The sequence below is a fragment of the Loxodonta africana genome, chromosome 22 (assembly GCF_030014295.1).
Source record: "Loxodonta africana isolate mLoxAfr1 chromosome 22, mLoxAfr1.hap2, whole genome shotgun sequence".
In the NCBI taxonomy this organism is placed as follows: Eukaryota; Metazoa; Chordata; class Mammalia; order Proboscidea; family Elephantidae; genus Loxodonta; species Loxodonta africana.
The window spans coordinates 40,324,064-41,477,496 of record NC_087363.1 but is presented as its reverse complement, the minus strand read 5'-3'; the positions used below and the strand labels follow the sequence as shown (position 1 = coordinate 41,477,496).

At 43.9% G+C, this 1,153,433-nt stretch overlaps 5 protein-coding genes, 1 non-coding gene and 1 pseudogene across 25 annotated transcripts; 6 read left to right on the top strand and 1 right to left on the bottom strand.

The window, feature by feature from the left end:
- Positions 1-89,372: 89,372 nt before the first annotated feature.
- Positions 89,373-267,286, top strand: SLC6A11 (solute carrier family 6 member 11). The gene is made up of 14 exons (XM_003409756.4): positions 89,373-89,622; positions 92,743-92,877; positions 93,004-93,144; positions 98,603-98,693; positions 121,133-121,265; positions 167,217-167,351; positions 226,045-226,148; positions 233,949-234,073; positions 246,576-246,688; positions 258,967-259,104; positions 263,059-263,161; positions 263,946-264,046; positions 264,925-265,095; positions 267,134-267,286. The coding sequence occupies exons 1-14, from the start codon at positions 89,373-89,375 to the stop codon at positions 267,284-267,286; spliced, it is 1,893 nt and encodes a 630-aa protein (XP_003409804.4).
- Positions 267,287-366,087: 98,801 nt separating this feature from the next.
- SLC6A1 (solute carrier family 6 member 1) lies at positions 366,088-384,338 on the top strand. The gene is made up of 14 exons (XM_003409755.4): positions 366,088-366,325; positions 367,259-367,390; positions 368,268-368,368; positions 369,595-369,704; positions 371,574-371,706; positions 375,184-375,318; positions 375,570-375,673; positions 375,945-376,069; positions 377,385-377,497; positions 377,878-378,009; positions 379,480-379,582; positions 381,071-381,171; positions 381,940-382,107; positions 384,222-384,338. Exons 1-14 carry the CDS (start codon positions 366,088-366,090, stop codon positions 384,324-384,326), a joined length of 1,800 nt encoding a protein of 599 aa, XP_003409803.1. The 3' UTR covers positions 384,327-384,338.
- Positions 384,339-558,831: 174,493 nt separating this feature from the next.
- On the top strand, positions 558,832-558,902 carry TRNAG-UCC (transfer RNA glycine (anticodon UCC)). Its single transcript has one exon. It is a non-coding gene; the product is annotated as a tRNA-Gly (tRNA).
- A 35,766-nt stretch (positions 558,903-594,668) lies between these two features.
- On the top strand, positions 594,669-594,769 carry LOC111750631 (U6 spliceosomal RNA; annotated as a pseudogene).
- Positions 594,770-604,293: 9,524 nt separating this feature from the next.
- Positions 604,294-631,042, top strand: HRH1 (histamine receptor H1). The gene is made up of 2 exons (XM_003409973.4): positions 604,294-604,566; positions 627,856-631,042. The coding sequence occupies exon 2, from the start codon at positions 627,891-627,893 to the stop codon at positions 629,346-629,348; it is 1,458 nt and encodes a 485-aa protein (XP_003410021.1). The 5' UTR covers positions 604,294-604,566; positions 627,856-627,890; the 3' UTR covers positions 629,349-631,042.
- Positions 631,043-638,178: 7,136 nt separating this feature from the next.
- ATG7 (autophagy related 7) lies at positions 638,179-938,168 on the top strand. Of its 19 annotated transcripts, none has more exons than XM_023547910.2 (20): positions 638,179-638,247; positions 667,337-667,509; positions 668,005-668,059; positions 677,509-677,626; positions 680,231-680,308; positions 686,268-686,384; positions 687,755-687,904; positions 700,225-700,325; positions 701,864-701,985; positions 707,795-707,885; positions 709,180-709,324; positions 712,605-712,763; positions 719,837-720,031; positions 721,489-721,692; positions 723,930-724,045; positions 730,205-730,280; positions 752,658-752,738; positions 784,172-784,294; positions 841,559-841,663; positions 843,785-853,738. In XM_023547910.2, exons 2-20 carry the CDS (start codon positions 667,350-667,352, stop codon positions 843,803-843,805), a joined length of 2,217 nt encoding a protein of 738 aa, XP_023403678.1. In that variant the 5' UTR covers positions 638,179-638,247; positions 667,337-667,349; the 3' UTR covers positions 843,806-853,738. The 19 variants fall into 19 exon arrangements, 18 of the variants coding, with proteins under 18 accessions (XP_023403678.1, XP_023403682.1, XP_023403676.1 ...); XM_064274883.1 differs by lacking the exons at positions 841,559-841,663; positions 843,785-853,738 and adding exons at positions 657,563-657,686; positions 828,111-836,203 and having other exon boundaries at positions 638,228-638,247; XR_002785715.2 differs by lacking the exons at positions 841,559-841,663; positions 843,785-853,738 and adding an exon at positions 781,261-781,472 and having other exon boundaries at positions 784,172-784,266.
- Positions 938,169-938,621: 453 nt separating this feature from the next.
- VGLL4 (vestigial like family member 4) lies at positions 938,622-1,102,237 on the bottom strand. Of its 2 annotated transcripts, XM_064274887.1 has the most exons (6): positions 1,101,939-1,102,237; positions 1,082,761-1,082,837; positions 979,340-979,529; positions 945,796-946,018; positions 939,588-939,711; positions 938,622-938,992 (listed from the first exon to the last, which is right to left on the bottom strand). In XM_064274887.1, the coding sequence occupies exons 2-6, from the start codon at positions 1,082,822-1,082,824 to the stop codon at positions 938,721-938,723; spliced, it is 873 nt and encodes a 290-aa protein (XP_064130957.1). In that variant the 5' UTR covers positions 1,082,825-1,082,837; positions 1,101,939-1,102,237; the 3' UTR covers positions 938,622-938,720. The 2 variants fall into 2 exon arrangements, with proteins under 2 accessions (XP_064130957.1, XP_003409801.1); XM_003409753.4 differs by lacking the exons at positions 1,082,761-1,082,837; positions 1,101,939-1,102,237 and adding an exon at positions 1,019,809-1,020,329.
- Positions 1,102,238-1,153,433: the final 51,196 nt, after the last annotated feature.

The window sequence follows — 1,153,433 nt, the reverse complement described above, 5'->3', positions numbered from 1 at the left end:
ATACACAGAAGGGGTTCAACTCTAAGAACAAGTCTGCAATTAGTTCAGAGTCAGAGAAGCTGGGTCACCCATGCTCCCACCCCAGGACCCACCCCCAAGGCTGCCCTCCTTGCTCTTGAGGCACCCCAGCCCCCCAGCTTGGGGAGCTCCTCCAAGCAGCTCCCTCTGGCTCGGCAGGGCTGTCCAAACATCCCTTGCCTCTCCTTGTCAGTGGCTGTCAAAGCAAATTTGTGGCAGCAGTGTTCATCCACGCTCCAGGAAGTCAGTGAGGCTGGCGCTTCAGGGCATGGCCAGATTTAGAGGAGCTCAGTATCCCTGGATGACATCAGGGACTCACTCCTGGACCGCCCCAGTAGAATATGGGACTTAGTGGGTTTCCAGGGAAATAAAGGAAAAAAGGAGAAATCCACTCCAATGCCACTACCTTGATTGCTCTGGGACTTCTAAAGGGTCCTGAATAGGGTAAGAGCTGAGATAACTCAGTTCTAAAGCTTAGTGCTATTATTAAGTTGCTGTGCGTGGAAGAGGAAGTCTTTCCGGGCCTTGGTCTCTTCATCTGTAAAATGAAGATACTTACACCTGCCGTGACTAACGGGTCAAAAATGAGGCACAGCTGTGAGCGGGCTCTTCAAGGAGCACAGAGTAATAGGCCAGGGATGACAAACGCATGCCCTCCTTGGTGTCATCTCCATGTGGTTGTGAATCACTACGTTGAGAAGGATTCCGAAGTTGAGGCCAAGGCAAGTCAGAAAGAGTTCTGTGACTTCTTAGATATGTCTGCCATGGCACAAGCTCAGAGGGTGCCTCATCCTATGCTCTATATTGCCATTCATGTTGTAAATGGTTCTAAGCTATCATTATTGTCATTTCTTCCTCTTGAACCCAAAGCCAAAGCCATGCTGAGAAGGGGCTAACATGCAAGGTCTCTCTATTCAGGAGACTTTTGATGCTAATCTCACATGCCCTTATCTTTCTTCCTTCTTCCCTCCTTCTTCTTCCTTTTTGTTCCTTTCCTTTCTTCTCCTTCTGGGTATCATGACCAGGTGAAGCACACTCAGGCCATATTTCAGGGTCAGGATCAACAATATCAAACCCTGAAGAGCAGAAGCAATTGGAAGCCAAGGTCAAGTTACCAGCAAAAGTCAGATGCGTTAAGGGCGGGATGTAGAGCAATGCACAGAGAGCAGAGGAAGCTGTAGCAGGGGAGATGGGACCCTTTCTCTGAGCCAAGGTCAGGAACACCAAAGGTCATGGTCCAGAGGGACCAGGAGAGCATGAAGAAACTTGGTAATGGTGAGCAAGCCATTCACTAACAGTGATTGTGTGAGCACATGGAAAGAGCAAAAGGTTCAGGTGTCAGCTCAGAGCTCCAACCCAACTCTGCCATTTGCCAGCTGAGGGGCTCAGGTGAGTTTCTTCCTCTCTGAGCCTCAGTTTCCTTATCTGTAAAATGGAGATCACAACCCTACCTCATGGAGTTGTTCTGAAGATTAAATGACACCATGGCCATGGCAACCCAGGGGTGCCTACCATCCTCTGGATCCAAGTTAACACTTGCAGGCCTGGCCCACGGGCTCATACCAGGAGACCCAGGGCCAAATAAATGAAAGATAAGAAAGTGTTTGTTTGGGTCAATAATCATTGACTGTTTATCTTGTTCCTGTTCTCACGATATTCCAGATCCCATGTTTTCCTGGGATTTAGACCCATCTCTGCTCAGGGGCTTCAGGCCTCGTCCAGTATCAGCTTGCGGGGGTGGTGGAAAGGAGTAAACTCATGGCTCCTCTTTGCAATTTTTCTAGAACTTCAGAGCACTGGAAAGGGAGTGACCATAGTATTTACTCATCCCTTGGGGTCTCAGTCTTTTCCAGGACCTCAGAGCCCATTTAGGGGTCACTGACGTCACTAGGCTGCAAATGCCCCTTCCAGGGCACGTGCTTTTGAAAACTGTCTGTAGGGGAAGGGGAGGAAGAGTGGCCGGAGTGTGGCTGTCAGACTCAGGACCCTGCATTCATGTCCAGCTGGGTCACTTCCTGGCTTGGAGAGCTCTGACACCTCTCTGGGCCTCAGTTTCCTCTTCTGTAGGCTCCCACTCAGCAGGGTGGCTGTAGGACTAATAAGGTAATGGAGAGGGCAGTGGTGATTCAGTGGTAGTATTCTCGCCTTTCATGTGGAAGACCCGGGTTCAAATTCCAGCCAATGCACCTCGTGTGCAGCCACCACTTGTCTGTCAGTGGAGGCTTGTGTGTTGCTATGATGCTGAACAGGTTTCAGCAGAGCTTCCAGACTGAGATAGACTAGGAAGAAAGGCCTGGCTAGCTACTTCCAAAAATCAGCCAATAAAAAACCTATGGATCACAATGGTCCAATCTGCCACTAATCATGAGGATGGCACAGGACTGGGCAGCATTTGTTCTGTTGTGCATGGGGTCGCCGTGAGTCAAGGGCTGACTCAACACCAGCTAATAACAATGATATGAAAGGGTTCTGTAAACTGCAAAGTATTGGATATACATTATCTCACTTCCCCCCCTCCAAATTCACACCTCGAAGTAATCCCGGGGGGATCTACTGTGGTAGAGCAGTGCTAGAGGTACATGGCCCTGCTATTTTCGTCACATCACATGGCTATCCCACCTCCACTGTGGCCTCATTTTCGTCAACATCCTCCCTTCATTCCAGTTAAAAGAATCTTTTGGTTACACTTCACATACTTTCAGGCCTCAGGGCCTTTGCTGGAGCTAGTCCTTCTACCTGGAATGTCCGTTCCCTCCCCGTTTCACAAACTCCATTGCATCCTTCAAAACCCAACACCAATGACAATCCCTCTGCCTGATAGACCCTGTCCTAGGCAGCATGAGTGTCTCCCTCACTGGGCTCCCACAGGCTCCCATTTAAACTTGCCGTATTAGAGCTGCCATCGCCCCCTCCAGGCTTTGAGTGGCTGCAGAAAAGAAACTGAGTTGTCTTGATGGATGCATTACACAGCCCAGCACACAGAAGGTGCTTACCTAGTGTATGGACTTGTACCTACTGCTTTGGCCTCACTCACCCAAGACTGGCATGTCTCTGGCTTCCAGGACTCAAGATAGATCCACCCTGGACTGTTTTCCAGCCCTGAGTCTCTCTGTGGCTGGGCTCCCCCATGCTCACTGGACAGCCATGGAGCAAAGCTGGACGAGGCCACCTCCACTCCTGATCAGTGGTGTGGCTGTGTGTTGGGTGCATGGTGACAGAAGGCAGTGGTCACGGAGGAGCCAACCAGGAGCTCCCAGGGCGCTAGTCACCATGGAGACGGGCCCCGTGGGCCAGCCAGGCCCAGGCTGGCCAGTGAATGAATAAATGTGGCCCATTTTTCAGCTTTTGTGTGGAGCCTCCCTGGGGCTTCCTGCTGTCAGCCCCAGCTGTGGGGAAGCGGAATTTGCCTGATATCGAGGGGCCACCGCCTGGCAGGGCCGAGTGAGCCGGCTGCCCCACGCCAAGATTCATGCCCGGCTAACAAGCCCCACTTTGTTCCTGTGGGAAAGTCCAGCCTCTCAGGAAAGAGCCCTCTCTCCAGCCGGCCCCTGGTCTGGGGCCTCTTGAGCCAAATAAAACCTCCCTCCGCTGGCAACGATTCACAGGCCCCAATGCCCACCTCTGCACCCAGCGAGGACAGATTTGCTCCGGGAGGTAGAACTATGGAGCATCCCTTATCCTTCTCATCCAGGGGTCTGGGGTGCCAGTGGTTTGGCAAAATGTCTCCCCCACCCGCCTTCACCTCACTCCTGCCCTGGTCTCTGCTTTCAAAGTGGGGGCTATCTGAGGGGCAGGTGGGCCTGGGCTGGAAGAGGCACGATGTGGGCAAGAACTCACTAGGGGCACGTGAGGGGCTCAGTGTGGTCGCCTAACCCACCTGTCACCTGGAGTCCAGGCCCAGTGGATTTCCAGAACTTCCATGAGGCCCCGAGGTGCTGCGGGTGGAGTTCGGTTGCACCACAGTTCAGCCAACTGGTGGACGTCATCATGTCACCTCTCTGAACCTCCCTTTATCAACCATAAGATAAGGATCTGAGCCTTGCTGCCTCATAGGATGGCTCTGTGATCATTAACCTTGATAACAATAAGGCGTAACTTTACTTAGCATACTGGTCTTCTGCTGGAGTTCTTAGACGGTACAAATGGTTAAGGCACTTGGCTGCTAACCGAAAGGTTGGCAGTTCAAGTCCACCCAGAGGTGCCTTGGAAGAAGGGCCTGGTGATCTACTTCCAGAAAAGCAGACATTGAGAACCTTATGAAGCACAGTTCTATGCTGACACATGTGGGGTCGCCTGGAGTCAGAGTCAACTCCACACAACGGTGAAGTCTTGTATCAGGCTCCTTGCAAAGGGCATCCTGTGGGTCAGCTTACTGAATGAGTTCTCACGATGAGAGTCCACAAGCTCAAGTTCATGACATCCACAGGGAATAGTCAGGTGACAGCCTGGGGATAGGACAGCAGGAAGCTGTGGGGATTCAGGGATCACTGCCCCCCATAGGTACCCAACGACTGGTTGTTCTTGTGTGGGCAAGCGAATCCAGCCTTGTGAGATCTTCTGATTTTTTTTTTTTTTAAAGAGAGTTGAAAATCTGGATTTTGATGTAAAATTTCCCAATTAGTAAAAATGTAAAATTAAGCACTATATGATTTACAGATAAAGTAAATTGGTCAGGAAAAGCATGGGTGATAAACACAAAATTCAGCGTGGTGCTTACCTCTTGGGGTAGCAGGGAAGGGTGGAGGAGAGGTACAGGGGGACTCAGCAATCTTGGTGTGGCTCTGTTGCTTAAAGTAGGAGACAGATGGATGTTTACTACACTATTCTTTATGCCTTATCTGTTCATTACGCATTTGCTTTTGAATGTATGATATAAACTCTATAATAAATTAATTTGAAACCATCTGAGGACCAGACAAAACACACTTGAGGGCTACATCTAGTCCCCAGGTCACCTGTTTGTGACACCTGCCCTATGGCTTAGGTAACACTGCCCCCATTTCACCCTATCCCTGCTGGGACATCTGGGAGACAGTGTAGCACATGTATTTCAGTTATCCTGCCCAATGGAGGAGGGAGCTGGGGAATTTATACCCAACTCCCATCAGTCACTGGTTGAAGGCTGCTCCCGGAAGTGTTAATTCTCCAGTATTTTTCTGGCCTGCTGTGTGTGAGCGCAGAGTAGCTTTGGAGCCACCAAGAGTGCTCAGGGAAAGGGATGCAGGGATAGCAGGTAGAAGTTGACAGGTGTACACTGACGGGGTCGGAGCAGGGGACTAGAACAGGTCACTGAAGTGTCTGCTACAGCAATGGAGCCAGATTTGAAACTCAGGTGGCTGGGCTTCCTGCCCTTGGCTGTCAGAATCACCCTCTGAGAGCACAGCTCCTAGGATGCCACTCATCTGCTCAAATTCACTCACCTGAGTAGCTTCCTGCCCCAAACCTACTGAACGAGAATCTCTGGGGTGGGGCCAGACAGCTGTGTTTTCAAAACGGGACCCAGATAATCCTGATACATGCTGAATTTCAAGAACCAGTGTTCAAGAAGATAAAGCCCAGGCTCCTAGCCTGCCATTCAAAGTTGCTACTGCACTCAGCTCCCAACCTTCCCTTGCCTGTCCCTGTCCCTGCAGCCACAGCCCCCTTAACCTGCTTGACTGTCTATCTGAGAAGTAGACAGCCCAGGAAAGGCAAGACTTGCAGAAAAGTTCATGCACAGCTATTTCAGACTCGTGGGATTTAAGAAACTGCCCAAATTGAGGGTTTGCAAAATTGCTCCGCTTATCTCTTCTTGGCCTTTAGGTTGCTTTTTATAAACTGAGATGAAGGAGATGTTTCTCTCTTCTATCAAGAGGCATAAAGGAAACCAATTCCATTGCATAACCCAAAACATAGGCCTTAATTTTCTATTTCCTCTGCAGCGGCCCCAGGAAAGCTGTTAATCTTTAAACCTGTGCTGATAGTCCCCATCTTGAAGTTAAAGGAATCTACGGGTTCATGCTCTTTCCCTGGGGTTTATCCGACTTCACTCCATGAAACAGGTGGTCAGCGTAAGCCCGGAGATCATTAGGGGGCCCTTTAAGATAAGAAAAGTTCTTGCACTCGGTTGTACAAGTATTTATTGAGCGTCTACTTGTGTCAGACACCGCACTGCATTCTGGGAAGGCAGAGCTGACTAAGCCCCAGCCTCTGCTGGGAGAAGCCCAGGGTCGTTGTGGAGATAGATGGACAAGCTGACACCTTCCTTCCCACGGTACCCTGTATCCGAGTCACAGAGTGATGCTGTAGCTACACACATGCCTCACTCCAGCCCAGGGTGGGTCAAGATCAAACTCAATGGGAAATGCCGCTTCGGCAGGTTCTCTACTTGCTCAGTCTTTCAAACTCATTTCTGAAGACTACTGCTGAGAGGATTCTGAACAGATTTGTAGTTGGCACAAAATCCTCCAGAGATTCACCCTTTTGTTTTTTCAATGATTTTTCAGTTTTTCTAAATGCACCAGAGAATACCCCAGTTAGGAGCTAAGATATCACTGACACCAGATGTTGTTGTTGTCAGGTGCCGTTGAGCCAGCCCTCCACACAAGGCGACCCCACACACAGTGGGATGAAACGCTCCCTGGTCCTGCGCCATCTCCATCATTGGTTTTAAATCAGACTGTTATGATCCATAGGATTTTCACCGGCTGACTTTCAGAAGCAGATTGCTAGGTCTTTCCTCCTAGTCCGTCTTAGTCTGGAAGCTTTGCTGAAACCTGTTGTAACACACAAGCCCCCAGTGACAGATGGGTGGTGCCTACGTATGAGGTGCACTGGCCAGGAATCAAACCTGGGGCTCCTGCATGGAAGACCAGAATCCTACCCCTGAACCCCCATTGCCCTCTAACACCAAATACTCAAATACTTTTCAGCAGGAAGGTCCATGCAGTAGCAGGGGTCAGAGAAAATGCTGGTCAAACCAGGGAGGCATAGCTTTATTTAACATCGGAAGGGATGACTACCTCACCACTGCTGAGAGGAGGACGAAGACTGGGGAATGAGATTAAAGAGGTAGGAGAGTGTCCCTAAAAGCGGGTTCTGTGGAATGCTAGTGCCTAGATGCCCTATAGGAAAAGGGTCCGGGATCAAATAAGTCAGAGAACACTGGACATTGTTGCAGGGGTCCCAACAGGATGTGACAGAGAGACACAACTGATGTTGTCAGTGGGTCTAACAGTCCTTAAAGGCAAAGGCTACAGAAACCAGCCTGTCTGTTTGGGATGCAGATACAAGGCAGGAGATGGTGCAGAATTAGCCCATGGAGCTCAGGCCTCCAGCAGCTCCCAAGTTCCCCACAGGGATACCAGGTGGTCAGTGCTACCACCTGCATGGTGTGTGCCTTCGGCCAGCATTAAGACCTTGAATTCTACTGTCTTCTGCTTGTTACACTCCTCTGGCCTCTCCCAACTCTTTCAGACATTCAGCTCAGCAGATGCAAGAAATTGCTACAGAACAACCCCAGCCCATTCTTCCAGGTGTTGATGGCTGGACCGAGTCTATGGAAGGCCAGCTTCCTAGGTTTCTCACCCTCTAGAAGTGGTTTGTAAGCTTCAACACTCATTGGAATCACCAGGGAAGCTATAAAAAATGCCCATACTGAGTCTCACCTCCAGAGAGGCTAAGTAATTGATTTGGGGTGTGGTTTGGGCATTAAGAGTGTTTTAAAAGCTCCCCAGGGAATTCCAATGCACAGCCAAAGTTAAGAATGCTGCCCTAGTAGGACGAGGCAGTATGCCCAATTGATTATCCCTTTTTTCTTTTATTTTTTTGTTTTTTTTTATTGAACTTTAGATGAAGCTTTACAGAACAAACTAGTTTCTCATCAAACAGTACACACATTGTTGTATGACACTGGTTAATAATCCCATGACATGTCAGCACTCTCCCTTCTCAACCCCGGGTTCCCTATTGCCAGCTTTCCTCTTCCCTCCTACCTTCCAGTCCCCGCCCCAGGGCTGGTGCACCCCTTTAGTTTTGTTTTGTTCCATGGGCCTGTTCAATCTTTGGCTGAAGGGTGAACCTCAGGAGTGACCTCATTACTGAGCTGAAAGGGTATCCGGGGGCCATACTCTCAGGGTTTCTCTAGTCTCTGTCAGGCCTTTCTTTTTGAGTTAGAGTTTTGTTCTACATTTTTCTCCAGCTCTGTCCAGGACTCTCTATTGCTATCCCTATCAGAACCGTCAGTGGTGGTAGCCAGGCACCATCTAGTTGTACTGGACTCAGTCTGGTGGAGGCTGTGGTAGATGTGGTCCATTAGTCCTTTGGACTAATCTTTCCCTTGTGGATTATCTCTTTGTGATTACAGATAACGCACAATGTGTTAAAGGCTCAGAGAATTCCTGCAGTAAAAACCCCTGTTTAACCCATATTCCCCAAACTTATTTAACCATGGAACCCTTTTGTCTCCCAACACCTATTGACATTGGAGAAAATAACATCCTGTGGGACACACTATAGGACATGCTGGGGATAGAACAGACACTGAACAAAGGGTGTAAGGATAAAGAGTTCGCAGACAATCCATTCTACAAGGTGAAGGGGCCCATGGGGTTGGGGAGTGAAAATAGAGGGCCCATGGAGGCAGAAGGTCATTCTGATCTTTATCTATGGTGAAAGATTGTATTATTGATCTAATAACCACCTTATTGGTGATTCAGTGGTAGAATTTCCGCCTTCTATGTAGGAGACTTGGGTTCATTTCCCATCCAACACGCCTTGTACACAGCTCCCACCTGTCTGTCAGTGGAGGCTTGTGTGTTGCTATGATGTTGAACAGGTTTCAGCAGAGCTTCTAGACTGAGAGAGGCAAGGGAGAAAGGACTGGTGATTTACTTCTGAAAATTAGCCAATGAAAGCTCTATGGATCACATAAGTCAAGGGCTAATTCCAAGGCAGCCAACAACAACAATACGCACCTCTGGCTTGTCCAGGTGACTTACTCTGACCAATGAAATGTGAGAGGAAATGAAGTGTGCCTCTTCTGAGCAGAAGCTTTAAGAGCAATTGCCTGGTGTCATTGAGTCCTCTTGGTTTCCTTTTATCATAAGACAACAACAAGATCCCAGATAGGAGCTGCTCCATCAGCCTAAGTCCTTGTGTGAAGGACACATGGAACAAAGCCACAGCCCATCCATATGGACAAGTAACTTGAGTGAGATATAAATCTTTGTGATTGTAAACCACTGATATTTTCAAGTTACTTGTTACCGTAGCACAACTTAGCTTAAGCTGGCTGACGCACCCACAAAAACAGCGCTGGTAACATGCTTGGTCTTGCCATAAAGTGCTAAAACCTTCTGTACTATTTAAATTTTTCCTCTTGAGCATGTATTTTATTTAAAGAGGGAGAAAACTTGTTTAAAAATGTTTCAAGTTTTAGCCTCACATTGACCCTTGTAGATGAAATTGCTTCTGCTAGGACAGGCAGGGCCAACTGGAAGTTCTCAGTGCATTCTTTACTCAAGTAAGGCAGCAAAATGCTGTTCCTGGCTGGAGGAGATGCCTAACCTTTAACAAATATCCTTTCAGAACTTGGATGTGCAGAGGAAATGCTTTGGGGGACATGACTTTAAAACCAGAGAATGCTATTTTTGGTCTCTGCCCAACACACACAGGCTCTGGGTCACCCACCTGGAGGGGAAATAGCTCAGTCAAAATGTCGAGGCAATAACTTCCACAAGACCTGTCAGTTTCCTGCTCAGGAGACAATTAGGCAGCAGAGAGTAATGTATATGCAGTGTTAGAAGGCCTGTCCAAGAACAGCATGGAGTTCATCCTTCTGCTGGGTCACTAAAGTCTGCTGGAGTCCCTAGGTTTGAGCCCCTGTTGAAAAACATCTGCCTCAATCACCTAACATGGTGCCTGTAATTCTGCCATTAAAGCTTTATTCCTTGCAGTCCTGCTGGTCTCCCACAATGCTCTATGATGAAGCTTAGCAAAGTGGAATCTGTGAGCCTACTGACTTGTTAATAGGAATGTGTGATTGGCATCAGGCTTGAAGATCTAAATGGCAGTGTTCTTAGATGGAAATGAGCGAGAGGAGTCACCAGGAGCTGTCACTTCTGGAACCAGGCACAGTGAGGCCAAGACAAGAAGAATCCTGGTACCACAGGCCTGGGCAAGGGTCAGCCATGAGCATGGCTGGTGTTCAGCTGGTACGCACTGGTACAGCTAAACCTGTGGTTAGAATACTGAAATAATTCCCTTTTGGTGGTAAATAGCTGTTGTCATTCAAGATTAAAGCTCTAATGGCAGAATTCCAGGCACAGTCTTGGGTGATAGGATTGCCCTAGCCATGTTTCACAGGACCACTCCCCCTCCCCCTAGCCTCCCCATCACCCAGCAAACAAAGAGAATGGAGCCACCTGGTCAACATATACCTTAAAAGTGATCTGATTGCCAGCTGAGAGCAAAGCCCTGTAGGAACTGAACTTGGGTGGTGATTTACCAAAACCTGAAAAGGAAGTACGGAGGGAGATGGAGGCCAAATGGAGCCAGACACAAAGTTCTCCAGCCTCCTGTGTGCAGAGGGGCTGAAGGGGAAGTAGGCAGCACTTGGCCACTATTGAGAACTGGGGCAGAGTGAGTCCCTCAAATGCTTGTACTCAGTGGGCTTCCATCAAGACCAGAGCTCCCAAAGTACTCAGGGTGAAATGTCTGGGTGAGAGATGGGGAGCCTTCTAAAACCTACAAAGTATCCAGAATATATAATGAACTCCTACCAATCAATAAGAAGACAAAAAGCCCAGTAGACAACTGGGTAAAAGAGTTGAACAGGCACTTCACAAAGAGGATGTCCACATAGCCAATTAAAAAAAAAAAAAACCTGTTGCCTTTGATTCCAATTCATAATGACCCTATAAGGACAGATTAGAACTGCACCCATAGGGTTTCCAAGGAGTGGCTGGTAGATTTGAACTGCTGACCTTTGTGGTTTACAGCCAAACTCTTAACCACTGCACCACCAGGGCTCCAAAAACCCATTGCCATCAAGTTGACTCAACTCATAGTGACCCCATAGGAGAGAGTAGAACCACCCCACAAGGTTTCCAAGGAGCAGCTGGAGGATTCAAAATGCCAACCTTTTGATTAGCAGCCAAGCTAATAGCCACTGCCACCACCAGGGCTCCACGATCAATAAGTATATGTTAAGAGGCTCAACCTCATTACCGATCAGGGAAACACAAATTAAAACCACAATGTGATATTACTATACACCCACCAATATGGCTAAAATGCCAGACAGATAATACAAGTACTACAAGAACGGGAAGCACCTGAAGCTTGCATATGCTGGGAGTGTGTAGGTGGACTTCATCTAAATAGCGTTGAAGGAAAGAAGCCAGCCACGAAGCACTACGCACTGTAGGATTCTGTTCGTAGGAAGTTAAGACAACAGGCTGGTAGAACTCAGTACGTGGCTCTATCAGCCTGCTGGGTTACTGAGGGTGCGGAGGCTAGAGGTTAATGGGAAGGGCACAATGAGGGCTTCGGGGTGCTGGTACTAAAAGTTTCTAGAAGTGCTAGCTTCATGCATTTAGTTAGTGAAATCCATCAAGCTACCCACATACGACGTGTCTTTTTTTCTGTGTCTGTTACATGTCAGTAAAAGTCAGGGGAGAAAACCCTCAAGAAGGTATTCTGTGTTTATTCGCCCCCTTTTCACACATGTCCGAGGGCAGAAAAAGAGAGAATTATTGTCCCTAAAAAACATTTACCTGACTACATTTCCACCCTTTTCCATCAACACTGAAAGAACAATCATGGCTGCTAGCATCCTCCTCTCAAAAGAGAAATGTACTCGGTATGCAGAATCTCCCTCTGTGGACAGGCGAGCGGGCTTGTGAAGTGTCTGTGTGTTCCCTGTCGGGCTCACATTTAGTCGTCATTTATCCAGCACCTACAGGGTGCTGGGAACTCTCACCTACGGCACCTCATGCAACGATCCCAACAAATTGTGCAGTAGAGACGATGACCCACATCCTACAGACCAGGAGGCCAAGACTCCGAGAGGTGCGTGATACTTACAAAGCTGTCCAGCTGTGTGCCGGAACCGGGAGGTGAGCCCTTGGGCTTCCAGCTCCAAGTTCATCAGGTCACAACTGCCTGTTCACATTGGACAGGAGAGGAAATTCGGAAGCAAACCCCATCTTTCATTGCTGGTAAATCATTTCCCGTGCAGACATTTATTTCTGCATAATCCACACAAACACACACGCAGCCTCCTCCCAAGCGGTGGCATCCAGACCTGGGACCTGTGCCCAGGGTTGTTGTTGGGGGTCGTGAGGAAAAGCAGGGCTGTGGCTAGGACCATGCAGCCTTTCCTCTCATGCCGCGAGGGGGTGGCTGTGGCTTTTTCCTCTAGAACAGCCCAGACCTCCCTACGCAGAGGCCTGACACAGTCTTCCAAACCACCATTTGGAAGCCTAGTCTCTATATGAGCTGAAGAGTGGGCCTTCTGTCCCACCTGGAGAAAGTGAGGAAGGGCTTTCTGAGGTGAGCACTCCAGCAGTGAGTTCTGTGTGTGGGGTGGGGAGGCAGAGCCAGTAGGGTTGTTGCCAGCTCCAGCCACCAGGAGGCCTGGTAGCGGGGCTAAAACCCACAAAACCCAGTGCCGTCAAGTCAATTCCGACTCATAGCAACCCTATAGGACAGTGTAGAACTGCCCCATAGAGTTTCCAAGGAGTGCCTGGTGGATTTGAACTGCTGACCCTTTGGTTAGCAGCTGTAGCACTTAACCACTACGCCACCAGGGTTTCCGGTAGTGGGGCTAGGTGCTCCAAATTCAAGTTGGTACAGCCTTTCCATGGCTGCTTCTTACCTCCTCCAGGCACCTAGGCTCCTCTTCTCTCCTCCAGTCCTCAGATCTCACCACCCTTATGTGTGACCTTGGCCAAGATTCCATCTTCCTTTAAGCCTCAATCTCCTTGTCTGGAAAATAGGAAACTTGGGCTACTGTATATATGTTTCATAGTCCCTTTCAGCTTTCACATTTGGGAGTTCCTCAGATCTCATCAAAAACACAAGAGCCCAGGCCTCATCCCTGCAGATTCAAGATGGGGACCAGGCTCAGGTTGGGGCTGGGGTTTCTGTACGTTTTAACATGATCCCTGAGCAACACTCTGATGAATATGAAAGTTGACCCTCTATCCCAATGGGTCCCAAACATGGCTGAATCAGAGCTCCCAAACTGTACATGCTGGAAATTAGTATGTTTTTAAACACCTCCCTGGGGATGCCAATGAGCAGAAGTGAGAAACACGGGCCTCTAGTTAAGACAGTTTCTGCTGGCCCAAAAAACTAGTTGCCATTGAGTCAACCCTGTGTGTCAGAGGAGAACCGTGCTCTGTAGGGTTTTCAATGGCTGATTTTTCAGAAGTAGATTGCCAGGCCTTTCTTCCAAGGTACTTCTGCGTAAACTTGAATCACCAATCTTTCAGTTAGCAGGTGAGTGCATTAACTGTTTACGCCACTTAGGGACTCATGAGGACCCACATCTACTTACCTAATTATGCCTGTTTTTTTTTTTTTCTTTATGCACAAGGTGGAATTAATGGCTTCATTTAGCCTTGGGCAGGCAGGCGGAGACATAGTAGGTCTCTAGAGCAGTGTGGCGGAGAGCCCGATGCTGGATCCCCACCAGGGAGAGTTCTGGGCTCAGTATCTCCTGGTTGAGGCTGGCCCAGCCCCACCTCATAAATCACTGACCAGGAAGTCCAGGGCAGGCGTCCTGCTTCGATATATACTACACATTAGATGCTTCGCTGGTGTCCCACAAGTGAGCTTTGTGAGGCGAGGGTCAGGGAAGAGTGGTGGGCAATTAACATAAATCAGGCTTGGGGCCAGCTCATCCCCCCCAACTTCCCACCCCACAAGCCCCTACACACAGGGGCCTAAAACATGGCTTTTTGTTTTTTTTGGAGGGGGGGAGCTTTTGGCTCTGGGTTTGAGGGTGCACAAAAGGCCCTCAAAAAAGAGACGGAAATCTATTACCCGCCTGGCCAGAAATAGCCCAGTGGAGGCTGGGCTGAAGCCAATGGCTGAGCAGCCATCCGAGGGGCTGGGAGGCCTCTGTGGGGCAGGGCTGTGAGGGGACGCTTTCACCTCAGGCGATCTTGGGACAGTGGCTGTAGCTTCAGCCTCTCCAACAGCAAGGAGTCCAATTGAGGAATGGCTCAGGGGTGTCTCCCTTACCCTCTGGGAAGCAGTGACCAGTTTGCCTCAGGCTGTGCTTCACAAGGGCGCCATTCAAGGCCCATGTGAGGCAGAAAGCCTTCCTAGCCCTGGGCCCTGAGGCCTGCACCCACCAGAGAGGGTGCCCTTGTTCATTCATCTGACCAGAGGCGGTTCTTCCACATGCAGACACCAGCTCCATGGAGATTTCAGGGGGCCCTTCAAACTTACCCTCAGGCTGCTTTGCCCTGCCTAGGTTTCTGGCCTGATTCCCCACCCCAACGGAAAGTTGAAGAAAGAATGGGGCTATGGATGGCGGCCGAGGAGGGGCCAGCAGTACAGCGAGGAACCGGGAGAGGAGGTAGGAGTGTGTGGTAAAATGAGTTCCCTTATGGGGCCTTTTATCTTTGTTCTTTGGAAAAACAGCTTGAGAGATTATCTCCCCAGACCAGGAGAAGTTACCTTTGCCCTAGTTTTCTACCCCAGAGGGTTTGTTACTTTTATACAGGCTGACTGACATTTCCTGGGTAAACTGTAAACAACTCTATAGCTTGATAGTTTTTGTCTGGCCCTGGGCTGTAGCCTGCCCTGTAGTTGGTCTATTTTAGGCAGGGATTGGTATAGACTATGCAAATAAGGTGACTATGGCCCACCAAGGGGATTGGTCAGTTTGTTGCCCTGCTAGGAGGGCCATGTCTTGAAATTGACAAGGATTTTGCTTATATATGCAAGCAGCTCCACAGAGGTTTAAAGAAGGAAGAAAGAAGAGGAGAAAAGGTAAGAAAGGCAAGAAGAGACAAGTAGAGAGAGAGAAGGCAAGGAAACTCCTAAAAGAGTTGTAACATGGGTCAAGGGCTGTGACACTAAGGACAGTGAGAGGCCTAGAAGGGGGCCTGTGACAGAGTCGGTGGTGATGGCAGTAACCTGCTGTTAGGAATGGAGCTAAGACAGAGCCAAACAAAGCTGCGACACTGGCAATGAGCTGGATCAGCTGGCAGTGGAGAGGACAGTGGCAGAGAGGTCAAAGGCAGAGAGGCCCGCATGGCTGAGGAGGGTGTGCACAGCCATGAGGAGGCCTGTCCTGAGGAAGCCAAGAGAAAGCCTATTCTAAGGGGCTAAAAGGAGGCCTGCATGGCTGAGAGGTGGTGTGCATGGCCAAGAGGCCTGTCCTGAGGGGGCCGTGAGGCCTGCATAGCTGAGAGGTGGTGTGCACGGCAGAGAGAAGGGCCTGTTTGCTGGCATGGCCACGAGGAGCTGAGAGAGCTGTCCTGTACTGAAGAAGGGAGGGATGTGCTCTCCACTCCAGGGGAGCCTTCCAGACTTTGCCTACAGGCTTCTTGATCCTGATCCCGAGTTGTACCCTGTTACTTCCTTAATAAACCACTTAATGTGAGTATGGTCTGTGAGTTCTGTACGGCCATTGCAATAAACTATCAAACCCAGAAGAGAAGTAGAAAGTGCTGCGGGAGGGATGGCTGGTGTCAGAATTGGTAAAAAGGTTGGAGTGTGGAAGAATATCTGACCTCCATCTCATAGGAATCAGCCTTGGGCTGATTTTGATTCTCTCTCCTCCTCCTGAAGCTAGAAGACTCCAGGGGCTACTACTTGAACATTACAGCGTGAGATGAACCTTGAGCACCAGGGAACCTAGCAGTGGAGGGTCAGGTGATGCTGTGAGGAGACCTGCCAAGATGTGCATTGCTCAGCCTGATGAACAGTGGTGCCCACTGATGGGCACTTACTCTATGCCAGGCACTGTGCTAAATGCTGTCTGTGCTTGGGAGAAAGTTTAGCTTAATGGTAAGAATATAGATTCTAGAGTCAAATCTAACACTTCCTAGCAGTATGACCTTGGGCAAGTTATTCCATCTACGTTTGGGTTTCCATAGCTAGAAAATGTGGGTGACGTGGTTGCTTAAATGAGATGGTGTATGTAAAGAACAATGCCTGGCATACAGTAAGTCCTTATTACATGTAATTGTTTATTATCTCTCTAGGTCTTTACAACATGGAGGTGCAATTATGTATTGGTTAGGGTAATGCCATGAGGGCAGTGATGGTTCAGTGGTAGAATTCTTGCCTTCCATGCAGGAGATACAGGTTTGATTCCCAGCCAATGCATTTCATGTGCAGCCATCACCCACCTGTCGGTGGAGGCTTGTGTGTTGCTATGATGATGAACAGGTTTCAACACAGTTTCTAGACTAAGAGAGACAAGGGAGAAAGGACTGGCAATCTACTTCCAAAAATCAGCCAATGAAAACCCTATGGATCACAATGGTCTGATCCCCAACCAGTCATGGGGGTGGTGCAGGATCAGGCAGCATTTCACTGTGCTGTGCATGGGTTGCCATGAGTCAGGGTCGACTCGAGAGCAGCTGACAACAACAAGGGTAATGCTAGATGTGTAACAAATAATCCCTCAAAGTTCAGCAGCTTAACAGATACTTTTGCTCATGTAGGCCAATGCTGGTGTTCTGGTTGTCAGGCAGTTTTCCTCCACATGGTGATTCAGGGATCCAGGCTTAGAACTCTAGAGTTCTCTGCTTCCAGGAGGAAGTTGAAAGAGATGGTGAAGAAGAGGTGTCTGCTTCTTAACCACACTGACCCAAAAGTGACCCTTACTTCCACTCACATTCCACTGGTGAGAACCAGAACATGACCCCCTAAGTGCAAGTAGTGCTGAGAAATGAAGTCCCTAGCTGGGCGGCCACTGTCCAACTTCAACTTTGTAGTATGGAAAAGTAGCCTTCTCTGCTACATGTTACTGAAGGATTGTTGTTGTCGTTAGCTAGTTTCATATTGGCCCTAACTCATGGTGACCCCATGCATAAGGGAACAAAATGCCTGGTCCTGCACCATCTTCATGATTGGTTGCAGATTGAACCTGGTGATCACAGGGTTTTCATTGGCTGATTTTCAAAAGTAGATTGCCAGGCCTTTCTCCCTAGTCTGTCTTAGTCTGGAAGCTCTGTTGAAGCCTGTTTATCATCAAAGCAACACACAAGCCTTCATTGACAGACAGGTGGTGGCTATGCATGTGGTGTACTGTCTGGAAATCTAACGTGAGTCTCCCCTGTGGGAGAAGAAAGTCCTATCACTGAACCACAAATGCCCCCACTATTGAAGGACAAAGAGTCTAAATTACAGGAAGGATAACTCACTCAAGGTGGAACAGCTTGCAGATGTAGTTCTGAGATTTGAACATATCCGTCTGCCTCCTAAACTTGACATCTTTGCACTGAGCTATATTGCCTCTGCCTGGGGCATTTTATCTTCTCCTGTCTGAGGTCAGATCCTTCAACTGAAAACATCCTAGAACATGACGGAGGGGAAGGAGTGAGGATCTGACTCTAAAATTGCAGCTGCAGGAGCCATATCATCCAAGCCAATTCAAGGATCGTAGTTGATGCTAAAAATGGTTTCCATTGGGACAAATGGAACAGAATGGAGAGAACCCAGGTAAGGGTCAATATTTAAGGCTCCAATGGGCAAGAGACCAGCTAGGAGTCAGACCCCAGTTCTGAAGATAGCCTGGGATGCAATAAGTTAGGAAGAAAGTGTAGGGAGAGAGGAAGTCTCAAGCCCTCAGGGCTGAACCAGCATGCAGCTGAAAGGCAGTGATGTCTTCTTAGGGGGACTTGTTCTTGAGCTGGGTGGCAGCCAGGAGATTCTCGGAATGATGTGTGAAGGCGTCTTGGTTTGGATCTCCCATAAACAGACTTGAGATATGGATTCAAGCATAAGTAATTTATGTAGAAGGTGATCCTAGAAAATGCCAGTAGGGTAGAAGAGGGGACATGAGGCAGGAAGGCAAGGAGCCAAAAGAGGTGTGTTATCTAGCAAGTTGCCACTATGGGCAACAGGAGTTTAATCCTGCTGGAGAACTCTGAAAGACAATGTAGAGCGTGCCTCAAAGTTATCAAAACAGGGTTTTGTTTTTTTTTAATCCACGCACTCCCAGTAGTTAACACACTTCTGCATGTAGGGGGTATGGGTGGGAATCAACAGCATCTGCTCACAGGGTATCATCCTGGGTCTCAGAATCACATGGAGGCCCTGGGTGTTGGCACCAAGGCTGCTGATGTATTTCCTGGGATTGACTTAGAAATTGGGGTGAATCTGTGGTTCACGGGCAGGCAGCAAGGGGCCAAGTGTGATACTACGATACGGGAGGGGAGGATGAAGGGTGATAGCAGTCATGCAGGGGATCCCTGTGGAGCCCCAGCCACTGACCCCAGGGGCTTATCACCAGCAGAATACACCCACTCTCCCTCTTCCTTTCCTCTCTGCCCTTTCCACCCAGGTCTACATCCAGACTGCCACCCAGGCATCTACCAATCCATGGGGAGCAAAGGAGGAAGCCAAGAGCAAGCAGAAATTCACTGTGTAGCACAATCAGGGCAATAGACCTGGTACCCATGTGAGCCAGGGGACCGGTGGACAGCTCCCTCTGAAGAGAGCATGACCCCTATGCTGCCAACCCTGGCCCTAGGGAGAAAGCCCTTGAAATCTCACCTCTGACATCTTTTCTCTCCCACTTCAAAAGGTTCCCGTGAAGACGTCAGCCAGAGTGACTGCTTAATTAAATGCATTTAAAGGTAATTAAGTGTAATTTCCCTGCTGAAAATACAAAGGCAGCTGGGGCTGGTGGAAACAGCAGTACTTTCCAGCCAACTTTTAGGGTCCCCGATTTAAGGCCGAAGAGGGATGGAGAGTTTGGGGGAGTGGGAAGGAAAGCCAGGCACAGGTTCATGACCTTGTTCTACCAGAACAGCACAAGGACACCCAGAAGGTACCTAATAAGTGTGAGGTGGGTGTCCTGCAGACAGGAAGTACCCGGTGGTATCAAAATTGAAGATCCTTCTGTGTATCTCCTGCCTATCTATAGAGGGCCCAGAAGTAAAGGATGCCCCCATGGGGGCTGGTGTTCAGCTTGAAGAGAGCCTGAGTGACAAGCATGGTAAATAGACTGGGCTTTGGATTGGACATGGCTGGAACTGAGCCTCTAGTTCATCACTCACAGGCTATCTGACCTTGAGAAACAGGCTCTACCAACTGAACTTCAGTTTCCTATCTGTGCAGTGAGAACTATGACAGCAGCACCTACCTTTTAGGGGTGTTGGAAGGATTAAATAAGAGAAACTATACAAAGCACCTGACACATTGTAGGCACCCAATGACCATTTATTAAAAAAGAGAAGCTATTGGGTGTAATAAAATCAAAAGTAACTTGTGGAGTACCTACTATGTGTGGACACTGCCAAATGCTCTATGGGCACTTGCTCGTTTACTCCTCTCCAGAAGAAAGCTGGGATAGGAAGAAGTGGATATTGGAGGAACTAATACAGCTGTATGGAGGGTGGTCAGCAGAGGACAGTGGGCATGCCACATTTGGGTTTGGTTGCAGCAGGCATCCATGTCACAGGGAGTACAATTTCATGGATGGGCCAGGAGAATCTACATTGTGGTGATGCTTGAAGCCCAGCAGGCAGTGAACATGGCTTAATTGGGATGCCAAATCTGTGGCCTAAGTGTTACTACTCTGCAGCCTGAGTCTCTGGCAGACATCACTAATCCATCACAGACTGTTCCCCCTGGATGTCTCCAAATCCTTCTCAAGGCAGGTTCTACCAATCAATGAGAGTTGTTCAATGAAGTTAAATCAGCTTACCCCCTTTGCACTTCTGGATGAATACATCAGGGAAAGGTGGGCGTAAGAAACAGTCCTTTAGCTGATGTGAGGGGCACTACTCTCAGGACCCCTAGCATTAGATGAAGTGCAACCTCTGTGTGCCAGTGGGAACAGGACTCCTAATGCCCTCCTTTTCTCATGACATACCCAAACAGACAAACAAAAAACCCCAGTTGCCATCGAGTCGACTTCGACTCATGGCAACCCCATGTGAGCCAGGGTAGAACTGTGCTCCACAGGGTTTTCAATGGCTGATTTTTTGGAAGTAGTTTCCAGGCCTTTCTTCCAAGGGACTTCTGGGTGGACTTGACCCTTCAGCCTTCTGATTGGCCACCACATGTGCTAACTGCACCACACACCCCTCCAGATCAGGACTGACTCAGGAAGGGAGTGGGACTGACTGCTTGGTGCAAGAACTCTGGTACTGCAGATCAGTAAGGCTGGGGCAACTGAGGTCACTACCAGCCTCAGCTTCCCCATCTGGAAAGTGCAGGGGAAGGTAAACTCTCCCAATAGACTCCACTTGCCTAAAATCAAGCAGGCCAATCCTGCTGCAGGGATGTTTCCAGAGAAGATTCTTGTGTCAAGGAGCACAGACTTTAGTTTGGCCCAAGAAGCTTCCTCAGGGAAGAATTGAGAGTTCAGAGCCGCAGGTGGAAACCCCCAGAAGTCTGACAGAAGCCGAGTACCATCAGGGATATGGTAGCATTTCTCAGAGCCTCTCATGGTACCCAGTTTCCTCCAAGTGTGAATCGTTCATTTTTTGTTTTCCAGATTCCATCACTCAATTAACCAGCCAGCAGGTGCCACCTCCTGCACGCAGCCTTTTGCACAACGCAGGAAGAGCTAGCAACTTTTGTCCTCCAAGAATTGCCACTCCTGCTGTCTTAGTTTTTCAGTGCTGCTGTAATAGAAATACCACAAGTGAGTGGCTTTAATGAACAGAAATTTATTTTCTCAAAGTTCAGGAGGCTACAAGTCAGAATTCAGGGCATGGCTCTAGGGGAAAGTTCTTCCTTGCCTATTTCAGCTGCTAGACCCATTGCTATCAAGTTGATTCCAACTCATAGTGATTCTATAGGAGAGAGCAGAACTGCCCCATAGGGTTTCCAAGGAGTGACTGAGGGATTTGAACTGCAGGCCTTTTGGTTAGCAGCTGAGCTCTTAGCCACTGTGCCACCAGGGCTAGTAGCTGGCAATGCGTGGAGCTCCTGGGCTTGTAGATTTATGTACCTCCTTCATCGTCAGATAGCGTGTTTTCTCCTGTGTCTGCTTTCTTGGCTCTGTGTCTGTGCTGCTCCTCATAACTCACAGTGATGAGGTTTAGGACACACCCTACACTGAAATAGCCTCGTTGACATAACAAAGAAAACCCCCTATTCCCAGATGGGATTACGTCTATAGGTATAGGGGTTAGAATCTCAACACGTATTGTGGTGGACACATTTCAGTCTATAACACCTGCTGTTTTATGTTGTTTCATCCAGGACACCACCCTCCCTACCAGTTTCTGCCCCTCTTCCCTTCTTTTCCATGTGTCTTTGGTATTTCTTTGCCTCCATTCACCTGAGCTGTTTCAGCTCAGGCTTGTACAGTGGTAACTAACATTATCCTGTGCTTTGGTTTGTATGTTCTTTGAATGACCACATGTGTATTGATGTCTCCGTTCAGTGAGGCAGACTGTGTGTGCACACAGATGTTAAGAGGAAAGAGAGAGACGGGGCTAAGATGGCAGAATAGTCAGATGCTTCCTGTGGTCTCTCTTACAACAAAGACCTGGAAAAACAAGTGAATCAATTATATATGACAATCTAGGAGCCCTGAATATCAAAGACAAAGTTCAGGAGTCAGACCGAGTGGTACGGGAAGGAAGAGACAGTTCAGAAGCACCAAAGAAGTGCCAGACTTGAGCTAGCCAGCACCCTGTAGACTGGAACAGCTGGTGCATGCAGGCCAAGGCAAGCAGTAGCACTCGGAACCATTTCACTACTTTGGGAGAGATCAGGCGATGGAGAGTCAGAACAAGCCTCCAGAGCCAGGGGGAAGTGGTGCTACATCTTTGAAAGTTAAGTGCAAGCATCTAACCTACCGTACAGGGTCAAAATAGACCCTCCTCCTCTGGGACTTTCCTAGGGGAGAAGTTTCATAGCAGAGAAGTGCCTGTTTCCCCTCACCCAGCCCTCTCCCTGCTCTGCTCCGATACCAGTCTGGCAGTATTCAGCAGCTGCCACAGCCCCTAAGCCAGATATAGGAGCTATCGCACGGAAATAGAAGCTATCACATCCAAGCCAGTCTCACAGCTTTAGGAAAAAAGAAACCCGCCAACTCCCCTAAGCCGGCTACTTAGAACTAACCATGCCCAAAAGGGTCTCATGGCTTTAAAAAATTGCTATGCCCCTAAGCCAAGAACTCAGGGCAGGCACTGCCCCTTTGCCTAGGCACAGGCTTAAGGGATCCACGGACTTTGAATACCCTTCACTCCTGCCTAGACTTGTGTGGGCCAATTCAAAAGCATAGGCCCTCATTAGTTATATATACCTGAAACCTATTTTCAATTGCAGCAGCCAAGGGGGAGTGGCAGATTTGTGACATTTGACACTACCTGCCCATTAAGCAGGGTCCTCACCCATCCACCTCAGGGGCCTGAGGACTGACAATTTCACCCATTCCAGCTAGCCACCCAAGACAGGGGTCCAAAAATAAGTAATGCCTGCCAGTCCTTATAACCAACTTCACTGGGTACCCAAAGTCTGGCTACAAAACCCACCCACCTACATGCTCTAGTATATAGGACATACCTTCCATGTAAACATTTGGGGCAGCCATCAGCCCCCTACCTTGCTCAGCACACAGCCCCTTATAGCAGCCAGATACCTGTGCCTGCTCTAGTCACCCCTATGTAGCCCTGCCCATCTAGGACTGTAAGTGAGAGTCTGTACCATACACTTGGTAACTGATGACCTGGACACCTGACCTGAACCCACACAAGAAAAGAAAATGGACTCCTGGGCTCACACACCAACTAGCAGCTCTAACTACCAGGTGACAGGACATGAGAGCTTCAAAGATGCCAATAACCAAAGTAGCTCACATGCCCAGCCTTTTTGGGCATATCAAAACAAAACAAAAAGCTAGGACACAGTAAGCAAACATACAATAAATAAATATAATAACTTATTGATGGCTCAGAGAAAACAGTCAATATCAAATCACATAAAGAAATAGATCCAGATGGCTCAAGCAAGTGACCAAAACAAAGAACCAGGAAACCTTCCAGAGGAAGGTAACGTCTTGGAATTACTGGAGGTAGAAGTTAAAAGATTAATGCACAGAGCTGTTCAAGAGATCAGCAAGGAGATCAGGCAAAACTTAGACCGATCCAAGGAACACACAGACAAAGCAATAGAGGAATTCAGGAAAGCAATACAAGATCAGTACAACAAATTTGACAGGTGGCTAGAATCCATAGGGAGACAGCAAATAGAAATCCAAAAGATTAGCAGTAAAACTTCAGAATTAGACAACTCAATAGGTCATAGGAATGGAATTGAGGCAATGGAAGTCAGAATTAGTGAGATTGAACATAAAGCATTTGACACCAACTTATTTGAGGAAAAATCAGATAAAACAAGTTTAAAAAATGAAAAAACCCTAAGAATTACATGGGACACTATCAAGAGGAGTAACCTATGAGTGATTGGAGTACCAGAACAAGAAGGGATAACAAAAAATATGAGAGAATTGTTGAAGATTTACTGGCACAAAACTTCCCTGATATCATGAAAGACAAGAATTATACACCCAGCAAAACTGTATCTCAAATATGAAGGTAAAATTAGGGCATTTCCAGATAAACAGAAGTTAAGGGAATTTTTAAAAACAAAACTGAAATTACAAGAAATATTAAAGAGAGAATTCTGGCTAGAGAGCCAACAACATCAGATAACAACCCAAGACTAGAATATAGGACAGAACAATCAGATATCTATCCAGATAGGGAAGTCACAAAAATAAGTCAAAGCTAAAAGACTGAAAACAGGGAAATAGACGTCAATATGTAAGTGATGACAACATTAAAACAAAAAAGAGGAACTAAATGGTATAGTCATAGAACTTTCATGTGGAGAGGAAGTTAAGGCAATATCAAGGAATAAAAGACTAGTTTAAATTTAGGAAAAAAAAGGGTAAGTTATAAGGTAACCAAAAAAACCAAAAAGGAAACAAAAAAATCTACCCATCAAAATAAAAAGAAGAAAAACATAAAGACTCAGCAAATGCAAAATCAACAACAATGAAAAAGATGAAAAGAAAATACATAAAGAAAAACAACTTAGCATAGAAAATTAGCTGGAACAAAGAAACTGTCAACCCCACACATACACACACACACAAAATCAAAATGACAGCAGTAAACTCATAAAAAAAAAAAAAAGTTTTTTTTTTAACCTATCATTAATTACACTGAATGTAAATGGACTAAATCCACCAATAAAGAGAGAGTGGCCAAAGGATTAAAAAAAAAAAATAACCACGATCTGTCTATATGCTGCCTACAAGAGACACACCTTAGACTCAAAGACACAAACAAACTAAAACTTGAAGTATGGAAAAAATATATATCAAGCAAACAACAACCAAAAAAGAGCAGGAGTGGCAATATTAATCTCCGACAAAATATACTTTAAAACAATATTCACCACAAAGGATAAGGAAGGACACTATATAATGATTAAAGGGTCAATACACCAGGAGGACATAACTATGATAAATATATATGAATCCAACAACAGTGCTCCAAAATATATAAAACAAACTCTAACAGCACTGAAAAGAGAAGTAGCTCCACAATAAAAAGTGGGAGACTTCAACACACTGCTTTTGGTGAAGGACAGAACAGCTAGAAAGAAACTCGATAAAGACGTGGAAGATTTAAATGCCACAATCAGTCACCTTGACCTCATATACATATATGGAACACTCCACCCAATAGCAGCCAAGTGTACTTTCTTTTCCAAATGAAACATTCTCCAGAATAGAACACATATTAGGCCACAAAGCAAGCCTTAACAGAATCCAAAACATCGAAATATTACAAAGCATCTTTTCTGACTATAAAGCCAGAAAGGTAGAAATCAATAACAGAAAAAGCAAGGAAAAAAAAAATCACATACATGGAAACTGAATAACACCTTGCTCAAAAACTACTGGGTTACAGAAGAAATCAAGGACAGAATAAAGAAATTAATAGAATCAAATGAGAATGAAAACCCATCTTAACAGAACTTTTGGGGCACAGGAAAAGCAGCACTCATAGGTCGATTTATAGCAGTAAATACACACCTCCTAAAGAAGAAATGGCCAAAATCAAAACATTAATCCTACAACTTGAACAAATCAAAAGAGAGCAGCAAAAGAAGTCCTCGGGCACCAGAAGAAAGGAAATAGTAAAGATTCCAAAAACCAAACCCATTGCTGTCAAGTCAATTCCTACTCATAGCGACCCTATAGGACAGAGTAGAACTGCACCATATTGTTTCCAAGGAGCACCTGTTGTATTTGAACTGGCAACCTTTTGGTTAGCAGCCATAGCATTTAGCCACTACGTCACCAGGGTTTAGAGCACAAGTAAATGAAATAGAGAATAGAAAAACTGTTGAGTCAAAAAGACCAGCAGCTGGTTCTTTGAAAAGATCAACAAAATCAATAAACCATTGGCCAAGCTGACAAAAGAAAAACAGGAGAGGAAGTAAATAACCCAAATAAGAAATGAGATGGGAGATATCAAAACAGAACCAACTGAAACTGAAATATTACGAAAAATTGTATTCCAACAAATTTGAAAACTTAGAGGAAATGGACAAATTTCTAGAAACACACTATCTACCTAAACTAACACAAACAGAGGTAGAAAAACTAAATAAACCTATAACAAAAGAAGAGATTGAAGAGGTAATTAAAAAAAAAAAAACCTCCCAACAACAACAAAAAAGCCCTGGCCCTGATGGCTTCACTGGAGAATTCTGCCAAACTTTAGAGAAGAGTTAACACCACTACTACTAGAGGTATTTCAGAGCATAGAAAAGAATGGAATACTCCCAAGCTCATTCTATGAAGTCAGCATAACCCTGATACCAAAACCAGGTAGAGACACCACAAAAAGAAAATTACAGACCAATATCTCTCATGAACGTAGACACAAAAATCCTCAACAAAATTCTAGCCAATAAATTCAACAACATATCAAAAAAATAATCCATCATGACCAAGTGGGATTCATACCAGGTATTCAGGGATGGTTGACATCAGAAAAACAATCAGTGTAATCCATCACATAAATAAAACAAGAGATAAGAACCACATGAACTTATCAATTGATGCAGAAGACTTCCGACAAAGTCCGATGCACTTTCGTGATAAAAGCTCTCAGCAAAACAGGAATAGAAGGGAAATTCCTCAACATAACAAAGGGCATTTATACAAAGCCAAGAGCCAATAGCATCCTAAATAGAGGGAGTCTGAAAGCATTCCCCTTGAGAACGGAAACCAGACAAGGATGCCCTTTATCACCACTCTTATTCGATATTGTGCTGGAGGTCCTACCCAGAGCAATAAAGCAAGATAAAGAAATAAAGGACATCCAAATTGGTAAGGAAGAAGTAAAACTATCCCTCGTATCAGATAATATGAGCTTATATGCAGAAAACCCAAAAGATTCCACAAGAAAACTACTGGAACTAATAAAAGATTCCAGCAAGTATCAAGATACAAGATAAACATACAAAATCAGTTGGATTCCTCTACATCAACAAAAAGAACTTCAAAAAAGAAACCACCAAATCAATACCATTTATAATAGCCCCCAAGAAGATAAAATATTTAGGAATAAACCTAACCAGAGACATAAAAGATCTATACAAGGAAAACTACAAGACGCTACTGCAAGAGATCTACATAAGTGGAAAAATTACCATGCTCAGGCTCAACATTGTGAAAAAGTCTATTCTACCCAAAGCGATCTACAGATAGAATGCAATCCACATCTAAATGCCAACGACAGTTTTAAAAAAGATAGAGAAACAAATCACCAACTTCATATGGAAAGGGAAGAGGCCTTGGATAAGTAAAGCATTACTGAAGAAGAAGAAAAGAGTGGGACGCCTCACACTACCTGATTTTAGAACCTATTATACTGCCATGGTGGTCAAAACATCCCGGTACTTGTACGACAACGGATACATAGACCAATGGAACAGAATTGAGAACTCAGACGTAAATTCACCTACCTATGAGCAGTTAATATTTGGCAAAAGCCCAAAGTTCTTTAAATGGGGAAAAGACGATCTCTTTAACAAATGGTACTGGCATAACTGGATATCCATCTGCAAAAAAATGAAACAAGACCCGTACCTCATACCATGTACAAAAACTAACTCAAATGGATCAAAGACCTAAATATAGGATTTAGAATGATTAAGATCATGGAAGAAAAAATAGGGACAATGCTAGGAGCCCTAATACATGGTGGCATAAACAGAATACGAACCATAACAAGCAATGCATAAACACCAGAAGAGAAACTAGATAACTGGGAGCTCCTAAAATCAAACATTTACGGCCATCAAAAGACTTCACCAAAAGAGTAAAAACAGAACCCACAGACCATATCTGATATCTCTAAAATATATAAGATACTGCAATACCTCAACAACAAAAAGACAAATAACCCAATTAAAAAATGGGCAAACTTTATGAATAGACACCTCACCAAAGAAGACATTTAGGTGGCTAACAGGTACATGAGGAAATGCTCACGTTCATTAACCATTACCAAACCAAAAACCCATTGCTGTCAGTTCTAATTCGTATTAGAGAAATGCAAATCAAAACTACAATGAGACACCATCTCACCCCAACAAAGCTGGCACTAATCCAAAAAACACAGAACAATAAATGTTGGAGAGGTTGTGGAGAGATTAGAATACTTACACACTGCTGGAGGGAGTGTAAAATGGTAGAACCACTTTGGAAATCAATTTGGTGCTTTCTTAAAAAGCTAGAAACAGAAGTTCCACACGATCCGGCAACCCCACTCCTTGGAATGTACCGTAGAGAAATTAGAGCCATCACATGAATAGACATATGCACACCCATGTTCGTTGCAGCACTGTTCATGACAGCAAAAAGGTGGAAACAACCTAGGTGCCCCTTAACAGATGAATGGATAAATAAATTATGGTACATACACACAATGGAATACTGCGCAATGAATCCGTAAAGCATCTCATGACATGGACGAATCTGGAGGGCATTATGCTGAGTGAAATTAGTTAGTTGCAAAAGGACAAATATTGTATGAGACCACTATTAAAAGAACTCAAGAAAAGGTTTAAACACAGAAGAAAACATTCTTTGACGATTACGAGGGTGGGGAGGGAGCGAGAGGAGTATGCGCTAACCAGATAGTAGACAAGAATCTTCTTAGGTGAAGGGAAGGACAACACACAATACAGGGGAAATCAGCACAACTGGACCAAAGCAAAAGCTAAGAAGTTTCCTGAACACAACCAAACATTTTGAAGGACAAAGTAGCTGGGACTGGGGCCTGGGGACCATGGTTCGGGGGGACACCTAGGTCAATTGACATAACAAAGTTTATTAAGAAAATGTTCTGCAACTCACTTTGGTGAGTGGCATCTGGGGTCTTAAAAGCTAGCAAGTGGTCATCTGAGATGCATCAATTGGTCCCAACCCATTTGGAGCAAAGGAAAATGAAGAATACCAAAGATGCAGGAAAATATTAGCCCAAGAGACAAAAGGTCCACATAAACCAGAGACTCCATCAGCCTGAGACCAGAAGAACTAGATGATGCCTGGCTACCACCAGTGACCTCTTTGACAGGGAACACAACAGAGAGTCCCTGACAGAGCAGGAGAAAAGTGCAGAGCAGAACTCAAATTCTAGCAAAAAGACCAGACTTAACGGTCCGACCGAGATTGAAGGAACCCCTGAAGCCCTGGCCCCTGGATGCTCTGTTAACCCAGAACTAAAACCATTTCCAAAGCCCACTCTTTAGACAAACATTAGACTGGACTATAAAACATAAAATAATACTCATAAAGGCTGTGCTTCTTCGTTCAATCAGAAACATGAGACCAAACAGGCAGCTTCTGTCTGGAGGCAGGAGGATGAGAACGCAGAAAGGGGCAGGAACTGGCTGGATTGACACAATAAACCCGAGGTGGAAAGGAGGAGTAGATTGTCACATCATAGGGGTTTCAACTAATGTCACATAACAATATGTGTATAAATTTTTGTATGAGAAATTAACTTGAGCTGTAAACTTCCACCTAAAGCACAATTTTAAAAAAGGAACGAATTGTGCAGATCAAATGTCAAAGCCATTATTGAGGTTTTTTCAGTAGCAAGTCTTTGTGCTTGATGACTATAAGGCTGTTTTTCAATGCCTCTGGCTTCTCATTTCCCACTGATGCTTTGCCCCCTTCCACCTGCCCAGGCTGACTTCCGCCTCGTATTGCCACTTGGAGGAAGATGAAGGATGGGGAGCACTGGAAGCCAGGAATCAGATCTAGGAGTTGTGAGCAAGTGTCTCCATGGTTGGAGGCAGAGGAGTCAGAAGAGATGTGGCATGGAGTCAGCAGGGTGCAGCCAGAGCAGATTGGTGGGGAGGAGACAGAGGTCAAGATCAAGGAACCAGGTGTATTTAGCTGAGGATGGAAGGGAATAGAGACAGTTCACGAGTTGCTAAGGCAAACCTGAGTAGGTGTTTGGACAAAGAAACTGCAAGTCTTGGGGAGTGGCGGACGCTGAAAACCAATTCCTCAGGCCCAGAGTCCTCACCCTGGAGGCTCACTCCATAAAGCCCAACGGCACCAGGCAAGTGGAGCGGGGGTTTCTGAGAGCAGCACCCGGCAGTTCCATCCACGTGACAGTCTCTTAGCACCTTGGATAGTTTATCATTTTTCTATTTGTGTACACCTTGTCTTGCGAACTAGGCCGTAAGGCTGGGGACAGGGTGCAGGGTCCCTGTCTTCTTTTTTAATGTACAAAAATGTAGATAGAGCTTATATCATGATATTAGAAAACAGTTTTATTTACACATAAAAAAGTGAGGAACATTCTTTACAAACCTAGGTGTCTTTCCCTGATTTTTAATGCAAAACTTAATAAATACTTCATGAAAAAAGGCAGTAAAACAGAATTTTCCAAGCAAAATAATACATGAACTTCAATTTAGCTTATCACCAGCTTTCAATGTGATGGCTGCTGAGGTTTGCCCTAAAGAACTAGCAGATAGTTTTCAGTGGTTTTGATATGGCAACATTTGTGCCATTGTTTGAATCTAATCAGTTTTTATTTCTGCTTTGTTTTGTTTTGGTGACAAAACCCTGACTTGTAAAAGCACTAAATAGCAAATGGAATCAAAGCTCCCTAGCACATTTTGCCAGATGAGGGTAGGCTTGATTGAGAAACAGTTGAATTCGTTTTAAATGCATTTCTTTGTCCCCGTCTTCTTTTTAATCCCTCTGGGAGCTAAGCACAGAAAAAGGAGGGTGGAAATCACAGTGACTCTAGGGTTGCCTGGGCTTGAGTTTGACCCCCAGCTCTTCTGTGACTTTGGTCAAGTTACCTGACCTGACTGTACTAATAAGGTCCACCGCAAAGGGCTGGTATGAGAATTAAATGGCATTATATACAAAGCACTGCGTACACGGGCTGGCACGTAGTCACTGTTCCTTGTCCATTCTTCTTCCTTATCAATCAGTGTATGTTTGCTGACTGCTGTTTAAAAACGAATTATTCATTTATTTGAAAATATCAGGACAAAGGGATCAGGAAGGTCCTCATCCTTTAAGCAGCTTCCCTTCTTTTAGGGCGGAAAGCAGATTCATGAAGCAGGAAATGAGAGTGGCACCAGTAGGTGCAGCAGCGTGATTAAGAGATGCCATCACTTACTAGAGGCGATGGTGGTTCGGTGGCAGAATTTTCGCCTTCCATGAGGGAGACCCAGGTTTGATTCCCAGCCAGTGCCCCTCATCCGCAGCCACCACCCATCTGTCAGTGGAGGCCTCAGTGTTGCTATGATGCCGAACAGGGTTCAGTGGAGCTTCCAGACTAAGCCAGACTAGGAAGAAAGGCCTGGTGATCTATTTCTGAAAATCAGCCAATGAAAACTCTGTGGATCACAACAGTCTGCTCTGCAACCAATCACGGGATGGCTCAGGACTGGGCAGGGTTTCATTCCACTGTACCTGGGGTACCATGAGTTGGGAGCCTGCTCAAAGGCAGCAAACAACCACCACAATCACTTAATAATTTGTATTATCGCTTCGCCTTCCAATCCTGCTAACTACACCACTGTGTGGGGTTTCATGCCCTCCTGCAAGCTGTCCTGTTCAGTTTCCTGAGACTGATGACAGTTTACAAACGCCAGCCATGGGTGCCGTCCTAGCCTGGCCCATGGCATCTACCCCTGCCCTACCCTGTAGAATCTGCTAGGCAGCCAAGATTCCCTCCCACAAAACTCAGAGCAACCTCTGCTTTCACTCCCCTCGGCCACACTGTGGCTCCCCTGACTCCCAAATCCAGTGACTTCCCAAAGAACAGCAGGCACCATCTCACCAAAATGAACGGGAAGAGTAAGGAAAAGGCTCCTGTATGAAGCTTTCCATGGGTTACAGCCTGGCACTGGTCTAATTGGACGACCTGCTCCAGGTCTTGGATCTTGGGAGGGGAAGGAACAAAAAGCAGCCTCTGCCTACACTCCCCGTATCTGGGGCAGGGAATTTCTAGTGGATCCCCAAGTACTCCTGCCTTGCCTATGAGCACCAGTGGGTGTGGGTGCAGCAGAGGGAACACAAGGTTCAGGGTCATAAGGCCAGAAGGGGACTCCAGCTCTGCCACTTCCAGGAAATTACTGGTGCTCTGTCAGGGCCCCACATCTTCAGAATAGGGGCTGTAGGTTGCTATGGAGCCAGATGAAGACTGTGGTATTTGGACATGAAGGACCAGTCCTTACCTGACCTCCATTCCTGATGCCAGCAGAGGTAGTCAGCACATGAGCGAGTTTTCCTATCGCACAGATGGGGTCATCTCACTCCCTGATGCAGCCTTCGTGACATGAGGCCCGGCAGGCTTGGGCTGAGTCTTCCCCTCTTTGCTTTGGCTCCAGCAGTCACTTCGGCCTGGAATGCCCTTTCCCTTATTCCATCTTGCACATTCCTGCCAGTCCCCCACCCTGTCCTTTTCCCCTGGTCCAGTGGAGGCAGGCTGCATGGGACACAGGCTTTGGAAGCCAACCTCATGGCAAACCGCAGTTCCATCACTTATCAACTGGGTGGCCTTGCCACATTACCAAAAAATACCATGGATTATTGTTATTATATTTTAGATAATAAAATCCCATTTTCAGGGTATGTCTGGGGTTAATTCAGACTCATATCAAAGTTCTTCTCTCTCCCTCACCCACCTCTACACTCAGTGGAATGAGGACCTTGGGATGCTTGGCAAATCTTTGTCACCAAAGATGAATTCCATGGTATTCCCTAACATGTGGGTGACAGGTCCCAACTGCTACCCTGTGACTGAAATAAGGGGCCACATAACCAGTGTAAAGGGTCTGAGGCCCTCTTCCGTCTCCTGAAATGTCCTTACGTAGGGGCTCCCTTGCAGGCCCTCCAATGTGACCACTCATCACGCTCTTTCTGGGTGACCCACCCGAGCTCCTGGCCCACCTCCTCCCCTGAAGTCCAGTGACACCCAGCCCTGTATTCCCCAGCCTGCTTCTCCCACAAACTCAAGCCCACATGTCCAAGAGCTGGCTGGACAGCTCCACCTAGATGTGCCCCAGGCAATGCACACGTGACATAATCAGAACTAGAGCGGTCGTGTTCCCTTCTCACCAATCTGGGGTTTCTCCTGGGACTCCCTGCCAAGGAATGGACCATCTGCCATACACACAAGCCAGAACTTGCTCACCACCCAAAGCTATTCCTTCTCTCTCACCATGTCCTACCAAACCAACTCCATTTACCAAGTGGCTCTTTTATCCACGTTGCCTCTCCATCCCCATCCCTCCTTGACATCCCTTGCAGAGACAACTGCAACAGCTTCTTCCCTCATCTCCCTTCCCCTCCATCAACATCTTCCTCCTAACTGACATCAGGTGCACTTTCTAAAACATAAATACCTGATTCAGCCATTCTCCTGCTGACACAAGTTCAAGGTGACAAGATGATCAGCTCCATGAGAGTAGGGACCTCGATTGCCATCTTTATGAGGCATGGTCCTGGCATGGTCCTGGGAAGAGCTGGATGGCTCGCATACCAGGCTGGGAGTTGAGGAGAGTTTGGTAAAAGGACTGCTTAGAAAAGTATGGGCAGAGTTCAAGGAGACCAATAAAGATGCTGCAGTACCTGAGAACAGTAACAGGGGGAGACACTGCCAGCTAAAAAAAAAAGTGGGTTAAATTGTATCCCCCAAATATGTTGAAGTCCTAAATACCAGTGAATGTGACGTTATGTGGAAATAGGGCTTTTGCAGATGTAATCAAGTTAAGATGAGGTCACACTGGATTCGGGTGGGCCCTCATCCAACATGACTGGTGCCCTTACATTAGAGCTCTGGTGATGCAGTGGTTAAGAGCTTGGCTGCTAACCAAAAGGTCAGCAGTTTGAATCTACCAGCCACTCCTTGGAAACCGTATGTGGCAGTTCTACTCTGTCCTATAGGGTCACTCTGAGTCAGAACCATTTTGACAGCACCTTACAACAACAACCAGTAGCCAGAGGGCGCGAAGACCCATGGACACATCTCTCCAGGATAGCCTCCTGGGCCAATGCAGTGGTGAGAACCCAGGGCCAATCTCTAAGTCATGCAGCCCCCCAATTTCAAGATGAATAGATGTTAATAGTGGTGACACGACAGCAGAAACACCTTTCCCCTGTGGTCTGGCTGCCTCAGTTAGGCGCCTTTCATATTTGTGCTGCCTTGGAATGTCATTCTCCACCGTATCTGGTGCCACCTTGGACTTGGACTTGGACCTGGGGCAAATTCCCCCCTCACTTCTGCTGAGAAGAGTGGCCAGTGGATCTGACAGAGCAAATGCAAAGCCCTAGCACACCACTGTATCCTGGAACATGTTGTTTTTGTTGTTGTGTGCCGTCAAGTCAATTCCGACTCACAGCGACACTATAAGACAGAGTAGGACTGCCCCACAGGGTTTCCTAGGCTGAAATCTTCACAGGAGCAGATTTCCAGGTCTTTCCTCCTGCAGAGCCACTGGGTGGGTTTGAACCTCTGACCTTTTGGTTAGCATCTGTGCACCTCACCACTGTACCACCAGGGCTCTCTCCTGGCACACAGTGACCACTTAGTACTACCAGTTGCTACTGAGTCAGTTCTGACTCATGGCAACCCCACGTGTGTCAGTGTAGAACTGTGCTCCATAGGGTTTTCAGTGGCTGATTTTTTTGAAGCAAATTGCCAGACCTTTCTCCTGAGGCACCTCTGGGTGGACTCAAACCTCTAACTTTTCAGTCAGCAGTCAAGTGAATTAACTGTTGTACTACCAGTGATCACTTAGACGACTGAATAAACTAATAAATAATTAAATGTGTCCCAATGCACTTGGGGGTGGAGGCCAGACTTCTTGCTCTGGTATGTGGAGTGCTTCAGGAATCTGACCTATCTTAGTCTCCTAGGGCCACTGTAACAAATACCACAATATGGGTGGCTTTAAGGGAAAGAAAAAAATTATGTTCTCATGGTTCTGAAGGCTAGAAGTCTGAATCAGGGTATCAGTCGTGTCAATTTCTTCTGAGGGTTTTGAGAGAGGGAGTGTTCCACGCGTCCCTGCTGTTTTCTGGTGGCTGCCAGAAATCCTTGACGTTCTTTTGCTGCTTGTAGATGCATCTGTCTCCGTCATCACATGGCGCCTTCCCACTGTGTGTGACTCTGTTTTCCTGTCCTTCTCTTTTAGAAGACACAGCTCAGAAGGGATTAGGATCAGGACCCATCTTACTCTGGTTTGACTTTGCTAATTTAACTGATAACATTTGCAAAGAAAATTCTATTTCTTAAACAAGGTCATACTCACTGGTGCAGGGGTTAGGATGTCAACATATCTTTTTGGGGACACAATTCAATCCATAATATGACCTAAACCTCCTTTCCCCACACTCTATGCCTGAGTTCCTGCTAGAACACTGCCCCTTATCCAAGGACATTGAAAACGCTGCCCCTCCTGGAAGCGTCCCCTCACTCCCCTGGAAAGGCAGTCACTCTGCTCCTACAGACTGATTTATTCTTTGCCTTTATTAGATTATGTAGCACTTTCTGTTCAAATTTCTGTACATGTTTCTGCTCTACCACCCCCTCCCCAGTATGAGCGTGATCATATTTTTTTCTCTATATCCCCAGCATCTGGTCCACATTTTTTGTTGTTGTTAAGTGCCATTGAGTTGATCCCAACTCATAAGGACCCCTACGTACAACACAATGAAACACTAGCTGGTCCTGCACCATCCTCACAATCATTGCTATGTTTGAGCCCATTGCTGCAGCTACTGTATCAGTCCATCTCATTGAGCATCTTCTTCTTTTTTGCTGACCTACTACTTTTTTTTTTTTACTACTTTACCAAGCATGTTGTCCTTCTTCAGGGGCTGATCCCTCCTGATAACATCCAAACTATGTGAGATGAAGTCTCACCATATCCTCACTTCTAAGCAGCATTCTGGCTGTACTTCTTCCAATGCAGATTTGTTCATTCCTCTGGTAGTCCATGGTATATTCACTGTTCTTTGCCAACACCATAATTCAAATGCATCGATTCTTCTTTGGTCTCGCTTATTCATTGTCCAGCTTTCACATGCATACAAGGTGATAGAAGATACCATAGCTTGGTTCAGGCACACCTTAGTCCTCAAAATGGCATCTTTGCTTTTGAACACTTTAAAGAGGTCTTTTGCAGCTTCGTTTGATTTCCTGACTGCTGCTTCCATGGGCGTTGATTGTGGATCCAAGTAAAATGAAATCCTTGATAACTTCAATCTTTTCTCCATTTATCATGAAATGATTTATTGGTCCAGTTGTGAGGACTTTTGTTTTCTTTACATTGAGGTGTAATCCATACTGAAGGGTGTGTCTTTGATCTTCATCAGGAAGTGCTTCAAGTCCCCTTCACTTTCAGTAAGCAAGGTTGTGTCATCTGCATAATGCAGGTTGTTAATGAGCCTTCTTCCAATCCTGATGCTGCATTCTTCATATAGTCCAGCTTCTTGGATTATTTGCTCAGCATACAGACTGAATAAGTATGATGCTCAATAAAACATGGAGTAGTAAATAAAAATTACAGGATAGAATTGCCAGCTAGGATCGTTCGTAATGCTCACACTGGAGGCAATGCAAGTTCTTCTACTCATTGCCAAAGAGAATTAAGGTTTTTACCTTTTGACTTTTGAAAACCAATGTGATATCTTACAGATTTGAGATCCAAAGCTGGTTTAATTTTTTATGCATAATAAAAGCCCCAAGGTCAAAGACTCAAAGGTGCTTCAATTCAGAATGAAGCAAAACCAAAGACAACGAAGCTGGCACTGAGGGAACAGTTTCCCCAACCACAGGGGACTGTGCCAGATTGCAGTTCCTGCTTAGATTCTCAAGCATCATGAACTAACGGAACTGAAAGCCACTGTTGGGAAGTAAAGTTTACAGTCCACTTACCGATGGAGAGGCAGTTTGTGGACATGGGCTATGAAACTTGTTTTCATTTTGATTTTTTTTTTAATTCAATTTCTATGCAAATAGGAGTGGATGTGTTCAAGAGTGTCAAGTTTGGGATTTGTTTGAGAGTCAAGCTGCATGACTAATATTTGGGGGGCTGGAAGGTGTCCAAGAACACTTAAAGAATTCCAGTATTACAAAGGAAACCACATATGTTGTGATTAGAGCATTCACTCTCCCCAGGAAATAAATGAGCTGCCTTGGAAGAGGAGTCCAATGGCTTCGAAGCAATTCTGTTCCCAAGTTCTATAATCATATAAGAAGACCCTTTGTTCAAACTTTGGTTAAAAACCCTCCATGTATTCAAATGTTTGAAAAAATGGGGTTTTAAATATTCAAAGGAAGAAAAAATGCAAAATTTTTGGCCTGAAACAGCTTGTGGGAATACTTTTTAAAAAAGGGAGAGGAACCTTACAGTTTTAATAATAGTTTTAACAAGTAATTTGTTGTTGCATTCTATATATGTTGACAGTGATAGCGACCCTGAACTTGAAAAGTGAGAGGAAGAGAGAAGGTAAGAAATTCGTTGCCTGGGACCTCTCTCCAGGTTAAAAAGGGAGAGACTCATGAAGAAATGTGGCATGAGGAAATTGGATATATAATTCCACATTTTAAGAAATCTTTTTGGATTATAGCATATAAGAATTCAGCTTTGCCCTTAGGTAGAAAGAGAAGTTCTTTTATTTGAGTGGGGAAGAGAGGGAGAGACAAAGCAGGACAGGTAATACAGGGAGTTAGCATAGGAAGCTCTCATGTTGAAATAGTTTGAAGAGGGTAATTGTCACATTCTATCTGATAAGAGCAAGTGAATGTTTAAAGGTCTTTAAAATAACCAATTTGAAGCCCCTACATAGAGAAGCAAGAACCTGAGCTGGGGACCCGAGAGTCCCAGAAAGCTACTGTTTCTTCCTAATGTCACACCAAGGACCAATCTCAAATGACGTAATGTGAGAAACCGGTTGAAGTTTAATATGGGGAAGGATGCAACTTGGATCTAGGTACTTGTAATTCCCCCATCGTATTCTAAATCTGATAGTACTTACATAATATTTCTACCACCCATCTGTCAGTTTGTCATACTGTGGTGGCTTGCATGTTGCTGCGATGCTGGAAGCTGTGCCACTAGTATTTCAAATACCAGCAGGGTCTCCTGGTCAACAGGTTTCAGCAGAGCTTCCAGACTATGTTGGACTAGGAAGAAAGGCCTGGTGATCTGCATCTGAAAATCAGTCAATGAAAATCCTGTGTACCACGGAGTATTGTCTGATACAGTGCTGGAAGATGAGCCCCTGGGTTGGGAGGCACTCAAAATACACAACGGCCACAACAACAGACTTGAGTATACCAATCAGCAATCATGAAGATGGTGTAGAACTGGGCAACATTTTGTTCTGTTGTACATGGGGTCACCATGAGTGGGAGCTGACTTGATGACTAACAACACAGCACACAATACTTGCTGTTGTTTTGATAAAGAGTAAGACCTTCCTAAAGGAAAAAAAAAAGATATGTATGTATGTATGTCTAAGATTGTACCTTAGTTACACACACTGGATCAAGGGTCCCAAATTTTTACTAATCACTGCCTCCCCTAGCGGCCACTTCCATAACTGCAGTCCTGTGATATCGTGTGCCTCCTTGGCGAGGGCACTCAGGAGCATTTATTATCGATGAGTTTGGTTTTACAATAATTCCTGGTTCCTTGTTTATCTCAGGGTGCCACTGCCAAGGGGGCATGAGTACCAAATGCTCCGAGGGTTCGAATGGGTGGGCCCGTGGCATCTTTATCCCATGCCTGGGATTCCATTTTGAAGTGGAGTTTCTCACCCTGGAAAGACATTTGCTTTTACTTTCTTTTTTTTTTTTTTATTTCCAAGGCAGCAGAAATTTCTTTTCTGATTTTTTGTTGCACAGGCTACATACTAACATGCCCCTTCTCTGTCCCAAAGGAAGAGCCACATCCATTAGTGTTAGAAAAACCCAGTTGCTGTCGAGTTTTCTCCAACTCATGACGACCCCATGTGTGTCGGGGTATAACTGTGCTCCATAGGTTTTCCCATGGCTGCTTTTCAGAAGCAGATCACCAGGCCTTTCTTCCTAGGTGCCTCTGAGTGAACTGCCAACCTTTCAGTTAGCAGCCAAACACTTAATCATTTGCGCCACCCAGGGACACTGTACCTTAGTGTAAGTCTCCCTAATGGCTTCATCCTTCAGTTCTCCCTTCCCAGCTCAGGAAGGCTAGCTGTCACTGGCAGGTTTCTGACTTGATATCTATTGATCTGAATCTTTGTTCATTCTCATTCCTGCGCAAAGTACTCCCGGCTTGCATTTCTGTTGCTGTTTTAGTCTAGTATCCTGGCAACCACCTCCAAGGTTTTTACTCTCTGACAAGAAAAGCAGCAGGGAGGGAGGAGTGACAGAATTGCTTCTCAAAGATGAAGGGGAAAGAGGGGCTGGTATGAAGGAGGGCAAGGTGGAGAAGAGGAAAGGAGAGAGGAGGAAAGAGAAGGTGGGAATGATGAGAAGGGAGAGAAGATAGGGACAGAAAAGGCAGAAGGATGAACAGGGTGTAAAACGGGGAGAGAATAGGATAAGGAGGGCAGTGAGGGCTGTGAGCATCAGGCTAGATGTCACCAACAGGCCACCATACCTCAGTAGTGCCACAAGATGAGTAAGCAGGTAAAAATTAATGCCCTAACTGCCCCATTCCAGCCAGAGATGATTCACCAGGTGACCCTGGGAATCCAGGAGAGGCCCTACTCCCTAAGATGGGAGGTTCAGGTGAGGGCTGGAGTAGCCTCAGTTTGGAGGTGACTCTAGCTCAGGGGCTTATGGCCCCGCCTAGCCTAGCTCTCACCCAGTTTCTGATCCTGACCTTACTGCTACACACCCTACACTCAGATTCTTGAGGAGTCTTCTGGTATTGGATTCATGAACTATTTTCCCTGGTCTCAGTTTCCGAGAAGCTCTTGGCCTGAGTATTCTGGGTGATTGAAGGAAATAGTTTCCAGGGAGGTAGCAAGACTGTCTTCAGTATCCAAAAAGATCTCAACCTCTGGCTACACTGGGCCTGGTAATCCAAATATGTATGGGAAAAAGAACTTGGTTTGACCTTCGTCTCTGGTTTCCTGAAAATAACCCTTGAAATCTGCCAACAATGGAGGTGCCTGTATTATGTAAAACAGTCAGGCAACAATTACCTCAAAGACTACACCTGGCAAACAAGGGAGGGGTGCATGATATAATCAATCATGCATATTCATTGACTCAATTGATCACACATATGCAATGAGGCACCAGTCATGACTATTATAAAGGACCCTGGACCTTGGAGCTTAGGGATTGATGATGCATGTGGGAGGACCATATGTCCCTGGGGACATGAAGCTCCACGCAGAGATTCCTCCTGGACCTCACCCTTTTGGAGTTTGTATTCTTTCTCAGTTGAATTAAAGATAACCCTTTTCTAGGAGTCGGTGAGCTACTGCAACAAATTATTGGACCTAAGGGAGTAATGGGGCCAACTGCTCTGAAGTGGTGGAAGTCGTGTGGACTCCCTAGCTTGTGGCTGGCACCTACTGACCCAGTCCCACGTGAGAGAAAGGGCTGTGTTGAACAGCTGGGGTCTGGTCTGACCAGGCAAGGGAAGCTGATACCACAAATTGGTATCAGTAGAAGTGGGATCCAATGCAACAATTCCTGACTCAGGGAAGTGTGGCGTTTTGGAGAATAGAGGATACATTGACTAGGGCTTCTAGATGGTTACTTTGGTCTTTGATTTCTGGATGGTTGCTTTGATTGATGTTATCCGTAAATGAAAGGAAGCTGCTTTCTTTAAGCAATAAATGGCTTTCATTATTCCTAACACTGTTTAATTGTCTTGTGTATGTGGCTCAATCAGACCAGATGGATGTAGCACCCGTGGAAGGGTTACTGCTACTGGTTGGGGTCTTTGTTCTAACAGTCTTGTGGCTGCTTGGGATCTTAAGACTGCCTTTGAGGTAACATGCATGTGCAACAACACAATGTGCATCATGGCTTTCCCTGGATGTTAGGAGACTCTTAGCAACCGATATTTTCACTCCACTTTACCATGTAAAAAAAAAAAACAAAAAAAAAAAACCATTGCCGTCAAGTCAATTTCAACTCATAGTGACCCTATAGGACAGAGTAGAGCTGCCCCCTAAGATTTCCAAGGAGCAGCTGGTGGATTCAAACTGCTGATCTTTTGGTTAGCAGCCAAACGCTTAACTACGGTGCCACGGGGCCTCCAGTGTATGAGATAGGCTTAGCTAAAGAGTGCCTCAGGCATTCTAAAATATATCCCTACACCACTGAACACCAACAACAGTATTTAATATATATATATATATTTTAGTATTTAAGCATGCTCTTAATGACAAGTAAAATGTTGTCATGTACTCCCATCTTTTTTTTCTCAAGAGTGTTGACATGGCTTTTCTGGCCTTGCCCATTGGCCATAGTGGATGTGTTGATAAGCTAAAACAAATACTCCTTGGTTCAGGTGACTTTACATGGAGCTGACGTTCATGCTGAAGTGCTGAAAGAATTTTTATTCCATCAATCCTTGAAACACTCAACTTGCCAAAACAGAAATAAGAAGAAATAGCACAGCTGAATAGTCCTATATATTCGTTTTTTAAAAAGGCAAAAAACTCTTCCTATGCATTAAAAGAACATCAATCTTACATCCTCTTGTACATAAAATAAGGAGGGAATCTTTCGCATCTTTTATTGTAAGACCCACATAACTCTGATACCACAACTTGACAAGGATATTATAAGAAAAGAATATTATGAGCCAATATTGCTCATGAATACAGATGCAAAAATCTATATAAAATATTACTAAATTGAATACAGTGATAGGTTTTAAAAAAGTCTATATATCATGACTGAATGAGGTTTATTTGAAAAAAATCAGGGCAGTCTAACATTCAAATATCAATGCATACATTTCACCACATTAACAGAAAAATCATATCTCAATGATTTAGAAAAAATTCATAAAGTCAACACTTATTCATGATAAAAAAAAATCTCTCAGCATTAAGAAAACTTTTTTTTAAACAGATAATGAGTATGTATGATATAGCCACAGAATATCGTAGTTAATAGTAAAATATTGTGCTCTATTCCCCTGTGGTTGGGAACAAAACAAGAATGTCCACTATCTTGTTCCCGAACTGAGGGACAAAGAAAACATTAGAAGTAACAAGTGAAGTTGTCAAGGCCATTACATACAGCATCAATATAAACTTAAAAGATTTAAATAATTTATGTTTTTGAATCATGATGGAATTAAATTAGAAATCAATAACAAAGATATCTGGAAAACCTCTAAATATTAGGAAAGCAAACAGTTCTAATTAATCTATGGGCCAAAGAAGAAATTATTATTGAAGTTATGAGATATTTTTAACTGAATGAACATAAAATCACAACATTAAAATTTGAGGCATGCTGCTAAAACAGTGCTTAGAGGAAAAATTATAGTAATACATGCTTACATTAGAAAGAAGAAAAGTCCAAACTCAGCAATCTAGGTTTCTAACTTAGGAAGCAGAATAAGAACAGCAAATTAAACCTCAAATAAACAGAAAAAAATCAGGATGAAATAAGTCAATGAAATAGAAAACAGAAAAAAACTGCCTTTTTAATTAGATTTATTAATCTAATTGATAAACCTCTTGCCAAACTAATCAGGAAAAAAGAGAAAACACAAATTACTAATATCAAGAAAAAGACAGGGAAAATCACTGCAGATCCTACACACAGAAAAAGTTTAATATGGAATATTATGCACATTTGAATGTCAATAGATTCAACAACTTAGATGAAATGGATAAATTTCTTGAAAAACACAATTTACCAAAATTCACTCAAGAATAGCTATATATTCTAAATAGTTCTATGTCTAGTAAAGAACTTGAAGTTATAGTTAAAATCCTTCTCACAAAGGAAGCTCCAGGCCCAGATGGTTTCACTGGTGAATTCTATGAAGCATCTAAGAAAGAAATAATACGAGTTCTACACAAACTCTTACAGAGAATTTAAGATGAACGTCTTAGTCGTCTAGTGCTGTCATAACAGAAATACCTCAAGTGGATGGCTTTAACAAAGAGCAATTTATTTTCTCACAGTCTAGTAGGTTACAAGTCCAAATCCAGGGCATCAGCTCCAGGGGAAGGCTTTCTCTCTCTGTTGGCTCTAGAAGAAGGTCCTTGTTCTCAATCTTCCCATGGTCAAGGAGCTTCTAAGGTGCAGGGACCCTGGGCTCAAAGGACACACTCTGCTCCTGGTGTTGCTTTCTCAGTGGTATGAGGTCCCCAACTCTCTACTTGCTTCCCTTTCCTTTTATCTCTTAAGAGATAAAAGGTGGTGCAGGCCACACCCCAGGGAAACTCCCTTTACACTGGATCAGGGGGATGATCTGAGAAAGAGTGGTGTTACAATCCCACACTAATCCTTTTAACATAAAATTACAATCACAAAATGGAAGACAACCATACAATACTGGGAATCATGGCCTAACCAAGTCGACACATATTTTTTGGGGGATACGATTCAATCCATGACAACAGAATACTTTCTAACAAATTATATGAAGAAAACATGAACCTGATAGCAAAACCAGACATCACAAGGAAAATAACAACAACTACTATTACAAGCCAATGTCCTTCATAAACATTATATATATATAATGTAATATATGGAGCCCTGGTAGTGCAATGGTTAAGAGCTCAGCTGCTTACCAAATGATTGGCAGTTTGAATCCACCAGCTTCTTCTTGAAACCCTATGGGGCAGTTCTACTCTGCCCTATAGGGTTGCTATGAGTCAGAATCAACTCCATGGCAACAGGTTTTTGTTTGTTTTATAACATATATATTATATTTCATATAATATGACATTTTAGTAAGTTGTAACTACAATACATAAAACGATCATAGCCAAGTGGAGTTTATTCCAGGAATGCAAACTTGGTTTTGCATTTGAAAATCAATGTAATTCACCATACTTACAGACTAAAAAAAAAGAGAAAAAACACACAATCATCTCAATAGATTAAAAAAAAAAAAAAAAGCATTTGACAGAATCCAACAACTTTTCATGACAGAAACTCTAAGCAAACTAGGATAGAAGGGAACTTTCTTGGTCTGATAAAGGTAATCTATAAACACCTATAGCTAACATCATCATACTGAATGGTGAAAAACTGAATACTTTTCCCCTAGGGTCAGGAAACAGGCAAGGATGTCTAGTCTCACCACTTCTAGCCAACATTATACTGAAAGTTCTAGCCAGTATGATAAATCAAGAAAAAGAAATGAGGCATACAGTTTGTAAAGGAAGGAGTACAACTGTCTTTATTTACAGACAACATTATCATCTTTATAGAAAATACTAAGGAATCTACCAAAACAAAACAAAAAAAAATAAATTAATAGTATTTGTACACACCTGGAAGAAACAATCAGAAACTGGATTTAAAAAAGATATTAACAATATCATCAAAATATTAAATACTCGGGGATAGGTTTGGGGAAAAAAAGATACACAAGACCTATGCATCAAAAATTAAAAAACATTGCACTCAGAAATTAGAGAAGACCTAAATAGGTGGAGAAATATACAATGTTCATGAGCTGGAAAACTCCCATTGTTAAGATGCCAATTTTCCCCAAATTGATCTATAAATTCAATCAATCCCAATCAAAATCTTAGCAGACTTTTTTTGTAGACATTGATAGATTGATTATAAAATTTGTACGGAAATGCAAAGAACTTGGAATATCCAAAATAATTTTGAAAAAGAAGAACAAAGTTGAAGAATTTAGTCTATCTCATTTCAGACTTGTTATAAAGTGACTCTAATCAAGGCAATGTAGTATTAGCATAAATATACAACATATAGACCATTGGAACAGAATTAAAAGTCCATAAATAGACCAACATACATATGGCCAATTGATTTTCAACAAAGGTATCAAGGAAATTCAATGGGAAAATGATAATATTTTTCAAAAATGATCCTGGAACAATTGAATATTCAAAAACAAAAAATAAGTTCAGACCTTTATTGTATCACACCATATAAAAAAGTAACTCAAAATGGATCATAGATCTAAATGTAAGATCTACAACTATAAACCTCTACAAGAAACAATAGGAACAAGTCTTAGTGGTCCTAGGTTTGGCAAAGATTTCTTAAATCGGACACAAAAAGCACAAGCTATACAAGAAAAAAATAGATTAACTGGACTCCTTCAAAACGAAATGCCTTTGCTCCTCAACAGGTACTGCTAGAAAAACGAAAAGGTATACATACCACAGACTGGGAGAAAACATTTGCAAAACATATATCCAACCAAGGACTTGTATTGGGAATATATAAAGAATTCTTACAACTCAATGATAAGACAAACAATCCAATAAAAATGGACAAAATATTTGAGCTGATACTTCACCAAAGAAGATAAACTGATGGCAAGTAAGGCCATGAAAAGATGCTCAACATCATGAGTCATTAGGAAAACGCAATTTAAAACCACAATGACATACTATTCCACAGACACTAGAATGGCTACAATTAAAGACGGATCACCCCAAGTGTTAGTGATGATGCAGAGCAGTTGGAATTTGTATACCCTACAAAAAAAAAAAAAATTTTTTTTTTTTTTTTTTTTACTGATGGAGATCTAAAATGGCACAGTCACTTTGGAAAACGGATGACAATTTACCCAAAACGAGAAAAGTTAAAAATTAAATAAATAACGTCTACAGAAAGACTTGTATGTGAATGCTCATAGCTGCTTTATTTGTAATAGCACAAAACTGGAAACAGTTCAAATATACATCAACTGATGGATGGATGAAGGAGCCGCATTATTCCCATGAAATCAATGTTCAGAAACAAAAAAAGCACAAACCATTGACAGATGCAAAAACATGGCTAAATCTCAATATAATTATTGCAGTGAGAACGCAGATCCTTCCCCAATTCATATACTATGAATTCTATTTACATAAAAATATAAGAATTATTATTTATATGATATTATATGAATTCCATTTATATAAAAATCTATGAAATGAAAACTAACCTACAGTGACAGAAAGCACATCAGTGGTTGCCTAGGGACAGGTTGGGGTAGAAAGGTATGGATTACAAAAGGTTATAAGGAAATTTTCAGGGGTGATAGCTTCACTCTATTGATTGTGCTGGTAGTTTCTTGGGCTGTATGCATGTAAAAGCTTATCAGCTGTACATTTTAAATGTGTACAGTTTACTTTGTCTCAATTATACTTCAATAAAGCTGTAAAAATCAATTATATTCAATTGTGTATTTATATACTAGCAACAAGCAATAGAAAAATTAAAAAAATAAAATACCACCTACCAAACAAAACACCCAGTGCCATCTAGTCCAAAAATATTAAATACCTAAGAATAAATCTAACAAAAGATGTTTAAGACTTCTACATTAAAAATTGCAATACATGATTAAGACAAAAAATAAGAAGGACCTGAATAAATGGAGTGATAGATATTCCATTTCTGTGATAACCAAAAACAAAAAAACAAACCCATGGCCATCAATTCTAACTCATAGCAACCCTATAGGACAGGAGAACTGCCCCATAGGGCTTCCAGGGAGCGGCTGGTGGTTTTGAACTGCCGATCTCTTGGTTAGCACCTGAGATCTTGACTCAATATTGTCAATATGTCAGTTCTCCCCCAAGTGATCTATGCATTCAGTGAAACCCCAATCAAAACCCCAATGAGTTTTTTTTTTAATTTAAAAATTATTTCAAAAATGTATACGGAACTGCAAAAGATCTAGAATAGTCAAGGCAATCTTGAAGAATAAAGCAAAGTTGTTGTTGTTGTTGTTAGGTGCCATTGAGTTGGTTCCGACTCATAGCGACCCTACGCACAACAAAATGAAACACTGCCCAGTCCTGCGCCATCCTTACAATCGTTGTTACGCTTGAGCTCATTGTTGCAGCCATTGTGTCAATCCACCTTGTTGAGGGTCTTCCTCTTTTCCGCTGACCCTGTACTCTGCCAAGCATGATGTCCTTCTCCAGGGACTCATCCCTCCTGACAACATGTCCAAAGTATGTAAGACGCAGTCTCGCCATCCTTGCCTCTAAGGAGCCTTCTGGTTGTACTTCTTCTAAGACAGGTTTGTTCATTCTTTTGGCAGTCCATGGTATATTCAATATCCTTCGCCAACATCACAATTCAAAGGCGTCAACTCTTCTTCAGTCTTCCTTATTCATTGTCCAGCTTTCACATGCATATGATGCGATCGAAAATACCATGGCTTGGGTTAGGCGCACCTTAGTCTTCAAGGTGACATCTTTGCTCTTCAACACTTTGAAGAGGTCCTTCGCAGCAGATTTACCCAATGCAATGCATCTTTTGATTTCTTGACTGTTGCTTCCATGGCTATTGATTGTGGATCCAAGTAAAATGAAATCCTGAACAACTTCAATCTTTTCTCCGTTTATCATGATGTTGCTCATTGGTCCAGTTGTGAGGATTTTTATTTTCTTTATGTAGAGGTGTAATCCATACTGAAGGCTGTGGTCTTTGATCTTCATTAGTAAATGCTTCAAGTCCTCTTCACTTTCAGCAAGCAAGGCTGTGTCATCTGCATAATGCAGGTTGCTAATGAGTCTTCCTCCAATCTTGATGCCCCATTCTTCTTCATATAGTCCAGCTTCTCGTATTATTTGTTCAGCATACAGATTAAATAGGTATGGTGAAAGAACAACACCCTGATGCAAAGTTAGAGGACAGAAATAAACCCACATATCTATGGTCAATTGATTTTTGACAAGGGTGTTAAGTCCATTTGATGGGGAAAGAAGAGTCTGTTTGATAAATGGTGCTGGGAAAACTAGATTTCCACATGGAGAAAAATGAAACAGGATCCATGCCTCACACCACACACAAAAACAAATTCAAAGTCGATTAAGGACCTAAATGTGAAAATTAAATCCATAAAATTCTTAGAAGAACAAGTGGGGGCGATGCTATCAGGCCTAACTTCCAACAATGGATTATCTAATATAATAACAAAAGAACAAACAGCAAAAGACAAAACCAATAAATGAGACCTCATAAAAATTAAACACTTTTATTTATGAAAAGACTTTACCAAAAAAAGTGAAAAGACAAGCTACCAACTGGGAGAACATCTTCGGAAACCATATGTATGACAATAATCTAATAACCAGAATATATATAAAATTTTGACAACTTAACAACAAAAAGATAAATAACCCAATCATAACATGGGCAAAGGACTTGAATAGACATTTCACCAGTGAGGACATTCAAATGGCCACCAAACACATGAAAAGATGGTCAGCATCATTAGTCATCAGAGAGATGCAAATCAAAACCACAATGAGATACAATTTCATACCCACTAGGACGGCTAAGACTAAAAAAAGAAAATAACAAATGTTGGCAAGGATGTGGGGAAATTGGAACCCTTATCCATTGCTGATGGGAATGCAAAATGGTACAGCTGTTGTGAAAAGCAATGTAGTGGTTCCCCAAAAAACTAAAAATAGAACTACTATATGATCCAGCAATTCCACTCCTAGGTATATAACCAAAAGACTTGAAAGCAGAGACTCAAAGAGATGTGTACACCAGTGTTCATTGCAGCACTATTCACGACAGCCGAAAGATGGGAACAATCTAAATGCCCATCAGCTGAAGAATGGATAAAGAAAAGGTGGTACATACATACAATGAAATACTACTCAGCCAGTAGGAGAAATGAAGTCTCGATACATGCTACAGTATGGCTGGAGCTTGAAGACGTTATGCTAAGTGAAATAAGTCAATCACAAAAGGACAAATAGAGTATAGCCTCACTTTTACAAGAGACAAGAAAAGGCAAACATCGTATAGAGATCAATGTTTATTAGCGGTTACCAGGGATGGGAGGGAGGGGGAAAAGGAGGGTTAACAACAATGGAAAAATCACATTAAGAGGTTGCACAGACAATTATTATAATTGCTGTCAACAAGTTTACATTTGTAAAAAGTTAAACTGGCAAAAGTTGTGTGATAGATATATGTACAACAACAACAAAAAAGAGTAAAAGAAAAAATGCTCAGAATCCTCCAGCAGCTTCCGATCATATCCAGAATAAAATTTCAGCTCCTTAGGGGCTCTGGCAGCCCATGGGATCCAGCCCTGCCCTGACCACCTCCCTGACCTCATCCATGTCCTCTTTCCCAGGGCCTCACTGAACTCTAGCCACACTGTCCTCAGCATCTGCAGTTTGCTCTGCCTGGGCCACTCTGCCTCCATATTTTCCCATGCTCACTCCCCCACACTACTCTGTCTCTGCTCACCCATAACCTTCCTAAACATGCCTTTCCTGCCACTCCATCCCTGTCTCTCTACCGCCTTCCCCTAGTCACAACCTGGCTTCATATCCTGCACCTTTACTCGTTTATTTCTCTCTCAGGCCTAAACTGTCTTCTTGACTGTCATCTCTCAGTGGTCCAGGGAAGCCACTCAACCTATATTTACCAAGTGAGTCTCCAGGTCCTTGTTCTGCTAGGAATCTCATAACTCCAACCAAAGGTAATTCCTACCTGCTGAAGATCTCACTATGAAATCAGAACCAATTATATGTCTCCAGAATAAGCATAAAGCACTCAGCAGTTATGCTAGAGGGGAGCATTGAAACAATTGCCCCGGTAGCCTGATGCTCCAGCACTGGTGTGCACCACTGTGTAAAAGCAGAGGCTGCCACTTCAGGAAAAGGCATCCTCCTTTATGATTCGCTTCTTCAGATACAACAAAGTTGGTGGGGCAGGGGAGACACAGTTGGAGGACTTACGTTACCAAATTTCAAGCCTTAGTAAAAAACTACAGGAGTTGAGGCAGTGTGATGTTGGCACAAGGACAGACAATAGATCGATGGAACAAAATAGTAAGTCCAGAAAAGATTCAGACATATATGATTATACAATATTATTGCAATTCGGTGGAAAAAAGATGATCTTTTCAAAAAATGCTGCCAGAGCAATTCACTATCCATATAGAAAAAGATAATAATTTTGCCCCAGCTCATATCATAAACAAAAATACATTCCAGAGGCGGAGCGAAGATGGCGGAATAGACAGACGCTGCCAGCGAGCCCTCTTTACAACAAAGACCCAAGAAAACAAGTGAAACAAGTATATTTGTGACAAGCTGGGGGGCCTGAGCATCAAAGGCAAGCTTAGACAACGAACTGAGGGGAAGCGGGAGGAAGAGGCCATTCAGAAGTGGAGGCGAGTTACTGGACCTGAGTCGCGGGGAGCCCTCAGGCACCATTCCCGGAGCAGTGGGGGTGGCGGGCTGGTCCTAGTGTTCGGCCGCAGTTTCCTCAGGGAGAAGCAGCCAGCCACACAGCGCACTCACACCTTCGGAACATGAGGAGAACGGTGTGCTCTCGGCAAAAGCTAAGTACTTGTGAATATTTTACTGCGCACCCACCCCCCACCCCCCACTCCGAAGCCGGCTTCAGCAGCTGAATCCTTGGGCCTGAGATAGACCCTGGTGAGTACCTAGAGCCATCCTCCCGGCCTTGGAGAAGGAAAAAATTTGCAACTAGGGGGAAAAGATAATTTGCTAGCTCCATTAACTGGGGGAGCTCAGGACAGAAGCGGCTCCTGTCCAGGCATAAACCATCCATGGACCTTGAGCACCTTTCCCTTCTGCATGGACCTGTGTGGGTCTATTTCGGGAGAATAGGCCCTTGTTGGCAAACGCCAACCATTTCAGCTGTGCAGTGGAGAGGTGGGTGTTTGACGTTTGACATTGCTTTGCCTATTAAACAAGGTCTTCACCTACCCACATCAGGGAGCTAAGGATTGGTAGCTCCACTCAGGTCACCCAGCCACCCGCGACAGGGGTCCAAAGATAACTGGTACCTCCCAGTCCTTACAACCAAAAACTTTGGGTGCCCATGGTCCCTCTGCAGAACCCACCCACCAGCATGCTCTAGGGAACAGAGATGCATTTTCCTCAGAGACATGTGGGGGTCAGTTCTCAGCCCCCTACCTTGTTCAGAGCGTGACCCCCTGCTGCAATCAGATACTGGTATATATGCCAATCACCCCCGCCCCTCTAAGACTGTAGGACAGAGCCTGTACCACACACTTGATGATCAGCTACCTGGAAACCTGAGCTGAATTCATACAAGAAAACTGAATGGACTCCTAGACTGATATACCTGATAACAGCTCTAGCCAGCTGGGGACAGGACACCAGAGCTCCAAAGGCAAAAATAATCAAGCTAGCTCACTCAAGCAACCCATAGGGGTATACGAAAACAAAACAAAGCAAGCAGGTACGACACAGTAAGCAAGCATAAACTAATACAATAACTTCTAGATGGCTCAGAGACAACAGTCAATCTCAAGTCACATAAAGAAACAGACCATGATCACCTCAACAGGCTCTCGAAACAAAGAATCCAGGGATCTTCTAGATGAAAGTGCATTCCTGGAATTACCAGATGCAGAATACAAATGTTTAATATACAGAACCCTTCAAGACATCAGGAAGGAAATGAGGCAATATGCAGAACAAGCCAAGGAACACACAGATAAAGCAACTGAAGAAATTAGAAAGATTATTCAGGAACATAATGAAAAGTTTAATAAGCTGGAAAAATCCATAGACAGCAATCAGAAATTCAGAAGATTAACAATAAAATTACAGAATTAGGCAACTCAATAGAAAGTCAGAGGAGCAGAATTGAGCAAGTAGAAGCTAGAATTTCTGAACTCGAAGATAAATCACTTGGCACTAATATATTTGAAGAAAAGTCAGATAAAAGAATTTTAAAAAATGAAGAAACCTTAAGAATCATGTGGGACCATATGAAGAGAAATAACCTACGAGTGATTGGAGTGCCAGAACAGGGAGGACTAACAGAAAATACAGAGAAAATTGTTGAAGATTTGTTGGCAGAAAACTTCCCTGATATTCTGAAAGATGAGAAGATATCTATCCAAGAAGCTCATTGAACTCCACATAAGGTAGATCTTAAAAGAAAGTCACCAAGACATATTATAATCAAACTTGCCAAAACCAAAAATAAAGAGAGAATTATAAGAGCAGTGAGGGATAAATGAAAAGTCACCTACAAAGGACAGCCAATAAGAATAAGCTCGGACTACTTGGCAGAAACCATGCAGGCAAGAAGGCAATGGGATGACATATTTAAAAAATTGAAGGAAAAAAATTGCCTCCCAAGAATCATATATCCAGCAAAGCTGTCACTTAAATATGAAGGTGAAATTCAGACATTTCCAGATAAACACAAGTTTAGGGAATTTGTAAAAACCAAACCAAAACTACAAGAAATACTAAAGGGAGTTCTTTGGTTAGAAAATCAATAATATCAGGTATCAACTCAAGACTAAAGCACTGGGCAGAGCAAACAGAAGTCAACCCAAACAGGGAAATCCAAAAAACAAAGCAAGATTATATATATAAAAAAAAAAAGCCCAAAACAGGGTAACAGCAATGTTATTATACAAAAGAAGACAACATTAAAATAATGAAGAGGAACTAAGAAATGTAATCATTCACCTTCCATATGGAGAGGAAGATACGGCAATATGAAGAAATAAGATAGTTTTAAATTTAGAAAAATAGGGGTAAATAATAAGGTAACCACAAAGGAGACTAACTATCCTCCTCATCAAAACAAAATACAAGGGAAAAACACACACTCAGCAGAAACAAAATCAACAACAATAAATATGAGGAAAGGACACTATATAAAGAAAATCTACTCAGCACATAAAATCAAGTGGGAAAAAGAAACTGTCAACGCATAAAAAAAGACATCAAAATGATAGCACTAAATTCGTACCTATCCATAATTACCCTGAATGTAAATGGACCAAATGCACCAATAAAGAGATAGAGAGTGGCAGAATGGATTAAAAAACAAGATCCATTTATATGCCTCCTACAAGAGACACACTGTAGACTTAGAGACACAAACAAACTAAAACTCAAAGCACGGAAAAAATATATCAAGTAAACAACAATCAAAAAAGAGCAGGAATGGCAATATTAATTTCTGAAAAAGTAGACATTAAAGTTAAATCCATCAGAAAGGATAAGGAAGGACAGTATATAATGATTAAAGGGACAATACACCAAGAAGATATAACCATATTAAATATTTATGCACCCAATGACAGGGCTGCAAGATACATAAAACAAACTCTATCAGCATTGAAAAGTGAGATAGACAGCTCCACAATAATAGTAGGAGACTTCAACACACCACTTTCGGTGAAGGACAGGACATCCAGAAAGAAGCTCAATAAAGACATGGAAGATCTAAATGCCACAATCAACCAACTTGACCTCGTAGACATATACAGAACACTCCACCCAACAGCAACCAACTGTACTTCCTTTTCTAGTGCACATGGAACGTTCTCTAGAAGAGACCACATATTAGGTCATAAAGGAAGCCTTAGCAGAATCCAAAACGTTGAAATATTACAAAGCATCTTCTCTGACCATAAGGCCATAAAAGTGGAAATCAATAACAGGAAAAGCAGGGAAAAGAAATCAAACCCTTGGAAACTGAACAATACCCTGCTCAAAAAAGACTGGGTTATAGAAGACATTAAGGATGGAATAAAGAAATTCAGAGAATCCAATGAGAATGAAAACACTTCCTATGAGAACCTTTGGGACACAGCAAAAGCAGTGCTCAGAGGCCAATTTATATCAATAAATGCACACATCCAAAAAGATGAAAGGGGCAAAATCAAAGAATTATCCCTACAACTTGAACAAATAGAAAGAGAGCAACAAAAGAAACCCACAGGCACCAGAAGAAAACAAAAAATAAAAATTAGAGCTGAACTAAATGAAATAGAAAACAGAAAAATAATTGAAAGAATTAACAAGACCAAAAGCTGATCTTTTAAAAAAAATCAACAAAATTGATAAACCACTGGCCAAACTGACAAAAGAAAAACAGGAGAGGAAGCAAATAACCTGAATAAGAAATAAGAGGGACGATATTACAACAGACCCAACTGAAATTAAAAGAATCATATCAGATTACTATGAAAAACTATACTCAAACAAATTTGAAAACCTAGAAGAAATGGATGAATTCCTAGAAACACGCTACCTACCTAAACTAACACAAACAGAGGTAGAACAACTAAATAGACCCATAACAAAAGAAGAGATTGAAAAGGTAATCAAAAAACTCCCAACAAAAAAAGCCCTGGTCTGGACTGCTTCACTGCAGAGTTCTATCAAACTTTCAGGGAAGAGTTAACACCACTACTACTAAAGGTATTTCAGAGCATAAAAAAGGATAGAATACTACCAAACTCATCCTATGAAGCCACCATATCCCTGATACCAAAACCAGGTAAAGATACCACAAGAAAAGAAAATTATAGACCTATATCCCTCATGAAGGTAGATGCAAAAATCCTCAACAAAATTCTAGCCAATAGAATTCAACAACATATCAAAAAAATAATTCACCAGGACCAAGTGGGATTCATACCAGGTATGCAGGGATGGTTCAATATTAGAAAAACAATTAATGTAATCCACCACATAAATGAAACAAAAGACGAGAATCACATGATTTTATCAACTGATGCAGAAAAGGCATTTGACAAAGTTCAGCACTCATTCATGATAAAAACTCTCAGCAAAATAGGAATAGAAGGAAAATTCCTCAACATAATAAAAGGCATTTATACAAAGCCAACAGCCAACATCACCCTAAATGGAGAGAGCCTGAAAACATTCCCACTGAGATCGGGAACCAGACAAGGATGCCCTTTATCACCACTCTTATTCAACAGTGTGGTGGAGGTCCTAGCCAGAGCAATTAGGCTAGATAAAGAAATAAAGGGCATCCAGATTGGCAAGGAAGAAGTCAAAGTATCTCTATTTGCAGATGACATGATTATATACACAGAAAACCCTAAGGAATCCTCCAGAAAACTACTCAGACTAATAGAAGAGTTCAGCAGAGTATTGGGATACAAGACAAACATACAAAAATCAGTTGGATTCCTCTACACCAACAAAAAGAACATTGAACAGGAAATCAGTAAATCAATGCCATTTACAGTAGCCCCCAAGAAGATAAAATACTTAGGAATAAATCTTACCAGAGATGTAAAAGACTTATACAAAGAAACTACAATACACTTCTGCAAGAAGCCAAAAGGAGACTTACATAAGTGGAAGAACATACCTTGCTCGTGGATAGGAAGACTTAACATTATAAAAATGTCTATTCTACCAAAAGCGATCTATATATTTAATGCAATTCTGATCCAAATCCCAACAACATTCTTTAATGAGATGGAGAAACAAATCACCACTTCATATGGAAGGGAAAGAGGCCCTGGATAAATAAGGCATTACTGAAAAAGAAGAACATAGTGGGAGGCCTTACTTTACCTGATTTTAGAACCTATTTTTTATACTGCCACAGTAGTCAAAACAGCCTGGTACTGGTACAATAACAGATACATGGACCAATGGAACAGAATTGAGAATCCAGACGTAAATCCATCCCCATATGAGCAGTTGATATTTGACAAAGGCCCCAAAATAGTTAAATGGGGGAAAAGACAGTCTTTTTAACAAATGGTGCTGGCATAACTGGATATCCATTTGCAAAAAAGTGAAACAAGACCCATACCTCACTCCATGCACAAAAACTAACTCAAAATGGATGAAAGACCTAAATATAAAATCTAAAATGATAAAGATCATGGAAGAAAAAATAGGGACAATGTTAGGAGCCCTAATACATGGCATAAACAGTATACAAATCATTATAAGGAATATAGAAGAAAAACTAGATAACTGGGAGCTCCTAAAAATCAAACACCTATGCTCATCCAAAGACTTCACCAAAAGAGTAAAAAGACTACCTACAGACTGGGAAAAAGTTTTTAGCTATGACATTTCTGACCAGCGCCTGATCTCTAAAATCTACATGATACTGCAAAAACTAGACTGCAAAAAGACAAATAACCCAATTAAAAAATGGGCAGAAGACATGAATAGACACTTCACTAAAGAAGACATTCAGGTAGCTAACAGATACATGAGGAAATGCTCGCAATCATTAGCCATTAGAGAAATGCAGATCAAAACTACAATGAGATTTCATCTCACTCCAACAAGGCTGTGCTGGCATTAATGCAAAACAGTCAAAAGAATAAATGTTGGAGAGCCTGTGGAGAGATTGGAACATTTCTACACTGCTGGTGGGAATGTAAAATGGTACAACCACTTTGGAAATCGACTTGGTGCTTCCTTAAAAAGCTAGAAATAGAACTACCATAAGATCCAGCAATCCCACTCCTTGGAATATATCCTAGAGAAATAAGAGCCTTTACACGAACAGATATATGCACACCCATGTTTATTGCAGCACTGTTTACAATAGCACAAAGATGGAAGCAACCAAGGTGCCCATCAATGGATGAATGGATAAATTACGGTAGACCCACACAATGGAATACTATACATCGATAAAGAACAGTGAGGAATCTGTGAAACATTTCATAACTTGGAGGAACCTGGAAGGCATTATGCTGAGTGAAATTCGTCAGTTGCAAAAGGACAAATATTGTATAAGACCACTATTATAAGAACTTGAGAAATAGTTTAAACTGAGAAGAACACATTCTTTTGTGGTTATGAAGCAGGGAGGGAGGGAGGGTGATAGGGGGCATTCACTAATTAGATAGCAGATAAGAACTACTTTAGGTGAAGGGAAAGACAGCACACAATACAGGGGAGGTCAGCACAATTGGACTAAATCAAAAGCAAAAAAAGCTTCCTGAATAAACTGAATGCTTTGAAGGCCAGTGTAGCAGGGGCAGGGGTCTGGGGACCATGGTTTCAGGGGACATCTAAGTCAATTGGCATAATAAAATCTATTAAGAAAACATTCTGCATCCCACTTTGAAGAGTGGCGTCTGGGGTCTTAAACGCTAGCAAGCAGCCATCTAAGAGGCATTAATCGGTCTCAATTCACCTGGATCAAAGGAGAATGAAGAACACCAAGGACACAAGATGACTACGAGCCGAAGAGACAGAAAGAGACACATAAACCAGAGACTACATCATCCGATGACTGACCTGACAGGGAACACAACAGAGAACCCCTAAGGGAGCAGGGGATGCAGTGGGATACAGACCCCAAATTCTCATAAGACCAGACTTAATGGTCTGACTGAGACTGGAAGGACCCCTGTGGTCATGGTGCCCAGACCTTCTGTTGGCCCAGGACAGGAACCATTCCCAAAGCCAACTCTTCAGACATGGATTGGACTGGACAATGTGTTGGAGAGGGATGCTGGTGAGGAGTGAGCTTCTTGGATCAGGTGGACACTTGAGACTATGTTGGCATCTCCTGCCTGGAGGGGAGATGAGAGGGTGGAGGGTTTAGAAGCCAGCGAAATGGACACGAAAAGAGAGAGTGGAGGGAGAGAGCAGGCTGTCTCATTAGGGGGAGAGTAATTGGGAGTGTGTAGCAAGGTGTATACGGGTTTTTGTGTGAGAGACTGACTTGATTTGTAAACTTTCACTTAAAGCACAATAAAAATTATTTAAAAAATACATTACAGATGGTTCATAGATTTAAATGTGAAAGGTAAAACAATAAAACGAAGAAAACATAGGAAAATATACCTAAGCTCTGTTGGTGTTAGCTGTCGTTGAGTCGACTGCTGACTCAGGCTGACCTTTTGTGTACAGAGTACAACTGCTCCATAGGGCTTTCTTGGGTGTAAACTTTAATAAAGCAGATAGCCAAGACTTTCTTCCGCAGAACTGCTGGATGGGTTTGAACTGCCAACCTTTAGGTTAGCAGCCAGTTGGAAACTGCTTGTACCACCCAATCTCTTACATATGCCCTAGAGTATAAAAAGGATTCTTAAACTGAGAACACGAGAATAAAACTGAAAGGAAAAAACGGATATACTGGATTACATTAAAATTAATTAAGATATTGAAAAGGAAAGTTACATAGTGGGAAAAGACCTCTGCAATACATATATCTGACAAGATTCATATCCAGAATTTAAGAAAAATTTCTACATAAAGTAAATTAAGAAAGCAAACAACCCAATGGAAAAATGGGCAAACAATCTGAATAAGCATTTCACAAAGAATATCTAAATGGTCAATGGACATATGAAAAGGTGCTTGACATCATTACTCATCAGAAAAATGTAAAAATGTAAATTAAAATACCATTATTTTACAAAAATGTAAACTAAAATACCATTATACACCCATCGGAGTGGCTAAAGTTAAAAGGGAGACAATACCAAGTGTGGACAAGGATGTGGCACAAGTGGAATCCTCATACATTGCTAGAAGTATTAATTTGTAAACCATTTTAGAAAACTCTCTGGCAGGATCTACTAAACTGAATATACATATACATTATGATCCAGCATTTTTACTTCTTAGGTATATACCCAACAGGAATGTGTACACATGTTCACCAAAAGGTGATACAAAAATTTTCGTAATAGCACTATTCCTAATAGCCCACACTGGAAACAACTCAAATGTTCCATCAAGTGTAGACTAGATCAATAACTTGCAGTATAGTCTTACCACAGGAACAAACAAACTACAACTAAATGGACGAAGCTCACTCAGGAAATGTTGTAAAACAGCCAGATGAAAAAGACGACATACTGTAGTATTTCATATATATAAAGCTCAAAAACAGAGACAGGTAATTTATAATGTTAGAAGTCAGGATAGCAGCTACTCTTTAGGAATGATAGTGCCTGAGAGAAGGCATGAAGTGGTTTCTAGGTGCTGGCCCTGATCAGTTACTTGAGCAGGTTGTGGCTATAAAGGTGAGTTCACCCTGTGAAAATTCACCGAGCTGTACAATTGTGATTTGTACACTTCTGCTATGTATTAGGAGCCCTGGTTGCGCAGTGGTTAAGCACTTATCTGCTAACAAAAAGGTCAGCAGTTCGAATCCACCAGCCACTCCTTGGAAACCATGTGGGACGGTTCTACTCTGTCCTACAGGGTTGTTATGAATTGGAATTGCCTCAACAGCAATGGGTTCATTTGGTTTTGATTATATGTTAATTTCAAAAAAAAGAATGATTGGGTTGCTGTGGAAAGTTTATAATGGAAACCAACAGGGTTCTGGAAAGAGAATTTGGTTGTGTGGTCAGTAAGGGAGTGCTCCTGGGAGAAAGGGTTATGTAGCTGAGAGCTGGAGGACCAGAAGGAGCCTGCTTTGAGAAGGCAGGAGGAACAGCGTGGGCAAAGTTTTGAGGCTTGAGTGAGCATGAGATGTCGAGGTGACAGGTGCAGTCATATGATGGAGCTGGTTTATATCAGCCCCCAGTTCTGTGCATCTCTTGCCAGCTCCGTGTTCAGCCATGTCACATTGGTGCTTGAAATATAATACGGAAAATCAGAGCATTATATAAATCAGGACTTTTTTTTTTTTTCCTGAAAAACCACTGGTTGGAGGGTGATGGGTTTAGCATAACAAACCTGACTTTGGTTGGCATTTAACTGTCTTTAAAGTTCAATCACTCTAACATCCTATCTCCTCAAATTGGGTCTCAGCTTTCTTCTCTCTCCACTAGAAAAAATAAGAGCTTCTTTGTAAGCAACCAGAAAGAAACACTGGTTTTTGCTTGTTTGCTACTCACCCTTAGCTGTTCATTATTTATTTTTTAGGATAGAGCAGAAATTGGCGAACTATGGCCCATGGGCCAAATCTGGCCTGCAGCCTGTTTTTGTATTTAAAATTTTATTTGTTTGCATATTGTCTATGGCTGCTTTTACACTACAACAGCAGAGTTGAATAGTTGCAACAGAGACCGTATGGGGTGTGAAGCCTAAAATATTTACTATCTGGCCCCTTACAGAAAAAATTTGCTAGCTCCTGGTACAAAAGTTATCCAATTCCATTTATCCTTGTGGCTTCTATTTTGCCCATCAATGTCAAATATCTGATACACCATGCCTGCTAGTGCATTCCGTTCTATAGGTACACCTCCCCAGTTCCTCACTCACGAAAGTTTTAACGATTGGGCTGTCTCTGCTCAACCAGCCATCAGTGATGGGACCTTCTTGCCAGGCAGGCAGTGAGTGACCTAGCTCCAAAAGCCCATCCTATCACCTGCTTCCTCAGATCACTCCCAGAGACAACCGCTGGAGGTCGAGGTCTCCAGCAGTAGATGCTGAGATGGAGTCTGGGGTACAAGATGTTTGTTAGAATCAATACTTGTAAGGGGAAGAAGGAGAAAGTAGGATCAGGCAGAGAGAGAAGTCAAAAGATGGTGAAAACCTGATGAAGCATTAGCCGAGTTGGCAGGGAGCTCTGGAATGAGTACTGGCCATCAGAGATTTCCTGTACCAGTCAAAACCACTGGACTTTTATACCCTGCCTTATTTACTCACTAGATGCGGGCTGTCCTGGGAAGGGCACGGCCTTGGCCAGGGGGCTCTCTACAGCTGAAAACAGGCCCTAAAAGAGCTGAAAGCTGGAGTTGGCTTGCTGGTTGTACTCCTCATGGCTGGGCAGCAAGTCCTCCCTTGAAGGAGTACCTGATGGCGCACACAGTGTCAAAATCATCCCGTCACCCATACATCTACCATAATCCCACCACCCATACATCTACTATAATCGCACCACCCATGCTGCCCTTGATGTCCTAACTCTTTTCCCTTCTTTTATTTTATTTCTTCTTCCCACTCTCTGGAACATTGCCCCTAGAAAATAAATCACAGTAATGAAAGGGGAGAGAACTTGTATTTCTTGGGAGGTTACGATGTGCCAGTTGCTTTTCATTATGGCTACATTAAGGTAACCCTACGGTGCTCCATCTTGCAGATGAAGAAACTGAGGCTCAGCAAGGTGAGCTGAATTGCCCAGGGTCACACAGGTAGGAAGTGGCAGGGCTGATCTTGAGATACAGTCTGCCTGGCTTTAAATCCCGTGTTTTGGATCAACTCTGGCATGAAAGCATGAGTTTCTCATGGACCCACTCCCCATTGAGACTAGTGAAAATTATTAGGAAAAAAAAAACAACATATATTCAAACTCTCTGGAAATGGCTCTAAGGTCATACAACAAATGAAGAAACATCTGTTTAAGAAAATCTACACAAATTTCATAAGAAAAGCAAAGATCTGTGACATTTGAACCAAGACTGCTCCTTCTCACTCCTGCCCCAACTCAGCAAGATGGAAACTCCACTCCAGACTGGTACAGCCAAGAATACAGGGTTTTTCTACCCCCAGCTCCAAGTCGGAGGACTTTCTTCCTAGAATAAGAAGGACACGAGCATTTTTCATCCCACCCTCAACTACCTCTTGTTCAGGCTAAGTTCCAGGTGAGTGCAGCCAAGAGGTGAGAGCTCTCTTCTTCCACCCAGCCCCTACTCATGGAGTGGAGTCTTTACCTTGGGTACAGTAAGGCTACTACCCTTCCCCCTACTGAGTGCTCAGCTCCCAAAGCAAGAGCATTACTCAGAGAGAAGTATGTCATTGTCCCACCTTCAGCTCTAGAGGTTTTGCCTGAGTGTGTGTTTGGGGTTGGGGTGGAGGAGGGGGGAAGCTGGCCGCAAAACAGATAGTTCCTAACCTCTTCCCAAAGGAGCTGACTTCATTTGCAACAGAGCATGGAGATATTTTTTAGAGACCAATACCTAACAGCTCTCTCAAAAACAGCAGAAGTTGTGGTAAACAGCAATTGGAAGGACTGGTAGATTAAACAAAGATAGGTTATAGGCTGTCTCATTTGCAGGAGAAAGCCCAAAACCCACTGCCATTAATTCAATTCCGACTGACTCATAGCAACCTTATAGCGCAGAGTAGAGCTGCTGCATAGGGTTTCCAAGGAGCACCTGGGGGATTTGAACGGCCAACCATCTGGTCAGCAGCCATAGCTCTTAACCACTATGACACAAGGGTTTCCATTTGCAGGAGAGAAGCAGGGAAAGAGACAGCTACGAAGAACCTACCTGGGGTCAGAATAAAGGTCAAACACTGACCTCAGGAATTCTTCTTTCAAAGGACACTGACTTTGATTGGATTTGTCTGTAGAGTATTTTGTGCCCCAGGACATTGTTGAAAACAATAGAACAGTTAGCTGGAAATTAGAGGAGTTTAATAGCTAGGTATGGTTAAGGAGTGAGAGGAACCGAACCTGACAAGACCACTAGCATCTCTGGGTGTATGGATATACTCAAACTGCACCTCCCAGAAGAGTAACGTCAGGGGCTTCCCACTGCAGGGGGCTGGGGAAACAGACGGCACTAAAATAATCCAGGCAGTCAGTATCTTTCGAAAATGAAGGTAAAATAAAGGTAGTCCCACATAAAAACAGAAAATTTGTTACTAGCAGACCCACTTTTTCTTAACCCTTTTGTGCCCAGCAATACCTATAGCAACCACAAACTTTTTCAGCCTCTGGAGTTTGTTGCTGTACCATGGACAGTGCATGCTGCCACAAGGCAGGGGCCTTTACGACTGTTTGAAACTGAAGAAATGGGCATGTGTGGCAAATTACTGTTTTTACAAGGTATTGTACAAGGTGTCTGAATTTTTGGTAGAAAAATAAAAATTTTGAAAATTTTTATTCGTTACACACTTTTGGTTTGGGATATACCAATAGGTCCCGGTGGGGACTCTGGGGGTATAATTCGTAGCACTGCATATGTGCCACTGAACACTTAGGTTTGTGGGAGGGAGCAAGAAAAAAAAATCCATCCTACTTGCCAAAAATCCGGACACACTCAATGATTCAATGTACCACATTGGTCAAATATACTGCAAAAGACCTCTTTAAAGTGTTAAAAAGCAAAGATGTCACTTTGAGGACTGTGGTGCACCTGATCCAAGCCATGGGTATTCTCCATTGCCTCACGTGCATGCAAAAGCCAGACAATGAATAAGGAAGACTGAAGAAGAACTGATGCCTTTGAATTATGGTGTTGGTGAAGAATATTGAATATACCATGGACTGCCAGAGAAACAAACAAATCTGTTTTGGAAGAAGTACAGCCAGAATGCTCCTTAGAAATGAGGATGGCAAGACTTTGTCTCACATACTTTGGACATGTTACCAGGAGGGACCAATCCCTGGAGAAGGACATCATGCTTGGTAAAGCAGAGGGTCAGTGAAAAAGAGGAAGACCCTCAAGGAGATAAGGAGATGAATTGACACAGAGCCTTCAACAATGGACTCAAACATAGTAACACTTGTGAGGATGGTGCAGCACTGGGCAGTGTTTCATTCTGTTGTACACAGGGTTGCTATCAGTTGGAACCAGCTAGACGGCACCTAATAACACTAAAAACCTTTTACCAAAAATTCAGACACATTCAGTATTCGGCATGCTTCCATTAATGAAAACTCATGGTATCAAAAAAAAAAAAGGAAAATAATTGGGTCACCAAAAGGTTAAAGAAAATCCTTAAGGCTGAAAATGACCACCGATGGTAATTCTAATGCACATGCGTGTGCATACACACATACACACACACACACAAAAACAGCGCACCAGTAAAGATAGTTACGTAATCAGGAAAGACAACATAAATGTATAATCTTATCTTTTCTTCTCTTAACTGATTTAAAAACAGTTGTATGAAACAATATGTATATAATGTATTGTTGGGCCTATAACATTCAGAAATGTAATATATTTGCCAGTTACAGCACAAAGCAGTCGTGTGAGAGCAAAGCTACATGGGGCTAAGGAAATGACTCCAGATGGTAACTCAAAGCCACAAGAACAAATGAAGAGAACCAGAAGTTATAAATAAGAAGGTTACTATAACAAAAGCCATAAAAATGTACTAGCTCTATTGTCTTTTCTCAGTTTCTTTAAAAGACATAAATTATAAAAACATAATAATTATAATAATGAGTTGTTGGGTTTGCATTATTAATAGATGTGATATGTATAGCAATAATAACACAAACTGAAGAATGGAGAGAATAGAGCTATATAGGAGTAATGCTTATATACCTCACTGGAATTAATACAGGTGAGAAAACTGTGGTTGGCCCACAGGGATTAAGTTCCTTGCCCAAGGTCAGGGAGTTAATTTGGATGTGGAAGATTTTAGCCTTGAATTCAGGTCTTCTGATCTCCTGCGCATGCCTCATCTCTGCTCTGGGCTGCCTCAGTCAGTGATGAAAACAGGGAAAGGCAGTTTCCTAGGTCAACACTTGGGTAAGATTTCCCTCACTCTGAAGGCACTGGGCCAGGACTAACTCCCAAGTGCCCCTGAGTCAGCATTAGGGCCTTTGTAAGGCCCAGGCCTGCCTCTGCAGGTCTACCTGCTCCAGAGCTTCCTGGTCAAGCTTGGAGAGCCACTTCTCAGAACTCACATAGGAAGGTATCAAACTCGGCCCCTCCTTGGCTGAGCAGGGTGTCTCAGCCTTGATCCCATCCATGTTTTGGAGTCTGCTACCTCTCCCCATGCACGACTTAGATATACTTATTCACTGAACATAGTCATTAATCACCTGCTATGAGCCATGAAGTGATCCACTACTAGCCAGAAGGTTGGTGGTTCAAACCCAGCCAGAGGCACCTTGGAAGACAGGCCTGTGACCAAAAGGTCACAGCGTTGAAAACCCTATGGAGCAGTTCCACTCTGCACACGTGGGGTCACCATGAGTTGGAATCAAGTCGATAGCAACTAACAACTATATATATATGTGTGAATATATGTATGTATACACACACATATACTGAATATATAAACTTCAGTGTATATATAAGATGCATTATAAATCTGGAGTTGATATATATATGGTAAGCTTGAAAGTTACCACTAAAAGCAAAATTAAAAAATATAGTGAAAAAAATTAAAGAAATGTAAAGGCTTCATTAGAAAATATTTACTTAATGCAAGAGAAAGCAGTAAAGCAGGAGTAGAGGAAAAAAAAATAACACGGACACACAGAAAACAAAAGGGCAGATATAAACCCAACTATATCAATTTTTTTAATGCTAAATGTGAATGGATTAAACAAACCAATCAAAAGGCAAAGACTGTCACAGTAGAGAAAAAAAAAGAATGAACTATATGCTGTCTACAGGAGACATATTTTAGATTCAAAGATATAAATCAATTTAAAATAAAAGGATGGAAAAGATATATCATGTAAACAGCAACCACAGAAAAGTTGGAGTGGCTATACTAATATCAGACAAAATAGACTTTAAAACAAAAAATGTTACTAGAAATAAAAAGGGACATTTTATACTGACAAAAGGGTCAATCCATCAGGAAGTTATAACAATTATAAACATATATGCACTTAATAAGAGAGCCTCAAAATACATAAAGCAAAAACTGACAGAAATGCCTAGAGAAATAGACAATTCAACAATGATAGTTGGAGACTTCTCTAACTCACTTCCAATTAAAGATCATACAACTAGGTAGAAGATCAACAAGGAAATAGAAGACTTAAACAACACTATAAGCCAACTGGAGACCCAGTGGCACAGTGGTTAAGAGCTATGGCTGCTAACCAAAAGATGGGCAGTTCGGATCCACCAGCCACTCCTTGGAAACCCTATGGGCAGTTCTACTCTGTCCTATAAGGTCGCTATTAGTCAGAATCAACCTGATGGCAGTGGGGTTTTATAAACCAACTAGGCCTAACAGACATCTATAGGATCACCCAACAACAGAGAATGCACTCTTAATGCACATGGAACATTCTCCAGGATAGACCATTTTTCTAGGCCATTAAAACAAACCTCAATAAATTTAAAAGGATTGAAATAATATGAAGGATGTTCTCCAGCCACAGTGGAATGAAATTAGAAATCACTCTCTGAAAAAAATGTGGGAAACTCACATATATGTGGAAATTGAACAACGTGCTCTTAAATAACCCATGATTCAAAAAAGAAATTAAAAGGTAAAATAGCAAATACTGCAAGATGAATGAAAATGAAGACACAGCGTACCAAAACTTATTGGATGCAGCTAAAGCAGTGCTTAGAGGGAAATTTATAGGTGTAAATTCCTATATTAAGAAAGAAAAAAAGATCTCAGATCAGTCACCTAAACTTCCATCTTAAAACACTGCAAAAAGAAGAGCAAGCTAAAGCTAAAGCAAGCAGAAAGAAGCAAATAATGATGATTAAAGCAGAAACTAATGAAATAGAGAAATGATATAGAAAATCAGCAAAGTAGTTTCTGTTTTACCTTTTGATTTTTTTTTTCCACCCGTTTGTTATTTAGGAGTATGTTGTTTAATTTCCACATATATGCTTTCTCCATTGTATCCACCATCTCCTGTAAAACAATTACTGTATATTATAATATTGTGTTAATCAAAGACAAATAATGGGCCATCTTATCTTCTGACTAGCTTGAGCTAGCCAGTGTGTCTGTCACACGTACGTAGGTGGATAATTACGTGCTCATTGTGTATCAGGCACTGTGCAAAGATCTCAACGTGGCACCTAAAGTAGGTGCTATTATCATCCCCATTTTGCATTTGGAAAAACTGAGGCTTAGGAAAGGTTAAATGACTTGTTGGAAGCACACAGCCAACAGCCACACACGATTTAATTGTTGCACAAGACTCCCTCCTGTGTTAGTTTTCTTGTATCTTCCTAATATAGGGAACTGTATACTTTTAAGCCTTTTGAAATACTTAAGATAGCCTAAGGAATCCTATCTTTGACTTCACGGACCACCAGGGACCCAGGCACACAGGAAAGGAACCACTTGCTTATAGTAATGACAGGGCCCGGAAATGGTGGGGCTGGAGTGATGTCAGAGTATGCGGAGGTGCCCAGGGATAACACCCAAATGGTTTTGCCCGCTATTTTTTGTCTGTTGCTTTTCCCAGAAGGTCCTGCATTACAAAAGATAGCATTTATTTCCTTTTCTGCCTTTCTTTTTTATTTTTCGGTAATATGATGATGGTAAACAGCATGGGCTTGGGAATAAGGCAGGTAAGCATTCAAACCTGGGTTCTGCTTCTTATTAGCTGTGTGACCTTCATTAAGTAACTTTACCTCCCTGAGCCTTCATTTCTCCATCTGTCATGTCTGGCTTCCACTATCCCTAACACCTGGCATTGTTGTAGGGGATTCTGGTAAAACTAAACACAGAGCATGGCATGAGTAGTGTTCAACAAATGGTAGGTGCTCTGATCACTATGGGGTGCTCCTCTCTGGCCACTCAAGTAAATGCTTCCTGTTTCCAGCCCAAGATCACCCTCTCAGTACAGAAGCCCTGCTTCCATTCACATTCAAGCTCTTTCCCTCTTTCCCTCCTCGAATGCCAGCAAATACTCACCTCCTTGACTTCTGGCCAAGTATGGGTTCCTCCTATCACCTCTAAATAACTACATCTTGAAGAGGGGGAAAAAGTTGGTCTTTGGAGCCAGGTGGGTTTAGATTTCATCTGAGTCACTTGTTAGCTGTGTGATGCTCAGCAAATTTCTTAACCTCTCTGGGCTCATAATTCCTTATTTGCATAATACGGATAATAATCACACCCACTTCAGGGCATCATGGTGAGTGGTCAGATGGACAGTGGATGTGACAGCTCCTAGCATACTGACTGGCATACTGGAGGTACTCAATAAGCATCTATTCTTTCTGCTCTTTCCACCTGTTCCAAGCAATGCTTTCACCAGAGAACACTAAGAGCTCCTATTGTGGCCCAGACCTTTCTACAAACTTGGTAGCAGGTTCGTACAGTTGTTAAAAAAGACCAAAATCAACAATTACTTGCTTCTCATTAACAATAATAAATAATAATGATACTAATAACAACTAACTGCTTTGAGTGTTAAAGCAGTCCTGGATCATGCACCCATGATGCTTACGGTAGTGGGGAAGGTGGAGATCAATCTGTAAACCACAAGCTCTGAGAATGAGACGTGCATGTGACAGCTTATTTAATTCTCACAAGGACCCTATGAACTGGATACTATTATTATATTATACCCATATTTTAGATGAAGAAACCCAGACTCTGAGAAGTTACAATTTTTCCCCAGGGTCCCAGCTAGTAAGAGGGAGAATGAGAATTTGACCCAGGCCCTTCTTTCTATGCTCTAGTTGTAAAACAAACGTTGTTAGTTGCTGTCGAGTTGATTCTGACTTATGGTGACCCCACGTGTGCAGAGTAGCACTGCTCCATAGGGTTTTCAAAACTGTGACCTTTTGGAAGCAGATTGCCAGGCCTGTCTTCTGAGGTGCCTCTGAGTGGGTTCGAACCACCAACCTTTCGGATAGTAGTCAAACACTTAACCAATGGCATCACCCAGGGGCTAACCAAATGTAACCAAAAATGAAACCCACTGCTGTCGGGTTGGATAGAGTCCCTCTTAGGCAGAAGCTGACCATTCAACATTCTCAAATGGAGTCAGCTTTAGCTTCAAAGACTGTTGTTTGAAGTATATTTGAGACAGAGGGAGAGAGGACATACCTCCAAAGAAGCCAGAGCTATGATGCCTTGTTTTGAAGAGCTGAATCTGCCATGATCATAAGTTAGAGGTAAAGGAGGCTAAGACGCCATGTGGCCTAACCCCTCCATTTCACAGAGGAGTAAAATGAGGCTCAGAGAAGGACCTTGTGTTCAAGGTTACAAAGAAATCATTGGTCACTGGTCTCTCCCCATGTCTCTAAGTCAATCCCAGGAAAGATTCAGATTGATTCTTTTGGGTCGTGTGGTCATCCTTGCACCAATCACTGTGAGTAGGTGGTAGCTCTAGCCAATTGGGAGTGGGGAGGGCAAGGCAGACACCATGATTGCCAGTCCCACCAAAGCCAATCAAATACTTTCCTGAGACCATTGCAGGACTGGCTCCTTCTCAGACCTTGGGCACAACTGTCACTTCTAGAGAGAGGCCTTCTTCAACAACTCTATCAAAAGTAGACCCCTCCCCTCACCCTGTTTTCCTTATTTCATTTTCTCTATAACAATATTTCTGTCTTTCTGTCTTTCTCTTTCCTCACTATAATGTTGCTTTCTTTCTCTTTCCTCACTATAATATAAATAAGCTCCTGGAAGAGGGACCTCACCTGATTTCTTTACCACTGTATCCCCGGTGTCTAAACCAGGCCTGGCATATAAAGATGCTCAATAAACAGTTTTTAATAAACAAATGAGTGGGGGAGGAGCTTTCCAAAGGATCTGGAAGCAGAGAAAAGGGGATGCATGCTGGATAAACATACCATAAAACTCACAGCGGCCTCCTTCCACAAAGTTCTTAGCAATTCATTTGTTGAAAAGTCAATAATGCAACTACGTTTTCTATTAAAGAAAAAAAAAAAAGCCAGTGGAAGTTCTGGGATCTTTGATTTCTCATCTACCTCCCTGAATAGACCTTTTGATGGCAGATATAGGGACCTACTCCTCTCTGCAAGCTTAGCCCTTACCAAAGAGTCTAGCACCAAGTAGGTGCTCAGATAAGGGTTTTGGATGAATAAAGCCAGCCCTAATAACTTGATCTGGGTTGCTGAAACTTGAATGTGTCTATGACTCACCTGGAGATCTTGTTAAAATGCAGACTGTGATTCAGCAAGTCTGGTTGGGGCCAGAGAGTCTGCACTGCTAACCAGCTCCCAGGTGATGCTGATGCTACTGGTCCAGGGACCACACTCTGAGTAACAAATCTCAGTCTATTGACAAGGAATCTGTGGACATCTCACTATGCAAAGAGGTGAAATCAAGAGCCAACAAGGGATTTCCAGAATAAAAGATGGTAGAAGGATCAGGAGACATGGACTATAGTCTATGTCTATGAGCTGTCTATGAGCTGGTGACCTTGATCTAGTTTCTGCATCCCTTTGAGCCTCAGTCTCAGCTGTCTCATCAGGATTCCCTTACCTGCCCTGCCCTCTTCACACACAGTGTCTGAGCTACCACTGTGAGGTCCAGGGGCTAAAAGGGAAGGCAGTCTAAGGCTGAATCAGACCCACTGCTGTCCCAAATAAGCCCTAAGACCATAAAAGGGTGAGACCTTACATTACTATGCCTTGCAAGGATGAAAGGAACAGTTAAGACATACTGCAGAAAAGACTCAAGTCATCAAGATTCCTGAATCAGCATTTTGATTCTCAAAATTTGTATTTAAATCTGTGTTATAAATTCTCTGCATCCACGTTCTGGTTGATTTAATTCTCTAAGGGTAGCTCTCTCCAATTGCTAGGCCCTCTCCTTAATCTTCTGATCTCTGAAACTTATCCTACCCTCTTCTTGAAACACACACACACACACACTCACTCACACACACTCACGCACACACTCACACACACAATAAAAGACCCTTTTATGCCTTTTTCCATGACTCACAAATCATAATAAAATAATAATATTTATTAAGCACCAACTCTGCGTCAGATGTTTTGATAAGACTCTTATATAGGTTATATCAACATCTCGAAATGTGATAAATGTATTAATGATAGCGTGTGGTACACAGACAAGTATCGTTATTTTAATATGTATATTATGTATGGGTTACCTTCCTTTTGTGGTAAATGATACTGGCTTTCCACTTGGGGTAGCATTGTAAAGCCTCCTTTAAAATAAATATAAGTAAATTAAGTCAATATAAAGAAGAAAAAAAAAACACATTGAAACCACGAGACACTACTTCATGTCAACTAAAACGGCTATAAAAAAACAAATTAACAGATAAAAAGTACTGATGAGGATGTGGGGAAATGGAAACCTTCATCTACTGTTGGTGGGAATGTAAAATGGTACCGTTGCTTTGGAAAAAATCTGACAGTTCCACAAAAGGTTAAACACAGAGTTACTATATGGCCTACCAATTAGGGTCTACCAATTCTACTCATACGTATATATCCAAAGGAATTGAAAACGTGTCCACACAAAAACTTGGATATAAATATTCATAGCAGCATTATTCGTAACAGTTAAAACACACCTATCAACTGACAAACAGGTCAATAAAATGTGGCATATCCATACAATAGAATATTATCCTGCCATAAAAAGAAATGCATTATTGATATATGGTACAACATGGAAGATTTGTAACATTCGTAAGAAGCATAACCTTGAAAACTTTATGTTAAGTCAAAGAAGTCAGATACAAAAGGCCACATATTAAGTGGTTCAATTTATACAAAATGTACATACTAGGACCCCACCTGTCTGTCAGTTTGTCGCACTGTGGGGACTTGCGTGTTGCTGTGATGCTGGAAGCTATGCCACCAGTATTCAGATACCAGTAGGGTCATCCATTGAGGACAGGTTTCAGCTGAGCTTCCAGACTAAGACAGACTAGGAACAAGGACCCAGCAGTCTACTTCTGAAAAGCATTAGCCAGTGAAAACCTTATGAATAGCAGCGGAATATTGTCTGATATAGTGCTGGAAGATGAGCCCCCCAGGTTGGAAGGCACTCAAAAGATGACTGGGGAAGAGCTACCTCCTCAAAGTAGAGTTGACCTTAATGACATGGATGGAGTAAAGCTTTCGGGACCTTCATTTGCTGATGTGGTGTGACTCAAAATGAGAAGAAAGAGCTGCAAACATCCATTAATAATTGGAACCTGGAATGTACGAAGCATGAATCTAGGAAAATTGGAAATCATCAAAAATGAAATGGAACGCATAAACATCGATATCCTAGGCATTAGTGAGCTGAAATGGACTGGTATTGGCCATTTTGAATCGGACAATCATACATTCTACTATGCTGGGAATGACAACTTGGAGGGAACGGTGTTGCATTCATCGTCAAAAAGAACGTTTCAAGATCTATCCTGAAGTACAATGCTGTCAGTGATAGGATAATATCCATACGCCTACAAGGAAGACCAGTTAATATGACTATTATTCAAATTCACGCACCAACCACTAGGGCCAAAGATGAAGAAATAGATTTTTATCAGCTGCTGCAGTCTGAAATTGATTGAACATGCAATCAAGATGCATTGATAATTACTGGGGATTGGAATGCAAAAGTTGGAAACAAAGAAGAAGGATAAGTAGTTGGAAAATATGGCCTTGGTGATAGAAACAATGCCGGAGATCGAATGATAGAATTTTGTAAGACCAACAACTTCTTCACTGCAAATACCTTCTTTCACCGACATAAATGGTAACTGTACACATGGACCTTGCCAGATGGAACACACAAAAATCAGATTGACTCCGTCTGGGGAAAGAGACGATGGAAAAGCTCAATATCACCAGTCAGAACAAGGCCAGGGGCTGACTGTGGAACAGACCATTAATTGCTCAATGCAAGTTCAAGCTGAAACTGAAGAAAATCAGAGCAAGTCCACGAGAGCCAAAATATGACCTTGAGTATAACCCACCTGAATTTAGAGACCATCTGAAGAATAGATTTGATGCATTGAACACTAGTGACCGAAGACCAGACGAGTTGTGGAATGACATCATCCATGAAGAAAGCAAGAGGTCACTGAAGAAAAGACAGGAAAGAAAGACCAAGACGGATGTCAGATGAGACTCTGAAACTTGCTCTTGAGCATCGAGCAGCTAAAGCAAAAGGAAGAATTGATAAAGTAAAAGAACTGAACGGAAGATTTCTAAGGGCGTCTCAAGAAGACAAAGTATTATAATGACATGTGCAAAGAGCTGGAGATGGAAAACCAAAAGGGAAGAACACTCTCGGTGTTTCTCAAGCTGAAAGAACTGAAGAAAAAATTCAAGCTTCGAGTTGCAATAGTGAAGGATTCCATGGGGAAAATATTAAACGATGCAGGAAGCATCAAAAGAAGATGGAAGGAATACACAGAGTCATTATACCAAAAAGAATTAGCTGATGTTCAGCCATTTCAAGAGGTGGCATGTGATCAGGAACCAATGGTACTGAAAGAAGAAATCCAAACTGTTCTGAAGGCATTGGCGAAAAACAAGGCTCCAAGAATTGGTGGAATGTCAACTGAGATGTTTCAACAAACAGATGCAACTCTGGAGGTCCTCACTCATCTATGCCAAGAAATATGGAAGAGAGCTTCCTGGCCAACTGACTGGAAGAGATCCATATTTATGCCTATTCCCAAGAAAGGTGATCCAACTGAATGTGGAAATTATAGAACAATATCATTAATATCACACTCAAGCAAAACTCTGCTGAAGATCATTCAAAAACGGCTGCAGCAGTATATCGACAGGGAACTCCCAGAAATTCAGGCCAGTTTCAGAAGAGGACGTGGAACCAGGGATGTCATTGCTGATGTCAGATGGATCCTGGCTGAAAGCAGAGAATACCAGAAGGATGTTTACCTTTGTTTTATTGACTATGCAAAGGCATTCGACTGTGTGGATCATAACAAGCTATGGGTAACATTGCAAAGAATGGGAATTCCAGACCAATTAATTGTAGTCCTGAGGAACCTTTACACAGATCAAGAGGCCGTTGTTTGGACAGAACAAGGGGATACTGATTGTTTTAAAGTCTGGAAAGGTGTGTGTCAGGATTGTATTCTTTCACCATACCTATTTAATCTGTATGCTGAGCAAATAATACAAGAAGCTGGACTATATGAAGAAGAATGGGGCATCAGGATTGGAGGAAGACTCATTAACAACCTGTGTTATGCAGATGACACAATCTTGCTTGCTGAAAGCGAAGAGGACTTGAAGTACTTACTATCGAAGATAAAGACCACAACCTTCAATGGATTGCACCTCAACATAAAGAAAACAAAAATCCTCACAGCTGGATGGATGAGCAACATCATGATAAACGGAGAAAAGATTGAAGTTGTCCAGGATTTCATTTTACTTGGATCCACAATCAATAGCCATGGAAGCAGCAGTCAAGAAATCAAATGACACATTGCATTGGGTAAATCTGCTGCAAAGGACCTCTTCAACATGTTGAAGAGCAAAGATGTCACCCTGAAGACTGAGGTGCTCCTAACCCAAGCCATGGTATTTTCAATCTCATCATATGCATGTGAAAGCTGGACTATGAATAAGGAAGACCGAAGAAGAGTTGACGCCTTTGAATTGTGGTGTTGGCAAAGAATATTGAATATACTATGAACTGCCAAAAGAACGAACAAATCTGTCTTAGAAGAGGTGCAGCCAGAATGCTCCTTAGAGGCAAGGATGGCGAGATTGGGTCTTACATACTTTGGACATGTTGTCAGGAGGGCTCAGTCCCTGGAGAAGGACATCATGCTTGGCAGAGTACAGGGTCAGCGGAAAAGAGGAAGACCCTCAACGAGGTGGATTGACACAGTGGCTGCAACAATGAGCTCAAGCATAACAACTATTGTAAGGATGGCTCGGGACCGGGCAGTGTTTCGTTCTATTGTGCATGGGGTCGCTATGAGTCGGAACTGACTCGACGGCACCTGACAACAACAACATAATAGGAAAACCTATAGAGACAGAAGATAGATTAGTAGTCGCCTAGGGATGGGAGGGCATTTGGGGGAATATAGGGAGAGACTGCTGAAGGGTATGAGACTGCTAAAGGGTATAGGGTTTCTTTTGGGGATAACAAAATTGAGGCATTCAAAAATTGATTGTCATGATGGCTGAACAACTTGGTGAATATACTAAAACCACTGAATTTTACATTTTGAATGGAAGAATTGTATGGTATGTGAATTATATCTTAATTAAGCTATTATAAATATATATAAAATACTAAATAATACTACAGGTAGCACATGAATATGGAAAAACATTAAAGTGATAGATATGGAGAATAAAAGTTTCAGAAATAATGGATTAGATCATATGATCCTGTTAGTAACACTACGAGGTGAATATTATTCTTTTCCTTATACAGGAAACTGGGCTCATCCTAGGACTTAGAATTTTAAGCAGATTTTTGCTGACTCCAAAACCACTGACCTTACCTGACATCTATACAGCCTCCTAAGCCCTGTCCCAGAATTCAGACCCCAGCCATACTTTTTCTGATGACGCCTCTTCCTTAGTAGTGGTCTCTCTGAGACTGGGGCCCGACTGACACCAATGAACATCACATACTGCTTTGAGTTGAGCTGGAAGCCAAGACGGAGATACCAGTGCTAGTTTCCAGGCAGTGGGAAAAACTGAGCACCAGAAAGTTTTCACAGATACTCGGATACCACTGAGATTCCTGGGGAGAGATCTATGGCCTATATGACCAGCTGTCCACCAAATATCCATCCCTTCCATATGTAGAGCTATTGTTGGAAATAGCTATCCAGCCAGGGACTACATTTCCCAGATGTCCCTGCACCTGGGTGTGGCCTCAGTGGTAGCCAGCCTTCAATATGTTCTCCAATGACCATCTCCTCCTGTTATTCATACAACTGTGTAGTCTCCTCCTACTCAGAATAGGGCCGACCTGTATAACCATAAGATATTGCAGATATGATGGTGTATGATTCCCAAGGCTAGGTCATACAAGAAACTGCAGCTTCCACCTAGCTCTCTTGGACTCCTTACTGTGGGGAAAATCAACTGCCATGTTTTAAGGACACTCTATCAGCCCTATGGTGAAGAACTGAGGCCTCTTGACAACAACCATCTAAGTGAATCATCTTAGAAGCAGGTCTTCTAGTCCCAGTCAAGTGTTTGAAGGAATACAGTCCTGTCCAATATCTTGACTGTAGAACTTGTGAGACACCCTGGGTCAGAATCACTCAGCTAATCTGCTCATTAGTTCCTGACCCACAGATACTATAAGGTAATATATTTTTACTATTTTAAGGCATTAAGTTTTGGGATAGTTTTTTATGTAGCATTAGATAACTAATACACCCTGTGACGTCCTTACCAATGGAATATGAGCTGAAAAGATGTATGCCACTTCCAGGCACATGAGGTTAAGATATGGGTGTACCTTCTCTCCTTTCTCTTCCTCTTTCCATAGAGATCTTTGGAGTCTTATGCTGAAGATAGTAGAGCCACATGATGGGCGGATCCTGGATCCCTGCATCACTGCATGGAAGGCTGCCTGCCAAATGTCTGTGCTGGGCTTTGTATAAGTACAAACAAACCTCAAATGTTTCAAGGCACTGAGATTCAGAGTTGATCTGTTACAGCAGCCAGTGTTATCTTAATTAATAGAAGGCCTCATGATTGGGGCTTGGGAAGCCAAATGACACAATAAGGCTGATGCCAGATTGGACAATGGAGACAGCTTTGGACTCAGGAGACCCAAGTTCAAGCCCCAACAACGCCACTTACAAGCTATGTGGGCTAGCCAAACTTGTAGCCTTGGTTTCCTCAGACGTAAATTGGAGGTAAGTATAACACAAACCACACTATTTATGGTATAGACTGAATAAGGGAATCTTTAAGAAAGAGTTGAGAAAGATCTTGCCATTGGCCAAGGAAGAGAACAGATGGGCAGTTAGGAGTGGGCACAGCACATCATAACTCACAACTTGGTGTGAAGCCAATGACCCAGAGGGGGTGCCTTAATCTCTAAGTCATGGCTGAATACCCAGACTTGGGCAAGAAAATGTCTGACTTAGATTTGGCAAAATCTTTGACTTAAGACCTAAAAATAGCCTCTCAGAATTTACTTGGTTGGCTTCTGGATATTCAGATTGGGTTTGCAATATGGACCAATTTTTATTTCCATGAGAGTATGGCCCTCCTCTCATTTTATCTTGACTGGACAGAACTGGTCTAGAAAACCTGGGACCCTTAATGCTGCTTGGGGTTGGGAGGGGCTATGACAACCACAAGGGTGCCCACAACAGGTCGAAAGTGCAAATGGTTCAGGGTCCAGGCAGAGAACACAATTGTGTAAAGAGGCTGGTGTCACAACTGCACGTACCATGGAAAATTGATTGTGTCTACAGGATCATTTCAGCTCATGGAGCTCTGGATCATCATCTGTCTTATGCTGGGTTCTCTAAGGAAGCAAAACCAGTAAACCATATAAATGTATATACAGAGGGATTTATGTCAAAGAAATGGCTTACACAGTTCTAGAGGCTGGAACATCCAAGTCTGTAGGTCAGGGCAGAGGCTTCTCCTGATTCATGTAGCTGCAGGGGCTGGTGAATCCAAGATTGGCAGGTCAGAGAGCAGGGCTCTTGCTCACAGGCTTCAAAGATCAATGAATCCCAAAATTGGCAGGCTAGAGCACAGGTAAGCTGCTAGCTCAAGTCCCAAGAACTGGAGGTCAGACAAACAGGAGCAAGCTGCAGGATCCAGCATAAGCAAAGAGCCCCTGAGCCTTGGCAGCATGTGCACTTATATTCGATGCAGGACACATGCCTAAGGAAACTCCCTTTCAACTGATTGGTTATTCACAACAGATCCCATCATGGAGGTGATCACATATCAAATCTCAACCTAGAAATGATCACAACATTATACAACTGCCAAAGCACTGAGAATCATGGCCTAGCCAGGTTGACACACAGTCTTAACCATCATATCATTCCTGAACAAAGTCTCAAATCTGGATTGATTACCCTCTACTCCCTAGCCCACCGCCTGTCTGTCAGTTTATTGTACTGTGGTGGCTTATATGTTGTTGCGATGCTGGACTGTATGGCTCCAGTATTTCAAATACCAGCAGGGTCACACATGGGGGAGAGGTTTCAGCAGAGCTTTCACACTAAGACAGACTAGGGAGAAAGGCCTGGTGATCCACTTCTAAAAATTAGGCAATGAAACCTATGGTTCACAACAGAACATTGCCTGACTCACTTGCTTTGGACACGTCATCAGGAGGGATGGGTCACTGGGGGAGGAGATTATATTTGGTGAAGTAGAGGGCCAGCGAGGGTGTAGGAGACACGTGGTGAGATGGATTGGCACAATAACTGCAGTGGTAGGCTCAAACATGCTAGTGATTGTGAGGATGATGCAGGACCATACAATGTTTTGTTTTGTTGTATGAAAAGTCACTTTGAGTCAGAGCTGACTCGATTATACTAACAACTGCCCTAGAGTTTCTAGACCAGTGCTATCTAATCAGAATATAAGTCACATAAGAAATTAAAAATTTCATAGTAGCCACATTAAAAATGTATAAAGAAAAAGATAAAATTAATTTTAATAATATATTTTACTTAACCTAATATATCAAAAGAAGTGTCATTTCAACACATAATCAAATAAAAAAATATTGATGAGATAGTTTATTTTTTTTTACTTAGTTTTCACAATCTCAATTAGGACCAGATCATTTGTGCCATTATATATAAAAAAATATATATATTATATATTTTATATAATGGCACAGATGGTTAAGTGCTTGACTACTAGTCAAAAGGTTGGCAGTTCAAACCCACCCAGAGGTACCTTGGAAGATAGGCCTGGTGACCTGCTTATAAAACGTCACATCCTTGAAAATCCTGTGGAGCAGTTCTACTCTGCACACATGGGGTCACCATGAGTTGGAATCCACTAGACAGCAAGAAATAATAACAATGACATCGAAAAAGTTTAAGAGCCACACGGGGCTGGTGGTTACCATATTGGACAGTACAGTTCTAGACAATTGACTTTTCCCAAGCCCACTAGGCATTTTCACACCTCCGTGCCTCTACAAACTGTTCCCTCCACCGGCAAAACCCTTCTCTCCTTCCCCATCTGAACTTGTGCTCATTCTTTGAGGGCTTAGAGCAAATATCATCTCCTTTCTGAAGTCTTATGCAACCCTCCCCCAGAAGCAGGGTGCTCAGGACCTTGTACCCAACTCTATTCAAGCATCTACCGTATTGAATTATTATCTTTTATGTCACCAAAAGGCCAAGACCATTTCTGAGCCATTTTTACTGCTTAGCACATTGCCTGGAGTACAGTATCTATCTTGGGCTAGGTTTTCTAGAGAAGCAAAATCAGTGAAGTGTATATTTATATGAATATGTAGAAAGATTTATCTCAAAGAAATGGCTCACATGGTTATAGAGGCTGGCAAGTCCCAAATCTATGGGTCAAGGGTCAGCCTGGAGGCTTCTGCAATGTCTTAGGCTGGGTTCTGCAAGATCAGCGGGTCAGATGGCAGACTGTTGGCCCATGGGGCTGCAGAAACTGATGAATCCCAGAATTGGCAGGTCAGGCAGTAGGCAGCTGGCTCAAGTCCCAACAACGGGAGATCAGATGATGACAAGCTAGATGTAGGGTCCAGAGCAAGCTTTGCCAGAACATCCATATATATATTAGATGCAGGCCACACCCCCGAGGAAACTCCTTTTTTAACTTATTGGATGGTCATATCAGATCATAAAATGGAAGGTCATTACATCATTACGTAACTGCCAAACCACTGAGAATCATGGCCTAGCCAAGTTGACACATAACCTTAACCATCACAGTATCTCAGTAGATTCTGACTCATAGCAACCCTATAGGACAGAGTAGAACTGCCCCATAGGGTTGCCAAGGCTGTAATCCTTACGGAAGCAGACAGCCACATCTTTCTCCCACAGAGTGGCTATTGGGATTGAACTGCCGACATTATGGTTAGCAGCCCAGCACTTAACCACTACACCACGTGGGCTTCTTGAACACAGCATCAGTTGCCAACAAATCAATTCCAACTCATGGCGACTCCATGTGCATCTGAGTAGAACTGTGTTCCATGGGGTTTTTCAATGACTGAGTTTTTGGAAATAGATCACCAGGCCTATCCTGGAGGCACCTCTGAGTGGATTCAAATCACCAACGTTTTGGTTAGCAGCCAAACACATTAACTGTTTGTGCCACCTGGGAATTCGTGGTATAGAGCAGATCCTCCATAACAGTTGTTGATTTTAGGGACAATTGTGGGGTGTTAAGTAACTGGAAAAATCTCTTTAAAAGTTCCTCACTGTTATTATTATTTTTTGGTAGTTGGGTACAATAAAGAAAGCGGTGGAAAATATTGTTGGAATGTTATTGTTACCATAGAAACTCTGAAAAGGACCAGATAACTATGATTTGGGACAGTATGTATCTGTAACAATCATCCAGTCTTTAGTACATGATCCTCTGTAAGAAACATTTGAGCAACCTGGCTATACAGCTACAAGGAACTATAGAAAGGGGGCCAAAGAGACCATATAATCATCAAGGACTACACAATTAATTTGAGGTGGGTGGCGTGGCCCACTGCCAGCTAGGTAACCTCTAAAAGAGGCCCCTGGAGTAGGGCGTGTACAGCCTGTGCGACCAGATGCAGTGGTACTGGAAGCTTTCTCTACAGGTAAATGCAAAAGGCTGTGACATGCTGTTGGCTGTAGACACCTGAGCCGGGATATCTGGAGATGAGACATAATACAGGGAAACACAGAACGTAAGGAACCATGTGTGTTCACACACACAGATGCTGTCCAATTCCAGAAGGACAGCAGCTCCAAGTCCAAGTGTAAAATCAATGTTTTGGGACAGGGAAATCATTCTCCTATAGAGACAAAGCCCAGATGCGGACTTCTGTTTCCGGGTGGCATCCAGGACACAATGATTAAGTTTTGAGCTAATGTTCTTCACCGTTTGCCTCTAGATGAGGAAGAAGATACAAACTTTCTCCTTTGTCCCCTCCTTTTTCCATCTAGTTCAAACACGAAAAGACAAAGTTCATGTGGGTAAAACCACTGGCTAGAGGTGATTGAAGTCAGGTCCAGCAGGCTGTAGAGTGTAAGTTAGAGAACGGGGTTTGGATTCTGGCTCCACTGTATAATTTTGGACTAGTTGTTCAATTTCTTTGAGCTTCGGTCTCTTTATCTGTAGAATAAAGATATTACCATCCCTGTCCCATAGTGTTGTCATGCAGCATAACAGAAATAAGGTACGTGAGGGTCTGAGCGTGGCCTGTGATAAGTCTATGAGTCAGCTTTTGTTGTGTGTTGTTATTATTAGTTACGGTTGGGTTGGTGCTGACTCATGGCCATGTCATGTATAACAGAACAAAACATTGCCTAGTCCTGTGCCATCTTCACAATCGTTGGTATGTTCAAGTCCGTTGCTGTGACCACTATGTCTTCTGAGTGCCTTCCAGCCTAGAAGGCTCATCTTCCAGCACTATATTGAACAATATTCTGTCATGCTCCATAGGGTTTTCACTGGTTAATTTTCAGAAGTGGATCGTCAGACCTTTCTTCCTAGTCTTAGTCTAGAAGCTCTACTGAAACCTCTCCACTATGGGTGACCCTTTTGGTACTTGAAATGCCATGGCATAGCTTCTAGCATGATAGTAATGCACAAGCCACCACAGTATGACAAATTGACAAATGGGTGGTTGTTTGCTCTGTAACAACCTTAGAACCTTAGAGGCATATAAAAACAATCATTTATTCATCACTCCTGTGTCTGTGAGTTGGCTGGGGCGTCTCTGCTCCATTGTCTCTTCTGGGGCATGGGCTGGAGAGGAGGCAGCCACATGGAGTTTGTTCTTCTCATGGTAATGTCAACAGATAAGAGGGTAAGCCCAACTCTGCAAGCACATTTCAAACCTATGCTTGGTCACAGTGAATCACACGGCCAACCCAAGGTCCAGGGGTGGAGAAGTACACTTTGCCCACCGCGGGGCCACAGCAAGAGTAAGGACATACAGGGGTGGAGAAGTACACTTCCCCCACTGCGGGGCCACAGCAAGAGTAAGGACATACAGGGGTGGAGAAGTACACTTCCCCCACCGCGGGGCCACAGCAAGAGTAAGGACATATAAGATGATGACCAGGGAGTAAAGACCTGGGACTGGTAACTCAGTTTCCTACAGTCAACAAATAGAATCATGGTCTATTTGTATTCACTCATCCAAACATTTCAGCAGAAAATGAGGCAGTTCTTACAGTATTTCGTTCTTTTAAAAGAAGGTTGTCCAAGGCATTGTGGCAGAGGACAAGCCTATGGAGGCAAAATTTAGGGGACGTTCCAAGCAGTAAGTGGAGGGAGGTTCTACCAAGAGAGGCTGACCATCCTTCCATCTCGATTCTGGGTCTAATGGTGAAGATCTTGCTCTGAACCAGTACTGAGGACACTAAAAGATGACATGTTTCTACAGCCACCTGGCCACGGCATTTCCTAAGTTTGGTGTGTAAAGATTATAGAATGATGGTACATCCTGGGTTGTGCAGTCATCAATGAGCCCCGAGAATTTAGAGGGTGGAGAAATCATTTTAGAATTTACAAAGAAGGTGAGCATTAAAATGGGTTTGCGGGAACAAGTTGTATCTAAGGAGCAAAGGGAAGTATTTAAGAAGGGAAGGGATATGAACAAAAGTGTATAAGCCTTGTCAATGGCTCAAAACAACAGACATTTATCATTATAGCTCATAAGTCATGAGGCTGAAGTTTGGCAGATCTGGGCTGGGTTGGGTTGATCTGAGCTGGACTGGGCTCGGCTTGGCTGATCTGGGCTGGGTGTGCTCATGCCTCTGGGGGTCTACAGGAACCTCTGTTTTAGTCTGGAGGCACTTTAGCTAGGGCAGTTCTACTTTGTATGTATCTTGGTTTCCTCCTGGGACCAATGGGCTAACCAGGGAGTATCTTCGTCATAGTGATGGCAAAAGCACAAGAAGGCAAGCAGAAACACTTAGGGTCTCTGGAGGCTAGGAACTGGCATATCATCATTTCTGCCTCATTCTGGTGGCCACGGAAAGTCACATGGCTGAACTCGGGTGCTAGCAGAGCCTTGCAAAGTAACCTGTCAAGTGGTGTGCATATAGGGGAAGGGGAAGATATCGGAACCTTTAATGCAAATCTGCTAGAAAAAGTATGGTGATAGTAATGAGCCAAGGTTTTTGCAGAGAAATGCAGACTGAGAGACTCCCATGATTGGGAAATCCCATCTCTAAGTCCCCTCTCCTGCTGGTTTTGGTTTCCCCGTGTATGAGAGTCCAGCCTCCATATCTACATCTCTAGTGCTTTTTTTTTTTTTTTAGTGCTTAGGAGCTCACTCCTTCCTGGGGCAGATTGTTCTGTCATTAAACAACCTGTAGAAAATTGTCTCTAGTACCTAACTCCTTTTGCTCCCACTCTTTTATCCTGGTTCTGCCATGTAGGTTTTGGGTTCTGCATCCATTTACTATTGGCTGGCCCACTGGCTTTGGTTTATCATTCCCAAAGGGAGTACAGAGTTACCATCACCCCCTTGATGGGATACTAACCCAGGGGACGTACTTGACATCTTCACGCTGCATATCCAATCCTAGGTCAAATTCCATAGATATTACCAGCCCCACTACCCCGCCAGTTGATTAGCACACCTTGACAGAAGAGTGGAGGAGGCAGCTGTCAATCAAGTCATCACAGATATGAGTGCACCCTGAGAGATTGTGGTATGTGGTATATTACCTCCTAAATAACATGCGACCCATCTTCCTCTCTCCTGGTCTACTGCCACCTCTCTAGTCTAAGCTGCCATCATCTCTTGCCTAGACCACTGCAGTAGCCTCTTCACTGCTTCCTCTTACTACTACGACCACCTTCCTGAACCCCTAAAATCCATGTTTCACAGTGTGGCCAGAGTAGTCTTTAAAATTGCTCACGTACCCATTGTTAAAAATACTTCACCTGTGGGTACACCCTCTGTACTCCAGCCTTGACAACTATCTTTCAGTACCCTCTGACCCCCTCTTCATCTAGTTCATTGCTCTCCTCCCCTCAGGTTCCAGATCATCTGTACCTTCCTTGGGGAGCCCTCCCTGATCTGTGTGACAAGGTGAATTCCTCAGTTATATGCTCTCCCAGCACCACAGACCTCTCCTATGCAGCACATACCACAATCTCTCAGGGTCCACTCATATCTGTGATGACTTGATTGACAGCTGCCTCCTCCACTCTTCTGTCATGGTGTGCTAATCAACTGGCTGGGTAGTGGGGCTGGTTTGCGGCGTGTACAGATTTCTGTGGTATAAATATAATCACCACGGCAGATTTCAAGCTCCCACAAAATCCCTGAAAATGTAACAACCAGCCGTCACTGGCTGGTGTAAGCTGGCTCCAGCATGCCAGCAGGGCAGGCCCAGTATCTGGTTTTCTCTCTAAAAAAAAAAGGATTTTTTTTTTCTCTCTAGTGCCCGGTAAAGTGCCTGGCAAATAACCAAAGAGCCCTAAATAGGTGTTGAATGAATGAATGAGCAATGCTAAAATTTGAATGAGCCTTTAGGATAGGCTTCCTGTTTTCAGAAGATAAAAGCCTTTGAATTCTTGCCCCTAGAAAGGAATAGGGGAGTCATAACATTTCTGTTCTCTGGAGATTGTTTATGTATTTATTTAACAAACACGTCTATATGCCAGGCACAAATCCAAGTGCTTTCCAAATACCAACCTACTTAATACTCATAGCAATTAAAAGGTAGATACTTCTTATTTTGTTGTTATTGTTAGTTGCAGTCAAGTTGGTTCTGACTCATGGTGACCTTACATAGAAAAGAACAAAACTTTGCCCAGTCCTGTGCTATCTCCATGATCATTGTATATTTGAGTTCATTTTTGTGGCTCTAGCGTCAGTCTATCTCACTGAGGGTTTCCCTCATTTTCACTGGCCCTCTACTTTACCAAACATGATATCCTTTTCTAGCGATTGATCTTTCTTGATGACATGTCCAAAGTAAGCAAGTCGAAGTCTCACCATCCTCACTTCTAAGGAATATTTCGTTGTATTTCTTCTAAGACTGATTTGTTTGTTCTTCTGGCAGTCCACGGTATAGTCAATATTCTTTACCAACATCGCATTTGAAATGTATCCATTTCTCTTCTGCCTTCTTTTTCATTATGCAACTTTTGCATGCGTACGAGGGGGCTGAAAAGACCATGGCTTGGGTCAGGCACACCTTATCCTCAAAATGACATCTTTTCTTTTTAAAACTTTAAAGAAGTTTTTTTGCAGCACATTTGCCTGATGCAATACATCGTTTCACTTCTTGACGTCTGTTCCCACGGACATTGGTTGTTGACCCAAGTATAATGAACTCATTGACAGTTTCAATTACTTCTCCATTTATCATGATGTTGTTTATCAGTCCACTTGACCCATTTTATAGATCAGGAAACTGAGGCTCAGAAATGGAATGAGGTAATTGGCCTAAGGACACCCAAGTAGCAGATGGGCTTTGAATGCAGGCAGTGTGACTGCAGGGTCCATGTTCTTCCCCACTTTGCCATGCAGCATCAGGATCAGCTCTGGAAATGAGATATGGACCATATTCTCATCTCTGCTCCAAGCTGAGTGCGTACAGGTCAGGGCACAGATGATACACTAGATGGAGACAGGGTGTGTGCTCTTTGGGTAATTGTTCCTCCAGTGTACCATAAGGAAGTGGAGAAGGTCCAGAGGTGAGGTCCTGAAATGCTGGAGAGGTATGGGCTCTTCAGGATAAAGACAGAATAAAAAGACAAAGGCCTTTCAGGAACTATAAAATAACCAAGGGGATGGACTCTATTTATGTATTTACTAAATTCCAATGGGAGGAAATGGACCTGGCGAAATTTCATAAAGGGAAGCATTTAAACTTGAGAGGTGAGCTCGGGGTATTAGTATTTGAACAATGTTCTTCTCTGCATGGGGTCTCATTTCACCTTGAAGACCACCCTGGGAGATGAGGATAATGGTGCTCATTTTAAAGCAATGAGGACATGAACGCTTAGCGAGGGTGAGTGATGTACCTCAGGCCGTAGAAGTGCCACGTGCAGAGATGATGGCCGGCCCCTGCCCTCATGCCAGTTCTGTATTACTTCACAAGCAGGTCTCTGAGAATCATAACTGCTCAGAGGAAGTCAATTCCTGGAGCTAATTATGCTGAGCAGCTGTACGAAGTGAAAATGTAATTAGATCTAAAGGTTTACACGGATTCTGGGGTGACAGCGTAATGTTGTAACAGTGAAGGAAGAAAATGGGAGGCTGAGGAATTCTTCTCTTACCTTTTGATGTAGCTGCTCATTTAGCAAATTGATTCCTGTGTGCACGTGCCTACCAGGCACAGGGCTGGCCAAGGTCAAGATGAATTCCTCCCTTTATTGCTTATGTTAGATGCAGCAGTGTGGATCACCTGAAATGAAAACACTCACATGGACTTTCAGTGTGTGTGGGGAGCGGGGGATGGCATTAATTTAGAAAAGACTGGGATATTCAGAATGTGGGAGCATTTGGGATGTCAGGGTCAGCAATTTGATTTTATCTTGTAGGCAAAGAAGGGCCAATGAAGGCTCTTATGTAAGGGAACGACACCACCATCATCATCATCATCATCATCATCATCATCTCGATAAAAGTAACAGCTGCCGTTACAGAGCAGCTACTGCATGCCAGACACTGTGCTAAACATTCTCTCAGCTACATTGAACCCTCACCCCCCTCCCTGAGGTCAATGTTAATTTCTCCTCATCTGACAGATGAGGAGGCTGAGGCAAATAGGTAACATGGCCCAGTAGGGGCACAGCCCAGGTCTGAACCCACATTTGTCTGAACTCAGTTTACTCTTAACCTTAACACTCGCGGGGTCTTTATTTTCTAATATATCCTGGGCAGCATGTGGGGACTGAGCTTTGGGAGCCATCAGCATTTAGTTGGTGGCTACAGACATAAGAAAGATCAAATTTAAAGGAGAACAGAGAAACAGGGAGGAAAATAGCAGCTAAGGCAGGAAGTGCCCAGGAAACCAGGGAAGTGGGAACCTTAAGAAGAAAAGGAGAGAATAACAGTGCAGAATTACCTGCAGAACGGAGGTGGAAAACGAACTGTACCTACTCACTGCTGTCGAGTCGATTCTGACTCATAGTGACCCTATAGGACAGAGTAGGGCTGCCCCATCGAGGTTCCAAGGCTGTAATCTTCTTTTTTTTTAAATAATTTTTATTGTGCTTTAAGTGAAAGTTTACAAATCAAGTCAGTCTCTCACATATAAACTTATATACACCTTACTACATACTCCCACTTACTCTCCTCCGAATGAGTCAGCCCGCTCCCTCCCTCCAGTCTCTCCTTTTGTGACCGTTTTGCCAGTTTCTAACCCCCTCTACTCTCCCATCTCCCCTCCAGACAGGAGATGCCAACACAGTCTCAAGTGTCCACCCAATACAAGTAGCTCACTCTTTATCAGCATCTCTCTCCAACCCATTGTCCAGTCCAATCCATGTCTGATGAGTTGGCTTCGGGAATGGTTCCTGTCCTGGGCCAACAGAAGGTTTGTGGACCATGACCACCAGGGTCCTTCTAGTCTCAGTCAGACCATTAAGTCTGGTCTTTTTTGAGAATGTGGGGTCTGCATCCCACTGTTCTCCTGCTCCCTCAGGGGCTCTCTGTTGTGTTCCTTGTCAGGGCAGTTATCGGTTGTGACCGGGCACCATCTAGTTCTTCTGGTCTCAGGATGATGTAGTCTCTAGTTCCTGTAACCCTTTCCGTCTCTTGGGCTCATAATTACCTTGTGACCTTGGTATTCTTCATTCTCCTTTGATCCAGGTGGGTTGAGACTCATGGATGAATCTTAGCTGGCCACTTACTAGCGTTTAAGACCCCAGATGCCACACTTCAAAGTGGGATCCAAGGCTGTAATCTTTACAGAAGCAGATTGCCACATCTTTCTCCCGTGGAACAGCTGGTAGGTTCAAATTGCAGACCTTTTGGTCAGCGGCTGAGTGCTTTAACCACTGCACCACCAGGGCTCCTAAAGAAACCATAGAATCTGCCAAATTCAGAGGGCTTCCGGGCCTTCACAAGCAGCAGTGGAGCACCGTGGAGCAGTGGGAGTGGGTGCCAGATTGCTGCAGGCTGAGCACTGAGTGGGAGGTGAAGACAGAGCCTGCAGCATGTAAACTTACTCTTTCAAGAAATATGATAGTGAGGGGGAGGAAAGAGGCCTAGAGGAGGGGAAGATAGCAGGGAGGGTTGTCTAGGGGGACGGCGGTGGGGAGAGGCTTGAGCTATTGTGAGTGGAAGGGAGGGAGAAGCTGAGGGTGCTTGTTTGAAGGCTACAAGATGGGGAGGCTCTCCCTGACAGAACCCTAGAGGGACCTCAAGGGATGGTTGGGGAGCACAGTGGGCCTGCACTACCGAGGGCTCACGTGCTGACTTTTCCAGGGCTGTGAAATGACCCAGGTGGCACAGTGGTTAAGGGCTTGGCTGCTAATCAAAAGGCCGGTGGTTCAAACCCACTAGCTGTGTAAAGATTCACAGCCTTGGGAACCCTGTGGGGCTGTTCTACTCTGTCCTTTAGGGTCACTAAGAGTTGGAATCAACTTGAAGGCAATGGGTTTTTGTTTTTGGGTGAAATGATTGAGATCCAATTATCTCCATGGCTCCTTGCACCTCTAATATTCTTTCTTTTCTCCTTCCTCTTTCCACAAATGTTTACTGAGCACCTACTATGTACAGGCCTTGTGCTAGGCTCTGTGGCTACTGCAATGAATAAGACAATGTATATCATTCTTACATTTGAGTGGAAAGACATTAAAAAAGAAGGCATACAAATACATAAGTGTGTGTGTCCACACAACCTATGGTAATACTATAACCACTAATGTTCATTGAGCCCTCCAATGTACTGAGTACTTCATAAGCATTTTCTCATTAACCAAAAACCAGACCAGTTACCGTCAAGTCAGCTGTGACTCACGGCGACCCAATGTGTATCACTGTAGAATGGTGCTCCTAGAGTTTTCAGTGGCTGATTTTCCAGCAGTAGGTCACCAGGCCTTTCTTCCAAGGTGCCGATGGGTAGATGCAAACTGCCTTCCTAAAGCACATGTGAGAAAGGGACTATTGTGGTCCCTTTTACAGATCAGAAAACTGAGGCACAGAGAGTTGGGGTAACTGCACCAAAGTCACCCTGCTGATACAGGTGAAGCAAAAGATTCAATGTTACCTGCCTCCAAGCACAAGCTCTTAAGATCACACTGTCCTGACTCACTGTGTTTAGAGCTCTGGATAGAGGAGGATCAAGACCTGCAGGAGCTCCCTCCCCTAGGGCTACCCACAGGCCCTGGGTACTGGGAAGAAACCTACCCAGTAACCCGGTGTTATTTACTGCCTTTTTCTTCAAAGCATGGTCCATGTACTATCAACACTGGCAACAACACCTGGGAGCTTGTTAGAACTGCGGAATCTCCAGGCCTACTGGATCAGGATCTGCGTTTTAACAGATCCCCAGGTGATTCATGTGCACATTAAAGTTGGAGAAGAGTGGTCTAAAGCTCACTTCTCTTATTACAGATGGGAAGCTGAGGCCCAAGAGGGTTGCGGATTAGAGAGTGGTGGAACTTCAGGGCTTGGTGTCTGGAGTCTAAATCTAGGTGTCTGGATTCCGTCTAGGTCTAAATGTGAATGGGCGCGTCGTCTCTTAAGGGGCCAGCGGGTAGACCTGCAGGAGGAATCTGCTCAGAGGTGGTGCTCGGCGCGCGCAAGGTGCTCGGCGCGCGCAAGGTGTTCGGCCGCTCGCGGACTCCCGGGGCCGAGCCCGGCTGGGGCGGCGTGGGCGCCCTCAGGCCCGGGGACGCCGAGCCGTGTCCCTGTCCCCGTCCCCTCGCTGGCCCGGCCCGGCCCCTCAGCTCCACCCCCTGCGTCCCCCTCCCGCCCGCTTGCGCCTCCTGAAAAGCCAGCCCGCCCGGGGCGGCGGCGCAGAGCCGGCCCGGCGCACGAGGCAGCCACCGCGGCCATGACTGCGGAGAAGGCGCTGCCCCTGGGCAATGGGAACGCTGCCGAGGAGCTGCGGGAGCCCGAGGCGCCAGGCGGTGGCGGCGGGAGCGCGGCGCCCGCGCGCGACTCGCGCGACAAGCGCGACAAGGCGGTCCACGAGCGCGGCCACTGGAACAACAAGGTGGAATTCGTGCTGAGCGTGGCCGGGGAGATCATCGGGCTGGGCAACGTGTGGCGCTTCCCCTACCTGTGCTACAAAAACGGAGGAGGTGAGGCGGCACGCTGCAGGGGGGAGAGTGGGGGCGGGGAGCGAGGGGGTGAGCGCGAGACCCGCTCGGTGCCTGCGTGAAGCGGCACCCTCACGGAGAACCTGGGTCCCACACCACTTGGCGCGTGAACTCACCCCTCGGTATGGCTTACCTGTCCGGCGCACGCACCGCTTCGCACCTGAGTGTGCCACCTGCCTTCGCTCAGGGACTTGCCTGCCAGGTGCATTCTGTCCCCAGCATGAGGTGCAGACAGAGGATGGAGAGGCAGGACTCCTTGCTTTGGTTCTTCTTAATCCCTTTGAGCCCCCGTTCCCTAAGTGGAAACCGGCCTGAGGGGGACACTCTGACAATTATCGGAGTAGGCCCGGGTTTTGAGCGCTTACTGAAAAATGCCAGGCACCAAGCTAAGCTTCTCCTGTATCATCTCATTTAATCCTTACAGTCACCTTCATCAGCTGGGCAGTGGTATGCCCGTTTTGCAGACGCAGTAAGTGACAAAGGTGAACTTCTTATACCAAAGGCCATGAACTGGACCACAGGGAGAACTTTTAGTGCTTGCAGCATTGCTGTTTGCTTTCCTGCTGGGTCCTTCAGTTGCTGGTCATGCCCTTCCTAGGAATAATATTTTGGATCTCTCTAGGGAAAGAATTGGCACCAAGCAGTTTCTTGTACTGGTCTCAGAGTCACCCGCAATAAATAGCAGAAACACTGATTTAATGTTTACCTAGAAGCAGCAGCGAAGGGAGGGTGATGGGAGAGCTCCTTTCTAGTGACAACATCTCAAAGTCAGTTTGGAGGAAAATGTAAGAGCAGGGAACCCGCAAATCTAGCTCAGAGGAGGAGCCCCCAACCTGTCATATTAGCAGGTTGGTCCCAGGCCCATGGCAGGGGCTCTTGTCAAACCCATTTCAGTGGCATAGTTCCTTGAAGAGAAAGTCTTGAGTCTGTATATATTCTACCCTCTCTCTTTGTGTTAGCCCCCCTCCCCCAAGCAAATCCCAAGCCTCAGAGAAGGTTGCTCAGAAGTTGGCTAGCAGAGACTTCCGGTGTGAGTGGCTGCCGGGAGAACGAGAAGGGTACTTCTTGGCCCAGGCCCTTTCTTTGGAGACATTCATCCCATGGACACTGGCTGCTCCAAGCCTGCTCTGCGCCAGTAATGAAGTGGCCACCGGTGTTGGTGGCTTGGCCGAGGAGAGAGGGAGTGGACTCGGAGACCCCAAACATCCCCTGAGCTGTGATTCCCGCCATCTTTGTGGGTTCAACCTTCATAAGCTATGATATCCACTTCGAATCCTGTGGAAAACCTTTAGGGTAACCCTAGACAAAAATTGTTTTAACATCTTTTTTTTTAATAAAGGAAATTGTTATGCCAAAACAAAAAAGATTCCCAAAAGGCAGAAAACAGGGTGTGTTGGGTTAATTACAAAATTCTACCACAGATTTTTTTTTTTTTTTAAAAAGGTTGTAGTGAGTAAAGTTTAAAAATGAGTCATTTTTATTTTTACTCTACGTTTTCAAGCGCCTTCACTGGGTACACAGATATCTTGGTGTGATTGAGTTTCTCAAGGATTGCTAAATTTGAGAATACGCAGGCCAAAAAATAAACCAAAAAAACTTCCAGGAAGTATCGTCTGTTAGGTTCTAGAAGATTCACAGGTGAATTTCAATGTATTAAGGAATGTGCTGCAGCTTCTTTTAATCACTAAAGTTTAGATTCAGTAAACAAACTCCCCTATCCCCTTTTCACATACTGTTTGTCTTCTAATATAGTTGGGGTATTTGCTTATCAACTGTTTGTCTTTGAAAAAATATCTACACAGCTCTCCTCATAGATTCTGACGATAGTTTAAATTGTTTCTTTCCCAGTGTGAAACCTTAAAATAGTCTCTTGCCCAGAAAAGCTACAAAACTACCCAGAAGTAGCTAAGCCCCTTTCAAAACCTGAATGCAATGGCCCTGTTATCAAGATTGATCAAAATTGTGGCTATTAATCCTTGTGGCTAAAGGGACTTCATTTAGCAAAAAGCAATTTCAGTTAAAGCCTTCATTTGGGAGATCGGGTGGTGGGAATAGTATGTGTTTCTATGCTTTGAGATTAGCCAGGAGAGAGGGAGGATTTGGAGTGATCGCCTTCTGGTTATAATAGCTCATGTTCACCTTAGTTATTTAATTTGTTTCACAGAAGGCCCTGGACAATGGCATTGGGTTTCAAGATAGGAGCACTAAAGCTTAGGGTGGTCTTTTCTCACATATTGTTGCTGCTAATGCCTCACTATGCACCTCCATACTTGGTCCTTGCGTCCTTGCGTGCAAGGGCCCTTAACTCCTCGAGTGCTGATCACTGCTCATTGCATAGTGGCCTGAGAATGCTTTTCTTTAAGATTATTTGCAGGCCACTTCCAAAGTGAAGAAGATGACATCGTGCTAGAATTCATGACGGGGTCCCCCTCAGCGGGCCCCCTTGAGGTTACTTTAGAATGAAAAAGAAGCCTGTAGCATTCAAGGAGGAAATGGATGTGACCTGTGCTGGAAGTGAAATGCATAAGTTAAAGAACTGAGCAGATAAGACCTGTTGGCACGGTCATCTTAGCTATGTGACGATTCAGTGATAAGTGGTGCGGGTATTAAGTATGAAAGCCCCATTTGACAGAAGAGGAGGTTGAGGTTTGGACAGGTAAGATGGACTTTCTTGAGGTAGCAGATGGCAGAGAGCACAAATTCAGGTGCATGTTTTCTGACTCTGGTCTTCATGGTGGGCACTTGACCTCAAGCTCAGAGAACATTGTATCTTACCTGGAGTAAGAAAAACAGACAAGCAAACGGAACAACCAGCTGCCCGTCAAGTTGACTTCAACTCATGGCGACCCCATGTGTGTCAGAATAGAACTGTGCTCCATAGGGTTTTCAATGGCTGATTTTTTGGGGAGCAGATTACCAGGCCTTTCTTCCAGGCATCTCTGGGTGGACTTGAACCTCCAACCTTTCAGTTAGCAGCAGACTGGTTAACTGTTCGTACCACCCAGGCTTGCCTGTAGTAGGCGCTTATTAAAGATTTGTTGTACTGAACGTGCCATGATGGGGGCAACTTTAACCTCTTTCCCTTACTTTGCATACCTGCAGGGGCATTTCTGATTCCTTACGTGGTGTTTTTTATTTGCTGTGGAATACCTGTGTTTTTCCTGGAAACGGCTCTGGGGCAGTTTACAAGCGAAGGTGGCATTACGTGTTGGAGGAAAGTTTGCCCTTTATTTGAAGGTAAGTGTTGAGTTCATCAGAAAATAAACTTAAGCTCAGGAAATGTCAAGCAATTAAGAGAAGCTGAAGGCTGTTTGGAGAAGGTGGAGAAGGACTCAAATTGCTCCCTCTGCTTTGTCGATTCAGGCATCGGTTACGCAACGCAGGTGATTGAGGCCCATCTAAACGTGTACTACATCATCATCCTTGCGTGGGCCATCTTCTACCTGAGCAACTGCTTCACCACTGAGCTCCCCTGGGCCACCTGTGGGCACGAGTGGAACACAGGTATGGCCCCCAGGGAGGGTCTCTCTACTGGTCCTTGTCCTCAAGACCAGCCCTGGCCTCCAGCTACTGGGGTAACCTCACTGAACTGGGGGTCAGTTCTGCACCTGGTCCAGGTATATTCTGTGAGTTGTGGTCCTGAAGCCTAAGCCGAGCATTTGGCCCAGGGATTGGCATGGTTAGAAGAATGGCTGTTTCTTCTCTTTGCCAACCACCGAGGCTGAGTCACAGGGCAGAGTGAGGGGGGAGGGGGCGATGAGGAAGAAGCACTAGATGAGGAGTCAGGGCCAGGGCTCCAATTCCAGCTCTGCCATTTCGACTAGTCACTTCTCTCTGAGTGTCAGATTTTCCAATGCACAATGAAGGGATTAGTTTAGATTAAGGGCTGTAGACAGGGGGCCTATAGGCTGGATTAGGCCTCATACCAGTGAATGACAAATTTTAAAAATGTATATAGTTGCCAAATTTTAAAAATCAGAAGACTTCACATGAAAATCTAGGCTTCCAGCTTCCTGTGAAAAATTAGAAAATCTGGCAGCACCAGACCCACACCGCTGCTTGGCAGCAATAGGCCGAGGCTGAGAAGCATCTATTGACTTTGGATGGGGCATATGTCCTGTTGGCCTCAGTCCCCACCCAGCCCACCTTGCTTATTTACTTTATCTGCCCAACCCAGGTGGACATTTGAGTACACCTCTGTACTAGACAGTTTTTTAGATTACTTTTGATTCTGATACACTCTTCGTTGTTCTACTTGTCATGCTATCCAGATTGTCTTATCATCAGGGACAGCTAATACCTGCCTAACCCCATTCCCATTCCATAATGGCCGTGCTTACAGCAGACATTACTAATTGATGGTAGCAGACATTACTAATAGATTGTCTGCTGATCCTAAACTAGCTCCTTTGGAGTATAGTCTTGGCTTCAGAGTCCTTCTCAGCAGTATTCCAGGAACTGCTGCCTTTGACTAGAACAGGTACACATGCTGTAGCCTATTTATCATGCTTGTTATAGCCTGTCGTTAGGTCATGCCTGGAAGTGGCCTGTCAACCCAAGGACCAAGATGCAGTAAGGCTGGGTAGGTAGGATGTTGGTCTCCAGAAGAAGTAGCAGGCATTGGACTTAGAAAGTGCTGCAGTCTAGCGTCTAGCCCTGCACAACTTTGCCCTGTTCACCACCTGCCGCATTTTGTGGCTGTCTCTCTCTATTAGTTGTCATTAGTTGGCTCTGACTCTTGGGGACCCCGTGTACAACAGAACAAAACACAGCCCAGTCCTGTGTCATTTTCACCATCTTTGCTATGCTCGAGTCCAGTGTTGTAGCCACTGTGCATTTTGAGTGCCGTCCAACCTAGAGGGCTCATCTCCTAGCACTGTATAGGACAATATTCTGTGACTCATAAGCAAATTTTCAGAAATAAGTTACCAGGCCTTTCTTCCTACTCTGTCTTAGTATGGAAACTCTACTGAAACCTGTCCACAATGGGTGACCCAGGTGGTATTTGAAATACTGGGGGCATAGCTTTCAGCATCACAACAACACACAAGTCGCCACATTATGACTAACTGACAGATGGGTGGTGGGTCTCTCTTTACGGGCCTGATTCTTAACCTCTCTTTGTTCAGGGACCTTGTGGAAATGTATGTCAAACTAAAATTGAAGGACATATTCTTGGAGGCCTGTGAGTCCTCTTTGGTAATTTAATTTTGTGTATTTACTTTGAGGATACTCTAAAAATATGTGTCTGTTGGATCAACTGCACAAGCACCTTATAACTGAGGACAGTTGGGGGTTTCAGTGCTTGACTTTGAACTTGTTTACAATTTCAGCTTGTGTTAGTGGCAAATAGGATATTGATAGCTGAGGAAAAAACAGCGGGGAGATTTAATTCAGAAATGGTGCATTGTTACTAACTGAAGACTGTTTGAGAACATAGCAAACTATAGGAATGAAGGTTTTACAGAAGTGTAACCACAGAAAAGTGGTGATAGAATTGAGTCTCAAATAACCTGTGGAAAAATTCACTTGCCATTGAATTGATTCTGACTCATGGCGACCCTGTGTGTGTCAGAGTAGAACTGTGCACAGGGTTTTCAGTGGCTGATTTTTTGGGACGTAGATCTCCTGGCCTGTCTTTCGAGGTACCTCTGGGTGGAATCCAACCAGTTAGCAGCCGTGTGCTTTAACTATACCACGCAGGAAAAAACAGGCAAGCCGAGCTCAACAGACCCTGCCTCCTACCTGTCAGTTCCATTTTTCTGTTGGGAAAGCAGTTTAACTTCACAAAACAACATTATCTTAGATGTCCAGTTTGTTTGTGTTGGTCTTGTAGTTAGTTTGTATTTAATTTGCAGATTTACTTCAAGTTTTATAGTTATATGAATACCATAATCATAAAGATTTTATCAGTCATTTTTCAGTTGTCCATACTTAGAAATTATTTTAATAAAAATAACTTGTCAACTTTGGGTATCTGAGAATTTTTTTTTTTTTTTTACAATTTTTATTGTGCTTTTTTTTTTAAGTGCAAGTTTACAAATCAAGTCAGTCTCTCACACAAAAACCCATATACACCTTGCTACACACTCCCAATTACTCTCCCCCTAATGAGACAGCCTGCTCTCTCCCTCCACTCTCTCTTTTCATGTTCATTTCGCTGGCTTTTAACCCCCTCTACCCTCTCATCTCCCCTCCAGGCAGGAGATGCCAACATAGTCTCAAGTGTCCACCTGATCCAAGAAGCTCACTCCTCACCAGCATCCCTCTCCATCCCATTGTCCAGTCCAATCCATGTCTGTTGAGTTGGCTTCGGAAATGGTTCCTGTCCAGGGCCAACAGAAGGTCTGAGAGCCATGATCACCGGGGTCCTTCTAGTCTCAGTCAGACCATTAAGTCTGGTCTTATGAGAATTTAGGGTCTGCATCCCACTGCTCTCTTGCTCCCTCAGGGGTTCTCTGTTGCGTTTCCCGTCAGGGCAGTCATCGGTTGTAGCGGGGCACCATGTAGTTCTTCTGGTCTCAGGATGATGTAGTCTCTGGTTCATGTGGCCCTTTCTGTGTCTTGGGCTCGTAATCACGTTGTATCCTTGGTGTTCTTCATTTTCCTTTGATCTAGGTAGGTTGAGACCAATTGGTGCATCTTAGATGGCTGCTTGCTAGCGTTTAAGACCCCAGACACCACTGTTCAAAGTGGGATGCAGAATGTTTTCTTAATAGATTTTATTATGCCAATTGACTTAGATGTCCCCTGAAAACATGGTCCCCAGACCCCTGCCCCTGCTACGCTGGCCTTCGAAGCATTCAGTTTATTCAGGAAACTGCTTTTGGTTTAGTCCAATTGTGCTGACCTCCTTGGGCCCCTGTATTGTGTGCTGTCTTTCCCTTCACCTAAAGTAGTTCTTATCTACTATCTAATTAGTAAATGCCCCTCTCCCACCCTCCCTCCCTCCCCCATCTCATAACCACAAAAGAATGTTTTCTTCTCAGTTTAAACTGTTTCTCAAGTGCTTATAATAGTGGTCTTATACAATATTTGTCCTTCTGCAACTGACTAATTTCACTCAGCATAACGCCTTCCAGGTTGAGAAGTTTTTTACTCTGGGGGAAAAATTTGAGAAACACTATCTTAGAGAACCTGATAGAAGCTAGGGCTCTGAACTCAGAAGAAGGAACAAGGGCGTGCCCACGTGATTTGCATGTAATTTCAAGGTTTCCAGACTTCTCTCAGGACTGTCTCTGAGCCCCATAGATCACTTGCTCAGAATAGGTTTACCGCCAGTCAAGATGAGAGGGGAGGAGACAGCAGTGGGGGGACTTCTCCCCAGTGGACTCCAGACCCCTTTCTTCCACTTGTTTGAAATCCTTTTCCCCATCTCTAAAGGCATGTGGGAAACCCTGGCGGTGTAGTGGTTAAGTGCTATGGCTGCTAACCAAAAGGTCAGCAGTTCAAATCTACCAGGTGCTCCTTGGAAACTCCATGGGGCAGTTCTACTCCAACCTATAGGGTCACTATGAGTTGGAATCAACTCAACGGTAACGGGAAAGGCATGTGAGTCCTGGTGGTGCTGTGGTTAAGCACTCAGTGGCCAACAGAGAAGTCGGTAGTTAGAACCCACTAGCTGCTCCACTGGAGAAAGTTGTGGCAGTCTGCTTCCATAAAGATTACAGGCTTAGAAACCCTATGGGGCAGTTCTGCTCTGTCACACGGGTGTCACTTGTGAGTCTTGATCAACTGGACAGCACCTAACAACAAACACAAAGGCGTGTGAGTACTTGCAAAGTGTGAAACACTCTGTATAGGAGGTGGTTCCTGCCCCTAGGGCCTGTAGCTCCAGTCTGCGGAGTTCACACATGTGAGAAGAGAGAAGTGTGGAGAGGGGCTGAGCACTGACTAGTACAGCCCCTGGGCTGGGCTCAGGGAGGCCCCTGAATGGACACGGGAGGCCCTGCCCTCAGGAAGCTCCTAAACCAGTGACCGAGGCAGATCAGTAAGCAGAGGGGTACCGTAAAGACGCCTGGGTGCTGGGTCCCATAGCAGCAGGCGGGACCAGTACGGTGTGGGTGGGAGCAAGAAGCAATAACTGTGGTGGAGGAGATGGGGCCCTGGCTTGTCTTTATTCCCGATTCTTTGCCTAACTGGCTAGATGACTTTAGAGAGGAGGGAGAGGGTGTGGGTGGCGGTCCCTTGACTATTTCTGAACCTCAGATTCCTCCTCTTCAGAATAAAGGAGTTGGAGAAGGTGATTCCTTAGACGGCCTTTCAATGATAACTTAATATTCAGGGGAGGGAGATCAGAGAGGGCTTCCTGGAGCAGGGGTTAATGGGCTGATTTGGGCTGAAACTCTTAGATGTTTTCGTTTGAGATTCAAATCTGCCTGGTCATCAGATTTTATGAAGGTGTTCAATAAATCCTTTCTGATGGATTGAATTGAGCAAGGGAATAATGAAGAAACCAGGGATCCTTTATTTATACGGGCTCAGGTCATCTCGTTCATTCACCATGTCCTTTCTACATGAAGGGAAGAAACTGAGCCTCTATTGCATTGCTGTCCCAGGGCACATCATAACCGTTAGTGCCCCACCACCCCTGGGGACATTGAGCAGGACAGGTAAATAGAAAGTGGAAAGGAAGTGGAAAAAGAAATGGGGTTCATTTGGGAACAAGGAGGGAGGAGAGAGTTTGATAGGGCATATTGGGTGGGAGTGAGAGAGAGAAGGTGTCCTGCCCCCCAAAACCTTTCCTCCTGTTTGAAATCAGACTAAGCCTCTCTCTTGAACTGTCTTCTCTCTTCAGCTGTGGGTGGATGATTGATTTTCCCCACGGTGTCCTTTGAGGCATGTTTACTTGGAGCGGCTAGGTAAAGAGGCCTGGTTGCAGCATCAGCCCTGAATGTTTTCCAAGATTTAGCCCTGGCAAGGTTAATATTTTCTTGTCTTTCTTGTCTTGTTTCCACTGTAGAGCACTGTGTGGAGTTCCAGAAACTGAATGTGAGCAACTACAGCCATGTGTCTCTGCAGAATGCCACCTCCCCAGTCATGGAGTTCTGGGAGTAAGTGCAAAAGAGCTTATCTCCCTTTGGCCTGCAGGGGTTCTGTCTTGGTTCTGCTTGGGAGGTGTCCCAGGCCCCAGGAGAATGCCCGAACCTTCCTCCAGCCTGCCCGCCCTGGCTCCTGTGGGAATCTGACTGCCTCAGAGCTAGAGGGGTGTTTAGAGGTTTCCCCAAAGGGTAGCTGAGAGAAATGCATTCTTGTTCTCTGATGACATGTCAGCATGCCTCTTTGCTTATTAGGGTGAGAGGTGCTGGGTAAAATGATGGACATCTAAAAAAGTTCCCTTTTCAACAAAAGAGAGGGTATAGCATGTTTGCAATAAGCTAAGTTGAATGAGTATATTTAGAAGTCACAAGTCTCCGAGTGGGACAGGTTAGCTTTGTTTTTGTAGCTGAAGTGTTGTCAGTGGAAAGAAAGTAGATCAACTTGATGGCTCCGGAAGCAGAGGCTGGTCAATGGGTGTTGCTTTTGAGTTGGCTTCTGACTCATGGTGACCCCATGCACAGCGAAACAAAAGGCTGCCCAGTCCTGTGCCATCCCCATGATCAGTTGTGGATCAGACCATTGTGATCCACAGGGTTTTCACTGACTGATTTTTGGAAGTGGATCACCAGGCCTTTCTTCCTGGTCTGTCTTAGTCTGGAAGCGCCACTGAAACCTGTTCAGCATCATAGCAACATGCAAGTCTCTACTGATGGACGGGTGGGTGGCGGCTGTGCGTGAGGTGCATTGGCTGGGCTTTGACTCTGGGTCTCCCCATATGGAAGGGGAGAATTCTGCTGAGTCAGTGATGCTTTACAGAGATAGTTGTACGTGGGGTCGTAATGAGATGGAATCAACTGGATGACAACGAATTTGGTTTTGGTAGTAGAGGTAGGAGAGTCTCTTACCCCAGGTACTGAGGAGCAGATTCCTCTAGGAGTCAGGGTCTGGACTAAGTGCTTTCTGAGGCTTTTCAGTCTGAAATAGGCCAACTTAACTGACAAAGCCTCCCCTACCTGATCCTAGTTATTAGTAGTGGGGAGGGCAGTGATGGTGTGACTGATTTTTATTCTTTTCCCAGATAGTCTTCCTCTCCTTTGCTCTCTAGAGGTCATGGTGCTTGATTTACCTTTATCATTCTTATGGCACATCTTTCTACTTGTTCTGTGTATGTACGTGCTCCAGATAGTTACCTAGGTCTTGTATGTTTTTAAATTTTATATTAGTGGTATCCATTGCTTACATTTTTTGCAACTTTGTTTTTCTGCTCAGTTTTGGCATTGAGATGTAACTATATTAACACATGTAGTTTTGGTTCATCATACATTTTTTTCTTGCTGTGTAGTATTTCTTTGTATGAATAGACCACATTGTATTTATCCATTCTCCTCTTGAGAGGCATTTAGATTGTCTCTTATTTTCCACTAGTAATAAGCATATTGAGCAAATATCTTGTTTGTGCTTCCCTGTGTGCATGAACGAGGGCTTCTGGGCTATACATAAGAGTAGAATTGCTGAGTCATAAAGTACATGCATGCATATTGAACTTACAGTTCGATTTGAGGAAAATTGACCTTTTTTTACTATTGAACCTCTCTGTCCATGAACATGGTATAGCTTTTCATATTTAGGTCTTTTTAAATATCTTATAGAATAGTGCTACTTGAATGTGCATTAGTATCACATTGTTAGAAATACAAATTCTCAGGCCCTACCCCAGACTTACTGAGCCATAATCTCAAACACAGCACCCATCAGCTGTGTGCTAGAGAGGAGCTTTCTGTGTGGGTAGAAGGGGTCACAGTGGGCTTTTGTGGCCTTCATCAACCCCACTGGACTGTAGTTTTATGGGGAATTGTCACAGAAACCTGTTTTTGACTTGAACATTTGAGGGTCTGCAAAACATGACCTCTGATTTCTCGGAGAACCTACCCTGAAACCCCAGGCTGGATAAGTTCTCTTTGTAACTTCTTGTTGTGTTTCACCATTCTTTTCTTTTGTAACATATATGGAAAATCTTAATTATTTGTGTAATGTATTCATTGTATTTCCCAACTGGCAATCATGAAGCAGCACCCTGCTTGGTCTTTACTCACTGCTGCTCGGTATATGGAAGGCCCTCAATCAATATTTATAGAGTGGATAGATGGACTTAAGGAAGAAGTGACATATTTTCTAGAAAATACTGTATGAGAAGAATCCAAGTGGACTCTGGCAAGAATCTGCGCTGCCATGAAGCTCCTCATCCAACAGCATTGATTGCTCCCTGGATCTAATTGCAAAATCCACATCACCTGCTCATTTGGACCCCAAGTGACAGGAGGCACAGCTTGTCTATATTCTCGTATGTTGCTGGATCTTTTTGCTGGCTACTAGGTCATTCAAGAAGAAAGTCTGGCAGAATGAAGCCACGGTTCTAGTTTTCTATCCAGATTACATCTGTATCATTTGTGCAGAGGTGAGTTCTACATCCTGAATGAGCTCAAATAACTGGTGCATTTCTCACCTCTGCATAAGATGTGATTGTCAGAGAGCTCTGCTTCATCATTTCCCCAGTGGTGAGTTTGGAACAGAGAGGCTGTGGGAGATGTTCATAGCATCCTATGAAAATCTGCAGGACCATGTAAGTTTGGGAAGGGCTGGAAGCTATGTCCTTCAGTGAGGACATTCATTTACCTTTGATTAACCCAAATTCCCAAACTCCTTTTCCTGTGGAATCATTTGGAATCTCCCCATGATCCCTGCCCCCTGAATGCTGACATTCCACTAACCAGTCTGGGAAACACTTTGCTGGAATGAAGTTCTTCCTTAAATTCAGCCGTAAGTTGACTTCTGGGCCTTTGGATAGAACATACCTAATTATTTTCCACGTGGCAGGTCTTCAAGTATTGGAGGATCAGGTTTCTTTGAAAATGTTTTTTTTTTCCAGTTCTTGTTTCCTTGTGACTTGGTTCACTGATGTCCTATCTCGGTTCACGTCTTCAGTGTGCTCCTGTTGTCTTTTCTCACCGACTCCAACTCTGGGGACCTTGTTCAGAGCCACGTTGCTCCATCCAAGTAGACTGCCTCAATGGTTCATTCATTCAACAAATATTTGAGTCCCAGGTGCACGTAAGCCAGGCATTGTGCAGCCTTTTGGGGAGGCAGAAGTGTGAGACATAGCTCTAGTCTAGAAGCGGATGTGAAATATACTCACAAATTCCCATAAAAGTGGTTATGACTTCACTTTGGCCATGGGGAGCTGGCCCAACCCACCTCCCCATCTTGAGGGTTCATTCCCCTTTTCAGAGTATGATTAGAAGTACTGGTTTAGCCAGTGAGAAAAGCTTAAGCTGTGGATCAGTCCTGGATTCTACCTCTAGCTGGGGACCCCCCAGAGCCTGTGGGGCAGGGGTAGCTTGTCTTTTTGACATCAGATTTTAGAATTAGGCACCTTGGTTTCCCTGTAGTACCCCATTATGCGTCTGGAAGCTGCCCATTTATCTAAATATGTTTGCAGTTCTAACTTTGGAGTTTGTCTCCTCTGGTGAGATTGAGTGATGTTAAGTGTGTAACCATTGTTGTGGCATGAGATGTGGCTTTTGCAAACCCCATTAGCCCAGGGTTTTGCAAGCAAGACCATGAGCACTCTATATACCATCTAAATAGCTTTTGCACTGTGTCCTTTGAACAAACATTTGTTGAAACATACCATGTGCCAGGCCCTGAGCTACGCTCTAAGGATATTCAGTTCCATATTTTTTTCAGATGGATGCAGCCTTGTCATTCTGGTTTATCTTCATTGGTGAAGTTCTTTTCAACACCTGGACACTTTAATTGATTTTCTTTGGACACAAAATTTGAAATCAGAGGAGATGGGGCAAGAACCCTGGTTCTTGCTGTGGGACTGGGCATATCGCTACTTCCCCTCAGACCTCATCTTCCCCTCTGTCCACTGTCACCCAGCCTTCTTTCTGTCCTCCGGATGGACTAAGCTTATCCTGGTCTCAGGCTCTGTGCTCTTGCTGTTCCCTTTGCCAGGAAGATTCTTTATCAGATCCTTGAATGTCTTCTCATTGAGTCTTACTTCAGATGTCATTTGTGAAGCCCTCCCTGACCATCCCAGCTGAATCACCCCCATCACTCTTTACCCCATTGCTTTTTTGTTATTGTCTATATAGTACATATCCCTATCTGAAATCCTTAAATCATTATTTATTCTCTCTCTCCTTCCACTAAATTTAAGCCCCACACTGGCAAGCACTTTTTCTGCTTTATTCACTGTTGTTTTGCCAGCGCATTCTCGGTGTTCAGTAAAAACTTGAGATGAATGAATGACTGAATGCCTTTTAACCCGTTGAAGTTCAGTGTCCTCATCTGTCAGTTGGAAATGATGGTAGTACCCACTTACAAGGCTGAGATGAGGATTAAACAAAAAATCCTCGTGTGCCAAACCCACCACATTGTAGGCTCTTAGGGAAGATTCAAATGTATAAGTAGAATGTTCAAGACTGGTTCTCCTACCTGTTCCCTGCCCCACCAATTCCTCTGGTTGCTGTGCAGGTTAAATGAGATAGTGCATCCTAAACTCTTTGATGGGTTATGGTTGGGGGGCATGAGTTAGGTCCTGTTACTTGAGGCATGGTGTCCCGGTCAGCCCTTCTCTCTGCAGGGACAGATTTGTGGCTGAGCCTAAGTTGCTGAGGCCTGCACAGAGTTGGCCTTTTTGTCTGAAGTACCCTCTGTGGCTCCAACTCCAGGATCAGAATTCTCCCAAACCCTTTGCCTAAGTCAAGACTGACCACTGTTGTCACCACCTAATTCTACTAGTTTGAATTCCCCTCATCCTCCTCAGTATGTCACCTGTACATGGCTACAGCGCAGACTTAAGCTGGCAAGTTCTGGAACCCGGTTTAAGTCGTTGCTTCCTTTAGCTGCCAGGTGCACCCTGGGCAACTTACAGAGCCCTTCGGAGCCTTGGTTTAACCCCTCTGAAGATGGGATGGCTAGCACCCAACTCTTAGGGTTGTGGGAAGCATCATGTGATATGAGGCCTGAAGAGCACTTAGCACAAATCATTTTTGTTAAAGTTGTTGTTGCCATCGAGGCGATTCCGACTCGTGGGGGCTCCGTGTGTGGGGAGTAGAACTGCTCCATGGGGTTTTCAAGGCTGTGACCTTTTGGAAACAGGCCTTTCTTTCGAGGCCCCTCTGGGTGGGTTCGAATCGCCAATCTTTGGGCTAGTACTTCAGCGCTTAACCGTTTGCACCACGCAGGGACTCCTTGTTAACTTTATCTCATTTGATTTTTAAAACAGCCCTGTGAGATGAGCAGAAGAAAAATTTCTGTTTTGCCGTTAATAAAACATAATCTTAGAGAAGCCGAGGGATTGCCCAGCCGTATACCCAGAGCTCAAACCCAGGCCTTTGGCTCCTGCCACCTCCTGGCAACCTCTGATTTCTTCTGAAGCCCTGCTCTGGGGAAACCGTACTTCCCCCCACCCCCAGTTTCCCTAGAAACTGCTGCTGAGCTGAGGGGCCCACCAGTCAGAGAGAGATAGGCTCATTCCTGCTCTCTCCTCCCTACGAGTGAAGAGCTTGGAGCCCCCAGTTCCAGCTACTGAGAACAGGGAGAAGGCCCTGTTGAGGACAGTTCACGTTTCTGCCACCCCGCGACTCAGGTGGATGGAACATGTCTGGTGGGCCTTTAGAACTCTCCAGAGCAAGGTGTTGCTGCCCTTTGTCGTCTAATTGTTTAATATTTAGCTGATTGAAAAAACAGTGGATATTGTGTGTACAGTGAAGATGGTATATATATGTGTACATACGTTTATATATACACACACATATGTATGCACATATACGTATACCTGTTGCTGTTAAGTCGATTCTAATGCATAGCGACCCTATTGGACAGGGTAGAACTTCCGCATAGGGTTTCCAAGGAGCAGCTGATAGATCCGAACGGCCAACCTTGTGGTTAGCAGCCAAACACTTAACCACTGTGCCACCAGGGCCCCGTGTGTGTGGGTGTGTGTGTGTGTATTTACGTACACACACCTACTCACGCCTCCTCACTTAAGTGAGCCCTGGTAGCACAGTGATTAAAGCACTCGGCTTCTAACCGAAAGGTCAGTGGTTCAAACCCACCAGTTGCTCCCTGGGAGAAAGATGTGGCAGTCTGCTTCCATAAAGATTTACAGCCTTGGAAACCCGATGAGGCAGTCCTACCCTGTCCTATAGGGTTGCTATGATTCGGCCTCGACGCAACAGCAGTGGGTTTGGTTTTTGGTTTTTACTCCTTGTTTATCGACTACCTTGTTATCCGACATTTACGACAACTTTCCAAAAATTCTCAGGCAGTACCTCCAGACCCCACGTGGGACAGCAGCTGACCTGGGGTGCCCTCTGTGGAACACTCTAATGGTATACCGGAGGCCCTGGCAGTGACAACCGAGTCACAAGAGGGACAGAGGCCACATGGCCACAGGACGCCTTCTCCTGTTCATCTTCAATGTCTAGGTCTGGCCACAGAGGGTTTGGGGTGATGGATGGATGATACGAGATCATGGGTGGGCAGTGCGTGGCCAGGTGAGGGCCTGAAGGTGCCAAGGAGGTCAGTAGGGGGAGGAGGGAAGGAGGCCATGTAGGGCTGTGGTGAACAGAGGATGAGCAAGGCCCCTGCCCAGGGCAGGCAGTGGGAGGCGGTGGGTGGTGAGCAAGGGAGGAGGGACACCAGCGCCCATGTTAGGGCTCAGCCTCCTTGTATAACACCGATTTCACATAATGACCTGATCTTTGGAATCTTAGCATGTTGATAAGTGAGGAGTGGGTGTATATATATATACACATATGATTAAATATGTGTAAATATGTTTTCCCCCAACCTGCCTCCCTAGAGATAACTGCTATCAATTAGGTCTCTTCCTGCCAGTGTTTTCCTGTATATTAGCATCCTTTTTACTTTTCTGTTTGTCCTGTCTGTTGAAGAATAGACGTTCCCAGGTTCAGAAATGTGGACATTCAGTTTGCCTTGCGTGTCAGCTCCCTTTTATGAAGAGTGGGTTTCCCAGTGGACCTTTGATTTCCTTATTGCAAAAGTAATCTGTGTTTATTGTAGAAAATACAGGAAGTATGTTTAAGTAAAAAAAGAAAAATTGACGCACATTCAGATTTCATTTTCCAAGCTGTTCAAGTAGGGAGGGGTTATTTACCAAAGCCTACTTTCCCAGCTCTGGCTCATAACCATCCCTAAAGGATGAACCAGGCCTTCCATCCCTAAAGTAGCCTGAAGTGCTTCTCTACTGCCAATGAGATTGAAGAGATGGAGGCCCGAAGGCAAGAACCCAAGGCCCCTGTCTGCCTTAAGTCATCAATACAAGGACTCCCCTTGCCCAGAGTCCCTGCCCTAGAAGGACCAGTCAACGTGTCTGATAATATGCAATCTGAACATTATGCTGAAAGCAAGGGCTGAGGGTAGAAGTACTGCTTGTGTACACACATCCTGAAGTGCTGTTTAAAGGTATTGTGGTGTGGTGTGGGGATGTAAACACCTGGGCTTTGGGGCCAGAGAGCAGGAATTTGAATCCCATCTCTTCTGCTTATTAGCTTTGGGCTCATTGCTTAAGTCCCTCTGCATCTCATTTTCCTTGTCTGTAAAATGGGAATAATAATCATAGTATTAGCAGCAGTAGTAATAGTATTGGCGGTAGTAGTAATAGTAGTAGCAGCAGTTGCGCTTAGTAAGTACCAAATAGCTATGACCTAATATTACTCATTCCTGGTTTTTAGAGTAAAAATATTTGTATATAACACCAGCCGCAAGAGTATTTGTATATTAACGTTAATGGGAAGCAGTGATATTTACTGAACTGGAACTGTTTTGTCTGAGGTTCCTTTTCCATCATGCTGGGTACAGAAGGGGAAGAGAGGGCACACATAATTACTAAGCACCTACTGTGTGCCTTGGCCTTGAGTGTGGCCCTCTGAGCATGTTACCTCATTTAACCCACCCACCTGGGGATAAAGGATGTGGTAGGCATCATCCAGGTCCTTGTCTCACAGTGAGGGGTCTGAGGCAACGAGAGGGGAAGGGACCTGCCCAAGCGCCTCTCATGTCCAGTGCGAGTGAGCTGTGTGGCGCCTGGCCTCTGTGGTCTCTACCTGTGGTCTGCCTGCATCTGAAATGTTGTCAGCTCCTGTTTTATTGTAGTGGCAGAACAGTACTAGTACTTGCTTTCTCTCTGTGGCCCTGTGGACCTAGGCTCTTGAAGGAAGAATTTTTCAGCAGATGGGGGAGGCATAATGGATTGGGGAAGGAAGAAGGAAGGAAGGAAAGAAAAAGAAGCTCAATGAGGAATAGCTTAAGAGAAGGATCCGCTACCCAGGGAAGAAATGCCAGTGGTAGAATTCTTGCCTTCCGTGCGAAGGACCAAGGTTCAATTCCCAGCCAGTACATCTTACACACAGCCAACACTCGTCTGTCAGTGGAGGCTTGCATGTTGCTGCGATGCTGAACAGGTTTCAGCAGAGCTTCTAGACTAAGATAGATTAGGAGGAAAGGCCTGGCGATCTACTTCTGAAAATCACAACCATCTGACCCACAGCTGATCACGGGATGGCACCGAACCAGACAGCATTTCATTTCGTTGTAGGTGGGGTCACCATGAGTCAGGGGCTGACTCGACATCAGCTAACAGCAGCAACAAAACGTCTTGCCTGGGTTTCAAGAGTTTTTTTTTTTTTAGGAAATGACTTCAGCCTTGTTTTTTGAAGACTACCTTGGTTTCCAGTTGAGCCAAGTGTTGAGTGTGAGACTGGCTCCAACTCTGACTGATAAGATGATAGGATGGGAGTTGGTGCTGGGCACCAGGGTAGATCTTATGGTCCTGCAGCTGGTGTACTCAGTGTTCACGAATCACTTTAATTCAGGAGCAGAATAACTCACTGGTGGCTGGTACCAAATTTTAGCATACCACCTTGATTCTAGATTGTTTTTAATAAAACCAAAAGAAAGTACCTAAGATCGCCAGACTTAAATACACACACCCCCCTGACCTCTGCTTCCTGCTCCTCCCAATGAGGTAGGGCAGAAGGAAGATAATCCAGAACTAGGTGAAAACTTGACCCTTCCACTCAGTAGCTGGGGACCTTGGGCAAGTAGTTCTGAACCTCATTTTCCTTGTTGGTAAAACAGATATAACGATTCCACCCTTTAAGGCACCCATAAAAAACCAAACCAAACCCATTGCTGTTAAGTTGATTCTGACTCTGAAGAACAGAGTAGAACTACCCCATAGGGTTTCTAAGGCTGTAGCCTTTACGGAAGCCGAATGCCACGTCTTTTTCCTGTGGGGCAGCTGGTGAGTTTTAACCACAGACCTTGGAGTTAGCAGCCAAATTCTTAACCACTGCATCTCCAGGGCTCCCTTTAAGGCACCAAAAAAACTCAAACTCATTGCCATTGAGTCGATTCTGACTCATAGCAACCCTGTAGGATACAGTAGAACTGCCCCATAGGGTTTCCAAGGAGTGGCTGGTGGATTTGAACTACCGACCTTTTTGGTTTGCAGCCATAGCTTGCCTTAGCTCAGTAGGAATTAAATGAGCTGTGGTAGATGTGAAGTTGTGAAGTGGTCACTCTTCGTTTTCAATCCCCACCCTGTCCCTGCCTCCTCACAGTTGTTTTGTTAGTGCTGAGGTGAGAGAGCTGACATTCAAAGAACAGAAGTCTCTAACCTGAGGTCCTCTGGTGGGATACTACTGAGCAGGAAACAGACCCCCACCCCCACTTTGGCCCCCCTGCTTACCAGGGCTTTGTGATCACGTGCCTGCCCTTCCTGATTACTGTTCTTGGCGAACAGTGACTCTTTGCCGGCATTAAGGCAGGACCTCTCAGGAGGGACCAAGAGGGGCAAAGGTGGTCAGACTTTGCCAGTCACCCATTAGTACAGAGTTGCGTGGCCATGGAAACAAAGGGGTGGGGGTGGGGAAGGCTTGAGCAGCACTTTGGGGGCTGTCCTGAGTCCTGGGTGAGGGGGAGAAAGGAGCAGGAATCTGGGACCTTAGGACCTTGAGACCCCAGTCATGGGCCTGTGAGGCCCTTTCTGCTGAGGGTGGATGGGCTGCATTGTTGACCTATGGGTGGGTTCCCGACAGCTGGTGGCTCTCAGCCTTCCTCTTGTCCACTTTGCTGCCTGACCTGGAGGCCCTCTGTTTGCTGCTCCCTATGAGAGTGATGATTTGGGGCCTTTCCCTGTATTCTTGATGCTCAGAACACTCCCTACTGCTAGACTTATTCTCCCTTTTTCACCCCCTACTGCTTTCCTGGGTCTTGCCCCACAGCCATGGAGGAACAGAACAAGCCTTGAACGAGGGTTCAGGAGACTTGGGTTCAAGTCCAGGCTCTGCTACTTAGCAGTTTTGTGATCTGGGCAAGATAAATATCTTTTTGGAGCCTCAGCTTTCTCTGAACAACGGGTGTAAAACAAGGTGTAACAGACCTCAGAGTGCTGGACGCCCTATTCCGAAGTGCCCGTGCTGTGCAGTGTTAGTAAGCATTGCTGAGGAAATGCTTAGTTGTGGCACTTCCTTCTTAACGTCGTCACAGCTTTATTGAGGTATAATTTACATACCATGAAGTTCACCCTCTTAAAGTGTATAATCCAGTGGTTTTTAATAAATGTATTGAAAGTGTGAGCGTCACGGTTAGAATCTACCAGGCACTCCTTGGAAGCTCCATGGGGCAGCTCTACTCTGTCTTATAGGGTCGCTATGAGTCGGAGTCGACTCAGTGACAATGGGTTTGGTTTTTTGGCTAGTGGGTGTGAGGTCCTATCTTATTGTGGTTTTGATTTGTATTTTGATGGGAGGGGCATTTCTAAATGAATTTGGGGAACACTGGCTTAAACAAAGCTGTGCCAGTATCTTTATTGCAGGACTTTTCAGAGCCTTTAATATGCTAATGAGCACTGAGAATCTTTAAGGAAGGCTACAGTGGGCATCATTGTCTCAGATGAGGTCCCAGTGTGATCTGGGTACGCAGGGTATCTTGAAGGATCACTGCTCTTTGGGAAATATTAGCCTAGGGCAAAATCATCAAACTACTGGCCAAATCTGACCTACTGCCTGTTTTGGTAAATAAAGTTTTATTGGAAGTCAGCCACACTTAAACTCACTTATGAATTGTCTATGCATAGTAGTAGAGTAGTTGGAACAGACACCACATGCCCTGCAAAGCCTGAGATATTTACTGTCTGGCCGCTTACAGAAAAAATTTGTTGACCCCTGGCATAGGGCAGTGCCAGGTGCACAGGAGATACTCCCTGAATGTTTATTGAAGGACAGAAGGAGGGACCAGTCCAAGAGGATACTGGGAAAGGTCTTGGAGGATGCTGGGGAGGACCTCAGAGTAGACTGGGAAGATTAAATGAGCTTCTACCCGGGGCATGCTTGGCCCTAGTAAGCTCACAGGAAATGCAAACTGTTCCTGTTCCGGACATAATAATGCCCCTGAAGTAGTTATGTTGCCATGAACAAACAGGAACAGTTTTTTTTTTTTTTTAGAGAGTAAGTTCCCTGAGGGCAGAACTTGCCGCCTTTACTCATCACTGTAGCTCTAGTCCTTAGCGGACTGTGCAGCACGCAGTTGGTGCTTGTAAATAACTGTTGCAGGAATGAGCGATGCAGAGATCTAAATTTCCTGCTGAGGAGGGTCCTTGCTCTGTATCCCCTTTGCTGTGGACTCTGTTGGAGCACGCCCTGGTCACAGGGAGCGCTGGGGGCCTGCACTGCTTTCTCCCCAGAGAAAGGAAAGGAGAATCCCAAATCCACTGCTGCTCCCCTAGAGGGGGCAAGGAAGGCTCATTTGTTTTGGTGATGGGAGCTTTTTCTGTTTGTTGCTTTGGGAGACCAGAAAGGAGGAATGAGCAAGGCTATTTATAGAGCAGCCCCTCAGAGCCAGCTTTGGGGTGATCTTTTCGTCCCTGGCAGTGGTCTACTCTGTGGCAGGTTTAGTGGTAGCCACCAGGCAAAGAAAGGTGATCTGTTTGTGGGCTCCGTGCAGGACATTACAATGAGGCCTCCCCAGCCAGGCTGGGAGCTCTTCCCACGTGGCCTCTCCCAGGCTCCCTGCCAGAGCGAGGGGCTGCCACTGATTCCCTCTGGCTCTGTTCTCTCAGGTTCAGACCACCCTCGCGCTTGGAAGCTGGGGCGTTGGAAAGAGAAGCTTCAGGTGTGAGGTGTTTCCTCCTCTCTGGACTCAGACCTTCTGGGTGTGTAAGAAGCCAAGAGGGAGCGATGGTGATGGTGGAATTTCAGGCGGGAAGGGAGTGGCCATAAGGAGGACATACCCTCCCTCAGGGTCGATTCCCTGGCCAGGCAGCATGGTGTGTCGGCATTAGAAGAACCTGGTGTCAAATTGTAGTATGGGCAAGTTGGACAAGTTGCTTAATTTCTCTGGACCTCAGTTTCCCTGTCTGTAAAACGGACATAATAATGCCCCTGAAGTAGTTATGTTGCCATGAGGACTGAATGAAGTGAGGTGGACAGCTGGTCAGATGGCACCAGCTCTTTTGGTTCCCTCCTCCCAGTGGCTCTTAACAAGGATATACCAATTGCCTTGGAGTTGATTCTGACTCATGGTGACTTCTTGTGTGTCTGAGTAAAACTGTACTCCATAGGGTTTTCAATGGCTGATTTTTCAGAAATAGATTGCCAGGCCTTTCTTCTGAGGTGCCCCTGGTTGGACTCGAACCTCCAACCTCCTGGTTAGCAGCCCAGTGCGTTTACCATTTGCAATACCCAGGGACTCCAATAAGGATATGGTTTGCTTTTAAGCTCACCCTTTTTTTTCTCCAATTCTTTCCCCCTCGTGCTCATAGAAATGGTGTTTCCATGCCTGGCTCAAACTAATGCCTCCTCCTGTGAAGTCTTTCCCTGCCCCAATCACAAGGACCTTATCTCCCTTTCTCCCTCTCTCATCCCCCATTCCCCCCTGGACCCAAAACCTCTCCCTCCCTACTGGCTCTTTCCCATTAACTGTCTAATTCGTGTCAACCTTAAAACAAAACAAATATAAGTAAAACAGCTCTCTGTACCCTATGGTCCCTTTACTTACCGTGTCTCTCTAACCCGTTACAGCCAAACTTCCCCAAACAGCCCTCTCGTTTAGGGTCTCACTTCCCACCCGCTCCCAATCCCTGCCGTCCAGGGAGGTCTAACCACCTGGTGGCTCTCCCTATGCTCACCTCCCTCCTGATCCCCAAATCCAGCAGCACCCCCCCTGCCCCCCACCAGGCTGCTCTATAGCATTTGGCACATTGGCTGCTGTCTCTCCTGGGCCTCCTTTCCCCTGCCTTTGGGGATACCATCTCTCCAGTTGCTCCTCTGCTGTTCTGCTCAGCCCTTCTTACCTCCTTCAAGGGCTCCTCCCTTCCTCCCCTTGTCCCTTCGACAAGGGTTCCAGGGCTCCATTGCAGGCTCTCTCTCTCCCTGCACTCCTAAGGCAGCTGTGTGCTCTCCCAGGGCCCCCGATGGTCTAGGGTTCAGGTCTGAACTACCTTTCTGCATCTCCTTTCTGATCTTTGCATCTAGACATCCAGTTGCCCCTGGGCATTGTAGCTCCCTGGGTCCCCCAAGCACCTCAAAATCAGCTTGTCTAAAAGAATGGTTCTCCACTTCCTCACCCCCAGCCCATTTGCCAGTTTACTCCTGCTCAGCTGATACCCCCACCTCCCTTGGTCCAGGGGCCCAGGGCATGAACCTTGGTGTCAGCCTAGCCCTCTCTGCACCCTCTGCCACATCCAGGCAGTCCCCTTTGTCTCTGCTGTTCCCAAATCCATCCTTAGTCAGGCCCTGCCCAGGGATTGATTGCTCAGAATAAAGCAAAAGGTCTGCACTGGGCTTGCTGCCAACCCCCCCACCCCCATCCCTGCTTCCCACTGCAGCCGAAACATACATACATCTGACACCGTCTCGTCCTGTTTGACTTCTCTGGCTTCCATCACCTGCAGGATGAAGCCCCAGCTCCTCAGCAGGGATCACGCCCCCACTGCTCCCCACCTCCTGTGCCCTGGCCTGACACACCATGCTCTTCCCAAACCTCCCTGAGATGTCTCTCCAGCCTCCTGGCTTTTGCCCTTGGTGGCCCTTCTGCCCCAAATGCCCCTCTTTGCTAGCTCTCCTTTTACCTTTCAGGACTCCCTGGCCCTGATCCCCAGGGAGGTCCTCAGCTATGCCTAGGTGCTTCCATGGCCCCCAGGCTGGTCTCTGTTGTGCCCTTCTCCACATTCTGCTCTGCTGTTCCGTTGTCTGCCTCCCCCATTAGCCCATGAGCTCTTTAAGGGCCTCCAGACTTAGCACAGTGCCTGAAACCTTGAAGACACTTTAATCGGTATTACTTGAATAAATTAATAAATGGACTCATGCTATAGACTACTTTTACCTGGTGTGCAAAAATGTGTAATATAGCTTTGGGGTGTGCATTTACCATAGCTTTAATTTTTAAGGAAGAAAGAAAGGAGGTGATTTCAGTGTTATGGGGGAATCTAGGAGCTAGCACTGAGGATAAATCTATAGGCTCTGGAGCCAGGACCCCTGGGTTCAAAGTCAAGCTCTGCTACTTGCTCATGGAATGACTCCGTGACTCAATTTTCCCATCTTAAATGGCGATACTAATTGTTAGATGAGTTAATGCTTGTAAAGCGTTATCCCCATTTTATAGATGAGGAAGCCTCAGGTGATAGATCTCCCCCAAGGTCAGCTGGTAAGTAGCAGAGCTGGGATTTGAGCCCAGCCAGTCTGTGAATGGGCCTAGGTCTGGAGAGGCAGGAGTACTATACCTCCAAGGTCTGAGATTTCAGCCTCTGGATAGAAATCTCCAGAAATATTCTACTCTTAGAGCCTGAAAAAGGTACATCGGGAAGAATCCACTTTAATGTCTGGCACATACCAGACCAAACCAATTGTCCATGATTCGACTCGTGGAGACCCCACCAGGGTCAGAGTGGACCTCATGTCTGTCGATGCTCTATAGGGTTTTCAGGGGATGATTTTTTGGAAGTAGATCACCAGGCCTTTCTTCCAAGGCACCTCTGGGTAGACTTGAACTGCCAACCTTTTGGTTAGCAGCTGAATACCTAACCATTGTGCCACCCAGGAGCACCACTCGGCACACAGTGGGTACACGGTAAATATGACTTGAGTAAATTAATCCCCCTGAAGAGCCCTGTCTGGTCTTCACCATTTCCTCCTCCCTGAACGGTGTCCAGAGGCCTGTTCATGGGACCTTTTTTTGCCAGGTTGTTGGCACAAACTCTTTCTTATTCAGGCCTCTCTTCTGTCCTGTTGCTTCGTGGGGGAGGGTCATTAAGAAAGCTTTTTCCCAGGAGGAGCTGTGCCTTCTCCAAGTCTCCGGAGTTGAGTGCCCCAGCCCCCATGCTCTCAAAGGCTGCCCTTGTGGGTTTCAAAACAACTCCACGGCATTGCGGGCTGAGAACCTGGCCCCCTGAGCCCCTTTCTTTAGAAACCCAATGTCTGTTCCTAGTTAAAGTCCGCGTTGGTGAAACCTAAAGAAAATAGTTTAAGGATGTTTCCAAATAGTGTCTGGTGAAACAGAAGAGCAGTTCATCCTCCGTAGCTTTTAGTAATCTGCTTCCCTTTCTGGGAATGAGATTGTTCAATTAAGCGAGAGGGTGCCGAAGCAGCCTGCATGACTCGAAAGTTTGCAGCTTCCAAAATGTGGGAGAGAGGGGAGCCTGAACCGGCATGCTCCTGGCAGGGCTGTTCCCTGCTTTCTCTTTCTATGCCCACGTAGTTTTCAGTTTTCAGATGCCCAGTTCAGAAAACAACAGCATCAACAAGAAGACGTGTGTGTGTGTGCGTGCACCCCTGCTAGCTAGAGGCCACATGTTAAAAAAAACAAAACCAAACCTGTTGTAGTTGAGTAGATTCGGACTCATGGCACCCCCATGTGTTATAAAGTAGGACTGCTCCATAGGATTTTCAATGGCTGTGGTCCGTACAAAAGCAGGTTGCCAGGCATTTCTTCCACAGCATCACTGAGTGGGTTTAACCTGCTGACCTTTCAGTTAGTAGACAAGTGCAAACTGTCCGTGCCACCTAGGGACCTCAGCACCCTCCTGTAAGTACCTCTTTAGTGACAAATCCCCGGTGAGAGACTGGAGGGGGCTGCTACAGGGTGCAACCAGGTGGTTTCCTGGTGTGCTGGCAGTGGCCCAGTTTCCTTCCTGCTCTGGGTTGTCCTTTCTCATGCACCTGTTGATGGGTTCTCTGTGGCCTAGCCCTCTGGGACACACCACCCTATAGCTTGCTTTTGTAAGGCTCCCTATGATGCCTCCTCTGTTTACCTTTTCTGCCATTCTCTTCATGTCCCTGGCTTCTAGCTTACTGTTGCCTGAATATACCACATTGTCTTCTGGGCCTTTGCCCATGTTCTCTTCCCTCAGCCTAAAACACTCTAATCCCTTCTTCTCCTGCCTAAACTCTATTCATCCTTCAAAATTCAGCTAAGGCATCACTTCTTCCAGGGAGCTTTCCTCAGCCCCCTGCAGCAGTCAGGATAGGTTGGGTTATGCTGCAGCAACAAATGCTCCAAAGTGCTCTTTGGGTGACATTTGTAAGTTGGAAGTATACGCAGGCTACAAGGCACTTAATCTGGGTGCGTCAGTATCAGTGAAAAAAAAAATTACTCCGAAATTCCATGCAGAATTTTTTCTGTACATCTCAAAGGATCCATGACCTTCCCCTCAAACTCCCTCAAAAGAAAGAAAAAGAGAGTTTAAGAAAAAATACAAGTGGAGTTTGTAGGTCATTCGGTCATTACCAGGAAACTACTCCTTGAGTGCTCAAGCCTCACTGTGCATATGAAGTCCCCAGGGAACATGACAAAATGCAGATCCCTGGGCCCATTCTGCAAAGAGTGGATATAGGATGGGGTGCAGAAATTTTTGTATTTTTGGCAAGCACCCAGGGACCATGCTCTGGGATATAATACTCTGTTATAATAATGTTGTTGTTGTTGTTAGGTGCCATCCAGTCGAATCCGACTCATAGCGACCCCATGCACAACAGAACGAAACACTGCCCGGTCCTGAGCCATCCTCACAATCATTGTTATACTTGAGCTCATTGTTGCTGCCACTGTGTCAATCCACCTCGTTGAGGGTCTTCCTCTTTTCTGCTGACCCTGTACTTTGCCAAGCATGATGTCCTTCTCCAGGATTGATTCCTCCTGACAACATGTCCAAAGTATGTAAGATGCAGTCTCGCCATCCTTGCCTCTAAGGAGCATTCTGGCCGCACTTCTTCCAAGACAGATTTGTTCGTTCTTTTGGCAGTCCGTGGTATATTCAATATTCTTCGCCAACACCACAATTCAAAGGCATCAACTCTTCTTCGGTCTTCTGTATTCATTGTCCAGCTTTCACATGCATATGATGCAATTGAAAATACCATGGCTTGGGTCAGGCACACCTTAGTCTTCAAGGTGACATCTTTGCTCTTCAACACTTTGAAGAGGTCCTTTGCAGCAGATTTACCCAATGCAATGTGTCATTTGATTTCTTGACTGCTGCTTCCATGGCTGTTGATTGTGGATCCAAGTAAAGTGAAATCCTGGACAACTTCAATCTTTTCTCTGTTTATCATAATGTTGCTCATTGGTCCAGTTGTGAGGATTTTTGTTTTCTTTACGTAGAGGTGTAATCCATACTGAAGGCTGTGGTCTTTGATCTTCATTAGTAAGTGCTTCAAGTCCTCTTCACTTTCAGCAAGCAAGGTTGTGTCACCTGCATAACTCAGGTTGTTAATGAGTCTTCCTCCAATCCTGGTGCCCCTTTCTTCTTCATATAGTCGAGCTTCTCATATTATTTGTTCAGCGTACAGGTTAAATAGGTATGGTGAAAGAATACAACCCTGACGCACACATTTCCTGACTTTAAACCAATCAGTATCCCCTTGTTCTCTCCGAACAACTGCCTCTTGATCTATGTAAAGGTTCCTCATGAGCACAATTAAGTGTTCTGGAACTCCTGTTCTTCACAGTGTTATCCATCGTTTGTTATGATCCACACAGTTGAATGCCTTTGCATAGTCGGTAAAACACAGGTAAACATCCTTCTGGTATTCTCTGCTTTCAGCCAGGATCCATCTGACATCCGCAATGATATCCCTGGTTCCACATCCTCTTCTGAAATTGGCCTGAATTTCTGGGAGTTCCCTGTCGATATACTGCTGCAGCCGTTTTTGAATGATCTTCAGCAGAGTTTTGCTTGAGTGTGATATTAATGATATTGTTCTATAATTTCCACATTCGGTTGGATCACCTTTCTTGGGAATAGGCATAAATATGAATCTCTTCCAGTCAGTTGTCCAGGAAGCTGTCTTCCATATTTCTTGGCATAGACGAGTGAGCACCTCCAGAGTTGCATCTGTTTGTTGAAACATCTCAGTTGATATTCCATCAATTCCTGAAGCCTTGTTTTTCACCAATGCCTTCAGACAGCTTGGACTTCTTCCTTCAGTACCATCGGTTCCTGATCATATGCCACCTCTTGAAATGGCTGAACTCTTTTTGGTACAATGACTCTGTGTATTTCTTCCATCTTCTTTTGATGCTTCCTGCATCGTTTAATATTTTCCCCATGGAATCCTTCACTATTGCAACTTGAGGCTTGAATTTTTTCTTCAGTTCTTTCAACTTGAGAAACGCTGAGCGTGTTCTTCCCTTTTGGTTTTCCATCTCCAGCTCTTTGCACATGTCACTATAATACTTTACTTTGTCTTCTCAAGAGGCCTTTTGAAATCTTCAGTTTTTTTACTTCATGAATTCTTCCTTTTGCTTTAGCTGCTCGATGCTCAAGAGCAAGTTTCAGAGTCTCCTCTGACATCCGTCTTGGTCTTTTCTTTCTTTCCTGGCTTTGCAGTGACCTCTTGCTTTTTTCATGGATGATGTCCTTGATGTCATTCCACAACTCGTCTGGTCTTTGGTCACTAGTGTTCAATGCATCAAATCTATTCTTGAAATGGTCTCTAAATTCAGGTGGGGTTATACTCAGGGTCATATTTTGGCTCTCGTGGACTTGCTCTGATTTTCTTCAGTTTCAGCTTGAACTTGCATGTGAACAATTGATGGTCTGTTCCACAGTCGGCCCCTGGCCTTGTTCTGACTGGTGATATTGAGCTTTTCCATCGTCTCTTTCCACAGATGTAGTCAATTTGATTTCTGTGTGTTCCATCTGGCGAGGTCCATGTGTATAGTCGCCGCTCATGTTGGTGAAAGAAGGTATTTGCAATGAAGAAGTTGTTGGTCTTGCAAAATTCTATCATTCGATCTCCGGCATTGTTTCTATCACCAAGGCCATATTTTCCAACTACTTATCCTTCTTCTTTATTTCCAACTTTCACATTCCAATTGGCAGTAATTATCAATGCATCTTGTTTGCATGTTCAGTCAATTTCAGACTGCAGCAGCTGATAGAAATCTTCTATTTCTTCATCTTTGGCCCTAGTGGTTGGTGCATAAATTTGAATAATAGTCATATTAACGGGTCTCCCTTATAGGCATATGGATATTATCGTATCAGTGACAGCGTTGTACTTCAGAATAGATCTTGAAATGTTCTTTTTGATGATGAATGCAACACCATTCCTCTTTGAGTTGTCATTCCCAGCATAGTACACTATATGATTGTCCGATTCAAAATGACCAGTGCTAGTCCGTTTCAGCTCACTAATGCCTAGGATATCGATGTTTATGCATTCCATTTCATGTTTGATGATTTCCAATTTTCCTAGATTCATACTTCATACATTCCAGGTTCCGATTATTAATGGATGTTTGCAGCTGTTTCTTCACATTTTGAGTCGTGCCACATCAGCAAATGAAGGTCCCGAAAGCTTTACTCCATTCACGTCATTAAGGTCGACTCTACTTTGAGGAGGCAGCTCTTCCCCAGCCGTCTTTTGAGTGCCTTCCAACCTGGGGGACTCATCTTCCAGCACTATATCAGACAGTGTTCTGCTGCTATTCATAAGGTTTTCACTGGCTAATGCTTTTCAGAAGTAGACTGCCGGGTCCTTGTTCCTAGTCTGTCTTAGTCTGGAAGCTCAGCTGAAACCTGTCCTCCATGGGTGACCCTGCTGGTATCTGAATACCGGTGGCATAGCTTCCAGTATCATAGCAACACAAAAGCCCCCGTAGTACGACAAACTGACAGACACGTGGGGAGTATAATAATAATTCTGTTATAATAATAGATTCTCTTAAAGGTCTCAGTTATTGAGTCTTAAAGGTGGATTTTAAAGGGAATTCCTGGGTGGTACAAATGATTAACATGTTTGGCTGCTAACTGAAAGGTTGGAGGTTTGAGTCCACCCAGAGGTGCCTTGGAAGAAAGGCCTGGCAATCTACTCCCGAGAAATCAGTCATTGAAAACCCTGTGGAGCGCAGTTCTGCTCTGGCACATACGGGGTCACTGTGAGTCAGAATTGACTCAATGGCAACTGTAGTTTTGGAGTAGTTTTAAAACCAATTAAAGCCAGAGATTGCTAAGCTATAAGAAACAAAGTAGTGGTTGTTATCACAGCTGGGTAACTCCCTTCTTTCTTTCTCAAATAACTTGGACTTACTTTTGAGCAGTTTATCCTAATGGAGGGCAAGAACCATATCGTTCTTACTTTTATATCCTCAGTACCTAATACAGTGACTGGCACATAGTAGGTGCTCAATGCATGTTTGTTTGGTTGGATGTTCCCACTTCTTCTGGCTGGCGGTCTGAGAGTTGGTTTCCTTTTGAGGAAATCTGTAGCTGCACACAGCCCAATTTTGTTTGGGGGCCTGCCTGATTTCCCCAGTGGGGGCTGGGACTGGAGGGAGCCTGCAGACCAGTGCTAATTGGTGTCATTGAGTAATTAATGCAGAATCAGGCCCGGAGCGGATTCCCAGGGAGACAGACACTGAGGGAGGCTTTCATGCTTGGTGGGATGGGAGCTGCTTCCTCAAAGGACATTCCCAGGGCACTGAGGCGACTGGCATGGTTTGGTTGGGGGTGGCTTGGCAGTCTGAATGGGGTTCGTGGAGCAAGTTTGGAGGGGGTTTGTGTTGGTGCCATGGTTCTGCACAATATGGAGCGTGGCGAGTTTGACTTTAAAGAAATACAAACCACAGGCTTGAGCTCTGGGAGCCAGGCATGTGTTGACTCTGAAGAATGGATGAGTTCACAGAGAGGGCTGTGGCTGAAAGCATTGGCTTAGTGACCCAGGGGTCCTCTTTCTCTGTGGCCTGGCCCTCTGGGACACCCTTGCCCCTTAGCAAGCTATTGAAGGCTCTCTATGATGCCTCCTCTGTTTACCTTTTCTGCCTTTCTCTACTTATCCTTGGCCTCCAGCTCGCCGTTCCCTGAATATACCTGTTGACTTCCGGGCCTTTGCCCAGGTTCTTCCCTCAACCTAAAACACCCTTTACTCCCTTCTTCTCCTGCCTAAACTCTATTCATCCCTCAAAATCTGGCTAAGGATCCAGGGAGTTTTCCCCAACCCCTTGTAGTAGTCAGGATAGGCTGGGTTATGCTGCAGTAACAAATGCCCTAAAAAGCTCGGTAGCTTAAAGCAACCAAGTTTATTTCTTGCTGGCACTTGCTCTCTGACATGGGGGTGGGGACAGGAGGGCTTATGTAGTCACTCAGGAGCTCAGTCTTCTAGAGGTTTTCTCTTGACACAAGCTTCTGCAATGGCACAAAACAAAACAAAACAGAAAAACAGTTGCTATGGAGTCAATTTTGACTCCTGGCGACCTGTGTGTGTCAGAGTAGAACTGTGCTCCGTAGAGTTTTTAATAGCTGATTTTTTGGAAGTAGATCTCCGGGCCTTTCTAACAAGGTACCTCTGGGTAGACTCAAACCGCCAACCTTTCGGTTAGTAGTCGAGCGCCTAACCATTTGTACCACCCGGGACTCTGCAATGTCAAAGGTAGGGAAGGGAGACCATGGTGAACCATGCCTCCTGGCTCTTCTAGCATCTGTCTGAGTGGTACATGTTCCATCGGCCAAATCAAGTCGTATGGCCACACCTGAGTTCAGCAGGGCAGGAAGGAACGTGGGCCATTTATTAACAGTATTACGGACTCCCAGGCACCGTCGAGGTAGAAGGTTCCTTCTTGGTCTTCCCAAAGCCCCCTGTGCTTCCTCCATTGCAGCCCTTACCACACTGAACTGTAAATCACCTGTTACCTTGTCCGTCTTTCTCCCAGAGAGGGAATTCCAGGAGGGTAGGGGCTGCTTTTTTTTAGGGGCTGCGCCTTGTTCTTCTCTGAGGCCCTTTCACCCAGCCCAGGGTTTGCTCAGGGAAGCCATTAGGCGAATGGTGGGAGGTGGGTGAAGGAGGGAGTGGGCTCCATCTCAGCACTTCTGCTGGGGGTGGGCTGTCTCAGCCCCGGTAACTCTTCACCCTCCTTCTTGCAGGCGCCGGGTCCTGGCCATCTCAGACGGGATTGAGCACATCGGGAACCTCCGCTGGGAACTGGCCTTGTGTCTCCTGGCAGCCTGGACCATCTGCTACTTCTGTATCTGGAAGGGGACCAAGTCTACGGGAAAGGTAAGAGAGAGGTCTTCGAGCAACTAACTGGGCAGAGGAGGGCACGAGTTGTCCTTGGACAAACTCACAGATGGCAGGACAGTTCATGTAATGATAGCCAGCTCTTAGGTCGGGATATAGAAGGAGCACTGGACTGGGAGTCCCCTCAAAAGCCCACAGTTTTAATCTGAGCTCTACCATTTATTTGCTGCACACCTAGGGCTATTCATTCCTACCTTCGGCCTTAGTTACCTAGTGCTCTTGTAACTCAAACACCTCAATCGGTGACTTTAAAGAACAGAAATGAATTTTCTTGGAGTCCTGGAGGCTAGAAATCCAAGTTAGGGTCTTGGCCGTGTCAATTCTTTTCTTGTCAGTAGCCCTAAATGTTCCTTGGTTCCTTGGCTTGTAGACAGCCCTCACATGGTGTCTGTCTTTGCTCATGTCTGTGTGACTATTCTAGTCTTTTTATAGCTCAGAGATAATTAGGTTTAGGATCTGCCTTGCTCAGGTATGACCTCATTAACAAAAGAAAAGGGAAACCCTATTTCTGAGCAGGATCACATGCACAGGTGGAAGGGCCAGGAATTCAACAAGTATTTTGAAGGACTCTGGTAGCATATTGCGTAAGAGCTGTGGTCAGCAGTTCGAATCCAGCAGGTGCACCTTGGAAACTCTATGGGGCAGTTCCACTGTGTCCTACAGGGGCGCTATGAGTCAGACGCTGTGAGAGTCAACACCAATGGGTTTGATTTGGTTTTTTGAAGGACACAGTTCAGTTCATAACACCTTTGGAGCCTCAGTTTCCTCATCTGTGAAAAAGCCCACCTTGCCGTGTCTTAGTGAGTTGAGAGTCTCACGAGGTAAGGTAGGCTAGAGAACCTTGAAAACCTGGGAGTGCTAAACTCCTGTGATGATTCTTCCATTGTTAAGACCCAGCTCCAGGAGTGTGTTAGGGCAGGTGGTGCCGGTTCTTCCACTGATAGGCGCCATGGTCTCAGGGATGCATCTGTCAGTCACCTGAGGTCTGTGGAGGGATGCGTGGCCCTGCTGTGCCATGTAGACCTTGGGGCCCCCAGAGTCACCATGGCAAAAACCAAACCCAAACCTGTTGCTGTTGAGTCGATCCAACTCATGGTGACCCACTGTGTGCAGAATAAAACTGTGCTCCGTAGGGTTTTCAATGGCTGTGATCTTTCAGAAGTAGGCCTTTCTTCAGAGGCACCTCTGGGTATATTTGAACTGCCAGCCTTTCAGTTAGCAGCCTGACGTGTTAACCATTTGTACCATTCAGAGATTTATTGTAAGCTGCTGTGGGCCAAACCCAGTCCACACTTTTTTTTTTTTTTTAATTGCCAACATTTAAAAATCAAGAGATTTTGTGTGGGGAAAAAAAGCTGATTTCTGGCATCCTTGGAAAAATTGGAAGGTTTGGTGACACTGGGCTTGCATACCCACACAGCAGCATTCGGCCGGGCTAAGCTAACTAGCAGCCATGTCCTTAGAGAGGAGTACTCTGGCTGACCACAGTCTTCACCACTCCCTGTTGTCCCTGATCCTGTGGCTGGGCATCAATGCCATGAGCTCCCTGTTGTACTTGTGTTTCTTACTGAAAAGAGGGAGTGAAGTATTTCTTATACCTGGGTCCCCTGACCCTGTCGTCATTGCCTGCCTGGTTCTATTCTAAGCTCTTGCCTGGGGCAGGGGCTGGAGAAAAAGCTTCCAAAGAAACAAGAACTTAGTAGCTCTGGGCCATTTTACAAAAAGAGAGTCCCCTCAGCCCCCGAAGGGGTAGGTGGGATGAAGAGGAGACTGCTAGAATTGTTTGAGGTGGATGGGCCTGCAGGAGGGAAGTTGAAATAAAGCCGAGATCAGCAAGCACCCTACTAGGGGTAATAAGGAAGCGGAGCACATACTCACTAAAACCAAATTATAAAGGTGCCTGGGGGCCCATGGAAAGGAGAACAGAGATTTTCATGGCCCTGCAGCCAAGATGATTTTGCTGGTCTTTGCTTTGACAATAGGATTTTCCTAACTTCCTAAATATAAAATTGTGCATTATTGCTATACTTCTTTAGATGGCATGCACGCTGTTCTCTGCCCACAGCCTTGCTGCCTCTTCTGGCTAAAAAGGAGGCGAAGGAGTGGAGGGGTTCAGGGCCAGGGTCTGGAATCAGGGCTCGAATGCCAGGCCTGTCACTCACTAGCTGTAACCTTGGGCATATCACTTAACTTCTTGGACCATCGGTTTCCTCTTCGGTAAAAGGAAGATTGGTAATTGAGCTCGCCTCATGGGCAGGTTGTTATGATTAAATGCAGGGATGCGTGGTGAGTGCTCAACAGGCACTAGTGACTCATAGTAAATTGCTCAGAAATGGTAATTTTTTTTAAAAAAAACCTTGTTATAAAAATAAAATTCATTCATTCAGAAAGTAGTTTCTGAGTATCTAGTATACATTTACATTATACAGTAGTTAGTAGTTATCTAGAGATGAATAAAACAGCCTCTCCTCTATCCAGATAGTGTTTGTGAAAGTGCTTTGTGAACCACAAAGAGAAGGGAGGAGGTATTGTGGTTATTGAGGGCACTGGTGATGCAGTGCTAGAATTCTCACCTCCCATGCTGGAAACTCCAGTTCGATTCCCGGCCAGTGTACCTCGTGCAGAGCCACTACCCATTTGTCAGTAGAGGCTTGCTTGTTGTTATGATGCTGAACAGATTTCAGTGGAGCTTCCTGACTAAGACTAGGAAGAAAGGCCTGGCGATATACTTCAGAAAATCAGCCAGTGAAAACTCTGGTTTTTAACAGTCTGATCCCCAACTGATCATGCGGGTGGTTCAGGACTAGGCACCGTTTCATTCCCTTGTGCATGGGGTCACCATGAGTCAGGGGCTGACTTGACAGCTGCTAATAGCAATAACATCATCATAGTTATTATTATTATTACTACTACCACTATAAACACCTTCTTGAAAGTTGATCGGGTGTGGCTGGGTGGCAGTTGTGTGTGGTCATGGGGAGGAGGGCTCTTGGATAAGGTTTTGGTGGATGGACAGGGCATGTGTAGGTTGTCCACACTCGGACCTGGCTTCAGGCTCTAGGGCCCATGGGCCATGGCAGATTTTGATTCCACTCAGACCTCAGGAGGAATCTCAGCGGAGGGATCAAGCCGGTGTGTTAGAGAATCCTAGTTCAGGAACTGGTTTCAAGCGAGGGCAGACAGGCTAGATTCTTGGAAATTTCAGAAGAGGATCATGGGGAAGGCAGGAGGCTAATGTTTCTCAACAGCTTTCTGCTCGCTGACACTTTGCAAGGAATTTTTCACATATATTAGCACACCTGATCCCCACAATTCGAGGTGTTATTGTCCCTATTTTATAGATGGAGAATCAGGCTAGAAGAGGTTGAGTACCCTAGCCAAAGTTACATAGCATCTTTGTACTTAAATCTGTGTCTAGCTGACCCCAAAGCTGCTCCCCACCGCGCTTCTCCTTGGACTCTTGGTTAAAATGTAGAACATTGTGGTGTTTTGAGTGATAGCCTTTCACATACCCACCCTGAGCCCACTTCTCATTTCTAGCAGAAGTGGTAGTAATAGCAGTAGCGATACTAATTATGGATAGTAATTGCTCATGTTGATTGCTTCACACACGTATTCCATCCAGCCCTTGAGACAACCCCATGACATCCATTTCACAGGTGAGAAAGCTGAGGCTAGAAGAGATTAAGTGTCTTGCTTAAGGACTCTGGTAGGAAGTGGGAAACTATGACTGCATAGCCCATGCACTGAACAGGTGTGCTGTTGTGCCTGTCACCTGTGACATGGCAGCAGCGATCAGTCCCTTACGGGGAGGTTATGAACAGATAGTTACACGGGATAGCTCAGCACATAACAGTTGCTCCGTGAGTGTTGGTTGCAGCTGGATGTAAATGCTGCTATTAAGTTGTTAGGTGCCGTCGAGTCAGTTCTGACTCATAGCGACCCTATGCGCTACAGAATGAAACACTGTCCGGTCCTGAGCCATCCTTAAAATTGTTGTTATGCTTGAGCTCATTGTTAAAGCCATTGTGTCATCCACCTCGTTGAGGGTCTTCCTCTTTTCTGCTGACCCTGTACTTTGCCAAGCATGATGTCCTTCTCCAGGGACTGATCCATCCTGACAACATGTCCAAAGTATGTAAGACACAGTCTCACCATCTTTGCTTCTAAGGAGCATTCTGGCCGCACCTCTTCCAAGACAGATTGGTTCGTTCTTTTGTCAGTCCACGGTATATTCAATATTCTTCACCAACACCACAATTCAAAGACATCAATTTTTCTTCAGTGTTCCTTATTCATTGTCCAGCTTTCACATGCATGTGATACGATTGAAAATCCCATGGCTTGGGTCAGGCGCACCTTAGTCTTCAGGGTGACATCTTTGCTCTTCAACACTTTGAAGAGGTCCTTTGCAGCAGATTTGCCCAGTGCAATGTGTCTTTTGACTTCTTGACTGCTGCTTCCATGGTGGTTGATTGTGGATCCAAGTAAAATGAAATCCTTGGCAACTGCAATCTTTTCTCCGTTTATCATGATGTTGCTCATTGGTCCAGTTGCGAGGATTTTTGTTTCCTTTGTTTTGTGGTGCAATCCATACTGAATGCTGTGGTCTTTGATCTTCATTTCTAAGTGCTTCAAGTCCTTTTCACTTTCAGCAAGCAAGGTTGTGTCACCTGCATAACACAGGTTGTTAATAAGTCTTCTTTCAATCCTGATGCCCCGTTCTTCTTCATATAGTCCAGCTTCTCGTATTATTTGCTCAGCATACGGATTGAATTAGGTATGGTGAAAGGTTACAACCCTGAATCACACCTTTCCTGACTTTAAACCAATCAGTATCCCCTTGTTCTGTCTGAGCAGCTGCCTCTTGATCTATGTAGAGGTTCCTCATGAGCACAATTAAGTGTTCTGGAATTCCCATTCTTTGCAATGTTATCCATAATTTGTTATGAGCCACACAGTCGAATGCCTTTGCATAGTCAATAAAACACAGGTAAACATCCTTCTGGTATTCTCTGCTTCCAGCCAGGATCCATCTGACATTAGCAATGATATCCCTGGTTCCACATCCTCTTCTGAAACTGGCCTGAATTTCTGGGAGTTCCCTGTCAATATACCGCTGCAGCTGTTTTTGAATGATCTTCACCAAAATTTTGCTTGTGTGTGACAGTAATGATCACCTTTCTTTGGAATGGGCACAAGCATGGATCTCTTCCAGTCAGTTGTCCAGGAAGCTGTCTTCCATATTTCTTGGCATAGATGAGTGAGCACCTGAGGCGCTGCATCCGTTTGTTGAAAAATCTCAATTGATACTCTGTCAATTCCTGGAGCCTTGCTTTTCCCCAATGCCTTCAGAGCAACTTAAAATTCTTCCTTCAGTACCATTGGTTCCTGGTCATATGCTACCTCTTAAAATGGTTGAACCTCCACTAATTCTTTTTGGTATAATGACTCTGTGTCCTTCCATCTTTTGATGCTTCCTGCATCATTTAATATTTTCCCCATAGAATCCTTCACTATCACAACTTGAGGCTTGAATTTTTAATTCAGTTCTTTCAGCTTGAGAAACGCCGAGCATATTCTTCCCTTTTGGTTTTCCATCTCCAGGTCTTTGCACATGTCATTATAATACTTTACTTTGTCTTCTCGAGACGCCCTTTGAAATCTTCTATTCAGTTCTTTTACTTCGTGAATTCTTCCTTTTGCTTTAGCTGCTTGACGTTAGAGAGCAGGTTTCAGAGTCTTCTCTGACATCCATCTTGGTCTATTCTTCTTTCCTGTCTTTTCAGTGATTTCTTGCTTTCTTCATGGATGATGTCCCTTGATGTCATTCCAGAACTCGTCTGGTCTTCAGTCACTAGTGTTCAATGTGTCAAATCTATTCTTCAGATGGTCTCTTTATTCAGGTTTGATATACTCAAGGTTATATTTTGGCTCTCGTGGACTTGCTTTCATTTTCTTCAGTTTCAGCTTGAACTTGCATATGAGCGATGATGGTCTGTCCCACAGTTGGCCCCTGGCCTTGTTCTGACTGGTGATATTGAGCTTTTCCATCATCTCTTTCCACAGATGTAGTCAATTTGATTTCTGTGTGTGTCTTCTGGCGAGGTCCATGTGTATAGTTGCCGTTGATGCTGGTGAAAGAAAGTATTCGCAATGGAGAAGTTAGTCTTGCAAAATTCTATCATTAGATCTCCAGCTTGTTTCTGTCACCAAGGCCATATTTTCCAACTACTTATCCTTCTTCTTTGTTTCCAACTTTCGCATTCCATTCATCAGTAATTTTCAATGCATCCTGATTGCATGTTCGATCAATTTCAGACTGCAGCAGCTGATAAAAATCTTCAATTTCTTCATCTTTGGCCTTAGTGGTTGGTGTGTAAATTTGAATAATAATCGTATTAACTGGTCTTCCTTGTAGGCGTATGGATATTATCCTATCACTGACAGCATTGTGTTTCAGGATAGATCTTGAAATGCTCTTTTTGACGGTGAATGCAATAACATTCCTCTTCAAGTTGTCATTATCAGTTGTAGTTAAGGGCAACTCTGTAATTGGATGAGCCAATTAAGCATTTCCACAACACTGGGTTTCATAGGCTCTCCCATGTGTCCTATGACCAAGACCAGCAAGTATTCATGAGGTGTATTTGCCAGACTGTGAGAATCCTTACAAACCATCAGGTTTACCCCTACTCTTGTTTTATGGATGTAGAGGCTCTGAGAGGGGAAGGGACTTGTCTGAGGTCACACAGTAAGAGGGTCAGACCAGGGACTAGCACCTGGCATCTCAGCTCTGAAGCTGTTGATAAGTGTTGGGGTTTTGTGGGCTCTATTGGGCAGCTTAGGGAGACCAGGAGTCCCCATGTTGTTGGGTAGATTCTTCAGAGGGAGTACCTGGGGCTTTTGTTATTTATTATTCACTTTACCTAGGTGATGAGCCCAGTGTCCCAAGGTTTTTGGAGATTGTGTACCAAAGCAGCTAAATAAAAGCACTGGGTCATCTATGACTTCATGAGTAGGCCGATGTCACCCTGCCTCCCTGCCTGTGTGACTCTGGCCAGAGCCATTTTCATGAGTCTGTTTGCAAAAGGAGGAACCCATCTTCCCAGCCAGGACTGGCTGTCATTTCCTCTTCCTCCTTACTGAAGTCTCAGCCCCTTTCCCATACTGAGACCTCAGCAGAAGTCTATTTAGAATAAATGTTAGTTAACTGGAGAACAAGCTCCCAGCCCCTCCAATCTCCAGGATAAAAACTATAGCCCCAACTTTAGTTTAACGCATCGAACATTTCCCATGCATAGGGAGGTAAACCCTGCAGGCCTCACCTTTAGGCAGGTGGTTCTCTAAGTGGGATCTGGGATAAGTTGACAAATCAGTAGATAGGACGCTGTGACAGTAGTCTAGGTGATGTCCCAGCAGCACCCTCCATAGGCTCCATTGGGCAGGTGCATGGGTCCTTGCAGCAACCTCCGCACATGTTCTTCAGCCCCACCCTCTCTGAAGTCCCAGTGGCCAGCATTCGAGATCTTTTCTGGGTCAAAGTGAGCAACCTGTACCCTCAGCAGAAGCCATTCTGACCTGGAGGGTGACTCACTAGGTCACAGCCATCCTACATAACACAGTGCCTGCCACCTAACTGCTGCCTAATAAGTATTGGTGGCATGAATGAAATCCATTGGTACTTAGACTCCCTGCAGAGTTCTGGGGATACAGCGGCGAGGACGACGGACTGTCCATGTTGCTGCAGAGCAGGCAGCCTGCTGGGAGTGGGGTGCAGACAGAGGCACGTTGTAATTCAGTGTACTAGTGCTAGCATTTGACAATAGAACAGTTGAGATGCTAGAAACTTACGGGTTCTACTGCCTGACGATTGGCTCAGAATGTTAACCTATAGACTGTCAGCTGGGTGTCATCTTGATTTCTTATCCGAATGGTATTTTACAAATAAGGAATTTGAGGTCCAGAGAGGTTGCAAGAGTTGCCCAAGGCCACCTGCTTGGAAGGAGCAGAGCTAGGGTGAACACCCACATCTGTCTGCCTTCCCTAAGCCTGGTCCTCCTCTATTCCAGTACCTTCCTCTTGGAGTTAGCGTGCAGATTAACATGAGCAGTTTCATTGTAGTTCTGCGCACATAGTAGGTGCTCAGGGAAAAGTTTATTTCTCTGACCCAATAAAATAACTGAAATTTTAGTTCTATGTAGTTCTTCTTCCTTTATCTAGATGCTATTGGAAATTCTGGAAGTCCAGAGTAGAACTGCCCCGTAGAGTTTCCAAGGAGCGTCTGGTGGATTCGAATTGCCAGCCTTCTGGGTAGCAGACGTAGCTCTTACTACACCACCAGGGCTTCCTCGTATGGATTAAAAAAGTAAATAAGAACCTTTTCTCAATTGTATTTTAAGTTCTGAGAAAATGCAGGGCTCTGAAACGCTGGCTTTCTCCTGGAAGAAACTTTGAGGCTGTTTGTAACATGCCATCTTCTGCATGGTGAATAACTTCACTCTGGATAATTGAAACATAGACAATTGAAGTCAAGCGGCCAGATGTGGAGACATCTTTGTGATGCTCCTGTGGCCTTGTCTCACTCATCCAAATCCATCTTGCCCATCCTGCCACCAGCTACTTATTCCAGTCTCATAGGACTGAAGCTGCTAACTCATTTTTTTTCCTGATACATCATCCCATTTAATCTTTTTTTAAAATTTTAATGTAGCAAAATATATCTTTAAAAAAAAAACTACCATTTTAACCATTTTAAATGTACAATTCAGTGGCATTAATGTCACTCACCAGGTTGTGCTACAATCACCACCATCCGTTTCCAAACGTTTTTCATCACCCCAAACAGACACTCAGCACTCCTTAAATAGTAACTCCCCATTTCTCCTTTCTCCCAGCACCTAGTAACCACTGATAAACTTTGAACTCTATGTATTTGCCTGTTCTAGATATTTCATATAAGTGGGATCATACAATACTTGCCCTCTTGTGCCCAACTTCTTTTACACTCAGCATAATATTTTCAAGGTTCATCAAGTTGTAGGATGTATCAAAACTTCATTTCTCTTTATGGCTAAATAATATTCCATTGTGTGTATACTTCAGAAAAAAAAAGTTAACATTGAATTGACTCTGACTCATGGTGACCCCATGTGAACTGTGCCTCATAGGATTTTCAATGGCTGATTTTTAAAAAAATAGATTGCTAGGCCTTTCTTCCAAGGCGCCTCTGGATGGACTTGAACCTCCGACCTTTTGATTAGCAACTGAGCCAGTTAACTCTTTGCACTACCCAGGCACTCCTATTATGTTTATATGTTGTTGTTGTTGTTGTTAGGTGCCATCAAGTTGGTTCCAACTCATAGAGACCCTATGTACAACAGACGGAAACGTTGCAGCCTTACAATCATTGCTCTGTTTGAGCCCATTGTTGCAGCCACTGTGTCAGTCCATCTCATTGAGGGTCTTCCTCTTTTTCGCTGACCCTCTGCTTACCAAGCCTGATGTCCTTCTCCAGGATTTGGCCCCTCCTGATAGCACGTCCAAAGTACCTGAGATGAAGTCTTGCCATCCTCACTTCTAAGGAGCATTTTGGCTGTACTTCTTCCAAGACGGATTTGTTTGTCCTGGCAGGCCATGGTATAGTCAGTATTCATTGCCAACACCATAATTCAAATGCATCAGTTTTTCTGTGGTCTTCGTTGTTATTGTCCATCTTTTGTATGCATTATGTGCATATACCACGTTTTATTCATCCATTCATCTGTTGAGGAACTCCTGGGTTGTTTCCACATCTTGATGACTTTCCCCTTCACCCTTCCATCCAATTATTGGCCAAGTTTACTTTTGTAGTCACCCTGGAAAACATCCTGTCCTCTTCATTTTCATTGTCTGTCCATTCATCCGCAGATGCAACAAGTTTTGAGCTTTCAGTAGTAACCCCTGAAATTCTGAATATTACTTTTAGAACTTCTCATTTATACAGACGTACCGCTGATACACAGGAAATGCTTTGTTTTATGAGAAACAATAATTTCAAATAAATTCAAGGTACTCTGGTTTTATTCTGTTGGTCATACTTAGCGTGCGTGGCAAAGTTATGGTTTTGTGATATTATCTGAGTACCTGCTATGCATATTTGTTGAAGACCGAAAAAACTGATGGTTACCGTGTGTAGTTTTGCCAGGTCTCAGTCTAATCCAGGGATTGCTCACCGTGGCCTGCAGGCCAAACCTGGCCCTCTGCCTGCTTTTGCAAATAAAGTTTATTGGAACACAGCCACATCCATCTGCTGACATATTGTCTATGATTGCTTCTGTGCTACTGCGATGGCAGAGCTGAGTAGTCCCATTAGAGAACGTATGGCCTGCAAAGCCTGAAGTAGTCACTCTCTGGCCCTTAACCAAGAAAGCTGGCAGACTTCTTTAATCTATTAAACTAATTTATGTAAACTATTTTCCGTTTCCTTATGAGGCAGTTTCTACTCTGTCCAAAGGGTCGCTCTGAGTCGGAATCAACTCCACAGCAGTGGTTTTTTGGAAACGATGGTGGTGTAGTGGTTAAGTGCTATGGCTGCTAACTAAAAGGTCAGCGGTTCGAATCCACCAGGGACTCCTTGGAAACTCTATGGGGCATTTCTGCTCTGTCCTATAGGGTTGCTATGAGTCAGAATCGACACGACAGCAATGGGTTCCCCCCCCATTTAATAAGAAACTCTAACATATAAACTGCTGTCTCCCAAAGCAAAGATCATTTCCAACACTGAAAAGCTACAGTGATGTTTTGAGGTGGAGAGCTTTTCTGAAGGACTCTTAAAATCTCATCCCAGCCTTTCCAGCTCCATTTCCTAAATGTGATCTCTCGTGTATCTAAATGCTTGCTTGCTGTGGGTATTGCTCATTTACCCACTTGTTCTTTTATTCATCTGGAAAGTATTGTGCACCTACTATGCGGGTGGTACAAATAGTTAATGTGCTCACCTGCTAACCAAAAGGTTGGTGGTTCGAGTCTACCCAAAGCCTTCTTGGAAAAAAGGCCTGGTGATCTGCTACAGTCCTACCCTGACACACATGCCACAGAGGGGAGAATGGGGGTTGTGAGAGAGAAGAAGGAGATGGGGGGCCTCCTTGGGTCAGGAAAGGTCTCATGGAGTAGGCAAGTCTCCATCTGCCCCTAGGAGGATGAGAAGGGCTTGACCAGGTGGGCAGCGCTCAGGAAGCTCTGAAGTGGGAAGGACTTGGGGAATTTGAGAGGTGAAGCTGTGGTCAGTGGTTGGGTGAGATGGTGACCCCAGACGAGGTAGGGGCATGAGCAGAGGCCAGCCTCGTAGGTGGTGGTGAAGGGCTGGTGGTTTATTCCAAGTGTGATGGAGAACACTGAATGTTCTTGGGGAGGGTAGCCTGGTCTGATTTTCATCTTTACGAGCCTGCTCTAGCTGCTTTGTTGAGAATGGATTGGTGAGGAGCAGAGAGGCTTGTGGGGAGACCTGTTTGTAGATGACCAAGGTGGTGGCGGCAACAAAATGGAGAGAAGTGGTCGTATTTGAGACACCTTTTTTTTTTTTTTTTTTATGGGGCATCGTTGTTCTCCAGAGTGACCTTGAACCCTGGTCTGATGCTGTATAGGATTTTGAGAACTGCTGTCCTGTGACTTTTTTTTTTTTTTAACTGTGGTAAATATACACCTACTTCTCACTTACTGCCATGGTTAGTTTCCAGAGATCAGGTCATTATACGAAATAGGCGTTATGTGAAAATGGAGGATTTTTTTTCCTGTTTTCAGACTATCCATTTGTTTGATTTTTTTTTTTTTTTTAGAAAATATGATCATAGAAATAATAACAGCTAAGGTGATGTGCTCCTCACTGTGAGGAATCCAGTTATGGATTATTCCTCTGCGGAGAAGGAGGCTTGGAGGAGACAAAGCTGGGTAAAGCTGGGTTGTGTGACTGGAGGGCCCATGGCTTAACCACTTCCCCTTCTTCCTGTGCTGGGTCAGAGCATCCCTTGAGGAGCTGCCTCCAGGGCTGCACTCCCACCTCTGCAAGCCCTGCATTCAGGATTCCAAAGCCTGCTGTGCCCTCTGGGCCTGGTGAGTCACTGAGGCTTGGGGCTTCCTGAGAGGGTGCTGGTACCCTGGCTGTGCACCCAGCCCTACGGAGGCAGGCGAGGCAGAGGTTTCAGGCCAGTTTGGCTCACTTTGGAATGTCATTAAACTCACACGCGTTTCTCCCGAACACCCTTTCTGATGCCACTTTCTTTCCTCCCTTCCTACCCCACAGCAGTTTTGGACTGTAAGGCCTTAGGCCCCATAGGGACTGGGAACCCAGAACAGGTGCCCGCTGGCTATGTGCATCCTGCGCATCTGCCTGGAGACCATGGCCACAGAGGAGGCCAGCCCTATGTAGTGCCTCTGCTGGCAAGAGGGAGAGGAGGGTGTGGGGCAGCATAGCCCAGCTTCCTGGAGGCTATCTGGAGACCCTCCTCAAGGGAGGGGACACGGCCACACCCGCTGCCTCGTTAATGCGCAAAATAGCTGGATAGCACTTTTTTACTGTTGATGTAAATGTGAAATGTCAGATAAACGAGATAGTTGGTAAGTGAGGAGTAGGCATTTATGAAACAAAACATTTGCCATTTCAACAGTCTTTACATATACAACTCAATGACATTAATTACACTCATCGTGTTGTTCAGCCATCACCCTTATCCGTTCCCAGATTTTCCCATCGCCCTAAACAGAAGCTCCGTGTCCCCTAAGCAGTGAGCCTTTCTTTCCCCCTCCCTCCCACCTGCCCCTGGTAACCCCTAATCAACTTTGGGTCTCAATACCTTTCATTTGACAGTTCTAGATACTTCATATAATAGGGTCATGCAGTATTTGTCCTTTTACATCCGACTGACTTCATGCAGCATGATGTTTCAAGGCTCATCTGTGTTGTAGCATGTATCAGGACTTCATTCTCTTTATGGCTGAATAATATGCCATTTTACGTGTGAACCATATTTTATTCATTCATTCATTTATGGACATTTAGTCCTTTGGCTTTTGAACGGAGGTGGCTTGGCCCAGCCTCTGGCTTGCACATTCCGCCACTGCAGACAGCCATCCCCCCTATGCCCACCAGATAGCCACAGTGCCCCCTCATGTCGCCCCACACCCCCATCCCCAGCTGGCCCCCGCTCTTTGCGCTGTCCCCTGCCCAGGCCCTCCTTCTGTCCCTTGCTTGGTGGATGATTTATGGATTTTTCCCCCTTGTTTCCTGGTCTCCAGGAGCAGTGGTTGAGAAGGGGAGGGCTCTGCAAAAAACAATTTTGGTCCCTTCCCCGCCCCTTCCTATTGCCACTTTAAAGGAAGCTACAGGATTAGCTGGGATTTTAAGAAGAATCATGCCTTTTCACTGCTTTGGGGCTCTGTTTTTATTCTTTTCAGAACTCCAGGACCCCAAGGCAGGAAAAGCACACACACACACACTCACACAGAAACAGCTGCAAATAGCCTTGAATTGATTTTTCTTTTCTTTTCCTCTCTTCATTCAACAACAAGTTGAGGAATTGGAGGTGGCACCAGGACTCTTAAACAGACCATCTTGTCTGGGTGAGCATGGTAGTCAAGCAGACACTTACAGGGTGGTTTTTTCCATCTGGGCACCGTTCCAAGGGCCCTGTATTAACGCATTCAGTCCTTACCACAACCTTATGGGGAAGGTATGAGGATTATCCCCATTGCACACATGAGGAGACAAAGGCACACAGAGCCTAAGCCACGTGCCCAGGTTCAGGGGGTGACGGGGTGAGGCTTAGCCATCTGTAAGGGTTGGGAAGGAATGGGCTGGGGGCCTCGTGGCTGACAGGTGGGTGGGCTGTGTGTTCACAGGTGAGGGGCTCCTGCTTCATCCAGACTGAAAGGGGTTGCCAGAGGCTCCTCCCTCGCATCTGCGCCTTCCCCCCCCTTCTGCACTGCCACCAAGGCGGGCTGGCGCTGCCAGCGAGGAGCACTGTCAGGAGCCCCACACAGAAAATTTATTCTTCAGCAGCACTCTCTAAAGTGGCTAATGGATTCAATGAGGCAGAAAGGAGGAATGAAGGGGGCTGGGGAAAAGAAAAGGGAGAGATGTGTGAAAGAGGAGAGAATGGGCCCAGGAAAGGGAACTGGGCAGCGCTGCCCTTGGCCTGAAGTATCCTTTGTTGCAGCCTGAAGCAAGTGGAGAATGGGCCGTGGTGGCCACCCTCCCAGCAGGCCGGGCTGATGTCTGCATTCAGAGAGGAAACTAGAGCGTTCATGAGATGCATGCAGAGCACTGGGAGCCGAGCTGTGGCGGGGACGGGCCCAGAGCCCAAGGACACCAGAAGCCACTGCTGAGGGGCCTTTGTGCAGGCATTGGGAGTGCCTTTCACACCACTGTGGCTCGGAGGGAGCGGGAGATTGTAACGTTAAGTCAAAAGAGTTTAGCATCTTGATTCAGCCCTTTCTTTGGCCTTGAATGACAGGGTTTCACCTTTAGTGGGAACCCTGGCAGCTGAGGGAGGTTGGAAAGAGGGGAGCTTTGGGACTCAGTAATACTGTCTTTATTAAAGCACAAAGGCCCCCCAAAGTCCGAGTGATTGCTGGGAGGGAGGGGTTTGGAGGCCCCAGCTGGCTCCTGAAAAGGGGCAGAGATGAGCCCCGGGGTGAGATGGGTGATGTTAAGTCCCCTGGGCATGCCCTGGGTCCCTGGTGTTGCGTGGAACCCACCTCCCGTGTGGAGGACTCTCTCCGGAAACAGGAACTCCCCTGTCCGTATTGCAGGCATGCGTGGAGTCATCAACGGGGCTTTGCTCTCAAAGTGAGGTATTTATTTTGTGCCTACTGAATACTAGCCCTGCACTAGGCACTATACAGAGGTGGGGGTGTTAAAAGAGGTTTTAGCTGTACATCCTGCCCTCAGGAGTTGGGGAAAGAAGGCATTTGGAGTCAGAGTCCTGCCCTGCTGCTTGCCAATGGTGATTCAGTATAAGCCTGCATGTCCTTCTTGAGCTGCCTGACTAGTCCAGTCATTTTGCCTCTCTGGGCCTTAGTCTCCTCTTCTGACAAAGGAAGTGGTCCACATGACAGATGCAGTGGCTGGTGGGGTGCTGCGCGGGGTCACTAGTGAGAGAATGAGCCAAGGCTGGGCATGACAAAATCTGTGTGCGCCTGGGGAGCACTGTAGGAGGGCAGAGGGGGTCAGCATGTGCCAGGAGGCTCCGGGCAGGGTCACACAGGAGTCAGTTCTGCACCAGTGTGGTGGAGAGTGATGAGCAAAGGTCCAAAGGTGTGCTAGTGGGCGATGAGAGATGGTGTGAGCCTGGGAAGTTCACAGAGCACAAAGCTAGGCTGCAGGCCGGTGTGTGGCAGAGACTCCTGCTTGCCGTTGGCTTGGAGGCGATTTGGCACCTCACTCCAAACTGGAATTAGCAATTGATGAAGAGCCGCTCTCTTCCTCCAGAGTGCCTGCTAGGGTCACCCTTTCTCTATTGCCACCTGTATGAGTCAGCGTTCAGCCAGAGAAGCAGAACTGGTAGGAGATGTTTAACGAGACTGATTGCAAAGAATTGGCCTTTCCGATTGTGGGGTCTGGTTAAGCCAAGTCTGAAATCCACAGGGCAGGTTGTCAGCAAGGGCAGGCTAGAGCACCCAGGCACAAGCTGAAGCTGTGCAGTCCACGGGCAGAATGTTTCCTTCTTCAGCTCTGCTCTTGAGGCCTTCCAGCTGATTGGATCAGGCCCACCTGATTATCTAAAGATAATCTCCTTTGTCTCAAGACAGCTGATTATGAACATTAATCACACCTACAAAATACCTGCACTGCAATACGGAGGTTCATGTTTGACTGAGTGCCTGGTGAGTAGCCCAGCCACGCTGACGTGCCACAGCCTCCGCAGTGTCCTCATCCAGGTCTGCCCAGCCCACATCTGATTGCAGCACCAGCTGGCTGCTGGCCTCACGCCCTTCCCAGGCCCTGTTTTGCCTGCCCCTGCCGGACCTCCATGTCCTTGAGTACAAGAGCCATCCTTATGGATAGCTCTCATTGTGCAATGGTTCCCCTCAGCACCCTATAGGAGCTCCCTATGGCCGAGGGCATCTAGTCTGGTTTTTAAAAACTGCCCAGACAATATGGTAACAGCAGCTCCTTCAAAGTGAAAGAAAAGTCTTCCCAGATCTCACCATTATAAATGCTTCTCGAAGATTGTTTACATGTTGCTGTCAAATCGGTATACATGTACGGCCATACTTTGTACCTCATTTAATTATAAACCAAAAAAAAAAAACCATTGCTGTTGAGTTGATTCTGGCTCATGGCAACCCCAGGTGTTAAAGGGTAGAACTGCGCCATAGGATTTTCTTGGCTGTGATCTTTATGGAGGCAGATCACCTGGCCTTTCTCCTGTGGTGCCGCTGGGTGGGTTTGAACTACCAACCTTTAGGTTAGTAGTTGAGTGTAAACCCTTTGCGCCACCCAGGGTCCATCACTGAATGATAACATGATGTAATTTAATTTTTTCCTTTTGCATTTAACACTGTACCATAAGAGTTCCCCACCCCACCCCCAGTTTTGCCAAATGACGATTTTTAAAGCTCATTGAGTAAATAAGTATAGCATAACATAATAAACTGTTCTATGACTTTTGGACTCTTAGGGTATCTGTAATTTCTCCACATCATTGAAAATGCTAAAGTAAATATTCTATTCATATGCTTTTCCTTCCCTATGGGAGAGTCTTTTGTTTTGAAGGTCAGAAGGTGTGAATCTTCTCCCAAATTGCCTGTCTTACCTGCTGAGAAAATCGTTGTCCCACTCCCCTCCCCCACCAATACTGGGCCCCTCACTGTTTCTGAATCTCCCTTCCGGCTCTGTCTGTCTGGCCTCCCCACATTTCTTTTTCTTCTTCGATGCTGCTCATGGCTGAATGCTTAGCTCGATCCTGTCTTGGTGGGTGGCATGGCTTATACTCCACTACTAACCTAAAGGTTGGCAATTCGAACCCACCCAGCAGCACTGCAGAAGAAAGGCCTGGCAATATGCTTCTGTAAAGATTACAGCTAAGAAAGCCCTGTGGAGCAGTTCTACTCTATATATAACATGTGGGTCACCACAAGTCAAAATCAACTTGATGGTAATGGGTAGGGTTGGATGGAGGAGGCTTAAGTCTCCCTCACCCAAAACAGTCCTTCCCGGGAACCTGCCTCCCTTACCGCCAGCCCTCCCGCTCTTCATCCTCACCCGAAGACTGCAGCAGTTTACCTTCCTTGCTGCCCCGTCACCTACGGAGATCCCCCTGCCAGGTGCTGTGATCTCACCTCTGGCCGACCCCTCCTGGCCTCTGTGCTGCCTCAGACACAGAAACCACCTGTCCCTTGTGGGGTCCTGCCTCCTGCTTCCTTGCGCTTCCACTGGAGCTTTCACAGCCTTGCTTCCCTTGTCTCTTTGGCAGTCCTGCCACAGCCTTCTGGGGGTTCCTTGGCTGTTCCCTCCTCATCGATGGCCCACAGGCACCTTGGGGACATCTTAAAGGGGAGCCGGCTCTCCCCCATGCAAAGCCTCTGGGCCCCTATGGATGGCCCACCATGGACACTGAGTCCTCCCACCCCACACCTTCTGTACTCTTCTGCTCCGTGAGGTGCTAAATCCAGGTGACTCCACCCCCTGAATATTTGTGTTTCTCTGATCTATCCTCTCCTCCCCCTTCCTGCTACTCAGTCCTGCTTCCACCCAGCTCTCGGATGCCACAGAAGCTCTCGGATTCCACAGAAGCTATCTTCACTGCCTTCACCCCACCTCTCCACCCCAAAATTCACCCTGCCCCAGAGGCGAGCTTCCTAGGGTGCAGGTCTATGTAAACTTCTCAGTGCCTGTTGAACCAGGCTGGGATCAGAGCTCACGTTCACAGAGGTTTGGCTAGGCTCAGACCCCAGTGCTAAGCACTTTGCAGCACCATCTCCTTTAAGCTCCACAGGAGTCTTCTGGGGGCCATCCCCACCTTTTCTAAGGCACAGAGAGGTTCTGTATCTATTCAAGCTCCCACAGCCAGCAAGCGATAGTGTCAGAATTCAAACCCAGACCTGTCTGATCCCAGAGCCCTTGCTTTAATATCACTACTTAGCCTGGTATGCCAGGCCCTTCTCAACTTGAATCCAGTCATCCTGTCACCTTTATTGTAGACTTAATATGTTTATAATTTTACTGTGTGTTTATATACCTGTCTGTCCCACTAGAAAATAATCTTCTGAAAAGCAGAGTATATTTTGTCTTCTTTGTTTCCGCAGTGCTAAGCACTTTGTGCTTAAATAAAAACTGATGGATAGGTGGGTGGATGGGTGAGTGGATGGGGGTGGTGAATGGGTTGGTGGGTGAACGAGCGGGTGGATAGATAAGTGAATGGGTACGTAAATGAGTAGGTAGGTGGATGGCTGGGTGAATGAATGGGTGCATGGATGGGCAGGTGGAAGAGAGGATGAGTTAGCGGGTGGGTTCATGCGTGAATGGGCATAGGAATAGCTAGTGGATGGATGGACGGATGAGTCAACTAATCGACAAATCTCGTCCTCTCACTTCAGAGGTTGCGATTTTCTTGAGAACACACAACTGACAGTTAAGTGAATAAAATACCCCCATTGATAATCATGAACGATATAAGAAGTGGTATCAACCAGTCCCCTTTTGCAGATGTGAAAAGCTGAGGCCCTGGAATTTACGTCACATGCTGAGGTCCGTTGCTAGTGGCAGAACTCTGATTTAAATCCAAGTATTATGGCTTTGATCTGGGGCAGTATTCTGCCTCTAGGATACTGTAGGCCTCGTTGCCCCATCTCTTGCTTCTGCATCCATTGGTTTTTCTGCCACGCCCTGCTGTCTTTTGCTCCTCCAGGAAGCCTTCCCTGATGTCTCTTGGCTTTTCCTGGCAGCAGCATCTAACCTGTGTCCTGGTTTTGCCTCTCACAGTCTCATGACTGCCAGGCTTGTGGGCCCAGGGAGATTGTTTTACCCTGTGAAACAAATATTTATAAAGCATGTGCTCTGCCCCATGCCCTATGCCCTATGCCCTATGCCAAGGACTGCAAATATAAACTCTAAACAAGTTTACAGGCAAGTAAACAGGCAGTTACAGAATATCCCTGTGGTAGGGATAAACATGGGGCACCTGGCTTTGTTTCCGGAGGTGGAGAAAGGCCTGTGGGAAGCTGTGGCATCTAAGCTGGTAGGTGAAGTAGGGTGGGTTGTTAATTACCTGGAGGCAGGAGAGCAGGTGACTCCATGGAGAAGGAGCAGTGTGTAGGATATTCAAATGCTAACTTGCTTACTCCTTCCCTCCCTCTGGCCTTCCTTCTGCCTTTAACATGTTGATTAAGCATCCATTCTCTGTCAGGGACTCAGAGAGCCTGTATTTCTTTGTTCTGGGGTAAGCCACATAGTAGGTGCCATGAGTGGTCACTTGTTGATTGACTCAGTCAACATATGCGTGAGGCCTGCCATCTGCCAGGTACCTGTGTGATTGATTGGGGTGAAAATGCCATAGCATTTCCTGGCAGCCACCCAAACAGCCCGTCTCTGCCTCCCCCTACAGGGGCTAAGGAAACAGCAGAGGAAAAACCTGTCTTGGGGGTGAGGAGCAAACTGAGAAGCAGGGTCAATGGAAACTGTGTGATCTCGGGTGTGCAGCATCAGGTGTGAGACCCTTATCTGAAGACCAATAACAAATGGAGGTTGGTTGTTGATGGAAGGCAAGCAGGGAGAGGAGAGGGAGGGAAAGAAGGGGGACTGCAGAGTCGTGCAGACCCAGGTTCAAAGCTCAGAATTCCCCTGAGCTAAGTACCTGGGCTTGGTACTCTACCTTCACTATTTAATCAGTGAGGACTAGCAAACCCATTTACAAATGAAGATACTGAGGCTCAGAGAGGTAAGTGCCATGCACAGCATTACACAGCTAGAGGAGGAGTCAGGATTTGAACCCAGATCTGCCCCAAACTAGTGTTCTTCCCACTGGCCCATACCCAGCCCTCAGTGAATGTTGGCTTCCTCCCTCACCTGGTGGACATTCACTGATCAAGCAGGCTGAGTGCTTACTGTGTGCCAGCCACCACTGGTGGGTGATAAGGAAGTGGACAGGCAGGTGAGCCTCTGGTGCCAGGTGGCCCTGGGATTGGACCTAGCTCTGCCCCTAGTATGACTTCAGGCAGGTGCCTTTGCCTCTGAGCTGTTTCCTCACCTTCTGTGGGGACAGTGGTAGCCCACCTCACTGGGTTTGCTGTAGGGTTTATGTGGGATAATGACAGTTGCATGGTGAACACGCAGATAGCATCACTACTATACTGTTTATTTTATTGATTTTTATAAAGCCATTCTCTGACTTAAAGGAGTTCTCAGTCTAGTGGGGATGTAAGAGTTGATTCACACACCTGGTGATAATTAACAGAATTTTGTAGCATATGCTATTTGCCAAATAATGGTACAGCCAGTGCCGCTATAGGTGGCTATGGAGTTTGGATAAGGAAGTTACTGTGGCCTGAGGTAGTCAGGGAATGCTTCCTGGAAGAGATGGGGTTTGAGCTTCACTTTGAAGGACAGCCAAGTGGAGAGACTGGAGCTGGGGCTTCTAGTTAGTAGAGACAGAGAGAGGATAGGGAGAGTGAAGGATGGCTGTGGAGGTTGGGAAGTGGTAAGTCGGGCAGATTTCAGGGTTGGGGAAGCATGAGTGCCAGACTAAGGTCCTGTGGGCAGTGGGGAGCCACTGAAGGTTCTCGAGCAGGAGTGTTTTTTGCGAAAGTGGAGGTGGCACAGACCGACCTCACACTGTGGTATGTGCTGCTGTTGTATCTGTCTTCCTTCTTGTTTGAAAACCTCCCATGCGTGCAGAACTAGAACCCCTGTGAGGACACGAGAGCCAACGATAATTCCGTCTGTAGAGCTGGACAAGGTCTCTCTCTGAACCACAGTTATGTCACAGTTGTGATTGATCTAGCACGTTGATAATAGTAGTATCCACACCTGGGAAGCAAGTGCTTCCTCTCTTCAGCCCTGCTGCCGGGGCCTCACAGACCCCCAGTGCTTCTCAAGCTGCCCGCAGAGCCAACACCCCCAGTTTATGATAGGGATTTTGTAACACCACCTTTACCACCCTCAAGTGGAAGTCACAAATAACCTACCTGCACAGAAAAAGCTCAAGCAAATCTATATAATGGCCTAGCTAGAACATACAAGAAAAGCAGGAAGAAAGCAATTTATAGTAAAATGATATGCACTGCAATATGTAAATACTCAGGCACACCGGAAGCATAATGACGTAGTCAGGTGTTGGCATCAACTTGTAATGAAAATATTTGGATGTACAGGAAGAGAATGTCCCATTGACTATGGCCAATACTTGTCTTCTATTTTACTTCTTGAAATAAGAGCTAAGCACACATATTATCATAGAATCGTTGTGAGTTCAACAACTACAAACAGACTGATACAAGGTTGTGTTGCGTCGGTGACTTAAATCCCACAGGTGGTGTTGTCGTTTGTGACACGATTTTCTGAAATGATGAACAACGCTTAGTAAAGTACCGAACAAAAGAGTATAGTCTTTCCTCAATTTATATCGTAATTGTATATCTGGAAAATTCAACTTATATTAAAATGATGTAAAAAATACTCTGAGGTTTTATGTAAAACAGAGTTAGATCCTAGGTTTAAAAATTATCAAGAGCCCCCTGCCTCGTGCCTCCACCCCCACCTGAATGCCTGGTCCAACATTTAGAAATTGTGAGAAGCAGGACAGTTTGCGTTGTGTGGGACTGTTTTCTGTGCTGCAGGGTTTCCAGCCTTCCTGTCCCTTGGTGGTTAAATGCCATACCCCAATACGGGCTTGCGGCAACCCAGAATGCTCCCATGTCCCCAGATCATCCCTTAGAGGACAGGACTGCCTTTGTTCCAGCCACCAACTTACTGTGATCTCATCTATTCTTCACAACAGTCCTTTGAAGTGCCTATTTTTAGTCCCACTTTACAGGTGAGCACACTGAGGCTTAGCGAGGTGCTGTATGTAACCCGTTGGAGTCCGCAGAGCTGCGATTGCAACCCATTCTGTTTTCCTGCCCCATCATAACGTTTAATATTGTATTTGCATTTTATGGAGCCTTCATATGGATTCAACAAGCATTTTTTAAAGCACCTCCTGGGTTCCAGGCACAGTGGTAGCTCTGGAGATGTGGAGACAAATATCTAAGACTTGGTCCCTGCGCAGCGTGTGTGATGGTCCTGAGAGAGAGAGAAGGTGGCTCAGTAAAGGACTTGAAACAAGTTGAGGGGGGCTAGAGCAGAGAATCCTCAAGACAGGCTGGACTGGTAGGCAGGGACCAGCTTATGAAGAGGTTGTAGGCAAACCAACTGACAAGTTGAGAGCAATGGAGGGGCGCTGAAGGGCTTAAAGCAGTGGGGTAATATAATTGGACTTTTCTTTATGTAAGGCTACTCTGACTTCAGTGTGAGGAATAAATTGGAGGAAGCCAGGGCTTGAACCCAGTTCTGCTAGAAGTTCTACTAGAAGTTCTGGCAAGAGATGATGGAGAGAAGTAGACAGTGAGAGAAATCGGCAGGAGTTTTTTAATCAGTCCCGGATGATGGCATATAGAGAGTGAAGGAGACAAGAAGTCAAAGCTGAACTAGGTCCCTGCTTGGGTGCCTGCTGCTTGGGAGAGCTGTTGGGTAAGACAGGGAAATACTGTCGAAGGAAGAGGTTTGGCTGGAGTTAGGGGGGATAATGAGTTTCTTTTGGAGACCCGGTAAGTTTGAGGTGCCTGTGAGACTTCATTGGAAATGTTGATATCTAAACGAAAAATGAAACCTGTTGTTGCTGAGGCGGTTCTGACTCATAGCGACCCTATAGGACAGAGTAGAACTGCCCCATAGTTTCCAGGGAGGGGCTGGTGGATTCGAACTGCGTGTGATACGCTGCGTTTCATCTGATCTAAGTCACACCATTGTTTTATGTGCCAGAAGATATGTAAAACCCAACCCAGCCCAGTACAGTTGTTGATTCCGACTCATAGCAACTCTATAGGACAGAGTAGAGCTGCCTTGTAGGGTTTCCAAAGCTGTAATCTTTATAGAAGCAAACTGTTACTTTCCCCCACAGCTTGAACCACAGACCTTTCAGTTAACAGCCGAGCTCTTAGCCACTGCACCACCAGGGCTCGTTGGAAGAAGGTACATAATACTTCCAATTAAGAAGGACATTTACCACAGGTAGAACCCCTTCCAATTAAACTACCACACATGGCCCTAATGCTATTCCTGTGTAACTCACGAAGTAGTCACACCAGACTCTTGTTTGCTTTGAAGTTTCTCTATCCAAAAGGAATACAAATTCCCATGTCTTCCAGCTGTATTGCTTGGGAGGGTAAACAATCTATTTGCATGCATTGCAGTAACACTGTGATACAACACCTACCTGTGGGCATCTTTTCTTAGATCCATAAAGTGCTTCATTGTGTTCTGTAGGAGAATATAGAATTGTGGTCATTTCTGTAACAATTTATATTTGCCTTGCGGTACCAAATTTTGTAGTCCCTAGGTAGTACAGTTAATGTGTCTGGCTGCTAACTGAAAGGTTGGAGGCTTGAGTTCACCCAGAGGTGCCTTGGAAGAAAGACCTGGTGCTCTACTTCCAAAAAATCAGCCATTGGAAACCCTGTGGAGCACACTTGTGCTCTGACACACGTGGAGTCACCGTGAGTTTGAATCAACTCAACGGCAACATGGTTTTTGTTCTTTTTACCAAATTTTACCTTATCAAATTTGCTGTTTCTGTGTCTTTCAGCTGAAACTTAGTGCCATCTTTTAAAAGGCATTTTAAACATCAAATAAGAATTCATTTAAATTAATGTAATTTAAAACATTTTAACAACAAAACCCATAATTCACCTAAAGTGATAATGCGATGATGATAACAGCTGTAACCCAGGTCGCTTGTGCTGTGGCAGAGATAACCACACTGCATCTATCACCTAGGGGTCAATGGTGATAAGACACATCCTGATTTCAGAAACAACAGTGGGAAGAAGTCTAAAAGCATGCCTCTTGGAACTGATGGAATTGAGGCTCTGGGAACAGATGGGATACCCAGGGAGAGATTGTAAGAGAGAAGGGTGGGGGAGTAAAGATGGAACTTGGGGAACACCAACAATTAAGGGGATAAGAGGAAGAGGAATCTGTAAATGGAACTAAGGAGTTCTCAGAAAAAGGAGAAAAGCCAGGGAGCGATGAGGAGACCATGGGAAGAGAGAATTTCAAGGAATGTGTGGTTGTAAGAGAAGGGTTTTGTTGTTAGGTGCCGTAAAGTCAGTCCCATGCACAGCATGCCCGGTCCTGTACCGCTGCCATGGTCCTTTGAGGATTGTACTGTTGTGATCCATAGGGTTTTCATCAGCTGATTTTCAGAAGTAGATCACGAGGCTTTTCTTCCTAGTCTGCTTTAGTCTGAAAGTTCCCCTGAAACCTGTCCACCAGGGGTGACCCTGTTGGTATTGAAATATTAGAGGCATGGCTTCCAGAAGCCTCCACTGAAAGATGGGTGGTAGCTGTGCTTGAGGTGCATTGCGTGGGAATCTAGAACTGTCTATTGGAAGTGGCCACCCTTGATAAGAGTCGCTTCCTTGGAGTGAAGGGCCTTGAGGGCAGTGGAGCATGACTGCATTTCTCTTTTCAAAGGTTTATCATGAAGAGGAGAAGTGGTAACCAAAACCAAAGATGACACAGTGAGGTGGTTGCTTGGGTGGCACCATTATCTAAGAAGGAGACACAGAAGGAGGAAGATATTTGGGAGCAAAGTTAGTGGTTTTGAGCATGTGGAGTTTCAGTCTTTGTAAGAAACCTGAGTGACTATAATATACATACACTCACGCATTGCTGTCGAGTCAATTCCGACTCATAGTGACCCTATAGGACAGGGTAGAATTGCTCCGTAGTGTTTCCAAGGCTGTAATCTTTATAGAAACAGACTGCCACATCTTTCTCCTGCAGAAGTGGCTGGTGGGTTCGAACCATCAGCCTTTCAGTTAGCAACCAAGTGCTTAACCACTGCACCACCAGGGCTCCTTGAATATATACATGGGGGAGTTGAAAACACAGGTCTTAAACTCAAAGATACTGTGATAGAAAGTGAAGATCATCAGCACATAGATGGCTCCTAAATCCACAGGAGGAAGGACAGAAACCCAGGGGCTTGTGGAGAGAGAGAAGAGAAGTAGGATGAGAGCTGGGAAACAGATTAATAACCTGCAGAGAGCAAGCACAACACTGAGAGCTAGAGGGCAGGGGTTGCTCCTGATTTATCTTTTTATTTTAAATAATATTTTATTGTGTTTTAGGTGAAAGTTTACACAGTAAAGTCAGTTCCCACTTAACAATTTTTATACAAGCTGTTTCATGCCAGTGGTTACAGTTTTTACAATGTGTCCTCATTCTCATTTCTATTCTGTTTGTTCAGTTTCCCTTGATGTAGTTCCCTTCTCCTCCTCGCCCTCCCATCTTTGCTTTTGGGTAAATGTTGACCGTTTGATCTCGTGTAGTTAATTACTTAAGGAAGCACATTACTCATAGGTGATATTGTTTGCTTTATAAGCTAATCTCTTATTTGGCTGAAAGGTGACCGATGTAAATAGCTTCAAATCCAAGTTCAAAGGGTATCTTAGGGAGATGGTCTCGGGGATTTCCCTAGTCTCTATTGTTCCAATAGGTCTGGCTTTCTTTAGGAATTAGAATTTTGTTCTACATTTTTCTCCCATTCTATCCAAGACCTTCTATTATGTCCCTGGTCAGAACAATCAGTAGTGGTAGCTGGGTACCGTCTAGTTCTTCTGGTGTCAGGTTAGAGGAGGGTGTGGTTTGTGTGGGCTGTTATTCCAGTGGACTGGTTTCTTCTTTGAGCCTTTGATTTTCTTCATTCTCTTTTGCTTCATATGAGTAGAGACTAATAGTTATATCTTAGATGGCCCCTCCCAAGCTTTTAAGACCTCAGATGCTACTCACCAATCTAGGATGTGAAACATTATCTTTGTGAACTATGTTATGCCACTTGTCCCCCGAGACTATGGTCATAAGCCTTCTCACCCAGTATACCAATCCCGGGAGTTGTTTGTATACATTTAGGAATCCTATGTAACTGTGCCCCCTATATGGTTTGTTATATATGTGGATATATATGTAGCACACACAAATGTGTATACATATGACATAGTGGTTAAGAGCTGGGTTGCTAAGCAAAAGGTCAGCAGTTCAAATCTACCAGCCACACCTTGGAAACCCTATGGGGCAGTCCTACTCTGTCCTGTAGGGTCACTATGAGTCGGAATTGACTCGATGGCAATGGGTATGGCTTTGACAGATACACCTATACATGCATGTACATTTACTCCTGTATGCCATTCTATGCACATACATGCATCTGTATCTGCCCACGTAGCCACACCCATGAAATGGACTGGATTAGCCATTTTGAATCAATCATGTGGTGTTCTATCCTGGGAATGACAAATTGAAGAGGAATGGTATCATGTTCATCATCATATTGAATGATGCAGAAAGTATCAAAAGCAGATGGAAGAAATACACAGAGTCACTGTACCAAAAAGAATTGGCTGACATTCAACCATTTCAGGTGGTAGCACATAATCAAGAGCCAATGGTACTGAAAGAAGAAGTCCAGGTTGCACTGAAGGCATTGGCAAAAAAACAAGCCTCCAGGAATTGATGGAATACCAGTTAAGATGTTTCAACAAATGGACGCAGCTCTGGAGGTGCACACTAATCTATGCCAAGAAATCTGGAAGACTGGTACCTTGCCAACCAACTGGAAGAAATCCATTTTGTACCCATTCCAAAGAAAGGTCATCCAACCAAATGCAGAAATTATTGAACAATATCATTAATAATCACACACAAGTAAAATTTTATTGAAGATCGTTCAAAATCGCTTGGAGCAGTACATCGACAGGGAACTGCCAAAAATTCAAGCTGGATTCAGAAGAGGGTGTGGAACAAGGAATATCACTGCTGATGTCAGATGGGTCTTGGATAAAAGCAGAGACTATCAGAAAGATGTTTATCTTTATTTTATTGACTATGCAAAGGCATTTGACTGTGTGCATCATAACAAATTATGGATAACATGGAGAAGAATGGGAATTTCAGAACACTTAATTGTGCTCATGAGGAACCTGTACTTAGACCAAGAGGCAATTGTTTGAACAGAACAAGGTGTGGTTTAAAGTCAGGAGAGGTGTGTGTCAGGGTTGTATCCTTTACCGTATTTATTCAGTTGTGTGCTGAGCAAATATTCTGAGACACTGGACTATATGAAGAAGAACGGGGCATCAGGACTGGAGGAAGACTCACTGACCACCTGTGATATACAGATGATACAACCTTGCTTACTGAAAGTGAAGAGGACTTGAAACACTTACTGTGAAGATCACAGACCACGGTCTTCAGCGTGGATTACACTTCAACATAAAGAAAACAAAAATTCTCACAACTGGATCAATAAGCAACATCATGATAAACGGAGAAAAGATTGAAGTTGTAAAGGATTTCCTTTTACTTGGATCCACAATCAGTGCCCATGGAAGCAGCAGTCAAGAAATCAAATGATGCATTGCATTGGGCAAATTTGCTGCAAAAGACCTCTTTAAAGTGTTAGAGCAAAGATGTCACATTGAGGGTTAAGGTGTGCCTGACCCAAGCCATGATATTTTCAGTCACCTCACATGCATGAGAATGCTGGACAATGAATAAAGAAGACCAAAGAAGAATTGATGCCTTCGAATTATGGTATTGAAAAAGAATATTGAATATACCATGGAGTGCCAGAAGAATGAACAAATCTGTCTCTAAAGAAATATAGCCAGAGTGCTCCTTGGAAGGATGGTGAGACTTCATTTCACATACTTTGGACATATTATCAGTAGGGATCAGTCCCTGGAGAGGGACCTCATGCTTGGTAAAGTAGAGTCAGTGAAAAAGAGTAAAACCCTCGACGAGGTGGATTGACACAGTGGCTACAACAATGGGCTCAAGATAACGATTGTGGGGACAGCACAGGAGTGGGCAGTGTTTCGTTCCATTGTACATAGGGTTGCTATGAGTCGGAACCAACTCGATGGCACCTAACAACAACTGCACATATATTTTTGGTTGTTTTTATTGTAGTTGCAAAATTATGTGTTACAGCATTTACCTAAATTGTCATCTTACTCATGTACTTCTTAGTGTCTTTATTTACCTTGATCACGTTGTACTGATGTCATTCATATTTGGCCTTGTCTTTCCTGTCACCAAAAGTAACAAGCGTCTGCTATCTAGAAAGCGATTTCCCCTCCCACTCCTTCCCATCCCTGGTAACCATCAAAGACCTTTGCTTTCTATGTGTACATCTGTTCTGGATTTTTTATGTTAGTGGGACCATACAATACTTGTCTTTTTGTGATTGACTTATTTCAGTCAGGATAATGTCTTTCAGATTCATCCATGTTAAAATATATTTCGCAGACATTATTTTGTGTAGTTGTATAGTATTCCATGGTATGTATGTACCACAGTGTGTTTATCCATTCATCCATTGATGGGCACTTAAGTTGTTTCCATCTTTTTGCTATTGTGAATAATGCATCAATGAACATAGGTGTGCATATGTCTATTTGTGTTATTGCTTTTATATATCTAGGATATATACTTGTGAGTGAGATTGTTGCATCATAAGGTATTTCTATTTCTAGCCTTTTGAGGAAGTTCCATACTCTTTTCCACAGTGGTTGTATCATTGTACAGTCCCATCAGCGCTGTGTAAGAGTTCCAATCCCTGCACAACCTCATCAACATTTGCTTTCTCTTTTTTTTGATCATTGCAGTTCTTACAAGGATGAGATGGTATCTGACTGTAGTTTTGACTTGCATCTCTCTAATTGTTAATGATGGCCTAATTGTTAATGATAACGAGCATCTCTTCATGTACTTGTTGGCCACCAGAATGTCCTCCGGTGAAGTGTTTGTTCGTGTCCTTTGCCCATTTTTTGACTGGATTGTTTTTGTTGTTGAAGTTTTCTATATGTTTTAGAAATTAGACCCTTATCGAGATATGTTGTTGCCAAAGATTTTTTCCTAGTCTGTAGGTTCTGTTTTTACTCTCTTGCTAAAGTCTTTTGATGAGCATAGGTATTGACGTTTTAGGAAGTCCCAGTTATATAATTTATCTTCTGTCATTTGTGGATTTTTAGTGTTGTTTCATAGGTTATTTATGTCAAAAACTAGGTCCCCTCATTTTGACCTAGTGTTACCTTCCAGGAACTTTATAGTTTTAGCTTTAGCTTTGAGGTCTTTGATCCGTTTTGAATTAGGTTTTGTGCATGGTGTGAGATATGGATCTCTGCATATGGATACCTAGTTTTGCCAGCACCCTTTGTTAAAGAGGCTCTTTCTTCCCTGTTGAATGGACTTTGATCCTTTGTCTAAGATCAGCTGCCCATAGATAGATGAATTTACTTCTGGGTTCTCAATTCTATTCCTCGGTCTATGTGCCTGTCACTGAACCAGTACCAGGATGTTTTGATTACCATGGCTGTATAGTGTGCTTTGAGATCAGGAAGTGTGAGTCTTCCTGCTTTATTCTTCTTCGATATTGCTTTAGCTACTCAGGGTCTGTTTCCTTTCCACATAAAGTTAGAGACTAGTTTTTCCATTTCATTAAAGAATGTTGGGATTTGGATTGGGGTTGCATTCTATCTATAGATTGCTTTTGGTAGTATTGAGATTTTCACAATGTTATGTCTTCCAATCCATGAGCATCAAATGTTTTTCCATTTATGTAGATGTCTTTTAGTTTCTTGCAGTAGTGTTTTGTAGTTTTCCTTGTATAACTCTTTTACATCTCCAGTTAGGTTTAGTCCTAGGTATTTTATTCTTTTGGGGGCTATTGTAAATGGTATTGTTTTCTTGATTTTCTTTTCAGAATCCTCCTTGTTAGTGTACAGGAACCCAACTGATTTTTGTGTGTTGATCTTGTACCCTGCCACTTTACTGGATCCTTCTATTAGTTCAGTATCTTTCATGTGGAATTTCTGGGATCTTCTATGTATAGGATCTGCAAATAAGGATAGCTTTACTTCTTCCTTTCCTGTTTGGGGTCTCTTTATTTCCCTTTCTTGCCTTGCTGCTCTATAGGACTTCCAGCACAATATTGAATAAGAGTGGTGATAAAGCTCCTGATTTATCTTTATCCCCTGTACCTACAAGAGCACCTGGCACATGTTGTCATTAGCTGCCATTGGCCCCTGACTCATGGTGACCCCATGTACATGGGAACAGAATACTGCCCATGATCAGTTGTAGATTGGACCATTGTGACCTGTAAGGTTTTCAGTGGCTGATTTTGAGAAGTAGGTTGCCAGGCCTTCCTTCCTAGTCCATTTTAGTCTGGAAGCGCCACTGAAACCTGTTGAGCATCATAGGAACACACAAGCCATCGCTGACAGGTGGTTACTGTGCATGAAGTGCGTTGGCTGGGAATTGAACCCGGGTCTCCTGCATGGAAACTGAGAATTCTACCACTAAACTGCCAGTGCCTCATACCTGGCATGTAATAGATGCTAATCTAAGTCGGTTGATTGAATGGTTGATTCATTGGTTAAGTGAGTAAACAAACCTGTGAAGGAAACTAAAAAATCAAAGAGAAAGGTTGCAAAAAACCAGAAGAGCCTAATATGGAGACAGACAAAGAAAGACAGTGTTTAAAGCTGCAGAGATGAGGAGAAGGACAAGAACTAAGAAGTCACGAGGTCTGGCTATTAAGCGGGCCCGGTGTCCTGGTGATGCAGTGTTTAAAACATTTGATTGCTAACTGAAAGGTCAGATGTTCAAACCTACCAGCCACTCTGCAGGAGAAAGACGTGGCAGTCTGCTTCTGTAAAGATTTACAGCCTTGGAAATCTTATGGTGCAGTTCTATTCTGTCCTACAGGGTCACTGTGGGTCAGAATTGACTCGACGGCAGTAAGTTTTTTGGTTTGGTGTTCTCTGGGATAGCTGCTCAGTAGAGGCGAGGGAGGCACAAGCCAGATTGCCATCAACTGAGGCAAGAGCATTTAGGAAATGAAGCTGTGTTGGAAGGAACATGTTGTGACCAGCACAGGTGACCTGGGAGGGCTTGTGTTGTTCAGGACTCCTGAGGAAGGGCTCAGGAGAGTCCTAAGTCCTTGGCTGAGGCAGGGATGGAGCAGAGAAAAAGACGTAATGCTTATGGGATCCAGGCAGCACCTTGCTTTCTGGCTGCAGATGCAGTCCCTAAGTATCATGCTTTCTCTGCGCCCACACCACCCCAAGCTTGTTGAAGAGAGTAAGAGAAGAGGGGTGATGCTTCTCATCCAGCAGATTTCCCCCACCCGTAAACCCTCGCTTGCGGAATGTGTGCTTTAATGGTGGCCCTGGTTGCCATGGTGACACCAGCCTTCTAGTCCAAGAGAGATGGCTGGGGTTTAAATCATTATTAGCTGAGGTAGCAAGTGTGTGTTCCAGGCAGTAAATGATAGCTCCTAATACCAGTTTGTGTTCAGCTGGGCACTGCATGGGTTATTTATGTTACTTGGGCTTGTTTTTGTATGTTTTTTCATTTTGATGGTCTTTATGGTGGAGCAGTGTAAAAATCAACAGCGTTGACTCTCTAGCTAATTTTAATTCACCATGAAATAGGCTTAAACACTAGACTGGCCACACCCCCATCCCGTGATGTTTTAAATTTCCTGTGGACAAGGATTTGAATTGGGACTCAGCCATCTTAATGACAGTGGTTGCAGTTTAAGTATCTTACCACCCTAGGGGCCTGGCTTCCCTGCCCCCATGTGCTGCTTGTTTCTTTCCCTGGAGGTGACTTTTCCCAGACTAGAGTGCTCTGCCTGCTCCATGTCCTGAGCCCACTTTTTTTAAGGAATTTATTCGCATAGCACATTCTAAGATCAGGACTTTTTGGAACAACAGAAGACCCCCATTCCCCCTTTAAAGCCCTGCTTCAAGAATACCCCTCTGGCAACCCAAGCTGCTTGTTCCTTCCTCGTGTCTCTCTGCATGTCTGTAAACTTCCCCTGCTGCCTCCAATGAATGATCCATTCTGTTCCCATGTCTGTCTCTTTGCTCCTTGAGGGCAGACACCTGGCACATTCATCATCCTGCTTCAGAACCCAGCACAGGGCCTGACACACAGCAGGCTCAGGAAATAGCTGGTGAATTGAATTCAACAGAAAGTTTTTTATTCTGAGATGGAGAGGTTTAAGTGGAAACACGGGCCATTTACAATGAAGGCCTTTTACAGACACATGGGATTATTATCTTGTTTTGTTTCATTCATTTTTTTTTCTTTTTTTATTGTACTTTAGATGAAGGTTTACAGAGCAAATTAGTTTCTCATTAAACAATTCACATATCATTTTGTGACATTGGCTGCCAACCTTATGACATGTCAACACTCTCCCCTTCTTGACCTTGGGTTCCCCATTTCCATTTGTCCAGCTTTCCTATCCCCTCCTTCCCTCTTGTCTTGCCCCTGGGCTAGTGTGCCCATTTAGTTTCATTTTGTTTTGTGTGTCTGTTTAATCTTTGGCTGAAGGGTGAACCTCAGGAGTGACTTAGGTACTGAGTTAAAAGGGTATCCAGGGGCCATGCTGTTCTGTTCATTCTTACTGAGTTATTGAGGTCTGAATTTATTCATTCATCAACTATTTAGGTGTAGAACTTTGTGAGAAGTGTTCAGAGCCTCTAAAGACGAATTATATCCTTACCCTTGAGTAGATTACAACCTGCAAGGCAAGGCAGATGTATAAAAAGGAAGCTATATTATGAGGTTGGTTTTTGGTTTGGTATATTATGAGGTAGAATAAAATAAGCACTAATTCAAAGGGGGAAGGGGAGCTACTGTTGACTAAGGGTCAATGTGCCTGTCACTGTTCCTGGTACAGTGTAGAAACTGGCTCATCTAATTCTGACAATTACCATGAGAGGTGGGAGTTCTTACCTACATTTCATAGATTAAGAACCTGAGGCTCAATAAGATTGAGTTAATCCATTACATTCTCATCCCCACTTTATAGAAGAGAATATTGAGACCTAGAAAGACAATAACTTGCCTAAGGTCAGTCACATAGGTAGGAAGTGCCAGAGGCTGGATTTGCACCTTGTTTTTCTGATGTCAGGTCAGTCCTTGTATCTGGGTGCCATATTGCTGCAGTGTGTGCTAGGCCTATAAAAGGAGAGTTTCATTCTGCCTGTATGGCTTAGTGCTGACTCCAGGAAGACACAGTCATTGAGGTGGTCTTGAAGGTTGTCAAGATTTCAATAAGAAGAGAAGGGTAAAGGATATCCCAGTTAAGGGAATGATAAAAGCAAAGGCTTGCAGGCAGGAAAGTGCAGGGTTTGCTCAAGAATCGTAAAAGGAATTGTGTGAGAACAGGTTGGATCAGAAAGGAACTAGAATTACCCACAGGGCAGAGCAGTGGTTAAGAGTACAGACTTTAGAGGCACATGGACCAGAGCTTAAATCCTGCCTTGGTTTGGCTGTGTAACTATGAGCAAAATACTCAGCTTCTGCTTGCTTTAGTTTCTCTACCTCAGTGAAATGGGAATGACAATGGTTTCTATCTTACAGAATTGGATTTTGTAAGAACGTGTAAAGCAGACAGTAAGCATTCATCTCACTCTTAATAGGTGTCTCTGGATCTCCCATTTCTCCTGAACCGTGCACTGTTCCCTCTGAAGCACTCTGCTTTAAACCAGTATGTCCCTGTTCCCCAATTACAATCTTGGGGTTGGAAAGAGCCATGGGTGTAAACAGTCTTCATGGTTCCAACCATCAGCAAGAAGAAAGAGTAACACCATCCTCTGGCCTCTCAAGATGTTTGGTTTCCTGCCCCTAAACACATCCCTGATGGTCCAGTCCTTCTCTTGTGACCTATCAGGGCAGGGGAGTGGAATCTTGGGGTTAGTATCTGAGAAGTCTCTGCAGGTTTCCCTCCATAAGCTGGCTCTAAGACTCCAGCAATCACGTGCCTCTCAATGGGGGTCCCCAAACTACTTCCTTGCCTAGTTCCTGGTGCCTCACAAAGGTTGGTGATCCTCACTGTCCTTGGCTTCTCTGGAATTCCTGGCTTCCACGTTTTACCAGGCAAGCCTCATCTCTCCATGTATGTGTCTGTGATGGCACAGTCAAGTCCCTTTCTTTCCTTTAGCCCAGCTTTCAAGTCCCTTCTCTCCTTTTAAATTGAAATTTGGTCTTACCTGGTTTCCTTCTGGCATAATTGCTTCCATGCCATTTAAGCACTGTCAGCACCTGAGCTCCTTAGCTGCCACAGTTGCTGGTTGGAGTTGGGCTTCAGAGAGGATACTCATCCATAACAGCCACTTTGGCTTATTTTTCATGACCTCTACTCTTCTTTGAAGAGTTTGGTTGCTCTAGCTCTTCAGCGTGGCTGAGTAAGCTTCCCTCTGTCTTGGTGTTTGTATTCTCTTGCAGTCCTATTTGCTCAGCTTTCCCTAGCCAGTTGCTAGGAATGATCTCCTCTTAACACCAGCCTTTTGCTGTCCTCACATGATCAACCACCCCCACCCATCAGTGAGAAGACTCCTCTGAGGGTGTTAGAGAGCCACTCACCTGACCCCACTTTTAGCTGAAACTGGGCTGACTCCAGCCTCTTTGCCTGGAGTCTTGAGCCCCAGATAGTTCGTTCTCTGCCAGCCAGGGCCTCTCGCTTACTGGGTTGAAGAAGCATGGCTTGTTGATGCAATGATGGCAAGTCAAAGGCAATCACAATTTTTCCAATTATTGAGCAATTTCTTTTTGTCAGGTGCTTTGCATTGTGATCTTATAACTAATCCTCACATCAACCTTTGAAACAGGCATTATCTCCGTTTCCCAGATGAGGGAGACAGAGACTCAGGAAGGCCTTAGAGACCTTCTAACACACTCATGGACCTTTTTCCATGGTGATAGGGTCCACCCCAAATCAGGCTCATTCTAAACTGTGTCATGGAAAGTTAAAACTGGTTTACCAAGAAATGATGGTATCTTTGGCCAGTCTGTTATAACTGACTAGACCTTTCTGGAGACTTCTAACTGTATTCTTTGTCATTCCTGGTTGGCTCCAGGTGTAGAAGGATGATTGCTCTCAAGGGTCTACCTTCAGATCCTCAGGTCATCCTGTAAGTCTTCTCTTCATGTTTGAGTAGAAGAGAACAATGTGGTCCATCTAGTCCAGTGGCTTCATTTAATTAAGAAGGAGACCTGCCTTCGGAACATGACATACCCAAGATTACAGAGACAATTGGTGGTTGTGTATTTAGGTTATATGTCTGACTCCTTATTAATGGAGATCTCAAAAAGCAGTAGCTTAAACAAGATGGTTTATTTCTCTCTCACATAACAGTCTAGGACAAGCTGCCTAGCTTCAGAGACTCAGATTTCTGTTGCTCCACCTTTCCTAGTGTATTGCCCTCATTTACATTATCTAAGATGGTTTGTAAACCAGTGATACTGAAGGAAGAAGTCCAAGCTGCACTGAAGGCATTGATGAAAAACAAGGCTCCAGGAATTGACGGAATACAAATTGAGATGTTTCAACAAATGGATACAACACTGGAAGCACTCGCTTGTCCCTGCCAAGTAATTTAAAGACTGGCCAACTGACTGGAAGAGATCCATATTTGTGCCCATTCCAAAGAAAGGTGATCCAACAAAATGCAGAGATTATCGACCAGTATCATTAATATCTCATGCAAGTAAAATTATGCTGAAGAGAATTCAAAAGTGGTTGCAGGAGTACATCAACAGGGAACTGCCAGAAATCCAAGCCAGATTCAGAAGAGGACATGGAACAAGGGCTATCATTGCTGATGTCAGATGGATCTTGGCTAAAAGCGGAGAATACCAGAAAGATGTTTACCTGTGTTTTATTCACTATGCAAAGGCATTCAACTGTGTGGCTCATAACAAATTATGGATAACATGGCAAAGAATGGGAATTCCAGAACACTTAATTGTGCTCATGAGGAACCTGTACATACACCAAGAGGCAGTCATTCAAACAGAACAAGGGGCTACTACATGGTTTAAAGTCAGGAAAGGTGTGCATCATGGTTGTATCCTTTCACCACACTTAATCTGTATGCTGAGCAAATAATCCAAGAAGCTGGACTATATGAAGAAGAATGTGGCATCAAGATTGGAGGAAGACTCATTAATGACCCGCGATATGTAGATGACAAAACGTTGCTTGCTGAAAGCAAAGAGGACTCGAAGCACTTACTGATGAAGATCAAAGACTACAGCCTTCAGTATGGATTACACCTCAACATAAAGAAACAAACATCCTCACAACTGGACCAAAAAGCAACATCATGATAAATGGAGAAAAGCTTGACATTATCAAGGATTTCATTTTACTTGGATCCACAATCAACCCCCGTGGAAACAATAGTCAGGAAATCAAACGATGTATTGCATTGGACAAATCTGCCGCAAAAGACCTCTTTAGAGTGTTAAAAATTAAAGATGTCATCTTGAGGACTAAGGTGCTCCTGACCCAAGCCATGATATCTTCAATCTGCTCATATGCATGTGAAAGCTGGACAATGAATAAGGAAGACCGAAGAAGAATTGATACCTTCGAATTATGGTGTTGGCAAAGAATATATTGAATACACCATGGACTGCCAGAAGAACAAACAAGCCTGTCTTGGAAGAAATAACAGCCAGAGTGCTCCTTAGAAGCATGGATGGCGAGACTTCATCTCACATGCTTTGGACATGTTATCAGGAGGGACTGGTCCCTGGTGGAGGACATCATGCTTGGTAAAGTAGGGGGCCAGCAAAAGAGGAAGACCCCCAGTGAGATGGATTGACACAGTGGCTGTAATTATGGGCTCAACCATAGCAATGATTGTGAGGATGACGCAGGACCAGGCAGTGTTTCATTCTATTGTATATAGGGTTGCTAGAGTCGGAGCAAACTCAATGCCACCTAACAACACCACCAAGATGGCTACCTTGTCTTCATTCCAACCAGTGGAAAGGTCAAGGAGGGAAAGATAAGATACACCTCTTCCTTTTAAGGTTGTGACCTGGGAGTTGTATATGTCACCTTTGTTTATATCCTATTGGCCATATCACATGGCTAATCCTAGCTGCAAGGGAGGTTGGTAAATGTTGTCTTTATCTAGACAGTCATAGGCCCAGCTGAAAATTAGGGATCTGAATACTGCAGAATAGGAGAAAGCAGATATTGGGCTATGCCGCTTTGGCAGAATGGTACTGGAACCTGGTCCTGTGTTCAGTCCCTGCTGTGCTGTCTCTGAGCTCTCATCCTGTCCCTTAATAGCTTCTCCTTCTTCCGCCTCACCCAACTCAGGTATCATGTCCTGAAACCTGGACCCCAAAGTGGTTTCATGCATGGGCTGACTTTGATAGCTGATGACAAACAACTTGTCACTGTACAAAAATTATATCCCCATGAAAGTGTCACAGCATTGTTAAAATCACATTATCTCCTTGAAGAAATAACCACTATCTTTGTATGAAATAATGTCTCCATAGATTTAGAATTCGGTTACTTAAGTTTTCTGTTAGAATGGTCTATGAACAATACTTCTAATGCAGGTAAAAACTGGGAAAGGCAAAAATGTGTCCATGGTGACCTCCCTTCTTCAGGTTTGCTATCTCCTAGAATCTTGTTCCCAATAATAAATATCTTAGTGGAGATTATTTGGTGACTCCTATAGTGTTCTTTCCTAAATTCAGGTAGTAGTCTTAAAAACCAAAAGAAAAAAATGTTTAGAATAAAATCAAAAGAATAATTCTCTAATGCTTGGATGTTCAGTACCATGTTTTTCAACCATATGGAATGGGCAGATGTACCCCAGACACAGAGGCAAGACTGGCTGGAAAGGGAGGTGGGGGAGGGGCTGGGTAACACCTTGTTTTCTGAGCTGGGGCAGTGGGTGATGCTGAGTTGCTGCCAGAAGTCAGGTAAGCTGAACCCTTTGGGTTAAGGACAGCCAGAGGAGAAGACAGGAGTTGAAGACAGGAAGGCAGTGCCTGGGCAGGTTTGAGGGAGAGAGCCAGGGCAGCCTGTGAGGTGGAGAAAGCAGACTGCTGATCACTTACTGCCTCTGTGCCCTAGCGCAAGTCACTTCCCTCTCTATCCTCGGGGTTTTTTTTTTGGCTGCAAAGTGGGGATGCAACCTATTTAAATGATATGAAATGCAGTTATAGGTACTATATAAAAAACCTCTGACATTGGCATACAACCCAGTAACCAAACTCATTGCCAATGCATCGATTCTGACTTATAGCAACTCTATAGGACAGAGTAGAACTGCCCCATAGAGTTTCCAAGGAGCAGCTGGTAGATTTGAACTGCTGACCTTTTGGTTAGTAGCTGAGCTTTTAACCATCATGCTACCAGGGCTCCCTCTGTCACGGAGCAGGACAACAGCTAAAAAAATATTTTTTTTTTCCCTTAGGAAGCTCTGGGTAGCTGGCTCACAGAAGCCATATCAGGACCCTGGATAGCTCCAGGGAGGCCTGGTGTTCTGAAAGCGGTTGTGGCAGACAAGGGACTAACTTTTCTCCTAGAAAACACAGGGAGAGCTGGGAGGGATCCCAGAGATCATTCATCTGGTATTTCCCCCAAATGTGGGAAGTGTTCTGCGTATGGTCTGCAGGATTTTAGCAATACATGAACCGAGATTAAAAAACCAGTTGCTGTCACGTCGACTTTGACTCATGGTGGCCCCATGTATGTCAGAGTAGAACTGTGCTCTGTAGAGTTTTCGATGGCTGATTTTTGGAAGTAGACCACCCACCGGGCCGTTTTTCTGAGGTGCCTCTAGGTGGACTCGAACTTACAACCTTTTGGTTAACAGTCAAGCGTGTTAACCATTTGCATCACTCAGGGACTCCTAAACCCAGATTAAATAACATCAAATCGCATGATGGAAAAATCACTCCCTTTTCAAGTTTCTTAGGGAGGAAGGTTCGGTGAGGTGCTGGTTTGTATTTGAACACCCCTCTGACACTTTCTCCTCTTGCTTTTGAGCAAAGAGAGACCACCGCTCAGGCTCAGAGCCTTTGGCAAGCATTTTGTCACATTTCATTTCCATCGTGTCTGTATTTTTGCAGTTTCTTTCTATTTGTGGTGAGAGATAATAGTTTTTTACTTATGTGGGTACTTCAGAGTTTTCTCATTAAATATATGTATTTAAGATAACAGAAAATTGATTTTTAGAAAATATCAAGTAAATAAAACAAAGGTGATACATGTGTATGGAAAAAAAAAATCAGGAAACTGGCAGAAGAATGAAGTGTGGATTAATCTAACTCCGCCTCTTTGCAGATGGTAAAATGCCAGCCCAGAGAGGGGATGGAACCTGCCCAAGTTGCCCAGCACATTGAGTCTTCTGCCCTGCCACCCGGGGTTCTTGCCCCAGCAACACCCTGCTTTCTGAAATACCTTTTGAATAAGGCTTAGCTTTCCAATTAACCCTGTTATTTTGAAAGAGTAGGGGGTGGTGGCCTTCTGCATTTCTGTGGCATTCTCAATGACCAGACAATCTCCCTGCTATGAAATAATGACTGCCCTGGAAGTAAGGGGAAAAACATCCTACAATTCCAGTATTGGTATGCAAATGACCAATTAGAGTCAATTAAAACAGGATACAGTATAATTACCAGCAATTGTGCTAACCTTTCTATTCAGAAGGACTTGACCTGCTGAAAGGAAATGAAACAATAGGAGAAAGTCTTTCTTAACCAAGGGTTGTGTTTTGGGCAGATGCCTCCTTTCTCTGCGCCTGGAGGTCTGACAAATGAGACCCTCCTCCCCGGCCCCACCTCTCAGGGTCTGGGCCTCATTGGAGCAGGCAGGAACAGCTAGGCTTGATGGTACCTTGTGGGAGACTTTATTGTGCCCATCACCAAACCCTGCATAATTTAGCATAATGCTGAGCCCTGCTACCACCTCTGGCCTCTTCCAGACAAATTCTAGGGCCTCAGATGTCTGAACTTTGGGGATACAATTTTGCCAGGAAGTACTGTGCCCCTGAACTTCCGTTAGCTCTATGTATCTGACCTGGCCTGTCTTTTAAAATCAGATCACTTGGGATTTCCTGATTTATAATCACACCTCTTAAACTTTTATTCGATTTTCCAAGTTCCCTCTGATATTGACCCAGTTTTTCATGTGAATAATGCACAGAGTGGTAGTCTAAAGACCTGCTGTCCAGCCTCAGAATTCCAGAGCTTAGCCTGGTTATTGGTTTCTTCATCCAACAAATATTTAGCGGGCATTTCTTTGGAGTCCCTGGGGTGGTGTGAACGGTTAACACATTCAGCTGCCAACTGAGGGGTTAGCAGTTTGAGTCCACTCAGAGGCACCTCAAAAGAAATGCCTGGCGGACTGCTTCTGAAAAATCAGCCATTGAAAACCCTGTAGAGCACAGTTCTACTCTGACACATGTGGGGTCGCCATGAGTCAGGGCTGGCTTGGTGGCCACTGGTACTGGTCTTATGAACCATATACTGTTCTGGGCACCATGGATGCAGCAGGGGAAATAAAGGACAAAAACCCCTTCGCTCTGGAACTTAACTTTTAGAAATCTTGAACTTACAAGGCAATAAGACAGCAGATGGAGATAGTTGTTGGTGCTGGGATGATGCGGGAATGACCAGGGTAATGAATATGAGGTGGAACCTGGGAGGACCTAGCAGTTCATTCCCTCAACAATATCTGGGCAGACAGTGTGGCTTATAGGGGAAAAGGAAAGTCCTGCGGCAAGATAATTTAAACTGACACTCTGAGCTTCAGCTTCCTAATCCATAAATTGGGAAGAACAACGATTTCTCAACTGGGAATGCAGGATCCCTGCCTTTGAGGAGCCTTTGACCTTGTGGGGACTCACACACACACACAGGACTAATGCTGATACAATGGGATGCCACAGAGGTGGCTGCCTTGGGCAGACTCTAGGAAAATCTACTCATAAGCTGGGCCTCATAGAATGTCAAGTTCCCTTAGGTGGTGGAGGAGCTAGGAATGGACACTATAGACAGAGGGAGGCATAAGAAAAGGCAAGGAGGCCTGAAGGAGCCTGGAATGGCCCATAAGAACCTGGTGCAGAGCAGAGCGGTTGGAGGAACGTAGACCAGTCAGGATCCCACAGCAAGTGGGGACAGAGGCAGGGTTGAACCTAGGGCTATCTGAGTCCAAAGTCCAACCTGTTTCACTAGATCCCAAACCTTAAATGGGAGTCTGGGGAAGTTAGAGCAGCAGGAATAGGACATGCCAGATTCATAACTTTGAAACATACCACAGTGTGGACAGTATGGCTGTCACCGTGACTGAGAATAAAGGCAATGTAGGGCCATGGTGGTGGGTGGGGATGAAGGGGACAGTAGTTGGAGACATGTTGGCAAGGCCTGGTCACTGATGGAATGAGGGGAAGTGAAGACAGAGGTGAGGCTATAACTAGCTTGAGCCCCTGGATGACAACCTGGAGGCTCCTCGATGTCCCAGGGAACAACTTTCTGTGCCTGGCCCCATATCCTTGGCTACTTCCCTGACTTCCCTGCCTGACTTAGCCTCGTCCACTCCTACTTGTCCTTGGAGACCCTGCTTAAATCCTACCTCCACAGCCAGGAGGAAGCGGAATCCCTCCTCAAAGACTCTGAGAGCACTTTTCCAACTTGTCTTTATAGCCTCTTTTTCCAGCTTCACCCCATATGCGGGTGTCATGACTCCAGGAGTCTCATTTATTCATGCGCACATTCAACAACCCTTTCCTCAAGGGCAAGGCCTGGGCCTTACCATTCTGGTCAGGAGGGCTAAGAGCCTGTAGGAGATGCTGAGAATTCATAAATGGAAGATGGACTAGATCAAGGGTGGCAAATCGGTGGGTTTCATCCCAACGGATTCTAGAGGCTGCCTGGAATGCTGTGTCAAGGGTTCTGAGTGCTGTATGCAGGCTCAGCTGCAGAGGGTGCTGTGATGATCTAGTGATGTCTGGCATGAAAACCGGAGAGGTGAATTGCAGCATGCTTGTCATATATGTACAATCACTTGGTGACAAGATCTGCAGACATCTTCTCAGTTTCTACAGTCTACCACTGTTCTCAGGACAAATCAAAGATGACGTCCAAGTGTCTGGCCTGGCCAAGGGTGGAAACAGATCCGAAGTGGCTTTAAGGAGAGCTGGGACAAGCAAGTGACAGATACAGGCAGTCCTCAGCCTTCTTATTTTCAACATTCATTCCACCCCCGACGTTTGTGCATCACGTAACAATGCCTCTGAGTCACCTTTTGTACCCTGACTCAAGGCTCTCAGACGTCAGCCTATGAATGAATTTTTCTGACTGCTTGCCAGCCAGCAGTTTCATCTTGGCAGCCTCCCTCATCTGCCCTGTGGTCTTTGGGTGATTCATTTGAATATTTTATTTCCCTGATGGTTTTATAAAGGGAGTGTAAACATGAAGGTGTGTATGCCAGTGGACGGAGTATTGTTCTTCTTAATATAATAGAGAAGCAGAGCATCAATTTAGGTTGAAAATAACTATTGGCTGTTTAATAAATCATTCCACTCTAGTAGTTGAAGAACAGTCTGCTCTATATGATGCCTGGGGCATGCCACTGTTGAATTTGGCCAGAGACCCCTTAATGATATTCCAGTGACCCAGTCCACTCAATACAGACCATGCAGAGCATAACCAGCAGGTTCAGTGACATCATGGTGGTCCTGTTGATGAAAGGACAAAGTTCCAAGATTTTCACTTGTTCTTATGCGTTACGTGGTAATGTTCTTCTTCTTAAATGTTGTGGACTTCGGTGGTTACGATGGCGAAGCCCCAGAGATATCATTACTGTGGAACAGGTTAGGTCCTAGACATTCTGGGTAATTAAACTTCTGCCCTACAATTGAGACAAAAGCAGAAGTCTTTAAAAGAAAGCAATAGATCCTTAGCCTCAACCCAACTTTTAATAGACTTAAGCCTGGGAAAGGAATCAAGCATTTCTGTGAAACACTGAAAGGTCTGTCATAGAAGACATGTGCAAAGCTGGAGTATCATAGCACTTTTAGCTCTCTGGGTAGGAACCATCAACCATTATTGATTGTTGCCTTCTTCATTGATTATTATCTATCTGATTTGTGTTCACCTTTTCTGGATTACATCGTACGTGCCAGTAAGGAATTGTTTGTATGGTTACATGAAGTGTTGATTGAACTGATGGGTGATTTGGAAAAAGGAATGCTGAAAATGGTGGGGGCAGGGGTGGCAAGTGGGCTGAGGATAGTGCCTATCCCTGTATATTGGAGGTCTTGTTGGCAGGACCGATCACCACCACCCCTGCTGGCTTGTATTCCCTAGTTTTGGGGACTGGATTTGAATCCCTATTCTGTCACTTACTAAATGACTTAACTTCTCTGAGAGTTTCACCTTTAAAATGGGGAAAATATGCCAAGTTTGCACTGCTATCTTAAGGGTTAAGTACATAGCCTGACGATTGACTACACGACCTTAAAGTCAGATGGACCTAGTTATGAATCCCACATCCACCACCATTCATTTGCTGGATGACCCTGGGTCTGTCACTTGATCCCTCTGACTTTCAAGGTTCTCCTGTGTAAATAGGGGGAAATCCTGCCTCTTCAAAGAATGAATGTCTAGTTTGTAGAAGTGCTGAACAAATGAGCCTACTATTACTTCAACCTGTAAAGTGCTTATTATTACAACATATTATTACACTATTATAGTGTTGTTGTGTTAGGTGCCTCAAGTCAGTTCCAACTCATAGTGACCCTATGTACAACAGAACAAAACACTGCCTGGTCCTGCACCATCCTCACAGTTGTTGCCATGTTTGAACCCATTGTTGCAGCTACTGTGTCAGTCCATCTCATTGTGTGTCCTCCTCTTTTTCGCTGACCTCTACTTTACCAAGCATAATGTTCTTCTCCAGGGACTGGTCCCTCCTGATAACATGAAAGTGTATGAGATGAAGTCTCTCCATCCTTGCTTCCAAGGAGCACTCTTGCTGTACTTCTTCCAAGGCAGATTTTTTCATTCTTCTGGCAGTCCATGGTATATTCAACATTCTTTGCTAACACCATAATTCAGAGGCACCAATTTTTCTTCGGTCTTCCTTATTCATTGTCCAGCTTTCACATATGACAAACTGACAGACGAGTGGTGGGTTACAACATTACAACATGTAAAATGTTGTTATTGTGACATGTTATTACAGCATGTAAAGTAGGAATTTTGTTTGTCTTCTTCTTCCTCCCATCCCATTTTCCAGGTCCAGAACTCCTATTCATCCTTTAAGGCCCAACACCTGGGTCACCTCCTTTGGGACGTCTTCCTTGACTTCCCCTATAGTTAGCTGCTCCCTTCTCTGTGCTCTCTCCATTCTTTATGCTTATAAACAGTACTCTTTCTACCTGTTTGCAAATTCTTTTCTACCATATGAGGAGCCTCTTGAAGCAGAAATTCCCATTCTGTGATTCATTCGCTAGCTAAGCACTTGGTACATAGATATGGTCTGGGTGTTTGACTTGGTGAGTGAGTAGGTGGATGAATGAGTAAATGAATAAATGAATGAACAGGTGAAGTGAGTAAAGGACTGAGCACTGGTAAAACAAAAAAACAAAAAAACAAAAAACCCTGGGTTGAAAAGAAGGGAGGGCCTAGATGGAATGAGAGGAATTAAGATAGCAGGTGTTAGAGCAGGTCCTTAATCTGGGGAGCCTGAATGTCTGAAGCCTCAGAAAGCTTGTACACAAATCTGCATCTGTGCCCATCTGGGGGTGGGAGAGAGTCAAAGCGGTCATCAGAGTCTCAAAAAGGTCTGTGGCCCCCACATGGTGACAAATTGCTGGTCTGAAGAGATGGAACAGGCAGACTCCACAAAGAGGAGAGAATCGAGTGATAGGAGCAGAGGACGTGACAGTAGAAACAAATCAGAAGTGGGGGGGGGGGACACTGAGTCCTCCATAGACCTTAAGGAGAGGGTGTGGCCCACGCCACGTTGCAGCCCCAGGACAGGAACCCCGGAGTCTGAGAGGCAGTGCCACCTCCTTCTAAACTGCTCTCGTGCAAGGAAGCTCAGGGAAGGTTTTTGTTCTTTTACTGGCCCCATTCTTGCACAGAATCCCTGGGCAGAAAGGACCCTCTCAGGTTCATTGTGTCTAATCATTTACCTCCAAGCAGACCAACCTGAAATGCTTCCAGACAAATGTTGACTCTTCCATGTCCCAGATGGTTTACCTTTCTTTTCCTTCCCTTTCCTCTCCTCTCCTCTTCTCTTCCTTTCCCAACCCCACGCCCATCCCCACCCCCATCCCCATCCTTACCCCCATGCCCACCCCCATTCTGTCCTATCCTTGGCTATGAAAACTTGATTTTCCTTAAGAGCAGTGTCTTTTGAAAATGTGGGTCATGGCCCACTGGTGAATTATGAAATAGATGTAGTGGGTCTGACCAGCTTTGAAAGAAAATGAAATTACATGCAATAGAAAACATTCCTTCATGGAAGAGTGCCTATTATTTTGTGAAATGTCTGTTTCAGTTACATGTGCACTAACGTATGTAACATGTATTTCTTTCTGTGGGTTGTAGTCACAAATGTTTGCAAATTATTGATCCCAAGCACCGTGCTGGGCACGTAGTAGGCACTCAGTCATTGCCTGTTGAAGAACCAGCACTGGAGAGGAAAGTGAGGCGATGCGAAACAGGAGCACAGGCTGTTGGGGATGCAGAGCTTGTACCTTGGCCCCCCAGTGAGTTACTGGTACGCTGCACTGCCTACCACTGTCACCCCTCCTTGATTCCTTCCTGTCTGTCCCTGACAGGTTGTCTATGTCACCGCGACGTTCCCCTACGTCATGCTTCTGATCCTCCTGATCCGAGGGGTAACGTTGCCTGGAGCCTCCGAAGGCATCAAGTTCTACCTGTACCCTGACCTCTCCAGACTCTCTGACCCACAGGTAAGAGCTGCTTATTTTGGGGACCAAGGTCATCAGCCACCCCTGGGAATCCTCCTGCATGGCCATGCTGTTGGTCATGGAGGGTCACAGCTTGGCCGTCAGGAGCCTGTGGACCCCTTCTCAGAATCATAATTTTAAGTGCATAAAATAAAATTCATAGGAAATCAAATATGTTGAAATACAGTTACTAAAACATTAAAGAGGGCCAATTTGTGGCATGGTAATATGTGTGCTTCTTCATTAGTACATTGAATAATAAGATTCATTAGCAGGCCCAATAACTACCATGACTTCAGAGCAGTAATGAGCATAGATGATATTTTAAGATATTGATAACATGATTTGAAAATATCTGGGGTTCTTATGTATGGTTTATAGAACTGACTGTGGTTTACTGCCTACCTTCATAATTTAAGGAAATGCTGAATTTCGGTTGGAGGTTAGAGAAAATACATTTCTTTTTTTGCCAACCAAGATCACAGATCCCTGAAATGATGCAACTCAGTGAGAAAGCTGGGTCTTTGCTGGCAATTGCTTTCCTTGGTAGGGATGTTGTTGTTAGGTGCTATCTAGTCAGTTCCGACTCATAGAGACCCTATGTACAACAGAACAAAACACTGCCCAGCCCTGTGCCATCGTCACAATCAATGTTATGCTTGAGTCCATTGTTGCAGCCACTGTGTCAATCCATCTCCTTGACGGTCTTCCTTTTTTTCAGTGACACTCTACTTTACCAAGCATGATGTCCTTCTCCAGGGATTGGTCCCTTCTGATAACATGTCTAAACTATGTTATATGAAGTTTCACCATCCTCGTTTCCAAGAAGCATTCTGACTGTACTTCTTCCAAGACAGATTTGTTTGTTTTTCTGGCAGCCCATGGCATATTTCAATATTCTTTGTCAATACCATAATTCAAAGGTATCAATTCTTCGGTCTTCCTTATTCATTGTCCAGCTTTTGCATGTATATGAGGTGACTGAAAATACCATGGCTTGGGTCAAGTGTACCTTAGCCCTCAAAGTGACATCTTTGCTTTCTAACACTTTAGAGAGGTCTTTTGCAGCAGATTTGCCCAATGCAATATGTCGTTTGATTTCTTGACTGCTGCTTCCACGGGTGGTGATTGTGGATCCAAGTAAAATGGTAGGGCTAGCTCATGGAAAAAATATAATTGGAGTAAACTGGCTAACCTGTGAGTTGTCTTTGGTGAGGCAGTGGTTTTTCTGAATACTGAGTAGTAATTATTTAGGCCTGAACTCCCCTAAGTGGGTATGTGGTGGGAGTGACTAGGAGTATGTTAAACAAGAGGGTGAAACCAGGGCATGTTACTAGTCCTCTGGTTCTCAACTTTGGCTACTTGCTAAATCTCCTGGGGAGCTTTTAAAAATCCCAATGCCAGGACCACATCCCACACTAATTAAAATACTGACCCAGGCATCAGTATTTGTTAAAGAACTCCAGGTAGTTCCAGTGTGTAAAGTATCTTACTGAAAGATATGTGGGGGGAGGAGGAGACACATTTTTTAAAAAAATTTTATTGTGCTTTAAGTGAAAGTTTACAAATCAAGTCAGTCTCTCATACAAAACCTTATATACACCTTGCCATATACTCCTGGAAACCCTGGTGGCATAGTGGTTTAGTGCTACGGCTGCTAACCAAGAGTTCAGCAGTTCAAATCCGCCAGACGCTTTTTGGAAACTCTTTGGGGCAGTTCTACTGTGTTCTATAGAGTCGGTATGAGTTGGAATCGACTCGACAGAGTGGGTTTTTTATATACTCCTAGTCTCCCACCAATGAGACAGCACACTCCTGCTCTCCACCCTGTATTTCTATGTCCATTCAGCCAGCTTCCATCCCCCTCGGCCTTAACATCTCCCCTCCAGACAGAAGCTGCCCACATAGTCTCATGTGTCTACTTGATCCAAGAAGCTCACTCCTCACCAGTATCATTTTCTGTCCTATAGTCCAATCCTTGTCTGAAGAGTTGGCTTTGGAATGGTTCCTGTCTTGGGCTAACAGAAGGTCTGGGGACCATGACCTCTGGGGTACTTCTAGTCTCTGTCAGACCATTAAGCCTGGTCTTTTTACAAGAATTCGAGGTCTGCATCCCACTGCTCTCCTGCTCCCTCAGGGGTTCTCTGTTGTGTTCCCTGTCAGGGCAGTCATCAGTTGTAGCAGGGCACCATCTAGTTCCTCTGGTCTCAGGCTGATATAGTCTCTGATTTATGTGCCCCATTCTAAAACTTGGGCTCATAATTACCTTGTGTCTCTGGTGTTCTTCATTCTCCTTTGCTCCAGGTGGGTTGAGACCAATTGATGCATCTTAGATGGCTGCTTGCTTGGGTTTAAGACCCCAGACGCCACTCTCCAAAATGGGATGTAGAATGTTTTCTTAATAGATTTTATTATGCCAGTTGACCTTGATGTCCCCTGAAACCATGGTCCCCAAACCCCTGCCCTTGCTATGCTGGCCTTCGAAGCGTTCGGTTTATTCAGGAAACTTCTTTGCTTTTGGTTTAGTCCAGTTGTGCTGACCTCTCTTGTATTGGGCACACATTTTCTTATTAAAGCAAATGCAGAGATAAACAAAATGTGGTATATGCATATAATGGAACTTTATTCAGCTGTAAAGAAAAATGAAGTTCTGATACATGAAAGCATTATGCTGAGTGAGATTAAATCAGTCACAAAAGGACAAATACTGTATGATCCCCCTTACATGAAATATCTAGAAGAGGCAAATGCACATAGACCAGAGTTTACTAGCAGTCACCAGGGACTGGGAGAAGTGGAGTGGGGAGTTATTGCTTAAGGGATACTGAGTATCCATTTGGGGTGGTGAAAACATTTTTGAAATGAATAGTGCCAGTGGCTGTGCACCATGGTGAATGTAATTAATGTCTCTGAATTGTGCGCGTTAAAATAGCATTTTTTTAACCTGAAAAAGAAAACCAAACTCGTTGCCGTCGAGTCGATTCCAACTCATAGCAACCCTATAGGACAGAGTAGAACTGCCCCATAGGGCTTCCAAGGAGCAGCTGGTGGATTTGAACTGCTGACCTTTTGGTTAGCAGCTTGAGCTCTTAACCACTGCACCACCAGGGCCCTGAGACTCAATGGCAATGGGTTTTTGTTTTTTTTTTAATTTTTTTTTGATTAGCAAAAGGATCAGGTGCTAATTAGGAAAACACATTGCTGTTGAGTCAGTTCTGACTCATGGCGACCCCATGTGTTATAAAATAGCAATTTTTTGTTACATGTATTTTACCATGATAAAATTAAATATATATATATCTTAGGTAGATCATGCAGGAGTATGTGGAATCTGCATAAAGTTTTCAACAAAACATGAGGCTTGTAAGAAATTTCACATCTGTGGCCTGTGGTGTCCAGCCGCCCTGTTAGGAGACTTGGATGGGAGTGTTCGTAGAGTGCTGGCCAGTGCACCGTAGATGTGCCTCCTTACGGTGAATTAAAGGAGCCAGTGGGGTGGCGACACCTGCTCATTTCGTCTCTGTGTGCTGTGCCGTGAGAGGCCTGCCTATTTGACCGCTGGACTCAGGACACCACCACGTACCTGGTGATAGCATCCTGAAATGCAGGCAGAACCCCTAGGAAGAAGGAAATTAGCTCCTGACTGCTGGCCTTGCCAATATCAACCTCCAATGGCAAACGCTCAGCTGAAGAAGCAGGTTTGGAAAATGTCTTTCCACAGTCACTGGTCTGTATTTTTTTAGGTCCAGACATTCTTCCTTGATCTGGGGCAGAGTTCCTATTCTCTCCGCTGCTCAAGGGCTTCTTTTTTCCCTGTCCTGGAGGTCGTTGGTCAAGAGGTTCTGAGTACCACCCAGAGGTGTGCAAGCCTAGCTGATCGACAGAATCCCTTGGCACTTATTAAAAATGCAGATTCTAGGCCCACCTGGTGAATTCAGATTCAGTGGGTCAAAGAGGGCCCCAGGGTATCTTTGTTGTTAAGAAGCTTCAGAGGCGATTCTGATGATAGAAGGGTTTGGGAAAACCCAGTTGGCACCAACGATCCTAGAGCCCTGCACATGCACACATGTGCATGTACACACACAGACACATGCCCACACACATGCGCACACATACACACACACACAGAGACATACACACACACACCCCAAGCACAAAGGTGAGACCCAGGCAGTTCACCATTGAACTGTGCCCCAATCATCCCAGTTTCCCACCACCTCCTTCCTTTTAGCACCTTGGCTACCAGGCCAATGCTTATCAGCAAAGTTTTTCTGAGGAAGGGCCACTTGGAGTAGTAAAAAGTACAGTGAGCTGGGTGTTGGGATGTCGGTTTTCTTCTGGTTTTGCGACTGATCCCGAGTGACCTTGGACGAGCTTTTTCTCTCTAGCCCCTTCTGGGCCTCAGTAGAATTCAGTCAGTGGTTTTCTAAGTGTACTCAGAGAGCCCTGTGTTTTCCGAGAGCACAGGGCCAAATCTAGCCCTCCCCCTGTCTTTGTAAATAAAGTTTTATTGGAACACAGTCACACACTTATTTGTTTACATGTTATCTATCTCTGCTTTATTTCTACAAGGGGACAGTTGAGTAACTGAGACAAAAATCATTTGATTCGCTGTGTTGGGGTCCCAAGATCACCCACACATTCAGTGATTCTCTAGAAGGACTCACAGGACTCAGAAGCAGCTATACTTATGGCTGTGATTGATTACAGCGATCAGCAAGGGAAAAGACATCAGGTGGAGTCTGGAGGAATCCGAGCACAGGCTTCTCAGCTCTCTGCTTCCGGCCAGGAGGGGTATACAGAATGTGTTCCTCCCTCCAGCATCCGCATGCAGCAACACTGTGCAGTGTTTTTGCCGAGGGAGGCCCACTTAAGACCCGGACTGCCAGGTTTTCACCAGGGGCTTGCCATGCTGGTGTTCTCTGCCTGCTGATCCTTTGCAGTTCTCCAAATTCCAGACTCTCAGGTGTCCACCATGAATCACACAGCCTGTACAAACAGTCTGGGCTGGCTGGTATAGTGCCGAGGGATTTAGTGTCCCTGGCGTAGCAAACAACCTTACCACTTAGGACCGTAGGGAACATTTTAAAAACCAAGTTCCCAGAGACCAGCCAAGGGTCATGCCTGCAAGCAGCCCTGCTACGTCAGCTCTTTTCTGCCCACCTGCAAAATGGAAAATACTTACTATTTGGCCCTTTATAGAAAACATTTGCTGACCCTTCCCTGGAGCCCCCTGAGGGTCAAGTGGCCGGTGGGCTGGGCTCTGGGCCCCACCTGACCACCCCCCACTCACATTTCTCTCCATCTCTACCACCACCAGCCTAGGAAGGCCACCACAATCTCCCACTCGGACAATGACCCGAAAACCAAACCAAACCCATTGCTGTTGGGTCAATTCTGACTCATAGTGACCATATGGGACAGGGGAACTGCCCCATAGAGCTTCCAAGGAGCACCTGGTTCAAACTGCTGACCTTTTGGTTAGCAGCCATAGCTCTTAACCACTATGCCACCAGGGTTTCCAGCACAATGACCAAAAAAGAAACCAAACCCACTGCCATCGAGTTGATTCAGACTCATAGCAATGACAGTAGCCTCCTAATTGGCCTTCCAAAAATGGCTCCTAGTCCCCACTCCCCACTGTTTTCCATCCAGCAGCAATCAGAGTGATCTTTTCAAAATGTAAATCTGACTTGCATCTCTTTGCTTAAATCCCTTCTGGGGTTCCCAGTGGTCTTTGGAATAAGATCTAAGCAGCGAGGCCTCCAGGTCCTCCGCGAGCTGCCTCCTTGCTACATCCCTAACAACTCTACCCCTCTTTCAGTTCATTCCAGGTATTGGCCTCCTTTCTAGGCCTCACATATACACGCTTCCATTCTGCCTCAGGGCCTTTGCACATGCTATTTCTCTGCTGGGAACACTCCCTCCTTTTCCCTGAGATTCTCCTTCCCCAACTTGCCTTTAGGACTCAGTTAAAATATTGCTTCCTCAAACAAGTCTTTCCTGACTGCCAGTGCACTCGCCCACCCCCCCCAAAAAAAAAATTTTTTTTAAGCCCAGTACTTATTTTCCAAAGTACTTTTTGTATTTACAACAAAACATTTATATAACTATATGTATATATTATATGTATGATTTATGTGGTCAGTGTCCATTCATTGGTTCAGTTTACTCTGTATTGGAGATTATTATAGGTGTTGGAATGCAGCAGTGAACAAAACAGTGATCCCTGCCCCCTGCAGCTTGTATTCCAGTTGTAGGAAGAAGGCAATAAACAAAATTCATGAAGTAAAATATATAATCCACTAGATGGTAACAAGTACCATAGAGACAAAGTACAGCAGTGGGGAGGAGTCCTAGGGGAGAGGACTATGGTTTTCAACAGGGTGGCTGGGTAGAAGGCAACTGGGAGCAAGGTCCATATCTGCCTTGCCCACCATTGTATCCCCATCATATTCTCTGCCTAGTTCAGAGCCTGGTACATAGGAGGTACTCGATGAATGATTATTGAATAAATGTAAGAGCCAGCGCTATTTTGATTTTTGAAGAAAAGGTTCTGTTGTTTTAACGAAAAGTCTAAAAACCTCCGTATCACCAGATATGTGAGGTGTAACGTTTTTTGATTCTCTATCAATATTGACTTGAGTGGCAGAATGGTTACAAGCTCGGCTACTAAGCAAGAGATTGGAGGTTCAAGTCTATCCCAGAGGCACCTAGGAGAAAGGGCTGGTGTTCCGCTTCTGAAAAACCAGCCATTGAAATCCCTGGGGAGCACAGTTCTACTCTGACATACATTGGGTCACCATCAGCAGGAGTCAACTCAACAGCAACTGATTTGGGTTTCTTTATCAGTGATGGTCAGGAAGTATATGTGTGTGTGTGTGTGTGTGTGTTGCCAAAAAGCAACAGTGACAGCTGATTGGCTGAGGCACAGCTAAGGATAGAGTTGCTGATGGTGGGAAGGTATAGCTAAGCCATTATTGACTGTCTTAGTCATCTAGTGCTGCTATACAGAAATACCACAAGGGGATGGCTTTAACAAAGAGAAGTTTATTCTCTCACAGTCTAGGAGGCTAGAAGTCTGAATTTAGGGTGCTGGTTCCAGGGGAAGGCTTTTTCTCTCCGTTGGGTCTGGGGGAAGGTCCTTGTCATCAATCTTCCCCAGTGAAGGAGCTTCTCAGTGCCAGGACCCCAGGTCCAAACGACTTGCTATTCTCCTGCCTTTTGTTTTTTGGTGGTATGAGGTCCCCATGTTTCTCTGCTCACATCTCTTTTATATCTCAAAAGAGATTGACTTGAGATGTAACCTAATCTTATAGACTGAGTCCAGCCTCATGAACATAACTGCCACTAACCCTGCCTCATTAACATCATAGAGATAGGATTTACAACACATGGGAAAATCATATCAGGTGACAAAATGGTAGACAGTCACACAATACTGGGAATCGTGGCCTAGCCAAGTTGACAGGTGTTTTGGGGGGGCACAGTTCAATCCATGACAGTGACCCTAACAAGGAAAGGAAAACCAAACTCCACATCAGGTGATGTTCCCTGGAAGCTGGGTGCGTTGCATCGAGGGCCACAAGATGGCTGGAAAAGGAGGCAGAGCACCCCCCGAACCTAACTCTCAATCTGTTCAGGGGCTGGGAAGGCAGGCAGCTGGGTGTACAGTCCCGTTGAGTCTACATAGGAGTCGTGATGGGTTCCTCAAAGCTTTGGAGGCTGGTACATCACCCAAGGTTTGTCTTAGGTGTGCCAAAGGAAGGTAGCCTGGAGAGTTTATCAGTCTAAGTGTGTAACTGTGCCATCCAGGCCATCACTGATAGAGATGTGCCCCAGGTAGCCCGTCCACTTAACAAATGGAGATACCCAGGTCAGAGAAGCTAAGCGACTTGCCTGTGACTACACAGCAGCTGAGCAGCTCAGTTATGACATAGAGCCCAGGCTTCTTGGGTTTTGAATGGGAGGATTCCTGAAGGAAGGAAGGCAAGATCTTAAGGAAACAACAAATCCACACCACCCAGTTCCAATTATTCCAATTTAAGAGTACTGTAGCCCATGAAGCAAGAGAGCATTGGGTTAGATTCCTGACTGGTTCTTGGCTCTCCTGCTACTGGCCATGTGGCCTTCAGCGAGGCTGCAGACCTCTCTGGGGCTGAGACTTCTCTTCCACAGAATGAAGATTGCAGGTTGTACTTGCCTGGCTCACTAGGTGGTTGTCAAGGTCAAGTATGATGACCCCGGAAGTGGAGGAACTTCTTTTTCTTTTATAGTTATTTATTTTAATGTGCATAGGACAAAAAAAAAAAAAGCTAGGACATTAACTACATCAAACCCATGATTTCATAGTTGTTATTGATAGAAGGAGGCATGTATATATGTATGTAGGCGTGTATGTATGTGAGTCCTTGGGTGATACAAACAGTTAAGGCACTCAGCTGCTAATCAGAAGGTTGGAAGTTTGAGTCCACCCAGAGATGCCTTGGAAGAAAGTCAGAGTGATCTACTTCAGAAAAACCTGCCATTGAGAACCCTATGGAGCAGCTCTACTCTGTTACACATGGGGTCACCATGAGTTGGAATCAACTTGACAGCGGCTGGTTTGGTTTATGTATATATGTGTATGATAAGATATATATGTATTTAAAAACTGATTATTATAATATCAATATTAATTTAAAGGCAAATTTTAAATAAATATTAGAACAAACGTAGGCATGGCAAAAATAGCACAGGTGGAAGATGTCGCCCAGGGCTAGACAAACGTCCTGTGAGAGTGTTAGAACTTTTGGTAGCTGTGCAGTCCTCCCTGGAGACAACTGAGGCGTGGCACTCCCGGTGAGAGAAGGTACGCCAGAGAGCTACAGACTGGAAATATTTTATCAGGTGTCAGTAAAAGTCTCCATCTTCAGCAGGTAATATGATGGTTGCACAAGTTGATGAACACAATGTCCCTGAACGTGAAGAATGTTCATGTGGCAGGTGTTTTGTTACATATATCTTCACCACTTGGAAACAAGGCTCCATCTTGTCTCTCTTGGTAGTGTTGTCACTTCTCCTCGTCTGGGTTTCCCTCTGTACAAAAAGACGGAGGTGGAGTTGGGCGAGATCCAAGGTGCTTATCCTTCCTTAAGGACAGTTGAGAATGGCCTAGCAGTTTGTGATGGTGATGGTCTAAGTGCCAAAGCCTACGAGAGACTGGTAGTTTGTGTAAATGGGGGTGGATCTCAAGGAACAGCACTCTTGCCATCGCTTTCCCTCTCTTGCCTTCTCAGGGGGCAGCTTGCGCAGGGCAGTCAGGGAGAGAGGGCATATAGCTGTGCACCAGGCATTAGAGAGAACCCAGAGCTCTGTGTCTCTTCTGCAGCCCCGAGGGCGAGCTCTGCCCCAGTGCTCCAGGAACAACTTTGGGCATTGCATGTTGTCATTGCAGCTTTACTCCTCTGTGCACAGGTTTCTTGTTTCATTAAGTCTGGGACCTGGGGCTGGCGGTGCAGTACTTGTCTGGGTCAGCAGTGGAGGAGAGTCCCCAGGGTGCCTCCTGCCCCTCAGACGCTCTTCCTCCCACATCCCAGCAGAGTGACGATGAGCCTGATGCAGCCCCGCAGTCTTTTCAATCCCAAAATCACCATTAATTCCAGACCTGGGGCCCCAGTTCCCTTCTCTAAGGCTTACAAGGGGCTCAGACATGCCTATTTGCTGTGCCTTTTACGTTTCTAAAGGGACCCACTGGGTGCCAGCTGGTGCACAGCTCTGGGCCCCAGCTCCTGGGGTCTTTACAAGGGAAAACTCCTCTTCAGACCCTTGCTCAGCTTGTATGTCAGGGATTCTGCATCAAAGCTGAGGAAGTTCTGAAGCTGGGTCACAGCAGGCACATTCACAGTGGTTCCGCCTCCTGTCCCACAGCCAGTGAGGCCCAGAACTCCAAAAAAGTGTAAAGAGAGCTCAGACCTGGGGGCCTGGGAGCTGGGAGGCAAAGCAGGTCATTTCCATGTTCTCTTGGGGCCTTGGCACCATTTCACTTGCCTCACCTGTAAAATGGAAATAATACCTTCTTCACAGGTAGCTGTGAGGTTGAGAGAGCCACGAAGACCGCCTTAAAGGTCTAAAGGGTTGTGCCCCCTACTCCTGGGTTCTCAGAGAGGTCTTTCACCTTATTTAAAATTGCACCCCCCCTTCTCCCTCAGCACATTCTGCCCATCTTCCTGCCTTTGTTTTTCTCTGTGGCACTTAATCAACATCGCAAACATTATTCATTTTATATCACCATTCTCTACCCACTAGGATATATGCTTTATAAGGGCAAAGAATTTGTTTCCTTCAATTATGTCACCAGCCCCTGGAACAGTGCCTGGCACACAGTAGGTGCTCAGTAAATACTTGTTGAATGAGTGGATGAATGAATGAGTGTGAATGAAGTGTGCTTTCTAGTGGAATCTGTATTATTTTGCATCAAGGTGATGTTACATATGTTTAAGGAAGGGTTTTGGTGTCCTGAAATCTGGTGTTAAGAGAAGTGAATTTGAATCACTGTTACATCATTGGCCTGCTGGGTGACCATTGGCCTGTCCCTTTACCTCTCTGGGCTGTGTTCTTAGCTGTCAGTTGTGAGAATATCTACCACAGAGGGTGGCTGTGAGGCAAGTGTGGTCATGTATGTAAAAAGCACTTCCAGTGCTCATGGTTGGTGCCCAGCACAGGGCCTGCATGTGGGACTCCAGAAACACGAGAAGGGCTTCTTTTGCCTCCCATCTCCCTGGCTCAGGGCAGGAGGAGTCCAGGCCCCACAGCCCGAGGGGGTGGCTCTGAACTTGGAACCAAGTGCCTTTATTGCAAATCCAGTAAATTAAGTTTCTCGTCAAAAACTTGAAGCGACACAGCAGCCCGCCTCCTTTGTGCCCCTGCAATTTGCATTCCGTGGTCTGTTATAACTTTCTAAACATCTATTTGTCTTCACTGTCAGCTCTCTGTTCTCTCTGAAGTGTGAAGTGCTTCCACTCCATTTTTCCCCCTCAAATTTTTATTTTCTGCCTTTTCAGTCTTTGGGGAACTTTGGGGCTCATGAAGGAAATCACATTTTCCCTGCCCCAGATTCCTGCCACTCTCGCTCTTCATTGTGTTTCAAGTGTGTGTTTTCAGGGCAAGAACAGAAACGCCTGTCACAGATCCAAATCTTGGGGTCTGCTTTCCCAGGGCACGAACAAGTTCCCCAGGCCAGCCTCCTCTGTAGAGGGAAATGGAGCTTGAGGCTAAGGTGTCCTATCCTGGGGGTGAGGAGTGGAAGGATGCTCAAACACTGAGACCGCCTCGGAATGACAAATCTCCACCTCTGCACCTCACAGGAGGAAGATAAATCAGGTTTAAAAGACGCTGGGCACCTGCCGACCCTGGAATTGTGACCATGGAATTGCTGCCACCTGGTGACAGTGTACTCTGACTCCAGGCAAGGACCCAAGGAAAAATAAGCCTCTTGGCTACTGAACTTTGAAACTAAAACATAAATATTGCCAACATTGACCTAGAGACACTGGATAGCTTTGTGAAAAGGTTGCAGAAATGACCTCACTGACTTGAGGGCCACTATCTAGGACTGAATTCCCCCAAAAGGCTTCTTTTGGAGATACTGTACTTGGAGTTGAGATCACTGTTCCACCAGCATTTGCTTGTTGTCCACTTGGTACCAGGCCGAGGATGTAATATCAGATCACACAGGGTTCCTGTCTTTAAAGAGATGACAGTCTCTTGGGAAAGACACAGAATTAAGTCAAGAATAACAGTAGAGAGGGGCGAAGGGCTGTGTGAAGCTGGAGTTCCCTGACACAAGTGTGCTCCTTCCAGTCGGTGAGTTAATCACACAGGAGTTAAGAGTCCCATCGCTGATACACACTTAAAGAAAGGTAGCGACTGTGTCTTCTTCCCTCCGCTCCTTGAGATTCCTTAAGAATTGCCTGTCTTTTGGAATCAGAATCCCTTTTACTATATCAGATTCTGTGTGTCACTGGGGTGCCTCATTGAATTATTTCAGGCACAGGTTTCTACAAGGTGAAGCTTTGTGATTGGTAATTCTCAGCTGTTTTATCGGCACCTTATTAATTTGCAGTCCTGGTGACCCTTGAAGAGCTACTTGGGTCCCCATGATAGCAATGATACCAGAAACCAAACCTGTTGCCATTGACTTGATTCCAACTCATGACGACATCGTGTGTTACCGAGTAACGCTGCTCCAGAGTGTGTTCTTGGCTGTAATCTTTGTGGAAGCAGATCGCCAGGCCTTTCTTCCATAGCACCACTGGGTGAATTCAAATCACCAACCTTTGGACTAGTAGTCGCGTGTAAACCATTTGCACCACCCAGTAGTGATGCTAGTTATTGTCTACTGAGGGATGACTGTATGCCAGGTACTCTGCATTATGCATTTATTCGTTAATTTGTCTAGTTTACTCAATAAATAGTTATTGAAATGATTATGTTCTAGACTTGTGGGCTAAGTGCTGTAAAAATACGTTAAATTCTCAGGCTATAAGATAACACCTCACCCAGTGCTGTTGAATCAACTCCGACTCATAGCGACCCTATAGGACAGAGTAGATCTGCCCCATAGCGTTTCCAAGGAGCACCTGGCGGATTCAAACTGCTGACCCTTTGGTTAGCAGCCATAGCACTTAACCACTACGCCACCAGGGTTTCCAGGCTATAAGATAGGTTCTGTCTTATAGGTCATGAGAATCTTTAAAAACCTGTATCTTAAAGGTTTTACAGATGAGGGAACTCAAAGAAGTCAAAGTACTTACACAGCTGGCACTTCAACCCAGGTGAGCCTGACTCAGCCATGCAAAGGAAGCAGTTGAAATCATCTGTTGTATCTGATTTTCCTAGCCTCTATCTGTCTCTCTGCAGCCCTGGGCTGGCGATCCTGGCTCTTCTGCTGGAGTCTTTGAACGTCCCAGACCTACGTCCTTTGACGACTACTTTGCAGGCATCCTAAAATCTCAGCATTGAAGGATGGGCTTTAGTCCCCACCCAGTGTGGAAACCCCCTCTATAATAACCTGGTCAGCCTCTAATTGGCCTCTCTTGTGACAGGGAGGCCGCTTACCTGCACGTTGGGGGCAACTCTGTACTCACATGGTTCAAGGGTTGAGAGATTGAATTCATTCAGTCCTTCATTCGTTTCTTCTTTCTTGACTTAATTGACTCTAATTTGTCAGTGCCCCACTTTGAGAGTATCCACCAGGGTAGAAGATGCTAATTTAAGTGCAGCTTAAACAACTAATCAGCCTCCTCTGGACAAAAAAGCCTCCAAGGTGGGCTCCGAGCTTCTGCTTGCTCATCACTACTCCCCTCCTCACACAGCAGACTGAGGGAGCTTTTAAAAATGGATCCTGGATCATGCAACTTCCTAGCATTGTTCTTTGAATGTATTTTCCTTTAATTTTTAAAATATATTTATGATAGCTGCTTTAAAGCCTTTGTGAAATCCAGTGTCGGGGCCATTTCAAGTTTGGTTTCTTTTGACAGTTTTTTGCTTTTGTTTTTCAAACAATGAATCATATTTTCCTGTTTCTTTGCATGTGTGGTGGTTTTTGATTGAATACTGGATATCGTGGGTAATATGTTGTAGACTCTCCAGATTCTGTTATCTTCCTCTGAAGAATGTTGACTTTTATCCTTAATAGGTAGTTCATTACTGGCTGATCAGTTTAAACTTGTGTAGGCTTGGTTTTATGTTTTCTTAGTGTGGGTTTTGGAAAATACAAAGCTGATTAGCAAGCCCATCTAACTTGATAGGACTCAGCTTCCAAACTCTATCTCCCCATAGATCTTGTCAGAGCTTGGTTTTAGGATTTATTAGGATGAGCCTAGAGTAGCTCTTACCCTAAAACAGTGGTCTCAATTGGGGGCACTTCTGTCCACCAGGAGATATTCGTCAACGTCTGGAAACACTTTTGGTTGTTACTACTGGTATCTGGTAGGTAGAGGTTGGGAATGCTGCTGAACATCCTGCAGTGCATAGGAAAGCCCCCACAATCAAAAATGCCATAGTGGAGAAAGCCTGCCCTAGGACCAAGTCTTTCTATTCTTACTAGGACCAAGTCTTTCTGTTGTCTCAGCTAGTTGCCAAGAGTGCCAACTCAGTATTAACCAGATTTCTCCACTCTGGCAGGGCAGTAGCTCTGATAGCCCCAGCACTGCTCTTCACCTCTCAGTGTCTGACTTCCAGTATCTCTATCCCACTCTCGGTTATGCCTTGGGAGGTCTGCATTTACAGCCCATCCCTCAGCCACAGCCTTTCAGGGAACCCACATGTGGACTTTTAGGACCCACTGTCTGTACAATTTCCTCTCTCTGATGCCCTACCCTGTAGATTCCAGCTATTTAAGCTGTCCCAAACTCTGACACTGCTTTCTGGGTCAGTGAGACATCTACACTGTGCTTGGACTCTAGCTCTCTGCACTGGCATCAGGAAATTGTCCCCAGGCAGAGGACTGGATGATCATGGAGCTCATATTTGGGGTTTTCCTTTCAGGGATCACAGTCTTGCCCTGCCTATTATCCATTGCCTGAAAACAGTTGCCTTCTGTATTTATCGCTTTGATAGTTGCTTATAGCAGGAGGGCTAATCTGATAGCAGCTACTCCGTCATCACCAGAAGCTGGACACCCCTGTTTAAAGCCCCCATGGGCTTCCACCTTGCACTAGGATTAAAATCCAGCCTGCTCACCATAGCTGAGGCCAAGGAGCTGTCTGCCTCCCACACAACCTTGGGCATCCCAGGCTCATTTCCGGCCATGGGGCCCTGACTTGCTGTCCCTGTCTGAGTCGCTGACCCCCCATATCTTTCCATGGCTGGCTCCCTCTAATCCTTCAGGTCTTGGCTTCAAAGTCAGCTCATCTCTGACCAGCTGGGCTAAAACATCTCCCACTGAATCCTATGACTTTATCAAAGCTCCTGTTTTATTTTTAATCATAGGGCTGATCACTGTCTAAAGTAGTCACATGTGTTTGTTGATGCTCACTATCAGCCTCCCCCAGTTAGAAATGCAAGCTCCATGTGAGCAAAGAACTTGTTTATCTTGTCTACTGCAGATTCTGTAGCACCTAGCACAGAGCCTGGCACATATTAGGCCCCCAGCCAATACTGGTTGGATGGATGATGCATGGATGGATAGATGGATAATATGTGTGTGTGTGTGTATATATATGTATATATATATGTGTATATATATGGAGCCCTGGTGGCACAGTGGTTAAGAACTTGGCTGTTAACCAAAAGGTCAGCAGTTTGAATCCACCAGCCACTCCTTGGAAATCCTATAGGGCAGTTCTGCTCTGTCCTATACGGTCTCTATGAGTTGGAATCAACTCAATGGCAGTGGGTTATATTTACGTATATATATATATATTTTATATATATATACTATACATACATAAATGTATGTATAATATGTGTATGTATATGTGTAAATGTATATACATATAAATAAAAAAAACCAAACCTGTTGCCATCGAGTTGATTCTGACTCATAGCGAACCTATAGGACAGAGTAGAACTGCCCCATAGTTTCCAAGGAGCATCTGGTGGATTCAAACTGCTGACCTTTTGATTAGCAGCCATAGCCTTTAACCACTGTGCCACCAGGGTTTCCACATATACGTATGTTTGTGTGTGTGTATGGATAGATGAAGTACATACCATAATGGTGGTTTAGATAAAGGACTCAAACAGAGAAGATCAAACTTATTTCCAGTTGCATGTACTGGGGAAAACCGTAGCCATTGATTTGATCCTTGAAGGATAGGGAAAAGGAGGTCTATTTGGAGATAAGCAAAGATCAGAGGTGCGAATGTCTTAAATGTGTAATTCAGCTTGGCTGCAGGTCAGATTTTGTGGCCGGACATCATAAGAAATAAGGCTAAGAACATAGACGGCAGCTCCTTCATGGGGAACCATAGGTGTCAAGCCAGAGAGTTTAGAGTTCTTCCAGGGGTCACTAGGAAGCTGTTGAATGTTTCGAGCAAGAGATTGATTGGCATGAAAGGAGCTGGAATTTCAGAAGATTACATGTGGGGTTGTCATGAGTCAGAATCGACAAAAACAACTCAGACAAGAGAGGTGCAGCAAAGAATATGAGTTGAAGAGTCAAACCAACCTGCATTTGAATGTTTGGTCTTCATTCCCCCTCTGTGTGACCTTGGACAGATGACTCGCCCTCTCTAAGCCTCAGTTTCCCCTCTTGTAAGCTTCTAGAGCTCAGGGCCTATGTGTTATACTCATGCAGATGTGGTAAGGCTAGATGAGACAGAATGTGTAAACTTCAGATGCATGAGGGAGCGAGAAAATACAGTGAGTTTGGAGGTGAAGCGAAAAGAAGTGGAGGTTACATTTCAAATGATCTTGACTTGAGGGGAATAGCAAGGATGGCCTGTCTGGCAAGAGTGGAGGAGTCTTTTCAGTGTAGGAGGGGATATGAGAAGAAGCCCACTAGCTGGGAAGCTGCAAGTTTAGGGGCAGCTGTGGTTGGAGAGGACACATGTAATGTAAATCCAGCTAGCGCCATTTGGGAAGTTTGTCTAGCTTTTTCCAGAAGCCCAACAGAGAACAGAGACAATGGGGCTCATTTCAAAGAGATGTCAGCAAACATTCAAGATGCACTCACTGTGTGCCTGGGCCAGCCAGGCAGTGGGAGTTCCAGGGAAGAATCCGGAGGTGTTTTTACAGGCTTACTATAGGGTCACTATGAGTTGGAATCGACTCGATGGCACTGGGTTCTAGGAGAGGGGAGAGAGGTGCGACCTTGAGCATTGCAGGAGGGACTGGTGAGAGCCATGAGACAGGTGACCATGCAGTACTAGCATGAGAAACGGCCATGTGCCTGTCTCCAGGGACCCAGACAGGCTGTGGGGTTAGAATCCCAGTCTTACATGTGTTCTTCCAGTACCCATTGATTAGCTACTGCTAGGTCTGTGCTTCTTAAATAAATCAGGGGAAATGTACTAAGTCCATTCTCGCTAGACATGAGCTAGGTGTGGTGGGAATGGAGTGGAGGGATGGACTTTGATCCCCTTTCTCAAGTTGTACATAAAATTGTGCACATTAAGTTTGTTTTTCTTAAGAAAGAGTCCACCACCTCTGACAATTAGGAAGCCCTGTTCTTGGGTGTTGAACCAAGGCAGTACAGTGTGACGGTCCCGTGAGACTGCTGGGACTTGAATCATGGCTTATCTACTTAATAACTGTGTAGTCTTGGGCAGAGTACTTAGCCTCTCTGTGCCTTGGTTTCCTCATCTGTAAAAATGTTGTTTTTACAGTATAAAGGATAAAATGAGGTAAGGCTCATGATGTGTTTAACATCATATTCGGCACACAGTAAATGCTCAATAAATGTTAACTATTAACTGGTTTAGAAGATGAATATGTCTTTAATTTTATTATCTTGACAAAAACTTTAGGCATTTTTGTAGTACTGTCTGCAGCATGAATGTATTTAACCCATAGGGTCACTATGAGTTGGAATTGACTCGATGGCAATGGATTTTTTGTTGTTGTTGTTCTCCCAGGGTGTACTTTTAAAAGTCTATAGAAAACAGGTGTGGCAAAAGGCGAAGATGCAAATATTAATGTAAGCTCTTATTATGTTAGCTATCATTGTGCGTGTAGACAGAGTTAACTGACACTTCAAGACAATTGTCTAAGACTTTACTATTCCAAATATGGTCCCCAGACAAGCAGCATCAGCCTAATTTGAGAGCTTGTCAGAAATACAGACTGAGGTTCCATCAGAATCTGCATTTTAACAACCTCCCCTGTGGTTTGAGTGCTAATGAAAGTTTCACGAGCTCTGGTCTAAGAGAGCATTCAAGGCAGGCTAAGATTTGTCAGACAAGTCAGTAAGTGTTGTGGTCACAGGAGGTAGAGGTTCTGGGACTGAGTAATCCAAGCAAGAAAGATTTCCTAAGGGCTGGGACCCCCTGTCTGCCTTTGCTTACACTCCAAAGTGAGGAGAGGTGGAGGTTCATTACAGGGCTTCCTGCAAAGGGACCCATCTCTTATGGGATCATTTAGGAATTGAACGGATCCCTTCAGGGGTTTGGCCATCCTCTAGGATTATGCTATCCAATACAGTAGCCACAAGCCATAGCTAATATTTAAATTTGTTGTTGTTAGGTGCTGTCAGGTTGTTTCCAACTCATAGTTACTCTGAGAACAGAAAACACTGCCTAGTCCTGCGCAGTGCCCTCAATCCTTGCTATGTGTGAGCCTATTGTTGCGGCCACTGTGTTAATCCATCTCTTTAAGGGTCTTCATCTTTTTTGCTGACCCTCTACTTTACCAAGCATGATGTCTTTCTCCAAGGACTGGTCCCTCCTGATAACAAGTCCAAAGTATGTGAAGCCTTGCCGTGCCCTCACTTCTAAGGCACATTCTGGCAGTACTTCTTCTAGGACAGATTTTTCATTCTTCTGGCAGCCCATGGTATAGTCAATATTCTTTGCCAACACCATAATTCAAAGGCATGAGTTCTTCTTTGGTCTTCCTTTTTCATTGTCTACCTTTCACATGCATATGACGGTATTGAAAATACCGTGACTTAGATCAGGCCCACCTTAGTCCTCAAAGAGACATCTTTGCTTTTTAACACATTAAAGGTCTTTTGCAGCAAATTTGCCCAATGCAATGTGTCTTTTGATTTCTTGACTGCTGCTTCCATGGGCATTGATTGTGGATTCAAGTAAAATGAAATCCTTGACAACTTCAAACTTTTCTCTGTTTATCATGATGTTGCTTATATTGGTCCAGTTGTCAGGATTTCTGTTTTCTTTAGGTTGAGGTGTAATCCATACTGAAGGCTGTAAATGCTTCAAGTCCTCTCCACTTTCACCAAGCAGGGTTGTGTCATCTGCATAATGCAGGTTTTTAATGAGCCTTCCTCTAGTCCTGATGTTGCGTCCTTCTTCATATAGCCCAGTTTCTCCAATTATTTGCTCAACGTACAGATTGAATAAGTGTGGTGAAAGGATACAACCCTGACGCACACCTTTCCTGATTTTAGACCTCCCCTTATCCCCTTGTTCTGTTCGAACAACTGCCTCTTGTACTATACAGGTTCCACATGATCACAATTAAGTGTTTTGGAGTTCACATTCTTTGCAATGTTATCCATAATTTGTTATGAGACAGTCAAATGCCTTTGCATAATCTATAAAACACAGGTAAACATCTTTCTGGTATTCTCTGCTTTCAGCCAAGATCGCTCTGACATCAGCAATGATATTGGTCATTCTGCATCCTCTTCTGAAACCAGTTTGAACTTCTAACAGTTCCCTGTCCATGTACTGCTGCAAACATTTTTTTAATTACCTTCAGCATAATTTTACATGCATGTGATAATAATGATATTGTTTGAAAATTTCCACATTCTGTTGGATCACCTTTTTTGGGAATGGGCAGAAATATGGATCTCTTCCAGTTGGTTGGCCAGGTGGCTGTCTTTCAAATTTCTTGTCATAGATGACTGAGAGCCTCCAGTGTTGCATCTGTTTGTTGAAACATCTCAATTGCTATTCCCGCAATTCTTGGAGCTTTGTTTTTCACCGATGCCTTCAGTGCAGTCTGGACTTATTCTTCAATACCATCAGCTCTTGATCATATGAAATGGTTGAATGTTGACCAATTCTTTTTGGTACAGTGACTCTGTGCGTTCCCTCCATCTTCTTTTGGTGCCCATGGAATCCTTCAGTATTGCAACTGGAAGACTGACTTTTTTCTTCAATTCTTTTAACTTGAGAAATGGCGAGTGTGTTCTTCCTTTTTGGTTTTCTAACTCCAGGTCTTTGTACATTTCGTTATAATACTTTATTTTTTCTTCTCAAGTCACCCTTTGAAATCTTCTGTTCAGCTCTTTTACTTCATCATTTCTTAGCTGCTTTATGTTCAAAAGTTTCAGAGTCTCTGCTAACATCCATTTTGTATTTTCTTTCTTTCCTGTCTTTTTAATACATCTTTTGCTTTCTTCATGTATGATGTGCTGCCATCCCACAACTCATCTAGTCTCTAGTCATTAGTGTTTAGTGTGTCAAATCGGTAATTTAGATTGTCTCTAAAATTAGATGGGATAAACTCAAGGTCATATTTGGCTCTCATGGGCTTGTTTTAATTTTCTTCAGCTTCAACTTGAACTTGCCTATGAGTAATTGATGGTCTGTTCCTCAGTTGGCCCCTGGCCCTGTTCTGACTGATGATTTTGAACTTCTCCATCATCTCTTTGCACAGATATAGTTGATTTGATTTCTGTGTATTCCATCTGGTGAGGTCTATGTGTTTGGTCACCATTTATGTTATTGAAAAAATGTATTTCCAGTAAATAGGTCTTTAGTCTCGAAAACTTCTATCACACTATCTCCAGCGTTATCTCTTATCACCAAGGCAAGATTTTCTGACTACTAATCCTTCTTTGTTTCTAACTTTCGAATTCCAATCACCAGTAATTATCAATGCATTTTGATTGCAGGTTTGATTGATTTCAGACTGCAGAAGTTGGTAAAAATCTTCAATTTCTTCATTTTTGGCGTTAGTGGTTAGTGTGTAAATTTGAACAATAGTTGTATCAACTGGTCTTCTTGTAGGGATATGGATATTCTACCACTGACACCGTTGTACTTCAAGACAGATCCTGAAATTTTTTTTTTTTTTGACAATGAATACAACGCCACCACAAAAAAAAAAAAAAAACCCATTGCCATCGAGTTGAATCTGACTCATAGCGACCCTATAGGAGAGAATAGAACTGCCCCATAGAGTTTCAAGGAGTGCCTGGTGGATTTGAACTGACAGCCTCTTGGTTAGCAGCCATAGCTCTTAACTGCTACGCCACCAGGGTTTCTGAATGCAATGCCATTCCGCTTTCAGTTTGTCATTCCCGACATAGTAGACTACATGATTGTTCAATTCAAAATGGCCAGTGCCAGTCCATTTCAGCTCACTAATGCCTAGAATATCAATCTTCAGGTGTCCCATTTCATTTTTAACAACTTTCAGTTTTCCTTGATTCAAACTTGGTACATTCCGTGTTCTAGTTACTAATGGATATGTGCAGCTGTTTCTTCTCATTTTTAATTGTGCCACATCAGTAAATGAAGATCCCAAAAGCTTTACTCATTAAGGTCAACTCTATTTTGAGGAGGCAGTTCTTATTTTAAGTGCCTTCCAACCTGAGGGGCTCAGCCGACCCTGCTGGTATTTGAAATAATGTTGGCATAGCTCCCAGCAACACAGCACCATGCAAACCACCACAGTATGACAAACTGACAGACAAGTGGTGGTATTTAAACTAATTGAAAGCAAATAAAATAAAAAACTTGGTTACACAGCTGCATTAACCAAATCTCAGGTGCTCTATAGTTTCATGTGGCTAGTGGAAACAATATTGGACAGCACAGATATAGAACGTTTCTATTATTACAGAAAACTTTATTGGGCATGCTGCTCTAGAGATAAAAAGGCCCAGGAAGCAGGAGAGTCTGTGGCAACTGAAGCTCAAATTGCACTGTGTGCTTGGAAACGGAGCAGTGACCTTAGAACTGACTGCCGAAGGCATGCTGTCAGTCATTGTAGATTTCCATCCTCTACTGCTCAGGGAGCTGGTAATTTCCGACAGAGTTCAAAGAATACCCATTAAAGCGTCAGGACTGTAACTATAGCCACAATAGTCTGGGCAGAAAGGTCTACCGTTTGAAGGGATGGAGAAGGCTGTGATAGCTGCACACGCAGTAGAACTAGCTTGGGATGAAACGATCTTTTCCTGAGTACCTTGGAAAGATTAAGATGTGGGTACTCAGTCAGTCAGCATGGCTGTTAACTAGCTTTGTCCTCCTCCTGAGCAAGAGAATTCTACTGGACACTAATTTCCCTACAGATTCCACCACCTCCCATCCTCAGTGTCGTTGATATCAATGACTTTTTTGTTGTTGTTGTTAGGTGTCATTGAGTTGGTTCTGACTCATAGCGACCCTATGTACAACTGAAGGATACACTGCCCAGTCCTGTGTCATCCTTGCAATCGCTGCTATGCTTGAATCCATCATTGCAGCCACTGTGTCAATCCATCTCATTGAAGGTCTTCTTGTCTTTCTCTAACCCTCTGCTTTACCAACCACTTTTAATACTGCCTTATTACCTTTTTTAAAGCACATATTGGATTTTCCAACATGTTTTAGTGATTTATTTGCATCCTATTGTTTCCACTCCTTTCCACTATGTTAAATTTCCTTCTTGTTGAAGTACTTCCTTTAGTAATTCTTTCACCAAGGACTTATGGGAGGAACTAAGCTCTCTTACCCTATGTATGTATGAAGAAAATTAAAACACGTCCATGAGCACCAAAGTACAACCTTGAGTGTATCATACCTGAATTTAGAGACCATCTCAATAATAGATTTGACACATTGAACACTAATAACAGAAGACCAAACAAGTTGTGGGATGACATCAGGCATCATACGTAAAGAAAGCAAAAGGTCATTAAAGAGACAGGAAAGAAAGAAATGAGCAAAATGGATGTCAGAAGAGACGCTGAAACTTGCTCATGAACGTAAAGCAGCTAAAGCCCATGGAAGAAATGATGAAGTAAAAGAACTGAACAGAAGATTTCAAAGAGCAGCTTGAGAAGACAAAGTATTTTAATGAAATGTGTAAAGACCCGGAGTTAGAAAACCGAAAGGGAAGAACATACTTGGCATTTCCCAAGCTGAAAGAACTGAAGAAAAAATTCAAGCCTCCAGTTGCAATATTGAAAGAGTCTATGGGCAAAATTCATAAACAGTTAATTGCTGAGCAAATAATTTGAGAAGATGGACTATATGAAGAAGAATGGGGTATCAGGATTGGAGGAAGACTCATTAACAACCTGAGTTATGCAGATGACACAACCTTGCTTGCTGAAAGTGAAAAGGACTTGAAGCGCTTACTAATGAAGATCAAATACCGTAGCCTTAAGTAAGGATTGCACCTCAATATAAAGAAAACAAAAATCCTCACAACTGGACCAATGAGCAACATCATGATAAATGGAGAAAAGATTGAAGCTTTCAAGGATTTCATTTTACTTGGATCCACAATCAATAGCCGTGGAAGCAGCAGTCAAGAAATCAAATGATGCATTGCGTTGGGTAAATCTGCCGCAAAGGACCTCTTTAAAGTGTTGAAGAGCAGATGTCAGCTTGAAGGCTAAGGTGCGCCTGACCCAAGCCATGGTATTTTCAATCGCATCATGTGCATGTGAAAGCTGGACAATGAATAAGGAAGACCGAAGAAGAATTGACACCTTTGAATTGTGGTGTTGGCGAAGAATATTGAATATACCATGGACTGCCAAAAGAACGAACAAATCTGTCTTGGAAGAAGTACAACCAGAATGCTCCTTAGAAGCAAGGATGGTGAGACTGTGTCTTACATACTTCGGATATGTTGTCAGGAGGGATCAGTCCCTGGGGAAGGACATCATGCTTGGCAAAGTACAGAGTCAATGGAAAAGAGGAAGACTCTCAACAAGGTGGATTGACACAGTGGCAGCAACAATGAGCTCAAGCATAACAATGATTGTAAGGATGGTGCAGGACTGGGCAGTGTTTTGTTCTGTTTTGTGCATAGGGTTGCTTATGAGTCGGAACCAACTCAATGGCACCTAACAGCAACAACAATCGGCGAAATTCTGAGCGACGCAGGAAGCAGTAAAAGAATATGGAAGGAATACACAGAGCCACTGTACCAAACAGAATTGGTTGACATTCAACCATTTCAGGAGGTAGCATATGATCAAGAGCCGATGCTATTGAAGAAGTCCAAGCTGCACAGAAGGCATTGTTGAAAAACAAGGCTCCAAGAATTGGCAGTATACCAATTGAGATGTTTCAACAAATGGATGTAACACTGGAGACGCTCACTCATCTATGCCAAGAGATTTGGAGACAGCTGCCTGGCCAACTTACTGGAACAGATCCATATTTGTACTCATTCCAAAGAAAGGTAATCCAACGGAATGCAGAAATTATCAAACAATTTTAATATCACATGCAAGTAAAATTTTGCTGAAGATAATCTAAAAATGGTTGCAGCAGTACATCGATGAGGAACTGCCAGAAATTCAAACTGGATTCAGAAGAGGACGTGAAACGAGGGATATCATTGCTGATGTCAGATGGATCTTGGCTGAAAGCAGAGAATACCAGAAAGATGTTTACTTGTGTTTTATTGACTCTGAAAACACATTTGACTGTGTGGATCATAACAAATTATGGATTGTGAAGAATGGGAATTTTAGAACACTTAATGGCAGTCATGCGGCACTTGTACGTAGACCAAGAGGGAGTTGTTTGATCATAGCAAGGGGACACTGCATGGTTTAAAGTCAGGAAGGGTGTGCATCAGGGTTGTATCCTTTCACCGTACTTATTCAATCTGTATGTTGAGCCAACAATCCAAGAAGCTGGACTATGTGAAGAAGAACTTGGCATCAGGATTGGAGAAAGACTCATTAACAACCTGCAATATGCTGATGACACAACCTTGCATGCTGAAAGTGAAGAGGATTTGAAGCACTTACTGTTGAGTATCAAAGACTTCAGCCTTCAGTATGGATCACACCTCAACATAAAACAAAAATCCTCACAACTGGACCAATGAGCAACATCATGATAAACTGAGAAAAGATTGAAGTTGTCAAGTATTTCGTTCTACTTAGACCCACAATTAATGCCCATGGAAACAGTAGTCAAACAATCAAAGGACATATTGCATTGGGCAAATCTGCCACAAAAGACCTCTTTAATGTGTTAAAAGGCAAAGATGTCACTTTGAGGACTAAGGTGCACCTGAGCCAGGCCATGATATTTTTAATCACCTCATATGCATCTGAAAGCTGGACAATGAATAAGGAAGACTGAAGAATGGATGCCTTTGAGTTAGTGATGTTGGCAAAGAATATTGAATATACCATGGACTGCCAGAAGAATGAAAAATCTGTCTTGGGAAAAGTACACCCAGAATGCTCCTTAGAAGTGAGGATGGTGAGACTTTGTCTCATGTACTTTGGACATGTTATCAGGAGGGACCAGTCCCTGGAGGAGAACATCATGCTTGGTAAAGTAGAGGATCTGCGAAAAAGTGGAAGACCCCCGAGGAGATGGATTGACACAGTGACTGTAACAATGGGCTCAAACACAGCAACGATAGTGAGGATGGCGCAAAACCGATCAGCGTTTTGTTCTGTTGTGCGTAGGGTCTTGATGAGTCGGAACCGACTCGATGGCACCTAACAACAACGTGTTGAAAAGATGTTTATTTCACTATCACCGTTGAATGGTAGTTCAGCTGGATATGGGATTCTAGGATGGTAAGTTTTAAGTTACATTTTAAACTTGGGTGCCTAGATTGCAGGAGCAATGTGTAGTCATACTCATACCTGACACTTCCATGTAGAGTCCTGGGCTACGGGGTAGAGTTTTCTAGTATCTCATTCACTCTAGGAAAATTCCTTTCTGGCTCCTCGCTTTTTTCAGTAAACCCACTCAGCCTCTGGCCATGCCTGGGTCCTGTAATCTTAACTCTGTCCTTGGGAAGGAGTTATAAAACCCTAACCTGTCATGCTTCTGTCTGTTTGAATATCCCCATAGTTGCTGGGTCTACTCCTCCTCATCTTTCAGCTTTGATTTTTCCCATTTCTGGCACCTGGGAGATTTTTGTATCTTCTTTGCCAGCCAGGCTATGAATTTAAAAATACTTATTATATTGCATAATCATGTGTTTTCTGAATTGCCACAAACATATTTTTTAGCCTTGGGCCTTTGCATCTCTTCATCTGCTAGGCTTGACCATGCAACACTGAATGTTCAAGTAGCAAGTTGACTAGCGATACGCTGTAGACATTCATGCTTAATTCATAGCTCAACTTTTTTCATAAACTCATATGTTTGTGGTGGTGATTTCATATTCTATAAATGTCATGGTTCTGTTTACTGATAGTAACATTGCTTCTAGTAGTGTACAGAATAAAATTATGTTCATCAAGGTATTCAGCAAAGAGCTCCATGAAACCCATTTACTTGTGCTTTTAACAAGTTTGAGAGCCAAAACCTAGGTCTACCTTTTTCTCTGTGGGTGAGTAGATGAGTTCCAGAGAGAGGACATGGCACACCCAAGGCCACACAGTCAGCAGGAACTGAGATTAGAACACAGAACCCCCAGTTGCCACACCTGTCATCTTACTACCTCTTTGAGCCTGTTTCCTCAACTGTGAAATAAAGAGGTTAGACCAGATGTGGAATCAGATTCTGACTGTCTAGTTTTGTGACCTCAAGGAGGTCACTTAGCCTCTCTGGGCTTTGCATTGTAACACGACTTCTCTCCTCCTCAAATGGCTGTTGAGAGTATCAAACAGGCTGATGCGTGTGGAAGAGCTTTGAGAACTGCATGGGCTACAGAGGAATGTTCATAGTCTGGTTATTAAGATGCTGTGATTGGCTCTCCAGCTTCTCAGTGGTGAGGAAGAAGTGTGCTTTGCAAAGGCAGCGCGCTCTGAGGATTTCTGATCCAGCGCAGCTTTGTGAGAGAGCAAGGGTTTCTTCTGTTTGTGTGCAGCAAGACAAGGAAGCTTTGAAGCATCTTAGTTTGCTGAGATTGTGACATTTGATGTTCTTCGCTGTTAAGAGTCACTGATGTGTGAATCACATGTTCCATTTCTCTCACTTCTCCTATGTAAGTCAAGCACTGAAAGGCCCTCCAGGGCAAGTACTGAGTCCTGCAGAATGTTAGCGAAGGGGTCAAACACAGCTCATCTTCTTGATTATAGCACTGGAGACGTTCCAAAAGTTAGAGTGGGGTGGGTGCAGTTAGCCCCCAATGTTATACATGCCTTGATCTTTGCAGTCCACCCCCCACCTCAAGGGGCAGTGAGGCATGGTGGGAAACTCCCAAGCTCAGAATCAGGGAACCCAGTTCCATCGCTAACCTTGAACAACTCATTTTCCCTCCTGGTGCCAAAGTTCCCTTACCCATAAACTGGGGATTTTGAATAAAATCCGTGGTTTTCAATCTTCCATCAACAATAATCCTTTATTTTTCTTCTCTACCTTATGAGCCCCGCATGGACTACTTCATGCTGATAGACATTCCTAACAGCAATTGTGTATACTGATTATTAAAATATGGCAAGTCCCAGGAATCATTATTCCTTAAATGTCCTTTGGGGGGATGAGGCTCAAAGAGATGAAATGACTTGTCTGTGGTTGTGCATATGTTTTTATGTTATAAATCATCTGAAAGAGGGATTCCACCAGTCCCCAAGGTTATGCATGTTAGTGTGTTAAGATTTCTCAAGCCTGTGTGAGTTGGATGGGGGAAATGTCAGATGAATGTTATCTGAGGAAATGTGTAGTTAACATCCTTGGTAGAATAATCCAAACTACAACTTGATCACCACCTAAAAGAACCCTTCCAGAATGCGGACAACATCTTATGTATCTCTGCCTCTTCCATGGTGGATTGCACACTGCCTGTCACATGGTCGGTGCTCATTAAATGCTTCTTGTAGAACGTCGTCATCATCACAGAGCTGTGCTTCTGCCCAGGATGTTGGGTGCCATGATAATTGTTATATCTCGTACTAGTTTCCTACAGCTGCTGTAACCAAGTGCCACAAACTGGGTGGCTTTAAACAACAGAAATTTATTGTCTCATGGTTTTGGAGCCTGAATCCGGGGCATTGGCAGGGCCATGTTCTTTCCGAAGGCTTTAGGGGAAGATCATTTCTTGTCTCTTCCAGCCTCTGGCAGCCCTAGGTGTTCCTTGGCTTGCAGCTGCAGCATAGCTCCATCCTAACATGGCAGTCTTCCCTGTGTGTGTCTGTGTCTCTTCTCTTTTATAAGGACATCACTCATACTGGATTAGGACCCACCCTACTCCGGTATGACCTCATGCTTACTTAACTGATAACCTCTTCAAGGACACTATTTCCAAATGAGGTCACGTTCACAGACACCAGGGGTTTGGACTTCAGCTTATCTCTTTGGGAGACACAATTCAATTCATACCTCAAGAACAAGTGACAGAGCTAGAAGAGACACAAAGTTGGGAAGGAAGAAAGGATTCCCTAATAAAGACAGATTGAGGAAAATAAATAAACACAGGCTTTCTTTAGTGAACGAACGCTTCAGAGACAGGACATAAAATTAATCCCTAAAATTGTGCCAGGTGTGTTGGGGGAATGCACATTAGTACATACTGGTACATGGCTCCCCTTCTCCCTTGAACCCCAAAAGATTGGCCCACCTCATCCGGAGGGGAGTTGTGGCTGAAAACGAGGTTTAAGGACTGCACAGATACATCCATGTATCACAGAACCATGATGAATGATCAAGGGAATTCAGAAGTGTTCTTAATCTTTGAGGTGATATCAAGGAGGACAGACAACTCCCTTGAGACAGCTGAATCCAAGAAAACTCTTAGGTGTTCTTGTCAGGGACTGAACACCCGGTTTGGCTCCTGACTTTCCACTTCTGCAGGCAGGGATTTCCTCCTGCCTTAGTTTCCCGGGTCTGCCACAGCAAAGTACATGGACTGGGTGACATAAGGACAGAAATGTATTGTCTCACAGATCTGGAGGCTGGGAGTCAAAATCAAGATGTCAACCATGTTGATTCCTCCTGAGGGCTCTGAGGGACAGTCTGTTCCATACCTCTCTCCCACCTTCTGGTGACGGCCAATGATTCTTGGTGTTCTTTGGCTTATAGGTGGATCACTCAGTCTCTGCCTTTGTCTTTACGTGGCCACCTTTTCTCTGTCAGCCTCTACGTCTCTTTTCTTTTTTAACGACACCAGTCATATTGGACTAGGGCCCACCCTACTCCAGTATGACTTTGTTTACTAATATCTTCAAAGACCTATTTCCAAACAAGGTCACTTTCACAGGTAACAGAGGTTAAGACTTCAATGTATCTTTTTAGGGGACACAATTCATCCATAACACCCCCATTGATGTGATAATGTGTTATTGGTCACAAAGTCCGTGTCTTCACACTCACACATCCATGGAAGGTGTTTTCCTCCCATTTTTGCAGACACAACTGTTCTTCCCTCCAGTAAGACCCCCAGTTCCCATTGCTGGGATGGAAGCTTCCCCCTGGTTGCCTGGTCTGGTTCTGCCTGCACAGCACTCACTCACATACCCACACACCTAGAGTCTACAACCAATATTTTGTTATGTCTGCTTCATCACAGGTCTTCCCATCCTTCTTTTTATCTCTGTTGATAGATTTGACAGTAAGTTGAAGACGTCAGTACATATCACCCCTCAACCTTTCAACATTCATGTCTTAATTTTCCTCAGTGGTCATTCTTGATTTTGTTGCTCAAGCTGGTGCCTGGGGAAATGGCAAAGGGAGGTGTGAGGAATGAGGGCAACCCCTCACTGTGGCTTTGCCCCCAAGCTGAAGCCACTGTGTCCTGGAGCCTCATCTGGGGAAATGCTGCTTCGTGTGGCTGGAGGGAGTACGGTTACATCCTATCACGTCTCCCTTTATCCTCCCATGAGGCAGGCCATCTCTCTTGCTTTCTTGCCCTCTGATACCTTGCCAGGGTCAGTCAAACTGCCCAGAACTTGCAAGTGGAGGATGGCTGCCATCCCGCTCATTCACTCACTCCGTCGTCGCTGAGTTGCTTCTCACCTCTACCCTGGGCACTCAGGGCTTGCTGCCTCGTTAGTCAGAATCCCAAGGTTCAGGTGTCGTTCAAACCTGTCGCTACTTCCATTCCGATGAGCAGAGGAGAAACTGTGTGGAGCAGGTGGCTCTGTGACCTTGGAGGTTTGCAAGGATTCCAAGAGGTGGAAAGAGAACAGTATGTGGGTGGAGGCAGGCAGGTCACCTAATGTCAAGCAACAAAATTGCTTTAGACATTGGGCTGGTGAGGAGCAGAGAAAAAGACAACACAGAAGAGCTTGTGAAGGGAAGCCTGTGGCAGGCTGGTCCCCTCGGGGCTTTCTCCTCCCGGTTGTGATGGCAGCAGCCTAATGCGTCAGACAGATTTGGGTTTGTCTTCCCTTTACCAGCCAGGTGGTGAAGGGCCATTTCTGTAGCCTCTCTGGGTCTCAGTTTGCTCATCTGTAAAGTGGAGATAGTAATGGTACCTGCCTCATAATGTTGTTGTGAGGATTAAATGAGATAAACACTCAGCCTTGTAAGCACCCAATAAAGGTAAACTATTATTAAGAGGGCGTCCCTGGGTGGTGCAAATTATTAATGTGCTTGGCTGCTAACCAAGAGGTAGGAGGTTTGAGTCTACCCGGAGGTGCTTGGGAAGAAAGGCCTGGTGATCTACTTCCAAAAAAAATCAGCCATTGACAACCCAGTGGAGCACAATTCTCCCCTGACACACACGGGGTTGCCGTGAGTCAGAGTCTACTCGGAGGCAGCTGGTGGAGGTGGGTGGGTTTTTGAGAGAGTACAGTCAGTGGGGATCCCAGGGACTGGTGTTTGCTTCCGAGATGATATGAGAGAATCCACCTACCTTCTTGTTTTAGGAGCAAAGGGTCTTTGCAGCCCCGGGTGATACTCATATGGACAGCTTGTGTGGCTTCTCAGGTCCATGTTGGGATGGTGGGTGTCCCCTCCATTCTCACTACTTCAGATGCCACCCAGAGGAGCATGACTTCAGGGAGACCCAAGCCCTTGATAGAGAACCTCAGAGCCTGGCTCCTCGGGATTCGTCTGTGGGGCCCGGGAGGTGAGGTTCTGACCCTGTGAATGAAGCCAGCTGTCATGGCATTCCCAAGCCAGGAGCGTGTGACGCAGCCTCACACCAGGGTGGTGAGCAGGCAATCCTGGCTCCTTCCCAGGTCTGAAATACTAACTTCTCTTCAGCCTCCCCATCTGGGACACTGTTACTCAGCCCCTAGATACACCGCAGCTGCTTTCTCGGGTCCGTAGTAACAACCTCATAACAAAAAGTCCTACAGGTGAGTGGCCTTAAAGAACAGGAATTTATTTTCTCACAGTTCTGGAGGCTAGAAGTTCAAATCAGGGTCTCAGCTGTGTCAGTTCCTTCTGTGGGCTTCTCCTAGTTTGTGGTATCCACCAGCAATCCTTGGTATTTCTCTGCTTGTAGACGATCTGTGGTATGACTGTCTCCTGTGTGTGTCTGTGTCTGTTCTGCTCTTTTGTGTATATGTGTGCTTCAACAGAACCACTTTATGGGGAAGGCACTTTGAAAATTGATGTTTGGAACTGTTCCCATTACCATGTGATCTTTCCTTTTTTTTTTTGAATTGTTATAAAAATATAAGATTTACTCAGAGGGGATTAGGTTTAGGACCCACACTACTCTGGTATGCCCTCATAAACATAACCAAAAAAGCCCCCTTTTCCAAACAAGGACACATTTACAGGTACCTGAAAAAAAAAAAAAAAAAACCAAACCTGTTGCTGTCGAGTCGATTCTGACTCATAGTGACCCTATAGGACAGAGTAGAACTGCCCCATGGAGTTTCTGAGGAACGGCTGGTGGATTCGAACCACCAACCTTTTGGTTAGCAGCCGTAGCACTTAACCACTACACCGCCAGGGTTTCCTTTACAGGTACGGGGATTAAAACAAAAACCAAACCAATTGCCATGGACTTGATTACGACTCATAGTGACTCTATAGGACAGAGGAGAACAGCCCTATAGGGTTCCCAAGGGGCAGCTAGTGGATTCGAACTGCCGAACTTTTGGTTAGCAGCCAAGCTCTTAACCACTGCAGCACCAGGTCACATTTACAGGTACAGGGGTTTAGACTTCCGTGTTTCTTTTTTGGGGACACAATTCAACCTGTAACACCCCTTTCAGGCCACTCCTCCCCTCAGACTGGACAGAGCTCCTCCTGCCTTCCAGGTGCCAGGCTACATGTGTTACCTGCATCATTTCATATCATCTTTAAGCAACACGGCAGCTTGGAGCTTTTATTATCCCCATTGTTGCCACAAAGAAACTGAGGCCCAAAGAACTGACCTCCCCAAGGTCACCTGCAGAGCAGAACTCAGCCAGATCCATCTGCTTCTGTGCAGCCCAGGGAAGGAGCTTGTCTAGTGCCCTGGCCCCCTGTACACGTGCTAGATTGCAAGCTCCTGGGGCAGCGAATGCAGTCATAATTATCTCTGCTCCATGCCTGGCAGATAGAGGGTGCTTGGAAAATGTTGTTGAGGGGAACACACTCACTGACCATTAGCTTTCTTTGCAGCAGAAAACCTCAGGGAACTTCTGGCCTAACCTCCAATGCAATGCAGGGATTTCAACTGCATTCCCAACTCTGCTTGATGAGGAAGAGCTTCCTCTCTGCTGCGCACTGCAGCCCTGGGATGAGCAACAGGGAGCTCATCCCAGGGCTGCAGTGTGCAGCAGAGAGGAAGCTCTTCCTGTTTACTGAAGTCTACCTCCCTATAACTGTTCCTACCCCCAACCCACTTTGGATGCCCCTCTGGAAGCTCCTCAGATCAGGAATGTGAGAGCTTATCCCTTTCATTCTCAGAATTCTATTTCACACAGAATTGAATGGAATCTTCCTGGACCCTGGTTGCTGCTACCACGGTCATTTTCCTACTCGGGAACTCAGAGCGGCTTCCTCTCAAAGATATGGTAACTAACAAACTACGAGCTCTGCGAGTTCCACAGGACTCAAGAAGGTCCAGCCCTGCCCATCTCTGTCCTCTGCTAAGCAGCATGCGTGTTGGGAAGTGTCAGACAGATCTTTCCTTTCCCTGTTGTTAGGCCTTTCCTTACACTCTTTGCTCCACTGGCATATCCTTCCACTTCCTTCCAACCTGTCAGGCCTAGGACAAGCACCAAAAATCCTCTGAAAGGTTTATCTCCATGATTGTTTTATAAAGACGCACAATCCCTGTGTTTGTCTTGGTTTGTCCCTAGTGCAAGGCAGGCACTTAAACTCTGCGCTGGAACAGTGTCTTCTTGGGGTTTCAAGACTGTGCAACACCTCAAGGAAAATGAGCCTTGACTGACCCCGAAACCTAAAGGTCCTGGCTGTAAAAGCCCAGGATGTCGGAGCTGGAAGGTCATCTCTCTCGGGTTCAGCTTGCATACTTCTTTCACCGTAGCTGCATCGAGGGAACTGCTGTGATTGATTAGCAGTGTCTTCCAGGGGCAGGAACGGGGGTGGGAGGTACGTGCCATGTATTTTCTATCTCCATCGCAATTCAGTTTCCTTATTTGGCAGACTGGAAAACTGAGGCCAGGAGAACAGAAAGGATTTATCCAAGAATGCACAATAACTTGAGGGGCAGCATGGAATCAGATCCAGGTGTCCTGACCCCTCCATCCAGAACCCTCTACCCTTGGCCTTGTAGCTGGGATTCTGAGCCTTGAATGTTCCCTTTCTAGTTACTGGAGACTCTACAGAGCTGTGGGCAATCATTCATTCAACACTTATTTTTTTTATTGTACGTTAGATGAAGGTTTACAGAGCAAATTAGTTTCTCATTAAACAATACGTATATTGTTTTATGATATTGGTTGCCAACCCTATGACATATCAACACTCTTCCCTTCTCGATCTTGGGGGGTTCCCCATTACCAGCTTTCCTATCCCTCCTGCGTTCTCTTCCTTGCCCCTAGGCTGCTGTGCTCATTTAGCCTTGTTTTGTTTTACGGACCTAACCCTTGGCTGAAGGGTAAACCCTCAGGAGGGACTTCTGTACTGAGTTAAAAGAGTGTTCAGGGGCCATACTTTCGGGGTTTTTCTAGTCTCTGTCAGACCAGTAAGTCTGGTCTTTTTATGTGAGTTTGAATTTTATTCTACATTTTTCTCCAGCTCTGTCCTGTCAGAGCAGTTGGTGGTGGTAGCCAGGCACCATCTAGTTGTGCTGGACCCAGTCTGGTGGAGGCTGGTCCGTTAGTAATGGTAGTTGTGGTCCATTAGTCCTTTGGACTAATCTTTCCATTGTGTCTTCAGTTTTCTTCATTCTCCCTTGTGCCAGATGGGGATGAGACCAGCGGAGTATCTTAGATGGCCGCTCACAAGTTTTAAGATTTCAGATGCTACTCACCAAAGTAGGATGTAGAGCATTTGCTTTAGAAACTATGTTATGCCCGTTGAGCTAGATGTCTCCAAAGACCATGGTCCCCAGCCTTCAGCCCAGTAGTAATTCAGTCCCTCAGGGAGTTTGGATGTGTCTATGCAGCTTCCATGCCCTTGCCTTGGTCAGGTTGCACTGACTTCCCCAGCCTTGCCAACACATGTTTTTTGAGTGCTAATCGTGTGCCAGGCAATGAAGGGATTCAGCAGTAGGGAAAAAAAAAAAAAAGATTAAAATCCTTGCATCTTGGCACTTCCATTCTCACTGGGGGAGACAGACAATGAACAGTTAATATAATAATATAATAATTAAATGTATTATTTTCTCTGCCCATGGATAGACACAGAGTTGGCTTCCTTGTCAACCATGGCTGTGTTCTTCATTTTCCTCCCAAGAGAATTCTTTCTGGACTGAAGTGTACGCTGCCGCTTGGTGCTTCCAGGGTGTAGCACATCCCACATGCCATTTCTCTTCCTGGCTCTCTGCCTTTGAGCCGCTTCCATGGTTATTAGAGGAGAGAACATGGTGAAGGGGGAAGATGACAAGGCTTCACCTCGGCTGTTGCTTGGCTGACACAGGAGAATGCACCCATTCTGGGTTTGGTCTGGGAGCTGCAGTCTGGCTTGGCCCGAAGGCCTGGCCTTGTGCTCCCCGGAGAGGGAATTTGAGTTCTTCAGGCCCCCCGACCTCACCATGCCCAGGTCCCTAGGCCTCAAGGCTTCTCAGCCAGGGCGAGTCCCACTGGCCTTGGGGTCCTTAGATACACCTAGGAGCATATTTTTGGTTGCCACGATGACTGGGGCACCTGTAGTATTTAGAGAGCTGGGGCTATAGAGGCAAACCATCCTACAGTGAGCAGGACGGTCCTGCAGAGTGAGGTGTCCTGTCCAAAATGCTGCCCCCTTGACAAGCACTGTCAGGGAAAGACCTTGGCCTAAAATTGAGCCCCTGAGACTGTGTGAGTGGAGTCAGTAGACGGTACAAATGGTTAACTTGATCCCCTGAAAACCAGAAGGTTGGAAGTTCCAATCTACCCAGAGGTGCCTCAGAAGACAGACCTGGTGGTCTGTTTCCAGAAGATCAGAGACATTGAAAACCATAGGGAGGACGTTCTACTCTGACACACATGGAGGGGCTACGAGCCAGAGTTGACTCAAAGGCAGCTGGTTTACCGGGAGGCTGTGTGGATGGTCCTAGGAACACAGAGGGCTGAGGATGTGCAATCTGTGGGCCTTGCTTTAGCTTTTCATTGCTCTGAGTCTCCTCCACTTAGTTCTTGGGTAAAAACCAAAAACCAACCCAATTATTGTTGAGTCAATTCTTACTCATAGCGACCCTATAGGACAGATTATAACTGCCCCATAGAGTTTCCAAGGAGCACATGGTGGATTCGAACTTATGACCTGTTATGGTTAGGAGCTGTAACTCTTAACCACCATGCCACCAGCGTTTCCAGCTCTTGGGTAAAGCGGGGTGAAATCATCTCCTGTGATGGACTGAGGGGTAGGCGTGCAAAACGCCCAGGGTTCTCCCGTGTGAGGCACAGGGTCATTGCTGTCTGCCTGGTGCCAGTCCCGCCCGTCTACTCTCACTGCTCTCTGTGAAGGATGCACAGCTGTCCAGCCTCCTGGGCAAAGGCCCAGCCACAGTGACCCCCACCCCCGACTCCACACACAGGGGCCACCAGAGTCAGCCACACACCCAAACTACCCCCCCAACTATGCCCTGCAGTGTAACCCTTCAGCCCAGTGACACTTTACTGGCAGGGCCCCTGGCCTGCTCCGGGTGGGAGCCCAAGTTAGCCCCAGGGGCAGGCTGCCAGGGAAGGGCTTAGTGCCAGAGCGAGAGGCTGCAGGACCGACCCCTTTCCAGTTGGGCTTCCAGGCCAAGAGCCTCAGCACCTTCCCACCACTGTTCCTGCCTGCCCAGCACATTAGCATTTAAATATACCCAAAGTGGACTCCACCAACCTCCACCCCCCGCCCCCCCGCCCCCCCAACCTTGAATCCACTGGGGAGGGAGGGAGCGTTTGAATCCTTCTCCTGGACTTGCCTGCCTTCATAATGGCCATACTGTGTTCACCCGCTTCTGTATGTGGCATTAGCCAAAGTAGCAGTGAGGGCGCCTAGCAACCCAGAGAGGCTGAGAAAGAGGTGGGAAGGAAGTGATTCTCATGTAATTATTCACTTCAACAAAAGCTGTTGTCAGGTACACACTGGAAGCACAGCTGTTTTATTATTCTTCTAACCTACTTTTAATCTTTTGAGAATCTTTACCGATCTAAAAGGCGAAAAGAAAGAGCTTAATTCAACCATTTTCTGCCAGGCCATATAAGTTATGTTTTTGCCTCCAACAAAGTTTCAATTCACAAAAGTTGTGTTGTGTGTGGGTTTGTGTGTGTGTGTGTGTGGTGGTCCGTTTGAAAAGCAAATGTTAAAGAAGGAAAAGGCGGTGGGTCGTGAACCCCAGGAAGGGCACTGAGCCCTGTCCTGCAACTTGGATGGAAAAGCCAAGGCTGCATGTGCTGTTGGGCCTGGCGGGTTTCATGCATCTCCTTGGCTAGGCATTGGGAGGGCAAGGAGCCTGGGAGCAATGAGATGTTGGCAGTTTCTCCCCATTGCTGTTGTGCCCAGGCTCACCACCCAAAGGGACAGGTGTGGCTCCTTTAATGATGGACAGCTGCAGTGCTTGGAGCGCTTCAGAAATCTGATTTCTTCACCTAGAGGGGAAAGGGATTGGGGCCTTGGAAAGGACGTGGGTAGTTGTTTCTAGTTGAGAAGTGTTAGCCACCAAAATCAGATGAACATTATAGCAGGTATTCTGAGAGCAGTGGTGGCTCAGTGGCAGAGTTCTCACCTTCCATGTGGAAGACCTGGGTTTCTTCCCTGGCCAGTGTACCTCATGCGAAGCCACCACCTGCCTGTCAGTGGAAGCTTGCGTATTGCCATGATGCTGAACAGGTTTCAGCAGAGCTTCCAGACTAAAACAGACTAGGAAGAAAGGTCTGGCAATCTACTGCTGAAAATCAGAATGAAAACCCTATGGATCACAACGGTCTGATCAGAAACCGATCATAGGTATGGCTCAAGACCAGGTAGTGTTTTTTCCATTGTGCATGGGGTCACTATGAGTTGAGGGTGAACTCTACGGCAGCTAACAACAACTAGTTCCTCAGCTTTATGATCACCGTGTCCTTCTTTCACTGACACGGAGACTGAGACTCTGAGAGGTAGTGTAGTAACTTGCCAAGGGTTGCACGGTAGGTACATGGAAGAGCCAGGCGCCAATCCGGGTCTGTCTCCAAAGCTCGTGCTCTTTGCATTTAGCCCTGTACCAGGCACCTGAACAAAGTCATCTCATTTAATTTAATCCCTTTTCCCAGTGCTGAGGGCAATCCAGCTTCTGGATTTACAGGTTCAAAGTGACTCCTTAGACACGGTCAACATGTTCATCTTCTGTAACGCTAAGTCGATGAGTAACTTCACCTCTCTGAATGTTAGTTTTTTTCATCTTTAAAAAGGGAATAATAATAGCTACCTTAATAGTCCACCACTTGTCTGTCAGTTTGTCGTACAGTTGCTGTGATACTGGAAGCTATGCCACCAGTATTTCAAATGCTAGCAGAGTTACTCATGGTGGACAGGTTTCAGCAGTTTCCAGACTTAAGACAAACTGGGAAGAAGAATTTGGCTATCTACTGACAAAATCGGCCAGTGAAAACCTTATGAATATCAGGGGAACACTGGCTGATACGGTGGCGGAAGATGAGACCCTCAGGTTGGAAGGCAGTCAAAATATGACTGGGGGAGAGCTGCCTTCTCAAAGTAAAGTCGACCTTAACGGTGTAGATGCAGTAAAGCTTTTGGGACCTTGATTTGCCAAAGCAACACAACTCAAAATGAGAAGAAACAGCTGCAAACATTCATTCCTTGGAAAAGGACACCATGCTTGGTAAAGTAAAGGGTCAGCAAAAAAGAGGAAGACCCTCAATGAAATGAATCAACACAGCAGCTGCAACCGTGGGCTCAAACATAGCAACAATGGCGAGGACGACACAGGGACTGGGCAGTGTTTCGTTCTGTTGTACGTAGGGCCACCGTGAGTCGGAACCAACTCAACGGCACTTAACAACAACATCTTAACAGTGAGGGTGACTGATTTTAATACTTGCACAGTGCTCAGAACAGTCCCTGGTACGTCCAAACCAAAAGAACCAACAAACCCTTTGCCGTTGAGTCGATTCCGACTCCTAGCAACCGTATAGGACAGAGTAGAACTGCCCCATACAGTTTCCAAGGAGCAGCTGGTGGATTCACACTGCCAACCTTTTGGTTAGCTGCCGTCACGCTTAACCACTATGTCACCAGGGTTTCCCCGTGGTATGTAGTGGGCACTAATAAACGTTAGCTGGGATTATTGTGACTAGTAGTATCACCATCACCATACACCTGCTCTTACTAGTGCTTTGGGGGCAGGAGGCGTTAGTGCTATGCTCGTCAGTGGCCTCAAAGCTCAGCATCCTGGCTGCAAACACCAGGAACCACAGGTTGTGTGGATGTGATCCAGGTTTGCCGGCTGGTGCCAAGCAGGCCGACGCCCTTTTGCTCTGACTGGTGGCTCCCTAGACCCGCAAGCACGTTTCTAGTGGAGCATCTTTCTGTAGCCTGTGCTTCCTGAGCTGCTGGAGACAATCACACTTTCCACTCCGGTCCCTTTCAGCTCACCGGGGCAGCAGTGGCACTTGTCCCACAGGGGGCTCTGGCCATGCTGCCCCCTGCCTTCATCTCTTACACCCTTCTCCCCTGACTCGTTCCTGTCTGCTGGAAGCTGTGCCCTAGTTCATCTGTCTGTGGTTATCGTCTGTCTCTCCTTCTAGAATGTAAGCTTCTTGAGGGCAGAAACTGTGTTTGGCGATTGCTCTGTACTCAGCCCCTGGAGGGTGCATGGCACATAGTAGCCACTCAATGCCCAGGTCTGCCCCAGGGGCAGGCTGCCCAGGAAAGGGCTTGGCACCGGAGCCAGAGGCTGTGGGACACATTTCCAGTTGGACTCCCAGGCCAAGAACCTCAGCCCCTTTCCATGCTTCCCTTGTCTGTTGTGAGGATAAAAGGAAAGAGGCTTTTTTTTTTTTTTCCCTCCAGATTCCTTAACACTGGAATATCCTGGGGAGGAGTTTGCTGTCAGCACCAGTTGCGGTCGAGTCAATCCCGACTCATGGTGACCTCATAAGTTGTAGAGTGGAACTGTGCTCCATAGGGTTTTCTTGACTATAATCTTTACGGAAACAGATCGCTAGGCCTTTCTTCCCAGGTGCCTCTGGGTGGGTCCAAACCACCAACCTTTCAGTTAGTACTGGAGCACTTAACCATTTGCATCACTCCAGGAATTTACTAAGCACCTACTGCTTATGAGTGCCCATGGCTGGAGTTCTGAGTACTTCCTTGATGCTCTCCGAGAGCTAGGACCAGGCCCAATGTTTGTTTCACACATTGTCTTATTCCACCCTTTGTGTGTGAGAGAAAAGAGAGAGACACGAGCTGCATATGGATGATGGTCCACTTCCCAGTCTCTGCGGTTGAGTAAGTCACTTCTCTCCAAGAGGTAGAGAAAAGTCCAGAAGCTTTCTCCCCACAACATCTAAGAGATTAGACATGCTACTTGTAAGTCAAGGTGGCAATGTGGGGAAAGGGCAAGCTTGTTTCCTCCCACACCTATTTTTAACCTGGGAAAAATGATGCCCACCTCAGGGCAGGTGAAGGTCACCGGACATAAGAAGGTACCTTGTAAACTGTAAAGTGCTGCCCTGTGGGCTGGGGCAGCATATACCAAGCATTTATGACAGGTAGCTTTCGAATGTGGTTAGGGAATAATTTCTCCTTGTCCATTCATCCATCCTTCCTCCTCTAGTAAATATCATTGAGGGCATACTCCTTACAGCCCTGTGCGGGGCTCTGAGGGGCTAGTTGGGAAGATGGGTTGTACCCTGGTCTGTGGCTTTCTGTACCTACCATGCACCATGGCTCATTGGAACCAGTTGACCAAAGGAGGTGAGGTTGTCCGAGCTAGAGGGCAGGACCACCTCTCTTTTGCAGCGGCTCCACTCCTCTGTTCCCATGCAAATGTGACCTCCAAATCTCTGAATATGGACCGCCCATGGCTGTGGTCCCAGAACGCCCCCCATTCATTGCTCAGAACATGGGGTGTGATCCATTTCTCAGCTACTGACCCAGCTTCCTTGGGGTTTGTTTTGTTGAGACTGTTTTCCCTTCAGATTGTGTTGGGAAATAGGAAGCCCTTTCTCCACTGAGTTGCTCCTTTGTAGCATCCTGGGAGATGTGGTCACTGGGGCTCTGTTGCCTGGTCTTCCTTTCATTGAGGTGGGATGGTCTTTGCTTGCTTTGACTTGACAGCCCCAGAGCTGTTCAAATCCCAGCTATGACTCCAGGCCTTCTCAGAGACCAAGAGGCCCCAACTTGTCTCCGTAAAATGTGGAGCCAGAAAACCTTGGGTTTGAACCTGACTCTCCCTACTGGCTATTTGACCTTTTATGTATTCATTTCCTCTTCTATAAAAATGGAGATAACAATACTTACCTATTGGGATGTATCTACCACCCATCTGTCAGTTTGTCGTACTGTGGTAGCTTACATGTTGCTGTGATGCTGGAAGCTATGCCGCCAATATTTCGAATATCAACAGGGTCATTACGGTGGACAGGTTTCAGCAGAGCTTCCAGAATAAGACAGACTAGAAGCAAAGGCTTGGCAATCTATTTCTAAAAATCAGCCCATGAAAACCTTGTAGATCACAACAGAACATTGTTCAACTCGCTTGCTTTGGACGCATCATTAGGAGGGATCAATCACTAGAGGAGGACATCATGTTTGGTGAAGTAGAGGGCCAACAAGTATGTGGGAGACCCTCAGTGAGATGGATTGGCACAATAGCCACAGCAGTGGGCTCGAACATGCCAGCAGTTGTGAGAATGACGCGGAATTGGGTAATGTTTCATTATGTTGCACATAAAGTCTCTATGAGTCAAAGCCAACTCAGCATCAGCTTTGTATGTAATGGGATGTATACGCAAATTTTGAGATTGTGTACATGAAAGTATCTAGCACACTGTAGGTTCTCAACAAATGTTAACTCAGTTTCCTACTTAAACCAAAACCAAACCAAAGCTGTTGTCATTGACTCGATTCTGACTCATAACGACCCTATAGGACAGAGTAGAACTGCCCCATAGGGTTTCCAAGGAGCAGCCGGTGGATTTGAACAGCCAACCTTTTGTTTAGCAGCTGAGCTCTTAACCACTGTGCTACCAGGGCTCCCTCCACTTCTTAAGGCATCACCATGTTGGTGGAAGGGTTCGTGAATGTTCTATTAATCTGCTTTATTAGATTCTTTTTTCCCCTTTTATCAAATTGTGCCAATGGCCATCATGGTTTTGTCTGATCTCTGGGTATTTGTGGAATTCCATGTTGAAGAAAAAGTTGCCTTAGGTGAGATAGATTTGGAATGACTGTGGCAGAGATAATGCTATGGGTTCTTTCTCTTTATTCCCTCTCTTCCTGGGTAGATAGAAAGACTACATTTCCTAACCTCCCTTGCATTTAGGTTGGGGCCATGCTACCTGGTTCTGGTCACTAATATGTGCTCAGAAGTGATATAAATGACTCCCAGCACTGACCCTTATGAACATCTCTAGCAGACATCCAATTTTCAGTTTCTCTGCCTCAGAGGCTGTGGAAGCCTGTGTTGAGATGTAGAAGGCCCTGTATCACTAGATCATTGGATTGAAGACAGCCTCCACCATCCGCTTTGGGCTTTGTGTGGATGAGAAATAAACTTTGGTTGTGCTAAGTCACTGAAATTTCAGCGTTTTTTAAAATATAGCACAACCCCTCCCCCCCCTCAAAAAACAAATTGCTGCCAAGTCATTTGCAACTCATGGTGACCCAATGTTTGTCAGAATAGAACTGTGCTCCATAGAGTTTCCAATGGCTGATTTTTTTTGGAAGCAGATCTCCAGGCCTTTCTTCCAAATCACCTCTGGGTGGACTTGCACTTCCAACCTATTGGTTAGTAAATGAGTGCTTAACTGTTTTATCTTAACAAATACAGAAGCTCACTTACGAGTTGACTAGTACCTTCCCAGACCGAGGAGCAAAGCTGGAACGTGGGACCCTGTTACATTTTCTCAACCACACACATACATTTATTGTGCCAATCTTTTGAGAAGTCTAATGATGCAAATTCCATGTGAAGCCATGTGCTACTTCTCATGAGACCTTTGTGAGAAATCTAATCCTGACAGCGCTCATGCTCTGTCATGTCCAGTGAGCATGTGTTTTGGCAGAAAAGTTGATGTCAACGTGGGTTTTCTAAATGTGAGAAATGTGGAAATCTAGTGGAGAAAGTTTGGGATCTGCAGTCAGGGAGATGTTAAGTTACTGCCGAAGTCCTGGTGACTTTCAAATCTGTGTTTCCAGCCCCAAACCAGTTACAGTGGCGTCCACTCCAATTCATGGCAACCCCACGTGTGTCAGAGTAGAACTGTACTCCATAGGGTTTTCAGAAGTAGATTGCCAGGCCTTTCTTCTGAGGTCCCTCTGGATGGACTTGAATCTGCAGTCTTTCATTTAATAGCCAAGCACATTAACTGTTTGCACCACCCAGGGACTCTGTCTCCAGCCCAGACTTCTATATATAGCCCTAGGCTTTCCACTGTCTCCTGAATACCTCACTTGGAGGTTTCAAAATTCCTCTGTCCAGAACTATACCTACTCACCTTCCCCACTTAAAACTTTTACCCTCCCTTTAAAATACAAACAAATCTGCCCCACCCTCTAGTGTTACACCCCATCCACCAATTCTTTTAGTCAGAAATCTGGGTATTCTTCTCTGACCGCCAGTCAAGACTAATCTTGTTTAATCTGTCCTCTAAATATTTCTTGATAACAAAGGAGACATGATGGCAAGAAGAAAAAATATATATATTTTTTAATTTCTCAGAATCTTCTCCACCAAAACAGACAGGGAAACTAAGATAGCAAAACAAAAAAACTATGGACAACACCTTCAGTGTAATTAGATGAATCCATGAACCCCAAAATATAACAAGTGGGGCCAAACACCAACAGAAACAACACATGCATACTATCAGCTCTGTGGGATGAGGTGAAGATGAAGAGAAAGGCAAAGGGAATACTGGAGGTTAAGAGCCAGGGAACCCAGGAACCTCTAACATGTACTCAACCCCAGACAGAGAGGACTCTCCTTGGAAGTGGAAGCTTGATGGATATATCTGAGAATGTCATCCAAAACTGGGAGGGTGCTGTGCAGACTCCCAGTCATAGGTAGGGCAGGAAGGCTGCAGGAAGTCTGGCCAGGGCCCGGGGCCCCATGAACACTAGGAGCTATACAGCCAAAGCTTCATTTCAGAGAGAGCCCAATTGAGGAGAAGCTACTGGAAGTAGAATCCAAATTGAGCAGGATAGAGACACTAGAGGAAAAGAAAAGTTTTGAGTAAGAGTGGGCTAATGGAGTAGAAAACGATGATTTCAGAAAGTACTGTCTGCATGTCCATAGTTTTGGTAATAATAGAAGAGGAGCCCCAGAATCATGAAGCCAAAAAATCTATTCTTTAGTAAACCACCCCATTCTTCTGCACGAGAACTCCCTCCTAAGAGTACAGGAAAGTCCATCTCACTTACACATGAGCAGTGGAAAAGGGTTGTGGTCAAATCCTATACAAACTTACTAGGAGAAAAAGAATTATGAGCAGAATATTCTTTCTTTAGGTAATGAATTTATGCCATAAAGACAAACCCACAAAATGGATGTAAACTAAAACAACATTTTAAAGCAAACTAAATGAGATTAAGAAAAAAATAGATAACTCTAAAACAACAGCATAATTGATATTGTTAGATAAAAGATATGAAGAGAAATGGCAGAGCTCTGGATAGAATTCAATATTCCAGGAAAAATAACTAAGAAGAAGGAATAAAAAATGAATACATGCCATGGGTGATATCATAAGGTAAATAGAGGATACAAAGGAGGAAAATGAAAAATAAAATCAAACAAAAATGGAGAAAGATTTTTCAAAGAATTCAGGAAAAATGATAGTCGTGGAAGACAGACAAAGAAGATCCAACCTACATACGACTCACAAAAGAAGAAAACCAAAGCAATGAAAGAGAACAATACTAAAAACAATATTTCAGGAATTTTTTTCTAAAATAAAAGAGAAAACTTGAACTTGCATTTTGAAGAAGCAGGTTATGCACTGGCAGAATCAACCCAGAATAGTCAATATAAAGATATATTCTAATAAAACAATTGGACTTTAAGGAAGAAAGATTTAAAAAAAAAAAAAACCTGTTGGGCATCTAGGCAAAAACAGTAAGTGCCTTTTAATGGAAAACAAATTAGGTTGTCACCAGACTTTTCTACAGAAGTACTTTGTGCTAGAAGACAAGTGAGCAATATTTTCAAGACACTCAGGGAAAGGAAAGGAAAGGCTAGAATTTTATATCTAACCAAACTGACTTTCAAGTATGAAAGGCATAGAGAAACTATTGTGAACATGTGAAGAATCCAGGATATATTCTTTCCCATGAGTCTTTCCAGAGGAAGTTACTAGAGAGCAAGCTATAGAAAACCAAATTGACTGGAGAGGCATTAACATAAGGACTTGGGCATGAGCATTATACGTATATTCACCTGCAGAATTAACACTAAATAATGGCTATGAGGGAGATAGTATGACATGGAATAGTTGTATGTTCTGATAGTGTAATGAATATATAAGTATTAAAAATTGTGAGAGAGAGAGTCAAGGCCAAGATGGCAGAGTAGTCAGTTGCTTCCTGTGATCCCTCTTACAACAAAGACCTGAGAAAACAAGTGAATAGATTATATATGACAATCTAGGAGCCCTGAACATCAATGACAAAGTTGAAGAGTCAGACTGAGTGGCAGGGGGAGGGAGAGACAGTTCAGAAGCACTGAGGATTTGCCAGACCTGACCTGGCCAGCCCCCTGGAGGCTAGATTGGCTGCTGCACAAGGGCTGAGGCAAGTGGTAACACTCAGGATGCATTTTCCACACCTGGAGAAACTGAGCAGCAGAGAGTGCACAAGCCTCCAGAACCAGGCAGAAGCGGTGCTATACCTGCAAAAGTTAAGTACAAGCCTCTAACCTACCACGCAGGATCACAAAAACCTTCTGCCTCTGGGATGTACCTCTCTTTCATTCACCCACCCCCTCCCTGTTCTGATCCGGTCCCAGTCCAGTTTCAGCGATTGCCACGACCCCTGGGCCAGAAGTGGAAACCATCGAGCGACCAGAGCCATTCTCCCAGCTTTTGGAGAGGGAACAAATTAACAAACAAATTACAAACAGGAAGAATAATCTGCCAGCTCCCCTAAGCTGGGAACTCAGGGCAGGCAGAGCCCCTTTGTCTAGGCACAGGCAGAAGGGGTCCATGGACTTGGCATGCCTTTCACCCCTGCATAGACCTGTGTGGACCCATTTCAACAGCATAGGCCCTCATTAGCGTAGTACAGCAGGGTATATACCTGAAGCCTATTTTCAACTGCAACAGATAAGGAAGTAGCAGATTTGTGACATTTAACACCACCCTGCCCATTAAGTAGGGTCCTCACCTACCCACATCAGGAGCTAAGGACTAGTGGCTCCATCTACCCACCCACAACAGTGGTCTGAGAATAAGTGGTGCCTCCCAGTCCTTACAGCCAACAGTATTGGCTGCCCAAAGTCCAGCTGCAAAACCCACCCACCTATACACTCTAGGGAACAAGGACACACCTTCTACCTACGCACTCAGGCAGCTGTCAGCTCCATACTTTGCTAAGCATATAACCCCCTACTGCAGCCAGATAAACTGTGCCTGCTGCAGGTACCCCTACATAGTCCTGTGTGTCTAGGACTATAGGTGAGTGCCTGCACCACACACTTGGTGATTGACAAAATGGACACCTGAGCTGAATCCACAGAAGATAAGTAAATGGACTCCTGGGCTCACATACCTAGTAACAGCTCTAACTGCCTGGTGACAGGATGTGGGAGCTTCAAAGACACAGTAAACAAAGTAGCCCACACAACCAGCCTATTTGGGCATATCAAAACTGAACAAGAAGCTAGGACACAGTAAGCAAACATAAAATAAATATAATAATTTATTGATGGCTCAGAGACAATAAAAAGATATGAAAACTGAACAAGAAGCTAGGACACAGTAAGCAAACATAAAATAAATAAATATAATAATTTATTGATGGCTCAGAGACAATAGTCAATATCAAATCACATAAAGGGGCAGACTGTGATGGCTTCATCAAACGATCAAAACAAAGATCCGGGAAACCTCACAGAGGAAGAAAATCCCTTGGAATTATCGAAGGTAGAATTCAAAAGATTAATATACAGAGATCAGGAAGGAGATAAGGCAAAATGCAGACCAAGCCAAGGAATACACATAGTCAAAGCAATAAAGGAACTTAAGAAGGTTATACAAAAGAAAAATGATAAATTTAGCAGGCTGTAATTTTTTTTTTTTTAAGAATCCATAGACAGAAAATAGAAATCCAAAAGATTAACAATAAAATTTCAGAATTAGACAACTCAATAGAAAGTCATAGGAGCAGAACTGAGGCAATGGAAATCAGAATTAGTGAGATTGAAGATAAAGCACTTGACACCAACTTATTTGAGGAAAAAATCAGGTAAAAGAATTAAAAAAAATGAAGAAACCTTAAAAATGGTGTGAGACTCTATCAAGAGGAATAACCTACAAGTGATTGGGGTACCAGAACTGAGGGAATAACCGAAAATACAGACAGAATTCTTGAAGATTTGTTGGCAGAAAACTTCCCTGATAATCGTGAAAGATAAGAAGATATATATCCAAGAAGCTCATCGAGCCTCACACAGGGTAGATTGCAAAAGAAAGTCACCAAGACATATTATAATCAAACTTGCCAAAACCAAAGATAGAGAATTTTAAGAGTGGCTTTTTTTTTTTTTTTTTAGGGATAAACGAAAAGTCATCTGCAAAGGAGAGTCAATAAGACTAAGCTCTGACTACTCAGCAGAAACCATTCAGGCAAGAAGGCAATGGGATGACACATATATAAAGTCTTGAAGGAGAAAAATTGCCAGCCAAGAATTATATATCCAGCAAAACTGTCTCTCAAATATGATGGCAAAATTAGGGCATTTCCAGATAAACAGAAGTTAAGGGAATTTTTAAAAACTAAACCAAAATTACAAGAAATACTAAAGGAGTCCTCCAGTTAGAGAATCAATAATACCAGATAACAACCCAAGACTAGAACACAGGACAGAACAACCAGATATCAACCCAAATAGGGAAGCCACAAAAATAAACCTAAAACAATGAAAAGAGAGAAACAGGGACATCAATATGTAAAAGATGACGTTAAAATCAAAAGGGAACTAAATAACGTAGTCATAGATCTTTCATATGGAGAAGAATTCAAGTCGATATCAAGAAATAAAAGATGGATTTAAACTTAGAAAAAAAGAGGTAAATTTTAAGGTAACCTCAAAGGAAACTAACAATCCTACACATCAAAATAAAAAAGAATAAAAACATAAAGACTCAGCAAATACAAAATCAATGACTATGAAAAGTGAATACATAAAGAAAAACGACTAAATACAGAAAATTAAGTGGAACAAAGAAACTGTTGACAACACACACACACACAAATACATCAAAATGACAGCAGTAAACTCATACTGATCAATAATTATGCTGAATGTAAATGGACCAAATGCACCAGTAAAGAGAGAGTGGCAGAATGGATAAAAAACAGGATCCATCTATATGCTGCCTATAAGAGACAGACTCAAAAACACAAATTAAAACTCAAAGGGTGGAAAAAATATGTCAAGCAAACAACAATCAAAAAAGAACAGGAGTGGCAATATTAATCTCTGACAAAATAGACTTCAAAGCAAAATCCACCACAAAGGATGAGGAAGGATACTATATGACGATTAAAAGGTTAATACACCAGGAGGATATAACCATCATAAATACTCACAAACAAACTCCAAAGTACATAAAACAAACTCTAACAGAGATGAAAAGAAAAATAGACGTCTCCACAATAATAGTAGAGGACTTCAACATACCACTTCTGGTGAAGGACAGAACATCCAGAAAGAAGCTCAATAAAGACATGGAAGATCTAAATGACACACTCAACCAACTTGATCTCATAGACACGTATACAGAACACTCCACGCAACGGCAGCCAAGTATACTTTCTTTTCTAACACACATGGAACATTCTCCAGAATAAACCACATATTACGCCACAAAGCAAGTCTTAACACAATCTGAAAACATCAAAATATTACAAAGCATCTTTTTTGACCATAAAGCCATGAAAGTAGAAATCAATAACAGAAAAAACAAGAGAAAAATAATCAAATACATGGAAACTGAACAATGCCTTGCTCAAAAACTACTGGGTATAGAAGAAATCAAGGATGGAATAAAGAAATTCAAAGAATCAAATGAGAATGAAAACACATCCTACCAGAACTTTTGGGACACAGCAAGAGCAGTACTCAGAGGTCAATTTATAGCAATTAATGCATACATCCAGAAGAAGAAAGGGCCAAACTCAAAACATTAACGCTACAGCTTGAACAAGTAGTAGCAAAAGAAGACCTCGGGTACCAGAAGAAAGGAAATAATAAAAATAAGGGCAGAAATAAATGAAATAGAGAATAGAAAAACAATTGACCAAAAGTTGCTTCTTTGAAAACATCAACAAAATCAATAAACCATTGGCTAAACTAAAAACTACAAAAAATTGTACTTCAACAAATTTGAAAACCTAGAGGAAATGGACAAATTTCTAGAAACACATTACCTACTTAAACTAACACAAACAGAGGTAGAAAAACTAAGTAAACCTATAACAAAAGAAGAGATTGAAGAGGTAATTAAAAAAACCCCAACAACAACAACAACAACAAAAACACCCTGGCCCTGATGGCGTCACTGGAGAATTCTACCAAACTGTCAGAGAAGAGTTAACACCACTATTACTAAAGGTATTTCATAGCATAGAAAAGGATGGAATACTCTGAACTCATTCAATGAAGCCAGCATGAGCTTGATATCAAAACCAAGTAAGAACACCACAAAAAAAGAAAATTACAGACCAATATCCCTCATGAACGTAGATGCAAAAATCCTTAACAAAATTTTAACCACTGTATTCAACAACATATCAAAAAAAAAAAAAAAAAATTCACTGTGACCAGGTAGGATTCATAGCAGGTATGCAGGGATGGTTCAACATTAGAAAAACGATCAATGTAATCCCTCACATAAAATAAAGCAAAAGATAAGAACCACATGATCTTATCAGTTGTTGAAGAAAAGGCATTTGACAAACTCTAACACTCATTCATGATAAAAACTCTCAGCAAAATAGGAACGGAAGGGAAATTTCTCAACATCATAAAGGGCATTTATACAAAGCCAACATCATCCTAAATGGAGAGAGTCTAAAAGCATTCCCCTTGAGAACAGGAACCAGACAAGGATGCCCTTTATCTCCACTCTTATTCAACATGTGCTGGAGGTCCTAGCAAGAGCAATAAGGCAAGAAAAAGAAGTAAAGAACATCCAAATTGGTAAGGAAGAAGTAAAAGTATCCCTATTTGCAGATGATATGGTATTATACACAGAAAACCCAAAAGAATCTACAAGAAAACTACCGGAACTAACAGAAGATCTCAGCAAAGTATCAGGACACAAGATAAACATACAAAAATCAGTTGGATTCCTCTACACCAACAAAAAGAACTTGAAGAGAAATCACCAAATCAATACCATTTATAATAGCTCCCAAGAAGATAAAATACTTAGAAGTAAATCTAACCAGTGACGTAAAAGACCTATATAAATAAAACTACAAGACGCTACTGCAAGAAACCAAAAAAGCCATAAATAAGTGGAAAAACATACCTTGCTCATGGATAGGATGCAACATTGTGAAAATGTCAGTTCTACCCAAAGCGATCTACAGATACAATGCAATCCCAATCCAAATTCCAAAGACATTTTTTAATGAGATGGAGAAACAAATCACCAACTTCATATGGAAAGGGAAGAGGCCCTGGATAAGTAAAGCATTACTGAAGAAGACCAAAGTGGGAGGCCTCGCACTACCTGATTTTAGAACATATTATACCACCACAGTAGTCAAAATAGCCTGGTACTGGTACAACAACAGATACATAGACCAATGGAATAGAATTGAAAATCCAGATGTAAATTCATCAACCTATGAGCAGCTGATATTTGACAAAGGCCCAAAGTCTGTTAATTGGGGAAAAGACAGTCCGTTTAACAAATGGCACTGGCATAATGGGATATCCATCTGCAAAAAAATGAAACAAGACCCATACCTCACACCATGTACAAAAACTAACTCAAAATGGATCAAAGATCTAAATATAAAATCTAAAACGATAAAGATCATGGAAGGAAAAACAGGGACAATGCTAGGAACCCTAATACATGGCATAAACAGAATACAAAACATTACTAACAGTCCAGAAATACCAGAAGAGAAACTAGACAACTGGGAGCTCTTAAAAATCAAAGACTTATGCTCATCCAGAGACTTCACCAAAAGAGTAAAAACACAACCTACGGACTGGGAAAATTTTTTTCACTATGACAAATCCAATCAGCATCTAATCTGTAAAACCTCAACAACAAAAAGACAACCCATTTAAAAAATGGGCAAAGGCTATGAACAGACACCTCACCAAAGAAGACATTCAGGTGGCTAACAGATACATGAGGAAATGCTCTGGATCATCAGCCATTAGAGAAATGCAAATCAAAACTACAATGAGATACCATCTCACCCCAACAAGGCTGGCATTAACCCAAAAAACACAAAATAATTAAATATTGGAGAGGTTGTAGAGACGCTGGAATACTTATACACTGCTGATGGGAATGTAAAATGGTACAACCACTCTGGTAATCAATGTGGCGCTTCCTTAGAAAGCTAGAAATAGAACTACCTTAACGATCCCCCAATCCAATTCCTTGGAATATATCCTAGAGAAATAAGAGCCTTTGTACAAATAGATATATGCCCAGCCATGTTCATTGCAGCACTGTTTACAACAGCAAAAAGATGGAGATAACCAAAGTGCCTATCAACAGATGAATGGATAAAGAAATTATGGTATATTCACACAGCGGGATACTATGCAATGATAAAGAACAAGGATGAATCTGTGAAACATAACGTGGAGGAATCTGGAAGGCATTATGCTGGGTGAAATCAGCCAGTCACAAAAGGACAAATATTGTATGAGACCACTATTATCAGAACTCAAGAAAACATTCTTTAATGGTTACAAGGGTGGGGAAGGCAGGAGAGAGGAACTCACTAACTAGACAGTAGACAAGAGTTATCTTAGGTGAAGGGAAGGACAACACACAAAACGGGAAGTCAGCACAACTGGACTAAATCAAAAGCTAAGAAGTTTCCTGAATACAACCAAACACTTCGAGGGACAGAGGAGCAGGGGCCAGGGCCTGGGACCATGGTTTCAGGGCACATCTAGGTCAACTGACAAAAAAAGTTTATTAAAACGTTCTGCGTCCCACTTTGGTGAGTGGCATTTGGGGTCTTAAAAGCTTGCGAGTGGCCATCTAAGATGCGTCAATTGGTCCCAACCCACCGGGAGCAAAGGAGAATGAAGAACACCAAAGACACAAGGAAAATATTAGCTCAAGAGACAAAAGGGCCACATAAACCAGAGACGTCATCAGCCTGAGACCAGAAGAACTAGATGGTACCTGGCTGCCACCAGTGACCACCCTGACAGGGAACACAGCAGAGTCCCTGGTAGAGCAGGAGAAGAGTGGGATTTAGAACTCAAATTCACGTAAAAAGACCAGACTTAATGGTCTGACTGAGAATGGAAGAATCCTCAAGGACATGCCCCCTGGACTCTCTGCTATCTCAGAACTACAACCATTCCTGAAGCCAGCTCTTCAGACAAAGATTAGACTGGACTGTAAAACTTAAAATAATACTCGTGAAGGGTGTGCTTCTTAATTCAGGGAGATACAGGAGACTAAATAGGCAGCTCCTATCCGGAGGCAGGATGAGAAGGCAGGAAGGGACGGAACTGATTGAATGGACACGGGAAACCTGGGGTGGAAAAGGGGGAGTGTGCTGTCACATTATAGGGGGCACAATTAGTGTCACAAAACAATATGTATATAAATTTTTCTATAAGAAATTAACTTGAACTATAAAATTTCACCTAAAGCACAATTAAAAAAAAAATTGGAAAAGAATGGAGAGTGTGTATGGAAAGTAGGATATGCTCACAGATTACCTTACAAATATTAACTGGGATCAAATGGATATTTCTTCATATCAGTCACTGGAGGAGGGGGAGGGAGGATAAATAGAGGCTACTGGCTAATTTTAATATTCCTTGCAGTACCTAACAACCTTGTTGTTGTTATTAGGTACCATCGAGTCAGTTCCAACTCATAGCGACTCTGTGCAACAGAACGGAACACTGCCCGGTCCTACACCATCCTCACAACCGTTGGTATGCTTGGTCCCATGGTTGCAGCCACTGTGTCAGTCTATCTCATTGAGGGTCTTTTTTTCACTAACTCTCTACTTTACCAAGCATGATGTCCTTCTCCAGGGACTGGTCCCTTCTGATAACATGTCCAAAGTATGTGAGACAAAGTCTCACTATCCTGGCTTCTAAGGAGCATTTTGACTGTATTTCTTCCAAGCCATATTTGTTCGTTTTGGCAGCCCATGGTATATTCAGTATTCTTCACCAACACCATAAACTCAAAGGCATCAATTCTTTGGTCTTCCTTATTAATTGTGAAGCTTTCATATGCATATGATGCGATTGAAAACACCATGGCTTGGGTCAGGTGCCCCCTGGTTTTCAAAGTGACACCTTTGCTTTTGAACACTTTAAAGAGCTCTTTCACAGCAGATTTGCCCAGTGCAATACACCCTTTGATTTCTTGACTGCTGCTTCCTTGAGCATTGATTGTGGATCCAAGTAAAAAGAAACCCTTGATAAGTTCAGTCTTTTCTCCATTTATCATGATGGTGCTTATTGGCCCAGTTGTGAGGATTTTCGTTTTCTTTACGTTTAGGTATAATCCATATCGAAGGCTGTGTCCTTTGAGCTTCATCAGTAAGTGCTTCAAGTCCTCTTCACTTTCAGCATGCAAGGTTATCTGTATATTGTACTTCGCTAATGAGTCTTCCTTCAATCCTGATGCCACACTCTTCTTCATATAAACCAGGTTCTTGAATTATTTGCTCAGCATACAGATTGAATAAGTATGGTGAAAGGATACAATCCTGACATATACATTTTTTTACTTTAAACCATGCAGTATCCCTTTGTTCTCTTTGAACAACTGCCTTTTGGCCTATGTCCAGGTTCCTCATAAGCACAATTAAGTGTTCTGGAATTCCCATTATTCTCAATGTTATCCATAATTTGTTATGATCCATGCAGCTGAGTGCCTTTGCACAGGCAATAAAACAATAGAAAACCAATAGACGGTATCAAAAGGGAGGGAGGGCTAAGAGTTTTATAGAAAGCTGTTAGTTTAATGGTAACCATTAGAATAAAAATAGCAGCTTTTTCCCACAGAGGTAGGGGAGCGAGAGGACAAGTCATTTATGAACACATCCTGCTCTCACATGCACACCCAGGCCAATGTGTCCTCTCTCATCTCTTCTCCAATCTTTAAAGGTGTGCTCTCTCTAGACAGCCTTATTTGATTGCCCTAGTCCATGTTAAACTCACCCCCTCATCTGCCACTCCTAGGTACTGGGAACCTGGTGTTGTGGCTGTTTAACCTTATCTCACCTGAGGACAGAAATGGAGTTCTATATATAATTGTACAGTACCACTTTCAGAGTCTGGCACAGGGTCCTGCATACAGAAGATAATAAATACTGGTTCACCAGTAATTCAGGATTGATTGAAGGATTTGGACTTACACTCTCTGGGTTCTTCTAAGAGCCTCATGTTGCTTATTAGTCTGAATTCTGCAGTTTGATATGACAGCAATCTGATTCAAATTGACTTAAGGAAACAAGAAATTTATAGCCTTCCGTAATAGAAATGTTCCATGTTAGGACTGACTCAAGGAATGGCTGGATCCAGGGTATTACCAATATCAGTCTTCCTTTGCCTCTAAACTCAGCTTCCCTCTGTTTTTGCCTTCTTTTGGGGACAAGTTCTTCCTTCGTAGACAACGATAGCCCTAGCAGTTACAAGCTTAATGTCCCCTGCAGAAAAGAGGGCTTCCCATTTCCAGTTACTCCGGCAAAAGTCACGGGATTGAGTTTCACTGATGTGGCTTGCTCATCCCTGAACCAAGCACTGTGGCCATAGGGGAGAAATTATTTGATTGACGAGGCCTGGGTCATGTTACCACCCCTGGAGTCAACTCTGGGTGGGGAAGAGGTAATTTCCCAAAGGAAAAATCAGGGTGCTCTTACCTGAAAAAGAGGTGGATGTTGGGCAGGCAAAATTAGCAGCTGTCCATTTTTAGAGCTGATGTCCTTAATGTGAAAAATACAAGAAAAATGACCTACACATGAAAAATCATTGGTGTAGGGGGCACAACTTTTGGGGCATGTGGTTTGCAAGGTCTGCTTGGTGTTTTTCTCAGGCACAGAGCATTTATTTACCATGAGGGAACCATTCTGCCAAAAGGTGGTGCCCGGTCGCAGAGGGCAAGCCAACTCAAGTCTGAGAGCTGCTCACACTCTGGCTTTTGCGCTCAGCTAGAGGGCAGGGAAAGGTCTGGAAGGAGGGACACTCAGTACAGCTGGAGAAATTTGCATAGGTGTTTAAAAAGTATGGTAGCCTCAAGGGTTAATGCTAGATCAAGCCCTGATCCTCTCAGTGGGTTTCTCCAGGGATCTGGCGTCCTGAGTCCTGGGTGAGTGGCTGTACTGTTTTTTGCTGCTTCATATTTTTTACATGCCTGGGTGGTGCAAATGGTTAACATGCTTGGCTGCTAACCAAAAAGCTGGAGATTCAAGTCCACCCAGAAGTGATCTACTTCTGAAAAATAAGCCATTGAAAACACTGGGGAGCACGATTCTATTCTCAAACACATGGGGTCGCCATGAATCAGAATCAACTCGACAGCAACTGTTTTATTATTATTGTTGTTTACTGGCCCTACTGAGTAGAAAAAATAATTCACTGAGGTAGCAAATGGGGAAACTGAGGCAGAACAGGAGGAGTTAAAAATGCATTCATTTCAATATGGGTGGGGAGTGTGTTTCTTAGCTCAAATAGATACATGAGACTATGTGGGCAGCTTCTGTCCAAAGGCGAGATAAGAGGGTAGAGGGGGACAGAAGCTGGCTGAACAGACATGGGAAGTACAGAGTGGAGAGGAGGAGTGTGCTGTCACATTGCAGGGAGAGCATCTAGGGTCAGATAACAATGTGTGTATAAGTTTTTGTATGAGAAACTGACTTGAACTGTAAACTTTGACTGAAAGCACAATAAAAAAAAAAAATTCATTTTTCCCCTGAATCTTTAATACTTTTTTTGCATCGAACTCTCCCTGTCAACATTTAAACTTAAGTTTCTAACATTAAAAAAAAAGACAAACAAAAAAAATCATCCCTAAATTTTATTTGTTAACAGTTAGTGCACTTGGCTGCTAACCAAAAGTTTGGAGGTTTGAGTCCACCCAGAGGCACCTCGAAAGAAAGGCCTGGTGATCTACTTCTGAAAAATCAGCCCTTGAAAACCCTATGGAACGCAGTTCTACTCTGACACACTGGGGTCACCATGAGTTGGAGTCAACTCCACAGCAGCTGGTTTTACTGGTACCGCCATATTGCCCACCTCCCCTTCATGGCAGAATTTCTTGGAAGAGTTTTGTTTTTTCTTTTCCTATTTCTTCCTACTCATATCTCAACTCACTCCAATCTGCTGCTGCCACCCCATTCTACCTCCCCAAATCATGAACAGGCTCCCCCTAAGTTCATCATTTAGCTCCAAGTCACTAAATCCAATGACCCTGTGTTAGAGATGGAAAAAAAATATATATATTCCTTTACTTTGGTTCAGAGGTGACATTATGACCTCCAATTTTAATAAGATTTGCTGAGTGATTTAAGCAACTTAAGCAGTTCCAGGGTAGAATGACCTATATATGGTATAACCAAATCCCCAACAAAACACACACACACACACACACACACACACACAAATCAAATCCCCAAGAGAGAGGAAATTGAGATATCTTGTCTGGAAAGGGAGAGTTCTAGAATCTTGGGGGCACTACTGGTTTCTTCAAATCTCTAAAGTGCTGCCATATGGAAGAGAGAGATGTGTTTTGGGTGGCCCCCCAGCTAGGACCCAAAGAAGGGAGAGTTCCTCTTATTTGAAGAAATTTGCTAATGATCGGAGCTCTCTAAAGGAGAAGAGGGCTGCCCCAGGAGATAGTGAGCTCCCTATCGCTAGCAGTAGTCAAGCAGAGACTGTTCTGTCTGGAGTATTCAGAGAGTCTTGCGTTGAGTCGGAGGTGACACCAGAGACCTTCTGAGGCTGATTCCAAATGTGAAACCACGTGATCAGTTACGAATACATCTCTAGAGGGGATTCTACAGGCACCTGCTTCTACCGTTTTCCAGCTGTGCAGTCTTGTACAAGATAGCTCTCTGTGCCTCAGCTTCCTCATCTATAAACCAGAAAACCAAACCTGTTCCCATCAAGTCTGTGCTGACTCATAGCAACCCTATGTGTTACAGAGTAGAACTGCTCCATAAAGTTTTCTTGGCTGTAATCTTTACAGAAGCAGACCATCGGGCCTTTGTTTCACAGCGCCACTGGGTAGATTTGAACCACCAACCTTTAGGTTAGTTAAAAAAAAAAAGGTTAGCAGTCGAGCGCAAATCATCTGTGCAACCCAGGACATTCACCTGTAAAAGGGGAATGGTATTTGTGCCTATCTCATAGGGTTGCTGTGATAATGCAGGTGCAACAATGCATTACGAGGGCTCCGCACAGGGAGCAGGGCACATAGTAAGTGCTCAATAAATGCTTGTTATATTGGAAACCCTGGTGGCGTAGTGGTTAAGTGCAGTGACTGCTAACCAAGAGGTCAGCAGTTCGAATCCGCCAGGTGCTCCTTGGAAACTCAATTGGGCAGTTCTACTCTGTCCTACAGGGTCACTGAGTCGGAATCGACTCAATGGCAATGGATTTGGTTTTTTGTTTTTGTTTTTGGTATTATTTGTATTTAGTGCAAAGTCCTGATTTCCAAACATGTCTCATCACCTACTTTTGAATTTTAGTTGTGGTTTTCCTTGGTGGACACCAGCATCAACTTCTAGGAACTGGGCTCAAAGAGAGCATCGGGATGATGTTGGGGGAAACCACAGTTATTCTCACTGTGGGTGTCATGCTGTCTACGGCAGTTTCTGTTGGAGGGACACCTGGAGACTCAGAAAATAGTTCCTGTAGTATCACATGTTGTTGTTGTGGGCCATCAGATCAAGTTCGACTCATAACGACCCTATAGACAAAGTAGAACTGCCCCATAGAGTTTCCAAGGCTGTACTCTTTATGGAAGCAGACTACCAGATCTTTGTCCTGCAGGGTAGCTGGTGGATTTGAACCACCAACCTCTCGGTTAGCAGCCAATTGCTTAACCACTGTGACACCGAAATGAAAGTGACAAAGATTTGGTGGGCGTCCCTTCTTTTCCCACCCCTCTGATGCTTAGGTCAGCTATGCAAAGGCGTCCCCCTGAATAGAATCCTGTGACAGTTTTCTCATGGAAGTCTTGTTGTTGTTAGGTACTGTGGAGTCATAGGACAGAGCAGAACTGCTCCATAGGGTTTCCAAGGAGCGGCTGGTGGGTTTGAACTGCCGACCTTTTGGTTAGCAGCCAAGCTCTTAACCACTACGCCACTAGGGCTCCGTGGAAGTCTTAATCACCAGGAAAAGAAATCACTAGCTTTGGCTTTTGTTGAATGTGACTTTTGAGCAGGCACGGACTCCCAGGTGCTTACACTTGTTATTTCATATTAACAATTCTGAGAGGTAAGTTCATTCTCCAGTTCACGAATAAGAGAATTAGGCCTCAGAGAGGTTAAATAACTTTTACAAGGTCACACAGCTGGTTAATGGTGAAGCCAGAGTCCTAAACATTCCAAATTCTTGCTCTTCAGTGCACTATTGACCATAACCTCTGGCAAAATCCTGAAATTAATTAAAGACACTTATATTTAATTAAATGGCTCCCAAGGATAGAACTCCTTTAAAAAATGTATTCCTGAGGTTAGGACTTCTAGATTGTCACTTTGTGAAGAGTTTTTGAAGGGCAGGGTGTGGGTGGGGGATTTGGGGGAACTGGGGCCACCCCACCCACCCTCAACACACAGCTGATTTCTCTTCATGCCCACGTCTTTGTGCCTTTCTGCAGGTGTGGGTAGATGCAGGAACGCAGATCTTTTTCTCCTATGCCATCTGCCTGGGCTGTCTGACTGCTCTGGGAAGTTATAACAATTATAACAACAACTGCTACAGGTGAGCATCTCCCCAACCCTGCCTGCTCTACACCAAACCCCACGAGCCCGCCCTGCTGCCAGGCTCATTCACAAAACCATATGCCTGTCTTTCTGGGTCAGGAGCAGAAAAACAGGCTCTTTGTTGGCCTCTCCCTGCCCAGGGTCAAAAAAAGTGGGCCACAGAGGAGCTAGAAAAAGGACAAAAGTAACAGAGTGCTCTCCAGGTTGCAAAGCCAGTCCACACCTGTAATCTCATTTTAGCTTCAGTCCACCCTATAATGCAAAGATATATCTTCAATTCATTTAAGGGATGAGAAAACAGGAGCCCAGGGCAGGTAAGGGACTTGCTGAAGGTCACACAGCTAAGGCAAAGCCAGGGCTGGAACCCAGGTCTCCTGACACCAAGGGCCTTGTTCTTCTGCCCTCTGTCTGGAAAGGTGCTCCCTGCCACTGGTCACTTGACTCTAGGATCCTCCCCTGTCCCACCCTGGAGTGTCCAGTGCTCTGCCTTGCCCCTCGTCCTGACTGGCCTCTCTCCCTGACCTCTCGCAGCTAACCATACCCAGAGCTGGGGTGCAACTGAGGCTGTCTGACCTTTGGCTGCCTGGCTTCTCATCCCTGCCATCTACCTTCTGCAGTGAGGCTGCGACCACGGAGGGCAAGGTACACAGCCACTCAGCAGAGCCTGGCGGAAGTGAGCCTTGCACCCTAGTCTCCCTGAGACACTGGTCTGTTGGCTGAGGTCTCTCACTCCTGAGCTCAGTGGCTGTGCACAGCAGGGAATCTTTCATGGATGGATAGACTGCTCATCCCTCCTTTGAGCCCACGAGCTTCTTATTCAGGAATAAGATTATGGAACAGAGACACCATCCCTGATTGCAGATTAGTTGAGAAAGGAAGGGCTTTTCAACAAATGCTTCTGAGATAGAGTAAGAATTTGCGGAAATTAACAAAGTTAGATTCTCATAAAAAGCAAAAACCAAACCTGTTGCCGTTGAGTTGATCCTGACTCACGGCGACCTCATGTATTGTAGAGCAGAACTGACCTCCATAGGGTTTTTTCTTGGCTGCGATCTTTACAGAAGCAGACTGCTGTGCCTTTCTTCTGAGGAATCACTAGATGGGTTCGAACTGCCAATCTTTCGGTTAGTAAATGAGCGTAAACCGTTTGTACCACACCAGGACCTTAGATTCTCATACCTTGTTCTGTATGTTCCCCCTAATAAGTGTCAGATTGATTAAAGAGTTAAATATTTTTAAAAAATAAAACCATCTTAAAACTAGGAATAAAGTATTCACTTCTGAATGGAAAGAATGTAGAAAACATCAAAATAAAGAAATCACAAAGGAAGAAAGTGACAGATTGGCTCACATGAAAATCTAGAACTTACAAAATTTCTAGAAAGAGACACAGAAAGCTATTAAAAATAGCCACTTCTCGAGAGTGGGACAGAGAAGTAAAATGTGGAGAGATGAGCTTTCCCGTCTTCTGTCCTCCTCTACGGTATAAGTGAGTGCTTATTTTGCTTTATTCTGAGCATATGTTGGTTTTATAATGAAAAATAAAGTTATCAAATATCAGCTACATATTTTTCTGTATCATATCTTCCAAATGAAATATGAAAATTATCTGCACAGGTAAAGTCATACTAGCAACACGCAGGTGTCCCTGGGTGGTGTAAACAGTTAGGTGCTCAACTACTAATCGACAGGTTGGCAGTTCGAACCCACCCAGAGGCACCTTGGAAGAAAGGTCCTGGCACTCTGTTTCTGAAAGGTCACGGCAATTGAAAAACCTAAGGAACAGTTCTACTCTGGAACACATGGGGTCGCCACGAGTTGAAATCGACTCCACAGCAACGGGTTTGGTTTTTGGTTTAGCAACATGCAGTATGATACTCAAAGGGTTTGTATCTACGGCTGGTAAAGAATGCAGACAGATCAACGCACCAGTAGAAAAATGAACAGCACGCTCTTAAGAGAGTGAGAGTTCTTCCCAGCTAGCCAATTGGCCGTGGTCTGAGCGCTAACCCTATCTGACGTGGGTGAGGGTGCCATGAGAGAATCATTTCACACTCTGCTGGTGGGACAGTCGTTTGGAACAAGCTTTGGGGTTACTGTGTGGCTCAAATGGGACTGTGTATCTGAAAGAACTTTTATAAATGATGAAGTTTTCCCACATTAGACAATTATATTAGAGATAGGAATATTGAGGCACGTGGAGGTCACGTAGCTTGTCCCCAGTTCCTGAGCGAGTAAGTGGCAGAGTCTAGACTCTGACTGAAGTCTCTAAAGCTCCAGCCAAGGGCTCCTGCTGAAAGCTGCCTAGTGATCACTGTATTAACTCATCTGTTGAGTCATCAGCGTTTATTGTGTGTCCGCTGAGTGCATGACACGGGGGTTGATGCCACAGGAGGTACAAGAATTGCATAGCTCCAGGCTATACAGTTTGTAACTTGGGGAAACTGAGGCAGAGGGGAAGTTAAAGTGGGCAGGAAGTTAAAGAAAATCTATTGCAGAATCCATAGGTGCCATTAGGTAACCAGTTCTGTTGTCCCAGGAGATCTTTGGGCAGAGAGGTGAATAGGGGGTGGCTGGGCAAAGGGTTGCTGGAAGGGCCGAAGATGAGACCAGGTTACCCATAAGTATAATCCTTTGTACCTTCAGGATTTCACAGGTGGAGCTTGGGCTGGGGGATGAGAGTTAAAGCGCTTTGTCAGTCCCAATGCAAAAGGATCCCCCGGACAGGAGGAGAAAGGCGCCCTGGATGGGAGAACAGCGCAAGCAGGGACTTGGGGTCTGGACTAAGCGAGGCCCACTTGGGACGTTGGAGAGGCATGCTGTCTGTGCTCAGTCCTCAGCAGCACGTTTGAAGTGTGCATTCAGCGCGCATCCCTCTGTGCCGGGCACTGTGCCAGGCACTGTAGAAATGACTTTGTCACTGTTCACGCCCTCTAGTGAGGCTGTCAGCTCTGTGAGGACAGGGGCTGCATTTTCTTGTATACCACTGTATCCCTGGTGCCTAGCAGAGTGCTGGCTTGTGTGTATGGAAGTAAAGGAAGGACCCACACCGTTATATAAAGGAGGAAACTGAGGCTGGTGGAGGCTAAGTCATGTACCCACATTCACATTGCTAGTGATGGAACGTGGCTTTGAACCAAGTCTTTCTGGCTCCTGCATCCCTATCCCACACATCCAGGGATGGCCACTGCTTTCCCAACTACTGGAGTCAGACTGTCTACTTGCCAAGCTGTGGTCTTTGTTACAAGGGCAGCTTTCTTCCCTACTGAGCCCATGGGTGATACATGTTGGCCGTCTTGGATCCCTTCTGCTTCCCCATCCAATGGGCAGAATGTTTTTCCCTTCCATCAGCAGAAGCAAATCCAATCCCCTAGATGACATTGCAGAATAAGAAGGCTCATTTTCTTCCCTTTCCAAATTGTTCTGCAAGTGGGTCTTCCCAACTCAAGCGGAGTAAATTAGTACCCTCTCTTCTGACAGCATAATAGCTTCTAGAGGTCTTAAGAGCCCAGCTCAGCTCCTGCTGACTTCAAAGTGCTGGTTACATAAGGCTTTCACCTAGACGGTGGGGGTGGGAAGCAGAGGGCTGGAGTGAAGTAAACCAGACCGGGAAAATCCTGACTTGAGAACACATACTACTGAGCACTGTCTACTTGAAGGTTTGGGTGTTGCAGGGGGTGAGGCGTCCCTGGTCTGTTCTAGGCTAGAAGGGACCTCAGAGCCCCTCTAGAGCATCTCTGTCCCTCTGTCCAGTGGTGTGAGGAGATCCTTTGTGAGCCTCCAAGGGGAAGATGGGGATGTTATAAGAGGGACATTTGGTTCTCAACACCCTCATGGGTTTGGAAGTCTCTGTTCTTAGTATCATTTTGGTTTAGCTCCTAGAAAGAGCAGAGCCTTTGGTGTATGAGACAACTGGATTCATGTCATGACCCCACCTTGAGTGTGTGACTTCCCTCACTGAGCCACAGGATTAAATCAGTGTACCAATAATAACAACAACAACAACAGCAACAGGGTCTAACACATTGCAGGTAATTAAAAAACAGTACAGGGGAATTCCAAACTGTAGAAGATATGGAAAAAATGCTTTCCTCAACCAGTACCACGCATTTCCCACTGTTTCATAAGTCAAGGCAATTTCGCCTCAGGAAACAGAGGAGGTAAGTCAGGCCAGCAGATAAAGTCCTTGGGTCCTCAGCCCAGCAAATGTTCACAGTCCACAATTCTTTAAAGGGATCTCTATCAGTCAGCTAAGGAGCCCTGGTGGTACAGTGGTTAAGCACTTGGCTGCTAATTGAAAGATTGGTGGTTCAAACCTACCAGCTGCCCCATAGGAGAAAGATGTGGTAGTCTGCTTCTATAAAAATTTATAGCCTTGGAAACTCTATGGGGCAGGGGTTCTCTGTCTTATGGGATTGCTATAGTTAGTGTTGACTTGACAGCAAGGGGTTCAGTTTTTGGTGTATCAGTCAGCTACTGCCACAATTATGCTGTGTAACAAATGTCCCCCAAACTCAATGGTTTACCACAAAAAACTGCTTTCTGCAGTGTAATGAATTACTTAATATGGCCTTTCTAGCCATGGTCTTGTAACTCCTACCCAAGTGATGGGGCAGGACTGTGTGATAGGGTAATTGTGGCCCAACAAAAGAATTGGTCAGTTTTGCCATCCCACTGGGTTTGAAATGAGTTGATGGCGTAGTGGTTAAGTGCTATGACTGTTAACGTAAAGGTTGGCAGTTCGAATCTACCAGGTGCTCCTTGGAAACCCCTGTGGGGCAGTTCTACTCTGTCCTGTAGGGTCACTATGAATCAGAATTGACTCGACAGTAATGAGTTTTCGGTTTAGAGGTGGGAGAGAGAAGATACTGCCACCACCAAGGAAGAACAGCCAGGAGCTAACATGTCCTCTGGACCCAGGATCCCTGCACTGAGAAGCTCCTAGATCCAAGAGACAGAGAGCTCGAGAAGCAGCAGCAGAGACCCAGCAGCAGGAGACTGCACGGTGGGCTTCGTAGCCCATGGAGAGAGAAAGCTGAGTGCCTTTGGACAGAGACTTAGGGCCAGGGAGAGGTGTGCCTGACAGCACAGCTTGGAATAGGCTATCCTGATGGAAGAACTGTATACTTGAGTGTTCCTGAACCTGAGTTGTAACCTGTTATTTCCCTAATAATCCCCATAATCATGAGTATTGTCTGTGAGTTCTGTAGGGCCGTTGCAATGAATTATCGAACCCAGCAGAAAAGTAGAGAGTGCCATGGGAGGGACGACTGGTGTTAGAACTGGTAAAGATGGCGGAGAACGGAGGCAAGTCTGATCTCCGCTTCATGGAAATCAGCCTCGGGCTGTTGGTCTTGATTCTCCTTTCCCCTTGTGAAGTTAGAGGAGGTTGGACGCTGCCTCCATGTCATTTTTTACATTTTCATTGCTCACAAGTCTGCTGGTTGGCTGGAGACACTTTGGGCTAGGGGGCCTGGCTCCGGGGTCCAGGGCAGGATTTATTCTGCTCTACATGTTTTCATCCTGGAGTCTAGGCTGGAGGGACAGCAGCTCCCAGGGACAGGTTCTTGTCATGGCAAATCACGAAAGCGATAAGGGACAAGTTCAATCACGCACGCAAACACGTCTCAAGCCTCTGTTTCCACCTCATCTGCTAACATCCCATTGACCAAAGCAAGTCCCATAGCTAAATCCAAAGTCACTGGGGCAGGGTAATGGGCGGAGGTACTTCATCCACCCCAAGAAGGTAGGGGGAGTGACTACCCCCTGAAAAACAATCTGTCACAAGGCCCAAGAGACCCTCTTATCTAAGCGCCCCATTTTATACATGGTGAGGCCAAGCCCAAGGGGAGATCATACAGGGAGAATTCGAACCCAAGAATCCTGACCCCAGCCTAATGCTCTCTCCACTATGCCTTTGATTCCTAGGGTCATTGTAGGGCAACAGTGTGTTCCAGTCACCAAAAACATAAGTGCAACCTTTGGTTGCATTACAAAGAGTACGGTGTCAGGATAAAGGAGGTGAGAGTCCTGGTCTATTCTAAAGTATAGCACTTAGTCCTGGTTGTGACATCTGAAGCGAGGCCTTGACAAACGAGTGTATTACAGATCATGAGCAGGATGGAGAATTAGTAAGGGAACTGGGGCATTTAATAGAGAGAAAAAAAAACGGGGATATAGGGCCACTATCTTCAATCTCCCAATGCCAAAGGCTTTGGAGGATAGAACTAAGACCTATTGCAGAAGGCAGATTTGGGTTGAGTACAAGGTAAGGAGGTTCTTAGCAGTCTAAGCGGTTCAAGCTGTCCAACCAGGAGAAAGCACCAAGAATGAGGCGTACCTTCTTTTCTCTAGGTTCCAGATTAAGTCAGACTAGGAAGAAAGGCCTGGTAATCTACTTCCAAAAATCAGCCAGTGAAAACCCTGTGGATCACAGCAGTCTAATCAGTAAGCCCTCATGGATATGGCACAAGATTGGGCAATGTTTTGTTCCGTTGTCCCTGGGCAAGGGTGACTGGACAACAGCTAACGACAACAAACAGGTACCCTATCTTAACTCCTAAGTCCATGTTCTGCAGTGGCTGAGACCTAAGAGGCTGACTTTATGACTTGGCGGCTTGAGTTTGCGTTGCATGTAGGAGGAAGGGCCAGGACTGAGGGTGCCATCATCATCTTGATAGAGTCCCCTCATCTGTCATCTGGTTTCTCCTTGGTCTGGACCCGTTTCCTTCATGGCTCTATGCTGGTGAACCCTTCCTAAGAGCCAGTGACAGTCACTATACTGATAAATCCCTCCATGAGGGGGTCAGGCCCTTGATGGGCCTTGTTCCCATGCAGAGGAGAGCAGCCAGGTCTGCGAGAGGCTATTCCAGTGAAATAGCTGGGCCAGGTGGGTACCGCCATAAAGCCTGACTTCCCCAAGGCTGCTGGGAGCTCCAGGTATGTCTTAGTTTCCTCATGATGTCATAACAAAAAATACCACAAGTGGTTGACTTTAAATAACAGGAATTTTTTTCTCACAGTTTTGGAGGTTAGAAGTCCAAATCAGGGCATCAGCTCCAGGAGAGGGTCCTTTGTTGCTGGTAGCCCTGTACATTCCTTGGCATCCCTTGGGTTGTAGAGGGATCTTCACATGGTGTCTGTCTTCGCCTGTGTGTGTCTGTGTCTATTCTGGCCCTTTTATAACTCCAAAGTGATTAGATTTAGGACCCACCCTATTCTAGTGTGATCTTGTTAATGTAACAAAAGAAACCCTGTATTTCCCAATAAGATCATATATACAGGTACAGGGAAGACCACTCAACATAATGTGGGGGGAACACCATTCAATCCATAGCACGGTGATACCCACAGGCACCCCCCCCCCCCCCCCAGTTGAGAAGCCACCATTTCTTACACAGAGGCTTCTCCTGCCCTTCTTTGCTCTGATCTCCCGGGATTACAATCCTGTCTTACTTTCCCTGGTTTTCTCTCCTACCAGGGATTTAGGGGACTGTTGGTTTGTCTCTGTATTCTCGCCTAGTTCTGCATTTTTCCACTCCAGCTTCCCTTCCTTCCCACCCCCATTCTATGCTTTTGATCTGTGACCTTCTTATCTTCTGGAATTGCAGGAGAATCTGCGACTGTGGGCCAGCCACCTGGCCTCACTCAACCTCAAGCCTCGTTAGGAAGCTAGGGCTGTCCATATCCACACGCTCTGCCCACCCCACAGGGCAGCTGGGATGCCCGGGTTGGGTGTGTGAGCCGCACACTGCTCTGCCCTGCTCTGACCTGGGGCCCTTTCGCTGCTAACCCACAGGGACTGCGTCATGCTCTGTTGCCTGAACAGCGGTACCAGCTTCGTGGCCGGGTTTGCCATCTTTTCAGTCCTGGGCTTCATGGCGTACGAACAGGGGGTCCCCATTGCTGAGGTTGCGGAGTCAGGTAAGTTTGCCAAGGATGGGGACATGAAAGGCCAGGGAAGGTTGTGGGGGAGGCCTTGAGGATGATTATAATGAAAATAAGACCCCCTCAACTTCTGGGTTTATGTCTCAGAAAGTAGCCCCACCATCCATTCACAAACCAGGACCCTGGGAATTACCTGGGAGGGAAACCTTGATATCGCCCGTCTTGGTCATCTAGTGCTGTTATAACAGAAATACCCACAAGTGGACGGCTTTAACAAAGAGAAATTTATTCTTTCACAGTCTAGTAGGCTACAAGTTCAAATTCAGGGCGCTAGCTCCAGGGGAAGGCTTTCTCTGTCTGTCAGTTCTGGAGAAAGGTCTTTGTCATCAATCTTCCCCTGGTTGAGGAGTTTCTCAGTGCAGGCACCCAGGTCCAAGGAACGCGCTTTGCACTTTCTTGGTGATGTAAGGTCCCCATGTCTCTCTGCTCGCTTCTCTCTTTTAGATCTCAGAAGAGATTGGCTTAAGACACAATCTAATCTTGTAGATCTCATCAACATAACTGCAGCTAATCTATCCCATTAATATCATAGTGATAGAATTTACAACATGAAGGAAAATCACATCAGATGACAAAATGGTGGGCAGTCCCACAATATTGGGAATCGTGGCTTTGCCACGTTGATACACATATTTTGGGGGGACACAGATCAATCTATGATACCTCACCATTCCTGAATCTAAGGCATCCCCAACTTCCATAGATTCAGTCTCCCTGTGATCACACCACTTCCCTCCAGCTCCTCTGTCTCCCCCAGTCCAGAGCACCATCGCTTCCCTGGTGACTGTAGGAACCTTGCACTTGCCTCTCTGCACGGCCCCTGAAGCCTGCATTATCCACCTTCTGCAGCCTCACCAGCCGCCTCACCCACCTTGTTCCCCTACACTCACTCAGTGCTCTGCTTTCACTTCTCGGATATAACATACTCCCTCCCACCACAGGGCCTTTGCATATGCTGTTCACTCTGCTTGGAGAGTCTCTCCCTCTCCCTGGCCTGGAGTCACCATGCATGTGGCAACCTTAAATGCAGACTGACGTGTGTTTGTATCAAACACATCAAAGGTGTGGTTATCATTGCTGAGGTAACTGTGCAAAATAGTGAATAACTCTTACCTTGCTTTACATGTACTTGAATTCTGGGAAAGTTCAGAATATATTAAAAAGTTAAAAAAAAGAAAATATTTTTACACATTTAAAAAAAAAAAAAAAAAACATTAAGCAGAGTTATATTCTAAACCAAAAAAACAAAAAAACCAAACCCAGTGCCGTCGAGTCGATTCCGACTCATAGCGACCGTACAGACAGAGTAGAACTGCCCCTTAGAGTTTCCACGGAGCACCTGGCGAATTCGAACTGCCGACCCTTTGATTAGCAGCTGTAGCACTTAACCACTACGCCGCCAGGGTTTCTGAGTTATATTCTAGGCTCAGATAATTATAAATACCATTTTTATATAAATATATAAATTTTTAACCTACGAAAATGTCTGGTGGAACAGTTTGTCAAGAGAAATAGGAGGAGGCAACCCTCCCGTCTCCACTTACTCAGTGCTAGTGGTGTCTCCCATTCATTGTGACAACCTCAAACACCCCTGGGGCTACACTGCCCCCAGTGAGAATCCTGATCTGGGGTGTGACTGTTAGCCCAGCATTCACAGCGAGGGCGGCACCTCTCTCACAACTGAACTGGCCTGGGCAGTAGGTATGGACATTGAAGCATGAAAATGGCTACCAAGCTCCGCTCTGTCCATACCAGGGTCCGCCTTCCTCATGACTGTGTACAATCAGAGGTAGAGATAGAAACACTAGCAACAGGAAACTTTAGTACACCATTCTCAGTGCAAAGCAGAACACATGGATAAAAATGAGTAAGAAGATAGATGATCTAAACAACATAACCAGTGGGATAGATCTTATGAGTATGTATAGATATTCTTATAACAGAGAATAAGCATTCTTCTCAGCTATCTACAGCATGTTCATACACACACAGTGACATATTAAGTGACAAAGCATCACCAAGACTATCGCCTGAGATACCTTTTTAACCTGGAAGTGAAGCCACTCCCAGAGGTCACCTTTCAGCCAAATAATAAATTATCTCATAAAATAAACAATAACATCTGTGAGGCATGTGCTCCTTTAAACAATCAACTATACGAATGGTCAACATTTACACAAAAGCAAAGATGAGAAGACAATGAGAGGCAGGGAAGCTGGATGGATGGAAACGGGGCAGGCAGAATGGAAGTGGTGAGAGCTGCCACATTACAGGGATTGTAGACCAATGTCACAAATCAAATTGTATATGAATTGTTGAATGAGAATCTAATTTGCTGTGTAAACTTTCACCTAAAATGCAAAAAAAAAAAAAAAATCAGTTATTTCCACAGAATAGAAATATTACAGACAGTACTCTTGGATCACAACGCAATAAAACTAGAAATTTCTAGTAAAACAAAAAATAGGTCATTCCACCTGGAGACAAAGAGTGGGGAAAAAACTCAGCTAAAAGTAGAAATACAAACTGAAATTATAGACTTTGATAAAAATAATGAAAATTGAAAACACTACATATCAGGATCTATGGAATGTTTTTGAAGCTGTGAGTTGAGAAAAACTCACTGCGCTAAACACTTCTATCAGTATAAATGAAATAATGAACATAAATTTCTAACTCAAAAAACTAGGAAAACAACAACATAAAGCAACAGAAAGCACAAGGAAGAAAAAAGATAATGGCAGAAATAAACGAGGCAGAGAATGGAGGTAGAGCACTTGATTGTGCTCAAGCAGAGCCTGTACAATATCGTTAATGTCACACATAAGTAAAATTTTGCTGAAGATCATTCAAAAGTGGTTGCAGCAGTATATCGACCAGGAACTTCCAGAAATTCAAGCCGGATTCAGAAGAGGACGTGGAACGACGGATATCATTGCTGATGTCAGTCAGATGGATCTTAGCTGATAGCAGAGAATATCAGAAAGATGTTTATCTGGGTTTTATTGACTGTGCAAAGGCATTCAACTGTGTGGATCACAACAAATTGGAATAATATTGCGAAGAATGGGAATTCGAAAACACTTGTGCTCATGTGGAACCTGTCCATAGACCAAGAAGCAGTCGTTCAGTCAGAACAAGGGGATACTGCACGGTTTAAAGTCAGAAAAGGTATGTGTCATGGTTGTATCCTTTCACCTTACTTACTCAGTCTGTATGATGAGCAAATAATCTGAGAAGCTGAACACATATGAAGGAGAACACAGCATTAGGATTGGAGGAAGGCTCATTAACAATATGCGAATGGTACAACCTTGCTTGCAATATGCGGATGATACAACCTTGATTGCTGAAAGCATAGAGGACTTGAAACACAATGAAGATGAAGACTACAGCCTTCAGTATGGATTACACCTCAACATAAAACAAAAATCCTCACAACTGGACCAATAAGCAACAGCATGATAAAGGCAGAAAAGATTGAATTTGTCAAGGATTTCATTTTACTTGGGTTCAAATCAACACCCATGGAAGCAGCAGTTCAGAGATTAAATGACTGCAAAAGTCCTCTTTAAAATGTTAAAAAGCAAAGATGTCACTTTGTGGACTAAGGTGCGCCTGACCCAAGGCATGGTGTTTTCAGTCGCCTCATATGCATGTGAAAGCTGGACAATGAATAAGAAAGACAGAAGAAGAATTGATGTTTCTGAATTAGGGTGTTGGCGAAGAATATTGAATATACCATGGACTGCCAGAAGAATCAACAAATCTGTCTTGGAAAAAGTACAACTGGATTGTTCCTTAGAAGCAAGAATGACAAGATTTCGTCTCATGTACTTTGGACATGTTATCAGAAGGGACCAGACCCTGGAGAAGGACATTATGCTTGGTAAAGTAGAGAGTCAGGGAAAAAGATGAAGACCCTCAACAAGATGCATTGACACAGTGGCTACAACAATGGGCTCAAACATAGCAATGATTGTGAGAACGACGCAGGACCAGGCAGTGTTTTGTTCTGTTGTACACAGGGCTGCTATGAACAGAATCAACTCTACTGCACTTAACAAAAACAACAGAGAATAGAGAAACAGTGAATCTAATTAATATATCAAAATCTTGGGATTTCTAAGTTAAAATAGATAAGCAGCTAGATAACCTAACGGAGAAAAAAAGGATGTCCGGAATGACCAAATCCATAGAGACAGAAAGCAGATTAGTGGTTGCCAGGGAATTGGGAGGGGCACAGAATGGGGAGAAATTACTTAATGGGCGTGGGGCAATGCAAAAATTTTGAAAATAGAGAGAGGTGGTGGTTGCACAACAGTGTGAACGCACTAAATACCACTGAGTTATATACTTTAAAATCATGTGTTATGTGAATTTCAACTCAAAAGGGCAAAAACTCACAATAAGAAATGACAAAGTACAATGGCCAAAAGGTGAAAACAGCCCAGTTGTCCATCAGTGGATGAATGGATAAACTAAAGTGTGGTCTCTCCATACAATATGGTTGAATATTATTCAACTATAAAAAGGAATGAAGTACAGTTGGCCCTCCATATCCACAGGTTCCTAATTTGCAGATTCAATCAACCTCAGATTGAAAACTTAAAAAAAAGAAAAGAAAGTTCCAAAAAGCAAAATTTGAATTTGCCATGCGTTGAGCACTGCGCTGAATCCACATGAATAAAATGATGTGTGGGCGTACCCTGCTGTAGCCTCCCACCATTTCACAGACCTTCAGTCTCTTTCAGCGCTTGTTTGAGCATTGTTTGCCTTGTGTCTTGTTCTTTCACTACTTATATTGTGGGCACCCTTTGTTTCTGTGAAAAAAGAAAAAATGGCTCCAAAAAAACAATGGGGTGGTCAAAGCAGTCCCTCAAAGGCTAAGTGTGAGGAGGTTGAGGAGAGCGAGAGGAAGGACTTTTAGGCTAGTAAGGGATGGTTGACCAGCCACATATAACACTCAAGAATCTCAAGACTTTCAAGATCACTGGAGAATTGGCATTAGCTGATGCCCAGGCAGCGTCAGCATTCCCAGAAGAGTTCAAGAAACTCATAGAAGAGAAAGGCTACCTTCCAGAGCAAGTCTTCAATTGTGATGAAGCAACTATCCACATGGCATTCACATTGTATTACGTATTATAAGTCGCCTAGAGATGATTTAAGTATACAGGAGGATATGCATGGGTTATATACAAATACTACACCATTTTATATAAGGGACTTGAGAATCCGTGGATTTTGGTATTCGCAGGGGGACCTGGAACAGTCCGCCATGGTTACTGAGGGACGACTGTACTAATACAGGCTATGATATGGACGAACCTCAAAAACATACTGAGTGAAAGAAGCCAGACACACAAGGTCCCATATTGCATGATTCCATTTATAGAAATTATCCAGAATAGGTAAATCCATAAAGACAGCAGATTGGTGGTTGCCAGGAACTAAGGAGTGAGTAGTAGGTAGTGACTGCTTAACGGGTGTGGGGTTTCCTTTTAGGATGACGAACTGTTTTGAAACTAGGTAGAGGGGGTGGTTGTACAACATTGTGAATGTACTAAATGCCACCGAACTGTTCACTGTAAAATGGTTAATTTTATGTTATGTGAATTTCACCTCAACCCAAAAAAAGAAAGAGAAGAAATGACAAGGGGGAAATAACTATTGAAGCAAAAGAAACTTTTTAAAAATGCTAAGAGGCTGTTTTGCAGACCTTTATGCACATAAATTTAAAATGAATATTTTCCTAGGAAAATGCAGGTTACCAAAATTGACCACTGTTGATTTAGAAATAGAGAAAGTTATTGAAGAACTACTCCACAAAAAAAGCACCATGCCCAGATGACTTCACAGGGGAATTCTATCAAACTTTCAAAGACCAGAGAGGCTCAGTGCACGATTAATCATTCTAAAGCTTTGAAAAGGAATAAAAACCTCCTAACTCCTAACTTATGAAGCATGTATGACATTGATACCTAAATCAGTATCCAATAAAGACAATACAAAGAAAACTACAGACCAGTATCACTCATGAATAACAATACAAAAATACTGAATATTATCAGACAGACTCTAACACCACATTAAGAAGGTAACACACCATGATCAAGTGGGATTTATTTCAGGAAACAATGCAAGGTTGGTTCAATATTAAGAAATCTACTAATACTATATACTATATGAATAGATCTAAGGAAAAAGTCCTTATCTCCATAGGTGCTGAAAAAGCCTTTAACAAAATTCAACACCCATTCATGATTAAAAAGAAAACACTCAACAAAATAGAAATCAAGAGATATTTTTAACATGTTCTCACACACACACACACTGTAGTCTTAAAGCCAGTATTTTACTTAATGGGAAAATGCTAGAGGCATTCTCATGAGATTAGAAACAAGGTAAGGATGCCTGCTATCTCCACTACCATTCAATATTCTGCCGGAAGTATTAACCAATGGCAATTAGAAAAAAACCTAGAGGCATAAGAATGGATAAAGAAAAGTACACCTATCTCTATTTGCAAATCATATGATAGTATACCTGCAAAAACCCCAGAGATAGAAGGGTAAACCTACCCCAAACAATAAAAGAATTCAGTAAAGTAACAAGATATAAAATTAAGATACAAAAATCTATAGCCTTCATGTCCACAAATAGGAAACAGGGGGGATAATAGTAGTGAAAATCCCATTTTACAATAGCAACAGAGAAGATGAATTACTAAGGAATGAATTTAACAAGAAATTTGTAAAACCTATGTAAGCAAAATATTAAAACACTCTTGAAAGACACAAAAGTAGACTTGAACAAATAGAAACACGTCTCTGTTCTTATATAAAATAACGCAACATTGTAAAGATCATTCTTTCCAAGATTCTTCATGAATGCAATGCAATACCAATAAAAATAGATAGCTGCCATCAAGTCAGTTCCAACTCATAGCAGCCTTAGGTACGACAGAACAAAATGTCACCCAGTTCTGCATCATCCTCACACCTGCCAGTATGTTCAAGTCCATTGTTGGGGCTTTTGTGCCAGTCTGTCTCACCAAAGGTCTCCCTCCCCTTGTTGGTCCTCTGCTTCACCAAACATTATGTCTTCCCTCTAGCAATTGATTCCTCCTGATGACTTGTGCAATGCAGGCGAATCCGGCAGTGTGCTGCTGTGATCCGTAAGGTTTTCATTTTCTAATTTTCAGAAGTAGATTTCCAGGCTTTCCTAGTCTCTTTTTTTTTTTTTTAGTCTGGAAGCGCCACTGAAACCTGTCCACCACAGGTGACCCTGCTGGTATTTACAATACTGGTTGCATAGCTTCCAGCATCACAGAAACATACAAGCCACCACAGTACGACAAACTGACAGATGAGTGGTAGACTGATACAGATATACCAACTGGCTATTTTATGGAGCTAGGCAAATTCATACTGTAGTTTATATGGAAAAATAAGCATGCAAAAATAGCCAGGTAAACACTGAAAAATGAAAGCTACAGGGGAAAAACTAGCCTTACCAGACATTAAAATGTACTTTATATAAAAAGAGCCTTTATAATAAAACAGCGTGCATAAATAGCCAAATAAACCAGTGGAATCAAATAGAAAGTCCATAAATAGACCCATGTATATATGGAAATTTAGTATATGATAAAAGTGACATTTGAAATCATGTGGTGAAGATGGACTTTTTAAGAATCAGTGCTGGAATAACTGGGTAGCCACTTGGAAAGAGACAAAATTAGATTTTTACTTCCTATCATAAACAAGAATAAACTCCAAATGAATCGAGAATTAAGTATAAAAAGCTGAAACCATGTCAGTGCTAGAAGAAACCATGGATTAATTCCTCTTTACCTCGGTGTCAGAAATGGCATTCTAACTCTGATTCAAAACTATAAATATAAAAAAAATTGATAAATTCAACTCATAAAAATAAACTGCATGGCAAAAAAAAAAAAATTACCATAAACAAAGACTTCTAACAACCTGGAAGAAAATATTTGCCATACATACCACAGAGAACAGTCTAATATCCCTAATATATAAAGAACTCTTAAAAAACTGAGGGACACAGGACCAAAAACCCATTAGAAAAATGTAAAAAGATACTAACAATTTACAAAAGAAGGTATGAAAATGGCCCTCAGACATATAAAAGAATATTCAGACTCACTCATAACTAGAGAAATGGAAATAAAAACGACCCTGAGATACCATTTCTCACCTATCAGACTAGCAAACATTAAAAGTATAACACCACATTCCGTTGATAAGGCGGTCTCATACATTGCTGGTGGAAGGCAAACAGGTTACAAGGAGCTGGGGGAAATTTGGCTGTACCTAGCAAAACAACATATGCACTTATTTTTTGATCCAATAACCCCACTTCTAGGAATCTACCAGGACATACATCTCCAGCAATATTAAAAGGCTATTCATTGCAGCATTGTTTGCATTGGAAAATATTGGAAACAACCTAAATTCCCACACGTAGGAGAGCGGTTGAATAAACTGTGGTATATCTACCCAGTGGAATACCATGCAGCTATAAAAATAAACAATTTCGAGGATATGCTGTTAAATAAAAAAGCAAGTATTTATAGCATGTTATCCATCATGTGATAAAGAAGAAGATATAAGAAAATAATTCTGCTCATTTGTGCAAAAGAAATACAGAAAGGATATACTAAAAACTAAAACGATTAGTTATCTATAGGGTATGGTTGGAAAAGGGTTGGAAAGAAAGGAGGAATGGGAATGAATTAGTACGGATGAGAATAAAGTCACACTTTTTAAATTATCATTTTTTTTAGCTCTGACTTTTAGAACCGTGGTAATGTTTCATGTAACTAGTTGTTATTGAGTTGATTCATATTCATGGCAACCCCATGTGTGTCAGAGCACAGCTGTGCTCCACAGGGTTTTCAATGGCAGGTTTTTCAGGAGTAGATTGCCAGGCTTTTCTCCTGAGGCATCTCTGAGTAGACTCAAAATTCTGACTTTTCAGTTAGCAGCTGAGCATGTTAACTGCTTGCACCACTCAGAGACTCAGGTACTTCCTTCCCCCGAAGTAAATAATGATTATTTGTGGGTAGAACCCAAAATGGAGTACAAATAGTAACAACTGAACATAGCCGTAATACTGTATGGGGGTTCACATGCATATATTTCCTAGGTCTGTATGCTGAGAGGACCTAGAAGCAATGACTTCCCGGCAGTAATGAGCATACCTAGTGCCCAGATCTTGGTTTCTAAACACCATTCTCCAATAAAAGGAACACAACTCTGTGGAATAGCAGTTGATTTCGGTTCTGGAGCAGGACAAGATGAAACTAGAACATTTCATAGTGCCAGAATATAAGTGCTCAGAAAAAGGATGGAGACATGTCAAAAGGACATAGAAATCAACCTGAAGGAGCTCCCAAAGGCCAAAGCTGGAACAATATGAGCAGCAAAATATATAGTGTAGTATGGATCATAACCCATAGACTAAACTAAATACCCAGGAGTCACCATATTGATCTAAATAAATGATAACTTGTCCTTAAAGAAGAATGACAATTAACAAATGTAAAAGGAATGAGGAAAATACAAAATCACCACTAGGAAAACACTTCAGTAATAATTGTTGCAGGTAAGACCCACCAATGGATGCAAATATCAGTGAGCAAAAGTTTGAGGAGAAACAGGATATTTTCATAATCTCAAAGTATTACCCCCACACCCAAGGCATTTATCAGTTACAAAGGGGAAAACAGTAACTTTTTAGTGGAGAAATGCAGAAGACGCCAACTTCACCAAGTGATCAAGATCAACATCACCAGTAATAAGACATTGGCATGATGTACCCCTGATACAATGCACTGAGAAGGACACAACATCACTTTTGAGGTGTTCTTGCCAAAAATGCATAACCTCAGTCTAACCATGAGAAAACATCAGACAAACCCACACTGAGAGACATTCTGTAAAATAATGAACAGTACTCAAAAGTGTTAAGGTCATGAAAAACAAGAAAATACTGAAGAGTTGTCACAGATTGGAGGAGACTAAGGAGATACAACAACTAAACCTAAGACTGGATACTGGAACAGAAAAGAGACATTATGGAAAAAAACTGGTAAAATATGAGTAAGTTCTTTAATTAATACTATTGTATCAACGTTAAGCAGGAGCAAAACAAGGATGTGTGTTCTCGGTTTATATTCAGTATTGTGTTGGAGTTCCTAGAGATTGAAGTAAGACAAGAAAAAAAAAATAAAGATTGGAAAGGAAGAGTAAAAACTGTCTTTACTCATAGACAACATGCTTGACCACATAGAAGATCCTAAGAAACCTGCCCCCCCAAAAAAAAAAAAATCACAAAAATTAATAAGTGAATTTAGCTAGCAAGGTCGCAGGCTAAAAGGACAATAAACAAAAATCTGTTGTGTTTTTTATATACTAGCAATAAACAATTGGAAATTTTTTAACTTCTGCTCTTCAAAAGACAAAAAGTTGAAAAGACAAGCCACAGACTGGGAGAAAATATCTTTAATACTTTTCTGACAAAGAATTTATATCCCAAACATATAAAGAACTCTCACAACTCAATAAAAAGAACCCAATAAAAATGGGTAAAGTGCTCAAAACAAGTACTTCACAAAAGGAGATATATGAATGGCCAAAAAGCAATATGAAGATACTCAATGTCGTTAGTCATCAGGAAAATGCAAAGTAAAACCATACTGATTTAACACCTGACACCCACTGTAATGACTAAAATCAAAGACTGATAATATCAAGTGTTGGCGAGGATGTGGAGCCACTGGAAGTCTCAAACATTGCTGATAGGAATGTAAAATGGCACAGATACTTTGAAAATCAGTTTGACATTTCCCAGAGAATTAAACATACACTTGCCATATGACCTGGCGTTATGGATTGAATTGTGTCCCCCCAAAAATGTGTGTCAACTAGGCTAGTCAATGATTCTCAGTATTGTGTGATTGTCCACGATTGTCCACCATTTTGTGATCTGATGTGATTTCCCATGTGTTGTAAACTATACCTCTATGATGTTAATGAGGTGGAATTAGTGGCAGTTATTATATTTTTTATTATATTAATGAGTCAGGATTCAATCTACCAGATAAGATTGTGTCTTAAGCCAATCTCTTTTGAGATATAAAAGAGAGAAGTGAGCAGAGGGACATGGGGGATATGGGGACCTCATACCATTAAGAAGCAGTGCCAGTGCCAGGAGAAGAGTGCATACTTTGGACCTAGGGGTCCCTGCATGGAGAAGCTCCTAGACCAAGGGAAAATTAATGACAAGGACCTTTCTCCAGAGCCAACAAAGAGAAAGCCATTCCCTGGAGCTGGCACCCTGAGTTCAGACTTCTAGCCTACTAGACTGTGAGTGAATAAACTTTGTTAAAGCCATCCACTTGTGGTATTTCTGTTATACCCACTAAACCCACTGCTGTCGAGTCAATTCCGACTCATAGCAGCACTAAATAACTAAGACACCTGGCAATTTCATTCCTAGGAAGAATGGGCAAAGCTAACCCTAAAGTGCCGGCAGGGAATGGAGATGAATAGACTACAAAGGGGCACAGGGAGTGATGGAAATGTTCTATATCTTGATTGCAGCAGTGGTTACCTGGGTTTATACACTTTTCAAAAGTCATTCAACTATACACTTAAAAAAGATGCTTATTGGATGTCAAGTATACCTTTATAAACGTGTTTTTTCAAGTAAAAACCAAATCACAGCTAACATGTATTGAGCATTTACCTTTGAAGTGCTTTCCATATTCTGTATTATGTCACTGAGTTCTCACAACCACCATATGAGATAGGACTTTATCATCCCCATTTTTCAGCTGGGGAAACAGAGACACAGATCACAGTAAATAATGAAAGAACCAGAATATGAACCCAGGCCATCTGGCTAACAGAGCCCGTGCACTTAACCACTGTGCTACATCAGGTATCTTTAATATCAGATATCTTCCCTCTAATATTAATAAGGTTCATCTCCAGGACAGGCTAACCAAGCCATTTATTTGGAGCAGCTGAAATAAGTGAGTGTGGACCGGGGAAATGAGCAGAGAAACCCAAAGGGAGGGGCAGCCTGGGTGGCACAGCATTTCTGCAAGCCTGGACCTCTAACTACCTATACAGAATCATCGGCGGCCTGGCCCTTGCCTCAGTCTAGACTGTCTGAATCAGCTAGGACTGTTTAGCAGGTCTGTGTGCCAGACTGACCTGGGTTTGAATCCTGACCCTTCCAGACTCTATCCTCTTGCTTATCTTCCTATACATCATCATAGCACCAACTTTGTGGTGGGGCTGGGAGATTTACATGATGTAAGTGAGAATTAGGCACAGTGCTGGGCTCACAGGAAGCACTCAGTGAATGTTGGGTTCAAATAACAATTGGATAAGGGAGTGGACTCCATCCAGCACTTTTTTCTCTTCTTCCCCTCTAGGCCCCGGCCTGGCCTTTATCGCTTACCCCAAGGCTGTCACGATGATGCCGCTGTCCCCGCTGTGGGCCACGTTGTTCTTCATGATGCTTATCTTCTTGGGTCTGGATAGCCAGGTAAGGGATCAGAGGAAGAGAGGAGCACAAGGCCATGGGCAGGGAGGCCAGATGTTGCTCTTAGGAGCAGCTCCAGGTCTAGCTATCACCTCTTGGTCCTGGTAGTCAAGACCCTGCTTACTGTCCCCATGTGGTTTTCTTCCCAGCACAGCCTGCAGTCTAGTGGGTGCCCTCCAAAGTCACCCCTAAACATGGCTGCTCAAGTCCCTGCAAGTCTTCATATACCCTGTTTACCTCACCTGGAATTCTACCTCCCAACCCCTTTTTTTATTTAAAAAATTGCTAAATACTTCTGCTAGACACCCCAGCAGTACCACCTGGCAAAGTACAAGAAATCCTCAGAGTGTACTCTGGTTTATCATACTCAAGGGCCCCATCAGCATACTAGCCTCTGCCCTGACCAAACCACCCCATGCCCAGAGGCTTAGAAAAGCACCCCCTTCTTCCTTCCCTGTTCATACTGGGGCCCCCATGACTCAGTGCTCCCACCAGCCCCTGCTCCTCCAGTCCACCTGCCTGACCCTCTGTCCCCATCTTGACCTCTAGGCCCCTCTCTGACCCTCCTTCCCTTGCAGCCTGCCTCTCCAGTGAAGGATGTGTAATTTGAACTAGCAGTTTATCCACATGCACGTTTTCCCTTTATCTTCATGAGAAAGGATGTACTTGTGTCTCCTCGCACTTTAAATGGCTGCCTTGCTCCAGCCTGCCCTCCCAGCCCAGCTCCAGTCCTCTTCCTGTGGCTTCCACTTGCTCCTCAATCCCAGAAAACTGCAGTTTTCCCCTGCTGCACCATCCCAGCTGATTGCTCTCAGAGCCCAGAGAACTTCTCCAAGCCAAATCCGATAGATCCACTACCATACTGTGGGCTCTTGATGAGTCAGGCTTGTGTTAGACAGAAAAATTCTAGAAGCAAGAGTCGCAGTTTTAACAAGGCAGCAGCTTTACCTGCACTGCAGGTTATAGACTCAGTCTTCCCCAAGGCTGAACAGCAGGGGAATCACCCACCCCAGCCTCCTCTGTAGAGGGTAGAGCCCCAGCTAGCCTGATGAGATGCTGTCCCCACCCAGAACTTTGGACAAGTCACTTAACCCCTAAGCCCCATGGCTGGCATGTCTGCCAGCCCAGCCAAGTCCAATTTCTTCCCCTGAGTGAGTTTCTCAGAGAATGCTAAGCTGAGCTGCAGAGGCACTGGGTGTTTCTGCTGATAACCTTCACTCCGTTGTCGCATTAAAGGCCTCTAGAGGGATCAGCAGCTTGTGCGTGACTGCCCTGCCTTAGCAGAGGTGTGGGGGCCAGGGCCTCGGCTCTGTGAGTCTCTGGGCTGAGCCAGGACAGCATCTTCTGCCTGCTAGGTGGAGAGGGATCTAGGCTTCTGGCGGTTTGTTAGAGAGGGGAGGGGCCGCTGCGCCCACTTCCATGCGTGCTGCCCTTGCCAGCCTCCAACCTGGGTTGTGCTCTTTACAGCACCATCTCAGTTCATTGTTGCGTCATTATCCCCACTTTGCAGATGAAGAAACTGATGCTCAGAGACGCTAAATGACTTGCTTGGACATGCCCCCAGGTCTGCCTGCTTCTAAGTTCATACTCTCTGGTGTTTCTTCGGTTTTGATCCTGGATGACAGCCTCCCCTGAGCCCCATCTCCTTTCCTACCCTGAGACCCGGAGAAAGAATGTGCAAAGGCAACCCTATGTAGAGGCAGGGTAACCAGGAGGCTCAGAGCCTGGCTTTGGAATCAGACCTAGGTTTGCATCCCAGCTCCACCATTTACCAGCTTTGTAACTTTGGGCTATTCACCTCCCCTCTCTGTGCCTCAGTCCTTTTGTCTGCACATCGAGGAGGCAGAAGTGAATTGGAAAGGATTTGGAGCCAAAAAATGGTTCCAGGAAGGGCACCCCCCCCCCCGCACACGCACACATGCTGACAAGCAAAAGACTTGATTCCTCCTTCCTCCCTCCCTCCAGTGGCATCACAAGGATTGGTGTCACCCAGTGCAGAAACTCACAATGTAACCCCCAGGCTAATTACTGCAATATTATAGCTAAAACATCAGAAAGTTTGACAAAATTAGCAACTATAAAAACACCAACAGCAACAAAAACAACAGCATGTCTTAGAGTAAAACTCTCAGACTCTGTAAAAGTGAAACGAGATTTATCAAAAGCATAAGGAACATTCAGATGGGGAGATGTTAGCCCACACAAAGTGAGAACCAATGAATCCAAGGGCAGCTGCTTCCCAGGGATAGTTATAGTGTGGAATCAGGAATCTCCCAGCAAGATTCTGATTGATTGACCCTCTCTAGGCTTGCCTGGACTTGCCCAGACTTGCCTAGGCATAGCCACATTCTGGTGAAGATTGTTTTCTTGGACCCTCCCTAGGCTTGCTTGGACTTATCTGAGCATAACCTGGGCTTGCCTGGAATTGTTTAAGCATAGCCACCTTGTCTGTTCACCAAAATGTTGAAATTAGTACAAGGGTTATAACTTTAAAGCAGAAGCAGGAGTGCAAAACAAAATAGAATTGGGCCTGCTCCTAGGCCAGCCACCCTAAATATGCGAGGCACCTCTGTTCTGGAGCTTTTTTTCGTTTCCTCCTTTTTTTCAAGAATTTCTGAGGAAATTCTTTGATTACATTATCAAGCGCCATTTTGGGGAGGGTGCTTGGATTTATAGTTCCCAGTAGGAAAGCATTATTAGAATATGCTAGAAGAAAGATAACTATATTTTGTTGCAGTCTTTCGGAGGTTCTTATAGATGGCTGCTTACTGTAATAAGTCTTTAACACCCCAGATGCTATTATGAATAGCTGAGCACCATCTGCCATAGCTGGGGACTCTACTTCTGCAGTGTTAACCTTGGAGTGACATATAGAGTGGGCCACACTGAGGAATAACCTGGCCTTAAAGGGGGTTGTTATAAGGAGTGAGCTCAAGTCCATCTGAAAGATGAGTACTCTTAATGTACATAATTCTTTTCATAGGCATTAAATTGGTTCTTTGGGTAATAGCATTGGAAGTAATTTTGAGATAACATTTGATAGTTCCAACAAGAGTTACAATTACAGTGAGTATCATTAAACCAGCAAGTAAGACGGATTTAATCCATGATCCTACTTCTTTTGGAAACCAACTGAGTATGTCTAAGAAACGGGAGTCAAGTTGGGGAAGGATGTAGGCAGCCATCTGGCGAATATGTTTGACATTTTGTTCTAACTCCCCTGATGCATTTATCCAGGTACAACAATAGGTGTTAGCAATGGCATGTACCCCTCTTTTTTGGGCTAAAATAGGACAATTTTATTATTCAACACAACCTTAACTAGGGACCTTTGTTGGGCTTCAGTGTTAACAGCAATGTCACTTGCTAACTTTTCCATAGTACTAGGTAAGTTATAGGTAAAAAAAAAAAATTTTTTTTTTTTTTTTTTATAGTGTGTTCTAAATCAACCCTTCCATACTAGGGCAAAAAGTTTCAAAGAAAGGAATAGCCAAGCCCTGGATTTTCAGCTAAGGTATTGGTACTTATTCTTCCTTAAGCATTAGCTCTTTTGGTTCTTCTTCTTTCCAGTAATTTTAAGTCATGGGTCCAATGTAGACTATCATTGTAGGAATAAATTTCAAAGACACAACAGTCCAAGTAGAGGTGATGTTGTCCTTCTTCAGCTGGGACAGATGAATCCACATTTTGACTCCCTGCAGATTAGCAGCACATGGATTAGTAAGGAGGACCAAGTATAGTCCTTTCCACTGGGGCTCCAATGAATCCTTTAATTGCTGTCTCTTCCAATAATCATCTTCTCCTGGGGCAATGTTAAGCAGATCTTGGGATTCTAACTTCTGATCATCAAAGGCTTATTTAACCTGTGAAAAATATTCTTTCAAAGTAGAATTAAGTATGGAATCATTTAAAACACCTAGAATATGTTTAGTCAGAACTTTGACGTGCTTCTAATCCGTAGAATATTCTGTAGCCAACATAATGTTATTAGTTACTGAAATAACTGATTCTTTAATTTAAAAGATGGGGGGGGGAGGTTTCTTATATCTAAAAAAAAAAAAAATTAAACATCAGCAATATTCTCATATAAATTTTATTGTAATTCTCTTAGTTTACTTAGCCTTATGTAGTTAACTTTGGTTCCATGCCATTGTAGATCAACAGTAGTTTGAAAACTTTATCAGCTTCTACATATGAGCTCTGGAAATCTTGACTTGGTTTAGTGGTATCCGCATTCAAAATATAATAGTCCTTTTCATAAGTTCAACATAGTCCATTCTTTTTGTTGAAATATTTCAGGCATATTCAGCAAAGTAAAAACTTATCTGTGGACAACAAAACTTAATATGGCTATGATTAACTTATAATGTAATACTTCTTAAAAAGAGAAAGACCTGATGGGAGTTGATTACAAAAGCTAATACAGAGCCAAATACAGTTACTTCAGACAAAAATATCTCTAAACATTATGATTAACCTGATTTTCAAAGAGCTTCATATATAACACATAATAATCTTGAGGCATAATATCATATAGTCAGGATATACTGAGAATATACCAAGATTATCAAGGCTCTAAACATCTGAATAGTAATAAAAACTCCATGAGTAAATGATGTGAATTCTCCAGTTAAAACCATTGGCTTTGATGATGCTAAATTCAAAGAATCAAAGTTTTGACCAAGATAACAATTTAAAAATAATAAAATTATGACATAATACTATGCTCTTGTTGTCTAATAGTGGGCAAAAACATAAGAGGAAATATTAAAGCATAAGTTTTCAATCCAAAGAGAATCAGGTACTTCTCTTGATTTGATAACGTTTCATGTAATTTATAACATATTAAATCGACCTTTCTTAGCACTTTTCTCAGAAACAGACCCTTTGTGGCTTTCCACAAAGTTTCAGAGTTGTCAGTAGTTTATCATAGGTCACTGAGAAACAATACTTAGGTTATTTAACAAAAGATCTTAAAGGCAAAAAATAAAAATAAACGTAGTTTCTTTCAAGGCCGTACAGCTTGGTTTTCGGCTCAGGAATTTATTTTCATGAGATACCAAACCCTTGCTCTTTGAGACAGATTACACAAACAAGAGATTAACTTTTCAACCCAGTAGTTTAACAAATTTTGTTACTTTAACAGCAAGAAACCCAACTCTTTTCTATTTGACATTAAAGCCTTTAGAAATTCTCATAAATTAACCCATCAAACTTTCAGCCAGGCAGATAAAAACTTTGACTATATCAAATAAATTCTCTACTTATAAAAACTTTTCTTTGTTTCATATCTCTTATAGTACCCAGACCAAAACCCAGTGCCGTCGAGTTGATTCCAACTCATAGCAACCCTATAGGACAGAGTAGAACTGCCCCATAGAGTTAAGTGGCAATAATGAACATACTCATTAGCAGACCCAAATATACATATCCTTTCTCTGTGGCATAAAAAACAAAAGTACATAATCTTAAATTATAACAAATATTAGCTCAATTTAATACCAGTAAGTTATCTAAAGTTCTTAGAAATTATTTTAAGCCTATATATCATAAAATATAATTACTGTTGAAATAAAGTTCACTATTTCCCATAATCTAACTTTAGCCCTTTGAGTTTTTATCAACTGGTTTTGGAAATCATAGCCTCTGCTCAACCAACCAATTCATTGATATGGATATAACCTTAAGCTTCTAGCTAGGAGTGGAAACATCTCCCCAGGCCATTTCAGGTGTGTTTCATTGTGATTTCTATCTTTTGACTCCTGGTCAAAGACAAGGATTAGTCATCCCAATTAATTCACATATGTTTAAGTTGGCCTAGGTATTTTGAAAGACAAAAGATCACAACCTTTTAAATATCCAGTAAATATCAAAGCTTTTTAGGAATTTTGTAAATGAACCCATCAGTTCTTGACTAGTCATTTTTTCTTCTAGGCTTTTCTTATGCCTCCCTTTTCCCATTCTGAAACTACTAGTTTTACTTTAAGACAAAATGACCCCTTTTCCTTAAACACATTCCATGTAATGTTTAGCTTAAGCCACTTAGAAAGGTTTTGCTTTTAAGATTTTGCTTTTAAGGTTGACATAGTACAAAACATGAACCTTTGTCAGAACAAATTCACTTTCATTAATTCCTGGAAATATTTGGACTGTTAACTTTATATAAGCACTTACTTATCGTTAAACGGACCATAATAATTTTTTTTGAAAGAATATTATAATCTAGTTTTAATAATACCATCTGGAGGTAGGAAATCATATTTTCATAACCCTATCTCTGGCATGCTTTATAGGATCCTTTAGAGAAGAAATTTAGAATAATTTGTTTCTTTTTAAAGCCTTGCTATACCAATCAACATAAACAATGTATCCTTTTTCAGTACACTTTTCAAAAAGACCAATTTATATCAAAGTTTCTCAAAGTAACTACTAAATGTCCAAATCATAAGACAGATGGAAAAAGCAGCTTTTCTTGGAAGGGGAAAGAACTGAGATTTTAGACAACCCTATGAGAAACACCAACCATAGTCTTCAACTTGATAGAAGACCAAAACTCAAACATTACTGTCTAGACCAGAGGCAAACTCTCAGAACAAAACAAGGCAGAAAGCCTCATAAACTTACTGTCTGTGAGGCCAGCTCAAAGACTAGGCTTATACACTACCACATAACATAAACAATCCAGTTTCTTAAAATGTATACAGCAATTCTTTGGCAAGACTGACCCAATTCAATGGAAAAAAAAGTTTCTAGATAAAACTTATTAACTTGAAAGAGCCTCAGATGGAGGACTCTCAGACCCTCTGACAAAACCTGAGCACCAAACAAAAGTTTCTCAAAGAGGAAAGAAAAGAACACAAATGGGAACTCATTTTCCCAAAGTGATCATTGAAATTCCAAACTACTTTTAGCATATTCAGCTTACAGTATTTTTAAATATGCACCCCAAACCAGCATCCCAGTAAGGGGGAGGGGGTTCCTGGATTATTTATCAAAGATGTTAAGCTCTGAAGTTGAAGTGTTTGGTTTCGTTCTTTTTGAACTTAATTCACTCTGCTGGCTAGAGACCTAGTCTCTTGCTTTAGACCTTAAATATACCAGTTCCTACAATTGGAAAGTATTTTAAAGTAGCTACTTTTTTTTTTTTTCCTTTTGATGTTTTTTAATAGCCTTGATATACTAATTAAAATAGGTAGTAAATTTGTTTTTTATAAGTAACCCCCATAATTTTAGAAGTTTTAATACTCCAGAGTAGAGGCTTTTGTAAACGTGGGGTTTGGTGCTAAGAAGGTGACACCAAGGTCAACTAAAAATTTGCAGGGTTCCCCATTAATTTGGATAACAGTTTCTTGTGTATTTAAAGCCACCATTGGAAAAGCCTGTTTGTTCCTTGGAGCTTCCTCATTTGGCCTTAACAGAAGAACTGTTAAAGGATGAAGTGCCTGTTTTGTTTTAATTTTATGCAATCCTTCTTAAAGCATCCAAGTTTTTGGCAATAGAAATAAACTGATTAGTTTAGGTTTAGTCCTTGTATAAGCTAAATTTATTGTGGTTAAGAGGTTGCAACTGTTGTAATTGAAAAGCCATTAATTCATCTTATGAAGCCATCAGTTAGTTTTATTTGACTTGCCTTCCTAGTTCCAAATGCTGGGTCAATTGTAGGCCAGGTTGGTAATTTCAGTCATAAGTGCTGTTTCCAAGTCCAATCAATGGTATTTGACTAGGGCAGAGACTTCTAGATAGAACCAAACCAAAACCAAACCCAGTGCCATCGAGTTGATTCCAGCTCATAGCGACCCTGTAGGATAGAGTAGAACTGCCCCATAGAGTTTCCAAGGAGCGCCTGGTGGATTTGAACTACTGGCCCTTGGATTAGCAGCCATAGCACTTAACCACTACACCACCAGGGTTTCCTTCTAGATGGAAGCCATTCATAAACATTTCAGGAAGCAATAAACCAAAATGTTCTGAGAAAATTTTTGCTAGTCTATCCCAGTAATTAAAAATGCTTTCATCATTTTCTTGCTTACAATTTTGAACTTTAGCCCAATCAGTCTTTCAAGGGAAGGCCTTAGGAATGGCCTTAATGAGATCGTTGTACATTGTTGTAGCATTTATTAGGAGTTGGGTGGCAGAGGCAGTTGGCGTTAGGATTATAGACCATTGGAGATGGTCCCAGCCAGCTTCTTCCATCCACAAATAGGCCACCTCCAGGTCCTAATAGTGTGGTTATTAATTGGAACAAATCAGATAGCCGTGGCTGTTAAACTCTTAAATTCCTTAGTAAATTTATAGGGGTCTTCATGCAGGTTGGGGAAACCTTTTAAGATTGCGCAAAGCTCAACTTTGAACCAGAGAGTAAAGGTAATTTTAAAAGGCATTTCAGCAGGACTGTGATAAGGTAAGGTTGGATAAAGGGGAGTAACTATAGAAGTAGAAGATGTAGAGGAGTCAGAGACAGGAATGGAAGAAGCAGCCAAAGAAGTTATAGAGTTCTGATATTGCAGTTTCTTAATTTGTTTGGACCATTTAGAAACAGTGTCTTGTAAGGATGCAAATTTACTGTCCTGATGCCTTTTAGAGGCTTTTAAATACCAATTAAACTAGGTTTCCCACCATGGCTGTTTTACTCAGAAGATTTTACAGTCGTGTTTGCTTCACAGAAAAGTTAATTTACCTAAGTCAAATGAGCCCCACATTGGCCATTGATCCTCTAAATTTCCCTTAGTAAGTGTGTTACAACAATCAATGTACAAAACTGTACCGGGGCCTTGGATGTGGCATTCCCCCTCTTACTAAGGAATTTGTGTGTGCAAACAGTCTGAACAAACAATAATAGCCTAATGTGTCCTGGAAAAATAGAGTTTGGGCTGTTTTCAAATCCAAGTTCTAATAACATTCTGCCATAGCGTTCTGCTACTAGATGGCAGTCTCGAAGAACTCATCAAAGTGTTAGATAGCAAAGAGAAAGTAAGAGTAAGAACGGGAAGCTTAACAATAAATCTCAAAGAGCTATCTTCACAATTAGTGGAGGCTCAATTTGCAGCTTACCTCAAGCAGCTCCCAAGAATTCGTGCTGGCACTGGGCTCCAGGTCAGTTCCTCGGAATTTGCTGAAGATAAGATGCCTTCAGATCCTGCTGACTATACCAAGAAATGTCCTAGAGTAAGACCCTCAGACTGTTAAACTAAAACAAAGAGATTTATTGAAAGCATAAGGAATATTAGAATGGGGAGATGTTAGCTCACATAGAGTAAAAAAAGAACCAACAAATCCAGGGGGCGGCTGCTTCACAGGGATAGTTATAATACAGAGTCTGGAACCTCCCAGCAAGATTCTGATTGGTTGACCCCCGTGGGCTTGCCTGAACTTGTATAAGCATAGCCTGAACTTACCTGGACTTGTTTAAGCATAGCCACATTGTCTGTTTGGCAAACTGTTGAAAATAGTACCAGGGTTATAGTTTTAAAGCAGAAGCAGGGGTCCAAAACAAAATGGAGTTGGGCCTACTCCTAGATCAGCAACCCTAGATATGCCAGGCACCTCTGTTCTGGAGCTTTTATTCAAATGCATGCTTGTAGTGCATGCAGACAAAACTGCGTGATTCAAAGCTTCATTATAATTGGGTAATAATGACAGCTCTGACCAGAGCACATTAGAAGATTCAAAAAGGAAATTAGTATAGAGTTTTAGCCTTGTAAGTATATTGATACATGTAAGATGGGCTTACAAAAAAGATTTTTTGTTATAATAACTACAGGGATATTTTTATTAAAAATTAAATTTCTGCTGAAACACTGCACAAAAATTTTATAGGCAGTCATTTTTGTGTCACCCCCTCTGATTGTATCACCTGGTGAGGTCTGTACCCCCAACACCCCTCTCGTGATGCTACTGCTTCCCTCCCTCCTTTTCTCCCTCTCTTCCTTCCTTCTTTTCTTCCTCTTTTCCTTCCTCAAAGCAGTGCATCAGAGTGGTTAAACCCAGATTCTGGAACAATATTGCCTGGTTCAAATCCTGGCTCTGTCTCATAACACCTATGTGACCTCAAAATTATCTCCGTATGCTTCAGTGTCTTCGTTTATAAAATGGTGATAATAATAATACCCACCCCGTACAGATTAAAAACTAATATATGTGAACTGCTTAGAACAAGGCCCAGCACATGGCAAATGTGTGTTTGATGCTATTATTCGTTTATCAAACATTTTCTGAGCATCTCCTCTGTGCTAGGGCAAAGTTGCCATTGAGTTGACACTGGCTCATGGCAACTACATGTGTGTCAGAGTAGAACTGCTCCATAGGGCTTTCAGTGGCTGATTTTTCAGAAGTAGATTGCCAGGCCTTTCTTCCAAGGCACCTCTGGGTGGACTTGAACCTCCAACCTCTCAGTTAGCAGTCAAGCATTTAACTGTTTGTACCACACAGGGAGTTTGGCACTGGAAATAGATGAAAATGACAAGATCCCTGCCCTGATGGTCTCCCCTTCCTAGGAGACAGCTATAAACCAGCAAGGGTGCCACAGTAAGGGGGTGCTCAGGGCATTGAGGAGGGGATTGCTAAGCCTGAATGAGGGGCAAGGAGAAGCCATCAGGGAAAGTGTCATGAAGGAGATCTGCCCTATATGTTCTGTGCAGATCCAGAGGAGGGTGGCCCAGTATGCTGGGGTACAAGGACTGTGGAGTATTGCAGGTGTTTATAGGTGAGTAGGAGCTGAACTGGTAAATGTGCCCGGCCCTGTGCTAGCACAGAGGGATACAGATGTTTTGTGGCTTAGGCTCTACCATCTAAGCCTGCACAGTTTGGCAGGGCCCAAAGACTCTCACAGTGGAAACACAAGGGCTGGGTGTTGGCCTCCCCTCTCTCCCTGCTGATTGAGGGGTGCTTTCCTACCAGAAGGAAAGGGCAGGGAACCATCACAGTCTTGAAGAACAAGCAAATCAAAATCCTGTTCTGAGAACTTTGTCTTGCCTCAGTGGTAGGGGCTGGGTCTCATCTAAACCGTGGACTCCAGTGCAGGGCCCGGCACATAGGCAATGAGAGGCAAGTGTGGAAGAGAAGAGTACACCCACCCCTCACTTATCGACATGGTTAGGTTCCAAAGACCGGGTCATCATGCAAAAATCGGTGTTACACAAAAATGGAGGGTTTTTTTTCCCCCTGTTTTCAGACCATCCATTTGTCTGATTTTTTTTTATTTAGAAAATATGGTCATAGAATAATAAACACCTATGTGCTCATCACCGTGAAGAGTACAGCTATGGATTATTCCTCTGCAGAGAAGGAGGCTTGGAGGAGACAAAGCTGGATAAAGCGGGGCTGTATGACTGGAGGGCCCATGGCTTAACCTTCCTCCTGTGCAGGGCCGAGCTTCCTTTGTGGAACCGACACCAGGGCTCCACTCCCACCCCTGCAAGCCTTGCATTCAGAGCAGGCTCTGGACCTGGCAAGTCACTGAGGCCTGGGGCTTCCTGCAAGGGTGCTGGGAGCCTGGCCGCACACCCAACCCCACTGAGGCGAAGGCTTCAAGCCCAGTTCAGCTCACTTTGGAATGTCATTAAACTCACGAGCGTTTTCAAAACACTCTCTCCGATCCTCTGTCTTTCCGCCCCCACTTCCCACCCCACAGCAGTTTTGCACTGCAGGGCCTAGGGCTGCATTGAAGCTGGGAACCCAGAACAGGCACCCATTGGCTCGGTGCTGCCAATGCATCCACCCAGAGCTGGTGGTTATGGAGGAGGCTGGCCCGGCACAGCAGCTGGATCCCACACCCCTGCTGGCAGGAGGGAGTGGAGGCCACGAGGCGGCATGGCCCAGCTTCCTGGAGGCCGCCTGGAGACCGTCTTTGAAGGAAGGGAAGCTCCACAGCCAGCCCACTGTGCCCATCGCCTCATTAAAGCACAAAATAGTCGGATAGTAGATTTTTTACTATTGTCGTAAACGTGAGATAGTCGATAAATAAGGAGTAGGTGTACTACATTTGGAGTCAGGAAACCCCAGTTCAAGTCCTAACTCTGCCCCTTCCTTGCTGAGTGCCTTGGACAGATGACGTCCCCTCTCTGAGCCTCAGCATCCTCATCTGTTAAGTCAGCATCCCGGAGCTTGGTATGTACCGGGAGTGTTAGGATTCTTGGGCCCTCAGTCAGTGCGGATGAACGTGGGATGAGGGCAAGTCCCCTGAGAACGATCCAGAGTGTAGACCTGCTGCACATGCCCAGAGCCAGGGTCACTAGGAGCAGCCCTTTTCCTGAGTTTCACACCATCCTCTCTACCCCATCCAGTTTGTGTGCGTGGAAAGCCTGGTGACTGCCGTGGTGGACATGTACCCCAAGGTCTTCCGGAGGGGCTACCGGCGGGAGCTGCTCATCCTGGCTCTTTCGGTCATCTCCTACTTTCTGGGCCTCGTAATGTTAACAGAGGTGAGTGATACGGACCGTGTGGCTTTGAGTTAGGGTCTGACATCAAAGCCCAGCTCTGGGATTGGCTAGCTGTGTGACTCTGCACAGGTCTAAAAGTACCTTCTCTATCACTCAGTTTTCTCATCTTCTTAATGGCCTGTTTCAAGAATCGGATAAAAGCTCTCATTAAGCCCTTAGGTCTTACATGTGTGAATGCTCCACTGAAGGTGGCTGCTTTATTAGCAGAGGGGACCAGATCTCACCGGGAGCGATACTGGGTTTATCTGGCAATTGTGAGCACCAGGAGCTTCTGGATGACGGGGATAATGCCAGGTCCCAACCCCTAAATTAACCAGTTGCTGCCAAATTGATTCCGACTCATGGTGACCCCACATGTCAGAGTAGAACTGTGCTCCATAGGGTTTTCAATGGCTGATTTTTTCAGAAGCAGACTACCAAGGCTTTCTACGAGGTGCCTCTGGGTGGACTTAAACCTCCAGCCTTTTGCTTAGCACCCGAGCATGCTAACTGTTGGCACCAACCAGGGACTCCCACCCCTAAACTAGGTCCCTATTATTGGCCTAAACTTCACAGCAGCAGTTCTGGGGTGTCCCTGGGAATTGACATGCATGATGGTATTTGGCACCTTCAGGCGCTGTGTGCTCTATCTTCACCCCTCTGTGGATGTCTCTGCTGTGTCCGCAGGTGAGGAGGGGTTCACTATGACACCTAAATGAAGACTGTCGCATGAAGCCATACTGTTCTATCTTCCTTTAGGACATCCTGTCTAATAAGTGCTTTCTTAAACATCTTGGGAAGGTGAAATAAGGTGTTTTTTTCTTCATACTCACCAAAAAAAAAAAAAAAAGGCGCAAAAAACTGTTGCCTAGAGACAAGAAGAGGTTTTATAAGAAATGAGGGAACTCAGGATTGATAAAAACAACTGCCAGTTTCTAGGCTGCCCTAGAAAGCATTTGGGTGGATGCCACCTTGTTGAACCTACTGGTCCTCAGCTTCTCAGCTCAGATGTCCCTCCTGGAACCCTCCCCTGCTCTCCTCCCCCTGGTTGAGCACTACCTCCTTCTTGCATTCCCCTCACCCCAAGCATGTTGTTCAAAGCTCCGGTTAGCATCTCCCCCAACGTTGTAACGATCCTTCTGCCCGCCTACCTGCCCCACCTGACTGCGAGTCCTGTGAGAACAGGCCGGGCCCTGTCTGGCTCTGTGTTCTCGGTGCCTGCTCTGAGCCTGGCACAGGGCGGGCACTCAGTGCACGGTGGCTGATGTTGCCCCTGCTCCCGGTTGTTGTCACATTAATGAGGGCGATAATCAGCCTGTGAGCAAATGAATGGTACGGTGTCTCCCATTTCCACCTCATCTCTCCCCACGCATGGAAACCAGCGGTGCAGTGAGCAGGGCCTCATTAAGCGCTAATTAATTACGCAAAGTAGAGTCTTTTGTCACGTACAAATTGGGGAGTTAACCTGATGTGTTAGAGAGGCTCACGGGGGGAAGTTACAAGAGGGGCTGGCATTGGATAGATACCACCAGCTGGGAATAGGCAGGTGGGTGGAGGGCCCTCAGAGCCTGGATGCCCACTCTTCATCCAGGGCCTGGGGTCTGCACATAAATTAGTAGACATTTGGGCTCCACATGCCAGCCTTCCGCATCCACCAGGAATATCTGCACGATTACACCAGGGAGGTAAAATTGCCCGATGGACTGTGTCAGCCATGGCCTTCACAGTAATTGCTGGCAGGATCTTCTGCCTCATTTATGCACATTTAAAGCTCAGCTCTGGGGAAAAATAGGCCACAGATTTCTTTTTTTTCCATCGAGGCATGGGGTGGACAGTTAGAGTATGGGCTGCCTGGACTCAGTCCTCAGCCCTTTGACTTAGTACCTGGGTGACCTCGCCACTGTGTGCCTCAGTTTCCTTATATGAAACTTGGGGGTAACAATAGTGCCCCATGGTTGTAATCATATTGGAAAGGACCAACTGGCTCAAGACGTGGAGATCGGTCAGAGCCTCGTGCTTGGTGAGCGCTATGTAAGCGTCTCGTCTTCTTTTCTTTCTTCATGTATGATGTTCAGAGGAGTCACTTGGGAGCAATTTAGAGGGCGGCCGTGGGTCTTTAACTCAGTGTCCCAACCAACGAGCAGAAAGCCAAGCCCTGAGCTAGTCACAGAGGTGCCTCAGACCTGCTCTTTCCCTCACACACCTGAATATCCACAGTGGCTGTCACTGCTGGGAGACCCCAGACCAGCTGTGGCTCATAGATTTGTTTTGCTTGGCCCTCACAGTATTTGTTAAAATCATGAAGATGTTACTAACAGTTAAAGGTAGAAAGATTTCCCATGAAAACATGGATTTCTGGCGTCTCCTGGAAGTCTGCAGATCTGGCCATACCCGGGCCTGTATCCCCCAACAACCATTCACCAGAGTTGTGTGTCCAGGTGGGGCCACTGTGCTCTGTTAGCCACAGTCTCTACCACTCTGGTGCCACACACCTGGCCCACTTTTCTCATGTATATTAACTGCCTGCCCCTGTGGGTACTTAAGATGTTACCCCTGAGCTAGTTGAAGAGATGACTGAGAAAACAGGAGGTGTGTCTGTGTACGATAGGAGGAAGCTGCAGAGGCTGTAGAACAGGGTGTGGGGGTGTCCAACTGCAAGTAGATCCCTGTGGCCGCTGTGCTCTGGCCGGGCCTCTTAATTCCTGTCCTGGCATTCGGATCCCCCTCCCCAACATGATCCTCCCCCACCCCGTTTTTCATTTTTATTTCACCTGCTCTTGAGTATGCCCCCAAGCTCCCTCATTGTGTTATACAGATTTTCTTGGTAGATGCCAACTCTTTCCCCCTCTGTAGCCAGGCTTCTCTCCTCCAAGCCCCCAGACACCATCCCCCCTCCCCAGAGAAGCCTTCCCACATCACCTGGCCAGGTGAGCTCCCACCTCCTGGAGCTCCCACTGAACATGAACGTCACGGATCTGTGCATTATGCAGCTGGCCCCCAGTCACGCCTTTATCCCTCAAAGACTGACTGTACACCTACTGTGGGACAGACCCTGGGACACAGTCGGGGACAGTCAGAGTCCCACCTTCATGGAGCTCACACCACACAAAACTTAGGTTTGCTGTGCACCTTCCATGGGCCAGGCCCTAGGCTAAGGACTGGAGACAAAAAGGGGATTGCCGTTGGGGTGTTCCTCTGCAGAAGCTCAGAACAAACAGAACAGCTGACAAGAGAATGCTTTTTGTTTTGTTTTTCACTGAGTACATAAAATGTGCAAAGAATGAGACTAAGGGGTTAGGGAGGGTTTCTTGGAGGAGGTGGCATCTGCTCTGCACTTTGAAGGGACTTAACAAGTGAAAGGGAACAGTGTGTGCAAAGGGACAGAGGTGCAACTGTCCTGTGGTCTCCAGGAGGGAACATATTGAGTGTGGCCAGTAGGAAGCGGAGATGAGGCCAATGGGAGGGAGGAGGTGTGACGACCCTGGCTGGCAGGCTGGAGGGAGTCCAAGAGTAACTGTAAACTGGGGAGTAGCATGGTTGGCTCTGCATGTTCCGAGCTGGTGTGTGGAGGGACTGGAGAAGGCGAGGCTAGAGGCAGTCAGGAGGCTGTTAGAGCCACCCAGACACACACTGAGGCTGGCCAGCCTGGAGCCTGGTTATTTGTGCCGCCTCAGCACCAGCTCTCTGGCCCTTGGGTTGCTGGGGAGTGAGAGGCTGAGACAAGAGGAAACATTTGCACCCAGAGGATGGTGCATTAGGGGATGTGGGGATCCCCAGGTGTGAGGGAACAAGGTCCTGTCAGAGGAGGGAGAAGCAGTCTGCCCTGTGAAAACGGCTCCCTAAGAGCCTGGCAGATGATAGCCCACTGGGCTGAGTTGAGGGGCCCTTCCCGAGGCCTGCTGGGCTGACCCTGCTTTCCCATATGTCCGTCTGTTGTTCTGTCTGCCCGCCCCGCAGGGTGGCATGTATATCTTCCAGCTGTTCGACTCTTACGCTGCCAGTGGCATGTGTCTTCTCTTCGTGGCCATCTTCGAGTGCATCTGCATTGGCTGGGTGTACGGTGAGTAGGGCCGAACCTCCCACACCCTGCTGCAGGCCGGTGCCCAGGGTGCTGCAGACCTGGGTTGGAGGTGGGTTCTCAGGGCTGGTCTTTGTCCATGTCTACCGGCTCCCCCTCCTCCTCAGGGACTCCTTGGCCCCTTCCCACTTGTCAGGAGATGTTCCTGCTGTTATATCCCCCAGCCAGTGGAGGGAATCAGAGCAAATCCTGCTGTCCTGAGGCTCAGTTTCCCCATGTGTAAAATGGGCTAATCATCCCTGTATCTCCAAGTAGGAGGAGACAGTGTAGCAAAGTACCCAGCACTGCACCTGGTTCTCAGTCAACACCTGCCTTCTCTTCCTCCTGATCCTCAAGCCAGACGAGTGGGGGAGGGTTCCTTGGTGACAGAGTGTCGTTTGGAAACAGACCGTCCTGCAGACCACCCTGCCCCAGCCCTCGCCTTCATAACCTTGCCCCACCCCCAGGCAAGTCAGCGAGCCCCTGGCCCGGCCCCCCAAAGGGATCACCCTCTGCCTTTCTCCCAGAAACTTCTTCCTGTTTCCTGTGTTTAACTGCCTATTGCTCAGGAGAGTTCTTCCCATTATCAGACCAGAATCCCTCCTGCTGCAGTTCATTCTAAAGCCCCACCTACCTCACACACGTGAAGATGGAGAGCTTTTTAAGCTGCACATAAAGTCCCCACTGCAATTCCTCAGGCTCAGGCTGGGGAAAGCAAACTCTCCTGGCTTGTCATCTAAGCTTTGTAGAAAAATTCTCTGGGGTGTGTGTGTCTTGCTCTGGACAGGAAGCAACAAGTTCTATGATAACATCGAAGACATGATCGGCTACCGGCCATTGACCCTCATTAAATGGTGCTGGAAGGTCGTGACGCCTGGGATCTGTGCGGTAAGGCCCCTCCAGAACCCCCTCCAGCCCACCCACCGTCCACCCACTCTCCACTCCAGAGCCCTGGGAAGACCTGTGAGAGCCCCCAGCCTGCCAAGGCTGGAACGAGGGAATCCAGTGTCGCCAGGGTGGCCCCTCTCTGCATACAAGATCCCTGGCACCATGTGAAAACGGAGTCATGGGGACAGTCTCTGGGCTTGGCAAGGAGGGGCCTCATGTAGACCCCACTCCGGCCACTACTTTGCTGTGTGACCACAAATGAGTCCCTTCCCTTCTCAGGATCTCGGTTTCTGGACAGGTAGACTGGGGGGCTGAGATCCACCCCCATGGGGGCTGTGTGAGTACATGAGAGAGAACGTTGTGCTTTGTTGTTAACTGTGAAGGCAAGCTCACAGCTCGTGCTCTGCCCCTCAGACCAGACCACAGAGGGGCCTTTGTGAGCTAGTGTTTAAAAAACTCTCTTCACCTACTTCTTGGCACTGGGAGGATCTAAAAACATCTTCACAGACCGTTGTAGCTCTGAAAAGCAGCTTTGAAACCAGCCCCCAGAAGTAGCTAGGAGAAAAGAAAGATTCCTGCCTGGGCAGAGGCTGGGAGGAGGCAGCTTCTGGGGGTAAGCGGGAAGGGTCTTGCAGCCCGGAGAGGTCTGCAGGCCCCGAGTGTTTGTCCCAGGATCTGTGGGGTCTGGGAGCTGGAGTCCCATTTGCTGCATGTCTGACTCTGGTGGGACGGGGCTGCCAGGTGGTTCTTCCTCAAACTCACTGGGAGACCCGGGCAGGGCCTCCCTGTCCAACCAACCCCTCCCCTCCCCAGCACTGGCCTGGCCTGGGTAAGCAGGTGAAGGCCATCTCCTTGACCTCTCTCCCACCTGTCCCCAGGGCATCTTCATCTTCTTCCTGGTCAAGTACAAGCCACTAAAGTACAACAATATCTACACCTACCCAGCCTGGGGCTATGGCATCGGCTGGCTCATGGCCCTGTCTTCCATGCTCTGCATTCCGCTCTGGACCTTCATCAAGGTGTGGAAGACAGAGGGGACACTGTCCGAGGTGAGAAGGCCTGGCGGGGCAGGGGTGTGGCGGGAGGTGGGGATGAGAGGGCCTGGCTCTGTCTCCAGAGGGCTGGCGAGCCAGGGCAAGTCCCAGGGCCTCTCCAAGCCTCAGCTTCCTCGTCTGGACAATGGGCATGATGAAAATGCTCCCCTGCCTATTTCTCAGAAGTGGAGACAGGCTTCTCTCCCTGGTAGGTGGTCGTCATTACAGTTGTGTTGGAGGCAGCTGCTCTTGCTTCTGCCGGAAACCTCAGGTTGAGCCAGTTCCGATAAGCACATCCTCATTTTCCTCATCTGTAAATGGGAATAACAATAGTACCCAACTTATAAAGGTTGTGGTCAGGTTTCGTTAAGTTCATATATGGAAAGCACTTGGACCAGGACCTGGAGCCCAGAGAAGGACTAAGCATCAGCTCTTAGTTAAAGACGCCATGCCCAGGGCAAAGGGTGAGGGGGCAGGCATTTGAAGAACCCTACTCTGTGCCTGCTTTGGTGCCAGGCTCTCTTCATGGTGTCTCTCACCAGTTCTCAGAGCAACGCGGAGTGGCAGGCGCTATTTTCTGCGGTAACAGATGGGGGAAACTGAGGCTTAGAGGAATTCAGTTATTCGCCCAAGATCGTACAGCCAAAAATTAGCAGGCCAAATTTTTAGAAACAGATGTATCGAGGTATGTTTTATATATTGTAAAATTCACCCATTTCAGGTGTACAATTCAATGATTTTTAGGAACTTTGCTAAAAAAAGGCGTGCAGCCATACCCATAAATCCATTTTAGAATGTTTTTATCACTCAGATAAAATCCCTTATGCCCATTTACAGTTAACCCTGGTTCCCATCCCAGCAGCCACTAACCTGCTTTTGGCCTCTATAGATTTGCCTCTTCTGGATATTGCGTGTGCATGGAGTCATACACCCTGTTTTCCCTGTTAGCAGACTGCTCTTACCTAGAGCATACACTCTTTGCTCCTCTTTGCAACTGTCTGTGAATCAGGTGGCGTCAGCTTCTTATTTATTTAACAGAGTATTGTTGTGTGCCAGACACTGTTCCAAACAGCTTACAAATACTAAGTCATTTAACCCTCACAGCAGCCCGTTGAGATGGAGACTCTTATTGCCAATGTTACAGATGAGGAAACTGAAGCACAGAGAAGCAAAGCAACTTGCCCAAGGGCACACAGCCTCTAAACAGTGGAGGGGCCAGCTCCAGAGTCTGTGATCTTGTCCCCTGAGAGTACATAGGACGTCCAATGGCTTCCCCACTGCAGGCCTCATCTCTGGCCCTGGACCACACCTCAGGAGTCTTGGAGTTGACCCTTGTTACCCAGGCCAAGGCCAGAGGGAGACGGGGGCAGGGGTGTGCACAGAGGCCCAGGCAGTAGTACCAGCACGGAGTCTGCTTCACCCTGCCCATCTGCCCACTGAGGGGCCTGGGCCCCAGGAACAGCTGTGTGACCAGCCAGAAAGAGTGAGTCAAGGAGGATGGTCGCTTTCTCAAGCCTGCCCTAGCCCCTTGACCCCCACCTAAGCAAGTCATGCTCCAGCTCCTGCAAGGAATGTCAGTCAAGGGCAGTTGGTTAGTTCTTCTCGTCTGGGACCAAACATGCCCAGAGGGAGCCTTGACACCTTGGCCTCTGAAAAACCCTGCCCAAGCTTCCAGGTGGCTTTTTGGAGTTCAGAAATACCTGCAGTCCCCTGATGAATCATCCAGAGATTATCTGAGACATACAGGAGGGAGAGAGGAAGGAGAAGCTGCTTTCCATGGCTATCTCCATTTCCGTATCACCAGCGGGTACTTCCACATCCCATTGCCTGACTCGCTTCTCACATAATGCTGTGAGTAGGTACCACCATTGTGCCCATTTTCCAGGTGAAGAAACTGAGACCCAGGGGAGTCAATTCATTGTCAAAGAGTTGCAAGTGGCAGAGCTGGGGCCCAAACCTAAATCTGATGGCCCCACAGCCCATGGGGGTTCAGACCCCAGGGACCCTGCCAGCCCCTCTCATTCTGCTCTTCCCCTCCTCTCCACCCATCCAGAAACTCAGGAAGTTGACAATCCCCAGCGCTGATCTGAAAATGCGGGGCAAGCTTGGGGCAGGCCCACGGACGGTGACAGTTAATGACTGTGATGCCAAACTCAAGGGCGACGGGGCCATCGCAGCCATCACAGAGAAGGAGACACACTTCTGAGCACCCGCGGTCACCTTGGAGTCTTTCTCCATTCCCTTCCCGTGTGTATAAATGAATTCCCGAAACGTGTACTTCACCTAATGATAGGGGCTTGCTCGTTTTGCACAAGATTTATTAACAAGTTAATTTTAAGGTGGCCACTGTACACATTGGTTTAAAGTCATATCCTCCCTCACCCCAATTATCATGTAAGTAACCATTACAATGAGATAATATTGTACAGTGATTAGCAAGATGTTCTTGTCTTAGGGTGGTTTTAATCAATGTTTTCTAGGGGTTAGAAAGAAGTGTATAATATTGTAAAACTTTTATACTTGGGGCCGTGGGGAAGGTGGGTGGGAGTGTTGCCTGTCCTTCTCCTCTGTAAGCCTTGAGCTGACCGTCCCATGTCTGAGGTTTGTCCTTGATCATCTGTGGCCGCTCCTCCTCCGTGCCCCCTTTTCCAGGTCCAGCCTCTTGGCAAGGCGGTATGGCAGAGAAGAAAAAAATCCCTCCAGCCTCAGGATTCTTGGGCTGCAGCCCTCCAACCCCAAACCCACTCCTCCGTCTCACTAAGTGACCTTGGGTACTTCATTCCCTACCCTGGGCCTCAGTTTCCCCATCTGCCCAATGGGGAGGGCTGGGTCAGTCCTTTTCAAGGTCCTCCCTGGTCACCTCAGGATTTTCTTGGCTTACCTTGCTGGCTTGCACAACTGCCATTGATCTTGGATTCCTCTAAAAATTTGCAGGGGGTAATCCCGCCCTCCCCACTGGGCCTCCATTCTCACCTGCTTATGAAAGCCCCCGTGCATTTAAAATATATTTTCCCCACAACTCTATTTTATTTCATCTGGACCCGTCCATTCTTTGGAGTCCAACTGGGTCTGTGGCTCCTTTCTGGCCTTGGTCTGCTCCCACCCTCAACTGTCTCTCCACCCTGGGTGGGGCTGGCTGGAGGCGGGGGTTCTGGCTTGCTTCAGGAGCCCCAACCACAGGGGCTGGTTTTCTGGGTCAGGAAGCAGCCATCTATTCCCCGGGCAACTGTGTTTCTACTGCCGCTGCACCCGCCTGGACCTGTGTCTTAGGACCTCTGCCAGCCTCCCAGGGGAAGGAGTTACAAGGGGCCCTGTCCCCCAGCCACCTCTTTTCCCTGGTGCTGTCCCCTGGCTTCTCCCTCTTCCACCCCCCACTACATTTCCATTCCCTCCCCATCCCTCCTGTCATCTGTCCCAGGCAGAACCTTCCTGGGGGCTTCCTCCCTCCCCTTTGTTCCGAGCCTTCCTTCCTTATGCCTCCCCACCGCACCCTCTGTGCTTGCCTGGAGTCCCCGACAGGACAGAGGCTGCCCCCACCCACCCCCAGCTTCAGATGCCTCCAGCCCATCTCTTCTTCTCTCTTAATTGGATTTTATATCAAGCTCCTGCCTGGAACTCTGAGTTACTAGGGGGTGGGAAGGGGCAGTCTTCCTTCTTCTTTATGCTCCCAGTTTTATTTGGTGGGCACTTAAGCTTTCTTCTAGCTAAGACTTCAGTTTCCTGTTGGACTGAGAAAAAAGAATGCCTCACCCAAAACACTGAACTCCCAGCTTTTCTGCTCTGGCCAGCCCCATTTGAAGCCTGGGTTTGCTCAGAGGGATCAGTGCTCCTTGGAGCAGGTCAGGACACCAGAGGCCTGGGTCCAGGGGCCCTGTTGGGCTCATAGCCCAGAACCCCGCAGCGTCTTGGAGACGGGCACTGCCTTCCTCTCGCAGTCCAGCTTCTCCATTGAGCGCTCTTGTCCTGTGTACCCAGGAGGACAGACCCAGGTTGTGACCCATGGATGGGTCCATCCTTGCCTGCTTTCGTCCCAACAGGTCTTGGGGAGGGAGGCTTCCCATTGTTGCTGCTACGGGGTTTCTACCACCTACCCCTCACCAACAGGCAGACACCATGGTCTGTCATCACAGACACACTGGCGTCGTACACATGGCACTTAACACTTGACACACTTAACGCTACTCATTGGGCAGGGCGGAGGGAAGAGTTTGGTTCTGGGGGATTTTTTTGTAATTTCATAGTAGTATTTGGGTAACTTTGCGGGGTGGGATGGGGAATGTGGGTGCGGGGAAACATGTCGTAATGACTTTTTTGATATTCATTAGAAACAATACATCCTTTGAGATATTTACAGTATTATTAAAAAAACAAAAAAGGTTGTACTGTTTTGCATAATGAACGTTTTTATTTGGTATTCAAAGGGCACAAGGTTGTCTGCTTACTCATTTTTAAAAATTAAAGAAATGAACAAACTACCACATGGTTGTTCCTAGCAGAGAGAGACTGTTTTATTCTGGTGTTTTTGTTTTGTTTTATCACTTCCATGATATGTTCTTGCAAAACCATCTTGGTTCCCTTTTATGATGGTGCAGCCTCAACCCTGTATTCCAAAAGAGAAACACCCAGTGGATGAGGCGGGGACACTGCCTTTTCTTCATGGATTTGCCATTTATTGAATGTCTGCTATGTGCTAGGAGTCGCTGGGTGGTGCAGACCATTAAGTGCATGGCTACTAACTGAAAGGTTAGAGGTTTGAACCCACCCAGGGGCACCTCAGAAGGTGCGCCTGGCAGTCTACTTCTGAAAGATCACAGCCATGAAACCTTATGGAGCACAGTTCCACTCTTCACACATGGGGTTGCCATGAGTCAGAACCAACTGGATGGCAGCTGGGTTTTATTATTTACTGTGTGCTAGATGTTTTCCCAAAGCTTTCTTTTTAATCTCCTTAAAGTAGACATTATTACTTTCCCACTTTTTACAGATAGAGAAAATTGAGGCACAGGCAATTTGCCCACAGGACCAGGACAAGAACTCATGTGTGTCTGACCTCAAGCACCGTCCCTTAATCACTAGGCCTGACTATTTCTCATGCTGCAAGGCCCAAAGAAAGCAAGAGCCCCTCTGGAAGTAGCTGCCACAGAGCTGATGTACCTGTGCGAGTAGGCAGACCCTCATGGCTGTGGCAGGCAAGGAGGAGTGGAAAGAGATGAGGATTTGGAGTACACAGGCCGAGTTTAGACTCCAGAATCTCCCCTCACCAGCCCCAGTTTTCCCATCTCTGAAATGGGGATAATAGCTCTTGTTTTGCAGGGTGATCGTGAAGACTCTGTGAGCTCCTGAGTGAGAACGGGAGAGCTCTGTATTCACACTAGTTATTGTTATCCTGAATTCATTGCTCCCAGGCTCTAAGAGTATTTATGATATTGTTCAGAATTTTGACAAAATATCCAAATTCATGTCCAAGGTCCCCAAATGGCTGCACCAGGCCGTGAGAGTGTGTTTTGTTTTGTCAGCCTTTGGTACAGTGCAGACCGCGCAGTGTCTGCCCTCCTGTCTGGTCAGCTTGGATACACCAAACCTCAGACGGGAAGTTCCTCATATCGGGGTCCACCCGGCTTCTCATCCTCTCTGAAGGGATAACACTGGCTCACAGGAAAAGCATCCCATAAAGTCCCAAAGTTCCGGAATGCTCTGTATGAGCCACAGAGGGTCCCTGAGTACTTGATAACTGTATAGAGACACTGGATTGGTGGAGCAGCCCACACTCTGCTCTCAGAGCTTCCAGTCTAGCTGAAGGTCAGCCCCACCTCCACGAGAGACTACAGGATAGAAAGTGCCAGGGACAACGCGTTCTGAGAGGGCTAAGAGGAGGAATGAGAACTGTTCACTGAGTGAATGCCCACTGTGTTCCAGGGGTCATACCTGCATGGCCTCATCAGATCCTTACCATCTAAGAGGTTAAGCATGACCCCGTTTTGCAGATGAGGAAACCGAAGTTTAGAAAATAGTTTCCCAAAGAGGCTCCAGGATCTCCCCTTACCAGCCTCAGTTTTCTCATCTCTGAAATGGGGATAATAGATACTATTATCTATCATTAAATATACCTGGAAGTCACAGAAGCCGTGAGTCAAAGTGGCTTAACAAGAAAATGCATTTCACAGGCAAAACAAGAAGTTAGTGGATAGGGAGCACAAAAGAGAACCCCTGAGGGAGCAGGAGATCAGTGGGATGCAGACCCCAAATTCTCATAAAAAGACCAGACTTAATGGTCTGACTGAGACTAGAGGAATCCCGGCGGTCATGATCCCCAAACCTTCTGTTGGCCCAGGACAGGAACCATCCCCGAGGACAACTTATCATACATGGAAGGGACTGGAAAATGGGTAGGAGAGAGATGCTGATGAAGAGTGAGCTACTTGTATCAGGTGGACACTTGAGACTGTGTTGGCATCTCCTGTCTGGAGGGGAGATAGGACGGTAGAGAGGGTTAGAAACTGGCAAAATTGTCACAAAAGGAGAGACTGGAAGGGCTGACTCATTAGGGGGAGAGTAAGTGGGAGTATGGAGTAGGGTGTATATAAGCTTATATGTGACAGACTGACTTGATTTGTAAACGTTCACCTAAAGCTCAATAAAAATTATTAAAACAAACAAAAAAAAGAAGTCAGTGGAGGGGGAGGGCTCTCAGAGCTGATAGAAGGGACCCAGGCTTTCCAGGCCCTTCCTGTCTCTTTGCTCTGAGATTAGTCAATCAAATATACCTCCTGGTAAGCAGAGGCTTAAGTAGAGGCTCTGGGCCTGGATCAAAGTTTTGTTGTTGTTAGGTGCTATTGAGCCATTTCCAACTCAAAGAGGCCTTATATAAAACAACAAGGCATGACCGGGTCCTGCACCATCCTCACAATTGTTGCTATGTTTGAGCCCATTATTGCAGCCGTTGTGTCAATCCAGCTTGTTGAGGGTCTTCCTCTTTTTCACTGACCTTCTACCAACCATGATGTCCTTCTCCAGGGACTGGTCCCTCCTGATAACATGTTCAAAATATGTGAGACGAAGTCTCGCCATCCTCGCTCCTAAGGACCAAGGTTTGCCTAGGTCTAAATAGAGCCCAGGCACCAAGCCATTTAACCTAGGATGTGGGACTTGGGCTATACCTTGAGAGATGGGAAGGTTTAGCCCAACAGGAAAGGGCATCTGAGACTGGAACAGCCTGAGCAAAGGTAGAGGCAGAAACATATCTTTGAGGGAAGAGGGTGGAAATCCCTGGTCTACTTTCATTCTACCTCATGCAACTTCACCCACTGTGAAGCTGGGTGGGCCCTCCCCAACCTCCCTGGCAGAGCACGGGGTCCAGGTAACACCATGTGGTCAGGGCTGGCACCTGGTACAGACCCAGCACATAGTAGGTGCTCTATGGGGTAGGGGCATCAGCAATCAAGTGCCTAGCTTTCCCTGGAGGTGTGGGGAAGGAAATAAGTAGATGCTGAAGACCTACTCAGTGCTGGAAACCACACTGGGCTCTTTTAGACACGTTACCTTGGCACGGTGTTCACATTACCAATGAGGAAGTGGGCTCAGAGAGGTGGAGTCGGCTGCCAAGGTCACAGAGCTGCAGAGTGGTTGAGCTGTGAGGAGAGCCCAGGTGTCTCTGGCTCAGAGGCCTACGCTCTTTCCACAGACCACCTTTGTGAGCTACTGAGTGCTACCACGGCCATCAGCAATGGCAGGATCATTCAGGGCCATGGAGAAGCTGGAAGATGGTGGTGGAGGCCATTTGGTGAAGGCCTGAGGGTCTTCAGGGGCCTCTAAAAGCCTTTGGGTGACACAGGAACTTTGGAAGCCTCCATAGTTTCCTGGAAATGTAGCAGGCCATTGGGGTTCACTGAGATGGACCGGGGGATGTTTGGGGCCAGTGAGAGGTGCTAAGAATGAAAGGGACCAGTGAGGGCCCTGGAGAGCTGAGAGAAAACCTGGGGGAGGGTGGAGGTCCTAGTCCCTGGGTGGTGCGGATGGTTAATGCACTCACCTGCTAACCACCAGGTTGAAGGTTCGAGTCCACCCAAAAGCACCTCTGAAGAAAGCTCTATCTACTTCCAAAAATCAGTCATGGAAAGCCCTATGGAGCCCAGTTCTACTCTGACACACGTGGGGTCACCAGGAGTCAGAGTTGACTCAGTGGCAACTGGTTTAGGGATCCTGTAGAATGGTAAGGAGCCGTAAGGGAGTGATGGGGCCATTGGGGAGTTGTGGCGGGCACTGACATTTACTGGGGGGGGGGGGGGGCGGGTTACAGGGCCTTGGGAAAATGGAGATTTCTGGAAGCGCTTAAGGGCTACTGAAGGCTATTAAGAGTTTAAAAAAAAAATGTAAAAAATATCAGGGGGACTGGTCACTACTGGGGGGCCTGGGAGCCATTCAGAGTTCTATGAAATACTTGCTGACACCTTGTGGGCATTGAGCCTCTGAAGAGCGCTCTGCAGAAGGCAGCTTTGAGGAAAGTGAAGGAGGAGACATGAGCTTCGGAATACTCTTGGAGGAGGAGGCACAGGGATCGGAGTAGAAGGAAACATGAATGCAGAGGGCCAGCCGGTACTGCAAACCCAGAGCCAAGGACCCCATGACCTTGACCTCCCTAGGCTGGTGCAGCCCTGGCTGTCCCAGGCTGTCCCCCACCTTGATGTGTCAGACCCAGTTCTAATCAAAACTTGGCTTCTCTTCTTCTCCCAGGCTTTCTCCCTGCCACCTCTTTGAGTGTCTCCCCAAAGCCAACCATTCCTGGAATGAGAAGGCTCTTGTAGCCTAGTCTAAGCAGGAGTACGGGCATCACCAGAAATGGCCTGGGGAAAGCTCAGTGAACCCCTGGTCAGGTGATGAGGAAAACAGCCCAGTCAAGTGAAGGCAATTGTCCTTTGCTGAGCACTGCCATGCACCTGCAGAGGGCCAGACGTTGTCTATAAGCCTCAAAACCACCACTGCAACTGCTACTATCCCCATTTTACAGATGTGGAGACTGGTTCAGAGAGGTGGAGGAACTTGCTTGGTGTCACACAGGCTGAGCTGGAATTCAAAGCCAGGTCTGACCCCAGAGCCCTTGACTTTTCCTCCATACTGGGCAAATGCTGACTGGGCTTGGGTTCCTAGTAGGAAAGAATGAACCCTGTGCTCCCTCCCTTCCTCACCACCCTCCCATCCTGGGACTCAAGACAGGCAGGTAGCACATCTAGGCCCTGGTGGCAGCAAACTCGCCACCAGGTGGCACTGCTGCTAAACCCAAGCCCCTCAGTGTGGTCCTGGCTCCGGCCCTTGAGGTCAAAGCTGGAGCTGAGATTGGGATTTGAGACAGGGTTTGAGCTGTTCCAGGGTCCAGAGACCCCACTCTTGGTGACCAGATGAGGGCAAAGAGATCACCTTTAGCCAAAGGGTACAATTCATCCTTCTCACCCTACCCTAATCCAACCTGTTTGCAGCTTCAACAGCCAGACACACCACCAAGTTCAGTTCTCAAGTGCCCCCGTCAACTGGCTGTGTGACCTTGGGCAAGCAACTTCACCTCTTTGACTTCCATTTCCTCATCTGTAAAAATGAACTTAGTATGTCCCTTCTGTCAGGGACAGTGAGAGGGTTGAATGAGATGATGTGTGCCAACTGTCTGGCACAAAGGAAGAATGAGGTTCTCCTTGTCATTCTCAGGAAGATGGTCAAGAGGGCCCCAGCCACTATCAGGAGACCTAGGTCCTGGTTCTGAACTCACCATGTGCTTTGAACAAAGTCACTTTGCTTCCCCAGGCCTCAGTTTCCTCATCTGTAAAATGGGGCTAATGAGAGGAACCCTCCCTTTTGCTCATTAAATGAGATAGTGGCTATATTACGTATGTCTTTCAAAGTTCTCAATAAACTGGAAAGATGATGAATGAAGACATATTGAAGCTTTCAGACGAGTGTGGTTAGGTGAATATGTAAATGTAGGTAAGGTGTGAGAAGCCCAGGGTCGCCCCTCGGGGGCTGACCAGGCACATAGGACAGGCTGTGGGTTTGGCTGACCCTGTACCCAGTGATAACATCGGTCCCCTCAGCCAGGCCCTGTCTTAGTGCCTGCCTGGGCTGCTCCCACCCCAACCCTCAGCCTCTACCTTGCTCCATCTACCCTAGAGCCCTGCCCCTATCCAATTTGGGTATAAAAATACACGACTGTAAACAAAGAGTCTAGATGGAAAGGCCAAACACGAAATGGTGATGCCACCAGGACAATAAGGTTTGGGCTGGTTTTTATTTTCTCTGCACCATCTTTTTTTTTTTTTTTTTTTAACACAGGACATCTATTGCTTTTATAGTACAAAAAGATAAAATGAAATCAATAAAGTTATTTTTTAAAATCCTCTCCTTTTCATGAGAGCTTGGTTACAAACGAAAGCTCCAAAGGAGGGAGAAAAATGCTTATCTGGTTGTAGGAAACAGCCAGCGGGGCAGGGGAGGGGAGCTGAGAGGAGGAGGCGTTGCCACCTCAAATGTTCCCTCAGTCCTAGACTCCAGCCTCCCCTGGGGTGAGGGAGAAGCAAATTAAGCAAAAGCCCTCCTCTGGGCCACATGTTTCTCCACAAGGTTTATGGGTGTTCCAGCGGCTTTGAGCTTGTCACTTGCCACAGGGAGCTTAGCACAGCTGTTCCAGGACGAGAGAAGGAAGCAAACAAGCAAGGAAGCTGCCCTTCATGAGAGCTGACTGTGTGCTAAGTACTGCCACCCCAAGTGTGGGTTCTGGCATCTCACAGTCATGGGTTTGAATCTCATCAAACCCCCCTCCCCACATACACCCTTTGAGGGAGCCGCGCTATTATTTACGGAAGACGAATCTGCGGTATGGGATCGCCCCTCTGACTGCCTTCTGGGTGTCTCCTTTTGGATGTTCCATTGGGTATCTCAAACTCAGTTTTCCCAGCTGAATTCACCACCCCCAGCCCCACCCAGTGTGTCCCACCCGATCTCAGTAAATGACACCACCATCCAACCACTTAATTCATTCAGCAAATACTGAATTCCTGCCCTCATAGAGCTTACATTCTTGTGAGAGACAATGAACCTTTTAAAAGGCAGAAGACGATAAATGATCGAGCTCAAAATAAAGTGAGGAAGAGACACAGGGTAGGCCAGGGAACATGGGGGGAGGGGTGGATGGTTAGGGAAGGCCACAGGAGAAGGTGACATTTGAGCAAAGATCTCAAGGAGGCAAGGGAGGGAGCCTACAGATGTCCAGGAGAACAGCCTCCCCAGCAGAGGGAGCAGCATGTGCAAAGGCCCAGCAGCAGGAGCAGCAAGGAGACCAGGGGGGCTGAAGCAAAGTGAGGAAGAGGGAGCATGGGAGAAGGCGAGGGAGAGGTGGCAGGCAGATCACATAGGGATTCGTAGGTCAGCGCAGATGTGAGATGAGACCAGGGAGGGTTTTGAGCAGAAGAGTGACATGACCTGGTTTGTTTTAATAAGCAGAGGCAGGGAGACAGTGAGATCGCCTTTGTGATCTGAGCGAGAGGTGATGGGGGCTGGACCATGAGGGAGATGAGATTCTGGACAGATTTTGAAGGAGATTGACAGGATTTCCTGACAGAGGAAGTCAAGGACGACAGCAAAGCTCAGAGCCAGGTGGTCAGGTTAAAAAACCTCCTCATTCTCTGCCAGTGAGTCTCCTTGGTTCTTCCTCCCAAAACCTTTCCAATCCGCTCACTCCCCTCCATCCCCTCCATCCCCAGCCACTGCCCTGCCATCACCATTGTTGCCCACCTGGACCACCACACCTCCCTCTTCCAATGGATTGTCGCCCAGCACCTGTGAGAAAGCACTTCACACCTGTTAGTGCTCATGGGCAGGTGGACACCGAGCCAAAGCACTCTCTCCTCACCTACCACCCACTGACTGGGAACCCTCTTTCTGCCTGAGAGCCCTAAAAGGAAATCAGGAACAGGGCATGGGTACTAACAGACGGGGAAATGATGCTGGGCTACGAAAAACCCCACAATGTCCGCCACCCAACCACATCACCCGCCGGGGCCAGTTCCCTGATAATCACGCATCATTAGGGGGGTGAGGATGGCGGCCCCAGAGTTGCCAGCAAAGGTTCCCAGTGGTGGTGGCAGTGGCAGAGACTGGGCCTCTGAAGAAGCCTATAACTCAGTGATTTCAAGTGTTGGGTCTGACATCTCACAAATAGGGGTTTGAATCCCAGCTCTACCACTTGCACCATCCGGACTTGAGCAAGTCCCCTGACCTCTGAGCATCAACTTGCCTCATCTGCAAATTGGGACCAATAACCCTGGGTGGGCCTCAAGATTTTTGCAAGACTGGGAGCTCCCTGAAGGTGTTAGCTTATGTTCACCTCAGGCAAGGTCTCCTAGAGCCTGATGGTCCCCCATGAAAGGAACAGGCGCAAGCTTTGGAGTCAGACACTGGATTCTCACCCCAGCTCTGCCAGCCCCATCCCCTTCACTGAGCCTTCATCATCTCCTAATCCCCAGCAAGATGGAGCTGAGGTGTCCAACTTTCACAGAAGCAGCGGCTGCCCGTGCAGTAGCACACAGTAGGTGTTCAGTCAAGCCTTTGGGCTTCACCCTGGAGGCAGCTGGCCTCACTGCCTGAGCACCCCCTTTCTGTGGCCGGCAGCTGCAGGGCCCATGGGGTGTTTTTCTCTCCCAGCCCCAGTGGGCCCGCGGAGCTCGGCAGAGTCCCTGGGCGCGCGGACAAAGAGCTGCTGTTCCCGCGGATCTAAAATTGCCTCCCTCTGATTGCGGCTATACAAACCAGCGGCTGCTCGCTTCCCGCTCCAGTTGGGTCTATTTCAAGAACACGCTGATTAGCGCTGATTGCGCCTTGATTGTGGCGAGCGCATCGCCCAGCCCGCTCTCCAGGCGCCGCGGGAAGTACATTCTCCTGTCCCTTCCCCCACGACCACTTCACAGGGCCCCGCGGGCGCCCAGGGTCCACTGGAGGGGTCAGGTGGTGCAGCACCCTGGCTGGGGTCTTCAGCCTGCCTCGACCTCCCCGCGGGACGTTGGGCAGGTCACGTCCGCTCTTCCAGGCCCTTTCCTCAACTGCGAAATCCTGCTGGGCGTAGGGTCTGAACGAAATGGTACCCCTAGTGTTTAGGGGCATGTGGCTTAAATCGTGGACTTTCAGACACTGTGCTAGGTCAGGGCTGGGACGGCCGTTTTTGACCAGGGGAAATGGCTCTTGGAAACCCCCCGTGTCTGTCTGTCTGTCTGCCTGTCGCTCTAGAGCGCTCTCTCTCACCTCACACACACGCACATGCACGCATGCACAGGCGTCATCCCTCCTCTGTACTAGAGGCTGCCCTGGACGACGTAGGATTGAGCTTTAATAATCAGAAAAAAGTGTGAACTTGAGCAAGTGCGCACTATCACACGCAAACCCCACAACCACTTTTAGAAAAACCAAACCCGTTGCCATGGAGTTGATTCTGACTCATGGCGACCCCATATGTTACAGAGCAGAGCTACTCCATAGGCTTTTCTTGACCGTAATTCTTTAGGGAAACAGATCGCCAGGACTTTCTTCTGCAGCACCGCTGGGTGGATTAGAACTACCAACCTTTTGGTTACCACCCGAGCTCAAACCATTTGCACCACCCAGGGGCTCTACAACCACCTTTAGAGGTACACATTTGGTGCCCGCTTTGCAGATGAGGAAGCTGAGGCTAGCAGAGGTGATAGGACTTGCCCAGTGTCTCCCAGCTGCAGCATGGTGATGTCAGGATTTGAACCAGCATCAATGTGAGGCCAAGGCCTGTGCCTTCCTCCATCCCACAGCCAGCCCCAGGGAAACCACAAGTGGGGAAAGTGTATCACATCTACTGTTGGTTATTTCTACAATGTTGGTCCTGTGTGATCCTAGAAAAGGTTTTTCACCTCTCGTAGCCTCTGTAAAATGGGGGGTGGACTCAGGGTGCCCCAAACTCTTGATTATTGCCCATGGTGGATGGGCTGATTCTGGGAATAAACTGAAAGCATATTTTAAAACAGCAGAGTCTGGACCCCATCCTTAGAGATCTGGAATCAGTAGGCCTGGGATGGGCCTAGAAATCTGTACTTTAAAAGACTACCCAGGTGACCAGAGGGTCAGTAGATCTAGGGGGAGTGGGGGAGTCCCCACCCACCATCTTGTTGCCCAGGCCAGAAACCAGACATCAGTCCATCCTGCCCCCAGGCTCCCTTGCCCCACAACCATCCATCCACAAGAAGTATCTGAGACCCTTGCTCTCTCCAATGCCCCCCTCCTTTTCCCCACACTCTTCCTGCATCTTCATCTTCCTGCCCTCTTTCTCTCTTCAGCGTCTCCACTCCTTCCCCCCCTCTTCTCTCCCCTGCCAGTCCTCCTCTCATTTCTCTCCTTGCCCACCCCACTCCTGTGGGTGTCTTTCCTCTCCAAATGCCTGCTTCCTGCCAGCCCTCTTCCCCTTCCCATCTCTTTATACCCAGCCTACGTCTACCTTGTCTTCCCTCCCTCTCCCTCCTTCTTTCCTCTCACCTCTCCTGTCTTCTCTCTCCCCCTCTTCCTCCCTCCCTCTCTCCTCTCCGTCTCTATTTCCCTTCCTCTCTCTGCCCACCCCCCGCCCCACCTGTTTGCCAGACCAGGGCCTCTGTCCACCTCTCGCAGAGTCCCAGGGAGGTACTTACTGTCCTAAGTGCCAGGACCGGCCAGGATGTTTTGACAAATGGCCTGAGAAAATGATACTCTCTGTGGACAGGTCCAGGCAGGGGCTTCTGGCCTTGCCACTTAGGAGCAGCCCAAACTTGGCCTGCAGTCGTTTGCTTTTATCCATGTATTTCAAAGTCCGTAATACCACTGTTAGGATCCTGAAAAGGAGAAGAAATGAGAGGCACAAGCCCTCAAAAGCCCTTCCCTGAAATTCCAGAGCACAGCATCCAGGCCTCAGTGCAGGAAGGAGGTACAGAACAAAGGGTGGGGGGATGGGTCTCCTCATGTGCAGACTCAAGAGCACAGGGTTCAAACCCTGACTCTCTTACTTCCTGGCTGTGTGACCCTGGACAAGTCACCTGACCTCTCTGGGCCTCAGTTTTCCTATCTATAAAATGGGCATAAAGATAGTTCCTACCGTGCAAGATCATTGTGAAGCTTCAATGAGCTAATGCATACAAAGTGCTTAGCACCAGGCCTGACACACAGCAGATGCTTAGGAGCTTTAGAAAGGTGGTTAGGGACTGAACTTGGCCCCAGGCTTAACATCTGGGGTGCGGGGTAGGTATTTAGGCCAGTCTCTGAGTTTCTAGATGAGCCCTTGGGGGCACACAGGGCTCCTGGGTTAAGATTCCTGAAGCACCTCCACACCCATCACCTTGTGTAACCTTCCCAATGGCTTGGCCAGGTTGGGATGCTTTATCTCCTGTTATACATGAAGAAAGCCATGCTCAGGAAGGTGTGGTCACATTCTCCAAGTCTCAAAGCACACATCACAAGGCCAGAACTCAAACTCTGCCCTGAGCGACCCCCTCAAAACCACCTACCTCCATCCTCTAGTACTGGGCTGGCAGGTGGTCTCCAGGGCCCATGCCTGAGGTAGATGTGGGAGATGGGCAGGATGCTTGCCCAGATCTCAGAGTCCTACAGACCCTCCCAGCCTCCCACCCTATACTGCTAGGCAACAGATGCTTGTTGCTGAGGGACAAGCAGAGGGTGAGCAGAGGAAGACTGAAGCAGCTGGTTTTGTCCCTTACAAAGAGACCTGTAGAAACTGTACCCAGGCCAGGCAAAGTGAGGATCTGAACTTCTGAGATAAGCTAGGACTTGCCCAAGGTCACTAAAGATGTGGGTTAACACATCCTAGCACCCAAAATGTCAAAGTTGGCAGGACCCCTAGAAAATCAGCTAAGATGCAGCACATGCGCTACCACCTTCAATTCCTGAGCCCAAGGCAGACATTACTAATCAATGACCACACTTCTTCCCACTAAGCCCAGACTTCACCTCAGAATTCTCAACACAGTGGTCAGGCAGCCTCTAGCAATGGATCAGAGAAGGCAGGTGAGATCTATTTTCAATCTCTTATCTGCTCCAACCCTCTCATTCTATTGATTGGGAAACTGAGGCCCAGCAAGAAGTGGTAGAATGAAATGAGCATGGCGCCTGGAAACCTCAGGTCTTAGCTCTGTGATCACCTCTCTGAGCCTCAATTCCACATGTGTAAAATGGGTGTGATGATAGCAAGCCTTCCCTGTGAAAATTAAATGCAGGAGGTTGGTGCAAGCGCTCCTCAGGGTGCCACACACAGGTGTGACACTCAGGAAATTTTGACCCCTTCCTCTCTTTCTTGTTTGAGTCCCCCAGGGCTTGCCAGTAGCCAGGCTGAGGCCCAGGCATCCCCCACCCCAGCACACACCTTCCTCAGTTCCAGTTTACCAGCGGCTCCGTCCTTGGGAGCAGATGTTTGCCCAAAAAATGATTTTAACTGCTAAAAAATAAGGGAATGGGTCAGAATTGGGGCTCACTGGGTCCTTGGGGTAATAGGAGGAGGAAGGGAGAGGGGAGCACCAACCTGGGAGGGGGCAAGTGTTAGGCTACAGAGGGGGAGTGTTGCCTAGCAACCACTGGGGTCTGCCTGCGTCTCACTGGCTGCAGCAAGCTTTGGAGGCAGCAACCTTCTCTCCTCCTTGCCTTCTTCCCCTTTCTCTCCCATTACCCTGGCTCAGACCCCAACCCCCAACCCTGCTGCAAGGGGAGAAGCTAGCAAGGCTCCCCCTCCACACATACATACATACGTACACCCCTTAAATGAGCTCATCCAAACCCTTGCACAGGGAGAGTCAGTCACTGGCCCCAGAGCCGGACACTTACCACTGAGCCTCCCGGTCTCAGCTCTCGGAGCCCTGTGCAGGGTACACAGCATCGGTACACTAGCAGCCTGCACCCACCTAGCCCTCTGAGTTCCCCTCCCCAGGTGCCCACAGCATGGAAGGTCTGAGCCTCTTACATGGGCCGCTGCAACCTGCGGTCAGTCCAGTCTCCCCAGCAAGATGGGGCTCCCTGTATGCTGCCACAGAGCACAAAACTGTGCTGTTGGGTGCCCCTGAGTCAACTCTGACTCACAGTGACCCCATGTGGCAGAGTAGAACTGCCCTAGGCTATAATCTTTACAGGAGCAGATCGCCAGGTCTTTTCTCCCAAGGAGAAGTTGGACGGGTTTGAATCACCAACCTTTTATGTAGCAGCCGAGCACTTAACCGTTTGCACCACCAGGGTTCCTTGAGCAGGCAGTAGGCGCTTTTAGTAAGTACGCACAGCCATGTTCAGTGGGCATGTGCTGAATTCATGTCTGAACACATGAATGCATGGATTGAATGTATGCAGGGATGTGCACACAGCTCAGCACCTGCTGGAACCTTCCTCGTTCTCCCTTGAGGACAGTGGAGTCAACCAAGCACTGAGAGTCAGGAGCCTAGGTTTCTCCCTGGGCTCTGCCCCTACCTGGCTCACAAACTTGGCATGCCCCTCCCCCCCACCCCCACCCCCGGCCTCAGTTTTCTTATCTGTTGAATAAGGAGGTTACTACTGACGCTCAGGCTCTGTGGCTTAGAGCACCCCTGGGCCTGCCTCTCTGGACCTGCCTCTCTGGGTCAGCTGGATTACGAAGCAGTTGATGTGGTAAAGCGGGGAGAAAGTCTCCCCCACCCTAGTGGGCCCCTGCCTGGGACCATCCCTTGCAGGGCCAGCCCCCTTTGCCTGGTTCAGGAAGGAAATCATGACCCTGTTTGCCTCAATGGACTGACAGGTGAGTGTTAACGCAGGGTGTTGGGGGGCACTTACTGCACAGATTTTCTCAACAGGAAAGTGGGAGTTGAAATGAGAAGATCTGGGGGACGTGTGCTGGCACACACAGGCACAGACACGCACACGTGCACACACATGCACACACAGAGATGCACACACATGCAGACACACATGCAAGATGCATGTGCACACACAGATGCACACATGCAGAGATACACAACCACACACACACAAACACATCTACACACAGACACACTGATTTTCCCTGAGGAGCTGCTAGTCTCCCCTCCCCGAAATGTTTCCATTGTCTCCTTGATCTTCTCATCTCAGATATGATCATCCCCAACCCAGCCAAGGAACACAGGAGGTTTTTTGTTTTGTTTTGTGTGCTTTAGGTGAAAGTTTACAGAGCAAATTTGTTTCTCAGAATGCAGGAGGTTTTGATGTGGGGCAGGAACAACCAGGTCTGGGGAGTGGACAGGGGCAGGCAGCACAGGGTCCTGTGAATGCCTGGCAACTAAGAGGAAGGGGGGCAGCACAGGATGTCCCCAGTGGTCAGCTCACCCCATCTGCAGAGTCCAGATCTTGTTCAGGGGAGAAGGGTCTCCCCGGCCCCACTTTTGTTGGCCTCCCTCTCTGCCCGGCATTTCTGGGGCCAGGGTCAGCCATGCTGACTTTCACAGTTCCCAGTGTGGACGGAGGATGTCGTCACAGCCTTTTGGGGAATCTCACCACACCCCTGCTTCCCAGATCCCTCTTCATATTTTGTTAAAGTCATCGGCTGCTGTGATTATGTAAGTCCCTTTTATCTTCCCATTTGCAGACAATCCAGAAGAGGCAATGAGCCTTGAACCGGATAATGACCTGGCTTGAGATCATTTATTAGATAACATTTTATTGCACCCTTACTGTGTGCCAGCCACCAGTCTAGATGCATGTTTCTTGGCTCCTATACTAAGGAGCAAGAGAGTAAGTCAATTCATCAGTAAGTAAGTACAATCATTAGGGTGATGTGTGTTCCAGGATAATGCCTCCTAAGGCTGGGCTGGGCTGCGCCTGGAGACTGAGTAGCTGGGAAGGCCATTGTACCAGCAGAGACGCTCAGGGTGAGAAGAAGCCAGCCAGGCTGAGTTGTGGGAACAGCATTGCAGGCCAAGGAACAGCAGATGGGAATCTGAGGTGAGAAGCTGCATGGTGTGTCAGAAGTACAGAAAGGGAGTCCTCAGGGTGTTGATGGAGGGAATGATGAGAGGTTGGGCAGGGGCCGGGGCTCAGCAACGGATGTGATGTGGTGGGCCGGAAGCAGGGGCATGTGGGAGAAAATGAAATCGAGGATGAGTGCAATTTCTGGCTTGGACGATGAGATGCCATTTCCTGCGATTCATTGAGAGCCTCTTACATGCGAGACCTAGATGCCTCATCAAGCTGCTCCTGTTCCCAGGTAGGCTGGTGTGGGGAGCCCACAACTGCCCCAGCCCAAGGAGGGAGTCCGCTGGCCGGATGGGGCCTGGGCTGGCTGCTTGCAGGCCCAGCTGCAACAACATCCCCTCCTTGTTGCCTTCCCGTGATCCCAGCCTCCCCCACCATGCGGTCCCTGAGCAAAGATTCTCATCTGAGGGCTACCTGCTGGGATTTAACCTGGAGAGCTTCCAGAGGTCTGTGCTTAGAGAAAACATTCTCTCAAGTTCGGAGGATCTCTGCCATTTTGTTCCCTGGCCCCCTGGGCTGGAAATTCCACCCCGGCAAGGATAGACAGATGCCCGCCCTGGTCCCAGTTACTAGGTATCCCACTTATAGCTTCCCTTCCCTTTTTAGATCTGATTCCTCCTTAAAATGAGGTCCCCAATCTTACCAGAAATTTCTGGAAACTCCAGCTTGCCAGAATCCATCCCTGACTTACCAGTTTAGAATCTCCCAGAGAATTCCTTATTTTTAACAAGCTTCTCCATGCCCGGGAACCCCTACTCTGAAGTAGAGACCTGGCTGACATTGGTGTAGAACAGAGGGAAAGCTGGGGGTCTGGAATCAGAAAGCCCCAAGTTTAAATCCTAGCAGAACCACTGTGTGATCCTGGACAAGTCACTGAACCACTCTGAGCCTCCCTTCCTCATCCATACTGGAGAAATTGAATACTACTCCTAAACTCACATAGTCCCTCCATCCATTGCAAGGATTCTTTGTAAGGGATGTCAAGTTCCTGGTATATTAAAAAAAAAAAAGTTCCATCGAGTCAACACCAACGCATGGCAACTCCAAGTGTGCCAGCATAGCACTGTGCTCCATAGGGCTTTCAATGGCTGATTTTTCAGAAGTAGATCTCCAGCTCTTTCTTCCAAGGCACCTCTGGGTGGACTCAACCCTCCAACCTTTTGATTAGCAGCTGTGCACATTAACTGTTTGCATCACCTAAGTACACATGTCGTTGTGTGCCATGGAGTCAATTCCTACTCCTGGCCACCTGCTGCGTTACAGGGTAGAACTGCTCCATAGGTTTTGCCTGTACTCTTTATGAAAACAGATTGCCAGGACTTTTCTTCCGAGGAGCCACTGGATAAGTTCAAACTGCCAACCCTTCCATTACCAGCCAAGTGCAAACTACTTGCACCACCCACGGACGCATAAAAACCAAAACTAAACCCATTCCCGTTGAGTCACTTCTGACTCTCAACAACCCTATAGGACAGAGTAGAACTGCCCCACAGGGCTTCCACGATGGCAATCTTTACAGAAGCAGCCTGTCACATCTTTCTCCTGTGGAGCAGCTGGTGGGTTCAAACAGCCAACTTTTTGGTTAGCAGCCGAACACTTAACCATTGTGCAACCAGGGCTCCTTAAAAAAAAAAAAAATTCTTAGTGAGTGTTTAATCAATGCGTGTGTTTTCACAGCTGTCTTTGAGGTATGGCTTTCTTGTGGAGAGATTACATAGAAACCATTGGCTTGGAATGCCTCCCCAAATAATCCCCAGGCCTGCCCAGCTGACTCCTTGTTCCTTCTCAGACGGCCACGCTGGACTCTCTCAGACAGGTCTCCTTGCCGTGGAGGGTGGCAAACACGTGCTTTCCACAGCACAGGCAGAGAGAGAAGAATTGTCTGAGTTCCCTGGCTCCCCTGTGGGAGTGGGGGAGCCAAGCCCATGCCCCCAGTCCTGATGGGAAGGAGAAGAAAGGGCCTGAGGAAAGCTTAGAGAGAGGAAAACAAGCCCCAAAGTGGGTCAGCACTGCCCTGGACACTAACCCACTTCCACTCCCTGCCTGCCTGCAGGCCCGGCGGCCACAGGATGTCCTCTCGCATTCTCCTCCTTTCCTGCCTGGCTCCTTTTGACCCCGTTTTCTACCCCTCACCAGTGTAGGGGGAGGAGGTTGGAGCAACTCAAGCACAGACCACAGGGCTGCAGAGAGGGTCTTTGTGGTTCCTTCCCAGTGGTCTAGGAGGGTTTGTTCTCCTCATGCTTTGCCTTTATTGGGAGTAGAGATTACAGGAAGAGGGGGTTGTCAAAAAAATTTTTTTTTCAGAGGTGTCGAAGAACACAATTCTTACTCGGTTAGAAGTAGAAAAGAAATGAGTTTTATTGAGGAATAGAGCAACTGCAGTCGGGGAGCCTGAAGCAAAAATACTAAATGCTTCAAAGTACAGCCCTTGAGGAAAACTATTTATAGATGAAAATTTAAGGAAACAGTAACCACGAGGCACGTAACAGTTCATCTACAGATACTTTGGAGCCAGTCTGAGCGAGTATTTTGTGAGACTATTTCTGCCTATTTTTTGAGGACAAGGGCAGCTTGCATGAGAACATTCTTTCTGAAAACAGCCACAGTTTTGCGCCCCCCCCACCCCCCGCTCCCTCAAAGACAGAGCAGATTAACCCATTTCTGCAAGCTCAGCCTGAACACCTCTCATTTTAGGGGTCAGGCAACGGGGGAAAATCTTCCTTACCTTGGATCTGGCAATGGATTCTTAAATAAGACACCAAAAGCTAGAGTGGCAAAACTAAAAAAAAAAAAGATAAATTAGACTTCATCATAATTAAAAACTTCTGTGCATGAACCGACACTATTAAGAGAGTGAAAAGACAACATACAGAATGGGAGAAAATATTTGTCAATCGTATGTCTCATGTGTTGTTGTTAGGAGCTGTCCAGTCAATTCTGACTCATATCAACCCTATGAACCACAGAAAGAAACACCGCCGGGTCCTGCGCCATCCTCACAACCATTGCTATGTTTGAGCCCATTCTTGCGGCCACTGTGTCAATCCATCTCGTGGAGGGTCTTCCTCTTTTTCTCTGATTCTTTAATTTACCAAGCATGACGTCCTTTTCCAGGGACTGGTCCCTCTTGATAACATGCCCAAAGACCATGAGATGAAGTCTCACCATCCTTGCTTCTAAGGAGCATTACGGCTGTACTTCTTCCAAGACAGATTTGTTAGTTCTTCTAGCAGTCCATGACATATTTAATATTCTTTGCCAACACCATAATTCAAAGGCATCAGTTCTTCTTCGATCTTCCTTATTCATTGTCCAGCAGTTGTGTACATATGAGGTGACTGAAAATATAGGCATACCTGATTTTATTGCACTTTGTGTGTACTGCTTTTTTTTTTTTTTCACAAATTGAAGGTTTATGGCAACCCTGCATCAAGCAAGTCTATCAGCACCATTTTTCCAACAGTGTGTGCTCACTTCATGTTTCTGTGTCATGTTTTGGTAATTCTTGCAAGATTTCAAACTTTTTTATTGTCATTAAATCTGTTATGGTGATCTGTGATCAGTGATCTTTGACGTTACTATTACAATTGTTTCAGGGTGCCACAATAAGTGCCCATATAAGACGGCAAATTTAATCGATAAATGCTGCGTGTGTTCTGACTGCTCCACTGACTATCCATTCCCATCTCTCTCCATCTCTCAGCTTCCCTATTCCCTGAGACATGGCAATATTGAAATTAGGCCAATTAATAACCCTAAAATGATCTCTAAATGTTCAAGTGAAAGGAAGGGTCGAAAGCCTCTCATTTAGATGAAAATCTAGAAATGATTACGCTTAGTGAGGAAGGCATCTCAAAAACCGAGATAGGCCAAAAGCTAGGCTTCTTGCACCAAACAGTTAACCAAGTTGTGAATGCAAAGGAAAAGTTCTTGAAGAAAATGAAACATGTTACTCCAGTGAACACACGAATGATAAAGCAAAACAGCCTTATCGTTGATATGGAGAAACTTGTAGTGGTCTGGATAGAAGATCAAACCAGCCACAGCAGTTCCCTTAAGCCAAAGCCTAATCCAGAGCAAAGCCCTAACTCCCTTCAATTCTATGGAGGCTGAGAGAGGTAAGAAAGTTGCAGAAGAAAAGTTTGAAGCTAGCAGAGGTTAGTTCATAAGGTTTAAGGAAAGAAGTCATCTCCATAACATGAAAGTGCAAGGTGAAACAGGAGGTGCTGATGTAGAAGCGGCAGCAAATGAATCCAGGAGATCCAGCTAAGATAATTGATGAAGGTGGCTACAGTAAACGACAGGTTTGCAGCGTAGGTGCAAGAGTCTTATATTTGAAGAGGACGCCACCTAGAACTTTCATAGCTAGAGAGAAGTCAATACCTGGCTTCAAAGCTTCAAAGCACCGGCGGATTCTCTTGTTAGGGGATAATACAGCTGGTGACTTTAAATTGAAGCCAGTGCTCATTTACCATTCTGAAAATCCTAGGGCGCTTAAGAGTTATGCTAAATCTACTCTGACTGTGCTCTATACATGGAACAACAAAGCCTGGATGACAGCGCATCTGTTTACAACATAGTTTACTGAATATTTCAAGCCCACTGTTAAGACCTACTGCTCAGAAAAAGAGATTCTTTTAAAAATATTACTGCTCATTGACAATGCACCTGGTCACCCAAGAACTCTGATGGAAATGTACAAGAAGATTAATGTTGTTTTCATGCCCATCAGCCCAACATCCATTCTGCAGCCCATGGATCAAGGAGTAATTTTGACTTCCAAGTCTTATTATTTAAGAAATACAGTTTGTAGGTGCCATAGAGAGTGATTCCTCTGATGGATCTGGGCAAAGTAAATTGAAAACCTTCCAGAAAAGAGTCACCATTCTAGATGCCGTTAAGAACATCCGTGATTCATGGGAGGAGGTCAAAATATCAGCATTAACAGGAGTTTGGAAGAAGTTGATTCCAGCCCTCATGGTTGACTCTGAGCAGTTCAAGACTTCAGTGGAGGAAGTAACTGCAGATGTGGTGGAAATAGCAAGAGAACTAGAAGTAGAGCCTGAAAAAAAAATTGCTGCAATCTCATGATAAAACTTTAACGGATGAGGAATTGCTTCTTACGGATGAGCAAGGAAAGTGTTTTCTTGAGATGGAATCTACTCCTGGTGAAGATGCTGTGGAAATGACAACAAAGGATTTAGAATATCACATAAACTTAGTTGATAAAACAGTGGCAGGGTTTGAGAGGATTGACTCCAATTTTGAAGGAAGTTTCACTGTGGGTAAAACGCCATCAAACAACATCCCATGCTACAGAGAAATCTTTTGTGAAAGGAAGAGTCAATCAATGCAGCCAACTTCATTGTTGTCTTATTTTAAAAAATTGCCACAGACACTCCAGCTTTTAGCAACCACCACCCTGATCAGCCTGCAGTCATCAACATCGAGGCAAGACCCTCCACCAGCAAAAAGATTATGACTCATAGAAGGCTCAGCTCATGGTTAGCATTTTTTAACAGTAAAGTATTTTTTAATTAAGGTGTGTATGTCTTTTTTTTTTTTAGACATAATGCTATTGCACACTTATTAGACTACAGTATAGTGTAAACATAACTTTCATATGCACCGGGAAAATGGAAAATTTGTGCAACTTGCTTTATTGCGATTTTCGCTTTACGGCAGTGATCTGGAGCCAAACCCACAATATCTCTGAGGTATGCCTCTACCATGGCTTGGGTCAGGCACACCTTAGCCCTCAAAGTGACATCTTTGCTTTTTAACACTTTAAAGAGATCTTTTGCAGCAGATTTGCTCAATGCAATACGTCATTTGATTTCTTGACACTGCTGCTTCCATGGGCATTGATTGTGGATCCAAGTAAAATGAAATCCTTGACAGCTTCAATCTTTTCTCCATTTATCATGATGTTGCTTATTGGTTCTGTTGTGAGGATTTTTGTTTTCTTTATGTTGAGCTGTAATCCATACTGAAAGCTGTGGTCTTTGATCTTCATCGGTAAGTGCTTCAAGTCCTCTTCACTTTCAGCAAGTAAGGTTGTGTCATCTGCATATCGCAGGTTGTTAAGGAGTCTTCCTCCAATTCTGATGCCGTGTTCTTCTTCATATAATCCAGCTTCTCAGATTATTTGTTCTGCATACAGATTGAATAAGTATAGTGAAAGGATACAACCCTGTTGCACACCTTTCCTGATTTTAAACCATGCAGTATCCTCTTGTTCTCTTTGAACAATTGCCTTTTGGTCTATGTACAGTTTCCACATGAGCACAATTAATTTTCTGGAATTCTCATTCACAGCGTTGTCCATAATTTGTTGTGATCCACAAAGCCAAATGCCTTTTCATAGTCAATAAAACACAGATAAACGTCTTTCCGGTATACTCTGCTTTCAGCCACAATCCATCTGACATCAGCAATGATACCCCTTGTTCTACATCCTCTTGTGAATCTGGGTTGACTTTCTGGAAGTTCCCTGTTGATGTACTGCCGCAACCGTTTTTTGAATTATCTTCAGCAAAATTTTGCTTATGTGTAATATTAATGATGTTGTCTGATAATTTCTGCATTCTGTTGGATCACCTTTGTTTGGAATAGTCACAAATATGAATCTCCTCCAGTTGATTGGCCAGGTAACTGTCTTCCACATTTCTTGGCATAGATGAGTGAGGACCTCCAGAGTTGCATTCGTTTGTTGAAACATCTCAATTGTTATTCTGTTGATTCCTGGATCCTTGTTTTTCTCCAGTGCCTTCAGTGCAGCTTGGAGTTCTTCTTTCAATACCATCAATTCTTGATCATATGCTACCTCTTGAAATGGTTGAACACCGATGAATTTTTTTGGGGTAGTGACTCCGTGTATTCCTTCCATCTTCTTTTGATGCTTGCTTCCTGTGTCATTCAATATCTTGCCCATAGAATGCCTCAATATTGCAACTCGAGGCTTGAATTTTTTCTTAAGTTCTTTCAGCCTTAGAAATGCCAAGTGTGTTCTTCCCTTTTGGTTTTCTGACTCGAGGTTTTTGCACATTTCATTATAATGCTTTACTTCGTCTTCTCAAGCCACCCTTTGAAATCTTTTATTGTTTTTTTTGTTCGTTTATTTACTTCATCATTTCTTCTATTCGCTTTAGCTACTCTATGTTCTATTTTCTTTCCTGTCTTTTTAATTACCCTTTTCTTTCTTCATATATGATGTTCTTGATGTCATTCCACAACTCATCTGGTCTTCAGTCATTAGTGTTCAATGTGTCAAATCTATTCTTGAGATGGTCTCAAAATTCAGGTAGGATATACTCAAGGTAGTATTTTCGTTCTTGTGGACTTGCTCTAATTTTCTTCAGCTTCAACTTGAACTTGCGTATGAGCAATTGATGGTCTGTTCTGCAGTTGGCCTCTGGCTTTGCTCTGACAGATAATGTTGAATTTCTTCATCATATCTTTCCACAGATGTAGCTAATTTTATTCCTGTGTATTCCATTCAGCAAGGTCCACAAGTACAGTCACCATTTATGTTTTTGAAAAAAATGGTATTTTCAACGTATAAATTGTTGATCTTGCAAAACTCTATCATGTGATCTCCCATGTCATTTCTACCACCATAGCCATATTTTCCAACTACTGATCCTTCTTCTTTCTTTCCAACTTTTGCATTCCAATCACCAATAATTATCAATGCATCTTGATTGCATGTTTAATCAATTGCAGACTGCAGAACTTGGTAAAAATCTTCTATTTCTTCATCTTTGGCACTAGCGGTTGGTGCATAAATTTGAATAATAGCCATATTAACTGGTCTTCCTTTTAGACATATGGATATTATCCTATCACTGACAATGTTGTATTTCAGAATAAGATCTTGAACTGTTCTTTCTGATGATGAATGTGACACCGTTCTTCGATTTGTCATTGCCAGTATAGTAGACCATATGATTGTCTGATTTGAAATGGCCAATAGCAGTCCATTTCAGCTCACTAATACCTAGGATATTGATCTTTACCCACTCCATCTTTGGCGACTTTCAATTTCCCTAGATTCATACCTTTGTACATTCCATGTTCTGATTATTAATGGATATTTGCGGCTGTTTCTTCCCAGAGTCCCGTTAGCAAACAAAGGTCCTGAAAGCTTTACTCCATCCACATCATTGAGGCTGACTCTGCTTTGAGGATGCAGCTCTTCCCCAATCATATTTTGAGTGCCTTCCAACCTGAGGGGCTCATCTTCCAGCACTGTGCCAGCAATGTTCTACTGCTATTCATAAAGTTTTCCCTGGCCAATTTTTTTGTAAGTAGATTGCCAGGTCCTTCTTCCTAGTCTGTCTTAGTCTGGAAATTCCACTGAAACTTGTCCACCATGGGTGACCTGCTGGTATTTGAACTACTGGTGGCAGAGTTTCCAGTATCACAGCAACACGCAAGCCACCACAGTATGAAAAACTGACAGACGAGTGGTGGATATGTCTGATAAGAGACAAATATCCAGAATATATAAAGAACTCCTACAACTCAACAACAACAAAAAACCCCAATGAAAAAATGGGCAAAGTACTTGAGTAGACTTTTCTCCAAAGAAGATATACAAATGGCCAATAGCAGATGAAAAGTTGCTCAACATCATTAGTCACTAGGGAAATGCAAGTCAAAAGCACAATGAGATAGCCACTTGGCTATCATAAAAGAAAAAGTGTTGGCGAGGATGAGGGAAAAGTGAATTCCTTGTGCATTGCTAGTGGAATGTAAAATTATGCAGCTGCTATTGAAAACAGTCTGGCAGTTCCTCAGAAAGTTAAACACAGAGTTACCACGTGACCTAGCGGAACACTGTCTGATACAGTACCAGAAGATGAGCCCCCCAGGTTGGAAGGCACCCAAAAGATGGCTGGGAAGAGCAGCCTCCTCAAAGTAGAGTCAACCTTAATGACATGGATGGAGTAAAGCTTTCGGGACCTTCATTTGCCGATGTGGCATGACTCAAAATTAGAAGAAACAGCGGCAAACATCCATTCCACCGTCAACACCCATGGAAGCAGCAGTGACACAGTGGCTGCAGCAATGGGCTCAACCATCACAATGGTTGTGAGCATGGTGCAGGGCCAGGCAGTGTTTCATTCTGTGGCACATAGGGTCACTATGAGTCAAGCGACTCGACAGCCCCTAACAACAACAACAGTTTTTATATATCACTTTTGTAATCAGAAATAAAACCTCACGTATCAGTAAAATAATAATAAAAAACGATGATGATAATACAGGCTTTAGGGCAGGCAGATGTGGGTTCTAAACCCAACTCCCCCACTTCCAGGCTGTGTGGTCTTGTGCAATTGGCTTAATTTCTCCTGAGCCTCTGTTTCCTCACCCATAACATGGGTTGTTGCAAAGGTTAAATGAGATGATATCTATTTAAAAAAAAAAAAAACCTTTACTGAGGACCTACTCAGAGGAATTCTTCATAAACAGGAGCTGGGATGCTTATTCTGGTGTCACAGAGGCTAAGAGGCCAGGGTTTGGAGTCCACTAGACCTGGGCTTGAATTACTAGCTGCGTGATTTGGGGCACACGACTTAACTTCTCTCAGCCTTTGTTTCTTCATTTGTAAAATGGAGACTCACCTTCCAGGCCTGTCGTGAGAATCACAGGAAGTAACGTTTGTAACAGAGCCTCCTGCAGAGTGAACTCACAAACCAGTGATGGCTCTCAGCAATGGTAATGAGGAATATGTGCCGATTTACTCACTGAGCGTGGGAAGGCAGTGGTGGTTTAGTGGTAGAATTCTCCCCTTTCATGTGGGAGACCTAAGTTCAACTCCCAGACAACGCTCAACTCCTGACCAATGCACCGGAGGTGCAGCCACCACCTACCTGTCAGCGGAGGCTTACGTGTGGGATGACGCTGAACAGGTTTCAGTAGAGCTTCTAGATTAAGACAGATTGGAAAGAAAGGCCTGGTGATGGATTTCTGAAAATCAGCCAGTGAAAACCCTACGGATCACGACAGTCCAATCCATACCCCATCATGGGGATGCTGCAGCATAGGGCAGCATTTTGTTCAGTTGTGTGTGGGGTCACCAAGAGTCAGGCCAACTCAACGGCATGTGTTGGGGGTACAGGGGGTGTAGCGGCACTCCCGAAGGGGCTTGTTTACAAGTGAAGGGACTGTCCCTCACCCCACCTCCATGACCCCTCTGTAGGGAACACCTGGCTTAGTCCAATCCCTTTGTTCACCTGAGGGGGCTGAGGGACAGTGATGGCACCAAGTCACCTGGCCAGGGAATGCAGCCAGGTGTCCCAGTCAAGCTCGCTGCCCACCCCCTCGCCACATCTGCCCCTCATGAATGGGCTGAGAGGAGCCACTTGAGCTTCCAGGGAGCAGTGCATTCAAAAGCAATCAGTAAGTGCCATGGCGGTGAGCCTCCTCTGTCCTTCCACAGCTGCTGAGGTTTGAGCTGCTGAGGCCACTTGATGTGGGCAGCGATTTCTCCACAGCTGTTGGCTAGTGTCTCCAACATGTGAGTGCCTTTCCCCACCAGCTGTGGGGTATAGACCAGCAGAGGCCTGCAGAGTGCAGTCCCAGCAGAGGCTTGTGGGGCATCAAGGGTACACCACAGGCCGTGAGGGCCAGGGGAGCCCCGTTCTCCCCAGCACCCCAGTAAAGGAGTCACAGAGGTCTCTGCTCAGAAGCCCTCCCCAGGAAGTCACCTGAGCCAGCTGCTGCCAGTGTCCTGCTGAGCTAGGAATACTCCAATACTCCTAGGGGAAGGCAGGCCACTTGGAATTTGGGGTAGCCAAATGGTTTGCACTCAGCTATAAACGGAAAGGTTGGCAGTTCAGACCCACTCAGTGATGCCACAGAAGAGAGGCCTGGTGATCTGCTTCCGTAAAGATTACAACCAAGAAAACCTTAGGTAGCAGTTCTGCTCTTTAATACACGGGCTCGCCATGAGTTGAAATCAACTCAATGGCAATAGGCTTCGGTTTTTGGTTTGGAGAGTAATTAGAGGTTCAAACTCTGGATCCAGGTGTGTATCCAACCTTCACCACTTACTAGTTGAGCCTCAGTTTTCTTATCTGCAAAATGGAAATACCAATAATAGTAGTAATTACCTCACAGGGCTGTTAGGAGACTTAAAGGAGATCATGCATGTGAAGTGTCTGGAACAGAGCCTGGCACATAGCAAAGACACAGTAAGTGTTATTATTATTCAAAGTGATCAGTTCTGCCAGGGGCGGGGAGCCCATACAAGCTGAATTATCCAACAGTTACCTAAAGGAGGAGTCCCTGGGGGGTGCAAACAGCTAATACACCTGGCTGCTAGCCAAAAGGTTGGAGGTTTGAGTTCACCCACGGGCATCTTGGAAGAAAGACCCGGCAATCTTCTTCTGAAAAATTAGCCGTTAAAAACTCTATGGAGCACAGTTCTATTCTGACACACATGAGGTCACCATGAGTCAGGGTTGACTCAACAGCAGCTGGTTTCATTGTATTTATTTATTTATTTGGGTACCTAACTCTACCTAAACGGCAGAGACGTTTCTGGTGTGCAGGATGCACCTTACAGCTCTGGTCCCAGCTCACATCCCCAAGACTTCTCTGATTCCAGCCCCGCTGTCTGTACAAGCTCCTACTCACTTTGCACTGATGGGTCTTGCTCAAAGACATGCCGAGAGTCTTTGCCTGAATGCAGGGGTGCCACGGAGCTCCCTGGGACCACAGGCATGTGCAACTCAGAAATACTAGGGAGCTGACATCCCTGTCCCGAGTAACTCTCTCCAAAGGGCAGCTGGAGCTGATGATCCATCCTGGTAGGCCTGCTGTACGCTTCTCAGAAGGCCCTGGCTGATTCACGTCGGGTTGCCACAGCAGCAGCCTTGATTACACGCCCTTCTATTAGCTTTTCTTTCTTCCCTGTTTCGCTCCCCCTGCTCCCTCACTCCTGGAATCACCTCTCACCTGCCACCAAGTCCTCCACTTGGGCTCTGGTTGCAGGGAAACCTGACCCTAGCCTAAGAGCCTGGCTCCAGCCCTGGGTCTGCCATTAGCACACAGGGTGACCTTGCACAAGTTGATGTTCCTTTCTGGGTCTTGTTTCTTCATTTGCTCCAGGGGTGCACTGGCCATTTGTGACATGTGGCCTGTGACCGTGAATGGCACATGTATTGGAGGGAAGTCAGGATGTTTTTTGGGTGACCTCACCCTCCACTTGTTCCTCTCCTCCCTGCAAGACCCAGAGACTCTTGTTCTCCCAACAACAGTCCAAAAAGCCCTTCCTCATTTTCCAGAACCTTCTCCCACCACCTTCCTTCTGTATCTCCACCCAGGGTAGTGTGTGATGGTTCAGGAGCACAGGGCAAATGCCTGTGCGTACAGAGGTTCACACGTGCGTGTCCGTGCCCCATGTATGTGTGTTCAGGTCTTGAAGTCACATGAGCGCCACATGTGCAAGTGTACGTGTGGGCATGTGTGAGTCCACGTGGGCATGTACGTGCATGTGCACATATGTGTGCATACATCTTGCCCAGTTTCCGGACTGTGGCTTGGCGAGGCCTAGGAGCTGTCGTACGATCCAGCCATAGGTAGGTGTAGACAAAGGATTCAGGGTGCTCACAGCCTGAGTGGGGGACTCACAGGTCACCTGTCTGCATTGCAGACCTGCCGATAAGCTCAAGAGAACGGGTGGGGGCATGAGGAGGCAGAGATGCTCTCAGGGGAGTAGATGAAGAAGAAGGAAAGGAAGAAAAGAACTCACAATTATTGGCACCCGGCGTTTCACAGATGTCACCTCCTCCTTCTGCACAAGAGCTCTGGGGTGTAGGATTGTAAGCCCATTTTACAGATGGAGTAGTGGAGTGTGCCAAGGGAGGGAGCCTTATATAGACTCTGAAATTCAAATCCTGAATCCATCACTCACAAGCTTTGAGACAGTGCCTTGAAGTTTCTGAGCCTCTGTATCTTCATTTGCACAGTGAGGTGACTGATTCCTGCTTCTCAGGATTTTAGTGGGTGTCAGAAAAAATAAATGCGTGCAGAGTGCTTTAGCCCTGTCCCTGGTATAGAGAAAGTGGCTGTGAGTGAGGGTTATGATTATAACTAGGATGACCTGAGATGGAGGCCAGAGACCACGGGCCCAGGCTCCCACCTTCTGTTCAAGACCCCCTTCTCCTTTGTGACTGTTCCTTTGGTAGCATGGTCAGCCCCTTGCCCTCAGCTCCATAAACTGGAAGGCAGCATTCCTGGAGTCTGCACCCTTGCCCTCCCCCAAGTGCACCAGCCCCTTATAAGCAGAACATTCAGGAAGGCAGCTACAGGCACGTGAGCCCCCCTCCCAGCCCCTCAAAGACAGAAATAAAACGTGTAGCTGTCAGAAGTATTATGGAACTGTCAAAGGTATATGAAATCCCTCCTGTGAGTTATTAATAAGTCACGGGTCTAACTATTCAGTGGCAGCATAAAAATGACAAAAATGTTCATCAAGATAAAAAATAAAAACAAAGAAACGCTATGAGCTATGGGGATAGTTGACCATGAGTTTCCAGGGCCTGGGATCCCAGGGTTAAGAGAATGACTGGCTCAGGCACACAGTGCTTCAGAACTCTGGAGAGTGACATGGATGGGACAGAGGGGCCCACCAGCATTGGTGCTACATCTAGGTTCTTGGTCTACTGTCCCCACGGCCTCTCCAGTTTGGGAAGCAGCAGCCACAACTGTCTGGATCTTCACTCCATGCTTCCTGCTCTGACCACAATTGCCTTTGCCCAAGCTACGGTCAGAGTGGGCAACCCCACTGACTGTGGCCTTGCCTCTGTAGACTGTGCAAATCACTGTGGTCAATGTCCCCCTATCACCTCCTTTCCCTCCACTGCAAGAGGGGCTGGGGATGCAGGCAGATGATAATTGTCTTTCTCCAAGCAATTTGAGGTAACTAATCAGCACCATGATGCTGGCAGCTGTGACTGCTAATGGAGTTAGAATCTGTCAAACGGAAGGTAATAATTGTCTCCTTTCTTAAAAAAAAAAACTAGTTAATTAGCATAATCAGTGCATAAATGGGCCAATATTCCAAACCCAACGTGGGAGACGAATATGAATTATGATGTCTTCAGGGTCTCTAGCAGAGATATCAACACCAGCCAGGAGGTTGGGGTTACCAGTTCAGAGAGAAAAGGAGAAGGCAGGATGTATGTGTGTATATGGGGGTATATGGGGGTGTTACTCTGTGAGCACCCCCAGGAGGTGTCGTTTTATGTAAAATGCGCCTCTGCCTTCAAGGCAGCAATGTTCATCTTGGTAGGTTTCCAATCCATTCCTTTGATGTGTATTTACTGAACACCTGCTGGGAAGGCAGCCAGGATTCACTCTTGGCCAAAAAAAAAATTTTTTTTTCGAAGTTCACAGAGCATGCTCCCCATCCCTCAAGCCCTTCAACCTCCATTCCACTCCCAAAGAGTAGTCAGGCAGAACGAGAGCTCACTCTAAGATATAAAGGTCTAGGAAGAGCACGTGGGGGCTCTTGGAATTGAAAGAATGATCTTTCTCCTTTCTCAAATCTTGGCTGGCTGAGCCTGCCTGCTCTGTGCACCCTGCATGTAGGGAGGCTGGGAGAGGCATGAGATGATCATTGTTGCTGTTAGGTGCCATCGAGTCAATTCTGATGCATAGTGACCCCATGTGACAGAGTAGAACTGCCCCATAGGGTTTTCTAGGCTGTAATCTTTCTGGAAGCAAGATCACCAGGTCTTTCTCCTGCAGAACAGCTGGGTGGGTTCAAACTGCCAACCTTCTGGTTAGTAGATGAGCGCTTAACTGTTGTGCCACCAAGACTCCTTATGAGATGACCATTGCCAAGCAAACCCTTATAAAGCACTTGCTGTGTGCTGGGCATTGACCAACGTGATGCATGCATTCATTTAGTCCTCGTCACAACACTAGGAAGTAGGTATCATTATTATCCCCATTTTATAGAGGAAGAAACTGAGGCACAAAATGATTATAAATAACTTTCTCAAAGTCACCCTGTTAGTAAGTTCCAGAGCCAGGATTTGAGTGCACACAGCCTAACTATAGAGTTTGTATTCTTAAACCTCAGTATAATGTAGGTGAGCTATGTTTGATGAAGACAAGCATCCAGAATAAAGAATGGAGAGTAGGAGAGAAGCAATACATATTGAGTGCTTAGTGTATGAGCCCTGGTGGTGTGGTGGCTGAGAGCTATGGCTGCTAACCAAAAGGTCGGCTGTTTGAATCCGCCAGCTGTTCCCTGGAAATTCTACAGGGCAGTTCTACTCTGTCCTATGGGGTCGCTATGAGTCGGAACCAACTCAACAGCAATGGGTTTGGTTTTTTTGGTTTAGTATGCGGGAGCAACAGAGCTGGGTACTGAGGACATCATGGGAATAAAGACCTAGTCCCTGTAACCAAGGCATATGCAGGTTGAAGCTGGGAGTGATTCACACATACACAGTGCTGTACTTCATTGCTCTGAATTTGAATCCTGCTTCTCCACTTTTTTTTTTTTCTCCACTTACTACACAGGTGCCCTTGGGCAAGGGTCTGAGTTTGGGTTCCCCCAGAAGCTGGCCCAGAAACAAGGATTCAAGCTTAAATAATCTGTATGGGAGATGATCCAAGGAAACATTGATAGTGAAGTGAAAAATTTTATCAATTTTCTATTGCATAACAAATCACCCCAACACTTAGCAGCTTAGAATAGCAAACATTTATTATCTCACACAGGTTCTGAGGGTCAGGAATCTGGCAATGGCTTAGCTGGGTGGTCCTGGCTCAGAGTCTCTCATGAGGTTTCAGTAAAGCTGCCAGCCAGGGCTGCAGTCATTTGAAGGCTCCACACCCAAGCTCACTCACATGGTTGTTGGCAGAACTTGGTTCCGCATAGTGATGGCTGGGGGCCATCACTCAGCATGTGTTCCTCAGCATGTGGCCCTCTCTATGGGGCTGCTCAGGACATGGTAGCAGGCTTTTCTCAGAGTGAGTGATGGGGGAGACAGAAGAGAGAGAGAGAAGCCATGGTGTCTCTTATAACCTAATCTCAGAAGTGCCATCACAACTGTTTTGCCATATTCTGTTGGTCACACAGACCAGCCCTGACACGATGTGGGAGGGGGCTACAAGGGTGTGAACAGCAGAAGACAGGGATCATGGGCCTACCTTAGAGAATGGCTGTGACAGAAAGTGACATAGGAGGAAATAAAGGAAACCAGTGCAGGTCATGTTATCAAGCCAGGTCTCACTGTGGGCAACTAGAGCTTAATTACACAGGGAACTCAGAGACAGTATAGAACACGCCTCAAAATTATCCCCAGCCAACAAATGCTAGAAGTTTCTCCATCCAATCCTCAACCATCATAATGCTCCCATGGCCATTAACTAGCATTTTCAACTTGCCCTGTGCATTGGACAAAGACGTTTTTGAGGCCAGAAAAAACTTCAGGTAGAGTCAGAGTTGTTTGACATAAGCAGCCTTCAGCTTGTGGAGGTTAAACTCCAAGAGAATATTGATGGGGGGCGGGGGGGAGGGGAGGCACTAACATAATCAGTTACAGCAGGTGGTTTTCTCTCTTCTACTCTGTTTCCTGGTTTTTAAGTGAGGAGGATGATAGCACTTACGTGGTATACAGCGGTTGCACCTGGAATGTGGTAAGTTCCAATAAAGTAGGTGCTTAAAAAGTGACCACTTTTGTCTATGTAGTCAAGTGGTCATTCTGATGGAGGTTTCAAGGATGAAACGAGATGATGTTAACACTGCCCTTGGAAAAGCCCCATTTCCTGACTCCCATTCCTATGCCCTTCCCAGCTGAGCACACCACTTCTCATACTCCAGACAGTAGTGCTATGGCTCCCAGTGGAGTCCAGAGACAGGCTGGGATGCAGGCAGATTATTTCAAAAAAAGTTTCTGCCAACTTCAGCATCCATGAGACCTGCAATCTCAATGTGGTGTCAGCACTTTGGGAGAGCTCCCCAAATCTGGTTTCATCCCCTCCTTGTTAGCAATCCTTCCACTGCAGTTAGAGGTCTCGAGGCCCTCCTGTATGTCAGTAAAATGATTGGTCTAAGGCTGCACAGCTAGAATGGAGCAGAGCTATACTCAAAGGCCAGGTATAGCTGTGTGACCTTTCACAAGGTACCTTACCTGTCTGTGCCTCAGTTTCCTCACCTATAGCATGGAAACATGGCCAGCTTCACGGGCATGTGACTTGGTTTAATGCTTTGCTGTTGCCATCTTGGAAAACCTGGTGGCACAGTGGTTAAAAAGCTATGGCTGCTAACCAGCATGTCGGCAGTTTGAATCCACCAGTCATTCCTTGAAAACCCTATGGGGCAGTTCCACTCTGTCCTTTAGCGTTGCTATGAGCTGGAATCGGCTCAACAGCAATGGGTTTGGGTTTTTTGGTTGCCATCTTGAAATTCTTCATAATTTTTGAAGAAGGGGCCTGGACTTTTCATTTTGCACTGGGCCCTGCAAATCATGCAGCCAGTCCCGCATGGGCATGATAATAATGGTATCTTCCTCTACTGGACATGTTCTGTTTCCCCTCCAGGTTCACTCTTCAGCATTTTCTACCCTGCCCTTTGGCCCAGGAGTCTGGCATGTGAGGACTACACCCACAGGCTTCCTTGGCCTCTGAAATTCAGTTGGGTTCAACCAATGGGAGGTACTGGCAGGAGAGTAGGTGATCAAGTCCAAGGGCATGCTACCCATCCCTAAATGGGGTATGCATTCTTTTATTGAGGCCATAGTTCCTATCAAGCAGCCCTCTCCAAGAGGTATAGCCATGCTTGCCATGTTCTGATAATGTCTCCTTAAACCCACGCTTTCTGGCCTCAGGTGGTGGAGTGTAGTCTCTGGTTAGAGAGAGCTGTTTCTATGAGTTTCTGGATTTGTGAGTGAAACTTGGAGCTTAAATTGCTCCAAAGTCCTCTTGTTCCCAGCCTAAGGGTCTTGGGTTCCTCTCTGAATCTCATCTTAAGAATCTCTCCCTTTCCCTCTCTCTCCACTTCTTCATCCCAGCTCATCAGTAAGGAGAGGCAGACAGGCAGCCAGCTGGTCTGGGGTGGGGGCATCACTACCCTCAATTGCTTGGGTCTGAATCTTTACCCTCCTCTGGGAATCATGGGCCGTATATGAAAAGGCAGAGCCAGGACCTGGCTTCTCCCTCTTTTGGATGGGCATACAAATTCACAGCTCCACTTCTCCTTCCCAGGGGAAACTGGGAGATCTTTCAAGACCACAGGAGTGTAAAAGGACCTCAACAATGTGGCCTAGATGGTACCAGCACCACCAACCAAGGATGCAGACTGTGATCGCTGCTGTCTGCCCAGAGCAACACAAAGGACTTCAGAAGGCAGGCTGTGCTTCCTTCAGGGGCTCAAATCTACTAGGTCCCTAACCCATTGACCCCCAAATCCTGGAGCTATTGCAGCCCTCAGGGTGGCCACTGTGTCCCAGAGCCATAGTTGTCCTGTTCCCCATTGTATCCTTGTATCCCAGAACATGGGGTGAGGCTCCACAAACTTGTGATGAATGAATAGGTGAGTGAATGAGTGAGTGCACACAGAGTCAGTTAGTTAGGTCAAGAGCCACTTGAGCTCTTCCTGTACTTTAGACCCCATCTGTTTCACACAAAGCCCCTCTCCATGTACGATCTACAAGGATGCTGAGGAAGAATTCCCCACAAGCCGTTTTCCTCCCTGTGACCTTGTGATTTGGCCGAAGCCATGCTCCCCTGACCTGTGACAATTCTAGTTGGAGGACTAAAAACCCTCCACTACTTTCATTCACCCTCTCCCACCCATCCTAGGTCCTGACCAAGGGTTCCATGGTGGAGGGGTCGGAATTTCAAAGAAAAACTCCAAGGGCACTTTTAAGAAAATGACATACAGAACTGTTGGGATGGAGGAAGTTTGGGTGGGCTGGTAAAGAAGGGGTGGCAGGTGCCCTCCATGAAGGCCCCACTACTGGAATTCACCTGTCTTAGGTTTGTTCCTCAGAAACACAAGTATTTTTTTTGGTGGGAGCAGAAGTGCTGGTAGGGGAGTGGGGAAGGTGGAGAAGGGAAGGAAGTCAATCAAGGGTTCATTGCTGAGCAGGTTACCGTTGTGGGCAACTAGGGGCAATCCCTCTGGATACCTCTGGGGGCAGTGTAGAGCACCCTTCAGTGCTCTCCTACCCAAGGGGTCAAGAAGCTGACAGTCAGCCTCCAACTTCCCTCTCACAGGCTGTGGGCTGCCTCCAGGTGTGAGACATCCTGGCACGTCCACTCTGTCCTATGTGGTGGGAGAGCACTTGGGGGAGAGTTGTGGGGTGCTGCAGTAGTAACAGAAGTACTGAGGGGTGGATGGGGGCTGCCCACACCACCATCACCTGGCATGCCACAACTTGTCATCCAGTAACAATGGATGGAGCCTCCTGTGATGTGTGTACTGTTTACAGCTGTTTCCATGGGTCGGCAGTACCACCGCTGTTCTTAACAGGAATAATGGAGGCAGTGGTGCTTCAATGGTAGAATTCTCACCTTCCATGTGGTAGATCCACACCACAAGTGTAGCCACCACCCGTCTGTCAGTGGAGGCCGGCCTGTTGCTATGATGTTGAAACCTCAGCAAAACTTTCAAAATGAGATAGACTAGGAGGATAGGCCTGGAGATCTCCTTCTGAAAATCAGCCAGTGAAAATCCTATAGATCACCACAGTCCAATTCACAATTGATTATGGGGATGATGCAGGACCAGATGGCATTTTGTTCCTCGGGTATGTGGAGTCGACATGAGTCACAACAACAACATTGCTTTGCCACTTCCATCTCCTTTACTGCAGTCTTCACAACAGCTGTGAGGTTGTGATAACTGTTATCTGCATTTTACAGATGAGGAAACTGAAGCTTAGAGATTACATAACTTTCCCAAGGTCTCACAGCCAATACGTGAACAAAATAAATGAAAAGTCTTGCCCTGTCGTAGCTGAAATTCTAGGGGAAGAAGACAGGAAATAAACAAAGCAGATAAGTTAAAAACATATAGTGCTCTAGAAGGCAGTACATGCTATGCAGAAAAATAGGGAGGGGAGGGGATCGGTAATACTGGGGCAGGGGGGTGGTTACATAATTAAATAGAGTGATCACAGAAGGGTTCCCTGAGAAGACGGCATTTGAGCTAAGACGTGAAGGAGGTGAGACCAGGAGGGAACCATGTGGCTATTTGAGGGACCCGAGATCCTGGTAGAGGGAACAATAAAAACATAGCCCTGAAGCAAGAGCCCACCCAGGCTCTTGAACTGGAATAGCCAGGAGCATGGCTGAGACAGGGGTGGGTGGCTCCGAAGATGGAGAAGTCATGGGCCAGGGCATGCAGAGCCTTGAAGACCATTACAGGGCCTTTGATTTCTACTCTGAGTAAGCAGAAGAGGCATCTGGTCTGACCTACATTTTAACAGAATCACTCTGGCTACTGGACTTAAAAGAGAATAAATTAATGGGTGAATAAATGAATGTGTATTCTTAAACCACTTCACAGGAGGTTAGTCTTGACAACTGACCGTGATGGAGAGACAGGAGGCAGAAGAGGGTTGGGGAAACATGCACAATAGACAGAGTCTGGAATCTGGGACTGAAGTCGGGCCCAGCAGGCGGGAAGGCGATGGTCTTTGCTGTGTTTCCAGCTGTCCCTGCCGTCCCGTGTTCCCACCCACTAGCACAACCTTAGGGAGCCGATGTGATCACAGACATGAAAGCGAGCTCCACGCGGAGAAGATGATCAGCAGTCTTGTGACAACTGCTTTTCCTCAGAGTGAGGCTTTCATGAGGCCCCAGGCATCCTGGGAGCCCTGCGGGACACAGGCGGCCCCTCTTATCCTCTGCTGACCCCCCAAGGCTGTTGCCCCTGGGCAGCTGGCCAAAACATCACATTCTTACCCAACAAGAGAGAGCAAAGAGTTGCTGAAATAATCACATCCTGGGAAAGGCACCTGAGTGGAAGGAAAGGAGGAATGGAGCTGGGTGGGAAAGGAAGAGAAGGAAAGAGAAAGGAAGGGAAGGGAAGGGGGGAGGAAAAGGGATGGAAGACCCTGTTTAGACATCAGTCGTGGGCAAGACACATTGCCAAAGGCCTTCTATTCATTATTTCATTTCATCTACACGAGAGACCTATAAAGTAAGTCTTATCCCTATGCCCACTTTGCAGATGTGGAAAATGAGATGCAGAGAGGTTAAGTTACTATCCCAAAGACACACAGTGGGGAAGCAATGGAGCTGCGATTCTGTGTTCTAATGTAGGCTCTGCCTGCCTACAACAGTCTGCGTGGGGCATGTTCTGTGTCTGGTTCCTTGGCAGGGTCAGGACTGGAAGTGTGAGATTCCTAGAGCCCAGGCGGCAGGCCCAGGCAAGTGATGGAGCCTGAGAGAGGAAGGGTGCCAGGTGAAGGAACCCCCTAGAGCTCCCATCTGGTCCAGCCACCAGGCCTCCCAGACCCATGTACCCTGGTCTCCCCACTCAGCCACCACCTGTGCCCAGTTCTGGGCTGGGTCATGCTGGGGACTCCTGGAGGCTCAGACATCAGCCCTAACCTCATAGGGCTACCTGTTCAGAGGGCATACAACCAAAATCCAAGGCAGAAGTTTTCAACTACTCTCAAAGATCTCCTTTGATTTTCAATGGGGACTTGACTACTTCTATTTGTTCTCTGAGCATCCCTCTATAACAAGCTCTGTTCCTGACCTGGGCTACAGTGATGGACAAGACAAGGCCCTGGCCCTCAAGGAGGTCTCAGCCAGGTGAACAGGGGAGGCAGCTGTGTATACAAATAGATCCAGGGCAAGATTATAAATGCCTCTGAAGCAATCTTGTTGCCTGGGAAAGCTTTGCAACAGAGTGGATGTTTGGGCTGGGTTTTGAAGCATGATTAAGAGTTTGCTCAAACCAAGATGAGAAGCTTGGGCATTCTAGAAGGAGAAAAGAGCTTGAACAAACGTCTTGGGATATGAAAGGTCATGGTGTGGCCAGGGAGCTGCCAGGAGGCCAAGGTGGTAGGGGCAGCTAGAATATGTACCATGCCCTTACATGGCTTGCCGTTGCCTCCCAATGAAGTCCCAAAGTCTTAACACATCTTCTAAGGTCCTGCAGTGTCCAAACAAAAAAAAAAATCCAAACCTGTTGCCATCGAGTCGATTCTGATTCGTAACAATCCTATAGGACAGAGTACAACTGCCCATAGGGTTTTCAAGGAGCGGCTGGTAGAAACCCAGGTGAAATTGTGCACTACAGATTAGTAAGTAAACATAAGTAAGCCCATGCGTACCTTGCTTACTATAAGCCTGTGCGTACCTTGCTTACTGGTTAATCCACCATTGCCCTCCACCCTCTAATCTGGGCACCCCCTAAAAGCAGAGATCACTGCTGTATCCCCCACACCCAGAACAGTGCCTGGCACATAGTAGGCCATCAATAAATATATCTTGATTGAATGAATTAATGAATGAAATTTAAGGGAAGGCTTGGTAGCCCTAGCATGTTTAGAGAACAGAAACAAAATTAGAACCCGGGGTATATGTAGAATTAAAGACCGGAAACATAAACTGAGGCACTGGTAGGGGTCTTTAAAAGCCAGGCTAAGGGGCTTAGCTCTGTTCTTCTAGCTCCAAGAATGGCTGGAGCTGAGGACTCAGGGAATGGAGATGGTGCTTGGACCCTCTGCCTGGTTGATCACCCTCCACGCTCTTTCAGCTCTCTGGATCCACAGCTGAACCCTGAATGAATTACAACCCTGATAAACCTTGATTTTGTCACCCATAAAATGGGGATAAGAAATGTGTCCTGCTTCTCTTCATGAGTATTGTCATCAGGCTCAAAAGACATTAAAAAAAAAAAAAAGTTGTCGTCAAGTTAATTTTGACTTACAGCGACCCTATAGGACAGAGCAGAACGGCCCCTACAGGGTTTCCTAGGCTGTAAATCTTTACAGAAGCAGACTGCCACATCTTTCTTCTGCAGAGTGGCTGGTGATTTTTTTTTTTTTTTAATAATTTTTATTGTGCTTTAAGTGAATGTTTTCAAATCAAGTCAGTCTGTCACATATAAGCTTATATACACCTTACTCCATACTCCCACTTACTCTCCCCTAATGAGTCAGCCCGCTCCCTCCTTCCAGTCTCTCCTTTCGTGATGATTTTGCCAGTTGCTAACCCTCTCTACCCTCCTATCTCCCCTCCAGACTGACTGGTTATTTTGAACCGTTAACCTTTCGGTTAGCAGCCAAGCACTTAACCACTGTGCAACCAGGGTTCCTTCAAAAGAGATCAAGGGTGTGAAAATGCCTGTCCAACTGTTATGTTGGTTTGGGTTCCCCCAAGAAATGAACCCTGAGACAAGGGTTCAAGTGCAAGTAGTTTGTTGGGAGGTAATCCCAGGAAATACCAGCTTGGGAGTGAGAAGCGAGGCAGGGAAGGGAAGGAGCCAATACAGGTTGTGTGTTATCAAGCAAGTGACCCTTGTAGGCACCTGGAGTTTAATCCTGCTGGAGACCTATGGGAGGCAGTGTAGGGCACACACTTCAAAGTTATCCTGCCTGAGGTAGGAGGGAGGGAGCTGGGGTATTTATAGCCAACTCCCATTAGTCACTAGTTGAGGGCTTAGCTTAGTTAAAGCGTCTGGTTTGCATTCAGTTCATGTAAGGTGGTTATCTTGCAGTCCTTATTTCAGGAGTTAAGTATTTCTCAACTGGTTGTGTGGGTAGGAGAAGAGGCTCCAACAGCCAAAAAAGACCTTAGGCGAAGAAATGCAGGTGTTGACAGTGAAAATTGAGTTGGTATGCACCAAGGTGAGAAGCGCTATGGTGGGAACTTGCAGCATCTGCTCCACCTGAACATGCTGCCCAGATACAGAGCACCTCTCCTCTCCCAGGTGATTTGTCTCTTCCTTTCTCTTCTCCCCACACAGTCTCTAAACTCCCACTTACTGCTGGAACAATTCCGCTCAGCCCTCAATTTGCATTCCCCAAGTGGTAATAAGTCCAACATGTCTATTGAGATCCCACCCCCATTCTCCAAAATATATATATATATACAAGCATTCACCCAAGCAAAACAAGTCTCTTCCTAGGAGAAAAAATCAGCTCCTGAGATCATACGGTTTTCTGCACATTGTTACCCAAGAGATGAAAGCAGTTCTCATTTGGAGGACATGCACAGGTGAAGAGGCCACCCTTCTGGCTGGGGAGGCTGTGATTTTGGCATGATAGGAGAGTGAATTAGGGGGCAGGTAAAAGCGATGTATGAGAAAGAGAGAGAGGCCGGATCCAGTTTAAGGAGGCCGAGAGCCCAGGCTGAGCTGCAGATGTGCTCAGGGAGCCAGGGGGTCCTGTGGGAAGCTCGGTGGCTGGGACTCTGGATGGCACCGCCAGTGGCCACCCCAGATCGGCTCTGGGTGAGTACAGAGTTGGTGTTTAGAGCTGTCGGAGGTGATTAATTCATCAACAACACGGCACACTGGAAAGCTGGCTCTGACTCAATGGCTCATTAATACTCAGATCCTGATCAGCCTGCAGATGCTAATTAAAGCCTCTCCGAATAACTGGCGGCCTCTAAGAACTCCAGCATTAACCTCTAGCTCACTGTCCTCGGAAAAGCACACTCAGAGCCCCGGGAGATGAGCATGGGGGTAGGCTCTGGACCACCAGTAGACCTCCAGTGTGAGGACAGACCCACACTCAACAACTCTCGTGTGACAGAACCCAGTGGCACTTAGAGATGACCACCACGTTCAACCCTGCCATTTTGCAGATGGAGAAACTGAGGCTTGGGGAGGGGCAGGCACTTACCCAAGTTCCCTTAGGGGGAAAGTAGCAGAGCTTGGACTGGACCCCAGGCCTGAGCCCTCCCAACTCTGCCCCTCCGTCCCCCAGCCCCCAGCGCACATCTATGTGCCACTGTGCCAGGCAGTAGGAAGGACAGGAAGAGGAACAGAGCATGGCACAGGCTTCAAGCTGATTCCAGATAAATAGGGGAGCATCTCTGAGTGCCCTTCTGAGGGAAGCGAGCTAGAAGTGCAGGGCTGGGAAGATGACTTGTCCAAGGTCACACGACCACATGAAGACTCAGCCCCATTTCCCAACTCCCTCAGAACACTGCTCACTCAGCCAAGGCTGAGGTCTGCATCCTAGGATGACATAAAAGCCCCTCCTGAGGAAGTAATTCAACCCCAGCGCCATCACTAAACCACACATCTATGCCCCATGGAATCCTGTCCCCTCCCCTGTGCCCGTTCCTGATCTGATGTGGGACACACCGTGCATCAAACAGGCTGGAGTGGGATGGGGGATGGTGTGAGCCCAGTGGGAGTGTGTCAGTGTGAGGATGTGTGAAGTGTGTAAGCCAAGCATGAGTCTCTGGGGCTGTGTGTGAAGTGTGTGACCCCAGAGTGAGTCTGCGGGGAGTGTGAAAAGTGTGATCCCCAGTGTAAATCTGTGTATATGTGTGTGAAGTGTGTGACTCCATGTGAGTCTATGGGGGGTGTGAAGTGTGTGATCCCAGTGTGAGTGTATGAGGGTGTGAAGTGTATGATCCCAGTGTGAGTCTGTGGAGGGTGTGAAGTGTGTGATCACAGTGTGAGTCTAGGGGGGTTGTGAAGTGTGTGACCCCAGTGTGAATCTATGGAGGTGTAAAATGTATGATCCCAAGGTGAGCCTATGGGGGGTGTGAAGCGTATGATCCCAGTGTGAGTCTATGGGGCTTGTGAAGAGTGTGATTCCAGTGTGAGTCTTTGTGTGTGTGTGAAATCCGTGAGCCCAGTGTGAGTCTGTGGGTGTGTATGTGAAATGTGTGGGCTCAGTGTAAATCAGAGTATGGGTGTGACGTGTGTGAACCATGCAAGAGTGTGTGGGTTTCAGGGAGAATATTGTTTCAGTCAGCTAAGGCTGGGTGATGCCGCTGTAACAAATGGCCCCCCCAAATCTCAGTAGCTCACAGCAGCAGAGGTTTATTTCTCAGACCCACATGTTAATCCATGGGTCACCTGTGGCTCTGCTTCCTGTCACCTACACACTGGGACCAGCCAAAGGTAAATGGGCAGCCTCTCCCTGGAAGCTGCTGGTCACCCTGGCAGAGGGAAAAGAGAACACGGAGGAACCATGAGCTGTCTTGTACAGCCCTTGCCCGGAAGTGACAGGTAGCACTTCTGCTCCTAGCCCATTGGAAAGAGCTGGTCACATGACCGAGCTTGCCTTCAGCAGGATGGAAAATGGAATCCTCCCTTAGGGAAGGCCAGGATAAATGTGAAGGAAGATACAGCTTACGCCACTGTGATTCCACGAACTCAAGATGCCAATTCAAACAAGCATTTGTGTCTCAGAGTGAAAAAGCAGGTGGCTTCCTATGTGCATTTGTGTGAGAAAGTTCAAGTGCATGTATATCTACCTGTTGATGTGCATTGTCCTCTGGGTGTGCACAGATGTAGGCTGGTGTTTCTGGTGCAAGAATGTGTGTAAGAGGTGTGTACAGGAGTATGTGGATGAATGGACAAATACGAGAGTGTATGTACTGGGAAGAATGTGGGCCAGGGGAGTGTGGGCATGGGTGTGCATGTGTGTGCTTATATGTGTATGTATGTGCATTCGTGTGCATGTGTGTGCTTGTGTGTGCATGTTTGTATGTGCATGTGTGCTCATATATGCGTATGTGTGCTTGTGCATTGCGTGTGCACGCGCATGCCATAGCCACAGCATTGAGTCTGTCTGTATGTACCCTGAATGCCCCCACGCTCACACCCAAGCATACACTCCCTTCCACAGGGAAGTGGCTCTCGGAGGTGGGAGGTGAGATGCTCAATTTCCCAGCTGGCGATTTAGCAGCTTCATTTACCCCTCATTTGCTGGCCATCTGTCCCCTTCCGCTCAGTGACTGTCTCCACCTGATCTGCTCGCCAAGGCTGTAAAGGAATGGTGGCAGAATAGAAGGTGGGGATTCTGTCTTCAGCTACCACCTCTGGAGCTTGGAGCCCCTTCCCAGCCCCAGGACAGACCCTCTGGGAGCTTCCCTAAAGGATGGGAACCCAGTGAGGACAGACACAGCCCTGAGCTGTCCCCAAGGATAGGTCTTTCCCAGAGGGCACTTTGGGAGTCTCCAAAATGCCTTAGACTACCCCCAAGCTTCCAGCAACTCTCCCCTCCTCCCAAACAGCCCACCCCTAAAGAGATCTTCAATCAGGACAAACCAGTCCCCAGTCATCGTGGAGAGAGTCGCACCTGCTCTGGGTGCTTGTCCTGTGTCAGCCTCTGTCTAAGCACTTGACATGCGGGGTCTTGTTTTGTGCTCACACAAACTGAGAAGCAGGTGCTATTGCTCTCCCTGCTTGACAGATGAGCAAACTGAGACACAAGAGGTGGTCAGCTCACACAGACCATTTGTTACAAAACCAGTTGTGTACTAAGGTTTCCTGACTCCCTGTTCAGCCCTTTAATGGAGCCAGGATCGCCTCCTCCAAGAAGTTGGTCCTGACTGCAGCTTGGAGAGGCCAGGCCTGGGATTATAGGTGAAACAGCAGCCTTGGATGTAGACCGGGGGAGGGAGACCAGTGAGCCCAGGACAGCCTGTCTTCTTCTCTGATAATCACACTTCTTTAGGAGAAAGACCCTCCCCTCGCACAGACCCCCTCCCCTGGGCCCTGCCTTCTGATTCTAACACATCTTTGAATTGAATCTTCCAAGCACTGGGCTGATTTTGTCATGTTCCTCCTCAACCTCCACCCTGGTGTCCCATCTTCCTCAAAGTGAAGTTTGGCCTCCCTACCCCTCTATACGAGGCCCTGCAGGGGAGGATCCTGCCTACCTCTCTGGACTCATCACTCCACACTCCATTTCACTCTCACTTTGAGGGTTCAAACCTGTACCTCTGAGCCTTTGCATATACTGTTCCCTCTAGCAGGAGCCCCTTCCTTCTCCTTCACACTTTCCCTGGGTAATTCCTGACCATCCCTTGGGCCCCCACTAAGATGTGATTTCCTAGGGCAAGTCTTTCCTGACTCACAAGCCCACATCAGGAATCCCATCTCTGTGCTCGAACAGTCCCTACCCTACCCAGCATAGATCCTCTCACTCTGCAAAGGAACTGTGTCCCCCGACTGAGCTGGAAGCTGGGGGGCAATTGCTGCCCTAAGTGCAATTACTCATTTAACAAATATGTATTATTTATCTGCCCCCTTGCCCCAGGCCAGGCACTATTCTAGAGCCCAGCGATGTTGTTGTTAGGTGCCGTCCAGTCGGTTCCGACTCATACCGACTCACGCACAACAGAACGAAACACTGCCTGGTCCTGCGCCGTCCTCACAATGTTGCTATGTTGGAGCCCATTGTTGCAGCCACTGTGTCAGTTCATCAGGGTCTTCCCCTTTTTCGACAACCCTCTACTTTACCAAGTATGATATCCTTCTCCAGGGCCTGGCCCCTCCTGATAACATGTCCAAAATCACACCATTCTTGCTTTTCAAGAGCATTTTGGCTGTACTTCTTCCAAGAGAGATTTCTTTGTTCTGGTAGTCCCTGGTGTATTCAATATTCTTTGCCAACACCACAATTCCAAGGTGTCAATTCTTCTTTGGTCTTCCTTATTCATCCCCAGCTTTCGCATGCGTATGAGGCAATTGAAAATACCATGGCTTGGGTCAGGCATACCTTAGTCCTCAAAGTGACATCTTTACTTCTGAACACTTTAAAGAGGTCTATTGCAGCAGATTTGCCCACTATAATATGTCATTTGATTTCTTGACTGTTGCTTCCATGGGCATTGACTGTGGATCCAAGTAAAATGAAATCCTTGACAACTTCAATATTTCCTCCATTTACCATCATGTTGCTTATTGGTTCAGTTGTGAGGATTAATTTTTTCTTTATGTTGAGATGTAATCAGTACTGAAGGCTGTGTCTTTGATCTTCAACAGTAAGTGCTTCAAGTCCTCTTCGCTTTCAGCAAGCAAGGTGGTTTCATCTGCATGTCAAAGCTTGTTAATGAGTCTTCCTCCAATCCTGATGCCCATACTTCTTCCTATAGTCCAGCTGCTCAGATTATTTGCTTAGCACACAGATTGAATAAGTATGATGAAACAATACAAACCTGACAGACAACTTCCCTGACTTTAAACCATGAAGTACCCCTTGTTCCGTTTGAACAAGTGCCCCTCAGTCTATGTACAGGTTACTCATGAACACAGTTAAGTGTTCTGGAATTCCCATTTTTAGCAATGTTAACCATAATTTGTTATGGTCCACACAGTTAAATGCCTTTGCATAGTCAATAAAACACAAGTAAAAACAATTTTCTGGTATTCTCTGCTTTCAGCGAAGATCTGTCTGACGTCAGCAATGATATCCCTCTTTCATGTCCCCTTCTGAATCCAGCTTGAACTTCTGGTAGTTCCCCATCAGCACACTGCTACAACTGTTTTTTGAATGATCTTCAGCAAAATTTTACTTGTGTGTGATGTTAATGATATTATTCAATAATTTCCACACTCTGTTGGATTGCCTTTCTTTGGAATGGGCACAAATATAGATCCCTTTCAGTTGGTTGGCCAGGAAGCTGTCTTCCGAATTTCTTGAAATAGATGAGTGAGCACCCCAGTGTTGCATCTGTTCGTTGAAATATCTCAACTGGGATTCTTGTCAATTCCGGGAGCCTTGTTTTTCACCAATGCCTTCAATGCAGCTTGGACTTCTTCCTTCAGTACCATCAGTTCTTGATCATATGCTACCTCCTGAAATGGTTGAACATTAACCAATTCTTTTTGGTACAGTAATTCTGTGTATTCCTTCCATCTTCTTTTGATACTTCCTGTATCGTTCAATATTTTCCCCATAAAATTAGAATCCTTCAATATTGCAACTTGAATTTTTTCTTCAGTTCTTTTAACTTTAGAAATGCTGAGAGTGTTCTTCCCTTTTGGTTTTCTAACTCCAAGTCTTTGCATATTTCATTTTAATACTTCACTATGTCTTCTCAATTTGCCTTTTGAAATCTCCTGTTCAGCTCTTTTACTTCATTATTTCTTCTGTTTGCTTTAACTACTCGACATTCAAGACCCAGTTTCAGAGTCTCTCCTGACATCACTTTTGGTCTTTTCTTTCTTTCTTATCTTTTTAATGACCTTTTGCTTTCTTTATGTATGATGTCCTTCATGTCATTCTACAACTAGTCAGGTCTTTGGTCATTAGTGTTTAATGCATCAAATCTATTCTTGAGGTGGTCTATAAATTCAGGTAGGACACACTCAAGGTAGTATTTTGTCTCTCATGGACTTGCTCTGATTTTCTTCAGCTTCGACTTGAACTTGCATATGAGCAATTGATGGTCTGTTCTGTAGTTGGCCCCTGGCCTTGACCTGACTGATAGTATTGAGTTCTCCATTGTCTCTTTCCACAGACATAGTCGATAGGATTCCTGTGTTTTCCATCCAGTGAGGTCCACATGTATAGTCGTCATTGATGTTGTTGAAAAAATGTATTTGCAATGAAGAAGTCATTGATCTTGCAAAATTCTATCATTCCATCTCTGGCGTCATGTTTATCACCAAGGCCATATTTTCCAACTACCAATCAGTCTTTGTTTCCAACTTTCACATTCCAATCACCAATAATTATCAATGCATCTAGATTGCCTATTTGATCAACTTTAGATTGCAAAAGTTGGTAAAAATCTTCAATTTCCTCATCTTTGGCATTAGTGGTTCATGCATAAATTTGAATAATAGTCATATTGACTGGTCTTCATTGTAAGAGTATGGATATTATCCTATCATTGACAGCCTTGTACTTCAGCATAGATCTTGAAATGTCCTTTTTGACAATGAATGTGATGCCATGTGAGGGCAGTGATACAAGAAAATAAAAAATAAGGAGGAGATGGAGAATGACTAGGGTTGGGCAGCAGCTTAAGACGGGTGATCAGGGAAGTTTTCTAAGAGGTAGTGACAAGTATGCGGAGACTTGAGTGATGAGAAGGAATGAGCCATGCAAAGCTCTGAGAGTAGGGGATTTGTGGCTGTGGAAAGAGCAAGGGCAAAGGCCGTGAGGTAGGAACGGGCTTGGCATGTTGAGGCAGGCCTTTGTGGCTGGAGTCTAGAGAGCTGGAGGTGGTAAGGGGTCCCAAGAGATAGCAAAGGGTTTTGTGAACATTTTATGAGTTTGCTGATGCTTCAGTCGACCTTGTCCAAAGAACCTTTTCTGATTCTCCCAGCCCTCCTGCCTCTGAACTCCTCTAGCCCCTACTCCTGGTGACCTCACTCACCTCTCAGCACCGTTAAGATGGAGGAGTCTCCAGACCCTGCCATGTCTTCTTTAGAGGGTAGAAGAAACATTTCACAATTGGGCCTTCCTCTGGTCCAGAGCCAGGAGGGCATCAGTGGGATTTGGATGGGTTCCCACACAGGACCATTGTCCTCCGTGCCAACTCTAGCTCCATTAGCAAAATCCCTAGACTGGCTAGAATGTGAGACTCAGTTTTTCATGGATTCCAATTTCCTTGGCTCCCTGCAGCTCCCAAGGGCTTCACAGGGAAGCTGCAGAAAAGGGTTTTGTTTAGGCCTAGAAGAAGGAGAGGGCCAGCCATCAAATGAGTTGGACACTCCCAAAAGGACCCATGGACATTTGTGGGTGGTGTTTGAGGGCGGAAGATAGCATAAAGAGCTCTAGACTGAGAGTCCAGAAACTCAGATTCTGGTCCTTGTTCTGCTCAACTCAAGTAAAGCCTGCTCTGGGCCCCAGTTTCTACCTTAATAAGGCAAGAGAGATTGGCCTAGGTCAGGGGTTGACAATTTTTTTTTTTATATATATAATGTGCCGTATCATAAATATTTTTGCCTTTAAGGGCCATATGATCTCTGTCACAGCTACTCAGCTCTGCCACTGTAGTTGCACAAAAGTAGCCATAGACAATATATAAGCAAATGGGCATGGCTGTGTTCCAATAAAATTTTATTTATAAAAACAGGTGGTAGGCCAAATTTGTCCTGATGGTTTTAGTTTGTCAGACCCTCATAGAGGTGATTCTTCTGGCGTTTATCAGTCAGGACACTTTTGGCTGCCAGCAACAGAATCCCAATGCAAACTGGATTAAGCAAAACATTGTCTAGGGGAAGAGAGCTCATCAAGTCACATAAGAGAAGAGTCCCAGGGAGACTTTAGGCATGGCTGGATCCAGGGGCTCAGACAACATCATTAGTACTCATTAGGACTCAGTTTCCTTCTCACCAACCCTTGACTGCATTTGCCTCAATTTTAGCTTTGTTTTGTTTTTAGGCAGGAACTGCTCTTGTGGGGACAACATGGCTACCAGTTGCAAAAGCCCCAGGATTCATTCTGATTAAGCCTGTTTTCATCATGTGCCCCTCCCTGAACCAAACACTGTGGCAGGAGAGATTAATTCACCTCCATTGACCAGGTTTAGGTCATCTGCCCATCTTTAGAGCTGGAGTGAGTCCAGCTCCATCTAAACCACATGAGCGGGGAGAGGAAGAAGGTGGTTCCCCAAACGAAATTTTGGGTGCTGTTGCTCAATGAAAGGGCCATGAACAAGGCTGTGATTTGCATACAGCAGGCCTTCATGTGAATTACAACAGCATCCTCCTCTGATTGGCTATAACCCCACATTTTGGCTTGGTGAGTGGGGCGCAGACTGAGTTTCAGGACCATTTGCCCCCCAGGTCAGGCACCTAGTATGGTGAATGGCACCCCACAGTATATGGAGTCACCTTGGGAATCAAAACCAACAGATGGCCACGTGACTTCCCAGGTGGAGAGTCAGGGGCTTTCTGCACAGGGCTTGTGATCAGGGTTTCTCTACATGATGTCATCATTCCTCCTTGGATAACTGCAACCACCTTCCAGATGCCTCTCCATTTCCATCCCCTGTCCCTGTCCAGTCCATGTTGCTCAAAACACTAGGTTAATCTTCCCAACCCTCCAAGTCACTCCTTACTCAAGAATCTTTCTGGGCTTCTTGTTGCCATCAGGACAAGGTCCTCATGCCTCAATATGTTGCTCAAGGGTCTCCATGGTCTTGCCGTAGTTCTCCTTCTCGGCCTGGTCTCTTCCACTCCTTTATGCTGGACCAAGAGCCCAAGAACTTCTTGGCACCACCATTCAATGGCTGTGTGACCTTGAGCAAACCTGTGTCCCTCTCTGGATCCTCAGCCTCCACATCTGTAGATTGGGGATAACAATGGGTATGTCTTAAGAGACTTGAGTCACGTTTACCTGTAAAAAATTATACAAATATGAAGTATTATTATTGCACCTTGAGTTGCCCCAAGCCTCCCCAATGTGTAGGTTCAGATAGGGCCCTGGCAATAGTCATGATTCACATTTCATTAGCTCTTCCCTTGCATGGATCCTCCACCAACCTGGAAATCCATCTGGTTTTGTCTAGGAGGCCCCAGGAGACAACCCCCAGGTGCTCCCCAGCCTGCCCATCATCTGCAGTCACCTGTATATCACCACATTCTCTCTCTCCAGCTCTGACCTGAGCCATCCATGTTTGCAGCTACTTGAGGGGTTGGCCTCAGCATCCTCTGCTGATACTAGGACTCAGAGTGCTGTCCCCAAGTGTCCCTCAGGCTTCTAGACTGGTGCTGCTCAAGTGGGGAGAAGAAAGTGGCCATTCCCACTCTCTTGCACCTGTCACCTAGGCATCTGGGACACCTCTAGCACCTACCATATCACCTTCCTCTGGGGTGACTGAGAGAAGCAAGGTCACTGCCCTGAAGACCCAGGCCACGGGTCCCTGACCTGCAGACTCTAATGTTGTTGTTGGCTGCCATCAAGTCAGCCCCCAACTAATGGTGACCCCACGCACGAAGGAGCAAACCATTGTGATTCACAGGGTTTCCATTGGCTGATTTTTGACAGTTGATCACCAGGCCTTTCTTCCTAGTCCACCTTGGTCTGGAAGCTCTGCTGAAACCTGTTCGGCATCAGAGCAACACACAAGCCTCCCCTGACAAACAAGTGGTGGCTGCCATGAGGTGCATTGGCCAGGAATCAAACCTGGTTCCTCCACTTGGCAGTGGAGAATTCTACCACTGAATCACCACTGCCTGAAGCCTACCCCAATAGGTGCCTATGCACAAACACCGCCCGGTCCTGCACCATGCTCACAAACACTGCTATGTGTGAGATCACTGTTGCAGCCACTGTATCATTTCATCTCACTGAGGGTCTGCCTTTTTTTGCTGACCCTCTACTTTACCAAGCCTGATATTCTTCTCCAGGGACTGGTCCCTCCTGATAACACGTCCAAAGCACATGAGACGAAGTCTCACCATCTTTACTTCTAAGGAGCAGATTTGCTCATTTTTCTGGCAGTCTATGGTGTATTCAATATTCTTCGCCAACACCGTAATTCAAATATTTCAATTCTTCTTTGGTCTTTTTTATTCATTGTCCAGCTTTCATGTGTATATGAGGCAATGGCTTGGGTAAGGCACACTTTAGTCTTCAAAGTGACAACTCTGCTCTTTTATACTTTAAATAGGTCTTTTGCAGCAGATTTGCCCAATACAATACGTCATTTGATTTCTTGACTGCTTTTTCCATGGGCATTGATTGTGGATCCAAGTAAAATGAGATCCTTGACACCTTCAATCTTTTCTCCATTTATCATAATGTTGTTTATTGGTCCAGTTGTGAGGATTTTTGTTTTCCTTATGTTGAGGTGTAATCCATACTGAAGGCTGTAGTCTTTGACCTTCATCAGTAAGTGCTTCAAGTCCTCTGAGCTTTCACCAACCAAGGTCGTTTCATCTGCATATCGCAGGTGGTTAGTCTTCCTCCAATCTTGATGCCTTGTTCTTCACTTAGTCCAGTTTCTCAGATTATTTGTTCAGCATACACATTGAATAAGTATGGTGAAAGGATATAACCCTGATGCACACCTTTCCTGACTTTAAACCATGCAGTATCTTCTTGTTCTGTTTGAATGACTGCCTCTTGGTCTATATACAGCTTCATTATGAGCACAATTAAGTATTCTGGAATTCCCATTCTTTGCAATGTTACCCATAATTTGTTATGATCTGCACAGTTGAATGCTTTTGCATAGTCAGTGAAACAGGTAAACATCTTTCCGGTATTCTCTGCTTTCAGCCAAGATCCATCTGACATCAGCAATGATATCCCTCATTCCATGTCCTCTTCTAAATCCGGCTTGAACTTCGGGCAGGTCCCTCTCGATGTACTGCTGCAATCATTTTTGAATGATCTTCAGCAAAATTTTACTTGTGTGTGATATTAATGGTATTGTTGGATAATTTCTGCATCTTGTGGGATCACCTTTCTTTGGAATGGGCACAACTGTGGATCGCTTCCAGTCGGTTGACCAGGTAGCTGTCTTCCAAATTTCTTGGCATAGACAAGTGAGTGCTTCCAGTGTTGCATCTCTTTGTTGAAACATCTCAACTGGTATTCCATCAATTCCTGGGCCCCAATACACAGGTGGAATTCAGGGGTCTGTGAGCTTGGATGGGGGGAAAAATTACATTGTTGTTTTCATGTACCTGTAGCTGAAATTTAGGATTTCCGTCCGTTATGAATGAAGGTAACAAACCACATTGGTGTTAGCAGAACCTGTGACTCTGTTCCTCGTAGAAATTCCATTTTCATATCACTTTACAGTTGTTACAGAAATCTCTTAAATATATTTTACACTTATCACGGCTTTGATTTTACAGTAGTGGTTAAGTCCAATGCTAGATCTTGTTATTTAGTGCATTAATGAAGAGACAGATATAGCATTATGTCACTATTTTTATTTTTTTGATGCATTGGACTTTATTAAAATTAAAAGCTTTTTTTTCTGGAAAAGAGAACGAAAAAATAAGCCACCTACTTAGAGAAACTACTTGCAAACCACATCTCTGACAAAGTCTGTCTCCAGAATACATTTTAAAAACTCTCAAAGTTCAAAAAGAAAATGAAAGAAAACTTAATTTAAAAAAATGGGCAAAGATCCTAATAGATACTTCTAGAAGATATAAAGATGGCAAATAAGGAAAACGCAAATTAGGCAAGTGCAAATCAAAACTTTTAGGGAAATGCAAATTTAATCACAAGATACTACTATACACCCACCAGAATGACTAAAAAATTTTAAAGCAAAACTGGCAATACCAAGTGTTGGCAAGGATGGAAAGCGGCTGGAACCCTCATCCATTGCTGGTAGGAAGGAAAAATGAAAGAACTACCTTGGAAAATTGTTTGATAGCTTCTCACAAAAAACAAACATATATCTACAATATGACCCAGAAATCCCACTTCCAGGGACCCAACCAAGAGAAATGAAAACTCATGTTCACACAAAAACCTGTGTGTGAATGTTCATAGCAGCACTGCTCAGCATTAATCATCAAAAATCAGAAACAACCCAGTTGCCCAACTGGTGAATAGATAAACAGGCTGCCGCACATGTATGCCATGGAATACCACTCCACAATAAAAAAGGAGCTACATATTGATTCATGCAACGACATGGGTGAATTCTAAAATGCGTTCGCTAAGACCCAAAAGGCCACATATTGTACGATTACATCTACATAACGATCCGAAAAAGCAAAACCATATATAGACAGGAAGGCAGCCCTGGCGGCACTGTGGTTAAGAGCTTAGCTGTTAACCAGAAGTTCAGCAGTTTGAATCTAGCAGCTGCTTCTTGGAAATCCTGTGGGGCAGTTCTACTCAGTCCTATAGGGTCGCTATGAATCAGAATTGGACCTAACAGCAACGGGTTTGGATTTTGGTTTTTGGATAAAGAAGAACACAGATCAGCGGATGCTAGAGGCTGGAGGATGCATGGAGGTGTTACTTAAAAGGGGTGGTTGTTGTTCTTAGTTGCGGTTGAGTGGATTCCAACTCACAGTGACCCTGTGTGTGCAGAGTAGAACTGCCCCATAGGGTTTCAAGGCTGTGACCTTTCAGAAACAGATCTTCAGGCCTTTCTTCCAAGGTACCTCTGGGTGGGTTTGAGCCACCAACCTTTTGGCTCTTATAAAGGGGTAGCATAAGGAAATTTCGGGGGTGACAACTTGGATTTTTAAAAATATTTTGATGACTGTATTCCTTTGTCATCTTGTGCATTTAATTTTATGCTTGAGAAAGGGTCAGACATAACACCAGTGTGCCAAAGGGTCCATGGCACAAAAAAGTCTAGTTAGATGTTAGGATTCTCACTAGTCCAGTCTTTCCTGCCCCTTCTCCTCTCCTTTTCCACCTCCTCCTCTTCCAATCTCATGCAAAAAGAGGCTCACAGTTCATCATACGGTCCAATCTGCAACCAGTCATGGGATGGCCCAGGACCAGGGCAATATTTCGTTCCATTTTGTTTGGAATTACCATGAGTCAGAGGCCAACTCAACAGGAGCTAACAACATGTATGTCAAAATGCAAAGATCACCATGATGTTGCTGAGTGAGAAAAGCAGGCGGTAGAATGATAGCTAACATGTGACCCCATGTTTATAATATAAACACGCACAAAGGAAAAAGCACAATCATGTTTTCTAGAGGTAGATGTAGATGTGACAAATGAAAAGAAAGAAGGGCCTGCAGCAAACTGACAGTGATGGTTCCATCTGGGAAAGGAGGAGGTGAGAGCAAGGATTGAGTGCGATGAGCCAAACGAACTCCGGTCTTCAATACTGTAGTCGTTCACACGGAGTATGTGTGCCCGGAACATGTGTGTCATTCATAATATTTTTTAAAGAGATAAAAAGAAGAACCGAATAAGGAAAAGGGGAGAAGAAAGAAGAGAGGAAGAAGGTAAAAAAGGAAGTAAGACAGACAGGGTCAGGGAGAAAGTTGAAGAAGATGGGGCAGGATGGGTAGAAGGGTGCAGGAGGGTGCTAAAGCCCTCTCCTCCACCTGCCAATATCTCTTCAGCCCCATCAGCCTGGGACAGACAAGCCTAAATGTGAAGACTCTGCAGTTTTCTCTCCCAGGGAGACTTCAGTTCCCCTCCTGTCCCTGTCTCCCCAGCCCTGGCCTCCTGTTGAGCCCTTTATACCCTTATCAGAGAGAACCAGAAAGGACCACATTGCTGGCCCCAAGCCTGGCCTGCTGATTGCAAATTGTTTCTGAAGGAGCATTTTGGGATGGGCTTTCCCTCTCATGGGCCTATTCTAGGAATGTCAATAGCTTCCATTTGGGATAAAAATGCTGAATCCATTTTTTTCTCATAAATAATGACATTGTGATTAGTTGCCATTCTGACAGCAAAAAATGGGAGTGAAGACAGCACTTGCTGCCTCTGGATTTCCTAAGATAGATCTGTATGGAGGCCATCATCCCGTAGAGGCATCCACCCTGCCAGGGACGGAGGGCCATGACTCCTTCCACCTTACAATACCCCTCCCTGGTGGTCATTGCTGTGCCCATTTAACAGAGGAAGAAATTGAGGCCTGGTGATGTCACCCAGCAAGGGTGTTCTAGAAGAATTCAGGCACCTCTGACTCCAAGGCCAGGACTCTTGCCCCTGCACCCCAGCTTCCCAGTACTCCTGGAAAGCAGAAATTCCGGAAAATGGATAAGGTTGAGTAGTCTCAGAGTAATGCTCTATGGCACAGCCCAATCAGGCCCACACTTCCCCACTAGAATGGTGTTTCATCCATAACCCTGAAGCTTACCCTTTTTTAATACTATGAACAACCTCCCACTGCCATTACCTGCATCTCTGTGCCCGAAGGCTGCTCTGCCCAAGTGGTTGCTAGTCCAGAAGTGCCAAGAAATTAACCCTGAGGACCAGTTCTCAACCAAGAGGTAACAGGAGTAGGTGTATAAATACCCCAGCTCCCTCTCCCCTCCGGTGGGGTATCTCTGAGGGGCATGGCTACACTGTTCTCTAGAGTTTCCTGCTATGGAAGGAAGCTCTAGTTGTCCACACCATGCTAACTGGCTCAATCATGTACCCCACGTTGGCAGCCTTCCCTTCCCTATCTAACAACCCCTTGTATTTCCCAAACAAACCACTTGCACTCAAGGCCTCTTCCCAGGATCTGATCTGGGAAACCCAAGGAAAGACCTCCTCTCAACCCCTGACCCAGAGACATTCTGATAGGAGCTTCAGTCACCAGCAGCATGCCCTCTAAAAGGAAATTTCTAAGACCCAGATCGGACCACATTCTTCTCCAGGGCTCCCTAGGTAAAGTTCAAGCTCCTTAAGGTGGCATTTAGAGGTTTTGCCTACCCAGCAACCATTTCCCTGCTTTTGGTTCTCACCCGTTGCCCTAGAGTTGACTCTGATTCATGACACCCCCATGTGTGTCAGAGCAGAACTGTGCTCCATAGGGTTTTTGATAGCTGATTTTTTGGAAGTGGATCTCTAGGCTTTTCTTCCGGGTGCCTCTGGGTTGACTCGAACCTCCATGCTTTTGGTTAGGAGCTGAGCCCATTAAACGTTTGTATCACCCAGGGACTCCTGCTTCTGGTTACGACTCCTCAATCTTTCTTTGGGGAATTACTTCTCCCAAACTCAGTCCAAACAGGAGGCGGGATTGTATAGTGGTCAAGACTATGGTTAACAGTATGTGGGTTTGAATTCTGCTTGGGCAACCTAGGGCAAGTACTGACCTTCACTGGGTATCTCTTCTTTACGTGAATGGGGGATAAAGGATAAGAGGTACCACATAGATCATGTGTGGATTACCTGAGTCAATACCATGCCCAGGTGGAGTCCAGGGCCTAGCAGGAGGTTCAGGTGGGCTGATTCCACCCAGGCTCCACAGAGTTGGGGTGCACGTGTCTCAGGCTTGGCCAGCAAGAATATCAAATGCCTCTGTCCACAGCGAATGGTTCAGTATGGGCCTGCGGTCCAAGTTCGTCAAATGACAGTAACCCCAGGATATTCTGGGAATGCTGGGAATAAGAGAGTTTTTTCAGTGAAGAGGATAAGAATGTCTGTTGTCTGAAGCTGCTGGCAGCCATATTGTCAACACTTGGGGAGAATAAAGCCAACCACAAGGAGAACAGAACTCAGCAATGGAAAGAAAGAGGTGGGGAAAGAGGGAGACACACAGACAGACAGACAGATAGCCAAAGGCATACCATGGATCCAGCCACTCCCAACCAGATCTACCCTTGGCATTTTGTTTGTACAAGCTAATTCCCTTTGGTGTTTCAGGTGGTTTGAGCTCATATTCCGTCTCTGCAGCCACAGGAGCTTGGGAGCAAGACATGCTCAAGAACTGAATGGAAGGAGCAAGATAGCCCTTTGGGATTCTCAGGCCAGTGCCTTCTAAATTCCATCTTTGTTTTTGTTGTTAGGTGCCATCGAGTCAGTTCTTATACCAACCCTATGCACAACAGAATGAAACACTGCCCAGTCCTACGCCATCCTCACAATCTTTGCCATGTTTGAGACCACAGTTGCAACCACTGTGTCAATCTATCTAGTTGAGGGTCTTCCTCTATTTAGCTGACCCTCTTTTTTTTCCTACATTACCAAGCATGATGTCTTTCTCCAGGGACTGATTCCTCCTGATAACATGTCCAAAGCATAACCCTGATACCAAAACCAGGTAGAGACACCACAAAAAAAGAAAATTACAGACCAGTATCCCTCATGAACATAAACACAAAAATCCTCAACAAAATTCTAGCCAATAAAATTCAACGATGTATCAAAAAAAAAAAATAATTCACCATGACCAAGTGGGATTCATACCAGGTATGCAGGGATAATTTAACATTAGAAAAACAATCAATGTAACCCATCACACAAATAAAACAAAAGACAAGAACCACATGATCTTATCAGTGGACGGAGAAAAGGCATTTGACAAAGTCCAACACACATTCATGATAAAAACTCTCAGCAAAATAGGAATAGAAAGGAAATGCCTCAACATAATAAACGGCATTTATACAAAGGTAACGGCCAACATCATCTTAAATGGAGAGATTCGGAAAGCATTCCCCTTGAGACTGGGAACCAGAAAAGGATGCCCTTTATCACCACTCTTATTCAACATTGTGCTGGAGATCCTAACCAGAGCAATTAGGCTAGAAAAAGAAATAGAGGGCATCTGAATTGGTAAGGAAGAAGTAAAAGTATCTCTATTTGCAGATGATATGATTTTATACCCAGAAAACCCAAAAGAATCTACAAGAAAACTACTGGAACTAATAGAAGATCTCAGCAAAGTATCAGGATACAAGATAAACATACAAAAATCAGTCGGATTCCTCTACACCAACAAAGAGAACTTTGAAGAAGGAATCACCAAATCAATACCATTTACAATAGCCCCTAAGAAGATAAAATACTTAGGAATAAATCTAACCAGAGACGTAAAATACCTATACAAAGAAAACTACAAGACACTACTGCAAGAAACCAAAAGGGACCCACAAAAGTAGAAAAACATACTTTGCTGATGGATAGGAAGACTCAATATTGTGAAAATGTCTATTCTACCCAAAGTGATCTATAGATACAATGCAATCCTGATCCAAATCCCGATGGCATTTTTTAATGAGATGGACAAACAAATCACCAACTTCATATGGAAAGGGAAGAGGCCCTGGATAAGTAAAACATTATTGAAAAAGAAGAGCAAAGTGGGAAGCCTCACACTACCTGATCTGAGAACCTATTATACCCCCACAATAGTCAAAAGAGCCTGGTACTGGTACAACAACAGATACATTGACCAATGGAGCAGAATTGAGAATCCAGACATAAATTCATCCACCTATGAGCAGCTAATATTGGACAAAGACCCAAAGTCCGTTACTTGGGGAAAAGACAGTCACTTTAACAAATGATGCTGCCATAATTGGATATCCATCTGCAAAACAAAAAATGAAACAAGACCCATACCTCACACCATGCACAAAAGCTAACTCAAAATGGATCAAAGACCTAAATATAAAATCTAAAACAATAAAGATCACAGAGGAAAAAATAGGGACAATGCTAGGAGCCCTAATACGTGGCATAAACAGAATACAAAACATTACTAACTATGCACAAACACCAGAAGAAAAACTAGACAGCTGGGAGCTCCTAAAAATCAAACACTTATGCTCATCCAAAGACTTCACCAAAACAGTAAAGAGACAACCTACAGACTGCGAAAAAATTTTTGGCTATCACAAATCCAGTCAGCATCTAATCTCTAAAATCCACAAAATACTGCAAAACCTCAACAACAAAAAGACAAATAACCCAATTAAAAAAATGAGCACAGGATATGAACAGGCACTTCACCAAAGAAGACATTCAGGCAACTAACAGATACAGGAGGAAATGTTCACGATCATTAGCCGTTAGAGACACGCAAATCAAAATTACAATGAGATTCCATCTCACCCCAACAAAAAAATACAAAATGATAAATGTTGGAGAGGTTGTGGAGACACTGAAACACTTATACACTGCTGGTGGGAATGTAAAATGGTACAACCACTGTGGAAATTGATTTGGTGCTTCCTTAAAAAACTAGAAATAGAACTACCATAGGATCCAGCAATCCCACTTCTTGGAATACATCCTAGAGAAATAAGGGCCGTCACACGAATAGATATACGCACACCCATGCTCACTGCAGCACTGTTCGCAAGGGCAAAAGGATGGAAACGACCTAGACGCCCATCAACAGATGAATGGATAAACAAATTATACACACAATGGAATATTACGGAACAGTAAAGAACAATGATGAATCCGTGAAACACGTCACAAACACGGATGAATCTGGAAGGTGTTACGCTGAGTGATATTAGTTGCAAAACGACAAATACTGTATGACACTAATGTTAAAGAACTCAAGGAAAGATTTAAACACAGAAGCAAACATTCTTTGATGGTTACAAGTGTGGGGAGGGAGAGAGAGGGGTATTCACTAACTAGATAAAAAAATAGTAGACAAGAATTATCTTAGGTGAAGGGAAGGACAACACACAACACAGGGGAAGTCAGCACCACTGGACTAAACCAAAAGCTAAGAAGTTTCCTGAATAAAACTAAACACTTCAAGGGACAGAGTAAAAGGGGTGAGAGTCTGGGGACCATGGTTTCAGGGGACATCTAGGTCAATTGGCATAACAAAATTTATTAAGAAAATGTTCTGCATTCCACTTTGGTGAGTGGCATCTGAGGTCTTAAAAACTAGCAAGCAGCCATCTAAGATGCATCAATTGGTCCTAACCCACCTGGAGCAAAGGAGAATGAAGAACACCAAAGACACAAAGAAAATATTAGCCCAAGAGACAGAAAGGGCCACATAAACCAGAGACTCCACCAGCCTGAAACCAGAAGAACTAGATGGTGCATGGCTACCACCAATGACCGGGAACATAACAGAGAGTCCCTATGGAGCAGGAAGACAACTGTGGTGCAGAACTAAAATTCTAGTAAAAACACCATCTGACTGCGACTGGAGGGACCCCAGCAGATATGGCTCCCAGACTCTTTGTTAGCCGAGAACTGAAACCATTCCCAAAGCCAACTCTTAGACAAAGATTAGATTGGACTGTAAGACATAAAATGATACTGGAGAAGAGAGTGCTTCTTGGCTCAAGTAGATACATGAGACTACATGGGCAGCTTCTATCCGGAGGTGAGAGGAGGAGGCAGAAGGGGACAGGAGCTGGTTGAATGCACACAGGAAATCCAGGGTGGAAAGGAGGAGTGTGCTGTCACGTAATAGTGGGAGCAACTAGGGTCACATAACAATGTGTGTATAAATTTTTGTGTAAGAAACTAACTCAAACTGTAAACTTTCACTTAAAGCACAATAAAAAAAAGAAAGAAAAAAAGAACCTCGTCAAACGGTAAGGTAGAGCAGGGAGATTCCTCGTGAATGGTTAGGCCAGTTGCTATGGAGTCGACCCCTACTCATGGTGACCCCATGTGTGTCAGAGTAGAACGGTGTTCCATAGGGTTTTCAATGGCTAATTTTTTGGAAGTAGATTAATACGCCTTTCTTCTGAGGCACCTCAAGGTGAACTCAAACTTCCAACTTTTCAGTTAGCAGCTAAGCATGTTAACTATTTGCATCATCCAGGGACTTCTGAAAACAGTGTTATTATTGTTATTGTCTTCTGTCGTCAAGCCATCTCTGACCCATGATGACCCCGTGTGTTATAGAGTATCACTGCTCCTTAGGGTTTTCTTGGCAGTAACATTTATAGAAGAAGATCACCAGGTCTTTCTTTCTGTGTTGCCGCTGGGTGAGTTTGAACCGCCAACCTTTCGGTTACCATTTGTACCACCAATCAACCAACCCAACCTGTTGCCATGGAGTTGGTTCTAACTCATAGTGACCCTATAGGACAGAGTAGAACTGCCCCATAGGATTTCTAAGGAGTGGGTGGTGGATTTGAACTGCCGACCTTTAGGTTAGCAGCCTGAGCTCTTAACCACTGCGCCACCAGGGCAACAGTTTGAGCATTAACCATGCACCAGAGCATTACCTGGCCTTCTGCTAGCAACCTCAGGAAGTAATGCTTTTATATCCTCATTTTGTGGACGAGGAAACTAAGGCCCACTTGTGGGGTGGGGGTCACTTGTTCAAGCTCTGTCCACAGCCAGCACATTACCTACAATGTACGTGCTGTGGAGAAACATTTATCAGGCCATCTCCTCGGGACCGGCTTAGCCTCTGTGGCTTCTCTCGGCCTGTCTTTTGGGGGCTGTCTCTTTAGAAGAACCAGCCTTTTAAGGGAGGGCCTCGTGTTTGAGTATTGATCCCAGCACAGCATGACATGTGCAAATATTTGAACATTCGGCAACACCGTCGCCGCAGGGGACCTGCCCAGTGTGACTTCAAGACATGATAACAAAAGGATCTTATGTCCTATTAGCTCCCGCGAGGCTTATTGTGGTTTTTCAAGTGGTTACTGGCACTAACGTGGTGGCTCTTTCGCTAATGGCAGAATTTCTGGCACAGAGGGGGGTGTGGTTAAGGTAATAGCACCCTTTCTGAAAACAAAACACCAAGCCCTATTTGCCTACAGGGAACATTTTCTTAGGCCAAAGGGGGGTTTCTCAGTCCTGCCATACTTTTGGAGACCCTGGGCGATGGAATTCTTCAGGTGGCAGGAAAGTGCAACGGCCTTAATTTACACGTGAGGAAGCTGGCTCAAGGAAGGGAAGGGACTTGCCTGTGGTCTCATGGTGGGTTGGCGGCAGATCTGGGCATCCTGCCACCTGGACCACTGCTTTTCCTATGGCATCACACGTAGCCTGGGGAGAGGCTGGCTGGGTTGGCAAGAAAGCCCCAGGGGGGAGGATTAATACGCTTAATGGTTGAGAATCCTGGTTTTGGAGGGGGCCAGGCCTGAGTTGGTATCCCAGCTCTACTCCTCTTCCGCTGTGCGACCTGGGATCAGCGACACTTCCTGTCTGCACCTTTGTCCCCCACCTCCCCACCGCCCCCCCGCCGTGTCTCAGCGATTCACAGGCAGTAGGTGCTCAAAAAATGTAGCTAGTAGTTATCACTATCCTGGCTCTGCCACCAGCTTGCTAAGTGTCCTCAGGCAAGTCACGGCCTCTCTCTGGACCTCAGTTTACCTACTTCTAAAGTAAAAGAGTTAGACTTGGTTATTTCCAAGGACCATTTCCAGTCTGATGTCCTACAATAAATTACCACAAGACAAGGAAGGGAGAGGACTACAATAATAACAATATCAACAATAATAATTTCAACCAGTTATGGACTGCCCACTACGTGCTGGGAACTCTGCTAAGTTCCGGGCCCTAAGCGAGGCCCTCCTGACATCACACCTACAGTGCTACAACAGTCTCCTCGCTTACAATCTTCTCCTCTTCTATCCATCCTGCACACCGGCGAGTCTTGGCTTTCTTAAGACCTACCTTACTCTACTGCTCCAGAACATTCAATGGCTCCCCAGTACCCCCAGGTTCAAGTCCCAATTCCTTAATGTGGCGGATAAGCCTTCTTTGCTCAGGACCTGCCCCCTCTAATGGAAACTCACTGGCTGTGTTGTCTGTGTGTCTAGTCCTCCCCAGTGCCTCATACTCGCAGGTGCTCAGTAAACATTTGTTAAATGAATGAACACATGGATGAAATGTTTCTCTAAATTAGACTACTCAAACTTTCGCATTTGCAAAGCAGCCACAAGAGCTTTGCAAAAATCTAAGCACCGTGTCTATTTTTATTTACTTAAATATTTTCCTTTTTTAGATTAAATAAATGCATCTCAAAAGGAAATTTACATCACACTATAACTAGAAGACAGTATTACTTGGCAGAAATAGGTCTCGATTAAAATAGATACAAGGGCAAATGAACAATGCATTCAACCCTAACTAGATACTGTGGTCTACCAAGGCTGGAGGCCTGAGCCTGCCATCACTTGGTTAAAATGGGATTAGTAAATGCTTTGCAGAGGTGTTAAAGGCAAACTAGCACCAACCTGAGACTTGCCCGCTGCAAGAATCACAAGGCTGTTATGGGTAGAGGGATACAGAAGAGTTTTCTCAAAGTTATTCCTTGCCTCTGGAAATAATCTTGGCTAGCAGCAGTGGTTTGCAGCCCACATTTTGGGAACTTTGCCCTCTACAGCACCATGACTCTATCTCACCAGGTATGCATGTGAGTTCTCTGGAATACTTTAGCCAGGTTTTTTGGAAGGGCATGGAGACACTCCAGGCAGCCACCTTGATTTTACAATATAGTGTCTTTTATCTGAAGCCCCACTGCACGGGGGGATGCTCTCAGACCCCACCAGGATAAAGGTTTGATGTTTTAAGGGTGAAACCAAGTAGAATAACGAGCTCCCATCACCAGATATGTGTCCAGACAGATAAGTATTGTAGTACTGCAGAAGAGTATTGTGGAGATAACTCAAGCCACAGATGATCACCCTAGGAAACTGACCTAACAGCCAGAGTTTTCTTTCATATGTGAGTAAAACACATTTAAAAAGCCCACTGCTGAGCTGATACCGACTCATAGCTACCCTATAGGACACAGTAGGACTAGCCCATAGGGCTTCCAAGGCTGTAAGTTTTCACAGAAGCAGACTGCCACATTTTTTTCCTATGGGTTCCAATACCCAGACTTTTGGTTAGCAGCCAAGCACTTAACCAGGTCTCCTTTAAAACACATTTAGATCAATGGAAATAGAGCAGGATTGATATCTGATGATGAATGTAGGAAAACAGAGAGACAATTATGAGTGAGGTGATCCAGGAGACATGAAAGAAGAAAGGGGGATGGGAGTGGCTATTATTCCTTTATATAAATGAACTTATATAAGTTGAACATAAATGAAATCAAACTTGAATTAGTGGGGAAAAAAACTTACTAACTTTAATAAGTGGACCGCCTTCAGGCATGGCTGGATCCAGGGACTCAAACAATATTTATCAGGACTCAGTCCACTCACCATCCCTCAGTTTGGCCTTCCTCTATTTTGGCTTCATTTTCAGGTAGGATCTTCTAGAGAAGATCCTATGTGGCAAAGATGACTGCCAACATTAGAAACCCTGGTGGTAATAAAATTTACTGCTAACAGTAGTTTTATCGATGGGACCAGCATATGCTGCTTGTCCCCTCACTGAGGCCAGTGAAATGTAGTGCTCTGATTGGCTATGCCTGGGTCACATGTCTACCTCTGGAAGTAAGGAACCCCCCCCAACCATATGAATATGAGTGGAGGAGGGGAAAGAAGTTCCCCAAATGAAAATCAAGGTATAGTCACCTGAAGAAGGAGAAATGAATGCAAGGTAAGCAAAAATAGGCTCCCTTCTTGTTCCTCTCATACCTTTACTTGTTGTCATTTTCTCATATCTTCATCCAGACAGCTCCTATTCATTCTCTGAACCTCAGCACAAATGGCATTTCCTCTAGGCAACCTTCCTAGACCATCCCAAGCTGGGTTGGGATCCTCTGCTATGTGCGCCTCTGGCCACACTTGTTACTCTGGACTGTGTGACTGTCTGATGAAAGCCTGTCTATGCCTCCAGTCTGGGACTGCCTTGAGGTCTGTGGTCTGTCTTGTCCACCACTGGGTCCCCAGAGCCTAGGACAGTGCCGGGCATATAGAAGGAACTCAATAAATATTTATTTGAAAGGCTAATGGAGGTCATGAGCACATAGGATCTGGTAACCAGTGAGATGGAGGAGGGGGGAATGGGTAGGTCAGGAAGACACCAAGATTTCATGCTGGTGGGTGATAGTGCTGGGAAGGAGACAGAAGTTAGGGTGACCTCGAGGAGCACTGTACTGTGGGACCCCAGGATGGATGACCAGAGAGGGAGGGACAGGGAGGTGAAGGAGGGGGAGGGTGGGGGGTCAGTCAGCAAATGCCAGTGCTGCAGAGAGAGAGAGGAGTGAAGGCTTGGCTGGGGATGGAGAAAAGGAATCCTTTCTGTGAGTTCTTGGGGCACCCTGAGGGAAGAGCAGATGTGGACCCATTCCCAAGAGCCTTTGTGAAAGTGGGTGGGGGGGTGGGAGTTGGTGGGGGTAGGGGGAGTCCTCTGATGCTGGGTTGGGACTGGATAGGTGGGAAGCTTCTCTGCCGTGACCCCTTAAAGCTCTGGGGCTGGAAGGAGGTGTCTCTGGGGTTCTGCCACCATCCCTGGCCTAGAGGGCACAGCCTGGCTGTGTTTCACTCTTCAGTCACCTGTTTATCCATCTGTCCACCCACACAGATACACACTTATGTTTCCATGACCAGCCCCTGGGAGCAGACAGGGAGTCCTTCCCAACCCAACACCCGCACCCCCCCCCCCCCAGCAACCTGGGTAACTCCAGAGCAGAACCTTTGTTCCCAGGTGTAACAGGCAGGGGAGGCTGCCCCTGTAAGGGAAAGCAGAGAGGGGGCAGGATCCCACCACCTACCCACAGAGACAAGACCTGTTACCCAGGGAGAGAAAGTGGAGGGCTACAGAGACAGACACAAGGACAGACCCACAGAAGCAGCCCTCAAGGCTGGAAAGAAAAAAACCAAGAAGGAAATCCACGTGGAAAAAGACAGGGAGACAGAGACCAAGACAGGTGGGCAGACAGCCCAAGCCCACAGCCCAAGGCAGGGAAGAGGCCAACGGACTGCATGGGAAGGACTGCGAAAGGAAGGAGGAGGGGGAGAGAGCAGCAGCGCTGCAGGAAGAGGGGGGTTGGGAAAGGAAAGGAGGGGAGAAGGAGAGAGAGGGGATGAGGGATGGGGGAGAGTGGGAAGGGGGAATGCGAGACGGAGAGGGAAGAAGGGAGAAAGGGAGGCGAAGAAGGTGAGGGGGTGAGAGGGGGAGTGGAGGGGCCGCTGCTGAGGGGAAGTTGCACGTCGACAGCCTGGGATGGGGTGGGGGAGGGGCGGCGGCGGGCGGCGCGGGCGGGGGAGGCGGGGAGGCAGGGGGGTCGCGGACGGAGGGGTGGGGGCTGAGGGGCGGGGGGCGGGCGGCGCGGGCAGGCCCTCCCCTCGGGGCGGGCTCACGGCGCCGGCCCCGCCTTTCCCTCCCGCCCCCTCCCGCGCCTCCTCTCTCCTTCCCCCGCCCTTCTCCCTTCCCCGGGTCCCTCCGCCCGCCCTCGAAAGACCCAGCGAGCGGGAGGTTGCGGGAGAGCTTCGCCGCGCGAGGAGCCGCGGAGCCGGGAGCGCAGCGCAGCCCGAGCCCAGAGCGGCCCCGGCGCCAAAGCGCACAGCAACGGCCCAGCCGGCCCGCGCTGCGCCCACCTCGGGCAGTGCAGCCCGGGCCGCAGGTAGGAAGGGGTGGCCAGCGTCGGGGCGCGGGGCGCAGAGCCCGAGACGGTCCGGGCAGGACGGCGGGCGCCCCCAGCCAAGGGCCGGCGGGTGGGGGGGCGGACACCTGGAGATTCCCAGCCCGGCGCCTCGGCTCGCCTGGGGCCGCATGGAAGAGCCCGGGGCGCCGCTGCGACCGCCGACGTGCGCCCCAGCCATTCCCCTGGGAAGTGCGGGGGCTCGCGAGAGAGTCACGCAGATCAGGCTCTCCTGCTCTGTCCCCGTGGCCCCGAGACCCTCGAGCTGTTGCTGGGTTCAGTTGGCGCCGTCAGAGCGCTCCCATTTATTCCCCAGGGGTTGCCGGGGGACTGGGGAATGGATTATAGGAAGAGCGTTTTGGGTGCCGTGCGCCACTTCTGTGTCTCGGGTCAGCTGCGCCGAGATGGAGCTGTGCCCCTCGATTCTCCGAGAGCTATGGGGTGGGGCGACTTGGAGACGGGACTTGTTCCCGTCCTGGGCCAGCTCAAGCTCTCAAGAAATGCTGGCTAAAAACCGCAACATCGCTGGGGCTGAACGCCGCAGCTTGCGCCACGCTCCCACTTACCCCTTCTTTCTCGAGGGGTAGGGGGCTAGGGGGCCCCTAGAGGGCTCGAGGACCGCCCTCGCCCCTTGCCTGTCCTCCCCGCGTTTGCTCCCGGGGATGGGGAGGACACTGCCTGCCGCGGTTATCCCGGGGCAATGACCTTCGGGTCTTCGTGCGCGGTCCCCACGGGCGGCACCCACACATGCCCTGTTCTACGTTTGCCTGCATGTTTAGACGTCTCATTTGGACCGCGGCGCTTCCCACTGAGGCTCTAGCTAACCGGGTCCCAAATAGACACGACCCCGCAAAGAAAAAATTGGATTTTAAAAAGCTCAGCCTCATCCCCATGCTGAGCTCGGGGGCGGGGGGGGGGGACTGAATAAAATGGCTCCTGAGCTTTGTGAGCCCCCCAGAAATTAGAGACTGTGTCAGCAACATAGTGGGATTTGAGGTTGATATTCACTTTTCTGTGACGCACAGGTGGGTGTTTGATGAGAGAAGGGGTGCAGTGTTCTGGTTACTGCCTAGACTCTGTGAACTCAGGGGAAATTGTATTCATAAGAGAGTCTGAGAAGGCTACCCTAACTCCCAAATTCCAAGACAAAGGAGGTCAGTGAGAACTATAGGCATCTTGCTCTCCTCTCTCTCTCTCTCCTCTGGAGCACTCTCTCTGCAAAGGTTTGACCCAGTGCCTGCTCTTGTCCTGGTTGGAGCAGCCTCAGACCCTCACCAGGCAGAGCAGGGCAAAGAGAACTTGGAGGTTAAAGTCCCTGGGGTAGTGGGAGGGACCTTCTTCCACAACAGCAGGGGCAAAATGGCTGAGACTCACTCCAGCCTCAGAAATAAATTGTCAGGTGGCAAACAAAGAAAGCACTCTCCCCCCAGCCAAGCGCTAGCTCAGTGGCCAGTCCTTGGAGGACAAACGGTGAGTCCAGGGCAGCCGGGACACAGCCAGGCTTGTCTGGCAGAGCATCTGGAGAGTGAGGTGACCACTAAGAGCCACACGAGAGAGAGAGGGAAAAGAGGAGATCATAGGTTCTGATGTGGGACCCTCTATTCTAGCTGGTGAGAAGTGGGTTCCCAGAGAATTTGGGGCAAGGGTGGAATGGGGGTCTAGAGACCAAGGAGTAGGCAGCTTAGAGGACTGAGACAAGGAAAAATCAAGCCCGTCAAAGCTGAAAGATGCACAATTGCTCAGTCTCTCCTGTCCACCGGCATTTTTCGTGCCTGGCAACCCGAGAAGCAGAATGCTGAATTTGTTTACGCATTGTCCAGTACACAGCAGGCACTCAATAAATGTCTAGAGTAAAGCACACAAGGATGGAAGGTGATGGCAGCACTAGCATGGACCCACCTGCAATATCTACCTGTTTCATTGAACCAGGAGCTCGGCTGCTAACCAAAAGATCAACGGTTCGAATCCACCAGCCGCTCCTTGGAAACGCTATGGGGCGGTTTTACTCTGTCCTATAGGGTCGATGTGAATCGGAATCAACTCGAAGGCAGTGGGTTTGTTTGTTTGTTTTTATATAGGGTCTCTATGAATCAGAATCCGCTCAAGGAAAGGGGTTTGGTTTTTTGGTTTTCTGAGGCCTTGGCCAAGAATGAGCCCTAGATGAGAGCTCACTGTGAGCTGGGGCTCTGTCACTTTCTGACCAGGTGACCTTGAGTAAGTCCTCTTCCCTGTTTAAAGGAAGGAATAACTACTGGAAGTTTCCTATGTGCTAGACTTATATAGGATCTCATTTTATCCCTAGAACAACAGCATGCAGCAAGTACTTTTCTTATCCTTGTTTCAGAGGGGAAGAAACCATGGTATCAAAAGGTGAAGTGACTCACTCAAGGTCACACAGCTAGGAGGAGGCCGGGCAGGGATTTGAACGCTGCTCTTCTGGTCCCCAGGCCAACACTTTGCTCATTGCTGGATCTCTGGTCCTTAGTTTTCACATCTTGATGGTGCTGAGGACAGGATTTGATGGTTGACAGCTGAGGCCCATCGGGCCTGTCATCTGAGCATTGCTCCTCTACCCTTCTGGTGTATGCTAACAGCAACATTAAATAAAGCACAAATGCCAGGTGCTTCTTGCCATCATATGAAAACACCACTCCATTCCTTGGCTCAGCTATGAGCTTAGCAGCTGAGATAACAACATCCCAGGCTGCTCATGGATCACAGGCAGATGTCAGCCCCGCTAGAGACTCAGCTTTGCCCACCATCTCCCGCCACCTTCACCCTGTAGCCTGTTCCCTTTGTCCTTGGGAGCAGGTGGGAGCCCAGAGCCTGTCCCTGTCACCTGGCCCAAGGTGCACATAGCCTCCCCTTGGTTGTTGAAATAGTAGCCCTCTCCCCCAGCGCAGCCCCAATGCCAAATCCAGTTAAAGCCACTTAATCGCCTCACTTCCGAAATGGGAACAGAAATGTGAACGTCAGCTGGCCTGTCTCTGCCTGTGTGGGAACTGCCCCTTCAATTCATCCGTGCAAAGATGCTGAGCATTCTGCTCCAGAGAATGGTGGGCAGAGTGCAGCCCCTGCCGGGATGAAAACAACCTTGAATTGACTCCAATTGCAAACAGCAGCAGGGCCCCTCTGGCTGATGGGATTGCCGCTGTCCACACTCCCTGGCATGCCTCAGCACCACCAGCTACTCAGATTGGCCCGGCGCGGGGCATCCTTTGGGCCAGCATTGCCCCATTCTCTGAAGGTCACTGGAAGGTGGAGGAAAAGAGATGGGTACCAGAGAGGGGAAAGGCTGGCAGGCCAGATGTGAACCCCCAGAACAGGGCTTCCCGGGCACTGTGTCTGAGTCTTCTGAACATCTACCCTCTTCTCAGCTCCTTGCTCGCCTGGAGACCCACCCTACCATGGATGGGAACAGGGGGAGGAGGCAGTGGGAGGCGGAGGTAAGAGTTCCCTGGCAGAGGCAATAGGTGTGAAGGCAAGCTGTGATATTCCAATACAGATTTCAGATGCAGCCATAAACAGATAGAAAAAAAAAAAACTAAAACTTGTTCCAATGACAATAGTCTCAATAAGGAATAAAAAACCAAAAACCAAACCCACTGCTGTCGAGTGGATTCCAACTCATAGCGACCCTATAGGACAGAGTAGAACTGCCCCATAGAGTTTCCAAAGAGTGCCTGGTGGATTCAAACTGCCAACCTTTTGGTTAGCAGCTGTAGCTCTTAACCACTACACCACCAGGGTTTCCTAATAAGGAATGGAGAACAGTTGTTGCAAGCTGATGTGCAGGATAGCGTGCTGTGGGCTTTACTTAGATTATTGCATTTAATTTTTACAAAACCCTGGGAGGTACATACTCTCATTGTCCCCGACACAGGAGAAAACTGCAGAGGAGCAAGGTTAAGGCACTTGCTCCAGGATTGCTGGGCTTGTAAAGAGCACTTGAGTTCCAACTCATGCCTAACATGCTCAAACCCACTGCAATGCCTCTGGCCTTGCCCACTAGGGAATAACCACTCCCCTGTTTAACCGGCTTTTCGGTATACAAAGCACTTCGTTTTTAGTTCCATCAGTGGAGCTTGGCCACAGCTCTGGGAGGCAGGAGGGTATGATAGCTGTTGTTTGTAAGTGAGGCTCAGAGAGGTGAGTTTGTGTCCAGAGTCTCTCGCTGCTGAGCTGCAGAACTGGGATTCGAACTCAGGAGCCCAGCCTATTACAACATTCCTGTGACCTAGACTTTAACTTCATTTACAGCTGGTACCGATGTGCACACAGCCACCTTTTTCTACCTAACTCGAGGGTGTCCCCCGATTGGTCACCACCATCTTGCTGCTCAGGAAGCCACTGAAAGCGGCCTGCAGAAGCCATCAGCTCCATTTACTGTGATCTGACATGACATGAAAGAGGCGTCCGATTCGATGCGAGCTGCCTATAGCAAATGGCCTTCTATTTTTACATTTCTCACAAATTGAAAATTACAAGGAGGCCAGGTCTTGCAGAGTGATTGGCTGTGGCTCTCTGGAAGCTGGTAGTGCGCAACTAGGTAGAACGGGCCACATTAGGGTGCCAGGGGCCCTCTTGACTGCAAAAGGGGCCCTCAGATTCAGGGCTGGCTGGGATCCCAGCACACAGGCCAGATGGGGGTATTCAGGATTTGGTGTCTGCCTTGGACAGTGACCTGCAGCTCTGCCCACCTGTCGGCTGCCTGGTATACAAGATCAGTGTCTTACACCAGCTCTTGAGATAACTGAGCCCTGGCTAGAGGGACATTCAAGGTCAGAGATGCCCTGAAAGGCATTGACAGCAGGTTCCTCTCATGGCCTTATTGGCTGGTAAGGAGGTTCTGTGCAGGGAGAGGGCAGCAGCAACAAAGTGGTGAGAGCAAAGACATTTGGTATCAGTACTGTGGATTCTAGGACTTACACTGATAGCAGAGCTCCTGGTTATGAGAACAGCACTCTACAGTTTGCAAAAAAAAAAAAAAGCCCTTGCAGCTGCTTTTTTTAATCCTATATGAAGTGTTCAGGGAGAAAAAAACATGGTCCTTGATAACCTGGAGAAGAATCTTCTCCAAACAAAGAGCAGCATTTTTAAAAGCTAATTTTCTCCTAAAGTTCAAATCAGAATCACCTTGACTCAAAGGAAGCCCATTACATGCGCACCGATACAGAATTTTACAGTGTTCAAAGTGCTTTTTCAGTTGAAGCTTGCCAACAGCCCTGGAAGTTCAAGGTGAAGGTAATATTATTATTATTACCATTATTATCTCCATCTTTGGGATGGGGAAACTGAGGCACAGCAACCCCCCAAACACCATCACCTCTGACCTCTGGTTTCTCAGCTGATAGGAGTCACCTTCACTGAGCCCAGATCCTAATTCTTTAGGTAGCCCTGTGCAGAGGGGCCCAGAAGAGCCCAGCTCCAGCAGCCGCAGAAGACGGAGCAGTCAGGGTTTGCGGGGCAGTGTGGGAGGCAGGTTATGAGGTTTGGAGAAAAGGACCTCGGCACCTTGTCTGGTCTTACTGAGCTCTGATCAGAGGCTAACGAACAGCTCCTTGACTGTGCCCAGAGTTTGGAGTTTAAACCGTGATCATGTGGCCAGGGGGCCCCCAGTGGTGGCCAGACTTGGGGGAGAGGAAGGGACGATTTTTCTCAGACACACATGCACTTACTGGGGTGAATTATGGCCCCTGGAGATAGTCTATTAAGGTCTCGGAGCCTTGGTAGCCTGGAAGGGTGGGGGGAAGGCTTCTGCAGGAGCCCTGGTTGTTGAGGACCCTTGGGTGGAGCGGGCTGTGCGGTTCTGAGTTAGGCCCAGCCCAGAGGGTGGGAAAGGGGAGGAGACTCTTGTCACTGTCCCCCTTCCCCTCTGCCTTTGGACAACCACCCAGGGCTGAAGCTTCTGAAATGTCATGAGCTCTGCGAGCTTCTCTCAGGGTGCAGGGGGAGGCAGGGGGACCTGAGGGCTCTCCGTGTCCCCTGCCTGTATGGATGAGGAGAGGGCCTGGCCATTGAGTGTCAAGGGCCTCCTGGTACCAGACCCTGTCTGAAGCTTGTGGGCATGACTTCGTCCCACCTCAGGACAATACTGGGTGGTAGCTGCTGCTCCCCATCCGTTGGAGGGAGAAACTGAGGTTAGGGAGGTGGAGTCGCTCGCCTAAGGTTGCACAGCGGGGATTTGAACCCAGGTTTGCTGATGCCATCCCCCGACCCCCGCCTCTGAAAAGTCCCTGATTTGAGATCACGGTGAGAGGGAGTGGTGGGGACCTTGACTCTGTCATCTCCGACTGTGCCATGGAAAGGCTAAGACAAAGTGAAACAATACAAAACAAAAACAATGAAAGCCAGACGCTGCCAGCATCCCACAAGCTCTCTGAGCTCCGACCCCGCAGTCTAACCTCGCTGCTGCCTGAGCCAGCTGGAGTGCTTGGCAGGCTGAGCCCTGTGGCCCTCAAGTTGGATGTTTCCAAAACTTGAAATCAAGGACTCACCTATAATTTAAAAAAAAAAAGGGACTTGAGGGTGGGGAAGAATTAGTCTCCCTGAGGAGTATTCTGTAAAGATGAAATGTAAGTACACACGTATATTACATATACATTTTAAATGATCAATTGCTTTCGAGTCAGCTCCAACTCATAGCGACCCCATGTGTGTCAGAGGAGAGCTGTGCCTCATAGGGTTTTCAGTGGCTGATTTTTTGGAAGTAGATTGCCAGGTCTTTCTTCCAGGGCACCTCTTGAGTTGGTTTGAACTGCCAACCTTTTGGTTAGCAGCCAAGCACATTAACTGTTTGTACCACTCAGGGACACTACATTTTAAATACTGTAAACCTCAAAACCAAACCCATTGCCATCAACTTGATTCCAATCCACTGAGACCCTATTGAGTAGATCTGTGCCCCATGGGGTTTCCATGGCTATAATCTTAATGGAAGCAGATCACCAGGCCTGTCTTCCACTGCACTGCTGAGCAGGTTTGAACTGCCAACCTTTAGGTTAGTGATTGAGTGCAACTGTTCGTACCACCCGGGGTCCTTCACATTTTCGATAGACTGAGTCAGATGATTACAATATCTCCCAGTCATTGAGCTCTTGTTGTTTCCTGGGCATTGAGCTAGGTATTTTACAAGCTTTGTCCCAGGATCCTCGATAAGGAAACTGAGGCTCACGGAGCTGAAGTGGTTGCCCAGAGTCATACAGTTGACACATGGCAAAGCTGGGACTCACGCCTGGGTCTGTGTGACCCCAAAACCTGGACTCACAGACCTGAGATCTGACAGCAGGTTCCAGCCCAGGCAGGTTCCCGCCTTCTCTGGGCTTTGCTTTCTTGGTCCGTAAAATGATGGAGTTTGGGCGGACAATCATTTGGAGGGACAGCCTGCTGCTCCGGCCAGCCGTGGATGCCGGCTGTCTGGGCAGGGGGAAGGCAAGCTGCATGCCCCACTTCCTTTCTCCTCTTCCATTTCCCCCATAATAGCCTCCCCAAGACTAATGACTGGGGGAGATAAGAGCCCTTTCTCCAAATGGCAGTGAATGCCACTAATGACAGAGCAGATGCGGCACTGTTAATTATGCCGTGGGTATTAAATGAAAGCGCCAGCCTGGAGGAGTTAAATAGCACTGCTGGGCTGGCAAAGGCTGTACTTCGAACAGTGGCATTGGCCTGGGCTGGGCAGAACCGCCCTCTCCTCAACCTCTGGAGCCTGGGTGGGAGTCACAGAGCCATGGGTTCCCTCATTCACACTGGTTCCTTCCCCAGCAGGGGTACGCAGTGGCTCCTTGAGCTGGGGTCATTGGTGGCTGCTCTGGGAGATTTTTGGGGGAATCTCTAGACAAGTCACCTGCAGTGGCAGATGTGGGCAAACAGCTGGGCCAAGTCAAACTTTGAGCACCTGCTGTATGCCAGGCTTATAGAGAGAAACCAGGCATTGTTCTGCCTTTGTGGAGCTGCTCACGGTCAAGGCCAGAAATCCCTTATGAGCAGGAACACTGTGTCTTCCCTTGTCTCCAGTACCTGGCACAGTGGGGAACATCTAGAAAGTAGGTGCTTACCTTTCCTTTCTGATTGTCCATGTGGTTCCTCAGGGGAGGAGAGCCCTGTAAGAGCCAGAGGCCGTGCAGAGAGTGGCCAGAGCAAGCTCATCCATGGGCTAGGTGGGACAGAGGGACAGGGCAGGTGGGAGGTTCTCTCTCTGAAGTCAACTCAGCATTACTTCTGTGGGACAGCATGATGTGGTGGGAGATTTGAGCTTCCATTTGCTGGGTCACCAAGGCAACCCCTGTGCACTTTCTGAGCCTCAGTTTGCACATCTGCGAGACGGGGATCACGAGGGCTGTGATGGCTGTAGGCAAACTATGTTTACTAACCAACCCCAGTCCTGAACCTGGAGAGTTACAGAGATCATGTGCGTGCCTGTAAGTGACATTTTCGGGGCAATTCAGCAGAAGGAGGGACTGCAGTAACCAAAGGAAGCTTCTGGTTTTTCCCGTGGATTTAAAATCTCACTCAACCCTCCAACCCATCTCTTGTAGCTCACGTAGATCATGGGGATAGCTGGCGTAGGACTGGACAGCGTTTCATTCCATTGTGCATGGGGTCACCATGAGTTGGGGATCTTAGGGAGGTCAGGGAACTTACCTGCAGTCATACAACATGGAAGCTGAGACTCTCTGTTTCTGGCTTCCTGGACCGAAAAAGCTGTTTTTATCAAATTCTTCTAGGCCAGAGAAAGTCACAAAACCCACAAATTCAGAGACCCCTGTGGAGCCCTGGTGGCACAGAGAGCCCTGGTGGTGCAGTGATTAAGTGCCCTCTGCTAACCAAAAGGTCACCAGTTCGAATCCACCAGCCACTCCTTGGAAACCGTATGGGGCAGTCCTACTCTGTCCTAAAGGGTCGCTATGAGTCGGAATCGACTTGACGGCAACAGGGTTTGGTTTTGTACTATATGTGAATAAACAGGCCCAGAGGGGAGGACTCTGAGGGCCAGTAGGTCCCAGGGCCCAGAGCTTCTAACCCCTAGACCAGTGCTCTTGCCCCTACCCCAAACCAGCCCAGCTCCGCTGTTGAGAAATTATTAAATAGAGTTGGTGGAAGGACTCCAGTTGCCGTGACAACGGAGCCTGTGTCCTTGGGAAATAATGGCGCTGCACAAAGCAGAGCAATGTGTGTTGAATGCTGATTCGGGAGCTGTTGGAGCAAGCGAGCAGAGGAGACTGTGTCTGGGGTTGGAGCTCCCCGAGAAAGAGGCTGGGAATTGCGGGGGGCAGCAGTGGGGAACCAGCCATGTTTCATCCCTCCCTCTAACCTTGTCAGAAAGGGCTCATCACCTGCATTTGATGGAGGTGCAAAGTCAGGTTCAGAGAAGTGACTTGACTCAAGTCACACAGCCAGAAAAGGGGCACAGCTGGGATTTAAACCTAGGCTGCCACTGTCTCCCAGGCCTCTAAGAAAAGGAGGGCCTGGAAGGGGGTGCTGCAAGGGGACGGATGCTGACAGGACAAGGACTCAGGAGGGAGCCAGTTCTAAGCCCTGCACAAAGAGCATCTAAAAGCACTGCCATGGAGTGAATTCCAACTCATAGTGACCTTCTGGGACAGAACTGCTCCTATAGGGTTTCCAAGGCTGTAATCTTTATGGAAGCAGACTGCTACATCTTCTTCCCATAGAGTGGCTGGTGGGTTCAAACTGCTGACCTTTCGATTAGCAGCTGAAGGCTTAACTACTGCACTGCCAGGGCTCCTCCAGAGTGTCTAGACCTCTCTAAAGGCTGCTGAGGAGAGTGTTGATGGAGATTCCGCTGGGCCAGGAATGATAGAATTCCAGCCCAAGAGAAACAGGGATGCAATATGGCAAGGTAGGTAGAAGCATTAGCTTTGAAGCCAAAGTCAAACCCCATTCTACCACTACCTGGCTGTGTGACCCTGAGCAAGTCACTTCACCTCTCTGAGCCTCAGATTCCTCATCTGCAATCCTCATAGGATTGTTATGAGACCAAATAAGGTAATGTAGCACCAAGCCCTGTTCCTGGCCCTAGCTCAGTCACCAGTAGCTGTTATTATTAACCAAATGGGAGAGGCTAGGAGAAGGGTCTGCTCCTAACCATATATCAGCTGTGATTTGTGGAGTTGGAAGCATGGAACTGGCTAAAAGAAGGAAAAGAAGAATAAATAACAGGGCTCTTCATTCCAGGCTAGTAAATGGCAGTAGAACAAATGAACAGTCCCCATCACCAAAAATAACTATCAATATTTTGTATTTGGAGAGCATGATTGGTGTACACACAGTGAAGGTGCTGTCCCTAAATCCTGCGTGCGTCCACACTGGGGGAAATTGCACCTTCATACAGCAACTCTCTCAATGACCCCATGCTGCAAATGGTTTTGCAAAGTAAATAGCCTCGCCCACGCCTTGCATTTCTCTCTCCTGGCTCAATCTATCTAACTTCCTCATTGTGGCTGAGAGCATGGGGTTAACACCCTGAGAAACCCCAAAGTGTATCATTTGCGTGCTGGCAAAGGCTGAGCTGGCACGCAGCCCCATCCCATTTTGGAAACGGAAGGAGAGTGCTGGACGCAGGCATTTGGCTGTTTCAAAAGGGAGGGTGAGAGCTGGAATCCTGGTGACTTGGATACAAGCAACCACTTTGTTTGTTTCCTCAAACCTGTCTGAGCAAATCCACGTCCAGAGACTGCAGCTTGTTTCTGGGTTCCCTGAGAGGGACGGTTGTGTGCTCTCTGCTGTTCCTGGACTTGGATGACAGGGGGCAAAGTAATGAGCCCAAGACCTCAGATTCTGGATCCTGACACCCCCGTCTGTGCAGGCAGGAGGGGGTTGAGGACTCATGTGATGGACAAATGAAGACAGCTGGCATTTAACCAGGATTTTAACAAATGTGGTAATTACAGGGTACATAGCATGTCCACTTTGGGGACCATGCTTAATGAATAATTTGCTCTCAGCATTTGATTTGATCAGCAGGTCCTGTGACCCCCATAATTCCCTAGTATTGATCTCTCGCCTATAGGTTAAAATAACTCTGGCATTCTGTCCACAGCTACCTAAAAACAAATAACACTAGCCCTAATTGGGTGTTATAATACCTGCCAGGTACCAAGCATTTACTATGTAAGTGAAAGACCTGATGATCTACTTCAAAAAATCAGTCCATGAAAACCTATGGCTCGCAGTGGTCCAATCCTGTCGTGTGTAGGGTGTCCATGAGTCGGAGGGCACCTCGATGGCAGCTAACAGTAACAATGCATGCTGGACTAAGCACTTTAAGTAGTCTCACATGTAATCCTCATAGCGTCCCTCAGGGAGGATATTATCATCCCGATTTTAGACAGGTAGGGACATTGGTGGAATTCTAGCCTTCATGCAGGAGACCCAGGTTTGATTCCCAGCCGGTGCACCTCAAGTGCAACCACCACACGTCTGTCAGTGGAGGCTTACATGTTGCTATGATGCTGAACAGGTTTCAGCAGAGTTTCCAGACTAAGGTGGACTAGGAAGAAAGTTCGGGCAATCTACTTTCAAAAATCAACCAGTGAAAACCCTGTGGATCACAACAGTGTAATCGACAACTGATCACGGGATGGTGCAGGTCTGGGTGGCATTTTACTCTGTTGTACGTGGGATCTTCATGAGTCAGGGATCAACCGGATGGCAGCTAACAGCAGCAACATTTTAGACAGAGAGGTCAGGTAACTAACCTGCTATCGCACAGCATGGGAGTTGAGGCTCAAGAGCAGGTTTCCTTGTTCCCAGGGCCAAGGCCCTTAACCACTGCTGTGCTCTGCCTGCCTCCATCAGGGCTCAGGACAAACCTCTAATCACCCTTGGCATCCCAAGTGGAAGTTCTTCATGGGTTAGCTCATTGTTCAAGGGACTTAAGAAAATTTGCCCAAATATGATTTTACCAAATGGGTAGGTTATTCTTGCTAGACAGGGCTTTTTCACTTTCCAAAAAAAGGGGGATTCGTACTATAAAGATTCCTTTCTAAAGCTAAGTACATGAGTCAAGAACAGATGCCTTGGCTAAAGTGAGCATTCGGTTGAGTCTTTTAAAAATAAAATCAGCTTTATCTAGTGGGAAAATAGACTCTGGAGTTGGACCTTCCATCAGCTCTGAAAAAACGTGTGCCCCTCATTCTTGCAAAATATTCTAAAGCAGTGTCTCTCGATATTTTTGAATGCAGCCAAGCTTATATTTTGAGAACAGTAGGGTTCGTTGTTTTCCAAATATAAAAATATAACATGAACATGATTTTTTAGACTTTGCCACTCTCGAGAGTCTGATGTATCCCCTAGGAAGGGCAACACAACTCTCACCCTTCTTCTATCACTTAGAGGAAGAGCTCTCTCGGGTGACTAAAATTGCACCGTGTATAATAGGATTGCAAACTCAAGGGCTTTTAAGGGCCAGGCAGATCACAGTTCACAGAAAAGAGTAATGAGGCCAGGGACTGAGACGATAATAACGGTGGGACTTAGAATAACCCGGAAAACGTATACAGCCCGCCACCCCCCCGCCCCCGCAAGCGTGCAAATTCCAGTTTTAAAAGTCTAAGCTGGTGCCACACAATCAAATGCATTTGGGGGGCCCATTCGGCCCAGGGGCCACCAGTTTGAGATCCCTGGTGGTTCTTATTGTGACCTCGTGTGACCTTGGTCCTGGCAGTTTATCTTTGTGGCTTCAGCATGTTCTTCTCTAGAATGGGGCTAACGAAGCCTGCAGAGGTGTCAGGAGAGGGAAGCGGAGGAGTCCCAGGTGTGGAAGGCTGATAAAGAACGGGGAGCCATCCATGGCCACCGTCCTCGATGTACCTCCCGTCTGTGACGCTGAGGCAGTGCTGTGTTTGGCTGCACTTCTGCCTGGGATTTATTAAAGAACATCTTTGAGTGCAGCCAGCCCCTGCAGTGTTATGTTCTCTTTTTCCCAAATCGTGGATCTTAAAGGGCCTTTATCCTAGTGCCCTTCAGAGTCATTCAAGCACATCTTGAACAGGAGAGAATGGTTATTTCACCTAGTGGTCTTCTAACAAGTGTGCCTTAAAAGACAAAGATTGATGTTAAAAAAAAAAAGTGAAGTAATCGTCACGTCCTCCTTATTTCCTGATCTGTATTCATCTTTTCTGGCACTCCGGGCCTTTTCAGAGGCATCTCCTGGAACTGAAGTCCTCCAGAAAGTTCCACCTCAGCCAAAGGAAAGTGGGAGAGAAGAAGGAACAGTGACCGGGAACAGCACTGTGAGGGCTCTGAGACCAGACCCAGCACAGCATGGATCCCTGATAAATGCCGTGTTGATTTGGGGAGGCAGCAGCCCTACATGAAGGGCCAGGATCCATGGGCTGGCCCACAGCAAGTCCAGCAGAGCCAGTCAGCAGGAGAAAAGCAGCAGAGACGTTCTCAGGCCTGGCTCCTCAACTACGTGTGACCCTGGACTCTGCAAACCTCGGGATCCTTATTGCAAAAGCACAGGCTGTCTCTCTCCTGCGGTCCTTATGAGGATTAAACGAGATCTCAAGAGTAGAGCAGTGGACAGGTAGTCCCCGACTTACGACCGGGTTCCATTCCGACAACTCCATCATAAGTCGGTTGTCACGTTAAGTCAAACACCTCATTTTTTCTTCCAAGTTTTCATTATTATTGCATTTTATTATCGGTATCCCTATATATCCCATCTTTGTTTTTGGGGGTTGGAAACATGACATAAAAACTTACAGATATGATGACATCACCAATTCTGTGCTACAGCACCATCTGTAGTGCGTATTACTAACGATAAGATATAAAAAAAAGGACGGTTGTAAGTGTGGTTCGTTGTAACTCGAATACATCGTATGCTGGGGACTACCTGTATTGCTCATAGGAAATGAGCAGCACATCTTTTTTCCCTTCCTTCTGTTCTTTCACCTTTCTTCCTTCTTTCTTCCTCTTCTCATCCCTCTGCTTCTTTTCTCCTCCTGTCTTTCTGCTTCTCCAGCTCCTTCTCTCCCTGTTTTCCTTTTCCTTCCTTCTTTCCCCCTTCTTCCTCCCTTCTATATCTCTACCCTTCGACCTCTCTCCTCTCCCTCCCCACTCATTCACTCGGATACCATGCCCACCAGTTGCTCTTGTCTAAACACACCGTGTAGGATGCTGACTCTCTATTCCAGCAGCAGGCCTCACTGGCTGGCACACATGTCAGCTGCAGTATCTGCTCGGGCTGGTGCCAGCCAAGGAGGCATTGTCCAGGGTTTTCCTTCTGCAGAGCTATCAAAGAGGGCTTCCAGCAGATGGACCACTCAGGAAGTAAGGCCAATTTCTCCTCGAGAGTGTGGCTCACCCCGCAAGAGGAAACAAGCTTCAGGAGCAGGGTATGCTGGAGCCGGCCCATGAGCACAGATGGTGAGCATCTGTGCCCAGCTCTATGACCCATGTTGGTACCTTGACATCAGCCACAGTGGGAGTATTTACACCACAGGAACCAGCAGACACTACAAACTGTTTCTTTTGTCTCATGTTTCATTTCACAGCACATCCCTGCTTCAGAGGCCTGTGCCTGCCTCTCAGAAACAACCGCTTCTTGAGGACTTGTAATAACGTCCTATGTCATGGAGCCACCACCCGTCTGTCAGTCGTGTTGTACTACTGTGGCGGCTTGTATGTGGCTGGATGCTGGAAGCTGTGCCACCAATATTTCGAATACCAGCAAGGTCACCTGTGGTGGACAGGTTTCAGTGGAGCTTCCAGACTAAGGAAGAAAGGCCCGATGATCTACTTCAGAAAATCAGCCATGAAAAACTTATGGATCACAACAGAATTCTGTCCAGCTCGCTTGCTGTCTTAGTCATCTAGTGGTGCTATAACAGAAATACCACAAGTGGATGGCATTAACAAAGAGAAATTAATTTTCTCACAGCTTAGGAGGCTGGAAGTCCAAATTCAGGGCATCAGCTCCAGGGGAAGGCTTTCTCTCTCTGTCAGCTCAGGAGGAAGGTCTTTCTCGACAGTGTTCCCCTGGACTAGGAGCTTCTCCGCACAGGAACCCCGGGTCCAAAGGACACGCTGTGCTCCCAGCACTGCTTTCTTGGTGGTATAAGGTTCCCACTTTCTGCTTGCTTCCCTTTCCTTTTATCTCTTGTAAGATAGAAGACCAAGATGGATGTCAGAGGAGACTCTGAAACTTGTTCTCCAACATCGAGCAGCTAAAGGAAAAGAAAGAATTGATGAAGTAAAAGAACTGAACAGAAGACTTCTAAGGGCATCTTGAGAAGACAAAGTAAAGTATTATAATGACATGTGCAAAGAGCTGGAGATGGAAAACCAAAAGGGAAGAACATGCTTGGCGTTTCTCAAGCTGGAAGAACTGAAGAAAAAATTCAAGCCTCGAGTTGCAATAGTGAAGGATTCTATGGGGAAAATACTAAACGATGCAGGAAGCATCAAAAGAAGATGGAAGGAATACACAGAGTCATTATACCAAAAAGAATTAGTCGATATTCAACCATTTCAAGAGGTGGCATATGATCAGGAACTGATGGTGCTGAAGGAAGAAATCAAAGCTGCTCTGAAGGCATTGGCGAAAAACAAGGCTCCAGGAATTGATGGAATATCAATTGAGATGTTTCAACAAACAGATGCAGTGCTGGAGGTGCTCACTCGTCTGTGCCAAGAAATATGGAAGACAGCTACCTGGCCAATGGACTGGAAGAGATCCATATTTATGCCTATTCCCAAGAAAGGTGATCCAACCGAACGTGGAAATTATAGAACAATATCATTAATATCACACACAAGAAAAATTTTGCTGAAGATCATTCAAAAATAGCTGCAGCTGTGTATTGACAGGGAACTGCCAGAAATTCAGGCCAGTTTCAGAAGAGGATGTGGAACCAGGGATATCACTGCTGATGTCAGATGGATCCTGGCTGAAAGCAGAGAATACCAGAAGGATGTTTACTTGTGTTTTATTGACTATGCAAAGGCATTCGACTGTGTGGATCATAACAAATTACCTAACATTGCGAAGAATGGGAATTCCAGAACACTTAATTGTGCTCATGAGGAACCTTTACATAGATCAAGAGGCAGTTGTTCAGACAGAACAAAGGGATACTGACTGGTTTAAAGTCAGGAAAAGTGTGCATCAGGGTTGTATTCTTTCACCATACCTATTCAATCTGTATGCTGAGCAGATAATACGAGAAGCTGGACTATATGAAGAAGAACGGGGCATCAGGATTGTAGGAAGACTCATTAACAACCTGCGTTATGCAGACGACACAACCTTGCTTGCTGAAAGTGAAGAGGACTTGAAGTACTTACTAATGAAGATCAAAGACCACAGTCTTCAGTATGGATTGCACCTCAACATAAAGAAAACAAAAATCCTCACAACTGGACCAATGAGCAACATCATGATAAACGGAGAATAGAATGAAGTTGTCAAGGATTTCGTTTCACTTGGATCCACAATCAACACCCATGGAAGCAGCAGTCAAGAAATCAAAAGACGCATTGCGTTGGGCAAATCTGCTGCAAAGGACCTCTTTAAAGTGTTGAAGTGCAAAGATGTCACCTTGAAGACTAAGGTGTGCCTGACCCAAGCCATGGGATTTTCAGTTGCATCATATGCATGTGAAAGTTGAACAATGAGTAAGGAAGACAGAAGAAGAATTGACTCCTTTGAATTGTGGTGTTGGCGAAGAATATTGAATATACCGTGGACTTCCAAAAGAACTAACAAATCTGTCTTAGGAGAAGTACAACCAGAATGCTCCTTAGAAGCAAGAATGGTGAGACTGCGTCTTACATACTTTGGACATGTTGTCAGGAGGGATAAGTCCCTGGAGAAAGACATCATGCTTGGCAGAGTACAGAGTCAGCAGAAAAGAGGAAGACGCTCAACTAGGTGGAATGGCACAGTGGCTGGAAGAATGAGCTCAAGCATAACAATGATTGTAAGGATGGCTCAGGACCGGGCAGTGTTTCGTTCTGTTGTGCATAGGGTTGCTATGAGTCGGAACCGACTCCACGGCACCTAACAACAACAACAAAGATAGAAGATGGTGCACGCCACACTCCAGGGAAACTCCCTTTACATTGGACCTTAGAAAGGGTGTTACAATCCCACCTTAATCCTCTTTAACATAAAATTGCAATCACAAAATGGAGGACAACCACATAATATTGGGAATCATGGGTTAACCAAGTTGACACATTTTGGGGGGACACAATTCAATCCATGACACTTGCTTTGGACGCATCATCAGGCAGGATCAATTGCTGGAGGAAGACATCGTGTTTGGTGAAGTAGGGGACCAACCAGGGCAAGGGAGACCCTCGGTGAGATGGATTGGCACAATAGCCACAATGATGGACTTGAACATGCCTGAGATGGTGAGAATGATCCAGGACCAGGCAACATTTTGTTCTGTTGTACGTAAGGTGGCCATGAGTCTGAGCCAACTCAACAGCCGCTATCTCTATCAAACTATCATCTATCAATCTATTGCTCTATCTAGCCATGTCTTGGAGGGCTGGACTCAAAAGAGCACGTGCATGTCTCCCACTGTTTGATGAAGTGGGGCAAGTTGAAGACCAAGATGCCATTGGTGCAGAGCGAACAGTGTAGCTGGGAAGATAAGGTAGAAGAATTGGCCATCAGTCAGGATAGAGGGCAAATTTTATACAGCCACTAGGCCTTCTCCATCCCACCACCATTGTCCCAGTTCAGGGGCCATCCTCTCTCACCAGCCCTATCAGAACAGCCTCCTCCTGTCTCCTGCCTTCCTCTCTCCTCCACACAGCTGCCATGTGGTCTTGCCCCACCTTAAAAGGTTTGAGGATCACTGAATGGCCACCCATGTCCGCAGTGGAGAGGAGTGGTTAGGAGCACAGGCTGTGGAATCAAGCTGCCGCCTCCTGGATCAGGGGCCGTGAGCAAGTTGCTTTTCTTCTCTGAGCCAGTTTCCTCATCTGTGCAGTGGGGTGTTGTGAGAGTTAAATGCTATCATCCATGAAATGTACTTAATAAACTTTTCGTGTGATCATTATTACAGAATAAAATGCACTTGTTTTTCTCGGCATTCCAGGTCATTTCCTGCTACCAGCCACCTCCCCAGCCATGTTCCCCAAATCACCCCAAGTTCTAGTCACCCAAGCTGCCCACATTCCTCGCTGTCTCTCAGCACCTTCTGCATTTTCACCCTGTTCTCCTTGCCTGGGAATAGACTGAAAGCGGTTAGGGTTGTGGTTAAGATTCTGGTCCTGCTTCTCTAACCATGATTTTAAAAAGCATGTCCCCTCCTGCCCCCTTTCTGCCAGCCCAAATGCCACCCTCTCCCAATTGCTTGCCTGAACCCAGCCCCCTCAGCAGGGCACCAGCCTTCCTTCTCTGGGTGCCGGGGAAAAACTGATCACATGGAATGTCATTATGGTGGCCCATCTCCCAGCTGGCCAAGGACTCAGTGGAGGTAGAGCTCAGACTCCGACTCGCATCTTCATGCTCTGCTGCACCCAGACGGGACCTGATTCCCTGGAGATGCACAATCCACACAACCTGGATGAGATTGAAAATTGCTTTGACAAAACAAAGTGCTCAATCGGCCCTTGCAGACAGTTAGGGACCAGAGCAGACATTAACAAACCATTGATTGTGTGAGAGACCAGCAGGATGAGATCGACAAGTGGATGGAAGTCAGAAGAGGCATTAGAAATGGAAGTCCTGCTCTTCTTGCACACAGAGGGATGGCACGAGAGGGGAAGGGACTGGCTCAGGGTCATACAGCTAGCAAATTGTGGAGCAGGGATTCAAACCCAGGTCTGTGTGACTCTAGACTTTGGAGCTAACTCCAGCACTTCCTCCTCCCAGGTCAACCCTGGAAAAGACCCTTTCCTGGCAGACATGCCCCTAAGGTGGTATTTTCTGCCCTTGAAGGAGAGCTGGGGCCTCCCTGGTGGGAGAGCTGCCCCTTGCGTAGGCTGCCTCCTGGGGGACTCTCATTAGAGCTCCAAGCTTAGATCCCGTGTGGTTTTTCCTTGGCTTCTTGGACATCTGCATGGCTTGCCTGACCCAACCATGGGGTAAATTAGCCTTTTTGGAGCCAGACTGCAGAGGATCGGGTCCAGCAGCCTCTTGGGTTTTTTTAAAAAGAGCAGCAGGCCTCGTCCTTGCTGGGTGTTGTCCTGGTGGGGGTTGCCTGCTAGGAATGGGCCACTGTGGCACATCTAGAAGATGGGGCCTGGGGGGTTCTGTGGGCAGCACATGGCCCTCCCGAGACCACAGGGTAGAGTGGTTAAGAGCATGGACACGGGGCCTGGGTTCAAATTGTGGCCCTTCTAGTTCCCAGTGAGGTCCCTGGGTGGCACAAGAGGGCTTTGGTTGCCAGTAAAAGGTGGTGCATCTCATACTTACCTAAAGGTTGACAGTTCAAACCCACCTACCAGTGCTGCAAAAGAAAGGCCTGGCAATCTGCTTCTGTAAAGATTACAGCCAAGAAAACCCTATGGAGCAGTTTTACTCTGTAACATGTGGGGTCACCATGAGTCAGAATCGACTTGATGGTACTGGGTCTGGGTTTTTTTTTTTTTTTAATATTTCGTAGATGGGCAACCTTTGGCAATTTCGCAAATCACTTGACCTCTCCATGCTTCAGTTTACCCATCAGTTAATTGGGGTAGGGGGTTGATGATAGCAAATTACCACACATAAAGCATCTGGAGCAAGGCCTGGCTCATTGGTAAGTGTGTTCAGCTCACTTCCTCCCCATATTCCCCATATTCTGAGCTCTACTCTTCCTTTCCCCATTTTGTTGATGAAAAGTTGGGATTTTTTTTTTTTTTTTTTCTTTATGAGACCACAGAAGAAAGGGAACCATGACCCCTGGAATTTACTTCACCTTTCAGTGGGTCTAGCCAGTCTTCCAGGGTAACACAAACGGTTAACCTACTCAGCTGCTAACAGAAGGTTGTCGGCTCAAGTCCACCCAGAGACACTTCAGAAGAAAGGCCTGGCTATCTACTTCCAAAAAATCAGCCATTGAAATCCCTGCGGAGCACAGTTCTACTCTGACACATACAGGGTCGCCATGAGTCAGGGTTAACTCGACAGGAACTTTTTTTTTAGGTTTAGCAGATCTCCAGTAGGTGCAAAGTTGGTTTTGATCTCACTCTAGTTGTGGATGCTCTCTGGTCTTCTACATTATGATCTTGCAGGCACCCCAGGAAAACGAAAGGTACCAGCAGAAGGGGGAGGGCTTGTTCAGTTTCCTCACCTGTCACAGGGGTTGTGAGGCCGGGCATGCAGTCACGTCTCTTCCCCCTGGGCACTCAGCAGGCAGGCTCGGTGAGGTCCTAAGGCTGTGTCCAAAGGCTTCTATCCCAGTTATCTAGTTCTGCTCTAACAGAAATACCACAAGTAGATGGCTTTAACAAAGAGTTTAGGAAGCTGGAAGTCTGAATTCAGTGGGTCGACTCTAGGGAAAGGCTTTCTCTCTGTCAGCTCTGGGGGAAGGCCCTTCCTTGTCTCTTCTGAGCTTCTGCTCCTGGGCGATCTTCACGTGGGTGGACATCTCCCCCCGCCCCATCTCTGCTTTTTTTTGCTGGCTTGTTTAATCTACTTTGTGTCTCAAAAGAGATTGACTCAAGACACACCCCACACTAATCCTGTCTCATTGACATAGCAAAGACAACCCATTCCCAAATGCAATGGGATTATAACCACAGGCATAGAGGTTGGTATTTTGGGGGGGACACAATTCAATCCATTACAGCTTCCAAGAATGTCACAAAGGCCAGGGAGACACCTGTAGGCTGAGGAAATAGCACTAGACTATGAGTCAGAGGACTTGGGTCAGATCCTATGTGACCTTGGGAGGGCCACTTGACCTCTCTGAGCCTCAGTGTCCTCATCTGAGGAATGGGGACTAATTGTCATTTCATCTTCAATGTATTTAACACTTGCTGTGCCAGGCACAAGGCTAAAAACTTCAAATTTAGCCCTTATAATGGTGTGAAGTGGTTGCTATGGGTGAGGAAGCAAAAACTTGGAGGAAATAGGTAACTTACTTGAAAGTCACACTGAGGTATTGTAAAGAGTAGGCAACCAGTAAATGCTCCTGGGTGATGCAGGTAGTTATGCAGATTGCCTCTCAGGAGCGTTGAGATGGTGGAGGGGTTCGCACCAAGATACTGAACTGCTTGTCTTCATCTCTGAGTAAGAGTGTGCACTGGGCTGGGAGTTGCAGGGGTCTGCAAAGATCACACCTCATCTGCTGTGTGACCATAGGTGCCACTAGCCCTCTCTGGGCCTTTTTCTCCATCTGTAGGCTGTTGGTGTAGACCGAGTGCATCTCTGTGGTACAGAATAAGCCTGGACCTGGAAAGAGGCCACCAAGGCTTTGGTTCCAAGCCCCATTATTTGTTGGCTGAGGGGCCAAGGACTGGGGCCTCCCATCTAGACCCCCAGCTGCCCTGCACCCTGGCAAGGATGTACCTCCCACCTCCATATTCCATTCAGGACACCTTCTGCAGGGAGCCTTCCCTGACCTCCTGAGAAGTGCTTGGTGAACTTTGCCCCAGGGGCTGCCCACAGCACCTGCCACCCACCTGCACAGTGAACCTCCCTGGAATTTTCCATACACTGATACTCAGCTAATACTGGTCCTCACTTCCCTACAATACCTTTCAATTACGAAGCGCTTCATGGCTTCACATCTCTTTGAGTAACCATCTAAGCTGCTGTTTATTGAGCATTTATTGTGTGCCAGGCTCTTGGCTAAGCCAGCCTCTTTCCTTGCGTTCTCTCCCTTCAAGTTCTCACAACAATCCTATGAAGTGTAAGAGTTACATTTACAGATACGAAAACTGAGGCTCAAGGAAGCTAAATAACTAGCCTCAGGCTATGCCGGGATTGGACCCGACCTCTGCGAAATAATGATCCCTAAACTGCAGCTTCTGAAGCTAGGTATACACCTGAATCACTGGGATCTTGGTGAAATGCAGATTTTGTTTCAGGAGGTCTGGGATGGGACCTGAGATTCCGCATTTCTAGCACACTCACAGATGTTGCCAACACCACTCCTTAGAGAACCAGGCTTTGAGTCCCAGGGCCTTAAATCCCTAAGCAGTTTGAGACTGTGGGCTGCAGGCTGACAAGCCTGTTTCCTTGTCTTAGAGAACTGGTGAGGACTCAATGATACAACACCTGTGAACTCCCTGGCACACAATAAAAGCACTCAATAACTGCTAGCTCTGTTCTCTCTTGATAGGTGCTGGTGTGGGTCTGGGTACACCACAAATGCTCAATAAAGACTTGTCCAATTGATTGAGCCTAGTATTTCCCTCAAACACAGAGAATAAATCGCATCCTGTTTCCCCTTGGAAAAAAGCCAAACCCAATATTAATTTTTTTTTCTTGAACCACAGAGTTTCACAAAGAAATACAAAGTGAGCAGAGGCATGGCAGTCTGAAGCAAGCCTCTGTAATTTCTGTAATTACGGAACTAGAGCAAAACAAAGCCGGAGTGTGCAGAGCACCATGATGGGAGCGGGGGCTCCCCCTCCTCACCCCATCCTGCCGCACTCACTCTGAGCCAATTCTGGGCCTGGCCTGGGACAAAGGCAGCCCTGAGACTCTGGCCCCTAAAGGCCACTGCCTAGGTCCCCACCCCACGCAGCCACCAGTGCTCTGATGCAGTGGGACAGAAGGAGATTGTCCAAGGCGGCTGCACACACAGCCCTCACCCCACCCGTCATCTGGAAGGCCCTCAGAGCTGCCTGCTGACAGCCAATCCACCTGCAAGGCCTGCAGGCCCCACCTCCCAGACAGCCCCAGTGCCACTTGTCACCCCCTCTGTCCTGGCTGCTACCATCCCAACCACCATCATCTCTTGCCTGGACTCTCAGCCTCTTAAGGAGCCTCCTTGCTTCCACGCTTGCCCCTCTGCAGCCTCCTCTCCACCCGGCAGCCAGAGGGAGACTCTTAAATGTAAGTCAGATTACTGCCACCACTTAGCCCGAACTCCTTGCCATGGCCTGGTCTCTGAGACCCCATGTGATCTGGCCCCTGCCCACCTCTCCAGCTGGATCTTTGCTACTCTCCCCCTCCCGCACTGGACTGCAGCCACACTGGCCTCCTTGCTGGCTCTCAAAGCTGCCAAGCTTGTTTTTCTGCCTCAGGGCCTTTGCACTTGCTGTTCCCTCTGCTTGGAATACTCTACCCCCCAAAATTACATTTCTAGCTCCTAATGCAAACTGTTTTTTTGGGGGGGGTGAATTCAAGCCAGAAAAGCAAGCCCAAGGGCCAATTTTGATCCATTTTGCCATTTCTGATCTAGAGATTCCCAGCTCCACATGTTTTTTTTTTTTTACAAAGCATCTCCTCACTCAGGCATTGGCAGAGATATTCTCTCTGCTTGGTTTGGCCCCATTTTTATCCAGTCTTGGTCAGAAGGCATTCACCAAGGAAAAATAGGGCATCATGGGAGCATTTTCACCATCTTCCTACTTTTCTCTTTTTTTTTTTTAACTCCATCCTTCCCAAAAGTCCCCTGAGTGAATCTTCTTCTATAAATCAAATCTGATCACGTTATCATCCCTGCAACTGGTCCCTAAATTCCTTAGCCTGGCATTCAAGGCCTGCCCACAACTGGCCTTCCAAGCTTCAAACCTCTTTACTTTTGTTCATGCATTTCTTTTCACTTGGGATACCTTGTCTCTCTTTTTAGGTCAGTGAACTCCTATTCAGTCTTCAAAACCTGGCTCAAATGTCCCCTCATTTGGGATAACTTCTCTGGGTGAATTAACTCCTTCCTTCTAGGCCTACAGCGTCTTGTTCATATTCCTCTTACAGCATTTATCACAGGGTATTATTATGATTAGCTATGTTGTTGTTGTGTGTCATCGAGCCAATTCCGACTCATAGCAACCCTCTAGGACAGAGTAGAACTGCCCCATAGGGTTTCCTAAGCTGCTAGTGGGTTCGAACTGCCAACCTTTTGGTTAGCAGCTGAGCACTTAACCATCACCCCACCAGGGCTCCCTATGATTAGCTTGTAATATATATACCTGTTGCCGTCGAGTCGATTTTGACTCCTAGTGACTCTATAGGACAGAGTAGAACTTCCCCACAGGGTTTCTGAGGGGTACCTGGTGGATTTGAACTGCTGACCTTTTGGTTAGCAGCTGTAGCTCTTAACCACTACACCACCAGGGAGACATATTTCTCCTGCTAGGCTGTGGCCTTGTCAAGGGCAGAGACCAGTCTTACTTATTAATCCCTAGTGTTCAGCTCAGCTCCCTGCACGTAACAGGCCCTCAGTAAACGTTTATGAAATTGAATCTTTCTGCTGGCACCTGTTAGCTCACTGATCCAAACTGTGGTGACTAGGGTGTGATTTAGAATACAGAATGCTATAATGGGATGCTATAATGAAATTGCTTGAAAAAATAGTTTCATTGTCAATTCAGCGCAGAATATGTGCTCAGTAAGTACTGTTAGTTATCTAGTCTTAGTATAGGGTCAGCTATGAGTTGGAGTCGACTCGATGGCAATGGGTAGTCTTCGTTAGCTGGTGCTGCTCTAACAGAAATACCACAAATGGATGGCTTTAACAAACAGAAATTTATTCTCTCGCAGTTTAGGAGGCTAGAAGTCTGAATTCAGGGCACTAGCTCCAGGGGAAGGCTTTCCCTCTCTGTTGGCTCTGGGAGTACATCTTGGCGTCAGTCTTCCCCTGGGTGTAGAAGATTCTCGGTACAGGGACCCTGAGTCCAAAGGGCACACTTCACACCTGGCTCTTCTTTCGAAGGAGCCCTGGTGTCTGGGCTGCTAACCACAAGGTCAGCAGTTCAAACCCACCAGCCGTTCCATGGGAGAAAGATGTGGCATTCTGCTTTGATAAAAATTACAACCTTGGAAACCCTGCTGGGCAGCTCTGCTCTGTCCTATAGGGTCTCTATGATTGGAATCAACCTGGAAGGCAATGGGTTGTTGTTTTTTTGTTTGTTTATTTAAGTGTGTGTTGAATGAATGAGCAGGTGAACGTGATCTCACATTAACAGTGCCGTTTTGAGCATTGCTTTGGTTAATGGTGGCACGTTAAGGCGCTCGAGGAATGTGTAGCCACTAGCCACGTTCTTTGTCTGCCGAGTGTTGTCACCTGATGGGGAGGAGCTGGAAGTCTCTGGAAGAAGACCTGGAAAAATGCCCTAAATCATAAGATGGTGAAAGGTGTTCCTTTTACCCACTCTGCCAGCAGGGAAAAGAGTAGCCAAGACTGGCCCTGAGAAGGAGGTGACAGGGACATGTGGCCTTACAGCTGCAGACTCACAGGGCCATCCTGGAACACTGTGGAGTCCTGGAGCCGCAAAGCACAGAGGACATTGTGTTACTTCCCTACAGAGGGGGAAGTTGCAAAAAGATTGCTTCTCCTTCAGAGAGAATTAATTTTCCAGAAAGACATGTTCTTAGTGTTACCTAGCCATGAACCTGCACATTCCTGTGCTTTCTGCATGCTGTTTTTCCGTGAGCTAGGGAAGTTACAGGATAACAAGCTGGTGTGAGGAATTTCAATTCCAAACCAGCTATTCGCCGAGGGTGGGAGTAAGACACGCTTCCTCAAACCACCATATTAGAGCTTCGGGTCCCTGGCTTTCTTGCTAACTAATTGCCATCGAGCTGACCCTGACTTATGGCGACCCCGTGAGTGTCAGAGTGGAACTGTGCTCCATAGGGTTTTAATGGCTGGTTTTTCAGAAGTAGATTGCCAGGCCTTTCTTCAGAGGCACCTCTATGTGGACTCAAACTGCCGACCTTTCAGTTAGCAGCCGATCATGTCAACCATTTGCACCACCTGGGGACTCCCTTCACACTAACAGGGATCCCTTTATCACTTTCCTCCCACGTATTCAATGTGTTGGATTTTTTTTTTTCACCAAGCTTTGTTACAAAATATTGTTAGAAAATATTCTTTGTTAACCAAACGTGCAATTGTACCGTTCCCAGCTTCTGACTGGCCCAGAGTAATCAGCTCAGCTAGACCACTCTTAGGGATTGAATTGTGTCCTCCCCACAAAAAGAAAAAAAAAGGTGTTGTAAATCCTAACCTCTATGCCTGTGGTTATAATCCCCCCTGGGAATGGGTTGTCTTTGTTAAGTTAATGAGGCAGGATTAGTGTAGGGTATGTCTTAAATCAATCTCTTTTGAGATATAAAAGAGATTAAACATTTAAACCAGCAAGCAAAAGAAGTAGAAATGGGAGAAGAGAGATGCCAAGCCACATGAAGACTGCCTAGGAACAGAAGCTCAGAAGAGACAAGGACCTTCCCCCAGAGCTGACAGAGAGAGAAAGGCTTCTCTAAGAGCTGGCACCCTGAATTTGAACTTCTAGCCTCCTGAAGTGTGAGAAAATAAATTTGCTTGTTAAAGCCATCCACTTGTAGTATTTCTGTTATAGCAGCACTAGGTAACTCACGCAACCATTCTGAGTTGCTATAAATAGAGCCTGAAGCAAAAAATAATAATAATAACTTGACATTTTTATTAGCTGTTGTTCTCTGTGGTGACTAAAAGGAGGATTTCCAGTGGACTTCTGAACATGTTAAAAGATGCCAAAGGGACTGAATAATAAGGCTTCAGTAAATGTTAGCCATCATGGTTAGCATGATACTAACTGAAAGGTTGGTGGCTCAAATCTACACAGAGGTGCCTCGGAAGAACGGCCTGGTGATCTACTTCTGAAAGATCTCAGCTATTGACAACTCTGTGGAGCACAGTTCTACTCTGACACCCATGAGCTCGCTACGAGTACGAGTCAACTCGATGGCGACTGTTATTTTTTTAATCATCATCACTATTATTATTATTATCACCATCATATGACCTTCTGGGAAGTCATGAATGCCACATTAAGAACCACTGATCTACACACAGACGGTAACAATCACAATGATAAGAATGGCTGAGATTTTCTAAGCCCTAACTATGTGCCAGAGTCCCTGGGTAGTGTGAATGATTAACGTGTTTGGCTACTCACCAAAAGGTTGGAGGTTCGAGTCCACCCAGAGGCACTATGGAAGAAAGCCCTGGCGATTTACTTCCGAAAATCAGTTATTGGAAATCCCGTGGAAAACAGCTCCACACTGACACACATGGGATCACCATGAATCAGAGTTGACTTGGCAGCTACTGGTTTGGCTTTTTTTTTTGGTTAACTATGTTCCAGGCATTGTTTTAAATGCTTTACGTGTATGATCTTATTTAACCTTCACAACAGCCGTATGAGGGAGGTGTTATCATTACCCCCCATTATTATCCCGTTTTACAGACGAGGGTCAGAAAGGCGAAGGGACTCACTCAGAGGAGTGAGTGTCAGAGGGAGGCTTGATATGTCTGACTCAGCCCTGGGGGTCCTTGCTGCCTTGCAGTCAGAGGGCCTTCTTAGTCCTGAATCTGCACAGAAGCGTCAGTTACATCAGTTCATGGCTTGGAGCTGTTTATCTTAATATATCCCATATCTTCTAAAAGGAAAACTCCACATATGGTTATGTGGGAATAGGGGAGTTAGAGAGATTTGGCTGAATCTAGACTTGCCCGTGTTCTGGAAATTACATGTATGTCATCCTCACGGTGAGTTCCTCAGAGCAGCCACCATCTCCCATCCCTCAGGACTTGACGTGAGGAGGTGCTCAATGTACTCATGGAGAAGAGTGACTGAATAAACTTCCCAGGGACCAAAACCCTCCTTTCCCTGACCTTCTGCCCTTCCTCTGTGCTGATGTCAAATGGTTTCTTCAAAGTATGCTCACAGCGAGTTTCACCTTTTTACACATGCCCCTGCCATCTTCCCCAACTGCTGAGAGCTGAGGCATGCCTCACCTGGTCTTCTTTCTCTAGCTCTCTTTCTGCCTCTGAATGGTGTCATGTTATCTTGTTGCCCAGTAGATGACATCAGTTTCAAAAGCCTAGTAAGTTCTGGAGTTTGGTTTGAGTCACCATGATAATCAACAAGTAAGTTCATAGTGGAGGCCAGAACTTTTTTCCACAGGCCACAGACCTCCTTAAGAACTTGGCCGAAGTCCCTTCAATGGGCAGGTGAGCAGAGATTCAAGATTGTAACTGGAACCCCTCTGATACAATGTAAGCAAAAATGGGGAATTTATTTTACAACTATGAGGATCTTTTATGAAATCCAAGAGTAGGAAGGTAGCCAGTGTTAAGAAAGTCTGGAACTGCAAACTAGAATGCCTTCAAGAGTCTTCCTCCATCTTTTTATCTCTAATTTTCTTCCTCCTCAGCAGACCAACTCTCTGCTACTCTGAGTATAAGTTGAGCAGAAGATGGGTGCCTCGGAGTTCCTAAGTCACTTGACAGACTGACCCTCTTTCTCAGTCCCATGTCAAATTCCCAGGGAAGGAGCTTGATTGGCCAGCCTGGGTCAGGTGATCGTTCCTGGTCCAATTAACTGCAGCCAAGGTGGTTGGGTCACATTGAACAAATATGGCTGCTGGAGCCCACAAGGACAGATCATGGGACAGCTAAGGGCATTATTGTTATGACAGTTAAGGGCTGCCCCCCTCAAAAGAGGCCCACTTTAACCTCTCCTTGCTTTTCTGAGGCTGCTCTTTTGCCTGCTTATCCAAAGACTCCCTTGTAGACAACAGAACCGGCTGCCTTTTAGTTCTTGTCATTTTTGAAGATGGCAGGAGTTCGCCCTAGCTGAGTCCAGAGAGATAGGCTAATGTTGCCATGCCCTGCCCAGGCCAGCATCTAGATGGGCATCAAGACAAGTCCAGGGGCTGTGGAGGAGGCTATCCTTGAGAACAAGAAGCAGGGTTTCATGGTAAAGTTTGCATTGTCTGAAGATGGTCTGGTTCTCTGTGACCTCTAGGAGGAGACGATGGTGTTTGGTAATGGGGACTGCATGTGAGGAGCTGGAGGGCTAGTGCACCTGCAAGTTGGGGTGTCCACAAGGGGGCAGGGCTGAGGGGAGGCAGCCATTTGGGGCAGGGGCCACGGCCCATGTCGCACATCGCTTTGGCTCAGCTCCTACCGGTGAGAATCCACAGATCAATGCTTCACATGGTCCGGTTTACGCTGAGGGTTCCATAAGTTTATTGTGTATTATTTTCTTAATTAAAAAAAAAAAGTCTGTAGAACATTCTAGAAACCTAGAGAGAGGCACAAAGAAGAAAAGGATAATCACTCATAAACTAATCACTGTTAACATCTTAGGGTATGTGCTTCCAGTTTGTTGTTGTTGTTTTTAAGAACACATCCTGATTTTTTGTTTTTTCGCAAAAATAGTATCATACTGAATAAACTTTTGAAACCTACTTTTCTTTCTCAGTGAAACGAGGTGCTCTTTCCCATGTTCCTACGTGGCTTTTTACAACATCTCTGCAAGTTTGGATGAAGGGTGGAGGGAAATGCCGGCAGCATTCATTGGCTCCTGCAGCCACTCTGTTGGTTACTCTTTTCCTGCTGATAAAATTATGGAACGTCTTCTTCACATTGCCCTCGTGCCCACCCCCACAGCCATCCTGAGGGCAGTGGGCCCCGCTCCTGCATGTCCCCAGCACCCCAGGCTGGCGCCATGCTGCATGGGCTCACTGTGGTCACCCTGCTGGGGATGCTGCACGGGGCACACGCACCACAGACGCGCAGACGCTGGTGAGCTTCCTGCACCGGCTCCTCTCCACCTATGGCAGTCCCGTGTGCCCTGCCTGCTGCTTCATCATCCCTTCTTCCCCTACTTTTCCGCTTTGCAGGGTCTTACCTAGTGGTTGCAGAAGGAGCCTTTTTGGAGCTGACCAGCACAGAAAATCATCAGGTAACATCAACCACAAAAATAACAACCACTAACAGTGTCCTCTCTCTAAGCCAAGTGATAAGCACACTTACAGACACTGAATCTAATTTTTGCCACAACTCTGCAAGCCAGGTAGAATTCTCCTCATTTTATAGATAGGGACACTGGGTCTCAGAGCAGTCAAGAGTAGTACTTAGGGTCACACAGCTGGTAAAGGGCTGACTGGAGATTTGAACCCAGGACTGGTTTCGGTCCAGTGCTATACACTGTCTCCTACTGAACACCACTTCTGGAACTAAAAATGTAAGAAGGAGGCAGAGTGTAGGTAGAACGTCTTGGGGCTACAGAGGGTTGGAAGAGGTCATGTAAGCCAGTGGTCCTTTCTCACCTGAGGGCCAGGGCTGGGCTGCAGAAATAAGAATCTCCTGCAGAGTTTGTTAAAAAATAGAGGTTCAGGGCTCGTCTCCAAAAGATGCCGATGCTGCACATCTGGGGTGGGGCCTGGGAATCCGTAAAAGCCCCCCAGATGACTGGGAAACGCAGCCAGGCTTGGGCACTGCTAATGAAACATCAACAAGTACAGGTACTTCTCATTCTTCACGGTAATTGTGTCCTATAAAGTTGTGGTGAACGCTGAATTAGCGAATACTGAACCATTGCTCCAGGGGAAATATAGAGTTAGATTCCTGCGAGCCTCTGGTCACGTTTCCATCAAGCCATCAGTACACAACTTTGTTTTGTGTGTGTCTCTGTTTCAAGACAGCTTATTTAATATACATTGTTGATTTATTAACATTGAACTCACAGCCAACAACACTATATACAGGTCATACCAGAACAAAGCTTATCTAATACCTGTATTTTCTCCATAACGCACATCAGTGCTTTCTTGCGCTTAGGGACACTAGACAGCACTTGAGCGCTATACTTGGGGGCCATTTTAAACAGCAGAGCCACCAATAAAACACAAAAATGCATAAAACATGGCACTAAATAAACCTCAAAAAGAACACTTGTTTGCAGTACAAGAGCTGAAACAAGAAGGCAGAGCATCACATTGTTCAACCTCAGCTGAGAACGTGCATGTCAGGCAACCTAAATTTTTTTTTTTTTACCACTCTGCACATGTCCACAAAGGACTGTGAAAGCACCCTGAGTGTCGGTTTTGGGGGTACTTTTAGTGAGCAGGCAAATTTACAAACACAGAGTGCATGGATAATAAGGACCAACTGTACTTACCATTTGCAAGGCACACTTACTGTTCATAACAACTTAATAAGGCAAATACTATGATCCTCATTTCAAAAGTAGGGCAAGCTCATGAATAACTGCCTCCTTTGCCATGAGACCAGAAGAACTGCATGGTGCCCGGCTACCATTACTGAACGTTTTGATCAAAGATTCTAAAGAAGAATCTTGATCAAAAGGAGGTGAATGCTGAACAGATTTTAAATTCTCATGGACTCTAGAGTTTCTAGAACCATAGAAGCTGGATGAAGCCCTGAAATTATTGCCCTGAGATAATCATTAAACCTCAAACTAAAAATATCCCCTCAATTCTTCTATAAACCAAATGACATGTCTGCCTTGAGAGGTGTGTTCTTTTAAGAAGTGCCTGTATGGGATCAAATTGACAACAGCCACTCAAAAGATTAGATAGGAAACTTAGGGGGCAGTGAGTTTATGTTAGTGGGGGAGGAACAGCACAGAAAAGGAGGGTGAGAATGGTTACACAACTTCAAGAATATAATGAAGAATGTCTCTGAATTATACACGTAGACATTGTTGAATTGGTGTATTGTTTGATGTGTATATTTTCAAAAAAAAAAAGAGGGAAAGTAGAGCACGGAGGTTAAGAATTTTGCAAAAAGTCACACAGCATAAAAATAAAGTGGGGATTTGACTAGAGTCAGTGTTCATCTGCCACCTGCAGCCTCCACCTGCAGCTAGGACCCCTCTGAGTTGAGCCCCAGGTGAAGCACCACCATTGCTTGCCCTGGCCATGACTTATGGCTTCAGGGCATGAAAAATCTGTTTGCATCCTCAAATTCAAAGATGAGGAGCCCTTAATATTCCCATCTGGAAATTTGATGGCCTCAGGTTTCTTCTCTGGGCAGGACACATAGCGGAGGGCACGTAGCATAGAGTTCAGGCTCATCCAGGAGGTGTCAGCACACCATCTCCTCACGCTGTGTCTTTGGAAACAAAAGACCACTTCCTCCTTCCAGGAACAGGGGGTGGTGGGAGAAAGGCAGCACACCTTAGTGCCTTCTGGAGCCCAGAGTTTCTGAGCTATTTTGTTGTCATTTCCGGGCAAAGCCAAGGCAATCCAGGATTCTACCGCCTTCTGATCCTATAACCAAGCTCTATGTCCTCGCAGGGTGACCTTGAGCCGCAAACCTGCTGTCCACGTGGACCGGGGCTGACATTGCACGTCCATCTGCCAGGACCCCTGCATCCAGACTCCGAGACATGGCAACCAACGGCAGTAAGGTGGCCGATGGGCAGATCTCTACTGAGGTCAGCGAGGTCCCCGTGGCCAATGACAAGCCCAAAACCTTGGTGGTCAAGGTGCAGAAGAAGGCGGCGGACCTTCCGGATCGGGACACATGGAAGGGCCGCTTCGATTTCCTCATGTCCTGTGTGGGCTATGCCATCGGCCTGGGCAATGTCTGGAGGTTTCCCTATCTCTGCGGGAAAAATGGCGGTGGTAGGTGTCAGCCTGGTGACCTTCCAGCTAGTTCTGGACTCCTCAAAGGAGTGTCCCATTGAGGCACTTTCTGGGGTGAACTTAGGGGGAAAGTGCCCATCCAAAGGGAGAACTAGGCTCTATTTCTTACTTGTACTTTTCCCAAAAGATTTCCAGAGGGCTGGGATTGAGTTGCCGTGGAGCTGATTTCAATTCATGGCAACCCCATGTGTGTCAGAGTAGAACTGTGCTCCACAGAGTTTTCAATGACTGATTTTTTTTTTTTTAATTTTTATTGTGCTTTAAGTGAAAGTTTACAAATTCAATGACTGATTTTTCAGAAGTAGATCACCAGGCCTTTCTTCCAAGTTGCCTGGGGTGGACTCAAACCTCCAACCTTTCGGTTAGCAGTGAAGACTTTAACTGTATCACCCAGGATCTCCTCCTCCAAAGGGCAATTAAAAAACCAAACCCATCACCGGGGAGTCAGTTCTGACTCATGGAGATCCCAGGTATCAAAGGGTAATAGTCCTGAATCAATGATTCTAGAAAATCCATCTCATTTTGCAAAAAACAGCAGTCTATTTTGAGCAAAGGCTGTCCTGGGCCTCAGTTTACCTTTGGGTGCTGCATTTGAGGCGGGCTATGAGAAAATCGGAGCCCTGGTGGCACAGTGATTAATTAAGCATTTGGCTGCTAACCAAAAGGTCGGCAGTTTGAATCTACCATCTGGCCCTTGGAAACCCTATGGGGCGGTTCTACTCTATCCTATAAGGTCACTTTGAGTCAGAATCCGCTCAAGAGCAACAGGTTTGGTTTTTTGTTTGTTTTTTTTGTTTGTTTGTTTTTTATAAAGAAATCCTGGAGGGGACCCTAGAACACCCTGATTTGGTGCTTCCGCTGACGGGATTTCTCCAAAGCCTTGGGTCCATGAACATCTCTTCTCTCCCGCAGGGGCCTTCCTGATCCCCTACTTCCTGACGCTCATCTTTGCGGGGGTCCCGCTCTTCCTGCTGGAGTGCTCCCTAGGCCAGTACACATCCATCGGGGGCCTGGGGGTGTGGAAGCTGGCCCCCATGTTCAAGGGTAAGTCTGCTGGCCCCCATGCCTGAGGGTAAGCCCGCTGGCCCCCATGTTTGAGGATAAGCCTGCTTCTTACCCAGGTTCTAGGGTAAGTCTGCTGGTCCCCAAGTTCTAGGGTAAGTCCGCTGGCCCCCGCATTTGAAGGTAAGTCCACTGGCCCCCACATTCGAGGGTAAGTTCGCTGGCCGCAGGTTCTAGGGTAAGCCTACTAGTCCTCACGTTCAAGGGTAAACCCTCTGGCCCCCATGTTTGAAGGTACCTTGGGGTCCTGATGGCACTTCTGCCCACAGAGCCATGGGCTTCCAAACACTCCTGACACCTCTGAAGACAGGGAGTCTTTTATTCACATCTGAGCAGGGTGGAAGCTGTTGCAAAGGGCCAGGTGACAGATGATGGTGACCAGAAACTAGGGCAGTGGTGGTGGAGGTGGGAAGAGGGGCCCATTCCAGACAGTCCCTCCGCTCCCCGCCCCCCCCCAAAAAAAATCAGCCTGCCCTGTCCTGTGCGCTCATTCCCAGCAAGGGCTAGGTTCAATTTTCTCTGCTTGCCCCTCAGTGCCTAGGACCTTGCCTGGCGGGCACTCCCATGGAGGATCATGTTAATGACCTTGAGTGCTTGAGCCCCACACTGCTGGGCAAGCCCCAGCCCTGCCTCTACTTCCACCAGCCTATGCTGGGCCCATACATAATCCCGGCTCCATTGCTGGCCAGGTGGATGTGACCTTGAGCAAGTCACTGCCTCTCTCTCAGCCTGTGTCCTCCAGAATGCTTGTCTCCAAGGTCCAATGAGATGGTGGACATGGAGGGAATGGGTGGAAAGGCTCCCCGGTCAGACAGTGATTGCCATGACTGTGAATGGCACGATGGTGTGTCCACTCCAGGCGTGGGCCTCGCAGCTGCTGTGCTGTCCTTCTGGCTGAACATCTACTACATCGTGATCATCTCCTGGGCCATCTACTACCTGTACAATTCCTTCACCACGGTGAGCAGCCCTGGGCCCACCCCTTCAAAAGGAGCCCGCTCGAGCCCCTCTAACCACAGTGACTGCTGTTCTGCTGAGCTGGGCTTTCCTCTGGGAGAGCACAGTAACCCCTGTCTCCCCAAAGCAGTCTCAGCCACAGTACTATGAGTGCCTAGCCCAGGCCAGGCATGGAGCCAGGCACTGTATTTGAGTTAACATCTAATCTTCAAAACACCTTCTAAGTGGGTATCGTTAGTCCCTCTTTATATGGGTCCCGACTGCCTGAGTTCGAATCCCAGCTCTACTGCACACCAGCTGTGTAGCCTTAGGAAAGCAGCGTAACCCCTCTGAGCCTCCGTGCTCTCCTATACAAAATGGGAACAAAAATGGAACCCACCTGTTTTGGTCTCCTAGAGCTGCCATAACAGAGTACCACACGTGGCTTTACTTTCTCACAGTTCTGGAGGCTAAAAGTCCAAATCAGGGTGTCAGCCCTATTGATTGCTTCTAAGGGAACTGTCCCACACCCCTCTCCTGCCTCTAGTGGCTGCTGGCAATCCTTGACCTTCCTTTGCTGCTTGTTGATACATCTGCATATGGTCCCCCCTCCCCCGCCGCCCCGTGCGTGATCCTGTTTCCCCCTTTTATAGGACACCACTCAGAAGGGGATTAGGATTGGGCCTCACCCTCCCCTGGTGTGACCTCATTTGACTTAACTGATAACAAAAGAAAAACCTTATTTCGAAACAAGGTACAGGAGTTAGGACTTCAACATACCTTTTTGAGGGACACAGTTTAATCTGTAACAGCACCTCACAGGGTTGTGAGAATGAAGGAGTAAATATGTCCACGGTGCGTAGAGGCCTGCCTGGCAAGGCACAAGCATAGAAGTGTTTGCTGTTGTCAGCATTGTACAGATGGGGAGGTGGGATTAGACAGGTGCAGTCTCTTGCCAGGTGGGAAATAGCCCTGGATGGAACACGGGTCCTTACGGTACAGCTCAGAAGCATGGCTCTCGAAGTGAGAAGGTCAGAGTTCACATCTCAGCTCTGACAGTAGCTGTGTGATCCTGAGCAAGTTGCTTCCGTTCTCTGATCTATAAAATGGGGCTCACAATACTATCTGCCTTCCTGAGCTGTTGGTAAGGGGAGGTGAGATAATCGCTGGGAGGAAGCTCCAGACCTGTGTGGGTGGATGGGGGTACTGGAACCGCCATTGCAGGACTCTGTGCGGCTGCTCCCTTGCAGACTCTGCCTTGGAAGCAGTGTGACAACCCCTGGAACACAGACCGCTGTTTCTCCAACTACAGCATTGTCAACACCACCAACATGACCAGCGCCGTGGTGGAGTTCTGGGAGTGAGTAGAGGCCCAACTGTGAGTGTGTGGGGCTGGGGCGTATTAGTGGGGTCCTGCAGGAGAAGACAGGCACCCTTAAAAGGATAATGCAAGAGTCTGATGAAGGAGCTATCGCAGATGTGTGAGCAGACTTAAGGGAGCCACAAGGGAATGCGGAGCTGTTTCCTCCTCTATCCGTGGAGGGATTGGGGAGGGAGCTGGTATTGGAACCCCAAAACAGCTGGGGTCACTAGAGAAAGGGTCACTACACTACAAGCTGTGGCCTTTGGTGGAGAAGCCCAGATACAGACAAAGCCCTGGTCCAGGAGAAGAACAAATACCCCAGCCTCTGTCTCTTCTCGCCCTCCCATTTCCTGCCTGCACCTCTCATTGGTCAAACCCAACTAGAAGCCAGAGGGCAGGGGAGCCGGTGATGCAGTCTAGAGGTCAGCCTGTGGGGCACAGGGCAGGGGGAGCAGGGTGGAGAGCAGACCTGGATGGGGGGAGTGGAAAATAACCAGCACAGGTGGCTACGGAGCATTGCCAGCAGAGGCCCACAAAGTCCTGATTGTTCCTGAAAACCTGCCAACCTACTTGTAAATCCAGAGTCACTCAGAACAAAACACACACATACAATACACACCACACATACATGCACGTACACACACCACACACGTGCGTGTACACACACACACACACCCGCACACATGCTGTCCATAGTGAACATAGGGTGGCAAGGTTGCTCAAGGGAACAGTCCTGGCTGGTGTAGGCGGTGAGGCCGTACCAATAGTATCTTCAGGGAAGTGCCTCATAGACGATGCGTGCTGGGGCACTGATTTTACAGATGAGGTGCTGGAACACAAATCTCTTTGGCATGAAGGAAGCATCTATGCTGGGCAGCTCTGAAGGGTCTGGGAGCAACCTGGAAAGTTCCACGGTGCTTGTTCTTAGGAGGGTCAGAACATGTGAGACCATCCCTGGAGAAGCGTCCTTGGCTAGGCTGTTCCCTTACAAACAGAAATCCGATTCTGCTCTGGCTGGTTCTGCTCTCCAGCATCACGCATGTATCACCCACTCACGTGATCAGGCTTTTCATTCAACCATTTGCTCAGTACGTGTCTCTTGAGCACCTACTGTGTGCCAGTGTGATTAGAGACTTGGATAAGCAGACAGACAGTGGTAGCACTAGGTGATCAGTGCTAAGGGGGGAGACACAGGAGGCTGTGGGGATCCAAGGGGGCACCTGGACCAGCCCAGGTGAGGAGGTGGCATCTAAGGGCAAAAAATAGTTTAAGGAGGGCAGGCCTTGGCAGAAGTAAGAGCAGGTATGAAGGCTTGGAGGCAGATGAGAGCAAGCAAGGTACCTATGAGTGGATAGCAAGTAGCTGAGTCTGATGAGAGTTTGGGGGTGGAGGCAGTGGTCAGAGGGGAGACTAGAGAGGGAAGCAGAGGCCAGCTCTACAACACCCCGAAGGTCAGCCTGGGTGTCTGAGCTTCATTCTGAAAACAGTGGGAAGCTATCCATTGATTTTAAGCAAGGGGTACATGATCAGATTTGCAGTTTAGAATGACCCCTGGGGCTGGTGAGGGGACAGGGCAGAAATGAGGGCAGCGGTCCCCTAGGAAATAGCTGCAGCCCTGCAGATGAGCAGTAATGGTGCCTGGCCAAAGGCAGTGGGAGGTCCTCTTCTCTTTCATCTCTTCCCCAAATAGCACTTTCTACCAATTAGCATAATGGGCCTTGTGGTCCCCCTCCACCTCTTGAATTACAGCAATCACAGTTAGCACAGCCATAGTGGAGATTATCGTCCATGTCCAAGCCCTGGGCATTTCCAGGTCATGCCAGCTCCCGCCAACCCCAGTGACTCCTTCCTCCGTCATTCAACCAGGCGCAACATGCATCAGATGACGGATGGATTGGACAAGCCAGGTCAGATCCGCTGGCCTCTGGCCATCACCCTGGCCATCGCCTGGATCCTTGTGTATTTCTGTATCTGGAAGGGCGTCGGCTGGACTGGAAAGGTAAGGGGTGTGCACAGGGAAGATGGGAGGACACTGGACGTGGGAGGGGTCTACAAAGGGATTTTTGTCCTGGGTAAGGAGTCCGCACCTCCCCTCAAAAATCTGACCTTGAGTTAAGCAGGTCCCTTCCTCTCTCAGTGCCTCAGTTACCTTTCCTGTAAAATGGGCATAACAACATTACCTCTTTCTAAGGTGGTAGGAATAAAAGGAAATGACGCTCTTCAGGCACTTAGCCTAGTGCTGCTGGGCTCACAGTAAGTTCTGATGGAGCACAACAGAGGGCAAATGTTGCTCAAGGACCATTGAACACTTTCCCTGAGCACGACTCTGTGTCCAGCCTTGTTCTAGGTACTGGGGATCCAGAGACAGAAACTTCACATCCCAACCTTTGAGGAACTGAGATGAGGTTAAGGATTAAATATTCAGGCTCTGTATTCAAACAGCCCGGGGTCCAGATCCCTACTCCCGCATGTACTGGCTGTGTGACCTTGAGCAAATCTCTTCACCTCCCTGAAACTCAGTTTCTTCCTCTCTAAAATGGGCTGATAATTATGCTTACCTATTGTTTTATTAAAAGAATGGAATGAGATGGTGATTTTGTAAAGCACTTGACACACAGCAAAGGGAGTTGTTACTGTTTTGATTATCGGCAAGCACTGAGCCATGCCGTGCTGGGGTGTCCAGTCTGGGGACATCTGGGGAGCTAACAGATCAGACTTGGGGACATTGGCTTCAGCCCCCACTGCTTCCCCTTTCAAGCCCCACCCCAGAAGTCTGGGGACAGGAGATGGCTGAGTCTCTCACTGGCCCTGGCCTAAAGAAAACTCAGAGCAGGTGTGCTGTCTGAGGTCTTAACATCAGAGAAGACATTTGAAATGAGTGTGGTGAGAAGCAGGGGGCTGATACAAGGTTCTAGAACAGGTAGCGGAGACAGAACCTCAATGGAACCCGCACTTGGACATGGTCACGGCTGGTGAAAAGCTGCCCTGTTTAAGCTGGTGGAAACTTCACCCCCACCAGGTTCTCCAGTCCAAGGCTGGTGTCAAAACATCTCTGATCTGTCCCTAGGACAGGAAAGGCAGGAGGAGGGCACAGGTACCTTCCCGCCCAGCTTTAGGAAGCAGAAGAGCATAGGGTTTAAGGGCTTTGGAAGAGAGACAGCTGAGCTTGAATCTCGGTCTCCCAATTCCTAGCTGTGTGTGTTTGAGCAAGTCACTTCACTCTCTGAGCCTCGGTCTCCTCATCTGTCCAATAGACACAATACTTGTACCTTACAGGGTCGTCACAAAAATCAAAGGGGATAATCCATGCACAGTGCTTAGTAGATGCCTCGCACATAGCTGACACTCAATACGCTGTGTCTATTGTAATCATTTTGGGATGGTATCTAGAGTTCCTGCTACATTAGGAGACTGATCACTTCCTAGGGACAGAATAGGGCTCCTCTCATTTCATCTTGTGAGTGTGTCAACCAATCTGTCAGCAAGCAACTACTATGTGCCTCGCTCCATGCTGAGCGTGTAGGCAACAGGGAAGTGGAAGACCTAGGCAACGTGTACTGTACCTATTGTATGCCCTTATACAAACAACCTTTCTGAGTAGCAGAGGTGACTGTACCCATTTTCCAGGTATAAAAAACCAGGCTCAGAGAGGATAAGAAATTGACTCAAGGTCACACAGCTTGTAGGTGACCCAGATGGCTTTGAGCTCCCTTAATTCCAAGTACAGTGGATTTTCTAGTAGATGGTGGCTGCCTGTCCTAATCCTAAGGAAGCTCAGAGTCAAGTGGGGGAGATGAAGCTGACCCAGAGAACAATCCATGCTGAGCAGGAAACAGGGTCATATTAGACTCTGAGATGCAAAGGTTGAACCTGCAAATTGCTTTCCACCAATAGTGAGCAAAAAAATGAAATGTCAAGCGACAATAGCAGTCTTTTGCTTATTAATTTGGCAAAAAATACTTTAAAAAATGAGTATACTTTGTGTTGGCTCCTGTGCAGTGAAGGCACCCACCTCTAGTGCTGGAGGAAATCCAGTTTATGGAAAGTAATTAGGCAATATGAATCAACAGCTTTTAAGAAGTTTATGCCTTTTTACTCAGTAACTTCACTTGTAGAAAATTTCTCCCCAAAAGTATAAGAATTTCATAGATAAATATTTATATATCAGGACGTCCAATGTAGCATTATTTAGATTTACATAAATTTAGAAGCAACCTAAATGGGTAAGAGTAGGGGGTGCCCGAAAAATGATGGAGCCCTGGAGGGACTATTTGGTATAATTAAAAATCATATTCTTCATGAGATGATAAAACAATGTCTCATCAACAAAACAGGAAACAAAACTATAGTGTGTATTTTTAACTTTAAACAGGTAAAATGAAAAGTAACAAAATTACATATTTTGAGCCTCATTTTGTAAAAAAAATGTGATCATATATACAAAGGAAAGTCTCAAAAGAAGTTAAAATGTTAACATTCATACGTCTATTTGTTCATCTAATAACAATAACAAAACCCAGAACCTTTCCGACTTGTGGCGACCCCATGTGTTACAGGGCTAAACTGCTCCATAGGGTTTTCTTGGCTGTAATTTTTATGGCAGCAGTTCTTCAGGCCTTTTTCTTTTACGGAGCTGCTGGGTGGGTTCAAAGCAGACCTTTCTTCTACAGAGCCGCTAGGAGGGTTCGAATCGCCAACCTTTAGGTTAACAGCCAATGGCAAACAGCTTTCGCCACCAGGGACCTTATTCCTCCAAAAAAAAAAAAAAAAAAAATGCTCAGTATTTATTGACTCGACAGCAACGTTTTTTTTTTTTATATATATTTTTATACCATGGGGAAACACTGACGGCATAGTGGTTAAGAGCTATGGCTGCAAACCGAAAGGTCGGCAGTTCAAATCCACCAGGCGCTCCTTGGAAACCCTATGGGGCAGTTCTACCCTGTCCTATAGGATCGCTATGAGTGGGAATCGACTCACTGGCAGTGCTGTTTATGTGCCATGGACTGCAGTATGTACTAGGAGTGTGAACAAGACAACCCCTGTCCCTCATGTAATTTAGATTCTCGGGGCTGGTGAATGGGACTTTAATTGTGTGTGTGTGTTCATATGTAATTTTTAATTTTTTCTATCACCACATATATTACTTGGATAGTTTAAAACCCGCCCGCTGCTGTCGAGTCGGAATATATCCAATATAAAAATATATTGGATAGTTTAGCAAGTGTAAAAAAAAAAAAAGGAGGAGATAGGGAGAAGGGAAAAATCAGTTGCTGAACTGGTTGGTTCAGATTCCAAGGAGGGACTTCAGAAAAGTGGCCAGTCAGGGCAGGCTGGGGAAACCCAGGAAGGCTTCGTGGAAGAAGAAGAACTGGAACTAAGCCCAGAGCGACAAGAGTGGATGTGAGCGAAGCAGGGGGCAGGGAAGTATGGGCCCTTTGGAGGGGGCTGGCCCCATCACCTACTTTCCTCCCAGGTGGTCTACTTCTCTGCCACGTACCCCTACATCATGCTGGTCATCCTGTTCTTCCGCGGAGTGACGCTGCCCGGGGCCAAGGAGGGCATCCTCTTCTACGTCACACCCAACTTCCGCAAGTTGTCGGACTCCGAGGTGAGCCGCTCGGTGCGGCCCTGGGCCATGGAGGGTCCTGGAGGGCACGGGCATGGGGTGAGAGCAAAGCTGACCCCTGACCAGCATGGTGGCCTCAGGACGGGTTCCTGAGCCTCTCTGCGGCCAGTTTCCTCCTCTGAGAGGAAGAACTGGGGTTGTTGCCGGGTAGAGCCGGTTAGCCCATGGAAACGGACCTGGGGAGCTGCTGCCGTGATTGTTATTTTGACTGTTTTTGAAAATTCTGTCCACAGGTGTGGCTGGATGCGGCTACCCAGATCTTCTTCTCCTACGGCCTGGGCCTGGGATCCCTGATCGCTCTTGGGAGCTACAACTCTTTCCACAACAACGTCTACAGGTGGGAGAGAGCGCCTTCCCTCCTGGCCACGCCCCTTTCAAGGCCACGCCCCATGTGACCACGCCCTCTTGTCACACCCCCCTCCGGCTTTTCTCCTTTGTCCCTCTTTGGGAGCTTTGCCCTCACAGGTGAACCCCTCCCTGAGCTCTTTTTGGCTACTCCTTCTGATTCCGCCCTTTCCCTGACCCTGATCCTCCTGGCTCCGCCTTCCTCTGGCCTTGCTCCTCAGGCCAGAGCCGTCCTCCCTGACCCCGCCCATCCCTCTCTCCAGGGACTCCATCATCGTCTGCTGCATCAACTCGTGCACCAGCATGTTCGCAGGATTTGTCATCTTCTCCATAGTGGGATTCATGGCCCATGTCACCAAGAGGTCCATTGCTGATGTGGCGGCCTCAGGTCAGCACCACACCGTAAGGGGCCAGGGCTCCTGGGCAGGGGGTACTAACCGCACTGGCATTTAGGTTGTCATCATCACCACCGGGACTCGCAGGTATTGAGCGGTCACTACGTGCCAGCCAATGCTCTGAACATTTTACATGGACTGTAGCACTGAATCTCCCAGCACTATGGGTAGATGCTGTTGTTATACCCATTTCATAGATGAGCAAACTGAGGCTCACCAAAGTAACTTGCACATGGTCATGGATCTAGAAGAGAGGTGGAAGTCCCAAGTCTGGTCTCTTAATCTCCTGTCCGTGCTGGTACCTCTAGCACCATCCTGGACTTTTGGGGGAGAAGTCCTAGTCTTGCCCCTGCAGTATAAGCTTTGGTCCAACTCAGACTTGCTCACTCAGGCAGTTGTGTTCTCACCCAGTGGGCTGTACCCACTCTGTCCCTCACACCCTCACAGAGACCACAGGCCCTAGGAAAACCCCTGGCAATCCCACCCCCTTCATCACCCAGCCAGAAAAACAGCAAATGTTGCAGACTCACTGTGTGTGAGGCAGGGTCCAGGGGCTCAGACCCATTGTGTGCCAGGAAGGCTCCTGAGGTTCAGACCCGCTATGTGTGAGGCAGGGTCCTGAGGCTCAACCCACCGTGTGCCAGGCAAGCCCCTGAGGCTCAGACCCACTGTGTGCCAGGCAGGCCCCTGTGGCTCAGAGAGGTAAGGTGACTTGTCTCCTCCCCCATGGAGAATTGGCCTTGTGGAAAGGAACTTTCTCAGCTGATGTTCTGACCTTCCCTACAAGGGCGGCTGGTATCCCATTTCTCTGAAATCCACCAGACCCCACTTTTCCAGAGACAGACCCTTTCCTTCTCCTACCAAGGTTTCCCCTGAACATTTGGATTCCCCCTACAGACACCTCAATCACACCTGTCCACAGCAGACCTCCTCAAGCCTTCTCCCACGCTCCCCATCACAGCAAAGGGCTCCACCACCCAGTGGCCAGGCCAGAAACCTTAGCCTCGCCCTGGATTCTTCCCTCCCTCGCACCCCACAGGCCAACCAACACCTAAACCTACCCTTGCTGCCTCCTACCTATCTCTTATCTGGCCACTTCTCTGCACCTCCGCTGCCACCAGTCTTGCTGCCCCTGGACCCACCCCCTATATCCTACCCTCCCCAATCCTGTTTCCTCATCTGGAATGGGGCTGACAACTGTCACCCCAAAAGTTTACTTTGAAATTAAAGGGACTAAGGCTTAGGGAGTGAGTGGTAGTAGGCTGTAGGTGCTCAATACCGCCCTACTTTTTTACCCTTCCCCCACAGGCCCTGGGCTGGCATTCCTGGCATACCCAGAGGCAGTGACCCAGCTGCCCATTTCACCACTCTGGGCCATCCTCTTCTTCTCCATGCTGCTGATGTTGGGCATTGACAGCCAGGTGAGGACTCTGCCTGACTCCTGGAGTAGCCCTCCCCTCAGTCCCCTCTGTCTGGGAGCTAACAGAGAGAGGAGGCCTTAGGCTCCCAAGAAGATGGCCAAAAGTTTCAGATCCCTAGAATGTTCCACCAGATGGAACTTCAGGGAATAGCTCAGCCAAGATCCCCATTTTCCAGATGAGGAAACTGATGCCCAGAGGGAAAGGGATCTTCTTGAGGTCACATCTAAGTCAGAGGCAGCATCAGGCCTGGATCTGGGGGCTCCCTGACCCAGCTGCCCACACACTGCCAGGCCTCTTCTCTCCTCCCCTGGAGGGTCAGGTTTGGGGTGGGGTGGGACTAGGGTCTGTCACAGGTTCCTGACCTCTTTTGCCCCCTGAAGTTCTGCACCGTGGAGGGCTTCATCACAGCCCTGGTGGACGAGTACCCTAGGCTCCTCCGCAACCGTAGGGAACTCTTCATTGCTGCTGTCTGTGTCGTCTCCTACCTGATCGGCCTCTCTAACATCACACAGGTGAGCTCACTCAGCACCTGGTGCACCCCTGATGTTCTCCTGGGACCATGCCCTCCCCCCCCCCACCCTCGGGCCCTTTTCCCTTAGCTCTGTCCTGTCACACTGTCTATTCCTTTATTGAACAGCATCTCTGTGCCGAGCCCTGGGTGCACAGCTGTGAATCAGACGGGGTTCCAGGCTGGTGGGGAGGCACAGACATTAAGCTAAAACTGTAGTTTAGAGGTAGGGAATACAGCATCTAACCCGTCCTAGGGCATCAGGGAGTGCCTCCTGGAGGAGGGGATGCAGAAGCTGAGATTCGAAAGTCTCTCAGAATTAGCCAGAGAGTTAAGTTGGAGTTGGGACTTTGAGGTTGGCACTGCCCCTTCCTCATTCCCACTTTTCTTGTACTATCAATATTCATGAGCACACCCTGTGTGCCAGGCCCTGGGGAGGTAGTGATGGATAAGAAATGCTGTCTCCATTCAAGTCCCTCCTAGTCCAGTCAGAAGACGTAGACATAACTGATGGATTGTACTATAAATGTAAATGACTCAGATGCCATGAGCTCAGCTTTGCAGGTCTGATTTATGATCCACAAAACCACCCTGGATCCAAGTATAGTTCTGATCAAGAGTTATCATTCATTCATTCAGGAAGTAATTGTTGAACACCTACTTCGGGCCTGGTGGGACACTAGGTACTAGGAATTCAGCAGTTGGCATGACAGACATGGTTTCTGCTCTCTCAGAGATTATATTTTGGGACAAGACTGATACAAATTAGATCACTTCAGAGAGTGTTAAGTGCCTTAAAAAAAAGGATAATGGGATAGAGAATGACTAGTGTGAGCAGGAGGGATACTACCTTAGAGCAGTCAGGCAGTCTCTCGGAGGAGGTAACAGTTGAGCTGAGACTGAAATGATGAGAAAGAACCAGTCAGGGAAAGATCTGGGGGAAGACAACACAGCAGGTACAAAGGCCCTGAGGTGGAAATGGTCAATCCGAGGGAGAGAAAGGAGCCAGTGTGGCTGGGGCAGAGGGAGCAAGGAGGTGGGTAGGGGATGAAGAACCAGTTCATGCAGGACCTATCTATCTATCTATTATATTTCTGTTTTATTTAAGCCATTGGAAAGTTTTAAGCAGGAGAGATTCATGACGGATATATGTTGTGGAAAGATGGTTCTGATGGCCGTATTCAGAGATAGGAGTTTAGCCCCTTATGAACTCCTTTTTCTGCCCTCCAGCCTTACCAGAAATGGGGAGTCTCCCTCTTCCACTCAGATATTTTCTTCCCAACCCCCAGAGAGTCAAAGCTTCTCATAGACATAAAGCCCTTGGCAGTTGCTGTAATCTACCTTCAAGCCTTCTTGCTGCAGTGTAGCCTAATCCCAACCTCATGAGACTCTAAAGCCCATGTTGACTGTGAACTGAATGCACTGGGCATTGGGGGGAGGTGGCCTGCTTTCACCCCCTTTCCTCTTCTTACAGGGAGGCATCTATGTCTTCAAACTTTTTGATTACTACTCTGCCAGTGGTATGAGCCTGCTCTTCCTCGTATTCTTTGAATGTGTCTCCATTTCCTGGTTTTATGGTGAGCACCAACCCCTCCTCCCTTATTCTTTCTTTCCCTCCTTCCTTCCATTCATCCATCCATCTATCCATCCATCCATTCTTTTATCATCATTCAACAAATACAACGGGAACACCACACTCTTTCCATACGCTGATTTATTTAGCCCTCTCAACAATTTAATGAAGTTGGCACAGGAGATTACCATGTTTAGAAGATACCATAAAAAGGTCAGTTATATAAATTCACTAAAAATGGGAAACAAAATTCCATTATAAATTTTGGGATTAAAAAAAGGTTTGAGGTTTTATCTGGATAAGTGATGCCAAAAACTATTAAAAATGTTTTAAATTTATGTATTTAACAGACAACAGTTAAGTGCTTGGCTGCTAACTGAACGGTTGGTGATTTGAACCCACCCAGTGGCTCCATAGGAGGAAGACCTGGCAATCTGACCCTGTAAAAGTTACAGCCTAGAAAACCCTATGGGGGCAGTTCTTCCCTGTCACGTGCGGTCACTATGAGTTGAAATTCAACTCAATGGCGCCCAACAACAACAACATTTAACAGACACTTGAGCTGTAATTAAAAATATGTCCTATCTTAGAAGAATCAAGAAAACATTGATTTTATTAATTTTGTGGCCTAAGTTTTTCAACCCAACTCTGAAATAGTAAAAAGGACAGTCTGTACTGTGTAGTTGAGCATCACAGCAAGACCATATGTTTTGAAAGAAGTTCTCCCCAGGATGCCTGTCAGTTCTTAATATTCAGTTTATCCTCTTTGATGTGCCTACTATCTCACCATCCTTGAGAAATTTCCCCTTCTTCACTCTCTTAAAAACCAAAAAAAAAAAAACAAACTAACCCACTGCCCTAGAGTTGATTCTGACTCATAGAGACCCTATAGCACAGAGTAGAACTGCCCCATAGAGTTTCCAAGGAGCACCTGGTGGATTTGAACTGCTGTACTCTTGGTTAGCAGCTGTAGCACTTAACCACTATGCCACCAGGGTTTTTGGTTTATTATTGTTCATAATTCGAGCAGTTCCCCAATGTCACGCTCATGAACTTCATGAAATCCTGCATTTTCCACAAGATTTGCAATTCTTCTTTGCAACCTATTGAAGTTGTTCATAGCATTAGATCAGCAGGGAAAAGCTGCCCCTCCCCAGCAGAGCCTTTGAAGGAATGTTGGGATCAACATTGAGTTTAGAGGGACATTTGAGTGGGAACACATTTTGTGAGAACCCTTTCATTGGTAGATAGTTGCACATTAGGGTAACTTGCTTTCCTACACAATCCTCTTGCTGTGGGCATTTAGTTATTGAATGCTTAGATAATGAGAACCCCTGGCATATTTGCCCCATATTACAGATGAGGAAACTGAGGCTTATAGAGATTAGCTGACTTGCGCATGGCCATACTTCAAGAAAGCAGCAGATCTGGGTTTTGATGCTGGAGTCCCCACAGTTCACCCATCCTCTTGCTCTCATTCTGAATGTCACAGGTGTCAACCGATTCTATGACAACATCCAAGAGATGGTTGGCTCTAGGCCCTGCATCTGGTGGAAACTCTGCTGGTCCTTCTTCACCCCAATCATTGTGGCGGTAAGGGCAAGACCTGTTAGAAAGAGGTTAGACCAGGCCCTGGGGTGTCTCGAGTCTGGGGAGAAACTTCTGGAGGCACAGGCAGGTAGAAGAGGCCCTAATGCCCCTGCTCGTAGTAATACTACGCCCTACCATTTGTTGACCATCATCCTCCCAAACTTCAAGAAATAGGCATTGTTGTCCCTACTTCACTGGAGAGGAAACTGGAGCTCAGCCAGCTAGCATCACCCAGCTCATTAGTGGCAGAGCTGGGATTCAAACCAGGTCTGCCTGATTCTGAAGCCCAAGATATTCCCACTCCGAGGTCTCTCATTCCCTCCCACAACGGGGAGCTGAGACACGGGCAGGCCTGGAAGGGGGGCGCCCAAGGTCCCTGGGGTGGGGGCTGGGCCACTGCAAATGTTGTGCCCTGTATAAGGGCACCCAGCCCATGGGGGAGTAGGGCTGACATCTAACCCTTGTCCTGTTTGTGAAGCTGGTTAACTTGGAGGAATAGCTTTTGCTATTGGCCCTCCAAGAGGGAACAACTTTTTCTATTGGCCCTCTCAGAGGGGGCATCTTTTTCTCTTATGTATAAAGGCACCCTCTGTACTAGCAGTGGCCTTGGGTAAGAGATTCCCCAAGATGCTGGGCCCTGTGAGGGTCAGCCTTGTGGCAGGATGAAGGGCAGTGGGCCTCTTAGCTTCAGGGTCTTGTGGAGGGGCCTTGGCTGTTCAATCTGGTGACTGACTGCGCTCCCATTTCCATTCCTTCTCCCCCATCCACCAGGGTGTGTTCATTTTTAGTGCTGTACAGATGACTCCCCTCACCATGGGAAGCTACGTTTTCCCCAAGTGGGGCCAGGGAGTGGGCTGGCTCATGGCCCTGTCTTCCATGGTCCTCATCCCTGGGTACATGGCCTACATGTTTCTCACCTTAAAGGGCTCCCTGAAGCAGGTAAGTCCCTCCTCTGCCCTCCAGAACTTTCTTTCATCTGCATTGCAGTCCTCTTCCCCACTGTGCCGCTCTGCACTACTCTCTCAGAGCTCACAGTCTAGTTTGAGGGGACAGAGAAATCAATAGCCAATAACAACAGAGTGTTAGAGGAGCCACAATTGGGGTAAGCCAGTGAGCAATGGGAGCCAGGAGGAGGAGCCCTCAGCCCTGTCTGGGTTAGGAGAATTGGAGAAGGCTTCCTGGAGGGGGAGATAGCTAAGGAGAGCCCTGAGGATGAACCAGAGTTAAAAGTAGAAGGAGAAGAAATGTTCCTGGAAGGGGAGGAGAACATGTGCAAAGGCCCAGAGGTATAAACTGCATTTGGTGAACTGAAGGGTATAAGTGTGGCTGGAGGGGAGAGTGGGGAGCGGGGAGGGGGAGCGATAAGAGATGAGGCTGGGACTGTAAGAAGCTCAGATAAGAACCTGAAGGGCTTTGAAAATCAGGAAAAGAATACTCCTGAGGACCATGGGGAGCCATTTAAGAATTCACAGCAGATGGTTTGTTGGAGTCAGATTGTTGAGGACTTACTCTAGATCTCTTTTGTGGCCTTGACAAAGAGAAGCATGGTCTTATCCACAAGGAAAGGCAGAGCCTGCCTCAGCATGGGCCCTGCAGCACATGCTAGGTCTACACTGGCTTTTTGTTAATTACTCTCAAGTCTTGAGTGAAACAAGGCAGTGCCGGAGGCGCCCAGGTAAAAGAGGACTGCTGGGGCAAGTGCAGGCTAAGCCTTCACTAAGGAGGGCCCAGACCGGTGCTTCTTCACCTTATTTCCCAAGACGTACCTGACAGACCTGCTCAGAGCCAGCAGGGAGAGCTCTAGTGTCTGTGGCATAAGAAAGGTGGGCTGTGGGCTGTGCTGGACCAGCTGTGTCCTTCACAGATGGAGAAGCCGACTCCCCCCCGAGGGGAAGCTGCTTTCCCAACTCACACAGCAAGTTATTAGCAGAGCCAGGGCTTGCAGTCTTCCCTTCCAACTCCAAATCCAGAGCTGTCTTTGTCCATTATCTGGTCAGGTCTTATAGAGTGTCTGGGGGTGGGGCGGGGGGACATCGTGGAAACAAAACCCCGGCAAAGGTCCTGGGAAAGGGCAGGCACATTATCTGATGGGGCCGGATGGCCAAGGATGTGTGTATAGAACAGCCTCGGGTGTTCATCCGTTCAGTAAATATGTATTGAGCACCTGCTTTGTGTATTGTCAGTGCTGGGGACATAGCCTTGAACACAACGGGCAAAAATCCTACTCATGGAATTTACATTGTGGTAGAGGAAGATCAGCAATTAACAAAATACTGATTCTGACTCATAGCAGCCCTATAGGACAGAGTAGAACTGCCCCATAGGGTTTCCGAGGAGTGGCTGGTGGATTGGAACTGCTGATCTTTTGGTTAGCAGCTGTAGCTCTTAACCAGTATGCCACCAGGACTGCTGAGAAAAATATGTTAGATGGAGAAAAATAAAGTAGGAAGAGGGTTTAGGGGGAAGGGCAGGGCTTTATTGAGAAAGTAACACTTGAGCAAAGACATAAGGAGGTAGAGAGCGAGATGTGTAACTATCTGAAGGAAGGACATGCCAGATAGAGGGGCCAACAAGTGCAAAGGTCCTGAGGCAGGAGCATGCCTGGCACGTTCAAGGAGCAGCAAGGAGGCCACTGTGACAGGAGGATAGTGTGACGGGGACATCACTGAGATCTGACAGGTAACAGGGCCAAATCATGTAGTGCCTTATAGGACCCTGGCATTTACTCATGGTGAAAATGGGAGCCATTGTTGGGTCCTGGGGAGTAGAAAGATGCTATCTGATATTGGCTTTAACAGAACCCTTACGGCTATTGCATTGAGAATAGAATGAAGGGGGTGAAGGGCAAGAATAGAAACAAGGGTCGGGCAGTTAGGAGTTACTACAGTAATCTTAGAGGAGACATGGTGTGGACTGGGAAGGACCATGGAGGATGTGGAGACGTAGTCAGAGTCTGGGTATGGTGTGAAGGCAGAGCGGACAGGTTGTCCTTGAAGAATGGAGCTGCCAGTTCCCACCACCCCATCCGGAATTTCCCTTCCGTATGCCCACAGCGCATCCAGGTCATGATCCAGCCCAGCGAAGACATCGTGCGCCCTGAGAATGGTCCGGAACAGCCCCAGGCCAGCAGCTCAGCCAGCAAAGAGGCCTACATCTAGGGGTGTGGGGCCACGCAGACCCAACACTCTCACCTCCCTATCTGGCTGAGCAGGACCACCACTTGATGTCTGAAGATACCATCTATCTCAACCTACCTCGAGTGGCGAATCCAGACACTGTCACCAGGCAGAGAGGGGAGGTGGGGGACAGTTAATCCCCTGGGTAGGCCCCACTGTGGGCAAAGATTCCGGTGACTTCAGCAGCCTGCTGGCTGGTAACCTTTTTAATCCAGGCCCCAGAAGCACCTGGAAATCTAAGTGTGTAAGTGCCATGGTAGGTCATTTCCATTCCACCAGCGAGTCTGCTGTGATGCGGGCTACACTCCTGATTTTTTAGTCGTATTCCTGACTGTTCTCTTATTGCCAAAACCCATGACTGTTATCTTGGACTTTGCAGGAGTAGGGTCCCATCAGAATGCTGCTGCTTCGTACCCATGACAAGGGCATTTTGTACAATGGGAATTTCCAGGGAGAGCTCACGCTAATTGACAGGGAGTCAGTGTAGGTTTTACTTTTATTTTTGGGTTTTCTCATTTCCAAGGCAGCTCAACAACACACCCCCAAAGACCTCAGCCCTATTCCCAGATCTGCTTCCCAAGCAATCTACGCAGCTTCGCGCTTTCCCCCCCGCTACAGCTAAGCTTCCCTGCAGGTGCCTCCCCAGGCTATACTAACTGTAACCAGCCCAACAGCAATCATTTCTGAGGGGCCTTGCATGTTGGAAAACAGCCACAAGCACAATTGATGTTTTTATTGCCATTTTAGGAGACCTAAGTTCCTGCTGGGAGACTCCCTAATCAGGGCCTCCACTTTATCTTAAGCTGGCCAGTTTTACAGACAGAGCACGAAACAGCTGCAGAGGTAACCAAGTTGAAGGGTCTATCAGAGAGTTCAGAGGGAGCCAATTATATTTTGGTCTCCCTCTTTAACTCTCTCCCCTCACTGCTACCCCATTCCAAGTGGCTGCCTCCATGCCTCCCCTGAAATTGCTCAGCAGAAATCTCCTCACTGCCACTCAAATCAACCCATCCCGCTAACTGAGGAGCTAGTGTTAATCCAGAGCCCCCCTTCCCACAATGCTTCCAAGATTAAAACTGCTTCGTTGAGGAGCAGTATTTGTTCCTTTCCAGAACTGGGCTCCGCGGTGGTAGTGGTGGCGACAAATCAAGTGAAGACAGTTGTTTGCAATCTCTAGGAACTCAGCATTTCTCATCTGCCAGGAGGATGGGTTCCCATGTAGCAAATCGTATATTGTGCCCTGTAGCTCCTAGCTAGTTAGCTCGCAAACTGTATTTTATGACTAATCCTTAATAACTATGGTAATTAACTGTGACTGTGGATTTTTTAATCTCTTGTCATTCTCATCCAAAAGTGACCAGCATACCAGTTCTTGCAATAAAGTATTACCCTCAGAATATTAAGCACATCATTGTAGAGAAGAAAAAAAACACTGTACATGTACACATGTAGAAATGCACACACATGCACATTTATTCTCAACGCGTGGCACCTGGGGTCTTCTTTGATATTGTGTAGGAAACCTAAACCTTTTCCTGAGGTCATCTGTAAGATAGTCTCATTGCTAAGATACCCCCAATGCCAACTGGTGGATCCATGATAAAATACAGAAATCTTGTGAAATCATAGGGTTTAGAATGAAAAGAAGACTTTTCACTGTGTCCCATGGTCCGCCTCCCACCCCATGTGTGAATTCCTTTAGAATAAGGGCAAGCAATCTTCTAACTTTCTCTTTGTTCTTCAACGTGAAACCGAGACCATGTTGTTCTAGGACAAACGCGGTGTATTTCATGTTTGTAAGCAATTCTAAGTGAGATGTTTGGCAAGAAATCTCCAAACAGATTTCGACCCAAACTGACCTTCTATAGCACAATACTAAGTGTCGTACAATTACTGTGAGAACTGTGAATATGTGTAACTTTTTTTAGTATTTGCCCTGGGCGGGGGAAAGATATTGTATTATCACATATGCTTTTTTCTTTTTTTTTGCAATAAGGATTTATTCTCAGAACACCAAGTAAATTTATCTCTATATAAAAAAATATATGTAATATATACATATTCAAACTATATACAGAGCCTGTTTTAAAAATTACAGTATTATTTAGTAAAATGATCTGTTCTATGGACCAAATGTAAAGATATTTATAAATGAAGATGCATTTTAAATGTCTATAAATGTCTATAACTAGAGCACGGGCGTTATGTAAGTTTCTAAGAATTTAGAGGAAAAATAATAAAGGTTCTATGATATACAGCTTAAGACGTTGAATTCTTTGGAGTGGAGCACAACAGCCTGTTTCGTCAGAACAACAATGCATATACACACATTTTTTTTTCTGACGGGAAGAGAGAGATTTGGGCTCAAAGATCTAGCAAGATGGAGTTGAATTTCCAAAGCCTTGGGAATGAATAGAGAGAATGACTCTGAGCTACATGTTTTTTGTTGTTGGCTGTCATGGAGTCGAACCCTGACTCATGGAGACCCCATGTACAACTGGATTGGACCATTGTGCTCCCTAGGGTTTTCATTGGCTGATTTTCAGAAGTTGATCGCCAGGCTGGAAGCACCACTGAAGCTTGTTCAGCAACACGCAAGCCTCCACTGGCAGATGGATGGCTGTGCACGAGGTGCATTGGCCAGGAATCGAACTGGTCTTCCACGTGGAAAAATCCTGCGTCATTCTCATCCTCTGCAAGGATTCTGGGAAGCCATGTTCCGGGCACATCCAGCTGCCCCAGCAGGACCACCAGAGGAGCTGGGGGAAAAGTCAGACCAGCTTCATGGGTGTGCGTCCTGTACAGTCGCCCACGGTCCTGTGCTCAGGAGGGTCCTGGGCTTGATTTCATGCTTTGTTGTTGTCACCATCTTGAAATTCTCGAGAATTTTGTCTTGTAACTTGTGCTTTGTAAGTGAAGTCTGGTGGGACAATGGAGCATCCACGTGAGCAGGGAAGATACAGCCATGAATTGTTCCCACTGCAGTTCTGTGTAGCCCCTTTTGTATACAGCATGTCTGGTGTCCCAAGAGCAGAGGGGAGCCCCTGTGTGGTGCAAACAGGTAACACACTCCACTGCTAATCGAAAGGTCAGAGGTTCCAGTCAACTCAGAGGCACCTTGGAAGAAAGGCCTGGTGATCTTCTAAAAAATCAACCATTGAAACCCCTATGGAGCACAGTTCTACTCTGACACACCTGGGGTCCCCATGAGTCAGAATCAACATGACAGCAATTGGTTTGGGTTTTTTTTTCCCCCTTGCACGGGGGTGGGGAGGAGTGGGACTATCAGCCAACAGGGATGAAGAAGACAGCCTCCCAAACCCTTGGACAATTGATTTGGCAAGGACATCTCAAAGAAAGATGGTGTTTTTCCTTCAGGAGAACAGACAAAGGAATAAATTTTAAAAGCATCCTCCTGGATTGGGTGCCCCAGCTGCCTCTCCCCCATTTCTTTTGCTGGCTTCTCCTTCTCTCTCTCCTGCCACAGCTGGCTGGCTACACTCCTTCCTGGCCCTTCTTCCCTGAACGCTCAGTACTTAGAGCTCAAACTTAAAGGAAAGCCAAATGAGAACCTCACTGTTCAAAGGCAGCAACGATGCTTTCCTTTATGGTCACCACTACTCCCTGACGCTACACTTAGGCCCTTTCTCCAGGTCCCTGCTGTGCTTCTCAACCCCTGCTTTTCAGAGGAAACTTGGAGCCAGGTCAGAGGGCTCAGGACCGGGAAAAATCTTAAAGGTCATCTGGTTCTACTGAAATTGCTTTGTTTCCAGAGAAGCTCTGTAAAGTGCATACGAGTCGCCTGAGGGTCTTGTTAGAATGCAGATCCTGATTCAGTAGGTCTGGGGTGGGGCCTGAGAGTCTGCATGGCTAACAAGCTCTCAGGTATTCTGGTGGTCCTTGCCCACACTTCGCACAGCAAGGATTCCCATCCAGCCTCTTCTAAAACACTGAGTGTTTACCACCTCCCAAGGCGATGGACAAAAACTCTAACTAAAACTATCTTAAATGCAAAAGAGTTTGTTGACTCATGAAAAAAAAATTCAGTTCTGGCTTCAGGCACAGCTGGATCCAGGTGCTCAAAGGATGGCATCAGGAATCAGTCTCTCTCTACCTCTCAGCTCTGCTTTTCTCCATCCAGACTCCATTCTCAGACTGGCTCTACCCTTAATGAAGGGAAAAAGTAGCTGCCAGCAGTTTAGGGCTTACGGCCTACCAGATTTGGCAAATACACTATAAAGTGAGCTCTTTGTTCCAAATACTTCTGTCACAAGCCCTGAGGCTGGGTCTCATCAGACCAGCTTAGGTCACATGACAACCTCCTATCTGATCAGTGTAGCCAAAAGAATGGAATATGCTGATTGGCCAGGCCTGGGTCACCTGGCCACCTCTTGGCCTGGGGAATGGATCAGTTGCACCCAAGCACATGGACTAAGAATTGGGGGACTGGTGGGTCCCCAAAAGAGAAAGAATAATAGATGCTGAGCAGGCAAAAATAGCAAAGGTCCACAAGAGCAAGCCATTATCTCTTCAAATAACCCTTAGAAAGTCCTTCCTTGGCATGAATCTTCCAATGGTTGTACCCATTGCTCCAATTTCTAGCTCAAATCCCCTGTGCTGTGGACTGATCAGGAAGTCTGATGGAAAGGAACTGGACATGGACGAAACGGGTTGAGACAGGCCGGGCTATTGTCGGGTAAACCCGGGGGGGGGAAGTCAGGCGCACCGCCTTCACCCTGTCCAAACCACATTGTCGCTCAACTGGGCTACTGCCACGCGCTCTGCACTTGTCTCCCTGCCTCTAGTCCTGCCCCTATAATCCATTCTGCAACAGCAGTCTGAGTAATCTTTGGAAAACATAAATCAGATCACAAGGTTTCCATGTTTAAAATCTCCAGTGGCTTCTCCTACCACATCTAGAAAAAGTCCATCTCCCTATCCCGGCCTATAATGTTTTCCATGATCTGGCCACTGTCTGACTTTCTGATCTCAATGCATACCACTCACCCTGTCGTTCAAGGTACTCCATTAGGCCATCTCTCTGTCCCATGAGCCCTCCAACCTTGTTCCTGCCACAGGACCTTTGCACCTACTGTTTCTGCTGCTTGAAATGTTGCTCAGTGGGGCAGCTGCTTCAGCCCTGGAAGGTCAGGGATGACTTGCGAGAGAAGGAGCCACCTACACTAGCAACCAAAGGATGACTTAGCCACAGAAACTTTGGTCAAACTGTGGTCCCAGCCCTGCCCAAGAAGGATGAAGAGGAGTTTGTCAGAAGGCCAGAGGGGGCAGAGGAAGCAAAGGTCCAGGGGCTTGGAACACAGAAGCACAGGCAGAAAAGTACCTGCACTTTCATATTAGGGAAGCCAGGAACACATTCTGCCCCAGGGCCTTTGCACCTGCCACCTCCCTGCCTCATCTGCTCTTCCCCTAGATAGCCTCAAGATAGGCTCCTTCTCATCATTCAGGTCTCTGACCAAATGTCACCTCCTCACAGAGGCCTCCCCTGACCACCCGGCTAAAATAATACCCTCCTTGTCTCTCTCTGCTGTATTTTTAGCATTTATAACCAAGCCCTGGTCTTTGAAATTGCTTCATACACATGCAAAACCTGCATGATGAAAAAGGAAAACCAACAAAGAATTGCCGTATTTGAATTGTGTTGTTGGCAAAGAGTTTTGAATATACTGTGAACTGCCAGAAAAATGAACAAATCAGTCTTGAAGTACAGCCAGAATGTCCCTTAGAAGCAAGAATGGAAAGACTTCATCTTGCTTACTTTGGCCACATCATCAGGAAAGACCAATCACCAGAAAAGGACATCATGCTTGGTAAAGTGGAGGGCCAGTGAAAAAGAGGAAGACCCTCAATGAGATGGATTGACATGACCTGCAACAATGGGGTCAAACATAGCAACAACTGTGAGAATGTCACAGTACTGGGCAAGGTTCATTCCGTTACACGTAAGGTCACTATGAGTCAGAGCTGATTCAACAGCACCTAAAAACAATAGCACTTATATGTTTACTAATTTACTGTCTATCTACCCACTATAAACAAATTTCCAGGAGTACGGAGACTTTTTCTAGTTCACTGCTCTGTCCTACATGCCTAGGACAATGCCTGACACATAGTAGGAACTCACCAAATACTTGCTGAATGGGTGGATGGATGGATGGATGGATGGATGGATGGATGGATGGATGGATGGATGGATGGATGGATGGATGGATGGATGGATGGATGCACAGGTGGATGGGTGGGTGTTTGGGTGGATGGGTGGGTAAATAGATAAACAGGGGATGACAGTGTAATAGTAGCTAAGGGTGCTAACTCTGGGCTCAGTCAGCCCTTGATGTGAGTTCCAATGCTGCTGCTCACTCTCCATGTGACACCGAACATGTTACTTAAATCTCTTTACGCCTCAGCTACCTCATAAAGTTATATTAAAGACGAAATGTTTTAAAACAAGCAAAGCACATAGCGCAGCATCTGGCACAAAATGAGCTCACAAAAAATAGTAGGCATTATTATAACAATGGTTTCCAAACTGTGTCCTTGGAAGGATGTCTTTTAGCAGAGCCCAATACCCAGAGGCCTGTGTTTTGAAGGATTTTGTCTACCAAACTTCACTTGATAATTAAACTATTTCCTCCTTTCTATTAATCAGATGTGGCTGCTAATTAGAGCTTCTGATTAGTATGAGGTAACCAGGGTGACAGTGCTGAGCTGATATCATTCCAGGCAAAAGCACAGAAATGTGGATTTGAGGTACCCAATGTGCCCGACGGTGGGTAATTATGTGATTTCCACTGGGCCTTCTGCAATATGGAAATCGAGGTTACTGGTCTTTCCAAGGACCCTCACAGGTCCAGGGCCTCAGGGGGGGCCTGTGACTCCATCAGCTCACAAAATGTTTGACTGCAGACTTTGTGCAGGATGGTATTTCTGCTTTTAAAATCAAAACTATGCAGATTGCCTTGAGGAGCCAACACCTTCTAGTCCAGTTGCTCTATTCGATTTCTAGGGTTGCCGTAACAGAGTACCACAAGGTGGGTGGCTTTAAACCACAGAAGTTTATTGTCCGTCAGTTCTGGAGGCTACAAGTCTGAGATCAGACTGTCAGCGGGGCCAAGCTCTCTCTGAAGGGTCTAGGGGAAGACTCTTTCTTTTCTCTCCCAGCTTCTGGTAGCCCCAGGCTTTCCTCGGCTTGCAGCTGCAGCATAACTCTGCAGTTATCTTTTATGAGGACACCACTCAGATTGGATTAGTACTCACCCTACTCCAATGTAACCTCACGTTAACTGATAACATCTTCAGAGACCCTATTTCCAAACAAGGTCATGCTCGCAGGTAACAGGGGTTAGAACCTCAACATATCTTTTTTGGGGGAACACAATTCAACTCATAATGGTGGCCACAATCCTTGATCAAGTTAATAGAAAAGATCATGGAAATGGCTCCCAGTCTTGAAGCTCAAATCTTGGGCGAATCTATATTCATCTTCTTCAGATGAACTCTCACAAGTGGAATTGCTAAGAAGAAAGCCTGCATTTTTAAGACGACTCCTACCTAGTTTGCACTGTCCTCCAGGAAAGCCATAACCTGTTTTCATTCCCCCCAGAAGTACATGGTAGTGATAATCTCCCCCACACCCTTTCCAAAGCCAAGTCTTGGTAGTTTAAAAAATATTTTCCAATTTGAAACCTACAGAGGTCTTATTGATTAGACTTATATTTCTTTGACTTTTACTGATGCTGGACTTCTTATCATGTGTTTTTTGGCCTTTGCATTTATTTTGTAAATTAACACTTCATGGACATTTTTGTTTTTGTATTTGTCTTATTTGTTTGCAAAAGTTTTTTTTTTTATATATTTTAAGGTTATTAACATTGTGTCTTACATATCGAAAATACACATTAAATCTTAGATAATTAAATGATATTTAAGTTTCATTCTGTTGTACATAGGGTCTCTATGAGTTGGAACTGACTTGATGGCACCTAACAACAACACAACATATGTATCTATCTCTTCTCCCAAAGAAGACCTCTTCCTGTTTCCTGTTTTCTAATTCCTGGCTTCTCCAACTTCAACCCTTTTAGAGCGTAAGATGGGGTATTGAGCTAAAGTTAGAAAAACAAATTTCAGCCACCTCCTTTTTGAGAACACTGCTGGTGGTCTAGCGTCTCACTTGGGTGTGCCAAGTGTAGCAGGGTGTGCCAAGTGGGAATGGGGAGTAATTGCCACCTTCTTTTGCACCTTCCTCCCTGGGTCAAAGATTGATGACTTAGTATAAAGTGCCTAGAACAAGGCCTGGTACGTGGTAAATGCTCAGATCAGGTCATCCCGATGATCTGTTTTCTGTAACCCCACAATAACACCCACTGATAACTCTCTGTCCTCACAAACCATCCCTTTCACGAAATATTTAGAACCTTGCCTGGGACAAACCTCAAACTCTCTTAGCAGTTGTCAGGGCTACTTAGAGAAAGTGCTTAGCTGGGCTTTATAGTCGTGGTAATAGTAACAATAATGTATTAGTCAGCCGTAAAGAGAAATGAAGCCTTGATCCATGCTACAACATGGATGAACCCTGAAACCTCAGGCTGAGTGAGTAAACCAGTCACAAAAGGACAAAGATGGTATGATCCCACTTATATGAAACGTCTAGAACAGGCAAGTTCATTAGTGGTTACCAGAGGAGGGAAGTGGGGGGCGAGGGGTCTCATTGCTTAGGGGACCATGAGTTCTTGTTAAGGGTGTTGGAAAAATCTAGAAACAGTGGTGATTGTTGAACAAGCTGAAAGTGATTAATGCCACTGAACTGTACATGCAAAAAAATGTTGAAATGGAAAAAAAAAAGTTGTTAAAGCACACCACAACCAAAATAACGATAACCATAATGATAATAATAATGACTGCATTGAGGCCCTACTAAGTACGAGGCCGTGTGCCGAACGACTTGCCAGCATGTTCTCCTGTCACCCTCTGAGCTATAGCTGGCCTCATTTTTGCGCTCCAGCCATAGCTCCTTAGCCATTTTGTGCACGCTGGCTGCCCACGCACCTTCACTGTGCTACCCAGCACGCCCTGTCCTTGTCACAGACACAGGTATGATCTTTATAATGGGAAAAACACAACAAACAGTATCTTTAAAAAATCACAAAGCAGCACAGGCTTGCCAGTGTGGAGGAGGACAATTTACTGACAAGAACGTCTCATTAAATCATGGACATGCAGTTAAGGACTGTGTATATTTTGCTACTTGAGGAAATTTGTCTTGTAGTAAAGATGCTAATGGGGACGTGATTAAGGAGAATGCATGCACAGATCACGTTTACAAACCATGCCAGGTAAGAGAGACCCTGGCTGGTGCGAACAGTTAACAGCTCAGCTGCCAACCGAAAGTTGGAGGTTCAAGCCCACTCGGAGGTACCTCAGACGAAAGGCCTGAGGATCTACTTCCATAAAAGCAGTCATTGAAAACCGTTTGGACCTTGAGCATTATGCTCTTTTAAGAACTCTCTATATGGGATCAAATCGACAACAGTAATTAGAAAGATTAGACAGTAACCTTAGGGGGAAGTGAGCTTAGTTTAATGGGGGAGGAACAGCTCAGAAAAGGAAGGTGAGAATGGTTGCACAGCCCAGAGAATGTGATCAATACCACTGAATGGTACATGTAGAAACTGCTGAGTTGGTATATGTTTTACCGTATATATTCTCAATGACAACAAAATAAAATTTGTTTTTTAAAAAAAGGCTCTACCCCAAAATGCTGCTACATCAGCATCACCAAAGGATAAAAAAAAAAAAAAAACCCCACTGCTGTCGAGTGGATTCTGACTCATAGCGACCCTACAGGACAGAGTAGAACTGCCCCATAGGGTTTCCAAGGAGCCCTTGGTGAATTCGAACTGCCAGCCTTTTGGTTAGCAGCCTTGCTCTTAACCACTATGCCACCAGGTTTTTTCACCAAAGGATATACCTGGCAAATTCAGCTTGTGGTACATATGATACAGTACAACTCTTGCTGTTGTCATTGTTGTTAGGTGCCATCCAGTCAGTTCCAGCTCACAGCAACCCTATGTACAAGAGAATGAAACGCTGCCCAGTCCTGTGTCCATCCATCTCATTGACAGTCTTCCTCTTTTTCAATGACCCCCTACTTTACCAAGCATGATGTCTTCCAGGGCCTAGACCCTCCTGATAACATGTCCAAAGTAGGTGAGACGAAACCTTGCCATCTTTGCTTCTCAGGAGCATTCTGGCTGTACTCCTTGCAGATTGGTATTTTCCTGGATTATGAATTGGGAGAGGTTTCATTTTATAACACAAATGATAGCTCTCGTATTTATCCTTCGCTGATACTTTTACAGAAAAACTTTGGTCTTATTTCTCTACTGGACCTACTTCAAACACTATTACAATCTTTAAAGTCACAAATAAATAGTGAATGACCGGCAAGACGATTTATAACTTTTTGCATTTTCTTTCTGCCATAGCAGAAAGTTTTTAGGATATTGGATAGTCCTGTTTAATTTTGGGGGATAATATGCTTTTAAGAGTCACCGTGATTATTTTTTCAATACCAGGAAGAAAGTCATTTTTTGTTCCCTCTGTTTTAATAACTCATTGTAATATGAGGTTTGTAACGCCTATTTCACAGGGATGACATGGGAATCAAGTACAAAATGCTTTCCAAATCCAAAAGGCAGAACTTCAGAATTACTGCTCTTTTCTTATCAGCTTGTTTTCTGCCAATAAAGGTATCTTATCACATTAAAAAGAAAGAAAACCATTTGGAGCCCAGTTCTACTCTGGCACACACGGAGTCCATGAGTGGGAGTTGACCCAACGGCAGCTGGTTATGCCAAGTAGCACCAACCCAGAGGACCAGAGCACAGAAGGGTCTTTAACTGTGTCTTCAAAAGAAGAAAACTTCAAGCCAAAAAAAAAAAAAGCTGATCCCAGGCGCCATCTCAGGCATTCCTAAAGCAGGAAGTATGGTCTGGGTCCCAGGAATTGCATTCTAGCGAGTACCCCAAGCCTTTCTGTTGTAGGAGATCTGCTGGGGGCCACATTAAGCATCGCTGCTTAAAACAGACATCCAGGACCTTCTACAAAACAACTGACCTAGATTTTTTAAAAAATGCCAAGGTCATAAAAAGACAAAGATTGAAGACTTATTCAGATTAAGGAAACATGAAGACTGAATGCCATCTTGAATTGGATTCTGGACGAGAAAAATGTTTTGTTTTTCCTTTTGCTATAAAGGGCATTAGTGGGACAAAAGGTGAAATTTGAATGAGATACGTAGATTAGATAATAATATCGTATCAACGTTAATGTCCTGATTTTGATCAATGCGCTGTGATTATGTAAGCGAATATCCTTGTTCTTAGGAAATGCCTGCTGAAGTATTTAGGGAGAAAGGGGTAGAATACTTGTGTGTGTTTGTGTGTGTGTAGGGAGAGAGAGAGAGAGCAGGCAAATGTGGGAAAATAACAGCTGGGGAATCTGGGTGAAGGGTATATAAACCAGTTGCCATTGAGTCAACTGGAGCTCATGGCGACCCCACATGTGTCAGAGTAGAACAGTGCTCCATAGGGTTTTCAATGGCTGAAAAGTAGCAGTAGATTGCCAGGCCTTTCTTCTGAGGCACCTCTGGCTGGACTGGAACCTCCAACATTTCAGTTAGCTGCTGAGTGTGTTAACCATTTGTACCACCCAGCAACTTGAAGGGTATATAGGCACTCTTTATACTCATTTTGTAACTTCTAAGCCTGAAATTATTTAAACAAATAATCTAGGATGAGCCTGGTTATCACCTTTGTTTGATGAAAGCAAGGTTTCATTCCGGTTTGAACCCCTGCTGAGAATTTGCATTTCCACCCCCGATAGAACTGAATCAGAATCTACAGTTTAACAAGACCCCCAGGTGATTCTTGGAATCTCGTTAAAATGTAGATTCCGATTCAGCCTATCTGGGGTAGAAATGCAAGTGCTCAACAGGAGTTCCAATTGGAGAGAACTGATGGAAGCCCTGGATGAAAGCTTTACAGGTGAGGCTCCCTGGACTGCACCTCCGTGATGAGGGGGCGGGGAGATGGACACACAGTCCATGGTTTGACTAGGATGTCTTCCTGTCATTGCCTGTCTTCTCCTGGCAAACTCCTTTCAGGTCTCAGCTTAGAGGTCACCTCCCCATGAAGTCTTCCAGGATCACCTCCCTCCCTGGCTGTGTCAGGTCCCTTCCTCTGTGCTGCCAGAGCTCCCGTTGGTCACTCAGTCACTGACACTGTTTACCTGTCTCCCGCACTGACCTAGGAGCCCCCTGGGGGTTGGAGTGTGTGTGTGTCTCATCTGTCTTTGTCACCAGTCCTGGCACAAAGTTCGGTTTGTGTTACTACTCAAAGGAGATCAGCTTTTGCTTTCCTATTCCTGAGATGTGGGATTTTGTAAGCCTGCAGTCGACACTAGCTAACTAAGCCCAGCCTCATCTCTCATTCCCCCAGCACCGGGCACAAAACGACCATAAGGTAGGTCTGATCACCCCCCATTTTATGACTTAGGAGAAATGAAATGGCTTGCTTTAAAAAAAAAATTAAATGAATGAATGGGCAGAGGTAGAAGGTGCAGTGTATTCTGTGACCCTGTATTACGGGAAGGAGAGGGATCCCAGGAGACAGACTCCATTCAGCCTGAGGAAGCACTTTCTCACGGTCAGGACTGTCCAGCACCAGGACAAGCTGCCTTGGTAGTAAGCGTGCTCCCCGACCCTGGAAGTGTGCAAGCAGAGGGCCCCACCTTGACAGGGATGAGAGGAGGGATGGCTGCACAGCTGGGTGCGGGGCAAGTCTTTGATTCTCCTGGCAGCAGATGGTTTCCAAGTTGGTCCGTTGGGGAAGGAACTTGGGACACTTGCTACCTGAAGTTGAAGGTTTGCTCTCCTTTCTCATCCCCCTCACCTCCACCCTGGGCCTAACATTTCCCCAAGGGCGTGTTCCCAAGCCCTGGCCAATAAAAACATTAATTTAAAAAACCGGTCCTCGCACTTAGAGTATTTTTAAGCTGAGGCTTTGCAACAAAACAATAGCCTCATTAGACTTTATCTAAAGCACAGGAGCCAACCCTCTAATCAGACTAATAGTGGTCACATGGGATCTGCAACCCCCGCCCTCCATCACTGCACCACACTGCACCTCCATCTGGAATTTGAGAGCCAGCAGGGTTGTTCAAAACCACCTCACCTCAGCCTCAGCCAGAACCCAGCTCCCCGCCTCTATCCCATCCAGTTTTCCCACATCTGTTTGTGATGTGGGACACTCACCTCCCGCCCCATCCATCCCAAGTCCTGGGAGTTCTGCCTCAAAATATTTCTCAACTCAGGCCTCTCCTGTCCACCTGCCCGTACCTGGGCGGTGGTGGGTCACCTGGTGGCTGTAGCGGCCTCCTACCTGTCTCTTGGTTCCCAGGTTCACCTGAATTCACCCTCTACACAGTGGCCAGAGAGCTCTTTCTGGGGCAAAAGTGGCACCTGCTGAAAGTCCTCCACCGACCAACTGGCCTTCTGCTGTGCTAAGAATGAAGTTCAAACTTTTCACAGTGGCCTGTGAGGCCCTGTCCCATCGAGTCTACTTATACTGCTCGCTGCCTCGCACTTGACCTTGGGCCATGTCAAAAAAACCAACCCAGTGCTGTTGAGCTGCAACTTATTTGTTGCACTCACCTGGCTGCTTCTCACCTCGGGCTCTGCTCCTGCCAAGCCCTCTGCTTTAAGAGTCTGCTGGAGCTTCCTCTCCTTCCAGAACCTTCCCTGACCCATGCCCCCACCTCACACTCGAGTGGCCCTGGGGCTCACCCAGTGGTACACAAAAGTACAGGGTTGGTATGACCTCATCCCACTGTCCTTTCCCATCTAGACTGTTGGCGGGGGTACTGAGGGGGAGGACTGGGCTGTGTCCGTTTGGCTTACCATTGTTTCCTTAGCGTGGTGCTCATACCCGTCAGCCTGTCAAGTGTAAAGGCCAAAAACTACATGTTGATGGGAATGAGTGGATGGTCAGGCAGGAGGGAGGGGGAAAGGGGGACCCACTATTTAGGGGACACTGAGCTTCTGTTAAGGGTTACAGGGAAATTTGCAAATGGGTAAGGGTGATGGTTGAACAACATGATGAACACAGTGTGACTGAATTGTACACATAAGATTCTTGAAATGACAAATGATTTATCACATGTATAGGACAGTGGTTAAGAGCTCAGGTTGCTAACCAAAAGGTCAGCAGTTCGAATCCACCAGCTGCTCCTCTGAAACTCTATGGGGCAGTTCTACTCTGTACTATAGGGTCTCTGTGAGTCGGAGTCAACTCAACGGCAATGGGTTTTTATATTCACCACAATTTTTTAAAAAAAGGAGGGTGGGCAAAAAAATGACTATATGAACGTGTGAGAGTATCATATAGCAGATTAAACGGTATTTCCTACAAAAACAAATAAGCAAATGTAAACACGCAAATAAATACAAATGAACAAATACATAAATGTGAACGAGTGAATGAATGCATAAATGAACAAAAGAGAGAATGTTCTCCAAAACTTTTAAAGCCGTGATTCTCAATTCTGGGTACGTGTTAGAACCTCCTAGCGAGCTTTTAAAATAGATCAGCTCAAGCCCCAGCCCAGATCAGTTAAATCAGAAACTCTATGGTGGGGTTGAGGCTTCAGATTTTGTAAAGCTCTGGGTGATTCTACCACGCAGCCTGGCTGGAGTGGTTTTCTAAGTGTGGTCCCCAGACCAGCAGCACCAGCTGGGGAGCATCAGTGTTGCTCAAACTTTACCAAAAAAAAGAGTAAACCCACTGCCTTAGAGTCGATTCCAACTCATAGCGACCTTATAGGACAGAGAGCTGCCCCACAGGGTTTCCAAAACCGTAATCTTTATGGAAGCAGATTGTCACATCTTTCTGCCAAGGAGCAGCTGGTGGGTTCCAACTGCTGACCTTTTTGGTGGTGGCCAAGTGCTTTAACTACTGCATCACTAGGGCTCCTGGGCAAACTTTACTTGTACTGAAATCACCTGATTCAGGAGGTCTGGGTGGGACCTGAAAAGTTGCCTTTCTAACAGGTTCCCAGGTGCTGCTGCTATAGCTGGTGTAGGGATGCCCTTTGAGAACCATGGCTCTCTCTGCCTGTTTCTCTCTACAGCTTCATGGAGAGAGGGGAAGGATGGGAGGAGGTGCAGACACCACTCACTGGTTGGGGACAGGAACCCCTGGAAGGGTGGGGCAGAGATGCTATACCAATTTTTTGTTGCGGTGGTAAAAATATACTTAATAAAACATGTTATCTCAACAATATCTACATGTACAATTCTGTGACGTGGATTACATTCTTCAACTTGTACAACCATTCTCACTATCTTTTTTCCAAATCATTCCACTACCATTAAATACTATTCAATGTCCCCTAAGCAAAAACTCCCACCCGTATCAATTTTTATCCTTTTTCTTTACTTTCCCATTTTGTGGATGAGGAACCTGAGAGCTGAGGAGGAGTCATGATTTATCCAAAGGCCAGAATCCAAATCTTAAAAAAAAAAAGTATATTTCACAAAATACTTTTTGAGCACCTGCTATGTGCCAGGCACTGTTCTGAACTTGAGCCTCTCAGCTCAGCCTCGCCCTTTTTAACTTGACACCAGCACCCAAGGTTGGAACCCTTGAGGTGGGAGTTCCCTGGAGAGTGCATAGCTTTAGCCCACCTGGCCTGCAAGTGCTAGGCCAGCCTTCCTGCTTCCCGAACCAGATGGAAGAAACAGGTCTAAAGCCCTGCTTCCTTAGCCCCCAGGGCCTGCTGAGACCCATGGGGAACATAACAAGGAGCAAATGAGTCAGGGAGCCAACTGGAGGCTTCCACTGCAGCCATATAGGAGATTCTCCTTTCTTTGGGGGGACTCTTGTGTCCCAACAGCCCATTCTCCTGCCTGCCAAGGCAGTCTCTGGAGTCGGTGTGAGAGACACAGTTAATTGCTGAATGAAGAGCCATTTATTTCCTTCTCTTAGGCTGGATTCTCTAGAGAAACAAAACCAGTGAAGTGTATAAATATATATACAGACAGTGATTTATGTCAAGGAAATGGCTCATGGGGCAGTTCTACTCTGTCCTATAGGGCTGCTATGAGTTGGAATTGACTCAATGGCAATGGGTTTGGGTTTTTTTGTTTTGTTTTGGGCAGTGATTTGGGCAGGAGTCCTGGGCATGAGAAAAATTACAGCCCGTGAGATATGAGAGGTGGGCTGGTGTGTTGAGGGGGTGCTGGAAAGGTTTTTGCTCTTAAAAATAGATGTTTGATAAAAACAAGTTGGGTGGGTTGATGGATGGATGAATGGATACGTGGATGGATGCATGGAAGGATTATAAATGGATGGGTGGATGGATGGGTGGATGGGTGGATGGATGGGTGGGTGGATATGTGGACAGATGCACGGAAATGTGATAAAGCACGTACAGTAAAAAATGGTACAATCTAGGTAGCGGGTGTCACGGATTGAATTGTGTCCCCCCCTCCTCAAAATATCTGTCAAGTTGGCTAGGCCATTATTCCCAGTATTGTGTGATTGTCCACCATTTTATCATCTGATGTGATTTTCCTGTGTGTTGTAAATCCTACCTCTATGATGTTAATGAGGCAGGATTAGAGGCAGTTATGATAATGAGGCAGGACTCAATCTACAAGGTTAGGGTGTTTCTTAAGTCAATCTCTTTTGAAACATAAAAGAGAGAAGCTAGCAGAGAGTTAGGGGGATCTCATACCACCAAGAAACAAGAGCCAGGAGAATAGTGCATACTTTGGATCCAGGGTCCCTGCACTGAGAAGCAACTTGACCAGGGAAGATTGATGACAAGGACCTTCCCCAGAGTCAACAGAGATAGAAAGCCGTTCCCTCGAGCTAGCACCCTGAATTTGGACTTCTAGCCCCCTAGACTGCGAAAGAATAAATTCCAATTTGTTAGGGCCATCCACGTGTGGTATTTCTGTTATAGTAGCACTAGATGACTAAGACAGTGGTTATACAGATATTCACCGTACTATCTTAACTTTTTTGAACATTTGAAATTTTTCATAATAAAGGGGTTAAAAAAAAATGCCTGAGTAGCTACTAAAGCTAAACTGATGCACACTCCATGACCCAACGTTTCCGCTCCTAGGTGCACACCTAACAGAAGTGCATACTTATATTCACCAAAAGAAGTGTGCACCAAAAGAAGTGTGCAAGAAAGTTCATAGCACTGTTTGTAATCACCAGAAACTGGAAACAACCCCAGCGTCCACCAACAGAAGAATGAATACATTGTGTATATTCATACAATGACATCTACACAGCAATGAGAACCAACAAATGGCAAGTATATGCGACAGGTGTGAACTCACCAATAAAACGTTGAGCAGAAGCCAGGCGCTAAAGTACCTAGTATATAATTACACTCATGTAAAGTCAAAAAACAGGCTACACTAAACCGTGGTGTTAGTTATCAGGATATTGGCTGCCCTGGGCGGTGCAAATGGTTAACACACTTGGCTGCTAACCAAAAGGTTGAAGGGTTGAGTCCACCCAGAGGCATCTAGGAAGAAAGGCCTGGTAATCTACATCTGAAAAAGCAGCCATTGAAAACTCTTTGGATCACAGTTCTACTCTGACACACATGGGGTCACCAAGAGTCAGAATCAAGTCAAGGGCAACTGGTTGTTAGTTGACCGGAAAGGAGCACAGGTGGCTTCTAGGGCACTGGTGACGTTTTGTTGCTGATCTGATGTTGCTCACGTGAAACAGAACAAGGTGCCCCCGTGACGCTGAATGAACTGTACTTCCAGCCAGCACACTCTCACACACTGGAGCTTAGTGCCTTGCTGGTTCCCTTCTCCTGCTGCGCTTGGTTTTCCTTGTGTCAGGTCTTTGCTTTGGGCAACTGGTGCCCCTGTTTTCTTGATGCCCTAAGCATGATTTTACCTTGCTTTTTGGGTAATCCATTCCTACCCCCTCTGTTTCTCCTATGTGCCTCTCCCAAGATCTCCACCCTCCCTTCACAAAATAACAGTAGGAATAACAATAATAATTACTAAAATTCATCACGCGTGTACTCAGAGGCAGGTGTTGTTTTAAGCCCTCAGCAGGTATGATCTCATGAAATCCTCACTAAAACCATAAGAAGTGAGCACTATCATTATTCCTGTTTTATCCTCCAGGACACTGAGACTCAGAGAGTGCTTAGAAAATTTCCACCCTGCCCCCACGTTTACATTCTAGTTTTCTAGGGTACAAATCCAGTTGCCGCTAGCTGAGTTTACTCGGACTCCTGGTAACCCCTGTGGATCAGAGTAGAACTGTGCTCCACAGGGTTCTCGGTGGCTATGTTTTTTGGAAGTAGATTGCCAGGACTTTCTTCTAAGATGCCTCTGGGCTGGCACCACCCATGGGCTCCTGTAGGGGAGGAAGGGATTGCAAAGCAGGAATTCAACAATAGAAGAGATGTCCTCTCAAGAGAAGAGCAGAGGGAGTTTGACAGAGAGGTGGAGACCCCCATGGGCTGGGTGTCCTTGGGGAGCAAGCCTTCCATTGCAACTCCTGCCTCATTTCTCACTATTCACGCCCCTCTACTCTATGCTCAGCTATGCTGAGTTCCCCCCAAGCCCTGATGCTCTCTCTGCCTCCAGCCTTTGTACATGCTGTTTGTTCAGTCCGGAGCGCCCTCTTTCTTACATCCAACTAGCTAACTCTAACTTCTCTTGCAAATCTTGGGTTTGGTGCCACCTCCTTTAGGAAGACTCCTTGAACTGACCCCACCTCTGTTTGGAATCTGAGAGCCATCAAGCCAGAAGAGAGGCAATAACCCTTACATGTGCCCAGCTCCTTGACAGGCATTCAGTACTTCCAGCCATGATGCCAGACAGGCAAGACAGGTGTTCTCAGCCCCAAAGTACAGATTGAGAAACTGAGGATCAGACAGGACAGGAGACCCACACCAAACCACACAGTGTTCTCTTTGTCAGAAGACGGGCCTGAATTATACCTAGTAGATTTGGCAACAAAGATAATAATACCTGCTGAGGTTTATTTGGCATTTACCACGAAGGGCTGTAAAACCTCTGTATGTATTAATTCACCTAATCTTCACAATGACCCTACGAAACAAGTATTACTATTATCCCCAATTTACAGGTAAGGAACCAGAGGTGCAAAGAGATTGAGAACCTCATTCGGGATCACACAACGATCAGAATACTCATTTTTTCAGCTAGCAATCAAAGCAAATAGAGAGCTGTTCCTCATCCAGCAAAGCTGCAAAATGTTTAGAAATCCGAATTAGCCGTATCAGCAGGATCCAGCGAAACGAATGCATTCAGGGATGCAGGACAGATGCAGAAAGTGATGTGTAAAACGCTTCGTGGGTATAATGTGGCCATAATACACAGCAAGAACGTTTATTCCTTGTGACTCAGCAATTCCACTTCTAGGAATCTCTTTCTTAGGAAATACTCAGAAATACTGACCAAGGTTTGGATTCAAAGATATTCATGGCAGTATTCCAGCTAGGAACAGGTACAAAAGAAAGGGATTCATCGAGAAGTTCAACAACAGGGCTGGCAGGATACACTATGGTCCATTCAGCTCATGGAACATGATGGAGCCCTTAGAAGTGATGTTGTAAAAGTAAATGGTATAGGGGAAAAAACCCAAAAAACCCATTGCCATTGAGTCAATTCCAACTCATAGCGACCCTATAGGAAGGAGTAGAACTGCCCCATAGAGTTTCCAAGGAGCGTCTGGTGGATTCAAACTGTCAGCCTCTTGGTTAGCAGCCATAGCACTTAACCACTATGCCACCAGGGTTTCTGCTATGGGAAAAAGTCTAAAATTAAATGAGTAAAAACAAGTAGGAGATGAAGCAACATATAGTCAGTATCATTCATATTACACTATATTACAGCATATGTCCCTGGGTAGAGCAAATGGTTTGCACTCAGCTGGTAACCAAAAGGTTGCTGGTTCAAACCCACCTAGCAGTACTGCAGAAGAAAAGCCTGGCAATCTGTGTCCATAAAGATCACAGCCAAGAAAACCCTGTGGAGCAGTTCTACTCTGTAATACATGGGGTCACTATGAGTTGGAACCGACTCGACGACACAAGACAACAGCATATATATTATGTATCCAGTAGGAAATCTCCTCAAAGCTTAACAATGTGTGCAGCAAAGCTGTATAAATTTATTGAGCGTGCTAGGCAAGATGTTCGATAACCTCATTCCTTTTCATATCAAACCCCAGAGAAAGTCACTGTTGTAGGGTTCCCATTTCACAGATGAAAATTGAGGCATGAAAGATTAAGCCCCTTGGCAAGGCCAGGACTGTCCGTCTCCAGGGACCACATTCCTACCCACACTTCCCACAGCCTACTTCTCTACCCATGGCCTCTGGGTCTGGCATCATGAGTGGGTGGTTAAATTTTTTTCTTATACTTCTAAAAACTATTTTCTAAGCTGTTTACAGTAAAAATCGATTAGTTTTTATAATCAAGGTGGAAAGGCAATAAAATCAGTTGTGTGTGCAAACTGTCCAAAAAAGTTCCAGAAGGCTGTATATGCCCAGGTATTAGCAGCGATTATCTCCAGCTGGTGGGGAGGGACTGCTGCGCTCTGGGCCCTTCATTTTGCTCTATTTGGTCATTTTTCTGAAGAAAATGAGCATATGAGCTATTTAGAATTGGGCTAGGTTTGGCACCTGGGACTTCTACCAAGGTCTGGTGGCTGGTGGCCTACTCCACTGGGTGAGGGGTGCTGCCTCCAGACCCCTGGCCTACATTCTCCCCACCCAGCCTTGGGCACGGTAGCTCCCCTTCAGCCAGGAAAGCTTGGATCCGACACCAGCTTGTGTCTCTCCTCATTACCTCCCAAGAGGGCCATGTCCTAGCTCATCTGCAACTTTCAATTAAGCAGACACCAGGCTTCGGCTCAGAGGATGAGCAAATGTTCCAAGGAGGAAAGGAAAAACCAGCCCAACAACTCCAGAAGGACGTTTCCTTTTAATTAAAGTGAGGATCAGGGAGGCTCTAAAACCCCTTTTGGATGAAAACCAAGGTTGCCAGGGAGGCATTCTTGTGAGATTGGGGCTGGGGAGGGCCAGGAGGCAGGCGCTCAGCCTAAATTCTCATTAAGCCCCCACAGGACTGGGACCTTCTTATTTTATCTCAGGTGACCCTGGTAACTAGAACCCGGGACCCCTTGAGAGGCCCAACACCCAGGACAGATTGCCTGCTAATAAAGGCTATTAGGAGGGCACGGAGAAATGTGGGTACGGGCCAGGTTCAGGAGCTGGGGGGCAAGCTTCCATACCCCTTCTCCTCTACCTCCTGCCCCACTCCCCAGGAGAGCCTGGCTTCCGGGGTTTCTTGTTTAGGAAGAAGGAAGGGGAGAAAGGACGCTGGTCCCATCTGTCACTTCCCAGAGGTCTCAGAGGAAGGGTGTGCCAGCGTCTGGCTGGAAGGAAAGAAGGACTTTCCCTGTTGTCTGCTCTGTCACTTCTTGGCAGCAGAGCTGAGAGGCTAAGATGAGAAGGTGGATGATGATGGCGGTGGTCTTGACGGTGGTTGCAGGAGACGACGTTCGCGGAGCACAGTGAGAATGAAGGGAGTGGTTGTCAGAGATGAAAGGGCAGAGATCAGGGGTGCCAGTGGGCAAATCACTTTACACCTCTGAGCCCCATTCTCATCTGTGAAATGGGACTAATGATCCCTGTCCTCTCCCGGGGCTGCAGTGGAGTAAGAGGAAGTACTGGGCCTGTCCCCCTGCAGGTCCTAGGTGGCTATCCCTGGATGTGAAGGGCAATGGGGTTGGGAGGTGCAAGTGAGAGTATCTGGCACCTCCCACAGCCACACTTGCAGCCCAAAGCCCCACCCTTCCTCGCCTGGACCACCACATGGCTCCTCCCTATAGCCCCTTCCAGTCCCCCAGCCTCCAGCCCTGCCCCCTCCAGTTCAGCCTCTACTGTAGTGCGGGGATTCATCCAAGATGCAGGTCTGATCACATCAGTCATGGTCTTGCCCCAAACCCTCCCGTGGCTCCCCATTGCCCTTCAGATAAACTCTAAACTCTTTGCTGTGACCATGAAACCCCCATCCATCTGGTCTGCCACTGTTGGTTCTTCTTCCACCCTTCCTGGCCACGGCCCTGCTCATTCCCCGCAAACACTAAGCTCTAACTAGACCATACAGAACATTTGTTCGTGCTGTGCTCTCTCCAGCAGCATCTGACCATGCCAATCCCTTTGCCAGAAGCAGCCTCCCTGCCTCCTCTCCCCCTACCCTCCACCAAACGACCTTTCTCTGTTTTCTCGTTTTTGTTCTTCAAGTCTACACTTATGCATTGCTTCCTCAAGGAAAGCCTTCCCAATGAAGTCCTAACTCAAAACTGACTTAGCTGCCCCTGCTAAGTGTTTTCACAACCTCCTAAGCGTCCCTTATCTAAGCATTCATCATATTGTTGTTAGTTGCCATGGAATTGACTCTGACTCATAATGAATGACCCCACGTACAACTGAACAAAACATTGCTTGGTTGTAAGCTATGTTCATGAACATTAGTATATTCAGCTTCACTGTTGTGACTATAACAATTTATCACACGTTGTATTTAAGAGTTTGTCTCTTCCATTGGACATGGCGAACTTCTTGAGGATAGAGACGAAGCTGGCGTTGCTTATTATTGAAATTATGGTGCCTGGGACAGAGAAGGAGTCCCTGGGTGGTACAAATGTTTAACACACTCAGCTACTAACTGAAATGTTGAAGGTTTGAGTCCACGCAGCGGCTCTTGGAAGAAAAGCCTGGCGATTTCCAAAAAAACAGCCATTGAAAACCCCATGGAACATAAATTCTACACTGACACGCATGGGGTCACCATGAGTTGGAGTCAATAGCATCTGGTAGTGGTGGGACAGAGAAGATGCTAAAGGGTCAGGTAGATGATTCCATGGTTGGATGGGTGATTGCATGGATGGAAGAATGGAAGAAAGAAAGGAAGGAAAGAAGGATAAGTGGAATCATGAATAAATAGGTGGATGTTGTTGTTGTTAAGTGCCATCGAGTCAGTTCTGACTCATAGCAACCCTATGTACAACAGAACAAAACACTGACAGGTTCTGTACCATTCTCACAATCGTTGCTCTGCTTAAGCTCATTGTTGCAGCCACTGTGTCAGTCCATCTCATTGAGGGTCTTCCTCTTTTTCACTGACCCTCTACTTTACCAAGCATAATGTTCTTCTCCAGGGACTGATTCCTCCTGACAGCATGTCTAAAGTATGTGAGACACAGTCTCGCCATCTTCGCTTCTAAGGAGCATTCTGGCTGTACTTCTTCCAAAACAGATCCGTTCATTCTTTTGGTAGTCCACGGTATATTCAACATTCTTCTCCAATACCACAATTCAAAGGCATCAATTCTTCTTCAGTTTTCTTTATTCATCATTCAGCTTTCATATGCATAGGAGGTGACTGAAAACACCATGGCTTGGGTCAGGCGCACCTTAGTCTTCAGGGTGATGTCTTTGCTTTTAAACACTTGAGAAAGGTCTTTTGGAATAGATATGCCCAATGCAACGTGTCTTTTGATTTCCTGACTGCTGCTTCCATGGGTGTTGATTGTGGATCCAAGTAAAATGAAATCCTCGACAACTTCAAGCTTTTCTCCATTTATTGTGATGTTGCTTATTGGTCCAGTTGTGAGGATTTTTGTTTTCTTTATGTTGAGGTGTAAACCATACTGAAGGCTGTGGTTTTTTATCTTCATCAGTAAGTACTTAAAGTCCTCTTTACTTTCAGCAAGTAAGGTTGTGTCACCTGTGTATTGCAGGTTGTTAATGAGTGTTCCTCCAATCCTGATGCCCTGTTCTTCTTCATGTAGTCCAGCTTCTTGGATTATTTTTCTCAGCATACAGATTGAATAGGTATGGTGAAAGCATACAACCCTGACGCACACCTTTCCTGACTTTAAACCAATCAGTATCCCCTTGTTCTGCTCAAACGACTGCCTCGTGGTCTATGTACAGGTTCCTCATGAGCACAATTAAGTGTTCTGGGATTCCCATTCTTCCCAATATTATTCATAATTTGCTATGATCCACACAGTTGAATGCCTTTGCATAGTCAAAAAAACACAGGTAAACATCCTTCTGGTATTCTCTGCTTTTAGCCAGGATCCATCTGACATCAGCAATGATATCCCTGGTTCCACAACCTCTTCTGAATCCAGCTTGAATTTCTGGCAGTTCCCTGTCGATAAACTGCTGCAGCCGCTTTTGAATGATCTTCAGCAAAATTTTACTTGCATGTGATGTTAATGATATTTTTCAATAGTTTATGCATTTGGTTGGATCACCTTTCTTGGGAATAGGCATAAATATGGATCTCTTCCAGTCAATTGGCCTGGTAGCTGTCTTTCACATTTCTTGGCAGGCTTCCAGCGCTGCTCCTGTGTGTTGAAACATCTCAGTTGGTATTCCATCAATTCCTGGAGCCTTGTTTTTCACCAATGCCTTCAGTGTAGCTTGGACTTCTTCCTTCAGTACCATCAGTTCCTGATCACATGCTGCCTCCTGAAATGGTTGAACGTTCTTTTTGGTATAGTGACTATATGTATTCCTTCCATCTTCTTTTGATGCTTTCTGAGTCATTTAATATTTTCCTTACAGAATCCTTCACTATTGCAACTTGAGGCTTGAATTTTTTCTTCAGCTCTTTCAGCTTGGGAAGTGCAGAGCATGCTCTCCCCTTTTGCTTTTCCATCTTCAGGTCTTTGCACATGTCATTATACTTTGTCTTCTTGAGCTGCCATTTGAAATCTTCTGTTCAGCTCTTTTACTTCATCAATTTTTCTTTTCACTTTAGCTACTCGGCATTCAAGAGCAAGTTTCAGAGTCTCTTCTAACATCCATTTTGGTCTTTTCTTTCTTTCCTGTCTTTTTAATGACCTCTTGCTTTCTGCATGTATGATGTCCTTGATGTCATTCCACAACTCATCTAGTGTTCAGTTATTGATGTTCAGTGGATCATATCTGTTCTTGAGATGGCCTCTAAATTCAGGTGGGATTTACTGAAGGTTGTACTTTGGCCATTGTTCTAATTTTCATCAGTTTCAACTTGAACTTGCATATGAGCAATTGATGGTCTATTCCGCAGTTGCTCCCTGGCCTTGTTCTGACTGGTGATATTGAACTTTTCCATTGCCTTTTTCCACAGCTGTAGTTGATTTGATTCCTGTGTATTCCATCTGGCAAAGTCCACATGTATAGTCACCATTTATGTTGGTGAAAAAAGGTATTTGCAATGAAGTCATTGGTCTTGCAAAATTCTATCATGTGATCCCCAGAATTGTTTCTATCACCAAGGACATATTTTCCAAGGTAAATGGATGGTGGATAAATGGATGGATGTACAGACAAGTAGGTGAGTGGACAGGGGGAATGGTAGATTGGTGGATGAATAATAGGAGGAGAGATAGGTTAATAGATAAATAGGTGGGAGGATGGATGGATGAGTGGTAAACGGATGGATAGATAAATGATTGGATGGGTGGAAGCCTGGATGGACATGCAGACAGATGGATGGATATTGGTTCTTTCTCTATCATCAGAGGGAGAAAAGCTCCAGTGTTTGGATTTCGAGGTTTAGAAGGCCATTGCGCCTGCGCTAGCCCTTATGTTAATGGTCCCAACAGCAGTAACATATTTTTAAGTTGGACTTCTTGTGGGCAACAGGAACTAGTCCTAGGGTCAGGGAGGAGTCTGTAAAATGGGAATCTGACAACTGCTGCCTGGATGCATCTGCTTGGAAGGCAAACGAACTCATAGAAACAGCTGGGGGTACAACACAGGTGGGAGAAGGGCTTCAGAGATGCACAGCCACTGACTGGCTGGCTGTGAGAGGGCTTGGTGATCGCACCAACCCCTTAGGGTTTGCCAAGCACCCAGCTTAGTGTCTGGCATATAGTGGGGACTTAGTAAGTCATAACTGGGGTGATCATTATTGATTGGCATAAGCAAGAGTGGAGATTCCCCCAACCCCCTGGATCTTTGGTGGTCCTGGAGGGTGTACTCTCTCCTTCACGTCAGTGCACATTGACAGAGTGTTTTCTCTATGCCAGAAACCTCAGCGTGCCTTTCACTTATTTTCCCAACAACCCTGAGGAGTGGGTATCAGAAGATCCATTTCACAGATGCTGGAGTAGGTGCTCAGAGAGAGGAAGAGACTTGCCCAGTATCATACAGCAGAGAAGTGGCCCAGCTGGGCTTGAACCAACGTATGTCCAGGATGAACCCCAGTGCCCTTTCTGCTGCAACATGCTCCCCCTTCATCTCTTTGTCTTCCTTGCTGGGACCTTGCTCTTTGCACATGATTCAAGCCCTGAAGGACTTAGTCCCCTGTATCTCACTGGCGTAGTGGTTAAGTGCTACGGCTGCTACTCAAGAGGTCGGCAGTTTGAATCTGCCAGGTGCTCCTTGGAAACTCTATGGGGCAGTTCTACTCTGTCCTATAGGGTCGCTATGAGTCGCAATTGACTCGATGGCAGTGGGTTTGGTTTTTGGGTTATCTCACTACAGCTCCAGACACGTGTCTTCTCCCAGCTTTGGTTCCCCTCTGCAGGCAACGGCATCTCCATGGTGCCAGGCTGCCATCTGGTGTCTGTGTGAGCACAGCAGCCACAGAGGGAAATAGGAACAGGAGTCCCAGAATTCCCATGCCCATGGTCTGAGTACCACCTCACCTCACAGCCTCCGAGAGGAGGGTGCAGGGGTCACAGGGCCCGTTCCACGTGGGCTCACCCTCTGTGACTGGTCCTGTGCCAGGTGCTTGTCTTGCATTCTTCTCATTCAATTCTCACTTTAGCCCTACAAATAGTACTCGCTATACATTTAGTCTATCACTTTCTGTCAGTTTGTTGTACAGTGGTGGCTTGTGTGTTGCTATGATGCTGGAAATTATGCCACTGGTATTTCAAATACCAGCAGGGTCACCCATGTTGGGCAGGTTTCAGCGGATCTTCTAGATTAAGACAGGCTAGGAAGAAAGGCCTGGTGATCGCCTTCTGAAAATCAGCCAGTGAAAGTCTTATGGACCACAACAGGATATTGTCTGACTCACTTGGCTTGGACACGACATCAGAAGGGATTAAACGCTGGAGGAATAGATCATGTTTGGTGAAGTAGAGGGCTAAGGTGGTTGTGGGAGACCCTCAGTGAGATGGATTGACACAATACCCACAACAAAAGACTTGAATGTGCTGAAAACTGTGAGGATGATGCAGGACTGGGCAACGTTTCATTGTATTATACACAAGGCCACCACGAGTCCAAGCCAACTTGATGCAGCAAACAGCAACAATAACGTATGTAGTAGATGTTTAAGAAGTATATGTGAGTGAGCAAATAAACTAAAAAAAAAACTAAACCCATTGCTGTCGAGTTGATTCCGACTCATAGTGACCCTACAGGACAGAGTAGAACTGCCCCATAGAGTTTCCAAGGAGTACCTGGTGGATTCGAACTGCTAGCCTTTTGGTTAGCAGCCATAGCACTTAGCCACTATGCCACCAGGTTTCCTCTAAATCAACTAAGAGATAAGTAAATGAATGAATGTAAAACTATGATAATAATAGTAGCATGTATTGAATCCTTTGTGTGTTTCAGTTATTGTGTAAACTGTATTTCAACTAGAAAGTATTTTTATGAAGCACCTACTATGTGCCTGGCCCCACTTGAGGCCCTTGGGGTACAGCAGTGAACAAAATTCCTCCCCATTGTAGAGCCGACATTTTCTGGGGAAGAGAGGAAGCAAGGAAGATTAAAAGACCAGATAGTGGTGCCTGTTATAAAGAAAAAAATAAGGCAAAGTAAAGGGGCAGAGGATGCCTTGGAGGTTGATTGAAGCTCTTTTAGATGGGGTAATCTGGGAGGGCCTCTCTGAGGAGGTGGTATTTGAGTGTTTCCCACTTAGTCTTCCCAATGTCCTTACAAAGTAGATGCAATTACTGTCCCCATTTTACAGATGAGGAAGTGATGCTCAGGGGGTTGCTTAGGATTGCACTGCCAGGAAGTGGCCCAGTCTGGATTTGAACCCAGGTCCATAGATGTCTAGCCCAGGAGCTCTTAACCATGCTGTGAATAAGTGAGGGAAGGAATAAGTAAGTGCAGTCTCAGTTCACACCTTGTAGGCGCACACTTGAACTCTTCAAGGGCCTCCAGGCTAAGGCCCAGGGCGTGAGCTTGGTGACTGCACTCCCCAAAATCAGGAACCAAGGAACGCACATGGAAACGTGTGTCCAGCAGGTGGCGCTGCTGTCCGGGCCAGGTGCCCAGCGTGGCCAGTCCCCAGAGATCAGTCTTGCCCAGGCTGGGAAGGGGGCCTGAGGGGAGACTAGGCAAGAGGCTTCAGACAGAAATGAAAATTTCCCCAGCATTGGAGACAGACAGGCCGGCTTTAGAATCCCAGGCCTGATGGCTGTGCCACCTTGGGCCTATACTGAATCTCCTTTCCTCCGGAAATCCCCACCTCACCGGTTGTTGGGAGGATTAAATGAGTGAATGTGTTTATTTTTCAACAATATTTCACCAGAGTTTACCATGTGCCAGGCACCAGGGATCCAGCCGGAAACACAACAGACTAAAAACCCTGCCCTTGGGGAGATGATTCCATCCCATTGGAGAGATAGACAGGGAGCAAGATAAATAAACTGCGTAATATGTTAGGGAAAATGATGAAGAGAAAAAATAAAGCAGAGAAGGCGGGGGAAGTGTGTAGTCAGGGGGTTAAACATTTAGATAGAGTTAGTTGCCGAGGTGGGCAGTGCTGGTTCAGTGGTAGAATTCTCCCCTTCCATGCAGGAGACCTGGGTTTGATTCCTGGCCAACGCCCCTCATGCGAGGCCACCACCCCCTGTGTTGGTGGATGCTTACATGTTGCCATGATGCTGAGCAGGTTTCAGCGGAGCTTCCGGACTGAGACAGACTAGGAAGAAAGACCTGACATTCTACTTCCAGAAAAAAATCAGCCCATGAAAACCCTTTGGAGCACAATGATCTGATCAGCAACCCATCACAGGGATGGTATGCAGGGCAGCATTTCATTTTGTTGTGCATGGGGTCCCCGTGAGTCAGGGGGCCAACTCGATGGCAGCTAACAACAAGAAGTTGCCAGGGAATGCCCCAATGAAAAAGTGACATTTGAGCAAAAGACGTGAGGTGGCAAAACATAAGGACACATAAGGGAATAGCATTCCAGGAAGGACTAGCAAGGGCAAAGGCCCTGGGGTTACGTTCCATGTTCAAGGAATAGCAAGAAGGCCAGTGGGATGGGAGGAGAGCAGGAGATGAGGCCAGAGCAGGGGCCAGACCAGGAAGGTCCTTGTAGGTCAGAGCAGAAGGATTTGGGCTCTTTCTTGCTCTAAATCAGGTGGGAGGCCCAGAAAGTTTTGAACAGTGAGTGGCAGAAATCTGACTTACATGTAAGCAGGTTCCTTCTAGCTATTATGTAAGTAAAGAATCTGGCCCATAGCAGATGCTCAATAGATGGTGACTTTTTACATCAGCCAGGATAGCCTAGGTTCTGCTGTAATAACAAATAACCCCAAATCTCAGGAGCTTAGAGCAACCAGGTTTATTTCTTACATTACATGTCCAGCAAGGGATTGGCCCAAATGGGTAAGGGTTATTCACTTAGGGATCCAGCTGACAGAGGTGCCAGCAACTTATGTTGTGAATGTTTTACCATAAAAATTCAGGGTGAAATTGAGCAGTAGCAACTAAATGCATCTCACATTTCATTGGCCAGAACTAGTTACAGGCCCATGCCTGGCTTCAAGGGAGGGGTTATCCTCCAGGCACTCAGAATAGAAGAAACCAGACAGACACCACACTGCTGTTATTACCATTTCCACAATGAACCGCTGCTGTTGTTGATGTGTGCCATCGAGTTGATTTTGACTCATAGTGGCTCTATGTGACAAAGCAGAACTGCCCCATAGCATTTTCTAGGCTGCGATCTCTATGGGAGTAGATTGCCAAGTCTTTCTCCTGAAGAGTTGCTTCGCGGGTTCGAACCACCAACCTTTTGGTTAGCAGCCAAGCACTTAACTGTTACACCACCAGGGATCCTTAATGAACCTCTCTTACTGGCTTAATTTTAAAAAATAAAAATCATAACCTAACGATACCTCTCCTCCCATTTGGGCAATTCGGTAACTACCTCCATTCTGGAGGGAGGCTGTGCTGAAGCCCGGTGGAGGCCTTAAGAAGAACGGAATCAAGGATCCCCTATTTTAGTAAATGGCTTCTCCATCCACCCAGCTTCCCACATCAGGAACCCAGACATCATGTAGACTCTTCCAAATCCCCCTCCCCATGTCCAGGCATCAGCTCTGGTTTACTTACCTCCCAAAACACTTCTCAAGTGTATTCTTCTCTCTCAACCCCAACCTCAGCCAAGGTCCCAGCTCCGTCTCTCACTGCCATCTCTCACCATATCATAGCCACAGTCTCCCACTGGTCTCCCCACCCCAGTCTTGCCAGCTTGGTCTTTCTAAACAGCCAGTCTGATCATGTCAGTTCCCTGCTTTCTCTCCAGTGGCTCCAGCTATATCAGAATAAAACCCAAGCTCTTTCCTTGACATTCAAGGCCCCATGGGATCTGGCAGCCCCTGACTCTCCAGCCTCACTTTGTGCCATTTCCAGCTACATGTCCCCTGCTGCTGGCCAGTCAGTTACCCAGGCTTTTCCACTTCTCTGTGCTTTTGTACATGCTGTTGCCTCTGACTCCTTCCTCAGTGGGAAAACTACTGCACCTTCTTGAAGGCCCAATTCAACGTCACCTTCCATGTGAAGCTTCCTTGGTGTCACCGTGGCAGAGGGATTGGGCTCTGCCTGCCACCACCCTTCCCCCCGGCACATCTCCACTTCAGCAGCCAGCATGCAGTACTGACATTTATGCCCATCTCATCATCCCCCTGCCCAGGAAATACATTTCACACATGACCCAGTCCTCATCTGCACACGTGTGCACACACACACACTGGATGCAAAAGCTTTACAAACACAGCTTTCCCTTGCTACCTGCTATGCAGACTAATATTTTCTATTAGAAATAGAAATAGTTTCTGTTTTTAAAACAGGCCAGTCAACCCATTAAATTCATTTTGCTACAGTTTGAAAAACACAGCCCTGGCATCTCCTGCAGGGCGACAGAGATTGTGTCCTCAATTATCTTCCCATCTCCCAGAGCTTAAGCCATGAAAAAATGTTTACTTAAATAAAGGCGCCAGTGATTATTTAAATGTGGGTGGATAAAGAAGTAATTGAATGAAATAAGTGAATACATCGAGGAGTGAATGAATGAATGAGTGATTGGCTACATTGTAGGGCTCAGCAGGATGAGTCAGCGGGTTGCCCCAGGCCCTGTACCCTGTAGTGCAGGGTTCCTCAAAGTGTGGTTTCTGCACTTCCTCTATCAGAATCTCCTGGGAAGCATATTAAAAATGTAGGTTCCTCGTACCCACTTGAGACCTACGGGGTAAAAAACACCAAAAACAAAAAGAAAAACCAAACCACTTGCTGATGAGTCAACCCAGACTCGTGGCCACCCCGCCTGTGTCAGAGTAGAACTCGTGGCCACCCCGCCCGTGTCAGAGTAGAACTCGTGGCAACCCCGCCCGTGTCAGAGTAGAACTGATGGCAACCCCGCCCGTGTCAGGGTAGAACTCGTGGCAACCCCGCCCGTGTCAGGGTAGAACTGATGGCAACCCCGCCCGTGTCAGGGTAGAACTCGTGGCAACCCCGCCCGTGTCAGAGTAGAACTCGTGGCAACCCCGCCCGTGTCAGAGTAGAACTGATGGCAACCCCGCCCGTGTCAGAGTAGAACTGATGGCAACCCCGCCCGTGTCAGGGTAGAACTCGTGGCAACCCCGCCCGTGTCAGAGTAGAACTCGTGGCAACCCCGCCCGTGTCAGAGTAGAACTCGTGGCAACCCCGCCCGTGTCAGAGTAGAACTGATGGCAACCCCGCCCGTGTCAGAGTAGAACTGATGGCAACCCCGCCCGTGTCAGGGTAGAACTCGTGGCAACCCCGCCTGTGTCAGGGTAGAACTGATGGCAACCCCGCCTGTGTCAGGGTAGAACTGATGGCAACCCCGCCTGTGTTAGGGTAGAACTCGTGGCCACCCCGCCTGTGTCAGAGTAGAACTCGTGGCCACCCCGCCTGTGTCAGAGTAGAACTCGTGGCAACCCTGCATGTGTCAGAGTAGAACTCGTGGCAACCCCGCCTGTGTCAGAGTAGAACTCGTGGCAACCCCGCCTGTGTCAGGGTAGAACTCGTGGCCCCCCCGCCTGTGTCAGGGTAGAACTCGTGGCCCCCCCGCCTGTGTCAGGGTAGAACTCGTGGCCACCCCCCGCCTGTGTCAGGGTAGAACTCGTGGCCCCCCCGCCTGTGTCAGGGTAGAACTCGTGGCCACCCCCCGCCTGTGTCAGGGTAGAACTCGTGGCCACCCCGCCTGTGTCAGGGTAGAACTCGTGGCCACCCCGCCTGTGTCAGAGTAGCACTGTTCTCCACAGGATTTTCATTGGCTGATTTTTCGGAAGTAGGTCACCAGGCCTTCCTTCTAAGCCACTTCTGGGTGGACTTGAACCGCCAGCCTTTAGGATAAGCAAACAGTTTGCACCACCCAAGGATGCTGGGGTGAGGCACAGCAGTCTGCATTTTCAAGCTGCTCAGGTGATTCTGAAACGTGCTCAAGTTTGGAAAGCCTGCCTGCTCCAGGACCTTCCTGCACTGCTGGTGGAGGGCATGGCGAAAGGGGCAGAGCTGCAGCAACAAAGACAGGTGAGAGCCTCCTGCCTGGAAAGCTTTCTGAAGAGAAGAGAAGGGACTTCCGGTGTGCCTGCACCCCCTTCCTACTTCCCACGCCCCGAGGCCAGCAGTGATGAAGCCACAGAGCCCCATCTCTCCTCGCTGACGCTTGAGCAGGAGGCAGCTATTTCCATGGCAACGTGCTAAGAGCTGCAGCACCACCTCCAGTTTCAGCATCTGGAAAGGGTCAAGCCTTTGGGCCACGGAGTGGGAAGGGAAAATCACTCTCCCAGCATCTTTACAGCTAACAAAGCCATAGCGCAGCACATATTACAAAGCCCTTTCACAAGCATTGCCCGCTGAATACTCACCAGGAAACTAGGAAGCGGTGTCCCCATTTTACGGATCAGAAAACTGGGGCTGGGGTCACTTGCCAAGCTAGCCAAGGGCAGAACTGGTATGTGAATCCAGCCTTCCTGATTCCAAAGCCTGCCCTTGCCCCTCCAACAGTTGCCTGCCCTCTGGAGGTGACAGGCAAGGACCCAGAGGCCGAAGAATGCCATTGGCACTGAGATTTGGGGCACATGCCCTGGCCCACTGGGCTTGCCACCTGTCTGCTCACACTTGCACAGACACACAAGCAGAAAAGCCTGCAGAACTTGCCCAGGCATATGCATAGCACATACATTCCAAGGGAGTGTCTGCTCAAGCAGGCTCACACCTATGCTTACACACTAGCTTGGTTTCCTAGAGTTGCCTTAATAAAAATGCCACAAGTGAGTGGCTTTACAGAAGAGGAGTTTATGTTCTCATAGTTCTAGAGGCTAAAAGTCCAAATCAGGGTCTCAGCCATACTGATTCTTTCTGGCTGGTATCTGCCAGCAATTCTTGACATTCCATTGCTTGTAGGCGATCTTCTACATCTGTGTGTCTGTGTGTCTAGTCTGCTCTTTTTATAACTCAGAAATGATTAGGTTTAGGACCCACCTTACTCTGGTATGGCCTCATTAACATAACAAAAGAATAACCCTGCTTCCAAACAGGATCACATCGACAGGTGCTAGGACTTTAATACATATTTTTGGAGGGACGTAATTTAATCCATAATACAAAATTATGCCTAACATACTTATGTTTATGCTAAAGCACACTTATGTTCACACACGGATACACACACATCTGCAAACACATAAGCAGGGACTCGCCTGAGTATACATAGAAGCACACATAGAATTGATTGTTTTAATGGTCCCAATTCATCACCTCTCCACGGATCCACTACTCTTAGCATGTGACTTGTCAGTTCCTCTCTTCTAGGAGGTGGAATCTATTTCTCCACCCACTGAATATGGCTTGCTTTGGCTAATGGAATGTTAACGGACATGATGTAAGCCCAGCTTTGAAAACGTGCTGTGTAGTTCTGCTTCTCTTTCTCTCTCTGTCTCTCTCTTCCAATCCTTGCCTTCACTATGAGAACTTGCCTAGAATGTTAGCAGATGAGACATGGGATATAGAACCAAGGCACCCCATTTGTCCCCCTGAGGCCATCCTCCATCAGCCAACTCACGGCCAATCATCGGAAGTGTGAGGCTTGATAAAAAGCAGAACTGCTCAGCAGAGCCCAGCTGGCTCATGAGTGCGCAACTAAGGTTCTGTAGTTGTTACACAGCTTTTTAAAAAATCTTGTTGTTGTTGTTGAGAATATACACAGCAATGCATACACCTATTCGACAGTTTCTACATGTACATTGATTACATTCTTCGGGTTGTGCAACTATCCTCACCCTTTTTCTCTGTGTTGTTCCTCCCCCATTAACATAAACTCACTGCCCCCTAAGGTTCTTACCTAATCTTTTGAGTTGCTGTTGTCAATTTGATCCCATATAGTTCTTAAAGGAGCATAATGCTCAAGGCAGATATTTTTACTAGTTAAGCTAAATTATTGTTTGGTTTTCAGAAGACTTTGGTTTAAGGTTGAAAGATTATCTCAGGGCAGTAGTTTCAGGGGCTCATCTGTGGCTCCAGATTCTTTTATAGAATCTTTGATAAAAATGTTCATTAGCGGTAGGTAGCCTGGCACCATCTGGTTCTCCTGGTCTCAAGGCAAAAAGGCAGTTGTTCGTGGAGGCAATTAGTCACACATTTCATATCCTCCTCCTGTCCCTGACTCTCCTTCTTCCTCTGTTGCTCCGGGCAAATAGAGACCAATTGCCATGCCTTGGAGAGCCACTTGCAAGCTTTTAACTAAGATGTTCCATGAAACCACGGCCCTAATTCTCCAAACCAAGGAACCAAATCTCATAGTGTTTGGTTGTACATAAGCAGCCTCAGCGGCTACTCTTTTTGTTGTTGTCATTGTAAATATATCACACAACTTTAGCCAATTCAACTTTTTACAAGTGTACAACTTATTGACAGCAAATGAAATAATAGACTGTGCAAACCTACCTTAATCGATGTGATTTTTTCATCACTGTTAACCCCCCTCCCCCCACTTTCCCTTTTCCTCCCACCACTGGTAAGCTCTAATAAAGTTTGGTCTCTATACATTTCCATTTTCTTGTCTTTTTCTATAAGTGAGGCCATACCGTATTTGTCCTTTTGTGATTGACTTATTTCACTCAGCATAATTTCTTCAAGGTCCATCTATACTGTAGCACGTCTCAAGATTTCATTTCTCCTGCTGGCTGAGTAGTATTCCATTGTATGTACGTACCGTATTTTGTTTATCTATTAATCTGTTAATGGGCATTTAGGTTGTTTCCACTTTTTGGCTATTGTGAGTAGTGCTGCAATGAACACTGGTGAACACGTCTCTGTTTGAGTCTCTGCTTTCAAGTCCTTTGGGTATATACCTAGGAGTGGAATTGCTGGGTCATATATTAGTTCAATTTAGTTTTTTGAGGAATCGCCACACTGTTTTCCACAGTGGCTGTACCATTTTGCATTCCCACAAGCAACAAATAAAGCTTCCAATTTCCCCACATACTTGCCCACATTTGCTATTTTCTGGGTTTTTTGTTGTTGTTGTTGTTGCTGTTGGTTTGTTTTCTCTTAGCCATTCTACTGAGGGTAAAACGGCATCTCATCATGGTTTTGATTTGCATCTCTGATGGCTAATGACGTTGAGCATCTTTTCATGTGCTTGGTGGCTGTTCAAACGTCTTCTTTGGTGAAATGTCTATTCAAGTCCTTTGCCTATTTTATGATTGGGTTATTTGTCTTTTTGTTAAGCTGTTGAAGTTTTATATATATTTTGGTTATTTGATTCTTACCAGATATTTGGTTTCTGAAGATATTCTCCCAGCCGGTAGCTTGTCTTTTCACTTTTTTGGTAAAGTCTTTTGAGGAACAAAAGTCTTAATTTTTAGGAGGTCCCATTTATTTATTTTATCTTTTGTTGTTTGTGCTTTTCTTATTACACTAGATAATCCGTTGTTAGAAGCTAGGCCGGACAGCGTTGTCCCCGCATTTTCTTCCAAGGATTTTATGGTTTTATTTTGCATGTTTAGGTTCTGAATCCTTTTTGGATTTGTTTTTGTGTATGTTGTGAGGCATGGAGCCTATTTCATTTTTCTCCATTTAGAAATCCAGTTTTCCCAACAGCATTTATGGAAGAGACCCTTCCTTCTCCATCAAATGGATGTAGCACCCTTGTGAAAATCAGTTGACAATAGATGTGTGGGCTCCTTTCTGGACTCTCAATTCTATTCCATTGCTATGTGTCTATTGTTTACCAGTACCAGGCTGTTTTGATTACTATAGCTGTATAGTATGTTTTAAAATCAGGAAGTGTGAGTCCTCCTACTTTGTTCTTCTCTTTCAACATTGCTTCATCTGTTCGGGGCCTCTTGCCATCCCGCATAAAGTTGAGGATTGATTTTTCCATTTCTTTAAAGAAGGCTTTTTGAATTTTGATCGGGCTTGCCTTGAATCTATAGATTGCTCTGGGTAGTACTGACATCTTAACATTATTAAGTCTTCCAATTCACCAACACAGAATATCTTTCCATTTATTTAAGTGTTCTTTAATCTCTTTCAGCAGTGTTTTATAACTTTCCTTCGCGTCCCTGGTTAAACGTATTCCTAGGTATTTTATTCTCTTAGATACCATTGTAAATGGAATTTTTTCCCTAATTTCCCTTTCAGATTTCTCATTGCTGGTGTATAGAAACCCAACTGATTTTTGTTTGTTGACCTTGTACCCTGCAATTCTGCTAAATTTCTTTATTAGCTCTAGAAGTTTCCTTGAGGACTCTTTGGGATTTTCTATATATAGGATCATATCACCTGTAAATAATTTTACTTCTTCTTTCTGGATACCTTTTATTTCTTTTCCTTGCATTATTGCTCTGGCTAGGACATCTAATATGATATTGAACAGGAGTGGTGAGAGCAGGCACCATTGCCTTGTTCCCAATTTCAAGGTGAAAGCTCTCAGTCTTTCTCCATTAAGTATAATGTTGGCTATGGGCTTTCCATATATGCCCTGAATCATATTAGGAATTTCTCTTCTATCCCAACCTTCTTTAGGGTGTTATTTAAGAAAGGATGTTGGATTTTATCAAATGCTTTTTCTGCATCCATAGAGATGATCATGTAGTTCTTTTCCTTTGTTTCTATCGATGTGGTGTATTACTGTGATTGACTTTCTAATATTGAATCATCCCTGCGTTCCTAGAACAAATTTCACTTGGTCATGGTGTATGATTCTTTTAATATGCAGTTGGATCCTTTTCACTACTATTTTGTTGAGGATTTTGCATTTATATTCATAACAGATATTGGCCTGTAGTTTTCTTTTCCTGTGATTTCTTTCATTTTGGTATCAGAGTTATGTTTGCTTCATAGAATGAATTAGGGAGTGTTTCTTCCTTCTCTATCTTTCGGAAGAGTTTAAACAGTACTGGTGTCAATTCTTATCTTCATGTTCACTAGAATTCCTCAGTGAAGCCATCTGGTCCATGAATTTTTTTTTTTTTTGGTTGGGAGGTTTTTGATCGCTGATTTGATCTCTTCACTTGTTATGAATCTGCTGAGATTTTCTATTTCCTCTTGAGCCAGTTTGGGCAGGTTACATGCTTCTGAGAACTTGTCCATTTCATCTAGGTTACCCAGGTCCTCGTCATACAGTTGTTCATAAAAGTCTGTCATAATGCTCTTTATTTCTGTTGGGTCTGTTGTAATGTTCCTCTTTCATTTCTTATTTTGTTATTTGTATCTTTTCTCTCTTTTTTTCTTTGTCAGTCTAGCTAAAGGTTTGTCAATTTTATTGATCTGTTCAAAGAACCAAAGTCTGATTTTATTGATTCTATTGTTTTTCTGTTTTTGATTTTGTTCGTTTCCTTTCTGATCTTTGTTATTGCCTTTCTTCTGGTAGGTTTAGGCTTAGTTTGCTCTTCTCTTTCTAGTTCTTGGAGTTGTTCAGTTAGGCTGTTCATTTGAGATCTTATTTTTTCATCTAGGCATTTGTTGCTGTTTCCTTCTGAGTACCATTTTGCTGCATCCCATAAGTTTTTGTATGTTATGCTTTCATTTTCATTTGGCTTTAAGAAATTTGTGATTTCTTCTTTGAAGAAGTTTAATAGTATATTCTTTAATTTCCATATGTTTGTGTATTTTCCAGTTTGTTTTTTCTTTTTCTTTCTTCTTTTTTTTTTTTGGTGTGTGTGTTATTGATTTCTAGGTTCATTCTGCTGTGGTCTCAGAAAATATTTCATACAATTTCAATCTTTTTAATCTATCAGGACTTGCTTTGTGACCTCACATGCGGTCTATCCTGGAGAATGGTCCACGTGCACTGGTATAGCATGTATATTGTGCCGTTGTTGGGTGGAGAGTTCTATTTTTGTCTATTAAGTCTAGTTGGTTTATAGTGACATTTAGGTCCTCTCTTTTCTTGTTGATCTTTCTAAATGTTCTGTCCGATATTGAAAGTGGTGTGTTGAAGCCTCCAACTATTATTGTAGTGCTATCTATTTCTCCCTTCAATTTTATCTGTGTTTGCTTTACATATTTAGGTACTCCAACATTGGGTGCATATACATTTATAATTGTAAAATCTTCTAGATTAATCAGCCCTTTTATCATTATATAATGTCCATCTTTATCGCATCTAACATATTTTGTCTTAAAGTCTACTTTGTCTGATATCAAAATTGCCACCCTAGGTCTTTTGGGTATTATTTGCATGGAGTATGTCATGGACTGAATTATGTCCCCCATAAATGTATGTATCAGTTTGGCTGGGCCATGATTCCCCATATTTTGTGGTTGTCCTCTATTTTGTGATAATAATTTTATATTAGAGGTTAGGGTGGAATTATAATTTTATGTTGAAAAGGATTAGGGTGGGATTGTAACACCCTTACCAGGTCATATCCCTGATCCAATGTAAAGGGAGTTTCCATGGAGTGTGGCCTGCACACCATCTTTTATCTCTCAAGAGCTAAAAGGAAAAGGATGCTAGCAGAGAGTTGGGAACCTCATACCACCAAGAAAGCAGTGCTGGGAGCAGAGCGCATCCTTTGGACCTGAGGTTCCTGTGCTGAGATGCTCCGGGACCAAGGAAAGACTGAGGCATCGCAAGGATCTTCCTCCAGAGCTGACAGAGAGAGAAAGCCTTCCCCTGGAGCTGACACCCTGAATTTAGATTGTAGCCTACTAGACTGTGAGAGAATAAATTTCTCTTTGTTAAAGCCATCCACTTGCGGTACTTCTGTTATAGCAGCCCTAGATGACTACGGCAGAGTATTTTTTTCCATCTTTTCACCTTCAGCCTATTTGCGTCCTTGGGTCTAAGGTATGTCTCTTGTAAACAGCATATAGTTGGATCGTGTTTTTGTTTGGTTTATACATTCTGCCACTCTCTACCTTTTGACTGGAGCATTTAGCCCATTTACATTCACTGTAATTACCGATAAGAAGTGACTTACTTCTGCCATTTTGTTTTATGTTTTTGGTGTGTCTTAAATATTCTTTGTCTTTGTCCTTTACTTCTGCTTGCTTCGTGTTTTGTTTGTTTATTGTATGTTACATAGCATTTTTGTGTCAACAGATAACTGATACACATCTACAACAAAGGGGGATTTATCATCATTTGAACTGACCCCTGTCGAGGCCCTGGGAGGGGGCTCTAGCAATGTGTTCACCTGCTCATATGTTTTAGTAAAATTTGCAAAAGTAATCTTGTTTTCATAATAGCTTTATTTAGACATAATTTACATACCATAAAATTGACTCATTTAAAGTGTACAGTTTGGTGATTGTATAATCATCACCGTCTAATTCCAGAACGTTTCCATCGCCCCTAAAAATAAATTCTGTGCCCATTAACAGTCAGTCCCCATTCTCATTACCCCAGGCCCTGGCAACTAGTAACCTGCTTTCTGTCTCTGTGGATTTGCCTATTCTAGACATTGCATCTAAATGGAATTATACAATATGTGGCCTTTTGTGACTGGCTTCTTCTACTTAGCGTAATGTTTTCAAGGTTCATCCATGTCGTATCATGTATCAGAGCTTCATTTCAATACTGAACAATATTCCATTGTATGGATATACATTTTGTTTACCCATCAGTTGGTGGACATTTGAGAAAGTAACATATTCTAACTATAATCAGTTAAGACTGCTAGCTCTTAAAGGAGAATGAAGAAAACCAAAGACACAGGAAAATATTAGTCCAAAGGACTAATGGGCCACATAAACTACAGCCTCTATAAGCCCAAGCCCAGAAGAACTAGATGGTGCCCGGCTACCACCACCAACCACTCTGAAATGGATCACAATGGAGGTTCCCAGACAGTATGGGAGGAAAATGTAGAACACAATTTAAATTCACAAAAAAGACCAGACATACTGGTCTGACAGACTAGAGGAACCCCGGAGACTATGAATCCCAGACACCCTTCTAACTCAGAACTGAAGCCATTACCAAAGTTTACCTTTCAGCCAAAGAGTAGATAGGCCTATAAAACAAACAACACATGTGAGGAATGTGCTTCTTAGATCAATCAAATATATGAGACCAAATGGGCAACACCTGCCCAAAAGCAAAGACAAGAAGGCAGAAAGGGACAGGAAAACTGGACAAATGGAAATGGGTAACCCAGGTTGAAAAGGGGGAGACTGCTGACACATTACAGGGATTGTAACCAACATCACGAAACAATTTGTGTATAAATTTTTGAATGAGAAACTAGTTGCTCCGTAAACTTTCAACTAAAGCACAATTAAAAAAAAAAAAAAAAAGACTGCTGTCTCTTTCTTTCTACTCTGACTTCTCTTCCACACTCCCTCTCATGACAGGTGACATTTTGAGAACTCTAAGAAGTTAAGTTGGCAATACTAGTGGGATAAGTATGTAGCTCTTCGTCCCTTCCACTTACAGTGTATTTCTAGCCATCCTGGCATAGGAATATCTTCCAGGACCGTCCTACTGCCCCCAGTGCCAACTCGCCTCGCATTATTGTGCCATGAAGATGTGGGGCCCGAGATTGTGCTGAAATATCTCAGTGTGTGCTATGGTGCTAAATCCATTGCCATTGATTCAATGGTGACTCATGGCAACACTATAGGACAGAATAGTGCTGCCTCAGAGGGTTTCCAAGGCTGTAAATCTTTACAGAAGCAGACTGCCACATCTTCCTCCCACGGAGTGGCTGGTGGGTTCATTCTGCAGACTTTCTGATTAGCAGCTGAGCACTTAATCACTGTGCAATCAGGGCTCCTTCAATGGTGCTAAGAGTAGAAATATGTGCGCAAGAGAGGAGACACAAGATTGGAATATGCAGAGCCAGAAATTAGTCTATGGAGAATTCTTCCAGTCATCAGACATGGACACACCACTGGGCATATCCTTGATAATTCAACATGTGCTCAACAAAGCAACATATACCATTATAAACACGCCATATATCTGTTTCTTTTGTAACATGGCCTGAAAAATAGAGTTTATCAGAATTCCTGCAGGTAGAGCCCAAACCCAAAATCGTGTTACAAGCAGCAAATAAAAACACTGCTTGGTATTGAGTCAATTCTAACTCATGGTGGCCCCATATGTGTCAGAGTAGAACTGTGCTCCATAGGATTTTCAATGGCTGATTTTTCAGAAGTAGATCACCAGGCCTTTCTTCTGAGGCACCTCTCGGTGGCCTCGATCCTGCAACATTTGGTTAGTAGACAAGCATGTTAACTGTACTACCCAGGGACTCCTTCAAGCAGCAAATATTTATATGAAATCACATATATCACGCATCCTAACTCTCAGTAGGGACAGTGGTAGTTCAGTGGTAGAATTCTCGCCTTCCGAGCGGAGACCCAGGTTCGATTCCTGGCCAATGCACTTTGTGCACAGCCACCACTTGTCTGTCGATGGAGGCTTGCGTGTTGCTATAATGCTGAACAGATTTCAGCAGAGCTTCTAGACTAACACAGACCAGGAAGAAATCCCTGGCGAGCTACTTCCAAAAAATCAGCCAATGAATACTCTGTAGATCACAACGGCCTGACGCAAAACCCGTCATGGGAATGGCACAGGATGGGGCAGCGTTGTGCATGGGGTTGCCATCAGACGGAGCAGCCAACAACGACATCTCTCTTTCTTTTCTCTGTCTTAGTTTCCTAGTGCTGCTATAACAGAAATATCCCAAGTGCGTGGATTTAAAGAACAAAATTTTGTTTTCTCACAGTTCAGGAGGCAAAAAGTTGAAATCAGGGTTTCGGCCATGTTGATTCCTTCCTTGTAGGAAGCCCCAGGCGTTCCTTGGTTCCTTGGCCCGTAGACTATCTTCATACAGCATCTGTCTTCCCCCTTGTGTGTATGTTTCTGTGTCTAATCCGCTCTTTTTATAACTCAGAAGTGATTAGGTTTAAGACACATCCTCCACTGATATGGCCTCATTAACATAAGAAAGAAACCTCATTCCCAAATAGGATTACAACTATATAGGTATAAGGGTTAGGATTCCAGCACATATTTTGGGGGAAAACAACTCAATCCATAACAAGGGCCATATGGTCTCTGTTGCAACTACCCAACTCTGGCATTGTAGTGCAAAAGCAGCCACAGATGATATGCAAACGAATGAGCATGATGGTGTTCCAATATAACTTTATTTACAAAGACACATAGTAGGTGGACCTGGCCCTCAGGCTGGAGTTTGCCAACCCTTGCTCTATATCCAAAATTCCTTGAAGGCGAGGCCTGACTCTGACTTTTTCACCCCTGAATCCTGGCACCAAGTGATTGCTTAGTGCATATGAGCTGGCTCTGATGCTGGGTCTATCCACCTGTCATCTTGTTTCCTCTTTCTCTGTCTTCCTCTACCTGTGAGACCTCAGCTTTTCAGAAATGCAACCATGGCTCCCAAGTGAGTCAGGCAAGGAATAGCACCCCACACCCTGGCAATCAGCTAATTGGCACAGCTCTCACAGAGCACTCGGGTAGATGATGGAGTTCGCACTTAATGCAGCCCCACTATCAAGGCTTAACACCATCCTGGGAGAAGCGTTAAAATGCAGAGACCCATACTACTCAGCCGTTAGGAGAAATGAAGCCTTGACACATGCCGCAACATGGATGGACCTTGGCATTATGCTGAGTGAAATAAGTCAGTCAATCACAAAAGGTATTGTATGACCTTACTTATATATGAGAGGAGCTCTGTGTGGCGCAGTGGTTAAAGCACTTGGCTGCTAACCGAAAAGTCGATGGTTCGAGCCCACTAGCCACTCCATGGGAGAAAGATGTGGCAGTCTGCTTCCATAAGATTTACAGCTTTGGAAATCCTACGGGACAGCTCTACTCTGTCCTATAGGGTTGCTGTGAGTTGGAATTGACTCTACAATAGTGGGTTGAGTTTGGTTCATTTATAGAAAAAGATGAAAAGATAAATGTATAGAGACCAAAACTGATTAATTGTTACCAGGGGCAGGAGGAAGGGGGAAAGGAAGGGGTTATTGCATATGGAGTGCTGAGTTTCAGGTTATGGTGATGGAAAAATCACGTTGATTAAGGTTAAGTTTGCACAGGTGATTATTGTTAAGTGCTGTCATTAGGTTGTATACCTATAAAAAGTTGACTTGGCAAAAGTCGTGCAATAGATATATTTGCAACAACAACAAAAAAGAGTAACTGCTGAGGCTACTTATGTACAACCAAACACGTCATGGGATTTGGTCCCTTGGTTTGGAGGTTTACGGTCATGGTTTCACGGGACATCCCAGTTAATTGTCCTAAGGTCTTAAAGGCTTAAAGAGGTCACTCAAGGAACAAATGGTCTCTATTTGCCTGGACTGACAAAGGAAGAAGGAGAGTCAGGAGCAGAAGGAGGATGTGGAACGTGTAGCTAAATGCCACCATGAACAACTGCCTCCTTTGCCATGAGATCAGAAGAACTGGATGGTGCCCGGCTACCATTACTGAACACTTTCATCAAAGATTCTGTAGAAGAACCCTGATCAAAAAGGGAAAAATGCAGAGCAGAATTTTAAATTCTCATGGACTACAGGCTTTCTGGAGCCATGGAGGCTAGATGAACCTCTGAAATTATTGCCCTGAGAAAATCTTTAAACCTTAAACCAAAAACACCCCCTGAAGTCTTCTTAAAACCAAACAACAGTTTAGCTTAACTAGTAAAGAATGTCTGCCTTCAGAATTGTGCTCTTATGAGAACTATCTATATGAGATCAAATTGACAAGAACAACTTGAAAGACTAGATAGGAACCTAAGGGGCAGTGAGTTTGTTAACAGGGTGGAACAACTCAGAAAAGGAGAGAGAGAATGGTCGTACAACTCAAAGAATGTAATCAATGTCCCTGAACTGTACATGTAGAAACTGTTGAATCAGTCTAGGCGTTGCTGTGTACATTCTCCACAACAACAAAATAGTTTTTTAAATTAAAAAAAAATTTTTTTTTAAAGTAGGGGCCTAAGAATCCCTTGGCGGTCAGGGCTGGTGTCTCTGCAGAAGTGCCTCTGTTTCCCTCATATGTAGCCCTGAGCCTCTTCCCGCTTCCCATCATGCATGCATTTCAGAAATACTTATTGAGTGCCAACACTCTGCTAGGCACACAGGGTACAGCTCATGGTCTAGCAGGAGAGACAGAACACTAACACTAGTACAGTCACTGGCTCACAGAAAACACCCAGAAGAAATGGTGAGTGAACTAATGAATGATGGATTGAACCAAAAAATGTTTGGAGATAAGCACTGGCTCTGCCAGCAGCAAACAGGCACGTTCTCCTAGTGTAAACATCCTTTGCTCTACTCTTATAGAAGGTCTCTGGTTGGTGCTCATGATTTGAGCTCAACTACTAACTGAAAGGTTGGCGGTTCAAATCCACCCAGAGGCACTGTGGAAGAAAGGCCTGGTGTTTTACTTCTCAAAAATCAGCCATTGCAAACCCTATGGAGCACAGTTCTACTCTGACATACGTTGGGTTGCCATGAGTCGGAATTGACTCAACGGCAATGGGTTTGGTGTAGATCGCCAGGCCTTTCTTCCATGGTGCCTCTGGGTAGATTCGAACCTCCCGTCTTTTGGCTAACAGTCAAAAGCATTAGCCATTTGCACCACCCAGGACCACACCCAAACAGAAAACCTGTTGCCTCGAAGTCAATTCCGACCCATAGCGACCCTACAGGACAGAATAGAGCTGTCCCGCAGGCATTGGAAAATAACCAGTCTCTCCCAATCCTCTGCCCCAGAGCAGAATCCTGTACAAAAGGCATCAGGTGCCAGACATGACACATGGGAACACTGAGGCCTGGCAGGGAGAGCTGACTCTCAGAAGATGGCTGCCACAATGTCTTGGTTAAGTTTAAAATACTTCAGAGAAGATGATGTGACTAAATGTGTGTTCTTGGTATAAGCTACTACTCCAAGGGAGTTAGCTGCTTCATCTGAAATTCACAGTCCAGGAGTGGCCAGGGCACCCTCTCCAGGAAGCCCTTGCTCGCTTGATGACACCGGAAGTCACTGCTACAAGAGTTTCTTTTATCTTTAGCTTTGATCAGTGCTGATTAGCATAATGAATGTTAAGGATATACAGGTTTTCAGAGGTGAAATCAGTGGCTTGTTAACTGCCTTAATGGTTGCTAGAAACGGATGCTTCTGATGAGGCTAGTGGTCTTCAGAATACACAGCTTGCCTAAACTTTTTAGAGGCACTCCCCCGCCTCCAACGAGCAAGGTACCTGAATCTAGCAAGCCTAGGATCTGTACCCTTAGGGACGGCTCCTCAGGCTGGCCCCTAATTGAGCCTGTGTCCAGACATTGGCTTAGGCTGATTCTGGCTACCTGGTGTGGACTAAAGGGATAATAGAATGTGGCTCTGAAACCTTATGTCCCCCTCAAATTTACTGAATCTAAGAACATGTTGTATTAACTGTTAGGGGCCTGCTTCCTGTACTCCCTCAGGTCCAAAAATCTGCTGGAATGACTCACAGAACTCAAGGAAGCACTCTACCTACCATTACAGATTTATTATAGCAGAAAAGGATACAAAGAGACACACAGGGGCCTGGGAGGGATCCCAGCGCAGTTTCCATGTCCCCAAAAGGACACTTCTGAGAGCAGATGCTTTCTGCCAACCAGGAAGCCCATGGAGCTTCTATGTCCAGAGCTTTTTACTGGGGGTCTTATTAAGTAATACAAACTCCAGCCCCCTTCCCCTGAGATCAGTTGACTTCATGGTGTGATCACAAGGTATCCTGCAGTGGGTCTTTTTGGCCTGGCCAGCCCCCACCCCAGAGTCACTACATCACCTCACCTAACAGGTATGGCCTGGAGTCTTTATCCAAGGTGCTTAAATGCCAAGGTTTTTTTTTTTTAAGAGATTATCTCTCAGGAACTGAGAACAAAAACCAAATTCTTTGGGTAAAGTTAATGTAAACCCTACACCTTCATAGCTTGTCTGAGAATTTCCTACTTCCAAAGCTTTTTTTTCCTAATTGTAAAAACGTATGTAACACAGGTTACAGATTGAATTGTGTCTCCCAAAAAAGTGTGTCAACCTAGGCCATGATTCCCAGTATTGTGTGATTGTCCACCATTTTGTCATCTGATATGATTTTCCTATGTGTTGTAAATCCTACCCCTATGACGTCAATGAGGCAAGATTAGAGGCAGTTATGTTAATGAGGCAGGACGCAATCTACAAGATTAGGTTGTGTCTTGGGTCAATCTCTTTTGAGATATAAAAGAGAAAAGCGAGCAGAGAGACATGGGGCCTTCATACCACCAAGGAACAAGAGCCAGGAGAGTAGTGTCTCCTTTGGGCCTGGGGTTCTTGCGCTGAGAAGCTCCTAGACAAGGGGACGATTGATGACAAAGACCTTCTCCCAGAGGCGACAGAGAGAGAAAGCCATCCCCTGGAGCTGGCATCCTGAATTTGAACTTGTAGCCTACTAGACTGTGAGAGAATAAATTTCTCTTTGTTAAAGCCATCCACTTGTGGTATTTTTGTTATAGCAGCACTAAATAGCTAAGTCAGAACATTGGCCAATTCAACATGTTTCAGGTATATAATTTAGTGATACCAATTATATTAATCATGTGTGCAACCATCACCCTTAATTGTTGCCAAATTTTCCCATCATCTCGGTGTTCCCTAAGCAGTGCCTCCCCCTTTCTCCTCTCTCTCCCACCTACCCCTCGTAACCACGAATACACTTAGCCTCTATACATGTGCCCATTTCATGTAGGTGGGGTTGTACAGTATTTGTTCTTTTTGTGACTTATTTCACTCAGCATGATGTTTTCGGGGTTCATGCATGTTGTAGCATGCATCAGGACTTCATTTCTCTTTAGGGCTGGGTAAGATTCCATTGTAGGTATACATCCTGTTTGGTTTATCCATTCAGCCATTGATAGACATTTAGATTGTTTCCATCTCTTGGCTATTGTGAATCTTCCAGAGCTTTTGAGAGTTCCACAGCAGGGAGGCCAGAGAGGAGAAGAAGAGAGTAAATCTGCTTCTCAGTAAACATGCCTATGCCCACTTCATTTGGGTACATAAAGGAGGCAATTGGCAGAGAGAGAGCTCCAGCCAGATGCTCTGAGACATGCAGGTTTGCGTGGGGGCCAGGCAGGACCACTGGCCTTGGGAAGATGAACTCTCCATACTCTTAAAATAGGCCAGCAGAGCCACCCCTCTGACAAGCTGGTGAGCTTGGAGCTGTCCCTCCATCTGGTAAACTCCCCTGGTCCCCTCCAAGCTTCATCAGAAATGTCCCCTTCTGTAGCAGTCACCTCTGGGCCCAAACTCTGGCCTAGCTGAGGCTGCGGTGGACAGCTGCCTGGGTTCCTGGAATGGAAGGGACACCAGAGGAGCTGGTTTGGCTCCACAAGGAGCCGGACAATCACTGCTCCCTCCTCCTTTTGGAGGACACCCCCAGAGGCCCTTGTCTCTCCTCAGACTGATTCCGAGGACAGGGGCCCAGCCACCCACAGTAGAAACTCCATATTGTGCCTTTATATTGTTTTTCACCTCTGTCCCTAGTCCCTCCCCGCCGCTCCTAGGACCCCCTCCCAAATGAACTCCTCGAACCCGGTTGCTGCCTCAGGCTCTGTTCTTGGGGGAACTCAGGCTAAGACCCTCCTCAGGGAATCCTTCTCCAAGCCCTCAGACAAGGGAGTCACCTTCACACACTGTACTCCCTGCATACCCCCCTCATAGCATCGTCACACTTGTGACAAGACAACTTGGTGCCGTTATTCATTTACGTCTAAACCCCACCAGGCAGGGCCAGGTCTGGTCGCTTCCTTCCCGGAGCTGACCACAGGGCCTGGCACATAGTAGGGACTTGATAAAAATTGGTTGAATGAACAAAGGAGAGAATGGGAAGCCAGTGATGGGGGCACAATTGCTGTCACATGCCAGGTCGGCCACATTGGCCAGGAACCCGAGAGCTCTCTTGTATGCACATTGGAAACAAGGCCCCAGAGGGCTGTCATGAGAGCTGAAGGAGATTTGGATCCTTTGAACAGTGTAAAGGGCTGAGTGAAAGGAGGAGGTGACCCCAAGGATGCTCCTGGGGTCTCCTCAGCCTTGCCTGTGAGGGGCGGAAGACTGAGTTAGCAGTTATTAGCATCTGCTATGTGCTCAGCACTTGACGGACATGGTCAAATAGAAATAAATCAGCCTATGTTCCTTGAATAGGATCCTATCACATTCCCTTGAGTTCCCAGATAATGCAAACGGTTAATCGTTTGACTGCTAGCCAAGGTTGGAAGTTCTAATCCACCCTGAGGTACCCAGAAAGTCCTGGCAATCTACTTCCGAAAGGTCAAAGCCATTGAAGGCCCTGTGAAGCACAGCTCTACTCTGACACACGTGGGGTCATGATAAGCCCGAGTCAACTCCATAGCAACTGGCTTTCTTTTAACACGTTCCTTAGAGTGTGTGTGAAGAGCCAGGAAGGGGAGACCAGGCCTTCACCTATAAAGAGGCTTCCGTCTTCAGTCAACAAACCACGGGCCAGGCCCATCATTAACAGCAGTAGCAAAGGAAACCACTTACCAGGCACAAGCTTGCTCCCCCAGTAACCCTGCAAAGTAAGGGTCGTTGTTATCTTCATTTTACAAATGGGGAAACTGAGGATCACAGAGGTGAGGTCACTTGCCCCAAGGGCACAGTTTAAAATTAGTATGCCTGAGAGTCGAGCCCAGGTCTTTCTGATGCCAAAGCCTAGATGTCTGTCCTTGCTTTTCCCTGGAACAGGCCTCCTTAGCCACGTTTCCAGAGAACCAGAGGAAGGCACAGGAGCCAGGACTCCTGATTGTTTCCTAGAACCAAGGCTGCGCCTTCATGTCAGGCTGCACAGGCTGATAGCTGGCAGAATAAACAAACACCAGCATCTGCTGATGGCAGGACTTGTCATAAGACTCTTGAGCCCAAATTTTACTACCATGGCAACCGTGCAACACAAAAAGGCCAGTCAGAAGACTAGTCTGTGGGAGGCTGATGCTGGGATGGTGGGTGGGCTGGGTGTTTGACCCCCAAAGCCTTATTTCACCCTTGGGAGAACTGGCAAGGTTGGCACAATTATCCCCATTTTACAGAGGAGGAAACTGCGGCTCAGAGAGGCGAGGTGACTTGCCTAGTTCACACCACTAGTCGGTGACTAAATAAGGATTCAACCCTCAGTCTGTCGGGTTCCAAAACCCGCATTCTCTCCTATTACCGTGTTGCTCCCTTCTAGAAGGAGAATAATTTTAAATATAAACAAAAGTTTGCTGTAGTGTTTCTGAAATTCAGTTCTAGTGCTGTAACTATGAGACAGGAAGATTAAAGAATAGTGAATTCTTAAACTTTGTTACCCACCAAAACAATGTCTGTGTCATACCATTTAAGAACATTTGGTCAGCTTTAAGTCATTTTATTTTTTCACATCTGTTATCTTGCTAGTGCTATCCAGCTACTCCGTGAGGTAGGTTCTAGCCATATCCCTATTAAAAAAAAAAGTTGCCATCAATTCTGCAACTCATGGAGGCCCCATGTGTGTCAGTAGAACTGTGCTCCACAGGGTTTTCAATGGCTGATTTTTAGGTGCAGATTGCCAGGCCTTTCTTCCAAGGTGCCTCTGGGTAGACTCCAACAGCCAACATTTTGGTTAGCAGCCAAGCATGTTAACCATTTGCACCACACGGGGACTCCTATCCCCATTTTACGGATGAGGAAATTGAAGTCCAAAGCGCTTAAACCAATTTTCCCAACATTACATACATAGCTATAAAGTGATGGAGATGGGGGATTTGAACCCAAGGCCCAAGGCCCATTCTCTTTCTCACTCTTGTTTTTACTGTGCTTTAGGTGAAAGTTTGCAGCTCAAGTTAATTTCTCATATAAAAATCTATACACACATTGTTTTGTGACATTAGTTGCAATCTCCATAATGTGACATCACACTCCCCCTTTCTACTCTGGGGTTCCCCGAGTCCATTCAACCCGTTTCTGTCCCTTCCTTCCTTCTCATTCTGCCTCTGGACAGAAGCCACCCATTTGGGCTCGAGTATCTGATTGAACTAAGAAGAACACTCCCCGCAAGTATTATTTTTTGTCCTATAGTCCTGTCTAATCTTCGTCTGAAAAGTGGCCTCAGGAATGGTTTCAGCCCTGAGGTAACAGAGTGTCCGGGGGCCAGAGTTTCAGGGGTTCCTCCAGTCTCTGTCAGACCATTAAGTCTGGTCTTTTAATGTGAATTTGAGGTCTGCTTCATGCTTTTCTCCCACTCCGTCAGGGACTCTCTGTTGTGTTCCCTGTGAGGTGATCATTGGTGGTAGCCGGGCACCATCTAGTTCTTCTGGGCTCAGGCTGGTGGAGTCTCTGGTTTATGTGGTCCTTTAGTATCTTGGGCTAACATTTCCTTGTGTCTTTGTTTTTCTTCATTCTCCTTTGCTCCAAATGGGATGGGACCAATTGATGCATCTTAGATGGCTGCTCACAAGCTTTTAAGACCCCAGGTACTGCTCACCAAAGTGGGATCCAAGCCCATTCTCTTCATCACGGCACTTAACCAGGCTCTGTGTTAAGTGCTCTGCAATCATTACTTCATTTAATCCTCGTGATAATCTTGCAGCCAAGTTGCAATTATCCCACTTAATTAGTGTTACAGAAAGTCAAGCTCCTCGCCAAAGCTGCCTTTGCTTGGCCCTGTGCCTTCCAAGCCACACAGGCATTTCCTAGCCTCCCTTTGTCCATGGGACCTCAGGGAGAGCTAAGAAGACAGGCAAAGCCAGGCACCAGAGGCTCCCAATGAACATAGCTCTTGCCAAGGAAAATATGAAACTTTATAAGGTGAAAATCGTCTCCCATAGACTCCAGCCCAGATGCCCACTTCCTGACTTTTACTTCTGCTGGGCTTTCTTCCTGACTCCAAGGGATTCCTTTCTGGAAATCCAAATCCAGACCCAACGAGGATGTATTAAGTACCTACTATAAGCCAGGAAATACACCACCCAACACCATTATGAGAAAAAAAACCCTAAATCTGTTGCTGTGGAGCCAGTTCTGATTCAGGTCAACCCCACGTGGTGCAAATGGCTTGTACTTAACTACTAACCTAAAAGTTGTCAGTTCGAACCTACCCAGCAGTCCTGCAGAGGAAAGGCCTGGTGATACGTTTCTGTAAAGATTAAACCCAAAACCAAACCCACGGCCGTCTAGTCGATTCTGACTTGTAGCAATTCTATAGGACAGAGTAGACCTGCTCCATAGGGTTTCCAAGGCTGTAATCTTTACAGGAGGAGGATGCCACATCTTTCTCCCATGGAACAGCTGGTGGGTTTGAACCACCAACCATTTGGTTAGCAGCAGAGTGCTTAACCACTGTGCCACCAGGGCTCCTTCTATAAAGATTACAGGCAAGAAAACCCTATGGAGCAACTCTACTCTGTAACACATGGGGTCGCCACCATCATGAAACAGGCACTATTATGAATATTTTACAATGAGGGAAACTGAGGTTCAGAGAAGTGGTCACTTGGGCAATGTCACACAGCTGCAAAGGGCCTGGGCTAGGACTTGAACCCAGATCTATCTCATTCCCTGTGATTTTTCTATTACAGTAATACCTAGAAAGAGATAACAGAAATCACTCCTGAAATAATATCCATGGGCTGGTAAACGTCCAGCATCTCTGCAAGACTAGCTGAAAAATGTTTTCTACTGTTTTGTGTTTTCCAGTAACCAGACCTTGCTGCAAATAGACTGTTACCTGTGAATCATCTATTTTTCTCTTTTATGTACATTTATGAATCTACCTCATTTCATAACACGCATGTCCCTGATACCCTGAAAGTAAATTTAGTTGTATACCCCTAGGGATCGCGTATGTAAGCTTTCTGGGGCAAATCTTTCAGAAAGGAAGGAGTTAATTTTCCCACATCTGTTTAAGAGATACAGTGAGATAAGGAGGGGCAGGGGACAACCCTGACTGGTCAGAGAGGCGGAAGACTTGATTTGGACCTTAGTTCTGCCCTGACAAAGCTGTGTGATCTTGGGCTAGTCACTTTCCTTCTCTGGGCCTCATGTACAAAATAAGAAAGTTGAGACAGATGATCTCTAAGGTTCCTTTCATTCGGCCCTCGCATTCTGTTCCTTGCAATCTAACATGACCTGTGTGTCTTTTGCTTAAAATAAGTTGGCTTTTATCCATCAACTGGAGACTGGATAAACAAATTGAGGTATATTCATATAATAGAATACTACTCAGCACTGAAAAAGCACGACTACGACTACAGAGAAATGCAGTAGTGTGGATGCATTTGAAAAACACTGTGTTGAGTGGGAGCAACTAGGTACAAAAGACAACATACTGTACGAGTCCATTGTACAAAGTTCAAAAGCAGGCAAACTTAACTATGGAGAAAAAAGTCAGACAGTGGTCGCTTGGAGTGGCGAGGGGTGGGGGGTGGGGATGGGTATTTATTACCTGCAAAGGAGCCCAGGGAACTTTCTGGGAAAATAGAAATGTTCTACATCTTGATCTGAGTGGTAGTTTCAGCACTATAAACGTAGGTAAAAATTCATCAAGCTATAAAAAACCCATTGCCATGGAGTTTGTCCCAACCCACAGCCACCCCATGTATCAGAGTAGGACTGTGCGCCACAGAGTTTTCAATGGCTTATTTTTTGTAAGTAGATCTCTAGCCCTTTCTTCTGAGGCCCTTCTGGGTGAACTTGAACATCTAACCTTTTGGTTAGCAGCTGAACGCTTAACTGCTGGCACCACCCAGGGATTCCCATCAAGCTATCTACTTAAAATCTATTGTTAATATGTCAATTTTACTGTATGTAAATTAGAACTCAATAAAGTGCTACTGTTGTTGTGTACCATCAAATCGATTCTGACTCATAGAGACCCCTTGTGACAGAGTAGAACTGCCTCCATTGGGCTTTCTAGGCTATAATCTTAACAGGAACAGATCAGCAGGTCATTCTCTCCCAGAGCAGCTGGGTGGGTTCGAACCACCGACCTTTCAGGTAGGAGTTGAGCACTTAACCGTCATAGAAAAACATGTAAATGTTTATATATAAAATCGTGTGTGTGTGTGTGTGTGTGTGTGTACACATATATCTCAGCCAGAATCAACTTGTCGGCACCTAATATCCTTTTTTTTTAATATCCTAGCGACCCCTATGTATAACAGAATGAAACACTGCCCCATCCTGCGCCAACCTCATGATCTTTGCTGTGTTTGAGCCCGTTGTTGCAGCCGCTGTGTCAATCCACCTCATCAAGGGTCTTCTTTTTCACTGACCCTCTACCGTACCAGGCACGATGTCCTTCTTCAGGGACTGGTCCCTTATGATAACACATCTAAAGTCCGTGAGACGAAGTTTCACCATCCTTGCTTCTAAGGAGCATTCTGGCTGTACTTCTTCCAAGACAGACTTGTTTGTTCTTCTATGGCATATTCAATATTCTTCACCAACACCATAATTCAAATGCATCAATTTTTCTTCAGTCTTCCTTTCATTGTCCAGCTTTCGAATGCCTATGAGGTGATTACAAATACCAAGGCTTGGGTCAGGCACACCTGAGTCCTCAAAGTGACATCTTAGCTTTTTAACACGTGAAAGAGGTCATTTGCAGCAGATTTGCCCAATGGAATACATTATTTGATTTCTTGACTGCTGCTTCCGTGGGCACTGGTTTCGAATGCCAGTAAAATGAAATCCTTGACAACTTCAATCTTCTCTCTGTTTATCATGATGTTGCTTATTGGTCCAGTTGAGAGGATTTTTGTTTTCGTTATATTGAGGTGTAATCCATACTGAAGTCTGTGGTCTTTGATCAACAACACGTACACAGACGTATCTATTTACTTGTAGAACTATGCATAAAAAAAACCATTAGGAAGTGTCCAAATGGCCAAGTTTTCACAAAACAATTGGTAAAGTATACACCTGGGTGTGATTATGCTTTGAAAGGAAGAAAAGCGATCTGATCCCTCATGATAAGAACGGTCCTCGGTGTGCCCAAGTTTTGAAGAATGCCACTTTGTCCAGGAGATGAGAGCAAAGAAAGCCTCAGGTTCGAGGAAATCTTTAAGGCTCAAGGGAGCAGAATCAGAGCCACCTGGCATGGAAACAGGCAGGAAAGTGACAAGCTGTCCCATGGGCTGGGAGAACTATTTCTCAGATGTAGTGACATCACCACTAAGCCCTGGCCCTTCTTGGCACAATCTTTCAGGGAAGCCGAGGAATCTGGCCTCAGGCACTGCCCAGCTCTGGTCTCTGAATGCTTCCTGGGGGCGCCTACCCACCGCCTCCAACTGAGCCCCATCTGAGTCCACCATCAGTTCTTGCCTGGGAAACCACAACTGCCTCTTCAGTGATGTCTTGGCAGTCACTTCTCTTCCATCCAGGACATGTCCTGCACAGATGCCAAAGGGGTCTTTCCAGATGACAAATTTGATTGTGTTACTTCCTGCTCAGAAGTCTTCCATGGCTCCCTGCTGTCCCCAGGAGACATTTCAAATCTCTTACCCTGGCCCAAGACCTGCCGTGGTCTGGTCCCTGCCTGCCTCCCTGGCTTCATCTGTCACCACTCAGAAACTCACCTCTGCTTGACTGTCCCTCCTGCAGATGACTCGGAAAAATGACAATCCTTTTAAAATTCCCAGGGTGGGTTCTGATACCTGCCTCCAGAAGCTTTTGCATTTCAGAACTTCAGAGAGAATTCTCCAGGCCTCTGAAAGAGCCCCCACCCAAGCCAAACTCAGATTTGGGGGCAAGTCCTCAGAGGGAGCTGGGGCAGGGGTGAATGCAGCCCCTCTGAGGAGGAGGGGGGGTGGGAAGGAAATACAGGGCTTCTCCGGGAGTTAGGTTTTTGTCGGGGAGGAGAGAGGCCCTGAGGCTGCAGAATGCCTGTGGGGGCTGGAAAGACTGTGAGAGAAACCAGAGGAGTTCTGAGACCACAAGAGAAGCCAGAGGGGTCCTGCAGCCAGACATGAGGGGACTTTTTGGAGTCAACAGGAACTGACAGAACCCAGAGTACCGGGCCAAACAGCTGCCTTGCAAGCAGAAGGAGGAATGACCACAACAGCCTCCACTGTGGACTGGGGACCAGGCCGGGTTTTTCCAGTTACCCCAGAGGCACCCATCCTTCACTCTTATTTGACCCTAAAAAGGAAGAGAAGCCTCCTGAGATCGGAATGGCTTGTTACCTGGTGACTGAGGGTAGCAGTACACCTGTACAATGATTTAGATAAATTAGATAATTGGACGATTGTGTATGCCCAAATAGTGTGGAGCAAACTGGCACCCACCATATACTTGTTAGCTTACCCCAAATGAAAAAAACCCATTGCTGTCCACGACCCTATGTATGTCAGAGTAGAATTGTGCTCCAGAGGGTTCTCAATGGCTGTGACTTTTCAGAAACAGATCACCAGGCCTTTTTTCTAAGTTGCCTCTGGGTGAATTTGCACCACCGACCTTTCAGTTAGTAGTCCAGTGCTTAACTGTTTGTACCACCAACCAAAACCGAGCCTGTTGTCACTGAGTCGGTTCCAACTCATAGCAACCCTATAGGTCAAAGTAGAACTCCCCATAGGATTTCCAAGGAGCGCCTGGTGGATTTGAACTGCTGACCTATTGGTTAGCAGCCGAGCTCTTACCACTGTGCCACCAGGACTCTGCACCACCAGATCCCTCATATTCAGGTCAATTCCTGCTCTTCTTTTCAGGTCTGTGCTTAGATAGAACTTCCTACAGGAAATCTTCCCTGACCACCCTGAGTCCCATCCATAAACTGGGTTAGGTGCCTCCTCTGTGTTCACATAGCAACCTGTCCATCCCCCACTGTAGCTCTATTGAACTGAGCTTCCATTTTCCCACTACATGTACAGAACTTACCAAACTGAGTTGGAATCATCTGTCTACCGGAACAGACGTGAGGCAGAAGCTAAGTATGTTTTCCTAACAGGGCTCCATATATAGTTGCTGAATGATGGAAGAATGAATGAATGAATGAATAAATGTGTGCTGCTTGTATAAGTTTCCTAGTGCTGCTGTAACAAACCAGCCCAAGCTCAGTGTCTTAAAACAACACACATTTATCATCTTACAGTTCTGAAAGTCACAAGTCTGGTGGGTTTCACTGGGCTAACATCAAGGCAGGGCTATCTTCCTTCTGGAAGCTCTAGGGAGGAGAATCCATTTCCTTGCCTTTTCTGGCCTCTAGAAGCTGCCCCCATCCCTTGGCTCTTGGTCCCTTCCTCCATCTTTGAAGCCAGCAACATTGCACCTCTCAGACCCGCTTTCCATCATCACATCTCCTTCTGCCCCTAACCTTGGCTGGGAAAAGTTCTTTTAAGGATTTGTGTGATTAGGTTGGACCCACCTGGGTAATCCAGGATGATCCCTCTGGCTCAAAATTCTTGACTTAACAGTATCTACAAAGTTTCTTTTGCCATGTAAGGTAACACAGTCACAGGTTCCAGGGATTTGAACATGGACACTTTTGGGGCCCATTATTTTGCTGACCACCACACTTTATTGTTATTTTAAGAAAATGGGCCAACTCCCCCTTCAGGGTCTCCACCTTCACTAAGGATACTAGGAAACATTTTAATGCACCCATCTGACAAATGAGAAAACTGAAGCCCTGGGAGAGAGGGGCCTTACCGTGTGCTAGGTCTTGTGCTAAAAGCCTCATGTGGCTTACCTCATTCTATGCCTCCAACAACCTGAGATGGATGTATTATCGTTGTTCTACTTGCTTACTAAGGAGCCTTGGTGGTGCAGTGGTTAAGCACTTGGCTGCTAACCAAAAGGTCAGTGGCTTGAACCCACCAGCTGCTCCACAGGAGAAAGATGTGGCATTCTGCTTCTGTAAAGATGTACAGCCTTGGAAACCCTACGGGGCAGTTCTACTCTGCCCTATAGGGTCACTATGAGTTAGAGTTGACTTGATGGCAATGGGTTTGATTTTTGGTACTCACTTACTTTGGACGTGTCATCAGGAAAGACCAGTCGCTAGAAAAGGACATCTGTTCGGTAAAGTAGAGGGCCAACGAAAATGAGGGAAACCCTACATGAGATGGACTGGCCCAAGAGCCCCAATAATGGACTCAAACATACCAATGATCATAAAGATGGCGCAGGATTGGGCAATGTTTCTTTCTGTTATGCGTAAGGTCTCTATGAGTTGGAGCCAACTGGATAAAAAAAAAAAACTGGGTAGCAATTAACAATAACAACCCAGAACTCTACAACTGCAAGGGACAGAAAACCCAACACAGACTGACTTCAACAACAACAACAAAAAAAAAAACAGTGATCTGTGGGCCCATGGCATTCAAAACCTTGAGGTAGAGCTTCGGACCCTGCTGGATCTGAATGTCCGAAGGATGTCATTAGGAGCCTTTCCCTCCATCTTGTGGCTCTGCGCTGGCTTCTTTCCCAGGCAAAGTCCCCTTTCCTAGAGGCAAAATGATCACCAGCAGATCGAAGAGGAAACCCTAATTTCTCTGAAACCCCTGTGGAAAGAGAGCAGGAGTCAAGGGACTGAGTCTCGCTGAGCCTTCCAGGACTGAGCACCCATTTCTGAACAACCAAGGAGGGCAGAAGGATGACATATGGTCCCAGACCAGCCTGAAATACATACCCAGCTTGAAAGCCAGGCTGAGGCCAACCCTTCCCAAACACAGGGACCAGCCATGCAGGGCCACATCCCAGGAAAAGCAGTACTATTGCCAACAAAGGAGTCCCTGGGTGGTACAAATGTTTAAAGCTCTTGGTCATTAACCAAAAGGTTGATGGTTTGAATTAACCCCAAGACACCTCAGAAGAAAGGCCTGGCAATCTACTTTCAAAACTTAACCATTGGAAATCACGTGGATTGAAGTTCTACTTCGACACACACAGAGTCAAGATGAGTCAGAGTCGACTCCATGATAACTAGTGGTAGTGGTGGATTACCAGGAACAACAACTCATGTGTATAAAAAAAAACATAGATGTGCACTGCCACTATCATACCCATTTTACAGAAGTGGACACTGAGACACAAAGTGGTTCATTCAGTGAAATACTCTAGATCACATAGCTGGTAAGTGACCAAGTCAGGACTCGAACTCAGATCCCTTCCCTGCATGGGACAGACCCAAGACACAGGAACCCCACCACACTAGGGTTCCTCTCCCACTTTCTCTGAACCCCTAGACTTTATCAGAGACACACTTCAGTCTCTAGTTAGCCCCCTGGATCTCAAGATTGGGCCTGGGTGTGCTGTCTGCCCTGACATTTATGACCAGAAGTCCCTTCCCTCTCCCACAGGTGCCTCTAATCTTTACAAGAAACAGATACTTGCCATCACCATGAGCCTTTGCCAAGGAGGGCGTCTCACCACCTTCCTGTGATTCTGAACAAAGGATGAGTGTGTTAGCAGAGGCTCCGACTCAGCCAAACCATCTTTCCTTGGAAAAGGCAGTGGTTGGGGGGAACAAAGAGAGTGCTCGTAAAAGAGACGGGCTTCTGGAAGACACACGAAAATAGCCAGAGGAAATCACGGTGCCTCTGTGTTGTGGTTCCTGGAACTGGGGCCAGAACCCGACAGGATGAGGGCACCCTCTCTAGGGAAGGAAGAAGGCCATTCAGATGTACCAGCAGGATGAAGCCCAGCTCTCCAGTGGGGGTAGTAGACCTATGAAAGCTGTGTCCTGACAGGTAGCATGTCCCAGAAATACAAAAATCCTTCCGTGGAGAAAACAGGAGAGAGCTAACATTTATCAAGGGCCGGCTGTGTGCCAAGCGCATCATGTAAGGAGGCTTTTAATCTTCCCAATAACCATTCTGGTCAGGCATTAGTTTATCTACTTTTTACAGAGGGGGAAACTGAGGTTCAAATAGGTAAGGCAACTCACTCAAGGACACACAGCTAAGAAATGGCAGAGCTGCATTCGAAGCCAGGTCTGTCTGACAGCAGTCAGTGGTCTTTCCTCCTACGGTGCACAGTGGATTACTAGGATATGTGAATACCCCAGGGCGTCTCTAACTTTCTGCTTCTGAAAAGCCCCATCTGAAAGAGAGTCCTGGGTTGGGTGAACCAGGCAGTGCCCAGTGGTCAATTCTCAGGTTCTTGGAAGCCAGAGGAGAAGGGGAACAGGTGATCAGAGGCCCCTCAAGGCACATGGCCTGGCTCGGGGTAGGTGTCACGAATACCTTCCAGGTATACAGGCAGAATGGCGTGTCAAGTCAGTGAGACCAGATGGTAGGTAGCCACTGTCTCCAGTCCTTAGAGGCTCCCCACTGCCCCAGCTGCCTTACTCAGTAACCCCAAAATTCCCTACAATCCAGGAACACTGGCAAAGGGGAACTCCAGAACCGAGTTATCCTGCCAGCTTCTGGTTGTTACCTATTTTTGGTAATGCTTCTGCTTAGATGCATAGACTTTTAACCCAAGTATGTCTGCCTCCAAAGCCTACGTTCTTGTCGCTGCGTCATTTAGTGTGTGGCTTTTAGATGCATAGACTTTGGATTCTCACCCTGCCCTGGTCCCTAAAAATGATGAAATCTGCAATGGGCAGGAATACAATTTTATGGTACTAGATACCTTTCCTCATGCAACTACAAAACAATGACTACTTCTTCACTGCCTATTATAACCAGACCCAGTGCCGTTGAGTCGATTATTATATGGACCCACAAAAGCCCTGGGAGGTGGAAGCACTCCGCTGATAACCAGATGTTTGCAATTCGAACCCACCAGCCACTTCGCAGGGAAAAAGATTTGGTAGTCTGCTTCTGTACACGTCACAGCCTTGAAAACACTATGAGGCAGTTTTACTCTGTCCAATATAGGGTTGCTGTAAGTCGAAATTGACTAAACAGCAAGGAGGTTTTTAGTAGTTGCTGTAGAATCCCTGTCCTGCTTCCCCACTCCCATGTATCCTGACGGTCATACCCTCAACAAACCCAGTGCACCCAAACCCCTGCCCCGAGCTCTGCTTCTAGGAAGCCCAGCCGAAGATACCCCTGCCCCATTTTTCAGAAGAGAAAACTGAAGCTTAAGTAGGATGTCCTCCAGCTTGGTCCATCCTCAGAGTTCAGCGGTTTCTGCCTCTTCATCCTGCCGAGAGAGAAAACACAGCACACAGGTCAGGAGAGGACGCCCCAGCCCCTCCCCCACCACTGCCAGCTGCAGCCCTGGTCCCTCTGGCTCTTCCTTGGCCTCATCCCCCACACTGAGTCATCACCCACTCTGAGTGCTGAGAAATCCTGGAACAGGGCCTAGGGGGGGTGGCTGACGCTTGAAATGAGATTTCTCAGAAGCCTCAGTCCTACCCTACTTGGGAGAGAGGAGCTAGGGGTAAGCCTTTCTCAGTCCTGCTGCCCCAGGGGCTCCAGAGGAGGAGGCCCAGGCACTCCTCTGCCTCCAGCTGAGCCTCTCCCTAGGGACAACCTTTCCAGGCTGTATTAGGAGAGATATGGTAGCTCTTAACACCCTGCCACTCAGAGCTGAGCTGACTCAGCCGCCCAGGCAGCACAGCAGGGGAACCAGAGCCACAATATCCCTGAACACATGGTGAAGGGAAGGCCGGACCCTTCCCCCTACCTGCTTAAACACCTTTCCTGTTTCCCTGTGGCCCCAGAACCTCATAGTCAAACTCTAGGACTGAATTCCTGGCTCTTGTGATTTGGCTCCAGACACCTTCCCCAGTCATGGCTTTTGTTGTTCACATTTTAATTTTATTTTTGATTAAAATAAATTACATACACTGAAATGCACAGATCCTAGGTATACAAACGAATGCATTTTGCTAAGTGTATGTACCCGTGTACTGAACATCATTCGCAAATTAAAGAACATTTCCATCACTCCAGAAGGTTTTCTCTTGTCCTTCCCAATTAACCCCCTAGGCAATCACTGTTCTAATTTCTATCACTCTGAATTAGATGTACCTGTTCTCAAACATCCTGTAAATGGAATCATACAATATGCGCTCTTTGAGGCCTGGCTTCTTTTACCCAGCGTTGTTGTTGTTGTGTGCCGCCAAGTCGATTCTGACTCATAGCAACCTCTTAAGACAGAGTAGAACTGCACTTCAGGGTTTCCTAGGCTGAAATCTTTATAAGTGCAGGTTGCCAGCTCTTCTCCTGAGAAACCATCACCCAGTGTTACATCTCTGAAATTCAGCCACACTGGGCAGATAACAAGCATGCGTTCCTTTTTATTACTGAGTGGTATTTCATCGTATGCTGTTGCTGTTGTTAGGTGCTGTCGAGTCAGTTCCGACTCATAGCAACCCTACGTACAACAGCATGAAACACTGCCTGGTCCTGAGCCACCCTCACAATTGTTCTTATGCTTGAGCCCATTGTTGCAGCCACTGTGTCAATCCATCTTGTTGAGGGTCTTCCTCTTTCTTGCTGACCCTCTACTTTACCAGGCATGATGTCCTCCTCCAGGGAGCGATCCCTCCTGATAACATGTCTAAAGTGTGTGAGACATAGTCTCTCCATCTTTGCTTCTAAGGAGCATTCTGGTTATACTTCTTCCAAGGCAAATTTATTCATTCTTTTGGGAGTCCATGGTGTATTCAATATTCTTCGCCAACACCACAATTCAAAGACATCAGCTCTTCTTCTGTCTTCATTATTGATTGTCCAGCTTTTGTATGCATATAAGGCTATCGAAAACGCCAATGGCTTGGGTCAGGCACACCTTAGTCCTCAAAGTGACATCTTTGCTATTCAACATTTTAAAGAGATCTTTTGTAGCAAATTTGCCCAATGCAATGCATCTTTTGATACTTGACTCCTGCTTCCATGGATGTTGATTGTGGACCCAAGTAAATGAAATCTTTGACAACTTCAATCTTATTTCCATTTATCATGATGTAGTTTATTGGTCCAGTTGTGAGGATTTTTATGTTCTTTATGTTGAGGTATGATCCATACTGAAGGCTGTGGTCTTTGATTTTCATCAGTAAGTGCTTCAAGTCCTCTTCACTTTCAGCAAGTAAGGTTGTGTCGTCTGAATATCACAGGTTGTTAATGAGTATTCCTCCAATCCAGATGCTGGGTTTTTCTTCATATAGTCCAGTTTCTCAGATTATTTGCACAGCATACAGATTGAATAGATATGGTGAAAGGATACAATCCTGACCTACACCTTTTCTGACTTTAAACCACGCAGTATCCTCTTTCTTTTCGAACGACTGCCTCCTGATTTATGTACAGGCTCCACATGAACACAATTAAGTGTTCTGAAATTCCCATTCTTTGCAAAGTAATCCATAATTTGTTATGATCCACACAGCTGAATGCCTTTGCATAGCAAATAAAACACAGGTAAACATCTTTCTGGTATTCTCTGCTTTCAGATATTCCTGGTTCCACATCCTTTTCTGAATCCAGCTTGAATTTCTGGCAGTTCCCTGTCAATTCACTGCTGCAGCCACTTTTGAATGACATTCAGCAAACTTTTACTTGAGTGTGATATTAATGATATCGCTTGATAATTTCCCTATTGGGTTGGATCACTTTTCTTGGGGATAGGCATAAATATGGATCTCGTTCAGCCAGTTGGCCAGGTAGCTGTCTTCCAAATTTCTTGGCATATACGAGTGAGCACTTCTAGTACTGCATTCGTTTGCTGAAACATCTCAATTGGTATTCCGTCAATTCCTGGAGACTTGTTTTTTGCCAATTCCTTCAGTGCATCTTGGACTTCTTCCTTCAGTACCATCAGTTCCTGATCATATATGATACCTCCTGAAATGGTTGTATATTCACCAATTCTTTTTGGTATAGTGACTCTGTATTCCTTCCATCTTCTTTTGATGCTTCCTGAGTTGTTTAACATTTTTCCCATAGAATCCTTCAGTATTGCAACTTGAGGCTTGAATTTTTTCTTCAGTTCTTTCAGCCTTAAAAATGCCAAGTATGATCTTCCCTTTTGGCTTTCTATCTCCAAGTCTTTGCACATGTCATTATAATACTTTGTCTTCTGCAGCCGTCGTTTGAAATCTTCTGTTTAGCTCTTTTACTTCATCATTTCCTCCTTTTTCTTTAGCTGCTCAGCGTTCAAGAGCAACTTTCAGAGTCTCTTCTGCATCCATTTTGGTCTTTTCTTTCTTTTTAATGACCTCTTGCTTTCTTCACGTATGATGTCCTTGATGCCATTCCACAACTCACCTGATCTTCAGTCATTAGTTTTCAACATGTCAAATCTATTCTTGAGACGGTCTCTAAATTCAGGTGGAATATACTCAGGGTCGTACATTGGCTCTTGTGGACTTTTTCTAATTTTCTTCAACTTCAACTTGAACTTGCATATGAGCAATTGATGGTCTGTTCTGAAGGGAAGCCCCTGGCCTTGTTTTGACTGATGATATTGAGCTCTGAAACTTGCTCTTGAAAGTACAGTAGCTAAAGTAGTGGAAGAAATGATGAAGTAAAAGAGCTGAATAGAAGATTTCAAAGGGCAGCTTGAGAAGACAAAGCAAAGTATTATAATGACATGTGCAAAGACCTAGAGTTAGAAAACCAAAAGAGAAGAACACGCTTAGCGTTTCTCAAGCTGAAAGAACTGAAGAAAAAATTCAAGCCTCTAGTTCCAATATTGAAGGATTCTATGGGGGAAAACATTGAACGATGCAGGATGCACCAGAAGAAGATGGAAGGAATACATAGAGTCACTGAACCAAAAAGAATTGTTCAACGTACAACCATTTCGGGAGGTATCACACATGATCAAGAACCGATGGTACTGAAGGAAGAAGTCCAAGCTGCACTGAAGGAACTGGCAAAAAACAAGGCTCCAGGAATTGACAGAATATTAACTGAGATGTTTCAACAAATGGATGCAGCACTAGAGGTTCATTTATGCCAAGAAATTTGGATGACTGCTACCTGGCCATCAGACTGGAAGAGATCCATATTTATGCCTATTCCCAAGAAAAGTGATCCAACCAAATGGGGGAAATTATCAAACAATGTCATTAATATCACATCCAAGTAAACTTTTGCTGAAGATCATTCAAAAGCAGTTGCAGTGGTACATCTACAGAGAACTGCCAGAAGTTCAAGCCTGAGTCAGAAGAGGATGTCGAACCAGGAATATCATTGTTGATATTAGATGGATCCTGGCTGAAAGCAGAGAATACCAGAAAGATGTTTACCTGTGTTTTATTGACTATGCAAAGGCAATCAACTCTGTGGATCATAACAAATTATGGATAACATTGCAAAGAATAAGAATTGCAGAACATTTAATTGTGCTCATATGGAACCTGTAAGTAGATCAAGAGGAAGTCGTTTGAAAAGAAAACGGGGATACTGCACGGTTTAAAGTCAGAAAAGGTGTGGGTCAGGATTGTATCCTTTTATCATACTTATTCAATCTGTACGCTGAACAATAATCTGAGAAGCTGGACTATGTGAAGAAGAACCGGGCATCAGGATTGGAGGAAGACTCATTAACAACCAGCGTTATGCAGATGACACAACCTTGCTTGCTGAAAGTGAAGGGGACTTGAAGCACTTACTGATGAAGATCAAAGACCATAGCCTTCAGTATGGATCATACCTCAACATAAAGAAAACAAAAACCCTCACAACTGGACCAAGTAAGCAACATCATGATAAATGGGGACAAGATTGAAGTTGTCAAGGATTTCTTTTTACTTAGATCCACGATCAACACTCATGGAAGCAGCAGCCAAGAAATCAAATGACATATTGCATCGGACAAATCTGTTGCAAAAGACTTCTTTACAGTGTTTAAAAGCAAAGATGTCACTTTGAGGACTAAGGTGTGCCTGATCCAAGCCATGGTATTTTCATTCATCTCATATGAGTGTGAAAGCTGGACAATGAATAAGGAAGACAGAAGAAGAATTGATGCCTTCAAATCACGGTGTTGGCGAAGAATACTGAATATACCATGGACTGCCAGAAGAACAAACCTGTCTTGGAAGAAGTGCAGCCAGAATGCTCCTTAGAAGCAAGGATGGTAAGACTTGGTCTCATGTATTTTCGACATGTTATCAGGCAGGACGAGTCCCTGGAGAAGGACATTATTCTTGGTAATGTAGAGGGTCTGCAAAAAAAAGGAAGACCTTCAAGGAGATGGATTGACACATTAGTTACAACTATGGCCTCAAACATAGCAATGATTGTGAGGATGACTCAGGACGGGGCAGTGTTTTGTTCTGTTGTGCACGGGATCGCTTTGGTTGGAACCAACTTGATGGCACCTAACGACAACAGTTCTTTCTTAGTACTATCTCTCTCTTTAAATTGTTGTGAAAATATAGATCATACAACAGTTGCCAAGTCAACCTTTTTCACATGTGCAATTCAGTGACACTAATTACATCGATCCTGTTGCGCTGAGTTTTCCATCACCATAAACAGAAACTCAATGCTAATTTCCAGTACTTTTAGTTTTAGAATGGTATTTCCCGGATGACTTATGAAACTGAGCATTTTTACATGTGCTTATTGACCATTGGTATAGATTATTCTATGAAGCATTTGTTCAAGTCTTTTGCCCATTAAAAGTATTTTATTATCTAATTTTATTTTTTTTCTGTCAGCTACTTTTTTGTCATTATAAATAGGAGAGAAATATTCTACAAATTATCCTTTCTTAACGAGGAATCATTAGAAATCGAGTCATTGGAGCTGCTGAAATATACATAATGCAGTTCTAGGTTGGGGTTCTCCTTGTTCTGTAGCTAAGGTCTCTTGCTAGGAGATGTCCAGTTACTGGAAGATGGAACCTCCCAGGAAAATCTCTGGCAGTGTGGATGGAGGTTGCCATGCATACTCGGTTGGTACTCTGACGTCTTAAATCTCCAATTTCACATTGCACCTGTACTTACTTTTACTTCATTGATTAAATGTATTAATATTGGTGGTGGTGTTGTTTGGTGCTGTGGTGTTAGTTCTGACTCATAGCAACGCTATGTACAACGGAACGAAACATGGCCTGGTCCTGTGCCATCCTCCCAATCGTTGCTATGTTACAATTCACCCTTCTAAAGCGTACTATTCAATGTCTTTTAGTATATTCACAAAATTTTCATCCACTACCACTATCGAGAACATTTCTGTCACCCTAAAGGGAAAACCTATATGTATTAGCAGTCACTCCTGATTCCCCTCTACCCCCAGCTCCTAGCAACCATGAATCTACTTTCTGACTCTATGGATTTGCCTGTTCTGAACACTTCATATCAGTGGAAGCATACAACATTTGGCTTTTTGTTTCTGGCTTCTTTCACTTAGCATAATGTGTTTTCAAGGTTTGTCCCTGTTATAGCATGTGCCAGTTCTTCCTTCCTTTTTAGGGCTGAATAATATTCCATTGTATGGGTATACCACCTTTTGTTTATCTATTCCTTAGTTGATTGACATTTGGATTATTTCTACTTTTGAGCTCTTATGAATAATTCCTGCTATGACATTCATGTACAATTTTTTGTGTGGGTGTATTTTTTCAGTTCTCTTGGGTACATACATAAGAGTGAAATTGCTGAGTCATATGGTAATTCTGTATAGCATTTGGAGGAATCACCAAAGTTTTTGTCAAGTGCTTTTTCTGCATCTGTTTGGATGATCATGTGTTTTTTACCTTTTATTCTATTAATATGGTGTATCGCATTGATTTTCGTATGTTGACCCAATCTTGTGTTCTTCAAATAAATCCCACTTTGTCATGGTTTGTATCCTTTTTATAGGTTGCTGAATTCAGTGTGCTAGTATTTTGCTGAGGACTTTTGCATATATATTCACAAGGAATATTGTCCTGTAGTTTTCTTATGTCTTTTTCTGATTTTGCTATCAAGATGATAGTGGCCCTTAGTAATTTAATTATTTTTTATTTCTGTAAGGCTGGTAGTAAATAATGTCCCCAATTTCATTCCTGATTTTAGTAATTTGAGTCTTTTATTTTCTTGGTCAGTCTAGCTAAAGGTTTGTCAATTTTGTAGATAGTTTTAAAGAACCAACTTTTGGTTTTGTTGAATTTCTCTTTTTCTATACTGTTTCATTTGTTCCCACTCTAATCATTATTATGGAAACCCTGGGGGCGTAGTAGTTAAGAGCGTGGCTTCTAGCCAGACAGTTGGCAGTTCAAATCCACCAGGCACTCCTTGGAAACCCTGTGGGGCAGTACGACTCTGTTCTAGAGTCACTATGAGTTGAAATCGACTCAACAGCAACAAGTTTGGGTTTTTTTCGTTTAATCGTTATTTCCTTCCTTCAACTGCTTTTTGTGCAGTTTGCTCTTCTTTTCTAGTTTCTTAAGGTATAAAGTTAGCTTATTGATTTGAGATTTTTTTTTCTTTTTTAACTGTAGGTATTTATGGACATAAATTTACCTCTAAGCACTGCTTTCACTGTACCCCGTAAGTTTTGGTATGTTGTGTTTTTTTATTTATTCATCTCAAAATATTATCTAATTTTCCTCTTGATTTTGGTTTTGACCCTTGGTTATTTAGGAGTATGTTAATTTTCATATATCTGTGAATTCCTCAAATTTCCTTCTGTTAATTATTGCTAATTTCATTCTATGTGGTGAGAGAACATGCTTTGTGTGATTTAAAACTTTTTAAAAATTTATCGAGGCTTGTTTAAAAGCTAAATATATCTTTCGGTATATTCTTGACCTATTCTAGATTGCCTAGATAGAAATTCCTAGATCCCATGTGCATTTGAGAAGATTAATAGTCTGCTCTTTTTGGATTTAATAGTCTATAGATTTCTGTTAGGTCTAGAATTGCAGGAAATGTATAGATCAATTTGAGAAAAACTGATTCTTTAAAACTATTGAATCTTCCATTTCGTGAATGTGGCTTAGTACCCCCAAAAATGTATTAACCTTTTTATATACTGCTGGATTCAATTTGTTAATATTTTGTTGAAGATTTTTGTGCAATTTTATACAATTTTCTTTTCTTAAAATATCTTTGTCAGATTTTCATGTCAGGATTATGTTGGCCTCATAAAATAAGGTAGGAAATGTTTCCTCTTCTAATTTCTGAAAGAATTTGCATAAGATTGGTATTATTTCTTCTTTTAAATTATTAATGGATTTCACCACTGAAAACATCTAGATCTGGAGTTTTCTTTGTGGGAAGGTTTTTTTTTTTTTTTTAATGAACACAATTTCTTTTAGATACAGGCTATTCAGCTTTTCTATTTCTTCTTGCAATAATTTTTATAAATTGTATTTTTTCAGTTTGTCAATTTTTTCTCAGTTCTCATAGTTATTGGAATGAAGTTCATAATACTCCCTCCCTTTATCTTTTTTTTTTATTATTATTTTTATTGTGCTTTAAGTGAAAGTTTACAAATCAAGTCAGTCTCTCGCACAAAACTTCTATACACCTTGCTACATACTCCCAATTGCTCTCCCCGTAATGAGACAGCCTGGTCCCTCCCTCCACTCTCTCTTTTCGTATCCATTTCGCCAGCTTCTCACCCCCGCTACCCTCTCATCTCCCCTCCAGGCAGGAGATGCCAACATAGTCTCAAGTGTTCACCTGATCCAAGAAGCTCACTCCTCACCAGCATCCGTCTCCAGCCCATTTTCCGGTCCAATCCCTGCCTGAAGAGTTGGCTTTGGGAATGGTTCCTGTCCTGGGCCAACAGAAGGTCTGGGGGCCATGACCACCGGGATCCTTCTAGTCTCAGTCAGACCATAAAGTCTGGTCTTTTTATAAGAATTTGGGATCTGCATCGCACTGCTCTCCTGCTCCCTCAGGGGTTCTCAGTTGTGTTCCCTGTCAGGGCAGTCATTGGTTGTGGCCGGGCACCATCTAGTTCTTCTGGTCTCAGGCTGATGTAGTCTCTGGTTTATGTGGCCCTTTCTGTCTCTTGGGCTCGTAATTACCTTGTGTCCTTAGTTTTCTTCATTTTCCTTTGATCCAGGTGGGTTAAGACCAATTGATGCATCTTAGGTGGCCGCTTGCTAGCGTTTAAGACCCCAGATGCCACTCTTCAAAGTCTCCCTTTATCTTTTTATTATCTGTAGAATCTCTAGCGATAGCCCTTCTTTCACTCCTGACACTAGTAACTTGTGTTTTCTCTTTTTTCTTTTTCTTTTATTTTGTTGTTGTTATTGTAGAGAATATACACAGCATTTGGTTATTTCTAGTTTTGGGTGATCATGAATAAAGTTATGATAAACATTCCTGTGTAATTTTTGTGTGAACATAGGTTTTCATTTCACTTAAGTAAATACTCAGGAGTGAGATATCTAGGTCATGTGGTAAGAGTACATTTAATTTTACAAGGTCCTGCCAAACTGTTTTCCAAAGTTACTGTACCATTTTTCATTCCCACCAGCAACATATGAGAAATTCCAGTTGCTCTGCAATTCCAATAGGTGTGTAGTGGTGTTTCAGTGTGGTTTTAATATACTTTCCCTGTAACTAATAATAGTAAACTATTTTTATGTGCTTATTTATATCTGGAAACCTGGTGGTGTAGTGGTTAAGTGCTACAGCTGCTAACCAAAGGTCAACAGTTTGAATCCACCAGGTGCTCCTTGGAAACTCTATGGGGCAGTTCCGCTCTGTCCTGTAGGGTCACTATGAGTCGGAATCGACTCAATGGCAAGGAGTTTGGTTTTAGTTTTCTGGATTTACCATCTATATATTTTCTTTGGTGAAGTACTTGTTCAAATCTGTTTCCCATTTTTAAATTGGGTTGCTTGTTTTCTTATTGTTAAGTTTCAAGGGCTCTTCACATATTCTGCTTACAAGTATTTTGACAGATTTATGATTTGCTAGTATTTTCTCCCAGTCTGTGGCTTGTCTTTTAATTCTCTTAACAGTATCTTTCATGCAGCAAAATTTATTAATTTTGGTACAAAACAGTTGATAATTTTTTTTCTTTCATTGATCATGCTTTTGGTGTCATATCTAAGCACTCTGCCCAACCCAAGGCCACAATAATTTTCCCCTACGTTTTCTTTTACAAATCTTATGGTTTTATTTTGTCCTATGCTTTGTTTTAAAGTTTTTACTTTTTTGGTTTCCATTTAGACCTCATTTCCATTTTGAATTCATTTTAGTATAAGGGGTGATATATAGGTCAAGTTTCCTTTTTTTGCACAGGGATACCCAATCGTTCTTGCACTATTTGAAAAAACTGTCCTTTCTCTGTTGAATCACCTTTGCCAAAAATCACTTGACTGTATTTGTGTGGGTCTAATTCTAGATTCCCCATTCTCTTCCATTTGTCTATATGTCTATCCTTTTACAAATACCACACTGTACTGATTACTATAGATTTACACTAAATACTTTTTTACTGTGCTTTAGGTGTAGGTTTACAGAACAAACTAGTTTCTCATTAAACGGTTAGTACACATATTGTTTTATGGCATTAGTTAACAACCCCAAAATACGTCAACACTCTCCTTTCTTGACTTGTTCCCTATTACCAGCTATTCTGCCCCCTCCTGCCTTCTAGTCTTTGCCCCTGGGCTGGTGCACCCCTTTAGCCTCATTTTGTTTTATGGGCCTGTCTAATCTTTGGATGAAGGGTGAACCTCAGGAGTAACTTCATTAGTGAGCTAAAAGGATGTCTGGGGGCCATACTCTCGGGGGTTTCTCCAGTCTCTGTCAGGCCAGTAAGCCTGGTCATTTTTTGTGAATTAGAATTTTGTTTTATATTTGTCTCCAGCTCTATCTGGGACCCTCTATTGTGATCCCTGTCAGAGCACTCAGTGGTGGTAGGCAGGAACCATCTAGTTGTCCTAGACTCAGACTGGTGGAGGCCATGATAGCTGTGGTTCATTAGTCCTTTAGACTAATCTTTCCTTTGTGTCTTTAGTTTTCTTCATTCTCCCTTGCTCCCAAAAGGGTGAGACCAGTGGAGTATCTTTGATGGCCGCACAGGCTTTTAAGACCCCAGACACTACTCACCAAAGTTGAATGTAGAACATTTTCTTTATAAACAACGTTATGCCAATTGAGCTAGGTGTTCCCTGAGACCATGGTCCCCCCAGCCCCCAGCCCAGTAATTCAGACCCTTAGGGAGTTTGGATGCGTCTATGGATCTTCCATGACCTTGCCTTGTACAAGTTGTGCTGGCTTCCACAGTACTGTGTACTGTCTTACCCTTCATCCAAGTTACCACTTATCTATTGTCTATTTAGTGTTTTTTCATTCCCACCCCTCTGCTCACTCGTAACCACAGAAGATGGTTTCTTTTAGCTTTACAGTAAATTTTGAAATCAGGTAATGTGAGTCTTCCAACTTTGTTCCTTTTCGAAATTGTTTCGGCTATTCTAGTTCCTATGCCTTTTCAGATAAATTTTAGAATCAACTTGCCAGTATGTATAAAAAAAAAACCTACTGGCATTTTAATTGAGATTGCATGTAATCTATAGATAAAGCTGGGAAAAATTAACATTTTAAAAATGATGTCTTCCAGTCCATGGACAAATGTATCTCTCCATTTTAAACCTTTTTCTCTTTCATAGTATAAACATTTAAAGCTATAAATTTCCCTTTAGTTTTATCCCATAAATTTTGATATGTTGTGTTTTCACAGAACATTTAGTTCAAACATTTAGTTCAAAATATGCCTTAGTTCCCTTGTGATTTCTTCTTTGACCATGTGTTATGTAGAAGTATTGTTTAATTCTGAGATATGTAGAAAATTTTTTAGTTTTTCTTGTTGCTTATATCTAATTTAATTTGGAGTCAGGGAGTATACTCTATAAGAGTATACTTCTTTTGAAATCTATTGAGAGTTAGTGTATGGTCTATCTTGGTGAATGATCTATGTACCTGAAAAGAATGGGTATGCTGTAGTTATTTGGGATAATGTTCTATAAATGTCAATTGGATCAAAGTGATCGATAGTGTTGAAAGTTTCTTTTCCCTTACTGATTTTTATCTACTTTTAAAGTCAATTATTAAGAGACAGCTATTAAAATTACCAAATGTGTTTGTAGGTTTATTCTTCCCTTAAGCTGTAGGGTTTTACTTCATTTATTATGGCATTCTGTTATTAGGTACATACACCTTTCAGATTGAATTGATTCTTTTACCCTCTTGAAAAGTCCTTCTTTATCTCTGATGGTACTCCTTGTCTTGAAGTCTACTTTGTCTGCTATTAGTACAACAGCACCAGATTTCTTTGGCTTACTGTTTGTATGGTATATCTTTTTCCATTCTTTGTCTTTCAACTTACCTGTGTCTTTAAGCTACACTACTTTTTAATGTAGTCTGATAATCTCAGCTTTTAACTGGAGTGTTTACTCCATTTATAAAATAATGTAATTATTGATACAGTTGGGTTTTAGCCTACCAAGTTTCTATTTGCTTTATATTTGTCTCCTGTTTCTTTCTTTCTTCCTTTCTTCTGTTCCTCTTTGCATTCCTTCTTTTGGGTTAATCAAATATTTTTCAGTATTCCATTTTAGTTCTCCTATTGACTTTTTTTTTCCTCCTTGTTCTTTAAATTGAATCATTTCTATTCATCTGCCTTCAACTTCACTCACCCTTTTTTCTGCAGTCTACGATATACTGTTACGTTGACCCGGCAAATTTTTTATTTATCATATTATGCTTTTCAGTTCTAGAATTTCTGTTTAATTCTCTTAGATATTTTTCCATTTATCTGATGGGTTTCTCGTCTGTTCATTCCTGTTATCCATCTTTTCTCTTAAGTTTCCGAATATGTTTATGTATTTATAATAGCTGTTTTAAGTGTCTTTGCTGATTCCAACATCTTGGTCATTGTGGGATGTCTGTGGTTCTTAACTGCTTTTTATCTTGATAATGGATCATACTTTCCTGATTCTTCACATCTAGTAATTTTTTAATTTTATTATGGACATTACTGATAATACTGTAGGAATTTGACATTGTTTTCTTCCTTTAAAGAGTATTGGGTTTTGTCCTGGAAACAGTTAAATTACACCAGTATATCCTCTTGATCCTTTCAAGTTTGGTTTTGTTCTTTGTTTTCGCTAGTCTTTTACGATTTTCTACTTACTATTTGTTATGGATTGCATGCAGTTAAAAATCAACAGTCTGCAGAAAGTTACATGGCGAAGAGTAAGTGTTCAAATCACCTTGACTCTAAATATCCCTTTCCCTCCTCAGAGGTAACCAATGTAACCAGTGTCATATCTATCCTTTCAGAATTATTCTATATACCTATATGGTTAAGCTCTTTTTCAAAACTGATACCCTATCACGGACACTGTCAATGTCCTCCCTGTATCACCTTTCACTCCAGTTTCGTGCACATTGACACTGCTTCCAACTCCAAGCACCACAGTTTCATTGCCTGAGGGATTCTGCTAGTCACAGGAGTCCACTCAGCCTGCACTGGGGAAGAATAAAGTGCCAGGAAGTTAATGCCGCCTCCAAGAGCCAACCTCAGCCAATGACTAGTGGGACTTGGCGTATAAATGCCCCAGGTCCTTTGTCCCTCTACTGGGATAACTGTGAGGCATGTTCTATGCTGTTTTCTAGAGTTCCCCAGAGGGATTAAGCCCCAGTTGCCCAAAACAATAATCTGCTCAGTAAGACACCCTTTGTTGGCTTCTTTCCTTTTCCTATCTCACTTCCTTGTCTTCTACCAGGGCTTCCTTGGATGAACTATTTGCACTCACATCTTTGTCTCAAGGTTTGTTTCTGGGGAAATGTAACCTAATACATCTCTGAGATCATTCCAGATCAATTCATATTGATTTGCCTCATTCCTGTATCCAGCCTCTTCTCACCATTACCATTCTGGGTGAAGCCACCATCCTCTCTCACCAGGACTATTGCTAGATCATCCTAACAGGTTTTCTTGCTTTCACTATTGCCTCCCATTCCCAGCCAATCCTCAAGGAGCAGGCAGGGGAAATCTTGATAACTCCTCAGGTTGCTCCTCTGCTCAAAGCCCCCCATTTGCTCCCCATCACAGTCAGAATCAAGGTCAAAGTCTTTACTATAGCCTTCAAGGCCCTTATGAGTGGGCCTCATCCCCATGCATTCTCCTCTTCATTCACTTTATTCCAGCCACACTGTCCTTCTTGCTGTTTCTGGAACATGCCAGGCATTCTTTGTCTTGGGTCTTCACACTTGCTGTTACCTCTGCTTGGGAAATTCTTCCCCCAGAGATCCTATTGCTCACTTCATCACTTCCTTCAAGACTTCGTTCAGATGTACCTCCTCAGTGAGGCCTCCTCTGAAAAGCTAAACTTTCAACACCCCTCCCTCACTATTCCTATCTTCCTTCCCTGCCTTTTCTTTCTTTCTCACACCTCACGAACATACAATGCACTGAAATACCCTTGTCTCTCTTTGAATGTCTGATCTCTCCTCTCTAGCCAAATTTGAAAACAATACCAATACAGTATATTATTACTGCATTATTTTCATCACCATGCGTGCTCATGCCTGGTGTATTGCCTAGGCTATAAACTCTGCAGTCTTTCCCATGTCTGTTTCCTTCAGGACACTATGCCCAGTGCCCAGGACACAGTCTGGCACAGCCAAGGCTGCTTTAAGCATTTGCTTAATGAAGCCGGAAGACCTTTTCTGACACCAAGTGTGGACCAGAACTCAGACAGCCAGATCAAAGACTAAGCTGGAAGGAGAAAGCTTTCTTTGAACATCTGGAATTGACATGGCTGTCCTCAGGTCCAAGAGAGGGAGGTTTCTGTTCCCTAGCCTTATCTGCTGAAGTTCTGAGCACAGATGTCAGACTGCTGTGAGGGGCAGGGCTAAGACACAGGGCCTGGAACTCAAGCAGAGCTGTGTTTAAATCCAACTTGAATCCCAGCTGTGTGACTTTGGACAAGTCATTTCACCTCCATGAGCCTCAGTTTCCTCATCTGTAAAACAGACACAACACTTAGCTCAAAGAGTGGTCGTGTGCATTGGATCTAGAGTGCTCACTGGGACACTTGCAACAAAATACATGCTGAATAAATGGTGATAATAAAAGGCAAAGTTTATTGTGTACTTACCATTTGCAAGGTACAACAAATAACCATTGATAAGCATTATCACATTTATTCCTCACAATATATTCCATCAGGGGGTACTATTATTACCCCCATTTGACAGATGAGGAAACTAAGAGAGGTAATGCAATTTTGCTCACCATCACCCAGCCTAATTAGTTTCTGAACAGACTTTGAACTCAAGAATTTATGCTGTTAGCCACGAGGCTATAAATGAACATGGCGCTTCTTGCCTCTCCTTACCCTCCTCTTCTTCCATATAGCCATGCTCAGGGTCCCCTCTCCCTTCATGTCCCTCAAAGAATAGCAGGCAGAATTACCTAAACTTAGGAACCTGGGTAATGAAGACGAACAGCCTGTGTTCAAATCCCAGCTGTCTCTTACTGGTTGTGTGGCATAAAGGAAGTCACTTGCCTATACTGAGCCTCAGTTTCTGTACTCATGCTCCATTGCTGCCATAATGAATTACTACAAACTTAGTGGCTTAAACAACGTGAACTTATTATCTCACAGTTCTGAGGTCAGAAGTCCAGCAGGCGTGGCTGTGTGCTTCCCTTCCCTGACTCCCTACTCCTGTACTTCAAATATCCCTAAACAAACTGCTGGATGTGCTGATATCCTTGTCACGGGGTCTGCTTCTGGGATAACCAAGACAAACACTTACTGTGTGACAGCACCATTCTAGGCACTGGTTGCCCTGTGTGGCTCAAACAGTTAAGCACTCAGCTACTAGCTGAAAGGTTGGTGGTTTAAATCCACCCGTAGATACCTTGGAAGAAAGGCCTGGTGACCTACTTCTGAAAGATCACAGCCATTGAAAACTCTATGTCCATTTTACAGATTAGGAAACTGAGGCATGGAGAATTTAAGTACCTTACCCACACATGTAGTATCTGACAGGGCAAAGATTCAAACCCAGGCAGTCTGGCTCCAGAGTCCCTGCTCTAAAACTAAACCATACCAGCTTTTTCTTCATTCATAATCTGAGAGCAATATTCCTTATTCCACAGTGTCACTATGAGGATTAAGTAAAATAGTGCATGTTACAGGGTCATTTGTGATATATTGATTATTTAATAAGTGGCAGCTTAAAACAACAATAACAACAATACTACTACTAATGATAATAGCTCAAACCTAGCTCTGAAGTCAGAGGCTGGGCCAGTGGCCTACCAGCTCCAGGGAAGCTGGTCACTCAGCAGGCAGACCCATTATCTAAGAGGGAATAAACAGTCCAGCTAAGAGAACAGGGAGGTACTAGGTGTTGGTATAGCAACTAATGAGCCTTTTGTATCCTCACAGACAAATGGGCAGTGGAGCAAGGAAGTAAGGAGTTCCGGCCAGCACTCAGAGGAAGCTAGCAGGAAGCTAAGGAGGGGCAGACCCAAGGGCACCCCATCCCGGTCAGAAAAGCCCCATCTCCCTGCCCCATCCTGGCCAGGCTTCCGTGTTCTGGGCTGGAACTGTCAGGGAGCCAGGCAAGCTGCTTCCCTGCTGAGGCTAGGGACAGAGTGGTCCTCTGAAACCAGGCGGAGAGGGAGAGCGTGGAAAGACATAGCCCCCAGACTCTCCACTCTAAATATCCACAGATGTTAAGCTCTGTCAACCAAGGAATGCCCATCCCTCACCCTAAGGTAGAGGACCATCTCAAGCAGTCTGGCAGCTCCATAAATGGACCAGACTGGCCCTCTTGAACCCCAGCTGAAAAGTCTGCCTTATCACTCTTAATGGTTAATGGCATAATCATCTAAGCTAAGAACTGAGCCCCTCTCTCCCACTCTCCGCCTGGTATGGTACTGATTTACATCTGCGCATTGTCTTCCTCCAAGAACTGTGAGGTCCTCATCCATCCACCCATCCATATATCCACCCACCCACCCACCCTGCCCATGTATCCACCCACCCATCTATCCATCCATCTATCCACCTGTTCCCCCTCCCATCCATATATTGAGCTTGACTCTATGCCAGGGACTGTACTAGGCATGTGGAATTTGGCTGTAAACAAGAGAATCATGATCCCAACACTCTCAAAGCTTAGGGTCTTATGAGAAGCACAGAGAGAGAGTCAGGCAATACGGAGAGGGAAGCACATGATGTAAATTGTAGATGAGGGGTTTTGAACTGATCAGAATGAATTCAGCCCATAGTCATATGTTGTTTGCCTTCAGAGTATTTTCAAAATAAGTATATTTTACCTAAAATTCCAAATTTTTAGGTTCTCATGAAAAATCAAGAGATTGTTGACACTGGGCACTTGAGCTTTCATTCCCATCTCTCAGTGATCACAAGAACCTAATAATAAAACCTCTCAAGTTCTCCCCAGACCCCACCACTCCCTATTGTCCTACACCTGGCCTGGCCTCTCCAGGTGTTTTCATCGGTGTGCCCAGGAATAGAGTCAGGAGGATTCAACGCAGCAAAAGAGACCTGAACCTCAAAGATCTTTCCTAAGAATTGCTAATGGGGCTGAGCTTTGGTGGAAATCACAAGCCCTCACTCTGGGATGTCATGGAGAGGAATACTGTAACCTAGGCAGGGGTTGGAATGGTGTTCAGGGAGCACTGTCCTGGGTACAGGCTCAAGGACCCTCAGGCTGAAACCACCAGGTATGGAGCCCTCAGGAACATGTATTGCCCCCAGCCAACATCTAACACAGGTGTCTTGGCTGCCTCTCCAAGGTTGTACTCATTACTCCAGCTTTACCTGACTCAGGATACTCTCAGAGCTCACTTCTTCCTCCCCCCACCCCCCAGGAGAGTTCTGGGCTCTCATAGCACGCTCAGCTTTTCTTATCAGGTTTGCAGTTAAATAATTGATTGTGCAGTTTGTTACTGCAGGTCTGTGTTTCAGTTAGGGCTCTTAGGATGTAAGCAACAGAAATGGACTCAGGCTAATATAAGCCAAGGAATTTAGTGGATTCACATCAGGGACTCGAAACCAAGTGAAGGTTAGGGAGCCTGGCTGGGACCCATGCAGAAACCAAGGCAACGGCAGGGGGTGGAGGTGCTGGAAACTCAGGAATGGGTTCAGAGCAAGGGCAGCCTGGTCAACGCACCACCACCCAATGAATAATATCTCTTAGTCCCTCTGTTTCAGTTTCAAAATCCAAAGGGGGAAGACCAGTTGACTAGTTTATGTGTCATGGGTTAATCCTTCATCTGGAAGAAGAGCCCTAATTTCACTCCCGCCAGCTGTAGCAAAAGGGGTAGAGGTAAATCCACACGAGGAAATTGTCAGGATAGGCAAACGCATAGAGACAGAAAGTAGATCAGCGGTTACTGAGGGCCAAGGGAGGGCGGGAGGGGAGAGTCACTGTATTGCTTAACGGGTACAGAGTTTCTGTTTGGGGTGATAAAAAAATTTGAAGATAGTGGTAATGGTTGCACAACACTATGAATGTTATTAATGTCATGGAAATGCACTCTTAAAAATGGCTAAGATGGCAAATTTTATGTTATATGATTTATATATGGAAACCCTGGCGGCATAGTGGTTAAGAGCTATGGCTCCTAACCAAAGTGTCAGCAGTTTGAATCCACCAGGCGCTCCTTGGAAACCCTAGGGGGCAGTTCTACTCTGTCCTACAGGGTTGCTATGAATCGGAATCAACTTGACGGAAATGGGTTTGCTTTTTTTGTTTGTTTGTTTTTGGGTTATGTATAAATATATATATATATATATTTTTAACCACAATAAATTTTTTAAAATACATATACCATTGCTGGTATATAACAACAACAACAAAAGGAAATTGTCAGGGATGGAACCTGCACCCCTTTGAGTACGCCCTATTTTGTAGATTTGACTTGGGAAGCATCCAAATACTTTATAAAACAAAATTAAAGTTTAAAAAATCATTAAAAACAATAAGAAACTTTTTAAAAGAACAATTGGTGGTGTGACCACACAGGGAAGAATTATTTCAAAAACAACACCAACAGTAATTTGACTGTATGTCCTTGGTGGGATGTGTCCTAAGAGGTAAAAAGACAAAAATAACTGCATGAAAAGGAAAGATGTATTCCATACCTACCTCATGTCATGTCAGGGTAAAGTGCTGGAGACAGTGATTAATATAGCAGACCTCCCTGCTGTCATGGTCCCACTACTCATGTCCCTTTGCAACAGCATCCTAATTTCCTTGTGAAACAAAACTTACTATGGAGAATTTCAAACAAGTACAGGAGTAGACCGAATAGTATAATAAACTTCCATGTGCCCCACACCCAGCACCACCCATTATCAATCTTGTTTCATTTTACCCCCACCTACTTCTCCCCTCCAATATTATCTTGAAGCAAATTCCAGGTTTTATATTATTTCAGCATGTCTTCATAAATATTTCAGTGTGTCTCTCTAAAAGATAATGACTCTTCAAAAATATATAACCGCAATACCATTATCACACCTAAAACAAATAACAACTCCTTAATATCATCAAATATTCAGTGCTCAGATTTTCACTTATTTCCTAAACTTTACAAAATGTTTTATAATTTGTTTGTTTCAACCAAGATTCAAAGTCCCCACAATGTGATTGGTTGATATATTTCTTAAAACTCTTTTAATGTATGGGTTCTCTCTCCATTTCTTTCCCCCTTTACAATATATTTCTTCAAACAAAAACTGGATTGATTTCTTTGTAGCATTTTCTATAGTTTGAGCTTTGTTGATTGCACCACTATGGTGTAGTTTAACTTGTTCTTCTGTCCTCTGTATCTCCTGGAAACTGGTAGTTGATCTAGAGCTGTGCTGTCCAGTAGAGTAGCCACCAGCCGCATGTAGCTATTAAAAACTTGAATTATGACAAGTCCAAATTGAAATGTACTACAAGTATAAAACACACAAGATTTGAAAGACTCACTATAAAAAAAAGAAGGTGAAATATTTCATTGATCATTTTTTTAATTAATCAATTATTAATATATTGAAATTAAAATATTTTGGATATATTGGGTTAAATAAAATATAGTTTAAAATTAACTTCAACTGTTTCTTTTTACTTTTCTTAATGTGTCTTCTAGAAGAGTTAAAAATGACCTCTGTGACCCATGTGACTCACATTTGTATATATTTCTATTGGATAGTGCTGGGCTGAAGACCTGATCAGGTTCAGGCTCAGTTTTCTGGCAGGACTCCTTAAGAGGTGATGCTGAGTTTCTACACCAGGAGACATGTGGTATCCCTGGGCTCCTTACTGTTTGCAGACATTGACACCCAGCACCTGGATCCATTAACCCACTTCTTATTGTTGTTAGTTGCCCTTGAGTTGGATCTGACTCATGGTGACCTTATGCACAAAACATAACAAAACATTGCCTGGTCCTGTGCATTCCTCATGATTTTTGGTATTTTTGAGGCCATTGTTGGGCCTGTTGGGTTAATGCATCTCATGGATGGTTTTCCTCATTTTCTCTGACCTTCTACTTTATCAAACATGATGTCCTTTTCTAGTGCTTGGTCTTTCTTGATGGTGTGTTCAAAGTCAGCAAGATGAAATCTTACCACTGTTGCTTCAAAAGGGATTGAAAATTATGGTAATCTCACTCTATTGTTTTATCTTCATTTATTTATTAGCTGAAATTCTATAAAGAGAAACTATCTTTAGGGAAATTCAGTCACCTCCTCAAAAAGATGTTTCCTGACCTCCCCATACACACTGATCCCATGGTAATCCCTTTCTTTATACTATTTGTCTCCTCCACAGCCTGTGACAGTTAATTTTATATGTCATGTTGGCTAGGCTATGGTGCCCAGTTGTTTGACCAAATGTTGCTGTGAAGGTATTTACATGTGATTAACATTTACAATTCATTGTGGGTGGGCCTCATCCAATCAGTTAAAAGCCTTAAGAGCAAAAACTGAGGTTTCCTGGAGAAAGAATTCTGCCTCAAAAGTGTAACATGAAAATCCTTCCTGAGTTTCTAGCCTGCCGCCTGCCTTATGGATTTCAGACTAGTCAGCCCCACAATCGTGCAAACCAATTCCTTAATGTATATCAATTTCTCTCTTTCCCTCTTAATACACACACACACACACACACATACACACACACACACACATCCATTTCTGTCATGTCAGTTCCAACTCATAGCAATCCTATAGGACAGGATCCTATAGAGCTGCTCCATAGGGTTTCCTAGGCTGTAATCTTTATGGAAGCAGACTGCCACGTCTTTCTTCCATGAAGCAGCTGGTGGGTTTGAACCACCAGCCTTTCAGTTAGCATCTGAGTGCTTAACCGCTGCACCACCAGGGCTCCTTAAATACATATACATACACACCCCCCACGTGTCTGTCAGTTTGTCACACTGTGGGGGCTTGCGTGTTGCTGTGATGCTGGAAGCTATGCCACCGGTGTTCAGATACCAGCAGGATCACCCATGGAGGACAGGTTTCAGCTGAGCCTCCAGACTAAGACAGACTAGAAAGAAAGACCTGGCAGTCTACTTCTGAAAAGCATTAGCCAGTGAAAACCTTATGAATAGCAGCAGAACATTATCTGATATAGTGCTGGAAGATGAGCCCCCCAGGTTGGAGGGCACTCAAAAGACGACTGGGGAAGAGCTGCCTCCTCAAAGTAGAGTCGACCTTAATGATGTGGATGGAGTAAAGCTTTCGGGACCTTCATTTGCTGATGTGGCACGACTCAAAATGAGAAGAAACAGCTGCAAACATCCATTAATAATTGGAACCTGGAATGCAGGAAGTATGAATCTAGGAAAATTGGAAATCATCAAAAATGAAGTAGAACGCATAAACATCGATATCCTAGGCACTAAAAAAAAAAAAAAAAGTGAGCCAAAATGGACTGGTATTGGCCATTTTGAATCAGACGGTCATATAGTCTACTATGCTGGGAATGACAACCCAAAGAGGAATGATATTGCATTCATCATCAGAAAGAACATTTCAAGATCTATCCTGAAGTACAACACTGTCAGTGATAGGATAATATCCATACGCCTACAAGGAAGACCAGTTAATATGACTATTATTCAAATTTACGCGCCAACCACTAGGGCCAAAGATGAAGAAATAGAAGATATTTATCAGCTGCTGCAGTCTGAAATTGATCAAACATGCAATCAAGATGCATTGATAATTACTGGTGATTGGAATGCAAAAGTTGGAAACAAAGAAGAAGGATCAGTAGTTGGAAAATGTGGCCTCGGTGATAGAAACATTGCCAGAGATCGAATGATAGAATTTTGCAAGACCTACGACTTCTTCATTGCAAATAATTTCTTTCACCAACGTAAAAGGCAACTGTACATATGGACCTCTCCAGATGGAACACACAGAACTCAAATTGACTACATCTGTGGAAAGAGATGATGGAAAAGTTCAGTATCATCAGTCAGAACAAGGTAAGGGGCTGACTGTGGAACAGACCATCAATTGCTTATATGCAAGTTCAAGCTGAAACTGAAGAAAACCAGAGCAAGTCCACAAGAGTCAAAATATGACCTTGAGTATATCCCACCTGAATTTAGAGACCACCTCAAGAATAGATTTGATGCACTGAACACTAGTGACCAAAGACCAGATGAGTTGTGGAATGACATCAAGGACATCATCCATGAAGAAGGCAAGAGGCCATTGAAAAGACAGGAAAGAAAGAAAGACCAAGATGGATGTAAGAGGAGACCCTGAAACTTGCTCTCGAATGTTGAGCAGCTAAAGCAAAAGGAAGAATTGATGAAGTAAAAGAACTAAACAGAAGATTTCAAAGGTGGCTTGAGAAGACAAAGTAAAGTATTATAGTGACATGTGCAAAGAGCTGGAGATGGAAAACCAAAAGGGAAGAACATGCTCGGCGTTTCTCAAGCTGAAAGAACTGTAGAAAAAAAATCAAGCCTCAAGTTGCAATAGTGAAGGATTCTATGGGTAAAATACTAAATGATGCAGGAAGCATCAAAAGAAGATGGAAGGGATACACAGAGTCATTATACCAAAAAGAAGTAGTCGATGTTCAACCATTTCAAGAGGTGGCAGATGATCAGGAACCGATGGTACTGAAGGAAGAAGTCCAAGCTGCTCTGAAGGCACTGGCAAAAGACAAGGCTCCAGGAATTGATGGAATATCAATTGAGATGTTTCGACAAACAGATGCAGCACTGGAGGTGCTCATTCGTCTATGCCAAGAAATATGGAAGACAGCTTCCTGGCCAACTGACTGGAAGAGATCCATATTTATGCCTATTCCCAAGAAAGGTGATCCAACCAAATGTGGAAATTATAGAACAATATCATTAATATCACACACAAGCAAAATTCTGCTGAAGATCATTCAAAAAACGGCTGCAGCTGTATATCGACAGGGAACTGCCAGAAATTCAGGTCGGTTTCAGAAGAGGATGTGGAACCAGGGATATCATTGCTGATGTCAGATGGATCCTGGCTGAAAAGATGGAAAACCAGAAGGATGTTTACCTGTGTTTTATTGACTATGCAAAGGCATTCGACTGTGTGGATCATAACAAATTATGGATAACACTGCAAAGAACGGGAATTCCAGAACACTTAATTGTGCTCATGAGGAACCTTTACGTAGATCAAGAGGCAGTTGTTGGAGAGAACAAGGGGATACCGATTGGTTTAAAGTCAGGAAATGTGTGCGTCAGGGTTGTATTCCTTCACCATACCTATTCAATCTGTATGCTGAGCAAATAATATGAGAAGCTGGACTGTATGAAGAAGAACGGGGCATCGGGATTGGAGAAAGACCCATTAACAACCTGCATTATGCAGATGACACACCCTTGCTTGCTGAAAGTGAAGAGGACTTGGAGTAGTTACTAATGAAGATCAAAGACCACAGCCTTCAGTACGGATTGCACCTCAACATAAAGAAAACAAAAATCCTCACAACTGGACCAATGAGCAACAAAAGATTGAAGTAGTCAAGGATTTCATTTTACTTGGATCTACAATCAACAGCCAAGGAAGCAGCAGTCAAGAAATCAAAAGACGCATTGCATTGGGTAAATCTGCTGCAAAGGACCTCTTTAAAGTGTTGAAGAGCAAAGGTATCACCTTGAAGACTAAGGTGTGCTTGACCCAAATCATGGTATTTTCAATTGCATCATATGCACGTGAAAGCTGGACAATGAATAAGGAAGACAGGAGAAGGATTGATGCCTTTGAATTGCGGTTTTGGCGAAGAATATTGAATATACCATGGACTGCCAAAAGAACGAACAAATCTGTCCTAGAAGAAGTACAACCAGGATGCTTCTTAGAGGCAAGGATGGCAAGACTGCGTCTTACATAGTTTGGACATGTTGTCAGGAGGGATCAGTCCCTGGAGAAGGACATCATGCCTGGCAGAGTACAGGGTCAGCGGAAAAGAGGAAGACCCTCAACGAGGTGGATTGACACAGCGGCTGCAACAATGAGCTCAAGCATAACAATGATTGTAAGGATGGCTCAGGACCGGGCAGCATTTCGTTCTGTTGTGCATAGTGTTGCTATGAGTCAGAACCAACTTTACGGCACCTAACAACAACGACGTACATACACACACACACAAACAAATATACACACGCATATAAAAAAGGACATCGTATTTGATTAAGTAGAGGGTCAATGAAAATGAAGGAAACCCTCAATGAGATAGATTGACACAACAGCCAAAACAATGAACTCAAATATACCAGCAGTCATGAGGATGGTGCAAGAATGGGCAAGATTTCGTTCTGGTACACATAAGGCTGACACGCATTGGAGCCAACTCAACGGCAGCTAACAAAAATAACAACAAATGGATTAATGGATCTAGGTATTGGGCACCAATGCCTGCATACACCACAAAAAGAGAGACCAGGGACACCATAGGCCTCCTGATGTAGGAAATCAGTATCACCTCTAAAGGAGTCTATTGGTTCTGTCCCTCTGGTGAATCCTGAGTAAAACACGTAGCCTCATAGCCCTTTTCGTGATCTGCCTTTATCAATTTATTTCCTTGCTTGCTTGCTTGCTTATTGCTTTGTGGTATCCTCCTCGAGGGCAGAGACTGCTCTGGTTTAGTCATCCATCAAAGCCCAGCATCCCAGCCTGAGGAGGTGAGAGGGAAGTATTTGTTGAATGGATGAAGGGATTCCAAAGTGGACAAAGATCTCAGCTCTAATACAAGAACACGAGTTCTAATCACAGCCCTGCTACTTATTGAGGGTTTTTGAGTCAGCCCCACCTCTCTGGCCTCCAGTTCCTCAAATGGGTGGGCAGGTGGTGTGAGCACTGAACACTAGTGACCAAAGACCAGATGAGTTGTGGAATGACATCAAGGACATCATCCATGAAGAAGGCAAGAGGCCATTGAAAAGACAGGAAAGAAAGAAAGACCAAGATGGATGTAAGAGGAGACCCTGAAACTTGCTCTCGAATGTTGAGCAGCTAAAGCAAAAGGAAGAATTGATGAAGTAAAAGAACTAAACAGAAGTGCAAAGGTGTGAGCTCTGAGAGGCTCTTCCCCTGCAAGACTGGCTTCCACTCAGCTCATGCTTCTATAGACTTCTTTCCTGCCAGGGCTGAGAAGAACCAAATGATTAAAGAGACATCCCACAGTGGAGAAATCCAGAGCTAATTAACCTCAGCCCATCACATTCAAGGGAAGCAAGTCTGTCCACAGAACTGATGGCGGGTGGCACTAATACTTAAAGGCTCGTTCTAATCGTTTTCCTTTCTAAAGTTCCCCCTGTTTCCCACTTTCAATCAAGAAAAAGCAGCCATGGAACAAGTGCCTCTGAGTCCTGTCCCCTGGGGGAAAGGTCCATGGAACAGAAAGCCACCCTGCCAGGAGATAACAAGGGAGGTAGCCAGACATGACTGGACATTCAGAGAGAAGGAAGAGAGCAGAGTAGGAGCAGGGCAAAGGGTCTGCTGCACCTGCTTCTCAAAGTTGCTGGGAAAATTCCGGGCAATTATGGATGTGGGCTTTCCTACACCCTGCCTGATGTGTCCTATATGTTCACACTAGGATTAAAACCCAAACCAAACCCAGTGCCGTCGAGTCAATTCCGACTCATAGCGACCCTGCAGGACAGAGTAGAACTGCCCCATAGAGTTTCCAAGGAGCACCTGGCGGGTTCGAACTGCTGACCCTTTGGTTAGCAGCCATAGCACTTAACCTCTATGCCACCAGGGTTTCCCACACTAGGATTAGTTCCTCGCAATTCTGTAGAGTCATCTTGGTAAACAGTAGTACCTCACTTGTCATTTTGGGAAATTGAGGCTCAGGATCAGGTGAACTTGACTGGGTTTTATTGCCAGTGGGGGGACAAAGCTGGAAAGCCAACGCTTCCTGATTTACTCATTCACTCAAAAATTTTTTATTGAATGTATAAACCAATGAAACAGAATTCAAAGTCCGGAAATAAACTCAAATATCTATGGCCAAATGATTTTTGACAAGGGTGCCAAGTCCATACAATGGGGAAAGAATAGCCTCTTCAACAAATGGAGCTGGGACAATTGGATTTCTACCTCACACCATACAAAAAATTAACTCAAAATGGATCAGTGACCTAAGTATATGACCTAAAACCATAAAACTCTTAAAAGAAAACAGAGGCAAAGCTTCAAGACCTAGTTTTCTTAGATATGACAACACAGCAACAAAACACAAAACAGACAAAGGGACTTCATCAAAATTTAAGTGAATCAAAGGACTTTATCACCAAAGTGAAGAGACACTTGCAGATTGAGAGACAGATTTTAAAAGTAGGTTGTGATTGGATAAGGGTTGAATATCCAGAATATATAAAGAACTCCTACAACTTAATCGGGCTGCCCCAGCTGGGGGTGGGGTCGGGGGGACAAGCTGTGAACATGTAAATAAGTATGATATATACCACTTGAAATGGTGGTAAATGCTGAGAAACATGAAGCAAGAAGTACAGTGAGGGTGTGGTGCGGAAGGTGTGGGCAAGTGGAGGGTGCAATTATAGATTGGGTGGCCAGGGACGAGCTCACCAAGAAGATTCCTGCATCTGTCAGGGTCACAGCAGAGAATAGCTGGCATACGCATGTGGTAAATTGAGGAAAGTTAGCAAAAGGACTTTTGAAAACAATGTGGGCACAATTGACGGAAACCCCAAGGGCTAGTGCGGTGGAGCTACTATCACCCTGTGGCTGGAGTGAGGGACATATAGCAGAATATAAAGATAGGACTGTGTGGAGAGGGGCATTTGACAGGAGAATGACCTTCTCAGAGGGCTATGGCCAGCCCACAACATTACTCTGGGGGAGAGAGTCCTCACTGCACTCTCCTCCCCCCGTCAATCTTCTCAAGCCCCCCGCACCCCTCTAGCCAAACCCAGTGGAAATTGGAGGGCAAAGGAGTCCTTGATCAAGTACCCCCAATCAGCCTCTTGGGGAACAGAGCTGGGTGGAGATGGAGGTTGAATGGAAATGGGTGGTGGGCAAACAAAAGATACTCACATAATGACATTTGAGTAAAGACCTGAAGGGGCGAAGGAGCAGGCCAAATGGATATGTGGGCAAGAGCATTCCAGGTAGAGGGACCAGCATGAGCAAAGATCCTGAGGTGGGTGTATGCCTGAATGTCTATGCCAAAATAGACAGGCATTTGTGACTGCAGTAGAGTGGCAGAGGAATAGATGAATCAGAAGGGCAGATGGTTTAAGCTTTTCAATGAGATGAGAAGACCTGGGAGCGTGTTGAGCAGAGGAGGGACAGGATCTGGCTTATATTTAAACAGGATCCCTCTAACTGCAGTGGGAAGAATAGGCTGTAGTGAGGCAAGGCGGCTGGATGATATACCCTATGTTTGTCAGTTATTGGCCACTGCATGGAGACAGGGGGACCAGAGAGGAGACCACTGGTCCAGGTGAGAGATGGCGGGGCTGGGAGAAGGGTGGTGGAAGGAAAGGTGATGACAAGTGGCTGGAGAGTGATTATATTATGAGGGCAGAACCAACAGATTTTCTGATGGATTGGTTTTGGAGTGTGAGAGGAAAAAGAAATTGTGACTCTTGCCTACTTTTCTTAAGCAGTTTCTTTCTGGTCTATGTGTGCCCCTTCCAAGAGGTAGCTTGCTTGTCTTAGGAGAAGGAGAACCCACAATGTCTGCAAGTTTGCTCAGAATTCTCTTTTGGGATTTCTGTTGGCTGGGGGTTTAAGGAAGGGCATAATGACAGTGTTATGGTTCTGCTTCAAAGCGTAATGACAGTGTTATGGTTCTGCTTCAAAGCGTAATGACAGTGTTATGGTTCTGCTTCAAAGCGATGTCCTCATCTTTTAGAGACACATTCTGAAATAGTTGCAGATGAAATGATAAGAAGTCTGAGACTGGCTGTGAAATAACCAGCAATGGCTAAGGCCATAAAGGAAACAAAATTGGCCATAAATTGAGAATTGTTGAAGCTGGTGATAGTACATGAGTATTTATTACACTATGTTCTCTACTTTTGTGTAGTTTTAATTTTTCGAAAGAAAAGGTTTTTGTCTTTACTCCCTTTTGTGGGTCTTTTTGGTGAAACTATTCTGTATCTTGACTGTGGTGGTGGTCACACGTGATAAAATTGGAGAGAACTAAGTACACACACCCACACACACATACACACAAGTGCAGGTGAAGCTGGTACAATCTAAATCAAGCCAGTGCATTGCATCGATGTCAGTATCCTGGTTGTGATATTGTACTAGTTACCCAAGATGTTACCTTTAAGGGAGACTGGGTGAAGAGTACACAGAATCTCTCTACATTATTTCTTACAACTCCATGTGACTCTACAATTATTTGGAAATTTAAAAAGTGTTTGTTTTGTTTTGTTTTGTTTTTAAGGAAGGATGAAAATTCCAGAACTGTCCTCATACCGAACCTGTACCTGGATGAAGAGGCAGTCATTCAAACAGAACAAGAGGATACTACATGGTTCCAAGTTGGAAAAGGCATGCGAACACCACACGGTTGTATCCTTTCATCTTATTGAATATATATGCTGAACAAATAATCCAAGAAGCTGGGTTGTGTGAAGAAGAATGCAGCATCAGGATTGGAAGAAAACTCATTAACAACCTGCAATATGCAGATGAACAACCTTGCTTACCAAAAATTAAGATAGCCTGGAGCACTTACTGATGAAGTTCAAAGACTACAGCCTTCAATATGAGTTACACTTGACTGTGAAAAAAACGAAAATCCTCACAACTGGATTGAAACAACATCATGATAAATGAAGAAGAAATTGAAATTATCAATGATATCACTCTACTTGTATCAACAATCAGTGTCCACGGAAGCATCAGTCAGGAACTCAAACGATGTACTGCCTTGGGCAGATACGCTGCAAAAAAAAAAAAAAAAGTGGAAAAGACCTCTTTAAAGTTTTAATAAGCAAAGATGTACTTTTCATGACTAAGGTGCATCTAACTGAAGACATAGTTTTTCAATTGCCTCATGTGTATGTGAAACTGGACAATGAAAAAGGAAGACAAAAGAAAAGTTGATGCACTCAAATTGTAGTGCTGGCAAAGAATACTGAATATATAGTGGGCTGCCAGAAGAATGGACAAATCAGTCTTGGAGGAAGTACAGCTAGAATGCTCCTTAGAAGTGAGGATGGGGAGATTTCAGCTTACCTACTTTGGACCTTCTCATCAGCAAACACCAATGTCTACAAAAGGACATCACGTTTGGTAAAGTTGAGGGTCAGTGAAATTGAGGGAAACACTCAATGAGGTGGAATGACACAATAACCAAAAACAATGGACTCAAACATACTAACAAATCATGAAGATGGTACAGGGCTGGGCAATTGTTTCATTTTGTTGTATATAAGGTCTCCGTGAGTTGAAGCTTACTGCACAGCAACTACCAACAGCATAAAACATTAGGGAAAAGCAGGTCCACCAATGTCTCCAAAAGGTAAAAGAAGATTGTGATTGGTTATCATCAGGGTCCCTTATTTTTTGCCCTGAGTGACACAATAAAATGCAGAAGGAAAGCCTTTGACAGGCACTCTCTCAGTGTTTTGGGATTGCCATCACAAGGATCTCTGGTGGGACTTTCTCAGACTAGGGAGACAGTTAGAAACCAACCTTCAAGTGATCAACTAACACTTGTAGTGACAGCCATCTAGGTGGGGTCACCAGACTTTGAGAACGTGTCATGGGGATCTGAGGCTATTGGTCAAGGTGAGAGATGGTGGAGGCTGGGAGAGATGATGGCATCATGTAATGGCTCTCTCCGCAGCTGTGGTATAAGCTCCTGGAAGGCAGGGACCGTGTCTGTCTTGTTCACTGTTATATTGACAATGCCTAGACAGAGTCTTAGGCATTGTAAAAGCCCAATAAATATTGGTTGAATGAACAAATATTACTGTTATTCTTTAAGTGCCTGTGGTGGCCATGGAGCTGCCCCTTTAAATTACTTGGTGTGAGGAGTAGCTGGCTGACAGTGCAGCCACACATCCCCAGGCTGTTCCCAGTCAGTGGCTGAGTGCTGCGGAGGTATTAGAGCTGGGCCTTTCCTTCCCAATGGGGATGCCTCTCACAGCCAGTCTTTGCCCTGGGCTCCCCATCAGCCTGGCCAAGACTTTCTCAGGCTGTACATAGCACTCAGCACTACCTAAGTCTCTGTCCTTCCCTCTCTCCTTTCACAGGTGTCTGACTGTGAGCATCTCCCCACCTGCTTTTGCTCCTCCTCCCCTTATTCCTCACAGGCATTTTCCCCAATGAATTCTTTTCATGTCTGTTGTCCTGGTGTCTGCTTCTGAAAGAGCCAGAGTTGGCATTCATTGCAAATGGACTGTAAGATAGGAACTTCAGTCTGATTCTCTTCTTCCCACCAAAGCATCTAACTTCTCCCTATCAGGAGTCAAGTCCCCACTCTATCATCACTCACAGCTCAGTGAATACAACTCTGGCCTTCTCTCTTGTACTTCCAGATCTTTATTTGCCATTTGTCTGTTCACTTCTGCCAGTTACCTCAGGAAAATATTTGTAGTTCATTCTTTCTTCTTCCCTCTGGGTCACAACCTTTGAGAGTTTCCCTCCAACTCTTACATTCTTTTTCCCCCACATTTAACTCACTTCTCCAAAAACTAGCCTTATGACCATGAGTTTTGCCATTGACGTAAGCTAAATATAAAACAAGAGTAAGATAATAAATATAAAACTTGCAAAGCCCTTGAAAGCATACAGACCTTGTCATCAGCATCTTTACAAATATCGCATCCTCCTCTAATTAAATCTGCTTTTCTCCAGCTGCCAAATTCAAGATCAATTAACTTGATAAAGAACATTGATTAAACTGCTCTAGCTACAGTGCTACACAAGCCTAGCTGCACATTAGCATCACCTGGAAGCTGCTTCTAAAAACAGTGATACCCAGGCCCCATCCCTAGAGAGTCATCTTTAATTATTTATATGTGGGGGCCTTGGCACCAGCATTTTAATTGTATGGCGGAGGGGCCCAAACATCAGCAATGGAATCATTTGGAGGGGAGGCCTGGTGTCTTAATCATCTAGGGCTGCCATAACAGGAACACCACAAGTGGATGGCTTTAACAAAAAGTTTATTCTTTCACAGTCTAGTAGGTTACAAGTCCAAATTCAGGGTGTTAGCTCCAGGGGAAGGCTTTCTATCTGTCGGCTCTGGAGGAAGGTCCTTGTCCTCAGACTTCCCCTGGTTAAGGAGCTCCTCAGGCGCAGGGACCCCAGGTCCAAAGGACGCAGGGCGCTCTGCTCCCAGTGCTGTTTTCTTGGTGCTATGAGGTCCCCAACTCTCTCCTTGCTTTCCTTTCCTTTGATCTCTTGAGAAAGAAAAGGTGGTGCAGGCCACACCCCAGGGAAACTTCCTTTACCTTGGATTAGGAAGGTGACCTGAGTAAGGGTGGTGTTACAATCCCATCCTAATCCTCTCAACATAAAATTAAAAAAAAAAAATCACGAAATGGAGGACAACCGTATAATACTGGGAACCATGGCCTAACCAAGTTGATATACACACTTTTTGGGTGGACATAATTCAATCCATGACACCTGATCATCATCTTAGTAGGGAATTGGGATGTGCAGCCAGGGTGAAGAATCACTAAATACAAGAAGTTTTCCACATGCTTTAGCTAATTCTGTCAGGTGTGTGCTACTATCTTGTTTCGTAAATGAGGAGACTGGGACTCAGGGACCTGGTTGGAAGTAGGACTGGTGCCTGAGGAGGAAAGCACCAAGCAACAACTTCCCCCTTTCTCTCCCCAACTCGCTCACCCCCACACTACATATTCACCCGCTGTTGCTTATGGTTTCCTTCTGTACAATAAGATTTTAGGCCCAGTTTGTTTTTTCCTTATGCAAACATCCTAGAACAGTTATACCTTGTAAGATGGTGCTTAGTTTGCACGTCTCTCTCCCTACCACACTGACTGAGTGTCAGGGTTAATGTTATGTGTCAGCTTGGCTAGGCTATGATTCTCAGTGGTATGGCAGACATTGAACTGATTGCTCTTCCATAATGTAATATAATGTAATCACTTCCATGATGAGATCTGCTGCAAGCAGTCAATCACTTGAAAAGAGAGTTTCCTTGAGGGTGTGAAAGGCCTTCAGTAATAAATGTGTGTTCCAGCAAGGCTCACTCTTGCTCTGGATCCTGTATCTGACTCATCACCACCTGACCTCTGGTTTTTGGGACATAAGCCAGCAGCCTGCCTCCTGACCTGCAGATTTTGGGCTCACCAGCCCCTGCAACCACATTAGTCAGGAGAAGCCTCCAGCCTGACACCTGACCCATGGATTTTGGGACCTGACTTCCTCCACAACTTCATGAGCCATTTCCTTGAATTAAATTTCTCTCTATATATTTATGTGTACTGTAATCCCAGGTCCTAGGTTAAGTGAATGGCAGACTAACCTGAATCACCAGAATAGAGTCACAGTCCCTCAATCAATTCCCAGACTTGATCCAGTTTGCAGACACACAACTCCTTGAATGAAGGGGAGGCCAGGTTCCCTTGAGGAACAACCCTAATACACTGCGAAAAATTTATACCATTAATCTTTCTGGCAGCCTTCCGCAAGGGGATCTGTGGTCCTTTATGAGTGACTGTTCATTAAGTAAAAGGAAATAATGAGACTTTTCAGGGATTATTGGACACTGGCTCTGAACTGACACTAATTTCAGGGGACTCAAAACATCACTGTGGCCCACTAGTCAGAGTAGAAGCATATGGAGGTCAGTTATTAATGGAGTCTTAGCTCCAGCCCATCTCACAGTGGGTCCCCAGACCCATCTTGAAGTGATTTCCCAGTTCCAGAAGGTATAATTGGAATAGACACACTCAGCAGCTAGCAGAACCCCCTGCTGGATCCCTGACATGTGGAGTAAGGGCTATTATGATAGGAAAAACCAAGTGGAAGCCATTAGAGCCACCCCTACCTAGGAAAATAGTAAAGCAAAAGCAATACTATGTTCCTGGAGAGTTTGCAGAAATTAATTCCACCATCAGAGACTTGAAGGATGCAAGGGTGCTGATTTCAACCACATCCTCCTTCTACTTCTACAGATGGATCTTGAAGAATGACAGTGGCTTATCTAAAATGTAACCAGGTGGTAATTCCAATTGCAGCTGCTGTTCTAGATGTGGTTCCACTGCTTGACCAAATTAATACATCTCCTGGTACTTGGTATGTAACTATTGATCTGGCTAATGCCTTTTCCTCCATACCTGTTTTGAAGGACCACCAGAACCAGTTTGTCTTCATCTGGCAAGGCCAGCAATACATCTTCCACTGTCCTACTACAGAGTATATCAGCTCTCCAGCCTTATGTCATAATTTAGTCTGCTAGGAACTTGATCGCCTTTCCTTTCAACCAGACATCACACTTGTCCATTGCATTGAAGATATTATGCTTATTGGTTCTAGTAAGGAAGAAGTACCAGTGACTCTAGATTTATTGGCAAGGCATTTGTGTGCTAGAGAGTGAAAATTAACCTGACAAAAATTCAGGAGCCTGCCACCTCAGTGAAATTTCTGGGGGTTTAGTGGTGTGGGGCATGTTGAGATATTCCTTCCAAAGTAAAGAATAAGTTGTCACATCTGGCTCCTCCTACCACTAACAAGGAGGGCACAATGCCTGGTGGGACTCTATGGATTTTGGAAGCAACATATCCCTCATTTAGGTGTGCCACTTCAGCCTATTTATCATGCAACTTGAAAAGCTGCTAGTTTTGAGTAGGGCCCAGAAAAAGAGAAGACTCTGTAACAGGTTCAGGGTGCCGTGTAAGCTGCTTTGCCACCTGGGCCATATGATCCGGCTGATCCCGTGGTGCTTGAAGTATCAGTGGCAGATAGAGATACTGTTTGAAGTCTTTGGCAGGCCCCTATTTGTGAACCACAGTACAGACCCTTAGAATTTTGGAGCAAAGCCCTGCCATCCTCTGCAGGTAACTACTTTTCTTTCAAGAAACATCTCTTGACTTGTTACTGGGCCTTTGTAGAGGCTGAACACCTAAGCATGGGCCACCATGTCACTATATGGCCTCAGCTGACCATCAATATGGGTGTTGTCTGACCCACAGAGTCACAGAGTCAGACATGCATGGCAGCATTCCATCATTAAATGGAAATGGTATGCATGAGATGGGGCTTGAGCAGGACCTGAAGGCACAAGTAAGTTATATGTGAAAGTGGGCCAAATGGCCATGGTCTTCACTCCTGTTACATTATCTTCCCTCTCCCAGTCTCCAGCTATGACTTCATGTGGAGTTCCTTATGATCAACTGACTGAGAAAGAGGAAACTCACGCCTGGTTTACAAATGGTTCTGCATGATATGCAGGCACCACTTGAAAGTGGACAGTGGCAACTCTACATCCCCTTTCTGGGGCCTCCCTGAAGGACAGTGGTGAAGGGAAATTCCTCCAATGGGCAGAACTTCAAGTAGTACACCAGGTTGTTCAATTTGCTTGGAAGGAGCAATGGCCAGATGTGTGATTATGTACTAATTCATGGGCTGTGGCCAATGGTCTGGCTGGATGATCAGGAACTTGGAAGCAACATGATTGGAAAATTGATGAGAAGGAGGTATGGGGAAGAGGTATGTGGATAGACCTCTCTGGATGGGTCAAAGAAGTGAAGATACTTGTATCTCATGTGAATACCCACCAAAGGGTGGCCTTGGCAGAGGAGGAATTTAACAATCAAGTGGATAGAATGACGCATTCCATGGTTACCAGTCAGCCTTTTCCCCCAGCCACTCTTGTCATTGCCTTATGGGCTCATGAACAAAGTGGCCACAGTGGCAGGGATGGAGGTTATGCATGGGCCCAGCAACATGGATTTCCACTCACCAAGGCTGACTTGGCTATAGCCACTGCTGAGTGCCCAATCTGACAGCAGCAGAGACCAACACTGAGTCCCCCATATGGTACCATTTCTAAGATCGATCAGCCAGCATCCTGGTGGCAAGTTGATTACTTTGGACTGCTTACATTATAGAAAGAGCAGCATTTTGTTTTTACTGGGAAAGACACCCTGATACAGATTTGCCTTCCCTGCACACAATGCTTCTGCCAAAACTACCATCTGTGGACTTATGGATTGCCTTATCCACTATCACAGCATTGCCTCGGATGAAGTAACTCACTTTACAGCAAATGAAGTGTGGCAATGGGCCCATGCTCATGGAATTCACTGGTCTTACCATGTTCCCCACCATTCCGAAGCAGCTGGTTTGATAGAACGACAGAATGGCCTTCTAAAGACACAATTATGGCACCAGCTAGGTGGCAATACCTTGCAGGGCTCAGGCAACGTTCTCCAGAAAGCTGTGTATGCTCTAAGCCAGCGTCCAATACATGGTGCAGTTTCTTCCATAGCCAGGATTCATGGGTCCAGGAATCAAGGGATGGAAATGGAAGTGGCACCACTCACTAATACCCTTAATGACCCACTCATAAAATTTTTGCTTCCTGTCCTCACGACCCTATGGTCTGTGGGTCTAGATGTCTTAGTTCCAAAGGGAGGAATGTTCCCACCAAAAGACACAACACTGATTCCATTGAACTGGAAGTTTAGAATGCTACCCGGCCACTTTGGTCTTCTGAATAGGAGAAGAAGGGAATTACCATATTGGCTGGTGTGATTGATCCTGATTACCAAGGGGAAATCAGATTGATATTACATAATGGCAGTAAGTCTGGAATACAGGAGATCCCTTAGGACGTCTCTTAGTACTACCGTGCCATGTGGTTAAAGTCAATGGAAAACTACAGCAACCCAATTCCAACATTACTACTTGTCTTAGTCATCTAGTGCTGCTATAACAGAAATACCACAAGTGGGTGGCTTTAACAAAGAGAAATTTACTCTCTCACTGTTTAGTAGGCTACGAGTCCAAATTCAGTTTGTCAGCTCCAGGGGAAGTCTTTCTCTGTCGGCCCTGGAGAAAGGTCCTTGTCATCAATCTTCCCTTCATCTGGGAGCATCTCAGCACAGGAACCTCACATCCAAAGGGTGCGCTCTGCTCTCGGTGCTCCTTTCTCTGTGGTATGAAGTCCCCCTGTCTCTCTGGTTGCTTCTCTCTTTTATGTCTCAAACAGATTGGCTTAAGACACTATTTAATTTTGTATATCTCATCCATACAACTGCCCCTAATCTGTCTCATTTCATTATAGTGATAGGATTTACAACACATAGGGAAATCACATAAAATGGTGGACAATCACACAATACTGGGACTCATGGCCCAGCGAAGTTTACAGATATTTGGGGGGGGACACAATTCAATACATGACACTACTAATGGCCTAGACCATTCAGGAATGAAGGTTTGGGTCACCTCACCAGGCAAAGAACCATGACCAGTTGAGGTGCTTGCTGAGGGCAAAGGGATTATGGAATGCATGGTGGAAGAAGGTAATTCACTAGCTACGACCACGTGACCAGTTGCAGAAACGAGGACTGTAATTGTTATGGGCATTTTTTCCTTGTTTTATTATACGGGTATGTGTATATATATGAATAGAAACCAAAATCAAATCCATTGCCATTGAGTTGACTCCAACTCATAGCAACCCTACAGGACAGAATAGAACTGCCCCACAGGATTTCCAAGGAGTGGCTGGTGGATTTGAATTCCTGACCTTTTGGTTAGCAGCCAAGTTCTTAACCACTGTGCCGCCAGGGTTAGATAGATTTAAAAAAAAAAATTTTTTTTTTATAGATAGATATAGATACATAGGTATATATCTCAAATATTTTTGTTTTCTTCCTTTTTTTATCCAATTACTTAAGATATAAGATGTAAACGGGGTTAGTGCATTTTGGGTTGTACACATGTTAGTCGTATCATGTTAGGTACAAGTATGACTTTATAATATTCTTTATTTAGAGATTATGTATGGTTTAAGGAGATGTGTACAGATGCCAAGTTGAGAAAGGGTGGGCTGTGATGGTTCATGCTGCGTTAACTTGGCTAGGCTATGATTCTCAATGGTTTGGCAGACATTGAACTGATTGCTCTTCCTTAATGTAATATAATGTAATCATCTCCATGATGAGACCTGCTATGATCAGCCAATCACTTGAAAAGAGTTTCCTTGAGGGTGTGGGCTGCCTCCAGTATATAAATGGGTGTTCCAGCAAGGCTCACTCTCCCTCTGGATCCTGCATCCTACTTGGTTTTTGGTATATATACATACGTTTGTGTGTGTGTGTTTCACTCATTTTGCTCCTCTACAGAACCCAGTCTAAGACACTGTGGCAGGGATCTGATGGTGGAGCCCACTCAGCACAATGTCTGGCCAAGAGCAGGTGCTCCATAAATGTTTGTTGAAGGATTACTGGAATAAATGTTAGATAGAATGAGTGAATAGGTGAACAGACAGACATGAATGGTGGTTGAGTGATGAGTAGATAAATGGATCTGAATGAATGGATGGGCAAATGGTTGGTTGGATGGATAAATTGTCTATGTCCTGCCTCATGTCACAAAGAATTTGAGATACAAGAATGTGTATGTGTGTGTGTGTGTGTGTATTAAAATAAAAAATGAATTTTTGGCAAATTCTCTGTACTGGCTCTGTTCTAGGCACTTAAATTACATCAGTGAACAAAGAGATATTCTTCTCTTTTGAAGCTTACATTTTATCAGCATGAGACAGATAATAAGCAATAATAAATAAGTAAATTGTAGAGCGTATTGGAAGGTTAAGATGTATTGACAAGAGAAAAGAGTAAGGAAAGGTAGATTGGGCAAGCCTGGGAGTTGGGATGCAATTCTACATAGGGAAATTTGGGAAGTCCTCATTGAGAAGGTAATATCTGAGCAAAGACTTCAGAAGGTGAAGGAGGGAGCCCTTTAGAGAAATACCAGTAAAGTTTTCTAGGCAGAGGTAACGGCCTGTGCAAACTTCTCAAGTGGGAGGTGCCTGCTGTGTTTGAGGGACAATAGCCAAGAGGCCAGTGTAGCTGGAACAAAGAAAGTGAAGAGAATAGGAAGGGGTCAAAGAGGTCATGGAACGTGATGGTGAGGGCTATGTAGGCAATGCGGGGAACCATGGCTTTTATACTGAATAAGATGGGAGCCATAGAAGTGGATTGAGCAAAGGAGGCACGTGATCTGAATTAGATTTTAAAGGGACCCCTCTGGCCACTCTGTTAAAAATAAGTAGCTCATAAACATATACATACCTAACAACAGAACCCCAAAACATATGAAGCAAAAGTTGAAGAGAAAAAGAGACAGATGTACGATGATAGTTGGAGACTTTAATACTCCATTTTCAATCATGGAAAGAACAACTAAACAGAATACCAATAATTAAATAAAGGGCTAGGCAATACTATAAACCAACTAGACTTAGTAGACGTAACATACAGTCCACCCAACAAAAGTCGCATATACATTCTTCTCAAAGGCACAAGGAACATTCTCCAGGATAAACCATATTTTAGGCCTCGAAAAAGTTCTCAATAAATTTAAAGAGACTGAAATCATACAAAATATCTCCTCCAACCACAACTGAATAAAACCAGAAGAAATAACAGAGGAAAACTGGGAAATCCACATATCTGTAAAAATTAAACAACACACCATTAAACAAGAAATGTGTCAAAGAAGAAATCAGAGGGCAATTAGAAAATATCTTGAGACAAATGAAAATAAAAACACGACATATAAAACTTACGGAAAGTAAAAAAAAACAGTGCTCACAGAAAAATATATAGCAATTGTGTTAGTCATCTATTGCTGCTATAACAGAAATACCACAAGTGGATGGCTTTAACAAAGAGAAGTTTATTTTCTCACAGTAAAGTAGGCTAAAAGTCCAAATTCAGGGTGTCAGCTCCAGGGGAAGGCTTTCTCTCTCTGTCAGCCCTCTCATCAATCTTTCCCCAGACTAGAAGCTTCTCTGCACAGGAACCCCAAGTCCAAAGGACGTGCTTTGCTCCTGGCACTGCTTTCGTGGTGGCCTGAGGTCCCCCTGTCTCTCTGCTTGCTTCTGTCTGTTATATCTCAAGAGATTGCCTCAAGACACAATCCAGTCCTATAGGTTGAGTCCTGCCTCACTAACACAACTGCTGCCCATCCTCCCTCATTAACATCCTAGAGGCATATAGGAAAATCACACAATACTGGGAACCATGGCCCAGCCCAGTTGATACACACATTTTGGGGGGACATAATTCAATCCATGACAGCCATAAATGCTTATATTAAAAAAGAAAAGATCCTGAATAATTAACCTAATTTTACACCTTAAGGAACTAGACAAAGAAGAGCAAACTAAACCCAAAACTTGCAGAAAGAAGGAAATAATAAAGATTAAAGTGGAGATAAACAAAATAGAGAATACAAAAACGATAGAAAGAATCAATGAAAAGAAAAGTTGGTTCTTTGAAAAAACTGACAAACCATCAATTAGACTCACTAAGAAAAAAAGACAGAGTACTCGAAATTAGAAATGAAAATGGGGACTCACTACCCAGCTTGGAGAAATATGAAGGATTATAAGAAAATAACATAACATTTGTATGCCAACAAATTAACCAAGACGAATAAATTCTAGAAACAGACAAGCTTCCTAAATTGACTCAAAAAGAAATAGAAAATATCAGCAGACCCATAACAAGGGAAGAAGCTGAATCAGTAATCAAAAACATCCTAACAAAGAAAAGTCCAGGACCAACCAGATGGCTTCACCGAAGAATTCTACCAAACTTTTAAAGAAGCGTTAACACCAACCCTCCTCAAACACTTCCAAATATAATAAAAGAGGAGGGAACACTTCCTAACTCATCCTATGAGATCAGCATTACCCTGATACCAAAGGCAGACAAAGACATCACAGGAAAGGAAAACCATAGACCTATCTCTCTAAATGAATATAGATGCAAAAAATCCCTCCAAAATACTAGCAAGCCAAATCCAACAGCGTATTAAAAGGATTATAAACCATAACCAAGTGGGATTTACCCGAGAAATACAAGGGTGGTTCAACGTAAGAAAATCAGTCACTGCGATATGCCACATTAATAGAAGGAAGGAAAAGAACTACATGATCAACTCAGTTGAACAAGAAAAGGCATTGAACAAGATCCAAGACACTCTCATGACAAAAAACACTCAGCAAACTAGGAATAGAAGGAAAATTCCTTAATATGATAAAGAGAATTTATGAAAAACGCACAGCTAACGTTATACCCAACAGTGAAAGACTGAAAGTTTTCCCTAAGATCAGACACAAGACAAGAATGCTGGCTTTCACCACTGCTATTCAGTATTGTACTGAAAGTTCTAGCCAGAGCAATTAGGCAAGACAAGGAAATAAAAGGCATCCAAATTGGAAAGGAATGAGTAAAACTATCTCTATTCACAGATGACATGCTCTTATACACAGAAAATCCCAAAGAATCCACAAGAAAGCTATTAGAGCTTATAAACGAATTCAATAAATTTGCAGGGTACAACATCAACATGCAAAAATTAGTTGTGTTTCTTTGTATCAGCAATGAACAATCTACTTGTTGAAAGTATCTGCTTGTACACCAATGTTCATTGCTGCACTATTCACAATAGCCAAAAGATGGAAATAACTGGTGTCACTCAAGAGATGAAGGAATAAACAAAATGCGGCATACCCATACAACAGAATATTATTCATTTATAAAGAGAAATGAAGTCCTGACACATGTTATGACATAGATGAACCTTGAACATATCACGATTGAAATAAGTCAGAAACTAAAGGACAAATATTGTATGATCCCACTTATATGGAATATCTAGAATAGGCAAATACATAAAAATGAAAGTTTACTAGTGGTTACCGGGGCTGGGGGAAGGAGCAAATAGGAGTTATACTTAAGTGGTACTAAGTTTCTGTTTGGGGTGATGAAAAACTTTTGGAAATGAGTAGTGGGTGACGTTTGCACAACATGGTGAATGTAATTAATTTCACTGAATTGGACACTTTAAAGTGGTTAAAATGGCATATTTTTGTTATATATATTTTACCACAATAGAAAATATTTTTTTAAAGCAGAGGAGGAAAATAAAAACAAAGAATCAATCAGGCTAAGAAGTTGTAGCTTAACAGTGGAGCTTAACAGTAAAGCAAACAAACAAACTACAAGAACTAATAAAACAAATTTCAGCAAGTTGTAGGATATAAGATTAACACACAAAAATCAGTTGTATTTCTATACGCTAACAATGAATAAGCTAAAAAGGACATTAAGAAAGCAATTGCATTTAAAATAGCACCAAAAATAATAAAATACTTAAGAAGAAATTTAGCCAGGGAAGTAAATTACTTGTACCCTAAAAACTACAAAACTTTGCCGAAAGAAATTTAAAGATACCTAATAAATGGAAAGATATTCCATGCTTATGGGTTGGAAGACTTAATATTGTTAAGATGCCAGTATTCTCTGAGGCAACCTACAGATCCAATGCAGTCGCTGTCAAAATCCCTACAGCTTTTTTTTGCAGAAATGAAAAAGCTAATCCTCAAATTCATATAGAATAGCAATGGATCCCCGAAAACCAAAACAATGCTGAAAAATAAGAGCAAAGTTGGAGGATTCATACTTCCCGATTATAAAATGTAATACAAAGCTATAGTGATCAAAAGAGTGTGGTACTGGCATAAAGATAGACATATAGGTCAATGGAACAGAATTGAGAGCCCAGAAATAAACCAATACATCTACGGTCCATTGATTTTTGACAAGGGTGCCAAGTCCATTCTTTAGAGGAAAGAATAGTCTTTTCAACACATGGCACTGGGACAACTGGATACTCACGTACAAAAGAATGAATTTGGAGACTCAAAACCTCACACCATATACAATAACAAACTCAAAATGGATCAAAGGTCTAAATGTAAGAGCTAAAACTATAAAACTCTTCAAAGAAACCAAAGGGGTAAATCTTTGTGATCTTGAATTAAACAGTGGTTTCTTACATATGATACTTAAAGCACAAGGAATAAAAGACAAAATAGATAAATTTGATTTAATCAGAATTTAAAACTTCTGTATATCAAAGAAGGCTATCAAGACAGTGAACAACAAGCTACATGTGGGAGAAAATATTGCAAATGATACATCTGATATGGGTTTCGTATCCAGAGTATAAAGAACTCTAATAACTCATAAAAAAAGGCAACACAGTTAAAATATGGACAAACCACTTGAATAGGTTATTCACCAAAGATATACAAATGGCCAACACACACATAAAAAGATGCTCATCATCATTAGTCAAGCCCCAAGAAATCAAACTCGTCACCATTAAGTCAATTCCTACTCATAACAACCCTACAGGACAGGGTAGAACCGCCCCACAGGTTTTCCAAGGAGCAGCAGCTGGTGGATTCGAACCACCGACCTTTTGATTAGCAGCCAAGCTCTCTTAACCACTGTACCACCAGGGCTTCTATTTGTTAGTGTTGGTGTTAGGTGCCATGGAGTTGGTTCCAACTCATAGTGACCCTATGTACAACAGAACAAAACACTGATCGGTCCTGCGCCCTCCTCACAATCGTTGTTATGCTTGAGCGCTTTGTTACAGCCACTGTGTCAATCTATCTCATTGAGGGTCTTCCTCTCTTTCACTGGCCCTCTACCTTCCTAAACACGATGTCCTTCTCCAGAGACTGGTCCCTCCTGATAACATGTCTAAGATATGTGAAATGAAGTCTCTCCATCCTTGCCTCTAAGGAGCATTCTGACTGTACTTCTTCCAAGACAGGTTTGTTTGTTCTTCTGGCAGTCCATGGTATATTCAATATCTTCGCCAACACCATAATTCAAAAGCATGAATTCTTCTTTGGACTTCTTTATTCATTGTCCAGCTTTCCCACGCATGTGAGGCAATTGATGTCACTGTAAGGACTTTTAAGGACTAAGGTGAGCCTAACCCAAGCTACGTGCTGTTTTTAATCGCCATTAGTCATTAGGGAGATGCAAATCAAAACCACCCACTAGGAGAACTATAATCAAAATATCAGAAAATAACAAGTGTTGCCAAAGATGTGGAACAAATGTTATCTCATACACTGCTAGTAGGAATGTAAAATGGTACAGCTGCTGTGGGAAACAGTTTTGGCGTTTCCTCAATAAGTTACACATAGAAGTACCATATGACCAGCAATTTCACTCCTGGGTATATACCCAAAAGAACTGAAAACAGGTATTCAAACAAAAACTTGTACATGAATATTCATAGCAGTACTAGTCACAATAGCCAAGAGTTGAAGACATTCCAAACGTCCATTAACTAATGAATGAATAAACAAAATCCATACCATGAAATATTATTTGGCCGTTAAAAGGAATGAAGTGCCAATACATGCTACAACAGGAAGATCGAAAATGTTATGATAAATGAAGAGTCAGACACAAAAAGGCCACATATCGTATGATTCCATTTATCTGAAACATTCAGAATAGGTAAATCCATAAAGGAAGAAAGCAGATTAGTGGTTGCCAGGGGCTCCAGAGTGTGGAAATGGTAAGTGACTGCTTAATGGGAATGGCGTTTATTTTTGGAGTGATGAAAACATTCTGGAACTTGATAGTGGTGACGGTTGCACAACATTGTGACTGTACTAAACGCTACTGAATTGTTCGCTTTAAAATGCTGAAAGTAGTACATTATAGGTTATGTGTATTTTACCAGAATAAAAAAAGAACCAGTAGACCACAGAGGGTTAGGGTAGAAGTAGAAATAGCAATAACAAGTCATCCAGCTGAGATGATGGTGACTCAGGTAGTTGGAGTCTGGATGTATTTTGAAGGTAGATTCAAGAGGATTTCACGTTGGTTTGAATCTGGAATATGAGAGAAACAGAGGGGTAAAGTTTGACATCAGGGTTTTTGGCCTTAAGCAACTGCAAGAGAAGAATTGTCATCATTTGGAATCAGGAACGCTAGGATTGGGGCAAAGTTTTTGGGGGGAAGTAGGGCAACCGGGACTTTGATTTTGGACATGAAGGGTGTGGATGTGTATTAAATACCCAGTGGAGATGTTAAGTAGACAGTTGGATATTGTTTGGAATTCAGGAAAGAGGTCTAAACTATATATAAATGTGGGAGTCACTTTTCTATAAACGATATTTAAGGTGAAGAGATCGAATGAGATTACCAAGGGACTGAGTGCAGATAGAGAAGAGGTCCAAGGACTGAGCCTCAAGCCATTTTAATGTTCAGAGGTTGGGGAGAGAAGAGAACTAGTCAAGAAGACTGAGAAGGAGTGATGAGTAATGCAGGAGGAAAACTAGGAGAGCATAGGGTCCTAGAAATAAAGAAGGGAGCAATCAGCTGTGTCAAGCCAAGTAAGATAAGAGCAGACAGAGACTTGGCCATTGGATTTTGCCACCTGGAGGCCATTGGTGACCTTGACAAAACGGCATCGGTAAACCAAAAACTTGTTGCTGTCAAGTTGATTCCAACTCATAGCGACCCTAGCAGTGGAAATGAAAACCTGACTGGAATGGGTTTAAGAAAAATCAGATGGGAGGAAATTAAGGGTCTGAGGATGGACAATTGTTCTGAGGAGTTTTGCTGCAAAAGTGTGGTAGTCTGTTGCTTGGTGACCCCAATGAACTTCACCTCTTGTTATTCAAGTCATTGGGCAATCCTCTCCCCTTGAATCTGGGCTACCCTCCTGATTTGTGGCAGAAGTGACACAGTTCCAGGCCTAAGCCTTAAGAAGGCCGACAACTTTTGTACTCTTGGAACCCAGCCACCGTGCTATAAGAAGCCTCAGCAACATGGAGAGGCCATGTGGAGGAGAGAACTGAAGACCTCTACTCAACAGCCCCAGCTAAGCTCCCAGCTGAGCCAACAGCCAGCACCATTGCCAGCCTGTGACATCCTAGTCCAGTGGAGTCTCCAGATAACCCCAGCTGATATCACATGAAGCAGAACAGCCTCTCAGCTGAGCCCAGTCAACCCAGAGAATCACCAGAGAGAATAAAATGGTGGTTATTTTAAAGCCACTAAGTTCTGGGGTAGAGTCACCAGGAAGTGCAAACAGTGAATGCATTCAGCTGCAAACTGACTTGGTGATTCAAGTCCACCCAGAGGTGCCTTGGAAGAAAGGCCTGGTAATCTACTTTGGAAAAATTAGCCATTGAAAACCCTGTGGAACACGGTTCTGCTCTGACACACATGGGGTCACCATGAGAGGAAGTTGACTCCACAGCTATTCATTTGGTTTTAAGTTTTGAGGTGGGTTTTTGCACGACAGTAAATAGGCAAAAACAGTGAGGTATGAAGTGGTTGCTGGAGGGGGAAGAGGGACCAAGAGGTTTTGTGTTGTGCGTATATATATATATATATATATATATATATATATATATATATATATATACATATATATATAATTTTTTTAAATAGAAGAAATAACAGTATGTGGGTACACCCATGCAAATGCTCCAAAAGAGGGAAAAAATGATGCTGTGGAAAAAGAAAGAGGACTGCTGGCGAGAGGTTTTTGATTGGATGAAGGGGTTGGGGTCTAGTGCACAAGAGGAGGGACACTGCAAGGCAAGGTCCTTTTGTCTGTGCCCACCGGCAGGAGCGCAGAGCGCCTGCGCTGAGATGCGGGTAGGAACGTGGACATGCTGGTGGCGTCTGTGCACATCCTGGCTGCTTCCGTTTTCTTAGTGAACAGGAAGCAGAGAGGAGGAGAGAAACAATGTCTAGCAGAGCTGGGGAGTGAATGCCTGGAGAGATGTAGTACAATGGCCAGGCAGCCTTGAGGGCCCTCTTAACATTCAAGGCCATAAATGTGAAGTGGGCGCAGGCAGGGTGGTCGTGAATGTCAGCAGAGGAGGAGACGACCAGAGTTGTGGTTTTGCCAAGGGAGTGTGAAGAACAGAAGTAATACCTGAGGAAGAGCCGAGAAAATACGACTCAGGACCAGGGGCAAAATTAGAAAGCCAACCACGGGGTGCGAATGGGGAGGGAGAGGGGAGGTGGAGGGAAGGAAAGCAGAAAGAGGGAGCAGGAAAGGAGAAAAGAAAGAAGGAAACTTGCGGTCATATTTTAAATTGCTATCATTATTATTTTTTTTTTATTGCTGGGCAATTGCGCTTAAGTGCGGGTGAGCTTCAGAACCTTAACAGAGAGTACACTGTGATGGGGAGAGCTGGCGGGGAGCCAGGGAGGTGCCGAGAGCCTGCGCAGGCATGAAGGTCAAAGCCAAAGTGCCAGTCCCCGCTCCACCCCAGGACAGACTTAGCCGGTTTTTAAAATTTGGTTTCACTTCTGTTCGCCCCATGACTTAGCTTCCTGCCCCCCTCTCCCTCCTTTGCACTTTCCCAAGCCCCCCTTCCAACCTGTCGGCAGCCCCTAGGAGATCAGGGCTGAGCGCCAGAACACCTTTCTCCTAGAACGTCCTTAACTAATGGCCAAGTGTAGACCGCGACTAAGGGAAAAAAAAAAAAAAAAAAGTTTTTTTTTTTTTTTTTTAAGGGAAGGGCCTCTGAATTCCCAGCAGCTTGGCTCCCAGCTCTGAAAACAACGCGGGCAGCCACACACAGCCAGGGGATCAGGGACCCTTCGCCAGAGACACACAGGGGGATTCTAAGAAAACAGACCTGGGCAAGGGTGCCCAGAAACAGTTAGCTAGTCTGGAGGTTTAAGAAACACAGACTGGGCCCTACACCAACGTAAAAAAAAAAAAAATTTGCCTTCGAATCAACTCTGACTCAGCGACTGTATAGAACAGAGTAGAATTGCCCCATAGGGTTTCCAAGGAGCAGCTGGTGGATTTGAACTGTCGACCTTTTGGTTAACAGCCAAGCTCTGAACCACTGTGCCAATAAATTCCCCTGTTGATTCCAACAGCACAGTCAACTTGGAAGCCACTGACTAGCCTCTTTGGGCCTCAGTTTCCTCACCTGTTTATAGAAGCTAAGACAGGAGTTTGGATGTACTTCCCAAGCACAGTTTTCCTTGGAGCCTCATGGCAGCCCTGGAAGGTGTCATTATTCCTGTTTTTTGAGATAGGAGAATGGAGGTAGATAGGGGCAAGGTGATGAAGGGCTTAGGTTTTAGGATTTTAAGATTGTCCAAGTGGGGCAACCTGAAGCTGCCTCCCAAACCTTTAGGGCTGATTCAGGCTCTCACATTCCCAGGAAGTTCATCTCTGGGCACACCGGCTCAGGTGACTGCGATGAACCCAATCTTGGGTTCATCCTCCTTGAACCTTTCCCTACGTGGGCTCTCAGTGCCAGCCAGACTAGTTGTGCCCAGACTGTGACCTACTTTAGGAATCCCTGACACCACCTCTTTACTAAGCCTTGGTTCAGAAGAAATGGTGCCTGCACAGCTAGGAGGTGGGTCGAGATGGGAAATCGAGAGGAGATTCAATCTGGTTCAGTCACTTCAAAAAGAAGAGGGGAAAAAAGTCTGGGTCAAGGGATAGGTAGTGGCTGGCTTCCATGTGAGCTTCTTATCTTGAGAATAGCCACTGAGAAGTAGTGGACAAGGGGCGGCCCATGATTGGCATTCATTTCAGAAGTGTCACTCCGTGGATTTGCAGACGGATGGAGAAGGGACTGGAGGAGGCTGGTCCTGAGGCCAGGAAGGCAGTTATGAAACAATTAGAGTCACTCAGGTGAGAGGCGATGAGGGTCTGGGGGAGCAATGGGGAAGGGGAGGGAGGAGGAAGATGGAGAGACATGAGGATGCGGATGGAGAGATGACAGGCTGCGGTGACTGACTGGATGGTGGGTGGTGGAGGAGGAGTTGTTGAGGCTGCACCCATGTTTCTGGTTAGAGAGTATGGTTGACTCTTGGCATCGTTCGTGGAGTTGGGGAATATGTGAGGGAAGGACCCCTGTGTTATCTTCAGATTTATACCCGCAATGGGTGACACAGAGCGGGCCATCTGTAAAGGTTCCGGGGTAGTAGATTGTCCTCTTGTGTGAGACCTCAGAGGCTACTTTTGTGTTCATGGTGGGGGAGGGTACAGAGCTCTGGCTGAGGAGCTAAGGTTCTCACCAGCCGAAAAGGGGCCCTGGTGTCAAAGAAAGACAGCCTCCACTGAATGGGAGAAAATATTTGCAAAGCATGGGTTCGATAAGGGTCTGGTATCCAGAATATATAAAGAACTCTTGCAACTCAACAATAAAAAGACAACTCAGTTAATAAATAGACAAAGGGTCCAAATAGACACTTGCTCCAAAGAAAATGTACAAATGATCAATAAATAAGCACATGAAAAGATACTCAACATCATTAGTGATCCGGGAAATGCAAATAAAATCCACAATGAGATGCACTTCATACCCACTACCAGTTACCTGTTGTCGTTGAGCCTATGGCAACCCTATGTGCATCAGACTAGAACTGCACTCCATAGGGTTTTCAATGGCTGATTTTTTGGAAGTAGATTGCCAGGCCTTTCTTCTGAGGTCCTTCTGGGGGGACTGAAATCACCACCCTTTCAGTCAGAGTGTGTTGACAGTACACACCACCCAGGACTCCTCACACCCACTAGACTGGCTGTAGTAAAAGGAAAATGACGAGTGGTGGTGAGGATGTGGAGAAATTATAGTCCTTATATATTCCTGGTAGGGATGTAAAATGATGCAACTGCTGTGGTAAACGGTCCTCAGAAAGTTAAACATAAAGTTACCACATGACCCAGCAATTAAACTCTAGGCATAGACCCGAGGGAAGTAGAAACTTATCTTCACTCAAAAACTTGTGCCTGAATTTCATAGCAGCATCAATCCTAGTAGCTAAGATGTAGAAATAACCCAAATGTCCATCAACCGATGACTAGAGCAACAAAATGTGGTTTATGCGTGCGATGGAATATTATTCAGCTGTAAAAAGAAATGAAGTTCTAATACATGCTACAATGTGGGTGAACCTTGAAAACATTATGTGAAGTGAAAAAGGCCAATCACAAAAGGACAAATATTCTATGATCTCATTTATACAAAATGTCCAGAATAGGCAAGAGAGACAGAAAGTAGATTAGTGGCTGCCAGGGGCTGAAGGAGAGGCGAAGTGAAAGGTGTGGGATTTCTTTTTTGGGGTAATGGAAATGTTCTGAAATTAGATTATGGGGTGGTTGCACAACATTGTGAATATTCTAAAAATGACTGAATTCTATACTTTAAAATGGTTAAAATGGTGAATTTTATGTTATAGAATTTTTATCTCAATTTTAAAAAAAGAGAAGAAAGAGGTGGCCCTCCCTCTGGGCAGATGCAGCCTCACTGGTGCAGGGCTTAGCAAGCAGATCGCAGGCTGGAAGTCAGCCCCCTCAGCCTGGTGCCCGTGTACAGTAAACAACCAGTACAGCCATACCTGGCGGCCCTGTGGTGGGGTATAAAGGCTTCTACTCACATCTGGCAGAAAGAAGAGATAATTGGCTGAATGCATTTGCCAAGGCTGGATGAAACCCCAATCTCTCCCCCAGGGAGAAAACAAAATCACAGGAATGACTCTCATCCAAGAAGCAAAGTAAGCCCCTTCTTCCCCACCTCTGCCCTACTCCTGCCCTAGCTGCTGACTTTGGCCCCAGCTCCAAGCACCCTCATCTGCACACACCCTGCTGCTGCAGTTTCAGCTCACACTCAATTACTTAAGCCAAGCCTCTTCCACACACCCAGATTTGCTCATTCTTTCCATTCTTACTATGCTCCCTTCTTGATCTTGCACAACCTCACCCTGCCCCTCTCAGGCCCTCCTTGGGCCCCATCCTCTCCACCATGACACCTCCACATTTCAAAACCCTGCTCCCAGCTCAACTATTCCAGGACCTCCCTCAGAGGAACCTGACCTGCCTCCCATCATCCCTTCGCACTTATAAAGAGCAACCCCTTTGGCAGAAAGAGGTGGGAGGGAATTACTGAGAATGAACTGAACTTGGAGCCATGAGTGCTGTCTAGGTCTGTCTCTAACACTGATTTGCAGGATGTCTTTGATAAGTCCCTTCCCCTGTCTTATGCAACGTGTCCATTTTCAAAATTACCTCTAAGGACCTTGCCTTCAGTTTCTGCTTCTTGAGCACCTACTATGGGCCAGGCACTGTTCTAAGTTCTAGAATACAACAGGGAACAAGATAGAGTTCCTGCCCTGGAGTTGCTCACATTCAAACAGAGGCAGAGAGACAATCAACAAATCAATAAGAAAAGAGACCATTACAGACAGTTTTGAGAATGAAGAAGGGTGAAGTGACAAGCAGGGGCACTACTTTATCCAGGGAAGCCTCCTCCAAAGAGTGAGAATTAAGACTGAATGATGACGTGGTGTCCATAGGAAGAACTGGACAAAGAGTGTTCCAAGCAGAGGGAACAGAAAATGCAAAGACCCTGAGGCAAGACAAAAGCTGCTGTGCTTCCAGAGTCACAAGGGGGTAGTGTGGTTGGAGGGCAGTGAGTCCAAGGAAGGCGGGTGGGAGGTGAGGACAGAGAAGGGTGCAGGGCCCAGAAAATGTGGAACTTTGTAGGACATAGGGAGGTGAGTGGACTTAATCGAAGAGGGATTGGAAGCCACTGGAAGGTTTTTGGTAAGAGTGACCTGATGTGTGTTAAAGGGCTTGTAAATATGGCGCATGGCATCGGACCTCCTCATTTAACTTCACAAGGGAGAGGAGAGAGAATCAAGATCAATCAGCCCACAACTGATTACTATGAGGTGCGGTGGAGCCTCCACCTCGGAGATCAAACATACATCCTCCCTCCAACCTTTTTACCAATTCTGACACCAGAAGCCCCTCCCACAGCACCAGAGGCCCAACTACAGAAAATAGCACCGAGGGCAATTACTGTAGAATTGCTGAATGATCTCTTACAGCTGGTGATGGAAACTGTGATGGTGATGGTCAATACAAACTGCTAATTGGTGCCCCATCTCAAGCAGTGCCCCGTGTACACACCCAACACCCAGAGCATGGCACCGTACCTGACCCCTCACCCCCAGTTAGGCCTCTACTCCTCTGCTGGGTTTGATAATTCATTGCAGTGGCCACAGAGAACTCACAGGCTATACACACAGTTATGGGTTTATTAATAACGTAGTAACAGGTTACAATTCAGGACAGCTTCTTCTCAGCTGTGCCCACAGGCAGGCCTCTCTCCCTGGCCCTCAGCCCTCAGTCCTCGGCCTGACTTCTGCCCTACTCAAGCAAGTGTTACAAAGCTCTTTAGCTCTCCTGATAAAAGCCTTGAGGCACCCCACTCAGCCAGAAAGCCTCCTGCCCAAAGGCACTCAGCTCTCTTGCTCCATGGGTTGACACTCGCGCTGTAGTCGCCTTGCTCTGCGGGACAGGAAGCCCATTGGTTCTGTCTCAAGCCAGTCTCCTGGTTATGCTGCTGCTTTTTCTCTGCCGCTGCTTCTCACCATCTCCAGTGTTACAGCTCTCTCCCTCTGTTTCCCGGGTCTAGGAGGTTCTCAGTGCCTTGACCTCAGGTCCAAAGGACATGGTCCACTCCTGGCTCTTCTTGATGGTAATGAGGTCCCCCTTTTAGCCTCTGGGATTGTTTCCCTTTAAGCCTAGCAGGATGGCAAAACTGACCAATCCCCTTGTTAGGGTTCCATATGCCTTATTTGTGGGGGTTGCATCCCCTACAAGGATTCCATGCAGTTATTTGATTATTTTTCAGGCTGTCTTATCCCCTTGGTAGGCTACAAGCACCTCATTTGCATAGTCCCATCCAATCATTTTGCGGGAGTCACGAGACCACGACTAGAAGGGCCATATTAAGTAATTCACTGCAGGGCCCTCTACCTGTTGTGTGGAGAGTAAGTTGCAGAGGGCAAGGATCTTGGTTCTCTTAACTTCTTTTTAACCAAGGCCCTCAGGTGTCCCAGCCTGAGAAGCCTGTAAGACTTGCAACAGGGAAGGGCAGGGACATCACCGCCTTGCATAACTGGGAAAATCCACCAGCCCTAGAGGTTGCCAGCCATTCAGCGATTGGGGGCCCAGGGGAGATGGAAGTTGGCTCCAGGGAATAATACAAGCTGGAGCTTGAGCTCCAAAAGCCATTTCTCAAAATCCCAGGAAGTTATCACCCCAAGCAGCCCTGGAACTCCCAGATCCCTCTTCTGCACAAGAACCAAAGGTTGGGTCAATCAATTCACACTTATACTGGCATTCAAGGGCCTCCCGATTTAGCCCCCAATTACCCTTCCAGACTCATCTCTCACCCTTCCTCAGTCCCCACAGGCCAACCAGACTACTCACCTTTTCCTGAATTCTCCCTTCTTGCAAGTGTTTGCTTGTACCATTCCCTCCACCTGAAATACTTGCCTTCTCCAAACCATATCTTGGTCAGGTACTTTTTAAGGTCAGATCTCAAAATACCACATCCTCCATTAAGTCATTTTATGATTTCTTTGCATAAAGCTTGTCTCTCTTAGGAAATTTATAAAAGCTTTTTAACGGAACCTGTATTCATTAGAACTCTTTCAGTTAGAAGTGACAAAAAGCCCAACTCAAACTGGATTATCAAGAAGATAATCCATTGGCTCACAGAAATGAAAAGAAGAGGTTAGTCTTCAGGCATATCTAGATCTAGACAACAATATCATTAGGCATATGGCTCTTAAATTCATTTGGCTCTGTTTACTAAGGGCTAGCTTCATTCTCAGGCAGTCTTTTCTACTGGCAGCTCCAGGCTTACATTCCACCAGCTCAGCAAACCAAACAGAAAAGACAACCTGCTCTCCCAAAAGCTCCAGTAAAACTTCCAGGGCTAATTCTCTTTGGATCAATTTGGGCCATGTACCAGGATACGTGAACCAATCACTGTGGCCAGAGAGCTGGGACGTACTGATTGGCCAGGCCCGAGTCACACGTCTTAGAGTTGAGAGGTGGGGTGACCTACATAGCCTAAGTGTAGGGAGAAATCGTTCTTCATAGGAAAATCAGGGTTCTGTCATAAGAAAAGGGAGGCTCAGAGGCAGAATAAGCAAAAACAACATCTGGCCAACCACTGCAACACGTAAAAACATGCCTTCTCTTTGTTCTTAGCAAGTGGTCCTAGATACCCCCTAATATGAAAAGCAAAAACTCGCCTCCTAACTTTCCTATCTCCTGTCCTCCAGTATTACCAGTTACCAAAGCCTTCTTCCTTAGTATCCCTGGAAGCTCCTCCCCACCCCAATTCCCACTGTCCCTGCCCTAGTTGAGGCCACATATCCCAATCTCCTGGATTATTACCCCCTACGCCATCCTCTTCCCTTCTCCAGAGTGATTTTTTCTAAAGTTCAAATTTGATCCCAGCTTTCCAGGGCCTCCCCTTTGAGTTCTCCTTTGCTTATAAGACCCTTAAGACCTCTTTACATTGGTGACCTGGTCTTTGGTCCCTTCCCCACACCCACCTTCTATCAGTCGAGTTCTCTTGGGACACAACCAGCACTTCTGCAGGTTGTTTCTTGTGCCTGGAATGCCCTTAGCCACCTTCTTTGTTTGACCCGCTCAGGTCCTTCAATGTTCAGTTTAGTTATCACTTCTCCCAGGAAGCCTTCTTTTGTTGCCCTCTCATGCCCACTGCCACCTGCACCCATGATGTGTTTATTACCACTTTTGGACTCTCACAGTTGTGATACATGCTTACTTCTTTATAGCTCCTAGGGTGGGATATTATTTTTGAAGTGTTAATCTCTGTTTTTTCCCAAGGATAACAAGATGTTAATAATTGAGGTATAATTTACACATGGTAAAATGCACAAATATTAACTGTTAAGCTCCATGAGTTTTTACCCATGTATACACCTGTGTAACCATCACAAAGATTAGAATATTTCCAACACCCATTTTCAGTATCTTTCTCGGCTTTTTTTTTTTTTTCTCTGTAGTCATGTCCCCATTTTCACTTCTGATTTCAGTTATTTGCATCTTGTCTCTTTTTTCTTTGTCTAGCTAAAGGTTTGTCAATTTTATCATCTTTTCAAAGAATCTGATTCTGGCTTCATAGATCCTCTCCACTGTTTTTCTATCCTTTATTTCATTTATCTCCACTCTGATCTTTGTTATTCCTTCCTTCTGGTACCTTTGCTCTTAGCTTCCTCTTCTTTTCCTCATTCCCAACTTGCAAAGTTAGATTATTGGTTTGAGGTCTTTCTTGTTTTTTAATGTAGATATTCACCACTGTAAATTTCCCTGTGAGTACTCTCTTCATTGCAGCTTCCCATAAGTTTTGGTATGTTGTGCTTTCATTTTCATTCATCTCTGTGTATTTTCAGATTTCCCTTTTTATTTCTGCTCTGACGCATTGGTTGCTTAATGGGGAGCTCTATTTGTATATTTTCCAGTTTCCTCTCTGTTAAGTATTTCTAGTTTCATTCCATTGTGGTTGGCAAAGGTACTTTGTATGGTTTCAATCTTTTAAAGTCTATTTAGACATGTTTCCTATCCTAGCAAATAATCTATCCTGGAGAATGACCCACGTGTACTAGAGAAGAACATGTATTGTGCTGTTGTTGAGTGGAGTGTTCTATATGTGTCTGTCAGGTCTACTTGGTTTATGTTGTTGCTATTGTTAGGTGCCATTGAGTCATTTCCGACTCATAGTGACCCTGTGTACAATAGAACGAAACACTGCCCAGTCCTGCACCAACCTCACAATCCTTGTTAAGCTTGAACCCATTATTGCAACCACTGTGTCAATCCATCTTATTAAGGGTCTTCCTCTTTTTTGCTGACTCTCTACCAAACATGATGCCCTTCTCCAGGGACTGGTCCTACCTGATAACATGTCCAAAGTATGTGAGACGAAGTCTCACCATCTGTGCTTCTAAGGAGCATTCATGGCTGTACTTCTTCCAAGACAGATTTGTTCGTTCTTCTAGCAGTTTATGGTATATCCAATATTCTTCGCTATTGCCATAATTCAAAGGCATCAATTCATCTTTGGCCTTCCTTATTCATTGTCCAACTTTTGCATGCATATGAGGCAATCGAAAACACCATTGCTTGGGTCAGGTGCACCTTAGTCCTCAAAGTGACATCTTTCCTTTTTAATACTTTAAAGGGGTCTTTTACAGCAGATTTGCCCAATGCAACACACCTTTGATTTCTTGCCTGCTGCTGCCATGGGCTTTGATGGTGAATCCAAGTAAAATGAAATGATTGACAACTTCAGTCTTCTCTGTTTATCATGATATTGCTTATTGGTCCAGTTGTGAATATTTTTATTTTCTTTATGTTGAGGTAAAATCCATACTGAAGGCTGCAGTCTTTGATATTCATCAGTAAGTGCTTCAAGTCTTCTTCACTTTCAGCAAGCAAGGTTGTGTAATCTGCATATTGCAAGTTGTTAATGAGTCTTCATCCACTCCTGATGCCCCATTCTTCTTCATATAGTCCAGCTTCTCTGATTATTTGCTCAGCATACAGATCGAATAAGTATGGTGGAAGGATACAACCCTGATCCACACCTTTCCTGATTTAAACCACACAGTATCCCCTTGTTCTGTTCAAACAACTGCCTTCTGTTCTACGTACAGTTTCCTCACGAGCACAACTAAGTGTTCTGGAATTCCCATTCTTTGCAGTGTTATCCATAATTTGTTATGATCCACACAGTCGAATGCCTTTGCATGGTCAATAAAACAGAGGTAAACATCCTTCTGGTTTTCCCTCTTTTCAGCCAGGATCCAGCTGACATCAGCAGTGATACCCCTTGTTCCACATTCTCATCTGAACCTGGCTTGAATTTCTGGCAGTTCCCTGTTGATGTACTGCTGCAGCTGCTTTTGAATGTAGCATATGATCAAGAACCAATGATCCTGAAGGAAGAAGTCCAAGCTGCACTGATGGGAATGGTGAAAAACAGTGCTCCAGGAATTGATGGAATATCAATTGAGATGCTTCAGCAAACAGTTGCAGCACTGGAGATCCTCCTCTTCTATGTCAAGAAATTTGGAAGACAGCGCCCTGACCAACCAACTGGAAGAGATCCATATTTGTGCCCATTCCAAAGAAAGGTGAGCCAACAGAATGTGGAAATTATCAAACAGTATCATTAGTATTACACAAATAAAATTTGATCTGTTGGATCACCTTTCATTGGAATGGGCACAAATACGAATCTCCTCCAGTTGGTTGGCCAGGCAGCTGTCTTCCAAATTTCTTGACATAGATGAGTGAGCACCTCCAGCGCTGCAACTATTTGTTGAAGCATCTCAATTGATATTCCATCAATTCCTGGAGCCTTGTTTTTCACCATTCCCTTCAGTGCAGTTTGGACTCCTTCCTTCAGTATCATCGGTCCTTGATCATATGCTACATCCTGAAATGGTTGAATGCCGACCAATTCTTTTTGGTATGGTGACTCTGTGTATTCCTTCCATCTTCTTTTGATGCTTCCTGCGCCATTCAATATCTTTCCCATAGAATCCTTCAGTATTGCAACTTGAGGCTTGAATTTTTTCTTCGGTTCTTTCAGCTTGAGAAATGCCAAGTGTGTTTTCCCCTTTTGGCTTTCTAACTTTAGGTTTTGCACATTTCATTAAAATACTTTACTTTGTCTTCTAGAGCCGCCCTTTGAAATCTTCTCTGTTCAGCTCTTAGACGTCATCATTTCTTCCTTTGGCTTTCGCTACTCAGCGTTCAAGAGCAAGTTTCAGAGTCTCTTCTGACATCCATTTTGGTCTTTTCTTTCTTCCCTGTTTTTTTAATGACCTCTTGCTTTCTTCATGTATGATGTCCTTGATATCATTCTGATCTCCGGTCATTAGTGTTCAATGCTTCAAATCTATTCTTGAGATGGTCTCTAAACTCAGATGGGATATACTCAAGGTCGTACTTTGGCTCTTGAGGGCTTTTTAATTTTCTTCAGCTTCAACTTGAACTTGCATCTGAGCAATTGATGGTCTGTTCCACAGTTGGCTCCTGGCCTTGTTCTGGCTGATGGTATTGAGCTTTTCCATTGTCTCTTTCCACAGATGAAGTCGATTTGATTCCTGCATGTTCCCTTTGGGAGGTCTATGTGTAGAGCCACTGTTTATGTGAAAAAACTTATTTGCAATGAAGAAATCGTTGGTCTTACAAAATTTCTACCATGTGATCTCTGGCGTTGTTTCTATCACCAAGCCCATATTTTCCAAGTACTGTTCCTTCTTCTTTGTTTCCAACTTTCACATTCCAATCACCAGTTATTATCAATGCACCTGGATTGCGTGTTTAATCAATTTCAGACTTCATAAATTGGTAACAATCTTTGATTTCTTCATCTTTGGCCTTAGTGGTTGGTGCATAAATTTGAATAACAGACTTATTAGCTGGTCTTCCTTGTAGGTGTATGAATATTATCCTATCACTGACAGCACTGTACTTCAGCATAGATCTTTTTTTTTATCGTGCTTTAAGTGAAAGGTTACAAATCAAGTCAGTCTCTCATACAAAATCTTATATACACCTTGCTATGCACTCCTAGTTGCTCTCCCCCTAATGAGACAGCACACTTCTTCTCTCCACCCTATATCTCCGTGTCCATTCAGCCTGCTTCTGTCCCCCTCTGCCTTCTCATCTCCCCTCCAAACAGGAGCTGCCCACATAGTCTCATGTGTCTACTTGAGCCAAGAAGCTCACTCCTCACCAGTATCATTTTTTATCTTATAATACAGTCCAATCCCTGCCTGAAGAGTTGGCTTTGGGAATGGTTCCATGCTGGATCAGGGAGGTGATCTGGGTAAGGGTGGTGTTACAATTCCACCCTAATCCTCTTTAGCATTAAACTACAATCACAAAATGGAGGGCAGCCACACAATACTGGGAATCATGGGCCTAACCAAGTTGATACACACGTTTTTTTGGGGGACATAGTTCAATCCATGACAGCATCCCACTGCTCTCCTGCTCCATCAGGGATTCTCTGTTGTGTTCCTTGTCAGGGCAGTCATCGGTTGTATCCGGGCACCATCTAGTTCTCTGGTCTCAAGCTGTTGTAGTCTCTGATTTATGTGGCCCTTTCTGTCTCTTGGGCTCATAATTACCTTGTGTCTTTGGTGTTCTTCATTCTCCTTTGCTCCAGGTGGGTTGAGACCAATTGGCCTAGATGTTTCCAATTGATCCATTTTAGCCCACCAGATGACCACTTGCTAGCATTTAAGACCCCAGACACCATTTACCAAAGTGGGATGCAGAATGTTTTCTTGATAGATTTTATTATGGCAATTGACCTAGATGTCCCCTGAAACCATGATTCCCAACCCCCCACCCCTGCTGCTCTGGCCTTTGAAGCATTCAGTTTATTCAGGAAACTTCTTTGCTTTTGGTTTAGTCCAATTGTGCTGACCTCTCCTGTATTGTGTGTTGTCTTTCCTTTCATCTAAAATAGTTCTTGTCTACTACCTAAATAGTGAATACCCCTCTCCCTCCTTCCCTCCCCACTCTCATAACCATCAAAGAATATTTTCTTCTCTGTTTAAACTATTTCTTAAGATCTTATAATATAGTCTCATACAATATTTGTCCTTTTGCAACTGACTAATTTCACTCAGCATAATGCCTTCCATTTTCCTCCATGTTATGAAATGTCTTACGGATTCATCATTGTTCTTTATCGATGTGTAGCATTCCATTGTGTGAATATACCATAATTTATTTATCCATTCATCCATTGATGGGGACCTTGGTCGCTTCCATCTTTTTGCTATTGTAAACAGTGCTGCAATAAACATGGGTGTGCATGTATCTGTTCGTGTAAAGGCTCTTATTTCTCTAGGATATATTCCAAGGAGTGGGATTACTGGATCGTATGGTAGTTCTATTTCTTGCTTTTTGAGGAAGCACCAAATCGATTTCCAAAGTGGTTGTACCATTTTACATTCCTGCTAGCAGTGTATAAGTGTTCCAGTCTCTCCACAACTTCTCCAACATTTATTATATTTTGTGTTTTTTGGATTAATGCCAGCCTTGTTGGAGTCAGATGGAGTCTCATCGTAGTTCTGATTTGCATTTCTCTAATTTTTTTTTAATGGCTAATGATCATGAGCATTTCCTCATGTATCTGTTAGCTACTTGAATGTCTTCTTTAGTGAAGTGTCTGTTCATATCCTTTGCCCATTTTTTAATTGGGTTATTTGTCTTTTTGTTGTTGAGTTTTTGCAGTATCATGTAGATTTTAGAGATCAGATGCTGATCAGAAATATCATAGCTAAAAACTTTTTCCCAGTCTGTAGGTAGTCTTTTTACTCTTTTGATGAAGTCTTTGGATGAGCACAGGTGTTTGATTTTTAGGAGCTCTCAGTTATCTAGTTTCTCTTCTGGTGTGTGTACATTGTTAGCAATGTTTTGTATACTGTTTATACCATGTATTAGGGCTCCTAGCATTGTCCCTATTTTTTTCTTCCATGATCTTTATCATTTTAGATTTTATATTTAGGTCTTTGATCCATTTTGAGCTCATTTTTGTGCATGGAATGAGGAATGGGTCTTGTTTCATTTTTTTGCAGATAGATATTCAGTCGTACCAACACCATTTGTTAAAGAGACTGTCTTTTCCCCATTTAAGTGACTTTGGGCCTTTGTCAAATATCAGCTGCTCGTATGTGAATGGATTTATGTCTGGATTCTCAATTCTGTTCCATTGGTCTATGTATCTGTTCTTGTACCAGTACCAGGCTGTTTTGACTACTGTGGCGGTATAATAGGTTCTAAAATCAGGTAAAGTAAGGCCTCCCATGTTGTTCTTCTTTTTCAGTAATGCTTTCCTTATCCAGGGCCTCTTTCCCTTCCATACAAAATTGATGATTTGTTTCTCCATCTCATTAAAAAATGTCATCGAAATTTGAATCGGAATTGCATTGTATCTACAGATCGCTTTTGGTAGAAGAGACATTTTTACAATGTTGAGTCTTCCTATGCATGAGCAAGGTATGTTTTTCCACTTATGTAGGTCTCTTTTGGTTTCTTGCAGTAGTGTCTTGTAGTTTTCTTTGTATAGGTCTTTTACATCTCTGGTAAGATTTATTCCTAAGTATTTTATCTTCTTGGGGGCTACTGTAAATGGTATTGATTTGGCGATTTCCTCTTTGATGTTCTCTTTCTTGGTATAGAGGAATCCAACTGATTTTTGTATGTTTATCTTATATCCTGATACTCTGCTGAACTCTTCTATTAGTTTAAATAGTTTTCTTGAGGAATCTTTAGGGCTTCCTGTGTATAAGATCATATCATCTGCAAATAGAGACACTTTTACTTCTTCCTTACCAATTTAGATGCCCTTTATTTCTTTATCTAGCCTAATTGCTCTGGCTAGGACCTCCAGCACAATGTTAAATAAGAGTGGTGATAAAGGGCATCCTTGTCTGGTTCCTGTTCTTAAGGGGAATGTTTTCACACTCTCTTATTTAGGATGATGTTGGCTATTGGCTTTGTATAAATCCCCTTTATTATGTTGAGGAATTTTTCCTCTATTCCTATTTTGCTGAGAGTTTTTATCATGAATGGGTGTTGGACTTTGTCAAATGCATTTTCTGCATCAATTGATAAGATCATGTGGTTTATTGTCTCTTGTTTTAGTTATATGATAGATTTCATGGTCTAATGTTGAACCATCCCTGCATACCTGGTATGATTCCTACTTGGTCATGGTGAGTTATTTTTTTGATATGTTTTCAACTTCTGTTGGCTAGAATTTTGTTGAGGATCTCTTCATCTAAGTTCGTGAGGGATATAGGTCTGTAATTTTCTATTTTTGTGGTGTCTTTACCTGGTTTTGGTATCAGGGATATGCTGGCTTCATAGAATGAGTTTGGGAGCATTCCATGCTTTTCTATGCTCTGAAGTGCCTTTAGTAGTAGTGGTGTTAACTCTTCTCTGAAAGTTTGGTAGAACTCTCCAGTGAAGTCTTCCGGGCCAGGGTGTTTTTTTGTTGGGAGTTTTTAAATTACCTTTTTGATCTCTTCTTTCGTTATGGGTTTGTTGAGCTGTTCTACCTCTGCTTGTGTTATTTTCGGTAGGTAAAAATTCATCAGGATAGATCTTGTTCTTTTTAACGATGAATGCAATGCCATTCCTCTTCAATTTGTTGTTCCCGGCATAGTACACCACATGATTGTGCAATTAAAAATGGCCAATACCAGCCCATTTCAGCTCACTAATGCCTACAAAATCAATGTTTATGAGTTTCATTTCATTTTTGATGACTTCCGATCTTCCTAGAGTCATACTTCATACATTCCATGTACCAATTATTGTTGGATGTTTGCAGCTGTTTCTTCTCATTTTGAGTCATGCCTTAATTAGCAAATGAAGGTTCTGAAAGCTCCATCCACATCATTAAGGTCAACTGTACTTTGAGGAGGCAGCTCTTGCCCAGTCATATTTTGAGTGCCTTCCAACCTGAGGGGCTTGTCTTCAGGGAATATATCAGACAACATTCGGCTGCTGTTGATAAGGTTTCCACTGGCCGATTTTTTTAGAAGTAGACCACCAGGTCCTTCTTCCCAGTCTTAGTCTGGAAGCTCAGGTGAAACCTGTCGACCACGGGTGACACTGCTGGTATTTGTAACACTAGTGGCATATCTTCCAGCATCACAGCAATGCATAAGCCACCACAGTACAGCAAACTGACAGATACTTGGTTTATTATTTAAAAAAAAAAAAAAAACCATTGGCATCATGTTGATTCCAACTCATAGAGACACTATAGGGCAGAATAGAACTGCCCCATAGTGTTTCCAAGGAGTGCCTAGTGGATTCGAACTGCCAGCCTTTTGATTAGCAGCCGTATCTCTTAACCACTATGCCACCAGGGTTTCCACTTTATTTATAGTGTTGTTAAAATCCTCCATTTCCTTATTAATCTTCTTAGATGTTCTATCCATTATTGAAAGTGGTACATTCAAGTCTCCAACATAAAGGTTTCCACTTTATTTATAGTGTTGTTAAAATCCTCCATTTCCTTATTGATCTTCTTAGATGTTCTATCCATTATTGAAAGTGGTACATTCAAGTCTCCAACATAGACCTGTTTATTTCTCCCTTCAATTCTGTCAGTGTACATTTCATGTATCTTGGGGCTGTGATGTTAAGCGCTCGTAGCGACCCTATAGGACAGAATAGAACTGCCCCATAGAGTTTCCAAGAAGCACCTGGTGGATTCAAACTGCCGACCTTTTGGTTAGCAGCCGTAGCACTTAACCACTATGCCACCAGGGTAGCTATAAGTCAGAATCAACTCAGTGGCAATGGGTTTGGATGTTAAGTGCGTATATATTTACAATTGTTATTTCTTTCTGATGAATTGACCCTTTTATGATTATGTAATGTTCTTCTTTGTCTCTTATAGCATATTTTGACATAAAGTCTATTTTGTCTGATATTAATAAAGTCACCCTAGCTCTCTTTTAGTCACTTGTATAAAATATTTTTCCATCCTTTTACTTCAACCTATTTGTGTCTTTGGGTCTAAGATTTGTCTTTTACAGACAACATGTAGCTGGATCATGGTATTTTTTATCCAGTCTGCTAATCTTTGCCTTCTGATTGGAGAGTTCAATCTGTTTACATGTAATTACTGACAAGGAAGGACTTACTTCTGTCCTTTTTTTTTTCTTTTTGGTGTATGTGTGTCTTATATATCCTTTTTGTACAGTTTCCTCCAATACTACCGACATTTGTGTTTAGTTAGTTTTTTTGTAGTGAATGATTTTTATTCCCTTATTTTCATTTGTGTATATTTTTTAGATATTTTCTCTGTGGTTACCATGAAGATTATATTTAACACCCTAAATTTACAACAGCTTAGTTTAAATTGATACCAACCTAACTTCAATAACATACAAAGCTCTATTCCTGTATTGCTTCTCCCTCCCCCTTTATGTTGTTGTTATTACAAATTACATCTTTATACATTATGTGCCTGTGATGGTTAATGTCGTATGTGAACTTGGCTGGGCCATGATTCTCAGTGGTTTGGCAGTTACATAATGACGTAGTTTGGCGGTTATATAATGATGTAGTTTGGCAGTTATGGAAACGCTGGTGGCATAGTGGTTAATTGCTATGGCTGCTAACCAAAGGGTCGGCAGTTCAGATCCGCCAGGCACTCCTTGGAAACTCTATGGGGCAGTTCTACTCTGTCCTATAGGGTCGCTATAAGTTGGAATCGACTCGATGGCACTGGGTTGGGTTTGGTTTTGGTTGGCAGTTATGTAGTGATGTAATTTGGCAGTTACATAATGATGTAGTTATCCTCCATTTTGTTATATATTCTAATCACCTCCATGATATGATCTGATGTGATCAGCCAATCGGTTGTAAGGGGAGTTTACTCAGAGGTGTGGCCTGCATCCACTATATATGGCTGTTCTGGCAAAGCTTGCTGGCTTTTGCTCACTCTGGATCCTGCATTCAGCTCGTCATCATCTGACCTCCAATTCTTGAGACTTGAGCCAGCAGCCTGCCATATTGCTTGCCAATTGTGGGATTTGTCAGCCTACGTAGCCTGTGAACCAGCAGCCTACCAGTATTGGATTCATGTGTCACTCCAGCTACATGAGTCAGGAGAAGCCTCCAGTCTGACACCTGACCTACAGACTTGGGACTTGCCAGCCTCTGCAACTGCATGAACAGTTTCCTTGAGTCATATACACACGCACACACACTTCACTGGTTTTGCTTCTCTAGAGAACCCAGCCTAAGATAGTCCCCAATAACATCAATGTATAATTAATTTTAAGCACTGGTCATTTAAAAACATGTAGGACATTTGTACTAGAGCTACAAACTAAGAATACACAAATCTGCTCTTTATATTTGTCCATGAAATTATCCTTATTAGAGTCTTTTTTTTTTTTCTTCCTACTTACTGCTTTGAGTTACTGTCTAGTGTCTTTTCATTTCAGTCTGAAGGGCTCCCTTTAGTATTTCCTGTTGGGCAGGCCTAGTTGTAACAAATTCCCTCAGCTTTTGTTTATCCATGAATGTTGTAACTTCACCCACATTCTAGAAAGATAGTTTCTCCAGATATAGAATTTTCTGTTGACAATTGTTTTGTTTTAGCACTTTAAATATATCTCCTGTAGCTTCTGGCCTCCAAGGTTTCTGAAAGGAAATCAATATGCATAATCTTACCGAGAATACCTTGTATGTAACAATTTGTTTCTCTCATGCTGCTTTCAAAATTCTTTATCTTTGGTTTTTAAGAGTTTGATTATAAGTTATTTCAGTGTGAGTTTCCTTGGGTTTATCATACCTGGAATTCATTGAGCCTCCTGGATGTGTAGATTCATGTCCTTCATCAAATTTGGAAAGTTTGTCTGCTATTATTTCTTCATGTATTCTTTCTCTCCCTCTCTCTCTTTCTTCTCCTTCTGGGATTCCCACCAGTGTATGTTGGTTCACTTGATTGTATAACACAATTTCCTTAAGCTCTGTTCACTTTATTCTTTTTTGTCTTTGCTCCTTAGACTAATTTCAGTTGTCTATCCTCTGCTGTTGTTATTGTTGTTAGGTGCCACCGAGTCAGTTCTGACCCATAACAACCCTATGTACAACAGAATGAAACAGTGCCCCGTCCTGAGCCATCCTCACAATCATTGTTATGCTTGATCCCATCTTGTAGCCACTGTGTCAGTCTATCTTGTTGAGGGTCTTTCTCTTTTTTGCTGACCCTTTACCAAGCATGATGTCCTTCTCCAGGGACTGGTCCCTCCTGAGAACATGTCCAAAGTTCGTGAGATGTAGTCTTGCCATCCTTGCTTCCAAGGAGCAATCTGGCTGCACTTCTTCCAAGACAGACCTCTTCGGTCTTTTGGCAGTCCACAGTATATTCTGTGTTCTTCACCAACACTATAATTCAAAAGCATCAAATCTTCTTCAGTCTTCCTTATTCATTGTTCAGCTTTTGCATTCATATGAGGTGATTGAAAACACCATGGCTTGGGTCAGGCGCAACTTAGTCTTCAAGGCGATAGCTTTGCTTTTTAACACTTTAAAGAGGTCTTTTGCAGCAGATTTGCCCAATGCAACACGCGTTTAATTTCTTGACTGCTGCTTCCATGGCTGTTGATTGTGGATCCAAGTAAAATGAAATCCTTGACAATTTCAATCTTTTCTCCATTTATCATGATGTTGCTTATTGGTCCAGTTGTGAGGACTTTTGTTTTCTTTGTGTTAAGGTGTAATCCATACTGAAGGCTGTAGTCTTTGATCTTCACCAGTAAATGCTTTGAGTCCTCTTCACGTTCAGCAAGGAAGGTTGTGTCATCTGCGTATCACAGGTTGTTAATTCATCTTCCTCCAATCCTGATGCCACCTTCTTCTTCATATAGTCCAGCTTCTCTGATTCTTTGCTCAGCATACAGATTGAATAACTATGGTGACGCACACCTTTCCTGACTTTAAACCATGCAGTATCCCCTTGTTCTGTTCAAATGACTGCCTCTTGATCTATGTACAGGTTCCTCATGAGCATAGTTTAAGTGTTCTGGGATTCCTATTCTTCACAATGTTATCCATAATTTGTTATGATCCACACAGTCAAATGCCTTTGCATAGTCAATAAAACACAGGTAAACACCTTTCTGGTATTCTCTGGTTTCATCCAGGATCCATTTGACATCAGCAGTGATATCTCTGGTTCCATGTCCTTTTCTGAATCCAGCTTGAATTTCTGGCAGTTCCCTGTTGGTGTACTGCTGCAACTGCTTTTGAATGATCTTCAGCAAAATTTTACTTGTGTATGATATTGCTCAATAATTTTAGCATTCAGTTGGATCACCTTTCTTTGAAATACGCATAAATATTGATCTCTTCCAGTTGGCTGACCAGGTAGCTGTCTTCCAAATTTCTTGGCATAGATGAGTGAGTACTTCCAGTGCTGCATCTGTTTGTTGAACCATCTTATCCTCTAGTTCACTGATTATTTCTTTTGCCAGCACAAATCTGCTGCTGAGCCCCTCCAGTTAATTTTTCATTTCAGTTATTGTATTATTTCAGCTCCATTAATTCTGTTTGGTTCATTTGTCTAATGTCTGCCTTTTTGACATTCTCTTTTTGTTCATATATCATTGGCCTGATTTTCTTTAGTTTTTTTGTGCATATATTCCTCTAGTTCTTTGAGCATAGGTAGTACTGTTGTTTTAGAGTCTTTTATTCTGTCTGTTATCTTAGCTTCCATAGGTACAGTTTCTGTCACTTCATTTTGGTCTTTTGAATGGACCATTCTCTCCATTTCTTTGTATGACTTGTCATTTTTTGTTGTTGAAACCAGGACATTTGAATATTATAATGTGTTTGTTCTGAAACTCAGATTCTTTCCCTTCTCCAAGTTTTAGAACTTTTTTTAATTATTGAAGGATGTAGTAGTTCATCTTCTCAGTGACTGTAATGGTTAAGATTGTGTGTCAACTTGGCTGAGCCATGATTCTCACTGTTTATATGTGATCATCCCCACCCCATGATGGGATCTGCTGTGAGTAACCAATCAGTTGAAAGGGAGTTTCCTTGGGCATGTGGTTTGTATCTGAATGTAAGTGGATGTTCTGGCTTTTACCTGTCCTGGATCCTGCAGATGCCTCCTATTCATCTGACCTCTGGTTTTTGGGACTTGAGCTGGTAGCTTACTTGCTGATCTTGGAATTTGTTAATCTTCACAGCCTATAAGCAAGAGCACTGCTCTCTGACATGCTGATCTTGGGTTTGCCAGCCCCTGTAGCTATGTGAATCAGAAGGCTTGCGGTCTTGCCTGCTGATCTTGGGATCTGTCGATCTTCACAGCTTGTGAACAAGAGCCCTACTCTCTGACCTGCTAATCTTGGGTTCAACAGCCCCTGCAGCTATGTGAATCAGGAAAATCCTCTATCCTGATCCATGGACTTGAGATGCTCCAGCCTCTACAGTCACATGAGCCGTTACCTTGGTATAAATCTCTCTCTATATATATTTATACACTTTACTGGTTTTGCTTCTCTACAGAACCTAGCCTAAGACACTGACCTCCCCTGACTATTTTTCAACAGCTGTCATCCTGAATGTGTGTGGACACCAAGGACTCTGTTCCTCATCCTGTGCCCAACTAGTGTTTTGAAAGAGATTTCCTAGTACTCCAGGGAAAAAGAAAAGTCATAATAGAAAAAAAATTGAAGCACTTCTCCCAGGCTTTGTAACTTGGCTTTATGTTGGAGCCCTGTTTCAACATTTAAGCTTACTGCAGTATGCTTAGAGATCAGCCTAAAGTGAACGTGTAGGGTATTCTTAAGTATTTTGCCCTGAACACATGTGTGGCTTTCTCAATTTCCCTGTATATATGGTGTTTCTGAAAGCACTAATTTCTGCAAGGAACTCTGGCTCTGGTTTCTCATTCAGCTCTTAGGAGTTAATTTTATGATCCACTAATAATATTCAGTCTCCAGCAACTAAGGGTGCTCACAGCCTTTAGGAGTTGCTTGCCACTTCCTCTCACCCCACATGAGCTCTGAGGTAGGAAAACTGAGGCAAGAACCCCACTTAAGTCCTTCAGGGAGCCTCCAGGGAGATCAGAACAGACACACATATAATCTGACAGCAAAGTCTGCTCTGCCAACTCCAGAGCCAGAGATCAAGCCTCCTCTTTGTGAGCACAAGCTGTGGTCTGCCTCCACTACCACCACCATAGTTGAGCCAGGAGAGAAAGTAGTGCAGACAGTAGGAAAAAAAAAGAAAAACTTTACCTACTGTTTAGAAATCACCTTTTTCTTGATTCAGCATTCAGTTAGTTGCTGCAGTACTCCAATTGCTTTTCAGAGTTCTTACAGATATGAATCTGTAGTTTTCTGGCTGTTTCCCACAGTGGTCATGTGAGGGGATAGAAGCATAGACCTGCTCACACTGCCATCTTCCAGGATTTCTCTAAAACCATAGATTAGTTTTGGTGGTTATTGAACTTCATATATCTACACTTACATAATATTTAATTTTTGTGTTTTATTTCTCCTATTCAAAATAATAATTTTGACATGCTTGCATGTTGTTATAGGCAGCAATAGTTTGTCTACATTTATTGCTCAGCTCACTGGGGTTGTTTTTCACTCTTCATTATGTCTGTTATCCAGGAGTCATGTCCCCATTCTTAGGCTATTGTCTTTTTTGGGCCCTGCAGAAAAGAGAAACCAGAGTCCTTTCCTGGCTTTTAAGTTTCCTGTCTTTTGTAAGGGCCCAAGGCAACAGGAAAAGACTATTGTATTGCTGACATGATAGGGTTGAAAAATGCAGGGGATTTAGGAGCAAGGCTCCACTCCCCTGAAACTAGACAAGAGTTACCAGACAAAGGTGGGGGAGGGAGATGGAGCAGCAGCAAGGGAGAGGGGGACATGAAAAGTGCAATGCCTTGAGGAAAGGGCACTTTGACCTGCCCCTTATCTGGGCATGACCCTGAGCTTGAAGAGAGACCTCACAATCCCCAGATAAGTTTCAGGAAGCTGAATAAAGAAAGGGTCTTTGCTCTTCTCCTAGGCAGACACTCTAGAGGAGAAATGCCTGAGCGGAAGAACCTCGTATGTCTAACAGGATTATCTGCCCCAGCAGCCATGGGAACTGAGTAATGGTTCCTGAACACTCAGAAGGGGCTCTGGAAGCAGCTGAGAGAAGGAATGAGTCCCGGGGACAAGGACAAATTAACAGTGACCTGTGTGGATGGGTGACCCCTCCCCAGATAGGAACAAGAATGTCTCAGCAGATGCCAGCATGGATGAGTGACAACGTACCCCAGATGCCTCCCACAAGATCCCTAGACCTGAAATTCCACCCCAGAGAAATAGTAAAAACTCTGCTTTCCTGACATTAAGGTTTCCTCATCTAAAGTGGGAGATCATAGCACAGACTGAGTTCACTTACCAAAAATAAAGGTACCTTTCTTGTTCACCTAAGTTTGTGGACTGAAATTACACCGTTGTCCCACGTTTCACACTGTTTTACGCTTGTTTCTTTGTTTTCCTTTCCTCTCCTTGAGACAGTGAGCTCCTTGAGGGAAAAGACAGGGTCATGTTTGTCTTGGAATCAGCAACCTCCTACCACAGGGCGTGGCATGAGTAGGGGCTTGGTGAATGTTTATGGAATATCAATCGTAAGCTCCTTGAGGGAAGGGAGAGAAATACCTGTAGCTACAGGGCTGAGCATCTAGTATGTGTACTGTGTAATAAACATTGGCCAACCTATGAGGTAGGAACTATGATAATCCTGTTTTACAGATGAGCACATAACAGCCGTCATTGAGCACTCAACAGCGGTTCCAGGCATTGTTCTAAGCAATGTGCATCTATTAACTCATGTAATCCTCACTACAACCTGAAGAGGTTGATACTATTATTATCTCCATTTCACAGATGGGGAAACTGAGGCATGGAGTGGTAAATTGACTTGCTAAGGATTGTTGTGGGATTTGAATCCAGGCTTCTTGATTCCAGTGCCCATGCTCCTCTTTCTAACCAATGCCTCTGCTCCCTGTATGGTCCACTCTGCCTGAAACACTCCCCCTTCTCAATCCCTACCCAATCCATTGGTGAGCCCTTCACATCCTTCACGCCAACTCTGACTTCCTTGATGCCCAAGAATGGGAGATGTTCATTGCTTCCGCCCTTTCATTCTCTGTTCTCAAGTCACTTTATTTTTAGGATTTGCATAAGTTAGGATTGGATTTATCTGCATGTGAGAGAAAATCCAAAATAATACAGGTAGTCCCTGACTTACGACAAACCACATTGACTACTTTCTTTCCTTTTTTTTTTTTACATCTTATCGTTAGTGATATGTACTACAGACAGTATTGTAGCATGTAATTTGCTGATGTTATCATTCTCAGATGTTCACTCACAGACATTCCAAGATAGGATTTATAAAGATATTGATAACAAAAGGCAATAGTAATGAAAACTAAAAAGGTATGAGACTTACGTCAGAACCAACTTACGATGGAGTCATTGGAACAACCCCATCATAAATCAGGGGACTACCTATAGTTGCAAAGAAGTTTTTTTTTTCTTCTTTCTCATGTAAAAGAAGACACAAGGCTGATATAACAGCTCCATGGTATCCATGACTCCAGCTCTTTTTATCTGGCTTCTCTACTATTCTACTATGTGGCTCCTTTCCCAAGGTGACATTATAGCTCAAAATCGCTACTGAAGCTCTGGCCATTACACCTACATTCCAAGCAGCAGAAACAAAGAGACTTCCAGAAATCCCCACAATATTTTCCTTACATTTCATTGGCCAGAATTTAGTTACATGGCCATACCTTCCAACACGGAAGGCTAGGAAAGGTACTATTTTAGTTGGATTTTGGGAGAATGGTGATGAGAGGCAAACCACAGCCTTGTCACATTGCTATTTTAGCATTTATCACATCATGCTTGGAATGGCTTATTTGGATGTCTTTTCTTCTCAGCTAGAGCACCTTGAGGGCAGAGCCTTACTATCTTCACATCCTCGAGTCTAGCACAAGTTGAACACTCAAGATAGGGGAATCAGTGACTAGGACTTACACTTCTTTGGATGCCCCTCGGTCCATAACATGGTCCTCTACCCATGGTAAATCTCCAAATAATTGTTAAATCGAAATAAATTTAAATGCTCTTGACCTCAGTTTTCCCATTCGTAAAATGGGTATAAATGACTTTGTCTTAGTTATCTAGTGCTGCTATAACAGAAATACCACAAGTGGGTAGCTTTAACACACAGAAGTTTATTTTCTCACAGTTTAGGAGGCTGAGAGTCTAAATTTAGGACCCTGGCTCTAGGAGAAGGCTTGCTTTCTTTGGCTCCAGGGGAAGATCCTTATTCCTTGGCTACATGGTGACCTCCATGTGACACAGTATCCATCCTCACCACTATCTCTGCTTGCTCCCTTGCTCGTTTGATCTCTTTTATATCTCCAAAGGAATTGACTCAAGACACACCCTACACTAATTATGCCTCATTAACTAACAAAGACAACCCATTCCCAAATGAGATTAAACCACAGGCATACCAAAAAAAAAAAAAAAAATTGCCATTGAGTCGATTCCGACTCATAGTGATACTATAGGACAGAGTAGAACTGCCCCACAGGGTTTCCAAGGCTGTAATCTTTACAAAAGCAGACTGCCACATCTTCCTCCTGTGGAGAGGCCGATGGGTTTGAACTGCCAACCTTTCAGTTAGCAGCCAGTTGTTTAACCACTGCACCACCAAGGCTCCTTAGGTTAGGATTTACAACACATATTTTTGGGGAACACAATCAATCCATAACATTTCGCCCATTGGCCCCCCAAATTTCATGTTCTTGCCACACGCAAAACATATTCACCCCATCACGGACGTCAAAGACCAATTCCAGTTTGGACATTCTCAGTGTCTACTGTATAAAATTTGAAAAATATAGATAAGCATAAAAAAGAAAATTTAACCACTGTGTGTAGTTTTGTGCTTTCACTATTTACTCTGCATAAACACATGTACATGTTTTACATATAAATAGGATCTCACTGTACATACCATTTTACAACCAGCCATTTTCACTTAATAACATATTAAAGGAACTTGTTTCTGCCTATGACAAACTAGCTTGTCAAGATCGATTCTTCCAATAGACAACTAGAAAACCAGAATAAAATTGTTAAAAAGAAAATAAAAACCTGATGTCTTAGTTATCTAGTGCTGCTATAACAGAAATACTACAAGTGGATGGCTTGAACAAAGGGAAATTTATTCTCTCACAGTTGAGGAGGCTAGAAGTCCGTATTCAGGGTGCAAGCTTCAGGGGAATGCTCTCTCTGTTGGCTCTGGGGGAAGGTCCTTATCATCAATCTTCCCCTGGTCTAGGAGCTTTTCCATGCAGGAAATCCATGTCCAAAGAATGCGCTCTGCTCCTGGGACTGCTTTCTTTGTGGTGTGAGGTCCCCATCTCTCCACTCGCTTCTCTCTTTTATGTCTCAAAAGAGATTGACTCAAGACACAACCTAATCTTGTAGATTGAGCCCTGTCTCATTAACATCAGAGAGATAGAATTTACACCACATAGAAAAATCACATCAGATAACAAAATGATGGACAATCACACAGTACTGGGAATCATGGCCTAGCCAAATTGACAGATATTTTGGGGGAACATAATTCAATCCATGATACCTGGAGAAGGCAGAAAAGAGCTATTGAGGAAGCCAGGACTTGAGGGGTCACAATTCCAGAGTGAAGAGAAGTGCACCGAGGTGAGCCCCCGATATTCTCTGTGCTTCTTCCTTAAAGGTATTTGCCAGTTCATAAGCTGATGGAGAGGCTGAGAAGCTGAGCAGAGCTTGCAGCTGTCTCACAGAGCTGGAGAGACAAAATAATTGATGCTGAACACATTTCTGGATCATTACATGTTCTCCTGCTCTATACATGAACATTCATTGAAGCTTACAGACCTTACCCATACATAGAATTTTGGCCTCGGAAAGAATACTAAAGTTATGTAACCAAACACTTCATTTTTCTGGCTGTGATCTTTTGATAAATGAAACTGCTTTTTCTAGAAGGAAACTAAATATGAGTCCTTTTATAAAAATTATTGGGTATTTTTTCTAATTACCAAAGTAATACAAATTTGCTAAACATTGGAAAATACGAGAAGTAAAAACAAGGTATAAACCAAAAGCACCCACAAATTTTCTCTTTTCCACCTATCCTTGATATATCTATTTTAAGCATTTTAATATATAAATATTTATAACTTCTCACATAACAAGTTCATACATACCTAGTCTTTCATAACTTGTTCCTTTAACTTAGCAGTTTTCACGTAATTCTATATTGTGTGATCTTAACAGCTGTATAGTATTCCCTTCTATCCACGTACTGGAGTCCCTGTGTGGTGCCAACAGTTAACGTGCTTGCTGTTAACTTAAAGGCCTGGCGAAAATCAGCCACTGAAAACCCAGTGGAGCACAGTTCTCCTACACACATAGGGACAGCATGAGTTGGAATCGACTCAACCACAAATAGTTTGGTTTTTTTGGATCAGTGTAACGTAATTTATTTCAGCAATCCCCTACAACTGGACACTTGGACTGTTTTACCGTTATATACAATCCTGCAATGAACATCTTTATGTTTATCTTTGTAATACCTATGATTATTTTCTCAGGAAAAATTCTTAGCATATGGAATAATAGAACTGAACATTTTTAACATTCTTGACAACTGGTTCCAAACTGCCCTCCAGGAAGCTTGTATCAATTTACACTTCCACCAGCAGTGTGCACTTCCAAACCACCATACTTTACTTAAGAAGGAAAGGAAGAGGGGAAGGGGCACCTTCTCACCCTTCTTGCTCACCATTCCTTAAATATGTAAGCTCTACAAATGCTTTCTAACCAAATTCTGTAACTTAGATGGAAGAAGTCAGACTAACTTTCCAAGCCCACAGACTCTGGAACTGAGTCAGGGCCAAGTTGGAAGAGTCAATTTTGATAACATGCTTGCCAACTTGACGCACTTTAGTTCCTAAGAACGAGCTTTTACCCTCACAAACTGAGCAGGAAATAAAACAAGAGAGAGACCATTTTACCTAATTTAGGCAACTGTATCATTTTTTTTATCAGAATGGCCATTTGGATCTCCCAACACCCAAGTGTTCAGTCCTTAGAGACGGCCGACTTCATAATGTGATGGATGGGGAGCTGGACTTGGCAATCTACCATTGCATAGCTTGTTGCCCAGCCTGGGAGCCCAACATAAGGGACATTCGGCTCTCCTGGGTTGTAAGGACTTTGCGAAGTTTCAATCTTCCCTTCACAAATGCAAATCATTTGGCACATGGTGGGTTTGTTTCTGAGAGTTGGGATGTGGCTGATTAGTTGGTCACCTCGGGCGTGCCTCTATTCCTTTCTGGACCTCAGGCATCTGAACCTTCCTCTATCTGAATAAGGAAGCAGTTGGCCAGAATTGGCGAGCCATGGTTCCTGTTTCTCAGTAGAGGCAGGGAAGGGAAGGGGAAGGAAGGGGATTCAGTTACTGAGCTCCTACTAAGCCAAGTATGTGCTGAATCTTTGCACACATGAGCTTATTTAATCCTCCAACAGCTCCATGAGGGAGGGGATCTTGCCTGCCAAGCACCAATACCTCATTATTCTGCTAATAGCACCTGATTTTCTTTCAGGGAACCATCCATCACCCACTCCTAGTCCTTGTAACTTACAAGGGGCTGACCCTACACCCTGACTCCAGGTGTAGGCATGTAATTCAAGCTTGGCCAATCAGAGTAACCATAATGGTTTCAGGGCTGGGCATGTGACCAAAGTCAGGCCAATGGGAGCCAATCCTGGGATTTCTGCTGGAAATATTAAGAAGGTGATCTCTTTGTACTGAGGTTGCTTAATTGGCCATTTCTGCTACCCTGTGGAAAGACCCAGCCTACTAATGAAACTTACAGAAAGGAAAACAGAATCAAGACACAGAGGGAGATAGATTCATGCTAACTTCCCTTGAGCCACTGTCATGGGCTGTGTCTGAATCCAGAACTACCTCCTAAACTTTTCAGTTCAAGAATCCTTTTTGGCTGAAGCCGGTTATAATTGGGTTCATGTTCCCTGCAGCCAAAATTATCCGGTTTTATCCACTAAAACCCTGGATTTTATGTAGCCTTATTGTCCTCATTTTACAGATGAGGAAACTGGGGCTTAGAAAGGCAAAGAGAACACAGACCTAGCAAGTAGCAGAGCAGGGACTTTTTTTTTTTTAATTGCTACTTTTTATTAAAATCGGTTAATAATGCAGAATTCAGACAAAGAAGTAATTCCCACCACTTTTCTTTCTTTTTCTTCCCTCCCCTGTGCCCTTTGTTTGATTTATTTTATTTTACTTTATTTTTGGTGAAAATATACTATTTTTTTCTCCTTACCTCTACTTTCTACTCAGGGGCTCAAGTGATTCCCCCTTTTATAGCTTTCTTCTACAAGTCAGAAGTAGGGGCTGGGCCATTAAGCCAGAATGATTCAGGTACCAGGCTGTCAGATCTTGGGATCTTGGGGTGGCTGTATACCCTGAACAAATCTCTTCACCTCTTTGTGCCTCAGTTTTCTTATCTGCAAAATGGGATAATAAGAGTACCTACCTCATGGAATTGTTGTGAGAAGGAGATGAATTAAATTATGTAAAGCTTTAGAACAGAGTTTGGCAGACAGTATGACATAAGAATTAGCTAACGATTTTCTGTTCCTACTTGCCTGTATATTAGTAGCCAACTGTCTTCCTCCTCCTCCTTCTCCTCCTCCTCTTTCTCCTCCTCCTTCTTCTCCTTCCCCTCCCAACACCCTGGACATGGCCCAGGTTATCTCATGATACATCAGTTCCAAAAATGATAACAAAATATTTACCGTGGTCACCAGGGGATTCAAGTAAAGTCTGACGCCCTATTTCTAATATGCTGATTTTTTTCCTAAAAATGCTGATCATTATGGGCTTAACATGGCTAAAACCAGCTCAGAAAGTAAAACTTTGAAGACAAATTCCAAATAGTCAAAGTTTTGCTGAATCACAGAAAGGAGAGAATGAGGGGATGGAAGTTGACCCAGCCATTTCTGAGACTTTTTTTTTTTTTTTTTTAAATCTCACTCCTGTAAGCCCCACAGCTGTGTTGTTGTTGTTAAGTGCTGTCGAGTCAGTTCTGACTCTTAGAGCTGCTATGCACAGCAGAATGAATGAAATGCTGCCTGGTCCTGCACCATTCTCACAATTGTTGCTATGTTTGAGCCCATTGTTCCACCCACTGTGTCAATCCATCTCCTTGAGGGTCTTCCTCTTTTTTGTTGACCCACTACTTTACCAAGCATGATGTCCCTCTCCAGAGACTGGTCCCTCCTGATAACATGTCCAAAGTACATAAGACAAAGTTTTGCCATTCTCACTTCTAAGGAGCATTCTGGCTATACTTCTTCCAAGACAGATTTGTTCATTTTTCTGGCAGAATGTGGTATATTCAATATACTTTGCCAACACCATAATTCAAAGGCATCAATTCTTCAGTCTTCACTGTTTATTGTCCTGCTTTCAAATGCATATGAGGTGATTAAAAGCACCATGACTAGGGTCAGGCACACCTTAGTCCTCAAAACGACATTTTTGCTCTTTCACGTTTTAAAGAGGTCTTTTCCAGCAGATTTGCCCAATGCTGTACACATCTGATGTCTTGACTGATGCTTCTATAGGTGTTGACTGTGGATCCAAATAAAATGAAATCCTTGACAACTTCAATATTTTCTCTGTTTATCGTGGTGTTGCTTATTAGTCCAGTTGTGAGGATTTTTATTTTCTTTATGTTGAGGTGTAATCCACATTGAAAGCTGTAGTCTTTGATCTTCATTAGTAAGTGCTTCAAGTCCTCTTCACTTTCAGCAAGCAATGTTGTGTCATCTGCATATTGCAGGTTGTTAACGAGTCTTCCTCCAATCCTGATGCCGTGGCATTCTTCTCTGTATAGACCAGCTTCTGGAATTATTTGCTTGGCATGCAAGTTGAGTAAGTACAGTGAAAGGATATAATGCTGACACACCTTTCCTGATTTTAAACGACACAGCATCCCCTTGTTCTGTTCCAAAGACTGCCTCTTGGTCTAAGTACAGGTTCCTCACGAGCACAATTAAGTGTTCTGGAATTCTCATTCTTTGCAATGTTATCCATAATTTGTTATGATCCACACAATTGAATGCCTTTGCTTAGTCAATAAAACACAGGCAAACTTCTTTCTGGTGTTACCTACTTTCAGCCAGCATCCATCTGACATCAGCAATGATATCCCTGGTTCTACAACCTCTTCTGAATCTGGTTTGAATTTCTGGCAGTTCCCTATCTATGTACTGCTGCAATCTTATTGAATTATCTTCAGCAAAATTTTACTTGGGTGTGATATTAATGATACTGTTTGATAATTTCGGCATTCTGTTGGGTCACCTTCCTTTGGAATTGGTACAGATATGGATCTCTTTCAGTCAGTTGGCCAGGTAGCCATCTCCCAATTTTCTTGACTGTAGAGAGGGGAAATGTCTTTCCCTTGGAGTTTATAACAGTTTTTGCCCCAGTGATAACTCCAAAGGGTGCATTCTTCTGGTAAATTGTAACATATGGAGGCCTTGGGGAACCGCCAGGGAATGGGCAGGAGCTTACTGTGGCTTCAGGGTAAGTCCTGGTTGTGGGCTTATGCTAATACGCTGGAGAATGGTCAGAGGAACAAACCTGGAATCCTTTGCCTCTCTGATTTATAAAGGTGAGAGCTGGTACCCAGGATAGGAACATGGCCTGCCAGCTATCCTGAATCAAAAGTCTCGTATCTCTGAGCATCATCATCAGCCCTTGCACCCCCACCTTGCAGATGGGTAGAATAGCCCATAGGCTACCATTTATGGAGCACTTGCTAAATCCTTCACATAAATGACCTCATGGAACTTTCCAATATCCCCACTGAGATGATTATAGCACATTAATTATAACCTTGGACCTTAGGGCCAGCTGGCACTGGGTAGATTCTCAGTTCTCTTATGTACTAGATGTGGACCTTGAGCAAGTTACTTAACCTCTCTGTGCTTCAGTTTTGTCATCTGTAAAATGGATATCATAATAGTTCCTATTTATCCAGAGTGTTGTGAGGACTAAATGAGTGAGCATTGCGGCACTTGGAACAGTGCGTAGCACAGGATGGCTGTTTCTATTAACCCCCATTTGACAGACATGGAGTCTGAGGCTCGGAAGGGGGATCACTTCCCTACCATACACACCTTGTGAGGCCAGGCCTCAAACGTAGTTCTGTGTGATCCTACAACCCCTATTCAGAGAAGGTCAGAATACCCCCATGATGCCCCACACCCTCACCCCAGCCTACCTTGTTCTCCTTTCTCAAACACCCTCCTTTCCTCCTGAGCTTGGGTGTCTCTTCTGAAGCATTGAGGAAAAATCTGAAGCTAGAACTGTTTCAAGGTTTAAATGGCATTTTCCCTCACCCTGGTGAGAAAGAATGCCCTGCCTCTCTCCCAGCTGTGGAGATGAAGGCAGCAGGAAGAATCCTCAGGCCCCCCCAAAACAGCGGTAGAGGCGTTTGGGACCAGCAGAAGAACCACACACCTCCATCCTGATGACCCCACACCGCCCTTCTCCTCCATCTGGCCCAGATGCTAATTGGGACACAGTGTTTTGAATGTGGGAGACTGTGGAGAAATAGACCAGCCTGTGGGGCTCTAGGCCTGGTGGTAGCCCTTCTCTAGGTCGCCCATGAAACCTCCAGGGTGGTTTCACCCTAGAGGTTGACCCTATCTGTTAGTCTTTTCCGTCTCTGCCTATCTGACGTTGTCTTTTTCTATTTGGCCTGTCTCTAGCAGGGATGGGGCAGGGGTGTATCACTGTCTGTCTTTGTCTATCAGTTGGTCTCTGACTTTGCCAAAGACTGTCTCGTCTCTGACTAGTTCCATCTTTGCCTCTATCTTGACTGATCTACTGCTGTCTACCTGCCCTTTGGGATTTTCGTGGGAAGATGAGGTTCTCGCCAAGGTTCTGATCCTTCTTCCACCTCTCCCCCCCAGCCGGTGGAGGCCCCCTCACTCCCCGCTGCGCGTACCCCGAGTAGGCGGAGGGCGGGGTGCCCCTCGGGCTGGAGTCAGGAGGGAGAAGGTGTCCGCCCGCGAGGTGCCCCTCCCGCTCCCTTCCGGCGCTGGGGCAGCCCGAGCCTCGGGCAGCAGGAGCCTGGGGCGCGGCAGGCCAGCGGGGCCCTGGTCCCCGCCTTCTCTCCCTCCCTCCCTCATCGGCAGGCCCCTTCGCCGCGGCTCCTCCTCTCGCGCTCGCCTCCCCAATCCGTTCCCTCGGCGCCCAGCCACCCCCGCCGCCGCCGCCGCCGCCGCAGCGCACCGAAAGCCTGGCTGCCGCGGGCGCCACACCGCCAAACTTTCCTCGGAGCTGGCGCCGGTGAGTCAGAGCCGGGCGCGGGCGGGCGCCGGGGCCGCGGCAGAGCGAGAGCTGCACGCTGGCCGGGCGCGTGGCTCCAGGCATCCCCGTGGGTGACGGAGACCCCGGGGTCCGCCGGGGCGAGGTCTGCGCGCTCGGGGGCCCTCGGGAAGCGAGCGGCCCAGGTGGGGTCTGGGAGCGCGGCTTGCTCCAGGCACTCCCTGCTCCCCAGCCGTCAGGCACCTGTGGCTTCACCTGGCTCTGAGGGGTGTGCGTCGCGAGCGACGGCCTCAGCGCTGGGCGGGAAGGGGGCGAGCTCCGGGGGTTCCCAGGGCCGCCCCCGGGTCTGAGTGCGTCCTCGCGTCAGGCGCTGGCATCTGTTGTCTCTTTGAATTCTCCTCGAAAGTCGATGAACCAGGTATTATTTTACCCATTTTAGAGAGGGGGAAACTGAGGCTCGGAAAGGGGAAAGTTGTGCCCAGCAGCGTCAGCGAATAAGGGGGAGAATCGGGGTTTGGGACTCGAGTCGGCCTGACCCAAGTCACATAACCACATGCGGGGGAGCCCCAAGCTCAGTGTCACCGGAGTCGGGGTGTGGGAAGCGGCAGGACCACTATCTGCCTGCTTTCCCGCAGCTCCGGGCCGATCGGACTACCTCCTTCGCATCGTACCCCGCGTAGGATCCTTTAGCAAAATGAATGGATGCTATGCCCAGGTTGTGACTTCTGGTGGCAGAAGCTCCTCGGGGATCGCCTTCAGGGCGAGGGTAAGAAGGGACCAAATTCTGGAAGTTGCTCCCGGTTTTTCTGGACGGGGCCAGGGAAGTCAGAGCAGGAACTAGAGCGCAGCGGTTCCTCACCGACACCACCGTTCTCTCACTGAGTGACCGTCTCGCCCCACCTTCCAGCCAAGAAAATGATCCTAGCCCTAGCCCCCTACTTCTCTGAGGTGTCCCCTCTGTCTGGAAGCTGGGAGTGCAGAGACGCTCCGGGTACGATTACTGTCTTCTGGCAGGGGGATCCCACCTAGACCTGGAGCCCAATGTGAGAGAACAACTCTGGGAGTTCTGTGTGAGCAAAGTCCATCCAGGAAGATGCTTGAGAAGCTCATTTCGTGATTGGGCCGGGGTGGGGGCTGTGAATGAAGCACAGATGATGATGTCTGCAGAGCTTGAGGGAAAGGGGAATTGTGGATCTGACAGGGAGGGGCTTGGATGCTTTTGTCTTGGCTTTTATCCTGGAGGCACCAGAAGCTGCAGAGACTGGGGAGAGGGGGTGGCAGGATCAGAGCATTATACATGTATTATGCTGTCCTGTTTCATTCTCAGCAGCCTTGCAAGGTTGATACTATTATTACTACCTGGTTGAACAGATAGTCTGTTGAGGCTCAGAGAGGTTAAGTATTTTGCCTAAGGTTGCTCAGCTGGTCCATGGCAGAGCTAGGATTTGAACTTGAAATTTTGCCTACCTTCTAGATTTTTAATGAAAGTCCGGCGCAGATAGGACCTTAGGTCCCTCCATGCTTGTGACTGGCAGCAGCAAGGGTGAAGATTAGAGGGATGCAAGGCAACAGGTTCCCTGATGCCCTTCAGGGCTCTGCTTTCTCTCTGGTGGGCGTCCTGTGATCGAGTGGGTTACCACTCACAGGAATATCGGACAACCTTACATAAATACTCTAATATGATTCAGGGCTTGCTGGACGCCCTTAGGCAAGCCAAGGCTGTCCAACTTTCTCAAGAGGTGTTTCCCCTGATGGAGGGAAAAGTCTGCGGAGGCAGGCAGGGGACTCCTGATATCATTTTCAAGTGTAACAGAGACTTTTGCAGGTGGGAGACAACTGGACACCTTGCATCCATGATTTCAGAGCTGGCAGCTAGAGCTGCGGTCAAGAGGAGTTTAGGCAGTCCTGGGCTGGGAGTGGTCCCTCCTGGCCCAGCTGAGTGTCTGAGGGAGGGAAGCGTGGACTCTCACAGAATGTCTGGTGGAAATAGTATGGTCTTGATAGAGGAGGGATAGCAAAAAGATTAAAAGTGTGGATTTCGGAGTTGACCTGCCTAGTATTGTCACATTTGAGCTCTGTGGCCTTGGGCAAGTTGCTATACCTCTCTGTTCCTCAGTTTCCCCAGTTATAGAATGAAGGTACTCGCAGCACCCTCTTCACTGGGTTGATGAAAGGTCTCAATGCCTTCATGTGCCGTAAACTGCAGAACAGTGCCATGTAATACATAAAAGTGCTATTTAAGTGCTAGCTGTTAATATTGTTACAATTACAGTCAAGCAGACCAGTGTGGCATCGTGGTGCAGCCGCCTGCAAGCTACCCAACCTCTGCAAGCCTCTTGCTTTCTCAACTGTAAAGTGGGAGTAATTACTTCAACCTGGTAGATCGAGCGTCAGATATATTAGATGTCCCAGCATCTTAGTGCAGACGTATTTAAGCTTCTGGTACTCTGATAGACACTCAGCAAATGCTGGCAGTATCAAAATTATTACTGTTGTGGCTAACCTCGATCCCTCATGCTGCAGCTTGAACTTTGTGCTCTGACTTGGTTCTAAGGGCCGTGGATTAGGGATGTTGGATTAGCAGGTGATATTCGACTTTTAGAAAGAGCAGTCAGAGTGGGCCAGGGTGGGCCTAGATGAAGTGCCTGATCTGTTCTTCCTCGAAACTCTGAGTTGTGTGGACTGGAAAAAGACTCTTCTATTTCTCAGTTCCCTGAGAGATGAGTATAGGCCTCTTGATGGCTGTGAAATAGCAGGACATGGTTTGAAGTTCATTTCACCCAATATTCCCATAGCTGCCCTTCCCCCATTGAAGCAAAGGGGTCCACAGAACACACCACCCCACTGGCTTTCAGATTGTGCTTGTTGCTGGGGGTGTTTTGTGCACCATCCGGGTGGGGAGGACAAATCTTTAGTTCTGAAGCTTTTTTCTTGTTTCCAGAAAGACAGCATGATGGAGTACAAAAGTTCAGGAGAACTGAGTCTGGATCCCAGCCCTGACCCTTAGAGCGAGTGACCTTGGTGTCGGTCCCCTTACCTGCAAAATGGCCATTAATCATATTTGCCAGTATCTGTTTCTTATGATTAATGCTAGCATGGAAAAGCAAAGAAAAGAAGAAAAAAAAGCAGATAGTATAAATGGCTAAGAATTCCATGCAATTGTAAGTAATTCTCATTAGCATTCAGGCTGGGCATTAGCTGTAATTGCTCTTGATCCAAGACGTTTTATCTGAAAGAGTACCTGGCAGAGGATCATTCAGGCCCCAGTCACCTGCTGCCCTCCCTTTCAACAGTAACGCTGAGCATTTCTGAATCTCGGGATATAATTATAATAAAGCTCCCGTATCTTATTTATAAGTGACTCACTTCTGCCATTAATGGTGGCGGAGGACTAAGATTCGCACTGGTGGGGAACAATGCCACTGATGCTGTGGGGGGAGGGGGCAGGATGCCTCACCTCTTTCATGCATTCATTGTCCCTGCTGTAATTCTCCAGTGATAATGCACGAGGATCACATGGACCAGGATCGAAGCCGACAGCTCTCCATTTGTGCAGCAGCCTGGCTGGTGAGACCCATTGAAACTGGATGCTGCAGGCAGAATGTGTCTTGAAAGCCATCCTGTGCATCACAGCAGGGAGGATGGAGCTGAGGAGGCTGAGGGGGCTCCCCCAGTAGTGGTTAAAAGCGTAGATTCTGATTTCCAACAGACCTCGGTTTGAATCTTAGTTCTGCTAGATTGCTGGTTTTGAGAACTTAGGTTGTTGGGGTTTCTTTGTTTTTGTTTTTCTATCTCAGTCCCTGGAATAGAAGCTGTAATAGAGCAAGGGCCATGTCTGTCTTATTGACCAGGGTCTTCACAGGTCTTAGCACATAGTAGCTGGGGGCAGTGGTAGTTCAGTGGTAGAATTCTCACCTTCCATATGGGAGACCTGAGTTTGAATCCCAGTCAATGCACCTCAAATGCAGCCACCACTGTCTCTCAGTGGAGGCTTATGTGTTGCCATGATGCTGAACAGGTTTCAGCAGAGCTTGCAGACTAAGACGGACTAGGAAGAAAGGCCTGGTGATCTCCTTCCAAACATCAGCCAGTGAGAACTCTATGGACCACAATGGTCTGATCCCATGTTCATGGGGCTGACTCAACAGCAGCTAACAACAACAACTGAACATAGCAGGCACTCGTGAATGTCTAATAAATAGATGAATGTATGAATGCCAAGTTGCTTGATTGATCCTCAACTTTCTCAACTGTAAAATGGGGCTAATATAGCACCTGCCACGTGGGTAGTTGAAAGGACTGAATGAGGAAATGTTATGCATAGAATAAGCGCTCAGCAATGCCCTTGATGACAAATTGATAGGCAGAAGCAAGGAGGCAGGTGGCTTCTAATCTGGGAGAGAGAACTTTTTCCCCACCTTCAGACCAAACAAGCAGCAATAATACTCATCATAACAATGTCCTAAATTTATACAGCCCTCTACAAAATGCTTCCATATCGGTTGGCTCCTAAAAACTAGACAAGAATGGCTATCCCTGTTTTACAGATGAGGAAACTGAGGTTCAGGGGGGTTAATGGAATGCCCGGGGTCACACAGTTTAGAAGCAGCAGGAGGTGGAATATGAATCAGATTGCTCGGATTCGTAAGTCCCAGCTGTTGCCACTATGCCACCCATGTTTCATACATATGTGTGTATGTATATGTATTAAGTTTAATGCTTTCTTGGTTACTTTTTGGAGAAATATGTTTGCATTTTGCATATTGATCTTGTATCCATAAATCTTGCTAAACCGTTATTAATTTTAAAAAAATTACTCATAGTTTGTTTTGGAAACTATACGATTGTAGCAGGTGCAAATAACAGTTTTGTTTCTTCCTTTCTAATCCTTTCATTCCTTCTATTTATTTATTTTTTCTTGCCTTACTGGCCTGGCTAAGACCTGAGAGAGTACAATGATGGATTCAAGAGGTGATAGCTATCAGCTGGTCTTTTTCAGCTCTTGTGGAGGAGCTGTCCACGTTTGACCACTGGGTATAATGTTTATTCCAGGGTTTTGATAGATGCACTCTTTAGCAGATAAAAGAAGTTCTTTTCTATTCCCAGTTTGCTAGGTGTTTCTTTTCTTTTTAGTGAGAAATGGAAGGTAGCATTTTAGTAGATGCTGCTTCTGCATCTGCTCAAATGATCACCCGATTTTCCCTTTTTAATGTTAATGTGCTATATGGCATTGCCTTTTGTATTTCTGGAATAAACCTAATTTGTAGCATCTTTAAGGTCTCTGGGTGGTGCATACGGTTTGTGTTCGACTACTAACCTAAAAGTTGGTGGTTCAAACCCACCCAGCGGCACCGTGAAAGAAAGGCCTGGCGATCTGCTGCCATAAAGACTACAGCCAAGAAAACCTTATGGAGCAGTTCTACGCTCTCACACATGGGTTCACCATGAGTCAGAATCGAATTGATGGCAACAGGTTTTTGTTTTGGCAGCATTTGTATAGTAGGATTATATTTGCTAGCATTTTTGCTTAGGGTTTTAACGTCTTGTTACAGATGTCTAGCATCTTTAACATCTTCGTTCCCGAGTGAGATTCCCTGGTTCGTACTCATCAGGCTTTGGTATCGAGGTTATGCTGGCATCACAAAACGAGGTTGGCAGTGTTCCCACTTTTTATGTTCTCTGGAAGAGATTGCACAAGAAGATGGGTGTTGCTCTTCCTTAAGTGTTCAGTGAAACTTGCCAGTAGGGTCCCTAGTGGGTAGATGTTAAAGTGGAGGGTGAGGAGAGAAGCTGATTTCAGCTCAGTCCTAGGATGAACTTTCAAACTGTGAGAGTTGTCAAATTATGGATCAGACCGCCTTGGAGAGTGGACAGAAGTGAGAGTTCCTCCAGCCAGCAATCTTGGGTAAAGTGCAGCTCGACACAGGATAAACCCTGATGTGACTCCATTGACAATTCCTCTTCCAGTTGGTGGGAGAGGTTTGCATTCTCTGCCCTGTATGAGTTTCTGTGGAGTCCCCAGCTCCCCTAAAGGCCACACTCCTTCCTGCTAATCCCAATCCCCTTCCTCCCCAGGGTAGCTAGATGAGTTTCTGAGCAGTAACCTTCTCTCAATAAACAATTGCAGCCAAGTTGACTCTTACTCATGGTGACCCCATGTGTGTCAGAGTAGAACTGCTCCACAGGTTTTCAGTGGCTGATTTTTTAAGAAGTAGATTGCCAGGCCTTTCTTCCAGTGCACCTCTGGGTGGAGTAGAACCTCCAACCTTTCAATTAGTAGCCAAGTGCTTAACTGTCTATGCCACCCAGGTCCCTGGTGGTGCAGTGATTAAGAGCTTGGCTGCTAACCAAAAGGTCAGCAGTTCAAATCCACCAGCCACTCCTTGGAAGTCCTACAGGGCAGTTCTGTCTGTCCTGTCAGGTCACTATGGCAAGAGGTTTGGTTTTGGTGTGTTTTAACCTTCTCTCAGCCCTCTTTTAATAACATGTCAGGTACTGTGCTAATTTGAATCATCTTTCTTAATCTCCAGAACAATGCTATGAGGTAGTTACTATTATCCCCATTCTTCAGGTTAGGAAAACAAGGTTTCTACTTGTTGTTGTTATAATGGTTTCGTATTTTACATCAAATCATCACTCTGTAACCTCTTTGGGGTTTGATGTAAGATAAAAATCTAAATTAATTTTCTTTCTCATGTTTAACTGTCCCCATTCCTTTCCTCACCACCTTCCTTTCCTGTGCCACCTGAATCCAGATACTCAATTATTCATTTATTATTATTTTTATTGTACTTTATATGAAGGTTTACAGAACAAACTAGCTTCTCATTAAACGGTTAGTACACATACTGTTTTATGATGTTGGTTAACAATCCCATGACATGTCAACACTCTCCCTTCTCGAACTTGGGTTCCCCATTACCAGCTTTCCTGCCCACTCCTGGCTTCTATTCCTTACCCCTGGTCTGGTGTGCCCCTTTAGTCTCATTTTGTTTTATGGTCCTGTCTAATCTTCAGCTGAAGGGTGAAGCTGGGGAGTGACTTCATTACTGAGCTAAAATGGTGTCCAGGAGCCATACTCGCAGGGTTTCTCCAGTCTCTGTCAGGCCGGTGAGTCTGGTCTTTTTTTGTGAGGTAGAATTTTGTTCTACATTTTTCTCCAGCTCTGTCCAGGACCCACTATTGTTATTTCTCTCAGAGCAGTCAGTGGTAGTAGCCAGGCACCATCTCGTTGTTCTGGACTCAGTCTGCTGGAGCCCGTGGTAGCTGTGGCCCATTTGTCCTTTGGACTGATCTTTTCCTTGTCTTTGGTTTTCTTCATTGCCCTTTGCTCCTGGAGGGGTGAGACCAGTAGAGAGATACTCAGTTATTTTATAGCTTAGCAGGCAGAGTCACAGCACTGCAGAACACCCAGGGGCACCATGCACGTGGCTTTCTGTGTTGGGCCTCAGGCCATGCATCCTGGAGGCCCTGTCGTGAGCAGCAGTGCCCTTTTCAGATTCTCTGTTCTGGTCTGTTGAACCACCTACTGATTCTAGTTCCCCTTATATCAGACAGAGTCTTAGCAGAAAACAAATGGTTCCCTCAAACTGGGTTATTGGGAAGAATTTAATAAAAGGATTATTTGCAAAGATGGGTGCTAGATTTGGGGAAACCAATCCAGAATGGTGCAGTACCCTGGGAGATAGCCATGGTGAGAAGAGTTGTTTCTGTAGCTAAGCCTGAAGGGACAAAGGAAGGAAGCACTTCTTGAAACCTGGAGAGAACGAGCTGTAAGGAGTAAGAAGATGGAGCAAACTCTCAGTGATCTGGCAGGGAGGAAGCCAGGGGCATAAAATCCAATCTCACTCTCCTCCAACCAGGAGCTGGAGGGTGAGGGAGCCTTCCAGGCAGTCTTTAGAAGTCAGCCTCCTGGGGCACAGAGCAGGTGGAGAAGAGAAGTGGGGATCTGGAGGGGCAAACTGAAAATAGTTAGCACACGGTGCCGCACTGTTCTGATTATTGTTCTTATAATGTGTGTTTTAAGGGCTGGCAAAGAATTTGCTTCCCCATTCTGCTCCTCTCCATCTTCCTCTTCCTTTTTCTCGTCCTGCTTCTTTCCTTTCCTCCTCCTTCTCCTTCTTTTTTCCCTCCAAGCCTTTCCAGGCACGTTTCACTCAGTTTATTCTTTCAGGAGAACTTCATTTGTTTACTAGCTGGCTTTTCTTGGTTCCTGGAATCACTAATTGTCATTAAATAAATCTTGCAGCCCGTCACCCGGAGCCCACCTGAGATGCACTTTCATCATGAGCAGACACCTGGGTCTGAAGCATCTGCTGACAGGACTGTGAATTCCGAGCCCATAACGGATGCCTCTTTTCCTTTCCTCTGTCCGTAGTGTGTGTGGCAGGTCTACTCTGGTCTAGCACGAGCCTCTGGATGTGCCTTATTTTCAGCCTCCCTAGAGAAAGGGCGGCACAAACGATTAAGTACTTGACTACTAACCGAAAGATTGGCTGTTTAAACTCACCCAGAGGCGCCTCAGAACAAAGATCTGGTGATCTGTTTCCAAAAGGTCACAGCCTCGAAAACCTATGGAGCGGTTCTGCGCTGCACACCTGGGATCACCGTGACTTAGAGCTGACTCGATGGCAACTAACAACAACAGGATTCTACATTTAAATCAGACCACCACGGTCTCACCCTACAAATCCATGTGAGCCAGAAACAGAGACAAAACTATGCTTTCATAGATACATTCAGTTTTGTAAATTGTACGTTCCGTGTTTTGTTAAGATCCCAGGCTCCAGAGATAAATACATGTGTGGATTTCTTTTTCCTCAAGAAATTGTCGTGCTCCTGTACATGAATGTCAAGAGCCACACTTCCAATTTCTTACCTGCCTTGTGTTATTAGCATTTTTTGCGTAAAGAGGTTTTCTCCCAAACTGGATTGGAAGCTCCGTGAGGGCATACTGCATTTCACTGTGCTGAAGCTCCCCAAAGTAAGATTCTCTTAAAAGTGCTAGAAGTTAGAACCCAGAGGCAAGTGAGTTTGGTGGCAAGACTTGGGTGTAAGAGTCCTGACTTGGACTGACATCCTGATGTTACCAGTAGATGTCTGTTTGGGTTCAGAGGAGTCATGTTAACCTCCCTGGACTCAGTTTTCTCATCTATAAAAAGCGGGATAATAATAATACCCATCTCACAGTGTTATTGAGAGCCTCTTTTCCCAGGTCTTGCAATGGCTTACACCTTCTCATGCTGAGGACTCAAAGTCCTTTCCTCGTGGCCTGGACCACTCTGTTTTAGGTTGACCTATTCCTACCCCCAATCCGGCCACTCTCCATTTGATTGTCTTTATTGTAGGGCCATCATCTGTCTGGTTTTACCTGCAGTGTCTTTACTAGCACCTGGCACCTAGTAGGTGTGCAATAATTGAATGGAGGAAATAAAATAACAACTAGATCCTTAAAGACAAGAGTGGATCTTGATTGTGTAAATGGCAATGAAGATCCCAAAGATGGGATCTGTATACTTAACCCACTGCGTGGCACTTCATTGCTCACAGGCCTTTGAATCAAGTGACTTCTTAGGCATTTTGAAAGTATAAGAAACACCGGCGAGGGTGAGCTTTCACTGTTGTAGCAGGTCTTCAATAAACATTTGTCAGCCATTTATTGATTGACTCTCACAGCACCCAGCCCAGGCTTGCCTGAGGCCCTGAGAAGCTCCATTAGCAAGCGAAGAACACTGGACAGGGCTCTCCCACTGGCCTCTCCTGTTGGGGGCTGAACTGCTGGTTAATAGCACGCCTTTGCCCCACCTATGCTCTGAACCAGCTGAGAACTAAGACGAAAAACTATGGCAGCTGGAGAACAAGATAGCACTGTTAGGACTGAGGCTGGCAATGGAGCACTGGGAATCGGAACCAGAAGGTCCCCTGCCCAGGGGCAGGCCAGGCCAGGCTAGGCCCCCTCTGCTTCCTGGTGGAGAGCAGGTGGGACACATGCCCCTGCAGGCAGGCAGGCTGGCTCTGGGGAGTGACAGAGAAGAGGACAAATTATCCTTGCCTATTCCATCTCTGGAAACCCTGGTGGCATCTCTGGAAACCCTGGTGGCATAGTGGTTAAGTGGTATGGCTGCTAACCAAGAGGTCAGCAGTTTGAATCTGCCAGGCGCTCCTTGGAAACTCCATGGGGCAGTTCTACTCTGTCCTATAGGGTCGCTGTGGGTCAGAATTAACTCGATAGCAGTGGGTTTGGGTTTTTTTTTTTTGCTCATAGATGCTAACATGAGCTAACATGCTCATAGATACGTCACAACATGGGCCCAGCGGAGGCTTAAACGGGAGGAGGAGCAAGACCAGGAGTATTATGCTACCGTCATGGGAAGGAACATGAGGGGTGGGCAAGAAGTTTTTTCCTCTTCTTGCATTGCCCTTTGGATGGGGGAGTGATGTCAAGAGAGCCTGCTTCTTATCTGCCCCAGCAAAGTATGAAAGAATGAGTATCCCTGGCCTTTCTGATCCCTCCCATCCAGCTGAAAGAGGAAAGCAACTGTTATCTATTGAGAAATCACTCGGGGCCATTCGTTTGGTCACCCATTCTCTTCAGTGTTCCTATATGATAAGTATTAGTTGTTGTCCAGTTGGCTCAACTTGTAGTGATCCCATGTACAACACAAAGAAATGCTGCCTGGTCCTGCACCATCTTCACTATCGTTAGTATATTCAAGTCCATTGTTGCGGCCCCTGTGTATTTTGTGTGCCTTCTAACCTGAGGGGCTCATCTTCTGACACTATATCAGACAGGGTTCAGCTGCTATTCTTAAGGTTTTCACTGGCCAGTTTTTTCAGAAGTAGACCCTCAGGTCCCTCTTCCTAGCCTGTCTTAGTCTGAAAGCTCTGCTGAAACCTGTCCACCATAGATGACCCTGCTGATATTTGATATACCAGTGGAATAGCTTCCAGCATCACAGCAACACACAAGCCACCACAGTACAACACACTGACAGACGGGTGTTAGTATGCCCATTTTATAGATGGGAAAACTGAGGTTAGAAACGTTGAAAACTTAAGCTAAAGTGGAACTGGGGAGACTAGTGGGAAGGCTATTGGCAGCCATCCAGATGGAGAGAAGTGAACAGATTCGAGATTGTTCTAGAGTAGAAGCATTAGGATTTGACAGGTGGTTGGGTGTGGTGAGGTTGGGTGAGGCGTTATTAGAGAGCACAATGTTAAGGCCGTGCCCCTGGATAACTCACAGTTTTTTGTTTGTTTTGTTTTTTTTGCACTTTGGGTGGCGTAGATATTGACTTTCCTGGGAACAGATTATTCAAAGAATTAAGAATTCCACAAGCTTCACGTCTGTATATCTCTGGAACTGAAACTAACAATCGCTCCCCCTTAATTGGCAGTGCTAACTGGAGCAGCTCAGAGAGAATTAAAACGTGTAGAGCTGAGGGCGGGGACTGAAGGGGAAAGCTGCCTGGGTCTGGGAGAGGTCCTGTAAGACAAGGGGGTCCTGAGACAGCCCTACCCACTTCCTCCCCCCACAGTTCCCTTACAGGTGGCGGTTGCTACACCCCACCGCCCTGTGTACCCCACCAACTGGTGTACATCACTGCCTGGTATACCCCACTGCCTGATGTACTTCACTGCCTGATGCACCCCACCGCCTGCTGTATCCCACTGTCTGCTGCCCCCCATACCCAGTGAACCCCACTGCTCAATATACCCCACCGCTCTGTGCACCCCACTGCCTAGTGCATGATGCTACCCTGTACACCCCATCTCCCTGTGCACCTCACAGCCCTGTATACCCCACTGCTCTGTGCACCCCACTGCCCTGTGCCCCCCACCTCCCAGTGGACCTCACTGCACTGGCTGCTGTGTCACTCTAGAGCCTGCCCTCCTCTGCGTCCTCCCTGTCCTGCCTGGACTTAGGCCTCGGCCTCCCTCTTCAGGACCCCAAACACCAGCTTTCCTGCTCCCAGGCAGTTCCCTTCTGTCTCTTTCCCAGTGATAAAACTGACCATGTCACGTCCCTCCTCAAAACCCAGTGTCACCCTCTGCAGCCGTTAAATAGAATGAAGCCTGAGATGTACCACCTGGAAAGATGTCCATGGTGAGTGTATTTTTAAGTGAGAGGAGTAAGTGGCAGAAAACCCTGGTATCACATAGTGGTTAAAGCCTGGACTCTGGAGCCCCAGCTCTGCTCCTTACTAGCTGTGTGCTCGGGAGCAAGTTCTTAACTTCTCTGTGCCTCAGCTCCCTCATCTGTAAAATGGATATGAGAATAGTGCTACCCCCATAGGGTTGTCCTGGGGATTAAAGGCGTTAATACATTGCTGTGCAATGAATTACTTAATATGGCTCTTCTAGCCACGGTATGGTTTACACCTCAACATAAAAAAAACTAAAATCCTCACAACTGGACCAGTAAGCAACATCATGATAAACAGAGAAAAGATTGAAGTTGTCAAGGATTTCATTTTACTTAGATCCACAATCAACACCCAAGGAAGCAGCAGTCAAAAAATCAAAGATGAATTGCATTGGGCAAATCTGCTGCAAAAGACCTCTTCAAAGTGTTAAAAGTAAAGATGTCAGTTTAAGGACTAAGGTATGCCTGACCCAAGCCGTGGTGTTCTCAATCGCCTTATATGCATGCGAAAGCTGGACAATGAATAAGGAAGGTTGAAAAAGAATTGATGCCTTTGAATTATGATGCTGGCAAAGAACACTGAATGAGGAATGAACAAATCTGTCTTGGAAGAAGTATAGCCAGAATGCTCCTTAGAAGCAAGGATGGTGAGACTTCATCTCACATACTTTGGATATGTTATCAGGAGGGATCAGTCTCCGGAGAAGGACATCATGCTTGGTAAAGTAGAGAGTCAGCGAAAAAGAGGAAGACCCTCAACAAGATGGATTGACACAGTGGCTACAACAATTGGCTCAAACATAACAAAATCATGAGGATGGCACAGGACCAGGCAGTGTTTTACGTAGAGTTGTACGTAGAGTCGCTATGAGTCAGAACCAACTCAGCAGCACCTAGCAACAACAACAAGCCATGGTCTTTGAGACTCACACTATGATTGAGTGGGACTATGCAAATAGAGTATAGTATATGGAATCTGTGATGGTTGGGGTTATACGTTGACTTGGCTGGGCCATCATTCCCAGTATTGTATGGTTGTCCTCCATTTTGTATCTGATGTAATTATCCTAATTATCCTCTGTTGTAAATTCTAACCACTATGAGTCAGAATCGACTGGACGGCACTGGGTTTTTTTTTAATATGTTAATAAGGTGGATTAGTGTGGGGTGTATCTTGAGTCACAGTCTTGCAGGAGGGCGTGACTCAAGTCCCACCCTTACTCAAGCTATGCCTTTCCCTGGTGTGGCCTGCATCCAAGGTTCATATGTGGCTGTTCTGATGGGGCTTTCTCTTTCTGCACCTGGATCCTGTGTCATTGTCTGAGCTCCAGTTCTTGGAACTTGAGCAAGTGGCCTGCCATCTGACCTTCTGATCCTGGGATCCACCAGCTTCTGCAGTCCCGTGGGCCAGAAGTCTATCATCTGACCTGATTCTTTAGCTTCTACACCCTTGTGAGCCAGCTGTTTGTCATCTTATTTCGGTTTGTTGGCCCGGTGGCCACTCGAGTCAGGAGAAGCCTACGCCTGACCCAGTTTGGGGACTTGCCAGCCTTTACAACTGCATGAGCTATTTTATTGATATAGTTTGTGAGTTCTGTGAGACGTTGCAGTGAATTACAGAACCTAAAGACGGGAAGGAGAGTGCTGAGGGAAGGAGGAGTAGTTGATGTTAGAGAAGATGGAGTGGTACAGCAGTCTGGAAACATTGAACGTTTGGAACATATTTAACCTCATAGGAACCAATTTTGTGCTGATTCTTATAAAAGAAATTACTAAATTACTCCTTTACATGTGTAAAGTGCTTAGCCCAGTGCCTGGCTCTGGATAGCACTCAGTAAATGTTAGCTGTTATGGTCATGTCAACGCCTATAATTATATATATTCATATATATGTATATGCATCTCTCTCCTCTTTCACCTCATTCTTCAGGACTCAGGTTAGAGGCCTTCTTTTCCAGGAAGACTTCCCTGAACTCCCTGTCACCCTCTCCTCCTTGCCCCCACCCTGGCCTGGGTTGGGATCCTTCTCTGGGCTCACAGTGCCCCCTAGACTTACATTTAACCAGCCAGTTCCCATCAAGTCGACCCTGACTCATGGTGACCCCATGTGTGTCAGTAGAACTGTGCTCCATAGGGTTTTCAATGGCTGATTTTTTAGAAGTAGATTGCCAGTCTTTCTTCCAAAGCATCTCTGGATGGACTCAAACCTCCAACCTTTCAGTTAGCAGCTGAGAGAGCAGGGAGGTGTTGTTAACTAAGTAATTAGGTAACTAAAATAACTAGGTGGGAAGGGTGGATATAGGCCATGGAAATGTTTTGTGTAAAGAAAAGGAAAGTAGATGTAATAGGGTGGGAGTGAAGAAGGAAGGGCTGTATTGAGGGGAGTGGTCCCCTGTTTCATTTATACCGATTCCCTCAAACTGGCTTAGGTGGTTCTATGGCCCCATGCACTTATCACAATGTGCAATAAACATCTGGTTTACCTTCTCTTTCCACCACCAGACTGTAAACTCCTCAAGAGGAGGAAATTTATGGTATTCTCACTCTACTTTTGTTTTTTTCTTAAAATCTCCTTGCCTGTGAAGATAAACTATCTCCTCTTCCACCTTCATGTTTTCTCTGTCACATAGGGCTACAGACATACAAGGTGTTGTACATCCTAATGCCTGGGTCCCATTAGAATTCTACTGCCAGTTCTCGTTGGAGTAGAAGACTTATAGCTTCTCCCCTCAATTGAACCCATTCACTTAACTCCGTTTTCTGTACTAAGTCCTTGAATCAGGGCAGAAACAGGAACAGCTTTGTGGTTCATTGCTGGGTCAGACACAGAGATAGGCCTTTTGACCTTGAGCAGAACAAGTTCTCACTTGGCGCTGAATCGAATCCTGCTTGTCAGGCCAAAACAGGGATGGGCAGGGCTCACCCCAGGAGCAGAGGCACAGGAAGGTAAAACAGGACTCAGTCTGTGCATGGGGATGGTGAGCCCACTGTGCGCTGGGGATGCTGCAGCAGGCAGGTTACGGGGAGAAGACAGATACTAGACAAGTGATGACAAGAAAACAGGATGGGTATTGGGGAAGCCAGCACAGCTTGACAAAGGCAAGCTCATGAAAGCTCCATAGACCCATCCAAACTCTCTGAGGGACTGAATTACTGGGCTGACGGCTGTGAGGATCATGGTCTCAGGGAATATTTAGCTCAATTGGCATAACATAGTCTATAAAGAAAATGCTCTACATTCTACTTTGGTAAGTAGTGACTGGAGTCTTAAAAGCTTGTGATCAGGAGGCAGAGTCAAGATGGTGGAATAGATAGATGCTTCCATCAAGCCCTCTTCACAACAAAGACCCAAGAAAACAAGTGGAACGAGTATATTTGTGGCAAGCTGGGAGCCCTGAGCATCAAAGGCAAACTTAGACAATGAACTGAGGGGCAGAGGGAGGAAGAGGCCATTCAGAAGTGGAGAGGAGTTACCTGACCTGAGTCGCGGGAAGCCCTCAGGCACCATTCCCGGAGCGGTGGCGGCGGTGGGCTGGTACTAGCTTTTGGCCGCAGTTTCCTCAGGGAGAAGCAGCCAGCCACACAGCCTACTCAGAATAAGCTATCTCTGGAACCTGATGAAAACGGCGCTCTCGTCAAAAGCTAAGAACATGCGTATATTTTACTGCGCTCTCCCCGCCCCCACCACCAAGCCAGCTTCAGCGGCTGAATCCCTGGGCCTGAGATATACCCTGGTGAGCACCTAAAGCCATCCTACCGGCCTTGGGGAAGGAAAAAAATTGCAAGTGGGGGGAAAAGATAATTTGCTAGCTCCATTAACCAGGGGAGCTCAGGACAGAAGCGGCTCCTGTCCAGGCATAAACCGTCCATGGACCTTGAGCACCTTTCCCTTCTGCATGGACCTGTGTGGGCCTACTTCAGGAGGATAGGCCCTTATTGGCAAACTCCAACCATTTCAGCTGTGCAGTGGAGAGGTGGGTGTTTGACGTTTGACATTGCTTTGGCTATTAAACAAGGTCCTCACCTACCCACATCAGCGACCTAAGGACTAGTAGCTCCACTCAGGTCACCCAGCCACCCACGACAGGGGTCCAAAGATAACTGGTACCTCCCAGTCCTTACAACCAAAACCTTTGGGTGCCCATGGTCCCTCTGCAGAACCCACCCACAAGCAGGCTCTAGGGAACAGAGACGCGTTTTCCTCAGAGACGTTTGGGGGTCGGTTCTCAGCCCCCTGCCTTGTTCAGAGCGTGACCCCCTGCTGCAATCAGATACCAGTATATTTGCCAATCACCCCTGCCCCTCTAAGACTGTGGGACAGAGCCTGTACCACACACTTGATATCAGCTACCTGGAAACCTGAGCTGAATTCATACAAGAAAACTGAACGGACTCCTAGACTGATATACCTGATAACAGCTCTAGCCAGCTGGGGACAGGACACCGGAGCTCCAAAGGCGAAAATAATCAAGCTAGCTCACTCAAGCAACCCATAGGGGTATACCAAAACAAAACAAAGCAAGCAGCTATGACACAGTAAGCAAGCATAAACTAATACAATAACTTATAGATGGCTCAGAGACAACAGTCAATCTCAAGTCACATAAAGAAACAGACCATGATCACCTCAACAGGCTCTCAAAACAAAGAATCCAGGGATCTTCTAGATGAAAGTGCATTCCTGGAATTACTAGATGCAGAATACAAAAGTTTAATATACAGAACCCTTCAAGACATCAGGAAGGAAATGAGGCAATACGCAGAACAAGCCAAGGAACACACAGATAAAACAACTGAAGAAATTAGAAAGATTATTCAGGAACATAATGAAAAGTTCAATAAGCTGGAAAAATCCATAGACAAACAGCAATCAGAAATTCAGAAGATTAACAATAAAATTACAGAATTAGATAACTCAATAGAAAGTCAGAGGAGCAGAATTGAGCAAGTAGAAGCTAGAATTTCTGAACCTGAAGATAAATCACTTGACACTAATATACTTGAAGAAAAATCAGATAAAAGAATTTAAAAAAATGAAGAAACCTTAAGAATCATGCGGGACTGTATCAAGAGAAATAACCTGCGAGTGATTGGAATACCAGAACAGGGAGGGATAACAGAAAATACAGAGAAAATTGTTGAAGACTTGTTGGCAGAAAACTTCCCTGATATTGTGAAAGATGAGAAGATATCTATCCAAGATGCTCATCGAACTCCACATAAGGTAGATGTTAAAAGAAAGTCACGAAGACATATTATTATCAAACTTGCCAAAACCAAAGATAAAGAGAGAATTATAAGAGCAGTGAGGGATAAATGACAAGTCATCTACAAAAGGGAGCCAATAAGAATAAGCTCAGACTACTCGGCAGAAACCGTGCAGGCAAGAAGGCAATGGGATGACATATTTAAAAAAATGAAGGAAAAAAATTGCCTGCCAAGAATCATATATCCAGCAAAACTGTCTCTTAAATATGAAGGTGAAATTCGGACATTTCCAGATAAACACAAGTTGAGGGAATTTGTAAAAACCAAACCAAAACTACAAGAAATACTAAAGGGAGTTCTTTGGTTAGAAAATCAATAATATCAGTTATCAACCCAAGACTAGAACACCGGGCAGAGCAACCAGAAGTCAACCCAGACAGGGAAATACAAAAAAACAAAGCAAGATTATGAAAAAAAAAAAAAAAAGCCTAAAATAGGGTAACAGCGATGTTATTATATAAAAGAAGACAACATTAAAATAATAAAGAGGAACTAAGAAATGTAATCATACACCTTCCATATGGAGAGAAAGATACAGCGATACAAAGAAATAAAAGTTAGTTTTAAATTTAGAAAAATAGGGGTAAATAATAAGGTAACCACAAAGGAGACAAAACCGTCCTACTCATCAAAATAAAATACAAGGGAAAAATACACACTCAGCAGAAACAAAATCAACAACAACAAATATGAGGAAAGCACAATATATAAAGAAAATCTACTCAGCACATAAAATCAAGTGGGAAAAAGAAACTGTCAACACACAAAAAAAGACATCAAAATGATAACACTAAATTCATAAATTTATACCTATCCATAATTACCCTGAATGTCAATGGACTAAATGCACCAATAAAGAGACAGAGTGGCAGAATGGATTGAAAAACAAGATCCGTCCATATGCTGCCTCCAAGAGACACGCCTTAGACTTAGAGACACAAACAAACAAAAACTCAAAGGATGGAAAAAAATATATCAAGCAAACAACAATCAAAAAAGAGCAGGAGTGGCAATATTAATTTCTGACAAAATGGACTTTAAAGTTAAATCCATCAGAAAGGATAAGGAAGGACACTATATAATGATTAAAGGGACAATACACCAAGAAGATATAACCATATTAAATATTTATGCACCCAATGACAGGGCTGCAGGATACATAAAACAAACTCTATCAGCATTGAAAAGTGAGATAGACAGCTCCACAATAATAGTAGGAGACGTCAACACACCACTTTTGGTGAAGGACAGGACATCCAGAAAGAAGCTCAATAAAGACATGGAAGATCTAAACGCCACAGTCAACCAACTTGACCTCGTAGGCATAAACAGAACACTCCATCCAACAGCAACCAAGTATACTTTCTTTTCTAGGGCACATGGAACATTCTCTAGAAGAGACCACATATTAGGTCATAAAGCAAGGCTTAGCAGAATCCGAAACATTGAAATATTACAAAGCATCTTCTCTGACCATAAAGCCATAAAAGTGGAAATCAATAACAGGAAAAGAAATCAAACCCTTGGAAACTGAACAATACCCTGCTCAAAAAAGACTGGATTATAGAAGACATTAAGGATGGGATAAAGAAATTCAGAGACTTCAATGAGAACGAAAACCCTTCCTATCAGAACCTTTGAGACACAGGAAAAGCGGTGCTCAGAGGCCAATTTATATCAATAAATGCATACATCCAAAAAGAAGAAAGGGCCAAAATCAAAGAATTATCCCTACAACTTGAACAAATAGAAAGAGAGCAACAAAAGAAACCCACAGGTACCAGAAGAAAACAAACAAAAAGAATTAGGGCTGAACTAAATGAAATAGAAAACAAAAAAACAATTGAAAGAATTAACAAGACCAAAGCTGTTTTTTTGAAAGAATCAACAAAATTGATAAACCACTGGCCAAACTGACAAAAGAAAAACAGGAGAGGAAGCAAATAACCCGAATAAGAAATGAGATAGGTGATACTACAACAGACCCAACTGAAATTAAAAGAATTATATCAGATTACCATGAAAAACTATACTCAAACAAATTTGAAAACCTAGAAGAAATGGATGAATTCCTAGAAACACACTACCTACGTAAACTAACACAGAGGTAGAACAACTAAATAGAACCATAACAAAAGAAGAGATTGAAAAAGTGATCGAAAAACTCCCAACAAAAAAAAAGGCCCTGGTCCAGACGGCTTCACTGCAGAGTTCTACCAAACTTTAAGAGAAAAGTTAACACCACTACCACTAAAGGTATTTCAGAGCATAGAAAAGGATGGAATACTACCAAACTCATTCTATGAAGCCACCATATCCCTAATACCAAAACCAGGTAAAGATACCACAAGAAAAGAAAATTATAGACCTATATCCTTCATGAACGTAGATGCAAAAATCCTCAACAAAATTCTAGCCAATAGAATTCAACAACATGTCAAAAAAACAATTCACCATGACCAAGTGGGATTCATACCAGGTATGCAGGGATGGTTCAACATTAGAAAAACAATTAATGTAATCCACCACATAAATAAAACAAAAGACAAGAATCACATGATTTTATCAATTGATGCAGAAAAGGCATTTGACAAAGTTCAACATCCATTCATGATAAAAACTCTCAGCAAAATAGGAATAGAGGGAAAATTCCTCAACATAATAAAGGGCATTTATACAAAGCCAACAGCCAACATCACCCTAAATGGAGAGAGCCTGAAAGCATTCCCATTGAGATCAGGAACCAGACAAGGATGCCCTTTATCACCACTCTTATTCAACATTGTGCTGGAAGTCCTAGCCAGAGCAATTAGGCTAGATAAAGAAACAAAGGGCATCCAGATTGGCAAGGAAGAAGTAAAAGTATCTCTATTTGCAGATGACATGATCTTATATACAGAAAACCCTAAGGAATCCTTCAGAAAACTACTGAAACTACTAGAAGAGTTCAGCAGAGCGTCGGGATACAAGATAAACATACAAAAATCAGTTGGATTTCTCTATACCAACAAAAAGAACATCGAAGAGGAAATCACCAAATCAATGCCATTTACAGTAGCCCTCCGAGAAGATAAAATACTTAGGAATAAATCTTACCAGAGATGTAAAAGACTTATACAAAGAAAACTACAGTACACTTCTGCAAGAAACCAAAAGAGACTTACATAAGTGGAAGAACATATCTTGCTTGTGGATAGGAAGACTCAACATTATAAAAATGTCTATTCTACCAAAAGTGATCTATACATTTAATGCAGTTCCGATCCAAATCCCAAAGACATTCTTTAATGAGATGGAGAAACAAATCACCAATTTCATATGGAAGGGAAAGAGGGCCCGAATAGATAAGGCGTTACTGAAAAAGAAGAACAAAATGGGAGGCCTTACTTTACCTGATTTTAGAACCTATTATACTGCCACAGTAGTCAAAACAGCCTGGTACTGGTACAACAGATACATGGACCAATGGAACAGCATTGAGAATCCAGACATAAATCCATCCACATATGAGCAGTTGATATTTGACAAAGGCCCCAAAACAGTTAAGTGGGGAAAAGATAGTCTTTTTAACAAATGGTGCTGGCGTAACTGGATATCCATCTGCAAAAAAAAAATGAAACAAACCCATACCTCACTCCATGCACAAAAATGAGCTCAAAATGGATCAAAGACCTAAATATAAAATCTAAAACGATAAACATTATGGAAGAAAAAAATAGGAACAATGTTAGGAGCCCTAATACATGGCATGAACAGTATATAAAACGTTATAAAGAATGTAGAAGAAAAACTAGATAACTGGGAGCTCCTAAAAATCAAACACCTGTGCTCATCCAAAGACTTCACCAAAAGAATAAAAAGACTACCTACAGACTGGGAAAAAGTTTTTAGCTATGACATTTCTGATCAGCACCTGATCTCTAAAATCTACATGATACTGCAAAAACTCAACTGCAAAAAGACAAATAACCCAAATAAGATGGGTAAAAGATATGAATAGATGCTTCACTGAAGAAGACACACAGGTAGCTAATAGATATATGAGGAAATGTTCCCGATCCTTAGCCATTAGAGAAATGCAGATGAAAACTACAATGAGATTTCATCTCACTCCAACAACAACAACAAAAAAAAGGCTGGCATTAATCCAAAAAACACAAAAGAATAAATGTTGGAGAGGCCATGGGGAGATTGGAACACTTACACACTGCTGGTGGGAATGTAAAATGGTACAACCACTTTGGAAATCGATTTGGCGCTTTCTTAGGAAGCTAGAAATAGAACTACCATACGATCCAGCAATCCCACTCCTTGGAATATATCCTAGAGAAATAAGAGCCTTTACACGAACAGATATATGCCCACCCATGTTTATTGCAGCACTGTTTACAATAGCAAAAAGATGGAAACAACCAAGGTGCCCAACAATGGATGAATGGATAAATCATTTATGGTATATTCACACAATGGAATGCTACGTGTCGATAAAGAACAGTGACGAATCTGTGAAACATTTCATAACCACGGAGGAACCTGGAAGGCATTATGCTGAGTGAAATTAGTCAGTTGCAAAAGGACAAGCATTGTATAAGACCACTATTATAAGAACTTGAGAAATAGTTTAAACTGAGAAGAAAACATTCTTTTGTGGTTACGAGGAGGGGAAGGAGGGGGTGGGAGAGGGGCATTCACTAATTAGATAGCAGATAAGAACTACCTTAGGTGAAGGGAAAGACAGCACACAATACAGGGCAGGTCAGCACAATTGGACTAAACCAAAAGCAAAGAAGTTTCCTGAATAAACTGAATGCTTTGAAGGCCAGTGTAGCAGGGGCAGGGGTCTGGGGACCATGGTTTCAGGGGACATCTAAGTCAATTGGCGTAATAAAATCTATTAAGAAAACATTCTGCATCCCACTTTGAAGAGTGGCGTCTGGGGTCTTAAATGCTAGCAAGCAGCCATCTAAGATGCATCAATTGGTCTCAACCCACTGGATCAAAGGAGAATGGAGAACACCAAGGACACAATGTAATTACGAGCCTAATAGACAGGAAGGGCCACATGAACCAGAGACCACATCATCCTGAGACCAGAAGAACTAGATGGTGCCTGGCTACAACCGATGACTGCCCTGACAGGGAACACAACAGAGAACCCCTGAGGGAGCAGGAGAGCAGTGGGATGCAGACTCCAAATTCTCATAAGACCAGACTTAATGGTCTGACTGAGACTAGAAGGACCCCGGTGATCATGGCCCCCAGACCTTCTGTTGCCCCAGGACAGGAACCATTCCTGAAGCCAACTCTTCAGACATGGATTGGACTGGACAGTGGGTTGGAGAGGGATGCTGGTGAGGAGTGAGCTTCTTGGATCAGGTGGACACTTGAGACTATGTTGGCATCTCCTGCCTGGAGGGGAGATGAGAGGGTGGAGGGTTTAGAAGCTCGTGAAATGGACACGAAAAGAGAGAGTGGAGGGAGAGAGAGGGCTGTCTCATTAGGCGGAGAGTAATTGGGAGTGTGTAGCAAGGTGTATATGGGTTTTTGTGTGAGAGACTGACTTGATTTGTAAACTTTCACTAGAAGCACAGTAAAAATTACTAAAAAAAAAAGAAAGGCTTGTGATCAGCCATTTAAGATACCCCACTGGTCTCACCTGGTCGGGAGCAAGGGAGAATGAAGAAAACCAAAGACACAAGGGAAAGATTCGTCCAAAGGCGTAATGGACCACAACTACTACAGCCTCTACCAGACTGGGTCAAGTACAACTAGAGGGTGCCCGGCTACCATCACCAAATGCTGTGACAGGGATCACAACACAGGGTCCTGGACAGTGCTGGAGAAAAATGTAGAATAAAATTCTAACTTAAAAAACAAAACAAAACAAAAAACCAGACTTACTGGTCTGACAGAGACTGGAGAAACACTGAGAATATGGCCCCCAGACACCCTTTCAGCTCAGTACTGAAGTCACTCCTGAGGTTCACCATTCAGCCGAAGATTAGACAGGGCCATAAAACAAAACGACACTAAATGGGCACACCATCCCAGCAGCAAGAACGAGAAAACAGGAAGGGACAGGACAGTTGGTGATAGGGAACCTAAGGTCGAGAAGGGGAGAGTGTTGACATGTTGTGGGGTTGGCGACCAATGTCGCAAAACAATATGTGTATTGTTTAATGAGAAGCTAGTTTGCTCTATAAACCTGCATCTAAAGTACAATTAAAAAAATATATATTGGTGTGAAAAAAAACAAAAAAGAATGGGTTGTTGTAAGGTGCAGGAAGCCATTTGGCCTTTGTTTGTAGCTCGAGAGCCTGACCACATCTGAGACTAATGAGTGGGGGCTGACCAGACCCAGATGCGGGGGGCCCGATGTTGACTAAGCCTCAAAAGCCATGATGTAGTCAATCATGGCCATGTAGGGTGGCTAATACAAGCCCTGAACCCTCTGGCTCCAATGAGCTTCCTGGTTGGCAAGAACATCTGCTTTTGGGAGGGTAGCACGTCACCTTGGGGCATGAAAGCTCTGTGCTGGGACTCCTTTTTGGTTGTAATAAAATTTCTAGTCTTAAGTGCATGAGGTTCTGTGAGTCATTCTGGCGAATGATAGAACCCAGAGGGACAGTGAGAGCCAGTAGAGGCCGGCATCTGCCTATCTGTCAGTCTGAAAGATGGTGTCCTTTTCATGTGTGAGATCTGACCTAGTTCCACATGGCTAGGGACAGAGAAGGGCTGCATGCATGGGCAGCTGGTCTGAAGGACAGTGTTCATCTAACTTAGGAGCTCTGACCCATCCCTGGGTGGCTAGGGTCAGAGAGAATATGCTGCGTGGGCAGCTGGTGATGAGAATGTGAGAAGTGGGAAGGTGAGGACTGGGTCCATCTGCACACTTTGGGGATTGGATTCATGCTGCCCTAACCACTCAGTTAGCAATCAAAGTGGGATTTACCCACTTTGCCCTTTACTTAGCACAGATGTTCTCAGACAGGGAGAAGCACAGCGCTCAGAGAGGCTAGGTGACCTGCCCAAGGTCACACAGCTAAGAAGTGGTCAGGTTGGAATTGGAACTCAGACCCTTGACCCCTTTCCACTGTGCTATGAAACCACTCAAGGTATGATGCTAATTGCCTGAAACATTTTTAGAAATTGCTCAGTGTTAGGTAACCCTAATTCTTCTCTTGGTACCTCAGCTCATGTTCATTCATTCATCCCTGCATCCTATGAATATAAAGTGGATGTCTTCAGCTGCCAGGTTCTGCCCTTTTTTCTGAGTTCCAGATAGCAGGAATAAGAGTCACAAAACTAATCTTCCCCCCACCCCCGCCACACCTTTTTTTTATTGTGGTTAATATATATATGACAAAACATTTGCCAGTTCAACAATTTTTATATGTATAATTCAGTGAATTTTACAATCTTCACATTGTGTGACCATTGTCACTATCCTTCCCTGACTTGTTGCACTATGGTTAACATAAACTCAAACCAAAACCAAACCAAACCTCTTGCCTTTGAGTTGATTCTGACTCACGGCAACCCCATATGTCACAGAGTAGAATTGCTCCATAGGGTTTTCTTGGCTGTAATCTTTACAGAAGCAGATCACCAGGCATTTCTTCCATGGTACTACTGCTGAGTAGGTTCGAACCACCAGCCTTTTTTTTTTCTGGTATGACTTTTTTTCATTTATTTGAAAAGTGTTTTATATTTTAATACCTCAGAGGGCATTATTCTGAGTGAAGTTAGTCAATCACGAAAGGACAAATATTGTATGAAACCACTATTTAAGAACTCAAGAAAAGGTTTCAACCCAGAAGAAAACATTTTTTGATGGTTAGGAGGGTAGGGAGCGAGGGAGAGGGGAATTCATTAACTAGATAACAGACAAGAAATATCTTAGGTGAAGGGAAGGACAACACACAATACAGGGAAGTCAGCACCACTGGACTTAACCAAAAGCTAAGAAGTTCCCCGAACGCAACCACTTTAAGGGACAGAGTAGCAGAGGCAGGGGTCTGGAGACCATAGTTTTGGGGGACATCTAGGTAAACTGGCATAACAACTTTTATTAAGAAAATATTCTGCATCCCACTTTGGTGAGTAGTGTGTGGGGTCTTAAAAGCTTGTGAGAGGCCATCTAAGATGCATCAGTTGGTCCTAACCCACCTGGAGCAAAGGAGAATGAAAAACACCAAAGACACAAGGAAAACATTAGCCCAAGAGATAAAAGGGCCACCTAAACCAGAGACTGCATCAGCCTGAGACCAGAAGAACTAGATGGTACCCGGCTACCACGAATGACCACCCTGACAGGGAACACAACAGAGAGTCTCTGACGGAGCAGGAAAAAGTGTGGAACAGAACTCAACTTCATGTAAAAAGACCAGACTTAATGGTCTGACTGAGACTGGAGGAACCCCCAAAGCCATGGCCCCCAGATGCTCTGTTAACCCAGAACTAAAACCATTCCCGAAGCCCACTCTTCAGACAAATAAAACATAAAGTAATTACTTGTGAAGAGTGTACATCTTGGTTCAAGCAGATATATGAGACCAAATTGGCGGCTCCTATCTGGAGGCAGGATGAGAAGGCAGGAAGGGACAGGAGCTGGTGGGATGGACATGGGAAATCCGGGGTGGAAAGGGGAAGTGTGCTGTCTCATTATGGGGATTGCAACTACTGTCACATAACAATACGTGTATGAATTTTTGTATGAGAAATTAACTTGAGCTGTAAACTTTGACCTAAAGCACAATAAAAAGAAAAAAAAATTTATTGTGCGTTAGGTGAACGTTTACAAAGCAAATGGGTTTCCCACTGGATAGTTTGAACATAAAGTGTGCCATGACATTGGTTTGTTCCCCACAATGTGTCAGCACTCTCCCCATTTCTGCCCAAGTTTCACCATTTCCTTTTGTCCTGATTTTCTACCCTTTCCTGCCTTTTCTAGTCTTTGCTTTGGGGCAAATGTTGCCCTTTTGATCTTGCATAATGGATTGTTCTAAGTAGCGCATCCCTCTCAGGTGTTATTGTTTATTTTATGGGTCTGTCTATGGTTTGGAGCCCTGGGGGCGCAGTGGTTAAGAGCTCAGCTGCTAACCAGAAGGTCAGCAGTTCAAATCCATCAGCTCCTCTTAGAAATCCTATGAGGTAGCTCTACTCAGTCCTACAGGGTTGCTATGAGTTGGAATTGACTTGACAGCAACGGGTTTGGATTTTTTTTTTTTCCTGTGATTTGGCTGAAAGGTAGTCTCCAGGAATGGCTTCAGTTCCAGGTCAGGAGAGTCTCTTAGGGCCATAGTCTCAGGGGTTCCTTCAGTCTCTATTAGACCCGCAAGTCTGATCTTTTTGTCAATTTGATTTTTAGCTTTACAATTTTTCTCCCGCTCTATCCAGGAGCCTTTGTTGTGATCCCACTTAGAGCGGCCAAAAAAAACAAATCTTTGGGTTTCTTTTTTTTTTTTTTAATTATGGGAAAAATATATATAAGAAAACATTTGCCGTTTCTGCAGTTTTACACGTATAATTCAGTGACATTGATTATATTCATCACGTTGTACAACCATGAGTATTCCAAATTAGTCCATCACCATTAACAGAAATCCAGTGTTCCCTAAGCAATGAGCCCCTCTTTACCCCTGCCCCTACCCCTGAAAACCACTAATAAACTTTGGTCCCTCTGCATTTGCCTCTTCTAGATAGTTCATATAACTGGGATCATATGCTGTGTGTCCTTTTGTGGCTGATTTACTTCACTTAAGATGATGTTTTCAAGTTTCATCCATGTTGTAGCATGGCTGATCCTTGGGTTTCTGATGTTTGAGTGCTCGCGAACATGAGGGTTTTTTTTTTTCTTTCTTTCTTTACAGGAGGCAGAAAAACACACACACACACACAGGCAAGTAAGGAAGAAAAAAAATCAAATGGACATTTAGCAATATGGATTGAAGCACAAACCTTGAGTGAGTTACAAGGGTTTGGATGTCCAAGGCTTGGAGCTAGTGTTGGGCCAAGCCACCCCTCAGCACCCAGTTCTGCGTGGCAATCTCATTTTGCCTGTTGTGAACACTGAGGGCTTTCTCTGCATCCTTGTCACTGGGGGAAACCTCTCCATCATCAAGCATTTCCCTGGGGAATGCATTTTACCTCCATTCATCCAGGTCAAGCTGTGTGTCTATCCATGTACCAGAGGCTACTTTGAAAACACTGCAATTTAGGGTGGATCCTAACTTCTTATTATGCTTATTATTTTACAATGTTGCCCTCACAAATATTAGAGGCACCCCCTAACACGAGTTAATAGTAGTAACTGCCAGGTTTTGAGCCTCTGCTATGGGTCAGACACTGTGCTGAGCACTTTAGATTTGTTACCTCATATTCTCCACAATGCAGGAGACCTGGGTTCGATTCTCAGCCAGTGCACCTCATGCGTGGCCACAGCCTGTCTGTCAGTGGAAGCTTGCGTGTTGCTGTGATGTTGAACAGGTTTCAGTGGAACTCCCAGACTAAGACAGACTAGGAAGAAAGGGCTGGCAATCTACTTCTGAAAATCAACCAGTGAAAACTCTATGGATCACACAGTCTGATCTGTAACTGATCATAGAGATGGCACAGGACTGCGCAGTGTGTTTTGTTCCGTTTTGCACGAGGCTGTCATGAGTCAGGGCCAACTTGATGGCAGCTAACAACAACACAACCTTGTAAGGCTAGGACTATTATTACTGCTGTCTTAGAAATCAGGAGATCAAAGCACGGTTTGCTAAGGGTATCTTGCTAAGGGTCACAAAGCAAAAATGTGGAGGAGGCAGGATTCAAAGCCAACCCTGTGTCCTTAACCACATTTGGTTAGAGGAAGTTGAAGTTGCAGGGACTTCACAGAGGTATTTATCTTCCTCAAAAGGAGCAACTTGAGTCTGAGAAAGAGTGAGTGACTCTCCCATGGTCATACCTTCTCTTAATGGTAGAACTGACACTAGAACCCAGGTCTCCTGACCTCAATAGCCACCAGGGCAGGGTGTTCCCTTTCTGAGGCTCACCAAATAACATCTAGACTCTTAGCCAGGTGCTGTGCTGGCCCTGGTGCCTTTCACTGCCTGTAGACTCCCCTTCTCCCTGGATAAATATTGTTGTTAGCTGCTGTCAAGTCAGCTTCAACTCATGGTGACCCCATGTACAATAGAACAAAATGTTGCCTGGTCCTGCACCATCTTTACAATTGTAGGCGTGTTTAGGCCTTTCTTCCTGCTGTTTTAGTCTGGAAGCTGTACTGAAACCTGTCCACCATGGGAGACCCTGCTAGTATTAGTAATACTGGTGGTATAGCTTCCAGCATCACAGCCACACACAAGCCAACAGAGTAGAACAAACTGACAGATGTCTAGTGGGATCCAGACAACTAGCCCTTCCCCAAACATGCCTTCTCCTCGTCACTGCGACTCTGCTGCTTGACATGCCCTCTGGCATCTGTGCCTAGAAAACCCCATGCCCCCAGTGACTTGAACATTTAAAATGGGGGAATTGTATGGTATGTAAATTACATCTCAATCTAGTTGGAAGGGTTCCTGTTTATAGGTTGTTTGGGATTGCAGAGAACAGAGACTTGCTCAATGTATTTGGGTTATTGTCTAGGTATATGGGGATGTAAGGAAGATAGGGACCAGTGTCACCACCACCATGCCAGGGCCTGGGTAACTAGAAGGTCATGCAGATGCAAAGTGGCACTAGAGACTCGCTGTCCTGCCCTCCCCTCCACAACAGTGTCCTTTACCTTCTCTCTAAGGCTGGATATGGGGCCTACAATTAACTTCACCCAAAGAATTCAGTCTTGGTCTTTGGTTCCTGAGAGATAACCTCCCAAAACTTAGAATTTTGCCAGGGATTGGAGTCTTTTTAATCCCTGAGGACTCCAGACACAGCTACCAGAGGGGTTATGCTAATGAGGTGATGCAGGTGGGGACTGGCCAAGCCAGAAAGACCCACTGTGTAATATCAGACCGACCTTAGGGGAGGAGGGCTGGAAGTCAAGTTCAACCATGGCTCAAAGATTAGATCAATCATGCCCACATAATGGGACCCCAGTATAAAAATCTAGACATGGAAGCTCCCTCTATGGGCTTCCTGGTGGGTGAAAGACATCAATGCATGTGGGAGGGTGGTACATCCCATTTTGGGCCATGGAAGCTCCATGTTGGAGAAAACCTCCCAGTCCTCATTCATATTCTTTTTGTGATAATAAAACTTAATCGTAAGTATAGAACCTTCTTGAATTCTGTGAGTTGTTACAGTGAATTATTGAACCTGAGAGGGGTATGGGAGCCAGCAGATTAGAAGTCAGGGGAGGCTGGGGACCCACAAGTTTGAGGCCAGTGTTTGAAGACTTGGGCAGACTTGGCAGTCTAGAGGACTGTACCTTTAACTTGTAAACTGTGACCTGGCTCCAGGTAGTTAGGGTTGGAGGAGGAAGTGCTGCATGGGCAGCTGGTGTCAGCACAGAGCTGAATTGATTCACTGGGACTACATGATGACTCAGCTACTGGCTTCCCACCTTTTGCTTTTCTTGCCCACACCAATTAATTGTTCTCCATCCTTCGCACTGCCTTTTGTTCAATGATTCAACAACTGCACCTACTCCTCAGTTACCGACATGGTTAGGTTCCAAAGACCTGGTCGTTAATGCTAAAATCGGTGTTGTACAAAAATGGAGGATGACCACATCAGATCACAAAATGGAAGATGACTACATCATTACACAACTGCCAAATTACATCAATACATAACTGCCAAACCACTGAGAATCATGGCCCAGCTAAGGTGACACATAACCTTAACCATCACAGCCAGCGTTACTCTTGCCTCACACCTTGGCGTTTGTTACTGCCAGACATATGTCGTTGATGTGCAAAATACTTAGGTAGTAGATTTTTTACTATTGTCGTAAATGCAAAATGCCAGATAATGAGACAGTCGATAAGTGAGAAGTAGGTGTATTTATCAAACACCTACTGTGGTGGTTCAGTGGTAGAATTCTCACCTTCCACGTGGGAGACCTGGGTTTGATTCCCAGACAATGCACCTCGTGTGCAGCCACCATTTGTCGGTCGGGGGAAGCATGTTGTTGCTGTGATGCTGAACAGGTTTCAGTGGAGCTTCCACACTAAATGGACTAGCAAGAAAGACCTGACAGTCTACTTCCAAAAAATCACCCAGTGAAAACCCTGTGGATCACAATGGCCCAATTTACATCTCATCATGGAAATAGCGCAGGACCAGGCAGCATTTTGTTCTTTTCTGCATGGGGTCAACATGAGTCACAGTAGCTAACAACGACAACAGTGTGCACCAGGCCCTGCTCCAGGCACTTTGTTCTATAGAACAAAGCAGACAAGGACCCCTACACTCATGGAGCCTGTGGTCTACTTCTTGGCTTCTACAGCCTTGTGGTTTATGCGTGTGAACTTCTGGGGGGCCTTCTGCGTCTTGCCTCCTACCAACTGTGGCTTCTCAGACTGTTTCACATTCAGCCTTCCAAAAAGAAATCTTATTAGTTCAGTTGGCCAGAAATGGTGCCCTTGGCCACGCAGATTGCCCAAAGTGACTGTCTTTGGGTCAGGAGCTCTCACTGGCCCACTCCCACTAACTGGGGTGTCCTTTCCTTAGGAGACTTGGGGCCCACAGGTCCACCTTCATTTATTCAAAACTTATTTATTGAGTGCCCACTGGGAGCCCAGAACTGTCCCGGGTGCTGGAGAGACAGTGATGAATGAGACAGAAGACTCTGGAGCTTGTACTCTGTCGAGGGACCGGCAATAAACCAGTCAGCAAGATGATGGTGGCACAACATTCCGAGTGGACTCAACACCACCCAATGGTTCACTTTAAAACGGTGAATTTTATGTTATGGGAATCTTGCCTTCATAAATTTTTTTTTTTTCTAAAGAACTAAATCAACAAATGGATGGGGCGGTGATGACCAGCAGTAAGTGATAAGCAGGGTGAGAGATGGGAGAGGTCTTTTTGCATAGAGTGGGAGGGAAAGATGCTCTAAGGGGTGACATCTGAAGCATGCTTGTACCTGAGGGGATTAACTGGACATTCTTAACATGCTATGGCTGCTAACCGAAAGATTGGAGGTTCAAGTCCACCCAGAGGTGCCTTGGGAGAAAGGCCTGGTGATCTACTTCCTAAAATCAGCCTTGAACACCCTGTGGAGCACAGTTCTACTCTGACACACATGGAGTCACCGTGAGTTGGAGTCATCTTGACAGCAACCGGTTTTGGTTCATATTTGAGGGAAAAGCATGGTGGGCTGAGGGGCCAGCAAGGCCCTGGCAGAAGGTGTTGGATGTGCTCCAGAAAGAGCGTGCAGGCGCAAGGGCTGGAGTGGAACGAGTGAGGGACGATGCAGGATGGGATCGGAGAGGTCCAGGAACCGGAAGTCAGGGCCTTGTTGACCATTGTGAGAATGTGGCTTTTGTTCAGAAGGTACTGAGGGGTCATTGGAGGGTTTGAAGATGATGGATCATGCCCAGTCCTGGCTGCTGTGTGGACAGCATACCGAAGGGAGGGAAGAGTGGGTGCAGAATGACTCCGTAGGCAGCGGACACAGTAATTCAAATGAGATACAGTGATGGCTGAGGCCAGGGGAGTGACAAGGAGGCGTGAAGATTTGTCAGCCTCCAGATGTGTCTTGAAGGTGGACCTGAGCCTAATGATGTTCCTCTAACACGCTTTTTCCCAATTACCAGGATGGATGCAAACACTGCCTCCTCTCTGCTCCTGAGGGGCTTTTCTCGGGTGCCGTTGATGGGTTTGCTGATCTTCAACCACTGCCAGTTGCCATGGAGTTGCTTCTGACTCACAGCGACCCCATGTGCATCAGAGTAGAACTGTGTTCCACAGGGTTTTCAATGGCTGATTTTCTTGGCAGTAGATCACAAGGCCTTTCTTCCAAGGTGCCTCTGGTGGACTCGAATCGCCAACATTTTTGTTAGCAGCTGAGCACTGGAACAGTTTGCACCACCCAGGGACTCCCATCTGTAACAAGAGAGTAGTAATCCTGTCTCCTGCCTACAGCTATTGGGAGCATGCCGGCCCAGCAGGGCTCCTGGTGGATGCTCAACAAAGGTGAGCTGTTACTGTTAGGGACCAGGAGGGCAGAATGCAAGGACCAGCTCTGGGCTAGAGTGCTCCCAGCAGATTTGGGGCAACCCTGACTCTGCTCCACCCAGAAACCCTGGGTTTGAGGGGTCTTTCTGATTTGAAATGGAGGGAACAGACCCCTTTATTGAGCTCCAGCCAGGAGCCCGGGCTTTCCGCATCTTATTTAAATCCTCACGGCACCTCAGAGCAAAGGTATTCACCAACCTCATTTCACAGAGTCTCAGAGAGGTGAAGGGACTCACTGAAGGCCTGAACAGCTGACTCCTAGCCAGTGTGGTGTAGGGATTGAAGGCCTGGGCTTGGGAACTAGAGGAATCTGAGTTTGAATCCTGGCTCTGCCACTTACTAGGTGTGAGACCTTGGGCATGTCCCTTCCCCTTTCCTCAGTCTTCTTATCTGTAAAATGGGATAATGATGGGTTTGCCACAGGTTGCAGTGAGGAGTCAGGGAGGTGATAAGTGCTCCCTTGCCTTCACCTCCAAACCTATACTCTGCGGTCCCTGCCAGCATTCTGAAGTAGAGGCTTCATTGCCAGATGCTGTCATGGAAACCAAGAGATGGGGGAACAGGAGAGGCCCAGAGGAAGGGTGGGGAGGGGCCATCATTCCCTCCCTCGCCCTGTGGCCCACCTCAGCCAGCTCATTATAACAGGCAATGGCTCAGAGGAATAGAGCGAGGACAGGAAGTGAGGCGATGAAAATGGAGGAGACAAAGGCAGCCTGGGGAGTGTGGGATGCAGGAGACCCCCTGTGGGGACCACTCAAACCATCTCCCAGGCTCTGGAGCACAGGCTAGAGAGGGATCTGACATTTCGGAATGCCCTCTCCCCTTGCCTGCCTTTCTGCAGTGTTCACAAGGCAATACAATTGCCCTTTGAAAAAACTCCCCACTCCATCTCCATCAAGTCAGGGTTGAGGACACTTCCAGCTGTTCCTCCGGAATCCATATCAAAGTGAGTTGCTTGCTATCTTGTTGACAAGTACAGCTCCGTAGGGTTTGGACCTGGTCTCCCATTCCAGCTGTCCTTCAGTAACTAGGTCCCCTTTGATGTTTCAGCCCTAGATAAGGGCCCCATTCCCATTGCCCCTTCTCCACAGCCCAGCCCTCTGGGGTCCCACGCCACAACTCATTGTTAGACCACTTCCATTTAGGTAGTCAGCTTCAAGCCTCATAGCCCCCGGCGCTCAGCAGAAGGGCCCTGGACTGGAGTCATGTAGAGCTGAGCTGGGATCCCTGCTTTGCCACTTATGAGCCGTATAACAGGTTAGTGGCCCCTCTGAGTCCCAAGTTTTCTTACCTGTACAAGGGGTTTGATAGTGGGACCTGTCTCTGGGAATTCTCTGAGTTGGCCCAGGCGAAGCACCTACAAATGGTATTCGCGTTCCTACAGGTCACGTGATTCCTTAAACTCAGGAAGAAGGAAGCGGGAAAACACACACACACACACACACACACACACTCACACTTGGTTTACAAAAATTAAATCACTTTTTTTTGAGATGGAAAGAATCTGCTAAATTCTTCCCTTGAAGGAGATGTTATGGGCTTTGATTCAGTTTATCAAACATTTACTATGCACCTACTATGTGCCAGGCCCTGTGCTAGGTGCTGGGGGCACAGAGGTGGACAAGGCACAATCCATGCTCTTGAGCTTACGGCCTGGTGGGGAAGGCAGACCTAGGCCCCGTCAGTCTCCATATAATGTGATGTGTGTGTTGTGGTCAAGATAAACCCAGGGTTATGGAAGCATTGGTGGTTCAGTGGTAGAATTCTCACCTTCCATGCGGGAAACCTGGGTTCGATTCCCAGCCAGTGCAGCCACGTCCTGTCTGTCCATAGAGGCTTGCGTATTGCTATGATGCTAAACAAGTTTTAATGGAGCTTCTGAATTAAGATGGGCTAGGATTTGTTTTAGGAAGAAGGGCCTGAAAACCCTATGGATCACATGATCTGATCCACTACCGATCATGGCGATGGGGCAGGACTGGGCAGTGTTTCATTCCCTAGTGCATGGGGTCGCCACGACTAGGGGTTGACTCAATGGCAGCTAACAACAACAACAACAACAACAAGGAAGCACAGGAAGGGAGGGCATTTATTTCAGACTGAGGAATCCAGAAAAGCTCTCTGGAGGAGACAGTGTGCAAGCTGAGTTTTCAAGATGAGTAGAACGGAATTCAGCAAAGTTAGGTGAGAAGGGCTTTGCAAGCAGAAGGTAAAGCCTGAGCAAAGGCAGGAGTCCCTGGGTGGCTCAAACGCTTAATGTACTCAGTTGCTAACCAAAAATTGGTGGTTCAAGTCCACTTAAAGGTGCCTTGGAAGAAAGTCCTGGTGATCTGCTTCTGAAAAGCCAGCTGTTGAAAACCCTGTGGAGGACAGTTCTACTCTGATACATGTGGGGTCACCGTTAATTGGAGCTGACTCGACGACATCTAGTTTTGGTTTTGGAACAAAGACATGGTGACTGGAAACAGCACGGTGTATGTAGGAATGTGCGAGCAGTTTGGTTGCTAGTGCATAAGCCAGGGTTAAGGGCAAGGTGGTGGGAGATGAACAAAGCTGGAGAGATAAGCAAGACCATATTGCTCAGGGACCCTTCAAACTTAGGGAATGCCTTCTTCCATGTCTTGATCTAACCTAGAATCCTTTCATCACAGTGAGTGAAAGTTTTAAGGACCCCAGAAGACCAAGGGGAGTTGGGGAGTTTTCACTGCCCATTTATCCTCTGGAGCCCTGTTCCTCATGGGGCAGTCCTTGGACCAGCAGCACCAGCATCACTTAGGAGCTTCTTGTTGTTGTTAGCTGCCATTCAGTTGGCCCCTGACTCGTGGCAACCCCATGCACAACAGAACGAAACACTGCCCAGTCCTTCGCCCTCCGCATGATCAGTTGTGGATCGGACCACTGTGATGCAGAGGGTTTTCACTGACTGATCTTCAGAAGTAGATCGCCAGGCCTTTCTTGCTAGTCTATCTTAGTCTGAAAGCACCACTGAAACCTGTTCAGCATCATAGCAACACGTAAGTCTGACAAATGGGTGGTGGCTGCACATGAGGTGCACTGGGCAGGGATTGAACCTGGGGCTCCCACATGGAAGGCGAGAATTCTACTATTGAACCACCAAGGTCCCCTGGGGAACTTAGTAGAAATGCAGAATATCAAGCACCACCCTAGACTTGTGGAATCAGAATCTGCACTTTAACAAGCTCACCAGGTGATGATGGGACCTTGCAGGGCTGACACACATGGTGCCAGGTGTTCAGACATTGCCTGATCTGCTTCCAGGCCCCCAGAAGAGGTGAGCTTTTTGCTATTCAAACAGTCCAGGACACCTGAATAGACAAGTTTTTGTTGGTCTCAGAGGAGGATTAGGAGAAGTTGCCCCAACCCTGGGATTGCTTTGAAAGGGGAGATGTCCCAGTCCCTTTTATGGCCTCCTTGGGTCTTTGGTGACACCTGTTCATATCTCTCTTGCCTCACCTGAGGCACAATCAAGGGGGACATCTAAACACTACTTCCTTATTTATGCAGTAATGGGAAGGCTTCTCTCTGTTCCTTGTTAAAAAGCATCTCCAGATAAAAGATACTTGGGCAAGAGACTCACCAGGTATTTATTGGCTTCTTCTGAGACAAGGTTTATCTTCCAGGCCAGGGTGCCCAGACCTTGTGTGTGTCACTTGCTTAATGTTCCCTGATTGTTCATCTCTGTGTTCTCTTGAGAAAGGGAACATGATTACACAGAGCCTCCTGCATCTTCAAGGGCCTTGAAAACCAGGCCAAGTGCTTTGGACTTTTGCTGGGAGCAATAGGGAGCCATTGAAGAGTTGGAAGCAGGGGAGTGAGTGTTGCCTGTTTAAAGACCACTCTGTCAGCAGTGTGGACCTTGCAAGAAGAGTCCAGAAGCATCAGCTTGGAGGCTGGTGCACAGGCCCAGGTGGGAAAGAGAAGCCTGGTCTCCGGGCAGTGCTACTGTGTGGTCACAAGCGCAGCCCACAGGGACCACACTTGGTCCTGCTAAGTGGGCAGTGGCTTGCGGAGCTTGAATTCATGCTCTGTCTAGTCTGCTGGAGTCTTCAAACAGCAGCTAATTTTTTTTGTACTTTAGATTAAGGTTTACAAAACAAACTAGTTTCTCATTAAACAGTTAGTACACATATTGTTTTATGATGTTGGTTAACAACCCCCCAACATGTCAACACTCTCCCTTCTCAACCTTGGGTTCCCTATTACCAGTTTTCCTGTCCCCTCCTGCCTTCTAGTTCTTACCCAAGGGCTGGTGTGCCCCTTTAGTCTCATTTTGTTTTATGGGCCTGTCTAATCTTTGGCTGAAGGCTGAACCTCAGGAGTGACTTCATTACTGAGTTGAAAGGATGTCTGGGGGCCATACTCTCAGGGTTTCTCCAGTCTCTGTCAGGTCAGCAAGTCCGGTCTTTCTTTTTGAGTTAGAATTTTGTTCTCTATTTTTCTCCAGCCCTGTCCAGGACCCTCTATTGTGATCTCTGTCAGAGCAGTCAGTGATGATAGCTGGGCACCATCTAGTTGTACTGGACTCAGTCTGGTGGAAGCTGTGGTAGGTGTGGTCCATTAGTCCTTTGGACTAATCTTTCCCTTGTATCTTTAGTTTTCTTCATTCTCCCTTGCTCCTGAGGGGGTGAGACCAGTGGAGTATCCTAGAGGGCCACCGTCAGGCTTCTAAGACCCCAGATACTACTCACTAAAGTAGAATGTAGAACATTTTCTTTATAAACTATGTTATGCCAGTTGAGCTAGATGTTCCCCGAGAGGTCCCCACAGCCCTCAGCCCAGCAATTCAGTCCCTCAGGGAGTTTGGATGTATCTATGGAGCTTCTGTGACCTTGCCTTGTATAAGCTGAACAGCAGCTAAATTTGAAGCAGCAACTTAGAACTGACTGAGAATAGAATTTGGAACCCTCTGTGGGTCATACATGGCCGATGAGGTCATCTCTTTATGTCTGGATAGTTTGGTAATGCGGGCCGGAATCTCAGGCTTCCTTGGAACCACTTATAATTCTCATGCAAGCCCCTGGGGTGAAGATGGAAGGGTTCCCAGGCCCAGCTTAGAAAAGGGAGGAAGAAAGAGAAGCAGGGCCTCTGAAGTTTTTCTAGGAATCTTCTAGAGCAGTGTTTCCCAAAGTTGCTCTGTGGAACCCTAGATGAAAAGAGGTTCTATGACTAATTAAGTGTGAAAATGCTGTATGTTATCTCCCCTTTTTAGAAATTCATAATACCCATTCCAAAGTGTAGACTTTGGGTTAGACAGAACCTGGGTTTGAGTCTCAGCTCTGTCACTTACTATGTGATCTCGGGCAATGAGCTTCTTGGGCTGATCAAGTCTCCTTGTCTGTAGAATGGGAATAATGGCAGTACTAATGACACAGAGTTTATTATGAGGACTCAGTGAGGGCTGACATATTACCAAAAAAACTCAAACTTGTTGCCACGGAGTCCATCTGACTGATGGTAGAACTGCTCCATAGGGTTTTCTTGGCTGTGATCCTTAGGGAAGTAGATCACCAGGCCTTTCTTCCACAGAGCTGCTGTGTGGGTGTGAACCACCAACATTTAGGTTAGCAGCCAACGCAAACCATTTAGGTAACCAAATAAATACAGAAACCAAAAAACCAAACCAAAGCAGCTGCTGTCGAGTTGATTCTGTCTCATGGCAACCCTATAGGTGAGGGTAGAACTGCCCCATAGGGTTTCCAAGGAGTGACTGGTGGATTAGAACTGCTGGAATCAACGGGAAGCTGTTTGTGGGTGGCCCCCCAGCCTAGGGCCTTAGGAATGGTGGCGGGGAAAGTGGGGAAGGCGAGGACAGAGCCAGCACAGAGGCTGGGGGAGCCGTTGCCAGTGGAGAATGGGACCTGATTTAGGCCTAGGTCCAACAGAGATCAGATTGGGTGTCTTAGTTTCATATGAATGGCTCCTCTGGGTCGGGACCCTTGTCTCCCTCAGTGGCTGGAGACCAGGATGCTGAGTGGCCAGGGTTGGGGGGCTAAAGACTGGTCGGGTATGTATGTTTCTGCTCTAGTGTGTTTCTGTAGTGCGTTCAGGGTCCCATCTGAAAAGGATTCCTTGGAGAAATAATAACAACAACAATAATGATAGTAATGGCTTGTGTGATTACCGAGTACTTAATTTACGCCTTTATGTAGTTTACCTCATTTAACCCTTATTACAACCCCTTATGGGGCAGTGGTGGTTCGATGTAGAATTCTTGCCTTGCATTCGGGAGACCCGGGTTTGATTCCTGACTGGTGCTCCTCATGCACAGCCATCACCTGACTGTCCACTTTTCGTGGTATTAGGATGCTGCACAGGCTTCAGCAGAGCTTCTGGACTAAGACAGACTGGGAAGGAAAGCCTGGTGACCTACTTCTGGAAAATCAGCCAATGAAAATCCTATAGATCACAATGGTCTGATCCACAACTGATCATGGGGAAGGTACAGGACTGGGCAGCATTCCATTCCATTATTCATGAGGTTGTCATGAGTAGGGGCTGACCTGGCAGCAGCTAAGAACAATAACCACAACCCAATTCCTTGAGATGGGTATTTTCTCCCCATTTTTGTAAATGAGGAAGCTAAGGAGCAGCCTGATTATACAAATCCCACTGGATCATAGAGCTAGTAAGTAACAGAGCTGAATTTCAAATCCAATTCTTCCTGGCCCCCTAAACCCTGGCTCCTATCCATTAGACTACACTGTCTGTCACTCCAAGGGTAATGGGATATATTCCCAGTTGTACGGATTAGGATTCAGACGCAGTGCCTTCTTTTATAACAAACAGTTTGTAACACCTCCTCTACCATTCTGAAATAAAGATCATGTATTTTACCCCCACATACACGCAATCAATATAATAAAGGGAAAACCATTTGTACTGAAATAATAGTACATAATGCACTCATTTTTTTTTTTTTTTAATATAATCCCTTGGGCATGACGGCACTGGAAGGGATTCTGAAGCAGCCAGATGCCTACAGCCACATCTGGAATCACAGTAGGCACACAGCTACAAATGTAGATGGGTACGGGTGTGCCGAATTGGCAACTCAGATAAGCCGTGTGATTCAAATCTAGGTAAGGTTCCAAGCAAAATAATATATCATCTTTCCTCAATTTATATGATCAAAGCATTCTTTGAAAAATTCAGTGTATCTTAAAACTCTGCAGTGAGTTTTTATGTTATGTATAAATGGGGTAGGGGTTCAGTACTCAGATAATAATAAACAGTTTTTTCCACCTACATGTATGCCCAGGGAGTATTTGAAAGGTGGGCAGGACAAAGGACAATTCTTTATTGTGTAGAAGGAATTTTACTGACTGAAAAAAAAAAGAACCAACCAAACCAGTTGCCATTGAGTGGACCCTGATTCATGGCGGCCCTGTGTGTATCAGAGTACAAGAGTGCTCCATAGGGTTTTTAATGGCTATGACCTTTTGGGTAAATCACAGGCCTTTCTCCCAAGGCACCTCTAGGTGAATTCGAACCACCAACCCTTCAGTTAGTAGCCAAATATGTTAATTGTTTGTACCACTCAGGGACTCTCTTCATTGGCCACTACCCACTAAATGCCAGTCGTGTCCCCCATATCATTGTGATTAACCAAAATGCCTCCTGAACGTTTCCAGATGGCCCGTATAAGGTGTAACTCCCGCCACCAGCTCCCTGAAAATCACTCTATAGGCTAGCATGGTGGGAGTGGGCTGGAGCCTGAGGTTTAGAGAGGCACACGGGCACCCACATACCTACCCCTCCAATACACACACAAGGAACTCCAGGCCGCAGGCTAAAGACCCAGGTGCCACCTACTGCTGAACCTGAAGGTTCCCAATGTCTCAGGTTGGTTCAGGAACTGGGCGAGTTAAGCCTGCCACCAGTCAGGATGAGAAAGGGGGGAGGAGAAATTAATAAATAGTGTCTAGTCTCAGCTGGGCCCAAGACCATACTGCTAACAAGGGGTGAAGCCAAGACTCAAATAGACTATCTGACTCCAAACCAAAACCAAAAACCAAACCCACTGTAGTCAAGTCAGTTTTCACTCATAGAGACACTATAGGACAGGGTAGAACTGCCCCATAGGGTTTCCAAGGATGTAATCTTTATGGAAGCAAACTGCCAAATCTTTCTCCCACAGAGTGGCTGGCTCGTGGGCTCAAACTGCCAACCTTTTGGTTAGCAGCTGAGCACTCTAACCATTGCATCACCAGGGCTTCTAATATTGTTATTAATATACATATTCACATATACAAATATGTATAATATAAAATGCCAAAGTCAGGAAAACTTCTCAGATATAACCAAATACCTCGAGGGATGAAGTTCCTAGGCTCAAAGACGAAGGACCGTAGACTCGGGGGACATCTGTGTTAGTTGGACAGCATAGTTCGTAAAGACAAACTTTTGCATCCTATTTTGGTCAGTAGCATCTGGGGTTTCAAAAGCTTTCGAGCAGTCATCTAAGATACAACTGTTGGTCTCTTACTGTCCAGAGCGAAGGAGAGTGAAGAAAACCAAAGACTTAAGGGAGCAATTTGTTCAAAGGACTAATGGACAACGTGAACCACAGCCTACACAACCCCGAGACCAGAAGAACTAGATGGTACCCAGTTACCACTACTGACTTTTCTGACTGGGATCATAACAGAGAGTCCCAGACAGAGCAAGAGAAAAAGTGTACAGCAAAAACTCAAATTCACAAAAAAGACCAGACTTACTGGTCTGACAGAGAATGGAGGAACCTCTGAGACTATGACCATAAGACACCCTTCTGAACTGGAACTTTAAGCCATTCCCAGAGACCACCTTCCAGCCAAACTACAGACCAAAAAAAAAACAAAAAAACCCCATTGCTGATTCCAACTCATAGCGACCCTGTAGGACGGGGTAGAACTGCCCCATAGGGTTTCCAAGGAGAATCTGGTGGATTTGAACTGCTGACCTTTTGGTTAGCAGCGGAAGCTCTTAACCACTACAATACCAGGGTTTCCAAACGATAGACAAGCTCCTAAAATAAACAATAACACCCAAGACAAAAATGCTACTTAGAACAATCAATTATAAGAGATCGAAACAGCAAAATTTTCCCAAAAGCAAAGATAAGAAGGCAGGGAGGGAGAGAAAATCAGGACAAAAGGAAACAGGGAATCTCGGACAGAAATGGGGAGAGTGCTGACACATTGTGGGGAGTGAAACCAATGTCATGGCACACTTTATGTACTAACTGTAGAATGGGAAACTAATTTGCTCTGTAAACTTTCACCTAAGGCACAATAAAAAAAATTAAAAAACATGTTTTTATTTTTTGTTAATTTTTTTCTATTTTCCATACTAATACTTTTATCATTGTTGTTGTTAGGTGCCGTCGAGTCAATTCCAACTCATACTGACCCTATGCACAACAGAAGGAAACACTCCCCAGTCCTGTGCCATCCTGACAATCCTTGCTGTGCTCAGTCCCACTGTTGCAACCACTATGTCAACTCACCTCGTTAAGGGTCTTCCCCTTTTTCGCTGACCCTCTACTTTAGCAAGCATGATGTCCTTCTCCAGGGACTGGTCCCTCCTTGCTTCTAAGGAGCATTCTGGCTGTACTTCTTCCAAGGCAGATGTGTTCATTCTTTTGGCAATCCATGGTATATTCAACATTCTTCACCAACACCATAATTCAAAGGCATAGAGTCATCTTTGGTCTTCCTTATTCATTGTTCAGCTTTCACATGCATAGGAGGCGATTGAAAAAACTATGGCTTGAGGCTGGTGCACCTTAGTCCTTAAAGTGACACCTTTGTTTCGTAACACTTTAAAGAGGTCTTTTGCAGCAGATTTGCCCAAAGCAATGCATCCTTTGATTTCTTGACTGCTGCTTCCGTGGGTATTGATTGTGGATCCAAGTAAAATGAAATCCTTGACAATTTCAATTTTTCTCTGTTTTATCATGATATTGCTTATTGGGCCAGCTGTGAGGATTTTTGTTTTCTTTATGTTGAGATGTAATCCATACTGAAGGCTGTAGTCTTTGATATTCATTAATAAGTGCTTCAAGTCCTCTTCGCTTTGAGCAAGCAAGGTTGTGTCATCTGCATATTGCAGGTTGTTAATGAGTCTTCCTCCAATCCTGATGCCCCGTTCTTCTTCATATAATCCAGCTCCTCGGATTATTTGCTGACTATACAGATTGAATAGGTATACAGATTGAATAAAATATAGGTATGGTGAAAGGCTACAACTGTGACTGACACCTTTCCCGACTTTAAACCACACAGCTTCCCCTTATTCTGTTCCAACGACTGCCTCTCGGTCTATGTACAGATCCCTCATGAACACAATTAAGTGTTCTGGAATTCCCATTCTCTGCAATGTTATCCATAATTTGGTGTGATCCACACAGTCAATAAAACACGGGTAAACATCTTTCTGGTATTCTCTGCTTTCAGTCAAGATTCATCTGACATCAGCAATGATGTCCCTTGTTCCATGTCCTCTTCTGTATCCAGCTTGAATTTCTGGCAGTTCCCTGTCAATCCACAGCTGCAAGCGCTTTTGAATGATTTTCAGCAAAATTTTACTTGTATGTGATATTAATAATTGTTCGATAATTTCTGCATTCTGCTGGATCACCTTTCTTTGGAATGGATTTCTTCCAGTTGGTTGGCCAGGTAGCTGTCTTCCAAATTTCTTTTTATTATTAGAGTAAAACAATACATGTCTCTTAAAAGCATGTTTCATATGAAAAAATCAGATCAAGTAGGATTTGTACAGCCTGAGAATCTCAAAATGTCTAATCAGCTCTCATTGGTTTCTGCAGTTGGGTGGGGCACAGGCTAAATCCAGGGTACAAAAGGCTTTGGTTTGGTTGGTCTGTTCAAATTTCACATAAAATTTTGTATTTCCTTCTTCTTTTGAGAAAAATCACTAGATTTGCCAACACAGGGCCCACGTTCCCACTTGGCCGCAGCGGAGAGGCAGCTGGCCCACTTGGTCACAGTGTACACATTCCAGGTCTCCACGGTCCAACCAGGTCACCAGTTTCCACCATCCCTGCTGTCTTATGCCTGGCCTGCTGGCATAGCAGTACTTAGGACTCCTGCTCGAATCCGCTCCTGTTTCCAAGTCAGGTCCGTGGCTTATTCACCTCCACATTCCCAGCCCTTTTCTCAAGTTGGCATTCTATGCTTGATGAATGACTTTGCGGGTGAGTAAAAAGAAACTCAGCGTCCCTGGATGGTGCAAGCGGTTCATGCATTCAGCAGCTAACTGAAGGGTTGGCTGTTTGAGTCCAGAAGTGCCTTGGAAGAAAAGCCTGGTGATCTTCCAGAAGGTCACAGCCATTAAAAACCTATGGAGCATGGTTCTACTCTGACACACACATGAGATTGCAATGAGCTGGAACCCACTTGACCACAACCTTTACCTTAAAGGGAGGCCACAGAAGGGTGGTAAGATGCCCAAGTTCAACCAGTGACCTGGTGGAAGGGCCAGGACCAGAAGTCATCTGTGAGTCCAGAGGGGAATGTGATGACAGGTGATTCCTTCCTCGGGGAATGGATCTTTCCTGGTCTCCCCTTTCTCCACACAGGGTGAGGGGGGAATCATCAGCAATCCGGAATTCTCTTGGGAAGATGTACTCAACGTATAGTGCCCCACATAGTTTCTATGAATGTTGGGCAAGAAGGAGGACTTCTCACAGTGCCAGGGTTTGGGGAGGAGGGAGAAGAGTGGAGGATACAGTGGTCTGCCCTTGACTTACTTCCGGTTCTTGGGCAAGCCATACCGCCTCCCTGAGTCAATTTCCATAGCCATAAAATGAGCATAAAACTACCCACCTATCCCCAGGTGAGGAGTCCCTGGGTGGTGCAAGTAGTTAAGCGCTCAGCTACTAACTGAAAGGTTGGTGGTTTGAATCCACCCATAGGCACTTGGAAGAAAGACCTGACAATATACTTTCCAGAAATCAGCCATTAAAGACCCTATGGAGCATACTTTACTCTGAAACACGTGGGGTCCATGAATCAGAATTGACTGGTTAATGACTGAACCGGACCCTCAGGTAACTTAAGAATCAAGGCAGGAATGCAGAGGAAGGGGCTTGAGAAGGGCTGGAAGTATTGTACGAGATGCCAATGTCTTGTCATCTTGTTCTTGGCAGCCCTGTCCCCTCTTCTCTTTCCTCCTCTACCAAGTATGAATCCGTGACTAGACATGACCTAGGGTTTTCCCTTAACTCAAAGGATACTTGCAAACTTCCTCAAAACAAGCGTTGCCTAAAAAACTTTCAAAATATTTATTTCAGTGATAAACAGCAGAATGAGAATAACAAATAAAAAGCTGACTAAAGTTAGAGAGAAAAAAACCATTTTGGCTAGAAGATGACTACATCATCAGAGAAGCTGTCTTTTTGACTTCTGTCTTCACTTCTCTAGTAAGCCTGGCATGGTGCTAAGCGCTGTGGGGGAATCCAAGATGGACAAAATTTGGCTGCATATCTCATAGAGAATAATGCTCATCTGATACATTCAATGTGCTCCCCTACATTTCCCAGCCCCCTTGCAGCTAATCAGGACCACGTTACTTGCACAAACTATTCAAATTCAAAACACTGAGCTGGCAGTGGGAGCCCCTCTAGCACTCTCTTCCCCTGTGGTGTTAATCTGCCATGTTTCAGATTATGGAGCCCTTTTCAGCCTGGTTCCCTAAGTGGCTACACGGAGCAGAAGCCCCTGCTGACCCTTCCCTGGCCTTTTGGAATAGTGAACAATAAAGCTTTGCTTTGTAATGCCTCTGAGATTTGGGGGTTATTTTGTTCCTGCAGCATAACCTAGCCTATACTGACTAATATAGCCCCCCAACCTCAGCTATAATAAATGCCATTTATTGAATACCTGCTATGTCCCCAAGCACTTTACGTGTTTCTTCCCACTACGTCCTCTCAGCAGCCTTGTGAGCTAGTTATTATTATGCTCATTTTCCAGATGAGGAAGCTGAAGTCCAGAGAGCCTGGCCCAGTGTCACACAACTAGTAAGTTGCAGAATTAGGACTCAACCTCAGCTCTGTCTGATTTCAAGGCTGGAGCTTTCCTCTAAACTGGTTTCAGTGGAGCCTAGACTCAAAAATGTATTCTGCAAGGCTAAAGTTGGAGACCAGTGAGGCAGAGGGAAGCGCAAGTCTTAGTTTAATCTGAAGGAACAGCCAGGCTCAAGGTTCCAAATTAGAATGCTAGTATTACAGAGAGGCAGAAATGCCACTTTCAAAGTTTTTTGGTAAGGACTACTCCTTGATTTTGCATGTATAGACACCATTAATATTTATCAGACCCATCACTGCTGTTTGCTTCCACCAGCAAGAACACTAGAATGTAAGCCTCTTTCTATTTCACAGATATTTTGGCCCAGAAATGGGGTCAAAATCATCAGACATCAGAATGGGAAGGGATGTCCTTTGAGATGCCTTCATTGTAGGATCTAGGAGAGAGAAGCCCAGAGAGGGAAAGTGACTTGTGCCAGATCACACAGCACATTTGTGTCAGCCCTCCCAGCTGTGTCTCCAGCACTTCCCCCCAAGTTTGCAGAAGTCCTTTCTTCTATAAGATCCTGAGTGCTTCCTGAGAACAGAGGAATCATCAGAATTACCCTCCCATCCCTGCCACTTCACACGAGTGTTTTCTGAATATGAAATACTGCTTACTCTACATTTCTACAGAAGTATTTTCATAGCCATTCTCATTTGATCCACAGAAACCCTCTGGGTCGGAGGGCAGGTCTCATCCCCATTGTACAGGTGACGGGATGGTCTCAGGGAGGCTGAGTGGCTGGCCCAAGGCCACACAGCTTGTGTGCAGCTGCAAACCCAGATCTCTTTAGTCTCAGACCAGATATATATGTCATCCTTCTGAGCCCAGGAGAGGAACACGCACAACCTTACATCGCAGACCAGCATAGTGGAAAGGACGGCTCTGGATTCATAACCACCTTGCATTGAATCCTAGCTCGGCCATTTACCAGCTCTTCAATCTGTCTGTGACTCAGTTTCCTCATGTATAAAATTGGGAGGATAATAGTACCTACCTCAAGAAGAATTAAATAAGATAGTATACATAACTCATATCATTTGACTTGGCAACACACAACAACAACAGTACACATAAAGCTCTTGGGACGGTGCCTGACACATAGTTGTTATTAACTGCCATCGAGTTGGTCTCTGACTCACGGTGACCCAATCTTTTGATTAGCCATCAAGTGCGTTAACTGTATGCACCAAGGGGACTCCGAGCATCCTTATGGGCCAGTATTGCCTCTGGTTGAGAGCCACTGGCCTTGTGGAATTGAGGAGAGTGCCAAATATGAAATAATGTTTTCCCTATTTCTTTACAGTGTTTGCAGTTCTTAGAAGCTAAGAAGTGTTACTTATTAAAAGAAAAGAGGCCTGTTTTAGAGGGTGTGGCCGAAAAAGAAGGAAGTGGCATGACCTTCCAGTCCTTTGTTCTCTACCCCTGATCTGTACACAGGAAACTCACTGACCAAATGTTCCCCATTGGATATCATGATCCAACTCTACATGGGCCTTTATTATTATTGTTGTTGATTCTGACTCATAGCAACCCTAGAAGGACAGAGTAGAACTGCCCCATAGGGTAATCTTTATGGGAGCAGATTGCCAGGTCTCATATCCTTTGGAGCTGCTGGTGGGTTCAAACTGCCGACCTTTTAGTTAGCAGTGAAGCACTTAATTATTGCACCATCAGGGCTCCTTTTATTATTATTACTACTACCATTATTTGATTGGAAACCCTGGTGATGTAGTGGTTAAGTGCTACGGCTGCTAACCAAAAGGTTGACAGTTCAAATCCACCAGGTGCTCCTTGGAAACTCAGTGGGGCAGCCCTACTCAGTCCTATAGGGTTGCTATGAGTTGGAATCAACTCGACAGCAACAGGTTTTATTATTTGATTAAAAGTCCCTGAGCAGGGCAAATGGTTAAACGCTTGACTTTTAGCCAAAAGATTGGCAGTTCAAACCTTCTCAGACGTACCTCAGAAGAATGGCCTGGCAATCTGCTTCCAAAAGGTCACAGCCTTGAAAACCCTATGGCAGAGCTCTACTCAGCACACATGGGGTCACCATGAGTTGAAATTAACTCAATGGCAATGAACAACAACATTATTAAGTTACTACTACTACTGTAACCGAACCCCACTTGGGTTCTCGTCCTGTCTTATTAAAAAAAAAAAAAAATATTAGCTGATTGAAATAAGACAGACACTGATTGCAACGGAAACAGAAAGCGGCAAGTTTATTGTCTGCACATACAAGGAGCGCGTGGAGTCTAGTGACCTTAAGGCCACATGGGGTCTAGTGACCTTAAGGCCACGTGCTCGCTGACTAAGGGGAGTGGGGAGCTTTTTGTTTCCAATGGTGTCGGGGTTTGGGTTTGGTACCCAGAATTTTCTGCCTTTAGCCCTCCCATGCCTATATTTGGGGGCTGGGGGGGTGTCACTTGAAGGATGTGATTTCAATCTGTGCGTGCTTCAAGGTGTAACTAGGGCTAGTCAGTGGAAGGAGCCACTACCTGCTCCGACTTCCTGCTCAAAACAAGCTTGTGGTTAGCAAGACAAAGAGAGGGGGCATGGGGTGTTGATTGGGGTGTTCAACATGGCTGAGCAGCCTGTTTCACTACCATTTAGTGACCCCCACACATCTGTCAGTTTGTCATATTGTGGGGGCTTTTCATGTATAATATACTTAAAAACATACATATGTCACAAGTGAACAGCTGGGTGAACTTTAACAAATTGCACACACCTGTGTAACTGCACCCAGATCAAATCCTCTTTCAGTCACTGACCCCTCAACCAAGGGCAGCCACTGTCCTGATCTTTATCAATGTAGATACGTTTATGCCTATTTTGGTACTTGTTTTTTGTCTCTTTTAGCCCAACTTTATGTTTGTGATAGTCACCCATGTTGTGTGTAGTTGTAGCTCGTTTGTTCTTCCTGCCATGTCATATTCCATGGTGTGAATATACCCGAATCTGTTCTTCTACTGTTAATGTGGTGATGTCTTGTTTGGGGCCATTATAATAGCATTGCTGTGAACATTCTGGTGCATGTGTTTGGTAATCATATGTACACATCTCTGTCGGGTCACGGGCACTTGTTATTCTTTGCTCCATAAGAGAAATCACAAGGATGAGTCAGGCATCATCTAAGCACACAATATGAACACTCAACAAAACTCCCACCACAATGGAGCCCAGTCTTCTTGTGTTGTTGTTAGCTGCTGTCAAGTCAGCCTCCAACTCATGGTGTCCCCATGCACAACTGAGCAAAATGCGGCCCAGTCCTGCACCATCCCCCTGAATAGTTGGGGATCGGACTGTTGTGATCCATAGGGTTTTCACTGGCTGATTTTCAGAAGTAGATCATCTGGCCTTTCTTCCTAGTCTGTCTTAGTCTGGAAGCTCTGCTGAAACCTGTTCAGGATCACAGCAACACACAAGCCTCCACTGGTAGATGAATGGCAGCTGTGCGTGGTGTGCATTGGCTGGGAATTGAACCCAGGTCTCCTGCATGGAAGGTGAGAATTCTGCCACTGATACCACCACTGCCCCTACAAAGCTGATGTAGGCACTCATTCAATGGGAGCCATCACATTGGAGTCCTGCTCTGTACCAGGCTCCATGCCAACTGCTTGCCCATGTATCATCTCAGTGTTGTATACATTTCAGATGTTGTCATATTTGTATGCTAACTGCACTGTTATTTACTTAACTTTCTAAGTCATCTCACTTTTTAATTTACATCGGGCCTCTTCTTGAGCAACCAGAGCCATGAAATCAGCAGTGTGATGTGCTTTTTTTTCCTAAGATACCAGAAAATATGTGCATAACATTAAAGCAAAATATTTTGTGTGTGACAAAAAAAAAAATCACTGTGCTTACCAACATTGGTATGCATACCACACTTCAGGGAACTCTAGATTTCCATATTTAATTCTCAAGACATCCTGTCAAGAGGAGCAGTGTCTCCACCCTTGTTCGAGGTGGATATCCCCAACAACAGCACACATAGCTGGTGCCTTTGTAAGGTCAGTTTGACCTTCCTCCAAGACGTTTTCTTTTCAACAGGAGTCTTTCTGATCTAGAATCCTCTTACTGCCTTTAGCCAAAGAGATCAAATCATCCTAGCAAGTGATTCCTTGGAACATGCAGCCTCTGCAAGGTTGTTTTCCTTTTGAAAACATTCATATTCACCTCAATCCCTTGTAAATCAAACCCAACCCTCTAGAGGCATGAGAAACCAAACTGGAGGCATGAGGGGAAAGTGTAAACAGCTTTAAATGGCGCTGGCAGGATGAATTCTGTGTCAGCAGCAGGCCTTCACAGCCAATTTGCACTTCCAGCTGGGACCATATTTAGGCATATCTGCCACGCAGCGTTCCCTTGACATCTCCGTACCACCCACGAGTTGGCTAGAAATTCTCCCTCTCCCTCTCCATCAGCATAGGGGGTGGAGATGACCATGTGACTTTTAAGATGGCATTGGTGTAATTCCAGCGTTCCAGTTGCCAACGAGCTGATTCTGACTCATTGTGACCCCATGTGGGTCAGAGTAGAACAGCACTAACTCTGCTTCATAGGGTTTTCACTGGTTGATTTTCCTGAAGTCGATTGTCAGGCCTTCCTTTGGAGGCGCCTCTGTGTGGGCTCCAACCACCAACCTTTTGGTTAGCAGCCACTACCTGGGGACTCCTCACACCCACTAGAATGGCTGCGGTAAAAAAGACAGACGATAAGTGATGAGGATATGGAAAAAGTGGAGTCTTCGTCTGTTGCACGTGGGAACTTAAGATAGTTAAGTCACTGTGGAAACCAGTTTGACGGTTTCTCAAAAAGTTAAAGATAGAATTACTATATGATCCAGCAATTCCACACCTAGGTATATTCTCAAAAGAATTGAAAAACAAGGACTCAAACACGTACATGTATGTTCATAGCAGCACTATTCATAATATCCAAAAGGTAGAAACGTGCCAAATGTCCATCAGCGAGTGAATGGGTGAACACATGGTGGTATATACGTGTAGTAGGATACTATTCAGCCATGAAAAGGAATGAAGTCCTGATATATTCTACAATGTAGATGAGCCTCCGAAACATTAAGTGAAATTAGCCAGACGTATAAAGTCACATATTGTGTGATTCCATTTTTATGAAAATTCTGAAATAGTTAAATGCATAGAGACAGAAGGCCATTTGGTGATTGCCAGTGGCTGGGGGTGGGGGGAGGGGGGATGAGGAGAAATACTTACTGGGTACTTAATGGATACGGGGTCTTACTTTGTAGTGATGGAAATGTTTCGGAACCAGATAGAGGTAGTGGTTGTACAACATTGTGAATGTACTAAATGCTACTAATTGTTCACTCTAAATTGGTTAATTTTGTATTATGTGAATTTCATCTCAATAAATTATTTTAAAAAATGGAAAAAAAAAAAAAAAAACCCAGCGCTTCAATGGCCTCTTGTGCTCTTAGGATGAAGGCAAACCCCACGAGGCTGTGCAAGGTCTGGCTGCTGCCTGACCCTCCCACCTCAACTTCTTGTGCTCTCTACTCCAGCCCTACTCACGTTCCTTATTCCTCACCCAGGCCCTTGCCTGTGGGGTTCTCTCTTCCTGGTTCCTCCCCTGGCCCTTTGCCTGTGCGCTTCTCTCTTCCCGGAATACCCTCTCCTCCTGCTCTGCCTGCCTGACTGGGACCCATCTTCCTAGACACTCACACACTTGTCACAGATGTACTTTTGCATTCATCTGTACGATTCTTTTACTATTATCACCTGCATGCAACGGTTTACTCCATCAGATGGGGTCCTGTATGTTGCCATCAAACCAGTTTCAACTCATGGCAACCCCATGTGCTGCAGAGTAGAACTGTGCTCCATAGGCTTTTCTTGTTTTTCATACATATAATTTATTTTATTTTGTTGTTTTGTTGTTGAGAATATACACAGCAGAACATAACACCAATTCAGCAATTTCTACATGTACAATTCAGTGACATTGATTACATTCTTCGAGTTGTGCAACCATTCTCACCCTCTTTTTCCAAGTAGATCCTCCCCATTAACATAAACTCACTGCCGCCTAAGGTTTCTATCTAATCTTTCAAGTTGCTGTCATCAATTTGATCCCATATGTCCTTAAAAGAGCACAGTGCTCAAGGCAGACATTCTTTACTAAAAAAAAAAAAAAAGTTTCTATCTAATCTTTCAAGTTGCTGTCATCAATTTGATCCCATATAGATAGTCCTTAAAAGAGCACAGTGCTCAAGGCAGACATTCTTTACTAGTTAAGTTAAACTCTTGCTTGGTTTTAAAAAGACATCAGGGGATATCTTTGGTTTAAGGTTTAAATATTATCTCAGGGTAGTATTTTCAGGGATTCATCCAGCCTCCATGGCTCCATAGGGTTTTCAATGGCTGTGATCTTTCAGAAGTAGATTGTCAGGCTTTTCTTCTGAGGTGCCTCTAGTGAATTCAAACTGCCCAGCTTTCAGTCACTAGTTGAGCATGTCTGTTATCTCCCACTGTGTCCACAGCACCTAGTGTGTAGTAGGTACTGCTCAGTAATATCAGAGTTAATGATTAGCCCTTTGTTGAGTCACCTCTCACAGCCTTTTATAGTATTTGAGCTTCGAACCCATAGAAAACGTTTGAGATGCTACCCTTTTTGAAACCACGTATGATGCTGTCAGGGAGCCCAGGTGGCACAAGGTTAAAGTGTTCAGCTGTGTATCAAGAGGTCGGTGGTTTGAACCCACCAACTACTCCATGGAAGAAAGATGTGACAGTCTGTTTCCTTAAAGATTTACAGCCTTGGAAACCCTATTGGGCAGTTCTACTCTGTCCTGTAGGGTCACTATGACTCGGAATCAACTCGATGGCGATGGTTTTGGTTTGGTGGGTGTGATGCTGTCACTGGGAATTGTATCCCAAATCATAAATCAGCAGCCAGCTAACATTAGGTCAGGTGGGTTAGAACCTTGCCACTTGAAGTGTGGTCCATGGACCAGCAGAGCCTACATCACCTGGGAGCTTATTAATGATGCAGAATCTCAGGCCCCACCCCAGACCTACTCAGTTAGAATCCGTATTTTGACAAAATCTCAGGTGATTCATGTGCACATTAAAGTTTGAGAAGCTCTGGAATAGGACACCCTTTTTATACATTCCTTGAAGGAGCCTTGATGGCACAGTGGTCAAGCCCTCGGTTGCTAACTGAAAGGTTGGCAGTTTGAACCCACCAGCTGCTCCATTGGAGAAAGATGTGGCAACTTGCTTGCCTAAAGAGCACAGTCTTGGAAACCCTATGCAGCAGTTCTACTCTGTCCTGTAGGGTCACTGTGAGTTGGAATCAACTCAATGGCAACAGGTTATTACCTCCTTTGACTTCTGCGTTTATAACTGCTTCTTTAGTGTGTGACTGCTTTTCTGGACTGTGAGCTTCTGGAGGTCAGGGACCCTGGTTGTTTTGCCCAGCTCTGTAGCCCCAGTGCCTGGTACATTGCTTGGCATATATAAGCAAGTTTTTTGTTTTTTTTTCCGAAAATTAACCCCTAGAGAAGTATCCATATGAAGTCTTTCATATCATAGGGTGTGCTCTAAATTACTTTACTGTGAACAAAAAGTGCTGTGTGAGCGTGATGTTAGGGAACAGTCCGCAAGAGACACCCTCCATCCTGACACCAACTGCAGACCACCCTCATGTTCGATAATTTGCTAGAAGGACTCGCGGAATTCACTGAAAACTGTTATATTTGCCATTAGAGTTTATTGCAGCAAAAGGCTACAGATTAAAATCAGCCAAGAGCAGGCGTGCACAGGGCAGAGTCCAGGAAAGTTCCAAGTGCAGAGCTTCCAGCTGTCCTCTCTGCATGAAGTCGTGGACAGTGCTACCCTCCTAGAAATTATGTGTGACAGTACACACTGGGTATTGCCAACCAAGGAAGCTCCTTGGTGTCCTGGGCTTTCATTGGGGCTCCATCACACAAATGTGGTTGACATGGCCATCCTTTAGTCTCCAGCCCCTCCAGAGGTCAAGTTCATACCACATGTCTGACCTTTAGTCCCCAGGCCCTCTGGAGGTAGAGCAGATACCATTTGGCCCAAAGTCCCCGTCATAAATCACATAGCTAGACTGTTCGATATGGCCCAGTGCCCAGCTAAAGACACTCTTATCAGACGGGACATTCCAAGGACCTAGAGATCACCTCCCTGTAGCCAAGGACAAAGGCCAGAGCTCTCTTTGGGCAAGGCTAAATTCTGGGAAAGGCACTTTTGTCTAAAAATGGTGTCTGTGCTGGTTTGGATGCTTAGTAAAGAAAAAAAAAAAAAAAAAACAGTTGCCACGACATCAGCTCCAACTCATGGTGACCCCATGTGCATCAGAGTGGAACTGTCTCCATAGAATTTTCATGGCTGATTTTTCAGAAGTAGATCACCCGAGGCTTGCTTTCTTTTTTTTTTTTTTTTTTAATTTTTATTGTGCTTTAAGTGAAAGTTTACAAATCAATGTAGTCTCTCATACAAAAATTTACATACACCTTGCTATATACTCCTTGGAAACCCTGGTGGCGTAGTGGTTAAGTGCTACGACTGCTAACCAAAGGGTCGGCAGTTCGAATCCGCCAGGCGCTCCTTGGAAACTCTATGGGGCAGTTCTACTCTGTCCTATAGGGTCGCTATGAGTCAGAATCGACTCGATGGCACTGGGTTCTGGGTGGGATATACTCCTAATTGCTCTCCCCAATGAGACAGCACACTCCTTCCCTCCACTCTCTGTTTCCGTGTCCACTCCGTCAGCTTCTGACCCCCTCTGCCCTCTCATCTCCCCTCCAGACAGGAGATGCCAACATAGTCTCATGTGTCCACTTGATCCAAGAAGCTCATTCTTCACCAGTATCATTTTCTATCCCATAGTCCAGTCCAGTCCCTGTCTGAAGAGTTGGCTTTGGGAATGTTTCCTGTCTTGGGCTAACAGAAGGTCTGGGGACCATGACCTCCAGGGTCCTTCCAGCCTCAGTCAGACCATTAAGTCTGGCCTTTTTACAAGAATTTGGGGTCTGCATCCCACTGCTCTCCTGCCCCCTCAGGGATTCTCTATTGTGTTCCCTGTCAGGTCAGTCATCTGTTGTAGTCAAGGCTTTCTTTCGAGGTTCCTCTAGGTGGACTTGAACCTCCAACCTTTCAGTTAGCAGCTGAACATTGTGACTATACCAGCTAGGTACTCCAAGGTGCTTATAGTGGTCACTTAACCGATTTAATTAAAAAAGAGGAAAGAAATGCAACCCCATTTAGTAATTACTTCTGGAAAGTCTGACTTCCCAGTTGTAATCCCTGCATATCATTGTAAACATGCCTTTTGAAGATCACTTGACAAAGCATTACGATACATGGTTATGTTGTGGGAGTCCTGGCATGCAGCCACAGAATTAATTCAAAAACAAAACACATGCAAAATAACAGAAACAAGAACAAGAACGCACCTGAGTCTTCCCTGTCGTCTACACACGGTTTCTAATATGACAACATTAATGCTGAGGATGGAGGGAAGAGCCCCACACTTGGTGAGTGTGTGATTGGGAGTCCTTACTCTGTGTTTTAGTAGCTGGTGATCACGGGCGAGTCTTTGTATTCCTCTGAGTTCTGTTGCCTCCCCTGGCACATGGGGATGCCGCTCCCTGACTCTGCTGGTCCTTCTGCATCATTTTTTCAGCTATCTCTATCGTTATCTATCTGGGTCCTCCTTCACCCATCCCCAGCACCCTTAGTCACATACAGCCCCTTCCCTCTCTGCTGTCTCTGCTATCTGCAGCTATAGGGGGAAGTGGAGACCTCACACCCAGCTTCTGCAAAGCTGCAAGGTCGTAAGAGCTGCAGTTGGTCCTTTGCTTCCTCCCACTTCCTGTTCTTGCACTCCCCTCGGCCTTGCCAGGCAAGGCCTTCAGCCCACAGTGCCTGCTCATAGCCCCTGAATGTCTGTCTCCCACCTCATAAAGTTCCACCCTATCTGCCTTCCGTCACCCACCCCCTTTCCAATCTCCAACCTCCAGAACATTCTCTCTCCCCTCTAATCTGTACAATCCCCATTTTTTTTCAGGGCCCTGTTGCCATAATTTTATTTGAAGAAGGAATTATATTGCAACAGTGTACAAGTGACTGAGAGACCCATCTCTTATAATAATAATAATAATAAAACCCAGACCTATTGCCACTGAGTCAATTCAGATTCATGGTGAACCCTCATATTTCAGAGTAGAACTGCTCCTAAGAGTTTTCTTGGCTGTAATCTTATGGAAGTAAATTGCCATTCCTTTGTTCTGTGATGCCGGTGGGTGGATTTGAACCGCCAACCTTTCAGTTAGCAGTCAAGTGCAAAATTGTTTGCACCACCCAGGGACCTCTTATATAATAATAATACCTGCTGTTTATGGAACATCTGTTTTTGCCTGGCTTTTGGGGTAAACATGGAGGTGGGTGGAGTTGCCATTCTCTGAGATGGAGAATAATGAGTGTGGTGGTGTCTTAGTTACCCAATGCTGCCATAACAAAATACCACAAGGTGGGTGACTTTAAAGAGCAGAATGTATCCTCCCACAGTTCTGGAGGCTGGAAGTTTGAACTCAGGTTGTCAGCAGGGCTATGCTCTCCCTCTCTGTCAGCCCTAGGGGAAGACCCTTCCTTGTCTCAGTTTCTGGTAGCCCCAGACGTTTCTTGGCATTCCTTGGCTTGTAGATGGATCCTCAGATGCTGTCTGTCTGTCTTCGCCCTGAGTGTCACCCTATTTCTATGTCTGTCTTTCACTTTTGTAAGAGGCTACTAAGAAGGAATTAGGGTTAGGACCCACCCGACTCCAGTACGACTTTGTTAATTTAACTGATAATGTCTGCAAGGAAAAATCCTATTTCCCCAAATAAGGTCACATTCGCTGGTACAGGGGGCAGGGCTTCAGCATATCATTTTAGGGGACACAATCCAATTCAGAACAGGTGGGAACTTCCAGTCAAAATGGCTGATTGAGCTGACAAGGGTGATCCCCACCCCCAGGCCCACCCCTAACATCTGTGGAGCCCAAGGCAAGCTTCCAAGCGGAGATGCGCAAAGCGTACGCTAAAATACTTAAATAGCATCAATCAAACCAACAGACCATTAAACAAAATGTGTTCTAGCTTTCTGCTTTGGCAATGATAGTTTTATCAGGACATGGAAGGCTAGGTTTGAATTTAGAATTCTTGGACTCCGCAGAGCTTTGAGCTGGGCTATGGTAGCACCGAGTGCTCTCTTGCCCCTGACCCGGTCTATTCTGGAGGCCATCCCAGGAAGCACTTGTGGGGGTCGGGAAGTGAGCCAGTGAAGGGGGGAGACCTGAAGACAGGTATGTGAGTGCACAGGTTCCTGCTATGGGTACCTAGGGCTCAAGCCCACAAGGGACTGTGAGCCGGGCCTCAGAATTGTCCCACTGAGCTAGAAAATTATCCCTCACTAGGTCGGTGTCACTGCTGAGTCATTGGAGGGGGTTGGATATAGAGCATCCTTACACAGAGAGACCCCATTGGAGTGTACCAGAACTGTCTCAGAGTAGACCACCAAGGTATGGGTCAGGCACCAACTGCATTAAGGGGTTGAATCCCAGGCATCCCTGACGTCCGGCTGGAGATGTTCCCAGACAGACATGCAGGCCGAATGATGATGACACTACAGTAGCCATCAAGGAGTCCTGGACCCTGTGCCCTGGAAAGGTGGGTGAATGCCCCCAGCATTCACGGTCTGGTTTGACCTCTGCAGATGGATTTCTCTCCCACCCTCAGGGCTGGTGCAAAGCTGATACTTTAGGACAGCTCACTGCCCACTGAGTCGTCTTTGCTTGTTCCTCTGCCCCTCCCCCCTCCGTGGCTAGAGTGCTGCTTGTCACCAGTTCCAAGAAATGGGGCTCATTAAGCAAAGAGGAAAGGCGGGGGTTGAGAAAGGCTAGGTCCCTCAGTAGCACAAACTGCAGGTTGGAAAACAAGAGAGCTGCTGTGGGGCGGAGGGGCACCTTTGCCATTGCAGCACCCATGTCCTGTGAGTTCCCAGACAGTTTGAGGCTTGTGCAGAGGCAAGGGGGTGGGAGGGGTGGTGGACATAGTGAGGCAATGCTCCATTCCCAGTCCCCATTTACTCTCTTAGCTGCAGGACACAGGCACGTCATTGAGTTGGTCTGCATGCCACTTTCTTTACCTTTACAGTGGGGATAATACCATGTAACTCAGCACTTGTTGTCATTAGTTGCCATCAAGTCAGTTCCAACACATGGCGACCCTGTGTGTTACAGAATAGAACTGTGGTCCCTAGGATTTTCTTTTTGCTGTAATCTTTACAGAAGCAGATCGCCAGGCCTTTCTTCCATGGTGCCACTGGGTGGGTTTGAACCACTAACCCTTTAGGTTAGTGGCTGATTGCAAACTGCTTGAGCCGCCCAGGGACCTAGAATATACTAGTAGCCATGTTAAAAAAAAAAAAAAAGTATAAAGAAACAGGTGCAATTAATCTCAATAATATGTCTTATTTAACTCAACATATTCAAAATATTGTAGTTTCAACATGTAATCAATATAAAAATTATTAATGGGATATTTTACGTTCTCTTTTGGAACTAAGTCTTTGAAATCTGGAGTGCATTTTACATTTAGAGCACGTCTCAATTAGGACTAACCACATTCAAGAGGTCACTAACTTGATCAAAGACCGTAGAGAAGAACCCAGATCAAAAGGGGGAAAAAAGTGAAACAGAATTTCAAGTTCTCAATGGAATCCAAATTTTCTGGAGCCATTGAGGCTAGATGAACCCCCAAAACTATTGCCCTGAGATGATCTTTAAACCAAAACTATTCTCTGAAGTCTTCTTTGAACTAAAAGTTTATTTTAATTAGTAAAATATGTCTGCCTTGAGCATTGTGATATCAAATTGACAGTGGCAACTTGAAAGGTTGCTTACGGGGCAATGAGTTTTAGATAATGGTAGTGGAATAATGTGGAAAAGGATAGCAAGAAGAGTAACATAACAAAGAATGTAATCAATGTCACTGAATTGTAGATGTAGAAGTTGTTGAAATGGTATACCTTTCGCTGTGTACGTTCATGAAAAAAAAAAAAAAAATTGGTCACTAGCCGCTGGTGGCCACCATATTGAATGGCGGAGGCCTAGCCTCTCTGTCTTAGAGGGTCTCAATGAGGAGCAAATTCAGCCCCTGTTGCATTTCTTCCTTTTTTTTTTTTTTTCTATATTCAGTTGTGCTGACTTCCCCTGTATTGTGTGTCACCCTTCCCTTCACCAAAGGTGATAGTTGTCTACTATGCCTGTTGCCTCTCTTCATTGTAGGGTGCAATTTTCATAATATGATAATTACAGTAATTGACAGTTTATACTGTGGTTGTGAGAACTTTATAGACATGTTAGTTGAGCCTCATAACCACCCTGTAGAGATGTATCACTCTCCCTATTTTATAGACTGGAACAGTTTAGGCACAGAGAGGTTAGCAGCTTGCCTGTGGTCCTCTTCCTTATTAGTGGTGATCCCAGCATTCGAGTCTCCATTTCTTTGACTTAGAGGTCTTGGTCTTAACCATTAAGCGTACAGCCAGTCTCAGGAATTGCCTTGCTGTCAGCCACATCTGGGCCTTTGCACATGCTGTGCCCTCTGCCTGCAATGCTGCACCATCTCTCTGCCTGGCTCACTCGTACTCCTTCTTTGGGTAATGGTTGGCACTACACCTCCTCCAGGAAGCCCTCCCTGCACACACCCTGTCTGTCTCTGGCAGGGTGAGCTGACTCTCCCAGTGCTCTAGCTCTGCCCCCACCACGCTAGGCTGTAACTGTCTGTTTACCTGTCTGCTCCACTCCGAGGCAGAGAACGGGATCTGTCTGGCCCATCACTGTCCTCCCAGCCCCTGCACACTGGCGTATAGCAGGGACTCAGGCGTATTGGTTGCATACTGTTCATGGATCTAAGAGTATTTGGCGGAAGAGCTGCACAACTGACCACCATTGTTGGTTCTGTGTAGGACGGTCCCCAGATAAGGAACCTAAGGAGCAGTCTTTTCTTTTTCATTTAAAAAAAAAAAATTTGAGATATAACTTTAGCAACTTACCCAAACCCAGTGCCATCGAGTCGATTCTGACTCATATCGACTCTATTAGCAACTTAGGCACAACAAAACAAACAAACAAACAGAAACTGTGGTACAATATATACCTGTTGCTGTCAAGTCAATTCTAACTCATAGTGACCCTATAGGACAGAGTAGAGCTGCCCCACAGGGTTTCAAAGGAGCAGCTGGGAGATTCAAACTGCTGACCTTTTGGTTAGCAGTCTAGTTCTTAACCACTGAACCACCAGGGCTCAAATATTTTATATATATCAGAAAATTTGCCATTTTAACTATTAACTTTTAATTTAGTTCACTTTTAGCTTAGAAGTATACGATTCAGTGGCATTAATCACACTTACACTGTTATATAAGCATCGCCACTATTTGTTTCCAAACCTTTTTCATCACTTCAAACAGAAACTCTGTACTCCTGAGCAGTAACTCCCCATCTCTCCCTCCCCACCCCAGCCCCCGGTAGCCTGTAATCTACTTTCTGTCTCTATGCATTGGCCTATTCTAGATATTTCATATAAACAGGAACATGTACCATATGGTCTTTTGTGACTGGCTTCTTTCCCTCAGCATGTTCTCAGGGTTCATCCGTGTTGTAGCATGTATCAGGACTTCATTTCTCTTCATGGCTGAGTAATATTCCATTGGAGGCAGTGGTGGTTCAGCGGCAGAATTCTCACCTTCCATATGGGAGACCCGGAGCCCCGGTGGTGCAGTGGTTAGGCACTCAGCTGCTAACTGAGAGATCGGTGGTTTGAATCCACCAGCTGCTCCACAACAGAAAGATGTGGCAGTCTGCTTCCTTAATGATTTATAGCCCTGGAAACTCTACAGGGCAGTTCTACTCTGACCTGTAGGGTCCTATGAGTTGGAATGGACTCCATGGCGATGGGTTTGGTTTTTGGCTTGGTTATGTGGAAAACCTGGGTTTGTTTCCAAGGGAGGCTTGCATGTTGCTATGATGCTGAACAGGTTTCAGCAGAGTTTCCAGATTAAGAAGAACTAGGAAGAAAGGCCTGGTGATCTATTTCCAAAAATCAGCCAGTGAAAACCCTATGGATCACAGTGATGTGATCCACAACTGATCATGCGGATGGCACTGGACTGGACAGCATTTTCTTCCATTGTGCATGGGATCTCCATGAGTTAGGGGCTGACTCAGTGGGAGCTAACAACAACAATAGTTGTATGTATGTACCACATTTTTTTTTCCATTCATCTATTGATAAACTGTTGAGTTGTTTCCACTTTTGGCTATGACGAATAGTGCTGCTTTGACCATTGGTGTACAGGTGTCTGTTGGAGTCCCTGTTAGAAATAGTGATTTTGGTTGATACGTGTAGTAATCACAGTTGACAACCATCTCCCTGGTTAATGTTGTTGTTAGGTGCCGTTGAGTTGGTTCCAACTCGTAGCGACCCTATGCACGACAGAATGAAACACTGCCCGGCCCTGCACTATCATTACAATCGTTGTTACGCTTGAGCTCATTGTTGCAGCCACTGTGTCAATCTACCTCGTTGAGGGTCTTCTTCTTTTCCGCTGACCCTGTACTTTGCCAAGCATGATGTCCTTCTCCAGGAACTGATCCCTCCTGACAACATGTCCAAAGTATGTAAGACGCAGTCTCGCCATCCTTGCTTCTAAGGAGCGTTCTGGCCGCACTTACTCCAAGACAGATTTGTTCGTTCTTTTGGCAGTCCATGGTATATTCAATATTCTTTGCCAATACCACAATTCAAAGGCGTCAGTTCTTCTTCGGTCTTCCTTATTCATTGTCCAGCTTTCACATGTATATGATGCAATTGAAAATACCATGGCTTGGGTCAGGCGCACCTTAGTCTTCAAGGTGACATTTTTGCTCTTCAACCCATTAAAGAGGTCCTTTGCAGCAGATTTACCCAATGCAATGTGTCTTTTGATTTCTTGACTGCTGCTTCCATGGCTGTTGATTGTGGATCCAAGTAGAATGAAATCTTTCACAATTTCAATCTTATCTCCATTTATCGTGATGTTGCTCCTTGGTCCAGTTGTGAGGATTTTTGTTTTCTTTATGTTGAGGTGTAATCCATACTGAAGGCTATGGTCTTTGATCTTCATCAGCAAGTGCTTCAAGTCCTCTTCACTTTCAGCAAGCAAGGTTGTGTCATCTGCATAACGCAGGTTGTTAATGAGTCTTCCTCCAATCCTGATGCCCAGTTCTTCTTCATATAGTCCAGCTTCTCGTATTATTTGTTCAGCATACAGATTAAATAGGTATGGTGAAAGAATACAACCCTGACGCACACATTTCCTGACTTGAAAACAATCAGTATCCCCTTATTCTCTCGGAACAACTGCCTCTTGATCTATGTAAAGGTTCCTCATGAGCACAATTAAGTGTTCTGGAATTCCCACTCTTCGCAGTGTTATCCGTAGTTTGTCATGATCCACACAGTTGAATGCCTTTGCATAGTCAATATAAAACAGGTAAACATCCTTCTGGTATTCTCTGCTTTCAGCCAGGATCCATCTGACATCAGCAATGATATCCCTGGTTCCACGTCCTCTTCTGAAACCAGCCTGAATTTCTGGCAGTTCCCTGTCAATATACTGCTGCAGCTGTTTTTGAATGATCTTCAGCAGAATTTTGCTTGTGTGTGATATTAATGATATTGTTCTATAATTTCCACATTTGGTTGGATCACCTTTCTTGGGAGTAGGCATAAATATGGATCTCTTCCAGTCAGTTGTCCAGGAAGCTGTCTTCCATATTTCTTGGCATAGACGAGTGAGCACCTCCAGCACTGCATCTGTTTGTTGAAACATCTCAATTGATATTCCATCAATTCCTGGAGCCTTGTTTTTCACCAATGCCTTCAGACAGCTTGGACTTCTTCCTTCAGTACCATCGGTTCCTGATCATATGCCACCTCTTGAAATGGTTGAATATCGTCTAATTCTTTTTGGTATAACGACTCTGTGTATCCCTTCCATCTTCTTTTGATGCTTACTATGTCGTTTAATATTTTCCCCATGGAATCCTTCATTATTGTAACTCGAGGCTTGAGTTTTTTCTTCAGTTCTTTCAGCTTGAGAAATGCCGAGCATGTTCTTCCCTTTGGGTTTTCCATCTCCAGCTCTTTGCGCACGTCAGTATAATACTTTACCTTGTCTTGAGAGGCTCTTTGAAATCTTCTGTTCAGTTCTCTTACTTCATCAATTCTTCCTTTTGCTTTACCTGCTCGACGCTCAAGAGCAAGTTTCAGAGTCTCCTGTGACATCCATCTTGGTCTTTTCTTTCTTCCCTGTCTTTTCAGTGACCTCTTGCTTTCTTCATGGATGATGTCCTTGATGTCATTCCACAACTTGTCTGGTCTTCGGTCACTAGTGTTCAATGCATCAAATCTATTCTTGAGATGGTCTCTAAATTCAGGTGGGATATACTCAGGGTCATATTTTGGCTCTCATGGACTTGCTCTGGTTTTCTTCAGTTTCAGCTTGAACTTGCATATGAGCAATTGATGGTCCGTTCTACAGTTGGCCCCTGGCCTTGTTCTGACTGATGATATTGAGCTTTTCCATTGTCCCTTTCCACAGATGTAGTCAATTTGATTTCTGTGTGTTCCATCTGGCGAGGTCCATGTGAATGGTCACCGTTTATGTTGGTGAAAGAAGGTATTTGCAATGAAGAAGTCGTTGGTCTTGCAAAACTCTATCATTCGATCTCTGGCATTGTTTCTATCACCAAGGTCATATTTTCCAACTATCCTTCTTTGTTTCCAACTGTCGCATTCCCATCACCAGTAATTATCAATGCATCTTGATTGCATGTTTGATCAATTTCAGACTGCAGCAGCTGATAAAAATCTTCTATTTCTTCATCTTTGGCCCTAGTGGTTGGTGCATAAATTTGAATAATAGTCATATTAACTGGTCTTCCTTGTAGGCGTATGGATATTATCCTATCACTGACAGCGTTGTACTTCAGGATAGATCTTGAAACGTTCTTTTTGACGATGAATGCAACACCATTCCTCTTCGAGTTGTCATTCCCAGCATAGTAGACTATATGACTGTCTGATTCAAAATGGCCAATACCAGTCCATTTCAGCTCACTAATGCCTAGTATATCGATGTTTATGCGTTCCATTTCATTTTTGATGATTTCCAATTTTCCTAGATTCATACTTTATACATTCCAGGTTCCAATTATTAATGGATGTTTGCAGCTGTTTCTTCTCATTATGAGTCACGCCACATCAGCAAATGAAGGTCCTGAAAGCTTTACTCCACCCACATCATTAAGGTCAACTGTACTTTGAGGAGGCAGCTCTTCCCCAGTCGTCTTTTAAGTGCCTTCCAACCTGGGTGGCTCATCTTCCAGCACTATATCAGACAGTGTTCCGCTGCTATTCATAAGGTTTTCACTGGCTAATGCTTTTCAGAAGTAGACTGTCAGGTCCTTCTTCCTAGTCTGTCTTAGTCTGGAAGCTGAGCTGAAACCTGTCCTCCATGGGTGACCCTGCTGGTATCTGAATACTGGTGGCATAGCTTCCAGCATCACAGCAACACACAAGCCCCCACAGTACGACAAACTGACAGACACATGGGGGCCCTGGCTAATAGAAGCCTCATTTTGTCCAGTTAACAACCCCTCAAGGAAGATGGCCACATTCTCAGCTCAGCCAGTCGTGGGAAACCTAATCTCATGGCTAGTGATTCATTTAGGGAGGGGAAGCTGGTGGGGCTGAAGTCATGGTGCTTCTAGAAAAGGTTTCCTTGATCTTAGGAAACAGACACACAGAGAAGGATAGTTTCTTCCTTGGGATGTCGGGTCTGGGTGTGACCTCCAGGCCTGTGGCAGCCCTCTTGTGGCAGGAGGTGACTGATTTGAGAATACAGCTGACAGACACTCTGAGAATGGCAGAGCCAAAGATGGAAAGAACCAGAGTCTTTGATGACATCCTTCAGATGTGGGATTAACCATCCCTGGAGATGCCTTGACTTCTTGTGAGAAGGAGAATACATTTCCCTATTATTTAAGTCATTTCAGCCTACATCATCCTCAGGATACACTGTGCCATGGAGAGACCATAAAATCACAGGCCAGTTGGAGAATAGGACAGGGCCAGGGGCTCAAGCTCTGACACTAAGGGGTCTGGGACATCCTTTCATGCACAGCTCAGATGCCCCTTCTCCACAAAGCCTTCCTAGGGACCCCCTGGAACGTGCCTCTTCCCTCTGGACTCCTGGAGCTGTGTGTATCAGTCACCTGTGTATGACTTCTCTCCTTGCTGGCTGTGAGCCCTCCACGAGCAGGCACTGCACCTTGGTCCTTTCGGTATCCTCACACTTCCGCCTGAGACAGACAGAGGAGGCTATTGAAAAATGACTTGGGCCTAGGTGGACATTTGAGAAAATTAGTAGTAATACTACTACTTCTTCACTCATAAGACAAGGTATTTTCCCCCAAGCATTCCACCTGGTCGATAGATGATGTCTTAGTAGAAATACCACAAGTGGATGGCTTTAACAAGGAGAAATGTATTCTCTCACGGTCTAGGAGGCTAGAAGTCCAAATTCAGGGCGTCCGCTCCAGGGGGAAGTCTTCTTCTTTCTGTCAGCTCTGAGGGAAGGTCCTTGTCATCAGTCTTCCCCCGGTGGAGGAACTTCTCAGTGCAGCGACCCCGGGTCCAAAGGATGTACTCTGCTCTTGGTGCTCTTTCTTGGTAGTATGAGGTCCCCATGCCTCTCTGCTCACTTCTGTCTTTTATATCTTAGAAGAGATTGATTTAAGACAAAACCTAATCTTGTAGATTGAGTCCTGCCTCATTAACATAACAGCCTCTAATCCTGCCTCATTAACATCATAGAGACAGAGTTTACAACACAGAGGAAAACCACATCAGATGACAAAGTGGTGGACAATCACACAATACTGGGGATCATGGCCTAACCAAGTTGATACACATTTTTGGGGACATAATTTCTCTGCTCTGGGGCTCAGCTTCTTTATCTGTACAATGGGAAGTTTGGACGAGATGGCTAGCTAGCTCAAAAAAAAAAAAAAATTCCAAGACTTAATGACATTTTATATTAAAGGCCTATTGTGTGCAAGGCGGAAACCCTGGTGGCGTACTGGTTAAGTGCTACGGCTGCTAACCAAAGGGTCGGCAGTTTGAATCCGCCAGGCGCTCCTTGGAAACTCTATGGGGCAGTTCTACTCTGTCCTATAGGGTTGCTATGAGTTGGAATCGACTCGATGGCTCTGGGTTTTTGGTTTTGTGTGCAAGGCTGTGAAATACAAGGAAGATTAGACATGTTCTCTACTATCAAGATGCCCAACTTATAGGGTGGAGATTCTCTACCTTTAAGGGAGGAACAGACTCATTTGAGGATGCCTCTCCAGAAAGATGCTCCTGCCCACAAAATGCTGCGTACAGTTTTAGGAGATCCATCAGTGAGTTCAGCTACAGAAGGGCCTCCAGAGGTCTACTTCCTGCCTTCCGGCCCTGTCTGAGTGAGAGCTAGGACAAATAAAGATAGGATGGCGTCTTCCTCAGAGGAACCTTCAGTCTAGAGGGGGAAGCACACGTGCAAATAAACCAATTGTCCTCTTCCTTGAGAGGCTCTATGACAGAGATGAGTCCTAGTAAGTAGGAACCAGGAGAGGAACTTGACGTTGCCTAGGGCGTGCAGGCAAAGGCCTTGATGCTTGTTTAGGAGTTTGCCAGGTGCTCAGCTGGAGGAAGCTTTCATATAGGCAAAGGGGACAGTATGTGCAATAGCTCAGAAAGGACATATTACCCTGTGAAAGGGCTTGGGGTATAATGAACGTGGTAGGGAAGGATATGGCTGGGAAAGATGGGGAGGTTGTTGGGGGGTGAGCGAGAGGGGCAGACGACGATATGTGGGAGAGGAGCCAGGAAGAAGCTGCCTTGTACAGGATACTCTTCTGTGTGAGTGCAAGGGTGGGAGCCAGAGCAAGAAGTCTCTACAGAGGCTCCTAGAGACTAATGTCAAACATGAGGTTCCAAAAAATGGACTGAAAATCAAAGCCTCTATCCTCAGGCTCCCAGGAAAGGCCCCGTCTGTACATTCGAGGTGTTACCATAGCTGTTCCTGCTGCCCTGAGGGGTACTTCCTGGGCAGAAGACCCTTTTGCCTGGGCCTGTCTTGCGCCCACAGAGCTGCCTGCAGAAAGCAGGACCTGCTTGGAAAAAGCAAAGCAGGGACCTTTCCTCTTTGTGTGGTCTCGTGGCTCAGAACTCGGGACCCCTGTACCCAGACTCCAGAGGCTCTTGTTAGCATTTCTGGAAGTCTGGAGGAAATGGTTCACCTGCTGCCCAAGCTGTGGGGCATCAGAGATTTTTGCTTTTTGCTGGAATTGCTTCAGCACGGCCTCACCACATGGCTTCTCTCATGCTGGGCAGGGGCCAGGCTTGATAGCTCCGGATGCCTTTGAGTAATTAAAAAATGGGTAAAATGGATTCTTTCTTAATAAATGCAGTTGTGTGGTAGATAAAAATATTTCACAAGCAGGAAAGATTAAAAGAAGCCTTTGGTTGGGAATCACTTAACTAGATCATTTCTAAGGCTTCTTCCAGCCTTTAACATCCTGACCTTATGTGATGTAGGCCTCCCATCTCCCCACCCTTCTCTGTCCCAAGTCAAGTCCAGCATCTAACTCTTCCTTTATGAAAAGGAATGGGGGGATGGAGAGATTGCCCATTGAATACCTACTGTGTGCCTGAAATCGTTTAATCATTTCATAACACCATGAGGGTAGAATTATGGTTCCCATTCCTCAGATGCATTCACTGAGGCTCAGCAAGATGCGTATCTCTATGCCTTATACAAATATGAATTAAGCACCTACCGCGTGTTGAACCCTGTGCTGGGAGCTGGAGATATAATTTGTTGTCATTGGTTGTCGTAAAAGGTGTTCCCTACACACCTGAAGCTTACAGTCTAGCAGGTGATTGCTGCTCACACCACTTGGCAGAGACAGAGCTAGGCTTCCCACTCAGACCTGATCCCGAGCCCAGGCTCCATCGGCTTAGGGGCTTGAGTGCACTGTCGCAGCCCCTATAGTCCAGATGTGAAGTTGTGGGCTCTGGCTTCTGGCTTGTCTCTGGCATCCTTCCTTGGAACAGAGAGAAACTTAGGGTCTGGTAATTGTATTCCATTAAGCCTAATTAAGATGCAAATTTGTACAGTTAATGAAGACTGCAATTTGGAGGCAATTTTGCCGATGACACAGGAGTGTGATCAGTGCTTCTCTTCTGGGTGGGACATGGGGAATGTATGCCCTGTCACCCACCAGGCTGCAGCTGGCCCGTCTGTGGGATCACTTCTTCCTGCTGGAAGAACATACGCAGAATCGGCTCGGATCACGTGATCCTTGGTGTGGGGCCCACCCAACTCTAGGTGCCTGCTGCCTTCCTCCCCCTAGGGCCTCTCAATCCTCCCTGCCCAGGTTGCTGGATGTGGGGCAGGAGGGCCTAAAGCAGTTCTCTGGAACCAGACTAAACCAAACTAAACCAGTGGCAGTCCAGTCAATTCCAACTCATGATGACCCCATGTGTTACAGAAGAGAATTGTGCTCCATGGGATTTTCAATGGCTCATTTTTCAGAAGTAGATCACCAGGCCTTTCTTCCAAGGTGCATCTGGGTTGGTTTGAACCACCAACCTTTCAGTTAGTAGCCGTTTGTACCAGGCAGGGACTCCAAAAGAAACCAGACTGTCTGGGTTCAAATCCCAGCTCTACCGCTTACCAACTGTGTGTCTTTGGGCAAGTATGTGATGGTAATTTTTAATTGCCTAGAAATTCTTGACTCTTTTCTTTACACATCTGGTCTAATAAGAAAATCGCTTCTAGTTCATACGATGGAATTAAATGTATCAGTAGTTCACAGTGTTTAGCCAATAGCCTTATAACTTCCGAATCTTCGCCATGAGGACCCATTTGAGAACCAGTGGGCTAGATCATTGCTTTGGACGTGAGTCTTGTCTCTCCAGTGGTAGGCAATAAACCTAACTGTTTGTTGATGGTTTTTTGTGTGCCAGGCTCTGTGTTAGGTAAGCACCCCTCATTTATTTTGTACCAGATCATCCCAACACCCCTATGTGGTGAGATTTATTAGCTCCATTTTACAGATGAGGAAACTGAGTCTCAGCTGGCAAGGGATGGAGCTCAGATTTGGAATCTAACTCCAGTTCCTTGCTCATCACCACTCTGCTACACTGCCCAGCTACATTGTGAGTGCCTGTAAGGTTAAAAAAAAAAAAAAAAATATATATATATATATATATATGTATTTTCTAAGGGCCTTGTCTTTCTTGCCTCTGGACCCTACCCCAGTGTCAATACGCGTAGATACCATCACATACAGTTGTTAAGGGATAGAGTGAAGACCTTAGCAATAGGCGACTTCCTGGCTGTTTTACTTCAGCCTTGCTTTTCTTATCTCTTAAATGGGGTTAATAAACCCTACCTTGCAAAGCTGCCTTGAGGAGAAAATGAGATAGTTTGTATACCCAGTATATAAACCCTTTAAAAACCAAACCTCTTACAGTTGTGTTGATTCCAACTCGTAGGGACCCTACAGGACAGAGTAGTACTGTCCCTTAGGGTTTCCAAGGAGCGGCTGGTGGATTTGAACTGCCAACCTTTTGGTTAGCAGCCGAGTTCTTAACCACTGTGCCACGAGGTCTCCATTTAGACTCTAGAGACCCCTGTATCCAATGAGTAGAGCACGATAGAGATGGCCCCAGGACCCTCAGTATATAACATCATTCATTCATTCACCAAATACTGAGTGAGTGCCTTTTCTGTGTCAAGCATCAAAATACAACAGAGAACAAAACAAGAACTCAGCTCCCAAAGAACTTACCTGCCAGGGGGAGTGAGACAGATGATAAAGTAGCGAGCAAATAGATCTATTCCATAACACAAGATGGAATAGGTGCTATGAAGACAAAGCAGCTACCCATCACCCATTGCTATTGAGTTGATTTCGACTCATAGCAGCCCCATGCGTTGCAGAGTAGAACTGCTTCGTAGGGTTTTCTTGACTGTAATCTTTATAGAAGCAGATCAACGGTGCTGTGGGGTGTGTTTGAGCCTCCAACCTTTAGATTGGCAGGTAAGTACAAACCAGGGAGCTCCAAAGAGGAAGACCCTCAAGGAGATGGATTGACGCAGTGGCTGCAACAAGTGGGCTCAAATACAGCAACGATTGTGAGGATGGTGCAGGACCGGGCAGTGTTTCGTTCTGTTGTACATAGGGTTGCTATGAGTTGGAACCGACTCGATGGGACGTAACAACAACAGGGACCTTAAAGCAGGCTGAGAGGTCGAGAATAACAAGCAAGTGCTCGCGTCGGCAGCACATATACTAAAATTGGAACGATACAGAGAAGATTAGCATGGCCCCTACACAAGGATGACACGCAAAAACTGTCTCTCAAATATGAAGGCAAAAGTAGGACATTTCCAGATAAACAGAACTTCAGGGAATTGGTAAAAACCAAACCAAACTACGAGAAATACTAAAGGGAGTTCTCTGATTAGATAATCAATAACATCAGCTATCAGCCCAAGACTAGAACACAGGACAGAGCAACCAGATGTCAACCCAGATAGGGAAATCACAAAAATAAATCAAGATTAAAAAAAAAAAAAAGTTCAAAACAGGAAACAGCAACATCACTATGTAAAAGAAGACAACATTAAAACAATAAAGAAGAATTAAGAAATGTAGTCATAGATCTTTCATATGGAGAGGAAGACAAGGCAATATACAGAAATAAAAGTTAGGTTTAAACTTAGGAAAATAGGGGTAAATATTAAGGCAACCACAAAGGAAACTAACAATCTTACTTATCAAAAAGAATAACAAGCAGGGGGCCTTGGGGAGGAGAGTTGTTTGGCCGAGTGTACTCCGAGAAGGTAGCAGAGGTCTGAAAGAAGCACAGGGGAAGATTTTAATTAGCGATTTTGCTGCCCAAAGGAAGGAGCTAATGTGGCCGGCACACCAGCTATGTAATTCATGAGGGGCGGGTGCCTACCAGGCACCACACCTGGTCGCTCCCTATTTCAACAAATGATAACAAGAGGAGCCCCTGAGATCTTTTGTTTCCACATGCTCTGGGGGAGTACATGGACTGTCAATATGTGTATTTAACAAATTAAGAAATGAAGAAGTATGTCATACACCCAATTAGGCATTTTTGTTACCTTTTTTTTTTTTTCTAGTAATCAGTGCCTTGGGCATGCCGTGGCACTCCTGGTCATTGAGTCTGAATCCAGGGCAGCTGCAGTCCCAAGGGAGCTCCAACCCCCAGGGGCTTGGGCCTTCCTGAATGTGACCCAGAGGGCAAACCCCGGCCCAGAGTACGTAGTCCAAGTCAGGCTGAAAAATGCAAAAGGGTTGGATGAACAGTGGAAGAACTGGGATGCTAAGATTCTCCTCTGCTCTGATTTGCCCAGGACAGCTGCCAGGAGCCAAAATGTTCCTCTTGTGGCCTGAGAAAGGATTTGAGGTCACTATGTCCTGTAAGCTTAGATGCAGAACGATTGGGCTATTATGGCAATGTTACTATGGCTCCGGAGGTGTTGGGTAGTGTAAACAGTTATTGCACTCGGCAGCTAACCGAAAGGTTAGAGGTTCCAGTCCACCTAGAGGCAGCTTAGAAGAAAAGCCTGGTGTCTGCTCCCGGACAGATCACAGCCTAGAAAACACTATGGGGCTATTTCACTCTTGTCACATGGGGTCGCTTTGAGTTGAAATCAGCTTAATGGAACCTGACAGCAACTATGATTTCAGAGTCCCTGGATGGTGCGAACGGTTATTGCACTCAGCTGCTCACCAACCGAAAGGCTGGAGGTTGGAGTTTACCCAGAGGTGCTTCCAAAGAAAGCCCTGGGAGTCTACTTTCTAAAAATCAGCCGTCGAAAACCCTGTGGAGCGCAGGTCTATTCTGACACGCAGTGGGTTGCCGTGAGTCAGACTCAACTCAAGGGCAACTAGGTCGGTTTTTAATTTTTTTTTTGGCTATGGTTTTGGGGAGTGTTCCTCAAACTGCCTACATCAGAATCACCTGGGGCGCCTAAGTTTAAAAGGTAGCTTCCTGGCCTCCTCTCAGACCCACTGAATTCAGTTTTCTGAGGGGACCCTGGAATCTGCATTTTAACAGGCTCCACAGGTGTTCTCTGCACTCTGAAGTCTGAGAACTGCTTGTTGGTGGGGGCCTCCCATTGCGAGAATATCTGAGAGCAGAATTGTCCTGGGGACACCTGGGCATGTGCTGGCTGTCCTACCACCAGTGTCAAGTTGGTGGGAGCGGGCCACATCCCTGAATTTGTATTTTTGCCTCCGAGGGAACCGAGGCAGGAATAAAGGCAGGAATTTCAGAAGTTTGTTTCTGTCATGCTGTGAGCCATACTTTAAATGAAAAGGAGAAAGAAAAAACCTTACATAGATATTCTGGAGGCAAATGTGTCACTTTCAAATGGATCCTTCCCCAGCCTGGACACAATTTTCATCTCTCCCAGGTGAGTCATTGCAGATGTTGCCTTTTTCCTCACCGCCTCTCCTTAGCCTAAATATTGATTGATTGAATGCCTGGCTCTTTTCCTTACTAGGTGTATGACCTTGGGCTCCTCAGCATCTCTGAGCCTCAATTCCCCCATCTATAAGTGAAGGTAGTTCTCCCATCACCATCGAGTCAATTCTGATTCATAGCAACCCTACAGGACAGAGTAGAATTGCCGCACAGGGTTTCCAAGGAGCACCTGGTGGATTCGAACTGCTGACGTTTTTTAGTTAACAGCCGTAGCACTTAACCACTATGCCTCCAGGGTTTCCAAGGTGGTTCTAATATGTACCAAATAGAGGTTTACATATTAAATGAGACAATACACGGTGATTGGTACACTCTGAATTCTCAGTAAATGTTCACTGCCCTTAAAAAATAAAAAAACCAACCCCGTTGCCACCGAGTTGATTCTGACTCATAGCGACCCTATAGGACAGAGTAGAACTGCTCCATAGGGTTTCTAAGGAGCAGCTGGTGGATTTGAACTGCAGACCTTTTGGTTCGCAGCTGAGCTCTTAACCACTGTGACACTATATTATTCCCCTTTTAAATTTTTGATATGTCTTTTAAGTCTCTTTTAATGTCTAGGTTCCTCATCAGTCCTTTTTATCTCCTTACAATGTGTTTATCAGCGACACCGGGGAGTCTGACCCCTGTCTCCCCCAGTCTGATGCTGCTGATTGTATGCTCACGCTGTAGTTGGACTTTCCCCGCTCTGTTCCCTGTACCACCAGTTACCACCAACCTGACGCCAACCCATGGCGCCCCCCTGTGTGTCGGAGTAGAACTGTACTCCATAACGTTTTCAGTGGCTGAGTTTTTGGCAGTAGATTATCAGGCCTTTCTTCTGAGGTACCTCTGGGTGGATTCAAACCGCCAACCTTTTGGTTAGTAGCCAAGCACCTAACCGTTAGTGACAGAATGACAACTGTATATTTGTAGGAGAATTCTCTTAACTGACCTCTACTTTACTGATTCATCAGATTAACCAAACTTCCCCCACCTCTTGTAAAACACAGTTAGCCAACACAACCTCCAGTTTTTACACCTTCTGTTCCCAGCCACTGAGCTGAATAATGGCTAAAAGTCAGCTCTGTTCTCAAACTTTTTTATTCCTAGCTGTATTCATTGTACATTATACCAATGAATTACATATGACACAGGAAATGAAATATGAGTGCAAAAAAGTGTTGTTTCTGTGAAAACGAAGTTAAATGTTTGAAAAAGGCAATAAACGAGTGTCAAATTAGGATTGGTTTTTTCATTTCCGTAAAGAAGGCTGTTGAAATTTTGATCGGGATTACCTTGAATCTATAGATCAATTTAGGTAACAGTGACATCTTAACAATATTACGTCTTCCAATCCATGAATACGGTGTATGTTTCTGTTTATCTAAGTCTTATTTAATATCTTTCAGTACTATTTTATCATCTTCCTTATGTAAGTCTTCCACATCCCTGGTTAAATTTATTCCCAGGTATTTTATTCTCTTAGATGGTATTTTAAATGGCATCATTTCCCTAATTTTCCTTTCCGATTTCTCATTGCTGGTGTATTGAAACCCAACTGATTTTTGTTTGTTGACCTCGTGCCCTACAACTTTGCTAAATTCCTCCATTAGCTCTAGAAGCTTTCTTGCAGACTCTTTGGGATTCTATATATATCAGATCATATCATCCATGAATAGAGATCGTTTTTACTTCTTTTCCAATCTGGTTACTTTTTCTTCTTTTTTGTCTTATTGCTCTGGCTAGAACTTCTAATATAATATTGAATAGAAGTAGTGAGAATGGGCACCCTTCTCACCTTAGATTTTGGAACAGTTTCTTGACCCTACACAGCTGATGAGTGTGTTGTGGCTGATCACTCACCATGGAGAGCTGTGAAAATTAAAGGGAATAAAGGGGACAAGAATTGATGCTCCACGGTCAGAGAGGTGATGTCCCCAAACGTTTACAGATGTCTCATCTACCTCTAATTTAACAGCAAAAATAAAATAAATTATATATATGTTATATATATGTATATAACAACTTACATATATATATATACCCATTGCTGTCAAGTCAATTCTGGCTCATAGCAACCCTATAGGACAGAGTAGAACTGCCCCATAAGGTCTCCAAGGAGTGGCTGGTAGATTTGAACTGCTCGCCTTTTGGTTAGCAGCCATAGTTCTTAACCACTGCATACGTGTGTGTGTGTGTGTGTGTGTGTGTGTGTGTGTCCGCGTGTGTGTGTGTATGTATGCTGAGTGTAGGGTACACGGGAATTCTCTGTACTATCTTTGCAGTTCTTCTGTAAATCTAAAATTCTTTAAAAATAAAAAGTTAATATTAAACAAAAAGAACTATAAGGTGAGCATATTATCAGTATATACAGAGTTCATTCCTGCAGTGGCAAGTAGTATGTGGCATTCGTTGTACTATTCTCCCCTGCTAAACCCATGGCAGACATCACTAATCATCACCAGATTCCCTCCTGTTGAGTCCGCACTGCAGTCTCAGAAACCTTCTCTGGGTAACCACAACAAATCAATTGGAGTTGACGTGTGAAATGAAACCTATTGCTGCTTCCCCTACCCTCCTGAAGTTATGGAAACTCTTTTTTCTATGAGATAGAAAATTAAATACATACAAAGTGGCTAAAGCCCTGGCTCCTGGGACTTTGCTCTGAACGTATTGCCCTGTGCATAGTAAGTGCTTAGTGTTCATTGAATGAATAAATTCATGAGTCACAAATGCATGGCCTCCTGCTTTCCAAAGTTAACCATTCAGCCTTCTCCTTCACACCGTCCTTCTTAACCAGTTGCCATCTAGTCGTTCCTGACTCTTGGTGACCACTTGTGTATCCGAGTAAAGCTGTGCTCCGTAGGGTTTTCAATGGCTGGTTTTTTGTAAGTAGATCACCAGGCCTTTCTTCTTGGGTACCTCTGGGTGTACTTGAACCGGCAGCGTTTTTTGCCTCCTCTTACACCTGTGTTTTGAATATCCTCCCAGTCAACAAGATAGCAGGATGCCAGAGTGACCAGAAACCCCACTATTACTGACTGGTTTTTTTTTTGGATGCTGTCTTAGCTATCTAGTGCTGCTATAACAGAAATACCACAAGTGGATGGCTTTAACAAAGAGAAATTTATTCTCCCACAGTCTAGTAGGTTACAAGTCCAAATTCAGGGTGTCAGCTCCAGGGGAAGGCCTTCTGTCTTTGTTGGCTCTGGAGGAAGATCCTTGTTCTCAATCTTCCCCTGGTCGAGGGACCCCGGGTCCAAAGAACCGTCTCTACTCCTGGTATTGCTTTCTTGGTGGTTTGAGGTCCCCCTGTCTCTCTGCTTGCTTCTTTCTCCTATATATCAAGAGATTGCCTCAAGACACAATGCAATCTTGTAGATTGAGTCCTGCCTCAGTAACACAACTGCTGCCCATCCTCCCTCATTAACATCATAGATGCAGGATTTACAACATATAGGAAAATCACACAATATGAGGAATCATGGCCCAGCCAAATTGATACACACATTTTTGGGGGGACATAATCCAATCCATGACAGATGCCCTACTCCATTCAGGGGTATTTGCAGGTAACCTCAGAATTAGACTAACAAACACCTACTAAATTCTACCTACGTTGAGATGGGTTGTGACAATCCAGCAAAATGATGCTCAAGAGACTGCTTTACTAGCTGCAAAGCATTTTCTTTTTGTTCTGCCATAGTACAGCTCATTGGAAAGCACCACCTGGTCGACCTCGCCCTCCAGAGTGAAACAGAACCTCTACTTCCGTCTACTTATTCTGTTTTTCTCTTTCCACTCTTAAGCTCTGAGGTCCCTGGAGTTCAGCAACCATATGATTAGTCCCTGAGCTTCCTTTCTTCCGCCCCTTTGCTCACACTGCTCCATCTTCCTGTGCCACCATTTCCCAAATCCCACTGAGATCCTGCCCCAACCCAGAGGCCCAGCTCAAATGCCACCTGTGCCAAGAAGCCCTCCTTGATTCCAAACACTTAGGCAGAACCTCTGCCAACTCTCAACTTGATAGCCTTTGCAAATCCTTTGCATTGCTTTTAGCACAGTCTCTCTTTTATCATTGTGCCTGAGTAATAATAACAGTCTAGGGAGCCCTGGTGGTGCAGTGGTTAAGAGCCCAGCTGCTAACCAAAAGGTCAGCAGTTTGAATCCACCAGCCGCTCCTTGGAAACCCTGTGGGGCAGTTCTATTCTGTCCTGTTGGGTCGCTATGAGTTGGAATCAACTTGGTGGCAACGAGTTTTGGTTTAATGTCCTTGAGAGGAGCCCTGGTGGTGCAATGGTTAAAGCTCTTAGCTGCTACTGAAAGATCAGCAGTTCAAACCTACCAGCCTCTCCTCGAGAAAAAAGACCTGGCAATCTTCTCCTGTAAAGATCACAGCCTAGGACACCCTATGGAACAGTTCTATTCTGTCCTACAGGTTCACTATGCGTGAACGGGTAGGATGGCAATGGGTTTGGTTTTTTTGGGACTAACGTAAATGTTAGTCCCGTGGCTCTGGAGAAGAAGCCTGGTTTGAACCCATTCAGTGGCTAGAAAGGCCTAGCAATCTGCTTTCATAAAAATTACAGCCACGAAAACCCTATGAAGCAGTTCTACTCTGTTACACATGGGATTGCCATGAGTTGGAATCAACTTGATGGCAACAGGTTTTTGTTTGTTTGTTTTAACGTGTTTACATGGTGGAATGACAGGCATCTTGATTGGAAAGCGGAGGCAGGGTTATCTCTGGATAGAGGATGAATGCATTCCAGTGCCTCCAAATCACACTGGACATAGGAGACCACCTATTCTGCCTTAACGCTTATGTAGGTCTGCCCTGGCCCCATAGTGTTCATCAGGCACTGTTCCCCTAGATCACTGTACCTACCTTTCCAGCCAGTCTGCCGGCTTCTTCCTAAATGGACATTTTCTTCCACCTGATTTTTTTCTATTGATTTTCCTCTCCTCTTGTTTTCCGGAACTCACTAAAAATCTCCATTGGTTATAAATGATTTAAATAGTGCAGTGAACTCATAGGAGGAAGTTGAGCAAATGGATGAGTGATATATAAATAGTCTTAGACTTCAATGTTTTAGTTAAAATTCCACCAACACATGGAATTTGTAATCACACAAGAACCACTTAGCTTCTTAAGAAAACACAAAGATTAGGAAGTAGAAAGCAATCATAGTTTTCATAATTTGCTGCCAAGAGAACCCCCCCAGCTCAGGGACGTTACAGCTGTGCATATACAGCCTGTTCTGACTCTTGTGCTGGTCCAGCCCTGGCTGCCCCCCTCCCCAACCTGTTGCCCATCACCTGCCTCCTATTTCTTTACTGTTTACCCAGTTCCTCCGCACAGGGAGGGGGCAGTGGTGGTTGGTGGTAGAATTTTCACCTTCCTTGCAGGAAACCGGGGTTTGATTTCCAGCCAATGCCCCCCATGCATAGCCGCGACTCATCTGTCATTGAAGGCTTGTATGTTGCTATGATGTTGAACAGGTTTCCGCAGAGCTTGCAGACTAAAATGGATGAGGAAGAAAGGCCTGACAATCTATTTCCAAAAAGTCAGCCAATGAAAACCCTATGGATCACAACAGTTCCATCCACAACCAATCGGGATGGCGCAGGACCCAGCAGCGTTTGGCTCCTTGATTTGAAGGCAGCTAACAACATCAGACAAAAAAAAAAAAATTTTGTTTTGTTTAACAACATCAGGGTAACCCTGGTGGCGTAGTGGTTAAGTGCTACAGCTGCTAACCTAAAGGTCAACAGTTCAAATCCGCCAGGCGCTCCTTGGAAACTCTATGGGGCAGTTCTACTCTGTCCTATAGGGTTGCTATGAGTCAGAATCGACTCGACAGCAACGGGTTTGGTTTTTTGATTAACAGCATCAGCCCAGGGTATAGGTGTTAAGGAGAAGTGTTAACTGACTATTAGTACCTAGTTAAGAGTACCTAGTTGAGCCCCTCCCCCATACAATCAGAACAACTCTACAGTAACTGGAATAAAGGATTAAAGGAACTGTTTAAAGAGAAAGTAAGCAGCTCCTTAAAGCATTAAAGGATTTGTTGATTTAAGGGGATGTTTGAAGGTGCAACAGTTAAGAGCTTGGCTGCCAACCAAAAGGTCAGCAGTTTGAATCCACCAGCTGCTCCTTGGAAACGCTGTGGGGCAGTTCTACTCTGTTCTATACGGTTGCTGAGTCAGAATCGACTCTGTGTCATCGGGTTTGGTTAGGTTTTTTGCTTGTTTGTCTTAGTTTTATAAGGAATCTTCCTGGGAGCAAGGGTAGGTTGAGTGGAAGTGTTTTGTGGTACATACCAGCACATCAAATGAATCGTTATAAATTAAATTTTCTTGTAAACTCATATTCCTATTTCCAGATACTTTAGGGAGCGATGGCTCCAAACGCTCTGCCAAACTTGATTTCTCCTTGGCATCCCCGTTAAGGAATCCAGAATTGGCTCCTGGGGAAGCAGGATTTTTTTTTTTTTTAATTTCATTGTGCTGTAGATGGTTTACAGCGCAAATTAATTTCTCATTAAAAATTTATACACACATTGTTTTTGTGACATTGGTTGCAATCCTCGCGATGTGACAGCAGTCTCCCCCTTTCCCTTTCCACCCTGGGTTCTCTATGTCCATTTGTTCAGTTTTCCTGTCCCTTCCTGCCTTCCCGTCTTGGCTTTTGGGCAGGTGTTGCCTATTTGGTCTCATACATTTGATTAAACTAAGAAGTACATTCCTCACGTGTGTTATTGTTTGTTTTATAGGTCTGTCTACTTTTTGGCTGAAAGGTGGACTTTGGAAGTGGCTTTAGTTCTAAGTTAGCAGGGTGCCTGGGAACCATAGTCTTGAGGGTTCCTCCAGTCTCTGTCAGACCAATAAGTCTGGTCTTTTGTGTGTGGTGTGTGTTTTTGAATTTTTTCTATGTTTTTCTCCTACTCTGTCTGGGACCCTCTATTGTGAGGGTCGATGGTAGTAGCCGGGCACCATCTAGTTCTTCTGGGCTCAGGCTGGTGGAGGCTGTGGTTCATGTGGTCCATTAGTCCTTTGGATAATATTTTCTTTATGTCTTTGGTGGGAAGCAGGATTAAAAAAAAACTTGACTGATAAAGGTGGATCTTTGATAGGTAGGTAACCTTTCCCTGAGGTTGCTATAATTACCCTCAACTTGTCTGTTGGTTAAGTTCAGCAGAGCCTGATTAAGGTGGTAGAGGGCAAACTCAGTTTATAGCAGGCAGCCCAAGATGAGAAGGGTTAAGACAGCATTATTTTGCCTGCATAGGAAACCAATTTGCTATCTCTGTTTTGTGGCTGCCAGCATGTGTGGCAAGCGTTGTTGATTCCACACCTCTTCCTGCTTCCTGCTTCCTGCTTCCTGGGGTGCCTGTGGGCTGTGTGTACTGTTGGAGGAAACACAGCACCATCTCTGTGGACCTACCAGTCCCACCAAGCAGTTGGACCAGTTGCAGTTGAGCCGACTCCAACTCATGGTGACTAAATGTGTGTCCGAGTAGAACTGGGCTCCATGGGATTTTCAATGGCTGTTTTTTCAGAAGGAGTTCGCCAGGCCTTTCTTCTCAGGCACCTCAGGGTGGACTCAAACCTCCAACCTTTCGGTTAGCAGCAGAGTGCGTCAACTATTTGCTCCAGCAAGTAAGTTACTCAAGGTCAAAAGACCTTAGCATCATTGTTCTTACACTAGGCAGGGCTCCTCAAGGACATTAGACACTCAATAGTCGTTGTCCAAATGTGTCAGAAAAGATTTTCCCTTTTCATGGTCACTCTCTTAAAAGGTAAATGTCCCTTAAAGAGTTGTATGAATTCTTGAGCTATAAGATCTTTTAGGGTTCATCCAAGTTTGGTTGTTTTCAAACCGTGCTCTGAGGGTTCTCTGAGGGCTCTAGGCAAAGAGAGAGGAGAAGAGCCAAGCAGATGGGGCTATAGGTCCCCCACCTCTCTACTCCAACCAAAGTAATCTGCTTTTTATCTGTTTCATATAAATTTTTACATACCAGTAGTTATACTACCATGAAGGGCTGGGGGGGAAAGGGTTTGAAAACATTTAACCTAGTACAATTCCCATGTTTGATAGAGGAGGCCCAGGGAAGTTGAGAGAGGGGCTCAAAGTCACACAGCAAATTTATCCAATAAATATTTACTGAGCATCTACTATGGGCCAGGTGTGCTGTAAAAAAAGAGAGTGCACGAACCCCTTGCTCAGAAGAGTCGTGCTCCTCTCTCTAGGACGGCTACTCTGCAGCTTGGGGACACTCTCAGTATGTTCCAGCCAGATCATCCTCGCACCCCAAGTATGAGTGAAGTCATCTCCCCCATGCATGCAAAAGAGAACATTAATCCTGCTCAGTATATCATCATTTCATCTTGCTCAAAGCCCCACCTTGTGTGGCCCAAGCAGTGCTAGCTTATAAGGCTAAAATCTGATTAAGACATGGTTCCTGCTCCCAGGGAGCTTCCAGCCCAGCAGGGGAGAGGAAAGCTCTACATGAATGACCACAACACAGGGTCAGTACTAAATGCCACATGGAGGGACAGATAATGTGCCTTGAAGTTTGGGGTGGGGGTGTAGAGAGATGCATCAAGCTGGGGGAGATGGTGTTAGAACTGGGTCTCTCTTATCTTCCCAGCTTTTAGGTTAAGAATTTGGATGTTGGAGTCAGGCAGCCCTTGCTTCAAAGCCCAGCTGGGCCACCTTACTATGTGAGCTTGGACAAGGAACATAGCCTCCCAGAGCCTCGTCTGAAAATTCTGGGCAATAATAATAGTTTCTATCTCAGAGGGTTGCCACGAGGATTCAATGAAATAATGCATGTCTAACTCTTTGCCTCAGTCAGTGTAGCTATTTCGAGACTTTAGCCATAAGGTGATGGTGGGAGAGAAGCATTCCAGACAGAGGGCACTGCCAGGCAAAGGTACAGAGGGAGAGCAGGCAGCTTTAACAGGTTGTCTAATGCGTTGCTGCTAAGAGCAGTGGACAGAAAGGAGGACTGGGCAATGCCATAGGAAAGGTGGAGCAGGGCCAGAGGACAGAGGGGCCCTTTCAACAACCAGTGAAGAACTTTTAACAGGGAGGAAATGATTAGAAAGATGATTCTGGTGGTCTGGTTTATTGGTGAGCAAACACTAATCACTGTTATTAATGACATTCATTAACTACCACCATGACACCTGAGATAGAGATTGTTTTACTCCTTCCCAGTATGGATGCCTTTTAATTCATGTTCTTGCATAATTGCTGGGCTGCTTTTAACTCCTTAATTGTTGACTGGGTGAGAATCAGGCTGGCTGGTGGAATTGAGAAATTCTATAAAGGAAGTGACATCAGAACTGGGTGGTTAAGAATTAATCGAATGTCTTGTCAGGCTGAGAGGAATGAAGAGATCTTCCTGGCAGAGAGAGCAACATTTGCAAAGGTACAGAGTATGAAAGAGCAGGATCTCTTCAGGGAAGGTGAAGTTATCAGAAGAGGCTGCATAATATCTTGTGACCAGATGGAAAAGGCTCGTGTGTGAGAGTATCAAAGAATTAACAGCTAGTTACTTCCTGAACCTTTCCCTCAGTGTCCATAGTAGATTGTTTGACTGCTTATTTCTTGGATATTTGTTGAGCTGATTGGAGTAATGAATACAGAGGAGAAGGCATGGGAAAGTAGATTTATATTAAAATGGCATGATACCCTTCAATGGATCAGAAAGATTGAAGAGTAGGTCAGAGAAAGAAACGGGGGGAAAAAAAAACAGAGAGCCAATTCAAGCTAAAGTTTTCGAAAGCGAGGGAAAGGAGATTTGAAGGGGATCCACTGCCACAGTAAGTGACCCTTTGGGGTGTTAGAGGAGAGATGATGTTCTATAGGATGTTTGCATCTTTGAGAGTCCTCAGTAAAAATTTAAGATATTTTCCTTTTTTTTCTGGATATTGGACATCAATTTTTTTTGAATGTGATAGTATGTATAGACTGAACACAAGACAGCCCAGTTTTATTTGGGTTACATTTGTATTACACACACCAGTTAAAAAACCAAACCCTTTGTCATCAAGTAGATTCTGACTCATAGAGACCCTATAGGGGATATCATGGATTGACTTGTGTCCCCCCAAAATATGTGTCAACTTGATTAGGCCATGATTCCTAGTGTTGTGTGGTTGTCCTCCATTTTGTGATTGATAGAATTTTCCTGTATGTTGTAAATCCTAATCTCTGCCTGTAGTTAATGAGGCAAGATAAGATTATGTTGAAGAGGATTAGGGTGGGCTGTAACACCCGTGCTCAGGTCACATCCCTGATCTAGTGTGAAGGAAGCTTCCCTGGGTTGTGGCCTACACCACCTTTTATCTCACAAGAAATAAAAGGAAAGGGAAGTGAGCGGAGAGCTGGGGACCTCATACTACCCAGTGCCTGGGAGCAAAGCATGTCCTTCAGACCCAGGGTTCCTGCGCAGAGAATCTCCTACTCTAGGGGAAGATTGATGACAAGGACCTTCCTCCAGAGCCGCCAGAGACAGCCTTCCCCTGGAGCTGACACCCTGAATTCAAACTTCCAGCCTACTAGACTGTGAGAGAAGAAACTTCTCTTTGTTAAAGCCATCCACTTGTGGTATTCCTGTTATAGCAACACTAGATGACTAAGATTGGGGGGGGGGGGGCTCAATTATATCCTGACAGCAGTGGTGAGCCATTAAAGAGATTTGATTGGTAGAAAGAGGTGATGAAGTTTTTGATTTTAGAAAGATCATCTGTCTTCTGTGTGGAGGATGGGTTGAAGGGGCGAAGGCTAGGAGCAGGAATGCCAGTTAGGAAGTTGTTGCCATAGTTCAGAGGGGATATTATGAGCATCTGAACTAGAATAGTGGTAGCGCAAATGGTCATTCTCTCTGCTCTTCAGTTATCTAGAGTACAGAGTTTTAAAGCAGGTCTGAGGTTAGCAGCAGTAGGGAAGGAAATTCCCTTTGCCTGAGGGGTAATTAAGATGTTGTCTTAGGCTGGGTTCTCTAGAGAAGCAAAACCAGTGAAGCATATAGAGAGAGAGAGAGGGGGGTTTATATCAAGGAAATGGCTCACGTGGTTTTTAGAGGCTGAAACGTCCCTAGTTCGTGGGGCAGGAAAGAGGCTTCTGCTGATTCACGTAGCCACAGGGGCTGGCAAACCCAAGATTGGCAGGCCAGAGAGCAGGGCTGTTGCAGGCTATGAAGATCAACAGATCTCAAGATCAGCAGGCAAGACTGCAGGTAAGCTGCCGGCTCAAGTCGCAAGAACTGGAGGTTAGAACAGGAGCCAGCTGCAGGATCTAGAACAAAAAAAAACCCCTACAAGGACAGCCGGAAGGACTTAGGCGAGGGAGGGTGGAGAGATGAAGGCTGAGGGGGCAGTGAGCTGCCACAGGCCCTGCCCCCACCAGTACCATGCATGATTGTGTATGGAATCTCAGCAGGGAAGTGATCACAACATTATACGACTGCCAAAATACTGAGAATTATGCCTCAGCCAAGATGACACACAATCTTAACCATCACAGATGTTAATCATATCCTGGGACCTTAGATTTTCTTTGTGTAAATACACACCTAGAAGGAAGCTTTGATTTCAGTCCTGCCTGCTTCAGGGCTGGCCCTTAGGGAAGACTTGATATTTGAGCAGCGTGGAACTTTGGTCTGCCACTTGAGATGCTCACTTTTCACTTAAACAGTGCTTGGAGGGGTCTAAGCAAGACTGCTTTCTTTTGGGTCTCCACTTGCACACACCCTCCAGGAACTTCCTCTCTTTTGGTGTGAAAAGAGCCTGTCCTTAGATAGCATTTGCCAGAGGAAGTAGCCAGAAGTAAGGTTTGCTCTCAGTCACTAGGGAGATGATTGCTTTTGGAACTGGTTAATTAACCAGGAGGACAAAAAGTTCTTAGATGAACTGGGAGACAGCCCCAGTTTTTCCCTTGCAACAAGGAGAAGTACCTCTTACTCATGTCTTACTCATGTTTCCATCTCCAGTAGCTCGGTACTGTATTATTGCTTAATTAATAATTCCTGAATATATTAATGAATTAGCGTAACATGTAGCTCTGAAAATGGTCACGTTGGGTCAGAATTGTGGCGTTAAAAGGCAGAATTCATCTGTTCACTCATTTATCACTTGTTGAGCCTGTCTTCCCACTCAGCTTTGGGTTGGGATGGTGGTTCACAATCTTAGCTGCCCTTTGGAACCTTCTGAAGGGTTTTAAAAAATCTGGTACCCAGGCTACATCCCAGACCAATTAAATCAGAATCATCTCTGGGGGTGGCATTAGTATTTTTCTAAAGCTCCCTATGTAATTCTAATGTGCATCCAAGGTTGAGAACCACTGTCTAGGCGCTGGAGTCACAGGTGAATATCTCACTGTCCCTGCCCTTGTAAAAGCCAAAGTCTAAGTGAAGGATACCTGCCTTCATTCATTTATTCAGTAGTATAAAAAGTATTAAGTGCCTTACTAGAGATACAGAAGCAATGCTGTGGGAACCCAGAGAAAGAAATGGATAGATGTAACTAAAGGATATAGGATAGCTTCTAAAAGGAGGGAACATTTAGGGTGAGTTTTGCAGAATGAATAGAAGTTTGTCGATGTTTACCTTCCCTCTTCCCATAGGTCAAAACATGAAGGAAATGTCATGCCAGCAGCTGAAGGAATTTGTACTTTCCCTTAAAAGCACTTAGGAGGAAATCAATTGTATGATGAGATTGAGAACAGTGTTTGCCACATTTTAGGTTGTACCTGAAGCAACTCTAAGAGGCACACAGATGTGGCATTAAATAATATTGACTCACATTGATTGTCAATTCTATTTCAGTCTTTCTGATGACCTCCAGAAGAATCTCAATTTGGTGCTGATAGTTCTTTAACACCCATCTGAACACTTGCTTTTTACAAAGCAGAGCCTTCTTCATAATGTCTAGGTAGAATTTAATCACTTTGTTTTGTAGTTATTCTATTTATTTTTATGGAAAACTTCTATAGATGGCAAATGATACTGGTTTTTTGTAGATGGTATTGAAATAAATTTTAGGTAAAAATAGTGGATCAGTTTAAAAATAAAAATATAATATATAGTTATATAATGTATACTTAATAATTACATATTTTATAATAGAAATAAATAAATATGACCACTTAATATATAAATATAAAATTAAAGTAAATGATGGTATAGAAGACACATAGATTCTTTATAAAGGGCGAATAATACCTGAAGGAGAGAAACATGGATTTAGAAAGATCACTTGCATGATGACTTGAGCAGGGGCTGGAGGGGGTGAGATTGGAAGCAGACCAGACAATTAGGGACTGTCACAGTAGCCTGAGTGAGAGATGGCTTTAGCCTGGACTGAGGCAGCATCCAAAGGGTGCACAAGAAAAGACGGCTGCACCAGAAGGCCAGCAATGGGGAGGAAACACCAAAGCACATTCTAGTGGGACTGATGCAGGGAGATACCTGGCTGGGTAGGTGATTGGCCACAGGGAGGCCTGGTGGCAGAAGAAGAGGATCAAGTCCCAGGGACCTAAGCTTAGACTTTGGATGTTGAAGGTATTGGGCATGAAAACAAGAACGTGGTATTCAGTTATTGGTGCTTGGAGCCAACGTGAGCTGGTTCAGAGAGGAAACAGAGAAATCTGGGAGCAAGAGGTACCTTATTTGTGGTTCCCAAACCTGCCTGGGCACCACATTCACCAGGGAGGGTTATAAAAAATACAGAGTCCTAGGCCCCAGCCCAGGCCTGCTATATCAGAATCTCCAAAGCTAGGGCCCAGAGAACTGTATATTTTTAAGTTGCCCTGGTAACTCTTAGGAGCCCAGCCTAGCTGCAGCCACTGTCTGGAGACTCTTGAGGTTCCTGAGCCAGCAGCATTGCTTCCCCTGGGAGCTTGTTAAAAGTGCAAGATGCCAGGCCCCACCTCAAACCTGCTGAGCCATTCGAACGAGATGCCCAGAAAAGTTATGTGCATATCAACGTTTAAGAAGTTATAAGAAATAATACAGAGAGATCCCGTGTACTCTTTACCCATTCTTTCCCATAGGTAATGTCTTGAAAAGCTGTAGTGCAAAATCGCGATCAGTATATTGACATGGATATAGTCAAGATATGGAACGTTTCTATCACCACAAAGATCCTCGTGTTGTCCTTTTGTAGATTTCTTCCCCTCCTCCAACCCTGGCAACCACTGTCTGTTCTCCACTTCTAGAATTTTGTCATTTCAAGAATGTAGATAGAATCATACTGTGTGTAGCCTTTTGGAATTGGCTTTTTTACTCAACATAATTCTTTGGAAATCCAACCAGGTTGTTGCCCGTATCAGTAGCTCATTTCTTTTGGTTGCCGAGCAGGATCCCATGATTCACATGTACCACAGTTTAACCATTCATCGTTGAAGGCAATCTGGGTTGGTTTCCGTTTGGGGCTATTACAAATAAAGCTGCTGTGGACATTTGCTCATGGGTTTTTCTGTGAACAGATGTCTTTGTTTCTCCAGGCTAAATGCCCAGCAGTGTAATGATTCAATGGTATAGTAGTTGCATGTTTAGTCTTTTAAGAAACTGCCATAGTCTTTTCCAGAGTGGCTGAACTGTTTTACATCCTAAAAAAAAAAAAAAAAAAAAAAAATTTTTTTTTTTTTTTTTTTTTAGCAATATATGGGAAACCCTGGTGGCATAGTGGTTAAGTGCTGCCGCTGCTAACCAAAGGGTTGGCAGTTCGAATCTGCCAGGCGCTCCTTGGAAACTCTGTGGGGCAGTTCTACTCTGTCCTATAGGGTCGCTATGAGTCGGAATCGACTCAACGGCACTGGGTTTAGTCTGGTTTTTAGAAGCAATATGAGTGACCTAGTTTCTCCACAGTCTCAATAGCATTTGGTGTTGTGACTATTATTTTAGCCATTCTGGTAGGTGTGTCCTGATAGCTCATGGTGATTTTAATTTACATTCCCCTGGTGGCTTGTGATGTTAAATATCTTTTCATGTGCTTATTTGCCATCTGTCTATGCTCTGTAGTGAAATGTCTTTTTATGTCTGTTACCCATTTCCTAACTGGATGTTTGGTTTTTTACTGTTGGATTCTGAGGCTCTTTTGTATATTCTAGATACTGATCCTTTGTTGGATATGTGGTTTGGAAGTATTTTCTCCCAGACTGTAGCTTGTCTTTTCATCCTGTTAACAGGGTCTTTCACAGAGCGTAAGTTTTTTTTGCTGTTGATAAGGTCCATTTAATCAATTTTTCTTTATATGAATCATGCTTTTGGTGTCAAGTCTAATAACTCTGTACTAGCCCTGGATTCTGAAGATTTTCTCTTACATGTTTTTCTAAAAGTATTATATTTTTGCATTTTACATTTATGTCCATGGTTCATTTGAGTTAATTTTTGTATAAGGTATGAGGTTTAGGTCAAGGTCAATCTTGTGCCTATAGATGTCCAATTGCTCCAGCACCATTATTGAAAAGGCTCCATTAAATTGCTTTCACCTTCATCAACCACCTGTTGGGCATATGTGTGTGGGTCTGTTTCTGGTTTCTCTGTTCTGTTCCACTCATCTGTGTGTCTTTTCTCCACCAGTACCATACTGCCTTGAGTACTGTAGCTACATAGGTTGTCTTGAGATTAGGTAAGCTGGTTCCTTCCATTTTATTATTCTTTTTCAGAATTGCTTTAACTATTCTAGTTCTCTTGACTTTCCATATACATTTTGAAATAGCCTTGTCTATAGCTACAAAAAATCTTGCTGATGTTTTGATAGGATCTGTGTTAAACCTATGTATCACTTTCAGGAGAACTGACATCTTTACTATTTTGAGTCTTCCATTCTCTGAACACTGTATATCTTTCCATTCATTTATATCTCCTTTGATTTCTTTCCTCAGTGTTTTAATATCTTTAGCATGCAAGTCCTGGGGAAGTTCTTCACCTGAGAATGTCTTAATTTCTCCTTCATTCTTTATGGATATTTTTGCTGAGTACAGGATTCTGGGTTGACAGTTCTTTTCTTTCAGCATCTGAAAAATGTTGTACCACTTCTTTTCTGGCTTCCATGGTTTCTGATGAAAAGTTGCGGTAATTCTTTTTCCCCCATAGGTAAGGTGTTGTTTTCCTCTGGCTTCTCTCACGATTTTTTCTTTGTCTTTAGTTTTTAAGATTTTAATTATGAATGTGCCTTGGTATGGATTTCTTTGGGTTTATCCCATTTGGGGTTCACTCAGCTTCTTGAATCTGTAGGTTTATGCCTCTTGCCAAATTTGGGAAGTTTTCAGCCATTATTTCTCCAAGTTCCTTTTCAGCCCCATCCTCTTTCTCCTCCTCTTCTGGGACTCTGGTGACATGAATGCTAGATCTTTTTTCCAAAAGATCCCTGAGGCTCTGTTCTTTTTTTTTTTTTTTTTCTTCAGTCTGTTTACCCTCTGTTGTTCAGATAGGTAATTTCTGTTGTTCTTTCACTTCCGTTCTGCTCTTGAGTTTGTCCATTGAGTTTTTATTTTGATTATTACATTTTCAGTTCAGAAATTTCCATTTGTTTCTTCTTTATGTCTTCTCTTACCAAGACTTTCTATTTTTTTGTTTGTTTGTTTGTTTCAAGGGTGTTCTATTTGCTTGTTAAAACACATCCTTATGATGGCTACTTTAAAATCTTTGTCAGATGATTCTAACATCTCTGTCATTTTGGCATTGGCATCTATTAATTACCTTTTTTCATGCCATTTGAAATCTTCTGTGTTCTTGGTTACGATGGGTGATTTTTTATTCAAATGTGTGCATTTTGGGTATTATTTTATGAGACTCTGGACCTTATTTAAATCTTCTGTTTTAGCTGGCTTTTCCGACACCACTCTGGCAGGGAAGGTGGGGAGTGGGTGTACCACCTTGTTACTTTCAGGTAGGTATAAAAGTCCAGATTGACACCTGAAGGGGGAGGGATCCTCAATGCTGATGAGCATGGTGACAGTTCACTCCCCACATGGCCTTCACTGACACCACAGGGGTAGGCAGGTCTTGTTACCACGCTATGAGGATGAAAACTCCAGCTCCCTACTTGGGACTATAAGAACAACACCCCACCAAGGGCATTGGATTACCTCGTTTTCACCTGGAAAGGACGGAAGTCTTTGCTTCCTACTCAGCTTTTGCTGGCATGGGTGGAGGTGGGGCAACAGTGTTTTCTGTGATATTTGGCTGGAGTAGAGCAGTTATTATCTAAAAGTTTTCTGTCTTTGCCAGGCTGCCTGTTTCCTGGTCCTTTGGATAGAGGGAATAGGTTTTTGTTGGTACCTTTTTTTTGGCTACACCCAATGGCTTTTCCGATTTGCCAGCTTCTTTAGCTCCAAACCTTGGATAAAACCAAAACCAAACCAGTTATTGCTGAGTCAGTTCTGACTCATGGAGACCAGGGAATTCATCACTGTATTTTAACTTGGGTCTTGAGGTTTCTAATTGGTTTGCCTTTTTCTCTCCACTTGAGAGAGTTTCTTGTGTTTGTGTGTGTATATATATATATAACAAAAAAAAAAAATCCATTGCTGTCGAGTTGATTCTGGCTCATAGCGACTCTATAGGGCAGAGTAGAACTGCCCCCATAGAGTTCCTGAGGAGCCCCTGGTGGATTCAAACTGCTGACCTTTTGCTTAGCAGCCATAGTTCTTAACCACCACGCCACTAGGGTTTCCAGGGTTTTTAGTAGTACTTAGTGGAAAGAATAGGGAAAAGTACATCTATTCCATTTTCCCACAAGCGGAAGTGTCAGTATGTTTTAAAAGCTCTCCAGGCAGCCAGGGTTAGAACTACAGGTATAGACATTATACTCCATTAGGGAAGGGACTGTGTCTATCCTTTGCCTGTCATATCATCTGTACCTGACAAAGAATATCCCTCAATAAATATTTTTCAGGAGGATAGATGAAAGGGAGGGAGAATGAATGGATAGATGGATGATTGATTGACTGAATGAATATTAAAATGGAACCAGTGACCAGACTGATTCACACTTACCTATGCCCCTGTATGTACCCCTGTTTAGGGGCAAGCCTGGCCCCAGAGCCAGAGGGAAGGCTCTACCCACTGGTGGTGCTGAGGAGCCTCTGGTGTGGAGATGGCTGGCAGCTGCAGAGTCAGGCACCAGTTCACTTGACTGAAGGGGACAGAGAAGTTAAAGAAACTTCTAATTACCTGGGAGCTCTCTCTTGTAAACATCGCATCGACCTCTCATTTCTCTTCTGCCAGCTCTTTTATTTACTTCATATCATAAATCAATTTTTTTTTTTCTCGAGATGAGAACAGCCTGAATAACTTCAGTCTCTGAAAGTGCCTTTTTCAAGGCTTAATCTCCAGGGATTTATAACAAAAAGAAAGCATTATTCGTCATGTTCTGAAATGCTACGTGTATGTGCTGGGCCTGGTGTGTCACTGTGCCCTCGTCTAATGTTAGCACAAGTGTCCATATTTTCAACTCCATGAAATCTTTATTTAAAAGTGTCTATTCACTTCCCTCTCTTCTTCTCTTGTTATGTGCTGTCAAGTTGATTCTGACTCATAGCAACCCCATGTGACAGAGCAGAACTCCCCCATAGGATTTTTTGTCTAGGCTGTAATCTTTATGGAAGCAAATCGCCAGGTCTTTACTCCCGAGGAGTCATGGGTGAATTTGAACTGCCAATCTCTTGGTTAGCCCCTGAGTGCTTAACCATTGTGCCACCACGGACTTCCTCTCTCTTCCTTTACCATAGTGAAAAAAAGAGTGAGTGAGGGAAATGATCTTCAGAACATTCTAGAAGGCGGGCCTCTCTTGGGCCTTTAGATGAAACTTGCCCTTTTAGCCACTTTTGGAAGTCTTAGTGCAAGGTACCCAAGCCCTTTAAATTCCAGAAGCCCCAGTTTCCACATGTTTAACGTGGGGCTGGGAATCCCTGGGTGGCACAAACGGCTAAGTGCTGGACTACTGACCAAAAGGTTGGTGGTTTGAATCTACCTTGGAAGAAAGGCATGGCAACCTACTTCCAAAAAATCAGCCGTTGAAAACCCTACGGAGCACAGTTCTACTCTGAAATACATGTGGTCATCATAAGTCCGAGTATACTCAATGGAAACACATTTGGCTTTTGTTTGTTTGTTTGTTTAAGTAGGAGTGAAAATGATTCGTTTGTGAGGTCACCAGCACTGTGAGGATGAAATGAGGCAACCAAAAAATCTCCCAGCAAAATGCTGCTGTTAAGATAGTACTTTCCTTTTTTTCAGTGTTTTTGGAGACCAGAGGGAAAGAGATAACTGAGCTGAGCTTTTTATACTTCTTTTGTTTGCTATTTATTGGTACTTATCCTTCAGCTTCCCTTTCCTGTGCCTGTCACACCTGGGGGGATGGGGAAGCAAACAAACCATCTAACAAGTCCAACCTCCTAAACTCTTAAACCAAGATATGCAATTAAAGAAGATCATAGAGGTGCAGGAGGAAAGGGTTGATGTAGCTAAGCCATTTTTCTATTTCCACTTTCACTTCTGGAGAAGTTATCCATGACAAAAAACCATGAAAGATATTTCATCTAATTCTTAGTACTGGCTAAAGCTGTCCTTCTGCAACTAGTTTGCTTCCGTTTAAATGGCATTGAGAAACTTGTAACTGAATATTTTAGCTGATCCTGTTTTCCTCTTTGCTCTGGCTTCTGGGAAACTCAAGTCGAATTTGTTTCTCAACTCTAATGGTTGTTCAGGACTCATCTTTAGCTTCATCCTTATTTGACTTTAACTCAATATTCCTCTTTTTCCTTTTTTAATCCTGGTGCCTGGTAGGTATTTGGGGGAGCAACACTTGAAGTTAAGAAATAAATTTTAAAAACAGAGACTTGGCTGTGTGGCTGTTCCACTGGCTGCTGTAGAGTGAAGAAGTTAAGAGTCAGTCTGGAATTGAATCCCAAATCTACCATGTACTAGCTGTGTGATCCTGGGCAAGATAGTTAACTCTCTGATCCTCAGTTTCTTCTTATGTAAAATAGGGTTTATAATATCTACATACAAAGTTATTGTAGAAGTACAATGATTTTGTTGAACAAGCACAGCACATGGGATAGAATAAAAAAGAAACTTTAAATTTATTTGGTAAGGCTAATTCTTCTCCTGTACCTGAATGAAAACTCTAGAAGCCTTGTGACTTCTCTGGTCCTTCCTTTGTCATAAAGAAGCCTGCAGTTACTTTAAGTTGCAAAACCTGGTCTCAATTTGGTAATTAAAATGTCTAGTCTAATGTAATAATAAAAATAAAATTTTAATTTGGCGTTCTCCCTTGCCCATGCTTGTACCTGCTAAGAGTGGAAGAGAAGGGGCGATTGTACTTGACTTCTTTTGTCAGTTATTCTTTTTTTTTGTCTTTGATTTCAAGGAACAGATTAGCTTATGCATAGAAAGGAATGCACAGAAAGCATATTGGGCCACTCCCAGATGTCACCTTTCAGCCAAATAATAGATTGTACTATGAAATAAACAGTAACACAGGTGTGGAATGTGCTCCTTTAAACAATCAAATATACGAGACCAAACAGGTCAATATTTACCCAAAAGCAAGGATGAGAAGGCGAGGAGGGGCAGGGAAACTGGATGGATGGAAATGGGTCATGGTAAGAGCGCTGACACATCTAGGGGATTGTAACCAACATTAGGGAACAGTCTGTGTATGGACTGTTGAATGGGAATCTAATTTGCTATGTAAACTTTTACCTAAAACACAATAAAATATTTTAAAAAGGAAGAAAGAAAGCGTATTGGAGGGGTAGAATATCTCACCAAACCCAAGGGCAGCCAGGCTCCATAGACACCAGACAATCTCTTTCCTGGGCCACTAGATTATTTTTTTTAAGCATCTTGATTGAGGTATAATTTATGTACCTTGAAAACCACCCGTTGTAAGTGTATAATTCAGTGATTTGGAGTAAATTTACAGTTCTAGAATCATTTCCAGAATTCACTTTTCAAACATTTTCATCACCCCTAAAAGATCCTTTCTCGTTCTACTTTCTGTGTCTATGGATTTGTCTTTTCTGGACATTACATTTAAATGGAATCATACAATATGCTGCCTTTTGTGTCTGGCTTCTTCTACTTAGCATCATGTTTTTGAAGTTCATCCATGGTGCATTATTGATAAATAGTATTCTGTTGTGTTAGTGAACCACATTTTTTTGATCTGTTCCCCAGTTCGTGAATATCTGGGTTGTTTTCACTTTTGGGCTATTATGAATAATGCCGTGGGCATTTGCGTACAAGTTTTTGTGTGGACACATGTTTTCTGTTCTCTCGGGTATGTACTTAGGTGTGGAATTTCTAGGTCATTTGTAATTATGTTTAACCATCACAGAAACTGCTGAAGTGTTTTCCACAGAGGCTCCACCATTTTACAATTCCACCAGCAACGCCTGCAAGTTCTCATTTCTCCACGTCTGTATTTTTTAATTACAGTCATTCTGTGTTGTTGTTAGTTGCCTTTGGGTTGATCCCCACTCATGTTGACCTCATGTGTGCAGAGTAGAACTGCTCCATAGGGTTTTCAAGCAGGTCTTCCAACTGGGTTCATTTGGGTTTGAACCCTTGCTGAGAATTTATAGTTCTAACAGGTTTCCAGGTGATGCTAATGCTGCTGGTTAGGGGCCAGTTCTGAGAACCACGAGTAGAGCAGTTGTTCTCAAAATTTATTATACATAAGAATCACCGGGGGATCTTGTTAAACTATAGATTCTCATTCAATATACTTGGGGTGAAAATTCAAGTTCTCAGTAGGGGTTCCACCAGAATGAACCAGTTTGAAGACCTGTTTTCAAGGCTGTGACCTTTCAGAAGCAGATCGCCAGGTCTATCTTCCAAGGCGCCTCTGAGTGGGTTTGAACCTCCAACCTTTGAGCTAGGAGTTGAGAGCTTAATCATTTTCAGGTGGAACCTCCTTGTGATTTTAATTTGCATTTCCCTGGTGCTGCAGTGGTTAAGCACTCGGTAGCTAAGGTAGGCAGTCCGAACCCACCAGCCACTCTGGGAGAAAGATGTGGCTTCCATAAAGATTACAGCCTCGGAAACCCTATGGGGCAGTTCTACTCTGTCCTGTAGGGTCGCTGTGAGCTGGAATCGACTTGACAGCACACAACGATTAATGATTAATGATGTTGAGCATCTTCTCATGTGCTTATTGGGCATTCCTCTATCTTCTTTAAGGAGTCCTGGTGGCACAGTGGTTAAGCTTGCCTGCTAACTGAAAGGTCAGTCATTTGAACCCACTAGCTGCTCTGCAGGAGAAACATGTCTGCGTCTGTAAAGATTACAACTTTGATGAATAGAGACCAAAGTTTATTAGTGATTACCAGGGGTGGGAGAGAGGGGAAAAAGGAGGGTTAACAGTGATGGAAAAACCACATTGATTTAGGGCAAGGTTGCACAGCCAATTATTGTAATTGCTGTCAATAACTCGTACACCTGTGTCTTAGGCTGAATTCTCATGGCCCAGCCAAGCTGACACACAACCTTAATGATCACAACTTGTAAAAAGTTGAATTGGCAAAAGTTGTATAATAGACATATTTACAACAATGACAAAACAAAAAAAAAAGTAGCTGCTGAGTCTGCTTATGTACAACCAAATTCCTATGGGATTTGGTTCCTTGGAGTTTAGAGTCTTGGTTTTATGGGATATCCCAGTTAATTGGCTGAATAACATGTTTAGTGCTTCTGTTCTACCTCCTACTTCATTACATAGTGTCTGGGATCTTAAAAGTTTGCAAGCTGCCATCTAAGGCACAACCATTGGTCTTGATTTCCCTGGAGCAACAGAGGAAGGAGAGTTAGGAATAGGAAGAGGACATGGAATGTGTGGCTAATTGCCTCCATGAACAACTGCCTCCTTTGCCATGAGACCAGGAGAACTGGGCGGTGCCCGGCTACCATTACTAAACATTTTGATCAAAGATTCTGTAGAATTCTGATTCAAATGGGCAAAATGCAGAACAGAATTTAAAATTCTCATGGACTAGAAACTTTCTGGAGCCATGGAGGCTGAATGAGATCCTGAAACTGTTGTATTGAGAAAATCTTTAAACTTTAAACCAAAAATATCTCCTGAAGTCATCTTAAAACCAAACAATAGTTTAGCTTAACTGGTAAAAAAAAGATCTGCCTTAAACATTATGCTCTCTTAAGAACTATCTATATGGGATCAAATTGACAACAGCAACTTGAAAAATTAGGAACCTTAGGCGGCAGTGAGTGTATGATAATGGGAGAGGAACAACTCAGCAAAGGAGAGTAAGAATGGCCGCACAACTCGAAGAATGTAATCAGTGTCACTAAGTAGTACATGTAGAAACTGTTGAAGTGCTGTATGTTTTGCTGTACATGTTCTCAACAACAACAAAAAACAGGCAGATCTGGACCTGTAACCATTGGTGGCATCTGAGTGGCAGCTGTCCTCTTCGAGACTATGCTCCAGGCTGCCCCTGTTCCCACCGCTTTTCTTGCTCCCCACACAAGCCTCCTCTGTTCTTAATAACTTCTCCTTGACTTTGTAGATATCTGAATGTGTATCTTTGTCCCTGGAAAAGCCACTGGGGCCATTGGCTGTCCATGAGGCCACCTACCCTTTGGGTCTCACCCAGAGCCTATTAACCCAGCATTCCCTCTGGATTCGAAGTCAGCCAGGGTCCTGCAGTACTGAGCTCATGATGGGGTTTTGCCCTCTGTAGCCTGCTCTGTATACCACAGCCGATGGCACTGATAAGCCTGAGTGGCATCATTATGGAAATCAGGCCAGACTTAATGAGACTATGTGGTACTTGGGTCACCCTCATGCATGTCTCCTCTTTCTCAGAATTAGAGTAAAGAAATCAATGCTCAGACTTAATTGGCCAGAATAACCTCCAATGCAAATGAGGAAAGGAGAGAGCCTTTTGGAATAGAAAGTGGTGGGTGAGGCAGTTTGGAAGGTATTTAAAAAAGGAATTTCAAACTCTCATTTTTTTATTACAGAAAACAAAAGATGTGCTAAGAATGTGGAAGACATTTTTTTTTCCCCTCAGTGGAATGAATCTATTTTATTCTGTTGTAAAAATGAAATTTTTGTTATTTTCCTGATTGTAAAACTAAGACATCCTTATTGTTGAAATCTTGGAAAATATTGAAGACAGTAAACATCATCTGCTACCCAGAGAAAATGACTGTTAACAGTGATTCACCCACCCTCTGAGCTTGTTAATGAATAGAGTGGGTGTCATTCTGTACAAACAATGTCTTTTGCAAATTTAATTTCATCGTAAGCATTTTTCCCATATCGTTACTGGCACTCCATAAATGTGATTAGCAAAGACTGCCTGCCTTTCTCGTCTGTAGCTGCTTCCTATTTAGTTACCAAATGTGGGATGTTAGGTTATTTCCTTCATTTCCTATCAGAAATAATATTGCAGTGGACATCTTTGTGCGTTTATCTTTATTCATGTTTCAGATTGCCGTGAAAGAAATTTCTAACATTAAAGTTTCTAGGGGAAAGTAGAAAAATTAGCCATAATGTATGGGCTGATCTTCATCAATAGGCTAAGTTTGATCTCAAATTTCTGTTGGCTTAAACATCCTTATGAAGATTATGCCCTCACTTCTTCTGCCCCGAGGCGCACCTTTCCACGTCCTCTGCTGTTCTCAGTGTGTTAGTGTCTCATATTTTCAGAGCTGATCCTGTAAACCTTTGCTCAGCATCTGTCATGGACCAGCCTGGCACCAGGCACAGGAGAAATGGCAGCAAGTGAAACAGGCATGGTCCCTGCCATCAAGGAGAGGGTCCCCTTGTCGGATGAGGGTGTTGCCTGCATAAACAAAAACAGTGGCCACACCTCATACCCTAGAGTGGCTCCCAGTTTAATTGGGGAGAACCAGCTAAAAATAATAATGCCACAAGACAGGTGATATAAAGGGGGACGTGGTGCAGTGTTACATGTCCCTGGGTGGCATGAACAGTACGTGTTTGACTATTAACCTAAAGATTGGCAGTTTGAACCTACCCAGCAGCACCACAGAAAAAAGTCTTGGTAACCTGCTTCCAAAAAGATTACAGCCAAGAAAGCCCTATGGAGCAGTTCTACCCTGTAACACGTGGGGTTGCCATGAGTCGGATTCAACGCAACAGTAACAGGTTGTGGTGGGGAGTGTTACAAGTACACAGAGAGAAGAGCAACATAGAGCTTCAAGGCCAATGGGAGCTCCAGGCAGGGGAACAGCACACGCCAAGGCATAAAGGTGCAAGAGAACTTTTTTATACCCTGGCCCCAACATGCATATCCAGACTCATCTTTCTGTGTACCAGTCAATTCCCTCTCAATTCCTCAAACTCAGTTCTGTACCTTTATTCTTACTTTGGTTGTTAGTTGAGTTGGCCCCCAAGTCATGGTGGCCCCTTGCACAATGGGACGAAATTCTGCACTGTCCCCATGATCAGTTGCAGATTGAGGTGTTGTGATCTATAGGGTTTTCATTGCCTGATTTTTGAAAGTAGATTACCAGGCCTTTCTTCCTAGTCTGTCTTAGTCTGGAAGCACTGCTTAAACCTGTTGAACGTTATAGCCACGTGTGAGCCTCCACCGGCAGATGGGTGGCAGCTGTGCATGAGGTGTATTGCCAGGAATTGAATCCAGGTCTCCCGCATGGAAGGCAATTATTCTACCAGAAAGAATTCTCTGGCTCAAAAATTCGATAGCACTGAGACTGAGAAGCCCTGAGTTAGAAAGACCTAGGTTCAAATCTTGGCTTCACCATTTCCTACGTGTGTGACCTTGAGTAAGTAGCCTTTCTTCTCAGACCCTGAGATGGTCATTTCCTCATCTCCACAATAGGCATAATCAGACCTCCTTAATGGGTATGTGGCGTGGGCTTAATAACCAAAGTATGAAAAGCACCCAGCCTGGTGCTTGACTCGTCTTGGTTGCATCGGATCCAGTGAGTGTTCTGGAGACATGGAGGAACATCAACTGCCTCTGTTTATATGCTGGCACATGGACCTGATTTGATTAGGCTGTTTGTAATCACTGGAGTAAAAGACCCCACTCCAGGCTAATGGTTTTGGGATGATGCCATTGCCTTAATTAAAAAATGATGGTTTGCTTTTATACACAGCCTCTTAGAGAAAGAGGCTGCACTTCTGCTTCTCACCCAGTTGTTGTCATCTCAGGGTTTGCTGAGCTTTCTCATCCCACCTTCTCAACCCGGAGCCCTGGTGGCACAGTAGTTAAGTATCCAGCTGCTAACCAAAAGGTTGGCAGTTCAGATCTACCCGATGCTCCTTAGAAACCCTATGGGGCAGTTCTACTCTGTCCTATAGTGTCGCTATGAGTTGGAATCAACTCGATGGCAATGGGTTTGGTTTTGGTTTTATCTCAACCCATCCTCCCAACAGCCCCCTGAGGTGGGTATTGATATTTTCACTGTTTTACAGATGAGGACATTGGAGATACAGTTTGCTTATTCAAAGTCCACACAGCCCATGAATTGGCGGAGCCAGGGTGAGAACTCCAGCTCCTGTCTCTAAAGCTCTCTGCTTCCATGAGTTGCTTCTGTCAGCTACCCATCTTTCTTCTCAGAAGGGCCTGTTTCAGAGTGCCTTCTTTCGCTCCCATTCCCTCTCCTCGGAGCACACCCTCTTGCCAGCACCATCTCTGTAGGCTCAGATCCAGGTGGGGTCTGGGCAGCCTGAGGGGGACGTGCTCATATGGGGCATGAGATGAAATAAGCATCAGGCAGAGATCGGTGTCCCCATATATCTCCCACATGCCGCCAGAGTGCCTGAAGTTCCTTTGGATTTTATACAGGGAACCCAAACCAAACCAAACCTGTTGCCGTCAAGTCGACTGCAACTCTTAGCGGCCCTATAGGATAGAATGGAACTGTCCCATAGTGTTTTCAAGGAGCGGCTGGTGGATTTGAACTGCTGACCTTTTGGTTAGCAGCCTGACACTTAACCACTGCACCACCAGGACTCCTATACAGGGAAAAGCATTCATAAATCTGTTTTTCAAAATGCGGATACCTGAGGGAGGGAGAAGTGTCTTACTTTCTATCACTGACTAGAGCCCATTCAGAGTTCCTGAATGGTGCAAACAGTTAATGCGAACAGAAAGGCCAGAGGTTCGAGTCCACCCACAGGCACCTCGGAAGAAAGGTCTGGTGATCTACTGCCAAAAAATCAGCCATTGAAAACCCTACTCAGCACACATGGGGTCACCCTGAGTCAGAACTGACTGGATGACAACTGGTTAGAGCCTGTTTAGGGATTAGGTGAGAGGAAGTGAGACCAGCGCCAACTTCATGGGCCTCACGCTTGGGAGACCCTGCACTTGGTTTTAATGATCCGCTGTCACCGTCTTGAAATTTTTAACTTTAAAATTTTTATATTTTTTACTGTATCCCACAAATTGTCTCACTGGTCCTGAGTGGAACATGAGGTAGATGATGATTTTCTACCGGCCATAGACGGAAAATCCGTTTTTGCATGGCCTCTCCCCTGCCCTCACCTCCCTGGGTGGCCTTCTTTCCCCAGAGTCAGCGTGGCCTCTCCCGTGCCCTCACCTTCCTGGGTGGCCTTCTTTTCCCAGAGTCAGCGCGGCCTCTCCCCTGCCCTCACCTCTCTGGGTGGCCTTCTTTCCCCAGAGTCAGCGCCTGGGTCACACGGTTCCCTGAGGCTCTGTCCTCCTTCCTTGAAACTCTGGAGGCATGTGAGATGGAGGCCAGCGTCAAGGGCTGTGTGTAGCTCGGGGGCTGCAGTTACCCTTCCAGGAATTTTTCTTCTGAATCCTGTGGCTTCTGTGGACAAAAGAAGATTTTCTTGCTCCTGAAACAACACTGAGCTGAGCAAGAACCTTTCAATAGTAAATATTTGTTGAATGAATAATTTCAGAGCTGAGGTGCTTCATAGTGCCCCATATCTCACTTGTTTATGCAAATCATTTAACAAATATCGATTGATCTTTTGCTTCTATCTTTAAGCAAAAGAACACTCTCAAGCTACATAGGAGAAAACTTGATAAATTGAGCATACTGTAATAGGTGATGAGAATAAACGTATGCTATCTTAGTTTCCCCAACATTTTATTATGAAAAGTGTCAGTAAAACAGAAAAGTTGGAAGACTTGTGCAGTGAGCACCCATATACCTACCACACAGATTATAAATTAGCGTTTTTCCCTTTTACTTTAGTATGTATCTACTACTCATTTATCCATTCTTCTAACCAGCCATCAACCATTTTATTCTTTGACGCATTTTATTGTAAGTTACAAACATCGGTAGACTTCATGACTAAACTTTGAATATGCTACACTAATTTTTAGTTCAAGGATCTTAATTCAATCGTAACAACTTTTCTTTTTAATAGAAAAGGGGCAATATATAGACTTTTATGTAAAAATCATTTTATGTCAAATATTATTATATGATAAATAGTATATACACAATGAAAAAAAAAAGATTGATTCTTCTCTGTGAGGCAGGAGGCAATAAGGAAAAAAGAGAAATGAGACACCTCTGTAGTGAGAGGTTAGAGCTACCTTGTGAATGCCCAGCTCTGACGTTTAAGGGAACTGCCTCCTACCTCCTCCCAACCAAAAAGAAAACCCTTGAGCTGATACTTACCTAGTATTAGGGTTCACTAGAGAAACAGAACCAGTGGGGTGTGTATGTATATGTGTGTATATATACATATATATGTATATGTATATATGTGTGTGTGTATACATACACACAAATATGTATGTATATGTATACATAGAGAGAGATTGATTTATGTTATGGGATTGGCTCATGCAGTTGTGGGGGCTGGCAAGTTCAAAACCTGTAGGTCAGGTGGTAGGCTAGAGACTTAGAAAGTTCGCATCTCAAGATCAGACTACTGAAGGTGTCAGTGGAGGCACAATCAGGGAAGTTGGAGGCATACTCTGACTATGGCATATCGGAGCTGGAGGAAAACATCCAAAAATACCTAAATCAAGGCTCTAAAAGAAGCCCTGGAAAAGGTTTCAGAGTTCATCTACTCCTCCCTACACATTTGACATGTGAGAAAATGGAAGCCAAGAGGCCACTCAAAAATTAGTGGCAGGGCTGGGGCAAAACCGGTGCTACCCAAATGGTACTTTTCCAACTTAGTAACCTCAAGGGTTCCTTCTGCAAGGATCAAATGCCTTGGCGTAATGATTTTTTTCTTTAAAGAAATTATATGAATTTTACCTTCCACTCTAGAATTATCTGGCTTTGTCTTAATGCAAAAACAGTTTTTGCTAAATTATCAAGAGAAATTTACTTTCTCCGTTAGTGCTTTTCAACTTTCTTTGAACTCATAGAGCCTTTTGATGAATATAAAAATCTAACAACCTCAGCCAGTTTTAATACCTACTTCCCTGTATTAATTTCCTGTGGCTACTTTTTTTTTACTATAACAAATTACCACAAGCTGGATGGCTTTCAACAAAAATTTATTCTCTTAGGGACAGTTCTGGAGGCCAGAATTCTGAAATTTAGATGTTGGCAAGGCTGTACTCCCTACAGGGGCTCTAGGGGAGATTCTGTTTCATGCCTCTGTTAGCTTCTGTTGGTTGTTGGCTTCCTTGGCTTGTGGCCACATCACTTCCATCTCTGCCTTTGTCTTCACATTGCCTTCTCCTATACATGCATGGGCATCTGTATCTTCTCCTCCTCTGTCTACCTCAAATCTCTCTCTGCCTTTCTCTTATAAGGACACATGTTATTGGAATTAGGGTCCACCTGGATGATCTCATCTCAAGATCTGTAAGTTAATTACATCTGCAGAAACCCTTTTTCCAAACCAGATCACATACACAGGTTCTGAGGATTAAGGCTTGGACTTATTTTTTGGGGGGCCACCATTCAACTCATTACATCCCCCAATGGAGAATCACCAGTCAGCAGAGGGTAAAACCTGTTTTCTGTATAGCCTTACTAGCTAAGAAGGTTTTGTTATGTATTACTTTATATAGTTTGTATTATGAAAAAATATTTTTTTGTTTTTCAAATATAAAAATAAAATAACAAACATGTATTTCAAATAATATAGCCCTCTTGCTATCTGAGAACCAATGTTCTAGGGAGATACGCTAGATTTATTTCATGCTTTGTATACCTCTGGTACCTCCCCCTGTAACCTTCTTCATGTCACTTAGGGATGCTTTTAGCTGGAAGTAAAAACTCCCTAACAATGACTTAAGCAAAAAAGACATTTAATTATTTCCCATAACAAGTCTGGAAGGAGGAGACTTCAGGGTTAGTTCAGCAGCTCAGTGATAGCAGAGTTGTGAGTTGGTGTCTCAGTGATTTTCTTGACATTTCCCTCATGGCCCCAACATGACTGCCATAGCCCAAAGCTATGGGGCTTTTCACTTCCCAGCAGGTAGAAGGGGGCAAGTGGGAAATTATTCTTTTCCTTGTTTTGATCATTTATTAGAGAGGAAGGGCTTTCCTAGAACCCCACCTCCATCGTCAGACTCCCCAGTCTATCTCACTGGCCAGAGTTGTGTCTCAGGTGCATTCTCAGACCAGGCCCTGGCAAGGAGGAATTAGATTTTCAGCTCAGACTGATCCTGATGCACCCCACCTTCCCAGAACATGTGCAGAATTAGACTCGTACAAATTATTTGCCTTGTTTTTTACCTAGTTCCCTCCCCAGAATTGAAGCCCCATGAGAACAGAGATTCTTGTCTGTTTTGTTCATTTCTGTATCCCCAACACCTAGAACACTGCCAAGAATACAGTTGTCATTGCATGAATGAATGAATGAACAAGAAAAAGAGGGACATGGCTGTTGGATAGGTAACTGGCAGTGCCTCGCCCTTGACAGCATACAGCCCCAGTTTGATAAACACAATGCTACTGCTGGTCATCAAACCCCTGACCTGAATTCTTGTGTCTTTCCTCCCAGGAAGTGAGCCATAGCTGGAAGCTGTTCTTGTGCCAATGACCCTTCCAAATTCCTCCCGTGTCATAGAAGACAAGATGTGTGAGGGGAACAAGACCACCACAGACAGCCCTCAACTGATGCCCCTGGTAGTGGTCTTGAGCAGCATCTCCTTGGTCACGGTGGGGCTCAACCTGCTGGTCCTATATGCCATCCGGAATGAGCGGAAGCTGCATACTGTGGGGAACCTCTACATTGTCAGCCTCTCAGTGGCAGACCTGATCGTGGGAGCTGTCGTCATGCCCATGAACATCATCTACCTCCACAGGTCCAAGTGGTCCCTGGGCCGGCCTCTCTGCCTCTTTTGGCTGTCCATGGACTACGTGGCCAGCACAGCATCTATTTTCAGTGTCTTCATCTTGTGCATCGACCGCTACCGCTCTGTCCAGCAGCCCCTCAGGTACCTGCGGTATCGTACCAAGACTCGAGCATCAGCTACCATCATGGGTGCCTGGTTTCTCTCCTTCCTGTGGATTATCCCCATTCTAGGCTGGCATCGTTTTATATCAGGGGGCTCGAAGTACCAGCAGGACAAGTGTGAGACAGACTTCTACGATGTCACCTGGTTCAAGATCATGACCGCCATCATCAACTTCTACCTGCCTACCTTGCTCATGCTCTGGTTCTATGCCAAGATCTACAAGGCCGTGCAGCAACATTGTCAGCACCGGGAGCTCACTGATGGATCCCTCCCTTCCTTCTCAGAAATTAGGCAGAGGCCAGAGAATCCCAAGGTCGGTGCCAAGAAACCAGGGAGAGAGTCCTTCAGCGAGGTTCTGAAAAGGAAGTGTAAAGATGCCAGTGGTGGACCTGCCTTGAAGCCACCATCCCAAGACCCAGGGGAGATGAAATCCCCAGTTGTCTTCAGCCAAGAGGAGGATGGAGAAGTGGCCAAACTCCACGGCTTCCCACTTAACGTGGTGCCGATTCAGACCATGGTGGAGGAGGGTGGCAGGGAGTATGTAGCCATCAACCAGACCCAGCTTGAGATAGACAAGCAGGGCCTGAACACACATGGGGCTGGCAAGACATCAGAGGACCAGACCCTAGGTAAAAGCCAGCCCTTTTCCAAAGCAGACTTAAATACCCACACTGAGCCAGCATCAGGGAAAGGCAAATTGAAAAGTGGGCCTGGCACAAGCCTGGATTATATCAAGTTCACGTGGAAGAGACTTCGATCACATTCAAGACAGTTTGTGTCTGGGTTGCACGTGAACCGTGAAAGGAAGGCAGCCAAACAATTGGGTTTTATCATGGCAGCCTTCATCATTTGCTGGACTCCCTACTTCATCTTCTTCATGGTAATTGCCTTCTGCGAGAGCTGCTTCAGTGAACGAGCACACATGTTTACCATCTGGCTGGGCTATATCAACTCCACGCTGAACCCCCTCATCTATCCCTTGTGCAATGAGAACTTCAAAAAGACATTCAAGAAAATTCTGCACATTCACTGCTAAACAGGGTTCTGATGGGCTGCAACAAAGGGATGCCGATGGTGTCCTAGAAGGCAATGGAGGATAAAGGCCTGTGTGTTGCCAGGCCTCTGGGCTTCCTAGAGTCAAACAACAGTCTTAGGCGCTAGGTCCTTTGGGAAGTTCTTATGCACCATTGGAAGAACTGCAGATGGTGGTGGTCAGCAGAGACATTGTACTCTAAGTAGAAAGCAGCGTCTCTCCAAGAGAATCAGACCTGGATGGAACTCTCCTTTTCCTCAGGAGATTTGGGAGCCTCAGACTGTACTTTCAAGTTTTCAGACTTGAATTAATTAGCAACCCAAGGGACATGTGGGTAGAGCTTCACTGGAGCGTTAGCCAGAACTCTAGATCTTTCCTGGAATGGAGCTGATGACTGTGCAGAGAATTACATACACGCAGACAGATGGTGTTCCTTCGAAGGGGTCACCTTGAGAGGCAGGACAGCTGTCCCTCTGTGGCTGCCACTTGTCAGGACACCTCTCTTCTGAGCCTCTTTTACAACTTTCTCCAGAGCCAGTATCTCAATTGCCCTGGAAATTCTGCCTTATTATTTCTCACTCACGCATGTCTTAGAGTAGGAAATTATGCAGCTTGAACAGCTATCATTTTCAACCCCAAATTCCTTTTGGCTCTGAAAAATATAATGATAAAAGCTGCCCTCAAAAGAAAGAGAAAAAGGAAAATGGTTACACAATCAAAACAAAAAAGGGAATAGGGGCAAGAAAGCTTTATTTCTTGAAGGCTGTACCAGGTTTGGAGTCCCTGGGGGGTGCAAATGGTTAATGTGTTTGGCTGCTAAACGTTGGCAGTTTGATTCCACCCAGAGATGTTGGAAGAAAGCCTTGGCAATCTACTTCTGAAAAATCGTCATTGAAAACCCTGTGGAGCATAGTTCTACTCTGACATGGAGTTGTCGTGAGTTAGACTTGACTCAATGGCAACTGGTTTAACTGGTACCATGTTTATCTTCTTTAAACCCCACAGCACCCCACAACAGGAGGGTGTTGTTATAGGCTCCACCAAATCGAGGTGCAGCAAGTTTCAGTAAGTTGCCTAAGGTCACATAGCTAGTTATACAGGGGAGCTAGGATAAAAACCCTGTCTGGTACCCCATTTTCTCCAAAAGGCAGAGATTGGTTCTCCTAAGTACAAATACATGCACACGCACACATTCCCAAGAGTAGTGGCAATTCTTGAAAAAATAAGTTGGGAGGAAAACCAGCTGACATAGAATAAGCTTGTGGCCGCAGAAGGTGACTACTATTTACTGGTGAGTTCTGTTTAAAAAAGTGGCCATGTTCTTTTACAGTCAGCCTTCTTAAGCAAAAACTAATAAGGCATGAGAACATACAGTTTTATTTGGTGTTTGTGTTGCAATCTGGTGGTGATCTATATTTTAAAACTTGAGGCTAGACTGTAATATGTGTAGCAAATGGGAGTGCCTGTACAAGCTAGTATTTTGAATCTTGTGTTACTGTTTGCATGATCTGTTAAAATGAGACCTTTTTACCTACCTAAATATGATGTTTGAAACTACAATGTTAAGTGATTTCTTTCTTTTTAACTTTGGAGTCTCTTGGACTGAGAAGATACATTCAAATGTAGTATCAACTGTTACAAGATTTGATATAGCGTTTCTCTCCCATTTCTGTTTGCATTTGTAAATAGCTTTAGAAAAGGACTTTTTTTTTTTTTTTTTTAATAAAAAGCTTCATTTTCACTCTGTTCCGCATCACGAAAAGTTCTTCTTGCTCAAAACTGGGAGAGTTCAGGAGATGTTTTTCCTTGTTTTTGAAGCTGCAGCTGTTCTATTTCCAGGTCAGAAACAATTGCTCAGAAGACCTGTGAGAGAATTTTGTCTCAGGATCCCTCAGGACCCCGAACACTTAAAAAGACCACTCCACACAGACATTACTTATACTGATGATAATTGAGAGAAGTAGTAGTGAGAAGTGGTTATGAGCTCTGACTTTGGAGTTTGACAAGAACTCAAAGAAATAGTTAAAAAGTGTAAATGGTCAGAGTCTAGCGTTATTTTATTATAGTGTCTGTGGTGTATGCCACAGTGTCGGGTACACAGCAGACACTCATATATATGTTTTTTAAACCATGCTGAGGATACACTAAGATCCAGGTTTTGTGCCTTACCCATGTTATCTAGTTTAACCTTCACAACAACCTCATGAAGGGGATTTCCTTGCTTTTACAAATAGGCAAACTGAGGTACAGAGGGTTAAGGAACCACTCTAAGACCTGATTCTGGAATCTGCTTCCTTTCCACTGTATCAACCTACCCTTCCTACTCCTGACTGTGTGACTGAATTAATTTTGAATTTATGAAAAACGATGGACTATGATGCAGAGATAACTCAGCCCAGCACATGTAGGAAAGAATCGATGGCTGGCAGCTTGCATGAAATCCAGCTGAAGCCAGGCTTTCTGCCCTAAATATTAAAACAAACCCTTTATAGGGGAAGGCTGTCGTAGAAGCCACAATTGTGGCTAAGACTCAGGACCTCCTTCAGGTTTCTTTTTTATTGGCTTAAGGCTGATTAGCTTAAAGTTAGTTCCCAGAATGACCAATTTGCCAAATTTATTAAGTTTGCTGATTTACCAAAAATTGGCTTCTTTTGAATCATTTACAAGGTTTACAACACTTCACATGAGGTGAGATTTTTAAAAAACATTTTAGAAACATGTTGAGAAATTATAGTACCTAGTTTTCACTTTTTTTTTTTAAAATGGCAGCATATTAAGGAATGTCCTCTTTATCTATGCTCTCTGCTTACTGCTACTACAGGGAGACCCAGAAGCAGAAAGGGGAAAACTGAGGTGGAGAGAATGAGAGAGAGCAAGAAGAATGAGGGGTAGAAATAAGAGGAACTAGAGGGTCGCTATGATTTGGAATCGACTCGGCGGCAATGGGTTTGGGTTTTTCTTTTTTGGTTTAGGGAGTGGAGAGGAGGAGACAGACGGTCAGGAGGGGTCTAAGGAGAAGAGATGGGTGACACCAAGGAACAGAAGAAGGAGAGAGGGGGAACCAAATGCCCAGAAAGAGGAGGATACTGAAGGAGGGGCAGATTAAGGGGCAGATGGGGAGATTAAGACACAGAGAAGGAGGCAGTGGGGGTTCAGTGGTAGAATTCTCACCTTTCATGTGGGAGACGTGGGTTGGGTTCCTGGCTAATGCACTTTAGGCATAGCCACACCTGTCTATCAGTGGAGGCTTGCATATTGCTGTGATGCTGAACAGGCTTCAGTAGAGTTTCCAGACTAAGACAGACTAGAAATAAAGGCCTGGCAATCTACTTCCAAAAGTAAGCCAATGAAAACCCTGTGGATCACAATGATGGGATCTTCAGTAGATGATGGGAATGGCACAGGACCAATTAGTGTTTCATTTCATTGTGCATGGGGTCGCCATGAGTTGAAGGCCGACTCAATGGCAGCTAACAACAATAACAAGACATAGAGAGATGAAGACATAAAGACACTGAGAGGGGATGGAAAAGGGGAAGTCTGAGGGACGGGAAAGGAGACGGGAAAGGAGAAGAAGCAAGTGGGGGATAGAAAAAGGAGACTGAGTGGCATAATATTAATACACTCAAAAATAAAAGCTATGTTCAAGAACATATTCTTCATTAATATACTCAAAGGAAAACTAAACAACCCTTAGCTTTTGATAAATAGAAAACATTTTGCTTTCTCTGAAGACAAAATGAAACCCAGTCAACTACAGTATCACATAAATCTTTAAAAGCTCACGAAGCTATTTCATTGATAGAAATTGCTGTAAACCTTATAAATTGGTCATTTTAGCTTAGTGTTCATTCAGAAAATCTGTCAGTCAGCAAATTGGCCATTGGTGAATTGGTCATTGGGCTTCTTGGCTTTCAGAAACTTGGCTGGGCTCCCTTTTGAAGACGGGAGGGACTTCCAGGAGGTAGATTTAATGGGCTTAACAAAGTGGAATAAGTTGCTGGGGCTCTTCTGGCTGCTAGGCACTGTAAGTGCTATGAAGGAACGATGCTGTTAAGATCTAATTTGCCAGTGGCCTTTCGAAACCTAGCCTGGCTTGGTCAGGTCTCCTACTGTAGGGAGTCTCTGCTCCCCTTAATTGAGCTGCAAGACAAGTGGTGAAAGTGCATTAGCCTGAATCGCTGTGGTCTTAGATAAGTGTCAAGGAACCTCGTTCCCTGCTGTGTCTGAGAACATTCTCTGCCTTTCAGTGGCTCCAGTTTCTGCAGCTCTCTTGATACTTGATGTTCCATGGTCTTGGTGCCCCAATGGTCTGTCTAACAAAAGCCACCCCCGACCCCATCTTGGTCAGCAGGGGCAGGCCTGCTGCTCTGAGCCCCACCCTAACTCCCTGCTAACAAGGTGGCCACATTAGTGGCCTGAGTCACCATTAGCCCTGGATCCCACATTTATTTTTGATGCTCAGACTTTGTCTGTTAATTTAACAAACACATTTTGAGTGCTTTTTGGGCCAGACCTTGTGCCAGGTGTTGGTAGACAATGGAGAACAAGACAGACATGGTTCCAACCCTATGAAGCTGCTTCAGAGTTCCAAATGACATAAACAAGCTTTGTGAATGGTTCCCGGGGTATTTCTGGACTCCAGTGGAGTTTTGAGTAACCTAGCTTTGGGAAGGGCTTGAGCCAAGTCAGCCAAAGGAACCTCAGCACTTAAGGACATGCCCTCTAGAATACTGCCATGGACCTATGTGAATTGTGCCTAATTTTAGTCTCTACGAGCATTAGTTCAAAAGTCCAAAACTCAGGGTAGAGAATCATCATAGGTATCCACCTCTGCCCCAATCAACTGTGGAGGGAGGTGGCCCAGGGCAGTGTATGTGGTACTTAGACAGAAACCAACAGTTCCCAAAGAAGAGGGAATCATTGCACGCTGGGCAGAAACTCCTGAAGTTGTTTATTACAGTCCAGTTGCTGTTGAGTTGATTCTAATTCATGGCGGCCCATGTGTGTCAGAGTAGAACTGTGCTCCATAGAGTTTTCAGTGGCTGATTTTTAGAAAGTAGGCCTTTTTTCTGAGGTGGACTCAAACCTGCAACATTTCGGTGAGTAGCTAAGTGTGTTAATGGTTTGCACTACCCAGGGACTCCAAGATCAGACACCAAAAAATACAAACCGAATTTGTTGCCATTGATTCCAACTCATAGTGACACTACAGGACAGAGTAGAACTGCCCCACAGGATTTCCAAGGCTGCAATCTTATGGAAGCAGACTGTCACATCTTTCTCCTGCAGAGCAGCTGGTGGGTACAAACCACCGACCTGTCGGTTAGCAGCTGAGCTCTTAACCACTGAGCCAAAAAAACAAACAAAAGAAACAAACCTGTTGCCATTGAGTCCATTCCGACTCAATGACCCTACAGGAGAGAGTAGAACTGCCCCATAGGGTTTCCAATGAGCAGCTGGTGGATTCCAACTGCTGACCTTTGGGTTAACAGCCATAGCTCTTAACCACTCACTGTACCACCAGACCCTCCAAATTCCCATTCTTTGCCTCATAAAAGATTAGCTGAACGACTTCCCTCCGCTGATGAATTGGAAAAAAATGCTTGTTAACCAGACTTTGGTTAAGCTTCTCCCCTTCCCCCAGGCTCCTGAATTTTGACCCATCCTCAGCCTGAGCCAGCATACAACCCCTCCTGAGAATAGGCTGGCCTCCAGGTAAACCATTTTTTGATCCAATCAAGCCACTCCTTGTTTCTAGCCTTGTTTACTCCTCCCTCCTATAGGGTCACTATGAGTCGGAATCAACTCGACGGCACTGGTTTCTTTTTTTTTTTTTTACAAAAGAAAATAGGGTCCAGCTCATAGCGACCCTATAGGACAGAGTAGAGAATAACCCCATACGGTTTCCAAGGAACGCCTGGTGATTTGAACTGCCGACCTTTTGGTTAGCTGCCATAGCACTTAACCACTATACCACCAGGGTCACTATGAGTCGGAATCGACTCAACGGCAATGGGTTTTATAAAAGAAAAATTCCTTTTGCCTAACACATAAGACTGGTTGTAGATCCTTTGGTCAGAGAATTCTCCCTATTGTAATAGTAGTCCTCTTCCCCTTTATTGCAATAGTCCCTGTCATGGATTGAATTCCCCCACCCCACTGCCATCGAGTCAATTCCGACTCATAGTGACCCTATTATATCCCCCCAAAAATGTGTGTATCAATTGGGCTGGGCCGTGACTCCTGGTATTGTGTGATTTTCCTATATGTTGTAAATCCTGCCTCTATGATGTTAATGAGAGAGGATGGGTGGCAGTTGAGTTAGTGAGGGAGGATTCAACCTATGATTGGATTGTGTCTTGAGGCAATCTCTTGAGATATAAAAGAAAAAAGCAAGCAGAGAGACGGGGCACCTCGTACCACCAATAAAGCAGCACAAGGAGCAGAGGAGTTCTTTGAACACGGAGCCCCTGTGCCTGAGAAGCTCCTTGGCCAGGGAAAGACTAAGGACAACCACCTTCCTCAAGAGCCAACAGAGAGGGAGAGAGAGCCTTCCCCTGGAGATGATGCCCTGAATTTGGACTTGTAACCTACTAGACTGTGAGAAAATAAATTTATCTTTGTTAAAGCCATCCACTTGTGGTATTTCTGTTATAGCAGCACTTGATGACTAAGACAGTCCCTTTCTCCCTCTTGCAATAATTCTTTTGAATAAAGTTTCTTCTTGCTCAGTTCAGATTTATTTTTTATTTGACAGTGTTAAGACAGGCTTCCATTAGAGGCCTGGGCCCAAAGTTCTTTCATCTTCAATAAGGCACTTATGTTTTCCCAGCCTCTGTTCTTTCATAGGAGTCCTTGGGTGGTGCAGATGGTTAGGCACTTGCCTACAAATGTTGGTGGTTTAAACCCACCAAAAGGCACCTTGAAAGAAAGGCCTGAAAGTTCACAGCCTTGAAAACCCTACAGAGTGCCCTTCTACTCTGCATGCATGGGGGTTGCCACGACCTGTTGCCATCGAGTCAATTCCAACTTATAGTGACCCTACAGTACAGAGTAGAACTGCTCCATAGGGTTTTCAAGGAGCAACTGGTGGATTTGAACTGTTGACCTTTTGGTTAATAGCCGTAGCACTTAACCACTGTGCCACCAGGGCTCTGGATTGCCATAGCAAAACCAAGGCAAACCCATTGCCGTTAAGTCGATTCTGACTCATAGCAACCCTATAGGACAGAGTAAAACTGCCCCATAGAGTTTCCAAGGAGCACCTGGTGGATTCAAACTGCTGATCTTTTGGTTAGCAGCTGTAGCACTTAACCACTACACCACCAGGGTTTTCCTGGATTGCCATAAGTAGTATTAAAACAAAGTCATATTAAGCCAGTAATAGAAATGAATTGAAGTTTATTTAATATAACCTGTTGCCGTCAAGTTGATTTTGACTCATAGGGACCATATACAAAAGAGTAGAACTGCCCCATGGGGTTTCTAGGGAGTGGCTGGTGGATTTGAACTGCTGACCTTTTAGTTAGCAGCCATAGTTCTTAACCACTGTGCCCACCAAGGCACCACTTATTTAATATACAATTTGCAAATTGGGGTAAATTTTCGACCAGAGAGTCAAAAATGTTCCGAAGATGAGAAGAACTTCCAAAATTCTTATACTAAATCTTAGCGGCATTGCCATGAGGAAAGGGCAGAACAGAACTGATAAGCAATTTGTGGTCAAGAAAAATTTCATACAGCATTGTCTTGAGAAGCAATTAAAATAATTACTGATTTACCCTAAAACATAGCTCCCAGTCTGATCCTTGGAGTCTGTTTCTTGAAACTGACTGAATTCTTCAAAAGACCACAATGCCCAAAGAAAAACAGCTTTACTAGTTTATATAGACCATTGTTTGGCTCAAAAGTGGCTTTTAGAAAACAAGTTTCTTCTAGGCTCAAGTTTTAAAAGGACACCTAAAGGTAAATGACCTATGTGGATCACCCTAACTCCATGGACCAAGAAATCTAGATTCCAGGAGAATTCAAACAGTTTCTCAAGGAATCTACTTGATAGCGGCTGGGTTTTGTTGTTGTTCTTTCATATGTAAAATCGGGGTAGTACTATACCATCTATCCTGAAGGACCGTTGTGAGGATTAGAGCTAGGAAACACTACAAACATGGTAGGGCATCAACAAATAGTAGTCATTGCTCTGTTTTAAGTCTATAGAGTCATATCAGGGTCACTTTGTGAAGAGACTTTCTATGCCAGATTGAGAAGTTTATCACATTCGCTGTTGTATTTTCAGCACCCGTGGTTAAGTACTCCGCTGCTAACCCAAAATTCATTGGTTTGAACCTACCAGCCGCTCTGTGGGAGAAAGACATGGCAGTCTGCTTTTGTAAAGATTTTACAGCCTTGGAAACCCTATGGGGCAGTTCTACTCCGTCCTATAGGGTCGCTACGAGTCAGAATTGACTTCACGGCAGTGGGTTTGGTTTTTGGGTCTCTCCGCACTGCCTCCGTAGTGGTCCCCTGCTATGTTTGAGGTTTTCTCTCCTGGAAAATGGGAATGATGATAATTCCTGTCATCCTCTGAAATCGGAAGAGAATGTGGGGGCATTTTTTTGAAAGTTTAACGGCCCATGTACACATTCCCACATCCGTTAAGGCAGAGAAAGTCTCCGTCCAACGGCTCTCACCAGGTAGCCTCGCCCACCCCCCGATGCCCCGCCTTCCCAAGACTCAAGTTCCTCCCCTTCAATCCGGTGCTAGGGACTCATTTCCCCAGGCTTGCGCGTTTTTTCCTTGTGCGCACGCGCACCGCTCTCCCCACCCTGGTGGGGCGGGGCCATGGTACGTCATTGGGGCGCGCACTGCGGACGACGCTGTGGTTGCCGGAAGTTGAGCGGCGGTAAGTGAGCCGCGGCTGTTGAGGGAGTAGTGGGGGTCCTGCGGGTGGGTTTTGGAGGCTTAGGGAGAGGAGGGTAGTTCAGCGATGAGGGTCAGGGTGTTGGCGGGACTCAAGCTCCTCCCCCGCACGCCCCTGGGCGGTCCTTCCACCTGCCGGGTGTCACTGCCTCCCGCTGTCACCCTCTCCAACAGTGTTTTCTCAGGCTCCTTCAGCCCGGGCTCGTCTGACAAGGAAAACGAAAAAACAAACCCGTTGCCCTCGAGTCGATTCCGACTATTAGTGACAAGGAAAGCGCCTGCTAATTTCTTAAATCAGTTCCTCCTGTTCTTTGGCAGGGAGTGATCAAAATCTCCGGTGTTGGAACACAGGAGATGGGACACCTGGGTTTCATCCTGGCTTTGTCCAGATTTCTTGTGTGAGTCTGGCACTTGTCTCCCCTCTCTGAGCCTCTCTTCCCTCATCTGTAAAATAGGGATGTTTATACGTCATTTGGGAAATGAGAACTCTAAGGGTGTTGACAGCTAAGGTTCTGGGATGCTTGGGTTTGGTCCAGGGGTTGCAAACTCTAATACTTAACAGGAGTCAGATAAGGTAAACGATAGGTGTAAGAAAAGTTCTTTGTCGGAAATATAATCAGACTTTTATTTTGACTGAACTGAGTTTTATAAGCACAATACTGTCATGATATTGGAGATATGAAACCAGAACTCACTGTGCAGCTGAAGCCAGGCATACCTTTGGCTGTCAGTTTGGGACCTCTGGGTCCCGCAGTCCCTTTTCCACTGAATACTTGGGTCTCTTCTGTGACATCCCTGCCCATTGATTAAATTTCCACAGTCCCAGAAAGCGCACTACTTCTGGTTTCTCCTGTTTGGTTTTCCCCAAGTGCTGTCTCTTAAAAAGTCATACGTGGAGCTGAAAGCTGTTACCGAGTAATCTCAGCTTATCGTCCCTCCAGGCTCTTAAAATCTCCCTTCCACCTAATTGTCCTGCACATCTTTGAAAGCTGCTAGTTTGACTTCTTTTCCTACCCTCTCGCCTTTATGCTCTTTCAAAACCAGTGCCTACGAGTCGATTCCGCCTTTATGCTAAGTATACTTAATTTAGCTACCCGTGGTAAGCTCCGCAAGGACAGAAGATTTCGTCTTGTTTTATTTGTTGTTATATCCCCAGCATCTAGAACAGTGTCTAGCATATTATAGACATGCAGTTAGTAGCCAAAAAAAAACCCATTGCCTGAGTCGATTCCGATAGTGACTCTTAGGACAGAGCAGAACTGCCCCATAGAATTTCCAAGGAGCGCCTGGTGGATTTGAATTGCTGACCTTTTGGTTAGCAACCGTAGCTCTTAACTACTACTCCACTAGGGTTTCTATCCAATTAATAGTTGTTGAATAAATGAGTCAAGCAGTTGTGTGTTTTCTGTGTGCCAAACACATATGTGTGGTAGGCTCTGGTGATATACCAGCAAAATAAGATAAGTAAGGACCATGCTTTCACAAAGCCTGCTTTTTGATGGTGGTGGGTGGAATCATCAATAAACAATTTTTTTGAAGGGTGGTGGGTGTTATCATATACTGATCGGGGCTATGAAGAAAAAAAAAGTAATGGGTTGTTGAGTAATGGGATTGGGGGAAGTAGAGGGCTATTTCTAAAAAGCTAGCTGGTCAGAGAAGTCTTTTCTGAGGAGGTGACATTGGAGCTAACACCTGAATGATGAAAAGGCCAGACTGTGAAGGTTCATCCTGCCTGACTTTTCCCTCTCTCCCCAACTCTGTGCCCTAGTCTCATTAAACTGCTTGCAGATTCTGTCTTGGCTACACTCCTTGTTTGTGTTGCTCCTGCTGTTCCTGCTGCCTAGAACACCCCCACCCTTTTTTTTTTTTCCCCTGGTCAACTCCTTCCTGCTCCTTATGTGACACGATTTTGAAACACCTTAAGGAGCTGAATACTGGGCTCTCCATTATTCAACCACAAGGTCCCTTTTCTGTTCCCAGCCAAACCAACCAACCAACCGAGTGCCATCGAGTCGTTTCTGACTCATAGCGACCCTATAGGCCAGACTAGAACTGCCCCATAGAGTTTCCAAGGAGTGCCTGGTGGATTCAAACTGCCAGCCTTCTAGTTAGCAGCTGTAGCACTTAACCACTAGACCACCAGTGTTCCATAATAGAAACTGCTACTGCTGAGTGCAAAAGGTTGGCAGTTTGAATCCACCAGGCGCTCCTTGGAAACTCTATGGGGCAGTTCTACTCTGTACTACAGGGTCACTATGAGTTGGAATCAACTTGATGGCTGCAGGTTTTTTTTTTTTTTGCTGAGTGCCTGGCAGTGCACTGCAATTTGGGAATGCAAAATTGAGTAAGATACATATCTCTGTTCTCAAGGAGTTTACTGTTTTTTAAGTCAAGGAGATAGACAACAACAGTACAGTATGAAGCTTTTGTAGAGGTTTTCTAGAGGGGGACTGAGGAACGCCCGTAATTCAGGCTGAAGCATTAGAGAAGGCTTCTGTGAGGAGGTGATGTTTTATTAAGTCCTAGGATGAGTAGGAATTAGTCAGCTGAAGAGGGGTGGGACGTGGGAGAGATGATACCGCAGACACTGGGAAAGGCATGAGCGAAGGGTTGTAGGTGAGAGGGCAGAGCTGGAGTGAAGAGTTTTAGAATAAGAGGTGACTGTGGAAAGGCAAGTGGGAGCGAGATCATGACAGGCATGTAGTAGTCATGAGCACAGACTTTGGAATCAAAGATACTCGTGTACAAATACTGGCCTTGCTAATGAACTAGGCTTGTGGCTTTGGGCCATCACTTCCTTTCTAAGCTTCAGTTTCCTCATCCATAAAAAGTGGATGTGTTAACCTACATCCCAGGGTTTTTTTGAGAATTGAATGAGCTGATATATTACCCACTTGACACTGGTAAATAGTAAACACTCAAAGAATAGCAGTTAGCATGACAATCTAAGAAGGTTGGACTTCATTTTTAAAGCTATGGGAACAGGGGGTGGGGCACTAAAGAATTTTTAAGAGGGCTGTGATATGCTCTAGTCTCTTTTAATTTACCCGGGCAGCAGTGTGGTGATTACATTGGACAGGGCAAGACCAGTAGAGAGAGCAGTCAGGGCACTGTTACAGTAATTCCAATGACAGAAATTGAAGACAGAATGATGTCAGTGCAGTTGCTGTGGGGACTGAGACAGGTGGGTAGATTTGAGAGAGAACAGGAGGTGGAGTTTTCTGGATTTGATAAATGATTGGGTAACAGGGAGAAGAGGAAAGCAGGAATCAGGATATTGGGAAAAGATGAATTCACTGTGTGGTAATCCCTGACTACCTCTGAGATTTTATTTGGAAGCCTAATTGGCCTGTCCTCCACTTTTACCCATGGATGTAAATGCCTTCCCAATGCCTTTCTTCTCCTCCTTTCTCTGTCTATCCTGTTCCCACCTTTCTCCAGTGTAGTTAGGCCTGCTTGTGTAATCAGGGTAGAATGCAGTGGTTAAGAGCTTGGCTGCTAACCAAAATGTCAGCAGTTGGAATCCACCAGCTGCTCCTTGGAAAACTTATGGGGCAGTTCTACTCTATCCTACAGGGTCGCTGTAAGTCGGAACTGACTCGATGGCAATGGGTTTGGTTTTTTGGTTGACTTTGTTCCCAGGAGTGTTGTTGGTTCAGTGGTAGAATTCTCACCTTCCATGAGGGAGACCTGAGTATGATTCCTGGCCAGTGGACCTCATGCACACCCACCAGCAGTCTGTCAGTGGAGGCATGTGTGCTGCTGTGCTGCTGAACAGGTTTCAGCAGAATTTCCAGACTAAGATGTGCTAGGAAGAAAGGCCCGATGATCTACTCCTGAATATCAGCTAACGAAAGCCCTATGGATTGCAATGGAACATTGTCTGATCTGAAACCAATCAGGGGGATGGTGCAGGACTGGGCAGTTTTGTTCCGTTGTGCATAGGGTCACCTTGAGTCCAGGGCTGATTCCACGGCAGCTAACAACAACAAGGACGAGAGCCTTGTTACAGGTCTGTTACTAGATCTCAGTCCATCCCCCAAACGATCCCCTTTGGGACTTCCTCACACCTTCTTCATCCTAGTTACTATCCTTTGAACATGTTCATCTTCATCAGTCCCTCTTCGAGTGCATGGTATAGAAAGGAAGTCCTTTTTCCTCGATGTGTCTGACCGTGCAGAGCAGACTGCATGTTTTTTTGCAGTAACCTAAGACCCTTTCTCCCGATTTTCATCGGGGGATGCATCAGGCTCTTAACAAGCATCCCGTTACCAGGCAGGCCAGCGGGGCCCTCAGAGCTGCTCAGCGATCCCCTTGTGTCCTCAGGCAGCCCATTCCCCGCTATGACATGCACGGTGTCATCCCTCTCCTCACGCTCCTGCTGTGTCTTTTACTTCATGAGCCGTAGCCATCAGTTAAGGCTCCTCAGCTTCTATCATTTACAAGCTTATCTCCAGCTGACCCTATCATTGTGCCTTTTATTCTAATTCTGTGAAAGAAGTGGTGTTTGTCTTGAACAAGGCTGATTTCTCTACCTGTGCTTCAGATTCCATCTCCTTTTCTTTAGGGACTGGTTCCATCATTTGTTCCTTTTCTTTCCTGTGTCACAAACGTCTCTCATCTAAATATCCTCAATTTCTTCTCAATTTGGATTTTACAAAACACCCTCCCATTAACCTCTGCTGTACTGCATCACTCCTCTTTCTGGCCACCGTTCTTGGGAGAGTTATCTGCAGCTTTAACCTCCGCTTTCTTAAGTTATCATCCGCTGAAACCCTGCTTCATCCCCTCCACGCCACCAAAACTGCTCCCCACGTCATCAGGCCTCTGCGTTGCTGCAACTCCTTCCTTATCTTTTGACTCCTTAGCACGTCTCATGTTGCTTATATTCCTTCATTTTATGAAAACAAGTCCTTCTTTGTACTGTCTGTCTGGCCATTTACCCCCTCAGTTTGCATTGTGTGTTCTTTTCCTTCTTTTGTCCCACTTTCTTCAGGGCTTTGCCCTCTACTCTTTGCTCTTCTCAACCATGGCTTCAGTACTCATTCATGTACCCATGACACCCAGCTCTGTAACTCAAGCCCAGATCTCTCTCCTAAGGGCCAGCCTGTAAATTCAACAAGTCCAAAACCAAGCTCATCATTTTCCCTCCAAACTTATGATTCTTTCCATCCTTTTTGTCTCACATATTTCCCTCCTTCCATTTAATCATCCAAAATAGAACCCTGAGAGTCATCCTGAACTCTTCCCTCTCATGCCATCCCTTCTCTCTCCCAGGCCAGGCAGTCATCTGAGTTCCACAGATCTTACTTCCTTAATGTCTCTGGATGTGTTTCCTCCTCTTCTTTCCCTCCACCACTGCCTTAGTTCAGGCCCTCCTCACTTCCTGCCTATTTTCCTGCATAATCTCCAAGCTGGGTGTCCTGTCTCCAGCAGCCTGGCTCTCACTGCTGTGTCTCCAATACAAGCTGAAGTGCCCTTTCTAAACTGCAGGTGTTTTCTAAAATACAAATCCATGGCTTATCAAATTGCTGTGATGACATTCCTTGTCTAGCTTTCCCTCAAAACTATTGGCTCCTTAAAAGTAGAGACCATAGCTTCTTTAAGTGGGCAGTGGTGGTTCAGTGGTAAAATTCTCACCTTTCAGTGTGGGAAACCTGGGCTCAATTCCTGGCCAGTGCATGAGGAGGCTTACATGTTGCTATGATGCTGAACAGCTTTCAGCGGGGCTGTCAGACTAAGGTGAACTAAGAAGAAGCACCTGGTGATCTACTTCTGAAAATCAGCCAGTGAACACCCAGTGGGTCACAGCAGCCTGATCCGCAGCCAGTCACAGGGTGCAGCCAGCCAGCGTCTTGTTCTATCGTGTGTGGAACCAGTGTGAGTCAGGCCAACTCCATGGCAACTAATGACAACAATAGCTTCTTTCCCAGTGACTCCTGAACTATACCATAGGGACTAATATAAACGTTTCTTGAAGAAATAACTCAGTGGAAACCACTATGTCGTTAGCACGTATTTTGTTGGTAATATTAGCCCTCACGTTTTACGTGCTTCCTGTGTGCCAGATAGACGCACTTTCTAATTGAATCCTCTAAATAACTACACGATATGTGGTGTCCTGTGTTACAGATGAGGAAACAGGCTCAGAGAAGTGCAGTGACTTGCCCAAGGCTATGTGGCTAGAAAGTAACAGGCTGGATTTGAACTCTGGTGTCTGTGGCTCATGAACCTGTGCTCTTCCCAGTGCCTCCTACTTCCTGCATGTAACAAACTGCGTTGTTGCGGAGTAGCTTTTTTTTTTGGATCTACATATAAGGCCTTATATTTACTGCTACGAAATTTTAATCTTGTTAAAATTGACCTGTCATTCCAGGTGGTCAGAATCTTTTTAAACCATGATTTTTTAAATCATCCATTGTACTACCTCTTTATTTCTGCTTTATGTCTGTAGGACTGATAAGCAAACCTAAATTGTTATCCAGGTCACTGGATGTATTTATATGTCTGTTCCTCTCCTGTAAGCCCCTAGTTTACATGAACTACATTTAGTAACTTAAATAGGGAAAAATACGTAATAAATGTTGATTTCAGGAAGTAGCATATGATTAAGAACTGATGGTACTGAAGGAAGAAGTCCAAGCTGCACTGAAGGCATTCGTGAAAAACAAGGCTCCAGGAATCGATGGAATATCAATTGAAATGTTTCACCAAGCAGATGCGGCACTGGAGGTGCTCACTCATCTATGCCGAGAAGTTTAGAAGACAGCTACCTAACCAACTGACCGGAAGAGATCTGTATTTATGTCTATTTCAAAGAAAGTTGATCCAACAGAATGCGAAAATTATTGAACAATATCATTCATATCACATGCAAGTAAAATTTCGCTAAAGATCGTTCAAAAGCAGTTGCAGCTGTGCATCGACAGGGACCTGCCAGGAATTCAAACCAGATTCAGAAGAGGACGTGGAACCAGGAATATCATTGCTGATGTCAGATGGATCTTGGCTAAATGCAGAGAATACCAGAAAGATGTTTACTTATGTTTTATTGACTATGCAAAGGCATTTGACTGTGTGGATCAATAACAAATTATGGATAACATTGCAAAGAACAGAACAAGAGGATGCTGCGCAATTTAAAATCAGGAAAGGCATGTGTCGGGGTTGAATCCTTTCACTATACTTATTCAATCTTTATGCTGAGCAAATAATCTGAGAAGCTGGACTATATGAAGAAGAGTGGGGCATCAGGATTGGTGGAAGACTCATTAACGATGTTCGATATGTAGATGACACAGCCTTGCTGAAAGTGAAGAGGGCTTGAAGCACTTACTGATGAAGATCAGAAACTATAGCCTTCAGTATAGATTACTTCTCAACATAAAGAAAACAAAAATCCTCATAACTGGACCAATAAGCAACATAATGATAAATGGGGAAAAGACTGACGTTGTCAAGAATTTCATTTTACATGGATCCACAATCTGTGCCCATAGAAGCAGCAGTCAGCAAATCAAGTGCCATATTGCATTGGGCAAATATGCTGCAAAAAACCTCTCTGAAGTGTTAAAAAGCAAAGATGTCACTTTGAGGACTAAGGTGCACCTGACCCAAGCCATGATATTTTCAGTTGTCTTATATGCATGGGAAAGCTGAGCAATGAATAAGAAAGACCGAAGAGGAATTGATGCCCTTGAATTAATGGTGTTGGTGAAGAATATTGAATATACCATGGACTGCCAGAAGAACGAACAAGTCTGTCTTGGAAGAAATACAGCCAGAGTACTCCTTGGAAGTGAAGATGGCTAGACTTTATCTCACGTACTTTGGACACGTTATCAGGAGGGACGAGTCCCTGGAGAAGGATATTATGCTTGGTAAATTAGAGGGTCAGCAAAGAAGAGGAAGACTCTCAACAGGATGGATTGACACAGTGGCTGCAACAATGTGTTCAAACATAACAATTGTGAGGGTGGCACAGGACTGGGCAGCGATTTGTTCTGTTGTACATAGAGTTGCTATGAGTCCAAAGTGATTCAGCAGCACCTGACAACAAGAAATGTTCGTGAATGTTCATTTATGGATGAGTAAATGAATTAGTAGACAGAAATAAACTAGAGAGGACCAAAGACCAAGCCAAAGACTTAACAGTTATCTCTTTTCATAGTAGTATCACTTCATTTCTTAATCAACACTCTCTGAGTAAGATTACTGTATCAATTCTTAATCCCTCTAATTATGTCTGTGTCCAGGTTGCTGTCCCTCATCTTATTTACTAAGTTGTCTGGAGCAGCTTTGTTAGAGACCTTGCGAGGTCCAGATATCCTCTCCCCTTGTGTCTGTGATTCTTCCCTGATTAATCTTCCAGCAGCTGAGTATGAGGCAGAATCGACTCTACAGCAGTGGGTTTGGTTTGGCTTTTTTGGTGTCTATGATTCTTCCCTGATCAAGGCAGTAATGCAGTTGCGCTGTCATGACTTGATCTTGGAGAAACCACACTAGTCTTTTGTGATCGCCCAGGGTCACTACGTACAGATGTACAGGTGGTACACTGCACAAGAAGCTACATCTAAGGGTGTTCCTTTTAGATCATAGACATCATGGGTGCATTTTTGTAATGATAAGTTTCTGGCAGACAAGGATAAAATGTCTTGACCTAGTATAATCAGTATATTATAACTAATTCTAACAAAAGGAAGTCAAATGTCATGAGGAAGGAGTGCCATTTCCTAACTGTATAAAAGGTGGCCACGTGGCACCTTTTCTTATTCTCATATTTGAAAATCAAACATTTTTTGAAAACCTGAAATCAAGTGTTTGCTTGGCCCAGTCTTTTAACACCTCTCCCATTTTCCAGGATTCCTAAAGATCACCAGAGATGAAAACAACAGAGATGCTGTTACTCAGAAGCAAGCCTTCACAAGTCAGCCAGCTTTTAGGAAACCATCACAGATTTTTAGTTGTTGGCTGATGTAAGGGCTCTGTCATGATTCAGGTGAATCCAGGTGGCTGGCCCTCATGAACAGAACGTCACCAGTGACCGGTGCAGGGAATAAAAAGAACTCAAATGTAGGCACACTGCCCCCATCTTCCTTATATGCTCTTTTGCCTTTTCCCCCTGCCCCTGACACTTCTCACCTTTCATTCTCATTCCCATGCCTGCTCGCCCCACCCCAACAATGCTGGTATCCAGTGCGCACATTGTCAAAAACAGGCTGAAGGAGACCAGATTGCATGTGAAGGATAAGGATTTTATAGCAGAAGGAAAAAAAACAAAAACAACTCCTGGAAGTAACCAATCAGAATGATGGTTACAGTTTGGGGACTGCAGACATGACTGCCTGCCCCTGTCTGAAGTACAGAAGAGCCAATTCATGTCATTTCTATGGGGGTAGAGTTGGGTCAGGACCTTGGGTGGCACAAGCGATTTATGATCTGCTAACAAAAAGGGTGGACAGTTTGAATCTACCCATTGGCTCCATGGAAGAAAGACCTGGCAATCTGCTTCTGTAAAGATGACAGCCAAGAAAAGCTAATGGAGCAGTTCTGCTCTGTAACATGTGGGGTCACCGTGGCAGCTAACAGCAACAACAGAGTTGGATCCAATGGAGGTAACAATTACCTTGACTACTTATGTCACTGTTGACACAGAAGTCACTTGACAGCAAGACACCAAAAAAGCCATTTTGTGTGCCTTGGTGTCTTGTGGAGATACCAGTTTGGCTCAGGGACGTCTTGACTCTAATGTAGTTTTTAAAAGGAAGCCAGGCTTCTGTACCCAGCTGGTTTCCCTGTAGGAGTCCTGAGTTTTCATCTTCTGAAAAAGCCTGATCTTTCTTCTAAGTTTAGAAAATTTTTCCCCTCCTTTTGGAAGGGAAAGCTTTTTTATTCTCCCCTTTTAGCCTTGCAAATTGTTTCCAAAGCTCATGGAGCTCCAGACGCATAATTAGTCTATACAACGCACATTGGTTCCATATGCCAAAGCTGCCACCTCCCCACCCCGGCCATCTCTACCTCCCTTTTATACATCAGCAGCTGAGAGCAGATTCTGTTTGTCAGCAGGACTTGGTCATGTAGTTTGGTGCTTATTTTGATGACTGCCAGAGCTCACAGCCCCACAGCTGGGAAGATGAACTAGAAGCCTGTTCTGTGTGCCCCATTTTGGCCCAGAGAAGGTTATTCACAGCCAAACTGCAGCTGTTCTGGCACTTCTGCTAAGTGAATGGCCCCATGTGGCCCAGAGAAATTGAACACAACACTCTTAAACCCTTAGTGCATGTTCCTTTGGACTTTCCCGCAATGACCTGTAGCAGGAAGGAGACCGACCATTTTGTTTTTAATTAAACCTCTGCTGCATTCTTGCAGTGCCCCTTTGAGGGAGGTGGAACTTAAATAAGGATGTTGCAGGCCGAGAACGTTTCCATAGTGAGCCTGGGAAAGGGCAGCCACATTAGTCAGGCACTGTTGGCTAATATGGGGGAGTGACAAGAAAAGCTAATAGCCACCACCCTTGCTGTATGCCAGGCACCATAACAAGTACGTCACACACATTTCCATTTAGCCCTCACAGTGGCCTTCTAGGTTAGGTATAGTTATCCTTATGTTACAGGTGAGGAAACTGAGGTGCAAGGGGATGAAGTAACTTGGCCAAGGCTACCCAGCCAGTAAGAGGTGAAGTCGGAACTCCAATTTGGGTTTATTTGACTGAAAGGCCAGGCTCTTAACTGGTTTACACTACCTCTGCATTTCTAGCACAATTGACATACTCAAGTTGTGGCGTTGGCAAAGAATATTGAATATACCATGGACTCCCAGAAGAATGAACAAATCAGCCTTAGAAGAAAAACAACCAGAATGTTCCTTAGAAGTGAGGATGGCGAGACTTCGACTCATTTACGTTGGACATGTCCTCAGTAAAGACCAATTACTAAAAAAGGACGTCATGTTTGGTAAAGTGGAGTTTCAGCAAAAAATAGCCACAACAGTGGGCTCAAACATCCCAACAATCATGAAGATAGCGCAGGACTGGACAACATTTCTTTTTGTTTTACATAAGGTTGCCATGAGTTGGAGCCAACAGCAACTCAAAGAGCAAAACCTCTGCTCTTAGCTTCTTTTTAAACCATTAAAAACTCCCGTGCCCTCCCAAAGCCAACATCAACAACAAAAACCCCAACAGCACATACATGGACAGATTATAGGAGAGAATTTTGAGTATAATCAGTCTGATTTGTTTTCCTATCATCTCTCCAGTGGTCTAGTTTCCCTAAAGATGGATTTTTTTCTTTTCTTTTCTCTGTATTTTCTACCAACTTGACTTCCTCATTTCCAAAAATCCTACACACTGGCTTAATATTTGCTCCGTCCAATCCTATTAGACCCCTGTGGAGAGAGAGCAGTTGGGTCGTCTCACTCCAGGAAGCACTTCTGCTCCAATTCATTTTATAAGCAGCAAGGCCAAAGTACTTCCATCTTCAGCATCTTTAATAATAAAATGCCAGAAAAATTTATGGAAATGATATTTAGTTAAGGTTCCTTATTTAGAGCAATGGATTTCTTTTTCTTTCTTTCTTTTTTTTTTTTTACTATAGCTAGATTTAATTAGGTCATCTGTTAACTGTTGAGTGGGTACATGAAGTCTGTGGGATTGGTGTAGCTTGACCATAGGCTTTTCAGTTCTACTTTTTTTATTCAGGCCACCCTTGGTAACTACCAATAAACTTTGGTCTCTATACATTTGCCTATTTTATATAAGTGGGATCATACAATATTTGTCCTTTTGTGGCTGATTCACTCAGGATGATGTTTTCAAGATGTATCTATATCCATGTTATAGCATGTATCAGGACTTCATGTCTGTTTAGGGCTGAGTAACAGTCCATTGTATGAATGTGCCACATTTTGTTCATCCGTTCATCTGTTGATGGCATTTTAGGTTGTTTCCACCTTTTGCCTCTTGTGAATAGTGCTGCAGTGAACATTGGTATACAAGTTTGTGTTCCTGCATTCAATTCTTTTGGAAGCTCAGTGGATTATTAAAACTTTTTATTGTGATAAAACATATATACCAAAAAATGCCATTTTAATCATTTTTTTCAGTGCAAAATTTAGTGGCAATAATTATATTCACCATATCGTGCGACCATCAGCACTATTTCCAAAAGTTTTCTTTCACCCCAAACAGAAACTCTGTGCTCTGTAAACAATACTTCCCCACTCCCTCGTCCCCCCAGCATCTAGCAACCACTAATAAAATTTTGTATACATTTGCCTTTTCTAGATATTTTATAGAAGTGGAATCATACAGTATTTGTCCTTTGGTGTCTGACTTATTGTTCAGTAGATTTTTATGTATGTATACACTAAGTACTGCCCACTCAGCTGAAGATATAGGATATTCCCAGCTCTTAGAAGGCTTCCTCGTGCCCCTTCGCAGTCATTAGCCCTGCCCCATCCCTTCATTAGTGTTCTCTCATGCTGATTGGTTTCGCCTGTTGAGCGTGGCATAGGCTGTGTGTGTTTGGGGTGGGGAGGCATGCGCTAAAATTGTTCTTTGTAATATTATGCAGCAGTTTCGAACTTCCAGAAACATTACAAGAATAAGACAAAGAACTTCCATATACCTTTTGCCTTGAGATTGCATTCAAATTTCCTCCCAGTATCATCCTGTAGAGCAGAGCATCAACCCATGATCATGCATTGCACCTGATTGTCATGTCTTCCTAGTCTCTTTCAACCTGGAACAGTTCCTTAGTCCTTCCTCCCTTGACTTTCAAGACCTTGACGCTTTGGAAGATTTAGAGGCCAGTCCAAGTCATTTTGTAGAATATGTTTCGGTTTGGGCTTGTCTGGTGATTCCTCCCGATTAAAAACCAAAAACCAGTTGCATCATGTTGATTTTAACTCATGGTAACCCAGTGTGTGTCGGAGTAGAACTTTGCCCCATATGGTTTTTAATGGCTGATTTTACAGAAGCCGATCACCAGGCCCTCCTTCTGAGGCATCTTTGGGTGGATTTGAACTGCCAACCTTTTTGTTAGTAGTTGAGTGCTTAACTGCTGGTGCCACTCAGGGACTTCTTCCGATTGGGCCCAGGTTATGTATCTTCCGCTGCAGTCCTGCAGATGCTGTGTTCTTTTCATTGCATTCCCTTGGGTAGCACACAGTGTCTATTTGTCCCATCACTGCTGGTGTTCACTTTGATCACTTGGTTAAGATGGTGTCTGTCAGGTTTCCTTACTGTGGAGTCACTTTTTCCCCTTTGTAATTAACACTTTTTTTTTTTTTTTTGGTGGAGAGGCACTTTGAGACTGTGAACATAGACTTTTTAACTTATGTAATCACGGACACACTTTTAGAGAAAGATTTATTCTTTATAACTTCTGTATGTGTTGAGTAAGTTTCATTTAAAGTGACTTGTGTGTACATATGTATCTCCCGTCCTCTAAGATCTCAGTCCAAAAAAATAAATAGTAGGTTTAGAGACTTTCTAAGCCACATGGCCCCTCTCCATATGCTCATTAAGATTGATTACTCCAGTCTCCATATTCCATGGTAATAAGCCCTTTAGAGTTTGTCTTCCCAGCCACAGAAGCCTGGGGTGTTTCTTTCTTTTGTTTGTCTTGCGTAGAGTACCCACAAACGGTTTTCATGATTCAACTTGTAACATTTTGAGAGCCCCTGTGCAAAGCACTGGGCATATTAAGAGGAATAGGAGCTAGGATCTGTATTTTGGAACTTATATCCCATTAGTGGCGATGGATAGGATGTCTTAGTTTCCTAGTGCTGCTGTAAGACAAATGCCACAAGTAGGTGGCTTTAAAGAACAAATTTATTTTCTCACAGCTCTGAGGGCTAACAATCCAGATCAAGGTCATGACCCTGTCAATTCCTTCTTTGTAGGAATCATTCTTGGTTTCCTTGGTTTGTAGATGATCGTCACGTGGCATCTGTCTGCCCCTGTCCATCTAATCTTTTTTTTTTTTAGTAAGGCAGAAGTGCTTAAATTTAGAACCCTCCCAACTCGGGTATGATCTAATTAGCATAACAAAGAAAACCCTATTTCCAAATGGGATTACATCCACAGTCATAGGGATTAGGATTCCATCACATATTTTGGGGGGACACAATCCATAACAGAGAGGAAGCAAATAGTTAAGAGTACCAAATTTAGAGGTAGCTTGGAGGCAGAAGTGGTTAGCCATCGCTGATTCGGGTGGGGGGTGGGGAGGATAGGTGGAAGGAGTGAAGAAAGTGGGAGAACAGTGCGGGGGGGCGGGGGGGGGGGGACAACGCTTTCCTGAGCAGGTGAGCTCTGAGCTGCCATAGGTTATGGTGGTTGCTGTGGGGGGAGGGAGCAGGGTGAGGGTAGAAAGGTGGGAAGCAATTTTCAGACTGGGGCAGCAGAGGCAGGAGAGCAGATGTGCCAGGGGAGCACCAGGTAGCTCAGTGTATCTTGAGCATCAGGTCAGTGGTGAGGCACAGCAGGACCACGGGTAGGACAAGAATAGCTGCAAGGCAGGAGCAGAGATCCAGGAGCAAGGTTATGCAGGAAACCACCAGAGGGGTAGATATGTGCTCGTTTAGGATGTGGACTGCTGTGGGTGCAGTCTTTCCCGCCTGCCATGGGCCTCAGTAAACTTCCGATGAGCTTCCTCTTGCCTTAATGATGCTGAGATTTGTGTGAGAGTGTTTGGTGTAGACTGGATTTGTCAACTTACACAGGTGTGTGTGCGGCATGACCGGGTGGGTATTGTAGACCAGCAGCCTGCTCTTAGAGTGTGGTCGCATGGTCTGCTTTGCCCTCAGCAGCCCCTGCAGATTATCTATTGCCCTTTAAAAAGATTCTGCGAAAAATATCAGTCTCCATGAAAACAAAATGCATCATGGACACCTTCAAAGGATCAAAGTATAATAGGTTTGGAGAATTATCTAGTCTCTGGGCCAACAAAGTACACCCGTGGGCCAGATCTTGCCTGAGGACTGTTTTTGTACAGTCCATGAGCTAAGAATGATTTTTACATTTTTTCAAGGGTTATTAAAAAAAAGGGAATATAAGACAGATACTGTTTAGGGCCCACAAACCCAAAATATTTACTCTCTGGTCATTTTAAGAAAAAGTTGGCCAATCCCTGGTCTTTTTTTTTTGCTTTATTTATTTTTTAGTTTTATTGTGCTTTAGGTGAAAGTTTACAGCGCAAATCAGTTTCTTATTCAAAAATTTACACACAAATTATTTTGTGACATTGGTTGTGATTCCTGCAATCTGGCAGCACTCTCCTCCTTTCCATCCCAGGTTCCCCGCGTTCATTTGTCTAGTTTTCCTGTCCCTTCCTCCCTTCTTGTCTATATTTTTGGGCAGGTGTTGCCCATTTGGTCTCATACTTGATTGGACTAAGAAGCACACTCCTCACATGTGTTATTGTTTGTTTTATAGGGCTGTCTAATCTTTGGCTGAAAGGTGGACTTTAGGAGCGGCTTCGGTGCTAATTGCCTGGCCCCATAATTCTTTGTGTAATATTACTTGGGAAATAATGATCTAATATATGCTTGAACACTTCCACTAATGAATAGTTCATTATCCCTCAGCTCAATCTATTCCTATTTGGACAATTTAGGCTATTAGTAATTTTAAACTAAGCTGTAATTTGTCTTACTGTCGTGTCCATCCATTGGCCCTTTTTGGGGGAAGAGAGCTATTATTTCATTTCAGTATTTGCCAACCTCCTAATATATTCTAGACACTGTGCTAAGTGCTGAGTAAAGATGAATGAGACGTGGTTACTGCAGCAAGAATCCCCCAGGTGTTACTTGTTGGACGCAGAGCAATGGAGCTGCTGGTCTGATGTGTCTCATTGCCTATCTTGCCATGGATCTAGAACTTTTTTCTTTGATTATCTTATTTATTTCTGTATTGTTATCCCACATACACAGTACAAAATTCGAAAGTCATACAATATCAGACAGTGAAAATAAGTCTCTCTTCACCCCTGTTTCCTGATCCCCTAGCTTCTTTCCCTGGAGGCAGCCATTCTTACAAGTTTCTTGTGGGAATCTAAGTTTAAAGACTAGTACTAGCAAAAGGTGTAGGGCCATTTGGATAGAAACTTTTATTTTTATTGTGCTTTAAGTGAAAGTTTACAAGTCAAGTCAGTCTCTCGTACAAAAATTTATATACACCTTGCTATATACTCCTAGTTGCTCTCCCTCTAATGAGGCAGCACACTCCTTCTCTCCACCCTGTATTCCCATGCCCATGCAACCAGCTTCTGGATAGAAACTTTTGATAAGTACTTGTTAAACGATGTTTTCTGAGCTCCTATTCTGTGTAAGCTGCTGTGTGTGACTCTTCAGTTTTATTTTCATAAATATCTGAAATTTGTACCAAGTTTGAGTGGTAGATACAGCCCCAGATGGTTCATACATATTTGCTTAACCACCCACCCTGCTATTTCAGTTAATCCTGACTGAATTTTCTGCATACCGCTGGGTTTCTTATTCATCTGGGATTCTTCTTGCTCATTACAATATTGAATCCTCATCAAAGCCTTTGCTGGGTAATTAGAAGTGACACAGCAGTCCCATCTTGCGTCACTCCTGGCTTTCCCATCCTGAATATGATAGAAATAGTTTGAAATAAAACTGGCCCATACTTACCTTGATACCTGTGTCCGTTTCTTCCCTTGGATATGCCTGAATAGGATCTCGGAGTGTGATAGAAATAATCTTTGAGCTTTGTAGAGCAGAGGCCAGAAGCTTTACCTGCACGGGCCAGGGTGATATGGGCAGGCCTTACTTTTTAGGAAGCACAGTAGTATTTGGATTTAGATCAGTTGCACATAAATAACTTTGTACTTAGGACTCACTTCCCCCAGAATTCCCCTCTGATCATTACATCTTAAATCTTCAAGTTTAAGGAAGGGAGTGTTATGACATAGATGTATAAGTTCCTAAGTAACACATTTATACTAGCGTGTTCTATCTAGAGGAGTCCCTGAGTGGCACAGGTGGTTAAGTGCTCGATTACTAACCAAAAGGTTAGCAGTTCAGACCCACCCAGAGGCACCTCAGAAGAAAGACTTGGCACTCTGCTTCCTGAAAAAACCACAACCAAGCCCGTTGTTGTCGAGTCGGTTCCGACTCACAGTGACTGTCCCCTTAAAAACCCCATGGAGCACAGTTGTACTCTCACACACATGGGGTCACCATGAGTCAACTGACTTGAAAGCAACTGGTTTTGTTTTGGTTACTGTATTTTTACGCAAATAACATATGCCTTGTACGTTTGTTTGCCATCCGTGCCTCCCACCCCGTACCCCAGGTAAGCGTGCTATGTTAATATATATATATATTTTTTACAGCAACATGTAAAAAAAAAATTGGCATAGCTGTGCTTATGAAAATACCTCAAGGGGCGAGGGTGCAGTTGGCAAACAAACATAGAAGGCATACTTTATTTGAGTGAAAATACGGTATTTAGATGTTTCCAGCACCTTCCTCATCACACGTTGCTGCTGTTGCTTAAGACCTTTCTGTTTTCTGAGCCTGTCAGGCAACAGTTTCAACAGCTGAACACCAGCCGTATCCTCTTGTGAAACAGACTCTTGGTCCTGTTCAGAATTTTTCAAAGGCCAAATAAGTCTTAAAATATTTGAAGGATGTGCCTCTTATGCAAAGTTCTTGGCATGCCTGCCCGTAATCTCCTAAGTGGTCATCCTGAGTCACTTTTCCCAGCTGCGGAGGTGCTGAATGAAATAGTTTTCTGGCACTGGTAAAACTCTGTTTAGATGACCTTAGCAGGCCATCATAATGATGATAAAAACAAGTTACCATTGACCTTTACAAGTAAGTTGTGGATGACTCATGTCTGTAGGGCCCTAATGACCCAGCACGTGAAGGATTTTAGGTGAGATCCATTTATGCCATTTTTTTTTGTCTGGTGCTGTGCTGATTTCCTCCACATCGGATCATTACTCTGGCGTAGGCCTTTTTTCTTTTGATTCTGTTGGACAGAAGGTTAGTGTGCTTATGTGTTTCAAATGATAAGTTATTTTTTAGCATATTGGGACTGATGGGGTATATAAAGGTTCTAAAAAGGAGTTCTTCCTTCAAGGCTGTTTCATATAGTGGCTGTGAAGCCAGCAGACCTGGGTTATAATCTCAGCTCTGTCACTCCCCAGTGTGTGACTTTGGGCAAGTTAGTTAACCTCTCAGGGTCTCAATTTTCTCTTCTGTAAAGTGGGCATAAGATAACCACCTTAGGTTGTCATGACAATTATATGTAGAATGTGTAGTATAGTACTTGGCACACAATAACCATTCAGTAAGAACAGTTGCTGCTGCTACTGCCACTACTACCATTGTGTCGTTTTGCTCAGTCCTGTGTCATCCTCATGATGGCCAGTATGTTTGAGTCCATTGTTGTGGCTACTGTGCCAGTCCATCTCACCAAGTGTCTCCCTCACTCTTGCTGGTCCTCTCTGCTTCACCAAACATGATATACTTCTCCAGCAGTGGATTCCTCCTGATGACCTGCCCAAAACAAGCGAGTCAGACAGTGTTCTGTTGTGATCCATAAGGTTTGCCTTGGCTAATTTTTAGAAGGTTGTCCCTGGGTTATACAAATGGTTAAGCGCTCAACTAGTAGCTGAAAGGTTGGTGGTTTGAGCCCAACCATAGGCGCCTTGGAAGACAGGCCTCGTGATCTGCTTCCGAAAGGTCATCGCCTTGAAAACCCTGTGGAACCATTCTACTCTGCATCCGTGGGATCACCATGAGTTGGAGTCGACTCAACGACCACTAACAACAGTTTTTGGAAGTAGATTGCCAGGGCTTCCTTCCTAGCCTGTTTTAATCTAGAAACTCTGCTGAAATCTCTCCATCATGGGTGACCCTGCAATACTGGTGGCGTAGTTTCCAGCATCACAGAAACATACAAGCCATCGCAGTGTGACAAACTGACAGATGGGTGGTGATCTACTACTACTACTATTGCTACTACTACTGCTGCTGCTATTTTAAACAGCTCTAAAAAATTGTGCTTATGAAAAAAGTAAGTACAATTCGTGGTGGTAAAGTACTCTACTGGAAATTTTCATTTGTCACCGTGGAGAAAGGAACTATTAACTCCCACTGAGTGTGGGTGTTAACGAGAGCTTCATAAAAGACCTTAAGAAATGAGACAGAATTTTCCCATTAGAAAGGAGGAGAGGCTTCCTAGGAGCATGAGCAAAGGCAGAAGGTGAGGAAACTGGCAGGCAAAGTATCAGTAAGGTTTTGTTTGTTTGTATGAACAGGGAGCCACCTATGCGGATCTGTGTAGGGAAAGGGCTCTGGTGGCAGTGTGCCATCTTGTCTGGAGAAGGCAGGGACTGAAGGCAGTGACTGGTGAACTTGCTGCTTCAGGAGCTGAGGAGTGAGGTGAGGATGGGTCTGATACGTGGCAGTGGGAGTGGAGAGGGAGACCCGGCTTGGGCAGGAAGCTGGAAGCTGCGTGAGGAGTGCAGGCTTCGGATTAACACTGGAGCTGAAGTCCTCATTCCCCACGTTTCCAACTGCATAGCCTTATGGGAATTTCTCACCTCTCTGAACCTCAGTTTCTTCCTTTATAAAATTGAAACCATCATGACTAAGGGCTGTTGGGAGAATTAAATTCAAGTGAACACCTCCACTGTGGGCAGGGGGTGGATGGTCCTGGTCAATACTCAGTGACTGACCTTCGTCTCATTCCAGAGGACTGCTTACAGTTGAGCCTCCAGGAGTCAGTGATTTATTGGATGTGAGAGAGAAAAATCGAAGCTGACTTTGAGGTTTCTACCTTGGATGTATGGTGATACTATTAAGTAAACTAGGAAATGCAGGAAAAGGGTAGAATTTTGGACAAAGATACTTCCAGTTTTGAATTTGTTGAATTCTAGATGACTGTGAGAAATCTGAGTCCCAGCTTTACAAGGCAATTAGATATCTGTTTGGAGGTTAGGGGTAGAAATAGAGTCCTGAGATTCATTGGCGTATAGGTAGAAATTGACAAAAGGAATGATTTTGCTTTGGGGAAAACTCACAGAAAAAAAAAAAAAAAGCGATTGCCATTGAGTCAATTGCAACTCATAGCATCCCTACTGGACAGAGTACACCTGCCCCATAGGGTTTCTAAGGCTATAATCTTTACCGAAGCAGACTGCCACATCTTTCTCCCTTGGAGCACCTACTGGGTTCAAACTCGAGCCACAGTGTACAAAGGGGCCATTGAAAATATGAGAGACCTGAAAAACAAAGATGAAAATTATGAGAACACAAATCTGTAAAAATCCTTCCAAATAATTAAAGGCCAAAAAATAATTAATATGGGACAAGGGTGCGTTTATATGTTCGATGTGATACAGAGGTGGGGCCTCCAAAAATGAGAGTACCAATGCCCTGTAAGATACCCAGATACACAGACCTTGAATCGGAATTATCTGAGGCCATAGTCATACAAGCTGACTCCTGGCCACGCTCGCAACCCCTTCTCCCCAACAACACAAACAGCCTTAGCGCCCGGGAATCCTTCTTTCTTAGAAGCCCTCCAGGCGTTTGAAGTTGAGAAGCCCTTGGTCAGGCAGTAGAGATGGAGAGAAGGAAAGTGATTTCATAAGAGTTTTAAGAACAGTTGTGCACTGTCCTTTGTGATCCACTAAGCTTATTGATTATATTGAACAAAATATAATTCTTATCTCTCTTTTGCTGTTTGTTTTTCTGAGTTTGTTAAGCCCCCATTGTGACTTTTTCATTAATGCGTAACTGGATTTCTTTTACCAAAGCACATTTTTAAATGTGGAGAGCATATTAAGCCTGTTGAAAAGCAGCTGCCCATTAGGAATAAAGTGGCAAACTACCCTTCTCCCCTGGAACTTACCTGGGGACACAGTCAGTTACTCCCCAGTCCTGATCCTGCCCTGAGAGCCTGCTCTCTTTTTAGCAATTAAAAAATCAAACTGCACTATAGAAAGCCACCACTGAGCGCCTTTTAAAAATGAAAATTCAATGGCATTGAGCAGCCCTCGCTCTCTCTCACTTCTAGTGTCCTTTGCCACCCATCATCATCTCTCTCCTCAAACTGTGTTGCTTGTCCTGGTGCACCAACTGCTTTGTGGTTTTGTTTTTTGTTTTGCTTATGGTTTTTTTTTTTTACCTTTTTATTGTGGTAAAATGTATATAACATAAAATTTGCCATTTTAGCTGCTTTTAAGTGTACAATTCAGTGACAATTACATTCGCAATGTTGTGCAACTGTTAACCACTATTTCTAAAACTTTTCATCACCCCAGAGAGAAACTGAGTACTTATTCCCTCCTCCCCTCAACCCCTTCCTTTGTGTTTTGTTTCTTTGTTTTATGCTTTCTATTTTTTCTTCTGGAGGCCTGGTGGTGCGGTGGTTAACAGCTTGGCTGCTAACCAAAAGGTCAGCAGTTCGAATCCACCAGCTACTCCTTGGAAGCCCTATGGGGCAGCTGTATTCCTGTAGGATCACTGTAGGGTCACTGTGAGTTGGAATTGACTCAATGGCAACAGGTTTGGTTTGGTTTTATTTCTTTGTCTTGTGGGACGTTCTAGGGTTTTGTTAGGCTGTGGCCTTTATTTCTCTGGATAACTTCTGAGAACTGATCATTTTCACTTGGCTTAACCATTATCTGTATGTAACCCAGCCAAACCAAACCCATTGCCATTGCGTCAATTCTGACTCATAGTGACCCTATAGGACGGAGTAGAACTGCCCCATAGGGTTTCCAAGAAGCAGCTGGTAAATTTGAACTGCCCACCTTTTGGTTAGCAGCCTAGCTCTTAACCACTGTGCCACCAGGGCTCCTATCTCTCTGTAAATGCCCCCCTAAATCTCTAAGTCCATCTTTTTGGGCCGTCCGTAGTTTCCTGTTGATCTGCTTTACTTTGTCCCCAGCTGTTGCTGTCTTTACTTTGTTGTATTATCCTTCCAAAGCTGGCTCTGCCTCTCACATGTCCTTTTCTTGGGGATGCTACCATTTTCATAGCGAATGCATAGCTTGATACCTCAGGGACTTTTTCCTTTTTTCATTGCATGAATGTACCAATACACCAAGTCTGGTCACCTTTTCTCTTAAAACGTCTCTGGAGTGTGCACCAGTGTTCATCACAGCACTATTCACAACAGCCAAAAGGTGGAAACAACCCAAATACCCATCAACAGATGAATGGATAAACAAAATGTGGTACATACATACAATGGAATATTACTCAGCCGTAAAGAGAAATGAAGTACTGATGCATGCTACAACATGGATGAACCTTGAAAACATCATGCTGAGTAAATTAAGTCAGTCACAAAAGAACAAATATATGATCCCACTTATATGAAATTTTTAGAATAGGCAAGTGTATATAAACCAAAAAGCCATACCCATTGCCATGGAGTTGATTCCAACTTAAAGCGACCCTATAAGACAGAGTAGAACTGCCTCATAGGGTTTCCAAGGAGCAGCTGGTATATTCTAACTGCTGACCTTTTGGTTAATAGCCAAGCTTTTAACCACTGTGCCACCAGGGCTAAGTGTGTATAGGCCTAAGTTTATTAGTGATTACCAGGGGCAGGTGGGAGAGGGAAAGGACTCATTGCTTAAGGGACACTGAACTTCTGTTAAGTTGTTGTTGTTGTTAGGTGCTGTGGAGTCACTTCCAACATGTAGCGATCCTGTGTACAGCAGAATGAAACACTGCCTGGTCCCGCACTATCTTCGTAATTGTAGTTATGCTTGAGCCCATTGTTGCAGTCACTATCAATCCATCACGTTGAGGATCTTCCTCTTTTTCACTGATCCTCTTTATAACACATCCGGAGTACATGAGACAAAGTCTAGCCATCTTTGCTTCCAAGAAGCATTCTGGCTGTATTTCTTCCAAGGTGGACTTGTTCGTTCTTTTGGCAGTCAATGGTATATTCAGTATTCTTTGCCAATATCGTAATTCATAGGTGTCAATTCTGTTAAAGGTGATGGAAAAAATTGGCAACGCATGCTGATGCTGGCTGGACAACGTGATGAACACAATGTCACCCAAGTGTACACGTGAAGGCTGTTGAAAGGGCAGCTGTTTTGTTACGTATTTATTTACTGCAATAAAAACAAACCAACAAAAGTCTCTAATGATGGCCTCTTCTTTTCCAGTCTTATTTCCTCTGCTCTAATACAAGTCTTCATAAATGCTTAGACTTTTTTTTTTTTAATTGAAATATTTTGTGTTTTCAGTGAAAGTTTACACAGCAAATTAGTTTCCCATCTAACAGTTTCTACACAATTTTTTCATTGGCATTGGTTACTTTTTTCACGGTATGTCAGCTTTCTCATTTAATTCTGCTCTGGTTGTTCCTTTTCCAGTCCTCTAGTTTCCCTGCTCCCTTGCATTCTTGTCTTTGCTTTTGAGTAAATGTTGACTGTTTGGTCTGATATAGAAGATTTTTTAAAGGAGCACAGTACTCACAGATGATGTTGTTTATCTTATGAGCCAGTCTGTTATTTATCTAAAAGATGACCTTATGGAATAGATTTATTCAAGGTTGAAAGAGCGTCTCAGGGTAGTAGTCTGAGGGAGGCCTCTAGTCTCAAACAGTCCAATAAGTCTGGACTGTTTAAGAATTTGAGTTGTTTTCCACGTTTTGCTCCCATTCTGTCAGGATACACCTGCTGTGTTCCTGATCAGAAAAGTCAGTAGTGGTAGCCAGACACTGTCTAGTTCTCCTGGTCTCAGGTAGATGTGCTCATAGTTCATGTAGAATATTAGTCCCGTAGACTAGTTTTTTCTCTGAGGCTTTGGTTTCCTTCCTTCTCTTTTACTCCAAATGTGTAGAGACCAATTGTTGTATCTTAAATGGCTGCTCGCAAGCTTTGAAGACCCCAGCTGCTGCTCACCAAGCTAGGATGTAAAACATAGACTTTATGAACTATATTATGCCGATTGGCTGAGTTGCTCCTCAAGACTATGGTCCTGTAAATATGGCAGCATGGCATCAGACCTGCTCTGACTTCAGGGAGTGAAAGGAGAGTCATTGTAAACATCAGCCAAAGGCTGATTTCTATGAGGTGGAGGTCACATATACCCTCACTCTCCAAACTTTTTACCAATTCTGACACCAGCCATCCCTCTCATGGCACTCTTTACTTCTCTGCTGGGTTTGATAATTCATTGCAATGGCCACACAGAACTTACAGACCATACTTAATGTTATGGGGTTTATTAGGGAAGTAACAGGTTACAATTCAGGATCAGGATCAACTTGGAAGTAAAAGGAACAATTTAGGATACACTTCTATCAGTACCGCTTCTTCTTGACTGCTGCTGCTGGCACGCCTCTCCCTTGGCCTTCAGCCTGGCCTTTACCCTGCTTAAGCAAATGTTATAAAGCTCTTTAGCTCCACCGATAAGTACCCAGAGGCACTTCACTCTGCCAGGAAGCTTCCTGCCCGAAGGCGCTCAGCTGTCTTGCTCTGTGAGCCTAGCGCCACCAACAAATGCCAGAAGGCACTGAGCTGTCTCGCCCCGTGAGTTGGCACGCACACTCAGTGGGCCAGGAAGTCCACTGCACCGTCTTGCACTGGTCTTCTGGTTCTACTGCTATCGTTTCTCTACCGCTGGACTGTGCCGTGCTTGCTGCTGCTTCTCACCATTTGTGGTATATAGCTGTGTCTCCTGGGTCTAGGAGGTTCTCAGCACAGAGATCCTGGGTCCAAATGTTGTACTCCACTCCTGGTTCTTCTTGTTGATGGTAGTGATGTCCCCCTTCTTGCTGTCTGTGTTTCATTCTTTTTTAAACCTAGCAGGATGGCAAAACTGACCAATCCCCTACAAGGGTTCCATGTACCTTATTTGCATTATTAGCAGGTTGTCCAATCCCCTTGGTGGGCCACAAACACCCTATTTGCATAGTCCCACCCAGTCATTTTGTGGGAGTCACAAGACCATGGCTGAAAGCGCCATATTAAGTAATTCACTGCACCGCAGGTCCTTAGCCTTCAGACCCTGTAAACCAATCCCATGAGGTGTTTGGTTAAGTCTAAGAAGTATCTGTGTTTGTGCCCCCTATGTTCTTTATTGTATATGTAATTATATATGGATATATACACTAACACATACATACACCTGGATGTAGATACATCTGTATATGCCCACACACATACACACATATACACTTGTATGACATACATATGTACACATGTAACCACACTCCCATTTTTTAGTTGTTGTTGCACAGTTGTGTAGGTCATAGCATTTACCAAAAATGTCCTTTTTTCTTGTGTATTTATGCTGGTCATGCTGTACACATTTCACCCACATTTGGTGTTATATTTCCCATCACCAGATAACAAGTGTCTACTATCTAGAGAGTGATTTCCACTTCCCCCTTTCACATGTGTTTGCTGGCTGCTTGAATGTCCTTTTTGGTGAAGTATCTGTCCATGTCCCTTGCCCATTTTTTAATTGGGTTGTTTGTCTTTTTATTGTTGAGTTGTTGAAGTTTTCTATATATTTTAGAGATTAAACCCTTATCAGATATGTTATTCCCAAAGATTTTTTTTCTCCAGTCTGTAGGTAGTCTTCTTACTCTTTTTATGTGCATGTTTAATTTTTATCAGATCCCAGTTATTTAGTTTGACTTCTGCTGTTTGTGTATTAATATTTGTGTTTGATAGTTTATTTTTTTAAGAAATTAAGGTTCCATAGTTTTGTCCCTATGTTTTCCTCCAAGAACTTTATAGTTTTAGCTTTAACATTTAGGTCTTTGATCCATTTTGAGTTAGTTTTTGTGTATGGTGTGAGGTATGGGTTCCTTTTCATTTTTCTGCATGTGGATATTCAGTCTTGCTAGCACCATTTGTTGAAGAGACTGTTTCTTCCCCCATTGAATGGACTTTGACACCTTGCTGAAAATCAGCTGCGCATATATGGATGGATTTATTTCTGAGTTCTTGATTCTATTCCACTGCTCTTTGTGTCTTTTGGAGCCCTGGTGGCATAGTGGTTAAGAACTTGGCTGTAACCAAAAATGTCAGCAGTTCAAATCTACCAGTCGCTCCTTGGAAACTCTATGGAGCAGTTCTACTCTGTCCTGTAGGGTCACTATGAGTCGGAATTGACTCGACGGCAACAGGTTTGGTTTTTTTGGTTTATGCGTCTATCATTGAACCAGTACCAGGCAGTTTTGATTACTGTGGTTGCATAATATGTTTTGATATTGGGGAGTGGGAAGCCTCCTACTTTGTTCTTCAGTAATGCTTTGACTATTCAGAGCCTCTTTCCTTTCCATATAAAGTTGGCAATTAGTTTTTCCATTTCAGTAAAAATGTTATTGAGATTTGGATCAGAATTGTATCTATAGATTGCTTTGGGTAGTATTGATATTTTCACAATATCAAGTCTTTGAATCCATAAACATGGAAAGTCTTTCCATTTATGTAGGTCATTTTTAGTCTCTTATACTAGTGTTTTATAGTTTTCATTGTATAAGTCTTTTACATTCTTGGTTATGTTTAATCCTAGGTGTTTTATCATTTTGGGGACTATTGTAAATGGTATTGTTTTCTTGATTTCCTTTTTGTAATTCTCCCCTTTAGTGTAAAGGAGCCTAACTGATTTTTGTATGTTGATATTGTAACCTGCAATGTTTCTGAATTCTTCTGTTGGATCCAGAAGCTTCCTTGTGGATTCTTTTGAATTTCTTATGTATAGGATCATGTCATCTGCGTATAGAGATAGTTTTACTTCTTCCTTTCTGATTTGGATACCCTTTATTTCTTTCTCTCTCTTGCCTTATTGCTCTGGCTAAGACTTCCAGTACAATATTGGATAAGAGTGGGTACAATGGGCATCCTTATCTCTTTCCCATTTTCAAGGGGAAGAGCCTCAGCCTTTCTCATGAGAATAATGTTGGCAGTTGGTTTTGCGTATATGCCTTTAATTATGTTGAGGAATTTCCCTTCTACTTTTATTTTGCTGAGAGTTTTAATCAAGAGAGAGCGTTGAATTTTGTCAGATGCCTTTTCTGCATCAATTGAGATGATCATGTGATTCTTTTCCTTTGTTTTATTTATGTGGTGAATTACATCGATTGATTTTCTAATGTTGAACCACCCTTGCACTCCTGGTATGAATCCCACTTGATCATGATGTATGATTTTCTTAATATGTGGTTGAATTGTGTTTGCTGAAATTTTGTCGAGAATCCTTACAGCTATATTCATGAGGGAATATAGCTCTCTGTCGCTCTCTGTCTCTTGCCTGGTGCATTTAATCCATTCACACTCCGTGATTATTGATAGGGGTAATTTTACTGCAGCCACTTTGTTTTACTTTTTAGTATGTTGTTAAAAGTTTCTTTACTTTCTGTGCTGAGTTCTTTTTGTATATAGATCTTCTTTTTCTTTCATTTATTATTGTTGATTTTTTTCTATATTGAATCTTTGTTTTTGTCTGTTTTGGTGAGTACATTTATTTTCTTTGTGGTTATCATGAGATTTACACTAAGCATCTTACAATTAAGACAGTCTGTTATGTCTTGAAATCACTTTAACTTCCTCATCATATGAATTCCTTAGATTCTTAATTGATCTTTCCTTTCTGCCTCCTTCCAAGCCATTTTGCCACTGGAGAATTAGATCATATTCCCTGTTCCAAACTGTCACTGGCTTCCCACTCCAGTGTTCTTCAGTGCACATGCTTTCTCCCCACTTAAATACGCTGCTTCATATGCATAGCTTTTGCAAGTCCAGGCCCTCTACTTAAGAACAGCAGTGTAAGACTCCCCCCGCTCTCACCACAGCTGTTCCTCTGGTGTTCCTCCTTCCCCCTGACCATCTACTCCTTCCTACCCGTCCTTTCATGTAACACAGTGCACATCTCTTCACAAAGTTCTCTCACTGCTTTGCTCCATGTTCCTCTCCTGCTTCTTGACTTTCATCACTTTTTGTGTAGAGCACTCATTTTGCATTTTATTGTATAGTTATTACCAGTCCAAATCGCCATATCTATAATTCTAAAATCCAACAAGTTTGGAAAACTGAAAGCTTTTTTATAACTTTGGCATAAACTTCACACAAAACTTCTCTGAATGGATATGAAACTGTCTTTTTAAAATTTATCTCATTTAGTGTGACTAAATTTAATATTTCACTGCAGAAATATTAATGTGTTAATGGGGTAATTGGACAGAATGGAAAGTGAAAGAATCTCATCAGTTTGTAGTTTTTTTTTGGAACTGCCAAGTTCTTCTGCTTCTCAAACTAGGACATGTATGCTGGGGATATGGAAGTTACAGAGTACACGTGGCATGATTGCCTGCAGGGGCACAATTAGGTTGATTTAAGGGGGAAATTAAATACTCAACATTGTGAAGTTAAGTGAAAAATTTTCACGCACTTGTAATATAAAATATGAGATTTCACAGAAATTTGGGCACTGTGGGTGTGGGGGAAACGTACTCATTATCCGCCTCAGCCAGGGAGGCCAAAGCACACTCTCCCACAGAAGCCCAACAGATGTGGATTTTCACATTTCTAACTGACCAAACCTGTTGTCGAATTGATTGTGACTCATAGTGACCCTATAGGACAGCGTAGAACTGCTCCATAGGGTTTCCAGGGAGCAGCTGTTGGATTTGAACTGCTGACCTTTGGGTTAGCAGCCAAGCTCTTAACCACTGCACCACCAGGGCTCCTTCTAAATGAGGGATGTTTGATACTGTCCTTGTAGAGTTATCTGTATCTACACAGGATGACAAAAACTGCTGGGACTGGGACTGTATTGGAGAAAGAATAACACTCGTGCATCAGTCAGGCTGATTCTAACTAGAAGGGAAGAATGGAACGGGATAGTTAGAAACATCAGTTTTGTCTTGAGGAGGCTAAACGTGGATACCACAGGCAGATTACTCAGGGTGGTTTCAAAAGTTGTGTCCTAAGGCAGCCTGCATCCCTCTCATTACTTGTTTGTTTGCAGCCTTATTCCGAATGTCCTCCCTCATCAGTTTTTGTGTGGGTATGCTATTTTGTTGTGTTCTGTTTTGTTTTTAGTAGGCAACAAATAATGGCAGCAGCTACGGGGGATCCGGGACTCTCCAAATTGCAGTTTGCCCCCTTTAGCAGTGCCTTGGATGTTGGATTCTGGCATGAGTTGACCCAGAGGAAGCTGAATGAGTATCGGCTGGATGAAGCCCCCAAGGACATTAAGGGCTATTACTACAATGGTAGGCAGTAGTGAACTCTATCTCCCTTTGTCTGCTGTTACCCCCCTGCCCCAGTGTAATGTCCACTTTCCTTTAGAATGGGACTCCCTTGCCTTTTGTAATAAATGCTTTTCACGGCTTTCTCTTTTGCTTCCTGACTTTTGACCCAAGTTCACTTTCATTTTTTTTCCCCAGCTGTGGGGAAAGTCACTAATCTAAATAATTGATACCGATCACTCAGTATCACGGGCAGAGGAGATTGCAAGTATTTTTTCCAATGAATCGTTATTATATTCTTAGAAAATTCCACATATTCACAAGAGCTCTGTCACATTCTGCCAAGCCCCTGTGTATCTGGGATAATCAGGAATTGGGTGGGCCGCTTTGGACTCTACAAAGAGGACATTATTCTCAAGCACTTTTGTTATCAATGCTGCTATTCCTGACTCCCGGAGACTGTTGCCCTGAGATGCTCTTTAAACCTTGAACTGAAACTGTTATGATGCTTCTGTCCAGGTGATTCTGCTGGGCTGCCAGCTCGCTTAACATTGGAGTACAGAGCATTTGACATGTGAGTATTTATTTGCTCAGAATCTCAAGTAAAGAATACTGTTTGCTTTTGGCAAGGGCTGAGCGTTCCCAACTCCCTCATATGTGGACCACAGTGGAGAGTAGAGAGGCTCCGCCTGGACCAAGACCAACGCCTCGTGATTCTCTCGTCCCTTCCATAGCACAGAGACAAGTACTAGGTGCTTGAGGATACCTGATTTTTTTTTTTTTTTTCCAGCAGATATTTATCAGAGCCTAATAGGTGCCAGGTGGTTCTGGGTGGTGCAAGTGGTTATTGTGCTCGGCTGCTAACCAAAATCTTGGAGGCTCAAGTCCACCCAGAGGCACCTCAGAAGAAAGACCTGGTGATCTACTTCTGCAAAATCAATGATTGAAAACCCTGTGGAGAACAGTTCTGCTCTGACCCACGTGGGGTCGCCATGAGTCGGAATTGACTCAGTGGTAACTGGTTTTTATTAGGTGCTAAGAACCCTCTGGAAGCCCTGGTGGCATAGCGGTTAAGAGCTACGGCTGCTAACCAAAAGGTTGGCAGTGTGAATCCACCAGGTGCCCCTTGGAATCTCTATGGGGCAGCTCTACTATGCCCTACAGGGTTGCTATGAGTCAGAATCGACTCGACGGCAACAGGTTGGGTTTGTTTTTGGTAAGTACCATCTAGGTGGATTGAGACTTAGATCACATCTTTCCCAATTTTGGCTATAATTGGTATTTGATGATCTTTCGTTGGTACCTCATGAGCAGCCACCTCCATCTGTCAGTGGAGGCTTGGGTGTTGCTATGATGCTAAACAGGTTTCAGTAGAGCTTCCAGACTCAGATGGTCTAGGAAGAAAGGCCTGGTGATCTATTTCCAAAAATCAGCCAATGAAAACCCTACAGATCACAGTGGTCCGAACTGTAACCGATGATAGAGATGGTGCAGGACCGGGCAGTGTTTCATTCCATTGTGCATGGGGTTGCCATGAGCCAGGGGCCAACTTGATGGCCGCTAACAATAACAACTTACTCCTTCAGTGCTACTTCTGTGTACAAGCCACTGTGCAAGGCAATGTGAGGTTACACAAAGAAATATGACAGATATGCCCTTGAAAAGGAGCTCTGGCAGGGCAATGATTAAGTGCTCGGCTGCTAACCCAAAGGCTGGCATTCCAACCCACCAGCAGCTCCACAGGAGAAAGACCTGGCGATCTGCTCCTGTGAAGGTTACAGCCAAGGATACCTTGTGGGGCAGTTCTGCTGTGTTGTATGGTGTTTCTATGAGTCGTATTTAACTTGGCGACACACAACATAACAACAACAACGTGCCCTTGAAGAATTTTTTTGCCTGGTTTGGGGCTGTTACTGGAGAGGAGAGAGACATTTATTGAGCAATTATTGAACTAGGCACTTTAATATACATAATCCTTTCAGACCTGTCAGGTGTGATTTTTCTCCATGTTTCACATGAGGAGACTGAGAATCAGAAAGGTAAAGTGGTTTGCACAAGGTCACACCTGGCTAAATTTAGGAAGCACAGGTGAGAGAAAAAACATATTTCTGAGTAGCTAGGGGAATTTTGTTATCTTTTTTCAAAATAGGGAAATCAGGAGGGAGCTACAATTTTCAGGGGAGATAAGTTTCATTTAGAAAACGTTGACTTAGAGATGACATTGTCCAATAGAAATGTCCAGGAGGCAATGGAGTCAAGTAGGAGGGTCAGACTAGACCTGGGAGTCATCCATGTAGAGGAGACCATGAGGCTGTAAGAGGAAAAGATAATACAGTGTGGGAACAAAAGCCCACCTCATTATGGAGGGGAAAGAGGACACAGAACCAGCAAAGGAGACAGAATTTATCAGAGAAGAGAAATGTTTTCAGGAACCAAAGATATGGTCAACCTTGTCAAAAGCAAAGAGGTCATAGTTCAATGTCAGGGTCATGGGAATTTTTGATGAGGTCATTTGTGGTCTTTGAGAATTCAGTTTCCACAGAAGGGTATAGAGCAGAGACGATATTGCGAAGCTTTAAGATAACTGAGGGTTGAGGAATTAAAGGCTACAGTGAGGTCCATTTTTTTCTGCTTTCTAGTTTAGCAATGTCAAGATAAGGGGTTTGGGGAAGGTGAAGAGGTCCTTGTTTAAGAAACACCTGGCTTTTGAAACTGGCAGAAGTCAAATTAGAGTATTTCAAATAAAGTACCCCCGGATTTTTTTTTCTCAATCTCTCTCCAAAAGTCAGTACATTTTTCTCCTTTTTTAATCAGACATCAAAATTTAATAGCTTAATATAAGTCCAAAAGGATGTTAGCCTTTATATCTTCTAGAAGTGTCTTAGTTATCTAGTGCTGCTATAACAGATACCACAAGTGGATGGCTTTAACAAAGAGAAATTAATTTTCTCACAATTTAGTAGGCTAGAAGTCTGAATTCAGGGCACCAGTTCCCAGGAAAGCCTTTCTCTCTCTGTTGGCTCTGGGGGAAGGTTCTTGTCATCAATCTTTTCCTGGATCTAGGAGATTCTCAGCCCAGGGATCCCAGATCCAAAGGACACACATGCTCCTGGCTGTCCTGTCTTGGTGTTAGGAGTTCCCTCTTGTCTCTGCTCCGTTCTCTTATATCTTAAGAGAGATTAACTCAGCCTACAACCTAATCTTGTTGATTGAGCCCTGCCTTATTAACATAACTGCCTCTAATCCTGCCTCATTGACATCACGGAAGTTAGAATTTACAACACATAGGATAATCACATTAGATCACCAAATGGTGTACAACCACACAATACTGGGAATCATGACCTAACCAAGTTGACACACATTTTGAGGAGACATGATTCAACCCATAACAAGAAGTATGTGTTGTTTCTTTTTCTCTTTGGAGCTTTCTTGCTCCATCATAAATTCCTTGTGATAGTTTGTCAAAACAAATTAAATCCTAGTAGTCTCTCTCCTGGAGTCCCTGGGTAGTGCAATCAGTTAACATGGTCACTGCTAACTGAAACGTTGATGGTTCGAGTCTACCCAGATGCACTCGGAAGAAAGTTCTGGCAGCCTACTTACAAAAAATCAGCCATAAAAACCCTAAGGAACCAGACTTACTGAACCAGTTGGACTGGAGGACTCCCCAAGACTATTGCCCTGAGATACTCTTTGATCCTTGAAGAAACTAACCACCATGGTCACTTTCTAGCTAAATAACAGAATGGCTCACAAAATAAAGAATATCACCTGCAAGTGCTGTGCTCCTTTAAAAAATCATCGCTATGAGACTAAACGATGAACAGTTACTTTAGAACAAAGATGGGAAGGTAAGGGGGCAGGGAAAATAGATTAATGGAAATGGAACAACCAGAACAGAAATAATGAGAACGTTCATGCATTGCGAAGGTTGTAACCAACGTCGCTGAACAATTTGCTTAGAAATTGTTGAATTGGAGCCTAATCTGTTGTGTAAATCTTCACCAAAAACACACGGTAGTATTTAAAAAAAAAAAAAAAAAGAACCCTAAGGAACACTGTTCTGCTTTGCAACACGTGGGATTACCATGAATCAGAGTTGACTCAACGGCGACTGGTTTTGTTTTTTTGTTAATCTGTCTTCCTCTTCTGGCAAAGACTAATTTACTTTTGGACCAATTAAGTGATGATGAGAAACATAATGAAAATGTGCGAGCATTAGATCATCTGAAGATGGCGAAGCGGGAATATCAGCAGTGTGTTCTGGATGTAATCTGGAGGGTTCGGTATTCACCTCAGACTAGGCTGACTCTAACCTTTATGCTAAATACTAGAGTGAAGGTTTTAAAAAATATTTTAGTAATTTCATTCTTTGGAACAGTTAATTATAGGAAAAAAAAAGAAACAGCTCACGGAAGTTAGATATGATCTTATTACAAAATCTAGGCATCTTAAACTTCAGTAATCCAGACATTTTTACTGAAGGAGATAAAATCTGTGATCCCACAACTCTGACTTGCATACAAATTGCTCGATTTTACTCAGCATGTTTTTTTATGTGACTGTTGAATACCTACACTGTACCCAGCACTCTGGTAGGCACTAGGGGATATGAGCAAGAATAAGACATGGTCCCAAGTGTTGTGAAAATAGCCCTGGTTTCAAGTTTGAAGACTGGAATTCACAGCAAACTAACTGTGTTACCTCAAATAAATCCTTTTAGTTTTTTTCAGCTTCAGTTTCCTCATCTGTGAAATATGTTCTAGGCGTCTAATGTCCCTTCCAGCTTTAAAAGTTGGAGACTTTTTTTTTTTATTGTACTTTAGATGAAGGTTTACAGAACAAACTAGCTTCTCATTAAACAGTTAGTACACATATTGTTTTATGACAGCCTATGACATGTCAACATTCTCCCTTCTGAACCTTGGTTTCCCTATTACCAGCTTTCCTGTACCCTCCTGGCTTCTAGTCCTTTTCCCAGGTTTGGGGTACCCCTTTAGTCTCGTTTTGTTTTATAGGTCTGTTTAATCTTTAGCTGAAGGGTGAACCTCAGGAGTGGCCTCGGTACAAAGGTGAAACGGTGTTGGGGGGCCATACTCTCAGAGTTTCTCCAGTCTCTGTCAGGCCAGCAAGTCTAGTCTTTTTTTTGAGTTAGAGTTTTGTTTTACATTTTTCTCCAGCTCTGTCCAAGACCCTCTATTGTGATCCCTGTCAGAGCAGTCAGTGGTGGTAGCCAGGCACCATCTAGTTGTACTGGACTCAGTCTGGTGGAGGCTGTGGTAGATGTGGTCCATTAGTCCTTTGGACTAATCTTTCCCTTGTATCTTTAGTTTTCTTCATTCTCTCTTGCTCCCAAAGCGGTGAGACCAGTGGAGTATGCTAGATGGCTGCTCACAGGCTTTTAAGATCACAGATGCTATTCACCAAAGTAGAATGTGGAACATTTTCTTTATAAGCTATATTATGTCAGTTGAGCTAGATGTTCCTCGTGACCATGTTCCCCACAGCCCTCAGCCCAGCAATTCGATCCCCCAGGGAATTTGGATATTTCTACGGAGCTTCCATGACCTTGCCTTGTACAGGTTGTGCTGGCTTCCCCAGTATTGTATATGGACTTACCCTTGACCAAAGTTACCACTTATCTATTGTCTGTTAAGTGTTTTTCCATCCCAACCCCTCCCCTCCCTCAGAACCATCAAAGATTGTTTCTTTTTGTGTGTAAACCTTTTCATGAATTTTTACAGTAGTGGTCTCATACAATATTTGACCTTTTGTAATTGACTTGTTTCACTCAGCATAATGCCTTCCAGATACATCCATGTTATGAGATGCTTCACAGATTCATCCTTGTCCTTTATCGTTGCGTAATACTCCGTTGTGTCTATGTACCACAGTTTATCCATTTTTCTGTTGATGGTCGTCTAGGTTGTTTCCATCTTTTTGCTGTTGTGAACAATGCTGCAAGGAACCTGGGTGTGCATATGTCTATTCGTGTGACAACTCTTCTTTAGGATATATTCCTAGGAGTAAGACTGCTGGATCATATGGTATTTCTATTTCTAGCTTTCTAAGGAAGCACCATATCATTTTCCAGAATGGTTGTATCATTTTGCATTCCCACCAGCAGTGCATAAGAATTCTGATTTCCCGGAGCCTCTCCAACATTTGTAATTTCCTGTTTTTTTGATTCGTGCCAGTAATGCTGGGGTAAGATGGTATGTCATTGAGGTTTTGATTTTCATTTCCCTAATGGCTGGAGGTCGTGAGCATTTCCTCATGTGTCTGTTGGCCACTTAAATGTCTTCTTTGGTGAAGTATCGAAAGTCGGAGACTTTTTGAGTCCCTCTTTCTTAGGGTTATTGTTGTCTTAGTCATCTAGTGTTGCTGTGACAGAAATACCCCAAGTGGTTGGTTTTAACAAAGACAAATTAATTTTCTCACAGTCCAGGAGGCTACAAGTCCAAATTCAGGGCATTAGCTCCAGGGGAAGGCCTTCTGTCTCTGTTGGCCCTGGAGGAAGATCTTTGTCATCAGTCTTCCCCTGGTCTAGGAGCTTCTTGGTGCAGGGACCCCGGGTCCAAAGGATGCACTATTCTCCTGGCTCTTGTTTGTTAGTGGTATGAGGTCCCCATGTCTCTCTGCTTGCTTCTCAGCTTTATGTCTCAAAAAAGATTGGCTTAAGATACGATCTAATCTTGTAGATTGAGTCCTGCCTCATTAGCATAACTGCTACTAATCCCGTGTCATTAACATCATAGAGGTAGAATTTACAACACAAAGGAAAATCACATCAGATGACAAAATGGTGAAAAATCACACAGTACTGGGAATCATGGCCTAGCCAAGTTGAGAGGTATTTTTGGAGGACACAATTCTGTCCATGACATTTGGCAAGTTTAATAAAGAATACTGGAGGCTCTTCAGAAGGAACAAGTTCTTTATATCCAAACTACTTTCATTATTATTACTGTATCTTTAAAAAAAAAAAAAAATTTTTTTTTGCATGCCTGTGTGGTTAAGTGCTTGACTACTAACTAAAAAATCTGCGGTTCAAACCCACCCAGAGGTACCTTGGAATAAAGGCCTGGCAATCTGCTTCCAAAAGGTCACAGCCTTGAAAACCCTATGGAGCAGTTCTACTCTGCAAGCATGGGGCCACTGTGAATAGGAACTAGATGGCAACTGGTTTGGTTTTTCTTTTTATCTTTCTTTTTATTACTGTATATCTGCATGGATTTGTATGGAAAGTCCCTGTGAATCTATTCATAAAACATTCAATGCCTTCTCTCTGTGGATGTGTAGGTGTTATGAGTACAAAGACTTAGGAAACATGGGTCCCTGGAGGAGCTCCCTGTAGTGTGAGAGAGGGAGTTAGAAGGCAAATATTTGCATTACAGTGTGCTCTGTGCTGTAATAAACGTGGAGTGGTAATAGTTATTTCAGCAATACTTATTGATGGCTTTCTCTGTGTCTTGATAATAGAATGTGCTAGGAAGTGGGCAGACAGAGAGGAAGAAGATACAGCTGGAGAGCTAACAGTCCTAGTCTTCGTTTGTAGATGCCAGGAGTGTCTCAGCTTTGTATGTTGTTATTGCTGTGTGCCCTCAGGTCGATTCCAACTCATAGCGACCCTGCATGATAGAGTAGAACTACCCCATTGGTTTCCAAGACTGTATTTTTTTTTTTATTTTAATAATATTTCTATTTATTTATTTTAACATTTTATTGTACCTTAGGTGAAAGTTTACATAGCAAATTAATTTTCGTTTAGCAGTCGAGTGCTTAACCGTTGCACCACCAGCGTGGAACTTTAGTCATGACAAATGCTTCTCCTTTGAAACTTCATGTTGTCTTCAAGTAATTAAGTTATGTGAGTGCTGACATTCCTAGGAGCCCAGCCATCTTGGCAGGTATTTGAATTTTCCGGATGTAGTTTCCTTCCCTCTCAGAGCAGGGCTTTGGCATGGCATTCCCACACCTGGAGACATTTGGACATTTATGAAGGAGGTTGTCTTGTTGAACTAGTACCTTTCTGCTCTTGTGCTTGTATCCAGATTAGATCAGGTCAGAATGCAGCACCCCATCCTTCCTTCTGTTCCAGCATCCTGCTTCAGCAGTCTTTTCAGGAAGCCAGGTCTGGATGCAGAAGGTATGGTTTACCAGTTCTCTACTTCCTTCTTCTCTCTAGGCTTGATCTTGCCCCTTTGTGGTTTCTCTTCCTCTTCAAGGCTATCTTCGATATTCTCATCTCACCTGGATGACCAGTACCTTTTCATTGGAGGAGAGTGATGACAACCACCTGCCATTTGCTGACTCAGCAGCTCCCAAAGGAAGGCTGTGGCCTTTGAGAGTTAGTTCTCCCCAGGACTTGGCATTTGAACTTTATAGACAGAGCCATCATCTCCCATAGCACCCCTTCACACCTGTTCTGAGCTCAGAACTCTTCTCCCTGCAACCCGCTGTACCCAACTGTACACAGACTCTGAATGAAGAGACACTTGAGACACTGGGTTTTTAGTGCAATCAGGAAAAATGCACTCACTCTGCATTAGTTGTAAATGCCAACGATATTAGGCTACTAATGAAATGAATATTTTCATTTAGCAAATGAAAACCAAACCTCTGAAACACAAGTTAATCATTTCAGAGAAGAGATCAGATTTTTTCCACATCTGGATTTGTATTCAGAATGAACTCATCTTCTCCTCCCTTGACTTTGGTTACTCTGAAGACTGTGAGGCCTTCAGGGGTGGTGTAGAATGTAGTCCGTACAGCACGAGATAACTGACAGGTAGCCCAGGTGTAATACGTTTTGTATGTGTGACTCAGACAACCACCGGGGGTTTACTCAGCAGCAGCTCAGTGCAGAGCCCTGTTTGGGGTGGGCTACACTGTGGGAGAGACCAGAGAAGACTTGTTCCCTGCCCTCAAGGAGCTTACTGTCTTCCAGTTGGATGTATATGACTATTGTTTTTGAAAATGCTCTAAAATATTATGCTTGGTTTTATGTACCAAATACTACCAGAGAAGATGGTGAGATGGTTTCCTGGAAGGACCTTGAAGCCTGGGAGGGTTTGAGTAGGGGGTAGGCAGTACAGTACTTTGGAGTCAAATAGTTTTGCCTTTAGATTTTAGCCCTGGCTATTATGATGTGACCTTAGGGTAGCTACTTAAACCTTTCTGAGGCTTATATTCTCATCTTTAAATGGGGGAAAGAGCTGTTAGAATTAAATGAAAACCTTGCGCAGATCCTGGCACAGTAAAAAAAAAAAAAAAACAGTAGAAGCTCGATAAACAGTGTTTCTCTTTCAGTTGAAGGTCAGAAATTATAAAAAATAGGCAATGAACTTGATATTTGGGAGAAAGCAGAAGAATGGCGTACTGAGAGGTTATAATAAAGAGAATATATGGCCTTTTGTGGGGAACAGTGCTTAGGTGATGATATTCATCTGATTCCAAAGAAATGGACAATCTACTTGCCCAAGAGAGCAATATCCTTTGGCTCCTACTACTGGGGTGGTTTTGTCACTCACTGGTATTCTCTGTCCTGGGTGGCACAAATGGTTCATGCTCAACTTCTAACCAAAAGGTTAGTGGTTTGAAGCCACCCAGTGGTGCAACGGAAGAAAAATCTGGCTATCTTCATCGGTTAAGATTGTTGTTGTTGGGTGCCATTGAGTAGATTCTGACTCACAGTGACCCCATAAGACAGAGTAGAACTGCTCCATAGGGTTTTCTTGGCTATAATCTTTAGGGAAGCAGATCACTGGGTCTTTCTCCCACAGTGCTGCTGGGTGAGTTGGAATCACCAACCTTTCGGTTAGGAGCCGAGCACTTAACCATTGCACCACCGGGGCTCCATTCTGTTAAGATTACAGCCAAAAAGCCCTATGGAGCAGTTCTACTTTGACACATACAGGGTCATCATGAATCGAAATGGACTTGACAGCAACAGGTTTTTTTTTTGGCCTTCTCTGAATCTCAGCTGTGCCTGGTTAATCATGTGTCTCTTGTCTCTAGGAGTGCTCCCGCCCCAGCCCGTTGCTGCCCAGCTGTTGGAACACTTTATAACACCAATACACTTGAGTCCTTTAAGACTGCAGATAAGAAGCTACTTTTGGAACAAGCAGCAAACGAGGTCAGATGGAAAAACACGTGTCTGTCATGCTTTCCTTGGTCTCGGCAGCTGTGGGGTTTCTGATCAGGGCCACCAGCCTGTCATAGAAATGAGTATGCATTAGGGACTTGTCTTAGCCAGTGCTGGTATAACAGAAATACAACAAATGGATGGCTTTAACAAAGAGAAATTTATTCTCTCACAGTCTAGGAGGCTAGAAGTCCAAGTTCAGGGTGCCAGCTCCAGGGGAAGGCTTTCTCTCTCTGTCGGTTCTAGGGGAAGGTCCTTGTCCTTAGTCTTCCCCTGGTCTAGGAGCTTCTCAGCACAGGGACCCTAGGTCCAAAGGACGCGCTCCCCTGCTGGTTCTTCATTCTCGGTGGTAGGAGGTCCCCATGTCTCTCTGCTTGCTTCTCTCTTTTATATCTCAAAAGAGACTGACTCAACATACAACCTAATTTTGTAGCTTGAGTCCTGCCTCATTAACATAACTGCCCCTGATCCTGCCTCATTAACATCACAGAGGTAGCATTTACAACACATAGGAAAATCACATCAAATGACAAAATGGTAGACAGTCACGTAATACTGGGAATCATGGCCTAGCCAAGTTGACACACATTTTGGGGGAACACAGTTCAATCCATAACAGGACTCAGAAGTGTGTATGGGTGTTGGTTTATTCCCCCACAGGGAATACTCCCAACTCCCTCCTTCTATGTTGGTGGGAAGGTTGAGGGAGAAAACTTCCAGGCTCCCACCCGGGGATGGGGTAAAAATTAATGGCAGGGCAGTGGTTGAATCAGCTTTGCTGCTGATCCTCAAGTAGGCACTCTGAAGCCATTCAACCTCTATCTGAGACTTTCTGGATGTATTTGGGGACCCTGTTCTTTGTGCCCCTTGGAGAGGCTTTACAAGTCCTAAGCACCATAATGCATAAGAAATCATCAGATAGTTTCTCCATAACCTTTCAGGCTAAATCTAAACTACTTAGTCTTATTTTCACTACCCTTTATAACCTGGCCTCGGCTGGCCTCTTTGCATGCTGTAACCCAGCCACAGCAAACCACTTCTAATTCCCCTAACCTACTCTGTGTTCTCTCCTCTATTCTTTGGACATCATGTCTCTCTGCCTGGAGCGTCTTCACATTTGAGTCAGAGGAATTAAAGTGGGGAGGGTGAAGGGGGACAGCTTATCCCAGTCCTCTCTAACTACCTGCTTGAGTGGTCTTTACACTAGTCTTAAAAAAGAAGAGTCTTATCTATTTGGGTGCAGAAGTGAAAGAAGGAAATCTTCCGCCTTTGGTCCTGAGGCAGGCTTCTCTGACCTCCTCCGTGATGACTGCAGCCAATGGCTCAGGTGGTGATGGTCATTTTTCTTGGCCTATCGCTTGACTACCCCTAGGCCTTCTCCTTTGACTGCACATTTTAAAAGGGAACCTCCAGAGAGTTGAGTCAAGCCTCAATATATCATCTAAAAAAGCAGGTTGCTCCTCACAGGAATCCCACCCCATGACCAGGGCCCAGACTTCGCTTGGTAGTTCCTGGGCCCTCACCCCCACTTCTTTCACGGCTTATCAGAGTGGGGCCTACTCTTCAATGGTCCCACTCCTCCAACCCTATTATTTCAGTAGCAGAAACTTCCTTCTCTCTACTCATTTACCTCTTAGACCCACACTGTGGAATGGGCCTTATGGGCTCAACTTAATTGTCTTGCTTAGCGACACAAAGCAGAGCAACTAATCTTAGTTATTAAAACATCTTATAAATCAGCAGCTGCTGGCCAGGACCAGCTGTTACTTTTGCTTTGTCAGTCATGGTACTTGCTGAGGGTACACAAACTTGAAGTTTGTCCTCCTCTCCTCATCTCGCAGGGCAAGATAATCCAAAATAAGACATTAAGAAATTCTCTATACATAGTTCAGTTCACTTTTTCTAAGAACTCTCCCTGACTCTTTGCCCTCTTACCTCTCCAGCTGAGTGTAGTGTTCCTCCCAGGAATTCTGGAGTCCCTTGGTGGTGCAAATGGTTAACATGCTCAGCTGCTAACCGAAAATGGGTGGTTTGAGTCCACCCAAAGGGGCCTTGGGAGAAAGGCTTGGTGATCTGCTTGCAATAAATGAGGAGTTGAAAAGCCTGTGGAGCACAGTTCCCCTCTGAAACACATTAGATCGCCATGAGTCAAAGTCACAACTGGCTTTTGCCCCCAGGCATTCTACATACCACTTTTGATGGCAAATCCTGTGTCATGTTGTACTCCTTGGGACTGTGTCCTTTGTTTCTGTAGCTCTGATGCACCTGGGATAGAGTAGACAGTAAGTAAATATTGGTTGAAGGAAATGATTAAGGCATGAAAATGGCCTGGCTGTCTCCTCTGATGCTGAGACCCACGAGAGGAGTTTTCTGGATTGTTTCATTCTCCTCAGAATCTGAGGGGAGCAGGGCTATGGGAGAGGCAGTGTGAAGCGGACAGAGTAAGGTTATGGCCCACTTCGTTTTCCAGAATGAGTAGTGCCAGGCCTGCAGGGAAACGCAGTGTTGGGCTTCGTAGCTCCATGTTTCTCTTGGGGATGAGAAGCTCCGGGATGCTTGATAAACCACCTTGATGTGTTTCTTTTCTTCTGGCAGATATGGGAATCAATAAAATCGGGTGCTGCTCTTGAAAACCCTGTGCTCCTCAACAAGTTCTTCCTCTTGACATTTGCAGTAAGTAAATGCACTTTCTGTCACACTGAGACTAGTGAAATCCCCTGGCTCAACCCAGTGTACCAGCAGCACAGTCTGCTCTCCTCTCTGAAGCTCTTAACTTGTGGTATTCAAGTTGGATGATCGTTTTATCAGCGGCCAGATGCTGGTGTTTATTCCCAATGCAAAATAAATTCTGGTAGTAGCTGCAGTAGTTTATCTAACAGGATGGCCCAACTCTTGTTATTCAGGACATGATGAAGGCAGGTTCAGGAAGCGGTGATTTCATTGTTGCTAATGGGGGGGCAGTTCTACTCTGTCCTATAGGGTCGCTATGAGTCGGAATTGACTCGAAGGCACTGGGTCTGGCTTTAATAACTCCACAGCAATGGGTTTGGTTTGGGTTTTGGTTAGTGTCTTTGTTAAAAAGTAGTCCCGCGGAGCTCCATTTCCATCAGTATAAGGAAAGATGGGAGTCTCTGGGATCAGCCATCCCCAGGGGGCTTCTGGATTAGAGGAGATTTTGCTATGTGGCTTGACCACCTGGTTTTTTTTTTTTCTTTAAGAAAGATAGAAAATAGTGTTTTATATACATGAGATTGAATTAAAATGAACATTAAGGGCAGCCTTGATGAGGAAAAGAGACCACAGTAGAGTATCATCTACTGCCTAAAAAGTGGGGGTAATAAGTTAGAGGGAAGGACCTGGCCTCGGTGGTAGAGATAGTGGGGAAAAGGTGAGGGTTGATTGTAGAGATGACAGGTGCGAGTGCACACACATGCACACATACATGAGACACATGTATATGTGCAGGTGTGTGGGTATTTTATATATCTATATGTAGCTTATCTTTTATAATTATGACAACTATAAGATTTTCTGTCAGGTATGTGTTCCATAGACTCCGGTTGTACAGTTAGGTTTTTTCCAATATTCACTATTATAAAAAGTGCTACGGTGAAAAATATTGGTCATAATGATTTTTTTTTTTCCTGCTGATTTTGTTTAGAGTAGGCATATGAATTATTGATGTGGATATGTATGAAGTGTGTTGGTTCACCACAGCTTCGTCAGCTTTGGGCATTAATCCTCCTCCACACATTTTTGTTTTCCACCAAATTGTAGGTCTTGTCTTTCTTCCTCCCCCAGGAAATAATCCTCCTTTTTTCCTAAATGCTGCCTCCCTGGTTTACTGCCCAAGGCAAAGGAGGGGAGAATGTCAGAGGGTGGCTATCTATTAGAAGCTAGTTATCTTTACTTACCATTGTCTTAAAGGGTATGCTAGGTACTTTTTAGGCCTCTGGACCACAGAGATAAGGCGTTAGTTTAGCGTCAATGTGGGTCCCTTTTGAAATGGGTGCAGCTCAGCAGACCGGAGTTGGAGCCTCGTTATTGTGCAGGTTGAGCATTCTGTTAGGTGATGCTTCCTGGATGTGTCAGTTTTGTAAGCACTTGTTTTTTTTCTCTCCTTTATTTCTGTGAAATAAGGCATGCAAGCATAATTATGGGTTTCCTGTGTGATAGGGAACCCTGATGGGTTTGTTTTGGTTTTTCTGTGTCATATTTGGAAAACCAGAGGTTCCCCACGTAACCTAATGGAAAGACACCAGCAATAAATTGTCTACCTAGTACTCAGTGGCATACTGTCATGCCACAGATCCGTGGTGCCAAAGTGCCACTTGCCTCATGGGTGGATTGTATTTCCAAATCATATTTCTCAAAATCCATTACCAACCAAAAATTTAAACACACTCAATTATTGCCTGGTGGAAACCCCAGGTTCTGCTCGGCGTGACTTGTCTCAGCCAATAAGCGAGAGACTGAGGTAGGAGAATAGAAAGGTGCCTTTATTTAGTTGTGCAAGGAAAGGAGACAGGTGGGGCTGTTGCCGCCAAGACTGCTCAGCAGGGGCGAGGGGCAAGGTTACTTTTAAGGGGTTTACAAGTAGGAAGTTCATACAAGTTACATCAGCAACATTCTTAATCATACTATGCAGGCGCAATGCAGTTTACATATAACTTCATGCATCGCATGTTCAGAAAGTGGCAGCTAAACTCCACCCAGAGGCGGAGAGATTACTATGCATGAGGTATTTAATGAGCTAAAAGGTTATCCTGAATGTAATCATGGCACCTAAACCAGTTTCTGCCAATTTCTTTTAGTTTGGGGGCAGCAGTTAAGGAGAGGGGAACCAAGATTTTAATGTAAAGTTACAGGGCATGCCAAGCAGAAGAATCAGGATTCTAATGTAAAGCTCTGGGGTGTTACAAGCAAAGGAGCCAGGATTCTAATGTAAAGGTACGGGGTGTGCCAAGCAAGCTGCTTGAGGCAATGGAATTTTCTGCAGCCTGGGGACCTCTGTCTTACAATTAGTCAGCATGCATTACAGTACTGGAAACACATGCCATCCAAAATAAAAATAAAAATTAAGGAGAAAAAAATGTAGTAATGAAAGGGTTATAGTGCTTTCTACATAATAGTGGGGGAGACAAAAATTGCTTACATTCTTCATCAGATTTGTTGCTGTTAGTGGCCATCAGGTTGAATCCAACTCATGGCGACCCCACACGTGCAGAATAGAACTGTGCTCCATAGGGTTTTCAAGGCGGTGACCTTTCAGACGCAGATCACCAGGCCTGACTTCCAAGGTGCCTCTGAGTGGGTTTGAATTACCAACAGTGACTTAACAGAGTGTGCTACCCAGGGATCCTTACTAGGTACGATTTGACCTTGAGAATTTGTCTATAAATTTGGGTAATTTTGTAGGTTCTACACCTGGCTGGATGTAGGAAGAGTTAAATACCTCTGGTTTTGTTACTTGAACATCGATACATTTTCTATACCAAGGATTCTAATCCGTAGAACATAATCAACCATGTGCTTTTAATGAGATAAGTAGCAATAGATCTTACTCCAATTTTAAGACATTTCTTACAGTCAGTATGTGCATTGGCCTTTTTGCCCTTTTAACTGAGCGTCCTTAGCCTGGCTTGAAAATAAAAGTCTGTATCTTTTGAAAACTTCAGACACAAGGAGCTTAGTGTTTAACTTAATTGAGGTCCTTTGTATCCTGAAAAGAATCCTAAGCAATTCAAGCCTTTTGACTTTTGAAGATGACCTGCTAAAGCCTCGTGGTAGAAATTGTGAAGTCCTTGATCTTGAATTGTTTAACCTTTTACTAAAGATCAGTCGTGACAAATCATGTAAAATCAAAGAGATAATATTCTCTGGAGATATTTTTGCTTTCCCTTCTGCTGTTTTTAGGACTCCAAGAACAGAGACTTCGTTAATTTCAATTTTGTGGCTTGTCTTGCCATCGTCAAAAGGGAATGTGCTCTTAGCTGATCAATTAATGACAGAATTAGAGAGTGCAGAAACTCTAATTACTTGACTTTCTCATCTGAACACACATTTATATGTAAATTTATATTTAGAAAGTTATCTAGTATGATTCCATTTATATGAAAATCCAGAACAGGCAAATCCATAGAGACAGAAGGAAGCTTAGTGGTTGCCAGGGCCTGGGAAGAGGGGAATGCGGGTGGGGGTGTGGCGGGGGTAACTGCTAATGGGTATGGGGTTCCTTTTGGGGTGACAAAAATGTTCTTGAATTAGTGGTGATGGTGGTACAACCTTATCTATATATGAGAAACCACTATATTGTGCACTCTAAAGTGATGAATTTTATGGTATGTGAATTCTGTCTCAGTAAAAGAAAAAAATCATCTAACAACCACTCAGTTTTCATTCTTAGCAGATTCAAGAAGACATATTGATTAGCCAAATAAGCTGCGTTAGTGGTCAGTGGTCACAGATGGTGGGGGATCTGTCAGACGCCCAGGTAACTATATGATCCTACCACACAGGTGTCACACCACAAATGCTCGGGGAATCCAGAGACACAAGCGATCTGTCTGAGTGGGAATGGTGTCATAATGTCAAGGACAGCTTCACAGATCCTGTCCCCTGAATTCCTTCCTCTGGTCCAGGAGCAGTCAGATACCCCTGTGAAGACGTAACCTCTTATATCATCAGTGCTCCTTAGTACTGCGAGCCTCTTCTGTGACAGTTAATCCTGTCCTCACTTTGTCTCTGTCCTGTGCATAGAGTTCATTTTTGTGGCCACTGTGCATTTTGAATGCCTTCCACCCTAGGGGGCCCATCTTCTAGCACTATATCAGAAAATATTCTCTTGTGATCCACAGGGTTTTCATTGGCTAATTTTTGGAAGTAGATCACCAGGCCTTTCTTCCTAGTCTGTCTTAGTCTAGAAGCTTTACTGAAACCTGTCTACCATGGGTGGCCCTGCTGATACATGAAATATCAGTGATACAGTTCGCAGCATCACAGCAACAATACGAGCCACCTTAGTATGACAAACTGATAAATGGGTGAAGGTCTTTGTATGTAGAAAGTGCTTAGTAGTTGTTGAATTGAATTTCACCAATGAGAAATTTCTGAAAAGAGCATTACCTTATTTTTATGCAAATAACGAGCACTTTCTGCATTTGTTTGCCTGCCACACAAATTTTATTAAGTGCATTATGCTATTTTTTTTTTTTTTTACAAAACCATGTAAAAGAGGATTGGCAAGATGTTTGTGAGGGTGCATGGAGGGTGGGAAGGTGTGACCAGCAAACAAACGTAGAAGGTGCGTGTTTTTTGCGTAAAAATACGGTATATTATCTCAGCCACATACAGGTGTGTAATTAGCACAGCTTCTTTCATAACAGGCTTAATTTATTTGATTGTGAAGAGAGTGATACTCTGTTTTGGAGTCACGCCTCTATAGATGGCACGTTGAGTTTGTATGATACAGTGGGAGAAAGCTCCAGTTTTGGATGCAGAGTGCTGATTCCCTCTCTACCACCTTCCAGCTTTGTTTTGTTATCCCCTTCTAATCTTCAGTTTTCTGTTTGTAAGATAGAGTGCTAATAGCTACCTCCCAGAGTGGTTTTGTGTATTAAATAATGGTGATGATAATGTCAACCACTTAATCAACATTTTCTGTGTTAGCAAGTGGCCAATAAAATATGTCTATCACGGTAATATTACTGTTTGTTATGCACATGAGAGAGTACTTTGGAATAAAGATAGGAACTCCGCATTCTATCAAGAGTTCTATTGAAGATGAGAATATTTGATAAGCTAGTCATATTTTGTGTCTTAAGTTTTTCTGTCTTAAGTGACTATGAGAAGTTGTATTAATAGGTGCATTTCAGTTTAATTATTGATGCCACTCTGCTTTCTTTAATCTTTGTTGAGGAATTTGTTGTTGTTGTTAGTTGCCATTGAGTTGATTCCAATTCATGGCAACCCCATGTGTTGCAGAGTGGAACTGCGCCATAGAGTTTTCTGGGCTGTAATCTTAACATTAAGGGAGCCCTGGTGGTGTAGTGGAAACCCTGATGGCATAGCGGTTAAGTGCTACGGCTGCTAACCAAAGGGTTGGCAGTTTGAATCCGCCAGGGGCTCCTTGGGAACTCTATGGGGGAGTTCTGCTCTGTCCTACAGGGAGGCTATGAGTCAGAATTGACTCGATGGCACTGGGTTTTTTGGTGGTGTAGTGGTTAAGAGCTTGGCTGCAAACCAAAAGGCTGGCAGTTCGAATCCACCAGCCATTCGTTAGAAATCCTATGGGGTCGCTATGAGTCAGAATCAACTTGACAGCAGTGGGGTTTTTGGTTTTGTTCTTAACAGAAGCATATCACTAGGCCTTTCTTCCGCGGTACCACTGGGTGGGTTCCAATTTGCAATCTTTAGGTTAACAGTCGAGGACAAACCATTTGCACCACCTAAAACACAATTCACCAATTTTAAGTGGATATGATGGTGATTTTTTCCCATCCTCCTTCCTCCCACACCTTCTTATCTTCCCACCATTGGATCTACCTATTCCAGCTATTTCATATAAGTGGAATAATGCAGTATTTATCTATTGGTGCTGTTCTAATATCCTATTTTATATATTTTTTTCTAGGATCTGAAGAAATATCACTTCTACTATTGGTTTTGCTACCCTGCCCTCTGTCTTCCAGAGAGTATACCCCTCATTCAAGGGCCAGTGGGTTTACATCAAAAGTTTTCACCAAAACAGGTATCAAAAAATAGAACAAAATGCAAGTAAAGTTGGGTTTGATGTGCACAAGTAATGCACATTTCTAGTTCATTCTGAAGACAGATGGGCACTACTTTGGATGAACAGGTGGTGACTGTGGAATCCTTCAAAGGTGGTCCTAGGAGTAGACTTATTTATAAAATGGTTGTAAAATCACTTTGAGGAAGTAGGGAACAATATTTTTTCCAGGTTTTCAGTGACACTCGGTGACCTGCTGTGCCAATAGGGAGAAATTATAGAAACATTTTAAAAGACTGCAAGAATTTACCAAAATGTGGTCTCCACTTTCAATGTGGAGAAACATAGCAATATACTTTGAGAAGAAGACTTCTTCTTTCTTAAGTACGTAGATAGTAAACTCAGTGCTCTGCTCTCTGTTCTGCCCCAGGAAAGGAGCCAGAAATCATGACAACTGTTTGTTGAAATGCAGAAGTGCCCACGAGTGCCTAGTATCTTTACAGAGTCTTTGAGACAAAATAGAAGACATCCTTCTACCCTCGTACCAAGTTGCAGAACTTCTACATCAGGAGTGGGGCATGCAGAAATAGTCTTTGCAGCTTAAGAAAGACAATTCAGTCATTAGAGATGACCCTGAAAAGAACAATGAAAATAGGCTGGTAGAAGAGAGACCCTAAACGAAAGAATTCCGGTTGTTGTTAAGGCAAATGTTGAGTGGCAAGGGGATGTAAATTCATGAAATGTATCAATTACTAAAACACTGAGTACTGAGTCCAGGGAGCAGTCCTTAGTGGTAAAAAGAAAAAAAAAAAAGTTAGTTTTCAGACAAATCAAAAGTAGTAATTCCCAAGAAGAAATATAGATGGAGGAAAAAAGATGGATGAAGATGAACTGCTAATGGCTATGGGACTTTTATAAGGAGGGACACAACCCTGTGTTTTTCCTAAAAACCATTGAACACTTTAAATTGGAGATTTGTACGGTATGTGAATTATGTCTCAATAAAGTGTTTTAAAAAAAAGGTTATGGAAAAGTAAAATTGGTAAATACTAGAGTCATGTTGGGTAAAATTCATAAATGGTAGATTTGTGTTGCGTTATTACAGGAAAGAATGAATGGATACCTTTTTAAACCTTTGCGACTGACGTCACAGGGAAGAACCGGGCTATACCATATGTTGTTGCTTTGTGCCCCTGTCTACAACACAGTACCGGGCATGCTGAAAGTGCTGTAGAAGTTAAGTGGTATGATTTGGGGCACATTTATGTATGCAGGTGTGAGTTGTCATTTCCAGTCTTCTGACTTTAAGATGCCTTTCCCCTTATGTTAATTTTTAGCTAGAAGTAGGTTTGTAGTTTTCTGGAAATTAACTCAGTGTTTTCTGTTTTCAGATTAAAGCCCTTGAGCATGCATATGATGATCTTTGTCACACAGAAGGAGTCACAGCCCTGCCTTACTTCTTAATCAAGTACGATGAGAACACAGTGCTGGTTTCCTTGCTTAAACACTGCAGTGATTTCTTCGACAGTCAAAGGACAAAGGTCAGAGAAATTTTGAGTATCATCTTATTATCCAGGAAAAAAAGATCTGAAGTTCACTTTATGGCAGGCCACTGCAAAATTCAAACTCTTGTAGATTTTCTTAGCCATCCGTAGGATGTTTTCAGCATTTTTTATCTCCACCCTCTCCCACCCTGCAGTTCCCAAATCAGCTCCCCCTGCAGATGTCCCTACCTCTGGTACACCTCAGAGCGGTTTTGTGTTTCTCACTTCCTTTTAGTGATAAAGTTTTTTCAATTTTTCCTTCCTGGTGTATTTTACATCCTTCCTTCATGTCTGTTCCCCGAGCTACTAGTGCAGTTCAGGCCTGGTTATCTCACTCCTGGACAGGTAGATTCTTCTTGCTTCCATCTTGCATACTCCCACTATAGAAATATCTTCCTCTAATACTCAAGTTCTTCGTGTCATTCGAATAAGAGCCTAATGGTGTCTTCCTCCTGGCCCCAAGTTTCCACTCCTGCCTCGTCTTTCACTTTTTTCCTTGTAAACCATTGCTCCAGCTAAGCTTGTCTGTTTTTCACCAGCCACCTCCCCCCTCGACCCCATCAAGTACCCCTAGGACTTTTTCTGTGTGTCTGTTTTTGCTTATTTTATATCATCATCCTGAAACATACTTACCTGTGAGAATCCTAAGAACCTCTTTCCAGTTAATGAAATTTTATCCATTCCTAAGCTCACCTTAAATTCTACCTTCACCATGAAGCCTTCGCTTATGGGTGTGGCCATGTGTGATCTATCCCACCTCCCAGCTCACTGCACTTATTACCTGATCCTCATTTACTACTCCACCACACGTGGGGTTGCCTTGAGTCAACAACTAACAACAAGCCTTGTACAAACTATATTTTATGCCATATTAGAATGTAGGCTCTTTGAGGGTAGGGAACATGTCTTATCTATCTGTATCTACATAGTATGTAGCACTTGTCTTATTGACATTCCAAAACCAAACCCACTGCCATTGAGTCAATTCTGACTCATAGCAACCCAATAGGACAGAGCAGAACTGCCCCATGGGGCTTCCAAGACTATAAATCTTTACCGAAACAGACTGCCACATCTTTCTCCCGCAGAGCAGGTTTGAACTGCTGACCTTTTGGTTAGCATACTTCCTCAAATAGGGTAGTATCTTGGGAAAGCCTGGAATAACGTGGCACATATGTTGAGAATGTCCTTATGGACCAGAAATTGTAGGTTTAATCATACCTGCTCTCAACTAAATTAAGGTCTTCTAGGGGAAAAGAGACCTGGACTTGTGGAAAGTTAACTAGAAATACAGGTGACGGAAGAGAAGTGCCAAACAAATTATATAGGGGATGTTTCAGTTGTTGGTATACCTTGTCTTGTTCTAGAAAGAATCATCAGAAGCTGGGCAGATTGATGGCCTTGTAGGAGTTTAATAGCCTCCTTACCTGTGGTCATGAATTTTCCCATCATCCTTCACACTCCTGCCCAAATGCATTTTCTAACATGTAAATTTGATCCACCACTCTTCTACTTAAAACCCTTCTATGGTTCCTGTTGACTTCAGGATAAAGTCAAAACAACTTTGCTTGGCTTTTAAGGTCTCTTAAAGTCTGCTTCTGCTCATTTCTGTAGCCTCATCTCCTGCTGTCCCCCAAGAGCCTGTGCCCTGGCTACAACTGTGCCCTCCAGACAGCCATGTTTTCCCTTTGTCTCTGCCCTCAGACATGCCTTTCCCCCGTCTGCCTTCCTTCACCTGCCTGGTGCTGCACTCACCTTCAGTGTCTTCCTTGTGCTGTAAGGAGAAGAACTGAATTCCTTAATGTGGCATCTGAGAATCTACATGGCCTGGCCCCTGTGTATAGCCAGCTCCAATCTCTTCCATGCTCCCCGTCACTTCGCACCCCTGCCACACTGGCCTTCAGCCTCCTCATGTGTGCTAGGTGCTCTCCTGCCACAGGGCCATTGCACGTGCCTTTTGCATGGAACCCTCCTCTCTCCTTTGTCTTCTGCCTCCCCACACCACCTTAGCTTTGCCTAGTTAACTATTTTCTCTTTCTTCATATTTGAGCTTAATCATCATTTCCTCAAGGAAATCTTCCTTGACCACTGTAAGAAGGTTTCTTCTGTCTGTTAGCCATTGTTAATAGCATTATGTCTTTCTTTGTAGTATTTAGCACAGTTGCAATTTTACATTTTCCTTGGTGATCTTTGATTAGTAACTTTTTCTCCACGAGGGCAGTTACCCTATCTTTAATTTCTCACTGTTGTATCCACGTTACTGAGTATCATGGCTGGTGTGTCAAATATGATAGGATAAATGCATGTATGATGGTTTGGACATCACATGTGTGAAGCACCTGGCACAGGGCCTGGCACACAGTAGGCCTTCAGTAGGTTGCTCTTAGCATGGCTCATTATGAGGGTTCTCTTTACTGTGAGTATTTTGATGTCTGATTAAGGCCATGTAGTTTATAAAGGCTTTCCCAGATTGTTTATACACCTAAAGTTCATGTCTGGCATGAGTCACAAATGTGGTTATGCCCTGACACGAGATAGAATATGGGGAGGTGTGTGATTTGCAATAACTAATTTAGAGCAGTAGTTCTTAATTTGGGGTGAGGGGTGTGCAAATACATAACCTCAGAGAATTAGCTGGAAGCAATGGTTCCACACTCCAGAAAAATATCCATATACACCTAATGTCAAGGTATTCACGTGGTTCTCTATCCAATATCGGGGGTTTCCAGGACACTGAAGCCCATTCATGGATCCTCTGGGTCCCTGGCTTAGAGGAAGATGAAGGGAAAGTCAGGAGCTAGCCTGCCAGCGAGGGAGCCTATGGGATTGCTGAGGTCAGGAGGACAGTGGCCCATCTCTGGTCCAAGCCAGAGGCATTGCTTACTCATGTCTGGAGCCATGGCTTGGCTGTTGGGAAATGGATGCCTGCCCCTGGAGAAGGCATGCTATCACCTAGCCACCAGCAGCTGCAGCTACCACGGACTGAGGTCCGACTTTGTACTAGGCACAGAGCTGGTCGCTCATAGGCATTATCGCTGATCCTGATGCTACCCTGCAAAGTGAGCAGAGTTATCCTCATTTCACAGATGGGGAGAATGGAAGAGAGGTTAGGGAATAGAGGCCTCTTTACATGTGACTAATCTTACCTCCTGCAGTCAGAATGCTTCCCATAATGGAAAAATAAGCACCCATTTTTCTCTCCCTGTAGTCCCTGGGTGGTGCAAATTGTTAATGTGCTTGGCTGCTAACTAACATGCTTGGCTGGTTGGAAGAAAGGCCTGGTGATCTGCCAAAAAAACAGCCATCGAAAATCCTGTGGAGCACAGTTCTACTAGGACACATGGAGTCTCCATAAGTCGGAGTTGACCTGATGGCAGCTGGTACTGGTTTTTCCTCTCACTAGCTCACAGCATGTTGGGATAGAGCAGGAAGGTCAAACTTCAGGACCCAGCTGCAACTTAATGAGCCCACCCCTCTGGGCCTCAGTTTCCTCATTGTGTGTTAGTGTTTGATAATGACACCCCTTCCTCATAGGTGGAGCCCTGGTGGTACAGTGGTTAAGAGCTCCGCTGCTAACCAAAAGATCGACAGTTCAAATCTACCACCTGTTCCTTAGAAGCCCTTGTGAGGCAGTTCTGTTCTGACTCGTAGGGTTGCTATGAGTCAGAATCGACTCAATGGTAATGGGTTTTTGGGGTTCCTGATAGGTGGTTGTGAGAATTAAGAGATGTTAGATACAAACAGGCTTTGGTAAGTTTTACTTACGTGCTACAATTGTTCCTGCTACAATTTCTTAGAATGAATTTTATTCTAAGAAAATTGTCATTTTCAAAGGAAAATTTTTTTCTGTGAACTAACCTCAGTCCCCAGCTCTTCTATAAAAGTGCGGTTTTGATGCCCTGAGTTATGCTGCTAACTCTGTCTTTCCCAAGGAAAAGCAAACTTTCTCATCTCTTTGCTTTTCAAAAACCCTAGAGAAATGAGGAGTGGTCTACCTTCAAAGAGACCACTTTTGAGATTTGCAGGGTTATCAGTTCAGCAGCCCCGGTGCATTCAGGGAAGCTGTACCGCTTCACTGAGGGTGCTGTGTTTAAACCGAAGCTTCATAGCAAATGCCGTTTTGATTGGTTCCTTCCCATTCCTTGGATAACTTATGGCTGTTAATGTGATTGCTTAATGGCCATTTTTTGTGACCACAACATGTAGTTAAAAACACCTGTTACGTTATGACTCAGTGCTCATATTTATGTGTGGCTTTGAATGTATGTACATATACATATATGACTGAAACAAAGCTTTCACAAAATAACACTTGACTAGGTGCAGTGCACTCTATTTTCTATCTTATGCTGTTTTATCTTTTTGAAAAATGCTAGTTGTGATCCACTCAGTGATTTAGGACTCACAAATGGCTTGCCTCCTGTTGTTTGGAAAATGCTGTGCGACTGTGTATTACTATTTTGAGAATACTGGCAACTAAGTGCTGTGCCCTAGGGGGTGCCATTCATGATTTTCATTGCCGTCTGCATCTTCTTGTTTTTAAAAATCTCACAAAATTCTTCAGCTAGTGCTTTAAGTTTTTGTTTTTTTTTAATTAAGTAAACATTTTATATATTTCCTGCTAACTGTTTTCTGTGCATTTTTTTAGCTAAGATTGTACTATATGGTTTTATTTTTCTATTTAGCATTTTAGCATAATAGTATTGCACTCTATGCGAACACCCATAAACACCCTCCTCCTTCTCTTTTGGCTTGATTTAAACCTAATCAGAGACTGTAAATAAATATTTACTGTGTCTATTAAGGTAACAACATGAAGTAGCTGCTTTTGATGGAACTCCGTTTCCTACCCTCTTCCCCAATACAGGTATCAAAATAATCCCCCACGTGTTTTAGGTACTACTTGTGGTCAGCACACATATTTCTGCAAAAATTAAACACACTCAATGTTGCATAAACATGCTTTTTAATGGATGAATGATAGTGTCTTTTATCAATTTTTTTTTTTGACATTCAGATTTCTCATATTTCTTTACTATTAGGAGCATCTTTGTGCATGAAATCCCCTCCCTCCACTCCGTATTTTCAATTTTTTCCTAAGATTTCTAGACGAAGAGTTACTGGGTTAAAGAGTTGCAGCATTTTAAAGTTTATAATTAGTCGTGTGCTGGTAAAGTTTTAACAACCAACTCTCGGGGGGAAGCTGTTATTTGCAGTGTTTCTTTATTTCTGTGGTGTCATTACTCCCACCATGGCCAATTTCAAGCTACCAGCATGAAGTCACAGAAGACGGAATTGGGGAGAGATACCCACAATGGACTCTCATAAGCCTGTACGAACTGGCTCTAGCACATCTCTGCTTATAACTCAGGTTGCACCAGAGCTGTGCCAGTTTGCTCTCCTGCCAACTGCGTACCCTCATCGTCACTGCATTTTATACATTTTTACACATTTAGGTTGGAAATGAGTCTTGTATAAGCTTTTATTTCCCTCAGTAAAAGGTGGATTCCATTTATTTGGGTCACAGTGACACTACATTGCCAGTTCTGTGATTACATTGAAAAACAACCCATCTCGCCATCTCGTTGTCAGTCTTTTAGGAAAGCTTGTTTGCTTGATTCTTCTATTTTCTCCAGAGCAGTTATTGAAGATTGGATGTTTGAGAAATATTCTGTAATTTCATCATTAGCCTTTAATTCCAGGGTTTTAAAGTCTCTGGACAAGAGTAGTGGTGAAGGAGCAACAATTTGAATGCTATCAGTTGGGCTCTTTGTTCACTTAGTGACTTCTTTTTCATCCTGACAGCTGTTTGTGGCATTGCAGCACATTAGATAGTTGTATTTTTCTCCAGACTTTAAAAACTTGTAATCTCCCTCGTGCATTTCCTGTTGCATCAAGTGCTTGGGTGACAAAGAGAACCATTTGTTAGAGAAGCGTGCTTTATGGATTCCTTGTGGAAATTTCTCCAGCTGAAGACACTCAGGTTGACCATTTTGCCCTCTTTTCTTTTTCACATTGTACATTTCCAGCAAATTGCTTGATGGACTGTAGCCAAATCATGACTGGACTGCTTCAATGAGTTATTGCTCTCAGCCAAGTAGAATGGAATGTTGATTTCATAAATGGACTAAACAGGTTTTTTTTTCAATTACCTTTTTCTTTTTTCTGCTGATCTGTGTTATAAGAGGACGTGATTTGCCAAAGTTCACGCAATGACTTCATGGCAAAGGAAGTAGTGGAGCCCAGAGCTCTTAGCCAAGAATTATTTCTCAATACCATTAATTTTTTTTTTTTTTTCTGTTTATCCATATAGTATAAGCTGGCTTATATTGTACCAACTAATTCCTCTAATGATTGAGGTTCCTGGTTTGGTTCCAGAAATACTTGAAGATTTTGGAGTCACTTTTGAATTGTCAAAGAAAGATTAAATTATGTCCAACCTTGTGTCAAATTGATTCTGTCATTTTCCTATCTATGCTGCCTCGTACAGGTAGGAGAGTGACAAGCTGGCCTTCCTTTATGGGTAAATGATAGATTTTCCTTTTTAGCTAGTCATTCTTGTTCTATAGCTTATGTTATGCTAGGTCACGTTTCTCTAAGAAATAGATTCCTGGTCTTTTCTGCTCAAAAAAAGTTTTTTTTTTTTTTTCCTTATTACCTTCCTACCTCATTGCCTTTGCACTTAATGTCAGAAATATGCTCGTTCTTTGAAATTAGACATCCACATATGGTATCTAATGTATCATTTTAATTTATATAATTCAAATTTCATTCTAATTTATATACTTTGCCTTGTCGTTTAGTCCAAATGCCATATTTGCAGATGGTCAAACTAAGACCCAGAAAATATTTGATAAACTAGAACTTATTCCCTTTTTTTCTCTGCCAGTTTTAAGAAAAGGTAACCTTGAGACTGATTGAATTAAGCAAAGAGGTCAATGAAGTTACCACAAAAGCATTTATTTATGTTGTTGCTGTAGTTACCATTTGTTGAGTACTTGCTGTGTTCTTGGTTCCTGTGCTGAATGCAGGTAAGAGTCATCCTTATTCTTTAGAGGAGAAAACTAAGGCATACAGAGGTTAAGTAAATTGCTGAAGGTCACACGAGAGTAAGTGCCACAGGACAGTGGAGAAGAGCCAGGCTTATGGAGTCACATTTGAAAACTGAAGCCCAGCATCTCCGTATGGATAGCATTTTCTGGATTGATAACTGTCTAGCTTTTTCCTACATAACCCATTAGGTAGCCTGTAGACACCCCGTGAGCTTGAGCCTTCCTATAGTCTGTTGTTTTGTACGTAGGATTTTTTTTCTCTTTAATGTTCTATAAGGTTCTATAATTCTGAGCCGGAAGGAATCCTTTGAGATGAAGTGATTTGTCCCTTCATTTTACAGGTGAGAAAGGAGCTTTCCCAAGGTCTTGGCTAATTTTCAGAGGTAGATCATCAGGCCTTTCTTCCTACTCTGTGTTAGTCTAGAAGCTTCTCTGAAACTTGTCCACCATGGGGGACCTTGCTGGCATTTGAAGTACTAGTGGCATAGCTTCCAGCATCATAGCAATGCACAAGCCACCACGGTATGACAGATTGACAGACAAATGGTGGAATGAAGAGTAACCCCAGAGATAAAGGTTTTTTTTTCTTTTGTGTATAAGACCGCTCTCTCCAGTAGTTCCCAAATTGAAGTCCATGGAGCAGTCCATCTGCATCGGGAGCTTTTTACAACTACAGATTGCCAGGCAACCCTGAGTCAGTAGTAATGGTGTTAGTAGCCATTGTTTATTGAGGACTATGCACATCCTAGAAACCCCGATGGCGTAGTGGTTAAGTGCTATGGCTGCTAACCAAAAGGTCTGCAGTTCGAACCTACCAGGTGCTCTGTGGAAACTCTATTGGGCAGTTCTACTCTGTTCTATAGGGTTGCTTTGAGTTGGAATCAACTCGATGGCACACAACAACAATGTGTATCCTGGGCATATCATGTTCAGCATTATCTCATTTAACCCTCACTACAACCCTGTTATTTTCCCCATGATTCAGATAAAAACTGAGGCCTGAAAAGGTTAAAAATTTCTCCGAGTTTAGTCATTTAATGAGGAGCAGTACTCAGAATAGTCTCTGTCATCTGTAGATTTAAAAGCTGTCTACATGATGACAATGATGTTTTATTTCCCTGTGGAGAATGAAATCCTCTCAAATGAAAGTATCCTACATTTCCTGACAGGATGACCGTAAATATGAATCTGTTTGTATTAAATTAAATATGAATCTATTTGCTTGCATTTAAAACATGAAAATGCGTCTAGATAGAAAAGGCTTTGGTTTTAGGAGTAAGAACACATTTCATATAATGGAGAAGGCAGTGGATGTTTTTAAAGAATGTTTTTGAAATAATGAAATAACTATATGATAAGAAAATACGAAAATTCATTTCCAGAGATTTATTGAGCACAAATGAAGACTTGTCTTTCAGCAGGAAATAGAAGGTGCCATATTATCGATACAGTGGAATGCCATTTTTTTTAACAGTGGTTGTAGAATGACATTTATTGACGTGGGCGAGAGTTCACAACATAATAAAAGATATAAAAAGTGTTTATAGCATGATCCCATTTTTGTGTAAAAGTTATAGTAATAAAAATATACTTATGTAAAGAATAATGTTTGGGAGGTCGTACACCAAGCTATTAATAGTGGTTGATAGATGGTGAGATTATGGTTACTTTTTTTTTTTTTTCTTTTTAAAATCTAAATATTGATTAAGCACCTGCTTTGTGGCAAAAAAATTTTTTTTTTTTTTGTGGTTGACAGTGTACTGAGCATTGTAGGAAATAAAAAGGAAGTGTTCAGGCTGACCCCACTCTTACTGAACTGGATCTAGATTAACCAAAAATACATTAGTCATATTTTTATTTAACTCATTTGTTGTTTTTGTTGATAGGTGGTTCCTACTCATAGGCACCCTATGTATAACAAGAACAAAGCACTGCCCAGTCCTGCGCCATCCTTGCAGTCGTCGCTATGTTTGAGCTCATTGTTGTAGCCACTATGTCAATCCATCTCATTGAGGATCTTCCTCTTTTTCACTGACCTTCTCCTTTACCAAGCATGATGTCCTTCTCTAGGGAATGGTCCCTTTAGGTAACACATCCAAAGTATGTGAGATGAAAACTTGCCATCCTTACTTCTAAGGAGACTTCTGCCTATATTTCTTCCAAGATGGATTTGTTCATTTTCTGGCAGTCCATGGTATATTCAGTATTCTTCACCAACACCAGATTTCAAAGGCATCATTTCTTTTTTGGTCTTCCTTATTCATTGTCCAGCTTTGGCACACATATGAGGCAAGTGAAAATACCATGGCTTGGGTCACGTACACCTTAGTGCTCAAGTGACATCTTTGCTACTACTCCTATTATAATGTATTATAATGAGTGTGCAAAGACCTGGAGTTCAAAAACCAAAAGGGAAGAACACATTTGGCATTTCTCAAGCTGAAAGAATTGAAGAAAAAATTCAAGCCTTGAGTTGCAGTGTTGAAGGACTGGAGGAAGACTCATTAATAACTAGCGATATGCAGATGACACAACCTTGCTTACAGAAAGCAAAGAGTACTTTAAACACTTACTGATGAAGATCAAAGACCACAGCGTTCAGTATGCATTACACCTCAACATAAAGAAAACAAAAATCCTGACAACCGGACCAATAGGCAACATCATGATAAATGGAGAAAATATTGAAGTTGTCAAGAATTTTATCTTTCTTGCCCATGGAAGCAGCAGTCAAGAAATCAAACAATGTATTGTATTGAGCAAATCTGCTGCAAAAGACCTCTTTAAAGTGTTAAAAAGCGAAGATGTCACTTTGAGGATGGTGAGACTTCATCTCACATACTTTGGACATGTTATCACAAGGGACCCATCCCTGGAGAAGGACATCATGCTTGGTAAAGTAGAGGGTCAGTGAAAAGAAGAAAGACCCTCAAAGAGATGGATTGGCTGCAACAATGGGCTCAAGCAATGATTGTGAGACTGGCACAGCACTGGGCAGTGTTTTCTTCTGTTGTACATAGAGTCGCTATGAGCCTGAACTGACTTGACAGCACCTAAAAACAACACTCTTACAAAGGAAACCTGTAGGTTCCTGCCAGTCATCTTCCCTCCTTCCTTCCCTCCCTCCTCTCGTCCACCCACTCATCCATCCATCCATCCATCCATCCGTGTACCTACCTATCCCCCACCTTCCCACCCGCCCATCCACCCCCCCACCCATCCACCCGCTCACCTGTCCATCCGTACATCTGTACATCCATCCATACATACATCTTTTCATCATTCAGCAAGTGTTCACTGAGTACCTGCTGTGTGTGTCTGAGCTGATCATAGAGAGATCTCATTGTCTTCTTTCTTTTAAATAAACTCTATTTTGGAATAAATTTAGATTTACAGGAAAATTGCCAAGTCAGCGGAGAGAGTTCCCATATACCCTCATTCAGTTTTAGTTTTCTTTAATGTTATCACCTTACATTATCATGTACTTTTGTCAAAGTTAAGGAACAAAAATTAATATGTTACTATTACCTAAAATTCAGACTTTAAAATTCAGACTTTATTCAGATTTCACTAGTTTTTCCATTAATACCTTCTTCTGTTCCAGGGTCCACTCAAGGATACCACATTGCATCTAGCTGTCAGGTCTCTTTAGTCTCCTCTAGTCTGTGACAGTTTCTCACACTTTCCTTCTTTTTGTTGACTTTGACAGTTTTGAGGAGTACTGGTCAAGTATTTTGTAGAATGTTCATCAATTTAGGTTTATCTGATGTGTTTCTCTTGATTAGACTGGGCTTATGGATTTTTCGAAGAGTACCACTGAAGTTAAAGTACCCTCGTCATCACATTGTATCAAGAGTACATGACATCACTGGTGATGTTAACCTTGGTCATTTGGTTAAAGTAGTGCTTGCCAAATTTCTTTTTCTACTATAAAGTTACTACTTTGTTTTTTTTTTTTTTTTTGGAAGTGAGCCCTTGAGTCCAGCTCACGTTAAAGAAGTGGAAGGATTAAACACCACCTCCTAGTGGGGAAGCATCTACCTATATCGTTTGGAATCTTTCTGTAGGGATGAGTTGTCACTTCTCCCATTTATTTTTTTGTTCAGTTATTTATTGGTATCAGTATGGACTCACATATATTTATTTCATAGTTTGGTTTATAATTCTATACTACACTATTTTGTTGCTCTAATTGTTCTAGCTTTGGCCATCGGGAACTCTCTCAGGTTGGCTTCTGTGCCCCTTTGACATGCCCCCAGGCTTTTGGTTTGTGAGTACTTCCTACTTCTAGCACTACAAGAAGATGCTCCAGGCTCATGTTATGTTTTTCCTGCTTCAGCCCTAGAATCAGCCATATCTCCAAGGAACCCTGATTTCTTTTATTGGAGAATGGTATTTAGAAACCAAGATCTGGGTGCTGGGTGCTCATTGTTTTCTGAGAGGAGGAGAACAAAAAAAGTGAAAAATGTTGTATATAATATACAAAGAGCAATGGAAGCAGAAGGGTCAGGGTGACTACTTCTACTTTGTGAATTCTTCACTAAAATGGTATTTGGAGTTGAGTAGAATTTTCCAGATGGAGATGAGAGTTGGTGGAGTAGAGGAGGGAGGAGATATACGTTAACAATATCAAGGGTAAAAAAAAAAAAAAAAATCCAGTGCTGTCAAGTCGATTCCAACTCATAGCGACCCTATAGGACAGAATAGAACTGCCCCATAGAGTTTCCAAGGAGCACCTGGTGGATTCGAGCTGCTAATCATTTGGTTAGGAGCCGTAACACCTAACCACTATGCCACCAGGGTTTTCATATCAAGGGTCCCTGTCCTTTTAATGTGATCTGACTGTAGACTTACAATGTAGTGACCCTCCTTTGATTTTTCTCATTATGTAAAAATTGGCAGTTTTCACAGATCATAGTCCTTTAAGTAAGGATTTTCTCTAAGTAAACCCTGACAGTTGACTGTCCTCCTCCCTTCCCTATCTTTCTTCCAGTCGTACTTCTAAATGTATCTAGTTCTTAACGGTATTCCAGGCCAAGTGCAAGACACAAAGGGCCCAGAGAAGAATTTGACAGCTGCCACCATGACAAGTTCTACAGTATGAGATCCTTCTGCTTCCTTCTCTTCCCCTTAGCCCTTCATCAAGTGTTTAATTTTTAATGCTTTGCAGAACAGCATGAAAAGGGACAGGGAGGTATTAGCAATGTCTGTATTGTGAATCTGACATGATTCTTGTCTTACTCTGAAAGTCTTTTCTGTTCATAGATAACTGTTGGTGTATATGACCCCTGTAACTTGGCCCAGTACCCTGGATGGCCTTTGAGGAATTTTTTGGTCCTAGCAGCCCACAGATGGTATTTACAAGTGTGTGTGTCTGTCTATGTCTATATGTTTTTGACAATGTATCTGCCTATGTCTGTATCGGTTTTCTCAAATGTATTTTTTCATAGGAGCCAGATTATAAATCAATAAATCAGGCATCATTCAATTTCCATCAGTTCATCAATGATGAGCCCTTAACCAAGTCTATTACGGAGCTTCAGACTCTAATGGTAGTGTACTAATGATATTTTAGACTGCAGCGGGGCAAATAGCCAGAGGTCCTGACACTAAAATTCTTTAGTTCTCCCCCCAGCTGTCTCAGTCGCTTTCAGATAGGATTTCCCTGTTGCCACCAACCTCTTTTGCTAACCCTATAAAAACTAAAACAGAGAGTATCCAAAAGGCTAAGTAATACACAGTTAAAAAGATGCTCAAAGTCATTAGCCGTTAAGGAAATAAAATCATAATGAGACATGGCTATATACACTCCAGTATGACTTAAAAAAAAAAAAGGCAATAATACCAAATGTTATCAAAGATGAGGAGCAGTTAGAACCCTCAAACACTCCAGGAAAACTATTTAGCAGTATCTACCAAAGACAAAATTGCCTATGCCTCAGAGATTTTACTCTCAGGTACATAACCCACAGAAATGTATACACAGTTACAACCAAAACACATGTACAAAAATGTTTATAGCAAATAGCATTGTTCATAATAGCTGAAAACAGGTAATAACCCAGATGTCCTTCGGTAATGAAGCGGTGGTGTGTTCTTTGCAATGCAATGCCATATTGCAATGAATCTGAATGCAATGTTGATACATATATCAACATGAACGAATTTCAGACATACAGTGTTGAGAGAAATAAGCCGGTCTTATGACGTAAAAGTGTCTATGATTCCATTTATATCAAAAGTTAAAAAAACAGGCAAAAGCGATCATATGGGTTTAGAAGTTGGAGTAATAGTTACTCTTAAAGGGGGTGGTTAGTGACTGGGATGAGGCATGACACAAGCTTCTTTATACTTAGGGTTTGTGTACTTTTCTGTATGTCTGCTGTATTTAAGTAACAATACTTACTTAAAACAACTAAAGAGAAAAAATTACAGTTTGCCCCTATGTATCTACTCATTCACATGGTACAGCTATATAGGACAACTGGGTTCCTACTTACTGAGGTGCTATTTCATAAAATGTGATTTTAGATGGGAGAGGATGAACCAGAGGACCCAGGCTTAGAGGCTCTTTTTAAATATCTTGTGAACTTTAGTTTTTAATTTTGTGTGTTTGCTTATTTTTGCTGCATTTAAAAGATTCATTTGTCAGAATCATGTGTGCACTGTGATTGCTGCATAAAATTTACCTAGAACGAAATCACAGCCAGTTCCGTTTTCAGCCTCTGAACACTTGGACATGGAAGCCTATATGAATATGTTCAAAATCTCTCAAAGGTTAAGGCCAGAGAGGCATAATTAAAATGAGTTGAATTCTGTCCAGCTGGGTTTGCTGACGCTCTGATGTGAGCTTTGTTTTTCTTCCTTAAAAAAACAAACCCAACAACCCGGGGTCTGACCACAGGAGTAGCCGTTTCCAGTCTGTGGAGGTGCTTTGCTTCCGGGACCGCACCATGCAGGGGGTGAGAGACACCGCCCACAGCATCATCTTTGAAGTGAGGCTTCCAGAAATGGCGTTTAGCCCAGGTAATTCTATGGTCTTTGAGAATGCATATAATTATCACTTATCGGAAGCCAAATCAGGTTTAGTTTCTTTTTATCCCTTCACAGTGGGGGTGGAGGGGGGGTGCAGTGTGACTCTTCTTTGCCGTCGTGAACACCTCTGGTATTCAGTTGGGAACAGTGGCAAAGATTGTCAGCAGAATATTTTCTCCAGGGAGTTTTCTCGGTTTTGAGGTTTTTTTTAATCTAGTTTTTGTGTTTATTTAACACAGAAATCTTTATTCCTCTCCCTTCTTAAAGGAAGGATGAAGCACTAATACTCGTACATATTTATTTGTTACATACTTAGAGTTGTATATGAGCCTGTTCTCTATATAGTAAACCTCTCAGCAAAAGTATCATTTCTCCTTCCACATTTCACAATCATTTGATCTCTGTGTGGTAAACATTAGCTGTTATCCCCATTTTATAATTTAGGAGACTTAGGCTCAGAGAGGCATTTTAGATATATAGATATGTGCCTGTGTGAACCCACCCAGAGGCTTTGTGGAAGAGAGGACTGGAGATTTGCTTCCAAAAGGTCACAGCCTTGAAAACCCTGTGGAGTGGTTCTACTCTAACACACATGGAGTCGCAATGAATCAGAATCAACTCAGGTAAATATATATGTATATGTATATACATGGAAACCCTGGTGGCGTAGTAGTTACGTACCACGGCTGCTCACCAAAGGGTCGGCAGTTTGAATCCGCCAGGCGCTCCTTGGAAACTCTATGGGGCAGTTCTACTCTCTCCTACAGGGTCGCTATGAGTCGGAGTCGACTCGACGACACTGGCTTTGGTTTGGTTATCTGTGTATATATGTTTATGTGTATGTATACACATATATATACACGTATGTGCATATGTTATTGTTAGTTGCTGTCGAGTCAGGCTAATTCACAGCGATCCTGTGTGTGCAGAGTAGAACTGCTCCATAGGGTTTTAAGGCTGTGACCTTTTGGAAGCAAATCACCAGGCCTTTCTTCAGAGGTGCCTCTGAGTGGGTTTGAACCACAAACCTTTTGGTTGATAGTCCGGCAGTTAACCATTTGCACCACCCAGGGACATATATATATACACATATACATACATATTTATGTACGTGTCATAGAGACATACTCAATTTTCAGTAAAGTAAGGATAATAATACCTACCTCACGGGGTATTCCTTATAGAGAATCTATGTCCTGTGTAAAAGACAGAGGACAGTGTCCGGCCTCTGATAGGTCCTTAGTAAACGTTTATTTCCGTTAACTTATTTCTTATTTCGTTCAAAGCCCAGTACTCTTGCCACTCCTAAGGGTGTTCTAAGACTTCCCATCCCAAAATAATCCCTTAGATTTCTGAGAGTTATATGCTTTAAAGTACTTTCACATAGTGTTAAAATCTTCTCTGAGATATCATTTCTAGAGTGCAAAAGTCGAAAGGATTCAGGATTGGCTCTGATGACATTTTATAAGTGATCATATCTGTAGACTTCTCAGCAGGATTGACAGAATACTCCGCTTTGTTAGTCAAAAACCAAAAAACCAAACCCAGTGCCCTCGAATCGATTCCGACTCATACCTTTATAGGACAGAGTAGAACTGCCCCATAGAGTTTCCAAGGAGGGACAGAGTAGAACTGCCCCCATAGAGTTTCCAAGGAGCGCCTGGCAGATTCGAACTGCTGACCCTTTGGTTAGCAGCCATAGCACTTAACCACCATGCCACCAGGGTTTCCTTGGTCAGTCCAAGAAGGAAACTATTTGCTTTTTAGTTAAGAGCCTGAATAAATTCATTGCCTTTCTGCAGTCTTTAGATGTTTGCATTTCATTTAGTGCCCTCTTCTGGCACATTCTAAAATAGCATCTGTATAATGATAACTCGGAAACCCTGGTGGCTTAGTGGTTAAGTGCTACGGCTCCTAACCAAGTGATTGGCAGCTCGAATCCACCAGGGGCTCCTAGGAAACTCTGTGGGGCAGTTCTACTCTGTCCTGTAGGGTTGCTATGAGTAGGAATTGACTCAATGGCAACGAGTTTGGTTTTTTTTGTTTGGATAATGGTAACTTGGAGCCCTGGTGGCACAGTGGTTAAGAATGCGGCTGCTAACCAAAAAGTTGGCAGTTCGAATCCACCAGCCCCTCCTTGGAACCCCTATGGGATATTTCTACTCTGTCCCTTTGGGTTACTAGGAGTCGGCAACAGGTTTGGGTTTTGTATAATGGTAACTTATATGGCATACCATTATTTTATTAAGTACAACTTAAAATTAGTTTTAGGGGAATGAGGTGAATACTAACAAGTACTGAGTGCCTGGTCTATTCCAGGCAGGCCACTAGGCACCTTCCACGTGTTTCTTGTTTAATCCCTCCATCCACCCTGTGGGGGAGGCTTTTTTCTTTCCACTTTTATGATAAAGTTGCTGAGTTACACTTACTCCCTACTCCCCATGATCCAGCTAAATACTTCGTGAGCCTGGCGTGCAAACCTGGAAACGCTGTACGTTTTCATTTGAAAAAGACATTTTCTATTGCCCAATGATGCCTTCAATATGTCTTCTTTATGATTGATGTTGAATATAGATTATTTAGTTTAAGAAAGGCAAATTTTCTTTTTTCTATATAAATTAATATTTTTTTTTCCTTAGGTGTTAATAAAATTTCATATTATTTAGGAACTCAATGTGTGATTCATTATAATAATGTGAACTGAAGGTATTAGTGTGGTAAACTTTTTAGTATTTCTAAGACATCCCATGATTGCAAGGGCAGTTAGCATAAGAAGTATTATTTAAAATAGCTTACATCTTCTTTTGCCCCTTCATAATGCAGCCAAGGCCATCGTCTGTAGCTGACAGAAAGAACAATCAGGCAGCAGGCACTGCCTGGAGTGGGGAGAGGTCTCCCCATTTTAGCCTCCTGTCCTTGATGTGGTTCTCCTGGTTGCTCAACCTTGGGAAAACAGAACCTAATTTTCCCCTAAAAAATATTTCCTCATCAAATTTTTGTCATTGTTAGTTGCTGTTGAATCAGCTCTGACTCATGGCAACCTTAATGTATAATAGAATGAGATGTTGTTCAGTCCTGAGCCACCTTCACAATCCTTGGTATGCTCGAGTCCATTGTTGCAGTCACGGTATCTTTTGACTGCCTTCCAGCTTGGGCTCATCTTCCAGCACTCTATCGAGCAATACTCTGCTGTAATACATAGGGTTTTTACTAATTTTCAGCAGTAAATTGCCAGGCCTTTCTTCCTAATCTTAGTCTACAAGTTCTGCTGAAACCTGTCCACCATGTGTGATCCTGCTGGTATTTGAAGTACTGGTGGCATAGATTCCAGCATCACAGCAACATACAAAGCACCACAGTACGACAAACTGACAAACTCATTAAATTGGGATTATGTCTTATGGGTGTGGATTATATGGAGGCAGATATGGTAGATTAAATATCATTGTCATATATAGTATTTTTTCAATATTGATAAAAAGTTTAAAGTATATCTAGTTTTCTCAGAAATGGCTACAAACCAAAAAAGCCCAGTGCCGTCGAGCCGATTCCGACTCATAGTGGCCCTATATGGCTATAATGTGAGTAAAAAGATGTTTTTTGAAATGACATTTTGTTTTTGTATCATAATTTCTTATCTTTATAGTAGGAGGAAGCTTAGACTGGAATTATTAATTACAGTACTAGATTGTGGTTCCATAGTTCTTGCCAAGTTTCTATGCTGTATATTAAAGGGCATGTTTTCTGTAATGTGAGATTAGTAAAGAAGTCAAACAAAATATGAGTTAATTATAGGTTTGAACTCTTTTTTTCCCCAGAAAAAGAATAGTCAAGTCTTAAACTCTTTAAGAACTCAAATCTATTAGTTTTGATTTTTCATGGCATAAAAGAAACCATGCCTGGTGCCTCAGCTAAAAATGGTTTCTTGCTGTGAATAATGGCCCCAGCCAAATTGGGGCCCCTGAGGAGTTTTCAAAGATAATTAACCCGTGGTTTCTAGTTGGTCATCCTATCCCAGAAAGAAAAGATTGTGTAAACAAAATCGACACCTTTTGAGTTCCATAATTATATTGAGCAGTACTATTTTAAAAACAAAAAGCTAAAAAGTTCCCAAGGAAAGGAAAATAGAGATGTTGATAGAAATCTAAAAACAGGAGCCTGGCCAAACAAAACCAGGGCACAAGTAGAAGGAAACACACATAGAATTCCTCCTAACACTCCTGTATATCTTAGTTTTAAGTCGAGAAGTTTCCGTTCCTGCAGATACTGGAGGTTATGCTGGGCTGGTAGGTTGTGGCCGACTGAAGCAGCAACTGGAATTCCCTGCTAAGGAGCTGAGGGTTTAAAGTGAGCAGTGGGGGTTCAGCGAGAAGGGGAGAGAGACAGAGGTTCTGATATGTAGGGAGCGTGAGAGAGTGGGTGGCCCCATTAGCAAGATTTACATGGCTGTCATCTTACCAAGAACAGCCAGGCTTCAGTTAAGGTGAAGAGGTGGCAGGAGTGTTCAACAAAGCAATTGCAATTTTAATGACAGTTTTCCAACGACAGAATAGAGAAGCATTTCCCTGAATGTATCTCATGAAATATTAATTGGTGTTATGGGGCAAAGGAGGGAGATGTGGAGAGCCAAGTAAGCTTGGGAAACAAAGCCAAATCAAATAAATTGGCCTCTTTACTGCGGGCTTCTCAGAATGTTTATCTTCCTGATTTGCATTATGAATCTCCAGATTTGGGCAGGAGTGTGGGTGAATATAAAATACAGATATAGAAACATTTTTCAAGCATATTTAGCCACAAGATCCTTATTTTTTGTTGGAATTGGAGGCTGCCGGTGTTGTTGTTGTGTGCCATCAAGTTGATTCCCACTCATAGCAACCCTATATGACAGAGTAGAACTGTCCCATAGGGTTTTCTAGGCTGTAATCTTTATGGGAGCAGATTGCCAGATCTTTTCTTCCATAGAGCCGCTGGTGGGTTCGAACCACTGACCTTTTGCTTAGCAGCTGGGCACTTAACTACTGCACCACCAGGGCTCCTTGATGCTACCATAAAAAAAAAAAACAATAATCTGTTGCCCTCAAGTTGACTCCGACGCATAGCGACCCCATAGGACAGAGTAGAACCGCCCCATAGAGTTTCCAAAGAGCACCTGATGGCTTCAAACTGCCGACCTTTTGGTTAGCAGCCATAGCACTTAACCACTATGCCACCAGGGGTTTTGAGCTTAAAGGAGAGGGCAGGTTAACGGGGACAGTCACCTTGGACTGTGACCTGCACATAGGTGCATAATGAAGGAGTTACGAGGCTGAGCAGAGGGACATGGTAAGGATGGGAACAAAAGGGACCTACTAAAGTCACGAGTTCCAAATCCCAGTAGGAATTTCAGTGGAAGGTGTGCTGTAGCCATGTCAGCTTGCCTTCTTTCGATAGAGCACCCTCGCTTGGCTATCCCTACCCCAAATATGATTGTCTTTTTTTGAGCGACTTCTGATAACAGTAGAAGTTGAGGTATGTTGGGCCAGAGTTGGGGGTTATTTCAGAAGCCCCTTTAGAAGAAGACTGTGCTAGGATATGATGGCCTCTAAACAAGATTTCTAGTAGCAAAGGACGATGAGGGAGGTAACTGTGGCAAGTTGGTGGAAATTCAGGCCTACTAGACTCCTTGAGAAAGAAGTAAACTAAGAGCTTATCAATACATGGGCCATTGTGAATGTTGATCTTTTTAAAGTAAGGTTTGTGCTTTACTTACTTGTTTTTATTTTTCCTTTTTCATTAAACTTGTTGTTTTGTTTGCCTTAAGATTGTCCTAAAGCAGTTGGGTGGGAGAAGAACCAGAAAGGAGGCATGGGACCGAGGATGGTGAACCTCAGTGAGTGCATGGACCCTAAAAGGTACACTTGGGAAGCTGTTTTCCGCATCCGGGCTTTTTGTAACCAGGACATACACTGGGTTCTGTCAGGGCGGCAGCATCACCCGATTCCAGGGGGTGCCATTCCCATTGACAACAAGTCTTACCCTCCTCTTTGTTGCCTTGTTCTGAATTTAAGTTTCGTTGTGAGAATTAATATTCGTGAGGGCTGTCCTGAAGGTCACATGGTTCGTCTGTTCTTCTAGACATCCTGAATTTTGTTCTTGCTTTAAGCTCGGACTCTCGGACTTATACACCTACACCCCCTTTTAGTCCCCACCCACTGCCTTTAACTGTGTGCTGTGGGGCAAGACCCAAGGGCATGATCAGGAATATTTCACAGAAAGCAGTATTGTATTTAAGGGAGGATGTAAATGCACCCTTTATTGGTGAGGCATGGAAGAAATCTCTCAGTTTTCAGTACAAGGAAAACCTTTCTTCTTAAGCAGCTGGTGTGTTTTTATTCATGGACACTATGTCTGTTATGGGACCCTGGTGGTGCAGTGGTTAAGAGTTCTGCTAACCATAAGGCTGGCAGATCAAATCCACGAGCCGCTCCTTGAAAACCCTATGGGGCAGTTCTACTCTGTCCAGTAAGTCAGAATCGACTGGCCGGCAATGGGTATGACTCTTAAACAACTGATCATAATTCCCTTTTCACCTTGGATGCCAGGAGTACAGTATCAAATGTGTAGCCCACTACTACCAATTGCCTAGGACTATGATGGCGTGGAAACTCTGGTGGCATAGTGGTTTAGTGCTACGGCTGCTAACCAAAAGGTCAGTTGTTCGAATCCACTAGGCACACCTTGGAAACACCATGGGGCAGTTCTACTCTGTCCTATAGAGTCGCTATAAGTCGGAATCGACTCGATGGCAACGGTTTGGGTTTTTTTGGTTTTTTATGATGGCATGCAAGGAGCCCTGGTGGTGCAGCGGTTAAGCACTAGGCTGCTAACTGAAAGGCTGGCAGTTCAAACCCACCAGCTGTTCCATGGGAGAAATGACTTGGCGATCTATGGTAAAGATTTCAGCCTAGGAGACCTTATAGGGCAGGTTCTACTCTGTCCCATAGGGTCACAATGAGTTGGAATCAACCAGACAGCACACAACAACAACACAGTGGCATGTAATCTATGTGTAGTCTCCTCCCCACTTACCCTCAGGCTTCATCCTAGTTTCCCTTTGATCACAGTTTCCTCATGATTTGTTTCCTGCTTGAGGACAAGATTGGGGTATCAGTGAGTGAATGGCTGAATAAACGATTCATTTTCTAGGTTAGCTGAGTCATCCGTGGATCTAAATCTCAAATTGATGTGTTGGAGATTGGTCCCTACTTTGGACTTGGACAAGGTTGTGTCTGTGAAATGTCTGCTGCTTGGAGCTGGCACCTTGGGCTGTAATGTAGCCAGGACACTCATGGTAAGTTGCCAGGTACCTGATGGTGCCTTCGACACTGTGGCTCCCCTTCTTGCTTATTCACATGATTACCTCCAATCTCCCAGATTCATCCTTCTCTACCCTCCCTCTACTCCTTCCTTCTTTTCTCAGTTTAATTGTAAAAGTCATACATGCTTTTATTATAAAAATTCAATCAGAACAGGAGTGTATAAGGTCTCCCTCCACCCCCATGCCAAGTCCCACTTTCCAGAATTAACCAGTCTTCATAGATTAATATGCCATATATCTTTCCTAGAAGTTTTCGTAGGGATGTACCAATATACAGAGAGAAATCTGTTGTCTTTATTGTTTATTTATTTATACCTACAAAAAGTGGACTATACTCTGCATACTGTCTACAACAGGCTTTAACTTAAGAAAATAATTGTGGATATCTTTCCATGTATTCCATATTCCATATACATACACAGTGTTTTCTCGCATGACCATAAATCCCCTATTTAATCAGTTTTAGGTTATTTTCCATTTTTTTGTTTTAAAGACTATGTTGAAATAGACATTTTTATACTTGTATCTTCTTCATATCTGTGTTAGAGAAAATGTATAATTTATGTATGCACATTTTTTCAAGCTAAATTACCTTCTAAGAACGTTAGGCTCCTAGAAACACGTAGCAGAGCTTTCTCCTACCCTATTGCCAAATGGAATATTATCAGCTTTTTAATCTTTGTCTAATTTTATCCAGTCAATTAAAAAGTAACATTCCATTATTGTAATTTAAATTTCTTTAATAAGCGAGGGTGAGTTTTTAATTTTTATTTCTCTTGTGAATTTTATTCTCTTCAGGTACCTTGGGTTGTGTTTCTTTTACTGATTCGGCATGATTTTTTTGTTGTGGATATTAACCTTTTTTCTATAATACGATACAGATAAAAAATCTCTATTTAAGTGGTGTCTTTAGCCATATAAAACAAAACAAAACAAAAAAAATTCATTGCTGTTGAGTTGATTCCAACTCATAGCAACCCTATAGGGTAGAGTAGATCCACCCCATAGGGTTTCCAAGGAGCGCCTGGTGGATTTGAACCGCCAGACTTTTGGTTAGCAGCTGATTTCAACCATTGTGCCACCGGGGCTCTTTTAGTCATATGCAAGTTTTTAATTTTTATATTATTGAATACGTCAGTCCTTTCCTTTATGGTTTACAGAACTCTTGTTTTTTATGTTTAGATCCATATCAATGTGAAATTTATTTTTGTATATGAAGCGGTAAATACCTAACTTTTTCCCACAAAGTGGGCAGTCAGTTGTTTTAATGGCATTTATTCAATAATCCAAATCATCTTTTTTCTACCTTTATCAAATACTAAATCCACTTATATGCCTGGTTTTCTTTTTTGTTCCCTTAATCTATTTACTTAGTCCCATACTCCTACTCACTGTTTTAATTGGAATTGCAATGAATCTGTAGACAAACTGGAAGGGACTGACATTTTTATAATATTGAGCCATAGTTTCAGAAGTATGGCATATCTCTTCATTTATTTGCATCATCTTTGTCTTTCAGTAGCATTTTCTTTATGTAGGTCTTGCACATGCCTTATTAGTTTATTTCTACGTATTTAATAATTTTTTTTCTTTTAGAGATATTTTCTCCCATTAAATTTTCCAGTTCACTGTTGCTAGTATATAGAAACGATATTGAGTTTTACATGTTTATCTTTTATCTGGCCATCTTTCTAAGCTCTCGTAGTTCAAATAGTTTATTTGATTAAAAAAAAATTTCCGTTGATTAGCATTCTACACTAATATTTATATGTCTTATTTCTTTTCCTTGTCTTATAGGATTGGCTAGAACGCACAGTAATGTTCAGTAACAGCAGGGAGAGTGGGCATCTTGGTTTTGTTACTGAATTTAATGAGAATGCCTCTAGGGTTTTACCTTTAACTTTTGTATTTGATATTGGTTTCTGCTAAACGCTCTTTATAAGTTAAGCTCATGTCTGTTTCTAGCTTACTGTGAGTTTGTTTATATTATAAGTGATTGTTGACCTTTATTAAATACATCTATCGAGATAATTCAAGTATTCTGATGTTGAGCATTTCTGGAATAAACCCTATTCATTCATGGTATTTTATTCTTCCAATATGCTGTTTGATTCAATTGGTAATATTTCACTTGTAATTTTTACTTCCGTATTCCTACGTCAAGTCAGCCTATAGTAATGTTTTTTCCTTGTGGTATCTTTGTAGATTAGCTGGTTTATGCTAGCTTTATAAATGGAAAACTTACCCTCCCACTAGGGAAGGCAACATATACAGACCAACCCCATTGACTTTGGGTCCTTGTGAATGTCCATCCCTCTGGAGTCATCAGCCTAATCAAGTCTCAGAGTCCCTAATTGAAGGACATTGCAATTTGAGAGAGAATAGAATCTTAGTTTTGTAGCCAGTCACGTAGGGCTTCTCTTGAATCACTGGATCCCTATGTTTATTTATGATCTACTAAGATATGCCAAAAAAAAAAAAAAAAAGGTAGACATCTTCATTCTGTCCCCACCATTAACCAGATGGGTGACCTTAGGCAAATCACTGATCTTTTCTGAGCATTTTTCCATATCTGTAAAATGAAGAGATTGGAGTAAGGAGTTGAAGGATTCTTTCCAACTTTAAAATTTTGTGGCCTTATGAAACTTTATAAGAGAAGTCATTTAAGTCTATAAGATCATGAAAACTATTTCTGAGAATATGGGCTCATCCCCCAAATCCCAGATAATTAATAAGGCTTTTGCCTCTTGGAGAAATAGTACAAAATATTCTATAATACTGAAGAATGGGAAATAAGCTGTAAGCCATTTTTTTCTGAGGAGTTAGTTCAGGCTTTAAATGAGTTTCAAGAGAAGTTGTTCTTTATACTTAATTATGCATTAAGGGAAGCCAAAAACATTTGGAGGCTATCGCTAATCCTTTTTAGACAGCAACATAGACAGTTCTTATGGGACTCGCCTCCAAATCCTTCCCTGGTGCCCCTGTCAAAAATAATGAGGTATTAGTCAGACCCACTCTGACATTTCTTAGTTTCTTTACTGCAGGAAACCAGGCACTGATTATATGATTATTTTGTTTTTTAAAGGAAGTTGGCATTCTGTTGATCAAAAATGGCATTTTCACAATTCAATTTCTGAAGTTTATTTTGAGGTTCCCAAAATACTCCAAAGCAAAGCCACTTCTAGTGAGTTCAAGAGAAATGCACTGTGAACCGTTCTTCAGAGACACACCATGATGTCCTCTCTCCATGCAGGGCTGGGGCGTCAGACACATCACGTTTGTGGATAATGCCAAGGTCTCCTACTCCAATCCTGTGAGGCAGCCTCTCTATGAATTTGAAGATTGCCTAGGGGGTGGTAAGGCCAAGGCCCTGGCTGCAGCAGACCGGCTCCAGAAAATATTCCCCGGAGTGGTAAGTTGATGCTTTTGGGGAAGGTCAGAGGTTTTCTCCTATATCTTTAAGTTTTTGAGCCTTGGGGAACGCAGCCCTATGGTATTGGTGAAAGAGAGTCCAACATGTGCCACTTGCTACCAGGCACTCATCAGATGGCTGGGCCTCTGTGTCCTCATCTTGGAGATGGGGATTAAAAAACAAAACAAAACTCTCATATATTATTGTGAAAATTATATGAAGAATATATGAAAAAATGTCTTGTAAGTTGCAAAGTATTATATGAGTTTCAGTGGAGGATTTGTGGGATATGTGTATTTTTATACCCCCGCCTTGTTCAAAAACAGTATTTATGGTGGCTCAGATGTAGGATGTTATTTTTCCTCCATTACCAGAATACTTGGCAGTTACTTAGTACAGGTTTATGAAAGTAAATGGAATACTGGTCTCTGCATGAAGAAGGAAGATTGGGCTAAAAAATTAGCTTTTTGCTCTAGCTACTTCTTATTTTTTAAGTTGCATCACTTACTTTAAAAGCACCAGATAACAAGAGACAAGTAATTCTGCTCACTTGACTCAAAATCTTGTGCCATTTTTGTTTTTTGGTTTTTTTTTTTTGAGGTCATCAGCAAAAGAGATTCTCATCTTTCATGCTTAATCAATTTATCTGACAGGGGTTAGATTAGGTGTCTGCAAAACATATGCTTATACTTGAAGTCCTGCAAGAGGCTCTCAGTTCCAGTAGAAAACAGCCCGCCTTCTCAGTTTCTCTGCTTAGTCATCCAGTGTTAGAGTCATCCATTTTAGAAGTCCTTGCTTTAAAAACAACTTTGATGGTTTTGTCCATTTCATTAGTGTACCTAAGGAACATCATTCACTGAGTTTAATTCGGCAGCGTTGATTAACCACCAACTAAAAAAAAAAAAAATTTTTTTTTCTTTTTTTTATGTACTAAGTGCCCAAAGAAATAAGTTACAGCCCTATCGTTGAGGAGGTATATTTGTTAGGTTTCTTCTGTGACAACAGTGCATATTGAACGATCCGAAAATATCAGTGGCTTACAATTCCAAACATTCATTCCATATGCAGGGGTCTGCAGGTTGGCTGTGGTTTAGCTGTGGGCTAGGCCATACTCCAGACTTTGAGTCAGGCTCAGGTCTGCTTTGTATGTCATTATTTCAAAGTCTGTGCTGAAGGAGTAAATGTCGTCTGGGTCCTGCTCTTGTAGTGGTGGAAGGTGGAAGCCTGAAAGGGTTGATGAAAACTTACTATGCCTTGTATAACATAGTTTATAAAGAAAATGTTCTACATCCTACTTTGGTGAGTAGTGTCTGGGGTCTTAAAAGCGGCCATCTAAGGTATTCATTCCATTGGTCCCACCCCATATGGAGCAAGGGAGAATGAAGAAAACCAAAGACACAAGGGAAAGATTAGTCCAAAGAACTAATGGACCATAACTGCCAGAGCCTCCGCCAGACTGAGTCTAGCACAACTAGATGGTGCCTGGCTACCACCCCTACTACACTGACAGGGATCACAATAGAGGGTTCTGGACAGAGCTGGAAAAAAATGTAGAACAAAATTCAAACTCACAAAAAAAGACCAGACTTACTAGTCTGACAGAGACTGGAGAAACCCCAGAGAGTATGGTCCCTGGACACCCTTTTAACTCAGTATTGAAGTCACTCTTGAGGTTCACCCTTCAGCCAAAGATTAGACAGGCCCATAAAACAAACAATAATACTCATAGCTCAACCATGTGTACGAGACTAAATGGACACACTAGCCCAAGGTCAAGAATGAGAAGCCAAGAAAGGACAGGAAAGCTGGACAAATGAAAATGGGGAACCCAAGGTCCAGAAGAGGAGTGTTGACAAGTCATGGGGTTGGCAACCAATGTCACAAAACAATATGTATACTAATTGTTTAATGAGAAACTGGTTTGCTCTATCAACTTTCATCTAAAGCACTATTTTATTTATATATTCCCATGGCCAAAGTGAGTCATAGGACTAATCCCAAAGTCGATGGGGTTGGTCTGTACATGCTGCCTTCTCTAGCGGGCGGTTGTGCAAAGTCAGAAATTAAAAAGTAGTTTTTTCGTTCAACAAATATTTATTCATCACTTTCCTTACACTTTCCTCGGACAAAAGGTCAGGCAGATAATGGTGAACAAGACATGGCCCCACCCTCCAAGCGCTTGTGTTCTCCTTGAGGAGACACATATGGAATAATTATAATTGTAGTAATTAAGTGATAAGGAGGCTATGTAGAAGGTGCTAAGGAAATATAGAGGTAGCAAACCTGACAGGTTTGGGAGCCAGGGAAGACTTCCTTGAGGAAGTGACATTTGGCCTGAGCTCTGGAGGAATTAATTAGGGGAGGGAGCTTGAAAGAGGAGGGCAAGGGGGCAAGGGGCGGGGAGTGTTGGGAGAGGACAGAGGCCAGGAAGAGCATTCTAGGGAAGACAAGTGGCCTTGTAAGTTAGGTGGTTGTTGTTAGTTACTGTCGAGTAGATTCTGGCCCCAGACCTTCAAGTACCTCAAAGGCCAGACCATAAGAAACTCTTGAGTTTTACCTGGATGATACTCCTTGAGTTATTCTTTCTCTTCTACTCCAGAGTATAGGCATTATATTTACTCTTTCCAGGTACCTCAAAAAATGCTCTGATAAATTACATGAAAAGAACTGCTCTGCTACAAATACTGTGCCTGATCCTGGGGTAGAGTTAACTGAATAAGAAAAACCTGACCTTCAATAAATCACATCACTATTTGAAGTCACCCATTTTTTTTTCCCCAACATGAGACAATAAAATGTACAATTGTGGAGCCAGACTCAAGGGTTTAAAACCCAACTCTGGACATCTGCTTCCAGCCCACATGAATAACTGATCCTAGACTAGCTCTCCTACCATAAACTATTATAAACCTGGGCAAATATATAGATGACTCATTGCAGACAGTGAGCACTAGGCAGTGAAAGACTGTTCTCCCAGACAGAAGATGTCTTAAGTCTCCTACTGCTCCCACAGTGGAACTACCACAAGTGGGTGGCTTAAAGAAAAAAAAAAATTATTTTCTCAAAAGTTCTGGAGGCTAAAAGTTCAAATCAGGTCTTGACTGTGTTGCTTTCTTCTTTGAGCCTCTTTCCTAATTTCTGGTGTCTGTTGGCAGTCCTTGGCATTCCTTGGTGTTCCTTGGTATCTCTCTTTCCCCCTGTGTGTGTCTCTGTGTCTGTTATGCTCTTTTTTATAATTCAGAAGTGATGAGATTTAGAACCCACCCTGCTCTGATATGACCTCATGAACTTAATGAAATAAAAACCCTGTTTCCAAAAAGGATCATATCCACAGATACAGGGACTAGGAATTCAGCATGTATTTTGGGAGGGACACAATTCAATCCATAACAATTCTATCCAGAAGGGAGAGAAACAGTGTTTACCCCAGTTTACTGCATGGAGGCCCTTTCTGGCCCATACCAGAGCCCATAGGAAGACTAAGGAGATTTTTTTGGTCTTGATGAGCTGAGGAAACAGAGATCAGAGTTCTGAGCAGCTGAGGTGGCTGGGATTTGCAGGGCAGAGCTCTAGAGATAAGGAAGCTGTGCAGACAAGGAGCTTCAGAAACTGCCTGAGCAGCACCTTGAGTCTTTGAGTGTGAAGCTACATGTGCACAGGGCAAGAGTGTATGTGGCTGGGCAGAGAAACAACTCCCAGGCCACTGTGAGCAGAATGGAGAGTCCAGAGCTCACAAGACTGGGATAGGTTCAACTATCCAGAGTGGAGAGATCTCACTGAATACCCTGAGTGCTTAGTTGACACCAGAAAGGCCATCAAACTAGAGACAAAAACGAAAACCACAAAGCTTTGAGAAGAAGGCATCTTACTGATCTTGTGGTAGGTAAAGATATTTTTAGGACTCAGTGAACACTGACCATAAATGAAAAACCGACAACTTGGACTTCATCAAAATTAAAAGCTTCTGCTTCTCCTAAAAAAAAAAAAAAAGTTGCGGAGGAGCCAACTCCTTCTTAAGGTAACCCAATGTGTGTCAGAACTGTGCTCCATAGGGTTTTCAATGGCTGATATTTTGGAAGTAGATTGTCAGGCCTTTCTTTTGAGACACCTCTGGGTAGACTCAAACTGCCAAACTTTTGGTCACCAACTGAGTGCTTAACCATTTGTACCACTCAAGGACTCCAGACACCATTAAGAGAATGAAAAGGTTGGCCAAAACAGAAAATACTAACAATACAAATATTTGACACATTTTATCCAGAATACATGAAGAACTCCTACAACTCAATCATAAGAAGACAGTTCTCTTAAAGGGGCCAAAGGCTTGGACAGCCACTTTTACTTCACATTGAAGATCTATGAATGGCCAATGATCACATGAAAATGCTCAACGTCACTTGTCCTCAGGGGAAGACAAAACTATAGAGTATCACTGTGCACCCAATAAAATGGCTAAAATTAAAAAGCCTGGCAATGCTAAGTGTTGTCAGGACATGGAACAACCAGAACTCGTACTTTGCTGGTGAAACAACCAGTTTGGAAATCAGTACAGCAGTTTCTCATGAAGTTAAATACGCACCTACCTTATGACCTAGCAATTCTGCTTTTAGGTATTTACCTAAGGGAGATGAAAATATATACACACAAAAAGACTTGTACCAGAATGTTCATAGCAGCATTATTCATATGAGCCAAAATCTGGAGAAAATCCAGCTAGCCATCAGCCGGAGAATGGATAAACAAATTGTGGCATAGTCATACAACAAAAAGGAATGCACTGTTGATACGAATCAGTATGGATGAACCTCAAAAGCATTTTGCTGAGTGAAAGAAGCCAAACAGACAAGTATATTCTGTAGAGACCGCTATGTGAAGTTCTAGAATAGAGAAAATTAATCCATGGTTAAAGTGGGAACAATGGTTGTCTCGAGGGTAGCGGGGGGTCGCCTGGGAAGGGGCACGAGAGTGTCTTCCGAGGTGGAGATGTTCTGTATCTTAATAGCTGTACAAGCCACAGGGCTGTATGCAGTGATAAATCAGCTGTTTGTCAAGACACATGGAGCTGAACACTTCAGATCTGTGTGTTTCACTCACCTAAACGACACCTCACCCTGCTGCACTTTTGAATCACCTGGTGGAACTTTAGGATCGATTGATGCCTGGGCTCACTCTCAGAGGATCCAATTTAAATAGTCCGGGGACTCTTAGGGGTGTTTAAAAAGTCCTTGGTGGGTCTAAGGTGCAGCCAAGTTTGAGAACTACTATGCTAAATTGTGCTGTATTCCAGCCTCAGGAGAGTGGCCTTAAATGCTGGGCCAAGACCCACTCCAGGTCAGGTTGTTGTGTGCCATGGAGTTGATGCCCACTCACAGCGACCCGAGGTGACAGAGTAGACAATATGGTGGCCCTGCAGGGTTTCCTAGGCTGTAACCTTTACAGGGTCAGATTGTCAGGCTTTTCTTACTGTGGAACCACTGGGTGGCTTCCAACTGCTGAGTGCTTAACCGTTGTGCCACCAGGGCTCCTGAAATTTTAGCAAGTAGAGGTCTGTTAGGTGAGCAGAGTTTTTTCCTTATGTGGGTAAGGATCAGTTACTGTATTTCTCAAAAGATCAGAATTGGAATTGGGTAATTATGCTTGCATCTTGGTATCAAACTAAAGTACCTCGATAGTAGCTTTTTAATCAAGCTTCCATAGTTTAAAATGCTTTGTCAGTTGTAATACACCAGTAAGGTGGTATTGTTAGTATTACAATTACTACTCCTATCGTTTTTATTACTGCTGATTACAGTATTTCATCTCTGGTAGATGTATGACACTTATTTATTAATTTAGTAACTTATTTATTAATTTAGTAACTTACTGAGGTCCTGATAGTGGTGTTTGTAGTGTTCTCATGGTTGAAATGAACTTGTCTATGAACCTTTCTTCTTTCCGAAGCCCTTGCCGCCTGGGGTCCTTTCCTGCTTGGCTTGCAATTTTTTCCTCCCTGTTCTTTTTGATGTTGCTGCAGTTGTTATTGCTGCCGTTTTTTAGAATTCCAGAGATTAGGTTTATAAATTGATGATAAGGAAAAAAGTATCTATGACCTACAATATAGACTTTCCTTTGTAAAGGACCTACTTGCCCTGCACCCTGAACCCTTTTTCCAGTAGGTGAGGGGTTTTGGCAAATGAATGAAAAAAGGGATATTTTCACAGGCTTCCCTGTAGCCAGTGGTATGCAGCTTGTAATTGTAGAACACTGGTCTTTCCTGTGGAAAGTTAATCTCCCTGACTCCATTAACACTCACACGTGACTCACTGTTAATCTGCCAAGACATCGTGGGGCCATCCACTGGAAAATGTTAAATTACAGAGCAACTCTGGAGCCTCCAGGAAAGATCCTGGGTCTTCACAATTCAAGCAGCTGGGCAGCTTCTCCTTTTGGACGAGGAGCAAAGCCCATCTTCTGTCACCTCAATTTCCTTCTCCCAAACATCTCAACACTCTAACTAGATTTTACTGGCTGAAAGTTAGCAAAGAGAGGTTTTCTCTTTTTTTTAATGCATATGCCTTTGAGAGGATTAAAGCAAGACCATCAGTCATTCTAATGTAATGTAGATTTATTAAATCAAATTACTTTTGTGATAACACCTCATTTGGAGATGTTGTACACTAAGGGGACGGAGTAGAGGGCAGAGGGCAGTTTTGGGGAGGCAGCCTGGCTGGAAACAGGATACTTGGGCCGTCGGAGGGCTTCGTGATGAATTTTCTTGGCCTCAGATGGTAGGAAAGAGCCAAAGATACACAGTTTTCTCCTTACCTAGATGGGAAGTGACCCCCACTTACTCTGGAACTGAGATCTCTGCTTGCTACTTCATCCTATTTCAGGTACCCTGGGGTGAGAGTGCAAGGTGGTCTAGGATGCAGAAGTGAAGAAGCTGAGGGCATGGGTGGGATAAGCATGAGCACAGAGAAATTTCTGGTAATAAGTGGCCACGCATACCTGCTTGTAGCTGTGGGGAAACATGAACTGTGAGATATACCCTATCTCTTTGCTTCAGACATAAATGCATCTGGGTTTTTCCCTAGAATGCCAGAGGGTTCAATATGAGCATCCCCATGCCTGGACACCCAGTGAACTTCTCCAGCGTCACCCTGGAGCAAGCCCACAAGGATGTGGAGCAGCTGGAGAAGCTCATCGAAAGCCATGATGTCATCTTCCTGTTGATGGACACCAGGGAGAGCCGGTGGCTTCCTGCTGTCATTGCTGCAAGCAAGAGAAAGGTAGAGTATGTGGAGTCTAGGGCTCTCATCTCTGCCTGTGACTTAATGCACCATTACCCTAAGGGAGAAGTGTCCCCAGTCCTCCCTTCACCCCAAAAAGAGGTGTAATTTATGTGATCTGGTGACAGGTGCCAAAGGGCTTCCACCTCAGACTCTGTCTTTCTCTCACACACATCATTCAATATAATAATATGGTTTGCTATTCAATTTTTGTCACCATCCTTTGAGGTACATCACACTAGAAGGTGTACTAACATGAAATGTAAGCTCCAAGAGGACAAAGTCTTTGTTTTGTCCACTGCTTTTGCTCAGTGACAACTTCAGCAACTAGCGGTATTGAATGGTTAAACCATGGTGCATATACATAGTGGAATGGTATGTAAAACCAAAAACCAAATCCGTTGCCATCGAATCGATTCTGACTCATGGCAACCCCATGTGTTACAGAGTAGAACTGCTCCACAGGTTTTTCTCAGCTGTAATCTTTATGGAAGCAGACCACCAGGCCTTTCTTCTGTGGTGTCACTGGGTGGGTTCGAACTGCCAACTTTTAGGTTAGTTGTCAAGCACTAATCATTTGCACCACCCTGGGGGCCTGAGTAGTATGTGGCTATTCACAGTTATGTTTTCGAAACATTTTAATGATATAGAAAGACCACATTATGTCAAATAAGTAAGGTACAATATCATACATATATCAATTAGGTTCCTCTGTGGGTGTGTGTGTAGAGAGAGAGACAGAAATAGAGAAAGTGAGAGTGGGGAACAGGAAGGGAGATAGAGGGAGAGAGAAAATACCAGAAAGATATACCCCAAACTGTTAACAGTAATTGTTTGAACTGTGGGATTGTGAGTGGTTTTTGTTTTCTTTTGTAGTATAGTTTTTCTTTATTTTTTTTCAAACTTTATAGTCAGAAATCTGGGAGGAAATGTTAAACTACAGCTAAGAGAAGTTCTTATAGTATAAATGAAAACAACTATTCTTAAAATTTATGTGGGCAGTGAATTGTGTAGTAAGTGAATTATACAATTCAATAAAGCTATAATAAAAAAAATGTGAAACTGTGTGGACACAACAGAGCATAGCATAATGGTAGAAAGAACGGGCTTGAAAACTATATAGCCTTGATTTTATACACCTACTCTACCTCTTAGCAGCTAAGTGACCTTGGGCAAGTTCTAGAACTAACCTCTCTGACTCATTATCCCTCTTTGTAAATGGGAAATGTTTGTGGGGAGTTTTAAATGAGATAATTTGTGCAAATCACTTGTCAAGTCTTTTGTACTTAATAAGCCATCAGTGTTGAGTAGCTTTTATCATGAGCTTCTAGAGTCTAATTAGGCTATATTTTAACACTTATGAAATAAATAAGTTGATCAAATATGACATTAGCCGTGGCTTAAAGTATATATGTCCCTTAATTTCACCATTTTCTTTTATTCCTTGAAACCTGCAGTTGGTCATCAATGCTGCCTTGGGATTTGACACATTTGTGGTCATGAGACACGGCCTGAAGAAACCTAAGCAGCAAGGAGCTGGAGACTTGTGTCCCAACCACCCTGTGGCATCTGCCGACCTCCTAGGCTCATCCCTTTTTGCCAACATCCCTGGCTACAAACTTGGCTGCTATTTCTGTAACGATGTGGTGGCCCCTGGAGATGTAAGTAGATTTCTTTGTGGTTCCAGTTATTTCCTCTGGCCGCCTTGTTCACTGAGGCAAAGAGACCCAGCTCTTTTGTTTTTGACTATTTAAATATTGTCTTTTAACAAAGAGAAGAATGCTCCATTTCTCTGGGGGAGGACATTATCCCTCCATGAGCCTTGACTGGCATCATCAGCTGTGTGCAGCTGTTCCCTGTTCACCAGTATAAATGCAGATGCAAACCATTTTGGGGGAGAACTCAGCAAGGAAGCCACAGGATAGCCTGGTCCCTGGTATCACTCAGCATTGTCTTCTGTGCTTCTCTTGGTAAAGAGAGCATTAAGTGAGGAGTCTGAAGACCCAGGTTCTATCCTGGCCTTGGACACCGACTTACTGGGTAATTCTTTTTTTTTTTTTTTTTTTCTGAATAAGTCTCTCAGGCTCCCTGTCCCTCTGAAAAATGGGGGTAGGGGTGTCAGATTTAGCAAATGAAAACACAGGATGCCCAGTTAACTTTGAATTTTAGGTAAACAATGTGTAATTTCTTAGTATAAGCATGTCCCATGCAACATTGGAGATCTACTTATACTAAAAACTTATTGGTTGTTTAAAATTCAGATTTAATTGAGCATCTTATATTTTATCTGAATTCTTGCCCTGCCAAATCACAGCATTGTTTTTGTTGCGTGCCATCAAGTTAATTCTGATTCATAGTGACCCCATGTGACAGAGTAAAACTGCCCCCATAGGGTTTGTTTGGCTGTAATCTTTATGGAAGCAAATTGCCAGGTCTTTCTCAAGCAGAGCCATTGGGTAGGTTTCAATTGCCACCCGTTCAGTTAGCAGCCTAGTGCTTAACTGTTGTACCACCAGGGCTCATTAATCACAGTATAAGGTGGGTCAAATGGGAAAGTTCTCATTAATCACAGTGTAAGGTAGGTCAAATGGGAAAGTTCTCATTAATCACTGTGTAAGGTGGGTCAAATGGGAAAGTTCTCTGAAGAGCAAGCACCACATTGCACGAATGGAAGATCCTATAGCATTAAAGACACCACACTAGTCAGTCTGTAAGAATGGTTTTTTATCAGGACAGATATTAATTTCTAGTAAAGTAAAGCAGAGATGTTTTCTGTACCTTTCACTCTATTTTCCATTTCTTTTTAAAATTGTTCCTTAATAACTCATGTTCCTTTTGGATGACTGGCTCCCAGTATAAAGAAAAAAAAAGATAAACATTCTCTTATGTGAGGAATGGCTATGGTCTTGATCACAGTGTTATACTACACAGCTGATCCTGTTACTGCCAACAAGTAAGAGTAAAGATCAATTACAGTAAAGTCCCATCTGTTCATGAGGCAGAATCTTCAGAGTTAAAATTATTCCTAACCACCTTTTAGTTTGCCCAAAGCTGGAAGATTGGCTTGTGTTTAGGCACCGCACTGTTGCAAAATTTGTCGATGTTAGTTGCCGTTGAGTAGGCTCAGCTCATGGTGACCTTACAGCTGAACAGAATGTTGGCCGTCTTTTACCGTCTCCATGATTGTTGATACATTTGAGTCCATTGTTGTGGCTGCCGTGTCAATCCATCTCACTGAGGGTTTTCCTCATCTTTATTGACCCGCTACCAGACATGATGTCCTTTTCTGGAGATTGATCTTTCCTGATAACAGGTCCAAAGTAAGCAAGCCAAAGTCTTGCCATCCATGATTTTAAGGAGCATTTAAGCCCTAGGATCACACTCCGGGTGATGAGATGCCCACGCTGTGAGAGGCACGCAGGAACTGAAGACTGCAGGAATACCACCTTAATGGCCTCCGCTCTGACGCGTTAACTCCTTGATTAGAATGGTGGGGCAGAATTATGTGTGCTTATCCCTATCTTTTGGTCAGTGTCTCTCTTTGTCTCTGTCTCTGAACTGCCAAGCACAGAAGAGTGGAATTGAGTTAAAGGAACATATGACACAGCTCTACTATATGATGCATCCAGGCTATAATTTTTGGTTGATGTCTCCCAATCTAATTTACTCGTAGTTGCTAACCCTTTTTAGCATATTGCCTCATTTAATTTAACCTAAATTGTGTATCTTTATTTTTTCTTGATACTCTCAAGAAATATTATTTGAGGTTGGCTTTCTTTGCCTAGGCGAGCCTTTGGTTATATTGGATGGCTTTATCTTGGAGGCACTTCATGCTTCAGACAGCTAGAGTTCAGCAGAAGTGAGCTTTCATCAGATGGCAATGATTGTTTCTCTGCAGTCAACCAGAGACCGGACCTTGGACCAGCAGTGCACTGTGAGCCGCCCAGGACTGGCCATGATTGCAGGAGCCCTGGCGGTGGAGTTGATGGTTTCTGTTTTGCAGCATCCAGAAGGGTGAGTTTGCTGTTTGGAGATGGGTGTTTAAACGAAGGAAGCTTTCATAGGCTGTTGTTGATCAGTGTCTCCTTTGACCTCTTTTGAGCCTGATTCCTCTGAGAATTTCATTGTTCTTTCTGTGCTCAAAGAAACAGGATTAAGTGGGAGTTACTGCTTAAGGGTACTGGGTTTCCGTTTGGGTTGATGAAAAACTTTTGGAAATTGTGGTGATGGTTGCACGTGGTGAATGTAATTATAGTCCCTGAATTGTACACGTAAAAGTGGTTGAAATGGCAGATATTACGTTATACACATACATATTTTACCACAACAGAAATGTTTAAAAAATGGTTAAAATGGATAATTTTTTGTTATATATGTTTTGGCATAATTCAAAACAAACAAACAAACAGAAAAGCCAGACTAGGAAAAAACCCTGGTCTGGTTCTTTGGCCTGAGAGAACATGTCATGAGATCTTTGGGGCTGCACTTCTGCATCTCTCTGGAGTTGAATTCTCCTAGAGTTACCTGGTAACTGATGGTAAGAAGGATAAAAATTTTGGTAGAGCCTTAGGACATTCACGTTTTAATTCTGTTAGCAAGTTTGGATCTACTTAAGCCTGAATATTTGTAAGACAATACGTGAGTCCTGTTGTTGCTAGGTGCTGTGGTGTCAATTCCAACTCATAGTGACCCTATGCACAACAGAATGAAACACTGCCCGATCCTGTGCCACCCTCACAATTGTTGCCATGCATGAGCCCACTGTTACCGCCACTGTGTCAATCCATCTTATTGAGGGCCTTCCTCTTTTTCACTGATCCTCTACTTTACCAAGCATGATGTCCTTCTCCAGGGACTGATCCCTCCTGATAACATATCCAAAGTATGAGACATAGTCTCGCCATCCTTGTTTCTAAGGAACATTCTGGTTGTATTTCTTCAAAGATGGATTTGTTCGTACTTTACATGAATCCTATATGTTAGAAATTGTATTTAGCTGTATGTAACAGAGATCCATCTTTAGCCAAATGGGGCTTCATTTTTCTTATGCAACATGAAGTTCAGAGGTAGGCAATTCAGGGCTGGTACAAAAGGCTCTATTATGCCATCAGTAACTTGGATTCTTTCTTATTCACTCAGCCACTCTTGGCTTTCCTTCTTGTTCTTGTGAGCTTGTAGACACGAGATGGCTACTTTACCTCCCATATTGGTAACAGTTGAGAAGAAAGGAATGACTAAAAGATAAAAGTTGTGGTCAGCTGAGTTTGCTCTCTTTGAAAGAGCTTTCCTAGTAGACTTACCCACTGATTCTAACTCCTCCATCGCATGGCCACTCCTAGGTGCAAGGAAGACAGAAAAATGCAGTTTTTTGGCTGGGCACATTGCCTACCTGAATAAAATTGGGATAAGGGAGAAGAGAGGAATGAATGTTGGGTATGCAACCAGCTGTGCGCCTGCCATACAAATTTTTTTTTTTTCTGTTTATAGACTGAATGTCTCTAGAAAATATATCCCTAGAAGATATTATTATTGCTTATATAGTTGATATTCTTTTAGTTTTACCCACGTATTTTCCCCTTTTGGTTGTTTTTCTTCTCTTCCCTAAGTTTTCAAGCTTCCATCTGAGGGCATGTTTGTTTTGTCTGAAGAATTCTCTTTAGTGCGCCTCTTCTAGTGACAAATACTTTTCAGTTTTTGTTTATCTAAAAATGTATTTGTTTTGTATTCATATTTAGAAGCTGTCTTTACTGGGTATTTTGTTGTTGTTGGATGCCATCAAGTCAGTTCTGACTCATAGCAATCCTACAGGGCAGAGTAGAACTGCCCCATAGGGTTTCCTAGGCTGAAATCTTTATGAGAGCAGATCACCAGGTCTTATCTCCCACAGAGTGGCTGGTGGGTTCGAACAGCTGACCTTTCAGTTAGCATCCTAGCTCTTAACCATTGTGCCACCAGGGTTCCCTTCCCTGGATATAGAATTCTAGATTAGCATTATTTTTTTTTTCCAACACTTTGGAAATATAATTCTGTTATCTCTGGCTGCCATTGATTGTCTCTGCTGAGAAGTTAGGTGTTCATCTCATTGCTGCTCCATTGAAGCATTTGTTTTTCTCCCAGTTCTCCTACACACCCCACTCCCAGTTGCTTTTAAGATTTTCTCCTTGTCTTTGGTTTTCAGAAGTTTGACTATAATATGCCAACTTCTGTATTTATCCTGATTGTGTTTTCTGGTGCTACTTGAATCCATGACTTAAATGTTTTTCATCTGTTGTATAAAATTTTCAGTGATTATCTCTTAAAATTTTGCTTCTGCCCCATTCCCTCCTGGTCCTTCCCTTTTGAGACTCCGATTGCATGTCAGTTAGAATAAATCTGTGTCTTTCATGCTCTTCTCTATATTTTCCATCCTTGCTTCAGTCTAGCTATTTGCTTTTGACCGATCTTCAAGTTTATTTATTCTCTCTTCTGTGTGCAATATATGCTAAAACCATCCATTGAGTTCTTAATTTCATTATTGTGTATTTCAGTTCTAGAATTTCCGTTCGATCTTATTTTACGTCTTCCTGTTCTCTGCTGAAATTGAGATTTTGGTCATTTTGATTCCTTGAAAATATTTAATGGTTTTTTTCTTTTAAGTCCTTATCAGATATCTCCATTATTTAGATTCCTATGGATCTGCTTCTGTTATCTGTTATTTTTCTTGACTTTTGGTTGTGTATTGTCTCTTCATGTATCTTTTTTTTTAATATTTTATTATAGAAAACTCAAACATACAAAAGAAGACATATATACCATATATATGTATCTATTTTATATACACGTAAGTATATACATAAAAAAATTTTTTTTATGTGTGTATATATATATATTTAGAAATATATATGTATTTTAACTCCATCGTGCACACTGCCCAGCTTCAACAATTATCAATACACGGCCAATCTTCATTTATCTATCCTGTAACCCACGTTTTTTTTCTCCTCCCATTGGATCATTTTAAAGTGAGTCCAAAACATATTTCATTCATAAAATTGTATCTTTTTAGCATGTGTTTCTAAAAGAGTAAGTATTTTTTTCATCATAAAAACAAAGACAGTTCCTTCATAGCATCATATACATCCGGTTAGTACTCAATTTACCCAGTTCCTCAATTCTGCTTGGTTATTTTTTATTGATATCATGTATGAAGAATTACAGAGATAAAGTGAGTTACATTTGCTTCTAACGTACCGTGAGGTTAAGTGCACTAGCAATGCCAGGACGCTTTAACCCAATTATGTTTACTCTATTTCTGGTTCCCCCTTACTCCGAGGATATTGTTGTTGTTGTTGTTGTTAGGTGCTGTTGAGTTGGTTCCAACTCATAGCAACCCCTTGCACAACAGAATGAAACCCAAAGCCTGGCATATTTTACATGGTTCCTCCTTATTTGCAGACCTCCAACTCCAGTTATCCCCTCTTCCCTATATGGCTGTCAGTATCACTGTTGAGTTTTTGATCCTCATGACCACTGTTTTTGACAGTCGACAGTCATTTCATGGGGAAAAGCAATCCTTGCAAATTCCTTGTTTACTTTTTGAGCTTTTTTCCTCTTACAGATCTTGGCTCTGCAATTCTTCCCTACCTTGATAGCTTTCTGATGCTTTCAAACAAAGATTTTTATACTTTGTCCAGTGTTTCTGTTTATTCTCACCGGGGGAGGGGAGTTGGCCCTGACTACCTAGTCTACCATTACCACACTAATTTTTTAAATACTGTTTAATGTATTAAGCACTCATAATGTATTAGGCTTACATGTGAGAGTAAAGAAATGAATGGTCTGGTAGTTTTTGTTTTAACTTGACTTTGGGTCTTCTCATATTCTGTAACACACTGTATATATGTTATATTCCAGGTATAAAAATTAGCACAGTTGTGGTCTAGACACCTTATCTTCTCCAAGCAAGGAGAAGGTCTTACTTTATGACTTATAAACAATAGGATTAAACCCTATTAAGTTAAATAAAAATGAGACAAAAAATTAAATTAATTTTAAAAACAGAGTCAGTGTGGTTAGAAAGGAGGAAAGAAAAGAAAAGGAGAGAAAGGAAAGGAAAAGAAAAAGAAGAGTGATGAAACAATTTAAGATTCTCTCAATATCTGGCGAAAATCATGCTGTCAAATGTCGGATAGTCATGACAGATTGAAGTCACCAGATATTTACATAACACCTGAATGTGTGACAAACAGGGGTCCCTGGGTGCCACAAATGGTTAGGCACTTGGCTGCTATCCGAAAGTTGGCAGTTTGAGTCCACCCAGAGGTGCCTGGTGGTCTACTTCCCTAAAATTAGCCATTGGATGCCCTATGGAGAACAGTTCTACTCTAATGCACATGGGGTCACCATGAGTTGAAATCGACTCAAAGGCAAGTGGTTTGGTTTCTTTATATGACAAATACACTGATTTATTTCTTAAACACTTATGTAGTGCTTACTTGGTGCTAGATACTGTTCTAAGCACTTATAACTATTAACTCATTCAATCTGCAGAGCAAACTTATTAGCAAAGAGTTTATTATTAGTTCTGTTTTTTGATGGGGAAACTGTGAGAAAGGATAAGTAAGCTGCTGAAGCTCCCACACCTGGCAAGTGGTGGAGCAGCCAGGGTTTAGCCAGGCCAGATTGGGTCTGTGTGTAATCACCATGCTATGTTGATTGTTATAGAGGCAGGGGAGAATCAATTTTTTTTAAGATTTATTTTTCCTAATTCTCAGAAGTTCTATATGCAAATTGACATCAACATTCCATTTATTGTGTTACTCAGAGCTTTTCTACGCAGTTGAAAAGATGGCCTCTGTACATTTTGGTAGCATATGTAGCTAATATAAACACTCTGGAGTTAAATGAAAATAGCAGCTTTTTTTGTCTTACTCTTTGTCATCCCTCTTAGCTCTCCCTGCCGTTTAAGTTTATTGCACCCTCCTGAAAGGAAGTATTTGGGATGAAATCTTGAGAGCTGAATCTATGGTTCCTCGGCACTGAGCCCTCTGTTTGCCACATTTGCCCTGGTCATAGGTTAAAACGAGGCTCTGGGTGGCATCTCCTGTGTATCATAAATAAACTTCACACCATTGTTCAGGAAGGAGTGAGTGAGCTCTCCTGCTCAAGTCATCCCTCACTCTTATTTCTCTTTCCTCCATTTTGGTGGCATTCATATCAGCTCAAGAAGTGAAGATTAAAACGTCTTCAATTTCAAAATATCAATACAAAATTATGCTATGGTGTTTTACAAGACTATCTCAGAGAAAGGGAATTAACATTTATTAACTTACCATGTGCAAAATATTATACTTGGTGATTTATCTAAGGCATTCTTAACCTATTCCTCACAACAACCTTATTTCTGTTTTATAGATGATGGACCTGAAGCACAGAGAAGTTAAGCAACTTGCCCATAGCCACAAACTCCAGTCTTTCTAACTCCAAAATTCATGCTTTTTTAAATTACTCTTCCTGCCTTCCCTCCCAAGGAAATAATTGTTTTGCTAGTTCATGCTGTCTAGCAAGGGGTATTTCAGTTATTCTTATAAATCTTACATGAACCTCCCCCAGATCATCCTCACATGTGTGAAGTGTGAACTTTTATTAAATGAGCAACTCTACCCAGCACAACTAGATGGTGCCCGGCCACAGCCGCCAACTGCTCTGACGGGGATCGCAGTAGAGGGTCCCAGACAGTGCTAGAGAAAAATGTAGGACAAAATTCAAACTCACAGAAAAAGACCAGACTTACTAGTCTGACAGAGACTGAAAAAACCCCCAGACACCCTTTTAATTCAGTACTGAAGTCACTCCTGAGGTTCAACCTATAGTCAGAGATTAGACAGGCCCCCCAAAAACAGTAAAACACATAGCTCAACCATGTATATAAGACTAAATGGCCGTACCAGCTCAGCGGCAAGGACAAGAAGGCAGGAGAGGACAGGAAAGCTGGACGAATGGAAATGGGGAACCCAAGGTCCAGAAGGAGAGAGTGTTGATGTGTTGCAGGGTTGGCAACCAATGCCACAAAACAATATGTGTATGAATTGTTTAACGAGAAACTAATTTGCTCTGTAAACCCTCATCTAAAGCACAGTTACAAAAAAATAAGAAAAAAAAAATGAGCAATTCTAATCAATTTCCTTTTCTCAGGGGCTACGCCATTGCCAGCAGCAGTGACGACCGCATGAATGAGCCTCCAACCTCTCTTGGGCTTGTGCCTCACCAGGTTAGTGACTTGAAAAATGAAATGACAATTCTGGACCTGATCCCACTGGTGCAAGGGGAAGTATTTCGGGTCACTTTTACCACCCCATCAGCTCCCCCAAAAAACCAAACCCACTCCTGTTGAGTCAATTCCAACTCATAGCGACCCCATAGCGTTTCCAAGGCTGTAAATCACTATGGAAGCAGACTGCCACATCTTTCTCCCGTGGCTCATCAACCCAGCCCACCTCATAAAAAAAAAAAAAAAACCCTAAACTTATCCTTCAGTTTTCCTGGATTTCTGGGAGAGCCTTATGACCACCTGGAAGAGATCCCATTCTGAGGGATGGTACAAGAAGAAATCATGAACAAGCAGCATTATCTAGAGTCTTTGATGTGTTTCGTATGTTGACTTTGTTGTTAGCTGTTAAAGAGCCATCCTCAACTCATGCTGACCCCTATACAATGGGATCGGACCATTATTATTCATAGGGTTTTCACTGGCTGATTTTCAGAAGTAGATCACCAGGCCTTTATTCCTAGTTCATCTTAGTCTGAACCCTCCACTGAAACCTGCTCAGTATCATAGCAAGATGCAGTCCTCCACTGACAGACTGGTGTGGGTAGCTGTGCATGAGATGAGGCGCACTGCCTGGGAATTGAACTCAGGTCTCCCACATGGAAGTCAAGAATTGTACTATTGAACCACCACTGTCCTCAGCATGTTGACTAGAGGCCTCATAATGAAGCAGAAAAAAAAAAAAAAAAAAAAAATCGGGCTTTAGAATCAGCAGACAATGGTTTAAACCCTAGCCTTGGAATTATTAGGACGGCCTTCCTTGACCAGGTTCCTTAACTTCTCTGAGCCTTTGTTTTCTTATGTATAAAGTGGAGGCAATAATAGCTACCTCACTTAGTAGTTGTAGAGATTAGAGATGACATATGGAAAGGGCTTAGCTGGAATCTCTACTCTAGCCCCCTCGCACTAAGCAGCACCTAATAGACCTTGTGTTAGGTCACTTCACCCTACCCTGAGCCTCAGTATCCATATTAGTAAAAACCAAAAAACCACACTAGTTTTTGTTGAGGTGATTCTGACTCATGGCGACCACATGTGTGCAGAGTAGAACTACTTTCTATAGGGTTTTCAAGCCTGACCTTTCAGAAGGATATTGCCAGACCTTACTTCCAAGGCACCTTAGCTGAGCGTTTAACTGTTTGTGTCACCCAGGGACTCCTCAATATTCGTGTAAACAGGTGCCTTACTTACCTTGTGTCCAGGAGTATGCCTGTGATGCAGCCCTGTATACCATAAAACACTGCACAAATGTGGCTTTCCCATTCTGCCTTATACCAGGTGGCAGTGGGGTGACATGAATGTGTTAGTCTTCTCTAGAGAAACAGTTCAAGTAGGACCCAACAGACACTGTAATGGCCGTCTATCCTAAGGAAGCTGACCTCCAGAGCTGACCTTTTTCACATGCATCCTTCTCTTCCCTCTGCCTTGAGATGTGCCCTCATCTCCATTTCAGATTTGAGCCTGAGAAGGGCTTTAATTACATTTTCAGTCATGGCCCCTGCCCTGGTTTCCTTCTTTAAGTCCTTTATGTTAAATTACCGCAGCTGTAGTTTTCTCTGTGCTGAGGCCAGAGGGCAAAACAGTCCCTTTATAGAAGGTGTCCGGTGTCAAAATGCATGTGCCTGTGTTTTTCGAGTACTATGGCAACTAATCCCTCTCCGTGTTCTTTATCCCCATTGAGCCTCCCAATTGTTTGTCATTCACCAGCTCTTCTAGTCCTTTCTCCTCATTTTCAAATGTCTGAAGGATTATTTTGGTTGTTGGCCATCTCTTCATCTGGCCTTTTCAAAGACTGAAGAATAACGCGGCCATATATGGGAAAAGACCCAGTGTGTGTGTGATTACTTGCTTACATTATTTCAAGTTTCAAGCCTTTATTTTTAGCTACACTCTAAAAAAGAAAGTGTGGAAAGAGCTTTAAAAATTAATCAGGGTTATGCGGTCCCCATTTATAGGCTTTTAAACCTTTTTTTTTTTTTTCCAAAGCAGAGTGAGTCCATTTATGCAACTGTGTTTTGATTAGGGGAAGATGGTTTCCACAAAAACACTGGGCTGTGTTGCAGTGCCCTGCTGCAGACTCAGCACTTCCCTCCTCCTCTTCCTGGCTCTCTGAGACAAATGATTTCCTGTTGGAGAGGAACTTGGTCAACTTCTCTGTGGGCTTTGTATATAAAGAATGGCCGGTGAAGTTCCCTGGGCTTATTTGTCTCAGTTCTCCGGGCTTATTTGTCTCAGTTCCCCAAAGGAGGGTGTTTATTAATTGGCCTTTGTGGAATGAGACGTCTTAGGAAAGTGATAGTCCTTGGACTGAGAGCCGCAAAGGCCCTGCTGGAGACTCCTTGGTAATTTGGAGAAACTTACCTATCTTAGCCCGTGCTTTCTGGGCCTGTGTTCTCCTCCATGTCAGCCCTGGGAGGCCTGAGGATTACTTCGTTTATCTCTCTCTTGGACCACAGGCTGAAGTTGGCCCATCTAGAGATTGGCCAAGTGCAGAAGAAGGCTTGATTAAGCCTTGGAATTCAGTGAAATTCAGCCTGGAAAAAAAAAAAAAAAACCTCTTATTTGAAAACCGTGAAAAACCATTTAAGGTGAGAAAATAGGCTTACTGGGATTTTTTTTTTTTTTTTTTTTAAATCTCTGACCCATTTGTACATGGAGCGGATTCTGTAAGCAGGCAGCAATAAGTACAAGCCACTTTCTGGTGGTGCAGTGGTTGAGTGCTTGGCTGCTAACCGAAAGGTTGGCAGCTCGAACCCACCAGCCACTCCTCAGGAGAAAGATGTAGCGGTCTGTTTCTGCAATGATTAAACCTGTTGCTGTTGAGTGGATTACAACTTCTGGAGACCCTATAGGACAGGGTAGAACTGCCCCATAGGGTTTCCAAGGCTATAAATCTTTATGGAAGCAGGTTGCCACATCTTTCTCCCATGGAGCAGCTGGTGGGCTGGAACCACTGACCTTTTGGTTAGCAGCCGAGCGCTTTAACCACTGTGCTACCAGGCCTACTTAAGAATTACTGTTGGGCAGTTGTACTCTGTCCTGTAAGGTTGCTTTGAGTTGGAATCGACCCCACAGCAAGGGATTTGGTTTGGTTACTTTCTGTCTATAAAGAGAATGATTTTAAAAAACAATTTTATCAATGTATAAAACACATATAGATAGCCACACAAATCACTAGGTGGACAACTTGATGAATTATCATGCAATGAACACACTCATGTGCCCCAGCACAAAAATCAAAATAAAATACTATCAGGCATCCCTGAAGCCCCTCTCAATCCTCTCCCAGTTATTATTGCCTCCTTCATATACAGATGTAAGCTATCTCTGGACTTTCAACACCATGGGAGGTTTTTGTCTGATTTTGAACATTCTGTAAGTGAAATCATGTAGAATAAACTCTTCGGGGGTCTGACTTCTTTGGTAGAGAGCACTTTTTCATTGTAGATCTTAGCAAAGTTACCTTTGCCTGACTGCTGGGGTGGGGCTGACTTCTGTGAGGCCAGGCCTTTTCTCTGGTTTGTTGGTGGAGGCACAGCCCAGGCTGGTGAGAGGTCCTGAATGTGACAGGAATTAGTGGTCTATGACCTGCTTGACATCCCTCAGAGAATGATAAAGACAAGGTGATGATACAACAGTATTGAACACCAAGGTCACTGAGATAGCAGTCCTGCTTCATTCTACTTGTGGATCCAGCAGTTTTCTTTTTTCTTTTCTATCATCTTTGGGAGAATGTGCTCTTGGTTCCAAAGTACTGATGGGTGTGTCTGCCCTTCCTAGCTAGGGGTTTGAACTTGCTGACAGTATGGTTCTCTCTGGCCCTTGGGTTACTTTCAGAAAAGTAGGACAAAGCCCGAACTAGGGCAGGACTCTGGGTGGGACCTGGCATGGGAGACCTGTAAGTGAGGCAGATGCTGAGGCAGAGCTGGGTTCTACAGCAATGAGCTGTCCGTGCCAGCTGTGCTCTGCCATCTTCAGGCCTTTAGCTTTTCATAAAATCACTTTATTGTGATCAGAAATGCTTATCTCAGTGTGCTCCTAGGATATGAACTGATTGACTGCTGAGTAGAGAGGTTAAGAAAACGAGCAACAACAGCGTATTTCCTGAGATGTAGGTCAGGAAAAAAAAAAATCTCCTTCCCGCTCCAGTTCTATACCCTTCAGGTTCATGACACTGGAAATGGCAGAAAAAAATGGGTACTCCAATGTTTTATCGTATCAGCTGTTGTGGTCTGTGATCTGTTCTTCCTCCTTCCTTCCATCCATCCATCCAGCCAACCATTCCTTGAACAGATCATTCCAAACAGTGACCCTGTGCAAGGCACTATTACTGAGGTTCAGAGAGGTTAAGTAACCAGCACAAGAGCACCTGGTATTTAGAATCAATTGCTTTTGGAGTCATCTAAGGTGGTAGATATAGCCCAAGCCATTTGGATACGACGCCATCTTGTTCTAGTGGGGAGGTCCCTAAACAGAAGGAGGGTCTGTGTACAACATCTGGTAGAGGCTGGGTTTCTTAGGTGAGGCCCTAGAAGAGAAAGAATTTCCTTTTCTTAGTACACAAAAGAGGGGATAAATTGTAGGCAATGTCAGAGTTCAAGAGCACTTCAGAGAGCAGCTCTTGTCCTAAGAGGACTTGGGCATAACTTTATCAGTTGAAGGATGTTCCTTGTGCCCCACAAGTTTTGCTCACCTGATGAGGGTGTCCTGTTTGGGAGGTCCCATGTGGAAGGCAGCCTGAGGCTTTGTGATCATACAGACCTGATTAGAAGCCCAGCGTGTCTTCTTAATTTCACATTCATCCATTCATTCCTCACCTCATTTTACAAAAGGATTTGAGGTAGCTCTTGCTACTTATCACTGTGTGACCTTGGGCAGGTTACCTAACATCTCTGAAGCTAACCTCACATTCCATATCTGTAAGATGGTGATAACAATATAATAAACTCCTAGAATTCATGTACAGATTAATTTACATATGCATTCACACAGTTTTGGGCACATAAGAGACACTTGTAAATGTTGGTTTTGTCTTTCATTTTCAGTTAAAATCAGGGCTTATCTAGTCTCCTAAAACTCTGGCAGCAATGAGTGAATAGGGGAGGGTTGGGAGGGTTAGCTCCATTCTGCAGTATTTTTCTAAGGGTGACGCTGGCTCATTTCCAGTGTAGTTCTCTGCCCCTTGGTGATTCTAGTTCTGTAATGAGAGGTGGGTCTGAGGTGATAGCGGAAGCTGTTATCTGAAACAAGGACCACTGTGGTGTGTGGAAGTTTTGCAATTGCTAAACTCTCCATTTGGGCATTGAATTTGATTGAGGCTTTTGTCAACATCCAAGATGGATCTGGAGTGTGGAGTTAGTTTTATTTATGCAGACTCCAAGCTCTAGAAATACTGCCAGGCCTGAGGGAAGTCGGCGTGAATTTACGGCAGCAGGTTCCAGTTGTGGCTGAGACTGTACCTTCTCAGGATGACCGTTTATTGCTGGGTGTTGGATCTTAGCTTCCCCTTGAGGTGAGAGTAGGCTTACACCACACACACAGGCTTAGCACCTGTCTTAGTCATCTAGTGCTTTAACACAGAGAAGTTTATTCTCTCACAGTCCAGTAGGCTAGAAGTCCAAATTCAGGGCTCTGGCTTCAGGAGAAAGTTTTCTCTCTCTGTAGGCCCTGGAGGAAGGTCTTTGTCATCAGTCTTCCTTTGGTCTGGGAGCATCTCAACACAGGAACCTCAGGTCCAAAGGACACGCTCTGCTCCCAGCCCTGCTTTCTTGGTGGTATGAGGTCCCCTTGGCTCTCTGCTCACTTCTCTCTTTTATTTCTCAGAAAAGCTTGGCTTAAGACACTAATCTTGTGGACCTCATCAACAAAACTGCCACTAATCCATCTTATTACATCATAGTGATAGGATTTACAACACATAGGGAAATCATATCAGAAATAAAATGGTAGACCATCATACAAGGGAATCATGACCTAGCCAAGTTGACAGATAGTTTGGGGGGACACAATTCAATCCATGACAGCACCCAAGCTGTTTTTTACTCAGCTCGAAGTATAAACGGAGCCCCCGTGGCACAGTGGTTAAGAGCTCGGCTGCTAACCAAAAGGTTGGTAGTTCAAATCTACCAGCCACTCCTTGGAAACCCTACAGGGCAGTTCTACTCTGTCCTATAGGTCACTGTGAGTCGGAATCGACTCGATGGCAACAGGTTTGGTTAGGTGTAAACACCAGCGGGGTGACCCAGAAGGGAAGGAGCCCTTCTCTCTTCCTGATCTAGTTCTTTTGTAGCCAACTGGGCATAATAGACTGAAGGTGATTTAATCCAGGTGTTGAGTTTTTGTTTGGGGGTGTTTTCTTTTTAAAGTCCCTGTAACCGTCTCCTTCTTTCCTCCTTTCTTTTGACCTCTTCCTTGCTTTTTAGCTTTCTTCCTCCGACACGTAATTCCCCCAGGCTTTGGAGCCAAAAGAACTGAAGTCAAATTCTTGGCTTTGGAACTTGTTAACTATGGAATCTCGGACAAGTTGTGTCACGTCTCTGAGCCTCAGTCTCCTTATCTGGAGAATGGAAGGAGGTTCTCCATCACACGGTGGTAAAAACCAGTTGCTGGGGAGTCAGCGCTGACTCATGGCAGCCCCACGTGCACAGAATAGCACTGCTCCGCAGGGTTTTCAAGGCTGTGACCTTTCACAAGCAGATGGCCAGACCTTTTGAGGTGCCTCCGGGTGGGTTCGAACTGTCAGCCTTTCGGTTAGTAGTTGAGCACTGAACCGTTTTTGCCACCCAGGGTCTCCCACAGGATGGTCGTGAGGCCAAAATGAGATGAAGAGTGTGAGAACCCCTTGACCCATGGATGGCACTCTGTAAATGCTGGTGAGCTCCTCCCTCCCTCGCACCCTCCCCTCGGCATACTCTCCCACATTCTTACCCCACCACCCTGCAGGCCATGGCTTCTAAGGCTAGGAGGGGGCAGCTGTTTCCATGGAAGGGAAAAGGAAGTGGAGTAAGTACTCAAGGGGAGGCATAGGAGAGGCAGAGAAGGTAGATGAGAAGGGTGCTGGGTAAGGTTGGGGAACTGAAAGAAGGCCAGGAAGTTAGGGGAGTACGGTGGGAGAGGAGGAGAGGCGGGCTGGAGTATCCAGACCATTTAAAGGTCTGCACCTTTATCCTGAGGCAGCAGGAAGCCATTGGGAGGTTTTAAGCTGAGGCTTGATAAGATTTGGCTGCTGCACGGAGAATAGATTGGAGGAGATGTGAGCAGATCTGGGTATGTAATTGGAGTTATCTGGGCTTAAATTTGAAGACACCCTAATTCAGGGGATCCCACACTGACACCAGAGTCACCAAGGGAATCATTTCAAAAGACACACTTCCTGAGCCCCCCTCCAGACCTCTAAGCACATTTGGCATTTGAAAGCATTGGGCATTTATAGGATTCCGTCTATAAAGGAAGTTTCTTGGTGGCATACTCTGAGACAAAGTGCAAAACTCCTCAAGGTAGCAGATCAAAGTCGCACTTTGAACTAAGCTTTGGCTACTTTGTGCTCCCAGCAACACCAATTCTGCTTTCCAAAGGGACCCTTGACACCTTGGCCCCAGCACACACTCCCAGCCCAAACAGGTGTTCCTGTCTGAGAGCCCTGGGATGCTAGTTAGACCTGCACAGATGTGCCTAATGAGTTCTGGCCACAACCCCACACCTTCCCACTGGGAACAGCCCCGTGACCATGACTGGAGGCCAAAAGGCCATGCTTTTTGCATCTTTTCTACTGCGTTTCTACTCCTCCTGGTGAGGGGCGTTTGTCCTGTTTTATGAAGCCCTCTTAGCCAAACTCGATCCTCAACCAACTACTGCAATCATGTTCGACAGTAGAGATTGCAGCTCAAACTGCGTGGGACCTTGTTTTGGGCCTGGGGTGAGAAAGGAAGCCAAGAAGCCACAGGTAATTGTTTAGGTTCATTTATTCCTAGGTGGTTTTTTAAATATGCAGGGGGTAGCAAAAATATACATATCGTATAGCTGGTTTATGCATAAAAAATTTTTTTTCCTCATTAGTTTGCACAGTACACTAATGTTGGTGATTAGGGGAGAGGGATTGGGGGCAATAGGAACTTTTCATTTTCATGTTCATTTACTTTTCATTTTGTACCTTTTTTAAAACATTTTTTACAAATGTACCTTCATTTACTATTTCATTTTGTACCTTTCCACACTATTTTTAAAATGTTCATTGAGATTATAAAACAAATTTTTTAAATCACCTTTTTTGAGGTATAATTTATATACACTCAAATGCACCTGTATTTTACCTGTCCATTTTAGTGAGTTTTGACAAGTTTATATACATGCATAACCACCACCACAAATGAGATATTTTCATCACCCCCCCATCAAAAGTTCCCTTGTGTCCCCTCCCAGGCAATATCCTCCCACCCAGCCTCAGGCAATGAATTATCTGATATCTATATGACCCATTTTTTTTTTTTCTTTATACTTTTCTATATTAAGGTGGTGGGGGGTGGGAGGAAGCAAAATCAATGTAAATTTAAAAAACAAAGCGTATAGGGAGGGTAGGCAAAGGTTTGGTCCAAAAATTTTAAGGAATCCCTCTAGGGCGGGTGGGCAGGCGTGCGTAGCTGGGGCATGTGAGTGAAATTGACAATTTTTTTCACTCTCTGAGGCGGGGGAGAGTGAAAAATCAGTATTCAGAGGAGACTGTTAAAAAGGAACTTAAGTATTTAACTTAAAAAAAAAAACACCAAAAGGCCATCCCTGGGTGGCACAGATGGTTAAGTCCTTGAGCACTAACTGAAAGGTCGGCAGTTAGAACCCATCCAGAGGTGTCTCAGAAGACTAGCCTGGCGATCTGCTCTGAAAGGTCACAGAAAACCCTATAAAGTGCTGTTCTACTCTGACACACGTGGGGTTGCCATGAGTCGGAACTGACTTAACAACAAGTTAGAGTTTAATTTTTAAAAATAGCTGTTTAATATTTATCTTCCCATAAGGAGAGATTGAAAGAATATATTGGTAATAGAACAAGAGTTTAGGGTAAGCTGTGGGCAACTTTCCTTCAGCAGTGGCCAGAGGCCATAGTTTTGTGTGGATGGAGAAATAACCTTGATATCACTTTATGAAGCCTTTTAATTTAAATGTTCGTTTAAATGCGGGCTACATTCTAACAACTAGGTGGTGCTGCTGATTTTAGAAAACGTGTAAAGAATTAGAGGCTTGCCAACTACTTCATCTGATTTTCGACATCTAACAGGTGATGTTGAATGATACAGAGCAAACCACAGGAAAGTGTAAATACGAATAGTAACTGAAGCAGTGCTTCACCTGCCTGCATCATGAGGCTCACCTGGGGCTCTCGTTAAACATTCAGATCCCCAGACCTCGTGAATTATGTTCCAGGTGACTCATCAGATCCGGCAAGCTTAGAAAACACTGCACATATTGCTTCAGATACTTTGCACACTTCTAAATAGAAAACAAAAGGAGCCCTGGTGGTGCAGTGGTTAAGCGCTCAGCTGCGAACCAGAAAGTTGGTGGTCCGAGCCCACCAGCCACTCCACTGGAGAAAGATGTGGCAGTCTGCTTCCATAAAGATCACAGCCTTGGAAGCCCTATGGGGCAGTTCTACTCTGTCCTATAGGGTCACTATGAGTTGAAACTGACTCCATGGCAACGGGTAAATAGAAGCCAGACCCAAACCCATTGCCACCCAGTCAGTGCTGAGTCACGGAAACTGCCTGAGGGTCAGAGTGGAACTGGACACCACAGGGTTTTCAACGGCTGTAATCTTACGGAAGTAGATCGCCAGACTTTCTTCCACAGCACCACTGGATAGATTTGAACTACCAACCTTTCAGTTAGTAGTTGAGTGGAAACCATTTGCACCATGCAGGGACCTTTTAAGTAGAAAGGTCATAGTATTCTTTTCCACCCACACAAGGGTAGGTCCTTATAACTTCCTTGATTGTGAGTTGAGGCCTGGCCTAAGTAGGTGTGAGTGTATTTATTAAGACTTTTTCATAGAATGCGTGCATGTGAGATTGCTGTGGGATTTCTATACATGTCTAGGGAAGGCACTAACAATTTTAAGTGGCAACCTCTGCTCTAGAAATTTTATGCATTTCTTGTAAGATTGGGAGATGCAGAGCATATTGTGGACATGCAGTGCGTTTGTAATCCTAGGGGTTTAAAGCATTGATGATGGAGGAGGGCTTCAAATTGCCTGGAAAATATGAATGATAGTGAGTTAGAGTTATTTGGGATGATTTTCTCTGTATAATTGAGATATGAATAATTTTTCAGATTTGGGGTGCTTATGTTTTTTTCACTCATTTCATAATTTATTGGACCTGTCTTGTGAGCAAGTACAAAGAGCTCAATTGTGTCCTTCCCTGATCCTAAAATTCACGTAGAATTTCAAGGGACTTGGAATAGCCAAAATAATCTTGAAAAAGAGGAACAATGTTGGAGGTTTCACACTTCTGATTTCAAATTACACTACCAAACTAAGTATTTAAGACAGTGTTGTGCTGGCATAAAGATAGACATAGAACAGTGGGATAAAATTGAGTGCCCAGAAATGAGTCCTCACATTTATGGTCAGTTAATTTTCCACAAGGTTGCCAAGACACTTAGGTAGTCTTTCCAGAAAATAGTGCTGGGACAACCGGATTTCCACATGCAGATGAAGTTGGACTCCTTCCTGACACCATATACAAAAATTAACTTACAATGGATCAATGACCTAAATATAAGAGCTAAAACTATGCAACTCTTAGAAGAAAATGATAAATCTTTATGACCTTCAGTTAGATGATGGTTTTTTATCTAACACCTAAAGCGCAAGCAACAACAAAAATACATAAATGGGACTTCATCAAATTTAAAACGTTTTGTGCATCAGGGGCAACATCAAGAAAATGAAGACTGCCCACAAAATGGGAGAAAATATTTACCAATCATATGTCTGATAAGAGTCTTGCATCTAGAATGTATGAAGAACCCTATAGCTCAACAGTAAAAAGACCAATAACCCAATTAAAAAATGAATGAAGGATTTGAATGGCCATTTCTCCAGAGAAGATATACAATGAGCAAATGGGAAGATTCTTACCATCATTAGTCATTAGAAAAATGTAAATCAAAACCACAGTCAGATACCACTTCATACCACTAGAATGGCTATGATCAAAAAAAGAGATTAAGAAGAGTCGGTGAGAGGTGGAGAAATATTACACTGCCAGTGTAAAATGGTGTGGTTGCTTTGGAAAAAGTCTTGACGGTTCCTCAAAGTGTTAACGTAGTTACCAGAAGATCCAGTAATTCTGCTCCTAAGTACTTAACCAAGAGAAATGTCCATTATCTAATGAATAAAGAAAATGTGACAAACCTATACAATGGAATGTTAATTTGGCAATAAAAAGGAATGAAATACTGATACATGCTACAACATGGATGAACTTTGAAAACATTATGCTAAGTGGAAGAAGCTAGTCTTACATGATGACATTTATAGGAAATATCCAAAATAGGCAAACTCATAGAGGCAGAGAGTAAGTTAGTGTTTGCCAGGGGCTAGGAAAAGAGGAGAATGGGGAGTAATTGCTAAGAGGTTCATGGTTTCTTGAGGCAATGAAAATGTTCTGAATAGGTAGCAGTAATGGCTATACAAAAAGTTGGTGGTTCAAACCCACTGGCTGCTCTGCGGGAGAAAGATGTGGCAGTCTGTTTCTGTAAAGATTACTGCCTTGGAAACCCTGGGGGGCAGTTCTACTCTGTCCTATAGGTTCGCTTTGAGTCGGAATCAGTTCGACAGCAGTGGGTGATGACTGACTGTACAACTCTGTGAATGTACCAAAAATCCTTGAATTGTATACTTTAAAAAGATTAGTATTATGATTCATGAATTATCTCTCAATAAAGCTATTTTTTAAAACAATTATTGCACGTGGTATTTTAGTGATAAAGATCAAAAGAATTTTGGAGGATGGTGACATTGTTTCTAGGTCTGGTGGTAGGTCCATTGAGGATTTATGGAAGAGGTTTGTGCTTTTGAGGAAGATAAGGGTTTGGACATGGAGCTGTTTCCAAAAGGAATAGCACTGAGTCACAGAAGTCAGCCTGAGCGACGTCAGGAAAGTGGGAATGTCTTTGGAAGGAAAGTTGTAATTCTTTTTTTTTATTCTAATATTGTGTTTTAGGTGAAAGTTTACATAGCAAATTAGGTTCCCATTTAACAACATTTATACAAATTGTTCCGTGACATTAGTCACATTTTTCATGATGTATCAACATTCTAATTCTGTTCTATTTCCGTTAATATACCTTCCTTGCCCCTCGTTACCTTCTCATCTTTGTTTTAGGCTTGATCCTTGGTCTCATATTGTTGATTATTTAAGGGAGCACAGTACTCATGGTGACATTGTTTATTTTATAAGCCAGTCTATTATTTGGATGAAAGGTGACACCAGGAGTGCTTCAGTTCCAAGTTCCAAAGGTGTCTTAAGGCAATAGTCTCAGAGATTCCTCTAGTCTCTATCAGTCCAGTAAGACTGGCTTTTTTTAGGATTTTGAGTTTTCTACATTTTTCTTGCTTTCTATCTGGGACATCCTAATGTGTCCTGGTTAAGACAGTCAGTAGTGATAGCTGGGCACCATCTAATTCTTCCAGCCTCAGGCTAGAGGAGGCCATGAATCACATGGGTTATTAGTCCTGTGGACTAGTTTTTTCTTTGAGTCTTTGGTTTTCTTCATTCTTTTGTTCCAGATGAGTAGATACCTAGTTGTATCTTAAATGGCCACTCACAAGCTTTTAAGACCCCAGATGCTACTCACCAAACTAGGATATAGAACATTACTTTTATGAACTATGTTATGCCAGTTGTCCCACTAGAGTATGGTCCTAAGTCTTCAAACCCTATAAACCAGTCCTACAGGCTGTATAGTTATGTCTAGGAAATATCCATAACTTTGCCCCCTATGTGTTTTATTATATATATGCAGTGTAAACAAACATGTATATACATAGGCCTACAGATACACTGTATGTGCACATCCATATACTTACTTGTGCCTTCCTATACATGTGTATGTATACATACCTATGTGTGCATATATGTATGTAACCGCCCACATTTTTTTTTGGCTGTTACTACTGTTGTTGCAAAATTGTATGTTATAACATTTACCAAAGTTGTCCCTTATTCTTGTGTACTTCCTAGTGCCTTCATTTACCTTGGACCAGTTGTGGAGACCTCACCCATATTGGGTATTGCCTTTCTCATCACCAAAAATAACAAGGGTCTACTATCTACAAAGTGATTCCCCCTCCTTCTCCCTCCCATCCCTGGTAACCGTCAAAGAATGTTGTTTTCTATGTGTATACCTATTTTTGACTTTGTATAAAAGTGCGGCAATACAGTATTTGTCCTTTCGTGACTGACTTATTTCACTCAGCATGATGTCCTCCAGATTCATCCATGTTATGTCTCACGGATCCTTATTCTTTATAGTTGTGTAGCATTCCATTGTATGTTGTGTACCACAATTTGTTTTTCCATTCATCCGTTGACGAGCACTTAAGTTGTTTCCATCTTTTTGCTAATGAACATAGGTGTGCATATGTTCATGTCACTATTCGTGTCACTGCTCGTATCTCTCTAGGATATATACCCAGGAGTGGGATTGCTGGATCATAAGGTATTTCTAGCTTAAGGAAGCAAAATATTTTCCATAGTGGTTGTGCCATTTTACATTCCCAACAGCAGTGTATAAGAGCTCCAGTCTTCCCCACAACCTCACCAGCATTTGTTGTTTTCTGTTTTTTTGTTTTGTTTTGTTTTTTTGATTAGTGCTATTTTTGCAGTGAGGTAGTTATCTCACTGTAGTTTTGATTTGCATCTCTCTGATGGCTAATGGTCATGAGCATCTTTTTTGTGTTTGTTAGTAGCCTGAATGTCCTCTTTAGTGAAGTGTCTATTCATGTCCTTTGTCCATTTTTTGATTGGATTGTTGTGTTTTTGTTGTTGAGATGTTGTTTCCTATATGTTTTTAGAGATTAGGCCCTTGTTTAATATGTGCTTCCTAAAGATTTTTCTCCCAGTCTGAAGGTTCTCCTTTTATTCTCTTGGTGAAGCCTTTTGATGAGCGTAAGTATTTAATTTTTAGGATGTCTGTTATCTATTTTGTCTTCTGTTGTTCATGCATTTGTAGTTGTGTTTGATAGACTATTTATAACAAAAATTAGGTCCCCTAGTTTCATCCTTATGTTATATTCCAGGAACTTTAGAGTTCTTAGCTTATACATTTAGGTCTTTGATCCATTTTGAGTTAGTTTTTTATGTGGTAGTAGATATGGAACGTGTTCTCATTTTTCTGTAACTTGATATACAGTTTTGCCAGCACCATTTGTTGAAGAGACTGTTTCTTCCCCATCGAATGGACTTTGACCCTTTGTGGAAGATCAGGTGTACATAGATGGATGGATTTACTTCTGGGTTCTTGATTCTGTTCCACTGGTTTTTGTGTCTGTCATTGAACCAATACTAAGCTGTTTTGATTACTGGCTATATAGTAAGTTTTGAGATTGAGACGTGTGAGGCCTCCTACTTTGTTGTTCGCCAGTATAGCTTTCGCAATGCAGGGCCTCTTTCCTTTCTATATAAAGTTGGTGATTAATTTTTCCATTTCACTAAAGAATGTTGTTGAGATTTTGATTGGTATTGCATTATATCTATAGATTGCTTTGGGTAGTATCTACATGTTCACAATGTTGAATCTTGTGATTCATGAGCGTGAAATATTTTTCCACTTAAGTAGGTCTCTTTTAATTTCTTGCAGCAGTTTTTTATAGTTTTCATTGTGTAAGTCTTTTACATTCCTGGTTAGGTTTACTCCTAGGCATTTTATCCTTTGGGGGGCTATTGTGAATGATATTATTTTCTTGGTTTCCTTTAGGAGTTGTACTTGTTGGTGTAGGGGAAGCCAGCTGATTTTTGTGTGTTGATCTTATTCCCTGCCACTCTGCTGAATCCTTCTATTAGATCCAGTAGCTTTCTTGTGGAACCTCTGGAATTTTCTATTTGTAGGATCATGTTATCTGCAAATAAGGATAGTTTAACTTCTTCCTGTCCAATTTGGATACCTTTATTTCTTGCCTTAGATACCTTTCTTGCCTTATTGCCCTGATTAGGACATCCAGTACAGTACTGAGTAAGAGTGGTGAGAGAGATTAGAATTTTGTTGAGAATTTTTGCATCTGTGTTCATGAGGGATATTGGTCTGTAATTTTCCATTTGTGTGATATCTTTCCTGGCTTTGGTAACAGGGTGATTCTGGCTTCCTAGAATAAGTTTGGAAATATTCCTTTCTTTTCTATGTTTTGGAAGAGTTTGAGTAGAATTGGTGTTAACTCTTCTCTGTTCAGCAAAATTCCCTAGTGAAGCCATCTTGGTCAGGGCTTTTTTGTTGTTGGGGGTGGGTTTTTGATGACATCTTCAATATCTTCCTTTGTTAAGGGTCTGTTTAGATTTTCTACTTTGAGTTAGTTTAGGTAGATAGTCTGTTTCTACCAATTTGTGCGTTTCTTCTAGGTTTTCAAATTTGTTGGAGTACAGTTTTTCATAGTTTTCTGTTATAATCCTCTATCTCAGTTGGATCTGTTATAGTGTCTCCAGAAGCATTTGTTATTTTGGTTATTCTCATTTTTTTTCCTTTGTCAAATTGACCAATGGCTTGTCAATTTTATTGAGCCTCTCAGAGAACCAACTTCTAGTCTTCACTCTTTATATTTTTCTGTTTTCTATTTCATTCATTTCTGCTCTGGTCTTTATTATTTCCTTTCCTCTAGTAGCTTTAGTCTTCTTTTTGCTCCTTCCTCTCTATTTGTTCAAGTTGTTGGGTTAAGTTGTTGATTTTTGGATCTTTTTTAATGAATATTTATTGCTATAAATTTTCCTCTGAGTGCTGCTTTTGATGTGTCCCAAAGGTTTTTGGGATATTGTGTTTCTGTCCTCATTTGATTCTAAGTATTTTTTTTATTTCATTTTTGATTCCTTCAATGATCCAATAATTTTTTAGTAATGTGTTAGTCTCCATGGGTTTAATTTATTTTCCTTGATCTTCTCGTTATTGATTTGTAGTTTTAAACTATTATGTGCAGAGAAAATGGTTTGTATAATTTTGGTCTTTTTAAATTTATTGAGGCTTGCTTTGTGACCTAAAATATGTTCTATTCTGGAGAATGTTTCTATGTACATTGGAGAAGAATGTATATTGTGCTGCCGTTGAGTGATGTGTTCTATATATGTCTGTGAGGTTGAGTTGATTAATAGTGTTTAGGTCTTCCGTGTCTTTATTTATTCTCTTTCTAGTTGTCCTATCCATTGTTGAAAGTGTTGTATTGAAATCTATTATTCTACAACTGTCTGTTTCTCTCTTCAATTCTGTTAGAGTTTGTTTTATAAATTTTGGAGGTCTGGCATTGGGTGCATAAACATTTATTATTTTTATGTCTTCTTGCTGAATTGACCCTTTAATCTTTATATAATACCCCTCTTTGTCTCTTCAAATGGATTTTGACTTGAAGTTTATTTTGTCAGAAATTAATATTGCCAATTCTCCTCTCTTTTGGTGACTATTTGCTTGGTATATTTTTTTCATCATTTGATTTTTAACCTGTTTATGTCTTTGTGTCTACAGTGCGTCTCTTGTAGACAACATGTTGATGTGTCATGTTTTTTTTTAATCCACTCTGCCACTCTCTGCCTCTTGACTGGTGCATTTAATCCGTTTACATTCAGTGTGATTATTGATAAGTATGAATTCATTGCTACCGTTTTGTTATTTTTTTTGTGTGTTAAGTTTCTTTGTTCTTAAATTTCTGTGTCAAGTTCTTTTTGTATATGGATCTTCTTTTATCTGTTAATGCTTTTGTGTTTACTGAGCCTTTATTTTTTCCTTTGTTTTGGTGAGTAGACATATTAATATTTTTTGTGGCTACCCTGAAGTTTTCCTTTATCCTCCTGTATTTAAAACAGTCTGTTGTATCTTGAAATCACGTTGACTTCCTTTCCATATGGAAGTTCTATAACTACACCATTCATTCTTCTTTTTGTTCTGATGTTGTCATCATTTACAGCTTAGTGCCTCTGGCTGTCTGTAATCAATTTTGAAGCTTTATTTTACTTTTGTGCAGTCTTTACCTGGGTTGGTATCTGGGTGATGCTATCGTATGTCTTTCTCAGGTTGTTGTCTGGTGCCATCGAATCTCTGACTGAAGGACTCCCTTTAATGTTTCTTCCCGGGCTTGTCTGGTGGTTACAGATTCCCTTAATATCTATTTGTCTGGGACTGTCTCAATTTTGCCCTTGTTTTTGAAAGACAGTTTTGCCGAATATATGATTCTTGGTTGGCAGTTCTTTTCTTTCAGGGCTTTGTATGTGTCAACCCATTGCCTTCTTGCCTGCATGGTTTCTGACAAGAAATTAGCACTTAGTCTTATTGATGCACCTTTGTGGGTGAGATTTCGCTTTTAATGAGCTGCTCTCCAAATTCTTTGTCTTTGGTTTTGCAGAGTTTGATTATGATATGTATTGGTGAATTTCTTTTGAGGGTCTATCCTGTACGGGGCTTGTTGAGCTTCTTGAATGGAGACCTTCTCATCTTCCATAATATTTGGAAAGTTTTCTACCAATAAACATAAATAAATAAATAAAATAAAACCAATATAGCTTCAAAAATTCTCTCTCTCTTTTTTTTTTTTTTTTTTCTCTCCTCTTCTGGAATTCCTATTGTGTGTAAATTATTCCTCTTGATGGTGTCCCACATAACCCTTAGGCTTTCTTCATTTTTCTTCAGTCTTTTTTCTGATCATTTCTCAAATGAATTACTATCAAGCGATTTGCCCTCTATATGGTTTCTATTTGTCTACTGAATTTGTTATTTTGTTCTTGTATTGTTTTCCTGAAATTTTCTAGGTTTTTTTTTTTTTTTTCCTGCGTTTTCCTTGGTCTCTTTGAGGAGCCTAAATATCATTTTTTAAATTTCCTTGTCAGGTAGTCCTATTGTCAATTCTTCCTCCAGAAAGTTTTCTGTCCCTTTATTTTGTTTACTTATTTGAGCCATCTTACCCTGTTTCTTCATGTTGTTTGTTATTGCCTGTTGTCGCCAAGGCATTAAATTGAACCGAACCCATTGCCGTCGAGTCGATTCTGACTCATAGCGACCCTATGGGACAGAGTAGAACTGCCCCATAGGGTTTCCAAGGAGCACCTGGTGGGCTCGAACTGCTGACCTTTTGGTTAGCAGCTGTAGCTCTTAACCACTAAACCATGTTATTTTATTTATTTATAGATGCGTATGTCTTCCCTTACAGAATTGAGTGAGGTACAAGAACAGGTCCCTTCCTTGATGTGAGGTAGCAATTGTTGATTGGTCAGGGCCCCTCCACAACTCTTATGGGACTGTGTGGTCCTCCTGCATTGACGTTAGCCATTAATGTGCCCATTGGAAAGCAGAACAGATCATCTTTGTCACCACAGGAAGGTGGTACTATACAAATGGACTGGGAAGGCCCTCTGTGCAGACTTGAATCAGCATCTCAGTAGGTGGGAAGGATCAGGGGTCTCAGAGCAGAGTGTGGGGGAATCATACCTGCTAGTCTCTGGATGGGGGGGGTGGGGAGTTGGGAGAGCAGGGGTGGGCAGTGAGCATGAGGCTACATCTACTTGTGTGGGGAGTGCTGCCGTCAGTTGCCCAGAGGTGGATGTGGTGGGTGTTCCTGCTGGTAGTATGGTGGGGCAGGGGGGTGCCTTCACCAGGTGGGGTCCTGGGGGGTACTTTTGCAGGTCACTCAGTGGTGGGCATGGTGGGCTTTCCCACCAGTTGTCTGGTGGTACGGGGGGGCAGGCCAGGGGGCTACCGTCGCTTCATGGTTGTGCGACTTGGAGCCCACAACTGTGATCGCGGGTGCATGGCACAGTGGAGGGGCTGCCACCAGTTCAGGAGCATACCAATTAGCAGGTGTGCTGCCAATTTAGGGACCCCCAGCACAAGGGATGGGGTGAGGGCTGCCACTGGTTCGCAGGTGCATGGTTGGGAGGCTGTACCCTGGTCTATAAGCACGCGGCTCAGGGGAGGGGTTGCTGCTGGTCCATGGTTGTGAGGCTCAGCAGGTGCACTGCTGGGCTGCCAGAGCAGGGGTAGTGCTGTCAGTCTGCGGGTGCGTGGCTTGGAGGGTACATACCCAATCTGCTGGAAAGTTGTAATTCTTAGCAGTTACATGGAGCCTGTGAAAGATTCAATCCAAGGTAAACTTGGATAGGCAGGTTGGGCCCAGACCAGGGAGGACCTTGAATGCCAGCGTAAGGAATTCTGCACTTTATTTGGTCAGCTCAGGGAAGCTAAGGCAACACTGTACAACCAGAGCTAATGTATTAGGAGAATTCATCGACAGCAGAGTGTTGCATTAAATGGAAGAGGGAGACCCCCTGGGAGTGCTCATTAAGAGTCTGTTGCCATAGGCTTGAGAAGAAGCGTTTTCTCTTCTAAATCACTTAAAACTGTAACTTGTTTGGTTGAGTTCTGGTTCTTCTGATCCCAACCTGGTGAATTTGAAAGCCCTTACATACACAGATACTCTCCTTCGTTTCCTTGGACAATGAGCCACAGCTTCCTGGGAAAGAGCTGTCTGGAGGTGCTAAACAATGGTCACGGTGTCTCCTTTTCTGTTCCTCACCGCCTGTTTTTGATTTCTGTTTCCTCCCTTCCTTCCTTTCTTTCTTTTTTACCCCTGACAGGACCTATTCTCACCCTTTAGCTTTACCTCCCCACTTCCAATCATGAAGCAATTTAGCAGAGAAAATTACCAGTATTTATTTGCATAACTTAAAGGAAGCTTGCTATAAGCTGTGTGAGAAAAAATAAAATGAAAAATCATTTTCATGAAGCGTATATGGAGGCATTATGTGGGGATCATGTTAATGAACATTTTAATGAAAAATATGCTAATATAAAGTTTTTCCAAGTATATATAGTATAAAAGTAATTGAGGTATACAGAAGCTCACTAAGAACATTCTTTCAAGCGTATAACTTTCAGATTTCATGATGGTATCAGCGTTCCCATTTGTGACTTGCTGTTAAAGTATTTTCTGCCAATACGATGTCTCATGTGTTGATGTCCTGAATAGCAAACTTTTATGACCCTGATTCTACCACCGGTCTGTCGGTTTTTGTACCACGCTGGCTTGTGTGTTGCTACGATGCTGGAAGCCATGCCACCGGTATTTCACATACCAGTGGGATTACTCATGGTGGACAGGTTACAGCCGAGCTTTCAGACTAAGACATGCTAGGAACAGAGGCCTGGTAAGCCAATGAAAGCCTTGTGGATTATAAGAGGACATTGCCCAACTCACTTGTTTTTGATGACATCATTAGGAGGGATCAATTGCCGGGGGCAAACATTGTGTTTGGTGAAGTAGAGAGCCATTGAGAGCACGGGGGACCATCAGTGAGGTGAATTAGAATGGTAGTTGCAACGGTGGACTTAAACATACTAGTGATTGTGAGGATGACACAGGACCAGACAATGCTTTGTTCTGTTGTATGTAAGTTCACCATGAGTTGGAGGTGACTCAGCAGCAGCTAAGAACAGCAACAAGACCCTGATTTTGTGTCTCAGGTAGTAGTATTATGAAACGGTTACCACATTGCTGAGATATACGGGACTGAAAGATTGTCACATTTTCAAAGGTTCACAATGAGCTAGTACAATTTATCATTTCTACCAAGCTGCTCTTTCAGTCTAGGATTACAGGGAAATCACATAGCATATTGACAAGGACACTTGCTATAGCTGTTTCCTTCAAGATTAGGTTTCCCAGCAGTAAGTATGCACATTATTTAGACTGTTAGTTGTAGTGTGAGTGTAAAGATGAGCTGTCCAAAATCAGAAGGAAGCCTATTTCTATAGTTTATCAGGTTTTTTTTTTTTTTTGTCTTTGGTTTTTGGGGGGTGTTGGTAGGGGTAGATAAGGGCAACAAGGGGTGGGTAGGTTGGTTCTTTTGCTTTATTCAAGCAAGGCTGTTAAAGTTGTGGTGAACCTGGATATTAAAGACAGCTGTGATGTTGTTAGAGAAAGCCCAACCGAAATTTGGGGTCGGAAGGTCTACTTCTGAATCTTAGTTGGCAAGATCAAATGAATTAACTTGCGGGGAGATCCCTGTCATCGGGATCGTTGCAAATGCCAAGCCCTGTAGAGACTTTAGAGGTTTGACCATTCGTGTTTTCAGTAATAATACTTCAATACGTATACTGATCAAGTTCCAACTGCCAACCTTTTGGTTTGCAGATGAGTGCTTTAGCCACTGCACCACCAGGGCTTCTCATGCAACTGACTAAAAACTCCTATTTTGTTAGTGTAGTTCTAGAGGTATAATGTTCCGAATAAATTACTTAAATCATAGTTTGTGAGGCTTGGTTATACCTGATCCTCTGTAAATATGAATCAGATGTAGTCTAGAAGTTTATGCTCAAGGTGGTGCTGTTCACCCATAACTTTAGTGAAGTTTTCATTTTTATCTTGTTTCAAATCAAGCAAATAACTGGTATTTATTTGGGATCATCTTTGTCTTCTCTGAGTCCTAGACCTTCTTACCCTCTGAGCACCCACCCAATATCATACAAATGCACACTTATCCCACTATTCAATATAGCATACTGTATTTTATGTAAATAATCTGGATCTTCTAAGTTTGCTTGCCAACCGTGTCCTCCCTGCCCTGAGGTATTTTAATTAGCACTGCTATGCCAATTTTTTTTTACATGTTGCTGAAAAATAAAATTAGCATAGTGTGCTTAATAGGGGGGATGTGGGGGAGGATACAGTTAGCAAACAAACATAGAAGGTGCACATTGTTTGAGTAAAAATACGGTATATGTGAGAGCTGAGTCATAGCAAGATAGTTGATCTGTTATATTTTTAAAGACATTTATTAATACATTACTTTAGATTTTGAAGCTTCCTTTTTGTATTTTGGAGTCAATTTGTTTCTAGGTCTCAAATATTTAAAAGGCTTGTAGTAGGCCTTGGTTCCTGATGGAATAAAAGACCCAATATTGTTCTTCCCAGAACTCGTAGTACAAGGGAAAATATTCATGTGGAACTTCATTTTTGCTAGGATTCTGTGTCAGGACCGCCGTGTTAATCCTTTCCCATTTCTTGTCAGAAACTAGAAGTGCATTTTATATATGTGGTCATTCCGTGCTTGGTATGAATTTTGTTTTGTTCTGTTTGGTTTTTAGATCCGGGGATTTCTGTCACGGTTTGATAACGTCCTTCCTGTCAGCCTAGCATTTGACAAATGTACAGCTTGTTCTTCCAAAGTAAGTCATTTTGTGTGTGAGGAACTTGGTTTGAAAAGCAAGCCCTTCAGATTTCTATCTCTGCCTTACCAGCTACAGGCATTGAAATGACAGGGGCATTGTTGGGGGAGCGCTGGGTTCAAAAACAGTAAAAAAAAAAAAAATTCTCGTTTTCATTTATCTGTATTCATTCTCACAGAGAAAACAGACTGAGAAAAATTTGGTTTAAGTTGTATAAGGAGGGACTGAATTAGATACTGTCGCACTGTATCAATAACTTGCACCACAGTAATTTTGGCTTGAACTTGACCTCCACTGGTCTTTGTTCCTCCCCAGGGGGCTCTCCCCTGCCATAGACCATCATAGAGCACTTTTTAATTGTTACCCAGAGAATGGGGGATACCAGGCAGTCTGGTCTGTTTATCTTTTGGAGATCTACATAATGACAAAGAAAAAGTAAACAGAGATTAGGGGCCTGGATGGGGTGCCAATAAAAGGGCCTCTTCAGCTTTGATCTTTCCAGGGGCTCTAAAAATAGAGTTGGTGTGCCATCCATTGTAATGGGAAACAGCTGATGTATTTCAAGACTACAACGATGGCTTTTTTTTTTTTTTAAATGGGCTTTGAGGTACTGTCTGTGTTATTTTTACATGTACACTGTATGTTATAGTTGATTTCCTTTTACGTACCTCTTTAAGCCTCCTGACACCCAGTGTGATTTTTAACCTGAGCTTTTAAAACTCATGATTCTTGATAAGATTTTCATTTTGAAGCACTATGAAAATAGCATCGGCATTATTAACCCCAAACTGTGGCTTCTCAGTTATCATTTGGGAATTCTTTGCCATGTAGCCTACTTCTGGCAGTGTGGACGGGATTGAATTCTAGGGACATTTTCTCCACTCACTCTTGAGTTGACAAGCGTTCTGTGAAAATTTACTTGGGTCATATCTTACAAGAAACACCATCCTGACCAGTTTCTCCAAAAAGTAAACTCAGATTTGACAAAACAATGTTGAAAAATTTGGTTAGCTTTTAATGGTCAAAAACTTAGATTAAAAAACAATTTTTTTTTTCTGTGAAGCTAAACTAAGGCCCTGTTTTATCACTGTGCCTCCTAAGTGCCTCTGCTGAGATTTAAAGCTGTTTGTTAGTGTTACCCAGTAGCTCACTCTTTCTGTAGTTTCCTTAAGGGGTCTTGTATTTGCTCAAGTCAGGGCCTCAAGAAGGTCTGCGTACATTTCTGTCTTCAGAAATATGAGTTGTAGAATTATATGCTCTAATGGAGAACAGCTTTTTTTTTTTTTTCCTTTGAATAGCTGAGCTAATTGGTTTCAAAATAACTTGGCAGTATTTTCATATTGAAATTGTTTGGCACAGGTGCCAGAAGTTTCTCTATGGCTTTATGTAGGTCTCCCTAGTCAATGAAATCAAGATAATTAGGTCCTCTAAGTAAAATACAAACACTGGTTTCTTATTCTATTTCTGATTAAATTAGCCCTGGAGATAAGTGTTTATAAAAGAATCACAAACCTACTGGTAGGCCAGGCCCCTTATGTTCTTTAAAATAGCTTTGCATTTTTCTTTCACACTTATCGTAAGCATTAAATTAAATATAGGTGTCACTTTTTTGTTAACAAAATTATTTCCTCTTGGTGGTCATTCTGAGAGTCCTGCTTTACATAAACATGCTGGAGGGTTTAATACAAACTGACTTGGATTTTAACAGCTGTGCTATTCCCAGAGCGATCACTTTTCATGTGGTCTGGGTATTGGATTTCTTTTGTGCTGAAAAGGTTGCTTCATTGGTGCACGTATTTCCTTACAGTAGAAACACAGCATTTACTTACTTGGCTAACTTCTTTATTCACTTAGGAGGATGTCATTCTCTATTATCTGCAAACCCAACATTAATACTTTGAAATGACAAATCCAATTACATTTTCCTCTTTGTGCATGTGAATTTTTCTTAATGCATACTTAGCACAATATTTTTTATACTGAGTCATATCATAGTCGTCATTGTTTCAAAAAGATTCTTTTGGGCTAAAATTGACTTTTTAAAAAATTCTCCTTTGACAGTCATGAAGTAATTTTTTCCTCTGGTAGATTTCAGTATTTTTTACTTTTTTCTCTAGGACCAAAGCCATACTTGTGTCTTGATTTAACTACAAATAACAGACAGTAAGAGGTAGATTGAGTAATAATACGCTCATTCATTACCTTACTTATAATAAGCATAGATCTTTTATAGGGCCTGGGGTGGGGAAGAATACAGTTCTTTGCTTCTGTGGCAGGGAAGGCCAAATCATCTATACACAAGTCATTTCTTACCCTGTTTTATCTTGACATATAGCCAGATGAATGGTCCATCTTACAAAACAAATATTGAGGAATTGGGAGAGGACATGGAGGTGTCGCTTTCAGTCCAATTTCTGCTTATTGTCTTAAAAACCTTTCTAAAATGACCATATCTACCACTGGGATTTGAAAAACTATCAGCTACATGAGTTGTTTTTTACTTCCCAAAGGGAACTTAGAGCAAACCAGAGTATTGTAAGGAGTCCTTGGGTGGCGCAAACAGTTAAGCACTAAACTACTAACTGAAGGATGAGTGGTTTGAACCCACCCAGAGGAGTCTTGGAAGAAAGGCCTGGTGGTGTGCTTCAGAAAATTTCACAGCCTTGAAAACCCTGTGGAGCAGTTCTACTGTGCACACATGGGGTCACCATGAGGCAAATCAACTTGATGGCAACTAGGGAAAAATAAAGGGCATAGTAGAGTTGCTACCAGAGGAAATGTATAATTTTGAAACCAATATCCTGAAAGAATTTCTCAATACTTTGGATTAGTTTGTTATTCCTTTTTTTTTCCCCCCTCCCAGGATTTGGGGGATAACTTCTTATTTGATGTAATTTCAAATACACAGAAAGTTAACAAGGATAATACAAGAAACTTTGTATACCTTATACCAGGATTCACCAGTTGTTCTCACTTTGCCCCATTTGTGTGTATACATGTTCTCTCCTCTCTTCAATATCAGTCTGTGTGTGTGTGTGTGTGTGTGTATATGCGTACACACGTATAAATGCATGTACATATTAATTTTGTTGTTAACCATTTGAGAGTAAGTTGGAAACATGGTGTGCCTTCACCCTGAATATTTCAGTATGTAATTCCTAAGAACAAGAACATTCTCTCATCTAAACACAATGCACTTATCAAATGCTGGCAATTTAATGTTGGTATAATACTGTTAACTAACCCACAGTCCATATTTCAGATGTTATTTTTACCAATAATGGTTCTTCCTAGGCTTTTCCCCCCAGATCAGGAGCCCATTTAGAATCTAGCATTGCATGTTGTTGTATTTCTTTGGCTTCCCTCAGTCTGGAAAAGTTCCTTAGCCTTCCTTTGTCCATCTTAACCTTGACATTTTGAAGTACACAGGCCAGTTATATTGTAGTATTTCCCTTGGTTTGGATTTGGCTAACGTTTCCTCATGATTAGATTCAAGTTATAAATTTTTCGTAGGAATACCAAAGTGATGTTTTATCCTCGTGTCAGGAGTTCATAATATATTTTGTCCCCTTTGGTGATATGTTAATTTCCCCATTTCCATATTTGTAACTACCTTTCCCAACAGTGAAAAACCTGACTGCTTTTATCCTCCATGTGTTTACACACTTGCTTGACTCTAGAATACACAGAAAGTAGTTTCAAAGTGGCTAGCCCGTGCTGCTGTGGAAAGTAAACCTAGAAACTGGAGTTTTGTTTTTGTGTATAGTTGTTTTTCTAGGTAAAATTTAAATATAGTGAAATGCATGAGTCTTAAGACAACAACTTCATTAGTTTTGACAAATGTATGCTCCCATGTGGGAGTCCCTGGGTGGTGCAAATGGTTAACGTGCTTGGCTGCTAACTGAAAAGTTGGCAGTTTGAGTCCGCTCAGAGGTGCCTCAGAAGAAAGACCTAGTGATCTACTTCCAAAAAATCAGCCACTGAGAACCCTACAGAACACAGTTCTACTCTGACCTGTATGGGGTCACCATGAGTCAGAGAGAATTGACTCACTGGCAACTGGTATACACTCATATAACCCTCCTTCCAATAAAATGCAGAGCATTTTCATCACCCCAGAAAGTTCCCTTGTATGCTGCCCAGTCAACTGGGGGTGGAGGGGGGGTGGTATGTTGCCTATGGCGACTATTCACTGTCCCTCTAAGGAGTAGAGCTTGGCATCTTCTGGTGTGTTTGATGCAGCAATTGCCTTGTTCTGGGACTCAGAAGTCATCCAGAAATTTTTCTCAGAACTGCCAAGTCAGGAGCAGGGCTGTGCCTGAGGAGACCATGTGTGGAATGTTCCACTGTTGTTGCCCAATTCTGTCACCCACAACCTTTGTGATACTGCAGAAACAGATTCTTAGGAAGAAGCAGGCCCCAGGCTTGGTTTGCATGCCATCTGGGACCTGCCTATTACACAGATGTAGCAAGATGTGCCCAGAAGCTTGGTCTAGAGATTTTAATTAGTGGTAAGCAACCCTAATGATAATACTCATTCTGGTGTTTACCATGAGATGGGACCTTCTGTGGCAGTGTTATAATTAAATTCTCCAAGTGGCTTGTTATTAGCTTTTTGTATGCACCTATGTATGTGTGTCTCGAGGAGTGACAAAGAGAGACTGGTGTAGGGATGGTAGGTACCTGCTGGTATCATCATGTGGTAAATTGTTCTTTCTTTTTGCCTGTGTCATAGGCAGCCTGTCCATTTAGCTTTTGATATCCTATAATCCTACCTTCTATCATGAAACTTTGGTGGCGCGTGGTTAAGAGCTTGGCTGCTAACTAAAATGTTGGCAGTTTGAATCCACCAGCCACTCCTTGGAAACCCTAAGGGGGCAGTTCTACTCTCTCCTATAGGGTTGTTGTGAGTTGGAATCGATTCCACAGCAATGGGGTTGGTTTGGTTTTTTTTTTTTTTAACCTTCTATCATATTTGCTTATTACTTAAGGAGCATGAAGTACCAAAATTAAACTCAGCTATTTAAACTTTCTCTGAGAAAAATCTCTGTCCCAAATCAACCTGTAGCCTAATAGCTCAGCAATGCACCTAGAGAACAGAAAGGTAGATTGTAGATTTGGAAAGAAAGGTTAGAGTCTTGGTGAGTGTCTGTTAGCAGACATTCATTTATTCAACTGGCATTTGAATCCCTGCTGTATGCCCAAGATACAAAGACGATAGAAATAGCCACTACCCCTAAAGGAATGCTATCTAGAGGGTAAGGCAGACCTGTCACCAATAATGAGCCCATTCCATTATGATACGCTCCACAGTGCTCCTTTTGCAGTATCCTTGGACCAATCAGGTTTGTCAAGGTGGGCAAAAATCAGGGAAGGCCTCACAGAGAGTGACTTCTGAGTTGATGTTAAAGATGAGTAGGAATTTCTGGAAAGACATAGGAGAGAGAGGGCAAGAGAAAGGCATTTCAGGCAGAGGGATTGGCATGTATAATAGCCAGAGTCAAGAAAATGTAGCACCCTGATGAAGTTGTTCAGTGCGACAGTTGCAACTGAGCCTTGCAGACCAGCCTACAGATTGTCCCCTTCTCTTTGTGAGTGCCATTTCAATTTCAGGCTCTTCTTTGAGTTGGAATCAGGTGTACTTTGTGTAACATTTGAGGCTGCCATTTTGAAGCTTACAATTCCATATGAAACTCTTTCTCACCTAGCACTGAGCCTCGGGGGTTTCCTAATCACAGAGACTGAGCAGCTGTAGTGGAGTGGTGTGGAGGGCAGTAAGTCAGGGGATTTCCAGGGTCCTGGCCCTGCATCCTTCGCTGACCAGATGAGTGGCTCAAGGAAGGTGCTCCCCCTCTGTCTGCCTCCGCTGCTGCTTTTATTAAATGAGTCAGTTGGATGAGATAAGCTCTGGCTCTTTACTGGGACGCTAAGTTAGTAGCTTTATAATACTTTGTATTCCCTTGACTTAATTGTATTTTATTCTGTATTCCACAAGCAACTGCAGAAAAATAAGAAAATATATTTAAATGATAAAGAAGATAATCAACCATACTTCACCCCCTCAGCTCAATGTTAGCCATTGATTTCTACAGTTTTTTACTTTATTTTTATCCTCATGTATATAGGTATATATAGATAATGTTTCTTGCCAACATTCCTACTGTAAGGTTGAATAAAATTAGCTTGACACAGAGGGATTTAGGGTGCTACATCAAAGATACTCCCTGCTCTTCTAATTTGATAGGGTTTTAAATCTCAGTCATTTACAAGGACTGGCTGGAGCCCAATCGGAAGGGCTCTCCAAAACTTGTGCCAGAAATTTTTGCATACAGCATCTCAGTGGCAAATATTACTCAAATCTGGGCTCCAGCCAGGTTTTCCAACTCCTCTCCAAAAGGGACATAAATCTCTGATTTGGAAAATGATGAGTAACCCCCAGGTTCCCTTTCCCTATCTCATTTACCCAGTGAGGCCTCATGTCTCCATTTTAACATGCGATGGGTTCCATATGTAAGGTTGTGTGGTATAAATTGTATCCCACATCTTGTTCTTAGCAACTAGTGTTTCCCTAATCTCCAAAACTGCTTGGTTCCCAAAAGGAGATGGAACTGCTAGAGCCAATGTGGAGTATTGACTTGCAAGCCTTAACCTCAGAACTCTTGGCATTTCACTCCTTGAAAAGCCTTGGACATTTCTCCCTTTGCTTCAATTTCCTCATCCGTAAAGTGAGGAAAATATTTTCTGTTTCCCAGGGAAATTGCAGTGGCTGACGTGTATCCAGTTCCCTGTGACCAAGAACCAAGGCCTTTACCTACTCCTGGGACTGGTGTTGACATCAGAAATAAGAGGAAAACATAGACTCCTGTGATCACACTAGGTCTCCAGGGGTGTGTGGGTCCCTTTCTGGGCTCAGTGTTTGTTCACAAGCAGGTACAATGAGAGGCCTAATTGAAGGTCCAGGCTGCCCCAGCTCTAAAAGGCTGTAGAACTTTCCATCATGTCTAATGACAGCTACTGCCAAAACCTTTTCCATGATTCCAGAAAACTTGGTCTTGCTCATTACTTCTGACCTGTGGTCTTCCAAGACCACCTGATCAGTAGTTAAAGCTTGTGCCACTTCATCCTTTCCCTGCCCCCTGTGTTTACAAGGACATATCTAGCCCACCTGAACACATTTTTCTTACAAGATCCGTTTTACAGCCAAGGCCAGGAAGTTTAGGGCTGTATTTTCTTTACACATTTCCACTGGCCCAGACATAGCCTCAGGTTATTGAAAAACTGGGTTCCTTTTAGTTTGGAATTAATGTCATTCACCTTTAGCCTTCCCCCCATGCGTATTCCGTGATACAGTGGTTCCCAGATGTTTTGAGCCACAGACCGTGTCCAGACTCCGATGAAGGCAGTAAACCCTGCTCCTTGAAAAATGCAGAGGCACACACAGACCATTTCATTGGCTCCATGAGGTCCCAGAACATGCCTGCAGATCCTAGTAAAGCACCCTTGCTCTATTACTTTTTCTTTGGTTCCATTCTCAAGCTCTCCTGGGTGAGAAACTGGGAGGTGAGGGGTGCAAGTAGCCCCGGCCCCATCATGACTTCTCCATATGGCTTTGGGAAGTCGCCATCTCTCGTCTGGGGATTGTAGAAAAGGGACAGGTAGGGGCTGTTTTCCACTGGGTTTGGTTTTATGATCTGAGATTGTGTAGTCTGTTGATCAGGTACTTCATTTCTTTAGGCCCAACTGCACCCAACGGGGGAGTAGGGGAAGAAACTGATGCTGCTCAGAGTTAAGGGCAGTTCTCCCTTCACCAGTGGGGACACTGATTTGACTCCTAATGGGCAGGGAGCCGTAACTGTCATCTCTGTTCGTGTTCCTTCTTTCTTTGTTATTTCTGTAATACACTCAGACTCTTCCCTTCACTCTCAATACCTCTGGACTATAGGGAGAGGGGAACATGGTATTAACTCCTGGGCTCTTGAAATAAGGGAGCCATCACCTTGAGCTGGGAAATATTTTATGGGCATACATGATTATACAAGAACAGGTTGCATACTGTGTATATATATATATATATATATATATATATATATATATATATATAAAATGTTGTTTTTAGCGGCCATCAAGTTGGCCACCAACTCATGGCAACCCCATACACAACGGAACGAAATTCTGCCTGGTCCTACACCATCCCCACGATCGGTTGCAGATTGGACCATTGTGATCCACAGGACTTTCATTGTCTGATTTTCAGAAGTGGATCACCAGCCCTTTCTTCCTTATCTGTCTTAGTCTAAAAGCTCTGCTGAAACCTGTTCCACATCATAGCAACACACAAGCCCGCGCCGACAAATGAGTGGTGGCCGCACTTGAGGTGCGTTGGCCAAGAACCAGACTCAAGTCTCCTACGTGGAAGGTGGGAATTCTGTCACTGAACTATCACTGTACCCCATCCCGACAAATGAGTGGTGGCCGCACTTGAGGTGCGTTGGCCAAGAACCAGACTCAAGTCTCCTACGTGGAAGGTGGGAATTCTGTCACTGAACTATCACTGTACCCCATCCCCATCCCTCCCTTCCTCCCTCTCGCCCTCCATCCATTCTTCCCTCTGTAATATTTTAAATACTCAAATGTATATTTACACGAGTTCATTTTAATGACATGTTATCGTAGTTCAGTTTTACAAACATACAGGCTCCTATTTCCTGATACGTTTTTCGATGATATAAAAGCGAATAAGACAGCCTCTGAAATTTCTCATGATATCTTTCTGGACAGAATATTAAAGTTATACTAGATAGTTACATATGTAATTCAGGTATATGAAGTTATTTGAACATCTTTACCCATGAAATGCTCCCGGCTTGGAAGGGATAACTAGTTCCTGGAAAATAGTAGGAACTAATTAAGTATGTTTTGAACGGTGAAAAAAATTATTGGATGATTTGGTAGATAAATAAAGGAGCAGCATAACAGGAGAAGCTAAGGAAGTCTCTGCCCTCAAGGAGCTCACAGTCTGGTGGGTAGCTAAGAGGCAGTAGCAGAAACCTCTCCTGCCTGTTTGTACAGAGGTATGACTTATCATCAAACTATAAATGATAGCTGTTATTGAATGTTACATTGCAATATTCTGAACATTTATTCAGCTGTGCTTCTTTCCAGCTTTTACATCTAATTTGCCTTAGTTGATGCTTTCAATGATTTGTTATTTTGTGTGTTGGAAGACCATTTCTAGAGTATATTAAAACAAGAAGCCTTTGAGATTCATCAAAGTGCGTTAACATCTTATGAGAAGACACATTCTGGCAATGAGCCCTTTGAAGGTTTTTGCTTGCTCTCCTGCAGGATTTTTAAAGGTTTTGTTATATTTCTAAAGGACTTTCCAGCATCCTGTCCAGGTATTTCTAAAAGTGCTTACCACTAGAGCCTTTTTGCCATAGAAGATGTGAAAGAATTGTGAGAAAACATCCTATTCCTGAAGTTATCATCCTTACAACTTGTTTGTATAACATTTTCTGTGATGATAGTGATAAATCCTAGAGTAATCTGGTCTTCCCTCGTTTAAGTAATTTTTTCATCATAAAAGTAGTGTTAAAGAGTTTTTCTTAACAACGAAGAAAAAGCTACATGTTTCTCATTTCTAGAACATCTAATTGCTGGTAAAAGCATACAACCAAAAAGCTAAACATCTTGAATTTATAGCCATCGGACTAAAATTGGAAAACATCTCCTATGTGGTCCTTAAGTTGCAGCAAGTGTGCCAAATGTGAACCATTAATGGGGTGAATAGACATAAGAAAGTTTTGCAAATTAGAGGGACTATTTTAACAATATGTAAGTGTACATTCAGCGGTGTCTTGAGAAATGGCAGAGTCATTGGGATAACTGCCCGCCTGGTCTCCCAACAGGATTACTTTGAATTGATCTGTTAGTCACAATACTTTGTAGTCAGAACTTACCTGTTAAAACATAATTCTAGACAGTTCAGGGATCTTTTCAATTGACTCTGAATTTGCTGAAGCATTTGGATATTTTTAAGAACTTTATTGGCAGTCCAAGTTGGGATAGAAATCTACGCAAAAGTATATTTTTGTGTTATTTGTAAAGGTGGGAGAGGAAATTTGGGTTTCTCCCAGCTTTCAATTGCTCTTCACATTTTCCTTTCCTTTTATGTCAACTATTTCATGAAGAACCTTGAAGGGAGAGGGTAACAAAGGAGAGGATTGAAGTAAGTGGCAATTACTCATTGTTGTTTTAAAACCTCTCACGTATTTCAAGCAAGGAACATGAGGTCAACGTTGCTCTTTCTTAAAGAAGACCATTCATTAATTGCCTGAGTAAAACTATCTTTAAAGATTAATACACCTACTCCTCATTTATCGATTATCTCATTATCTAACATTTCACATGTACAACAGTAGTAAAAAATCTATCTGACTGTTTTATGCATTAATGATGTACATCTGACAGTAACAACCACCAAAGTGTGAGGCGAGAGTAATGCTGGCTGTGGTGGTTAAGATTATGTGTCAGCTTGGCTGTGCCATGATTCTCAGTGGTTTGGCAGTTATGAAATGATGTAATTTGGCAGTTATGTAATGATGTAGGAAACCCTGGTGGCGTAGTGGCTAAGTGCTATGGCTGCTAACCAACAGGTCGGCAGTTCGAATCTGCCAGGCACTCCTTGGAAACTCTATGGGGCGGTTCCACTCTGTCCTATAGGGTCTCTATGAGTCAGAATCGACTTGACGGCACTGGGTTTTTGGTTTGGTAATGATATAATTTGGCAGTTATGTAATGATGTAGTCATCTTCCATCTTGTGATTTGATGTGGTCATCCTCCATTTTACTTATATACAGATTTTCTTTGTTCATTTTGACCTAACTGAGAAAGATTAACTTCAATAATAATGTAAGTGAATTAAAAAAAAAAAAAGAGTGCAAAAGAACTTGCCAGTATAATAACATACATGAGTGAGAAAACTAAAAAAAGAAAGTGAAGAAAACAAAACACACGCATGTATCTCTTAGCTCTGGCAGACGAGTAGGAGTTTCACTTCATGACATCTGCTGTTCTTTGCCTAACCACTCACTCCTTGCTTCCTAGTATTGAGAATGTTCCAGTAAGCACTGGACGTACACCCGAAAATTGAGACCTACCCTCATCCTTTCACACTCTGCAAAAGGCCTGCAAGTCCCAAGGAATGGGCCTGTTCAAAGTAACCCCCATGGGAGGCTGTGTGCTTAGACCAGTTCTGCTGTGCTAGCTCAAAACAGTTGACAGGCTCTTCTTGGGAATTTGCATCGGCTCTCACAGTATTTTCCCCTTAATAGCCCTGGCAGTGGTGAATTCTTGACCTTTGAGGGTGGCTTTGATTTTTTGGAAAAGGCCAAAAGTAATTTGAAGTTATGTGTTATGAATCAAGGGGATGAGCAATTTGCAAGGAAAAAAAAAAATTAAAAATAGAAATGCAAGGGCTTAAAATGGTATGTGGGCCTGAATAAATGAGAATACTCTGTAGAAGGGAACTCAGATTATCCTAATCTTTTGAGCTAAGAGCTGGCTGGCTAAGGGACAGCAGGAAACTTCGATATGGTTGGTGTGATAGAAATGAGCACTGGCCTGAGAGACTCTGCCATTGACTAACTCTGATCTTGGAAACGTATCTCAAATGTCCTGAATTCAGTTTCCTTAGGTGTAAAATGTTATGTCATACTAAAGTACGAGGTCACCAACAAAAGACACAAACCACATGCTCTAACAGTGCATGGGACAAGGCTTTGCTCACACAAAGAAGAAACAGAGCGAAAGCAGAGTTGAGGGAGACCTCGTTCCCTCCCTGCCAGGAACAGATATAGACAGGGTTGACCAGGTGCCATATGGTGCCTGCGCATGAGCCACAGACAGACAGTACTGTGTGCCTAGAGAAGCGAGGAAGGCTTCTCTGATAAGGAGAATGGAGGGAGAGAGAGAGAGACCCAATTCCCAGCCTCCTTATCAGAGAATGTTCTGGGCCTAAGGCCTCTGCGTAGGCAGCTGGATGGGAGGTGTAGAGGCACAGCATCCTCCCAACAACTTAAAGTTCCTTTTCCGTGGCCATGAAGACTAAATGAGAGCTTGCATGCCAAGTGTCATGGAGTTGGCGCTCTGCGAGTGTTTTTGATTGCTCCTTTGTCTGAGCAGAGAGCAGGTGCCACTCCCATTTCCTTTTATAAATTCTCTCATTTTATAATCTGCAACCACGGAAAACTTTCCATCCTTAGAAGTTGACGAAAAGGGAGGGGAGCAAAAGAGGATGAGCAGTTCTTTTGAAAAGGGCATAGCCTCAAGAGGTGAGCAAATATTAATGTGCAGGTTATTAGATTCTTTGTCTTTTTCTTTCCTTTTCCCTTTTCTTTTCAAGTAGGCTGTTAATCCAGGAGTTTAATTATCAACCAAAGTGAAGCTGAGGTTTAATATTCCTAGATATGTGTGTATGAGGGGGTATGAATCCTCATATTTCCTGGAGGTGGAAGTCAGCCCTGCTCTTTGCAGCCAGTGGCAGGCCCACAACCTCAGCAGAGCCATCAAATTTTGAGAAGGGATTCTTAGCTGTGTCCCCTCTGAGTTCAGGGACAGAGACATAATGAGGCCCAGGATTACAGTTCCATGCAGTGTCGGGCCCAGTACCAGGCCTGCTGCCTGCAGAGGCAGTTGTTCTTTTCACTGTCCCAGTGCTTCTCGGAAGCCTTTCTGCAGCCTCAACCGCCTTGCTTTCTCATGCCACAGTTATACTGTATTTTTCACAAATAACGTACCCATGCAAATAACTTGTGCACACATGTAACATGCATAGCGCACTGGGGAAAATACCACGCGAGGGTGTTATGCGGTTGGCAAAAATGTATAATATGTGCATTATTTGCATAAAAGTATGGTAAATGGATTAGAGCCCAGTGCAACATGAGCAGGGAAGATCAGCTGCTTGGTTTCATCTTTTCAAGTGATGCAGCATTTTACTGCTCCTTTGGCATCATTTTATGTGTGTTTTCCCAGCATCCCTTTCAAGTTTGTGAAGTGGCTAGCAAAGAGCTTCCCAGTCTATTAGACAGAATATTACCAAAGGGGAAAAACAGTCATTGCCAACTCACAGCAATCCCATGTGTTACAGAGTAAAACTGTGCTTCATAGAATTTTCTTGGCCGTAATCTTTACGGAAGCAAATCCCCATGCCTTTTTTCTGTGGCACTGATGAGGTGGGTTTAAACCACCAGCCTTTTGGTCAGACAAGCACAAATTGCTTGCATTAGCCAGGCGCCTTTGGAGAAAACTTTAGATTCAGAGAAATTACTTTCACCTTCTGGCTCTCTTACCTACCGTATTTAACATCTCCCGAACAATGATGTGGTAGGATTAATTAACACTCATAGAATTCTCGTGTACTGGGGAGAAACCCAAAAATCAAACCGTTTGCTGTCAAGTCAATTCCGACTCATAGCAACCCTATAGGACAGAGTAGAACTGCCCCACAGGGTTTCCAAGGAGCAGCTGGGAGATTCAAACTGCCAGCCTTTTGGTTAGCAGCCAAGCCCTTAACAACTGTACCACCAGGGCAGGGGATGGGGATGGGGATAATTTCATTTTAAATCTTTAGCAGCTTGGAGAGCTGATTGGTTAAGCACCTTCAGGCTGTCTTTGGAAGCCTTGTTCTTCTAAAAGGAATCTTGGTACCCAGAGGAATGTATTTCCTATGGTAACATTTCAAACTGTACAACGAGTATCCTCAGGAAAGTTGGTGTGGGCTAGAGCAACTTCTAGATGCCCTCCAGCACAGACACGGGGCGGGGGGTGAAAGTTTAAAAGGTTTTCCTCAAGAAACTGTTTATAACAAACATAGTTCACTTTCCCATTTTGGTTAATTTTAAGCTTGAGTATTTTTGAAAACATTTGGAGGGTAGGAGCACGCAGCTGCTAAGAATCCAAGCTGGTACTGTTTTGAAAATGCAGATACTTCTGTTTTGAATTTACTTAAGGAAGTAAGATCGTTGCCTCCTATCTATTCCTTTGAATATGGATATTGTTTAAATGACATCATTTTGGGTAGCATACACAGTCCAGGTGGTTTTGAGGAAATCATTAAAAAGAAAAAAATTAAAAAAAACCCTTAGGTATCATTGCATTCTAGAGGCCAAGAAACAAGAGTGATGGTATTTTTTGGCAGACTCCCAGGCCCTGCAAAACCCACACCCGAAGCCTGTCTCTGGAGCTTCCTGTGGTTTTTCCAATGAAGGGAAACAGCCTTTCTCTTGGAGGGTCCAGGATGGCAAGTTTGTACATCAGCTTGATCAGAACTGTGATGTTTCTGCCCGAAGGTTATGTCCCACAGGCTTCATTTGGAAAATTTGATGCATCACAGTTGTTACAAATTGAACTGGGCTGGTTTCACTGATGCCAATAATGTAAATTCTTTTTTGGTAGAAATTGGTAGCTTCCCATGATTAGAGGTGATGGTGCTACCAGGTGGTCTGTTACCATGAAATCCAGTCTCAGACCAAATGCTGCCACACATTAACATTTATTAGCCAGCAGGCACAAAAGTTAGTCATTCAGCCTGTTCGTCCTTTCAATAGGTTTCTCACATAAAAGTTTAGTAAAGACGGATGCAGCAATATTTTAGTTACTGGGTATTATCTACCCTTTTAGTTGGATCGGGTGGTGGAATCCTTTCTTAAGCACACAGAACCAGATCCCTAGGCCCAGAGTGCCACTGTAAAGAGCATTAGGCTGCCTGGTTTGCCAGATTCTAGATTCTGATAACCCGCAGGTTGATGCAAGGTTGGAGTTCCAGGTGGTTCAAACGCTTAACGTGCTTGTCTGCCAGCTGCAAGGTTGGAGGTTCGAGTCTATGCAGTGGCTTCTTGGAAGAAAGTCCTGGCAATCTACTTCTAAAAGTCAGCCATTAAAAACCCTGTGGAGCACAGTTCTACTCTGACACACAAGAGGTTGCCGGGAATTGGAATCAACTTGATGGCAACTGGTTATATGCAAGGTTGGCGGGTCCCGTTCAATATTTCCAGCCAACCCAATGCCATTATTTTCTTTCTTTCTTTTTTTTAAATATCTTATTGTGATTTGGGTGAAAGTTTACAGAGCAAATTAATTTTCCATTCAACAATTTATACAGTTTTTGTTTTGTGACATTAGTTGGAATCCCCTCAATGTGACAGCACTCTACCCGCTTCCTCCCTGGGTTCCCCGTTCCCATTTGCCCATCTTTCCTGCCCCTTCCTGCCCTCTGAACTTTGGTTTTGAGCAAATGCTGCCCTTGTGGTCTTATATGGTTGATTGTTTTGAAGAGCACATTCCTTATAGGTGTTATTGTTCACTCTATAGGCCTGTCTATTGTTTGGCTAAAAGGTGATTTCCAGGAGGGTTCAGTTCCAGGTTTGAAGGATGTCTAAGGGCCTTAGTCTCTGAGGTGCCACCAGTCTTAATCAGACCAGTAAGTCTGGTCTTTTTCATTAATTTGAATTTTGTTCTACAGCTGTTATTTTCATTAGAGAATTACCTCTACCATCCTTTATACTCACTAGAGGACTCTCTGGCATAGATTTAGATAGCCGTATATTGATCCACTTGACTTTGGAGGGTGGACTCCTGATTAGCCTTTCAAATGTCAAACAACCACACCTAGAGTATGCATCCCTGATTCGGGGCGGGGGGGGTGGGGAACCAAACCCATTGCTGTCAATTCCAACTCATAGTGACCCTATAGGACAGAGTAGAACTACTTCATAGGGTTTCCAAGGAGTGACTGGTGGATTTGAATTGCTGACCTTTTGGTTAGTAGCAGAGCTCTTAACCACTGTGTCACCAGGGGTCCACATTCCTGATTAACCCATTGCTGTTGAGTCAATTCTGACTCATATCAACCCTATAGGACAGGGTAGAATTGCCCCATAGAGTTTCCAAGAACTGCCTGGTGGATTCGAACTGCTGACCTTTTGGTTAACAGTCATAACTCTTAACCGCTATGCCACCAGGCAGGGTTTCCACATTCCTGATTAGGGTACCTCAGATACTAACTAGCTATCCCTAGGAGGTAGATGGTGTGTGTGTGTGTGTGTGTGTGTCTATACTGAAGTATTAAAAATAAATTACAGATAACATAACAATGTCATTGTTAGTTGCCATCAAGTCAACCCCAGACTCATGGTGACCCCACACACAATGGAATGAAACGCTGCCTGGTCCTGTGCCACATCCCCACGATTAACTGAGGATCAGACTGTGGTGATCCACAGAGTTTCAGTTGGCTCATTTTCAGAAGTAGGTCACTAGGCCTTTCCTCCTAGTCTGTCTTAGTCTGGAAGCTCTGCTGAAACCTGTTCAGCATCATAGCAGCATACATGCCTCCACTAACAGATGGGTGGTAGCTGCATGTGAGGTGCATTGGCCAGGAATAACACCCAGATCTCCCACATGGAAGGTGAGAATTTCACCAATGAACCATCACTGTCCAGATATATATGCCTAGTATAACAACAAGTATCTCTTTATTTGACCCTGGAATATTTTATCTTCCATAATGTTGCCAGCCTTTGATGAATGACATAAAATGTCAACTGACCACTGGCCTGACTTGATAAATTAGCTAGAGTCAGGGACACATGGTTCACCTACAGAGTGGAAAAAGGAGGGAAGAGAATTATAATTTGTGTTAGTTTTGTAGGGTTTTCCAAGCTTTCATACATTCCTTCATTTGGTTTTCTGATATGTATGGGGGTATTGTCTTCTCCATGTCATTTTTTAGACACACTTATGCCCAGGCTCGTAAATAAATAGTAGGAACTATAACTTAACCCTCATCTGCATTGTAACGGTAGGTTGCCACCAAGAAGAGCTATCACCCTTGTTCAAAGAATATCATAAAACTTTTTTTCCTCAGGGCAGGTGTTTGCAAAGTAAGGCCATGTACCAAGAATAGAATATGTAACGGAATGCTGGACAAATCTACTTTAACTAGTGGTAGACCAGGCAATTCAAACTAACTCTCTCATTGAAGTCATCTAAAGAATCTGGAGAAATTATCTTAAAACCTCCTTAAACATCAAAGAACTAATAAATTGTGAAGAATTATTGAGTTGATATTTGGGAGAGATGGGAACAGAGAGGGGTAAGCTTAGCACTTGTGCCTTGTGGGTGTTTGCTGGTCAGGAAAAGGAAGTTGAGAATCTGAGCTGTATTTATGGTGTTCTTGCAAGGTTAGGAGGGATAAAATTGGAGCCTGGGTCCTATCAAGCCTGATAACCCTAGCAAGACAGTCCCTAATTTGGGTTGAAGAGATATAACTAGAAGTAAAGATGAACTGGAAGTAAACAAGCCCTCATCATTGGAGTGGCCCAGAAACCTTGAAGCTTACTTGGATTAAGATGATTCTTTTAACTAATGCACATATGTGCCAGGTAAAAGCAATGAAACCCTCTTAAAGGAAGATACCATGTTCTTAGTCCTAAAATTATTTCTATGAATAATTTTTCAATTACAGTATCCAGCCACAATCAGAGGTAACCAGGCATAAAAGGAGAGAAAACCAGCAGAAGCAACAGACAGCAGAAATAGACCTACAGAGATTCTAGATATTGGTCTTAAAGATACAGACCATAAAAAACTATATAGTGTTCAAATAAAAGGTAAAATTTAGTTTCAGCAGGGACTGAAAACTAACAAGTGGCATTGCAGTTTTTTTTTTTTTTAATCTAACAAATTCTAAAACTGAAAATACAGAACAAAATGAACAGGTTTATAGGCAATTGGACATAGTTAAAAAGCATGTTAGTGAACTCAGACATAATGCTGGAAGAAACCAGAGTGAAACACAGAGAGACAAAAGGCTGAAAATGCAAAAGAGAAGATAAGGGACAGAGGATACAGTGAGAAGGTTTAACAATCGTATAACTGGAGTCCCAGGTGGGGGAAAAAAAGAGAGAGAAGAAACAGAATGGTGCCATAGCAATATTGGAAGAGATGATAGCTGAACATTTTCCAAACAAAAGGCATCAAGCCTCAGATTCAAGAAGTCCAACAAATCCAAAGCAGTATAAATAAAGTCCACACCTAGACCCATCATAACAAAACTGTGGAAAACTGAAGACAAGGACAAGTCTTAAAAGCAGTGACAAGAAAAAAAGACATTAACTTCAGAAGAGTGATGGTCAGACTGACAGTTGACTTATCAATAGCAGAATGTAAGCCAGAGACAGTAAAATAATATCTTCAGTGTGCTGAAAGAAATAACTACCAACCCAGAATTTCAAACTTAGCAGAAAATGTTGTTCAAGAATGAAAGGAAAGAGGCAAAAGAGAAGGTTAGCTATTTTCAAATAAAAATAGAATTTACCACCAGCACGTTTGCACAGAAGGAATTTCTACTGGGTATTCTTCAGCTAGGAGGAAAATTATTCAAGACAGAAAGTCAGAAATATGGGAAAAAAATAAAAAGCAAAGATATTGGTAAATATGTGAATATGTCTAAGTGAACATTGACTATAAAACAATACAATGTTGGATGGGACTAAAAAACAGATTTAAAATACAGAACAAAAAAAAGCATAGAAGTTAGGAGGAGGTGAATAGAATTAGTCTGTTCTAAGGTTCTTGCATTGTCTAGGAGGAAGGTAAGGGTATTAATGTTTGACTTTGATAAGTCAAGGATATATGACGTTCTTGACTGGGTAGTAACTATACAAATGTTTACAGTGTCTTAAGCTATATATTCTGTTTTACTTGTCCATGTTTTTTCTCAATGAAAAAGGTTAAGATCATAAGTATACATTCCGCACACAGATTTTTGCTGGCATGCCCTTCCTTTACACTACTCTTTTTGTCAGACAGAGTCGCAACCTGACATACCCCTTCTCAGATAATACTCGTCCCACCTGTAGGCTCATAACACAGGAATCTCCAAAACAGTAGATATGGTCTACCAGAAGCTCACACAAACTGTCACCAATCTTAGGCCATGAGAGATTGAGTCCAAAGCAAGTTTTCAATAAATCTAACTCACCCACATCACACTTAATTTAAACCAGTGTATGAGTCTTTTTTAATTGATCCTCTGCTATCTGTTCACTCTTAGGCTTGGCACCCAAATACCCATGTCCACAGGGATGAGGCCCAGACATAATTGAACAATGAGGACTGGGGTTAAGATGACAGGTAATGAGTCGGGCCATGGCAGATTAGAGCTCAAATTCTCTCTGATGGGCCGCTGTGGCTCAACTCTGACTGAGTTTTACCTTGCAGAAATTTGAGTCTGATATTGCCAGATCTTCTGATTATATGTGTGTCTGTGTGTGTGTATAAGAGTGGGTAGAAATAGGAATTTTAATGTGGAAGCACCTGATTTTTTAAGTGTTGGTTCAAACATATATTTTTCCCCCAAATTCTCCATAAATCAAACAAACCTGTGTCTGGGCTGTTTCTAGTTCAAGGGCTGCCAGTGGCCTCAAGGGCCATGCAGATTGGAGATAGAGAATAATGTGTAAAATAATTTAATATCGTCAAGTACCTAACTCTTCCCAACGGAGCTTGCCTGCCAAATATAATTTTCAATTCCAAGATTAAAAGAGACTCACTGAACCAAAGTTCACACATTACAAAAGTCACTCGGGGTAATAATTTTCTTAAAGGAAGCTGGCAATCCTGTGCAAGGGAATTAAAAACTGTTTTTACCATACAAATTTATTAAAGAGATCAGCTAAAACTGTTAAACAGTAATATCACACAAAGTAATTTCTTTTAGGAGCAACAGCCAAAGATCAGTTTTTGAAGTTAATTTAGAAGGAACGCACATGCTTCTTCATAGGTTGATTCTCAAAAGGGCGTGCTCCTGTTGAGAGATAGCAGTGGTTTTCAGTGTGGCCCAAGGACCAGCAGCATCAGCACATCTGGGAACTTGTTAGAAAAGCCCATTCTCAGACCCCACCCCAGATCCACCACCACCAGCAGCTGCTGTCAGCTCCAACTCATGGTGATCCCATGTGTATCTGAGTAGAACTGTGCTCTGTAGGGTTTTCAATGTCTGATCTTTAAAAAGTAGATCACTAGTCCTTTCTTTCCATTCACCTCTGGGTAGATTCAAACCTCCAACCTTTCGGTTAGCAGCCAGCGTGTTACCAGTTTCCACCACCCAAGGACTCCATCCCAGACATAATGAATCAGAAACTCTGGGGTGAGGCCCAGCAATCTGTGTTTTAACAAGGCCTCCAGGGGATTCTGAAGTATTAAAAAGTTTGAGATCCACTACTCATGATTTCCACATCTTCCTTGCCACACACAGCCTCACTGGAGAAGGTAAGCTACAGTATGTTTAGCATTTCATTTGTGTATTTTTGATGTATGCACAGAATCTGTCATGTGCAAAATATAATAGACGCCTCCAACATTTCTCTGAGTAGGCAGCCACCTAGTTCTTAGCCACTTAGTAATTTATCAACTTAGCAATTTATCAAATCAGATTTCTCCTGTTTTTAAAATATTGAATCTAAACTGAAACACATTTATTGTCTTAATTAAAATCACCAATCTATTCTCTTAAATGCTTAAAGTACCTTAAAAAAAAAACACCAAACATACATATGTTGCAGTAATTAGAGACCTGAACAGTAAACTTAAACTAAAACATTTCATTTACATAAATGTTGATATTATGGACTTAAATTTGTATTTATCTCTCTTGTTATTCAACGAATTTATTGAGATATAATTTACTGCCATAAAATTCATCTGTCTAAATGGTTGATAGTAACTGTATAGTTTAGTGATTTTTAGTAAATATATACACCTACTCCTCACGCACTATCTCGTTATCCAATGTTTCACATTTATGACAATAGTAAACAATCTACTATCAGACTTTTGTGCACTAATGACATACACCTGGGAGTAATGAATGCCAAGGTAAGAGTAATGCTGGCAGTGATGGTTAAGGTTATGTGTCAGCTTGGCTGGGCCATGATTCTCTGTGGTTTGGCTGTTGTGTAATGATGTAATTTGGCAGTTATGTAATGATGTAGTCATCGTGCATTTTGTGATCTGATGTAGTCATCCTCCATTTTTGGCATAACGCCGATCTTCACATAAAGACCTGGTCTTTGGAACCTAACCATGTCAGTAAGTGAGGAGTGGGTATGCTGTTGTGCAATCATCGATCCTAGGCCTTGACAAGAGTGGTTTTTGTGGATAGGAGTGAAATCTTCATTGGACTACTTAAGGACGGAAAATGAAATATAGGAGGTATTTTTAAGACTTTTTTACTGTTTAATACATTGGGAAGTGTTTTGTTTTGTTGTACATGGAGTCACTATGAGTTGGAACCTACTGTAAAGCACCTAACAACAACACATTGGGGAGGAGGTAGTAAGAGAGAGGTGGGTGATTAAGGGAGATTGTGTTTATTTTTTTTAAGATGGCAGGCGTTTCAGCTTGTTTCTGTTCATATGGGAATATTGAGAATAATGGATAGTTCTTGTCTGATTCCTTTTGTTCAGGTAACGGAGGATGAAAGGAGGTCATTAAAAAATGATACAAACTTTAAACTATGTAGATTTTAGGATTTTTTTCCCCTCTGAGTTACTGGCATTTAATTAAAAACCAAGCCCACTGCCGTCAAGTCGATTCCGACTCATAGTGACCATATAGGACAGAGTAGAACTACCCCATAGAGTTTCCAAGGAGTGCCTGACGGATTTGAACTGCCAACCTCTTGGTTAGCGGCTGTAGCACTTAACCACTACGCCACCAGGGTTTCCGGCCTTTAATTAGGGGGAAGAAAATCTTTCTTTTGCATGTTGAGACTTAAGTAATGTTGTGGATTGAATTTGTCCCCCCAAAACGTGTGGCAGCTTGGGTAGGCCATGATTCCCAGTATTGTGTGGTTGTCCTCCATTTTGTGATCTGATGTACTTATCCTATGTGTTGTAAATCCTATAACTCTATGATGTTAATAAGACAGGATTAGAGGCAGTAATGTCAATGAGACAGGACACAATCTACAGGATTAGGTTGTATCTTGAGTCAGCCTCTTGAGATATAAAAGAGAGAAGTGAGCAGAGAGAGAGAGGGACCTTCTACCACCAGGAAGGAAGAGCCAGGAGCAGAACTTGCCCTTTGGACCTGGGGTCTCTGAACTGAGAAACTCCTAGACCCAGGGGAAGCTTGATGACAAGGACCTTCCCCCAGAGCCAACAGAGAGGGAAAGCCTTTTACTGGAGCTGGCATCCTGAGTTGGGACCTCTAACCTCCTAAAGTGTGAGAGAATAAATTTGTTTGTTTAAAGCCATCCACTGTGGTATTTCTGTTATGGCAGCACTAGATAATGAAGACAGGTAAGGCAGTCTGGTTCTTTTTTCTAAGTTTTAGATATTAACGGGAATGCCAATGAAAAAGCTTAAGGAAATGAAACCAAACCAACAAAGTGTTAGTGCATAAGCAAACCTGAGGCCAAAATATGGCTATCACAAATGCACAGATAGCTCTGGATGCCTTGCACATCACAAGGGATATTTGCTTCTCTCCAGCACCAAAGATGGAACTCCTATGTAGAAATAAGCTGAATTTCTGAAGAAGCCTAGATCCTAGAACAGGCTGTCTATAAATATTTAAATGAATGTATCAAGTGGTTTTGGCTGTAGTAATTCTTAGAAAAACATCTTGTTTGCATTTTTTCTAGTTTGCCTGTTGACACGTATTAATGTTTAAAATAAGCCCTCCTCAAATTTATCACCTGGAATAGCATGTCTAGAAGACTAATTGGTCAGAGTACCCATTTGTAAATATTTTGATCATAAACAATATCCTGGCCTTTAATTCTGACTCATGGCACCCTTATGTACAGCAGAAGAAAATGCTGCCTGTTCCTGCACCATCCTCATAATCATGGGTATGTTCAAGCCCATTGTTACGGCCACTGTGTATTTTGAGTGCCTTCCAACCTAGGGGGAAACCCTGGTGGCGTAGAGGTTAAGTGCTACAGCTGCTAACCAAAAGGTCAGCAGTTTGAATCTGCCAGGCACTCCTTGGAAACTCTATGGGGCAGTTCTACCGTGTTCTATAGGGTCACTATGAGTTGGAATTGGCTCGACGGCAGTGGGTTTTTGGTCCAACCTAGGGGACTCATCTTCCAGCACTATATTGGACAATGTTCTATTGTGATCCATAGGGTTTTCTTTGGCTAATTTTTAGAATTAGATTGCCAGACCTTTCTTCCTAATCTGTCTTAGTCTGGAAGCTCCACTGAAACCTGTTCACCATAGGCGACCATCCTGGTATTTGAAATACTGGTGGCATAGCTTCCAGCATCACAGCCATATGCAAGCCACCACAGTACAACAAACTGACAGGTGGTGGTTCTGATCCCATACCACTCCCCCAAAATTGAAGGTTATAAAGCATCTTAAGAGAACTTCCTTTGTCTTCTCTCTCTTTCTCTTCACTATACATACTGATTTATCCTTCCAAGGATCTTCAGAAGTATTTTTGATCTCTTAAGATGATACACTAAACTTGGAACTTACTTAGCTCCAAACACCCAGACTGATTGGAAATGAAACATTGTTGAAAAAGCATTTCAGCCAATGCAACCTCATGGGCAACCACCACACGTCTGTCAGTGGAGGCTTGTGGGTTGCTTTAATGCTGAACAGGTTTTAGCAGAGCTTCCAGAGGAAGACCAACTAGGAAGAAAGGCCCTGGCGATCTGCTTCTGAAAATCAGCCAATAAAAACCCTGTGGAACACGATGGTCCTACCCCATTGTGCATTGGGTCACCATGACTTCAGGGGCTGACTCAAAGGCATCTAACAACAACAAGCTGTCCACGGATTGGGGTGTGGGGTATGTGTAGTCATCTATCCAGAGAGTGTCTTATCGCTCATACTGCATTACAGGCACATTCTAAACTAGATCCTCATACCAAGAGCTCATAAAAAATTATAATTCACCTGCCATAAAACTCAGCATTTGAAAGTATAAAATTCAGTGGTTTTTAGTATATTTACAAGGTTGTGTAACGTCATCACTATCTGAATCCAGACTGTCTTCATTGCCCCAGTTTCCCTCCAGATCCCAGAGATCACTGTGATCATGTGTTGGTTTTCCAGGCAACTGAGGAGCTGGTGAGGGGATCAGAATAGCACAAGTTAAATGCCACAAAGTTCGCTGTTTTTAGGTTCGGCTGTTTGTTTTGAATAAACTCTCCAGGCTCTGCCAGTCTTCCCTTTGCTTCTACGGGGAAGAGAATTTGCAGAGGTCCTTAACCCATGATTTTTGCTGACATCAGTATGTGTCTTCTTGTCATGTGTTTCCTGTACTTAACAAGCTCTATCTGGCGATGATAATTATATTTTAAAAGTAATAAATGCATAGGACTTCTATAGTCCTTTGTAAACCATTCTTATTCAGTGATGAAAGTCATGAAATCTTGTTTGTATCTCAGTTAGTAGGGAGACAGGCCTGCAATTGCAACCCCATTTTTGAGATGAGGAAACAGGCTCAAAGATATGGAGAGTTTTGCCCACTATTGTAGGATCGATTACTCCCAGTTGCATGTCGATTCCAAATTCTGGGTTTCTTTGCTTCTACTCTGTTGACCCCAGTAGAATTCTGATCTTGGCAGGCGAAGATACCAAGCTGTAACATTATTTGATTATTTATAATACAGTTATATGTCGTACCGTAAGTTCAATTAAAATATCAAAGCATTGGAACTCTTATTCTAAAATAAATTATCTCAATTTTCAAGCTCTTTGATGTTCTAATTTGCAGCCTCCCGTATCCGCTAAATGACCCTTGTGCCATTTTGCATTTGGTTGCCTAAGAATAATGTACAGTATTCAGCGACTTCAGGCAAAGAACAAAAGACTTATCTGTTCTTTATTTTGGGCATGCCAGTAACTATCCTGATTAATGCTATAGTTTTTGACGTACGATTATATGTCTTGAACTCAGATCTGTCCTTTTTTTTAAAGTTTGCTCGTATAAACCCTGCCTGTATCCAATAGCATGAGTTAACAGCATCAGATGTAGTTACGATGATAGCAACGTGTTCCCACGTGCGGTTATTTTCTCGTCCATTATATGCTTTGTATCACTGACATATATAGAAACAGAAAGTCATTGGACATCTGGTTGATATTTGAAAATGCCATCAACTCTTGATCACCAGTGACAGTGGAGCAGACCGTCACCCTCAATCCCTTTGGCAGCCCAATGTGCCATGGGGAGAGGGGTCAGAGAATACAAAAGGAAAGGAAAGACCATAGGGAGTGGAGTTAATCAGGGAAGGTGTCTTGCAGGAGTTGATACTTGAGCTGAGTTTTGACAAAGTAAAGGATCCATGTTAATGGGGAAGGCACAAGATCTGAGTAGGGCAGCACTAAGAGGGAAAGAGAAAGGAGGTGGAGCTTTCCCAAGGTGACAGTCCTGTGGAGGAGCTGGGGGCAGTATTTTAGGGGCTGCTGAAATCAGAGCTTTTTTTTCTGGTCTGAAATTGTTTTTATTATGATGAGGGAAATCCCAGGACATCAAGAGACAAATTAGTCAAGGGGTGTCCTGGTCTTATTAGCATTGCTTCCAGCTCGTTACCCGAAATGGGGATTCTGCACTCTGGAATAGCTCCCTCAGTGAGTGTAGTGGAAGACAGAGGCTTTGGCCTTCAGCTTGGAGCAAAGCCTCCGCAGACATGACTGGGTGACTGTCCCTAAGAGAGGAGTGTTCTGACCCTTCTTTTATGGATTCCCTTAAGACAGAAATGAAGGGCTCTGGTGACTTCCAGTTATACTCATCTATTGCCATATTTGGGACGCTGGGCAAGTTTCCTTAATCTTTTGAGAAATATGTACACATGTGTATTTTTAAATCAAGACCAAGTAAGCATGATTTCTAAGCAAAAGAGAGTTTAAACAAGAGGTTTGTAGAAATTGCATGTTTCCTTCTGTATTTGAAAATAGTTAAGATTTTTTTTAGATGGGATAGTCAATTCCTGGTGTCCCTTGTTTCAAGAATAATAGTATTTGCAAACTACAAATTCTTTGTTTCTCATGAGAGGAAAACCATTACATAGTGTTGTCAGGAGATCTTAGACCCTGTGAAAGACATTTTCCAGAAAGTCACCCATAATTGGAGGCTTATGGAGGGACTTAAATGCCTAGCTGGCATGTATGGGTTTGATCAAAGAAACAGTAAGGAGTCACCCAAGATTCTCAACAAACAAGTGCTATTCCTAATATTGTGTTTTAAGAAGAGATTCTTCCATCTTTGTCCAGGAATGTGGGTTCATGTATGTCATGAATAAAGAAAACTCAGCCTTACAAAACAGAGAAGTACAGAAAATCATGTCTGTCAGAAAAGGATCCCATACCTTTATACAAAAAGAGTCATTGTTATTTCTCTATTTAGCAGACTCTCCCAGTGCCTTTAGAATATTTATAACTTTCCAAAATTTAATATGTGTACACAATTGTGCAGCTGGCGCAGGACCGAGAAGTGTTTCGTTCTGTTGTACACAGAGTTGCTATGAGTCGGAACTGACTTGATGGCACCTAACAACAACACACTTCACAGGAACATGTATTATTCACCTATAAGGTGTAACGTGTGTAGACTGACAGCTTGTTACAGTTCTAATATTCGTGGCGATAGTATCCTTTTTTCTTTTTCTTTTCGGATAGTTTTAAACGCATTTTCCCCTTTAAGAAGGTTAAGCTGTTTGTAGGGGGAAAAGTTTTCCCATACCTTTTATAAGCTGCTTATACTCGTAACACAGATTAACTTCCCAGCACATAAAGAGAATACTGGAAAACCCTTGAGTGATTAAATATGCCCCTAGAGGATTAAGTTTTTCCACATATTTTTTTAAGCCAGTGCTATTAATAACATTTCAGCATTAAACTTTCTGTACATCCTGATTGTGGGGGAGGCCTTCCCTTCATTCTGCCCCAGCTGTTAGTTTTTCCACTGTTAGCTTTGCACCACTGTGAAATTATCTGTGGAAAGATAGGCTTAAAAATTTGAGAGCTTAATTAAGGTGGGAACACAGTATCACCTCTGGAATTCTTCTATTTTTTTTTTTTTTCAAAGTTCTTGTCTGTTTTTCAAAATCATTTCTTTCATCTTACTAGAAACCTAACAGGAAGCAAGTATTTAGCTTAATGGTTCACTCAGAAATAAGTGGGCACTAAACATATTTATGATTTCAAAAAAGATCATTTAATTTCCATCTGCATTTTTCTTGAGATAGCATTCTGATTTGTAAGGAATCTCATTATTACTGAGAGAAGCAGTTATTTATTAAATGCCTGTCTCTCCAGGTTGTCAAATTAATCTACCGTGGCTAATCAGCTCAAGTCTTTACCTTGTTTATCTCTTGAGGCATAACAGTCGCCCCTGCTCTGCCAGCTCTCCTGTCTTCCCAGTCTCTGTTCCCTCCAGCCTGCTGTTCTTTCCTTATGAGCCTGAGCCCCATTCCCAGTCCCTTCAGTGGTACTCAACCAGCCCCTCAGTTTCTTTCACTTCTTTGTTACCGTTAGCCTGCAAGTCCCCAGGCTTGGATGGATCTTTATTGCCTGTCTCCCAAAACCCATATTTTCTGTCCTGAGGAGGTATCTCACATTGCTTAGTGCCCTTTACGTATTGCTGGTCAGCCTTCTTTCTCAAATTTTCCACACAGCTGCCACTGACCATCACCACTCTCCTTAAGCGCCATATTCCATCCCAACCCCCTCTCTATCAGCAAATGATCTTGCTGCCTGCTGTTTGAAGACTCAAAGCTCATCAGCCCCCCAGTTACCTTCTTTCCCAATTGCTCATCTTTACCTTCGTACTTTCTGTCCCTGAGAAAGGGCTGTCCCTTCTCTGTAGGGCCACCTTTTCATCAATACTTTTAGTTTTTTTCTTGTACCTCTTCTGAGACCTTTTCTCCAGCAATGAAAAAAAATAAGTAAAATTCTCTCTCTCCTTAGGTGAAGTCAGGAAGGCTAGAGGGGACTGGGGTTGGGTTTTTCCCTTCCCCCAGGTGGGTTAAAACCAAACCAAACCCATTGCATCCAGTCGATTCCTACTCATAGTGACCCTGTATGGGTTTAAACCCACTGCTGTCATAGATTCCAACTCATAGAGACGCTGTGTGGGTTAGGTTCTGATAAAACCCAAGTTTGTTTACAAAACCAAACCCAAACCCAAACCCATTGCTTTTAGGCTGATTCTGCCTTATAGTGACCCTATAGGACAGTACAGAACTGCCCCATAGAGTTTCCAAGGAGCGCCTGGTAGATTTGAACTGCTGAACTTTTGGTTAGCAGACTTGGCTTTAACCAGTACACCACCAGGGTTTCCACCAAGTGTGTTTAAAAAAACCCAAAACCCATTGCTAAACAGAGTCGTTTAGGTTCTGTAAAATAGTATTCTTGAAGGCAGGCCTTGTTAAGGAGAAGAGAGCGCTCTGGGCGTATTTTAAAATAGTTACTTTTCTCCTCCCCCTGCCAGAAGCAGAAGTGAATTTTTCTCCAGTCTTCGCAGTGAGAACCTGGCGGGCCTCCTGGTGGTAAAACTCATGGAAGTGTGCCCCCCTCCCCAAAGACTGGGTCCCCCTGGAGTTTTTAACTCAAGCTGGTCTACACTGAGCCTCTAGCAATTCATCAATTACAGTTTAATATGTTCCTACCAGTACTGATACCAGCTCGGGGCTTCTGCTCCAGGTAAGCTGTGATTTTCTGTGTATTTCAGGGCAGCAGTTTGCCCTGAGACCTCAATTCCCTGATGGATGGAAGAAGAGTTGTCTGTTTTCAGTTTGTTCAGCTTTTTCTTGTTATGGATGGGAGTGTCAGCTTCTAAGCTCTTTACGTGTTAGACTGGAAACTCAAAGTCCAAAGTAAAATTTCAATATTATTTACATAATAAAGGCACATGGTTTTAAAAACTCAGGTAGTACAAAAGAATATACAGTAAATGTTTCCCTCCTTAGAAGCAACTGCTTTATGCCAGTGTATATGTGTGTTCTTACAGAGATTACGTGCACAAACAAGCATGTATCTGTGCATTTTCCCCTCTTCTTCCCCCACCCACCTTTTTTTTTTAAACATAAATAGGATACACATGGTTCTGGGCATTGCTTTTTTTTAATATATCACTATGTCTTGAAGTCAACTTATATCGGTACTAAAGAGCTGCCTCATTCTTTCAATGGCTACAGAATATGCCACTGAGTGTTTGTGCCGTGATTTAGTTCTTCAGGCCCCCTTTAAAGGTCAGTTGTTTCCAGTCTTTCATTGGTGCAAACCGGGGCTTCCAATTGGTTCGGTCTGGTTGGAACCCCTGCTGAGAATTTGCATTTCCACCCCCAGGTATACTGAATCAGAATCTACATTTTAACAAGATCCCCAGGTGATTCTTATGCATGTGATTTTAATCACCGCTCTACTAGTGGCTCTCAGAATTGATTCCTAACCAGCAGCATTAGCATCACCTGGGAACTTGTTAGAAATGCAAATTGTCGGTAGGAGTTTGAACTGGAACAACCAGGTTCAAATTCTGCTGCAAGTAATGCTTCAGTGAGCATCCTTACCCATTGGTCTTGGTGCCCATGTGTAACTGTACCTGTATAAAAAGTCTTGTAAGTGGAATTGCTGGATTGAAGGCTTTATGAATTTTCATTTTATGCAAGGAGAATTTTAAAATTGTTTCCATTTCTTGTGTTATTACTTTGCCAACCTCTCTATTCATGTGTAATCAATATCTTGGATTTGTCTCTGATAATCTGCTATCTTATTGAAGCATTTATTTCTTTATCCAATTCTTCTGTGTTCTAGGGGAATTTCTAAGGCATTCTGGTTCACTGTTTTCTGAAATTTATAGTTTCTATGATCATTGAATTCCTAAGTGTGATAAATATGATAAATTCCTAAATGTGATATAATAAGTATATATATCCAGCGGCCCAAGGTCTCTGGGTGGTGCCAATGATTTGCACTTGACTACTAACTGAAAGGTTGGTGGCTTGCACCCACCCGGTGGTACCACGTAAGGGAGGCCTAAATCTGCTTCCATAAAGGTTACAGCCAAGAAAACCCTGTGGAGCAGCTCTGCTCTGTAACACATGGGGTTGCCATGAGTCGGAATCAGCCAGCATCCCAGAAGCCTCCCTTATGCCTCCTTCCAGTCACGATCCCTCCACAGGTAACAAGAGGTTTATTTTACCTTTTTTTTTTTTTTAACTTTATATTGTTGACACTGCTTATACCTTCTTTCATTTAACATTGTTTTGGAGAATCATCTATCATTGTATGTAGTTGTAGTTTGTTCATTCTCATTACTGTACAGTAGTCCATTGTGTGAAAAAAAAAAAAAAAAGTTGCCGTCAAGTAGTTTCCGACTCATAGCGACCCTGTAGGACAGAGTAGAACTGCCCCGTAGGGTTTGCAGGGAGTGCTGGTGGATTCACACTGCTGACCTTTTGGTTAGCAGCCAAGCTGTTAACCACTGCACAACCAAGTCTCCTCTGTTGTGTAAATACGTCAATTTGTTTACCTGTTCTATTGTTGGCAGACACATGAGTGGTTTCTAGTTTGGGGTTATTATGAATAGCGCCGTTATGAACATTGGTCACGTCTTCTGGTGCACATATATACACATTTTTGTTGTATATATGCCTAGGAGTGGAATTGCTGGATCGTAGGTTATATAAGTGTGCCACCTCTGATGTCTCATTTTGCATTCCCATGAGAGTCCTGGTTGCCAGCACTTGGTATTTTCTGTCTTTTTCATTTTAACTGTTCTGGTGAGTGTAAAACAGAATTACTATGCGGTTTTAGTCTTTATTTCACTCACTACTTATAAGATTGAGCACCTTTTCGTCTGTTTATTGGCCAATTGATATCTTTTTTTGGCAAAGTACCAGTTGAAATTTATTTTTCCATTTTTTAATCATTTTTTAAAGTGTATTTGGCTAGCTAATAGGTTGTATTTTCTCATCCTTTGTCCCTTTCTCTTCATCCTTTAAATTTTTTTTTCTTGGCTCTTCTTCCACCTGTTATTTATTTTTCTAACAAGTCAACTGTAGAATCAGTAATAGCAAACAACTCTTCCAGAACTTTTAGTGAATTTGCATGAAACTTATTTTATTTGGGAAAAATTGGTGCCTGGACTAGAAGATAGAATTGTCATTTTTTTCTAAGAAAAAAAAGTGATATATCCTAAGCCTTCCAAGTTTTTTGCCCACCAAACTGTATTGTCATCTCCATATTTAATTCTACTCTTAGCTTTATTTTACTACAGCAGTGTTTTTGATTTATGCTTGTTGGAAGTGAAAGCTCTTAACGATGCATTTAAAAATGCATTAAGAAATACAAATGTTGTAAAAAAAAATAGAAACATGTTAAAATATATAAATGTTTTACAGGTTCTTGATCAGTATGAACAAGAAGGATTTTCGTTCCTAGCGAAGGTGTTTAATTCTTCACATTCCTTCTTAGAAGACTTGACTGGTCTTACGTTGCTACATCAAGAGACCCAAGCTGCCGAGGTAAGAACAAAACAAGCTTTCTGTGTTGAGGACTGATGCATTCAAAGCCCATTTGATATTCAGCTTTATGGGAAAAGGAGAAAGCAGTTAATTATGATATCTTTTTTTCTTAGAGCAAATATTACTAAATAAGTCTCCTAGGTATCATAAGAAGGAACCTGCTGAAATTGCTGAATGCTGATGCAGGTGAGTTGCTGTCTGGTAGGTGCCTAATGCACAAAAACTGCTGATAAAGGAGGTGCAGGTTACTGATTTTCCAAGATCCTCCTGTCGTTACAGAGGTCTGCATGTCTGTGGCCACTGGAGGGTCGGATCTAATGTTCACGTACCAAAATCCAAGTCAGTTAAGACGTTGGACTGTGGCCGTGTTCCTCAAAAAGAGCACACCTAAATTTTATTTCAGATTTTAATCAGCTGTCTTAGGCTACTGAACCCGACCATGAAATGGCTTCCCCAGTCACACCTTGAGAGAGTTATTATGTACCATTCAACTCTGAGAGAAGTGTTGTTGGGTCACAGGGAGCCTGGCCACTGTTTGTAGCATCTTTTTACTATGGCTTTCATATCATGTTTTTGTTTGTCAGTTAGAAATATTTGCAGACTATAATCTCCTGGGTAACCACATCCTTTTTTTTTTTTTTTAAAAAAAGACTGAGTTTAAAAGATAATCATTTGTTTTTTCCAAGTGCTCACTGTTCTTAGAAAAGGGAACAATGTAGATGATGGTGGAGCTGTTCATGTCACTTAGAAAAATGGACAATTCCTATAAATGGGTAGATGTTGTCAACATCTTTTCTCTTGCTTGCTTGGATGAAGAAGCTGTTGGGAACAATGTTGCCTATCATAGCATAGCCTGTACTATCTAAGAAAGCCTTGTTGCCTGTGCTCGAGGAGTAGGGCACTTGCAAAGTTGCTGTTAGTCCTGTTCACTGATAAAACTCCCCCTTGGGCTGTGTGTCCTCACCGCTTGGGGGAGGCTCCAAGTGGCCAGTGAGTAGATGGCCGGGCCCAGTACTGGTGGGAGGTGGGGCAGTCTGCTGTTTAGAAGAGTAGAACTAGGACTGGGTGTCAGAAAACCATGTAGAAATAGCAGAGTTGTTCAAATATACCAGGGAGGTAAGGTGGTGCATCTCTAGTGCTGGACTTAGAACTGAAACTTATTCTTCTTTAACTTGCTTTGGTATCCTCTGGATCTCCAATAACTGCAATCTTCCATTTTAGGGCCAATAGTTAGAACCACAGGGACTCTCTTACCTTCAGTTTCAGAAGATGCATGGCATCTCCGAAGGGCTTTGAAAGACTTGGAGATCTTCCCCAGGTTATGATTGGGTTTCCAGAGAGAGTGCATATCATGGTAGTGACCGTGGCAGCCATCTTGTTTTTTGAGAGGTGCTGTACTGCCTGATGGGACAGTTCTGCTCTGTCCTGTAGGGTTGCTCTGAGTTGGAATCGACTTGTCAGCCACGAATTTGGTTTTGGCAGTGCCTGATGGTAAGAGAGAAATAACTTATAGATCTTTTCAGCCATACAATCACTTGACGATTTGGCTGTGGGAATTTTTCCACCCCACTAGAAATACTTCACATATTTCTCTTGAGTTGGCTAGAAGAATTGCAAGCTGAAATTGACCCCATATTTCACTCTAAAACAGAGCAGATGCTGGGATAATGGGCAGATTCCTTCATTTAACCTGGTATGTTTTGCATTTTAGTTGAATTAATAGCCTTTTCAGAAACTCAGGAAAAGAAAGGGAAGCTTAAGAGAGGAATAGTTATGACTAAATGGATGGATGGGGCAGGAGACATGGCTTCATCCACAAATTGCAGTTTTGAGTTTTTCTTCCATTAAATTACATTTATAGTTTTGGAATCATAAGCCACACATCAAATTTTAGATTAGCAGTGGTAAGCTGGTTGGCCTATGAACCAGATATGACTTGCAGGTGTGTTTTGTTTGGCCTGCCCTATGTATTAAATTTTGAATTAAGCCAACATTTAAAAATCATGAGTTTTATATAAAAGCCTTAGTTTCCCTGTTTCTAGCTTCTTCTGAAAAGTCAGATCTGGCAACCCCAAGACTACATTTGTGAATAGCAATGGTTAGGTGGAAGTTGAGAAGCAAAATTTGTAGATAAACAATACCCTCAATGATGCCTTTCAGTTGATGGCTTTTATAGGTATTTGAGTTTCCACCTGTGTCTTAGAAAAGGATTATTAGTTTTCTTAAAAATCACTAGATAGGACTCTGTTTTAAGATAAGGGGCAAAATAAAATGCTCACAGAAATCATTGGCTTACCCACATCATTTTATATTACTGTGAAAAAAAACTGTGTGTGTATAAGTAAAATAAACATTTATATAAAATATCCACATATCTATGTAAAGGTAGTCTTTTGATTTATGTGCTTCATTCCCAGGGCATTCATCAATGTTCAGTAATAAAAATTCAAAATTCTTCATTCTATCTAAAAAGGGCCTAGCTTATTTATTCTAGCGACGTAATCAAGAAGCTCAGTTAGTACTCGTCTTGGGTTGTTTTCATCAATCAAAATTAGAATTGTAAAAGAGTCAACTAGATAATTTTATGCGATATGTAACACTGTATACCTGGTTTATAAAATATGGATTTGTACAAATACTATCTTTAAAAATAAATTCTTAGACATCTTTTGAAAATGTAGATGCGAGGTGCTGTGCTAGTAACTGAATACGAAAGTTAACAAGACACTGTCCGGGCCCTCAGAGCTCATAGCGTAGTGTGAGAAGCAGAGATGTGAACAGTGAGCTCTAGTATCATCGGAGCCCTGGCAGTGTAGTGGTTGAGTTTGCTGTTAACCAAGTGATTGGCAGTTTGAATCTACCAGTCACTCCTTAGAAACCCTATGGGGCAGTTCTGCTCTGTCCTGTAGGGTCGTATGAGTCAGAACCGACTGGATGGCAACTGGTTTAATATCACCAGAGGAGTTAAGTCCCTGGGAGGTGCAAACAGTTAACACACTCTGCTGCTGACCAAAACGTTGGAGGTTCCAGTCCACCCAGAGGCACCTCAGAAGAAAGGCCTGGTGATCTACTTCCAAAAAATCAGCCATCAAAAACCCAATGGAGCACAGTTCTACCCTGACGCACATGGAGTTGCCATGAGTCAGAACTGACTTGACGGCAACTGGTTGGTTTTAACGTCATCAGAAATGTTTTAGTCATTTATATATTAAGTACTGAGAAAGCAGTTACTCCTGCCTAGGGGACTAGGTTGTCAAGGAGAACTTCACAGAGAAGGGAACAAATAGTTCAGTTTGTTTTAAAGGATGAGTAGTCTTTTTTAAAAAAGAAAAGTTGGATTTGGTAGGGAAAGGGAAACAATTAGAAGGCCAGAGTGTTCTAGTCCGAATAAAGATCCCAGAGGCCAGCAGTTTCTGGTATGCTACTCAGAATCATGAGCGCCCTAACACAGCTAGAGCCAGAGTTACCTGAAATCAAGATAATCTTTTTAAAAATCAGCTTTGAGCTGTAATTCACATACCATAACATTCACCTGTTTACAGCATAAAATCTAGTTGTTTTTAGTATATTCACAGAGTTGTGCAACCATTACCACTAAGTTCACAACACTTTCATCACTCCAAAAAGAAGCCCCTTACCCATTAGCAGTCACTCCCCGTTCCTCCTGCCCCCACAGTCTGGAAACCACTGATCTGCTTTAGTATCTATGTCTATTCTGGATATGGGTCTGGCTTCTTTCACATAGCGTAATGCTTTCAAGATTCATCCATATTGTAAGGCAATTCTTTTTTTATTTAAAAAAAAAGTTTTGATGCTATTAAACTTTGCAGTATGATTTGATACTTGCAGTCCACTTCCCACAGTATAGCACTTTTATGAAGGAAGAACGCAAAGCTGGTCCTACCAAAGATTCGAAATTCCTTTATTGTCATAGACAGGTACGCACAGACAGTGGGCTGGGGGATATCTCCTAGACGGATCACCCAGATTTAGTGAGATTGACTGATGCAGCCCGACTGTTTGCATGTGTTACCCCTCCATTATCAAATAGCCAAAAGTGATTGCGACTGTTTTAGCCTAGGTTACTGATATAATCACAGTGCTGTTGAGATTAACAGACAAATTGCCAGGTGAGTTTTTATTGGAGGAGAGTTCAAGGTGCAAGGGACTGGGGCCCAAGCTTACAGAGATGAGCTTGTTTTAGGTAGTGCAGCTATTGAGATAAGACAGTGAGTGAAAATCACTGGATAACATTGGAGATGGAGCCTGGAGAAAAAGAACAGAACTGGTGATTTGATTTAGCCAGAAAACAGAATTATCCTAATCCATTTAGTGGAATGAGGCTATAGAGAAAGGATGCCAAAAAAAAAAAAAATTTTAATGACTAAAATAAAACACAAAAAAAAATTTTAATGAAAAATGTTTGTAGTAGATTAATTTCATCTCAAATTGTAGATTAAAATATTAAAAATATTTACGTTATAAATGTCATTTATATTTGTAATGTTAAATTTGAAAAAGAGGAGGTATTGCAATGGATTCTTAGATACAACATTAAAAGCATGAGCAGCAAAGAACATATAGACTGGATAATCTAAGCCAATAAATGGGACTTCAGGACTTCATCAAAATTAAAAACTTTTGTGCATCAAAGGACTTTATCAAGAAAGTAAAAACACGCTAATGGACCACCACTACCACAGCCTCCACCAGACCGAGTCCAGTACAACCAGGTGGTGCCCGGCTACCATCACTAACTGCTCTGACAGGTGTCACAATAGAGGGTCCCGGACAGAGATGCAGAAAAATGTGAAACAAAATTCTAACTCAAAAAAAAGACCAGACTGACAGAGGCTGAGGAAACCCCAAGAGTATGGCCCCTCAGACACCCTTTTAGCTCAGTAATGAAGTTACTCCTGAGGTTCACCCTTCAGCCAGGCCGATAAAACAAAACAAGGCTGAAGGGCACACCAGCCCAGGGACAAGGACTAGAAGGCAGGAGGGGACAGGAAAGCCGGTAGTAGGCACCCAGAGTATGAGAAAGGAGAGTGCTGACATGTCGTGGGATTGTTTACCAAGGTCATAAAATATTGTTATGTGTACTAACTGTTTAAGAGAAACTAGTTTGTTCTGTAAACCTTCATCTAAAGTACAATGAAAAAAAAAAAGTAAAAATACAACCTATAGAATGGGAGAAAATATTTAGAAATCATAAATCTTATAAGAGTTTAATATCCATCATATATAAAGAACTCAACAACAAAAAGACATACAACCCAATTAAAAAATGGGCAAAGGACTGGAACAGACATTTCTCCAAAAGAGAGATACAAATGGTCAGTAAGCACATGAAACAAATGTTCAGCGTCATTGGCAATTGTTTTTAGTTGCTGTCAAGTCAATTCTGACTCATAAAAACCCCACGTGTGCAGAGTAGAACTTCTCATTGGGTTTTCAAGGCTGTGACCTTTTGGAAACGGATCTCCAGGCCTATCTTCCAAGGCACCACTAGATGAGATTTGAATAGCGAACCTTTTGGCTAGTAGCCAACACATAAAACCCATTGCTGTCGAGTCGATTCCAACTCACAGTGACCCAAAAGGACAGAGTAGAACTGCCCCATAGCGTTTCCAAGGAGCACCTGGAGGATTTGAACTGCAGACCCTTTGGTTAACAGCCGTAGTACTTAACCACTACGCCACCAGGATTTCCAGGCAGCACACATGGAAATGCAAATCAAAACCACAATGAGATGCCACTTCACCCCCGCTATGTTGGCTATTTATCCAAAGAAAAAGAAAATAACAAGTGTTGGCATGATGTAGAGAAATTGGAACCCTTAGACACCGCTGGTGGGGATGTAAAATGTTATAAAAACCCATAGCTGTTGTAAAGAAAAAGTTTGAAAGTTCCTCAAAAAGTTAAACATAGAATTCTCACGTGACCTGGCAACTCCACTCCTGGGTATATACCCAAAACAATTGAAAGCACAAGGACTCAAACAGATACTTGTACACCAGAGTTCATTGCAGCACTGTTCACAATAGACAAAGATGAAAACCACTCAAGCACATCCAAAGCTCAGATGACTAAACAAAAGTGGTGTATGCATGCTATGGGGTAAAGAATTACTTCACCTGAAGAATTTGGTCTTTGTCCCCAGTACCAGAAAGGCAGCCTCTAAACCCTTGGAATTGAAGCGTCTTTGTTATGCATGAGGCCTCCAGACCATGACTACCTGAGAGTTGACTGATGTTGGGTGGGGGTTGGACATGCCAGAAGGACCCACCAGGTGAGAAACGATTCAACCAGCCATAACTACATTATACAATCCGAATAAAAACTCTGGGCACTGAAGCTCTGGTGAGCTTCCTCGTTGGTGAAAGGCACTGACGGTCAGAAGGATGATGTGTCCCCTCAGACATGAACTCCCCAATGGGGACCCTCCCAAGACTTACCCTATGCATGTCTTTTTTATGCTGGCCCTGGTTTGTATCCTTTTTGCCATAATAAAGCTGTATAGCACTTTCCTGAGCTCTAGTAAATTATGAACCCAAGGGGTTAGTGGGAACCTTGAATTTGTAGCCAGCAGCTCAGAAGTGAGGGGATGCTGGGGACCCCAAACTCACAGCTGATATCTGAAGTCCTAGGCAGAGTTGGCAATCTGGAGGACAACTCCCCTGAACTTGTGAGATCTGACCTAGCACTGGGTGGTTAGGGTCAGAAAAACTGCATTAGCAGTTGGTATCAGAGAAGACAGACACACACAGACAGCTAACATACAATGAAATAAATATTATTCAGCCATAAAGAGAAATGAAGTCCTAATACATACTGTGACATGGATGAACCTGAAAACATCATGTTGAATGAAGTAAGTCAGACACAAAAGGACAAATATTGTATGATCCCACTTGTAGGAAATACCCAGAATAGGCAAATTCATAGAGATAGAAAGTAGATTAGAGGTACCAGGGACTGGGAGGGGGTTAATGGGTACAGAGTTTCAATTTGGACTGATGAAAAAAAATTGGAAATGAGTAGTGGTGACGGTTGAAAACATTGTGAATATAATTAATGCCACTGGATTGTTTGTGCACTTGAAAATGGTTAAAATGGCAAATATTAATTTTTTTTTAATGCAAAAAGAAAAAGGGGCCTTGGGCAGACAGCCATCATATTTTTCTGTAGGTTTACAATTTATATTCTGTCACGGGGTATTAGAGAACTCCATGGAGTAAAGGCCCCACTCAGCTTCCTACCTTCTTAAAATGTTGCCATTTTAATGGTATTTTTTTTCTTTTAATTGTGCTTCAGGTGAAAGTTTACAAGTCAGTCTCTCATATAAAAAGTTATATACACCTTGCCCTGCACTCCAGCTACTCTCCTTTTGATGAGACAGCACGTTCCTTCTCTCCATCCTTTATTCCCCATGTCCATTCAACCAGCTCCTGTCCCCCTCTTCCTTCTCATCTTGCCATCAGACAGGAGTTGCCCAGGTAGACTCAAGTGACCACTTGAGCCAAGAAGCTCACTCGTCACCAGTATTGTTGTCTATCTTATAGTCCAGTCCAATCCCTGTCTGTAGAGTTGGCTACGGGAATGGTTCCAATCTTGGGCTAACAAAGGGTCTGGGGACCGTGACTGTCAGGGTCCCTCTGGTCTCAGTCAGACCGTTAAGCCTGGTCTTTATGAGAATTTGAGGTCTGCATCCTGCTGTTCTCCCACTCTATCAGGGATTCTCTGTTGTGTTCCCTGTCAGGGCAGTGATCAGTGGTAGCCAGGCACCGTCTAGTTCTTCCAGTCTCAGGCTGATGGAATCTCTGGTTTATGTGGCCCGTTCTGTCTCTTGGGCTCATCTTTACCATGTGTCTTTGGTGTTCTTCAGTCTCCTTTGCTCCAGGTAGGCTGAGACCAATTGATTCATCTTAGATGGCCGCTTGCTAGCGTTTAAGACCCCAGACACCTCTCACCAAAGTGGGATGCAGAACGTTTTCTTGATACATTTTGTTATGCCAGTTGACCTAGATGTCCCCTGAAACCACAGTCCCCAGACCTTTAATGGGGAATTTTGAATGAAGTTCTGATATTTACTTTCAAGACTCTTACTTAGGATGACTTTGGAAGCTTGAAGATTAGCCCTGATTCCCTATTGCTCCTAAACTCCTGTTCTTCCAGATTGGAAATAATATAAATAGCCTCAAAGATAAAAAAGCACTACAGACATCTAAGTTATGGAGCTATGGAGGTATTCCCCCAAATATTTTTTAAATCCCTGAGTTTGTTGAAGAAAGGCTCAGTCTAAATCAAACATGTGAATGCTTTCATTTGTTTCATAAAATTTGCTGCAACTTGTCTTCTTAGGGTTATTTCTCATCCTGTGACTAGATGTGTCAGTTCACACGTATTTATTTAGTTCCAACCATGGACTCAACATTGTGCTGTGAGAAATGCTAAATTTTCAAACTCAGTCTAATTAGAGAGAAAAGGCTGATTCATAAGGAAGTTAATAAAAATAAGCTGGATTGGCATATTCTTGAGAAATTCAGCTTCCCAAATCCCATAACTCAGCTTCCCTGAAATACTTCTTATTCTTGAAAATTTGCAAGCTCCATGATTCCAGGATTAATTTTAGGCTATGTTTTATTCCCTTGCCTTAATATTATCAATACTTGTTGTTGTGCCAAGCAGTTAAGATTCCAGAGTCGCAATTACAGTATTCCATTAATATAGTTTTGCATTTTTGTTAAGTTTTTACTAAACAGAGCTTTCTGGAGAATCGGGGACTAATGAATGATTTGAAAAGAAAGTTTAGTGCCAAATGTGACATAGGATGTAAAATCACAAAACAGCTGGCAGAAATGAACGAGACTGAGCTGATATACTGATTTGAATTAGAATTCAGGTTCTGACCCACCCACTACAGAATTCAGGATTCTAGATAATAAAATGCCCATTTCTCTCAAAGCATGGAAGTCATATGAAAAGCATTATGGTGGAGCGATATGACTTCACTGGCATGGCCATTTACTGCTCAGAAAAGTAAATAACACAATTAACAAGTGTTTCTGCTGGGTCTTTTGCACTTACACTGAGTTTCTGGCCTCTCCCCCACACAGCTGGTTTTGATTTGGTTCCTGTGGAATTTTTTTGGTTGTTGTTTTGTTTTGTCTTTAACAACAGTCAGATATTTATGTACAGCTTCATCAAGAGCCTCTGATGACAAATACGCCTTTGGAGGCCAGTAGAAGCTGTGGGAAACCCCGATGGCAGCACTTAGACCTGTTTCCAGTGGAGAGGAATCTCTCTGGGGACTGAGCTAGCTTGCTCATGAAGCCAGTTCTCTTTTCTCAAAGTCTCCCGCTAGCCCCCTTCCAACCTGCACTGGCCCTGTGTAGGGACTGTGCCCTGCCTTAATATTTCCTTATGAAGCAATCCCTCAGGACACAGCACTGGCCTTCTCTCCACAGTAAGGGGGCAGTGGAGACGGGAGGCAGAAACAGCAGGCAGAAAGCCATTGAATCCTTAGGTTGGAAACTAGAGCCTGATTTTTGAAATAAGGCTTGGCAGTATCCCATTTAGAGCTCACATTGTAAAATGTGTCCCTTTTATTTGCTGTCAGAGTTATCTGCATGGATTGGAGATGTTTAGATAAGTTGATGTTCGAGAAGGATCCAATTGGAGAGTAGACAGCGGAGTCTGGGCAGAGTTCCCCACCCTTCAGAAGAGGAGTCTTGGATGGTATAATCCATTTAGAGGTCTCTGGGAGAGAGAAGAACTGAAATTGTAAATGCTAAAAGCAGGGTAAAAACAGCTAATATTAAGAAATAGAACCTGGGAACTGAGTCAGCCTTAAATTTTGTTCTGCTAGTGTCCTCATGAGAACCTTGGGTGAGTAACTTCAACGTTTTGTGTGTCTGTTTCCCCACTTAAAATGAGGGGATTGAAACATGTGTGAGATCCTTTTTAGCTCTAATAATTCAGTGATTTTGATTCAGATATACAGAGATGCTCAGGAACTTTAAAAAGTGGTCAGTTTTTAGTATCAAAATGTTTTAAAATGTATCAAAGTGATCACCTTTTACACAATTTATACATATTCTTTGGTGTCTATTATAGCTAGCTGCCATTGCTAGAAAAAAAATTTGGATACATTGTTTTGAAATTCATAGCTAGTTGATCCTCAAAAGAATATTCCTCATACTTTGTATTGATTGTTGTGTGTATGTGTAGCAGTACAGTATGTTCTTGTTGCTACATGCTGTCAAGTCGTTTCCGACTCATAGCAACCCTATGCACAACAGAACGAAACACTGCCCAGTCCTGCGCCATCCTTACAATCGTAGTTACGCTTGAGCTCACTGTTGCAGCCACTGTTAGTCCACCTCACTGAGGGTCTTCCTCTTTTCTGCTGACCCTGTGCCTTGCCAAGCATGATGTCCTGCTCCAGGGACTGATCCCTCCTGACAACATGTCCAAAGTATGTAAGACACAGTCTCGCCATCCTTGCTTCCAAGGAGCAGTCTGGATGTACTTCTTCTGAGACAGATTTGTTCGTTCTTTTGGCAGTCCATGGTATATTCAATATTCTTCGCCAACACCACAATTCAAAGGCGTCAGTTCTTCTTCGGCCTTCTTTTTTCATTGTCCAGCTTTCACATGCATATAATGCGATTGAGAATTCCATGGCTTGAGTCAGGCGCACCTTAGTCTTCCAGGTGACATCTTTGCTCTTCCACACTTTAAAGAGGTCCTTTGCTGCAGATTTACCCGGTGCAATGTGTCTTTTGATTTCTTGACTGCTGCTTCCATGGCTGTTGATTGTGGATCCAAGTAAAATGAAATCCTTGACAACTTCAGTCTTTTCTCCGTCCGTCATGATGTTGCTCGTTGGTCCAGTTGTGAGGATTTTTGTTTCCTTTATGTTGAGGTGCAATCCATAGTGAAGGCTGTGGTCTCTGATCTTCATTAGTAAGTGCTTCAAGTCCTCTTCACTTTCAGCAAGCAAGGTTGTGTCATCTGCATAATGCAGGTTGTTAATGAGTTTTCCTCCAATCCTGATGCCCGGTTCTTCATATAGTCCAGCTTCTCGTATTATTTGCTCAGCATACAGATTGAATAGGTCTGGTGAAAGGTAACAGTATATATGAATCCCAAATGATAAAATCCAACTCAACTCATTCTCCAGACTTGGTGCCCAGGACTTTGGCTTCTTCCTAACCTCAAGTCTACCCTTGCCATAATTGAGTATATTCATAAAATATGCCACTACCTTTTAGTAAGGAGCCCTGGTGGTGCAGTGGTTAAGTGCTCGGTTGCTAAACAAAAGGTGGGCGCTTCCTTCCCACCAGCAGCTCCGTGGGAGAAAAGACCTGGTGATCTGCTCCCATAAAGATTATAGCCTAGGAAATCCTATGGGGCAGTTCTACTCTGTCCTGTACAGTTGCTGTGAGTAGGAATCCACTCGACAGCATACAACAACAGCCTCTTAGTACAGATTCCAATGTTGAGCTCCAGAGCCCCCTTACTTTAAGTAGTGGCAATATCCTTAGAATGTTGAGCTGTAATACCTGAGCAGTTCCTTTAAATATCAGTCATATTATACTGTAACACTCAGAGTGTATGAGTAGCCTCAACCCTGGTCTGTTAAACATTCCAAGTTCAAATCCTGGCTCTACCATGGGACTGGGGCTACAGAGTTCAGCAGTAGAGTTTGTGCCGTGCAAACCGTGTACAGCCACTCCGTGTGGGACCTCAGGTTGTTTACTCAGCTTCATTGAGCTGCTTTTTTTTTTTCATTTGTAGAATGGGATCAGTAATTCCTATCCACACAATTAGTGAGCATTCAACAAGAAAGCACCTAACAAAAGAAAAAAAATAGATAAGTTGAACTACATCAAAATTTGAAACTTTGTGCTTCAAAGGCACTATCAAGAAAGTGAAAACAACTCACAGAATGGAAGAAAATTGTTTTTTGCAAAGCACATATCTGATAAGGGATAGATTTCCAAAATATATAAAGGACCTTTACAATGCAACAATAAAAGACAAATAACCCAGTTAAAAGTGGCAACAGATTTTAGTAGACATTTCTCCAAGGAAGAAATACAAATGGCCAATAAGCACATGAAAAGATGCTTGACATCATTAACCATCAGGGAAAGGCAAATCAAAACCACAGTGAGGTACCACTCCACACCCAGTAGGATGGCTGTGGTCAAAAAGAGAATAACAAGTGTTCTAGAGAATGTAGGGAAATGAGAACCCTCATTCGCAGGCAGTGGGAATATAAAATGGTGCATCTGCTTCTTGCAGAGTAGTTCTGTGAATGTACTAAAAACCATGGAATTGGGCACTTTAAATGGGTGACATGTATGGTATGTGAACTATGTCTCAATAAAGCCGTTTTAAAAAAAGAAAAGAAAGCCATCAGGTAGCCCTATCATGGACTGAATTGTGTCCCACCAAGATGTCTGTCAACTTGGCTAGGCCATGATTCCCAGTATTGTGTGATTGTCCACCATTTTGTCATCTGATGTTATTTTCCTCTGTGTTGTCAGTTCTACCCTGTGATGTTAATGAGGCAGGATTAGAGTAAGTTATGTTAATGAATCAGAACTCAGCCTAAAAGATTAGGTTGCCTCTTAAGCCAGTCTCTTTTGAGATGTAAAAGAGAGAAGCTAGCAGAGAGCCATGGGGATCTCACACCACCAAGAAACAAGAGCCAGGAGAGTAGCACGTCCTTTGGACCTGAGGTTCACGTGCAGAGAAGCTCCTAGACTGGGGGAAGATTGATGACAGGGAGCTTTCCCCAGAGTCAACAGAGAGCAAGCCTTCCCCTGGAGTTAGCACCCTGAATTTGGACTTCTAGCCTCTTCAACTGTGAATGAATGTATTTCTCTTATAGTAACACCAGATAACTAAGACAAGCCCTTATGCACAGAGTTGGGCTTCCTGATGCTTCCTTTCCTTTCCCTTTATTTCTCTGGCTCTCAAAGGGCAGTGTTGTGTTTTTCTATGTCTGACAGGCTGATGTGGTTTGTTAGCTCATGGTTTGTAGGAATGAATTTTGTGTAGATTATGTCAATGATCTTTTTCATTTCTATTGTGCCTCATTTTTCAAAGCAGTGGTCTCTGCTCAAGTCATGTAACCCTTCTTATACCATGGAGAGTCAGTAAATATTGGGTTAAATATGGAAGGACTCTGGCCAACTGCCTCCCTTGCATGCTTTCTGGGAGGAGAAAGTCAAGATACTAGAAATAGATGAAAGGCTTAGGGGAAGATGAGAGAGGAAGATACTATATTGGCTGTCTTTGTAAGGTTAAATAGGTACTTAGGAGATCTGAATCCTAACCTGGGTCTGAATTTTAAATTTTCTGTCTCCACTAAGTACTTTATTTTTTCCCAAGATTTTTTACTTTGAACATTTTTAAACATACAGAAAAAGGCCAAAGGATAGTATAATGAATACCCATAGATCACCTAGACTCAAAAATTAACATTTTGCCACACCTGATCTCTCATTCTCCCTTTCTCCTCTTTCGCTTTCTTCCTCTCTCCCTCCCTGCCAACTCATACACACATATACACACACACAAACTCTCACATATTTTCTTTTGCTGAGCCATTTGAAAGCAAGTTCCATATATATACTGACACCTCACCTCCCTCCTAAGTTTTTAGTACGAGTCTGCTAAAAAATGCAGACATTCTCCTATAATGCACCAGTATCATCATGGAACAACTGGCAGTAATTCTATAACACCACCGAAAATCCAGTACATATTCACATTTCCCCAGTAGTTCATAGGGTTTCAAAAGTGCCTCTTAAACCATTATCTTTGCCTCAAGTTGGTAATGTTGTACTTAAAGTAAGTTTTTTACAGTAGCACTTAAGTACAGATCAATTGGTATATAAACTTAAACATTTCTTTTAAACTCTTTTGATGGCCTTATCTCTAAAATGGGGAGATACTAAAAAAAACAAAAAACAAAATCTGTTGCTATCGAGTAGATTCTGACTCATAGCGACCCTTTAGGACAGAGTAGAACTGCCATAGGATTTCTAAGGAGCAGCTGGTGAATTTGAACTGCTGAATTTTTCGTTAGCAGCCACGCTGTTAACCGAATGGGAAGATAGGATTATCCTATGAGGCAACATGCCCCAGAGATTCTGCTGCTCCAGGCAGGACTTTTCCGGGTGAATTTATCCTCTGGGCATCACTTGGGCACCCTGGTCTGATTCAGGCAGCCATTTTGGGCTCCTGAGATAGCCCATCAGCCTCTAGCAATGATCCCCTACCCTCTACCAGGTATCCCTAGCACCTGAGGCTTTTCAGGAAGTAGGTATGCAACTATGAAGGCTATTTTTGGTATTTAAAAAAAATCAAACAGAAATACATCATTTCAGACTTGGAGATTTGCATTAGCCAACTAAACCACTAATTATCATTATTATTTGTAGTCAGAATTCTGTTATCTCAGTGGAATAGAATACTAGTTAGCTTGCTGGATTACAAGTTCTGATTATAGTTGTATGTGCCTTTGAGTTATAAAAACAATAAGATAAAGTAGTGCATTTTGTTGGGTTGGACGGGTTTTCCAAATACAGTCTGTGAGAGAGAAAGTGCAAACTAAGAGGAATTCTTGGCTGAGAGCCTTCAGCACAGGGCTCTGCAGACCCTGACTTTCAATCAGCAGGGAGGGCTCCCAGGGAAGTATTCTTGCAGTTTGCCCTGTCACCATGATTCTGGGATTGTATTTTTACAGCTGACCCTTCTCACTTGCAAACATAACAGCTGCTATGTGTTGAATTTGGGGGGTTTCCATATTGTGATACAATTGGCTCTTGGTTCCGAAATCTTAGTTTTGATCCATATTGCTTCTCAGTTAGCTGGCAGAGAGCAGAGAGGGAAGGAAATGACAAATATTCTAAGGCGTGAATTTTTTAGAATTAAACATTATTTATATTTTATCATAGCTTCTATTTTTTTTTTTTTTTTAATCAGTCAACAGATATGTTGATCCCTGCTTGAGTTCAGGGTAGTGTGGGGGAATGAAACAGGTACCAGGCCAGCCTGCAGGAGACGGGCTTGGGAGAGTTAGGGAGTTAGGGCAGAGAAGTAACAGGCCGCCGGGCAGTGGGTATGCACAGAAGTTTGAGCATACAGTACAGTAGGTTCTGCGAGATTTCAGGAGTGTGCGACCCTTTGGAGGTACAGAAATAGGGCTTCTAGCAAGAGCTGGCTTTTGAGCTGGGCCCTGAAACTTAGAACTCAAGGGGCAGGACAAGAGGATGAAAGAAGGTATACCAGACAGGTCCATGATATGAGAGCACCCGAAATCTCTCTGACGAAAGGTACTGAGAGAAGTGTAGCAACTAATATTAATAACATTATTTATAATTTTCATGGTACTTTTGCAGCTAGCCTTTGGTTGACCACAACAATCTTACGAGGTGGCTATTGCCCAGTTTTACAGAGTAGGTTGCCAAAGCTCAGAGGAGTGAAGTGACTTGTTAAGCAAACTGGACATTGTTAACTTTAGCAGTGTTCAGTATTCATCTGCAGCTTGAGGTTTACGATACACTCCTGAGCCTGGAAACAGACAGGAAGCTGTTTCCAAGGTCACATGGATGCGTCCTGCTTTATAGAGAGTACCTCTCCTTTCAGGCTGACCAGTTTCCAAAGCAATTTTGCCCTTTTTCTGTGTCCTTACAACTGCATTCTTGGGTGGTATGGTTCCCTTCAGGAGTCCCTGGTGGGGCAAACTACTAACCAAAAGGTTGGTGGTTTGAACCCACCCAGAGGCATCTGGCAATCTGCTTTTGAAAGGTTACAGCCTTGAGAACTCTATGGAGCACAGTTCTGCTTTGACACACATGGGGTTGCCATGAGTTGGAATTGATTCGACAGCAGCTGGTGCTAGTGTGGTTCCCTTCTCCATACCATCCTGGGGCCTAGGCAGACCAAACCGCTGTACTTTTCTTACTCTGGTATTGTGTTTAAGAATAGACTGACTTCCAGTCAAATCTGTGAGAATGAGCTTTACATTAAACTTCTGACTCCATCTCTAGACTTACCTAACCAATGAGAAAAAAGGGCAGATAACAGATAACTTCTTTCTTCTTGGCCTTTACTTTTCCCTAAATTGTAAAGGAGAATTAAGAGTTGTCCGCAGCTTACCTTTATTCAGCTGTCCAGTGGGGGTGGGGGGGTGGGGGGGTGGGAAATCAGTGTTAAACTAGGAATATCTATATCTTATTATTGCAGAAAAAAATCATTGAGTCCCTAATTACAAATACAATGAACTGCTGTGATTTTTTTTTTTTTTCTTTTGCTGCTAAACTTAAGATGCATGTGTTTTTGCTAACTTAATTTGTGTTGGCAGAGGCCATACCTAATTTGGCTTAGCATTTTATTAAAAAGAAACTTGGCTTTAAAAAAGATTTAGAAATACAATTGATCCTTATCCAGAAACAAACCCACATGTCTATGGTCATCTGATTTTTGATTCAGTATTTGTGAATTTGCCTATTCACTAAAATTTTTTTATAACAAGCTTCTAGAAGTAATAGAGGAATTCAGCAAAGATGCAAGTTCCAAGGTCAACAACAAAAATCAGGTGGCTTTCTTTACACCAGCAGTGAGATAAACCTGAAAGGGAGATTAAGGAAACAATTCCATTTAAATAGCATTCAAGAGAATAAAACACGTAGGAATAAATTTAACCAGGAATGTGAGAAATTTTTGCAAGGAAAATTAGAAAACACTGCTGAAAGGGATTAAAGAAGACTTAAATAAATGGAAAGATGTTTCATGTTCGTGGATTAGAAGACTTAATATTGTTAAGATGTAAGTACTACCTAAAGCGATCTATAGAATCAATGCGACCCCAGTCAAAATTCTAATAGCCTTCTTTACAGAAATGGAAAAATCAATCCTCAAGTTTATATGGAATGACAAGAGGCCTGAAATAGCTAAAGCAATGATGAAAGAGAAGAACAAAGTACGAGGACTCACACTTCTTGATTTTAAAACATATTGTACAGCTACATTAATCAAAAGAGCCTGGCAGTGGTATAACAATAGACACATAGACCAATGGAATAGAATTGAGAGACCACACATCTTTGGCCAGCTGATTTTTGAGATGGGCGCTAAGTCCCTTTGATGGGGAAAGAAGAGTCACTTCAATAAATGGTGTCGGGAAAATTGGATTTGTACGTGCAGAAAAATAAAACAGAATCCATGGTTCATGAAGAGAGATCATACCATACACAAAAACAGAAATGGATTAAAGACCTAAATATGAAAACTAAAACCATAAAATTCTTAGAAGAAAATGCAGGGGCAACGCTGTGGGGCCTAGTTTTAATGATGGATTATCTAATGTAATAACGAAAGCACAAAAGACAAATAAATGAAAATTAAAAACTTGTTCATCAAAAGACCTTAACAGGAAAGTGAAAAAACAAGCTACCAACTGGGAGAATATCTATGGAAACCATATATATCCAATAAGAATAAACAAAATAGATATAAAACTTTGCTAACTTCACAACAAAAAGGCAAATAACACAATCATAAAATGGGTAAAGGATTTGAATTGACATTTCACCGAAAAAGACATTCAAATGGCCACCAAACACATGAAAAGATGCTTGATGTCATTAGCCATCAAAAAACAAAACCAAACCCACCTCCATTGTGTCAATTCTGACTCACAACGACCCTACAGGACAGAGTAGAACTGCTCCATGAAAGAGACTGCCATATCTTTCTCCTGCAGAGCAGCTAGTGGATTTGAGCATTTTGATTAGCAGCTGAGTGCTTTAACAACTGTGCCACCAGGGCTCCTCATTAGCCATCAGAGAGATGCCAGTGAAAACCACAACGAGATACCATTTCACTCCCACTAGAATAGCTAAGATAAACAGAAAATAACAAATGTTGGTGAGGATGAGGGGATGTGCTGGGGGGAATGCAAAATGGTATGGCTGTTGTGGAAAACAGTGTGGGGTTCCTCAAAAAACTAAAAATAGAACCACCATATGATCCAGTAATTCCATTGCTAAGAATATACTCAAACAGATACTTGAACAGCAGTGTACACTGCAGCACTGCTAATAATAGCCAAAAAGTGGAAACTACCTAAATGCCTATCAACGGATGAATGGATAAACATAATGTGGTGTATACATACAATGGAATACTACTCAGGTAGTAAAAGAAATGTAGTCTTCATACATGCTACAATATGGTTGGAGCTTGAAAACATTATGCTGGGTAAAATAAGTCAATAACAAAAGGACAGATATTGTATGACCTCACATATAAAAAAAAAAATAGACAAATGTATAAAAAAAAAAATGTATAGAGGCCAAATTTATCAGTGGTTACCAGGAGCTGGAGGGAGCGGGGCATGGGAGGTTATGGAATACTGAATTTCAGTTTATAGTTATGGGAAAATCACATTGATTAAAGGCAGGGTTGCACAGCCAATTAATGTAATTGCTGTCAATAAGCTGCACACTTGTAAAAAAAATTGGCAGAGGTTATGTGATATATTTACAACAATGGCAAAATTAAAAAAAGAGTAGCTGCTGAGGCTGCAAATACCTCATGGAGTTTGGTTCCTTGGTTTGGAGGTTTAGAGTCATGGTTTCATGGGACATCCCAGTTAATTGCCCTAATATCATGTTTAGTGCTTCTATTCTACCTTCTAGTTCATTGTGTAGTGCCTGGGGACTTAAAAGCTTGCAAACAGCCATCCAAGGTACAATGATGGTTCTCTATTCACCTGGAGCCACAGAGGGTGGAGAGTCAGGAATAGGAGGAGGGAATGGAATGTGTGGCAAATTGCCTCTGAACAACTGCTTCTGTTGCCATGAGATCAGAACTGGATGGTGCCTGGCTACCATTACTGAACGTTTTGATCAAAGATTCTATAAAAGGATCCTGATCAAAAGGGGGGAAATGCAGAATGGAATTCCAAATTGTCATGGACTCCAGACTTTCTGGAGCCATGGAGACTGGATGAACCCCTGAAACTATCGCCCTGAGATAATTTTTAAACCTTAAACCAAAAGTATCTCCAGAAGTCTGAAAACCAATAATTGTTCAGCTTCCCTGGTACAGAATGCCTCCCTTGAGCATTGTACTGTTCTTTTAAGATCTACCTATGGATCAAATTGACAACAGCAACTCATATATAGGAAGTTTAGGAGCCAGTGAGTTTTTGTTAATGGGCAAGGAACAACTCAGAAAACAAAGATGAGGATGGTTGTTCAACTCAAAGAATGTAATCAATGTCACCGAATTGTAAATGTAGAAATTTTTGAATTGGTGTGTGTTCTACCGTGTATATTCTCAACATCAACAATAAACAAAAAAGAAACATAACTTATAGCCGCAGGATCAATACACATATATTTCTGCAGCCCTTTGCCGATATGCACAGGAATGACAAAAAGTTTGAGTCGCCTGATGTGCGTATTCCCAGCTGAGGTTAAACGAGGTGCTGCTCTTCCCTCTTACCTCAGCTCTCAAACTGCAAACAAGTGTTCTTTTTGCAGTCTGTGTAGCACCATGTTTTTTGCATTTTTGTGCTTTTTGTTGGAGATTTTGCTGTTTAAAATGGCCCCAAACATAGTGCTGAAGCGCTGTCTAGTGTTCCTAAGTGCAAGAAAGTTGTGAGGTGCCTTACAGAGAAAATACGTGGGTCAGATAACCTTTGTTCGGGCATGAGTTATAGTGCTGTTGGCCATGAATTCAATGTTATTGAATCAATAATATACATTAAATAGGCATCTTTAAATGCAAACACACAAAACAAGGCTATGTATTGATCAGTTGACGAAAACGTTGTGACCAGAGGCTCACAAGAGCCTAACTGCATATTTTCCTCTGGAGCAATGAGTCAGGATTCCCGATATTATAGAATATAACTATCACAGATAATGAAAATCAACTGTATTTTGTTTTGATAAAAGACATATAAAATGTTTACGTTATTCTTATCTAACGTCAGCTCTAAACATTCAAGTTTTAAAGCACTAATTCAATACCAGCCTTTTAGAGATAACTGTTCCAGGTTTCTGTACCCAAATACTCATAGGCTTATTTATACTCTGCTCCCCCTGCCCCCCCCCCTTTTTCTAACAATGACATATGAAAATAAAACTTACACTTCAATACCATGACACTAGGCTAAAAGAATATTAAGCCTAGCTCTCCAGCCTGTAGCAGGTTGAGCCTAGAAACTAGATTGTCTTCTGGGAGGAGCATAGGATCTGGATTTTGAAAAGTACTGATTTGCCCCTGGTCCTGCCACTAGCTGGGTCACTTCCGTGTGCCTGGGTGCCCTCTGTAATGTGATAATACCCACCTCACTAAGCTCGTATCATTATGTGCTTTGAAATCTTTAGAAGTGTAATATAAACATTATTTATTGTAAGCAAAATACAAATGAACCAGATGGAGAACTGCCATCACTTTTGTAAATAAAAATGTTTACTGCTATGTAATACCATAGGTCTTTGACCATTTGTGTCTTGAATTAAACTTTAAGTAATCATCAACCATTAATTTGGTTCATATTATATGTATATTATTTGATTGTCAAAGAGGTGGTTTCATTGTAGAAGAACCTATAAACTATTTGATTTCAGTCAGTATAAGAATGCATATTGTCTTTAAAATAAATCATAAAACTTCCTAGTATGAAGCAATTGCAACTGCTTGCTTAAAATATGAACCTTAAAAAAACATTCTTATCTCTCTTACTAGGAACTCCTCAAAAGGAAAGCTAAGTGTAACTGCGTGCGTTCTTTTTTTTTTTTTTTTTCTCTTTAGGTCAGCTCTATATGCTTATATCCCTTGCTGTGCCCACTCCCACATACCCACACTGGCATTTTCCTACCTTTGTTCAATTGATCCTTCTGCTTGGAAAGCCCTGTTTCCTCTCCTGTGCAAGCTGATATTTCTACTAGTCCTTGGAGTCCCTGGTGGCACAAACAGTTAAGCACTTGGCTAGTAACCAAAAAAGTTGATAGTTCAAATCCATCCCATGGTGCCTGGCCATCTGCTTCCAAAAGGTCACAGCCATGAAACTGCATGGAGCACAGTTTTACTCTGAAACATACGGGGTCGCTGTGAGTCAGAGTCAACTCCAGACAAATGGGTTTGGGGTGTTTTTTTTTTTAATTTCCTGAACAGAATGGTTTCTTACTCACTCTCTCCTGCTGAGTCAAGATGCCAATGAGATCATGTAAATGAAAGTCTGAGCGCACCCAAACCAGTTGAGGAATAATCGATCCAAGCAATGCTTTAGCAAAGTTAGAATGGCAAAGATCAAGAACACTCTCCCTTTTTCTTTTGTATTTTAATGTTTTTAAATGAACTGCAATACATGCAGGAGAAAGCATAAACATGTAAAATATAAAGAGTAATTATAAACTCACAGGTTAAAAATATATAGTATTTCATGTGAACACCCCCGTGACAACACTAGACATAACTGCTCCACGGGCCCCTGTGATAATCATTTCCCTGCTTTTCTTGACAGCTTTAGTGTGGTGCATGGATCCTTAACCAGTGTAATTCCATTTGCCTGATTTTTTATGCTGTATATAATCCCTTGTGTCTCGCTTCTTTTACTCAACATTGTGAAGTTTACCTATGTTATTGTGTGCAGCTGAAGTTCATTCATTTTCATTGTTGTTCAGCATTCCGTACTTTGAATATACAACAATTTTCTTATTCTACTGCAAATGGGTATTTGTAGTGTTTCCAGTTTGAGGGCTATAATAAGGCATCCTGGTTGGAGCATTCCTTTGTATATCTTGTATGTATCTCTTGGGGTACATGTGTGATATTTTTCTTTTGTCATTATTACCCCTCATAGGGAGGAAAGTTAATTCAAAATTAATTTAGCTACTATTAATTAAATACTAAAGAATAAGATTTTGTTGGGTAGGGTTGATGCTTGAGCGGCCACGAACCATTGTAATATCTAAGATTCTTTTCACTCCCTAAAAATCAATTTTTGCTCCTCTGGGGGCACTATCACCCCCATTGAGAATGCATGCTCTAGGTTATATACCTTGGACCAGAATTGTTGGGTCATAGGAAATACGAATCTTTGGCCTTATTAGATCATGCCAAACTGTTTTCCAAAGCAATTGTGCCAATTTACATGACTGCCAATAGTCCGTGAAAGTTTCTGGCTTCGTATCCTTGCCAAACACTTGGGACTGTCATTTTTTTTTAATTTTTGCCGATCTGTTGGATGTGTAACAGTATCTCACTGTGCTTTTAACTTGTATTTTCCTGATTAGCAATGAGGTAAACATCTTTTCTTATGCTTATTAGTCATTTGGATTCCTCTTCCCTGATGGTTTCTCTACTTCAGTTCTAAAAATTCTTGTCCATTCCGCTTTATATGCCCCCTATGAAAAGCAAACACAATAGGATGACCTAGTTATTCACATGGAAAGTATGATGGAGCCTAGAGACCTGTTGCCTAATCCCAGGTTACTATTTGACTCGATCAGAGTCCCATACCTCTAGGCCTCAGTGTCCTCATTTGTTAAGTCACACCATTGGTTGAATTCAAGCAGGGGATCTCAACCCTTCCTGCCAATTAGAATTATCTGGGATGCTTTTTGTAGGAGTCTGGCAATGATTATTGTTGCTGATAGTAAAACAAAAAAACCAAACCCGTTGCTGTCGAGTCGGTTCCGACTCATAGCGACCTTATAGCAACCCTAGTACCAGGTGTATACTCAGGGCTTAAATTGAGACCTGGTAAGCATCTCCATTTTATAATTAGACACCAAATCTTGAATTTCTACTCCAGAAAGACACAGAAGCCTTATTCCTAGACTGAGTTTAGCCATGTATGTGTATCCCATATTATCAATCAATTCTAAATTTGTCTTTCTTCCTCTATATCATATCTAAAGTTGGAGGGAATCTTAGTGCCTGTACATGCCCACCATCTGCCCTTTCTTATGCTACTCCCTTCTCTTTTCCATATGCCCAAATCCTGGCTATTTTTCCTGGTTCACTAAACTCAGGTGTTTGTGAAAACTTCTTTGGTCCCTATTCTCCCATTCCCTTGCCAAAAACAATCTCTCCTTCCCCTTTGCCTTGTGTGCTTCTTTTTCATGAATAATTAATTTTAAGCTCTTTTTACATTAAAATTAAAGTTATTTGTATGTAGTGTATGCCTTCTACTTATTAGCAATATCTGTTCTTTTTGAGGACAGAATTTATGTCTAGTTTATCTTTCTATCCCTTCTAGGTCCTAGAACAATACCAAATACGTAATATTGCTGGTAAAAGCCATGCTGAGTAAATAAATCCTGGTTCTCCCTATCATAATACTTCACTCCTTTCCGCCTTCTTGCCAGAGAAGCCATGAAAAAAAAGAATGAATAAGCAGCAATTAAAGCACTTGGTGACGAGAGGCCCAAAAAGTGGCCGGAAGCCCTGGTATCTGGGCAGAGTACATGCCAGACAGAGTTGAGTTTGTGAATTCATGACTTTTGACATCATACTATAAAATTCTATCCCACTGCCAGAGACCCTACCTCCAATTCTGGCTGATCAAAGGACTGCTCAAGCCTGGAACCATGCATGGCACAGTTGAGGTGAACTAATGAGCTCCAGGAAGAAGTGGTCAAAACCACTGTTCTCCTGGACTGGCCTTGGGTGGATAGTTATGTGGGCTGGAGGGGGGGTGGTCTGAGAGGGCATCATACTCTTCCATCTACGCGGTGTGTCTTCAAAATGGTCCATAAAGAGTTTTTAACACACCACTCTCCTGACATGGGTTGGTGGTATTTTCCAGCACCCCCTACCCCCTCATAGCTATATAACATGTGGTCAGTGTCCAGCTCCTGTCTGGCACCTTGCATTTTTTAAAGTATGTTATTTGCATTTACTCAGTTGATCATCATAAAAATCTTTTTCAGTGAAGTAAGTACCTTTTACAGCGATCTAGACCCTGGTTGGAAACCCTGGTGGCGTAGTGGGTAAGTGCCACAGCTGCTAACCAAAAGGATGGCAGTTCAAATCCACCAGGCACTCCTTGGGACTCTATGGGGCAGTTCTACTGATCTATAGGGTTGCTATAGGTTGGAATCAACTCGACAGCAATGGGTTCAGTTTTTGGTTTTTTGGTTTAGACCCTGCTTACAAAGGACAGAAACCAAAAGCTCAAATTGGCATAAGAATAAAAGAAGAATTTATATTCTAATGGAACCAGACTGTGACTTCTGGCCCCAAGGATTCCAAATCTGGGGATTTAAGGTCAAGATCATCTTTGTATTTATTGCTCATCTTTGCTTCTCTCTCTCTGTTGGCATCATTCTCTTTAACAGTAAATAGGTGCTTTCTTTCCTTGTAGCAAGAAACATGGCCATAGACAGTTCTAAGCTCTCATTTTTCCTGTTTCTTTAAGAGCACCTTCCAGGGTCTCCAAAAGAAACATCTGGGTAAGGACCATGATTGGCCAGGCCTGGGTCACATGACTTCTCGGGACCACTTGAAGTAGGTAGGGATGAGCTGCTGTGATGGGCCAGCTTGGGCCAGGGCAGAGTGTGCAGATTGGCAGCTGTCTCAAAGACATGTGGTTGGAGTAAAAAGGGGCAGTCCTTCCAAAGGAGGGGCTGATGTGGGCAGATGGGTGCTTCTGGACATACCAGAAGCCCATTTGAAGTCCATGGTACTCTTATTCTAATCCTAAGTTTCTTCCTGTCCCTCCTAAACAATTATTTTCTATGAACAATTTCAAATAGGCGTTGAATGCAAATCATGAAATTCTACTTCTCAGATTTTTCCCCAGATTTGACTTACTGTGTTTTCTGGATTGACCCCATTTTCTCACCTAACCACCCTATTTTCTCTGGATTCTTTTATTCCTGTAGTCAGGTAGCTACTCAGTCTCCCTCACCACCACCCTACACCCCAGAGAAAGAAGGAATTGTCTCTAAGGTTCCCTGGTAGTGCCCAATTGTCTCCTTCCAGGTACAGACGTAGCTGTTCCTTGCTGGAGCGTCTATGCCCCATCTAGGGCCATGCCTCTCGGGGTGGGGATGGGGAGGGCTCTGGCTTCTGCCGCAGGAGCGTGGATGCAGGACCTGGGGAGCAGGAGGTCAGCAGGAGGCTGCAGTGTTCAGCCCAGATGGCGACGGTCAGTAACAGTGCTGCAGCCTAAGGACATGTGGCGTCAGTCTCCTCTGCAGTCAAAAAGATTACTTACCATGCTGAAACTTGTCGATAAACCCAGATCTATAATTAGGACCATAAACGACACAATCTAGGCCTCATACAAATGAACAGTGGTGGGGTGTTATGGGCCCCTGTGGGTTATTTCACTGAAGAAAAGGAGGGGGAAAGCTGGTTGCTGTTGAACAAATTGCTACCAGATGTAGATTTTAGTAAACACCACAGTGTTGTTCCCTTGCCCAAAGGTGCTATGAATTTCTTGAGGCGACAGAGCAATGAAGGGCCATTCCAGTAGGAGTGGACCCTCCTGGTGTTGCTTGTTCCTGGATGTTTGTCCACAAAATGCAGGGCTGACCCTGGAGGTTCCTGGCAGTCTTTCTCCCCTACCTGACACTTTCCACAAAAGTAATATACTTAAAATGTGGCCGCCAGAGCCCACAGAGCCTAAAAGAAACCAAAACCGGTTAAGATGTCACAAAAAGAAAGCATCACTAAAAACAGGCTCCTGGGGGTACTGACAGAGAGTGGGGATCAGTGGGTTTTCTTATAGATGATACTTGTAATAGCCATAGGATGTAACTGCCCAAGTCAGTAAATATCTGGGAGCCTGGCTGTGCCACATGATAAACGAAGCATGGTGTCCTTCCCCTCATTGAGCTGACAGCCACGAGAAGATGGGCAGTGAATCAAATAAGTGCAAATGAGCCGTGGCCAAGCCTTCAGTGTCTCCCATAGGTGGCTATGTGAACTTGTAACATGGAAGCTGCTCTATCTGCCTTCACCGACTGCTGCCACAGGGCCCGCCCAAGAGACAGCCTGAGAATCTGGGCCTGAAAGATCCCAGAGCCTTCATGCTAATTTGCTGTACTCCAAAGGGAATGGGAATGAGAGAGAGGTTGAGAAAGAGAGGGAGAATATGATTGATTTTAATTTAGTATAATGAAAGCCTACTCATGTTTCCTAGAATAGAGTGATTCCAGATACAGTAATTTTCCTGGCCATTCTCTTGGTTACAGAGTCCCTGGGTGGTGCAAACAATTAACATATTCAGCTGCTAACCAACAGGTTAGAGGTTCGAGTCGACCCAGAGCTGCCTCAGAAGAAAGTCCTGGGTGATCTACTTTTGAAAGATCAGCCATTGGAAACCCTGTGGAGCACAGTTCTACCCTGACACCACAGGGCCACTGGGAGTCAGAATCAACTCAACTGAGAGACCATGAAAACTGGTTGGCTCTCCTGGTTATGGCTCTCTAGTAAGGAGTCAAGCACCAAATCGATGGTGGGCCTGAATCCAACAAGTATTTTTGGGTCACCAACTAGTCCTGTAGTCCTCTCTTCCTAATTAGTTGTTAAGCTTCTTGAGGGCAAGGACTACATCTTTCCATATTTGTGCCCTCATCGACTTATAGGCGCTTTGCACATAAGTACTCAGAAAAGCATGCATTGGTTGAATGGCAAAAGAAAGCAGTTTGACATGAAAAACACATTAGCTAGTGGGATGACATCTTCCTCTTCAATTGTGTGTAAAGATTTAAGTTGCAGATGGCTAAGTGCTCCACTCACACCCAAAAGATCGGCAGTGCAAACCCACTCAGAGGTGTCTCAGAAGACAGGCCTGGCGATCTGGTTCTGAAATGTCACGGCCTTGAGAACCCTGTGGAGCAGACCTACTCTGCACACACGGGGTCACCAGACCTACTCTGCACACACGGGGTCACCAGACCTACTCTGCACACACGGGGTCACCAGACCTACTCTGCACACACAGGGTCACCATGAGTCAGAATCGACTCGATGGCAACTAACAATGACAGGGAGCTAATTGGAAGCCCTGGAGTTGAAGGAAATTCAGTAGCATCAAGTTTGTATTTGTCCCTCAGTTGACAAATCTCTGCCTTTTATTGAGCTTATGGAGAACTCCTCATCTCAGGGTATCCTGTTCTTTCTTTGGATTACTCTGAGAGTCCTTTCTTAAGTCATGACAGTGTTGATGTAATGGCTAAGTCTTGCGGGTTTACTATGTACTATACCTGTATTTGCATTATCTCATTTAATATTCACAACAACTTGATTTCATGTGTTAAGCAAGTTACCCAAGATCACATAACCCAAGGTCACCACTTTATATATTAAGTTGCCCATGGTCACATAGCTCTGTTCTTAACCACTACTCTGTCATGCCTTTGTTACACATTAGCTGGGCCTGCACATAGCTCGTTGAATTCCTGTTCTATATAGCAAGCTTCATATGTTTGACCCCAAATCTGTTCTCCAGATCTGTGCTTTGGTAGGTCATTATGGTCCATGGTTCCTACCTCTACAGGTCAGAAACTCAGCTCTTCCGGTGCATGAAAGCTCTCAGGGACTAACTCCGAATAACTAAACTCACAAAAGCTTGATGTACAAACATAGACAGTTCAGTTTGTCCTGTCTATCACTATTCATATGTACATGGGAACATAATTGGTAATCAGAATGTTGAATGATCACTTCATAGAGCTGTGATACCTCATGTACCAAAGAGGCCTGCTTTCTAGAGGGACCAAATACATGAGCTTGCTAATTCCTGGACAGTGGCAGAGGTGTTAACAAATTCTTGCACATTGATGTCCCTCATTCCAAACTTTACATGGGCCCTGCTACCATCTGTGAACAGCCTTCTCGAGTTATGTAGGTTTTACCTTTCTTAGTTAAAAGCACATCTCCTGAGATCACTCCCTTGTCTCCTTGATTGAAGTTGGAAATTCCTAATCTTTTTTCAACTGCTTTTCTAAAGCTTTTTCAGATGAATAACTCCCACACGTGGCTGATGTCCTCCAAGGCATGTCAGTTCTTACTAATTTCACCCTCCAAAGCTAACCTTACTTAAAAAATCTGCAGGGAGATCTCAGAGTAGCCCTCTTATATGTCCTGAGTATAGTCAGTATCACGCAGGAAAATCCCAAATACCTAATTAGAAACCCAGAAAAAATATTCCTTCGAAACACTAAATAGACAATAAATAAGTGGTAGCTTTGGTGAAGGGTAAGACAATACTGGGGAAGCCAGCACAACTTCTCCAAGGCAAGGTCATGGAAGCTCACATCCAAACAGACACATCCAAACTCCCTGAGGGACCAGATTACTGGGCTGAGGGCTGTGGGGACCATGGTCTTGGGGAACATCTAGCTCAATGGGCATAACATAGTTTATGAAGAAAATGTTCTATGTTCTACTTTGGTGAGTAGAGTCTGGGGTCTTAAAAGCTTGTGAGCAGCCATCTAAGATACTCCACTGGTCTCACCCCATCTGGAGCAAGGGAGAGTGAAGAAAACCAAAGACAAAAGGGCAAGATTGGTCCAAAGGACTAATGGAACACAACTACTATGGCCTCCACCAGTCTGAGTCCAGCACAATTAGATGGTGCCCAGCTACCACCACTGACTGCTCTGGCAGAGATCACGATAGATGGTCCCGGACAGAGCTGGAGAAAAATGTAGAACTAAATTCTAACTCAAAAAAAGAAAAAAAAGATCAGACTTACTGGTCCAACGGAGACTGGAGAAACCCCCAAGAATATGGCCCCCAGACACCCTTTTAACTCAGTACTGAAGTCACTCCTGAGGTTCACCCTTCAGTCAAAGATTAGACAGGCCCCTAAAACAATAATACATGTATTTCAACCATGTGTACAAAACTAAATGGGCCATACCAGCTCAGGGGCAAGGAAGAGAAGGCAAGAGGGGACAGGAAAGCTGGTAATGGGGAACCCAAGGTCAAGAAGGGAAGAGCATTGACATGTCACAGAGTTGGCAGCCAGTGTCACAAAATAGTATGTGTATTAATTGTTTAATGACAAAGTAGTTTGCTCTGTAAACCTTCATCTAAAGTATAATTTTAAAACGTTCCTTAGATATTACAGGAAAAAAAAAAAGGCCAGGTGCTTACAGTTGAAAAAACAAACCAGAAATTTTGAGTCTTTATCAATTTTCTGAGGGTTTACCAAGGAAGGTGGCTTTTGAAAAGGACTGATCAAATTAGGAGTAAAGGTAGACATTTGTAGGCCTGGTTAAGAGCATTTGATGGAGCATTGGGTAGCATCCACCTAATAATGTTGAAACCAAGGGCTTCTTGGTCTGAGTATGTACCGAGTACAGAGGGCCTCTGGCAGCTAATATGAGTGCAGCTATCATACCCAAGAGAAAGCCCTCAGACTCCTGCACATAGTAAGTATTCAGCACATGTTTACTACTGGGCTGTGAGTAAATCGAATGCAGGCACTAGATTTTACTCAAGTCTGTGATTCCAGCACCTAGCAGAAGAGCTGGTATATATAAGAAGTACAATAAACGTTTTTAAGAAATGAATGAGATTCTGTTTATATGAAATGTCCAGAACAGACAAATCTATAGAGACAGAGATCAGCTTAGTGGTTGCCAGGGGCTGAAGGTACTGGAGAGCAATGTAGAGTGACTGCCAGTGGGGTACCAGGTTTCGTTCTCAGGTGATAAAAATGCTGGGGAATTAAATAGTGGTGACTGTACAACTCTGTGAATATACTGAAAACCATTGAATTGCACAGTTTAAATGGGTGAATTGTATGTGAATTATATCTCAATGAAGCTGTTTTAAAAAAATAAATGAGGTGAAACTCATAAAAAGATCCAGCTGACACTCAAGCAAGCAACATGATACGGGAAAGACTAGAGGGTTTCTGAAAAGCGAGTTCACTCATGCTAACCTGACCTACTGGAGACTTTTGGAATGGAGAGTCCTTGAGGAATGGAGAGCCAGTTAATGTAGCTGATTTCCATGGGCCTGAGATCCATTTTAAAAGTTGATTCACCTTAGGGTTGAGCCTTTTTTAGGGGGCTGAGGTTTACAGAGTAGAGTAGAAAGATGAATATTTTTCTGAATAGGAGACATATGTTACAGGTATTGATGTTTAAGACCCTTTCTCTTTGGTACTTTTTATACAAAGTAACATCGCCAAGTTACCAAAAATATTCCACATTCCACAAGCATTCACGAAGCGCACCGTCTCCTGGGCTCCAACAAGTGCAATGCCAGTCCAGTTGGGGTCAGGCCCAGTCACTGGTGAGCTGAGCAATCTGTTAAAGTCCAGGAAGGAGATTAGACACAAATAAGCCCTCCTTTCTTACCAAGGATGGTGCGTCTGCTGCTCGGTCCACCACGCCTAAAGAGAAACCCAAACCAGCTGCTGTCGAGCCAGCTCTGACTCATGGTGACCCGTGTGTCAGAGTACGACTGTGCTCCACTGGGTTTTCAGAAGTCATTCACCAGACCTTTCCTCTGAAGGTGCTCCTGGGTGGACCCAAACCTCCAGCCTTTCAGTTAGCAGCTGCTTGGACCACCCAGGGATGCCTCAGGAGAGCTACACTCCAATTGGAAGGCACCCTAGACAGTAAAAGGCAGGCGTGGTCAGTTTGAGTTGAGGGGACTCCAGAGGTCTCGGGCTGCCCAAGGGAGGAGAACAGACAGAGACATGGGCCCCCTTGCCATGGGGCCCGAACTCCAAATGTCCTTGAAGTGTGGAAAGGCCTGTCCACAAGCTTTAACATTTTTTTCCACCTAGAAACAAGCCAAGAAGTTTTAGAGTCATTCTCAGAGTAATCCAGAGTCATCTTTTCGAAAGATAATATCAGAAAACTCGAAGGAATAAAAGGATGCGCTTGCTAGAAAGGATATTTCCCAGATCCAGCCCCATCCCTTTGAGCCAACAATAGCAAAACCTCAGTATCTAAGGAGCAAGAGAGAACAGCTAGAAAAGGGTGGAGAAGTAGGCAGGAGGAGGCTATTTAAAAGACCCTAAAGTGCTGCAGCTGTTTTGGCTAATTTTTCTCATTTCAGTGATGTTCCAAACTCTTTGTCTTCTATCTGGGGCGAATTCATTTGGCTCTCCCATGAGTCATTCTGCCCACAAATAATCTCTCTTGGAGTTTTTTTTTTTTTTTTTTCTAAGTAGCCCTTATGAAAATAGACAATTCACATTGTATTGTGTGAATTGGCAATTGTGTGTCCCTTCCCTGGGTGGGCTGTGCTGCGTCTGCTCTGCCTGCCTCCACAGGTCAGGACTTCTAAGAGGTCTGAGCGCACCCTCAGTGTCTTGGGGGGTGGTTGTGGGGGCACAGGCGGGGACATCTGGAGTCCAAAACCGAGGCAGGCACCGAAAGCTGCCGACAGCAGGCCCTGGTCAGCTGACTGCTCCATCTTAAAGGCCTCTGAATTTCACAGATGCAACCTTCTTCACAAGGGTTTTATGAGAATTACCTAGGAAAAAGTAGGCAATGTCAGAGGAAGTTATCCATAAATGAATGTTACTACCATTTCAACCTACATCTTACTAAATTGAGCTTTTTCTTTTAGATAGTATTTTTCTTACTATCTGATCAGCAGATATGACCAGCATTTTTGTTTTAAGGTTTCCCTAGAGAGATGTTGGAGCCCTGGTGGTACAGTGGTTAAGAGCTTGGCTGCTGACCAAAAGGTCACAGTTCAAATTCACCAGCCCTCCTTGGCAACTCTATGGGGAAGTTCTACTCTGTCCTATATGTCGCTATGAGTAAGCATTGACTGTGCGGCAACTGGTTTGGTTTTTTTTGTTTGTTTGTTTAGAGAGATGCTGTGTTCCTTTTAGATGGACTAGAGTGGATATCTGTTGGTTTTACTACCTAGCAAAATTTACTCCATTCCTTATAATTACCTTGATATTGCTCTGAGAGACCATCCAGGACCTCACTCTCATCTCGTGCATTTTTCTAGTGGAGTTGGCTCCACCCTTAGCACAGAGTTGGAGCATATAATCTAGACTTAAGATAATCAACACATCATATTTCCCTGGATGTATTGATTGGTTCAGAGATGGGCATACAACCCAGTTATAACCAACAAGCTCTGATGAAATTTTGCTAGGATTGCTGGGGTCAGGACTTGGAGATGTGACAGTGTGAGATCTGGGCTGGGGAGCTTTTAGGGATCGTGAGTGAAGAGCCAGTTTGAGTCTGAAGACCACACATGAAAGAGAGCCTGGCTTAGCTGAGCTGAGAATTGGAGAGGACGGGCGTTATGTTATCATTTAAGCTCTGAACCAAGCTGTCTCTGGTGCCAACAGGAGGCACCATATCCTAGTCTGCAGACAAGAGCCAACAGGCCTCTTTTGGCGTAAGTAAATCAGGGTTGAGCTTTTTCTTCCTTGTAACCACAAGTTCTAAGTCTAACAACATTTCAGTCATACCCAACATCTAGTTGAATGCCTCGCACATAGAGGAAGCTCAGTATGTGTTTACTGAATAAATTCATTCAGTTGAACAGATATTTATTAAACACCTATGATGAATAAAGTATTGTACTAGACCCTAAAGGGCTGTAGTATCCAATACGGTAGCCACTAGCCACATGTGTGGCTCCTTAAATTTTAAACTATTGAAGAATAAAATTAAATCTTCAGTCCTGAGGCACACTGCCCATGTTTCTAGGGCTCAGTAGCCACATGTGGCTAGTGGCTACCACATTGGACAGTGCAGATAGAGACTATGTCCATCAGTGCCGAGAATTCTGTAGAGTGGCACTGCTGTAGAGAACACAACCATGCATACGACTCGGACCACGCCTTTGAGAAGCTGCATGTTTATAGTTATTCATTTTGAAATTACCAAAACTAGAGAAAGATTAACATACGGAAGGCTAGCCTGACTTACTGAGAAGACTGATTTATAAAAGGCCAGCTTTATTTCCCTCAAGTACAATTATATACATCTAAATTCTAATTAAGTAGCTTAATGAAGAAATTACTGTATCGAGTCACACATCATACAGTGAAAGGTACACCTAAGTGTTCTTTCATGCAAGATGAGTTACTGGGCCTAGAAACTGAGCATACTTAGAATGCCTTGTGGATTTTTGGAGACTTTTCAGTAAATAAGTTATTGATTTTAAGTGGAACTTGACTCAAGTAGGAAAGTCCTAAAATTTCTCAGAGAACTTATTTCATCACTTTACCCAGTAAGACACCCACCTACCACATGGTAATAATCACAGATTCTGAAGGAATATGGTGCAAAGTAATCCTTCCCTGGACATCCGAGAGCTCTTCTTCCATTCTGTCATGTTCCATGTCCACACTTCACTGTCACCCCTCTCAGAGGAAGGGTGTCTGAGCATATTCTGACCTCTGACGTACCCATTTTGAAGAGGCGTGAATGCATTACCTCCATGGCTTCCTCTAAGTGCAGGTTTTCTTGATGATGAGAGAACCTGACCAAGAGGTTGTCGATGTATTGTTCCCTGTTGGCCTGAAAACCAGGATGCTGAAGACAGGATGCTTTTGGCTCTCACCAGGGCCCATCTTCAGCCCCTCAGACCTAGCCCACCTGGCCACGACTATATTTTAAGCCTCTTCGCTTTCGTTTTCTACTTAAGGCCCCCACCTTACCCAAGCTGGTCTCCTCACTGTCGCCGAACATGCCTGTCTCAAGAGTGTCTCTGCTGTTTGGCTCACACTGTGTCCCTACCCATCCCCCCCAAACCAAAACCAGTTGCTGTTGAGTTGATTCCAACTCATGGCGACCCCATGTGTGTCAGAGTAGAGCTGTGCTCCACAGGGATTTCAGTGGCTGATTTTTCAGAAGCAGATCGCCAGGCCTTTCTTCTGAGGTGCCTTGGGCTAGATTAAAACCACCTACATTTTGGTTAGCAGTTGAGTGCATTAGCCATTTGTACTGCCCAGGGACTTTTCCATCCTCCCCCCTACCTCCAGTTAATTATTTTACCTCAGAATTTAACTCGAGTATCTAACTTGTCTCATGACGTTCTTTCGTACCATCCAAGCCAGAAATTCTTTATCCCTCCTTTGAGCCTCTGTAGCATTGCCTGTGCTGTTGTTTTATAACAGCTTTACTGAGATACAATTCAATTTATATATCACACAGTCTTCCCATTTAAAATCTGCAATTCAGTGTTTTATAAAATATTCACAGAACTATGAGGCCATCACCATGATCTAAGTTTAGAATGTTTTCATCACCTCAAAAAGATATCCTGTACCCAGTAGCAGTCACACTCATTTCCCCTATTCACCCCAGCCCTAGGCAACTACTAATCTACTTTCTGTCTCTATGGATTTGCCTATGCTGAACCTTTCTTATAAATGGCATCGTACAATATGTGGCCTTTTATGTCTGGCTTCTCTCACTTAGCAAAAAATGTTTTTGAGGTTCCTTCATGTGGTAGCCTGTTTTAGGACTGCATTCTTTTTTATGGTTAAATAATATTCCATTTTATGGTTATACCCCATTTAATGTACCCACCAGTTAATGGATGTTTGTGTTGTTTGCAATTCGGGGCTATTATGATTAATGCTGTGACGATATCCATGTACAAGTTTTTGTGGACATATATTTTCATTTTTCTTGACTATATACCTAGGAGCAAAATTGTGGGGCCATGTGGTAACTCCATATTTTGTACTATTCTTTTGGCAACATTATTTATCCCTATATTTAAATCCCCCAATACTTAGCTTATTCCTGTTACATCTTGCCTTCCCTAGGACGTCTAAGCCCTTCAGAGAAGAAAAGAAGCCTTATTCCTTATGAGCTCCACTCCGTATCTAACACCATCTCTGTGCCTGAATAAAACACCATCACTGTTTGGACATGAAAATGGTAGTGGAGAGACGTGGAGACTTATGCTTGTGAAGTTCTCTTCCTGGTTTAGCCCTAACTTATGTCACTTCTTTTTTTTTTTTTTTTTCATTCGAGCTGCCTCTGTACTCTTTTTTAAAAGATGCAAAGATGTTCCATTGCTGTTGGAGGTGAACAGATCTGCAAATGCAGTAACCGGTGCACAAGCGCCCAGAGTCTGCGCGTTCTGCTGGAGGTGTACTTGGAGCATAAAGAAAGATCTGCTGCCCACAGGCCTCCTTCCAGACAACAATACACAGTGTTGTTCACTGTTGGAGAAAGGCCTGCTGTGGGGTAGTAATAACATCCCTCTACAAAGCAGGGTTTCACAAGGGCTTTACTCACTTATCACCAATAATTAAAATGTTTAAAGGCACAGTAAAAACCATTAGAAGGAAAAGACGTCTTCCTGCTTTTTCTCCCTGGATTAAGCCCAGAGAAAATAGCTTATGAGAGGAAGGAGGCTGGGTTTACAGAGTGGAGGCCCTCCTGCTGTCTGGGGTCGACCTTGAGGTGAGGTCAGAAGTATTTTCTCCCAAACTCTCCCTCGGCATTCTAGAAGTGTACTAGGCCGCACTGTTGCTAAGTAGCCCTTTCCTCAGGCAATAAATCACTGGGCATGATAAGCAACTGCTTTGAAGTGAGTGATGCAGCAACCCTGGCTTTTGATTCCCTGGAAGCAGATGGCAACTGTGGGTGATGACAGGCATAAGATAGAGAGTGTGCTTCCTAGCCTGAGATGGAAATTTCAAGTGAAAGAAAACTGGAGTCTCTTAAAACCAAAAACCCACTGCCGTTGTCCCTATAGGATAGAGTAGAACTGCCTCACAGGGTTTCCAAGGCTGTAAATCTTTACAGAAGCAGACGGTCACATCTTTCTCCCACGGAGCTGCTGGTGGGTTCTAGCTGCTGACCTTTCGGTTAGCAGCTTAACCACTGTGCCACCAGGGCTCCAGGCAATATTTCATTCTGTTGTACATAAGTTGGAGCTAACTCAATGGCAACTATTAACAACAGCAACTATACTAGTCCAGGAATGACAAAGAGATTTCAGTTCATGTGTCCCTCTCTCTGAACATTTGTTTGTGGCTACTTGAAGGGTTGTTTTGGGAAGAATTTTGAAGCCAGTTCCAGATTCAGCAGGAAAGATGGCCATGGAATGAATTAGTGGTGTCCGTCGTGATCACTTAAGGGCATGAGGAATGGTAGCACATGTCTCAACTATTTGCCCTAGACCTTGAGCTCCGTGAAGCCGAGGACTGTGACTTAGCACAATGCCTAGTACGTAGTGATTAACCAGTAATTATGAATCGGTTGAATGAATGATTCGATTCTCTAGTTTTGGAATTGGCCAGTGATTTTAAGTGAATGACCACATATTAAAAGCCTTAAAAGTCAATGAATTTTTGCAGCAAAAGTATTTCCCAGAGTACTTTGATTTTCATGGAACTAGTACCATGCTTTCTAAATAGCCCTCTAATTTGCTACAACAAAGTAATACATTTCAGGTTTCAAATCTTAATTGGCCACTCAAGGCAATGTCCTCACTTTCTGTTTCAGTGGTCCAGAAAGGTAGCTTGGCATTTTAGAAAGAATTTGGGCCTAGAAGCCAACCTGGGTTATACTTTCCACTCCAGGCATTGACACACTTGGTGACCTTAAGCTAGTCACTTCTCCACACTAGGCCTCAGTTCCCTCTACAGAATTACATAATTGAAATAAATAATTATGCTCTTTGATTTTCTGAAACCCAAGATAAGGGATAAAAAAGAGAATGAACTGGTTTCAACACGGTAATCTCTCTGTCTTCTGTCTGGCTGAACTTCTCCAACTTCAACTCCACTTTCTGGCCTAGAACAGTGACCCAGGCTTAAGGAGGGGGGATGACATTTTTAACCATGATCATTACAGTGAAATGCCAGCATAATAAAAGCTTTTTTGGATATCTCTGTGGAGTGTCACATGAGATTTGCCCTATATTCCTAGATGATTATGGTAAAAATGAGATTCATGGATAGGACATGCCTGTGTGTCATACATAAAAATATAATGTATCATCTCCAACACATGGTCTTGGCTGACATTCAGCACCAGGAACCTGGCAAATACATGTTTCTATATTATGTACACTCTCTCGGTTTCCAAAAAACATTTAAGATAGTTATATTCAAAACCATAGAAGTGATTAAACCTAGAAGTCTTTAAAATGAGAATAAAAATGTAAGAGCCAAGTTTTAAAATGAAGTGATTTTATTAGAAAACTTAAACTAGGGAAAGCATCCAAAGTTGAACACGAAATGTAACTCCGTGGTTCCTGGCAGCCAAAGCAAAGAGGGAAATAATGGATTACCTACTTCTTGTCCAATAACAGCCATAGTAATTGGCTTTAAGGGAAAAATACAGGCACAGTTTGTCACCTTGCCAGACCTGTTCTATTAGCCTGTATCATGGCAGTGTTGTTACTGTCGTGTGCCATGGGGTTGATTCTGACTCATAGCAACTCTGCAGGACAGACTAGAACAGCCCCATAGAGTTTCCTAGGCTGTAATCTTTATGGGAGCAGATCACCAGCTGTTTTCTTCCATGGAGTGGCTGGTGGGTTTGAACCGCCGACCTTTCAGTTAGCAGCTGATGCTTATGGAGTGCTTAGGTGTCAAAGCACTTTATGTATATAAATATATCAACTTTTTGTTAATTATATATTTATCAATATTATTAACATTTTATATTATATATTCTGTTAATATAGAAATTCCTCATAACAGTCCTGTGAGTAAGGGAAACTGTTCTGGAGTCTATTATCTTAACCACTGTACCACACTGCCTCTCACATGTCTGAAATCACACAGATTTAACACACTGCCGGTCACACAGGTCAGTTTCCCAGTTCTGAGCCATCTCAAGACGAATGTCTTATTTTAAGCAACAGTAACCGGTTAAAAAAATAGCAAGCACAATGCTACGTAACTGGGTAGGTCCATCATTTGCTCACTGAGTTAAGTGGTTCTTTTCACATTCCTTTAGGGTGGCACCTTGAATTTTTTTTTTCTTTGTATTTTACATGAAAGTTTACAGTGCAAATTAGCTTCTCATTCAAAATTTATACATAAATTATTTTGTGACATTGGTTGTAATCCCTGAAGTATGTCAGCAATCTCCCCCTTTTGCTTTACACGTCAGGCTCCCCATGTCCATTCATCCAGGTTTCCTGTCCCTTCCTGCTTTCTCGTCTTTGATTTTGGGCAGGTGTTGCCCGTTTGGTCTCATATACTTGATCTAAATAAGCAGCACATTCCTCATGTGTGTTCCCTTTTGTTTTATAGAACTGTCTAATCTTTGGCTGAAAGGTGGACTTCAGGAGTGGCTTCAGTTCTGAGTTAGAAGAGTATCTGAGGGCCATAGTCTCAGGGGTTCCTTCAATCTCAGTCAGACTATAAGTCTGGTCTTTTTTTCATGAATTTGAATTTTGTTCTACATTTGTCTCCCGCTCTGTCCAGAACTATCTATTGTGATCCCTGTCAGAGCTGTCAGTGGTGGAACCCAGGTACCATCTAATTCTTCTGCGCTCAGGCTGCTGGAAGCTGAGGTACATGTGGTCCATTAGTCCTTTGGACTTATATTTTTCTTGCATCTTTGATTTTCTTTGTTCTCCTTTGCTCTGATGGTGATGGGATCAATAGATGTAGTTTAGATGGCTGCTAGCAACCTTTTAAGACCTCAGGCACTATTCACCAAGTAAGATGTAGATCATTTTCTTTATGAACTATGTTATGCCAGTTGACCTAGAAGTCCCCCGAAACCATGGTCCTCAGCCCCTCAAGGTATTTGGACATGTCTAGGAAGCTTCTTTGGCTTTGCCCTGATCAAATTGTGCTCACTTCTCCTGTATTGTGTGTTGTCTTTCCTTTCACCAAAGTTAACACTTATCTATTACCTAGTTAGTGGTTTCCCCTCCCCATCCCCCCTCCCTTGTAGCCATCAAAGATTGTTTTTCCTGTGTGTTTTCTTATAAACCCTTTTCTTGGGTTTTTATAATAGTGGTCCCATACAGTATTTGTCCTTTTGTGACTCACATATTTCACTTAATGCCTTCCAGACTCATCCATGTTGTGAGATGTTTCGTAGATCCATCGTTGTTTTTTATCATTGCATAGTATTCCATTATGTGTATGTGCCATAATTTGTTTATCCATTCATCCATTGATAGGCACTTAGGTTGTTTCCATCTTTTTGCTATTGTGAATAATGCTACAATAAACATAAGTATGCGTATATCTTATTTCTCTAGGATATAGTCCTATGAGTGGGATTTCTGGATCGTATGGTATTTCTAGTTCTAGCTTTTTAAGGAGGCACCATACTGTTTTCAAAAGTGGTTGTACCATTTTACATTCCCACCAGCAGTGCATAAGAGTTCCATCTCCCCACAACCTCTCCAACATTTGTTATTTTCTGGTTTTCTTGGTTAGTGCAAGTAATGTCAGGGTGAGATGGCATCTCATTGTACTCTGTCCTCTATGGTAGCTTTGAGTCAGAATCAACTTTAGGGCAGTGAGTCGAGTTTAATGGCTAATGATCATGAGCTTTCATCCTGTGTCTGTTACCTGCCTGAAGGTCTTCTTTGGTGACGTGTCTGTTCATGTCCTTTGCCCAGTTAACTGGATTATCTGTTTTTTTGTTATTGAAGTTGTCTTAGTCACCTAGTGCTGCTATAACAGAAATACCACAAGTGGATGGCTTTAACAAAGAGAAATTTATTTCTTCACAATAAAGTAGGCTAAAAGTCCAAATTCAGGGTGTCAGTTTCAGGGGAAGGCCTTCTCATCAGTCTTCCTCTGGACTAGGAGCTTCTTTGCTCAGGAACCCCAAGTCCAAAGGACACACTCTGCTACTGGCACTGCTTTCTTGGTGGTATGAGGTCCCCCTGTCTCTCTGCTCACTTCTCTCTTCTATATCTCAAGAGAATGCCTCAAGAGGCAATCCAATCTTGTAGGTTGAGTCCTGCCTCCCTAACACAACTGCCGTCCATCCTCCCGCATTAACAGAAATACCACAAGTGAGTGGCTTTAACAAAGAAAAATTTATTTCTTCACAGTAAAATAGGCTAAAAGTCCAAATTCAGGGTGTCAGCTCCAGAAGAAGGCTTTCTCTCGCTGTTGGCTTTCTCATCAGTCTTCCCCCTAAGAACTTCTTTGTGCAGAAACCCTGGGTCCAAAAGATGTGCCGTGCTCCTTGCACTGCGTTCTTGGTGGTATGAGGTCCCCCTGTCTCTCTGCTCACTTCTCTCTTTTATATCTCAAAAGATTGCCTGAAGACACAATCCAGCCTTGTAAATTGAGTCCTGCCTCACTAACATCATAGAGGTAAGATTTACAACACACAGGAAAATCACACAATACCAGGAATCATGGCTCAACCCAATTAATGTGTACATTTTGGGGGGGGGGGGCGGGACATAAGTCAATCCATGATAGAAGTGTTGAAGTATTCTGTAGATTTTAGAGATTAGACCCTTGGAGGATATGTCATAGAAAACAATTTTTTCCCAGTATGTAGGTTCTCTTTTTACTCTTTGGTGAAGTCTTTTGATGAGCATGTTTAATTTTTAAGGGCTTCCAGTTATCTAGTTTATCTTTTGGTGTTTGTACATTGTTAGTTATGGTTTGTGTTGAATTTATGCTGTGTATTTGGGCTCCTAGCATTGTCCCTATTTTTTCTTCCATGATCTTTATTATTTTAGGTTTTATATTTAGATGCTTGTTCCATTTTGAGTTAGTTTTTGTGTATGCTGTGAGGTGTGGGTCCTGTTTCATTTTTTTACAGATGGAAATCTAGCTTTGCCAGCACTATTTGTTAAAAAGACTAATAGATAATAGATAAGTGGTAACTTTGGTGAAAGGTAAGACAGTACACAGTACTGGGGAAGCCAGCACAACTTGTCCAAGGCAAGGTCATGGAAGCTCTGTAGACACATCTGAACTCCCTGAGGGACCAAATTACTGGTCTGAGGGCTGTGGGGACCATGGTCTCAGGGAACATCTAGCTCAATTGACATAATATAGATTGTAAAGAAAATGTTCTACATTCTACTTTGGTGAGTAGTATCTGGAGTCTTAAAAGCTTGGGAGTGGCCATCTAAGATACTCCACTGGTTTCACCCCTTCGGGAACAAGGGAGAATGAAGAAAACTAAAGATACAAGGGAAAGATTAGTCCTTTGAACCACAACTACTAAAGCCTCCACCAGACTGGGTCCAGTACAACTAGATGGTGCCTGGCTACCACTGACTGCTCTGACAGGGATCAGAATAGAGGGTCCTGGACAGAGCTGGAGAAAAATGTAGAACAAAATTCTAACTCACAAAAAAAGACCAGACTTACTGGCCTGACAGGGACTGGGGAAACTCCAAGAATACGGCCCCCGCACACTGTTTTAGCTCAGTAATGAAGTCATCCCTGGGGTTCAGCCTTCATCCAAAGATTAGACAGGTCCATAAAACAAAATGAGACTAAAGGGGCACACCAGCCCAGGGACAAGGACTAGAAGACAGGAGGAGACAGGAAAGTTGGTAATAGGAAACCCGGGGTCGAGAGTGGAGAATGTTGACAAGTTGTGAGGTTGGTAGCCAGTGTCACGAAACATGTGTACTAATTGTCTAATGAGAAGCTAATTTGTTCCGTAAACCTTCTACAGTACAATGAAAAAAAAAAAAAAAAGACTTTTTCCCATTTAACAGACTTTGGTTTTTTGTTAAAGATCAGCTGACCATAGGTGGATGGATTTATGTTTGGGTTCTCAATTCTGTTCCATCGGTCTTTGTGTCTGTTGTTGTACCAGTACCAGGCTGTTTTGACTACCGTGGCTGTATAGTAGGTTCTGAGATCAAGTAATATGAGGCTTCCTACTTTGTTCTTCTTCTTAGATAATGCTTTGCTTATCTGGGACTGCTTTCCTTTCCATGTAAAGTTGGTGATTAGTTTTTCCACCTTATTAAAGAATGCTATTGGTATTTGGATTGGGATTGCATTATGTCTGTAGATTGCTTTGGGTTGAATTGACATTTTCATAATGTTGAGTCTTCCTATCCATGAGCATCGTATGTTTTCCCATTTATGTAAGTCTCTCTTGGTTTCTTGCAATGGTATTTTGTAGTTTTCTTTGTATAGATTTTTTACATCCCTGGTTAATTTTATTCCTAATTATTTTATCTTTTTAGGTGCTATTATAAATGGTATTGTTTTCCTGATTTCCTTTTCAAATTGACGCCTTGAATTTTAAAGGAGCAATACAGGCTCTATTTCAGCATTCTTTTGTGTATTTCATTGTTGGTGTGAAGCACATCATACATCAGCCATGTGTCCTCTTGACCTCAGGTGTCTTTAGTATACATCAGGGATGCCAAATCAGTGTCTCTTATGTACCAGGTCACTCATTGGTGGTGGCTGCCTGGAACACTGTGCTGAGAGTGTTCTAAGGCCAAGTGCAGATTGAAGGAGGGAGAACCTTAAGGGCTGAGTAGTAACGTCTGTCATGGGCAGGGAGAGCGGCAGCACAAGTGTCCTGTCTTTGCACCCACAGTCTAGTTTAAGATCAGGGGTTCCCTCTAAGTTGCATGGGTTCCAAGATTACTTTCCCTTCAGGAACACACTCAAGAGGAGAATAGGATATAGTGATTCACAGCATTCATTCATTCATTCAACAAAAAATTTGTTAACTTCCTGCTTTGTACACGACACAAGATGAACAAGTCAAAGTCCCTGCCCCCCTCCCCCACCCACATCAACCCTAGTCCAGCTAAAGACAGGTAAATTTTCACAAATAATTTCCATACAGTGAGATAAAAATTATTCTCAGAAAGTGCTGTAAGAGCACAGTGGAGCAGATAGGTCAGGCTGTACAGAGAAGGGACAAATTAGCTCAAAACCCTAATTCGACCCTTTAGCAAGTGTGTTTTAAGAGATACCTGGCACAACCAAGAGTCCCCAATTTTTTTTTTCAACAGTCCTATCCAGAATACATAGATGCAGTTACCGTACCCCAAAAAGAGGGGATGAAACTAACCTGTCAGAGTGGGCCAATATTTTAGATAGTTTGTGGTGAGACCTTTGGGGGAAGATTTAGGCTGGGGCAGGGTTTGTTGAAGCCAGGGATCCAGGGAATAGGTACCAGACAAGCAGAATGGGATGTTGGAAGGGAAAACCAGAAGCCCAAGGACAGACCAAGATGCCATTGTGTCAAGGCCAGTCCTGCGCCCATGAGGAAATTTGCTCTCTTCAGGACGATGAAAACTAAAGGCAACAGCGACAGCGTCAGAAATGGCATCACTGAGGCTGAGAAACTCAAAATAAGATTTTATTTTTGGAATTGGCCTTTGTGTTCAGAGAGAGAGCTTTGGCGTAATCCTGCTTAGAATTTCCACAGCACCTTTATTTCCTTCAAGAGAAGCCCAAAAGCTTTCACTTTTCCCATCTCATTGCCTTGTGATGACAGGCATCCATAGTCCCCTTTTGTAGGTGAGGCAATGGAGTTAGTAGTCTGAGCTCACACGGTGCATTGCACAAAGGCTTGTGAGCAAGTGCTTAATAGGTCTCACACCACAGTTGGGCTTAAATTTAATGCTTAGAATGAGGAGAATTCTCAGGCAGTTTGAAGAAAATGTTAAAGCTTTATACTGTATTTAGTCACCAAGAAATGCAATGTTGAAACCTAAAGGACACTTTAGAAATCACCTTATCCAGTGTTTTCATTTTAAAGATGTGGAATCTGAGTCCAACGGGGCAACTCCAGGTAACTCCAGGAGTTCAGCTGTTTACACTTGCTCAGCCCTTGACATTTTTGTTTCTAACTGGAGGCCACTGCCTTCAGCAGCTCAGTTAATGAGCCTCTGCTTGTCCTTCTAGGGCTCCGGGACTCCTGCTGTTGTCCTAGAAGGTTCCTTTGCCTTCAGTCTGCATCTAAAGAGCCTTGCCTTCACCATTATTGAAGGGTCATCCCTGGAGGGCCTTGGAGGGACCTGTGAGTTGGGGAATCTGGCTCCTCCCTGATAGTTCCACCAGGGTCCCACCATCTCCTTAAGAGCTTTTAACTTTAGGTTTCCTGCTGACCAAAACAGAGAGGCCTCCCTTAAAGGTGAATAGACCAGCGCTGCTGGTCCTTACCTGCTTTCAGATGGGCCAGCATGAATGGAAACATTTCTCGCCCCTTATGGACAATTGCTCTCCAATAATTTGATGTTTTTGTAAGTCTCCTAATCTGCCAGTCTTGTTAAACCAATTGTTTCATTACCTTGTGTCTTAGGCTGGATTCTCTAGAGAAGCAAAACCAGTGAAGTGTATAAATGTATACAGAGACAGAGATTTATATTAAACAGCTCACACATTTGTAGAGGCTGGAATGTCCCAAGTCTGTGGATCAGGATGGAGGTTTCTCCTGATTCACATAGCTGCAGGGGCTGGCGAACCCAAGATTGGCAGGTCGGAAAACAGGGCTCTTGCTCACAGGCTGTGAAGGTCAATGAATCCCAAGATCAGCAGGTAAACTGCTAGCTCAACTCCAAGAACCAGAGGTCTGATGAACAAGAGGCAGCTGCAGGATCCAGAATCAGCCAAAAGCCCTGGCAAGGCAAGCAGAAAGGAAGTGGGTGGCAGAGGGTGGAGAGATGAAGGCTGAAGGAGCGGTAAGCCATCACAGGCTCACCCCTGCCAGTACCACGCAGCAGATTCCATAATGGGGGTGATCACATATCAGATTTCAACAGGGAAGTGATCACAACATTACACAACTGCCAAAACACTGAGAATCATGGCCTAGCCAAGTTGATACACAGTCTTAACCATCACACCTTGTAAGAGGAATTAGTCATATCACTAAATGGGATATGGTCTCCCACCCACTCATTTCAACCTTTTCTACATTTAGAGTTGGTCACTTTCAACTCTACATTTCTGGTACTGTTTTTTAAATTATTGAGGACTCTTTAGATTTCAAGTGACATGTTATAGATTGAATTGTGACCCCCCCCCCCACAAAATATGTGTCAACTTGACTAGGCCGTGGTTCCCAGTATTGTGTGGTTGTCCTCCATTTTGTGATCTAAGTATCATAAAAAAAAAAAAAAAAAAAATTTTTTTTTTTTTTAATAGGTGTGGTAAATTCTAACCTCTATTTGGTTTTTGGTATGACGTCAATGAGGCAGGATATATTCTGTAAGATTAGGTTGTATCTTGAGTCAGTCTCTTTTGAGACACAAAAGAGAGAAGCAAAAAAGAGAGAGGAACTTCCTACATCGAAGAAAGAGGAGCTGAGAGCAGAGGACATCCTTTGGACCAGTGTCCCTGCACTGAGAAACTCCTAGACCCAAGGGAAGATTGATGACAAGGACCTTCCCTCAGAGCTGACAGAGAGAGAATGCCTTCTCCTGGAGCTGGCACCCTGAATTCAGACTTCTAGCCTCCTAGACTGTGAAAGAATAAATTTCTGTTTGTTAAAGCCATCCATTTGTGGTATTTCTCTTATAGAAGCACTAAATAACTAAGGCATGACGTAAAACCAACTTGAATTCATAGACAAATGAGGATACTGGTGCATTGAACATAACTGAAAGAAAGCTGGATTGAGCCAACTTTAGGAAAAGCTGCTTTTCTGGAATAACAGGATTCTTCCATGAGGCAGGAGACATGGCTGCTGGCAGCTCCATAGCCTCCTAATTCTCAGCTTCTGTGGCCAGAGATGGACTGGTCCACATCCCCTGCAGCCCTGGATTCCAAATCAGGTGCCCAGCTTGGGTCTGTTGCTCATTTCTGGACAGTCAACTTTGGCTAGAGAGGCAGGGTCTATAAAGGAACATGGTTTCAGTGGGGGGAGAAGCAATTCCCAGGAGAAGGTGTTTGCTATTCCCGGAGGACGGGTGTGTGTGCTGGGCAAACAGAACCAGAGCGTCTGTGGCAAACCCCAGTGTCCATCAGGAGAGGAATGACTCCATGATTTATGTGACAAGGGCAAGCTGGAAGACAATAGGCATACTGTACTTAAAAAAAATACGTGTATGTATACATGTGTGTATACACATATATGTATATTTTTGTTTCAGTAAAACTTTCCTAACCAATTTTCCCTTAATTAACTTGGCAGATTAACTAACTCTGCACTCCCTTGGTAGAGCCTGATCTGATGCCCATGGGAGGCTGATGGCGCTCAGCCAGGAGACTGGTTTCTGGTATATCTGCGTACCTCTACTCCCACCAGTTCAGACATAGGTTTCCCAAGAGTCATTTGTGTTTCTTGCCAAACCTGTGAATGCCAGATGGACTTGTTGTAATTATACAATTTAATTAAATATCCCCCAAATGAGATACTAATGCAAAAGAAAGCTATTTCGATGAAAATCAAGTTTAATCCAGAAAGATTTGCTAACAGCAAGTAGCTAGAAGCGGTGGCTGTCTGCACTGGCGGGAGATCAGAGGGACTTCTACCACTCCTCTCCACCTACTGATAACTACTGATCTGCTTTTGTCACAGTGGTTTTACCCATCTAGATGCTTTGTATAAGTGGGATCATGCAATATTTGTCCTTTTGTGTTTGGCTTATTTCACTTAACATAATGTTTTCAAGGTTCATCCATATTATAGCATGTATCAGAACTTCATTTCTCTTTGTGGCTGATTAATATAACATTGTATGGATATACCACATTCTTTATTCATTCATCTGTTGATGGACACTTGGATTGTTTCCACCTTTTGGTTACTGTGAATAATGCTGTAGTGAACACTGGTGTTCTTGTATCTGTTTGAGACCCTGCTTTCAGGTCTTTTGGGTATATACCTAGGAGTAGACTTGCTGGGTCGTACAGTAGTTTAGTTGTGCTTTAGGTGAAGATTTGTAGAGCAAATTAGTTTCTCATTAAACAATACACTCATTGTTTTGAGACGTTGGTTTCCAACCCCGCAACGTGTCAATGTGTCCCCTCTCGACCTTGGGGTCCCCATTTCCATTCATCCAGCTTTCTTGTCCCCTCCTGCCTTCTTGTCCTTGCCCCTGGGCAGGTGTGCCCGTTTAGTCTCGTATACATGGCTGAGCTATGTGTATTATTGTTTGTTTTATGGGCCTGTCTAATCTTTGGCTGAAGGGCGAACCTCAGGAGTGACTTCAATACTGAGTTAAAAGGGTGTCCAGGGGCCACTCTCAGTGTTTCTCCGGTCTCTGTCACACCAGTAAGTCTGATCTTTTTTTTTGGAAGTTTGAATTTTGTTCTACATTTTTCTCCAGCTCTGTCCAGAACCTTCTATCATGATCCCCGTCAGAGCAGTCAGTGGTGGTAGCTGGGCACCATCTCATTGTACTGGACTGTACAGGCTGTGGTAGTTGTGGTCCATTAGTCCTATGTTTACATTTTTGAGGAAGGTGCTTTTACTTTCAATTCCAGAATAGGTTCTGTGGTCTGATCCCCTATATTCAAATTTTAGTTCCTCTGCTTACTGGTTGTGTCACCTTGGGCAAGTTGCGGAATGATCCTAGGGCTCAGTTTCTTTACTTTAAAATGGAAATAATAACTGCCTTATTAGGGTACTGTTAGGATTAAAAAGGGTGTTTTTAAAGCACTTTGCACAATTCCCAGCACGTAGTAAGTGCTCAGTAAATGGTATCTCTATTTTAATCATCATCAAAATTATAATTATTGTTATTAACAATAACAACTTAAAGCGAAAAACAAAACTGTTATATGTTAAATGGTGTAATACGAGGATGTTATTTCTATTAAAGAGTTTAGTAAATGTCTTTCTCAATAATAAGTAGAAGAGATTGTTTAGAGCGTGTTTAGGGAAAAATCATTTTTTCATTTATCAGCTCAATCCCTGAAAACCTAAATAATTTTTTATGTGAAAGGACACCTCCAGAAAGTTCTAGAGCTATGTGGAAAACCTGGTTTATTAAGAGGAGCCTGTAGCATGTCTTCCTTCTCTAATATCTTTGGCTTTTGTCAAAATAAAAAGCCAAGGATTTGAAGAAGGGGAGATAATTGGAAAGTTCCCAGTTAGCTTTGAGGATCCTCTCAGTGCAAAACAGAATCCAGGTTGTCTTTATTCATGATTTTGCTTTCTGGACCCGTATTCTGGAAGTTGGTACAGTCTTTTCATTTGTGTCTCACAGAGGGCAGTAAATTTCAGTTCCAATTATATTTAGGGCATCTGGATTCTAGTCAGTGTTTCTGGCTCCATTTTAGAACCTAAAGTCTGCGGCTTATTCCTAATGTGGAAAATGGAATAATCCCTCAGGCACGTGAAGAAGAACTGCAACATCAAGGCTGCTGTTACTATAGCGAGACACTGTTACAGACATCACAAGACTTGTTATACAAGGAAACATGATTAGAGTGGATTGAAGAAACTTGCCAGGGGCTTGAAGGATTTATTACTTTTTAAATTTTGAATGAGATGTAAATATGTTTTCCCCTCTTAACTTTGGACCCCATATGGAGAAGGTGAGAAAATTCTTCAGCAAATTCTAGGATGCTTAACTGCTAAAAATCAGTTAGGTATTGTGTCCAAGTTGTATTGCAAAGGGCATGAATACTTGCTTGGCAGAGACACAAAACAGTCACTCATTTCTGTCTGCACTGCCAAGTTAGTTACTGCCTTGTCTCCCATTGGGAGAAAAATTTAGCTCCTTGGGGAGTCTTCTGGAAGGCAGTATGGTGTAATGGAAAAAGCAGTGTACTTGGAAGCATGAGACCTGGATTCCAACATTCTCACTTCTAAGCTCTGTGATTTTCAACAGGTTACTTAAACCCTCTAAGCCTAAATGTCCTTTTGTGAGCTGTAGGGACAGCGATTCCCATGCCAAAGGGTTGTGTTAAGAATTGTGTTAAGAATTGCTGCCATCAAGTCAGCCCCTGACTCATGGCAACCACACGCACAATGGTCTGAAACTGCCTGGTCCTGTGTCATCCCCGTGATCAGTTGCAGATTGCACCATTGTGATCCCTAGGATTTTCATTGGCTGATTTTTGGAAGTAGATCAATGGCTCTTTCTTCAAGTCTGTCTTAGTCTGGAAGCTCCACTGAAACACATCCAGTGTCATAGCAAATGCCCATCACATGTAGAAACAGGCATGTTAGTTGTATTAGCATCAGAATGGTAGCTTGTAGCACACTCATTTTAATTCATAGATCTCATCATTTTGCTGCAACTCTAAAGGAAGGGACTTTTTAAAATAGTGATGGTCTCTGGTCCATTCTCCAGATTCTTTAGTTTCTCTGGAAGCTGAAGAGATAGCATGGGGTAGTGGTTGGGAACAATTTTGGAATCAGCCCTGAGTTTAAATTCTCTACTTCCTAGCTGTGAAGCCTTGAACAACTCACCTAACCTCAGTTTCCGCATCTGTAAAATGAACATAAAAATAGTACTTATGTCATTCTTTGTTCTATTACCTATTTTATTTTCTACGTGGAACTTATCATATCTGATATTTATTTTTCTTTTCTGTCCCCCACCCCAACCCCACTCAAATATAAGCTCCATCAGGGCAGAGACCTTGTATATTTTACCACTGTCTCTCTAGTGCATAAAATAGTGACCAATACACAATCATTTATTCTTTTCACCTTCAACTTCTTTTGTGCCCAAATAATACAGAATTTTAAAGAACTCCTCCCCCAGTGTCATGGCTAAATTTATATACAGTCGCTGAGTTAGAAACTGGACAGAGATGTTTTGCGTTTGGAAACACCTGTGTTCTTACAGTTGAGTTTCCATTTCCTAGGGTGCTTACTCAGCTTTTGATGGCACAGTTTGACTTGTGACATCAGATGATTGACAGGCAGGGGTCTGACTCAGAAACTCCGCTAGGAAAGAGCATGACTCTCAGGCCTGTTTGCCCTTTGAAGTATGGCTGGACAAGGCTCAAAAAAGTCTCGGATTTCGATTTATCTAGGAAGGTATTTAGCAAATTATTTTTAACCATTTGGATTTGGTACAAAATCACCCGAGGAATTTGCAGTCTCTGCATAAGGGAGGAATGAGGATGGAAGAAATCCACGGCAGAGAGAGCAGCCTTCCCCTCCCCTTCCCTGGAAGAACCCAGCTGCTTTCTCTACCTCCTGGACCACACCACTCTCATCTCCCACCCCATGCCCCAGAGCATCCTCTTTAGCATTTATTTACTTGGTGGTTAACTGCCATAGAGTGAGCCCCTGACTCATCGCAACCCCATGTACAATGAGGTTGGACCGCTGTACATCCCTAGGTCTTTCTTCCTGGTCTGTCTTAGTTTGGAAGCTCTGCTGAAACCTGGTCAGCATCATAGTAACATGCAAGCCTCCACTGACAAGGCAGGTGTTGGCTGTGTGTGAGGTGCATTGGCCAAGACTCAAACCCAGGTCTCCCACATGGAAGGTGAGAATTCTACCACTGAACCACTCCATCACTACTTAGCATCTAGGAAATTACTGAGATTCCAAGGTTTTCCATAGCCACCCAAAGTTAGGCCCTGGGCTGCTCAGGACAGGTGGACGGATAAAAGTTTGGGCACTGGGTTTCGCATTATTCATTTGTCCTCTTCCTTGTGATGAGGTGGTATTCATGGCAATGAACTGTGTCGTGGAGAAAACTGAGCCTTGAGAAAGGGGAACTCTTGACCCTCCTACGTCATTCTCTCAAGTTCTGTGAGCTGTTCCTCTAAATTCTTATGGACCGCACTGAACTTGGGATGTTGGGGTGAGGATGGTTCCTGAACACCCAGGGATTGTACGTAAAATATTACATGTATGTATATGGAAGGCAGGGAAAGCATGGTTTTATTTAACTCTCAAGAGGTATCTTTGGTCTACAGTAGGTTAGAAACCACTACCTTAAGTGGACCTATTTATTTATTTATTTAGGGTTTGTTAACTCTGCAGATTTACCCCTCTGGCACTCAAAGCTCTGTGTGGGTGGGTTGAGTGGAAATGCTGAAACAGTGTATAGCTTCCCAATCTTGTTGAGATTTTGCATTATGGCTCTCTCATCTCTTGTTGAGTTTTCTCATTTGCACAAACAATTAAGCCAGGCCCCTTGGTAACCATGCCCTGACTTGTCAGCAGAAGATAGCTTGGCTGAAGAGGGTAGTAGGAGATTCTATGAACAAGACATCTCTGTGGACCTGGGTCCACCAGAGGAGATGGAGCAGAAGGGCACTTCAGAATTGAGCTGAGCCTTCAGGGTAGGCAGGATTTAGACTGGAGGGCGAACACGTAGGGTGGAGAAGCTGAGACTCAGAGACTGAGGAAAGCACCAGCATTTCTTACTTTCCCCCCACAGTACTCTTGTTCAATCTTTGACATACAAATAATCTGCTTGACCAGAATTCTTCTCAAGTCATCCGCATGGGATTCGTTTTCAGTGGTTTGCAAGTTAGAATTGTAGATGCTTCCCTTCTAGTCTGTATTCCACCAATACTTCCCACAGCCATTTCCAGTTAACTTCAGTAGGCCACAGTGAGTCTCTACACAGTCTTGCCTGTGGGCTCTCTCCACTCCAGTTCATCCTCCACAATGGCCACCAGGCCTCCCCTTCTAGGACAAAAATCGGAGTATGTTATGCAGGGACTTCAAAGGCTCACCTTTGCTTCAGGATAAGGTCAGCTCCTTAGCATAGCAGTAACAGACAACTCTCTAGCCGGGCTTCAGCCTAGCCTACCACTTGAGCTTGTCCTCCCTAGTCCTTGGACTCCTCACGCTCCACACCCATTACTTTGTGCTTGTTCTCACTGCCTGGCAGGTGTCTACTCATTCTTCAAGCCTTCACGCTTTCCGAAGGCTCCGCTGGGTCCCTTCTTCTCCCCTTCTGATCTCCTCCACCACTGTGGCATGCTGTACCTGCATTCCTGAACACTTGTCACACTGACTCATCATTATTTGTTAGTTCCTTGAGAGTAAAGACTATGTCTTAATCGTCTTTGTATCCCCAGGACATAGCATAGTACCTGGCACACATTCAACACTTAGCAAAACTTTTTTTTTAATTGTTGTAAAAAAATATAACATAGCATTTGCCAATTCAAAACTTCTTACGTGCACCGTTCAGTGACACCAATTACATTAATTGTGTTATGCAGCCATCACCAGTATCCGTTGCCAAGTTTTCCATCACCGTAAGCAGATACTCTGTACTTCCTACACAATAGTCTCTCTTTCCGCTCCCTCCTGCCCCTGGTAATCACTGATAAACTTAGGTCTCTATACAGTTGCCTATTCTAGATATTTCATGTAAGTGGGATCATATAATATTTTAGCAAAAAGATTTTTGAATGAATGAATACATCTCTGAGTCTTGGGTAAGGAGGTGGAGATGAAGGATGAGGGAAATAATAAGTAGAAGGGCTTCTGCCTATAAAAGCCTTACGGTGCAATTGCCTTATTATGTATATATTCAACAGATGTTGGTCAAGTGGAAGAGCTGGTGTGAGAACATGGAGATTGTTCCCCAGCGTCTCACATATTCCAGCACCTCCTTTTTTCTTTTTTTAAAGAGAACTCAGAAAAGTACATCATGCAGTTTGCCTTTAAACTGCAAGATCACTGTATCAGTCAGACTCTTTTAGTTACAAGTTGAATGGATTTAAGCTGTTTTGGGAGGGGGCCTCTATTTGTTCATGTAACTTGAAATATGCACGTAGGGCGGTTTTAGCCTTAGGCACCACTAGATCCAAGTGTTCAAAAAATGTACGCTTTCTATCAGTAGTGACTTTTTTATCTCCGTACCTTGCTGGCTTTTCTCATTATTGCTTCAGTCTAGGGAGGCTCTTGTCTCATGACAGCAAGATGGCAGCTGGTAGCTCCAACGTTACATCCCCAAGCTTAGCAACTCCAGTGTAAAGAGCCTAGTTCCCAGTGGCTCTAGCTGATGTCCTACTTTACGGGTCCACTAGTGACCTAATCACTATGGTGGGGGGAGGGGTGGCTCACTGGTCAGGTCTGGGGTGTGTTTCCATCCCGAGTTGTAGCAGGTAGAATAACCAGTTGTGGCGGAGTTGACTGACTCATGGCAGCCCCTGTGTGTCACAGTAAAACTGTGCTCCATAGGGTTTTCAATGGCTGATTTTTCAGAAGTAGATCACCAGACCTTTCTGCTAAGGCGCCTTTAGATGGACTCAAACCTCCAACCTTTCGGTTAGCAGCCGAGTGTGTTAACCCTTTGCACCACCCAGGGACTCCAGTGGGTAGAATAAAAAAAAAAACAAACCCCTGGCCATCGAGTCGATTCCAACTCATAGTAACCCTGTAGGACAGAGTAGATCTGCCACATAGAGTTTCCAAGGAGTGCCTGGTGAATTTGAACTGCCGACCTCTTGGTTAGCAGCCACAACATTTAACCACTACGCCACGAGGGTTTCCGTGGGTAGAATAACCTCACCTAAATCACATGGCCTGAAAGTCAGGGAGCAATTGGTGAAAAACTGGAAAACTGGTATGATTAGCAAAGGAAATAGAGAGGGCTGAGCAAGCTGAACAATAGATGTCCACTACCATTACCTTTCCTTTATGTTGCTAATCTTTCTCTCATTTCCTAGAACCAGATGGCATGTTGGACCCCTAGGCAGGTGGCTTGTTTTGTCTCCTTTGTGCTTGTCCCCTTGCCCCCTTGATATTTCATAGTTTTCTGCACCTGTGTTTTCACTTGAGCCTTGTGAGTTGGTCCACCAGCTCCAGTGTTTGTGTTGGAGCCTTTGAATGCCAAATGGAGTGATTTGAACACAACAGGTTTTTATGATGACTTGTGTTTCTTGATAAGATCAAGGAATACTAAAATTCTCAGTGGTTTTAGCTCGGAATCCTGCCATGTGTTCTCTGATACTATATAGATTTAAAGCAAATAATCTTCTCAGGAACATACTTTCCCTTAACTTTCTTTCTGTAATTAACCAATGTTTTCTGATATCCGGGGATACCTAAGTGCCACTTGTCATAAAATCCCAATGTTTGCAGATTCTTCTTAGATGGGAAGGGATGATAAAGCATTATAGCATCTTAGGCCTTGTTTGATTTCTTCCAATTGATAGTTTGTTTTTTCCTGTCACTGTTAATATATTTAAGGAGCTCTGGTAGCACAGTGATCAAAGCACTCGACTGCTAACTGAAAGGTCAGCAGTTAAATCCACCAGCCACTCCACGGGAGAAAAGACATGGCAGTCTTCTTCCATAAAGATTATAGCCTTCACTCCAACAAGGCTGGCATTAATCCAAAAAACACAAAATAATAAATGTTGGAGAGGTGGAGAGACTGGAACACTTAGACACCCTGGTGGGAAGGTAAAATGGTACAACCACTTTGGAAATCGATTTGGTGTCTCCTTAAAAAACTAGAAATAGAACTACCATATGATCCAGCAATCCCACTCCTTGGAATATATCCTACAGTGATAGGAGCCTTTACACAAACAGATATATGCACACCCATGTTCAATGCAGCACTGTTTACAATACCAAAAAGATGGAAGCAAACAAGGTGCCCATCAACAGATGAATGGATAAATAAATTATGGTATATTCACCCTCGCTCAATGGAATATTATGCATCAGTAGAGAATAATGATGAATCCGTGAAACATTTCATAACATGGAGGAATCTGGAAGGCATTATGCTGAGTGAAATTAGTCAGTTGCAAAAGGACAAATATTGTATAAGACCACTATTATAAGAACTTGAGAAATAGTTCAAACAGAGAAGAAAATATTCTCTGATGGTTACAAGAGGGGGGAGGGAGAGAGGAAAGGGGAGGGGTTTTCACTAATTAGATAGTAGATAAGAACTATTTCAGGTGAGAGAATGACAATACACAACACAGGAGAGGTCAGCACAACTGGATTAAACCAAAAGCACAGAAGTTTTCTGAATAAACTGAATGTTTTGAAGGCCAGCGTAGCGGGGGCGGGGGTTTGGGGACCATGGTTTCAGGGGACACCAAAGTCAATTGGCATAATAAAATCTATTAACAAAACATTCTGCATCCCTCTTTGAAGAGTGGCTTCTGGGGTCTTAAAGCGCTAGCAAGCAGCCATCTAAGATGCATCAATTGGTCTTAACCCACATGGACCAAAGGAGAATGAAGAACACTGAAGACACAGGGTAATTACAAGCCCAAGAGACAGAAAGGGCCACATAAACCAGAGACTACATCAGCCTGAGACCAGAAGAACTAGATGGTGCCCGGCTACAACCGATAACTGCCCTGACAGGGAACACAAGAACCCCTGAGGGAGCAGGAGAGCGGTGGGATGCAGACCCCAAATTTCTCATAATAAGACCAGACTTAATGGTCTGATTGAGACTAGAATGACCCCAGAGGTCATGGTTCCCAGACCTTCTGTTAGCCTAAGACAGGAACCATTCCTAAAGCTAAATCTTCAGACAGGGATTGGCCTCGACTGGGGGATAGACAATGATACTGGTGAAGAATGAGCTTCTTGGATCAAGTAGACACATGAGGCTATGTTGGCATCTCCTGTCTGAAGGGGAGATGAGAGGGTAGAGAGGGTCAGAAGCTGGCCAAATGGACACGAAAAGAGAGAGTGGAGGGAAGGAGTGTGCCTGTCTCATTAGGGAGAGAGCAATTAGGATTCTATAGCATTATAAATTTTTGTATGAGAGTCCAACCTGATTTTTAAACTTTCACTTAAAGCACAATAAAAATTGAAAAAAAAAAAAGATTACAGTCTTGGAAACCCTATGGGGGCAGTTCTACCCTGTTCTGTGGATCGCTATGTGTTGGAATTGACTTGATGGCAACAGGTTTGGTCTTTTTGGTTTTATTAACATGCTTGTTTCCCAGAATTCATTCCCTTCCACGTTGGCAGCCCCATAGTGAGTATTTTTTCAGCTCCTACCACTTACCGAGTAAGAGAATTATAATTTCCTATTTTCTGTTAAGTACTTCAATAGGCCCTTTATGGAGATCATCGCATTTACTTCTAGCACGCCTTTCTGGCATAGGTGTCATCATCGCCACTTAAAAGACATGAAAATCAAGTCTAAAAGAGGATAAATAGTTTTGCCAGAGGCCTTAGAAACAGTAGAAGACTGGGAATTGTGAGTCTGCTATGCCCAAAGCCCATTGTCTAAGAATTAGGCCAGGAGTTCTAAGATACTGGAAAATCATGAGATCTAATTTCTGGTTTAAAGTTGACGGGCTAAGGCTAACACATCTGAAGGAATGAGAATGGATTTAAGATAGGGTTGTCTCTAAGTATGGAGTGATATGGTATAGTTTATGGTACCATCCATGTTCAGAAAAGGATGAATTCTGCCTCCAAATCCCACTCTGCTTCTATCTGAACCTGACCGAGAATGTATCTAAGTATTAAATCAAGAGTTGATTTTAAATGTACCCCAGGCACCAGTTTCACAATATGTTAATTTGCTGTTTTATTTAGTTGTTGTTGGCTCCCGTGGAGCTGGCCTCAACTCACAGCCACCCCACGTACAATGGGGTCAGACTGTTGTGATCCACAGGGTTTTCACTGGCTGGTTTTTTGGAAGTAGATCGCCAGGCCTTTCTTCCTACTTTGTCTTAGTCTGGAAGCTCTGTTGAAACCTGTTCAGCATCATAGCAGCACACAAGCCTCCACTGACAGATGACTGGTAGCTGCACATGGGGTGCATTGGCCGGAAATTAAACCTGGCTGTCCCACGTGGAAGGTGAGACTTCAACCGCCGAACCACTGTTGCCCTCATTTTGTTTACTACATGCTGTGCATTTAGACATTTGTGTCTTCTCAGAATTCTGTTGAACTAAGAAACATTGGAAAGCCCTACGTGTCTTATGCAACCCACGCATCCACTATTTTCTAGATCCCCTGAACTTTGTGATAAGGACAGATCACGGCTGTGAACTTCTCGTTGCACATCTGATTTGCAAAGACAGGGAAAGATGTTTTATCTATGCCCTGGGTATATTCCGCTTTGTCGAATTCAGTTGAGTTCAGTTCATCTGTGACTTACTGAGTGCCTGCACGATGGCAGCTCTGTGCAAGGCCCAGTGGGAGGATACAGCATATTTACTGGGTGCTCCACCACCCACTGAAGTGGCTTGCGTGTTGCTATGATGCTGGAAGCTATGCCGCTGGTATTTTAAGTACCAGCAAGGTCACCCATGGACAGGTTTCAGTGGGGATTCCCAACTAAGACAGACTAGGAAGAAAGCCCTGGCAATCTACTTCCAAAACTTTACCCAATGAAAACCCTATGGATCACAATAGAATATTGTCCGTTATAGTACTAGAAGATGAGAACCCTAGGTTGGAAGGCACTAAACATACCAACTATCATGAAGATGGCGCAGGGCTGGGCAACATTTTTTCCTCTTACATATAGGGTCACCATGAGTCAGAACTGACTGAACAGCAACTGACAACAACAAACTACATGCTAGGCACTCTTCTAAGCACTGAGGATACAGTGGTAGACAAGACAGACAAGGTAAATTCTCTGTTTTCATAGAGCTTACGTTCTAGTTTGATGAACAAGGGAAAAATGATACTTTTGGCAAGTCCTGAGCACTATGATGAAAATAAAGCAGGATGTTGGGATAGAATGAAGTGATGTGGGAGTTGGAGGGGTTGGGAACAGGGGTCAGAGTTTGGATTATTTAGATTGTCAGGCCATTGAGGGCCTCTCTGAGAAAGTGGCCTCTGAACTGAGACCTGAATGCAAAGAAAGGATCAGCTATGTGAGGACCTGGGGGAAGAGCCTTCTAGGCAGAGGGGACATCCTGTGCAAAGGCCCTGAGGAAGGAGCAAGCCTGGCCAGTGTAAGGAACCGGGGCGGGGGGGAGGAACGTAGCCAGCATGGCTAAAAGCCTAATGATATGGGGTTGAGTTGAAGGAATGAGGTTGGAGATGTAGGCGGGGAGCAGTGACGTGGATTCTCGTGGGCCCTGAGATTAAGTCTGTGCTGTGTTGTAAGCAGGAGAGTGACGTAGAGTGGTTTACATTTTTTAATAGTTCTGGCTGCTCTGTGAGGAATGAGATTGGGGGATAAAGGGCTAGAAACAAGAATGTTTGAGCGGAGCAGCTGAGCAGGGCAGGCTATGTTGCCATTGTTATTAACATTTTCATATGCCTGGCCAAAGAGTTTGGATTTTCCTCTAAACACAACAATAAAAAAAACCATTGCCATCAAGTTGACTCCAACTCACAGCCACCCTAAAGGACAGAGTAGAACTGGCCCATAGGGTTTCAAGGAGCGCCTGGTGGATTCAAACTGCTGACCTTTTTAGCAGCCATAGCACTTAACTGTTACACCACCAGGGTTTCCAAACACAACAGCGCTAGCTCCCATTTACTGGACACGTTCCATGTGCCAGCCACGGGGCTCTATGAGCATCCTCTCATTGAATCCCCATAAAAAGACCTACAAGCTGGGCCTCTTTTTAATGTCACCTTCTATAGAGGAGGGAACAGAGGTGCAGAGAGACTAAGCCGTTTGCCGAGGTGCTCCCCACCCACTAGTGAAAACAAGGAACAGGAGTGGCGCCCCTTGTGTGGTGGAAGGCCAGGGCAGAGTTAAGGAGCCCTGGAGTTTGGCAGCAACTTTGAGGTGTGAAGGAGAAGAGCCCGAGTTGGGGGAACCGGTTGAACAGTGGCCTCTACTGTGTGTGAATGTGGTTGTACATGCTGTAGGGGAGACTCAGGTAAGTCAGATGCTGACGCTACTCCTTGCCCCGGCCCCACCCCCCCCCCACCCCCTGGCTAGTAATTTACAGGCTAGGGGGTGATTTGATACACCTGTAGCCCAAAATAGAAAAAGGGAACTTCCTAGAGAAAAATATGTTGCCAACCTTTAACAAGGGGTAACATCCTGGTGTCGGAGAGGCTCTTGAATTCCTTTTTTTTTTTCTCCTAGTTCAGTTTTAAGCTAAAATGGTCTTAGAAAACCTGTCCTAGCCTGTGGCCTCTATCCCAGTTAGGCAGGAGATACTTTTTCCTAACCTCAGCTCATTCATGTGTGTTTGTGTGTGTGTGTGTGTGTTTATGTTTATGACAAGCCCTGGACATTCTAGGGCACCTCAAGAGTGCCAGGGCAGTTTGTTCTGTCCTGAATGGTTACCTTGGAGCAGAATGAATCCCCAGTGGAATTTGAGTTCCCTCGGGTCTTTTTGCAGCCCCGCAGCATCATCAGGACTTGCCAAGGGCTGGGGTGTTCTGTGGACACACAAGCACACTGCACAGCTTCCCTCGGCCCGAACAAGGGTCACATCCTTCTCCTTTGTACCTTAAGATATAGGGAAAGCCATTGGGAACCCAAACCAGGTCTAGCCTGTAGGAACAGTTTTGGGTTTTGTTTTTGTTTTTTTCTTCTTCCTTGAGCAGACTTAACCGTGGTACTTTTAGTTTTCTCCCAGCATTCACTAGCAAAATTTGGAGGCCCTGCTGTTTATCTTTGGTCAGGCTACATATCAGTTCGTAGAAAATGGCTGCAGTTCTAGGAATTGCACAGCCTTAATTTGTTAGCCAAACACTCCGTGCATCAGCAGTGGCGGTAGCTGCCAGTTGTTCTGAGTTTTATGTGGTGTTTTTTTTTCCCCCCTCTCTCCCTCAGATGAGAACTACTGTTTGCTAGAGCTGAGATCATCAAAACCATTTCAATTAGGACTTTGTGTGAGAATATAATTACACCTTCCAGAGACACAGGCCTGGCCTAGCAAAGTAAGGGCCAAAAATAAACAGGATCCGTAAAAGGAGAATGGTACCAGTACCAGTGGAGAATGGGTTACAAGGTAGATTAAGTGGTAGCTCACTCTGTTTTCAGCGATATTACACAAATCAAATCAAATGCTATTCCCTCATATTTTAGCCAAATATTCTTGTCCAAAATGAAAATCAGATGTTTTTCTTCTTTTTCATTTTTTCCCAAAGCAAATGGTTACAAACACTTAATATAATTTACTTGAGCTTTTTTTTCTAGAAGAACATTTACGTTAACTTTCTTTTATGCCTGCAGTAACTTTTGATCAAAATCCGACTCCACTCCCTTGTTTAATGTTGAGCATCCGGATTAAAGCCTTCTTTTAATCTTAAATATAGATTACGCCTCTCTTTCCCTTGAAGCAAACCTCCATAAACCTTGGCCCGCCTCCAGTTTTCTTCATTAAAGCTCTCTTTATTACAGTGTTTTTGGATGGCAGTCATTAAATGATTGTTATGCACAATGGGTACTTGATTATAATCATTTAACTGGCAATCAGTTATTGCAGCAATTTGGTCACGGAATTAAAAGGGAGCGTGTTTGTACCTGCCATCATCTTTGAGATGTTCAGCTCTGGATGAGGGGGAAGAAGCAGAGCATAAACACATGGACAGGAAGAATCAAGCACGTCTATGAATGGAAGCTTTTCTGTGATTCTTCCCCAGTCTGGTTCTTGACCTTTTTTGAACAATGGTGATAAAGTAAGATGTGAATCTGAATTTTTGTGCTTCAAACTCTTGCATCAATAGACACATTCAGTAATGAATGCAAATTTCTCCGTGTACTCAGAAATGCCAAATGGGTAGAAGTATATTTATATGCAAGTTTCTGGGTAGTGCAAAAGGTTAACATGCTCATCAAAAGGTTGGAGGTTCAAGTCCACCCAGAAGCGCCTCGCAAGAAAGACCTAGCAATCTACTTCTGAAAAATCAGCCATGAAAAATCCTAGGGAGTGCAACTCTACTGCGACACATGAGGTCTTCATGAGTTGGAATTGACTTTATGACAACTGGTTTATATTCATATAATTCTGCTACAGGCAGTCCCTGGGTTACGAACAAGATCTGTTCCTGTGTCTTTAAGTTGAATTTATAGGTAAGTTGGAACAGGTTCATACAGTTCTTATTTAACCTTGCTGAAACCCTGGTAGCTGTCAAGAGTTTGGCGGCTAATGAGACTAAAGGGGCACACCAGCCCACGGGCAAAGACTAGAAGGCAGGAGGGAACAGGAAAGCTGGTAATACGGAACCCAAGGTTGAGAAGGGAGAGTGTTGACATGTCATGGGATTGTTAATCAATGTCATAAGATATTATGTGTACTAACTGTTCAATGAGAAACTAGTTCTGTAAACCTTCATCTAAAGTACAATAAAAAAAAAAAAAAGAGTTTGGCTGCTAACCAAAAGATCAGCACTGGAATCCACCAAGGGCTCCTTGGAAACCCTGTGGGGCAGTTCTGTTGTGTACTGTAAGGTTTCTATGAGTTGGAATAGACTCGACAGCAATGGGTTTAGTGCAAAAAAGGAGACCTAGTGGTGTAATGGCTAAAGCACTGGGCTGTCAACCCAAAGGTCATTGGTTTGAACCCACCAGCCACTCCACAGGAGAAAGATGTGGCAGCCTGCTTCCGTAAAGATTTATAGCCTTGGAAACCCCATGGGGCATTTCTACTCTGTCCTGTAGGTTTAGTATGAGTCAGAATCCAGTGGATGGCGGGGGGTTTGGTTTGATTAGTGCAAGAAAAGGCTTGAAGACTTTTCAATGATTTAAAAGCTGCACCTGCAGCAAGTTGTGAGTAGGGGTTGGTTCTCTTGTTTCAAAGTGGGGGCAAATTTATATAACGTTTAAGGGCAAGTAGGAGTTGTCCATAACCCAGGACTGCCTGTATTGTTAACACAAGTATGGGAGTGTTTTTCCCACTCTAATTTATAAACTTTGCATTTTTTTTCTTAACATATAAGCTGACATGGGATGCCAACATCAAGTTGGTATAAAAGGTAAGTGGCATTCATTAGCACTCAGCTGGAGAGCCATTAGTCAACTAAAGAAGTTAGTAACAATGTGATTCTTAAGTTAAGACAGGCTCTTCAGTTGTAAGTATAAATGACAAAGACCCAACTCTAACCAACCTGAGCCAAAAGGGAATTTCTTAGCTTATGGAACTGGAATGTTATTGGAATTGCTTATAGGATTAAAGGAAGAGCCCCTGAAACCTGGACCCAGGCTAGTAACTGAGATTCAATACATCCTCCTCTCCCTCTCTATCTCCCAGCTGAGCTTGCCTGTGCTTGGCTGTATTCCTGTGGCAGGAAACATGGCCACCGGGAGCCTCAGATACTCATCTTCCTTAGCAACTTAGCAACTCCAGTGAGCAGTGAGCATCTATCTTCCTTCCACCTTTTTTAAATCAGCCTCAAGAAAGGACTCTGATTGGCCCTACTTGGGTCACATGCCCAGCCCTTGGATTAAGTACTATCGCCAAGGAAATGATGTAGTATGATTGGCCATACCTGGATCACATGTTATCTCTGTGGGTGGGGCAGCAAAGAGGGAATACTGTGATTGACAATCTTTCTAGAGTCAATGACATGAAGAAGAGGTGGCACCCTGATGACTGAGGAAAGTACCATGATTATTTTAGAAAATGAATGTGAAAATCTGAAATATTCAAGCTTAGAAAGCATTCTCTAAGTGTTTTCCCAAACTAGATCTCCATCTTTCTTCTAGACGTATCCCATCTTTGTCCATCTGAGTGCCCATCTAAGTTTCAAATGATTGCCTAATCATTCCTGTAGCCATTCTTGAACTCCAAAGACCCTTAGATAGTATGTGTAAGGACAGGGTCCTGAGAGATGGGGAAGGCACAGATTTCAACTACTACCTCATCATACTAAACCACTTCTCACAGTTTTAGGTAATAAAATTCTCCATTTCTCTCTTGGTTTGGTTCCATATGTGAATCTGTTAAATGCAAGGCAAAGCAGCCTGCTTTAAATAGCAAAAAGCGTTAAAGGAAAACATGAATTGAAAATTTAAAAGAAGAGACACATATACACACACACCGTTGAACGTGAGCTAATCAGTCTTATGGGAAAATTACGCATCATCCTATTTATTAAGCAAATAAGGAAGACAGTTGAAATGTGCAAGCTCAAACTTGAATAAAAATAATTTTCTCTTTCTCTTATTAACCAAGGTATATTTATTATTTGATAAGTAAATATATGCGTGTCCCTGGGTAGTACAAATGGTTAACATGCTGGCCTGCTAACCAAAAGGTTGGAGGCTCAAGTCACCTCGGAGGTGCCTCAGAAGAAAGGCTGTGTGGTCTAGTTCCAAAAAATCAGCCACTGAAAACCCTGTGGAGCAGTTCTACTCTGACACAGGTGGGGTCCCCATGAGTTGGGATTGACTGCACGGTAACTGGTATATATGTGTACAACTGAGATGTTAAAGTTCTGGGTGACTTAAATGACGATCAGAGTACTACCTGAACATGGTGGGGAGAAGTGGGGGCCAGGGCACAGGGGAATCAGCTTCTTCAAACTTGTGTATATATTTGCACACACACTCTTTTAGTGTGTGGACATTGGACATTGCCAAAGGAGTTTCTTGGGAATCTAATCTTCTCAATGGCAAGCTTCAGCCTTGTCTTTGCCAGTAGTTTAGTTCATGTGGACTTGATGCCAATTTTCATTTCACATGTGTGAAATAACAGTTTGGCACATAGCAAACACAACAGTGATACCATAGAGAAGACTGGTGCTTTCTAAAAAGTGAAATGAAGCAGCTTCAGAACTAATCTTTTCTGTAGGTGAACTGAGTTTACATTAAATTAAATGTTGCAAGAGATTACAGTATTTGTGTGATTCTCTAGAAGTCAAAGGCAACGGCAGTAAAGTATTTTCATTTTATAGCGTTTTTCTTGGAAAGGCTGAACACCGTATGACAGTGGAGAGCTTAAAACCCAGAGTCCAGTGCCAGCACAAAATCCAAACATCATAAAGTTACTTGCAAAGCCCAGCCATTTATCGGTCCCCTCTCTTGGAACAGAGCATCCCTCGACTAAGTCGGCTCAGCGTCACCTTTCCAGCCTCGGGTTTTTAGTATGCAGCCCAGAGTAGAACATGTTCTCCAGAAAGGAAAGGAAAAGCCATTGGACAAAAGTTAAAGTCAAAAAATAAAGACAGCAACATCAGCCTCCATGGAAGAGTGTAGCAGAAGAAAGTCAAGGGAGACCAAGCAATGGCCTCATCGGTCATTGTGGGGTGTGTGTATGTCCCTCGGTCAGTTTTTAAAAACCTAGCCAACCCCGCTCCAACACATCACCTGTGTCTAACCAAGCAGTTGCCATCGAGTTAGTTCTGACTCATGGCGACCCCACGTGTGCAGAGTAGAACTGTGCTCCACAGGGTTTTCAATGGCTGATTTTTGGGAAGTAGATTGCCAGGCCTTTCTTCCCAGGCGCCTCTGGATGGACTCAAACCTCCAACCTTTCAGTTAGCAGCCAAAAACATTAATCATTGGCACCCCCAGGGACTCCTGTATACCTTTACCAGATGGTAAAATACTGCAGGGGGGGTCGTTTGTTCAGGTTGGACAGACTTTTCTCAGGCTTCTGTAGTGCCCTGGAATCAGTCAAACGCCCTGTGATTTTTGCTTCTCTGATTCCCCACCTTTGCCTAAAGAATACTAGGGAAGCCCTTGCCTTCTCTCTAGGGTACAAGTGTACACAGAAGACCTTTGAAAGTTTTGCTCACCAGGACTTCAAATCAGGCTTTTCAGTGAATTTCCATCATCAGGTCGCTGCCAAGTTACACAAATCTGTCAAGGGAGGCTTTGCTGAGAGAGCCCGAGTCATTGTCCACGGGGTAACGGCCCAACACTGACCTGAGTGCTGGCCCGCCTGGCCAGGCTTCTCCTTCCTGCTTCCCAGCTCTGTACTCAGCCACCACCTGCTCATGCACCCAGAGAGCAGGAGGCCTTGATCATCACAGATGACTCCAGCTGATGCCAGAAGTGTAAACAAGTCATAAATTACTCCTGATTCTTCTCTGCTATGGATACTAATAGTCTTTAGTTATGGAAAAATAGACTCTCTTTAATCAGTTTTATTTATGTAATAGGATAGTTGGTCTTCTTGTAGCACTATAAATTTCAGTTTTCTTCAACAGCCATTTTCTCAGCAAGTGCTTTTGCAAAATACTGTGTAAGATGCTACCCTGAAGAACAGGTACAACGTCTGTAAGCGCTGTGGGCTTAAACAAACCTCCCACCAATAAGCAAGTTTAAAAATTAGGGTGCTTGCCCTTTTTTTTTAAGTCAAGGTGGATTATTTATTTGTACTATTTACTATGATTTTCTCATTATTTTTTGTCATGTGTGTATACCAGTAAAAACAAGCTTCTGTCAAGTTGATTTTCACTCATAGTGACCCTGTGTGTGTCAGAACAGAACTGTGCTCCATAGGGTTTTCAGTGGCTGATTTTTCGGAAGTAAATTGCCAGGCCTTTCTTCTGAGGCACCTCTGGGCGGACTCGAACCTCAAACGTTTTGGTCAGCAGCTGAGCATGTTAACCATTTGTACCAGTCAGGGATTCTGTGTATGTATATGTATGTGTTTGTGGGATGTGGGTGTGTGTGTGTGTGTGTGTATAAAATGTCAATGCACTTGTCTTACCACAAGAACCTGGAATTCCCCATTTCTGACCTTCCACTTCACCTAGGAGGTGCTGAGGTCGTTATTTCGCAGGTTACTTCTGATAAAATGGTCTAAAATGATTATTCTTTGCAGCAGAAGTCTCATCTAATAAACCGTATAGTTTTTTTTCCTGAGTTGGGCTTTAGTGTTGATGTCAATAGCACAAGAGCTTTGTGGAGCTTAGAGAACTGGGATGCAGATCCTAACTCGAGGCCTGGTAAAGCGGACAGAGCCCTCACCTCAGCCTCTGGCTCACTCCTCTGCCTTTGGCCACATCGTTTCATTTTCATGGGCCGCAGTTTCCGTGCCTGTAAAATGGGAGTGCTGATGTCACCCTGCCGGGCGCTGAGGCCCGCGTGTGCTAACAGTTATGAGGATACTAGCACTGCACTGGGGACATGGTAGGTGACAAACATGTGTCTTTCCCTTCCCCTGGCACCTTCTGTGACAATCAAAGGACTGTATTGGAGTGGATGTCTGAGACGCGCTCCAGGAAGCCTTCATCTGAAATGTGGGGGGCTTGTGTGCCACCTCCTGAGAATCCTCTTCCCCCTCTCTTGACACCCAGGTCCTCTCTCTGTCTCTGCTCCTCTTTGTTCTCCTGCTTTGCCTGCCTTTGAACTGGAAGTTTCATGATAGGAGTATATTGATGTTGTGTGCAGGGGAAATGGCCCGCCCCGAGCCCCTGGCCCAGCTCCAGCAGCAGCTGTGGAAACACAGAGCTCAGGGTCTAATGGGCTTTGGCATGTTGCTCTTGCTTGACTCCGAAATCTCGTTTCTCTCCTCAGACTCACCGCCTTTCCCTTGGGTTAGAGCCTCTTTCCTTTGACCTCTTGTCTTTCAATCTAACGCCAGCAGCAAAGAAAAGTACTCCCCCGCCCCCCGCCCCTGACCTGTGTCTTCTAGGTGAGTAGCTTGGCCCCGGCAAGTCTTCCTCAGCACGGTATGGAAAGTTGTGTCTGGCAGCTGTGGGACGAGGCCAGCACCCGCCGTTCCTCCCTTTTGGGTCCGTGATGCACTTCCTGGCTCCCAGGGGACAGTCTGGCCTTGCAGCAGGCCACACCAACAGCTAGAGTTCAGCTTGTTGAAAGACTTGAGTACTTTGCTTGGTGGTGTAAGTAACCAGTCTCCCTGGGTTTACATCATTTTCTGTATATAAACGTCTGGGTGATGTGGAGCTGAGCTCCCTTACTATAGCAGCACTAAGTCTTAAAGGGCTCTTTTGCTTTTTTTTCTAAACAGCTTTATTGAGATATAATGCACATACCATACAATTTACCCGTTTAAAGTACAATTCAGTGGTTTTGGTATATTTACAGGTATGTGCAACTATTACCACAGCCAATTTTAAAACGTTTTCATTACCCCAAAAATAAACCCTGCACCCCTTTGCTGCCACTTTCTGGTCTCCCAATACTGACCCCACACGTAGGCAACCACTAATCTACTTTCATCTCTATGAATTTGCTTATTCTGGATATTTCCTATAAATGGAATCATATAACACTTAGCATAATATTTTCAAGGTTCATCCGTGTTGTAGCATGTATCAGTACTTCTTTCCTTTTTGTGGCCAAATGATACTCCATTATAAGATATAGCACATTTCATTTATCCTCTCATCCATTGATGGGCATTTGGGCTGTTTGTACTATTTGGCTGTTATGAGTAATGCTGCTTTAAAGAGTCACATACAAGTTTTTGTGTGGACGTGTGTTTTCATTTCTCTTGGGCATATACCCAGGAGTGGAATTGCTGGATCATATGGCAACTCTGTGTTTAATCATTGGGGAAGTCAACCCTTTTTCTCTAAACCATTTTATTGAGGTATAAATTATATACAAGTTAAGTGCATAAATCGTAACTGTACATCAGAGTGAATTTTTACTTTGTATACACCTGTGTAACTACCACCCAGATCAAGGTAAAGAACATTGCCTGTACTCCAGAAGTCTCCTTTGAGCCTCTTCCCAGTGAGTACTCCCAAAGGTAACTGCTGTCCTGACCTCTGTCAAACTCAGTTGGTTTGGTTCTCAACCTTTCCCACAAATTTTTTCCAGTTGCTGTCAAATCGACTCTAACTCATGATGACCCCATGTGTGTCAGAGTAGAACTGTGTTCCATAGGTTTTCAGAGGCTGACTTTTTAGAAGTAGATCTCCAGACCTTTCCTCTGAGGTGCCTCTGGGTGGACTTGAACCTCCAACCTTTCATTTAGCAGCTGAGCATGTTCACTGTTTGCACCACCCAGGGACTCCTTTTCCACATATGCCCATCCCTCAGCCCCATTCTCCTACTTCATATCATTTAAGGATTCAAAATTAATTATTATATATTAGGACCAAAAAGAAATCAAAACAGTGGCAATCTTAGAAATGCTTTTTCTGCACTCGCCTTTCGCATGCAGGTAGTGGGGGGGGGGAGGGTGACTCTCGCATCCCATACTTACTGCTCAGTCGTGCTTCATCCCAGAACCTAGAGGAGAAGACAGACAGACACCAGGGGACCCTAGGCCTGTTTTCCCAGCGCCTAAACGGCACAGCATGCAGTGTTTTCTAAGTTGAACAGGATTGTGGTTGTTGAGACCATCAGACACCCACTGAGCTTCCAGCGGGCAAGGGTTCCTGCTGTCCCTTTTCTGCCAAAGTCGGATTTGATTTTCCCTGATTATGTTTTGAATTTTCTCGGGCATGGGGAGTATATTTGAAGAGGTATCTCACCATCACAGTCCCTTTTCAACACATTGATGCTGAACACGGTGAACTATTACTAGTGAGTGATATAATGAGAAGGTTCTTTTACAGGAGGTACACAGAAGCCCCCATTTTTGGCTTTACTGCCACACTCAAATCCTCTTATTTAAAAGTGGAGCTTAATCTGTTTATCCTACAGTAAAAATATCTACAAGAAGCTATTATTATATTGACGTTGGAGCCAAACAGGAAATCGGAGGACTCACAGATGTTATCTGCTTTAATGCAGTGGGTTTTCTACACACTGACTTCATACTAGACTCTACTAGAGGATTTAAAGAACTCGTTACTGACATGTTTCTTCCTTGGGCTTTGTAGGCTGCATTGTGTTCCCAGAGTTCTAAGGGCTAGAAAGAGAGAGGGAGGTGTAGAGAGAGAGAATGAACCCAACGAGAAAGAATTGAAATAGATTCTATCATTACCATGAAAATATATAGTAATTATTGCATTCTTTGGGATGGGGTTGAATTTGATGTAATTTAACTGTTACAGAGTTTCTGGGTGTTGCACACAATTAAGTGCTCAGCTACTAACCAAAATATTGGATATTTGAATCCGCCCAGATACACCTCAAAAGGAAGGCCTGGCAATCTACTTCTGAAAGATCACAACCACTGAAAGCCCTATGGAAATGCAGTTCTACTCTGATACACGTGGGGTCGCCAGGAGTCGGAATCAATTCCATGGCAACTTTTCTTTTTAACAGTTGTTTATTTTCTTTTTAGGTAAAAGTTTACAATAAGGGAAGTTGATATGCCAAAAGGTTTGTCGTTGTTAAGTGCTGTGAAGTGGGTTTTGACTCATGGCACCCTCATGTGACAGAGTAGAACTGCCGCATAGGGTTTTCTAGGCTGTAATCTTTATGGGAGCAGATTGCCAGGACTTTCTCCCATGGAAGTGGTTGGGTGGGTTTGAATCTGCAACCTCTCAGTTAGCAGCCGAGCACTTAACTGTTGTGCCACCAGGGCTCCTACCAAAAAGTTTAAGTTCTCAAAACTTTTTTTCCAGCATTTTTATCCATTATTTAGATGAGCATAAAACTGGCACACCTAGCAAATTCATGGATGCTGCAAAGCTGGGGAAAGTACTAATAATCAGTATCCCGAGAGACCGTGCCAGTCGGGAGGCTGAACCTAACAAGATGAAAGGTAACAGACACCAGTGTGCGTCCTTAGATCACCTGGGAAAGGGGTTCCAGTGCTTGTAAGCACCATAGAGCAAATCAGCAATGTGAAGGGGCATCCCAGGTAGTTCTGCACCATCGCGTTACTTTATAGAGACGGAATGACCGGAACCCACCACTGGAGTACTGAAACGCTTAAAGATGCAAGGGAGATTGAGACCAGGATTGGAGCAACCAGGATTGCACCAAGCATCTACAAACTATGACATGAGGAGCTAGTCATAAAAGACTAGGTGAAAGAGGAGAAAACCATCCCCAAATACTTGAAGGGCTGTCCTGTATATCAGCATGTGTGACAGAGTAAGCAAAGCTAGGATTAGGTAGAAGTTACAGGGAATATTCTTTGGCTCAGCCGGACAGAGACCTCTTGTAACACTTTGAGCTGTGGATCAATATGGGTGCAGTGGCCTCCTGGCTGAGCACGGACTGTGGAGGGTTCAGACTGGTGGAGAATGTGCCATGTGCTAGATATTTGTCAGATGTTGTGGAAAGGTTCATGCCCTCTGTAAAGGTTTGAAACAGAAGTTCTGTAAGCTCTGATGTTCTGTGACTGTTTATGTGCTCGTGCGATTGAGGCAGATGGTGAGTTTGGTGGAAGGGTAAGATGGATATAGGTGAGAATCCATGGTAAAGGAAGCAGGAATTGTCACGGATCTTGAGGACAGAATTAAGGAGTACGAGACGAATAAAAGCTTGATGGTGGGAATGGATGGGGTGAGAGGGTGGGGACTGGTGAATGATAAGAGAGAAGTGTGGATAGTTAGGACTGGGCGGCAGAATGGGAAACCCTGAGTAGGAAACAGATTTGGGCTTACCACTACGGGCAGTAGGGAGCCACTGAAGGTTTCTGTGGGGGAGGGCCCGGGCATGTCATCCTGAGGAGAGAGGGGCACTGAAGTCTTTGCACACCCTTGCTCTGACATGGCCTCATACAAAGAGCCCCATAAACCCATTGCTGTCGAGTTGATTCCGACTTGTGGGAACTTCCTGTGTGAGAGAGCAGAGTGACTCTTTAGGGTTTTCTTGGCTGTGATCTTCACAGAAGCACATTGCCAGGCCTTTCTTCTTGGCATCCCTGGGTGGGTTCGGACCACCAACCTTTAGGTTAATAGTTGAGCATAAACCATTTATGCCACCCAGGGTCCTATACAAGAAGACAGGGTGGCACAGACCCCAGACAGACCCTTGGTGCTGTCAGCTGTTCTATCGGTCAGTTGAGAGTAGGGCATGCCCAGACCAAAACATTCAATATTTATTCCTGCCGAAGACGGGCCCTGGGAAATTTCCTAAAGGAAATGTGGACTTTGAGGGAAAGGCACTCTTTTAAGATCTGAAAAATTAGGCCTAGTTATCCACCTGCAGCAATAGTTAGATTTTGTGTTTTTGTTGATGCCTAAAGCTTGAAGTCATTGTTTCCTGTGGCCGTAAGTCTTAATAGCCATGGATACCAAGTTTCTGGCCACCAGCACACTTTCTTTCCTTTTATTTACTTTCCCACAGTCACCCTTTATTTACCCTTAACAGAGTAAGATGCAAGCCAATAGGGTGGGTGTTAATTTAGTTCAATTATGCTTTAAGCATTTTTATTTCAAGGCATTTTCCACACAACAGCCTTATGATGTAAGCAAATTAGGGCTTAATTCCTCTCTCACAGGTGAGGTGATGCAGTGATTGTTGTCTCACTGAGTATGGAGAATAGCTGATTCCATGAGAGGAAAGGCCACTGGAAGGAGGATGTTATCGCTCTTTGAAAAGAAAATCACATTCACAGAGAAAGGGTTTGGCACTGGCAGGGCCCAGTTAAACAGGATACAGCCTTCCCTCCGAGTGTCTCCGGCACCACACCGCCTCTCCTTAGCACTGCTGCTTTTGGGTCACTTCCGAATCCATGAATGGGTTCGCTGACCTGCAAGGAGGAGGCGGAAGGTGGAGATCGCGCTTGTATAAACTCATTGGCGGAAGTCATTTTGCAAGTTTCCCAGGGATGAAAGAATGCTTTTTCTTCCCCCTCCCTTGCCACACCTCTTCCTCCGCCTGATGAAAATCTACCACAGCCTCCCTTCCATAGTCAGACCTGTCACTCACAGCTGCATGTAGGGGCAGATCTGTGGCCTGCTTATCCTGCCTGTCTGGGGGCTGCTGGCTTATCCTGCCTGTCTGGGGGCTGCTGGCGGGGAGCGGCTTTGTGTCCCACTAGGCCAACGCTTCTGAAACGACTTTCAGGCCTACCAAAGAGACTACATTAGCCAGGAGCCATTCAAAAAACCAAAGAATGTGTGTGTGACTCTTCACCAAGCCCTGATATTTAATAATCCCCTACAGTATAAGCCACCACTGTAAAACCAAAACCAAACCAGTTGCCATCAAGTTGATGCCAGCTCATGGTGACCCCATGTGTGCAGAGCAGAACTGTGCTCCATAGAATGTTCAGGGCTATGGCTTTTCAGAAGCAGATTACCAGACCTTTCTTCCAAGGCACCTCTGGGTGGGTTCAAGGCACCAACCTTCTCAGTTAATAGTCTGGTGCTTAACTGTGTCACCCAGGGGCTAAAGGCACCCCCAGCCCTGTCTCACTTGATTGTATACCCGGTTTGAGTAAAGAATTGCAAGTGCTTTGGGGGCCAAGTCAGTGGGATGCATTATCGTATCTACTGTAGCTGGAAAGGAAAAGTTGTTAATTCTTGGATTTAAAAATAAAATAACCTCTGGTGAAGGGAAGGACAACCCACAATACAGGGGAAGTCAGCACAACTGGACCAAAGCAAAAGCTAAGAAATTTCCTGGATACATCCAAACACTTTGAGGGACAGAGTAGCTGGGGTTGGAGCCTAGGGACCATGGTTTCAGGGAACATCTGGGCCAGCTGGCATAACAAAGTTTATTAAGAAAATGTTCTGCATCCCACTTCAGTAATTAACCCCTAATTCACTTACATCATAAGGCTGTTGTGTGGAAAACCTAAGATGCATCAATTGGTCCCATCCCACTTGGAGCAAAGGAGAATGAAGAAAACCAAAGACACAAGGAAAATATTAGCACAAGAAACTAAAGGATCACATAAACCAGAGACTCTATCAGCCTGAGATCAGAACTAGATGGTGCCTGGCTACCTCCAGTGACTGCCCTGACAGGGAACACAACAGAGTCCCTGACGGAGTGGAAGAAAAGTATGGAGAGGAACTGAAATTCCTGTAAAACACCAGACTTAATGATCTGACAGAGACTGGAGGAACCTCTGAAACGGGCCCCGGGAGGAATTTACTTCTTCGTTCAATCAGGTACATGAGACCAAATGATTCAATCAGATAAGAGACTGGAGGAACCTCTGAAACGGGCCCCGGGAGGAATTTACTTCTTCGTTCAATCAGGTACATGAGACCAAATGATTCAATCAGATACATGAGACCAAATGGGAGGCTCCTGTCCGAAGGCAGAATGAGAAGGCAGGAAGGGACAAGAACTGGTTGAATGGACACAGGAAACCTGGAGTGGAAAAGGGGAGTGTGCTGTCACATTGTAGGGATTGCAGCTAGTATCACAAAACAATACGTGTATAAATTTTTGTGTGAGAAATTAACTTGAGCTGTAAACTTTCACCTAAAGCACAATGAAATAAATAAGTAAACAAAAATTGTAGGACTTTCCTAATGTTATTTCTGACGAAACCTTTATTGTGTATTTCTTATGTTCATATGTATTTCACGTTCTGAGCGTTGTTCTGCACTCTGATTTTCTTTCTGTAGCTTTTACCCCAGCATACTTGGACGTCCTTACCCTGTTTTAGTGCAGGTTGTACAGAGCTTGTTTATCCCTTCTAGGATACGAAGCAGATCAGTTGCTTAATTTTTATTTCAGATGTTGTCTTGTGAACTGTGTCATGGAGCAACTCTGGTACACAAGGTAGCTTTTGTTTCCCAGAAGTCTGCCAGTGCTTGTTGCTTTTGAATACATTTGCTGCTATTATAGTAATAATTGTTTCCAGGAGCCCAGATTATGATATTTTAATACTATAGAGCCCTTTATTGATATAAATGCTTCACACAAATTGGAACGAAATATTGAAACCACAAATTGGGCTTTTCTTATCGGCATATGATAAAGACTGAACCTAATCAGTCAGGTATACCTTCTTTAGCGACTATTTCTTTGTGTCTCAAATCTTATAGTGCCTTCATTTTAAGAGTGAAGACACTGAGACTGGGACCACTCTAGGGAGTTAGTGGTCAAACTGGGATTCAACCCCAATTCTCCTGGCTCTCAAGCCACTATTTTTTTTTTCCTATTTTGTACTTTAACCAGCGCCCGTGGAGTCCGTTCTGACTCGCGGCAACCCCAGGTGTGTCAGAGGAGAGCTGGGCTCCTGCTCCGTAGGGTTTTCGATGGCTGATTTTTCAGATCACCAGGCCTTTCTTCCAAGTCACTTCTGGGTGAACTCAAGCTGCCAACCTTTCAGTTAGCAGGCAGACGAGTGTGTTAAGCCTTTATGCTACCAGGGACTCCATTCCATTCTAATCCCCCCCAACCTTTTTTTTTTTTTTTTTAATATACTTTCCTAGAATCAAATCTGTGGGTTTCAAAAATGTCATTCCGGTGTGGCCCAGTTAGAATTCTAAAACAGCACGGTGGCCCTAGGTAGTGCTGCTGTTGAAGGACAAGACCAACACTTATTCTGCACTGTATTAAGGTTTTACTAATGTGGTAAATTATGTATTTTTTTTTAGGTGCAATAGCTTCCTTCATGTGCTACACAGCCACCTCTCTCTACCTTCTCATCAGTCCAGTCCACCCACTTCCCCCACTAGGGTTAACCTTCTTAAAAGGTTGGTTTGTACCGTATCACTCCTGTGAACAAATGCCTCCCATTGTTCCCACTGCCCCCCAGAAGAAAGCTCCAAACTCAGCTGGTCTCTAAGGCCCCCACAGACCAGTGTTGTCATGGTCTCCCTGACAAGCCATCTTCGCTCTCAGTCCTCCCTGCTCTTGGAAAGCTCTTTCTCCTTTCTGTAGCTCAGATCCTCCTCAACTCTCAGTGGCCAGGTCGCCCAAATACTCAATCCTCTCCTAGGTTAAGCTGCAGCCTAACTGGGCCTCGTCTTCCGGGAACTCCGGAAATATGTACTTTGGTGCCTAATTGTGCCTATCCTGATTGCATCACTGTAAAGACTGCTGATCTCTGAAGCTCAACCATGAGCCCCTAGAGAAGAGGCTTCCAAACTTTCTCAGTTCACGGTACCCTTAGAGTCTCAAGGATTTTTTTTAACAGAGGCCCTGGGCCAAAAGAAATGCATAACAGTTCCACTTATTAAGTAGTTACCTTACCGTACCGGTTGCCCTTGAGTCGACTCCGACTCATAGCAACTCTATTAAGTAATTAGGGCCATACAACTTAGTAAGTATTTATGTCTTGACAATGTAGTAGCCATTTGAGAAAATACTACATGTAATTTGAAGGGAAATATATTTATTCTAAAATAACCACAGTTATTACTAATAATGTGTGTTCCTATCGGGCACTGCATACCATCTCAGACTTTGGGGGTCAAGGGACTACTTAGGAAATGCCCTCTCACAGGCAGACTTCTTGGATGACTCCTTCCTTAGACTGTCCAATCCCCTGTGGGTCTTCCTGTGGTGAGCAGCCTGTGTGCTTCCAGCCCCATCATCCCACCCCCACGGAGCAGCCCTCTGCCTTGGCTCTGTGGGGATTTCATGAGGACGTTTTTACAGCTGGTTGAAGGTAGTGGGCACATGCGATGGAGCTCAGGAGAAAAAGGTGTGGGCTTCCTGTTTTCATTGTGACTCAGACATGTGGGAGAATATTTCTGTGGAATATTCTTAACAAATAACTTGTTTACCTTGACACCAGTGCTGGAGGTGGCATTCAGGACAAATGGCACCTGATCCACAAAGTTTCTTCTGTGATGAGGCCCAGAACTGATAGTCCTTTGGATGTGGCTTGTGGTGCCAAAGCTTTCAGAGCTGGGAGCGACTTACCTGGGGGATCCATACATCTCAGTTTACAAATGAGGACACTGAGGCAGGACAGGGTTGGTGACATGGCTAAGTCACACAGCTAGTAACCATATGTCTCCTGAGCCATGTCTCCGGGTTTTTCCCAGTACCCTGCAGCTACCTGAGAAACCTGCAGGGTTCTTGTCCAGGGTTATTCTCACTGACACTGGGCAAGTAGTGTTGAAGCAGATCGGTTTACTTGATCTCAGAAGAGAAAAAAGGGGGTGCAGTGAAGGTTACAGCTGAGGAGGTGGGGTGATGAGAGGGAAGGGGAAGTTCACTAACCACCATATTGTATCCATGTGAGGCATAACGAGACTGGTAAACTTGGGTGGGGGGTGTCGTGCTCTGCCCTCAGTGCATTAGAGATTTTAGATGGGACTCTAAAATCTCTGGTGCACTGGAGATTTTAGATAGAACATTTGAGGACTTTTTCTTGACTACTAACTTTATTACAAAGTGGTTCATACCTACAAAAATATTTAGTGGACATAATAGGAACCTGGGTACCACCACTCAACCGAAGAATGAAAGAAAATATTTAACTGACGCTCCCCTTGGCCCTTTCCTGATCATATGCCTTCCCTCGCCTCTCCCCAAGAGGTAAGGCCTGCCCTGAACTTGATGCTTATCATTACTGTCCACGTCTGTATACCTTTGCTGCGTGTGATGTCTCCCTAGACCATATATCATGTTGTTTTCCATATTTTAAAACAACCCAAATGTCCAACAGCTATCAAATGGATAAACAAAATGTCATATATCCATCCCCCCCCCCACAAAAAAAACTCCAAACCCATTGCCATTGAGTTAATTCTGACGTGTGGTGACCCCATGTGTTACAGAGTAGAACTGTTCCATAGGGTTTTCTTGGCTATAATCTTTAAGGAAGCAGATTGCCAGGCCTTTTTTTCCACAGCACCGCTGGGTGGGTTCAAACTGCCAACCTTTAGGTTAGTAGTCAAGCACAAACCATTTGTGCCACCCAGAAAAAAACTACTGACATAAGCTACAACATGGATAAACCTTGAAAACATTATGCTAAGTAAAAGTAGCCAGACACAAAAGACTACATTTGTATAATTCCATTTATATAAATAGCATGCCCAAAATAGGCAAATCCATAGAGACAGAAAGGAGATTAGTGGCTGCCAGGGGCTGGTGACGTGGATGGAGTCAAGCTTTCAGGACCTTTGTTTGCTGATGTGGCATGACTCAAAATGAGAAGAAACAGCTGCAAACATCCATTGTAGATTGTCACTGAAAAAGAGGAAAACCCTCAACAAGATGGATTGACACAGTGGCCACAGTAATGGACTCAAACAGCAATGATTGTAAGGATGGTGCAGGACTGCTCAGTGTTTTGTTCTGTTGTACATAGTGTCCTACAGGGTCGCCATGAGTCAGAACCAACTCGACAGCACCTAACAACAACAGGGGTTGATGGGTGGAGGAGTGGGTGGATAGAGAGTGACTGCTAGTGGGTACAGGTTTCTTTTTAGGATGAGGGAAATGTTCTAAACATACTGGTGATGGCCCTACAACTCTGTGAATATACTAAAACCCACTGAGTCCCTGAGTAGTGAAAAAAGTTAAGTATTTGACTGCAATGGAAAGATTGGCTGTTTGAACCCACCCAGAGATGCTTCATAAGAAAATCCTGGTGATTTGCTTCTGATCTGCAGCCTTGAAAACCCTATGGTGTGCAGTTCTCTTGACACACTTGGGATCACCATGAGTCAGAAATGACTGGATGGCGACGTGTAAGAGGTGAATTTCATGGCATGTGAATTACATCTCAATAAAGGCATTATAATAAAAGGACATAAAATCCAACCTGAAGGGAGTCCTACTGGCAAAGAATGGGACATTATTGAGAAGAATGACTCTAGTGGCTTGAGTCACAGTGAATATATAAAAATGCAAGGCTTGGAGAAATGATTGGTCACCATTGGAGGTTGCTAAGGTACCAGCTCATTGATCTGAAAATTGGTAAAGAGAATCAGTTTTTATCCTGTCTTCCCTTTGCCTGTCGTATTTCAGAATAATCAGATAGTCAATGATCAAAAGTCATTCTTTATGGAAGAATTCTAGCAATAAATTCAGAAGAAATTATGAAATTACAAAATCATCATTTTTTAAAAATCCCCAAAAGGATAATAGATCTAGACTAAGGTCTGCAACAAATGCCAAAATCATTTGGTGAAAAGTTAATGAGGGATTTTATAATAGAGAGGTTAGCAATCTCGTCTGAACCCACTGGTCAACCTTAGCATTTCTAAGACTGGGATACAGCATTACTGCCTCCCGATGTGATACAGAAGAAGTGGACAGCAGCACCTATGAAGTGGGCTTTTAGTTGTTAATGAGTGAATTTGGCATAACATAAAATTAACCACTTTAAACTGTACAATTTAAAGTATATGATCTAGGGGCCTTCATAATGTTGTGCAGCCATCACATCTATCTAGTTCCAAAACATTTTGATACCCCCAAAGGAAATGCTTTGGCATCCATGAAGTAGCCCTTCCCCGTTTCTCCCTTCTACCAGCCCCGAGACCACTGGTCTGCCTTCTGTCTCTATGGATTCTGTTCTTACCTAACATATCTAATCAATCTCTAGATCTAACTACCAGTTTTCAGGAAATACCCAGGAGTTGGAGAAACAAGCTAAATTATTATTTGAGGAAGCAGCCAGCCAACTCCAAACTGTGAGACTGTCCATGGGACACATGGCCTGCTTTATCCTGCATACCAGTGGCATGAATAGAAACAGGGAGACGGAAATAGGGGAGAACTTTGGTAAAATGAGAGACTGAAGAGATAACAACCAAATGTAGTGTGTGAACCTAATTCACACAAACGAGCTGGGACAATATGGGAAATTTGAGTATGGAGCTGGTATTAAATGATATTAAGGAATTGTTTTTAATTTTGCTTAGGTGTGATAGTGGCATAGTGATTCTGGAAGGAAAAAAGTACTTATCAGTTAGAGATGTACGGTGAAGGATTTACCTGCAAAATGACGTGATATCTGGGATTTGCTTTAAAATACTCCAGTGTCTTCCCCCAAAAGCCAGAAGGTATAGATAGAAACAAGATAAGCAAAGTATCAATAATTGTTGAAGCCGTATATACATGAAGATTCATTATACTATTTATTCTATTTTGCTTGTGTTTGAAAATGCCCATAATAAGAATTTAAGAAGAAAAAAATGGGAGGTTAATTGGGCGCAGCACTTGAATTGTGCTGGCTTACTTTAGAAGTGGCTATTGGTCTGCATTGGGAAACTCTGGCTGCCCCTCCCTGGCTTCAGAGTGGTCTGCCGTGTGCCTATGTAAGAACTATACCTCAGATTTTCAACATGCATTAGTAGTAATTAACAGTTCAGGGAATAGACTCCATGGCCTGGGATCAAAGGAAATAGAAGCAATTGCTATTACTTTTTATATTTATGTTTTTAATTTTGTGAACCTTAGAAATGCATCAACATAACTTAAGTTCCTCTCAAAGCAACAACCTTCTCTTCGGTCGTTGTGTCCAGCTAGTCCCTGTTCATAAGTCTCATTTGGTAATATTGTGAAGACATAATTTTTTGCATATCTCAAGGCATTTCTGCTGCTGTTGTAATGTGAACACATGAACCACACTGAATTAGATCGCTGGGTTCAATGCAAGGACTCTTAGGGACCACTGTGTCCAAGGCTGCAGGCCAATTGCCATTTAGCACGAGGGTAGGTATTTTTGTCCTGTTTTATTTTGGCATAGAAATGCCAAAACTAGATTCCCTGTACACACAGCAAATACTTGTGGACTAAATGAATGAATTTCCTTCTGAACATTGTGGGCAACTAATGTGTTTTCCAACATTACGTAAGTTATCTGCTAAGGTGAATGCTACATCAAGTATAACCTGTAACTGAAACATTGCCGAACACAGAGTAGGCGCTCAGTTGTTATTGAATGAATAATAATAAAAATCTCTGGTCAGGGCATCACTCTCACAGCCAGTACTCTTGGGAATCTGCTGCCAACGTCATATTTTGGACCATCTCCTTCCAGTAGCACATTCTTCCTTCTGACCCACTGGGCTGTAGGTGTGTTAAGGCAGCAGTGATACGTGCATTTGTACCCCATCATCTTGGTTAGCATTTGGATATTCTCAAAACTCCTCAGCTCAGCTACCCATTTATAGATTGTTTAATTCTTAGCTTGCATTTCTCTACAGGGGACTAATTTCGCTCATTGCCTGCTTGACTCCCCCAATTTCACTCTTACAGGTAACTTGAAGTCTCCGACTTTAAGTGTGGGAGTGTGTGTGTTGAGTATATGTGTGTGTACATTTGGAGCGTGCGGCTAGGACCAAGGAGAACATTTTTATCAATTCTTTCATTTCACTTTGTCTCAAACATGACCAAAATAGATGCATCACTAAAAACAAAGCTAAAATCCAACCCAGTAGTAATAAGCCAAACCAAAACCAAACCCATGGCCGTTGGGTCAATTTCATGGGGTTTCCAAGCCTGTAAATCTTTAAGGAAGCAGACTGCCACATGTTTCTCCCATGGAGTGGCTGGTGGATTCGAATCATTGACCTATTGGTTAGCAACCAAAGGGTTTAACCACTGTGCCACCAGAGCTCCTAATAATAGTAATTACTGACATTTACAAACACTTACTATGGACTAGGCACTGTCTTCAGTAATTTATGCAGATTAGCTGGTGGCACAAATGTTTAACTACTGGTCTACAAGCTGAAAGGTTGGCAGTTCAAACCCACCCAGAGGCACCTTAGAAGACAGGCCTGGTGATCTGCTTCTGAAAGGTCACAGCCTCGGAAGCCCTATGGAGCAGTTCTACTCTGCACACATGGGGTCACCATGAGTCAGAATTGACTGGAAGGCAACTAACAACAACGTCTCATATAATCTCCCACCAACTCATGAGGGAGGAACTATCATTATCTCCATTTTACAGGTGAGGAGACTGAGACCCAGAGAGATGAAGTCACATAGCGAGTAAGTGGTAAACCCAGTACTCAGATCCACACAGTTTATCTCCAGGGCATACCTCCTCTGCTCTGCTGCTTCCTGGTGTGACTGAAGTTTTGCTTAGATTGAGGAGTCCCAAACATAAAGACTGGACACTTGGGTTCTCGTTTTACTTTTGCCCTTTACTACGTAATTTTGGATGAGTCACTCATTTGTTTGTTTACTCATTCCTTCATCCAACATTTCTTGGAGGCCTGCTTTGCTCCAGCCAGTATGATAGGGCTATGAAGGTGACTAAGACCTAATTCCTGCCTTTGAGGTGGAAGTCTTCTGCACAGGCATGTGATACTTTTTGGAGAAGTCAGTTACTCTTCGAGTTTGTTTTCTTGTCTGCAAACCAGAATAATCCCTGTCCTTTCTATTTTGGAAATAGTTATATGGATATATTAACATACAATGTATGTTGTTATTGTTAGCTGCCATGGCATTGGCACGGACTCGTGGCGACCCCACCCATGACAGAATGAACTGCTGCCCGGTCCTAAATACCATCTCCATGATCGGTTGGGGATCGGGCGATTGTAAGCCACAGGATGTTCACTGGCTGGTTTTCGTAAGTAGATCACCAGGCCTTTCTCCCTACTCTGTCTTAGTCTGGAAGCTCCACAGAAATCTATTCAGCATCACAGCAACACACAAGCCTCCACTGACAGAAGGCTGCAAATGAGGCACATAGGCCAGGAACCTAACCCCAGCCTCCTCCATGGAAGGCAGTAGTTCTACCACTGAACCACCGCTGCCCCCGTAATGTACATACTACCACTTAAAAACAGCAAGTGCTACACCGGTGTAAAGTGGTGTGAGCCTGGGGCAGGAAGACATTGCAGAGGCAACACAGATATTGGATAGGTATTTATTTATTGCTGAATCCCAGTGATTCAGCTAACTTTATACTGAGTTCCAGCTCTGCATCAGGGATTGGGGTCAGTCATTTGAGATACAGACATTTCACAGTCTAGTCTGAGAGAGACTCTAGGAAGCAGTCAGCTGTGGCACCTCGTGGTAAGTGCCACCCTAGAGATACAACCAGGGAATATAAAAGGTAGCCTTGAAGAAATCCCCCTTTGTCATCTGTCCCTTTGGCATATGTGGATACCTGCTTACATCAGGAGCAAGGACTTTGTTGATCATATAACCCGGAACCTCAGGCCTGACTGCAGCTTATTAACTGTGTAATCTTGGGCAAGTCCCACACCTCACTACTTCTCTATTATCTGTAAAGTGGGGATAATAATGCCCGTGTCTCAGGTTGTTTGGAGGTTCACTGAAGCCATACGTGAAAAACACTCAGCACCTGGTAAGATGGCAGGTGCTCATGAAATAGAAACTGCTAGTAGTACAACGAAAGGAGCCCTGATGGCTCAGTGGTTAAGCACTTCGCTGCTAACTGTAAGGTCGTCAGTCCAAACCCATTAGCCACTCTGCAGGAGAAAGATGTGGCATTCTGCTGCCATAAAAATTTACAGCCTTGGAAACCCTATGGGGCAGCTCTACTCAGTCCTGTAGGGTTGCTATGAATCGGAATCAGCTCGATGACAATGGGTTTGATTTTTTTTTTTTTTAATACAAAAAAAATGGATTGCTCTCTCTCATGTGTATCTTTGTGCTTATGTACTCATATCCCTGACATGCAGGGTAACTGTATAGTTTATCATCCATTGTCATCCCTGTTGTTGTTGTTAGGTGCTGTTGAGTCGGTTCCGACTCATGGCGACCCTATGCACAACAGAATGAAACACTGCCCAGCCCTGAGCCATCCTTACAATCGTTGTTATGCTTGAGCTCATTGTTGCAGCCACTGTGTCAGTTCCCCTCGTTGAGGGTCTTCCTCTTTTCCGCTGACCTTGTACTCTGCCGAGCATGATGTCCTTCTCCAGGGACCAATCCCTCCTGACAACATGTCCAAAGTATGTAAGACTCAGTCTCGCCGTCCTTGCTTCTAAGGAGCATTCTGGCTGTACGTCTACGACAGATTTGTTCGTTCTTTTGGCAGTCCACGGTATAGTCAATATTCTTCACCAACACCACAATTCAAAGGCCACAGTTCTTCTTCGGTCTTCCTTATTCATTGTCCAGCTTTCACATCCATACTGGGATGTTATTGAGAATAAAAAGGGAAGCTGTTAATACTTATATGGGAAAAACATTTAAACAGGGACTGTCCCAAGCAAACTAAGACGAATGGTCACTCTACAACTCTCATGTGGTTTTTGAGGGACAGAGGACCCCTCTTCCCTGCTGATGTTTCCAGAGGGCAGGATCTGCACCCAGAGCAGCAGGAATTCAGTACTTGCTAAATGAGTAATTGCTGTTCTCTCAGATGACTTCTATTTTGAGTATCTGCACTGGGTCTGTTTGGAAAGTACTTTGTAAATTCAAGGAAAATGAGATGCTTAAAATAGATGTAAGAAGCAAGCAAATACTGAAAAAGATGACCCAGAACGTAGCTGTGTGATTTAGATACGTGTTGAGTCCCCCATGGCTGCTAGCGGGCCACTGCTCACACTGGTACTTAAATCCAGGTTCTGCCTGGATTTAACTTCTTATTTCTTCTCATGTTCAACAACTAAAGAAAAGTATAAATTTTCTGGTTTAGGTTTTCATTCATAAACAAATCAAGACTCTTAAAGCTGTCGGGGAACCTGAAGATCATTGCCTCTAATCTTCCTCTCGCTTTACAAAGGAACAGGCATGGCCAGCCAATTCACACAGTTTTGCAGCCTTTTGAAGGCCCTTAGTTTGGCTGAGAAATGCTAGGAGTGGGTAAAGGCAGAAAACTGGCAAGCTGTCTTGCTTTTTTTTTTTTTTTTTCTTTCTCTTTTTATAGCATGGAGCCCTGGTGGTGTGGTGATTAAAAGCTGTATCTGCTGACCAAAAGATCGGCAGTTCAAATCCACCAGCCACTCCTTGGAAACCCTATGGGAGCAGTTCTGCTCTGTCCTATGAGTTGGAATTGACTCGATGGCAATGGGTTTGGGTTTTTTTTAATAGCGTGTTTATTTAGTATGTGTTTTCCTTTTTTTGTTGTTGTTCTTTTACAGTTTAATACTTTAAAGTACACAATTTGGTGATGAATTTTGGCATATGAATACACTCAGGTAAGCACCACTCAGATCAAGATATACAGCATTTCAGAATGAGTACATCCCGGAGATAACCAGTATCCTGACCTCTATCACCATGGATTAGTTTGCCTATTTGATTTTGTTGTTGTTATTTTAATGAGTTGAAGTTTTAGAAATTATCTAAATTCAAACAAACATAGAATTTCTCTGTCAAATTTCTACTCTCAATTTTTGTATTTCTAAGAAGTAGAGGGTCAGCAAAAAAGAGGAAGACCCTCAGCAAGATGGGATGACACAGTGGCTGCAACAGTGGGCTCAAGCATAATGATTGAGAGGATGGTGCAGGGCTGGGCAGTGTTCTTGTACTGTTGTATGTAGGGTCAGTATGAGTTGTAACCTACTGTACGGCACCTAATAGTAGGTTTCTAAAAGCTTACTACCTGTGTCTATCTTGTCACAGACCAGGAACAACAGTTTGTTCATCAGCAGGAGTCCAGGGATCACACTTTGAGTAACACTGGCTCAAATGTTTAATGGCCATCTTAGATTTATAAGCCCAAGAAAAACTCTTCACTTCCTCCAACCCCCATTCATTCCTTCCCCACCCAGTCTTCCGCATCTCGGTAAATATCACCACCATTTACGGGTTTGCTCAAGCCAAAAACATCAATCATTCCTGATTTTCCTCCTTCCCTCATCCTTCATGTTTAGGGGAAGCCAAGTCCTATTGCCTTCACCTTAAATCTATCCACTTCCCCTCGCCTTTCATGGCTTTATCTTAGTTCATTGGTTTTCAACTCTTGCTCTTTCTCTATCTTGGATAGCAAGGTAAAGAGAAAATTTTTCTTTTTGACAAACAAGAAAAAAGTGAATGTACATCCACCACCTAGATTCTTCCATTTATATTTCAGTGATTTTTGTCTCCCAGGAGACATTTGGCAATGCCTGTAGACATTGTTAAGGTTGGGGGAATCCTATCTTGGTCTAAGCTACCATCTCTAACCTAGTTAACGACAATACCCTAGCCTCCTATCTGATCCCCTACTTTCACTGTTCCCCTCTACAATTCTTCACACAGCAGCCAGAGTGATAGTTTCTATTTACCCACATATTTACCATTTCTCTTCATTCCTTCCTTTAGATTCAAGTTTCCATCTTGTTCCGTTTCCCTTTAGCCTGAAGTATTTCCTCTAGAAATGTCATACAAGACTTCTGGTAACAAATTGAGCTTTTGTGTGTCTGAAGTTGTCTTTATTTCACTTTTTTTTTTTTTTTTTTGAAGGACACTTTCAATGAATACCATTTTCAAATTTTTATAATTATGAATGTTCTTGTATCATGTCTTTGGTGGGCATATGCATTCATTTCTTCGATGTGTCTCTAATAGTAGAATTGTTAGGTGATGGGGTAGGAATAGGAGTCCCTGGGTGGTGCAAACAGTTAAGCACTCAACTAACTAGCCGAGAGGTTGGCATTTCAAACCTCCCCAGAAGCACCTCAAAAGAAAGGCCTGGCAATCTGCTTTTCAAAGGTCACAGCCTTGAAAATCCTGTGGCGCGTAGTTCTACTCTGATGTACTTGGGGTCACCATGAGTTGGGGTCAACTTTATAGCAACTAACAACAACAAAGAGTAGGAATGCTTAGCTTTTATAGAGATTCTGCCAGTTTTCCGAGGCAGTTAAACCAGTCTATACCCCCATTAGCAATGTCGGGAAGTTCCAGTTGCTCCACAGCTCGCCGATGGTCCGTTTCTTTCTTTCTCTTTCTCAGGCTTTCACACGCACGTGCTCTCGCTCGCTCTTTGATAGCAGGATAAAGAGAATTTTCAGCAAACGAGAAAAGTAAACATATACCCACCGCCTAGGTTCCTCCATTAACATTTTACTATTCTTGCTTTATCGCATATCTATCCATGTATCTTTCCCTATATCCATCTTGGGGCCTTGGTGGCGCAGTGGTTAAGAGCGCAGCTGCTAACCAAAAGGTTGGGAGTTTGAATCCACCAGCCGCTCCTTGGAAACCCTGCAGGGCAAATCTGCTCTGTCCTGTGTAGGGACACTATGAGTCAGAATTGACTCAATGGCAATAGGTTTGATTTTGTTTGTTTTTGGTTCTCTATCCATCTTTTTTTATTACTATTTTTTTTTTATGCTTTTCAGGGTAAATTTTAGACATCAGTAAAATTCTCTCTAATTAAGCATGGATGTTATTAACAAGAGTTCAGTACTTCTTTCGGATTTTTCCTTTGGTGATAAAATGAGCATTCAATGACATATACGTGTATTGTATGTACATTTATGGAGTTTTGATAAAGGCATGAAACTGTGTAACTCAAACCCCTGTCAAGATACAGAACATTGTCATCACAGAAAGTTCCTTCATGCCCCTTCCCAGTCGGTCCCTACACCTGGCCCCCAAAGGCAACCACTGTTCTGATTTTTTTCCACTGTACATTAGTTTCACTTATTCTAGAACTTCATGTAAACGGAATGATACAATATGCCCGGTCCTGTGCCATTCTATTGTACATAGGGTTGCTGTGAGTCAGAACTGACTTGACAGCACCTAATAACAACGATGTATACTCTTTTGCTTAAGGCTTCTTTCTTCCAAAAAAACTATTTTTAAGATTTATATTATTGCGTGTATCAGTAATTCATTCCTTTTTATGATTGAGTAGTGTTTTATTGTATAAATATACCACAGTTTGTTTTTCTGTTCTTGATGAACACTTTGAGCTGTTTCTAGTTTTTGGCTGTTAGGAACAAAGCTACTCTGAACTTTTTTGTACAAGTTTTTGTGGACGTATGTGGAATTTCTTAATAGAGTGGACGTATGCTTCTGTAAGAAACTGCCAGGTCATTTTCAAAACGGTTGTTCTGCATTACATTCCCACCAGCAGTGTTACTCTACATCATTGTCAACATTCGATATTGCTAGGCTTTTAAACTTTAGCCACTCTGGTGGGTGTGTAGTGGTATCTCATTGTGATTTTAATTTTTGTTTCCTCAGTAACCAATAATGTTGAGCACCATTTCATATGCCTCTGGCCATTTGGATATTGTCTTTTGTGAAATGCCTCTTCAGTATTTTGCTTATTTTTTAATTGTACTATTTATCTCTTTACTATGGTTTTATAGGTATTATAACTTAGTTTTTCTGTTGGGTGTGTAGTGGCATCTCATTGTGTTTTCTTTTTAAAAACTTTATTTTTGATGAAAATACACACAACAAAACATACACCCATTCAACAATTTTTACATATACAGTTCATTGACAGTGGTTACATTCTGCACATTGTGTCATCATTCTCTCTCTCTCTGCCCACATTGTTTTTACTACCCTTACCTGAGACTCTCTGTCCCTTAAAGTTCTCATCTGTGTTTTAGTTACCATTGTGCATTAATCTCTCATAAGTATTTCTTTAAAAGATCACAGTGCTCAAAGCAAACATTCCTTATTAAATTAGCGAAATTATTTAAAGATGACTTCATGGGATAGTTTTGGCTCCAGGCTTAAAAATTATTTTCAGGCAATAGATTTGGGGGTTCCTCCAGTCTCAATGTATCCAGTAAGTCTGATTTCCAATAAGAATTTAAAGTTCTGTTCCACATTTTTTCCTCCTTTTGATCGAGATCCAACTATTGGGTGCTTGATCAGAATGTTTGGCAGTGGTAGCTGGGCACCATCCCTTTCTTCTGGTCTCAAGACAAAGGAGATAGTGGTTCATGAAGACAGTTAGACTTGCTGTCCGTTTCCTTCTCTGATTCCTGAGTCTCCATCTTCCTGTGTTGCTCCAGGCTCTCGTTGTGGTTTTAATTGACAGATATCTGATGACAAGTGGTATTAAGCATCTTTTTATGTGCTTATTGGCAACTCAAATATCTTCTTTTGTGCAGTGTCTGTTCAAATCTTTTGCTCACTTTAAAAATCGGTTGTTGGTCCTCTCATTGTTGACTTCTAAGTGTTCTTTCTATGTCCTGGATAAAAGTCTTTTGTCAGATATACCATTTGTAAATATGTTCCCAGTCTTTAACTTGGCTTTTTATTTTTGTGATGATCTCTTTCAAAGAAGACATTTAAAATTTTGATGAACTCCATTTAATTCATTTTTTTTTTCTGTTACGGCTATGTTTTTTTGCCCTATTAAGAAATCTTGGCTTAATCTATTGTCAAAAAGATTTTCTACATGTTTTCTTTCATACATTTAATAGTTTTAGCTCTTGTGTTTAGGGCTATAATCCATTTCAAGTTAATTTTTCATTATAGTGTAATGAAAATGGTTTAGGTTTAATTTTTCCCATACAAATATCCATTTGTTCCAGTGTCACTTGTTCAACAGACTGTCTTTTCCTCCCATTGAATTACTTTGGCACCTTTGTTGAAAATCATTTAGACCACATGAATAAGTTTGGGCCTGTTTCTCTGTGTTCTGTTCATTGAAAAATAGCACATACGCACATACACAAATATCACACTGTCTTGATTGCTGTAACTTTTATAGTAAGCCTTGAAGTCAAGTATAATAAATACTTTAACCTTGTTCTTCTTTTTGAAGTTTTCTATTCACCTTATCAATTTCTACCAAAGTTTGCTGGGATTTCTTTGAATCTGTAGCTCAGATTGGAGAGAGTTGGCATCATAACAGTATTGAGTCTCTCAATCCATCAACTTAGTTTAATCTATTTATTTAAATCATTTTTAATTTATTTTTGCCATGTTTTATTTTTTTTAGTGTATGGGTCTTATACATTTTTTGTTAAAATTTATTTTCTAATTATTTCTGTATTATAAAGTGTTTTTTTTTTAAGTATTTTCTAATAGTTCTTTGGTAGCATAGAAATATAATTGATTTTTTTTTAATATTAGCCTTGTTTTCTGCAACCTTGCTAAATTTACTTATTAGTTTAATAACTAATTGGTAGATTCTTAGGCATTTGCTATTTTTCAACTATATCATCTGCAAATAAGGACCATTTTACTTCTTTTTCCCATTCTTTATACCTTTTACTTTTCTTCTTGCTCGAATTGGGACTTCCACTTTAATTAGGAGTAACAGTGGTGATATCCTACCTTGTTTCTGACTTCAGAAGGAGAGCACTCAAAATGTTACCTTTGAATGGGGTGTTACTTGTAGTTGTTTTTATAACATCTTTTATCAGATTAATCAAGGTCCCTTTTACTCCTAGTTTGCTGAGATTTTTGTTAGGAATGGATATTGAATTTTTTTTCCTTTTTTTCATCTATGGAGATGATCTTAGTTTTTCTCCTTTATTTTGTTAATGTGGATAATTACATCAATTGATTTTCATCTCTTAAACCACCATTGAATTCCTGGAGTAAAGCTCACTGTTTCCTGATGTATTATGCTTTTTATATGTTGCTGGATTCTATTTGTTGTTTCTTTTTTAGGATTTTTACATCTATATGCATGAAAGACATTGCTCCGTAATTTTCCTTTCCCAGAATGCCTTGTCGTTTTTTTTTTGTTTTGTTTTGTTTTGGTGTTCTTCTGTCTTCTTAAAAATGAGTCAGGTTAGTTTTATGAGGTTGGTATTATTTCTTTCTTAAATGCTCATAATGCTTCACCAGTGATGCCATTTAAGCCTAGTGTTTTCTTTGTGGGAGGATTTAAATTACACATTCAAGTTCTTTAATAGGCATGTGACTACTCAGATTTTCTATTTCTATGTCAATTTAAAGAGATTGAATTATTTAAGGAATTTGTTCCTTTCAATTTTCAAATTTGTTTCTGTAAAGTCTTATAATAGCATATTATTTTCCTTCACTATTTCTAGGATCTAAGTGATGTACTAGGGTGATTTTGTAATAAGTCCACAAATTCTTTGACACTCCTCTCTTCAAAAGATGTCTCCTAATTTCTCTTTTATTCTGTATAGGCCAGACTAAGTGACTTGCTTCTGATCAACAGAATGTGGTGGACTTGACAGTGTGTGACTAGGTCGTAAAAGTCATTGTGGCTTGTGTCTTGCCCTCTCTTGGATTACTCACTGTAGGGAAAGCCAGCCACCATGTCACGAGGGCACTTAAACAACCCTATGGAGAGGCCCACATGGTGAAGAACTAAGGCCTTCTGCCAAAAGCCACTACCAACTTGCCAAGCATGTGAGTGAGCCATCTCGGAAGTAGATCCGCTGGCCCCATTCAAGTCCACAGATGATTGTAGCCCCAGCCAGTATCACGACTACAACCTCATGAGAGTCCTCAAACCAGAATTGCCTAGCTAAGCTGCCCTGAAATTCCTAGCCCATAGAAATTGTGAAATAATAAATGTTCATTGTTGTTTTAAGCTACTAAGTTTTGAGGTAATTTGTTACACAGCAAAAAGATAATTTTTTGTTCCTGATAATGGTATTTTTTTCTTCTCTCTCACTTTAAAAGTCTTATTGGTAGATTGTCAATTTATTAATTGTTCAAAAGAACCTATTTTTGGCTTTCTCGATTTTCTCTTTTGTATCTGTGTCCTATTTCTTTGATTTCTGCTCTAGTTTTTATTATTTTTTACTTCCATTTTCTTTTGATTTAATTACTTTTCCAGCTTCTTGAGTTCAAAGTTTTAGGCCATACATTTTCAATATTTTTTCTTTTCTAATGCATATATATACAGCTATAAATTTCCCTCTCGGTTTCACTTTTGCTGCATCTCACAAGTTTTGATACATCATATTTCCATTATTATCCAGCTCCAAATATTTTCCAACTTCCATTATGATTTCTTCTTTGTCTCGTGGGTTACTTAGAAATATTCGCTTAGTTTCTAATCTTTTGGAGATTTTCTCATTATATTTCTGTTAATGTATTTTAACTCAATCCCACAGTGATCAGGAAAAATGATTTTAATCTTTCGAAATTTATTGAGATCCGCTTTATGATCAAAAATATCTATTTTGGCAAATGTGCCATGTACACTTGAAAGGAATCTGTATTCTGCTTTGTTAGATGTAGTGCTCTGTATACGTCAATTAGATCAAGTTCATTAATCATATTGTTGAAATCTGTACCCTTACTGATTTTTTTGTATGCTTATACTGTTTTTTTTTATACTGTTAGTGAGAGGTATGTTAAAATCTCCATTAATGATTGTAAATTTGTCTATATATCCTTTTTAAAACAAATATTTTTTGAACAGATACCAAGTCAACAATTTCTACATGTACAATTCATTGACGTTGATTACATTTTTTGAGTTGTGCAACCATTCTCACCCACCTTTTCTGAGCTGTTCTTCCCCCATTAACCTAAACTCACTGACTCCTAAGTTTCCTAACTTTCAAGTTTCTGTTGTCAGTTTGATCCTGTATTGTTCAATCTTAACAGAGCACAAGGCTCAAGGCAGACATTCATTACTAGTTAAGCTAAACTCTTGTTTGGTTTTAAGAAAACTTCAAGAGATATTTTTGGTTTAAAGTTTGAAGATTATCTCAAGGCAGTAGTTTCAGGGACTCATCTAGCCTCCATTGCTCCAGAAAGTCTAAAGTCCATGCAAATTTGAAATTCTGTTCTGCATTTTCCCCCTTTTGATTAGAATTCTTCTATAGAATCTTTCATCAAAGTGCTCAGTAGTGGTAGCCGGGCACCATCCAGCTCTTCTGGTCTCATGGCAAAGGGGGCAGCTGTCCCTGGAGGCAATTAGCCACATATTCCATTTCCTCCTCCTATTTCTGACTCTCCTTTTCCTTCTATTGCTCCAGGTGAATAGAGACCAATTATTGTACCTTGGATGGCTCCTGGCAAGCTTTTAAGACCCGAGGTACTACACAGTGAATTAGAAGGTAGAACAGAAACACTAAACAATGTTAGGCCAGTTAACTGGGATGTTTCATGAAACCAAGACCCTAAACCTCCAAACCAAAGAATCAAATTCTATGAGGTGTTTGGTTATATATAAGCAACCTCAGCACCTACTTTTTTTTTTTGTCATTGTTGTAAATGTATCTATCATACAACTTTTGTCAATTCAGCTTTTTACAGGTGTACAATTTATTGTCAGCAATTACATTAACTGGCTATGCAACCCTACACTTAATCAATGCGATTTTTCCATCACTGTAAACTGAAACTCAGCACTCGATAACCTCCCATATCCCCCTCTATCCCACCCCTGGTAACCACCAATAAGCTTTTGTCTCTATACATCTGCCTATTCTTGTCTTTTTATGTGAAGTCATACAATATTTGTCCTTCTGTGATTGACTTATTTCACTCAGCATAATGTCTTCAGGTTCCATCTGTATTGTGGCATGTATCAAGATTTCATTTCTCCTACTGGCTGAGTAGTATTCCATTGTACGTATGTACCACATTTTGTTTACCCACTCATGCATTGATGGGCATTTGCTAGTTCTATATTTAGTTTTCTTGAGGAACCACGACACTGTTTGCAACAACCATTTTGCGTTCCCACCAGCAGTGGATAAGGTTTCCAATTTCTGCATGTTTGCCAACATTTGTTATTTTCATGTCGTTGTTTTGTTTTTTTGTCTTAGCCATCCTAGCGGAGTGAAATGGCATCTCATTATGGTTTTGATTTGCATCTGTCTGATGGCGAACAATGCTGAGCATCTTTTCCAGTGCTTGGTGGCCATTTGAATGTCCTCATTGGCGAAATGTCTTTTCAAGTCCTTTGTCCATTTTATGTTTGGGTTATTTGTCTTTTTGATGTTAAATTGTCAAAGTTTTAGATATATTTTGGTTATTTGACTGTTATCGGATATATGGTTTCTAAAGATGTTCTCCCATTCGGTAGCTTGCCTTTTCACTTTTTTGTAAGTTCTTTTAGTGAACAAAAGTTTTATAAGGTCTCATTTATTTATTTTGTCTTTTGCTGTCATGCTTTTGTTATTATAAAAAATAATCCATTGTTGAAAGCTAGGCCCAACAGCATTAACCCTGGATTTTCTTCTAAGAATTTCATGGTTTTAGTTTTCACACTTAGGCATTTTAGTCCATTTCAAATTTGTTTTTGTGTGTGTGGTGTGAGGCCTGTATCCTGTTCCATTTTTCTGCATGTGGCAATTCAAATTTCCCAGCACATTTATTGAAAAGACTCTTCTTCCCCGTCAGATGGACCTTGTAGTTGTCTCAAAAATCAATTGGCCATATATGTGTGGGTTTATTGCTATATCAGGCTGTTTTGATTACTGTAGCTCTATAACATGTTTTAAAATCAGAAAGGGTGAGTTCTCCTACTTTGTTTCAACATTGTTTTAACTATTTGGGGCCTCTTGCCATTCTGTAAAAAGGTAAGAATTGGTTTTTTCATTTCTGTAAAGAAGACTTAGAATTTTGATCGTTATTGCATTGAATCTATAGATCACTTTGGGAGTATGTATTGACATCATAACAATATTAAGTCTTCTAATCTATGCATGTGAAACATCTTTCCATTTAAGCCTTCTTTAATCACTTTCAGCAGTGTCTTATAATTTTCCTTATATAAGTCTTTCACATCCTTGTTTAAATTTATTCCTAGGTATTTTATTCTCTTAGATGCTATTGTAAATGGAATCATTTTCCTAATTTCCCTTTTATATTTCTCATTGCCTGTGTACAGAAACCCAACTTTTTTTTTTAAGTGCATATATGTTTAGGCTAGTGATATCTTTCTGTTGAGTTGACCCTTTTATCATTGTGAAATGTCTCTAGTTATCTCCATAATAACTTGTTACTTTAACATGTACTTTGTCTAATATTAAAATAACCATGAAAATTTTTATTTGTTTTTTGCATAGTATAACTTTTGTAATCACTTTCAGCCTATCTTTGGCTTTGTATTTAAAGTATATTTCTTATAAACAGCATATGGTTGAATCTTGTTTTCTTTTTTTTAAAATCCAATGAGACAATCTTTGTCTTTTAATTAGTGTGTCCTCCATTTATATTTAATGTCATTACTGATGTAGTTGTGTTTTAATTGTCTTGTCATTTGCTTTATATTTATCCTCTCTTTTTCTTTATTCCTTTTTTCCTGCCACCTTTTATTTAATTTCATCTTTTCTACTAGCATTTTTGTTATACCTTTTTAAATATCAATCTTTCAGTCATTCCACTAAAAATTTCCAAAGTAACCTATTACAGTTTATCTCACCGTTTCCCAAACATGCAAGAACCACTTTCCATTTACTACTTCCCAGCTGTTTTGCCTCAGCTGTCATATATCTTATTTCTGCATAAATGACAAACTTCACAAAGCACTGTTGTTATTATTTCTTTTAGTAGTCAGTAGTGTTTATATTTATCTATATATTTACTCTTCTGGAGCTGTTGATTCCTTCTTGTAATTTTGTATTTCCATCGCAGATCCTTTGACTCTACATCTGAAGAACATCCCTTAGTATGTTCTTTATGTAAAACATTTTTTAGTATTTCTTGTAGATGGATTTTCTCAGCTTGTATTTGAGAACATCTTCACTTCATATTCATTGTCAAATGATAGTATCCCTGGATATAGAAATTTAGGTTGGCTTTTTTCCCCCCAGAAATTTAAAAGATTTTGTTCCATAATCTTTTGCCTTGTATAGTTTTTCATGAGAAGTCAATCTTCATTCTTACCATTGTTTTCCTGAAGGTAATGTGTCTTTTTCTCAGTGAATGCTTTGAAGATTTTCTCTTTACCTTTGGTTTTCATCAGTTTAACTATGACATACCTAGGCTTGATTTTCATTTTGCCTTGCCTGGAGATCACTGAGCTTCTTTAATCTGTGGGGTAGGTATCTTTCCTCAGATTTGGAAAACCATTTGCCATTATTTTTTAAAATATGGCTTCTTCCCCATTCTCTCTTTCTTCCCCTCTGGAAATCTAATTACAGTCATGTTAGGTCATTTGACCATGTCCCTAATCTATATTACATTCTGTTTTGTTTTCCATTCTCTTCTCTCTGTTTCATTTTGAATATTCAATATTGACCTGTTTTCTGGTTCACTAATCGTGTCTGCTGCTGTATCCAGTCTGCTGTTAAACCCATCCAATGAGTTCTTACTTTCAGATAATGTTTATGGAAATTCTGGAAAGCTTATTGGATGCATTTTTGTAAATTTCCTATTCTCTGTTGAAATATCTTTTCATTGAGTTTGAGTATCTCTTGCCATTTTTAATACTTTAACCATAATTACTGTCTGCTAAATCAAACATCTGGATAATCTCTTGTGTGTTTCTATTCTCTGTTTTATTTCTTAATTATTAGTTACTTTTTACAGGTTTTTTGAATGTCCGGTAATTTTTTCATTGTATGTTAAACATTATTGATGATAGATTATAGAGACTTTAGATTATGTTATAGTATTCTAAAGGGTGTTGAGTTTTGTTCTGACTAAATTACTAGATTACTTTGATCCGATTAAGTCCTGATGTAGGATTGTTAGGACAGATCTATTCCAGTGTCCCCCTTACTCCTAGAGTGTGGTCAGTACTCTTAGGAGTGGCCTTTCTGGAGTCTTACATAAATGTTTTGGTGTATTCATATATGTCTTCCATTCTCGTTTGGCCTAAACTCCAACATCTCTCTAGTATTATTTAATATCTGGCATTTCTGCTCAATCTCAGCTTTCCAGCATGTACTTTCTTCTAGGCTTTTAGGAATCTCACCCTTTACTCCATGGGCCAGGAGATAACCAAGAATTTAAGGGCAATTTCCATGGAGACTTCTGCCTTCCCTCTCTGAGTTTCACCCGTCTGTGCCACCCTGTTTTCTAAACTCCAGCATCCTTAGCGGCATCAAACTCTAATTTCTGCCTCATTGTCCCATCAAGACCATGTTCGTTGCTTGGGTTCCTGTATTGGTTGTACCCAGGCCTACTAATAGTTATCTTATGTGTTTTATCCAGTTTTTGTAGTTGTTTATGACAGGAAGGTAAGTCTACTACCACCTAATTTATCATGGTCAGAATTGGAAGTCCGTGTTTTACTATCCTGCTTTCAGCTGCATTTCTTTACTCTTTAGATACTCGTGTTTAAAGGCATAATTTGTGGATCATTTTTATTTTTAAGTTTCCTTCATGCTAATTTATTATTCAAAAATATTTCCCTACATGTGACTGGAATGCCTTTCAATAAAAAAATAATTATCTTTATTTTTCAGAGGCCTCTTATTAATGAATACTTATTTCAATTGGCCTATTCAGCTTTGGTGTGTTCACTTTATTATGAGATAACTTCTTTGGCCCTCACTTGGTTTGAAATTTGTCTAGTGTAGAGTCTGCTCTGGCTTGACCCCGTTTTCCTGGTAAGCATGGTCCTAAGTCATGGCACATCCCGGCAAAACTGATCTGCTGCGTTGGGCAACTTCTGAAATGCCAGCCACTAGAGTTTAATTCTTCTGGCCTCAAGTTTTATCTCTTGTGAAAATTTAGCCACTTCAGGAAAAAGGTGGCATAATAGGCTGTATTGGACATTCATGCCTCTGTGAGAACAACTTGTCAGATCTTGAAGAGCTCGTTTCCTAAGAGATAGGAGAACACTTTTACAAGTACTCCTTGGTGTCAGAGACACTGAAAGAGGCCATAGGAGAAGGCGAACGGTACATAGAATGGAAGAGACTAACAAAGAGAAACCTTATCATTTTAATCTTCTTCAAGGTACTCGATGCCTAGTTTTACATTTATTTCCTCAAAAAGCTCTTAGTGCAGGGTCATAGGTACTACAATAGAACAAGGTCTAAAATCACACAAATAAGTTATAATATGGAATAAGATCTAAAATCGTAGTCCAGAAGGACACCAGAAATTGATAACATTAGTTTCTTTCTAGGAAGGAACTTGGGTAGCTGGTGGTTAAGGGTGAGAGGGAGACTTTGTTATATACTCTTTTTTCATTTAAAATTATGAATTATGTGAATATGTTACTCAAAAAAAAAAAAAAGATAACCAAGCAGATGTACTTAATTTTTATCCTTCCTGAAACTCTATAATGTAACCATAAAGAACGTATATTTTAAAGGCATAAACTCTAAAAGACAATGAGTATAGGAGAGGAAAAAACAGAAAAAAAAAAATTGAAATCTGGAAAGATGGACAACTGGATGACTTAGAAAACCTAAGAAAGTTAAATTCTAAGCCACCTGATAGAGAAAGTCATTATTTTTCACAGAACCCCCAAAAGGTTTGGGAATTGGGAATGATAGATGCATCTGAAAGTGGGAGGTAAATATGAGACTTAAAACAGAAGGGTTGAAAGTCTGCTTTAAGAAGCTGTTAGATCCCCAGCTCCGCATAGTAGCTTTACACTATAGGACAACTGTCCTCTCCTGTGCCAGTTAGGAAACTGGAAGTTTGCTTTCTGCTGAGGATAAATCAGGGTTTCTGGACTGGGATAGATTAGCTAGAGTTGAAAGTGGGATGTATAGCACTGAAAACATAAGATTAAATGAATGTTTACATTCCAAACACAGGGGTGTCTGACCCTCTCCCCACACTGGGCTTCTACCACAGGCGACCAGGCTTCACCTTCCAGATAAGAGAGTGGTTAATCCTTCTCTAGGATATCTGACCAACCCCAAAGAGAAAATACCACATTCTGTCTAACATGAGAGCTCAACCAGTTGACTCTAGAGTGAAGTCCACAGTGGAATTCAGCTTTTGAGTGCCTCCTTTTAAAACAGGAGCAGAATTCAAATATTACCAGGTATCTAACTTGAAAAACAAAAGCTACACTAAATATGGAGGAAACAGACTATACAGGGAGATGAAAATTTTATATACTCCAAAAAATTCCATTCATTTATATTCTCAGTAAGATAAAAGAAATATTCATGAAACAAGAACAGAATCTTATAAAAAGAGATATTCAGAAATATAAAATACAATAAATTTAAAATTTGATAGATTGGATAATGAAATTCAGAAAATATTCCATAAACTAAAGCAAAAGGACAAAGAAATGAAAAATAGGAGAGAAAAGATGAGCAAATTAGTGGATCAGGCTAGGAGTTCCAAATTCCAACATCCAACATTGGAGAAAGAAGAATAGAGAAGACAGACCAGAAGAAAATAAGAAAGTAATTAAAGGAAATTTCCCAGAATTGAAAGACCCAATTTTCTAGATTGAAGAGGTCCGCTGACTGACAGTATAGTGGATAAAAATAGACTACCACCTAGACTCATCATTAGTGAAATTTTAAAACATTGGGACCAAAAAGGAGCCCTGGTAGCACAGTGGTTAAGCATTTGGCTGCTAACCAAAAGGTCAGCAATTCAAATTAACCAGTTGCTCCTTGGAACCCCTATGGGGCTATTCTACTCTGCCGTATAGGGTCACTATTGGGTTTGGGACAAAAAAAGACCTACAGCTTAAAGAGAGGGGAAAAAATAGGTCCTATACAAAGAATCAAAAATTAGGATGACTTTAGACCTCTCAATAACTACACTGAAGTCAATGGAACGATGCTTTCAAACCATGAAGGAAAATTATTTCTAAGCTACAATTCTATATCCAGCCAAACCATTAATAACATGTGAAGGTAGAATAATGATGTTTTCAGACACAGAAGATCTCTAAAAATTTACTTTCTATTCATCCTTTTTGAGGAAACCTCTAAAGGAGAACTTCAGAAAAACAATGGAGTAAACCAAGAAAGAAGAGTACATGGAATATAGGAAATGGGGGATCCCACATGAGAGAGATTCAAAGGAATCCTCAGAATAATACGAGGGGAAATCTCAAGATGGCAGTTGGGCCTGAAGCACAGAGGGCAGTTAGAACAGATTGGATCAAGTCAGAAGGCTCCAAGACAGATTTTGTTAAGGTGAAATTCTCTGAATACTTAATGTGTCTGAACGTGTATTTAGGAGATTTAGGCAATTGGCAGAAAGTTTGGGATTAAGTTATCTATCAGTACTTAGAAAAAAAGATAATTGTTAGATCCAGGGGAAACAATGTTGTACGAGAAAGAAAAAGTAGTCCTAGTATATCACATGGCTCACTTAGATATAGCAATTGAATAGTCATGATAAAGCCAACACTGGACATTTATCTAACCACAATTACAATTTTATTGAAAGGATGGGAAGAGAAGAAGGTAAGAGTTTGGGATTGTGGGGAAGAGGCACATAGCAGTGGAAAAGAGCTAAATCCTCATTTACCAAGATGGGAAATAGATATGATTCCTAACACAGAAAAATCAAGAATCAAGGTAACAATATGGACATATTATTACTATTTTAGGTGTATTATTTTAATATACCAAGGTAAATACTAAAAAATGTCAGTTAATTCTCTATGAGGAGTAGAGGCGGGGTCTGCTGTTTTTTATAACAAGCCTAGGAGCTATTTGTCTTTTTAAACTATGTTCATATATGACTTTGAAACAAATGAAAACTTCTTTAAAAGAACAAAATGAAAGAGAAGTGCTTTGACAAGGGACAGACTGGGTTTATAAGGATGAGTAGGAGTTCTGCAGACTTAGGGAATGAAGGGGTTTGCTCATGGATAGAGAGAACTAAGACTAGCAATGAGCAGAGTATATAGCATGACTTTGGAAGAAAACTTGAGATTTGGGCTATAGTCACACTCAGGTGTTGCTTTTCCCCCTTTGGAATTTAAGATATGGCCCTTTTGTTACTGATAAAATAATAACCTATTACTATGCTTGGTTATTTTAAAGTAAGTCTTTGAACTGATTTCAAAGAGAAGACAATGAGCTGTCACTGAAATAAAGCTTGCTGAAAAATCAGTGTCTTTCCTAAGTCCTTACCTGGTACTTTACTTCAGAAGAGTCTTCTATTCTGCTGGCCCCAAAAAATCTTTGCAAGACAATCGACTCAATAAACGTATTGCCATCAAGTCAATGCCGACTCATAGCAACCCTTTAAGACAGACTAAACTGCCCCATAGGGTTTCCAAGGAGCAGCTGGTGGATTCAAACTGCCAACCATTTGATTAGCAGCCATATCTCTTAACCACTGCGCCACCAGGGCTCCATCAACTCACTAGGAAATGAGAATTTTGCCAAGAATCAGGGAAATTCAGGTGTCTGCAGCATCCCAAAGCCCCTGGCGCCAGAGGAAAGGATTTGGTGGAGCATACCTGTGCCCTAGAGTCAGATACACACCTGTCTCAGTGCTCTGCTAGGTAGGCCCTTGGCAGCTTGATCACTTCTGGCTGCAGCCTGGAGGTGTTCCGAGAGCTGAAAGGTACATGGTGTGGTGGTAAGATCTGGATTTGAATCCTGGCTCTACCATCTTTGTGACTGTAGCAAATCACTTAACCCTTTTGAGAGTAAGCTAGGAGCAATAAAAGTCACAGGGTGATTATAGGTATCAAGTGAAATAATACAGGTAAGAATACTTTGTAAATAGAAAAATCCTACACAAATCTTGGGTTCAGTGGATTTAGTGGGTTTCTTTATCTCTTGAGCTTATCTCTCTACAGATGTGTCTTCTTTCCCTGGTATATTTATTATCATTGAGTTCAGGTAGGCTTGCTTATTAATTAAGGTACAGGCTAAGGTGCTGAAAGAGAGAGATCCAAAAATATGGTGGCTCAAACAAGATAGAAATTTGTTTCTCTCACATATAACAGTTTAGAACTGTACTATCCAATATGATAGCCGCTAGGTGCATGTGGGAGTCCAGCATGTAGGAGTCCTGGTGGCGCACTGGGCAAGCATTCAGCTGCTAACCAACAAGGTCGGCAGTTCGAATCCACCAGCTGCTCCTTGGAAGCCCTGTGGGGCAGATCTACCTTGTCCTATAGGCTCTCTATGAGTCGGAATTGACTTGATGGCAATGGGTATAGAGGTGCACGTGGCTACTTAAATGCAATTCAAATAAAAATAAAAATTTATTTCCTCAGTTGTACTGGCCGCAATTCAAGTATTCAGTGGCCACTGTGGCTAGAGGCTACTGTATTGGACAGCACATATAGACGATTTCCATCATCACAGAAAGCTCTGATGGACAGCCCTGATCTAGAAGGGTGGCCCTGCTGTACAAGGTCATCCACAGGCCAGAGTTCCTTAAATGTTAGTGCTCTGCCACTCCCTAGGTTAAGATTCATAGCTTTGTTGTGCGGTGCATCTCCTTGGTAGTGTGACGAAATCTCCATATCCCTTTTCAGAGTGATGTTTTTAAATGTCCAAGATAAAATACTTAGCATTACAAAGGAATTAATTGTACTGACATACACATATCAGAATGTTTAATAAAAACCAAATTTGTGACAGAGTAATATGTGCTTCATCAATACATTAAACAATGACCTAGTGGCAAGTCTAATAGCTACTGTAATCTTGAAGTAGTAATGAGCATATATGATATTTTAAGATATCCACAACAATTATAATGTAATATGAAAATATTTGTCATTTCTGTTGGTGACAGTGTCGTGGATGCTGCTAATAATACTGCTGTGGCTTGTTGCCTACATGATAGCTGAAGGAAATGCTAAATTTCAAATAAAAATTAGTGAAAATAAGCATATGATTTTTTTTTTCCATTGAATTCTATTCATAGATCCCTTGTGGATCTGTGGAGTCCCCGTGTTGTACAAAGGGTTAATGTACTCGGTAGCTAACCCAAAAGCTGGAGGTTGTACTCCACCCAGGGGTACCTTGGAAGAAAGGCCTGGCAAGCTACTTCCAAAATATCCGCCTTTGAAAACCCTATGAATTATAGTTCTACTCTGACCCACATGAACATGAGAGGCAGGAAAAGAGAAGCGGAGGGCAATTAAGTTTCCTTTTAAAGGAGCAGACTTGGACATTGCTTACATCCCATTGGCCATCACCTAGTCATATGACCAGATGTACTGTAAGGCAGGCTGGGAAATGTAGTCTGCAGTTGGGCAGCGATGCCCCCTGCTAATAAAAAACGGGTAGTTCTATCAGTAAAAGAATGAAGGGAAAGAATGGATATTAAGGTAAATAGCAGCCTCTACCACGGCTGGGCTCATCACCATGGAATTAAAATGAAAGGTATTTTTTTTTAAATGTGCTGTTTATAGTCTCTGACATTTTTTGCACTATCAGGTCTAAGGCAGATATTAACAGGAAAAATCTCAGTCTCCTTAGCAGTGGACAGGTCCATACAGTGATACCAGTTCCTGAGACACAGTGTCTAAGGGATATAGCATATTTTGAGCCAATATTCCTCAATTCTATGCATACGCCTCCTGTCCCTGGCACCATTAAATTATTCACGTAATGCCACGTTTTCATAAATGTCTGAAGTGTCAGAAGCAAACTCTGTATGCCATGACCTGCTCGGGTGGAACTACTAACGAACGAAGCTCCTGTTACCGATGACCAGTACTCCATGTACAGGAGAGCATAGGTAGAAGGATGCAGACTTTTTCCAAGCAAACGGATCCCCTGAGCAAACACCCTTTAAAGTTTAAAATAATAGTCCTTTGGGTTGAACAGGCCTTTAACTTTCCAGAGAGCTTTAAGTACATTAGCTCTTCTTATTTTATTAAAACACTGAGGTCACGGTTTTGCTTTTTTTTTTTTTTTCAAGTTAGTGAAATAAATAAGCAATTATGACGCAGCACCACACGGCCAGCAGCTTTGAGCTTTATAAACGCAGGGTTTAAAAGACATCCTCAGAGGGGAACCGGTTGGCTTCTGCTGGCAGGAGAGAGGCCAAGCTGTTCCAATGCCAGAGAGCACTTAAAGGGCCAGGCGACCCTCTCTCACTCTGTCTAAATCCTGGGGGAGGTTTTTCTGATACAACATCACTGTTCAGCACCCTTTCCTTTGAAGTGCCAGGTTGTGAGCTCCTGAGGGGCAGGCCCTGGGGTCTTCGTAGCCCCCAGAAAGCCTGGTACAATTCCTTGAAGGTCACAGGCACTAGACAGATGCATGTTGACAAATCGTTTGTATTCGATGTGCATTTATAATGTTCTTTTAAGTGACTTCGAGGGAGGGAAGGCATTTTATTATGGTTTAGGTGAAAGACCACATTAGTTTTCCCATCAACAATTTATACACAACTTGTTTCATGACGTCGGTTGCAAACCCTGAATGTTTCAGCACTCTTCGCCCCATCCTCCCTGGGCTGCCTGTGACCATTTGCTCAGCTTCCCTGCACCTACCTTCCTTCTAAGCTTCACTTTTGGGCAAATGCTGCCATTTTGGTCTCATACAGTTGATTGTTCTGAGGTGTTATCGTTCCTTTTATAGGCCTGCCTATTATGTGGCTCCAATGTGATCTCTAGGAGTGATTTCAGTTCCATGTTTGAAGGGTATCTAAGGGCCATAGTCTTGGGAGTTCCACCAATATCTATCAGACCAGAAAGTCTGGTCTTATTTATGAGTTTGAATTTTGTTCTACATTTCTCTCCCACTCTGTTCATGACCTACCATTGTGGTCCCCGGTCAGAGCGGTTAGTAGTGGAAGTAGGGTACCATCTAGTTCTTCTGGTCTCAGACTTGGGGAGGCCACGGTTCATGTGGTCTATTAGTCCTTTGGATTATTTCCTTGAGTCTTTGGTTTTCTTCACTCTTCTTTGCTCCGGACGGGAAGAGACCAATTTTTTTTTTATCTTAGATGACCACTCACAAGCTTTTAAGTCCCTAGTCGTTACTCACCAAGGTAGAATATAGAACATTGTCTATATGGGTTAAGATATCCAATTGACCTAGATGTCCCCTGAGACTATGGTTGTTAGCCCTCAAGTCCAGTGTCTGAGTCCCAGGAGGTGTATGGTTGTGGCTAAGAAGTTTTCCTGACTGTGTCCCCTGTATGCACTATTGCATATATGGGTATATGTGCAGCATGTACACATATATATGTATGTGGGCGTATCCATACGCCCTACCACCTCTGTTCAGCTTACATATCTATGTAACCCAAAACCCAGTGCTGTACCCACTTGTATATTACTGTTTGTCATTGCTGTTGTTGCAGGATTGTGTATGTAATAGTATTTACCGTTGTTGCCTTTTACTCCAGTGTCTTCCTTTACCTTCATTATGTTGTGCTGACTTCCCCCATATTGTGTATTATCTCTCCCTTCACCAAAGTTAGTACGCGTCTACTGTCTAGCCTCCCTCCCCCCCAATCTCTGGTAACCATTAAAGAGTCTTTCCGTCCATGTGAAAACCTTTTCTTGACTTTTTATAATAGTGGTCTCATACAGTATTGGTCCTTTTGTGATTGACTTATTTCACTCAGCATAATGTCCTCCAGGTTCATCCATGCTGTGAGATGTTTCATGGATTCCTCGTTATTCTTTAACGTTGTGTACTGTTCCATTGTGTGTATGTACCTTCAGTGACATTTTAAAGTTTGCTGAATTAAGGGTGATTTTTATTTAGCCTTAGGGCCACAGTTTGGTGTTTTTTTTTGTTTTTTTTTTTTTTGCCATCCCCTCCCCCAATTCATCTCTAATTTTAAAGTATGATTCACTAGGAAAATATGATCGTGCTCACTGGATCACTTTAGAGCCACCTTTTCAGGAACCTGTTTCTGTAAAGTGAGAGCCCCTTGTCAGTGTACTGTTTGGTGCCAGCACACACATTTTCCCTGACTCAGTTGTTCAGTGGTGTTTCAAGTATCTTCCCATAAATCGGGCAGCCAGAGCCCCATACTTGTGAGGATTATTTACTGGGCTTGTGAATCCACCCAGGATCCTGATAGTGATCTTGGGCGGGTGATATATAAATAGGCTAGGATTTGCCAACGGCTATTTTCGTAAGTGAAGCTTTGTAAGTTGATTTCTTTGAGCCCAGACTGGCTCCCTCCCCCTGGCTTCCCCTGTTTTGCTCTACCACCCAGAAGATCCTCTCTTTAGTCCACCTGCCTGTTTCTCCTCCTCCTCAAGCCAGCTGGTATCTGTGTAAATTAGGAGGGTACGTGCCTGACACAGAGGTGCCTGAAATCATATCTCTTCACCCCCTTTCAGGATCATCTTTCTGTCATCCAGCCCAGGAATGGCACCTACCCCGCCCATCGGGCCACGCGATCTCTGGGGCCGGCCACCTCGTCTGAAATAGATACGTACCAGCTCTCAGGCAGAACAATTCCCTACATTCATACTTGAATATATATTTTACAATATTACCTCGTTTGTCTTTGTAGGTTTGCTCCTGTCTCAAGTCAAAACAAAAAAAAATTCCTGACTAGAGTTACTGCTAATGAGCCAAACTGCCTCTTTTGAGGTTCTCTACTCTCTTTCTGGAGCCCCTGGGCATGCAAATGGTTACATACTAGGCTGCTAATTAAAAGGTTGGAGGTCCACCCAGAGGCACCTTGGAAGAAAGGCCTGGAGATCTACGTCGCAAAAATCAGCCACTGAAAACCCTTATGGAGCACCAAACCAAAAACCCAGTGCCATCAAGTCAATTCCAACTCATAGTGACCCTATAGGACAGAGTAGAACTGCCCCATAGAGTTTCCAAGAAGCATCTGGCAGATTTGAACTGCCAACCCTTTGGTTAGCAGCCATAGCACTTAACTACTACACAGGGTTTCCCTCTATGGAGCACAGTTCTACACTAATAAACGTAGGGTGGCCATGAGTTAGAATCAACTCAACGGCAGCTGGTTTAACTCTCTGTCCCTAACCCCAACCCACTTGTACCTAGCCCACCTTCAATGAGTAATCAAGAGAAGAAAAGTCTAGTACCATCTCCACCCCACCCCCCACATGATATAGACCCCAGGTTTCCTGGCCAGGCCTTTGGAGAGGATGGCTCGGCCCCCATGTTCCCAAAGCTGCCTCTTCCTTCTTTGTGGGATGTCTCTTCTGCCCATATCCACCACAAAAGTATGCTGTCAGTCAGAAGTGGCTGACCCTGGAAGACTGCCCTTTCTTTGCATCCCTTTCCCAGGTTTTCCTGCTGAAAACAGCACATTCTCAAGATGAAACAACAACCAATTCCGCTCTCTTTTTCATGTTGTTTTTGACCATGTTGTTCTTGGCAGTCCAACTTCTAGGCTTGGGAGTAGAATTGATAGCTTAAAGTGTAAATGTTTAAATCGATTGGGAATATGGAGTCTTAGCTCCTCTGGATGATTTGCCAGTGTCTGTGGCTTCACCCACCAGTGCCCTTGAGTGTCTCCTTGACTTTATAACTGGCTCGTCTCTGAGAGTGTCCCCCGTCTCTCTCAGCCAGCCCTGAGTGTTGGGGTCCTTTCCCACTTCCTGGACCAAGTGCTGGAAGTAAAAGAGACTGTTTTCAATCTCTGAATTCCACCCTACGGTCAAGGGCTCCAGAGTCTGATGCTGTGGTCTGGCCAGAGGGACTACAAAGCCAAGTCATTGTATCACTGTGCACATCCCTGCTCTGAGCTTCGCTTCTTTCTTGGCATTGAATTGATCTTCCATCTCAGAGTAACTGTGAAGATCCAATGAGATAATGTAGTCATATCTGAAATGCTTTGTGAAAAGGAAGACGTAACAACAGCAAGAATAAAAATAACAGCTCCTACCTTATCTGCACCTGCTGTATACCAGCAAATGGTTAACACACTGGGCTGCTGACTGAAAGGTTGGAGGTTCAAGTCCTCCCAGAAGTGCCTCTGAAAAAGGTTCTGGTATCTCCTGCTGATAAACCAGCCTTTGAAGACCCTGTGGGACACAGTTCTCTGTTCTGACCACGGGGTCCCCAGGAGCTGGGCTCAGCTCAGAGGCCACTGGTGTGGTGTGCTGCTGTGTACCAGTTACTGTGCTTAGTGCCTTATCTAACCCTGACAACTACTCTGGAAAAAGCATTAGTAACCCCATTTTATAGATGAGGAAAATGAGGCTCAAACAGTTGCAGTGACTGGCCCAGGCTCGCATCCTTAGGGAAAGTGGCAGCATCAAGATCTGAGTGCAGCCCATGTGACCTTAAGGTCCACGCCCTCAGCTATTAAGCAGAATATTTTCCTGCCCATTTCATCATTTGTAATGTGGCGTAATGAACTTTCAAGGTGGGTACTTGCAGTTCTTTTCCTTGGGATACCTACTTTACCCATTTTCAGATCAGCAAGCAGTCTCTGTACTCAGGGCTTAACTCCCCTCCACTGAAGGATTTTGGTGACATTCCCTCTGGGAGAGGGAGACAGGGGCTGTGGCCACCTGTGTCAGGAATCACCACCCATTGTTGGTACCCACACTCACCGCTCTGATGCGCTGACTGCGTGTTAACCGACCTGATGGTGGTTCTGTCACGTAAGCCACTTGCTGGCAAGATGCCTACGGCTCAGAAAGGGCACAGACATTTGTGTTTCTGTCATCGATGGTGGGCTGGTAGGAGGCGAGCATTGAGAATAACTCTGCTTCTCAGAGTCTCTGGGCAGGTGTGAGTTAACGGAGCTGCTGGCACAGCACACTGCTAGCCACAAGGAGAACTAGAAATAAAAGGCAGGGCTCCTGTGTAGGGCCCCCATCCTGTTGCCAAGACAGGACAAGCATTGTGACTAATTATGATGTGTGTATTTGGCAGCGTAGGGTTAAGTGCATCAACAAAGAGAATTCAGAGAAGGGAGAGGTTAGTGTGGGCTTGAGGAAAGGCGTCATGAAAGAGATGAATGTGATGTGGGCACTGGCATGTGTGGCTAGAACGGGGAGAAGAGAGAAGAATGTTCCAAACAAGAGAAAGAGCCAAGTGTATCTGGTCAGAAATGCTTCCTTCCTGAGAGAATTCGATATATTTTGAATTTTAGTTTTAATTCCAGAAAAGGCGCATGATAATACTTGCCACTTTTTAGAATGTTCATGTCTTAAGTGAGAAATGGTGCTGGCAGTTCTATCAACATGTCTTAATTAGCTGTTTATTTACAAGACACTTTCCCAGGGGCAATGAGAGAATTGAAAGCAAGTGAGACTGTGCTGGTGGTTGCATGGATGTATGTATATGTGTCTTAAAACTCACAGAGCTGTTCACACACACATACACAAAAAGTCAGTCTTACGTATGTAAAATTTTAAAATAATATATTTTTTAAAGTGTATAAGATGAAGCCTTCTCCTGCAAGGGCTTACAGTTTGATAGGGGGGATAGGACAGTACAGTGTCCTCCATGGCTGAACAAGGCCTATGCCACAGAAAGATTGGAAAAAAAGAATGCGTGGAGGCGTGAAGCCAGGATAGAGCACCGCTGGCTATGGGAAATACAAAACGTTTTCCCAGCAGAGTAGCATATACAACAAGATCTTACGACGTGGAATGTCCAGAATTAAGACATGGGAGCAGGGAGGCCTGCTTTGGGAGCAGCTCATGTTCCCTTCTGTGTGGAACATAGGACGTAATTCCCACACCGATCTTTGTGAAGCACCAACTCTGGGCCAACCTCTGTGTTAGGGCTGGGGACTCCAAGATGAAAAGACTCCAGCCCTGTCCTTGAGGAGTTCCAGCCCAGTTGTGGGAAGATGGACATGCAGTTACGTACTAGGCTGCTTACTGAAAGGGTGGAGATTCAAGTCCACCCAGAGGAGCCTTGGAAGAAAGGCCTGGTGATGCACTTCTGAAAAATCGCCCGTTGAAAACACTATAGAGCACCCTTCTGCTCCATCACACGTGGGGTCGCCAGGAGTCAGAATCAGCTCGAAGGCAACTGTTTTTTTCTTTTTCCTTTTTTTTTTTTTAAGGTAGGAGGGTGTTTGGTTTTTGTACCCAGAGGAAGCCAGGGAAGAGGGACCTGACTAACCCAGTCCTGGGAGCCTTCGCTAATAGCCTTCCGGAAGAAGCAGCCCGTCTAAGGCGTGACTGGAAAGAGCCACAAAGAGAAGGAAAGAGGGAAGAACACTCCAAGCTAAAGCAACTGCATGTAAAGGCCCACAGATGAGTGAGAGGAAGAGAGAGGATCTGAGTTGAAAGTAGCTCATTGGAGCTGGGGAGAAGGGTAAGCAGGGCCTTCAGGCAGGGTCCGTCAGCTCTATGAGGACATTCAGACGTCATGCTGAGACCCATGGGGACGACCAAAGTCTTGAGCAGGGTCGCATGATGAGGTCATGCTTCAGAAAGATGACCGACCCCAGTGTGGAGACAATATTGAAGATGATCAATTTGACTCAAGGAAATCAGTGCGAAGACTGTTCAGTCCTTGTCAGAGGGGACAGTGGCTGGCAAAGAACAGAACAGAAAGAAATGGATAAATTGAGGAGGTAGTTACATGATAGACTCCACAGGGCCTAGGGATTGGTTGGCTCTGGAGGTGTAATGGATTGAATTATGTCCCCCCAAAATATGTGTCAACTTGGTTAGGCCATGATTCCCAGTATTGTGTGTTTGTCCTCCATTTTGTGATTGTAATTTTATATTGAGAGGATTAAGGTGGGATTGTAACACCACCCTTACTCAGGTCACCTCCCGGGTCAAGGAAAAGGGAGTTTCCCTGGGGTGTGGCCTGTACCAACTTTTATCCCTCAAGAGATAGAAGGAAAGGGAAGCAAGCAGAGAGTTGGGGACCTCACACCACCAAGAGAGCAGCACCAGGAGCAGGGTGAGTCCTTTGGACACAGGGTCCCTGCACCTGAGAAGCTCCTTGACCAGGGGAAGATTGAGGACAAGGACCTTCCTCCAGAGCTGATGGAGAGAGAAAGCCTTCCCCTGGAGCCGACATGCTGAATTTGGACTTGTAACCTACTAGACTGTGAGAAAATAAATTTCTCTTTGTTAAAGCCATCATAGCAGCACTAGATGACTAAGATGGGGTGAAGGAGAGGAAGGGACTAAAGTGCTCCCTGGATTCTAGTTCAGAAAGCCTGGTGACACGTACCATTCACTAAGAGGAGATTCAAAAAGAGGAGGAGGTGGAGGAGCTGAAAGGGGAGGGATAGGGAGTAAAGCTAGAAAGTCCATTAGAACCCTACCATGAGGGTATTGAATGTCAGGGTTGATACTTTGTATTGAAAACACCGGGTACAATCTTACTACAATTGCTGTTTGTTGCCGCTCTTTAATACATCAGCTTTTGGCCAGAACCTGGGATATAAATGGACATCTGGAAATTGTTAAGAGTCTAGAGTAAACAGCTGACAGCCTTCGCATTCCCAAAGTGGCCCATACCCAAACTGACAATCGGGGCTTGCTGGAGCGTAGAGAAAAATTTGATTCGAGCCTAAAAGCCAATGTAGTTAATTAAAAGAGAATGGCGTTGACTGAATTTTAACAATTATTTCTTAAAGTATTGAATTTAAATGGTAAGTTAAACAACAGAACAACCTCCACCTCTCTTGACCCTAATTTTCTCATCTGGTAAATGAGGGGAAAGACCTGTTGCATCTCAGGGTTTCCTTGCAGCTGTGATAATCTAGTCTAATGAAAATTTTCGTCAAGATTTTGTTAAAATTACTATGTGAATAAGCACACAGAATACAGCACCACCCCTTATTAGATCAAGATTTTTTTGTACCCAGAACTTGAATTTTGAAAGCCTAACTTGTCAGATTTTCCAGAATGCAAAACCCCGACCAATGAGCTGTTACTGTTTGAAAATACTGTATCCTCTGAAGCTTGGACCTTATCTTTAAAAAGCAAAACAAAAACAAAGTTCCATGTTTACAGCAATGAGTGGTGCAAACAGTTAACATGCTCAGCTGCGAACCAAAGGTTGAAGGTTTGAGTCCACCCACCAGAGACACCTCAAAAGAAAGGCCTGGCAATCTACTTCCAAAAAATTAGCCATCGACAACCCTATGGAGTACAGTTCTACTCTGACACACATGGAGCTGCGCGTGAGTTGGAGTGAACTTGACAGAAACTAGGTTGTTTTTTTGTTTGTTTTTTAACTAACAAAAGCAAATATTTATCTTGTGTCGTATAAGGAACACAGGTACTATCTTAATCCCCATTTTAATGATGAAGAAACAAATTATTGTTAGCTGCCATGGAGTTGGCACCTGACTCATGGTGACCGCACACACAAGGGAAATAAACGCTGCCGGTCCTAAACCAGCCCCGGAATTAGTTATGAACGAGACAGCTGTGATCCATAGAGGTTTCACTGGCTGATCTTTGAAAGTAGATCACCAGGCCTTTTCTCCTAGTCTGTCTTAGTCTTGAAAGCTCCACTGAAACCTGTTCAGCATCATGGCAACACGCAAGCCTCCACTGACAGTTGGCAGTGGCTGCACGTGAGGCCCACTGGGTAGGAATCAAAGCTGGGTCTCCCACGTGGAAGGCAAGAATTCCATCACTGAACCACCCGTGTCTCGTGAGGAAACAAATAGATGAAGGTAATTGTTTCAGACCCTGCTGCTTCCTTGGTGGACTATTTCTGGATAGTGAATCTTACTGAGATTTTGTTCTGATGCTATTCTTAGAAATGACTTGAGAAGCAGTTGCAGCCAACTCTTTTTCTCAGTACCATGGTATAAAATGGGCACATACCGTCTCCGGACTTAGGCTCAAAATATTACAGCTGCGATTACTGAAGTCTGTTAGTGAAAGGAGTTTTTATGCTATCTTAAAGATTTTTTGTTTTCAGCCCAAATTATCCTCACTTTCAGATAATGATACTTTTTGGAGGGGGCATTTTAAGAAGGAAATAGCTTTGGGGGTCACATTCATATGACCTGCGGCTGTGTTGGTCTTTCAGTAAGTAAGAGGAGGGAGCCTGTCAGATACCCAAGTAGCACCTATGTGCTTGAGACTTTGACACATAAATTTATTTAATTTTCACAAGAATCTTGTGAGACAAGGAACCTTAGGCTCAGAGAAATTGAGTAGACTTACCAGGGTCACACAGGTCAACAGTGGAAAGGCTGGAATTTGAACCCAGTTCAGTCAGAGCCAAACTCGTGCTCCTCAACTCTACAGCTACTCTACCATGCTTGGGAGACCCCTGGTTAAAACTGCTTCTCCGGCAGTATTCTAGTAGAGACCTAGAATGTCTGAATGCCACTGTCTTCCTTTTGTTTATTCACTTAGTAAACAAATGGAGATGATGTATCTACCTCCCTCACAGGGATATTTTGAGGATTAAAAGAGATAGGATCCACATAAAGCTTTTGGCTTACCACTTGGCAGTAAGTACTCACTAAACAGTAGCTATTATGGCTGCTGAGTGGCTGCTGTGCCTGGCACAGCCCTAGGTGGGTTGTGGAAAGCAGTATATCAGCTTCCTAGGCCTACCCTAATAAAGTACCACAAACTAGGTGGCTTAAAACAATAGGAATTTACTGCCCCACAGTTCTGGAGGCTAGTATTCTGAATTCTGGGTGTTGACAGGGTCATGTTCTCCCTGAAGGCTCTAGGGAAGATCCTTTTTTGGAGCTCCCAGCTTCTGGTAGCCCCGGCTGTTCCTTGGCTTGCAGCTGAAGCATAGTGCCTTCTCTGCCCCACCTTCACAGCCATCTTTGCTGGGTGTCTGAGTTTGTGTCTGTTCTCTTTTTTAAGGGCACCACTCATACTGGATTAGGACCGCCTACTCCAATATGGGAAACCCTGGTGGTGTAGTGGTTAAGTGCTACGGCTCCTAACCAAAAAGGTCAGCAGTTCACATTTGCCAGGCGCTTCTTGGGAACTCTACAGGGCGGTTCTACTTTGTCCTATAGGGTCGCTATAAGTCGGAATCAACTCGACGACAGTGGGTTTGGTTTTTTTGGTTTTACTCCAATATGACCCCATGTTAACTGGTAACATTTTTAAAGATTCTATTTCCAAACAAGGCCATATTCATGGGTACAGGATTAAGACTGTGACTATCTTTTGGGGAGACACAGTTCAACCTATAAAATATAAGGAAGACACCCTCTGTGCCCTGGTGGAGCCCACAGACCTGTGAAGGAAATGGCCTAAACAAATAACAAACACAATAGTGAAAGTTGAGGGCAGTGGTGGTTCCGGGGCAGAATGTTCACCTTCCATTGAGGAGGCTTGTGTGTTGCTGTGATGCTGAACGGGTTTCAGCAGAGCTTCTAGACTGAGACAAACTGGGAAGAAGGGCCTGGTGATCTACTTCTAAAAATCATTCAGTGAAAATCCTCTGGATCACAATGTGTCACCACGAGTTGAGGCCAACCCCACGGTAGCTGAAGCAGCAATGAGATCACCCCTGACAAACTTGGTCACGGAAATCATTCTGTGGATCTGGGCTCTGAGTTGTCAGAAACTAGCATTGTGTTTGGGAAGTGGGTTTTCCCTCTTTAAAAAGCCAGTATTTAGTGGGAACCCTCACCCTCTTGCACTTACCCCTGAAAATTAGGCACAAACAGTTGGGACCTTCTCTCCACGGCATTAGCATTCTGTAAGTATGTGTGTTTTCTAGCACTTGAGGCTGCCATGTTAGTGTAATGGGGGGTAGTGGTTGCTTCAGGCCACACATGGGGGTTGGGGGGAGAATAAGTAAAAAACCCCAAAACCATTACAGTTAAGTAGATTCCAATTCATGGTCACCCCATGTGTTACAGAGTAGAACTGTGCCCCATAGGGTTTTCCTGGCTGTAATCTTTAATCTGTATAGCCAGAATCCTCCTTAAAAACAAGGATGGTGAGACTTCATTTCACGTACTTTGGACATGTTATCAGGAGCAACCAGTCCCTAGAGAAGGACATCATGCCTGGTAAAAGTAGAGGGTCCACAAAAGAGAGGAAGACCTCAATAGATGGACTGACTGACACAGTGGCTGTAATGATGGAATCAAGCATAGCAACAATTGTGAGGATGGTGCAGGACCAGGCAGTGTTTTGTTCCATTGTACATTGGGTCGCTATGAGTAGGAACCAACTTCATGGCACCCAAAACAACGATAATCTTTAAGGAACCAGATTGTAAGGGCTTTCTTCTATGGAGCAGCTCAATGCGAGGGGCAAAACTATAGACCATCTGGTTGGGTTTCCTTTCCTGTAACATGGAAATGATGGTAACAGTGGCTGCCTAACAGGGTTGTTGGGGAGATGGGGGAAGGTAATCCCAACAGATACTAGATTATGCGATAATAAACATAAAGCATTTAAGATCTGTAAGACACTAAGAACAAGTCAATTGCCATTAGTAATAATGACCTGGAAAAACCAGCAACACCTGAAGCAACTAGATGTGTGATAACACCAATTGTACACACTAGATATTGCCAGAATACTACAGGAAATGGGGGTGCGACTGGTATCAGCCTAGGAAAGTGGTGGTTCAGGGAAGCATCACCCAGGGGGCAAGTCATAAATGCAGAGATCATGGAGATGTGGTGGAGGACACTAGGCGGACATTCCAGGTCAGGAGAAAGGCAGATGGATTGGCAGGGCCTGGGAAGGAGCTATAGAATGAGGGACATTAAAGCCCCCCTAATGCAAGGCTCTGCACCCGGAAGGTCCCTTTCTAATCTGCTGCCAGGGTCTGCCAAAAAAGCAACTTGGCACGACATCCCAGCAAGCTACATAGGGAATACATTTAGAGAAGAACTTGATGTGGGCATTGCCATATGTGTGTAGAACTGGAAGAAGAAAGAATATTCCAAACGAGAGAAACAGTCAAGTGTATCTGACCTAGTTTTGAAATGGTTCCTTCCTGAGAGAGTTTGATATATTTTGAATCATAGTTTCAATTCCAGAAAAGACACATGATAAAACCTGCCACTTTTCAGAATGTTCATGTCTAAACTGAGAAATGGTGCTAGTTATTCTACTGAACATGTCTTGACTGTATATTTCACAAGACACTTCCCCAGGGGCAACGAGAGAATTGAAAGTGAGTGAGATTGTGGTGGTGCTTACACAGATGCACATACAGATATTAAAATTCACAGAACTGTTCACAAAAACACAACAAAAAAGATAAAATGCTTGAGTGCCTACTAGTATTGTGTCGTTGCTGGGTACTGTCAAGTTGATTCTAACTCATAGCGATAATTGTATGACAGAGTAGAGCTGCCCCATAGGGTTTCCTAGACAGTAATCTTTACTGGAGCAAACAGCCAGGTCTTTTTTCTTGAAGAGCCACTGGTGGCAAACCTCCGACCTTTGGGTTAGCAGCCCAGCCTTCGAACTGTTGCACCACCACCAGGGCTCCTTACTGGTATTGTACTACATGCTTTATATGTCCTGGATCTTTCCCACTACCCTATGAGGTAGCTGCCATTATTAGCCTCATTTTACAGACAAGGACACTAAGGAACAAAGCTCTTAAGTGATTTGCCCCAAGGTCATCAGCTATTAAGAGGCCAAACCAGAGTTCCATTTCAGATCTGTCTATCCCCGGAACCCAAGCTCTTAGCCCAGTGTTACAAGGTTATTCTTGACAGGGAAATATTTTTGTGCTTCCCAAATCCACTGAGCTTATTTCTCTCAGTTATCTTCTATTTGGGAACGTTCCTGGTGAAGAGTTAATCCAACACAGTAGAAATTTGTGAATCTCTGTGATGAGGTATCAGGAAACCCCAGATATCCTAAAGCCCAGGTCATGTATTTTTGGAGCTTCCTACTCTTTTGTCCACCACCTGTCAGTTTGTTGTACTGTGGTAGCTCGTGTGTTACTGTGATACTGGAACCGGTATTTCAAATACCAGCAGGGTCACCCTTGGTGGACAGGTTTCAGCTGAGCTTCTAGACTAAGGCAGACTATGAAGAAAGACATGGCGGTCTACTTCTGAAAAAACTGACCTGTGAAAACCTTATGAAGAGCACCAAACATTGTCTGATACAGTGCTGGAAGATGAGCCCCTCAGGTTGAAAGGCACTAAAAATACGACTGGGGAAGAGCTGCCTCCTCAAAGTAGAGTTGACCTTAATGACGTGGATCAAGTCAAGCTTTTGGAAACTTCATTTACTGATGTGGAATGACTCAAAATGAGAAAAAATAGCTGCAAACATCAATTCATAATCAGAACGTGGAATGTACCAAGCATGAATCAGGAAAATTGGAAGCTGTCAAAAATGAAATGGGATGCATAAAGGTTGATATTCTAGGCATTAGTGATCCAAAATGGGCTGCTATTGGCCATTTTGAATCAGAAAATCATATGGTCTGCTGTGCCAGGAATGACAAATTGAAGAGGAATGTTGTCGCATTCATCGTCAAAAAGAACATTTCAAGATCTGTCCTCGAGTACAATGCTGTCAGTGATAGGGTAATAGCCATACGCCTACAAGGAAGACTAGTTAATATGACTATTATTCAAATTTACACACCAACCACTAAGGCCAAAGATGAAGAAGTTGAAGATTTTTACCAACTTCTGCAGTCTGAAATTGATCAAACATGCAGTCAAGACACATTGATAATTACTGGTGATTGGAATGCAAAAGTGGAAACAAAGAAGAAAGATTGGTAGTTGGAAAATATAGCCTTGGTGATGGAAACGATGCCAGGGATCACATTATTAGAGTTTTGCAAGACTGACAGCTCTTTCATTGCAAATACCTTTTATCAACAATATAAACAGCGACTATACATGTGGCCCTTGCCAGGTGGGATACACAGGAATCAAATCGATTACTTCTGTGGAAACAGATAATGCAGAAGCTCAATATCGTCAATCAGAACCAGGCCAGGGGCCGACTTGGGACACCCCATCAATTACTCCTGTGCAAGTGCAGGTCGAAAGTTGAAGAAAATCAGAGCAAGTCCGTGAGAGCCAAAGTACAACCTCGAGTATATCCCACCTGAATTTAGAGACCGTATCAAGAATAGGTTTGACCCATTGAACAGTAATGGCCAAAGACCAGATGAGTTGTGGAACGACATTAAGGACATCATACATGAAGAAAGCAAGAGGTCATTAAAAAGATAGAACAGAAAGAAAAGAGCAAAATGGATGTCAGAAGAGACTCTGAAAGTTGCTCTTGAATGTAGAATAGCCAAAGGAAGAAACGAAGTAAAAGAGCTGATCAGAAGATTTCAAAGGGCGGCTCAAGAAGACAAAGTAAAATATTACAACGAAATGTGCAAAGACCAGGAGTTAGAAAACCGAAAGCGAAGAACACATCTGGCATTTCTCAAGCTGAAAGAACTGAAGAAAAAATTCAAGCTTTGAGTTGCAATATTGAAGGATTCTACAGGGAAAATATTAAACAACAAAGGAAGCATCAAAAGACGATGGAAGGAACACAATCAGGATTGGAGGAAGACTCATTAACAACCTTTGATATGCAGATGACACAACCTTGCTTGCTGAAGGTGAAGGGGACCTGAAGCACTTACTGGTGAAGATCAAAGACCACAGCCTTCAGTATGGATTATACCTCAACATAAAGAAAACAAAAATCCTCACAACTGGACCAATAAACAACATCATGATAAACAGAGAAAATATTGAAGTTGTCAAGGATTTCATTTTACTTGGATCCACAATCAACAGCCATGGAAGCAGCAGTCAAGAAATCAAAAGACACATTGCATTGGGTAAATCTACTGCAAAGGACCTCTTCAAAGTGTTGAAGAGCAAAGATGTCACCCTGAAGACTAAGGTGTGCCTGACCCAAGCCATGGTATTTTCAGCTGCCTCATATACATGTGAAAGCTAGACAATGAATAAGGAAGACAGTAGAATTGATGTCTTTGATTTATGGTGTTGACAAAGAATATTGAATATACCATGGGCTGCCAGAAGAACACACAAATCTGTCTTGGAAGAAGTGCGGCCAGAATGCTCATTAGAAGCAAGGATGACAAGACTTCGTCTCATATTTTGGGCATGTAGTCCGGAGGGACCAGTCCCTCGAGAAGGAAGGACATCAGTGAAGGTCAGTGAAAAAGAGGAAGACTCTCAGTGAGATGGATTGACACAGTAGCTGCAACAATGGGCTCCAGCATGACAATTGTGAGGATGGCACAGGACTGGGCAGTGTTTTGTCCTGTTATGCATAGGGTTGCTATGAGTCGGAACCAACTCAATGGCACCTAAAAACATTATTTTGTCCCTCCGCTCCTTTCTCTTGACTCAAGGGAAGTTTTCAGTAATTTGGAGGATGATTGTGTGCTAGGAGACACTGGGGAATTTCTGAATAAGCTCATGATGTCTTCACCAGTCAGACAAGAGGGTGATCCTCACGATGTCCCTCATTGTGCAGGTTAGCGAGTGACTCACAGGTTGGGCGAGGCCACTGCGACGCTACTGTGAGAAGCTGTGCAGAGTTGCTGGAGGGGTTTGGAGAAGGAGGAGCCATATCCCAAGGCAGCAGACATAGGTATTTATGGAATTTAGACTAAATTCTAGTGTTCTTTTATGTCAAAATGGTATGCCCAACTTTAAAAGTTTTTACCAGGCACTTCCATAGGACTGTGAATAATGGGTACAAGCAAACCGCAGCTCCAAGTCAGCCGATTGAATGGGCACCGTGTCCTCTACTGCACCTGGCACTGACTGTGTTGGGGCTGGGCTGCCAGGAGATGCATGCTGATTGAATATACACACTGTTCTGATTTAGGGTTCGAAGGCACCTTTTCTCAAACTAGTAGAGAGCCCCAGATCTAGAATCAGATTTGACATCAAGTCTCAGCCTGCCACCTACCAGTTGTGTGGCCTTGAGCTGCTCACATTTCTTCCTTCGGCCTTGTTTTCTCATCTGTAAAATGGACGTGCTGATACTTTGAAGGGCTTTTCTAAGGGGCCATCAGAATAATGGAGTCCCTGGATGGTGCAAATGGTTAACATACACTAGTAACCAAAGGGTTAGATAGAGGTTGAAGCCCACGCAGAGGCACCTCGGTCTGATGATCTACTTCCGAAAAAAATCAGCCATTGCAGATTCTGTGGAGCACAGTTCTGTGCTGACACACGTGGAGTTGCCATGAGTCAGAGTTGACTCGGCAGGTCCCTTAAAAGTCTGTGTAAATGTTGGCAACATAGTTTTGCACTGCATGGGAAACACTTCTTAGGGAGTACCAATAATGCCCAACCCAAACCACTCATACATCCCGAGAACACCCCCAGGTTGTGAGGATCAACCGGAAGTCAGGATCATTGTTCTTAAAATCTTTGGCCATCAACTAAAACTCCTACCTTTCCATCTCTCCTCATTCTAAAGTGGGGGTAGGGAGGGGGGAATGTTCCGTCCAGTTAAAATGATCTTCATAAAACTCTTAGCCGAAGCCTATCTTCCCCCTGTCCTGAAAGCTTATCTTCCCTCTGGCCTGGTGACCCACCGCATACGAGTCACCTCCTCTGAGCCTGTCTCTACGCCCAGGGAGAGGAAGGGGAGGGTTACTTTTAATTTTTACCATATGCATGACTTGTTCCCCGGGCAGCCCATTCCACCGTGAGGCACTGGTGAATTATACTGTGGTGTTTGATTTAGAGTAATGGGAAAGTCTGCTCGGCCATCCCTCAGGGAGCCCTAAACTTTGATTTGCCTTTGGGAGGGCGGGGAATTCGCTGAAACCTGATTTACAGTATTGCCCTGGTGCTGATTTCCTTTCACATCCTATAAAGGAAGTGCTCTGGTGATATTGGCACTGAGCAAGCAACAAAGGTTTTAAAATGTCGGCTCTGGAAACAGAACTTCACCTTGTGATGTTAGAATAATTATACTGCACTTGGTCTCTGATTACAGCCAAAACAACAGTTGCTAAATTCAGTTAACATGGAAAAAGCAGAAAGGAGGGGAAAGTCCGCCTAACCTATGGCCAGGGACCGGTAAAAGGGCCTTCAGATGGCCACCACCTCTTGGGTTCCCACTTGTCTGGTCCTAACTGCAGCAGAGTCGCCAGCACCGCCCCTTTCTTTTTTGTAGCCACAAGGGCTCTGCATGTTGACACTAGCTGTGGGAACCTGTGATTTAAAGGTGAGTTGAAAGAACTGCTTTTATCCTTGAAGTATGTAGCTGCAGGCCAAAACAGACAAACACTTTTTAACAATCTCAGTTCAAAAGAAGTTGGAAGCATTCTCTTCTTCCCCCTCATGACTGCCTTCATCAAAAGGAACCCCAAATCTCTCCTCAGTTCAGGACCCCCTTCCTCTGGTTGTCTACCTGGTAGGCCCCCCTTGCTTAACGAAGCTGTCGCCTGCTCCAGTTGGATTTGCAACACATAAAATGAAGGCTTTTCCCTCCAACCACTAACAGCGAAGCCTGTTTCTCTACCGTCACCACGGGAAACCCAAGCTTGAGTTCTGGGATTTGGAGTTTCCCTTCAAGCGTGGCATATTAAAGAAATAGAAGAGTGCTGTGCAGAGTAGTGGAAACCCTGGTGGTGTAGTGGTTAAGTGCTATGGCTGCTAACCCAAGGGTTGGCAGTTCAAATCCACCAGGCGCTCCTTGGCAACTCTATGGGGCAGTTCTACTCTGTCCTATACTCTGTCCTATAGGGTCGCTATGAGTCAGAATCGACTCGACGGCACTGTGTTTGGTTTGGCTTTTGTGCAGAGTAGTGGCAGCTGCTCCATTTTTCTCAGAAAAGCAAAATTCTAATAAAGAATGTACAGTCTTTTTTATTTTATTGTGATAAAATATGTATAACCACAAGCTTGCCATTTTCACCATTTTTAAGTGTGCAATTCGGTGACATTAATTACATTCACTGTGTTGTGTTACTGTCACCACTGTCTGTCACTAGAAGTTTTTCATCACCCCACACAGAAAGCCAGTACCCCTTCAGCAATAACTCTCCACTGTCTTCTCCCCCAACCCCTGGTAACCACTAATGAACTTCTGACCTCTCTAAGCCCTTGCTTATTCTGAATATTTCATATAAGTGAGATCATACAATATTTGTCCTTTGTGTCTGACATATTTCACTCAGCAAAATGTTTTTGGGATTCATCCATGTTAGAGCATGTATCAGAATTTTGTTTCTCCTTACAGCTGAATAACATTATACTGTATGACTGTACCACATTTTTTATTGTACTTTAGATGAAGGTTTACAGAGCAAATGATTTTCTCATTAAACACTTCATACACATATAGTTTTGTGACATTGATTGCCAATCCCATGACATGTCAACACTCTCCTCTTCTCAACCTTGGGTTCCTCATTACCAACTATCCTGTCCCCTCCTGCCTTCTCGTCCTTCCCCCTGGGCTGGTGTGCCCATTTAGTCTTGTTTTGTTTTATGGGCCTGTCTCATCTTTGACTGAAGGGTGAGCCTCAGGAGTGACTTCATTACTGAGCTATGAGGGTGTCCAGGGGCCGTACACTCAGGGTTTCTCCAGTCTTTGTCAGACCGGTAAGCCTGGTCTCTCTTTGTGTGTGTGTGTGAGTTAGAATTTTGTTCTACGTATCTCTCCAGCTCTGTCCAGGCCCCTCTATTGTGATCCCTGTCAGAGCAGTCAGTGGTGGTAGCTGGGCTCCATTTAGTTGTCCTGGACCTAGTCTGGTGGAGGCTGTGGTACTTGTGTGGTCCACTAGTCTTTTGGACTAATCTTCCCCATGTGTCTTTGGTTTTTTTCATTTTCCCTTGCTCTAGACAGGTATGCCACAGTTTGTTTATCCATTCATCTGTTGATAGACACTCGGGTTATTTTCACCTCGTGGCCATTGTGAATAGTGCTACAATGAGCAGTGGTGCACATGTCTAAGTTCGTGCTTTCTGCCCTTTTGTATATATAGCTAGGAGTGGAATTGCTGGATCATATGGTAATTGTGTGTTTAGCTTTTTGAGGGACCACCACAGCTTTTCCGTAGTGGCTGCACCATTTACATTCCCACCAGCAATAGACGAGGGTTCCAATTTCTCCATATCCTTGCCAACACTTGCTGTTTTCCTTTTTTCTGGTAATAGCCATCCTAGAGGGTGTGAAGTGATATTTCATTGTGGTTTTGATTATGTTTCTGTAATGACTAATGACTTTGAGCATCTTTCTCATGTGCTTATTGGCCATTCATTTATTTTCTTTAGAGAAATGTCTATTCAAGTCCTTTGCCAGCTTTTTAATTGGGTTGTTTGTCTTGTTGTTGAGTTATAGAAATTCTTCATATATTTTAGGTATTAAACCATTACCAGATACATGGTTCCCAAATATTTTCTCCCATTCTGTAGGTTCTGTCTTCGCTGTGTTATTGGGTTTTGATACTACTAGTAAATACCCTTCATTCCAAGTCTACAGCAGATTCCCCCTTGTCCTGACAACTTCCAGGTATGGCTTTGCATCTTCACATCATTGAGAACATGACTCTTTATCAGTGAGCAGGTGTTTAAAACAACACAGAAACAAACCTCATACATTCTGTATTTTCCCCAGTTGATGTGGCATAGAATTTGGGGACATTTATTCCTCTGTCTGCTCAAATCACACAGTTAATTCTTGAAAAGTAGAAACAAAGTGCCCCTCCTCTTTAGCCTGAGTGATGGACTTTACTCATTAGAGGTTCCCAGTAAATCATTTTTTTTTTTTAATTCTTTTGTCCTTATAGTTGTACTCACTTATTTGTTGACTTATTTGGCATCTTTTATACAGCCAGTTACTAGTATCTAACTAGTGGTAGCCATTTTGAACCAGAACACTGTCAACAGATACGAAAAAAATTTGTAGCCTCATGTATAAAATGGAGATTCTATCTCTCTCACAGGATGATTTTGAGGGTCTAAAATGCTATGATAGTTGATAAGACTCGGTAAACCTTAAGTACCATGCTGATATAAATGATTACTGGTGCCTGTGTTTCCCAGATTCTGTAAGCTTGGATCATTAGTTTTGCTCAAGGAATTCTGCCATGGTAGAATTTTGTATGTGTTTTTAAGTTGCTAACTTATAAACAATAGAATTGTTAATAATGTTCCTGATTCTTTCTACTACATTTTTCAAATTGGTTATTATTATTGGTGTACAGAAAGTCTATTGATTTTTGTATGTGGATTACATATCTAACAACATCATTGACTGTTTTAATAGTTTGAAGATTCTCTCAGGCTTTTCACACAGACAATCATGGATAAAAAACAGTAGTTTGCGATCTTCTTTTCTAATTCTTATACCTCTTATTTCTTTTTCTTGTCTTATTGTGTTGCCTAGGGCTACCATAACTGTTAAATAAAAGCACTGATAGCAAGCAGATTCCTTGAATTATTCCTGACTTTCCTGAGAATGCTCCTCAACTTTTAACCATTTTCCATGATGCTTGCTGTAGAATTTTATTAGGTTAAGGAAAGTCCCTTTTATTACACATTCGCTCTCTTACTAAAATGGTGAATGAATGTTCGAAACATTTCCTACATCTGTTGAAATGTTTATTTTTTATCCTTTTATCTAGTAGCTTGGTATATTAGATTAGTAGACTTTTGATTATGCAAACCATCTTTGCATTCCTGAGATAATGTCATTTCCTTCTACCTGACTCAGAGTAACTGTCTCCCATAGTTAAGAATTTGCATTCCTGGAAACTCACGGGCTGTCCATGGCACCGGACTGTTTTTCAGGTTATAAAAATGCTCGGAAACATTTATCAGTATGTGTCAGGAGTACACGGGAAGGAGCACTTGAATTTGTAGTCATGGGCCTGATAGTCACATGTAGGACCCTGGAGAGTTTATGCAGAAGGCAAAATAAATTAAAGTTTTAGAATCCTGTGTCCTAGAACAAACTTCAGCTGCCTGAGAAACAGTATACTACCTTCCTGCTTTAAGACCTACATGTTAAAAACAGGTTAGTGTTGAAGGAGAGCAGTTAATGCTTAGTCTTTATAAAAGACTCACAGGTTACAGGTATGTAAGGGCTTTCAGATGCCTTCTCTGTTTCAGATGTTGCAACATCCAATGTATGTAAGGCTTTGGAGAAGATATTTTCATTTCTTTGTTTGTGACTACAAACAAAAGACTTTATGGCCTTAATCTATGCAGAGAGGAGGCCTGGTGGCAGAGTGGTTAAGTGTTCAACTGCTAAACTAAAGGTTGGCAGTTTGAACCCACCAGCTGCTCCTCAGGAGAAAAATGTAGCAGTCTGCTTTCGTAAAGATTTATAGCCTTGGAAACCGTATGGACTGGTTCTACCCTGTGCTGTACTGTCACTGTGAGTCAGAATTGACTCCACAGCCATGGGTTTTATCTATGCAGAAATTCACTGGTGACCTGATTTGTGATGCATCCTGTTTCCATGCCTACTGGCTGGAATCGCTAAATCTCCCCTACTTCGTGTGTTACTTGAAGATCCCCCTGGGGTCACTTCTACTTCAGTTGTATATTTTCTGTTGCCTTCTCATTTTTGTGACCTCGGGAATATGCGTAGCAAAGAAAATGAATTAATGAGGAAAGGTTCTGTTTGCTGTTCTCATTCAAAAGGCAATCATTTCACAGGGCAAGGATTTCTGTCTGAATCTTGTTTTCAGTACAAATTCAAGAATATCAGCTTCACTGAGCAAATATTGAGCTTCTGTTTTTAAATCAGCAAGTGTCAGACCCTGCAAATGTGCCCAAGTATATTGAAGTTGCAAAGAGATCCAAAAAACCAAACCAAACCCAGTGCCGTTGAGTCGATTCCGACTCATAACGACCCTATAGGACAGAGTAGAACTGCCCCATAGAGTCTCCAAGGAACACCTGACAGATTCAAACTGCCAACCCTTTGATTAGCAGCTGTAGCACTTAACCACTACGCCACCAGGGACCCTGCTAATGTTAGTATATTGAAGTTGCAATGGGATATAACTTACAAACACCTAAAACATGTCTTCTACCTTCAGAGAGCTTACAGTCAAGTCAGTCATTTATCATCACCAATATCTCATAAGTCAGATGGCTGTGTGCTTCCTGCATGCAGGCCACCATCAGAGACCTAGAGAAGACTACAGTAAAAAGGACTTGTCTCTGATATCACAGTCCAGAGTACAGTCCAGTGGGGGAGACAATGCCAAACACGGATGGAAAGTTAAAAATAGCATTACAAGTATCAAGTCACAGTCCAGCAGAAGAGAGGTCATAAACTGTCACCATACTCATACATAGTAACTTTACCAGTCAGACTGTCACTAGGGGAGGGCTTTCTGAGGAATGGGGTAGGAATTGCAAAGGGGGGGTGGGCCCTGGGGGACACTGTAGGTAAGAGAACTTGGGCAGGAACAGTGGGGGATATCCCATGTAGCTGGACAACAGGGCATGAGAAGAGGGGAGGGGTGGAAGACAGGACTAAAGAGGTCGTATCCTGAGGTACCTCAAAAGCCAGCCTGGGTGAGGAATTTGTATTTCAGCCCAAGGGTGCTGGGGAGGCTGAGAAGGTGAACTTCAGACATGGGCTCATTCTCAGTTAGCTTACTCACCCACACAATGAGCAAGCTTCGCCATCCTTTACTGGTGAGAGGGGAGGGGTCAAAAGACTTCTCTTTGGCTTGTTGTTGTTAAAAAACCCATTGCCGTCAAGTCGATTCCGACTTACAGCTACTCTATAGGACAGAGAAGAACTGCCCCATAGGGTTTCCAAGAGCACCTGGTGGATTCGAACTGCTGAGCTTTTGGTTAACAGCCGAACTCTTAGCCACCACACCACCCGGTTTCCAGTTAGCTGCCATGAAGTCCATCTCCAACTCATAGCAACACCATGCATAACAGGATGGGACCATTGTGATCCATAGTGTTTTCATAGACTAATTTTCAGACATAGATTGCCAGGCCTTTCTTCCTAGTTCATCTTAGTCTGAACGCGTCACTGAAACCCATTCAGCATTATAGCAGTACAGGAGCTTCCGCTGCAGTCGCATGGCAGCTGTGCATGAAGTGCGTTGGCTCGGAATGGAACTCGGGTGTCCCACACGGAAGGCAGGGACTCTACCACCGCGCCGCCACTGCCCCCTCTCTTCTGCTTCGTTATCAGTTGCTGTTGAGTTGATTCTGACTCAGGGCCACCCCATGTGACAGTAGAACTGTCCTATAGGGTTTCCTAGGCTGTAGTCTTTACTGGAGCGAATTGCCAGGTCGTTTACCTGTGGAGCCACTGAGTACGTTCAAACTATTAACCTTTCTGTGAGCAGCCCAGTACTTAACCTTTGTGCCACCAGGGCTCCTTTCTCTTTTGCTTACTCCTTTTTAATCTGAAGGTGGGCAGGAGGTGTTTGCACTTGCAGCAGGTGTGCCAGTGGCCTGTATGGTGATGTCTCTCTGGCTCCCAGCTGGTGGAGGGTGGCAGGTGAAAGGCAGGCATGAGAACTGGATGACCCACGCAGAGGTGGCGTAATATTCTTCCCACCTCAGCAGACATGACGAAACAAACTCTGTCTGCTTTGAACAATTAATACATTTGTCAGAGCAGCTTGTGGGGAGCGGGGTGGGCACAAGCAGCAGCGTGCTCTCAGTAGAAAAGTCCCCGGGCATACTTACCGTCGTAATTCTGTTTAGCATTGCCAGTCCACGTGCTGGACATCTAAGATAAACATTTTAGCAAGTGCAACCTTTTGAATTTGAACAACCATAATGATCTGAGCTGTGTCTTGGCCCGGAAGTAGCTTTTATCGGTTTTCGGAGAAACTTGGACCCTGAATTGTGAAGTAATGATTTGCTTTACTTGAGAACAGAAATGCAAGAAATACCGAAATTATTTCAAGCCACCGCACAACATGGGCCTTATCATGCAATCCTCTGAGATCCCTGTTCTCCCCACACCCCCTCAGCTGACCCAGTGACCCCATTTAACCATGATCTTCCTGTCTCTCTCCTATTCTCCTTACTGGTGAATATGTCACATCATTTTACTCTTTAAAATGAGCAACGCCTTCCTCCCCACAGTCCCCATTGGGTGTCTCATCAGCACAGGACTATGGAGTTAGGCTCCTTAGAGAAGGACTCCAGGCCCAGAGAGCTGCTTGTCCTGCCCATGCCCTCAGCTCATTGGTCCTAAGGTGGAGACGAAAGCCCAGCTGACCTGACCTGGGCCTGGCACTCTGGGAGAGGGGGCTGTGACAGGAACCCAGCCAATGCAAGCATCCAGAGGAAGGGAAGGAAGGGTGAGAGCCGAGAGAACTAGGACTCTTGTCCCATTACCTGAGAGGTGTGTGTGTTGGTGGCAGGGTGTTCAGGAACAGGAAAGACCTTAGTCACACTCCATGGTTGGCACTTGCATCTGTACCAGTTGGTGACCAAGCTGGGGCCCAGTCCTCTGGGTGAGGCCAAGTGCTCTCCTCGCAGAGGAACAGCATGAGCCAGTCCTTTGCAATAATGGAATGGTACAAGAGAAACTTACCCATCTGTAAATGCCCTCAGGGAACACTCAAAAAACACCCGACAAGTTCCATGCATTGGTTTTCATTAACTCTGCCCTGGAAACGTAGCATTCTGGAGTTTATTAAATAGCTAAATATGGTCTGATAACAGTAATAATAGTGGCAGCTAACATTTATTGAGGACTTACTGTGTGCCAAGCCTTGTTTTAAACACTTCGTTGACATTTAATCTTCCCAAGAATCATCCCTTATTAAGAGATAGAAAGTGAAATACTGAGTTTTAGAACAACAGACAAACCAACCCAGCAAAAAACCCCTGGCACTAGGCCCTGAAGGGATCCCTGGGTGGCACAGATGATTCGTGCTTGAACACTAACCAAAAGGTTGGCGTTTTGAACCTCCAGAGGCACCTCAGAAGAAAGGCCTGGCAATCTGCTTCCAGAAGGTCACAGCCTTGAAAACCCTAAGGAGCAGTTCTACTCTGCACATGAGGAGTTGCCATGAGTTGGAAAGGACTTGACGACAACGGGTTTGGTGTTTGGGTTTACCAGGCCCTGTGAGGGCAGGGTTCTTTGCCCTCAAAGTGCTTGAAATTTAAAACTGTCAGAAGAGCATTTACATAGACTGACTCGGTGCCGAGTGAGTAGGCCCTTTCTGTCATGCACTAACTCAACAAGCGTTACGGAGCCTGAGCTTGGTGCCAAGTGTGGGGTGAGATGCTGCAGACAGACAACACAGACGCCCAGCCTCCAATCTACAGCATCTGCATGGAATAAACCACAAGCCCGGGGTGCTGGGGCTGTGACAGAGACACCCCCGAATTAGAAGAGGAGGAGGAGGAGACCGCTGAGTCTGGAAGGATGAGGCGGAGGTCCAGAGGGCAGAGTGGAATCGGAGGTGGAGAAGCCAGGCTGCTCCAGCCCCTGAGTGATGAAGGCGACGATGGTGCCCGCCTGTGGTCTCTGGTACACTGAGGGTGGAACTAGATACCGGATCAGATGTTGTTTAGCACAGTGCCTGGCAGACAATAAAAAAAAAAAAAAAATTCGTGTTTAGATTAAAAGAGCTTTGGAGGAGGGGCTCAAGTTGGGGTTTTTTTCAAGAATAATTTTATCACAGTAAAATATATATAACAAAATTTTGCCATTTTAACCACTTTTAAGTGTAGAGTTCAGTGACAATTACATCCACTACGCTATGCTACCATCACCAGTGTCTGTTCCCAAGTTTGTCATCACTCCAAACAGAAACTCAGTACCCCTTCAGCAGCAACTCCTCATTTCTCCTTTCCCCAAACCCTTTCATCAGTAATAGACTTTTACCTATTCCAGATGTTTCATGTAAGTGGGATCATACACTATTTGTCGTTTTGTATCTGACTTATTTCATTCAGCGTAATGTTTTCAAGGTTCATCCATGTCATAGCACGTATCAGGACTTCATTCTCTTGATGGATGAATGATATTCCATTGTATGGATGTACCACGTTTTGTTTATCCATTCATCCACTGATAGGCACTTAGGTCGTTTGCACATTTTGGCTATTGTGAATAGTGCTGTAATGAACATTTGTGTACAAGTATCTGTTTGAGTCGTTGCTTTCAAGTCTTTTGGGTATATACCTGGAATAGAATTGTTGGGTCATATGGTAATTCTGTGTTTAACTTTTTGAGGAATCACCAAACTGTTTTCCACGTGGCTGTAGCATTTTACATTCCTACCCACAATGGACGAGGGTTCCAGTTTCTCCACATCTTCCCTAACACTTGCTGCTTTCCATTTTTCCTGTAAAAGCCACCCTAGTAGGTATGAAGTGGTATCTAATTGTGGTTTTAATTTGTATTTTCCTGTTGACTGATGACTGTGAGCATCTTTTCACATACTTCTCGGCTGTTTGTAAATCTTCTTTGGGGAAACACCTTTTCAAGTCCTTTGTCCATTTTTTAGTTGGGCTGTTTGTCTTTTTGTTGTTGAGTTGGAGGTCCCAAGTTTTGTTCATTGATCTTTACATGGCTCCCTACCCCTAGCGTCAGCATTGGCATGTGTACCTAGTTGGTTTTCTGATGCCCACCTGGAAGGTTTCACAGAGGCAGTGAGACCCGAGCCAACTGGTTAAAACTCAGGGCGGGGAAGAGGAGCAGGTCCCAGCCTGAGAGGGAGACCAGAGGAAAGGCCAGAGATGGTCAGCCTACAGTGAAGCTCCTTGGCGTAGGCAGAGCAACAGACAGAGGACATGGTGGGCATTGCTTCTCACCCTGGATGGGTGCCCCACAACTGTGGCTTCACGTGGGTCTGATGTGAGGGGTTGGGGGACCTGGTTGGCTGGGGGCTTTCTCTGGGCTGCCGAGAGCTGTTTACCCACAAGCCCCCTCTCCGGCTCCTCTTTATCATCATCGTGTGCATGTTAATTTAAACTTAGCAAGACCCATGCCAATGAAAACAGAGAAAATGGGCTCTTAGCAGTTATTTAGATTGTAAACTTTCTCTGGAGTGTTTTTTTTTTTTTTTTTTTTCGCCCAGCATACAATAATTTATTAAGAAAGATAAAGTGATTTTTTGGTGTGACTTTATAGTAGGCCCATACATTACCTGGCCTTCTGTTCTTCTGTTTGGGTTTGATGTTGCTTCCAGCATGAACTTTCATTTACCTCCTCCTCAGGGTCGCTGGGACCACAGAGAAAAGTCCCCATTCTCTAATCATTGGTCATTCCATAAATACATTGAAGCATAAACTCCCTTCTGAAAGGGCTCAAAACTGTCATTAAAAACTCCTTTCCGGGAAGGTAGAGTAGATGGCATGGAATACACGGAGCTGATTCTTTAAAGATGTTATTTTTTGAAACCACAGTTGTTCTGTCATTTTTGTTACCCAAAGTGCAGCCTTCTGAACTTAGTGCCTGTTGTTTATCAACGAACAGAGGGAGAAAGAATTGAAGGAAACTAAAAACCGAAAACTCTGAATTGTTTACAAAGTGAGGTTTTGTTTTGTTTTCTTTTTTTTAATATTTATTAAGAGAAAGAACTACTTTCTTTTTTCACTCTTAAAATTTTAAGCTCTTTCAAGTTATGGCCAATTTGAAAAACTTGGAGCTGGTCTTCAGGCCCAGCTGGAAGGAAAAGTCAAGAATTATAGTACTCTGAGCACTGGGCTGCCTGGGCTGGAAAAGTACTGACCAGAGGAGACTGTGTGACTCTGCCTTTTCCTCCTGCCCAGTAAAACCAGTAAACCAGTTGCCGTCAGTGGGATTCTGACTCATACAACCTCATGTGTATCAGAGGAGAACTGTGCTCCGTAGGGTTTTCAGTGGCTGATTTTTCCAGAAGTAGGTTGCCAGGCCTTTTTTCCAAGGCGCCTCTGGGTAGACTAGAACTACCAAACTTTCATTTAGCAGCCAAGTGTGTTAACTCTGTGCACCATCCAGGGACTCCTCCCCCATGGACAGTTGCCTGTCTACTTGGCGTGGTCACGCCCCTGTGCAGGACTGTCCGTCAGCTTTACCTGCAGCTGGGGACGTTCAATACGAACAAAAAAGGAACCTGAGGCTCCATGACACATACTGCAAAGATGCAGAGCCTTAACACAGTGCCCTTCTACTGTAAGTTGGGCACAGTGATGCCATGGCAGCGGGCAGATGCCCACACTGCAAAGGCATCTATATTTAGGTGTGAGGCACACGAGTGCCAAGGTAAAGACAGACACGATCCATGTCGTCCCAGCAGGCTGTTTGTTTTGGAACAGAAGGTTCCGTGTTTGTCCTCCAGTCTTCTGCTCACAGGCAGGGCTGTGTGGCCTGTGTGTTAGGCAGGCTCCCCAAAGCCAAGGCCGTTTGGAAGGCATCAGAGCCCTCTCTGAATGCCTGTCCTTCATCCTGGGTGGCTACGTGCTACCAGGCAGGGACTGGACAGTGGGGTTTAGTAGTTGCTGTCCTGCTCATTGTTTGCAAGCCTGTAGTTCAGCCCTGAATGACCTAGTCATGACCAGTGGCTCATCCACATTAACCTATCCCTCTCTCTCTCCTGGCACAGCCTTCTGGGCCTGCTGGCCACACAGAGACAGATCCCCCCTCTTTCCCATTGCACACCTGCCACCTTGGGACCTCCTGAGTATCCCTTCCACCTGGGAAGCACAGCTCAGCTCTTTAAGCTCAGTGGGCCTGCACCCCACCAGCAGCCCCAAGTGCGTCTGCCTGTCTCAGTTAGGCACCATCCCCAGCCCAGATGCCCTCTGCCTTTTCCTTCATTTCTCCCTGGAAGGAGCCTCCACTCCAGCTGGCACTCAGTTCTCTCCTGCATGCTCTCGCCCAAATGCCTTTGCTCCCTCTATCACCCCTAGCTGTGCTACCCCCTCCCCACTTGCTGTTCACTTGTCTACAGCCCCCTGGCGCGGATCCCTTCCTCCTGGGATGCGTTACTGGGGGCCTCCCTAGAGGCCATGCTGGCCTGCCTTCTGGAATGTCCACATCTGACTTCTCCCCTGTGTAATTCTGATGTTCCATCCTTCAAGGCCTAGCCCGGCCCCTTCCCTGCAGAGCCTAAGCTGACACAACCTTCTCCCTGAAGCTCAGGCTGCACACCTGTACCCATCAGCGATCCCCTGCCTGGTGTGATCTGATGTGGGCACCTTTCTCCCAGCCAGAATGGGTGCTTGAGAGGGAAAGGGCCAGCCCATCTCAGTCATCTTTGTGTCCCCAGTGACACGTAGCACACCAACCAAGTCCCTAAGATGGAACCCTTACTTCAGTGATTCTAAAAGTCTCCAGCATTGCCACCTCCAGAGCAGGCAGGGGAGCGTTTTCCTGGGCAGGAAAGGGATAGAGCAGGTCTTGGAGTGAGCTCCCCTTGACCAGATTAGGGGGCAGCAGTCCTGACTGGGGATCTTAAACCGACTCACCAAGGGGACAGCTGTAAACCCTGTTTGAGTATCCAGCACCTTAGAGGGCTGGCTTTGACATTTGGAGGGGGCAAGCCCCTCTGAGGACCTCCTCTGTATTGTAACGCTCAGGTTGATGCTCTGTGGTGAAGGCCTGGGGCATGCAGTAGGGTGAGGCGCCCTAAGTTCTGACTTTTAGGAGAGCTGTAGGAGCTGTTCCCAGTCCTGCCTCCCAAGAGCCTCCACGAGCACTCTGAAAACCCCCTGAACCCAAAACTTCCTGCAAGCCTTATGCCCTCACTGTCACAGCAAAATGAATCAGTCCTTTTCTCAGAATTTCTGCTGATCCCATACAAAATGAGTTCCGTAGCTTATCTTCCTCAGCAGGGAAAAAAACAATTCCATATGGAAGAGGGAGAAGCTCCTTTCCAAGCAGCCTCTCAGGCCCCAGGGGCCCAGCCTGCAGAGCCCCAGAGCCTCACAGCTGCTGGGCCTGTCTCCACGGCTTCAGGAGGAAGGGGCCTCACAGCTGGCAGGGGGTCCCCAAGATGGCCTTTCCAGCTGAGCGGGTTGGGGCCTGCCAAGCCTGCCTCTGACTTCTCAGGATCTCTCAGGCAGCTGGTACCTGGGTGGGAGGAGTTTCAAAGAACTGCCCCAGGGCAAAGGGAGCAGGCTTGGGAGGAACCTGAGAGGGTTCCAGTCAGTTTGGAATAACTCATTAGGTATGAATTAGGAAGACCTGGTGGCACAGTGGGTGAGTGCTCGGCTGCTCACTGAAAGGTAAACTGTTCGAACCCACCAGCTACTCTGTGGGAGAAAGAGGTGGCAGTCTGCTCCCCTAAAAATAACAGCCTTGGAAATGGTATGGGGCAGTTTTACTCTGTCCTGTAGGGTCGCTATGAGGCTGAATCAACTCAACAGCAACGGGGAGTAGTAGTAGTAAGGACTGCTATTAGTGAGTATAGCCATCCCCTCATAAATCCTGGGGCTTCCACTTAACCCCCCGCACCCTGTCCCTGGAACAGCTGACCAACTCACTGCTGAGCCCTTTTGTTTTTTGGTGACAGAGCCTGATTTCAGGTTAGGTCTGCCATTTCCCAGGCTCTTTCACCGGGGCTGCAGGGAAGAAAGCCAACACTTCCGTTTCCCAAGGAAAGTGCAGAGTTGCATGCACACCTAGGGAGGATGTTTGTGCTCCACGGAGACCACAGCACGTTTGTTTTCAGAGTCAACGTTTGTCTGGGCACAGCCAATCAGGAGAGTCCTCAGAGAGCTGACCCTGTCACCTCTGTATCCGCAGGCATGGCCTGAGCCCGTTCTGACCTAGGACAGGGCAGCCTGGGACCACCCTGCTAACCTAGGGTTCCAGGCCCAGCACTGCTGGTGACCTTCCTGAAGCCACATCCCCTCTCTGGGCATCAATTTCGCTGTAACCGTGGGGGGCGGGCTTGATGCTGTGTAAGATCTTTTCCATCGCTGACATTTTAGAACTCTGATCTTAAATGTTTACGCTTAGCCTGTAGATTCTACCACCAAAATGTAATTCAAGTATGTCTACTTCTCCCCATTTCTCTCAGCAACCCCGTGGTCGTATCATTTCCTGCTTGCATCCAATGGCTTGAAATGAACCCCATCTCCTTGCCATGGGTTCACTGATCACATACTGCACGTCATTCTGCCTCGGACCCTGCTCACTTTACCCAGTGCTCTTCTGTCAGCCCTGGAATACAGCAAGCTCTTACCTGAGAGGGTTCCAGTCAGTCTGGAATAACACATTAGGTATGAATTAGGAAGATCTGGTGGCACAATGGTTAAGTGCTCAGCTGTGATTGACTGTTCCTTCTACTTATTCATATCTCAGCTTACATGTCACCTCTGCAGAGAAGCCCTACCCAGGATCCCTTTCTGAAGTTTGTCCTCCATGACTCCATGTCTCATTCCTTGCTTATCCTCCTTCATGGCACTTAAGACATGTTGGCACTATTGTGTCTTTTTATGTGTGAGTCTCTTGTCACCTCCACCAGCATGTGAGCTTCACATGGTTGGGGAACTCCGGAGGGCAAGAGCTGTACCTGTCTAGAACACTGCTGAACACCTAGCACCTAGCATAGTGCTGGTATACAGTAGGTGTTCAATAAATGTTCGTTGAATGAATGAGTGGTTGAATGGATGGATGCGTCCTCCATAAAGAGCTCCGTTTTCCTTCCTGGTACCTCTATCCCAAGGAGCCCTGGTGGCATAATGGTTAACTACTCGACTGCTAACAGAAAGGGTGCTGATACAGATCCACCCAGGGGCTCTTCAGGAGGAAGTCCTGGCGATCTGCTTCTGTAAAGATTACAGCTTAGAAAACCCCATGGAGCAGTCGTACTCCTCACCCTGCTATTTGTACCTGTGACCTCAAACACAGTTGGATGGAGATTAAAACTCAGATCCGTTTAATATTTTCAAAGGACCTGCTCAGGGCTAGGCAGGGGTTAGTGCTTCCAATCGTTATTTTGTTTAACCCTTGGCAACCTTCGTGAGATTGATGGTAGAATGGACATACCCATTTTGCAGAGGGGAAAACTGAGTCTCAGAGAGATTAAGTAACTTTGCTGAAGATCACAGAGCTAGTGAGTAGTAGAGCCCAAATCTGAACCTGGGACTGTCTTCACCAAGTCCAGGGCTGTTTCCTTTGTACCCAATGCCACTGAGCTGAGGGGGATCTGGCAGAGCAGTGGCCATGGGCGGAGAAGGGAGCAGAGGGAGGGAAGGGTGGAGAGAGGCCTGGCAGGTCCATGTGTGGGATTTCAGGTTCCCTTAGTGCCCATCTAAGGGAACCTGAAATCCCACACATGTATACACGGACTCCTGGATTGACTAATGTCTCATGGGTCATGGGAACCTGACCTAAGGTCTCTGGCATTCTTAGCTCGTGTTGTACAGAGTATGGGGGTTTTGTTAAGATTTGTGATGATTAAGGGCCCAGAAAATGGGCTCCGTGATGCTGCCCTTTCAACAGTGACCTGTCAGCTGCTTTGGGAAGGCCTTTCTGAGGCCAGCACTCACTCCATCACACAGTCGTCCTTCAAGGGATAGTTCTTTTGGCAAGACGTCCACTCGGACCCCAAGATGCACCTATTTGCCAGAAGCCATGGTGGAGAAGAGAACACTGGGCATGAAACCAGGGTTTGAATCTCGGCTTTGCCATTCAACAGCTGTATGACCCTGGCCAGGTCATCTCCCTTCTCTGAGCCTTAAGTTCTTTATCTGTGAAATAGCACCTATATATCTCTATGGTAGAGATCGTTGTTGCTGCTGGTTGCCATCAGTTCAGCCCCGACTCACGGCGACCTTGTGTATGACAGAACGACGTGTTGCCCGGTTCTGCGCCGTCTTCATTTTCATTGGCATGTTTGAGTCCATTGCTGCAGCTGTGTGTCAGCCCATCTCCTCAAGGCTCTCCCTCATCTTTGTTGGCCCTCCGTAGGGTCACTATGAGTTGGAATCAATGGCAGTGGGTTTGGTTTGGGTTTTTTGTCTCTACTTTACCAAACTTCATGTCCTTTTCTAGTGATTGATCTCTCCTAATGACGTGTCCAACACAAGCAAATAAAAGTCTCACCATGCTTATTTCTAAGGAACATTTTGCTTATGTTTCTTCTAAGACCAATTTGTTCGTTCTTTTGACAGTTCACAGTATATTCAATATTCTTTGCCAACACCACAGTTTGAATGCATCAGTTCTTCTTCTGACTCCCTTTTTCATTTTCCAACTCTTCATGCATATGAGGTGATTAAAAAGAGTAGGGATTAAAGAGTCATATTTGAATGACAACTTCTGACATGAAATAGGCACTTAATGATTCTTGGAGTGAGTGAAGGAATGCCATCTAAGATGTCCTCTTCCTGGAAGACAGTAGAGCTTCATGTTCTGCTCAGCATGAAAAGCTTTAATTAGGCTATTATATGAGGTCGATTACCCACAACTTCCGAGAGCTTACCAAAAACATTAATGATATGAACGGGGATTTTGTTTTTCAGGCTGTAAAGTTGTGTTCTGGATAATTATAAACAGATAACAGCGCATACTTATACAGAGTTGACCTTCTGTTGGGCACTGTTCTGAGCACCTTTTATTCATTAACTCGTTTAATTGTCACAACAGCCTTATGAGGGAGATACCATTTTTGTCTTCATTTTTCAGATGAGAAAAGAGATACAGAAAGTAAGTTTCCCCTGGGGACACAGCTAGGAGGTGGCAGAGCTGGGATACAGCACTGGGAGTCTGGCTTCAGAGACTCAGCTCATAGCTCCTAGGCTAAACCAATGGTGTTGATTGGTGACCAAAGGGGGCATCATATCCAGGGTAAGAGAATGCGTCCCATTTAGTGAGGAAGCGAGGAAACGCTAGATTGTAGCAATTCTGTTCTGCTTAAAACAGTTGGGAAATAAGACTTCTAGATAAAATGGTTAGGAAACTGTTCCCGTACTTAAAAGGCAGAATGGGCCCCACGTCAGTATTGACCACCCTCTGCCTTCTTGGAAAAGGACACAGTATTCCTCTTGTTAAATTTTTTGGCAGTTATTATAAATATATATTTATATTCTGTGAACCTCCTTTTTAAAGTTGCTTTTTTTTTTTTGCTAAATTATCAAAATTATTGAGGTGTAAGGTCACTGGGTGGCACTGATGGTTTGCTCTCAGCCATTAACCTAAAGATTGGTGGTTCAAACCCACACAGCAGAGCTGCAGAAGAAAGTCTTGGCAGTCTGCTTCTATAAAGGTAACAGCCAAGAAAACCGTATAGAACTCAGTTCTGCTGTGTAGCAATGTGGTTACCAAGAGTCAGAATCGATTCAACAGCAATTTTTTTTAATTGAGGTGTAATTTACCTACAATAAAATCCATTCATTTTAAGTGTACATTTCTGAGTTTTGACAAACTGACACACTTGTGTAACTACCACCATAATCAAAATATAGAAGATTTCCATTATCCCAAATGGTATGGGTTGCCTTGTGGCCCTTTCTAGTCAATTCCTCCACTGCCTAGCCCCAGGCAAACAAAAATCTGCTTTCTGCCACTATGGATTAGATGTATCTTTTCTAGAGTTTCATATAAATGGAATCATATAATATGCACTCTTCTGTCTGGCTTCTTTTGCTCAGTATAATACTTTTGAGATTCATCCATATTGTTGCATGTATGGGTAGTTCTTCAGGTAGTATCCCATTGTATGACTATATCATAATTTGTTTGTTCACTATCTATTGATGAACATTTGTGTTGTTTCCTGTTTGGGGCTATTATGAATAAATATCCAATGAACGTGTAAGGACATACTGTTTTTATTTCTCTTGGGTGAATGACTAGAACTGGAGTTGACAGGTCATATGGTGTATGTTTAGCTTTTTAAGAAACGGTCAAACTGTTCTCCAAAGTGGTTGTACTATCTTGTATTCCCACCAACAGTGTATGAGAGTTCTGGTGCTGCATGTCTTAGCCACCTAGTGCTGCTGTAACAGAAATACCACAAGTGGATGGCTTTAACAGACAGAAGTTTATTCTCTCACAGTCTAGTAGGCTAGAAGTCCAAATTCAGGGTGTCAGCTCCAGGGGAGGGCTTTCTCTGTCGGCTCTGGAGGAAGGTCCTTGTCATCAAGGTTGGAACAGCAACTCTGCTCTCTCGGCTTTAGGCAGACCATTCTCCTAGTCCATCTGAGTGGTGACTCCGCCCTTAGAAACACCAGAGGCCATGGCCCCACCCTTTGAAACCCCAGAGGTTGTGGCCTTACCCTTTGAGACTGAGGCAGCTCAACTTCCTGTGTTCCTTGTCTCTTCAGCTTCTGCTTCCTGGTTCCTTGGCGTCTTGGCCCCTTGGGCCTCATGCCCGCATCTGCCATGCTGGGCCAAGTGTTCCAAAACTCTGTAGCTCCACCAGAAGTGCCTGGAGGCACCCCCCTCCACAAGGAAACTTCCTGCACAAAGGCACTCAGCTCTCTTACTCGGCTGTCTGGCGCCGGTCTCCTGGCTCTGTCTGCTGCTGCTGGTTCTCTGCTCCTTCTCACTCACCATCTGCGCCATCTCTGGTGTTAACATTTCTCCTCACTTCCTTCTGAGTCCTCTACCCATTCGCAGTTTCAAAACAGCTTCCACATTTTAGGTATCTGTTAGAACAGCAGCCCATTCTCTCGGGACCAAATTCTGTCTTAATCATCTAGTGCTGATGTAACAGAAATACCAAAACTGGATGGCTTTAACAAGCAGAAGTTTATTCTCTCACAGTCTAGTAGGCTAGAAGTCCAAATTCGGGACGTCAACTCCAGGGTCAGGCTTTTTCTGTCGGCTCTGGAGGAAGGTCTTGTCATTAATCTTCCACTCGACTAGGAGCTTCTCCGTGCAGAAACCCTGGGTCCAAAGGACACACCCTGCTCCCAGCGCAGCTTTCTTGGTGGTGCGAGGTCCCCCTGTCTCTCTGCTTGCTTCTCTCTTTTATATCTCAAAAAGATTGTCTCAAGACACAATCCAGTCTTGTAGATTGTGTCCTGCCTCATTAACATAACTGCTGCCTCTCCCACCTCATTAACATCAAAGAGGTAGGATTTATAACACATAGGAAAATTATATCAATCACAAAATGGAGGACAGTCACATGATACTGGGAATCATGGCCTAGACAAATTGATACACATATTTTTGGGGGACACAATTCAATCCACCGCACATCCTCACCAACACTTGGAACTGTAAGCCTTTTTAGTTTTAGCCATTTGAGTGAGTATGTAGTGGTATCTCATTATAGTTTTAATTGCATTTCTCTGATGATAGTGGATGTTGAACATCTTTACATGTCCTTATTTTCTATATGTTTGTCGTCTTTTATGACATTTCATTCAAATCTTTTGCCTATGTCTTCATTAGATTATTATGTATCTTAATATTGAGTGATAAGCGTTCTTTATATTTTCTAGACATAAATCCTTTATCAGATATATGTAGTGCAAATATTTTCTCCATGTCTTTGGGTTGCTTTTTCATTTCCTTAATGTTGTATTTAAGAGAGAAAAAGGTTTTAATTTTGACAAAGTCCAGCTTAGTGATTTTTCTTTTATGGTTTGTGCTTTTGGTGGTGTCCTAAGAAATGTTTACCTATCCCAAAGTCTCAATGATTTTCTTCTTACGTTCTTTAGTAGAAGTTTTATACTTTTAGCTTTTATATATAAGCCCATGATCCATTTCAAGTTAATGTTTGTGTGTATGGTGTGAGGTAAGGGTCAGGGTTCATTTTTTTTTTCCTGTGGATATCTAATTATTTCAGCACCATTTGTTGAAGACTGTTCTTTCCCCATGGAATGGACCTGACACTGTTTACAGTCAGTTGATTCAAATACGTAGGAGTCTATTTCTGGACTCTGTTCTTTTCTGCCCTTGTCTCAGTACCACACTGTCTGGCTACTGTACCACCAGTTGCTGTCAAGTCAACTCCAACTCACGGTGACCCCATGTGTGTCAGAGTAGAACTGTGCTCCATAGGGTTTTCAATGGCTGATTTTTCAGAAGTAGATTTCCAGACCTTTCTTTTGAGGTGCCTCTCTGTGGACTCGAACAACCAACCTTTTGGCTAGCAGGCAAGCACATTAACCATTTGGCTCTATAGGTTTATAGAAAGCCAAGGGGCCTGCATCTGTCTACTTACTTGGTCTCTGATCATCAGGCCCAGTGGCAAGGCCCATGCAGGAGAGACGAAACATTTTTGCAAATGCCTTCCTGGATTGACTCATGTCCCTGTCCTGAGATTCCAGGTCACCTGCATTGGCTTGATTGAAAGTTTCAAAATGATCTCTTCTCACCAAACGAAGTCTGTGTGTGTTCATATTCAATGTTCACATCATCCAGAGCTCTGAGCATTCGAGACTTTCTCCCTTCTCTTCTCCCTCCCTCCAATGTTAACCCCAAAAGCCCTCTGAGGGAGAGATCAAAAATGCAAAGTGTCTGCCTTTTTAAAGAGGTACTTTTCAAAAAGTTTTCTAAGGGACTTTAAATAAGAGCTGCATAATGGAAACCATTTTGCAACCTCCAGCATGGCCATTTATCTCAATAACCATTTCATTTAAAATGTGGGCCAAACATATAAATCATATCTTGAAAGAAAGTATGTTGGTGCCACAAAAATTACCCTGTATTCTTTACCACCTAATTTAAAAAATGTGTTTTGAAGCTTGGAAGAAAGCAAACAAGCCTGGGGCCTGGCCGCCTTCTCCCACACGTCCCCTTCCTGCAGTGGGTCCCGAAATAAATTCCCGCTCCTCCCATGCGAAGGAGAGAAGTGGAAGCGCTGAATAGCACATCCTGTTAGTCACTCACTACTGCTGCTATTTTGAAACCTCACTCCTTTTAATGTCACTTGGTAATTAGGAGTTGAGAACCCAAAACCAGCCTGCTACTCACCAAAGTTTGGGCTTGTCTCAACCTCCATCTGAGAATTCAGTCGTGCCCTTGTATTTAGGCAATAAATGCTCTCGAGTTAGAGCTCATGGATATTCGGGCTTATTTAACAACATTCTCAGGAGGAAGGGTGCTAAAAGTCACTGGGCCCTCAGGCCCATTTTCCAAACTAATAAGATGGGGGAGCGGAGACATTCAGCAGCCTGTCGGCTATGGGCTGGGAATTCCAGGGCCTTCCACGAGAAACTCTACTAAGAAATCATGGCTAAAATGGCAGCTTCTCCATCAGCAGATGAATGGGTGAGCAACATGCAGTATACCCATACAGTGGGATAGTACTCAGCCATAAAGAGAAATGCAGTCCTGCCACATGTCACAACACTGATGAACTTTGAAAACATCAGCTGAGTGAAACAAGTTGTCATGGATTGAATTATGTCCCCCCAAAAAAGTGTGTATCAGTTTGGCTGGGCCATGATTCCGGGTCTTATGTGATTTTCCTATATGCTGTAAATCCTGCCTCTACGATGTTAATGAGGGGGGATGGGTGACAGTTGTGTTAGTGAGGCAGGACTCAATCTACAAGATTGGATTGTGTCTTGAGGCAATCTCTTGAGATGTAAAAGAAAAGCGAGCAGAGAGATGGGGACGTCATTCCACCAAGAAAGCAGTGCTGGGAGCAGAGCACATCCTTCGGACCTGGGGTCCCTGCGTGGAGAAGCTCCTAGTCCAGGGGAAGAAGGCCTACAGAGAGAGAAAGCCTTCCACTGGAGCTGACGCCCTGACTTTGGACTTTTAGCCTACTTTACTCTGAGGAAATAAATTTCTCTTTGTTAAAGCCATCAACTTGTTGTATTTCTGTTATAGCAGCACTAGATGACTAAGACACAAGTCAAACACAAAAGAACAAATATTGTAGGACAAATATTGTAGGATCCCACTTATATGAAGTAGACAGACACAGAGAGGCCAGAGTTTATTGGGGGTTTCCAGGTGTGGCAGAGAGGGGGAGAGGGGAGGCATTGCTTGGGGGTGCTGAGCTTCTGTTAAGGTGGTAGAACAGTCTGCAGATGGGTCCTGGTGATGGTTGTACATCATGATGAACATAATCAACGTTGCTGAATTGTACACGTAAAAATTGTTGAATTGGCCAATGTTTGGTCGTATATATTTTTACCACAATTAAAAGCGGGGAGGGGAGTGTAGAATCTGCCCCCCTGGCAGGAGGGTTTTTATTTTGCTTCTCAGAATTTCATGGGAGGGGAAAACAGAAGAAACTCCAGGTATTGCATACTGTGGCCTGGGCTACGCTGTGCAGTCCTCATCTCAGCGTCCCCAGAGATGTCCGTTCTTTACCTGTGGCTGCTGCATAAAAGTGAGATGGGAGCGCTGTAACTCAAGAGAATAAAATTCATGCCCAAAACCCCACCACTCAGAGCTTGTGGTTCTGTCGTGCTTTCTAGTTCCAGCCTTTTTAAAAACTTTTTACCGTGTTTGTCTATGTAACAGGGGTCAGACTGAACATACAGCTTTATTTTCTTCATAGAACACATATCATTGTCTCATATCATTAAAACTTGTTTGAAAACGTGTTTAATGCCAGCATAGTACTCTGTCCTATGTGTGGGCCACACTCTCCCCCACCCAGCCCCATCCACACAGTCTGGGAAGGGCAGGGACTCCAGCGCCCTGGAGGGTGACAGGAGGGAGCAGAGGTCAGGCAGGTTGGAGCGGCTTTGTGGGGTGGGGGTCAGGACCAGCCCAGCAGTTTCTCTTTTCTAGCCAGAGGATGGCCTCTGCCCCACCGTGGGATGCACCTTCTCCCCCTGTCTCCCTGTGCCCCTGTCCCCTGGCCTTGGAGGCTCACTCAGCACTTGGTAGGGTGGCAGGAAACAAGCAGCTGTTCTCAGGTGGCCTGTCCCAGAACCTCCCTGCCTCCAAGGTGTCACAGATGGAGGGGTGCAGCCTCCAGCCTGTCCTCCATTTCCCCCTCTTTCTCCCAGCTTAGTAGCAGCCCTGCATTCTTCTCTCTCTGCTTCCCTTCTGTGCCACCTTTAGGATGATGCCTCCTCCAGGGCATCCTGCCCACACGTCTGTGTCTCGGGCAGCCTTGCTTTTGGTGCAGGAGCCGGAACTTTGGCACCACTGACATGGTCTCACAGTTTACTTCGTGCAGCCTGGGGTGTTGGCCTGTCTTTCTCCTTCTCTGGGTTTAGGTTCAGAGATGTGAGGCATGACCCCCGCCCCGCACCTCCCCAACATTGCCAGTGGGGGTGCTGAGAAGATTGGGGCCGCGATCCCCCAAAGGTGGCACGTGCACTCCTCCTGTGAGCACAGACCCCGACCAGCGCCTCCTCCCCAATCATCAGCTGTGTGGCCACAGTCGGAGGAGACATCCTTCTGACCCCACCACAGCGGAGGGCAGCCTGCCCTGCTGCTGCTGCTGCTGCTGCCGCCAACATAAAGCATTTCCCTTCTCCTTCCTCTCTCCTCACCTTTGGCTGCCCGGTGTTCTTTGTCTAAGTCATTCTTTGCCTCTTACTAGCTGCCTAGGCCAGGAGTATTTCTTTCTAGTAAAACTGTAGCCTGGTTCCTAAAACTTTTGGGGCAGTGGGTATGGTAGGCAGTGCACATGGTCCTGAATTGCACCTGGAGATTGGAATGCTTACTGGAAACTTCACCGGAAGATTCTAGAGCAGAAGTTGTCCCAAAAGTTCTAGCTGCCTCCTCTCCCCCCAGCCTTCAGAGGCCTGGTGTCTGGACCATGGCTAGGTTTGGGGCTGGGTCTTAATTCTTCTCCCAAACCTGGTGCTCTGCATCAGGCCAGACTAGACAGAGGTAGAAGGCAGTGCCTAGGGTACAGGGGTGCACAGGCAGGCATCTTTCAAAAGTGAGGTAACAAGTGTGGTTGTGTAAAAAAGGGTAAGTGCGGACCTTGAGCGTGGTGGAGGGGGCTCATTCAGTCTCTACTGAAGGAGGGTGTAGGTGTGGTACCTGGTTGAGAGGGGCTGCTGGTGACAGACAGACGAGTACCTGAGTGTCTCCCTGCAGCACATGAGGGAGCAGACGCGGGGCCAACTTGTGGCCTACTGTCTGCTGTCTCTCTGTGCTCTTGTTTGTTCCTTAAGGCCAGTCACCTGGCACAACAGGCCTAGACAGTTCACATCGGCCACCCTTAGGGCAGAGGGACTTCGAAGGATCTTGAATCCTTGGGTCCCGTAGCGCAGACATGAGCACAGGGGCGAGCGGCCAGCCTGCTCCTTCCTGGACTGACTGCAGCTCCAGGGCTTACAGGGTCCCTGCGCCCTGTCCTTTCTTACCAGTCTACTGCCTGCCTCGCCCCGTGGGCACTTCAGGGGTCGGCACAGAGGGGCAAGGAGGTGGCTCCTCCAGCCCCAGTTCTGAGAGAGTGGGCAGGTTTCTTTTTTCTTTAACTTTTTTTATTGTGATTAAAAAGGTGGTACGGTGGTTAAGCACTTGGCTGCTAAACAAAAAGTTGGCAGTTCGAACCCACCAGCCTCTCCACAGGAGAAAGATGTGGCTATGTGCTTCTGTAAAGATTTACAGCCTTCGAAACCCTATGGGAAGTTCTGCTCTGTCCTATAGAGTCACTATGAGGTGGAATCGACTCAACAGCAACGAGTTTGGTTTTTATTGTGGTTAAAAAACGTGTATACATCTATATAATAAAATTTGCCATTTTAACTATTTTTAAGGGTATAACTCAGTGGCTCATGGCATTCTTAAAATATATATAACAAATCATTTGCCATTTTAACCATTTTTAAGGGCACAATTCAGTGACATTAATTACATTCACCATTATGCAGCCATTGCCACTGTCTCTAAAACCCAGTCTTCCCCCCAAACAGAAACTCAGCCCCCCTTACGCAGTAACTCCCCATTCTACCCTCTCCCCCAGCCTCTGGTACCTCTAGTCTACATTTGTCTCTATAGAACAGGGTTATTTCTGAGCTGGCGCCTCTGGGTGGTACAGTTAACAGTCTCGGCTGCGAACTGAAAGGTGGGAGGTTTTAGTTCACCCAGAGTTGTCTCAGGAGAAAGGCCTGATGGTCTGCTTCCAGAAACTCAGCCACTGAAAACCCTCTGCAGCATAGTTCTGCCCCTGACGCATATGGGGTCGCCATGAGTCAGAGTCGAGTCTACGGCAGCTGGTTTTTTGGGTTTATTTCCAAGCTGGCTCAGGTCCCCACAGTGTGACAGGAGCCCCAGACAGGAACCTGGAAAATAGGTAGTCAGGACCAGGGCCTTCCCCAGTGCCACCTCCCTGTGGCTTCAAACAAGGAGCCAGCCCTGGAAAGTTATTTGGAGAGGCAGGAGGGGAGAGTCTTCTTCACCACAGGAGAGCGCACAAGAGCCCTAAGGGAGAGAGGAGCCCTAAGGGAGAGAGGAGCTCCCAAGCTGGGGGGTGGGAGGAGGCCAGGGTTGCTGAAATCAAGTGGTGAGAAGGGAGCGTGGTGGAAGGTAAGCTTGAAGAGGTCACCAGGCCAGGGCATCTGGCCTAGTGGTTCAGGGAGGAGTTTGTGTCCCCCTCTCCCTACGTGCCAGTGGAAACTTTGAAGGATATAAAACTGGGGCAGACCCAACGGGATTGTTTGTGGAGGAAACTAGTCTGGTGCTGTGTAGGTGGAATGGTGTTGTGGAGACCCAAGAAGAATGGCCAGGAGCCATGGATGCCCATGGGGTTCCTGTTTTCTGGGTGGCCACCAATGGCCTAAGAGGTGGCCCTGGAAACAGCCCTCCCACCCCGCCAAGATCCAGGCTGAGGCCCTGTTGGGTGTGAAGTAGGGTCTGCTCAGCCTCCCTGACCTGCAGCCTGAGCCTCCTGTTCCTCCTGCCTCTCTATTCTCCCTTTCTCCTGCCAGGCTGCCTCCTCCCCCCTTCCTGTCCATAAACCCGATCTAGGATGTCATCGACCAAGCACAGGACCATGGTCCCCCAGGCTGTGCTAAGGTTCCTGGGAGGATGCCTGCCTCACAGCTTCTCACCTTGAGCAGCCCCAACCGGTCTGGTTTTCCTGGGGGGATGCTTCTCTCTGGTTGGATGCCTCTGGAATATTTTTTGTGTGTGGTAAAAATATACATAACAAAATATTTGCTAATTTCACAATTTTTACATGTACAATTTGGGGTTTACAATTCAGTGGCATAATGATTAAGCGTTTGGCTGCTAACCTAAAGGTCGGAAGTTCGAACCCACCAGCCGCTCCTCGGGAGAAAGATGTGGCACTCTGCTTCCATAAAACCCTATAGGGCAGTTCTACTCTGTTCCTAGAGGGTCGCTATGAGTTGGAATCAACTCAACAGCAATGGGTTTGGGGTTTTTTTTAGTATGTTATCACTGTAATGCACAATGAGATTAATTTGCTTTCGTCTACGTTTAATTGCAGGATTTGGCTTTCAGTTTCTTTTTGGCAACAGCTTTATTGAGACATCAATTCATATACCATAAAATTCACCTATTTAAAGTATACAATTCAGTGATTTTTAATACAGTCATGTGTTGCTTAACATCCACGGTACGTTCTGTAAAATAAGACGTAATGCGATTTGGACCTTGTGTGAACACCGTATTATAAGCAAAGCTATATGGTTTCTCTTCCAAACTGATACTTCCCCTTTGCCTCTTGCTGCTTCTGTCACTAGCACGGGTTTTGCTGCATTTGGGAGTCATGATGCATTTCACAATAATGTTTCTGAAAGAAAAACAGAGAGATAACACTGCAACCCCCTAAAAATGCACAGTACATGAGATTGGATGTTGCTGCCTAACGAGAGTTGAAGCATACACTTATACGGTAAACTTTTTATTTGTGAGTAGGGAAAGTTCATGTAAAATAACGATAGAAAGTACAGTACATACCTAAGCCAGAAACATAGGCATTTATTATGACTATCAAGACATAGATGTCATACATGATATAAGTACTGTACCGTTATACTCCTGGCAGTGCGATGGCTTTGTATACAAGAGACAAGAGATGCATGTGTTGAATGCAGCAAGTTGTCGCATTCCCTACGTCCAGTTACATTGGTTAGTCCCGTTCTCCAATTGGGATTTCTGAGCTCTATTATAACCTTATGGGACCACAGACATATATGTGGTCAGATGTTGCCCAAATGGATATTATATGGCACATGACCGTATAGTCACAGAATTATACGACTGTCATCACAATCAATCTTAGAACATTTTCATCACCTCAAAAAGGAACCCTGTACCCTTTAGCTGTCACCCCCAGCCCTCCCATCTCCGCAGCCTTAAGTAACCACTAATCTACTTTCTGTCTCTGTGGATTTGCCTATTCCGAACATTTCATGTAAATGTTTTCGTACAATAGGTGACGTTTTATGTCTGGCTTCTTTGACTCAGCCTTATTTTTTCAAGGTTCATCCATGTTGTAGCATGTACCAGGACTTCATTTCTCTTTATGGCTGAATAATATTTCATCATATGGGTATACCACATTTTGTCCATCCATTCGTCTGTCGATGGACATTTGGGTTGTTTCCACTTTTTGGCTATTATGAATAATGCTACTGTGAACAATTGTGTACAAGTTTTTGTGTGAACGTATGTTTTCCTTACACCCTAAGAGCAGAATTCCTGGGTTATATGGTAACTCTGCTTAACAGTTTTAGGAGCAGCCAGACTGTTTTCCTAAGTGGTTGTACCATTTCACATTCCCACCAGCGGTATACGGAGGTTCTGATTTCTCCACATTCTCACAAAGGCTTATTATCGGACTTTTGGGCTCTAGCCATCCTACCAGGTAAGAGTGGTATCCCATCGTGGTTTTGATTTGCCTTTCCCTGATGAGCTGGGATCCACTGGATGGCAACGGGGATGGATGATGAATGACACTGAGCATCTTTTCATTTGCTTTTTGGTTCCTTTGGAGAAATGTCTAATCAGATCTTTGCCCATTTTTAAATCAGTTTAGTTTTCTTTTTATTATTGAGTTGTGTTCTTTATATATTCTGGATACAAGTACCTTATCAGATATATTATTTGCGAATATTTTCTCCCATTCTGTGGGTTATCTTTTCACTTTCTTCATAAAAAACCAAGAACACCTGTTGCCACTGAGTAGATTCCGTCTGATAGGACTCTATAGAACAGAGTAGAACTGACCCTAAGGTTCCCAAGGACTTCCTGGTGGATTTGAGCTGCCGACCTTGTGACAGCAGCCAAACTCTTAACCGCTTTGCCACCAGGGCTTTAAAGCACATAAGTTTTTTATTTTGATGAAGTCTAAATTTACCTATTTTTTTCTTTGGCTGCTTGTGCTTTTTGTGATTTTTTTTTTAATTTATTTAATTATTTAAATATGTAAAACATTTACTTGATTCTGGAATTAAAAGGTATCCTAAAAGCAGTCTCACCTCTATTCCCATATCATTTATTATAAAGTCTGTCTTTTGCTAATGATTTGAGATCAGATTCCCCGGACCTTTATCACTAAAATACTAAATTTCCGTATATACTTAGACTTTCTATTTCTGGGCTCCTTTTGTTCCATGGGAAACCCTGGTGGCGCAGTGGTTAAGAGCTACTACAGCTGCTAACCGAAAAAAGATCCACAGTTCGAATCCACCAGGCACTCCTTGGAAGCTCTATGAGAGCAGTTCTACTCTGTCCTGTAGGGTAGCTTTGAGCGGTTTTGTTCCATTAGGGCCATCTGTTTATTCTTATGCAACTGCAACCCTCTTTGAATTATGGAGGCTTTAGGATATGTCTGAACATACATAGTAGGCAACTCCCCTCATTGCTCTTTTTCAAAGGTTTTCTTAGGTCTTCTTGCTTATTTATTTTTTCTGTGTAAACTTTAGAACCAGCTTGTCTGGCTGCAGAAAAGATACTTGTTGATTTTTTAAAATTAAGACTGTGTTAAATTTATATGTTAACTTGGGGAAAGTTGACATCATGTGATGTGGAATCGTCCTATACAAAGGCCAGGCGTGTTTCCCAATTCATTGCTGTTGACTTTTATTTGTTTCCTAAGTCAACACTCTTGCAGCCTATTATAACTTTTTTTTTTAAATATAGATTTTGTACATTTCATGTTAGATTTACTCCCTGGTAATTTCTCTGTTCTGCCACTCTTGTAAATGTGTTCTTCTCTTTCATTATGTTTTCTAACTGGATGTTGTTTGTATATAGGAATGCTGTCATTTTTTGTTGTTTTTAATTTTATGTCTTGCCATCTTACTGAATATGCTTACCGTTTGCATTTGTTTTATTTTCTTGGGTTTTCTAGGTGTACTTTCATATCATCTGCAAAAGGAGGTCATTTTATCTCTTCCTTTGAGTATGAGTGTTCTTAAAGATTTACATTACATATAGGCAAATAGCTTCTTTTAAAAAATATGGTACCAATTTATACCTCTCCTGGCAGCATTTCACCATACCCTTGCCAGCACCGAGTATTAACATTTTTAAAAATCTTTGCCAATATACTCTTCCTTCACTGAGAGGACATTTGCTGCACACCTCTCTCTGCCAAGTGTCGTCCCAACAGAGCCCATCCTGCCCTTGTCCATATTCCAGTCGGAGGCCAGGCTTAGCTTCTTCAGGTTTAAGATGAAGACTGCAGCTGCCTTCTGGGCCCAGCGGGCAGGAACAGGACAGGCTGCCCCAGTGGATAAAGCCGTCTCTGACCCAGGGGACCCATTCTGGAAAATCACTGAGCTGTTATGTAAACTCCATTCCCCCCGCACCCCCCTTCTGTAGCATCATAATAAGCCCTTCCAGTTATTATGGGCTGTCCTGCTTGACCCCTGCACAGCCCAGATGGTGCCAGCATCGTCAGCATCCTCACTTTTCAGCAGCTGAAGTGACTGACTGAAGCTCCCAAGGAACAAGGGGTGCTCAGGGCTGAGACACTGCTTCCCCCAGCTCTTTTACAAGTGGATAAAATGGGTCGAGGCTTCTGGGGGTTCCTATTTCCCATAAAGCCCACAATGGGCCCAGCATCCCAAAGGCCCGTCTGTGGACAGCCCTGTTTTCACAGGCCTGCCCTGCCTGACTGGGGGCCCCTGGAGGTCCTAGAGGCCCCAGCCTACAGGCTCAGCCCCATTCTCCTCCATCCTGGCCTGGCAGGCCTGTTCTTCAGTCCCCCAACCATGGCACCTCCTCCTGCTCATAGGCCTTTCCCACCACAGCACTCTTGCTCTGAGCTGTACTAGCCGTGTGGTCTTGGTCAGCTCGCCTTACCTTCAGGAGTGTTTTTGTCCCTGCCTCGCAGGTTGTGGTGTGGGGTGAGTGGGGGTCCTTGTGCTGGGTCTGCAGGGTGCAGGGCACAGGGGAGGGGCTCCATAAATGTATGGGTAATTGAATGAGAGCTGGGGGAAAAGGGGGGGAATTCCACCACAAACCCACTAGCTGGTCAGTTCCATGACAGACTGTCAGAACTGGAAGACCATCTGCCCCAAACAAAAAACCAAGCCCACTGTCGTCCAGTCAACTCCGACTCATGGCGACCCTATTTGTTACAGAGTAGAAGTGCTCCGTAAGGTTTTCTCGGCTGTAACCTTTACAGAAGCAGACTGTCAGGCCTGTCTTCTGCGACACCATTGGGTGGGTTCATACTGCTAACCTTTGGCTTAGTAGCCAATTGCAAATGGATTGCAAGTATTTGTGCCAAACAGGGACCTATCCATCAGACCTAATGCAGTTTTTGTTGGAAATTCAGCCAACTCCCCCTCCTGGAGCTAGGTAGGGGGCTGGGCCTAGAGCGGGGGAGGGGGCGGGGGGCAGGGCCTGCTGGTCAGGCTGGGGTCCTGGATCCAGACCAAGCTATCACACACCCTTCGCTGCTGGTGGCGGGGGAGGGGGCCGGGGTGTCTGGATGCTTGTCATCCTGTCCTAATGCCCTCGGATGTAGGTCTGTGTGGAAATGGAGTGGTGTGAGGAGGGGCACTACCACCCCTCCCCCTAGGCCCAGGGAGCTGGGTCCCCAGGAGAAAGGAAATTTCCTTCTATCCGTATTTATTTTCCATGTCCTTGACTTTGAAAGCCAAGCTGGTGTTGATATTTACCTTGGCTGGGCCACCACACCTCCCCGCCAGCCTCATGTAAACACACTGTTCCTTCTCTCAGTACTGCTAGCGTCTAGGTGGCCTTTTGCAACCAATTCTAGGAATTTTGAAAATCTGAAGGCATATGTTTAGGGGCCACCTCTCCAGGGACTGGCATGCTGGCCTCAGGACCGCTCCCTGGCAGATTTCATGCTGATGGTGACAGGCAAGAGCCTGAGGCTGTGGAGGACTTGGGGGAGGATGGGGAGAGCTGGGGAGCTGTCCCACATTCTCTCCTTCCATATTCATAGCGAGCAGGGGCAGCCCGGTCCCCCCAAACTCATATTCCCAGAGTCAGGGGCTCCCCAAGGACACAAAGGAGGAACAGAGGCAGAAACAGGCTACTCTAGGCACCTCTGTGTGGGTAGGGAGAGGCTTACTCTTGGGGAAAGGCCACTCTTTAGCGTGCATCCAGGAGTGGCGTCTTTAGTCAGGATGGCAACATGAGTGGACGGAGGACAGCTGCTGGGAAGTTAGGAGCATCCTGTGGCAGAGAGTGTATGGGGCAGTAGGCTGGGGCCACCACTCAGCAAGGACCCACCCAGGTGGACCTGTCAGTCCCTGCCATCACTAAGACCTAGAACAACAGTCAGCAGGGGCTGATAAGGCAGGGCCAGCCTCTCTGAGGTGGATGGTGGACTGGAGGCGGTGGTAGCTGGGCCTCCAGCTCCACCACTGATGGGCTCACTTACTGGGAAGTCATGGGCACATGACTGAACCTCTCTAAGGTCTGGTTTCATTTTATAAGAATGGGGGGGGAGGGGTGTGCATCCTCTAGCCACCAGGAAGTGTGAGAGACGGGTGAAACCAGTGTGGAAGGCATATAGCGGGTATTCCTCAAATGGGAATCGCTGCTCCTTCTCCTGACTGCAGAGTTTTCGTCACAGCGTCAGCGGTGCCCGGGGCAGCTGAACCACTCTCTGACCACCTCCCCTTCTCCGTGCAGATCTGGGACATGAGTGATGACGAGACCGTCTGAACGGCTAAGCTGCTGCGCATCGGAGCAGGAGACCCAGGCCCAGGGCCTGGTGATTCCAGGTCTGGCGCCCGCTGCCTGTCCCCTCTTCTCCGCCCCGAGGACAGGGCTGTCCTTGGCTGTCCAGGAGCTTCCGTGTCCTTGTTTCTTATGACTCACCATCCCACCACTTCTGAGCTAAATAATAACCGCCGTGTTGGCATTGCCATCGCTCTGGGAATTGGCTCCCTCTGTGAGCATGTCTCTTTTTCTTGGTTGTGAAAAATGTTTGGTATCAAGATCCTGGGGGTCTTCCCTCCATGGCCCCGTGGGGTGGGGCGGGGAGGAGCTGACCCAACACAGACCAAAAGAGCCAGGAAACAGCACCTCCTTCCTGGGGCACTGGAGAAGGCAGTGCCATGTACCTGGATGCAGGCCCACTGGGGGGCTCTGCCCACACTGCGTCTCACCTCTCACCTCTGGGGCAGTGAGGGGAAGGTTCCTGTGAGCCCTCCTCATCAGCCTGGCCCTGGGGGAGAGGCAGAGAGCCGAGCTTCACACAAAAGGGCACACACTCTCCCCACAGAGCCCACATCTCCATCAGGGACAGCGTTTGCCCAGCCAGCTCCTCCCAGTCCCACTGCCCTCAGCTGTGGACCACCCAGACCTCCCTGTCAGGAGAGGGAGGCCAGTTTCTGCTGTGACCTTGAGCTGGTGGAGGAGCCCAGGAGCAGTTCTCTGGGTGAGGTTCCCTCCCTGTCCCTGTGGGCACTAAAGTCCCACGGCAGGCCCCCAACTCCACACCAGAGCTCTCCCTCCCACTGTGGAGGATGGGCTGCCCTCCTCCCTCGCCGAGGGTCCTCCAAAGAGGTGGCTCTGGGGCCTGGCTCTAGGGTCGGGGTCTGCACCGTATGTCTGCCTTGGTCTGTAGCCAGGTGTCCATTAGGGGTGAGAGGGTATAGAGGCACGAAGATAAGGCGTTGCCAGCCCCGGGGCAGCACAGGAAGCGGGTCCCCTTTCCACACGTCTGTCTTATCCTTACAGCTTCATCTTTTTGTTTCAGGCCTGGAACAAAAGTCAAAATTGAGTCTGGGGCTGACTCTTTTAAAATAGTAGCATTTCTGCCAGTTAGATTTAAAATGATGCTTCTCTTAAAATAGAAAGTCAAAGTCAAAATGACAGTTTTCCAGCAATGGGGGCTTTGGTAGGGGAGCCACCTAGGGTGCTAAGCCACTGAGTCCCCTTCCCCAAGGCGATGGCCCCTGGGGCTCCCTGCAGACCCTGCCTCGGGGCTGAAAGACATGCACAAGGCTGTGGTTTAAGAGCACTTTATTATTGTTCTTAAGGCTACTTTTAAGTACAAAAAAAAAGATGGCCTGCCAAACCTTTTTTTTTCTTCTTCCAGGAAAAACAGGCCACAGAGAATATATATTACAGATTTACAAACGCGGAGAGAAGGGCCAGAAACACTGCAGATGGTGGCCTCAGCGCAGCACCGCGCTGGCTCTCAGGCGGGGAATGGGTTCCTTCCCCTGAAAGGTCCGGTTTTCTGCTTCCCTCCAGGGCCCTGCCTATCCCAGATAGGTCAGCGCCCCGGGCCCAGTCCTCCCCGCAGAGTGACCATCTGTGTGCGGACGAGGGGCCCGGCCGCCCCGCGGAGCCCATCGGCAGCGGTGGTGCCCCGTGACGACGCTCAGTAGCCTGCAGCAGTAACAACTAGTGGCTATTGATGCAGACGCAGTGTTCTCATAGAATAACCGTGTGCCTGCACTTTACAGACAAATCTACGACAAAAAAAGATCAACTTTTTTTTTCCAAACGAACCAAAAAAAAAAAAAAAAGTGATTACAATAGGAAAGGGAAAAATTAAATAGCTACATATCATTAACAAATTAATTGTTCTTCAAAAAATACCTACAAATTTCTCTGTACATTCTTTACGCACAGCGTAATGATGGTCTTAAAGTTACCTAAATAAAAAAAAAAAAGTGTTCTTAACAATTTCTCCTACAGAAACTAGGGGCCCGGATGCCAAAGCTTGGAAGCCCAGTAAAACGGGAGTGAAATGTGTGCAGGCGAGAGGAGAGGGGCTTTATGTTGTTTTGTAAAAAGACCCGCAGCCGCCCCTCCAACTGCACCGAGGGCCGGTCCTCCAGTCCTTCCACCCAGGGCCAATTTTCAAAATGAAAAGTTTTTCCCTCAGGCCGAAAACCAGCCTCGAGGGCTGCTATGTCCGTCAAGCGTGACAGGCGGTGGCGCCGCGTGGCCCGGGTCAGGTGATGTACCTAAGCCCCCTAGTGGGCGAGGCAGGAATGTCGAGTCCTGGAGAGGCAGGGGAACAAATGTTCACTGAACAGAAAGACGAGAAGCCGGGACATCCACAGCTGTGTCTGTCGTGTTTTCTTCTTCACCTAACTTCTAGTTAGTAGCTATGAACATAGCAAACGATAATAAATGCAGGAATAACTGTATAAGTCAGAGGAATGTATACTGCCTTGGCCCCAGCTTACAAGGAAGCGTACAAAATACCGTATCACAGATTGTCAGCAATCTGCTGGTCAGCCAAGAGAGTGAAGGGGGAGCAGTTTCTGCATCGGGGAGAGCTGGAAGACACAAACCCCAAACCCCCGGGGAGCTTTGTAACAAGCAGACAGGGACGCAAAAATAAATGACGTCAGCCCGCAGCCAAAAACCCAGCATCCTCCACGTTGGCTGACCAACCACTCCCCATCAGGGCCCCGCCAGCAGCCGGCTGTGCCCAGCACGACTTGTGAGTAAAGTGAATATCAAATACAAATCTTAGAGTACAACTGTACCAGCAGTAAGTATATCTAGGACTGTAACTGACAAAAATAAACTAGTTCTGGAAAGAAGCTATTAAGGATTAAGTTTTTTTTTTTGTTTACTGTCTATACATTAATAGAAACCAGCTATTTTTCTCCATTAAAACATGCAATCAATGTTTAAAGCACTATGGAATCCTCCCCCCTCAGCGCTGGCCTAACAAACTGCAGTGTTTAGGAAAGGGAAAAATGCCCGTGATTGGTAGAGTCTGCAGTCCTGTTGCAAGCACCTGAAATCTAGAGAGAAAGACCTATAACCTGTATGAGACTTCCCCTTCCGAAGCTGTTTTATCTAAATTAAAAAAAAAAACAAAAAAAAAACACAAATGGTCAGAAATGTCATCCTCGAACCCTTTGTTTTCAGCAGTTTGCCCTCCGAGTACTAGCATCTCACTTAAAGTTGTCAGGCAGGCAACTTTAACCTCCGATAGTGCAAATCAGACACGACGGTTCTCTTCAAGTATACACACACGCACGCGCACCAGACAGAAAACGCGATGGAAGCTACACCACACAGCACCCCAGTCTCGAGAAGCAAGGTAACAAGCACAGAGCATCGGGTCACCAGCAGTCGACGTGGCTGTGACTGAGAAAGCGCGCTCGTGGAGTCGGTCCCTGCCAGGGCTGGAAGACCTGCATCAGAGGTTTCTTTGGTAACTGAGGCAGGAAGTAAGGACGCTACGCCAGACAGATGTTCCGCATGCCGTTCCTGCTGTCGTGTGTGAGGGCACCCTTGTACAAAGACCAAGCAAGTACAAAAACAGAGCAGAACAAAAACCCCAACGACATGGTTTTTGCGAATAAACCATCCCTTCCCTGCCCACCCCTCCCCCCGCCCCCCATGACATTTTCCGTTGTTTGAAGCATGGACTGTTCAAAGCTCAGGCAAACCATGCAGACCGTCATCGTGTTCAGGGGCACGTCCTGCTCATGAGACCACAGAGGGGGAGTGGCTGTGGTTGACCATGTGGGCGGACGGGCTGGCAGGCTGGCCCCTCCGAGAGGCTGACTCCGGGCTGCTGGAGGCACCATCCTTGGCTGCTTTGATCTGGAGCCACGTGTCACCAAGGGCTTTGGCAAAGTGGTCATCCACGGAGCCTGTGATGGACACAGAGTTGGGGGCCGGCTCAGGTTCCTTGTAGTTCTTGCCTAGGCTCCGGCGGAAATGCTCCTCCACCACGGGGTCACAGGTGGTGGTCGCTGGAGGGAGAGCAGGAAAGAGTGGTCACAGCCTGGTCTGGGGCCCTGAGCAGGACCAATGCCATCAGGCCTACAGTCAGCCCCTCCCACAGAGAAGCCCATGGGGCCACCACCTCAGCAACAAGATGGTACTGCCTTGGTGGCCAGGAGCCAGACAGGGGAGATGGGCAGAGTGGGCTCTGGGGACCAGGACTGCCTCCTCGCCACCTTGGTGGGGCACTCGGACAAAGTGGCTTCACTGACTACAAAATGGTGACACACCTACTGCATTGGGCTGAGGTAAGAACTCAAAGAGCGAATTCAGCATTAAATAAATGGTTTTAAAAAGGTACAATTTTCCCTCCAACTAGAGTATGAGATGGAAGACAATGTGCTTCTGACCCTGTCCCACCAAGCACAACGCTGGCCATGCGTGTGCTCAAAAAAACAGAAAAGAAGACTCTCTTCAACCTCAATGATGAACAAGCTCTGGGACTAGTGAATCAGATCTGCAGCGTGGTGTGGAAAGGGCTCCAAGATCCACTTTCCATCACAACCAACAGGGAAGCACAGGAAGCCGCCCTGCCCCGCCCCACCTGCCCACGAGGGCACTTACTGCTCGGGGGCCTCCTGTAGTTGGCAGCCAGGGAGGCCACGCAGCCGCTGTGCGCGATGGGGCAGTGGGAGAGGTTGCAGTTGCGGTTGCTGGCAGAGGCGCACGTGATCACGGAAGGCCGGTTCTGGGGAGAGAAGGACAGCGGGGCTGGCGTTAGACGAGCAGCCGTTACCAGCCATCTCAGCACCCGAATCCCACATCTCAGGCCTCAGCACGCCCATCGCTGGGCTGAGTGACTCTGTCGTGAGGTCTGTCCTGTAGTCCAGCCTGCCCACTGACTCCAAAACGAGTTGAGTTGCTAAACGATCTGGAGCCCAGAGTGAGCCCTGGATCCGCATGCACACTGTAGGACTCGTGGGGTGATGCCCAGTCCACTCCCATCTCCCCTTTCTCTGCAAAGTGACCCCTGGCCATGGTCCTCTGGATCAAAAAGGGACAAGTGACAAAGGCCAAGGTGTTCAGTCTCTCACTCTCAAACATGAGTTGAGGACAACGCTGGGAGTTTGGAACCATGTTGTGTACGTGCACGGCAGTGAGATACAGAAAGACCCACAAGCCTGGAGCCGCCCTGGTCCTGCCCTTCTCCAGGCCAGCGACTCAGTATGTCCCCTGTCCTTCCAGCTTTCCTGGTACCCTTCCAACATACTTGCTCTTTTTGCATAGCCAAAACCAGCCCAAGTTGGTTTCTGTTGTGACCGTGCAAATTGTAATGGAGACAGAGACGTGTGAAATATCTAACTGTATAAATCCCATACGTAACCCACACTTGTCTGCCTGGTGAGCTCCATGCACCCTTTGAGACACTGTGCAGATATCCCCCCTGAGAAGCCATGCATGATGACCACCACCTTCTTCTCCCCTTGCCTGCTGCCTCTGCCCCCACCAAGGTTCAGCAGGGCAGTCCGTACTTCCGGGTGCCCAGACACAGGGAGCACCTGGCTCCCCAGACTTAGTGCAGCATCTGGGCGAGAAAATATCTGTGAATGAAACTGAACTTCCTCCTCAGGCTCCAGCAAAGGGATCTCCTGTCTCCACCAGGATAAGATGGAAGACCACGTGGGCTGGATTCCAAGACAACTAGTGAGGAGCAGATCCACCGGGGAGGCTGGGCTGGTCCTTGGCCCTGTCCTTGGCAGACCGAGGCCAGCAGCCTCCAAGGACACAAAGGCTGCGCATCAACCCTTCCCGTGACGGGAAATGAACAAGGAGAGCAAACACCTGTTCTGTGATAAAAATCTGGCTCCACGAGGACCATGACCAGCTGGCCCTAGGGGCCCACACGTGAACCGGGATGACCATAACGGGCTTGTGTTTGAAGGTAAAAAGAAATTACACACATCCAAGATGGGGTGGCCGGGGGACAATATGGCTTAGCGATGAAGGACTATTGCTATTAGCTGCCATCAAGTCGACCCCTGTCTCATGGTGACTCCATGCACAATGGGATTGGGTCATTGTGGTCCATAGGGTTTTCACTGGCTAGTTTTTTGGAAGTAGATCACCTGGCCTTTCTTCCTAGTCCATCTTAGTCTAGAAGCTCCCCTGAAACCTGTTCAGCATCATAGCAACATGCAAGCCTCCACTGGCAGGTGGCTGTGCCTGAGGTGCGTGGGCCAGGAATCCAACCCCAGTCTCCCACACGGAAGGCGAGAATTCTACCACAAGCCACCACTGATTGGGGTTTTGCTAAAGGCTCAACAAGTCATAGTGCGGATGGAGCCATCAAGAGTTTGTATGATCCTTCCTGGCATGAACAAAAACAGAACTAAGGAGAGAGCATGGAGGTCAGGTAGGCCTGTGTTGGATGCCAGCTTTCCACTCATTTCTTCATGTGTCAGTCATCATTACGGCACCTGAAGGGGGTTGGTAGACTGATTGGGAGGGGTGTGAGGGCCTGGTCCTCAGTGTGTGTGAGAGTCCTGCTCTTCATGTACCAGTCACGCTACACCAAAGGACAGGTGCAGCCTGGAGCACCTTTTGAAGAGTTGGTTCTACCCATGAGCCATGCTCTCCCCCCGCCCCCGAGGCTGAGCCAGCCATGTGACGGTGCCCCATCGGCCATAGCTGCCTGAGCGAGGGTAGAAACCTGACCCAGGGTTCGGCAGTCCACCCTTGAGCCTACTTAGTAAGAGACTGAAGCTTGAGCAGATCTCAGGAGCTGTGGGACGGCCACCTCGGCTGGCAGCAAAGAGCAGGAGGCAGAGACCTGGACCAGAAAAAAGCCAAGGAAGGAAGGAACGCCCTTCCTTCTGGAGCCTGGCTGCACCCATGACCTGGTTCTAGGAGACGCCCAGGGTCCTCGCAGCAAACTCCCTTCCTTTTGTGCTTGAGCTCACTCAAGCTGGTTTCTGTTCCTTGCAACCAGAGTCTTGACCGACACAGATATTGCCAAACGGGGACAGAATGAATTTAGGGAAGCTTAGGCTGAAGAAGAAACTCAGCGTACATGTCCAAAGATGGAAAGGCCACTTCACAAGAGAATGCATCTAGGGGGCGGGTAGAAGGGTAGGACAACGGAGTAAAGAAGAATCTAACATCACAGTGGGTATAAGGCAATCGGTAGAGCACCTGGCCTAGAATGAAGGAAACTGCTCTCAGAGACCTGCAGATGTTGAGTGCTTTGGGGCACCCTCTCCCTTCCTCCCTACACAGGCTTGGAGGGGCTGGCTGAGCCCCAAGGTGCTCAAAACCACCCCATCTTCTGAGCCAGGGTTCCCACATCTGCCCCTTGACTTTGCAGGTGAGTGGCAGTTGGGAGTCTGCTCCACACATCCACCTAAAGCCTACTTCACCCAAGGGTAAGACGGGAGAACAAGGGGCTATAAAACACCCTCCCCAATAACCTTATGGTCTAGGTGGGGAGAATCCGGCTCCCTCACAGTTATTAAGGCCTCGCCCATGCCTCTGGGTGCACCACCCAGGCTGCCCTGAGGAAGCAGCACCATATGCAAACTCCCCAGGTACCCCTCACCCTTGGGTCTTCATATTGAATCTGAGCCTTTTCTCATTTGCTGGGTGGTGCCCTCGTTTTGTAGCTTTCTTCAGAATACTCTATACCCTCACAGCTGCCATCACAAGAACACGGGGTGTGGTAGCACTTTCTGTAGCCCCCCGGACATGCCTCTCTGGGAACATTCCTGTTCTACTTCCCAGAGATCTGAGTCACATTTTCCGCCATGGACAGGAAGGCATCTGCCATGTGCGCACAGGGCAGCACAGACGATGGCCTGCTGGCAGAGGCCCGTGCTCCTGGAGCCCTGCCCCATCACCACTTGCCATTCTCAGTGTGGGTGACAGTCACACTTCCCCACAAGAGTCACTGACAGTGGGGGGACCAGCAAATGAGACAAAAGTCCTGGAAATGTGTGGGTGGCTCTGAGCTGCCGGAGAGCAGCGCTGTGTCCTGCTCATCTTTCCATCCCCGTCACTGTACCTGGCACAGAACTCAGGAAACACCTGTGCATTTAAAGCTGGGGTGTGTGAGGGCCCAGAGCTACTTCCTCCAAGCCACCAAGGGCTAGAGACTAGACACAGGTGCTCAGAGATTACAAAATCAACCACAACCCAACTTGTTGCCATTGAGTGGATTCCAACTCACAGCGACCTTATAGGATAGAGGAGAACTGCCCAACAAGGCTCAGAGATTACAGGTCTCTCATAAAACACATCTGACCACATCCCTCCACTGCTTTAAAAGCCCCTCAGGGCCTCTACAGAAGAAGAAAAAACAGAACAGCTGCCACTGGTAACCCCGTGTGTGTCAGAGTAGAGCTGGGCTCCACAGGGTGATCTTTCCAAAGTAGGGCGCCAGGCCTTTCTTCTGGGGTGCCTCTGGGTGGAGCTGGGCCAACAACCTTCACTTAGTAGCTGAGTGCTTAACCATCTGCACCACCAGGGGTTGCCCGGCCTCTTCAGAGTAGGCTCCAGATTCCTTAGATGACATCAGTAGGCATCTATTTTCCATTGGGCTGCTAGCAGAGAACCTCTGTTGGGGGACTTCTCTTACACTGTTGCGTCTTAAGAGTGTTTGCTTCCCATTATAGCAGCGGAAAACGCCAGGCTCTCCGTCACAGGGCATGTAACCTGGGTGCTGCCAACCAAACGCGCCCTGCCCCAGTCTTGGTGCCCCTCCCAATCCCCGAGGACCTCCCTGCCAGGGGTGCAGTGGCCACAGGGTTTAACCCCCTATTTCCTATCGATAAGTGCCTTTCAGGCTCAGTCAGTCAGAATGCATTTCTTTTGCTTGCTCATTCCAGGCCCCAACTGACTGGCTTCTCATCTCATTCATGCGACACTGTGCCTATGGAACATCACAAAACAGGTCAACAGCCACGCACCTGGCAGGATGAGCTGGGCCCTCAGTGGGTCCCACTGTATACACCCCAACCCTGGCACCTACCACCACTCTTAGTGGGGTCTTCACACCTCCCTGTCCCCACCTAGACTGCGAGCTCCTCACGGGCTAGAAGTGACCTAGGTCCCACACGTACCTCTGTTTCAGAGGCCCACAGAGCGCCTGCACATAGGCAGTGCCAATAAGTGCTGAACTAAGGAAGGGCAGCCCCTGCTCACCTGGCCGGCCCTGAGCCAGCCCACCTTCTCGGCAGCACAAATCAATGGCTGTTGACTGATACTTGAAATATGGTAGTTTAGCTATCCCATGACCCATCTCTCTTCCTGACTGAAACTGAGTTCTCTGAGAGTGAAGACCCTGTCTTGCTCGATCTGCTTCTAGCTACTCCCTGGCACACAGTAGGTGTCTACACGTTCTTGTTGAATGAATGACTGAAGCAAACAGGGCTGTGATGCCTGGCACCGAGGTGGGATATGCAACTGTGTGTTCACCTCACTGGGATTCACAAGCACTAGTCAACCTCAGACTCCCAGGGCCCAATCCCAGCAGGTATTACAGGCGCTGGGGCTAGGTGGGCCGCCGGGTGGGCCACAGCAGAGTGGGTGGCAGAGCATGGCATGCCTGTAAGACAAGAGTGTCAGTGGGCAGAAGAAGGTGACGGGCTTCAAGGACACAGCAGCCTCTTCTGGCTGAATTTGTACAAGCCCCCACTGCTGGTCACCCCTTGCTGATGAGCCGCAGGCCTTCCTCTTTTCACAGTGTCAGTCTTGGGCAAACATTTACTGAGGGCCTATGAGGCTGCAGCGGGCAGTGGTAGCTCAGCAGAATTCTCACCTTCCATGTGAGAGACCCGGGTTTGAGTACCGACCCGTGCACCTCATGCCCGGCCACTAGCCCTCTCACTGAAGGCTTGTGTGCTACGATGCTGAATAGGTTTCAATGGAACTTCCAGACAAAGACTAGGAAGAAAGGCCTGGTGATCTGCTTCCAAAAATCAGCCAATAAAAACCCTATGGCTCAGAATGGTCCAATCTGGAACTGATCACAGGCGTGGCGTAGGACCAGGCAGCATTTCATGCCATTGTGCAGCGGGTCACCAAGAGTCAGGGGCCGACCAGACAGCACCTAACAACAACAAGTTAGGTCGCAGGTGCTGAACAAAGCCTCAGACGTTCAGAGAGGGAAATGCCACAGTCTTAAGGCAATGATTCTGAGCCGCCTTGGCACCGAAGCCTCTTTTCATTATATACTTCCCCAGGAACCCCGTTTTTAAAAAGACATTTTTTTTTCCCTATCAAGCAAACTATCTTTATTAAGTAATCGTTTAATTTCCTTATTTTCCTCTAACAGAAAAAAATCTGTAGCCTGCCCATCACAGGTTTCTGACCATGCTAACCCTGTCACCGCTGACTTTAAGGATTCCAGCCCAAAGCAAAGAAGCCTGGCACTTAGCTTCACCTGTGTGACCTTATAATGGGTAAAGGTAGGGTTCTCATTATGATTATATTAAATCCTAACAGAAACAGGCTCACCCATGAAGACTGCTGGAAAAACCACCTCACTGAGCCCAAGCCTTCTATTTTGCAAGGAAAGAAACTAAGCCCCAAAGACATTAGACGTCTGTCTAAGGCCATTTCCTCTTAAGAGGCAAGGCCCAGGCCGTTCCAGGTGGGAACTGAAACGTGACGAGCTCGCAGGACAAGCAAGCGCACAGTGGGGCTACGGGGGGCCCCGCTCGTCCTTCCTCTCACCCACCACCCTGCAGGCTCCTCAGCTCTGACTCCCTCAAGCCCACTCACTGCCTGCCGTCACCTTATCACCACCGGCCCCCAGCCCTGCGAGACAAAGGCGTACCTGCTGCCGCTCGGCCGGGGCCAGCGTGGGCGAGATGCCGACTGGCCTGCCGGCGTCCATGCTGTTCTTGGTCAGGGCAAGGGGCTGCTCCAGCGTGAGGCTGGGGATGGACGCGTACAGGTGGCTGCTGTGCAGGCTCACGGTGGGGGCCACCGCACGCTCGATGGGGCTGCGGCTCCGTTCCCGGTGGTCTTTCCGGCAGTCACCATTGGCCGTCTTGTTCCTGAACAAGAGGAATGAACACTCAGATGGGAACACCTGGCATTTTCTGAGTGGTGAAGGGGACACTGATCATGTGTCAGGCACTTCATACTCATTATGTCATTTGATTTTTATCTTGTGATAGATAAATATTATATTATTATCAGCCCCATTTTCTGAGGCTCAGTTAAATAGCTTCCAAGCAAATTAAGGTGCCTGAGTCCCTGGGCGGTACAAACAGTTAATGTGACCGGCTGCTAACCAAAAAGTCAGAGGTTTGAGTCCACCCAGAGGTGCCTCAGAAGGCCTGGCCATCTACTTCCAAAAAAGTCAGCCAGTGAAAACTTTATGGATCACAACAGTCTGCTCCACAACCGATCATGGGGATGGTACAGTACCAGGCACCTTTTTTTTTTTTTTTTAATATTTATTGTACTTTAAGTGAAAGTTTACAAATCAAGTCAGTCTCTCACACAAAAACTTATATAAACCTTGCTACATACCCCCAATTACTCCCTCCCTAATGAGACAGCCCGCTCCCGCCCTCCACTCTCTCTTCTCCTGTCCATTTCGCCAGCTTCTAACCCGCTCTACCCTCTCATCTCCCCTCCAGGCAGGAGATGCCAGCATAGTCTCAAGTGTCCACCTGATCCAGGAAGCTCACTCCTCACCAGCATCCCTCTCCAACCCACTGTCCAGTCCAATCCATGTCTGAAGAGTTGGCTTCGGGAACGGTTCCTGTCCTGGGTCAACAGAAGGTCTGGGGGCCATGACCACCGGGGTCCTTCTAGTCTCAGTCAGACCATTGTCTGGTCTTTTTATGAGAATTTGGGGTCTGCATCGCACTGCTCTCCTGCTCCCTCAGGGCTTCTCTGTTGTGTTACCTGTCAGGGCAGTCATCGGTTGTAGCCGGGCACCATCTAGTTCTTCTGGTCTCAGGATGATGTAGTCTCTGGTTTATGTGGCCCTTTCTGTCTCTTGGGCTCATAATTACATTGTGTCCTTGGTGTTCTTCATTCTCCTTTGATCCAGGTGGGTTGAGACCAGGCAGTGTTTTGTTCTACTGTGCCTGGGGTTACCAGTCGGCAGCTAATAAGAGCATAGTATACATATGGAGTCCTTGAGTGATGCAGACAGCTAACACAGTTGCTAACTGAAAGGTTCAAGTCTACCCAGAGGTGCCTTGGACGAAAGGCCTGGTGATCTACTTCCAAAAAAGTCAGGCTTTGAAAACCCTATGGAACACAGCTCTAGTCTGACACACATAGAGTCACCATGTGTCAGGATCAACTCCCCATCAACTAGCTTTTAAAAATCACGGGCCCTCAGATATCCTTGCCAGGCAGTACATGCGTGAGGTTCCCAGAAGTGACGACGTGAGCAGGAACCCATGCGTGTGTAAGGTCAGGTAAGCCCAGACTCCCCAGTGAGAAGATGGAGTGGAAGTTGCTCTCTGCTGCACTGCCAAGTGCAGTCAAGGAAGCCAGGAATAGACACCTGCCCCTAACATGAGCAGGAAGAAGCTGGTCAGCCAAGTGATCATCCAAAACCTTTTGGACGAACAATGTTTTAGATGAGTGAGAGAATGAAAAAAAAACCAATAATCTCTTCATGATGCTTGCTCAGACGGTCCCGTCTGTCAAGGCACCCTGAGAGCACAGGCCCTGTGTGGGCACAGTCCACCTTCCCTCAGCCAGCGCTCAGGCTGACCCTCTGAATGTGTAAGAGTGAGGGGAGCCACCAGGGCCACTGCTGGCCAGAGGAAGGGGAACTGAAACAAAGCCAGCCCTTTCCAGTCGGCCATAACTTCCTGAGAGGGCTTCAAAACGAGCACATTTCTATGATGCTAGAAAAGAAAATTAACCGAAAATCATTTGCTGCTGAGCCAACTCCAACTCATGGTGACCCCATGTGTGTGAGAGCAGAACTGTGCTCCGCGGGGTTTTCTTTTTACTGTGGTAAATATGCTCATAACAAATCATTTTCCATTTTGACATTAGTTACGTTTCTCATGCCGTTGAACCATCACCACTGTCTGTTTCCAAATTCCCCATCGCCTTTAACAGAAGCTCAGTGTCCCCGAAGCAGTGAGTTCCCCTTCTCCCCTCCTGCCACCAGCCCCTGATCACCTCTAATCAACTTTGGTCTCTATGCATCTGTCTATTCTAGACGTTTCACAGAAGTGGGATCACACAATACTTTTCCCTTTGTGACTGACTGACTTCACTCTATTGTGACCAGAGGTGCAATGAACACTGGTGTACAAGGATCTGTTTGCATTCCTGCTTTCAAGTCTTCTGGGTATATACCTAGAGTGGAATTGTTGAATCATACGACAAATGCTATGTTTAACTTTCTGAACAACACCTCTCCAAACTGTTTTCCACAGTGGTTGTACCATTTTACAATCCCACCAGCAATGGAAGAGGGTTCCACAGGACGTTCAATGGCTGAATTTTCAGAAACAGATCCTCAGGCTTTTCTTCTGAGATAACTGCTGGGTGGACTTGAACCTCCTTTCAGTTAGCAGCTGTGTACACCACCCAATGACTCCCGGAGGGAAGATGAGCCCACCCCAACCCTGAGGAAACACATATCTGAATGACATTTCTGCTATTTTCTTCTTGAGTTGCTCTTTGTCTCTATAATTGAGTCAAGGACTTCCAATCAAAGCTCCCTTAGGAGACAGAGCCATTAAATTAGCGTATGCTGAGTCTCCATATATTTCCCTGTCTTGGAGCTGTCTCCTCAGACCTGCCCTCTGCTTCTCCAGCCGCTCCAGCAGCCAGCATTTGTTAGCCTTTTGTGTGATGCAGGCTCGCCTCGCCGGTGTCTGCCCTTCTTTCTCCAGGAGACTAGCAGGAGCTCCAAGGTCTCCCCTCCTTGAGCTAAACTATCACCTCATAGATCCACCCAACGCACCCAGGACCCTCAGGAAGCCTGGTTCCTGTGTTTAACTCATCAAGCCCCAGCCACTTATGTAGAGATAATAAATGTAACCTTTGAGAGATAAAACACTTTAAAACATGGCGACAACTTCTTCTTCCCTTTCCTTGGGACTCGAGAGCTTCATTACAAACATTGTTTTAAGATGTGATGCAGGCAGACTTCCAGGAGAGGACTGTCTGCATGGTACTCAGTTGTCTCCGGTTGCTCGGGGTCATGTGTTCCGGAGGCAGTGTCTCGCCGTGTTTTGGTTTCCCCTCAGTTATCGGAAGGTCATTATTCCCTGGAGTACGTGGCCTGCGCTGCTGGTAGCCCTCACCTGTCCCTTCTACCCACACCGGCTGCAGCTGACGCCGACTCCCAGTGACCCACGTGTGTCAGAGTAAACTGTGCTCCATAACGTTTTCAATGGCTTTTTTCAGAGGCAGGTCACCAGGACTTTCTTCTGAGGCACGTATGGATGGACTCGAACCTCCAATCTTCTGGTTAGCAGCCGAGCATGTTAAATGTCTGCACCACCCAGGGACTCCCTTTTCCCCACAGTGGGCCAAAAAGTCAGGTAACTAAGTTTGCTAGAATGATGTTATGTTGTTGTTGTTAGCTGCTGTTGAGCCAGCCCCGATGCATGACGATCCCATGACAAGGGAACAAAACACTTCAGTCCTGCGCCATCCCTACCACTGGTGGAGGATCAAGCCCTTGTGATGCATAGGGTTTTCAATGGCTGATTTTTTGGAAGCTCTGCTGAATGACACTCGGTCAGCATCATAGCAACACACAAGCCTCCAATGACAGATGGACGGCGGCTGCGCACGAGGTGCACTGGCCAGGACTAGAACCCACGTCTCTCGCGTGGAGGGTGAGAATTCTACCACTGAACCACCACTGTTCTCTAGAGTGACATGGTGTAAAAGTAAGAATAAACAGGATCTGAGCGAGGACAGGGCCTACCACTGCGACCTTTCCTCATCCGACTGGACTATTCCGTGATCTTACTGGCTTGCCAGATCTGCTGCCCACAGGAAGGCAAGGCCCACAGGAAGGTCAGCCTCAGGCCGGAGACCCTACAGCTTGCCCGGGAGACTCGGGTCTCATTTCTGAATAGCACAGCTCTATGTAAGTAAGGTACCAGTTTTCTCTGACTACAACTCTCTGCACGTGTCTTCCATCATTAGCTAAGACAAGGGGACAAACTGAGGTTTGCGAAAAGAGGTCAGCCCTGAGAACATTACTGGGCAAGCATTCTTCCCCCACCCCCACATTAGCAGCTGTTGCCACAGTGGGTCTCCACCTGGGCACCAGGACCCCTGGAGACGCCTGACAAACGGTGCAGGAATCCACAGGCACTCCGAGCACTGTTTTCTACCTCGAATAGATCATATGTCCCCCACATGTATATGCAGTGTTTTCCAATGAATGGAGAAGTTGCTGAGATTAATAAAATATAAATTAATTTAAAATTCCTACTGCTACTAAATTCATAGTAATTTTTGTCATTAAGTATTCTCTCAATGAATGATACTTACAAAAATACAATCACTATCACATTTTTGGCATTGAGCAGAGTCCTTGTACCAGAGAAGCAATGGGAAACATTATGTGTCTCCTCTGTACTGGAGCTCCAGTGCCTGGAGAGGAGAGAGACCTCGGAAAGATCCTCATTTCTTTGCACTTACCAACTGCAACAGAGGCATCAACATGGTGGTGTTTTGTTTTGCAGAAGGGACTACATCAGTGGTTGCTCAGGAGCAGAATTCTTGCCTTGCATGCTGGAGACCAGGTTCGATTCCTGGCCAAGGCACCTCAACTCAAGCTCAGCCACCACGCGGCAGTGGAGGCTTGCGTGTGGCTATGATGCTGAACAGGTCTCGGCGGAGCTTCCTGATTAAGACAGACTAGGAAATACGGCCTGGTGATCAACTTCTGAAAATCAACTAATGAAAGCCCTATGGATCACAATGGTCCATTCCCCAGCTGACCATGGGGATGGCACAGGACAGGGCTGTGTTTTGTGCCATTGTGCACTAGGTTGCCATGAGTCGGGGACCGAGAGAGCAGACAAGTTCCTTCTAGACATGCCTGGGGTTATCAATTGAATTGTGTCTCCCCAAAATCTATGTTGAATTTCTAACCCTGGTAACTATGAACGTGACCTTGTTTGGAAATTGGGTCTTTGAAGATGCTGTCAGTTAACATGGGTTCATGCAGGTCCTAATCTGATCTGAGCGGTGTCCTTATAAAAAAAGAGTCAGAGAGACAGAGGCATAATTAGGCTTCAACTACAAACCAAGGAATGTATGGGGCTACCCAAGTTAGAGAGACAAGAAAGGACCTTCCTCTAGAGCCTTGGTAGAGAGCATGCACCTGCCGACACCCTGAATTCAGACTTCCAGCCTCCAGAACTGAGACAATGAATTTGTTTTATAAGCCACCCAATGGGTGGTACCTGTTACAGCAGCCCTGGGGCACTAATACATGGGGAACATGACTGAGTCCATGAACCACGCGCTGCTCAGAAGTTTCCTAATTCTGTGTATAGAACGATGCCCAGCATACAACAATAACTATTTTAGGAATGAAAGGATCAAAAAGCAAACAAATTCTCAGGAGAAACCAGCACCAACTGGTTTGAGTAAGACAGAGCTCATGGAGCTGGTGTACCAAGACAGGACCTGGTTGGACGGTTACCAGAGAAACCCGAGGAGGACACCTCCAACAAACGTCAAGCCACCGGAAATCAACAGTCTGCAAACACCTTCCATCACCGTTTCCCCTCTGTTCTTTCAGGTTGGCGCTGTGCCAGCTTTCATGATTCCATTCAAACCCTTTTGGAGGCGCACTCTTAGCTATTTACGTTTTACAGCAAATCACTGGAAAATGTTATAAAACTTCAGTGAAAAGATCAGATGCTTTATCCTACTTGGAGGAAGAAAGTGTCCCAGTTCAGATGGTCGTGAATACCAGGGAAGGGAGGTGGGATCACCGCATCCCTGAAAGATTGACATCCAGGTCCTCACACACTGGCAGGGTCAGTGCTCACTTCCTCCCTGAGAAGCAGTTCCATGACTGAAACACTTCAGCCTAAGGTTCTTTCTCATAACAAATGAAATCTGCCTTCCAGTGCGATTCTTTGGTCCCAGGTCTGCCATTTGGAAAAATTCAGTGAAGTAGATTTCCACTTCCAGAGGACAGTCTTCCAGCTATTGAAAAGCTGCTTCTACATCAGCCGTGCCATCCCTAAATTCTCTTCACCAAACAAGAATCTCTTCCAATGAGTCTACTATCTATCAGACATCCTGTCACCCACCTCTGCACACGCTCCAGTTGAGTGGGGTACCTAGCACTAGATGTGATACTCCAAACGTAAGCTAAAGAACACAGCACACAGGGAACGATGAATTCTTTCCATTCATGGCAGCCTGTTTCTGGACCAAGGATATTTGTGGCTCAGTAGTAGAATTCTCACCTTCCATGCAGGAGACTGGGGTTCAAGTCTCTGTCTCTGCAACTTATGTGTAGCCCCCACCCACCCATCTCTCAGTGGGGGCTTTCGTATTGCTCTGCTGCTGAACATGTTTCAGCGAAGCTTCCAGACAAAGGCAGACTAGGAAGTAAGGCCTGGTGATCTACTTTTGAAAATCAGCCAATAAAAACTTTATGGATCGCAACGGTCCAACCCCCAGCTGATCACGGGGATGGCACAGGACCAGGCAGCATTTCATTCCATGGAACGTGGGGTCACCCTGAGTTGGGGCCAACTCAACGACAGCTAACAACAACAGCAGCGACATTTTGGGACCAAAAACCAAAGTACTGGTCTAATAAGTAACAGAAGAGAATATTCAAAGTCGGGATTATCCCAAGACCTGTACTCACTAGGACTACACTTGGAACAACACAACCCAAGATGTCAATGGTGACCACAGCAGCATGTCACCTAGCAGGTGAGGACCTAAGGTCTGCCCAGCATTTTCTTCCTTGTAACTCAGCCATAGTGATCCCTACTGGCTAAACAGCTGATATAAGTGAGTTATTACACACATTTGGTTCAGAGACAAAGAAACAATCAAATTTCCAAGAAGAAAAAAATCAAATTTCCTTCCTGTACTGTTTGGTTTATTATAATTCCTTGGTTCCCGACAGCCACCCCCTCACAACCACAGTCCCACGGCTGACTGAAAGCAGCCACCCCTACTGTCACTGTCCAGCCCAGTGTTGGGAGGAACCTGTTCTAAATCATTTCATAGACTTCTTGATACTAGAAGTCAATCCCTAATTTAATAAACGTATTCAACACTAAATCGATTTTAGAGAGCCAGCTTTTTATAAAAGCTGACATCAGAAACTTTGCAGACAAACTTACATTATTGAGTGAAATTACTGTACAACTCTACCCCCACTCCTCACTTATCGACTATCTCATCATCTGACATTTTGCATTTACAACAATAGTAAAAAATCCACTACTGGACTATTCTATGCATTAATGACGTACGTCTGGCAGTAACGAATGCCACGGTGCAAGGCAAAAGTAATGCTGGCTGTGATGATTAAGGTTACATGTCAACTTGGCTGGGCCATGATCCTCAGTGGTTTGGCAATTATATAGTGATGTTATTTGGCAGTTATGTGATGATGTAATCATCTTTCATTTTGTGATCTGATGTGGTCATCCCTCCATTTGTGCATAACACTGATTCCTACATAATGACCTGGTCCTTGGATCCTAACCATGTTGATAAGTGAGGAGCAGGTGTACTAAAAAGTTTGAAAATTTAAGTACTGTATATGTAAAGTGATAAACTATCCATCCAGTAAGAGATCTTGAGACATCTCCCAAATGCTCTTTAAAATGGTAATAATAAGGGACCATAAGGACTGTCCATCTGGAAGCAAAGTATTCAGTGCATTAGTTCTCAGTGGGGCTCCCTTGGAGCAGGGTTTTGTGAGCATCCAGGCATGGGGACTGAGCTTCATCTTTCCAAAAACTAGAAAAAGAAGGTTGGCTAAGCTTTGAAGTTTTTTTTTAGACGTGTGTCGCATTATAGGAACAAGATTTAAGTTCCTCAAAGATCATTTTAAGGAGTTCCAGGTGCTTAGAAAGGCTACTGATATACTGACAATTGATACACTAAGTACAAATCAATTTCCTCTATTCTTAAATCAAAGTTCCCAAGGGACCTGGAAAAGCAGCACAGGGGGCCTAGTTCATTTTCCTCTGAGTTAGAAAACTAGATTGCTTTAAAAATACTCTCATTTCCAAGCTCCTCTTGGAATTCAGAATTAACTTTCCCTCTAGTGGCGTAGTGGTTAAGTGCTACGGCTGCTAACCAAAGGGTCGGCAGTTCAAATCCACCAGGAGCTCTTTGGAAACTCTAGGGGGCAATTCTACTCTGTCCTATAGGGTTGCTGTGAGTCAGAATCGACTCAACGGCACTGGGTAGTGGTGGCAAAGCTGCCTGCTGGCAAGGCCCCCAGTGGGCACAAGCGGTTTGTGCTCAACCTCTGACCTAAAGGTTGGCCATTTGGACCCACCCTGCAGCACTGCTGAGGAAAGGCCTCCATAAGGCTTTATGGGAGATCTGTTTCCATAAAGGTCACAGCCAAGAAAACCCTATGGAGCAGGCCTTCTCTCCAACACATGAGGTCGTCATTAAGTCAGAATCAACCCAATGGCAGCGGGTTGGATTTTTTGGCTTGGTGAGCTGTCCACTTAGCTTAACTGAAATATCACTAATATCTATGGGCAATTTCTTGGCTGTTCAAATTGTATTTCACCCAACATCTAATATCCTGAAAAGAAGACGTAAAGAGAGGAACCTAGTAGGGTCATCTGAGGATTCCACCGAACACTGAGCCAGCATTCCTTTTCCAAAGTTTTGAGTTGGTGATTCTAAAACTGCCGCAGGAGAACCCAGAGGGCTGTCCCATCCTCCCAGCGCCCCCGAGGACATATCCCTTTCCTCTGTGTGAGGACTTCCAACACCAAATAGCTAATGGTTCATCTTAATTACTCCTTAAGTTAAAACTAAAACCAACTCCCACAATAGGGGGCAGTGGTGGTCCAGTGGTGGAACTCGAACCTTCCATGTGGGAGATCCGAGTCTGGTTCCTAACCAGTGCACGTCACGCACAGCCACTACCCGTCTGTCCACGGGGGCTTGCGTGTTGCTATGATCTTGAACAGGTTTCAGCAGAGCTACAAGGCTAAGAGAGACTAGGAAGAAAGGCCTAGTGCTCTACTTCTGAAAATCAGCCAATGAAAACTCTATGGATACCAATGGTCCCGATCCACAACTGATCACGGGGACGGTACAGGACGGGGCAGCGTTTCATTCCGTCACGCATGCAGTTGCCAGGAGTCAGGGGCTGACTCAACAGCACCTAACCACCACCACCCCCAATAGTAATCACACTACAGCTTACAACTATTAGGAACAAATTTCATAATCTCAGCGTGCCGAACTCTCTTCTGTCTCCCAAGCTGCCTACCTCTTCTTTATTACTTACTGCAACTGAGGAAGGAATATAAAAAGCTTAACACATAATAGAATCACTATTGTTTATTCAACTGAGCTAAAGTTAATCCTTAGTCCTTCGAAATTCTGACAAGCCACTGGTACTAAAGGAGGCTGCAACTACAGGACGCATTTATCATTGCATGTTTGCCCTCTCCACTAGAAAAAAATAAAAGGTTTCCGAGAGGATGACTGTCCACAACAACAACAAAATGCAAAACTTCGTAAAAACAATCCAAGGGGCTCGTAAGAGAAACGGCCAGTCATAATGTTAACATTTGGCATTAAAATTAAATAAACAGCAAGCATCCATCACTCCATCCAGCAAAGCCCAGCACACATGGCGCCCACAGTCATTGATGTTGTCAACAGTGAGCGCTTTGGCGACTCCCAAGCTGAATATTTGTGGGTTCTCATTTCTCACCCTGAGCCTTTAAAAATGACTTTAAGTCATCCGAGGAGGGCTAATGTTAATAATAGTGATCGCTGCCATTTGTATGCCATTAGCACACAGTTTCCCAAAGTGCTTTTCACATATATGGTTAAGAGATCTTCTTCAATCTGCAACTCCCTTGTAATGCCAGGAAAATGCATTTTTGAAATGACGAGACCGAAGCCTTGCTGTATCTATCTGTGCAGGTACATGGGCACACCTGGACACCCCGCTTCTGAGCAGCGAACAAGTTCCTTCACTCTCCCTGTTAACCTCTGCTTCCTTTCAGCGCAGGAGGCGGTGGGGAGAGGCTGCTCTGTGGAGTTATTTTACAAGTTACTGTGAGATTTTTTAAAAAGCATTCATTTTCTATTAAATGTGAACGACCTCTCAATCTCTAATTGACCGTGCACTCCCAGCAAACTATAGAGCAGCGACTCAAATAAAATTCCACTGAGGGAACGAGCTGGTCAAATAGCTGAGGTCGAAACCTCCAGCCTTCAATTGTGGTCAAGTGCTTTTATTTCCCTTGTAATTTTCTTTAAGCATAAATACTAAACCTAAAACATAGCCCCTTTTGGAGGAAGGCCTGGCAGCTGTACTGAACAGGAAGAAAGAGCTCACTGTACTCCCCAAATCAGCAGCCACTTGAAACCGTGCACCATTGTCTAGAGACAGTCACATGATAGCTTGGCCTGGCAGCAACATGTCAGCCACCACCTGAAACTTTGTTACTTCCAATTCATTAAGGAAACAATTACCAGTGTGCCTGAGCCCTCCCAGGACCCATGTGCAGTGCGTGGCCAGCCCTGCGGACCCTACAATGGGCCCCCTCTCCTTCCACTCCCCTTTTAGAAGAAACTGTACATGACATGGATCTGATTGGGACAAGGTGCCAGGAGAGGGATGAGAAGAAAAATCACTGCTGTCCCTTCTCAAGCAGAACTAACTCCCCTTCTCCCGGCACTTGCTCTCTCACAGTTTAAATTAATTACAGCTGAAAATACAGGGTTGCCATCTGGTTTGAAAAAGCAAGGGTAAGGGAATAAAATGAAAGGGTTTTTGGTACTAACCTCACTTTAATCATTGCCAAAGAGCATGAAGACAGCCCAGCGTCCTCCCACAAGAAAGCCTGGGGCCCCACAAACTTGGCAAGCAGTCCAGGCTCAAACCCAGGAGAGGGAGGGCGCTGTCAGAATAAGAGTCCCTGCCTGCAAGGAGAGGCGAGGGGCGGGGGGGGGGTGGCAGGGGGGCCGTGCTGGAACAAAGTTTCCTCCAGGTCCTGGAATAGGTGCGGGAGCCCTGGGACAGGTTATTTGCAGAGCACGTCCTGCCAAAACGTGACATGCATGGTGACCGTGACATGCGTGGTGACCATTCCATTTTGTGGGGAAACAGATATACGGCTGGAATTATAGCATGTGATTTCCTCTTTGTTTCTCCATCTTCTGTAACATGAGGCTTTCATAAAACTCTAATATGAGGCTGCACAAAGCACAGGAGATGAAGGTTGCTAGAGAACGGGGCCGGCCGGATTGCCAAACATCCCTGAGTCTCCCGCTGCTGCAGCCTCAGGTGTGTTTTGTAGGAAGCAACTTCCTCTGGCTTTCCTCCCACCAGGAGAGTTCTAGAAAAGAGGCTCTTCTCTTATAAGGGCTCTCACTCAGCAGAGAAATGCTGACTGTGGCCCTGGGAAGGCAGAGGCCCCCTCAGCCATCCTCCTCATTTGTCCTGATGAGCTTTAGATGAGTGCAAAAAAGATGCCAAGTCTGCAGATCTACTAACCCCAGCCCAACATCAGAGTCCAGGGAAGTGGGGCATTAGTCCGATTTTCAGCCCAATGGAGATTGCTACCTGCCCTCTACCTGAGTTCTCTTAGACCCAGGTTGGTTTTGCAAACAAAACCTGGCTGTACCTGAGCCCAGGTGTTTTACTCCAGTAGATACCAACTAAGTCACTGGTATTTACTGGAGTTAAGTTCTGGTCAACCAGTGATCGTCTTCTATAAATCAGAGATTAGAACTGTAACAGAGAAGATAAAAGTGGATTATGAAAACAGCATTTCTGTTCTGGGGGAAAAAATCCATCTTCAACCCAAAAATGATGAGAGGGTTGACTTCCAAATCCTGCCCTGACAGAGTCATTGTCTATAGCAACGGTGTCCATAACATTCAGAATCTCAGGAGTGTAACTTTCTAGTAAATGGTACATCTGTCAAACCACAGGAAACATCTGGTAAAATGGCTAAATAAAAACAGAGAATTTAAACTCTTGATTTCCGAGCTTGCTTACAGTGCCCAGCAAGAGACGAAGACAACGGATACGGAAGGCTTGCTGCCCACAGCAGAGCTCAGTGCATGCATGCGTGGAAAGGTCCCGGGGAAGGGTAACTCAGGAAACACCGGACTGCATTCCTGTTCGTCATGATGACGGTATCCTTGTTTCCCCTGCCTCACTGGGGCTGTGGTGACAGCTTCCTGCCCGGAAGGGCACTCCTCCACTCAGCCCTGTGTCACTGCACGTCACTACCTGACGACGCACTCTCAGGACCAGTTCATTTTTCTCCTCTAACCAAGGTCTTCTTGAAACTCCTGGGTGGTGTGAACAGTTCACATGCTTGGCTGCTAACCAAAACACTGGAGGTTCGAAGTCCACCCAAAGACACCTCGAAAGAAAGGCTTATCAATCTATTCCCAAAAAAACCAGCCAAGGAAAACCCTATGGAGCACAGTTCTGCTCTGACACACATGGGGCTGCCACGAGTCAGAGCTGACTTGACGGCAACTGGTAAACCAAGGCCCTCAGAACCTGCCAACTCCTTCACTGATACTCACTTCCCCCCAGCGCCACGGGCAAAGTAAACCATTCAGGAAATGTCTGAATAAATGCACCGATGATGTAACAATTAGTTTCTCATCGTTTCACAGCTAAAATCTATTAAGCATGCACCACGATCCTACCTCGAAGACCCACCCTGGATGTGTGACAAGGTCTTATCATCTAACGCTTTCTGTTCTTTTCCGAACATTTTAGAAGCCCTTTCCATTTAAGACAAAATCTAATCATGCAGCCACACCGAACGCAAAAACATCTACATTTCAAACACACAGTAAATAAAATTTAAAACAGTAACTGGTTATTTTCCTTCTACATCTTACAGGAATACATACTATGAAGTGTTAACACATCAATAGAAAGAGATCACCCTAATTAAAAAAAAAAGGACAAAGATACAAACAGGAAAGAAGAAATACAAATGCCCAATACACACATAAAGAGAAAATCCAAGGGCCAGAGTAACCAAAAAAAATTTTTTTAAAGCGTGTTGAAACAATGACAGTTTCCCCAGGAATAAATGTAAGCAGTTGCCTTTGTGATGATGCCTGGGAGAGGCTCACCCAAACAGGTGCAAGTGGGAATGTAAACCCGCAAGCTTCCCAGAGTTCAAACTGACAGAAGGCACAGGAAAAGCAGAAATGGGTACCCTCTGACCCAGAAATTCCACTTCTAGAAAAATGGGAAATAAGACCTATGAACACAGTGGAAATACAGATACCCACAGAAGTTTTGCAAGTAGTGAAACACTGTAAACAACTCAATTATCTGTCTTTGTTAAAAAGTTATTTTGTTTATAAACAACATAAAACAGCACAAGCTAGCTGGCTTAAAAAAAAGGGGGGGGAGGAGGGATTTACTGGAAGGATGCGGTGATATTTCTTGGAAATGAAAAGGTGGGGTGGGGGGAGAAGAGGCAACCTGGGGGTCTGGGCCACAGGAGGTAGAGGTCTCCCTACCGGGTTCTGTAGTCAGGGTGGCTTGGCTGGGAGGGTCAGTCACCAACCACTGCAGTCACCGGTGACAAAGTCACGCTTCTCAGTCATGCTTTTAGCTCCTGCGTATGTACCAGAATAAAGCCTTTCCCTCTTCCAATAGTAGCTCCCTTAAAGAGTTATTTGTTATCAGGTCTCTTAAAAATTCCAGGATCATTTTATCACGTATGAAATGCCCCTTACTGACCCAACTGCTACCAGGGTTCACAGTCAAAAGATTTGACTCGCACTGCAAATGAATTATTTGTTGGTAAGAAATCAGGATTCTTACAGGAAAGTAATCTATTAGGGTTTTGTAAGTTTGAGGAGAAAAAGAACAGAGAACTACTTCGCCTTCCTGTGAATAAGTGAAGATTCTAGTGTTTTTTTTTTTAAAGTAAAACTGTTGGAATTGTTGGCTAGAAATAGATGAGTCGTTGGGGCAGTGGCAGGCGTAAAATTTTTTATTTACTTCCATATTCCTCAGCCACCTTTGTTCCCAATCTTTCAGGTGGCTTCTCTCCCTTCCCCTTGTCCCTTCTTCTATCCTCTATGTCTGAACTCACGCTTCCCACCACATCATTTCCAGCTGCATTCAAGCAGACTCTGACTCACCATGACACCATGCGTATCATAGCAGAACTGTGCTCTGTAGGGTTATCAGCAGATGATTTTTTGGGAAGTAGATTGCCAGGCCTTTCTTCCAAGGCACCTCTGGTGGACTAGGGCCTCCTGTTTTCTGTTAGCAGCCAAGCACATTGTCTGCACCACCCAGGGACCCCAAAGCGTCACGCTAGAGAGCTGGATTTTATTTTGCGGCCGAAGAGGAGGCAGAGCTGCTACCCACGGATAAACTTTGCCATGTTCTCCTATCAGGCTCTCAAGAAATACCTGTTGACTGAGGAGCTGTATGGCTACTATCCCCTTCTAACAATGTCTCCATTACCTAGGTGCATCTACCTTGACTGTTAGCTCCCAGCAAGCAGAGAATCTTTGTGTTTCAGTCATTTGATGCAACTTGCTCAGAGGCCTAACACGCAGTCCCTCAGTGTCATTCCAGACCAATAGACAGGGAAGGAGGGTCACTAGTGATGCAAAGCTCTCACATAAGAACAAATAAACACAATAACGAATCTAGCAGACATTCACGGAAAAACACTTTGACTTTGAGAACATTTTTGGGCAAATCTGAAAAATACTGGAAGTAGTAAACACTTGGGCAAAGATGTGTTTACTTTTCTTACTTCTAGCATGAACAAATCTCTTTGGGTCAGTTTTCACCCGGAAGAAATGTCTGGCCACCTCCCTAGCCTGTAAGTCTCACCCAAGTGTACAGAATTGCTCGTTTCTATGCGCCTTACCTTCTGTTTATACTGGGACTGGGGCCACGAGCATGAAAAGAAATATAAGCAGAGGAGTGAAAAAAATCTTCTCATTCATACAATAAACTTGGGAAGTTATTAGCAAGAGTCAACATCAGGATAAAATCATTTCATCTGATCATTTCCTCTGAGCCAAGCAGGGCTAGTGACACGGATTGGATCGTAAGGTGTACATCTCCAATCACTAGGTATTTTTGTGTTGCCATTTGGGACAGCTAGGTGTGGGCAAGGGAGAGCAGTGAAGGTGGGCTCTCTGTGTCCCAGCATGTTCACTGGAGCAACATCAAGGTCACAAGGTAAAAATGGAAGTGGAACAAGTGGTGCCTCTCAGAGTCTGTTATCTGTTAAAGCAATTCTTAAAGCCTGCCCCAGTCAAAGGGAAGGTCTCGGCCATGCTCACAAAATTACTCATTTTTCACTTACACATTTACCCAGCACTAGTAATCAGCCAAGGAGCCCGGGTGGTGTAATGGTTAAACCCTCAGTCGCTAACTGAAAAGCTGGTGGTTCAAACCCACCAGTGACTCCAGGGCAGAAAAGACCTGGTGATCTGCTTCCATAAAGACTGCAGCCTAGGAAACCCTATGGGGCAGCTCTACTGTGTCCTGTTGGGTGGCTGTGAGTCGGAATCACTCGGCGGCACGCAGCAACAGGAATCATCAACCAGTGAAAACCCTATGGATCAATTCAATGCACAGCTGATCGTGGGCACGGCACAGGACCAAGCGACGTTTCATGCTGCTGCGCACGGGGTCGTCACGAGTGGGGGGCTGGCCCCACGTCAGCTCACCACATCAACAGTCACGTCAGGCACTGTTTATGATCGTTGTGACTGTCAGTGTTAGTGATACCAACATACGTCTGGTGAAGGAGACAGGTGGGCACACAATTATAGCAAAATGTCGTCATTTTATATGAAGTGCTAACCTCTAAGCAGAAGGCATCCCCATTTGCCAAGAAAAGGAGGCAAGAAAAATGTACCAGGACATGAGGGAGTCCACGTGGCCAGGTACAGCTGGGCACAGGAAGGACCCACGAGGGAGGGAAGTGCTCACAAACACGGGGGCCTATTCATGTCATCCTGTAGCTGGCCAGAGGCATGGGAAGGCTCCACGCAGAGATGAGTATTCCAGAATCCTTCATCTGATGCTTCAGTGCCAGGGAGATCAGTTAGGAGGGCACTGCCCTGGAAAAAGCAATGGGCAGTAACTACAGAAAAAACATTTAGCTGACTGATTTAACAGGCTGTGGTGATGGATCTGGTACTCTAGGTGATGCCAACAGTTAATGAGCTCGGCTATAATCGAAAATTGGTGGTTCAAATTCACCTGGAGGCACCTCGGAAGAAAGGCCTGGTGATCTACTTCTGAAAAGTCTGCCCCTGAAAATCCTACGGAGCACCGTTCTACTCTACACAATGGGGTGACCCATAAGTCCAAATTGACTTGATAACAACCTTTTGTTTGTCTGTTTTGGGGGAGGGGTGAGGGATTAGATATGGGAGGTATGACTGAAGAAGGAGAAAAGGGCGATTTCCAGGTAGATCTGCTTTGGGAAAATAGGACTACAGCTGTACCAGTCATGAAGATGGGGGACAGAAGATAAGGAGCAGGCTTGGTAAAGTTCTGGGAGAAGAGGAGGGAGCTACTAAAATGCATTCCCGTGAAATGAATTTAAGGTGTATAACAGGCATGCAGCACAGAGGGAGGGGCTACAGATTTGAGGGTTGGGTCTCAGCTAGAGATAAAGACTTGGGAATCCTCAAGATTGGAGGAAGACTCATTAACAACCTGGCGTTATGCAGATGACACAACCTTGCTTGCTGAAAGTGAAGAGGACTTGAAGCACTTACTAATGAAGATCAAAGACCACAGCCTTCAGTATGGATTACACCTCAACATAAAACAAAAATCCTCACAACTGGACCAAGGAGCAACATCATGATAAACGGAGAAGAGACTGATGTTGTCAAGGATTTCATTTTACTTGGATCCACAATCAACAGCCATGGAAGCAGCAGTCAAGAAATCAAAAGACACATTGCATTGGGCAAATCTGCTGCAAAGGGCCTTTTCAAAGTGTTGAAGAGCAAAGATGTCACCTTGAAGACTAAGGTGCGCCTGACCCAAGCCATGGTATTTTCAATCACATCATATGCATGTGAAAGCTGAACAATGAATAAAAAAGACCGAAGAAGAGTAGACGCCTTTGAATTGTGGTGTTGGCAAAGAATATTGAATATACCATGGACTGCCAAAAGAACGAACAAGTCTCTCTTAGAGGAAGTACAACCAGAATGCTCCTTAGAAGCAATGATGGCAAGACTGCATCTTGCATACTTTGGACATGTTGTCAGCAGGGATCAGTCCCTGGAGCAGGACATCATGCTTGGCAGAGTACAGGGTCAGCGGAAAAGAGCAAGACCCTCAACGAGGCGGATTGACACAGTGGCTGCAACAATGAGCTCAAGCATAACAACAGTTATAAGGATGGCGCAGGACCAGGCAGTGTTTCGTTCTGTTGTGCATAGGGTCGCTATGAGTCGGAACCGACTCGATGGCACCTAACAACAACATAGTAGTAATTCAAGCCATGAGTTTGCTTGTGACTTGTTACAATGGTCTTGTTTTAGTGACCTAGTGCTGCTGTGACAGAAATACCACCCAAGTGGATGGCTGTAAAGAACAGAAATTTATTTCCTCACAGTTTAAAAAAAAAAAAAAAAACCCTGTTGCCGTGGGGTCAATGAAGTCTGAATTCAGGTGTGGCTCTAATGGGTGGTCCTTCCTTGTCTATTTCAGCTTGTTGCTGTTTCTATTGTGTGCCCTGGCCTTGATTCTGACTCACAGGGGCCCTGTTTCAGATTCTGGTAGCCAGCAGGAGCCCTGGTGGCACAGTGGTTAAGCATTCGGCTGCTAACCAAAAGGTCACCAGTTCGAATCTACTAGCTGCTCCTTGGAAATCCTATCGGATAGCTCTACTCTGTCCTATAGGGTCAGTATGAGTTGGAATCGACTCGATGACAATGGGTTTGGTTTTGGGTTTAGCAACCAGCAATCCTTAGAGTTCCTTAGATTCATCTGCCTCAGTCATCTTCAGACAGTGTCTTCCGCTGCGAGTCTGCTTTCTTGTCTCTCTGTCTAATCTGCTCTTTTTATATCTCAAAAGTGATTAGGTTTAAGACACACCCTACATTAATATGGTCTCATTAACATAACAAAGAAACCCTATTTCCAAATGGGATCATATCCACAGGTACAGGGGTTAGGATTCCAACATATATTTTGGGGAGACACAATTCAATCCTCCACAGGTCTGTACCATGAGAAAGGCAGAGCCCCAGAGAACAGCAATAATCCCGAGAGGTGTGCCCATTGAAGTAGGAAGGGGAAGCAAGAAACAGGCCATGGAAACCAAGGGCAGATAGACTTTCAAGAAAGAAGAAGTAAAACAAGATAAGGAATTACAAGTATCTCAGGGATCCAGCAATTAGCAAGCCACTAGTGAATGCAGGGAAAGAATTTTCATCGTAATTGCTGATATGGACAACAGACAATGTGAAACTGGGGAATGGGTACAGAAGTGATGGTATCTGCTCTCTAGAAACAGCTATGGAGGAAGGAGAGAGCTAGGGATGGAAGATGAGGAGGGGACAAAGACCAAAGGAAGGTAGACAGGGCCTCAAGTATCCTCAATTCCTCTGGTCTCTGCAAATCTCCCCAAAAGCACCAAGCATTAAAGACAGTACCCAACAGTCCCAAATCAAGAAAATGCACTACCATTTCAATACTTTAAGTTTTGCGAGTCTGAATGTCCATGTGTAGCAGAATTTTGAAACCAAGATGAAATACTCATTTGGCTAGACAATTATTTGTTAGGTGAGGTTGCACCATAGGTCTTATGAAAAAGGGATAAAGGATTCTATGGCTTGCTACATTTGAGAAACTGGGGGTTAGACAAGTTTCTGTGTTGTTGTTAGCTGCCATCAAGTCAACTCTGGCTTGCGGCGACCTTACTTACAACAGAACAAAACACTGCCCGGTCCTGCGCCATCTTCACGAACGTTGGTATGTTTGAGTCCACTGTTGTGGCTTTTGGGTTGGTCCACCTCATTGAGGGCTCACCTAATTTTTGTTGGCCCTCTAATTTACCAAACTTTACCAAACATGATGTCCTTTATTGGCGACTGTTTCTTTAGGACTTCTCAAAACTGCAATGTGCTAACATGCACTGGAGACCAGGGAGATTGGGAAGAAGACTTCCCAAACTTTGACCAGGTAACACTTTTTTCCCTTGGAGCATCTTGAGGGAAGAGTATTCTGAGACAATATGTGGGCAACTGAGGGGTGTATCAGACGCAGCCAAAGAAGTTACTCCAAACAAGGTAGAAAACTCATGACCACGCCCTAATGGGTTCAAGGACACAGGCAATTTAGGGAAGCAGAGAGGTTTTGGCTCTCAGACTTGTTTCTGAAGTTTTTCCCACTGGGCCTTGACCGCCATGTTTCTGGAGCTGGTTTCCATGTGGATTCTGGAGCTGTATTTCTTAGGTCTCTTCAAGGCAGGGATGGCAAGAGATAGTGAAAATTGGAGGAGAACAGAGTAGGAAAACGTTGCTTCCTCCCACTCTGCAGTGCATTTGCGTGTCAGGGCTGGGAAGGCTTAGATCCAGAATTCAGATCCCTTGTTTGGCAAAGTTTCCAGCTACTGCCAGACTCAGGACATTACAGCAACATTAAGTTCTCTAATCATGCTTTGGAGACAATCTGTGAAGAATTTCAAAATGAAGAGTGTTTGGGTTTTGTTTTGTTTTTTTAAACCCAAAGAGAGCAATGCAGATAGAGACCAAGTACTGCCATTTATGAAAACTAGGCTAGACACAGCACACAGGGCTTATAAATGACCTTGCTAGGTTCCAGCTGCATGTAATACAGGCAAATAATCACTTTATAAGCAAGATTCCAGAAAAAAAAAAAAAAAAGAACCATCAAATATCCACATGTAAGCAAATGTCTTAGCATTCATCTTTCTGGCCCTTAATCAAATCTAACAAGGTGTTGTTGTTGTTCTTAGCTGCCATCAAGTCTGCTCCAACCCACGTACAACAGAACAAAACATTGCCCGGTCCTGTGCTACTTCTATGATCACTGGTATGCTCAAGTCCATTGATGGAGCCACTCGAAATTCTGAGTGGCTTCCAACCTAAGGGGCTCATCTTCCAGCACAGTGTCCTATTGTGATCCACAGGGCTCTCATTGGCTAATTTTCAGACGTAGGTTGCCAGGCCTTTCTTCCTAATCTGTCTTAGTCTGGAAGCTCTGCTGAAACCTGTCCACCACAGGTGACCACTATGGATTGAACTGTGCCCCCTAGAAAATGTGTGTCAATTTGGCTACTCAATGATTCCCAGTATTGTGTGATTGCCCACCATTCTGTCATCTGATGTGATTTTCCTGTGTGTTGTAAATCCTACCTCTATGGTGGGATTAGCGGCAGCTATGTTAAATGAGACGGGACTCAATCTACAAGGTTAAGATGTATCTTAAATCAATCTCTTTTGAGCTATAAAAGAGAGAAGAAAGCAGAGAGACACCAAGAAACAAGAACCAGGAAAATGGCGCATCCTTTGGACCCGAGGTTCCCGCACCGAAAAGCTCCTAGATCAGGGGAAGATTGATGACAAGAACCTTCCCCCAGAGCCAACAGAGACAGAAAGCTTTCCTCTGGAGCTGGCACCTTGAATTCCAATTTCTGCCCTCCTAGACTGTGGGAGAATAAATGCCTCTTTGTTGAAGCCATCCACTTGTGGTATTTCTGTTACAGCAGCACTGTATAACTAAGACAGTGACCCTGCTGGTATTTGAAATATCAGTGGCATAGCTTCCAGTATTATAGCAACATACAAGCCACCACAGTATGACAAACTGGCAGATGGGTGGCACCAACACCATATATACTTTTAGGACAGCCCGGCTTTGTAGTCCAATGAGAAGAGTTCTGTGAGATCATAAAAGCAACATTAAGGTTAATCCTCGTCATATGAAACAGCTGCAATCTGTGTTCCCACAGCCAAAGCACCTTCATGAAAATAGCACTCTAAAAAGAGCTTACCCACTCAGAGGAGGGTGGGACGGGGACGGCAATCTCGTTGTGTTTTCTCAATTTTTGAACAAATGCCTTTGATTCAATCCATAAATCTAAAAATACTGCCCCCCCCCTTTTTTTTTTCAGTTTTCACAGGGCAATTTAAAAGCTACATGCTGATGGACGTTCTTTCACCTATTGGCAATGTTCTTTAATAAGTATTCCTCTTCGGTAAAAACACCCTCACGTCTCAAGGCTCTCTTCCCACTGGTATAAACTTCAGAATATGGACTAGAACCACACAGGCAAAAAAACTTCCCCTTCAAACAATAATCAGACCAAGTCCCCGGTGCCTGCTAGAACAGACAAACGGATGACAGTCTCTTTATTCTGCTTCTTTGACTCTTGACACCCTTGGCATTTCTCCATCCCGAGTGTTATTTGGCCAGAAAAAACGCAGGTAGCAAGATGGTTACCTGCCTCTCCGGCTTGCTGAGAAGACTCTTAAGGCAGAAATGATGCCTGCAGGGAAAAGGCTGATGTCAGCTCTTAAGAGCACAGCTCCCTGCGAGGATAAGGAGGTCTTTGTTTTCAGCTGAACTGTGAAAATGAGAAAATGCCTCTAGTCTGACAAACAAGAAACCCACACAACACAGGTCAGGCCCGTGACCTTTACTTAAAGGTACCACACTTCATTAGCAAAACACTTCCATGCAATACACACAGATGCAGGGAACATCACAGGGGGAAAAACAACTCAGCTTCATTTCCATCACAGCTGACACTGGCCCACAACTCTAACTAAAGTGTGAGGGGCACAGTTCATCTCACATGAAACAGTTCTTGGGCCACACTTCCCTCGTGTGAAACATTTATTAAAGACCCAGGCCCCCTTCTAATTCACCTTTTTAATGTATATATATATATATACACACACACATATGTACATATATATACACTCTATGTATACAATTTATATAAACTGGGGAAGATTAAAAAAAGAATGCTAAGCTAAGAATATCTCAGTTTCACAGTTATTTATTGTGTTGTTGACAGTTGCCATCAAGTCATCTCCGACTCGTGGTGACCTTATGCCTAACAGAACTGAGTTAGTTATTTAGGGTAACTAATATTAAGGGCTACAACATATCTTCTTAAATCCCCAGAACACTTTTGGGAGTTCTTATACGACAGTGAGTGAAAGCGCAGAAGACAGAGGATGGTGGGGCTAAAACATGCCATGTAAGGACTATGCCAAGCAGGGTGTAGGAGAAAAACAGGGAAGGCACACAGTTTGAGGAATTCTACTCAATAGGTTTTGATTTATGAAATCTGGAAGGGAAAAAGATAAAAAGACATAAACGTGCCTTCAGATGTTTAGAACTCATGTTCAGAAAGTTCCAGTTTGAATCTTTGCAACTGAGGTTATCACAAAACAACAAACAAAGCACTTTCCTATGCATAATGAAAACTCTTGTTTGCTCTTACAGCCTTCCCCTCCACAAAGATGCCATTTCAAGCCTATTCAGGGAAAAGCGGAAGAGCAATTCTTGCTTTTACAGTCCCTAATGGGATCGCCTCTGTACTGCAAGGATCTTGGGGCTCTCGATTGGTGAGTGCTCTGACTTACCAACGGGGGCCTTCCTGGCATTCCGCTCTTATTCCTTGTTAGCGTACTCTAAAACGAACAGACATTTCCACCTCTGTCTCCAAATACTGTCAGATGTGTTTTGAGAGTGCTTGAATATAAAACTGTCCCAAATTATAAGACACTGAGATTCTATAATGGCACCCTTGGCGTTTCTTCATTCTGTGTGTTAGCTGGCCAGAAAAACGCCAGGAGGGGGATTCAAAGCAATTTGATATACACACTATTAGCACAAAGGTTGCTGAGAGCGCTAGCTGTAGGATCAGATAGCTTGGGTTTGGGCTCCCGGTCCCATTACCTGCTCACTAAGCTGTGTGACCTGAAACAAGTTACACGCCTCCCTAAGCCTCAGTTTTACCATCTGTAAAAGACGGATAATAATCATATCCACATCACAGAGTTGTAGGGATTCAATGAGATAAGGTCCGTGAAGGACTTAACACAGTGCCTGGCACACAGTTAAGCACTCGATAAATGGATGCTGTTATTAACAAGCCCTGGCACAAAGCACTCAACTACGAACCGAAAAGTAAGTGGTTCAAACCTGCCCAGAGGAGCCTTGGAAGAAAGGCCTGGTGATCCGCTTCTGAAAGGTCACGGCCTTGAAAACCCTATGGGGCACAGTTCTACTCTGCAACACATGGGGTCACCCTGAGTCAGAGTTGGCTCCACAACAACTGACTTGGTGGTTTTTTGGTTCTGTTTTGGTTTAAGGCTTACGGAGCGAGGCACTGGTGGTTCAGTGGTAGAATTTCCGTCTTCCATTTTGGAGACCCAGGTTTGATTCCCCGCCAATGCACCTCATGCACGGCCACCACCCTTCTGTAAGTGAAGGCTTGGGTGTTGCTATGATACTAAAGAAGTTCCAGCAGAGATTCCTAAGACAGAGGAAGAAGAAAGTCCTGGCAATCTACTTCCAAAAACCAGCCAGTGAAAACCCTATGGCCCACAATGATCTGATCCCCAGCCAGTCATGGGGATGGCAGAGCACTGGGCATTGTTCCACTGTGCATGGGGTCACCATAAGTCCAGGGCCAACTTGACAGCAGCTAAGGACAACAAGGCTTATGTTAACCATGGCAATAAAATGCTTCATCTGTAAATAGGAATTACTGTTTACCTCAGAAAGTCCCAGCTGGTCAAGCTACTAAAGTAACTTCAACTTTTCAATTTTCTCTGGGTATAGTTTTAATTTGAAATGAGGGATTGCTTCCTTCATTTTCATGGAGTTTATGGAATAAATCGTCTTTTGGTAAATCAAGTCCATAGACGTTCAAACTACAGGTATTAACACACTACAGGTACTAATCAGGTACAATAAACAGATAACCACAAAAACACCCCAGCTGTCATCGAGTTGGTTCCAACTCATGGCGAGCCCATGTATGTGTCACAGTAGAACCGTGCCCTATAGGGTTTTCGATGGCTAGTTTTGCAGAAGCAGATTGCCAGGACTTTCTTCTAAGGTGCCTCTAGGTGGACTCAAACCTCCAACCTTTTGGTTAGTAGCCAAGCATGTTAACCACTTACACCACCTAGATACTTCAAACTATCAAAGGGAGTACAATAATTTTGCCAAGAATTGTATGTATAGATACCACAAACTTTAGATACTCAGGACTTCCGAGGTACCATTTATACGATCAACTCTATTGCAAAAAAAAAAAAACCCAGAGGAAAACTCTAAATTCCATTTTAGCCAGTAATAGAAAAAAAAAAAAAAAAACTGATTGAGTTTTTTTTTTTTTAAATATGCCTAGCACTTGATTTCAAAGCTTCCTCCAGTCTTGTGGAGTTAACAGAATTCGTGATTTTGAGTTTGTCTCTTTTTCCCCTTCTCTACGAGTCATCCTTCTCTAGGAAAGAGTGAAATGACTAGGACCAGAAAGAAAAAAATAAGAATGGAGACAGACGGAAGAAGAAAAAGAAGGAGGAAGAAGAGAGAGGAGGTGCAAAGGAAGGAGTCCCCCATGACTGTGTCAACCGAACTGGCTACATCAGACTTTAGAAAAACTTCAAAGGAACGACCACAGAAGCAAAGACAACAGCAGACACATTTCACACCAGGACATTATTTCAAAGGAGCGCCACCAGCCACCAGCGAGAGAGGCGATGTTTTCCTTCTTTTGGCCCTTCCTCATTCATTATGGATTGTTAACTCGGCTGTGGCAAAAGCAGCCAGCTGGTTAGAGCACATGGCAGGTGACCATGGCTTTGATCCCGGTGTGAGTTTCTGGGCTTTGCCCTGTTCTGGGGCTAGGGCAACTACTCTGCAAACGTACAGCCATGTTCACCACTGCTGTGGTCACTGTGTCTTCTGAGTGCCTTCTAACTTAGGGGGCTCATCTTCTAGCACTGTATCAGACAATGTTCCGTTGTGATCCATAGGGTCTTCATTGGCTAATTTTCTGAAGCAGATCACCATGTCTTTCTCCCTAGTCTATCTTAGCCTGGAAGCTCCACTAAAACCTGTCCACCATGGTTGAGTCTGCTGGTATTTGAAATACCGGTGGCATAGCTTCCAGCATCACAGTAACATGCAAGCCACCACAGTGCAACAAACTGACAGACTCTCTTGATATTGGGTCTAATTCAATTCAACACAAAAATTATTTAGCACCTACCATGTGCCAGGAGCCCTAGTGGCACAATGATTAAGAGCTCAGCTGTTCTGGCCACTTATCTGTGGAGCTAGGCTTGCAGACCCACACAGAGGAAGGGAGCTGAGTGCCTTCCAGCTGAAGCAGAATTTTACTGGCTGGCTGAGGGGTGCTCCAGGCACTTATTGGTGGAGCTACAGAGCTTTGGGACACTTGCCCCAGGAGGGCAGATACAGGTGTTGAGGCCCCAGGGCCGAGAGGCCCAGGAAGCCAGGAAGCAGAAGCTGAAGAGACAAGAACACAGAAAGCAGAACTGCTTCAGTCTTAGAGAGTCTGGCCACAACCTCTGGGGTCTCAAAGGGTGGAACCATAGCCTCTGGTGTTTCTAAAGGTGGAGGTGCCACTCAGATGAGCTAGGAGAATTGTACGCCTAAAGCCAGGGGAGCAGAGCTGCCGTCCCAGTGGGCCTGGACGGCGGAGCTGAAGCCCAGGGCTAAGGAGCCTCCATGTACAATCCAGAGATTGTGGCCCACACCCAAAGTCTGGAGGGTAGGGCCATTGTGTAAATGGTCTCAGAGAACACAGGACTATTTTCAAGCCCGGAGGACTAGTGTAATGTGTTTTGCTGACTTGTTTGGTGCCTGTTATACCTTCTTTCCTTCCAATTTCTCCCATTTGTAACGGAAATATCTAGCTTGTGCCTGTTCTGCCATTGTGCTTTGGAAGCAGATAACTTGTACTCCAGATTTCACAGATGAAGAGGAATTTTTTGGATTTTGGGCGTGGAGTTGAACTAAGTCTTTTGCTATGATATGATGGCGCGAATGTGTTTTGACATGTGGCAAGGACATGAAATTTTGGGGGCTAAAGGGTGGAATGTCACGGATTGAATTACGTCCCCCCAAAATATGTGTATCAATTTGGCTAGGCCATGATTCCCAGTAGTGTGTGATTGTCCACCATTTTGTTATCTGATGTGATTTTCCTACATGTTGTAAATTCCATCGATATGTTAATGAGATGGATTAGCGGCAGTTATGTTGATGAAATCTACAAGATTAGATTGTGTCTTGGGCCAACATCTTTTGAGATATAAAAGAGAAAGGCAAGCAGAGAGACAGGGTCCCCACACCACCAAGAAAGCAGTGCTGGGAGCAGAGCTCATCCTTTGGACCTGGGATTCCTGCACCAAGAAGCTCCTAGATCAGAGGAAGATTGATGACAAAGACCTTCCCCCAGAGCCAACAGAGAAAGAAAGCCTTCTCCTAGAGGTTGTGTGCTGAATTCGGGCTTCTAGCTTCCTAGACTGTGAGAGAATAGATTTCTCATTGTTAAAGTAACCCATTTGTGGTATTTCTGTTAGAGCAGTACAAGGTGACTAAGGCAGTTGGCAGCTTGACTCCATTGGCTCTCCTTGGAAACCCTATGGGGCAGTTCTACTGGGTCCTATAGGGTTGCTATGAGTCAGAATCAACAACAACAACGGGTTTGGTTTGGTTTTTGAGTACCTGTGACATGCACTGGATTGGTCATGTGTCATGCTAACGATATGAGGGCTAGTATGTCCACCTCTAAATCTGTGCCCCAGGTGAGAAGCAATGATGGTGCAGGGAGAGGACCACTGGTTTTGGTGTCAAATAGCAGGATTAATCCCACCGTGGACACATTACTTAACCTTTCAAGGCCTCAATCTCTGCTTCTGGAAATAGAGCTGAGAGATCTACTTATCTTAAAGGGTTACTTTCATCGTGAGGGTTCAGCGAAATCAGAAAGTTTCCAGCATAGGGCTGGTACATAGAAAGGACTCAACAAACGTTTGAGTTACCTCTTGAAGGTAACTGAATGAGTAATTCCAACTGCAAACTTACACCCACACACATACAGTTGAAAGCTACTTCATTTCAGAAAGTCATCTACTGACTATATACCCTTCAGCACAAAATCCTCGCCGGGTCCTACCTGACAAGCAGCCTAGAGTAAGTCACAAAACCAGTATGCCTCTAGCATACTGTTACATTGTGTCCACTGTTTGCTTTCAAGAGTTTTTATTGCATTGCAAAAATACATATACACAAATCTAGGATACTCCACTGCTCTCACCTCTTTGGGAGCAAGAAGAATTAAGGAAGCTAAAGATACAAGGAAAAGATTAGTCCAAAGGACTAATGGACCACATCTACCACGGCCTCCACCAGACTGAGTCCAGGACAACTAGACGGTGCCCCGCTACCACCACTGACTGCTCTGACAGGGATCACAATAGAGGGTCCTGGACAGGGCTGGAGAAAAACATAGAACAAAATTCTAACTCAAAAAGAAAGACCAGACTTGCTGGCCTGACAGAGACTAGAGAAACTCTGAGAATATAGCCCCCAGACACCCCCTTCAGCTCAGTAATGAGGTCACTCCTGAGGTTCACTCTTCAGCCAAAGACTGGACAGACCCATAGCACAACGTAACAACTAAAGGGGCACACCAGCCCAGGGACAAGGACTAAAAGTCAGGGGGAGACAGCAAAGCTGGTAAGAGGGAACCCAAGATTGAGAAGGGAGAATGTTGACATGTCGTGGGGTTGTTAACCAAGATCATAAAAACAGTATGTGTACTGTTTAACGAGAAACTAGTCTGTTCTGTAAACCTTCAGCTAAAGTACAATAAAATAAATTAAAAAAAACAAAATACATATGCACAAGATTATCCATTGCAGAATGATTATAAAATATTGGAAACTACCTAAACGTCCGAACTCAAGGGTTTGGCTGGATGGACTTTGGCCAGGCATGCAATGCAGTACTACACAGCTGTAAACGAAACACGGATGAATGGATTTTGCTGGTAGGAACCAATGTCCATGATACCTTGTGTTCAATGAAAAACAAACAAACAAACGTCAAATGGGCATAGTAAGCATGCTACCTTATGTGTAAGGAAGAAGGGGCAATGAGAAAACAATCAATCATGTACCTGGTTATTTTAACAGCAACTAAATAATCTAAAAGGGTTTTTGCCTCCAGATGAAGAGAGGGACAGAAAGGACTGAAAGACAGGGGAGAGAATAACACTTTTCTGAGCACATGTTTTTGTATGCTTTTGACTTTTGGAAACATGTTAATGTTTTACATATTAACAAAAAATAAAATAAATCAACAAGAATGGGGGGGGTGGGGACCTGAAACTGAATGTAAACAGAACTATATGAACCCAACTATATATTTTAAATTACACAAAGACACTGACATGAAGTTGATACTTTGGCTATTATAACTTCAGCCCAGGGAAAAAGAACTGCAAACAAACCTTGAGCTCTTCTTTAGGTGGTTTGTTTTCCACAGCAGTATGGGCACGGTGATTCTGAAACTGTCTTAAGTATCTTGTAGGACTGAATAAATGAGTAGATGTGTGGTTGTTTGGAACCGGAGTTCTGACTGTGGAAGAAAGAGGTAGAACTACGGAATGGCGCTTGAGTTAGAAGTGGAATATCAGTATGACCTCACGATTTCCTGGCTTTTTCTACTACAATAGTCTAGAAATACTGTTGTCCAATAGAATTTTCTGTGAAGACAGAAATGTTCCATATCTGTGCTGTCCAATATGGTAGCCACTAGCCACATGTGGCTACTGAGCAGTTGAATGTGGCTGATGCAACTGAAGAACTGAATTTTTTATTTTATTTAATTTTAAATTTCAATAGGCACATGTGGCTAGTGTCTACCGCATTAAACAAGTCAAGTCTAGAAGCAATAGCACTACAGTCTCAATATAAGCACACTCAGCACCCACATCTTGGCTTCTAAATACTATCCTCCACGAAAAGGAACCGGGGCTCTTTGGAGAAGTGGCTGATTCCATGCAGGGCAGGTAGGTTACAAGATGAACCTAGAACATCTTATTTGCCAGAAAGTAAGAAAGCTTTGTCACAAGGACAAAGGAGCCAGTTGAAGGAGCTCTTATTTGACAAATTTGGGATAATTATAACCCATTGAATAAAATAGGAATGCATGAATCCTTATAAATAGTAAAGACATAAATAGACAGACAAGCAGAAAAAAATGGCAGGACTCTTCCTTATCAGGACACACTTGAAAACCAGCATCAGAGATAAAATTACTTATTGACATTTCCACAAGACAAACCCCACTCTACCACGTCCCATCCCCTAATCAACCATCTGTCTTTCCAAATGACAGAGAGACTACTTTTCAACTTCCAAATCTGCATTCATGTTCTTAACACTTTTCTTAGAAAACAAAGGGTCACCAAGAAAAGAAATAGAGAGTTCAAATGACCCAGTTATAACCCACTGCCGTCGAGTCAATTCCGATTCATAGCGACCCTGTAGAACAGAGTAGAACTGCCCCATAGGGTTTCCAAGGAACGCCTGGTGGATTTGAACTGCTGACTTTTTGGTTAGCAGCTGTGGCTCTTAACCACTCTACCACCAGGGTTTCCACCCAGTTATAGGGGGCTGGAATAAGGGCCCAGGAATTGTCTTTTTCCATGTTCTGGAGAAATCAGTAAGGACCCCCCCGCCCCAACCAATCAAATGAAATACAATCACCTTCTCTACAGCCTCCTCCTCTGGCGCAGAGCCACTCCATCTCTCCACTGGCAAATAACTCAACGTGATGGTTAGAACGAAGTGCAGCTAAAGCATCCACCTTCGAGACCCTCCAGCTAGCTGCCGAAACTGTTTTCAATAACACTCTTTCCCCAGAAGTACTGGGATTTCTTTAGTGATAGAGTAAACAAAACACATTTTCATGACACGTTCTTAATGTATTCTGAGAAGCTAAACAGCAAAAATTATTTGCAATTTCTTTAAAGAGACAAATACACCATTCTTTTCCGAACAAGTAATAATTCGTAATTTATTCCAGAAAAACTTTTAATACATACTCATAAACAGGAGGGAACATGCTATAAATAGCTCAGGTAGAAGACACTTCATCAAATCAAACAACGGTACTCACTAAGGACCCACAGGATGCAGACATGGAACATGTGGCCTGTGAGATCCGTCATTAAGTGCTTAGAAAACTCAAGTAGAAACACTTGGTGACGTTACTGAACTAACCATCGAATGATACACAGAATGAACTAGCAAACGTGGGTCAGTTTTTCTTCTTCCATAGGATATGAGTCCCCAAGTCTGGGAGGTGGGATGCTGATGTTTGTTTTTCTGAAACTTTCCATAATGATGTCAATGCTGGGTTGCTCATGAAATTTAGCAATCCTCGTTCTATTATTTGAGACTGAAGATTGGTTATAGTGCCATCTGTCCTGTAACTCTAGCTCCTTGGGGAGTTACAACATCATTTTCTAAATGCTACAAACAATCTATGAATAATATGAATAATTACTACAACCGAGTGCTTACTATTTGCCAGTCACTGTACTAAACGTTTAACAATAAGCCTATTTTAAAACGTTGCCATTGAGTTGATTTCGACTCATAGTGACCCTGTAGGACAGAGTAGAACTGCCCCCATAGGATTTTCAAGGAGCAGCTGGTAGATTCAAACTGCTGACCTTTTGGTTAGCAGCCATAGCTCTTAACCACTGTGCCACCAGGGCTCTGATAATTCTGTAAGGTATTTTTTTTTTTTTTTTGGTACTATTATTACCCCCACTGAAAGAGATGCAGGGATTTGAACCCAGGCATTCTGACTATTGTGCACACTCTTCAGACATTAAATTCTCTGCTATCATTACCAATATCTGTATAATATAATTATTAATAATAAAAATAATTTTTAAAAATTTTTGTCAAGTTGATTCTGACTCATGGCGACCACATGTGTATCAAGAGTAGAACTGCGCTCCGTGAGGTTTTCAATGGATGATTTCTTGGACATAGATCCCTAGGTCTTTCTTCCAAGGCGCCTCTCGGTGGACTTGAATCTTTCTTCGGTTAGCAGCCAAGCACATTAACCATTTACACCACCCAGGGACTCCAATAAAAAGTAAAAAGTAAAGCTACTGTCAATTGTACTACGTCAAGCTATTTGCATATTTTAGTTCTAATCCTCACAATAGTTCTATACATGAGCTATCATCATTGCCACTTGACAAATAAGGAAACTGCGCCCAGGTAAATGAAGTGATTTGTTCAAGGCCTCACAGCTGGTAGGCAGCAGAATAAGGATTTAAAATAAGGCATGTTTAACTACCTGCCGCCTCCCCTTCCTGCCTTAAAAAAAAAACCCAAAAACCAAGGCCAAACTTTCTCTTTTTTCAGTTTGGGGAAAGGGAGTGTGAGAACAGAAATTCCTACTAACAAAAGCATGAACTCCAAATGGTTAAAGCAACCAGGACTGAAGTTATGAGCCTCTCCCGGCTTGCAAGAGTTCATTGTTTTGCATTGCCTTGGTGCTGGATTCCTGATCGTAGCAAATTCCAGGGCCCAGACTGCAGGCTCAGCCTCTGACTAACACTACAGTGATTTATTTGAGGGTAAATACCTCTGTCAGTGTCTTATGACTGAACACAACAGGCCCAGCAGATTGGAATGTGTGGCACGCCGAGGCCTGCAGAAGCTGAGGCAGCAGCGGGAGGGCCGGCCCGTGGTCAGGCTGCCTCCAGCTGCACAAGGGCCCTTCCTCCAACAAGGAAGCCAGCCGGGGACTCTCCAGGCTTTACATTCCTGCCCGAAATAGCCGCATCCTCAGAAATAAGAACTGGGAAAGACGAGCATCCTCAACAATTACGAAACATGAATTCTCTAGGTTTTTATCCATCCTTGGGAAAAGAGCTTGGGGAGGGGCAAGAAGAGCAGGGCCTTTTTCACCTGGACATACAAGCTACTCCTTCCAATATTCAGAGGCACGTCACCACAGCTGCTAAGACATCGATATCTATCATAGCCAACAGTCACCCAATTGCCCGAGCCGATACTGCTGGGCAGCTGGCCTGGTATCTGTAAGTCCTGAAAACATGTAATAAGGTATCTCATGCTCACCACATGACGCGTGTGTGCTAAGGAGAAAACACACAGGAGAAGACAGGATACGGGGAGCAAGCTAATTTTCACACAGAAACGTCGTAATGTTCGGCAAACTCAGAACTTCAGTTTCAACCCCTTTGTTTCACAAATAAGGCAACTGAGGCCCAGAGAGTTGCAGCAACTCATGTGAGGACTCTAGCGTGTGCTGGTGGCACACCGAGGACTGGGACTCAGATCTCCCACCTACTACAGGCTATCACAGATGTGCTCAGCAGTATCTTAAACACAGACACAAAAAACAGCTTTATCTCTCTGGAAAGCTCTCAAATTTATATCGTGAGCACACATGGTAAGAATTAAAACTTCTTAATATATACAATTCTAGACCCCAAAGTACAAAATTTTATAGAAGTCAGCTGAGGTGCTAACATTTCCTTCTATTTCTCTGGCGCATAAAGACATTCACCAAACACTGGTTCTCCTGACAACAATCATTACGCCCAAAACCCTCTGCCGTTGGAATCAACTCACAGCAACCCTAAAGGACAGGTTAGAACTGGCCCCCGTAGGGTTTCTCCCTCGGAACGGCTGGTGGGTTCAAACCACTGAGCTTTTGGTTAGTAACTGGGCACTTTAGCCACTGCATCACCAGGGCTCCTTAATCATTACACACAGGCAAGAAAAAGCAAAGTTTTCAGATAACCACCCTAAGAAGTTCTAATGGAAAGTTAGCTTCCATAGGAAAATGCAGGAAGGGCCATGTAGGTAGGTAGGTAGGAAATAAACTAAGATTTCATCTGTCCATTAGTTACTAAAATCAGCCGAACACGTCCTAGCCGCAGACGGAGGCCATATATCCTTGCTACACAATCAGCACAGTCAAGCCGCTGATTGGAGAAGTTGTAAGAGAACATGGCCCTAGCGCTGAGGTACACACAAGCCAAAATAAAAATGCCCAAAGTCCACAAGAAGGCACTTACAGATGGGGGCTGAAGATGCGACTCATCTTGGAAACATGGTCATTTTCACAGTCTAGGTCATCGTCAGCTTGCTCCATGCTGAACTTCCTCTTGCTGGGACTGATGGGAGGAGGGCCCGTGCGGTGGCTGGTAAGGGCAGAGGCCACGGGGAGGGTCTGCATTCTGGGCTCGCCCCTGAGAGCAGCTTCACCTATGCAAAGAGATGATGGAGTGGTCAAGCAGAAGAATGTCCCCATTGCAGTCCCCCCCAGGCTCCCCCGCCTGCCCACCCCCTTGCAAAACTACTCCCAGCGGAAAGTTTTTGGCAAAGGGCTGGGCTGCCTGCCATTCTCAGAATACGGTCTGAGTGTACAGTCAGCTGCCAAGCATGAGACATTTTACATAAACGTAGTTTTTTAGCACAATAACTCTTTAGGGTAGAGTTTAAAAATAAAAGTTGCAATGAAGGAACGGGGAGGCTAGGGGTATTTACCATAAACAACTCAAAAGTTAATTTAAAACATTAAAGGTCTTTTGACTCGTGGGCATTCAACTCCATACCCATAAGAAAATAACTCAACACCAAGCTCATGAAACCACTGCGCCAAACTCACTTTTCTTGCTTGTGACGCTTTCACTGTATTTTTGGTATGTCTTTTTTTTTTTTTTTTTTTTAAAGAATGAGGAAAATGTTTGGGTTCATAGTTCACATATTTGCACAAAAAAACCTTGAAAGAAATTAAAATATACTGTTTAATGAGATATAAAATATTTTCTTTTTACAGTATTACTAAAAATGACACCTTAAAAATACTGATTATTACTGGCACAGAGGTCCTGAATAAAATCTGTCACAAGCAGGACATACAGGTGTAGTCCACGAAACATTTTTCAAAGTTACACACTCAAGTTGGAGTTCACAGTTTGATCTGACTAGACTTCTTGGTGTTTTTCATTCCTATTTTGAAAGGCTTTGGGGGCTAAACGATAACTTTTTCCTTATTGTGAATTAAAATAAGCATAATCTTATATAATCACAAAGGTCACGTACCTTCTAAAACTTATAAACAAGAGTAGTAATTACTTTAAGAGAGAAAACGTCAGACTTCCTAAATCATGTGAGGAGGAACACCTATGTTTTACACAAATAATGGCCCTTTTGTCGTTATACGTGTTGGGTCTCCAGTCCTGGACCAATGCTGTCTCCACTTGGTCACTATTTAAGAGTAATATTAGGCGAAAGTCAACTTCATCTGAGGCCTTGCGGTCCCTGAGAAAGGAAACCTTTGTTTGCCACCACTTATTTTCATATCATCACAGATGTGTGGACAGTTTTAACAGTCGTTTACTTCATACGCACAAGTATGATTCTGTTAGGGAAAGGAGTGAGGAAAAAGCCTTCTGAATGTTTACCAGGGAAAATAAAAAGTTTGCCAATTTAGTCAGCGAGATGTAAACTAGCAAATATACAGTGACCCGTAATACACCTCAGTTGGGGTTTCTTTTTAAGGGTTCTGGCACCAAAGCAAACTGGAATTTTCCATCTTAAACGAAATGCCCCCAAAAAACAGGTTCCTAGGCTGGCCTGCTATACTCAGAAGAAATGCAGGGTGATTTTAGCTGACTCTACTTCCTATTTAGTATTTTGGTTTAAAAAAACAAAAAAAGCAGTGCTAGTATTTATACTTTGATAAATTATAAATTTCCAAATATCTCCCCTACTCCCCTTTCTTGTACTCTCCGCCCCCACGGAGAGGGAAGAAGGTATGTCCAAAGTAAAGCTTTAGTAGCCCAAGCCCAGACAACTTTCTGATGAGCCCCGGTGATACTCCCAATAACTCCGCAATTGCAAACTGAACCTGATCAGAGTGGTGCAGACTGACCATACCCTCCACCCCAGTGTTTCTCAACATCTTTGGCAGGGATAAGCGGGTACGAAGAGTTTCCAGGGTCAGTGAAGACCCCTGGGCTTTGGTCTCCAACGCACATTTCATAGAATGCCAGATGTGTAGCAAGAGAAGTTACCATGGAAAGCAACCACCACCACAACAAATTCAAATCACTCCAAAACAAAGCGTCATCGCCCAGTATACCAGCAAGAACTGCTACCAAAACTCTTGGGTTAATAACAACATTCCTACTCCACTCCCCAACTTCCATCCAAGTATAAATTCTTGTACTTGTTTGCATTTTAAATTCATCAACTGATATATTGCTTATTTTTAAGACTGAATCCCTGATGTCTGACATAGAAAGGAAAAAGTCCAAAGGAATCTTTTAAAATGCCGGGTGATTCCTAAGCTGGGTTACCAATGAAAGCACTACAGTTGGTCCTTCTACCCTAGGGCTGCAATATCTCTACCAGGTGCTGCTCTAGAGGTGACGTGTACTTGTCATGTTAGAGCACGTCAGCATCTCAGAATGTTAGTGGGGCAAGGGGCCTTGTGCACACAGATTCCTTCATTTGATAGATGAGCAAACTGTGCCCCAGATGCTGTGCCCTACCCAGGGTCATACGGTGAATGGGTAGGAACCCTTGTGCTCTACTAGGCCAAGGCCTCCCCTGAAACTGTGCTAGCCACACATGGCTTAGAGCAAAGGAACCAGGGTAGAAGGAAAAGAATCCATGGACAGAAGGGCAGAAACAGCTCTGGGCAGTTATGCGCCTTCATTCATCTTTGGATCCCCATCCGTGAGGACCTTACCTTATCACCTTGCATTTTAAAACAGGTTGTATTGTTATTATTGAATTATTTTAGTAAAATTGAGAAGGACATCTGTTCTGGGAGTCAGGACACTGGTGTTCCAATCTCAACTCTTCCTTTATTTAGGACTGAGTGGGCTGTTCCTGAAAGATCACAAACATGAAAACCCTGACACGCAGTTCTACTATGAAACACATGAGGTCACCATGAGTCATACTTGACTCGACAGCAACTGATTTGGTTTTTTGGTTTTGAATACAGACATGCTTCTTTCTCTGGGTCTCCACACCACTGGGGGTTGGGGGGGCGGGAGGGAGGCATTGAACTAGCTAATATCCAAAGTTCCTTCCAGCCCTTAGAATAAATGATCCAATTCCATGATCCACAGTCCCATCACCTATCAAGTAACCAACCAACCAACCAGCATTTACAAAGAAATTATTACTTGTGTAATACTGAACTAAGACATCAAAACCCAAAGTATACACCTCAGACGTTGCATTAATGAGGGAAAAAAAAAAGAAGAACCCACGGTCAAACAAACCTGGAAACAAACCATCAGATTAAACAACTTTCATAGGAGTTTCTTAACTACGGAACTTCTTGTCTTCTAAGGCACAGTGTCAATCCCCAAGATAGAAACACAACAATACTTCTTTCAATCTCTGCTTCTCCACCCCCACATCATCCTACACACTGCTGCAAATTCAATGTTCCAAAGCGCTGTTCTGAATGTACCAACCCATCCTAACCCCAAATATCCAATGGTTGCCAGTCACTGAGAAAATCCTGTCCGGACTGCTTCTGCATTCAAAACCACCAACTGGCCCCAACCACCTTTCTTTATTCCTAGTATTCCTCTTTGTGAGTTCTGAAAATTTCAGCCCTAAAAATAAGAGTAGTCACCATCTTTACTCAGGCTTCTTCCCCAATCTTCTTGTATTTAGATTCTATCCATCTTGCAAAGGTCAGTTAAAAGGCTACCTCCTTCAAGAAGTCTTCCTTGATTCCACAAGGTGAAAGTCATGTCTTCATCTTCTGAACACCTATAAAAACTTATCACTGTGGTACTTCTCTTCCTACTCTGTTCTGTGCTCTTTGAAGCAGAGGCTATTTTATTCACTGTACATGCCTAAGCGCACAGAGCACAATACATTCCATATATTAGACAGTCAGTAAATACTAAATGAATGAATGAATAAATGAGGCAAGGTAATGGGGTGGCCAAATTACAGAGTTTTAGCATATGTTAAAGAACAAAGATACCACAGAATAAGAAACTATAGAAGATTTAGGAATGTATTTAAAAGAAGTCATAGAAATGACCAACGAGCACATGAAAAGATGCACAGTGTCATTAAACCAAAAAAAAAAAAACAACCCACTGTCATCAAGTGGATTCCGACTCATAGCGACCCTACAAGACAGAGTAGAGCTGCCCAATAGAGTTTCCAAGGAGTACTTGGTGGATTCAAACTGCTGACCTCTTGGTTAGCAGCTGTAGCACTTAACCACTACACCACCCGGGTTTCCACACAGTGTCATTAAAAAAAATTCAAATCAATACCACTTCACAACCCGATAAAATGGCTATGATCAAAACCAGACAATAACATGTGTTGGTGAGGCTATGGAGAAACTGGAACCCTCATCCACTGCAGGTGGGAATGGAAAATGGAGAACAGTCTGGCAGTTAAACATAGGTTACAGATGTTACCATATGACCCAGAAAAGATTAAACACAGAGTCACCATATGACCCGGAGATTCTACTCCTAAGTATACACTCAAGAGAAATGAAAACATACGCCCACACAAAAACTTGTGCAGGAATGTTCATAGCAGCATTATTCAAAATAGCCAAAGAGTAGAAACAACATAAATACACAACCCACGACTCGATAAATAAAATATGGTATATCCAGACAATGGAGTACTATTTGTCGATAAAAAGAAATGAAGTACTGATACATGCTACAACATGGATGAACCTTAAAAACACACGAAGTGAAAGAAGCCAGTCACAGAAGACTACAGGATTCCAAATACAGGAAACGTCCAGGATAGGCAGATCCACAGAGACAGAAAGTAGCTTAGTGCTGGCGGGGGGCTGGAGCGAGCACAGTGAGAAGTGACTCCTAATGGGTACAGGGGTTCTTTTGGGGATGACGAAAATGTTTTAAAATTGACTGTTGAAGTTTGCACAACTTTGTGAATATGCTAAAACCACAGAATTTTAAAATTTTAAAAGGATGAATTGCATAGTACTTGAATTATATCGCAATAAAGCTGTAACCCCCTTCCAAAAATATATACATATAAGTAGATGACAGGAGACTCCAGTACTATTAGATCCTTTTCTCTCTCAGGTTTTAACATTCAGTATTCGGATTAATCCTTCACTGCTAAATAAGAAGAACAGACATCCATTAATTTTTCCTGAAATAAAAATAAATCTTGGGTTACTGTAGTTATCTCTCTCTACAATGTTTAAAATCAGATGATTTTTTCGAAAAGCATTATTGATTAAGTTTTAAAAAATCAAATCAGAGAACCGCTGGAGGTTACTCAGGCACTTGGATTCATCAGAGTCCAGTTTAAGCTCCAGCTCAGCTTATAATCAAAGTGTGTCTGAGGGCCTATTCCACGCCGAAGGCTGCGCGGGGGCCCTGTCACCAAAACAGACTACGAAATGTATACAGCCCTGACCACACGGAGAGGGGGGGAGAACACACACACCCAAGGGAACTTATCTCAGGGACCTACAAAGACTTTTTTCTTTTTCTTTTGTTCTAACGGGTATTCCAAACTTCACAATGGTTGGTAACTGAAAAAAGAGAAAAGATTACCTTTCTTTTTCAAGAATCAGCAGGAGAAAGGAGATTGGGGCCCTGTGAGTAGCCCAGTATTTTGAGTTTCTCAAGCTGGCTGAGCACCATCTGTCCATTTGATTTTTTTTTTAATTCGCAGTTCTAACTAAAGAAATTCAATTTCAAAAATGTATTTGACTTTTTTTAATGAAAATAATTATATCTAAGTATCGGGTCACTATGAGTCAGAATTGACTCAATGGCAACGGTTTTTTAAGTATGTGTTACTGAAGAAAAAGGCCTACAGTGTGTAAAATTATTTCATGGGTGATTTTAGTCATGGTAGTAGTTCTAATGTACACATTAAAAATATTCTTTAAGTATCTCCCCCAGTGGGAAATGATCAATGATTCTGGCTCAAGATTTCATAAGAATATATTAATCTCAATGAAAAAAGAAGTTTAATGGAGAGAAGGAAAAATAAGAAAATCGCTTAGCATTATGATGTGCTTACATAATGATTTTGACAAAATATCACAAGAAAAAATTGGCTTTCCAAGTCAGAATGGAAGGGGGAGAGGACCCAGAACAGAGGGAAGCTAAGCGGGAACATATCCCCCATTTGGGGCTCCTGTTATTGCCATACTTCAAAGATTGAAAGATTATTTATTATATTTTCGTATCTCTAAGACTGAGGTTTGTCTTACAGTCAATTGTCATGTCATTTTTCTTGGTTAGTGGTACATGAAGTACTGGTTATAGCAAAGGATGGAGCCTTAGACTAGATGAAAGACAGAACCTAATCACAGGGCCTTCAAAACAGCACTCAACTCTTTAGTCTCAGTTTCTTCTTTGCTGGTAAGATTAAGGGGTTCCATTAAATTACCTTGATGGCCTAACTTTGGCTCTACAAGTCTATATCCTAAAGACCTCTAAAGTTAAGTCTTTTTTCACTGATCTTGAAATCTTTCATTAAACTTAATACAGTTGGTAGGAAGAAGAACTGATTCAATTAAGTAGTCCTATGAGTTGGAATGGACTTACAGGCACCTAACAAAGACACAACCAATAATTTACATCATAATTGAAGGTGGTTTCATTGAAAATCAAGTAGACTTCTAATTCCCTGTGTTCCAGCTCCATTCATTTATTCCAATCCTCTAAGAGAATTGTAGATAGTCACTTGAAACCCTAGATAATTATAACGTGGTCCACAGAATACAGATTAAACTCTATAGAACTGAATAGACTTGACCAAGACCTTCAAAACAGAGATGAGGCAACTGAATCTGTACTCAGAGAGATTAAAAGAGTCAGTGGTAGAGCCAATGGGAGAGCCAGGATTAGAACTCTGGCCTCTTCAGCAGCTCTACAGGCAGACCGCCATAGTGGGGATTTGTAACTACATTTACAATTATGGCATGATTCAAGAGAAATCAATCAAAACTACAGTGATACTGACATTTTATGGAGATTAGTTAAACAGCACAAGAACAACAACAAAAAAAATCAAACCCACTGACGCAGAGTCGATTCTGACTCCGAGTGACCCTATAGGACGAGTAGAACTGCCCCATAAGGTTTCCAAGGCTGTAATCTTTACGAAAGCAGACAGCCAACCTCCACCCTGCAGAGTTTCTAAAAGCCGACCTTTCAGTGAGCAGCAGGGAGCTTAACCACTGCACCACTAGGGCTCCTCCAAGCAGCACAGGGATGGAATAACAATGTCTTTATGGTCTGGGGGAGGGAGAGAGTACAACTATAATAAAAAAGTGGCTTGCTCTAACTTTTAAGGATAGATTTTTGACCAAAAAAAACTCTATGCCCTGCAGAACAGCATTTTTATTCCACAATTTAAATCTTTGCTGTATCCAAGACTTGATGTTCTCCTCCCTTCCCCGTATTTGAACCTAAATCAAAGAAACAAAACCACAGCTCCATCTACCAACAAGCCAAGCCGCTCTGCTACATTGATTTGTCTCCTTCTGTCTGACCACAGCCCCCAGCAACCAGACTGACATCACCCTGTTGGCAAGACAGCGCCCTGATAAAACTGTACTCTAGCATTTCACAATCCACCTCGAATCTCCAAACTCATTACTGTACAGAGCTGTGTCTGTGCGGGACAGGCACTCCAGCGGCCAGGGTTTATTCATTTTCCTTCAAATAATACGCCTTTGTCTCCCAGACTAGCAGCTGGGGATAAGACACAGTGAAGTCAATCTCTTTCAAATACTTAAACTTGTGGCTATCCCTATTTTGGGTAGCTTTTTTCTTTTTCCTTTTTAAAAGGAGGGCTATTAGGCAACATGATGAAACGCAGACAAGCCAACAAAGATAAAAGATGTGACGTACTGTCTGCCACAAGGATTGCCTGCAATCCTACAACTCCACAGGTCACAACACAAAGTATCTTTCACATTGTCACCCCCAGGAGCCTCAGACTCACAGCTCTAAACTTGCAGGGCCTGATCTGACATCCCGGAGGCCAGACCACAGCTCTGAACTTGCACGGCCTGATCTGACATCCAGGAGGCCAGACCACAGCTGAACAGGGCTCTTTGTCCGCCAGTGAGGCTGCAGTGGCTCTGCTGAGACCAGATTCCTGCTGTTGTCTTTAGCGCCATCTCTGGAAACACACACTCACTCCCACACCCACACACAACCTGCATCAATGACTGCCAATAACATAATTAAGGATAATACCAACACATTCAAACTTGCAGAGTTGAACCAAAAGCCATTTTAACTAGAATTTCAATTACAATAATCCCATGAACATTATACTTTGTTCAGAGCTTTCCTGTCTCTTATACCAGTATATTTCATTTTAACGCATTTAAAATATCACTGATTATTCTGCAGACAAGAAGGGAAGCCTAAGGTTCATCTCACAGCTAAGGAAAACTAGTGTTTCAAGAATTAAGTGAACTGCTCAAGGTCGTAAAGCTGATTAATACAAGAGCTGGAAGGGGAACCCTGGGATTTAGACCCTATTTTCCTATTCTTTCTAGCTTTGCAGGATGCTTTACCAGTTAAAGGAAACGAACTGGGAAGAAGATAAGGAGGCAGAGGAAGGGGACGGCGGGGTTGGGGGGCGAAGGGGAAGGAAGAAGGAGAGAAGAGGCAGAGAAGGGAGCAGGTGGGAGGGGAGAGGATAAGAGAGCACAGATGAAGGACGGGAAGGACAATGGGACGAAAACCGAGATCTGACACAGAGGCTAATCGAACAGCTTCCACTGCACGGTCTCTCCTGGATAAACCTAACTGGTGGGTGACACAGCCTGAGAGGAAAGAAATACTAGCGCCTAGATGCCACTTCAGGATCACAACCACCTGGGGAAAGAAGAAAGCCAGTGGGTTGGCACTGACAGAGTGGACTCTGGCTCAGCATCAGCTGAGGTCTACAGCCCCCCCACTGCACCTCACCTGGGGGTACACAGGAGAGGCCAGCTCTCTGACAAGCATAGGGGAAGGGACAGAGCTTCCCCCTGCACTGTACCAACAAGGTAGACAACTTGGACTGCCCAGAAATTCTTTGACTACCCTGATAAAATGAAGGGGTTGGACGAGGGCTGTGTTTTTTACATTTTAATGTGCATACGAACCATCTGGGGGTCTTATCCAGACTGTGAATCGGCAGGTCTGGGTGGTCTGCAACTCTTACCAGCTCCCAGACAACACTGATGCTGCTGGAACATGGACCATTCTTTGAGTAGCGAGGGACTGGAAGATGTCTATAGTCCCTGCTGGTTTTCAACATCTGTAATTTTATAGTGGTTAGAGGGGAAAGGGTAAAAAAAACAAGTCTCGAATAAACAGTAAAATGTCTACGACGCTCACATTCTGAATGTGTGATAAAATGTTTTTGGAATAGAAAGGTTAATCTGTGTATCAAAAGGCACTAATTAAAAATATTTTGAAATAAATGAAAAATTGTTATATTCACATCCATACATTGCTATTCATTTAACTAGCAAGTTCAACACTGCTTAAAATAATTTTGTTGTCTTCGGGGTTAAACAAAGTTTCAGCAATCTCACTTCCCTATCAAATCTACTTTACAACTGAACTGTGTCTTCATAGATTATATAATACCGTAGCCTGGGTGGAATTATCCCAAAGTAAGAGAATTCAAGTTAATGTCAATGATCATAGCATTTCAGCACAAAGAAAAATTCAGGTACACGTTATTGATATAACTAGGTTGAAGAGCAGCAGACCCTGGCTTTAAGTTGGGTTTTGGCTTCGTAATCATAACTGGCATCCAAAAAGATCAAAAACCTATCCTGCTTCCTTGGTTTCCTGGCCCATCTATTAATAACTACACCAACTTCTACTCATGGTCTTCTATTCCGTACGTATCCATGACTGCCTTTGGCTGTGAGGGCAGCTTCAGAGGGTGCAGTACAGATTAGGGAAGTTGTGCCTCAGAGCACAAGCTGTGCTTTTACTATACTGGCTAGCATCAAAAGTAGGAAAACAAAATAATTTTTAAAATATAGGCCACATAGAAAATTCCCTTTCAATGGATGTGAGGTCTTGCAAGCCTGATACAAAGATAAACAAGAACAATATTTTTCAAAAGTGTCTTATTATAGATTGCACTGTGTCCCCCCAAAATATGTGTCAACTTAGTTAGGCCATGATTCCCAGTACTGTGTGGCTGTCCTCCACTTTGTGACTGTAATTTTATGTTAAAGAGGATTAGGGTGGCTTATTGTAACACCCTTACTAAGGTCACATCCCTGATCCAATGTAAAGGGAGTTTCCCTAGGGTGTGGCCTGCACCACAATTTATCTTACAAGAGATAAAGGGAAAGGGAATCAAGTAGAGAGAGGGGGACCTCATACCACCAGAAAAGAAGCACTGGGAGCAGACCATGTCCTTTGGACATGGGGTTCCTGTGTGGAGAAGCTCCTAGTCCAGGGGAATATTGATGAGAAGGACCTTCTTCCAGAGCTGACAGAGAAAGCCTTCCCCTGGAGCTGATTATCTGAATTTGGACTTCTAGCCTACTAGACTGTGAGAAAATAAATTTCTCTTTGTTAAAGCCATCCACTTGTGGTATTTCTGTTTCAGCAGAACTAGATGACTAAGGCAGTGTCCATGTATTACCACATCAAAAAAAAAAAAACCAGCTGTTGAGTCCACTCTGACTCATGGTGACTCCATGTGTGTCAGAGTAGAACTGTGCTCCATAGGGTTTTCAATGGCTGATTTTTTGGACATAGATTACCAGACCTTTCTTCCGAGGTGCCTCTGAATGGAATGGAACTTCCAACATTTCAGTTAGCAGCTAAGCGTGTTAACTGTACCACTCAGGAGCTCCAGCAAATCAACGAAGGATGATGAAACAGTGACCCCTTTCCTCTGTGGGAGGTATAAGGCCTGAATATTAGGCCAATCGTACAATGTGACATGTGTCCTGACATGTCCCCATCTTAGGTCACCAGTACCAACACACGACCCTTGAGCCCCATGGGGACAAAGGCAACTCAAGAACCCTTCTCAGCAAGTGCACGGACCTACCTTTCTGGAAAAGGGCTCCTTACGTTTGGCAGAAATTCTTCAGTTTATTTACTTGCAAATCTACTTTTGTAACATTTTACTCTTAACAAGAAGAAGGAGAATTATTAAAGTAAATCGTTTGCAGATGGTATTGGAATCAGGCACTTTGCTAGGGGCTCAATTTCCTCCCTGGTAAGAAGAGCTTAGAAGGAAACCCTGGTGGCATAGTGGTTAAGTGCTACAGCTGCGAACCAAAGGGTCGGCAGTTCGAATCTGCCAGGCGCTCCTTGGAAACTCTATGGGGCAGTTCTACTCTGTCCTACAGGGTCGCTATGAGTTGGAATCGACTTGCTGGCACTGGGTTTGGTTTTTGGTTTGGTTTAGAGCTTATAAATGTTTAGAAGGAATAACTAAATGAGGTTAAGCAAAAAGGCTGTTGAAGCCTCTTCAAGAGTTGAGCCAAACCTTCTGAGGAATTAACTGGGGAAAAAAATGGTATGACCTCTTCAAAATATAAGTGGGTAAGAATACCCAAAGAAATTTTCTCATTAAGCCCTTTGGAATGCAACAGGTTAAATATCTAAAGGTTATACTAGTGTCTACATTTCCAAAACCCTCTTTAGTTGAAGGGACTTCTGGAGGGTCCGACAGGGTCAAGAGCCTTGGGAAGGCTGAGTCTTGGAATCAGCCACTGACCACCGGGGGGAAATGAGAGAGAGCAGGAGAGAATTTGGGGAACAGAGGGTGAGACGGAAAAATATAGTTTCCTTTCCTCTGCTCCCCCATAACACTGAACCCCTGGAGTGGCGCTCACCACAGGCTGCCCACGAGAAGAGTGTACCCATGAACTTAACCCCACCCTGCCTGTCTGTGGACAGCTGGCACTGTGGTAACTGTTTCTGCTCTGTGAGGCAGGCAGCTCCCTTGCTCCCATATTCCTGGCCACATGGGCACCATGACAGAGAAGCGTGATAGAAAGTGGGCTTTGGGATCAGAGAACTGTGTGCCCTTGGCAAAGTCTCTTCATCTCTCTGAACCTCTATTTCTTCAACTACTTGAGAGATTTTGGTGGGAATCCATGAAAACCTATAGAATGCTCCCAGCCCAGAACAGGCAGTTTATCATACTATCTGTAACCCATTTTGAGGATGAGATGATAGAGCACTCTTGTTACTAGTCAAGATGGTCTCCTCTAATACAGTCAGCACGTGTATAGTTTCCACCAACTTGCCAGAAAGGAAAGAGGAGGTGCATGGGTCAGTCAGCACTCCAAACCTGATCCGCCAGGTGAGCCTGGGGCAGCTACCTGACTCTAGGTCTGTCCCCACGTGTGGGAAGGACGTTAACCCACACACAAGCCTCAGAGCTATTTTGCGGATTACACAGGATACCCTGCACAGTGCCTGGCACATTGTTGGCGCTCAATAAACTAACGTAACCACCCCTGCCACCCTCCCAACACACTCTCTCCACTCTTTCCTGGGTCCCATTCACCTTCCTCCCTCACTAGAATGCCTTCCGAATCCCTCGCTGGCAGTTTGTATTCACTCCCACTTTCAAAACCCAACTCAGAGGCATCCTGCTGCTCCCAGCCCCAGCTCACCTCTTCTACCACCTAGATGGGCCGAGCTGCACCAGCAGAATCCCAAGCGACATGACAATACTGTTCGGCTCCAACTCAAAACCTACGCATTTCCGAGCAATACCATTTATTTGCTACTGTCTCTCCAAGAGTGCACAGGCACTTCCATTCTTGGCAGTATATTCTAGTCCAGACTCTGAGGAAGAAGATGATGCCCCCAGGAACCAATTCAAAAATTCTTACCCACACTGGCATATGGATTGTGGAAGGCCATTTGTGGGCCTCCCTATTCCGACAATGAAATGCCATGCTCAGCTCCAAACCCCTGGCAAGGTGGAAGTGGGCAAGTGGCCAGGACCCAACAAATGCCACCAGTCTAATCCCTCAGAGAGCCATCCTTACGTCGCTCAGAGATGCATTAACTTGATAACAATGTTACTGCCTTTCGTTGTTATTATCGTTAAATATGCTGGTTTCCGAAGCCAGAGAGGAAATTTTCCAAGGATTCGATGAGGACACACAAGCTCAAAGCCCCCACAACACTGCCAGGTGGAAGTGGCATTAAGAACGCAGGCCCACACATAATCCTGGTGTCTAATACTGATGAGGACGGGGGAAAAGAAAAGCAACTTAACACCAGAGTTTCTCAGTATTTTTGCTGAAAGAAAATAATTTTATTTTTTCCACTTTTTGTCTTGAAAACTTAAACCTACAGAAAACCTGAAAGGGCAAACAATAAGCATCCGGTTTCCATAACCTAATATAAGCATCTTATCCGTTTGTTTTATCTACATGCATATACACAACATTTTTTTATTACAATTGCCACATTTTTGGAAAGTAACTTGCAGACATCATGACATTTCACCCCTAAACACTTCAAAACAAATGACTTCTAAGAACAAGGGCATTCTCCTTCACAGCCCCAAACTATTATCACACCCCAGAAAGGTAACATTGATAAACTGCCATTATCTAATATCCAATTCATATTCAAATTTCTCCAATTCATTTTTTTTGGGTGGGGGAGACAGAACCCAGAACCCATTTAAGGTTTACACACTGCGTAATGTAGTTGTCATGTCTCTCTTTAAGTCTCCTTTTAATCTGAAAGAGGGAGTCTCTAGGTGGTGCAAACAGTTAACATGCTCAGCTGCTAACCAAAAGGTTGAAGGTTTGAGTCTACCCAGAGGCACCTCCTAAGAAAGGCCTGACATCTACTTCCAAAAAAATCAGGCACTGAAAACCCTACGGGCACAGTTCTACTCTGACACACATGGGGTTGCCATGAGTCGGAGTCAATTTGATGACAACTGGTAATGAAAAAGAATGTTTCCTGCCTTCTCTTCCTTTTTCATGACAACAATATTTTTAAAGAATCCAGACCTACAAGCTGTTCTAGAGAAAGCCCTACAATCACTGGTGGTCTGATCAGTTCCTCACGATGCTCTTCCATCTCCCCTGCCACCTGTCTACAATACCACCTCACTTGAAGGTCTGGTCTAGGGTTCAAGTCCTACCTTCTTCATCAAGTTCTTCCTCAGCAAGATGGCACTTCTTCATCTTTGGTATCTTAAAGTATTTACAGGCTACGTCTTGCACTGTGGCGCTCAGTCATGTCACTTACTGTGGCACTGCTTACAAACACCTTGACAAAGTTGGTAAGCCATCAGAGTTCATTCCTTAAGTTCTCCTTTCCTTTCTTACAGCAGGTCCCAGGGGCCGCCCTGTCCTTTTTAAGTGGGACCCGTAGCCCTGCCTCATCAACCCAGAAACTGACACAGGGAGCCCCTACTTTAAAGGTTAACTGCCTGGTCAGGCCCCATCTAAAGAATGTATAGAATTTAGGACTGACAAAAGAAATGAGGGCATGTGGGTCGTTGGAAAGCACTTATTTAGAGCTGGGTAAAAAAAAAAAAAAAAAATTTTTTTTTTTTATGTTTACAGTATTATGTTGGAGAACCCAAAGATGGCTGAGAGCTAGTCTTTCCTCAAAGAACTTTCAGTTCTAGTAGAAGAACCAGTCACAGAAATAAATAACTCTGAGGAAGAACACTATAAACGTCATAATAAAGAGATGCTCTTTAAATGGGTGAATTGTATGGCATGAGAATTATACCCCAATAAACCCAAAAAAGTCACTGACGACCCCAAAGAGCTTTTGCTTAAGTAAGTTACAGCTATCATTATTTACTATATTAGAAATTAAAATGCAGAAAGTATTCAAATATTAACTTGAAAATAAACTCATAACAAGTTCAAAAAAAGAAAAGAAGGATGCTAGCAACAAGAACAACAACAAGAGATTACATGAGGAGGGCAGCAACTCTAGCTTCAATAATCAGGAATGGGATTTGAAAAATAGGCAGGATTTGGACACTTGGGAATGGCGGGTATGGCCATTTCGGGTGGGACAACTGTAGGGGTAAACACAGATGCAAGAGTAGCAATGTACATACACATGAGCACACATACTGATCAGCAAGGAGATAAACTAACTGGGACACAGGGCTCCTTTCCTGACAATAAGGGGCTGCGAACACCGGCAGAGCAGTTTTGACTTGCTGTGGCAGGCAACTGATAGGAAGCCACTGTAAATGTTGACACAGCTACCCAGGTTCAATTTCGACCAGTGCACCTCACACGCAGCCCTCACCCTTCTGTTAGTGGAGGCTTGCATGTTGCTCTGATGCTGAACAGTGGAGCTTCCAGCCTAAGATGGACTAGGAAGAAAGGCCTGGCAACCTACTTCTGAAAATCAGCCAATGAAAACCCTATGGATCACAACCAATCGTGGGGATGGATCCACAACTGATCATAGGGATGGTGCAGAACCAGGTAGTGTTTTGGTCCATTGTACATGGGGTCGCCATGAGTCAGGGCCGACTTGACTGTAGTTAACAAGAACAGCATCACAGATTTAGGTCCCAAATCTTAACATTATTTGGAAATCTTAAGATCTTTGTATAAAAATTATATCCAATAAAGGATAACTTTTTGTATCCTTACCTAAATCCAAGAAAAGACTATCAAATGATAAACTTAAAAAGTCATAAAATTTAATCTGAAAAGAAATGTTCCAATAGCATGTAGAATTTAATGTTTCCCATAATCCTAAAAGTTTTCTATGCAATTATAAAGGACAAAAGAGCCCTGGTAGCACAGCGGTTTAAGCACTTGGCTGTTAACCAAAAGGTCCGCGGTTCGAACCCACCAGCCACTCACGGGAGAAAGATGTAACAGTCTGCTTCCATCAAGATTTACAGCCTTGGAAACCCTATGGGGCAGTTCTACTTGACTTGAATCGACTTGACGGCAATGGCTTTATAAAGCACGAGGGGACTTCCCAAAACTTAACTTATTGGGGGAGGGGAGAAGGTGGTCCAAGTTTAATAATGGGTAGATGTCACTTAGAACATGACACAGGACTGGGCAATCTTTCATTCTGTTGTATACGGGGTCGCCAGGAGTCGGAGCCGACGCAACGGCAACTGACCAGAAATGATGTGACCATAGTTTTTACTTCTTCTCTCTCTCTCTTTTTGAGTTTACATTACCCGGTGAGCAAATTTATCAATGAGAGGCCAGGAAGGGCTGACTCCCCTTCGGTATATTTATTTAAGATATGAAGGTCAAACAACTATTGTGCTCATAAAAATCATGGCCGTTTCTGGGCCTACTTCAGGTCTCTCCTTGCCTCCAAGTGACTTATTATGAAGCAAAAAAAAAAAAAAAGAAAAGCTGAGCTGATCAAAGGCAGGGCTGTCATTAAGTGAAAGTGATGGAAGGTGAAAGGCCTGCGCTGCACTTCAAAGGTAAGGCTGAGCTCGGAGCTAACAGCCAGAGTTCTGGGATCAGAGTGCCGACTGGAGCTTAATGGGCTTAGATGACCTTTCCGGTGCCATTATGTTTATACTAATTATACAGTGCAGATACACAATACCAAACCCAAACCTGCTGCTGTCGAGTCAATTCCAACCCATAACGACTCTATAGGACAGAGCAGAACTGCGCCTGCAGGGTTTCCAAGGAGCAGCTGGTGGATTTGAACCCCCAACCCTTTGGTTAGCAGACGAGCGCTTAACCACTATGCCACCTGGGAGCCCTGGTGGCTCCCAGATACACAATGGCAAACACAAATTTAAACATCTTTCTACTGGATATCAAGAGGCAGAGGTAACCCAAAAAATATAAAGTAACACATGCCATTTCCACACAAGCAAAAGTTAAAATTAGGAAAAAAAAAAAAAATGAATGAATGAGGTTCAAGAAGTAATGAAGAAGTTGGCATCTCTGAAACAGTGTACAATTATATTTAAACAGAGTTCTTCCTTATACCCAAAGATGTAATGAAATAAATCATAATTTTGAGAGGTTTTTGGATGTAACAATATGATACATTTCCCCAGAAGTTTAATTTGGACACTAACTGTGTTGACTCAGAAGTAGCCCGGACCTGCTTGAGGCTTTTGGGTTAGAGTTGGTCTACAGCCACTATAGGCCCTGGGTGGTGGAACAGTTAACATGCCTGGCTGCTAACCAAAAAGTTGGGGGTTCAAGTCCACCCAGGGTCACCTTGGAAGAAAGGCCTGGTGATCAATTTCCAAAAAAATCACTCACTGAAAACCCTACGGAGCACTGTTCTACTGTGACGCACGTGGGGTCACCACGAGTTGGAGCCAACTCAAAGGCAACTGGTAGTGGTGTAGAGAGATTATACAGGGACAGGGGAGGAAGAATGGGGAAAATCAACTGCATTTATGGCCACAAACTATTCCCCTTATTCCATCCCATACACCCCCTGGGCCCCCACCTGCCATCATTACCTCAGCACACAGAAGTTCATTTAGGCAGTAAAGAGTTTTACACTATAAGGGGCCCTTAAGTCATTTAGTCTAATCTCCTTCCTAAAACAGACAAGCTGGAAGGACTATAAAAGAGGAAAGTGTGCACTCCCCCACTACTCTCTCTTAACACTTGGAACCATCTTATCTCTACAGTTGTGGCCACTGCAGAGAAACCAGAGCTCTCAGGGAGCTTACAGGGCTCTTCTCTGTAATTTACTGTTGGTAATACAAGTGCAGGAAGTGCAGAGGGAGCAAAACGGAGGCGCCACAGGCTCCACCTGAAACTACTGCTTGGGATGATAGGTAACACTTAGGAGCAGTTACTTAGTGCCGAGAGTGTTCCAAAGGCTTTACATACACAAAAAATCATCTCATCCTCATAATTACTATGAGGTAGGTACTACTATAAGTCCCATTTTACAGATGAGAAAATGGAGGCAAAAGTGGTTTACTAGCAACCAGCCCAAGGTCACACCTCCAGGAAAGATGAAAGCCAGGTAGGCACCCAGGAGATCTGGCTCCAGAGACCACAGCCTCAGCCTCTCTGCCACTAGGAAAGGCTTACCAGAGCACATACTGTTCGAGCTGGGTATTGGAGGACAAGTAGGAGTTTGCCAGTGAATAAAATCCTGCAGGCCAAAGAAACAGTAGCCACAGAGTGACTGGTGCCACTGCAATATGCAGGACAAAGGGGAAAGAACAGTGAGAGAGAAGGTCAGAGAGCCAGTGGGCAGGATGAAAGAAGGCCCAATTAACAGCAGCATGGTGGGGAAGGGCTTTGGCCACAAAAATAAACATCCATTATAAGTAAAAACTGTTTTGCTATGCAAATGAGCTCAAGACAAGTCCAGGAGCACCCCTCCCCACCCCAAACTTCCAGTCAGATCACCACCACTAACTCAATCTCCCCTATCCTATATGTAGTTTTGTATGGCCTTCAGACTTAGAGGAACCCTGGTGGTGCAGTGGTTAAGAGCTCTCCTGCTAACCAAAAGGTCAGCAGTTCGAATTCACCAGCTGCTCCTTGGAAACGCTACGGGGCAGTTCTACTCTCGGAATCGACTTGACCACAACAGGTTTGGTTTTTTGGGTCAGACTCAGACACAAAAAGCTGTATACAAAATCAGACCCTGATTGTTACATTTTTTTTTTAATAATTTTTATTGTGCTTTAAGTGAAAGTTTACAAATCAAGTCAGTCTTTCACATACGAACTTACATTCAACTTACTACATACTCCCATTTACTCTCCCCCTAATGAGTAAGCCCACTCCCTCATTCCAGTCACTCCTTTCGTGACCGTTTTGCCAGTTTCTAACCCCCTCTACCCTCCCATCTCCCCTCTAGACAGGAGATGCCAAGTGTCCACCTGATACAAGTAGCTCACTCTTCATCAGCATCTCTCTCATTGTCCAGTCCCTTCTATGTCTGATGAGTTGTCTTCTGGAATGGTTCCTGTTCTGAGCCAACAGAAGGTTTGGGGACCATAACCGCCGGGATTCTTCTAGTCTCAGTCAGACCATTAAGTCTGGTCTTTTTATGAGAATTTGGGGTCCGCACCCCATTTTTCTCTTGCTCCCTCAGGGGTTCTCTGTTGTGCTCCCTGTCAGGGCAGTCATCGGTTGTGGCCGGGCACCATCTAGTTCTTCTGGTCTCAGGATGATGTAAGTCTCCAGTTCATGTGGCCCTTTCTGTCTCTTGGGCTCATAATTACCTTGTGACCTTGGTGTTCTTCACTCTCCTTTGATCCAGGTGGGTTGAGACCAATTGATGCACCTTAGATGGCCGCTTGTTAGCATTTAAGACCCCAGACGCCACACTTCAAAGTGGGATGCAGAACGTTTTCTTAATAGAATTTATTTTGCCAATTGACTTACATGTCCCCTGAAGCCACAGTCCCCAAACCCCGGCCCTTGCTCCACTGACCTTCGAAGCATTCAGTTTATTCAGGCAACTTCTTTGCTTTTGGTCCAGTCCAGTTGAGTTGACCTTCCCTGTATTGAGTGTTGTCCTTCCCTTCACCTAAAGTAGTTCTTATCTACTATCTAATCAGTAAATAACCTTCCCCCACCCTCCCTCTCTCCCCACTCTTGTAACCACAGAAGAATGTGTTCTTCTCAGTTTAAACTATTTCTCAAGATCTTATAATAGTGGTCTTATACAATATTTGTCCTTTTGCCTCTGACTAGTTTCACTCAGCATAATGCCTTCCAGGTTCCTCCATGTTATGAAATGTTTCACAGATTCATCACTGTTATCGATGCGTAGTATTCCATTGTGTGAATATACTATAATTTATTTATCCATTCATCCGTCGATGGACACCTTGGTTGCTTCCAGCTTTTTGCTATTGTAAACAGAGCTGCAATAAACATGGGTATGCATATATCTGTTCGTGTGAAGGCTCTTATTTCTCTAAGGTATATTCCAAGGAGTGGGATTTCTGGGTTGTATGGTAGTTCTATTCCTAACTTTTTAAGGAAACGCCAGATTGATTTCCAAAGTGGTTGTACCATTTTACATTCCCACCAGCAGTGTATAAGAGTTCCAATCTCTCCACAGCCTCTCCAACATTTATTATTTTGTGTTTTTTGGATTAATGCCAGCCTTGTTGGAGTGAGATGGAATCTCATCGTAGTTTTAATTTGCATTTCTCTAATGGCTAATGATCGAGAGCATTTTCTCATGTATCTATCAGCCACCTGAATATCTTCTTTAGTGAAGTGCATGTTCATACCCTTTGCCCAATTTTTAATTGGGTTGTTTGTCTTTTTGTGGTTGAGTTTTAACAGAATCATACAGATTTTAGAGATCAGCTGCTGAAAATTTTTTTCCAATCTGTAGATGGTCTTTTTACTCTTTTGGTGAAGTCTTTAGATGAGCATACGTGTTTAATTTTTAGGAGCTCCCTGTTATCTGGTTTCTCTTTGTCATCTTTAGTAATGTTTTATATGCTGTTTATGCCTTGTATTAGGGCTCCTAACATTGTCCCTATTTTTTCTTCCATGATCTTTATTGTTTTAGTCTTTATGTTTAGGTCTTTGATCCACTTGGAGTTAGTTTTTGTGCATGGTGTGAGGTATGGGTCCTGTTCACATTTTTTTGCAAATGGATATCCAGTTATGCCAACAACCATTTGTTAAAAAGACTATCTTTTCCCAAATTAACTGGCACTGGGCCTTTGTCAAATATCAGCTGCTCATATGTAGATGGATTTATATCTGGGTTCCCAATTCTGTTCCACTGGTCTATGTGCCTGTTGTTGTCCAGTACCAGGACTGTTACATTTTTTAAGAGGCATACATATTTGATTATATTCTTCTGCAAGCCATTATGTTTCCACCCTGTTTGCAGATAGGCCAGCCCGTGTTGAATGATGAGCCCCCCCCCACCAGTTGCTGTAGAATCAGTTCCAACTCATGGTGACCCATGTGTGTCAGAGTAGAACTGCATCCCATAGGGTTTTCAATCGCTGTGGTTTTGGTTGCCAAGCCTTTCTTCTGAGGCACCCCTGGGTGGATTCGAACCACCAATTTTTCAGTTAGTAGCCAAGTGCTTAAACATTTATGCCACCCAGGGACTCCGATGAAGCCTCAACCATTTCTAAATACCCACCACACACAGCAGGGCAGTAAGCCCTTGCATAATAAATAGTGATGGTCATCAAAGGCATGCTGGCCCTTCAGAAGCTCAATCTGTCTTCCCAAAGCCTAATTTTTATGGTTTTACAAAATAAAACGCAATGCCATACTATTAATAGACTGCAGAACCTACATGTGCTTTGCCAGCCTATTTTCTTTAGCAACGTGCTGACAATGATTGTTAAAACTGCTCCCATGCTAGAATGCTCCTAAATCATTTCAGCTTTGACACAAGGTCAATGAGAATTAGACCAATGATGAAATAAAGCAAAACTGAAATGTTTTAATTTGGGGTCTTACTAGACTATATTAACTTCTAGCAAATTAAATGGATGAGTAGCTTGCAACCACTGACATTTATATTTCACTATTAGTTCTCCAGGCTCCTTATTCTCTTTGTGTCATTAACCTTCAAAGTCTAGCTCTTTGTCAATCTCGCTTCAATTATGCTTTCTAGAGATTACCAAATCAGTAATTCCACAGCACCGTCAAATCAGAGGCAACAGATGTGAGCTCATGTAATTGAGAAGGTTCCATCTGCCGAACTGAGAACTGAGGTCTGAAAAGACTTGCAATTTCTTTCTTGAACATGCTCACTCACGCTCATTCTGTGCTGGCTGTTCAGGCTTGGAGTGATGCGTTTACACTTAGGTACTCAGTATTTCAGCAGTTATCTTACATGGCTAATGTTTCAACCTTTCTTTCTGAAGGTGGATGTCCATGGAAGATTCTCAAGTTAGACCTGTTATGGATCCCAAAGGGGGGCTGAGAGCACAGAGGTGGTGATCCCAGATGGCGAACGGGGCACCACCTCATCCATACCTAAATCAGAGCTTTTAACCTGAACCCACGCATAACCAAGTTACCTATCTCAGATGACAGTTCATCTCCTGGGAGAATGTCAAGGCACTGCAGATTTTCTGGAAGGAACAGAAGGGTCTGTGGAATAGAAACTGCAAAAGATTTATTTCCAGCAGAGTTAAAAGTAGGTATTATATACTAAAGCCAAATTACATTTTTTATATCTCAGGATTTCCTATAAATCGCTAATGCTGAACATTCCTATGACTATAGGGGTTCAGCTGCCTTCGTGTAACAAAACAACTCCTAAAAAATTGGGAAGGAATCAACTTTTGCTAATTACGTTTTAAATGCTCCCTGCACGGTGCCAACGGTTAACAGGCTTGGCTGCTAACCGAAAGGGTGGCAGTTCAAGTTCGCACAGAGGCACCTTGGAAGAAAGGCCTGATGATCTACTTCCCAAAAACCTGCCACTGAAAACCCTGTGGAGCAGGTTTTTGTTGTTTTTGTTTTTTTACAGAGCTCCTATTTAAGAGCAAAAGTGGTTCTTAGTTTTCATCAAATCGGGGAAATTTCCCTTAGTGTTTCCCATTCAGCTGTTCTTATTCACCACTCAGCACAAAGCTTCTCACACTGGTTCATGGACCACCTACATTAGAATCGCCTGAGCTACTTACTGAACACGCATATTCCCAGGTTTGACCGCAGTCCCAGAGAAAAAGTTGTTCAGGATGTCATTTAAGCGTACTCCCCAGGAGGGTCTCTGCACCCCAGTGTGTGTCTTCTCTTGCCCTTTTCCACTTCTCCTTTCAAAGTTCATTGATACAGTGACAGACCAGTGCCACATCAACACCCTGCACTGCCTCAGGGAGCATCTGCAGCGACGTGGTAGAAGGAGAGCTGATGACAGTGAGTACGCTCCGATAAGGAGCATCAACCAGGAAATGCTGATGCAGCAGGGCTCGAGAGCAAGACTGTCCTGGTGACCACCAGTCCACGGTGACATGTAAGACAGCTAAAGACTGTCTTCAGGAAGGCTCCCTTGTTTTCAAATTATAATGTTGTTACTCTACTTTTTTTTTTAGTGTTCATCTCCTCAAAGGCCAGAACCATAGTCAAGTGAACCTCCCACCAGTGCCTCAGTTTCCCCATAGAAAGTAGGTATGTCCTGTGCTGCCTTCTACTTCCTAGGGTGTCTTTTGCATGACAAAACAACTCATTCCTCAAAAGCCTGAATGAGGTCCAAGAGATATTTAATAAAATTTTACAGGTAGAGCCCATAACTACCAATTGGTAAACTTCTCAAAGTCTAGAAAAAATGGAAGATGCCAGAAAGCGAGAAAAGAAAAAACTTAAGACTTTTTTTTAACTGCAGAAACTAGTCTCGAACTTGCTCAGCAGGCAAACTGTGTCAGCATTTTCCCGGATACCTCCTTATTATTAAATTAGAGCCAACCACCAAGCCCCCGTGATCACTCTGAGATGCCACTGCAGATACTGAAACCCAGTGCCGTTGAGTCGATTCCAACTCATAGCGACCCTACAGGACAGAGTAGAACTGCCCCATAGAGTTTCCAAGGAGCGCCTGGTGGATTTGAACTGCCGACCCTTTGGTTAGCAGCCTGAAGGATGGGGTTAAGACCAGCCCAGTGTAACCCCTGTCAGAAGAGGGGGAGATCAAAACACCCTTTGGAAAGTTCCGCCTTTTAAAACATCTCATTCCAGCTGTGAACATTTACAACACAAAAAGTTCACCACTTTGCAAGCCCAGGAGAAATCACATACTAACTCATAAAGGCTTCTCTCTCTACAAATTCGTGGCAAGAGGCCTTTTCTTTTGTCCCAAACAGCTTTTCAGATGCTATTTATTTCGTGACAGAATGGACCACTCACAATAATTAGATGTTACCATTTGTGTCAGACAATTCATCAATGGCAGTCCATTTCTTTTAAATCCCATCAGTCGGCCTCCTCAGTAGGATGGCTAGCATTTGGCAGTCCACCTTATCGGACTCCATGACAACTAAGAACACAACTCTAGAACACTTAGCTTATAATCCACTATGGTTTAGGCTGAAGAACATTTGGTCCTGAGCTCTTTAAAGTACGGGTTTGAAAATGCCAAACAGTTTTATTATATACATATAGCTATCTAAAGTTAGACAGGGATGTCTGAGCAGAAATGGTCACTTAGATACTAAAAATAAACCACACTATTACTCCATAAGGGTTGTATCATAGGGTTGAGACCATGACATTTTGTTGGATTTCAAGTGCAAATCAGCAAATAAAATTGCATTTGTCTTTTGCATTTTCATAGTTGAAAAAGAGTGACGAAGGCATCCTAATTGTTCAACCTAATGGTTAAGAGACCGGCTGCTAACCAAAAGGTCGGCAGTTCAAATCCACCAGGCGCTCATTAACCCTGTGGGGCAGTACTGCTGTGATCCTGTAGAGTGGCTATGAATCGGTACTGACTCGACGGTACATATCAACAATCTTTATCCAGGAGCTATTGCTCCTTCTTCAAAACTATTATCATTTGGGTAAATAAAATGTGGTACAACCGTACAAAGGAATATTATTTGGCCACAAAAGCAAAAAAAAAAAAGGAATGAAATACATGCTACAACATGGATGAAACTTTCATTAGCTAAGTGAAAGGAGTCAGCCACAAAAGACCACATATTGTATGATTCCATTTATGTGAAATGTTTAGAACAGGTGAATCCATAGAGATAGAAAGGAGATCAGGGGTTGCCAGGGCCTGGGGACAGAAGAAGGACTAGGAATGGGTACGAAGTTTCTTTCTGGGGTGATGAAAATGTTCTAAACTTAGATTGTGGTAATGGTTGTGCAACTTTGTGAATACCCTAAAAACCACTGAATTATACACTTTAAATAAGTAAATTTTATGGCATGTGAATTATATCTCAGTAAAGCTATTAAAGGAGCCCTGGTGGCGCAGTGGTTAAGAGCTCGGCTGCTACCCAAAAGGTCAACAGTTTGAATCTACCAGCCATTCCTTGAAACCCTATGGGGCAGTTCTACCCTGTCCTACGGGGTTCTATGAGTTGGAATCAACTCCACCAACGGGTCTGGGTTTTTTTTTTTTAAGCTATTAAAAACACTAAATTACAATAATAATAAAAACCTAGCATCTTCAAAGAGGACAGTGGTGGAACAGTGGTAGAATTCCTCCCTTTCATATGGGAGACCTGGATTTGATTCCCAGCCAACACACCTCATGCCCAGCCACCACCCATCTGTCAGTAGAGGCTTGTGCGTACTCTGATGCTGAACAGATTTCAGCAGAGCTTCCAGACTAAAACAGACTAGGAAGAAAGGTCTGGTTATCTACTTCCAAAAATTGGCCAGTGAAAATCTATGGACAAGAGTCTGATTCTGTTGCGCGACGGGGCCAACTCGACGGCAGCAAACAACATCATCAACTTAAAAAGCTATAGCAGCAGCAGCAGCAAAGCCAACATCTGGGAGAGTAAATATGGTAGCCCTATGTCTTTCCAAGGTTGTCATGGAGCCCTGAGCATCACAAGCATCAGTCAAGCAATTCTTCCAGCTGCAACGATGAACAAAGTGAAGTAGATCAAACATGGAAGGGAAATTCTTCTGAACCCCAAAAATAAATGAACTGTGCAAAAAATTAAAATTTATACACACCTACACACACACAACCCAGTCACGATAAAATGAGTACCCATGTGGATGTATACATGTCTACATGCCACAAGTCTCCAGAGAGTCAAAGGGCAGGGACTAATGTCTCTTTCTTAAGATCTGGCTCAGCTGGGATTTCATAACCTTTGAAGGCAGCAAAATGTATTTGAAGGTGCCATGAATATTCACTGAACTGTCCTTTAAGCACCACTGAGGTAGCAATGAGTCTACGGTGGTCCCACCTGTATTTTGAAATCTTAATCCGCCAGGCGCTCCTTGGAAACTCTACAGGGCAGTTCTACTCTGTCCTATAGGGTCACTACGAGTCGGAATCGACTCAACAGCACTGGGTGGGTTTGCTACCAGAGCGCCAACATTTACACTGGCATTCAGGGGGGACGGGGGATTCATTTTACAGAAAGTCATTTAGACTTGCTCCTTCCATAAAGTAAGGTAAAGAACAAGTCGCTAGGCTTCACAGACAGCCAACTGTTCTGTGCAACATCTGTCAGTGGAAATGAGAGAGCAAAGCCAGAGATGGTCTAGCTCAGCCCTCCAAAATGAGGGTTGTAGGATCTCAAATTATCATCTACTTAAGGGTGCATAATACTGGCGGGGGGGGGGCACACAAAAGATGGTAGACTCCTTGCCCTCAAGCAATTTCCACTTTAAAGTATATGTATACGCTGTGAAATTAGATTTTCCATTTTTTGCTAAACAAGCAAATGAGTGTTGTCATTTTCAAAGTAGTCATTCTAGAATGACTTGAACCTACTTATTCCAAAGAAAATTGTCACTGATTACAAGATACCTGGGAAGTCCTCTTGTGGAACTGGTTTCAGAATGACATGGGGCGGGGGGAAGCTCATCAATTTAGAAACGTACTCTATTTTAATACCAAATGGAATAATTTAACTTTATCCCCAACCATATACACCAAGCTTGAGTTCAAATGCTTTGGGTTATTAAAGAAGAAAGCGAATCCAAACAAAGAAAACAAAACCCTGTATCCCCAGGATAATGAGTCAATTTGTAATACGTATAAAGAGCACAGAGCTGTCCCTGTGTTTATTACATTCTTAAAAAACTACTGGCCACCATTAAAAATAGTCAAAAGAATGTATCTCAGGCTTTGAAGGCAAACTCCAAAGAACCAGCAAAGTTCTGAGAAAGAGATCATCACACTGTTGGGTTAAATGTGTCATCTTCCCAAGTAACTATTTTGAAAATGACCTTGAACACTTACTTGGATGTGTAAAGTGGTTGCATTTGTTCGCTGCTTTGTTTGCTTTTACTGGTGACACTTTATTTACATTAAAGATAACAAAATACAAAGTGATAGAACTGCTGAATGAATGCTACAGACTCAAAGTCCTGTAAAAAACCAAAAGTAGGTGATAGGAACACATCACACAATTAAGGAGGCAAAGGCATCTTGTTAGGCCTTCAGCGTTTAGAGGTCAGAATAAAATCCTTGCCCATGAAGAGTTTCAGGTGAAGTTTCATAAATGGAGGTTGAGCTACATATACCCTGAGGGAGACAGGGAATTCACCCGGCTGGAAAGGAGCAGCAAGGGTACTCCAAAAGGGAGAGAAATGCAAAGAACCTAAGGAGGGGTCAGGGAACGGTGGCAGGCAAACCAGAAGACAAATCAAACTGGAGCTAAAAGAGCTTACTCTCTGAGCTATATTTTAACAGGCCAGTGTTTGGATGAATCACTACCAAATAAGAAATAAAGCAAAGCAACATTACACTAAAGGAAAGCCTTCCTCAAAGAGTCCTCTGTGCCACGTTGGTGTTTTTTCACATCCCTCAATCTGGCTGCCTACTGGTTTCCATGGTTTGGATTTACCCATTTGGAAAAACCACCTCTCCTTTGACAATACCAAAATCACTACCTCTGCCTTGAAATTAGATGAGAAACACACACATGCCAGCCTCTAACTTGGAGGACGCCAGTTCCCATCATCACGGTGGCTCCAACTCATGGTGGCCCCACGCTCATCTAAAGTAGGGACTGTCTTTTTCCCACAGTTCCAATCGGCATTCTCCAGAGATGCCACACTATCCATTACCTGTTGCCATTGAGTAGATCATGGCTCATAGCAATGTTAAAGGACAGAGCAGAACTGCCCCATACACTTTCCAAGGACCACCTGGTGGATCTGAACTGCTGACCTTTTGGTTAGCCGCCATAGCTTTTAACCACTACACCACCAGGGTTTCCGATGTCATACCAGGCATTCCAGTAAGTGGTGAATTACAAGTTAACGAGCAACACCTTCATATTGTTCACTTACTCCCAAGCAGGGCTAAAATTATAAAGACTGACAACACCAAGTGTCGATGAGGGCACAGAGTTTCTGGAACTCTAATATACTGCTGGTGAGTGAGTGTGTAAAACGGTACAACCACTCTGGGAACCAGCTTGGGCAGTTTGTCAAAAGGCTATGTACATAACCAATCGTATTTATCGACTACACAAGTCCACAAAAAGGCTCACATAAAAATGTTCAGAGCAACTTTATTCATAATCGTAGAAAACTGGAAACAATTCAAATGTCCATCAACTGTAGAATGGCTAAGCAAGTGGTGACATATTCATACAACGGGCTAAAACACCGCAATAAAAAAGATCAAACTACTGAACTGACCAACAACATGGATGAAGCTCAAACATGTTATTCTGAGCACAAGTAATCCTATTTATACGAAGTTCAAGAACAAGTAAAACTTGTCTATGACGATAAAACCAAAACCAACCTCACTGCCATCGAGTCAATTCTGACTCATAGCAACCCTACAGGACAGAGTAGAACTGCCCCATAGCGTTTCCAAGGAGTGCCTGGTGGATTTGAACTGCTGACCTCTTGGTTAGCAGCTGCAGCACTTAACCACTATGCTACCAGGGTTTCCTCTATGATGACAGAAACCAAAATAGTGATTATCTTTGGGGGATGTTTATACTGACTGGCAAAGGGACATGGGGGAACGTTCTGGGGTGACGTAAATTTCATGTATCTTGACCTGAGTGGTGGTCAAACAAAAAAATAAAATAACCAAGCCAATTGCCACCGAGTTGTTTCTGACTCATGGAGATCCCATATGTTTCAGAGCTCCATAGAGTTTTCAATGGCAGTGATCTTTTGGAAGTAGATTGCGAGGCCTTTCTTCCAAGAAGGATTTGGGTGGATTTGAACTACCGACCTTTCTGTTAGCAGCCAAGTGTTTAACCATTTGAGTCACCCAGAAACTCCAGGTGGTGGTTACAAAAGTATAAACTTTAAGGAAAAAATTCCGGGAGCTATACTTTTTAAGATTCACCATATTTAATTATGCCTCAATTAAAAAAAGAAAGAAAGAAAGAAAATCAAACTGAGCAGGTGGAAAACCCCCAGCTCATTACCCAAACTAAGCCCATGGTTTACATTATTCTAGCCCCCACCAAATACTCTAGTATCACAAAGCAAGAACTCAAAAAGAAAACTGGACTTGAGGGATATTGTAGGAGCTTATCCTATTCAGGCACTACCTTTGAAGGTCTGACCAGAGTAACTAAGAAGAACATATAGCTAACCCATTGATTTCTTCAACCTTTTCTTTTTTTTTTTAAATTGTACTTTAGATGAAGGTTTATAGAACCAACCAGCTTCTCACTGAACAGTATACATATTGTTTTATGACATTGGTTACCAACCCCATGACATGTCAACACTCTCCCTTCTCGACCTTTTACCAGCTTTCCTGTCCCCTCCTGCCTTCTAGTCCTTGCCCCTGGGCTGGTGTGCCCCTTTAGCCTCGTTTTGTTTTATGGGCCTGTCTAATCTTTGGCTGAAGGGTGAACCTCAGAAGTGACTTCATTACTGAGCTAAAAGGGTATCTGGAGGCCATACTCTCGGGTTTTCTCCAGTCTCTGTCAAGCCAGTAAGTCTGGTCTTCTTTTGTGAATTAGAATTTTGTTCTACATTTTTCTCCAACTCTGTCCCACCGTCCATTGTGATCCCTGTCAGAACAGTCAGTGGTGGTAGCCGGGTCTTTGGCCTTTTCTTATTCACTGAGTGTATGTTTTATTTCTAAATATTATTTCCAAACCATTTGACTTTCTTAAAATAGTTGATAATACTACAATAAATGCTAGTTCCCAATAAAACAGGTATAATACAATGAGGTAGTCTGACTCTAGTTAATAAACCAAGTAGAGGATCCCACACTTCCATGACTCCAAAGGAAATATTCTAAAAATTTCCTTAATATACTTTTAAATCCTTTACAAGACCATGGGGGAAATAATCCATCCACTCAATCTCTACTCTGAAGTTTTGAAAAAAAAAGCAGTCACTTTTTAAGTATTGATTTAACTACTGTAAACAGTAAATCAGCTAAAAGACATCAAAGCTACTGTTATAACAGTTTTCATGATCTCTAATTATCTTCTTTATTAGGTAGGCGTTCACTGTCTGCTTCCCTGCTCAGCTCCACAAAGTCAAGGGTCTTGTCTATTTTGTTAACAGCTATATCCCCACACATAAAAACAGTGGCTGGCACATAATAGGTATTGTTGCGGTGGTGGTGGTGGTGGTGGTTAGCATCTTTAAGTCGGCCCCCAACTCATGTCGACCCCACATGGGTTTGGACCACTGTGATCCATAGGTTCTATACTGGCTGATTTCTGGTAGATCACCAGGCCTTTCTTACCAGTCTATCTTAGTCAGGAAGCTCCACTGAAACCTGGCCAGCATCATAGCCACACCCAAGCCTCCAATGACAAATAGGTGATAGCTGCACTAAGGTGCAATGACTGGGAATCGAACCCGGGTCTCCTACATGAAAGGAGAAAATTTTACCACTGAACCACCAGTGCCCCCCATAATAGGTATTAAATTCCCATAACTAATCACTTCACTGCCCCAAGTTAAGAGACTAGAAAGCAGAATGAGCAGGGGCAGCTATTTCCAACCAACGAGCCCCTTCAATGTTTTTTGTACAGAAACTGAGCCTCAAAGAGCTTCCTTTTTCTTTCTCCTCCCCCGTCTATATTCCTCCTTTCACCAGCTATCTTTCCTTCCTCTAATAATAAAGAAATTCACTGTGTCACCAACTAAGGATCCTTGGGCTACTCACACAATTTCAAAGCTTCTTTATCTTTAGTGGAAAGATACTGGAATAGATTCATTCCTAAGTAGACACCATGGTGTTTGGTGCTAAGAACAAGGAGATGGAGAATAAAGTTCTGGTTTCCCAGTGTTCACAGTAAAGCAGACAGATGAGTACGCAACACGGTGAGATGAATTCTATGATGGAAGCTTGTATGGCCCCCCTGAAAACACAAACACAACACGTAATCCTACCAGAAGGTAGGAGCAGGAGGGTCAGCTCACTTTTGAGAAGAAGCACCTGCACTTGAGGGATTAATAGGAGACAAGAGAAAGGGCAGAGGGTTTCAGATGGGCAAGGGCATCCTCAAAGGCAGAGCAGAAGAGAATATGGTGAGTGAACTAGAAGGAGTTTGATACAGCTGCAGGACAGGGTGTGGGTGAGGAAATGATAGAAGGTAAAGCTGGAGAGATAAATAGATAATGATACTAAACAGGTAATATTATGGATGAAGGACTGGAAGGAGACTAGATTAGAGGCAGGGGCCATTTCTGAGGCTGTATCAGTAATGAAGAGGAAAATTAATGATGCCTAACTACGACAAAGAAACCCTGGTGGCGTACTGGTTAAGTGCTATGGCTGCTAACCAAAAGGTCACCAATTCGAATCCACCAGGCGTTCCTTGGAAACTCTACGGGGCAGTTCTACTGTCCTACAGGGTCGCTATGAGTTGGAATCAACTCGATGGCAGAGGGTTTTTGGTTCAACTAAGACAAGGGAGCCCTGGTGGCACAATGGTTGAGAGCTCGGCTGCTACTAAAAAGGTCAGCAGTCCAAATTTACTAGCCACTCCTTGGAAAACCTGTGGGGTAGTTCTGTTCTGTTCTATAGGGTCGCTATGAGTCAGAATTAACTCAGCAGCAACAGGTTTGGGTTTGGGAACAACAAATCAGAAAAAAGGGCTGGTGATCTACTTCTGAAAAATGAGCCACAGAAAAGTCTCCGGAGCACAGTTCTACTCTGACACACGTGCGATTATCATGAGTCAGGGTCACCTCAACAACAAGTGGTACCCACCCACCAGAAGCTCCACAAAGCCCCTGTCAGTTGTACACAATTTTCTTACCAGAATTGAGGAGGTATTTGGTAAGTATCTGAGCCACCGGGTGTAAGAATTTGGAAGGAATCAGCACCCAGTGTCACAAAGAGATCAAGGTGAGGACTAAAAATGTGCACTGAACTGGCCACTAAGATATGGTGCAGTGACCTCGTCCCAAACAATTCCGCTGGAGTTGCGGGGGCAGAACTCAGGTTGTAGGGGAGTATGTGCAGGAAGGAAGTACAGGCAAGTGGAGCTTCTCCCAAGAACTTGGAGGGCAAGGAAGAGATGGTTTAACAGTTAAGAGCAGAACCCAAGAATTACGGAAGGGTACGTTTTAAAGTTGGGAGAGATTTGTACAGGAGCACAAGCTGAAGAGAAAGAAACAGGAGAAGATGGGGAAATCAGAGAAGAAACAGATGACTGGAAAGTAAGTCCTTGAGGCCAGAAGGGTGGGAGCCTGGGAGTACAGATAGGATTAGCCTTCCACTGTGCCTGAAGGGAAGGAGATACGGATGGACTCAGAGGAGTTCGCAGGTGGGAAAACAGGAAGATGGGGTGGCTTCTCTATTTCTTCCTTCGATGAAGAATAAAGATTTTTCCAGCTCTATAAGAATTTTTATTTTTTTTTTAAAATGCCCTCTCCCACTCTGTCTCTTTATTGGACAAAATAGAGAACCAAATATTTTTAAGTGTGTTGTATTTAGTATAGGACATCAAGAGCAATGTGTGACATCCCCGTTAGGTCTAAAACTTCACTGCCCTCCACTTAGTCTCCTACCTATATCATCCATCTCTTGCTATGAAACAGAAAAACGCTCCCCTCCTTGTCTCCAGAAATTGGTGGCAAATGCCCCCAATTTTGAACTCAGCAGAGCAGTGGCTAGAAAACTTTACACAGGTTTTATGCTGAGAGTGACTACAATTTTCCATTCCTTTTACCCTCTACAAGGGTCACTGTGAGTCGGAATTGACTCAACGGCAATGGGTTTGGTTTGGTTTTGGGTTTCAGTAGAACATAGAGCCTGCTTACAGCTACTATTACATATTCCTAAAAAAGCTCCCTAAATCACTCTCATGGGTGATTTCAAGCATTGGCAAAGAGATCGTAGCTGAAAGCAAGAAAAAAGTAAAAAAAAAAAAAAAAAAACAGTGGTTTTCTGCGGGGTCGGCTAATAGTTTTATCGGTTGCCCATCAGGGAAATACTAGTTCAAGAGGGCCTGCATGTTAAGAACGGGAGAAAATGGGTAAAGGAAAAAGCTGCTGGCATTGAAAGGCTTTTCATTAATTCCTGCCACTTTAATAGTGGTGCCACATGAGGGATGATGTGTTTCTTTTAAGAGGTGGGGGGGGTATAAATGGACTTTGGTTAATAATAATGTATCAATGTTCTGGTTAACAATAATGGATGGATATTGCCTCAACTGTAACAAATGTACCACAGGAAGGCAAGATGTTAATAATAGGAAGAACTGTGCAGGGGGAAGCTGGATATAAGGAAATTACTTTCTGAGCAACTTTTCTATAAACCTGAAACTGTTCTAAAACATAGTCTATTTTTACGAAGGGGGGAAACTTCCAGAAACTTGCGCTCATCACTCCCTCAAGCATTATCAGTGAGTAAGCACAGGCTCTGTCCAGCTGGATTACAGGCAGTGTAAACAACTTTGCTAAATTGCTTGGCAAAGTACATCTGCTTCGAGCACACTAAATTCTGGAGCTTGCGCTATCAAACTCGCATCCTAAGGTGCCACCATCTGCAAGAAGAAGTAGATTTAACAGGCAACTGTTTTCAGGCAAAGCAGATATAAAAATCAAGACGAATACATACGGAAGATTCCTTTTCATTCACAATTTCAGATGCTACACAATGCAGGCTACTGTCTTAGATCTTTGTTGCTAACAGCCCTCTCTGTACAATGTGGAATGTTGTTTGAATACTGGAGCAATTTAAGCTTTATCTGTGGATCCAAAAATCCCTAGATTAACATCCAAAGAAAACTGGCACTGTAACAAAGTTGATTTGTAACAAATCTCAGCCTTTAACGAAATTGGTTATTAATGCAGAACTAAAGTTGCTGTGCAGACACTAATTAAGCTATGCGTCTCCAAAAGTGTCCCCCATTTTCCACTCTGCAGAAGTTTTCTAACAATCTTCTCTTCTGGCATAGATGTTGATGGACTTTAACAGGTGGTGAAGAATGTGAATAAAATATTGACTACAAAAAAAAAAGTTCAAACCAAAGCACTGTCAGCTCTACTTAATACGCCCTGGAGGAACAGGTGAACGAGAAGGAAGGCTGGGACATCTGTGTATATTCCACAGCCAGAATACCCCAAATTCCAAGACTTTAAAAGACTTCATAAACAAGACATAAAAGAAGACACACAGGATAACTCCGATTATAAAGCTCTCAAAAAATCAGACAAGATGAAGCTAATTTGTTTAGAATTGTACCCAGGTAAAACCAGTTGCCACTGAGTCAATACTGACTCATGTATGTCAGAGGAGAAACGTGCTCCACAGGGTTTTTCAGTGGCTGATTCTGGGGAAGTAGATGGCCAGGCCTTTCTTCTGAAGTGCCTCTGGGCAGGCTCAAACTGCCAACCCTTCGCTTAGCAGACAGCCCATTAACTGTCTGCACCACCCAGGGACTCCCCACACAGTAAGGTATAAAGTTACAACTGTGATGACCTCATGGAGCTGGGAGGAATTCTGACAGGGGAAGAACACTTGGTTATTATTTCTTGACCTGGAAGTGATTACAAAGTCCTTCATTTTTTGACTATAAACTATATATGTGTTCTATGCACTTTTCTGTATGAATGGCATATTTCATAATAAAAACGTTAAGAGAGAGAGGCTTAATACATTTCCTCAGCAGAGGTAAGGCATTCCACAAATATCTAAGAAACTGGATACAAAGGACACCACTGAGTTTTCCTTGATTACTTACTAAATATATTTCCCTCTGTTAATGTTTACAGACTTCTTTACAAACAAAAGGGTGAAATGTTAAGAGTTTGGAAACATCACATAAAATAGCAACAAAGAAATCTTTAAGAATAGATTTTCTATTTTATCTAGAGGAAAATAAACATTCTTTCAACTAGCAGTGATTCCCATTGCTAAGATTAAAACATTCTATATACAATACCCTGAAATTAAAACAATCTACAAAATTTTTACAAATGCAGAAAAGGAGGCAAGAGTGCAAAACAAAGTGATGGAAATAATTCTTTAGAACTTAGCTGAACATGACATTCAAGAAGGGAAAAAAAGAATAAATGGAGTAAGTAAAATCATTTTTGGAATCTTTTTTCAAATTAAGCATCCATGGTTGGGTTTTTTTTTTTTTTTTTTGAGTGGTGGGGGACTGATGGATGAATTCATTAAAAAAAATAACAGAGAAGGGAACTATTTTGTACTACAAACTTATACTATAAGAGTTACAGTGAGCTAAATATTCAATACATAAAAAAAATATTCAATACATAAGTAACACTAAACACACAGTCACTGAATAACACGGAGATAAAACAGATATTAGCAAGAAACACTCCCTGGGAAGACAGTTTTTACATAGATGCAGAAGTGCTAAGTCTGGATCTAATTTCTTCAGGACAAAATCCGGTTTTCTCCAACAACCTCACGCTAGCGGACTAAACTGTACTGAGAGGTTTTGGATCTTCTCACAAGCCGAGGGGGATTTCTTTATGTCTTATGGCATTTTTTTTTTAAAATCGTCCTTACAGCAACAAATGCAAACACCCCAAGAATACGGCAACACCAGGCCACCAGGCGACACAGACAAAAGGGCAGGGTAGGGGGAAGGAAGGCAGATCTGCCATGTGTGGGCTCCAAGAGCTAAACAGCTGAGGGAAATAATCCTTGGAGGAGGGGCAGAGAAACAGGGCTGGGGTGCGGGAAGGAAGGAGGGTATAATCACACTTTCCCTCACAACCTGTAATTAGAAGAAATACAAACGGGTCAGACCTCTTGGGTTCACCTGGGCTTGATTTATTAGATGCAGCTCCTCCCCGTTTCTCTCCTCGGCCCTCTCTCCCGCCTCCTTCCTACCAGTAAAAAGCTGAAGTAAAACGAAAAGCCACGACGAAGTAGTTAGATGTCCCACCTCGGAATATGCCCGCGGATTAACAGCGCGTCACCGGTTCTCAGGGCTGGGGACTCGAGGCTGGTACAAAATGGCTCTGCTCGTGGCCTTTTCACCTTAACAGCACCCGACGCTGTCCCTTTCGACGTTTCTTGATGCCTCTGAGCTCGTTAGACAAAGAACAATGAGACCAGGACTCCATTCTACTGGTGGTGGTTAGCCTGGCAGAAAACAAGAGGTCCATCCCCCAGCCTCACTCCTGTCCCTCGCAGGGCCTCAACGACTCTAATGTGTGCGTTTTTTCAATTCCAGAATCTTAATTTAAATGTGGCCTGATCATGTTCTTTTGCGGTAGAAAAATTTACTTGGAACTCAGGTTTCTCTTAAGCCTTGAGACTATCAACATATGCAAGTTCTTACTTTCTCCCAATATAAATCACACTATTAAATTAAAAGGGGGAGAATTCTTCTACCAAATTATACACTAATGGCTCTTAACCCCTAATTAAGGTATCACAAACAGCAACTTAAACCCACAGCCAACCATGAGTACATTTACTGTTGTTATTAGGTGTCAAGTCAATTTTCAACTCATAGCAACCCCGGGTCACAGAGTAGAACTGCTCCATAGGGTTATCTAGGCTGTCATCTTTGCTGGAGCCGATGGTCAGGTCTTTCTCCCATGGAACCAAAGGCTGGGTTCAAACCTCCAACCTTTCAGGCAGCAGCCAAGCACTTAACCACTGAGCCACCAGGGCTCCCGACATTTATCAGTATGTAACTTTTCAAGTAATCAGGTAAATAGAACCAACTGCCAACTTGAGAAAAGTCAGTGGTCTAACCTTCGCCCTGTTTCCTTGGGGATTCACTCTTAACTGGGATCTACGCAGGCCCTTCTCCTCTGCACAATCAGAAAAAAATAAAGCAAACCTACGCGGCAGAGCAGCAGAGAGAGGTAACTCCTGTGAGGCTGGTCACCTAGGCCTGTTGGTCCTCAGTCTGTTCTGAACGTCACAACAGCCTCAGAACATAGACCAACTGGCTTCAGGGGAACAGAGACTCCGGGCAGACTTGACTGTGCATTGCAATCGAGGATGTCATCCCTATGCTGTGAGGGCACCCGAGATACTGCATGGTGCCTGACATACAGGAGCTCAGAATGAGTTAGGGAGACAAGACATAAAGTATTTCAGAGAACTAGTCTGGGACAGCAGAATCATGGCATAGTCAAAACCACTGGGCTCTAACCTCAGTTCAATTCCGCACAGTTTCTGAACGTGCTTAGACAAGGCAATTTCTCTCTCTGGACCTCAATTTCCTTGGCAAAAACATGGCAAATGTATCAGATGATGTCTAAGGCCTGTTACAGGAGTGTTTGGGTGGTTAACAGCAAATGGTTAATAGCAAAAGGTTGGCAGTTCGAGTTCGAGTCCGCCCAGGGGCACCACAGAAGAAAGGCCTGGTGATTTATTTTTGAAAAATCAGGCACTGAAAGCCCTGTGGAGCACAATTCTACTCTAACACATGGGGTCGCCGTGAATCAGAACGGACTTGACGGCAACTGGTTTTAAGGCCTCCTATTTTTTTTTATAGCTCTACGATAATTAGATAATCAGTGTGTACAGGACAGTACATAATTAAGCGCTAAATTATCAGTTGCATCCATAGCTGCCAATTGAGAGATTTCACTGACGCTTTCTGAGTCGCCACTCATCCCAAACTACCCCCTAGGAGCCTACTCAGGCACTGTGCTGGGACTTGGGGCACCGGGAGAAGCAGACAGAGCGCCCTGCCTTCCTGAGGCTTACAGCCTAGTCGCGGAGTATTCCCAGGAGTTCAGAGGGAACAGTGAGGGCAGGATTGGTCTAGGACCTCTTCATGGAGATGGAGGCAAAACTGGGCTTCAGGTGGGTATAAGTGGAACATTGGGAAGATAAGGAGCAATGAGCTGGTTAGGACTGTCATCATAAACCCTGAGGTTTTGGAACGGATGGATTAACACAAGCACAGTCTGCTTATTTGCTGATCATTAGTGAAGGCACTTAGCTTCCAGGAGTTAGCCAGACTTGGACTCCTCCAGACCTTGCCCCATCTTCTCACACTCCTCCCCCAGCACTACAACCCTAAAACCTACTATTTGTGGTTATTTTTTCCCTCTTTATTCTCTTCTTAATTATACTTGTAGACAACTATGGTGAAAGGCAGGTGCCAAAAGGCAGTTACTAAGTGGGGAGGATCCATACCTAAATCACTCAGAGTCCACTCTAAAGCGGCATTTCCAGGAAGGCCTTGCATGCTACATGAGAACTGACTAAAAACCTATTTGAATACAAGTTGCTAGAAAAGCTGACGAAAAATAGTGCAAGCACGTGTACTCTGCAGACAGAGCTGTGTCTAAGACAACAAAGCACTATGGTATAATTACCAAGGTAATTCGGTAAGAATAATCAAAACCTTCATTCTTAACACAATAATTCAGAAAATTAATTCGCCTTTTAGTCTGAAGAGATGTGGAACCTATCTCTGCTAATGATGAGATCAAATGTTGCCTACCAATTACACATTCCATTTTCCAAATAACTTCCCTGGAATGCTGGTGAGCTGATAGGTTTAATACGAATATTCTTGAAGTGTTGGATTTAAAGGAACAAACACTGTGTAAACTCTTCTGACAAAAAATCCCCGTATAAGATGCATGCCCATCTTCAAAACACCTTTTTTGGGCTCAGAGCAGATGTGTGCAGAGTTTACACTGGGAAAACCACTAGGACATAAACAACTCACTATAAACACCACTCACACTTTGCTATGCTTTTCTTTTCCTGTGTATTTACTCTGGTGTTAAAATAATGTTAACTCTCATAATAAGGAAAATAACAGCAGATGTTTAAACCAAACACGCTATAGTATATTATTCCAAATATCTACTCCACTTCCAAAATCGAAGTTTTTCCTCCCAAACAGGCAGAAAGGCGAGGAGAACAGTACTCTCGTGTGTATTACACAGTCACACACAGTACACAACGATAAATCAACGCAGGCAAACTTGCCAGAAGCTCTTCCTCACCACCACCAGTTGGAGACATAAAAAATTAATCTGGTATCAATTTCCTAACAATCCCTATATTCCTCTCTGAGGCTGACATTATGTTTTGTTTTTTAAATACTATATTACTAATGCCTGAAGTGTTTTTAGCTTCTTGTTCACTGAAAAAGTTTGTTTTTAAGTTTTTCAAATCGTATGTGTTAATTTCACAGGAAATGTGCTCAGGCACTTGCTGCTTGTATCGTTCTCTAGGCCTGAGTGAGTTCAGAAAGCCAGATGATACCTAAAACCCACGGATTCAAAGAAAGCAAGTCACCTCCATTCTCCTAACTGAAAGGAGTACAAAAAAATACCATTTTTTTTAGACCTTAAATATCCTTATCATAGAGTTAAATAAAAACAGCATGAATGAGGTTTTTTTTTTTTTTTCCCTCCACTGAGAGGGGGAAAAAAACAAGTTTTCACTGGTCAGGAAAGCAGGCCTGAAATTTTTACATGAAAAATGCCAGTGAATCAAGTTCACCCTCCCAAGTTTCTTCCCTGTTTTTCAAGAGAAATGCTCCGTTTACTGTAGGAGAAAGCATGGAAACTGCTCCTGGTGAATCAGATTACAACAAAAAACACTCCCCCAGCCAAGCTGACCTCTCCCCGGGAGCCTCCTGTCCGGTCAAACCCAGGCCATTACCACTTTTTCAAAACGCACGTAGGTGGGGTTCCACAAGATCAAGAAATCGCTTTTTCCCTTCTTCCCACCACCAGAGACAGCTTGAAACACTACGAGGCAGTGAGAAAACACCTCATGGTTCGTGGGAGATTTAAGAAACAATGAGAATTCAGAGTCCACCCCCCCTTTTTTTTTCTTTAATTTAGCCTTCTGGCCGGGGGTGTTGTGTAATTATTTCCACAGGGGACTCGAGTGTGGAGGGACCATCCCTCAATGTCAGAACTCTCTCAGAGCGGTACAGGAAATGGCAAGTCAAACAAAGGGCGAGTCTGTGCTCTGTAACTCCGCTGCCCTTCCAGTCCCCAAACGGAATACGAATATTCTTCATTGTTGGGGACAATCGCTCTGCCTACAACAAAAAACTCCCTGTAACTTTTTGTTCTCCTCGACACGAGAACTCCGAGCGTTGGGTGGAAGACAACACCCACACCGGACGTGGTGGTATGTTTGAGTATCCGAGCCCCCCCAAAACAACACGTTTAACTTTTACTTGGGCCCTAGAACTTCTTCCTTTCCAGAAAATACCACCGGAAATCAAAAAGAAAGAAACGTTCAAGAGCGAAACATTGGAAAGAGTTAAGAAGTGGCAAGTAAAGCAAACTTTTCCACCAGTTTAGAGTTCACCGCGCCCACCCAGGCCCCTCCACCGTCATCGCTGAGTCTGTGATACCAACAACAAACTTGCCGTGGAAGAATAAATAGCGAACGCTTGCCTTTCAGACACCCTAAAGTCCCAAGAAAAAAAGCACAAAACGCCCAGAATGCGGTCCGATCACTCCACAGGAGGGAGTGGCCTTTACCAAAGTAAGAGCAATTTCTAGGACGGGAAGACCTACCTTCGTAGCACAGAATGCCGATATTGTTATTCATCTTGTCCAAGTACTGGTAGTTCAACAGGTCCATCTTCATAAACAGCATTTATTGGGCTAGCAAAGAAAACCAGCTCTTTGCTTTCGCCCCCAAACAGTGAGTTTCAAGGGGAAAAAAAAAAAAAAAAATCAATGATTGCTGAGTAGCTCCTGGCTCCTCTCTTAACTTCACAAAGACAGAGGCCCGACCTCAGATGATCAAAACAACGTGAGTAAAAGGAAAAAGGAACACACACACAAAACCTAACACACAAAACCCTTCCAGGGTTTCTTTGTAGGCGGTATACGTATTGTATCCTCGATGGAGCATGAAAAAAAAAAGTAGTTTCAGAAGTCTTTGCAAGTCTTGCTTCGGAATAAAAAAAGGGCAAAGGAGGCAAACATGAAGCACATTTCCTAGGACAAAGACACGCTAGCGTCCCTCACAGCCCGCTGCAAGTCCGCTGCGCTGACATGCTGGCTATGCGAGGTATGACTCCTATGTAAACCAGCTTCCTCTTCCCCGCAGCAGGGGCGCGCAGGCGCACTGGGCCTCGCCGCGCTGCAAATGTCAGGGCTCGTTTCTGCACAGGAAAAAAAAGTCTGCACAAGATCAGCCCCTAAGTGCCTGGAGTGTTGGAAAGAAAGAGGAAGGAGGTGAGGGGTCTGCACAGAAGAGGCCCTCGCCGCCCCTCTGCCACTGTACAGCCTGGGAGGAAAAGAGAAAACCAATCAAGCTTCTTGTTTTCAGGAGCTGAGGAAAAAGTTTTATAAAAAAAAAAAAAAACCCATCATGGAAGCAAACTTCCATGGAATTTGAATTTTTAACTTCTGTGTAACTTCACTCAGAGTTTTGCCGTGCTGTGTATCTGTGCATAAACATATGTGTGTATATCTTCTTTTTCTTTTTAAAATTGTTTTATGATGGCCACTTACATTTTAACTGTATATTTAAATTTTTGAGGTTACTGTTTCATACGACTTTTCTTTTATAATCCCCAAAACAGCGCAGATGGACGGGGCAGTGAAACTGCAGAGGAAACTGAGGTTCAAAGGGATTAAATGACTGACCCATGGCTCCAAAAACAGAAGGTAGAACTACTTTTAGTGTTATTTTTTTTTTCTTCCTAACATTATAACCTTCTATAAAACAAAGGAAGGCAGGGCAGGTGAAAGAGAGAGTATTATTACCTCCTATAAAACAAAGGAAGGCAGGGCAGGTGAAAGAGAGTATTATTATGTATGATATATATATACTGGAGACCTGGTGCTGCAGTGGTTAAGAGCTCGGCTGCCAACCAAAAGGCCAGCAGTTTGACTCTACCAGGCCCTCCTGGGAAACCCTATGGGTCAGTCTATTATGTCCTATAGGGTCACTATGAGTCAGAATCAACCCAACAAAAGGTTTGGTTTTTTATTATATATACTAGTATGCAATATGTTCAGAAATCTTTAGAACTCATTAGTATATCCCATAGGGGAGAAAGTCAACTGCTGAAAATTCTGTATTTACATAACCAACAGGGAATAGGTGTGAGAAAGGCATTACTCTATCATACAGACAATGGAATAGTGGTTCTCAAGCTAGGCGGTACACTTAGAATCAGTCACTATCGATTTGACTCTGACTCATGGGGAACCTATGCATGTAAAAGTGGAACTGTGCTCCACAGGGTTTTCAGTGACTGATTTTGGAAAGCAGATCACCAGGCCTTTCTTCCAAAGTACCTCTGGGTGGACTTGAACCTCCAATCTATGGGTGTGTAGCCTAGTGTGTTAACTGTTCACACCACCCAAGGACTCTGTTGGAACAAGAGGCACCTTTTTAAAATCCTGATTCTGAAGTTAAATCCCAGACTGATGTGAAGGGGTGGGGCCTGGCATCAGTATTTTTTATAAAGAGGCCCAGGCAACTCTAGTTTGAGTGGGGAGACAAGCCTTAAGATACTTCATCTTATACACTTATTTTGAGGAGTCTTTAAAAAAATGTGTGATTTAACTACATGATTCAAACAATACAGTTGTAAAGATCTGAGTAAAATGTTTAATAACTTCCCTCTAACAACTCGGCATCTCTTACAACACTGGTTCTCATCCTGGGAATGGGAATCATTTGTGTGGACACGTCCTACAGGCACACCCTGACGGGTGTTTAAAATGGTCTGTCATAAAACTCCCAGCCTCTAGCCACCTCCTACCCACTATCAGGGACGCCCGGCATGGCGCTACTCAAGTGTGGTCCGTGGAGGAGTTCAAGAACTTTTTGTTACTTAGCAGGCAAGATTAGATACAGAAACTGAGAGTAAACATTGAGAAACTTTTATAGCAAGTTGACAGAGAAGTTTATATCTCTTAAATCTTTTTTAATTATGTCCACAATGTTGTGCAACCTTCATCACTACCTATTTCCAAAATTTTTCATTGCCTCAAAGAAAAATTCAGTATCCATTAAGCAGTAACTTCATTGCTCCCTCCCTCTAGTCCCTGGTAACCACTAATCAATCACCTTTCTGCCTCTATGCATTTGCCTGTCCTAGATATTACATGAGTGGAATCATACAATATTTGTTCTTTTGTGTCTGACTTATTTCAGTTGGCATAATGGCACTGGAGTTTCATCCATGTATTTCACTCCTTTTCATGGCTGAATAATATTTCCTTGCATGAATGAATATACCACATTTTATTTATCCATTCATCTGTTGATGGACACTGGATTGTTTCTACTTTTTGGCTATTGTGAATAATGCTGCTATGAACACTGACGTACAGGGATCTGTTTGAATCCCTGCTTTAAATTCTCCTGGGTACATACCTAGGAGTGTTACTGCTGGCTCATATGATAACTCTATGTTAAATTTTTTTAGAACCACCAAACTTTTCCACAGGCTGTACCATTTTACATCTCCATATCCTCACCAAAACTTATTTTCTTTTTTTTTTTAATTTAGCCATCCTAGTGGGTGTGAAGTGGTGTCTGTGATGTGGAAGTAATGTCACCAGTATTTCAAATACCTGCAGTGTCACCCATGGTGGGCAGGTTTCAGCAAAGCTTCCAGACTAAGACAAACTAGAAAGAAAGGCCTGGTGATCTACTTCCAAAAACTAGCCAATGAAAACTCTATGGGTCACAAGAGAATATTATCTACTAGAGTGTTGGAAGACGAGCCCTCCCAAGTTGTAAGGCACTCAAAATACACAGTGGCTGCAACGATCAACTTGAACATACCAGTGATGATGAAGATGGCGCAGGACCAGGCAACATTTCGTCCTGTTTTACATGGGATTGCCATGAGTTGGGGCTGACTCAATGGCAGCTAACAACAATGATGATAACTAATGACACCGAGCACCTTTTCATGTTCTTATTGGTCGTTTGTATTTTATTTCTCTTCCCATTGCCATCGAGTCAATTCCAACTCACAGTGACCCTATAGAACAGAGTAGAACTGCCGCATAGGGTTTCCAAGGAGCAGCTGGTAGATCTGAACTGCCATCCTCATCTATGCTATCACTTTACCAAAGCATGCTTCTATTTTAACCAAGCCTAGGGTTTAAGAGTGAGGACCATGCATTTTTCACCTCTTCAAGGTCAGCATTTGGGGTAGCATAAGCGTAACACATGGTAGCCCAGCAGTGAATAACTTGTTCGATAAAATCAGTAACACCTAAAGGCATTCTTCATTTCCCTTCTCCCTATTCTCAGGACACATGAGATTATCTAATTTGGTGTTTATCTGTCAATATCTCTTGAAAAGCACAAATTCACACTTTTATATGCTCATTTTGATGCTGATCCCACTCTAAGTTGCAATCAATTCATTCATTTAAGAAGATCTAAATACTGGAAAGAGTTCATTCTTCTCAAATTCATTCATAGGTTAATATATTTTAAATTAAAGAAACAATGGGATTGTTTTCAAAGGAAATTGAAAAAGGTGGTTCTAAATTTTATATGCAAAAATCAGGTAGGAAGAGCTAATTTTTTTTTTTTAAGCATTAAGGAATTTGATCTATCAGATATTTAAAACATAAAGCAAAGGACCCTTAAAAGGGTGATATTGGGTGCAGAATAAAACTCGTTGCCTTTGCACTGACTCCAACCCCATGTGTGTCAGAGTAGAACTGTGCTGCACAGGGTTTTCAACGGCTGAGTTGTCAGATCACCAGGCCCTTCTTCTGAGGAGCCTCTGGGTAGACTCAAACGGCCAACCTTTCAGCTACCAGCCGAGCACATTAGCCATTTGCGCCACCCAGGTACAGAATAGGTGGCACTAAGCAGATCTCACCATATGTAAGAATTAAAAATCCAGACCAGCGGGGAAGAAGTGGATTACAAAAGCCATATTAACTGGGAAAACAGACTACGTGGAGGAGAATCCAAACAAAGCCTCCCCTGACACTGAAACACCAAAATAAATTCTAAATGCTTCCAAGAGATACTTTAAAAACTTAAACTACAGATTGAGACTAGGAAACCATTTTCTAAGGCAGAAAAAAATTTTTTTTTTTTTTTAGTAAAAGAAAGAAGTCACAGAAGAAAATATTGAAGAATTTGGCTGAATACACAAATTCTGTTTTTTGTACATCAAAAAAATGCTAAAACCAAGTTGAGAGGTAAAACACAAAACAGAATGATACATTTGTAACATAGATCGTTGTAGATGAAGGACTAATGTTCTTGGTATATAGAAAGCATTTAAAAATAGGAAAAAAAAAGAAAGAAAAAGGAACATACAATCTAAGTATTTTTTTAAATGCACAAAGACCATGAAAAAGAAACAAATGGCCAATATACTCAGGAAAAGCTGTTCAACCTCATTAATAATCAAATAAATATGATTTTTTAAAAGTGATTTTCAATTGTACATGTTAAAAACATTGGGTTGGCAAATGTTATATATATTTTTAAACAATAAAAAGATTCCTTTAAAATTTTTTTAAAAATTAAGTGATTTTTCTATCTTTCAAATTAACAGAAAGAAAAGACTTTTTCAATCTTCTTTAATGCTGGCGAGGCGGGATGCCAATGGAATTTTGTTCACTGTATATGCCCTTTCTAGAGTCTGGCATACTCATCAAACTATCCGTATTGTTTAAAACATTCATGCCCTTTTCCTTGGATTGGACTCTACAGCCAGAACTGTCTTATGGAAATAGTAAGACTTAGTCAAAAGAGTTACATAAAAATGCTTATTCTACTGCTAGTTATAACAATGAAAACCTAAAACGCAAAAATAAGGGAATGAATTAAAACTGTGACACAACAATGACAAAATATTATATAGCCCATTACGATGGCTTAAAAAATATATAATGATACAACGAAATAGTATATGTACTCTATGATAATAGTACTACCTACATGAACTGAAAACAAGTAAATAGGATATAAAACCAATACATAGATTATACACCAATTTTGCTTACAATTTATGAATATGTACACGTATACAGAAAACAAGTATACACACATTAAAGAGACTGGAAAATATACCAAATTGTGGACATTTCTGGATAATGGGTAATGTTTATATTTTTCTGTATTTCCAACTTACCTACCAACAGTATATTCTTTATATAGTCAAGGTGGGGGGGTGGTTGCAAGGAGCTTCCCATTTTTTAAAAATCAGGCACATAGTGAGATAATATGTTCTGGAAGGTTATAAGCACTGGATTGTACACATCTTATTTTTAAACACCATAGTATCTCCTTTTGGTTTCGGTTTAAGAACTAAAGATAATAAAATTCAAAACACCATTTTGACCTTTAAAAAAGATTCAGAGATGGTTAAGATGAGGTATCTGTCCTAAACAACAAAGTCTACAGAGAGAACTATCTTAAACTTTCTGAGCATGTAGATATGTATGTATGTGCTTTCTGTGTTCTATTGTTTACTAATTATTTCCTGTATTAGTGTCAGTTCCCTAACTAAATGGGAAGCTTCTAGAGGGATGGAAAACTAAGCCTCAGTTCTTAATCCAAAGCTCCCCCCACAGCACACAATAGGTGCTCAATAAATGTTAATCACGGCTGGGTCTCAGCATCTTTGTGTAATAAAAAAAATAGAGATGGCAAAAAGATGTGAAAGTCCAGGCTAATAATCACTGGATGAAATTTGTCTGTTGGCTAGAGGGTTGGCTACCAGTTTAGAATCAAAATTCCAAAACAGCAAGCTGCTTAATAAAAGACATGATCAAAATCACTCCGCAGACATTTATTTAAATAGAAAATACTTCCATGCAAGCACTTACAGGGAAGGGAAAATATTAATGTTTAGCCTAACAATAATCCTTTCAAAAACACTGGGAAATATAAATACCTCTACTGAGCTATTCAGAGCCCTGGTGGCGCAGTGGTTAAGAGCTCAGTTGTTAACCTTTAAAAGGTCGGCAGTTCGAATCCCCCAGCCGCTGCTTGGAAACCCTATGGGGGGCAGTTCTACTCTGTCTTATCGGGTCGCTATGAGTCGAAATCAACTCGACAGCAAAGGTTTTGGTTTTGGGTTTCTTGGTTACTGAGCTATTCGCTCTGAGTCGGAATCGACTCAGCGGCAGCGGGTTTGTTTCGGAGCTATTTGGAGTCCCTGGGTAGTATAAACAGTCAGCGTGCTCAGCTACTAACCAAAAGGTTGGAAGTTGGAGTGCCCCCAGAGCCACCTTGAAAGAAAGACTTGGTGACCTACTTCCGAAAAATCATCCATTTAAAACCCTGTGATCACGGTTCCACCGTGACATAAATGGAGTCACCACGAGTCAGGGTCAGTGCCACAGCAGTTGGCTTTCTGGTTTGTACTGCAATTAGTCCTCAAAATAGGCAGACTCAGATATTCATGTCTCTTTCCCCCACCAGATTATAAAGACTGCTTTGAACATAGTAGGTCTTCAACAACTTAGCTGTGAAGTAACCAAATTTCAAATGCCTCAAGTATAAATGATGTGATATCTATTAAATTCTCTTTTTTGTTAATATTTTCTTTCGAAGAAAGAATTCTCAAATATATAATAAAATATCACTTACTTCTCTAACCTGGAGTTGCTCACACTGAAATAATGATGAAAAAATATATAGTATTTCGTCAAGCTTTTCATAAAAGAAAATTCCATTAAGTTATATACTCGAATTTTACAGTTTATAAAATGGAACCATTTGTAAGTTAAAACACTCCCAACTTCCATTAAGCAGCTCCAGATCATTCACTGTAATATAGTGAGATTTTAACATAAATATATGCGCTTTTTTCCCCCAACTTGAAAACGTCAACGCAAAGGTTTAGACTTTCGATACAATAGCACCCTCTAGCGGTGAAAGTTAAATTGCATAGACAATTTTGGGGCCGCACCCTCTGCGATTTGGGCCATCCTCACCTGTTACGCGGAGCCCTGGCGGCACAGTGGTTAAGAGCCCAGCTGCTAACCAAAACGTTGGCAGTTCGAATCCACCAGCTGTTCCTTGGAAACCCTACGGGGCAGTTCTACTCTGTCCTATAGGGTCACTATGAGTCAGAATTGACTCAACAGAACAGGTTTTCATCTGATATGCACTGTATTTCAAACCACAACAAGCCTCTTAGTTCATTTAATAAAAAAACTCACAGCAGACTATCTTTTAACAAATACTTAACTTTCACCAAATCTTTCAAAAACTAAAATACTAGCAAAAAGAATTCACCTGATAGCAAATTATTAAATATGAAATCTGTTTTGTTAATATATGAATTTAAGATACAAATAGCATGAAATAGTACAAACTGGGACTGATGTTTTAAATAAATCAGTACCAGAGAACGAAATGTAATCCGATTAGTATTCCCAAGAGAGGAGAAATGCGTTGCCAAAACACTGTAACTTGTTAGTTTTATAATTAGTGCCTTACATATTTGACAGCACACCTTATATACTCAACAACATACTGCTCCTTCATGTCACTATGATACTCTGCTGGTTTTCATTAGTATTAACATCTTCAACCAGTTGCCGTTCAGTCTATTCTGACTCACGGCGACCTCATGTGTGTCAGAGTAGAACTGTGCTCCATAGGATTTTCAAGGGCTGATTTTTTGGAAGCAGGTCACTAGGCCTTTCTTCCAAGGTACCTCTTGGCGGACTTGAACCTCCAACCTTTCGGTTAGCTGCTGAGTGTGTTAACCATTTGCACCAACAAGGAACTCCCTAAACTTCATCTTAAAAAAACCTGTTGCCATCGAGTTGATTCTGACTCATAGTGAGCCTACAGGACAGAGTAGAAATGCTCCACAGGGTTTCCAAGGAGCTGCTGGTAGACTCAAACTGCTGACCTTTTTGGTTAGCAGCCATAGCTCTTAACCACTACGTCCCCAGGGTTTCCAAACTCCATTTTAGGCTTCAGTAAATCTCATTCAAAGAACATTCACGAGTAAAAAATTATTCTAATAATATTCACATTCTAATAAATTATAACTATTGTTGGATATATGTATTCCCACAAAATTAGCTAGAAGTCACTTCCCAGTGTAAAAACAGGAGAAGAAATCCATTGCAGGAAAGCTCCCAAACATTTAGCATGTTGAAGGGTTAAGATAACTGCTAGTTTCAATGTCTGGCCCAATCTTCGCTCAATTGTTCAACTTGCCTGCACAGTACAATCATTCATTCTCCAGCATTTTCCACTCCCAGAATTATGCCCTCAACCAGTTAGGGTCCAGTCCAGAAAACAGAAACCATGTCTATTATTTTAACAGAGAGAATTTTAACTGCCCGCCCTTGTGCCCCCTTCCAGTAAATACCCCTGCAGGTTAACTACTATCCTAACTTTTAAGAGCATAGAGTAGTTTTGACCACTTGATATATACAGAATCATATGCTAAGCACTCTTTTGTGACTGTATTCTTTCACATTATGCCTTATGAGCATTATTTTTATGTATAGCTGCAAATCCGTCATTCTAATTGCTGTACACTATCCCACAATTCAAATACATTACACTTCAGTCATTCTACTGTTGATGGGCATTTTGGGTAGCTCCCACTTGGGGGCTATTACAAAGAGTGCTGCGATGAATGGTCTAGTACATGCCATTGGAGAACATAGGAATCCATTCCTGCTGCATACATACTTAGGAGTAGATAAGCTGGGTCACAGAGTGAGAAGCATATATTCAACTTCAGCAGATACTGCCAAATAGTTTTCCAAAGCAGTTGTACCCGTTTATACTCCTACCAGCAGTGTACAAGATTTCCAGTTGCTCTATATCCTCATCAACACTTTCCCATCTTTTTCATTCCTGCGGTTCTGGTAGGTGTTAGTAGTAGCCACACTGTGGTTTTACTTTGTACTTCCCTGACCAACAGTAAAAATCTTTAAATGCTTGTAGGCATTTCAGATTCACCACACACAAGAGAGGTGGACGAGTCTAGGCCAGTGGATCTCAATCAGGACAACTGTCCCCCAAAAGGGACATTTGGCAACATCTGGTTGTTACGAGTTGGGGAGCGCTACCTAATGGGTAAAGGATAGGAATACTGCTCAACACCCTACAACGCACAGGACAGTCCTCCTTTCCTTCCCACCCCCACCCCCAAACAATTATCCAGTGTAAAATGGCAATCATGCTACCACTGAGAAATGCTGATCTAGGCAAATCATTATGAGAATTTTTCTCCATAGCCATATAAATCAATAGGTCCAGAGGTCTATTTTCTGTTGCCTTGAAATGCTATTTTCCCCCTAAAGTTGAAGGGATAGAAAGGGAAAGGACACTTATTAGTAGGCATGTACATGGCATAGGGCTGGGCGCTTTCACATACAAGCAGTCCCCAGGCTGCAAACAAGATCCATCCCTGTGTGCCTTTAATTAAGAAGGTGCAGGTAAGTTGGAACAGGTGCATACGGTTCTGATTTAGCCTGACTTTAGTGCAAGAAAAGGCTTGAAGCTTTTCAATGATTTAAAAGCTGCACGTGCAGCACGTGAAGGTGATCGTGATGATGGATTTGTTGCGAGTAAGGGTTCGTTCAGTCATTTCAAAGTGAGGGCAAATTTACCGCACGTAACATCAAAGGGCAAGTATGAGTTGTCCGTAAGTTGGACGTTCATAACCCGGGGACTGCCTGTGTCTTGTTTCTTTTTTTATCCTCACAACAATGCTATGAGCTATTACCATCATTTTTATAGATGAGGAAACAGATGTCAAATAGGCTGGGTAGCTCGTCTAAACCCTGGGACTAGACGCGATGATTTTCCACTATACCCAGGGTTTTACTTTTACCTAAAAATAAGAGACTTAAAAACCCGTAATGACTGTTAACTTGCAAGGGGTGAGTTTCACATTAGCCTTGCGAAAAGCAACAGCATAGAACTAAGGATGGAAAATAGAGCTTTTGCAATGTTGAGACTGGCATGCGTCTGTGAGAACTGCACCCTGAATCTTTATAAACAAATTCATCTCCTTCACCAGACTCCGGTCTCTTTGAACTTACACCTGTGTCTTATTTATGTTTGTAAATACCCCAATACCTGCAAGAGTAGGTACTTAAGGTTTCCTTAATTAAATCTTGACCTGAAAACCCAACTAAAGAAGATAGGGGCTTCATAAAACAAGCAGGTGGTTCAGATTTTATTTTGTCACCAAGTCAACGATCCTCAAAACCCACTGCCATAGAGTTGATTCCAACCCATAATGACCCTATAAGACAGAGTAGAACTGCCCCATAGGGTTTCCAAAGCTGTAAATCTTTATGGAAGCAGGCTGCCACATCTTTCTCCCGCTGAGCAGCTGGTGGGTTTGAACCACAGACCTTTTGGTTAGCAGCCAAGTGCTTAACCACTGTGCCACCAGGGCTCCTTCAACTATCCCATTAGTATAAAATAGGATAAAATATTTTTCTTGAAAATGGTCAGTTAAATCAAATAATGGTCACTACCATCAATTTCTTTTTTTTTTAATTGTTTTATTGTGGCAAAATATATATATAACAAAACATTTGCCAATTAAACATTTTTATATGTACAAGCCAGTAACATTGGTTATGTTCATCATGTGCTACCATAGCCAGTATCCATTTCCAAATTAGCACCAAATTCTTTTTACAACACAAACAATTCAATTATTCTAAGGACGAATTTGCCAACGCTATCTTCTCACTCGTCCTTTCGATGTGTTTATGATGCTTCTATTTGTCAGGACAGTAACAGTGGCAGGGCCACCTGGAATCCCTCCTAGAAGAGCAGTTTTCAGCTGTGGACATAACACCAGAACCCTCAGAAGGCTTCTGAAACCCACAGCCAGCCAGGCCCCAGGTCCCCAGGCTGATTTAGTAAGGGCAGGAGGGGCAGGAAGATGCATTTTGAATATACACCCAGGAAACAACTATACTCAGCAATATAGTTTGCAAATAGCTCCCCATGTAGATTTTTTTCATAAGTACATTTTATTACTCATTTGTCTACTTAAAAAGTAAGGTAATATTTTATATCAGGGCTTTTTGTTATTTCTCCAATTGGTTGAAATAAATTTCTCTTACAGCTTACTCTCCCCTTCCCCACACCCCAACGTACGCCAGGTTTATCTTTTCCTGTGTAGTTTTGTGTCTGTGTGTGTGTCTGTGTGTGTGTGTGGTAAAATATGTATAACAAAATTAACCATTTTTACCTTTTTTTAAATGAAGAAATCAGTGGCATTAAATACATTCACAATGTACAATCATCACCAGTATTTCTAAAACTCTTGCATCACCCCTAACAGAAACCTGGTATCCATTAAGCAGTAACTCCCCACTCCCTTCTCCTCCCAGCCCCCAGTAACCATTAATCGACTTTCTGTCTCTACACATTTGCCTATTCTAGGTATTCCATGTAAGTGGGAGCATACAATATTTGTCCTTTTGTGTCTGACTTCTTTAATTCAGCATAATGTTTTCAAGTTCATCCATGTCATTGCAGGTATTAAATGTAACAGAGCTTCATTTCTCTTTATGGCCAAGTAATAGTCCACTGGAGTCTGGGTGGCACAAATGGTTTACAATCAGCAGCTAACCTAAACGTTGGCAGTTCGAACCCACCCAGAGGCTCTGCAGAAGAAAGGGCTGGTGAACTGCTTCCTTAAAAATTACAGCCAAGAAAACCCTATTGAGCAGTTCTACTCTGTAACACATGGGGTTGCCATGAGTCAGAACTGACTCCACCGTAACAGGGGTTTGATATTCCATTGTATGGCTGTACCACATGTTCAACCATTCATCTGTTGATGGACACTTGGGTTATTTCCACCTTTTGGCTATTGTGAAAGTGCTAAAGCAAACATTGGTATACGTGTGTGAGTTTGCCACATAATTTTAACAGGCACCCTCTCCCCTTGGGGTTTAGGGCTACTGACTGAGAATTCTAAACTGAATTTAGTAGGGAACCTCGCTGAAGAAGTCCCTGCCTTATGTGGTTGACCTTTACCTTGCCTTCCAGAGCTCAACGGGATCCCAAATGAGTTCCTCCTGGGCAGGACTAGGTGGTGACGCGAACCAGCTAGAAACAGCTCAAGTCCCTTCCCACTAGGAAGGGAGATTCTGAGCCCAATCACTTATATTTAAACAATTCCAGTCTTCCTTTACATGAAAGGAGCAATCAAGACCCCCTCATTCTCAGCCTGCCTCCCTTAACCACAGATGTTGTATCAGGACTCTAGAAATATGTACACTGCCAGTGCTTGGCTGTGTTAAACAAACTGGAAACTGACAAGCCAGGATTCCTTGTGTACCAGCACGTGAGTAGTGGTGAGTATGTGCTGGGTCCCAGCAAGGAGACGTTGGTCATGAACTTTTAGTGATGCTCTCTTCACAGCACTATCAGCCTCTCCTTCAGAGGATTTGTTGTTGTAAGCTGCCATCGAGTTGGCCCTCGACTCATGGCGACCCTATACACAATGGAAGGAAAAGCTGCCCAGTCCTACATCATCCCTATGATTGGTTGCAGACTGAACCACTGTGGTCCATAGCATTTGCTTTGGCTGATTTCCTGAAGCAGATCACCAGCCCTTTTTTTCTAGTCTGTCTTAGTCTGGAAGCTCCCCCTGAAACCTCTTCAACATGATAGCAACACACAAGCCCGGGATGGGTGGCGACTACATATGAGGTGCACTGGCCGAAAACTAAACCTGGGTCTCCCATATGGAAGGCAAGAATTCTACCACTGAACCACTGCTACCTCATTCAGAGGACTTGGGCAGTTGTAATTTTACATTTGTACGGTTCCATTTCCATCCATGCTGGTTTTCTTACCATTGCTTCCCAGTACCTACCACAATGCCCAGCACATGGTGGGAGATCAATAAATATGTGTGGAAGGAACAAATGAGTATGAAGAACTACAGAACCTAACTGGGGACAGAGGGCCACCAGAAGGGACTTTGGATGAGTGAACTGGAGTTTTAGATCAAATCGAGGGGAGCAACAAGAGAACACTCACAGCTTTGTGAGAACTGGGGGGGTGGATACAGAAGGACAAGGTTGCCAACTGGCCTTGGAAGGCTAGAGACACTACAGGCTCTTCGAGGCCCCAGACGCCAGGGAAAGAGAAACAAACATGGGTCCAGGAATTAAGGACTCACCCACGGAGGAAAGGGTTGTGGTAGAACTTTGCCAGCTAGAAGTAACACCGGGGTGGGACACAGGGAGGAGAAAGAAGGGACAACTAGAAGCTGGGCACAGTGACAAACCTTGTTTTCTGGATCTCTGTGATTCCATATTGGTTTTCCAGTTAAAAGAGCACTAGATAAGATACAGAGTCAGAAAATTTAGACTCCTAGTCCAGCTGTGCCCACACTTAGCCATGTGATCTTGATCAAGTAATTCTACCTCTCAGAGTCTCTATTTCCTGGTCTGATAAAGGGGTAAGCTAAAACCTAACTTGTCCATCACACAGCGCTGTCAAGGACCAAATGAGACAATGGCAATTACAGCGTTCCATAAACTATAAAGCAAATACAAACGCAAGGGATGATCACTGTCACCTTCCTAAAGATGAGGGGATTTCCCAGGACTCCCCAAGGAGAAGTGAGACCTGTTCATACACTGACTGCCCTGCCTTACCCCCAAACTTCAAACAGAAATGGGAACAAAGGTCAACTTATCACCAGTTAGCCATTTCCCTTCGCTTAAGTGGACCCTATCTGGATTTCTGGAAGAAATATAAAGGGGAGTCCAAGGATGCTGCTGCCACATACATACATCATCTCTCCATTCTGAGGAGCAAAAAGTAATTTAAGACGGCTGTGAGTCTGCCTTTTTTTTTCCAACAACCATACATACCATATTTTATTTTAAAATATGACCATAATGCATGCTCTGTAAAATTCAGTATCCTTACCCTAAAACTGTCAAATACTCAAAAATCACATTTCCTATTGTTAGTGGGATGAATAGTGTCCCCCCAAAATTCATGTCCACCTGGAACCTCAGAATGTAACCTTATTTGGAAACAGGGTCTTTGCAGACGTGATTAAGCTAAGAGCCAAGATGAAATCGTACTGGCTTAGGGTGGGCTCTAAATCCAAAGAGAAAGTCCTTACAAAGCAAACCAAACCCAGTGCGGTCAAGTCGATTACGACTCATAGCAACCCTAAAGGACAGAGTAGAACTGCCCCACAAAGTTTCCAAGGAGCGCCTGGCGGATTCGAACTGCCGACCCTTTGGTTAGCAGCCATAGCACTTAACCACTACACCACCAGGGTTTCCGAAAGTCCTTATAAGAGACAGAAAAGGCCACAGAAGAAGGCAACGTGAAGATGAAGACAGATACTGGAGCAAAGCTTCTAGAAGCCAAGGGTCATCGGCAGCCACCAGAAGTTAGGAGAGAGACATGGGAAAATTTCTCCCTCAGAGCCTCCAGAAGGGACTTACCCGGCCAATACCTTGAGCTTGGACTTACAGCCTCCCAAACTGAGAGAATAGGTTTCTACTGTTTTAAGCCACCCAGTTTGTAATAATTTAACGGTAGCCTGAGAAAACTAACACATTACTAATCAAAGCACATCTGAAGACTGCATTAAAAAACGGGCCTCACACTCATAGCTAACACCTAGGACGGCAAATGTACACAGAAAGTCGTTACTCGGTACCAGGGGTGGGAGGGAGGGGGAGTCATTGCTTAGGGGCACTGAGCTTCTGTTAACAGTGATGGGAAAACTTGGAAATGGATAAGTGGTGACAAAACATGATAGTGGTGATGGAACACGATGAGTGTAGTCAACGTCACTGAATTGTACATGTAAAATATGTCGAATTGGCAAATGTTTTGTTATATATACATATATAGTATATATATACACCCATAACATTGCCATCGAGTTGATTCCAACTCATAGCGACCCTATAGGACAGAGTAGAACTGCCCCATAGAGTTTCCAAGGAGCGCCTGGTGGATTCGAACTGCCAACCTTTTGGTTAGCAGCTGTAGCTCTTAACCACTACGCCACCAGGGCTTCCTATATATATATATAAAACCACAGTAAAACAATTAAAACAAAACAAAAAAGAAAGTAGGGATCCAATACCAGAGAAGACTTGTTTTGCTTGCTTCACACAAAGTGTATCACTCTTACATATGGATTTCCCCAAGCTTCGTCTCTTGTCCTCTCTAACCCACTATGCGTCCAGCTTCAAGAAGGAAAACAATACTCTTCTCTCCTCAATTTCCAGTTTCAGTACTAGCGCTAAAATCCCAGGGTTCTGGATAATTTCTCTCTGCCTTTTTGCCCCTCATCCCTACCCAACATAAGCTATCTCAGGATAGAATTTCATATAATAAACAATGTTAATTTTTACCCATTTTTATTATCTGGAGAGGGTTGTTTCTGTTGGGTTTAGAGCTGTTTCTTTGGTTCTTCTTACTGAAGAGATGTAGAAAGTGAGCTAGATCTGTGCCTCCCAGGGCAAAAAAGGAAACATTTTTATCATACCAACTGACACAAGGAATATATTGTTTAGCTGATTTTCCTCATGGTTTAAATTAACAATAGCAACCATAATAGTGAAAGTTCTGAAAGTAACTAAAAATTCTACATTTCTTTGTTTGGGGAGAAGATTGAGGCAAGACCTAGTCTGCTACTAGAGGGGATCTGGCTTTTTTTCTTCAATCAAAAGGAACTGTCTAAAATGACTTGGTTGAGTAGAATTACTAACCAGTTGCCATCGAGTTGATTCTGACTCAATGGCAAGCCCACGTGTATCAGAGAAGAACTGAGCTCCGTAGGGTTTTCAATGGCTGACTTCTCAGAAGCAGATCACCAGGCTTTACTTCCTAGGTGCCTCTGGGTGGTCTCTAACCTCTAGTCCTTCAGTTAGCAGCCAAGAAATGTGTTTGCACCACTCAAGGCCTCCTACTAGGGGGTTAAGGAGCCAAAATACTTCACTCACAGATGGTTCAGGTAGAATCCTACTATCTGCGGCTGGCTGCCTTAAGCTGGGTTCTCTAGAGAACAAAACCAGTGAAGCATGTATATAAAGAGAGAAAGACTGATCTCAAGGTAAAGGCTGGCAAGTCCCAAGTTCAGGGGTCAGGTGTCAGGCTAGAGGCTTCTCCTGACTCACGTAGCTTCAGGGGCCGACGAACCCGAGACTGGCAGGTCAGATGGGCTGCGGAGGCTTGATGAATCAATGATCCGCCGGTAAAATGGCAACCTGCTGGCTCACAGGCTGCGGAGGATGATGAATCCCAAGATCAGTGGGTAAGATGGCAGGCTGCTGACTCACAGGCCGCGGAGGCTGATGAATCCCAAGATTGGCAGAAAATACAGCAGGCAGCTGGCTCAAGTCTCAAGAACCAAGGTCAGATGATGATGAGGCCGATGCAGGATCCAAAGCAAGCAAGCAAGCTTTGCCAGAGCATCCATAGATATTTTGGATGCAGGTCATACCCCGAGGAAACTCCCCTTACAACTGATTGGCCGATGACATCATGGAGGATGACTACATCATTACATAACTGCCAAACTACATCATTATATACCTGCCAAACCACTGAGAATCATGGCCCAACCAAGTTGACACACAACCTTAACCATCATACTGGCTATCAGTGTTCTTTGGAATGCTGATTAGTCAAGGATTACTGTCACAGGATAGCTGTGCTAATAGCCTGCAGTACAGACTGCCAAGAAGAAAACTATGATCCGAGTTGCAGTAATGCCAACTTTCACTGCATCTTAATTAACAATTCTTCTGTCTCTCTTCCCTATTTTCCCAGTAAAACAAGTTTTTCAAAGAGAGGAAGAAACACGAGAAAACACAGCATTGCACCTGCATGCTTAGGGGTGTCTTGTTCCACAGCAAGAACCAAACAGCCATAATTTATTTATAGCTGCTCTAAAGGTACAACTGCTCCAAAGTAGAAGCATAAACTCTTCTCGTTTGGTCCAGAGCCCCCAAGGAAAGGTACACCCATATATTTTCCTCCGGAAGGCTGACATGTAAAAGGGAACCTTTCTCCCTGTTATTTAGCTGCCAAACACAGGGCCCAACGCCTTCTAGTCATCTTTCTGACACAGCATTGCAATGCGTTTGCTGTTTTAATATCATGATTACTTAAATGCCAGCTGCAGTCTTCTTAGACCTTTCCTTTTATTTACCTGGCACATGGCCCACTATGGCCCACTACTCTTCATGAAATAGAAAGTTCACTCCCTAAATTCTCACTCAGAAACGCACATTTAGTTAACACTGAACTAAAAGAAAACAGAGAATAACTTGTGCAATAAGTACTTATAAAATATTTAAATGCCTATTTTACGCACTTAGTTAATGAATGTGAAAATATTTCGAAGAGTCTTTTTAAAAAGTGTCATTACTCCACTGTTGATAGAAAATACTAAACAAAATGTAGCATCTAGAATATTTTTAATTATAGGAGAGTGTCACCAAGTCCCCAAAACAGAGACATCCAACAATGCCTCCCACATCTCCCCACACACACCTGACTCCTACCTCCAAGCCTCAGGTACAGGTTTATCCTACCTAGGGCCATGAGAGGTAAAAATCTGGAAGTTAAACCCAAAATATATACGATTTTTAATGGCTTCAAATACTGTTTACTTGCCTTCTGGATCCTAAATATATGATGTTATGTCCCTCCCACCAAAATATATATACCTGTGTGTGTCTGTATGTTTTAGAATTCTGGCTGCTAACCAAAAGGTCAGCAGTTTGAATCTACCAGCTGCTCTTTGGAAACCCTATGGGGCAGTTCCATTCTATCCTACAGGATCGCTATGAGTCAGAATAGACTCAACTGGCAGTGGGTTTTTTTGTCTGTTTGTTTATACCTATAGACGTAATCCTATCTGGGGATAGGGTTTTCTTTGTTCGTATTAATGAGGCCCTATCAGGGTATATCCTAGAGGCAAGCAAGCACAAACAATGTGGCCGGGGGGGTGGTGGGGGGGGCGCGGGGGTGCAGCAGGCATAGACGCCACATGAGAATCACTAAGAAACCAAGAAATGCCGGGGCTACAGAGGCTGAAAGAGACGAGGGCCTTCCCCCAGAGCAGACAGAGAGAGAGAGCCTTCCCCTAGAGCCAATGGTCTGAATTCAGACTTCTAGTCTCCTCAACCGTGAGAAAATAAATTTCTGTTCTTTACAGCTACCCACTTGTGGTATTTCTGTTCAGCACTAGGAAGCTAAGACATATGGCCAGCAAGGCGTTCAATAAACAACATGGACAGGGTGAGTGCTGTAATAACAAAAATTCTGTTTCACTTGCCTGGAAGCGATTGGGATCCCAAGATGATGGGCACAGTCTCTGTCTTTGAAGAGTTTATAATCAATGACAGAGTACAAGACCTACAAACAAACAATAGAAGGCAGCAGAAGGGAAATCTACTTTCTAAAGCGACTTATGTGGGCTTCATAAAGAAAGTGACTTTTGTGTGAGCCCTTAAAAGAACAGAATTTCAAAGCAGGGTTGAGGGACAAGGGATTCCAAACACAGTACTTCATTAGACGTGAATGAAATAAAGTATTTGCTGTGTAACTCATTGACTATTCATGGGGCATACTAAGTGAACTTCAACTGATTACTCAGGATAAAAGGAACTTAAAACAGAAAAATAGTTCAAATGCCTAATCCTGCAGGCCAGAAGTTAGTCGGAAGCAGGTTCTAATCTTGGCTTTGTCATGGACTAGCTTTGTGAGTTCAGGCAAATCACTTAGTCCCTCTGATCCAGTTCTCCATTTTTAAAAAATGAGGATAATGATAAAAACCAAAACCAAACCCACTGCCATCGAGTCGATTCCGACTCATAGCCACCCTATAGGACAGAGTAGAACTGCCCCATAGAGTTTCCAAGGAGCACCTGGTAGATTCGACCTGCTGACCTTTCAGTTAGCAGCTGTAGCACTTAACCACTACGCCACCAGGGTTTTCAAGGATAGTGATACCACCTTCAAAAGACTGATTATTCCCCCTTGATGCCACCACTTCTGTCACAGCATTTATGAGGCATCTTTGTTTACTCTGAAACCCCCACCACTTGAGTTGCTAGGTGGCGCCTACAGTTTAGCACTCAACTACTAACCAAAAAGTTGGTGGTTCAAACCCACCAAGAAGAACCTCTGAAGACAAGGCCTGATGATCTGCTTCTGAAAAGTCACAGCCTTGGAAACCCTATGGAGCGGTTCTACTCTGCACACATGGGGTCACCATAAGTCAGAATCAACTTGACAGCAACTAACAACAACAACAACAAGTACTAGCTGTTGTTAGCTGTCGTGGAGTAGGCCCCGACACCTGGCAACCCCAGGCACAATGGGCTTGGACATGGTGATCCATAGGTTTTCACTGGCTGATTTTCTAAAGTAGATTGTCAGGCCTGTCTTCCCAGTCCATCTTAGTCTGGGAGCTCCACTGAAACTTGTTCAGCATCATAGCAACACTCAAGCCTCCACAGACAGACATGCGATAGCTGCGCGTGAGACATGTTGGCCAGGAATTGGATCCAGGTCTCCTGGCATGGAAGGCGAGAATTCTACCACTGACCACCACTCCCCCCTGCTAGTACTAGCAGACACCCAATAAATGCCAAGTTCTCTTCCTTTCTATTGGATTTCATTTGCTGTGAAACTACTTTCCTTTGTACAATAAAGCATGCAAAAGCTGGACGATGAATAAGGAAGACCGAAGAATTGATACCTTTGAATTGTGGTGCTGGTGAAGAATATTGAATATCCCATGGACTGCCAAAAGAATGAGCAAATCTGTCTTAGAAGAAGTACAACCAGAATGCTCCTTAGAAGCAAGGATGGCGAGACTTTGCCCCACATGCTTTAGACGTGTTATCAGGAGGGATCAGTTCCTGGAGAAGGACATCATGCTTGGTAAAGTTGAGGGTCAGTGAAAAAGAGGAAGACCCTCAACAAGACGGATTGACACAGTGGGTGCAATGATGGGCTTAAGCATAACAAGGATTGTGAGGATGGCATGGGACCAGGCAGTGTTTCATTCTGTCATATACAGGGTCACTGTGAGTCGGAACTAGCTTGATGGCACCTAACAACAACATGAAGCATATTGTGCTTCCAATTGTGAAATATCTCAATATCTTAAATCGAGTCTTTACCTTGCAGGTTTCAGCATACCTCTATCCCAGTGGGATTTCTGTATTATTAATGTTATAGGTTTCAAAAACATAACTTTAGGGCTTGAGCATATGAAACACCAGCAGAAAATCATTTAAACTTAGTTCTAAAAATTAAATAACTTTGGGATCCTAAGAAACGACTCTTAAGCTTTATTTCCAATAAAAAAAAATAGATTAAGGGAAATCCAGAACACCAAACATAAACAAAAATCATCCATTGCTCATTTCAATTTCATCATGGGAACCATGAGACTGAACAAAAATCTTCACAAAAATGAACACATATACCCTGCTTGCTTAAGCTACACAAATACTAAAGGAGAAGGGCCTGTGGCATACTGGCTTCATCAACAGACAGTCAAAATTCCTGCTACAGTAGAATGGAGAAATCTTCTCAGGGTGGAGTGCTGGTAAGAAAGCTTTCCAAGGCAACAGTTCAAGCACCTATAGCCTCAGCACTGTGTCCTAAATGCTTCATCACAATCCTTCAGCAAACAGCTAACCCAGAAAGAACAATCCCCATTTAAAACTGAGTAATAATGAAAAAGGACGCATAGAGAATGATGCAAATGAAGTACAAGATAAGAGAAGGAAAGGAGCATTACATGAATAGGCAGCTAGAGAAAACAGCCAGAGAAATTATGCCATGAAGAATTTGAAAATTATGAACCAGCTCACCCTTCAGCCAAAGGTTAGACAGGCCTATAAAACAAACAGTAACACAAGTAGTTCCATCACGTATAGGAGACTAAATGGGCATAGCAGCCCCGGGGCAAGGAGGAGGCAGGAGGGGACAGGAAAGCTGGACTAATGGAAGTGGGGAACCCAGGGTCAAGACGGGGAGAGTGTTGACACATCAGGGGTTGGCAACCAATGTCACAAAACAATATGTGTATTAATTGTTTAATGAGAAACTAATTTGCTCTGTAAACTGTCACCTAAAGCACTATTAAAAAGGAAAAAAGGGCTCTTAAAAAAAATTATGAACCAACATTTCCCTGTGAAATTAAAAAAAGAAGGTATAATCTCTCTGAAGTAAGAGCTCAAATAAGAAACAATAAGACAACAAGTAGAGATGAAAAGATAGGCAGCAGAGTTCAAACAGAAGAGAAAAATTAAACTATGACAGAAAAGCATGTCACATTAAAAGCTACACAAGAAATAGAGACATTGATGAAAACACAACTAGACAGATGGAAGGTAGGCTTCAGAAAACCAAGCAAAATTAAGTAGAAAAGAATATAGTTTAAAAAAAGGATTAGAGAAAAAAGTGCAGATACAGAAGACAAAGGAGATCTAACACAGGAATAATTGATGACCTGAAGAAAAGAACAATAAAATAAAATAAAAAAAAAACATAAAATAGAAAGCTTTCCCAAAATAAAAAAGGCCTGAATTGGTACAGTAAAAAAATCTAATACACATTGGTCAACATGAAGACATGCATTGATACAGCCATACAATTTCAAGGATAAAAAAATCTTAAGGGCATAATAGCAGATATTTGTTATTTTGGTGCTCAGCATCAGAAATTGTATTGAGGAGGAATCCCAAAAGAGCCAGAAGGCAGGACTCCACCCCTCGTCGCTGAGGAAGAACAGCATATATTCCTTCTACTTGCCTCCTTGAATAGAAAAAAAGGAAGAGGAAAGAACTGACGTGTCGGAATTGTGGTGCTGGTAAAGAATACTGAATATATACTGTGGACAGCCAAAAGGACACAATAAATCATAACACAAAGCAGTGTTAGAAGAAATACAATCAGAATGTTCCTTAGAAGCAAGGGTGTCAAGACAATCACTAGAAAAGAACATCATGTTTAGTAAAGTGGAGGGTCTGGAGAAACAAGGGAAACCCTCAATGAGATGGATTGACACAACAGCCTCAACAATGGACTCAAGCATACCAACGATCATGAAGATGGCATACAACTGGGCAATGTTTCATAAGGTCACCATGAGTTGGAGCCAACTCGACAGCAGGTAACAACAACAACATCACCATCTACAGAAATTATAAGTATGTTTTATATAAGGCTTTTTTAAAAAATTGTATAATTAGTAGCTTAATTATTACAAAGAGGAAAAATTCACCCATCTTAATGTATAAACGGCTTCCATAATTAATCCTAGTTATCTCCCTTCTACTTCTTCACGCAGAAATGTTTGGATTGGAGAAGGATGTCTATACGACTGAGATGTGACCCATGCTCAAGTCAGTAATTATGTCATAGCACAATGCAACCAGGCTGCGGCCATACCATCATTAGAAGTTTCAAAAGAAAAGCATTTACTTTTTTTTAACTAAATGGCAGGAAACAGACCTTAATGGTTAAGCGTTTAGTTCAAGCATTTCACTAGCTAATGTATAAAACCATAACATTTCAGAGTTGGAAGGGGCTTGGACACTGTCTAAATCAAAATTCCTCACTAGTCAAAGAAATTCTTACACAAAAGACTAGTAGGTGGATGTCCATCTCACCTCTAGCCACAGGTGGCTAACCTGGGATGGCTCACGTGGGAGCCCATTATTCCACTGTTGGACAGCTCTTAATATTAGAAAGTTCTTGATAGTGAAGTGAAATCAATTCCTGTAATTTCTACCTGCAGAGTCTAGTTAGGTCTACTGATTAAGCCTACTGGAGCAATTCTGAATAATCAATCCTTCACCCAAAATAAGAATACTTGTCATTTAGAAGCCAGCTCTTCTATCTCACCGCAGACTTCTTTTCTCTGAATTAACTTTTTTTTTTTCCTGGCATCAATAACTTTACAATTCTTATTTTAACCTTATAGATTTTAACCTTACAGATGAGAAAACTGTCAAATCATCATGAACCTTTGCTGTGGACCTCTCCAAAGGTTTAGGTCAGATTAAGGTCTAAAATTCCTCTGGCAAAGTCTTCACAACTTTTCTACTCAGAATCTTGACCGTAATGTCAGTCCAAGGAGTGGCTTTTGATTCTGCCTTCCCTTCAGCTTGCTGATGAATTCATTCTCCTCCCTTTTCTCTGTGAAGTTCTCTCTCTCTCTCTTTTAATATTTTATTGCATTTTAGGTGAATGTTTACACAGCAAATTAGATTCCTGTTCAACAATTCATACACAATCTGTTCCATGACGTTGGTTACAGTCCCCACAACGTGTTAACACCCTCATCGTTTCCACCTCATCTGCCCCATTTCATCCATCCAGTTTCCCTGCCCCTCCTTGCCTTCTCATCTTTGCTTTTGGGTAAATGTCGATCATTTTGGTCTCGTTTTGATCTTGTATTGCTTAAAGGAGCACATTCCTCATGGGTGTTACTGTTTATTTTATAGGCCAATCTATTATTTACCTGAAAGGTGAACTCCAGGAGTGGCTTCAGTTCCAGGTTAAAAGGGTATCTTAGGGGCATAGTCTCAGGGGTTCCTCTGGACTCTATCAGTCCAGTAAGTCTCGTCTTTTTTACGAATTTGAGTTTTGTTCTACGTTTTTCTCCCATTCTAACCAGGACCTTCTATTATGCCCCTGATAGAGCAGTCAATAGTGGTAGCCGGACACCATCTAATTCTTCCGGTCTCAGGCTAGAAGAGGTTGTGGTTCATGAGGGCCTCTGTATTAACTAGTATTAACCAATTCCTTCAACTGTATCTCATAGTTTTAACCCCACATCATCCTGTCCAACTTCCTTCTCTGTGCAAAATTTAGTTTCTTACTGACCATCTTTAAAAGAGTACACAGAACTGAACGCAATATTTCAGAAGAGAACCGACTAATATAATAGGATCATTACTTCCTATGGTCTGGGTACTTCTGTACTATTGATTCTTTATTGTTTTCTACTTCTGCCTTTTTAGATTATGTCCATTATTCTCTCCTATAGATTCTTTGTTCCTTGCTCCCAGAAGCAACTGAAATAAAGCAAAAACGAAACAAGAAAATACATAGCATCTCTGATGCTCTTTATACTAGGTAAGTTTCAAAATGTATTTCAGAAATCTGGGACTGGTAGGACTTGTCCAAACAGAGAAGTCACATGTAATAGAAACTAGAGTTTCCTGATAATTCAAATCCTATTTGCTGTGGAATTTTGCCAAGTATAATTATGGTAGAATCCTATCCAGAAATAGACTCCTTAAGAATTAAAATTATCGAGATAAACATCTTAACTTCTTGATAATTCAAATTACCTTAACATCTAAACTCAAAGACACAGGCATACACAGGCTTAAGGATGCAGGGTAGTTTTAACGTGAGAAGTAAACTGCAGTAAACAGCTACTGAAGTTGGGAGAAACAGAGTAATAAATAAATGCCCTGGTTACCTGAAAGTTACCAGATATAAACTATTAACTTTCAATTACTTAGAAGACAATCTTAGGACAAATATTTTAATGGACAGTCACATGGACAAAATAAACTGAGCTTTCTTTTGACAACCTTGTGATGCTTTAAGCCAGGTCATCACTATGAAGATGAATTCTCTCAGCGCAGGGCTCTGTATAAAGCAGGTAATGGGCTGAGGCCAATACATGCTAATAACTAGTGACAATCTCTAGGTCCCTGGGTGGTGCAAAAGGTTTGCAATCATCTATTAACCAAAAGGTTGTCAGTTCAAATTCACCCAGCTGTGCCATGGAAGAAAGGCCTGGCAATCCACTTCCATAAGATTACAGCCATTAGAAACCCTGTGGAGCAACTCTACTCTGAAACACATGTAATCCCCTTCAGTAAGGTTGTCGTTGTTAGGTGCCGTCGAGTTGGTTCCGACTCATATTGACCTGTGTATAACAGAACAAAACACTGCTCAGCCCTGCGTCATCCTCACAATCTTTGTTATGCCTGAGTCCACTGTTGCAGCCACTGTGTCAGTCCATCTCATTGAGGGTCTTCCTCTTTTTCACTGACCCTCTACCAAGCATGATACCTTCTCCAGGGACTGGTCCCTCCTGATAACATGCCCAAAGCATGTGAGACAAAGTCTTACCACCCTCACTTCAAGGAGCATTCTGGCTGTACTTTTAAGATTACAGCCATTGAAAATCTTACAGAGCAGTTCTGCTCTGAAATACACGAGTTGGAAGCAACCTGACAGCAATAGGTTAGTAGCCATTTATCCCAATTTTCTAAGAGAATTCCAACTCCATGTATTCTTTCCAATGTACGTAATCCTTTAAAAGCACAGAGAAACATGACTGGATTTTCCTACTTTAATAATAATACCCATGTAACATCTTCACAAATCAGAAAAAAATTATTTGTGTGACCACATCTTAATATTTTAACTTGAAGAAATATAATTATTATATCAATCACATACCTAGCAAACTGCCTTAAAAAAAAAAAAAAAAAAACCTCCTTAACAAAGATATATGTATAAAAGATTCATGACAACCTTGTTTATTAATACAAAAAAAAAAATTGAAAATGATGGGAACTAATAAACTAATAAAGTACATTATAGTACATCTATACAAAGTAGTTCTTTAAAATGATGTAGATCTTTATTTAATGATATTGAAAATGTTCACAATAATTTTAAATGAAAGAAGAAGGCGATATAGATGATATGACTCCATGTTTGTTTTATGCACATGTTGTTAGGCGCTGTTGAATTGATTTCAACTCACAGTGATCCCACGTGACAGCGCAGAACTGCCCTGTAGGGTTTTCTTGGCTATAATCTTTGCAGAAGCTGATTGCCAGGTCGTTCTCCGAGGGAGCCACTGGATGGATTCAAACTGCCAACCTTTCAGTTAGCAGCTGAGCACTTAACCATTTCACCACCAGGGCTCCTTTTTAGGTACACAGTTTATATATAATATTACAGATCTAGCTAACTATATATAAATAGTATGTTAGCGAGTATACTATTCTCGTGAGGGCTCGAGCACAGCAACAATTGTGAGGATGGCGCAGGACCGGGCCGTGTTTCGCTCTGTTGTGCGTAGGGTCGCTATGAGTCGGAATCGACTTGACGGCACCTAACAACAACAACAACAAAATCATATACTTATCAGGAAGATGTTTGGAACCAATACACCAAAACTAATAGTACGTAAGTTACCTAGTAGGGGAGAGGGAGGATTTCAGGTGATTTTTGTTATCATTGTTTATATATTTTCTAGCTTTTAACCACTGAGCAAGAGGCAAATGACAAGAAAGTAAATCTGTGCCATTTGTTTAAATCCCTGGTCCTGTTTATTTTCTGTCATCTGTCTCGTGCTCATAAACAGAGAACAGTACATTAATCTTCGAGATTTTTCCAAAACCCACTTCCTTACCAACACAGGACCCTGCGATCCATAGAATTCTCTCTCTCAGAAAATGAAACTGACCTATCACAAAACAGCTACCACCACTCAATTAACCAAAGCTTGCTCTCAGCCCCTTTTCCCTCAAAGCAGGGCAACATCCGTTGGAGATTTTCTTTAATGTCTCCAATTAATTTTTTAATAAATGTGATTAATGCCAAAAAGTAAAATTCCAAACCTCAGCTTACCAATATGGAAGTGAGTTGAATGTTTTCATCTACTGTAAAGATTCCACAATATTCAAATCCCAACATGTCTTCCCACACCTATAGCTTTGCCAGCACCAATTTTCCCCATGCTGCCAGGCCACAACCTGTAGGACAGGTAACTGTGAGCGGACAGAGAGAACTGGCTGAGCAGCTGTGGAGGAAGGAGGAGCTGAGTGCTGCTCCTTGTAAAGGAAGCCAAGTCCTGTCTATGCACGTAAGATCTGACAAAGTCTACCCCAGAAAACCACCAGTTGGGAGGACGCAATAACTTTCATTCATTCAGCATATATTAACTGACTTCTTACCATGTGCCAGGCACTGTTCTAGGACCTGGAGATGGTACAGCAAACAAAACAAGACAAAAATCTTCACTGTCTTGGATCTTACCAACCAAGACAAATAAACATAAAAATAAAGCAGGAAAGCGGGATATGAAGTGCTGGGCAAGAAAGTTCAGTCACAGATAGGGGAGCCAGGGAAGGCTGCTCTGAAGATGCGTTTGAGTGAAGACATGAAGGTCTGAAGGACTATCATCCTAGACTGAGGGAACAGTAAGTGCAAAGGCCCTGTGGCAGGAGGGGGGACATGCTTTCCAGGAAGAGTGAGGCCAGCTTGACTTAGGATGAGATGGAGAGCTACTATAGTAGAAGGCTTCTGAACAGAGGAGTGAGAAAATCTGATTTACATTTTTAAAGGATCACTCTGGCACCAGTGTTACGAACAGACTGAAAGGGACAGGGGTGGAAGCAGTGAGAGGAGGTGGGAAGGTTCTGCAATCATCCAGGCAAGTGATGAGTATCTCTGGACTAGAGTGGTGGTAGTGGTGATGGTCAGAAGTGGTCAGATTTGGGATATATCTGAAGATAGATTCAACAGTTTGCTGTTGGACAGTTTGTGGGATGTGAGAGAAACAGAGTCAAGAAGGACTCTAAGCTTTTTGGCTTCCCTATGAGATTTTTTAAATGTATATTTGAACAGGCTTGGGAATCCAGAGCCAGAGAGACTCTAAGCTATTAAAGGTCAGCTACAGGCACTTGCGGAGCCCTGGGGGCGCAGCGGTTAAGAGCTATGGCTGCTAACTAAAAAGTTGGCAGTTTGAATCCACCAGCCACTCCTTGGAAACCCTATGGGGGCAGTTCTACTCTGTCCTATAGGCTCACTATAACTTGATGGCAAAAGATATAGGACTTACATTGGTGGTTCAGGGGTTGAATTCTTGCCTTCCATGTGGGAGACCTGGGTTTGGTTCCTGACTAATACACCTCATGTAGGGCCACTGTCTGTCTGTTAGTGGAGGCTTGCATGTTGTTATAATGCTGAACAGGTTTCGACAGAGGTATAAGATTAGGATGGACTAGGAAGAAAGGCCTGGAGATCTACTTTTGAAAATCAGTCAACGAAAATCCTGTGGATCACGCTGGTCCAATCATGGAGACCAGGGATTATTTTGTTCATTGTGCATGAGGTCGCCATGAGTTGGGGGCCAACTTGATGGCAGCTAACAACAACAACATGGGGACCTATAGACTTACATGCTTCTAAGGCTCCTTTAAACACTAATCTTACAAAGAAATTCACTGCAATAGATAGTCACTTACAAAATATTTATGCTACTACAGTTTTTTTTACTCACGCTTACTTTATTCTTTGTAGAAAAAAAGTAGAGATTCTTACAAATTTATGAGAAACTTATTCTCATAAATCACTAATAACTGTTGGTGGCCAAATGCAAACACATTTGGTCAGTTCTTGCTCTTCTTAACCTCTCTGTAGCACGCCAAGACTGCTGACTCCTCCCTCCTGGATGAAATTCTGCTCTGGGCTTCTCCTCAGGGTACTCCGACCTTCCTGACTCCTTCCCTGATTCCGCTTTCTCATTCAACACACCCTGATGCAGATATTTTCCAAAGAGCTATCCTTGACTATCTTTTCTTCTGTCTCACTAGTCTTTCCTTCAGTAATTGTATCACTTCAAGCAACAACCCCTTCAAAGCAAGGCACATAAATTTATACCTCTAGCCTGTCTTTGCACCTCAGTTGGCTATTTCAAGTTGCATCCTTGACACTTCGCTTCTAGTTTAATATCCTGCAGCATCACAGACTCACTAAATCCTAAACTGAGCTGAGTCACTGTTGTCTTTGGCTAAAGCCAAGGGAGCAGGATGATTCTGAAGGACAGGCCACACAGCACAGGCTTCGCATCCCACAGGTAAAAGGGGTAAAATGAGATTGGTGAGTCTCCTCGTGGTCCTTCTTCACTTCTCCCTCTGAACTTATATAACAAAAATATAATTTTAAAACATACAGATAACAAAAATCATCTGCCTAGCTTTTGTGATATTTTAGCTTCTACGTAATATAAAGGCAAACAGTGACATATACTTATTCTTTAACTATATATAGTATATACTTTTATACATATGAAGGAAGGCCTGGTGATCTACGTCTGAAAACTAGCCAATGAAAACCCTATGATGGTCTGACCTGCAACTGATCATGGGGATGGTACAGGACTGGGAAGAGTTTTCATTTTGTTATGCATGGGGTTGCCATGAATTGGGGGTGGGGGAGTTCTCCAGGGCAGTTAACAACAGCATAAACATACACACGCAACATACCATTTATCTGATTGGTTTATCTTTCCTACTAGACTATACAGTCATTCAGGGCCAATTTTATTCACTATTACGTAATTTCTGTGTAGTACCAGTGACTTTGCACATAGAAAACAAAAAAACAAAAAAAACCTATTGCCATCTAGTCAGTTCCAACTCATAGCGACCCTATAGGACAGAGTAGAACTGCACCATAGAGTTTCCAAGGAGCACCTGGTGGATTCAAACTGCTGACCTTTTGGTTAGCAGCTGCAGATAGCTCTTAACCACTAAGGCACCAGGGATTTCTGCACATAGAAGGGCCACAATAAATACTTGTTGAATCATGAACAACTGTGTAAGGGGCAATAGAAAGTGACCAAGTATCACAGTCTGATCATTAAAAATTTCTTCAAAAGATGCTTCCTTTTGAATTCTCTAAATATCACTACTACTTGAGTTGCATTTCCTTTATTCTACAATTAACCAAAGTTCCCCACAAATAGGGAACTTCTGACATATTCCACGAGGGTTTCAAATTTCCTGTCTCTCAGCCACAGGAAGCAACCTATTTTTCAAGCTATAAAAAAATAGACACCCTCAAAACAAACAAAACCCCTAAGAGTAGTAATTAATTTTAAGGGAGATAGGGTTTAAAACATCAAAACAGTTCTACTCTCATCTTCTAAATCCCAAATACAGCCTATTTGGAGTATCCATTATTGCTAAAAGGAGCCCCTGGTGGCATAATGGTTAAGTGCTTGTTTACTAGCCAAAAGGTTTGCAGTGTGAACTCACCTGGAGGCAGCCCGGAAGGCAGTCCTGGCAATCTGCTTCCAAAAGGTCACAGCCTTGAAAGCCCTATGGGCCACAGTTCTATTTTGCACATATGGGGTTGCCATGAGTTGGAATCAACTTAATGGCAACTAACAACAACTATTTCTAAATGTATCATGCTTACTATCGTTCCTAGACTTTTTTATTGAAATGATCCAATCTGTTCTCCCCTTGCTACTGGAAGATGGCCACCTACCAGCAGCATCAGCATGAAAATTATTGGGCCCCACCCCAGGCCTATTGAATCAGACCCTCTGGGGGTAGGCACAGGAACTGTTTTGACAAGCTGTCTTGGTGAGCATGTGAGAAGGACATTTTGAAAAGACATCTGCAAATGTCACATGGCTCGCCAAAAACCTTCAACAGCCACAGGGTCAAGTTCAAACACCTTGACAAAAAGTGAACGATCTTCTTAATTGAATTGCAAGAATCTTCCATTACATCAGCAGCCATGTGTTGACCACGCACTATGAGGTAGGCAGTTTTGCAGGGACCCAGGGCACAGCAGTGAACTAGACAGCCGATGTCTCTACTCTCACAGAGCTCACATTCTAGTGGGGGAAACTGATCTCAGAACTCATCTCTGGTTTACCTCCCCATCACCAATGTTCTAGTCACACGGCCTTAGTGAACCTTCTCCAAACAGATCAATGCACTTTGCTAACTTCATGCCCAGGCTCATGCTATCTTCTTGAGAACTTCTTCCCCACCATTCCTGCTATCAAACGTGCAAAAGTCCTTTCAATTCAAACGTTATCACTGAAGCCGCTTGCACCCATCCCAACCACCTCCCTGACTCAATCCTCTAGAATGGAAATGGTTGCATGACTATATTGTGGTTCATTACTTAAATGTCTGCTTCTACTCGACTGAACACAGCGCACCTCAAGGTCGGGGCCATGTATTACCCATCCTTATATCCTTGACACCTAGCACATGGCTTGGAGCAAATAGGTGCTTGAATGTTTTAAAGAGCCCCTAAGTGGTACAAAAGGAGCCCTGGTGACACAATGGTTAAAGCACTCTGCTGCTAACTGAAAGGTTGGCGGTTCACACCTACCAGCTACTTCATAGGAGAAAAGACTGTGATCTGCTCCTGTAAATATTACCACCCAGGAAACCCTATGGGGCAGTTTAACTCTGTCATACAGGGTCGCTAGGAGTCAGAATTGACTTGAGAGCACAAGTTCAAACAGTTAACCCATTCAGCTGCTAACCCAGAGGGTGGTGGTTTGAGTCCACTCGGACACGCCTTGGAAGAAAGACCTGGAGATCTACCTGCTGTCTAGTCGACTCGTACTCATGGCAACCCCACAGGCCAGAAAAGAACTGCTCCATAGGATTTTCAGTGGCTGAGTTTTCAGAAGTAGAACACTGGTGTTTTTATGAAGTATTGCAGCATTTAAATGAACAGGCAGGAAAAGCACTGCATCACCATTTTGCCAGATCATTGAAAAAATGTAAAAATAAAAAGAACATTCTTATCATGGCGGAGAGCCATGCTTCTCAAACTTGACAGTGTAAATGGAACACTCGGGGACTTGGTCAGAATGCGAAGTATCAGTCAGTGGTTCTGCTGGGGGGACTGGGGGTCTGCATTGCCAACAAGCTCCCAGGTGATGCCAAGGACCACATTTGAGTAGCAAAGAAGTAGAGACTATATCCTAGACAGCAACCAGCTGCATGAAGGGCCTCATTCTGAGAATAAATAACCTAAAAATTCATGTTTTTCTTTTTTTTGCTTCAGCTGGGAAAACTCCAGCATCTGGCTCACAGCCCAGGATCCCAGCCACATGCCTCTTAAAATAGGTCTATCAAATGCCTAACATCTTTTCAAAAGAATAGGATATTTGGCTTAAATTCTAGCCCAAATGCTTGATACTCACCAATCCAATCTTTTTTTTTTTTAATAACTTTATCCTTGTTTCCATTTTCACTTCTTGCTCTATCTACCCTTCAGAAAATTGTGTCACAAAACTGTGAAATCTCTATTGTCGCTTGCCGGCTGGGTAAATAAAATCCTTTTCACCATTTGCTTATCTCCTACAGAGCACAGGAAGACTTTTTTCCTGGTAAATTTTCTAAATTATTTAAGATTCCCGATGGACACAGTATCACACACAAGAAACTGGGAAACCAAAAGGGAGGGCTTTTGGACTCCCTGAAAGTTGTCAGTCACTTGCAATCATCACCCCATCAGAGAGGACAATCACGGGTCCTCTTTGCAAAGTAAAAATGCTATTGAACTAGAATAAGTACAGGAGGCCAACTGCAATGCAAACATCTTTCAGACACTCAGACAATAACTTGATTTTCTAAGACTGCACTGTCCGTATTAAAACAGCTTGAGAAGGAAGCATATGCTTCTATTTAGTGTCTGGTTTTTTTTTTCTGTCTTTCTTCCTATTTCAAATTTTACCTCCCTATTATTTCCTTGGAATTCCTCAGTAGGGCAAACAATTAATGCATTTGCTGCTAAATGAAAGTTTGGAGGTTCCAGTCCACCCAGAAGTGCCTTGGAACACAGGCCTAGCAATCCCCTTCCCAAAACCCAGCCACTGAAAACCCTTTGGAGCACAGTTCTCCTGACACACATAGGGTCACCATAAATTGGGGTCGACTCAATGGCAACTGGTGTATTATTTTCTTATTTTAAAAAATATCTTTGCTCTCATTCAATATCCCTGAAGCAATACCCCGGCAAAATCTTCACAATTGCCTATGAATATGCCAGCAGGGACACAGGTTTCCAAGTCAAAACTTACACAAATATTTTCTGCGAAACTTCTGCAAGGTGATGACATACGCATTCTGAGCGGTATTATCATGACCTTGCTGAGACTGTGCTAAAATTCTTAGCATAGCAAGAGACTTTTAAACAGCTTTGTCTAGTCCCTTCATTTTACAGGTGAGGACGCAGAGAATCAAAGTAACGTACTCAAGGTTGCACTGCTATTAAGGGACAAATCGGAATTAGAAACTAAGTCTCCTGACTGCTTTTCTTTTGTGAATTTTCTAATAATCTATAGAAAACAGAGGCTGCCAATTATGAGAAACAATAGCTCTCTATTTACCTAAGACACAACAACCAATGAAAAAATTCTAAAAAAAGAAAATGAGAATGCCAAGCTCTTTATCTTAATTGAAAACAAAAGGGCAGACATCATGCCGAATCCTTAGGCCAGTTACTTAGACGAGACCTGAATTTAAAATAGCACAGTCCCCAGGTCTGTCCCACAGGCCAGGTTTCACAGCAAATCTCTGCCCTTCAGTAGAGGCAAGAAACCCTTCTGAACACCATAGATAGAAGCAGGGCAAAAGAAAATCAGCTCAGGGTCATTCTTCAGTGAAGAATTAAGGTTTAATTTTACAGAAAAATTTAGGGTATAAACAAAGAACACTGAACTTTAGTCAAGGCGTTCATGGATTACTGAAATAGATACTTTGATTTTTATACTGGCAGCAATTCAAAGAGGAGTCCCAGAGAGAAGAGAGGGTTGAGGGCTCCAAGGGGGCAGGGTTGTGTAGATGGTTCATTGTGATGTCTCTAGGGCCAGGAGAGGGCCAAGCACAGAAGACATGCTCAATGCATATTTGTTGAATAGATGACTCCAAAGTGAAAGGAGAGAAAAGAAAGTTGTTAAACACACACACAAATACAGAATTTAAAGAATATACAAATAGGTATATATTAAATACATTGGAATGGTTGCTTATGGGGGGATGAATGGAAAATGGTGACAAAATGTAATTATTAAATAGATAGGGACAAAAGCAGATTAGTGGTTACTGGGGGCTGAGAAGGGGAATGGGAAGTCATTGCTTAAGGGGTACAGAGTTTCTCTTTGGGGTGATGAGAAGTTTTTGAAATAGATAGCGGTGAGGATTGTACAAGGTTGTCAATGCAATTAATGCCACTGAAATGTGCACTTAAAAATGGTTAAAATGCAAACTTCTATTTTTATATAAATTTTACCTCAATCAATCAGAATGGGGCTTGCATGGATCAATGACAGATAATACGTCACGCTTTGAGAGTCCATCAAGTGAAAAAAGAAAAACGTTGGGAGAGATGGGAAAAGGCTGGAATGGCGAGCAAAACATTAAATACTTAGTCCCACACTCCATCATTAATTCAATGTTTTTCTACTTCAGTGAGCAGCCTCTCAATCATTTACAACAGGTAAGAGTTAAAGAGGGGTTCGGAAAAGGAAGAAAGTCCCAGTGAGCATTCCAAGGGAAACTCCATTCATTAAACAAATACTGAAAGCCTGTTACGGACTAGGCACTGTTTTGGGTGCTGTGACAAACTGCAACCCCCAGAGAGCTTACGTACCAATGGGGGAGAAAGGCAATGCACAAATACACAATATGATACCAACAAATACTATGTGCAATAAAAAGAAAGGCAAGTTTACAACTCTGTGAATTTACTAAAAACTACTGGAATGAAATGCTGCCTGGTCCACGATCTGTTGTGGTTCAGACTGTTGTGATTCATAGGGTTTGCAATAGATGATTTTCAGAAGTAGATCACCAGGCCTTTCTCTCTAGTCAGCCTTAGTTCGGAACTCTGCTGAAACCTGTTTACATCATAGCACACGTAAACCTCCGCTGACAGACAGGTGGGTGGCTGAATGTGAGGTGCACTGGCTGGGAATCAAACCCAGGTCTCCCACATGAAAGGCAAGAATTCTACCACTAAACCACCACTGCCCTTAACAGGTCAACTATATGGCATGTGAACTATATCTCAATAAAAGTAGCAAAAAAAAAAAAAAAGAATAGTGAACATTGGGGCTGGGTATTAAACGTCATGATTTTGTGCTGCTCTAAGCATCTAGCCAACTTACCATGGCAGATTGATTACACATCCCCCACATGGCTCCAGAAAGCTGGCAGCCAGACTTCTGAGCTCCAGGCAGCTCTGGGAAACTTGATTAGCCCAAGATGAAAGACCCACGATATTGACATTGAGGGTTCCCCCAACAGATGGCCTCAGAGGTGACCCTACCTACAGTGAAGTTCAGAGTATAAGCCCATCCCTTTAATTGAACTCATCAATTTCTTCCCTAGCCTTAATCATGAGCAGACAACTGGATATTTGATGAAAGCTAATAACGTGAAAGACAGAGACCAACTCAAACTGGGAAAGGTAACCCCAAGGACACATAAACTATGAAGGAAGAAAATTTTTTCAACGATATCAATTCCCTCAGAGAGATAAGATATAGCATCCATGAAACAGAATTTCATTTTTAAAAGAGCTCTAGAAAATTAAAAGCATGATAGAAGTTTGAAAAATAATAAAAAGATTAGGAAAAAAAGTTGAGAAAAATCTCTGAAAAAGTAGAACAAAAAGACAAGGATGAAAAGGGCAGGGTGGGGGGGGCGGTTAGACCAGTCTAGGGGGTCCAACAGCTGAAAAATAAAATTGCCAGAAGGAGAGAACAGAAAAACAAAAAAACAAAACAGAGACAAAAACAATTATCGATGAAATTATTTAAGAAATTTTCCCAGGAATGAATTTCCAGGTTGAAAGGGCCTGTTGACCCCTTATCTGTTATTATATAACAGATAATAAACCCACAAGGTACAAACCTGTTGCCATGAGTCAATTCCAACTCATATAGGACAGAGTAGAAGTGCCCTTAGGGTTTCTAAGGAGCGGCTGGTGGATTCCAACTGCTGCCCTTTTGATTAGCAGCTGTAGCTCTTAACCACTGCACCACCAGGGGTCCACCACAAGGCACAGCAAATGAAATTTCAGAACATTACAGACAAAAGGAAACCCTGGTGGCGGAGTGGTTAAGAGTTCAGCTGCTAACCACAAGGCTGGCAGTTCAAATCCACCAGCCACTCTTTGGAAACCCTATGGGGCAGTTCTACCCTGTCCTATAGGGTCACTATGAGTTGGAATTGACTCGAGGGCAATGGGTTTATAGACAAAAAGATGATCCTAAAACTTTTCAAAAAGAAAAAACTGATTACATACAACAAATCAGGAACCAGAATGGCTTCAAATTTCTCAACAGCAAAACAAAATTCTGAAGAAAGATGTTGTCTTAGTCATCTAGGGCTGCTTTAACAAACAGAAGTTTATTCTATCACCTTCTAGTAGGCTAGAAGTCCAAATTTAGGGCATCACCTCCAGGGGAAGGCTTTCTCTGCCTGCTCTGGAGGAAGGTCCTTGTCATCAATCTTCCCCTGGACTAGGAGCTTCTTCGCACAGGAACCCCAGGTCCAAAGGATGCGTTCTGCTCCCTGCACTGCTTTCGTGGTGGTATGAGGTTCCCCAGTCCCTCTGCTCTCTTCTCTCTTTTATATCTCACAAGAGATTGGCTCAAGACACAATACAATCTTGTAGACTGAGTCCTGCCTCATTAACATAACAGCCGCCTATCCCACCTCATTAACATCATAGTGGTATGATTTACAACACAAAGGAAAATCACATCAGATGACAAAATGGTGGACAGTCACACAATACTGGGAATCATGGCCTAGCCATATTGATGCACATATTTTGGGGGGACACAATTCAATCTGTGACATTCCACCCTTTGGCCCCCCAAAATTCATGTCCTTGCCACATGTAAAACATATTCACCCCATCGTATCATAGCAAAAGTCTTAAATCAACTCTAAGTCCAAAATCCAAAAATCCCTCTTCATCTGTGAAACCTAGAATACAAGTTATCTGGTTCTAAGGTACAATGGTGGAACAGGCACAAGCTAGACATTTCTGTTACAAATGGGAGAAACTGGAGGGAAAGAAGGGATAACAGGCACCAAGCAAGTCAGCAGAACACATTACATTAGCCCTCAAAGCTTAAAAATATTCTTCTGTTCTCTGAGACCATTTACACAACGGCCCTACCCTCCATACTCTAGGCATTGGCCATACCCTCCGGATTCTGAGTGGAGGCCCCTCAGCTCTGGGCTTCAGCTCCGCCTTCCAGGCCCACTGGAACAGCAACTCTGCTGCCTCGGCTTTGGGGGCACCATTCTAGTCCATCTGAGAGGCAACTCTATCCTTAGAAACACCAGAGGCCATGGCTTCACCCTTTGAAGCCTCAGAGGTCAGGGCCATACCTTTTGAGACTGAGGCAGCTCTGCTTTCCGTGTTGTCTCTTCAGCTTCTGCTTCCTGGTTCCTTGGCCTCTCGGGCCTCAGGCCCCATGCTGACCTCTGCCCTGCTGGGGCAAGTGTTCCAAAGCTCTGTAGCTCCACCAATAAATGCCTGGTGGCACCCCACTCCACCAGTAAACTTCGGCCAGAAGGCACTCAGCTTTCTTGCTCCATGAATGGGCAACTTGAATTCTAAACTCAAACTACCAATCAAATGGGAATGTAGAATAGAGATGTTTTCTGCACTATCTCAAAATATGTATCTTCCACATACTCTCAATGTCTCAACTGTCGATGTACAATCATTTCATTAGGTAGCATTTGATCAGGAACTAATGGTACTGAAGAAAGAAGTCCAAGTTGCACTGAAAGCACTGGCAAAAAACAAGCCTCTAGGAATTGACAGAACACCAATTCAGATGTTTCAACAAATGGATGTAGCACTGGAAGTACTCACTCGTCTATGTCAAGAAATTTGGAAGACAGCTACCTGGCCAACTGACTGGAAGAGATCCATATTTATACCTATTCCCAAGAAAGGTGATCTAACCAAATGTGAAAATTATCAAACAGTATTATTAATATCAGATGCAAGTAAAATTTTGCTGAAGATCATTCAAAAGTGATATACTGCAACAGTATATCGACACAGAACTGCCAGAAATTCAAGCCACATTCAGAAGAGGATGTGGAACCCGGGATATCATTGCTGACGTCAGATGGATCCTGGCTGAAAGCAGAGAATACCAGAAAGATGTTTACCTGTGTCTTATTGACTATGCAAAGGCATTTGATTGTGCGGATCATAACAAATTATGAATAACATTGTGAAGAATGGGAATTCCAGAATACTGAATTGTGCTCTTGAGGAACCTGTACATAGATCAAGAGGCAGTCGTTCAAACAGAACAAGGGGATACTGTGTGGTTTAAAATCAGGAAAGGTGTGCATCAGGGTTGTACCCTTTCACCACACTTATTCAATCTGTATGCTTAGCAAATAATCCAAGAAACTAGACTATTTGAAAAAGAACAGGGCATCAGGATTGCAGGAAGAGTCATTAACAGCCTGTGATATGCAGATGACATAACCTTGCTTGCTGAAGGTGAAGAGGACTTAAAGCACTTACTGATGAAGATCAAAGACCACAGCGTTCATCAAGGATTCCACCTTAGCATAAAGAAAACAAAAATCCTCACAAATGGACCAATGAGCAACATCATGATAAATGAAGAAAAGATTGAAGTCATCAAGGATTTCATTTTACTTGGATCGACAATCAAAAGCCCAGGGAAGTGGCAGTCAAGGAATCAAAAGGTGCAACTGCATTAGGAAAACCTGCTGTAAAAGACCTCTTTAAAGTGTTGAAGAGCAAAAATGTCACCTAGAGGAATAAAGTGACCTGATCCACACCATGGTATTTTCAATTGCATCATACGCATGCGAAAGCTGGACAATGAATAAGGAAGACCGAAGAAGAATTAGCACCTTTGAATTGTGGTGTTGGTGAAGGATATTGAATATACACTGGACTGCCAGAAGAACAAACAAATCTGTCTTGGAAGAAGTACAACCAGATGTTCCCTAGAAGCAAGAATGGCAAGACTGCATCTTCCATACTTTGGACATGTTATCAGGAGGAATTAGTTCCTGGAGAAGGACATCATGGTTGGGAAAGCAGAGGGCCAGCGAGAAAGAGGAAGACCTTCAACAAGATGGATTGACACAGTGGCTGCAACAGTGGGCTCAAGCATAACAACAATTGTGGGGATGGTGCAGGAGCAGGCAGTGTTTTGTTCTGTTGTACATAGGGTCATTGTGAATTAGAATCGACTTGACAGCACCTAACAACAACACACTTTTAGGATGAGCTCTTTGAAAAACAAGAAAGTAAGCCTGGAAAAAGAAATACCAGAGACCCTAGTACCCAGGATTTAGGCGAAGGAACACCAGCATGAAAGTGAAGAGAGCCCCAGTGCAATGCTGTGTACTAGACACAGGGGGCAGCCCGTCTATAACAACCTAGACAGGAGCAAAATCAAAATGTGTGGCCAGTCAAATATATCAAGACCAAAGTGGTGACCAGGGGTGGGAGGGAGAGGGAAAGGGGAACCATTGCTTAGGGTCATTGAGTTTCTGTTAGGGGTGATGAAAGAACTTGGAAGTGGACAGCGTGATCGTTGTACAACAAGGTGAACAAATTAATGTCACTGAATTGTACACATAAAAATGACTGAAATAGCCTATGTTTTTATATATACTTACCGCAATAAAGAATAAACAAATTAGCAAAACTGTGTGGCCATGCACACCCACTCTCTGAGGCCCACTGTGTCCAGGCACTTTGTTAAGCAGTTGACATGCATCATCTCACTTAAATTTTACAACAGCCCTGTCATATTAGCTATTATTAGCTACTAAACCAAAACCCAAACCCATTGCTGGTGAGTCGATTCTGGTCGCCATGACTATTAGCAACTAGTATGACAACATTGTAGATGAAGACACTGAAGCCCAGACAGGATAATTTTACCAATGTCACATGGCTGTAAGTGGCAGAGTTGAAAATTAGAACCGAGGCCTGTCAGCCTTTTACACCTGTGGTTGTGACATGAGGAGACATTGTGAGGTGGAACAGATGTTTGGAAAGTGGAAGGAGATACAGGGAGCTAGGCTAAGACAGCAGAGAGGACAGGACACATGCGGCGGGATACATAGAAACGGTGAGTGTTGGGTGCTATATAATTGCTGTTAGTTGTCATCCAGTCGATTGACTCGTGGTGACCCCATGTGTTACACAGTAGAACTGCTCTATGGGTTTTAATTGACTATAATCTTAACAGAAGCAGATTGCCTGACCTACCTTCCGCAGAGCCGCTGGCTGGTGCGAATTGCTAATGTTTAGGTTAACAGTCTAGCACAAACCATTTTCGCCACCCAGGGACCTGCTGTGTGCTATACTGTTCTTTTTTTTTTTTTTTCCTGATTTTAAAGATTTCTCCAGATTAAAAAAGGAAGAGGAGAAGGATGGGGGAAGAGGAAAAAAAAAAAGTGATGGGTGAAGAAAAACAAAGCGGGGAGAAACAGGAGGGAGGCAAGCACGGGACTAAGGGCACGGGACTAAGGAACACAATGATATGCTCAGGAGTTCAGAAAGTACAGTCTTAAACAGTATATCCTACCTTGCTGACAGGAAACCCTGGTGGCATAGTGGTTAAGAGCTATGGCTGCCAACCAAAAGGTCAGCCATTTGAATCCACCAGGCGCTCCTTGGAAACTGTATGATGTCAAGTGACATGACTCGTTCATTACTAAATAAGCAATCCAACAGATTTCCAAAGTCCTTCACACCCATCTTTTCAGTTTTAATCAAATTGCAACATGCACTGACTGGCTGCAGCTAAGATACGCTGTGCTTGGGGTTCCAGGGGGCTCCGGGCACTCATCGAACTAACTCCATTGACTCATCGATCCATAAACCAACTCAGGTGAATTGATTCAGATACAGTTTTTAAATGTTTTATACAAATTTAAGGCCCTGAGGAGAAAGAAAAGCTATGGAAATGTCCTATATAAATTACCCGATCCATAACCCTTTACAGAAGCTCCCCTTAACAATAGCATTTGCTTGGGGGTGAAGGATTACATAATTTGTTGAATATCTGCACAATTGCTCAGGGATAACAGCCAAACTTAATCTCATTTAGGTTCCTTTCTTAAGAGAGCAGGCAATATACATAACTTGGTTAATAATTTTCCATGAAAGCAAATACACATGTAAGTATACACAATAATTAGGTGGAAAATCCTATCCAATAGAAGTAATTGAATTAAGTGGATTGATACTGGGCTCAGGAAGAGGTGTTCTGACTTGATCTGGGTGTTTCCCTTAGATAAAAAAGATACTTTTTCTTCAAGAGAACCTAATTTATCTTATCATGCTTTGTGCTTTATTCTTGCTTCTGTTTATCAGTTACACACCTTACATGACTTCCAAGAGAGGAAAGAGAACCAAAGACCTCCAGCCATTCGAAATCCTATGGATTTGTGTAATTAAAAAATAATTTTAAACACTATTTGTCTAAATTAATAATCACTGAAGTATGTTTTATCTATTCAGTTGAAAAATCTTAAAAAAAGAAAACGAGGTGCCAGTAACAATGCAGGTGAAATTAACATATATGCAGTTATTTTGTGGCACTGTAAATTAATGCAATTATTTTAGAAAGCTATGTGGTAAAAAAAAAAAAAATCTTAATGATATCCTTTTGCCAGTAATTTTCCTGAAATTAGGAAATAACTAAAGAGAAGAAAAATGCTGTAAAGCAAGAAAATAGTCACTACCTACAATAAAAATAAAAATACCAATCCAGTTGCCATCAAGCAGATTCCGATTCATAGCAACCCTGTGTGTGTCAGGGTAGAACTATGTTCAGTAGGGTTTTGGGTAGAACTATGTTCAGTAGGGTTTTCCATGGCTTATTTTTCCAAAGTAGATAGCCAGGCCTTTCTTCCGAGGTGCCTCTGGGTGGACTTGAACCCTCAACCTTTTGGTTATTAGCTGAGAGTGTTAACCATTTGTACCACCCAGGGAGTCCCATTAATAAATGGGGGAAATATTAATTACGTTACAACAGCTCCATGGAATACCATGCAGCCATAGGAGCACCGTGAAATAGGTTAAAGCATTTGACAATTTTATATTTAATCCACTGATTAATTTTTTTAACACAGAAAAAACATCAAAAAAGAAAATAAAAATCACACATAGTCTTACCACTAAGAGGTGGCTATAGTTAAAACTGACATGTTTTCTTCTACGAGACACATACACATTTTTGGCAGAATTAGGATCATACTGTACATGTAGTCTTTTTCTTAAATACGTAGGCTGTTTTCACTATTTTACAGTGCCACGATAAGCAGCCTTCCTGAGTCGGAATCGACTTGACGGCAATGGGTTTGGTTTGGCTTTGGCTTTGGTGCACATCTCTGATTATTTTCTTTGGATAAATTCCTGGAAGTGGAACTACTGAGTCAGTAAGTGTGCATATCATGCTAATTTGCAGTCCCATCAATGAGTATGAGTGCATGTACGATATGTTAAAGAAAGAGACTGCACGTTTTTATTAAGTGTTACAATGAATACAGCATATGTGAACAAAAACTGAAAGACAACACACAAGTAATCATTTTTTAATTCCATTAACGTAGCTATAACATTTCACGATTTAAATTACTATCCCCATGGGCTAGATGCAGTGGGAGTAATTGTTCTCAGATTCGACTTCTCCGGAGCCCCTGGTGAATTCCAACTGCCCACCTTTTGGTTAGCGGCAGTAGCTCTTAACCACCACGTCACCAGGGTTTCCAAAGACATACCAAATAAAACATCTCGACCCTTAACTAAATTCTTAGTACCATGGTATTTTTCATTCTAGCGATAGATAATAGTAATTCTAATCTAAATATCAACCATCTTTCAACAGGCATGTTCTTCCTGGTTACAATGTTCTTCTCCTTTTAAGCTGACTCTTGCCTAGCTATGACCTTTAGCGTATCATAATCCGCCTCATGGGTATAACAGAATTCATTGCGATGTTCTTCCCACTGCTTTTAGGTTGAAAATTTTCATAATCAAAAAATTTAAGTATATTCATTTTGTGAAAAATCATAGCAAAGGGATGTTCCTAAGGAATACCATCCAGTATTTAAGTACCTCTGTTATTACAAACATGTATTATTTTTTTCCGTAACAACATAATAACATCACAAAATACTACCAAATTCACACCTACTAAAAGAAATTAGGAGTCCCTGGGTGGTGTAAACAATTAATGTGCTTGGCTGCCAACTGACAGGTTCCAGGTTTGAGTCTACCAGAGGTACTTCAGAAGAAAGACCTGGCAATCTAATTCTGAAAATTCAGCCACTGGAAACCCCATAGAGGTTCACCCCACACTCTGGCCCACGTGTGGGTGACACGAGTTAGAATCGACTTGATGGCAACTGGGTTTTGTTTTTAATAACAATATTCAATTTAATATAAAGATATTTCTTTTGCTCAAGGTACTATACAAAGATATTCCAGGAGATCGAAAGTGGAAAAAAAAAAAAAAATTATTCTGAGTCTCAGAAGATCACAATGATCCTAATGCCAGGACAGACTGACAAGTTCATGACATCCCGTTAGCAGACTACACTAAAAGGTAGGGTCCTGTGACAAAAAAAAAAATTTTTGACAGGCTAAGATTAATTCCAGATTGGAGTGGGGAGGATAGTTGTAGAAGACATCACAGACTGCCTACTTACTGGGTACCATTTAACTACTTCTTTCTCATCCTTAGCACTGATGCCAAGAATCTTAACAAAATTCTAAATAAAACTTGTGCAATTAACTCTAAATAGTCAGTTTAGCATTCAACTAAACTAAAATAGCATAGTGGAAAGGACATGAACTATGAAATCAGACAATTCTTGTTTCCACTTCATTTCTAAAGCCATCACTTTGCAAAATGCCGATCTCTGCAAAATGGAGGCAATACTGCCAACCACACTACTTAGCATGGCACCAAACATGTATAAAGCATTCAATAAATATTTGTTGGATGGGTGGATGGGTGGATGGGTGGGTGGGTGGATGGATGGATGGATGGATGGATGGATGGATGGATGGATGGATGGATGGATGGATGGATGGAAGGCATTATTGTGGGAATGAAAGGCTTGCACCTAACAGGTATTCAGTAAATGGCAGCGGCCTTCCCCTACCCTATACCTCCCTTCCTTTCTCTTTCCCATGGCTCAATCCTCTGCCTTCTTCCCTTCTGCTGTGGTTTTCTTTCCCTCAGAGATGATCCACCCACGTGGGGTAAATTATTATGCTTTCTGGAATAAATTCCAAACTCATATTTCTAAAACTGACAAACTATCAATCTGATATCAATAAAGTTTTATCATCTTTTCCCCAGAATAAACTCCCCTTCTAAAATTCTCTTTTTCTAGAATAACCAACCAACCAACCAACCAAAACCAAGCACCTACTATGAGTTCTATACTGTGCCAGGCACTGTGAAAATTGGAGCATATATCATCTTACCCTCAAGAATTTTATACCTAGTTGGAAATAGTAAACTAACAACATATGAAATAGTAAATATAAAGTGGCACATTGTTAATTCCACTTATCAAAAGATTATTTAACTGAATATTCAACTATATGTGATGAGGATAAGAACCAGAGAATATGAAAGAATAAGAAGAAAAGGAAAGAAAAGAATACAGGTCAGCCAGAAAAGAATTAGTAATAAGAGAATATGCACACTTTTTTTTTTTTTTTTTGGTGCTTTAAGTTTACAATTCAAGTCAATCTCTCATACAAAAACTTATACACGCCATATGCACATTCTTGGACCTAGTCATTCACTTTGGGAATTCGCCATATGGAAATAATGCTAAAAGAGGGAGGAAGAAAGAACTTTCTGAATAAAAGATGTTCATTGTAGCATTACGTATAAAAGGGAAAAATGGGAAAAAACTAGAAAATTCAATAATAAAGGAGTATTTTTTTTGGCCTTGGCAGTGAATGGTATATTTATTATGCAACTATTAAAGTACTTAGGAAGATTTCCTAACATTAAAAAAAGGCTTACATTATGTGAAGTGCAAAAGGATATTTTTTTTAAAAACTATATCCAGTACCCAAGAGTGATCACATTAAACAAGAAACAAAGCAAAATAGTAATAGCGATATTCTGGGTAGTGGGACTGAGCTCTTTCTTCCTACTTTTCTGAATTGATCAGACTTTCTTCAAGGAGCAGGTATTGTTGGTATAATAAAAACTTCGTAAAGGCTTAAACGTTTTAAGAACGCACTATTCTCACGTACGTTGGCCAGAGCAGAATTCCTCACTCCGAGCCTAATATGTGTTTCTTCATTCATTCACGAGCCTGGCTCTATCCTAACACTAAGCACACAGCACTGAAGACATTACGTACTGTGACACCAGCTGACAGAGCACTGGGGGGGTCTCAGAGGATGGGGCATGGGACGACTTTCCTTTAGGGACTGTAGGCACAGCACCCTGGGCTCACAGTACTTTTAGGGGCCCATGAAGATGTTTTAACTTCTTCAAAATCAGAAGAAAAAAAATGAACTGTTGCATGGAAGAAAATGTTTCAAGATATACTATTAATACAGTCGCCTTTATGCCAATGTAGTTGTCAAATATCATTTTACTCTTTTTTAACAAAGAAAGGAGTTCACCAAAGCAAAGTGCCTCAGGCTCACGAAAGTCCCGCTGCAGTCCTGGGGGACCCTCAAGCTGAGGACCGACTATGAAGAAAACACCAATTGCTGTGGAGTCGACTCCAACTCATGACAACCCCGTGTGAGCCAGAGTAGAACTGTGCTCCATCGGGTCTCCAGTGGCTGTTTTTTGGGAAGTAGATTACCAGGTCTTTCTTCTGAGGCACCTCTGGGTGGACTCAAACAGCCAACCTTTTGGTTAACACCCGAGCGTGTTAACCGTTTGTACCACCCTGGGACTCTGAACATGAAGAAGGAGTCATCAGCTCAGAATTGGGAGGAGAGTATTTCAGGTAGAGACACCAGCTAGTACGAAGGACCTAAAGGAGGCTGACTGACCCTGGTGCATTTACAAGGAGTGGGCGGAAGGCCAGTGTGGCTGCTGAAGGCCAGGGAAGAGTGGGATAATTTGGGGTAAGGTTGGTGGAGCCCAAATCATGAAGAATCCTAGAAGCCAGGATAAGGAGTTGGGCTTGATGTAAATGAGCTGAGGAGCCACAATGAAAGCTTTAGGACTTTACATTTAGGATTTTTCCTCAGGCTGCAGACTGGAGGATGAACTGCAGTGAGGGGGGTGGGAATGAAAGGATCAGTTAGGGTTCGTCCAGGCAAAGGCTGATGCTGGCTTTGATGAGAGGATTAGCAGTCAAGATTTTGGAGAGAGTTGACCGGACTGGCTAACAGAAGTAGAAGATGAGGAAGAGAGAGGGGTCAAGGCTGACTCCTTGGTATTCAGCCTGAGCAACAAGTGAATGCTGATACCATTTCATTTAAAGTTACTAAGTTATCATTAGAGGATCAATTAAACACCTAATTTGGTCAATTTGAACAATATTATGACTCATTTTCCTTTTGAAATATACTGCATTCAAAAATGGGAAGACATTCTTTCTCTGAGCTTGTACCTTTGGGGCATAATACGCTGCAGAACACAAATACAAGTTTTTATTTTGTGTTTAGATATTCTATTCCATCTTTGGAAACCCTGGTGGCGTAATGGTTAAGTGCTACAGCTGCGAACCAAAGGGTCAGCAGTTCAAATCTGCCAGGCGCTCCTTGGAAACTCTATGGAGCAGTTCTACTCTGTCCTATAGGGTTGCTATGAGTCGGAATCGACTCCGCGGCACTGGGTTTTTGGTATTCCATCTTTAACAAATGACTTTGGCAAGTTTTGTTACCACTGCCTTCCAAAGGCTTTTGTTATCCTGCCTATAATCAGAGGTGTGATGTCAAAATTCAAAGGCTTAGGTGGAAGAAAATGTTTCAACATATACATCGTCATGAACAAAGAAAATGATTTCTGAAAAAAAGTATACTATTTGTATCCAAAAAAAACCCCACAACTGCTACCCAAAATGAGTGGGTCAGGAATAAGACAGAGTACGTTGTTGAGTTAAAATCTCTGGATCCAGATGACTTAAGTCTGAAGATACACAAAGAACCCATAGGGATCATCACAGAACCACTAATGTGAGTCTTTAAAAAAATCATGGAGGAAAAGACAGTTCCAGAAAACAAGAGAAAATGGTGGACAATGGCGGGGCGAAGGTCGGGTGAGGGCTAGCTAAGAAACTATAGACAGATGATATTGGTAACTATTCAGAAGCGATTACTAACCATTATCACTTGTTCTCACTCAGAAAAGGAAGTAACCTCTAGGAGATACTTGGGATTCACTAAGGATAATGTGTGCCAGTTAATCTCAGTTCCTTCCCCTCACAGCGTTATTAGACTCTTAGACAGGCTATCCTGTTCAGATTTTCCAGGGAAGAATATAACAAATTTCTCATGCTATTCTTGAGGACTAGATGCAGACATCACACGGATGGATTCATTGCTGATTGAGCAACAGGATCAGATAAATTCATAATCAACAAACCTTTTAATAAATACTTATGCTGGTGCTGGGAACTATGTCAGGGGGTGGGAGCACCAAGATGAACGAGGTATGGTTACTGCCTAAGAGGTACACTGCCGGGGCTAAGAGAGATGGACTACACAGCTCATCATAATCCAGCTTAGAGGGCGCAGTGAGACTAATTACAAGGTGCAAGGTGACCCAGCATCCCAGTTTGCCTGTGACTGAGGAGCTCCCCAGGATGCGGGATTTTCAGTACTAAAACCAGGGAAGCCCCTGGCAAAGAAGCAGCAGATATAGCAGAGAGGAGCACGGGTGAGGGCTGGATTGGTTCTATTAATGGATCCCTCTTATTCTAAACCACAGTTACTATTAGCTTTCCTGTGCAGCTCCTTTCATTTTAGAAAGCATGTTTATCAAATTGGTAGATGATACTGAAATTGGAGGGAAACTGCTAATGCAGCAGGTAACGAAGTCAAGGCTGAAAAAGATCAATGGGCCAAAGTAAAAATGGTAACATTTCCTAAGAGTAAAAGTTAAATACAGTATCACTTCAATTTACTTGTACAAATGGGGATATCTGCCTTAATAACAGTTTATGCAAAAAAAAATGCTAGCTACTTGAGAAGGCAATATAGTCTTAGATCGTATTAGCCGAGGTAGAGTCTGGAAGGCCATGGTCTCTGGACCCCTAAATGATCAGACCACAACTGTGCGGTCAAAGTCCATTAAGCCTCACTTTCCAGTCTGTCTGGCACCCAGAAGTTCAGTCACTGACCACAAAAGCAGCCTGAGTTTCAGGAGCAGTTTTGTAGAGTGAGTACCATTAACCTAAAGGTGCCAGGGCATGGAAGAAAAACCCGAGAAGTATCATACATATTGTATGATTCTATTTATGTGAAATGTCTAGAATAGGCAAATCTATACAGACAGAAGGTGGATTAGTGGTTGCCTAGGACTGGTGTGTGTGTAGGGGAGGGGAGGATGCATTGGGGAAAAATCAGGGGCGACTGCTAAAAAGAATACTGGGTTTCTTTTGGGGGCTGATGACAACGTTCTAGAATTGCTTATGGCGACGGTTGCAAAATTCTGCCAACATACTGAAAACCATCAAATAGCACACTTTAATGGGTGAATTGTATGATATGTGAATTAGATTTCAATGAAGCTGTTACAAAAAAAAAAATAAAAGTATGTCAGCCTAGCATCCTACTGCTTATTGACTACAAAGCTGATTATTTGTGTAAAGCCAAGAAGTCATTATGCTACTGCATATTGCACTAATATATCATGGTGAAGTCCCTGGGTGGCGCAAGTGGTTAAGTGTCTGGACTACTAACCAAAAGGTTGGAGGTTCAAACCCACCCAGAGATGTCTCAGAAGTAAGGTCGGGCAATCTGCTTCAGAAAAGCCACAGCCTTGAAAACCCTACAGAACATAGTTCTGCTCTATACACATGGGGTCGCTGTAAGTTGGAACTGATTTGACAACTAACAACAACATATATCATGGCACCATAAATATATTCATTCTCTCCTACTTCAGTCTCAATTACTCCTGGGAAAACTCTCAAAGAAGATATTCTTGAAGATTTTTCTTGCCAATCCCAGTCTTGTATCTGATGACATATCCATCTGATTTATTTGATCTGCAATACTACCATAGTAATTGTTAGCAGCTTGTTTCTTAAATAAATTTTCTTTACATTGAAAAAATTTTTCACATTTTCCCTAATAATTTTTCAACCTCTCTGACTAGAATCAAAACAGAAGGTCCTGGACAGCCAGGAGAAAAATGTAGAACAAAAAATCAGATTCGCAAAAAGACCAGACTTACTGGTCTGACAGAGACTGGAAGAACACCCAAGAATATGACCCTAAAACACCCTTCTGACCTGGAAGTGAAGCCATTCTCAGAGACCACCTCTCAGCCAAACAATAGACAAGCCCATAAAATAAACAATAATACCCAAGAGGAACTTGTTCCTTAGAACAATCAATTATATGAGATCAAAATGACCTTGTGCCCAAAAGCAAAGATGAGAAGGCAGGAAGGGGTAGAAAAACCAGACTAAAGGAAACAGGGAACCCAGGGCAGAAATGGGGAGAGTGCTGACACATTGTGGGGAATGCAACCAGTGCCAGATAACACTTTATGTACAAAGTACTTAATGAGAAACTAATTTCTTCTGTAGACTTTCAGCCAAAACACAATAAAAAATTTTCTTAAGTAATTTGTTGTAATTACTATACAAAAAACAAAAAACCGATCAAGGTTTTAATTTAAAGTTTAAATTACGATTTAGTAATGTCATTGATTTTTTAAATCTTTAAATGAATATAGAATTTTACCAGTTGTTTTCTCATTTATTTCCTGAGTGAAATCATATATACTAGTGAAAAAGTACTTATACAGTAATTACTGATTACTACATTATTATTATAGTTTAATACACTAATGCTACAGTATTGTTTTATATTTAAAAAAAAAAAAAAAAAACCCAAACTCAGTGCCATCAAGTTGATTCTGACTCATAGCAACCCTATAGGACAGAGTAGAACTGCCCCATAGAGTTTCCAAGGAGCACCTGACAGATTCAAACTGCTGACCCTTTGGTTAGCAGCTGTAGCACTTAACCACTACGCCACCAGGGTTTCCATTGTTTTATATAGGTCACTGAAATTACCAAGCTCAGCTGCCAAACAAAAGGTTGGCAGTTCAAACCCACCAGCTACTCCACGAGAGAAAAGGCCTGGTGATCTGCTCCCGTAAACAGTTCAGTCTAGGAAACTCCATGGGGCAGTTCTACCCTGTCATATACAGTAACTATGAGTGGGACTCAACAGCAACAACAACATATATCACTACTAACAATCATGAAGATGGCACAGCACCAGGCAATGTTTCTTTCTGCCGTATATAAGGTTGCCATGAGTCAGAGCCAACTTGACAGCAACAACAGCCACAACATATATTTATATGTTAAATATAACTAACTTTAAAATATATTAAGAAACACATACACAATGTTGAAATTAGCATGTCATGAATATCATGGGGTAATGATTAACAGTATGGAAAATGTAGTAATGTGACAAAGACCTGGTCTGAACCACATCTTAAAAGAACAAGCTGGAACATGATAAGGGACGAAGACACGATAAAGGATTTAGAAAACACATCTGTCACATAAAAACTAGGTGAGAAAAGGAGGTATTTCCATAGAATAAGAGAAAACATAAGGGAATGTGGTGACTTTCTTCAAATGTTCCAAGGATGACACATGGGAAGTGGAATAGACATTCTGAGTAGCCAAGAGTAAAAGTACGTCCAAGGAGTAAAAGTTACAGGGATACAGATTTCCACTCAGTAATGAAACTGTTCTAACACCTAAAACTGTTTAACAATTGACAAGATAATGAAGTAATGAACTCCCCATCCCTTACTTTCAAGCAGAGGATAAAGGGTGAGGAACAGGGCAGAGGGAATCCCTGTATTGAAGGGAAGACTGACCAAGAGGCTTATCAATAATCAAGGTCCTATCCATCCCTATAATCCTAAATTAGGATATCTGTTTGCACACAAGTCCTCAAAGGGAACTACAGTCTGCTGCAAGTTGGGTTCCCCCAAAAGCAGACTCTGAGACGGAGACTAGAGTGCAGGAAGTTTGTTGACAAGTGTTCTCAGATCAACACCTGTAGGGAAGGGAAGGAGGCAGAATTAAGCAGAGGGAGATGTTACGCTGCAATGCAGTCACAACTGGGCCTCAGCCCACACCACAGGGAGCTGTAAGGGCATGACCATTCAGAGTCAGGACAAGGGGGCCAGCTGGTCCTTTTTACCTCTTTAAGGACATCATGCTTGGAAAAGTAGTAGATCAGCAAAAAAGAAGACTCTCAATGAGATGGATTGACACAGAGGCTTCAACAATGGGCTCAAACACACCTACTATTTTGAGGATGGCACAGGACTGGGTGATGTTTCATTCTGTTATACGTGGGGTCACTATGAGTTGAAGCCAACTTGACAGTACCCAACAACTATCAACCAGTCATTGGATGCCAGTTGCACGCAGGAAAGGGCAGACCTTGGGAGGTGAGGCTCTCTTGAGCTGAGAGCTGCCAACTTGCACACAGACTTACATAAACTTTTTATATATCATTTATCTCAGGGGCACAACATACGTCAAATGCCAAAACCAGTCTTTGACACTTCAAAACATTCTGTTGTAAAATATTCAGTAGCTCACTGGGCCTCACTAGAAAACACTGTAGTACATAAATATTACATTTACAAACAAATCTAGTAAAAGAAAGCCTACTTTAATTCTTATTCCAGAAATATCCCCTCCCAATCTCCACAGCAAAGTTCAGGGATTGAGAATCTCAGCCAGGACAGTACGGCTGTATAAATCTTGAGGTTGAACAGTGATCAAGATTTGCCAATAATATCCAAATTAAATGTAAAACTAAATGGTTTTTTTTTCAAACTTTCCCTTCCCTCCAAGATGTAAACAATTAATTTCTACCATAGGAAAATATATGCTAAAGTATGCATACAGTCAACCTCAACTATCTTCTAGTCAAAAAACTGTAACTACTCCTTCATGACATTAATATATGGACATTTATTTATTCACACATCTGTGACATGCGCACATGAAATGCAAATATTAAATCCTGAGACTGCCATAAATCTCAACTGAGATTCAAATTCAATACCATGAAAAATAACCAAATTCACAGCAGAAAATATAACCTTCTCTCAATATGCTTTTATATACATACTTCAAGGACAATTATAATAATACCATCCCCTTCGAAAACAAATAACATCTAGTCTTCTCTAATCAGCTGGATTTTCAACAAATATCAAGAATAATTTGCTGTTTGGTTAAAAGGCTACCGAGTAGAATACACCCAGTTACGATTCAAATATCAATAAGGCTTCCCTTTTGCTTAAAAAGTTTATATTTATACTACAGAGTGAAGAGCAAGGTACTGAACATGTAGGCAAGCAAGGCCTGCCTTCAAACTGAATTATCTAAATGACCACCCCTTGGCCAGACTGATTCATTTTTAGAACAACAACAAAAAAAGTTTAAATACTTGCATAGGCAAAGATGAAGCTATTGTTTGTTGTTGTCGAGTCAACTCTGACTCATGGTGACTCTGTGCACAACAGAACAAAATATTGCCTGGTCCTGCATCATCTTCACAATTGTCTGCATGTTTGAGTCCATCGTTGTGGCTGTCATGTCAATCCATCTCACTGAGGGTCTTCCTGACCCTCACTGGCCCTCTATTTCACCAAACATGATGTCCTTCTCCAACAATTAATCCTTCCTGATGAACTGTTCCAAGCAAGCAAGTAGGACAATGTTCTGTTGTGAGCCATAGGTTTTCATTGGCTAATTTTCAAAGCACATTGCCAGGCCTTTCTTCCTACTGCCTTAGTCTGGAAGCTCTGCTGAAACTTGTCCACAAGGGTGACCCTGCTGTCATTTGAAATACTGGTGGCATAACTTCCAGTATCACAGCACAACAAACTGACAGACAGGTGGCAACAAGGTAAGGCAGCTCCTTGGAATTTATCACTGAAATTTATCTAAAGGCTCAGACAGAAGGAAAATGAAGAGAAATGAGTCAAAGTGGTCCTAAAGTTCCACAGTGAAAACAAAAAACGCTGAGCTTAAGTACATTTAGAAAAGCCTAATTAAGGTCACTGGGCTATAAGATAAATGGGTGTGGTTTTAAGCCACTCAGTTTGTGGCCATTATTACAGCAGCAATTGAAAACTAATACAATTGCTAATTGGTTTCACAAGCCTATGACTTCTCTTCCTTGTAAGAGTTTAAGCCAGAGCTGTGTCTTACACATTTTAACATGTTCCCTTGAAAGCTTGGCATGGGTTTCTACAAATCTGGTCCTCAGCCAGGTAGGGACTGGCGTGGTCAGAGCTCATGGCCCGTTCTCCTCTGGCTGCAAGCAACCCTGCCAGTATTTCTCCAAATTCACTGTATAAATAATATCACTTTCTATTTGTGCAGTGAACAAAGCCAAGTTAAAAAACCACTTAGCTGTGTCCAGCTGATTCTGATTCATGGTGACTCATGTGTCAGAGTAGTACTGTGTGCTCCATAGGGTTTTCATGGTTGTGATCATTCAGAAGTAGATTGCCAGGCCTTTCTTCCAAGGCGCCTCTGGGTAGATTTGAACTGTTAACCTTTCAGTTAGTAGCCAAGTGTTTAACCATTATACAACTCAGGCTTTCCCCTCCTCAGCGCACTGATGGTGTGTCCTGGTTGCCAGGCACTTGTTTGGGTAGAAGCAGAACACTCCTCAGGGTTCCACGTGGTCAGTTGTAGCCCACAGGACACCGGCAACCAGAAGCAGTGCAGCAGTGCCCTTCGGAGCCATGGAGGGCCTGCTGGCTGCCGAGAAATTGTCCTTCCAGCTGGTCCTGGAGCCACTGAGCAGCGCTGGTGGTGGTGTATGAATGCTTTAGACATTTAGACAGGTGGTTTGTTTTAAACAATGACTAGTTTCCTAATACAGCAAAACAAATACATGCAAGTATCTCTGATTGAAAAGTACATAGCTCCTACTAACTTTATACTTTCTATACTGGCATAGCAGTTAAGTGCTATGGCTGCTAACCAAGAGGTCGGCAGTTCGAATCCGCCAGGCGCTCCCTGGAAACTCTGTAGAGCAGATCTGCTCTGTCCTATAGGGTCCCTATGAGTCGGAATCGACTCTACAGCAGTGGGTTTGGTTTTGTTTTTTTTTTTAATACTGGCAGAACTCGTCAAGTAAACACACAATTTTATCTGCTTAATTGCTGTAAAGTCAGTTCTTTTGTGTGTTTGTTTTTTTTAATTAACAAACTGAGCTTTGTAAAACTTGTTAAAAATGTCTCTTAAACTTCCACCTTTGATTACAGTAGCCTGTGATAGAAAATGTTTAATTTTTATACAGTCTACAGTTTTTACTTTATAATTTTCTGAGTATTATCTTGCTTACGAAGGACTTCCCTACCACACGTGTGTTCTTCTATAATATAAATATATATGCAGAAAAGAAGCCTAAACATAAACATAAGTATATTCTTTAACCTATCTGTAATTTATTTTGGTGTATGGTGTGAGGTAAGGAACCTTCCTAACTTAACAGTCTTCCAAATAACTAATCAGTTTCCTCCACGTTTAACAATCCATTCTTTCTCCATTGTCTTTAAATTCTACCCACATGATATATTACATTCCTACATATATGTGCATGTTTCTGAATATTACTCTGTTTCATTACCCTACTTCGTGATTCTTCAAACTGCAAAGTGCAAGCATTAATGGTTTCTAAAACCAAATGAATGGCTCATCACCAGCATTGTTGTTGTTGTCTTTTTTGTGTTTGTTTTAATTGAGGTGGGATTGACATTGCATAAAATTAACCACTTTAAAGTGAACAATTCAGTGACATTTCATACATTCACAGTATAGTACAACAACCACCTCTATCTAGTTACACAATATTTTCATCACCCCAAAGGAAACCTCATACCCATTAACCAACTGCTCCCTATCCCCCCTCCACCCCACAGCTACTAGCTATCTACTTTCTATCTCTAGGCATTTGCCTACTCTAGATATTTCTTGTAAGTGGGATCATACAATATGTGGACTTTTGTGTCTGGCTTCTTTCACTTGACATGTTTTCAAAGTTCATCTACTATAGCATGTATCAGCACTTCATTCCTTTTTTATGGCTGAATAATATTCCATTGCATCTATATACCAAAAACGAAACAAACCCGTTGCCTTGGAGTGGATTCCGACTCATAGCGACCCTACAGGGCAGAGGAGAACTGCCTCCTTGGATCCCCAAGGAGCAGGTGGTGGATTGGAACTGTCGACCTTCAGGTTAGCAGCCTCAGCTCTTAACCACTGTGCCACCAGGGCTCTGCGTAAGAATATAAAAAAAATAGGAGGTGTCAAATGACAAGTTTTACTTTAGGGTATATGTCATGGATTGAGTTGTGTCCCCCCAAAATATGTATATCATTTTGGCTAGGCCATGATTCCCAATATTATGTGATTATCCATCATTTTGTTATCTGATGTGATTTTCCTATGTGTTGTAAATCCTGCCCCTACGACGTCAATAGGGGGGATAGGGGGCAGTTATATTAATGAGGCAGGACTCAATCTACGAGGCTGGATTGTGTCTTGAGCTAATTTCTTTTGGGATATAAAGAAGAGAAGTAAGCAGAGAGACACCACCAAGAAAGCAGCGCCAGGGTTCCTGGGCCTAGTTCAGGGGAAAACTGATGACAAGAACCTCCCTCCAGAGCCAAAAGAGAAAGCCTTCCCCTGCACCTGATGCCCTGAATTTGGACTTCTAGCCTTCCAGACTGTGAGAGAATAAACTTCTGTTTGTAAAAGCCATCCACTTGTATTTTTGTTACAGCAGCACTAGATGACTAAGACAGAATTTGGTACCGAGAGAGTGGGGTGCTGCTCTAATAAAAAAAAAAAAAAAAATAGCTACCTAAAATATAGAAGCTGTTTTGAAACTGTGGCTGGATAAAAGACTCGGAAGGAAGTGAGGACAAATGTTAACACCGGAGAAGGAGCAGATGGTGAGGAAAAGCAGCAGAGGACTGGTTGCAGCAGAACGAGGAGACCAGAACAGGATGGTGCTGGAGCCGACCCACAGAGCAAGAGAGCAGTGTGCCTGTGTGCAGGAGGCTTCCTGGCAGAGTAGGGTGCCTCCAGGCACTCATCAGTGGAGCTACAGAGCCCTGAAACACTTGCCCCAGCAGAAAAGATGCGGATGTGAGGTCCAAGGAACCAGAAAGCAGAAGCCGAGGAGACAAGGAACAAAGGAAGCCGAGCTGCCTCAGTCTCAAAAGGTATGACCTCAACCTCTGGGGCTTCAAAGGGCGGAGCCATGGCCTCTGCTGTTTCTAAGGGCGGAGTCACCACTCAGATGGACTAGAATGTGCACCTGAAGCCGAGGGAGCTGAGTTGCTGTTCCAGTAGGCCTGGAACGTGGAGTTGAAGCCCAGGGACGAAGGGCCTCCTATCAGAATGTAGCCAATACCTAGCGTATGGAGGGCTGGGCAATTGTGTAAATGGTCTCAGAGAACAGACGATTATTTGCAAAGCCTTGAGGGCTAATGTAATGTGTTCTGCTGACTTGCTCATTTCGCTGCCTATTATTCCTTCTTTCCCTCCAGTTTCTCCTATTTGTAATGGAAATGTCTAGCTCCTGCCTTCTCTGCCTTGTATCTTTGGAAGCAGATAACTTGTACTCTGGATTTCACAGATGAAGAGGAATTTTTGGATTTTGCACTTGGAGTTAAGACTTTTGCTATGATAGGGTGATACGTTTTACATGAGGCAAGGACATGAATTTGGGCGGACCAAAGGGTGGACTGTCATGGGTTGAATTGTGTCCCCCCAAAAATATGTATATCAATTTGGCTGGGCCATGATTCCCAGTATTGTGTGACTGTCCACCATTCTGTCATCTGATGTGACTTTCCTATATGTTGTAAATCCTACCTCTATGATGTTAATGAGGAGTGACAGGCGGCAGTTACACTAATGAGGCAGGATTCAATCTACCAGATTGGATTGTGTCCTGAGCCAATTTGCGGGGGATACAAAAGAGAGACGCAAGCAGAGAGACAAGGTGACCTCATCCCACCAAGAAAGCAGTGCCAGGAGCAGAACACATCCTTTGGACCCGGGGTTCCTGCGCAGAGAAGCTCCTAGTCCAGGGAAGGTTGATGACAGGAGCCTTCCTCCAGAGCTGAGAGAGAAAGCCTTCCCCTGGAGCTGACACCCTGAATTTGGACTCTTAGCCTACTAGACTGTGAGAGAATAAATTTCTATTGGTTAAAGCCACCCACTTGTGGTATTTCTATTATAGCAGCACTAGATGACTAAGATAGTATATAAGTGGGGAACATGCAGGAATGTAGACTAGGAAAGAAATACACAAACCTGTCAAAACGAGAAAGTCTTTCCTCTAGTGGTGAAGGACTTCTGTAGATCCGACCTACAAGAAGGCTTACGTTTCCTTCCCGGGACCTGTTTGTTGGGGGTGCTACCTTGACATAAGCTCTCCTCTGCTTCTCCGTCAGGTCCCTAACTCCGTGTTAGGAACCCTCTCAACACAGGACATTTGCTTTCTTTAGAGCACCAGTAACCAGCTGCTGTCAGGTGGACTCCAGCTCAGGGAGTCACCACGTGTGTCACAGTAGAACTGTGCTCCATAGAGTTTTCAATGGCTGATTTTTTGGAAGTTGATTGCCAAGCCTTTCTTCTGAGTCTACCTCTGGGTAGACTCGAACCTCCAACCTTCAGGTTAGCAGCTGAGTGTGTTTACCATTTGCACCACCCAGGGACTCCCTTTAGAGCACAGTTCCCAGTTTTAAGCCGAGGAGGTCATTGTTATAAATGAATATAATTTCCTGAATATTGCTATAAGCCCCTTCCTGTTGGTTGTTTTTATTCACTGTAAGCTCTGCTTTTAATTCAGTTTTCTTTTGTACCTGTGTTTGGGGTTATGATGTTTTGTTTTTTGTTTTCCTTTTGTCAGTCTAATCCATCTGTTTTCAATTTTCCAGGAATTCTTCATAACTTTTGGTTCATTAAAGGAATGCACCCTCTCTAGTTTTCCAACACTGTCCCACATTTTTAAAAAAATATTTATCTTTTGTTATGTTAAAGGATTTTGCAAAGGGGAGCTAGATGCATGTGTTCAGTCTGCTATTTTAGTTCAGTCAGTACTCCTGATTTCCTAAATAAAAAATTCCTTTTCCATTTAAACCGTTCTATTCAAATCCCCCTAAACTAGTACTTTGCTACCAGTTGCCACTGAGTGAATTTCAACTCATAGACAACACCCCATGTGTGTCAGAATAGAACTGTGCTCCACAGGGTTTTCAACGGCTGTGATCTTTTAGAAGTAGACTGCCAGGGCTTTCTTCCAAGTTGCCTTGATATGGATTCAAACCGCCAACCTTTCAGTTAGTCATGGAGTACTTTAACGGTACGCACCGTCCAGGAACTCCTAGTACTTTGCTAGGGAAATGAAAAAGCAACCTTTTCAACTCCTGCTAATGGGTGAAAAACAGGTTTTTGCACTGTCATGTTCATTAAAAAAAAGTGACTACAGTCCAGTTAAACGAGGTAAGTTCTAGGACAGAAGTGACATTAAACAATGTTTTTCAAAGGGGGAAAAAAAAAAACATATACATAAGGCTTGATGAAAAAGGCAGTTCAAGAGGGAGAAGTGGTAACTTCACCAAATTCATTTCATTTATAAGGAATCAAGGGTCTGAGCCAATAAAAAGTTATTTGTAACAAATCTAAAGTCACTGAGAATGTAACAGCTTGAGTTTCAGACTTGATTCAATTTCACTAAAAGTATGAACCGCCAATGTATTGCTTCTACAAACCATATCCATACCAAATGCCAAATCAACAAGTATTTCATAAGTGTGTAACAGAAATCTTTAATAGAGCAAAAGAAGACAAAGAAAATATGTGGCCTTTGTCTTTTAATAACCCAACCCAAACCAAACCTGTTGTTGTCGAGTCAATGCCAACTCATAGTGACCCTAGAGGACAGAGTAGAACTGCTCTTGGGCTTCCAAGGCGGTAATCTTTATGGAAGCAGACTGCCACATCTTTCTCCCACAGTGCAGCTGGTCGGTTTGAACTGCTGACCTTTCAGTTAGCAGTCAAGTACTTAACCACTGTGCCACCGGGGTTCCTTCTTTCAACAAAAAGGAATCTATATGGGAAGAAAAAGTGCATATATACCCAAATTAATTTCCACACTGAGATGACAGATAGTAAGAGATGGAGTAATGTTAAATGTCAATTCTTTCAGCTCTTAACAAATTGCTACAGTAATTCACTACTACATATGGGGCAAGGGGGTGACTGATAGAGGTGGCTGTACAAAAAAATTCACTGTTATTTTATGTTTTATTGATAGAAGTATTAAGACTAGACCAGAGAGCACATATCATATAGATGTTTACAGACTCAGTCTTGGCAGGAGAACTATTGTTTGGCTCACACAGATATTTTAAAATCTAGAAATTTTACATTAAAATACAGGTTTCCAGTTTGTCTTGAATAAGAATAAAATTGGACCCATCCAACCCCGTGTTCCCATATACAAGCAGCCAGCTGGAGCCAGTGACATGCTGGTAAATGTTTAACATATGGCTTACTCCAAAAAAAAAAAAAAAAAACCCATTGCCTTCAAGTCAATTTCAGCTCATAGCGACCTATAGAACAGAGTAGAACTGCCACATAAGGTTTCCAAGGCTGTAATCTTTATGGGAGAGGACTGCCACATCTTCCTCCTGCAGAGCAGGTGGTGGGTTCAAACCACCAGCCTTTTGGTTAGCAGCCAAGTGCTTAACCACTACATCACCAGGGCTCCATGGCTCACTAGGGAGGAAAAAAAAAAAAAAAGATCCCTCATCTGTACCATTTGTCATGGTGTAAATACTCCCATCATGGCTGATTTCAAACTCCCAACGTGATATCCCAAGATGCACATGCACATTACCGGCTGGAGCTGAGCGGTGGCTGCCCTTGAGAAGTAAGCACCTTCCTGTTCACCAGGGTTCCCACTGCACCCTATAGCCTTACACTTGGCTGCTTCATTCACTTGTCACCAGCCAGTCCCACCACCTCCCATTCCTTCAGCACAAGAACTCTGGGCTTATATCTGATGCGGTACTGCCTTTTAGGAAGGACACTGGTAAGCCAGGGCTGGTGGAGAAGAGAGCAACACGAGATGATGACTTTGGAAGACAGCAACAAAGCAGGGTTGATGGTGCTGGGCCAAAACCGTGATTAAGACAGTGGTTCTCCAAATGCAGAGGGAAGAGAGAATTGGGAGGGAAACAGGGTAGAGTAGAAGTGTCATGGATTGACTTATGCTCCCCCAGCAAAAAAAAAAAAAAAAATATATATATATATATATATAGAAATCAGGCCGTCTGTACCTGTAGATGTGACTCTGTTTGGAAACAGGGGGGTTTCTTTTGTTATGTTAATGAGGCCACACCAGAGTAGGGTGAGTCTTCAACCTAACCCCTTCTGAGTTATAAAAAGAACAGGATAGACACACAGACACACACAGGGGGAAGACAGACAACAGAGACAGATGCACCTACAAGCCCAGGAATGCCAAGGATTGCAGACAGATACCAGAAACTAGGAGGAGCCCAGAGAAGGAATCCACACAGCCGAGACCCTGAATTTAGACTTCTAGGCTTCTGAACTGTGAGAGAATAAATTTCTGTTCTTTAAAGCCACCCACTTGCCATTTCTGTTATGGCAGTACTAGGTGACTAAGACTAGGTGCACTGAGGAAAGATAAGTGTCATGAAAACAAAAGAAGTGCTTTACCCAAGAATTCTTTTTTTTTTTAATGCCAAGATTTTTGACTGTGATATTTTAAACTGAATTTCAAACAACATTAAAAAAGCTCCTAAGGTTTTTATGTGTATTAAAGGAAAGCAGGGATGTCTAAAGATAAATAAATGGTCGTTTAAAGGAAACAGAAGAACCACCTTCAAGTGTCTAAAGAGCTATTCTGTGGAAAAATCTATTTTCAACATCCATTATGCTAATTAACAAGCCATTATTTTCACCAATGGAGATCCATTTCTAACATTTATTATGCTAATTTAATCTGATATAAAACTATAAAAATAGCTGAGGCACTTGTAGTAGCTATCCCTGGCACTTAGCCCTTCTGATTAAATGCTAGGTGTCCACCCCAAGACGGAAATTTTGGTTAAAGCTACTGACTACACCTAGACATAAAAAAAAATGCATCGCCTTCTAGTCGATTCCAACTCAACAGCAACCCTGTAGGGCAGAGTAGAACTGCCCCACAGGGTTTCCAAGGCTGTAATCTTCATGCAAGCAGACTGCCACATCTTTCTCTCATGGAGCGGCTTTTGGGTTTGAACCACTGACTGACCTTTTGGGTAGCAGCCAAGCGCTCTACTGTGCCACCAGGGCACTTCCTTGATAATACAGAAGACTACGTAAGTCCTATCAGAGCATCAACAATGAGCCAAGGGAACAGGGTCAGGCAGTCCTGACCAGGAGTTCAAAGCTAAGATAAGCACTATATACACAATAGCCCATTTAATCCTCACGAATACTCTGTAAGTAGGTATTGCTGTGTCATGTCACTCATGAGGAAACTGAGGCTTAGCAAAGTAACAGTCTAACAGCTAGTAAAAAGGCAGGCCGTACATTTTAAGGACATGCGCTTTCCAGCCAGCAGTTCATTAAGAACTAAACTAGAAAGCAGCTCATCTTTAGGAAATGATAGTGTATAAAATTTCAACCTTAAATTTTTGCATTATTAATATTTTAGTGCTTAGGAAAAGACCACTCACCTTCTTCCCACATAAAATAATAATCCTTGCAAATATTGTTTACAAGCAGTCTTATCTCTGAACAAGAGCGTTTTAAAACAAATATATCTTAGGATGAACAGGAAAATCGCTTTAATGCGTTGTGGGATAATCTTCCACCATTGATGTTCTTTCTATTTTAACGCCCCCCCAACACCCACCAAGTTAGTGAAGTTGTATTGTTTTGTGGGGGCTCCCCCCCAATATTTGCTCTCTCTCAACCATGTAAACGGAATTTCCACCATTACTATTTTCCATTATGACGGGTACTATACTTTCAATGATGTGAATGACCTTGGATGATTCTTTCCATCTCTAGTTCTCTGCTGGTCAATTAGTCTATCAGCCAACACACATTGGTTTAAACTTTTAGAGACACACGGGAGCATCTTCATTCCAGCTCTTACTGAGAGCAAGCTGCAAAGGAAAGGACTACTTACAGTTAACCATTTGCGCTCTAGCACCCAAATATAGCATTTTCTGGCACGTGAAAATAAAAATGAGACTGCTGAGCTGCGATCTCTGAAGAAAGCAACCTAAACTGCCTTCCTGGAGCCACAATACCATGTGGAAAAACACATCATTTGATTAGAGGCAGGAGACGAGGTAAAAAGCACTTGAAAGTCAATCCCTGACTCACGTTTTTCATCGTCAGCATGCACCAGGGATGCCGCCCTGGACAAAACATCCAATGGAGTCTCCATTCCTGGTTGCAGCCTAGAAGGAAAAAAAAAAAAAAGGGATTTAAACAGAATTTGAAAGTCTCTTTTACAATTCTTGTACTTAACAGTTAGAGTCATTCCCCCTACCAAACGCCAATCATTCTCCTGAGGATGAAATCCTTCCTATCCTGGGAAGAAAAACAGTGGACTTGGTTCAGGAATAGATAGAGAAAGGGGCTAAATTCCATTGTTTACTAAACCAAGCTTTGCCAGTCCCGGGAAGTAACTCATGTCAGAACTAAAAGAAGGGATATTGTGACTATTCATGCCCATGTTATTTGTGCTTATAAATGTTTTTGTGTGTGTATAACACGCCTGTATAGACATACCCAATAAAAAATTAGTTTTCAGAAGAAAGGTCGCTGTATGCACATAGCATTACTATTGGACTGAGGTTGTTGTTCTTGTCTTCAAAGGGGTTGTTTATCTGTTTTAACAGAAATTACTAAGGTTGAACCATTCTGTTCTTTCATGTCCTCAGCTGAGAAGTTACCACAGTCTCAACAACGGTAGAAAAGAACTCTGTCTAATTGTGTAGGGGTAGCTGAATTTATGCAAAGTATTCATGAAATGTGTGTGAATTCCATTTGTGAGTCCAATGGTATCTTTAAGTCCAAAAGAAATCTTTATTAAAAAGTCAAGTTTTGTAATGAACTTGACTATCACCACCACCCATCACCAATTTATCTAGTGCCATGTTGTTTAATGATTTCAGGTTTTTATTTGTAATTGTTTCCTTAAATTATAACATACCTATAAAAGCAAAAACTGCAAAAGATTTTAAGCTGAAGGAAAACCTGGAACCAGACTGCTCTTGCCCAGTTTTCCTTTTCTGGATTACTTTAAACACACTGTAAGTTGCAGAAAGCAATTTGGCCTTTGTTCTTGGTTCATTCCAGCCAGACCACACCTGAGGCTAATGAGTGGTGGCTGACCAGGCCAAGAGGTATCACCTGATGTTGACTTAGCCTCAGGAGACATGATGTAACCTATCATGGCCATGTGCGGAGGCTGATAAAAGCCCAGAATCCCAGGGCTCAGATGGCCTTCCTGGTTGGCAAGAACATCTGTTCTCAGCAGGGTAGTGCACCCCCTGGGAACATGGAAGCTCCACACTGGGACCCCTCCCAGACCTCATTCTACAGGAATCTTAGTTTGTATCCTTTTTGGTTGTAATAAATCTGTAGTCGTAAGTACGGCATACTCTCCATGAGATTCTGTCAGTTGTTCCAGGGAACCATTGACCCCAAAAGACCAGCAGGAGCCAGAAGGGCAGAAAATAAGGGTGTTGTGAGGGTTCCCTATCTTGTAGTGGTCATCCTGAAGGGGTGATGGGAAACCAGCCCTGAATCTGCTGCTAACAGGGCAGAAGGTTGGGGTGTTTTGTGGGCTCCCCAAGCATATGGCTGGCGTCTGCCTATTTGGTAATCTGAAGGACAGTGAACACTTAACTTGTGAACTCTGATCCAGATCCAGTCATGTAGGGTCAAATAGAGAGTGCTACTAGGGGAGCTGGCGACTTGGATGAAGAAGTGAGGATGGAATGTGAGGATTGGACCCATCTCCACATTTTAGGGATTGGATTCATACTGGTCCTTAGCATGCACCTGGAGACAAAGACTGGATTTGACCACTTTGCCCCTTGCTTAGTGCACAATCACACACACACACACTCACACACAATTATTGGGAAACACATAAACACACTATTAGTTCAACAACTGAGAAGAACATCTTCTTAACTGCACTCCTTTAAAAACACTCAGCATTAAGAGAGTCTGCCTTGAGCATTGTGCTCTTTTAAGAACTATCTCCATGCGATCAAACCGACAACAGCAACTCCAAAGTTAGAGCAGAAACTTAGGGGACAGTGCGTTCATGTTACTGGAGGAGGAACAATTCAGGGGAGGATGAGAATAGTCGCACAACTTGAAGAATGTAATCAATGTCACTGAATTGTACATGCATGAATTATTGACTGGTGCATGTTCTGTTGTGTATATGCTCAACAACAAAAATTAATTAAAAAATATATATATATATGGCATTCTTCAATTACCTACTATGTACCTACTACGTAGGTACTAGCAACAGCTCATGGTAGACCAGCTTTTCTTTATATATAATATTCTTTAAAATACTTGGAGTTCAGGCCTCCAAAGAACCATCAATCCTTGATCTTGCAATGTAATTTCACCCAATAAACATTAAACATCTGAGCTACAGCTGCTAACCAAAATGCTAGCAGTTTAAATACACCAGCCACTCCTTAGAAACCCTATGAGGCAGGTCTACTCTGTCCTATAGGGTCGCTATGAGTCAGAATCGACTCTCCCACAACATGTTCTAAGTGCTAAGGGTGGGAAACGAACAAATATAGTAGTGCCTTCAAGGAGTCTTCCATCGGTGTGGTAGGCCTGTCCACAAGAAATCTAGCTTAAGGCAATGTTTGTCCAAAGTGTTTTGCACTGGATGTTCATATTTTGTAAGAAAAAAAAAAAACTCTATGGTAAGCAAATTTATGGAACACTGGATTAAACGAAGTTAAGCATCTTATTTTCTTTTCTGTGTCTTTATGCAGGAGCAAGGGCAGTGGTGGTGGTGGTGGGTCTATAAATACAAAATCTCTCCAACTTTATTGGCCACTCTTTTAACCAGAAATATCTCTTACGGAACACGTCAGGAAATACTGGATTAACGCAAAATGTGCTAAGTGTCAAAACTGCTATAAACCAAGCCCTATGGAAATATGAAAGATCACAGCCTTGAAAAACCCTACAGAGTTCTACTCTGCACACATGGGGTCACCATGAGACAGAATTGACTTGATAATAACTAACAACGACAATGGAAATACAGATGGATTCTGAAAGATTTCGTAGAGAAAAGAGAATTTGAGCTGGGCCTTTGAAAAATGAATAGAAAAGTACCCTAGAAGGGAAGAACATAAGCAAAATCAATTCAAGAATAAGCTGCCCAAATCAGTTAGAAAAATAAAATGGGGATAGGAAGAGACAGGGATGGAAATTTAGATGGAGGCCACATCATGGAAGAACTCAGGGCTTTGAGGGAAGCTGGACTTGATTCCGCACGTGTTATGGATTCACTGAAATCTTGGAGCAGCAAAAGAACTTGGTCACAGATGTGTGCTATGCAAGTTATTCTGGCGGCACTGTGTAGGACGGAGTTGCACCTGGGAAGCTAAAGACAGGGTGGCCAACTTGAAAGATACCGCTGGACAGCAGGCTGACAGGAACGAGGGGTGTTAGCACTGGAGCAGTGAGGAAGAACACACACTGCAGAGGTAGAACTGGCAGAGCTTAGAAGTCCTCTAGATGTGGAAAGAGAGTCAAAGGAGACTCTCAGAGACCAGAAACGCAACCAGAAACCAGTCTCCATAGAGTCAATTCCAACCCATGGCTACCCCGTGTGTGTCAGAGTAGAACTGTGCTCCATAGGGTTTTCAATGGCTGATTTTTCAGAAGTAGATTTCTTTTTTCCAAGGTGCCTCTAGGTGAACTCGAGCCTCCAACCTTTTGGCTAGCAGCCGAGTGCGCTAACTGTTTGCATCACCCGGGGACTCCACCAGGAAGGCAGGGATGTTATAAACCAAATAAATTACTTCTTTCTCAGAGAGAAGAGACAGGAGGATGAGTAAAATCAGAGGTATAAGAGATGAAAACTATGGCATTTGCATTCTTAATCTTCTTTGTAAAATAGAAAAGATCATCTCCTGAGAGTACAGACTTATGAACTTGTTCAAAGGCAGAGAAAACAAAGAAAGGAAAAGGTTTGCTGAGTAATACCCAAGAACTTGGCTATAACTCTCTTCACCCGAAACAGTTTCCTATTCGGGCAAGATTAGGGCTTAAAGTGTTTTTAATTTTGGTTAAGTAAATGCTGATATGTATTCTACTCCACAGTGCAGGATTTAGGTCCACAATTTCTTAAATTAATTTCCCTGTAAACTGGAAGGACAATGCTTTCAAAATGCTACACCCAAATAGATACGTAGTAACATATGCCTCAAATTATGCTAATTGTGCATAGAAGCAAAGTGTTAAAATAATGAAGTATAACAGCAACAAAGGACACAAAGAAGACATAGGTCCAGAGTGCTGGCAAAGTAGGTTAGATATGTAAATTTATTGAGATACTATTAAGTCTTTACTTCACGAAACTTACATTCAAAGTGGGTAGATAAGAGATTAGGTGTTAAAGACTCATCTACAAGGCACCTGCCACCTGCTCTGGCCATATCAATAAAACCAGCAAATTTTTATTAGACATTTGTACTGAGTTCAGCAAAGTGCTGGTGAGAAGACAAAAAGAAAGAGAAGATATGATCCTTGTTTCCAATAAGTTACAATCTTGTTTGTAAAACTAAAGTATATGGGAGAGAATAATAAAACTAAAAAAAAAAAAAAGACAAAATATAATTTTAAACTAAAATGCCTATTGTATGAAAAAAGAGATCAGTGGTGGGTAAAGGGCTCACCTTGTTGATCACCTGTTTTGTTTGGGGTGTGTCTGTGCAAGCAAAGACACTATACACGCCGTGGGGTTGCATACACATGCGTAGTTTTAAAAAAAAGCAAGTCTAAGGTTTCCTTCCCAGTTTCTCACCCCAGGCAGTCTCTCCTCTCTGACCTCCGTTACTTACCTGGGCCACACTGTGACTCTGTGCCTGTTTCCTGGGTACAAGGGCCCTGTCTTATCCCCAGTATGGTCATGTTGGCTCAACAGTCTAAGGAAAGGTGCAAAGGCAGGAATGAACACCTGGGAGAGGGAGCCTGGCTAGAATTGAGAATCCATGTTAGGAAGCAGAAGCTCAGTCTGGTAGAGTATGACGTAGGTGGGTTTGGTGGGTTTAGGAACCAGCTAAAGCCCAGCCAGACAGGTCCGCACTAAACACAGTAGGCAACAGGGAGTCAATGTCAGCACCTGAGCAGGCAGGTGACATGATGCTAATGCCCTTATAGTTTACAAGTTCTAGGTAGCAAGGTTTGCTGAGAGGAACTGATGTGAGGAGCTACAGGAGGCAGGTCAGGCAGCTTCAGGTAGGAACCAGGTGTAAGATAAGACCAACAGAGCTGCTGTAATAATACAGGTGAGAGATGAGGATCAGAACCAGGCATTATCTAGCCACAAAAGAACTAAGCAAATAAAGGGATAAGATAACAGTAATAAAAAAATTTTTTTTTAAGTCTTCTGAATTTTACCTTTTGTACAGTATCCACAACCCAATAGACCCAATAAAACAGATTAATAATGGGGGAAAAACTATGGTTACAGTATTAGATGGAGGGTCCTACTACACTGAGAGGTAAATTAGCATAATGGTTATGTAAGAGGATGATCTTTGGTCCCTGCACTGCAGTAGATCGCTTTCATATGGCCTTTCTCACCAAAGTCTTGTAACCCCCACCAAATGACTGGGTAGGGTTATGCAAATGAGGTGCCTGTGATCCACCAAGGAGACTGGATAGCTTGCTAATAATGCAAATAAGGTACATGGCACTCTTGTGGTGTGGGACCATGCAAATAAGGTGTATGGAACCCTAACAAGGGGATTGGTCAGTTTTGCCATCCAGTTAGGCTTAAAATGAGTCATCCCAGAGGCAGAAGGCGCGGACCTCACTACCACCAAGAAGAGACAGGAGTGGGACATCCTTTGGACCTGGGGTCCCTGTTCTGAGAACTTCCTAGACTCAGAAGACAGAGAGAGGAAGCTGTAAGACGGAAGACAGAGACAACAGTGCAGCAGTAGCAAGAGTGTCAGTGGTGAAGACTGCAGGAACCAGGAGACCAGCAAGGGAGAGCTACGGTGGAGCTTGTCAACTCACGGAGCTAGGAGCTTTGTAATACTCTCCCAAGCAGGGCAGAGGCAAGGCTGAGAGGCCAGAGAGAGGCATGCCTGTGGGTACCACTGAAAAGAGGCTATCCTGATTGAAGAACTGTATCCTGAACCATTCCTGATCCTGAGTTGTACCCTCTTGCTGTTGTTGTTGTTAAATGCAACTCATAGTGACCCTACGTACAACAGAATGAAACACTGCCTGGTTCTGCCCCATCCTCACAATCATTGCTATGTTTGAGCCCACTGTTGCAGCCACTATGTTAATCCATCTCATTGAGGGTCTTCCTCTTTTTCACTCTCTACCAAGCAAGATGTCCCTCTCCAGGGACTGGTCCCTCCCAATAACATGTCCAGAGTACACGAGACAAAGTCTCACCATCCTTGCTTGTAAGGAGCATTCTGGCTGTACTCTTTCCAGACAGATTTGTTTGTTGTTCTGGCAGTCCATGGTATATTCAATATTCTTCACCAACACCACAATTCAAAGCCATCAATTCTTCTTCAGTCTTCCTTATTCATTGCCCAGCTTTTGCACGCATATGAGGCGACTGAAAATACCACAGCCTGAGTCAGGCCTCAAAGTGACATCTTTGCTTTTTAACACTTTAAAGAGGTCTTTTGCAGCAGATTTGCCCAATGCAATATGTTGTCTGATTTCTCAACTACTGCTTCCACAGGCATTGATTGTGGATCCAAGTATGTTACTTCTCGTTACTTCCCTAACTAACCACTCAACTGTAAGTATGATTTGTGAGTTCTGTGAGATGCTGCCATGAATTAGGGAATCCAAAGACAGGAAGGAGAGTGCTGAGAGGAGGGGGAGTGGCTGATGTTAAGAGACAATGGAGTGGTACAGCAGTTTGAAAAAGTTGGACATTTTAGGCATCTTTAACCTCCATCTCATAGAAATCAGCTTTGTGCTGACTCTTATGAAAGAAGGAAACCCTGGTGGTGTAGTGGTTAAGTGCTACGGCTGCTAACCAAAAGGTCGGCAGTTCGAATCCACCAGGTGCTCCTTGGAAACTCTATGGGGCAGTTCTACTCTGTCCTATAGGGTCGCTATGAGTCGGAATCGACTTGAGGGCAATGGGTTTGGTTTGGTTTTTTTTTTTATGAAAGAAAAGATTCATGTGGCTACCTTTGAAAAGGAGTCCCTGGACTGGTCTGATAGAGACTGGTAGAATCCCTAAGACTACGGTCCTTAGACACCCTTCAAATTTTGAACTAAAATCACCCTCAGAGATCGCCTTATAGCTATATAACAGACAGGCCAGTTAGGAATATATACTTTAGAACAATCAACTCTCCAAGATCTAAAGGGCAACGTTTGCCTGAAAGCAAAGTTCAGAAGGACAATAGCGGCAGGAAAGCTGGGTGAAGGGACCTGAGGAGCCTAAGCAGGAAAGGGGGAGAGTGCTGACACATTGAGAGGATTGCAACTAATGTCACAGAACAAGCTGTGTATAAATTGTTGAATGGGAAACTAATTTGCTGTGTAAACTTTCATCTGAACAATAGTAAAATGTTAAAAGAAAGAAAGACATTATTCATTTAGACCCCAATATAAGTTTGAATCAGGCTCAGCCATGTCCTATGTGTGTGACCCTGGGAAGTGACTTTTCCTCTGTGTGCCTCTTTCCCCATCTGTAAAATGGGGATATTTATATTACCTTACTCGTAGGGTGCTGAAGTCCATGAGTGCAGTTGGAGTCTACCCGAAGGTGCCTCAGAAGAAAGGCCTGGTGATCTGCTTCTGAAAAATCAGCCACTGAAAACCCCATGGAGCACAGTTCTACTCTGACACACACGGGGTCACCATGAGTTGGAATTGACTCAACGGCAAGTGGGTTTTTGTTTTTGACAGAATGTTATGAGAAGGGAATGAGCTTTATATGTATTATTTGCCAAAACATATGCAAATATATTAAAAAAATTGCAAATAACAGTAAATTTTTTTTTTTTTTTTTAAAGACAGCACTGACCACTACTTTAGACCCCGTGATTTGGGAAGATTTCTCTCAGGAAAAGAAAGGAAACTGAGACCTAATGGATGAGAGAAGTTAGTCATAAGAAGACCACAAAGCGGGGGGCGGAGAGGGGAGCACACAGCACCTGCAAAACACCCAAGGCAGGCAAAAGCCAGACAAGTCAATGTGGACGAAGACTGGTGTGACTGGGTGCCACAAACGACAGGAAAGGACTCACGTCAGGTTGGGGAGAGGGCTAAGGCTACAACATGCAGGCCTTGAAGGGCAGGAGAAAGTAGAGATTTCATACTAAGGGCACTGAGAAGCTTCTGAATGGCTTTGAGCAGGGGAGAGACATGATCTGGTTTGTTTTATGTGCTCTACGAGCCATGAACTGTCCACTACCTTTTGTAAAAGAAGGTTATGCAATATTTAGGAAATAAAACTAAGTACCTCCCAACAATGTCTTCCTATTTCTGTGGTGATCTGTACATTATAATCGAGTGATAACCAAAAATATCACTATAAATGCAGATACCTGAAATAACTTAATGCCATTAAAGTGACAGGAATGTGGTTGTGGAAAAAGACAAAGGCGCGTTGTAAGGGTGTTCTGCTGTATTGCAAACTGTCTTAGTTGTCTAGTGCTGCTATAACAGAAAGAAATACCACAAGTGGATGGATGACTTAACAAACGAAGTTTATTCTCTCATAGCTTAGAAGGATAGAAGTCCGAATTCAGAGTACCGGCTCCAGGGGAAAGCTTTCTCTCTGTTGACCCTGGGGGAAGGTCCTTGCCATCAATCTTCCCCTGGGTCTAGGAGCTTCTCAGTGCAGGAACCCTGGGTCCAAAGAACATGCTTCTGTCCTGGCTCTTCTTTCTGGGTGGTAGGAGGTCCCTTTCCTCTCTGCTCACCTCTCTCTTTTAGATCTCAAAAGAGACTGACTCAAAACATAACTTAATCCTGTACATTGTGTCCTGCCTCATTAACATAACTGCCTCTAATCCTGCCCATTAACATCATAGAGCTTAGGATTTACAACATATAGGATAATCACATCAGATCACAAAATAGTGGAAAACCACACAATATTGGGAACCATGGCCTAGCCAAGTTGACACACATTTTGGGGGGGCACAATTCAATCCATAACACAAAACCTCTTCTGGAATTGATACACTTTTTTTCATGGCTGTTGTCAAACATAAAGATAACTCACCATGAATAGGACACACATTTTGATCTTGTTTTTGGTTATAAAAATTATGTTATAAAATAACAAAATACCTTTTGTTACGTTCAAGCAATGGTCATATATTTTCTCTGCCAGCCCACATTCCTTTCCTCAGACTCCCTGATTCCCCAAATAATATGCTCTCCCAAATAGCTTAAGGTTGAGAATTAGGGAAAAAAAATAGGTATTAATTCTAAAGCTGCTAAAATGTAGGGGCATTCAGGACTGATGACAAGCTCAGCTATAAATCTGAAACCCATTTATTATGGCTTTCCACAAAGAACTGTCCCTTTTTGATTAACAAGATAAGGGCACCTGTCTTGATAACAGAATTATGAGGTGTCTTACTTATCTAGTGCTGCTATAACAGAAATATCACAAGTAGATGGCTTCAACAAACAGAAATTTATTCTCTTTTTTTTTTTTAGTCTAGTAGGCTAGAAGTCCAAATTCAGCGTGTCAGCTCCATGGAAAGGCTTTCTCTCCCTGTCAGCTCTCAAGGAAGGTCCTTGTTATCAATCTTCCCCTGGACTAGAAGCTTCTCAGTGCAGACACCCGGATCCAAAGGACATGCTCTGCTCCTGGCACTACTTTCTTGGTGGTATGAAGTCTATCATGTCTCTCTGCTGGCTTCTCTCTTTTATATCTCAAAAGAGATTGATTTAAAACACAACCTAATCTGGTAGATTGAGTCCTGTCCCATTAACATAACTGCTACTAATTCCACCTCATTAACATCATAGAGGTAGAATTTGCAACACATGGGAAAATCACATCAGATGACAAAATGGTGGGCAATCACACAATACTGGGAACCATGGCCTAGCCAAGTTGATACACATTTTTGGGGGGCACACTGAATCCATAATACAGGGTATACTGGATTTTTTTTTTCTTTCTTTCTTTCTAAGCAAGGGAATGGAATCCCAACATATATTGTAGAATTGTTCCAAGGAGATTTCCAAGGGGAAAGTTACAGCCCCAGGTTGCCTGAAGAGCTTGGCTCTCCCATTAACAGTGCTAACTTCAGTATAATTTAGGAGACAATGGAGCCAACTTTCTCTGCTGGGGTGGAAACCAGAGAATAGGGACATCACACTCAAACCTCAAAACATCAAACAGATATTCCTGCTACACAGTTACTTGGCCAGAAGTCAGAAACAGGAAGACATCATTATCCTGGGATACCTGGTGGCACTTCCAACTTCCAGATTCACACTATTGTTGTGTGCCCTTGAGTCGATTCCGACTCATAGCGACAGGACAGAGTAGAACTGTCCCATAGGGTTTCCTAGGCTACAATCTTTATGGAAGCAGATCACCAGGTCTTTCCTGCTGCAGAGTGGCTGGTGGGTTTGAACTGCTAACCTTTCAGTTAACAGCTGAGCACTTAACCATTGTGCCACCAGGGCTCCTTTACACACTACTAACCCATTGCCTTGAGTCGATTCTGACTCATAGTGACCCAACAGGCCAGAGTAGAACTGCCCCATAGGGTTTCCAAGGGTGTAACCTATTGGGTCACTACAAGTGGGAATCGATTTGACAGCACCGGGTTTGGTTTTACTCTTTACGGAAGCAGACTGCCACCTTTCTCCGACAAAGCAGCAGATGGGTTCAAACTGCCAACCGTGCAGTTAGCAGCTGAGTACTTAAGCACTGTACTGCCAGGACTCCTTTCTTTCCAACACTATTAAGTAGCCCTAATTCCTATTAGCCCTGTTTTATCACAAGTCCAAACTCTATCCCCATGGCCCCCTCATCACCACTATTCCCTGAGCTAACCCAACTCTGCCTCAGCTAAGAAAGTACAACCTTAGGACAAGCTACAAGTATAAACTGTCACACATGGCATGTCTGGTCATTTTGGCCATCAAGGATTTAAAGGCATTCATTGGTTATCTCCTATATAGGGTTGCTATGAGTCGGAATCGACTACACAGCAGCGGGTTTGGTTTTCTTGTTGCTGTTGTTATTGTTAGACTTCATTTCCTGGGTGGTGCAAAATGGTTTACGCTCAACTACTAACCTAAAAGTTGGCGACTGCAATCCACCCAGTGATGCCACAGACAAAAAGCCTGGCGATTTGCTTCCGTAACAATTACAGCCAAGAAAATCCTATGGAGTAGTTCTACTGTGTAACATGTGAGGCTGCCATGAGTCGCAATCAACTCGATGGTAACAGGTGTGTTTTTTTTTTTTTTTTTGGTTTATAGATGTTAATGCTGCTATGATGCTGGAAGCTACACCATCAGTATTTCAAACACCTGCCATGGTGGACAGGTTTCAGTGGGGCTTCCAGACTAACAGACAAACTAGGGAGAAAGGCCTGATGATCTACTTCTGAAAATTAGCCAATGAAAACCTTACGGGTCACAAAAGAATACCGTTCCACGTAGTGCTGGAAGTTGAGCCCCTAGAATGGAAGGCACTACAGTGACCACAACAATGGACTCAAGCAAACCAACTATCCTGAAGATGGTGCAGGACCAGGCAACATTTTGTTCCGTTTTACATAAGGTCGCCATGAGTCCCAGGAGCCTCAAAAGCAACGAACAACAACAAAAGGAAAAGTAAACTCCCTGCCCTTTGAGCAACTTGGATCTAATGTGGATAACGTGGTGGTGGGTCTAGCCAGCTGCTGGTTTCAGGGGTAAGGGCGACTGAACTGAACAAGCAGACCACATCATCACCTGATTCTGGTGGCCACGTGCAGGCCCAGGTGCAGTCCCATCAATCAGACATATCTCATGTCCTAGCTGCTTCTCCCCGAAGCACGCACGACTGATGGTGCACTAACCAATTCCCACCATTTTCAACATTGTTGTCTCTTCTGAGCTTCTGCTTCTGAGCAATCTTCACGTGGCTTGGCATCTCTCTTCCCCCATCTCAGCTTCTCTGGTTTGCTTATTTAATCTCTTTTTTATGTCTCAAAAGAGAGAGATTTAAGACATACCCTACACTAATCCTGTCTCATTAAAATAACGATGGCAACCCATTCCAAACGGGGTTATCACCACGAAGCACTGTTGTTGTTGTTGGGTGCAGTCAATTCTATCCTGACTCATAATGACCCTATATACAACAGAACAATGGACCCCTGCCTGGTCCTGTGCCCTGTTGCTGTGTTTGAGCCCACTGTTGCAGCCACTGTGTCAATCCATCTCATCAAGGGTCTTCCTCTTTTTCACTGATTCTCTACCTTACCAAGCATGATGTCCTTCTTCAGGGACTGGTCCCTCCTGATGATATGTCTAAAGTACGTCAGATGAAGGCTCACCATCCTCACTTCCAAGGAGCACTGTCAGAATTTACAACACATATTTTTGGGAGACATAATTCAATCCATAACATTCTACACTTTGGACCTCAAAAATTCAAGTCCTTGCCCCATGTAAAATACAACATACCACCACCCACCCAAACCCAGTGCCATTGAGTCGATTCCGACTCATAGCGACCCTATAGGACAGAGTAGAACTGCCCCGTAGAGTTTCCAAGGGGCACCTGGCGGATTCGAACTGCCAACCTCTTGGTTAACAGCTGTAGCACTTAACCACTACATCACCAGGGTTTCCCATCCCATCCCACACATCATCCCAAAATTCTTAAATCAACTCCAAGTCCAAAATCTGATCTTCTGAATCATCTAAATCAAATACGGGTGCAGCATATTCCATCCAAAGACAAAATTCCTCTATGTCTGAGAACCTGTGAAATCTAGAATATAGATGGTCTACTTCCAAAATGCATTGGTAGAACAGGCACAAGATAGACATTTCCATTACATATGAGAGAAAGTGGAGGGACAGAAGGGATAACAGGTATCAAGCAAGTCCAAAACCCAGCCGAACACTTTACATTAGCTCTCAACACTTGAAAATAATCCTCTGCTCTCTGAGACCACCTAGGCAATGGCCCTGCCCTCCAGACTCTGGGTATTGGCCATGCCCTCTGGATTCTAGATGGAGGCCCCTCAGCCCTGGGCTTCAGCTCTGCCTTCCAGACCCACTGGGACAGCAACTCTGCTCCCTCGGCTTTGAATAGCCCCATTCTCCTAGTCCATTTAGTGGCGATTCCACCCCCTTGGCCACAGCAGGCCCCATTCTTCTGCCCCTTGAGCATGACTACCTTGTCCTTTAGCTCTGGGCAGCGGCCCCATCCTCTTGGCCAAACTGAATGGCAGCCCCACACTCTGGAACTGAGTTGGTGATTGTCTGAGTCTTAGAACCTCAGGAGGCCACAGCTCTACCCTCTGACATCCCAGAGGCCCTGACCCCATCTTTTGACACCCAGAGGCCACGGCCCCACCCTTTAAGACCAAGGCAGGTCTGCTTTCCATGCTCCTTCCAATAGTTCTGCTGATCTCCAAGCTGCTCCAAAACCAAAAAAAAAAAAAGGAATGTTGCCATCAAGTTAATTCCGACTTATAGCAACCCTAGAGGACAGAGTAGAACTGTCCCATAGGGTTTCCAAGGAGCGGCTGGTGGATTCAAATTGTTGCAGCGATGGTTCTTCTCTTTTCTTGGGAGGACAACAGATGTAGTTCCTCTGGCCTGCTTCCTGCCTACAGAATTCCAAGAGGCAGGCAGCATTCTCTCCTTTCATCCTTTCTCTGTCCCCTTCAATCTAAGCTGATAGGTTTTCTGCTGTAGTAGTTGGTTAGATCCATCAGTCATAGGCTTAATCTCTTTAACAAAAGATTGTGTGGCCACATCCTTGGTGAAAATTCCAGGACATGTGTCCTTAGTTTGTACAACAAGATTTTCCAAACCTTTAAGTCTTGTTTTCATTTTGCACCATTCATTTTTAAGTCCATCTCTTTCCTGTCACATTTTACTATAAGCGGCAAAGAGAAACCATGCAGTCCCTTTAAGATCTTGCTTGAAAATCTCCTCAGCCAGATATCCAAGTTCATACTTAAAAGTTCCACCTTCCACCAAACATTTGAACAAAATTCAGCAAGTTTTTTGCGACTGTATAAAAAGCAATGTCCTTCCTCTATTGTCCGGTCACATGTTTATCATTCTCTTTTAAAGCCTCACTAGCGCATTTAATGCCGACATTTCTAGCCACATTTTGTTTCTGGCACCATATGTATTCTCTAAGATGATAGAGACTTTCTATATAGTTCTCCTCACTTCCTTCTGAGCCCTCACCAGAATTGCCTTTGACATCCACAGTCTACCAACAGTCTCTTCAAGGCAACCTGGGCTTTTACTATTAGGCACCTTGAAACTTTTCCAGCCTCTAGTCATATTACCCCATTTCAAAACTGCTTCCACATTTTAGGTATCTGTTAGACAAGCACCCCACTCCCAGTACCAAATTCTGTCTTAGTCATCTAGTGCTGCTATAACATAAATACCACAAGTGGATGGCTTTAACAAACAGAAATCTATTTTCTCAGTTTAGGAGGCTACCATAAATAGCCATAACCTATTGCCGTCACGTCAATTCTGACTCATAGCAACCCTATGGGACAGAGTAGAACTGCCCCCATAGAGTTTCCAAGGAGCACCTGGTGGATTGAACTGCCAATCTTTTGGTTAGCAGGCATAACACTTAACCACTATGCCACCAGAGTTTTCAAAACCAAACACACAGCAGTCAATTCTAGCTCATAGCGACACTATAGGACAGAGTAGAACTGCCCCATAATGTTTCCAAGGAGTGGCTGGTGGATTCGAACTACCAACCTTTTGATCAGCTGCTGAGCTCTTAACCATTGCACCACCAGGGCTCCAAAAACCAAATCTGTTGCCTTTGAGTTGATTCCAACTCACAGCAACCCTATAGGACAAAGCAGAACTGCCCCACAGAGTTTCCAAGGAGCAGCTGGTGGATTTGAACTGCTGACCCTTTGGTTAGCAGCCGTAGCACTTAACCACTATGCTAGATTTAGGGGGCTAGATGTCTGAATTCAGGGTGCAGGCTCTAGGCGAAGGCTTACTCTCTCTGTCAGCTCTGGGGAAAAGCCCTTGTCTCTTCTGAACTTCTCCTAGACAATCTTCCTGTGGCTTGGCATCTCTCTTCCCCCATCTCTGCTTCTTTTTTGCTTGCTTTTTTAATCTCCATTATATCTCAAAAGAGAATGACTCAAGGCACAACCCTACACTAATCCCACCTCATTAACATAACCAACCAACCCATTCCCAAATGGGATTATAACCACAGGCCTACAGATCAGGATTTGCAACATATATATTTGGGGGATACAATTTAATCCATAACACCTATCTTGGCAGGGCGCGCCATCAAGATTTGACAGTCTGGTTTCTAAGTCTTGTTTTGTTTTTTTCTTTAACGTGAACAGATCCTAAATGGCTACAGGCTTATTAACAGCATCCCCTTTACTTCTTTTTCTATATTAAGCTCCTACACACGGACTTCAGTTACTTTAGAAAAGCTCTCTGAAAAAAATTACAAAAGAGCCTCATGAGCAGATCTTTCAGAAACTTCTTAACAACACACACATATACACAAAAAACCTTCCTCGCCACGTTCTCATAGCTGCAACATCCCTAGGTGGTACATATGGTTAATGGGTTGATGCACTTGGATGCTAACCCTGGAGGCGCCTTGGAAGAAAGGCCTGGTGATCTTCTTCCAAAAAATCAGGCAATGAAAACCCCATGGAACAATATTCTACTCTGACATACATGAGGTCACCATGAGTTGGGGTCAACTCCACAGCAACTGGATATATGGCTGCAATAGCTTACCTGACACAGGCAATAAACCATCAACTTGCTAGGTTAAAATCACCACATAGTGCCATAATTTTAGGTATATTAACAATTTCCCATTTATTGGAATTTTGCCACCTGAACTTACAACTTTGATTATTTTAAATCATATTCAAAGTTGCAAAACAACTTTTATTATTGTTCTTTTATTTATTATTTTATGAAGGTACATTAAAAGTTGCAAAGCACAACGATCCCAGAGAGATAACTGAGAGACATCAGAGTAAACTCTTCCTTTGGAGTTGCCTTGGCAACCACCTGAGGTTGGTAACAAAGCTGACTCCGTGAAGAGTTAAAAGAATTTCCCATTACAGAAATCTTCTTTATCAAACAGAACGTCTGAAAGTGAAAGTTTTGTTTTATACTTATCATGTCTGTAAGAAGCATTGAAATGTTACGGTAGAGTCATAGTTCTAAATCAGACTTTTATAACAGACCAGAAAATGCCTTTCAAAGCACATTATTCCCTGTAACTCCTAAAACTGTTAAGTACTGGATCAGATATGAAAACCCACTTACACAGGAAAATAAAACAAAAACATTAAGTATAAATTACCATCTGTGGTCACATACCTTGTAGGTGACAGGGGCAGGACTTAAGTATCCAGAACTAATAAGCCAGCACTGTTTTTTACTGCAGGGCCCCTGGGTGGCAAAATTGGTTTGCACTACTAACCAAAATGTTGGCAGTTGTAGTCAGGAGCAGCGAAGTAAACTCTGTGGAGCTCAGTTCTACTTTGTAACACATGGGGTCGCCATGAGTCAGCTCCACAGCAGCGGGTTTTGGTTTTTACTACAACATTCACAGTTTTGGAATGCGGTCCATGGATATTTTTAGCAGAACTATCTTCCTAATTGTATTGTGTTTTGGTCAACATTAAGAATTAGTTTGCATTCCCTTCCAAGTGGTAAGGAAAGGCAAGCTGCCCAGAAGTGTGAAAAAACGGTGGCAGGGGAAATCAGCCTGGGATTAAATTTTGGCCAAAACTGAACAACAAATTGAGGGGGTTTACATCATTTCCACAGTGGGGGAGATGACTTTTCAGCTTAACAGGAAATGCACATGGATTGGGGAAACCGTTGTTTGAGTATAAGACAACAAACTTGTGAGGTATTTCTAACCCCATTCTTTAAAATTAGAGCACTGAGATCTGAGATGATAAATAAATTGTTCCAAGATTACTTCACGCACGAGTACAGCGTTAAGGCCGCTGACCCCAAAGCTCTTTGCACTTCCCCACGCTATTCCCCTCACAGACATGCGCAGAGTCTTCATCAGCTGCAAGCAGGAAACAATGAGCATGACCAGTCCGGAGGCTTGGAGAGAGACTGGAGGAGAGAGTCAAAGTTTGGTATGCTAGAAGAGTGTGTAAAACTGACCTTCAAATCCCAAGAGGAAAATCAGCATCTATTGTTTTTGTCTGTTCATATTCAGAGCAAATAAACGTAACCCTTCTTTTTAGTTAAGGTAGGCTTGGGTTTAGAAAAAGATATTAAAACTCTGCAAAGTGGGATGGAGTACCTTTCAAAAAAGGGGGGCAACCAGAAGCTGATAACATCTAGAAGACCTCCCCTCCCCTGCTGCTGGTCCTCACTAACTACAAAGAAGGAAATGCAACTAATAAATATACAGCACCAATGATCAAAGTGAAACCGATTTTAATTTTTTAACAGACGATCGCATGCCAGCAAAGCACATAAAGACTAACTTAATATTTTTTAGTCCTGTCATCCTAACCTAAGGCATTTAAATGTCTCAGTGTGATGAATCAAAGGAGACTTGAAGCAAAACAAAAAAGGACAAAACCTTTGCTTTTCGGCGAGGCCTGTTTGCGGTACAGGAAGAGTACGCGGCTTTGTTTTGGGGAGGGGGCAGGAAGTATATGAAGAGGAAGGAGACCCCGTTCCAGCGCCCTTCCTCACTCCCTTGCCCGCCGTCCTGCACCACAGTCCTCCCTTGCCGCTGACCGGGACCACGAAGGGGATGCAGGACGTGGACCCTCGCACCTCTGGCTCCCAGGAAGCCCTCCCCCGCCCCCGCACACACACTCGGGACCCTTCCAGGAGCCAGACCTCTCCCTCCGGGAGCCCAGGTGCTTCCGCTCACACTGGGATCTTCACACACTGCCCGGTGAGGAAAAGCCGCCTGCTTCCAGAAGGACGTCCCTCGGTCCGGCTTGGGGTCACTCTGCCCCGCAGGTCCCTGCGGTCAAGCCCCCGCCCCGCCCAGGCTCCCGGCACTGTCCAGCCCGCCGGCCGGGTTCTCCCGCACTCACCGCGGGGCCGCTCTGGGCGCGCCCGCCTCCGGCCTGCCGGGCCCGCGGGGGCGCACTCCGGGGCGCGCCGCCGCGCGGGCGCGCTCCCACACCAGCTCCCCTTCCCGCACACACACTAACACCCGCGGGCGGCGCGCGCCAGGCCGGCTCCGCGGCGGCGGGGAGCGCGGGAGCGCGAGGAATCCCTGGAATGAGGCACCGCCCGCCCGCCCTCGCCCGGCTCCTCCAAGCCGCCGGGCCACGCCTCCGGGCACGCCCCCGGACACACCCCGCCCCCAAGCAGGTGGGGCCGAGCCCAGGTGAGCCGGAGGGAGATGTGGGGCGGGGCCTCGGCGCGACCCGGCGAGGCCCGTTTCCCCCTCCCCCGCCTCACGCCCGGCGCCAGCTCTCACCTACCCGGCCGGTGTGGGCGCGCTCAGCCAGCGACTGTGTGCCGAGGGCCCGGCGGTCGGGCGCGTCCTCAGCGGAGGTGCACCCAGCATCTCACACACCTGCAGACCTCCAACGCCCAGCGGGAGCGAAGACACCTTCAGTGCACACGCACGTACACCAGCGAACGTTTGGTGCTCGCCCAGGTGCCTGCTACGGGCCAGGCACGTTCCCTACACGCACGCAGTAGGTCCCCGCACCCAGTGTCACGGCGTGTGACACCGTAGTCCACGGTCGAGCCATCCTCCATGCCCGCTAGACCTGCTGCCCCCTAACCGCCACGCGCAGCCAACCGACTGCCAAAGCGCTCCAGCCAGACCTGCACCGCGTCCACTGCCGGTCGCTTCAGCCCCGCACCAGCCGCAGCCTTGCGCACAGACCTGCCACCGGAGCGGCCCCGGGAGGGCTCATAGCCTCTCAAGCGCCTGGGGGTCGGTGTTCACGCCCGGCTCACACCCCGGAATGAGACACGCTCGTCTCCACGCTCCAGAGGGCGCCAACCTGGGGCACTGCCTCGCCCTGTCGTCACCCACGCACACCCAAGCCACACTGCCCAGACAAGCCTGCGGCCACACGTACCTGAAGGCACAGATCGCACTCGTTTGGGAAGATGTGTGTTCAGGTGCCCGGCACTGCGATCAAGACAGCCGCTGCAGTCCACTGCACTCAGGCGCGGCTCGGCTTCCTCCCATTACAGCATTTTACACTCCCCCACGACACTTCACACACACACATACACACACACTCACTCACTCACTCCGCTCACTCCAGGCACTCCGCCGCGTCTTTTCCTCCCCCTCCCTCGCCCGGAGGAGGAAGTCCTAGTAAATCAAAACAGTGTGGTAGGGAGGGAGCAAAGGAGGAAGCGAAGGAAAGCGGGTTGGGGAGAGCCCTCCTGGGCCGCTCACACACCAGTGTTTGCTGTGTTTGGCAAACTCCTGGAGTCCACAACCGGGTCGGCTCCGAAATATGCCGGGGGAGGGGCCGAGGGGAGGAGGTGAAACATTTCTAATTGGTGCAGGTTCTTGTTACAGCAGCAGTGCAGACACGTGATGGTGAAAAGAACAGGCCTGTCTTTAATTTTTTCCTGTCATTCTCTGGAGACTTAGTGGTGGGGGGTAGCGGGAGGAGGCCCGATACACCCCCATCCGCGGCAGCCCTGGCCCCATTGTTTTCCCATACTGCCACAATTAAGAAAACATTTGCTTAACATATCCAGCCGCTAACTTCATAAAATAAATAGAGGCTGGACTTCCTCTGGATTGGTTTAAATGGCTTCGTGTTGCTTGCCTTCTGGCTGTTGTCAAACTCAGTACTCACGAGAAGCCCCTGCTCTAAGGGCTTTCCCTGAGATAGGGCTCTGCTGGGAAAGAATGATAATAACAAAACAAATACCAGCTTACACTGGGGCTGGGGAAAAAACGCTTTGCAGTTTTCAAGCTATTTTCTCATCTATTACCTCATCCGATCGTATCAAGGCACAGCGCGTTATCTTATTTGATCTTAAGCCCTGTCAGGCACAGGACAGGTAGTAATAGCTCCATTTTACAGTGAGATTAAATGGTTCACCTAAAACGCGTAAAGGCATTGCCTGAACCAGAACCTGAGTCTTCTGGCCCCTGGCGAAATCACTTTCCTCGGACAACACCGGTCACTGGAGTTTGAGCAACCCCAGTGACAGGTCGGTTTGAGCACAGCCCCCCTTCCTTTCCTGGTTCCCAGATATTCCCAAAGATATTTTACTTAGACTCTGTTTTAATTCATCAGTAGTCTTAGACTAGGAAAAAAGAAAGCCAGAGAAATATCATAAATAGGAGGTTTTTGTCCTGCCAAATTAGGACAGGGAACAAGAAAAGAGTGAGGACTGTTTGGTCAGATTCCAGGAAGTGGGGCCAGGCAGAAAAAGGGCTTTGGATTTAGAGGGACCTGGATTTGAATCCAAACTCCACCCCTATTAGTTATAGGACTTTGGGCAAGTTATCAAACCTCAGTTTTCTCATCTGTGAAGCAGAGATAAATAAAGAGCCGTCGCAGGGATTAAGGACTAGGCAGAGAGGTGTTCAAGGAATATTCACGTCTCTCACCCCTGTCCACCTGCCTTAAATCCGATATTGTTGGGGCACCTTATAAACAGACACCCACTCCAATCATGGGCTGATAGGAAAATGATTTGCCCAGATGATGCAAATGAATCATGGTAACAGTAATAATACAACTGCCCATTTATAAAAGAGCTCTCAAGTTTACAAAGTGCTCCCACATAACATTTTCTCATTTGATCTTTATGACAACTCTGCCATTTGTATTCCGCTCAATGATTTCCATCGTGGGTCAATCTGGAGGTCCTAAAGCTGCCTCTTTAATTTCCATCACTGCTTAGAACAAAGCAAACTTGGCAGATAAATCATGGGGACATAGGACCCTTTCTCGTGGATGTGACAAGTCTTTGGCCTTTCCAAGGATTAATCTCACTACTTCCCTTACATCAGCATTCGTGTGACTTAGTTTGGCTGTTTTAGTTGTGAGGAAGAGAAACACACTCAAGTTACCATAAGAAAAAGGAAGGTCGCTCTAAAGGTATAGGTGGACTGGGACCGGAACACGTCAGATACAACAGAATGTTCACACAACAGACCCATTTCAGAGCAGTCTAGACAGATGAACTACAGTGACCTGCAACAATATGGATGAATCATACAACATTAAGTGAAAAAAGTAAGTCTCAAAAGATTACATACAGCACAATACTCTACTCATAATGTTAATTATAAAATAAATAATTTTAGGAGTATATATGAGTTCAAACCTACCCAGTAGTACTGCAAAAGATAGGCCTGGTGATCTGCTTCCGTTAAGATGGCAACCAAGGAAACCCTATGGAGCAGTTCTGTTCTGTAACACATAGGGCCACCATGAGCCAGAATTTATCCAACGGAAACTACCACCACCACCGCCTATAATAAAACTATATTAAAATTAAAAAAAAAAAAAGTCAGGGAGTGATGGCCAGAGGATTCAGGATGATGGTTACCTAGGGAGGGGGAAGGCATGACATTTCATGGGACAGAATCATTTGCTTAGATGTAGGTCAAAGTCCTAGCTTTTGGGTGGTGGGTTCACAGGTTCACTTTTAAAAATAACTACTTAAGAGGCTAACTAAATAAATAAAGGTAGGCTATGCACAGACCAGTTAAGAGCTCGGCTACTAACCAAAAAAAGGTTGGCAGTTCGAATCCACCAGCTGCTCCTTGGAACCCTATGGGCAGTTCTACTTTGTCCTATAGGGTCGCTAAGAGTCAGAATTGACTCGGTGGAAACAGGTTTGGTTTTTTGGGTTTTTTATGCACAGACTAGAGTCCCTGGGTGGTGCAAAAGGCTGATACACTCAGCTGCTAACTGAAGGGTTGAAGGTCTGAATCCACCTAGAAGCACCTCAGAAGAAAGACCTGGCAATCTACTTCTGAAAAATTAGCCATTGAAAACCCTCTGGAGCACAGTTCTAATCTAACACAAATGAGTTAGAGCTGACCTGACAGCAACAGGAATCTGGTATGCGTGGGCCGCTGATGCGAATGTGTTTCACACTGAGGGCTGTATAAACGCACCAGGAGTTAGATTTTTTTTTAAAAAAAAAAGAAAGTCCAGTTAAAATAATCGCAGAAAGGGGTGAGTGGGGGTGTAAAAGAAGCAAGATTGGCTGTGAGCTGGTAATCACTGAAGGTGAATGTTGGATACAGGGCATCCATTATAGTATTCTCTCTACTGTTGTGTATGATCAAAATTTTTCATATTAAAAAAACAAATAAAGGAAAAGAAAGTTAAGAGGACTAAGAGTGCCCTGTGGACCACTGTCCCACCTCTTACCCACAGGCCACAAAGCCAGTTGGTCAGTCTCCCTTTCTGCTTCTTTGTGCCTCCTCACCTGGTAAATTCTTTCTCCTCCTTCTACCAGGCAGCTTCCTCATAGCTCTGGCTCCCTTATGACTGTTTCTACCACCCCTTTTGCTTTCACTCTCACTGGTAATTGGCTCCTTTTGTATCTTCATAGTTCAAATTGCTCAGATGGAAAATCGGATTCTTCTCTTTTTACTAATCCCGGAACTGGCCGTGGTCTGACTTACCTTGGAGTCGTGTGTCCACGTATGGTCCAATGATGAGAAATCGGTCAGGGAGGCAGAGTTACATGGTATGTAACCCAGGTGCCTGTAGGTGAGGGTGGACAGCGCAGACACTGCCGTAACTGATACAACATGTTGAAAGGCTCCAAGGAGCTCAGTTAACTAAGAAGAAGGTTTCTGCCTTTCCATCTGCTTCCTTAAGATTTCTTAAGGCTCTTCGGTTAATGAGTATTGCGACAACAGTTCTCTTTTCCACACCAAATTCCCAGTAAGTACTTTATTTTTTCAATTTGTCCTCCCAAGTCACACTTATGAGTGGGAAATAAAGGGAACACTGATGACTCATGTTTCACATAGACTTCTGTTGTTCCACTCAATGCACTGACTCGTCTATGAAGAATGTCTTTTTCTACCTCATGTCTCTTCCCTCTAATGTGTTTGCATGAATCTCCCCTGTTGGTTTCTTCTCTTCACTCCAACTTGTTCCACTGAGGAGTCGGAAGATGTGGGTTCTAGTTCAGACTTGGTCTCTAGGTGACAGGATGAGCCCCACGGAAATCATTTCCTACCTGTGGGTCTAAATCTCCCCATCTGTGAGAAGTTGAGACCACATCAGTTTTGTCAAACAAATTTTATCATAAGCACCAGCTCTCTGGGTAACCCTCTCTTGAGAAGGATTCTAAGGTCACAATTGAGGCTCAGTGAAAATGAGTGTCCAGATTGATTAGTAATGTCTGCTATGGGCAGGAAATAGGAACTGGTGGACCAGATGTTTGCCATTTGGGCCTAGGAGAGCTCTAAAATTCCTTCTAGGAATAGCTTCCCCTTTTTCTCATAGAGTGAGAACAGATGAATTTCTACTTTTCTGGGTTCCAAGTAAGCAGTGGAAAAACTCAAAGGAGCTTATTTCAATGAGAGTACAGAATAAGAAATTATCTAAAATAATAATAATAATAACTAGCATTTCTGAGTGCTTACTATGTGCTAGGCACTGTTCTAAGTGCATTACAATCGTCTAGTTGAATCCTCACACCAGCAGTATGAAGTAGGTACTCCAAGTATCCCCACTATGTAAATGAAGACACTGAGGCATAGAAACGTTAAATAACTTGTCCAAGGTCTTAAAGATAATAAGGGGGTGCAACTGGAATTGAAACCCAGGCAGTCTGGCTTTGGAGTTCACATGCTTAGCTTCTAACTCCTGTGTTTCCGCAGGCTAAACTGCATCGGGCCTCACCTGGGAGTTTGTCAGAAATGCAGACTCTCGGGCCCTGCTGAGATCTACTAAATCAGAACCTACATTTTAACAAGCTCCCCTGATGATTCATGTTCACTTTGAGAAGCACTGATCGACACCATATTGCCTCCTCACAGGATATGAGCTGCCATTATCCAGTGTTCACAATGTGCATGCACCATGCTAAGCATTTTGCCTCCATAACTGTATTTAACCTACATAAAAATCCTAGGAAGGGAAATCCTATATGATCAATGAATTGTATAAATGTCAATACCCTGGTTGTGATATTGTACTATAGTTTTGCAAGGTGTCGCCAGTGAGGGAAACTGGGTGAATGGTACATGGAATCTCTTTGTATTATTTCCTACATGTGAATCTACCATTATTTCAAAATAAAACATTTAATTTTTAAAAATCTCATGATGTGTATTTTATTTTTCCTACTTTTGTTGTTGAGGAAGCAGAAACTTTAAAGAGATTAAGTAACCAGCCCAGCTGGTAATCAACTAGAAAAATAGTTATTGAGGCCCTACTGTGTGGAAGCTGGTCCCTGGGTGGTACAAGTGATTTGTGCTTGTTCGAATCCACCAGGCGCTCCTTGGAAACTCTGTGGGGCAGTTCTACTCTGTCCTATAGGGCCACTATGAGTCGGAATCAACTCTATAGCAATGGGTTTGGGTTTTTTTTTGGTACTCACTGAAAGGTTAGCAGTTCAAACTCACCCACTGGCACTTTGGAAGAAAGACCTGGCAATCTGCTTCCATAAAGATTGCTGCCAAGAAAACCCTATGAAGCAGTTCTCACTCAACAGTGGTAAGTTTGGTTTTGGTACTATGTGCAAAGCACTGTTCTAGGGATACAGCAGTGAACAAACATTGCCCTCATTGAGATAGCATTCTAATGCAGGGCACTCAGAATTCAAACCCACATCTGGTTGCAAAGTCCTTTACTGCTCAGATTTCAGAGATATGGCCACAGGATCAGAATGTGGTAAATAATAGAACTACCCACAGTTGAAAGACTACCAGAATTTCTAGGCAGATGTATATTAAAACATCCAACCATGCCAGGTAGACAATAAGCAAACAAACAACAGCAACAAAAAACTGGTTGCCATTGAGTCAGCTCTGATTCGTGGTGACCCCATGTGTGTCTGGATGGAGTCCAGTGAAATGGGGCCATTTTGAGTGGTAGTAACTGTAGCCTCAAGGTTCTTGCAGAATCAGATGAAGAGCTGTGCTTGAGGGCAGTGTTCCAAGGTTTGGGGATGTACCATTTGAAATCTGTCAGGGAGTCAATGGTGAGCATTTTTTCTGAACGTTAGCCCTTTTCACAACATGGCTCTGAATGAGTCCCCTTAAGTAAGACCAGATTTATGGCCAGAACAATTGCCCAGACCTTAGATCTCCAAGTGGCATCTAAACACTGACCCAGGGCTGGATTTGTCTTCACACAAGTTTTCCTTCTAATACTATAAGAACAATTCAGCTTGGCAATATATTCTTGCTGTCTTTCCTAGGGAAGACGTCAGTGTGCTGGGGCAGGAGATAAAAAGGGCCATTCCCATAGAAAAGAGTGTTGCAGATCCTGGATTCAAGGCCAGCCAGAGTTTGGCCCCAGTTAACCAACTGCCTCTCAGACTGCAAATGGTTTGAGCTAGGGAACTTACCCAAAATGAGCATGTGTTTTTCTTCTGAGTAAGAAACCCAGGGGACAACAACACTTGTGAGTGAAATTGTTCAAACTGGGGTTGCCATGTCTGTCTTGGCTCCAATTTCTTCTTTTGCATTCAGCTCTTACATGCATGTAATTTACATGCATACAGGCAAGAAGAAAGTCAACAAGGAAGGTGATCAACATTATTGGGTGCCAACTACATACAAGGTACCATACTGAGTGTTCTTGTAATGCAGGGTGAGCCTGTGAGGCAGACATTATTGTCCCCATTTTATAGATGAGGAAATAGAGAGGCTCAGAGAGAATAAAACATTCACCATACTAGACAATTATTTGAGCAGGGCCCAGCCAGGACTCAAACAAGATAGCCTGACTCCTCATTCAATAATCTTAATTCACCCAAAAAAAGACCCTTCTGATAATCTCTAAATAAATGACTGAATCTACTCTCTTAGAAAAACATTTCACTTCTAAAGGGAAAAGTCTCCTCTTGGTTTTCCAACCTCTCTGGGCTACGACGGGGGAGTTGGAATTTTCTGTGGTTTGAAAATCATTGCTGTGTTTGTCAAAGGACTGAGAAGCCCTTGGCACATGGAAATTGCTGAGACTTTGGCATCAGACAGACCTAAGTTCTCATCTCGGTCCCACCATTTTCTAGCTGCATGACATTGGATGCATTCTTTAACCTGTCCAAGCTTCCATCTATATAAAGGGGATGATCCCTACTTAGAAAGGTGGTTGTATGGATTACAGCAGCCACATCATTAAAAAAAGTGGGCCCCATTTCAAATTCTAATGTGCCCCCACACTATACATGTCTGAATTACTCAATACGCAGACTGTGTGCAACCCTATAGAACAGAGTAGAACTGCCCCATAGGAGTGGCTGGTGGATTTGAACTGCTGACCTTTTGGTTAGCAGCCGAGCTCTTAACCACTGTGCCACCAGGGCTCTATGTCTGTATTTAGGGTACCACAACATACAAAATGATTTTTGAAAGAATTTTATATAGAAATATATAAATAATTACATTAGTCACTTTGGGTAAATATCAGATATCTTCTTTATACATATTTCACAGTTCAGTATTCTTCTCAGTTACATATAGAAGCCAGCATCATCATCTTTCCAGAGCTTAGAGGCTTTAAAGACTCACTTTAGAGCAAAACATTTCCTCCTTCTTAGGGCAGCCGGGAAAATGGGTTTAGGTCCAAAATAGATGAGGTTTCCGGGCAGAGGGTAAAAAGGAGGGCAAGGGTATATTTTACTTCCAGAGTAAGAGAGAGCTTTCTAAAGAGTAAGCTGATGCTTCAGGGTGGTAGGTAATATCATTTCTATACCTTTGAGGCTGCCTTTGAGAAACCAGAGTCCTGCTTAGCCTGCCTTCCATGACATTTGTCTCTCCCCTGCCTACTCCTCTCACTTGCCAGGAACTTTGTGCCAATCCTGGGGCTGTGCTGTGAGGGTCCATGTCTAATTAGGCAATTCTTTCCACCTCCTTTCATTCTGTCCTCACCTGCTCCTTTCCTTCTGTCCTTCCACACTTATTGAGCACCATCTGCTTGTCATTTAGCATTGTAGATATTGAAGCTACAACTATCAGTAAGATAGATAAGGTCTTGCTCTCATGGAGGACGTTTTGGCGGAGTAAGAGACGATAAGCCAGAAAACATAATTGAAGTCATGTAATTTAACACAACTTAAAAGAAATAATTAGAAATAGTTCTAAGAGTGATGAAGAAAATAAAACAAGGTAATGAAATAAAGTACGACTGTTAGTGGCAGTGAAATGGCATCAGCCAGGAGAGTTCAATAAGGGAGGGCCTCTCTGAAGTGGTGACATTTGAGCTAAGACCTGAAGGATGAGAAGGAGCCAATCACGCAATGATCTGAGGGGGAATAGCAAGTGAAAATGCTCTGGAGCAGAAACCAGTTTGCCATGTCTGAAGGCTGAGTGAAGGCCAGAGTAGCTGGATTATAGTAAGTGAAGGGGAGACAGGTTTGAGATAAAGTTGGGAAAGGCACTTAAGGGTTTATGGGCCATGGTAAGGAGTTCAGAATTTATTCTACACGCAAAGGGAAGCCATTTGAGGTGGTTTAAGGAAAGAGGTGACATGATTTGAGTTCTTAAAAGATCTCTCCTATGGCTATGTGAAAAACAGACTATGGGGGAGGGAGGAGTGAAGCAAGGAGATAAGTTAAGAGACATAGTTTTTCAGAAGAGACAGGATGGTGGTTCAAAATGGATAAGAGATCAATAATGAGAAGTGGGTAGATTTGAGACATATTTTGGAGGTAGATGCACTAGGTACTAGTTAAGGTAATATCAGTTAAGGTAATCCTGAAATCTTGGTGGTTTTTCACATAAAGTTCAAGCAGGTGTTCTGAAAGAGTAAGTGGCTTTCTTCCAGGTGGTAACTCAGGAGCCCAGGATCCTTCTATCTTGTGACTTTGCTGGCCCCTGGAGAGCAGAGGAAGAAAGAGAGCATGGAGAAGTCACAGATGCTCTTAATCAATCAGTTAAGGTTGTAGCAGGTTGTGGGCTTGTTGTGGCACACGTCAGTTCCACTTACATGCCATTGAGGTGAACTAGTCTCATGGGTTCACTTGCATGAGAGTGGGGGGAGGATATGTAGTCCCTGTATGGACGTCCACTTTCTAGCAACAGCTCTTAGTCATCTAGTGCTGCTGTAACAGAAATACTACAAGTGGATGGCTTTAACGAACAGAAGTTTATTCTCTCACAGTCTAGTATGCTAGAAGTCCAAATTCAGGGCATCAGCCCTAGGGGAAGGCTTTCTCTGTCAGCTCTGGAGGAAGATCCTTGTCATCAATCTTCCCCTGGACTAGGAGCTTCTCAGCATAGGAAGCCCGGGTCCAAAGGATGCGCTCTGCTCCCGGCACTGCTTTCTTGGTGGTATGAGGTGCCCTTGTCTCTCTCCTCACTTCTGTCTTTTATATCTCAAAAGAGATTGGCTCGAAACACAATCCAATCTTGTAGATTGAGCCCAGATTCATTAACATAACTGCCACCTATCCCGCCTCATTAACATCACAGAGGTGGGATTTACAAGACATAGGAAAATCACATCAGATGACAAAATGGTGGACAATCACACAATACTGGGAATCATGACCTAGCCAGGTTGATACACATATTTTTGGAGGACACAATTCAATTCATGACAGCTCTACACTATGGAAAGTGAACACACACCTTTGGTTGCCAGCTGACCATCTCTGTCAGGGTAGAGCTGTCAGACTTCATAGTGGATTGCTCATGGGAGGTGAAGGAAAGAGAGGGCTTGGCAGGTTTCCTTGGCTTTTGGCCTGAGCAAAGATTAAAGATGGCCATTAACTGAAATGGGAATATGGGAGAGGAACAGATTTATATGCTAAGGGGAAGCAAGAGTTCCATTTTGGACATGTTTAGTGTGAGTTGCCTATGAGACATTCACAAGGAGATGTTGAAAAGGCGGTTGGATGTATAAGCCTGAAGTTCAAAGGAGAGGTCAAGCCTGAAGATTTAAATGTTGCATTTTCCCTTTATCCAGTAGCTTCGGATTCTAACACCTCCTGAGACAGTGGATTGGGCCCCTCATTGCCCTTGACCCTCAATGCATTCATTGTATCTGACAAAGAGCATTCTAAAATTCAAGACCCTTGGCTTGGCTGAGGTTTCTAGCTGAAATGTAGGCCTGACTCCATTTTGTCAGTTTCTCAGAAGTTGATTCTAAGATTTGCAGTTCTCAGAAAGTTTGCTAACTAGGTCAATGGTTGCTGACTAGGTCAAGATTGCAATATAAATCATTTGGCTTGCACAGGTGTTAAACATGTGACTTTAGCAGTTAAGCCAATGCTCAGAAAAGACTCCTTAGCCACCCCTAGAAAAATGTCTTTCTAACCTACTTGTACATTTCCACAGCTTTGCTCCAACTAACTCAAATATCAACCAATCAGAAATGCTTTAGCTGTATTTCCCTATTTAGAGTTTTTGTCATTTTACACCCATGCAACTAGACTGCTCTCTGGATCACTCAGTGGATTGCTTTTGCTGTGTGTCTCCTCAGTTTAAACTGTACTCTTATTCCCACAATAAGCTCTTCGCTTTAACAAAATTTTAGTTGGTCTTTACTCTTCAACACTTCTTGGTGCCAGAAGCGGGATACAAAGGACCACTGCCTGCCGTGCCTCAAAATTCCAGAGATCCAGATTCCAGTGCCAAAAGAGTCAGTTGGGCTCTCCATTTACATGGAATCTCGATACCTCTGGGTGACTGACCTCTCAGATTTAAGCCTCCACATCCTTATATTTGAATTTCTTGGAGATTACCATGGGATCTATTTTTTCTTTGCGAAATTGGTTTCATTTTGATTGATCCATTTGTGAGCTTCAAGCTCCCTCTACCAGGACATTACTAGAGGCTACTGCCCCAAAGAATTTGAATTTGTTCAGATTTCTTTCTGATTATGGGAAACACCAGTTCCAAGGGCAGACCAGATCCTCCCTCTGGTACCCCTGCCCATTATATGAAAAAACATTTTTGTCCTCAGACCTGTGCCTTTCTATCTGGTTGGTGTTCCTTTACTAAGGACAGCCTGGAGAATCAATGCCCACTTTGGAGAACTTTTAATCTTTCTAAATTGACTTTTCTGTGCAGCAAATTGGAAAATAATGGCTCCTAAATAAAACAATTTCAGTAGGATGCCTTTTGATTGATACTTCCAGATCTCTAAAAGGCAGCAAGATAGTAAATTTGCTTCTTTGCAAGACGTTGTTTTCAAATTAATCAAAAGAATAGATTTACAGTGTCAGGACCCTCCTACCTCACCCTTTGCTCCACCACTGGCAATGACTCTTTTCTATCCCTCGCTACACTTCTGCTCTCTAATATTCCCTCAGGTGCTACAATTTTACTGTCATTGGCCTCTGTAGCACTTTTTTCAACATACCTGTTCATCCCGAGAGCCAATATTTGTTTGCATTCATTTGGGAAAATCAACAATTTACTTGGACAGTAATGCCTCAAGAATTTACTGAATTTCCTACTTATTTCTCTCAAATTCTCCATGCCGATTTACAGCTTTTACAATTTAAGATTAAGTCCAAACTGCTGCAATATGTTGATGATTTATTGGTGTATCCCACTTCTCACCAAGTTTGTACTGAAAATCGTATAATTTTACTGTAACATTTAGCAGCCGGTGAGCATAAAATTTCCAAGGAAAAATTATGGTTGTTTTGTTGTTATTGCTGTTAAGTCTATTCTGACTCATAGTGACCCTATGTACAACAGAACAAAACACTGCCAAGTCCTGTTCCATCCTCACAATTGTTGTTATGCTTGAACCCATGATTGTAGCCACTGTGTCAATCCATCTCATTGAGGGTCTCCCTCTTTTTTACTGACCCTCTAATTTACCAAGCATGATGTCCTTCTCCAGAGACTGGTCCCTCCTGATAACATGCCCAAAGTATGTGAGATGAAGTTTCACCATCATCACTTCTAAGGAGCATTCTGGATTTACTTTTTCCAAGATAGATTTGTTTGTTCTTCTGTAGAATTACAAAACATAAAGAAAAATTACAGTTGTCCAAACCCTCCGATAAATACTTGGGACATAAAATTTCGGTGGAGGGTATCTCTATTTACCTTAAATGAAAGGAATCTATTTTCTCCTTTCCAGATCCTAAAATCAAGAAACAACTACATGGGTTTTTAGGACCATGTGGTTATTGCAGAACTTGAATTCCTAACTTTTCTTTATTGGCTCAGTCTTTATACAAATATTTAAAAGACTCTGAGCCAGATCCCTTTAAATCACTCCATAAGATGAAAAGGTTATAACCAAATTGAAGGATGCTTATCAGAAACACCTGCACTAGGTTTCCCTAATTATGATTTAGAGTTTTCTTTGTATGTTCATGAAGTTTCTGGGAATGCTTTCAGCATTCTAACCCAGAAGCACGATGAATTCAAAGACCAGTAGGCTATTACAACCTACAACTTGACCCACTGGCCATGGGACGCCCTCCCTGCCTTAAAACCGTTAACAGTCACAGCCAAGTTAATTGAAAACACTGCGATACAGTATTAGGAAAATTTTGGACATTTATGTTCCTCTTGCTGTGTTTGCTATACTCAATTCTATTTTGACCCAGCATCTTGCTGTCAGCTGATTCACCTCTTATAAGGTCCTCCTTTTGACTGCTTCCAAGGTTAAGCTGCACGCTGTGTCTTGCTTGAATCTAGCCACCTTCCTCCCTGAGTCTCCTGAGGGAAGCAACACTGTTCGTGATTGCTTAGATTTAACTGAACAGCTTCTTACTCCTAAGAATCTTAAAGAAACTCCTATGACTAATCCTGATTTAGTCTTATTTGTTGATGGCTCTTATTTAAGATTTAATCCTGTCAGCTCTAGTTACCAGGCTGGGTATGCCATCACAACTTCTACTGGGGTCCTGGAAAGTCAGGTTCTCCCTGAAGCTGCTTCTGTCCAACAAGTGAGTTAATTGCTCTTACCAGAGCCTGTAAATTTGCCTCAGGAGAATCGGTGAGTATTTATACAGATTCAAGGTACTGTTTTCAAGTTGTTCATGATTTTGGAATACTTTGGAAACAGTGAGTGTTTTTAACTTCCTCTGAGTCAACTGTCAAGAATGGAACATTAGTAGAAGTCTTTTAGATGCATTATTGCTTCATTCTGAAATAAGAGTGATAAAATATAAGCTTACCAAATAAAAGAGTGTCTCAGACTGAGAAAATTAAAGGAAATAACCTCTCTGATTTAGCAGCTAAACAAGCCTCCTCTCAGGCTTTACCTACTCTGTTGTTGTTAGGTGCTGTCAAGTTTGTTCTGATTCATAGTGACCCCATGTAACAATAGAATGAAACACTGTCAAGTCCTGTGCCATCCTCACAATCATTACTATGTTTGAGCCCATTTTTGCAGCCACTGTATCAATCCATCTTGTTGAGGGTCTTCCTCTTTTTTGCTGACGCTCTATTTTACCAAGCATAACTTCCTTCTCCAGGGACTGATCCCTCCTGATAACACGTGCAAAGTAGGTGAGAAGAAGTCTCGCCATCCTTGCTTCTAAGGAGCATTCTGGCTTTACTTTTTCCAAGACAGATTCGTTCATTCTTCTGGTAGTTCATGGTATATTCAATATTCTTTGCCAACACCATAACGCAAAGGCATCAATTCTTCTTTGGTCTACCCTACCCTAATGTTGGCAAATTCTTCAAACACTATTGAAGACCATCTTCATCTTCATGCTGCACTAGAGCTGCTTTTTAAGCACCAACAGTTAGCCCTAGAAAATGAAATTAAAGACGGAAAAGTGCTGGCTGTTACCAAAATCCAATAGCTAAATTATGGGTAAGACCTCATAACAAAATTGTCTTACCAAAATTTTCACACATCCCTATGATTCAAAACTTACATGAGAATTCACCCTTAGAAAAAGATAAACTGATTGAAGCTATAAATAAACGTGGTGCGGAGATTTTTCCAAAACTGCCAATCATGGTATATCTCTATGTCCCTTAGCATTAATGAAAACAAAAGATTATCCTGATTTATTTATAAATAGTCATAACCTTAGTGAACTAACTTGAACTAACTTTAGAAAAATTAATAAAAAAGCAACAAATGGCCAAAACTGAGGAAATTTAAAAATGGAAAAAAGCTGATTGCTCTCAAGACTCTGTAACCAAATTATGGCTGGGGCCTAATCAAAAACTTGTGTTATCTAAATCCTTGCGTGTTCCTAAGCTAATTGCACTTCATGAAGGGTCCCATTTGGGACAAGTTAAAATTATTGAAATTTTATGAAAATATTGGTGGGAACAATTTTTTGAGGCTGCTGTCATGGACTGAATTGTGTCCCCCCAAAATGTGTGTCAACTTGGTTGGGCCATGATTCCCAGTATTATGTGGTTGTCCTCCATTTTGTGATTGTAATTTTATGTTAAAGAGGGTTAGGATGGGACTGTAACAACCTTACTAAGGTCACATCCTTGATCCAATGTAAAGGGAGTTTCCCTGGAGTGTGGCCTGCACCACATTTTATCTTACAAGAGAAAAAAGGAAAGGGAAGTAAACAGAGAGGGGGGACCTCATAGCATCAAGAAAGCAGCACTGGGAGCAGAGCACATTCTTTGGACCTGGGGTCCCTGTGCCTGAGAAGCTCCTTGACCAGGGGAAGATTGATGACAAAGACTTTTTTCTAGAGCTGATAGAGCTAATGCCCTGAATTTGGACTTATAGCCTACTAGACTGTCAGAGAATAAATTTCTCTTTGTCGAAGTCATCCACTTGTGGTATTTCTGTTACAGCAGCACTAGATGACTAAGACAGCTGCAGGCCATATTTTCCCTTATTGTGCTATTTGTGCTTACTGTAACACCAATAGACCTCTTAAAGTTCCACCTGGAAAATACCCATTGTCTTCAAGACCTATGCTTGAATGGCAACTTGATTTTATACAATTCCCACTTCAAATGGCTATAGATATATACTAGCACTCATCTGCAGATTTTCACATTGGGTGGAGGCTTTTCTAGGCTGTTGGGCTGCAGCAACTTTTGTCCCTAAAAAACTTCTTGAAAATATAATCCCTACTTGGGGAGCTTCTGCCACCTTTGTAGTGACAGAGAAACCCATTTTACCGGACAAGTTATGAAAGAAATATGTAAAATATTTCCCATTTACCAGAGGTTACATTGCCCTTACCATCCTCAATTCCTTGGTCTGGTAGAAAGAAGTAATGACGTAATAAAAAGTCAATTAGGCCAGCTATGTGAATCTTTGAATTTACCCTGGACTAAAGTCCTTCTGAATTTAGGAACTACCCCATTTGGCCCCCACAAATTAACTCCATATGAAACTGTTACTGGAAGGCCTATGGCTCTTCCTTATTTTTGACTTATTCTCATTCCAATTTGATCCATCCTGAGCTACTAAAATATTGCCAATCTTTAATTCAGTACTTTGAAGAGCACCTGTCACAAGTTAAAGAAGACTTTAGTAAACTAAACTTAAAATTACCTAGACTACTTCCTACTGAACCAGGTGATTATGTATATCAGAAGAAGCATCAATTAAAAGATTCTCTCTGACCTCACTGGAAAGGACTACATTTGATCCTTTTCGCTAACCTTTGTGCCAATAAATTACAGGGAATTAAGACTTGGATCCACCTGTCTCAACTAAAAAATGCTAAAACTCCTACTTGGACTGTTCAGCCTACAGAAGGACTTAAGCTGCAATTCAAATGCTGCAGAGATCACGAGCAGATGACACTCGATGCAGACAGCTTATCCCAAGATCTCGGGACCAGGCCTGTTTCAGACTCTGCTTAATGTGAGCTTTTGAACTTTTGGGGCTTTGTTTAATTCTTATTGCTTTTGAAAATTTTTTATTTTATAAGCTTGGATTTATTGACTGGTAAGAACTTTCCATGAAGACAATTGATATTTTTACCATTTACTTCATACTCACAGCCATTCTTTTTTAAATTTCCCTATTACATCGTGTTGATATTATCCCTTGCTTTGACATTTTATTTTTCCCCTGGAAATAAATGTTTTACCTTAGTTACTATTTATGATAATAGTTATAAATAGTTAATATTTTTACATTATGAAGTCCTGCTTAAGTTTTATTTCACTGCTTTCAGTAGTTTCTATTAATGCACAGAAAGAAAATGCTTTTGTTAAGCTGGTCCAAACAGTGGTTAATGCCCATAACCTAAGTGACTGCCGGATTTGTCATCAAACTCTAAAGTCAGGGCTTGAATACTCTGACCCCATTGCAGTGCCTATTCTAGATTACAGCTTCGTACCCAATGTTACTATCAACTCTAGTGTTGTTGTTACACAAGATATACGCTTCAGGTTATGGCACCTCCCCAGTCTCCCAGCCTGACCTTGAGTGCCCTGCTTTAATCTAAACTATTTAATCACTCAGAACTACAGTTGCCCTAAGATTGCAAAAATTCAAAAATCACCTGATCTTCTCCACCTCCTGACAATTTGCACAGGTGAATTTTTAATCCTTCCATATGTAAGGGCTCCCAGTTTTTTTTTTTTTTTTCAAAAATCAACAATAGCTAATTCAATACCTGGTTGTCTAAAAGAAAATATGGCTACAAACATCTAATTTCCTTATGCAGAAAAATATTTCAACCCATTAAAATTTGATGAACTCTCTATTTAGAATAACTCTTTAACAGAATATTGGCTTACCAATACCAACAATACCATTCCTGCCCCACACAGCTGGACTGGGAACAATATAACTTGTGCACCTTATCATTTTATTTTCTTATGTGGAGGTTCTGATTATCTAACCAGAACAGATTTAAAACCAGAAGATAAATTTTATTCCCTGGCCTTATCCTTCCTTAACAGCTAGAACTTACAAGGACAATGCACCCTAGTCTATTTAGGAGTTCTTTTAGACATTCACTCCTATGATGAAAGTAAACATTGGACTAATGACTTAAATATCCTACTCAGACATTGTAGAGAAGTCAAAGATACTTATGGCTGATACAATCTATAGCCAAATATCCTAGGATGGGATATAGGTTTCTCAGACCATTCTTCTCTTTTGTCTGAGTAGACCAATTAGAGAGGGTTCTGAAACTTGTCAGCCATTACGGAACAGATGGCTAATGACATTGCAGATAGTATTGCAGTGCAAGAATCCCTAATATCTCTAGTTAAAGTAGCCTTGGACAACATAACAGCTCTCTATTTCTTCTGACACAACAAGGAGTCTGTCATATTGCTAACACTTCTTGTTGCACCTGGATAAATACCAAGAAGGTGTAGAAAAGATTTGCTAAAAAGCTACCTGGTTGCATATTAACCCTGAACCTGACTCCTCATTTTTTTTGCTTCTTTGACATTTTCAGTTGGTTACCCAATAGCATAAAATCTTGGTTTCACTCCATATTACAAGCAGGTCTAATCCTACTAATTACTGTTGTACTAATTGCATAATAAAATGTTTTATAAACTATGTATCAAGTCTCTGCAACCAATTAACAATTTCCTTGCAGTACAGCACATTATGTACTTTGAAAAAATATCAGGTTCAGAAGTTAAACCTTATACTTTAGCTAAAGGTCTTTTTGCATTGTCAAATTGTTCCTTCCAATTTGGCCTGGCTCTGCACATGTCCTCTCCTTGAAAGATCACAGAAGCAGAGGCCCAACCTATGACATGGTGATGTCAGCGGGGTGCCTGGCTATCCATACAAATACACTGGGGTCTTAAAAGCAGCCACCAATAAAGAGATGGTGCTTGGATGCCCTTTTAAGAATAGTGTCTGGGATCTTAAAAGTCTTTAAGATATTAAATAGGCTGCCATAAAACCAACTCAAAGGAAATAAATCCATGCAGAAGAAGCCACTTTTATAATAAACCAAAACCAAGCCCATTGCCACTGAGTCTATTCTGGCTCATAGCAACCCTATAGGACAGAGTAGAACTGCCCTATAGGGTTTCCAAGGAGCTGCTGGTGGATTCAAACTGCTGGCCTTTTGGTTAGCAGCCATAACTCTTAACCACTGTGCCATCAGGGCTCCATTCTTATAATAGTGATCAGCAAGTTTCTATGGAAATTTTTTATCAAAAGGTGGGAATGACAAAGAGCATTCTAAAATTCAAGACCCTTGGCTTGGCTGAGGCTTCTAGCTGAAATATAGGCCTAAGTCCATTTTGTCAGTTTCTCAGAAGTTGATTCTAAGATTTGCAGTTCTCAGAAAGTTTGCTAACTAGGTCAATGGTTGCTGACTAGGTCAAGATTGCAATATAAATCATTTGGCTTGCACAGGTGTTAAGCATGTGACTTAGCAGTTAAGCTGATCTCAGAAAAGACCCCTTAGCCACCACTAGAAGAATGTTTTTCTAACGTTCTTGTACATTTCCACTGCTTTGTTCTAACTAACTCAAATGTCAAGCAATCAGAAATGTTTTAGCTGTACTTCCCTACTTGCAGTTTTTGTTGTTTTACACCCCTGCAACTAGACTGCTCTCTGAATCACTCAGTGAATTGCTTTTGCTGTATGCCTCCTCAGTTTAAACTGTACTCCTATTCCAACAATAAACCCTTTGCTTTATTTTAACAAAATTTTAGTTGGTCTTTGCTCTTCAACGAGTGTAACTTCACTCTCTTTAGAGATGATCTTTGTAATTCTACAGGTCATTAAATGTTAGCTGTTACTATTACATACACTCATTCATTCAATGCATAGTTTATTGAGTGCTTACTATGTGCTAGACACTGGTATTAGCAGCAAAAAAGACATTCTCCACCTCATAAAGGTTACTTTCTAGCATGAGAGACAGAAAGGATCCCTGGTAGCACAAATGTTAAGCACTCAGCTGCTAACAGAAAGGTTGGTGGTTCAAACCCACCCACCAGCTTTGGGGGGAAAAACCTGGTAATCTGCTCACACAAAGATTACAGCTAGGAAAACCCTATGGGGGCAGTTCTACTCTGTCACATGGGGTTGCCATGAGTTGGAATCAACTCAATGGCACTTAACAACAACAACATCAGTATAGACAGATAATAAACAAAGAAGTAAATATATTGTATGGCAGGTAGTGGTAAGTGTTCTGGAAAACAATAGAGCAGGGTGAATGAGAAAGTACCAGGAGGGCTGGAGGGAGGGGAGAAATTACTAGAACATAAGATAGATGGAGATAGACAACTGCCATCAATTCAGCTCTTACTCACGACAACCCTATGTACAATAGGACAAAATGTTGCCCTGTCCTGCATCATCCTCACAATCACTGGCATGTTCAAGTCCACTGTTGCAGCTATTGTGTCTATCCATCTCACTGAGGGTCTTCCTCACCCTCGTTGGCCTTCTACTTCACCAAACATGATGTCCTCCTCCAGGGATTGATCCTCCTGATGACATGTCCAAAGCAAGCAAGTTGGAAAATGTTCCGTTATGATTCATAGGGTTTTTGTTATCTAAGTTTTGGAAGTAGATTGCCAAGCCTTTCTTCCTAGTCTGTCTTTGTCTGAAAGTTCTGTTGAAACCTGTCCACCATGGGTAACCCTGCTGTTATTTGAAATACAGGTGGCATAGCTTCCACCACCACAGCAACACAAAAATCACTGCAGTACTACAATCTAAAAGATGAGAGGTGGAGAAACAGGAAAGTTTCTATAACAAGGCAACATTTGAGCAGAAACCTGAAGGAAGGTGAGGGAGTGAACCGTGTGTACCTATGGGAGAAGAATATCCCAGGAGAGTGCATGGTAAGTGCAAAGGCCCAGAGACAGAGCACCTGGCATATTTCTAAAACAGCAAGAAGCTCAGTGTGGCTGGAGTGAAGTCACAGTGGGGGAAGGTATTAGGGGACGTGGTCAGAGGAGGAGGGTAGGCAGATCTGCAGTTGCCAAAGCAGAACGTTGGGGTTTTTTTCCCCAACACCTTCGTGTAACTGGAGAAGGCGGAAAAAAACAAACTTATTTCCTGGTGCAGAAATCTTTGCAAAGAAAGCAATGCAGGAGCAGACACTTCCTGTGCAGTTCCAAAATGAAACACCTTCAAAGTGGAGGATTTGTAACCACAATAAGAGAGGGTAACAATTTCATACCATGGCACACAGAATCCACAACGCTCCCTCCTGCAGCAGGCTTTCTTCAGGGTTAATTGCAGCCACATGGAAAGCACTGAGGACTGGCAATTTTAGCAAATGCTATAGGAGACCTGGACAAATGCTTCCCATCCCTCGTGCTCCAAGCAAAACCAGTGTGATTGGGACATAAAAGTGCTGCTATGACAAATACTGTGTTTTCTGAATTTAAGCTCCAAAACCTGAGCCAGAGGCCTTTTATGAGCTTGTTTTTATAAACATTTTAAGAAGCTGGTTTAAATGAAAAACTTTTTCGTTGTTATTGTCAAGGAAGACACGATTTCTCAGGCCTGTTAAATTTCCTTGTGTGCATGGTTCCCTCCTGATCAGCCAACTTCAGGGCGGATCATGAAACAGAAATACCAGTGGTGGAATCTGGGCCATTTATTATGGCTCTTGATCACGTGGGGCCACAAACATGTGAGCTGGACTTTATGGTTGCTATTCACGAGGTTATCTTATTTAATACTTTTTGACATTCTTGAAAATGACACTGTTGTCTTTCTTTTATAGAAGATGTGTGAAGGGGCATTTCTGGGTTTTAACTCTCCAGCATCTAGACACTCTTCCTACTTGAGGAAAATTCTCCATTGGCTGGGTCTACGGAAACCAAGGGGGCACTGGTTGCTCAGCGGTAGAATTCGCCCCTTCCGTTAAGGAGACCAGGGTTCGATTCCTGGCCAGCGTACCTCTTGCCCAGCCACCATCCATCTGGCAGTGGGGGCTTATATGTTGCTATGATGCTAAACAGGTTTCAGTGGAGCTTCCAGCTTAAGATGGACTAGGAAGAAAGACCTGGTGATTTACTAACGAAAATCAGACAATGAAAACCAACAGTCCAAACTGCAATCGATCATGGGGATGGAACAGGACTAGGCAGCCTTTCATTCCATTGTCTATAAGGACGCCATGAGTCAGAGGCCTATCATTGGCAGCTAACAACAACAACAAAAGCCAAAGGGAGGCAAATATATCCCTCTGCCCTCTCCTTCCCTGGGAGTTAGGAGGTGGGCAAATGATCTAGGCTCAGCCATCTGAGTGTTCCTGCCTCAGTTTTAACTCTGGAGAGAGAGAGATTGGAAGACCAAACTGGGGCAGGGTCAAGGGCGCTAGAATGTCAGAGCCAGGGCCAAAGGGGTGAGTACCCAGTGCTGGGGGGAGTCGGGCTTCATCCATACCAGACCACTCAGGCAGCAACCCTGGCCCACTCTCTCTGGCCCCTGACCATTTTCTGAGCCTGGTTCTCCAGCCTTTCCATCTGTTCTTTAGCCACCCAATACCCAGCCAATAAACTCTGTTTCTGCTTATATTAACCAGAAACCATTTCTGATGTCTGCAACCCAGACCCTGACTTAATCTTAAATTTGCAGACCTCCATTAAAGAACAAAAATTCTTCTGGACTCACAGAATTGGCTTAAATTATTTTTGTTCTCATGGAATTCCCATATGTACGAATACAAAGCGAAGTATAAACTCCTTAGAGGCTTGTAGCTTTAAAATAACTATAAAACACAAACACATTTGCAAACCAGAGAGGAGCAATGGTACGAAATCAGCACCATTGAAATTAACAATGTTAACTTAATAGCACAGATGATGTTGTTTTGGTGAAACTAAATAGCTGTTAACCCAAACCTAAACCAAACCCAGTGCTGTCGAGTCGATTCTGACTCATAGCGACTCTATAGGACAGAGTAGAACTGCCTCATAGAGTTTCCAAGGAGGGCCTGGCAGATTTGAACTGCTGACCCTTTGGTTAGCAGCCATAGCACTTAACCACTATGCTACCAGGGTTTCCAAATAGCTGTTAGTAATGGGAATATGGAAACGACTGATGGGGCACATGTAGGGTTTCTCTTTTCTTTCTTACTACCATGCGTCATGTGCCACTTGATGACTTAATTCTTCCACCCCTTTTCCCTATTCAAATCACTGTGAACACTTCCTTCAAGCAGTTTGTTTTGAGATCATTAAAATGGACTTTGCATGGACACCTCTTTTACAAATGAAGACAGCGGCTGTTCTCTAGACAGGATAATTAAAGCTGTTGGACTTGGCACTGATGCCATTAGAAATACAAGTGCAAAGCCTGAAATCAGCTAGAAGGGACCGTCCACATGAACCAATATTTGCTTACATGGATTTCCTAAACACAAACATCAAAAACACTAAATTTTAACAGTTGTAGAAAATTCATACATCTCTAAGAATACATTTAGAAACCCCAGTTTTGGAAATAACAACAAAGTAGTTAGGAGTATAAACTCTGGAGTTAAAGAAAAAAACTGGATTTAAACCCCAGTCCCACCCATCAATAATAATAATACCAAGTGCTGTTGAGTCTATTGTAACTCATAGAGACCCTATAGGACAGAGTAGAACTGTCCCATAGAGTTTCCAAGGAGCACCTGGTATATTCGAACTGCCGACCCTTTGGTTAGCAGCCATAGCGCTTAACCACTACACCACCAGGGTTTCCTCCCATCCCTTACTGGTCCTGAATCTTGACATGTTGTTTAATCTCTCTGAGCCTTAATTTCCCTATCTGTAAAATGGAACAATATTCACCTTTTAGGACTGAGACCAAAACCGGCTGCCAATGAGTCAATTCCATGTGTGCAAAGTAGAACTGCTCCATAGGGTTTTCAAGGGTGTGACCTTCTAGAAGCAGCTCACCAGGCCTGTCTTCTGAGGCACCTCTGGATGAATCTGAACCACCAACTTTTCAGTTAACAAACTTGACTGTGCAACCCAGGATTCCTCCTTTTAGGACCAAAACCAAACCCATTGCTGTCAGGTTGATTCTGACTCATAGTGACCCTATATAGGACAGAGTAGAACTGCCCCATAGGGTTTCCAAGGAGCTGCTTGTGGACAGTTGTGTATAATTAAACAAAATGATGTGTAAACCCGTTCCCATTGCTGTTGAGCCTATCCTGACTCATAGTGACTCTATAGGACAGAGTAGAACTGCCCTTGTAGGGTTTCCAAGAAGTAACTGGTGAATTCAAACTGCTGACCTTTTGGTTAGCAGCCAAATGCTTAACCAATGTACCACCAGGGCCCCAAGATGATGTGTATAACTGTTCAATACTTGGAAAACCCATTGCCATTGAGTCGATTCTGATTCATAACGACCTTATAGCGACCCTATAGGACAGAGCACAATTGCCCCATGGGATTTCCAGGGAGTGGCTGGTAGATTTGAACTGCCAACCTTTTGGTTAGCAGCCCAACTCTTAACCACTGCGCCACCAGGGCTCTGGCTGCTCAATAAGTGGTACTAATTATAGCTGCTAATGTCTTCATTGATATTTGGGTTGGTTAATATATTTGTTCCACTTCATGCAGCCAGTTGGTAACAGAACCCGAACTGGAGCCCAGACCCTATCACCTCCTCGCCCTTTGCTTATGATGCCATATGTGCTAAGCAGTGTGACGCCCCTCAGGGCAGCTGCTGACCTTTCAGGGCTGTGCTCACAGGGAGCTGCTGTATCTGAGGAATTCATACACTTCTGAAGTCAGTCCATTTTCAGGTTAATTCCACTCATGAGCCTCTTGAAAAACTAACCCTGTTATTCCCTTATTTTAAAACTTCTGTTTGTCCCTCTATTCTTTATAACAGTGGTTCCCCAGATGGGAACCCCCTGACCAGCAGCATTACCTGGAAACTATCCTTGTCCAAATTTTTTAAATCACCCTTAGTAGAAACTCAGTGCACCCTAAGCAATGATTCTCTCTTCCCCATCCTACTAGTCACTAATAGTAATAATAAACTTTGGTTTCTATACACTTATGTATTCTAGATATTTCATGTTTAAACGGGATCATACAATATTTGTCCTTTTGTGTTTGACTTAGCATAATGCTTCCAAGTTTCATCCATGTTGTAGCGTGTATCGGGACTTCATTTCTCTTTATGGTAGAGTAATATTCCACCGGAGCCCTGGTGGCATAAGTGGGTAAGAGCTCAGCTGCTAACCAAAAAGCTCAGCAGTTCAAATTCACCAGCCGTTCCTTGGAAACCCTCTGGGCGGTTCTACTCTTCCTATAGGGTGGCTATGAATCACAACCCACTAGACAGCACCTAACAACAACAACGACACAATATTCCATTACTCTACATACCACATTTTGTACATCCATTCATCTGTTGACAGGTATTCAGGCTGTTTCCACTTTTTGGTTATTGTGAACAAGGCTGCAGTGAATACTGGTGTACACACATCTGTTTGTGTTCCTGCTTTCATGTCTTTTGGGTACACTGCTAGGAGTGGAATTCCTGAGTCATATGGTGATCTATGTTTAAATTCTCCAGCAATCTGTGTTTTGACAAGTCCTCCAGATGATCCTGAAGTGCCCTAAATTTTGAGAACCACTGCTTTATAAGATAAAGTCCAAATTTCTTGGCACAGCATTCAAGGTCCTTCCTATTCTGGCCCCAGCCTACTTTTCCAGCCTCTGGTCTCAATGCTCCTGAAAACACCTTATGCTCCAACAACACTAGATTTGACTCTCTGTCTTAAACGTGACAGGCCCTTTTGTGCCTTTATGTTGTGGTCCATGCAATGCAGTTCCTTCTCCAAGGTGTTCCTTCCAGATTTAGCTCAAAATTCTCCTCCTCTGTTAAGCCCTCCCTGATTGCATCAAGGCTGACTTTGTGACTCTTGGACCTTTATGCCATGCTTGTATTACTACAGTGATTGGCATACTGTATTGTCACTAACTAGGGACATGCTTGCCTCCCCATCTAGATAATGACGCCATTGTGTTTGAGACTGCTAGTTACCACTGGATGTCCATTTTTCTCTTGCCCTAAAAAGGGAGTCCTGCTTTCCCAGCTCTCTGCAGACAGGAGTGGTCATTGGGATGTGAGCAGAGCTGATGGGTTCAGCTTCCAGCAGAGTTCCCTCAGGGAATGCGGGGAGGGAGAGCTGGCTGATGCACCTGTGGCTCTTCCAACTCCATCCTCCTTCCAATGACTTGAGCTGCAATGTCCATCGTGCAACCATGTGGGGAGTTTAAGGATGGAAGACGTGTGCAAAGAACAGTGGTGACACTGTAAGGCGACTGTACCAACTCTGTAAGCTTTGTAACCACCTAACCTCAGGTTATACGAGACTCAAATAAACCCCCTTCTTATGGGAACCATTGGTGTTTTCAAGGAGCTCACAACACAGCTTCTCAAAGGCAGGGCTGTGTCTTCTCCATTATTGAGCCTATCATGCCTGGCACAGAGCCTGCTCACTAGCAGATGTGTAATGAATGCTTGCTGAAGGAATGAAAGAACGCATCCTTCCTTATTATTTCTGCTACAGGAGGAATGGCTCATACATCAGGCCTGAAATTATCTTCCCGGAAACTCTGGGACACTACATCAGGCCAAAAATAAGGCAAATCTTTAAATTTTATTTTAGATGAAAATGTCACAGTTGTAACCTACACCAGAATAACGTTATCCTACCACTGACACAAAATAGGTGTTAAATGAAGACACGTGTCACTCCTGTTTAGAACCCCTCAATAGTTCCCCATGGCTCTTAAAATAAAGTCCCAAATCCTTAGTGTTTTCTGGCTGTCCTCTCCTTGCTTTTTTTTTTTTTTTTTTACTGAAGTAATTGTAGATTCACATGCAGTTGCAAGAAATAATATGGAGAGATCCCATATACCCTGTACCCAGTTTCTCCCAGTGGTGACCTCTTACAAAACTATGTACAGTGTCACAAGCAGGACACTGACATTGATACAGTCCACCCATCTTATTGGGATTTCCCCAGTCTTACTTGTATTCATTTGTGGGTATGTGTGTTTAGTTCTACACAATTTTATCATGTGTGTAAGTTTGTGTATCCACCACCACAGTCAAGATACAGAATGTTTCTGTCACCATAAAGATCCCTCGTGTTGTCCTTTTATAACCAGGCCTACTTCTCTCTGTTTACTTCTCTCCCCCGGGACCTCCCTTCCCCTACCCCACCCCTAGTAACCACTAATTTGTCGTCCATTTCTAAACTTTTGTTGTTTTAAAATGTTATATAAATGGACTCATACAGTACGTAACCTTTTGGGGTTGGTTTTTTTCACTTAGCATAATTCTCTGCAGATTCATCAAAGTTATTGTGTGTATCAATAGTATCAATAGTTCATTCATTTTACTGCTGAGTAGTATTCCATACCACCACCTGTCTGTCAGTTTGTTGTACTGTAGTGGCGTCTGTGTTGCTGTGAGCTATGCCACTGGTATTTGAAATACCAGCAGGGTCACCCATGGTGGACAGGTTTCAACAGAGATGGCAATCTACTTCCAAAAATTAGCCAATGAAAACCTTTAAGATCATAACTCTTGCTCTAGACACATTATCAGGAGGGCTCAGTTGCTGAAGGAGGACATCATGTTCTGTGAAGCAGAGGGCCAGCAAGGGTGAGGGAGACTGTCAGTGAGACAGATTGGCACAATAGCCTCAACAATGTACTTGAACATGCTGGCTATCATGAGAGCGACATTTCGTTCTGCTGTACATAAGGTCGCCAGAAGTTGGAGTTGACTTGACAGCAACTATCTATCTACCTATCTACCTGTGGTATGGATGCACCATGGTTGGTTTAACCCTTCACCTGTTGAAGGACATCTGGGCTATTTCCAGTTTGGGGCTATTACAAATAAAGCTGCTATGAACATTTGTGTACAAGTGTTTTTGTGAACATGCCCACTGCTTTTTGAGCCCTTTCCAATGATTGGGAAGTTTCCTCCCTTTTAAGAACCATCTACTCAAGATAGAAGCCAGAAAAACTCATTTTCCTGACCTCCCTTGCATCTGGGAACTTCGGCTCCACCAATCAGTCATAGCTGTGCAAGATTTTGTTCAGAAGTGAGCGAGGTGAGGAAGAGGCACCCAGGGATCCATTTCAGACAAGGATGACAGCAGAGGCAACCAGCTTTTGGGCGGCAGCAATCATGGAGTTGGATGTCTGGGTCACTAGAGCCAGCTTCAGTAGCTATACCAACAGGGTGGTGGCTGTGGGGTCTTTGCTGAAGGCCCCATGAGGGGTTTGGGTATTGTTTCTGTTCCCATGGTCCCCAGACCCTACTTGCTAGCCCTCTTGGAGATATGAACTACCTGATATTCTTTTAAGAGGTTTTCCCGCAGCAGATTTGCCCACTGCAATACATCATTTGATTTCTTGATTGGTGCTTTCGTGGGCATACCCACTAAAAAAACCAAACCAAACCCAGTGCCGTCGAATCGATTCCAACTCATAGCGACCCTATAGGACAGAGTGCATAGAGTTTCCAAGGAGCGCCTGGAGGATTTGAACTGCCATCCCTTTAGTTAGCAGCTGTAGCACTTAACCACTACGCCACCAGGGTTTCCGCATACCCACTAAAAAAAATAAAACTAAAAAAGACTGGCAGTACCAAGCGTTGGCAAGGATATGAAACAATTAGAAATCTCATATTTTGTTTGGCAGTTTCTTACGTACATATAAAAATCTAAGCAAACATTAACCTCATAACCCACAATTCTATAGCGAGGTATTTACCCAAGATAAAAGAAATGTTAAAAAAGATTGTACATACATGTCATAGGAGCTTTATTTATAGTAGTCAAAAGCTGGAAACAAGTCAAATGTCCACCAACAGGTAAATGTTGTTGTCGTTAGGTGCTGTCAAATTGGTTCCAAATCATGGTGACTTTATGTACCGCAGAACGGAACACTGCCCAGTCCTTCACCATCGTTACAATCCTTGTTATGCTTGAGCCCATTGTTGCAGCCACTGTTTCAATCCATCTCGTTGAAGGCCTTCCTCTATTTTGCTGACCCTCTACTTTACCAAGCTTGATGTCCTTCTCCAGGGTCTGATCCCTCCAGACAACATGTCCAAAGTATGTAAGACACAGTCTCGCCATCCTTGCTTCTAAGGAGTGTTCTGGTTGGACTTCTTCCAAGACAGATTTGTTCGTATATTCAATATTGCTTACCAGCACCACAATTCAAAGGTGTCAATTCTTCTTGTCTTCCTTATTCATTGTCCAGCTTTCACATGCACATGATGCAATTGGAAATACCATGGATCGGGTCAGGTGCACCTTAGTCTTCAAGGTGACATCTTTGCTTTTTCACACTTTAAAGAGGTCCTTTGCAGCAGATTTGCCCAATGCAATTCGTCTTTTGATTTCTTGACTGCTGCTTCCATGGCTGTTGATTGTGGATCCAGGTAAAATGAAATCCTCAACAACTTCAATCCTTTCTCTGTTTATCACAATGTGGCTTATTGGTCCAGTTGTGAGGATTTGTTTTCTTTATGTTGAGGTTTAATCCATACTGAAGGCTGTGATCTTTGATCTTCATTAGTAAGTGCTTCAAGTCCTCTTCACTTTCAACGAGCAAGGTTGTGTCATCTGCATAACACAGGTTGTTAATGAGTCTTCCTCCAATCCTGTGATGCCCCGTTCTTCTTCATATAGTCCAGATTCTCTGATTATTTGCTCAGCATACAGATTGAATAGGTATGGTGAAAGGATGCAACCCTGACGAACTCTTTCCTGACTTTAAATCAATCAGTATCCTCTTGTACTGATCGAACAACTGCCTCTTGATTTATGTACAGGTTCCTCATGAGCACAATTAAGTGTTCTGGAATTCCCATTCTCCGCCATGTTATCCATAATTTGTTATGATCCATACAGTCAAATGCCTTTTATAGTCAATAAAACAGGTAAACCTCCTGGTATTCTCTGCTTTCAGCCAGGATCCATCTGACATCAGCAGTAATATTTCTGGTTCCGCGTCCTCTTCTGAATCTGGCTTGAATTTCTGGCAGTACCCTGTCAGTATACTGCTGCAGCAACTTTCGAATGATCTTCAGGTAAATAGATAAACATATTATGGTACTCCTATACAATGGAATAGTACTCAGCAATAAAAGGAATGAATGACACATACAACAACATGGAGAAATTTCAAAAACATTATGTTGAGCAAAGGAGACCAGATACAAAAGACTACACAGTCTACACAGTCTACAATTTCATTTATACCCAAGTCTAGAAAAGACAAATCTAATTTATGGTGATAGCAATTAGATTGGTGATTACCTAGGATAGGGATTGGGAGGGTTTGAGTGAAAGAGTGAGGGAACTTTCTGGAGTGGTGGAAATACTTTGTATCTTGATTGATGGTTACACAGGTATAAACATTTGTCAAAAGTCACTGAACTGTGCTTTTAAAATAGGTCTAAATTATACCTCAACAAAGTTGAAAAAATATTAGTGGAACATGGATAAGAAGAGTAGACTGGGTACTTACATCTCGAACACCAGAACCTCACCCTTCAGCTTCAAAGTAATTAGAACATGTCTCATATTAAAACCATAAATAGTTTCATACATTTAAATACAGCAGTAAAATGATAGAGAAAGAAAAGAAACAGAGAGGGACATTTTTGAGAGCTTTCTCTGTGGGAGCTCCCTGAGGGGTCATGTAGTGGTACTAGGGGTCCTGCTTGGCACTTTCACATCATATTGTCATTTAACCTGTGTCATGGATAGAATTGTGTCCCCTCCAAAATATCTGTCAACTTGGCTAGGTCATGATTCCCAGTACTGTATGATTGTCTACCATTTTGTCATCTGATGTGATTTCCCTATGTGTTGTAAATCCTATCACTATGATGTAATAAGATGGATTAGTGGCAGTTATATTGATGAGATCAACAATATTAGATAGTGTCCTAAGCCAATCTCTTTTGAGATGTAAAAGGCAGAAATGAACAGAGAGACATGGGGACCTCATACCACCAAGACAGCAGTGCTGAGAGCCGAGAGTATACTTTGGACCTGAGATTCCTGTGTGGAGAAGCTCCTGGACCAGGGGAAGATTGATGACACAGACCTCCCTCCAGAGCTGACAGAGAAAGCCTTCCCCTGGAGCTGACACCCTGAATTTGGACTTGTAACCTACTAGACTGTGAGAGAATAAATTTCTCTTTGTTAAAGCCATCCACTTGTGGTATTTCTGTTACAGCACCACTAGATGACTAAGACGATCTGCAACACCTAAGGAAGTAGGCTTTAGTGTACTCATGTTCATAGTTGAGCAAAGAGGCTCAGACTGTTTAAATAACTTACTTGTGACCACACAGCCAGTAAGTGGTACAACAAGGACTTGAACCCACACCTCCCTCTCCAAAGTTCATACTGTTTTGACTACAAAGCTGAGAGTTGGAGCCCTATATTCGTAAACCTTGAGTCCTGGCCACCAAAGCCTGTTTCCTTTGCTTCACGAGATTAGGGTTCCCAGGAGAACCCCTAAATTCTGAGAAATTCCAACCTACATGGGTAAGACATAGGGAAGCTGATCCATGATTATTAGACTTGGTCAGGATATACTAATGTATTTTTTTCCCTTTTTGCTCTTCTAGCCATTTATTTCTTTTTATTTGCAGTTGTGCTCAATACAAATCAATTCCATAACATGAGAAGTTAGCATGAATCCAAGCATAAATACACTAACACAATGGATAATCCAAAACAGATGTACAGCATTCAGAGAGGAAAAAAAAAGGGACTGCTCCTTCACTCTCACAGTAGTTTGAGATCTGTTGGATCTGCTGGTTCCCAAGCTGGTTTCTAAAGATGGCAAAAACTGACATGGGTTGTTATGCCTGTCTGTGAGTTTGTCGAACTGTGGTGGCTTGGGTGTTGCTATGGTGCTGGAAGTTATACCACTGTTATTTCAAATACCAGCAGGGACACCTATGGTAGACAGGTTTCAGTGGAGCTTCCAGACTAAGACAGACTAGGAAGGCCTGGTGATCTACTTTCAAAAATTAGCCAATGAAAACCCTATAGATCACAATAGACTACTGTCTGACTTGTTGCTTTGGACACACCATCAGAGGAATCAATTGCTGGGGGAGAACATCATGCTTGGTGAAGTAGAGGGCCATCAAGGGTAAGGGAGAGCCTTGGTGAGATGAACTGGCACAATAGCTGCAATGATAGACTCAAGCACATTGGCAATAATGAGGATGACACTTTGTGCTGTTGTACATAAGGTCGTCATGAGTCAGAGGTGACTTGACAACAGCTAGTAACAATAACAACAGCAGCAACAACGTTAAGACTTCTATGGCCATGCTGGATGTTGGAATATCTCAGCATCAGTGTGTGCCCACGTGAACCAAAGACTGAAGTCTTTGAATGGAGTTTATTTCTCAAAAGGATTCTGTGTATCAAGGCAATTGTCAAAGACTTGCTTTGCAGAATCAAGCCGACTTTAGGCTTAGGACCAGGTTCTAACCATCTAAAACCATTAACTGATGCTGACAAACCTGCTGACTGCTCATGTTGTTCTGGTGACTGAAGACGTGTGCCTCAACGTCCTAGTAGAAGGAAATCTGTTTGAAAATCTGGGCATCACAAACTAAAGCCGGGTTCACCCTCACCTCATCAGATGCTCAGGTTGGCATAAAGGTCAAATAGGTCTGGACTCTGTTGGCTGTAAGCCTGACTCAATTTGACTTCATCCCTGCCACTAACTACCATGGAGTCAACTTCAGCTCATGGCGGCCCCACATATTTCAGAGTAGACCTGTGCTCCATACAGTTTTCAATGGCCAATAAAGGGGTATGGATTTATTCTAAATGCAGTGGGAAGTCTCACATTCTCCTCTTATCCTTGTATGATCTCTGTATCCTTGTGAGCTGCTTTTTCTGCTCCTGCCCTATAAGTGTTGCTGTTCTTCCCGCTTCTCTCCTTGGCCCACTCTTCTTATTCTACCTGGGGGATCTTGATCACTTTCAGTGGGCAACCTAGACTCTCTCCAGAACTTTGGGTTGATGTTATCAAACGTCTGCTGGACTCCACGTGTAGATACCACAGACAGCTCAAACCTAGCTTATCAAAGCCATCCAGCATCAACTCCTTTAATTAGCCCCACACCCTGTACCTCCAGCTCACTTGTCAGCAGTACCTGTTGCCCAAGCTGGAAGCCTAAGATCATGCAAGTTCTTCCTTCTCTCATCTCCGACAGCCAATCAAATACAAACGTTTTTAACCTCCTAAATATTTCTCAGATTGATGCTTTTCCCACTCTCCTGCCTTCTGCTGTCCTAATCTAGATGACTCTGGATTACCACAGCAGCCTCCTAGTCAGTCCCCCTTCCCCAGGCTTGCTCCCCTCAAATATGCTCGTCACTGACCTCCAGAGTGACCTTTCTAAGTGTAATTCTGCTCAAAAGGCACACAGAAGTTCCAAACTCCTTCCCACGCAGTGGTACCAGTTAAACCAGTTGCCATTGAGCTGACTCCAACTCATGACGACCCCATGTGAGTCACAGTAGAACTGTGCTTCATATCAATGGTTCCAAACCAATAGCTGATTTTTCTGAAGTAGATTGCCCAAGCTTTCTTTCAAGGTTCCTCTGGGTGGACTCAAACCCTCAATCTTTTGGTTAGCAGCCGAGAACTTAACTGTTTGCACCACTTGAAGGACTCGCATGGGGTGGCGGAATCCATTTTTCTCCTCTCCTCCCCCCAGTCCTGTTCTCCTTCCTGGCCTGGGCAGATAGCTAAACTAGGAAAACAAAAGAAAGCCTTGAAAGATGGAATCCAAGGTAGAAGGAGAGAGAAGAATTGGCAAAACAACACATGGGGTTTAGCCAAAGAGGCCCCCATCATTGTTTTGTGAAAAGTCTGGGCACCCCAGGACCTATAATCCCCCAGCCATTGCCACTGGGCCTCTCACAAAGAATCCAGGCAGGAATTGTAAGAAGAGCGGGTGTGTCGGGGAAGGTAGGAGAAAGAACTCAAGGGATCCAGGGACTGTTGAGGGAGAAAGAAAGCAGAGAAAGTCCAAAGGTGAGAGGCAGTGTTTCCGAGGGTCTTTGAGGGGACTGTGCAGTGGTCCAAGCTCCTGTGTCAGAGGACGCATTCCTGTTAGGGAGCTGGGAAAGGAATCCAGATGAAGAGAATACCTCTGAGCCTTCACTTGCCTCTGGATACTGTGGGATTGGAATGTACACCTTGAACTGGAAGAGAGGACATTTCACCTGCTCTGATGCTCTCTGTGTATGCAATGCTAGTGCTAAGGCTGCTTGATGTGTGCCCCTCCTCTCACTAGGACGGAGTCCCTGGGTGAGACAGACAGGTAAGTGCTCCACTACTAACTGAAATGTTGGTGATTCGAACCTACCCAGAGGTGCCTAGAAGGAAAGGCCTGACCATCTGCTTCCACAAGGTCACAGCTGTGAAAATCCTCTGGAGCTGTTCTACTCTGCACACATGAGGTCGCCATGAGTAGGCTCCACACCAACTGGTTTGGTTTGTTTTTGGTTTTCCTCTCACTGTGAGAGGGTCACAGTGTCCCAAAAGACCGTGCACTCGCTGCTCTCCTCCCACGCACTGCTCTCCGGTTGCACCTCTCACCATTTCTGGAATTGAGCCTTACACTCCTGTAGAGTAGGCTTGCTCATGGTTACTGTGTACACCGTGCTGTTCTCATTACCTGCGATGATTTTACCCCAAAGATCCCCGCTTTTCCTGGTTAAAGTCCACTTCTCTTTATGGCTGACATATTACATAATGAGGAGAAAACTCACATACTTGGGGATGAGGTAGTCCTGGATTAGAATTTCAGCTTTACTCTCTACTTAAACAGCCATTTTACCTGTTTTATTATCAGGAAAACCTTCTTTGCAGGTCTTTTTTTTTAATTGTACTATAAGTGAAAGTTTACAGTTCAAGTTAGTTTTTCATACGTAAATTTATATACACATTGCTATGTGACCCTAGTTGCTATCCCTATAATATGTCAGCACACTCCTCCTTTCTGCCCCAGATTTCCCATGTCCATTCAACCAGCTCCTGTTCCTTTCTGCCTTCTAATCTCACCTCCGGACAGGAGCTGCCCATTTCGTCTCATGTGTCTACCTGAACTAAGAAGCACACTCTTCGTGAGTTATCATTTTATGTCTTATAGTCTAGTTCAGTCTTTGTCTGAAAAGTTGGCTTCATGAATGGTTTTAGTTCTACGTTAACAGAGAGTCCAGGGACCATGTTTTCTGGGGTTCCTCCAGTCTCAGTCAGACCATTAAGTCTGGTTTTTTTACTAGAATTTGAGTTCTGTACCCACTTCTTTCCCTCTCCGCCAGGGACTTTTTGTTGTGTTACCTGTCAAGGCAGTCATTGATGGTAGCTGGGCACCATCTAGTTCTTCTGGTCTCAGGATGATGGAGTCTCTGGTTTATGTGGCCTTTTTTGTTTCTTGGGCTAATAGTTTCCTTGTGTCTTTGGTGTTCTTCATTCTCCTTTGCTCCAGGTCGGTTGGGACAAATTGATGCATCTTAGATGGCCTCTCACTAGCTTTTAAGACCCCAGATGCCACTCACCAAAGTGGGATGCAGAATATTTTCTTAAAAAACTGTTATGCCGATTAACCCAGACGTCCCCTGAAACCATGGTCTCCAGACCCTCAACCCTGCTACTCTGTCCTTCAAAGTGTTTGGTTGTATTCAGGAAACTTCTTAGCTTTTGGTTTAGTTCAGTTGTTCTCTGCAGGTCTTTTTGAGGATCAAACAACCTATATAAAGTGTCTGGCACATAGTAAAAAAAAAAAAAGTTGCCATTGAGTCGATTCTGACTTATAGCAGCCCTGTAGAACAGAGTAGAACTGCCCCACAGTGTTTCCAAGAAGCAGCTGGTGGATTTGAACTGCTGACCTTTTGGTTAGCAGCCGAGCTCTTAATCACTACGACACTGGCATATAGTAAAAGTACTCAATAATGCCAGTTCTCCTTTCCTGCCCTTGAGGCACTCAATAAATGTTGGCTCTCAGTTCTGGAATCACTGACAAGCTATTATTTGTTGGATGCTACCAACTGTATCTGATAGCACTGTCTTTTCTTTCTTGCCCCACCTTTACAGGCTCACTTGAGCGTAATTCTCATTTATTATGTATTGGAAGAGATGTGTGTCCTATGCAGAGAACTATGCAGAGGCAGGAGCTCTCATTTACTGGGAGCCCCTGTGTGCTCAGCCCTAGGTGCTTTCTAGATAGTCTCTCAGTTAATGTTTATGATGACTCCTGGAGGTTGGTATTATTAATAACTATTCTATATATGAAGGAGCCCTGGTGGCACAGTGGTTAAGCATTTGGCTGCTAACCAAAAGGTCAGCAGTTCAAATCCACCAGCCACTCTTTGGAAACCCTATGGGGCAGCTCTACTCTGTCCTATGGGGTCACTATGAGTCAGAATCGACTCAACAGCAAGGGGGCTTTTTTTTAATTCTATATACAAAGAGCCCTGGTGGCGCAGTGGCTAGGTACTCAGCTGCTAAATGAATGGTCAGTGGTTTGTACCCACCACCGGCTCTGTGGGAGAAAGATGTGGCAGTCTACTTCCGTAAAGATTGCAGTCTTGGAAACCCTTTGGGGCAAATTAAGCTCCAAGAAGGTAAGTAACTTTTCTAGAGTCACGCAGCCAGTAATTGATAGAGTCAAGATAGAAATCCAGTCTTCTGGATTCCAAAGCCCATGTTTTTTCAAGTAGACCACAGTTCCTCTTACGAAATACTATACAATAGTAATAGTAATAAAAATAGCTAACACTTAGTGATTACGTGTGTGCTGGGAGCTGTTACCGCTCTGTACATGTATTAATTTAATTAACCTCTGCAAATATCCCATGAAGTCGTTACAATCATCCCATTTTACAGAGGTGGAAACTGAGGCATAAAAAGGTTAAATAACTCGCCTGGATCATGCAGCTGAATCTGTGTGTATGTATGTGTCATGGATTAAATTGTGTTTCCCCCAAAATATGTGTGAAATCCTAACCCCTTTACCTGTGGAAGCAATTCCATTTGGAAGTAGGGTTTTCTTTGTTATATTAATTAGATGGTACCCCAAATAAGGTGGGTACTAAATCTAATCACCTCTGAGTAATAATGACCAGATTAGACACAGAGGCACACACACGCGGGTGGGACACAGACACCAGGTGAGGATTGCCTACAAGCCAAGGAATCAGAGGATACCTGGGCTACCTACAAGAAAGGAATCGGCACAGAGGAGACCCTGATCTGGACTTTTAGTCTCCAAAACCGTGAGAAAATGAATTTCTGTTCTTTTAAGCAGCCCGCTTGTGATATTTGTGTTACAGCCGCACACTAGTAAACTAAGAGTGTGTGTGTGCGTGTGCATAGTCACTGAATACTGCAGTCTTCATCCCTATCTTCTTCCTTCAATAAGCATAAGATCCATTGCTCAAATGAGAGAACAGTGGAAATGCTCTATGGACTGTGACATGCCGTAGGAACGTAAGCCGTTATGTGGGAATTCAAGTGAGGGGAAATTCTGAGTGTACTCAGGGTTTGCAAACCAGTGACCAAGGGCACTGCCCTCCTGCAATGCTGCACGTGTCAAGGAGGCTGTCACCCCAGAGGGGCAGGCTGGAGTTGAGGGTCACAAGAAGGGTGAAGGAACAGGGAGACTGACATTTGTCACCCTCCCTGGAGAGCCAGTGAATCAGAAGACTTACAAAGATGAGTAGCAGCCCAGGAGACCAAGGACAGCCTCTTCCAACCAGCAATACTGAGCTGACAACTTGCAGGATCCCTGGGGAGTGTGTCACCATGATGTCACCTTGTTTACTTCCCGCCTGGGAACCAGGCCCCACTGGGGCTCCAGGAACTGCTGGTCCCAGACAGCATCATGGCGATGCTTTTGAAGTTATGCTCCAGACCACTAGCATCTCGCCATTTGAAAGCCACTCAGAAGTAAATCACAGGGTTGTTTAATCTTTGCTCAGATTCTGCGATTTAGAAGCAATTCTGTGTCCCTTCCCCTCAATCACCAGGCATGTCACCACTTACATACAGAGCAGAAATCACTCACACAGACAACATGTATCCCTTGACAGCCTCTTCTAGTCTCTTCACTGCAGGGTGGGGGGTGCGCAGGATGTGTTGGTGAATAAGAATGATACAAACTGTACATTTAAAAATGGTTAAAGTGGCACACTTTGTTATATGTATTTTACTACAATAAAAATAAAATAAAAAGAAGAATGATAGGGTCTTAGTTGCTTAGGAAATAAGTCTAGTGGGGAAGGGGGACATTTAAAAAACAGTGAAATTAGGGGTCATAAAGGAGATGTATACAGAGTTGGGGGCAGTGGTGGTTCAGTGGTAAAATTCTTGCCTTCCACGCAGGAGACCTGGGTTCGATTCCCAGCCAATATACCTCATGCACAGCCACCACCTGTCTGTCTTTAGAGGCTTGTGTGTTGCTGTGATGCTGAACAGATTTCAGCAGAGATTCCAGACTAAGACAAACTAAGAAGAAAGGCCTGACGATCTACTTCCACATAAGGGAAACCCTATGGATCGTAAGGGTCCAATCTGCAAGTGATCATGGGGGTGGCGCAGCACTGGGCAGCATTTTATTCTGTTGTGCTTGAGGTCACCATGAGTGGGAGCTGACTTGATGGCAGCTAACAACAACAACAACACAGAGAGCAATGGGGGCACAAAGCAGGGCTGCCAACCCAGTCTTGGGGAGGTCAGAGAACACTCCGCCCTGTAACTAATAGGTAAGCTGAGGCCAGGAGGTTGAGTAGGAATGAGTCAGGTAAACAAAGAAAAGAACAGCATGTATGAAGGCAGGAGACAGGAAGTCCAAGGAATGGAGACAATTCCAGTTGCCTGGGGGGGAGGGGGGCGAGGTCCCCACAAGGTGAGGCAAGACTCTGGGCCGAGTCAAAATGTTAAGAATTTTAACAAAATGAGACTAAAGGGGCATACCAGCCTTGGGGCAAGGACTAGGAGGCTGGAGGGAACAGGAAAGCTGGTGATAGGGAACCCCAGGTTGAGAAGGGAGAGTGTTGACATGTCATGGTGTCATGTCATAGAACAATGTGTATACTGACTGTTTAATGAAAAAACTAGTTTATTCTGTAAACCTTCATTTTAAAGTACAAAAAAAAAAAATAATTAAAAAAAATGTTAAGAATTTCCGGGGTTTTTGTTCTTGTTTCTTTAAGGGCAATGGGAAACGGTCAAGGATTTTAAGCAGGAGAGTGACGGTGTAGGTATATATATATATATATATATATATATACACACATATATATGTATTTTGACTTTAAGAAAGAGAATTTTTTTTTTCTCACTGTCTAGTAGGTTACAAGTCCAAATTCAGAGCATCGGCTCCAAGGGAAGGCTTTCTCTCTCTGCAGGCTCTGGAGGAAGGTCCTTGTCCTCAATCTTCCCCTGGTTGAGGAGCTTCTCAGGCGCACAGACCCTGTGACCAAAGGATGCACTCTGCTCCTGGTGCTGCTTTCTTGGTAGCATGAGGACCCCTGTATAGATACATTTTTTATTTTTAGGAGTTCCCAGTTGTCTAGTTTCTCTTCTGATGTTTATGCATTGTTAGTTATGGTTCGTATTCTGTTTATGCCATGTGTACAGGGCTCCTAGTTTTATCCCTATTTTTTCTTCCATGATTTTTACCATTTTAGATTTTATATTTAGGTCTTTGATCCATTTTGAGTTAGTTTTTGTGCTTGGTGTGAGATATGGGTCTTGTTTCATTTTTTTTTTTTTTTACAGATGGATACCCAGTTATGCCAGCACCATTTGTTAAAGAGATTGTCTTTTCCCCCATTTAATGGACTTTGGGCCTTTGTCAAATACCAGTTGCTCATAGGTAAGTGAATTTACGTCTGGATTCTCAACTCTGTACCACTGGTCTATGCATCTGTTGTTGTACCAGTACCAGGCTGTTTTGACTATCGTGGAGATATAATAGGTTCTAAAATCAGGTAGTGTGAGGCTTCCCACTTTGTTCTTCTTCAGTAATGCCTTACTTGTCTGGGGCTTCTTCTTGTATAGGTGTATTTTTAAAAGTCCATCCTGAGTGCAGGTGGGATATGAATTGGAGGGGGGCAAAAGGAGAAGTGGAGGTAAGAAATTAAGGTGCCTTGAACTAGGATTGAAGAGTTCGAGGTGCTACCGTGTGGTTTTGAACTGCCAACTTTTTGGTTAGTAGCCCAGTGCAAACTGTTTGTACCATTCAGGGACCTTTTTAAGTAAAATAAGCCAGACACAAAAGGACAAGTATTGTATGACCCCACTTACATGAAAAATCTAGAATAGGCCAATGCGTAGAGACAGAAAGTAGATGAGTGGTCACCAGGGATTTGGGGCCAGGTGAAAATGGGGAGTTATGGCTTAATAGGTACGGAATTTCCATCTAGGGTGACAAAAATGTTTTCGAAACATAGTGATGGTGGTTACACAGCATTTTGGATGTAGTTAATGCTATTGAATTGTACTCTTAAAACTGGTTAAAATGGCAACTTTTGCTATACATGTTTTACCACAATTTAAAAAAGAAAAGAAAAGATTCCTGAGTAGAAAACTCACACAAAGATGATGGACCCAATGATAATATTTCCAGAACACGTCAATTCTAGTCATTCTGGATGGGCAAGGTATGCCTTCTCAGGAAGTTTCTCAGATTAAAGAAACATTAGCTTCATTGTCAAACAAGTTTGTTCTCTTCCCTATAATGCAAGCAATTGCCCATTTTCTTTCCACAGGCTGGAGGCCAGCCTACTGCCATTTCGGACATTAACCCAGGAGCTGGTGAGTATAGCATTCAAAGACACGCTAAGGAGTTCCCTCCCGGCTGGCCATAGAGAATTCTTAGACCACCAGCTCAACGTTACCTCCTGAGCCTTACCGCCAAGCTGAATCAGTTGCTTGCTTTTCTATCCTTCATTAGCACTTTGTTTTCAATGATCATGTTTTGCATTTTCAGCACTTGCTTCTTTTTCATATTCATTAAAAAAAATTTGTTAGGGGATGTTATTCTTCCCTTTACCCCGTGGAGGACTATAAACATACTCATCTTAATGTCATTTCCAGGTTGCATTATTATTTTCATTTTATCTGGATTGAATTCATCTTTTTTGGTATTTTTTTATTGTGGCAAATATGTGTGTGTGTATATATATATAAAACAAAGCATTTGCCATTTCAACACTTTTTACATGTACAAGTCAATAACATTGAATTCATCTCTTGACGATTTTGTTTGGCTTTGTGTCTTAGCACTGATTTTTCTTGTAGACTTTGGAACTTTGGTTTGCAGGTTTATCTTGAGGGTACATTTCTGCTCTTGACCACCCCAGTCTCTTAGCTGTACTCCCTCTTCCCTGCCTAGCAATTTGTGGTTGCCTTCATCCAGTCCCTCAGGCTCCTAGTCCAGAATTAAATCTTGTATTGCTGCCTTGGTCTCCCATCCAATATCGGATTCTCTATCCATAGAGGGGAAAACCAGACCCAGGCATCAAGAGTTGCTGGAAAAGCTGGCCCAGGTGGTGATTTCTCCATTGTCCAAGGAACACACCTTTGTAAGCCATAGGTCCAAATAAGTGTCTGTTGAAGATTTCTTGGCTTTCTCTCACGGGTGGAATGTGTATGTTTGCATGCATGTACACATGCATGTGTGTGTTTGTGTATGTGTGCATGTGTGTGAATTAAAAGGGGATATACTCCCTTTCCCAGCCCTTGATTTGAAGCAGTGGGCCCAAGTCTGATCTTGCACCTTGCTTGGTACCCTTTCTGTTCCTGTTCCGCACAAAAGCCAAATTCCTGGTCATCCCTGCCTGCTTCTCTACCTAGAGCCCTGCAGGCCCACTTCTCACGTGTGTTTTTATTGCATTTCTGCTCCACAGAGATAGTTATTATATTGTTTAGTGAAGCTCTGTTTCTCTTTATACTTTATTATTTCACGTATTTAGTGCAGGGGAAAGCTTCAGAGCATGACCTTAAAGCACCATCTTAACCAGAAGCCTCCCACAGGCCTTTGCACACACTTCTGTTAGAGCCTTCTTACACAGTATTGTCATTGTTCATATGCCTGGCTTCCCCACTTGCTCAAAGTCATGGGTAAGTGGCAAAGCCAGGATTTGAACCTATGTCTACTGACACCAAGGCCTTTTGTCTAGAACAGGAAGGAATACTCCCCCACTCAGCTCCCCAACCCCAGAACCTTGCAAAAGTTCTGGCTCATTTAATGCTTGTTGAATCACTTAACCTTAGAGTCCCACTCTCTTCTAGATTCATCACAACCCTCCTTTGCTTTTGTTTCTTTTTTAAAGCTACCACAGTTTTCATCTCTTTAAAAGCGGTAAGTCAGGTAAGTGAACACCTACCTGATCTTCTTGCCTATACTGTTCTTTCTGTGCCCATGGCAAATATCACAAACCGATCAGAGAACTTTTTCTCATAGTCCTGACCTTGCTGCCAGGCCCTTCCTTACGTAGCACCTCAAGCAATCACTATTAATTGATAAGTGCTTGCGCCGCCCCCCTCCCCGCCCGCCCTCCGCCCCAGAAGTGTAGACATAAATTTCTCTTTACTAATTGGGGACCTAAATCTTTTGAAAGACAAAACACAGGAAAACTGCTAAATTAGTCAGGTTCATGCAGTAGTCTCCTTCTAATGTTGTTCTGGAATTTTTACTTCCCACTCTTTAATTTTGGCCTGAAATGTGAAAAACAAACACATCTAGAAAGAATACAATTCTTGTGTGATCCTGGTGTTTCAGCATACAATTGAAAAAAAAATTGTATCTCTATAATTTCCAATAATGCTACCTTATATTGGAGTAACATTCAGTAATTTATTATGTTATTTACTTTGATAATATTTTTTTTATTGTGCTTTAAGTGAAAGTTTACAAATCAAGTCAGTCTCTCATACAAAAACTTACACACACCTTTCTGTGTACCCCTAGCTGCTCTCCCCCTAATGTGACAGCGCACTCTTCCTCTCCACTCTGCATTCCCCATGTCCATTTAACCAGCTCCTGTTCCTCTCTGCCTTCTTGTCTCACCTCCAGATAGGAGCTGTCCACATAGTCTCACGTGTTTACTTAAGCCAAGGGGCTCACTCCTCAGCAGTATCATTTTCTGTCTTATAGTCCAGTCCAATTCCTGTCTGAAGAGTTGGCTTCGGGAATGGTTCCGGTCTTGGACTAGCCGAGGGTATGGGAGCCATGACCTCCGGGATCCCTCCAGTCGCAGACCATTAAGTCTGGTCTTCTTATGAAAATTTGGCTTTTACCACTACTGCAACCCACTGTTCTCCTGCTGCATCAGGGATTCTCTATTGTGTTCCCTGTCAGGTCAGTCATTGATTATAGATGAGCACCATCTTTTGGTCTCAGGCTGATGTAGTCTCTGTTTTACGTGGCCCTTCCTGTCTCTGGGGCTCATATTTACCTTGTGTCTTTGGTGTTCTTCATTCTCCTTTGCTCCAGGTGGGTTGAGACCAATTGATGCATCTTAGATGGCCACATGCTAGCTTTTAAGACCCCAGACGCTGCTTACCAAAGTGAGATGCAGAATGTTTTCTTAATAATGATATTTTATTTCTTAATATCATATTTAATTTTCAGCCTAGTGAGGTAGGCATTATTCTTATTTTACAGATGTGGAAACTGAGGCTCAGAGAGGTTATGTGACTTGGCTAAAGCCACACAGTGAATCAGTGGCAGAACCTGTACCAAACCCCAGATCTTTTCATTTCTAGTCTTTGTATTTCCCAGTACACCACTGCTATTTCCCCTGTCATACTGCTTTTCTGAAACACCAGAAGATAACCTTCACAATCATTTTCGTTTCAGTGTTATCTGGAGATAAAACATGCACAGAGTCACTGCCTTTTATTCATTACAGGTCCTTCTGGATTTTTACACTTTATAGGTGCAGTGCTGTGAATGCTTTGAGGACAGGGGCTGGTTTGCATCCTCAGGCTCAGTGAGGTGCTGGGCACTGACATTTATGTTTGCTGAGCCGCTCCACAATTGCACAACTCCATAACCTTTCACAACTTCAAAGATCAAGTTTAATGGCAAGGTTCTGACTGGGTAAATATATAACCAAATGTGATTTAAGTGCATACAAGCCTTTTCATATATGAAACACCACAAATCACACAGATTAATAAAAACAACTTTTCTGAGGCTTGTAAGGAAAAGACAGTCACTGTCAGATCAGGATTTGTATGAACTGCTTCGTGACTCAGTCAACCATCACCTGACCTCAGGATGCAAACCTTGGCTGGCCTCGCCCCTCCTGTGGTTTTCCACCCTGTTTTTGTAGCTTTCACTTAAAATAATATTAGCTTCAGCCTCCAACATAACCACTCCTTTGTTCGCATCCTCCAATACTCCTCTAGCAGAACTGACAATAGAAGCCTTTTCTGTGGCTCTGGTTAAGTACAAACCCATTCATTATCAAGTGAACATGAGGACCTACTCTGTAGGCTTTTACCACTACTGCTGTGGGAGTGTGCGAGTCACCTACAAATATATGTCAGGGACAACTGGGTATAAATCACCATCATCAGTACTATCACTGTCGTAATAAAATAACAGTTGCTATCAGATTGGCTCCAACTTATGGTGACCCCATGTGTGTCAGAGAACTATGCTCCATAGGGATTTCAGTGGGTGAGTTTTTAGAAGTAGATGGCCAGGCCTTTCTTCCGAGGCATCTCTGGGTGGATTTTTTTTTTTTTTTTTTTACTTTCTCATTCCTGATCAGTTAGCAGCAAAGCAGACTTGTATACTGAAGGAGCACAGATTTTAGAGTCAGATGGGCCTGGGATCAAGGTCCTGCCACTTGGTCTGACCCTGGGCAAGGCACACAGCCCTCTGCACCTCGGTCCTTCCCTGGAATATGTGGATGCTAGCTACCTATCTCTCTGGAACGTTTTGAAGAGAGGTGTAGTAGAGTGTCTGGCAAACATTAAACCAGGTGCCATTAAGTTGCTCCTGACTCATGGCGACCCCATGTGTGTCAGATGCAGTAGCGCTCCCTAGAGTTTTCCGTGGCTGATTTTTCCAAAGTAGACCACCAGGCCTTTCTTGTGAGGTGCCTCTGGGTGGACTCAATTCCTCCAAACTTTCAGTTAGCATCGGCACGTATTAACAGTTTACACCACCCAGGGACTCCGCCTCCACCCCATTCACCTACAAATATACATGAGGGACAACCGTGAGTGAATCACCACCGTTGGTACTATAGTCATCATAACACCAAAAAACCAAACCTGTGACCACCAAGTCGACTCCGACTCATAGTGACGTTACAGGACAGAGTAGAACTGCCCCATAAGGTCTGGGAGGTTGTAATCTTTAGGGAAGCAGACCGCCGCATCTTTCTCCTGTGGAGTGGCGTCGAACGACCTTTTGGTTAGCAGCTAAGTGCTTAACCGTTGCGCCCCAAGGGCCCTATAAAAACCCGCATCACGGAGGTTTCTGGAGGTAATGAGGCCTGGGGTCTAGTCCTGCTGCGCTGCTAACAACACTCTGTGTGACCCTGGCCAAGCCCCTTCCCCTCTCTGGGCGAAACAAGAGGCTGAATTAGATCACTGGACCTCCACTGGGATTTCCCGAAGGTAGTGATGAAGTTTGTCTGCAAGCTATTAGCAGTTTTTAAAGAAATCATAGAAAAGACTCTGTCTGCTGATTAAACCTGTCAAGTTTCTTTGCTTTTGGCCAGGGTTGTGTCAGCCCAGGGTAGTAATGCAGGTTAGCTCATGCTATGCGGGAACTCTGATTGGCTGCTGGTGACATCATAGGAAGCTCCGGCAGGTGATTGGCCAAGTAGATGCTGTTCGCAGAGCCGCATACCAAGTGGGTGTAGGACCGAGACAGAGAATGTCTAGCATGGGAACAAAAGTACAGGTGACAACCAACATCTTTTCAAGCATAGAGCTGTATTTTTAAACATAAAGAGGGCCTTCAATAGTGAAACTATGAACGGGCCATCTCTCCCGGCTTCATTTGGGTTGCTTCTCCCTCCCATCGTTCCAGTGTCTCTGCCTCGCTGTCAGGAGAGATGGTTGCGCCTCGCAGGCAGGTGCTGACACGTCTCCTTCCACTCCCAGGCCACTTCTCTCTGCCCAAAAGTGCTCTCGGGCCCTGGGGCGGGCGACCAGCTGCCCCCTGCTGCCCACACCGGGCTGAGGCTGCCCCCTGGTGCCCTGGGCGCCTGGCCAGGACCCTGGCCTCGGCCACATGTAAGCATCGTGAGCCCGCGCCTTGTGCACGGCTTTGCGAATTCTCAGAACAGAGCAAAGAAAGCTACTGCAGGAGGAATAACAAAAGAAACAAAAGCCTGTGGGCACTGTCGGGAGAGCAGTGTTTTCTTTAACAGGAAGAGTAACTAGGGACTGGGGACCGGCTCACCTGGTGAGTCACCGCACCTTCTCTCCTCTTGGCTAGCTACCAAAACAGAAGAGAATACAGCCTCACCCGGCCTCGAGGGACAGCGTCGGGCATTTTAGAAAGGCCCTGGGTTTGTGGAAGAGAACAGCACACCCCTTCAACATCCTTTACCATGGAGTCCTTTTCCACTCAGAAAAGCAATGGACTGACGCAGGAGGGTGGGATTCTGTGTCTGACTCACGGCAAGCTTTGGGCTCCTCTCTGAGTCTGTTTCTTCATTTGTTAAACAAGGAAATGAAAACCAATTTGAGTCTCTGAGGTCTTTTCCAGCTCAGACAGTTTCTCCCTAACGGAGCATTGGTGTTTTGTTAGCTGGATGAAGCGTTCTGATACTCCCATCCCATTGCCATCGAGTCAATTCCAACTCGTAGTGACCCTATAGGACAGAGTAGAACTGTCCTATAGAGTTTCCAAGAAGCACCTGGTGGATTCAAATTGCCAACCTTTTGGTTAGCAGCCATAGCTCTTAACCACTACACCACCAGAGCTTCTGTTCTGATACTAGTAATATTAAAAATATCTGTCCTTTATTAAGCTTCCTACTCTGGGTAGGAAGTCCCTGAGTGGTGCCAATGGTTAAGATCCTCAGCTGCTAACTGAAAGGTTGGTGGTTCCTTGGAAGAAAGGCCTGGCAACCTACTTCTGAAAACTCAGCTATTGAAAACCCTGTGGAGCACAGTTCTACTCTGACACACATGGAGTTGCCATGAGTCCACTCCACAGCAATGGGCTTACTACGGGCAAGGTCCTGTGCCGGGGACTTTACATACATACGAAGTAGGAGCTTTACAAGCACACCCCACTATTGCACAGCTAATACTCTCGATTCAAACCCAGGATTTTCTGACTCCAAAGTCCCCAAAACAACTTTTTTGTCTTGATCTTCTAAAAGAAAAGTTAATGACTAGTCCATCAATTTTAAGTTTTTCTCCCCAAATTTTTCTTTCATGACTACTACCAAGTACTAGCAGAACATCCAAACCTATTGGCAAATGAAGAATAATGGAAATGCTTGGAAACTTGACCCTGAATAGCTCAACAGCTTGTTTTCTCCAGACCCAGTGTGCTTATGACTGTGTTATTTTTACAACAGTATGCACATTTAATTCACCAGAACATTTCTAACCCAACCTAGATGCTAATTCCATCCATATATTCTTCTGAGCTAAATCATGGTTGGCATAATGAGAAATAGAATCGTCAGTGTTATATTATCTTCTGCAAATGAAGCCATGAATTCCAGGTGCTCTGCCACCTAAACAGGTTTGAGCACCCTTGTTCTCCAACTCTATGAACACACAATTTATGCACAGGAACACTTCCTGGACAAAACACACAGCAAAAGAGAGTTGTCTCCCCACCTTCGAAAGCCCAAGCCTGGGAGGTGTTTGCTTCTCTTCCCTGGGAATCAGAATGTGTGCATTTCCTTTTGGGTCCAACCAGAAGGTTCTCCATCAAATCAAGCTGGCACAGGCAGGCCCTCCACCCTGCCAACAAAAGCAAAAAGAGTGGCTATTAACTAGTTGGCTGGGCTAGCACAACATGGCTTGTGCCATGGGCGGAAGAGGGAGCACTTTGCATAAAGCAACCACATGCACTGGCCCAGGGGTGGAGCTCGCAATGTCCTAGCTCCCAAGATAGCTCCTGGACTTTACCTCTCTCCCTCTGAGGTACAAGCCATGAGCCAGAATACTTGCCTGATTACTATCACCTAAGGTGTAGTGGTTAAGTACTATGGCTGCTAACCAAGAGGTAGGCAGTTCAAATCCGGCAGGCACTCCTTGGAAACCCCATGGGGCAGTTCTACTCTGTCCTATAGGGTTGCTATGAGTCGGAATCAACAAGATGGCAACGTGTTTGGGTTTGGTTTTGGAATGACCTCTGGAGCCCTGGTGGTGCAGTGGTTAAGAGCTTGGCTTGCTAACCAAAAGGTCAGCAGTTCAAAGCCACCAGCCGCTCCTTGGAAACCCTATGGGGCAGTTCTTCTTTGTCCTATAGGGTCGCCATGAGTCAGATTGATGGCAAAGGGTTTGGTTTTGGTTACTGACCTCTGATACCTCCCAACATTCATGGAGCTCTGGGAACTAGGGCACCATCTTCCTTTCTGCCACATTCTTCGCCATCATACTGGTGATTCCCTATATCCATGTGAACAGCTCATCTTTCAACTCTGTTTTTCAAGACAGCACTATAACTCCATTCAGGTGGCCAGGACCTGGGCATTTTGCAGTCACATCAAAACCATTACACATTTTAAGAGATGTGTGTGCTGAGTTTTAAAATGAAGCGGTGTCACTGTGCTGGTGCAAGTCACTTCATTGGGATTCAGACGGAATGAGTATTTACTGAGCTCCGCCATGAGCTAGGTGTCACTGTGGGTGTAGTCCTAGGTGTCAAAGCGGGTGTAGTCCTATTTGATCCTAATGATAACTATTTGAGCTTTTACTTTTTATTTATAGATGCTTGTCTGCTAATCGAACAGCTGGAGGTTCAATTCCATCCAGAGGCAACTCAGAAGAAAAGCCTGGCAATCTACTTCTGAAAAATCAGCCATTGAAAACCCTATGGAGCACAAATCTACCCCGACACACATGGGGCCACCATGAATCAGAGCCAACTTGATGGCAAGATTTTGTTTGTTTGTTTGTTTTTAATCTGGCTCTCAAAAGGATTTGGGTGTCTCCAAAAAGGATTTGAGGTACTACCCTGTGATGTCATGATTAATACTACGGCAGTTTTACAGATAAGTGAGCATCAGAATGAATGATATCCCCTAAGGCCACACCGTAATTGGCATAATGGAAACTTGAACCTACTTTTATAAGGTGCAGTGAGAAGGGCAGACATCAAAATGGGAATATTAACACCTACCTGCAAGATTACTGTAAAGAAAATGAGACAATTTAGGTAAAGTACCAGGCACACAGTAGGTATTTCACCAGTGTCACCTTCTCAACCCTCCTGACTGCAAATCCAGAGCTCTATCTATGACACCACACTGCCTCTCAAATCAATCAGAGAGGACATTATATGCAAGTTTTATGATTGGTGGAGACCCTGGGTGGTGCAAACAGTTAACACGCTCGGCCGCTAACTGAAAGGTTGGAGGTTTGCGTGCATCTAGAGGCACCTCAGAAGAAAGGCCTGGTGATCTACTTCTGAAAAACCAGTCATTGAAAACTCTTTGGAGCACAGTTCTGCTCTGACACACATGGGGTCACCATGAATCGGAGTTGACTTGATGACAACTGGTATGTATGGTTGATAAAATACTAGTCATTTAATTTGACCCTTATACCAATCCTTGCAAGGAAGATATTACTTTTTTTTTTAATAACTTTTATTAAGCTTCAAGTGAACGTTTACAAATCCAATCAGTCTGTCACATATAAGTTTACATACATCTCACTCCCTACTCCCACTTGCTCTCCCCCTCTTGAGTCAGCCCTTTCAGTCTCTCCTTTCTTGACAATTTTGCCTGCTTCCCTCTCTCTCTATCCTCCCATCCCCCCTCCAGACAAGAGTTGCCAACACAGTCTCAAGTGTCCACCTGATATAATTAGCTCACTCTTCATCAGCGTCTCTCTCCCACCCGCTGACCAGTCCCTTTCATTTCTGATGAGTTGTCTTCGGGGGTGGTTCCTGTCCTGTGTCAACTGAAGGTCTGGGGAGCATGGCCGCCGGGATTCCTCCAGTCTCAGTCAGACCATTAAGTTTGGTCTTTTTATGAGAATTTGGGGTCTGTATCCCACTGATCTCCTGCTCCCTCAGGGGTCCTCTGCTGTGCTCCCTGTCAGGGCAGTCATCGATTGTGGCCGGGCACCAACTAGTTCTTCTGGTCTCAGGATGATGTAGGTCTCTGGTTCATGTGGCCCTTTCTGTCTCTTGGGCTCTTAGTTGTCGTGTGGCCTTGGTGTTCTTCATTTTCCTTTGCTCCAGGTGGGTTGAGACCAATTGCTGCATCTTAGATGGCCGCTTGTTAGCATTTAAGACCCCAGACGCCACATTTCAAAGTGGGATGCAGAATGATTTCATAATAGAATTATTTTGCCAATTGACTTAGAAGTCCCCGCAAACCATGTTCCCCAGACCCCCACACTTGCTCTGCTGACCTTTGAAGCATTCATTTTATCCCGGAAACTGCTTTGCTTTTGGTCCAGTCCAATTGAGCTGACCTTCCATGTATTGAGTGTTGTCTTTCCCTTCACCTAAAGCAGTTCTTATCTACTGATTAATCAATAAAAAACCCTCTCCCACCCTCCCTCCCTCCCCTCCTCATAACCACAAAAGTATGTGTTCTTCTCAGGTTTACTATTTCTCAAGATCTTATAATAGTGGTCTTATACAATATTTGTCCTTTTGCCTCTGACTCATTTCGCTCAGCATAATGCCTTCCAGGTTCCTCCATGTTATGAAATGTTTCACAGATCCGTCACTGTTCTTTATCGATGCGTAGTATTCCATTGTGTGAATATACCACAATTTACTTACCCATTCATCCGTTGATGGACACCTTGGTTGCTTCCAACTTTTTGCTATTGTAAACAGAGCTGCAATAAGCATGGGTGTGCATGTATCTGTTTGTATGAAGGCTCTTGTATCTCTAGGGTGTATTCCTAGGAGTGGGATTTCTGGGTTGTATGGTAGTTCTATTTCTAACTGTTTAAGATAACGCCAGATAGATTTCCAAAGTGGTTGTACCATTTTACATTCCCACCAGCAGTGTATGAGAGTTCCAATCTCTCCGCAGCCTCTCCAACATTTATTATTTTGTGTTTTTTGGATTAATGCCAGCCTTGCTGGTGTGAGATGGAATCTCATCATAGTTTTAATTTGCATTTCTCTAATGGCTAATGATCGAGAGCATTTTCTCATGTATCTGTTGGCTGCCTGAATATCTTCTTTAGTGAAATGTGTGTTCATATCCTTTGCCCACTTCTTGATTGGGTTGTTTGTCTTTTTGTGGTTGAGTTTTGACAGAATCATGTAGATTTTAGAGATCAGGCGCTGGTCGGAGATGTCATAGCTGAAAATTCTTTCCCAGTCTGTAGGTGGTCTTTTTACTCTTTTGGAGAAGTCTTTAGATGAGCATAGGTGTTTGATTTTTAGGAGCTCCCAGTTATCGGGTTTCTCTTCATCATTTTTGGTAATGTTTTGTATTCTGTTTATACCTTGTATTAGGGCTCCTAGGGTTGTCCCAATTTTTTCTTCCATGATCTTTATCGTTTTAGTCTTTATGTTTAGGTCTTTGATCCACTTGGAGTTAGTTTTTGTGCATGGTGTGAGGTATGGGTCCTGTTTCATTTTTTTGCAAAGGGATATCCAGTTATGCCAGCACCATTTGTTAAAAAGGCTATCTTTTCCCCAGTTAATTGACACTGGTCCTTTGTCAAATATCAGCTGCTCATATGTGGATGGATCTATGTCTGGGTTCTCAATTCTGTTCCATTGGTCTATGTGTCTGTTGTTGTACCAATACCAGGCTATTTTGACTACTGTGGCTGTATAATAGGTTCTGAAGTCAGGTAAGGTGAGGCCTCCCACTTTCTTCTTCTTTTTCAGTAATGCTTTGCTTATCCGGGGCTTCTTTCCCTTCCATATGAAATTGGTGATTTGTTTCTCTATCCCCTTAAAATATGACATTGGAATTTGGATCGGAAGTGCGTTAAATGTATAGATGGCTTTTGGTAGAATAGACATTTTTACTATGTTAAGTCTTCCTATCCATGAGTGGGGTATGTTTTTCCACTTAAGTATGTCCTTTTGAATTTCTTGTAGTAGAGCTTTGTAGTTTTCTTTGTATAGGTCTTTTACATCCTTGGTAAGATTTATTCCTAAGTATCTTATCTTCTTGGGGGCTACTGTGAATGGTATTGATTTGGTTATTTCCTCTTCGGTGTTCTTTTTGTTGATGTAGAGGAATCCAAGTGATTTTTGTATGTTTATTTTATAACCTGAGACTCTGCCAAACTCTTCTATTAGTTTCAGTAGTTTTCTGGAGGATTCCTTAGGGTTTTCTGTGTATATAATCATGTCATCTGCAAATAGTG

Bases quoted from the DNA above. Each gene is read 5' to 3' on its own strand.
- SLC6A1 (XM_003409755.4), top strand. From the start codon at position 366,088: ATGGCAACCAACGGCAGTAAGGTGGCCGATGGGCAGATCTCTACTGAG. The intron at 375,319-375,569 runs GTGAGCCGCTCG...TTCTGTCCACAG, and splicing joins GCAAGTTGTCGGACTCCGAG to GTGTGGCTGGATGCGGCTAC. The intron at 381,172-381,939 runs GTAAGGGCAAGA...CCCATCCACCAG, and splicing joins TCACCCCAATCATTGTGGCG to GGTGTGTTCATTTTTAGTGC.
- SLC6A11 (XM_003409756.4), top strand. From the start codon at position 89,373: ATGACTGCGGAGAAGGCGCTGCCCCTGGGCAATGGGAACGCTGCCGAG. The intron at 167,352-226,044 runs GTAAGAGCTGCT...GCCTTTCTGCAG, and splicing joins CCAGACTCTCTGACCCACAG to GTGTGGGTAGATGCAGGAAC. The intron at 264,047-264,924 runs GTAAGGCCCCTC...ACCTGTCCCCAG, and splicing joins TGACGCCTGGGATCTGTGCG to GGCATCTTCATCTTCTTCCT.
- VGLL4 (XM_003409753.4), bottom strand. From the start codon at position 1,019,890: ATGCTGTTTATGAAGATGGACCTGTTGAACTACCAGTACTTGGACAAG. The intron at 946,019-979,339 runs GTAAGTGCCTTC...CCTCTTGTTCAG, and splicing joins CGCATCTTCAGCCCCCATCT to GAACAAGACGGCCAATGGTG. The intron at 939,712-945,795 runs GTACGCCTTTGT...TTCTCTCCCCAG, and splicing joins CCCCGGCCGAGCGGCAGCAG to AACCGGCCTTCCGTGATCAC.
- ATG7 (XM_064274877.1), top strand. From the start codon at position 667,350: ATGGCAGCAGCTACGGGGGATCCGGGACTCTCCAAATTGCAGTTTGCC. The intron at 701,986-707,794 runs GTAATTCTATGG...GTTTGCCTTAAG, and splicing joins AGAAATGGCGTTTAGCCCAG to ATTGTCCTAAAGCAGTTGGG. The intron at 721,693-723,929 runs GTAAGTAGATTT...GTTTCTCTGCAG, and splicing joins ATGTGGTGGCCCCTGGAGAT to TCAACCAGAGACCGGACCTT.
- HRH1 (XM_003409973.4), top strand. From the start codon at position 627,891: ATGACCCTTCCAAATTCCTCCCGTGTCATAGAAGACAAGATGTGTGAG.